A 1153433-nucleotide genomic window follows, 5' to 3' on the forward strand; every position below is an offset into this window, starting at 1 on the left:
AGTAACATAATGGATTTCGCCCAATTGATCTGTATTCCCGTAAGCCCACCGTACCGAATCAATTCCCTCATAACTACGTCAAAGTTATCTCTAGGGTTCACTAAGTATATTGTCATATTGTCTGCGTACATTGATATAAGAAGGCCTCTGGATGTAAAGCCTATACTCTTGTGCGTGTGGTGTTGTCGTAATCTGGCTGCCAGTGGTTCAGTAGATATTGCAAAAAGTAAAGGCGACAGGGGACAGCCCTGTCTTGTCCCTCTTGTAATTGTAAATGGTTCCGATACCTGTCCGTTTACCCTGACTCTCGCCATCGGCTTTGCGTATATTATTTGCACTTGCTTTATAAATATGGGGCTAAGTCCCATTCGGGTCAGCAGGATGAAAAGAAACTTCCATTCTAGAGAATCAAATGTTTTTGTGGTGTCTAATAACACAACCACCGCCTGTACATGGGGGGGCCAGATAATGCAGGAGTCCAAATACCGTTCTCAAATTATGGGCCGTCGAGCGACATGGAATGAACCCAGATTGATTCGGCAGTGAGATCGGCAGAAGCATCGGCTGCAACCTGTTAGCATTCAATTTGGCATAAATCTTGGCGTCTGAGTTAATTAAAGACAGCGGACGATAAGATTCTGGTTTGGTTGGGTCTTTGTCAGGTTTCATTAGGGTAATTATAGTGGCCTCGCGTAAGGTGGGGGGGAAGGCACCTGTGTCCATAGCTGCCAGGTATACCTGCAGTAAACGGGGGGCAAGGATATCTACATATTCCTTGAAGAAAGCGGCAGTTAAGCCGTCCGCTCCCGGGGCCTTGTCAGCCAGCATGCTATTGATGACTTGCCTAATATCGTTCACTGTGATGGGCAATTCCATATATTCTCGGGTGCCTCTGTTGAACCATGCCAACGCCACAGTGTCTAGGTATTCTATTAGGTCTGTCTGGGACAGATTAGTTTGGGATGTGTATAACTGTTGATAGAATTGGGACATGGTACGTAAAATGTCCGGTAGTGTTCTGGCCACTTCTCCTCCGTCTACTTGTAGTTTGATTATGTAGTCAGATCCCCTTGGTGATCTGAGTAGACCGCCAGCATTTTCCCGACCTGTCACCCTCCCCATAACGCCTAGCTTGTGTGTATTTATGCAGATATGTTGATTCCCTCTCTGCTTCCTTCTGGAAATCCGTCAATTTAGTCCCGATTTGTGCTGTGTTTGCAGGGGATGGGCATAGTAGGAACAATCGTTCCAGTCCTCTAATTTCGCGCTCCAGCCTACATAGTGTATTGCGTATATCCTTGAGAATTCCCATTTTAAGTGGTATGCAGTTACCCCTCGTAAGCACTTTGAATGCTTCCCAAAGTGTTCCCGGTGAATCCACTGTTCCTTTGTTTAATGTGAAGTATTCAACAATTTTATCACGGAGCTCCTCACGGAAAACCTGGTCTAGTGGTGCACTTGAAGGAAACCTCCAGGTAAATGGTTTTATATATGGTGCGGGTATTGTTAGTTGTATCTGAGTGGGCGCATGATCAGAAAATGTGCGTGGGTGAAGCGTGGCTCCTTTAACCCAGGTGTGTAGGTCCATAGAGACCAACCAGTAAGCCAATCTGGACCATGCGTTACGATGAAGTGCTACACAAGTGCCCTCCCTAACTGTTGGGTGTAATGCTGGGCCCAGGAGTCCACTAATTGAAGGTCCGCTATAATGCCAGTCAGCATCTCCGCCGCTTTTGGGTGATGTTCACAAGACGCTCCCTGTCTGTCTGCCGAGAGAACAACATTGAAATTGCCCCCCCCCCCTTGTACTGCCATGTTACCAAGTGCCTGAATTGTCTGCCAAATGTGTTGAAAGAAATCTGGGCTGTCTGTGTTTGGACCGTATGTATTGACTATCACCGTAGGGGTGTTAAATAGTGTGCTCTATAGCATAATATATCTTCCTTCCCTGTCAGTTATCGTATGATGTGTTCTCCATTGGAGCCCTTTGCATATGAGAATTGCAACACCGCTGGAGTAATTGGAGTAGCCTGCTTCCACCACCTCCCCCCATCTGTTATTTCTGAGCATACCCGTAGCTGCATTCGTCAAACGTGTTTCTTGTAGTAAACAGATGTCCACCCCATGTCTCGTGAGAAAAGAGTGGATCAATCTGGTCTTCCTATGATCATTTAGGCATCTAACATTCCATGAGAGACATGTGAGTGGTGTCACGGTAGCATTGTGAGATCTATATATGCGCGGTCAGCTGGTCTACCACAGACAGTTGATCAATAGCCGAAGGTCTGTGAAGGAATGGCAGGGTGTACAAGGTCAACTTCGGTCCTCTAGAGTGATGGTGTGAATAAACTGGTGCTCGTAGATCCTTTTCGCCACGTGCGTCTGTGTGCCATGGCGTGTCAAGTAGACAGAACTTGTCCCTCTCTCAATCCCCCCTACACCAATCCCCCAATTAGGTCGTGAAATATCCCCCTCTCCTGTTAAATGCAAACAAACAGTCAACAGTAGTGAACATAAGGGAATCATCCCATGGGGGCACATGGGCCGGCCGGCAAAACTCCCCTGCACTTATGGCAGGGTGGCCGAGCACACAACTTGCTACCCCGAGCTATGGTATCCCTCAGTACTATACATCTACAACTGTTGTGCAGGATAACATATTCATCAAACATCTGAACAGCATGATCTCCCTCCCTGGACCAATTTATCAAAGTCCGACAATAGTCCAACCATTCACAGTGCTACAATGTTCCGAATATATCACTTATTTGTGCATCCAGCGGTCATGTCCTAGCACATCAGTCGTTATCACTCAGATTGTTTTTGGCCTGTGAGTCACTAGTTGTTGTACATTGTTTTTGCTCCTTTGCCATTTGTTTCGCATACGCCGAAGTAGCTGTTGCGTCAATGAAGAAGGTGGGCTTGCCATGACCTTGAATCCGTAATTTAGCAGGGTATATCAAAGCGTATTTGGTATCAAGCTGTTGGAAGATTTTCATCATGGTCTCAACATATTTCTCCATGTTTTGAATGTCCGTTGTTTCAGCAATTCCTGTTATTCGTATGTTATTTCTCCTCGACCTAGCTTCCAAATCCTCGTTCTTCTGTTTTATTACAGACTGCACACCGTCCATCTCTTTCATTTTCTTGTCATATCTGTCTGTTCTTCTTCTGTCTCTGTCACTCTCATTTCCAGAACACTCATAAGGCCCTCCTGTTTTTCCACTCGCTGTGTTATCCTGTCCATTCTTTTCCTCGATCGCCTGCAGCCCAGCCTTGTCCCTGCACGAATTGCCGGGCCCTACGCCCTGGCCACAAATAATGTGGCTTGAAGTATCTGCTTAGATATCACCAGTGAACCCGGGAAGCACTCCCACAGTGCCAACGAACTCCAGCTTTCCTTGTCCAGAATGATGGATCCATCTTTGGTTGTATTTACGATTGTGCAGGGCTAACCGCCATCTACTGCCCTTAATGCTTGCCCGGCACCTCCGGCAGTCCCTTATCAGTTTGCCAGTAACCAAGACAGTGTGTTAATTTCAAGCCCGTGTGTCTGCGCCTAAACTGTTTACCAGGCCGCAGCCCCCTGGCCTATCTCAACAGCTTCTTTCTGCAGCAACTAATCCATGCACCGAAGCGCAGCGCCAAAGTCAGGGGCCTGCCAGGTCGCCCGTAACTGCAAAAGACCCGGATCAAGCCCAACCGCTCCCCAGAACAGCAATCTCTGACGTGCACTAATTCTGCGTGGACTGCCGCAATTCGGTGTCCTGTTGTTCGCCCATGGCACTTCTCTGTCCCTGTAGCTGCCTGATGTACATCAGGCTATTCTTACACCCTGCCTTTATTACTGGCCACAAGGGTCCGCTGATCACTTTTGCCCCCCCCTGTAGGAGTTGTGGTGGATTCGGGCTCAGCGGTATCCTCTCTCACAGTCTCCAGTGGCATCCAACAAGATGGCGGCTCCGTCTCGGGACGCCTCTTCGCGCCCCTGGCGGATAGGGGTTATTAAGTACTTTTTGCCGCACACGACTGTAGCTTGGCGCACACACTCTCCCATACATCGCCTACGATGTTTTAAGCGGTGCCCGGGTCACTGATCAGAGCACCAGCCAGTGCCCCGATGTCCAATGGTGCCCTTTCAATCCACCTGCTCTCAGTCACTACCAGCCCCTTACATAACAGTCCATGCCGTATGAGCTCAGAGCACGCTTAGCCCACCGGCAGACTCACGGTTTTGTGCTCAGGAGTGGCACTCCAGCCCACTGCTAGCCCTCCTTGCTGATGCGACTCTTGCCGTCTCCACACACCCGGCTTCCACGTTCCACTCTCCGGGGTGGAGTTCACTCAAGGTCCCGGCTTTGTGTGGCTGCCTCGTGTGTAGGCCCCTCCTCGTTGCGAGTCCTCCGCCATCCAGCAGCTCCGTCTCGGCAGATAGTTTTAATGTTGCACTGCCGGCTTGGTCTCAGGGTAATTTCCTCTTGGAGTGGTCCACAGTTCCATGCAGCATGAGCGGATTTTGACAGGTTAATAAGGCTCTTCCGGCGGAGCCGCTCTATCGTGCGGTCATCTCGCTGCTCAGTGAAGACACGCACCCAATACCACACAAAAGTTAATCAGAAAAGCATGTAAAAAGATGTATTGAAATGAAAAAACTATAATTAGATAGAAAGTGTATATATGAAATATACAGAACAATCAAAACAACACAGCAGAGAGGAGAAATGTGAGGTAAAGCATTCCAAAGCCTAACATGCTAACACTATGACTATTGCACAACCTAGAATGATATATAGCATGTCATCATATATATATTACAGAGTAAATAAAAAAATATTAATATTCAGCATACAAATTTACATACCTTACAATTTTGAAGTAAACAAACGTTGCTTTGCGAAAAACATAATATCAATTATATAGGGTTGTATGTTGCAGCCACGTAGTCCCCAACCACACATGGCTGAAAACGTGGTCTAAACAACGACCGCGTCTCAACCACTCATGCCTTTACAATGAATTTAGTTGTAAACGCATATTTGTTAAAGGCATATACCTGGTTAGGATTCTGCCCTAGCCCCCAGCCACCTTGCCCTAAATCCTACAAGCGGACCCCAGCCTAAATATAAGCTAACCCCTGACATTAAAACACCCCAGTCCCCCCGCACCATGAGCTCTAAAACCCACGCTCCAGACTTTAAATCGACCCTGCCCCCCACCCTATGACCTACATCCTTCACCCCAGTACTTGGTCAGACCCCCTGCCCTAACTCCACCACAGAACTCGACCCAACTCCATCTCAGACCTAGAACTGCCCCATGACCTAAGCCCGAAATCCTTCACCCAGAACCAGAACTCTGAATCAAACCCCCCCTGCCCTGAACTGTCAAACCTTCACCCCAGAACTCAACCCTGCTCCCCCCAAACCCTAAATCTGGCCTCCTCACCATTTACATTTCATAATTTAAAAATAAATCGTACTCACCATGCCACTCCGTCCATCCATTCCTCCTCCAGAAGTTGCCTCCGACCAAGTCGAGAGCGCTAACTACCACGTATGTCTAAACCATGTATATGTGTGGTAAAGGCATACTCTTGGTTTAGACGCATGTGGTTCCGCATGCGTTTTTAAGCCCCGCTTTGTTTTGATTGCGTGGTTTTGGCTGTTTGCCTTCTATAGTGTAGCAAGGAAGGGACAACATAGACAGTTAAACCTTACAACATTTCAAAATTTAGCATGGACTATTGATTGAAATATATTACATTTTAACATATGTGAAAATCTTGTAGAAAAGAGAGAATGAGTAAGATGATATACCAATCTCATTTTCACAAAATCAAAACAAAGCATCATGGTAGTTGTAGTCATTTCAATAGATATATTTACAGCACTTGCAACATTAAAAATTAAACATACCTATTGAAAATAGGCAATACAAAATAACAGACATTTACTATATAATACAAATATATGAAATATGTTATATGGTGTCAACATACTTAAATGGACCATTACATCATGGGAAATTAAATTGAAACTTTAATCTTAAACTGTAATCCATACTAATATTATAAAGAGAGAGCCCAAACCTTTGAGGCGGTAATCTCAGTAACCACAGCACCAATCACAACACCCAATACACCGTTGGAAAGGGCAGTTGCAGCGCAGCAGAAGGACATAGGCTATGCAGACGGCCACCATATAAATTTTTTTTATTGGTTTTAATAACTTTTCAAGAAACAGTGGTGTTCATCACAATCATACAGTGCAAGACATACAATTGTACCGTAGGACACCATAAACATTTAAAAGGTAAAAGAACCGTGCCAGCAAAGTAGTCCCTTGTGGGCGTGGCTGCGTTGTGCTGTGGGCGTGGGCTGGGGGCGTGACTAACGCTGGGGGTGTGTGGTACGGCCATCACATCGTGGGCTGTGGGAGTGTGCTTGGGGCGTGACAAACGCTCGGGCGTGTGTCCGCCCTTCATGCCATGTGAGTCGTACATACAAGCTCCAATTACGTTGCTGCGCACCATCAAGGGGCACGCTGGGGGCGTGAGAAACGCTGGGGGGGTGTGTCCGTCCTTAATGCCATGTGAACGCAATTGCGCTGCATCACGTTCCTCCCTTCATGCCATGTGGGTCGTACATTAATCAGAAGATCGTCTGCTGTGGCAGTGTGCTGGGGGCATGACAAACGCATTCAGCTGGAGGCCTGGTAAGTAACATTACTGCAGCCTCTCCTGTGCGCGGTTGCTGAACTCTCTCATTGAACGAAATTAGACGCGCCTGCTACCATCAACCAGGGCTCTTGCCGGGCTCAGGCGGCGGATCAGTACACTAATTACACGCGCCTGATAACATCAACCAGGGCTGCAGCTGGGCCTCGAATGGGGGAACACGCGCCTGCTAACATCAAACAGACCTGCATCTGGGCCTCAAGCGGGGGAACACACAAATGAGCGTGTCTGCGGGGACAATTACTGCAGCCTCTCCTACTCGCTGTCCCTGAACTCTCTCCTTAAACGGATTTACCCCCGGCTGATAACTCTCTCATTCAACGACATTACACGCGCCTGCTACCATCAACCAGGGCTGTAGCCAGGCTGTAGCCAGGCTCAGGCGGCGGATCACTACACCAATTACAGACGCCTGCTAACATCAACCAAGGCTGCAGCTGGCCCTTCTTCGTCCCTATTCTAATGAAACAAAAAATTTGTCTAACGCGAGATTTTTAAAAAAATTGCCCTTGCCAAATACACACATTACACACATTCCATGTCATACCCGGACAACGTCGGACGGGCTGCTAGTCTTAAATAATAGATTGTACATTGGAACACACAAACAAGACAAAAAATAGATAGATACGAATATATATAGGGTTCAGTGTTTTCAAAATGTGCAAAACATATTAGCAACAGCTAAATGAAAAGTTATAAGAACATTTAGGTTTAGGGACACATTCAACAGTATAACTTACCAGTCTCCACTCCACCAGGGATTCCTGTCAAGCCTTCAAGATGTAGGATCTGCAAGACCTTCACCTCCTAGGGAAAAAGTTGTAATGGAGGCCTGGAAGAACCACCACCAGTCCTCTGGGCTTCCAGGTGAAGCTTGGCCCAGGGAGCGCACTCTCCTCCTGTGTGCGCTGGTTGTTAGCTGCAGCATTCACTCTGTCATCTATTCTGGCCCACATTTGCCTGTTCTGAGATATGGTTGTATTTTGTACTTGTGCTCCAAACAATTATGGCTCTACTCTAAAAATGTTATCCACCATGTCTCACAATTCTCCCTCTGTAAAACAGGGACTTTTCTTCCCTGCCATTAACTAAATTAACAGATTTGAAATAAATTATATAACCCACAAGAAAATAAATGAAAGAAGAAAAAAGGGAGAAGAAACAGAGAAAACAAAACAAGACCCCTAATTTAACAGACAAAAGTTCAGCTTCTAAATGTTGTGCTGCAATGGGATGGCAAATGATCATGGTGTTAAATTGAGTATGTTTTATAGTGTGGTATACAGGTGTTAACAATTAGCCAAAAACACATCAGAATTGTGGTGCTAGCTTCCATCGAATAGCCACGGAAATGGTACATAGCTGACCACGTCCCATGACGGGATCCCTCCATTGGGAAACCGCTACTAGGACACCGCCAGCACAACTGTGAAATCAAAATAATCTTGGCGCTACTGCTGACAGCAATGGAGTACTATTCGCCAGCAAAGGTGTATGCTGCGTTGGTAGCGGTAAACACTCTGTTGACACAGAAGGAGATTCAGCCTGCAAACATCTAGATAGGGCAGGTGGGATTCTGTCAGCTTGATGGGGTACGTGGAAACTCCACCACAGAATGACAACGTTAGTTCCACCAAGATCTAAATCAGACCCTACATCATTAACCACAACTCCTTTTTTAGCACAAAATTAGGCATCAGATATGAGTGGTTCAGAGTTCTGTTTGAGTAGTTAGAGTGTGAAGTTCTTGGTTAAATCTTTAGATAGGTTAGGAGGGTATTTTATCCTGAACGCATTGTGGTACACCTGAGCCAGCAAGCTATTGCTAGAACTTAAGTTGTGTAGTTCCATAGTGTTGATTGGTATATCAGTTTAAGATTCTAAATGAACCTACTGTTAAACAAACCAAGCTACATACAAGTGTCTTATGCACAGGGAGTTGTAACATATGAGAGAGTGCTGTCCGAAGAGGAATGGTGGAGGAGAGAAAGATGTAATTCAAACACTGAAACTACTCTAATAAAGCGGGATCATGAGTGGCAGTGAAAAGACTGCCTTATTAGGGTGAGCAGAGTCCATAAATGTAGAGTGGGAATTGGCCCAGTACATTACAAGATGGCCACTTCTTAGAGGCTGGAGAGTTCCAGACTTGTTAGTGAGTACAGAGTCCTTCTTTTCTGTCTGTGCCTCAACATGTTGCACGTCCTACGTCGATTTTCCTTCAGGTGAGAGGAGAGAGTGGTGGCAAACAGAAAATGGGGTGGAGTGGAAGCAAAACAAAACCCTTTGGTTTTGCTTTGTTCGCCCCACGTTGGCAGGGTATGCCCAGACGTGGGTACCTTGCTCAATTTGCCACTGGATTCAACTTAGCCTGGCTGATGACAACTGATTAGCCAGAAATCGGTCCCAGGATGCTTGTTTCCGGTCCAGGACAAGGCTTGGCAGTTCGGGCTGGACTGTTCCCAGGAGGGACAGGGTCAGACTGATTTGCATATGGCCATGTCTGAACTGGGGTGGCGGAGCGAGCCAAAGAATGATGATGGATTAAACCCAGATCAGTTGACTGGTGGTGAGTGCTTGCAATGTTCAACACTCTGTCCATCATACCCTTTGGTTTTGTAGAGTAAAAACAGTAATGCAAGTGTAGTACAACATCAAAACAGGGAGAAAAACTGGCTGAGGAATAGAGAAAAGGACTAGGTAAGAGAATCAGGCACTGTCGGGTTTGTTCCATGCTGGCAGCAAGCTGCAGCGGGGATGAGCAACGCAGAAATAAAATAGCCAGTGAAGAACGAAGGGGCACTTTGCATTTTAGTCTGCGAGCGTCTCCTTTCCTGTCCGATTCATTTACTCATCGCTTCTTGTTTCCCGCGGCATACTGAGGTTGCGCATCATGACGGGCGTTGGCTTTGGCATCCTGAGGTTCCTCTGGAGTCTACTTGGAGTCGAGGAAAGCATTGCCCAGGAGGTAGCTGGTGGTTGCCTCTCGCTCTGGCATTGCTTTGATTCTGCTTGTCCTGTGCTACAAAAGACAAAGAAAAATAGACAGAGTGAAAGTTTCACAAGGCTCTACCAGTGTGGTAATGCGCTTGTGCTTCTTTTTGATGTTTGCATTAAAAAAATAAACTACTTATCTGACATATGTTCCCTTTTGGCTATTCATAATGACATCTTTATTCATTTTTCCTCATTGAGAAGACTGCGTTTGGAAATAGCAGTCTGTGGTTATTTTCTTGAATATTAAGGAAGCCACATATTAGCCTGAACATGTTTTTCATTTTTGTTTTGTTTAAACGCACAGTTGGATAAATAAATATATCGTTCTGGCTATTGGGTGTATGTATAGATAGTACATTTTTGGGCTATATTTCTTCCCTTTTCTACATAATGGGTAAGGAAGTTGTCCAACATTCATAAGTGAACAGGGGAAAGTATATCCCAGCTTATCTTTATCAATGTATTTCTTCTTTTGTCTATAGAGCTAGTCTGGCTACTGAGGGATTGCTTTTCGGATTATAGTGGAAAACGGGAGTGATCAGGTAGTGAATATAGTACTTACCTCGCTGACATAAAACAGTATAATACACTACTTTCATTGCAGAGCCGAGTTGTTGCTTTCTATTACAGGGACTCTCTATAACTACACTGACGACTCCTTGCTGCACTGGTCACCCAGAGGGATCCTATTCAGTTCTCTTACCCTGTTTCCCCACTTCCCCCTGTACACTGGTCTTGCTTCGACAACGTTGAGCATCTTTAGTGGTAAGGGGACAGGGGAACCTGTTCTTCAATTTCTTGCATCTCGTTCCCGTGGAAACATCAGGTGAGCCTTGATAGGCTCGAACCGAGGGAGCCAGTAAATGGTGCAGTCGATGATCCCGGGACCCCAACAGTGGCGTAGGTCTCAAGCCAGGGACTCCAATTGTAGTGTAGTTCCTACATTCCCAATAGGCTCTGTGCATTGGAATAAGATATCCTATAGATATGACGTAGGACATAGGTGAATAGGTCTCTATCGAATATACTAAACTTAATTGTGAGTGCCAGCTAGCTCTGAGGTCACTAAAAACTTTCTTGAATACACAAGAAGGTATTAGTTTCTGGCAACCGCATAAACATGATAACTTTGTTTCCCTAGGTCTGGAAAATATCTTCAGAGTCGTAGAAACAATACATAACTATTTTACTCAGTCAATCGTGGATGCTTCATTTCTACAAAAATAGTGAGAGAGACGTCTTCAATAAACGGTTTATTGAACAGTCTTCTTTCTTCTGCAAGGGAGGTGAACTGCTACAATCGTTAGACAGAATGCAAAGTATAATGCGTACAGCGAGAATAGTATTATAAAATAATACTGTAATAGCATTGTATAATTTCTAAGCCATATAAAAATACATACATAAATAACATAGGCTAAAATAATCAACTGGTGCTTCTAAAATACGCCTACCCCAATGTACCTAACCTAGGTCTAGTACGAGGGAAGAAGTAAGTATTGTTTAGCATAAGTTTTAGTTCTTGCCAAGAAATGCCAAAGGTTTCTCTAGGTTCTAATCAGCTCCATACCATAGAAAGAAGGAGGTCTGGTATCTCTGTCTCGGGACTTAATTTCCCAACACCCGGCAAGGGGAGTCAGAAACACTGGAGCTGGATTCTCGGCAGGGGAGGACAGCTTCTTGTCAGTGCGTCAGCTGGAGAGTCAGCTTCCTTTAGCACTTGCTGTAGCGAGCTGCGTCGGGCAAGTAGGTCCTCGAACTGCACCGAACCACCATACTTTGCTATAGCAAGTGAAGGTATATTTATACTGTGAAGGTGTTTAGGAATGCCAGCTTTGACGTAAAGTTGGGCATATGAACACAATGGATGAACCCCTAAGGAATAGTTGTTCATGCACAGTAATGAGTTTCTTGGATAAATCAATTTCCAGGCTAATGGAAGTCCCTTCTGCTTAAGAGTCTGGTTTTCCAAGAAAACATTGTGACGTTGATGAACGGATAGAAGTAGCCATGCCTGTATTTGGGTAGCATGGGCTAAGCCTAAAAAAGGGCTTGATTTATATGCCTTTATAAGGGCAATGTTGATTGTACCTATGTAAGGGCATGAATCAGCAAAATTCATTCGGAATCTAAAACACCATACAACACCAACTCCACTTCCTTCTGTATGACATTACTAAGTTCTAAAGACGTTAAGCATATCTAAACATGATGTGTTAAAACCCACCCAAAACACATAGGGGCAGATTTATGTTGGGAATGCGCCACGTTTGCGTCACGCAACTGCGGCGTAAACGTGGCGCATCCCTACGACCCATTTACAACGTGACGCATCTAGGCAGATGCGTCACGTTGCAAAGCCCTGCGCCACTTGTGGGCGTTCCGGCGCAGGGTGGGCGTTCCGGTCCAGGTGCGCCTTGCAAAAGTGGCTGAGTGAAATCTATAAGATTTCACTCAGTCACTTTCAGGCCAATGCTGCGTCAAAACCCTGCGCCTGCTTGAAGCAGGCGTAGGCCATGACGCAGCATTGTAAAGATGGGGCACCCCCGAGCCTTGCTGAAGCTGCGTCGCGCTTGCGACGCAACTCCAGCAATGCGCCACCTTTACGGCACAGATGCGTCACGCATCTGTGCCGTATTTGCCCCATGGTGCGCCGCATTTTAAATGCGGCGCACCATGGGCGGCGGAGCAGCGGCGCAAGATGCGCCAGTTATCATAAATCTGCCCCATAAAATGCAAGGATACTAGTTGTACACAAAAGCGCATTGGTGCTGCACGCATTCAAAGCAATGTGTAATTCTAAGCATAAAGTTGACATTTGTAAATGCTGTCTGAATGAATCATGAAAATACATTTATGAAATGGCTCATTAATACAGAATTAAAAAGGGCCGAAACCATTTCATGTCAGATTACATAAAACTATTTGTGTATGTGGACAAGGTCAAATATTGTCTCTGGAAGTTTTCAAAGAATTCTTGTTCGCTATGAATAGTTCTACTTTAAGCAGATTACTTTGTGCCAAAAAGGGTAAAAAAATATATAAATTTGGAGAAAAAAAATTAATCATAGGAAAAAGAGTTCCAAAGTTAGAACTCTGTTTTGAAAAATGAAGGTCGTATCAAAGTCTCTCAGAACACTCGGGCAGCCATGCGCTCTATAAATCTCCAAAAATAAAATAAAAATAAAATATTAAAAATCTGTGTTATTGTTTGGAAAAAACATTAAATCTTCTAAGTCTGTAAAAAAGTTGTCTACCATTGTAGGTGAAAGTTGGATTGCCTTGTTTAGAAGATTAACCGCACATACATGTGAAGCATCGCCGTCAGCATTGGTCGCATTAGCAATGTTCGTAGTGGATGATACCTGTGTGCCTGTTTCCTCTCGTAACTCATCATCAGCATTTTGCGTCTGTGAGATCTCCATGAATGACGTAATCAGAATTGGTAGTCGCTGGGAACAACACAGTGCATGGGCCGTTCCTAGTTCAAGCAAAGTATCAACATCCGTTGGCATGACTGATGGGAGTGTGAGACATAAGTCTAACACGCATTCTTCTCCGCATAGCAGGCAGCGTAGAACAGGTAAGATGCAATCTTGCCAAATTTGTCTGAATGATAGAAACCATTTGGTCTTCAATTCTCTAAGACGAGGTAGTCCCAAAATTTGGACGATTCGCTCACGACACTTCATTGCCAGTAGAGTTGTTTCCATGGAGAACTGGGTGCTGCTGGTGAATTGTCTTGCCATATCGCAGCAGTAGGAGTAAAAATAGTATCCCTGCAGCGAGTCCCAAACTGAGTGCACAAAGTTTGGAAATATTCCTAGAACTGCTTCAAAAGGTGCTAACAGTTCAGAAAATATGGTCTTAAATACATGTACAATACCGCTCGTATCAGACATTTTTAAGATACGATTTAACGTTTCTGAGAAATGTACAGGGCAGTTTGTATTTTATAGGGCATGTATCTCGGTAGAAGTCCTTGCGACTTGCAGATCATAGGTCTCTTTGGCCGAGGTCAGTGGCACAGTTTTTTGCAAAAGAATGGCTTTAATTCTGCTTAAAGTATCAATTCGTATAGAAGAGATGTTCAGTGAAGGCTTTACCGGCGACTCCCTGTCTGACTTGGTCTTTGGAAACAATACTTGCAAACAGCAAGTAAACCTGGCTGACACAGTTACTAGATAGGGTAAACCTGGCAACATGCCACAGCAGCTGTGATAGTTCAACATGAGGTAACTTCCATTGGAAAGTTGTCCAAAAATTGGATTAATCACCGCAGCTGGTGAACCTTGCAGGTGGCAGGATAAGTTGGTAGAGGAACCATTGCAGGCCCCTTGTAAGTTAATACCCTGACAAAAGAGAGAAACGCTTAGTGCCTTTTCACAATTTTTACCACTAAGAAACACTTCTCTTCCCCCACTCCAACATCTGTAAATGTAAATGTCGGAATTTGTAAAGCGCACAGCTACCGCCACCGGAGGTGTCCCGGCGCGGTCCGTATACCGCTTAGTAACCCTTTTTGGCTTTCCTGGGAAATGTCCGCTCCTGGGCACCCCCCAGGTGCAGCCAGGCATCCCAGCGCTTTTGGGGCCGTTGTGGAGACTAAGCAAGCTATTGCCCAGAGTTGCAGCGTGGGACCCATTATCAGAACAGGAACTGAGGCGAGAATATCCAGTATGGGGAAATAATGAGCCGGAGACCCACCGAGGCGGGAATCGAACCCTGGTCCCTGGCCAGACCTCTGCATCAAGGTCTGCCAGCTCTAACCATTGAGCCACACTTCTCCACTGTGTGTGTACGGTAATTCCCAGGATGTCTTGATGTATTCTTTACTCAACCTTTCATAAGTGCCTGCTGGTATATGTTTTAGGCAACCCTAAAAATGGAAAATTGTAACAGGCAGAATGATTGTTCCATGTATAATCCATTCAGTGGATAGCTTTTCAGCGACTGTAAATGGCAATCTTTCCAGTTTTTCAATGCTCAGCACCGTATAGTCTGCTCCCCTTTGTGCCAATTCGATCTGTTAATCAGTGAGATTGAATTCTGAAAACAGTGACGTAGAATTGTTTAAACGCCAAGGCACATAGCCTGAACGTAGGGTTTGTAACGTCCAGCCTAATAGCATGATAGAACCTAATTGCGACTGACCATGTTGCAACATGACCAGGTCCTGTTCCCTAATGTCTATGGCAGAGGATACTATGCTGTCCAAAGAACATATCCTGGACGACAGAGTCGTTAACCCATTGTGAACTACAGAGAGAGTTTTCTCTAAATTAATGCAATCAATTTCTCGTATTCTTTCTGCAGTCTCTGCTTGCGTAATCTTTCATGCTTCATTATAAGCAACATAGATACCGGCATATATAAAGCATTAATGATGCAGTGTTCTTGGTCCTAGCAAGAATTCTCTAAGATCAGCGCCATCTTTAAATAAAGATAAGTGTTGCTTTACATCCTTTAGTGTAGATCTTTGTAGCCAATCAAGGCAGAGTTTCCCTACATTGTATGTTGTTACTATTCCTGGATGCCGTCTTTGAACATATCTTGGGTCTGTCCTGTGTTTTATTTAGGAATCTATCTTGACAGTTGTTTGTGTCTGTGGGCCAGATTAACCATTTTTTCCAATCTGGATCTGTTCTGTTGTGATGCAAAATAATAGTATGTACGTCTACCTCCCCCTCTGAAGTATTATCACTAGTAGGTGTAGGTGTATGTATAGACGGATTGTTCAGGTCTTTTATCTTGGCTAACCCAAGACAAGACATCTGTTGGACAGTGTCATTCAAAAACATAATTTGCTCAGGGATGAGACCAGCCCTAAACATAGCTTCTATCCCCTGTACCTGCCCATCTTTTGTGTCAATGTTGTCTTTCCAAAAGTCGAAACCTAGTTTAGACAGTTGAGCATAAAAGGCTGCAGAATACATTTGTTTGGTATTTGTGAACATACTTTTCATGCCTGTTTTGTTTACATTTCTAAAATCAAATGATTCAGCATTGGATACATTGAACCCTGAAAAGTACGGAAAGTTTCTTGCAAAGGTTTTTGAGCTACCCTTTGGTGGTGTAGGACAATGTTACCATTGGCTATACATTAATAAATTTTTAGGATTTACAGATTTGTGCAAGAAGTGATGACCATAATTAATATAACAATACATTTGTTCATAGTCTGATGAACCTTCTAAGTATTCATGGTTTGTAAAAACAGCAGACTTTTCTAAGTGTGTCATCATATTATTAACAGTCTCAAAGTCACAATCATCAGAAAAGGTACTACATGAAACAAAGTCATTCAAGGAAATCTTGAACTGGTGTAGAATCTTAAATAGCTCCGCAGTGCCAAAAATGTCATAGTCAGTTCTGTCCCAAGCTATACCACCAGATATAGGAACTGTGATAGGTATAGGGCTGTGAGGTTCACTGATGACAAGTCTCTTTGTTCACAATGAGATGATTTGTGTGGCTTGAGTAAGTTGATGTTCTTACTTGCTGTGTAATGTTGTACATATCTTCCTTTTATCAGCATTGCCAAAGTTATTACCAGAGTCAACCAAAGTAGAAGATAAAGCACACCCAACACAATCCAAAGTTCAATCCATGGGGAAACCAGAGAAGTCTTTTCCAGGAGTTGAAAAAGGTCTGTTGCTTGTTCTTTGAAAGTTATTTTTACTAGCGTTGTTTCAGGTTCACTGGGATCCTCAGAAAACGTATCAAAGTTAATGAAATAGCCAGCGGCAGTTCTGTCAATTGTAGGGATTGCATCAGGATTCGTTGAAATCACTGGAACCACAGGATCACTTGTTACGTTTGTGTAGACAGATGCTACTTCGTTGTAGACAGGTGTTTCTTGACAAACTGTTGTTTGGGTTTCAAGAGGTATAAGTTCCATAGCTTTGTTGCTTATTCTTTCTTTTCGCACTGCAGATTCTTCAAAGGTGATGAGTCTCTCAGTTTGAACCTCTTGGATAGTAGCTAGATTAGGGCGTTTGCTACATCGACGCAGTCCACTTGGCCTACTGCTTATGATCTGCCACATGATGTGGTTTGTCCAGGTCGATGGACACAAACCTGTTCTCCTTTTTACCAGCAAGGGGCGGCAGTAATACTGTTCTTGATCCGTGGATTGCTAGGACATGTACTGGTTGACTGTAAGAAGGCCCAAATTCCTTATTGTCCGCGATCTTCTCTCTGACTAGATCCCCAAGCTTAGCAATCCAGACAGGCCTTGCTGGGACGGTTGGTTTCTCTTCAGTGACGGTGGGCTTCAGGAACACGTTACTTTGTTTCATTCTTATTTCATTTAAGTTCTGTAAAACAGTCAAACAGCCTTTGATATCAAAGGGTTTTTGGTCTACCACTGAAGTCTGACAATCGAGGTCCGATACTAACATTCTGGTCCCATAAAGGACTTCATATGGAGTGATACCCCCTAGAGAACTTCTTGGCAGTTGTTAAGGCTACGTTGGACACTTATTAGATGTTTGACCCACCCGTCACCCGAGCCTAATACCCTAGCTGTTACAGATTGCTTTATGTTTCTTTATTTTCTCTCCACTACCGAATTTCCCTCAGGATGGAATGGACTAGAGAACCCGATGCAATGCCAAAACTGGTCATGGCCTCTTTGTAAGCTCTAGAGCTAAACGCATGACCCTGGTCAGAATGTAGCGTGCCAACTGCATATGTGCCGATAAAGACTCGCAAATCTTTTATAACAGTTCGAGCTTCAGCCGAGCGCTGAGGCGAAATCCAAATTAACCTTTAACACAAATCCACTGCAACCATGATATATTTATAGTTGCCATCGCTTTGTAAGGGACCGCAGTGGTCCCGGTAAACACAAGCTAATGGTTTATCTGTAATTAACAGGGGCGTCTGCGCAGGACGTTTCATAGTAGAGACTTTCATATTTTGGCATATTTCACATTCCAAAACATAGTTTCTGGTTTGTTTCCTCATGCGCGGCCACCGTATCTCTGTTTTAATAATGACACTGTGGCGGAAACACCTGCATGTGCAGAGGCAAGCCCTTCATGGGCTGCTAAAATTATTCCTAATCTATGTTCCATGTTTAGAATTACCCTATCCCCCACTCCAGGGATTCGTGCAAACGGAACATTGTTCGCATCAGTTATATAAGAGTATTTCAGCGAAAATTCTTTCGGTAATGTTTTACCACTGTCCTTGCTTGAAGCATTGACAGCTAGCATTATTTCAGTGTCTATTTTTGTTTTTGAACGAGTGATTGCAGCTATGGAAGCCGTTTGCACAGCTGCCTTCGCGACTTCATCAGCCAATGAATTCCCTTCAACGCGAACGCCATCAAATTGATGGCTCAGCGTATGTATCGCGTGAGTGTTTTGTAGTCCTTGTCGTAACTGAACTACTTGTTCCCTAAGCAGTTTATGCTTGATTGTGCCATCTTTTGCATCTTTGTAACCGTTTTGAATCCAGTTTTGCAAGTATTCATTGTAAGATTGACCACAATAATCCGAATCGCACACTATGAGTGTGGGGAATTCACGATCTGTATTTTCAAGTGCCATCTTGAAGGCTTGTAGTTCAGCTCGCTGAGCTGTACAATCTTCTAGAGATTGAGTTTTGGTGACCATTGGTCGGAATTTGCCAGCGCGCCAGCGACCTTTAATGATCGCACACGCCACACTATAGGCTTGTTTACCCCTCATAGCGGGTTGAGCTGATCCGTCAGTATAAATGATACATTCATACTGCTCTAGAGGCAGAATTTCTGTAGGCAGAGTACATTCTTGTTCGTATTATAGAAATGCTTGTGTCTTCAAATATGGGTCAAAAACGTATTCAACGTCTGTTGCAGCAAGAGAATTAACGCACTGTGTCCATCTCGGATGTAAACCTTTTGCATTTGGAATGCTCGCTTTTGTCACTGCCTCTAAGGCAGGTACAGGAGTTACGACCATAATGCGTTTCCCCTGTGCGAGGGCTCTCTCTTTTGCTACTGCAATTTGAACCTCTGTCACAATTTTTTTGTTGAAGTGATTTTCAATTTCAAGCACGATACCCACCCTCCTATTATCTTTGCCGTCTCGCGTTTTTTTAATGGAATGTGGCATAGACATAGGAAATTTATTAATGAAGCAACTGGACAGTAGGAACTATTTCTGTTTTAAAATGAAATGAATTATTTCGATAAAGAATCAAATGTTTAATCTGGTTTTATGCTATTGGATGGAATTATTGCTCCAATTCTCTAAATATGTGTATTTTATGATGAGTCTGAATTTGTATTCTGCACTGGTATTTATTATTTTAATTTCTGCTTTGTATGCATTTTATCATGCACTTTTATGGTCCGTTGCGACTGAAATAAAGTTATCGAAACGAAATGAATTTCATTTCAGCTTGTGTGTACAAGTGTGATTTGTAAGCTATCGGTACTTTTTCACCTTCGTTAAAAGTTAAGTATGTGAATCCGCATTGTCCTGGAATGATTCGGATCACAAAGTTGCGTACGTTTATGCGTGTTTGCAAATGTTTGGTTGCTAACATGTCTGTTTGCAGTGAACGCAAAATTTCTGTGTGTTTTTCTGTCCAATTGACTGATTTAAAGTCTAGTAATTCGTAGAGAGGTTTAAACCTTTCTGCGTAATTTAGAATGTATGTTCTTCTGAAATTTAGGAAACCCAGAACTGACTGTAAGTTTTTCAGCGTTTTTGGAGGTTGGAGCAGCGCACATTTCTCTAGAAAGTTTGCTGCCAGGCTTTTGCCTTCACTTGAAAGTTCATATCCTAGAAAGAGGACGTTTAAATGGGCAATTCTATATTTTTTTTAAATTGAATTTGTACCCTTCAGTGGCTAATCTCAATATAATTGTATTCACCCTGTTCAAGTGCCTATCCAAGTCAGCATCTGTTAGTTGTCATCGACATATGATAATGCTTCATCATCATACGTTTGTATTAACTCTGTTACCCTCGCCAGAGAATAACACAGGACTATTCTTGAAACCCTGAGGGAGACGACAGAAGTGAATTTATATCCCCATATTTGAGAAAGCGGTCAAATACCTACTTTCTGGTGCAATGTTTTGACAAAAGAAACTGTTAGAAATATCTAATGTGGTTTTATATTTTTCACGCACAATGTTATTCATTAAGGCTGCACTATGTGCATTTTGTACGGCAAAAGTTTTGCAACAAGAGTTTAGATGTCTGTAATCCAATACTAGACAATATGTATTGTCTGGTTTGGATGCAGGAAACAAGGGATTGTTCATTGATGAGGTGCATGTTTCAATCATCCCCCTGGGGGAAACAACCTTTACAACACAACTTTTACAACGCACTACCATTACAACGAAACAATTACAATGCATGTCATTACAACGCAACAATTAGAACGCATACCATTACAACGCATACCAACACAACGTATAGTACCCTTACACTATCCAACACTTACCCTACTGTTGCACCCCCTGGAGTTAGAATAGTAGTAATTTTTACCCCTAAACTATCCAACACTTACCCTACTGTTGCACCCCCTAGAGTTGGAATAGTAATTTTTACCGTTATAGTATCCAATACTTACCAAACATGCGTTGTAATGGTATGCGTTGTAATGGTATGCATTGTAAAGGTAGTATGCGTTGTAATGGAATGCATTGTACTGGTAGTTTCAGGAAATTCGTTGTAATGGCATGCGTTGTAATAGAATGCGTTGTAAAGGATGTTGAGTTGTAAAAAATGCATTGTAAAGGCATGCGTTGTAAAAGTATGCATTGTAACGTCATACATCCATCCCCTGGTATTCAAGTTGATCTAAGATCTCCCTGACCTGTTTTTCAGCTTCTTGCTTAACTGGGTACTGCCTTTGTGCAGTTGGTTGATGTTTTAGTTGGATTTTATGGTGAGGCGAGTCCTCATCCCATCTTTAATGATTCTTATATAATGCAGGAGCCTGGGCTACTGCCCATTTTCTGGCATAGGTGTATTTTAACCCATTAAGTGCTGCCATCGGCCGTTGGACATCACGAGCACTACCTTCGTAGTGCTGCGCACGTCCAACGGCCGACGCAGCCCCGCCCGTTTTGCGGAAGTGCCGCATTGCCGCGAAATCGCGGCCGCAGCAAAGGGGTTAAATGAATTGGAATGTGGTTGGAGAAGGCTGGCATAATGATTTCTTCTTGAAACATTGAAACAACAATCAAAAGATATGATACTTAGATTAAAAAAGCGAAGGTATCCTGATCATTATATTCTCCAACAGGCACAAGAACGTTCAGCTACAAAAACCAGAACCGAACTATTGACTAAGAAACAAACAAAGACTAAAGAATCAATCACGGTAGTTTCAAAATACTCAACAGCAAGTAAAAAATATAGGAGTATCATTAAAAGACATTGGGAAATTTTGCGAACTGAACAAGACTTTAATCACATTTTTGATGAGGACCCCATCTTTGCGTATACAAGAACCAAAAACCTCGGAGAACGCTTGAAACAATCACATACTGAGCCTATTGCATATAAGGGAACACTCCCCTGCTGGAATTGCAACCATTGCAACAGCATTATTAAGGGAACAACCATCAATCACCCGATGAAGGGCAATAAAATAAACTTAAGAGCAACAGCGACATGTGACACCGCCAGTGTAGTGTATATCTTAAAATGCCCCTGCGGAAAGATATATGTGGAACAAACAGACCGCAAAATCAAAATCAGACTAAATGAACACAAGTCTAACATCAGGACGAAACAACTAAAATCAACAGTGGCTCAACATTTCATGGAGATGAGCCACAGTATAAGCCAACTGAGATTTTGTGTTCTTGAGAACGTATCTAAATTGGAAGGACAAGACCACAAAAAGAGACTATTGCAGAGAGAAAACTATTGGATTTCTTTATTGACCAGTATGACCCCATACGGCCTTAATGACCGTTTGGAATTTATTTGCTATTTATAATTATGCTTTTTATTCCTTAAATCTGATAAGTGGCTTCTTAATGTATCAATCCTAGTGTGTATACAACAAACACGTTTGCTAAAAACATCCAATGACTGTAGCTTCCTTTGATTCCACATTACACCTCACAGCTTTTTTAAAAAAAACTTTATTGAGACGTAACAGAACGGACATGTTACGTTTTATATATCGTTTTCGATATCAGAACTTACAAATAACCATTTCTATATATTTTCAATATATATTCCACACGCCTTATTCGCAGGAGTCAAATCCTGCAGTAATTGCACATTTTGCCGTCTTTATCAAACACTCGAGCATCGCCTAGCAACAGACGCGACCCACTACTAATACATCCGGAGCGCTACCCTTAGTGCTTCCGGTTTATGACAGGAGCACGGGAGACACAAACATTTTCACGGTAAGCCCGTTTGTCCAGAGCCTAACCGCCTCGGTAGTTTGATTAGCAGCGTTTACACGCTTCACCATCATAGATATTTACTACAGACCCGAGTATTATTATGTTTTTTAAATATACACCCGCATTTTGTAAACGATCGGAAAACACTCACGTGGAGTAAACTCATTAATGGTATAGGAATAGGGGTATTTGGTCAAGAGCTATGGGGGCTTAATAATGTTTTCTTAACACTTTGTTGGGCATATTGTTTAAGTGTCACGCTATGAGTCAATGATTTACAACGTAGGATGTGGGTAAACAGGTTTTAACACGATTTACTGTGAACATATAATATGTAGGATTGATATTGAATGTTGCATTATTTTGTTTTGTTATAGAGATATCCCCTGTAAGAAGGCAGTTTATTTGCCGAAATGCATTGGGAAAGTTAAAATGTTTGCTCATGAACTAAAGTGAAAAGTAATGAACTTTATATCCATGTGATGATAACAAGATGGAATAAACATTAAGTTTCAAACAGATAAACTATCGTACAGATTTCTTCAACCTTCCACGTAGGAGGATCTATTGGAGCCCGGGGGACATACCCCATATTTATGGGGTTGCAATCAATAGAGTCATTTCGTCACACTTTGCATTGGAGAGTGATACCTCGGAGCACCATACAACCATAAAAACTTGCAATAATTGTGTAGTGCGCCCTTACCAACCTTTTGTCACATAATGATTTCTTCGCCATGTGGGCACTCCCTGACAAATTCTGGTGGGCAGTCTTGTTCAGCTAGAAGAATGTTATAACCCTTAGAAAGTCGCTCCCAGAAGAGTGCCCTCACTTTTCTTGGTATTTCTCCCTCTATCCGGAGTGTTACTTCATATAACTTATGTGGAGAACTAGCCCTGGTATCTGCAGTTTCAACTTGAATAAATTCATTTAAGTCCACTGTCTCCAGATGATCCTTCAAGTTCTTGCAAGCGATGGTGACTTCTGCTGCGCTGTCCAACATTGTTCTGAGCCCATTCCCCGTTCTTGAGTTGTGTCCTCAAGAGTCTCGGCATGTCTGATTTTTAGACATGCTACCTTCTTTTTGGTAAATTGAGGTTTCTTGTTTTTCTGAACGTGTTGATTGTCTTTGGACTTCACACGTTCTCCCTTCTGTTCTGACCGTCCTCTTCTTTCGGATTTCTGTGATGAAGTCTGAAAGATACGAGAGGAACATGTATAAGTATCTTGATATCTATCAGGTTTTCTCAAATTATCTCTATTCCTGAGGTTGTACCTCCTTTCAGGGGGCTCCTTTTGAGGAGACCTACCTCTGGATTGAGAACGCTTCTCTTTAGAAGTTTGTTTGCTATTTTCCCACTTCTTTTTAGAAGGTGTAGGAGTATTTTTAGTAAAGACCTTTTCAGGACTTTCAGACAGTTGGGGTATTACTGGTTTCCCTCCCAGACTGTCTCTGCCTCATTCTTCATAGGATTGTTCAATTATTCTGGTCAGTTCTTGTGGTTGCTCAGTTACATCAAATTCCCTTAACTTTTGGCAGATCGCCACTGATGCTGCTTCACCTTTAATATTGGCTAATAATATTGTTGAGACCTGTTTGAAATCTTTCAGTAATTTCATACTTAGATTTAAAGCAGGCTCAGCACCGCATTCATTTTGAATCTGTTTCAGGACATCTGGTATTACCTCCATCGACGGAACACCGCATGTTTTAGTGTAAATTGCAGCAAAGACTGTACCCCAAGTTTCGCAGTCCTCCAGATGTGGTGCGATCCCCATTGGTAAACAGATTGTTAAAATTCTGTGTTTCTCCTGAGGGGTAGTATTCAGAAATACTGCTTCAATTTGAGTAATTTTTTGAGCTATCTAGAATGGAATCTGTTCCCGTTTTGCTGGTAATTTACCAAGGACTGAATGTAAAGTCTTTGGTGTGATTTTATTTGTATTCCCCTGGTGAGGGGAGTGTTGTGGAAACATTATTGCAGGTTGGACTGTAAGAGTCCGCATGACATATTGAACCAATTGTCTATATATTTTGAATAACTCTTTAAGTTGAGTTAGTAACTCTGCATCTGACACTTCTTCAATGCCAGGATGTGGTGTATAGCTGGCTAAGACCGGCCATGTTGCTCCTGGTCTACCTAGTGAACCGAGCCTGGTAATGTGATTTATATGTTTTAGGGTGCCTTTAAACCAAAGCTCATGCGCTTGGTATGTGAGTGGAATTTCTATATCCTCAAAAGGAATATATTCATCCGGTGGTTCATCTTCTTCGTAGAAGTGAAACACACGTGTTACTGGATTTGTTTCGGGGAAGACTATCCACGAATAGAATACCTCTGTCTGGTGATATTCATGTGCCTCTATCACAAAAACTATCCTACCACCTCTCGATGTTAGGCCATTTTTTATAAGTTTTATAGTGATGGCTTTCCTTAAATTTGGAGGAATGGATGTAGCATCTTCGTCGGTTTCATTAAAACCTGTTGTGTTAAAAGCTGCTGGATCAGCCGCAGCTCCACCGTTCTCGGTGTTGTTGCCGTTATTCGACATAGTGTAATGAAAATTGCAGAGCATGTTTCAAGGAGACAAAGATAAGGTGTACAATATTTTGGAACACTGTATCCTTCAACGTTGAACAAACCAAAAAGCTAATACATAGGATTTTCGTCCTACTCAGCTATGGCGGATTTTATCCCTTTACCAACTCCAGACGTCTATTGGAGTATTACAGAAAAAAGGGTTCTCTGAGAAAAGCACGACTGAGTTACTTTAGTATCTAGCATTAAATTAGTGCCTTACCAAATGTTGGGAACCATGTAGTATAGTTCCTATATTCCAAACTAGCAGCCCGTCCCGACGTTGTCCGGGTATGATATAGAATGTGTGTAATGTGTGTATTTGGCAAGGGCAATTTATTTTAAAATCTCGCGGTAGACAAAAATTTTTGTTTCATTAGAATAGGGACAGAGAAGGCCCAGTTGCAGCCCTGGTTGATGTTAGCAGGCACGTGTAATTGGTGTAGTGAGCCGCCTTAGCCCCGCTACAGCCCTGGTTGATGTTAGCAGGCGCGTGTAATGTTGTTGAATGAGAGAGTTATCAGCCGCGGGTATATCCGTTTAATGAGAGAGTTGAGTGACAGTGAATAGGAGAGGCTGCAGTAATTGTCCCCGCAGACACGCTCATTTGCGTGTTCCCCCGCTTGAGGCCCAGATGCAGGCCTGTTTGATGTTAGCAGGCGCGTGTTCCCCCGCTTGAGGCCCAGCTGCAGCCCTGGTTGATGTTATCAGGCGTGTGTAATTAGTGTACTGATCCGCCGCCTGAGCCTGGCTAGAGCCCTGGTTGATGGTAGCAGGCGAGTGTAATTTCTTTGAATGAGAGAGTTCAGTAACAGCGCGCAGGAGAGGCTGCAGTAACGTTACTTACCAGGCCTCCAGGTGAACGCGTTTGTCACACCCAGCACACGACCACAGCAGAAGATCTTCTGATTAATGTACGACCCACATGGCATGAAGGGCGGAACGTAGCACACGCCCCCAGCGTTTCTCACGCCCCCAGCGTGCCCCTTGATGCGGCGCAATTGCGTTCACATTGCATGAAGGCTGGACACACGCCCCCTGGGTTCGAGTCTTGGTAACGACGCAAAACATCCTGTGATTCTGGGCAAATCACTTAATCTCCCCGTGCCTAACAAAAATGAATGTGTGTCCTCATGTAACGTAACTGGTGCTATGTAAGCGCTCTGATACCTGATTCAGTTCGGGTCAAGTTCGCGCTATATAAAACTCTGCAAAAAAAATAATAATAATTTGGTCGCCGTCTGCATAGCCTATGTCCTTCTGCTGCAACTACCCTGTCCAACGCTGTATTGGGTATTGTGATTGGTGCTGTGGTTACTGAGATTACCCACCTCAAAGGTTTGGGCTCTCTCTTTTTAATATTAGTATGGATAGGCTCTGCGCATTGGAATAATATATCCTATAGATATGACACAGGACTTAGGTCAGTAGGTCTCTATCAAATATACTAAACTTAATTGTGGGTGACAGCTAGCTCAGAGGTCACTAGAAACTTTCTCGAATAGACAAGAAGGGATTAGTTGCTGACAACCGCATAAACATGACAACTTTGTTTCCCTAGGACTGGAAAATATCTTCAGAGTCGTAGAAACAATAGATAACTATTTTAATCAGTTAATCGTGCATGCTTCGTTTCTACAGAGTTGCAGAGAAATAGTGAGACGGGCGTTTTCAATAAAATGTTTATTGAACAGTTTTCTTTCTCATGCAAGAGAGGTGAACTGCTACAATCATTAGACAGAATGCAAAGTATAATGCGTACAGCGAGAATAGTATTATAAAATAATACTGTAATAGCATTGTATGGTTTCTAAGCCATATAAAAATACATACACAAATAACATAGGCTAAAATACTCAACTGGTGCGTCTAAAATACGCCTACCCCAATGTACCTAACGTAGGTCTAGTACGAGGGAAGAAGTAAGTATTGTTTAGCATAAGTTTTAGTTCTTGTCAAGAATTGCAAAAGGTTTCTCTAGGTTCTAATCAGCTCCATACCTTAGAATGAAGGAGGTCTGCTATCTCTGTCTCGGGACTCGATTTCCCGACACCCCGCAAGGGGAGTCAGAAACAATGGAGCTGGGTTCTCGGCAGGAGAGGACAGCTTCTTGTCAGTGTGTCAGCTGGAGTGTCGGCTTCCTTCGGCACTTGCTGTAACGAGCTGCGTTGGGCAAGTAGGTCCTCGAACTGCACCGAACCACTGTACTTTGCTATGGGTAGTGAAGGTATATTTATACCTTGAAGGTGTTTAGGAATGCCAGCTTTGACCTAAGGTCGGGCATATGAACATCATGGATGAACCCCTAAGGAAAAGTTGTTCATGCATAGTAATGAGTTTCTTGGAGAAATCAATATCCAGGCTAATGGAAGTCCCTTCTGCTTAAGAGTTTCCAAGAAATCGTTGTGGTGTTGATGAACTGATGGAAGTAGCCATGCCTGTACTTGGGTAGCATGGGCTAAGCCTAAATAAGGGCTTGATTTATATGCCTATATAAGGGCAACATGGATTGTACCTATAAAAGGGCATGAATCGGGAAAATTCTTTCGAAATCTAAAATGCCATACAACACAATAAATATATTCTGAAGTGCTATTTCCTCACAGAGGCATGGAGATACACTGGCCCACCACTCAAAAAATTGAAGGCAGTAGCAATTTAGTGTGGGGGAAAATGGCAATGTGGGCAAGCTGCTCTGGCAGATCTCAAGTCGGTAGGGGGACACCGAGCCCGGGCACGTTCCCCAACCTAATGAGCCTCCTCAGAAATATGGCTGTGGGCTCACTCAAATGTGAGTAGACAACATAATAAATACATTTTCCAACTTGCGAGAAAAAGCGCTCAGCCGGTGCAGCATGGCAAACTGTGTTTAACGCACCGTCTCAGAGTTACAGTTCAGGAGGCGGTTGGCGGATCTTGTATTTGAGAACAAAAAGATGGTAATCCAGGGGAAAGAAATAATGAGAGTTTTTAGAGGTTTCTCATAATTAGGGCCACATGCATCAAAAGAAAAAACGGTCGCAAATGGGCAGATTCTCAGAATCTGCCCCTTTGCGACCGGTATTTTTGCATTTGGGATGCATCATCCCAAATGCAAAAATCGCAATTTAAGTAATCTCTAAATTGCGATTACTTAAATTGTGATTGCATTTAAGGAATCGCAATTTGAGATTCTTTAAATGCAGTTCATTAAAGTAAAAAAATCAGCGATTTCGCTAATAGGGGGCGCAAATTACCATGAAGTTGAAGTTCATGATAATTTGCAAAAACTTTGAAAAATGCACTTTTGTTCATTTTTCAAAGTTTCATGTTGCACACACACATGCCCTTAGGGCATGTGTGTGCGCAACATATGTGCACAGATTAATTTCAGGGGTGCAACAGGGTGTCCTTTTGACACCCTGGTAGCCTTGAAAGTGCATTCTCAATTTGCGATTCTCTAATTGAGAATGGCAAATTGAGAATATCTTACCATTCATTCCTATGGGTCTTTGGGCCCATAGGAATGAATGGAGAGCTATTCTTTAATTGCGAGTTGCAATTTGCGAGTCGCAGTTAGGGAATGTTTAGAAATCGCTATTTTTTACGTGATTTCTACATGTATAGGCTTTTGTGATTCCTTGATTGCGATTCCTTAATAATCGGAATTAAGAAATCGCAAAAGCCAACATTGATGCATGTGCCTGTTCGTGTTCTGGTGGTGTTTACAGACAGATTTCTTTTGAAAATGCTAGCATGTATTTGAACAAAGCACGTTTCATTTCAAAGGTAATTCGCTACAATGAAGATTATTGTGACCCTGATAATAGCTCTTCTATCATCTTGGGTGCCAGGAAACAGGTCACAGTCAAAAGTAGATCACACATCTCTTTAAGTTTCAGATCATTAGCCTATGTTCCCAAAAGTAGCTTGAATAAGGCTATTACTCACAAGGCACCTTCTGTCATGCACATGTAAGTAATGGCAGAGGCAAGGAATGCTTTCACCAGAACTGGGGGAAAACATAAATGGAAAAGGATCAACTAGTAGTACTTGTTCAGAAAGGGGCTATTGGCTCCAATTTGCGAGTTGTTGATCTTCAGATTTATGTAACAAAATGAATCGATCAACTGTATGCAATCAATGAAAACCCCCTTTGCTGTTCACTTAATCCTATTTTTTATTTCAGGATGAGATGGTGATTAGTATATGCAGTTCATGATGATGATAATATATAAATAGAGATTGACTATTACAAATTAAAACTTGTATTTTTATTCATGCTGCACACTGTATTTTTATATAGTCATAACAGCCCTTTCATTTAAAAATTCCAAGAAATATTGCCATACTCTATAGACAGTGTTTGTTGCATAATTCATTTCGGTGAAACTTCCATTCATTCTGCTATAGGATCATGTTGTTCAACTGGGTGTGAATGCAGATGTGGCCAAGGACCAGAAATTCTGTATTAGGGGTCATGCAACAAGATTAGCTAAAAGTATTAAATTCTGATTGACCTTTGATCATGGAATCCATTTCAGGAGAGAAACCCACTGTTGTAGGCCTTATCAAATGTGTGATAGGTGATATTACCAACTGCCATAAGAGCCCCAAATAATAGATCTTTTGATCAGAAAGGCAGCTTTACACCTTTTTTGAGACCACAGTGAGCCAATTCTTGTTCAGATATGGACTCTCAAACTTTCGCCCTAGGGGCATCTCGTAGTTGCTATTGAGCCTTTACTATTGTATGGCTACTAGTGCGAATCGCTTTCTTTTCACTTACCTTTGCTTATAGAGTAATGACTTGTACATTTTCATCCTAAGACCCTTAGATTTTCTTTTTTGTCAGACTTTGACAGGTTTCGTTTTTTTTTATTGAAAATATATTCTTCCGTTCATTTTCACATTGGAAGATAGAAGGGAGAAGGGAATGATACACATAGGGTGTGACTTACTCCTGAATTTCCAGGAGTATGTCACCCATAGTAACAGAACAACACATTAGAATCAGCCTTGTATGTTTTTAGTGGAAAATAAATCTCATGATGTACTACTGGAAAGAGTGATACTCAGTGTAATAAACAAAGCATTCACTCTTGGACAAGACCACTAATGCATGAAACAATACATCAAGTTAAGTATCAGTATATTCATTTTAAAAACGTCACTAGAGGCGTACATAAATAGGAGATGAAGTTCAAGGAAATGAATAAACAAGTGTACAGTCCTTTTCCATTTATGCACCCACGATCTGAAATTACATTGCCATGTCCTTCATGACTTCCAAAACCATGCCCCAATTTAGGAAAGAGCCAAAGATATATCTTATTAAAGAACACTACATTGCAATGCTGTAATGCTGCTTTCACTCTTGTTTTGCTAAACTCGATTTGCTGGCCTTAGGACTCTGTGCATGTTGCCACTACTAACCAGTGCTAAAGTGCTTGTGCTCCTTTAAACATGGTAAATTGGCTTACACCCAATTGGCACATTTCATTTACTAATAAGACCCCCGTAATGTGGTATTACATGTACCCAGGGCCTGTAAATTAAATGCTATAAGTGGGACCCGCTGACGGAGGCAGCATGAACGTGTGAACAGTAGTGTAAATATGTAGTTACTTGCTGACATTCATTGTGTTTAGGATTCATTGGTGTATAGGGCTATTGTTTGACCCATGTGCAAGTATCTTTAGGTTATGTTCCTTGTCTATACTGAGTCCTGATGATGGTCTTGCTGACGTATTTGTGCATTTGAAACCGAAATGTCAACGGTTTGTCCTCCTTAACATCTGATTCTTCTTCTCTTGCAGAAGCACTTAAACTAGCGGCACAGGTGGTATGTGTGGCTAGAAAGAAATGTATCAGTGACACCCGCTATTCTATATGAAAAGCTCTACCTAACCACCTAATCCCTCTACCTTACCCTGCACTAGAGTAAGTCAAGTTTGCTTTCCTTGCAGCTCAACAAATGAATTTGTTGGAAATAATTTGTGGTAGTGGGCAAGGCTAGGCAAAAATGTGGTGCTTAGAAATCAATCGATCCAACTGGAGCTATGTGGTTGCACTTCAACTAGGCAAATCCTGAAGTTCAGTCCGACCACAATGGAGCACGGGCCAGATACAGGAGTCACGCAGACGCGCGGATTTTTTTAATCTAGTGTAATTCTGCCTTTATACTTTTCTGACAGACATTCAGTGCTAGAAAAGTGAGAAGAACCCTACCCAGTACCTTAGCTGTGGCGTTGATCAGTTAAATGGGCCTGTAGCATGCCAGATCACTCGTAATGCCCTTTTTAAAAACAGGGACTACTATTGCCTCATTCCATGATGCGGGCAAAGGGCCAATAATAACTCCTTTAAAAACATTTGTTAGTAGAGGTACCCAGAGATTTGGATTTCTTTTAAAAAGGTCAAGGGGCAGAGTACCTTTTTGAAAGCCCCAGGCCCATATGGGTACAGGCACCCTGCGCTAAAGCCTCCTCCACCTCAACAACTGTGTTGAGATGGATCTAGGTTGAGGGGCTATGGATAGGTCAGTGGGTATGTCATTTGGGTTCTCTTCTGTTACCTTGTGTAGGGGGTTAAAGAAAACCAGAGTAGTGAACTTCCCATGCTTCACATAAGATCAGAGGAAAATGGGCGATAAATAATTTCACTGACTTTTTGGGAGTCTTTTAGTGCTCCTGCTCTTTCCAGGTCTTCCCATGCCATCCTCCTCAATTCTGCCTTTCTATTTTCAACCACCTTTTTATACTTTTGCCTTGTGGTTTTGATTAGATCTCTATCACGGGGAGTGACATGGAGGGCGCTTACTGGAGCAGCCGTAGTTGACAATGATCTATCTTTATTCCAATGGCCCTGCTCTTCTCCAAATGCCTTTCTCTTTCTACCCAGACTCCAAAGAGGCAGATGAATAATAAATAAAATACTACATTACACACCTCCTGTATAAAATGCGGATGTTATCCTTACTACTTACCAAACTTTTATATGTAAGTAGACGTTGGGGAAAACAATGCACTGCACTACAGGGAAAGGAACAGGCTATATAGATTGTATCTGGCAAGTTCGTCACAGCGTATCCCAATCGCCAAACCTGAAATCAAATCAGGAAGAAGAGTCAGCTGGAGGAAGAGAAGCTGCGCCAGGGACAGGAGGTGGTAAATCATATTGCTTGCTTATTGGAAATTACATAAGTATACAGATCTGCTTCTTCATAGTTACACCGGCCTTTAGCAATCTTTACTACATATTGGGATTTGCACAATCTCTCTATAATCATCAGCTACACCTAGCACCCACATCAAAACCTCGGAATCAACACTGACAGCAATCAAGCAGTAACCGCACAAGTCAGCACAGTCATCCTACTTCCACACCCTGAAGATGCTGAGGAATATTCTATGGCTCCCAAGTAACACCCCAAAACAAATGTTGATTACATTTTTAGAACTCGTGTTATTTTTGGCCTGGTGGATAGTACTGGTCAAAAACATACATGATCCCTCTGATCAACGATTACATGTCACCCTCACCACCAGCAAACTAGAGGCGTACAGAAACTTTTACCGAGTGCAAATTCCTGAGACAGCTGCAGATATGGACAGAAAGATTTTTGTGAATGACAACATTTACTAGAAACACATGGTTGCATTTATTTTTACTATGCACTTGAAAATACACACTTACTGTTTTAATGTAAGATAGCACCAGGCTGCAATCAGAGTCAGCTCAGTTGGACGTCTGAGTCTCAGGAGATCCGGAGCACCCAATGTTCCTTCTCATCAAATATGTGCTGTCTGCAGAGTGTAGAAACTCCTAATTTTTCAAAACCTGCCGAATTAGGCTCTTTTTTGACATAACCTATGTACAAGTGCAAATTCAACAGTTATAGGGAAACAGCAGCAGTTCTGTGAACTTTATTAATAAAGGCCTTGAGTGTGTGTGTGATTATGTCTAGCTTAACAGCATAGGTGTAAAACACACCCTTCACTTATAAGATACGTGGCATATGTTTGGGTCTGCTCCCCTCTGCCCGTTACTGTATCACGACGACTACCCTGTTGCCATTGGTAGCGGGATGGGAAATACTAGGGAGCTAGGTGCGCGGTGGGTGATTCACACTGTGAACTATGCAGCATGGCCAACAGCCTAGCTCAAAGCATGACACACAGACATCTTGAAGGAGCGTGGGCTCTGGAATATTGCTCATCATCCCCCTATCAGGACACTGCTTGCATGGAACTGCATGATGGACTACTTTATTAGTGTAGTGCTCTGTGCACACTCCTGCTGGCATCCTCACATCACTATCTCTTCCCAGTGTCTAGTTCTTAATTTATCATACCTGCTACCCTCTTTCATTACTCCTTCTACCCCACCTTCTTTCTCAAATTCTTCTCTGCCCACCACCCCATCTCAGTCATGCATTTGCCCCTCCCTCTTTCTCTTGCATGCTCCTCACAAACAACCAACTGCCACCACTTGTGTTCCTCCTTCTTTTGCATATAATCTCCTTATTAACCTGCCTGACATGCACATATTCTCCTCAGCCAACATATCCTCCTGGTGATTTCAAATTAGTCCCACCAGAACCACTAGTTCTTTCCTCTTATACATTATTTTTAACTGAAAAACTGTCGACAGTGAAGGCTTCCTTGCCTTCAGTGCTGACCTCTTTTTGTTTCTTCATCAAATGAAGTTTGACTAGCAAGGAAACCTTCATTATAGACCTTCTTGTTTTGTTTTGTCATACAAAATAAAGAAATCCTCTAACGCTGACTAACACGCCTTCTAACCTTTATTTTACATTAAAAAAATAGGACTGTGTTGAATGCAAAGATGTCTTCCTTTTGTTACATTGTATGACTTTAATATGTCTATACTGCATGTGCCTAATCACTTTAAGCCCATACCTATTCACCTTGATAATAGTTGTCTTTTAGGTCTGGCATTAGCCAAGAGGTTTTAATTAAAAAAATATATATGTACAATATACTTACTTAAATGGACTTTCAGCCAGCTTTCTTCATCCATTGGTCTGTTGGTGTATTATTCACATTTCCCTTCCGGCCACTGCACCATACATCATGGGGCAGGAAGTCAGCCCTCTTCAGGGACTGGAGTATTTAATTTTAAGTGAATGCATTTTGTTCTTTCACGAGGAGCACACCCCTACGCAAGATAATTCCCTTCTGTGCCGATGTGGTTTTTAAATTTATTATTTTGATGTTGCCTTTGTATTTAGAGTCTGATGTGACAGCAGGGTGCTTTACCAGATGTGAGCACAGGCCACAGTCAATGCTTTATCAGTTCCTTTCTCCTGCCAATGCTGTTAAAATTCCTTCTTAGGTTTCCTTTGTTTACTGTTTGACTGCTGGTATTCACAGATAACAGACTGCATACATTTGAAACTGTTCTGTATTAAGAGACCGAAAGCTTTAATATTATACATGTGAATTCATAAGATAACAATTCTTCAGAACACATTTATTCTGGACTCAATTTCACAAATGGTTCTTTAATAAACTTTGCCAAGGAAGAAATCCAGCCGTAGTGATTAATTTGCAGCACTTCGAACACCTTGTTTCTATTGCCTTCTTTCCTTTCTTCTTTCTTTTTTCTTTCCTTCTTCCTTTTTACTTTGTTGTTTCTCTCCTTTCTTGCTTTTTTCATTACTCGTTCATTCCTCTTTTCTTTCTCTTCATTCTTCCATTCCTTTTTTCTTTCATTATTTTATTCCTTCTTTTTTAATTACTTTTTACTGTCTTTCTTTGTTTCCTTCTTTCATTCCTTCTTGCTTTTCTTTTTTCTTTCATTCCTTCTTTCCATCTTTCTTGCTTTCTTTTTTCTTTTATGCATTCCTTCCTTTTTCTTTCCTTCTTTCATTGCTTCTTTATTTTCTCCTTCTTTTTTGATTTCCTTTTTTCTTTTTTTACTCCTCTTTTCCTTCTTTCTTGCTTTTTTCAATAGTTCTTTGCTTTTCTTTCTACATTCTTTATTTCTCCCATTACTACTTTCTTTCCTCCTTTCTTCCTTCCTTCTTCCTTTGTTTCTTTGCCTCTTGCCTTCATTATTCCTTGATTTCATTCCTTCTTGCCTTATTACTTGCTTTGGTTCCCTCTTTAGCTCCCTCTTCCCTTCTTGCATTCAGTCCTTCTCTCCTTCTTTCTTGCTTTCATTCCTACTTTTTTGCTTTCATGCTTTCTTTCCTGCTGTCCTACCTTTTCTTTTGCTATTCTTTCTTTCCTTATTTCTTGCTTCCTTTCTGTCTTTCTTTTTCTTTCTTTTACTCTCATTTCTTTCTTTTTTCTCTCTATTTTAGGCCGAGGACCGTAGTCTGCGCTTGCGCAGTCTCGTTCCGAAATTTAATATTTTCTAGAGTGGGGCTTGAACCCGCCCCTCTTCTCCATTGGCTGGCTTCCTAAACGGAAGCCAGCCACTGCGTCATGAGTCATGGGCAGCGTGTGCTCATGACGGCATGGAGCCGTCATGACCCCGCCCACTCACTAAATCGCCCGCACAGGCGGGGAATTAGTGCCGCGCAGGCGGAGCATAAGAGGAGCGGCAGTTAATGACGGCTGCACGCCGTCATGAGCACACGCCGCCCGTGGCTCATGATGGTGTGGAGCCGTCACGAGCATGGAAAGGGTTAAGACTAAGGGAATCACCCAGGTTAAAATCACCGCCCACATAAAAGGCTTCTTCTCCGATTTGCAGGATAATCAGGTATGCAGGAATTAAGTGGAAAATAGGAACTGTCTGCACTCACCTCCTCTCCCGCAGAGCCAAATCCTCATTACCAACTTATGACAGTCACAGGGAGTGAGCTCCTATCAGGAGATAATAAAGAGACATGAATGTTCTTTATAAACGTCTTCAAGAATGCAAAGGATTTCACAAGAGAACGGAAAAAGTGCACTTTGTTTTCTAATGCTATTGAGCCATGGATGCATGTGAAAACGAAACAACAGGAGGAAAGCATCTGCAAGATTCTGCCATTAGGTAGGTAATGAGCACGGATATGCATTTAAACAGCTGTACATAATTAAAATCAATCAAGTTGTTAATGGCATCACTGCTGTTCGAACCACTGTGGGGGTTAGCTGCGCCTTTCATCCTCTCAGATGTGTAAAATGTGTTTACATACAACAGCTCATAGGTGCAGGAGCAGGGAAAGAGGCAAACGGACCACGTTGTAGATAGTGACAGGTGACTCGAAATCTGTAGAACCTGTACTGGGAAGCAAGGAAGGTAAAGGCAAATCTTTGTGCAGAAGGAACTTGCTGACACTGCTGGAGAGAGAGCAAGCACATCTTAAGGATTTCAAGGTCCCTCGGCCAAACACCTTTTGTGGGGCCCTGCTGAACCAGCTTTGAAGTTATGGTTCAGTTTCAGCTCTTTCATGCCCTCTTGCCAACTGTGCAGGCACACTGGTCCAAATTATAAATCTGTTTCCGTCTAATATTCAGGGATAGTGATGTGTTTTTTTGGTATTATAATGCAGCAACAACCTGCTAATATTATTGCAAATAATCTTTATGACCCCCCCTCCCATTTCTCAAATGAGAGTTCGTGTTTTGATCTAAAACAAGCTTTTTTATAGATATTGCATGGTTAGGAAAAACACATTTTTCTCTGCAAAATTTCAGTAATAGACCCCCAGACACCACTCACACTAAATATAAATTGAAGGAAAATGGTATTTAAAACAATCTGTTTAAGAATTATTCAAGGTCATCAAGACTCGACTCTTTGCAGAACATAGCAGGCTTTACCAGGGGGCTCTTGAAAGGCTCTCATCCTGGGCCAGGGCCCACTTTGCCCATGCCTTTAAATGTATCTGATGAGGGAGTTCTGGAGGGTAAGTGATGGTGACATTATGCCTGGTAGATATGCTAGCCAAGTACTTTGTGATCAGCCTCCTGAGGTTTTATTTACCATAGTGGGAATGATGTAACCCTAAATAAATATTTCTGATGTTATACTCCTTCCTATTAAACCCTGCTTGCACCACCCCGGACACCATAGTTATTGTGCTTAATTTGTGCCGGCGGTTGCTGCTGTTGGGCACAAACACTCATTTTTGGGACCAGGACTTATGTTTAATCATCAGACTTTGATCAAGAACAAGATAAAAAAAAAAGGCATAGAAGGGAGGATGAAAAGGGATCAGGAAGCCAGTGACAGAGAGAGAAAGAAGGGATGAAAAATTATGTAAGACTGTGATAAAGAGATAGGAAGTAAGGGCGGTGGAAAAAGAGGTACGAGGTGGAGGAAAGACTAGTCACTCTTGGAATTCTTAAACCCTGGCATTTGGCCTTATGGCGGAGGGCTTCTGCACGCCAGTTTTCGTATTTTTTTTGTTTGTCTTTTACAAATTATGCACAGCACAGTTCTACTGGTACTTTTGCAGTTGACAACTAAGGTTAGCAAAAACATTAGAATGACATATTTCTGGGATGAAAGTAAAACAGAGAAAGATAAAACTGATCTGTGTGTTCTAAATTGCAATTATCATGCAAATAATGCACACAGCGTGACGTTATTATGTGTAGACTAGTGAAGGTGGGTTGGAAGAATTGAGGACGGTGCATACGGGAACTCTGATCGCACATGATGTTGTAAACAATCATTTACACATAAAAAGGGGCAGACAGAAACTGAGGGGCACTGAACCGGAGAGAGCAATAAAAGAAACAAGATTGGCCTAAAATGACCCTGGCCATGGCAGAGTGCCAAATGTTCCCAACTCTCTGCTGCTTTCTAAATCTGTAAAGACTGGACAATGTTTTTTTAACCCCTATTTACATACAGAACCAGGCTAAGATCTCCAGCATTGTGATTACCACAGGATGCAGTAGAAACAACGTGGACGAGCCCACCAGAAAAAATGGTACCGCTTCAGGTGACTCAATGTCCTTTAGCAGAGGATAAACATCCAGTAGATATATAAGAAGACCCCTCATCCACCAATCTAGTTGGTGGCATGCTACTACATTGGGGTCCCAACTGGGTTGCCGAATGCAACCCAGCTGTGCTACAACGCCTGTTTACAGCACATCGGTTTTTTTGGGTGAGTGAATTAGGTGTTCTGTGAATAAGTGTTCAGCGACAGGTGAGCGATAAAAATGTCACTAAGGAATGCCACTATGAACAAAACGTTATTTAAAAGGGGTCTTAGGACATGATTAAAAAGGAAGACGGGATATGATGAAGTGAAAATTGTACTTCAATATCCCTTAGGTGTAGGTCGACATGTTTCAGCCTATTACGCTAAACATAAGGCTTTCATCAGGACCATGGAGAGAAAGGTGTGGTGGCTGAGACTGTGGAAACAGCCACGTAGGTGTAATATCAGCACACACCCTCAAGTGTTCTGTGAATATGGTGGGCGTACCATACTTACGGACCCAATAGTAGGTTGTAATCTGTAAAAGAAAACACAAAACATAAAGGACAAAGGACAAACAGAACAAATAGCACATAATTGTATGAAATATGTGACTTTCCTTACTTGCATGCTGCATACTATTGGCTGTGCTCTGTCGGTACTCATGAGTCAGAAGGAGCCGTAGAGAAAGCTGATGTGCTTGACTAAAGTGGTATTCAGGCAATCATGCATGGTAGTGAATAATAGCATGCATGATAGGATCACTATTGAATACCTTGCGTGGGCACAAAAATGTGCTGGAGACCCTTTTGGTCAAATGATAATGATTCGCTTCTTTAGGTTGAGTGAGGTAGAACCTAAAGTGCATGAGAGTGAAGCACTGCTGCTTATAACCTTACAACCGTCACCCTTATCGTGTGTTAATGAGTGAGAGGCGCAGCATACTGTTTGCGTATATATTGACTTAAATAATAATGAGCGTGATGGTCACTATGCTAACCAATGTCAGAGAAAACACAAAATATATCTAAAAACATGAAGAAGCCTTACTTCAACCCTGTTTACAAGGACTGATTAACCCAGCCAGGGGGGAACCTCCTGTAGTCACACACTGCGGGTGGTGATAGTAACATGCTATGAGTTAACGAAAAGATGAAAGGAGCGATGCGCCCTTCTTTGTCATGTGCTGGTTACAGAGATCAAGAACTTTCTTATTCAAGATGCATTCCCACCGATCAACCTTTTGTGAGCTGGCCTGGATCCCGCTGGTAAGTGTGCCGGTGTAGGTGGTGGAATACATCTATTTCCTGAAGAGGGTGTGTCCACGTTGTAGAACGTGTGACACGTCACCAAGGGGCTAGTGTGCTAATAAGGTGCAGGCTGGGAGAGGCATGCAAGACAATGCTTCCGATTGGTTAAGCAGTTGCCATGAGGTGGGATGACTAGTTACGAGAAAGAACGTGTCCACGCCATCAAACGTGTGACACGTATCTCCAAGGATGGTGTGCTAACTATTCTTAAACAGAGGCTTAAAGATTAAGACGAAAAATTTCAATAAAATACACGCTGCAGAAAGATGCACAAAGGAAAGTGCGTTCATGTACTGAAAGAAGTTGTTTAACACCTATGTGCATGGCGTTGTCACTAAAGATGATTTTTAACATAGGACACAAATGTTGTTGTTATAAAGGGGAGACGATTACTATGACACTTTTCTAAGTTGGAGGACTAACGTGAAATAGGACTGAAGGGCCCAAAGTACAGGTGCAGTGATGCTGCCTAGAGCAGATGCAAAGTCTGACAGTTGTCTCTATCTAGTGATGAGGTGACAGATCTCTGTGTCTAGTGAAGACAAACTCATTGGCTTAATAGGCTAATCATTATGTTCTATGTGTTGGACATAAGTGTTGCAATAGCGTTCCAATTGGGTGACATCCTGCATATATGTCTATGGGAAATCATATGCCCATGATTGCATAGTTCTAAAAAGTGCCAAATCCTGCTCAGTGCAGCGAGTTCTAAATCATAATCCGTGCAGCGCTTTCCAAGGGATATTGTTGTTAAGCCTTGTTAAGTGGGTGGATAGGCGATAGACCCAGCGTTGTTCTTTTTCTAAGAGCAGATTTTGTGTGTTGGATGTACCTGTGTCCAATTGTTCGATAACCACCCAGTTCATGTTGTTGGTGGTATGGCCAATTTCCAAGAAGTGTTCCATCATCTTTGTGGTGCTGCGCTTGCAGCGAATATTGCTTCTATGTTCGCAAATTCGGATTTTTATTTTGCGGCTCGTCATCCCCACATAGTGAAATCCATAAGGACACATAATGAGATACACCACGTTAGCAGAGTAGCAGTTGGTATGCTTTTTAATTATCCATGTCTTGCCGGATTCTAAGTACAACATTTTTGTAGGTCTCGTGAGGTGGCACACACTGCAAATACCGCAAGGGTAATGGCCTACCACATTGGGGAGTCCCCAGGCATTAAGAACAGTATTGGAAGTGGTAGATTGTTGTTTGGGGTGTGTGGACACCAAGCTGTCATTTAAACTTTTTGATCTTTTGTAGGACAATAAGGGTGCAGTCTTATATTCACCTGCAAAGGTGAGTTATATGCACAAAGGTATATCCCTTTCTTGCCACGTGCTCAAATAGATAATTTGACTTCAGGTCTCTCATCAGTGATGTTCTCTTTGGACGCAAAAGGACAAAAATATTGCTGTGGTGGCATACCCTTGTACTATCACTGGCATACTCTTAAATAGGCTTGGGCGGAGTTCACGCAGAATTCCGTGAAGGGACCTAAAAACTCAGCTGCCCATAGTTTCACAAGCGGCGAAGTTTGATATGGTTGCACACGTTCGGGCGCATTTTTTGTGCCCGGTGTGTGTCCTGCGCTGGGAAATCAATGCGAATGGCACCATGCACAGTGCAAAGAGGGTGCTGCTTCTTTGTGCCTCTAAAGTAGATTTTCTACTCGAGCTGCAGCTTCTTTAACGTGAACAGATGTTTCTCAACGTGAGCGTTTGCGACTTTCTGCAACCACCCGCGTTGAGAAAGCTCAGTGGCAAGTGGTCTTGCATTGCATTTTCCTTGCTCGCGCTCGCCAAATTAACGTTGGTCAGTGCGAGCGAGGAAAAAAACTCTGCTCAGGGAGTTTTTCGCAACTCCGCATGCTCTGTGGAGTGCGAAAAACTCTGCAAACGGAACATAGTTCGCCGCGCAGGCCTACTGTTGAGAAGTAGGGCAGGAGTTTGCTTGGCTTACTCTTCAGTTCCACAAGTAAGCCAAAAATACTACAAGAATATATTTTTGTGTTTCAGGCCCTTTGATTTTCCCTCAGTTGACTGTTGTGCTCTGAGTTCCCTCCACCACAATCCAATGTCAAAGCAATACCACTGGATACAGCAATCTTTTAACATTTAACTTCCAATGCCTTTTCACATCAAATGCAATAATTATTGTGTATTCGTTTTTTACACAATTTTGTTATTGCACTTTAAAACATGTTTATTTCTTTTGTCTGAGTGTGCACAGGTTCAAATCTTTTTTAAGCATATTCAGGGTTATTTATTGGCATAACCCACATCCAAGTGTGGTATCACACTGAAGAAATAAAGTAAATATGAAGATCGTTTCTGACCACACCTGCATATCTATGGATGTTAGGCTGGGGACATCTGTGCACCACAATAACAGTTGATTGAGAATGAATGACCTTTTAGCGCATTCTGTTGACTTACAAAAACTGATCATGATAAATGAAAATAAAATTAATACTACTTCCCCTGTGATCTTCTGGGACGCTCTAAAAGTGACCATAAGAGGCTTGATGATTAACATTACAGCAGCAAAAAATAATAGTGACCGCAAATGTCTATCAGATCTAGAAAAGAGAATAAAAACACTTACATTTACACTAAGTCATACAAAAGTATCCTCCACACTTACAGGAGTAAAAAACCTAAATTTTTCATATAATTAATTACCAAGTCAAAAAGCGCAAAAATGGGTCTCAATTAAAAAAGCAGAAAAATGATGCACCAAAGAGAAGGCAGGCTGTGCTTTGGCAAACTGTCTTAAACTTAACAATCACTCAACTACCATTTCAATGATTAAAAATAAGCATTGCCATAACATGACAACATCCAAATATATTCTAAACGCATTTCAAGACTTTTATGAGCATCTGTATATCCCAGGAAAAATTATTTCTATTGAAGACTGCATTTATTACCTCAAACATTTTACACCCTCTATACCCAAGGAGGCTATAAAAGAGAACCCTAATAAGTACATAAATCATTCAAAAATCCTGAAAGCAATTCAAAGTCTGAAACCTAGTACAGCTCCTGGGCCCAATGGGTTCACTAGCAAATTGTATAACACATACACCCAATCTATAATTAATCCTCTTCATATTCTCTTTAATTGCTTTGCTAATACAGGTACTATTAGTGGCATGCCAACCCAAGCCACCATAGTAGTAATCACCACAGAAGGTAAGGAAGAATCAGACCAAAAAAGTAACATCCAATTTCCTTAATAAACCTAGATTGCAAAATCTACACAAACATTACTGTCAACAAATTGAAACCTGCTCTAACTCATCTGATTCACCCTACTCAATCAGGCTTTCTCAAAGGATGGCTTACTAGTGATAAATTTAGATTATTTTGTCATTTTTTGGAAAAGGCAAAGCTACTAAACTCCCCTACAGCAGCCATTGCCCTCGATGCAGAGAAGACTTTCTACAGGTTTTCTTGGACCTTTCTACTGGCTAGCCTTTACAATTTTGACTTGGGTGATGACTTTATAAGAATGACGATGGCCCTATACTCAAAGTCTCAAACCTCTGTTAAAGTCTATGGTACTCTCTCTATCTCCCCTGACCCTCAATTGTGGCACTCTCCCACTCCACTTACACACCCACATAGCCACGTACACACCCACTCACACACCTATATAGCCTCATCCCCTTTATTATATCTTTGAACAATAGAACCTCTTCTTGTCTCCATGAGACTAAATAATAACATACTAGGAATCCTTTTCTCCTCCAGTACTGCAAAGGCTGCCACATATGCAGATGAAGTCCTACTCTTTACAGAGGAAACTCACAAGATGATTCCACATATTTTTGAAGAAAGTCATAGGTATTCTATGGTTTCTGTATACTCACTAAATATGGGCAAAACAGACGTCTTCCCTCTAAACGTCCATTGCTCAGCAGCGGATATATCCGACACAAGCTTGAAATGGCAAAATAAAAGACTAAAATATCTATGCCATAAATTTTGATAGGGATCTTGAAAAAAACATCACTATAAATTAACAAACAACCCTCTAAAAAATCAAAGACCTACTATCAGCGCTTAGAGACCCCTGTGGTTATAACGCGCTATACAAATTAAATAAATAAATAGGACAATGGACACCAAGATCAATCTCCTGGTGGGGTTGAATCAAGACTGTCACGTTGATGATAACCCCCAAATTAACTTCATAACTAGTATGCTTCCTGTTTGATGTTCTCATGCTTTCTTTAATTCCCTAGACAAACGTGTTGTTAACTTCACCTGGAAAAACAAGAAACCCCATATATTGATTAAAAGACTTGGACTGAATGAAGAAAACAAGGGGCTATAAAATTCCCAAACTTTGCTAACTATCCAACAGCTTTCTCAACCCAACAAGGTGTGTTAGAAATGGGGGTCTCAAGTTGGCAGGTTGTCACCCAGTCCACGTAGGGACCCTTCTTCCTATTCAGGATAAGGGGGTTACACTTCTAAAATAATCCCTGCTCACCCCCTTGGTAGCTTGACACAAGCAGTCAGGCTTATCTCAGAGGCAATGTGTAAAGCATTTGCACATAACACACAGTAATACAGTGAAAACACTACAAAAGGACACCACACCAGTTTTAGAAGGAAAACAACCATTACAACGCAGTCCTTACAACACACTACATTTACAACGCAGTCATTACAACGCAACTGCCTTTACATTGCATGCCATTGCAACGCAGCCATTACAACACATGTCACTACAACACATGCCATTACAATGCACTATAAGGTAAGTAATGGGGAATAGTACTGTTGTACTCACTGGAGTGGGAATAGTAATTGTTACCCCTACACTATCCAACACTTACCCTTCTGTTTCACTCACTGGAGTGGGAATAGTAATTTTTACCCTTACACTATCCAACACTTACCCTACTGTTGCACTCAATGGAGTGGGAATAGTAATGTTTACCCCTACACTATCCAACACTTACCCTACTGTTGCCCTAAAAGTATTATGTATTGTAATGGTACGCGTTGTAATGGAATGTGTTGTAAATGTAGTTTCTAAAAATGAGTTATGATGGCAAGCATTTTAAAATCATGCGTTGTAATGGTTATTGCGGTGTAAAAACCACGTTGTAAAGGCTTGCTTTGTAAATGTTTGCGGTCTAACGTGTCCTATTCCTACCCAGAACAATAACCAATATTTAGCTGTGTAAAACAAGACCAAAGCAATATAAGTCCAACATACAGTTACCAAGATACAAATAATGCAAAAATAGGCTTTAAATACAGTTCCTTGAAGTCGATAGCTCCATCTAGGCTATCACAGCGTCCTGAACAAACAAATCCAATGGTTTAGGGTGGCCACGGAGTTGCAGACCAGCGACATATCGGGAAGACCCTAAAAACATTACCTTTAAAAATGCAGGGCATCTGGGACTTGCGATGAGCTCTGAAAAGCCGGCGTCGACAGGCGACGGTTCCCGAGGTTAGTGCAGGAGTTGTTGGGCCCTTAAAGTGACACACGTACAGGTCGAACTCCATGAGGTTTAAGTCAGAAGCATTGGCAGGAGCCAAGACTGCAGTGTGAAGTGGAGCAGTGTGGGGTGCGGTGCCCTCAGGTCGCGGTACAAGCAGCGGCTCAGTGACAGTCATCAAGTGTTGTCGGTGAGACCAGGGCTGTGGTGAGAAGTGAGGCACTGCTCATTGCTGTTCTGGCAGGTCACGGTGCAAGCAGCGATGTCGTTGTGGAAGTGCTTTCTTTGGTAGACCAGAGGCTGTAGTGTGAGATAGGGCAATTTAGTGAGTGGGGCCCACAGGTTGAGGTGCAAGCCGTGGAGTCAGTTGATGATCTGCAGTTGATGGAGCTGGCATTGGTGGGCCAAGGCTGCGGTGTGGGATGGGGCAGTGCATCGTCCCTTGCTCACTGTGCCACTGGAGTCAAGCTAGCCTGGTTGATGAGGGGTAATACCCCGAAACCTGTCCATGGATGCTTGTTTTCAGTCCAAGGTGGACCTGGCCTGGCAGTTTGGGCTGGACTGTTCCCATGAGGTACAGAGTCAAGACTGATTTGCAAATGTCTGGGTGCAAACTGTGGTGGCATAGTGAGAAAAAGAATGATGGGTTAACCCCGATCTGTGACTGGGGGTGAGCGGTTAAAATGTTTCAGCACTCCGTCCATCACCTTGTTGTGTTTGCTATGTTTGCACTAAGTGGGCATGGGTATGCCAAGATATGGGTCCCTTGCTCACTGTGCCACTGGATTCAAACTTGCCTGGCTGATGAGGGTTAATCACCCGAAACCTGTCCCAGGATGCTTGTTACCGGTCCAGGGAGGACCTGGTCTGGCAGTTCGGGCTGGACTGTTCCCATGAGGAACAGGGTCAAGACTGATTTGCAAATGGCTGTGTCCAAACTGGGGTGGCATAGTGAGCAAAAGTACTATGACTGGGGTTGAGTGGTTGAAATGTTTCAGCACTCCGTCCATCATCTTGTTGTGTTTGCCATTTTCTAAAAGTGGCATCTTCAAACACACAATATAAAAATAACTGTAAAGATGTCAATTCTGAGTTCAGGAAGCCTAAATTCCATTTCTCTATCCTGTCCCCATGGAAAGTTATGCTTGTAATACATTACAAGGCAGCTCCCATGTTAACCTGTGGGACAGAGAGCTTTGCAATAGTGAAAAACAAACTTGGCTCTATTTCGCTTCCAGGATATGTAGAACACACCAGCACATGTCCTACATTTCACATACATTGTACCCTGCCCACAGGGCTACATTGGGCCTATATGTGGGGTGGCCTACATGTAAGAAAAGCGAAGGGTAGATCTTGGCAAGTGGGTGCACTTACCAAGCCGACATGGTGGTTATAAACTGTGCGCAGACTCTGCAGTGGCAGGTCTGAGGCACCTTTGAAAGGCTATTTGTGTGGGTGGCACAACCAGTGCTGCAGGTCTACTAGTAGCATTTGATTTATAGGTCCTCGCCACACACAGTGCACTGTACTTGGCACCTACTAGTGAATCAAATGCACCAATCATGGAGAACCAATCATAGCACAATTTACAGTAGGAGGACTTGCACTTTAACATTGAACAGCAGCGAGAAAGTTCACAGAGACACTAAACCTCAAAAACAAAGTACAGCATACTATCAAAAACAAGAGGTCATTAAGTGAAAAGACGGGAAACATGAAAAAAAGCCCAGGTCTAACAAGGTGCCTGGTGGTTTTATTTGGAGCAAAATAATTCCCCAATTTGGCTTCCTACTGAAGTGGATCTCCTCAAACCTCTTTCCCTTATAACCATTCTGATAATACCAAAGATCAACCTTCGTCCTTTATCTCACTCCATCGACATAATTAACATAACAACAAATGCTATTCGGAAACTAGACAAAAAACTCACCCACCACCTGCCTAAATACACACTAGCCTCCCTAGGACACAACAACACATTCAATTTGATGGAAAAAGAATTTACACGGACAATTGGGCAATCAATGGTATTTACAATACATGACCTTGGCACTACAGAGAATCCCCAAATCGTTCTCAAAACTCCAAACTAGCCATAACCAGTCCAACAAAAAAACTAAAATCAGAGCCCAAAAGTAAAACAAGATTTGCATGCCTGTTCTTTCATCATTAATAGGGAAGCTCTTTAGCCCCTTCCATGCTCATGACGAGCTCAGCTCGTCATGCAGCACAGTGCTCCTGTGCTCATGACGAGCTGAGCTCGTCATGACCACACCCGTTTTTATTGCTGTCCAGCACAGCAGGGGAAAATCTCTAGCAGGGATGTGGTTAAACAAGTCCACATTGTATCTAAGGCATACAAACTGTTCCGTACTTCCAACATCCAACCAACAAGAAACATTGTTACGAAATGGAAAGAAACACTCAAAGGCTCAACTGCCAATACTATTCTATTGAGTTTGAGGCAAAACGTATGGTGCTCCTCTTTCAAAGGAATAATCTCATCCTCCCTTGCCCAAACCAGATTCTGTCCGTACATAACGTGTTCTGGACACCCAAAAGAACTCCATAAACTAGGTCTAATTGAATCCCAACAATGCTGGAATGGTAGCTCAGAAACAGGTGACCTACATCACATGTGTTTACACTGTAAATAATTTCTTCCTCTACAAAAATCAAATCTAAAACGTAATATGTTATGTTATGTTATGTTATTTGCACTTATAGAGTGTGCGGTTACCTCTGGGTGTCCTGGCGCTAATATAGAAAATGTTCAATATTAATTTTACAATACACATCCCAATGGTCTCAATAATGGATCTTTGCCTCCACAGCCCTGCCTCCTCTCAAGATACCAGACTTTTAATAATTTACCTCATAATAGTCTTGGGGAATAAACTTATCTTGTCTGAGTGTAAATCTGCCTCGAATATATCCTATCACACTTGGTGGGCATGGCTTTGCTTCACAGGAAGTGCAGACAATGACATAACACATTCCACAAACTCCCTCCTCCAACACAATTGGATTTGGGATACCTTGGATGCCTAACTTCAAACTCATAAACTGCATTACAATCTCCCAATAATACTATTGGGATCCTGACCTGCCTCACTCCTTGCATATTCTATCTCCACAAACTATTAATCCTTATTTACCCCGCTCCACTCTTCCTTCAGCTCTTGCATTTGCTCTTTGGCCTCTCCTCCTCTCATCGTAGCCTGTTGACATTAACCTTTACAAATGTATCTAAAGATTTCCTTATGTAACAAATACTTTATGCTCTTCCAGCGAAGTTTTCAAAGACATACATCTGTTTCATTCCCTAATGAGTATAGATTTTTCCCAACACTTATTTGTATCCCATTGCTGTACTTCTCCTCATCTCGCCCAACAAGGGCTCACCAATGCAGGACTTTTCTTTCATTCAGCAATTACTTTACTGTGACCTATTGATTTGAGTTCATCCAACTGTATACATTATCGCCAATTTCGTTTTTATTGATTTCTGTATATTTTAAATGCTTTGGGGATAAAATAAAATATGAAGATATCTTCATGTTTTTTTAGAAATTCGCTGCACATTTCTTGCATTTTTCAAACCCAAAGATCCACAGAATTCTAACAAAAGAAATGTTTATTAAATCCATCATCTTTAGATGATTTCATATGCATTGTGATTTGGAAAGACATGAATGTGTTTTTTGCTTTTCTAAATTGTGACGGACTCACTTGTGATGATGCACTGATATTTAATGACGTTGTTCAACCAGAGGAACAAAGGAAAACTATAGACACAATATATGTCCTAGTCCCACAAATCCCAAGAAATACTTTGGTGGCAGTCCCATTTGCCAAATTCTGGTTAATTGGCCAGGAGAGCGTTTGAAACATATTCTTTTACCATTTACATTTTCAAGAAGTTATAAAAAAGTATATTTGTTCTCTTTAATCATACTCACAGAGAAAACAGGAACATTTGCTCCAAATGTTAATTTCCTTAGGACTCCTGCGTATGGGAATACCAGTTTTCTATGTCTTTTTAATGGTATTTGAGTGCTACTAGGCTCTAAACGGTATAGTTGGAGATTCACAGGTTCAGAACGATTTCAAGCCCAATTACTGACTTGTTATTTCTGTTCCTTGAAACTGTAGCTGTGTTCATCATGAGTGTAAATTTCATCTTCCTCCCATGTATCGACACATTTCACAAGAATAGATGCTAATAAATGCAAGGAAGGCTGTGCACAGGGTGAGTTTGAGGCAAAGGAAGTTTCTTAAAGGTCAGTGCCCTCCAAAGGAGCTCAGCTAAGGGTAATTAGATGAGGTGGAAGGATCAGGGAGTGAAGATATTGTTTGAGATGTTTCATCCAGAAACAGAGGCTTGGATGCAGTACTTCTGCATAGTGAGAGGGGAGGAGGTGTGTCAAAGTTGTTTTTTTCCCAGCGCTATCTGAGTAAAGGCCAGCCCTAGATAGAGCTAACGGGTATCAGGTTGGTGGGAAATGATGAGCCAACTTCATGCTTAATTTCTCCTCTACCCACCAAATATTAAGCCCTGCTCAGCGGAAGCTTGCCCTGGATGCGGATATGGCTGATGCTCACTTGCGGCATACATCCCAGGTCACAGAATAGGATGTCATATGCCAATAATGGATACCAAGTTAACATTGCTAAGGTTTACAAAGCAGGCTTCTTCCCCGACAATGGTCACTTAGAGAAAAAGCCTGCACCATATCTATCCTGAGACATAAACCCCTACAAGGAACCACCCCACCATCCACCTATTCTTGGGAATCTAAACTGGGCCTGCTACTGTTTCAGCACACTGTCCTTGAGATGTACCTGCCTGCAGAGAATCTCATTGTGATATGGTTCCATTTTCGAGTTTTGTTCTTGTAAGCTTCAGGCATTATTCCAATATGATAAATAACGCTTACCTCCATCATCATCTATTCCTCCCTTCTCAGGCTTGTGCAAAGGTGCCCTCAACTGCTCTTCAATATGAGTACCTCCATTGTGGTCTTTTGTGGCTGCTAATGGAGAAATTCAGCTTTGACAGTTCAAGTTCAAGTTCAGAAATTTATATAGCGCACTAATCACCCAGAGGGTTTCACGGCGCTTGGGGAGGCGTTTGCTTCTATTTATCGAGTATCCAAGTTTTTAGTTGCTTTCTGAAGGAGAGGTGGTTCTGAGTAAGGCGGAGGTGGGTGGGGAGAGAATTCCAGGTCTTGGCCGCTAAGTAGCAGAAGGATCTTCCTCCCATGGTGGATCTATGGATGCGTGGAATTGCGGCGAGGGCTTGATTGGACGATCGTAGTTGGCGGGTGGGGGTGTAGAAGGACAAGCGCGTGTTGAGGCATTCGGGTCCTAGGTCGTAGAGGGCTTTGTGTGCGTGGGTGAGGAGACGGAACGTAATTCTCTTGTTGACGGGGAGCCAGTGGAGATCTTTCAGGTGACCGGAAATGTGAGCTTGACGAAGGATGTCCAATATGAGTCTGGCTGAGGCGTTTTGGATGCGTTGAAGTGACAGTGTATCATCTATCAAAGGTTTTACGCTGGCCTTCATAACATCAAGGCTTTCCGTCACAGAACTCTATGCAGAAAAACACAAAAGGTGTGACTCACGAAAGAAATTGTACAATATTTAAAACTGCACTACAGTATTACTACTTCACGTACTGCAAAATGTAATTCATAAACCTAGCAGGGATGGCTGGTGTTAATGCGCATTGGGGGTATTGCCCTACCAGCATCAGGGATGAGGCAAAAGGTGTAGAATGAACACCACAGAGCTGCTTCAAAAGGAGAGCTCATTGCTTGGTGCTCCCTCGTAAAATTGATCATCATTCTGTGTTTGAGAGGGAGGAGTGAGAAGTCCCACTGAGCATATGCTGGGTGGGCGAGGACTATTCCTCACCCACGAGGCACACGTGAGGAGAGTGAAGTCAGGCTGGTGGGGGTGACCGCACAAAGTGACAAAGGTAAAATTTAAAATACGGCGCTTACTCCTGTGGCCCAGGACCGGCTCAACAGGCTACCATTCACCTAAATGGTAAGGGCCAGGGCTGGCTGGTGTGGAAACAGGGCAGTGGGCGGGAAAAAGTGCTTCACCATACAACCGTTGTTTAGGCTGCCAAATTGAATAATGGTACTTTATGAGGGTGTTGGGCTGTGGAAGAGTCGGGAAGCTCCTTTTTCAGGATAATCAGTGTGCAGCATGTGTGCTGTAGTACACATGTTGTCAGCTTCCTGCACAGAGTGGACACCATGGAGCTGCTCCTCCTTGCTAATATAATATGCAGTAAATGCTCTGGCTTCTTTAGCCCTGTGACTGACTGAAGGAACACAAGACTGTTGAAGTGTTTATGGTTCCTCTAGTGTATGCTCCAAATACCCCAATAACGTAATGTACTGGTCAATTACACGGAGGCGCATAAACAACAATAGTGGTTTTGTCCACCTGTAGTAATTCATTCAGATCATATTTTAAATGTGAATTTTGTTATTAAATGAACTTATTCCTTATTATAATTAATGCATTTTCATTATGGTCACTTGTAAGGCATTATCACCCATGCCATGCACAGAGTTAAAGTTTTTGTTCAAACACATCATCTTGCATGTTTTCACATTAATGGAAAATCTGAAATATGCTGTATAAATTGTGTGTAATGTTTTAAATTTATCAGGAGAGATTGTATTTATTTAAATGAACCAAAAGTTTAACATCCAAGGACACAGTGTGAGCTGCAGAAAGTGAACAGTTCTCATCAGGGTACTGCTTACCTTTTGCTCCTGGCATTGCATTTCCAACTACTGACACCAGAAGTCACAGAAGGAATGTCTGGGGTCACATGGATGAAACCAGGGGTTGCAGGTGCGACCCCTGTTGACCCCCAAATGACGTCCATGAAATGCTCTCACATAGATATAGTTTCCAGTTCAAGTATGTGCACATCCATGAAAATTAGTGGTAATAATAGAAGAGGGCAGTATCTCAGCACACTTCCATTTCCAGAGGGGATGTTCTTCAACTTCTCAATCCTTCAATGAGGATACAAGATAGAGGTGGCAATGCGAGGATCTAAAAAAAGTATTAACACCGGCCAGGCTCCCGGTTTGCCACTCTCCCTGTAACATCTTGCTGGATGGGAAGGATGGTGAATGAGTATTGGTGAGGTTCCAGACAGTTCTCTCCACTCTCCCTTTCCCTCAAGACCAGCAATAAATCTGAGCGAAGAAGGATGGAAATTCGAACTGAAATGATAGGAAAAAGTCACAGTCATTGCACATTATGTATCTACCCTGCATCGGCTGTATGTCATTACACCGCATTTCTTTTCCACACATGCCTTTACCGCATGTCCTTTACCATGCATTGCCTTTACCATACGAGTCTTTACTATGCATATGCATTTACAGCTTAATCCTTTGCAATGAAAATGCAAATATATTTCAGGTAAGTGAAACCATATATATATATTGAAAGAAACAAACAAAGTTTATAGAGATGTTATAGTAGTTAGTAAATATAATTTTAAAAAACTTAGAAATTCACTGAAAAAAATAAAGGTTACAGGGAAGTTATAGTTTGGTTCAGATTTCACTTGTACAAACCCGTAGAACTTCAGCAATTATAGTTACCAGAACTAACTATAACTTACAACCCCGCAATGCACTGCTTATGACCGCATTTATTACATCACTCATGACATGGTCAGTGACATCACTGAAGAAATCTCAAATGAGACCTTAATTTTTCCTTTTTCTGCTCGTTGCTGGCTTTATTCTGCCTCTTTCTGCTCGCTTCTCATCTTTATTTTGCCTCTTTCTGCTAATTTCTTATCACTATTTTGCCTCCTTCTGCTTGTTGGTGGTCTTTATTTTGCCTCTATCTGCTTGTTACTGGCCTTTATTTTGCCTCATTCTGCAAATTTCTGACCCCTATTTTGCCTCTTTTTGCTCGTTGCTGGTCTTTAGTTTGCCTCATTCTGCTCATTGCTGAACTTTATTCTGCCTCTTTATCTTCATTTCTGACTTTTATTTTGCCCTTTCTGCTAATTTCTCACCTTTAATTAGCCTCTTTCGGCTCTTTGCTGACCTTTATTCTGCCTCTTTCTCCTTGTTTCTCACCTTTATCTAGCCTATTTCTGATTGTTGCCATTATACTATAGGGAAGGGGATGATATTTGCCCAGGAGCCCAGCCATATCACATGGGTGCCCCCAGGGGTCCCAGTGTGCAATGGGACCACAGGGGGAACCTGAAGGCCTCAGCGCTCCCAGCCAGCTCCCCACCTTCTGCGGGAGCTATCATTGCTCTGACAGGCAGGGGGCTGCTGAAAGGCAGCAACCAGTCTGGCCAAGGAAATGTTCTCATCTGTTTTACTGTACACATATTTTCGTGCAGGGAAACAGATGAAACATCCACTTTTTGCAAGCTGGAGCTGTGTGACAGCTCTGGCTTGCAGAAAGTGGAGATATGTTTGCCTTTGCTTGACTGAATCTGTCAGCTCCCACCAAGCAAAAGCAAATCGCTACCTCCTAAGGGTGGGCACCATGGATGGTAGCAGGAGCCCTCTCTGGGGTCCCCTGCATTCTTTTTTTCTATAGCCCCGGGGAGGTGACAGTCACCGGGACTGCGGGGCAGGCAATATGAGTCCCCCTGCAATTATTTGATCCATAGCCCCGGGGAGGTTGCGGATACCGGGACTGCGGCAGTGGCTGTACAGCTCCAAGCATTCATTTAAACTTTAGCCCCAGTGTGGTCCCTGGGGGCTGCGGAGGACCACGCATGATACCCCAAATTCATTTGATCTATAGCCCAAGGAAGGTGCCAGTTGAAGAACCGGGTTTTCAAATACCCAGCGGAGCCAGGGACACGCACAAACTCCTCTGGGTTCCCTTGCCTTGGTATACAGAGACACGGAATACTTCTAGGTGGTGTCAGAGATCAAATTTATTAGCTGCAGCTAGTAGCAGAAATCCCAGCAATACAACACGGTGTACAACTCAAGAAACTGCTCAATTTTACTAAGGCGAGACATCCTTATTTATACACAAAAAGGTACATTTAAAATGCACGCCCCTGCACCAAAATTCAACCAATAGAAAATACATGACATCACACAGCATCATATAGTAAAGTTCATTTTACAGTGTCCCAACCCACAAGTTAATATTTAGGCATATCTAAAATAATAATCTGGAAAGTCCGAACAAACCCTTAATTGAAAGAGTAACCCATGAAATGAAGAAACAGTAAAGAAAAGTAGTTTCAGATAATGTGCAAGATAACAGAAACGTAAAGAAACTTAAAAGTTAACAAATGTCTTGAATGGTGATTGGGAAAAGTGGATAACAATCTTGCAGGGAAATTGGCTTGGCAGAGTCAATTCTAGGTGAAAGGCCAGCTTCTGAAATTAACTCCAGTGCACAAACAAAACCTTAGTTAATGTATATATGACCCAAAAAAAGGTCAGACTGCTTTGCTCGCAGACTAACTTCTGAGGCCTAGTAAAAGGCAACACCAGATGGCAGTCACGACACATGGCAAAAACCCATGTTTAGAAAAGAAAGTCGTAAGGAAAGAAACAATTTAGATATTGTTTAGGATAAGATATGTGCAAGGAAACTAAAGGTTAACGAGGTCCTGAACAGTGATTGAAAAACTCAGACAACGATCAGCTAGTGAAACTGGTTTTGCAAAAGGTCAGTTTCAGGTGAAAAGGGTTACTCTCTCTGCAGTTCATTCAGAGTCAGAAAAACCCAAGTTAATATATGCACGAACTCAGAAGGGCAGACCACTTGTTCGTTGGGCCTATTTCACAGGCCTACGTGAGGGCAAAACTAAAAATGGAGTCAGGTTAGAAAATTACAGAACCACAGTCCCTCCTTTTGCCATTACGTAGGCAATAACCTAAACTCATGTCAATCTGAATCTAGGTCTATATCTATTCTCATCAGGTCATCAAGGTGTTGCTGTAACATCATCTTATTATCCTTCACTTCTCTCAGGACTGGTCTTCTCACACAGATCGTAGCACAAAGGCTAGGAATGGCGGGACCACACTGGATGCATAAGCAACACGAGAAAAAGATAGCTAACGCCATACCAAGGAACATCAGAATCTTCCATTCCCATTTGGACAACAATTCCCATAACCACCCCATCAACGACCAGTTACCTTCGTACACATGAATAGACTCAGAGATCTTATGTAGTCTAGAGATGGCTTGGTACACTGTCGGGGCATTATCTGGTATGAAAACGCAGCAACTAGATCTAATCAATTTGCATACCCCACCTCTATCTGCAAGTATAATATCTAAAACAAAACGGTTCTGTAATATCATAAGGCGATCCGCTTGAAGCTCAGCTGTAATATTGCTAAGGGCACCTGCAGTCTCATTTATAGTGGCCTCAACTACTCTCGTAAGCTGACGAATATTCCTACTATTAGCCATAGGTCCCCAAAAGGGTAGGAAACCCTTAAAGAAGTCTCCAGCTTCTTGTGCGACAGTATCTTTCGCATCGATTACACCTCTACCATATCTTGTCTTATGGTAATCGGAAACAGCAGTGTATGTAGGGGGAAGCAAAAATGCCACATAACATGTGCCAGAAAAATCAGATGGCAACCATGTGTATGCTCTATCGTGACAAACAAAATACGTGCCTTTAGCTGGCACGAACGGAGGAGATTTCTGGGACGTATAAACGTACGTGTGAACACACATATTCTTACCAAGCTGAGCTCTCGGATTCTGACCATTACCTTGCAAACAACGATGAGCTCGGTGGGGTACAATCCAAATAGGAGGAGACCTTCGCTGCCTTTCTTTCTCCGTCAAGCTAACACTATATGTCGTCTTATTCCAACCGACATATGCTCGTACCTCATCTCTAGGGATAGCTTTATACGCATCGATATCTCTAATCATATCAACTATTCCCCATATCAAGGCATTATTACTTGCATTGTCTTTGACGGAACGTACAGGAGAGGCTTCATTCGCATAGATAAACATTGATTGGAGTGCCCAAACTGACCCGTTAGACGAAAAATGCAAAACCAAATATGGCATTCCCTTATCTGTAGTATGTGGCATAAGACCACACACCCAACAGTTCGTGGTATTTATGACTAGCTGATGCTGTTGCAACATCTGTATAAACGAATTGTTCACAAATTCTGATCTTCGTGTCTGTTCATGTTCAGGTAAAGTATGAAACTCATATGGAGAAACAGTAGAAAAAGAAAGAGTAGGTTGGGAGGTAGATGTAAGTGGCATTTGTGTGACATAAAAAATCCAACCCACACAAGCTAACGTAATATTCACAAGCATAAGAAAACACATTATTAAAAAACATTGGCTACGAACTAATATACGTATTCGGTTTTTAGAATCCACTTTCCTAACACATTTTTCAGACTCAAGAAACTCCATCCTCTAACGTGCTGCTCACGGAAATCTTCCTTCTTCACTTAACTGTGCGCCAAGATCGCAATAACGACCCTGAACCACAGACCTTGTGTCAATACGCGGCTCACCCCTTAAGAACTTCCTACCGTGACCCTGTAGCCGAGTCCGGATGGTGACTCGAAAAAGGAAAAAGCAAAAAAGTTTCTTGATCTGCCAAAGTGTAAATTCACTATCTAAAAGAATATTCCAGTTTCACGTTTTATTTGTCCATATGTACAGTCTTTCGCGGTCTTAGATCGTAGATTATTGCATCTCTCCATGTGAATGTAGTCTAACTGTATCACTTCAAACGGATACGTTGGAGGAGCAAAATGACCAGCTGGAGTTCCCTTACCAGGATTATACTTAAGACAAATCATACAATGTTTCACCACGTTCTCTGCACATTTCGGAATTCCAGAATTCTGCCAAACTGGAGCCAACAACTTGCATATTCCCTTCGAACTTATGTGAGCCATTCCATGAGCCATTGTAACCACTGGGAGCACATGCGCATCTGGCAACAGCCATCGCTGGTGTTCTGACAACTCAACCCAACAACCTGTCGAATCCAACATACACGTAGTTTCTCTCCAAACACTCACTTCTTTCTCAGTCGCTTCAGCCTGAATAATTTTCACACTTTCTATTGTGTCTTCACACATTCCACCAGCCATAACCCAATTAGCTGGGCCTGCAACATACATACGGCTCATCATGTCTTTCGCCGTTTCCTTCGCAACTTCATCTGCAAACGCATTCCCTTGACCAACATCATCCACAACTTTCTTATGCGCACTACACTTCACAATTGCAATCTGCTTTGGGAGAGTGAGAGATTCCAAAAGTTCATTCACCAACTGCCCATGCTGTATTTTGGTTCCGTGCGAAGTAAGGAACCCACGCTCTCTCCACAAACGCCCAAAACTATGGGCAACTCCAAATGCATACTGGCTATCGGTGTAAACATTCACTCGCTTTCCTTCTGACAACACACACGCTTTAGTCAGTGCAATCAATTCTGCCGCTTGCGCAGAAATCTGTGGAATGCGTGCTGTCTCAACAACTGTATGTAAAGTTGTAATAGCATACGCTGCAGTCGTTTCACCATTCGGAAGCTTAAAACACAAACCATCTACCCACAGCGTACCATCAACATTCTTAAGGGGAGTATCCCTGAGGTCAACTCTAGCTTTCGTTTCTTCCTCTGTACGAAGAAAACAATCATGCTGTTCTTGCACATCCGTCTCTGTAGAGATCGGCAATAATGTAGCTGGATTCAGCACATTACATCTTTTGATGTGAACATGGCTAGCCAACAGTGTCAACTCGTAACCTGAAAGACGTGCACTAGTAAGGTGCTGTGTCTTAGTCCTATTTAATAAGGTATCCACTGCATGTGGGACCATCACAATCAACGTATTATCCAATACCAAACCAGCAGACTGTCGGATAGAAACAGCCGCTGCAGCTGTAGCTCTCAGACAACTCGGCAACGCCTTGGCAACTGGGTCTAATGTTGCTGAAAAATACGCGCATGGATGCTGCTTGTCCCCAAATGGTTGTGTCAACACTGACAACGCACAACCTTCTCTCTCGTGCACGTACAACGTGAAAGGCTTACTATAGTCTGGAGTACCCAACACAGGAGCCGAACACAATGCATCGCGTAGTTCAGAAAAACTTTTCTGACATTCGTCAGACCAAGGAAGAGGATGCGGAGTATCTTTCAGAGTCAATGTCAACAGTGGTTTCGCTAACAAGGAAAAATTGGGGATCCACTGTCTACAATATGAAGTGATACCTAAAAAGGCACGCACTTCTCTCTGCGTGGATGGCACATTCATCTGCGCAATTGCTTGAATTCGTTCTGGGGTCAATCTCCTTCACTCCTTCGACAAGAGATGACCTAAGTAGGTCACTTCTTGGCGACAATATTGCAACTTTGAAGGTGACACTTTATGATGAAGGTCAGACAAATACCGCAACAAAGAAAGAGTAGCCTCTTTACAAATCTTTTCATCATCAGCAGTAATCAACAAATCATCGACGTACTGAATAAGAGCAGCACCAACAGGTAACACAAAACCGTCAAGCTGAGTTTTCAATGCTTGACTATGGATGGAGGGACTTTCACAATAACCTTGGGGAGCTCTCTTAAACCGGAAGCTTCGGCCTCCTAATGAGAAGCCAAAAATATCCCTGCTCTCCTCCTCAATAGGAATACTGAAGAAAGCATTCTTCAAATCGATGACAAAAAACCAAGCTGCCGAAGCAGGAATTAAAGTCAACAAAGCAGTGATATCAGGTACCACAGGAAACTGTGGCACCACAATCTTGTTTACCTCTCGAAGGTCGATCACAAACCGGTACACAGGTGGCTGAGAAGCATCAGTACGTTTAAGGACAGGCAAAACAGGACTGTTACACACATTACCTCTCGTTTCCTCAACTACACCCTTATCAACCAGATAATAAACAATCGCTAAAAGAGCTCTCTCACCATCACTCGAGATCTTGTATTGGGGAATACGAGGTAGCCTAGCATTTGACTTAAGGGTGACAACATAAGGTGGAATCTGCAAAAGACCAACATCATTTGGACCTGTAGCCCAAAGTGTATCAGGAAGCGAACGCAATTCCAGTGGCAAACAATCCTTAGACAAATACATTGGGGAAATCACTTTCTTACCGAGGGTAAGATGTACTCCTGAAGGAGAACAATGTAATGTCGCATATAATCTTTTCAGCAAGTCCAAACCCAACAGATTCTCACCACAACCAGTCGTTAGAATAAGCAGAGCTTCAAATTCACAAGGGCCTATGGAAAGGGACAAAGGACTAGAAACCGGATTACGAACTGGGGCGCCTGAAAATCCTACTGAAACATTGGTCAAGCCAGACAAAGGTGCGCCAGGAAGTTTAGAGTGCATAATAGAACTCTTCATCGCACCAGTATCCAAAAGAAAAGGTTCTACCACACCTGATGTAATCACTTCAACATAAGGTCCACTCTGGTCTACTGGAACTGACACTACTCCCTCACTTTGTCCTTGTCTGTCCTAGTTATCATTATAACCAGAACTCTCACCTTCGACATAGTAATCCTCAACATAATACTGGGCAGACTGACCACTCGGAACATTCTGTCTGTCAAAATAATTCGCAGAATTCTGTAGGGAAGAGGAACGCTCATTCTGGGGAAACACACCACGTCCCCTACCCCTAGGAGCTTGCTGAAAACTACCAGGACCTCTCTGACCAGATACACTATTCGCACGCTGTAACAAAGCCGGGCAACTATTCTTGTAATGACCTTCCTCTCTGCAATAAGCACACTGATTAGGGCCAGGAAAGAATCGCTGAACATAAGGCTCAGGCTTCTGTAACAATCTCTGAAATTGTGGAGGTTGCTGAAACTGAGGCTGATTCTGACGAGGCGGATAAGCTTGCTGCAAAAGAACTTTTGTCTTTAACTCTTTCGTTTTCTTCTCCACTTTATCCTTCTCATCTTTATCTCTATTCTCGTAATATTGTGCAGTAGCCAATATCTGGGTCGACGAATAGACAGCCCATGAACTCTCAGAGTCCTGTAACTTATTAGAGAGTTCGGGAAGCAAATTAAAGACAAATTTATCCACAAACAACCTTTGACCACTCTCCGTACTCATATCCTGACCACTATGATCAATAAACGTCTCTTCAAACCTAGTGAAGAAATCAGATACACTCTTGTCTTTCTTCTGCTTACATGCTGCTAACTTATCCCAATTCACTCGTAAAGCGGGCATCATCGTTTTCATCAGATTAATATTTCTACCTGGTAATTCTGAAACTAGAGATTCAGGTTTAGCACCTCCCTCCTGTCTACCATCTGCAGCAACAATATTCGCCCAGATATCACCTAATTCAGCAGCATGATTCTCATGACGAATATTCGCCCACAAGGGTTGAGGGACTACATTACCTATCAACATATCGATGTCAGCTAAATTCATCAGACATGCTTCAACTGCCTGGGACAACTCCTTGTAATAACCAGCAGGATTCTTACGAGGATCAGGTAAGGTCTGCTTAAGAGCCAAGACCTCTGCTCTCTTCCAAGGGACATGTACCCATACTCGCTGAAAATGAGCCGGAGAGGCCTGAATACCCAAATTTACATTAGCCTGAACTGCGTCTTTCCATACAGGAGGAACTTCTCTCATAGGGTACTGTTTCACTTTCCTCCTAACAGAGGAATCAGGTTCATACAATGTCTGAGGCGAAAGCCTAGATCTGAAAGCAAGTATCATCTCTACGGCATCTGTAACATCAGATTCCACTATCATCCCTTTGGCAAAATCTGACTGAACATCGAGCACATCCTGTGGAATCGGACCCAACTCATAATCTTCCCATTCCTGATGCAGAAAAGTACACATTACATCAAAAACATACCTTTGCTTAGGCGGTTCCCACTGAAAGAAAACATCCATATCTGCTGGCAAATCATACCTCGGAGCATTTAAAATCCACCTACGAGCCAACAAATCCAACACTGTCCGTTCTTCAGAACTAGGAAGCTGACTACGACTCTGCTTAGCTTCCGAAACAGGGGTCATATTCAGAGACCCAAACAATGGTGATAACAAATTAACAACAGTCTCGGTCATTCGTTTTCGAGCAGAAGGGGAAGAAGCAGACATAAGAACAGGAGAATAAGTATTCTGAGGCAAAGAAGGTGTAGGGACAAGAACAGTAGAAGTCGAAGATGCAGAAGCAGAAGGCAAAGGAGTTTGAGGCAAAGCTGATAGCAAGGCTGGCGACCCTAGAATGGGTTGCACAGGAGGAGGCAAAACCATCTGTGGAGCACCGGGTGGCTGAACAACAGCAGGAGGTTGAACAACAAAGGGTGGATCAACCGGGGGTAATAGAGGCGCAGTAGCACCCTGCACATAGGGGGAGGCAATCTCAGTAAATGAGAGATCAAAGGATCTTTTTCAGGGTCTTCCATCACTTTCGGAGGAGAAGACAGCAAGGCCGGATAACATTTGTCTATGGCCATGCAACGCTGTCTATCTAAGACTTCACCCACACGCTCTTCTCCATCTTCCTTAAACTGTCTAGCAGCTTGTAGTACTGACATATTTTTATCTTTCCTATCTCTCTTTGCTTGCTTAATTTCTCTCTGTTTGGCTTCCTTAGCTTAACTTCTAGATTATCTAAAATCTCTGTTTCAAAACTACCATGTGGGGGCCATTGCAAAACACCATCATTTTTAGTGTAGTGGACCCATACTTCATTATAAGTAATAGGGCCCACTCCGTTGTTTGAATAGAGGTCATAAGTCGGAGTTCCGACCGGAGGTATCGGACATGAATCCTCCAATCGGGAATCCCTGTTACTACCACAAACAAACCAATTACCAAAGTTACCAAGACCAGGCATCTTGCTCACTAGTCTGGTTTCAAACTTCAAAGGGAATCAAAAAATAATACACTCGTAAATATACAAGCCCTTCTGTTTGGGTACTGCAGCAACCAAATCAAAACCAAGGAACCAAACAAAGTCGTGGGAGCGACCCACTTATACTTAACCAAATATCTGTCACGCCACCAGAAGACCGTCTCGCTTTACAAACATCAATCGGAGGGTCCAAGACAAGGCGACAGTCAGGGCAGCAGTCCTTCGTAGCCGTTGGAAAACGGGAAACCTCGCAGAAAAAACCTTTGGTCCACGTCGACATGCAGGGGTCGATGAAGTGGGGGCCCTCCTCCAGAATTTCCTCACGTGGCTCCTCGCAATCTTCGGGCTTGGACCGGTACCACTGAAGTCGCCCCACGTTGGCCGCGCCAACTGAAGAACCGGGTTTTCAAATACCCAGCGGCGAAAGGGACACGCCCAAAGTCCTCTGGGTTCCCTTGCCTTGGTATACAGAGACACTGAATACTTCTAGGTGGCGTCAGAGATCAAATTTATTAGCTGCAGCTAGTAGCAGAAATCCCAGCAATACAACACGGTGTACAACTCAAGAAACTGCTCAATTTTACTAAGGCGAGACATCCTTATTTATACACAAAAAGGTACATTTAAAATGCACGACCCTGCACCAAAATTCAACCAATAGAAAATACATGATATCACACAGCATCATACAGTAAAGCTCATTTTACAGTGTCCCAACCCACAAGTTAATATTTAGGCATATCTAAAATAATAATCTGGAAGGCCCGAACAAACCCTTAATTGAAAGAGTAACCCATGAAATGAAGAAACAGTAAAGAAAAGTAGTTTCAGATAATGTGCAAGATAACAGAAACGTAAAGAAACTTAAAAGTTAACAAACGTCTTGAATGGTGATTGGGAAAAGTGGATAACGATCTTGCAGGGAAATTGGCTTGGCAGAGTCAATTCTAGGTGAAAGGCCAGCTTCTGAAATTAACTCCAGTGCACGAACAAAACCTTAGTTAATGTATATATGACCCAAAAAAAGGTCAGACTGCTTTGCTCGCAGACTAACTTCTGAGGCCTAGTAAAAGGCAACACCAGATGGCAGTCACGACACATGGCAAAAACCCATGTTTAGAAAAGAAAGTCGTAAGGAAAGAAACAATTTAGATATTGTTTAGGATAAGATATGTGCAAGGAAACTAAAGGTTAACGAGGTCCTGAACAGTGATTGAAAAACTCAGAGAACGATCAGCTAGTGAAACTGGTTTTGCAAAAGGTCAGTTTCAGGTGAAAAGGGTTACTCTCTCTGCAGTTTATTCAGAGTCAGAAAAACCCAAGTTAATATATGCACGAACTCAGAAGGGCAGACCACTTGTTCGTTGGGCCTACTTCAAAGGCCTACGTGAGGGCAAGACTAAAAATGGAGTCAGGTTTGAAAATTACAGAACCACACAGTTCCCGAGGATGCGGAGGAGGCCACAAGGGCCTCCTGCAATCTTTTTATATTTAGCCCTAGGAAGGTGGTGGTCTCCGGGGCTGCGGAAGAGGCTTTACTTCCTCTCCCGCATTCATTTTAACTTTAAACCCGGGGAGGTGGTGGTCCCCAGGACTGCGGGGGACATGTGGACCCACGCATTCATTTAACATTTGCCCTGGGGAGGTGGCGGTCACCAAGGTGTGGGGGTGTTGCATGGCCCTCGCATACTTTAAAACAAGTGCCCCGGGGAAGTGGCAGTCCCCAGGGCTTTCATGAGCAATGGGAATGGCACCCCGTGCGCCCCCTCCTGCATATATTTGTTAACATCCCTGGCCTGCACTTTATTTTTTTTTCAGCCGGAGCCATGGATCTAGCATGGTTCACACAGAAAAAGTTTTTTACAAAGGCTTATTTGCTGATGCAGAGTCCCTCTGGGGTCTCACCACCACATCCAGTGGGTCTTTTTTTAAAAGCATTTTTATGTGGGACTCAGCTGAAGCCAAGTCCAAAATTTGCTGCCAGCACTTCCTGGTTTGAAGTGTTGGCAGCCAATTCCGCAATCCAGCTGTCGGGAGGATGTTATACCCAGAATCCCCCTCTGACGCTTATGTCCTAATTACACCAGTGCGGGACGAGGTCTGTCCCTTTAATCTGATCGGAAGCAGAGAGGAGGCAGAACCAGAATCCCTGACATCACCGGGTTGGAGCGTATCGGGAAGGAGGGAGAAGGAAGCGGCGGTGCCCACAAGCGGAGGAGATGCGGGAACTGTGTTCTGCTGGGACGAGTCCGGAGGATCCTCAGAACATGGTGGCAACAAAGAACTCCAGGAAGGAGCTAGACCAGAGAGCAGCACTGCCACCCAGCTGCCCAAAGAAAGCGTCGGTGGAGTCCGACACTGCGCATTCACCCGCCACCCCCCAGGAGGAGGGTGGCTGGAACAGGTACGGGACGCATCCTGGGGTTTGTAAAACCACTGGGAGGGAACGGGTAGGAAGAGTGGAGGTCACTGCTGCTCTTCTCTTGGTATTTCACTCTGAAATAGATGCGGTGTTCCCTCACCGTTGCCTGACCTTTGGTTTATTTATTTTTTCTTTCCCCTTCTTTTGAGATTATTCCCGGAGTTTATGACACCAGCAAAAAGCCTGACTGAAGAGCCCTGAAGCCAAGCGCTCATTGCTGGAGGTGGTGTATTACCGGTCACAACAAGAGTTACCCCTCTTCAACCAGAGACCTGGACTTATATAAAACAGTCCTCATTTAGGAGATAATTATTAACAATAAAGAGAATATTACCTCTAAAGCATCTTGAGTGGCAGTGTGTTACTAAAGACTGTGAGCCCCTTTGTCGGTCCCCTTTTCGAGTAGTGACACCAGCCTTAAAAGAGGTAGATTTTTTACTCCAGCCAAGGGCTGGAGCGCTTGTGTAAATGTGTTTTAAGGATGGTAGGAGGACTAGATCATCCCCAGATTTTTTTAGATGGAGGGGAAGTGGTTTCTTCACACGGACATATATTTTTCCATCGGAGAAAATCAACAAATAAAATCTAAGGCGAACTCTGCATAGCAAGAAGGATCCCAATGGAAATGTCACATGAGGTTTAATGGAATCCAAGTGGAAGCTTGTGGCTTTCCATGCAGATTCCTGAGAATACTTGTAAATTACAGAAAGTAGTAGATCTACACGTTCATATAGATTTGTTTCTTTTATTTCGGAGTTTTATATAGCACAAATTAGACCCAAAGGTATCAGAGCGCTTTACATGAGCTACAGTTGCATTACAGATGGACACATTCATTTTTTGTTAGGCAGAGGGAGATGAAGTGATTTTCTCAGAATCACAGGATGTTGAGCGTCCCAGCCAAGACTTGAACCCGGTTCCCCAACTTCAAGGTCGACCGCCCTAGCCAATAGGCCACATCCTCTCCCCAATAAATGTAGGCATGAATCTAAAATAGTAGATCTACTACTTTTTTAGGTCTCGCCTGACCCACGCTTGCGCTGGCCTGGCGAGACTTTAAGTAAGGGTTTCAAAAAATGCTACCGCCAGCCTACAGCTTGCGTGCATGTGCGCGGGCGCGCGGTTATGAGCAGAGGTGCCATACGGCATTCCTCATGTTCATTAAGCGCATCGCTCGCCGCGCTCTTGGTCGCGATCACTTTCACTTTCGCCGCCGCGCGACAGCCTCGCGTGCACCACTCATTTATACTCTCCTTTGTTTCATACTGCACTTCAACCCTTGTATGTTGTTTTTTTGCTGGTACTTGTTTTTATTTCTGTCAGCTTGTTATTGGTTCTTCTCATTGGCCTTAAATGTACTCTTCTATTTGATTGGATGACTGTGTCATAGGTAGTAGAGCAGATTCTTGTTTAGTTCCTACGCTTTGATTGGAAAGCTACATTTCCGCAGGGCAGAACATTTTCTGCGATTGGCCACAGTCGTGTTTGTTTCTTCTAATTGGAAAATATAAGTTCCGGGTGCCAGTGAGCTTTTCTGAATGGTTGTACTTTTTCTATGAATGCAAAGAAATAAGGACCCCCTGAACCATGAATAAAATGATTCCTAGGACAGGGATAAAACTGTATGAAAGGTATCAATCCTAGGCCGTCAATAGTATACAATAAACCATTAATGGTACAATTTGAAAAATTATGCAAAATATGAGAAACAAACAAGCAAGATGTCAAAAAAGTGCAAATGTATTCAAATGTAATAAAAAAGTGATATAAAATCAAGATATACAACTCATTACAATACAGGCATTCATTCATTTATCTATGACCAAAAACAAGTGGCAGATAAGTTACAAATATGTACTTTTTCTATGTCCTTCTCTGATTTGAATGTGTCCCGGCATTCAGCGATGGCAGTGTTGTGTGGTTCTGAAAAATCTGGATTCATATAATAGTACCGGACTCGAGAATAAAAAACTTCGTCGAAATAGGACGAATTTGGTATCAAAAGACCGAGAATGACGAGTACATCAAGTACATGTATTTTCGGCATATTCGAGTGACGATTTCACCTCGAAATCGTCATTTACCTTCTAAGCCCTTAGTTGCATGTTGCCCTCTACATAGGCCTTAATCCAGTTGAATTTGATTCCACAAGGACACATACTCCTTAATCGACTTCTCTCTGACCCCAGTACAAGTTAGAACCATTGCCCCAGGCCGAGCTCGTTAGGTCAGTTCCCTCCCAGTGGCCGAGCAAGATAGCATCTAGGCCCAACCAGCCATAAAACCATTTCAGCGCGCACACCTGCCATATCTCGCTCACATCTTTCTCCACTCCTTTCCTTCACTTGCTTTATGATGGGGAGGTGACCATTTTTATTAGGGGTCCAGCGATATCTGATGAAATGTTGGGTCTTGCCAGATGATTTGTTATGGGCAGCACGACGTGAAATATGTACATGTCATCATGACTCTACTTTTCTTTTGTAATCAGTAACCATAAATGAAATACCACGAATTCAAGGAATATATTGCTCAAGGCTGAATATTGGGTATAAGAAGAGAAGCCTGACTTTGTGAAAGTGTGCAGTCTCCTGAATATACTTGTATCATACTTCTAGGACCCTGTCACCTTGGTTGCAGCCAATAAAACGAATCTTTGACTTCACCTGAAAGACTCTGAAGTTTCTGTCGGTCTGACTCAGGAGAACCCGAGGTCTCTGGTGTGTTGATCCCCTGGCACCGCTGGGTTACCGGTTCTGTACCGGTTCTTAAAAACCCAGTACCTCATTTGGCGCCCAACGCGGGGCGATTCCAGTGGTACCAATCAGCCTGAAGATCGTGAGGAGCTTCGTGTGAAAATTCCGGAGGAGGGCCCACCACCTCATCGACCCCTGCATGTCGACGTGGTCCGAAGGTCTTTACTGCGAGGTTCCCCGCTTCCCGACGGCTACAAGGTCTGCTGCCCTGGCTATCGCCCTGATGTTGGACCCTTGAAATTTTCGGTAGAGCGAAACGCTGAGACGAGTCTTCTGGTGAAGCCATCGATATTTTTCAGTTAAGTATAAGTGGAGCGTCTCCCAGTCCTTAGTTGGACTTACTTTGTGGTATCTTGGAGATACATAAAGGTTTTTATTGGTTCTTGCAAGCACCATAACCGAAGGACTCGTGTTTTCACGAGAAATATCGTAGTCGATAAATCCTTTGAAGTTTTGGAACTAGACTAGAGAGAAAGGATGCCTAGTCTTAGACTCGGGAATTGGTTTTGTCTTGGTAATAATAATAGGGACTCCCGATTGGAGGACTCATGTCCGGTTCCTCCAGTTGGAACTCCGACTTACGAGCTGTACGTTAAACATGGGGTAGGCCCCATCGTTTACAACGAGGTATGGATTAAATACACTAGAAAAGATGGTGTTTTAAAATGGCCCCAACATCGTAGCTTTGATTCTGAAATCTTAGACAACCTTGAAGTTAAACTCTTCAAAAAGAAAGCCCGGCCGGCGATGTTTGACTCTTTCCGCATATGGCGCAAAGAAGGCAAACAAAAAGAAATTAAATTAGCTAAGAAAAATAAGAGAGAAGGGGGACTTTCAGTAATGCAAGCTGCCGTGCAGTTTAAAGATAATGAGGAAGAGCAGATAAATGAGCAGTTGCACAGGCAACGTAAAATGGCAATAGATAAGTGTTATCCAGTTTTGCCGTCTCTTCAGCAAGGGACAGCAAAAGAGCGTGAGAAAGACCAATTAATGTCGCAATTATTAACTTCGCCACCCCCCTATGCGCAGAATGCTACAGCACCCCCGCAACCTTTAGTTGCACAAACTGCGCCTCTGGCTCTTCCACAGCACTCACCAGCTGTTCTTCAGCTGGCTCCTACTTCTTCGGTGCAGCCTCCTTCAGGCCAACCGACAACTTCTGTTTCACCTGTGTTTTCTACGATGTTGCCTACTGTACTTTTTACGTCTCCTAATGCTCCCTCTACGATTCTGCCTAGTGCCCCCTCTATTATTCCTCATACCTCTTCTGCCATCTCTACCCCCGCCTTATCTCACCCCGTTTTTTCATCTGTTTGTTCTTCCGTTTCACCTTCCCTTCGGCAGAAAATGGCTAGCACTGTTACTAATCTTCTTTTACCCCTTTTCGGGTCGCCTGCTACGACCCCTAACATAAGTAGAAGACAGTTGCGAAGTCAACTGCCTGATTATCAAGAGAGAGATTCCCTGAATAGTTTAGCTCGGAAATGGGTCTTGGACACTGCAAAATATGATTTACAGTCTGTCATGGAAGTTTTCCATCAATGGGAAACAGCGACACAGAGATATGTGTTCGAACAGATGTGTGTTTTTCTTTGCGAGGATTTAGAAGACAATGATCAGGATTGCCTCCCACAAGAGATGTGTCGTATAAGGTTTAAGTTTAGTCAAGGTATGATTGTAGGTCCCGATGTGGAAAAAGCAGTTGAAATGCTATTATCATATCGAAGTAAGGGAAGTAGTTCTGGGTCACCATCGGAATCTAGTACATCTAGTAGGAGGACAATACCCTATGAGAGAAGTTCCCCCACAATGGAGAGAGGGTGACGCGACAGCTGTCCCACCTGTCCTGCCCCACTTTCACCGCGTATGGGTACATGTTCCATGGAAGCGAGCTGAAGTTTTAGCACTCAAACAAACACTACCAGATCCGCGTAAAAATCCTGCAGGGTACTATAAAGAATTGTCGCAAACTGCTGGGTCATGTATAATGAATTTGGCCGATATCGATATGTTATTCGGGAACGTTGTTCCACAACCTTTATGGGGACAAATTCGCCATGTAGATCATGACCAGGAATTAGGTGACACGTGGGCTAATATTACTGCTGCGGATGCACGACAAGTTGGTGGTGCCAAGCCTGAGCCTCTGATAGCGGAACTACCTGGTAGAATAGTAGATTACATGAAAACGATAATGCCTGCGATACGCGTAAATTGGGATAAGTTATCTGAATGCAAGCAAAAGAAAGACGAAACTGTGTCAGATTTCTTCACCAGATTTGAAGAAACATTCATTGACCACAGCTGTCAAGATATGACCACAGAAGGTGGTCAGGGATTGTTCGTCGATAAATTTGTGCACAATCTACTTCCAGACTTGTGTAGAAAATTAAAAGATTCGGAAAGTTCTTGGGCAGTCTCATCTTCAGCCCAGATATTAGCTACCGCACAGTACTACGAGAATAGAGACAAGGATGAGAAAGATAAAGTAGAGAAGAAAACTAGAGAACTCAAAACGAAGGTTTTGCTACAGCAAGCCTATCCTCCACGTGGTGGTGGTAATAGAAATACTAATGGTCCGAATCACTACCAGAACACTTTTCAGCAGCCTCAGAGAAACTTGCAGAGATTCGATTACAATCAAAACCGCGTAGGTCCCAACCAGTGTGTATACTGCAAACAAGAGGGTCATTACAAATATGACTGTCCTGCTCTGCCACAACGTACAAATGGATTTTCTGGCGTAAGAGGTCGTGGTGGTCAGCAAGCGCCTAGAGGTAGAGGGCGTGGAAACGCCCCTCAGGACGCACGTTCCCTTCCACCACAAAACTCTATGAACAGGTTTGATCAGCAAAATAACGTATCTGACAGGACAGCTCAATACTACGTTGACGAGTATTACACAGAAAATGAGCAGTGGGAGAGTAATGATTGCTAGGACAGCCTTAGACAAGGAGAGGGAGTTGTTTCAGTTCCAGTAGATCAGAGTGGACCTTACGTTGAGGTGATTACATCGGGTGTGTCAGAACCTTTTCTGTTGGATACTGGTGCTACAAAGAGTTCTATCATGCACTCCAAACTCCCTGGCGCACCTTTGTCTGGCGAAATGAACGTTTCCGTAGGTTTTTCTGGCGCCCCGGTTAGAAATCCGATTTCTGACCCTTTATCTCTTTCTGTTGGTCCTTGTGAATTCGAAGCACCCCTTATTTTGACAACAGGTTGTGGTGAAAATTTGCTAGGATTAGATTTGCTAAAAAGATTGTATGCGACTTTGTACTGTTCTCCTTCAGGAGTACAACTGACTTTAGGTAAGAAAGTGGTTTCTCCCATGTATTTGTCGAGAAATACGCTTCCAGCAGAATTGGCACTTCTACCAGATATTCTTTGGGCTACTGGTCCGAATGATGTAGGTCTTTTAGAAATTCCACCATATGTTGTAACATTAAAGTCGAATGTCAAAATGCCACGAATTCCCCAATACAGAATATCCAATGAGGGTGAAAAAGCTTTGCTAGCGATTGTTTACGAGTTGATTGAGAAAGACGTAATTGAAGAAACACGAGGCAATGTTTGCAATAGTCCTGTTCTGCCTGTTTTAAAACGAACTGACCCTTCTCAGCCACCTGTGTATCGATTCGTGATTGATCTTAGAGAAGTTAATAAGATAGTGGTGCCACAATTCCCAGTTGTCCCCGACATTACAACATTATTGACTATGATTCCAGCCTCTGCATCCTGGTTTTCGGTGATTGACCTGAAGAATGCTTTCTTCAGTATCCCGATTGCTGAGGGAAGCAGGGATATTTTTTCCTTTAGTCTAGGTGGTCGCAGTTTCCGCTTTAAACGCGCTCCTCAAGGCTACTGTGAAAGCCCCTTAATATACAGTCAAGCTCTGAAAAATCAGCTTGACGCAATGGTTTTGCCCAAAGGTTCCACTCTCGTACAGTACGTGGACGATTTGCTCATAGCTGCGGATACTGAGAAAATATGTAAAATGGCCACGTTGGAATTACTGCGTCATCTATGTGATCTGCATCACAAGGTGTCACTTTCCAAGCTCCAATATTGCCGACAAGAAGTGACCTACTTAGGTCATCTCTTATCGAAGGAGGGAAGGAAACTGACCCCAGAAAGAATTCAGGCAATAGCTAAATTGAATGTGCCAAGAACGCAGAGAGAAGTACGCGCTTTCTTGGGCATCACATCATACTGTAGACAGTGGATTCCAAATTTTTCGTTATTAGCCAAACCCTTATTGGCACTAACGTGTACAAATACACCCAATCCCATTCCTTGGTCTGATGAGTGTCAGAAAAGTTTTCTCGAATTACGCACAGCATTATGTTCGGCCCCTGTGTTAGGTAACCCCAACTACAGTAAGCCTTTCACATTATATGTCCACGAGAAGGAGGGTTGTGCATTGTCCGTGCTGACTCAGTTATACGGAGATAGACAGCGGCCATGCGCCTATTTTTCGTCAACTTTAGATCCGGTAGCACGAGCATTGCCAAGTTGTCTAAGGGCCACAGCAGCAGCAGCTGTTTCTATTCGACAGTCTGCAGGTCTAGTAATGAATAATACACTAATCGTGATGGTCCCGCATGCAGTAGACACGTTGTTAAATAGGACCAAGACACAGCACTTAACTAGTGCTCGACTGTCCAGTTATGAATTGACGCTACTAGCGAGCCATGTGCACATCAAAAGGTGCAGCACCCTGAACATAGCCACATTGTTACCAATTGCTGAGGAATCGGATGCTTCAGAACAGCACGACTGTTTCCTCAGAACGGAGGAAGAGACTAAAGGGAGAGTTGATTTATTCGACACTCCTCTTGCTGAATGTGATGGTACATTATGGGTGGATGGTTCATGCTTTAAACTCCCAAATGGTAACGTGACTACAGCATATGCTGTCACAACTTTGCACACAATCGTCGAAACCGCGCGAATACCACATGGTTCAGCTCAAGCCGCTGAACTCGTGGCGTTAACGAGAGCATGTGTGTTATCCAAAGGAATGAAAGTGACTGTCTATACCGACAGTCAGTATGCTTTTGGAGTGGCTCACAGTTTTGGACGATTGTGGAGAGAACGTGGGTTCCTGACTTCGCATGGAGCTAAGATTCAGCATGGTCAGTTGGTGAATGAGCTTCTTGAATCACTGACGTTGCCCCTGAAAGTAGCGATCGTAAAATGTAGTGCACACAAGAAAGTGATTGATGATGTGGGTCGTGGAAATGCATTTGCTGATGAAACTGCAAAGGAAACTGCAAAGAATATGATGAGCCGAATGTATGTTGCGAGCCCAGAAAGATGGACTGGTGATGTTGGAATATGTGAAGACACGATAGAAAGTGTGAAGTCCATCCAAGCTGAGGCCACGGAGAAAGAGTTAAGCATGTGGAAAGAAAGTACAGGGAGAATGGATGCAAATGGTTGTTGGATTGAATCGACAGAGCAACAGAGATGGTTGTTACCCGATGCATATGTGCCTGCAGTGGTTACAATGGCTCATGGGATGGCCCATATCAGCGCGAAAGGGATTTGCGAGTTGTTGGCCCCAGTGTGGAAGAATTCAGGGATTCCCAAGTGTGCAGAGAATGTTGTCAAGAATTGCATGGTATGTCTGAAGCACAATCCTGGTAGGGGAACCCCAACTCCAGCTGGTCATTTTGCACCTCCTACGTATCCGTTCGAGGTTTTGCAGCTAGATTTCATACACATGGAGAGGTGCAACAACTTAAAATATGTGCTCGTGGTTGTTTGTGCCTTCTCAAGATGGGTAGAAGCCTATCCCCTAAGGGACAATACTGCCTTGTCCACAGCGAAAGCCCTTGTGAAAGAGTTCTTCCCCAGGTTCGGAATGCTTAGAATGGTCTGGTCGGACAACGGAAGTGAATTTGTGGGTTGTGTGATGAAAAGAGTGTGTGAAGGGCTATGCATTAGGCAGAAATTCCACGCTGCAAATCACCCCTAATCAGCTGGATTAGTGGAATGTTATAATGGCACGCTTAAACTTAAATTGGCCAAAATCCAAGCGAGCACAGGTCTTAAATGGCCTGACGCTCTACCCTTAGCACTCCTATCCACCAGAATGATTGTGCATTCACGAATGAAACTCAGCCCCTATGAAATAATCTTTGGTCGGCCAGCCAACATATGGGGAGTGCCTAGGCCCACGAAGTTTAGCGAGCTGCAACACCCCATTTTGCTTGACTATTTGTATGAATTGACGGCTAAATTGCGTGTTTTATATCAACAGGTCCACAACACCTTGCCTCCGGTCTCTGAGACACCGGGTCACTCCATTGACCCTGGTTCCTGGGTTCTGGTCAAGAACTTCCAAAGGACAAGAAACGACCAGCCCAGATGGACCGGGCCTCACCTCGTCCTCCTGTCTACAAGGTCAACTGTTAAAGTGGAGGGGAAAGCCAATTGGGTCCACGGGATCCATTGTAAGAAAATACCCTTCCCTCTGCCACATGACCAATGGGTCCGACAAGGAGGCACTGACTCAAAGCGCACAACTGATGAACGTGGAAAAGAAGCTAAACGTGATTGTAAGAGTGGGAACATTTTTCCAGAAACTACGCCGCCATCAGAACAATTGAACTCTGTGGAACCTGAGCTACTATTTCCGGACCAGACAGTACCCGGGAAAAGACGCTATAACTTACGACCAAGAAAAACAGACTAAAGTAAAAGTGATTTATTTTTATGAACCGAGAGAAAAAACCTGTGGACTAATAAAAGAGAGTTTTTTCCCCCCAAATTCTACTTTTGAAAGTGCAGATTCTCCCATCTAGGTAACTTGCTTATTTTTGTTTTTTTTCTCGAACCGCCATCCGGGTTCCGCTGCTAGGGTCGCGGTTGATTAAAGACTTTTGGGTGCAGCTGACGACAATAGGTCGCTGGTTCCAGTTGGTCCAAGGGAGCCACCCTAGACTGACGGAAGCATCCTTTAGCAGAAACAACCTACCGCCGCGGGCAGCACCTTAGAGAGGATGGAGTTTCCTGATGTGGAGAGAACTGCCAAACAAATGAACTTTAAGCAGAGACTTTTGAAAGCAATGAGGAAGAGAATTTTTATAATAATGTGTATTTTTATGCTATTTAGCGTAATGGTCTTTTTGATAAGCTATGTTTTATTCTCTTTTCATGTGACATTCACGCCTACTACATCACCCATACCTCCCCCTACTGTTTCCTCTCATTCTTTCCACTCCTTACCTGACCACGAATCAAATAGGAGATTAGAGTTCATTAATAACTCCTTCGTTCAGCTATTACACCAACACCAACTTGTAATGAACACAACCAACTGTTGGGTGTGTGGTCTCATGCCCCACACCACGGATAGAGGTATCCCCTATTTGGTCCTGCCATTTAGTCGCAATGGGTCAGTATGGGCATATAGGACAATGTTCATATATGCACGAGAAATCCAACCCCTACGCTCGGTAAAAGACAACCTCAAGACTAGCGCCTTAGTCAAGGGTATCGTTGACATGATCAAGGAAGTAACTTCTTACGAAGATACCCCGGATGATGAGATACTCGCATATGTAGGTTGGAATGTGACCGGATATGGCACTACAGGAAGTGAGAAACAGCAAGCCAAGAGATCGTCCCCTATCTGGATCGTACCCCATCAAGGTCACCTGTGTCTGCAAGGCATTGGTAAGAATCCCAGAGCTCAGCTAGGGAAGAGTGTCTGTACAGAAACGTACGTTTTTGGATCTCAGACTTCCCCTGCCTTTTTAGCCGCTAAGGGTACTTATTTCACCTGCCATGATAGAGCCTATACATGGTTGCCCCCTGACTTCTCGGGCTCATGTTTTGTTTCATTCCTGTTACCTCCCACCTACACAGCAGCGGCGGATTACCATCGGACAAGGGTAGTTAGAGGTGTTTTGAGTAAAGAAGACACTGCGGGTCAAGAATTGGGTGACTTTGCAATGGGTGTTCTGCCGTTCTGGGGAGCCATGATTAACAGCCGAAACATAAGGCAATTGACGAGGGTAGTTGAGTCCACCGTGATCGAAACTGCTGGTGCCCTTAGTAACCTGACTGCTGAGCTCCAGTCGGATCGACTGATGACCCTTCAGAACCGGGTCGCTTTGGATGTGATACTGGCGGACCGAGGTGGAGTATGCAAATTGATCCAGTCCAGTTGTTGCATTTTTATTCCAGATAATGCTCCAACAGTGTACAAGGCCATCTCCAAACTGCATAAGATTTCCGAATCTATTCATGTGGATAAAGGAGATTGGTCGTTAATGGGATGGTTCTGGGAACTAATATCTGCCTGGGGATGGAAAATTCTGATGGTCATTGGGATGGTCTTAGCCATTCTTTTCCTGTTCTGTCTATGCATACAGTGTGCTCCTGCAATATGTGGCCTCTGTGCTACATCATGTGTAAGGAAGCCTGTGTCAAGACATGAGCTCAGCACTAGAATGATGTTGCAGCAACATCTCAATGACTTTAGGAATATAGATCTGGACTCAGATTAACATGAGGATAGATTAATTGCCTATGTAAGGGCAAAAGGAGGGTCTGTGGTTCTGAAAAATCTGGATTCATATAATAGTACCGGACTCGAGAATAAAAAACTTCGTCGAAATAGGACGAATTTGGTATCAAAAGACCGAGAATGACGAGTACATCAAGTACATGTATTTTCGGCATATTCGAGTGACGATTTCACCTCGAAATCGTCATTTACCTTCTAAGCCCTTAGTTGCATGTTGCCCTCTACATAGGCCTTAATCCAGTTGAATTTGATTCCACAAGGACACATACTCCTTAATCGACTTCTCTCTGACCCCAGTACAAGTTAGAACCATTGCCCCAGGCCGAGCTCGTTAGGTCAGTTCCCTCCCAGTGGCCGAGCAAGATAGCATCTAGGCCCAACCAGCCATAAAACCATTTCAGCGCGCACACCTGCCATATCTCGCTCACATCTTTCTCCACTCCTTTCCTTCACTTGCTTTATGATGGGGAGGTGACCATTTTTATTAGGGGTCCAGCGATATCTGATGAAATGTTGGGTCTTGCCGGATGATTTGTTATGGGCAGCACGACGTGAAATATGTACATGTCATCATGACTCTACTTTTCTTTTGTAATCAGTAACCATAAATGAAATACCACGAATTCAAGGAATATATTGCTCAAGGCTGAATATTGGGTATAAGAAGAGAAGCCAGACTTTGTGAAAGTGTGCAGTCTCCTGAATATACTTGTATCGTACTTCTAGGACCCTGTCACCTTGGTTGCAGCCAATAAAACGAATCTTTGACTTCACCTGAAAGACTCTGAAGTTTCTGTCGGTCTGACTCAGGAGAACCCGAGGTCTCTGGTGTGTTGATCCCCTGGCACCGCTGGGTTACCGGTTCTGTACCGGTTCTTAAAAACCCAGTACCTCAGTTGGGCAGGCTGAGCTTTTTGCAGAAGGTAAGCATTCATTACAGTATTTTAGTACTATGGTTGTCGGTCTTATTGCAGCCATCGTTCTTAACCACATTAACATGTTGAACACGCCTTTTGACTTGCACTTGGGATATGGGGAGTGAGGAGGTATCCATTAAGTGGAATTGATCTGACAGATTAGATTTAAGAGGATAGGAAGGTGTGTGTCCGTCGTCACAAGAAGTCTAAGCCCAAACGTGAAGCACCTACAGCACAGGTTTTTACAGTAAATTTATCCTCGTCCAACTGTAAATATCTGCCTGGCTCACATAGCAATACCCTAATCATCATCACATTCTCTCCACCTTACTGAGACCCAGCTCAGCTTCTGTAAGCCAAAGTTTTGAACATCACATTTGATGGCTTTGACTCTTCAATCTGTGAGTAGAGAGTTTAGTGTCCTCTGTGGCACATCTAGCAAAAGTGACAGGCACCAATTTGTCTGGTTTTTGTTCTTTTAATAAAAGTAACACTACACCAAAATGTTTGGCATCTACTCCTATCAGTCCGCTTAATTCAGTTGCTTTGGGGGATTTTAAATAAGTCATCCTTGGTGGCTTTGAAAACCTTGTCCTGGCATTCTGACTAGGACCATGCTGACTTGCTCTCTGCTGTCTCAGTAGTTCAGAAAGAGTGGCGAATCTCAGAGAGTACATAGACCGCTAATTCAGACTATATGCCAAAGTGACTTTCCGAGACACTCTTGCTGACTTAATGCTCTACATCTTCTAAAAAAAGAGCTCACATACTCACTGTTGAACTTGTTTTCAATTAATTCAAGTTGGTTGTTGTGAAATTCTCACATCTTTCAGTGCAGGATCAGCCTACACTTTAATTGTCTTTACCTCACCACAATCAGACTCTCATTCTGTGTACTGAGATGGTGGTATTTTATGTTTATCATTCATGTTAGCCCAGTATTCGTTCATGTATTCCATTTTTTTTTTTAAAAACTATCTTGCAGAGGAGTTTCCAAATTTTAATCCCTTATACGTTCTCAGACCCACATGAGTGAATAATGTGGTACTGCATCTGCTTTCTTCATTAAGTGGTTGCTGGTAGTATCCAGCATTGATGTGAAGCTTGGAAAACCACTTTACTCTATTGACTGAAGCAAACAAACTCTCTTGATGGCCTTGTTACAAAGCTGCATGTCTATACAAATTCGAACAGTGTCTATCTGTGTGGATTTCTTTGCCACAAAAATGAGAGTTGCTTTGAGAGCGAGGTTTGCCACCTTTTCAATGACCCTTGTTGCTTCCAACTTATAATTTCAGCTTTAACATGCGCTGTAATGTGTAATTTTTCAATGGTGTCTCTGCACTGCTCGGCGTACAGTCAGGCTACTATCTAGATGAACGGGGCAGGTCACGAAGCATCCCAGGACTGACAATAGGCACTGAAATTCATGACTAATATAATCAAGTTTGCATGTGCGCTTTCAGCCAGCTGAAAGTATAGATAACACACTGTCTTTTCAGTGCTGTATCTTATCAGGGTGGTACAAAATGGGGGTGGTGATGGACAGAGTATCTGAACCAATCAAACACTCACACCCAGTCAAAAGATCTGGGTTTAATCCATCACCGTTCTTTAGCCCACTCTGCCACCCCAGTTCAGACATGGCTATATGCAAATCAGTCTGACCCTGTGCCTCATGGGAACAGTCCAGCCCGAACTGCCAAGCCATGCCTTCCCTGGACGGGAAACAAGCTTCCGAGGACCGGTTTCTGGCATTACAGCCGTCTTCAGCCCGGCTTGCTTGAATCCAGTGGCAAAGTGAGCAAGGGACTCACGTCTGAGCATACCCTGCCACACTTATGGCGGCCGAAGCGGTACAAAAGGGTGGTGGTGATGGACAGAGCATCTGAACCAATCAAACACTCACACTCCAGTGCTCACTTTGCCACTGGAGCTTAAACTGCAAGTAACAAAGGATCTCTGATTCAGATGCTCCGTCCATCACCACCCCCTTTTGTATCTTATCAGGGGGCTGGTGCCCATGTCTGTGATATAAAAATTCACTTTCAGAGTTTGCAGTTCATGCTGGGTGTCTGTTACAAAAGTTACTGCCATATTTGCCTCATAATGCAAGATATGCTGCATGATCTGACCATTTAAACTAATAAATTGTTTGTAGCACAAACGTATCAAAAGTTAATACAAAATGTGACGTCTTGCTGCAGAGTGGATGGCCTATTGCAAAGGTTGACTGATCACCTTTCTCACTGCTGCAGTTGTATGTTACACTGGTACTAATAAGGCAAAATCTTTCCAGAGACTGTTAGCATGTGTACACATGTCAAAATAATAAAATATCAGAAAATATACTGCACTACGCTGCAGCCCTTTTTTTATTGCATAATTTAGTCAACACTAAGGCAAAAATGTGCCCTCCATTGCTGCATAAATATTTCCAGTGGCCCCACAGCAGGCAGCTCATGTTAAAAGTGCTTGTGAATGAAACAGAGAGACTGTGAAGTTTGGGAACTTAGTTTGGTATGCGTGCAAATCCTGCATTGCCAAACCCTGGTGAGTTGCAGCTCCTACTGCTGAAACAAGGCCAATGGAGGAACCTATGGGTGAGGCTAACTGGGCTCAAGGGCAGGGCCGGCCTTAACACTGTTGGTGCCCTGTGCATTAATGTTTGTTAGTGCCCTCCAATGACCACCTCTGCCATGGATTCCCTCACTACCACCCTTTAACAGTGCCCTCTCTCAGATGCATTTAATTTGATTTACAGCGCCACTCATACCATTGTAGGGTTCAGAGGACTTTACATCACACACATTACACAGAGACAATCAATATGTATGTAAATCACTGTATAGAAAATGTTACATATGACGAAGGACTACAAGGTGTAGGAATCACATGACAACCATACTAGTAGGCCGTATAGTTCAATAGTGATTGGTCTGGAGAAACGCAAACTCAGAATTTAAAAGGTAATACCAGGGTTGGGGGTTCTCTTTAATAATCAGAATTTATATCTGTCCAAAAGAACACTTTTAGCAACATTAGGATAATCAAAACTTGGGGGGTGGGGGGGGCGTAAAGCACTAATTTATACCTTGCAGTTTGTATGCAGCTCTTACATGACAGTTAATAGCTCACTGTTCTATGTTAGGATTTTAACTTATAAATAGGGCTCCCAGTTTTATGTTATTTATATTTTTTCCATTTCAGTCTGTATTTATCCATATTTCTTTTTTGCAAAATTTACCTGTATTTATCCATATTTATTTTAGGTTTTGTGAAAAAATTAAGCTGAAATGTGTTTATTTCTGCATTTATTTAACTGGTTAATGTACACTCGTGCCTGAACGCCTGACAGGTTTCCATGATATATATACACACTCAGATGATAGAATATGCACTTATAAGAAAAAAAATCACATTTTAGTATTATGGATGTGCAAATCTACTGCTGTTTAAGGGTCTTTACTAAAATTCCTTTCTTTTTGCAATCCCCTTGCCTGTTAAACCGCACAGCTTTTGGCCTGGCAGTCATGATTGACAACATTCAGATTCACTCAAAAACAACCCAATTTCCGTTTTTATTCACATTTAAAAATAAATACTAACATGAAAATAAATGGCTTTCTGTCTGTATTTATCTGTACAAATCAGTAAAAACGGAAAACAGGGAGCCTTACTTATAAACTGCAAGTAACAAAAGGATCTCTCTTACAAAAGCAGTAGTACACTGACTTATTTACATTATTTGCACTTTGTGGTCTGCATGGTACATGTTATTTGCAGCATGCACATTAACCCTCTGAGCTACCTTTCCATGAGTCAAAACTTCCACTAGACAAAATTCCGATCTCTCTCTAGGAAGAACATTAATCACCAGAGTCATCATGACATTCTTATTGTTGCTGAAAATTGCTGGAGGGCAGGAAGGAGGCATCAAGCGCTTCTAAAACCATAACATACCTGCAAACATAATGCCTCCACCCAAAGTCAGCACCTGGTGCGGTCACACTGGTTACACCACCCTAGAGCTGGCCCTTCTCAGGGGTCCTGTGACCTCCATGACAGAGTCACTGTTGTTCTAGGGTGTGCTGCTTCATAGGCCTGCCCGCAAGACTGGAGGCGAACTTCAGTATGGATTGTGGTGGACAAGCCTTGAAGGTTAACCTACACTTGCCATGCCAGGGTCCATCTGCTGGTGCTAAGATACCAGGGCTTCTAAGGTCTTGCGAAGCCTTCTTAGGCTTTTAGCATGGGAGTGTGCTCTCTTAGGAGAGTGGTCTGGTGGACTGGTGATTAAGGCTGAACCTGGTTCCCCAGTTCCAAATTAAGCAGCTCTGGCCATAGTGCCACATCCTCTCCCCCACTGAACACCAAAGTGCCCCACTGAGAAAATCTTACACTGCCTTTAACTACAACCCAATTGTTGCTGACTATAACCACCTGGATGCGATCAATTTAAATTATGCACTACACAAGAGCAATATGCGGCCTACAAAAAAAAGTAACAACATCCTGGAAAAAGCAAACACTCATAGGGAATGAAAAATTTAGCAAACCATGTCAAATGTAAGCAGGAACAACATGGTTACCTTAACACTTTTACACTCACTATTCAGAAATCAGGGAGTGCTTTGCCTGAAAAGTTAAGGACATGACTACAGGGCCCTGACTGGACCCATTTCAATGTCCATTGCTTTTATCCTTAGAAAACATAATCAGTAGGGTAAAAGACCACGTCCCTGGACCCAGAGCCGCAGTGCAAATTTGGTTTCTAATCCACACATTGCATTACCTCCACAATTGTGCACTAGTTGCAAGCCCAGGGAAAAGAAAGACAAGAAAACAAAATTACCGCTTCACTTGCAAACTCTGTAAAAGTGGCTCTAATATGTTTGGGTGCGAACAAAATCAATCTGGCCAGTTTGCTACTACTCTGGCTATCTTTATTTAGTTATTTTTCAAATTTTTCACCTTTTATCACTGATGCTGCACTTTGGAATTAAAATGTCGGAAAAATACGACATTTCCTGCAAAAGTGTTTTTCTGTTTTGGATCCATTTCACAGGAAAGCAAATAGAAGAAAGGAGAGAAAAGAGAGTGAGAACCCCGTCTTGAAGTCACGGTTTTCACTAAGAGAAGAACTGCTAGGCAGAAAGAGAGGTAAGAAGGGGAGAAGGAAAGAGTTGGGGGGGGCAGCTGAAGAGGCAGAGCGGAAGTGGACACTGTCTTTGTCTTATCTGGGCAAGAATAAAAGACAGAATCCTGTTACTTCTCTGCTTCCCCGACATCACAAACGGCAGAAAAGGTGAGCTTTATTTATAGGCGATGGTGTTTTCTTGCGTCGTGGGACCCATTTTCTAAATAAAAAGGTAGGGGAACGGAATCCTTAGAATTGAAGAAGTAGGGGCACGCTGAGCCCTGCTGATCCCGCCCACTTCGACCACTGGATCTAGAAAGCCAAGGTTCCATCACTAGCTTCCCAATCTCACTTGTCCACCTTGCCTACCTAAAGGTTCTGACGCATCAAAAGTTTTTAATTTGGAGCAACACGTGTTGCTGTGCAGTAGAAGCCCCATCACAAAGGTTGACTGTTTAACTTTCAGCTGCTTATTGCTGTATTTGGGTTTCAGATTGGTACTGATGAGGTGACACCTTTGTCCAGATAGTGTTAACATGTGTAAAAGTGACAAAATTAGATATGGCTATTAAAAAATTAGCCAATTTATACTGCATAATTTGGCTTTTCTTGCTAGATAATTTAGTAAACCCTGCTGCATAATTTGCTCCTACCCTGTTGCATAATTCCAGTGGCAATGTCTACGCGGAAACCAAAAACTCTTGTAATTCATGGAAAGCTCAAGAAACTGATTCAACTCTACCTTTGTGTATTATATACATACTTGGAGATTTAAGTTTTATGTTATGGGACCAAAGAAAAACTATAAGGACCAGAATGCAATTGCGTGCATCAGAAAAACAGAACTGTTACCGAAGTCCCCACTTGACCACATAGTATAATCCTGGACAAGTCATCGAAACGCCCTGTTTAGCTTTCATAACTCTCGAAGTCGTAAATTAATCGAAGTAGAATAAACGCTGGTGTCACAAGGAGTTTGCTAATGGTTTTTTTTAGGCGGGAAGATGACCGAGCACACAGGTACAACCCAGAGGTGAATGGCACCTTCAGACAGTCCTTGAATTTTAATCGCCAACACTTTGCTTGTTTGGACCTGTAAACTCATAAAAAAATAACAGGGGGCAAAAACTACGAGCACCAGTATGCCCAGCGCGGTTGAATGAAAAGTGTATCCCCTGGCAGCACAAAGATTTTACGACACGCCAAAAATACAAATCAGAGAATGGAAGTGCCAGCCACTGCAACAGTTGTTTCAGCTGTCTGCTCGCGCCCTCACACTATTTTTTGAGAAAACATGCAGGCCTCCAGCAGGAAACTTTCTGCTACATTTTAACGTCTGTTCTATTTTAATCCTGAACTTTTGCAACAAGTTTCTTGCATCATGCCGCTGAGCACTAACTGTTTCCAGTGTCCTGAGTTTAGAAGAGGCGTTCGGTTTCCCTGGTTTCTTTGCACACAGAGAGATGAGCCAAGTCCCTCCAGGTTTTTCCCACTCCGTGGACTGGGGGAGTGGGCGGAGCTGGGAGGAGCTGGGAATATGATAATTTCCTGGGAGGAAGTGACCCAATGATGCTGGAATGCTAGGCAGCAAGGGAAGGATTGTGTCTCCTCCGCTAAGCAGAAAGAGGGCGGTTTTCAAGCAAAGTTACCGGCAAAGCCGGCCAGCAAGATGCCCCACTTCACAGTGGTGCCGGTGGAGGACAATCAGGCGGAGTACGACAGCCTGGAGGGGCTGAGCTGGGTGGACTACAGAGACAAGGGTCAGGGATCCCGGGACCCCTATGACACCGTCAGCTCGGACGGTAAGTTATGCCCCGGAGGCTCCTACAAGTTTTCACCGGTCATGCTAACTTTCCTTTTCTAAAACGGAACACGTGTAAACGTCAACGTCTCTCCTACTGTCATGTCGCAATGCTAACTCTGTCTAAAGAGGCGCCGAGGGATGCCTCGGCTAGTTTAACGGCAACTTTTCATTTTTCCCAGCTCTTTCTTGGTCTGCGACAAACGCGTTTTTCTTCCACTCTCTATGGCAGTGAGTCAGACTGGGTGTTTCGGGGTCGACGCTGTTGTGAAACTTTTACATCTTAAAGTAGCCTGGTGTTTGTGTTTCTGTTGTGGTCTTCTTCGGCGATGCTGAGGTAAATGAAGTGTTTCATTGGTGAAAAAAAAAAGTTACATGACTGTCTATATTGTCCCTCCGAGGCATGCTATGTGGTCCATTAATTGCCAATTTGCATAGGGTCCTCCTTTCATCTTTTTCGTCACAAGATGCAAGGCAGGTTCCCCATTTTATGGAAATGCTCCAGTGGAAAGCGCACAGCTGTGCTCAACACATATCCAAAGCAGAAGTCTTTCCCCCAAGTCTGCTGTCTGCTAAATATATCTGTACCTGGGCTCATCAGAACGTGTTCATTTGTGATGTATGACTGGAGCGTAAAAGCAGTGCCAATGGTATTTCTGAAGGAGGAGGCTGTTAATGTTTTGTTTTGAACTTTTCACGTGTTTGCCTCAGAGTTGTCTGATGTTATACATTGTGTTCCTTGATGCGGTTGCTGCAGCGTCCGTTGCCAACGTGGTGCAAAGGTCCCACGCGCGCCGGATCAAGTTGCTAGAAGAGATTGTTTACTGACGGTGTGAGCTCCTCGGACGATGGGCGCCCGTGTGTACGGAGCAATCTCCGTGTGGCACTCGGTGCTTTAAATAAGCAGTGACGTTTGGAGTGTAGTGGTTGGCAGGCTGCGTTCCACGAAGGGATGTCTGTGCATGAAGTGTTCTGACTTCTGAGAATCCATCACTTCAGTTCCGTACATGTGGCTGCTGCTGAGACATGCTCATTAAAAATCTCACTCGCGCAGGCTCTCGGATCGCGACGTAGGCAGCCAATCAGCTGCTGGGTGTTTGATGTTTGGAGGAGGGACCACCTGGCAACATCGAACTCTCCCGTTTTAACTGGACCTTGGAAAAAGGGATAAAATGTGACATAAAATGGGAGGGACACTGCTAAATATAACTGAAAACTCCCTTCTCCCTACATTTTGGTTTCAGTGAGCATGTCTTACATTCGATTGTTTAAGCCAATGGTTAAACCAATCCTACGTTTTCATGTTGAATTAATTAATCTGTGGTTGATAGAAAACGTCCGGTAGACATTTTAGGTCTAATCTCCACACACCAGTTCAGTCGTGTGTTTATGAAAGGCATATTGTGTACACTACCAATACGTAAACAGGTTTTGGGTCAGCCCATTGCATGTCAATGCTTGACTTTCTTGTCCATATCCTGTCGCTTGTTTCTAATTCAATGGTATTCCATATTCGTCTTCTTGTGTTTATACCTCCCCAGTGCCTAGCTTTGTTACCATCGATTGCCAGGGTCAGACACTCCCCAAAAAGTGGCCCACATTCCCCAATGGTTGTTGGTTTTTTTTTTTTTGTAGATCTTTTTTTTTTAACTTAAGAAAAGTTTTATTAGGATTGGATGCAGGTAAGAAAATACAGGTAAGAAAGTACAAATGAAGCATTTTACATAAAGGATGATACCGAAAAACTGTTTTGAACAAAACCCTGAATATCTCAATATGAATGAGTGTTACTTTTTATGCATGAATTCGGTACGTATTCACTGGAGCAAGTGCCATGAGCACCAGATGCTTTGCACAAGATCAAATTCATTTTTATTTTAGGTAGGGATATTAAGTGATGTGCCCAGAATCACTGGATTTTGAGCTGATTCCAGACCTTGAGCATATTTCCCCTGTTCCGTCAGCAGCTCTGAGACCATAACGCTGCATTCTATGTTTTTCTTTTCCTCTGGGAAAGGTGACTTAATAGCGACGCCTATGCATATACCCCCCCCCCCCCCAGTCCCTCCAGCAAGGCCTAAAAGACACTGGGGCTGAGGTGCCATCATCGGGCCCATAATGAGGCCCCTTCTCTTAATCACCCCCGCTTCGTCCCATTTAGGGTATTACTTGGCAGGAGAGTGGGTCCAGAAAAGAATAGGGCTGCTGCTGCTATTCAAGGGAGGCCTTGGTGAGAATGGTTCAGCAGGATAATTACATTACTTTTGGGCCAGACAGGCCACACGAGGCAGGAGGCTGAGGTGAGAGTGCCCTGAGGGACAGAACAACATCTGGGCCCCAGCCTCAGTTTGAGCATGGCAGGGGAGTGGCCATGATACTGGTGACACTTTACAGTGGTCTGTGGAGCGGAGCAGACAGTCTCTGTGGGCTGGTTTTCAGAGCGCCTAAGGAAAGGCCCGCAGATGACCCTCAAGCACAGGCCCATCGCCCAATGCCCTCGTTCCCAATGTGGCCCTGGTGGTTGATGAGTATTCTTCACAGCTGACATTCAGGAAGCCCCTTTGTCCTTTCCTTTTTTAGGTCTCGGCTAAGCGCGCGGAAGCGCGTTCTCGCCGAGAACCTATTGTTGCCGTGTCTGCTTTCCAGGAAACAATCGTGGCCGCGCGCATCTCCTTTGAGGCGATTTCAAACTTGCACGCGCACAAGTACGAGCGCTGTTGCAAGTTTCTTGCAATGCGCGCAGCTCCGATACAACACACGCATGCGCAGACACAGAAAAACACACACAAGGGCACACGCACGCACATACATACAGACACACCCCCCCACACATACGCGCGCACACACACACACACACACACACACACACACACACACACGTGCACCGAGCCGCCCCCCTCACCGTCGCACACATGCATACACACACGAGCATACACACACACACGAGTGCACCAAGCCCCCCCAGCCCTTTTAATCTTACCGGGTCAGTGTTGGGGGACTCCGCTCTCAGCACGTGGCGCGCAACCTCCTGCTGGCGGCCCCGGGGCTCTCCACCACTCACAGGAGCCCCGGGCCACGAGACTCACTGACTCCGCCTGCCTCCTCTTCTGGTCCGGACGAGGCCCCGCCCCCGTCGCAGGCGACCTTGCCTGACTTCCGGTGCGGCCGCGGCGGGATTCCGGGGGCATTTTCTGCGCAAACCTTGTTCTAGCAGTGAGCTTGGAGTCCACCAGTAGTTGATTTAATTGTCCCTCTCATGTGATTGCTCCTTAGTAGTATATTGCTGTCTAGCAGTGACGTTTCTGCCGCAATTGCCCACCCCCGGTAGTATATTGCAGGCGTATGTCTCGGTGTGGGTATAGATCCTCGGAGGCTTATTCAGGAAGAGGGGTAACTGCTGCCACAGTGCAACATCACTGCATTGTGCCTGGTGCCACGGTTCAACATCACTGCCTCGTGCCTTCTGCGCCTCAGTTTAACATCACTCCTTCATGCCTGCTTCCACAGTGCAACCCCACTCCCTCATGCCTGCTTCCACAGTGCAACCCCACTCCCTCATGCATGTGTGTCTCCAGAAAGCAGCCCCCCTGCATGCGCGATGCTCACGGCTCAAACAGAAAGGTGAGTGGCTTAAGGCACAATCTTATCATGGAGGTTACGCTACCACTGAGCCAGTAGGGCTGATAATAAAGTCATGGCATGAAATATACTATGGAAGGTGAAGTTAGTACTATGAAAGCAGAGGGTAAGTGGCAGCGTTCCATTTCCTGTCCAAGTGAAAGCAAATGTCTCTTCCCCCTGCTCTGTTAGTGAACGGTTTGCACGCTGGAGGATCTCCGTCTCTGTCGGGAAACAGACTAACATCAACTTAAGAAACGATGGACTTGTATTAATATATGAGCGGAGCCAGGTGCATGTGATGTCCCGACGGTCCAAGCCCAGTAATGACAGGATAGTTGGCCCATGAAGGGACTCTCTATGACGTCACACAGAAAGCAGTGCCACATCCATGAAGGTCGAGGTGCAAAGGTCAAAAGACGGCGTGAACAGGTTGGAATGGGGGCGGGGGGGGGGCTAGGATAAAGATGGGAAGTAAAGAACAAGGCGCAGCGGTGGGATGGAGGCAGTTGAATCACTAGAGACTCCAGCATGAACAATATTAAGGGGAAATGAGCACTGTCCTTCACTAAAAATAAATATATATATATTACATCTAACATCACCCCCTACTGACTGCGATTCTAGATGCTGAGACTCAAACGTGCAAGGAATAAGCCTATTCCGCCTTTCCTCAGTCAGATAACTCAGTGGATGTTCTGTATCTTCTGCGGATTCCTATGACTGATCTTTATTTCACATGTGTGAATCCCAGTATGACTAACTCGGCATTTTATCCTTCACAAGCTTACTAAATAGAGTACTTGGTCTATAATGTAATAGTAGTTCTGTTATAAACTCTGCAAAACACCAAGGCACTTTGGAGGGAATCATGCACACTACACACACATGACTATAATTATTATTACTCTCTAAAAAAATTATCGTGTGTTTCCTTTTCTAAGTTTGCACAATTCAGTTGCCTTGTTGTGCTCACTTTTCTGCCCCCACCCCCTGTTGCCTCGTTGTGCTTGCTTTTCTGCCCCCACCCCCTGTTGCCTTGTTGTGCTTGCTTTTCTGCCCCCACCCCCTGTTGCCTTGTTGTGCTTGCTTTTCTGCCCCCACCCCCTGTTGCCTTGTTGTGCTTGCTTTTCTGCCCCCACCCCCTGTTGCCTTGTTGTGCTTGCTTTTCTGCCCCCACCCCTGTTGCCTTGTTGTGCTCGCTTTTCTGACCCCCCACCCCCCTGTTCCTTGTGCTCGCTTTTCTGCCCCCCCACTCCTCTGTTGCCTTGTTGTGCTCGCTTTTCTGCTCGTTGTGTGTGTGTGTGGCTCTGTGTGTGTGTGGCTCTGTGTGTGTGGGGGGGCTCTGTGTGTGTGGGGGGGGGCTCTGTGTGTGTGTGGGGGCTCTGTGTGTGTGTGGGGGGGCTCTGTGTGTGTGTGTGTGTGGGAGCTCTGTGTGTGTGTGTGTGTGTGAGCTCTGTGTGTGTGTGGTGAGCTCTGTGTGTGTGTGTGGTGAGCTCTGTGTGTGTGTGTGGTGAGCTCTGTGTGTGTGTGTGGTGAGCTCTGTGTGTGTGTGGTGAGCTCTGTGTGTGTGTGTGTGGTGAGCTCTGTGTGTGTGTGTGTGGTGAGCTCTGTGTGTGTGTGTGTGGTGAGCTCTGTGTGTGTGTGTGTGGTGAGCTCTGTGTGTGTGGTGAGCTCTGTGTGTGTGTGTGTGGTGAGCTCTGTGTGTGTGTGTGTGGTGAGCTCTGTGTGTGTGTGTGGTGAGCTCTGTGTGTGTGTGTGGTGGGCTCTGTGTGTGTGTGGTGGGCTCTGTGTGTGTGTTTGGGTGGCTCTGTGTGTGTTGGTGGCTCTGTGTGTGTATGGGGGGGGGCAATGTTGTAAATGCTTGTTTCTTTTGGGTGTGCAGGGGTTTTCTTCCTCTTTCTCCCATATATTGCTTTCCACCTTACATCCCTGCCCCTCACACTTTCCCTATTGCTCCCACAAGCTCTTCTGATGCTTCCCACCTCTCCTCACTGTGCCTATCTGCTTTTCTGTTGACTCTTTAAGAAGCTGCTCCATGTTCCCCCTTCTCTTCTAAGCTGCCACTACCCATCACGGTTTGCTTGCTACTCCACCCTTCCTCTCCGTCCCACCGCAGCACATTTTTAGAACCTTTTTTGGAGGTTTTGGCAGCAGCATTTTCTTTCCGGGCTGGTCATTTCTAAATAAGTTGCTTTCACACAGTGATCGAGCAGACTTGCCAATTGTATGAACTAATCTGAGTCTACGTCTGTATCTTTTTTTTTTTTCTGTAACTGTGCTAACCTGAACAGTGGCAACAAGCCCGCCTTTGTTTGCATTTCATGTGTTCATTTGTAGTTTTGCTTCAGGTGCTGTTTAACCACAGAATGCATCATAATTGCTTATTATTTTATCATAAATTTTAGCCTAGCTCGGCTGACTACATACTTGTGCCTCAGTTTCCTTGGATGCTCTCGCTTTGCCACATCTTATTTGTATTATTGCATTTCAGTTAACGCTGTATCTAGCGGGTGATGCTTGTGTTTATTAGTTTCATACATGTCTGGTAGACTGATCATGGATGTCAATTATGGAACCCATGCCTGCTTGGCCATTGATACTGCAAGCATTGTCCGTGCAATATTGTGCCTGAATTATACATGGGGAAACACTGTCACTGTTTGCGCCACTGCGCCCCGTGCAGATCAGGATAGTGCACCTTATTTTATTGTATGTGCCGCCCCCCAGGACAGCATATTTAGGGAAATACAGGGCAACTGCTTCAGAGCCACTCCATGTTTCACAGAGCATGCTGTAACCCGCCTGCACTTTAAAGTGGGGACAGAGATCCCCCACAGGTGGGTGTGTTAAGTGACCGCACCCACCTGTAGGGGATGTTTGGGGATCCACCGGCCCCCACTTGCCTTTTCCATAAGGCAGCCCTCAGGAGACATACTAGCTTTGCACCACCTTTGTGTGGTGCACTTTCAGTGTGCCGCCTAAGGGCATGTTTGCGCCGCTGCCTGTAATAGGGCATGGGTACAGAGCAAAATTATTTCCTCGTTTGCATGTGGACATGCGCCCATGCAATGAGGGAATGCACTCTTACAACCGGAGTGGTGTTACAAGTGCACCAATACTATTACAGAAGGGGGCGCACAAGTCTCTGTGGCCATTTTGTAATACCATAGTGCCTGTTAACGGTGCAACACGGTGTCACCACTGTAATTTTCAATCAAAAGGTGTATGATGATACATGTGCTACCTCTGATACTGTGGTGACTTAACATCCATGTGCCTCATGTTAGTTGTGACCCCTTCCTACATTCCTACTAATTTGAGTCCAAAGTTGTACCCTTGCTTGGACTAGTTGGACCCATACATTCAATAGCAAAAACAAGCATTGGTAATGCCAATTCGTCTGCCTTCCTGTACTCTCAAAGGCACTGTGCTCATCTTGCACTCACATGGACAAAGTCTTTTTCCTGTGGTGTACTTTTAATAAGAGAAAAAGAAAGGGCATTTGCTTGTTCTGGTGCAATATAATGTGGGCACAACCAAAGAGACTTGATGAATGTGAGGGGGCACTTAGAGCGCAGACAGTAAATTAGGATATTCAGGACAAGTGCCTTGTGTGCAATGCAAAGTGTCTTAAATAAGATCATTTATTTGCTGGTAATCAGTGGAAATTTTATAGTAGTACACTACGCATAGTTTAATAAGTGGCGGTCAAAAAATTAGTGCTGTTGGGCCCCACCTGCAACCATCAGCTCAAATTAAGCACTGGCACTGAGATAAATTACGTAACAATGGTAGCTGCATTTTGACCAACATGAAGGTGACGGGTAATATATTTAGGTGAGAAAAACAAGCTTGCATTCCTGTAAATGAAACCGGAATGACTGCCTGGATAACTAGACTTCTTGCATCAACAATCGGTGTTGAGGGAGAATTCTCCTCAAGCTCCCTGAAAGGGAGTAACATGTACATGTGTCTAAATACGCGTTCCTTACAGAAACATAACTTAGAGGGGCTCTCATTGTTACAGGACGGAGAGTTGGATATCCTGGGTGTCACGGAAACGTGGCTAGAGGACTCCTCATTGCCAGATTTGGTAGCCTCCATTCCGGCCAATTTTACGGCATTTTGCCTTAATAGAGCAGGCCCAATGAGAGGGGGCGGTGTGGCCCTTCTATATAGCACCCGTCTGAGGGGCGAAAGATTTTTCGCTGAAAGCCTGGGAGGCGCCGAGGTCTTGGGCGTCAAGCTCAGGATAGGGACGGATTGTTGGACAATTCTTTTAGTCTACCGGCCCCCTTGGGCGTTGCCTGACTTTCCGGATCTATTCCTGGAGTTGGTCCAGGACGTCCGATCACGCTATAATAACGTTATTATCATGGGTGACCTAAACTTCCATTGGGAAAAGTTCCCGAAAGAAGGTCAAGCCAATCAGATAGATGAGGCTCTTAGGTCATTCAGGTTAGTTCAGAGGGTAATGGGCCCTACACACGAGAAGGGCCACACCCTGGATCTCGTTTGGATAACAACCCCTGAACATGGCCGAGATCATGGCCCAGTAGTGGCGCAGCCGTGCGCATGGTCAGACCACTTTTTAGTGAAGGGCATGATATCGGTTGATGAACAGAAGGGGAAGTCCACAGCAGGATGGAAAGTTGTGAGGAAATGTAAACATATCAATGGGGATGAAATGGTAGCTCACCTCCTAGCTTGTCCTTATACTAATAAGATGGAAGATAATCCAGAAGTTATCTGTAACGATTTAACAGATGAATTGAAAAGGGTAGTTGATCTCGTGGCACCAGCACGAAGGATGAAGGTGGTAGATAGAGGAGCTGGAGCCCCGTGGTACAATGAATCCCTTAGGGGAAAAAAGAGGGCTCTACGTAAATCTGAGAGAGCATGGCGGAAGGACTACAGTCTCAACGCACGGAATCTTTATATACAGGAGCTTGCCTCTTATAAACATGCTATTCTCTTAAGGAAAGGAGAGTTCTATGAGGACAGGATTTCCAGAGCCTCGGACCCACAAAAAGAAATTTTTAAGGTCCTCACGGAACTCAGGAAAAATAAGGAGCAAGGTCCAGAGTTTAAGCAAGAAGATTGCCAACAATTTCAGGACTATTTCTCCACTAAGATCAAAGACCTTTTATCAGAAATCGCCACTACCCCAATTCTGGACTGTCCTCTACAGATTGTTCCGGTCATTCGTCCAGTCGACAACCCCTTGGTCACTCTGCCCTTGATTACGAAGGACAGACTGTCAAATCTTGTGGGGCGGGTTAAATCTGGCTCCCAGGCCGACCCTTGTCGTCCGGAGGTATTTAAGTTAGCTATGCCAGGTATTGAGGAAGATGTTTTGATTCTCCTCAATAACTCATTACAAATAGGACAGGTCCCATCCCCCTTCAAGGAGGCACGGCTGATCCCCCTGCTGAAAAAAAACTGGGGCGGACGTTAAAAATCTAAAGAACTTTAGGCCCATTTCGCAGTTACCATTCTTGGCCAAAGTTCTGGAGCAGCATGTCCTCACGCATCTCTCTGACCATCTGGAGAAAAATGTCTCACTCGAGCAAAACCAAGCGGGGTTCCGTGCGCATCATAGCACGGAGCTAGTGATGTTATCTATCCTGAATGAGCTAAGGAACAGAGCTGACCAGAAACTCCCTGGGGCCCTGGTGCTACTAGACCTCTCCGCGGCTTTTGACACCGTTTGTCATAGTCAACTGTTGCTGCGGGTGAGGGACCTAGGCATCCAGGGCACAGCACTTGTCTTGCTCTCATCTTTCCTCCAAGGGAGAACTCGGAGAGTTCAATTGGCAGACTTATCTTCAACCACAGTGCCGATCACCTGTGGTGTGCCACAGGGCTCTGCCCTCTCCCCTCTTTTACTTAACGTTTATTTACAACCCCTGATTTCGGCTCTCAACCAGTTGGATTGTCAAATATACAACTACGCCGACGACACCCAAATCATCATCCAAATGGAAGATTGTCCGGGTGCACACGCAAGAATGCAGAATATCCTAAGATTTACAGCTAATTGGATGTCTCTGAATTCTTTGAAAATCAATCCAGATAAGACCGAGGTGTTGCCAATCACGATCATGGGCAACCCTGGAATGAGCAGTTTTGGCCATAAGAACTAGGAGCGCCTCCGGAACCTGCAGCAGTATTGAAAAGCCTGGGCATCTCCCTGGATGGGAGTTTGACGATGCAAAAGCAAGTCTCAGGAGTGGTGGGCACGTGTGTTGGTCTCCTCCGACAACTAAGGAAAATTTCCTCACTTCTGTCCTTTGCCACCCTGAGGAGCGCTGTATCCGCCATGATCTTAGCCAGGATGGACTATGGCAACTCACTATATGCAGGGCTTCCGCAAAAACATCTGAATCGTCTGCAAGTCGTTATGAACGATGCGGCAAGATTGATTTGTAAGAAACCCAGGAGAACGCAGGCGTCTCCTTTATTGCGCGAACTTCATTGGCTGCCCATCAAACAGAGGGTGTTGTTCAAAGGGCTTTGCATTACACACAAAGCCCTGTATGGGACGGCGCTAAATTACATTAAAACCTGTCTGGCCCCATACAAACCCGGTAGACGGTTGCGTTCCTCAGATGCTACCCTCCTAACCCAACCGCGTTTTAGATTATCCAACCTTGGTGGTCGCGCCTTTTCTAACATCTTTCCAGCGGTCTGGAATAGTTTACCAACCGAACTGCGCAAGGAATCCAACTTGCTGCCCTTTCGAAAAAAATTAAAAACAGTACTTTTCCAGCAAGCATGGGGTGTGCTGTAGTTTTGATGATCGGCTGTAGAATTTGTTTTGGCATATACCTGGTAAAGCGCTTAGAGACCCCGGGGTGATTACGCGCTATAAAAATCAAATAATTAAATAAATAAATAAATGTACCAGCAATCTTGCAGACATGCAGGCATATGGTAGGATCAGCGATAATAATAACATAACACCCTCCTTTTTTGGTCATAGCAGCAGTGGCTGAACGTGGGCAGAGAGCCAGTAACTGTTAAATGAATGTCCTGGTTAAAGGACGGTCCCTTGAACCAACATTTCTGTCTTAATCTGCTTTCAAATTCAAAAGATTGTTGGTTATCAAAAAAAACAAGTGGCACAAGATCCTCTTGAATTTGTAAGGACAACATCAGTCACTATCACTTTGTTGTATCATGAATCGAGTATCAACAGCATAGTTAAAAAAAAGTAAAGCCAAAAGAGCAAATCAAAACAACTACACGGGTTAAATAAATGATAAAGAAATCCACAATGTACGCAATAGTTTATAACTAATGAATGCCCAGCGTCTTTACTTCTTAGAAGGAAAAAATACTTTTATTCGCACACATCTTGATACTAAACATAACCTTACAAATGTACTAAATAAAACTGAGACCTCTCTAGTACCACCTGAACTAGAGAGCTGCGTCAGGAAGTTTCTTGGGGCGTTATTACGAGTTTGGCGGCCCAATCGACTGATGAACCCGTGGTGGCCGTCTGCACGCCGCATTAGGACTGTGGCGGTTGGACTGCCACAGGACCGCTGCTGCCGACAGGGATCCACAATCTGAGACCACCGTGAAAAGTGTGGCGGTAAGGAAACAAAGGGGGCCCTACAGGGCCCTGTTGTGCCTCAGCACCATGGGATGCATGCAGGGCTGCACTTGTGGCAGTGGTGTAGCTAGAGCTTGTGGCGCCCGGGGCTATCTCTCAGATTGCCGCCCATGGCATCTGCAGTCCTGTGATCGTGTGAGATTAAGTCTCGACTCGAATTTTGAATCTCATCTCACTGCCACATTTCGGGCACAACTATTTCTCACATTTATCTTCGGAATGCTAGTTTTACATCGGTCTATTAACTAGTGCAAGTAAGTGTTAACCTTCTAAACTCGCAGCTGTAGAGGGCTGCGCACAGCGCCCAGGGGCCACTCGCTTAATTATACTGGTATTATTTTTAGAAAATACTTTTAAACATATTTGTCAGCCTGCCTGACTGTGACCGCTATGTGTCTCACAGGCTCTACCAAGGCTTGCCCAGCATCATGCTATCACACACAAGCTCACTGTGGCGGCCAGAGTCCATGAGTCAGCTGGTTCTAATAAATTTATGGTATAGGCCTGAGGCAATTGAGATTTGTGTTGGGGCCTCTCACACCTGGTTATAGTCTGGGCCCAGGTCCCATGTAGGACAGAGAGAGCAGCATGGAGTTTAGCGATTCTGTTTTTTAAAAACTCTGTCGGTTGAAAGGTTTTCTGTTGTATGTTTGCTTTGATTGGAAATGGTGTTTACGACCATCTGTTTTGCCTATAAAAGGTATCGTATTCTAATTGTTTTTCTTAAAGGATGCTTTAAACAGTTCACACCTGTGCTGTGCGCATCCACTACAACATGTCCATTTAACTTGAAAATGTAGAAATTGATTGCAGATGTGGCTGTCCATCCAACCTGTGCGCTTTTATCCCATATGCCTTTGTTCCAATCTGCACCCCAATCTTGGGGAAGAAAAGGTGGTATGATTAGCAAAGATTTAGATAGAAGAAAACATGGTAGTAACAGAATGGATCCAGGAGAGCATCAACAGTCGCTTTTCAGCAAAATTCAAGAATGCTCACTCGGCCACATGCATGGGCATATTATGCCAAGAAGAGGGCCAGCAGTCATCAGTCTAGATTTTAGAAGGGCCTCCTAAAATCATAACCTCCGGACTTCAGTTGGAAGTAATGAAGGTTTTCAGAAGGCCAATAAGTGCCAATGCAACAGTGTGGCATAGCTATAAAAAGAAAAACATTTACACGTGACATGTATTTTTGGGTGTCTACTGATTTAGAAAAAAACGGTAGCTTTTGAACTTGAAGTGCCAGCGACTATTCAGTTATACACAAAGCGTGGGTGATATGATGTGTGCAATACATCTTTCCACCCTTCTTAAGCACAAGTAGGTAGCTATTCTGAAGTGTGACATATTTGCACTTTTTCACTAGGCAGGGCAATGATTTCTGCTCCTCTAAGTATGTATCATTTGGCTGCTTCCTCCATAGTTGTCCCCGTATGGGCAGTGGTGCGCAGCCTGATCAGGCCCTCATCTAGCATGGACTTATTCTGTCTTGTTCTGGAGTTGGCCCTGCCTGTCGCCACGCTGCGTTTTGAAATCTGTTTCCCCATGTCTCGTAATAAAGAAGGTAGATGAATGAAAGTAATGGCTATTTCATCCGCAAGTAAAAAACAGATAGCCAGGCCAGAGGCGGTATTACTTTAAAAGTGAGACACTGTACGGAGCCGTAATATAGATAATTAATATCAATCAGCACACTGATTCCGGTGTCGTCCAGCATGCGATGCCGCCCGATATGAACAAGGAGTGTGCAGGGCTCGACTCCAAGCAAGCTTTAATAACAAGCATTGGCATTGCCAATAGGTCTCGCTTGGGGACCTTATAAGTATTTAGTTTTGCAGCACAATATCCGATTATGCAACAAGGATATTGTGCTGCAAAACTAAATACTTATAAGGTCCCACAAGCGAGACCTATTGGCAATGCCAATGCTTGTTAAATTTGGTAACACTGTCTGGGCATTGTACAAGTTTAATACCCAAATATAGCAATGGGCAAAAGAAAGGTGAACAGTCTAGCTTTGCAATGGGCCTTCCTTTGCACAGTATAATTTTGACCTAATTGAGGTAGAAACTATTTTTGTTTTGTTTTAGCTGCAGGTTATGCGGCAGATGGTGGATTACGTGACAAATCTATAATAATGCTGAAATTGCAGCAGCCTCACAATCGCATAATTCCAGTGGCCTTAATCAAACCCTAGAAAGAGAGATTGGCATGCCAGGCGCAGCAGTTCAGTTTTAGGAAGCAAAGGAGAGAGGTCTCAGCTGACACAGTATTGAGGTGTCTCACACAGCAGTGATGAGAGCCCGAGCGCTATGAAAAGAGATCACACAGAGGCCGAGAGAGGCCCTGCCCATGGAGAGGGAAAGTGGGTTTCGTGCATAGGTGAGAGGTCTGGCACTACAAGAGACACACAGATCTTGCAAAGTGAGGGGGCTCGCTGCGATGGTTCTGGTACTGTGGATTGGCACAAGAGGTCTCTCACCAAGTGAGAGCTCTCAAAAGGTAGTGAAAGGCCTCGTGTAGCACGGAGGGGCCTCACAGAGTGACAAGCGCCCTGGAACTGTGAAGAAGCGCTGACTGTCCTCACACACCTAGCCTTTTCCTGTAGATCCCAGCTTCCGGTAGAGACAGCACACAGCGGAAATCCTTGCAAGATTCTTTAAAAAGTAAAAGCGACAAAAATTGAAACGACTGAAGTTTTACACGAGTTGGAATAACAACAACATACTTCCAAAACAAGCAAAAGCAAATGGAAGCAAATGGTGGGGGCCTGAAGGAGGAGGGGGTGCGAGGGATGAGGGAACACGGCCTGGGGGAAGCTGGCTGGGGAGAGAATGCAGAGCGCACGCGGGGCGAAGCCCTTTGATGTGCTGTGAGCGGCCGGAATGAATGATTAGGGGCGGAGAAGCGGGAAACTGAAAGTACGGCCGGCCTGCGGCCGGCCATGAATAATTAGGGGAGGAGAAGCCCTGGCCGTGAATGCGCGTGCAGGTTGCTCACGTGGTTCACATGAACTGCATGAAAACGGCAGCAAAAAGCTGGTGGTTTCATGATGTTTTCGCCGCTTGAATTCTCGCTCCGCTCGATGCGCATGCGCGCATCGATAGGTCGCGAGACCTAAAAATTACCGCTGCTCACTTACTTCGTACTTTACTTGATGTGGGAGGCGTCGTGGCCCTGTGGGCTGGGGAGATGGTGGTTCGGCGAGAGCTGCGGGCGGGTTGCTGCTGCCTCGCTTCTTTCTCATTGTTGCCTCATCAGCTCTGAACTCGGTAGTACAATTACCGCTAGCGACACTCCTAGCGGGCAGGTGGGGGCAGAATGGCGCCCTTGTCAATGCCATTTCAGCGGCAGCGCGAGGGCTGGCCAAACATTTCCAGGGCCGTCATTGGTAGCGCTTTCGTGCACTACAAGATTGACGGACCTGGGAGGGAACCCACAGCCACAAACGCCGTACGTCGCGCACCACTAAGCTAGATGGTGGTGCACGCACACTGCAGGCAGCCTTTACAAGTAGGTGCGCTTGCGTGTCACACGGGGGCCGCGCGGCACAGTGGCGGCCCGTTGCGGTGGCAGTTATAATTTATTTGGGACACATGACACTACCGTAATGACTTACAGTAGTGAGCGTCCCCAAATAAATTATAAAAGCCGCTGCTGGCCCCAGGTCACCCCCAAAATAGTGCCGCCTGGGGTGGACCGCCCCCCTCGCCCCCCCTAGCTATGCGGTTGACTTGTGGGGTGCCTATGGTACCCCCCTTCATTGCTATGCACAAGGTGGCAGACACTGCGTGGTGCCTGCCACGTTGTGCATGGCAATGCACAGCATGCCTCTGTGGCATTGAGGCGGGTGCTGCTTACAGCAGCGCCTGTCGCAATGCTGTAGATGCAGAATGCGACTGCCAGGGTGGCGGTCGCATCCTAATTGGCGGTGCGGGACCGCCGTACCGCTGGGGGCTGGTCCCAGCACCAATAGGGTGGCGGGCGGACTGAAGCCCACCCGCCATCCTAATGGGGCCTTTAGTGTTAAACAATGTATAGCACCTCCTATGCTGTTCGCCAAGCAGTTCACAACAGGGACTTTCTTCCAGTTGTAGTTGTCAAACATGTCTCACTGTAAAATCCCTTTTTCTTGCATTTGTCAGAATTCCCAAGTTAGACCCAACTTCCTAGTTCAATAATTAGTTGCCCATGTAAAACCCAACTCTCCTGGTATTGAAGCAGAGCAGTTTAAGCCTGACTCGAGGAGCTGGTGTGGGCTAGAAACTCAGAATTGAGTAACCTAGAAAAACAGCCCACAATAAACAATTTCTAACTGATGCCTTTTTTCTTAACTCTAAAGTGCACATGCAACTAAGAGTAAGTGCTATAATCAAATAGAAAAATATTGACATGATTTCAGGTGGAATTGCAAATTAAATCCCCCCACCCCGCTTGGTGGGAAATTAAAGATTAACCAGGGTGCAAATAATGCATGATAAAGAAACATCACGGTAGGCAACTAACCCCGGAAATGTAGTTTGCTCCCTTATCTATGCGGTACCATGTGATCATTTGCACACCAGCAGGCTGTAATTGTAAAAATCAGCAGTGGTCTGTTATGGGCCTATTTGAAAATTAGGTCTTTCACAATCCTCAACCTTAAGCCTGCAGGCCTTGTCAAGTCATTAACAGTATAAAATGGGAGAACTACTACCTTTGTCACTACTTTTAATAACCAATAAAAGAAGCCTCTTGTTTTTAACATGTAAATAAATAATCATAAATATGTAGTTTCTGGCTAGAACAACACATCAAACATTATAGGGAGACTCAAAGTATAGATTGAGTTGAACTTGAAATCTCCATCTAGAAATAGCAAGCAGTTTCTGGTGCCAGGACAAGAAAAGGGATACAGCAGATAAATCCCTTTTTATTGCATTTGTCAGAGGTCGCGATGTAAATCTCCTTTCCAATGTACTTGTCAGATAGTTAAAAATGCACATGCCACTTTCTATGGTGTTAAACCTTGAATTCACAATGTAAATCCCTTCCTATTGTATTTGCCACGCAGATCACCATGTACAATCTAATTCTGTTGCATTTGTCAGAGTTCAAAATCTATAACCAGTTGTGTCACTGAGTTTTTCACCTCTGGGTTCTTGGGCCTCCGTACCTCGTGTCCCAAAACTGGGCCCCATGTGTCTCTTTTAATGTGACTCTAAGGTTAACTAGACTAGAAAGAGCAGCCAAAGGCTAACTTAAGGTGTCGCTGTGGGTTAGAAACTAAAAACACAGCCTCTCACAACTTTAACACCCAGTTAATCTATGTCCAGCCAGTATTTTTTCTTTAAATGGAAAAGTCTTCAAATCATACTATTTTCAAAAAGACAAATATATAGATGATTTCAAGTGGAATTACAAATGAGAAAACCCTTCCAATGGGTCCTTGCACACTAACTAGTGTTAACATTGCACACCATGACGTAATATTACAGGGGGCAATTAGCCTGTAAATGTATCTCACTCCCAGTATATACAGGGTACCCTGTGATAATTGGTGCCTTAATAGGTTTGTCACAATCACAAAGGGAGAGGATGTGGTGTGACGGTCAGAGCTGCCAACTTTAACCGGGTTCGAGTCACTGTGTCTCCTCAACATCCTGTGATTCTTGGTAAATCACTTAATCTCCTGTGCCTACCAAAAATGAATGAGTCCTTGTGTAATGTAATTAGTGCTCATGTAAAATACTCCAATACCGTCTGGCCGAGTTGGTGCTAAATACAACTACAAATTTGTTTAAAACAGAGTTGTGTACAAGCGTTGTCATTGTCACAATTTAACATGAGGGCTACTGCCTTTGTCACCACATTTAAAAATAAATGTGATCTTGTCGACATTAACTTGGTTACCATGTGACCTTTTTCTCAGAGACCAATCAAACATTTTTGGTACATCCAAAGTATACATTGATAAGAACATTAAATCATCTTCTCAAAAAACGAAGCATTTGTTGTGGCTAGATCTGCTGCACCATACCCTTTCCTATTGCATGTGTCAGAGTTCACAATGTAAAGCCCTTTCTTATTGTATTTGTCAAATAAGTCCAAATATAAATTCGGTTCCTGTTGTGTTTGATATGGTGTTTATAATGTTAAACCCATACTAGTGTATTTGACAGAGGTTTAAAAATGTAAAATACCTTCCTTTTTATATTTGAGAATTCCGGTTCATGAGATACTAAGGTTCTGTGTGCTAGACCTTCGGAACACAGAAACACACAACATTAACACTGAAAAAAATCAATGTCTCTCATGTGTTCGTCCTTTAAATGTGTAAGTACTTGAACTGCTTAAAATTAAACTCAGACAAGACGGAGGTCATGAATTTTGGCAACCTCTCCCCGGTATGGCCGAACAACTGGTGGCCAATTGAAATGGGTCCCCCGCCAGAACCGGTTGCCAAGGTCAAAAACCTTGAGGTCATGTTTGACAACAAACTAACATTCCACCATCATGTCAACACAGTGACTTCTTCTTCCTTCTTCATCCATAGGAAAATTAAAAAGCTGCTCCCATACCTACCTACTGCGGAAGGAAAAACTCTCATAACTACCTTAATCTTCTCCAAATTGGATTACTGCAATGCCCTCTTGCTGAATGCTCAGGAACAGTTTTTAAACAAATTGCAGTCTATCCAAAATGCGGCAGCTAGAGTATTACTCTCCATTCCTAAGCACCATTCTGTCTCCGCAGCCATACGTCCACTCCATTGTTGCGAGTCAGAAGCCGCATAAAATGTAAGGCCCTTTGCATTGCCTACAAGGCTATTCACAATTCCGGACCACGATTTCTCAGAAAGGCTTTCACGATCTATACCCCCAACAGGCCTCTTCGTTCAGCATCGACTTGTCTCCTACCAGTCCCTCGCACCAGAAAAGTCACCTGGGGAGATGGACGCTTCCTAGTGGCCACTGCGAGGCTCTGGAACACTCTCCCTTTCACCATCAAGACTAGTCCCACACTTTTAATTTTCCGGAAACAATTGAAAACCTGGCTCTTTGACCAATGATCTCCTTCAGCATGATCTATGCCATCTTGATAATCCTATGCGCCGAGACACTTTCGGGTATTTGTGCGCAGTACAAATCCAATAAACATAAACATAAACAATTGACAAACAACTAAATCCAATAAAAGGGCAAATATTTACAAGGTTTCGGATGGAATTACAAATTATAATCGCTCCTAAAGGGGCCTTACAGATTTACTATAATGCAGCCCAGGCACACCAATTAACCCAGGCACACCAATTAATTGTAAAAAATCAGCTCCCATACGGGCCTTTTTGAAAAGATGATTTTCACAAAGTATGTAAGTCAACCAGCTTTGTCAAGTTACTCTATATATCTTGAGATCCCTACTACCTTAGTCGCTACATTCAGTAATCAATAAAGCAAGCCTGTTAGCTTTAGGTTGAACATAAACATTGCAATGTTGTCTCTGCTTAGAGAGAGCCATCGAAAATTTAGGCATATCCAAAGTTTACATTGACTTGCACAATAACTTTCCTTCTGGAGCTACCAGTCATTTGCTGTGGCTGGACCTAAAAAGCAACATATTTACTTAACCCCTTCTATTCCAGTTGCCAGAGAGTGGTTCATTTAAAAATCCATTTCTATTAATTTATTTTTTTAGATACATCAGTGTGAAGTCCCTTCCTATTGCATTTGTTAAAGAGTTCACAATGCAAAGCCATTTCACATGGTTTTTCGGCAAGCAGTTAATTGTAAAACCCCTTGCTATAATGTCTGTCAGAGAATTCACAATGTGATGCTCCTTCCTATTGTATTGGTGATGGGGTGCATCATGTAAAGCCCCTGCCTACTGTATTTGACCCGGGTTTTGGGTTAACAATGCTCCTGTCAGTTATGAGCAATTGAACTGCATCTTAGGTGGACTAACACAACTATTTTTCAATCTAATGCTTGTAGAAAAGATCTTGTGAGTGGTGCCTCCACCCCTCTCTTGGTACTATTAATTGCATCACTTTTCCTTGTGATCATATAACATCTCACAATCTGCTTCACTATGAGGCTAGGCTTAAAAAGCGATGAAATTCAAATGCACCACTGTCTGTCACAGGAGGCGGCCAAAACTCTTGGCTACTTTAGTAAGCTGTGGAATCCAAGTAGGAAAACGCTTGTCTACTGGCTTCAACACAGTCCTTGAACAAAAAGCTAGGCAGCTGCTGGGCACCATGCTGCTGCTGGGTTAGTAATCGTGGAATCCACAGTATTTCCTGCTGAGTGGGCTACTTGAAACCAGTGTGAAGTTGGTTTAGCGTGTACTATTTTGCTTTTCTATGGTTGAAACCAGCTTGCTCTTTACCGTCCCACCTAGAGCTGCTACTGCTCTTTCCATTGGCTTAGCATATGTTCGGATTAGCCAATTTGAGTCTGATAAACAGATTTTGCTAGTGCTTATGGCAAGCAATTTCATTGGCTACAATACTGGATAAACGTCTGGTTCTAGCTGTGATCCTGTCCTCAGACAAACAGATGGTGCATTGGTGTGAATGTATCGGTGCCCTCTCCACATGTACAGGGCTCTCACCCTTGCTCAGGACAAGTTAGTTTATTGCCCAGAGTCCAAGGTAAACTGTTGAGTCTTGCACTGGACCCTGCCTTCAGGCATATAGACATGGACGTCATGTAGGGGTCACCAAGAGTTGAAGCTGCGACCCCTGGCTTGTTCCCTGTAACCCCTGTCACTGCCTTTGTGGTCAGTGGCCTGAGAGGTGGTAACATCAGTGCCAAGAAGACACAGTTGGCTTTGCCCTCCTTGTTTTGTAGCTTAAGTACGCTAACGAGGAATAATTGTATATTATTCACACTTCGTGTAATAGAAAGTGGAATATAAGGTAAGTGCAAAATGTTTTAAATGTATGTTATCTGTGTGCTTGCGGGTGAGAGTGTGTTTGTGTGAGAGAGGGAGTCTTTGTGTAAGCGTGTGTATATGTCACAATAAGTAAGATTAAATGTCAGTAGATGAGATTGAGTGAGTCGGGGTGAGTGAGATTGATGGAGTGAGCGTAAGTGCTGGTCAGTGTAAGGGAATAGGTGTGAGTTAATCCGTGTAAGAATGACTGACCGTGTGTCAGTGTAAGACTGAGTGCAAGATAGTGAGATTTAATGAGCCCTAGAGAGTGAGAGTGAGAATGAGTGCGTAAGAGTCAGTAGGTGAGACTGTGTGAGTCAGTGAACGTAAATGAGCACAAGTGAGAATGTTGTTATGCTTGCCAGTCTGCTTTTGGCCTTTGCAAAAGACTGATGTTGGTTTACTGAAATCTATTATTAACAGACAGGGACCTGATCATTCTTAATATATGGGCCACCTATGGCAAAAGTCTGGCACAGGCATAATGAAGGTAATTCTTGGCACGAGACACCCATGGCAAAACGCTGGCACGAGCCAATTTGAGGTTATTCTCTCCATAAAAGATAACAGCTGTGGCATATAAGAAGGGGACAAACATGAAAAAATGCTTTACCTATCATAGTAAAGGTACATTTTGACATTGGGGTCACCAGTGATTCAAGGGTAGCATTAATAGTACAGTTTCTGTGACTGGCATATTATATGTAAGTTTTGGTATAAGGGGGCACTCATGGCTTATAGGGACACCCATGATAAAATACTTTCCCTCTAGCACAGTGGAGGATATTGTTTGGCATATGGGGGGCACCCATAGCATATTTCGAAAAATGGGGGGTCCATTCCTTTGTAACAGCAGTTTTCTTTGACTGACGCGCACTATGAGAGGACTTATGGATTTAACAAGCGCCCTTTCAAAGCCATGGCTTTTTTGCGCATTTATGTGAAAAGACTGCTTTAAAATTTACCATTCCATTCAAAAGTGCTCGGGTCCATTCACTTTACTCAGCACAGTTTAGGGTAAGTATTGTATTTCACCTTACCACTTTCAAAGATTGTTAGCACCCTAATATAGGTGTATCCAAAAGACATTTGTGGTTTATGTTTATATTGATGACACAGTCATAATTTAACTTCGGTGATGTCAAGTATTGTGAGATCATCCAGGTTAAGATAAAGTGACATCACTTCTGAGAGAGTCAAGGTCAAACGTCACATGTCACTTCCTTTGATGTCAAAAAGGTCATTGGGTGTGTGATGTCACTTCCACTACTGGCATTTTGGTGAATCGACATCCATGCACATAGACTGTGAATTCGAGGTTAAGTCTAGAAGTGTGTGCCTGCATATTGCTGCACAAGTACTCTCGTCTGCTTGTCAGACGTGACAATAAGAGTACAGCATAGCAGTTGAGTAACTACCTCCAGCTCTAGTCGTCTTAAAAAGCCACCATTTTATAATTATTTATTTGCATAGTTTTCATTCCTGCCATTGCACCAAAAGTTATTTGAGTACTTTACGGGGAGCTGGAATTACATTTGCAGATATGTTGACAAAAAATTTCGACATAACAAAGGAGGGAGAAAGGAAAAAAGAATGTGAGGTAGCATATAGAAAGTAGATGGATCATCATGGAGAAGAGTACAAGGAGAGGGTAGAGGCAGAGAGAGTAAGAAGAAAATTCAAATAACAAAGTAGAAAAATGGCAAAAGAAGAGAGGCAAGTGATTGGTTAATCAACGACCAAGAAGTTAAATGTAAAACCAGATATCACTGAGAGGATGAGTTTCAGAGTCTGCCAGATGACTGCTGAGATGTCTTCTGAACAGGAAGGACTTGAGTCCTTTCTGTAAGGAAAGGATGAGCTATTAGTTTGGTCATTGAAGAGTTACATGAGGTGGGTACAGAACTTGAGATGGTAGGTCATTGGGCTAGTGTAGATCTGAATTTTGTGGATTCAAGGGTAAATGTCATTGCTTAAGGATGTGCCCCCTTAAATTGCCAGAAGGTCAGATAAAAACGCTTGATTTGCCTAAATGAAGCACTTTAATTGCGACACAGCTATGTTTGAGCTATATATCTGTTCTTCTAGTCTACACCGTGTACGGTACTGACATTGAATCACACTCACAAGGAGCCAGACTAACTTGCTGCTAGCCTCTCCACACCACAAGCAAACTGTGTACTTGGTTTAACCTTAATCTGTACAGAAAATATAAATTATTTATTCTACGCACCAGATATGACTCCATATGTGGAGTTGATTTTTAAAAAAGACTATGTTTCTGACCGTATGTCCCAGAACCTGCTGTTCCTATAATCTAAGCCTAGAACTATGTAGGGCTTGGCCTCAATGGGAGCATATTTCTCAAATAGAGAATTGATTTAATCTTTTCAGAATCCATAGCCATATCAATTTGCATTTCTACGAATCAACAACCTATGGAATCTTCTTTCACAATCATTTCAAACTATCTGGTAATTATATGATATAGGTATCTTTCACAATCAACTGGCCACTAGAAGAGGTCCTGGTTCTGATCTCTCTAATTATTAAAGTATTCCTTGTGTGACCCTTCTGATGGCCAGAGCTGGCATTGCTATGATGGAAAAGAAGCTAATAGTCCTTGAATAAAATAGTGGGACATTTTTAGGCATTCAGGGTAAGAGTACAAGACGTCCTCAGACGCAGCTCATGGGTTGTGAAATGTGAATGAGTATTGTAGAGCAGGAGCTGAAAGATGGGGGCTTGTGAACCACTGGTTGTATTGGAGAAGAAGTTAAGCATCTATTCTTTGATGAGTTGCTTGTTTTAATTGGGTTGCTGGTTTATTTCAGTTGAAACAAATGTAAATATTTATAATTTATGCTTAAAATGTTTTTCCATTAAAAAGGTTTAGAGAATGTGTACTGCATCGATATATTTTATTTGCCAGATTTTTGTGTACTATGCATTACACTTTATTTGATTTTGGTGTTCAGTTAAATCCCGAGAAAGGGACACAATCTTGAGTGGTTTACTGGAGGTTCTTTGGGGGAGAAGAGGCACTGGGATTTGTGTGTTAAGGAGCTGCTTTTGTCCTAATGTGAAATTTGTTTTTTAGTTTGTATATTTCAGAGGTCTTTAGCTGTCAATTGTAGGAAAATGCCCCTTGTTACATGGTTGCTCCCACTTTTTGCCTATATGTTGACTTTGACTAAGTGTGACCTGGGTGCCTGCCAACATGGTATCCATGGCCTATGTTCTTGCCCTAAAATTGTACTGTTGCTAAACCCAATTGGCAAATCTATGGCCACATGTAAGACCCTTTTAAGAGGTATCTTGAGTACCAAGGGCACTGTGACCAGGGAAGGCCTCTAAGGGCTGAAGCACTTCTTGTGCCACCCTTAGAGAACTAGTTCCTTTACACACATACACTGCCCTTACTGGCTCAGTGTTTTTGTGCAGAACAAGGTGAAGTCAACATGATACACATCCCTGTGTGCCATGCCTGCAACCCACTGCCCTGGCATAGATAAGTTACCCTCTAGCTGGGTGCACTGTACCAGTGGTGAGGGTACAAGTGCATGAGCCCTATACCCCTATAGTGTCTAAGTCGATTCTTAGACATTGTAAGTGCAGTATTGCCATAAAGAGTATATAGTCTGGGAGGTTGTCATTATGATCGCCACAGCACCATAATGGCTTAACTGAAAACAGGGAAGTTTGGAATCAAACTTCTCTGCACATTAAACCCACACTGATGCCAGTGTATGATTTAATGAAAAATGCACTTGGAGGGCATCTAAAGGGATGCCCTCTGAAAAACAATCGAACTGTAGTGTCCTGGCTGAGTAGCCGTTGACAGCTGCCACCACCATACATGTTTCTGGGCCCCTGGGTTGAGAGACTGACTCTCTCAGGGTCCTCAAACAAAGCACATCCTGGGACGAGGTGCCAAGCCTCCTCCCCCATGATGGGCAGGGTCTATAAAGGGGATGCTTCAAAGGTTTGCTGCCTTTTTGAGCTACCCCAGCCATTTGCTGCTCCCAGCAATTGTCCCCTGCCAGTTCTGACCCCCACTTTGGGCAAGAGAATTGGTGGGAAACCAAGTTGGGGTAGAGGCATGCCCACCTTGGTCAACCCCACCCCTCAGGTGGGGTGAAGCACAACTCTGTCACTGCCATCTTGCAGATGGGGGGGGACCCAGCCAACCATAGTGAAGCTTATGCCCCCTCCCACTGGAGAGTGGCATAATAGGAGGTACTCACTTGGCCCCAGTCATACCAGTCTGTACCGACCACAGATTCCTCAACATAACCTAGGTGTGTCCTGCAGCCAGCAGTCCTCAAGAACCCAGAGAACCTGCCCTACTTTGTGGACTAAAAAGGACTTTGTCTTCTGTGAGCACCAGACTTGCTCAAAAGTAACAGACTCTGACTCCGGCCGACTTCGTGAGTCTCCATCACTCTGCTCCCGGCACCCCTAGCCAGAGTGAACCAATACCCTAAGGAGGTCCTCACAGCGATCCTAGCTTGGATCCCAGTGACCCCTGAACCACAACAAGCTCCCAAACCAAACTTGCTGCCAAGATCCGGAAAGTCCCCTCAACCGCAACCGAAGGTGACACCCTAACCGACTGAGTAACCGAAGCGGTCCAGAAAGAGCAACCGCGACCGTCTGACTCACTCAGTCATGGAACACTTGGGGTCACAGGATGACAACTCCCAAAGACCCCATTTGCAGCTGACCGACTCTGAAGGAAACTCAACCGAATCTGCAGCATCAGTCAAGACCGCATCCTACACCGGCCGCCCCCATGACTCTGGTGGTGTAGTTCTTGTGTTGGTCATTGGGCCCTACAGTGCTGACCTAAATTCTAGGAGCTTTTGTTTCTCAAGCTGTTGGCCTGCTCGCCGCAGTCCCCATGTCCACGACAGTGCTTAGCCCTTTGGCTAACGTGTGGTCCTTGCACTCTGCACCCAGCCTCCTCTGTGCCGCTGGCGGTGCGACTTGAGTGTCCATTTGACCGAATCTTACCTACTGACCCGTAAACTCAGTTCTTCCTTCTCAGGACTAAATGTGGCTCGTGAGTAGTATTGTAAACCTGCATTGAGTTTGCAAAACACATTGTCTCATTTTTCTTTCTCTCAGGAAATGCACCAGCCTTGCATCTAGAGATACCTGCCTGGCTGCATAAGTAAAGTAGTTCTAAAGTAATTCTGACTATCTGCAAATACAAAGTAATTTGCATGTAACTTAATTCACTGAATCCGAATTGTATTTAAATTGCATATGATTGCAAAGTATTTTCATACTTACCTGTACCATGCCTGGCTTGGTTCTAGACAATAAACATAACTAAATAATGGTTTGTTCCAGCCAATTGGTTGGAGTTCAGCCCTAGAGAGTGTGAAATCATTTCTTGCCTGAGTTGTACAATAAATGCTTAACACTACCCTCTGATAATGCCTTACTGCTCGCCCGCACTAACACTAATAGTGTGTAAGGTATAGTCTACATTAACCTTTGGGAATCCACTGGACTCTGTGCACACTAAACCTTACTTTGGTATAGTATATAAAGAGCAAGGTTCCTACATCAGTAAACTACACTCAATGCAAATTACATATAGAAACGTGTTTTGCTGAATCTCTGGAGTCTTAGAACTTCATGAAGGCATAAAAAATATTTTTTCACATTGGAACTTAAATGTAAGGTGCATTTTGTTCTGTTATTTATGTAAACCACTTCATAGTAGGCCATTTACTGAGTTCAAAATGTACCCTACCAAATCAATGCTGTCAAGATAGGGCTGTTGTGATTAACTTTTAACATAATGGCCAATCATGATCCATTTCTGTGTGGCATTTATTTGACTGCCAAAAATGTTCTCACACAAAAGAGCTATAATTATTACACAGTCGAGATTGAGCAGGCCCAAACTTTCACTCTTGGTCTAATTGCGGTCAAATGAGGTCACGATAAGTTAAAAGGAATTAAGAAATGTTCACAGCCGCGGGCCATCTATGTGGGCTGAGGGGCCAAGCCCCCCACCCATTTCCCAGCAAGAAGAATGTCTGTCAGGCTGAGCAAAAGTCAGCCTGACACTCTTCTTGTTCAGGTCGGGCAGTCAGGAACTAGACTTGCACTACATGTGCATGCTTCAGGCTGCCCGAGCGGAACTTTGCCAGGCTGAGGATTTTACAGCCCTTTGAGTGACCTACTCAACCTGGCAAAAGTGCCTCAAGACCCTCCCTGTTATGACAAATGGGAGTGTCACTGATTGTCTCAGACCTGTATGCTTCAGTTTTAAGCCCTGAAGTACTCGGGCCAAATCTCAATCAGTGACACCTCGCCACAGAGTGGGGTGTGGTCAGCTGTCTCACTGACCACAACCTACTCTGTGACGACTGAGGCACTGCTGCCTTCCCTAATTCACTAACCTTTGGTCAGCCAATGATGAAAGGCAGCAGTCTATGCCCTCCTGACATCTCAGAGGCTTCCCTCTCTACAGTGAAGGTATATTTAATGTGTTTTTTGTATGTTTGGTGCGTTTGGAGTATTCAAGACTACTTGGATTTTATCTTAGGGGAGTCTCACTCAGACTATTTGTGGAATACAAACAGAAGTTGGATGTAGTTCTTATTGTTCAGTTTTACGACTGGCTCAATAAAATCTGTTATGCTTCACAATTGGGCATCAAAATGAGCTTGATTTAATGACATGCTCATGCATTAAACAATCCAAACAACTATGTGGCACTTTCTCTTTTTTGTGCTATATACAAAAAATACCCCTAATGAGATAAAGAAAGCTACAGTCTTGCATGGAGGCATATTCATTTTTTACACACTCTCGTTGATGACAAATCCTGCTGATGTGTAGCTATGTTTCTTCAAGCTCCTGTATCCTCTAGAATTCACTTCAGGTTTATATATTTTAATATTTTATTGTTTATGTAATATGGTGTATTTGCCTTCTTTGCAAAGTTTCTGTATTATGTGTGCTTTTATGGCTATTTTATAGCCGAATAAAGATGAATTGATTGATTGGTTGTTTGAATGTTTGGTGCGTGTATGAATTAATTTGTGTATTTGATAGTGAGTGTTGGCAGTATGTGTGCATGTGTGAAGGCATGGGTCTGAGTGAGTGTGTATGTGTGTGTGTGTGTGTGTGTGTGTGTTTGGTCCCCCGCTCCATTCCCTGGTAAAATGACCAGCCGCCACTGGAAATGTACAGAAACATTTTGTACACTTCAATATTTCAAATTGTCCTCTGCCCCCTCATATGGGTGATCTATTGACCTGCAATACTACTCCTGCCTGTGCTGTGGGTAGGACCCAGGATATGGACTGGGAAAGTCCTTAAATAAAGGCAATGAGAGCAGGGCAAGAAGAGGGTGAGGAGGGCAAGACAGAAAGAGGGAAATATGGGAGAGGAATAAGAAGTGTGCGATGGAAGCAAAGAGGAAGCGGAGGTGGACAGACTGCAGAGACAAGTGAGAGGTCGGGATGAAGTGTTTAGAGAGAGAAGGGCAAAGTTGCTGGGAAGAGGAGAGTGTGGTGGTGGGAGAGGGTTGTGTGGGAGAGAGTGAATATTGCAGGAAAGGGTCCGGCAATGAAGAGCGGGAAAGACCGGTGGACATGGAGAGGTAAGGAGGGCCAGAAGTGATGAGGGGGAGATGAGAAGAGGTTGAGATGGAAGAGGAGGGCAAGCAGTGGGATGGGCAGGAAGACAAGATATAGTTAGTGTTGTCTGGTTAGTGAGCTGAAAAGAGAGTGAAACGATGTGCGCTACTGTTAGCAATTTGAAGCTGGTGGATAAATTGTAAAAGAAATTTAGAACTATAACTCTAATTTTTTTCTGTTTGTGTAGTTTGAGCTTGGTTTGTATAGGAAAAAATATTTCTGAATTATAACCAAGCTTTAATCTTTGTTCTATTTCAATTGAAATGTTTTTTACATTTTTCAATAAAAATGTGTTTCAAATTGTAAAGTCCAGTGTCGCGAGTGGAGAGTTATGTGGAGTGTCCTACAGTACAGTGGAGCAGAGTTCTGTAAAGTCTGTTGTCGTATAGTGGAGTATTTTGTATAATGGAAAAGAGTGCAGTAGAGCAGTGTGTAGTGGTATATCATACAGTCTAGTAAAATGCAGTGGCATGGTGTTTCATATAGTGGAGTCCAGTATCGTAGACTGGAGCAGCGAGTTGTCAAGTGAATTGGCATGTCTAACTGTAAAGTATGGTGTCATAGACTGTCTTAGAGTAGAGTGAAGTAGAGTGTTGTAGAGTGGAGTATAGTCAAGTGGAGTGTCTTCTAATACAGTGGAGAAAAGTATTGTATAGTGGAGTGGCTATTATAGAGCGAAACTGAAAGGAGTATCATACAGTGGCCAGAGTGGATGGGCTTAGAGTGGAGTAGTATCAGAGTGTAGTATAGTGCTACAGAGTGGAGTTGCATACAATATAGTAAAGTGTAGGATAGTGGAGCAGCGTAAAGCAGAGTATGGTACAGTGGCATAGAGTGGGATAAAGTGGAGTGGAGTACACTGGAGTCGGCTAGTGTAAAGTGAGGTAACGTGGCATAGAGTGAAGTGTCATAGACCATAGTAATTTTGACAGTGGAGTGTATGGGATAAGGTGGAGTAGAGTCTAATAGAGTGTAGTAGAGTTATATAGAGTGGCGTACAGTGGAGTGGTGTAGACTGGAGTGTGGTAGAGTGGAATAGCATCTAGTGGAGTGGCATAGAGTGCAGTGGTGTCCAGTGGAGTAGTGTAGAATGGAGTGGTACACAGTGGAGTGGTGTACAGTGGATTGGCGTATAGTAGATAAGCGGACAGTACAGTACATTGGCATATAGTGAAGTGGAGTAGACTGGAGTGGCATGGAGTGGTACCCAATGGAACAGTGTAGAATGGAACGGCGTAGAATAAAGTGGTATAAACTGGAGTGTCAAAGTGTTCTAGCATATAGTGTAGTGGCATACAGTGAAATACCATGCAGTGGAGTGTTGAACAATGGAGTGGTGTATAGTAGATGGAGTAGAGTACAATAGCATGTACTCTAGTAGCGTATAGCAGACTGGCTTACAGTGGAGTGGCGTACACTGAAGAGGCATAGAGTGGAGTTCTGTACAGGGTAATAGCGTAGAGTGGAGTGTTGTACAGGGAAGTTGCATAGATTGTATTAGTATATAGTGGAGTAGTGTACAGTGGAGTGGTTCAATAGCATGCAGTGGAGTGACACGTACATTGGAGTGGTTTTCAATAGAATGGCATAGAATAAAGGGCATAGTGGAGTGCCATACACTGGAGTAAAGTGGCATAGACTGGAGGTGTGTAGTGTCCAAGAGTGCAGTGTGAAATGGCGTACAGTGAAGAGGCATAGAGTGGAATAACGTGGAGTAGAGTACAGTGGTGTGGCATATGGATGTATGCGAAATTAAGCAGCAATGTAGATTATGGTGTGCAGACTAAGAAAAAACAGCAAGCAATCTTTAGCTGTATTCTTGGTTCGTGCAGTAGCCAGTTTAGAGTTTTTAGGGCTGGAGATATGAGATAATTTTGTACCAGGTATCAGTCTGGCCGCAGCATTAAAGGAGGCCCTTAGCGAGGCCATATTGTATTTAGAAAGACCGCAAAGAGTGGAGCTTTTGTAGTCTAGGTAATGAAAGAGCTTGGACTGCCAGATTACATTTGTCCTGTTGTAGCAAGAGTTTGAGTTTCCTTAGTATACTCATTTGGTATTTAGCTCCCTTAGTGGCATTGGTATGAATCTGCATATTTAATTGTTTATCTAGTGTGATTCCATGAGATTTCGCGGAATCAATAATGTAAGGAGAACAGTTGAAGGCTGTTGTATGCTTCATCCAGAGGCCAATCTTGGGAGTGTGATTAGGCGGAGCGATGAGGAGGAATTCCGTTTTGGAGATGTTGAGCTTGCAATGGTTGTCAGTGAGCCAATTTGAGTGTTAAGCAAAGTAGAGTTGAGGGAAATTAAGTTTTCTGGGGAGGAGATTTTCAGATACAATTTTGTGTCATCTGCATACATGTGAAAAAGAATGTTTTGTAGAGTTCAGTGCATTTGCAAGTGGTTCCAGGAATAAGTTGAAGAGAATGGTTGAAAGGGCGAACCCCTGTGGTACTCCCATATTGACAGCGGAGGACCGAGAGAGTGATTGATTCACCTAGACTCTTTGGGTTCTGTTGTGTAGGAATGATGGAAACCATTGCAATACAGGCCCTGATAGGGCCATTCTTCATACTAGAAGGGGCAGTAAGTTATCGTGTTTGACAGCGTTGAAGGCAGAGGATAAGTCAAGTAGGATCAGACGACCTGATTCATTATGGTCTAGCATTTATAATATGCCATCCATGATACGAATGAGTGCAGATTCAGTGCTGTGACCTCAACGAAAACTGGATTGATGTTGATCCAAGAGTTGGAAGATCTCAATGTGTGTGCAGAGGTGAGTTTGCACGCATTTTTCTAGACGTTTTCCCAGAGTGGGGATGTTGGAAATGGGGCAGAAGCTGTTAAGGTTAAAACTGTTATGCATTAGGTGTTTTTAGAGCAGGCTTACCTGCCCTACTTTTAGGCAGTCTGGGATAGTGCCTTGCAAGAGTTAGATGTTAACCATCTTAGACCATAATGGGAGAATGGCAGCATTTATTTCTTTGAAGATTGGAGGTGGTAGTGGGTCAATGAAGTGGATAGATGGATTGATTGCTAGAGGAATGTTATAGATGTGTCTTTCGCTGAGGGGAGTGAATGTGTGCCAGGAGGCATTGTTCTTAGGGACATCTCCAGGGGGACCGTACCGGTCCGAGCCTATAGAGGTGAGTAGAGAAGGGATCACTATATTTGGAGGAAGATTCCGCTTTGATTCTAGTTTGTCTTGAATGATTTTTGTTTTATCAAAGAAGAATGCGGCCAATTCCTCACATGTTGGGGGAATCATGTCACCATGGCCTGGCCAGTTAAGTGTGTTGAGCGATTGTTGCTTAACAATTTAAAAACATTTTTTGGGACGCTTATTGGCTTTAAATTCAGTTCTAAAGAAGTTGGCCTTTGCAACTCTGATTTTTATGTTGTAAGAGTTCCTAACTGATCTAAGGTGTTTGGTGGAGGGTACGGTTCGCCAAGTTCTTTCGGCTGACCTTAAAGTGTTGTTTAGAGTTTTTGTTGTCATTGAACAAAGGTTTTTAGATTTTTTGTGCAAGCATTTTTTTGGTGTAAAAGGGCAATAGAATCAAAGATGCCAGAGATAGAGGGATTATAGAAATCTGTGAGGTCATATACATCGAGCATGCCTGCTTTGGGAGTCAGGGCAGCATTACATCAGGTTGCTAAGACTTTGGGATTAATGTTTCGGAGGTTCCTTTTTCCATTGGTTTGTTTTCTTGAGTTGGTCCCTCTTCGGGATCACCTCCAGGTTGAGAAAGAAGATGAGGCTGTAGTGGTTAGACCATTCACATTGAATAATGGGTTCCAGTGTGACGTTTCTCCTTTTAGATATAAGGTCCATTGTTTTACCCTTGTTGTGGTTTGGGCTGTCGCAGAATTGGGTCAGATCCGGGTCATTTAGGAAGGTGTTTAGACAATTCGCTGCATGATTGTTCGTGTTAGTCTAATGAAAGTTGAAACCTCCAAGGAAGATTTGGGTCATTTGAGGGTTATCGTTGGATGTGATGATTTTCATGAATTGTTCAATGAAGGGCAGATTATCAGTAGGTAGATAGTAGAATGTGTGTGGTTTGCAGATGGGGCTGTTATTGCTTGAGTTGTTGATGCAAAAATATTCACTGGTGGGCAAGTTGACGGTTTCTGATTGAAATACACAGTGTATTTCGGCGTATGCAAGCTATTCCCTCACCCTGTTTCATTGTTCGGTCAAGTCGAAATATGTTGTGGCTGGGAGGGACTAGTAGGTCAAGTATAGAGGTGGAGGAGCGGTTTAGCCAGGTTTCATTGAAGATCATGATATCGCGTTCATTTGTTAGGATGAGATCATAGATATCAGGAGCGTGTTTACTAGCTGATCTGCATTTGAGAAGTACACATTTCAATTGGCTAGTAGAATGGCTGGTGGGAGTCCGAGGGATGTTAACAAGCTTGAGGTTGTTTCTATTTATACCTCCTTGATTGTGGGTGGGTTCTCTGTAGGGGGTAGCTTGAATGGCTTGGATTTGACCCCAGAAGGTCTTGTTAGTGTCTATTGGGTTGATATATGAGAGGAGTAGGTCGCCTCTATTGGGTTGATATATGAGCGGAGTAGATTGCAGATGTCGCTGTTAGATAGATAAGCCTTCAGTCTTCTGGGATGCGAAGAGGCATTTGGGAGTTGTAAAGTTTTTGAGTTGAGGTGGGAGATGTGCCGGTCTAGGGCAAGATGTGAGCCAATTTGGGAGCTGGTCCGGGTCCCTAAGGTACTAGTGTGAGTATGGGTAGATGCTCGATAGTGATGACTGTCAATTTCTGGAGTTTGTCCATGAGGTGGCGCAGGCAGATGGAGATCTCATCAAGGCGAGTGGGCCAATCAGTGTGGTGACAGTTGGTTAAGGGTTGTGAGGAGAGTTCCAGGTGAGGGAGAGGCCTCGTGGGAGAACTGGTTGAGCAGAGGCAGCATTATTGTGGTCAAGGGGAGCGAGTGAGTCAGGGAGGTCATGTGGAGGACCATTCTGTGTGAAGAAGGGAGCTGGGGTGGGGGGGGTAGGCTGGCCTATGGGCTGTGGGTAGGATGTGGGCGATAATCGGTTTAACAAATTGGGTGGTATAGGTTCCACGGATGGTGGTTTCCTGGCATCAGTAAGTGCTGATGGCGTGCTTGGGTGAATCTTGCAAGGTAGTTCCATAGGAGAGAAAGAGAGAGAGCGGATGAGCGGGAGAGTTCACTTCGGTGGGGGATCCGTGGTGTAGCTGCATAGGGGCCGGGGAAGTATGTGTCGGTGTAGGGCAACTAATCATTTGATTTAAAGTCCCTGTTGGGGTAAGGGCTCTGGTGTTGCTAGGTCAGGAGACTGTTTGGGGTAGAGATTGCTTAACCCCTTCGACGCTCATGACGAGCCCAGCTCGTCATGTAGGGCCCATTGATTTCAATGGAAAGTCAATGGACCTACATGCATACCCCTTAGCAGCCAAGTGGTTAAGGTATGGGGAGGGCTAGGTGATGTTGGATTCACCCAGGACTTTAGTTGAGGTGTGAGAGTGCATCATGGTGATAGGGTGAATTGAATGGGGATGTGAGCTCTTATTATTCACTGCTTTCTTGAGGATGAGGTAGATATTATCCTTTGCAGCTAAATTGTTGTTCAAAGCTTGTATTGGGATAATATCGTTGTTTTAAAAGGATAAGATAGTGTTTGCATTGTAGAAGGGCGAAGGTGATGCAGGTACTTTGAGGCCATAAGGAGTTTTCCTGGTGCTACTGATACGAAGCAAAGAATAAGACATTCCTCCATCATGCACATTTTCTGGAGTAGAAGATGTGGTCATTGGTAGCACAGTACAAAAACTGTGCTATATCACGTAGCAGCAGTTAAATCAACAACATCCTCAGATGCTTTGATAAATCAATTTTACATGCTAAAGAGCATATAACCAATTCACAAAAGTGAACTTTTTGAATGACAATATTAGGCAATGAGAGAGGTGATGATTTTGGGGTCCCCTCTAACCTAGGGGGGGGGGAACCAAGCAGATGCCTTAAACAGAAAGAGCATAAACTTAAAGCACATCTTGTTGAACTTCAGTGGTGGTCCCATCCTCTTAGACCACCCCAAGAACAGTTATTGGCAAAAAAACAATCCCAACCAACGGCCCTGCAAAGCATTATGGGACGAGATTAGCAGTGGGCAGTGAATATTATAGTATCCAATATCAAAATAATTCTACAAAGAGCTGCAGTTCAACTAGTCGTTACTAGATGTCCCTCACGAGTCAAATGCAAAGTCATTGAAATTATTCTTACATCAAGCTGCAGTTCCACTAGTCATTAGTAGTAGATGTCCCTCACGAGTCAAATACAAAAGCATTGAAAGACCCTTTCATGAAGCTTTTGCATTTGATTCATGAGGGACATCTAGTAACGACTAGTGGAACTGCAGCTTGATGTAAGAATAATTTCAATGCATTTGCATTTGACTCGTGAGGGACATCTTGTAGAATTATTTTGATATTGGATACTATAATATTCACTGCCCACTGCTAATCTTGTCCCATAATGCTTTGCAGGGCCTTTGTTTGGGATTGTTTTTTTTGCCAATAACTGTGCTTTGGGTGGTCCTAAGAGGATGGGACCACCACCAAATCGTTCAATAAGATGTGCTTTTTGTTTTCAAGGCATCTGCTTGGTTCTCTCCCTACATTAGGGAGGATCCCAAAATCATCACCTCTCTCACTGCTGGATAAATTTTCAGTTTCAGTTTTGTGAAAGTGCTATATGCTCTTTAGCATATAAAAATAAAGATACGTAATTCATCGCAACTGGCACTGCAAGATGCCATTTGCAATTATTGTACAGGGCAGACAAGTACACAGTGCCATCAGCTACGCACTATGCAGTTTGTGTACTAAACAAAGTTCAGTACTATGCAAAGTTCAAAGTATACTACGTGAAGCTACGTGTAGTGCTACTACGCAAACTACTCCCAGGGTTAGATTTGAGTAGCTGATGCTTGTGCATTTTAGCAGCATTTTTTGATAGATTAGGAGGGTAGTTAATAGTGAATGCATGTAGACCTGTGAGATATAACTTTGTGTCCATTATGTGAATGGCGAAGGTTTCACTGGGGAGAGAATAAGCGCCCACAGGATAGGGAGAGAAGAGAGAAGAGAGGAGAGAGAGAGATGGACTTTCACTCCTCATCTTCTGTTTTATTTGCTCTCTCCATTTTTTATTTCCTCCTTTTCATAAAATCATTTCCAAATTTTTTCCTTTATCTTATCTCACCCTGTAGGAGGGTGCTAGTCCTCTTTTAGTTCAGAGAGCGAATAGGTGCCATCTTCTGAGACTGAGCCAAGACAGAGTGACAAAGTGGAGGTGTGGGCCTTTAGGGCCCTGAGGATCGGTGGAGCTTGGTCAGTCACATCGGTGAACTCGCTTCAAATTATGTCCAGTGGAGAAAGCGTGACACCAGATCTGCTCTTGTGCAAAAAAAAAAAAAAAACAATAGTGGCAGGATCTTGCAAGGGCCAGAGCGAAGGACCTGATCAAGGCGATACAATGTACAGAATTAAGGCTTGCAGACTTCCCAGGATTTCCCCTTTCCCAGGCTCACTCCACCATGCGCCAGCAGGCAACAGCCTCTGAGACTATGGCCCCCTGTTGCTTAGTTCCAGAGGGTGTGGGCAGGACGAGAGGTGAGCGTGTCCAGGAGTCGTTGGCGCTCGTCTGCTCTCATAAAAATGTTAAGCTGCGACCATTCAGGTAGGATGGGCGGGTGTAGTCGGATCAAGAACTTTTGACAATTGGCCAGATCTAGATGAGAGGCAAGCGCATTCATGACTCGATGTCGGTCGAACGCTCCCAGGCGGGAGCAGATAAAGGCACCTGCACTTATAGCACCCAGCCCCACTAAACTGGGAATAGAAACCGAAGAAGCCAGGAGTCGCTAGCAAACAGACTCTCCGTAGTTCACCAGGAATCCCATTACCATCCAGCATGGGATTCGCAGGCAGGTCAGTGTGGGCGCCAACGGTGCAGCTGCCAATCCTGTGCGAGGGGATCTCTTACTTGCTAGCCCAGGCGGGGATGACCCAAGATGCCAGGCAGTAATGGAGACGGAGGTAGACATTTACCAGTTCACCTGATCCAGCGGCCCTGGATCCAATCAGTGCCTCGCTCATCTCTCTCCCCAGCAGCGGTGGCCATCTGTCGTGTGTACTGCGGCAATTCCAACATGGGGAGTTACACAGTGCCTTGGAGCTGAGACAGCAGCCAGCTCATCAGGCAAGTGGTTGTTGTGGGTGATTGTGTTCACCAAGATGTTTGCTTTCGCCAGCTGGCTGTTGTGAGCTAGATGGCAGGGGTAAGCAAGGGGTATGACCAGATGGGTAATCCCAAACCCTGGGAGCCATAAACAGGAGCTCCTACACCATGGTCATATTAAGTGCTTAAATGGGTAGCCAGGCATGGCCAGCAAGTTAACCACACAGAACAGGCAAGAGGGACAGTGGCAGCCCAATTGACTAATGTAGTGCTAGAGTTTGGGGGCAGAGGCATGCACTCAAGGACAATGGAGACCAGAACGAGGGGCAGGGACAACACGCTTAACAAATGGGGCAAGTGGGAAGGGCATTAGCAGCACATAGGACCATGCAGAGTAGGAGGGAAGGGATGGGGCATAGACTCAGACCACAGAGGACAGGGAGGAGATGGGTAGGAACGTAAGGTAAGCACTGAGGCCAAGGGACAGGGCTGTGGAAGATAAGAAATAAAATAAAAGGCCACACGGGCAGGAGGGAGGGTGCAGGGACAGACTATGACTACAGAGCGCAGGATTGGAAAGAGCAAGGGCAGCAAGTTTACCACTGAGGAAAGACCTGCATTGGCAGCTCAACAGACTATGGAGGACAGGGGGAGGGGATAGCAGTTTGCACACTGAGAACAAATGTCTGGGAAAAGGAGACCGACAGAAAGCTGCCTACATTGGGGAGGCTGTCAGGGGCTGTAAGCAGTCCTCAGAAGGCTGACTGAATAAGTAAATTTTATTGTTTGATTATTTAAAATCTTACAATATTACACATGCGATATGAAAAAGAAACATATAAATTGCTATATTAATTTAAAAACGTTTAAAATGCCAAAGCACCATAAAATTAATTTGGTTGCATAATAAATTACTTTTTAAAATGTTTATTCTCCTAATTTCTGTTTCACTATCAATAGGAATCTTAGGAAGGCAGCATTTAAACTTATATCGTTTGACTGTAGACACTGTATCAGGGCCTGCCTACATGTCCTTATTCCACGTACCCTAAGCGGTAATTTAATGTTCTTCTCTCATTTAGAAGTTAGGGACAAATGCATAATAGGTGGAGAATATTCTCCTCACCTTTGTGACACAATCTACACGTTGTTTGTTCTTCAGTATTTTTCCACGGGGGAAGATGACAAAGTCCCGGCAGCATTCCAAATCTCGCTTTAAGAAGAACCTGTTTATTTTTTCAGTCCAGGGTATTTCCAATTATTGTTGTATTCCCTTTTTTTTGTAACCATTTTTTACTGACCAGGCGTGTTTTCTCTTTATGAGGGTGGCTTTGTCACTTACAAGAAGGCTGACTGAATGGACCAGGGCTGGCAGACGGTGAACAGAGGGCAGGCAATTGGGGGGTAGAGGCAGCAATCTGACTACAGCGAGCAGGCCTGCATGGGCATAGTCATCACAATGGACCATGCAGGGCAGGAGAGAGGGGCAGGGTCATGCATATGGAGAACAGAGGACATGGGTTGGTTTGCATGGGTAGCAAATTGACCATGGTGGAAAGGCCCGAATGGGCAGCACAGTGGATCAGAGTGGGAGAGAGCAGGAACACACATATAGAGAATGGAGAACAGTGGGGATGGGACAATGGCAGAACATTGATTATGGAGGGAAGGCAGTAGGGGATGTGGCATGCAGGTAGACTGCAGACAGGAGGAGGCAAACAGTAAGCTGGCCACAGAGGGCAGGAGGTGGGGGGCAGGAACATGCAGATGGAGATGGTAGAGCTAATAGTAAGGGAGCTGAGGCAGCAAGCTGGCCATGGATGGCAGGCTGCGGTAGGTTGGCCACCAGCAGGTGGGTGAACCGGCTCCAAACCTCTGTTGCAAATATCCAAAGTCTGTATACAGTAGAGGTGTTGGCTGATATGTTACAAATCCTAGAAATTCAGTGACAAATAGCAAAGGTTAAAGTGACGTTATAGTTGGGTGTGATAATAAGATCTTAGCTCAATTAAAACAAATAAAAGAAAAATCCCTGGAAATTTATTGAAAAAAACAAAGGTTAAAATATGTTATGGTTAGGTGTTGAAATGAGTTGAAAACTAACGCTTAAAAACAATAGAAATTACTGAAATGTACCACTTATAGTTAAGTAAACTAACTATAACTTGCACCTCCACCATGCACTGCTTGTGACCTGCACAATATTCTCTAATCTTCCCCAGTATCTCATCTAATACCTGTCTCTTTGCCCCACTCTACCAGGTCATATCTGATTTCTCCTTCCAGTATCCTCTTCCTCCTCAATTCCAAATCCTTAACTATACTCTCATTGCATCAGGACCCTATACAAAATAACACTCTACTCCTTTCTTTAATTTGTGCTTTCCTTGTGTGAGGCTTTCTCCTCCAAGAATGTTGCAAAGAAGCCCTCTCAGAATGCAGAAGCAAGCACTGATTTCCATATTTGTGACAAAGACCAAGTACATTAATCTCACTTTATGTACTAATTTACCCATCTACACCAAGAATCATCCCACTACCTGGACTATATGACGATGCATTCCTTTGCCTCCACAGTTTGATACCAATCAGCTTTAACCACTTCTATACTTTCATTGTAGCCCAGCCTTGTTCCTTCTGACCCCAAACTGAATTTGGCACAGAACCTTCCATACAAGGAATCCTGGACCTTCTTCATCACAAATTGAACTGTTAAACAACATGACAACACAGCTTTCTCGCTTCATGTGTAGTCCTAAATCAGCTCGGATCTCCCTCGGTCACGCTTTCCCCCACTCCTAACCATTTATAATGCCATCCTTTCTATGTTGAGAGGCAACCCTGAATCTCGTTTTTACTGAGCTAACCCCTGTATCTCCAATAATGACGTACTTCAACTTCTTGAACATTATGGTTGCCACGCCCTGCCCCTTATTACAGTCATCTGACACTGACTGTACTGTTTAGTGCTTTTGCAGTGACAATGTATTGACTTACAACCTCATAACAACGTTATACATTTTATAATATATATCTGGTGGCAATGTTCCTCCTTTTTGCGTCTGCTTAGCGCCTTGACACCTACGGGTATAGTGGGCTCTATAAATACTATCTTATCTTATAGGTCTGAGAGGAATACTTTCATCCAGAAGTCTGAATCACCTGAAACAATTATATGAAGTAGTCCTCATGATAAACATGGCAAATCATCCTTGAGAGTTGACCACCCCACTGGTAAACCTGAAGACTTTAATACACTCTTTCATCTTAAAGTTCAGGTGTTGAATAATTGTTGATTGACCTTCCAGGTGCCCAGACGCACTGAACTCTCAATTGTAAATCCAAGGACCAGGTATATTAATTGTTACTTGGTTCAACAGAGTTAGTCTCTTCAGCAAAACGTGTTTACAGGCCACTTTAAAAAGAGCCAGGTCAATCCTCTTTGATGAAACTGACACCGAATGCTGGGAGCTGTGATAACTTCTGTGCTTTTTCTGGTCTCCCATTTCTTGCAAAAGTATCCAAAAGCTGACTTTGAGCATAGCTTACTCACTGGGCCTCTGACAACGATCTTTTTGATGAGTACCAAGGAAGCTTCAGATCATTTTTCAGTACTGGAATCAATAATAACTTTGTGCCATGCACAGGCTTCGACGAATATGTAATCCAATCGAGCCTCTTTGCCCAGTTTGTTGTAGGTGTGTTTCGCTGGTATGTCTGAGCCTGCACGGCCATTGCATGCCATTATTGAGTGGTTTAGTGTCATGGCTAAAATTTGTACCGCCAGCGGTGCCCATGACTTAGGCGTGGGACCCACCACCGGGGGGATTTTCCAATGATTATCCTCTTCTAGAATAGCACCATCCATCAGGTCACGCAATGGCTCAAAGTGGGAGTTAAAGTCACCACCCATCACCAGAGTGGCCCCCTGGGGGATCCTAGTTAGGAACGTGGAAAGTTCCTCGATGGTTTTAGACTCCGCAGTAGGGCTGACCGGTCTGGAGTAAACATTCACCAGGACAAGTCTGGAGGCGTCAGGCCAAGCCAGTAGGATGCTTTGTACATCCTCCGATGTTGTCTCCAAGATCCTGGCACTGCACCCCAGATGAGTTTTCACCCAGATTGTCAGCCCCCCCGAAGGCCTTCCTTCCCCCCCCCCCACTTTGCGGGTATAGAGAAGGATGCAAAACCGCTCCTGAGTTGCTCCCCTCTTGCCCACGTTTCTTGGAAGACACAAACATCGCTTGAATCAATGAAGGTATCCCACTCTGGGCAAGCCAGTTTGTTGTGTACTGGAATCACCTTTCTCCAATCTGTGAATGGCGCATTGATACCGCGGTTCTATATTTGTTTGATTGCTAACATTCAAACTAGTAATAGCAGATCAAACTTGTCATTTGGCTCTACAATGTGGTTGTTCTAGAGAAGAGATTTCCACAAAACTCCATTCTGGCTCTTAATTTTTTTACACTTTTATATGGAAGCCCTTGGAGTCCTACTCAAGATCTGAGGGATCCAGTATCATCACTACTCTAATGCTATACCAATCTGTCCAGAGATCTCCTCCCTTAATGATGCTTGACTTCTTGTGCAAACATTGTAAACACTTTAGGCAGAATAATCTCTTTGCATTTGGAACCTAACCCATTAAAATTTAGATTTCTCCTTATCGCTCCCAAATAATTGACCGTACTCTTCTAATCCTGGAATGTTGCATGTCGGTCATTAATGGTAGTGCAACCCTCATTAATGGTTCAGGAATTTCTTTTGAAGCATGTTTTACTCCTTCAGCTCTGTAATTCCGACCACCATCCCAATGATCCAATGTTGAACAAATATTTCTCTAAAAGTCAAAGCCAAAAAACATTGTGTTCCAACAGTTTCCGTGAAACAGCTATTTTTGGTATCATCCCCAAAAACTTTTCAGGTGAAGATTTTCTTCAGGCGCAACATTTTACAACAGCAAATTGAAATACACAAACTTCAAGATTTCAAAACCGTGTTCAACCACACATGTATACATTGAAAGGGCCATGCAGAAAACCGCCTTAGCCAAGCTGTGTTACAGGTTAGCTAGCTAACCTTTTGCAAGAGATACTTTGTTTGTTCTGGCTTGTTTTTCAACACAAAGCCCGTAATTTGTTCACGCTTTGCCTTGCCTATTTCTGTATGTGTTTAAGCATTAACCACACCAAGTAGTAGACATTGTTACAGAACATACGTTGTGGCCCTAAATAAATAGTGTTGTAATTGCTTAGATGTACTTTTAAGTGAAGGTTAATTTACTGCAGAACTGCTGTAAATGTGTGATTGTCAACATTGCACTCTTTTATATAATGAGATGGTGGACATATATTACAGCATATGGGGACCTAGTAAGACTCTTTTCACTTGAGGGGAATTTGGGGTGCTTCACGTTATCTGTTAAGTAGCAGTAGATAGTGAATGTACAAAGTTGTGACTTAATTCTGGGTTTGATATGTTTGGTCGTTTTTGTGTTAGTTTCAATTTTCAGGTGCAACTTTTCTCCCGAAGCGGCCTTGGACCAAAATAGATTGGGCATGATGCCAACACTAGTTGTTTTTAAGGAAACTCTTAAGCAAAATAATATTGTTTGGGCTGTGTCCTTGGTGAAACACTGCCCAAGCACTGGATCAATGGAATGTTGACTGGAATTTCTTTTGAGTTGAAGGAAAAATAAAGCTTTCTATAAAAAGTAATTTTTGAAGCAATAATACATATTTAAAGTGAAACCATTAAGGATATTTCCCAGCATTGCCCAGCTGAACGTTATAGATCCTCCAAGCCACCCTTCCACCCACATAACTACCAAGACCAGGGTTAATAGGCTGGAGGCGCAACATCATTCAACATCTTTTCTGAGATAAATAGTGAAAAATTAACACACAATGAGTAAAATAGGGAATGACGTCAAAAGAAGGGGGTTTCTAATTTGTTACTGTTCCATTGTTATCAATTGCTTTGTTGTTAACAGGAGCCCTGGTGTACTATTTGACAGTATCCCATGATGCGGTGACTGACAGTGCCATATGCTTTCTTTATCAATTATGGTTACCAGTGAACTATTGATTTGTGGAATCCATGGCTCAATAGACCTAGGCTCCATGTTTCCAACTGTAGTTTTCAGAGGTCACAGATAGTGATGTGATGATCAATACTTGTCCCATGCATGTGACATTAGCCAGCCTTGGTTCGCCTCCATCTGTTCTCTCAATACACTATATGTATTGCTGCTCCTTTTCTCGCTTGGACTACATACAATTCTAGGACTTGCTCAGTCATATATTATTTCTTATGTACAGGATAGTGTACAAATTATATTGACCTCCTAGGGCAAGCTGCACATATCAAGGATATATGACCCAGCACAGCGCTCCACTACTTTTTGTCTAGGTTTGTGCTATGCAAGTACCCAACACATATGTACATGGTGGGAGGACCAAAGTGAAGATGTAAGTTTCCTATATCCTTGAATGACTGGTCAATGGTACCTTGTCAAAAACCTTTTAAATTATTTTGTTTCAGACAGGCTTTAGCCAGGGGTCGTTGGATAGCTCCCGTACAGCACTGCACTAGAGTACTTCAAAGAGAAAATGGGCTTGGGTCCTTAAGGCAAGTGGGCTTCGTGTAGTGTAAGAGAGGAGTTCAAAGAGCACTGCCCTTGCAAATATATCTCACGGTTACTGTGACTTACATGTTGGTAGAGTGAGACATGTGAGCTTTTTTTTGGGTGCTCTTGCAAATGCTTTTAATTTTACTTTGGCTGTTTTCTATTTTGCGACCTCTCTCCAACAAATGAAACTGCAAATGGAACCAAAGCAGGACTTGAAATGCAATCTGCAAATTCGAACAAAGTCAAAAAGTAAAAGTTGTGTTTTATTTAAGTTCTTAAAACCGAATTGAGATGAAATAGCCATGATCTTCTTCTCTTCAAAGACTCCTAAGTTTGTCTTTCATAGCCTCATTTCTGCACTGATGTATATGTCTTTCAATTTTGTCCACTCACCAATAAAATCCTATTTTCTTCTTTTGGCTAGCCTGTCTGAGCTGCATAACTTCTTCATTTGCTCCTATTTGCTAGTCGCACTAGCACCAAATGTATTGCCACTAGTGCTGCAGCTAATCCTGTGATAGTACTACTAGTAATACGACTATTATGGGTGCTAGTACTATTCCCCCTGGTTGTAATGCAAGGGCTACCTTCGATGCTACTGGAATTATAAATATGGATGCTAGAAGTGGTGCTACTCTGATTAATTTTACTAGAACCACAACTACAATGGTTGCTACTAATGTTGGTGCTAGACTACTAGTACCGCTCAGTGGGTTCCACTTCTTGAACTCCTGTACTAGTTTCACTGCAGCTTCCACTGTACTTACTATTAATCATAATAAAGTCGGTAGTAAAGTAGGTATTACATGTTTTGCTACCACCAGTGGAACGAGTGTTCTTAAAATTGCTATCAGTCGTGGTGCAACTTCTTCCGCTTGTACTACCCACTAGTAGTAGTTTCACTTTAGCCATGATAGTTGTTTCACTAGTAGTGCTAGTAGTATCAATAGAGGTAGTAATTGCAGCAATAGTACTTGTAATAGTACCTGAAGGCCTGCCAGCAGGACCAATAGGAATAGTAGTAGGGCTAGTAGTAGAGGCAGCCGTAGTAAAGCTGCAAACAACACTTAAACACGTATTCGTGACAATGCCAAACATGGGAAACATGCATGCAATGTTACAATCTGTAGGAGTACTGTAGTGTTGTGGCACAAAAGGAGAAGAAACAGATGAAGGTAGCAGTTGTTTACTATTAACACCTCATCCAACAGCAGTGGCTCAGTAACTGTCACATCTTGGAATTCTCTGACGAGTCTTCCAAAACGTAATGCAATGACCTCATAACAATTGACATTTTATTTATTTATTAATAAAGTTTTATATGCCACACTTCTCCCTCCCATACAAAAGTGAATGAAGAGCTAAATGAAAAGAGAGTTTAAAGAAAACAAAGAAATGCAAAGAGCAAAAATGTAGATCTTAAACAACATAAGCATATAAGCTCAGCATGTGAAACATATCTCACAACAAAGTCCCAGTCCCTCAGATAAGCAGGTTTCCTGATCTCCCTAATTCTTCTCCTGCGAACAGGAGGAACACCATCTAATGACTTTCGCAAACCTGAATTAGCTAATCCGCTTACACCAGGTTGTGATCTAAGAGTTGTGTTGTCAGAAGAATTATCCATGTGCCTTATAACAGAAACTCTACTCTTGTTCCATATGCGTTCATCATGTGTCTTAACAGCATTTCTGAAACATTTGATCACTTGTAACTCCTTAGTGAATTTTGACCAAACTGCACAACCCTTGGGAGCTTTGATTTTTACAAAGTCACCCACTCTCACCTCAGTATCTCTCACACAATTATGAGAATCAAAGTCTTGTTTTCTCTTGCTTTGAATAGCCTTTTCTTTCTCTCGCCACAAACCAGGAGTATTGTCAACACATCCTTTGCCCCAACACATCCAACCAGGACAAACAAAAGTAGACCGAGATCAACCTTTGAATAATTCAAAAAGGTGTCTTACCAGTGGAGCCATGAGGTGAGAACCGATAACCCATTAGTCTATTAGATAATTCTTTCTTCCAATCTAGGTCATTCACTCTTGCTGTTGGATGCCTTCCTTTAAAATTGTAATGACTCTCTCAATTTCATCATTGGTCTCAGGATAATAAAGTGCCCATCTTTTGTGAACACCGCCACACTTCTGCAAAAATGACTCCATCTCACGGGAACAAAATTGCACCCCATTTTCTGTGAGTAATTACCTGGGAAACTTCTCTCTCCTAAACACACCATCAATAAATCCGATAATCGCAGAAGAAGAAATGTCCCACACACATGAAACTTTAACCCACCTGTAATATAGGTCCATGAGAACAATGAAATAAGGTATGGCATGTTCACCTCTTATTGGCCCAAGAATATCCATTGCTACCTCTTCCCAAGGATTTTTGGGCAAAGATCTGCAAACCATAGGTAACTGATTGGTTTTAAGTCCCTTGTCACAAACTGCACACTCAATGCAATTTCTAATTAAACATTCAACATCAAGATCCAGTGAAGGCCACCAAAAATCCCTCCCTTTAGTCTTAACAATGCCCATGTGACCTTCATGAGCTAAACATAATATTTTATCTCGCAGCTTTTCAGGAGGAATTAATCTTGTGCCTCTCAACAAAATGCATTGACCTCATAATAATTGACATTCTATGCCACAAGTATCCCTTCAGAACTGCTTGTACTAGGGGTAGTAGTATTGGCAGCAGCAGCACTAGTAATAGTTTTTAGGACATGCTGCCACTAGCACTTGTGCATCGGTAGGGTAGTGTTAATTGGAGGGTAGTACTAGCTGTGCAAACAGTAGCAGTTTTATGACTTCCATTAGTGCTGCTGGTGGTGGGAGTGTTAGTGGAAATAGTTTAGCCACAATTCTTGCATTAGCTCTATAGCTAATGTTTCTAGTGGTGACGGTTCTATAAGTAGTCATTTTTGCAGTAGTTTCACTTCAGAGTAGTTAACTAATTGTATATGTAGTATCATTACTACCAGTGGCACATGTGGTAGTAGGAGGGCCAGTGGCAGTGGTGCCACAATACATAATGGTATTCACAGGGTTAAAAAGACTAGTGTACTACTAAAGTAGGACTGGCAGTAGGAATACTTGTAATGAGGGTACAGCCGAGAAGATTGCTAGATGTACTTTTTAGGGGGGGCACAATTGCCAAGTTTCAGTGAAATGAGGGTATAGAGCGGGGACGGCTCCCTCTCGAGGGCGTAAGGGGCATTGACCTGCCCAAACTGAGGAGGAGGGGAAGAAACTTCCAGCAGTTTGGCACAGAGAGCAAACAGATGCTTGTGATATTTCAGCCTAGATTGTGAGTTTTTTTGGTGTGAGGGCTTGGTGCTAGGTCTAGAGCCCTGCACGTGCACCGGTTGGAGAAGTCCTCGCCCTGGAGGCACAATCCCGGGCAGTGTCGTCATTGTGATGGGTGAGGCAAGATTTACCAGTGCTGAACAGCTGTGTTTGGGTGTTTACTGCTGTAGGTCAGGGTGGGGTTAGCACAACTCCAATGATGTAATGGGATTCGGATGCAGCACAGTTAAGTGAGTGTAACATCTAAGGGTTCTGCCTCCTCCACTCCCGCCCACTGCTGGCTTGCTTTGCCACGTTAAGGAGCAGGCTGCAGGAGTCCAGCATGATAATTTTCAGTTTCGTTTATGCTCCAGAAGGGTTGATAGCAAGCACCTCGTCTTCACTCTGCAGAAATCCGCATGGGATGCGGCACTTGTTACTGGACAGAGATTCGGATAGGGCGCAGATGGACCAACCTATTAGAAAGCACTGGAGTGCCAGTGGAGCTGTGTTCAGTCTTACTGCGTGCTGTCACTACAAGCTGCAGCTTGGTAATGTGCTTGCTGAACGCTCATGCAAAGGTCACCACTGCTCTTCTTTCAGCTCTCTTTAACACCCTCTGTACTCCTGTTGTATTTTTCCAAGGTCGGTGGGCATTTATCTGTTGTAAAGTCTGCCTTTGTATCCCGTCCAGGAATGTCAAGATCCCCTTGGTCCCTCACCACAAACGGGTTCACTGCTCTGTTGTCCTTTACAGCATAACCTGATTAAAAGTAAGAATTCAGTATAGCAACAGCTGAGCTATAGCCAAGTGAGGGCCCTTGAGTGAATGGGTGGATGGATAGATGGATAGATGCATGGATGAATGAGTGAAAAGGTGAATGTAATGATGGATGAGGGCAAGGGAGGAAGAAAGGGGTAAATGGATGGATAGATGAGTGAAAAGGATGAATGAATGGGTGGATGATGAGAGAATGAATGGATGGATAAGTGAACGGATAGATGAATGAAAGGTTAAATGGATGGATGGATAGATTGGATGGATGGGTTGAAAGGATGGATGATTGAATGAGCAAGTGAGAGGGAAGATGTATGTATGGATGAAAGGTAGATCGATGGATGAGTGAAAAGGTGGATGGATGGGTGAGTAAAAGCATGGACGGGTGAGTGAAAGGGTAAATGGATGTTTAAGTGAATAGATGAGTCGAAGAGTGGATGGCTGAGTGAAGGGATGGCTGGCTGAGTGGAGGGATGGCTGGCTGAGTGAAGGGATGGCCGGCTGAGTGAAGGGATGGCCGGCTGAGTGAAGGGATGGCCGGCTGAGTGAAGGGATGGCCGGCTGAGTGAAGGGATGGCCGGCTGAGTGAAGGGATGGCCGGCTGAGTGAAGGGATGGCCGGCTGAGTGAAGGGATGGCCGGCTGAGTGAAGGGGTGGCCGGCTGAGTGAAGGGGTGGCCGGCTGAGTGAAGGCATGGCCGGCTGAGTGGAGGCATGGCCGGCTGAGTGGAGGCATGGCCGGCTGAGTGGAGGCATGGCCGGCTGAGTGGAGGCATGGCCGGCTGAGTGGAGGCATGGCCGGCTGAGTGGAGGCATGGCCGGCTGAGTGGAGGCATGGCCGGCTGAGTGGAGGCATGGCCGGCTGAGTGGAGGCATGGCCGGCTGAGTGGAGGCATGGCCGGCTGAGTGGAGGCATGGCCGGCTGAGTGGAGGCATGGCCGGCTGAGTGGAGGCATGGCCGGCTGAGTGGAGGCATGGCCGGCTGAGTGGAGGCATGGCTGGCTGAGTGGAGGCATGGCCGGCTGAGTGGAGGCATGGCCGGCTGAGTGGAGGCATGGCCGGCTGAGTGGAGGCATGGCCGGCTGAGTGGAGGCATGGCCGGCTGAGTGGAGGCATGGCCGGCTGAGTGGAGGCATGGCCGGCTGAGTGGAGGCATGGCCGGCTGAGTGGAGGCATGGCCGGCTGAGTGAAAGGGAGGCTGGATGAATGAAGAGAGAGGTAGGACTGAGCTGAGTGTGTGGAGTTCCGCTACACAGAACTATGCGAAGTGACCAAAAAAACTCCACTAAGTGGAGATTTGAAAGTGGCAGAGTGCGTTTAGTCATGCCGTTCGCGTTTCAGCATTGGTGTTTTACAGCATGAATGGCACCATGCGTAGTGCAAGACTGTGCTGCTTCTTTTCTTGCCATTCGAGTAGATTTTCTACCCGAGCAGCAGCTTTCTCAACGTGGACAGGTTTCTCAAAGCGAGAGGTCTTGAACATCCATGACTGCCCGCACTGAGAGACCTGATGGCCCATGTTGAAAAATCTAACCAGCAGGAGGATTATCCTCGCTCATGCTTACGAACTTGACGTAGGCAAGTTCGAGCCAGGAAATAACTCCTCTCCGCGAAGCAGTGTTTTTCAGAACTCCATGAGCTCCACGTAGTACCGAAAACTGCGAGCGTAATTCACCACCCAGGCCTAGTGAGAGGCAGTGACCGCTGGTGAAAATTAAACTACCCCACACTTGGAACCAAAGCTTCTATGGCACCAAGCAACTAAAGCAAGTCATTGTGACCCTCATCAGAAGAGCTTGCATCCTTTCACTGAGGCATCCATTCATTCTTTCACTGATCCACCCCACAGATGGAAGTAGCAAAAGCAGAATAATGTAAAGCGATGCATTTTTTTAATTTAACGTACTTCTGGACAGTTCATGTGCCTCACAACTTTTAAATATCCTCAGCCGCCACTGGGATAGAGTGTTTAAGAGCAAGAATCTATGGAGTAGGGTCAGCAGGAGGTTCTGGTAGTGAAGCTATTAGTGGTTGTTGATCGAAAAAGCAAAGTTTTACATGACCCCATCTGCTGTTGTAAGGCATCTGCAGAAACCTCAAATGCCTTAATTTGGGATTATCCATAAATTTGATTTAGATAATACGAAATGCCATCCATAATGCAACACAAATGAATGCATCATGTGGACATGCCTAGCTCTATATTTTCAGATCTGTCAGAGGTACACAGGCTAGGCTCATATAACGTTTGTTATTACGTCTTTTAATGTTGTCCTACTTTGATAAAGGCAGTGTTCTTGCCAATATATGTGACTTGTGTCAAGGTTGCTTCTTCCATTATTGAATGGGTTTACGTCTTACTTGACATTGCAGCTCTCTGCACGTACTGTTACTGTTGGACCCGGTCCTTTGGGCAGGTTCACCCCGTGACTTTTTGCTTTTTCCTAGCCTGTTTTTGGAACCTGGATTGGTGATTTTAGGCCTCTGCGCACTTTCTCACTGTGGTACAGTGTAAAGTGCGTGTGCTTTCTGTGTATGGATGGTGAGCGCCCTGCCCTCCCATAGGAATGAATGGGGAATATGTATGCCCATGGTAGATTCCTGATGCGTGGGGAGTGCAGGGGCGAGTTTGATATGTATGAACTCGTGAGAATGAATGCTGCAGAATGGTGTATGCGGCATGGCTGTATCTAGTCCAGAAGCGCCACTTTTAGAAGTTGGCATAATTGTGTAGTGAGTCTGCTAGCACGTGATTGGCTGATGGGCCTGGCCCAGGCATGCCTGGGACTGCTGGTAGATGGGCTGTCTGGAGGAGGGGGTCTGAGTCAGCCGTAGATGAAAGGCCCCCATCTGCTGTTAGGGAGGAGTGGAAAGAGCGTCTGGTGGAGCCAGGCTGTGCCTGTGGGCCCACCCTTGATGGCTCTCCCTCCTGATGGCCCCCTGTCACCTCTGACCTGAGGCTGACAGGAGAGGGAAACCAGATACACCCAGAGCTTAGGGCTCCCTCACACAAAGACTTCAAATGACTTCAAAGCCTTTTCTGTGTATAAGAAGGGGCTCTGCCCCTTCCAAAATGTTCTTGTCTTGTTCTTGTTCTCTGGACTTGAATCTAGCAGGTGTGGGCGCTGCCCAGCCCCTGGATGCCTGGACTCCTGGGGGACCCCTCTGCCCTGCCTGGGCTGAGGGGGGGACTTGGCTTTACCCCTGGGAAGCTCTGGGACCCTTGGCAGCATGGAGGAGCTGCATTCTCGTGGGGAGAGCGCTGGAACTGTATTCCTAGTGCCTGGAGGCGCTGAGCCTCCCCCTGAGTGCCTGGGAGCGCTCTGCCTGGGTTCTAGCGCTTAGGAGCGCTTTGCCTATTTTTCTAGCGCTTTGGAGCGCTTTATTGCCCAAGCGCGGGAGAGCGCTTTATTTGTCTTACCAGCGCTACTTGGCCCCAAGCACTTAATAGCGCTTCAACTTTGATGGGGTGCTGTTCGTAGCGAGGGTGCCACCCCTCGGATCGTGGTTCCCCGCCTGCCTGCCTAAAGAGGAGGGCCGCTGCGCTGCCCGCAGCGACCCGGAAGTGGTCGGCCCCCGCAGTCGGCGGGAAGAGGAAGGAAGGAAGGGCGGAAGATGGCGGCGGCGGCTGCTGCGGGGCTCCCGTGACCGGGAGGGAGCCCCGAGAGAAAGAAGCAGGTTGTCGGTGCCGGTCTCCCATGCGGTGGAGGGAGACCGGAGATGTGCCCGAGAGCCACGAGAGCCGCGCCGGCAAAGGGGAGCCCAGCGGAGGAAGCCGCGTGTGAGGCAGAGCCCCCTCGACCAGCCCGGTGAGTGCTTGGAGGGCTGGGGGTAGGCGGGGAGCTCTGCGGACGGCCGCGTCTGATCGAGGCAGCGGGCCGCTCCTCTCTGCTTCCCGCGATGTGTAGAGAGCCCCGGAGGCTCTCTTGATGACCCGTGCCCTGCCCTCCATCCAGGGGGGCATAGTTGGCGCGAGAAGGGCGGCCCCAGATGGCAGTGGGTCGCCCCACGGTTGGTGAGCCCAGAGAGGCTCAAGGGGCATACTGGACTTTGGCACAGAAGCAGGGCGGCCCCGGTTGGCAGCAGGTCGCCCCAACGTGTGTGAGCTCAGCGGAGCCATATTTTGCTTAAGAGCCTGTTTGGCTCCACGGACCCCACAGTGGTTCTAAGAGCCTGCTAGGCTCGTAGGGGCATGATCGACTTTGGGGGCATCTAGGGCGGCCCCGGATGGCAGTGGGTCGCCCCAACGTTGGCTGGAGCCCTCGAGGCGCCCCAAGGGCAGTTGTAGTGTTTTTAGAGCCTGTGTGGCTCCAACGTTTGACCAGTGTTTTCAGAGCCTGTGTGGCTCCAACCTTCGGCGCAGTTTGCACCTGAGGGCCAGTGAGGGCCCTGGCGCAGTTTTGATGATTCTCCAGCTGTCCAGCAATTAGTGGGCAGCTGCACCGTTTAGGCCCTTGTGAGTGTTCCCAGGGGCCCAGCAAGTAGTGGGCCCCTGCATCGTTTAGGTCCTGACATTGAGACTCAGGGCGTTCTAGCCCCAACAAGGCCAGTTGGCCTAGGGACTGCCACAGGTGGTGGCTTATGTAGGTTTTACGCAATTGTATGGTTCTTGCACCTCTGAATGTGATTTCTTGCATCATGTCTTATTCCTGCACCTCTGAATGTTTTTAGACATCATGTGACTATTGCGCTACTGTATTATTCTGGTACCTCTGAATGTAATTTTATTGCATTATGTGCTTTATTCTTAACCCCGCTGAATGTGTAGGTTTATGCATTATGTGTTTTTCTTGACTACTCCTTTACTACTCCTCTGAATGTGTTTCATACATCATGGGTAATGTGTTCTTTCTTAGACCCCTAAATGCTGTGTGATACTTAGGTGGTTGTTCTTTTAGTACAGGTGGTCCTAGTGAGGTCCTGGTCCCCTGCGTGACAGTCTCCTAAGGGGTTTAGGGTTGCGTAGGTGGTACTTACCTGTTCCCAGTAGTTACTGGATGTGATCTATAACTGTTACTTTGTGTTACAGTGAAGTTTCTATACTTTTATTCTAATTACTGACAAGTATTTCTATATCTGCAAAGTGTTGATTCAGACAGTGGCCCATGTGGCCCTGTCTTGTAAATAATCCCTTGTGAATATTGCCGTGCCAGTTGGCACAATGTACATGTGTAATTTCTATCTGATATGTTTTGACAATACAAAAGTTATTTTAATATAACCTTGCGTGGAGTCTCTTTTGTGGTGTACCTAGTATGTTGTTGCTGTTGTGCGCTGACGCAAATGCTTTACACATCGCCTCCGAGTTTAGCCTAGACTGCTTGCGCCATGCTACCTAGAGGGCCAGCAGGGGTTATCTTGGCGTGTGACTTCCTTGCCCTGACTGGAATGGTGGTTTCTGCCTGGCTTTGGCATCAGCCTTAGCCTACCCGAAATAGCCGGTTTCCAACAGTTACCAATTCTTTAATCTATATGTGGGACTATAGTATTTGTCTCTAACCACTTGCTAATGGATGTTTGTGGTATTATGGCGCCGCTTTCTTAGATATATTGTATACAGAAATCATTTATAGATCTCACCTGTCACATTGTGTGTGCTGCATGCACTCTCACCTGTGAGAGATATTGTATTCAACTAGGGGCTTGCAGCCAGCCCATTGCTTACCATGTTTTGGCTTCATTGTTCTTAATGTGCTGCCTTCTAATTGGCGAGCACATCCCGACTGAACTTTCCCTTCTTTTAGCTGGAGCATTACCAAGTACTGATTGCTTCAGCCTGATTGTTGTCTTTCCGCTGATCGCGTTCAGATTGATTTACTATTTTTTTTAAAGTTTTTCTTCTCCCCTACCCATCACCCCCAACCCCTGTACCCTCCCCTTCTATGTTGCTTGGCCCCCGCCCTCCCTCTGTGTTGCTGAGGTCCCACCACTTGTCCTCTGTGTTGCATCATGTACAGCCAACCTAGGATATTTAAAGTTACTACCCTTTGAGCTGAGATACGCATTATTATAGCAGTGCTTTAAATGAAAATGTAACCGTAAACGTCGTATTTTCACTGCCATCATTTCTGCACAATACGTTCTTTGAGTTGCAATAGTTCTGAGTAGTGTTCTGACGGGCAGGTTACCTCTGCCCTGTGCCCCCAGACTACCCTCTCACTCTTTCACATCCCCGCAATATCTCTGCATAATTGGATCATAACCCTAGAGCTAGTAATGCTAGTTTTTGTGGTCTCTGATCATAAGATAATGATTGTGAATAACGCCGCACAGTGTTGAAGAAACATTAGGACAGTGCGCCACTGTACACCATGGCTACAACATTGACAAATCCAACACATCTTGTAGGCAAGACCTATTGGCTTTGCCAGTGCTTGCTGGTCCGCACACTATGGTAAGTCAGATTTTATCAGGCCAAGCTATGTTAGACCTGGCTGACAAAGAACAGGCGTTCTGTTCACTCAGAAAGTAAAGGAGCAATAAAGATGCCTTTAAATCTTGTTTTTATCTTGTCACATTTTCTCTGTGTATAGAGATGGATTTCAAAAGTAATTTTACAACTTTTTTAAATTACTTTTCTTTCTCGGACAGCAGAGTTCCAATATCTTGTAAAGTGAACAGTCTGACACACAACATTTAAATAGCTAATAAGAGAACTGTACAAACAATTCAAGATTTCTTTCAGTACTTATGAAAGCCCATTTTTGTAATTCATTCTGATGAAACTAATAATTTAATAGGATGAAAACAAATCAGAACACTTTACTTGGTGATTGTGCAAATGATTAATATGTATGAACCTTAATTTTCACAGATCATTTTTACTACACTATATATTTTTATCAGTAAAACTGCATGTTAATAGGAAAGTATTGAGCCTTTTCTATGAGATATTTCCTGTCTGTAAATGACCGTGCACTCCCACATCATGCTTTAGAAATATAATAAAAGTGACCTTTTAAACATGAACTGAGGAACACTCCTGCTCCTGCCCTGATGCCAATGCTATTAGTGAACTAAGAGTCAAGTCAGAGTTTATGTGCACCCTTAATGGGGGTAGATTCTCGTTATATGTGGAGCCAATATTTAACCAATTTAACAAAACAAAATAGGTTCTTTTTTTTTGTACAGCAGAAATGCCGATCTCACATATTTGAAGGTGCTCTCAAATGTTTTATTTTTATTATGATCCAAGTAGTGCATTAATATAAATGTAAATATACATTCCAGGTAATATTCATCGTAAATTCCTCATACAAGAAAAAAAATGTACATACATATTTCATAATATGTAGCTTAATAAATACATAATAAATAACACATAGCAAATTACCAAAACCTTTTATCAACCAGAGCGCATGGGCCATACATAAAATCAGTGCAGTGCACTTAAAGGCAAATAAAAAACAAAGATGACTCATAAATTGCTTAGCAACGAGATGCATGGGAAGAGCTTAGAAAATGTAATCTGACCCCTTGAGCTAGTCCTCGAGCGTCAGATAGGAAATATTGCCCCCTGAGTTTTTCAAATGTCTTGACTCCTCCCGTTCGTATTGCATATAGTTGTTCACTTTTAATTGAATGTTTTTAGCATAGAATTAGCCTAAACAATTTGTATAAATTGGTAAAAGTGTATATATGGTAACTTTACTACCTAATGCTCATGTTTTTTTAAATGAAATGCGAATTTGTAATTTTATTTCAATTTTTGGTGTATGGAATTGTGTTTTAATCATGTACTTTATGTGGAATTCTTCGGAATTCTAAATCATAATAAATATTGAATAGAATATAGTTGTTCACTGGTTCTAACTCTCCTCATTTTCTGTAGCCATTCCATTCTAGGAGTCACCTGAGTCCGCCAATTTTGGAGTAGAAGGGACCGAGCTACCGCTGTTGCTACTTATTTGTTATTTCAAAGCCTTCATATTAGTGCAATTCTGGGCTATTTTAATGACAGATGAATGATGAAAACATGGATTCTACAGATTTAAAAACAAGAGGAAGATAAAACACATGGAATAGCTGAGAACAAGAAATTGAATAATGGGAGAACTGACATTTTGATCAGGGAGATTCTCCCTAAGATAGTCTGTGGAAGAGAGTTCCACCAAAAGAATAGATTTTGGACTTTTAAGAGGAGGGGGAGCCGAGTTGAGGTCGTACAAATCCTCAATCTTGGATGAGAACCTTATGCCTAGATATTGCTTTGGACAGGAGTTTACACAAATAACCATGTCGGGTGTAAAAAATCAGGATTACACCCACAGAGAATTATTTCTGTCTTCGTCTTGTTAAATTTGTATCCTCCAATTACTCCTATTGAGCAAAATTTCAAAACTCTTTTCTTGGGTCTCCTTCCTACTATCCAAAATTAACACAATATCATTGGCTTATAGTTTTATCTATCTGTGGGAGAGAAGTCTGAATGCTGTTATTTGCTTGAATTGCTAAAACCACGGACTCTAAGAAGAAAGCACATAAAATAGGGGAAAGCGGGCACCCTAGCTTTGTACCCCGCAACACCTTTATTTGTCTCACTTCTACTGAATTGATAGTAATGCCAGCTACGGCTTTACAGTCCATATTATATATGGCTCTCGTGATCCGGGATGGGATGCCAAATCTGGTCAAGATATTAAATAAAGTTTCCCAGACCATGAGGTCAAAAGTATTTTCTGCATCCAGCAGAAGCACCACAGCTTGTAAATCGTTTACTGCAAAGTAATCTAGATCCACCGCCAAGTAGTGAGTAAGGATCCCTAACTTCCGGCCTTCTATGAAGCCATTCTGCTCTGTATGGATCAATCTGGTGGCTATTGAATTAAACCTTTTGGAGAGCAACTTTGTGATATTATAATCTGTATTTCGTAATGTGAAAGAGGATGGTATATGGCCTCCTTATAACATTCTATTAAAAGATAATCGGCTAAAACGTAAAAAAAAGTTTGAAAAATTCTCCCGGCAGCCCATCTGGGCCCATTCAGGAGATTCTTAATAACCTCTACCAATTCCTCTTTAAAAAAGGGTTGAGATATGTCGGCCCCCTCTTCGCTAGTTAAAGTTGGAATGTTGCAATCGGCTAAGAATCTACTCCGAGATATGTCGATCATCTGAGTTTGTGTACATATCTCCCGATAATGATCTCACATAATTTCTCCCACCTTCCTATTTATAATACCTGAGATTGGCCATTTCAGAGTATTTATCCTGTTCTTGGCTTCTTGTTCCTGTGCCTGTCAGGCTAGAAAAATGCTTCCCTCCTATCCTTTTTGAGAATGGGCCTGACTCGGCAGTTTGCATAATATACTTTACTCATTGCCTGTCTAGTGATGTCAAATGGTTTTTCAGTAGCCCTAGATGAATTCTTAAGAAAGCTATTATAGTTCTGCTGTACATTATGTTCTAAAATGTGCTTTTTGGCTTTTAAACTATTTTCTGCATCCTTGCCTATTACTCTCCCTCGAAGAAATGCCTTCAAAGTATCCCATACAATGCCCGATGGTGCAGTTTTGTGATTGAACATAAAAAATTCCCTTATTTCCTCTGAGATTTTGCACCCATCCTGCCTTCTGTAAATATTTTTTATTGAGCACCCATTGTCTGGGGCGCATAGAGGGCTTACTCAGTCCTAGCTTGAGAATAACCATGGCATGGTCTGAGAACCCATTAGGTAGAGGTTTGGGTTTTATAATTAACCCAGGAGATTAAAACAAGCATATACGTGAAGAGCTGTAGAAGCTCCCTGCTAAAACAGGTGTATGAAATTTTCATAGGGCAGGGAGCCCCTCAGGGATCAACTAAAGCAAGTGTTAACTGGAAGTTCCTGATAACTTTCAAGGATTTTGGTTTTAACAGTTTTATTGGCTTAACCGAGGAATCCACTTTGGATCCTGCAGCAAATTAAAATCTTACCCAATTATCCGTTTGCCAGAATTTTGTGGTAGTGAATGGAACCGGTCCTCATAAGGTGTAGCATTATCTTCAACTAGAGCATAAAAAAAAAACAAATGTTATACGTTTGGACCATATCGAGCAGCTCACCCAACACCAGCTGGCACGGTTAACCACTTCGTCTCTCACCCCTTTTGTTAGAAAAATAGCAGTGCCGCAGTGGGCTGCTTGGGAAGATGACAACCCTTGATATGCTGCCCAATTTTTAAACATTGAAAACCCTGACAGCTTCCCAACTGGGATACGAGTCTCCTGAACCTAAATTCACTACTGGGTTGTCTGTCAGGATCCACCTGTCTATTGCCCACAGTTTCTTGATATTAATGAGACCATTTGCATTGAAGGGAAGTATACCTTCAGAGAGTTACCCCAACTGAAAGTCTACTCTAAAAAGGGCTTTGAAACAGAAATGTATCTTACTGGTCCCCCCTCGCCAACCTACAGCCCATAATTAAGCCATTCACACAGATAAATACTGGTTCCCGCCCATCAGCCTCCTCTTTATCTTGCATTAATCTGGAAAGGAGGAACCTCCCTCAAAACCAGTTTAGCATTCTACTCTACGTTGCCTACTACATAAACTAAACAACTACATACCTGGATCCATTTTAATTGAACTTTCCATCCAAGCCCTCTACCTAACACATGCTTCCTCAATTCCCCCCCAAGTTTTTCCCTCCCTCGATGCACTTTCTCCTGTGCCCTGGTGAGTGGTGTGCCATCCCACTCACGCCTCACATTTCCCCACCCCACCAAGAGTCTACCACCCTGACCTGGTGCCAAGATTGATCGTCCTACCCCTATCCCCCCCCCGCCACACCAGGGTAGCAGGGCTTGGACAATCAGAGACCCGACCTTAGGGAAAGAAAGAAGGAACAGTGTAAACATGAAAACACTCCCCCTATTAATAACCAAAGTACACAAGTTCTCAAAGTTATTAGGCATCCCATCTCTGATTCATTGAAAACGAATTAACATTCTAATACTGATTTAACACATAAAACAATACAGGGGGCCACAGCCCTAAAAGCCAGCGTTCAGAGGAACAGAACCACATGTAATATTCACAGTCCCTAATCTTGGTTTGTCAGAATATCCAGTAGTCCAATTTCTAATTGTGCACTCTTTAATTACAGCTTATTCGAAACATCACAGAATATGTGGAACCACCCTTTTATTAACACCTTCAGTTTTGACTGTTGTGAGAAGATAGCCTGGGTTCCCGTACTTTAAAAAGGTTGAGAATCTTTAGGAACTCCTTCCTCCCCTTAGCTGCTGAAGCGGACATGTCAGTGAATATACAACAGAGAGGAATTTCAGGGGTACTGAACTGTTTTTGGTTATACCCTAGATAACACTAACTCCTTCCCTCAATAGTCTCTGAAGTTCACTAGAATTGTGCGAGAATACTTTGAATTCAGGTTCAGATGTGCTGGAACTTGGTGGGCTCTTGTAAGTGTAAGATCTCCAGAATGTTCAGGGAGAACATATGCTTTGACAAAGGTGTTTGCCCACTGCAGTGTTTGTTGTCATTTAAGTCCTTCCGGGACCTTGACAATGCGCAGATTTGCATGCCTTGGGTGATTTTCCAGTTCCTCCAGCTTATACTCAATTGAGGATTTCTATTTCTGGAAGGTGGCTGCCTTCTCCTGTAGATTAGTTACCTGAGCCTCTATTTGCCAGATACTTACTTCTGCTTATTTAAACCTCTCTGGAATGTGGGCCACTGTCTCCTCTATCTTTGATAGTTTTGCATGCAGAGCTGCGATTTTGGTGGTTTTTGAGGCTTTCAAGTCCCTTATTTCCCCCAGGATAAGATTTAACATAGTCTTGGTTTCCCATTGCATTGTGGAACGGTGATCCCCCTGCAGAGTCTCGTTGCTTGGACCAACTAAGTTCTGCTGCATCTTTACACCTCCTGCGTCTACCTGTTCAGTATTAAGTGATCCCAGGGCTGTTGCTGACTTGGTAGGAGAAGTTACATGCTGTGGCTTGCCCCACTCGTTTCTTAGCCCGTTTGGTTGGGGTGGGTACATCAAAGTGGCTTGTGACTGCAGAACCAGTGACATTAAAGTGGCTTTGCATTTTTTTGCCCGCACCCCCAGTCCAGAATCTTATTGATCTCCTGGGTTTATCTCCCTTGAATTATTCACAGTGTTGCAGTACTCTGATGACCCCCAAAACACAAGAAGGTTCTATTGTGGCCCTATCCAGCGACCCTCGACCAGGTAGCACGTCAATCCCTGCAGACAAGCAAACCGAGTGCGTGCTCTTAACTTCCGGTGAGAAACCTGGAGGCCATAGCAGGATGATGGTTAATCGTTTCTCCATCCTAGTCCTGGACAGCGCTGATGAGACAAAGTGCAGAGTGGAAAGAAAGGTTACGCCAATCCACGCAGCCTGAACAGAGGGAATTCCAACAAAACAGCAATCATGCGGCCCCCTAAGTCACCAAAGAGCCATGATTTGCCTGACAAGATAAAATCAATAGGGGGCTGATGATGTTTACCTGCTGACCATCTCCTGCCTCTTATTTCCGAAATATCTGGCCTCTCTGGCCACGGCTGAAAACAGCAGCTGAAAGCAGCGGGAAACAAACAGCCGCCATTGCATGATCTCGGTCTTGAGCACACAGCGTCCTGGTGTCCTGGCATGGTGGGTGGGGCTTTAGCGCCTCAGCCGTCGTTCGACATCCCCACAAGGTGCTCTCAATGTGATAATGAAGAAAAAGGCAGCTCTGTAAAATAAATATTTGACTAGGATCACACTATTTGAGACTAGTTTATCGGTCCAGTTCATCCCAGTTAGGTCGAGTATATTATTCAAGCTAATAGTCCTGCAGGTCTGGTAAAATTTTCAGGACTTTTCGAGGCAAGGCATGTTTTATTTTTACACTACAGTTTTTGTCCCCCTTCAAATGTGTTATTAGGGACTAAAAATAGAGGTGAGATTTCGTGTCTAAGCTAATGCTTGTTTTGTTTTACTTCACATACATCACGTGAACAATGTTTCCAAGGGTATTTTTTTTAGTTTTTTTTTTAGATTTATGGCACCATTTATTACATAAGATCTATCTTTTGTAGAGCACTGCCCTCCAGACTTTTCAGAAACGCCTGTTTTATTTGATAGTTTTGCATGTTAAGAAGCTTTCCTTTTCCTGTTGATGCCAGATACCTTGCTGCTGAAGTAGTAGTAAAACCTGAGAAGGCCTTATATCTCTGCTGCTGTACAGCCACAGCCTCTTCCTGCCTGATACAATTAGCACACAGTGTCCTGAAAGGTAAAAGTTAGTAGGCAGTTTATAAATAGCATGCATGTAGCATTACCAGGTTGGATAAGAAGGAGATAACTCAATTTTTGGATAGAAAAGTAGTTATTCATCTTTACCAGTCAACTGAGAAAATGATGTACGGATGCTATAAGTGTACAGACGTTGATCTTTGCACGTGGTGCGAGACTAACCTCTAAGGAGTGAAAACATCATGTTCATTCACGTCACAAGCGGACAATGACTTGTTTTGACGCTTCCTTCGTCCACTAGAGAGTATTGGCTGCAGGGGTTAAGTGGGATGAGAGCGGTGAAGAGGACGATACCCAGCTGCAGCCCTGAGAGTTTGTCCATTCTGGGGTCTAAGGGCTGTGTCTGCGTCCAAAAAATAGAAACACAAATGCAGAGAAAGAAGGGCTCAGTAGCTTTTATCTGTACCTTTCATGTCAAACCGCCTATATATAACCTGCCTCAGGCAGGAAGAGAAAACAGGAGTACAACCCATAGACCAAACCAGGACTGGGTAGTTAAGATACAATTAGCACACAGTGTCCTGAAAGGTAAAAGTTAGTAGGCAGTTTATAAATAGCATGCATGTAGCATTACCAGGTTGGATAAGAAGGAGATAACTAAATTTTTGAATAGAAAAGTAGTTATTCATCTTTATATATTAACAGTCATTTCATGGTTGGAGGTATACAGTTGAAAACAGCACTGCATAAATTGTAGGGACAACCACATGAAACTTGGTGCAGCAAAAGTGAATAAATAGTGCAAGTGGCGACGCAAGTGAAAGAGAGCAAAAAAACAGCGTGGTCGGCGCACTATAGAGACGTGCAAATTATATACAGTGAGTGGCTAAAGGCAACATGTGTGACTTAGTGATATCACAAGGAGCACAGTTAATTTGTTTAGATTTGGAGCCACTGGGAAGAAGTGCGCCTATTAATTAGGCTGTTGTGTCGACGGCGTTTCGATCCGGACGATTTCGGATCATCATCAGGACTGGTTGTCAGATTTGAATAGTGCTGTAAAAAGAGGGAGGGATAATTTTAACTAGGGATGGTGGTAATGAAGAAGGGAAGGCATTGGGTTCGGGGTGTTGGTTACCTTTATAGAATCCATGAAATTTGGAGTCCTTTAAGTCAACTGGGGTGTAATTAGTCAAGGACCAACGAGGAATCGGGTCACAGGGAGAGCTGAAAGAAGAGAAGGGGAGGAACGGATAAGTGTCCAGCTAGTGAAGGATGCACCTTTTTAATAGAACATCAGGACAAGGCAGGCAAGACAAACATACCTGGCTGATGTTGTGTATCAGTCTCAGTGCCAGTCTGGTTGGAAACGGCAGCAATTGGATGCCTTCACGTTGTAATCAGCCACATGAGTCAGCCGAGTTAACAGGGCGCTGCGGATTAAAGCGGGCCTTAGTTAATGATATGTGTGTCCACGTACAAGCCGTGTTTAGGAGTAGGGAAGGGGGTAGAGATGGAAGGAGGCAGGCAGCAATTACCTGGGTCAGTCAGCGCGTCCGTCTCGCAGAATGCGACAGGGTTCCTGCAGGCAGCGTAGGTCGAGGAAGGCACTTCCGCATAGAGGCGGCAGGGTGGGCGGGGCAGTTGGGTGCACGTCAGCGGGGGTGTGTGAGGTAGCATCCATCTGGATAGGGCAGTTTAGCGTGACGGTGGGGCGGGTGCCGTTGCTATGGTTAGGCGTTCCCCGCGAGCGAAAACCGGAGTACTAAGTTAAAGGCGCACAATAAGTGCTGTAAGGGAGAAGGTCGGGGAACCAAATACCTCATGGAAACGGCGGTCGGAATCAATGTGACCGGGGAGGCGGGGAGGGGAAGGGGGAAGGGGGGGTGGGTTGTTTGGGACATAGGAAAGACACAAAACTCGGGGAAGGGGAAGGGAGGGAGGGAAGGGGAGAGACAGGGGAGGGACAAGGAAACACGTGGGGGTACAGAGTCATAGTGAAATCAAATTGTAATCCAACTTGTGTAATTACATGAATAAATAATCTTGACAAACATGTCAGAGTGACCTACTGAGCTGTCATTAATTATAAGGCTTGCCCTTCGTTTAAGGAGAAACACCAAAGGCCATCACATGAAAACAATTACAACCATGTCAAGTATATAGTTCAATTTAAATTGTTCAGGGTAAACTCAGGTTGCACTTCAATTCAAAATAATGGTTCAGGTCACTTTCATGTCGAGAAATGCATAGAGAACAGGGGCTCGTTATTGTAAATGGAACGTATTCAGTAAGGAAGGGGGAAGGGGGATGTGTACAGGGACCAGAACAGCTTTGTAGACGTATATGATCGTCTTCTGGACGAAATTAAGTAGTCACTGTGCTGTTCCATTCGTCGATGGTGTTCAGCCCTTTGTTAATAGTCACAGATCGTCATCCATTTACATTCCGCTCTATTGAGGAGGGTTCTGATATCCCCCCCACGGATTGGCAGTGTCAGTTTTTCAATCACTTGCCATTGTATATCTATATCCGAATGGCCATTCTGTAGGTAGTGTGAAACCAGTGGGGCTGACATAGTTTTACAGTTGATACGGCTTTTGTGCTGGATGATGCGCTGCTTGACCATTTGCGTTGTCTGTCCAATGTAGAGCAGATCGCAGGGGCATTTGATGGCATAAATTACGTTCTGCGATCTACAGTTCGTATGTTTCTTGAGATTGTAGGTTCGACCATTGGCAACAAATTCTTTGGTATTGGAGGTGAGACAGCACACACTGCACGTCTGACATTTATAATGTCCCACCACAGGGTCAAGGCCCCACGCAGCTGTTAGGGTGTTTCTATCTTGTTGGATTTGAGGCCAGGTAATGGCATGTACCAGATGGTTAGCTAGATTGTTGCCCCGTTGATATGAAAATAACGGTTCATCCTTGAATTGTTCATATGGTCGTAGCAGAGGCCAATTTCTTCTGATAATTTTGCTTATTTTGTTGCTGTGAGGGTTGAATTTTGAAACAAATGGAATCCTTGACATTGTTTTCTTTGGTTGGGTGGTTAGAAGGTGTTCCCTGTGGCAGAACCACGCTCTTTTCTTGGCTCTGGTGACCAAACGTTTGGGGTAACCACGATGTAGTAGTTTCTTGGTGAGAACGTCAGCTTCCCTGAAATAATCTTTTTTCCATTTACAGTTGCGACGGATTCGGAGGAATTGCCCATAGGGTAAACCATCACGTAATCCGCGTGGATGGTAACTTGAGTAAAGTAACAGCGTGTTCTTTTCAGTTGGCTTTCGGTATAGGGTTGTGCCTAGGAGCCCTTCTTCAGCGTGGATGATCACATCCAGGAACGGCAGATCATTCTGTTTGCAGTCGCTGGTGAATCTGAGATGTTCTTGGGAACGATTAAGCCATTCAATGAAGGGCCGCAGTGTGTCAGCTGTACCTGTCCATAGCAATAGGACATCATCTATATATCTTCGCCACAGATCGATGTTGTTGAAGAATGGATTCAGTGGCGTCAAGATCAATGTCTTTTCCAAGTGATGGACAAACAGAATGGCAAAGTTTGGGGCAAAACATGCCCCCATGGAGACTCCTTTTGTTTGTAGAAAGAACGTATCCCGATATAGAAAGTAGTTGTTTTTTAGAGCTATTCGTAGAAGGTCCATGATAAATTCAGTTGGAATACGTGTGGGCTGTGGTCTTGAAATGAGTAGATGGTGAATCACTTGTAAGCCTTCATCATGGGGGATATTGGTATAAAGGGACTCGATATCCAATCCCGCCATCACTTGTTGGTTGGTATCAAAGGGTAAATCTTCAATTGTGTTAATAAGATCCATCGTATCTCTGATGTAGGTGTCAGTTTCGGGTACAAAGGGTTTGATGATGGAGTCTATATATTTTCCAAGTGGCTCCAGGATTGAACCGCAGCCCGAGACAATCGGTCTGCCGGGGGGATTCTCGATGTCTTTGTGTATCTTGGGCAGCACGTAAAGCACCGGGGTGCGGGGGTTGGTGTTATTTAGGAATTCAAATTCCTTTTTGGTAATGATATCTTTGTCCTTAGCCTCCATAGTGATTGAAAGAATTTTGTTTCAAATGTCCTCAAGTGGATCTTTTGGAAGGGGTCGATAGTGTTCTTGATTCGCCAATTGTCTTTTGATTTCGAGATCGTATTTAGTTGTATTCATGATCACGATTCCACCTCCCTTGTCCGCGGGTTTTATGATGATGTCGTTGTTTTCTTTGAGTGTTTGTAGGGCCAATTTCTCAGAGAGCGGAAGGTTGTATGGGATGAATTGTGATTGGTTTTTGAGATCCATCACATCTTTGAGTACCAGTCGCTCAAAGGCCAAGATTTCAGGTGGCATTGTGTGGGAGGGAGGGTTGGAAGTAGACGGTGGTCTGAAGGGCGATGGATTCAAAGGTCCTAGTTCTGTCTTGTCCGCAAAATAATGCCTTAGTCGAATTCGTCTAAAGAATTTCAGAAGGCTCTACAATTGAGCCTTCTGAAATTCTTTAGACGAATTCGACTAAGGCATTATTTTGCGGACAAGACAGAACTAGGACCTTTGAATCCATCGCCCTTCAGACCACCATCTACTTTCAACCCTCCCTCCCACACAATGCCACCTGAAATCTTGGCCTTTGAGCGACTGGTACTCAAAGATGTGATGGATCTCAAAAACCAATCACAATTCATCCCATACAACCTTCCGCTCTCTGAGAAATTGGCCCTACAAACACTCAAAGAAAACAACGACATCATCATAAAACCCGCGGACAAGGGAGGTGGAATCGTGATCATGAATACAACTAAATACGATCTCGAAATCAAAAGACAATTGGCGAATCAAGAACACTATCGACCCCTCCCAAAAGATCCACTTGAGGACATTTGAAACAAAATTCTTTCAATCACTATGGAGGCTAAGGACAAAGATATCATTACCAAAAAGGAATTTGAATTCCTAAATAACACCAACCCCCGCACCCCGGTGCTTTACGTGCTGCCCAAGATACACAAAGACATCGAGAATCCCCCCGGCAGACCGATTGTCTCGGGCTGCGGTTCAATCCTGGAGCCACTTGGAAAATATATAGACTCCATCATCAAACCCTTTGTACCCGAAACTGACACCTACATCAGAGATACGATGGATCTTATTAACACAATTGAAGATTTACCCTTTGATACCAACCAACAAGTGATGGCGGGATTGGATATCGAGTCCCTTTATACCAATATCCCCCATGATGAAGGCTTACAAGTGATTCACCATCTACTCATTTCAAGACCACAGCCCACACGTATTCCAACTGAATTTATCATGGACCTTCTACGAATAGCTCTAAAAAACAACTACTTTCTATATCGGGATACGTTCTTTCTACAAACAAAAGGAGTCTCCATGGGGGCATGTTTTGCCCCAAACTTTGCCATTCTGTTTGTCCATCACTTGGAAAAGACATTGATCTTGACGCCACTGAATCCATTCTTCAACAACATCGATCTGTGGCGAAGATATATAGATGATGTCCTATTGCTATGGACAGGTACAGCTGACACACTGCGGCCCTTCATTGAATGGCTTAATCGTTCCCAAGAACATCTCAGATTCACCAGCGACTGCAAACAGAATGATCTGCCGTTCCTGGATGTGATCATCCACGCTGAAGAAGGGCTCCTAGGCACAACCCTATACCGAAAGCCAACTGAAAAGAACACGCTGTTACTTTACTCAAGTTACCATCCACGCGGATTACGTGATGGTTTACCCTATGGTCAATTCCTCCGAATCCGTCGCAACTGTAAATGGAAAAAAGATTATTTCAGGGAAGCTGACGTTCTCACCAAGAAACTACTACATCGTGGTTACCCCAAACGTTTGGTCACCAGAGCCAAGAAAAGAGCGTGGTTCTGCCACAGGGAACACCTTCTAACCACCCAACCAAAGAAAACAATGTCAAGGATTCCATTTGTTTCAAAATTCAACCCTCACAGCAACAAAATAAGCAAAATTATCAGAAGAAATTGGCCTCTGCTACGACCATATGAACAATTCAAGGATGAACCGTTATTTTCATATCAACGGGGCAACAATCTAGCTAACCATCTGGTACATGCCATTACCTGGCCTCAAATCCAACAAGATAGAAACACCCTAACAGCTGCGTGGGGCCTTGACCCTGTGGTGGGACATTATAAATGTCAGACGTGCAGTGTGTGCTGTCTCACCTCCAATACCAAAGAATTTGTTGCCAATGGTCGAACCTACAATCTCAAGAAACATACGAACTGTAGATCGCAGAACGTAATTTATGCCATCAAATGCCCCTGCGATCTGCTCTACATTGGACAGACAACGCAAATGGTCAAGCAGCGCATCATCCAGCACAAAAGCCGTATCAACTGTAAAACTATGTCAGCCCCACTGGTTTCACACTACCTACAGAATGGCCATTCGGATATAGATATACAATGGCAAGTGATTGAAAAACTGACACTGCCAATCCGTGGGGGGGATATCAGAACCCTCCTCAATAGAGCGGAATGTAAATGGATGACGATCTGTGACTATTAACAAAGGGCTGAACACCATCGACGAATGGAACAGCACAGTGACTACTTAATTTCGTCCAGAAGACGATCATATACGTCTACAAAGCTGTTCTGGTCCCTGTACACATCCCCCTTCCCCCTTCCTTACTGAATACGTTCCATTTACAATAACGAGCCCCTGTTCTCTATGCATTTCTCGACATGAAAGTGACCTGAACCATTATTTTGAATTGAAGTGCAACCTGAGTTTACCCTGAACAATTTAAATTGAACTATATACTTGACATGGTTGTAATTGTTTTCATGTGATGGCCTTCGGTGTTTCTCCTTAAACGAAGGGCAAGCCTTATAATTAATGACAGCTCAGTAGGTCACTCTGACATGTTTGTCAAGATTGTTTATTCATGTAATTACACAAGTTGGATTACAATTTGATTTCACTATGACTCTGTACCCCCATGTGTTTCCTTGTCCCTCCCCTGTCTCTCCCCTTCCCTCCCTCCCTTCCCCTTCCCCGAGTTTTGTGTCTTTCCTATGTCCCAAACAACCCACCCCCCCTTCCCCCTTCCCCTCCCCGCCTCCCCGGTCACATTGATTCCGACCGCCGTTTCCATGAGGTATTTGGTTCCCCGACCTTCTCCCTTACAGCACTTATTGTGCGCCTTTAACTTAGTACTCCGGTTTTCGCTCGCGGGGAACGCCTAACCATAGCAACGGCACCCGCCCCACCGTCACGCTAAACTGCCCTATCCAGATGGATGCTACCTCACACACCCCCGCTGACGTGCACCCAACTGCCCCGCCCACCCCGCCGCCTCTATGCGGAAGTGCCTTCCTCGACCTACGCTGCCTGCAGGAACCCTGTCGCATTCTGCGAGACGGACGCGCTGACTGACCCAGGTAATTGCTGCCTGCCTCCTTCCATCTCTACCCCCTTCCCTACTCCTAAACACGGCTTGTACGTGGACACACATATCATTAACTAAGGCCCCGCTTTAATCCGCAGCGCCCTGTTAACTCGGCTGACTCATGTGGCTGATTACAACGTGAAGGAATCCAATTGCTGCCGTTTCCAACCAGACTGGCACTGAGACTGATACACAACATCAGCCAGGTATGTTTGTCTTGCCTGCCTTGTCCTGATGTTCTATTAAAAAGGTGCATCCTTCACTAGCTGGACACTTATCCGTTCCTCCCCTTCTCTTCTTTCAGCTCTCCCTGTGACCCGATTCCTCGTTGGTCCTTGACTAATTACACCCCAGTTGACTTAAAGGACTCCAAATTTCATGGATTCTATAAGGTAACCAACACCCCGAACCCAATGCCTTCCCTTCTTCATTACCACCATCCCTAGTTAAAATTATCCCTCCCTCTTTTTACAGCACTATTCAAATCTGACAACCAGTCCTGATGATGATCCGAAATCGTCCGGATCGAAACGCCGTCGACACAACAGCCTAATTAATAGGCGCACTTCTTCCCAGTGGCTCCAAATCTAAACAAATTAACTGTGCTCCTTGTGATATCACTAAGTCACACATGTTGCCTTTAGCCATTCACTGTATATAATTTGCACGTCTCTTAGTGCGCCGACCACGCTGTTTTTTTGCTCTTTCACTTGCGTCGCCACTTGCACTATTTATTCACTTTTGCTGCACCAAGTTTCATGTGGTTGTCCCTACAATTTATGCAGTGCTGTTTTCAACTGTATACCTCCAACCATGAAATGACTGTTAATATATAAAGATGAATAACTACTTTTCTATTAAAAAATTGAGTTATCTCCTTCTTATCCAACCTGGTAATGCTACATGCATGCTATTTATAAACTGCCTACTAACTTTTACCTTTCAGGACACTGTGTGCTAATTGTATCTTAACTACCCAGTCCTGGTTTGGTCTATGGGTTGTACTCCTGTTTTCTCTTCCTGCCTGAGGCAGGTTATATATAGGCGGTTTGACATGAAAGGTACAGATAAAAGCTACTGAGCCCTTCTTTCTCTGCATTTGTGTTTCTATTTTTTGGACGCAGACACAGCCCTTAGACCCCAGAATGGACAAACTCTCAGGGCTGCAGCTGGGTATCGTCCTCTTCACCGCTCTCATCCCACTTAACCCCTGCAGCCAATACTCTCTAGTGGACGAAGGAAGCGTCAAAACAAGTCATTGTCCGCTTGTGACGTGAATGAACATGATGTTTTCACTCCTTAGAGGTTAGTCTCGCACCACGTGCAAAGATCAACGTCTGTACACTTATAGCATCCGTACATCATTTTCTCAGATGACTGGTTAGTGGGCGTCACAAGTCTTCCTGGGGGCATTTTCATATGAGGGGGGGGGGGGGGGGACGGGGGTGTGTGTGTGTGTGTGTGTGTGTGTATATATATATATATATATATATATATATATATATATATATATATATATATATATATAGTATGTATAACCATAACCATAAGCACAGGGGTCCAAAGTTGTTCTTTGGAACCCATTGCTCATTCATTTGGAGGCCGAGGTTGATGACAACGATGGCTACCTAGTCTTAATTCCAACTCTTGCATCTTCCTTCCTCCACTCTACATTTCTCGCTCTCGTCGGCAGTGTTTTTTTATTTTAATACATTTTGTATTGCCGCTTTCTTCTTTTTTCTGCCTATTTATCTCGGAGCCCAGGTTCCAACAACCTGCAACTGGCAGCACAAATCACACACTGCATCTGTCATCTTCCTTCCTTAACGTGTTTTTAAGCCTTCATGGTTAGAAGCACTTACCACTTTTCTTAAACCCTTGCTATATATCCAAGGTGAGGGTGCAACTGAAACCCAAAAGGTGCTTTTTAGTAATGGTGGGCGTAACTCGCATAATGCTGTGTAGCATAATCATGCGGATTTGCCTAATAATCCGGCAAGATTACGTGGAATTACGCGGGAATAAAACACGTAATACTACAATTAGCGCCATTTCTTTGTGCAAAGTGGCCCCCTGTGTCCAAAATAGACGCGAGGATGCACGTTTGCGCTAAGAAATTGCTCAAAATGCAGCAGAACAAAATGAGTATGAGCGAGCACCCACTCACGCTCACTAGATGTGCTCTCGCTGTAGGATTTTTTTCCCCCCAAATGACACAAACGGGAGTAATTGCACAATTATCGTTAATTCCCACATCACAGAACAACGTGGAATTCCCAAAGTTACTCCAATTACGCCAGCGTAATGGAAATTCTGGCTAGGCCTACTTTTTCCTACTCTGCCTTGTAATAGATATATTAGGATCTATCTAGCAAGGAGTGTGGATTTTGAAAGTATTGTGAACAGCATTGTCAAGTGTTAAAAGAGACTGACTCCCTGTGGCAGATGTTGAGGACACCTGGCTACTCCATGGTAATAAGTGTTGTTGTCTCATTTGCCATCATAGAACCATGAACAAATTCTCTATATAGCGATTCATGGCACATGGAAAAAGAAATTCTCTACTTTACACCTGAGCCAGCTACACTCTGTTTTACCTGCCGATAATTTACCTTTCAAATTGTGCCCCCTTGTTTGTTTGCAACAATTGGGCAGGTGGTACTTTAACATCTGGCGTCCTGTACTTTTCACTTTAGCCTGATGGCCACTTTCTGTCCGTCTGTGGGTGTGTTGCACTCAATGTGGCTCCTTGTAAGTTGTCCTTTACTTTTGTTAACAAATGCTTGGTGTGGCTGAACACTTCTTAAAGATAATGATTCCGGAGCTGCCGGAGGGAATGGTCGCCTGCTAAAGTGACTCCCGGCCATCTCCCGACTTTCTGCTCAATCCGTTTCTACGACTGGGGACTCCCTTGAAGTTGGGAGGCCTCCGACCGCAACCGACTGTGCACGCTTTGTGTGACTGCTGCCCTGGTCGGTGCCATCGTGCCGGAGATTGAGCCCTTTGTAGTGGGGTCCCCCGGGGCTCGCAAGATGGCGGCTGCAATGGAGTTCCGGCCTGAATGCTGACTGGCTTCAGAGGTTTGGGGTGAGACCGGGCCCGTTGTTGCCTTTATTGCCCAATCACTTCGCATCGGACCATCGCCGAGACCTTCCGCGGCTGCCGGAGTGCTCCCCCCCGCTGCCGCAGAGTCGGTGAAAGATAGCGGACGAAATCAGAGGTTGCTGCCGGCCTGCCGGGACGCCAATCACACGACGTTCCGGCTTAGAGGCCTACCGCCACCGGGGCTCCGGCGCGGACTCCATTGACCTGGCTAGGAGTGACGGACCTTTCGGCGGCTCTCCATATACCGGTGACTAACTGGGGGCGGACCATCGCCTATCTGCCTGGCTGGGGCGCTGGGCGTCGGGCATTCTTGGATCAGCCCAGCTGCAGGACACTGTGTGAAAGGCGCGAACCCGGCGGGGGCCCGAGGGACTCCTTTGCCTCTATTGGGGATCGCACTATCTGAGGCCATGGCGGGGGACTAGAAGAGGACCCTTACTCCGGGCCGACATCAGCGCAGCGGCTTAACCTTTGGGCCATGCAATATTGTGGCCCCAGTGCGCTGCCGCCCTGCTCTAGGCCCTGGTGGGGGCCGGATCCACCTGGCTGTACCGGAGCACTCTAGCCATACAACGATGAGGTGGTAATTGGTCTCTCTTCATCCTTGGTGGTGCTTGGACCCCCGCCCCGCCCGGCGCCTATCTCTTTGTGGCAGAGACCCCCTGGTGACGCTCCATAAGCGGTGACTATATCAGATAGCTTTGGGTCTCTCTGCAGAATCAAGTGCCTTGGAGGTGGATTGGCCTTTTCTGTGGGTACTCTGCTCGGACGTAGGAGGGCCCTGAGGTGAGGTGACTGCTTGGCCTCAGGTCAGACGGCTAACACGGGTTGGACGTTTGGACCAGATATTATCTACGACCGCACAGGATCGCAGCCGCCCTTGCGGCTTTACGATGGCATCCAGCAAGGGAGGGAGGCCTTTGACCCAGAGGCAAATAAATAAGAACTCCTGGGGCCCCAGAGGTGACAATAAGGACGCGGCTCCCCCCGGCGACCCGAAAAATGCGTCCCCCTCGCAAGGACCAAAGACGCTTACTTTAGAAGACGTCATGGAAGCTATTGCTGGAGTTCGCTCCTCACTGGAAACTCAAATTGACTCTGTTAATATTGAAGTGACCCTCTTGCGAGCTGACCTGCGCAAAATGGACACTAAGGTCAAGGATGTTGAGGTTAAAACAGCGGCACTCATCGACGACACCTCTACACTTCAACAACAAGTGGCCCAGCTTCAGAAACAACAGAAACAAATGGGTGATCTGCTGGACGACTATGAAGGGAGGGCACGATGGAACAATGTTCGAATTTTGGGGGTTCCGGAGAGAATGGAAGAGCCAGCGGCGGACCTCTTTGTGGAAGACTTGGTCACAAAGCATCTCAAACCCAAACAATTGTCAAGCTATTTTTCCATCGAACGGGCGCACAGGGTACCGGGAGGTAAACCGAGGCCGGGCCCCCCCCCCCCCTCCGTCCCATCATAGCGAGGGTCTTCAACTTTTGAGATCGGGACGCTATCCTCCAGACAGCCAGATCTGGACCTAGAAAACACTCGTATCTCGATATTCCCGGACTTCACAGTGAAGGTACAGTCGAGACGGCGCAGCTTTTTTGAGGTCAAGAAGGCCTTACGGAGCCAAGGCATTAAATACACTATGCTTTTCCCTGCGAAACTCCGTGTAGAGATGGATGGTAAAGCCTGGTTCTTCCTGTCACCGGAGGAGGTGTAGAGATGGATGGTAAAGCCTGGTTCTTCCTGTCACCGGAGGAGGTGTGGGACTGGTTGGAGGGATGGCGCCGAGCTGGAAAATCTCCGCGGGACCGGGCGGAATCAGAAGAGCATCCGAGAGAGGACCACTTGCCTGTCAGCCAAGACCTATTTACCAGTCCGGATAATGAAGAGGAATGACAAATCCCGCTCAAGAGGAGAATATTTTGAAACGGCTGTTGCATATAGCTCTGTTGATCCTTTATTTTTTTTTTGCTATTTGTGGGGGTGGAAGGCTTCTACGTTCCATGGACTTCTGCTCCAGGGGAGTGCCTTATCCGGCCCAGATCGGGCCGCACCAGCTGACTTACAAGTAACTTTTCTAATTTGTGGATACTGCACGTGGTCTATTTGTGATTTTACACATGTGTTTTATTCACACTGCTTTTATAGTTGGGCGAGTGGCGTTAACGGCCCACCAGGTACCCCGATCATGGAGGGGAGGGCGACAGGCACTCTGCCTAGTTGGGGGTGGATAGTTCTGAATCCACGGGCAGGGTGGGGTGGGGGGAGTGGAGTGGAGTGGGGGGGGCGTGGGGAAGTTTTGTTGTTGTATTGTTGCTTTTTTATGTCTTCAGCGAAGTCCTGTTTAGTCGTGATGTTCTGCCCATTCATGGTCCCCTATTGACAAATTGGCCTCGGGTTCCTCTGAAGTTGGGGATCCTCCTGGTCCTACGCTCCAAGGTGTCTTAAGGCTCCGCCATCCTGGGCAGCCCTCCTCTAGTCATCCTTCCTATCAGCTTTACTGACTCAGGCCGGCATGCCACAACCACTATCTAGAACCCTTACCATCCTATCCTGGAATGTCAATGGCTTGGGTCACAAAATAAAGAGGAGTGTGGTCCTCCAGTTTCTCCGACGCCACTCCCCCGATGTTGTCTTACTGCAAGGAACGCATTTGGTGGGCAACACCTGTCAGGCGCTCCAAAGAGGGGGGTTCAAATTGTTAGTCCACGCGGGGTTCTCTTCTGGATCCCGCAGCGTCGGGATTCTGGTAAAAAGAACTCTTGCCGTTACCCACACTCTGACTTGGGCTGACCCCCTGGGACAGTTTGCGCTGGCTGAGGCCACCTGGGAAGGGCGCCCCCTAAATATTATCTCAGCATATCTTCCACCGACGCTGGTCAGAGACTCCCTTAGGGAGCTGGGTGCTCAATTGTTAGGCCTTTCCCTGGGTACGCTCCTGATAGGAGGTGATTTTAATGCAACAATGTGTGATGACTTGGACTGCAGACCCAAGCGGGGCTCTCATAGTCATAGCTCGGACCTGGCAGACTTTGCGCACGCCATGGGGCTGGAAGATATATGGCGCCTTCGGTATCCGGACACACCATATTTCACACACTACTCTAATGCACACAACAGCATGTCTCGAATCGATTATTTACTTTGCCCCACCGCAGACGTCGGGTGCTTTGTTCGCCCGGGAGGCCTCCCCCGTGGCATCTCAGACCACTCACCACTTAGTGTGGACCTCACATATAATCGCCAGGTCGCACGGGGCCCGATTATCAATAATCCCTGGCTAATGCAGATCACAGATATCAGATATCAGAGACGCGTTGCAAGAACGCACCGAACTCTATTTTGCTGAAAACGTTGGGTCTGTCGAATCAGCGGTCACACTCTGGGAGGCGTACTTGGCGGTGATAAAGGGAGAGGCATTGGCCCTTAAGATGGAATACCTGCGGAAGCTTGACGAGCAGGTCCTTCAGGCTGAATCTGAACTCATCGATCTTGAGGCGTCCCACAACGTGAATCCGTTGGAGGCTACTGCTACTAAGCTCCGTGCCCAGCAACTAGCCTATAAAGCCTTGTCGCAGGAGAAGGCGCAAGCATGGCTACTTCATACGCGCCATCGGGTATACGAGTTCGGGGACAGTGCAGGGAAAATGCTTGCCTGGCTGGAGCGCCGTGACCAGGGCTCCAAGTGGGTGTCATCCTTAATCAGGCCGGATGGCTCCACGGTAGTAGACCCACAAGACCTCGTGGAGGCCTTTACTGACCACCTGGAACGTGTCTATACGGCCGGCGATGGCTACACGTCTGACGAGTCCAGACAACTTCTGGACGAGATGCACCTTCCATCTGTATCGGATACGGTGGCCTTAGATGCTGACATCACGGCGGAGGAGCTGACTACGGCATTGTTTGCCGTGAACTCCGGCAAGGCTATGGGCCCGGACGGGGACCCTGTAGAATTTTTGAAGGGCATGGTCCCTGACGTTATCCCTCATCTCCAGAATATGTTCACAAAAAGTCGAGAGGTCGGGGTCCTTCCGCTCGCTCAGGGGGTGGCCTCAGTAGTGGTTCTACTTAAGCCTGCTAAACCGCCCACTGACTGCGGATCTTACCGGCCTATTTCTTTGATTAGTGCGGAAGCTAAGGTTCTCGCTAAGCTCTTGGCGAATCGCCTTCTCCTAGTGCTCCCCTCCCTGATACACGATGACCAGTCCGGTTTTCTTCCGGGTCACAACACCGCATTGAATCTTCGAAGAGTACATAATGTATTGAGTCGCCGCTCTACTCTGCAACAAGACGCGGCCATTTTGTCCATCGATGCCATGATGGCGTTGGACTCCATCGAATGGCCCTATCTTTTCAAGGTTCTCCGCCGCTTTGGCTTTGGACCTCAATTCATTAGTTGGGTGCGACTTCTTTATACGGACCTGAGTCAACAATCGCACATCTCGGAGATTTCAACTTCATCGGGGTACCAGGCAGGGCTGCCCCTTGTCCCCACTATTGTTTGCCCTTACTCTAGAACCCCTGGCTCACTGGGTCTGCACAGATGTTTCTATCAGAGGCTTGCACTGGAATGAGGGCGTCGTCGATAAAATTTCCCTTTATGCGGACGACATCCTGATATACGTGTCATCTCCCCGATCCTCTATCAATAGTCTATTCCATGTTCTTTCCAATTTTGGGAAGTATTCAGGATACTCTATAAACTGGAATAAATCGGTGCTGTATATGATACATGGCCCCCCGCCCCGTCTGCCCCGGGGGTTTTCCATTGCAATCGCCACTGAGGGTTTTATGTATCTAGGTATTTTCGTTACACCCGATTCCAAGGTGTTTTACGAGCGCAACTTGTTTGGCCCCCTGCGTAGACTTCGGAGTGACGTTGCCCACTGGCGTTCGCTTCCACTGTCACTCCCGGGTAGGGCTGCATTGTTTAAAATGTTGGCGGTCCCGCGCTTTTTGTATGCCCTGCAGAATTGCCCTTTTTTGATTTCAGATGCATATTTCCGGACAGTGGAGAGAAAACTCCGACTTTTGCTATGGAACGGGGGGGCCGCTCGGATTGCCCTCTGTAAACTTTTTCAGGGGTGGTATGATGGGGGCATTGCCCTGCCTAACCTCCTCCTCTATTATTGGGCCTCGCAGTTGGTGGCTGTAAACCAATGGATACACGGCTCGCCCTTGAACCCGGCATGCCTCCTAGACAAATGCCAGACGGGTCGAGAGGGAGACCTGGGGGATCTCTACAGTAAACCTGCTAGAGCTAGATATGTGGGTCCGATGGCACACCCAGTAGCTATTTGGCACAGGGCTAACAGATGTTTGGGATGGTCGGACAGGCTCACCATGGCAACGCCTCTCTGGGCTACACAAAGTTTGGGCTCCCTCTGTTTCTTTCGGGGCTTTGATAGATGGGATACAATTGGGATTTCGGAGCTGGGGGACCTTGTTCGTAAAGGAAAACTGCTGACCTTTAGTGATCTTCAGAGTAAATATGCCCTTGCGCCCACTGAATTCTTCCGCAATTTACTAATCAAACATGCTATTATTGCAGCCGTCCCGGATCTTGCCACCTTGCTGGTGATTTCTCCTCTGGAGGGCAGACTACTGTCGGAACCTCTCCCCGAGAAGGCCATCTCCCTCACCTATCGCAAGCTGTGTAATAATCTCCCTGACCCCTTCCAATCTCTGCGGACCAAATGGGAGGCTGACTTGGGTCCCTTAGATGAGGAAGACTGGCGCTCTGCCTTAATGTCCCTGAGAGAATCGGCTATCTGCCACAGGTTTAGGTTGATCCAATTGAAAGTGTTGCATAGAGCATACATGTCTGCCCTTACCCTGGCCAGAATTGGGAGGCGCCCAGATGCCTTGTGTCTGTGCGGTTGTGGCCTCCCTGGTACCTTCTACCACATCTTATGGGATTGCCCGGTGGTGCAACAGTTTTGGGGCGGGGCACTTCGGAAATTGAGTAGCTCCCTGGGTAAGCCATCGCCCAAGGAATGTATCCTTAATGTCTGGGGGGCCAACGACCTGATGGCTCAGGAGCTCCAGTGGGCGACATTAGGTTTTTTGCTGATTAAGCGTTCTATTGCAATGAAGTGGGGATCGCCGGACAGGCTATTGTTGGTGGGCTGGGTGGCTGAAATGGATCGTTGTATGATTGCGGAAAAGACAGTTTACAAGATTCGAGGTTGCCCAAAATCGTGGGACAAGAAATGGGGGCATTGGAATGCATATCGAAGGGAACTATGTGAATCTCCTACAGCTGAACTGGCTATGTCCCGTGTCGGATCTGTGAGAGGGATTGTACGGTAAAAGGCGATTGGCTTGACCTGTATATGTCTCTTGGATGTACTGTAGTGCTCATGACTGATTTCTGACTCCGCTTTCTTTTGTTTTGTTCAATTGTTCAGTTAATATAAAAAAGAAAATGGACCGCTAGTACCTCCTTATAAGAATATGGTAGTTATGTGTACGCCCTACTTCGTTACGCCGCCGGACCCCAGGGTTGTCGGCTAAACGGCTGTGGTGATTGACCACTGATGTGAAAACTGCTGCCGGCCCCTGGGTTGTAGGCGTATGGCTGTGTTTTACAAAACGGTATAATAAAGGTCTTAAAAAAAAAAATAGATAATGATGCCGGCAGGGCAGATTAAGTAGTAATTTTATGTGGCATTGTAGATAAGTTGCAGTTATCCTATAAGTAAATAAATGTGTGTACCTCTCATTGAAAGCCAGTAGATTTAAGCTACTTTTGCACAGCTGTGACCTTGCCAGAAGGAAATTCTCTGCTTCCAGCGGTCCGCTGCCTTGCCTGGGTGTTCAGCAAGCAGCAGAAAGGCTGCTGACCGACTCGCCAGGGGCGTTACATAGGCCCCTGCATTCCAGTGGGGCATAACATAGGTCCCTGCAATCCAGTGGGGCGTAACATAGACCCCTGCAGTCTAATGGGGCGTAATATAGGCCCCTGCATTCCAGTGGGGCGTAACATAGACCCCTGCCGTCCAGTGGGGTGTAACATAGACCCCTGCCATCCAGTGGGGCATAACATAGACCCCTGCCGTCCAGTGGGGTGTAACATAGACCCCTGCCGTCCAGTGGGGCATAACATAGACCCCTGCCGTCCAGTGGGGCATAACATAGACCCCTGCCGTCCAGTGGGGCATAACATAGACCACTGCCATCCAGTGGGGCATAACTGCAGTCCAGTGGGGCGTAACCGAGGCCCCTGCAGTCCCGTGGGGCGTAACCGAGGCCCCTGCAGTCCCGTGGGGCGTAACCGAGGCCCCTGCAGTCCCGTGGGGCGTAACCGAGGCCCCTGCAGTCCCGTGGGGCGTAACCGAGGCCCCTGCAGTCCCGTGGGGCGTAACCGAGGCCCCTGCAGTCCCGTGGGGCGTAACCGAGGCCCCTGCAGTCCCGTGGGGCGTAACCGAGGCCCCTGCAGTCCCGTGGGGCGTAACCGAGGCCCCTGCAGTCCCGTGGGGCGTAACCGAGGCCCCTGCAGTCCCGTGGGGCGTAACCGAGGCCCCTGCAGTCCCGTGGGGCGGAACCGAGGCCCCTGCAGTCCCGTGGGGCGTAACCGAGGCCCCTGCAGTCCCGTGGGGCGGAACCGAGGCCCCTGCAGTCCCGTGGGGCGTAACCGAGGCCCCTGCAGTCCCGTGGGGCGTAACCGAGGCCCCTGCAGTCCCGTGGGGCGTAACCGAGGCCCCTGCAGTCCCGTGGGGCGTAACCGAGGCCCCTGCAGTCCCGTGGGGCGTAACCGAGGCCCCTGCAGTCTAGCGGGACTTCAGGCCCCTGCAGTCTAGCGGGACTTCAGGCCCCTGCAGTCTAGCGGGACTTCAGGCCCCTGCAGTCTAGCGGGACTTCAGGCCCCTGCAGTCTAGCGGGACTTCAGGCCCCTGCAGTCTAGCGGGACTTCAGGCCCCTGCAGTCTAGCGGGACTTCAGGCCCCTGCAGTCTAGCGGGACTTCAGGCCCCTGCAGTCTAGCGGGACTTCAGGCCCCTGCAGTCTCGTGGGGGCATCTAAATCATTTAGCACATGGCCAATGAATATCTGTGAGGAATGGCAGACTCAAGGTCCCCTCATCATGTTCTGCAGGGGGGGGCAACAATTTGCGTTATGCCACTGAGACTCACCTGCCTTTTCCTGCCTCTCTCTAGTCCACACAGAGTCGAAGAAGGTGGGACAAGGCGGGCGGCTCTTTTCTGTTCCAATCGTCTTTTCCTCTTATCAGCCCTGGGTTTCTGCAGACTTGCGATTAATGCCAATCAGTGTTTCTTATGAGTCTCGAGCCGTTGAGAATAGGGAGTGAAGCCACAGAGGGAGATGCATGGCTGCACGTTGGGTAATAGAATTTTAAAATATTTAGTAATGTAGTGACCGAGGGAGTTAGACTTTCTGGTATTGTGTTGTTTTTTTTCTTATTATTTTTTTCATGGCGGGATCTTATTTTTTCATGGCAGGATTTTTTTATGGGTATGTGTGATGGTTGCAGACTTTTTTTGTGTATATGGAATGGGGAGGACACCAACAAGAGCTCTGGAGATGGGTGGCAGACAGCAGGCTCACTTTAATTTCTAGGTACATGTAGTGGAGGGGGCTGAAAGAGGTGAGGCCATGACCTGTGTGAATTCCCCTTGACTACTCCTCCTATGAGCACCTGATTCATAGGATCAGCCTCACAGTGGGGAGGTTTGGAGGGACGATACGTAGCAAAGAATTGTAGCTGTCAGCAGTGTGGAGTTTCCCACAACAGGGTTCCAAGCAACACCATAGTCTAAGACTCAAGCTGCTCTGTCATCCCTCTGATGTCACTTGAAATATCTACGTGGAAAACTATTCCGTTATTGACCGCTATCTGTCTATGGTGCATACCATGCTTATCTGCCTGATGGCCACAGCCAGGACATCAGATCAGAGGAATAATTAATTGTTATCTGGGTAGTAGTTATTTAATAGATGGGCTCAATGATTGTCAATGGATGCTTGGCTGTGATTCCAAGACCTATTGACCCCTATAAGAAGCAGGTGTATTAACCAGCTCGGCTTTCAAATTGCCTATATCCCAAACCATACAGAGCGTTGTGTCCCCAATGGAATCTCAATGAGGGGTATAAACATTCTCCTATTTCAAACAATAAAGAACATGGACCAGAGACTCTTTTGGTGCTAGATTTCTGTGTTTATCAGAGCAAGATGTGTTTTACTTCTGTGCAGAAACCATCATCTCCCTTGTTCTGGTGCACATTAAGTTGATTGGTTACGAGTTTGAATCTCAAAATAGTCAACTCAACCTTCCATCCTTCTAAAGTTGATAATTTGAGTATTGCAAAATTGTATAATGGTAAGAAATTATATTTGCAGCTCTTAGAACTGCGGCATGAAGAGCTATATTTAATATATTTCATTTCAGAAAACTTTATTCGGATATTCAAGTATCCACAAAAGTACAATACATAAAAAAGCCAAAAACAGTACATTAATATATAATATTAATATGTTTATCCTTACATTTTCCATTACTTGTTTCCATCGGCAAGTGAATGGATTCTGAGATTCCTGCATCACAAACAAAGACTTAAGTGAGGCTGCTGGAATGTCACCAAGGGTCCAACATTCATCACAAGGTTCCGCCCTTCCATTTTGAAAGCCTATAGCCTTCCCCTTCTAGAATATCTAGATGACGCAATTATGTATGTTTTGCCTCGATATAAATATATATATTTTTTAATCGTCGCTCTGCCATTTTATAGATTTTTAGTTACCAATACGGTCCTACCAATTCATTTATTTTAGTTTCTGTTACAACAGCAAAAAGAAAGCGGAGCACAAGACAACAAGTGTGTATAAAAGCAGGGGTCCCCGTCGGCACACAGCAATAGTGTCCCCCTCCCCGCGCACGCTGACTCAAGACTATATGGCTTTTGATGGCTTTAACAGCAAGTGACATTAATCCCCAGGCTTTCCCTTTCGTTGCCACAAATCTCCCTGATTAAAACCTAATGATCTGCATAAGTTGCCTTTCATAAAGTGACCCCGTGCTAGGAAAAGATTAAATCGCCTCACAGACCATTGGCCAGAGGAGGCAGCCAGGCATAGCACAGAAAGCATTCGCGGGAGGCGAGAGCGCCAGGGCTCATTTGCACACTCGTTTGCAAAGTGTTAGGGCAGAATGGGAGACTCTTCGGACCATGGTGTGCAAACTGTTTGTGGTAAGCGACTTCATAGATTTGATTTGCTTTCAGATATCATTTTATGCATTTTTATTCAACCACACTGTTATTTGTGGGTGCTGGCGCAGGCCTTGTAGCCCACTCTTAATATTTCCCGTCACCAAGGTCGGTTGTTTTAGTTGGTTTTCCAGCCTCAGGTGAGGAGGTATGGTTGTCTTGAGGGGTTACCTTTTTAGGTCGTGGGTTCCTGGTGTTACCATTGACGACTTGCTTGACCTTGAGCCAAACAAATGTGCATTAACTGCTGGAGTGCAAAGGTGATCGGAGACCTTTGACTGAAACACAAAGTGGAGAATAAAGCCATTTCCCTGTGGTGGGGAGCCCCTTTCAAAGATTTCAGGCCAGGTTTGTGGAGGTCTTTTAGAGGAACCGCACTGAGGGAAAAAACTTAAGAATGGCCGTTTAGGAATTATTCTACAATATTGGGGAGTACTGGAAGTAAGGTTTGCATTCTAACTTTTGGAAGGATTTTGCCAAAGGTTCCTGTAAACCTCTACTGTGTAACTGTCCAGATGTGAACATTCCATGGCAATTTCTTTTTACTAGTCTTCCTTAACTATTCATTCTCTGTAACAATGGTTGCAAGGTGTTCAAGGGGTGCACAGAAACATGCACACAAGAAGTCATGAAAGTGCTTCTCTTAAAAAGGAAAGCTTTAGGTAATGCAGCAGCTTCTGTGGGAATTACCTACATTAAGGGTGTTGGCATCAAAACAAATTACACATTGGGGCGTTTTAAGATGTGAGATCGTGAAGTAATGAGGGAAGCAGATACTTTTGGCATAATTCCACCACCTGCAGCCTAAAACATCAATAAAGAATTATTATAAATTGCTACAGCATTTTTTGTAGGATATTTTAGAATCTACAGCATTATGATTTCAGGGTTATCAGTTCGTTTGTACTGCAAGCACCCTTTACAGCTTGGTCTTGAAATATGCGGTAGGCTGGTATTTAAAAACACTGAGTTTCTTATGTTGGGGACAAAGTCACTTTTATTCATTTTGGGTGTAGAAGAATCCAATAGCAGTTTTGCAGAAAATGTTTGCACGTTTCTCGACTGCCCTTGCTGTTCTCTAGGCGTACAGGTAAAACGTCCCGTCCTGAAAACTTAAGCTACTGCAGGTAGTTTGCAGTCTTCTTTATTTCATGTGCATTCCAATGACCGCCATGACGCGTTTCAGGCCCGATGAGCCCTTGATCACATGTATGTATGTGAATTTATATATATATATATATATATATATATATATATATATATATATATATATATATATATATGTATGTATGTATGTATGTATGTATGCGTGTGTGTGTGTTTTTTTTAGTGTTTTTTTTTTTAAAGAAAATGCTTTCTTCATTCCATGCTATTCTTTCTTGTGACTTGGAAAAGTATGTCGCATGAACCATCTTTTTCAAGAGTTCGGTACCTGCCATGTCTTTTAATGAGCATTTCATTAAGGACCATGCCCAGAAGTTGTGTTTAACCTTTGCCTGAACCTACTTCTCTTAAGTAATCTGTACTGATCTCATTCGGGTATCTTGTATATGGGCGAATTGGAATAGACGTAATTGTGGAAAGAAACATCACCCATTAGAATGAGGAGGAGGGTGCCTACACAACGCCTCTCGTTTACTGGCGAGTCTTTATTCCTTCTAGGCTATAGCTGGGCAGTGATCTGACTAATGCAATAGAAGTACTTGGTACTAGGCGTTAGGAAGGAAACTCTTCTTCAGGAGTTCATGAGTGCTGCAAACAGAACAGCTAAACCACTTCTTCCAAAATATGCATAGGTATGCCAAGCTCCGCCCACTCCACCTTATGTACTGAAGCAGCTATTGAGTGGTGTGAAATACAGCATAAAATCGCACTGGTATCCTTTTTGCGAACCTTGTGCAAGTTGCTTAATATGTATTTATAGCACCGTCAACATTATAGAAACTTCAAAAATAATCTAAAGAAGACTGGGACTGTGGGTAACAATTCAGTCACAGAAGTATTAATCCAAGGAGGATGATGAAAAAGATAGGCCATAACCACCCTCTGCTTATCTACTATAGTAGGTGTTAATGTTTTTATTTATTGCCACGTATAGTTCAGTATAGGTCTCCAAGTGATGAACCAATACTGGTGGGGTTGGGATGACCTAGACCTGATAGACGAATGTTCGGAGAAAGGGGGCGATTTTATTTCTGTCTCGAGCCTTGGCTGCTCTCAACTGGGTACATTGAGCGTTGTTTGGAGAAGTCCACATCCAGGCTCCTAGAACCCACAGTTGTCGACAAACCTCATCCATTTAGCAGGTAGGTTCACTTGCCCTATGTCTTGAACCATCGGTGTATGTGGGGTTTAATAGTCTTCTAACAGTTGATTTATGTATCCCTCAACCTTGTCTGAGTCAACCTTGTAAAATCGGCATAATATCTTAGTCGTATTTTCTGCCCAACTGGCAATGTGCCCAGGTTGTTGAAAGCAGGCTTTATGCAATTGTCTGCAGGGTTTATGCATCTGTTTGCAGGTTTTGTGATTGTGTGCCCACAAGTGTTTGGGGAAGCAACCTATTGTACCATTGACAACCATAACAAAGTGGACACTTAGAGGCATTGTAGGTTCTGTTTGATGAATTGCGGAACCCATCTTCAGATGATGCTGGGTGCCTTGAGAGGCAAAACAAACAGGATGATGGACGGAATGTTGCACAATGGCTGAACATTCACCCCCAGTTACAGATCTGGGTTTAATCCATCGTTATTTTGCTCACCAAGCCACCCCAGTTCAGACATGGCCATATGCAAATCAGTCTTGACCCTGTGCCTCATGGGAACAGTCCAGCCCGAACTGCCAAGCCATGTCTTTCCTGGACCGGAATCAAGCATCCTAGGACCGGTTTCTGGCTATCAGCCGTCTTCTGCCAGGATAGCTTATCTCTAGTGAGCACGGGACCCACGTCTGGGCATACCCTACCCTTTTGTACCACTTTGTTCGCCATAAGTTGTCAGGGTATGCTCAGACGTGAGTCCCTTGCTCACTTTGCCACTGGATTCAAGCAAGCCAGGCTGAAGATGGCTGAAATGCCAGAAACCGGTCCTCGGAAGCTTGTTTCCGGTCCAGGGAAGGCATGGCTTGGCAGTTCGGGCTTGACTGTTCCCATGAGGTACAGGGTCAGACTGATTTGCATATGGCCATGTCTGAACTGGGGTCACAGAGTGGGCTAAAGAACGGTGATGGATTAAACCCAGATCTGTTGACTGGGTATGAGTGTTTGATTGGTTCAGATGCTCTGTCCATCACCACCCCCTTTTGTACCACTGGGTGCCTTGAGAGAGCATGGTTGGAAGCCAGGTACATGAGCTCCATGCTTATGTCTTAGACATATGATGCACACGTTGCTCGCCGCGACTATTGATTTATTTTTCAGACGCAATTCTTGCTGTTTTTTTAATGTTTAGAGTGTCTCGAAATTCTGTTAAATGGCTACAAAGACAGCATATTGAGGTGAGGTAGAACTCTTAAACTAAATAAGCAAATGCACAAATATAAAAATACACGTGGGCAGACATTTGGTGACGAGCAAAACCATCATTCAATTCAGAGTATTTTTAAAGGGAACAGCTGTGGTGATTGGATATTCTTCTACAACTTCATGTTCAGATCATAAGAGATGGGATGTTATGTACCCTGCTCTTTCTAGCTAAAAAGCATAGTTAAGATAAGATATCAGGAAAAACTGTTCTGCTGGATTTGGAAACAAGGCAACTCCTCCGGTATGTGAAATCTGGGGGTTCCTCCTTATCTGAAAATTATGGTTTTAAGTGATTTTGATAACTTATAGAACACATCCACTTAATTGGTTTTTTTCTTTGGTGATGCAAGAAGTTTGTGTACCTTAATTGTTACCCAGGGTCACGTTAAGTATCTGGTATATAACTAAACCAGGAAGGAAAGCAAAAAGAGAATATGATAACTGGAGATTATGTCAAGAGAGAGAGCGAGCCTCTTGAGTGGTGAATGAATAAATACATTTAAAAAAGTTACTCTGCAAGTAATTTCTTATCAGGCAGTTTAGGGAATTCATGATGCAAATGTAATATTCATGACATAAGGATCGTGGTACTTTAAAATGTTGAATAAACCAGAGCTGCGTACCTATCCTTGTTTTTTGTTGTGCTAGGTTAGTAATTTGTACTACCAGTTAGTGTGTAGTGTATATTCTTATTCATTCCCTTTTGCAGTACTTTCAAACAAAACCAGCTTTTTTTTTAAGTTTTCAAAAACTTTTATTGAAAATGTGCACAGTACATCAGTGTAATATAAACCACAAATCAAATGCAGCGATGTATCTTACACCTTCCCGTACAAATCTGTTTGATAATGTCCTCAAACCCCCCCTCCCCCCAATTAATGTACTGTTTATTTCAAATAACACACCCAGCTTTGCGCAGTACGGTATAATAACATATTGTGCAAATAGTGACACACTTCATCGTGTACAGAGTCGGGTTATAGGTCTGTCGTGGTTCCCAGTTTCCTCGCCTTCCCCCCTCCCGCGCTCCACTTTTCGGGTCGCCTCCTGTGTGAGAAGATAGGCAGTCAGTGGTCGCCAAATATCTTACGGGCACGGTTTTATGGGTAAAAGTTCAGCGTAGTAATGCATGTGATCCTGCCAAGTGGACATAGTATGTATCCAGTCCTTAAACTTGGGAGCTCGCCCCCTTCCCCATTTGCATGCTACCTGGCGTTTCGCTAGCAGCAGGCCCATTGCCAAGTATTTCTTGTGTACCGTATTTGTCTTGGGTCAGTCCCAAAAGAGCCAAGAGCAGGCTTGGTATCAACTGAACCCCTGTGATGGCTGACATCCCTTCAAAAACCTGCGTCCAGTAGTCTGCTACTTAGAGGCAGCCCCACTCCAGATGCAGGAAATCTGCTCCTTCCCTCCCACACCTTGTACATTTGTCATTTTCGCGTATGTGTAATTTGTGTAGTTTAATCAGGGTATGATATAAGCGGTGCAGGAATTTAAAATGAATGAGACGTAGCCAACTATTGGCTGTGACCGCCTCTGTCTGCATGCAGCCGAGTTCCTATTGCTCATCCATTAGTGAGACATCTAGGTCTTTATCCCATTCCTGCCTGGCCTGTGGAGTCCGGGAGGGTGGTGCATTTTGTACATGTTTATACAATAGCGACGTGACATGGCGGGGGGAATCTTGACGTGACATGGCGGGGGAATCTGCCTGCAGCAGGGCATATAGAGGTGCGAGTGTATCTGGTTCTTCGGGAAATGCAGGGGTTGCAGCTTTTACACTTTGTCTGAGACAGATATACATAAATGTGTCCATTGTAGTGGTTGTGCGTGCGCTAAAGAACTGTACTTGGAGGGGAATTGGCCTCCGATATAGAAATCCCCCCAGGTTTGGTAGTGGAGTCCGTCGAGCATCCTACGACATATTGACTCGTATGTAACTTGTAATAAGGGATTACTTAGCAGGGACATCCCAAGGGAGTACATCATGGGGGCCCCTAACTTACGAGTAATCCTCTGCATGCAGCGATGGTGCAGTCCACAGTGGACGGGTCACGCTCCCGTTCCTTCACTGCCGTGAAGAGGTAACCTGCCGGAGGCGTGGGGGACATATAACCATCCTCTATTGCCAGATGAAATGAGGTGGGTGAAACCAATAAGTTGCAAAATGGGCTTGCGCACAAAAGTAGTAGTATTCAAAATCGGGGACGTCGTACCCCCCTTGGTGGTACGGCAGCATCAGTGTAGCTAGGTTGTCGCGCCCGTTTCCCACCCCATATGAGCCTTGTGAGTCTTAAGTGTGCTAAAGTAAAAACTCCATGGATGGTACGGTATGTTAATAAAAAGGTACAGAAGTTTTAGCAACATGACCATCTTAATGAGTGAGATCCTCCCTGCCATTGAAAGTGGTAGTCGTATCCACTTGGTGATATTGTCTGTTATCTTGTCCATAGCCGCATTATAGTTTGCTCGCATCAGTGCGTCTTTGTCTCTGGTGACATGTATGCCAAAGTATTTTAGTTAGTCATATTCCCAAACCAGGGGGTAATCTAATTGGTGTGTTAGGGTTTTGTCCATGAGGAGAAATATTGCGGACTTGGCCCAATTTATTTGTATACCCGAGATGGCTCCAAATTTAGTTAACTCCCGTAATACAGGATTGAGATTTTCTTGGGGCTTTTTGATATACAGTGTCATATCGTCCGCATATAGGGAGATAAGCAATTGTCTAGCTGGGTAGATCAGCACCTTCTCATTGGGATGTTGCCGTAGCTTTGCAGCCAGGGGTTCAATTGCCAAGGCCAATACAAATGGGGACAGCCTTGTCTTGTGCCCCTGGATATAGTAAAGGTGGAAGATCTGGCTCCATTCAGCAATACTGTAGCTATCGGTTGTCTATATAGCATTTGCACCCAGTTTAGGAAGGTAAGAGGCATCCCCATATAACCCAGGGTTCCCAACAGGTAATCCCACTCCACCGAATTAAACGCCTTGGTGGGGTCAAGGAAGACCGCCACCGCAGAGCAATTGGGGTCTATGTCTTGCGGTACTGCGACAAGTGTTCTAAGGTTGTGGGACGTGGCTCGGTTTGGGCTGAACCCAGCCTGGTCCGGCAACACTAGTCGTTCCATCAGTAGATTAAGTCGGGTCGCCAAGACCTTTGCTAGGATTTTAGATTTAATTCAACAAGGAGAGGGGTCGGTATGATTCACAATATATTGGGGATTTACCAGGTTTTAATAATGAGGTTATTTGGGCCTCTCGCATAGTTCTCGGTAACCAACCTTCCGCTAATGCCACGTATAACACCTCCTTCAGGATGGGAGCTAAGAGTGGTGCATAGGTTTTATAGAATTTTATTGGCAGGCCATCGGATCTCGGGGCCCGCTTCAATTTCATATGCATTATTACATCAGTAATATTGTCTACCTCCAAGTCCAAATTCGAGAACTTTCTCTGGGTATCCCCCAACCAGGCCAATGCAGTATCTGCGAAATAATGCAGCAAATCAAGCGGGGTGCCTCTTTGGGAAGTGTAGAGTGCATTGTAATAGTCCATGAACGTGTTCAGTTGATCTGAGAGGTTCCTATGTATGGTACCCTGAGTGTCTTGTATCTCCGTTATGTAGTTAGAGAACTTGGGGGGGGGGGGGGGGTCTGATCGTGCTTGTTAAAGCCTTCCCTGGGCGATCTCCTACACAGTAAACACTTGCCATGTATGGTTTCCCTCGAAATTTGCATTCCCTGTTCGCAGTTTCTTCATATTCTGTTAGTTTTGAGTACACTGCCATTAGTGATTGAGTTACGGTTGTTTTCTAGTGCTTTGAGTTCCCCTTCTAGTTTGAGTAAGTCTCTACGTAGAGTTTTAAGGATACCCCCACCATTGGATATACACCAACCCCCGGCTGTAACCTTAAATGCCTCCCAAACAGTGGTGAGGCTGGAGACCGACTTCACATTGCACTCGAAGAAGTCCTGAATGTCGTGCTCTATTTCCGTTTTATAAACGGTGTCTTGGAGGTGCAGGGGATTGAGGCGCCAGTTATTCTAAGGGGTTTGATTTATGGGGACATGTACCTCCATCACCACAGGGGAGTGATCAGAGTATGTGCGGGCTAGATGAGTTACGTGTACCAGTCAGTGTGCCATCCCCACGGATATAATCAGGTAGTCCAGTCGAGCCCTTGTCGAGTGGACCGCAGAGTGGTGTGTGCCCTCCCGCTGCGTAGGGTGCCTATACCTCCATGTGTCGAGTAAATAATTGGTGCCTAATATATCTTTTAGAATTCTTTGCGTGGTCGTGAAGTGTATTGGGGAAACTCCGGACCTATCCGTCTGGGGTGCATCACCGTATTAAAGTCTCCTCCCCAGATAACGTTGGTAGTACCTATCATTTGGATTTTGCTCTATAGTAGGAGAAGAGCATGATGGTCGTCAATGTTAGGACAGTAATAATTGGCTCACGTCATATGGGTAGAGCCTCCCCCAAACCAGAGAGAACCTCCTATTAGCATCAGTCTCTGACCCACTGGGCACAAATTTCACCTCTCTCTTGATTAGAATGGCCACTCCTCGACAGTACCCGGAGTACGATGCAAAATAGCGGAATGAGGCCCATTTCGTAGCAAACTGAGGTGTAGTCCCTGGATTCAAGTGTGTTTCTTGCAGTAGAGCGACTGTAACGTGATGTCTATCTAGGTAACCAAGTATCTGCCCCTTTTTCCTAGGGTTGTTCAGACCCCTTACATTCCATGGTGTCACTTTTAGGTAGTTAATGTAACATATGTTGTGTACCATTCCTACACCTATTGTAAATGTAAATTAGCTATATAACTGTTTCATTAGTCGACTTGGTAGACAGTATTTCGCCAAAGTTAGAACACCCACTCCGGTTTCCCCAACTTGCCTGGCATGTGTAACCCTCCCTCCCAATGAGAAACTGTTGTCAAACAATTATTTCCCTCCTTATAGTAAATTTGGGGGTTCGCCCATGAGAGAAAGTCACTAGGGACTCACGACCTGCCAACTCTCCTCCCTTATTGCACCCACCTGCTACTCCGCTTTAAGGGCGGGCAGCTATACCGGGATGGAGACGAGTGACCTGGTGGAACAAATTACAATGCTTTAATAACTTCAATACTTCACCAATTCAGAACAGTTCTCTCGGAGTCAGATCGCAAGCGATAATCTCTGCTGTCCCAGTATGGATTATACACTTCAGTCTGGGTTCGATAGAGGAGATTGGGACCTGGAGCGCCCACGTGCTCCTCCCTCCACAGATGCTGCTCAGAGATTTTGTTTGAGGTAGTCCTCTGCACTGTTTATGTGTAGTCTGGGAAGAGCGCCAGTGTTGTGTTTTCATAATGAACTTTTTTTTTTCTCGGGCGAGGCATAGGTCCGTATCCCTATCACAGGACGCGGTTGTGCTCCCGGGGGTGGGTTGGCAGCTAGAGATCTGTGTGCCCTTTCCACCGTAAGATGTGCCAAAAAGGAGTCTCTTCCGAACAGGTCCACAATTAGTTTCTCAACGAAATCTTCCATGCGGCCTGTATTGGTCGATTCTGCCAGGCCAAGGATGCGCACGTTGTTCCTCCTGGAACGGGCTTCTAAATTCTCGTTATCCGCGATTTAGTTTAAGCAGTTTATCCATCGGCGATACGTGATCTCTGTTCGCCGTGGCACCGTCCTCAAGGTCAGACACTCTAGTCTCTGCTTCTTTAATGCGCTGTTCATGTTGATGTAGCTTATTAACCACTGAATCCATCCGCATTTTCATTGTCTATTTTTGCATCTATGGATGTGAGGCTCTTTCATGCCGAGTAATAATGTTTTCCAGTCCTCCTCTTGATTATCCGTGGTATCCGAGTCTGTGTGCTCCGCTGAGTTGGACCTGGGTGTTTTGCGTGTTTCAAACAATATTTGCTTGGTATCAGTGTGCCCCATGATGATCCCCGTTAAGCAGTCTGGGAGCGTGGGGCAAGAACTCTCAGCTCTCCGTCGATATCGAAGTGCTAAATTATGCCCTGGAGTTGTCCCTATCAGCACAGTCTGTGTGGAGGCTTCAGTGTGTGAGCCCGTCAGGGTGTTGCATATGGATGGTGCGTGCGACTCACGATCCCCACCGGCACCCACAGGTGGAGTGTTGACCTGCTCAATCCCCTTGCAGTCCGAGTTTTGGTCTGTCCATCTCCCCCGGGACAGCTGGGTATAATGATTCGGCAACAGTTCTGTATATGTACCGATGGTAATATCGGGCAGTTCACAGCAATGGGGAAGTTCAGTGTTACTGGGGTTGCCCACGAATTATACTTAAGTCCAGGGTCTCTAGAGGATATCTGATGGCTTGGTGTTGCCAGGGTGCGCCGTGTTGTTGGTCTCAGTCGTCTCATGGCTGTATTAGTGCAAGCTAGTGTTCCGCTCCACTCCCCCTGAAATGGCCGCCCGTCTGGCGTCTGTAACGCGCGGTTTGAAGAGTGCGGATTCCTTTTGAAATGCGTGCTGGGGCTGTAGGCGTGAAAGTCTGTACAGGGGCAGAGTTTTGGCTTTCGTTATGCGAGAGATGGCGCTTATGGTTGTGCAACCCTACTCAAGACAGGGCCACTCAAGACAGGGCTGTGTCCATTAGCTAAGATGGCGGCTCACCCTTGCGGCAACGTCGGTAGAGTGTAATCTAGAGGCAGCACCTCCAGAGCTTTGTCGGGTGCGTTTATTTTGACCCTCTGTCACCCACAGCAGCCAGGGGCATTCACTGTGTGAGCCGACGTCGATCGCTGGTCAATTCTCGTGTCGGTGCTCGACCACCAAGCAGCCCGCTCAGTTATGTAGTGTGCTGTTATGGCGTGGCGTTATAACAATGAGGCTCTTTTTTTGTTGTTGGTTTTGCTCGGTTTTGACCTGCTGCAGCCCTCTAAGGTCTCATCCGCTTCGCTGGCGCTCACCTCATGAGAGTGATGCAATATGGTCACAGCAGTGCGTCGCAACAGATAACCGTTTCTCCTCGGCCTGTAGGGCCCACACGACCATGTGCTTTCCTGGCTGCTGTAGCTGTCTTCTTGCACTGGGCATTCGTGATAGCAGTCTGCATTTAACTTCACCGGCCTATCGTTTCGTAGCGATCTGTTCCTTCCTTTTGCAAAGTGCACAGCCGAAGTCAGCTGTGATTCCGGTCTTCTGTGGTGTGTTAATATGACCTCATGTGTGGCAAAGGATGGGGTTGAAGGATGATATTATGCTCGGCTGGGCTGGAGCCTCACTTGTGCGCGGCCATCTTGGTTGTGCGCCACCTAGCGCCCACCAACAAAATCAGCTTTGACCAGCCCAACAGGTCTCGCCTATGAAGCGGCCAGTGCTGGCACGTCATAGCACTTTTTTTCTCCTCATGGCGGTTGGAGGGAGGAGAATAAGGAACTGGGACAACATGGGGATAGGAGGAGAAAATGTAAAACGGACAGGGGTGGGAGGGGAAGAAGCAACATACTAGGCGGGAGGTGGAAAAGCAACATCGAGTAGGGGTGGGAGGAAAAGAAGCAACATGGATGGGGTGTGAGGGGTAGAAGCAACATGGATGGGGTGCGGGGGAAGAAGCAACACAATGGAGGTGGGACGGAAAGAAGCAACATTGATGGGACGGAAAGAAGCAACATTGATGGGACGGAAAGAAGCAACACCGAAGGAGAGTCAAAGGGTAAGGAGCAACACAGTTGGGGTGAAAATGAAGCAAAACAGACAGGGGTGGTACGGATTAAAACAATGGGGATGGGGATGAGGATGAGAGAAGAAGCAACACGGACGGGGTGTTGAAGTGAAAAAGCAAGATTATTAAAAAAAAGAATGGTACCACAATCACAGCACCTGCAATGAAAGGACCCTAATCCACATGAAGCAACCAGTAATTGGTCCCTGCCCCAGCCGAAAGAAGAGGAAATGACACCACCTCGCGCTTCTGAAGCAGAAGACCGAAAATGAGTGGAATGAAGCTCATGAATGGTAAGCAATGGTAAGGCTCCAAGCCCCTTGAAGAATACTATGTCTCGCAAACAAGACCACATGGACTGGCACAGGTGAGACTTAAAAATGCCAACTGGGGTACACTTAGCATCTGATTTAAAAAAAAGAAAGTATGGGAACAATGCACACATATCAAGAACCTATGCTTTGGGAGGAATAAGTGTATGCACTCAGCCACAAGATAATATTGTCGTTGGATCACATTTTCTTTTCCGACACTCATGTCAAGATGGTTTGCAGAAGTGCTCTTTAGCAGTTACAGTATATTTCCCTTATACCTCAAGCGAATTCCCCCATGTGCCCAGCAGAAATAAGTTAGCTGCTGGTGACTTTCTCCTACACCAACCTGCTGGCTCACAGAAAAACTGCATTATTTTATTGTAGTATTTATCTATTGTACTCATTCCAATTGCAGGGCCTCAAAAGAGTCCTGTTGTATGGGTAGACAATTCCTCTGCATGTTAAGAGACATGTACCCCTGCCCTGAGTGCCTGCCTGCATGGATCCCAAATGCAGTTTTTTTGTCATGGGTGAACATGGATCATGCATGTGCATTATGGCATAGGCCTGTTTCACAGATTGTGGTCTTGTTGGAACAGAGGGTGTGCCCAAAGTGCTACCCTCATATGTTGAAAGGCTACCACTTTCACCAGGAGTTTAGCAGTACTAGCACAGTGGTGGCAGAATATTGTTTATTGATCAGTAGTAGTAGTGAACAGGACCATTTTGCCCTGCCTCCCTGTAGTGAGGCTCACCTCTTTAAAAGTTCAGCTGCTGTGTGCTTAACTCATCCATGGCCCACATCAGATAAGATGTGGAGTGCTGCACAGCGTATGAGTAGTGACTCTGCATTGGTTGTATCTGTGCCTGGGAAAGGTACATTTCAAGGATGGAGCCATACCATGCAGTGCATGTGTGGTTAGTTCATGTACAACTGTACTGGGTGTATGTATGCCTGAGAGGAATACATTGCCCGAGAGATGTAGTGCTGTACAATATGTGCACAATGAAAGTATGTGCTAGATGTATGTATGCTTTCAGGAAGTACAATACATAAAGGGTGAAGTATTGTGAAACGCACATAGTGAGTGTGTGTGCTAGCAGTGTGTGTGTGTGCGCGTCTCTAAAGAGTACACCCTGGTTAAATATAGAAAAGCCTCAATGCTAAACTTTTATGCAGACAGAGTATGTTTGCAGAATGCATATGTACATGTAAGGGTACAATGTATGAAGAAACAGTGCCGGACAGAGTGTGCTGTGGATATGCACTGAGTAAGTGGGCCTGGTGAAGACATGAGAAGGCGAGGAATCACCCCTCCCCCCCCCCCCAGACAGAGTTGTGTATTGCTGCATTCCTGTGAGCTGGCTGGGGGCACACTTGAGGGAAAAAGTAGAGACCCCTTTACACTTCAAAATACAGCTCTTTGATTAAATTATAGATCACAAGGAAGGGCCCACGGCTCATCACAGAAAGGGAGATGGGGCTGATAAGGGAATCCTATACAGTAGGACTGGAGGTCTGGTATGAACATTTTGATGCACATATAACTGTGACTGACATCCATGTGTGAACTCTGTCCAAAACACAATTCAAGGTAGTAACCAATCAGCTTCGAAGTTGTGCTTGTTGTGACAGATCTTTTATGAAGAAAAGAAGTACCCACTTCAAAAGAAGTTGAACCCCCAACATAAAACCTCAAAGATCCACACCCTAAACCTCATTTGGTGTCTGGAAAAGGACTATAAGAAGGGGAGGTCAAATCCCCAAACATTTGTCACCTGCCAGGCAGTTAGACTGGCTGTGTTAGAAGGGAACCTCTGCAAGACATAAGCCCTTGACCAGGACTGGGGACCAACACCTGCTAGTCTCCTTGCTGGGTGAGGGCACATCACCAATGGTAACCAAGACCGCCTGCCATGGAGCTTGGAGCACCAGTGCCTGCCTGCTTGCCAAGACCAGTGTGCCATGTGAAGAAGAGTAGAGCGTTAACATCAGGCGTAAAAGGTCACAACCACCACAGTTTGATTGATTGATTGATTGATTGATTGAGTTTGGCTCAGTAACCCCTGCGTAACCCGTGGCCTTCTGAAAGTGGTTCCGACATCTGTATTCTTTTTGTCATCTCTTCCTCCCTGAGTCAGGAGTGGGTAATTTGCATACCTCTGCCTACCTTGGATGTGGGAGCCATTTCTCAGGTGCCCTCTTCGGAATCGCAACCGGATTCCCCGTTACCCATCTTCACCATGGCAGGCACAGAAGGCACCTTCAAAAGATGGTCCAAATGTATCACCAGCATCACAAGAACGTGCAACCGGTCAGAGGTTATCTAAAGTCACCAAAACATCTGGGCGAGCTCGAATTTGTCTTGGTCTGATAAATGCACACATCCTGGGAGCTCAGCGCTCCTCTGCATGTATTAACTTTAGAATTACTGCAGTTATCCAAGTATCAGATGGAGCGATCAAAGTAACTATAACTAATTGAATGAGCCATTCACGGTTTCACTGTACTGGCTGTGTGTACTTACACATGCATGACTTAATCTTTGGGGCAAGCATATGTTACTGGCAGGATCAACCATATATTTATACCATGCTTCAGACCGGTACCACACCACACTACACTGTGGGGGAGTGCCTGTTTGGAAGAGTGTTGCATTTGTGGTGATCCAATGTGGAAAACGTGGAGTATTGCATGCCTGAACAGAGCAGTGTGAGAGAGGCACATGAAGTAGAATTATAGTTGGGACTAAAATGTAAAAGTAACTACATGGCAACAACCGAGCCAAAGGGGCAGCTGGGTGTTGTCTGTGTTAACACTATGAAAAAAGGAGGATAATCGGAGTAGGCACAGTAATCCTTATGGCAATATGTGCAAGGTAGAGATAGTGTCAAATGAGCAGAATGGGAGTTGGTGACAAGCTATAGACCTGGCAATAGACTAGACCCTTACATGTTCCTAAATATCTCTAAATAATATACTTTAAAGGGGTTTTCAACCAGCGCTTGTCCTCCAGGTCTGTTATTTTACTTACACCCACTACATCACGCATCATCGGGCAGTTGGTCAGCCCACTTCAACCATTCATTGTGAGTAATGGCATTTTGCTTGTTCACAAGGAGCACATCTGCACACAAAGTAGTACCTTTAATGCCAAGAGTGTACTATGTTAATGCATGCATTTTAAGATAAAAAATATTTTTGGTTTTAGGCATATTTTATTTAAATTGTTCAGGAGGGCCCAGCAGCTACCCAAAACAACAACATTTTACAAAAACCATGACAAAACAATTATTGGCCAGACTCTTGGGCTTTGACAATGATGTTTCCATAGGCAGGTCTACTGTCCACTGCTGTATGGATTTATTCAAGATAGGCAACATCAGCTAAAACAACACAATCATTAAAAGCCAGGGTTTATCCAGGGACTGGGCAATCGTTTGGCACTGCTTTAGAGAGAAGGTGCTGAAAAGGCAGAACGTTCCCTGAGCCCTATGGTTTTGAGAAAGTGGCAGAGCTATCAAAGGCAGACGCGGTGGCAGCAGGAACACTGGGAGGGACACAAGTTGCGACTAGAATGTGTCTTATTCTGTTGCTTCTACTGCCTTTTGTATTCCTTATGTAATTTGTGGAGTGTACCAATCTCCAGTTACTTCGCTTCTGAGTGCTTAGAGCGAAGGATTTCAACTATTTTCCTAAGTCTCTTGTTTTTCATATGCAGAAGTGATATGATTGATCAAAACCATTTGTGTTCGCTTTGCACTTGTGAATCAGTTTATAATTAAATTGATAAAATTGTTCTCGAGGGACAATTTTATTTTTTTCTAGCACCTAGTAGTAATAGTGGGAGGTTGTTTAATGACTGAATATAAACTGCTTATTTTTTATTTTTATTAAAACCACTCGTTTTATAGACTATTTCTCTATATCTAAGACGTTGTAACTGCCTATACACCCACTTTTGTGAACCTGCTACTTCCTTCTTGAGTTTTGTATCCTCATTGTTTTTCATTATTTAGCTCTCCTTTTAGTAGTTTACTTACATTTCATGATTTTGTTTCCCACACCTATTATATTTCTCATCAAAGGCTTTTAAGTACGTTTTGCCTATAAATTGAGTTTCACAAAAATGTAGTAAAATGTATGGGGGGGGGGGGAGAAGCTTATTTGCAAGTTTTCTGGTCTTGCTCAGCCAAGAAAACAATGCAACTTCTCATTAGGAAGATGTTGAGGTTTGATGTTCTCGCCTCATTGGCTAGCACCAGGCTGCTCTTATATAAATCATTACAATTCAGTTTACACATAAACAGAAGGGATAGGGGTGCGAAGGGCTCAACCATTTGACTGTTCTGAGGGGGTGGAATGTGCGTGCTCTGCTTGGTCTCTGTAAGTGCTACCAGACTGGACCTGTTGGGGCTTGTTAATGAATTTTCTAATTTGCTGACTTCCAAACTGCCAGGGGCCAAATGTCATACTCTGGAACTATAATCTCCTTGAAGTTAAGCACCCAGCGTTATTTTCTGTAAACATTTGCTGCTGCTTTTGAATCCTATTAATGTTTTTAACAGTGACAACAGTGGCCACCTAATGCTACTAGGCCTCCTGTACTTCCTTAAGAAACTGGGCGTCTGTATTTTGATAGCAGACTACTGGCTTGTAATGTACTCGTCAGCTGTTTGAAAGCATGCCAATCTCCCAATTATTATGTGTGACTGAGGGTAAACTTGACATGATACAAAGAAAACAAAGAGAAATGGTACAAAATCGTAGTGTTGGTTTTAGAAACAAACTTGCTTGGTCTTAATTTTTACCAGTGCAGACTGATTAATACTTAAAGTAATCGTTTAATGGTTTTGTAAAAGTATCAGCCAGTAGGGGCTGGTGTCCGTGGCTGGTCCTCCACTTTGGCAGAGGATAGTCGCCCCACTGCTGTTAAGCAGTGCAAATAAAGGAAACCTAACATGATAATAACTTTGAGTTATTATCATTGTTTGTTTCTGTGCTCCTTTGCGGGCAGGTGGGGCTTCTCTGCTCTGGGAGCAGGGGAGGAGTGGTTTGCCCACTCCTAAGTGCACATGACTGTTTGGCTGGACCTCTGGGACCAGCCAAAGAGCCATGATCCCTATCCCTGTTCTCCATGCAGGCTACATTACAGCCTGCATGGAGAACATGTTTAGGCCCCAATTCCCTGGCTGAGCATCGAACCACGGCACTCAGACCAATCACAACACTGCATTGCAACATTGTGATTGGTCAGGGGAGCCTGGCTGTGCTTCCTGTTCCTGGAGTCTGACGGAGGAGAGCAGGAGCAGGGACGCGGGACCCGGCAGCTAGGTAAGTGTTTATTTTTTTTTAATATACATTTTTTATTACGCCCCCGCATGCAACATGCCCTCCCTTCACCCCGCGAGCCTTGCCAGCAGCCACTGGCTGGTGTGCGGGAGAGTGGCAGGTTTGGGGTAAACGGACGTCAAAGAAAACTGAAAACAAGGACTTACTGCCACCCGCCACTCTTATGCTCTGAGTCCTTGCTGCAGCAGAGGCTCACAGACTCCCCTACTGCCAATCCTGACGCTGCTCTCATGCTTGGAAACTTGAAAACTGCGTCCGGATTGGCCTGAGTGTCCTGAATTTGAGCTACCAGAGAGACTGGCAGCCTGTCCTTGCTGGCAACACAGCTCAGTGCGCATGTCATTTTGGCTGTCCTGAGACGGCTGGCCAAACCAACATGCACACTGATAGCAGTGCCCACCACTGGCGTTTTTCACACTCGAGAGGTGCTGAGCAAACTGAAATAGAAACGATAATGATGGCTGCCTTGCAAATACTGTTGCGAACCTTGGGCAATGCAGTATATCGCGCTAACCGCTACCTACATATCTACTCCTGGCGGGATACGAATACACGGCTAGACATCCCTGACTCAAGTTACAAACTCGATTTTCTCCACCGCAAAATTTCGGTTAACATCCATCTATATATAAAAAGAATTGCGGATTTTAAATCAAGGATACATAGTGGAAAACCTCATCAATGACTTAAGCCCAAACAATCCTATCTGCAAGAACTAAAGTGAAGTCAACTATATTTCAAAAGGGGACAGTTAAAAAACAAACCAGCTCCCTAGAAAGAATCTCGCTAAAAGTTTCAGAAGCATTATTAGATAGCACCCACGCCAATCTATTGATTGACTGTCATCATAATCACAAGAATAAACCTTTGGAATGGAAATGATGCTAAAAGACGGTGTCCTGATGAAGGCAGCAGTGCCGAAACGCGCATAGTTTTCATTCTGCCACTAGCCATCATCATATACATCGAACGTCCAACTTTAGAAAAATCAATATGATTAATGCTTGTAAATAAAGTGTCAAAATGCATCAGATAATCAAATGTATATAAAAGTTTTTCACAAAATATCAGTCAATTCAAAAATTATCAAATGAACAGAATAAAAATATATTTTTTCTAAATAAATTTCATTGTGGACTTACCCCCTTTTTGCACCCTCTAAGTTAAGTTGTTTTATTCACGTTTGCTATTGTTAATTTTCCTAATCTGTGCTATTTCCCTACAAATAGCAAACCTATTTGTTCAGTAGGGGTCCCTTTTGTCTTACAAAAAAGCAGTGCCCACCACTCCCTCTCGTGACTGCCCAAGACTCGGCCCTGCCCTTAGAACTTGAAAAGTAAAATGATAATAAAACTGTTTTAAATTTTTATTTTTCAAGTTTTGAGGCTGGCAGAGGGAACGGTGCTTCTCCGCCATAGCTGAGCAGCCGCCACTGGTATCAGCAGCTACTGCAATGTATATTATAAAGCCTTCTTCTAATGTGTCAATGTACGAAATGTATCACATACGTGATGCAATACTTAATCAAGGCTAGACTGGGAACCAAAAGCAAACCTGGAAAATTTTGTCAGACCAACCCCCATACTGCGTGTAGCTACTGAGCACAATGAGCAGACTCGACCACTGCAAGGTGGTGTTTGGGAAGTGTTCTCTCACAAGAAATGTTGAACAAATGCGATATTGGTGCATTTTGCAACAGCTTTTTGATTATATATTGAAATGCCATTATTTTCCAAGTGTAGTAAAGTTATAGTGGAACCATCAATGCATGTACAGGCATTCTTCTAGAGGACAAGGTATTAAGCATGAAAGCAGGAAGTGATTATATGTTCCATTTGTAGTTGTCAGATGAATAACTGTTCACTCGGTTTGACATTCCATTCTACAGTAAGTTCATTCTGGGATTTGTGTTTTAAAAAAAAAACTTTTAACACTATATAAACAGGGGAAGAAAAATCCCAGCATGCAAAGCACTGTTGGCTAAAACACCAAGACACACTGAAAGTGTCACTTCTCATATGGTGCCTCTTGACACATTTGTGTGTTGTGCCAATTTGGAATTTCAGCTTATAGAAGCAGACTATGAGCTTACTCCTTAGAAGAAAAAGCATGAGGGGGACGTTTGGCCTCATGATACACTGAAGGCGCCTGTCTTTCCAGTAGACTGCCACAAAGCAGCCTTGATATCTGAATATGTGGTGTGGAATAGAATAAGCGGGACATGGGTTGGTAGAATCTCATGGTCCAGTGGCTACTCACAACATCCCATAACTTCAAGGGATTAGCTAAGAGCCTGATTTACAGAAATTCCTCATTATTGGGACATTTTGTTATTTATTGGGATAGATTGGTTTAGAGCATTGAGAAACCACAGGGTCTTTGCTTTATAGGTGATCTCAAGCAAGCAGATATGCATTCTTGACAGAGGTTGGTTTACTAAGGAGAGGATATGGCCAAACGGCTAGGACCTTAAGTCTGGGGAACCGGGTTTGAGTCTCGGCAAAAATGCTCAACTTCCTGTGATTCTGGGCAAATCACTTAATCTCCCTGATCCTAACAAACAAATTAATGTGTCCTTATGTAACACAACTGGTGCTCATGTAAAGTGCTCTGATAACTGTTACCTTCGGGTCAAGTTCGCGCTACATAAAACTTGGAGAAAAAAGGAAGCATATATATATCCAAGTTGAAATTGAGGGGTAATGGAGAGTATTTCAATGTATTGTTTCAAAAGACAGCCCGAGAAGCAACAATAGGTACATTAAGTTATTAAAGGTACCAAACTGGGTTGAAGGGTGTAAAACTGGATATAAGTGAGAGTACCAAGGGATCCCTGGGTATGGATGAAAAACTGAGTATCAGGATTTCAGAAGAGAAGGTAGGCGAGGGGAATACTTGAGGTAATGAAGAAGGGTTTGCTGGAAACGAGACCAAGATTACAGGAATGTATTAGGAGGCACAAGGGTAGGGAAGATGGAAAGTACATCAAGAGATTGGTGGGCAGAGTGTGCCGGAGAGAGCTTGTGAGAAGAGACATCATAGGATTTCAGGCACTTAGAAAAATTTGTTGGAGGTCAAATATTACCATTGCAGTACAAGTAGTTTAGTTAACTAAAGGGTAATAACTGTAATTAACAATGATTTATAAACCCATGTGCTTTGCTCAGATCAATTAAGGTATCCTAAATGAGACATCAGCTCTGAATCTGTATAAAGTGACCTACTTGAGTAACAATAATACTGTTGATCACTCAAAGAGAAAATGCTTACTATTTCAGTACAAACATGTAACAACTATGTAGTGGGCTTTCTAGAAAATGTTAGACATAATGTAAGTGTTTTTAAAGAATAATAACACTTTCTAAAATAGCGTTCTGGTGGAGAAGACTTTTAAAAAAAAAAATAATTGCCAGCAGCGTCCTAGAACCGGCCAGATTGACACAACTGTATATCTAATGCATTTCTTATTGCTTTAATTAGTTAGATTATTTGACTCTTACATTCTGGGATAAACGCAGTCTGAGGTAATGGCGGGAAGGCAGAAAGTTTTTTTTTTTTTCAGTCACTAGCATTTGCAGACTCCAACTTAGATCTCTACTTGTTCGAATGTATCTGTCCCTCTGTCTGTTTATGCTGTCTAATCCCCTGGTTCCCACCCCCCTAAACCCTGCAGCACACTGGCAATGATGGTGGACTGCAGCCTGTGGCAACAGGACATGCCTGCAGGGCTGACGAGGCCTACAGAGCTGCCCCTCCTCTGGTAGAAGTGGTGGCTGCACCAGCCACTTTGTGCGTGGCCTGGGAGCTGACAGAAGTCCTGCCAGGCACACGGTGAGAGTGAGCAGGCTCTGTGAACCTACTTGTACCACAACACGCCACCTAGAGGAGTAGGACCCTCATCACTCTTCTGTTTACAGCGCCATCTAGAGATTGAAGACCCTCACTGTGCTCCACCACCCAGAACCATCAAGAGGGGGAGGAGCTTTACAGCCCTCGCACCTCTGTGGCAACACAGCAAGCTGACACAGGGGGTGAACACCAGGCACGGGGACATCACACACCCAGAGCTGGCAAGGTTGCCACCATTCCTGTTTACCTCATCCAACATGGAAGATGGTGCACAGCCTCCAGGGCACAATGCGGCAGCAGGGTGTGCAAGCACGTGTGCTCATTTGGCTGTGGGGGCTCTGGCGCCATTTAGTGAACTGGCCATCCTGGCCACTGCTGCCTCCAGGATGAACATGTGGGTGGGGTGGCTTGAGAGTTTCTTCAGGGCCACTAGGGAAAAGGATAATTAAGTAAAGAGATCCCTACTGCTGCATTTTGTTAGTAAGGAAATATAAAAATTGTTTAAGCACCTCCCGGGGATGTATGACGTTACAACGCATACTTTTACAACGCCTACCTTTACCACGCAATTTTTACAACACAGGATCCATTACAACGAAGTACCATTACAACGCATGTATTTACAACGCAGATACCTTTACAACGCATACCATTACAACGTAAGTATTGGTAAGTTTGTAATATTTTTTTAAATGTAAATTAATTAAAATTAATATAATTTAATTTACTTTAATTTAATTTAATTAATTTAATTTAATGTAATTTAAAATGTATTGTACTTAATTTTTACCCTGTACCCCTTTACCCAAAAAAACCCAAAACTGACCCTAAACCCTAAAAATACCCCTTTACCCAAAACTGACCCTGAACCCTAAAAATACCCCTTTACCCAAAAAACCCCAAACTGACCTGAACCCCAAAAATACCCCTTTACCCAAAAAACCCAAAACTGACCCTGAACCCTAAAAATACCCCTTTACCCAAAAACCCAAAACTGACCCTGAACCCTAAAAATACCCCTTTACCCAAAAACCCAAAACTGACCCTGAACCCTTAAAATACCCCTTTACCCAAAAAACCCAAAACTGACCTGAACCCTAAAAATACCCCTTTACCCAAAAAAACCAAAACTGACCCTGAACCCTAAAAATATCCCTTTACCCAAAAACCCAAAACTGACCCTGAACCCTAAAAATACCCCTTTACCCAAAAACCCCAAACTGACCCTGAACCCTAAAAATACCCCTTTACCCAAAAACCCCAAACTGACCCTGAACCCTAAAAATACCCCTTTACCCAAAAACCCAAAACTGACCCTGAACCCTAAAAATACCCCTTTACCCAAAAACCCAAAACTGACCCTGAACCCTAAAAATACCCCTTTACGCAAAAAACCCAAAACTGACCTGAACCCTAAAAATACCCCTTTACCCAAAAAACCCAAAACTGACCCTGAACCCTAAAAATACCCCTTTACCCAAAAACCCAAAACTGACCCTGAACCCTAAAAATACCCCTCTACCCAAAAACCCAAAACTGACCCTGAACCCTAAAAATACCCCTTTACCCAAAAACTCAAAACTGACCCTGAACCCTAAAAATACCCCTTTACCCAAAAACCCAAAACTGACCCTGAACCCTAAAAATACCCCTTTACCCAAAAACTCAAACTTATAATATTTTTGATAAAATTATATATTTACCAATACTTACGTTGTAATGGTATGCGTTGTAAAGGTACCTGCGTTGTAAATACATGCGTTGTAATGGTACTTCGTTGTAATGGATCCTGCGTTGTAAAAATTGCGTGGTAAAGGTAGGTCGTTGTAAAAATTGCGTGGTAAAGGTTGTATACCACCTCCCGGATAATGGAAACATTGACTATGATACCGCAATATCCACCCTCAATGCTCAACTGAACCCAGATTTTAAACGTTTCATATTGCACCAATCTTGGCAGCCAGAGGGTGAGTTCATGAACAATTTTTACACCCACCTTCGTGGCTCTGGTGAGCACTGATTTGTACCAGCAAAAGGAGGTCAGGGCTCAACTCATACAAGGCTGCAGATTGGAAAACCAAAGGAGACTCTGTCTCAGGCAACCCTGGATCATGCTACAGGGCATGCTCATTCTTGCCCACACGTATGTCTTATCCAACCCAAGTACTACAAAATTGGAAGTGGTGCTAAATTGAGGGGCAAGACAGTCTGCCAGCATAAAAATGCTAGCTGTCAAGAGGGAAACAGCCTCACAAGGGGAAGATTTGGGCTGAAATGGAAGACACGTGCAGAAATTGTGGGATGTAACCACACCCCTTGCAGACGTGTCTGGCCGCAGGGAGCATGTACTCTGCGTGCAACAAGCCCAATCATTTTGGAGTGTCTGCAGGAGCAGAAACCAGGGGCACTGGGCCCACCGCAGGGGACCACCAATGAGAGCCATTTGCCACCTGCCCATAGACGACAACACACAGCCAAGCAGCAAGAGCATAGAGTGGTGGGGAGATAGGAAAATGAAAGATGGGAATACTGAGGAGAAAGCAGCATTCCTGATCTCTTATGCAGCTCCAGGTACCTGAGGGTGGTGCCCTCAGCCGGGCTGCAGGGTGACAATTGCAATTGAGGTCCTGAACAAGGTGGGAATGGGCCCGGAGAAGGAAGGGGCATTTGACTTGGGAGGCTCTACTGGCAGATGCTAAGAGGGCTTACTTCAACCCCAACAGGGTATCAGAGATGGTCATGGACACGAGCCCAGAGGGCCTAGGGGCCATCCTGATGCAGGAGCCAAGAGTCTGGGCCCACCTACCATTCACAAGCTGAGTGCTCATGCCCACTGAAGTGTGGTATGCACCAATCAAACAAGAGGCTCTAGCTATCAAATGGGCTTGTCATCACCCTGAACGTACACCCATAGATGTACAAGTAAAACTGGCAACAGACCACAAACCATTGGTGAGCCTGTTTGGAGAGGCAGCCTCCCACCCGCATCCACGCATCAGCCGGGAGCCAGCAAGCAAGCAGACTTCCTGTCCCGGCATACCCTAGGCCAAGCTAACGGACTGGTCACAGACAGGAAACGGGCTGAAGAATGAGCTCACATGGTAGTAGCAGCAGCCTGCCCAAGAGCACTGATGATCGAGGACATCTGGTGAGAAACTGACCCCAAGGCAGCGGCATAGCAAGGGGGGCTCATTTGTGGGGTGGCAGCCTCCCCCCCAGCTCTTACCTGCCATCTTGGGGCAGCAATAGCCACCCCTCGCTCTTCAATGCAGCCACCGCTGGGCGATCTAAGGTCTAGCTGCGCCACTGCCTTGAGGATGATCTCCGTAGAGTGGCAGAAGTCCTTAGCAAAAACGCTTGGACGCTATTCCTTCAAAACACCAACCAGTGGCACCTGGCCAAGAAATCTGGGCTATCACACCAATGGAGAATCAGAGACGATTTAAACTCAATGGTGGAGGGCATCATAATGCAACATCACTACATCATCATTCCTAATTCCTTGTAAAACCGAGTGATTGATCTGGCTGGCCCGTGAAGGCCACCAAGGGGCAGAGAAGACAAAGGCTAGAATGAGAGAAAAAGCATAATTTCTGGGCATAGACACCAGAGAAGAGGAAGCAGTGCGACAATGTCAGACCAGTCAGATCATGGGGAGCCCCAGTGCCCCAGCTCCTGTCCTAAAGAAGAAACCCCAACGACTGCCTGGGCGAAAGTCAGTTTGGACTTCGGGAGCTTCCCGGATGGCAGACTGACCATGGTCATGGTTGACAATCAGTGCAAGTACCCAGTTGTGGAGCTGGTTGCAACAACCGCATTCTCCCAGATAAAACCCCTACTAAAGAAGACTGTCTCATCTTATGGCCTACCACAGACGATCCAGACTGACAATGCCCACCCCCTACTTCAGGGAACAGAATTTTGTGAATACCTGGATGACTTGGGAATCAAGCACCAGAAGATAACGTCTCAGTGGCCCCAAGTCAAAGACATTGTGGAGAGGTTCATAAGCACACTGAATAATGTACTCCAAATTGTGGTAAACCAAAACACTGACTGAGTGGGGACTACACCGATTTCGAAGGGCATATCGCAACACACCACACAGTGCACCCCATACACTTGATGTTTCAAAGTCACGTAATGGACAGCATCCCATCTGCCGCAGGCTGGAGTCCTTCCACGTTGGACACAGAGGGTACACAAATGAGATGCTGGAAAGCCAACAAAAGAGCCAGTCAGGCACAGAGGGCCATGGAAAGTTGTCTGGAAGTGGGGGGTTGAGTTATAGTGAGGGACCACCAAGCTAAGTAGAAGATCCATACTCTGTTTAAGAGGGGTGCGTGGACAGTGAGGAAAGTAAAAAGAATGATGATGATAACCTGACGAGGGCAAAAGGTGACCAGACAAAATGTGTAGTGGTTCCAATCAACCGCATCCTGAGACCGGGAGGAGGAGGAGAAGGAAGACAAGGACTTGTAGGTGCTCAATGACACTCCAACACCAGGGAGTGAACACAACTGACGAGTCTCACGGCCCTGGCACCACCTAACAGGGGGCTCAAAGAGGGAGTTTGCCCCACATCGTTGAAACGTCACCAGTGGCCACAACATCTGTAGAGCTCATGGCCCCGCTGAGCGGGAGAAGTCACCTGTGGACTGAGACCTAACCTGGCCCCCAGTCTGAGGTTCTGTGACTTTGTATGTGCGTAAGTGGGGGTGGCCCCTGCCAGGTAATGTTGGATTGGATGCACTGAGCTACGCGGGCTCTACTGTGACCCATGATGTCAGCACACACAACCTTGGCCTGGCGCTTCCCCTGGTAAATAAAAAGGGAGGCACCGCTCGAGGGACAGTCCTGAATGGTATCTATAGTGCATGCCTGAATTTACTCTGAGTGCTGTTTCACTAATCTAATCCCCTCTCTCCAGCCCCACCCCCTCCAATGCAACACAGTTTTCTGTAGTCACAGAATCCTTATTTGTATGCCCTTCCTTTATTTTGATTAAATTCTGCTGCACATCAAAAAGTATATGAAGCACTCAAATCCATTTTTTTATCACTTTGCTGTTGGGTTCCCTTTGCCACAATTATCAACAATTTTCTGATATGCTAAATTGTTGTCCTAAATTGCGCACCACACCACAAGTTACTGGGACATGCTCTTTGGTGCTTAAGTCAGATGCGTGGGCGTTGCTGTTGATGGGGTTTGTAACTAAACTGTAGCAGACATTCACTACATGACGAACTCATTTTTTATTTAAAAAACAGTACAGTGCCGTGTTTTTCTTTTTATCAAATTAAGATATATAGATCACACCCACCCACTAAAAGGATCCACACACCCACTCACAGACACCCACCCACACCCACAACCTACCCCCACAACCTACCCCCACCTACACCCACAACCTACCCCCACCTACACCCATCTACCCCACCCACCAACTCACCTACCCCCACCCACCAACTCAATCACATACCCACATCCATCCACCCACTTACCCACTCACCCATCCACCTACTCAATCAAACCCACTTACCCACCCACTCACCCACCTATACCCACCAACCCACACCCTACACCCACCTACCCCCACCCACCAACTCAATCACTCACTCACCCATTAAGCCTCCCACCCACTCTCCTCACCCACCCACTCTACTTCCCCACCCACTCACCCACCCTCTCACTCACTCCTGCACCCACCCATCTACTCACTCCTGCACCCACCCATTCACTCACTCACCCTCCCACCCATTTACACACCCTCTAACCCACTCCTGCACCCATTCACTCACTCACTCCTGCACCCACCCATTCATTCACCCCCACCCACCCACCCTCCTCACTCACCCACCCTCCTCACTCACCCACCCTCCTCACTCACCCACTCTCCTCACTCACCTACCTACCCACCCACCCACTCTCCTCACCCACCCACTCTCCTAACCCACGCACCAACCCACTCTCCTCACCCACTCTCCTCACCCACTCTCCTCACCCACTCTCCTCACCCACTCACCCACTCTCCTCACCCACTCTCCTCACCCACTCTCCTCACCCACTCTCCTCACCCACTCTCCTCACCCACTCTCCTCACCCACTCTGCTCACCCACTCACCCACTCTCCTCACCCACTCACCCACTCTCCTCACCCACTCACCCACTCTCCTCACCCACTCTCCTCACCCACTCTCCTCACCCACTCTCCTCACCCACTCTCCTCACCCACTCTCCTCACCCACTCTCCTCACCCACTCTCCTCACCCACTCTGCTCACCCACTCTGCTCACCCACTCTCCTCACCCACTCACCCACTCTCCTCACCCACTCTCCTCACCCACTCTCCTCACCCACTCTCCTCACCCACTCTCCTCACCCACTCTCCTCACCCACTCTCCTCACCCACTCTCCTCACCCACTCTCCTCACCCACTCTCCTCACCCACTCTCCTCACCCACTCTCCTCACCCACTCTCCTCACCCACTCTGCTCACCCACTCTCCTCACCCACTCTAGAACACACCCACCCTAGGACACACCCACCCTAGGACACACCCACTCAAACACTCACCCAACTCACCCACCCACCCACTCTAGAACTCACCCCCCACCCACTCTAGAACTCACCCACTCTAGCACTCACCCCCCCACCCAACTCACCCACCCACCCACTCTCTCACTCTTTCTTTCACTATCACTCTCTCCTGACCCTAGAGATGAACATACTCCCATAGCAGGAAAATGTTTGCTTAACAAATATTGAAAACCGAAATCCTGTGGCTAAAAGAATATATATGTATGTATATATATATATGTGTGTGTGTGTATATGTATGTGTGTGTGTGTGTGTATATGTATATGTATCAAGCTCCAGAGTTGCCCACTTGTAGGAAGCACTCGGACCGCTGTTTGAAGTAACACTCCTTTATTGGTATGGACAGTGTTCGTGCAGCAATTCTTTAAAGGCAGCTTGACCCTCTGCCTGACACGTTTTGGAAATTATTCCTTCTTCTGAGGCGATCGGTTCAGTGCAAATGCCGCAGGTCCCAGATTAAACGTGCGTGATGGCACACCCTGAGTGGGCAGTTCAAATGTCACAGTGCCGTGCATGCTGGGAACCTTAGTTGCTCATTAACATTCGATGATTGCGCTCTGCAAATAAAATAGAAAACTCCAGGTGAGTCTCTAAACTGTCCTTAATCCATAACATGGCCCCACTTATGTCGGCACAATCAATATCGCACCAGCCATGGCCCCCTGGGATTCGCAGGGTTGGTGCTCTCCTCGCACCTGGGCTGCCGCGTTTTACTTCAAGCTCCAGAGTTTCCCACTCATAGGAAGCACACGGACTGCTGTTTGAAGTAACACTCCTTTATTGGTATGGACAGTCCCAGGTCCCAGATTAAACGTGCTTGATGGCACGCCCTGATTGGGCAGTTCAAATGTCACAGTGCCGTGCATGCTTTGGAAACTGCTACTTTGGAGTGGACTGCAATGTTGTAGCAGTGCAATGGAACATCTGACATATCTTCTGAAAGACACTCGGCCATTGGTAGGTCGAATGCTCTAGCAGCGCTCTACTCTTTTAAAAGTGGAGCGAGAGTCTTTTTCAGTGATGAGATGCCACAAACTCCTTGCTTTTGTAGTGCATGTGAGAGGGGTGCATTCTTGCACATACATCATTTGTCAGCATCTTAGATGGTCCAATTTCATGCATACATTTGTGATATCATTCATTTTCCAGAGTTCAGTAGTTGACTCTATAGACTGTGAAATTAAGTTTTTGTTCTTAATGATCATCTATGTGATCTGCTTGGGAGAAGAGGAAAGTTTACATTGACGGTTTCTGCAAAAGAGCTCAAAACTTAGGCAGTCGGTCGCATCTTTTTCAGAGATGTCCAAAAGATGGTTTTGGAAAATAAATTACATTTTGATTCTAAGGTGTGCAAATGTAGAGTGGGAAAATAAAGATGATTACATTTTGGAGATGGGGTATAGTGAGTTCCATGCAGTTGTAAGTTACTGTATTTTTTTAATTATGCATGCATCTGCTGTTGTTTGGCCCTCCTTGTTTTCGCTTGTCTATTTGGAGATTAATAGGGCAGTCGAAATGCACTCTCAACATAGTCTTACCCTTTCATATTGGACCAAAGGACAAAGCAGCATTACCTGGCAGGGCCGGCGTTAACACTGGTGGCGCCCTGTGCGACAGTGTTTGTTGGCGCGCCCTCATGACCACTTCTGCCACAGATTACCTCACTAGCACTGATTAACAGTGCCCCTCAAGTCTCCATACCCATTGTCTCTCAGATTCATTTAGTTGAAAAGCACCACTCATACCAGTGTAAGGTGTGAGAGCACTTTACATCTCTCACACACACATTGTAAAGAGACAATCCTATGTGTGTAAATGAGTGTATAGGAAATATTACATCAACAGGACTACAAGGTGTAGTGTAAGAGTGACATGTCATTGATACTGGTAGGGAATATAGTTTGAATCCTTCTGGAAAAACACAAATTCAGAATTTAAAACATAACCCCATTGTTAGGGGTTCTCTTTAATAATAATAATTGTTTTCTACCCAAATGAACCCTTTTGGCAATATTCAGATAATCTGGGCAAAAAAAATATAGCTTTAACATATACCTTGCAGTTTTTATGCAGCTCTTTGACAGTTAATAGCTGAATGTTCTATATTAGGATTTTAACTTATAAATGACAAGTAACAAAAGGAGCCCTCTTAAAGAAGCAGTAACCCACTGACCTATTTACATTATATGCACATTGTGATCTGCATGGTACATGTTCTTAGCAGCAGGCATTTTTCATATTAACCCTCTGCATTGCCTTAGGATGAGTCAAAACTTCCACAAGACAAACCTCCGGTCTCTTTCCAGGAAGACGATTAATAATTGGAGATATATTTACATTTTAATTGAGGCCTGAAAATTGCTGGAGGCCAGGAACATAGCAGCGGGTGCTTTTAAAATGAAAATATACTTGCAAAAATGATGCCCCCGCCTCCAGTCAGCGCCCGGTGTGGAAGCACCGATCGCACCGCCCTAGAGCCGGCCCTGTTACCTGGAAACATGAAGTAATGTGCTCTGTGGGAGCATGTTTGGGATGTATATGTGCTGTTATATGGCAGCACCTTTAATGAAGACAGGCCTACCTTTGTAGCTTCCAAGAAGCCATGTCTGCCAACTCGAAGGAGATAATAGTTACTCTTTCTGGGCACTGCCATGTAGTGCCTAGTAGGGGTGAGGTGTAAACTGCAGTTTCTAATTTGCGAGGTGAGGAAGTTTTTGTCAGGCATGCTCATTTGTCCCTGTTGACTACTTCAGTTGGGGTTATGATTGCCAGGTGCAGAAACCACACACCTCAATATGCCTGTGGTGCTGGTGTTCTAGGATGGAAACATCCCCAGTGACACGTGCTCTGAACCGCAGCACTCCACAAAAAGCAGCCTGAGGAGGCAATTGCAAGAAAAACCAGAACAAACCAGTTCTGCAGTTTGAGACATTAGACTCACATCCATTTTCTAGAAAGTGTGTATACAAGTGGGACCCAAACCACCCAGCTTTGTTCTTAATCCAAGTCCTTTATGACCATGGAATGGAGTGCTAAATAGAGTGTTTGAAAGACTACTGTGCAACCAGGGCTGGTGTCTGCATTACAAGCAGTCTCCCATAGGGGAGGGGATATCACTGCTCTGCTCTTCCTGCTGGAGGAGTGGAGTTGCCTGAAACACCTGGAAGCCTGCCTGCCTGCTGATAGAGGGAAATAGTCTGCCTGGCCCTGCAGGATGAGACACTGTCTTGGAAGGGAGAGGCCCAACATGTCTCTGGGGACTGTGGGACAGTCCGACAGAGCTGATTGCCTAGGAACATGCTGAGTGATCAATCTGACCCATGTTATTTTTATTGTTATTTGATATTTGTTAAGCACATATATCACCCTTAGGTCTCATATCGCTGATAAGAGCAATCACAGTGAGAGACAAAGGGCGAGCTGTGGGCTTGGGGAGTTTAGAATAATAGGGTTTTGAGGGACCCACAGAATTTCTTATGGTCGGTTTCCGTTCTGAGGTGTATGGGCAATGTGTTTCAGATCGTGGGGCGATTATGGAGAATGATCTGCCACCATATCTGAAGGTGCGGGTCTTTGGTATGGTTAGGAGATGTTTGCTGGCTGAGCGGAGGGTTTTTGTAGGTTGATATGTGATTCGTTTCTGCGCAAGATAGTGGGGTCCCTTTCTGTTTAGGGTGTTGTGCACCAGACCGCATATGTTAAAGGTGATCCATTTTTTAATGAGAAGCCAATGGAGGGACTTTGGACTGGGGGCAGAGAGCGAACGGGGTGGGGGGGGGGGAGTTTAAGGACTAGTCTGGCCGCAGTCTTCTGTAGGACCTGAAATGTTGTTAGGTGTGTTTCATTAATGAATGCCAACAAGGCGCTGCCGTAGTCCAGGCGGCTAATAATTAATACCTGCACTAATGGCATGCATGAGGAGAGTGGTATCCATTTAAAGATTTTTCTCAGGCTACGCATTAGCCCATAGCATGTGCCCACTACCTGATTAACGTGGTCAGACATTGAAAGTTTGGTATCTATTATCACGCAAAGGTTGCGTGCTGCCTTTTTAGGTGGAGGGCAGGGCCCTAAGGTGGTAGGCCACCAGTCGTCGGTCCACAGTTGTTGGGCCTTTCCGAAGAGTAAGATCTCAGTTTTTCTGGCATTAAGTTGGAGGTGGTTGATGTTCATCCAATCCTTAATGTCTGTAATACATTGTTTAAATTTGAGTTTCGTAGAGGTGGAATCTGGTCCAAGGGTGAATAATAATTGGGTGTCGTCAGCATACAACACTGTATCAAAGCTGTATGCTTTGATTATTTTGGCCAGGGGAGATAGGCACAAGTTAAAGAGAGTGGGGCTTAATATGGAACCCTGGGGGACACCCTTATCTATGGGCTGGCTACTGGAGGTGAAGGCTCATATTTGGACTTTGGATGTACGGTCGGTGAGGTATCTCCTAAGCCAGTTCAGCGCAATGCCCTCTACACCAAGCCCCCACAGGCGGCCCAGGATGATACTATGGGAGATGGTGTTGAAGGCTGCAGACCGGTCCAGTAGCACCAGGATGGCGAATTGTCTGGTGTCAAGGGCGAGTTTGATGTTATCAATCAGCTCCTGTAGTGCCATTTTGGTGCTGTGGAGGGCCCGAAACCCGCACTGCTAGGGGTCAAGCAGGTTGTTATTCTCAAGGTGTTCAGGCAGTTGCTTGTTTACTAGTGCTTCCAGGACTTTCCCAAAGAGAGGTAGAAGGGAGATAGGTCAGTAATTATTGTGCTTTTGGGATCAGAGTCTGGCTTTTTTAGGATGGGTTTCACTATGGCCTCTTTCCAGATGGAAGGTACAGTGGACAGGGACAGTGAGATATTAAATAGCTTGGTCAGTCTAGGTGTAATGGCTAGTCCGATTTTGGATCTAATCTGGGCAGACGCTAGGTCAGTGGGGGAGCCAGATTTGATCCTTGAGAGGGTTGATAGGACTTCTTCCTCCGTTGTGGGGTGGAATTCTCTGAGGGGGTTGAGATGGGTTCTAGAGGTACCCTGATTCCTTTCTAAAGGGCGTGTTCCTTCAGGCTGTCGGAAAGAGCTATGGATGATATTGATTTTATTCACGAAAAAGACTGAGAGAGTCGACCCACTCTTGTGAGGAGGTCTGAATTGGTTGACAAGAGGGGGGATTGATAAATTCTTTCAGGATCTTATAGAGCTCTTTTTGTGAGTTGGATGCTCGGTTGATTTTATCCCCGTAGTAGGTTTTTTTGGCTGCAGCTATATGGTCCATATAGCGCTGGTTTCTTATTTTATAGTCCTGCTTGTCTGAGGCACTTTGTGTGTGTGATCCAATTTTATGTCCAGCCTTTCTAGCTGCTAGTTTGTCATTTTTCAGGTCTGGTGTGAACCAGGGGGAAAGTTTGTGAGGGCATTTAGTTTGTTTTACTGGGGCGATTTTGTGGAGGTTGGATGTGATGGCTTGCTCAAGCGATTTGGCTGCCTCATTTGGGAGCTCTAGTTTGGGTGGAGGAAGGGTAGAGAAAGAGTATAAGTTTATTTTATTCCAGGGCCTGCTAGGACGCGATTCTATCGATGGATTTGGTTGGGCCGCTATACGCAATATTTGAAACTTAAGGACATGATGGTCAGACCAAAAGACTTCCTGGTCCCCTCCACCCTCCCCCATTCTTCCCTGTTTTCTGGCAAGAACCTCTACAAGCTGCTGTACCTTTACCTCTTTTGGGTGGTTGCAACTGCTGTGATCATCATAGGCACAATTTGAGTTAAACCACCTTTGGGTCAGTCAGAGGTGCCAACTCCCTTGATCATCATTGCCTCCATCAGGACTGCAACTGTCATCTGCCCAGGCAGAGCTGTAACACCATGATCCTTACATTGGCCTCTTTGGAGCTGCACCTACCAATGGTGACTTAAGTGGGGTCCATGACACTCCCTATGATACAGGGGCAGACCCAGCTGAGAGTGCGCGTTGGAGGCCTGAGCTGGTCTGGAAGGTAGACCTGTACTTGGCCTACCCAGAGGCCTTGATAGATCCTCATTCATTGCATCCCACATCTAAGATACTTGGAGGGACCTCAATGGCTGCCCATGAGAACTGAGTAATGGACAGTTGCCTACTGATTACATCAAAAGGGGGTGAGACTGGGCAAGGCCGAGCGGTAAATAGCGCGCGCTGCCATTATGGCGATTGGACCTGTTCCATAAGTGTCCAATAGGTGGGTTCGGCGGGGCGTGAACCGGAAGCACTTTAGTGCTTCCCGTTCACACGGGCATTAAGCATGGGGGTCCGACCGGTTTAGACCGGCCTGGCCCGTGCCACCCCTTAATAGGGGGTGTGGGGAGCAGAACAGGCTTTTGTTCCTTCGCTTCCTATGGGCTCAGCACCTGGGCCTCCAATGGCCCGGAATTTATTTTTCTTTTTTGTTTCTTAGCCATCGCTCGTCATGATCGTGCCTGGTTGAGAAGACTGTATCCAGACCGGTCGACGCGATCTGCCGAAGGGGTGAAATTCCTGGTTCACCGGCTGGAGCTGAAAGCAGAGTGATCACCGACCCCTGGTGCTGATGCAAAGCGCAAAGCGATCCCAGTGTTTGGCGCCGACCGTAGCGTGATTCTGGACGATCGTCGCAGTGCCTGCAGTACGGGCAAGACTCGGGGCTCCAGCTTTTGCTGGGTACTTAGAACTTGGGCTTCAGGGCTGCTAATGTCTGGGGGGGGCCGTAGCAATTATGTTTAGTCCCCCAAAGTGCTTATGTGCTTGATATGCATGGATCCAGTTGTGCTGAGATGGCACCCTACGTGCGAGCTCAGATCTGTTGGCATTGCTCGAAACAGAGTCCCAGGTGTGATGTGTTAATCTCACTGTTGGCACGTCGATGTTGCATGTTTACAGCAAGAACCTGAAAGCTCCAGGTGTGTGTGTGCTCACCCTTTAAAAGCATACTGTTGGAGGGACCTCAATGGCTGCCCATGAGAACTGAGTAATAGACAGTTGCCTACTTATTACACCAAAAGGGGGTGAGACGTGAAAAACACTTCTTCAATTAAGTGAGCATTTCACTATGGAAAACTTAAAGACTGCATCTGAGCTTCATTCATGCTTTACCTGATTTCTAGAAGGGGGAAACCAGAGAGTGGCTGCCAGGGAGGGATTAGTTAAGGGAGATCAGGTGTGTATCGCCACAAAGGTCAATCAATCAATCAATCAATACATTTATAGAGCGCACTACTCACCCGTAGGGTCTCAAGGCGCTGGGAGGGGGGGTGCCTTTACTGCTCGAACAGCCAGGTCTTGAGCTTCTTCCTGAAGGAGAGGTGGTCCTGGGTCAGGCGCAGGTCGGTCAGGAGGGAGTTCCAGGTCTTGGCGGCCAGGTAGGAGAAGGACCTTCCTCCTGTTATCGCTCTTCGGATGCGGGGGACGGCGGCGAGGGCGTGGCTGGTTGATCTGAGGTGGCGCTTGGGAGCGTAGAAGTTGATTCGGTTGTTGAGGTAGCTCGGGCCTTGGTCGTGTAGGGCTTTGTGTGCGTGGGTGAGGAGGCGGAAGGTGATTCTTTTGTTGACGGGGAGCCAGTGCAGGTCTCTCAGGTGTCCGGAGATGTGGCTGTTTCGTGGGATGTCGAGGATGAGTCTGGCTGAGGCGTTCTGGATCCGCTGGAGTCTCTTCTGGAGCTTGGCAGTGGTTCCGGCGTAGAGGGCGTTGCCGTAGTCCAGTCGGCTGGTGACGAGGGCCTGGGTGACAGTCTTCCTGGTCTCGGTGGGGATCCACCAGAAGATCTTTCGTAGCATGCGCAGGATGTTGAAGCATGACGAGGAGACGGCGTTGACTTGTCTGGTCATGGAGAGGGAGGAGTCCAGGATGAAGCCCAGGTTGCGTGCGTGGTCCGTCGGTTTGGGTGCGGTGCCCAGGGCGGGGGGCCACCAGGAGTCGTCCCAGGCGGAGGGCGAGGAGCCCAGGATGAGGACCTCCGTCTTGTCTGAGTTCAGTTTCAGGCGGCTGGTCATCATCCACTCGGCTACATCTCTCATCCCTTCGTGCAGGTTGGCTCTGGCGGCGGCGGGGTCGTTGGTCAGGGAGAGGATCAGTTGGGTGTCGTCGGCGTAGGAGATTATGTTGAGGTTGTGTTGGCGTGCGATGGCCGCGAGGGGGCTCATGTAGACGTTGAAGAGGGTGGGACTCAACGAGGATCCTTGAGGGACGCCGCAGATGACTTCGGTGGCCTCTGACTTGTACGGTGGTAGGCGGACTCTCTGTGTTCTTCCGTCGAGGAAGGAGGTGATCCATTCCAGTGCCTTCTCCTGGATTCCGATGTTGCCAAGGCGCTGTACTAGGGTGCGGTGGCAGACAGTGTCGAATGCCGCGGAGAGGTCCAGGAGGATGAGGGCCGCTGTTTCTCCGTTGTCCATCAGGGTTCGGATGTCATCAGTGGCAGCGATGAGGGCGGTCTCGGTGCTGTGGTTGGCTCGGAAGCCAGACTGTGAGGGGTCGAGGGATCCATTTGTCTCGAGGAAGGCGGCCAGCTGTTTGTTGACGGTCTTTTCGATGACTTTGGCCGGGAACGGGAGAAGCGAGATGGGACAATAATTCTTGAGTTCGGTGGGGTCCGCTGTAGTTTTCTTGAGTAGAGCGCTGAGTTCGGCGTGCTTCCAGCTCTCAGGGAAGGTGGCGTTGTCGAAGGAGGTGTTGATAATGTCCCGCAGGTGGGGTGCGATGACAACGTCGGCCTTGTTGAAGACGTGGTGAGGGCAGGGGTCGGTTGGAGATCCGGAGTGGATGGAGTTCATCGTGCGGATGGTGTCTTCGGTGCTGATCGGGATCCAGGCGCGGAGGGTGGTGGTGGGTGGCGTTGCTGCGGTTGTGACGTGCGTCGGTTGAGTGCTGAAGCTGTTGTGTATGTCCGCGATCTTGTTGTGGAAGTAGGAGGCGAGGGAGTTGCAGAGGTCTTGCGATGGGGTGATGTCGTTGTTTCCGGCGTTGGGGTTGGAGAGCTCTTTCACGATGTTGAAGAGTTTCTTGCAGTTGTGTGCGTTGTTGTCCAGACGGTCCTTGTATGCAGTTTTCTTGGTAGCGCGGATCAGTTGGTGGTGTTTTCGGGTGGCGAGCTTGAGGGTGGACATGTTGTTCATTGTTGGTTCCCTTCTCCATACTTTCTCGAGGGCTCGGCAGTTCTTCTTGGAGAAGGTAGTTCACCCAGGGCCAGTATCCTGTATAATAAGTTGGTGTGTGTAGTGTTTAGTACTAGTTTTGGATTTAACGTGCTTTCTTTTTCGTAGAAGACAGGCAATAGGCTGGACAATGAAGTTACAATGTCTTAGTTGATTGTGTGCTGAGCTCAAGCACCAAACACAACCTCACTTAGAAGCTGATTTCCCACCCTCCCTTCTTTGAGTCTGCCAATGATGTAATTCCTCTAACGAAAAGGTTTTACATCATTGAGATAGCTCTACTCGCACCCAGTTTCACTCTATCCACTTCTACCCAGTGTAGGAGCTGCGACCGTCTAAATGTGTCCCACGTTTCCAGCTCAAATTTTGCAGAACACTGTTCAGCACTTCCAAGTGTGACGTCGTAAAAGGGCCTAGGCTGGGAGGGGATGTTTTATCCCTTATGCCTGGATGAATTTCTGGATTTCTATTATTAGTGTAAATAGGACGGAAAAGACGCAACCTGATAGATTTTCACAGCTTTATTTCACTATGTCAGAGTAATTTCAGAAGAGGTCTTTTCAGTGGTATTTTAGTCTTTTCTTGTTGTAGCAAGAACCACGGCTTGTAGGTTTGGAGAAGGCAGCGTCCTCATTTATAACTTCTAGAAAGGGAAAGTTTCCTGGACCATGCTGACCGCATCCAATCCCTCCCCTTACCATGCTAATGTCGCAGTGGTTCAATAATTCACAGCAGCGTTTAATGTGGGTCAACAGCCTGCGTAGGCTGCAGGGTGATGGCAGTCTCTCCTCGAGCTTAGACCTCCTGTGGCACGCGCTCTTGCCTTTAGATCCGGATCAGTCCGGAGCAGCGGGTCCCTTGGTGCGCCGCTTGTGCCCGTTGACAGAAGGTGACTGAACTGTTCAGCTGGAAGCAACCTCTGGCACGGACTCCTGTCAACAATGCTCGGATCCCCTTCCAGACGGTAGCTCGAGAGGGAAGGATGGTACACCAAATTACCGAGGATGGGAAAGCGCTGATGAGAGGTATGTGCGGTGGCAGAAAGTGTTCTCGCTTCTGAGGCGGGATGTTTGCTAGGGCATGAGAGGTCCTTGAACCATATGACTCCCTGCACAGCAGGAGGGATTTTGATCAGATGTTCTTATGAACATTGCATTTATTTGCGGTTCGCTTGCCCTTCTCTTCCTGGAAAACATAAATACAATACTTGTTTCAAAAAAGGTTGTTTCAATGTTGGTGCTAACTGGCAACCATTTTCTAAGCCAGAGAACTTTACTATGTGGATATTTCAATAAGTGAACTTGGTGCACTGATGACTCCAGTATAAATAGAATAGTTTTTAGAGTTGTGCAAAATTTGCTTTTGCGTAATTATACTCAAATTTATGGAAAACGAACCAAAATGTATTGTAATTACATGAAATGTCAAACTGGTAATTGGTGCTATATTTTAGCATGAGTTCTTATCTCCATGTGGACACAGGGATTTCATGCTAAAAAATAGTGTTAAAAGACCGCATCCTCTCACGTTTTGGTCATTCGTGTTCTGCACAAGTGCTCCTGTTAATTTATTTTGCCACTGAATGATATATAATTGTGTCTTGCCATAATACCATAGTTTTATCGATTTTATGTAACGAGAGTAATGCAAAATTAGTAAACAGTATCCCAGCGTAATGGAAATTTGGCTTGGTCGTGTTAATTTGCATTAATAAAGTAGTTTTGAAAGAGAAGAGCTGTGGCAAGGAATCCCATAAGGGGTGTGGGTGGACTCTGATGTTCAGCGTGCAGCTGCAATAATTAGTTGATGCCCAAATATAATGTGCTGTACAATCAAGACTGATTAAGCTGTGTTTGGACTTACCATTAAGGATGCCAGGAAAACCAAAATTGGGTAAACTTTAGTTTTTTTTGCTTTTAGCCCAGTGCCTTTATGGTTTCTATAGTTGTCACTTTTATACAGTTATTGGATTGCCAGATTATACGGCAGTGGTTCCCAAACTTTTGACACCTGAGGACACCCCCTGAATTACTACTGGAAGCCAGGGACCCCTAAGCAATTTGTACGATTTAAATCTCAAACATTAAAAACAGTAATTCACAAAAAATATGCAAATAAGTACAGACAAAACAAATAATCAAATTACTAAAGAAGTTATTTTATATTGTAATAATATGCAGTGGGAGGCTTTGAAGGACTCTTTCCACCCCCCCCAAGAAAATTTGTGAAAAAATTGTGCATCCTACTACAAATTTGTCATTATATATTTAATTGTATTAGCTTTTAAAGTATAGTAAATGATGACCTTACTCTTTTGACCCATCCTCCTGCCTTTGTTGATGGAAGGAAACTCTAACCTTAACCATTCCCTTTGTGGATTTTTTTATTCAGCAAAAGATTTACTTTGACTAAAGATGTGGTTTTATACTACAAGCTGTAAATCTCATGACTGAACTGCTTAAAATGATATATGCATTGATTTTGGATCTTTAACATAATAACCATATTATCTACATTTGTTGTCTGAGTCCTTTTTTGTATCTTAATGTTCTTTCCTCAAAAACTGTGTTTAAGAGAGATTGATTTCCAAATGCATGATAGTGAGAGTCCGAGATTATTTTCAGAACATCTGGTTGTTTTGCTCTTGTTCTGTGTAGCCACAGCAGATTCTTTTAGTTTGTATAATTCTTGTTAGATTGAACTTCTTTAGAAGGTTTGGTCTTCCAATTGCAAAACACTATTTCTATATCATGGTATTGAGAGTAGTGTACTTGAATCTGATCTCTAATTAGTGAGTTGGCTACGGGTTATTGGTCCTTATTGGTTGGCCAACAGCTAGACACCCTGATTTCTCACCCCGACAAACAAAGGTACATCGGAGGATCAATGCAACTGTGGGTGAAGTATAAAATCTGAGTGAAGTGACTAAGTTAATGTAACAACTGTTTGGCCAAGAAAAGAAGAACAAAATGAGCTTCTGCTGCAACACTCTCGCTGGTGCACACACACACACCCCGCATCCACCAAAGCAGAACGGAATGTCGATTATTTTTCTGCCAATAAGCCAAATCCTGGAACACCCTCCCCTTAACACATCAGGTCTTCCTCCTCCTCATTTTTTATTTTTTTTATTAAACATTTTATTGAGCTTTTCTTCAAGTTACACAATACCAATTACATTGAAGTACAGTTCGTAAAGGTATACAGTTCGTACGGTCATGAACTTATCATTGCATTTCACTCACGTACCACAATCTTGTTTATCAGAGTCTTCACACATTCAGTCGGTTCCGCAAGTATCTCGCAGAGGAGGTGTCTATTCCCTCGCGGATGTTCCCTTCGCCTTACCGGTCTTAATTCTGTTCGCCCCTCAATCATTGACATCAACAGTTAAAGATTAGGTCCTTACATTCCCCTCCAATAATAACATATATTCAATACAATCGTAATACGCTATGGCCCCCCCCCCCCCTTATAGACTTGCTTCAGGGTCCGACATTTCTGGCGGGGATCACATATGTGTCCTCTGTGTTGGTTCCATTTCCCCCAGATCTTGGACCATTTCTTGGGGCAACCCCTATGCACATATACAGCCTTTTCTGCAACCATAGCTGTGTCCATGTCGTTCTCCCACTGTGTTCGCGAGGGTACCACTCCAGAACCCCACTTTCTGGCGACGTTGCGCTTCGCCAGCGCGAGACCCAGTGTAGCCCACGTCTGTAATCCTCGGTTCATATCAGTCGGCGACCAAATATTTAACAAACCGCATCTAGGTTCTCTCTGCAGTTCCACCCCAGATGCCTCAGAGATTTCCGACAGAACTTGGTCCCAGTATCGCTGTATCCTTGGACAGTCCCATAAGATGTGAAAGAATGTACCTGGGGAGCCACATCCTCACATGCAATTCGGGTCTGGGGTGCGGCCCAATTTATGTAAGAGTGTGCGGGAATAGTATATTCTGTGCACTATTTTTAGTTGGACTAGTTTAAGCCATGATGGTATGGAGGCCTCTCTGGCCGATGCTAGGGCATGTAGCCAGTCTTCATCCTCAATGTCTCCCAATTCCACCTCCCATTTGCTACGGAGAACTACCGTGGGGTCCGGGAGATTGTTGATTAATTTCTGGTATGTGAGCGATATCGCTTTCTTGTCTATGTGGTCCGTGAGGAGTCTGTCCTCCAGGGGGGAGGATTCTACGAGTGCTGTACCTGTCGGGATGGCGCTCTGCAATGCGTGTTTGATTTGCATGTATCTATATCGCTCTGTGTCTGCCATCCCGTATTGTTCTTGAAGGGTGGGGTACGCGATGACTGCATCCCTTTTCCACAAGTCACCTATCTTAGAAATGCCAATAAGGTCCCATTGCCGGAAACCCTTAGTGTTTGCCAGGGTACCCAGACGGCGTGTGTCCCAAAGCGGTGTGGCCAGTGTGAGCACTCCCTCCCAACCCAGGGCCCTCTGCGCTGTGTGCCATATCTTAACCGTGTGGGCTGTTGGGACTGTAAGCATGTGGCGTCGTTTGTTGGTATAGAGCGCCTTTAGAAGCTGATCTGGGGGCAGTACAGTCCTGTCAAGGCGGAAGGCTGGGTCTTGTGGAGCATCAGTACAGTCCTGTCAAGGCGGAAGGCTGGGTCTTGTTGTGGAGCATGTATCCACTGGTTCACTACCATCAATTGCGCCGCCTAGTAGTATAGTTTCATAAAGGGGGTGGTGATGGCAGAGTATCTGAATTAAGCAGAACACTCCTACCCAGTCAAAAGATCAGGGCTTGATCCATCACCGTTTTTTAGCTCACTGCACCATCCCAGCTCAGAACCTGGCTACATGCAAATTAGTCTGACCCTGGCCCAGTGCATCATGGGAACAGGGCAGACCAAACTACCAAGCCAATTCTTTACTGGAAAGGAAACAAGCTTCCGGGGACTGGTTTCTGGCATTACAGCCGTCTTCGGCCCGGCTTGCTTGAATCCTGATGGTGCAGTGAGCAAGGGACTCACATCTGAGCATACCCTTCCACACTTGTGGTGGCCAAAACGATTCATAAAGGGGGTGGTGATGGACAGAGTATCTGAATTAAGCAGAACACTCCTACCCAGTCAAAAGATCAGGGCTTGATCCATCACCGTTTTTTAGCTGTCCATCACCACCCGATAATAATGAATCATTTTGGCCACTATAGGAGTGGAAGGGTATGCTCAGACATGAGTCCCTTGCTCACTGCACCATCAGGATTGAAGCAAGCCGGGCCGAAGACGGCTGTAATGCCAGAAACCGGTCCCCGGAAGCTTGTTTCCTTTCCAGTAAAGAATTGGCTTGGTAGTTTGGTCTGCCCTGTTCCCATGATGCACTGGGCCAGGGACAGACTAATTTGCATGTAGCCAGGTTCTGAACTGGGATGGTGCAGTGAGCTAAAAAACGGGGATGGATCAAGCCCTGATCTTTTGACTGGGTAGGAGTGTTCTGCTTAATTTAGATGCCTTGTCCATCACCACATCCTTTATGAATCGTTTTGGCCACTATAGGAGTATAAGGGTATGCTCAGACAGGAGTCCCTTGCTCACTGCACCATCAGGATTCATGCAAGCCGGGCCGAAGACGGCTGTAATGCCAGAAACCGGTCCCCGGAAGCTTGTTTCCTTTCCAGTAAAGAATTGGCTTGGTAGTTTGGTCTGCCCTGTTCCCATGATGCACTGGGCCAGGGACAGACTAATTTGCATGTAGCCAGGTTCTGAACTGGGATGGTGCAGTGAGCTAAAAAACGGTGATGGATCAAGCCCTGATCTTTTGACTGGGTAGGAGTGTTCTGCTTAATTCAGATGCTCTGTCCATCACCACCCCCTTTATGAATCAGTAGTCTAGTTTAACATTGGGTAGGGCGATTCCCCCATCATACCAGGAGCGGGACAGTTTGGAGTGTGATATGCGAGCAGGTTTTCCGTCCCAAAGGAGAGTATACATTTCTGCGTCTATTGATTTGAAATATGTGAGAGGGACCGGGAAGGGTGTGTTCTGCAAAATATATAGGAATCTCGGGAGTGACAGCATCTTAAATAGCGCTGCCCTCCCTAGCAGTGTCAGTGGCAGAGATCGCCAATAAGTGACATCCGCTTTTAGCCTCAGTAGAGGTTTCATCAAGTTTTCTTCTACAAAAGTCGATTCCTGAGGCGTGATGTATATTCCCAGGTATTTGAAACCTCTGGTGACCGTTTGTAGGGGGCAGTACGGGTCGCTCACCTAGTAGGACATACAGGAGTGATTTTGTCCAATTAATGGTATATCCCAATACCTCACCGTAGGAGTTGAGTATGTCCATTAGGACAGTCAGGGATGCGGAAGGGGACATTAGATAGATTAATACGTCATCCGCATACAGAGAGATGCGGTCCTCCCATCCCGTCCCCCAAGTTATTCCCCTGATTTGAGGATCAAGATGGATTTTCACCGCTAGCGGTTCCAAGATTAATGCGAAAAGGAGTGGGGAGAGAGGGCATCCCTGTCTCGTTCCGCCCCCTAATGTTATTGTACGTGATGTATGGCCATTTGCAACCACTTGTGCCAGGGGGGCAGTGTAGAGGAGTCTAATCCATCCACAGAACCTTGGACCAAACACCATTTTCCTAAGTACTGCAAACAGGAATGGCCATTCCACAAGGTCAAAGGCCATTGTCGCATCCAGGGACAGAATGGCCGCATCTTCCCGCAGCAGTGGGATACGGTGCATGACACCATGAATACGCCTCAGGTTAAGGGATGTATTTCTCCCTGGCATAAAGCCAGATTGGTCCGGCTGTATTAATGTCGTGAGGTGGGGCTGTAGTCGGAGGGCTAGGAGCTTCGCTAGGACTTTCGCATCCACGTTCATTAGGGAGATTGGTCTATATGAGGACGGTTGGTCAGGTGGTTTGCCCGGTTTGTGCACTGAGACAATGGTGGCTAGTCTTTGGTCAGTTGTGAGTGTGCCTTTTTCCAAACAGTCATTATACATGGAACAATTATATTGAGGTGGGTGACCCAATAAACCCTTGCGAGCTTGGGCTGATATATGATATAGTAAGATGCTAGCAAGGGGATTGACCGGTCAGGTGTGTCCAGTACAACTCAATGATCGATATTTTCAAATGGAGCAAAGTTCCGACCGGCGTGGCGTCGTAACTTGGGGAAATTAATTTACATAATATCCATTTCCCGTGCAGCTGATTTTTTATTGAGTCATTACCACTTTGTCATAACTGTAAGTGACATAACTATTAGAAAGAACAGGTCCGAATTGATTTCAGTTGGTTTGAAGCTATTAAATACTGATTGACCAAATACCTGGAACTTAGGCATTATTGAATAAATCCCCTTGCTAGCATCTTACTATATCATTATACATGGAAAGCATGTGTGGAGTGAGCTGTCGAGATAGTGTTTTATAAAGTTCAACTGGTAGCCCGTTCGGGCCTAGGGCCTTTCCCGCGTGCAGTGCCGCTAGGGCCTTCCCTAATTCCTCCCCTGTTAAGTCATCCTCAAGTGCTTGTGCGTCCTCTGAAGATAGTGTGGTCAGCGGTATGTCCTGGAGGAATGCCATGCCGTCCTCCTCCGTCACCCCATGACGTGCGGTGTATACAGTCTCATAGTAGGTGGCTAGTTTGTCTACTATGCGTGCGGGAGATGTCGTGTGTGTGCCATCTGGGAGTTCCATTGTAGCAATCCACCGATTCGCCCTGTCCTTTCGCTCAAGCCATGCAAGCATTTTCCCCGTTTTGTCCCCCAGTTCGTATACTCTATGCAGTGTGTCGGTTAGTCTTGTTTTGGTCACAGCTTCTGCGTATGCCCTGTATTCTTGCGACGCCAGTGCTAGGGTGTGCGCTGTGTCGTCTGTGGTGTCTGATGCATGTGCCCTTTCTGCGGTGTGGAGAGCTGTTTCTAATGACTCGATGGTTGCCCTTTGTTCTCTTTTGTGCCTAGTGATAGTGGAGATGGCTTGACCTCTAATCACCGTCTTGTATGCCTCCCAGAGGATTGAGTGGGAGTCTACTGAGTCTAGGTTTTCGTCAAAATAGTGAGTGGTGGAGGTTGTTAGGGCCTTCAAAATCGTTCTATTTTTGAGATATCCCGGATAAATCGGGAATATTCTCTGTCGCCTAGAGGGTTGCGTTGTGTAGCTGAGTTGTATCGGGGAATGGTCCGATATCCCTCGGGGGAGGTGTTCTATGACTGATATCTTCTCCGGAGGGACCGTTAGAGTCAACATGTAGTCTATCCTGGAGAGTATTATGGGCTCCCGAGTGAAATGTGTATTGGCGGTCATGAGGATGCTTAAGTCTCCATATATCCACTAGTCCCAGGGCTTCTAGGAAGTCTTTAAATAGGTGATGAGGTCTAGTAGGTTCACAATGAGGTTGTCGGTCAACCGTTGTGTCCAGGACTGCATTGAAATCGCCTCCCATGATTAGTTCTCCTTCTGGGAGTGCGAGCAGCAGCTTCCCCAGGTCCTGGAGAGTTTCTTGGTGTAGTGATGGGGGGATATATATCGAGAGTATATTGTAAGGCCTGCCCTCCCATTGACCATTGATCGCTGAAAAACGCCCCCTGTCATCAGTCCAAGTGTGTTTGAGGAGGAACAGAGTGCTTTTCTGAACGAGAATGCCCGCCCCGCGGGAGCCAGAGGAGAACTCTGCATGTGCGACCATCTTGAAGCCCCACTGATTAAGCGCTTTGCATGCTGTCCCTACTAAGTGTGTTTCCTGCAGCAGAGCCAGGGTGGACGCTTTCCTCTTCAGATATTGTAAGACCAACCCCCGTTTAATTTTATGACCCAGTCCGTTTACATTCCACGAGATGATCGTTAGTGGGGGGATACCAATGGTTGTGATTGTGGGTCTAGTGCCAAGGTGTCAGGATCAGCCATAATCTCCAGCAAGTAAGTATATCAGTGCCATCTAGGTGAGCACCCGGGCCAAGGTCCGGCCGTCGTCAGTGCTAAGAGTACCTCTTGAGGCTTGCAATGATGTGCAGACCTGGCGTGATCCATGTCGTGCCGACAGTGATCGTTCGCACTTGCGCATTTTCCTCAGTCTGGTCTGCGTGTCTGAGTGTGTGGCATGGAACCATGGTGTATGTGGTGTGTGCTCAGGAAAAGCTAACCAGGTTAAGAACAAGAAACTAAAACTAAAACAAAGTAAACTCAAAACGTAGTCAACCCCAACCCCCCACCCTGCCTCCCTGCCCGGCGGACAATAAACCTTCCACCTCCCCAACTGAGCAGAGTGCTTATAGTCCCAACTAGTGAAAATTGTTCCTGGGGGTGAGACTTCTGTGTCCGCTGTTGAGCCCCCCCATCCGGGAGCGACCATGCAGTGCCATTTGTAACTAGATGTCCTACCTGCATGGAGCTTTATGTGCACGACCAGCGTCTCACCATATACCGCCAGCCGCAGTTGGTGGCTTGCTGTCCCACCTCCACCTCGCGAGCCTGGGAAATCTTATCCTCGATAGAGAGGAGTGTGCAAAGTCTTAGTGTAAAGGAGCGGCTCCAAGGGATGGGTCTTGGCTTCAACGTCTATAGCTCATTGTCCTGACCTTGTTCCGCATCGTCTGGCGTCTGAGGGCTTCTGTTCCCGTGATTTCGCTGTACGTCGCGATTCCTAGGCCCCCTTGCCGGCCTCCACCCCTCCAGCCAATCCTGGGTTGCCTGCGGCGTGTCAAAGAACCATGTTTTACATTCAGACTCTACACGCAGTTTTGCTAGAAAAATCTTAGAGTACTTGATTTCCCGAGCACGTAGTTCTTTCTTTACCTCTGTGAAGCCTCGTCGCTGCTGGGCTACGGCCACCGTGTAGTCTGGATAGAGGTGGATCACTGCATTCTCAATTTTGATCGGTGGTCTTGTGCGCGCCGCTTGTAAAATTGCGTCACGGTCCCTGAAGTTGAAAATGCGGGCAAGTATGGGACGAGGTGGGGCCCCGGGTTTTGGCTGACCCCCAGGCACGCGGTGGGCGCATTCTACTGAAAAATAGTTCGAAAGACCTTTGGGTTGCAGCTGTTTACAGATGAGGTCTTTAACGTAGAGGTCTAGGGCAGGGCCGCGTATGGATTCTGGTACACCAATCAGGCGTATATTATTGCGTCTCGAGCGGCCTTCTTGATCATCCAGCTTCGCCCGTAGCACAAGGTTGTCATCTTCTAGCTTTTGGACTCTCCGTTGTAGATCAGACGTGTCCCCCACAAGGTCGGTAGTCGTTTTTTCGACCTCCAGCATGCGGTCTGACATTTTGGCAAAATCAGCTCTGATCAGGGAGACCTCAGTGGAGATCGTGCCCATTGAGGATTGCATTGTCTTCAGGGCCGCCATGACATCATGAAGGGTAATTCTTTCTGTGGCATTCGTGTCCCCCGCGGGGTGTGGTGGTGTTCGGGTAGGATCCCCCCTCGCCGTGTCAGGCGGGTCCTTTTGATAGGCGAATTTGTCCAGTTTCGAGGTCTGATGGCCTCTGGTCCCCCTGCCACTCATCTCGGAGGTCGCAGTGTTTGGGTTGGCTGGTGCGGTGTTCCTTGCTACACACCTGGCGAGTTTCTCCTTCTCTTATGGCTAGGAGCACAGCGTGGGATGGTTGTGGGTTGCGGTACGCTGCCGTTTATACTTTGGAATAAGCCTCAGTGGCGGGCAGAGTGTGGCAATAGTGGGCCCTCGGGCAAGGTTCGGGTTGCGTCGCAGGCGGCTGGTGCGTGGGATGAGGAGCCAGTGGTGGGACCCTGTCTCCCGTTCAGCGCCGCTCGTTAGTACCTCCCTCTGTCACGGTCCCCCACAGCCCTCGGCGTCGCTTATGGTGTGGAGCAGGCCTCAACGGCGGGTAGATGGCGGCAATATTGGCCCCTCTGGCAAAGTCCGGATATTGTCGCAGACGGCAAGCGTGTTAATGGTGGGACCCTTTCGTTCGGCCAGCGCCGGGCGTCAGTTCCTCCCGCCGTCGTGGTCCCCCACACCCTCTGGTATCGCTCCGGTACTCACAGGTGTCCTCCGGATAGTCGTAGTAGCTTGTGCACAAAAGGCGCTGCCCGGGAAGGTGTGGAGCAGGCCTCAGTGGCGGGTAGATGGAGGCAATATTGGCCCTTCTGGCAAAGTCCGGGTATTGTCGCAGGCGGCAAGCGAGTTATTGGCGGGACCCTTTCGTTCGGCCAGCGCCGGGCGTCAGTTACCCCCGCTGTCGTGATCCCCCACACCCTCCGGTACTCACAGGTGTCCTCCGGATAGTCGTTGTAGCTTGTGCATAAAAGGCTTTGCCCGGGAAGGTTCCTATGTCGACAGATAATTACAGGCGTCTCCGCCCCTTACAGCTCACTCGCAGGGGAGGATGGCCGTCACAGTGCCGGTTTCGCTCTCCAGGTTTCAGACCAGGCTGTGGTGTCCCACACGGTGTAGCACGTCGGTAGACGTGGAGGGCAGCCGAGTGCGGATTCCCTTGCGTGCAGCAGGTAGGAGGCGCTTCATCCGGGGTGTCGCTTAAGTGCAGGAGATGATGGCCGCTACAGTGCCGGTGCACCGCCGGGGTCACTCCGTACTCGAGTCCCCGGTTCCAATCTCCGACAGGCCGCAATGTTGTACACGGCGTATCTTCACGTGGGAAGCACGTCGGAAGATGCAGATTACAGCCGGGCGCACCGGATAGTTAAATGCTTCTGGTCGTGTCGATTAGGCAGTGCAAGGAGTGCGGATTAATAGGCGGATTTCGAGAGTCAGGCTCGTTATTCACAGAGCTCGCTCAAAGTGCGGCCATCTTGGCTGTTGGCTAGCCACGCCCCCCCCTCCTCATTTCTTGATTCCCTCAAAACATTGAAGACCTGGCTTTTCAATTGGTCTTCTTGCCGGACCATCAAGACTGCCTATTCTCAGGCCCAGCCTCGCCACATGCCTACACTCACCTACTCAATGCCTTGATACCCTCATGGATGACAAGCAGTGCTCTACAAATCCACCTTACAGTTTTAAAAAAAGCCACATTTGCTTAGAATGAATAGAAACATTCAGAAAGATTCCAAGGTTTCTATAATTTTATGAGTGCAAAAAATAAACGTGCTGCCATAAATATCTCCTTTATGCGTGTCGCTGTTAGCTACAAAAGCAAAGCAAATGAAAGAAAAGCAACAATTCCATTCTTGTTCTTTAAACAGCTGCTTTGGTTATACTCTGTGACCAGACCTGCCTTTGACCATACCTGCCTTTCCCCTCAGCTGGTGGCTTTGGAAGCAGGCATTGTGACGTCAGAACTCCACTGTAATAAAATATTACAATTGAGTTGTGACACACTTAATCACAGATTATAAAGAAATGTCAGGAGTCACTGATTAGAAAGGAATTAGAGATCTGTTGTTATACAGAGATTGTAGAATCCCATGTATTATATCTCCATTCCAGACTGGCTTCTAACAGATATTATCTACTCTGTACAGTGCAGAATCGACAGAACCCTGGCCAACCATGCCAAGAGATGAGTATGGGTCCATAACACTACACATTCATAGATTTTTGCTTTTAAGGACCTTGATTGAATGCCCGAAACCTATTGAGGTCCACATTCTTGGCAGTAGATGCCTCACATAATTTAGGGTACATACTATCTGAGTTACTTTTAAATACATGGGCTGTTATAAAGATTTCAATATTAGGGTTGAAGAACAATAAAATTATGTCTTCTACTGGTGTGAGACAGGGTTGTTAGGTTGGCTCCTTATCATTTGAATATTTTTGAAAAGTAATTGTTATAATTCTATGTTGGGAGCGGGTGACCTTTTATCTAGTAGTTAGTCCTGTCTCTTCGTAAACAGGCTCTTAGTGTATTATTATAACATTGCTGTCCATGACATACATAAACATGTCCCCAGGCGCTGTATACTTATTCTTTATAAGGGTCACAACTTTTTTCATCCTTGGCCAACAGCCCGCTTTGCATGATCGCATTTCTTTGGAAAAACATTTATGAATGTTTTGAAAACATTTGATTGTTTTAAAAACATATTGATGCTAGAAGAAACCCTGGAGTGACACCTCTAGTATAGAAGACCCTCTTCCCCCCTACAAATCAGAGGAAAATTCCTTACAAGCTGACACGGAGTCCTGCATGCTGAATCTTTAACACGCAACAGTCTGGCATCCCTTGCGGGGTGACCTACTCAAAGCAGAGATGGGGTCCTTCGTTCTCTACCATCAGGTGAGTGGGTTGGAGCTTCCCTAGGGGATTCTTAGCCGCATAAACATGCTACACCTACATATCTAGGCTAGGTACATTAAGGTAAAGTACGTAAGGTGCACATTATAGGAGTATGCAAACTTTACTGTTTTATATGGACTGTATGTGTTCATCTTCTCAGCACTATGGCAGAAATGTATCTGTTTACCATATTCGCACTTGCAATTTCTTTAGTCTGTTTCTGTCTCCTGATTATCGCAGTAAATATATTTTACACAAGACTGTCACTGGACCAATAAATACTTATTGAAAATGTCCCAATCGCCATCTTGTGGCCTCAGTTTAGGTAATCCAAAACGTGCAGGTCCTCGGGACTCCTAGGAACTACACAACGGAATCTTGTTAGACCAAACCTCTCTTGGCAGTGTCTTGTTTCAGATGTAAAGTAAAATCATTGGGGTGGGGGGAGATTGTGGAGTTGCACTTCGCAGAAATTCTGCGGAGTTGCCTAAAAACTTTGAGGAGTTCCGCGAGCGGGCGGAGTTGCTCCTCTCGCCCACCCCTATTGTATATACACACACACACAAAATTCTTGTATTAAATCTTGTTCACATTTTGGGCAAATTCCGTTAGTTTCAACTCAGTCAGTACAATGCATCGTCAATGACGTGGCTAGAAAACTATGTTGCAAAAAGTGCATCCAATGTAAAAAGGTTTGCATTCCATATCATCCGCATTGCACCTCACAAATTCACCCCCACCCCCAAACAGGGCGTATACTTATCAACAGGGAACATCAACCTTTTTAATTCATACTCAGATATTTGAGGTAAAATCTGCTGTACCTTCACGGGACACTGTCTCCGTGGGAGCCTTCAGCGACTCCGGCATGGCAGCTTTCTTAGCTGGAATGCATTGTGTGGTTCAAGACTCATTTTCAGTCTGCCAGTGCCAAGAGAAGGCACAGCTGCATTCCAAGGGGGGTCAAGTAGCAAGATGCTGAGCTGCACTTTGTCTTAGCACTGATGGATTGAAAACAAGGCTTGAACCGCACAGTGCATTCCTGCTAAGAAAGCTGCCATGCCCGAGTTGCTGAAGGCTCCCGCGGACATGTCCAACACGTACTGTGCCGGTCAGCACCATGGAGGCTGGAGTGCCATCTGTTGTGCCTCGCCTGGTTCATCGTGCTGTTGCTGAGGCTAGCTGGAGCAGTTTTCACCAGGTGAGAGACCGTACAGGATCCATCTCGAATACTTTACAGCCTGTACAGAATAAGAGGTGGCCCAAGATGCGTTGCCAGTGATTTGGAGTTTACACACTACTGTTATTGAGTCCCTTGGAGTTTACACTTTACTGTTATAGAGTCCTATTTAGCTGTCACTCTCCTCACATTTCTGGAACACAATGCTGCTTGATGAAAACGTGACATCCATTCCTTGGCGGGCCGAGGCTCATCAGCGGCTTTTGGAAACCACTAATGGGAGGTGTGGGCAAATTCCACTATGCAGTGGAATCAGAGTTTTTTGCTGAACTCCGCACTCCGAGCAGAGCACGGATGTGCAAAATTCCACAAACTTCATCTACATAGCGGGGTTACTGCCCTCTTAGATGCCACTAGATCGCTAAGGAACTCACTCCTTTGATTTTACTCCTGGGGCATTTGTGAAGGTGTAGACCACAACATGGTAGCAGTGATGCCACATTGTTGTCCTGTGAGGTTCCCAGTTCTATTCAAATAAGTCCATTCCTTCTATGGGGATATTTGCGTTGAGTATTATGCATAGGAAGGGGTATCTTAATCGGAGCCATACAATTGGAGGTAGTGTTGTTCATTTTGTCGTGGGTATTCGATCTACTGATCCCAGAGTGTTTATTAGAATTGCGTGTGAGGTAATACATGATAATTCCACTGCTAATGCCCAGGGTTGTCTGTTCTGTGCCATCTGGCTGAAAACCATAGTGGTTGATAATCAATTCAGTGACTAAAAACAATATGTTTAGCAACATTTACAGCAACTCTGAAAAACGTTGTCAAGGATTGGTGTTTATGGCAAGTCTTTCTCTGGAAATGCATCAAAATCCAAATATTTTGTTGTGTAGTTTCCTTCCCTAAGAACACGATTTTTTAAAATTTTAAAATGTGTTTTATTTTTTTCATATTACTGTGAAAACATTATGGTACATGAAGTGCTGTTATCAATCATACAAACAATTAACACCCTGGTGGAGCCTGTGAGTACGCTTCTGACTACACAAGAAATTATATGGGACCGTAGCCTAGCACTACACCTGTACACATGTAGTAATTACCTTTAAACTCTGGTGCGAGGTCAAAGCTTGATGGATTAGCAATATATACCTTGCCATGCAGCGAGTAGCATTCCCACCAGTCCCTGTGGTAGCATTTCCAGTAAGAAGCTAGTTTTCTGGGCATATTCAATAAAGCATTGAGAAGTTCTGCAGAATAGCGTGCATGGTATGGTTAGTTGGCCCAAATAAGAAAGAGGGCTTTGCCACAAAAGTATGTTTCCGCCAGTGTCCAACAATAGAGGATACTTTAAGAGAACAGGGGAAGGCGGAAAGGGGAAGTAAAGGGTAGCGCCAATAGGGGCTGTCGCTTAAGGCCTAGCCGTGGCCGGTAGATGTTGTGGGTGCAGGCATAGATACCAAGAGGGGTGATAATAGTGTAGTGAAGGAGGGGGTTGGAGTAGATAAAAGGTCCATCTCCAATGTTAGTGTAGGTTGCTTTACTGTGGGAGTTCAGCCTCACATGGTAGTAGAGCATCTTCAAAGAGCTGTAAAGCATGCAAACGAGGGGGTGGAATGCCAGTGTTCTAGTTTAGACAGATGTTGTAGCGAGGGTTGCCATACGTGTGTAAATTTAGTACCAGAGTGTGTGAAACGGCAGGTTAAGAGCTCCATTTCCAAGGTGTGCCAGAGGCAAGTGAGTCACAGCGAAGCAGGGGAGTTTTGGATTTCTTCCATTGCAGGGCGATGACCTGTTTGGCTGCCCCTAACATATGTAGTATCATACTCCAGTCAGAGTGTGTCATAGCTTTGAGAGATTGGGGTTGAGTCCCCAGAATAGTTTCCTGCCGTATACCCGTGATGGTGAACCTCGCTGTGTCTTTGATGTGGCTCAGCACCTTCTTCCAGAAAAGGGTTAGAAGTGGGCAGTACCTCCTAGATGTGGATAGAAGATCCCGTGTCGGAGTTGCAACACCAGCACAAGGTGAGGAGGTGGGGAAACATCATCTGCAATTGGACAGGTGTATAATACCAGCGGGTCATGACTTTGCAGGCCATCTTACGTTGAGTGATGCTGCTCGATGTCTTAGGAATGTCCTGCCATAGCTGTTCCCACTGCTCTGGATGTATGTCACCTGGGGTGTCAGAGTGCCACTGCGTGTGATGAGGGCGGAGGTGTAGATAATTGGAATGTTGTAGCACTTGGTATGTACGTGAAATCACTCCCTGCGAGCCATCAAAAGAATACACTAGTGGCCCCTTTGGTATTTAAGGGTGTATTTAGCCAGCTGGTAGTATTGCAATTGTGCTGTGATGGGGAAGTGGAAGTCTTGCATGCATTGGTCAAAAGCTTAAAAGTTTCCCCCTCAAAGAGATCACTGATCGTGCGGCATTCCCTTTCCCCACAAGCCGAAAAGGAGTGGGGTTACAAGGCCAGAGGAAAGAAGGGGTTCCGGACCAGTGGGGTGTTGGGAGAGGGGAAGGAGATGAGATCCCTTCTGACAGTAGGTTTATCCCATATGTCCAAGACTGTTCTTGTGGGGGTCGCTCTATAGGCACTACATGGCTGTGATCGCTTTGGTAAACAGGCCAAGTTCGAAATAGGCCTGCATGCCACCGCTCTGTCCATATGAAACCAATGTTTCTCGCTTTCGCGAACCACCAACTCCGTGATGTATCGCAAGTACACTGCCCAGTAATAGAGAAGCAAATTGGGGTAGGCAAGCCCCCCGATCTTTTGGCAACATTAGTATCCTATTGGAGAATCTCCGTCTACCCTTACCCCAAACAAAGGCATTCACGTCCCTCTGAAGGCTTACAATAGCTGTTTGGGGGATGGGTGTAGGGAGCATTTGAAAAAGGTAGGGTACTTTTGGCAATATTGACATTTTCATTGCATTAAGTGGACCTAGCCAAGATACAGGGAGCGAGTTCCAGCACCTCAGGTCTCCCCTGACAGAGTGCCATCATTCCAGCCAGTTAGCTTGAGACCACGAGGCCAGTGAAAGAGTCACATTAATTCCTAGGTACCAAATCAAATGTGGAGCCCATTGGAACAGGGTGAATGAACGCAGCTCAAGAACCCCCTGCGGAGGGAGTGTTAGATTCAGCACTTGCGACTTAGCTGTATTAATCTTGAGGCCCGAGATGTGCTCAAACATGTGGAGGAGTGAGATTAGTGCAGGGAGGGGTTCCCTGGGGTCGGTCAGGGTGAGCAGAAGATAATCGTGAATAGCACAACCTTGTGATCATCATCACCACCGAAAGGGATGCCTTTGATTATGGAGGACCTACGGATGGTTATTGCTAGGGGTTCTACTGCTAGGGCAAAACGCAGAAGGGAGGCCAGGCATCCCTGTCGGGTGCCCCAGTGAAAATTCACTGGAGGGGAAAGTAGCCCGTTGATCCTAATTTTCACCGGAGGGGCAATGTAAGATGCCATTATCCGGGATACCATGACCGATCCAAGCTCAATCATCTGTAGGACCGCTCTGAGAAAGGTCCAGTCCACCCTATCCAATGCTTTCTCAACATTGAGAGAGGAGACACATTGGAATATTTTCTTGCTGGACCTTTTCCACCAGGTGGGCTAAATTATGGATATTATCAGCCCCTTGGCAGTGGCGTATGAATCCAACTTGATCTTGGTCTGTCAAGCTGGGGAGGCATGCCTCCAATCGGTTTGGCAAGAGTTTGGTATAAATCTTGGCATCTATGTTGAGGCGAGAGATAGGGCGGTAGGATGTGCTTAGCATCTTGTCCTTCCCTGACTTGGGTATAAGAACTATTCCAGCTCTAGTCATCGTGGGGGTCAAGCTGATGCTATCCGAGAGAGTTGAACAGACTGAGGAGGTGGTCCTGTATTTGAGGTAAAAACAAGTGATAAAAAGAAAAGTTTTTTAAAATTTTATTTTTTTAATTAATCTGTGCTATGGCTGAGCCAGAAATGTTCTTGAATTCAAAGGAGCAGTTTATTAATGTGCAGAGTTCACTTTCATCAGAAAGGCTGGCTTTAATAAAAAAACGTGGGAAGTCCCAACAGGTCTATTAATCACAAGTGTTAAAAACCACCAAGATGTTGAACTATTATCTTGTTTGTGTTTCAAACTTTTTGCTTTAACGTCAGTTGCCACCATGATATTTTAAAGGCTAGTTTTCCTTGTGAACAGCTTCTAAACATATCAATAGGTTCTTGGCTGGTTTCTGTAACGCCAAAGAGCGCATTGAAGAAGCATTACTTTTCTTTCCTAAAATCTAAAGGCTACATTTTGTTTCTTGACTTGCTCTGTGCTTAAATAGTCGTAAGTACTGAAGGAAGGCAGACTGCACGCATATCAGTAACTGTCATTTTAACAAGACACAGAATGTATCCAAAATGGCACATGGTGGGAATCCTTGCTGAGACGTCGATAGAAAAATAAAGGTAAACTACCCTGTGGTTAAGCACTAAGAAAGTATGTTGAATTTTTAGCCAGCTAGTTAGGCCATTCAGGTGCAGTCTAGAGTTACTATAACAGCAGTGTTGTAAAACACTTAAGTGCCAGGGCCCTCATCAGGAGGCCACTGCAGCTTGTGCCACCCATAGTTCCTGCCAGTGCTGCCAAGTACAGTGCTACTAACCATCGCACTCCTAGTGTGACAATTCAAGGCCCCCGAAGCTATATGAATGGCTTGGGCTGTAGGTATTAGTAATTTTTAATGACTAATGAATTAATAAGCTACTGCTGTTGTACTTATCTATAAAGTAGATAGACAGCACAACCATGCGGCAGACTGTTATAAGTGCCAGTGTTAACAATTAAGTGCTGGTGCTGAGCACCAGAAACCACCGGCTCAAATTAAGCACTGTACCCCAGCTGGTGGCCCCTATGGCACTCATCAGCCCTCCTCCCAATCATTTATTTGACTTCCATATGCCAATTAAAATGTTTATCTTGAATTAGATCAGCAGATAATGTTAATAGTAATGACTTATTTTAATATAGCGTTTCATGCCACACTTGTGCCCTTTCAAGGCACTACATGCTAGAAATGTAACTTTTATCAAATGTAGCGGTAATCACTCCACTGACCTTCGATGGATGGAAGTCTGTGTTGTCTTTGTTGGGATTTGAACTCCTGACTTGCAGCTATCTGCCGTTTTTAACATGCTGAGCTTTCCTGCTGCCTTAGAGATAGCACTTGAAAGCCTTGTCAGGGGTAGTAAGCGCTACGTACACGTGACTGGGATTATAGTACAATGTCATTGGTACTACCATTGTGAAATTCAAGCCTTGCCTTTAGCAACTCAACATGTTCTTTGAGTTGTAGTGTCAGTTCACTTCACCTGAATCACTTGTACTAATACAACTGAAAGCAAACATTTATGTATAAAATAAAGGTCCAGGATGGGAACCTTGTAACTCTGGTGTCTATGCCCTGTAGATGTCTGGGCCCTTTCTAGGTCTGGTGTGCAACTTTTTGCCAAGCCTTAGGTTCTCGCCAGAATAATCAATGAGATTTTGACTGGGCAGATGTGTGCTTCCACTGAAAAACAGTGCGTGCTATGTCTTGTGGGAAAGCATTGAATGATCAAGTCTATAGGCCTCATTGTTTTTTTGGGAAAAGTTATGTCCGATGTCATAGCTCTGACCTGTTTATTATGAATGGTTACATCAATTGCAGTAGACCTTGCATAGTTTTTGTGAAAAACGTGTTAAAGCCAATAAGTATTACATTGTCAATTGCTAAAGAAGTTTGCACGTTATTGTTTTGCTTAAAATCCTACAGCTTGGACGTAATTTAGGGGTCACTGGGATCGCAGCTGCGACCCCTGACTTCCCTTTGTGACACCTGCACTGCCTCTGCGACCTCTGACCTCAGAGGTGGCAAAGTCAGTGCAAGGAACACAGGTGCAGCGCTTCCTTATGGATGTTGTATGAGGCACCACTTCCCTGTTTTCAGTCAGTTTTTTTTATTATTATTACACTAATTTGGGAGAGGATGTAGCCTTACGGCTGAGCGGTCGACCTCAAAGCTGGGGAACCGGGTTTGAGTCTCAGCAAGGACGCTAAACAGCCTGTGATTCTGGGCGAATCACTTAATCTCCCCGTGCCTAACAAAAAAAATCCTTCTGTAACAAAACGGGTGCTATGTAAAGCGCTTTGATACCCGATGTCTTGGATCTAGTTTGCGCTATATAAAACTCTTTAAAAAAAAATTGTGAATAATATTTTATTATTCACTATTAGTGTAGTAAATAAATGAAGCCCAGTTAGCTGGAATATGACTATTTTGCATCTGAGGTATGTTTAAAATATGGTCTTAAATGTATGTTGTGTGTGTGCTTGCGGGTGAGAGTGACCATATGTAAGAGACAGTGTGAGTAAATGTGTGTGTATGTTAAAGCATGTGTGTTTGAGTGAATGTAAAGGTCAAATGGCATGTGCTGTCACTTCTGCTACCTCTGAGATGTTGGTGAATTGATGCCCCATGTCCTACAGGTTGCTATAGTAGGCAGGGTTTTGGTGTTGGTACCACCTTATTAAACAAAAAAGAAAAAACTGGTTTTGAAAAGTTGCGCTGTGAGAATAATTTTAGACTTTCTTGAAGTGGTTTTATATTGTTTTGCTATCTGCAGTTCTGTCTTTTTTTATTTTATGACTATGTGCCTGATGATTGCCTTGTTGGAAAGTCTTTGCTCAGTATGGTCTCCCAAAGTTGATTAAAGTAAAAACCAGAGATAAAGACTATAGGCTTGCTTGATTCATTGAGAAAGGTTTTGCCAGATGCTACATGTCTGACCTGTTTATTATGACAAGTTAAGATGAAGGCAGTAGTCCTGGATTATTTATTCAAAAGTGAGTAGCTATTTAAGGGAGGAATTCTGTTATACTGTGTTTAAGTGTGTAGGTCCACAGATTACAGTCATAAGCAAGTGATTTTGTGTTTATTAGCTCTCCTCCCCAGTTAAATCTTGGAGCAAGAACATGCACAGTGTAATAATCTCATGAGGGGTTGGGTTGTATGCTGTTTTGTCAACAGTATTTGTTTTTTACTTAATTGTAAGATTATGTGTAGTATTTGGCTGTGCATGTATTAAAGAAATTTGTCGGTGTAGTTTTGCAGCTATAGGTGTTCCTCGTACTCTTGTAAATAAAACAAAAATAATCATAAAAACACACGCACACTCTCCTTAAGTTAGAAGCAACGCGTCAGACTTTCGCAGCTGCCATGTTTCACAGTTCCATGTGTGATTAGTTAGTCCAAGCCTGTTTTTTTCTGAGACTTGTCTGTTAGCCCAGAATAAAACAAGGACTACCAGTCCCATCATTCTAAGAAAATCTGGACTGGATTAACTAATTACGCATGTACCTAGGAAACTTGGCAGCTGTGGACATTATAGATTGCTATAACAATGATATTTCATGCACCATATCATTTCAGGATGACTCCGCTTGTTAGTTTGATGTTTTATTACTTTTATTATTGCAAGTATTTCATCACTGTTTAGACTGCAGCATTTAAAATGTTTCCTACTTTTTTCTTTTAATTAATGTAGCATGTGTTTGCTCAGTTTGTGTGTGTTGTGGAGGGATGAGGTAGTGACTACAAAAATAAGATGGTGTGTAGATGAATAGATACATAAACACAAGGATGAGTGGCTGAGAGCATGTACGAGCAGCTATTCAATGCTTTAGCTCACCACTTACGAAGCAAATTGTTGTAAACCAGCCCTATTTGCATTGCCGGTGCTTAATCCCACTAAAAGTGACGTGTCGAGCAGACCTGTTCTGCAGTAGTTATAAACATATTTGAACCTGAGTAAAATAATCTTGGTAACTAGGGAGATTTTACTTTGCGTATCAATGTAAGGATCTATGTTACTCAGTATGTTCGTATGACATTTACATTTATATATCACTTGATTAATTTTGGGTTTTAATCAGTGGCGGCTCGCCGTGGGACTGCTGCGGGGTGGTGGGGAGGGGCATTGGGTAGGGAAGTCCAAAATACAACGGACAGGAGTAAGGTAAGTAATTAAATAAAACAATGTACCTTGCACGCGCTGCATCGCCGAGTTGGCGATGCAGCGCGCGGAAGGTAATTTGGCTTCGCGTGAATTTAAGATCAGGTTGAATGAGGCAGGAGACCTTTGCTCTGATTAATAGACACGCATTGGCAAAATGTTATTAAAGTGCAGCCTAAAACAGTTATTTCTCAGCAACATATGATCTGTACATTTAAGAATCAAGAAATGGAAAAAAAAAAAAAAATTAAAAAAAAAATCAAAAAAAAAAAATCAAGAAATGGGGAATTAGAACCGGTAATTTCCCAACATTAAAGGTGAAATGTAATCTGCCACAACAAATGGAATAGGTCTCTAAAGAAGCAAAAATAATTCTAATGATTAGGAGCCATTAAGTATGTTAAACCTACTCGTGCGTATTCAAACTGCAGATTTATACTGGTAATGGCATTTACACTGCTGCAGTGCCAGGCTACCGAGTTGGAAAGTGGACCTATTTGATTAACAGAAAAAAATCAAACCGGGTCGGCTTTGATTCCTGAGACCCCAGAAGAAGCAACTGTCACCTGAACAAAGTACAAAACTGCTGTCATGTCTGACGGATGAGACCTACGTGGTCAAACAATATAGCTTCTCAGCTGCCTGCCACATTTAATAGTATGGAAAACCAGAAACCACTAAATATTTATTTATTTATTTATTTATTTATATTCTTCTATAGCGCCTGAATAGACCCCCGAAGGGGTATCTCCGCGCTTTGCCAGTGAGAATATCCTCAGATGATTATGGGTAGATGAATGGTACATATAGACAGAAAAGGAGTCAGTTGCTGGGGAATAGGTGCGTTTTTAAGACCTTACGGAAGGTCGAATGGTTGGTAAGTATTCTCATCTCAAGAGGTAGGGAATTCCAGAGCTTTGGTCCGAGATGTGCCAGAGCTCGCCCTCCTTGTCTGGACTTTTTAGGGCTCGGACTCCTGCCCAGTGAAACTGGGAGGAGTTTCGAGAACTAATGTTAAAGGAGAAAAAAAAAAGTATCTCCTAGGGCCTTGGGGAGAGGGATTCCACACATTCCTTAGCGTTTTCTGTCATCTGGCCAGTGATTCGTCTTTCTTGTGTTTTCGTTTTAATAGGCTTGAAGTGATAGGGTAAATGTAGTTTTGTTCCGCCATTTTGGGCATATTTCGTGCGTGCTTGCGCAAAGAAGTACATAAATTTTAATTAGGAGCTGTCAGGGTGCCTCCGTTAGTGAATCCAGATGGCCGGGCGCGTTCACAATTCTGCAGCGCTCAGCGCGCAGCTTCCTTGTTCTAACTCCTCTCGCCACCCTCTTGCAGGGTCCCATCCCGGGTGCGGCATCTGAGCGCTACTGTGTAGCCTCGAGGGCGGAGCGCCTGCTCCGGCGCTGGCCTAGCAGTGATCGGATTTCGACTTGGCATGTTTTAAAATGCTGAATCGCCCCCCCCCCCCCCCCTTTTGATTCATGCGCAGATTAGATGATCAGCCGATGCATTTTTCGGTAGCCGGGGAAAAACTCCATTTGTTTTCTCTCCCTAGCGCCTCGGCGGTCTCCTCAGCACGGCCTCCCGGAATTTCTTTAGTTTTTTGGGGCAGTAGATGTGTCCCCTGCCGCAGCCATGCGGCTGTTGCACACCAGACGGCTTTGCGTTTCAGAGCGGGTGAGATGGGGTTGTCACGATCTAATGACCCTGCGCCCGTCGGGCAAGGTGGGGCATCCCGACCCAACTCAATTACTGGGGCATCCTGGCGAGGCAGGTCGCAACAGATGTGGCTGGCGATACTCCCAGAGCCACCCCTTCTGGCGTGATGGTGAGAACCGGAGCGCCACTTTATTAGAGACCTGCGCGCGGGCTATCGCTGGTGTTTGCTTTCGGAGGAGCGGTCACACCTTTCAGTGGCCCCGCTCACTTTTGACCCGGTGCTGAGGGATCGGTCTGGACAGTTGCTTCCCCTTCATCACTGCAGACGGGGCTCAGCTAGACGAGGAACGAGTTAAGTATGGACAAGTCCCTAACTTCGAAGGAGTATGCCCCTTCCCGTTTTATTTATTGATTTAATGCGTTGTTTATATAGCGCAGACTTTACCCGAAGGTGTCAGAGCGCTTCACAATAGGAACAGTAGTGAAACATGAGGAACACTTACTAGTCAGCATGTTACAAAAGCAACGTTGCGTTATATAAGGCTTAGAGACAATTGTGCTTGAATCAAGAGAAAGCAAAATACAAGGTAGCAAACAATACGTTACAGGAGGAAGATAGTGAGGTGTGCATGTAATAAAAGCGTACAACGTACAATTAGAGGATAATACTGCACTAAATGTCAGATTCTCGAAACACAAGAACAAACGTTACGTGACATGAGGCAATGGTGGCAATTGTGCATGTATCAAAAGCAAACAAGGACAATAGTTCAAGGCTTGTGAGGCTCTGGGGACAGGAAAGGCCCAGTATTAATAGCTGTAAAAACTGCATGAACGACGTGCCCCTGTGCTGCTTCTGTGTGAGGCAACTGGTTGAATAAGGTGAGAAGCTGAAAGGACGCTGCGAACTCTGCGGGCAAATTGCTGTTGGAGTGCCGTTGCCCATCAGAGGGGGGCTGCGGGGGCCTTCTTGCCTTTGCCTCTATCCATCGCCCTCAGAGTGTGAACTCTGCTCTCCCCGTCACCTACGACGAGGCTGAACCACACTCTGGTGGGACTACCAGTCCCAGAGTGCATAGCGGGAGCACAGTCCTCTGCAGCTGAGCAAGGTGTGCTCCGGGGGCCTTCACAACTGCCGCCCCCACCCCACAGCGCAGGGCTCGTCCTTGCCTGTCACTGACAGGAAGTGACCGGACAGGGCCATTACCTTTGGTTATTCCATTCGTACATCGGCTGCCCAAGAAGACCAACATTACCGAGACTCCTGTCTACCCCTCCACAACGGCAAGTAGATTAATGACATTTGGTGTACTTTGGACATCCTGCTTTTTCACCTGCCGCCATCCTTGTCTGTCTGATCTTCTTTTTTAAAACTGGATATGAGGGGTACACTATCCCGGGCTTTCCTCTAGCTAGGAATATTACTGAGTTCACTGGTATTGTTTCCATGAACCTTTGATTCCTCTGTTTATACATTGTGTATTTAAGGTATAAACTGCAGAGCGTTCTTATTGTTGGGCTATTGCATTGGTCCTAATAAGAAGGGTTGCCTGGACATAGTGTAAAAATGGGGAAGCGCACCTGCATCCCCAGAAAAACTCTTACCTATCCGCACCCCCACGTCAATTGATAAAATGTTGCAAAGGGCCATAGGTGTTGTCACGTCTGAAATAGAACGTACAGAGAGGCAGCTATCAATTACCCCCGATCTTTTCCCGCCTATAGCTGATGTATCTTGTTCCAATACCTTAACCGGACACTTGGAGATGATCTCCCGTCCACCCTACTCCAAGCGGAGGCAGCAACCCTCCAACCAACGTAGGTACCTGAGGGTGCGGGCATTCGCAAGAAGGGGAAGTGTAAGCAGACACCTGGGAAGGCAACTATGAACAAGAAGGCGAGAATAGGGACCGACATAGGAGCAGTGGGTCTGCCCACCCACAGTCTCACAACAGAACCCGCACCAGTCCCTAATACTGATCTTGGGTACCCGTGTTGGGTTCAGTCTTTATTAGCAGATCTACTGCTAGTACTACCAGTACCACCACCACCAGTACTACCACTACCAGTACCACCAGTACTACCACTACCAGTACCACAACCACCACCAGTACTACCAGTACTACCACCATCAGTACTACCAGTACTACTACCACCAGTACTACCACTACTACAGCCACCAGTACTACCACTACTACAGCCACCAGTACTACCACTACCACCACCACCAGTACTACCAGTACCACCACCACCAGTACTACCAGTACCACTACCACCACCACCAGTACTAGCACCACCAGTACTACCACTACCAGTACCACCACCTCCAGTACTACCACCACCACCAGTACTACCACTACCAGTACCACCACCACCAGTACTACCAGTAACACCACCACCAGTACTACCACTACCACCACCACCAGTACTACCACTACCACCACCACCAGTACTCCAGTACTATCACCATCAGTACTACCAGTACTATCACCATCAGTACTACCAGTACTACAACCAGCAGTACTACCACTACTACAGCCACCAGTACTACCACTACCACCACCACCACCACCACCACCAGTACTACCACTACCAGTACCACTACCACCACCACCACTACCAGTACTACCACCACCAGTACTACCAGTACCAACACCACCACCAGTACTACCACTACCAGTACCACCACCACCACCAGTACTACCACTACCACCACCACCAGTACTACCAGTACCACGACCACCAGTACTACCACTACCAGTACTACCACTACCACCACCAGTACTACCACCACCAGTACTACCACTACCAGTACTACGGCCAGCAGTACCACCACCACCAATGCTACTGCTCACCACCAGCCATCAGTGCACAATTTCTACAGGCAGTCACGGCCAACAGTACATGCATCGATTGTTACACATCCACAATTAAGTATTGTAGCAATATCAGTATGGTACACTTTAGTTTTAAACATATTCATGTAAAAACACAGCATGCCACCATTGCTACAATTACAATCTAACACACATAATCCCACTACACACCACATTAACACACTCCATAACACTTAGCAAAAATACATCACCATTTACAATGCCATTAGCTCAAACTCAAATAAATCCGAGCCCGATTGCATTTCTAATGCTTGTTTATTCTAGGCACCTGCAAGAGCTGCTGGTTGCCAGAGCGAAGGGTTCGTCCAGGGGCATAGGGCAGGAAGATGTTGGCCAGATATTTTGGGCCTTTGCCTATCACACTTTTGTGGATAGTGCATAGGGTCTTAAAATGCACTTGCATCCTCACTGGTAACCAGTGGAGCCTGATCAGCAGAGGAAGGGAGGGAGTCCTGGGGGGAGCATTAAGGACTACCCTTGCTGCCGTGTTTTGGATCACTTGCAACTTTTTGAGCTGCCCTTCATTCGCTCCTAAAAGGAGGCCGTTGCAGTAATCCACTCTGCTGATGACTAATGCCTGCACGAGTGTTTTCCTATGGCAGTCTGGCAGATAGGGAAACACTCTTCTTAGCATTCCGATGGCTCGGAAGCAGGTGCTAGCCACCTGATTTACATGGTCCTTGTAAGTGAGTGTCTGGTCTAATAACACTCCAAGGTTTCTCACCATGCTTTTAGGGCTGGGAACAGGGCCCAATTCCAGGGGCCACCAATCCGGTGTCCAGTGTGTTGCTGCTTGCCCAAACAGCATTACCTCCGTTTTTCCTATATTGCATTGGAGACAATTTAATGACATCCATGCAGATATTGCTCTCATTCCCTCTGCAAAAGATCTTTTTATTGCAGGTGTCAGGTCTTTAAAGGGGAAGAGAAGTTGGGTGTCGTCAGCATACGACACCGGTGTAAACCCAAATGATCTTGCTAGATTGGCCAGGGGAGCCACATACACGTTGAAAAGTGTAGGGCTTAAGCAAGAACCCTGTGGCACTCCCTTATTGAGCTCCCTATAGATGGATTTGTGGGAGCCCAGCCTGACCTCTTGAGAACGGCCTGATAGGAAGCTTTCCATCCATGTCAGTGCCACTCCCTCCAGTCCTACGCCCTTTAGTCGCTCAAGAAGCACTTTGTGAGACAACGTATCGAAAGCGGCGGAGAGATCCAACAGCACCAGAATCATAGAGCTGCCTCCATCCAGTGCCATTCTGATGTTATTGGTCACTGTTTGGAGGGCTGATTCGGTGCTGTGGTTTGGCCTGAAACCAGATTGAGAATAGTCCAGGCCCTCCGTCGCTTCGAGATGTTGTGACAGATAGGTGTTCACATGCTTCTCAGCTATCTTGCTGATGAATGGCAGGAGTGAGATGGGGCGCAAGTTGGAAAGGTCGGTCCATGGGGATGCAGCTTTCTTGCGTATTGGGTTTACCACCGCCCTTTTCCACTCTGCTGGGACTTGTCCTTTAGTAAGGGAGATGTTAATAACATTTTGTATAAAGGGGCCCAGGAGAGGGATCAAGGGAGGAACCATCTTGGCAGGGAGGAGGTCATTTGGAGATCCTGATTCAATGTGAGTAATGAGATGAGGGAGATCTGTACTTTCAATAAGGGGGAAGAATGATATTGGGTATGCATTATCTTTAGGCGGGGTTAGAGGTGTGATCTTATTGATGCCGCTCATGCTGTTATTGGCAACCACTATTTTTTTCATATATAATATTTATTTTACTCTCAAAGAACGATGATATCTCGTCGCATAAGGTCTGTGAGAACTCCTCAGGGCTCTCACATGCGGCGGGTTTGATAAAGTTTTGAAGGATTTTAAAAAGCTCCTTAGGACAGTTAACAGCTTCTTCCAGCTGTTGCAGAAGACGATTTTTTCTGGCCTTTCTGATGTTTTTATAATAAATGGATTGAGCATGACGGAAGACCGCTCTAGTCTCCTCAGTCTTATGTTTCCTCCATTTTTTTCCGGCTTGCCTACATTTCTGTTTTTCCTCCCTTAACTCCTGAGTATACCAACTTTCTTGTTTAGAGGAGGGATACTCTTTGTATAGTTTTAGAGGGGCCAGGGTGTCAATGGCTTGCTTAATTGAGCCAGAGAGTTTTTCCAGTGCTGTGTCTGATGTGTCTTCTGCTAATATGGTGGGTTGTACCCAAATTTCCTGTAGGTTACTTAAGGAGATTTTGTGCCATTGGCGGCGCCAAGTCGGAGGGGAGGGTCCTTTGTTAGTAGGTCTTTTAGGGATTGAGAGTGAAAGTTCTAGAAGAAAGTGGTCTGTCCATAAGATCTCTCTTGCTGGAAGGCAGGTGATCTTCGAACAGTTAGAGAGGACAAGGTCTAGCGTGTGGCCACCACTGTGCGTGGGTCCGGTGTTTTTTATCTCTAGACCTAAATTTGACAGGTCGGTGATAAGGGAGTAGGATTCAGGTAGTGTTGGTTGGTCTACATGGATGTTAAAGTCCCCTAGAAGAATAAAATCTTCATTGGAATTGAGTTGGGGCGCTAGCAGTTCTTGAAGGAGGAGAGGAAAATCTGGGTTTGGTCCTGGGGGACGATAAACCAGAGCTCCTTTCCAAGATATGTGGCTTTTTAGGTCAATTTTAAAAAACATGATTTCAAGTTGTAAACTTTGATAATGTGAGAATATAGTGACCTTTAAATCATCCTTGTGTATGATTGCTAGGCCACCGCCAGTCTTCCCTTCTCTATCTAGATGTTTAAGCTTATATCCGATTGGGATCCCCATTGTTACAGCTGTAATGGTGTGGGGCTTCATCCAGGTTTCAGTGATAAAACATATGTCTGGCTGGATAGAGTGTATCAGATCCCATACCTCATGCTGGTGTTTGGGCAGGGATCGTACGTTAAGAAGGAAAGACGTCAACCTTGTTGCAGGGGCTTCTGCTTCAGATGGAATATTATTGCAGAGCAATCGATGATGACATTCTAAACATGAGAAGGCTCCCTCAACAGTATGCCATGGTATTTTAGTACAACATGCGGACAGCGGTTTTAAGTCTAGTAGGGATTGAGTAGTATAGGTGATAAAATGTGGATTCATACCTAAACGTGATAGAAGAGAGGGCGCAGTGTCCGTGGCCCCTGGCCCCGTCCTGTCGCGGACGGGCAGCTCTTTGGCGGGTCTTCGGCGGGGCTGCGCGCGACCGCTGCGCGCTCATAAGGGCGCGAGGGCTATATAGCGCTGTGTGGATCCACTAGAGCGCTAACCGCTCCCAGTGGACCAGGAAGTGAACAGGAAGTGAGTAAAAAGCCTACCACCGCCTTGTTACCGTGGGAGGCGGCAGCCTAGCGCTTTCACCAACCGTGGGTCACGCGAGGATGGCTGGAAGCAGAGTTGCTTCTTGGTGAGTGCGTGTGGTGCAAGCAATGCGCTCCAATTTTAAAATTGCACTTTTACTATTCAGTGTTGCTTCAATAAAATAATGCCACAGTTCAATTTAAATTTGCTTTAAAATTTGTACCATTACATGGACGCTCTCCTTACTTGAGGCAACCGGCAAGCGGGTTGGAGACACTGCCACCGTCTCCTTCCCGCCTACAAGTAGAAAGTTATTACAACAAACCAGCAGCCACTAAACACAAGTGTAATACCTTTACAGCAGTCCAGCAGTCAGTATACACAAGTGGAATTGTAGAAGGGTCCAGGGAGGGGGTGGGGAAGAAGCAACATAGGGGATGGGTGGGAGGCAGGGAAGAAATAATACCTCAATCACAGTGAGAGCAGCAGATGAACACTAATCAAGAGGAAACAATCTGTACTTGATCCATGCTCCATAGAAAGAAAAGGAAGTGACCCCCAGCAGTCGCTGGCTAATTAGGAGGCAGCAAAGGAGAGTGACCATGAAACCAATGAAAGGTAAGCAATGGGCTGGCTCCAAGCCCTTTATTGTAAACAATAACTCTTGCAGTGACAATGCATGCTCTGTCAGCAGGCAAGACCTAACAAGCATTGGAAATGCAATAGGTCTCGCATTAAAAAAGTTGGAGCTATTGGTCTTGTAAATGACAAATATTTTATTTGTGTTGGTTTTTAAAATGGCTAAATGGATAGCTTTGTCATTTACATTGCCAATAGTTATAACTTTCGCGAATGTGACACCTATAGCATTTGGAATGCAACATGTTTTGTATTTACGTGACTTAGATGGCAGCTCTGGTCGTTAGGCCACATCTTTAGAGAGCACGAGAGTGCAGCAGGGGCGAGAAGCACAGAGCGGGAGCAGAGAGTGCAGCAAGGAAGAGAAGCACGGAGAGGAAGCCCAAGAGTGAAGCAAGTGTGAGATGCACGGACAGGGAGCCTGAGAATGCAGCAGGGGACAGAAGCATGGAGAGGGAGACCGAGTGTATCAGGGGCGAGAAGTACGGACAGGGAGCCCAAGAGCGAAGCAAGAGAGAGAAGCAGGAGAGGGAGTCTGAGATTATAGAAAGGGAGAGAGTTGAGTATAGAAAGGGAGAAGATGAGTTTGGGAGAGAGGCATGAGAGGTGGAAGGCAGAGCAATGGAGATAGACCTGGGAAAGGAGTAACCATGGGGGAGATGAAGATGTGAACAACAGGGAACAAGCAAGGAATGTGTTCGTCTGTAATGCGACAGGTGCTCGATTACCTTCGGGTCGAGTTCGCGCTACATATAACTAAAATAAGCGACCGTGACACCTTTAAGTGCGAGGGATGAAGAGGTGGGATGTTTGGAGTCGTGTACCAACTGGGTAGTGAAAAAAAACCAAATTACTACATAAAACGGGACAGCTTGCAATCCTAAAAGCAACGTTACTAGAATTCCCTACCTTGTTTGATCTCCAAGCACCGGGGAAAGAAACAGCAAGTGAAGTTATGCAGCTCACAAGGAGGGAAATAAAGCACCACATAAAAAGGTGCACTTACCTTGACTTGTTTCTCTTTATGTTGTTCCCCATTTCTCTTCATTTCACTGTCTCCGCTCACCGACATGTGACTATCACAACACGCGTGGAACGCCGGCTCATGGAGTCTGGGAAGAGCAACCGAACACTCAAACCAGCTCGTAGTTAACTACCACTCCCATGAGGAATTGTGTTGAAACTACACGTATACGTCACGTACAACGTCACGTTATAGCTGAAGCTGCAATATTATGCAGCGGCCCTAGAGATAGACAAAGGACTACACTCTGAAGGAACATTAGATATGGACTGGGATCGTATGGACTGGAAGCAGCCATCTTTTTTTGCCAGAAGTGGTGTATGACATTGATCCCAAAAAGTAAATATGAAAGCGTATAAAGAACTTTGGTGCTACAAGATGAATCGCTATGAAAATGTTGTAAACAATTATAAAAACTGAAACTTAAAAACTGCTTTATTTTTCTCCAAATGGTTTATCTTATGGTTGCAACAAGAATGCCTTTTTAGTTGCTATTCTCGTTTGATCTCGTTTTGTGTATTTTACAAAAGCGACACTGTAGGCAAGCTTGTCCTAAGGGCTCAGAATGTTTCGGGACCTACGACTGCGGAAGTGACGTTAGTGGTTAGCAACCGTCGCTTGGAAAGACGAGAAACGCCGAGCGTGGTTAGGGTCAGGGGTACAGTGGGTGAGTGTTGGGCTTGTTTGTGGAAAAACATTGCTAATGTGGTAGTCAAAGATTAAGCTCACTTCGGTTTAAGTGGTACGTGGGGTGTGTCAATAAAACATTCTCCTTGAGAGAGAGAGGGGAGGTGCTGGCTAAGTAGCAGATTCAGGGGAGGCTGAAAAAATAACACGGCCTATCGGCCGTGAGAGAGAGGGGAGGTGCTGGCGGCTGGGGAGGGGGAGGAGAAATGCGGCCGTAGTGTTAAGCAGCAGGGGCCTTTGAAGTGAAGCTAAGCTTCACTTCAAAGGTGTGGGAGGAGTGCTGCTGGGGAACCGATGGTGATTTGATGATGTGCACGCGCATTTTAGGTCAATGCGCTTGCGCATTGACCTAAAAGCGCACGGGCACAGCATCAAATCGCCAGTCAATCGCCAGTGTAGGTAAACCTTATTTAAGCCCCTATAGTCTCGCTCAATGCGCATGCGCATTGAGAGGCGAGACCTAAAAAGGACTGAGATGTGGACCTGAGTAATTGCTGGTATTTGAAATTAATTCATGCGTTCACCCATCACGTTTTTGGCTTTCTTCCGCTTCTACATCATGATCAGTTCATAAACTTGAAAGACACAGAGGTTTGGTGTAACTTCTCTTGGCACAGGGTCTTAATGTTTTGATTCGCATATACTTAGGTGTGCTTGGTTCCTGGTTCCTGGGGATGATGGCAACATATTGAAAGTGAAGCTATTTGTGCCCCTGCAGCCTTAATACAGTAGATATGCTAATAGCGTCCTGGCATCCTCTAGCACATAATTCCAACTTTATCAACTACATGATTCGTGAACATATGTGGAAGTGGAAATAATGGTATTGGATTTGGATTTATTATCCACATTATGCCAGAACTCCTGCATCAAGTACCACATTGTAGAGAACAAGTCGGACATAAGCTTGTGTATTGCAATTGTTCTTCCATATTGATTATGTTCAGAATACATGGTCCTAATCAGGGGTGTGTAACATGCCAAGGTCAAGGAATATCGGTAAGATATGTGAGACCTGAGGACTCTTTACCTTCCTAAACCTTTTATGAGGTCTTGGCACATACATGATGTGTTGATACTTTTAATTGATGTTTCAGATATGTAAAGTGTACGTCCAACAATAGAGCCCTTCAAAATGGGTAGGGTATGCCACGGAACGTGGGCCAACATGCATGGTGCACAAGGGTGGGCATTAAAAGACACTGCCAGTTGTGGGACAGTCTGCAGGCCTATTGTAAACTTTGCATATGTTTATCGTATTTATCTGGGCCTCCACTTATCCATGCTGCTTCACATTTATTAATGAAGATTTTTTTTCCCTTGATCGAGTATCGTACCATCCTATTAGTCATTGCCTCAAATTTACAGTGGGTTATGTAAATCGAATTCACTTTCTCTGGATTCTTGCCCATAACTCCTTGATGGACCTCTCATGGAGCATTGCAGCTGTTTTGGCAAATAATAGATTTATTTATTTATGTAGTCATTTATTTATTTATTTATTTAATTGCTTGTGTTAGGACACGGTCTTTGAAAGTTCCTTCACCAGTTTGTTCAGCTCCTCCTTGAAACGGTGAATTAAGACATGCAGAATTATGTAAAACACTGACTGAAGCTGATAGTGAGTAGCATACAAACGCCATACTTTCCTAAATGTTTTTAGACTTTTAGTAGTGCTTGAGTGAAATACTGTCACTTGGATTTTTTTATTTTTTATTATTAATGTTTTTTTGTTTCTCTGGTGGATGCATCATCTGAACCGGACTACATTTTGCCCTGGGTTAACAGTATTGTACCATATGAGGAATTAAATCCTTACCAAAGAGCCAGCTCTTGTATACCTCTTATCCACGCATTTTCTCAATCACTCAATTTAATGTTTGTTTTCTTTGCTGCGATCCACTTGAATAAATGAATAATACTTAGGAATATGTGTGAAGCTACAAAGATGTCCACATTTTGTAACTCTTACAAACTTCACATATTTTCTTGTTAAAATAAGTAATATTATGAGATAACAAATTTCTGCCCAAGTTGGGCTTTTGAGACAAAATAGGGATTTATGGAAGTATTTTGTTAACAAAAGTGTAATTTGTGTTGAGCGACGATAGAAAAAGCTAAGTAAGATAGGCACTTGGGTACAAAATGCTTGTGAAAAATAGTTTCAGAAAACTTGTTGAAACAAGCTAAGCAAGGTGTGCGTTACATATAATTTAATGAGTTACTGTTTCAGAGTACTAGTGAGAAAAGGAAACCTAGGTATGCTCTTGCATACAAAAGGTTCAGGAGTGATGGGTTTCCCTGTAATCATTGCTAGCAAATGTTTGTCCACAGCACAAGCATGTGGGTGGTTTTATGAAAAGAAAAGTTGAAACGTGGATGCTTTTCCGTACCGTAAACGCGTTAGACCGCTTTCTATTTCAGCGAATTGGGCAAGATTTGAAGTAAGGAATTTCCAGCCTTAGAATGATGCGTTTTTAAGCAGACGGATCACTGAATTAAATGACTCTTGTCAACTCTTTAGAGAGGTTACACAAACTATTCCCTATCAGGAAATAACCCTGAGGACGGCTATCAAAGGAAAAAAAAAAAAAAAAAATATAGGTTCTCCAGTACCAACTCCATGCTTGAAGGTACTGAAGATATCAGCATTTGTCTACATATCTACAGAAAATGGGACACTGTGTTGTTTGAGTATGTTCAATGGCCTTAGTGACTTCAGTGGACTGCGTATATCCTGCCGACTTCCACCCACTGATCCTATTTTCCTACATGTATATAGTCCATTAGGCCAGGTAGTGTCAACATTATTCTAGGTAGCTAGTCTCCCATCGGCTGGCTAAAGCCATCTTATAGTTCCTTTTCTTTTATGAAGATGGAGATTTATTTAGTGTCACATTGGCATTGTAAATTGTAAATTGATACTTGTATAGCGCACTACTCACCCGCAAGGGTCTCAAGGCGCTTGTACGAATACCGCTGTGGAACCCATCCTGGCTTTCCCTGTGAGGTGTCCACTCCTGGGCACCCCCAAGGTGGAGGCCAGGCATCCTTAGCGTTGTGGGGGCCGTTGTGGAGATTAAGCAAGCTATTGCCCAGAGTTGCAGAGTGGGACTCCATGATTGGAATAGGCACCGAGGCGAGAATTATCAGGTCCGTGGAATTTTGAGCCCAAGACCCGCCGAGGCGGGGAATTGAACCCTGGTCCCGGGCTAGACCTCTGCATCAGGGTCTGCCGCTCTAACCATTGAGCCACACTTCTCCATTAGCATTAGTATGACCTCTCGGTGTTGTCCGATTCTGGTATCTTGACTCCTGGATCTCAGGCATTCATTCACAGACCGGAGTCTGCTTCATGTTTGAGTAGGATCCTCCGCGTGAGTGCAGTTGGCATAACATTGGTTGTTATGCTGTGTGCTGAGTGGAGATGGAGATCTTTACTAATTTGGCTAGGTGCCATCTAAGTCACTGGTATGTGCATTTCCCAGATTAAGGGATGTGTATATGTCTTCTGGTGGCATGAAGGCAATTCACCTTAATTTACTTAAAGAGCAGTTATCAGTAGAGAAAGTCAAATTCTTTGGCTCGGCTATGTCTGCAAGAAATATATGTTTCTTTATTCTACACAAATTGTTGACTTTTTCCATAGGTTTGGCAAATGATCTGCACATTATGTATTCCAGCCTGAACACTGGCGCAAATAAAATATAATCCGCAGCATCCGAAAGAGGTGCACGGAAGTGATATCTGAGGCTGGGCTAGGGGAGCAGCCATGAGCACAGGTTACCGCATTGCTCCCTTTGAATAAGGACCAGGGCGTCTTTGCAGGGGACCCTATAGGACACAAATCACACATTGGGTTTTATACACAACAGAAAGGGGGAGGGGAGGATACATCTCTGATCTGGGCTTTCATACCATGTATCTCAGAGTGAGACACCTTTTTTATTCTCTTCCCAAATACCGTGTGATGTTCACCGGCTTAGGCTCTAAAGTCCACACTGCACCCAGGGGTCAAAAGTAGCCACAAATTCAAATATCCATCAGTGCACTATTGTGAGAAAAGCACATGCTAAGCGAATTCGAATGTGAACATAATAAGTAGCAACAACACCGTAATAGAAATATGTATGTTTGAAACCAATTCAGTACTTCTTTAGTAAATATGTTCACAACATTCCTCTGTGCAGGTCATGGCAACCACAAAGAGAACCGCCCTTTCCTCAACAATTCTGAAGCTGCCAAGAGAGAAGACTACTATGACCGGAACCTGGCCTTATTTGAGGTACTTTTCTTGTTCCATAGAATGGTGATCGGTCCTTGTGTCATGTCAATGTGCAGGAGGTCTTTTTTGTGCTCCTCCTTTTCCACCCCACTTCTTCCCATGAACTGAAGACAAACAAAGCCTTATTAAAGTACCTATACAGCCAACCTTGGCTTTGAATATGTTGACTGGCTGGTAATAACCTTGCCGAAGAGGGATTACATAAAGGAACCCCGTTGGAGGTGTGTAGGGGAAAGATCTGAGCAATTTGCTTTCCCACTTTCCCCGACTGTTTTCGGCAGGTTGTCCACTGGCTCTCTGAGCTGAAATTTAAAACTGTGTAACACCCCTTTTTGCCACCGGTGCCTCAATCATGATTGGATGGCCTCATTAACTCCGCCCCTGGCTTGATGGTGCCCTCTACCAACACACTAGAGATGCAGGACCCTATAAGAACAATGAAAGGCTATGCGGGTCGTATGTGGTGAATGCGCAAATGATGTTTGGATTTTCATATTGCATATGAATTGCTAACAAGTAGGGTTTAGCTACTGGAAATATTGTGGCTTTCCAAACATTAATAGCAAGTTAACATTATTGGCAGTCTTCTTTATGCACGAAGAATGGACTCTGGAAAAACATTCAGGGTCCGTAAATTTCACCAGATTTTCTAGAATGCTACATCATGTCCCTTTTGGAATATTCTATCTAAATCACTATGGGGCGGGAAAAGTATGATGCAGTGCCAACTCCTGAGGACTAACTTCAGGCACTGAGTACTTTAAATAGTAGATCTGTAGGGTAAACATAGGTAAATAATGTTTTGAACAAGTTGGATCAGAATTGGAAATATATAGTGAACTCTGACAATTGTGATATGGATCTAGAAGGCAGACGTTCAATTTCTGGATCATACTACTGTGTGAAAGCAAGGTACAAACAAACTGCAGGTGGAAATCTCAGGCTCCTGCAGGAATTGACTAGGTTTGTGCTGAGCTTTTTCAAAACGCATTTTCTAATGGAGCTACCACTAACAAACGATTGTGATAAAAACAGCATTTTTTGTATAATATAGTGAAATAATAAAGTACCTTCTGCCTCAGCCCACCAAGCTACAGCCAGCCTGCTGGGGCAGCAGAAGTAGGGATGGAGCCACCTCTTCTTATAACGGAGGATAATTGCACTGAGAACAATTCAGAAGGCAATAGATGGACACTGGATGATGTGTGCTTGATCATAGCCTAACACATCTCTACCCCTGCAGGTGAATCACTCAAGCTGATGACAGAATTTCTTCCTTAAAGGGCACTGTATGAAAAATGTGCGCAGTTGTGTTGCCAATGAAAGGAGTGGATGATCAAGCATAGAGATTCTTATTAAACTACAAGCATATATCTGTGATGCCTTTGAAGCTGAACTCTGACAAGACGGAGGTCCTCATCCTCGGCTCCAACCCTTCAGCCTGGAAAGACTCCTGGTGGCCGATGGCACTGGGTGCAGCCCCAACACCCACCAACCAACCACGCACGCAACCTGGGAATCATCTTCTACTCAACGCTCTCAATGACCAAGCAAGTCAACGCCGTCTCCTCCTCCTCCTGCTTCAACACCCTCTGAATGCTCCGCAAGATCTACAAATGGATCCTGACAGATACAAAAAAGACAGTCACCCAGGCCCACGTCAGCAGCAGACTCAGCTATGGAAACCCCCCCTATGCGGGAGCCCGACCAAGCTCATCAAATGACTACAACGCATCCAAAACACCTCGGCACTATTGATCCTCGACGTGCCACGGCCACATCACCCCCACCTGAGAAACCTGCATTGGCTCCCTGTCAACCAGAGGATATCCTTCAAGCTCCTCACCCATGCACACAACACGCTCCACAAGACCGGCCCGGCCTACCTCAACAGACTGCTCTCCTTCTACATCCCCAACCTCCAGCTATGCTCCGCGACCTCTCACTCGCCATCGTTCTGCGCATCCGAAGAACCACCACCGGTGGGAGATCCTTCTCCCACCTCGCCGCCAAGGCATGGAGCACCCTCCCACTGAGCCTAAGACTAACCCAAGACCTGCTGACCTTCAGGAGGATACTCAAGACCTGGCTGTTCGATCAGTAGTGCGCCCCCCTCCCCAGCACCTTGAGATCCTTGCAGGTATGTAGTGCTCTTTACAAATGAATGATTGATTGATTGATGCCTGAAGATAGTTAATTTGATAGGAAGAACAAAAGTATGTAGAACATTCTAAGGGACACACTTCAAGAAGCAGAAGTGACAGTGCAGTTTGTTGTGAGGTATGTCAGATAATTTGGGTGCACTTCTTTACCTGTAGCCCTTTATTTATTTATTTTTGGAAGTTTTATTTAGCGCAAACTAGACCCGAATGTATCAGAGCACTTTACATGAGCACCAGTTGCGTTACAGACGAACACATTAATTTTTTTGTTAGACACAGGGAGATTAAGTTATTTGCCCAGAAACACAGGATGTTGAGCAACCCTGCTGTGACTGGAATCTGGTTCCCGAGCTTAGAGGGTGACCACTCTTGCTGTTAGGCCACATACTTTCCCCTCCCTTTCAAATCATATCTCCATGCTGTTTAAATAAAGGGATCAGAATCTGATTCTCAAGGCTTGAAGAGGGAAGCGGACATCCCGGAGGAATCTGGGTATGCATGTGTATAGATTTGATTTTGGCTCTTTCTGAAAGCCTTTGTAGCATTCTGCTCAATAAGAATCACTTTGAGAGCTTGACAAATCAAGTAGGTGATCCTACACAGTTCAAAACTAAAGATTATTGTGGCCAACAGAAACCTTTCCTCTAATGATGATGATAGCATTGGGACTTGGGGGAAACCTACTGCCATATGTGAGGCTAAACTCAGCAAGAAAGTCACTAAAAAGGCTCATAGAGACTACATTTTGTTGAATGTAGTAATTTTAAAACATCTACCAAATTGTGTTGAACAGGAATGCGGATACGACACTTACTATCATCGACATACATGGAAGTGTGTCCTGGATTCTGTATCTCTGATAGGGTTGCAGCAATCTTCAAGAGCTCTCTCCTGAGGCTCAAGAAGGAGGTTAGGACTGTATAACAGTAGGGTATGATAAGTGAGCATGAGAGTCCAATTCCTGTCTAGCAGTGTTCTTCAGAGTTCGTCTCTCGCCCTTTCTTTTTTAGTATGTTGTAACCATTCTGGCTGCGATTGTTAGATTATAAATTGAGGGGCGAGGGTGAATACTCACCTCAAGAATAATCTCATCTCATGAACCCCTAAAGGTACTCAATTAACCTAAAATCAATCCCTTGGGATCTCTTTCACAGAGCACATATGCTTAATGTAGGGTAATGTGTAAAGTTTTTTGCAGTACTGTTGCAAGGTGGAAGTATTCTGTGATATGGCTTGGTGGCTGGTAGAAATGGGGGTCTCAAGGTGGCAGGTTGTTACCCTGTCCAAGTAGGGACCCTTCTTCCTAGTCAGGACAAGGGGGATAACCTTCTAAAATAACCCCTGCTCACCCCCTTGGTAGCTTTGCATGAGCATTGAGGCTTGTCTCTGAGACAGTGTTTAACCCCTTGCATGCGGCGCGAATTTTCACGCTGTGCGGCCGTTTTGAAGAGTGGGCGGGATCATGACTGCCCCCAGCCGTCATCAGCACACGCCCACCGTGATGCATGATGGCCGGGGGCCGTCATCAGCATGCAAGGCGTTAAAGCATGTGCACATAACCAACAGTAATACAGTGAAAACGCTACAAAAGGAGACCACACTAGCTTTAGAAAAATAACCACTATTTAATCTGTGCAAACAAGACCAAAAACAATACAAATCCACCAATACAGTTCTCAGAAATATCAGTAATCAAAAATAGACTTAAAATACAGTTCCTTGAAGTCGATAGCTCTCTCCTGGGCTATCACGGCATCGTGAACAACAAATCCAAACATTTCTGGCTGACCGCAGCATCGCGGGCCAGCTACGGTGTCGGGAAGTCCTGCAAAACATTATCTTTGGAAATGCAGGGTGTCTGTGACCTCGCTTTGAGCTCCGCAGAGCAGGCGTTGGTGCAGGAGTCATCGAACCCTTAAAGTCACATGCGTTGCAGATCAAACTCGTTGAAGTCTGGAGCGCTGGCATTGGCAGGCCTTGGGGCTGCGGTGCGAAATGTGGCATGTTGTGCACTCAGCTGACAGTGCAAGCAGTGGCTTGGTGACGGTGGTCCAGCGGCGTCGATGAGACCAGGGCTGAGTGCAAAGTGATGCATTTGTAGTGTTTTTATCTAGGGACCTGAATCGATATTCCTATTTTATGCCCTTGTCCGGTTATAATCAATAATATCCATACAACGGCATAATAATCATATCCATAATTCAGTCATAGCACATGCTGTAACATTAAGCAAGGCTACTTCTCCGGCCCCCTAGAAAGCACACCGAGTTCTCTAAACAAAACCAAGCCTCCAGCAACCTGGGAAATCCCCCTTGCTTTTGTTTTGATTTCGTCCTAGAACTCCTGTAAAGCACTGTAAGAACGGCCAGTTCTTAGTGACATCTTTATTGACGTCTTATGTCCAACCTTACGTCAAACCCAGGCACCTTTCAGGTATTTATATACCAACGTTGCCTTAAGCAAACACACGGTGGTGGTTTTGGAGCAGAGCAGCTATCTACTTGCCCGAGAGCCCAGCTGATGCGAGAGCCCACGGACGCTGCCCCTCCTCTTTGACGCACTGAGAGAGACGCTGTCTTTTCTCCTGCCGAGAAATCCAGCTCCGGTGTTTCCAGATACCTTCGCGGGTTACTGGGATATCGAGTCCTGAGAAAGAGATACAAGACCTCCTGCTTTCTAATTACCCAGGTACGGAGCTGACTAAACCCTTAAAGAGAATTCTTGAGTCAGATTCTTGGCAAAACAAACTTAACTTAAACTGCTACTTACTTACTCCTTCCCACGTATTAGGCTTAGGTCAGGTACACCGGGGTAGGCGTATTTAGAAGCACCAGTTGAGTATGTTAGTCAATGTATATAAGTATGTATATATTTGATCTATTTTAAAGTATCATATGGCTCAGAAACCGTATCAATGCTTTTACAGTATTATTATATAATCCTCCTTTTACTGTACGCACTCTACTTTACCATGAGTATTACAATCGTGGCAATTCATTTCTCTTGTATGAGGAAGAAGACTGCTCAATAAATTACACCTTTCATTGAAAACGCCCGTCTCTCTTTTCTCTGCATTCTGGTGAAACTAAGTACGCACATTTGACTGAGTGAAATAGCTGTCTATTGTTTTCACACGACTCTAGAGAAACACTCTTATTCAGGGAGAGCAAAGTTGTCATGTTTTATGGTTGTCGGAAGCTAATCCCTTCTTGTCTATCCAGGGAGGTTAAACTCCTCCTTGTTTATTCGAGAAAGTTTCTAGTGACCTCTGAGCTAGCTGGCAAACCTTAAGTCTAATATAGTTAGTAGAGACCAAGTTAACCTCAGTCCTACGTCTACACTGCCGAATATATTATTCCAATGCGCAGAGCCTATTGGGAATTTAAGAACTACACTACATGGCGCCCAACGTTTGGTAAGGCGATAAATCTAACGCAAGACGTTAGAGTAACTCAGTCGTGCTTTTTCACACAGACCCTTTTTTCCCGTAAATACTCCAAAAGACGTCTGGAGTGGGTAAAAGGTTAAAAATCCGCCGGAACTTAGTAGGAAGAGATTTCTATGTATAGTTTTTGGTTTAGTCAACGTTGAAGGATACAGTGTTCCAAAATATTGTGCACCTAATCTTTGTTTCCTTGAAACTTGATCTGCAACAAAAACCTTTCTGTCAGTAAAAAATGCCAGAAAGTGAAGACGAAAGGGAGGCAGCAAGAATAGCAGCTCGACTCCTAGAGGATGACATAAGTCTCCTACAGAATGACCCGAATGCAATACTCATTCCGGTCAACATAAGAAAAACCATAACACTTAAACTTATAGAAAATGGACTAACATCGAGAGGTGGTACAGTCATATTCGTAATTGAGGCACATGAATATCGGCAGACAGAGGTATTCTATTCATGGATAAACTTTCCAGCAGCAAACGCTGTCACACACGAATTCCACTATTACAAAATAGAGGAACCTCCGGAAGAGTACACCCCTTTCGAGGAGGTGGAAATCCCATTAAAATACCAAGAGCACCTGCTCTGGTTTAAAGGCGCCCTAAAACCTAATAATCACATCACCAAGCTCGGTCCACTAGGTAGACCAGGAGCAATGTGGCCGGTTCTAGCCAGCTACACACCACATCCAGACATTGAAGAAATGTCAGCACCAGAACTTTTAGCCCAGCTAAAAATAATAATTAAAATACATAGACAATTAGTCCAATATGTAATGCGGACTTCAACAGTCCAACCAGCTATTAACATTCCACAGCTGACCCCTCATCAGGGGAACACAAACAAAATTACACCACAGAACATACAATCATGTCTGGGTAAAGTACCCATAAAACGGGAACAAATTCCATTCTGGTTAGCACAACAAATCGCTCAAATAAAGGCAGTATTTCCGGATACTACCCCTACTGAGAAACACCGAATTCTGACTATCTGTCTTCCAATGGGGATCGCACCACATGTAGTGTAGTGTGTTTATCTAGGGACCTGAATCGATATTTCTATTTTGTGCCCCTGTCCGGTTATAAATCAATAATATCCATACAACGGCATAAAAACCCTATTCATAATTCAGTCGTAGCACATGCTGTCACATTAAGCAAGCCTACTCCTCCAGCCCCCTAGAAAGCACACCGAGTTCTCTAAACAAACCAAGCCTCCAGCAACCTGGGAAATCCCCCTTGCTATTGTTTTGATTTCGTCCTAGAACTCCAGTAAAGCACTGTAAGAACGGCCAGTTCTTAGTGACATCTTTATTGACGTCTTATGTCCAGCCTTACGTCAAACCCGGCACCTTTCAGGTATAAATATACCAACGCTGCCTTAAGCAAACACATGGTGGTAATCCTGGAGCAGAGCAGATATCTACTTCCGAAGAGCCCAGCTGATGCGAGAGCCCACGGACGCTGCCCCTCCCTTTTGATGCGCTGAGAAAGACGCTGTCTTTTCTCCTGCCGAGAAAATCCAGCTCCGGCGTTTCCAGCCTACCCTTGCGGGTGACTGGGATATCGAGTCCTGAGAGAGATACCAGCCCTCCTGCCTTCTATTACCCAGGTACTGAGCTGACTAAACCCTTACAGAGAATTCTTGAGTCAGATTCTAGGCAAAACAAACTTAACTTAAACTGCTACTTACTTACTCCTTCCCACGTATTAGGCTTAGGTCAGGTACACCGGGGTAGGCATAGTTAGAAGCACCAGTTGAGTACGATTAGTCAATGTATATATGTATGTATATATTTTATCTATTTTAAATTATCATATGGCTAAGAAACCATATCAATGCTTTTACAGTATTATTTTATAATCCTGCTTTTACTGTACGCACTTTACTTTACTATAAGTATTGCAATTGTAGCAACTCATTTCTCTTGTATGAGGAAGGAGACTGCTCAATAAATAATACCTTTTATTGAAAACGCCCGTCTCTCTTTTCTCTGCAATCTGGTGAAACTAAGTACGCACCTTTGACTGAGTGAAATAGCTGTCTTTTGTTTTCACACGACTCTAGAGATACACTCTTATTCAGGGAGAGCAAAGTTGTCATGTTGTACAATTGTCAGAAGCTAATCCCTTCTTGTCTATCCAGGGAGGTTAAACTCCTCCTCGCTTATTCGAGAAAGTTTCTAGTGACCTCTGAGCTAGCTGGCAAAAACGTAAGTCTAATATAGTCAGTAGAGACCTAGTTAACCTCAGTCCTACGTCTACACTGCTGAATATATTATTCCAATGCGCAGAGCCTATTGGGACTATAGGAACTACACTACATGGCGCCCAACGTTTGGTAAGGCGATAAATCTAACGCAAGACGTTAGAGTAACTCAGTTGTGCTTTTTCACACAGACCCTTTTCCCCGTAAATACTCCAAAAGACGTCTGGAGTGGGTAAAAGGTTAAAAATCCGCCGAAACTTAGTAGGAAGAGATTTCTATGTATAGTTTTTGGTTTAGTCAACGTTGAAGGATACAGTGTTCCAAAATATTGTGCACCTAATCTTTGTTTCCTTGAAACTTGATCTGCAACAAAAAACCTTTCTGTCAGTAAAATGTCAGACGGTGAAGAAGAAAGGGAGGCAGCTAGAATAGCGGCTCGACTCCTAGAGGATGACAATAGTCTCCTGCAGACCGACCCGAATGCTATACTCATTCCGGTCAACATAAGAAAAACTATAACTCTTAAACTTATAGAGAATGGACGGACATCGAGAGGTGGTACAGTCATATTCGTAATTGAGGCACATGAATATCGGCAGACAGAGGTATTCTATTCATGGATAAACTTTCCAGCAGCAAACGCTGTCACACACGAATTCCACTATTACAAAATAGAGGAACCTCCGGATGAGTACACCCCTTTCGAGGAGGTGGAAATCCCATTAAAAAACCAAGAGCACCTGCTCTGGTTTAAAGGCGCCCTAAAACATAATAATCACATCACCAGGCTCGGTCAACTAGGTAGACCAGGAGCAACGTGGCCGGTTCTAGCCAGCTACACACCACAACCTGACATTGATAAAATGTCTAGCGAAGAACTCTTAGTTAAAATAAAAGAATTAACAAAGGCATATAGAGAGTTGGTTCAATTGGCAACGGAGGATATAACTTTCCTCCAGAAATTGAAGGAAACAGATATAGCAGAACAACCATTTGAACTTGCCAGAATCATAGAAAAATCCTATTAAGAACTAGGAAGAGATAGTTTGGGTGGGAAACCAGTAAAACCCCAACAAACTGAAAATCCTGAAAAGATATTTATTAAAAATAATCTAAACACTCCAAAAAAGAGCTGGGATGGAAATAAACAACCCACTCCCAAAGATAAAAGATTCCAGTCCAGAGGAAGGTCTCCTCGGCGGAGAGAAAGATCTCCGGACCAAGGACACAAGTCTCCCCAGAGGGAGCCCTCTGAGAAAAGATACAACCTTAGAAATAGGGATAATCTAAAGAAACCTGATAGATATCAAGATATTGATACACGTCCCTCTCGATCTTTTCAGATTTCCTCGCAGAAATCGGAAAGAAGAGGACGGTCAGAACAAAGGGAAGAGCACGTCAAGTCCAAAGACAAGGAACCTGCTCATCAAAGTAAAAAATTACAATTTCCAAAAAAGAAGGTAGCCAGTATTAAAGTAATCAAACATGCCGAGGATCCTGAGGACACAGCTGAAAAACGGAGAGTGGGCTCATACAATGCTAGACAGCGCAGCAGAAGTGAGCATAGCTCGCAAGATCCTGATGAATCATCTGGAGACAGTGGACACGAATGAATACATTCAGGTGGAAACTGCAGATACCAGAGTTAGCAAACCTCATAAGATATACGAAATAACATTACGTATAGAGGGAGATAAGACTAGGAAAATAAGGGGTCTATTTTGGGATAACCTTTCCAAAGGCTATGACATCCTTTTAGCTGAAAAAGACTGGCCACCAGATTTTGTCAGGGAGTGCCCTCATGGCGAAGAAATGATTATGCCTGCCTTCTCAAATCACATTCCAATTCATAAAAAAATATACACTTGCAAGAAAGTGGGCAGTAGCCCAAGCTCCTGCATTATATAAAAACCATGTCGGATGGGATGAGGACTCTCCTCCTCACAGAATCCAGTTAAAATATCAACCAACTGCACAGAGGCAGTACCCAATTAAGCAAGAAGCTAAAAAACAGGTCAGGGAGATCTTAGATCAACTTGAATACCAGGGGGTGATTGAAACATGCACCTCACAAATGAACAATCCTCTGTTTCCTGTCTCCAAACCAGACGATTCATATCGACTAGTTTTGGACTATAGACACCTTAACTCATGTTGCAAAACATTTGCAGTACAAAACTCACACAGTGCAGCACTAATGAATAACATCGTGCGCAAAAAATACAAAACATTAGACATCTCAAATGGATTCTTTTGTCAAAACATAGCACCTGAAAGCAGGTATTTGACCGCTTTCTCAATAATGGGCTCGCAGAAAAAAATTCTGTCGACTCCAACAGGGGTTCAAGAACAGCCCAGGATTATTCTCAGCAAGAGTAACAGAGTTACTACAAATGTATGATGATGAGGCATTATCTTATGTCGATGACATCTATCTAACAGATGATGACTTGGATACTCACTTGAAAAGAGTGAACACCATAATACTTGGGTTCGCAGCAGAGGGTTACAAATTCAACTTTAAAAAATCGCGAATTGCCCATCTAACTGTCCTGTTTTTAGGATATGAATTATCAAGTGAAGGCAAAAGCCTGACAGACAATTTCTTAGAGAAATGCGCTGTAATCCAAGCACCAAAAACGCTGAAAAACTTGCAATCAATTCTAGGTTTCCTGAATTTCGGAAGAACTTACATTCTAAATTATGCAGAGAGGGTTAAACCTCTCTATGAATTAATAAAACCTGATTTTAAACCAATCAATTGGACTCAAAAACACACAGACATTTTGAGATCATTGCAAACAAACATGTTAGCAAAAACCAAATTGCAAACTCGCAATAATACACGCAACCTTGTAATCCGAGTCATCCCAGGAAGATGCGGATTTACGTACCTGACCTCTAATGAGGGAGAAAAGGTACCAATAGCATACAAATCACACTTTTACTCACAAGCTGAAAGAACATTCAGTCTTGCGGAAAATGTTGTAAATGCGGTTCAAACAGCTGTAGCCAGCGAAAGAGACCAAGCCCAAGGCAAAAGGATAACTGTTTTAACAGCAGAATCAGCCTTTGAGGCATTAACAAGTCCACGCAATTTAACTACCGTGGCATTAGATCCAAAATGGATACAATGGGAGAATTCTCTTGCTACAGAAAAAGTGAAATACTATTTTGACCCGGGAATGAAAAAATTGAAATATCTAACATATGAAAGAGAATATCCTCTGCCAATCAAAATTCTGCCCATACAACTTTACGCCTGTGTAATATATACAGACGGATATGCACAACCCTCAGTTTGGGGAAAACAAGCTTATAACGCTAAGTGCGAGGTTGTCAAATGCCGGTGGCGCGGAGGTAAATTGAGACCACTGGTAACAATGTCACAATCTGTAAAAGACAATTCAGGTCAACAAACTGAATTAATAGCTTTAAAAATGGTGCTCGATATTGCCGATCGCGAATTCCCGACACTAATAGTGTGCGATTCGCATTCCTGCGTCACATCATACAATAATGACTTGCAGAAATGGGTTCAAAACGGTTACAAAGATGATACAGGTGCCACAATCAAGCAAAAATCGCTTTGGGAACAAGTAGTTCTTTTAAAGAAAGGACTACAAAAGACTCACGTGATACATACACTGAGTCATCAGCGTGATGGCGTTCACGCTGCAGGGAATTCATTGACTGAGACAGCCACAGCGGAAGCAACTAATCCGGCTTCCGTAGCCACAAAAAAGCGTTCAGAAAAATACATAGACGGGGAAACCGTGCTGGCGGTAAAAACGTCTTCAAAAGGCGACTGTGCAGCATTACCCGTGAACTATCCACTCAATTATACATACATAATCGATGCAAACTCTGTTCCTTTTGCTCGAATCCCTGGAGTGGGGGATAGAGTAATTCCAAACACGAACAGGAGAATCTTCTTAATACAAGAAGCACATATGGGATTAGGTCTAAGGCATCAGATGATCAAAGAATCGCTGACAGAATTACAACCCGAATACTGGTGGCCGGGAATGAGCTTGCATAATCACAAATTTGCAATAAACTGTGAAAACTGCAACAGAGATCGCAGTGGCGAACGGGCCGAAGTAGTGCCAGAACACCTAATAGAAAGCATAAGGCGATCTATACACATGATTAAACAAGAAAAATGCGTCCCAATATATATATTATTTAAGACTAGATCCACTTAAAATGTAGACACCAGTGCTCGGCTGACGCCAGAACTGTTGTAAAAGATTTGCGAGTCTATATCGGCACATACGCAATTGGCATGCTACATTCTGACCATGGTCCTGCTTTTAGCTCTCGAGCTTATAAGGAGGCCATGACCAGCATGGGCATTGCATTGCGGTACTCTTGTCCCTTCCATCCTGAGGGAAACTGGATTGTGGAAAGAAAAAACCGAGACATAAAGCAATCTATAACGGCGAGGGTATTAGGTACGGGTGATGGGTGGGTCCAACATTTAACAAGTGTCCAACGTAGTCTTAACAATCTGCCAAGAAATTCTCTAAAAGGTTTCAGTCCGTATGAACTATTGTTCGGTACTAGAATGCATATTCAGGACTTAGATAGTCAGACTTCAGTGGTAGAAGAAAAATGCTTTGATATCAAAGATCGTTTGGCTATTTTACAGGACTTAAATGAAACAAGAAAAGACCTGAGCAACGTAAAGCTAAAACAGCAGCCAACAGCCACTGAAGATAAACCACCTGTCCCAGCAAGGCCTGTCTGGATTCCAAAGATTGGGGATCTGGTCAGAGAGAAGATCGCGGTGAAGAAGGAATTTGGGCCTTCTTACAGAAAAGCAGTACCTGTCTTAGCTGTCAACGGAACAAGATCAGTTGTACTACCGCCCCTTGCTGGTAAAAAGGAGAACCGAGTTGTATCCATCGACTTGGTAAAACCACAATCATGTGGCCAATAATAAGTAGTAGGCCCAGTGGACTCCCAAGAAATAGCAGAACACCAAAGTTTGCTACAATACAAGAGGTTCAAACTGAGAGACTAATCACATTTGATAAACCTACAGTGAATCAAAAAGGACTATGCAACAATGCCATGGAACTTATGCCTCTTGAAACCCAAATTGCAACAGTTCGTCAAGAAACACCTGTCTACAACGATGTAGCCTCAGCCAATGCTAATGAAACAAAGAAAATTCCAAAAGCAAATGAAATTCCGGAAGCGATTCCAACAATTGACAGAACTGAATCTGGCTACTTCATCAATTTCGATGACTTTTCTGAGGATCCAAGCGAGCCTGAAGAACAGCCAACAACTAAATCTTTTAAAGACAAAGTAACAGAACTCTTTCATCAACTCAAAGAAACCTATCTGATTTCTCCATGGATTGAATTTTGGATTGTGTTAGGTGTACTTTTCCTCCTGCTTTGGCTCATCATGGTTCTTTGTTTGGGAAATTTCATTGAGGGAAAATACAGTACAATGGACACAGCAAGTCAGAACATCAACTTGGTCCTAAAGCCACACAAGTCATCTCACATCGAGAAAAGAGAACTATCATCCGTGAATGTCACAGCCAATCCAATACCCGGTGGGGTAGCTTGGGACAAAACAGATTACGAAATCTATGGCCCGGTCGAGCTCTTGAAATATCCACACCAGTTTAAGGTTTCATTAAGTGACTTTGTAAAACCGAGCACATTCTCTGATGATTGGGACTTTGAAAGTATTAATGATATGATGTCAGATTTAGTAATGTCAGCAAAATTTACAGAACATGATTACTTGCAGGGTTCATCTAATTATGAAGAAATGTACTGCTACAACCACTTTGCACATCACTATTTGCATAAATCTGCTCAGCCTAGAAATGTTTTTAATGATAATCAATGGGAACATTGTGCAACTCCATCAAAAGGTAGTTCTAGAACATTTTACGAGAAATTCCCATACTTCTCAGGTTTTAACATTAGTAATGCAGAAACGTTTTATTACAACATGTTAAATAAGACAGGGGTGAAAACAATGCTGACAAACACTAAATTAATCTATTCAGAAACATTTTATGAAAGAATTAATACATTTGGTTTTGATTTTTGGAAAAACAACATTGAAACAAAAACCATCTGGGGTACCAAAGGTTGGCAGGTCCAAGGTATAGAATCATTATTTAGAGCCTGCATGATCCCAGAACAAATTATATTCTTGAATGGCACAATTCAACAGACAACCTGTCTTGGCCTAGCCAAAATTAAAGACTTCAACAAACCGTCTATTCCAAAGCCAACACCTGGCAGTAATAGCACTACAGATGTTGAGATAGACGTATCACATATTTTTAACCAAAACAGAACACATCCTGATTGGAAAAAATGGTTGATCTGGCCCACAGACACAAATAACTGTCAAGACAGATTCCTGAACAAAATACAGGGGTTCAAATTGACCAGGCCAGACCCCGGATACTCCCAGAGACAACATCCAGGGATAGTTACAACATACAGTGTAGGGAAACTTTGCCTCGAATGGCTACAGAAATCCACACTGGCAGAAATTAAGCAACACTTGACTTTACTTAAAGACGGTGCTGACTTGCGTGATTTCATAATGGGACCACGCAAACAGTGTCAAAAACGTTTCATAGCGGCCGGTATATACGCAGCTTACAATGAAGCTTGGAAAGAAACGCAAATTAAAACAGCAGAAAAAATACGGGAAATTGACCGTATTAATTTCGAAAAGTCACTTTCTGAATTGGACAATGGGTTATTGACTGTCTTCCAGAATATATTCACTGTACAGTATTGTATCATCTGCTATAGATATATTAGAGCAGGACTTGCTAATGTTACAACACGGTCAGTCCCAATTACGTTCCATTGTACAGCTTGGCTGGACGTTACAAAATCTGCGTTCAGGCTACGTGCCTTGGCATTTAATCAACACAACGTCATTATTCTCTATCTTTAACCTTACTGATACACAAATCAGCTTGGCACAGAAAGGAGCAGAATATACAATTCTGAGCATTGAAAAACTTGAGAGATTGGCATTGACAATGTCAGAACGACCTGTCATTGAATGGATAATACACGGAATAATAACTATTCCGATAACAACTTTCCAATTTAAATACTGTCAAAAGTATATACCAGCAGGCCAGTATGAAAGGTTGGGTAAAGGGTACATTAAGTCATCATGGAAATTACCTTACACACACACATGTTATAGTGAAAAGGAACAGAATGTATTTCTTAGTGGTAATAATTGTAAAGGGTCACTAAGTGGTATACTTCTGTGTCAAGGTATTAATTGCATGGGGCCTGTGAGGGGACTTCAAATAACCTTTCATGTCACCAGCATGGCACACCTGCACCTCGAATAGAGCCATTCTTTAGACGGCTTTCTAACGGGAGCTATATTCTAATAGTGGACCACAGATGTTGTGGCATGGTGCCAGGAAAAGCTTATCTCGTGAGCGTTAGTTCCATGGTCACTTGCTGTATGCAAGTATTGTATCCAAACAGCACTCCAGACAGGGAGGCAAAAATGTGGCCCTTTTTGAATAATTCTTCTATTCGAATTGATACTTTAAGCAGAATGAAGTCTGTCCTTCTACAGACAACTGTGCCCTTGACGTCATCAAAAGAAACGTATGATCTTCAAGTTGCAAGGACAACGGCAGAGATACATACACTTTTATCAACAAATTGCCCCCTGCACTTCGCAGAAATGTTAAGCCAAATCCTAAATATGTCTGATACCAGCAGTATCCACATATATTTAAGACAATTCTTTCGGGACTGTTAACACCCTTCACAACAGTTCTGGGCATTTTTCCTAATTTTGTCCATTCTGTCTTTGGCGGCCTACCACTCCTGTTGGGACTCATAGCAGGCATTTTATTTTTGATACTTATGCTTCGTTATGGCAAGCCAAATCGCAGACAAGACTCCTGCAACGATGGAAGAAACGATCCTAGCTATACGCTATCGGGACCGCATAACTAAAGTCCTTGGATTAGCCCGGCTAAGAGATCTAAATATGACCTGGTTTCTTTCATTCAGACCCATCTGGCAGAATTGTATCTTACCTGTGCTTCGATGTATGCTATGCGGAGAAGAATGCGTGTTGGACGTCTGTCTTACACTACAATCAGCAGTACCATTGGATACAGATACTTTGCTAAGTCCTGTAACTGCTCATGCATCGTGTTGTCCCCAGCGGTTACCAATCCTGATGACGGCATTCGTTGAGACTTCACCACTGCGATTAGAGGGTAGTGAAGTACGAGATGAGAGCAATATCACCCAGGTACGACCTTCTGTGAGCATTGCTGATCAAGACATCGATGATAGCAATCATTCTCACGACTGCACAGTTGCGGCATTTTCAAACTTGGTTGAACTTTCACCTGAAGCCGTAGACAACTTTTTTGCGAGTCTGTCTGAAATGATGTTCTCCCCTGAACAGAAAGAATAACTTTTAAGCAAGCAAGCACACAGCGTTCCATAAACTCTGAATTCGGCCATCGGCTTTGTTAAACAAAAAGCTACTGAAAATATTTGGATCTATTTTTGCCCTGATAGCGAAAAAAAAAATTCTCCATCTCCCCTTCCAAAATATTTACCTTTTTTTTTTTTTGGGCGCTTGTACTCTGCTTAAAGTAGAACTATTCTTAGAGAACAGAGCTTCTATTTTTAGGAACTCTAGAGACAATATATTACCTCAGCCTCTAGCATATTTACAAATAACTGTATTTATATGTGATGGAATGGTCTCGCACTTCTTTTCTGTATTAAGAGCCATTTCATGTGTAATTTTCGCATTTTCATTCAGCTGATGAATTTATGCAATCCTTTTTTAATGAATGATTACACTGCTTGAAAAGCGTACAGTACCTATAATCATTTTCATGTATTTCGCATACACCATTTCAAATGTATTTTGGGGTGGGATGGTATACACATGCACCTTTTAAATTTTTACTATTGCTTAGTTTTAGTAATGATGGACATTAATTCGTGGAGTGGGTGTAGTGTTTTTATCTAGGGACCTGAATCGATATTCCTATTTTATGCCCTTGTCCGGTTATAATCAATAATATCCATACAACGGCATAATAATCATATCCATAATTCAGTCGTAGTACATGCTGTCACATTAAGCAAGGCGACTTCTCCGGCCCCCTAGAAAGCATACCGAGTTCTCTAAACAAAACCAAGCCTCCAGCAACCTGGGAAATCCCCCTTGCTTTTGTTTTGATTTCGTCCTAGAACTCCTGTAAAGCACTGTAAGAGCGGCCAGTTCTTAGTGACATCTTTATTGACGTCTTATGTCCAACCTTACGTCAAACCCAGGCACCTTTCAGGTATAAATATACCAACTTTGCCTTAAGCAAACACACAGTGGTGGTTTTGGAGCAGAGCAGCTATCTACTTGCCCGAGAGCCCAGCTGATGCGAGAGCCCACGGACGCTGCCCCTCCTCTTTGACGCACTGAGAGAGACGCTGTCTTTTCTCCTGCCGAGAAATCCAGCTCCGGTGTTTCCAGATACCTTCGCGGGTTACTGGGATATCGAGTCCTGAGAAAGAGATACAAGACCTCCTGCTTTCTAATTACCCAGGTACGGAGCTGACTAAACCCTTAAAGAGAATTCTTGAATCAGATTCTTGGCAAAACAAACTTAACTTAAACTGCTACTTACTTACTCCTTCCCACGTATTAGGCTTAGGTCAGGTACACCGGGGTAGACGTATTTAGAAGCACCAGTTAAGTACGTTAGTCAATGTATATAAGTATGTATATATTTTATCTATTTTAAAGTATCATATGGCTCAGAAACCATATCAATGCTTTTACAGTATTATTTTATAATCCTCCTTTTACTGTACGCACTTTACTTTACTATGAGTATTACAATCGTGGCAATTCTTTTCTCTTGCATGAGGAAGAAGACTGCTCAATAAATTACACCTTTCATTGAAAACGCCCGTCTCTCTTTTCTCTGCATTCTGGTGAAACTAAGTACGCACATTTGACTGAGTGAAATAGCGGTCTATTGTTTTCACACGACTCTAGAGATACACTCTTATTCAGGGAGAGCAAAGTTGTCATGTTTTATGGTTGTCGGAAGCTAATCCCTTCTTGTCTATCCAGGGAGGTTAAACTCCTCCTTGTTTATTCGAGAAAGTTTCTAGTGACCTCTGAGCTAGCTGGCAAAAACGTAAGTCTAATATAGTCAGTAGAGACCTAGTTAACCTCAGTCCTACGTCTACACTGCTGAATATATTATTCCAATGCGCAGAGCCTATTGGGAATATAGGAACTACACTACACATTGCTCATTGCGGTGCTGGCAGGTCACGGTGCAAGCAGTGGCATCATTGTGGAAGTGCTGTCATCGGCTGAAGAACTGGAGTCAATGGCATTGGCAGGCCAAGGCTGTGGTGTGGGATGAGGGCAGGGCAAGCAGCAGTGTCTGTCGGCCGTGAAGCATCATCGTCTGGGATACCAGGGCTGTGACGTGAAGCAAGGTGGCATGAAGCGTCCTGCTCACAGGTCACGGTGCAAGCAGCGGCGCAGTGGCTACATCGGGCATCGTTGGTGAAACCAGGGTTGCAGTGCTAAATACGACGGTGGCCTCCATGGTACCTTCAGAACAAGGGGTAGGATGTAGCCTTACGGTTAGAGCGGTTGACCTCGAAGCTGGGGTACGGGGTTCGAGTCTCGGCAACGACGCTCAACATCCTGTGATTCTGGGCAAATCACTTAATCTCCCCATGCCTAACAAAAGAAGAAAAAGAAAAAATGAATGTGTCAATCTTTAATGAAACTGGTGGTTATGTAAAGCGCTCTGATGCCCGATGTCTCTGGTCTAGTTCCCACTTTATAAAGCAGTCAGCAGAGGCATCAGTGACGGTGTCTGGTTGCTTTATCTTCTGTTGCAGCACAAAACACACAGTTCCCATTGCTGGTAGCAGACTAACTTGAAGCCCCAATATTTATACCACATTTCCCTTTGTTCTCTTGTGGCAGAGAGCCTCTGTGCTTATTCCAAACCAGTTCTGTCCTCTCTGGTCGAGCTTCATGGCAGGAGGTTGAGCTAGCATTGTGTAAGGCAGACCAGGCCAATTCAGGTGCAAGGAAACCTCCTCCCACTACTCTAAATGCAGCCCAGGTCTATTCAGCCCAGCCCTGCATCATCCGGAAAGTCAGGACACACTTCAACCCCCACAGTGGCTGTTTACAGTGAATGAATATCCCCAGCTCCTGTCACTCCAAAGCCAGGCAGTCAATCCACAACCCAGCAGAGACACACAGGATTGTTTAAGCAAAAAAATGGCTACTTTCGAAAAGAGGCATTTTAAAACATACAATTTAATAACCATCTTTACTAAAAGATGTATTTTTAAATTCTGAGTTCAGGCATTCTAAGCTCCATTCTCCTATCTTGTCATAATGAAAAGTTATACTTGTAAGATGTTACAAAGTATATCCCAATCTTACCTATGGGACAGATAGCCTTTCAATAGTGAAAAACGAAACACACTGTATTCACACCAGTACATTCTTCCTTTCACATACACTGAAACCTGCCCACAGGGGTACCTTGGGCCTACCTGAGGGGTGTCTTACATGTAAAAAAAGGAAGGTTAGAGCCTGGCAAGTGGGTGCACTTGCCAGGTCGACATGGCAGTGTGAAACAGCATGCAGACACTGCAGTGACAGGTCTGAGAACCCTTTGAAAGGCAGCTTGCGTGGGTGGCACAACCATTGTTGCAGCCGACTAGTAGTATTTGATTTACAGGCCCTGGGCACACACAGTGCACTGTACTGGGGTCTTAGCAGTAAATCAACTAACCTATCATGGAAAGACCGATCCATAACACGATTTACCTTAGGAGCACTTGCACTTTAACACTGATCAGCAGTGAAAACAGAATCAAAACCAGGAGGTCACAAAGCAAAAAGTTTGGGGAAACACCCCAAAATATCCCAGGGTTAACAGTGGTCTTATCATGTAAAACTACAACAATACACAGAGATGGACATCCGATTCACCCTTAGCAGCCTTAGCTCTGGACTGGTAGCATGGCACAGAGCAGTCTGGCGTACGTAGAGGAACATGTGTTAAACATTTCACAGTACCAGCATTGACGATAAGAAAGTGACATGACTCGAAAGAAACCTTGACACCAATTTATAAAAATGGATTGTATTTTTATATCAATATAGGCACCAAAATCAAATTGATGCGTCACATATAACCTGAGTTATAGATTTTCGAAGTAGCCTGGCTGATGAGTGGTGATGCCCGAAACCGGTCCTAAGACGCTTGCTTCCGGTCCAGGAAGGGCCTGGCTTTGCAGTTCAGGCTGGACTGTTCCCACGAGGAGCAGGGTCAAGACTGATTTCCATATGGCTGGGTCCAAACTGAGGTGGCGTGGTGAGCAAAATAACGATGGATTAAACCCAGATCTTTGTGACTGGGGGGAATGTTTGCATTGTTCACCTTTCTGTCCTTCATTTGTTCTTTTTACCAAATGTGTGGCCAGAAAATTGACCCTTGGAGTCCACTTCTTTGTCCTTGGTACAAGAGGGAGCAGGTCCTGTACTTTAGGGCTGCTGAAGCAGGACTAGTCCTCTTCGGTTCTTCTTCAGGTCCAGAAGATGGGTTAAAGATGATACCCCATTTATGCCTGGCACTAGCTTGTGTGATACAAGTTCCCAGGGTAACCAACTCACCTTTGCAGCAGTTCCTGTCTGCCCTACAGCAAACAATTCCACAGTGACCCTTATTCTTAAAATCTAAAATGGCAAAACAGTTCTCCCTGTGTACTCACCCAGGGGTATAGCCAGGGTAATGACCAGCCCCTCCTCTATTGTCACTCTGTGGCAGTTCTGGGGGCAACTTCTCCAATTATTTTTGTTCCTGCTTGACTAAGAGGAGAAAGAAGAGGCCTGTACAGGTGCTATCTGACATTTGCTTGTGACAAGGAGCCCCTTTGAAGTAAATGAAGTTCCTGGACACAACCCAACTGGGCTTGTTGCTAGAGCAACAAAACACCTCCCCACACCTAAGCCTTTTATCTCTACTCTGGGACGAGTTTTCACACCTCATTCAGGGTCATTCACCAGCTGGATGACGGTTGGAAATCTCGTGTAAATTAGCTTTCAGGAGATTCAGGCAGGGAAAAGGTAAGTTTTTGTTAAAAGTTACGTTTAAATAATATTGATTAAAAACCCAGCATTGTGGGATACAAGGCTTACCTAGCAGTAACCTATTACATTTTAAAAGGAAGGTTTCTCTCTTTCAAAAGGGGGTTGTTTTGACAGATTACAGTGCATCTGCTGCACGGTTACAGTACAGCTACAGAGTAGACCTCAAGCCGTGTTGCACAGCAGTATAGTGGATGGCACAAATACTAATACCTAAAATGTGATGTTGACTGGAAATCTCCCTCTTGCATTGTCTCCAAAGCATAGAAACCCTGTTCTTCTCTCTTTTCAAGCATAAGAACCAATTGGCCTCTTCTGTTTTGAACTAAAAACCTAGCTGTTGCTGTTTGATTTGCAACTCTGGCTGTGCTAATGACAGGACTTCCACTGGGGTACCTTTTGTGCTTTATAAAATCCAAACCTACACATAACAGATACCGGCTTGCCAACATGCATGCACTCCGGTTTGACCAGTTCCTGTATTGGTAATATCCAAAGGTGTGTTGCTTGTGTCCTTAATTATTAAAGCTCAAAGGAGTGGCTGGTTTAGGATTTTAGGTCTCGGGTAAGTCAGAGACCATGTTTTTGCGCCCACATAAATAGGCTATAAAAGAATGCTCTTATGCCTGCTGGAAGAAATGTTATGATCGTGAAGAGCGATACTGGGCACTGTGTGTACACAGTGACCGACGCCTACAAGCGCATTGGTCAACAATTCTTAACTTTGGATCCCACTCCCTCTCTCAGGATTGCTAACTCCCTATTTTCCTGGAGTAAAAATTGTCAACAGGATGAGGTATGCATGCACTGCTGCATTGGGTAAGGTCAGCTGATATTTTGAAAGATAAGGACAGTCGGAGCTCAAATGGAAACTCTGGGGGTTTCTTACCCCCCCCCCCCCCACTTTAACGATGCTCATTTTCTTTTAACTTTTTCACTTTTGCAAAAAAAGGCTCGTTTTTTCATCTTTGTTTTTTCCAGGGCCAGACGTGGGCCCAAAACAGTCCTGACGAAAATGCTCAAACCAGCCCCACTCCCTTCATCTCCTTATGTAATCGCTCTTGTTCCGTCCATCTATTTCCTCTCAGCCTTCTCTGCTTTATATCGGATACCGAACACTTTTTCTCTCCTTCCCCCCTCTCTTTCGGTCTCTCTTGAAACCTCACCTTGCCTACTGCAGTTAACCTCGGCGAGCTGGGGAAAGTGACAAAGGCACCTGGGGCTGCCCCCTGCCCTACACAAGTGCCTCCAAGGATTCCAGCCTATCAGGAAAATGCCGAGTGGAGTAAAGGACCCGTCCGGCCCTGGCCTCTTTTCTTTTCTTCACCATCACACACCGAGCTATTAATTTCCCTGTCTGTTTCGGTTACTTATGACTCGGTTTGCACACCAGTGACCCCTTTCCTCCCTCCCTTCCATTCTGCTCGTACCTTTGTCCATCAGCTTGTTAAGACCTATGAGTTTGGCATGTGGAAATGTATCCTTCAGCTGTGACTTGTGTACTACAACCAGTCGATTTATATATTTTAAAAGCGTGTATGAAAAGTCAAAGTTGTAAGGGCCTTTATCATAGACTATATCTTATGATGGCACCTAGTGTAGAATCCTTGTTGCGTTTAATCGTAGATTTAACACTTTTGCAACTCTGAATATCATCAAAATAAAATGTACTCAATCCTTTGTGAAACAACCTTCTACATAATATCTTTTTTGCCTCACACAGGAAGAGTTGGATATTCGACCGAAGGTATCCTCCCTGCTTAGCAGGTTGGTTAACTACACAAATATCACTCAAGGGGCCAAGGAGCACGAAGAGGCTGAAAATGTGGAAGGGACACGGAAAAAGGTTTCAAAAGTAAGTGCGTGTTTTAGACTTTATTTCAAGGTAGGATTTCAGGTAGCATAGAGTCTAATGTAAAGCTTGCTGAGCGATGAGCCGAGAAATCATGTGGGAAGTATGTGCCGAAGGTGGTATTTGGAAGCAAAGTTATTCAAAACTTCTACCATATCATGTGACTTCATCAATTAAAGCGTTGTGGCAAAGAGCACAATGCCCATAAGCCATCCAGCTTTGGAAGCCACAAACATATGGTATACACTAGGTGATTATTGAATATTTTAAACTTGGAGAGGACCAATTATTGATGCCAGGAGGTGATAGCAAGAGACTGTGGAGAAGTGGCTCCTGAGGAGTGACTGATGAAAATGGCAGTACATTTTTCTCATCACACAACACATGACTCGGGACACTTAGGTCATATCTGTGCTTTTGGGATTGAGGACCCTAACTTAGAAAATGTGTTCAATTGTTCCGAAATGACTGCTGGGATTCAGGTTGGTGTACTTGAGATACAGACGAACTGCCATGTTCTTACACCTTAAGACTGGAAAAAAAGCAAATTTGAGCCTGCCTAGCAGAACTAGTTGACAATGGAGGGTCCTACTTTTGAAGCATTCACTATGTGTGGGTGAGGGGTGTGTGCCGTTTCTAGAAATAAACCACTTGGAGGTAAATATCTTTCTCTTTGCAAAAATGCCCTTTTAGAAAGAAAGACACTTTTATAAGATGGAGCAATCCTCTCCTTGCATGTGTTGAACCTTTGCAGTGTGCTTTATACTCTAAAGTCTCTTGGTATCGGATAGTTTGAATCCTGTATCAAGAGGTAGAGAATGCAACAGGCTAATAAGTGCATTTCTATAATCCATTTTTATAGCGTAAATGTCTTTAGGCACTGGTCAGCATAGAACAAGATAGCCTGCAAATGAGAGAGCTCTGAATATGTGGAATTTTAACAAGCACTTGAAACATAGAAAGTGTGGTTTCTGCTTAATGGGGTCCAACAGAAAGTGTTCCAAGCAGGTTTCTGGATGACTTGTAAGGACTGATTATTTGTGTAGGAAGGTAGGATCCTTCTGCATGGTTACCCCCTCTTTTTTGACTGGTATTGCTATGTTTTTCATGACTAGTCTGACTGGGATCCTGCTAATCAGGACCCCGGTCTCTGTGATTTTTCCCTAAATTGGTAAGCACTTCGGTACCCTCTAGATTGGCTAGTGGTGTACCCTTGTGAGTCCCTAGTATAAGGTATTAAGGTACTCCGGGTTTAGGTACACCAAGGGTCTTCCATGGACTCAAGCATGTATTATGTCACCCATGAGAGCCCACTTAAATTGTGACTACAGGGCTGCCATTGCAGCCTTTGTAAGCTGGTGCTAACAGCACTTACAACAGATATAAGTTACCTTATGTCTGAGGTCACTGCACTTAAAACCTAATAGTCACCCCTAAGGCAGGCCATTCAATCCTGAAGGCAGGGTGCTTAATTACACGTATGAGGTTGCCCATGCATTAGCAGGACACCCCAACTATCCTTGAAGTCCATTCTCCTCGGTTGTAAGTGCATCAGTAATTATTATACATAGAGTGGCCATGCATCATTACGCGATGGCTATGTCTAAACTGGCTGTAATTAACCATGTTGTGTTTGGTATCAAACATGTTGGAATCAAACCCTAACACCGTAAATGGTGTGGGAGGTATGATTCCATGCATGGGAGGTATGGTTCCAAGCACTGTAAAGCTCCTCCTGGAGCCACTGTACCAGTCTTGTAGACCAGGACAGCAAACATGGCTGCTACCAACCAGAGACATGATGCTGCCCTCCTGCTGCTGAGCCAAGCTCGAGTAGGGGAAGGCAGGACAATGGGTTTCCTGTCACAGGGAGGTGTGACCACCTCCCAGACAAGACTTAGTGTATTGAGACAGGGTGGGGGAGCTTGCCAACGCCACTAGAATGCTTTGAAGGGCACATTTGGTGCCCTCCTTGCATACTCCAGTTGAAACCAGTTCAGGAAGTCAATGGCTCCTGCTCTGGAGTGAAACTAGACCAAGAACATGGGAGTATGCTCCCCACTGTCCAGCCCCTCTTCCGTGAGGGGCCCCTGAATCGTCCCCACCCTTTCCTTAGGGTACTTAAGGGATTACCTGTGGCTGGGTCCCTAGATCCGTCGAGGGACAAGATTCAGATCCAAAACCACTACAACTTCAACCATCTGGGCACATTGGAGTATGTTGGACTTTACTTTGGAAACCAAGACTGCAAATGGTAAGACTCCTGCTGCTCCTGGTCTTGTCATCCTGCCGGGCTTCTGCAACGTCTGTGCCTGTGCTCCATACAGGTTCTTCACAAGTCCTGTGAACATCCAAGACACCCGAAGGAATCTCCCTTGGAGTGAAGGAGTCACTTCCCTGCATCTGCAGGCACAGAAACAACGCTGGTCTGTCTGCTGTTTCTGAGTTCCTATGCACTCCGAAAGGTTCAGCAACACAGGTGTGGTTTTGCAACTCCCTCGAGGCCTTCACTGTCTTCACAGCAAGTTTGTAGCCAGTATCCCTCGTTAGAACCACTGGAAAAGTACCCATGTGCACCGCGTTGAGTTGCAAAGGCTTGTGAACTCTGTCCTCCAAAAATCTGTGGCCTCCAGCATCTTCCCACAGCCCAGATCTTCATCTGCACTGTATCCTTTGCACCATGGGCCTTTGGTGAGCTGCTCAAGGTCCTCTTGTGACTCATGTGTCTTTGGCCCGTGGGTCCTCTCGATGGTCTTCTTTGGCTCAGTGTGCTCCCCTCTTTGCTTGGGCCTGCTCTAACTTACCTGCTCGTGGTGGATCACTTGGACCTTGCTGGTCCCGACACTGCACCTTTTTCAACTACTACATTGGTTGCCTTTGCCAAGGCTTGTTGGTGCCTCTGCTGGACACTGACCCCTTGGCTATTGACATATGGCGTGGGACAGCTCGTGAATGGCTCCCAGTTTCCTACAGCACCGCCTGGTCCACACAGCTGTAACCTCAAGGGCACCGTCAACTCTGCTGCATCCCCGACATCAGTGGGCATTCGTCTTCCACCTTTGGGTTTTACCTTTTTCACCAGCGACATCTTTTCTAAAGTCCTCCATTGTGGTCTACAGCGGTTTCCAACGTCAATTCACGCCTATGCACCCGTCTTCCCTAGTGTAGGTATCCTGGTTCCTAGGGTATCCACGGGTGGGGTGACTCTCCAACCTTCAATCTTCCACAGGTTTTCTTCAGGGTTCGCTGGGAAGGGTCCTTCTTCTTTAAAACTGCAACCACGACTTACCTATTGACTTGCATTGAGTACGCTGTCATCTTCCCACACTGCACAAGGCCTCCGTGGGGTTCCTATATACTCACCTTGGGTGGTGCCTTGAGTCCCTGACTCTTCACCGTCTTCTGGGTCCAGTCTCGACTTAAGCCGTAGTTCACATTCCACTATTTTAGTAATGGTTTGGTCTCCCCCTGGAGACCACTGTTTATTTGTACTACTTACGTGTTCTATTTCCAAAGTATTGTGTGTATTGTGATTATATCTCTGGGTGAGAGATATTGCAATGTGTTAGTGACTGTTAACAATAAACACATATTTTTTATAACTACACTGTGTGGTTCTTTTTCACTCAACCTATACCATAATATTAAGTACTGGTAGAACAAGCTGCTTTACACTCATCTAAGACCACTAAAATCACCATAAGGGTTTTCTGGATTAGGGCAGAGTGCTACATAAGTGAGTACCATATACTAAGCCAGTCTCCTACAATTTTCCTGTGGATAGTTTAGAAATATATGGAGGAGACACCAAGACTTAAAGTGGATCCTAGCTTCCGCTGGAAACCACTAAAGGATTTGTCTAGAGTCAGTCATGTGAGACATTCTCCTCAATTCATGGATCAGATGAATGTTTATATTCTGAACTCTCTAGAGTTGTAGCGGTCTTCTTATAGATGTATCCAAGCAGAGACCATTGCAGAAAACTACCGGAGAATTAACAAAAAATCTTATTCGAATAGATCTAAGTTCAGGAAGAACATAGTCTTTGGTCTTCCAGATGCAAGATAAGAAGAAATATGTTTTTTAGCCACTTGTTTAATATGTGCATTAATGCAAAGAGAACTGGACAGGAAATCACCCCCTCTATTCGGTTATTCTCTTTAGACTTGATGATTGCAGTTTGACCTAAAATAGATATTGTGGAAAATATTGAAAATATCCAGGGTAGTCTAAAGGCAGCATTAAATTAAAATGTTACATGGTATACATGCTTTGAATGACTTAAAAGGTTACTATAGAAGTTCTCCGAGCCCCTTTTAATGTTTCCCTGTTTTGCAGCAATTGGATGGTAATTTATATAATGTATTATTTGGTCTTTTATGCAAATCCGTTATGCCCAGGGGGGATTGCATAGAGAGATTGTAGCCTTTCCCACAAATCACGCTAACCAGAATTACCGGATAGGACATCAAGGCGACAAGACAATATTGGCCATTTTACCCAGTACCCAGGAGGGAGTGAGGTCAATCTGATCTCCTGGAATGTGGCAGGACTAGCCTCCAAATTTGAGGATAATAGATGGATTCAAACCATAACCTCTTTGCCTACAGGAGACCTGGGAGGTGGAAAATACATTCTTCTTGGAGGGCTACAAGTCGTTCTTCCTCCCAGTGGAAGTGTCGACATATGGGCGAGCTATGGGTGGTTTAATTATATTTATTGCCCTTGATCTTTCTGAGTCAGTGACACAACTGAATTGGAACCCTTCAATGGCTCAAGGTTTAAAGTTAGTAATAGGCAGAACGAAACAACTCACAATAATGAACTTTTATAATGCCAAAATAGGAATGTGGGTTCATTGAGTTTGAAGGAGATAGCCGGTCTCATAGCTAAGTAACAGGGGGACGATTTATCACTGGGCAATCTTACTTTCTTTGGAGATTTTAATTGTCATCTGTGCTCAGACACTGGACAAAACACTAGGGCTACTTCCTCATGCATGATAGCAGAAGAAGGGCACATGGAGCACTCTGTAGATGGTCAAGAATTAAATGCTCTTTTAAACACCTATGACCTAACGTTTACCCTAAAAAATGCAGTAATGTCTCCAAATAGTATTTATCTTTCTACGTATAAAGAAAGGGGTTGCGCTACCACCATAAATTTTTATTTTTGTGTCATCAGCTCTGGTTTATATCATATCGTTCTTCAGGATTATAGAAAGTCCCTTCAGTTATCATAACCCTATGACTCTGGAGATGCAGGCACAGGGGTCGAAGCTAGCTCAAAGCAGCAGGATGGGAGGGACATCAAGGTCAACTGACCAGGGGAGGCGCCTGCGGTGGTCACAGGTGGATAGCAATGCTTTTTCTTAACTACTTTTTAAAGAGAGGCAACAGGAGATTCTGAAGTGCCTAGATATCTCACCAGCAGAGGGAGATGTACTCCGATCCTTTGCCACTATAGCAAAGTCAGTGAGAGCTCTTTTAATTGTACCAGTAGTCACTGCCCAATTGGATGGCCCAAGGTGGTTCGACAGGGAGTGTTCTCAAGGACTGATGAAACTTAAAAAGGCTATCAAACAAACTCCTCGTAATATATCTATGGTAGCTAGTTGTCGCATGACTATAAAAAAAGCACTAAAGGAACAGAGGTCTACATTAAAAAAACAGGCTTGGGATGAACTGGTTGAGACTAGTGCTTAAAAAGAGAGCTCCTTATTTTGGAAATTCATTAATAGACTCTGTTTCTCTGAACCTGGCAAACCAACCATATGTCATTATATTACACAGGACCAATGGAAGAATCATTTCCAGGCTGCCTACAATTATGGGGAGGGAGATCACTGTAATAATGCCTGGAAGCTCCTCCCATGTGACTCATATTAATTATCAGCTAGACGAGGTAATAACAGGTATAGAGTGACTGACCAATTATAAGGCTCCGGGCCCAGGCGGGTTTCCCCTGACCTGTTTAGAAGTAATACTGAGGTGTGGGCCCCAATTTTAACCAGGGTTCTTAATGCAGCAGTGTCAACTGGTATGCCCCAATCTTGGTCTACTGCCACTATTGTCCCTATCTCAAAGAAGGGGGATAGGGATAACCCCAATTGCTATGACCCATATCACTGATAGACTCGACCGTCAAGGTTATGGGGTGGGTCATACTAAATGGGCTAGTGGAGTGGGCAGACAAAAATCAAATTATCTCGGAGGTCCCATATGGCTTCCAAGCAGGCAAATCCTCAGTGGGCCAATGCCTGAACCTCTATCTAGTGATAGCAAAATATACAATCGCCAAAGCGGGATCCATTTATCTAGGTTTTATAGATCTCACTGCAGCATTTGATAGGGTGAACTGCTGTAAATTATGATCTCTGCTAGACAAATTAGGAGTAGAGTGATCAATAATAAATGCCCTGATGTCTTTATATGCCCATACCTCAGCTGCAGTACGCTTTACACAAGAGGGGGACCTCACCCATAGCTTTAAATGCGCAAGAGAAGTGCGCCAAGGCTGTATTCTAGCCCCTTTTTTATTTACACTGTATATTAATGGGCTGGAATCTGCCCTTCTATGTCTGCAGGTCGATACCCTGAGAATAGGCACTAGACGAGTGCCAGTACTGCTGTATACAGATTATGCTGTGCTTATAGCACGCACCCCAAGAGCATTGCAAGTCTTGATTGATGGGTTTGTCTCCTTTATGAAGGGGTTGGACTTTTCTCCCAATTACGCCACGTTGTTTGTGATGGAAGTGGGCTGTCGAGGGAAGAGTAAAACTTCCTATAAGGCAGACTCTTTTAGCACATCCAAAGTTCCAGCATTTAAATATCTTGGGGTTTTATTTTACGCTAAACTAAACTGGAATACTCTGAAAGAAGAGAAGGTGATGTACACAAAGAAAGCAATGGGAGCTATAGCAAGCTATGCACACAGAGTAGGTACATGGTCGCCTTGGAGGATTTAAAAATTATATCAATTAATTTGTCTCTCAATGGCCGTGCACGGAGTGAGATCTTGGGTTACAAGGCAGTGGTGGAACTACAGACGATGCACAATAAATATGAGCCGATTCTAAAAGTCCTTCAGGGCAACCCACTTACTCAGTTCACGAAGAACTTGGGCAGAGGCATGTGTCTGATTTAGTCGCGGTTAAGCCTCTGCTTTGTTGGGTGAATATTTTGTCCAATGAGGAGGCCTCTTTTAACCAAGCTGTCATTTTGGACTGCCTCTTATTGGATCATGCCCTTCAAATACCCTGACTAAGATACATCAAAGAAACACTCTGTAGCCTAGGAAGAATAGGTATTTTTACAAATTTTAGATCAGTGAAGAAAGAGGATATATACAAATTAATGATCTATTCTCCAAGAATGTTAGCGCAGAGCGAGAAGGTAAGGAAGTGATTAAGCTGACAGAGCTGATATCCTAGTTAAATCACTTCTGGGAATAGAGCATTACTTCACTATTTTAACCAGCTCCTATGATCGTTTTTTAATTACCTGTTTTAGATTTAATGTTTCATCATTAAGTGGCCTCCCCTATCTGCTTTGTAGGGTGAACCAAGGATCGAGGGCCCTGTGGCTTATGTATCCCAGGCGACTATCTTAAACCTTATATAAAAGACATGGGATTTAGACGCGCTCGAATTGCACTTTTGCACATGCAACTTCTGCAAAATTAACACACTTTATTCGTGGTCACGCACTTTTTAATAGCAATAGTGAGATCTAGGAAAAACAGATATGCAAAGACTGAGACGTGTATTTATGAATAGCTACATGTTGACATAGGGCCTCAGGGAAACCAGATAGCCCTTATAGTCCTGTTTTTATCATAAAATCTCACCACTACAGAGTGTGTACCAATTAAGTAGTGTTTTTTTTCAATACTCACTAACCCCTCTTTAGGTGATTAAAGACAATTTTGTTAAGAGCACCTGGTCAACTCACCTTAACCATGGATTTAATGGGTGATATCAACTATTACAAATATAAGATAAACATGAATGTATAAATGGTAACATGTAACCTTTTGAGTTTATTTATTTGCCAAATGATTTACAGTCTTGAAACTGTCCAGGGAATGAAATGTGTTGATTGAGACCTTCTACCCTCTTAGAATATTTCCAGGCTGAAATAAAGTATGATATTATTTTCATAAATATTAACTGTTCAGGCAGGATGAGAGCAGAAAACATACATTAGTCTCACGGGTATTCTGTATAAGAAAGATCAATGGGGAAACTAATTATTGATCTTCTCCCCAGCTGAAATCTCAGGAACAGTAGACCACTGTGAAGCAGCATTCAATAGACAATATAATTGTTATGCGTTTTGTAGCCCCTTCGCCATAAATTCTATACATTCTACAAAAGAGTTGCAAATATTTTACCCATCCACTTAGAAAGATGTGTAACGTTACAATGCATGCATTTACTCGCATGCCTTCATGCCTTTACCCCTCATGTAATGTAATATATTGGCCTTTAAAATGCTTGTATTACATTGTGGACCTCCTGTACTATGCATTTTTGTGGATATATATATATATATATATATATTTATTATTTCTCCTAATTACCTAATGGCTGTCACCAGTAGGTAGTTATAATTGGGACTATGTTTCCATAGAAAAAGCATTTTTCGACTTGCCTATATATTTGGCGTAGTTTGATGAATTTTCACAAAATGTTCTAAAAAAAAAAGTGTCATGGTGAGTCTTGTTGTGCATGGAAAGTTTTGAGTGATCTGTGAAGTGCGGGCTGAGAAAAAGGGGTGGGAGTCAAAAAAAGGGTTTCTATGTTCATTCTCATAGAGTCTTCAGACATGCTTGCAGCCTGAGACACTGGAAGGAATTGCACAGAATTTGGCAGTACAGTAGATTTTGGTTCTCAGTTCACCCTTTTAGTTATTTGCTGTAAATCCGTTCAGCAGTTGTTGAGAAATGTAAGGAAATCCACATTTGTATATCTATGATCAAGGCTAATTCATGATGATTTCTCTATTAATCGTGTATGTGCATTCCAACAGGAATGCCGTGATTGGCTGCCCGCAACTTGAGCAGAGAGTAGAGGGTGTCGTTTTACCTCATCGGAACAGTCCCTGGTGATCGAACCAAATGGCAGAAAGTGGCATAAGGAGTTAGGTTGGATGTGCCTTGACCCCTTGAGAGGATATAGAGGTGTTTGAGGAACCCCTTAGGAGTATAATATGTCGAAGAACAGCTTTTTAAAAAACTTGTGATATTCGTATATATATATATATATATGTATGTATATGTATATGTATATGTATATATATATATATATATATATATATATATATATATATATATGTATATATGTATGTGTGTGTATATGTATATATATATATATATATATATATATATATATATATATATATATATATATATATCCACACACTCCTGGTCGTGATTCCTTAGTTGAAAAACCAGAGTCGGAGCCCAATTGTTTTACGATGCTGTCAGTTTATTGGCAGGACAAAACCCAACGCGTTTCAAGATCCACCGATCTCTTGCTCACGGGTGGGGCTATGCTGGTACTGACCTTCATTTAAAGAGACATAGTGTTTACACTTAGTGCACGTGTGTATAGACATAAAGGAAATACCACATATGCTCAGTCTGTTCATTGTAAATCACGTTTCATGTAAACAATTGTACCACTCCTTACAGAAATATGGGAATAGATGGGGAAGCCGAATATTAGACATATTATTCAAACTATACATGCAATGGTTGTATTCCAAGGGAAAATAATCAATTTGCCCAATTAACAAGCGCATTTGCGCAAACCATAATGTCCGGTTCTGTGTTATTATCACACGATTCCCCGATTCTAATTCAATTATTGTTTTGCCCCAGTGGGCTAAAGTTCATCAATTCAATCAATATTGGCTTCCAATGATGCCCATGTGGGCGGTAGTATCTCCCATATCCTGTAAAGGAAAAAAGAAAACAGGACTGTAGCAATATTCTACGATATTTACATTTCAAATTAGTGCAAAAAAATCTTGTTAAAAACAATTTAAAATTTAAATTTCAGATACCAAAAGAAGCAGCAGCCTATTCTACATACAGGAAACCGTTTTCTATGTTTGGAGGTGAATGGCTAGCTCCTCACCCAAATTATGTCCAGTGGGCTGCAAGGTATTGTACATTATAATGTATTTTGATTCCAACTTGCGTAACTCTAGCCACCTATTCCCTCCCCTCTCATTAGGTTCAACGCTGTCCAATACATAGAATTTCATCAAATTTGAATTTTTGTTGTGTACCTGTGCAAAATGCCTCGCTACCGGGTATTGCTGATTCTCATTTCTTATTGCTCTCTGATGCTCTAGAATTCTTAACTTCGCCTGTTTAGTAGTGCAGCCTATGTAAAATTTCTTACACGGACATTCCAGAGCATAGACCACATACTGTGTAGTGCAGCTAAGATGCTTGGTGATTGTATGTGCACTTCTATCTTTAGATAGTTCAATCGTTTTCCGAGTACCGCTGTGTTTGCAGGCTTTGCATCTAAGACATGGAAAGAATCCTTGAATAGAATTAGTTTTTTTGCTCTCTTTTATCAAAGTACTGCTCAGAGTATCCCTAAGGGATTTTGCTTTCCTGTAAGTCAAGGAGGGAATATCATGGATTGCCTCTTTGACATCGTTATCCAATTTCAGTGTCTCCCAGTACTTGGTCAGGCTTTTACGAAGTTTCCAAGATTGATTATTGTAAGTCGTAATAAACCGTACCTTCTCATCCTTTTTATGTTCTTTGGGGATTAATAGATCTTTCCTGTCCATTGTACTGACTTTTGTCACTGCCTGCTGTATAATCTTGTCACTGTACCCCCTCTCTGAGAATCGCTGTATCATAATCTCACTCTCTTCCTGAAAACCTTCGTCAGAACTACAGTTTCTCTTGGCCCTTATTAGTTCACCCAAGGGAATACTTCGTATCAGGCTTTGGGGGTGGCTACTCCCTGCATGTAGCAGACTATTTCCGGCCGTCAGTTTACGAAATAGAGTACTTGTGAGTTTACCACCTTTGACTGTCAGTTTAACATCTAAGAATTCCAGTTGGTCTTTGCTGATCACACTTGTGAATTTAAGATTCAGAGAGTTGTTGTTCAAATTTGCTTCAAATTCGTGTATTTGGTCCAAAGTGCCATCCCAAACACAGAAAATATCGTCTATGTATCGTTTCCAGAGGATGACGTGGGCACATCCTTAATGATACCTGTTGGACCTAGATTACCCAAGCCTACATATGGTAGCCTGGCACAGTAGTGGTCTACAGCTAACTCCAAGCGTTGGCTAAGTACTTACAAATCTTACCCACAGTAACTCAGTGATGAACCACTAAAATAGAGACACAACACCTCTGTTTGGAAAAATACCGATACCTTTTATAAAAAATAATATGCTCTTCTTGTTATGCTTTTTAGTCAGGGATAAAAGACAATCTAATTACACATCTACATGAAATTTAAATCACTCTTCAATATTTCTCCTGCTCAGAATTTGAGAATCAAAGGTACATTTAGGTTCTGTAGTTATTTAGGACACAAGACACTTCACTAATAATTTTACAGGAAGGCAATATACAGTCTGGCAGAGTAATATGCTTTTAACGATACACTTGCAGATACATTACCCCACAGCTCTTAAGCACTGTTCAGCCCAACAGAATGACCTGGTTGTAGAACCTCACAGCATTTCCCACCAATAATGTGACTAGAAGGAAAGACACAATAATATTAGCAAGGTACACCTAACTGGTAGAGGATCTACTCCCTCCGCTACAAAAGCTCTGTAAGGGCTTTAGCCCAGGAACCCTGTGGCTCCCTTTACCACTTTCACCTCTCTCCCACTTGCACCGTTATTGGATCGGTTTTACTCTTTATTGGCCAGTTCACTAGCTTGTTTTCCCTTCAATTAGGCTTTCCACTGTTCAGTTACTTGTTGGGGTTATTTTAGTAGGGTTTGGGCTGAGCACTAGCCCGTTCTCTTCATTTATGCCTCTGTGTGCAGTTCAGTGTGTCTCTCAATTGCAGTCCCACTGTCTCAATCCTTTTCCCTGGTGCTGCTGCCTCCCGTCCCCACTCTACCCGGCTTACTTGTAAGCTTCCTGGAAGTGCTGCGAGGGCTCTTCTCACTCGCGTTGAAGCCTGGCAGCAGTCGGCGGTCGGGAGGGATCGAGGGAGCTTCTCTTGGCCCACCGGCTCTTTACTGGGTCAATTGTAGTGGCGCTTCTGCCTCCTCAGGCTGGGGAAACAGCTACCGGTGCTCCGTCGCGCTCGGCTTCTCCTCAGTCGCGCTACTCCGTTGGGCATGCGCGGAAGCGCTCGCTCTTCTCCCGCCTCTGCACTCACTTCACAGGGAGGACGCTGGTCTTCTGGTGACGCTGCTCTCCCGGGCCTGCCCGAACATAGGCCCCTCCTGCCTCACGAAAAGCGTCTAGTTGCCGGTCATGCGCGGAAGCGCTGATCTCTTCGTTTCTGACGCGGCCGGTGCCCCCGGGGTCCCGATGCCGATCAGAGCAACGTCGCTGCTTCCCTCCAGTCGTCTCTCACTGGGGCTTCACAGGAAGGATGTCCACACACAGCGCCCTCGCTCCACAGGTCGCCAGGGTGCCCCAGACCCCCGCACTCACTTCAGCTACTCCACGTCCCCTGGTAAGCTCAGCGCTGATTAGGGGTAGCCAGGAATATCTTCAGTTAGGGGTATCCTGAATGGATTTAATGGGATTCCAATATGTGAGTGGCTGCTTCCTCAAGTAGCTCGATTTCTTTTCCAATAGTTGATGTTTTGAGAGAGGGATCGGTCAAAGGCTGAAGGGGGAACAATCCTCTGAAGTAACTGTCAGCCTCAGTGACAAACTAGCTGCTCTCAGTGTGTCCACCTCCTCTCACCACTGCCTCACTCCTCTACTCTGGGGTCAGCACAAAATGGCTGCTGGTCACTGGCCTTATATAGGGTGGCCTGAGACCTGCAGAAGTCTCTAGTCAATTCTAGAAAGTTCCCTAATGTTATCCTATGGACCTGTCCTCCAGTAGTGTCCGTTATGGCAGTTGGAGGACACCATCTTAGGTTTCTGGAGATCCCTAGATTTTCAAGGGGGCTGACTAGGCCTCACAGGTTATGAGGGAAAAATGGCGTCATCGCCAAGGAACACCTAGCCCCCTGACAGCATTAAAAAATTCCTGATGGACATATGTAAAAATAAAAATAGAAACTCTGGGAGGCTAAGGGGGACAAAAATAAATCACGATGGTTAGAGTCTTCCCAGAAGCAGACAGGTCTAACACGCGTCCCCCCCAGCTGAAAGTGGGGAGAACTACCCAACCCCTTGGGAGTCCTCATCACTAAGGCGGAAATATCTGGATAGACCGTCTGCGTTGGCATGGTCTGCCCCAGGTCGGTGTTCCACCCTAAAGTCCATTCCCTGTAGGGAGATGGACCACCTTAACAACTTGGGATTCTCCCCCTTCATTTGCATCAGCCAACGAAGGGGGCGATGGTCAGTCTGAACTAGGAAGTGCGAACCAAACAGGTATGGTCGCAGCTTCTTCAGAGCCCAAACCACCGCAAAGGCTTCTCTCTCAATTGTACTCCATCTCCTTTCCCTGGGGAGTAGCCTTCTGGACAGGAAGACCACGGGTTGATCCAAGCCCTCATCATTTAGCTGCGATAACACTGCCCCAATGCCATGTTCTGACGCATCTGTTTGGACAATGAATTCTCTAGCAAAATTAGGGGCCTTGAGAATGGGAGCGGAACACAATGCTTGTTTCAAGGTCATGAAGGCTCGCTGGCAAGCCTCTGTCCAGACTACCCGTCGGGGTTGCTTCTTGGAAGTAAGTTCAGTGAGGGGGGCCACGATAGTGCCATACCCCTTCACGAAGCGACGGTAGTATCCAGTGAGGCCCAGGAAGGCTCGGACCTCGGTTTGAGTCTTGGGGGGCTCCCAGGCGATAATGGTCTCAATCTTTGCCTGGAGGGGCTGCACCGTCCCCCTGCCCACCAAGTGACCTAGGTACACCACCGACCCTTGTCCGATCTGACACTTGCTGGCCTTGATGGTCAAGCCAGCCTGTTGTAGGGCATGAAGAACAGCTTGCAGGTGCTGCAAATGGTCCTCCCAGCTGCTGCTGAAGACAGCAATGTCGTCCAGGTATGCAGCAGAAAAAGCTTCCATTCCCGAAAGGACCCTGTTCACCAGCCGCTGAAAAGTGGCAGGGGCATTCTTGAGCCCAAAGGGCATCACACGAAATTGGTAGTGTCCCTCAGGTGTAGAGAAGGCTGACCTTTCCTTCGCCTCCTCGGTAAGGGAAATCTGCCAGTACCCTGAAGTTAGGTCAAAGGTACTTAAGTATTGGGCAGCTCCCAGCCGGTCAATAAGCTCATCCGCCCGTGGGATAGGATGTGCATCAGTTTTAGTCACTGAGTTCAAGCCTCGGTAGTCCACACAGAATCTCAATTCAGGTGTGGTGCCTGGTGGGGCAGCTTTCGGTACCAAAACCACCGGGCTAGACCAAGGGCTACCAGAAGGTTCAATCACCCCTAGCTCCAGCATCTTGGCGACTTCACTTTTGATGTTGGCCTTCACCTTGTCCGACAGCCGGTAGATTTTAGATTTCACAGGTGGGCTGTCTCCTGTGTCCACGTCATGGGTACACAGGTGGGTCCTGCCTGGGACAAGGGAGAACAGGGGAGAAAATTGCTCCAGGATCTGGCGGCAATCACTTTGCTGTTCAGAAGTCCGGGATGGCGAGAGAATCACTCCCTCCACTGATCCATCTTTTTCTTTGTACGAGAGAAGATCAGGGAGAGGTTCACTTTCTTCTTCCTCTGCTCCATCGGTCACCAGCATTAAGACAACCTCGGGCCTCTCATGATGTGGCTTGAGACGATTGGCATGCAGCACCCTGAGGGGCTGCCTCGGGGTCTTAAGATCCACCAAATAGGTAGACTTCCCCTTTTTCTCCAAAACCTCAAAGGGGCCTGTCCAACGGTCCTGGAGGGCATTTAGCTCTCCAGGTTCCATTACCCACACTTTCTGTCCAGGCTCCAGTTCCACTGGGTGAGCGTTGTGGTCATACCACTCTTTCATAACTGCTTGGCTGGCCTCCAAGTTGTCTGAAGCCTGCTTCCACAACTTAGCCATTTGGCTCCGGAAGGCCAGCATGTAGCTCACCACGTCCTGGGGAAGCTTCCTGGGAGTCTGTTCCCATCCGTCTTTCACCAGGCTGAGAGGTCCCCTTACAGGGTGCCCATACAAAAGTTCGAAGGGGCTGAAGCCCACTCCCTTCTGTGGCACTTCCCTGTAGGAAAACAAGAGACAGGGTAGGAGGATGTCCCATTTCTTCCGTAGGCTCTCAGGAAGACTCCGTATCATACCTTTCAAGGTTTTGTTAAACCTTTCCACAAGACCATTGGTTTGTGGGTGATAGGGAGTAGTAAACCGATAGGTAACGCCGCACTCCTTCCACATGGCCCGCATGTATGCTGAAAGGAAGTTAGTCCCCCTGTCGGAAATGACCTCCTTGGGGAAACCCACTCTGGTGAAAATCCCCATCAGGGCCCTTGCCACTGCAGGTGCAGTGATGGTCCTCAGAGGTATTGCCTCTGGGTACCGGGTGGCATGATCCACCAAAACCAGTATGAACCGATGTCCAGCTGAAGTTGGTGGATCCAATGGCCCTACAATGTCGATGCCCACCCTCTCAAAGGGGGTGCTAACGACGGGTAGTGGTTCCAGGAGAGCTTTTAGCTTCACCCCAGTTTTCCCACTGGCTTGGCAAGACACACACGTCCGACAATATGTATCCGACGCCACTTTCATTCGAGGCCAGTAGAAATGGGGGACAAGCCGGGCAAAGGTCTTGTCCTGTCCTAGGTGTCCTGCCAATGGTATCTCATGAGCCAGTTCCAGTAGAAAGGCTCTAAAGCATTGAGGGACCACCAAGGCTCTGGCTGAACCGTGGCCAGGTGTCTTGGGCTCACTGTAGAGGAGTCCATCCTCCCAGTAAATCTGGTAGCTCCCTTCAATGTTTCCCGCTGCCTGGGCGTTGGCCTGTTGCCGCAGCCCCTCGAGAGTAGGACACTCTTTCTGAGCTTTGCAGAACTCTTCCCGGGAAGGACCTCCCTCCACATGCCATTCAGTTGGGATGGGTAGGTTTTCCAGGGAAGCAACATTCTCCCCGGTGGACTCCAGATCCACCTCCGCAGGTGGTCCAGTTGTCTCACGAGGTGGAGATGTCGAGGCAGGGTCCTCCGGCCTCCTGTCCTTCTCCTCTCTGGCAGCCGGCTGGGCCATTGTTCCAGGCTCCAGCGTCAATGAACTCCCCCTTCGGGCAGTCGCGGACCTTGTGCTGACACAAGTCCAGTCAGGGGGTCCCAGCATCTCAGAGTGAGTCTGGTACTCCACCCTCCTCCAAGCATTGTGCTCCATATCATTCCCTAACAGGCAGTCAACAGGCACGGCAGGGCTTACGGCAACTCGAAGTGGACCTGCAACCCCTCCCCACTCAAAGGGAACCTCAGCCACAGGATAGTGGCCCAATCTGCCGTCAGCCATTACGGCGGGATGGAGTACATCTGGGATGACCTGCTCTGGAGACACCAGCTGACTCCTTACCATAGTCATGCTGGCTCCTGTGTCTCTCAGAGCCTCCCCTCTTCGGCCATTGATGGTGACCCACTGCTCATACTTAGTAGTATTAGAGGGCAGCTGGGTCTTGGGAACCATCTCTTTATCTCCCAGGGACACTAAGGTGACACCCGCCCGCTCCCCTCCATTAACCAAAGGTATCTCCTCCCCGAGCACTACACTAGTGATTCCCGGGGCTTTTCCTCCAGTGGGAGGGGGTGGTCTTTTTGGGCACCTCACATCTCCTTTATAGTGTCCCACACCACCACACTCAAAACAATGAACAACCCTTGGCTGCTGGCTTTGGCCAGGGGTAGGGTTGCGAGGGGGGTTACTCTTGGGGATGAATCCTCTGCCCCTTCCTTGCGAAGTATTTTGTGGCCCTTTTGAGAACTCCCTCTTAGTTTCCCCTCCCTCTTTCCTCTGGGGGGCGCCCTGTCCTTGCTTCTGGGAATTCCCTCCAGTCCCCTTAGTCGACACCCGGGTACTAACCCAGATGTCCGCCTCCTCAGCAAGCTTCCTGGGGCTGGTCAGCTTGCTGTCCACCAGATGCTGTCTTAGTTCGGGAAGACACTTCTCGAGTAGGTGTTCCTTGAGTATGAGGTCATATAGTCCCTCATAGTCTCCTACTTCGCTGCCTCTTACCCAACCCTCCAGGGCCTTCCTGGCGTAGTCCAAGAAATCTACCCAGTTTTGCGTGCCCAGCTTGTAGCTACCCCGGAACTTTTGCCTATATTTCTCAGGGGTCAACCCAAACTTCTTGAGCAGCGCTGATTTCATAGCCGGATAGTAGGTCTGTTCACTCTGGTCAAGAGCCAACAAAGTATCCCTGCCAGTGGGGGGCATGTATTTGTATAACCCACCTCCCCAGTGGACTTCCAGAATCCCATGGGCCCTTAGCGAGACCTCGTAGGCGGCTAGCCACTTAGCAATGTTGTCACTGGGTACATAACAAGCCATAATATCTTTTGGTAGGTACGGTCTAGGTTCTTTGATGTTGGTCTGGGTATCGCTGCCACCATTCTCTGATTTGGGGGATCCTCGGTTTAGGGCTTGTAAATCCATCTCTTTGATGGTTCGCTCATGTGCCAACCTCCTATCCTCCCTTTCCATGTCCATCCTGGCTAGTTCTATTTTCAACCTCCTCTCCTCCCTCCTATCTTCCAGCTCGGCTTCGGTTAAGCCCCTGTCTGAAACACTGCTGCTTGCCCTTGAAGGTAGCCTGGGACCTGTCAGAAGATTCCCTCTCCCCATTTGGTTCAGCAATGCAGCCTCAGTAACAGTGTCCCCATCACCCATTTCCGTTTCTGGTTCCTCCCTTAGGCGAGCTTCTAACCATGCCCTTATGCTTGTCAGCAACTCTCCTTTCTTGGCACCTTTATTGAAAAATACCCCGTTCTGCTGACACCAATCCCTGAGTTGGGCCACAGTATTGGCTTCCAACTCTTTAAGATTCACCTCCAGCTTTGCCATGGTATAAAATTACTCACAGGAGAAAACCACGAAGTGACTTGAGGTTAACCTCCACCCACCACCAGAAGTAAATTTAGAAAAATCAAAAATATAAATTAGGAGGGCCGCAGGGAGAAAACTCCAGGTGAGGTCTTGTGGTTAGCACTGCGTTACTAATAAGTGAGTGTAAGTACAAATCCGTTATCCCACCGCTGAAACACCAATTATGTTGGACCTAGATTACCCAAGCCTACATATGGTAGCCTGGCACAGTAGTGGTCTACAGCTAACTCCAAGCGTTGGCTAAGTACTTACAAATCTTACCCACAGTAACTCAGTGATGAACCACTAAAATAGGGACACAACACCTCTGTTTGGAAAAATACCGATACCTTTTATAAAAAATAATATGCTCTTCTTGTTATGCTTTTTAGTCAGGGATAAAAGACAATCTAATTACACATCTACATGAAATTTAAATCACTCTTCAATATTTCTCCTGCTCAGAATTTGAGAATCAAAGGTACATTTAGGTTCTGTAGTTATTTAGGACACAAGACACTTCACTAATAATTTTACAGGAAGGCAATATACAGTCTGGCAGAGTAATATGCTTTTAACGATACACTTGCAGATACATTACCCCACAGCTCTTAAGCACTGTTCAGCCCAACAGAATGACCTGGTTGTAGAACCTCACAGCATTTCCCACCAATAATGTGACTAGAAGGAAAGACACAATAATATTAGCAAGGTACACCTAACTGGTAGAGGATCTACTCCCTCCGCTACAAAAGCTCTGTAAGGGCTTTAGCCCAGGAACCCTGTGGCTCCCTTTACCACTTTCACCTCTCTCCCACTTGCACCGTTATTGGATCGGTTTTACTCTTTATTGGCCAGTTCACTAGCTTGTTTTCCCTTCAATTAGGCTTTCCACTGTTCAGTTACTTGTTGGGGTTATTTTAGTAGGGTTTGGGCTGAGCACTAGCCCGTTCTCTTCATTTATGCCTCTGTGTGCAGTTCAGTGTGTCTCTCAATTGCAGTCCCACTGTCTCAATCCTTTTCCCTGGTGCTGCTGCCTCCCGTCCCCACTCTACCCGGCTTACTTGTAAGCTTCCTGGAAGTGCTGCGAGGGCTCTTCTCACTCGCGTTGAAGCCTGGCAGCAGTCGGCGGTCGGGAGGGATCGAGGGAGCTTCTCTTGGCCCACCGGCTCTTTACTGGGTCAATTGTAGTGGCGCTTCTGCCTCCTCAGGCTGGGGAAACAGCTACCGGTGCTCCGTCGCGCTCGGCTTCTCCTCAGTCGCGCTACTCCGTTGGGCATGCGCGGAAGCGCTCGCTCTTCTCCCGCCTCTGCACTCACTTCACAGGGAGGACGCTGGTCTTCTGGTGACGCTGCTCTCCCGGGCCTGCCCGAACATAGGCCCCTCCTGCCTCACGAAAAGCGTCTAGTTGCCGGTCATGCGCGGAAGCGCTGATCTCTTCGTTTCTGACGCGGCCGGTGCCCCCGGGGTCCCGATGCCGATCAGAGCAACGTCGCTGCTTCCCTCCAGTCGTCTCTCACTGGGGCTTCACAGGAAGGATGTCCACACACGGCGCCCTCGCTCCACAGGTCGCCAGGGTGCCCCAGACCCCCGCACTCACTTCAGCTACTCCACGTCCCCTGGTAAGCTCAGCGCTGATTAGGGGTAGCCAGGAATATCTTCAGTTAGGGGTATCCTGAATGGATTTAATGGGATTCCAATATGTGAGTGGCTGCTTCCTCAAGTAGCTCGATTTCTTTTCCAATAGTTGATGTTTTGAGAGAGGGATCGGTCAAAGGCTGAAGGGGGAACAATCCTCTGAAGTAACTGTCAGCCTCAGTGACAAACTAGCTGCTCTCAGTGTGTCCACCTCCTCTCACCACTGCCTCACTCCTCTACTCTGGGGTCAGCACAAAATGGCTGCTGGTCACTGGCCTTATATAGGGTGGCCTGAGACCTGCAGAAGTCTCTAGTCAATTCTAGAAAGTTCCCTAATGTTATCCTATGGACCTGTCCTCCAGTAGTGTCCGTTATGGCAGTTGGAGGACACCATCTTAGGTTTCTGGAGATCCCTAGATTTTCAAGGGGGCTGACTAGGCCTCACAGGTTATGAGGGAAAAATGGCGTCATCGCCAAGGAACACCTAGCCCCCTGACAGCATTAAAAAATTCCTGATGGACATATGTAAAAATAAAAATAGAAACTCTGGGAGGCTAAGGGGGACAAAAATAAATCACGATGGTTAGAGTCTTCCCAGAAGCAGACAGGTCTAACACGCGTCCCCCCCAGCTGAAAGTGGGGAGAACTACCCAACCCCTTGGGAGTCCTCATCACTAAGGCGGAAATATCTGGATAGACCGTCTGCGTTGGCATGGTCTGCCCCAGGTCGGTGTTCCACCCTAAAGTCCATTCCCTGTAGGGAGATGGACCACCTTAACAACTTGGGATTCTCCCCCTTCATTTGCATCAGCCAACGAAGGGGGCGATGGTCAGTCTGAACTAGGAAGTGCGAACCAAACAGGTATGGTCGCAGCTTCTTCAGAGCCCAAACCACCGCAAAGGCTTCTCTCTCAATTGTACTCCATCTCCTTTCCCTGGGGAGTAGCCTTCTGGACAGGAAGACCACGGGTTTATCCAAGCCCTCATCATTTAGCTGCGATAACACTGCCCCAATGCCATGTTCTGACGCATCTGTTTGGACAATGAATTCTCTAGCAAAATTAGGGGCCTTGAGAATGGGAGCGGAACACAATGCTTGTTTCAAGGTCATGAAGGCTCGCTGGCAAGCCTCTGTCCAGACTACCCGTCGGGGTTGCTTCTTGGAAGTAAGTTCAGTGAGGGGGGCCACGATAGTGCCATACCCCTTCACGAAGCGACGGTAGTATCCAGTGAGGCCCAGGAAGGCTCGGACCTCGGTTTGAGTCTTGGGGGGCTCCCAGGCGATAATGGTCTCAATCTTTGCCTGGAGGGGCTGCACCGTCCCCCTGCCCACCAAGTGACCTAGGTACACCACCGACCCTTGTCCGATCTGACACTTGCTGGCCTTGATGGTCAAGCCAGCCTGTTGTAGGGCATGAAGAACAGCTTGCAGGTGCTGCAAATGGTCCTCCCAGCTGCTGCTGAAGACAGCAATGTCGTCCAGGTATGCAGCAGAAAAAGCTTCCATTCCCGAAAGGACCCTGTTCACCAGCCGCTGAAAAGTGGCAGGGGCATTCTTGAGCCCAAAGGGCATCACACGAAATTGGTAGTGTCCCTCAGGTGTAGAGAAGGCTGACCTTTCCTTCGCCTCCTCGGTAAGGGAAATCTGCCAGTACCCTGAAGTTAGGTCAAAGGTACTTAAGTATTGGGCAGCTCCCAGCCGGTCAATAAGCTCATCCGCCCGTGGGATAGGATGTGCATCAGTTTTAGTCACTGAGTTCAAGCCTCGGTAGTCCACACAGAATCTCAATTCAGGTGTGGTGCCTGGTGGGGCAGCTTTCGGTACCAAAACCACCGGGCTAGACCAAGGGCTACCAGAAGGTTCAATCACCCCTAGCTCCAGCATCTTGGCGACTTCACTTTTGATGTTGGCCTTCACCTTGTCCGACAGCCGGTAGATTTTAGATTTCACAGGTGGGCTGTCTCCTGTGTCCACGTCATGGGTACACAGGTGGGTCCTGCCTGGGACAAGGGAGAACAGGGGAGAAAATTGCTCCAGGATCTGGCGGCAATCACTTTGCTGTTCAGAAGTCAGGGATGGCGAGAGAATCACTCCCTCCACTGATCCATCTTTTTCTTTGTACGAGAGAAGATCAGGGAGAGGTTCACTTTCTTCTTCCTCTGCTCCATCGGTCACCAGCATTAAGACAACCTCGGGCCTCTCATGATGTGGCTTGAGACGATTGGCATGCAGCACCCTGAGGGGCTGCCTCGGGGTCTTAAGATCCACCAAATAGGTAGACTTCCCCTTTTTCTCCAAAACCTCAAAGGGGCCTGTCCAACGGTCCTGGAGGGCATTTAGCTCTCCAGGTTCCATTACCCACACTTTCTGTCCAGGCTCCAGTTCCACTGGGTGAGCGTTGTGGTCATACCACTCTTTCATAACTGCTTGGCTGGCCTCCAAGTTGTCTGAAGCCTGCTTCCACAACTTAGCCATTTGGCTCCGGAAGGCCAGCATGTAGCTCACCACGTCCTGGGGAAGCTTCCTGGGAGTCTGTTCCCATCCGTCTTTCACCAGGCTGAGAGGTCCCCTTACAGGGTGCCCATACAAAAGTTCGAAGGGGCTGAAGCCCACTCCCTTCTGTGGCACTTCCCTGTAGGAAAACAAGAGACAGGGTAGGAGGATGTCCCATTTCTTCCGTAGGCTCTCAGGAAGACTCCGTATCATACCTTTCAAGGTTTTGTTAAACCTTTCCACAAGACCATTGGTTTGTGGGTGATAGGGAGTAGTAAACCGATAGGTAACGCCGCACTCCTTCCACATGGCCCGCATGTATGCTGAAAGGAAGTTAGTCCCCCTGTCGGAAATGACCTCCTTGGGGAAACCCACTCTGGTGAAAATCCCCATCAGGGCCCTTGCCACTGCAGGTGCAGTGATGGTCCTCAGAGGTATTGCCTCTGGGTACCGGGTGGCATGATCCACCAAAACCAGTATGAACCGATGTCCAGCTGAAGTTGGTGGATCCAATGGCCCTACAATGTCGATGCCCACCCTCTCAAAGGGGGTGCTAACGACGGGTAGTGGTTCCAGGAGAGCTTTTAGCTTCACCCCAGTTTTCCCACTGGCTTGGCAAGACACACACGTCCGACAATATGTATCCGACGCCACTTTCATTCGAGGCCAGTAGAAATGGGGGACAAGCCGGGCAAAGGTCTTGTCCTGTCCTAGGTGTCCTGCCAATGGTATCTCATGAGCCAGTTCCAGTAGAAAGGCTCTAAAGCATTGAGGGACCACCAAGGCTCTGGCTGAACCGTGGCCAGGTGTCTTGGGCTCACTGTAGAGGAGTCCATCCTCCCAGTAAATCTGGTAGCTCCCTTCAATGTTTCCCGCTGCCTGGGCGTTGGCCTGTTGCCGCAGCCCCTCGAGAGTAGGACACTCTTTCTGAGCTTTGCAGAACTCTTCCCGGGAAGGACCTCCCTCCACATGCCATTCAGTTGGGATGGGTAGGTTTTCCAGGGAAGCAACATTCTCCCCGGTGGACTCCAGATCCACCTCCGCAGGTGGTCCAGTTGTCTCACGAGGTGGAGATGTCGAGGCAGGGTCCTCCGGCCTCCTGTCCTTCTCCTCTCTGGCAGCCGGCTGGGCCATTGTTCCAGGCTCCAGCGTCAATGAACTCCCCCTTCGGGCAGTCGCGGACCTTGTGCTGACACAAGTCCAGTCAGGGGGTCCCAGCATCTCAGAGTGAGTCTGGTACTCCACCCTCCTCCAAGCATTGTGCTCCATATCATTCCCTAACAGGCAGTCAACAGGCACGGCAGGGCTTACGGCAACTCGAAGTGGACCTGCAACCCCTCCCCACTCAAAGGGAACCTCAGCCACAGGATAGTGGCCCAATCTGCCGTCAGCCATTACGGCGGGATGGAGTACATCTGGGATGACCTGCTCTGGAGACACCAGCTGACTCCTTACCATAGTCATGCTGGCTCCTGTGTCTCTCAGAGCCTCCCCTCTTCGGCCATTGATGGTGACCCACTGCTCATACTTAGTAGTATTAGAGGGCAGCTGGGTCTTGGGAACCATCTCTTTATCTCCCAGGGACACTAAGGTGACACCCGCCCGCTCCCCTCCATTAACCAAAGGTATCTCCTCCCCGAGCACTACACTAGTGATTCCCGGGGCTTTTCCTCCAGTGGGAGGGGGTGGTCTTTTTGGGCACCTCACATCTCCTTTATAGTGTCCCACACCACCACACTCAAAACAATGAACAACCCTTGGCTGCTGGCTTTGGCCAGGGGTAGGGTTGCGAGGGGGGTTACTCTTGGGGATGAATCCTCTGCCCCTTCCTTGCGAAGTATTTTGTGGCCCTTTTGAGAACTCCCTCTTAGTTTCCCCTCCCTCTTTCCTCTGGGGGGCGCCCTGTCCTTGCTTCTGGGAATTCCCTCCAGTCCCCTTAGTCGACACCCGGGTACTAACCCAGATGTCCGCCTCCTCAGCAAGCTTCCTGGGGCTGGTCAGCTTGCTGTCCACCAGATGCTGTCTTAGTTCGGGAAGACACTTCTCGAGTAGGTGTTCCTTGAGTATGAGGTCATATAGTCCCTCATAGTCTCCTACTTCGCTGCCTCTTACCCAACCCTCCAGGGCCTTCCTGGCGTAGTCCAAGAAATCTACCCAGTTTTGCGTGCCCAGCTTGTAGCTACCCCGGAACTTTTGCCTATATTTCTCAGGGGTCAACCCAAACTTCTTGAGCAGCGCTGATTTCATAGCCGGATAGTAGGTCTGTTCACTCTGGTCAAGAGCCAACAAAGTATCCCTGCCAGTGGGGGGCATGTATTTGTATAACCCACCTCCCCAGTGGACTTCCAGAATCCCATGGGCCCTTAGCGAGACCTCGTAGGCGGCTAGCCACTTAGCAATGTTGTCACTGGGTACATAACAAGCCATAATATCTTTTGGTAGGTACGGTCTAGGTTCTTTGATGTTGGTCTGGGTATCGCTGCCACCATTCTCTGATTTGGGGGATCCTCGGTTTAGGGCTTGTAAATCCATCTCTTTGATGGTTCGCTCATGTGCCAACCTCCTATCCTCCCTTTCCATGTCCATCCTGGCTAGTTCTATTTTCAACCTCCTCTCCTCCCTCCTATCTTCCAGCTCGGCTTCGGTTAAGCCCCTGTCTGAAACACTGCTGCTTGCCCTTGAAGGTAGCCTGGGACCTGTCAGAAGATTCCCTCTCCCCATTTGGTTCAGCAATGCAGCCTCAGTAACAGTGTCCCCATCACCCATTTCCGTTTCTGGTTCCTCCCTTAGGCGAGCTTCTAACCATGCCCTTATGCTTGTCAGCAACTCTCCTTTCTTGGCACCTTTATTGAAAAATACCCCGTTCTGCTGACACCAATCCCTGAGTTGGGCCACAGTATTGGCTTCCAACTCTTTAAGATTCACCTCCAGCTTTGCCATGGTATAAAATTACTCACAGGAGAAAACCACGAAGTGACTTGAGGTTAACCTCCACCCACCACCAGAAGTAAATTTAGAAAAATCAAAAATATAAATTAGGAGGGCCGCAGGGAGAAAACTCCAGGTGAGGTCTTGTGGTTAGCACTGCGTTACTAATAAGTGAGTGTAAGTACAAATCCGTTATCCCACCGCTGAAACACCAATTATGTTGGACCTAGATTACCCAAGCCTACATATGGTAGCCTGGCACAGTAGTGGTCTACAGCTAACTCCAAGCGTTGGCTAAGTACTTACAAATCTTACCCACAGTAACTCAGTGATGAACCACTAAAATAGGGACACAACACCTCTGTTTGGAAAAATACCGATACCTTTTATAAAAAATAATATGCTCTTCTTGTTATGCTTTTTAGTCAGGGATAAAAGACAATCTAATTACACATCTACATGAAATTTAAATCACTCTTCAATATTTCTCCTGCTCAGAATTTGAGAATCAAAGGTACATTTAGGTTCTGTAGTTATTTAGGACACAAGACACTTCACTAATAATTTTACAGGAAGGCAATATACAGTCTGGCAGAGTAATATGCTTTTAACGATACACTTGCAGATACATTACCCCACAGCTCTTAAGCACTGTTCAGCCCAACAGAATGACCTGGTTGTAGAACCTCACAGCATTTCCCACCAATAATGTGACTAGAAGGAAAGACACAATAATATTAGCAAGGTACACCTAACTGGTAGAGGATCTACTCCCTCCGCTACAAAAGCTCTGTAAGGGCTTTAGCCCAGGAACCCTGTGGCTCCCTTTACCACTTTCACCTCTCTCCCACTTGCACCGTTATTGGATCGGTTTTACTCTTTATTGGCCAGTTCACTAGCTTGTTTTCCCTTCAATTAGGCTTTCCACTGTTCAGTTACTTGTTGGGGTTATTTTAGTAGGGTTTGGGCTGAGCACTAGCCCGTTCTCTTCATTTATGCCTCTGTGTGCAGTTCAGTGTGTCTCTCAATTGCAGTCCCACTGTCTCAATCCTTTTCCCTGGTGCTGCTGCCTCCCGTCCCCACTCTACCCGGCTTACTTGTAAGCTTCCTGGAAGTGCTGCGAGGGCTCTTCTCACTCGCGTTGAAGCCTGGCAGCAGTCGGCGGTCGGGAGGGATCGAGGGAGCTTCTCTTGGCCCACCGGCTCTTTACTGGGTCAATTGTAGTGGCGCTTCTGCCTCCTCAGGCTGGGGAAACAGCTACCGGTGCTCCGTCGCGCTCGGCTTCTCCTCAGTCGCGCTACTCCGTTGGGCATGCGCGGAAGCGCTCGCTCTTCTCCCGCCTCTGCACTCACTTCACAGGGAGGACGCTGGTCTTCTGGTGACGCTGCTCTCCCGGGCCTGCCCGAACATAGGCCCCTCCTGCCTCACGAAAAGCGTCTAGTTGCCGGTCATGCGCGGAAGCGCTGATCTCTTCGTTTCTGACGCGGCCGGTGCCCCCGGGGTCCCGATGCCGATCAGAGCAACGTCGCTGCTTCCCTCCAGTCGTCTCTCACTGGGGCTTCACAGGAAGGATGTCCACACACGGCGCCCTCGCTCCACAGGTCGCCAGGGTGCCCCAGACCCCCGCACTCACTTCAGCTACTCCACGTCCCCTGGTAAGCTCAGCGCTGATTAGGGGTAGCCAGGAATATCTTCAGTTAGGGGTATCCTGAATGGATTTAATGGGATTCCAATATGTGAGTGGCTGCTTCCTCAAGTAGCTCGATTTCTTTTCCAATAGTTGATGTTTTGAGAGAGGGATCGGTCAAAGGCTGAAGGGGGAACAATCCTCTGAAGTAACTGTCAGCCTCAGTGACAAACTAGCTGCTCTCAGTGTGTCCACCTCCTCTCACCACTGCCTCACTCCTCTACTCTGGGGTCAGCACAAAATGGCTGCTGGTCACTGGCCTTATATAGGGTGGCCTGAGACCTGCAGAAGTCTCTAGTCAATTCTAGAAAGTTCCCTAATGTTATCCTATGGACCTGTCCTCCAGTAGTGTCCGTTATGGCAGTTGGAGGACACCATCTTAGGTTTCTGGAGATCCCTAGATTTTCAAGGGGGCTGACTAGGCCTCACAGGTTATGAGGGAAAAATGGCGTCATCGCCAAGGAACACCTAGCCCCCTGACAGCATTAAAAAATTCCTGATGGACATATGTAAAAATAAAAATAGAAACTCTGGGAGGCTAAGGGGGACAAAAATAAATCACGATGGTTAGAGTCTTCCCAGAAGCAGACAGGTCTAACAATACCCAAAAAGGATGTTGTGTGGAGCCCCCAGTATTGGCTGGTTAGTTTTGATGTGGCTAGTTTATACACCAGTATCCCACAGGAGTTAGGGGTAGAAGCATGTGAATTCTATCTCAGGAACAGATCTGTTTCCCTTCTATCACACACCCACATGTTACTTGACATGATTTGGGAATGTATGAAAAACAACTTTTTCATCTTTAACAAATCTATGTATAAACAGATCCGGGGGGTGGCGATGGGCACTTGTTTTTCCCCCAGCCTGGCTTGTTTATATCTAGGCTGGTGGGAGGAGCTAGTGGTGAGGAAGATCGCCCACTACAGTGCCCACGTCATCCTCTGGAAACGATACATAGACGATATTTTCTGTGTTTGGGATGGCACTTTGGACCAAATACACGAATTTGAAGCAAATTTGAACAACAACTCTCTGAATCTTAAATTCACAAGTGTGATCAGCAAAGACCAACTGGAATTCTTAGATGTTAAACTGACAGTCAAAGGTGGTAAACTCACAAGTACTCTATTTCGTAAACTGACGGCCGGAAATAGTCTGCTACATGCAGGGAGTAGCCACCCCCAAAGCCTGATACGAAGTATTCCCTTGGGTGAACTAATAAGGGCCAAGAGAAACTGTAGTTCTGACGAAGGTTTTCAGGAAGAGAGTGAGATTATGATACAGCGATTCTCAGAGAGGGGGTACAGTGACAAGATTATACAGCAGGCAGTGACAAAAGTCAGTACAATGGACAGGAAAGATCTATTAATCCCCAAAGAACATAAAAAGGATGAGAAGGTACGGTTTATTACGACTTACAATAATCAATCTTGGAAACTTCGTAAAAGCCTGACCAAGTACTGGGAGACACTGAAATTGGATAACGATGTCAAAGAGGCAATCCATGATATTCCCTCCTTGACTTACAGGAAAGCAAAATCCCTTAGGGATACTCTGAGCAGTACTTTGATAAAAGAGAGCAAAAAAACTAATTCTATTCAAGGATTCTTTCCATGTCTTAGATGCAAAGCCTGCAAACACAGCGGTACTCGGAAAACGATTGAACTATCTAAAGATAGAAGTGCACATACAATCACCAAGCATCTTAGCTGCACTACACAGTATGTGGTCTATGCTCTGGAATGTCCGTGTAAGAAATTTTACATAGGCTGCACTACTAAACAGGCGAAGTTAAGAATTCTAGAGCATCAGAGAGCAATAAGAAATGAGAATCAGCAATACCCGGTAGCGAGGCATTTTGCACAGGTACACAACAAAAATTCAAATTTGATGAAATTCTGTGTATTGGACAGCGTTGAACCTAATGAGAGGGGAGGGAATAGGTGGCTAGAGTTACGCAAGTTGGAATCAAAATACATTATAATGTACAATACCTTGCAGCCCACTGGACATAATTTGGGTGAGGAGCTAGCCATTCACCTCCAAACATAGAAAACGGTTTCCTGTATGTAGAATAGGCTGCTGCTTCTTTTGGTATCTGAAATTTAAATTTTAAATTGTTTTTAACAAGATTTTTTTGCACTAATTTGAAATGTAAATATCGTAGAATATTGCTACAGTCCTGTTTTCTTTTTTCCTTTACAGGATATGGGAGATACTACCGCCCACATGGGCATCATTGGAAGCCAATATTGATTGAATTGATGAACTTTAGCCCACTGGGGCAAAACAATAATTGAATTAGAATCGGGGAATCGTGTGATAATAACACAGAACCGGACATTATGGTTTGCGCAAATGCGCTTGTTAATTGGGCAAATTGATTATTTTCCCTTGGAATACAACCATTGCATGTATAGTTTGAATAATATGTCTAATATTCGGCTTCCCCATCTATTCCCATATTTCTGTAAGGAGTGGTACAATTGTTTACATGAAACGTGATTTACAATGAACAGACTGAGCATATGTGGTATTTCCTTTATGTCTATACACACGTGCACTAAGTGTAAACACTATGTCTCTTTAAATGAAGGTCAGTACCAGCATAGCCCCACCCGTGAGCAAGAGATCGGTGGATCTTGAAACGCGTTGGGTTTTGTCCTGCCAATAAACTGACAGCATCGTAAAACAATTGGGCTCCGACTCTGGTTTTTCAACTAAGGAATCACGACCAGGAGTGTGTGGAATAATAGGGGCTGGCGTACCCCGTCGTGAGCCCGCCGTACAAAGAGGCTTTAGCACGCCAACTCCGTGTGTGTGCAATATATATATATATATATATATATATATATATATATATATATATATATATATATATATATATATATATATATATATATATATATATATATATATATATATATATATATATATATGCAACAATGTTCCTGCTCACCACTCCACGGTGAGGACAGCCAGGTAAGGACCTCTTCCAAATGACTTTTTAAGCAATCACAGCATCAAAAGAGCAAAAAAAGGCAGCAAGTCTTTTTTCAAGTGAAGGCAGGATATTTATTCCACACAACAGAAAGTGAAGGACATAATGTCATCCATGACGCGTTTCGCTCCGTGAAGGAGCTTGTTCACATAACGCGCCCCGAATTGTAACACCAATTTATAGGTCATACACAGGTGATTTTAATTGACACATGCCAAAATGAAAATAGAAAACAAATGTTCAGTGCCCAAAATGAATGCCATTGATTAAATAGACCTTGCTTAGTAATGATTGCCTATTGACAAGACACTACACCAAAAAAATATATAAATATATGATTCATAATATATACAGTGTAAATATATGCAAATGTAGAAAATAATCGACAAGTGTCTTAATAAATACATTGTAAATAAATGAAAGAACAAAAAGTGACAAGTGTCCAAGTCAAATCCATAGTTGGAGTTGTCCCTCATTAAAAATTTCGAATGAATCCATTTGACAAGGTCGACAAAATTCAATTCAAAATGCAGTTTGTTGATTGGCAGAGTTGAAACATATAGTGAGAATATGGCCTGAAAATAAAACAAAAATAGTATATATAAAGTGCATAGTTTAGCGTGATGAATCATACAAAAACGTGTATTAAAAACATTACCAAAGAAACAGCAGAAGCAATTAATGAAAGCCAAAAATAACGTTGCAAAATAGTGGCAGGTTTAAAAATACCTAATGCAACCTGGATATAAGGTAGGCACAGTGCAAATTGCAAAAAACGATATGATTGGAACCTACTAGAAAACCGCATGAAAAGTCACAAATGCGTTTTGTTAAACATAAGTTCTTAGTTCATAAAAGGTGACATGTTGCAGCTTTAAAGATACAACTGTAGGGAAACACTATAAGGATACTAATTAAATAAACCAAACTGTTAGGTGGTTTACAGAAAAACATGTAAATCTTCCGTAAGATTTAAACTGTTGGGGGCTCTAGTATCAAGTAATAGAATAAAATGAGATTCTTTTTGTCCTAATAATCTCTCACGATCACCTCTCCGGCCGGGGACTGGTACAGAGCACAAGACAGTATATTCGAAGTCTTTTAACTGGTTTTTATGAACAGCTTTAAAATGTCTAGCGACCGGATAGTCGCTATTGCTGTTCACAATGGCGCGTATGTGTTGTAGGATACTCTTATGCACAGGGAGTTTTGTGCTCCCAATGTATTCCAAATTGCAGGTACATTTAAGTTTATAAACTGCAAACTCCGACCTACAGGTTAAGTGCTCTTTTATTGGAATTTTGGTGTCGCTGAAAGCTGTAGTATAGTGTGTACAGTTCCATGCAAAAGTGCATGCGCGACACGAAGTGCATTTAAAAAAACCAGTCTTACTGAGCCATGATTTTTTTGATTAAACCTCCGGCATCGGTCTATCCAAAGCATCTCGCATAGATGGTGCCCTTCTGAATGTGATAGGTGGCAGGCTAGGAAGAATTGAGCCTAGAATATTATCTGTAAGGACAATTGGCCATTCAGCACAAATGATGTGGGGGATTGTTCTCTCTTGTGAACTGAAAGTAGTAATCAGTCTGACAGAACATTCCATCTGACACTCTAGATTTTTAGGTTTTGGTGCTAACCGCATGTTTCTATCAAGTGATTTAACCTTGACTAGGGCCTACTCCAATACTCTCCTGGAATACCCCCTATTAAGAAATCTCTGTATAGAGGAATCTAGACAGGCATTAGCAATTGCCTCATCATTGCAAATTCGACATATTCGAATGAATTCCCCATAGGGGATGCTATTGATGGTGTGTACGGGATGAGCACTTTGAGCGTGGAGTATGGAATTGCCCGCAGTGGATTTGCGGAAAAGTTTAGTTTTCAAATTGTCATTATCCACATATAGCTGGACATCCAAAAATTCTGCCATCTCCTTGTTAATAGTTGCAGTGAATTTTAAATTTAGGTTGTTGATATTGATTTCGTTAACAAACGACGTAGCCTCCGCTACAGTGCCTTTCCAGATAATGCACACATCGTCAATATAACGCCACTAATGGAAAATATATGGCAACCACCTGGCGTGTGTGACTCTGAGAACGCGCTCCTCCCACCAGCCAACATGTAAACATGAATAGCTGGGGGAGAAGCACAAACCCATTGCCACCCCACGCAACTGCTGGTAAATGTTGCTCTGGAATTTGAAATAGTTGGACATTAGACAAATTCTAATCATTTCCATTAACATAGTGTTATGTCCTCGAAACAGAATATCACGCTTGTTTAGATAATATTCTGTGGCATGCATCCCTTGCAAATGATTATATTCACTGAAAAAAACATATGTTTCAGGCACGTTATAGTTAGTTGGACATTTCACTCATACAAAACCATTGAAATTCCCTTGTTATAGTTAGTTGAGCTAACAATAACTCGCACGACCGCAATGCACTGCTGATGACGTCACATATTACATCACTCATGACATGGTCAGTGACCTCACTCATGACATCACGGATGACATCATCCAGTGAATGTGTGTCTTTCTGAAAAATAAATATTTTTTATATATGTATATCTAAAGGTCGACGGAAGAATAAATGGGTAAATAAGTGTCTAAATCGATTTTGTTTTGTAAAAAAGATTGCATAACTGACTTACAAAGTGTATCTTAGTGAATACATGTATTCGCGAGTAATGTTTAAATATGTAAATATCTGCATCAGTGTCTCACTTTGTCTATAAGAGGCTGCATGGGTTGGTGAGTAGCTACATGAGTTTCGATGTGGGTTATTAGTTGGTTTTTTGAGTATCAGAAGGAGTGTCTGTATGGTTTGGTGGGGGATATTACTTAGTGCACAGATGCATGAATGACTGACTCACTGTTTGTATGTGTTTTGAAGACAGCATGTGTGCAGGACTATATGGTTGGATGAGTGTGTGTGTGGGTGTGTTAGTGAGTGAATGACTGTCTCAATAGTATCTTTATGAGTAACTACATATGTTTTAAACTAGTTAATGTGAGTATTGATGTATATAAGTGAGTATGTGTGAGAGTGACAGATTGGAAGAGTTCCTGTATAAATAAGTATGTGTTTGTATAAGTGATTGTTTAAGAGAGTAAGTATGTGTACGTTTCTGTAGAAGTAAGTGTAGTGGTGTGTGTATAGCTGTATATGCAAGTAAATGGATGTTTGATAGTTTAATTGCATGTGTGAGTATGTGTGTGAGTAACTCTATGGATGAGTGTAGGTGTGTAACAGGATTTATAGGTGTATGAGTACATATGATGAGTGAGTACATGTAAGAGTGACTATATAGAACTGTTGGTGTATGAGTGGATGTAGATTTTGGAATTACTGATTAGGTTGTTCTAACTGGTATTGGTATCTCCCTTGTTTTGAAATTTGTAGTTTCTATTTTTCAATGTGTGTATCAAAGGTTATATTAGGCTGAGAGGAGCTCTGCCACTCTTTCTCAAGGATAATATCATCAGTGATGTTATGAGTGATGTCACTAACCATGTCATGAGTGATGTAATATGTGACGTCATCAGCAGTGCATTGCGGGCGGGCGAGTTATAGTTAGCTCAACTAACTATAACTCCTCTTGCATACTGGGGGTCCATGGGGGCCAACTGGACCACCAGGAACGTCCAGTGTGCGCCAGGGGGCTGCGTTGCAGAGAGGTGTAAAAAGGGGCATGGCCTCATGTCCAGAGTTCCATAAAGGAGTGCCACCTATTTCAGAAGCTTACATGTACAATATTGTAGGAGAGAGACCGTGAACTGAAGGAGATTAGTCTTCTGTACAATTAGGGACCAAGAGGATTTAAGTAACTGTGCTGTCGGTAGACTGTGCCTGACAGGTCATTGATTGAAGGACTGCACTGGCTGACGAGAATTGCTGTTTTGCACATTTATTTTACCAATCTCATGGAATGTGATTTTTGAAATTGTACACTTCTCTCGTTGTGCTCGCGAACTGCTAAGCATCTGTAGGTTGCCCATTTTATTCATTCAACAACTAACGAATGTTGTGAATTCATTCATCTTTATTTAATTATGCACATTTCATATATTTCAGAAGTTGAGACTTGGGATACATGCCACTATTTGTTTTTATGTTTGCCTATTAGGTACATGTATATGACACTATTGACCGGTGGCGGCTTCTCCGCACTGGCAGAGGCGCGTTGCCCCACTGGATCTGAGCCAGCAAGTGAAAAATAAAACAATATCTTAGTATCATTGTATTTGTTGGCTCTGAGTCAGCTTGTACAGGGAGGGGCGGGGCCATGTCATTGGAGGGGGAGGAGGTGTGCTATGTGCACTTTTAAGTGCTTGTGTGTTTGGCTGGCTGTCTAAGGCCGGCCAAACACTGATGCCCTCTTAGCTTTCTCCAGCCTGCCTGGCTGTATTGAACAGCCGGCCTGGAAAAACACCACAGACTCCCTGTCCTGAGCGGAGTATCTTTTCAGCCCCCTCAGACTAATCCCTGCACTGCTCTCATATGAGAGCAGTGCAGGGATTGTATGGGAGTTCTGATGCTTTTCCAGGGACTCCTGGGACAGGACCTGCAGCAAAGGAGTGTGAGGCAGATGGGTGCACCAGGTAAGTGTTTATTTTTATTATTAGTCCTCCCCCCGCAGTGCTTTCCCCTGTGCTTCCCGCTGGACCTCAGCCCGCCTCCCACACACTCTCCACCCACCCACTGGTATTTTTTAGTTTCGGCCACCACTGCTCTTGACCCAGTATTCAATGCTCTGTGTATAGTATTATGCATATTTTGAAAGGAATAAATTACACTATTGTATATCCATTTATACAATTAAGAACATATTTGAATAATTATTTCTGGCATAGCAGTAGCAACTATTATTATGTAAGCTGGCAACAAGAATGTAGTAATATTTTGTTTGTGTAACATCAGTCACATGGGGAGTGTTAGAATTGGCTTTTTCAGTGGGTTTACCCCCAGACATTTTGCTCTTTGGCCTCCTGTGTTTGACCTTGTTTTTGTTGGTTTTAGGACTCTATGCACTTTACCATTGCCATACATTTTTAAAGTGCAAATGCTCTCCAGGTAAATTAGGTTATGGATTGGTGTTTCCATGATTGGCATGTACTGGTAAGGCCCTAGTAACCTGCCCTGAGAGTGCCAGGCCCTGTAAATCAAATGCTACTAGTAGGCCTGCAGCACTGATTGTGCCACCCACAGAAGTAGTCCTGTAAAGGTATCTCAACCTGCCACTGCTGTGTCTGCGCGCAGTTTTTACTGTCATGGTGACTTGGCCAGTGCACCTACTTGCCAGGCCCGAACCTTTACTTTTCTTACATGTAAGACACCCCTCAGTTAGGCCCACAGTACTCCTATGTGTAGGGTGCAGTGCATGTGAAGGATAAGATGTGTACTGATGTGTGCGACATGTCCTGATAGTGAAATACAGTGTAATTGATTTTTCACCATTGAAAGTCCCATAGGATAGAATGGGAGTTTACTTATAACAACTTAGGAGTATATCTTCCTACTGGGACAAAATAGAGAAATGGAGGTTAGTATGCCTGAACTCAGAACCTCATCTTTTAGTTAAGATGATTTAGTGTTCTGTGTTTGAAAATTCCACTTTTAGAAAGTAGGTATTTTCTTGCTTAGCCATCCTGTGTGCCTCTGCTGGGTTGTGGATGGACTGTCTGGCTTTGGAGTGACAGGGGCTGGGGATGTGCATTCTCTTGCAGACCGCTACTGGGGTGGGTCAAGGAGTGTCCTGCCTTTCCTGGATGAGTCAGTACTGGGCTGAATAAACCTGGACTGCATTCAGAATAGTAGTAGGGGTTTCACTAGCACCTGAATAGGCCTGGCCTGCATTTAGAGTGGTAGGAGGAGATTTCCCTTGCACCTGTATGGGCCTGGTCTGCCTTGGACAATGCTGTCTCCACCTCCTGCCGAGAAGCTGGACTGGAGAGGACCGAACTGGTTAGGGTTGAGCACAGACACTCTGCCCAAAAGACCAACGAGAAACGGAGTATAAATATTGAGGCCCAGACCACATAACTTTAGATTACTGCTGAATTAAGGAACCTACCAGGAAGAAGAGCTGGAAAAACTGTCAGGAGGAACTGCCACTTTGCTGTGTTGGCCTGCTGCTTCTGTCTTGGGCAGGGAAAGGACTGGATTGTACTTTCATCATCCTGCTGTAAGAGTTTTCTCCAAGCGCTTGAAGTAGACCTTGCCTCCTGTTGGAAGTCTCAGGGAAATAAGACTTGTTTGGATTATGGAACCTGCCTAGGAGACAAACTGGCAGAACTGCCAGGAGGAGTACTGCTCCTTTGCTGTGTTGTTGCTTTCTGGGTTGGCCTGTAGTTGCTGCTTCCGTCTTGGGATGGAAAAGGACACAATTGTACTTTGATTATCCTGCTGTTAAGAGTTTTCTCCAAGGATTGAAATAGAGCTTGCCTCCTGTTTACGAAGTCTCAGGGACAGCAAAGACTTCACTTACCACTGGGTACCGCCTCTAGAACTGTGGATTTCAGTTGCCACAGAGGGGTAAAGCCGTACAAAAGGGGGTGGTGATGGACTGAGCATCTGAACCAATCAAACACTCACACTCAGTCAAAAGATCTGGGTTTGATCCATCACCGTTCTTTAGCCCACTCTGCCACCCCAGTTCAGACATGGCTATATGCAAATCAGTCTGACCCTGTGCCTCATGGGAACAGTCCAGCCCTAACTGCCAAGCCATGCCTTCCCTGGACCGGAAACAAGCTTCCGAGGACCGGTTTCTGGCAGAGGGGTAAAGCAGCCGACTCCATCCCCGAAACAACTGTTGGCTCTGTGTCTTGAAGACACTGCAGAAGGCACCGCCGCACTTTGCACCACAACTCTGGTCTCATCGACAACGACTGCCATCGCCACCGGACTGCTGCTTGCACCACAACCTGTGGGCACTTCACCCCGCACCGCCTTGCTTCATTCCACTAACCTGGTCTCACCAATGACGTCACTGCATGCTCACCTCGACACCCGTGACTGCACCGTAGTTTGGGGGCACGGCTCGTAGGTCACATGACGTACCGCCCCATCCCACACCACAGTCTTGTTGGAATATAAATGCTTTCAGCCAAAGTTCTCTATGCATTGTACGACTTAAGTTAGCATTTGCTGGACCATTTTATATTCAGTCGCCATTTTGAGCCATGATCGAAACTAACTTCTGTTTCACTCTATCTGCCTCAGCAGAAAGCAGCTTTGATATTTTTTTTGTTGTATTTCTCCAAGGTTGAGCTTTGCTGTACTAATAAATAGACTGTTTTGTCATTACATACCTTTCTCACTAGATAGGCCTGATCCCACCCTTAGAGCGGCAGGCGCAGGCAGAGTAGCCTTGACACTGGGATACCATGTACCTGGTCCCAGGATTGCAACTCGTCCTTCTGTATCTCCTTAGTTCACCAGCTACAAACTGGAAATTTCCAATCTGGCCGTGTCTTTAGTGATTCTGAAGATGTGCATTACGTCTTATGTCGGCAGAGGTCAGTCCCTCTGCAGCAATCTAAGGAGACTAGTCAGACCAGACTCCACTCGAGTGTATTTCTAATAACTAACTTTGGTTTGTATTCTGACCGACTCTTCATTTATGAGGAAGGCCGAGAGGTGGTCACGAGTTACCCGGGTGGCCCTAATCGGGTCACTGCCTGCCTTCAGTCTGACACCGGCTCCCATCAACCGGCACTGCCACTTGCACCATGACCCGTCAGCACCGCAACAAGCGCTCACTCTGCACCGTGGCCCTTGTCTCGCTGACGCTGCTGGACGATCATCACCGAGCCGTTGCCTGCACTGCGATTTGAGGGCACTGCACGCCGCACCACTACACTTTTTATTGCAAACATGATAGTTACCACGACCGGCCTGCACTGACGCAGTCAGCCGGATCTGTTGGATTCTGTTGTTCACAGCACCGCGGTAGCCCCGTACGCAGATACTGGCTTCAAGGAACTGCATTTTAAAGTTATCCTAGCAAAGTGCATATTTTGATTACTATATGTTGGTCTTTTATCGTTTTGGTCTTGTTTGCACAGATAAATATTGGTTATTTTTCAAAAACTGGTGTGGTTTCCTTTTGTAGTGTTTTCACTGTATTACTGTATGTTATGTGCAAATGTTTTATACGCTGCCTCTGAAATAAGCCTGACAGCTTGTGCCAATCTACCAAGGGGTGAGCATGGGTTATTTCAGTAGTGTGTCCCCCCTTATCCTGACTTGAAGGTATGGTCTGAATTTGGATAATGATGCAAACCATTGCCAACTAGATACCCCCATTTCTAAATGGGAGTATATATACCTGTGACAAAGGCTATTTAAACAGCGTAATGCGTCCTGTGTCTAATACTTTCTGATACAATAAAACAGTATTCATCTCTTGCATTCACGTCCAGGCTCTCTTCTAATTTAGGAGGATGTTTGGTAATCTATACCACAAACAAAGCTCCTCTGTAACCATGGATACTTGGAGGGGTGTAGCACAGGTGGAAACCACCAGCAAGTAACATAACAGTCAGCACTAACAAATGTAGATGCTCACTCAGGGCGAGATTGCTCTGATATCCATTTTAATGCACCATATATTTTGTTTTTGGGGGCTAACCCCCAACTCCATTTGACATATAAGATATTGTATTTTTGGGGAGATTACCCCCAATCTATTTGGTTTTCTTTCCAAAGGCCATACCTCTTTCTACCCTTCAACTCTATAAACCCCTCATCTCTCTTTACCTCTACCCTTCGCTGAACCCTAAAAATCTTGACCCCTCTTTACTGCTACTCTCCCCTAAAATCCCTTCACCTCTACCTCCCAACCCACCTCTGAAACTTAAAAATTACTTTCCCTTACCTATCCATGAACCTTAAAACCCTTACCAACCCCTTAGACACCTTTACTATCGCTTACTCCTACTCATTTCTAAAAACCAACACATTAAACTTGGACCCCTCTTTCCTAAAATGACAGGCATATAGTTTTATATAACCATATATAGAACTATACACAAGCACGTCCTTTAAAAATTTAAAAAAATAAACTTACCCGATTGTAAAGTACCATGCCTGCTACTTACATACGTGGTGAAGTTGTTACTTTGTAACGGATGCATGGTAAAAGTTACATGCCCTTAAAGTATCACTACTTTTTTGGTTCACATATTTAACTATTCCTGTATTGGAATTAATGCATTTCTTTGTAGTTATGAATCTGTTTAAGACTGATCTTATTAATTTCTTACTTTCTTAGTGCATTCTGAAAATTATTTTGGCACCTGAGCCTCATGATTTTAAAATGGAGATTAGTTTGCTGCTCTAATTGTACTGTGCTCTGACAGTAAAGATAATGCTGTCCGAGGTATGCCTCATACAAATTGCTCCTAGCAGCCAGTTACAGCAGAAGCGTATAACTGATACAAAAGCATGAATATCAGCATGAGATGTAATTAAATTCACAAAGTTGCAGCATCGTTAAAGTTTATAAGACTTTTTGAAGTTTCAAAAGTAGCCTGGCAGAAAAAGATAAAAGCACAGACGAACAGAGTACATCATATATGGTCCTTTTCATTGGAAATCCGCTTCTGGGCTGAAAAATGCAAAATGAAAAGATAAAAGTACAAAGTAATTGCATGGCAGCAAAAAGATGTTCACAAGATTAGAAATAGTATATCATAAAAACAGCTACATAATTTAAGAGCAACTAGAATGCACTAGGGTTGTTACGTACATTAAAATAGCGAAGGATTTCGACGTTTCTGAATGAAAATAAAAAATACATATGTCACATTTAAGGCGGAGAGAGCACCAGCTAGCCTCCGTGTGAGGTAGTGTTCTATACCTATTATTTGTAAAACATAGCATATTATTTGTAAAACATAGCAGTGACTAGCAGGTGGTAGAGTACCACAAGATGGATATTAATTGTTCGTGCTGGTAGTTGGTCTGCACTTAGCAGGAGCAAGAGTGGGGTAGGGGCAGGTTATGTCAGGTGTTGTTCAAGAAGACCTTTGAGGTCTGTTTTGAAGGTGGCATTGATCCAGCAGTTCACCAACAACAGAAACTCCACCACAATATACTCACCTGGGCCCATAAACTCACAATGGTTACCCCGCTGGTGGGGGGTCAATTTTTATAATTTTTCACAAGCGGTTAGGATTAGTTTATTCAATACCTCAGTTCATTTCTAACGAACCCTTCACAGATCAACACATTTTTTCCTCTGGTTGATGGACCATTAGTTGAACTAGGTGATGGTGATTAACTTACTTTAAAGTAAATAACCACAGATACAAGAAAGTTTGAAATCTTTATCTATATTTTTATGTGCATGTGAACAATCTCAATACAGTGCAATCACAATCATTCATAGGAGAGAAAATTCGATTAATAAAAAACAATGCATTTATCTCAGACTGGTGCAAAAATCAATGCTCAAAGTGAGAGGACCGAGAGAAAGAATAAAGAACATTAGCAAATATCAAAAATTTATATTTACCAAGAATTATGTGGACGACCAACCCCCTGGCCAAAGGGCTGGTAGGGGTCCCCTGAGATAGATTCAGGAGACAAAGACTTCAAGACAGGAATTGGGACAGGATAGTTGACCTCTCTAGAATACCGACGATTGCATTGCACCCCTCTCTGACACTCTTCCTCCTCGAGATTCTTCCACAATCTTCAGATCTAACCAATTAAATTAGGATAGAAAGTTCTGCTTCAGGTTCTGCAATCGGCTCCCTCCACGTGGTTCTGCGCTTCTTCAGCTCTTTATCAGCAACTCCAGCATCTCAAGCTCTGTCCTGTTCCAGCATTCTCAGATCTCTCTAACTAACTAAAGCTATCTTAATTATACCTTTAGTTCTGCATGTTCCACCCACTAAAGTTTCAATATCGGGAAAATGCGAAATTTGATTGGTCAGGCAAGGAGGGGGGGGTCTTCATCACGCCATACTTACATGTCACAAGAATAATTTCAACCATTGTTCATAAAATCATCCCCTTACTTTTTATTCATAAATTATATTCCCATCTGCTAAATGTAACTATGTTCCAACAATGAAAACTTTATTATGAATGTGTTTCTTCACTGTTGAACTCTGCACCATCATGTTCTCACTATGTTATACTTGATCTTGGCTCCTTTTCAAACGCACTGTCATGGCCTTCATTGCTCCCCTCATTGGGCATGTGCAGACTTCGCGTCACTCAGCTCAATCCAGTTATGTGAGAAACGCCCAAATACGCACTGATGATAAAAGTCAAATTACTATTGTTAATTTCTCAAATAAAGTGTTTACACTGTATACCACCCACCTCTACTCTATCCTATTTTATGTATTAAACTTTTCCACACATAAGTAAAATAGCTTGCTTTTATTTCATAGAAGCAGGTGCCATGCACGCGAGTCTTCAAGACGCCATTTTAAAAGCTTCTGCTCATGCTCAATAATTTCCCTCAAAGTGTTAGTTCGTTCTCCTACGTAGATGTAGTTGACGCATGCTCAAAACAGATTTCCTGTTTAAAGCGGTATTGGTCCTTCTTCAATGTTATCCGCGTTAATACGAGTTTGAAGGTGGGAGGGTTTGAAAAGGAGCAATTTAGAGTTTTCTGAGTCCCAGCCAGTGCTTGAGATTTTCAGTTTCTTGGAGAGGTACGTGGGTAAGGAGAAGTGCAGACGTTTATGAGTGAGACAGAGCGTTTTAAATTAAGCACTCACTTCTATTGGAAGTCACGGAAGGGATCATTGAATGGAGAAGATATGGCCGAATTTCTCTGTCATAAAGTGGGCTGCCGTATGTAGGACTGCTCTGAGAGCACCTAGGTGAACTTTGCGAATGCTGCAAAGGAGTGCAATTGCATAATGCAGTCTGGAGAGCACCAGTGCCGAGACCACAGAGTTAAGGCTGTGTGCTGGGATGCGATTCCTGTTTCCCCAGAAAAGCCTCATCTGGAAAAAACTGTCGGCTGCAGTTGTATACCCTTTTCAGCTGCGGTCCATGCAGGGAACAGCGGTGGGGCCGTGTGGGGGTGATTTCAAGGGATGAGGCAGAGGGAAAAATATTTATTTATTTAATTTTCCCTTGGCAGTGTCCCTTGAAATCCCCCCCCCCTCAGCACCTAACCGCCCCCACCGCTGTTACCTGCATGGGCCGCGGCAGGCCCTTTCACCTTCTAATTTGGCAACCCTGCAATAGTGCACCACCATAATCCCAACGTAAATTAACAAATGCTCTAACGCTCTTTGGTAAGAAAAGTTTTTCAGTTGTGAGGAACTTGACATAATAGCCACACAATCTGGAGGGTTAATGCTAAATTAAGTAGCAAGTTAGGATGACAAGATAGTTTACCTTATTGCTTACTGGAACCACAGGTCCAAAGAAAGTCACTTTAAAATGCTTTGCTAGTTTTATTTAAGAATGTTTAAACAACAATTTGTATTATTTTCAACAAATTACAACTTAGTTACTCCTAGAAGTACATGGGTCAATTGGTAGAATCCAAATTGATCCTTATATACAAGGCTTAATTTCAAAAGGTCCTCTCAGGTGCCCAGTTTTACCTCCACTAATCTTGAATGGTATTGCTTTCAATGAAATATATATAGGTGGCAGTGTTGAACCAAAAATCTCCCCAAGTTATACCTGAAAGCAATTGTCTACTCAGAGGAAAGTTTTCAGTCTGTATTATTTTTCTATATTTTACACTCATCTAGTATTTTTAAACTTGTATACATAGATGCACCCTTATTCAAACCAACAATATCACTATATCTATATAATTATATTATTTATTCAAATATGCTATTTTTTCTGATATGTCATTTAGTTCTGTTCTATCAGGTTTTGCAGCTCATAGGCAGGTCTTGGGCCCTCACGGGTGACAAGCAGCGCTCTACAAATTCACCTTACATCACATTTAGGGTGCAGGGGTGCAAACTATACTGTCACAGCACCCACTTAAAAAATGCTATGGTCCCAATGTGGAATAAGCATTTTTGAGAAGTGGAAATGGATTAAAATGGGTAGTGTCTTCAGTTCCCCACCCTGGTGTTGCATGTATAAAGACTGTGTGCATCATTACCAAATACAATATTCCTATACAAGGTGGACACAATTTGAAGGCAGGAGTCTGCATACACCTGAGAAACAAAGATGACACATGGCACAGTAGAAAATTGTGGAGCTAACCAATAGAACAAGATATACCAACAAACATAATGGAGAAAGTGTATAGGGAACAAGCAGACGTTATTCATTGTCTTCGTCATTGGGATAGCAAAGATTAGTGCAGCAGTGTGGTAAGCTATATGAACCCCTTTCACAGGACATAAGTATTTGGTATCCTTCTTAGAATTGCACTTCCTCTCCAAGTATTTTGGCACTTTTGTGCTCACAGTTGGGATCCTTTTAGGGAAGTACTGTATCCCTGTGGAATGTAGTGACCCAGATACAGGTTGTACAGTATGCGCTTCCGGCAGTGGTAGAATCCAAGGAAGGCTCTCCGGAGTGTTAGGAGCTCCCCTTTCCCCCACCAGCGAAGAAGCAGCAAGCTGGGTGAGAGGTGAAAGATGTTGTAAATTGCTGGCCATGCAAACACCCCCAAAGAAAATTGGTCTGATTTCTTCAATGACTGACTGGAGCAGTTAACAAGCGTTCTCAAAGGTGGAAGATAAAGTTGAAGAAGGGGACTTTTCCATGGGTAAAAAGAGAACAGTCTCCGTTGTTGAGTATATGGTAGCAACAGGCCTCTTCTGACATAGTGCAGAGTCAGCTAGTGTTCATAGCATAGGATTTACCAGGGCATTAGTGATCTTTGGGTTCACTGTTACTGATGGTGCAGGCACAGGGCGAGATGTGTTACACAAAGATAATGTACTCCAAGAGGCACAGCCCTCTCTCCAGTAATAGATGAGGCCCATAGATGTCACAGGTAATGCAGGGAGAAACATGTGTATAGCCCTGAAGAAGGTGGCTATTAACAAGAGTGTCCACCGAAAAGCGTTGACGGACTATTAAAGCAAAAACTGTAGTTCTTAGGGAGTCTTTATATGGGATGCGATACTGTCATGAATCCCTGTTGATACAATAAGCAGATTTGCTGGTTTAACAATAGACTAATTATTGTGTTGTGATCATTCTCCCTTATGTCATTGATTTTATGGTTTTTATAATATATTTTTTGCATTATTTTTTGTGATGTATGTGTTTTTAACATTACCATCTTGTTTGATACAGAATATAAATGAAACTATTTTTATATATGAGGATTAAAGCCATATATATATATTTCTTAACAGCTGCGGTACTCGGAGGTAGTGTATCTTTTAATGTGGTCTTGGGGTGGGGGGCATAACTCCTCTCCTGTGTGTGCAGCCCTGTCAAGCCTTTGCAGCTAAGGCTGTGTGGGTGAGACTCCGGTTTGCCCATGGAGGGCCTTGCAAGGCCCCACACCGGGATATTTCTCTGGTGGAGCTGGCTTGCTTGGCCCGGGCGGCCATAGATGACGCTGCATCTCTGTCTGCTTCTGGGGGTGAGGTCAGAGATTCTGGGCAGCCGCGATCTCTTGACAACGTGTCTTCGGCCAACTTCCCTCTGCTTGCTCCCTGGGATTGCCTTTGCTTGGTGCAGCACCTCCCTATTGCCGGGGCTGGCGAGGGAGCATCAGCACTCGCTGGAGGGAGCATCAGCACTCGCTGGATTAAGCCCTTGCCTCTCCTGTGGTCAACCGCTGCTGCAGGGCTGCACTCCACCTCAGCATGTTGCCAGGCAACCTTTTTCAGCCCGGGCCACTTCGGGAGATGCCAATGTGACTCCTTCTCTCCACTGCTTCTCATTCCGGGCGGGCACATGTGCTAGTAGCTGGGGAGGGGGGTGACCCATAGTAAACCAGGTTAAATGAAGTGCCACATATAAAGCGCACCCACAGATCTGGTAATTACCAAGTTTAGATCGAACCAAGGTAACACTGGATGCCCTCACAGCAACTTCACATGATGTCTCTATATGCTGTCAGGATATTACTCCCCTATTTTATTAATTTCTTAAATACATAGGAACTTTCATGTTGATACACATGCATATAGACCTGCGTATCCTCTTATGAGACTTTGCTCCAGGATTCTCACTTAAGCTTTAAGGACTGTAAGCACCCTAGGAGTAGTGTAGTCCATAAAAGAAACTAATTAAGTGCAGAAATGTCGACAAATACAGCCTTGCATGAGTGATCTGACATATCACTAGAGATAAGCAACAGATTCTTTACACATCTATCTCATTTGTTTCTTTTCGATTAAAAACTTTTTCTTTTGAACTATGGCATCTTATTCAAAATTGTATGTTTGGAATACGGAATAATGAACACGCATGGGTCTTGTACCAGGAATGCTTCGACGAGGTAGTAAGCTTTTCCCACACTATCACAATCTGAATAGCACCAGTTTTCGGGTGTTACTTTGCTGGTATTACACATGGTAACCAACCTTTGATATTAAGGTGTTCCTCCAAAGCATACGAGGTCATCTTGGGTGGTCCTAATCCCCTTTGTGTTCTGTTTTTGTTAGTCTTCATATCATCCCCACCTATGGAAATGATTTAGAACATTGTTGTGTGGTCCTGAAGAAGGTAACAAAGTGCCATTAACGGAACATTATCGGCATCCCTTCGAGGCACTCCCTTGTCTCCTTAATAAAGGATTCCACTCATAGGGTTGAATTCGTTTTTCATTAAAGTTTTATTCAATTCATTTGTTTTTCACTGTTTCGTGTTTGTCAAATTTCATTCTTTGATACACTTTTGTTAATGGATATCATTGCTATTCATCCTCCTATGCATTTCGGGTATGAAATACCCTTCTTCAGGGAGAGGCACTAGAAAATCAGAAAGTATACATAATCATGAGTTCATATATCGTGCTAGCCTAACAATAAATGCAATCTTTACATTTCTTAAAAAGACGTGCTTTTTGTCACCCGGTGAATTGTGTGTTAGGTTTAATTCAGCCCGTTTCTCGAAGAAACCAAAACCGAACCAAAAATGAAAATAAATGAGGACGCTACTCACATGAGTCCCTTTCGAGAGGCGTGCTCTGAAAATGTCAACGAGAACAAATACCGTAAGTTAAACTACCCGTTTACATGTACGGCATTTACTAAGTCGTGCTCAAAAACTCCACATCATATCATCATAACTGGCCTTTAAGTTTGCTTGTAAACTACTGGAACATAATCCGTTTCACGCTACCCGCTCCTTCAATCTTCAAACGTACAAGGCGCTCTGCTACGCTTTCGTGTTTAACATCCAACTATATCCTGATTGGACCATCAAGCGGTCACCTGATCTATAGCCATGGATAACATACTATTGTCGAAATACTCACTGAATCCTATGTACGCGTTAAAACCCCCAATTTAACAACTGGTTTCACAAAGCTGACTCGGTCCTTAACTATGATTAAAAAACATGATGTCCGTGACAAAGAGCTCGAAAAAAATGTAAAAAACGTAAAAAAACGGGAGATTGTGAAAAAGTGATTAAGAAACCTGAAGTGATATAAGCACTCACATTTTAAGAAGCACGAGATACAATATCAAATTATAATTGTACAGGTAATCCAAAAGACACATTAGGACATAAAGCAACTTGCAAGGTTGCCTAATTCTATTTGTCCAAATGATTATAAATAATATGCTAGCTCCATTCGATCATTAAGCCCGTTGGGCTTGCTTGAGCAAAGTCTTTGAATCCAGACATTTTCACGTTGAAGCAGGTATCTGTTGTTGTCCCTTCCTGCTTTTCCACAACTTCCAGGATAAGAAATTTCAGTTGCGAAATATTGTGAGGAGCTTCCATGAAATGCATTGCAATTGATGATTTGGTGTTGAGTCCTTATGTTAGATTTGTGCTCTGTGAGTCTGGTTTTGATCTTTCTCTCCGTTTTTCCCACATATGGTTTACCACATGGACATTTTAATAGATAAATTACGTTTGTCGTGTCGCAAGTAGCTGTAACTTTTAGTCTAATTTCATGACCTTTCATGGGATGGTTTATGACATTTCCTTTGATTATGTTATTGCAATTTCCGCAATTCATGCATGGTATTGTCCCCTTGTATGTCTGTTTTATTGTTTTTTTAGGTTTCAAAATTTCACCAATGTTATTCCCACGAGTGTAGGCGAAGAGAGGTGGTTCTTTAAAGATGTTGTTAAAATCTACTTCCAATTCAAGCAATTGCCAATGTCGTCGCACACTTTTTTTGAATTCCTTGCTTAAGGTTGAAAATGTGGACACTATCACTATTCTTTTTTCTGTGTTTTTGTGTGTGCTTTTAGCAGTTCAATACGATTGATGTCCTGTACTCTTCTCTTTGCTGTTGTTATGATTTCCTGTGGATAGCCTCTCTTGGCAAATCTTTGACCCATTTCATCTATTCTCTGTATAGCTTTGGTTTCATCGGAGGTTATGCGTTTCACTCTTGCCATTTGTGAGAAAGGTAAGTGCTGTTTCAACGACATCTGATGGAAACTAGAGAAATGTAGAGTATTATTCCTATCTGTTGGCTTTCGATAAATGTCGGTTTCAAAGCCCCTTTCCGTAATGGTAATTTCTACATCAAGAAACGTAATCTTTTTCTCTGATATTTCAAATGTTAATTGTATGCGGTCGTCTGCTCTATTGAGTTCCATTAGTGCTGATTCCAATCTTTCTTTTGAGCTTCTCCAAATTATGAACATGTCATCGATATATCTGATGATCAATTTTGAGTTCTCAGACCACTCATCTTTAGATAGAATGTTCTGGTTTTCAAATTGCATCATGAAGATATTGGCGTATGCCGGTGCGGCCGAATTGCCCATGGATGTGCCTACGAGCTGTTGGTACCATGTATTGTCATATTTAAAATAGCTATGATAAAGTGTGAATAACATCAACTCCATCAGGAATGTTTTCATCGACCTTTCCAGTTCGGTATTCAAAATGGCTTGTTCCACAGCCTCAATCCCCATTGCATGTGGGATTGAAGTATATAGCGAAGAGACATCCGCTGTTCATAAGATTAGTGTTTCTTCTTCTTTGATTTCAACTGTTTGAAGTTTAAGAAGGAAGTCTGTGGTGTCTTTTACATTGTTGTCATCCTTTTAACTATCGGTTGCAGATACTTGTCAAGTTGTTGACCTAAAGGTTCGTGCAGACTCCCACAAGTCAAAACAATCGGTCGTAGTGGAGGATCATACAAATTCTTATGTATTTTCGGTATCATGTGAAGTGTTGGACTTTTCGGGTGATCTTTCAATAAAAATGTCTTTGTTCTTTCATTGATGGTGCCCATTTCGACTGCTTTTTCCACTATTACTTTCAGGTATCTCATGAATTCCGCAGTCGGATTTGCTTCCAGCTTTAAGTATGTGTTTTCATCTGAAATATGTTCCAACACCTTGTTTGTGTACATTTCCTTATTCATTATAACCAAGGCTCCTCCTTTGTCTGCTTTTACGCATGTGATGGTATCGTTATTGGCTAACTTTTTTAAGGTGTCTAAATCCTTCTGTGTGATGTTCCTTTTGGTCTTTCGTTTTGGATTGATATGTAGTAGGTCTTGTTTCAAAACTTTTTCAAACAAGTAGAGTGTTTTGTGACTTGTTGGTGCTTAAAAAGTACTGCTTGGTCTGAGTCCCATTAACTGGTCTTGTTCTCCTGGATCTGATTTAGGTAAAACATTATCAAACAAATGTCTCAGTTTTAGTTTTCTCATGAGTTTGAAAAAACTCACTTCCAGCTCTAGTTGGTCCGAACTGGTTGTTGGTACATACGATGTCCCCTTTTGGAGTAGGCCTATTTCGTAGTTGGACAACCTATAATTTGAGATGTTTATGACGAGATTTGAGTTTTTTTCTTGTTCTTGGGGGCTGTTGTGCTCCTCGTGTTGGGATGTTCTTTGTCTTTTTCCTTTGCCCCTCCTGGGTCTCCTGAGGGTGGCTGACCTTGGTCTAAAAAAGGAATAGTAGTGGCGGTTTCCAAGCTGCTGGTTGGTTTTTGTGGTCTTGAAGTAGAGGGAATTCTTCCAGATTGCATGCGTTGAGTCGTATCACTGTCTGAGGACGATGTGTCTGTTTGCTGTGTATATGGGCGGCTTCTTCTCTTCTGAGCATACACCTCGGCCCAGGTATAAACTTCTCCCTGAAGAAGGGTATTTCATACCCGAAATGCATAGGAGGATGAATACCAATGATATCCATTAACAAAAGTGTGTCAAAGAATGAAATTTGACAAACACGAAACAGTGAAAAACAAATGAATTGAATAAAACTTTAATGAAAACGAATTCGACCCGATGAGTGGAATCCTTTATTAAGGAGACAAGGGAGTGCCTCGAAGGGATGCCGATAATGTTCCATTAAAGGCACTTTTTGTTCCATTGTTCACTAGACGTCACCCGGCGGAAGACGTCACCTTGAGAGCACCCATAAACAGAGACTATTCAAGCACAATTCAAACAAACAAAACATAAAAAACCCATAAAACTAGCAGTGCACCTAGAGCGCAACATCCGAGTCGTTTACACAAATCTTCCGCCAAGCCAGTTAGGTAGCACGCAAGGAAACCGAACATGAATAACACTTCATATGAGGACATTGCTAAATCTACGGAGGCCAGGGCCAATACCTTTGCATTTAAAGAGGATGAAGCCGCTAGAATGTACGCATTAATACAGGAGGAGATTGTACAGGCCCCAACAGCACGCAATAAGGAACAAAACATCAAACCACTCATCTATTTATCAAAAAGACAAGTAAATCAAAAACTTCATGCTAGCACTTTGATAAAGTACCACCGGGCTCAAAGAATTCCCCGCGCGGCCTACGAATCGCTTTGAAACCCTCACTCTGTAAAAACTCGACACGGTTCCAGGAGAAGTGGTATGCGATCTTAAATAAGTGTTCGCTCGATCTGGTTTTATTAATCATTGAGGAGTTATCAGGAATCCTTGAGGAACTCACAACTGAAATAGACGAAATCTCTTCAAATCTTTTAAGTATGATGTCAGAGGAAGATTGGGCGAAAGTGTTAGAAGATATTAACAACCAAATAACCAAGCATTCACGTGAAATCAACGAGAGAAAAATAAGGAAATTCAAGAGGGATACTCTTGATTATAAGCTCGGTGAAGTTTATACCTGGGCCGAGGTGTATGCTCAGAAGAGAAGAAGCCACCCATATGCACAGCAAACAGACACATCGTCCTCAGACAGTGACATGACTCAACGCATGCAATCTGGAAGAATTCCCTCTACTTCAAGACCACAAGAACCAACCAGCAGCTTGGAAACCGCCACTACTATTCCTTTTTTAGACCAAGGTCAGCCACCCTCAGGAGACCCAGGAGGGGCAAAGGAAAAAGACAAAGAACATCCCAACACGAGGAGCACAACAGCCCCCAAGAACAAGAAGAAAACTCAAATCTCGTCATAAACATCTCAAATTATAGGTTGTCCAACTACGAAATAGACCTACTCCAAAAGGGGACATCGTATGTACCAACAACCAGTTCGGACCAACTAGAGCTGGAAGTGAGTTTTTTCAAACTCATGAGAAAACTAAAACTGAGACATGTTTTTTGATAATGTTTTACCTAAATCAGATCCAGGAGAACAAGACCAGTTAATGGGACTCAGACCAAGCAGTACTTTTCAAGCACCAAAAAGTCACAAAACACTCGACTTGTTTGAAAAAGTTGTGAAACAAGACCTACTACATATCAATCCAAAACGAAAGACCAAAAGGAACATCACACAGAAGGATTTAGACACCTTAAAAAAGTTAGCAAATAATGATACCATCACATGCGTAAAAGCAGACAAAGGAGGAGCCTTGGTTATAATGAATAAGGAAATGTACACAAACAAGGTGTTGGAACATATTTCAGATGAAAACACATACTTAAAGCTGGAAGCAAATCCGACTGCGGAATTCATGAGAATCCTGAAAATAATAGTGGAAAAAGCAGTCGAAATGGGCACCGTCAATGAAAGAACAAAGAAATTTTTATTGAAAGATCACCCGAAAAGTCCAACACCTCACATGATACCGAAAATACACAAGAATTTGTATGATCCTCCACTACGACCGATTGTTTCGACTTGTGGGAGTCTGCACGAACCTTTAGGTCAACTACTTGACAAGTATCTGCAACCGATAGTTAAAAGGATGACAACATATGTAAAAGACACCACAGACTTCCTTCTTAAACTTCAAACAGTTGAAATCAAAGAAGAAACACTAATCTCATGTACAGCAGATGTCTCTTCGCTATATACTTCAATCCCACATGCAATGGGGATTGAGGCTGTGGAACAAGCCATTTTTAATACCGAACTGGAAATGTCGATGAAAACATTCCTGATGGAGTTGATGTTGTTCACACTTTATCATAGCTATTTTAAATATGACAATACATGGTACCAACAGCTGGTACCAACAGCTCGTAGGCACATCCATGGGCAATTCGGCTGCACCGGTGTACGCCAATATCTTCATGATGCAATTTGAAAACCAGAACATTCTATCTAAAGATGAGTGGTGTGAGAACTCGAAATTGATCATCAGATATATTGATGACATGTTCATAATTTGGAGAAGCTCAAAAGAAAGATTGGAATCAGCACTAATGGAACTCAATAGAACAGACGACCGCATACAATTCACATGGGAAATATCAGAGAAAAAGATTACGTTTCTTGATGAAGAAATTACCATTACGGAAAGGGGCTTTGAAACCGACATTTATCGAAAGCCAACAGATAGGAATAATACTCTACATTTCTCTAGTTTCCATCAGATGTCGTTGAAACAGCACTTACCTTTCTCACAAATGGCAAGAGTGAAACGCATAACCTCCGATGAAACCAAAGGTATACAGAGAATAGATGAAATGGGTCAAAGATTTGCCAAGAGCGGCTATCCACAGGAAATCATAACAACAGCAAAGAGAAGAGTACAGGACATCAATCGTATTGAACTGCTAAAAGCACACACAAAAAACACAGAAAAAAGAATAGTGGTAGTGTCCAAATTTTCAACCTTAAGCAAGGAATTCAAAAAAAGTGTCGGACGACATTGGCAATTGCTTGAATTGGAAGTAGATTTTAACAACATCTTTAAAGAACCACCTCTCTTCGCCTACACTCGTGGGAATAACATTGGTGAAATTTTGAAACCTAAAAAAACAATAAAACAGACATACAAGGGGACAATACCATGCATGAATTGCGGAAATTGCAATAACATAATCAAAGGAAATGTCATAAACCATCCCATGAAAGGTCTTGAAATTAGACTAAAAGTTACAGCTACTTGGGACACGACAAACGTAATTTATCTATTAAAATGTCCATGTGGTAAACCATATGAGGGAAAAACGGAGAGAAAGATCAAAACCAGACTCACAGAGCACAAATCTAACATAAGGACTCACAACACCAAATCATCAATTGCAATGCATTTCATGGAAGCTCATCACAATATTTCGCAACTGAAATTTCTTATCCTGGAAGTTGTGGATAAGCAGGAAGGAAGGGACAACAACGGATACCTGCTTCACACTGAAAATATCTGGATTTAAAGACTATGCTCAAGCAAGCCCAACAGGCTTAATTATCCAATGGAGCTAGCATGTTATTTATAATCATTTGGACAAATAGAATTAGGCAACCTTGCAAGTTGCTTTATGTCCTAGTGTCTTTTGGATTACCTGTACAATTATAATTTGATATTGTATCTCGTGCTTCTTAAATGTGAGTGTTTATATCACTTCAGGTTTCTTAATCACTCATTCACACACTCCCGTTTTTTTACGTTTTTTTAATTTTTTTACGTTTTTTTCGAGCTCTTTGTCACGGACATCATGTTTTTTAATCATAGTTAAGGACCGAGTCAGCTTTGTGAAACCAGTTGTTAAATCGAGGGTTTTAACGCGTACATAGGATTCAGTGAGTATTTCGACAATAGGTTGTTATCCATGGCTATAGATCAGGTGACCGCTTGATGGTCCAATCAGGATATAGTTGGATGTTAAACACGGAAGCGTAGCAGAATGCCTTGCACGTTTGAAGATTGAAGGAGCGGGTAGCGTGAAACGGATTATGTTCCAATAGTTTACAAGCAAACTTAAAGGTCAGTTATGATGATATGATGTGGAGTTTTTGAGTACGACTTAGTAAATGCCGTACATGTAAACGGGTAGTTTAACTTACGGTATTTGTTCTCGTTGACATTTTCAGAGCACGCCTCTCGAAACGGACTCATGTGAGTAGCGTCCTCATTTATTTTCATTTTTTGGTTTGGTTTTGGTTTCTTCGGGAAACCGGCTGAATTAAACCTAACACACATTTCACCGGGTGACAAAAAGCACGTCTTTTTAAGAAAGGTAAAGTTTGCATTTATTGTTAGGCTAGCACGATATATGAACTCATGATTATGTATACTTTCTGATTTTCTAGTGCCTCTCCTGAAGAAGGGTATTTCATACCCGAAATGAATAGTAGGATGAATAGCAATGATATCCATTAACAAAAGTGTATCAAAGAATGAAATTTGACAAACACGAAACAGTGAAAAACAATGAAAAACAAATGAATTGAATAAAACTTTAATGAAAAACGAATTCAACCCTATGAGTGGAATCCTTTATTAAGGAGACAAGGGAGTGCCTCGAAGGGATGCCGATAATGTTCCATTAAAGGCACTTTTTGTTCCATTGTTCACTAGACGTCATCCGGCGGAAGATGTCACCTTGAGAGCACCCATAAACAGAGACTATTCAAGCACAATTCAAACAAACACAACCTAAAAAACCCATAAAACTAGCAGTGCACCTAGAGCGCAACATCCGAGTCGTCCTGAAGAAGGTGACAGGCACATAAATTGCCCTCACCGAAACGTGCCTTGACCTCTGTTGGATAACAGATCCCAGCTCACAACACCACAGCGGATAACAACAACTGCTGTATTACTGCTGAGGCAAGTTTTGATGTATAGATAACTGGGACTTTTATATGAATGTGGAGTATGCTAGTGTTACAGTGTGGATGGTAGTAAGAATGATGGTGTTGGGTATGAGAATAGGGGTTTCACCTAGGATGACACCAATGTGTTTTTAACAAAACCAAAGAATCCTATGTTTATAAATGTTTCACAATACAAAGAAAATAATTTTAAAGTGTGTTTATAGACCTTCTTTAATAATGAAATAATTTTTGCTACAATCTTTATGGAATAACAGAAAAGCTTGAAAAAATATGTGTGAAAGCACACATAATAAAATTGATCTTAAGACAATATTTTCATATGGGAATGTTTGACTGGAAGAGGGTCAGTACCAACAGCATGTATCCACACAATTGAAGTAATGCAGGCCTGTGGGTGCTCATTATGTTTCTTGTAATAGTTGTTCCCCCTGCACCAAGACCTAGAAGTATTTGTTTCAGGGTGTTACCTTCTTATATTTGACGGGGGAGAGCACCTTCACGCTTAAGCTCCCCCTCCCCAGGCCCACACCAGGCCTCTCGGGCTGCCAACTGGCTCAAGTAGAAGCACCTTGCATGCTGATTGTAGAGGAAGAAGGTTGCCCCATAAAAGCGCTCATCACATGCTTCCTGGTACACTGGGCAGCCTTCCTTTCCACCATATGAGAAAATACAGCACTCCTCACACGCTTTCCCTGTTTCCTCACCACCAGAAAGATACCAGGACAGTTCAGTCTGCTTCCTGCTCCATACAGAAGCAACTACTGGAGGCCGTCCTATCCCACACAAGTTAGGGGCAGCACTCCTCACACATCTTCTCCAGCTCTCTTCCCAGACGGGTGTACTTTTCTTAGATTGAAGTATTTTATCAGCCTGAGACTTCAAACAAGGGGCCAGCACACACAAGCCCTTGGAGATTCTTTACAAGCAGGGTAGCACAGCAGGGCAAAAATAGTCTGTTATTGTCCTCCACCACAGACAGAAGAAGCAACTGCAGGCCAACCCACCTCTCACACAGAAAAGGCAACGCTCCTCACACAGTCCTTCCGCTCTAATTCTTGGCAGGGTCCTCTTGTTCCTTGAAGTACTCTAAAGTCCTAGGGTTTTAGGTTTAATACTTATACCCCATTTGGTCATTGTTCTCTTTGCTGTAAGGGACTCTTAACCTAGTCCAAACCAGTCCTGTCTTCCCTGGTGTGGCATGACCACACGAGGAAGAGACAGCGTTGTGAAAAAGAGACACAGCCTATTCAGGTGCAAGCAAAGCTTCTCCCACCACTCTAAATGCAGACCAGGTCTAATCAGCCCTGTGATGAGTCAAGTGAAGGCACACCTCAACCCCCCTAGTAACTCTCTAGAGTGGGTGCACATCACCAGCTTCTGTCACTCAAACACCATACGCTGAATGCACAAACAGCCAGAGGCACACAGAATGTTAAGGTAAGAAATTGCCCACTTTCTAAAAGTAATTAATAACAATATGGGGCTGGCTCTAATCAGTAAGGCTGAGCCTTATGAATACAACAACAAAGAGGGAATGCCAATACTGATATATCCTTTCTAGAACAGTTAATTGCACCAAAGTACAGACACCAGTTCAATACTTGGGGTGGCTATAAAATAGCTATTTATTCAGAATTTATTCAAAGATAAAGCACTATTTCAATTTTCATATGCCTTTACAGATATTATTAACAAACATGTAGAATTAGGACACAACAACAATATAAGATTTAAACCATATCATCACTTTTCAGGCATGTCACATTCACACCACTTTCATTCGAACATCTGTACAATACACAAAGAGTGAAAAAAAATAGTAAGAAGATAGTGAAAGATAGATGGAAAGCGGGGGTCAACTAAACAATTCTAAAGCAATTGTTAGAAATTTTAAACACAATATATACACCACTGACGTTTCATATTAAAAAAAATGTTTGTAATCAAAAGATTATATCACACTCAATGGGTGTATCTGCAGACCACCAAGTGCCATGTACTTTAAGCACCAGGATGGCACAAGTTGACCCTACACGGTCTACGCGTTTCGAATCCTAACTGATCCAAGGATTCTCATCAGGACCAATGGGTGCTCTGCAAGGAAGACAAAAAGAGGGAAAACAAAGGCCACATCTAAGTATCTGATTCAATGGTTCGAACAACCAAAATAACCTCACAAGTGCTGCCACACCAAAAAATACAACTACAGCCTACCTGTCGAGTGCGCCGACAAAGATTATTTAGAAGAAAGTGGTAGCTCCTACATGCAGTAGAGAGTGGAAAATGAAAGGAGAAGTATTAGTACCACTTCTAAGAGGCCAGACTAAGTTCTACACATCTAATTATCACATCAGAGGTACCTTATAGGAAGTGGCGACTTTCCCGGAAGGCAGAGTCGAGTAATCAACAAGGTGCGGTCGACTGTGGTGACCCTGTGGAACCGTAGCACATGTTTTAGAATACGGGTTTCGTGACTTCCTAACGACCACATATACACACATGATAGCCAGGCCATCGGAGTAGCTCTTACCGGGCGGTGTTTCTGGTTAACGCCCGGAGGTTTTTCCGGCAGGCTGGGCTGGCGGTGGTTGCGTCGGGGAATTAATCAATCCGTCCGCTGTCTGAAAAGATAAAAGCCGGCAAAAGCCGTACTTAATATCGGGTAATCTAGAGGTCGGGGCTGCCGTAACTCTGGTGGAAAAAAGGGTCTTACCGTTAGGGAACCGACGCCATGGGCTAGTGATTCGTCAATGCCTGCTAGCAGCTAATTGCGCATGCGTCCCTCTCAGCCCACAATGCATTAGTCACACACCTTGCCCGTGACTAAGGCTGCTGAACACATCGATCATGATTTCCAGCATTCAAGATACGATGGTTTATAAATGTTCAACTTCACCCATTACCTACACCAATGAATCTGTTTTATCAGAAGTAAGAATTAAATCGCCTGCTCCCACGCTGCGGAAACTACATTACCCAGCGGGCTGAGAGGGACGCATGCGCAATTAGCTGCTTGCAGGCATTGACGAAGCACTAGCCCATGGCGTCGGTTCCCAAACGGTAAGACCGTTTTTTCTGCCAGAGTTACGGCAGCCCCGACCTCTAGATTACCCGATATTAAGTACGGCTTTAGCCGGCTTTTATCTTTTCAGACAGCGGACGGATTAATTAATTCCCCGACGCAACCACCGCCAGCCCAGCCTGCCGGAAAAACCTCCGGGCGTTAACCAGGAACGCCGCCCGGTAAGAGCTACTCCGATGGCCTGGCTATCATGTGTGTGTATGTGGTCGTTAGGAAGTCACGAAACCCGTATTCTAAAACATGTGCTACGGTTCCACAGGGTTACCACAGTCGACCGCACCTTGTTGATTACTCGACTCTGCCTTCTGAGAAAGTCGCCACTTCCTATAAGGTACCTCTGATGTGATAATTAGATGTGTAGAACTTAGTCTGGCCTCTTAGAAGTGGTACTAATACTTCTCCTCCTTTCATTTTCCACTCTCTACTGCATGTAGGAGCTACCACTTTCTTCTAAATAATCTTTGTCGGCGCACTCGACAGGTAGACTGTAGTTGGATTTTTTGGTGTGGCAGCACTTGTGAGGTTATTTTGGTTGTTCGAACCATTGAATCAGATACTTAGATGTGGCCTTTGTTTTCCCTCTTTTTGTCTCCCTTGCAGAGCGCCCATTGGTCCTAATGAGAATCCTTGGATCAGTTAGGATTCGAAACGCGTACACCGTGTAAGGTCAACTTGTGCCATCCTGGTGCTTAAAGTACATGGCACTTGGTGGTCTGCAGATACACCCATTGAGTGTGATATAATCTTTTGATAACATTTTTTTTTAATATGAAACTTCAGTGGTGTATATATTGTGTTTAAAAATTCTAACAATTGCTTTAGAATTGTTTAGTTGACCCCCGCTTTCCATCTATCTTTCACTATCTTCTTACTATTTTTTTTCACTCTTTGTGTATTGTACAGATGTTCGAATGAAAGTGGTGTGAATGTGACATGCCTGAAAAGTGATGATATGGTTTAAATATTATATTGTTGTTGTGTCCTAATCCTACATGTTTGTTAATAATATCTGTAAAGGCATATGAAAATTGAAATAGTGCTTTATCTTTGAATAAATTCTGAATAAATAGCTATTTTATAGCCACCCCAAGTATTGAACTGGTGTCTGTACTTTGGTGCAATTAACTGTTCTAGAAAGGATATATCAGTATTGGCACTTTCTAAAAGTGGCATTTCAAACACAGAATTTAGAAACCACCTTTACCAAAAGGTGTGTTAATAAATTCTGATTTTAAAGAGCCTCAACTTCATTTTTCAGTGTTGTCCCTATTGAAAGTTACACATGTACATTTTTTTACATTGCAACCCCAATGATAAGCCTATAGGACATACAGCCGTTCAATAGTGAAAAACGAAATACATAATATTTCATGATCAGGACATGTCACACACACTAGTACATGTCCGACCTTTCACATACCCTGCACCTTGGCCATGGGGATACCTTGGGCCTACCTTACGGGTTCCTTACGTGTAAGGAAAGGGAAAGTTTGGGCTTGGCAAGTGGATGCACATGTCAGGTCAACATAGCAGTTCACAATTGCGAATGCAGAAACTACAGTGGTAGGTCTGAGATACACTTACAGGGCTACTCATGTGGGTGGCACAACGAGTGCTACAATCCCAATAGTAGCATTTGATGTAAAGGCCCTGGAACACACTGTGGTCTTTACTAGAGACTTACCAGTAATTCAAATATGCCAATCATGGATAACCAATCACGTCACAATTCATACAGAGAGCATATTCACTTTAGCACTGTTCAGCAGTGTTAAAGTGCCCAGAATCCTAAAGCCAACGAAAACAAGGTCAGGAAAATAGGAGGCAAAAAGCAAAAAGTTTGGGGATAACCCTGCGGAGAGGGCCAATTTCAACACTGGCCTTCTCAGCTGCCATTGTCATTCCTTGTCCTAGGTCAGTACCAATTTTTTGTCATACATTCATGTTTGTGGCCTGTCTTGGTATTAAAAACATGGTCACCCTCGATGGAGGGAACCAGAACTGGAGAAAGCACTAGTGGAATTTGGGAAAGGGGCAGGCGGGGTGGTGTTCCAGAGGCACCCTGTTGGAAAGGGCTGGTTCCGGCATAGTGCTGTGTTTGATGCTCCAGGTACCTCACTTCTTCAGAATGACCCAGGAACACTGATATAAGCGGACTACATCTGGAATATATCTTGGGCAGTGCCCATGGCTTATTTCTGGGGGGAAGGTTCTCTTTGAAACGCAGAAGCAACATCCCAGTATAACGTACTAAGGGGGTTCTTGGAGATGGCATACAGGTAGAGCCTTAGGTACACTGGTTGTGGTGTGCACTTGGCACACACTGCAGGTAAGGTTGATGTTTGCTCCAGGTAATTGTAGGAGAGTAGGGTCTGCTTCCTATGGTCATCCCCACTTTTTACTGTGATTATCTGGTTTTTTGACTTTAGTGTGGCTGTGGGCCTGCTAATCAGACCCCACAGCCCAGCTGTTCTCTCTCTAAATTTATACCATGTACTTTAGGTACAGACCAGATTGGTTACTGGGTCACCCTTGTGAGCCCCTGTATAGTGTACCATAGGTACCCAGGGCATAGGTGCACCCTAGGCCTACCAGGGGCTGCAGCATGTATTTTGCCATCCCTGGTTTGCCTTCCAAATTGACACCACAGGTCTGTTCACACAGCCTAGGTAAGGTGGTGTAATCACCCCTCACTTAGATATAGTATACCTATATCTGCCTTTATATATAGACACATATACACCTATAGGCCACTCTCTATGGTAGGCCTTGACAATCATGGAGGCAGAGTGCTTGGTTTTATGTGAGAGGGTGCCCTAGCATGAGCTGAGCCACTCTGCAGCTTTCGGAACCATCTCCTTATAGGTGTTCTATGATATAGCCATACCATATACTCTTAACTGCATTATAATCCTCGCGCTTAATGCTAACTTTAGTTTGGCTTTATCAAAATATGTCGTGTAAGGTGTCAAACTCTTTGGAATACTAACCCCCGCCAATTCTGGTGGCGGGGATAGCATTCCACCCTTCTAGATGGAAAAGACATGCAAGTTACTGCTTTACCCAGTTAAAGTTAAACAGAGCCTCAGCATCACAAAATGGATGCTGCTGCCACAGAAACGAGTCTGACCTCCTGATACTGGGGAAACTCCAGCAAGGGCGGCCAGGACAATAGGTTTCCTGTCCAGGGATGTGCCAGCACCTCCCCAGACAGGGGTTTTGTGTATTGGGGCAGGGAGGGCTGCATTCAGCGAATGCATCTAGACCCTGCCTGGGGCACACAAGGTGTTCTATGCATAGCCCAGTTCAAGCCAGTTGCTGGGGCACTCCAGCCCCAGCTCTGGCGCGAAACTGGACAAAGGGAAAGGGGTGTAAATACCCCCTTCTCAGGTCCACCCATAGGAGGGACCTAGTCAGGTAATCCAGCCCCCATCCTTAGTATAAGTATAGGAGCTGTGTCCCCAGGACTTTAGATTATCCTGGACGAATCTTTAAAAGACATATCTTGGCCCTTCGACATTCGATTCTGACTGGAAGATGGAAGACATCTCCCTTGTGGTCAAGGAGTGACCACCCTGTGCAAACAGGCACCAACAGCAACTTCGCGCGTCTACAGTTTCAAGGCTCCCGTCGGAACCCGAAGACTCTGTGACTCAAGAACTGGACTTCCAGACTTCTCTGACCCCGATCCACATCCATAGCAAAGCTGAGACCCATGGCAGACACGAGAGACGTGGGACTGGACATCTTGGACATCCTGCATTTTACTACATGCACTCCTTTCCTGAAGCCTCAGTAAGTTGTGCATTGGGGTACAAGAAGCTCCTGCCCCGATCACCATTTGCACTGAAGCCCAGGCCCCCACACTCCGCGAGTGTCCCGTGGGCCCCGCCTTTGCATTTGAGCTCGACGCGTCTTCCCAGTTCCTTGCCTGTTGGCTAGTGAGCCCCCTGAAGATGCCATCTTGAATTTAACTTGTTTTCCTGGTTGCTCCAGGCAGGCCCCAGCTTTCCGGAAAAGGAGAAACACCACAGACCTTGATGGTCTGCAACAGAGCCAATCTCGACATCCTGCATGGGTTGCGGTTGCAAAGGCTTGTTGGGTCCAATCCGTATACTGACACCACAGTCATCTAGATCTATTGTGGAACAGCTCGAATCCAGTGCCTGGTCATCGTCGATGCCTCCTGGACCTCGTGGCTGAAGAGAGAAACTCACCTTCTTCATCTTCAAGCACCCAACATCGCCTGGTTCCTTCCTGGTACCATCCTGGTCACTGGCTAGTGACCCAGACTCTGTCCCCTCTACTTTCAGGTTCTTCACATCACCGATCCACTGGGACACTTTTCCTCTGGTCGCCTGCAGCACTTCTTTGCAGCTCTCCATAGAAAACGATGACGAAAGCCGACACGAAAAGACACCTATGCACCCAGCTTCCCTGGGTGAGGTAACACGAGTACTCCAGTTTTCCCGTGGGTCTTGACTCTCAGTGTCTTAGTTTAAAAGGGTTCCATCCTAGTCCATCCAGAAGTGTCCTTAAATTGCATATTTGTAACTTCTTTGTTTCCCCTAAAAAGTCAATGTTAACCTGCGCCTGTGTTTAGACACTGCACTCGTCTCCCGTGGGCCTCCTACTTCCTAACCTTTGGTTGTTTAGTGTAGCCCCAGCGATGCCACAGGCCTGCTTTCTAACTCTCACGTGGTACTTATACCACTTTCTTAGTATATGGCTTGTGAGGCACCTAGGGCATAACGTATACTGTGCAACTTATCGTATATTAACTGTGTGACTTGTTTGGTATTTTGACCTCTGACCTCATAAAGAGTGCAGAGGGGTTGTGTTTAGATTAAATACATATATATTTGATATATACCTTATGTGGTGTCCTTTCATTTGGTATTCAAGGGATTATATATGGTAAAACAACTTGCTTAACTCGCGTACTGAAGTCGTACCCTGAAGACTGCTGGTTCAGGCTACCACTAGGATAGCTTTCTATAAGGTTGACTTTACAACCACCATCAATAAGGGTCGATTAGACTGGTGCAAGGTCCCCACTAGAACTAGTGGACATCATATGCCAGGCTAACTTCTCACAGTACTTTACTGAGGGTTTGCTCTTTGCTAGGTTCTCCTCCTAGCGCTGTGTTGGAGTAGCAGTATTTGCACATTGGTTGGATTGCTCCAACTTTAGCACATTCTCTAAGACTAGCAGTTGGATTTGGGGGATGTAATGGATTGTTGAAGAGAATGTTTCTAGACATTTCTGTGCTGGCACTACCAGCCCATTGGTGTTGAGGCATATTGGTGCCATCCTGGCAAGGCGCCAATTTCTCATTAGTGGGCCCTTGGCAGAATTCCTGAGAGATTAACTGCCCTTCTCACTCACCCCTTGGAATGTGACCCAGAAGCTTGAAGGTGTCATCAGCCAGCTTATTAAAGTGCATGGTCATGTTTTTTGCAGCAGCCCACTGGTGCTCTTTGGTTAATGACGAAACTGAATAGTGCCTCCAATTGTGTCTGCTATTCCCCATCTATGTGTACAAAATGTCGACCACCCGCTGGCTGCAACACTGTGGCCTCAGATCCGGGATTCTGGCTCGGGTTCATGGTGGGCAAAGTAAGAGATGTTGCCTGGTCTTTGGTTCACAAATACAAAATTGCTTCATGGAGGAAAGTATGCCCTGGCAGCAAGACTAAAGTTTAGTTTTTTTTTTTTTACAGAGTTTTATATAGCGCGAACTTCACCCGTGGGTATCGAGTATCAGAGCCCTTTACAAAGCACCAGTTGCGTTACATAAGGACACATTCATATTTTTGTTAGGCACGGGTAGATTAAGTGATTTGGCCAGAATCCCAGGATGTTCATCATGGTTGCCGAGAATCGAACCCAGTTCCCCAGATTCAAGGTCGACCACCCTAGCCATTAGGCCAACTAGGTTGCAGTGCATCCCTTCTTTCTGGTTACCTTTGATCTCTGCTGTCAGTGCCATTCAGATTGTTGAGCTCCTCACACGTTTTTTCTACATAAAGGTACGTTTTCAGGAACTGTAAAACCAGGCACTCGGTTTTAGCAGTTTCCACTCTCCTCCATGTGAGGAATCATGTTAAGAAAATAAACATTAAAACAATGTTTAAGAATGCCAGCCAGGACCTTAAGGGGTGCAGCCACAAATGACAACACTGCATGACGAGCAAGAAGATGGCCACCCTGCACCCAAGTAAACTAGCCACTCACCACCTTCCCCCCCCCCCCCACCGATGTGGAGCTGCCACTCAATTAGCCTGGTACTTGAGCACTTCCACTTCCCAGGCCCTTTCACCTGTCCCAGAGCAGGAAGCAAGAGTACAGTGGGGGAGCTATCTGCATTAAGGGCACTGCCTGACCGGGATCGATGCCCAGACACTTGCCAGCATGTAGCTCCCATCTGCACCCTGGCGCCTTGCTTACCCTGGCTAGTGCTGTGCTCATTGCACCACCCCTTTCACCACCAATGTGTTGCTCTGGGTGTATAACTAATACAGACGGGAAGGAGGAAGGGGGGCGTCTTGTAGACGTGCAGACTACAGGGCTCGTGGCTGCACATCCTGTGCTTGCCAAGCTGCAGAACCTTTCAATGTCCATTGCAGTCTGCAGAGGTAAAAGTGGACAATACACTGCACAACACTTAAGGTGGCGAAGGTCACAAAATGCACACCTCGCCCGAAGATATTTAAAACAAAAAATATATAGTTGGTGAACAGAAGTTGCAAACAATTTAAAACTAGCTCCCCTCATGAAACCCCTTTATCTTGGATGGGTCACATGCAGCGGCTGACACTGCTATCAGTCATTGTGCTTCAGCATCAGACCTTTAGTGCCATTTGATGTCCGCATGGTTGAGAGGTTTTCCCCTGTATAACATTGGATCATTAAGTTTCAAAGTGGCAGCCATATTATTTTGGAGGTACCCCTGCTGAGCCACTAGGAATGCAACAAGCACTCTTTTTCAGCAACAACATATTGGTCCCAGAAGGGCTGAAGACCGTTCCATTATCGTGGCAGACCCAAAAAGAGGGCTATCAGCCAGTTTCAAAGTCTAAAACATATTAGTTATAAAGCTGACTTGTGAGAGACGTTGGGACCTACAATTTCCCACCAGAAATCGCGAAGAAATACTGCCTGTTTTCAGGGAAAAAAATATGCCAGTGTGTAAACGTCGACACTCTGATAACTGGGCCTATCTAAGGAAGGTACGTACAGGAATCCGACCTGGCGGTCCCTTCTTGAGATCCGAAATATTTGCCAATAGGTTGCACGTCTTTCGTGCAAAATTTAGAGACTTAACACGAATATGCTTCAACAGAAAGTACAGAACCAACTTCAAACTCGCGCATGCCTTTTCACAGGTTGGAAGAAGTTGTCATTTTTTAAATCACTTCCCTCTTTTCTCCTAATAGCAAATCGTTCACCCCACTGTGTGCTTTCTTAAATGTAAGCAAAATAATTGCGCGGCACTAAATTTCAAGCAGCGGGATGTTGTCGGAGGCTGCTCGTCTCACTCTGACAGGGTAATCAGCCCAGGAAGCAAACTGCGATTATTTTTATCTGAATCTCAGCTTTATTTGCCGAATGCAAATGCAGTCCTCCGTGTCTGGGGCCGGCACGTGACATCAACAGCCGTTATCCAAAGTGGACACATGTTAATGTCAGTTATCTATTTTCCTGTAGCCTGCAGTCAGTATGTGTTAATAGCCTTCAAGTCTGGGCCTGAAAGCTGTGCCCTTCAGAGGCCGATCAATAGGAGGATTGGATTGCATGTACACAGCCGGGCGAGGCAACGCGCGGGATTTTATTTTGCGTTTGTGAAACAGTGTTTTGTCCCATTTTTTTTGTTTTCAATCTCACGTTGCAGTAATACCCGACTGGAAAGAAATATTCAATTTTATCTCCCAGCTGGGGATGATTGGATATTCATGATGCTTCTATAAAGACCTTCGATTGGTGCAGTTGATGTTCTTTATTGACTTTTAAAATAGTTTACTTTTGTTTCCTCCCAGAGCATCTCGATGTAACATCTCCTGTTAAGGGTAGCACCCCTCTCCCTCAACAGATCTTTCCTTCTTCGAATATTGCTCTTTTAAGGCCTCATAGTAAGATAGATGAAGTTTTCTTGTAGCAATGTCTCTGTTGTCTAGTTTCCCTTAAGTCAATTACCCACACTTTGTGGGTTTTTAGCAACCACACTAGGGAGGTGGCTTGTGACCAATGACGTCGGGTTTCATTCAAACTCTAAGAATTCACCTTTCAACTTGTTTTTGGGTGTTGAAAACTGTGGTATATAAAAGATGTTCTTGAGTCATAATATATTTCATGTAGTTTTATTCATAGATGGTTACAGGTTCAGTTCTTTAGATAATTAATAAGAGACCCCACCAGGAGAGACCTCCTTGTCACTCAGCCTGCCTCCAACTGTCAGTAGGCTTAGGCAATAACTACAACATTCTGTGATGTCACCAGGTAAACATACAGTGACATCAAGTGAGCATCAAGGAAATACAAACCTGGGGAAAAGAGACAAAGTCCATGTACAACAAAAACCCAGCCCGCACCCTACTCCATAAGAACCTTCGCTCTCCTCCCTTTCATGATGACTGCTAGCGAATGCTCTGTCCGAAGGTTATTCCGTCTTAGGCCTGGCTAAACAGTGCATCTGTCTCCACGACTTATTCTTACCAGTGAGTGGTGGCTGGCATGACTCTTGGATGGCGGCGCGGGCTGGGGGTGGCATGGGGTAGCGCAATTACAAACAAAAAGAAAATTACATCACTAACCTTGCCACCGCGTCTCCGCTCCTCTCCTGCTCTTGTCGTGGGACAGGAGGCCAAGCTCCTCTGATCAATCACAATGCAACCAGGGAATGTGGGAGCCGGGGCTTGTTCTCCATGCAGGCTGTGATGCAGCCTGCACGGTGAATGGGGAAAGTGTGCATGACTGATTTGGGCGGCCCGAGAGGACCGACTGAACAGTCATTGCGCACTTAATAGTTGGCAAACCACTCCTGCCCTGCTCCGTGTGAGCAGAGCAGCCCTGCCTGCCCGCAAATGAAGGAAACATAAAATGAAATGATAATAACTAAAAGTTATCATTTAATATTTCCTTTCCTTTACAGTAGGCAAAGCAGAGAGGTAACGCTCCTCCGCCATAGTTGAGGAGCCTTTCTTTAACCCCTTCGCTGTGGGGGGTAATTCCCCCGCTGTGCTGGGGGAGGGGGGGCGCGCACAGCGCCCCCATGCTCATGACTAGCTCAGCTCGTCATGAGACACGGCGCTCTGGTGCTCATGACGAGCTCAGCTCGTCACAGCTGCACTCGTTCCCATTGAACGCTCAGCACAGCAGGGGAATTATCCCTGCGTGTGAGCGTTCCACGGCTCATGACGAGCTGAGCTCGTCATGAGCACCGGAGCACCGTGCCTCATGACGAGCTGAGCTCGTCATGAGCATGGAAGGTGTTAAAGTATACCTTCAATGTGCTTTAGTTCCATCCAGGCGAGTATTTCACACTCACTTACTGCATTTGGCTGCACACATGGTGAATTTGTACAACCAGGATAAGATTCCGAACAAATTACGTACATCTGCAACTATGGGTGCACTCCAACTTGTGGCAAAAGATTTCAAACTGTTCAGAATTCATACAGATATCCCAGAGGACACTTTCAACTTTCTAGAGCTCCTCTACGAAAGAAATCGAGTTTCCATTTATGTTCATGCAAAAGCAATCAGCATAAATTATTAGTGTGCCCACAAAATGCCTTTGCATTATTACAATTGCACTTTTATATATTATTATTTTTTTCTGCATTTTCCCTGCAAGCGAAAAGTATTCTCCCCCATGGAAAAACATTGTTTCCTATGCGACAACCAATTTTTTGGGATGTTTTATTTCTATTCCCACTTTGGTAACCTTTTACTCCTACCTCGGGACTCTCGAACTTCATGTGAATTAAAAAAGTCACCTTGCACAGTTTAATTCGTTTAATTTGTTAGCTTGATGTGTATTGCATCTATTGCATATGGCTTTGTGACTCTGGACCCCAGTGTCACTTTTTGGACATGTACGCTCTTGATAATTTGTAAGATTTATGAATCCAGGATAATAGCTATTTTCAGATTTACTCCTAATGTGAATGTCTGAAATTTTTCATGAAGTGACTATTGTGTGAGCTTTCTCTAGCCTTAAGTAGCTACCTCCAGATAACGCCACTGTGCCATTTTGTTATGTAATTTTAAGATCAGTGGTGCAAGTTACAATCCCTGTAGAACTGCATGACTGAATGTCGTAAGGAAGATAAAGTGTAGGATACTCCTAAATACAAATCTTCTGAAATTACGTGATTCCAGTTTAGCAGAATTATATCAAGACTGTAGGTTTTCATTCATTATTTTTTTTTAAGATGAACATACTTAGCAACTCTTTCGTTTGAAAATCTTTGAGGAATGAACTTGATTTATGGCAGGAAAAGTAGTTTATTGTTAGATGTAAAATGCTACAGCATGTAATCTGATGATCTCTAATGCAAATAACCCTCATTTTGGAGTCCATTTAGAACATAATCAAAATCCTTTTTTGGATTGAATTACAAAAGTTGCTTGGGAGCTATATGTTGCAGATTGGATTCTTCGCTGGAAAACATGCTTGGCATGCTCTTGCAGTGATTTTTTTTATTGCATTTAGTACTGGAGTTTTAAGTAACCTAAAAAAACACATTAAACAATATACTAATATACATAAATGTAGTCGGAGGGTAATACAATGAATATGATCTTTCATCCTTTTATAATATAACATCTAAGATTTTCTATATATTTTAAGTTTCCTATGTGTTCTATTCATGACTTTAAGCGGCTATTGGCTACAGAAATGCTTGCCCATAGACTTTAAAAGCAATACAGCCTGTTTCTGGACCTTAAGGTTATCCTTTCCATATTTGTTAGTTTGTTTAATTATATTTGCATGATGTTCTTTACAATTACACAGGATTAGTTACCTTACTGCTTTGACAGCTTTTTGAACTCACATCTTAATTGGAGAAATCTGCACATGGAGCATAGAAATATAATTGAACATAATTTGCTTTTTTATGCTATTGGAAGTTTCAATAAGTGTTTGTGAAACATGTCAAGACTTCCCTTTTCTTTACCACACTTCCCATATATTTCCTTTGTATTTATATTTAGTCTTTTCTCTCCATTTTTGAGGATGCCCAATAAAGTCTGTACAAATCTCTTTTGCATCAGTCTACTGGGCATGTAGGTTTGAGAACACACATTCCTGCGAGTTCTTTCTGATTTCATTATGGGCTATAGTGGATCAATTTTTAAACCCCACAGCAACACCGATACCCTAGGACCCATTAACGAAGTGAAATATTCTCATTCCTTAATTGCAGACCACTCATTTAATTATTTATTTTAAACGTATTATATAGCGCGAACATGACCATAGTGGGTATCGGAGCGCTTTACATATGAGCTGCGGTAAACATAGGTAGATAATTCTTGGAGAAAAGCAATGATATATAGAAATAACATCAAGTACAAAATGACATAATAGAGACCGGCATTGGGGGCCATACAATTGTCAAGACGCAAATTAATCAACTGAATAGGATAGGAGACAAAAAGAGAAAAGCTTCTAGCTCAGCGCTGTGCTCATCAGTTAAGCTTTGACTTCCCTTTTGAAGGCAAGTGTTGAAGGAATCAGTCTAGTTTCTGAAGGAAGGGATTTCCAGATTCTCGGGGCAATACCTGAGAATGTACGATGGTAGGTTTTCATTTTTTTTAATTTCTTAAGCTTGAGCAGCAAACTACTGGAGCTCCTTGAGGAACGGGAGCCACCCGGCAGTTCAAGCTTATTTGCCAGGTACTGAGTAGTGTTTAAATGCAGTGCTCTATGGGTCATATATGCAAGCTTTAATTGAACCCTTGCCTCAAACGAGGGTCTTAATTGCCAGCTTTATTCAGAGTGAATGATTCGTGTATAGGTGCATGATTGGTGTACCTGGGCATACGTTATCTATACACTGGCAAATAATAGTTGCGTTTGGTTGTTTTGATTATTGTGCCTTGGTGATTGAAGCAGAAATTGCGCTTTTGAAGATGAACTTGGGAATATAATGGCTGTGCTTAGGCATGCAATGACTGTGCTCCAAGATTACATTGATTGGGCCTGGCCTACTGTGGCTGTGTAACTGGAATAGCATAGCTGCATAATTATTTTTAAGGTTGCACCATGGCAACTCATGGCAGCACCCTAGTTGGTATTTGATTAATAAATAAATGATCAAATGATTTTTCATCTGCTTTAGATATTTTAGTTGCTTTATTCATATTGACTTATTATAGCTACTTTTTACTCAGGTAATCAGACTTATTATGGTGTCCTGAAGGTTGTGGGCACTCAAACAGCACACAATTTCACTTTCTCTGCAACTGGCATTTTGATGATTCGAGGTCTATGTCAGCAGGTACCAAACTTTGTATCGATCTTCTGAAATGTCTGGAGGATGTTATGCCACACACAGGAATGAAACGCTCTAAAAATATTTGAAAAGTATCTTCTTGTAAACGAAGCTGATTATCCTGGCTGCTCCTCCTGGTAACTGTAAAATATATTATTAATATTGTGACTTTTCGTATGCATTTGGTGTATTATGTTTTACCGCTATTTCATGTATTCTATTTCGTTTTTGTTTGTTATTATTGAACGGTTTCCTTGAAGCTGTCCTTTATTGCAATCTGCTGCACATTATAAAAACACAAATTAACAACAAGCAATCCTCTGTTGAATTAAACACTTTCCTTCCATTTGCATGCTCCAGTCACAGTAGAAGTAGGTGATTATTCTGTTTTATCAAATTAGGCCTCTCACTTGTATTTTTAATCTAATGTCAAGTCCTTTTTTGTGGGGTACCGAAATTCAAGCCTAAGTTTGATATTGTTTTGACTTGTGTAGTTAGTTCAATCAAAACTACTGTTCGTCAATGTAGGCATTCACCGTGTTGGAGATTTATCTATTTGGTGGGTGTGTTAGGCTGCCTTTCCCAAAGTTGACTTCTATATGTTCGACTGTGGATGATTGAGGCAACTGTTTTGAAAATGCTTCTGTATTTCAGTAGATATTGCATGGTTGTCTTTAATGTGTTTTTTTTTCCTTTCAGTCACCCAGCATGGGCACCCTGATGGGAGTGTACCTTCCCTGTCTTCAGAATATCTTCGGCGTTATTCTCTTCCTTCGTTTGACATGGATCGTGGGGACAGCGGGAGTCCTGCAGTCCTTCCTGATTGTCTTAATCTGCTGCTGCTGTGTGAGTTTTCCCGCCAGAAAAACTCTATTTTGTTAGATCATATGCATTGTTCTGAGACCCCCTGTCATTTCTGCAAACTGAATATCCGTATTAAAAATGGATCAATGCTACCTCAGAATCTAAAACCACGACTGACATTTGTTGCTTCACTCGTGAAGAAAGGGTTGGTAACGCAGGAGTGTGTCTCACTAGTATGTGACTGAGATGCCGGATTGCCCCCAAAGCCCCTGCGTGAGATTAGGGATTATGGACCTATCGCATGAGCATCTGTGCAGTCTGGGTAGTGGTGGCTGAAGCAAGGCATCCTTATTTTCAGATATTAGGGTGTGTTTGTGTGTATTTGGGTACAGTAGAGCATTTAGAGATCCAGAGGAAAAGCTGAGCAGAAGCTTATGAGAAGTAAATTGTAACATTGAGGGGAGAGGTGCATTGTGCAAATGCAAGGTTCAGTTCAGTTCACAAACTTTATTCGGATAAACAATGTATCCATAAAAGTACAACAATGGTTAAAAAATTAGCAATATATAATAGCAAGAATTACAGTTGTATAAACACAGTAACATGAGATTTTTAGATGGCAATTTAAGATATAAATTAATCATAAATAAGTCGCTAGTCTATAAACCAATCCATTAGTTAATTAGGAACTGTCTGTACATTGTTAAAACTCAATCCATAAGCATTGACTTGCATGCCCTAGTGGCAATTCTTAGAAATGTGCTTAGGTGAAAGACCAACTCTTCGTTTTCTAAGGCAAGCATATATGAATAGGCAGAGGCCAAACTAATTAGCCTACTCTTAGTAAAGCATGGTAGAAGAAGCCATTTAATATATTTCATGTAAGATTTGAAGAAAAACCAGAAATGCTGGGTTGATTGACCACTCACCCCGTCACATGGGCAGTGTAGTGAATCAAGCTTTGAGTGATAACCCATAGGAAAACACAATGCACATTTGACTGTCCCAGCCTTCAAGGGGAATAGGAGGCTCCTTTCCCAACGACTCATGGGCAGGGTGAGATATCTCGGTATGGGGTAGCAATGCCATTCATAAGCCATATGACTGGAAACAGAAGGTTTCTTGGATTCCAACACAGTTCTTGCAATGCTAAATGCAAGGGTTTTTGAAGCAATTCTATATAGAAACTAATGATGCATAAAAGACTTTTAAAAACATAACCTTCACAAACTTATGTCTGCAATTTTCAGTCGATCTAAGGACACAATCACTTATTCGACAACACTCACCAACCTAGAAAACAGACAATGAGGCACTAAGGTTAATAAAAGGCATTTTTTATTGTGTGTTATTATGATTGCATTCATATTGTGCTTACTATTCCTGAATCACTTTGGGGTGGGTAGCGTGACTCAAGAACCCAAGGTTAGTAGTTAATCAAGTTGTTATTGGGATTAATCTTGTATTCTCTAATAAACCTTTATACGCATTTACTACAGTTTTCTTTGCAGAAGAGTAAATGAATAGTCGTTGAATGTGACTATTACTGGGGAAGTATGTGAATTGTTATGCTACAGGAGATTAAGTATTAGGTTGTAAGGATATTGTTTCAAAGAAATGTTGATCTATCAAATGAGGTATGGGCAATTTGCAGAAATATAATCGCGAATAAGGCAGACAGTCATGACACATTTGAGATAGCATGCAAACTGAAGATGTAAAACTGTAGAAAGAAACAGCATTACTTTCATATGTGTTCATTGTATTCTAGTATTTGTACAGCACTTACTACCCATATGCGGTCGCTAAAGAACTTATCTATTCAGATCGCAAGTTATGATGTTGGTGTGTGGTTGGAAGTGTTTTGTCTGTGCTTTGAGCCTTACCAGGAAAAGTTTTCATGTCATTCTTGATGGTCAAGCTTGTGGTTATCCAAATATTAGACAAGGCACTATATGGTGGATGAGGAAGTGTGTGATATAGTCGTGTATTTTTGTAGATGTGGTATGCTGGCATTATCAATTGGCTCTGAAGGTCCTTTTTTGTGTTTGTAGATTTTCAACCCATTTCACATGCTAGTTGTGGCTGGATGTTCACTGTATGAACTTATAAATCTGTGGTAGGTAACAAATGTGGATGAGGTGTATGTGGGAATCTGAGATCTGCCCGGACGACTGCACGGGATCAAGAGGGGGACAAACACATAAATGGGAAAGAAGGAAGCAAAGATGTAAAAACGTCAACAAGAGCGAAAGCAGGGGCCTGCAAGAATGAGGCAAAGGTGCAGGGAGCATCTGGTAGTGGATTAAAGCGGCATGAGGTGGGGTTTGGACTATGAATCCCTTGTCTCCCCGCAGGGACATTTAATAGCAACTGCATCTGTCTTTTGAGCAGAATATTGGGCACCAACACTTATTATGTTACAAATTAAGCACTATACGCGACTATCAGGGACCTGCAGGGTTGATTATGTTACAGTGCTCTGTTGACCAGAAATACTTGGCAGACGTCTTCAGTTTTCTCAGACCTATCTGGTTAGTATTGAGTAGTAAGTTATGGTGCATGGTACAGCCTGTATCTCTGCCCAACAGATGCCAGAAAGGTTTCACAGGACCTTTCATACATTATGCGCCTACCCCGTTTACGATGAGGTATAAGGTAGTTAATTGATGTGTGGAATTATCCTATAGAACAGAGTACATCAGTTTAAGCCCAGGACGACCCTCCGAAAGAATAGATCTGCAGTCCTTACTCTCGTGGTTGGGCTCCCATCTGTCTAAACAGCAAATTGATGTCCATGGGATTCTGGCATCTTCTTGTGGAATTGAAGGTTTTGTACCTAGGATAGCTATCTGTCTAGTTGATGGGCTGTGCACAGAGTGACGAGGCTCTAGAACACAGTGATGGGTTTCTGGAACCCTATAGCCAGGAGTGACAATCACTTAGATCCCATCAGTTGGGCTGTACCCTGGGTGCTGGGCCACTAGTGCCTAATCATCCTCCTTTGATGGTTTTGAACATGTGTATGGGGTATGTTAATCCCATAGAGCCCAGTCATAGCTATCCTCTCTTGTGGTGAACAGCTGCTTTCCTGGTAGTCTGGATGTAGTTAGGCAGAGTTGTTGGCCATAGCACCACCCTTAACCCGTCTGCCTTTAGGACATTACTCCTGGGCATTCAGGTAAATGTTCTGTTTGATTAGGAGTGAATAGCTATTGTAAGGTGACCTAGGCCCATTGAGAGCCCTAGTCCTAACAACCATGTGCCATGGATTTAATGGGAGTCTGTACCCTAACAGTCAGATTGTCTGGCTCCAATAGCAGCTTAAGGAGTCACAGGCCAAGCAGTGTAAAGCAGGCCTAACGCACAAGGGTACCAAGCATAATGCCTTTGATAGGAAACATTGCTTGGCGTTGTAGGGGCAGGAAGAAATGTGGGTGATGTTGATCCAAATCCATGCCAAATGCTAAGAAACATATTTTAAGCACAAGGCCATCAAATGTAACCATTTCTTTTTGGTCAAAATATACTTCAAATTGTTTAAGGCAAACGTTCTAGATGGCTCTATGCCATAAAGAGAATTTCTGGTATATCTGCTTTCTCAGGACCAGCTTAGGCAACGTTCGAAGATCCGTCCTCTGCAGTAAAATACTATTCCATAATGGGGCCTGCGGGGAATACAATTTCAGCAACCTGCTGCAGTGAGAGGCTGGGAGGGGTCACTGTGGATTATGTGACCATGGGATGCACTTGCTAATTGGAGTGGTACTGGCCTGGTGATATAAAAGCAGCATTTCTGCTACTTCTGCCAAAAAGGCAATCCCCTAGAAACATTATTCAGGAATTCCCTGAAATGCAAGCACTGGCTGCACCAGCTGATGATTTACACTCTCTTACTCCGGTATTAATGGAAATATTATAAATCATATTTACCAGAATGCAATGGGGATCTTTTGCTGACATGCCAGAAGTGCCATCCCCCATCATTCATTGTTCACATACATACATAGGTTCCCTTTAAAAGCATAAGGCAGTGGTGTAGTAGAACCAGCATGAGTGATTGAATTCCAATGGAAGGTAATTAAATATATCCTCCTGCAAGGTCCATCGGCCCTTTAAATGTTTGATAGATTGTTTTTAGCTGTGCTATAGAGTCGAGCTAAGGAGTATACAGCAGAAGTTCTTTTACTGTGCTGGATACGTGCGACGAACATGGAAGGACACCCCTTAGCGAATATGTGACGTTACAACGCATGCCATTACATCGCATGCCGTTGCAACACAAAACTTTACTCCGACTTTCTGTTGGGGGAGAACTGGAAGTTGGAATAGATTAATTTTCTACTCCAAATCCATTGTGTGCAACAGTAGAGAAGGTGTTGGATTTAACTCCAAAAACGTTCCTACTGTTGCACACCCTGGATTTGGAGTAGAAAATGAATCTATTCCAACTTCCAGTTCTCCCCCAACAGAAAGTCGGGGTAAAGTTTTGCATTGCAACGGCATGCAATGTGATTGCATGCGTTGTAACGGTTGCGTTGAAAAAGCTGTTCCCCCCCCCCATGAGCATCTTTTAAGTTCATCTGGAAATGTATTCCTTTTCCTTAGACAGGGATTTGTGTAGAGTCTTCTAAATGACACACAAATATGTTTTCCACTTGAGAGATATTAAGACTGTGCAAGTCTTAACGAAGTTCCAGATCCTGGAACTAAAGAGACCAGTCTTTGGAGTTGCGGTCGCTCCTCTGACCCGCCACGGGCCACTCCACTTTTTATAAACCCCTGGGAGTGCGATTGGGGGTTTACACTCATTAAGAAGCCAGGAATGAAAAAATATATATGTTGGTAACCGCTCGCCCAGATTTTGGGTTGTACAAGTTCCCCTAAAGGCCCCTACAGTTTTTCTACCCCCCGCAGGGCAAACATTGGGGGTTGACCTAGGCAGCCCTACTTTGGGTGGGTGGGGGGGTAGAAAGCTCTTAAGGCACCAGGGAATTAATGAGAAGAGAAATGGAGAGGGGCCAGCCCAGGCATCAGGCTGTACCGACACACCTAATGGTCCCTACAGTTCACCCTCAGGGAATATTGGGAAGACCCATCTTGTCTCCCTAGTGAAGACAGAAAGCCCACTAGACATCAGAAGTTTTTACATTTTTACAAAAGAAATGGGGTTGAGGCCTGCATGCCACAACATTGGCCGGTGTGCCCCACTCATAAAGACCCCAGCCTCAGGGGGCAGATTGCCTAATTTGCCCTCCCCAAGGGGTAGAAAGATGGGGTAGAAAGATATCTACACATCAGGGTTATTTTTATGTATGTTAAAAAAATGGGGTGATGGCTGGCACACTCTCCAATACCTAAATCTCAAACAATGTTTCGACCCTTGGCGGGCAGATTGAGAATTTTCCCTCCACTAAATACCAAAGGTAGACTTAAAAATGAAAGGGGGGGGGTCATAGTCTGGCAAACCCACTGTATCCCACCCCTAAACCGGCAACTTTCTTACTCCCCACCTAGGGTAAATTTAAGGATTTACCATATATTTAATCTCGAGGGCAGCGAAAACCAACGGCATGTCATTACTAGTTTCTTTTTAAAATAATAAAATGGGTGGTGGCGGGGTTGTGCCTAGAGCCCAATTACTACAGCTTTTCCAGTAGCAAGCTAGAGGAAATTTGGATTCTGACTCCTTCAGGTGGCAGAAATACTGTCTTTTGCCTGAGGATGGGGCCTGCATTGCAGAGCAAAGACATGAAAGATCCTCAACCCATTCTGTTTCTTATTTTTACCCTGATGGTCTGGTGCTTTTTTTGACCTCATTGGAATAGACAGATTGGTGCTGAACACACCAGTCTGATCACCCTGGTGAGCTGACTGCCAACCAAAGTATCAGGGGGAAATTGAGAAAAGAAATTGTGAGGAGTGCTGGGCCAACTTGGCACTGGAACTCACCTCCAGGCACAAGGAGGCATTTCTGTCTGCCTCAGGGGATGATAGAATGGGAGGTTTATCCCCTCTGCCATCTCATTGTAAAGAAGGGCACCCAAATCCCAATTTTTTCTTACTTGCAATGGTGAATGGCTGCACTCAGGGGTGCTGGAACAATTTGCCGAGTGGGTTTGCTGCCATCAGTTTTACATCACTGAAGTCGCAGCGATTGTGAGAAATCCAGCTGTCATGCCAATGTGGCCAATGTATTCTGCAAGAGTGTGGTAAAAGTGCACTATGTAGCTGGTGGTTCATTTTGGAGCACACTGTTGCAAATATATTACTAAAACTGTGTAGAACAAAAATTTGCTTGGGAAACGCACCGCGGAGATCTGGGATACAATCTCGGCTTTCACCCCAGAAAGCCATCTTCCTCAAAGAGACCTGGCTGAACCTTGCCACCGCCCGGACATCTCCATCGCAACCCCCGACTGCTACTAGATAACACACTGGGACCAAAAAAACACTGGGTGGAACTGCCATAATTTACATGGACCTCATCTGCTGCATAACGTCCGCAGACGACTCAACCCAGATAATGGAACACTTCAACTTTCAACTCCACATAGACAGAAAAAGCACCATTCGAGGCACCCTCACCTACAGACCACCTGGACCACACCCCAGCTTCTGCTATGCCATCCCTAACCCATTGCCCTTATCGTTATCGACTCCGAGCACTAAATCTTCCTCGGGGATCTCCACTTACACCCCGACTACCCCAATGACAAAAACACTACTGACTTCCTGGAAAGCATGAGCAACATCGGCCTGAAGCAACTTGTCACCAACCCCACATACATAGGACTACACATGCTTGACCCCATTTTAACATCCAGCAATAGAGTCAAGTACACTTATCCCTCACAGCTCACCAGGGCCAACCAATGCAGCGTCCATTTCACCATTTCCGGATCTACCGTATCTGGCACCGTGCTACTCATCTCAATGCACAGAAACTGGAGAATGTTATCACAAGACCAGTGGAGCAACACTCCACTCCCACCTCCCAATCACAACAGCCATGATCAGGCTGCAATGAAATTCTCCCAGAGGATCGCATAATGTGCCAACACAATCGATGCTGCCATACCAGCCAAATCCAAAGGACCTACCAGAAGAGCCAGTTTGTTTGGCACAGATTTGAAATCCACCAACCACAACTGTAGGGAAGTAGGAAGGAAGTGGTATGCCAGTAAAGAGACCGGGACCACACCACCTTCAAGACAGCACTAAACCGGTACCACCCCCCTCCTGAAAGAAACCAAGAAGAAAGCCTTAGCAAACCATACAGTAGCCAGCACAAAACACAGCAAAGAGCTCTTTGCTGCTGTGAGGGAGTTCTCCAACCCGCAGCCACTGGGAACAAAATCTTTCCCTCTCAAGAACTGTGACACAACCTAGCTGACATTTTCCACAACTATATCTCAACCATCTATGGAAACTTCGAACCTCAACCTTCTGCATTCAACAGCATCAGCCTGCTCACACCCACAAACACAGACCCTGAACTTGTGCTCACCCATTGGGACCCACTCATGACTCATGCCACGATCTCCATCATGAACTCATTTCACTCAGGACCACCCAGGGAACTCTGTCCCCACCCCATCTTCAACCTCGGGAGTAAGGCGATAAGTGACAAAGTCAAGAATGTCTTGAATGCCTCCATCACCTCAGTCTCCTAACCCGAGGACTTGAAATACACAGAAGTGAGGCCCATCCTGAAGAAACCTTCTTCCTACCCAACAGAACCATAAAACTACCGGCCCATATCTCTGCTTCCCTTTCCAGCAAAGGTTCTTGAGAATGCAATCAACCAGCAAATTCCCAAATACCTGGAACCCTACAACCTCCTGGACCCCTCTCAACCTGGAGTTTGAGCCAACCACAGCACTGAGACAGCCCTAATCTCAGCCACTTATGACATCAGAGCCCTCCTTGACCGCGGCGAAACAGCAGATGTCATCGTCATAGACATGTCAGCTGCCTTCAACACCCTCTCCCATCACATCTTGTTTAACAGACTCCAACACATTGGAATCCAGAGAGACGACCTGAAATGGATCACCTCATACCTCACCGGTCAAACCCATAGAATTTTTCTCCCACAGTTCATCTTGGAACCCAAGAAGATCAACTGCCTGTCTCCCAAGGATCATCCCTGAGCCCCACCCTTTTCAACACGTACATGACCTCCCTTGACAACACCATCTGATTCCACAGACTGAACTTCTCCTACGATGATGACACTTAGCTCATCCTCACTGTCAGAAGATGCCTCCACCACCAGAGTCAACTTCCACAGATGTATTATAAATGTCACAGAGTGAATGAGGAACAACTGTCTCAAACTGAAGCATGGTGGGCTGCTGAATGTGGCCCCTATCCAGAAAGCTATCCATGAAGAAACCGGTAAACAGTCTCATCTGCCTGCTTCCATGCCACACGCATGCTCTCAAAGATCTTCTGGTGGCTCACAGTCAACTCCATAAGAACCGTCACGCAGTCCCTTGTCACCGACAGGCTGGACTACGGGAACACACTCTACATAGGAATCACCACACGCCTCCTACATAGACTGCAAACAATACAAAACTCAGCTGCTAGACTCATCATTGACCTCCCATATGGACCTGCATCACACCCAACCTCAAGAAGCTACACTGGTTCCTAATCCAGAAACATGCCAGTTCAAGATGTTGACCAAAGCATACAAAGCCCTGCACAATGAGTGACCAGCGTACATAAACGAACATATGATGTTCCACCAACCAACCAGACACCTATGATACACCTCCCTCTCCCTCACAGACACCCTCGAATCTGCTGAGCCAACAGCGGAGGACACTCCTTCTCATACTTGGTAGCCAAGCCTGGAACAACCTTCCCCCACACCTCTGGACCGCCCTAATGCTCCAGCAATTCAGGAAAGGACTCAAAACCGGTTGTTCGAATTCACAGATCACCAATAAGCGGCGAGCATCTCCAGTGCCTAGAGACCCTCGTAGGTGAGTTGCAGCGCTTAACATATCTTGATAAATTCATAATGTGTGGAAATCTAGTTTCACCAAATATTTATCATTTGTGCCTCAATAAGTAAAGTGTCTTGATATGTTTGATCCTTTTGAGATCTTTGTTTCCATCTCACTTTAGATTTACCAAACAAGTGCTTCATTTGTGCTTTCCTAACTGGTGATGTATTCTGAAATATTTGCACAGTTCATTGACAGGTATTTGAGTGATGCTCAAGCAGAGACCCCTAACCTTTACTTTGAGAAACAGGAATAAATAAAGATGGCGCATGCAACTGTCCAGGATCTCATTATACATTTTCTATCCATGGAAGTCGTTGCACACGTCGGAGGCATTGAAGGTGGAAACATTGTAAATGCTGCAACGTGTATTTATTTCCTAAACAGTAAGTGAAAGGGATTTAAAATATGTTTGTGTTGGTACTGGGCGATAAAGCCTTGCTAACACAGTGGAGCTAGAGAGATAATTGCGTAAAGTGGCTGGTAAAATCAAAAGTGAATGTGCTTTTTCTTAACATTCTACGGGAATAAAAAGTCTATTGCCTGTTTGATGGCAGAAGGGGGAGGCTTTCATTTCCTTGTGTGGGCCCGTAAACCGGAATAAACCACTTCGTCAAAATGTCACTGTGACATGCATATTATCTTTCACTCAGTACGTGGCCTTTTCATGCTAGCAGATGAGGCATTTTTATTAAATGCAGTTTTCACTTTAAATTGTTATAGTGATGGTCAGATCTGGCTATGATTGCAACCACATAATCTAAATCGAACTGCACTTAGGGTGTACTCTCCGCAGATAATTGGCAAAACCAATAGGCCTAGCTTGCATTTTCAGTTATAAGTCAGAACTTTAGGCATCATTAATGTTAATTAGAACTTAAATTCACTTATGATGGAACTAATGCTTAAATTAATCTCGACCACTGGTGATCGCCCAGGGCCCCATTCAGTCACTTTGTTGTTCGCTACAGTAGAAATCCCCACTTGTGATGGGTATGCCCTGATGTGGGTGCCATGCTCACTGTGCCACCGGACCCAAGCTATACCTTACATAGGAGGCCAGAGAAAGTCAATACTGGTGTGGGGTTGCTTGTGTTTCGGTCTAATTTAAATCTGGCCAAAAAAGTTGGACTGGACTGTTTGTACCGGAAAAGGACCAATACTGTTTTGCATATGGCTATTCACTGGAGTGGCATAGTGGGCAAACAACTGAGGGGTTTGAATTCAATCCCATGCGTTCTACAGTACCGGATATTAATGCAAGCATACCTTCAATCATCTTGGTGTTTGTTGTGGCCGGTCAGGACTGAGGCACACTGGCAGAGCTACTTATCACTCTGCTTCTGGACAAGCATAGGAATGGTGCTGTAGGTCAAGAATGATGTGCATTGATGGAGCTGCTTTTAGGAAATGGGGAACAACAAGATGATGTCCTGCAGGCCAAAATATGTGAAGAAAGATTTCCAAAATCTATCATAAATGTATTAAATATGGAAAAACTGCAGTAGACATTTTTGCTCTCAACTTTTATGGAAAGAATTCCAACAAATATTTTAAATAGCACCAAATATTCAAGAACTCTTGGTCCTCACCTAACTCTTCCCACATACTATAGGCACATATCTCTCCAACTGAACATATCAGTCTGCTAGTAATTTCTGTTGGCAGTTAGTGAGCACAATGCCATGCTAGTGGCAGGTCCACACGGTGCTATGCATACTTTCATAAAAATCCCATGTAATTTAACAAAAATAAAAATCCTGTTTCTATCTGATCTTGAAGTAGAATGGGCTATCTCGAGCTTCCTGGATTATATTTCTGAGGCATGCGATCTTTTTCAGGAATTTTGCCTGATTTCAGTATTTGGTTTACATTGCAACGGCTTGTAGGATGGATCGGCGTTATTTTCTTTCCAAAATATGGTTCGGCTATATGTTGTGGTGGGCATCTAAATTTTCAACTGCTTCTAAAAGAAGGGAGGCTCAATTGTCCATTGGTTTGTCAGTTGCCTTAACACAAATTATCTTTTCAGTCCTCTTTTGAAGCAGCATTTTCCCTTACTTTATATACATGGGAAATAGAATCAAATACATATATTTTGAAAATATGTTAAAGTTGTGGAAACCATGTTTAGGAAGTAGAAGTCGGCCTACTTTCATTTAAAAGCAACTAAACTGTAAAGGAAAAGCTTCTCAAACGATCAGAAGTGCAATATTTGTTTACAGAAATTACATTTAGGAAATGAAATGTATCTATCTGAATATATGTTAATTCTACATCAGACAAAGTGTTCTATAAAGAAAACGCTGCTAAAAAGACTAGAAGCACATTTTGTAACTTGGACCACGTATGGCAATTGTGAGCTTTTAATATAGCCACGTATTTCTTTCTGGGAGCTTTTGTTTTAATCCGATTTTATTTGGAGAGCACCTCTGAAGACCGTGCTTTGTTAAGCAAAAAAGAAAAGTCTATAAAATAGGTTTTCTCTGGCTACATAGGAGAATCTGGTCACTGCCACGAGGTGTGCAGCATACTTTGGCACTTTAGCTGGACCAGCATCTTGGTGTAACGTGATGTTATTTCCTGTGATGCTAAGGTAATATGTAATTTCCAGTGACGATATCGTTATGCTCATAAATACACCTGAAACATGGCCAATCCTACCTATTTTTGGGCACGAACCTTTCAAGAATGCAGTACCTGCTTGACACGTTTAGGGAATGTGAAGATGGGCAAAGAACAATTATGGGCAACCCTTTTGGTAGAATTTAAAAATGTCATTTTTAGGCCAACGATGTTCTCCTTATTCGGGGTTTGCAGTGTTGTGTGAATGATGGTCAATACATACACGTTCTTGCCGTTCACTTGGTGTCAGTCTTGCTGGTTTTCTGCCCTGTTTGTCTTCTCTTGCCTCGGTTTACCCAGTTACTTACAACCCGTCCGTTCTCTTTCCTAGACTCTGCTAACAGCCATATCGATGAGCGCCATTGCAACAAACGGTGTTGTTCCAGGTAATTCTTTTTTACATGTATTGCTTCCTGTACTACCTGCGTTAGTTTTTTACTTTGTCTTATGGCTAAAAGAACATATATGTCTGGGTTAGCAAACTGCCGACGCTTTGCGTTTTTAGCTTTACGATTAGCTGTGTCACCTGATAAAATAACATCACCAAAGCAAGTGTGCAATTGAGGAGTGTGGGTGTCAGGTGTAGGGCAGTCCCACTTGAGTTATCTTTCAGTCTTAACTTATGTGCTTGTGCATGCACTCATGGCAGTGCGTTAGTGGGAGCTAAAATGGTCCCAAACTCTACTGTCCTTTTGCAGCAGCAGCAGAAACAATAATTAAACTTAAATGAGCAATTGAAAGTGAGCCTTATCCCTGCCACAAGTCCAGAACCTATGACTATAAGATATGCTTCTAAAAACTGATGTGCCTTTGTGCCGCTACCCTGATGTCTGCCTGTCGTGTGCTTGCTCTCTGTTTTTAAAAAAAGGAAAAGCCTTCGTTTTAAAACTGTATTTTTGATATTTGGAATTGTGTTAACATACCTCTGTGTAAAAAGCCGGCTCCCTCGCGCGCTCCTGTCCACACCTCTAGGCTGCAACCAATCACGCCCGACGGGGGAGGAGTCAGAGGCGGGGAACCACTTGAAATGTCGCTGGTAGTACGGGTGCGGTCACTCTAGCTTTTGTGCATCTACCCTGCTGTCTGCCTGTCGTGCGCTTGCTCTCCGTTTAAAAAAAAAAAGGAAAAGCCTTCATTTTAAAACTGTATTTTAGATATATGGAATTGTGTTAACATACCTCTGTGTAAAAAGCCGGCTCCCTCGCGTGCTCCTGTCCACACCCCTAGGCTGCAACCAATCACGCCTGACGGGGGAGGAGTCAGAGGCGGGGGAACCACTTGAAATGCTGCTGGTAGCGCGGAAGCGCAGCGACGTGCGCAGTGGGCGCCAGTGGCGCCCCGAAGGCGCGCCAAAGGCAAGCCTGTCTGCGCCCGACCGGGCCCAGGGGCCACCCCCCCCTGCACAAATCACCACATACTCTGATCCCTTCCCAGGCCAAAAAAAAACACATTACGGATACTCTACCTCAACACCCGCTCCCTCATCAAACACCAGCTAGACATCATTTTACTCCTATCATCGGAGGCGCCTGACATCTCCTTTGTCACCGAGACTTGGTTAAATCTTGATTCCACCGCTGACATTCTGGCCGCCCTTCCTCCAAACTATTGCATCTTACACGCTAACCGGACCCCAGGGAAAATGGGAGGCGGAGTAGCTGCCATCATTCATAAAGATCACACATTTACCTCTAGGTCTCCCTAATTCTCCCCGCTGCTGATAACATGGTTATCAAACTGGACACCAGTGCCGGGCCACTTATTTGTGTCTTGATATATAGACCCCCTCAGCACATGCCACTATTCCCTCTCTCAATATGTAGCAACTTGCTAACCTGGTCACGGACTATGCAAAAATACTGGTGCTAGGTGACCTCAATTACTGGTGCAACAACGCATCCGGTGGACCCCATGCCACTGAATTGACGGAATTGTTTTCCAACCTAAATTTCACCCCCCACATTTCCTCAGCCACGCATATTAAAGGATACATCCTGGACCAGGTGTGGACTACTAACCTCATGGTCTCAACACCCACAATCTCCCCGTGCATCTGGTCCGATCACCACCTTATAAAATGGTCAATACCAATCCCCACTGGCATTAAGCCCCCATCGATCAAGGGAGGCTTGATCAGAAAATGGAGCACTCTCAATAGACAAGACTTTTTGGACAGTCTATCTAGCTCCATTCCTGTAGCGGTCCCGGATGTTGACCTCGCAGAAGCCAACATCTCAGCCTGGCTACTCGCAGCCAGCAATAAGCATGTCCCACTCAAGAAACTTAAAACTGCCCGCCTCTCTGACGTGCAGAGGTGGTTTTCCCCTGAGCTCAGAGCTCAAAAATTAGACCTCCATCAAAAAGAGAGGAAATGGAGACTCTCGTATTCTTTGGAAGGTAAATTCCACTACCTGATGGCCCGCAAAGAATATAAGAGCTTTCATCTCAGCGAAAGCCTCATATTTTTCGGAAAAAATCACAAAGTCAAATAATAAATCGAAAGACATCTTTGCCATAGTAAATGAGCTATCCAACGCCAAGAGAATTCTCCCCAAGCCCCAGGCCACCCAAGCTCTGTGTGATTCTCTGAATACATACTTTCTAGAAAAAAATGTTAATATTAAAACCAGCATTCCCACCACCTGCCCCAAAGATGATCAATCTGCTTTATTACCCAATCGTTATACCCTTGACCACTTTCCCCTCATTAATGCCCAGCCCCTTCAAGCTCTACTGGCCAGGGTGAAATCTGGATCGTCAATGGACAACTGTCCTCCTCATATTTTAAAGGACGCATTCTCTGTCCTTTCCCTTCCCATCTTGGCTTTCCTGAATGAATCCTTATCCCTGGGCAGGGTCCCCAAAGCGTTTAAGGATGCTATTGTAGTCCCCCTCTTGAAGAAACCAGGGGCGGACCCCCAGAATCTCTCCAATTACAGGCCTATTTCTCTGTTTCCTTTTCTGGCCAAGGTCCTTGAAGCTCATGTAACAACATGCCTGTCTAACTTTATTGAGCAGTCTGACTACTTAGACCCTCATCAAGCAGGATTTCGCCCTGCCCATTCCACTGAGACAGTAATTCTCGCAGTGCTGGATGCCTTAGGAGGTAATGGTGACAGGGGAATCCCCGAAGCCCTCGTCCTCCTGGACCTCTCGGCCGCGTTTCACACATTCGACCATACCAGCTTAATGGACCATGTCAAACTGGCCGGCATCCGCGGGGCGGCTTATAGCTGGATTCGATCCTTTCTCAGCGACCGCTCTCAGGCCGTACGCTTAGCCCCTTTTACTGCCCCTAAGCTTCCCACGACATGTGGGGTTCTGCAGGGATCCTCACTCCCCCCCTGGCTGTACGGAAAACAAACACCTTCAACTACGCTGATGATCCCCAGCTGATTTTTACTATCGACAACTCCCCCAAATCAATTCAGGATTTTCAGGGTACCATGCTTCACATCCGCCAGTGGATGGACCATAATCACCTGAAGCTAAACCCGGTAAGAATGAGCTGGTTCTGAATGGGCATAGCCAATCCCTCTGGGGCCCACACTATTGTCCCATTGACCTTGGCCCAGCCCCCATTCCATCAAGTTCAGTAAAAAGTATAGGGGTGATCATCAACGACGATCTGTCCCTAAAGACCCAAGTAGGCATGGTGGTTTCCTCCTGTTTCTTCCAACTTCGTAAGATCAGGAAAATCAGCCGCATGTTCACCCACTCAGCCTTGATTCAGGTTGTGATAGCCTTGGTACTATCACATCTGGATTATGCCAACGCTATCTACCTGGGCATTCCACTCTGCCTCTGCAAATGCCTCCAATTGGTTCAGAACCAGGTGGCCAGGCTAATCCATCAGCAACCTAGGTGGCAGTCTGCCAGACCACCGCTAAAAAAACTTCACTGGCTCCCCATCCCTCAACGCACTGCATTTAAGATGGCCTGTATCATCATTAAGTCCCTTCACGGCCGCAGCCCTAAGTTCATTACATCTCTTATTCCTAGGTATATCCCTGCCCTCAACCTCCACTCCGCTAATCTTCAACTCCTGGCTACTCCATCCTTTAAGCTACATCGCCAGGGCGGACGCAGGTTTGCAACTCTGGCCCCCAGACTATGGAATTCCCTCCCATCAGAGATTTGATCCTGTAATAACCTCTTGAGCTTCAGAAAGATGCTCAAGACTTGGTTATTCACACAGGCACATGTGTAGTCCCTGCCTGGTTTCGGCATTCGTTAGAGTTAGCGCCATGAAACCTCCCGGTGAACGTGCGCTCTATACGAAATTATTAACATAACATGTGCTCTGTTGATGCTTGGGCGTTATAGAGGCAGTGGCAGTGACTCTGGGGTTAGGATTTAAGGAGCGTTCAAAAAGGTATGGATTGGCTAATACCTTAGGCGCCGTTTGATGAACCTGTATGTAATTTGGCAGGCAGTTACCACGTTAAAACCAGAAACAGAATCTAGTTTTGTGCACAGATAATAATAGAGGGTTTATAAAAGCTCTGGATATCTAATGATGTTTGTGCCATTAGAGGGATTTGCATGGTACCAGAGATGCCAGATTTCGGTTTGACTTGCTAATGGTCTGCCCAATCCTATATATTGTCATACAGCGATAAAATAGATAACAAATGTAAATTTCCTTGCAACCCCATTGTATTTTGCTGTAGGCCAGACCCTATGCCAAGAGGCAGCGACATATGTTCGAAAGCTATGCGCAGCTAGTTTGGGAGAGACTGGGCTGAGTGCTGATGTTGGAACCAGGGCCAGCTGACGTGCATACCACCAAGAGTCTCCCGTCATAAAGCTGATGCATGCTGCAGAAAAACATGCCCAGTAGATGTGGGTGGGCTCAGAGTCTGTTGTATGCTTTGTGCCCAACCCTACTTTGGCAAGTGGATGGATGGAACTCTGTGTATGTCATTTCAGAATGGCTGATCGCCATGTCGAATGGATTATACACAGGTGAGAGCCTGGCACAGTGCCTGTCTGTAGGACTGACCATGATGTCACTTCCTGCTGCACAGCACAATCACCTATGACAAAACGGGTCTGTGTATAGGCCTGGTCAAAGGCCACGCCATGTGGACGCCCCCTGCTGTGCACGGCAAAGTCTATGCACAGCAGTAGTGCTTGGCCTGAAGGACGTGGGCATAAAGTCAGGCATTCAGTCATGCTCTCTGGTCAACCTCTGCTACGCGCAGCCATATGGAAGATGGGTGCCGCCTTTGACCCAAGGCTATGCACAGCATGGGTTGAGCACACCGGAAATGGGTACACGCCCCAAGGCACCCCGGCTATGTGCAGTAAATTACATAAACATGGGAGCTTGATGAAACATGCCAATAAAAATGTATCCCTACAAAAACTGTTAGCTACCTTTTCTCTTATGACTTTATTTTTTTCAAAATACTATCAGAAATTCCCTGAAACAACACTCTTTAAGTGACTTCATAGGTACTATGCAAAATCTCTCACTAAAATTCACCAATTATGGTAGGCTGCACTAATTTTAACGCATGCTCTGCTCATGATCTCCGACGTGTGATCGATCACTGATGACCTCTGAAATGACTATCAGTGACATCACTGATGACATAATTGATAACATCTCAATAGAAGTTGTGCAAATGTACAACTGTCCCTTTCTAAGACTTTCTCCACAATTCATTTACATGGAAAACCCGCACCCGTAAGTCCTGCATGCTATGTTTTTCTCCAAAGGGAAAATTATTTTGCCTGCGCAGAATCTCCTTGCCTGGAATCACCTTCACAAATGGTGGTGATCCCTTTACCACCATGGAAAGCAACCTTCTCGTTTCTTTCACAGGAGTAAATCTTCATGCTTTTGTGGGATGGAAACTCCATTGAAAGACGTGTAAGAATACCCACAAATTAGAGGGTGTTCCCCTCCTTCTGCAGAGTCACCCACACAGAAACGCTTTTTGACCAAGTCCTATCCCTACATTTTCAATGATGAAACCTGCATCGTAAAGATATTTAAGCCCACTTGTAATTGTTAAATTCCACAACTCCTGAGTCTGTAAATCACGATAAAAAAAAGCTTGACATTCTGATCAGGCAATAAGTCCACAAATCTTAAACATTGGAGAGAACGATGACCTTCAGATAAATAAAATGTATTTAAAAAAGCGAACGATTTTAAACCTAGAAAGGTGGCCGTGTCTGAATACACAAGGGTTTGATTATAGTGAAGAGTTGCTATTCTGTACTGTGTGGAAAGTTCAGTTACTAAAAGAGGGAATCAAGCCGCTAAATGTATTCAATATACATCCCTTTGGATCCCTTGGGTGCATTGGCTTAAGGCCATCCACATTATAATGCATGTGAGCCTATGTGTAACCATTTCTAGTTCTCACTCAGTCATGCATTGGTCAGAGAACGGTACATGGACTACTATACATTTTAATTGACGCAGGTATACAACACTGTTGTATGATCTTGTGGTCACATGACCTGAGTGGGTGGACATCGAGCTCCCGAGATCTGCACGTGTAAATTGATTGCATGGGCACTAGTGTCACAAGATGGTGGTACATGTGGGCACTGATGTAACGAATAGGACTAATACAGACTCTATTTAGGGATGAATGGGAGGAGTATAAAACTAGGTGTATATACTTATGAAGGGCACCCCTATGCAGCAGCATAAGTTAGAATCACTAGTAATGCTACACATTAAGGACTCTTCAAGAACTGATGTCACACATTCATTCAGCCCTTGAGAACAGAGTGTGGGCAAATGTTATTTCAGTTTACTTAAGGGAGGGTTTGATTTTTCTGACACCAGTGAATCACTGAGGCATTTGGTGTGAATGTTACTGAACAAAGTGGCTGGCTACTCATGTACCAATCGTAGAATTTTCTAGCAGCCTGAGGAGTAGTGATGAAAGCAAAGCACCGGTGAGCTTTCGCAATGAGTGGGTGAAATATAAAGTTTGTAAAATTTGCAGTATTCTTGTGGTTCCATAACTTTGCCTGCTGAACACATATCTTGCAGAATCTTTTGCTAAAGAGTTAGTGATCCTTCAGGGTGGGGCCTCGTATGACAATCGTGATACACAAACACAACATTTTGTCTGGAACATGTTCTGATGCACATACACTAATCTCTGTTTCGTTTCCTTAGCTGGAGGCTCCTATTTCATGATCTCTCGGTCTCTGGGGCCAGAGTTTGGAGGTGCTGTGGGCCTGTGCTTCTACCTGGGAACAACGTTTGCAGGCGCTATGTACATTCTTGGCGCCATTGAGATTTTACTAGTAAGTAATTCTCCATAGTCCTTATTGATTTTGTGTGAAACGTGTGAAGCCTTCACATATGCGTTCTACTTCAGCATAATCCCTCTCTCTGTTAGCCAGTAACATCTGCACACGCAACCTGTGGTCCTTTTACTTTCTCGGCCATTGATTGGACAAGACTCACCACTTAGCCAAGGAGCGCTCTTGAGACTACTAAATTCTTACTCTGGCCTTGTTTCTGAACTATTTGTTTGCTGCATTATAGTCTTGTGTGTCGTAGTTAACTGTGCAGTTCCTGTAAGTGCTCTTGCAAATCAAGATATGTGGCATTGCCTCTTTAATGTGCCAAGTTGCAAACAATGTTGTAGGTCCAGGATGGAGTTGAAACTCTAGGCCCGATTCAGAATGATTTTTGCCCCTGTAAGTCCAACTTTAACTGCAGGTGGACCTTTATAACTTACACAACATAGTTTTACACTGCTAAAAAAGTGTACTAACAGATACTGCGAGATAATCGGTGTGTCACAGATACTGTAAGATAAGTGGCTGTTGCATATCGGTTGTGGGAATGCCCAAGAAACGTTTGGAGCATCCGCAAACAGACTTGCTCTAATTCTGGTAAAGGACCGCACAAGCCAATTATTTTGAGGAGAAAATCAGGTCTTCTACCAACTCCTCCCAGGAAACATTCCAAATAGCAAAAAAACTTCTCAAAGTACCGGAGCCTCCCCCCCTAATCGAAGCATCAGTCACTCGTTGCAATGAACTTGCAGACTTTTTTAATCTGAAAATAAAAAACATCATCAACTCCCTTCCATCGCCAGCGTTGGATGCATCCTCTGGTGTCGACCAGCCCAGTCGCACACAACATGCCACTGCATGTCTATTGACAGACTTCACCCCCCTGACAACTGATACCCTCCTTCCCATACTCAATTCCATCAAAAGTGGAAGCCCTACTGACCCCGCACCACTCAATATCCTCAAACTAGTTGCGCCCACCATCCTTCCACATCTGACAAAATTAATTAATACCTCACTCGCCCACGGCACCGTCCCTCCCAGCTGGAAAAAAGCTACGGTAAAGGCACTGATCAAAAAACCTCACCTGGATCCAATGGAATTAGGCAATTACAGGCCGATTTCCCTGCTCCCAGGCATTAGTAAAATAGCTGAGAAACACGTCAACTTCAGCCTATCCCACCATCTTGAGACCAATGGGCTCCTGGAGCCTTCCCAGACGGGATTCAGACCCGGCCAGAGCACAGAAACTGCGATATTGGCGGTGGTCGAAGAGGCAAGGAAAATCATAGACTCTGGAGGATCAGTGGCAGTGATCCTCCTAGACCTGAGTGCGGCCTTCGACACCGTCAACCACTCGACACTGGTACTCCGGCTCAGTGAGCTTGGAATCGCAGGAGTGGCTCTGGCCTGGCTTGAATCCTTTCTTGAGGACAGATCCTTCCAGGTAGCAGATGGCAATTTCACATCCAAGTCCACTGCCATCAGCTGTGGGGTCCCCCAGGGCTCATCCCTGAACCCGACCCTTTTTAATGTTTACCTGTCCCCCCTTGAAAAAATCGTCACCCCCTTCGGGATCAAGCTATTAACATACGCCGACGACACTCAACTGGTGGTATCCTTAAGCCAGCATGACCACTCCCTCCCCAACCTTCAAACCTGTCTAGGTCAAATAACCAAATGGATGAATCTCTCCCACCTCAAGCTTAACAACGATAAGACAGAGATAATGATTCTGGGCAATAAATCCCTCTACCAACCCAAATCCCTATGGCCATCGTGCATGGGCACCCCACCTGTTCCGAAGTCTGAAATCAAGAGCCTCGGAATATTGTTGGACGAGGGTCTTAATTTTTCTGCCCAAGCTAGGAAAACGGCCGGGGTGTGTCACGGCCTCCTACGCTCAGCTAGGAAGATTCTGCCCCTACTCCCTGCACAATCCCAAAAACTCTTAATTCACGGTCTTGTGTTGTCACGCTTAGACTACGGCAATGCCCTCTATCTGGGGGCTCCTAAAAAAGTACTGTCAAAACTCCAGACAGTACAAAATGCCGCCGCCCGCCTCCTCACAGGAACCCATCGCTGCTGCTCAGCCAAGCCTGCTCTGAAAACCTTGCACTGGCTGCCTGTTCAGGAGAGAATACATTTCAAGGCACTCTGTACAACTTAGCCTATCTTACAGAACCTCATTTCACCTCATATCACCAAAAGAACGCTTCGATCTTCCAACTCCAACCTAGCCTCCGTCCCCAGAATCAAGAAAGCCCGCTCGGGCGGTCGACTGTTCTCATATAACGCCGCAAAATTATGGAACACTCTACCCCCAGACATCAGAGCTCAACCCACCCTCCTCTCATTCCGCAGAGCTCTCAAGACCTGGCTGTTCCCATAAGACTCCCCTCACATTTGGTTCTGGTCAATTATTGCTGGGACGCTCACGGGCAGCCATGCGCTCTACAAATCTGCAAAATAAATAAAATAAATAAAGGACAGGAGCACCATGCCTTCCTGGGTGGGAATGGGACAGGAACACCCCCAAAAAATAGTGGAGGTGTGTACAACGGAGAAACAAAGTGTGTCAAATACAATTGTACTAATGCGAGACACTTGCCCGTGTGTGTAAATGTATGCTATGCATTATGAAGTATGTGTAAATGCCCCTGCCTTTGGGGAAAAAAGGAATTCAGAAAATGTTGCAAGAGTACTCCTAGGAAAGTCCATCTCGGGCAACTTTCCAGGCACGCTTAGGCAGCTTGCCAGACATACCATTGGAAACCTTTGTGAATTTCAAAGAAATCCAGTATTTACTCCAATATTGGAGGAAACGTACAGGAACACATTTCTTGTTTATCTATTTTTTATGATTTTGCATGAATTGTGCCCTTAGTGTATTTGAGCCAATGAGTATGTGTGTACCTTAACTCCCCCCACCTCCAAAGCTGGGGAGAGTAAAACATAAAAGGACTATTTTTGTACAAAGACAAGATAGTTTGACAAGGTAAAACAAAAAAAGTGATAGAGGGAATGCTTATATTTATCTAATCCATTTCTATTTACTCAGGCCTCCTTTCAGTTCATCGTTGTTTGCTCACTGTGAGTCTACCCCCAGCAGTAACCAAACATTTATATAAATCAGATACCCATTGGTTGAGAATAATTGAAGCTTTCACTTAATCCCGCCTTTGTATTTTTCAAAGATACTTGATGCAAGATGGTGCATTTGTACCAAAGTGCATACATTTATTTTGGGTCCTCCTGCAGTTATGGTCTTTCATCCAATAGAGTCCAACCTCTATGGGTGTGATCTCAAATGCGGAGACCCTCATGAAGATAAGCCCAAAATATTCATTCAGTCAAGTGCGAATCTAGATGCAGCCAGAGAAGCAAGGTTTTGTTATATATAAAAACCAAACCCTTTCAGGCATAGATTGCCGCATAAATAATTCAAAAAAGAAGCAGGGAATTGTGGGTAGTTCTCAAGTTTAGGTGGAAAGCAGCTCCTGTATGGAGCACCCTCAACACCAGCGACACTAAATTTGCTCACCTCAAATGTCTGCTTTTCTATCAAAGTCTTTAGGCATAGGATTAGCACAGTGACATCCATGCCGAGATAGAAAGGGATAAAGTCTTTAACTATTTGTACAGTAAAGCTTTTAAGCATTAGATTAGCACAGTGCTATCCATGCAGAGCTGTAAAATGGCCAAAGCCTTTTACCACTCCAGGCACAGTATTAGAGCTTTGGATTGGTCAAATACCATCCAAGCCAACCTGAAATGAATAAAAGCAACCTCTAACACATGTCGGTTTGCAATTCTCTGTTCAACAATCGAGAAATGAATGGACTGGCATTGGTTTTGGGAAGCAGTTCACCTTTTTAAGCACTGGAAGATTGAAGTAGATTTTACTAAAACAGCAAAACTGACACTGTATTCACCTCTGCTTACTCAATATTAAAAAAGAAAAAGCAACCCCACACATGTGTGACTTGGCGATCACTTGTGTAATGCTTTCAGTGTGTGTTAAACAATGTCCTTGCCTTTTCAGGTGTACATTGCACCGGCAGCAGCAATTTTCCATTCTGCCAATGTCCACGAAGAAACCAGCGCCAACCTGAACAACATGCGGGTTTATGGGACCATATTTCTCCTCTTCATGACAGTGGTTGTGTTTGTGGGCGTGAAATACGTCAACAAATTTGCTTCCCTTTTTCTGGCCTGTGTCATAATATCCATATTATCCATCTACGCCGGCGCTATTAAGTCTATTTTTGATCCCCCTGCATTTCCGTGAGTGGTTTTATATATTTGTCTGATAACTTGGGGTGTCAAATGAAATTTTGTGTGTCCTTACACACTTATTGTTTGTAAGTTGGAAGTAGTGATAGTTTAGCATGTGCAGGTGATAATGCTGTGGAGTGAAGACACATAGACATGTTGTACAACTAGTATTGTTTGTTGGGGCAATCGCTGAAATATGACATTCTCTAAAGGTGCTAGCCTTGGCTATGGGGAAACTAACCTTTCAGAACAATGCTGCCCAGAGGCCTAGGATGAAAAGTAATTTGACCTCCTCCTCGTAGGGCCGTTTTCCAAGGGTAGCAGGGCTGGATGAGAAAGGATCACTTTGTACTTCAGGAAGCTCTTAATAACTTGTTTTTTTAGTACTTGCTAGGCCTGCTGTTCCTCATGCATGTTTCTTCTCCTGTATCAAAGCTAGCGCCAAGACACCATAGGGTAATGAAGCGCTTTAGAAATATTTTAACATGACATACTGCTTTTGCAGCCGTATGTAAGATATTCACCAATGAACTAACAGGTCCAAATTTGTTCATACTAGGAACTTGTAGAGGGACGGTGCACTCAGAGGAGATCACAATGAATAATAAGAACTTAGGATGTGACAGTCACTATGAATTTGAAACAGATCTAGTGTTGTAAAATTTGATTGAAAGGATAAATCTGCCTGTACCAATGCCATGGAAAGGACCATGTGAAAATCCTGCTGAAGCTGACAGGACTTGAACAGCCTCCTGTTGCAGCATAGACCAGCAATGTTTGGAGCCTGCATACAAAGCAATAACATGAACAGTAGTTAGTCACAATTAAAATGAAAAAAAAAACATCAAACGCCAACCAATATTTTAACATGCTTCAATACAAGTATGGAGCAGGGCCCTCTAATTTTCTTCTGAATAGTTACATCACTTAGACCAACCTATAACACCTACATCCCTGCTCTGTGAGGTCTAAAACATGCATACCGTTGGTGAGCAGTAGCTTCTGCTAGAAATATTAGTAAGCATGGGTACTGGTATCTGGTACAGGAGTCATGGATGAGAGTGGGATTCAACAAGGTGTTCTTGCCTTTCTTTGGGTAACTACTGGAAATACATACACCTACTACCGCACACAAGGTGAGATGATGTTTAAGTGCCAGTAAGCAGTGATAGTTAGTGATACAAAACATGCAAAGTGAATAAAAGATAAATACACCTTTGGGCTTAGGAAGGGCTGGACACATGACAACGAGGGGAAAGTTAAAAAACATCTCAAAAGATTAGATGGTTACCATGCTTTCTAATTAACTGAGGCAAATCCATATTTCTGAGAGAATTCTAGCTGCAGATTCCGCACCTTTTGAATGTTCCCCAGGCGTTATACTGAACACAGAACATTTTCAGCAGTGCCTCTGTGCACTGGTAGGTGACTCTGTGTTGCTTCACACAGATGCAGTTTAAAAAATGACGTGCAGAGCCTATATAGGTGCCATTCCCGCATGCTATCAGTTCCTTTCTTTCCATGCCACCAGATGCCAATATGGAGCTCTCTCTTGGCTCTGAACATTTTACCAGGAAATATTGAGGTAAGCATCTCAGAGTGTAAGAAATGTCAATCCAAAAACAAGTTTTAAGCCCTTTCGCAAACAAATGTCTGTAACTGATCCCCATCACGTGTACCTTTTGTACCTGGGATTGCATCACAAATCCGAGGCCTGTAGTTACTGTGCATCAATGAACTCAGAGACCATTTGAGACTGTGAGGCTAAGCTTTACATCGCCAACAACAAGAAGCATCTGCATCGAGAACAGTTTAAGGCCCAGTCCTGGCCCCATTTTGATTCCAGGAGTCCCCAAAGCAGTTTCAGTGGCCGGTCTTCATCGAGATAGAATATCAGGACCATCTCTCCATTTTGTGGCAGGAAGTGCAAGCCCTTTTAGACAAAGGGGCTGTTAAGATTATGCCAGCAACAGAAGTAGGGTGTGGTTGGTAATCCTGCTAATTTCTGGTTCCCAAGAAGGATGGAGTCTGTTAAAGGTCGACTCGCCCCAGGCAGTCATCAACCACCTCCAGACTACAGAGAACCTTCTGTCATGTTTGGGGGTTCACTATCAATGTGCCTAAGTCGCACCTGACTCCTTATTAGACACTTTGTTGGAGCCATTCTGGACATGGTTTGTTTCATGCCTGCTGGTAGAGAATGCCTGGCGGCATATGCAGGCTCTGCAGTAGGATCTGAAGTCTCAGTTGACCCAACATCAAGGAGACGTTTCTGACCACGTTCAGATTTGAGAGGAAATGGCAAATGATCTGCAGTGGTGGTAACTGGACCACCAATTGGGTCATAGCTGACAATTGTGACCGATGCATCGTTTTTGGGTTGGGGTGTCCATCTGGGAGGGGTGGAAAGCAGAGGCTTCTGGTCTCTGGCATATTCGAAGATCCAAATCAACCTTCTGGAGCTGAGGGCCATCGTCCTGCCATTAAAAGCCTTCCCTCTATCAAGGGGAGGCTGATTAAGTTGCTCTCAAACACCACCACTTCCATTTGGTACTGCAACAATCTGGGCAGAGTGCGGGTCACGGGCCCTGTGCCAGGCGGCCTTGTGCTTCTGGAAATGGCTGGGCCACCGAGGAATCTTCCTGATGGTGAACCACCTGGCAGGCTCATTGAATGCCAGAGCGGAAAATCTCAATCACCAACTTCTCACAAGTGGCAATTGTATCCATAAGCTCGATCTCTTCACCACTGCTGAATACGCGCAATGTCACTCATTCTGTGTGTTGGAGTTTCCAAGTAGTCTCTTACACTGAGACTTGTTCGGCCTCAAGTGGAAATCAGAACATTCTATATGCCTTTCTGGCAATACTACTGCTGCCCTGAGTTCTCGAAAATATCAGGAGAGATTGAGTCAAACTTTTCCTAGTGGCTCCGGATCGGTCATTGGGAGTATGGTATCCAGAACGTATAGGCTTGAGCATCTTTCCTCCAATCAGGCTGCCTCAGCTGTCACAGCAGCAGGGCCAAGTTCTTCACTCGGGCCATCACAATCTTCATCTTCATTCTTGGAGATTGAGTGGTGACAGCTGAAATGTTTTGACCTTCCACCAGAGCGGTTTAATGTTATCTTGGCGGCCCGGCATCCCTCAACAAAAACTGTATATACCTTTCATTGGGACAAATTTATGGCTTGGTGTGGCACTCGCCTGATGGACCTCCTCCAGGCGAAGCTCACTGTTATTTGTTTTGGTCCTAGTCCGGCAAGGCTTTGCTCTGGGCACAGTAAAAGGGTACCTTTCCGCTATCTTTGCTTTCCTGCGGTTACATGATCAGCCTTCATTGTTCCTCCCTCTCCCTTTGTCATGCCACAGTGGGACCTTATTTTGGTCCTTGCATTTCTTATGTGCACCCCATTTGAGCCAATTAACAGTTACCTTTTATGGCTTCTTGCAGTCAGGATAGTGTTCATCATTGCCATTACATTGGTGCTGCAAGCGAATGAGCTTCAGGCTGTCGGTGTCAACTTACTGTACACCACCTTCTTCCCAGACAAGCTTGTTCTGCGGACGTGAGCATCCTTCTTAGAAAAAGTTGTGATGCCATTCGATGCCAGTAACACCATGAACCTGCTGACAATCTATCATCTTCCTCACTCCTATAAGTAGGAGGGGAGATTCCATGGCTTGGACCCCAAGAGAGCACTCAACTTTTACATAGATCATACGGAAGAACATTGGGTGGATGATAAGCTAATTGCTGAGTTTTCGAGAATTAAAAAAGAAAAGTTGGAAGAGAACCACTTCCTGCTGGATTGTTCTTTACATTAAGATCTGCTATGCGCTAACTAAAAAGCAGCCTCTGGAAAGACTGCATATTCATTCTACTATGGCCAAAGCTGCGACCACTGCTTTGGAAAGTAGAGTCCCTGTCCTAGCCATTTGCAGGTGGTTACATGGGCATCCCTCCATCTGTTCACAAAGCACTATTGTCTGGATAATCAGGTTTGCAGAGAGAAGGATTTTGCCCGCTTGGTGCTGCAGGATTTTCTGGTTTGGGTCCATCCTCGGAGCCATCCCCAAATAGGTACTACTTGGGTATCTATTCAAAAGGTGTGGAAACTCAATAATGGTTTTTCTGGTAGGGACTGTCTTGCTGTATATTTCTCAGTGACCCACCTATCCTCTCCTTTCTGTGACTGGCCACTCTCCATTAATAAAGCCATAAGTCGAGGGGTCTGCACACTGGTCACACCAATTGGCTTTTGAGGCTCTGCATTTGAGGGTACGGACAATATCGAAAGTAACTGACATCAGCAAATGAGAGTAGCACTTATATAGGCTCCATACGTCCTTTCCAGAGAGTAATGGTGTTGTGTGTGGAGCCACACAGCGCATTCTTCCAACATGCAAAGGTACTGCTGAAAAGCTTACAAATCGCATCCAACACCTGAGAAATATTCAAAAGATGAGGAAGCTGCAGCTAGATACAGTCACTACTGGGAAGAACATTACTGAAGGTACGTACCTTGTTCTTCTCAACCGAGGAAACACTTTAACAGTCTGACATTCTGACATTAATATAAGCCTTTTTACAAATTGTTGCGTTTGATCCAATTAAGCTATGTAAGAAATAAGCTATCAAAGAAATGTTGTTGATCCATCTGTAGTCAGTTTTGGGGGTTTTCTGAACTGGAAAATCTGATTCTTTATCCTAAGTTTGCCAAACACCCTGACAGCAGTGTTTTTCAGTTTGGAAACAGTTAATCAGAATCTTAGCCAGAACTTCCTATAGATGAAAAACTCTCATTTAAGTTGATTGAAGGAGCTTGTTTTACAACAGACCCAATATGGCATTGAGCCAGAGCTCCTTAATAATTCAGACCCTCAGTGTTTTAACCTTCTATTTTATCACCTCAGTTATAATGGAGAGAGACAGAGTGGTAAATTAGTCCATGCTTCAAGTCTACAAATTTGTTGTTGTCATCCACAGTGGTATACACGTGGATGGTATTGCAAGTGCAGAAATTTCATAATGTTATAAACTGCTCCACCTTGAAACTTACTAAGAGAATCTCCAATTTCCGCACCAATTTTTTCTTCAGCTCGATTAATCTTTGCTGCTGTGTTAGAATGGAGCAAAACCCAAATACATTTATAAATCAAATCATCAACTTATAGTATTAAATGTCTAGTCAATGATGAGAGGTTTTGGTGAAGCTTTGAAAGTTTTAGTTTCTCTTCAAGAGATTAGTCTGCATTTTTGTCTTTTTATTTAGTTAGTCAAATAAGTATGTTTACAGAAGTATCAAGAAAAATGTGGTTATAATTAGCATGCAAGTAACAGCGTGCTCTATTATGGAATTATTCCCTATATTAATCTAAAGACCTAAACTTATTCTAGCCAGAACCCATAAAGAGTTCCTTTGGAAAAGAGCTAGATAAAATTTGGAGCAACAGGCTAATAGCTATGAGAGGTTGATCTCCCCATAAAGGGTAGTAATGGAAACTAAGCTGAGTTCCCTAACAGCTGCAGTAGCACCCGTTAACACAGGTGGAAGAAATTAATCACTGCAGTAGCTATGATTAGCTTGGAGAAAAGTCTCCAAAAAGGCATCAAAATAACAGAAAATCACCATTGGCAGTAGCTAACAGCAATTTCTGGCAAATGTAGCACAGTCAAGTGCTAGTGGGCATGGCAGGGGGGAAGATATGCATAGAATGCATTGTCTCTCTAGCTATGAACATGTACTATATAGAAAAGCACAATACTTGTTGTAAACTCTGCATGTTGGGTCATCTGTAGCCAATAGGAAATTATCTTTTGATGATCTGTCGTAGTCTCTCTTGATTCCCACAGTAAACGTCCATGTCAACATATTATTTGAATGTTGCTACAGCGTATAACAAAAAAATACATTTAGGAAGGTGCTCATAAGAGCCTTTGCAAGCCTACTCTGTTCGCTTTCCAGTGTCCCATTGTGTAACAAGGGGGTGCTCTATAAAATGAAACATTAATATCTAGTATACGCTGGCTAGATATTATGTCGAAACTCTAGCAATGTATTTGTTCATTATAAGCATGTGGCAGAGGTGACAATCTAAATATGATGAAGTCATATGGTGTGAGGCAGGAAATAAATATATTTTGCAGCAAACTACACATTTCACGAACATGTACAGTCAAATTATAACATTAAATCACCATTTACAAAAAGGCATTTCTTTTATTAAAAGGGAAAGGAAGGAATAATGGAAAATATTGAGGCCTGGTGGGGAAAGAACAGGAATGGGAGTTTTCTACAGAAAGAAGCATAATTTTTCTCCTTTTTGCACGTTTAATAAAAGGTCATTTTCACTAACCTCTATATTGACGCGCATTTCTGAAGTTAATGGTAAGACCTATTTTTACATTGTCATGCGGTTAACTTAAGTCTTAAATTTCAACTTCCTCACCAACACTAAACTAATAGTAAAGACATGTAACAGTAACCAGAGCAAGTTGAGGAATACTATACCTGCCAAGCAAAATTGGAAGATGTATTGAGAAATCCATATATCATTTAGGAATGAGTCAACCATGTGAGGGTACAACTTCTTTCAGCTTAATCTGTCAGTCAGGAAGAACTGGGCCTAGCTCATCATTTCAGGAAAACTATTGCTAACTGGCTCCAGCTGAATAAAATGATGGGTTGGTCTAACACATTGAATTTACACACATCTTATAAGGCCACCAGGCAACATTTGCTATGGTCACTAAGATGTTATTGTAGATAGTAAAAAGCTTTTTGTAAATTGGTTGAAGTTTGACATTGGTGGATTTTGGATCTCCTTGCAACTATACTAACTATATGACTACAATGCAGTGGTTAGACCAGCAGCATTCACATGTTTGAATTAGGTTGTATGGAGACCTACATTCTGTCTCTCAGAATTTTGGTGGTATTTCTTGTACATGAATGCCATTGAACAACACATCATTATGCATATGCAAAGGTAGATGGTAATTAAAAATCTGGGTCTGGGCAAGCTGATCTGACAGACACATTTTGGATGATTAGACAAAGAAAATAATTAGAAAAGATAAATACACTAGTGTGGGTTTTCAAGGAACTGTATGAGTATTTACTAAACTGAGAAAAATATCAACCTAAGTAATCCATGTTTAAGAAGAAAGGGAAAAGTGAACTCCCACAGGTTTGAGCTTTATAATCATTTTTGCAAGCCTTGGTAATCGGGTACACTCAATAATAGGAAGATATGTCTTCCTTTGAAGGTGCAAGTTAATTTCCATGAATTTGTAACACATGCAGATGTACATGCAGGGCTCAGACTGCATCTCCTGCCTCAAGGAAAGGAAAGTTTGGAGGATGTTGCAGATACTTCTGAGTAAATCATAACAACTCCAAAGAAACAGAAGACAAGTCATAAACCAACATTTGCTACTGGTAGTCAGCTAATTGCTTGCATTAGATAAAGGTGCATGAGTGGTCCCAAACTCAGATGCACTGATGGCAGGAATCTAATTTATCATGAAGGGTATTCTGAGGATAGGTCTGATTAGTGACCCTCAGACGAATATCAGAGGAGAGACCTTCCTGTCAATGATTTTCCAGGGAAATCAAAAAAATCAATGGATCGATAGTGGATGAAATATTTGGCACACAAACTGTATCCCAAAATGTTTGTGCATGCTCCCTTCTTGTCTACATATATATTTTCCCATATGAGTGTTTTTCTTTTTAAATGTTAGTAGTTGCAAGGCCACTGAGGATAGGGTGTGAGAGAGAGACTATGCAGTTGAAGCTTAATCATTGTTTTTCTCTTTTTTTGCTATTTGCAGGATTTGTATGTTGGGCAATCGCACACTGTCACAAGATCAATTTGATATTTGTGCAAAAACCATGGTCGTGGACAACATCACAGTGCCTACCAAACTTTGGGAGCAGTTCTGCCACTCCTCAAACTTAACAACTGAGAACTGTGATCAGTACTTTTTGCTTAATAATGTTACTGAAATTGCTGGGATTCCCGGGGCTTCAAGCAGTGTTTTAAGAGGTAATAAAAAGTTTTGTCACAATCTTACAAAATTCCATTTGAAATGGTGAATTTGACATTCTAGTCTTAATGTACTGCACTCAGTCCAGCCAGCTACAATAATTTTAAAATCTTGCATTATATGCCTTAGTGTTTAGCAGTATTCAGTGGTAAATGTACCAATATCTGCTTCAAAATACTATATCTTCCATTTGATTAAATATTTTGAATCTGTAGATCACTTAATGCACCATTGTTTTTAAGGGGTGGTATCCATCATATTTCCTGGTTTCAGTGCATGTATATTCTAAGGTCTTATGTTCACCCCAATATACATACTTTTAACAAGGCACAGCTTTCTAGATCTTACTCATCAAGTTCTTCTTCTACATGGATTGTGTTTCTTGCCACAAGTTCTGACCAATATACCACAAATCCACCTTGACATTTAGAGGAAGATTGTAGCTTAGACTCTCTTGCAGCCCAAGCAGACTGACACTGAGTAATTGGGAAATGTCCCTTCTTTTACTCAATGGGGTTGGAGGAATAGAATGCTGAAGCTAGCCATTTTCTACAATATGTTGTGCATGTGTTATGACATTTTCCCCTGCTCCCTTAGCAACATCTCACAAATCTTCACTTAACCTGCTATAGGAATGGTATTGGAGTACCTTCATGGCTAGGATTTCATTTTCATTCTGATGAGGGTGGAAATAGGACCCATCGCACAGCTGTTTGGATTTAACAAGTCACTTTAGACCAGAGGTCTTCAGTCTGTGGGGCGCGAATCCCAGAGGGGCCCAGGAGTCCTGAGAAGGGGGGCGCACATTCCCAAGCTTGTGACTGTAATCAACAAGCATATGCAATACAATCGGTCTCGCATTTACGCATTATTGTAAATGACATTGCTTTTTATGTTTTAAAAACCAAAACATAAATAAAAGGCATTGTCATTTACAATGCCAATAGTTCAAACTCGCGTAAATGCTATATCTATGGCATTGCAAATGCTTATTTTTTAGAGGAGCGGGGGGGCGCTTGGTGAGGGGAAAAGTACATCTTAGGTAGCTCTCGGCATGCTTCCTTCTCACACTGTGGCATCAATTTGTAAGTTGGCAGGTATTGAGCAACTAAATCATAATATTAAGTGCCAGTAAACTAATCACTTTGTTTACTGCAATTATTAATTTAGACCTATAATGTATTGCATAAATTGGAAATTCAGAAGGATTAATGTTCTTGCCTGCCCTCACCATGGGATGCGCCACATCTTCCAACAATTCCTGTAGATTCTTGATGTTGCTCCATGACCATTTTTGACAACTACCGTAGAAAATAGTAATGACAGGAAGCACTTGCGTTGAATGAAATAAAGAGAAATCGATCTCCGAGCTGTCTAGAGCCGCCAACGGAGGCAAGGTTATCGACATAGCCGGTATTTTTGAGTCAAGGCCAGCAAAAAGAAATAGGGCAATCAAATATAGCCAGTATTGCCTGCTTGTAATCAATGCCCGCAATATCAAACGGAAGAGAAAAATCACTTTAAGGGCGATTAGAAACTACTCCTGCATTTTTTAAGGCAGAAGCATAACTGCCAAGTTCAAAAGTCACTTTTACGAAGTACTGGCTCCTGGTTCTCCGATTCTCAAAGACTGAACACACGTACAGCATTACTCTCTGAGGAAGGCAGCAACTGCATGCGAATGACAGGGTTACATATCCACCTAAAACTATTTCCACGGCTATGACACCAGCCTGCTGAAAGCCCCAAATATTTGCAGGCTGGCTTTGTTGGAGGAGTGGGTGTATGTTGGGCTGTCTCCGCGGCAGTTAATTTCATAGTTTAAATGCCCAACACCCCTCATGAAAGGAGATGCTACAAGTTTACTACTTTTACTCGACTGGCAGAGACAACTCATTATAATACAGGCATTTTCAGGGCAATAGGTCTCTCATTGATGCGAGACCTCTTGCATTGAAAATGATTGCCATCACGACAACGGGAGGGAGGATGGATGGGGGAGAAGGCATGGGCAACGGGTAGGGAGGGCAGGTGGGGGGATTTTAAAGGCACGGACAATGGGAGGGAGGGTGGGCGGGGGAAGAAGGCACCAAAGCACATCATGCCTGTAGTAGGAGAAACTCATTACTGAAAATTGTGCTCACAATCTAAACAACAGTACCGTGTAACACTCGAAGTAAAGGGGCCATTCACCATGGGAGGGGATAAATGAAGAGGAGGCAGTACTAAGGAGGGACTTACAAGCCTATCGACGAATCAGAAGCCAGCATTTAGGGCAGACAATGACAAAAGCCAATCGCAAATATGGTTGGAGAGTGGGCAGAGCGTCTATTCACCTACTCCTCTACAATAAGCCTCGCAGAGCAGCGCATGCGGGCCGGCTCTAGGCTCGACCTAAAAACACTTGCTTTCCGTTTGGAAAAAGACAGCTGTCCTGGGACAGCTAATTTATATCCTTATCAGCTGAGGTTTTATCAGCTGGCTCTCTAGTGCTGGAAAAGCCTGCATGCCAGAGTACCTGCTTGCCTGAATGAAATGCAAATGTGCCCATCATTTAATCTGCAAGTGTAATGGGTGCTTCAGAGCCAGCCGGTTATGGCTTCAATTGTTTAAATCACTCCAAGCTTTGTGATTACAAAGATTTGTTTTTTAGAATGGTAGTGCAAAGAGTTAACCACTGGGCTGTGAAGTGTTTGCTTTTAATTTTTACCGCATTTACTCCGCCCTTAGTACTCTTAAAGAGGTATCGAAGGGACAGATATGTAAAAACAATTACATTACTTATGCTCTGGTATTACTAAAATCTTCATTTTGGAAGTACTATTTTATTGTAAAACTATTTGCCCTTTTTGCAGCTCTCTATTTTTCACTGTGTTTAATGCAAGTATAAAATTATGGCTTACATATTCACAGTGCTTTCTGTCAAAGGCTGTGACCTCGTAGCAGTAAAAATACACGTGACTATTCTCCACTTCACCAATCAAGATTTAATTCTGTGGCTCTCTGGTTACACAAAGACCTCTGCAGGGCATTAACTAATAAAGGTTTCATAATGTCTTTCAGTGCATTTCACACTAAGTACCATGCTTAAATGTATTTTATATTACGCTGCCCATTATTGATGGTGAAAGACCTAAAAAACGTACAGAATATTTTGGGGCTTATTTATGAGAGGCTTGTATCACCAGAGGAAGCATTTTAACCATACCTATGAGACAGTGTAAAGTCACCCTGCATAGCTTTGCATGTCCTCAAAGTTATGGAGTAAGACATAGCACTTCAAGTCCTTGCGTTGCCTTACTCTGCGCCAAGGAGGTGTTCCATGGGCTTTGTGAGTGGTTCTGACGCAACACCTATGGACTTTGATGCTGCCCCATATTTACAAAACCAAGTAAACCTGGGGCTGTTGCAAACACAGACTCCTCCCCAGCGGAGGCGAAGGGGAGAAATTCTTTCATTACTCTTCATTCATTTCCCCTTCCATGTGTGCTGCATTCTGCAGCTCGAATAGAAAGATGAAAACAGCTCTTGAGATTGTTTTTGTGAAGGAAGGTGCCCCTTCCTGTACAAAAACAATCCTGCCTATGTTGGTGCTACTCAGCATGCAAGGGAAAAGGACAGGAATGCTCTGTATTTCATAAATACAGTGTATTCCAGCCATTTTACATTGGCATAGGGCAGCACAGCAAGAAGACTTACAGCATTGCCCTACTCCAATTCCTCATAAATGAGGCCCCCCCACGCTCCCTGACCTTTGGTTTGCTAAACATTGTTTAATATCATTTCATTACCGCAAACAAATATTTGATGTGGGAATTTACGGTGTTTATGACTATTTATAGTTGGCGAGGATGAGGAATACCAGGTTCTAGAAAGTTTTAACAGAAGGGGTCTTTACGCCAAAAAGAATTTGACAAGTGGGTCTCTGCATCAAAAAATTTGAAGACCTCTGCTCAAGACAGTTGCTGACCCTTTGCCGAATTTCAGTGTCTCAGTGGGGAGTATCCACACTTTCACATGGTGATTATAATAGCCAATTACAGGATCCTCTGTTTGTAATGAAAATACATCAACCTAAGCTTTGATGCAACCCAGAAATAGTTCACTCAAGGTAAACTAGTAATAATTAAAATATTTATATTACATTGTGGTGATAACCACTGTCTAATTATAGTTAAGACCTAGTTAATAGATCTTTTGGTTTGCTAGTAACTTTGGTGCCATTGAAAGATTCTTCACAAAACATTACCCAAAAAACAAAAAAGTTCATTCACTTCAGGTCCTTCCTAGAACGTTTTGGGGTGATCCGTTAAGGAGGGGACGAGAAATGAGGAACCTCAAAACAAGATTTCCCCATGCAGTTTCCATAGGGCTTTTTTGCACATCACTACTGCCTAAACAGCTGTACAAAATGACACTAAATTTGAAAAAAAAAAACCTCTATCCTAACCCAGAAAGTGCGCGTTTGTGATTTTGTATAAACCTGTTCAGTAGTGTTTTGCGAAATGATGGTTCAAAATGTATGTATATGTCATGCCACAGTACCTTTGTGGAGGATCCACTGGACATTGCAGATCTGCAGACTCAAACTATGCGATCTCTTTGGCTGGCTGCACCGTTAAGAAAAAATTGCAGCCACCATTTTAGGATGTGAGGACTAACCCCCCCCGTGTCCTAGGGAATTGGGGAAAAAAACAATTAAGTGGCAGTGCTTTGTGTGGGATCTCAGAGTCAAAATAAAATACATTTTTCCCACAAGTCCATGGAATCCTGGATCCACCATGATGCTCAACACGTCCCCACAAATGTAAATTTGAAGGGATCCATAATCTACGGCATCAAAGAACAAATAAAGGTGGGGGTGCTGAACATTGCTCAATCATGGGGCATGGTTGCCCAACTAAAGATGTGGTATGAATTTATTCTTTTATAAACCCTCGAGAGTGACTGAAAAAACTAAAGTTAAAGTAACATTTTAGGTAAGAGAAAATGTCTGTTAAAGCAAAATGTTCTGCAACTGTAAAAAAACACTGAAATTCACCAGTTTTAGTTAACTGAAAAAACTATAACTGGTGCCTTTGCCATACACTGCTCATGACCTAACATACTGCATTCCTCATGACATCTTATATGACATCATGAACAACATCACTGATGAAATCTGAAATGACATAATTTATTCAGTTAACTACATCTGGTTAATTTAACTGGTACATAAACTTATCATACTCCTGCCACCTCCTCTTGGGCTCTGACATTTACAAGTTGTATTGTTTTGAAGCAAGTTCCTGAGTCATAAGGTGCAGTGTGACTCCTCCAAGATGGCTTTTTATGCCATCAGGTTCAGACACACACTAAGTAGGCTCAGATGTTTGCCCTAGAATGCATGTTATTGTTAAATGTCTTCGGTGTCCTTTCTTAAAATTTTGGTTCTACATCTTTGCGCCAGTGATAGACATCGAACCCTTAATCTGTAGTTGTTCTACAGCAGCATTGTGGCATGTCCCTATGGTGACTGAAAATACTTCTCCATGTTGCATCTTACAGAGGAATGATTATAGGTGATGGAATGGTCACCACTCCAATATTGCCCTCACTGCCATGCTCAGAACCGGTGTACTGATCACCACCAGGTCTGCAATCTCTGTCTGTTGCTTGACCAGGATGATGCAAGCCAACAGGCATTCAGGTCGAAGAAAACTCTTTGGTATCAAAGGGAACACCAGTGGGCACACACTGTGCAGCTGGAGGACATCTCTCTGACCCTAGTGGAGGAAGACCCTGCCTTTGATGCTCAAGAAGAGGAAGAGCCTGGACCATTAGGGCAAACCCTCCAACAGATACCAGACAGCAGATCTGATGATGAATAAGTGGTGGTCCCAACATCGAAGTCCAGCCCTCCGAGGGAGACTGCTTTTGTGAACTACGAGTATAACTCATGATGAACATATGACCTTTCCCCGTGCTGGGGCAGAGAGACACTTTTGTGGGAGTATGGCTTTAAGTCTTGAGTGTGTTGAGAAGGGCAAAGCTCGGCAAGGACCATCGCCTCCAACAAAAGCCACCCAAGGGGCCAAGCCTTCCAAAGAAACAAAGAGTTGCAAACCTACAACAAATTCTGCTTCTTTTCACACAAATCGTAACATGCCAGTCTGCACGTTCCTGCGCCTGCCAGGGATGATGCCATTCTGCATCGCAGTGGTCCCATAATCATGGTTGCACTTGAGGCCCTTGGAAGATTGTCTGACAATCCAATGGTCACAAGCTCAGGGTCAGTGGAACGATTCAGAAAAGGGGGTGGTGATGAACAGAGTGTCTGAATTAAGCAGACCACTCTTACCCAGTCCAAAGATCAGGGCTTGATCCTTCACCGTTATTTAGCTCACTGCCCCATCCCAGCTCAGAACCTGGCTATATGCAAATTAGTCTGTCCCTGGCCCAGTGCATGATGGGAACAGGGCAGACCAAACTACCGGGGCCGACGACGCCTGAAATGGCAGAAACCGGTCCCCGGAAGCTTGTTTCCTTCCCAGTACAAGAATTGGCTTGGTAGTTTGGTTTTAATTCAGGCACTCTGTTCATCACCACCCCCTTTTCTGAATCATTTTGTCCACCATAAGCGTGGAAGGGTATACTCAGATGTGAGTCCCTTGCTCATTGCACCATCAGGATTCAAGCAAGCCGGGCCGACGACGCCTGAAATGGCAGAAACCGGTCCCCGGAAGCTTGTTTCCTTCCCAGTACAAGAATTGGCTTGGTAGTTTGGTTTGCCCTGTTCACATCATGCACTGGGACAGGAACAGACTAATTTGCATATAGCCAAGTTCTGAGCTGGGATGGTGTAGTGAGCTAAAAAACGGTGATGGATCAAGCCCTGATCTTTGGACTGGGTAAGAGTGGTCTGCTTAATTCAGGCACTCTGTTCATCACCACCCCCTTTTCTGAATCAGGGTCAGTGGAAAGCATTATTGTGGATACAAGCCAAATCTGCCCCTTACTGCAATGGTGGAGACACACCAACATGTTGGAAGGCAAACCTTTTGCAGACCCAGTTAGGCCAGTGATCATTACTATGGTTACCTGCTTCCTAGGGTGGGGTGCTCACGTTTGATATCGTTTCACATTGCACAGTCTATTAATCTCCCAGTGTTTTTGCTCCACTTCACCCTTCAATGAAAGAGGAGAGGCTCCATTGGCTGGACCCTAAAAGAGCTTTGTACTTATACATTGATTGCACAAAAGACCATAGCGTCAATGATCATCTCTTTGTAGGTTTCTCTGGAGCAAAGAAGGGAAGGTGGTGTAAAAAACACCCAGTGACGGTGGATAGACAACTGAATCAAAATCTGCTATGGACTGGTCAAGAAGCAATTCAATAAAGTCCTATTTCTCCAGGGCGAAGCCCGAAATAACAGCATTGTCAAGGGGGATATCGTTGCTAGACATCTGGCAGGTGCCAAAGTCAGCATCAGGGCTCTCGGTCACAAAGAACTACTTCCTTGACTGGTTGTTCCAGCGGGGGGTGGGGTGCTTTCCCACTAAGGCCTGCAAGACACTCTGGTCTGAGTCTAACCTTTAGAGTCTAAAGAAAAAATTGATGCAGGCCAGAAATAGCGTTACCAAAGTTAAGTAACTTGTTCTTCTGATGGCTGCTTCTAACCACAGATTCCTCACCTCTAGAACAGGCACCACTGCAGTATGTCCTAAATGGTTAAAGGTTTGAGACCTTTAACCATTTAGGACATACTGCAGTGGTGCCTGTTCTAGAGGTGAGTAATCTGTGGTTAGAAGCAGCCATCAGAAGAACAAGTTACTTAACTTTGGTAACGCTATTTCTGGCCTGCATCAATTTTTTGGGTGAAATTAAAATAATTCTTAAAGCACGATTCATCTGTATTATTCCAAAGTATCTCTGAATTCTGTAATATATATGTGACCTGTTGCAATTTTATTGTTGAATTAGTCTGAAAGGCCTGCCTCTGTTATCTACAATCATTGTTTTTGTTGTAGTCTATCTTATGTAGTAGGTATGCAACAAACCAGTTTTCTGCTAATTAATTTTGCTGTATGTCCATAAACTGTAACCATAACCTACTGACTGAAAATCATCAGTATCATTAATCCTACCTCTACATATCTAGAAGGATAATCTACTCCCTGAAATGTCTTTTGTGTCCACATTAGCAGAGATGTCTATGATCTGGGGACTTCGCTCTGCATTTTAGATATGGCAGCATTTCCCCATTTTTCAGAGCCCATTTTAAATCGGAAGACAGAAGAACACTTCCTTCTCGAACCAGATCTTTAAATAAAGCTCTTTCCCACACCTAGCCTCAGCTCTTTTTGTGATCTACTGGAAGAGACCAGACACTTGCCTGCCGTTACCATGAATGTAAATGTGTATGCCTAAACTGGGATTTCCTGTTTATCTGTAATGCACCTGTATGGACAACTGTAATACAATCTTTCCGAACATTTCCCTTTACAATTGCACACATTTGCCCGACCAGGGCATACCACACATGCATACATTAGATTGGATAGAGAGGAAATAGGCCTCTTTATTACATAATTAAAGGGAGAGACTGCACATGCCTGGCCAGGATTGGCACCCAGGTGATTGTTGTGCTTTAGAAATATGTATAACATAATATAACATAACAGATGATCACCAGCTACGTTTCCATTAATAGTAACGAACCCAACCACGAAATATAAGTAGCTATCTTTTTTTTGTTTTTGTTTTTTGTTTTTTAAGCATATACTCTGTGTATCTTATGATTTGGGAGGCTATTAATAAATGAATGGTATAGATACACTGTAGACCAGTCTGTTCATCCTTATACCAGCCATATGTTTTTTTTTATTATCTCAGCTTCTAATTTAAGCATTTGTCCAATCTATTTATCAGAAATCCTTATGCAAATATATGCTAAACTTAATCTTGGATTTTTCATACTGGAACTTTCATGTCAATATAACAATTCCCTTTCTTACTCCTTAGAGTGTCATGATGTAAATAAGAGTACAATGAAAAGATGTTTATATTTATTTTCAAACAGATAACATGTGGAGCAGTTACTTGGAGAAAGGAGAGATACTGGAGAAAGCTCATCACCCTTCAGTGGATGTCCTTGGTTCTAAGACCAACCTTCATATGTATGTTATTACTGATATTGCCACTGCTTTCACTGTACTGGTCGGAATCTTCTTTCCTTCAGTAACTGGTGAGAACGTATGTATTTTTAAAACATCTAATTAAAAACATTAATAGTAAAGTTCGATTAAAATCTCAAAATAAAATATGTACTTAATGTTATCAGATTTTACCAAGTTACTGCACATATATTGTTGTGTAAGGTGGGGTACTTAGCATTGGGCGATAGACGTCAGTCATTGGAAAGTGTTTTGAATAAACAAATAAATAACCAAGGGTAATCTACTTGCACTCTTCAGTTTAGCCTTTTCAGGCTGTTGATGGGTAGAAGATTGCAATAAATTCTGGTTCATTTTATTTGTGTGGAGCTTACAGACACCTCCAAGGTCTCCTTTTCTTCAGTATTTAATGTTGGTATAAGAACTTTAGAAGATGAATAAAACTTTAATGATTACAACTTTGCTCAAGTCGCCTAATTATGGAGAAATTATTCATTCATATCTATTTTGGTGACTTACCTGACCCAAGATTACTCTTTTAATTGGCCTAAGAAATGGTATGGATCGGGGGTGGCATGTTTTAGAAATATGTAAAAGAAAACAATGGTCAATGTCCTTCCATACTTAATATATTGTATAGTGTAGCACATGATTGACAGATCCCTGGACCATCTTACCTAGACAACGCTGTCTACGGTCTATTTCTCTGCCATACCATTCTATAGAGACGAAGTGCTTTATATTTGCTATTGATGGAGGCCTTTTTTGATGTTAGATTCCTGGTAGAACATGTTTTATAAGCTGCCAAAAACTGTATTGAACAAAAGTGAAATGAAACAATAAATGGAGAGTAAGATAATTGTTATTCATGTCCGGATAAAAAATATGTAACTAATGTAATGTTTTTTGGGTTAAAATTTCCTTAAACGTCTTAATCACCATAAAACGTGAATTTATATCTTAATATATCCGTTCAAGTGAGATCAACTGATCAGTAGAATTTATCAGATAGAATTAACTGAATGGATTATAATTGAGTTAGCACATTGGGACACTATATTGTGTTGAAAGTAAAAGGAACCCATTTGTTTTGAAACTGTGGTGTCCTGTTTTTAGTCCTATATTTCCGAGTTGCAAATTGTTTATTATTGTGATATACTTAATTTGATCATTAGTCAATTGGTGTTTAGGATAATTATTCCAGGAAGGGTTGCAGTCCTTTTTACCTGACTAGGGTGTGGCTACGTGTTGGTGTTTCTCTGTTTATACCATAAATTAACCTTAATGATATTCATGGGCTGACTGGCAGTTACTTAATTCACATTGTTATCTATAAAAAAGGTTAGAATCCTTTAAAAGAAAGTGCAAATGTAGCCAAACATATTTGTGAATATTGGTTTGTTTTCATCATTGAATTGTGTTTATTTTCAAGGTATCATGGCTGGATCCAACAGATCAGGAGACCTCAAGGATGCACAAAAGTCAATTCCAGTCGGGACGATACTTGCCATTGTAACAACCTCTTTGGTCTGTATCCTTTTTAAGTCTCGCCTGAGACCCCACATGCGCTGTCACTGTCGAAGATCTGTTGTGTCTTTAAAAAAAACACCTCTAAAAAGAGGCTTTTAGCCCGCTTGTTGCTTACCGATGGGTGGCTTCATTGTCACCCTTAATTTCTTTCCTTTGATTGGTGAGCCTGTGTTGGCTTCACGTGTGCTTGACTTTCTCTCCATGTGTTTGTTTTCTTCCCTGTAGTATGGACCAAGTATTGATTTCTTAATTTGTATTGCGCTCAGATTGTGGTACATTTATTTGCTCTTGTGTTCAAGGCAACTTGAACCACAAACCGGTATTTCTAATAGTTGAACTCCAACAACTAGCATTTACAAATATTTTTCGCATGTGACCAGTGTCCCAAACACACATTTTGTCCACCTGTCACTTTAATTGATGATGAAGCTGTAAACATACTTCTTTCATTTAAGACTGTTGCCATACAGTATGTTTGATTCTGAATTGATGTTTCCTAATGTGTTACATTTACTTATTTGTTGGCTACCTCTTTTATAAATTAGATAATGTTTTATTCATTGTCAAAAGGTGATTTCAAAAGTTTTATTTCACCCTTACTACTCTTTAACTCTGCCCACCCCATAACCATAAAATCACCCTTACCTCCCGTTACCTCGGTCTGCCCCTGAACCCTTAATTATCCCATCTCTTCCTTTATCTATAACCACCATTCCCTAAAGTCACTCTTACCTCCCTTTACCTCACCCACCCCTGAACCTTAAATTCTCCCTTACCTCCCTTTACTTTTACCCACTACTGAACCCTAAATTCCCCTTACCTCCCTTACTTACCCCCAAACACTATCAACATTGCTTCCTTTTACTCCTACCCACCACCACACCCTAAAATCACCCTAGTCTCCCTTTACCCACCCCTGAACCCTAAATTCTTCCTTACCTCACTTATCTATCCACGTGAGCCCTAAATTCACCCTTTACCTTTGTTCATCCTGACCCTAAAATCCCTCTTGCATTCCTTTACCTCTACCGACCCCAAAGCCCTAAAAACACTTTTTAAAATAACATAAAAAGGATGTCATTAAAAAAAAATACTTACCTGCATGGTAAATTACTGTGCATGGTAAGGGCTGTTTCCCATTCCTGCCCCCTCTTTAAACACTATCCTGCCTTCACCCTAGCGTCCCTGAATGTTTTGGGGGCACTGTTGGTTGTTTTATTCCTTTGGGTATGTTTGGTGGGCGCCTTCACCTCTTAGACAGTTTGCCCACTTCTTCCTCTACACCCTATACTTTAAGTCTCGCCTGAGACGGCAAATGTGTTGTTGCTTACAAGACATTTTATTTACTCGGGCCTCCTCCCGACATGGCCACCTGCTGTCATCACACTTTCCTCTATGCTCCTACCTACTAGCCTCCCAGAATGTCTGTCTGCATTCTATGTTGTACTTGAATGTTCCACACTTGTAAGTTGATGGTCTGGTCATCTGGTGAGGTGTGTTGCGCTGCTGTAACTTAATAAACCTATCCTGTAACTACTAAGAAGTGTCCTGCTGCCTACCGCAACATCTTTACAACAGTTTGGCGACTATCTTGGCTGACCAGACCAGATAAGCAAACTAAGAAGATCAGTGCAGCACGAGCAACACCTTGCATCAAGAACTCAACAAGGTCCATCCAACTGCGGCCAGAAAAAACAAGAAGAAAAAGGAGGAACTAAAAGTAACCTGCCACAAATAGAAGAAGAGAAAATGGTAACCTCTGAGTCAAAAGTACTGTGGGCTATACGGCCCGGTTCTAGTCTCGGAACATTCGTCCCGGTTCTGGGAACCACCTTGTCACGATTTTCTGTCGTGGTACTGGAACTTTTGTCCTGGTTCTGGGGACAAGTCTGTTATGAATCTCAGTTGTGTCCCCTCCCGGTCCTGGGACCTCCTTTGTCTACTCCTGGTACTAATTCTGGGGCCTTTGTCCCCTTCCGGTCCTGGGACGTTCTTTGTTCTCTCTCGGAACTGATTCTGATCCTCTCCCGGAACTGATTCTGAGGTCTCTGTCCCCTTCCGGTCCTGGGACATCATTTGTCCTCTCCCGGTACTGATTCTGGGTGTTTTGTCCCCTTCCGGTCCTGGGACATCCTTTGTCCTCTCCCGGTACAAATTCAGGGACATTTTTTGTCCCCTTCTAGTTCTGCCAGTACTCGGACTACCTTTATCCTCTCCCGGTACCTGGTTCTGCCTGTCCTGGGACTTGCCTTGTCTTCTCCCGGTACTAATTCTGGGGCCTTTGTCCCCTTCTGTCCTGGGACGTCCTTTGTCCTCTCCCGGCCTCGTTCTGGGCCCACTTCCTCAGTCCTTTGTTTTCCCTGAATTGGAGTTTGAGTCCCAATCCTATGTTCTCTGTCCTTGTTCAAATTAGATTCACATTGCACTTGCTATAGTTTTCTCCAGGTCAATATTTAAATCCTCATTGCCACTTTCCAAATTATCCAATTGCATTTCAATGATTGGTATAGCGACCCGAAGCGGGTCAGAGGACCCAGAACTGGGTCTAACGTTCCACATCTGGAAACTCGTCAGGAATCTCTGAACCTTGACTGAGAACTAGGAAGGGTCAACCGTCCCACAGTTTGGACAGTGATCCATAACCCAGAAGAAGCTCCTGCAACGGGGTCTCAGTGCCCCAGTACTGAGATGAAGAGTCCAGTATTAGAAAATGAAATACAATTCAAAAAAACATTTATTTTGAACTGAGAGTCCGGAAACAAAATCTAAAAAGAAACAGAGGCCCTCAACCAGAGCAAAGGACCCAATATCGAAGAAAGAGGTCACAAACCTGTTAGAGGGATCCAGAACCAGACCGGGACTTCTAGTTCAAATTCTATCTTCAGTAGAACTTTTATCTTCAACTTAGAGCGTAAAACAGGTTGAAGAAAGTGAACTTTCTCTTTGTTTTTGCTGGACAAGGATAGATAGGAGAAAGTGGACTTTTTTTCCTGTTTTATCAGTTTAAGGGGAATAGGTGGTGGTGATACCTATTAGTTGTTTTTGTGTGATGTGCTTCACCTCACTTCACTCTTAACACTCTTTTCCACTTAACGCTAATTTGCCTTCTCTATCTTTATTTTCTTTCCTTTATAGAGGGAGGATCTGAAATACATTTCTAAATAACAGAGGAGGTTGTGTAGTAAACACGTGCTCCTCCCAACATGGCCATCTGCAGTCATTAGTCTTTTCTAGATAAAGGAGGAGGATGTGTAGTAAACTAGTTCTCCTCCCAACATGGCCACCTGCTGTCATCACACTTTCCTCTATGCTCCTACCTACTAGCCTCCCAGATGCCTTTCTAGATTCTATGTTGTATTTGAATGTTCCACACTTGTCAGTTGATGGTCTGGTCTGGCGAGGTGTGTTGCTCTGCTGTAACTTAATAAACCTATCCTGTAACTACTAAGCAGTGTCCTGCTGCCTACTTCAACATCTTTACAACACCGTCCATTGCTTACCATCGGTTGGCTTCAGCGTCACTCATTTCTTTGCTTCTCTTTGGTCACAGAGTGCCAGCTTAATTTCCTATTTGTGTGTTTGGCCCTACACTGAAGCATGTCCCAAGTACTGCTTCACTTGCAAAGTGGCCATCTACTGCTCTTCGTTTTCAGAAGTACTTTTTTCCTTGTTCCTTTTTTACTTCCATCCCCTTCCTGACTTTCCACTCCCACATTGTTTCTTGCCCCGCCACCCCACCCCTCTGTTGTTGCTTGTCTGGTCAACCCTGCCTCCTCCCCTGTTGCTGCTTGGCCTGCCTAGCTACTTCTTCCCCACCCTTAGTTGCTTTCCCCCTCCCGCCCTGCCAGAAAAAAAGCACACAAAGTTCGACACCAATAGGTTTCAAAATGCTGAAAAACTGTTGATGTAAATTTAAACGGTGCCGGCAAGGGAATTTATTTGAAACAGTAATTAACAGATTCCAGACTAAGATCTTAATTCTATATATTAGTCTGTTCTAGAAAAACTGATATCTGATCTCAATTGAAGTTATCTGTCTGTCAATTAGACAATGGTAATGAAGAAACAGCACGGGAAATCTTTTTTATCAAAAAATATTTATTTTATATATATTTTTCAAAAATTCAAATGGTACATTAAACAGTTAAAAAACTGATCATGATGCTAACAAATGAAAAAGAAATCATAAATTATTCCTATAATTCATCAGTACATAAAGTCCAATCTATTCAATCAAAACAACAAGTGACTCCTATTTTTCTTAAACTAAAGGTCGCTTGTATAATTAATAGCAGATGGGGAAATGGACACAGTAGTCGACGTTTTGGTCTTTCGTTGTAGGACTCCTTAAGACGTTCCTCAGGACAACAAGCATGAGCATATGGCACTGACCCCTTTTTTTAATCAATCCTGTTATGACTTCAGAATTAGTGCAATCAAAAAATGGACTCCCTGTGGCAATCCTAATTGTCTGATTATTTTGTGTCTCATGGACTGATCAATGCGAGGAATTTCTTTATATAGAATTAAGTTCTTAGTCTGGAATCTGTTATTTACTTTTTCAAATAAATTATCTTGCCGGCACCGTTTAAATTTACAGTAGCTGCCCAAGCCAGCAAGGGTATATTGGGTCGGCCACCCTTCTATATTTGCAAAACTGTTGATGGCGCTGTACTCCCTGTTCTACATGGCCTTTTTGGCAGGGTCTTCAGGCGGGTCCAACAGGACGAACTTCGCTCAGAGGTAAGATAATTCAACAAGTGAGTTGTTTTTCCTTGAATGCCTTTTTATTTATTTGTGAGTTTCAAACATCGCTAATCACAGCCATGCCATGATTCTTCTTGCTTTTAAAAACTTCAGATCGCTTTAAGTAGATTGAAGCCCTCGCACCCATTTATGGATGGCCCTTATCATTTATTTTTGTTATTATTGCATAATTTTTGTTATGCCCAGCACCCTCAGCCTTTGGCACAAATATGCTGCCACCATTAAATAAAGATTAATGGATACATGTGTATTTTAATTTCTTGTTGGTTTACGTTCGCTGACGATGTTTTATTGTCATTTGTCTTTTTTTTGGGTGAAGACAGGGAATATTTGCACACTAAGATAGCTGTCTCTCGTTATCAGTGTTGGCCATTCAGAGCATCTTTATTTCTAACTTTCAACTATGCTGTAGAGCAGCTGCGCTGCTGTGCATCATGTCTAACAGACCTTGCTATTGACAATGGCAATAGCTCTTGCTAGGCAATTTATATTGGTTTTGCTAATACTTGTTTATATGTGGCCTTGGTATAAATACATTTCGAGGAAGAGCTCAGTATCTGAATTTATTTAGAGAAAAGCTTGAACTACATTAACACTCATCTTGATGAATAAACACATGTATGGATATCTTGGACGTCATTGTGATATATTATCGTCGGAATATCGTTGCCTTTGTTACCAGAGCCCATAAGGTTTGAGGAATTAAACAGGGGACTAGCAAGTTATAATTTTACATTAAGATTATAGAATATGCATTTCAAACCAAAATTAATTGGCTCTGTTTGAACTCTGTGTAGCGTAACTGGTATACTTTTAAGTGTGGCAACTAGTATGTGCGCTCCTTCTGCAAATTCAAACATGAGTTGTAGTTTGTAAGTCTTAGCTACCACTTGAGTGCTTGCCACAGCTGTTCCACCAGCTAACTGAAGGGACATACGTTTATTTGGCAGACCAATTTGTACTTTCTCTGACCTTTTTGCATCCAGCAAATATGAATTGTACCATTGTTCTGTTGTAACTAATGTAACTTCGAGTTCGAGTATGGCAGGCCCACATAAGCTTCAATATGTGGGTTTTGAGTATCCTGCATGAGGTCCGTTGTGCTGTGCTTACATTGATTTTGTAGTCTTCTCTTGAGAGTCTTGGTTCAAGCAGAAAATGTCTCATCCGAAGAGTGAAACTGTATATGTGCCGCATATGTATGTGCTGCATTACCGACCTTGGAAACTGCTGCACTATAGATTGAGCGGGAATCTCTTGTGCTTATTAAAAGTGAAGGCAGACCTCACAAAGGCAATCATCCAATATGCAGAAAACTTGTAATTTGCCATAACTGCTTGTGTTACATGGTTTAAAGGACTCACAGTTTTGATAACCCCCTAGTTTTCAGCTTGATCTGCACTTTATGCTAGGTGCCTTTTGGTTCCCATCCTGCATTTTAGATTTTCGTTGCCTTACAGTTTCTGTTAATTTATCCATCTTGCAGTTTTTATAAATTGAACTTGTGATAAATTCATTACCTGAATATTCGGCTTGCTGGATTGGCAACAGCACATTTGCAGCATAAAACAGCATCCCTCCACCTCACCCGCACGCATCCCTACAGTTGTCCTGTTGCTTCATGTCACTTGGAAACAAATTATCTGGGCTTTACTTTATCAGTTACCGGTTTTCTGAAACAGTAATCCATTTGGTTCAATTGGAGCACAAAGATGACTGTCAAAATGCATTTCTTTTCTAAATACCAGCGCAAGACTTCTAATATAGTGTCCTGCAAGTTCTGGTAACCCTACCAAATAAGGAATCCTGCATCTTCTAGGTTCACATATATGTGTTTTCCTGCTCCGTTACCCCAGCACAAACTCCCATTTGTTTAGCTGCCAAACCCTTCAAATAAACCCAATACTTTGCATCCCATCAGCACTTCTTTCCATATTTGATATTCACATGCTTCCTCAAGATTCGTATCTCCTGGAATACTATCAACCCTCAATCATACTCACCCATACAGAAAATCCAGCTCCACCTCCTCCTCCGCTTCTACAGCCCTGAAACCCCTACACTGGCTCCCACTACACCAGAGAATACTCTTTAAGAGTCTCCTCATCTTCAGAGTCTCACTCAAACTGGGGCCACATTACCTCGCATCAAGAATCACTCCCTACAGTACAACCAGAACCCTCAGGTCATCATCAGCCAACCTTCTCAAACCTCCCAGTTTCAGTTACAAAACTAGGGGAGGAAAAACATTAACAGCATTAGGCACCATAGCCTGGAATCTACTGCCACCGCATCTGAGAACGTATACATTTGAAACACAATAAAGGAAAAAACTAAAGACTTGGATTTTCGGAGCCCTGGATGAACTTTGCCTCTACCTCATCTAAGAATTTCTGAGCAGCCGCTTACCTCCACACCAGCGCCAGGATGCTCCTTTCGGAGTGGCAGTTTGCCCTTTACAAATGCCAATTTTCATTTCATCCATAAACACATACTCTAATACCTCGGTTCTTACCCTCAGGACTCATATTTTATATCTCAGCACTCCAAAAAGAGCTTACACACAGTTTCCTGCCTATAACTCGGAGTACAAACCTGGTGTCATTTACCCCCCACACACAATAATACTGCCAAAAAAGGTCCATGTTTGGAGTCCTGCCACTTATAGCTCTGCAAACACCTAATCAATCAAGCTTCTACTTCCTGACAACTCGAACAAGACTTCCTGCACGCTAAATGTCTTCAAAAAGAGCCTATGTCTCATTTAATGCCCGTCATGAAACCCAAATCTGTTTCTACGTTACACCCAATGTTTCAAAAAAGGCCACACCTGACTTCTGTCAGCCTCACACCTCCAAACATCCCCATACTAGGATTCATACCCCACACCCTATATAGCCCATAATTTATTCAGTGTCCAACCTCCAATGCTTATCTGAATTCGATCTGGGGGACATTTTCATCATGCCGGCATAATTGGCGTAATATTCCATAACAAAATGCATGTGAAATTACAGAGGTTATGCCAATACGCTGCTTTACGCAGTTTATGGAGGGAAACTAATGCGAGTTGTACCGTTTGGGTGATTTTTAAATGCAAGCAGTATTTCAGGCAGATTTGTTTTCCCCAAACAGACCAATTGGGTAATTTTGGTGCACAAAGCTCCAAATCTGAATGAGAGTGGGAGCGTTTTGAATGTGAGCGAGTGGAAACCATCTAGAAATTACATTTTCAGGTTTAATTTTTACTTGAACAGACCATTTGGGTAATGCTTTGAGTGAGAGGTGCATTTCACGGAATTATGTATAATTTTGCAAAATTACACTACAGTAAATTATGGGAGTTCGCACATCCCTGATCTGAATATCTTGTGTACCTCCCAACATCCCTTCAAACACACATTTAATTCCTGACAATGTGCTAGCCCGCATTCTCCTAAAACATAACCCATTCCTAAGTGTCCTCCTTTTTCACCTAAATCCCCAATGCACCTTTGCACCCGAAGATAAGCTCTCTCCCATAAACATACAACTATATTTGGCCTTGTCCCCCCCTACACCCCAAACTCCGAAATACACATCCAAAACCTGGCTTAATCACTCTCCGTTCCCCATTTCTCTGGTATACATCTCGTACATAGCTTTCTCTTTTTCCCTATCAAGTAGCTCACGATCAAGGCACGCAGATGATGTGTCTTGACAGGCCATGCCTCCGGTTGATAACTCCTCATAACATGGTTGTCTTCTCTAGGGGATTTATAATCCAGAAAGTGTCTGTGTAGAGCAGGGCAGATGGGGCATGATGTAGGCCAGAGAGGAACATCTCAGCTCACCTGTCTGCCCCAATAAAGCAGCCTAGTGGCTGGACATTGGGCGTGCAGTAAGAAAATAATATCTTGCAGGCTTTTTCCAAACAGTGTGACAGAGACACTACCACCAATGTGGGAATTGTGAACCTCGAATGCATAGATTTCAGAGTCAGTATTTGTAAAAAAGGAATGGATTATTTCACAATTTAAGCATTTAACCTTGAAGCGCACGTTTCTCTTTCGAGTTAGTGCAGGTATGAATCGTAAAATGAGTTATTTGATAATTTAAGTCTGTTGGTCCCTGCATGATATCTGTTTGTGCAGTTAAGAAAGAAGAATTCCAGTAATGTAATTATACAATTTATTGGCGAGTCTGAGAAACCTCAGCTCATACGAAACATCCAACTCGCAAGAATACTAGGATGACCAAATAATGGTGTTACCTTATTCCGTAGGGAAACCCAGTAGGAGAGGTCAAACATCCCAGAATGCAGAGGGCAAAAATACCCCTCATCTTTCTTTGACGTAATAACGACAGGACAAGAACAATACAGTAATGTAATTTAACATGCGATGTAATGCATGCAATAATCTTCCTTCTATGTCCGTGCTTTGCTGACCCCTTTCCTAGATGCTGATGATGGTTTGACATCCACTACTAGAAAAAATCTTCTAACTTATCCCATTTTTTCCAACCTCCAGTTTGACCAAGTACACAACAACCTCTTACTTGGCTACAAGTTTCACATTCCATCAATGACCACCTAGCACCCTCTTTGTATTCAACTTTGCCACTTCCACTTACTCCAAATCTTTGAATTTTAAGCACCCTTGGCTCCTTCACCGTTGCTTAATTACCCATACATAGTGTGTTGAAACAACCACACTGCACACTTTGTACTCACTCACCATGTTCTGCATTGCAGACTTCTAAACATCCAAAATCCAACAGTTTTTAATTGGAAGTTTTTCTGTATAACATACAATCTGAGCACAGAACATGACACAACCAGTAGCATACAGATATATTACAGTATATATATGCAAAAGAGATGGTAGACTGTGGCAACCAAGCAGGACCCAGGGTGCCCCCACCAGATTCAACTATGCCTGCCTCAGGAATGCAGCTTGTTTCCAATCTCCCTACTTCCGCCCTGTCATCCCGTTAGGGAGGCAGACCACGTTTTGCATTAAAGGTCTGCATCAGTATTCTTGTGTGTGGGATCCAATAGTTACCAGTCCATATTACTGCCTCCACTTTCCCCAGACCCTATTGAATTTCCTCAGACAACCCCTGGCAGAGTATATAACTTTTTAAGCCCCCATCCATATATCCATCCCAGCAATCCGCTGACTCCTAGTTGGTATAGGGAGCAACTACTCAATTCTGTGAAATGTCTCTTAGCTACTATCAGTACCAAAAGTTACGTTTTTTTTCTCTTGGGAGATCGATGTCCCCAGGGACTCCTTTTAACAGAAATTGGGGGTTGTGTGGTATTTTGTCATCAAGTGTGGTGATCATCTGTATATTGTGCATCTTAGCTCTGCCCAAGTAGGCCCGGTGTAGGATCTTAAGATGACTAAAATGGAAGCATGCGCTAATGGCCAGCTTATGAGGGTGCCTCAGGGTGGTCTCCCAGTCCACATCCTCCAGTACCCCACGTCCTTTTCCCAACGTTGTCATAAGTTCCTAAGGCTATTTGGTATATTAGTTATTATAGCTTTGTACTATGAGGATACCACTCCTTTTCCCAGTGGGGCCCGCAACAGAAGATTCTTGAGAGAAGCCAACTTAGGCAGGTCTTCCCAATTTAACCCTTTTGCATGTAGGGCATGTCTGAGGTATCTATATTTATATAGCTGAATACATGAGAGGTCATAGTAGTCTTGGAGAATTTCAAATGATCCAATGGCTTGTTTTCTACGACTACTCATCCTAGAATTCCCAATTCAATTCCATCTGGCAAAGCCCTGCAGCCTAGGCACCTCCATCAACACAGACCCCACCTATAGTAGAGTTTCTTTCGTGACCCTTCGTTTCGAATCCCATGTGTGATCATATTCTATCCCAAGCCGTCACGGCCACCTATGCAGGATCAGGCAGGAGGGTTCTGTCCCTTCTATCATAGAAGTAGTGCTCTCAGGTGGGGGTTGACCATTGAATGTCTGTTCAGTCAGCCCACCAGTTCTCCTTTTAGGACGTGCCTCCAGTCACTGATGGTTAGAATTTGGGAGGCCCAGAAATATGCCTGCATATATGGCAGGGGGATCCCCCTGTTGTATGCAGCTCGGTAATGGGTTTTCACTGATATCTGGAGGGGTACTCTATCCCATAACAGTACTCACCTCACTGTCTAGTCTGGGAAGTAGGATTCTGGGATAGATTAAGGTGTTTTCTGCATAGCGTATATGAGTTTTGATAGAGTAACCATTTCAAAATTGGCATCTCTGCCAAGGAGTGTTAGCGGCAGCTTACACCATCTGGCAATGTCTATTTGCATGACCACCAACGGTAGCTCCAACTTGGCCTTCCAGAACTGCTCCAGATTCATGGTGACAAAAATGCCCAAATATTTGAAACTGTCCACCACCCGTAGGGTCATGCGGACGCTATCTTCAGGGACCCAAACTCCAACCCAATCAAGTACCGACTTATGCCAGTTTATTCTGTACCCAGAGTAATCTCCAAAGGTTCCACAAATCGCCAGGGGATTCAGCATCTGCCCAGGATTTGATATGTAAAGGAGAACCTTATCAGTGCATAAAGACATAGTGGCCATCTCCCATTCTGCCAGGCCATCGCCACTGCTAGTTTACCTCCCTTATCCAATCCAGGCAACCAGCGGCTCAATGCACAAGACCATAGGAGGGTGGTAGATTGGGGAAATCCCTGCCTGGTCCCCCGCTCTTGTCAGAAGGTTTCAGACATGTCCCCATTCACTCTTACCACAGCTGTAGGCTCTGCGTTTAGCGGGGTCACCCAGCTTCAAAAGCGAGGTCTACATCCAAAGCTCCTCAAGACCAGAGACAGATGAGGCTAGTGTATTGAATCAAGTGCTTCTTCAGCTTCAGTTGACACCACAGCCAAGGGAACCCTAACTTCCTTCACTGCATCAAGCCAGTTATATAGTCACTACAGGTTCTGTCTGGGAGATCTACAGGGTATGAACCTCCTCTTGTTGTAATGAACGAGCAATGTTTTAACGTTATGTAACCTACAAGTCATTATGGCTGCCAATATCTTGGTTTCAATGTTAAGAAGCGAGACTGGGTGGCAGGACCCACAGTCTGTTCTTGGTTTGCCCTGCTTGTATATTACAGTGATTAATGCATGTCAAAGATCAGGAGGTAGCTGCCCCTGTGCAGCGGCATCTTCAAACATCTGCAACAGGTGCAGGCACACCATCGTGACCATGCTCTTTAACAGCTCCACTAGTAGCCCATTGGGTCCTGGTGTATTTCCACTTCACATTATTGTGAGAGCCTCCTTCAGGTCCTCGAGCGCTCGTTTCGCTGCCAGTATTTCAGCCTCTTCCTTTGACAGAACTGCGAGGTGCGGTGCTCTCAGGAATTGTTCTGACTCTTGGTCATCTGCCTGTGACTGTGCCTTGTAGAATTTATGGTAGTATTGGGTGAACTCCTGGGCTATGTTCTTACTGTGAGTTTGTGTTTCTCTTGTTGAGGCAATGACTTCCCCCACTCATTATGCTTCTTCTTCCTTGCAGCTTAGCCAGGCGAGTAAGCGACCAGCCATGTTCGCCACTCTGTATAATTTCCTCTGAGTTGTTTAAAATTACATTGGGCCATCCCCTCCACCTAATTATGATATTCCACCCTGACAGCATCCAGTCAAATTCTCATTAATTTCGGCACCCTCAAAGGATACACCATAGTGCTGGAGCTTATACCTTGCAAAAAATACTCCTTAAGGGCAGGTCAGTAAGGTTCCTTCCAGTCAACTCGGGACTACAGAGAAGCAGAGAAGGGATTTGAACCAATAAGACGAGACTTTTTTAAGGTGAGCACTGAGTCAATTGTTTTTGTATTCAGACAACTAGTAGTGCCGACTAACAGCAAATGCTACTTTTGTGAGTTGGAGAATGTAAAACAACTTTTGTAATCTACAGAGAAGGAGGTGACCAGTGACACTTCTGTCTGCCAAAGATACTCCTCTTATCTGCAGGACCCTTCTGCAGACTCTGACACTCAATTAGTCGATTGTCATGATGCGTAATTGAAAAGAGAAGCCATTATATAATTTATAATAGGAGAAGCGACTCTTTGACATTGGATCATAAGGTTCTGTAAAGAGGTTAATTTTGAGTAAATTACACATGCCTGATATTGGACTGCGCTAAAATAATGTTGCCTTCCTATTGGATAATACCTGTTGGTGACTGTCTCCTCTCTGACCCCCGTCCAACCCCTTTTCACTCTCCTTAACCCTCCTTCTTGGTTATTCTGCCTGTGAGAAATTGGGTTTTGGTTGAAGGGGGGAGATGACCTTAGTTCAAGATACAGCTACAATCTCTGTCCGGGTGAACCACAAAATTCACTAAATTAACTTGTGCCTAACCCTCTGGTAGCTTGGAAAAAACAGTTGGGCTAAACTCAGAGGCAATGTGTAAAGTATTTATGCAGCACACAAGTGGTAATAAAGTGAAAACACAACACAATAAAAACACACACCAATTTAGAAAAATAAAGTGGATTTTAATAAATTATTTGACAACAAAATGCCAAAAACCCAATCAGTTAGGAAAACTAGAACCTAAAAGATCAGTGTCGACCATGTACAAGACCATGTTAAAGTCAAAAAATATGCTGACCGCGATGGAGATACAAAAAGTTGCAGTGAGAACTCTACATTTGGACTTGGTCCCTTTTTTTGGAATTCATAAATCTCGAGCGCGACGAAGCTGTAGGCTGTACCTGAAAAGAGTTCCATGAGACTGGATACCCCTTTGCCAAAGGACCACTGAATAGGATTTGCCACAGAGGAGAAGAACTTTGACGGAGCTGCCACAAAGTCAGGCTGACCAGCAATGCGCCTAGGTCCTGGTCTCCTCTCTTTCTCAGTTAATACACCTAACAGTAGGGTTAGGGAGAGAATCACACACAAAGAATATATGATCCACCACACAAACTATCGATTCTCTGTTCTCAGAGCAGTTTTTAGCCAAACATTTTCTGTCACAGGTTTTGGACTTGTATTCTATCTGGGCACATTTAGCATCACCGACTGGATCCAGTTCAAGTGTCAAGATGGTTGAATTTGTCCCTGAGTTTTCGATCAGGAGATCAGCCAACTAGCCCTTGGAGTCACTCTGATAGTTCTGGGTTCAGCAGTGGAGCAGGGCTCAAACAGCAGTATTGGCCTCGGAAGGTTCAAGGCAGACTTCCAGCAGCCAAGCAGCCCTCCCAGGTTCGGGAAGGCAGTCTTCTGAAGTATACAGCAGGCCACAGCAGCAGGCAGACCTCTGAGAGTCCTTCTGCAGGTCCAGAAAGTGAACTGAAGTGGGGGACCCCGGGTCCCATTTTATAGATGGTGCCTCATTTGAGGTAATAGTTTCTAGAGAATTTGATTTAAAGTACTTGGTCTCCTGCTTCCCCGGCCTTGGCTTCAAGCTGGCTGCATTGCTCAAGGAGGTGTGACCAGTCCTTTGTGTGTAGGCAGAGCAAAGCCTAATCAGTTGCAAATGGATCTGTGCCCAGCTCCGCTCCCTGCATCTGAACCGTCCAACCACATCTAATCCCTCTATAGTATGTCTGTCTGGGAGGAATAAACAACACCCAACTATCATCTACACCCAGTCATGAGACCCAGTAACAGGCTGCAGGCACCAAATAGTTAAGGCAGGAAAAGCCATCTTTCCAAAAGTTGCATTTTCAAAATTGTAAATCTGACTTTACCGCTAAAAAATATTTTTAATTACAATTTCTCAGACACAAAACCTGAAAAGTCGACCTGTTCCCTATCAAAAGTTAGCACTTATTAAATGTAATAAGGCAGCCCAGTTTTATTCTATGGGAGATATAGGCCTCACAGTAGTGAAAAACAAATGTATGAGTCTTTCACTACCAGGGCGTGCCAAACTTTAAAGTACATGTCCAATCTTTTTACTATAATGCACTCTGCCCTATGGGCTATCTAGGGCCTATCTTAAAGTTGACTTGTGTGCAATAAAAGGGGTGTGTAAGGCTTCGCAAGAGGGTTATTTTGTCAGCGCCTGTGCCAAGCCGAATTAGCAGTTTAAAATTGTATACAGGCTGTAATGGCAGACCAGGGACATGTTTTAAGGGGCAACTTAAGTGGGTGGTACACTACGTGCTGCAGGCCCATTCGTAGCATATAATTTACAGGCCCTGGGTATATTGAATATTACGTTACTAGAGACTTATAAGTAAATTAAATAGTCCAATCAGGTGTAAGACAATTTTACCATGTTTTAGGGAGTGAGCAAAATCACTTTAGCACTGCAGAATAGTTTATAATAGTTGTGATGTTGGATGACTGGTACGCTGATTCCTGCATGATCTTTCATTATGATATTTGTCATACAATCATGGGGTCAGATATTTCACAGCTACATTCTTGCAATTAAACCCTTGATTAATATGGGCTATGGTTTGCATTTGAGAATATACAGTGAACGAAGGATATATGTCTAATGGAGGGAAATGTATCCATTTCCTTTCTGTCTGCAAGCTTCTGCATATCACTTAATTTACCATGCACATACCAGGAGGTTAATGTATAAATAAGAACTACAAGATGTTGGGGGCAACTAACTTACGTTTGACCTTTTGTAGAAAGAAAGGAGAACTTGAAAATGTATCCTGCCATGTTGTTTCCTGCGCAGCCACACATTTCAGGCATTTAAATGAGAATGCCCCTTTCCATTGTCTGGCTCAGACTTACTTTCTGGGCACTTCTGGGCACTTTCAGGTGGGAATGAAAAAACTCTCAGCAGTGAAACCGCAATAATGTAACTGCTGACCGAGTTTTCTTTTCGTAATTTTAGGGGATTCCTTACTAATGCATGTAAGCACAAAAATGTTGGAACCCTCAAGTGGAACTCTCATTGGTCGTAACCTACAGGAGTCTGAAATGCTCGTACCCTGGCTCATCCTTGTACTAGGTGGGCACAGGGTATGCTGGGAGAAAGTGAGGTAAGTAGAGATTTTCCACTAGGGTGGGAATAGCATCCCTAGATACATTGAAGTGCGGGTTGACATGTCTCCACTGAGTCCACCCTAGAAGGGCACTGAGTGGGCAGCGGGGATGTTTAGGGGGTAAAGAGGCTACCATGCAAGGTTTTTTACTTTATCGTCATAAGAGCTTTATATGCATTAGCCAAGGGCATCCAACTGTATCTGTGACTTCTGTCTGACTATTATGAATCTTCACAAACCAAGCTCAAATAACCCTTCCGTTAAGCAGGGGGACAGGTGAAGGGGTGTCCGTTCTTTGAGCATTTTGGTGACCGTCAGGACTTGTGCCTAAACGGTCGCTCCCCTCGCCTCCTAACTCCGCTCAGAGTGCCTTCCCTGAAGCACTTTATCTGCTCTCCACTCCTGCAACACCAGAAGCGCTTTACCCTGCTACCAGCGCATGGTATCGTAGCGTGCTGCATTTGTTCATTTTGTCTTTCATTGTCAGCTGCCATAGCGCGTTTCACTGCAGCGCCGCACCTTATCATTGGCTCATAGCGCGACTGCCCTGAGACATTGTTTCAGCCTGCTTTTGTTTGTGACTGTGTAATCGCCATTGCTGTTTATTTACATCGCCTCAGTTTCGGTTTCTACCCCGACCACCATCTTGCGATTACGTTTCCCTTGGCCCGCCTACCCTCCCCGCTACCGCCTCCCAGCTGCCCCTCCCACGCTCCGCTCCCTCCACACTCCTCTTAGACTGATGACCCAACGCGCAGCGGTCACGCGCAACGCTCCGCCCCCTCCACTCTCCTCTTAGACTGATGACCCAACGCGCAGCAGTCACGCGCAACGGTCGCGCCGAAGGTGCGCCAAAGGTAAGCCCGTCTACACCCGTCCGCGCCTGGACCGCGCCCAGCGCCATACCCCCTGGTCCTCGCAATGCCCAGCCCTCCCGCATTACTTACGACGCCCCCACCCTCCAAGCCCTGAACCCCGGCCGCTCCCCAAACTGCGTCCACGCAGCTCCTGGACACACCCATGGACCCTTCTCTTGCAACTCCTGCAAGTTCGACGGCACCAAAACCAGCTCCTCATCCACCAACACCAAACAGAGATCTGACCCCAACCACCTAAAATGCATCCTGCTCAACACCCGCTCGGTCCACAGACACGCCATCGACCTCTGGAATCTACTAGACACCATCTCACCGGACGTCGCCTTCCTAACAGAAACATGGATGAATACCTCTTCAGCCCCAGACATCACCATTGCCATCCCAGAAGGATACAAGATCATCCGCAAGGACCGCGTCAAGCAAACAGGAGGAGGCATCGCTATCATCCATAAGAACTCCATCCGCATCTCAACCAGCTCAGACGCCAACCTTGCCAGCGCAGAACACCTTCACTTCCAGATCCACACCGACCCCAAGACCACACTCAGAGGCACCCTCCTCTACCGGCCTCCAGGACCCCGTGCACAATTCAGTGACGACATCACTGACTTTATCACCCCACACCCTCCCCTCCGAGGACTACATTCTACTGGGAGACCTCAATTTTCACCTGGAAAAGAGCAATGACAGCAGCGCCACCACCCTTCTGGACAATCTTGCCAACCTCGGACTCAAACAACTCGTCACTACCCCCACCCACATTGCAGGTCACACACTCGACCCCATCTTCACCTCCAGCAAACATGTCTCATTCAGTCACACCACAGCTCTTCACTGGACGGACCACAGCTGCGTTCACTTTACCTACAATAAGACCACAATCCACAACCATCCTCAACCCACCCTGCGAAGAAACTGGAACAAAATCACCATCGACCAGATCTCCTCATCGCTTCTTCTAAACCCCCCCGCCCACTCCTCAAACCCCGACCAAGCAGCCATTAACCTCACCCAATGGCTATCCAACAGCGCCGACATCCTAGCACCGTTGAAAAAACGTCAAAGCAAACTAGGCAGCAAAAACGCCTCATGGTTCAACGATGATCTTAAGAAATCGAAGAAACACTGTCGCTCCCTCGAGAAGGACTGGAAAAAAGAACCAAACACCAGCACCAGGGACGCCTTCAAAAACGCCACCCGCATACACCACCAACTAATCCGGTCCGCCAAGAAAGCCGCATTCAAAGACCGTCTAGATAACAACGCCCACAACAGCAAGGAATTATTCAACATCGTCAAAGAGTTTACTAACCCCACTGCCAACTCCAACGACATCACCCCCTCCCAAGCCCTCTGCGACTCCCTAGCTTCCTTCTTCCACAACAAAATTGCAGACATCCACAACAGCTTCGACAACCGACCCGAAGACCAACCCACCCAACCTTCTGCAGGACCTTCACCCCCCTTGAACATCCTTAACGACTGGAACCCAATCTCCACTGAGGACACCATCCGCCTGATGAACTCCATCCACTCAGGATCCCCAACTGACCCATGCCCTCACCACATCTTCAACAAAGCAGACTCCATCATAGCACCACACCTCCGAGATGTCATCAACTGCTCCCTCAACTCCGCCACCTTCCCGGAAAGCTGGAAACACGCAGAACTCAGCGCCCTTCTGAAAAAACCCACAGCTGACCCCACCGAACTCAAAAACTACCGCCCCATCTCGCTTCTTCCATTCCCGGCCAAAATCATCGAGAAAGCTATCAACAACCAGCTCGCCACCTTCCTCGAAACCAACAAATCCCTCGACCCCTCACAGTCCGGCTTCCGAGCCAAACACAGCACTGAGACCGCACTTATCGCAGCAACAGACGACATTCGGACTTTACTGGACAACGGAGACACAGTCGCCCTCATCCTCCTCGACCTCTCCGCTGCCTTCGACACAGTCTGTCATAGCACCCTTCTACAGCGCCTCAGAAACGTAGGAATCCAAGGAAAAGTACTGGAATGGATCACCTCGTTCCTCACCGGAAGAACCCAGAGAGTCCGCCTCCCACCATTCAAGTCAGAGGCCTCTGAAGTCATCTGCGGCGTGCCACAAGGATCGTCACTCAGCCCCACCCTCTTCAACGTATACATGAGCCCCCTTGCGGCCATCGCTCGCCAACACAATCTCAACATCATCTCCTACGCGGATGACACTCAACTGATCCTATCACTCACCAAAGACCCTAACACCGCCAAAACCAACTTACACGAAGGAATGAAAGAAGTAGCCGAGTGGATGAAGCACAGCCGTCTGAAACTGAACTCAGACAAAACAGAAGTCCTCATCTTAGGCACCTCACCCTCCGCCTGGGATGACTCTTGGTGGCCAGAAGCCCTTGGAAAAGCACCCATCCCGACGGACCACGCACGGAACCTGGGCGTCATCCTGGACTCCTCACTCTCGATGACCAGACAAGTCAACGCCGTTTCATCATCTTGCTTCAACATTCTTCGCATGCTCAAAAAAACATTTCGCTGGATCCCCACCGAAACTAGAAAAACGGTCACCCACGCACTGGTCACGAGCCACCTGGACTACGGAAACACACTCTACGCCGGTACCACCGCAAAACTCCAGAAAAAACTCCAACGCATCCAGAACGCTTCAGCCAGGCTCATACTAGACATCCCGCGTAAAGAACACATCTCTGGCCACCTGAAAAACCTCCACTGGCTCCCCGTAAATAAGAGGATTACTTTCCGCCTCCTAACCCACGCACACAAAGCACTTTACGAACTTGGACCCGAATGCCTCAACACACGATTGTCCTTCTACACCCCCTCCCGTCAGCTACGATCCTCCAACCAAGCCCTTGCCACTGTACCTCGCATCAACAAAACCACCATGGGAGGTAGATCCTTCTCCTACCTGGCAGCTAAAACCTGGAACTCACTTCCCACTCACCTTCGCATTACTCAGAACCACCTAGCATTCAGAAAGCAACTTAAAACTTGGATATTCGACATGTGATTCCCCACCCTTCCTCCAGCGCCTTGAGACCCTATGGGTATGTAGCGCGCTATATAAATCACTTGACTTGACTTGACTTGACATTTTCCTTTGCCAATATCTTTGTGAACTAAAGCCTCGGAACCCAAAGAAAAATCTGTGCTGCATTTGCATGAAATAACAGATTTGATCCTTGACTTTTCTGTTCAGACTTTAGCACTGTTGTGTTATTTGGAGCCTGCATCGAGGGAGTGGTTCTTAGAGATAAGTAAGTTTTACAGTCAGAAGAAAAATGCAAATTCTTATGTTTTTGGTTGTTTGTCTCTCATTTAGCAGTTCCTGTGTGCGCTTGATAGTGAACTTGCTTTCAAGAAAAAACATTTACTACATCTGTAAGCATTGACTGTTGGTTGCATTACCAGCATTGTAAACATGTTTGTCTGCTATGAATGTAGCCATTTCCATATCTAGCCATATTTCTATTAATCTCGGTAGTAGAAAAAGGTGTATGATGATGTAGTAAAGCATTGTACTTCCTGAAGGGTCATGGATTGTGATAATCAAAATAACAGTGTTCAGTGATCATAAAGTGATACAATCTGCTATTATTCTTCGTAATGCCCCCAATCTCTTGTGTGGTGGAAGTGACAGTGATAGAGTACTAGTCTGCAACACCTGTAAGTATTACCATACACCTAGTGGGGACAGAACGAGGACACTAGGTGCCAGTGGCCACTTGAACTTGGTGGTTTACCACCCATTAATTAGCTGTTTTGTCTCACACCATTGTCTCTGCTCAGGCCCACTTCAGGTTGTTCCGAAGCACTGTTAGAAAGAAGACCTAAAAAAGACAGTAGCAGACTTCACCTGCAGCAATCAGTCAGTTTATTTTGTGTCAGAGTGAGATGTGCTTTGGGGCTTCTCTTCTTTACAGAAGGCAAAAGAAGGCTGCTGCTGAGAGATTCCACACGTGTCATGGAGGTAATTGCACACCGACTGCCTGTGCTTGGATTATGACTTTACTCTCATTCTGTTTAGAAAGCTTTATTAAATAAGAAATACAAAGTAAAACATCAGTACATAAGAAAAATGGCAGTAAAATGAGTTAAGAACTGATGAAATAGAACAACTTAAACAACAACCCCAAAGGGGGTATATGAGCTGTACTAAGGGAATTAGCTTTTAATGGAAATTTTGTTTTAAGGGAGAAGAGAGAGGGGGGGAGAGAAAAAGAAGAAGAAAATAAAAGAAACAGAGGAAGAAAAGGAAGAAGAGCAAGAGGAACAGCCTGTGAACTAAGCACAATACTTAAAAGTAATGTAAATGCAAAAACAGTTCTATCAATATAAAACAAAACTACAGGTGCAAAACAATTCTATAAATGCAAAAACAGCAAGAAACAACGCGGAAAGAAGGAGTTGAAAGAAAAAACAGTCATGTGACGCCTCTGGAGAGAAAATCAGTTAACGGCATCCAAACCAAATCTCTCTTAATTAATTAAGGAACCGTGGTGGCAAAGGCACGATCAATCCTATGATGGTGACACAACAAATTCCACCAAGCATTATAGGATATCTTAGATGTGTCCTTCCAGTTGGTAGTGATAATCTGAAAAGAAATTGCTATAAAAAGATCTATAAACTTAGGAACATTACAGTGAACATTCCAAATAGGTGAAGAGCCACCCAAAAATATTTGTATAATTTCAAAAGGAAAGTCAGTAGCTAAGATGTTGTTTAATTGTGACCAAATTCGGGACCAAAGGGACTTAACTAATGGACAATGAAAAAACATATGTAAAAAATCACTATTCTCATGAGAGCAAGACCATCAAGTAACTTAAACTTGTGTAAATCAGAAGGAGTAAAAAAAAGCCTGTTGTAAAAAAAATAAAAAGTCTGTGTGGTGCTGGCTGATCGGGAGACTGTGTGTATTTTGGACCACATATTATCCCATACCTGCAAGCAAAGTTCTTGAGCCAGGTCTTGTTCCCATAGTAGCTCAAGTTTAGATTTAATCCTAATAGTGGTAGGTTGAGAAAGTATTTTATAGATCGCAGCAGCTCTGAGAGGGAGAGAAAAATCTGGTGGAGGGGAGGAAGTTGGGGGAGAAATGGGTAACGAAGTATTTTGGAAAATAATAATGGATAGGATATGTGTGAGCAGAGGATATTGAGAAGAATGTGCATTAGAGAGATGAAAGGTGTCACGAATGTGAGCAAGTTGTCAAGGAATTATCAATAATTAATTGATTATAAGTTATGATACCTTTATCGATCCATTCCTTCCAGAAAAGGGCTATGTTGTTGATTTTTAGGGATTTATTATACCAGATAGGAGTAAGAGAGTGAAGGTCAGCTTGTGAGAGAAAAGAGCGAAACAAAGATAGAGCCAGTGCTTTAGAGTGTTTAAAAGTGGAGGCAAGAAAACGTGTCGGAGGTTGAGACAAACGAGTAGCTGTAAGAAATAAAAAAGGAGCAAGTTGCTCAAGTTCTAGAGAACTATAGGCGGTTATGGGGGGAGAGAGAGTATCATCCAAAAAAGACCATATTTGTTTAAGAGTGAAGGCTGAATGAAAACGAGAGATATTGGGGAAGTTTACCCCACCTAAGTTTTTGGGTTGTTGGAGGCGGGAGAGAGACAGCCGAGCTTTACGATTATTCCATAAGAATTTAGTTAGTAGGCTATTGATGGATTTAAAAAAGTAATGCGGTAGAGAAATAGGAAGCATAGAAAGATAGAAGTTCGCAATAGGAAGTAACATCATTTTAATAGTTGCAAGCCTCCCCCACCAGGATAAAAATAGAGGAGACTATGAGGGAAGAAACTTTTTTAAGTACATCTTTATGGTTAATTTTAATGGTTTCTCTAATGGTGTTAGCGTATAGAATACCAAGACATTTAATATTGTTGGGATTCCATTCAAAACCAGATCCCTGGAAAAGATGAGAAAAACAAAATTTGTTGAGAGGCAAAACTTCGGTTTTATCTATATTCAATTTATAACCTGAGACTAAGGAGTAATCCTGTAATAAAGAAAAGAGAGTAGGTAAAGAAGTGAGCGGATCAGAAATATAAAGTAAAATGTCATCTGCATAAGAGGTGTATTTGATCTCAAAGTTTTTATAAATGAAACCAGTATAAGAGGAAGAATGCCGTATTTTTTCCAAAAAAGGTTCTAAAGCAAGAACGAAAAGAAGGATCGAGAGGGGGAAACCCTGCCTAGTACCTCTACGGAGGGATAAATAGTCCGATTATGAGCCATTTACCCAAATAGAGGTAGAAGGAGCAGAATAAAGCAATTGAATATAACGAATATTAGGGGGACTAAAACCATGCCATCGCAATGCTCAAAACCTAAAATCCCAATTTACTCGATCGAAGGCCTTCTCAGCGTCCAATGTAATAGCTGCAATAGGGGAGTCCATCTTAGAAGCAAGGTGTATAATATTAAGAAGAGTTCTTGAATTGTCCCTAATAGATCTATCTTTAACGAATCCAGACTGATAAATATTTATGAGATCCGGGATAATATGATTAATCCGTAAGGCTAAACTTTTTGCATATATTTTACAGTCGGTATTAATAAGGGATATGGGCTGATAATGTTTACAGAGGGAGGGATCCTGATCTTTTTTGGGAATGAGACAGAGCATGGCTTGAGTAAAAGATCCCTTGGACTCTACCTTGGCAAGAAAAGAGTTAATCAAGGAGAGTAGATGTGGTATTAAAACATTTTTATAATGAAGATAGAAACGCACCGTAAAGCCATCTGGACCAGGGGTGTTTTGTCTTTGGGCAGAAGAGTAATGGCATTAAGAATTTCTTTCTCCGAAATAGGAATATCTAAGGAGGAAAGATCCACAAGATTATCTAGGGATTAGGGGATGGACTGAAAGAAAGAATCAATTTGTGCAGAAGGACTGGATTCTGGAGTGAAAAGAGTAGAGTAGTATTGAACAAAGCATTCAAGGATTTTAGCATTAGAGGACTGCAAAGTGCCGTGTGAGTCAGTAATAGATACAATGTTAGATTTTTGCTTTTTAATTTTGAGATAGTTTGCAAGTGATTTGCCTGCCTTATTATGCCCACCGTACATTTTAGCATTACATTTAAGAAGGTTATTGGAGGCAGAATCCCAGGAGTGTTTGTTATATTGCATCTTGACTTTAATAAGAGAAGACAATGTGTCAGGGAAATTAGTAGTGAAATAAAGATGTTCAAGGTCTTTAATTTGTTTGAGAATTTGAGAGGAAAGAGCAATGGCTTTCTTCTTTTTACGGGATACAAAGTCAATAATACAGCCCCTAGCGGTAGCTTTAAGGGCATCCCAAATAAAGTGAAACTCAGAAGTGGAGTGAAGGTTAGTATGAAAAAATTAGAGAGTTATTAAAGCGCCAGCGCCGGGAAGTAGGAATAGGAGAGGGATAATCCTTATCCAAAATAACAGGGGCGTGGTCAGAAATGAGAATGGAACCTATTTCTGAATTAGTCCTAAACTGAAAGGCATGTTGGGTGAGAAAGATATAGTCAATACGGGAATGTGAGGCATGAACTAGAGAAAAAAAGGAGAACTCAAGAGTCCGGGTGGGATATTCTCCAAAAGTCAATAAGGCCTCTGGAAGAAATTGCTTTATGAAAAGATTTTTGCATCTTGTTGGGAATATACATGGTTTGTGATTTCCTGTCCAAAAAGGGATCCATTAGCTGATTACAGTCACCCCCCACAATTAAATCTTCAGTAACATGTGAAGAGAAGCGATGAAAAATCATTCCAAAAGGTGGGGTCAATACCATTAGGGCCATAGACATTGCAAAATGAAAACTTAACATTATTTACAATACATTCCAAAAACAACCATCTGCCATCAGTATCATGTAACTCATTCAGTGACTGAACAGTCAGTGATTTATGAAATAAAATGATAACACCATTTTTGTTAGTAACAGCTGGGGAGCAGAAGGCTGCTCCCACCCATTGTTTACGCAATGAAGACAAGTCCTGTAAAGATAGATGTGTTTCTTGCTATAAAGCGACTTGACATTTCAGTCTCGCTAGATGAGAAAGGACACGTTGTTTTTTAATAGGATTTCGAAGAGCTTTTACGTTCCATGAAATAATTCCAAGACCATTCATTTGTGTCGATAGGAAAAGAGTAGGCAAAGGATTATAAAAGCTTCTGGGGAAAGTAGAAAAAGAGCAAAAAAGCAGGAAGGGATGATAAAAAGGAGTATAGGAACAGAAGAGGTGCAAATAGAAAAAGAAATAATCTGTTTATGCACCGCAAATAAAAAGAGCAAGACCAGAACAAGAGAACAATAAAATATATGAATTGTATTGAGAAGAAATAGAAGAATGAAGTAGGGGGTAAAGAAGGAAAAAATAGAAAGATATAGACAGATAATGATGAAAAAAGAGAAGGAAACAGAAGAAGAAAAAGGAATAGAGAACAGGGAGGAATACGGGAATGGGGAGTACTGACTCCCAAAAAAGAGAAAAAAAAAGGTGACAAGAGACCAAAGGGCTTCAGTCACAATGATCAGAATAGAAGTAACATAGAACATTATAGTGGGAGGGGGGGCAGAGAATAAGAACAAGACGGCCACATCACCAGGAGGACATCGAGAGCAGAGATAGACAATGTAATTTCAGATAAAAAGGAAGGGAGGAAAACACAAGTCAGGCAATGATGAATGAATGAAACAAATGACAATATAAAAGGAGAGGAGAAGATAAGAAAAAAAAAGCAAAAGCGTACCAGGATCTAGGGGAACACATCAACGGAGTACATCAGACAATAAGACAGACTGATGGTAAAAGGATGGAATTTCGACCCCAGCAAAATACAAATCTAAACAGAGGAAAGGAGAAAAGACCAATTAACGAGTAACATTACTTGAAACAACATTAACTGGAGAAAAACATTTTGCAAAAAAAGATAAGTCAGTTAATGTTTGCCAAGTTCCATGTGCTCTTCTCGATGGGTTGAATGAACTTCTTGAGATCAGCCAGGTCTTCAAATGAAAATGTTCCCTCTTTGTAGGTGACTTTGAAAAAACAAGGGTGTATAAGACCATATCGTGCATTCATAGATTTTAAGGCTGGTCGAACATCCAGGAATTCCTTGCGCCTACTAGCAGTTGGTTTAGAGACATCTTCACTAAAAAAAACTTTGTGACCTGACCAAAACATCTGTTTATGTTGCTTAGCTGCAGTAAGGATAGTCATTAAATCAGAGTAAAGCAGAAAGTAAGCAATGATACCCCTTGGCTTGGTTGCGGTGGACGCACTTTGAGGTACCAGTCTATGAGCTTTCTGATTATTGAAGTCTGCTGACTTTGGAAGGCCGACAATTTGCAAAACTTGAGACTTCAAAAAGGAGATCATATCAGAACCTCCAGAACCTTCCGGAATTCCATAAATTCTGAGATTATTACGACAATTGCGATTTTCCAAATCCTCAGTAGATCTTTTAAGTTGGTTAACCTCCTTAGTAAGGGACTCAACTTTAGCAATGACATCTTGAGCATCACTCACCTTCTGTTCAACATCCGACAGTCTCATGTCTAAGCCTGACCACTTTTCCTCTATTCTTTGCAAAGTAGTAGTAGTGTCAGACATGAACGGACGTATGAGACTCGATCCTCCATGATGTCCTCTAGCGTTATAGAAAGAGGAGATTTAGTTGGAGAGGGGGGGATCTTTTTTCAAGCGCTTGCTATTGCTACCAGTAGAGTCTTTGCGACCCCCGGAAGGAGTCCCTGAGGGGCAGTGAGATTTATGCGACTGCTGAGTGTGATCCATACTGTACTGGAGGAAAAGAAAGTAAAGTACAGCCAACAAGCACAGGAGAACTAAATTTGAGGAGCAAGGTTCAAAACATCTGGTTCAGTCAGTAAAGATTCAGAAGGCGTTCAGAAAGCCCAAAAAAAAAGGCACACAAAAACATTTGCCGTTACTGCAGAGCAAAGATGAAGAGAGTAGTTTCAATATGAAAGCAACAGCAATGAAGCACAGGAAATATTGCAACCACACATAATTGATTCTCCAAGCGTGACAGTCGTTTGAGGAAGGCAGTCATATAAATAGGCAGCGACCAAGGATGCTAACCATTAAATGAGAAAAGACTGCGCAGTTAAAGTGAAGAACACATGAGACAATTTCGTACATCGGGCTGTAGTAAGCAAAATGCAAGCAATGCGTAGTACGAATAATTCTCACAAAAAAAGTAATATTTATCAAAACTGGCTGGAAGTGTTCAATAAACCAAAGATATATGCACAAAAACATCCGCCGTCATTACAAGGCCAAGATGAGGAGAAAATGGCAATATGAAAGAGTTAGTCATGTGGCTCAAAAAAAAAAAAACATTAAAACCACCAGAGAGAAAGGCATTGGAAGAGCTCTCCAAATGTTGCACTTATAAACAGTGATGCTACATAGTACTGTTAAAGACATCTTCCATTGCGGGGAAAAAAAACACTACAGAGCGTATTGCACACTCACAAAATGGCAGCCGCAGCACTCCGGCCGAACTGAGGGGAACAGCAATTGCCCAAAAACGAACCTGCCCTCACATTGTAAAGCGTCGGAAACACGCCACTTTGGTCCCGGTGGTCTCCGACGAACGTGAGCCGTTTTCGGCGAAGGAACGAGGGCAGGAAGTGGTCCCTTCGCGCCGAGTCAGCTGTCGCCTCCGCGGAGCCTCCCTAAGATGCGCCCATCTTGCCGCCGCGCGCGCCTCCCCTTTACTCTCATTCTACTACAGTTTTTTTATGGCAGGGCTTCAACGTTCAGTTTTGTCGGCAATCCATTTTTGCACTTATCGCCTCGATTTCAACTTCTGCCACTGGACACAGAGCACAACATTCTTATCATGGGTCCACATTGCTTACTTCTTATGATCCTAGTTTTACCATACAGCAACTAGCTCCTCACAGGCAATCTCTTCTGGGTAGGAGATGTAACTTTGTGCTGAATTAAGGAGAATGAGGATAAAGTGTGGCAGATACAGCTGCATAGTTTGACATCAGGCATCCTGCCACTAGGATGATATCTGGGTATTTTCCAGCCTGCCTGGGCAAAATCTGTGTGCAGGGTTGCTGCACATACTAAATGTACTCAATGCCATTTATACAACTATCAAAATATTGATGCTGGCGCCTTCTATAGCCAAGCACACAAACTCTTGATTTAGGGGCTTTGCCATGAATAGACCCATGGTGCTCTTTACCAGGGTGAATCACTCTTCAACCTATACCACAGGGCTGTAATTACAGCTGCTGGCTCCCTTGTTCAGGGTGCTTACATCACATGAAACAGGCATGCCTGAGCCTGTACTCTATAAGGCACTGATGCCAGCAATTTCAAATTGCAGCAGCTAACTTCTCGCCCACCCGTAGAGTAGTCTACCCTGTAAATGTTAGCAATATGTGAATTGATTATTTTGGGTACACATGTACATCTCATGGTATGAGAAAAGTCCTGCATTAATCCTGTTTCAGCCAGCAACAGAAGTCACAGGCCTAACTGGAATTACACGATTGTTGATAAATCTGCCGATCTGACTCGATTTGCCCTAAGTCTGCATCTGCAGAGTGCTCTAGGTGAAATATCATAAAAAAATGAAAAATCGGAGTGCGATAAGGGCTGGAATTCCAATGCCCCCACTTCCATAACTCCTTGTATCTAATGGAATCCTGACCATCCCCACCTAAAGCCCGAGTAACCTTGCACTCCAACAGGCTGACACAGTAAAACCCTGTATTTTCTAAACGTATTTTGGATGCTAGATGATCTAAACACAGATGTAAAGCTATAACCTGCTTCTATCATTTAGCCATTCACAATAATATTAATCTAACTTTTTCGTCTTTTTTTATGATTTCTTTTGTGCAACCTCTTGAAACATCGAGTGTGGGAATGTCTGGGTAGAGAGAGATTGTACAAATAAATCCATATTTCTTCCAATACGAGGGACAAAAACGATTGAGAATGGCTGGCTATTTCTGCCTCTCTGCTGAAAAGTCAAATCTGGTTGAAAAATAGGGACAGCTCCTCCGTTATGGCGGAGGAGAGAAGTCCCAATCAAAGAATAAAATTATTCTAAAACCATTTTATTATCGTTTTGTTTTTCTTACTGCCAGCCGAGGTTAGGGCAGGGCCATCCTGATGAGCATCACATCACAATAGTGAGGGGTGTTGGGCGCTTGTTAGTGTGCATGTCAGTTTGGACTTATGCGCACTTACAAGTCATGCACTTATGTTTCTCAAACCCATCTTGGTTGCACAGCCAGATTGGAGAAAAGCCCAGAACTCCCTATTCCTGAGCGAGCATCAAGTCAGCCCGCTCAGGCCAATCACAGTGCTGCTCTCATGCTTGTAAAGAGTATTACCAGCATGAGAGCACCACTGTGATTGTCCCCTGGGAGCCTGTGCCGTTTGACCAGAGTTGGGAGAGGAGCACAGAGGCGGCGGTCGCAGGGGCAGGCATGTTCGCGTTGCCTCACCACCCCAAAATTAGAGCAGCCACCCCTGGTGAAAAGAGGCCTGGGGGGGGTTCCCTCCTTCTAAAGTCCCATCCCGACCGTGTTGAGCTTTGCCAAACTACCCAAATGTCAGTAGCTCTTATTGAAGTTTAGAATGCTTTATTGAAGTAATAAACAAAGTTATCCAATATACTCAATATTCATTTCGACCAGCAATATCCTTGCCCAATTGTGGGTAGTGTTTGCCATGACAGCGCAGGCACTGTAATACCAATTTTGAATTTGCTGTTCCCATTAAGGGGCTGAGCATTTTTTGCCTGGACCGGTCTCCCTGTGAAAGTGTGTGTAGGTACAACCCCATCAGCTGGAGTCCTGTTGAGTCCTCTCCAGTCCTTGCTGCACATTACCTAACTGGGGAGTCATTCGGCCTTGTTGCAGATGTGGCTTAACACTATAAACATCTACTAAGTAACTTAGATGGGGAGTTCTTTGAATGCTGCGTCTTTGCAAAGAAAACCTCTCAAATGCCGTCTTCTCTTCAAACACCGGTGCAAATCAGTCACTTAGAATGTCATGCCTTGTAAAAGAGGAGGTGGAAGTACAGGTCTAGAATGAGTAAATAACAATGTTCCTACAGGACAGGAAAAATAGTATCAAATGAAATAGTAATCAGCTTGTGCTTCAAAGCCTACCGCCAAACTCAAAAAGAACTACAACCCTTTTCCGTTTTACAAACATTATTTGATTCTTGAGCCAAATAAAACAATTAGGGATGGAATTCGATTGATTACTCTTCCCTGAGACTCTTCAGAAAATAATAAGCAGTAGTCCTTCTGTACACCCCTTAAGGATATTACTTCAACAGGGGAGGCAAGAAATGCCTCCGTTGGATAAATATCCACCCAGAGGGCACACTGGCAATATTCCTGCATTAGGTGGCAGCCAACTTGGAAAGATGCCCTTCTAATATGTATGTTAAACATTTATGCCAAGTGTATTGTGTCATTATTTTAACTTAAGAAAGAATTTCTTGATGTTTTGCTGCAACCACATGCTATTTCAAAAAATGAAAATGCAATTAATTACCACACACATATATAAACCGAAGCAATCAAATTCCAATGGCAAATCAGAGCCAATTTCATTCGGTATGGCAGGGACCTTCATTTATAGCTTTTCTGCTGTGGTGAGTAGAGGGGTTGACATCTAGGTCTCGCCTTTCTGTAATATGATTGCTGTAACTTAATGAGGCCAACTTGGCGGAATGTATGTTCTCACAACCCAACCTGAGTGGGCAAATTGTAAGCAGCCTCATGCACATGCTGGCTCCTTCTGCCACCTATCAGCATGCAGCACAGCGGATGTGTAAAGTGAAAGGCTTGTAAACGATGAATCTTTTTCTCCAGGTATGGTGACGCTGTGAACAAAAACTTAGTTGTGGGCATCCTGTCTTGGCCTTCTCCCTGGGTCATTGTGATAGGCTCTTTCTTCTCCACGGTTGGAGCAGGGTTGCAGAGTCTTACAGGAGCCCCTCGATTACTGCAGGCAATAGCCAAAGACAACATCATACCATTTTTACGGGTGAGTATACTCTAAACCCTTTCTTTCTATTTAATGTTCTGCAGCTTTGAGTATGTTTGCTCAATTAATACAGCATTGAATTAATATTTGTATTGAATATGACCGGAGTATAATGTGAAGTAATTGGTACCTTTACAATGTCTGCCACCAAGATCTATGTTGAGGAATTTTTTTATAAAATTGTTGGGATTGTTTTATGTTTTGATTGTTCAAGGTATGTAGAGTTGAGCAAGTTCTCTTAACAGAAATACTGGTGTTCATGGAGAACTCAGGCAATTTTCTTTCCCCCTATGCATACCACTGACGTTGGCCTCCATTTTGGATTGTGAGGCCAAGAACTATATCTAGTCTGCAGAGTTGCAGTTTCTTCCAGATTCTAAAAAACATTTGAAGTGCGTTGCTGCTTGAAGTAATCGTGTGACAAGATAATGAATAAAAGCTTTGAGAAAGCATATATTGATGTAGGTCTGACATAGAACTCCATTTAAATTTTGATATTTCAGAATAATCCGCCGTGGACTGGCAAAGTACGAGTAGAAACAAAGAGACCGCTGTCAAAAAACCTGATTTGTTTGAGTCTCCATTTGTCGCGACATGCCTGAATGCACGTGCCCTAATATTTTGGTACAATGTGGCACTAAGGAAGTTTGCAGTCTTAACCCTAGGCATGAACAAACATGGAACATTTTTAGCACTCATATAAACATTTGTGAATTTGTACATAGCCATGGATTTGTTCTATATGAGACCAATGAAGAAACGCACAATGATTTTGGCAGTCTTGCATATTCCTTCATGGTGACACACTATAAAACATAAGTGAGGAAATGAGTAAACAAATGATAGGGCTTTGAGCAGGTCAGAAGACGAAGTAGAAGAATAAGGATTTATTCACTTTGTGTGTGTGCGCCTCGAGGTTTGTCTTCTAGGACCTGACTGAAAGAACTGCAAGAACCAGTTTCCTAGTTGGACCCAGGTCCACAGGGCTTCTAAGGCCAACCTCTGTGGGGAAAATTGTCTTACTGCTGGAAGACCTAGACTGTGAAGAACCTGAAGGCCAAGATGGACATTTTGCTTCATTATGCATGTTGCATAGCCTTTCAAGCCAAAAGCTTTTTAGCATTCCCAGCCCTTACCTAAAGATTGCATTAGCTATTCGCTCACTTCCTGATTTCCCAAAAAATAATCATCAAAATGCGAACATATATATGGGCGGCCGTCTTCATCCATTGGTCTATTCCCATTTTACTTCCGCCCTCTAAAGCATGCAGGCGGGGCACTGGGCCAGCCTACTCCATGCATTGGCTATCTTGTACTATAAGTGACAGCATTTTGCCTGATTGCAAGTGAGCACACTTGGCTGTCAGGAAATTATGTTTTAGAGCAGGTGTGCTTTGGCTGCTCCATTCCATTGTTAATAAATTTTGTATGCGTTTGGCAATACTTTAAGCATATTCCGTATGTTTGCAAAAACAAATGTAACAAAAACGTTGCTTGTTTGGAAATCCAGACCTATTGGCTCCGTCAGTTTCTGTTCCATTTTGATAGCACATGAACGCCTTTTGTTATTATTTTCTTTGTGTCTTCTTGCATGACGTTGGTGAGGACCTTCACTCTCTCTGGTACTTTATATTGTTGTTGTATAGGTCTGTTACATGCAATATATCACATATTGTTTCTAAGAACTGCTTTGCAGCTCACAAGGCAATGCTAACTGTGAGCCAAAGGGTTTCCCTCTTTGACCCATTTACCGCTGTGAAATCATCTACTTGGGGAGCGTGAGGACTGTCAACCACATCTCTTATGGTCGTGATCGCTCTCCATACCATACAATGGAATTACTATCTGCAGGGAACTTCATACACGTTTTGGCTGAAAGTGCAGTTTACCAAAATTCACTTCAACGGTGAAGTAGCTGTGCTGTCCCATTGTTCAAAGGATTTCAAATGGAGGCATGCTTCTTCATTAATTGAGTTCCTTTTTATTTAATTCACTTGTATTCTGGGGGTCCCTGATGTAGGAAGTGATTTTCAAGCATTAGTCCTTGTCACACTTAACTTCCTAATTTGAAACCGTGGGCAATAGTGAGGCCAGTTCATACAGTGACCAAAACGTCTGATTCCAAAGTCTCTCTGGTCAAAGAGGAACACACAGGCATGTGTATTCCAACCTTACCGAGTTCAGTGTTGCATCTCATGTATGCCACATGCTTTTTTGACATTTAAGATGTTAAGATTTAACAATGTAATTTACGGTGTGCAGTCCTCAGGAGAAAACGTCTTTTACAACGCACACAGAACACAGCAACACATTTACATCGCTGTTTTTAAAATGCAATTCGTTGCAACGACATGCACTGGAGGGCGCTCTAGACTAAGGAATAGTGTAATTTACTATTCCAACACCTTCCCTACTGTACGTAGACTAGAGTTGGAATAGTAAATCACACTATTCCTAAGTCCAGCGCCCTCCAGCGCAAGTCGTTGTAACGACTTGCGTTGTAAAAACTGTGATGTAATGTACTGCGATCTAAATGATCGCACTGTATCATCATACATCCTCAGGGGAAAACGACCTTTACTATGCGGTCAAAATACAGCAATACATTTACATTACTGGTTTTAAAACGAAAGTCGTTACAAATACTTGCACGGGAGGGAGCTCTAGACTAAGGAATAGTGTAATTTACTATTCCAACACCTTCCCTACTGTACGTAGACTGGAGTTGGAATGGTAAATCACACTATTCCTAAGTCCAGCGCCCTCCAGTGCAAGTCGTTGTAACGACTTGCGTTGTAAAAACAGCAATGTAATGTACTGCGATCTAAATGATCGCACTGTATCATCATACATCCTCAGGGGAAAACGACCTTTACTATGCGGTCAAAATACAGCAATACATTTACATTACTGGTTTTAAAACGAAAGTCGTTACAAATACTTGCACGGGAGGGAGCTCTAGACTAAGGAATAGTGTAATTTACTATTCCAACACCTTCCCTACTGTACGTAGACTGGAGTTGGAATGGTAAATCACACTATTCCTAAGTCCAGCGCCCTCCAGTGCAAGTCGTTGTAACGACTTGCGTTGTAAAAACAGCAATGTAATGTACTGCGATCTAAATGATCGCACTGTATCATCATACATCCTCAGGGGAAAACGACCTTTACTATGCGGTCAAAATACAGCAATACATTTACATTACTGGTTTTAAAACGAAAGTCGTTACAAATACTTGCACGGGAGGGAGCTCTAGACTAAGGAATAGTGTAATTTACTATTCCAACACCTTCCCTACTGTACGTAGACTGGAGTTGGAATGGTAAATCACACTATTCCTAAGTCCAGCGCCCTCCAGTGCAAGTCGTTGTAACAACTTGCGTTGTAAAAACAGCAATGTAATGTACCACAATCTAAATGATCATGTTGTATCATCATAAACCCCCTTGGATTCTGTAGCAAGAACACAAATGTGTTTTTTGATACTGACCTGGTTAATTATTTTTGTGGAACTGTACTAATAGATATACATTAAAATACTGTGCTTTGTCAAGACCTGTATCAAAAACTACAAGGCTCCATTTATTTTATTAACTGTATTTCTTTAGGCAAAACAATAAAAGAAGTACGAGGAGATACCATTGTATGTGGAATACTTGTAGTGATTTTGTTTTTGCTTTCAGGTGTTTGGTCATGGAAAAGCAAATGGCGAACCCACGTGGGCTCTTCTCCTCACAGCATTAATTGCAGAGCTTGGAATTTTGATTGCTTCCTTGGACATGGTAGCACCAATCCTCTCTATGTAAGATAAAGACTGTCTATTGTGTAGTATATTTAATTTGCTATTCTGTGTTGGTGAAAATGATTTACATATAAAGCAGACTCTAGGGTTTGCCTAGTTGTGGAAAAATGCAGGTTTGTCAGTTGTCCCTCTGTAATTGGGTGCAATCTAAGCAATAGACTCGGCAAATCAGCTGATTGGTCCTCAGGGATGTGCTCTATAGGTCCAGAAAGGCTGACTCTCGTGAATTGTCAATGAAAGCATTAACAGTAAACTATTTCAATCTACGACTCATAGTATGTTAATGTATCTTTTGTGTATATTTTGGAATCTGGCAAGATTTTTTGGGACATGCATTGTACCTCCTGATTTAATTCCAGCGTATTTGTTATCCGACAAATACATGCTACACTGTCTCCCTAGGACATGATGCGTGTAGATCAGCAACAATCTCGAGTGCACCCCATCAACATGCACTGAATTTTTCCCTGCCATCAGGCTGGACCATTTCTGCATATGTAACATGACAGTAAGAAAGCAGCTCACATCAAATTTTTGTATTCACATCATTGTTTGAGTCTGTTAGACCGCTTTTTAATTCAATTTATTTACACTCCACCTCACAAAGGTCATCATCAGATTTTCTACCACACATCTTAAGTTAGGATGTTCGGAGAAGGATCTCCATTTGTTTGAGAAATGTTCCTTGCTTTTTGAGAAAACGTTGACTAAAAACTGCTGCAGAATCTTCTAAGGACTTCATCTAGTAGACAGGGCTATTTCAATTGAAGGGGTGTAATTCGAATGCACCTCTTTCCTCTAAGCTGCTGCACCTCACCCACCTGGATGTGGCTTGAAAAGGTCGACTCTTCTCTACAATTTCTCAAGCTGACTTTTTTTTTCCTACCACTTTACGTTTCTTTGAAAATACATGCAATCATTTCACTTCAAAATGTTTCTTAGAGCATACCCATAAACCTCAATGTATCCTCAACCCGTCCTTTATCCATAATCCATCCTTTATCCATAATCCATCCTTTATCCATAATCCATCCTTTAAAGCTGTGGACGCAACCAAGCTTCTGCACAAGATAATGTAAAACAGAAAGAAACTACTGTTTATTTTACCTGCAAAACAAGCTTTCATGGAGGTTTTCATCCATTTTTTTTGTTTTTAAATCGCATGAAAGTGCAATCTTTGAGAGTCCCTCTCTTGCTCTTTTTTCCCTCAGCCTCTCTTGCTTTCTCTCCCTCCCTCTCTCTCTCTTTCTTACTGTTACTCTTATGCCACTCACTCCTACATACATACTCATTGACAGCCTTGCACTTCCGTCAAATTAGAAGATCTAAACCTGTCCTGGACATCTTTAGATGAAGATCTCAAAGGTGAACCAACTGATATCCACTAACTTGGTGCAGGTCTTTATTCTTGGCATTGCAAAAGGGTTGTCAGTCTGTAGTTTCTGAATTTTCCAGCCACAAGCCTTAATGTTTAGCTCTGGAATAGAGCCACCTATAACTTAAGAAAAAAGAGAACTACATTAGTATCGTCAGTCCCCTCCAGAGTACCATACTAGTCAAAGTTTAACCACTGCAACGGATCTTCCAAATCACATGTTTTGGCATTTAAAAAAAGAGTGGAGGTCCTGTTGGTTTTAAATAAGTTAAGACTTCCAGTGAGCGCTGCCTTAGCCAGAGTTTTACTTTCTGACCATTAGAAGCTTTCACGCTTTTTGCAATGTCCATAACTTGGAGCTAAATATGGTAAGATGCTTGTCCTAAGTTATTTGTATTGCTGAAGCTCCAGCTTTCAGGCAATGTTGCCAAATATTATGTGTTAATAAAGAGAGTGCAGCAGATTTCCCAGGCCATATAGTATTTTGGGGGATTGTCCTGATTTACTTTGCAATGCACCTCTCTGCTGCTTGCAAATCAGCCTGCACATTCAGTGGTAATTATTTGTCCACCATCTTTTAAACAGCTTTGAGTTTCTCTGTTTCCTTCAATTTGGTCTCTTCTTGAGCAAAAGTCTTTTGCCCATCAGTCTTATCAGATCTAAAGCTCTTACGAAGAAGTTGGTGGTCCTTTTTCTTCCTCTTTCGCTTTAATTACCAATGGCAAGGCTGAGCACTAGGTCGTGGACTGCATCCTTGAAAGTTGTCAAACCCAGTCTTTGCTTGTCTGTTGATGTTGTGAATCATACTTTGGTGTAATGCTTGGGTTATGCTGGATATATTTGTCATATTTCTTGTACCAAATGTTGGATTAGTCGCTATTTGAAAATCAGACGAGCAAAAACATGTAACCAACATGTCTGCCTGCTCAGATAAGTCACCAATAGTTGTCCAAAGCTGAAGAAGGGAGTTGCACTTCTCTTTGGTTGCATCTGCAGACTTTGGCACTGCTACAGTCTCTATCATCAACATTCCTTTGAACTTTTCTTTGGTTTTTGGGACAGCTATTTATTGACTAACATAATGTTGCGGTGTCTCCGTGATACATTCCTCACTCTATTTTCACCCCCTCAGACAGGATGCAACCTTTCTGCTTGCACAGATTTCAGCCCTCAGCTGTATAGATCCCTGGCTTGTGTACTTCATGCCATCTAAAGACACTTGAGATGATGTGGCAAGGGCCCAGCCTGACAATATCTGTAAGGGTGGGAGCAGATGCATAGATTGACAGTTCTTGTAAATTTGTCAGTGTGCATCACATGAATAAGCGATATTCAAGTCACAAGACCGTGCCACTGACTTCAAGGTTCAGCCATCTCACTAGGAGAATCTTGCAGATACTTTTCCTTTAATTTAAATAATAATTGAGACCATTTCATTTGACACTAGTAAGGGACAAGAGCACTCCTGCACACCCAAATGTCTAACATATATGATTTAACTACACATACTTCATGCCTGCTGTGAAGGGGAGAGTACTGTATAGGGTCTCGGAAAAATGATCCAAAACATAAGTTGGTCCCACTGAAGCACAATGAAGCCTCAGAACTTAGTGGGGTTTGAATCCGCACTCTCCCGTCTACTAGTCGATAATGCAGGCACACTATACTTGCTATATTTAGAACATATTCTCTCAGTAGACAGCATAGTCTAACGAGAATAATTGGATTTGGTCAGGGATGGTATTATTATTCCAACTAGTGTCAATGACTAGCAAGCAGGATATATTTGAGATTGACAAAGGATTCTGCAAAGCTGAAATGTGTCTCTCTGGTCACAGGGTCGAGGGAGACCCAAGAAAATAAATAATGCCGTATCCTTACAGCCTGTGTACATACCTTTTTCAATTGGAGCAGGACTGGAGATATATATATATATATATATATCCAAAAGACCACTGCACCACTATTGAGGCACCACACACGGGCCTGGTTAGAACCTTTTAATCAGCAAGTTGCAGGGAAAAAACAGGCTCGCTCTCCACAGTGCAAATAGTCCAAACATGTTTCGGGCTTCCCTAGCCCTTGTTCACTGGTATTCGGGAGGCACAGCAGCAAGATTTGTTGCCGCACCTGCGGCGCTTAAATGATAGTCCCGCACACGGCCGTGTGTGGTGCATCAATGGTGGTGCAGTTGTCTTTTGGATATAGATATATATATATATATATATATATATATATATATATATATATATATCACTGAAAAAAACAATAGGTTTCTGCCACGTTATAGTTAGGAATTAGCATTTAAAAAACCTTAGAAATTCACTGAAAAAACCATAGGTTTCAGCCACAATATAGTTAGGAATTAGCATTTAAAAAACCTTAGAAATTCACTGAAAAAAACATAGGTTTCACACATGTTATAGTTAGCTGGACATTTCACTCATACAAAACCATTGAAATTCCCCCGTTATAGTTAGTTCAGCTAACTATAACATGCGCGCCCGCAATGCACTGCTGATGACGTCACATATTACATCACTCATGACATGGTCAGTGCCATCACTCATGACATCACTGATGACATCACTGATGACATCATTCAGTGAATGTGTGTATTTCTGAAAAATAAATATTTTTAAATATGTATATCTAAAGGTCGATGGAAGAATAAATGGGTAAAAAAGTGTCTAAATGGATGTTTTTTTTGTAAAAATTATTGTATCTGACTTATTAAGTGTATCTTAGGGAATACATGTATTAGCGAGTAATGTTTAAATATGTAAATATCTGTATCAGTGTCTCACTTTGTCTATAAGTGGCTGCATGGGTTGGTGAGTAGCAACATGAGTGTCTATATGGGTTATTAATTGTTTTTTGAGTATCAGTATGAGTGTCTGTATGGTTTGGTGGGGGGTATTACTTAGCGCATAGATGCATGAATGAGTGACTCACTGTTTGTATGTGTTTTGAAGACCGCATGTGTGCAGAACTGTATGGGTGGATGAGTGTGTGTATGGGTGTGTTAGTGAGTGTATGACTGTCTCAATAGTATCTTTATGAGTAACTACATATGTTTTAATCTAGCATATGTGAGTATTGATGTATATAAGTGATTATTTGTGAGAGTGAGAGGTTGGAAGAGTTCCTGTATAAATAAGTATGTGTTTCTATAAGTGATTGTTTAAGAGAGTAAGTATGTGTACGTTTCTGTAAAAGTAAGTGTAGTGGTGTGTGTATAGCTGTATATGCAAATAAATGGATGTTTGATAGTTTATTTGCATGTGTGAGTATGACGCATGACGTCAGTGAGTTTTGACGGTTATTGGGCAGAAGCAAAGCTTTCCATCCAAGCGTTAAGAAGTCATGCAGTTGACGCATGTGCAGTTCCATTTCCCACGTTTAGCAGCCATTTTAGTTTCACTCGGGTTACTTATTAGTAAAACACATAGGCAAGCTTCTCCCTTTTCTAGTAAGTGTAAGATGTCATGTAAAATTGGTAATACAAACGTTATTAGTAATTTATTACGAGGTTATATGAGAGGATTAAATCTGAGCAAGTTGCTTATTTGCAAATCCTTGCTCCATCACTGCTGCAGAGTTAATATTTATTTTTTTCATCCTGAGGGCTAGAGCAAAAATGGAGAGCCCGATAGGGACCTGTCTCTGCACCTGCTTTTTAGAACTGCCGGTGCTTCCCAGCGGCAGAACCCGTCCCACTTAAAGCCCTGTGTTGACCTCTTTTTCGTCCGTACCACCTTCATGTTATGCCCTGTTTGTTGATCTCATTCTCATTGCACAGAATATGCGAACCGCATTTCAGACCAAAATACCTAATGAATTCATGCATTCATATACCGTGAAGTGCAGTACAGTCTCTCGAAATGGCTTTTGTTATTACTCGCATTTCCAGATGTACCCTGTAATTACAAGATTCGAAAATGTTAAAAATAATTGCATTTCCCAATGATTTTAAATGACACATCTCCGACCCTTTTTCTACCCTTGTGCATAGGAAGTAAACAACAGCGCAGAATATAAGATCGTAAATTATATTTCAGTTGTTAAACATAATTTCTGCCTCTTGAACAGACATGGGTTTAAATAGTTTAACATTTGCGGCAACCAAGAGATGATGTAATTTCGTGATTGATATTGGTCTTGTAAACATTAGCTGATAGGAATGCGGAGTGCGGGGTATTTTCACCGCCTTGTTCATAATAAGGAATGCGTGTAAATATCTTTTCGTAGCAACTAATATTGTCTTCAGTTTTCCTGTACTTGAAGAAGGAGAATCAAAATCCGTGATTTTAATTAGTTTCATTTTTATATTTGGTATATCCGAACCTTGCTTTCTGAAGCAGCAGCGTGTCTATAAGTAAAATTAATAAATATGCATGTACCAAAGTATATAGAAATTAGGTAAGTAAAATGCACTAATAAAGGTGCTTGTACCAAAGTATATAAAATGTAAGTAAATAAAAAGCAATACATAATAAAGATGCATGTCCCAAAGTATAGAAAATGTAAGTTCCATTAAAAAAAAAAAAAAAAAGTTCCAAAGTCCTTCAAATCTCAAAACAAAATGCAACACCGAAGATTTATGGAGGAATGGAAAAAGGCCACCTAAAACCCTTAGGAAATGTTTGAATGTATTTTTTCTATTAAGGGAATGGCGTTAATTTGTTTTTTTTATTTTTTTTTGCAGGTTTTTTCTGATGTGTTATCTGTTTGTTAATCTGGCTTGCGCTGTGCAAACTCTCCTCAGGACCCCTAACTGGCGGCCACGGTTTAAGTACTACCATTGGTAAGGCTTTCGAGGGCAGTTGCCATTAGCAACGTGAAGCTTGTTTATTTATTTATTGCAACTCTGGTCCCCTAGCGTCAGAGATCACACTCCTTTGGGTGGCAGCTTGTAAAATGTGACATACCTTGTGCTCACATAATAATGCTAATAAACTAGAAGGGGATAAAATAGTATAATCATTTTTTTAATCAATTTGAAACAATGATATCCCTGATGCTGCGCACATAGAATTTTCTTCCTTAATGATTTATTAATATGTTTTATGAAAGAGAACAGAACAAATTCTGTTCTAAAGAGAGCTACTGTCTGGTAAGAGTTCGATTCATTCCCAAATTCAAAGCGCTCACCTGTTTACATTCCTCTCCATTTTTTCTTGTAGTGCTAGTGTGTTCGTTTTACAAACCAAATCTTTTGCGTTTAATCAGTGGCAGTCTGTGCTGGGTCATGGCACCCATTGAATGAAAAAAAACATTGTCTTGACCGTTTATCTGCACCCAAAATGTTGAGAGAGAGTGACTCTATTTGCACATTGGACTTAAAAAATGCCTAGATTTTCAGGGGCTGTACCAGACACCTGTGTCAGGTATGTTGAGTATACTAAGAAATAAAATTTGAAGCAGCACAAGTCAATGTCTCCTTCACTGCAATTTTCGAACAGAGTATTTTCCCCTGCCGCAGAAATAAGTGCTAGCATAGCTAATAGCCTACCTTTTGAATTTGCCAATGCTCGTTTGAATTGGCGGTGCCATGTCATCATGCAGAAGTGCCAATGAAAACACAACTCTATGTATATTATATACACACACAAATTCTCTCTCTCTCTCTCTCTCTCTCTCTCTCTCTCTCTCTCTCTCTCTCTCTCTCTCTCTCTCTCTCTCTCTCTCTCTCTCTCTCTCTTCCCCCCTTCCCCCCCCCCTCCATTTTAGGATGGCAAGAAAAACTACAATATGTTTGCACGAGTCATGACGCACATTGGCATATTTTGCTTTACCATTCCAACTTGGCCTATGACCATCTTGCAATGATAAAGTAAACATTTGCTTAACGTGTTCAAGAGTGCTTGGCTTAGAAGTGAAGAGCCTGTTAGAATATTGCAGGTCCCGTGCCCTTAAAAAACATTTAAGAAAGACATGTGGAGGGTGGAATAAGCAGGGAGCATTCGAGAGGAACTGGCCAGACAGGGGAACACCAGACCCTAAAGAATGAACAGAGGAAAAGGAGCAGCAGCATGGCATCCAGATTTTTTGTCTGTATGTATCAAAAATCTTAAATGTGATATTTGCAGGTCTAGTGACTTGAGTGAACTATTAAACATACTGGAACAGTAATGCACTGGACCCATGGAGGTGGTCAGTTGTAGAAACAGGTAAAAGGACAACAGTAGATTGCAACTAAATATTTAATATCATGGGAACCTGTGTAAAAAATATTAACTTTAACAGCTATCGCTTTAAAGCCCACATCAAAAGGACTTGTATTTTCCATCATTTTTCTCCCTGCAATCTGAAGTCCTCTTGTAGAAGAACATTGCAGCTCTGAGCCCTAAAGTTCTAAACATGCTGCAGTGTGGCACGTTGTAAGATATACATGAGACCTTCAGTCAGCAGGATTTTGAAATCTGAGATGCAAAGGTAACCATTGCCCATTACGAATGTGAACCTAAATGTGCTTGAATACGAGGCGCGGTTACCATCTGAAGTTCGGGTGGGGGGACTTGGTGGGTTTTGGTTAATCAGTCAACATAATTCCTCTTCGCACATTACTGAGCCAGCTGTGCAATAACATTTGATTTCAATCAAATGACATTCCTGATTGGATGTTTAGGAAGTAATTAATTTTAACATTACTAATTGAAATGTTTCTTGATAAAATCAGTACTTATCAATTCTGCCAGCATCCTGTTTTTCTCAAGGCCTGTGTGTAAGTTATGGTTTTCAGCCTATTCTCCCATTATAGAAAAAAGGGCAAAGTAAAAAAACCAAAAAATACAGACTTCTTTGTCAGTTATCTCCAGCAAATCGAGAACTGAGTTTTTCTTTTCGGAGCGATCTGATTCTAATTTGAAGAGTAAATATGAAAATGACAAGACTCGCTCTCTCTTTAAAACTGTTTCTGAGTATCGAGGAATACCCCGCATACTAATGTGCACAGATTCCAGTCTAAAAGAAGGAAACCCCACCATGTGTAATCCTACCGCATCTGAAATGTGCGAAGACTTCTGTCCAGAAAGGGAAAACACCAGTCTGTGTATCCTGCGCATCTGAAATCTGCAAAGAATCCAGTCCCAAAGCAGAAAACACCATGTTTAATCCTACCGTGTCTGGAATGTGTTTAGAATCTAGTTCAAAAGGAGAAAACATCAGTATGTGTATCCTACTACATCTGGAATGTACAAAATCCAATTCAAAAGCAGAAAATGTGGCCATGTATAATTCTACTGCATCTGGAATCAGTAAACAATCCCTACAAAAGGAGAAAACACAGGCATGTGTAAACCTACCGCATCTGAAATGTGTGAAGAATCCCGTCCATAAGGAGAAAACACCAGTATGTGTATCCTGCGCATCTGAAATCTGCAAAGAATCTGGTCCAAAAGCATAAAACACCACCATATGTAATCCTACCACATCTGGAATGATCAAAGAATTCAGTCTAAAAGCATAAAACCCCACCATATGTAATCCTACCGCATCTGGAATCACCAAAGAATTCAGTCGAAAAGCATAAATCACCACTATATGTAAACCTACCACATCTGGGCGCACCAAAGAATTCAGGCCAAAAGAGGAAAACACCACCATGTGTATCCTATTGCATCTGGAATTTGCAAAGAATCGCGGCTATGTTTCATTCTACTGTATCTGGAATCAGCAAAGAATCCCTCCAAATGGAGAAAATGCTGCCATGTGTAATCCTACAGCACCTGAAATGTGCAAAGAATCCTGTCCAGAAGAGAAAACACCAGTATGTGTATCCTGCGCATCTGACGTCTGCAAAGAATCCAGTCCCAAAGCAGAAAACACCATGTTTAATCCTACCGTGTCTGGAATGTGTTTAGAATCTAGTTCAAAAGGAGAAAACATCAGTATGTGTATCCTACTACATCTGGAATGTACAAAGAATCCAATTCAAAAGCAGAAAATGTGGCCATGTATAATTCTACTGCATCTGGAATCAGTAAACAATCCCTACAAAAGGAGAAAACACAGGCATGTGTAAACCTACCGCATCTGAAATGTGTGAAGAATCCCGTCCATAAGGAGAAAACACCAGTATGTGTATCCTGCGCATCTGAAATCTGCAAAGAATCTGGTCCAAAAGCATAAAACACCACCATATGTAATCCTACCACATCTGGAATGATCAAAGAATTCAGTCCAAAATCATAAAACACCACTGTATGTAATCCAATCCCATCAGGAATCATTAAAGAATCAAGTCCAAAATCATAAAACACCACTGTATGTAATCCTACCGCATCTTGAGTTGCCAAAGAATTCAGTCCAAAAGCTTAAAACACTGCCATATGTAATCCTACTCCATCTGGAATCACCAAATAATTCAGTCCAAAAGCATAAAACACCACTATATGTAATCCTACCACATCTGGGCTCACCAAAGAATTCAGGCCAAAGCAGAAAACACCACCATGTGTATCCTATTGCATCTGGAATTTGCAAAATATCAAATCCTGTCCAGAAGAGAAAACACCAGTATGTGTATCCTGCGCATCTGAAATCTGCAAAGAATCTGGTCCAAAAGCATAAAACACCACCATATGTAATCCTACCACATCTGGAATGATCAAAGAATTCAGTCTAAAAGCATAAAACCCCACCATATGTAATCCTACCACATCTGGAATCACCAAATAATTCAGTACAAAAGCATAAGTACCGCCATATGTAATCCAACCACATCTGGAATCACCGAAGAATTCTGTCCAAAAGCATAAGTACTGCCATATGTAATCCTACCTCATCTGGACTCACCAAAGAATTCAGTCCAAAAAGCATAAAACCCCACCATATGTAATCCTACCGCATCTGGAATCACCAAAGAATTCAGTCGAAAAGCATAAATCACCACTATATGTAAACCTACCACATCTGGGCGCACCAAAGAATTCAGGCCAAAAGAGGAAAACACCACCATGTGTATCCTATTGCATCTGGAATTTGCAAAGAATCGCGGCTGTTTCATTCTACTGTATCTGGAATCAGCAAAGAATCCCTCCAAATGGAGAAAATGCTGCCATGTGTAATCCTACAGCACCTGAAATGTGCAAAGAATCCTGTCCAGAAGAGAAAACACCAGTATGTGTATCCTGCGCATCTGACGTCTGCAAAGAATCCAGTCCCAAAGCAGAAAACACCATGTTTAATCCTACCGTGTCTGGAATGTGTTTAGAATCTAGTTCAAAAGGAGAAAACATCAGTATGTGTATCCTACTACATCTGGAATGTACAAAGAATCCAATTCAAAAGCAGAAAATGTGGCCATGTATAATTCTACTGCATCTGGAATCAGTAAACAATCCCTACAAAAGGAGAAAACACAGGCATGTGTAAACCTACCGCATCTGAAATGTGTGAAGAATCCCGTCCATAAGGAGAAAACACCAGTATGTGTATCCTGCGCATCTGAAATCTGCAAAGAATCTGGTCCAAAAGCATAAAACACCACCATATGTAATCCTACCACATCTGGAATGATCAAAGAATTCAGTCCAAAATCATAAAACACCACTGTATGTAATCCAATCCCATCAGGAATCATTAAAGAATCAAGTCCAAAATCATAAAACACCACTGTATGTAATCCTACCGCATCTTGAGTTGCCAAAGAATTCAGTCCAAAAGCTTAAAACACTGCCATATGTAATCCTACTCCATCTGGAATCACCAAATAATTCAGTCCAAAAGCATAAAACACCACTATATGTAATCCTACCACATCTGGGCTCACCAAAGAATTCAGGCCAAAGCAGAAAACACCACCATGTGTATCCTATTGCATCTGGAATTTGCAAAATATCAAATCCTGTCCAGAAGAGAAAACACCAGTATGTGTATCCTGCGCATCTGAAATCTGCAAAGAATCTGGTCCAAAAGCATAAAACACCACCATATGTAATCCTACCACATCTGGAATGATCAAAGAATTCAGTCTAAAAGCATAAAACCCCACCATATGTAATCCTACCACATCTGGAATCACCAAATAATTCAGTACAAAAGCATAAGTACCGCCATATGTAATCCAACCACATCTGGAATCACCGAAGAATTCTGTCCAAAAGCATAAGTACTGCCATATGTAATCCTACCTCATCTGGACTCACCAAAGAATTCAGTCCAAAAAGCATAAAACACCACCATATGTAATCCTACCGCATCTGGAATCACCAAGGAATTCAGTCCAAAAGTATAAAAAAACACCATTTGTAATTCAACAACATCTGGACTCACCAAATAATTCAGTCCAAAAGCATAACACACCGCCATATGTAATCCAATCCCATCAGGAATCATTAAAGAATCAAGTCCAAAATCATAAAACACCACTGTATGTAATCCTACCGCATCTTGACTTGCCAAAGAATTCAGTCCAAAAGCTTAAAACACTGCCATATGTAATCCTACCCCATCTGGAATCACCAAATAATTCAGTCCAAAAGCATAAAACACCACTATATGTAATCCTACCACATCTGGGCTCACCAAAGAATTCAGGCCAAAGCAGAAAACACCACTATGTGTATCCTATTGCATCTGGAATTTGCAAAGAATCAAATCCTGTCCAGAAGAGAAAACACCAGTATGTGTATCCTGCGCATCTGAAATCTGCAAATAATCTGGTCCAAAAGCATAAAACACCACCATATGTAATCCTACCACATCTGGACTCACCAAAGAATTCAGTCCAAAAGCAGAAAATACCAGCATGTGTATCCTATCTTATCTGGAATTTGCATAGAATCAAATCCAAAAGCAGAAAATGCTGCCATGTGTAATTCTACTGCATCTGGAATCTGCAAAGAATCCTGTCCAGAATGAAAAAAACACCGACATGTGTAGCCTACCACATATGGAATAAGCAAAGAATCCTGTCCAAAAGAAGAAAACACTGGAATGTGTATGCTACCGCATCTTGAATCTGAAAAGAATCCAGCTGATGACCGTTAATTTTCACTATTCTGCCCTCTTATAAATTCCATCCACATGGAAGTAAGTGTTGCTGATTTGCAATGCAGCAAACCTTAATTTACAGTTAAATCTTTGTAATCTATTAGATTTGAATGATTACTCAACTAAATAATGAGATGTACAGGAATGGTGATAGCTAGACAAACTAAATAGTTTGCATTCTTTCAGAGATCTTGCTGGAACTGGTAAATTTATTTGGCTTTTCAACACTTATGACATTAAAAATAGTAGACATTTCGTACATGCCCTTTTTTCAATATCTGCTCTCATTGCCTAATTTGAGCTGTTGGTTGCACGTGGAGCCCACTGGCACTCTTTGTTGGGGACTGGGGATTTACTTTTGATCATCGTACTTTGACTCAGAACAAGGAAAAAACGGCAACAAATAGCAAAATGAGAAGTAAGAGAGGAAAACAGCGACAGAGAAACCACATTGTTAAGCAGAGGCGCCGTACTTCTGTGAAGAATTTTGGCAATGGCACTTATTCTCTAACAAATTAAGCACCATCTCCTGTGCTAACCCCTCTTAACCCCTCAGATTGGTATTCCTGTGGTATTAATGTGGCACTATAAAAAAAACTATTTTTGGATGCTAGCTTTGAACATAGAGTTAAAGACAGGAAGAGAAGCCGCTGGAGAATGCCTACGATAGTGCTGACACAGAACTGCCTGAAGGCATGTGCAATGCATAATCATAACAATAGGTATATAATACATGGGGGCCTACAGTCCCTATATAAAAGCCCGTTTCTGCTTCCCTTATTACGAAATTGCAAAACAACACTATGCTGCGAGAGTTGGAGAAGGTAAAGTGGAGAAATGGAGAAACTTCCTATTAGCAATGGAGGCACATGCGATTAAGTTCAAACCACCAAACCTCCAAAGATTCAGCGGCACTAAACCAATATCTTATAGCACTAAGCAAGAAATTAAGCTTGCAAATAAAAGGATTCAACAATTACTGAGACACCTTCAACACAAGCCCAGCGATGAACCACACTTACACGAATTACGGAAACAAAGAGCAGTCCTCAAAAAACTCAAAAGAGATGCGAATAGAGCTATGAAGGAGGATTTATGGGCTACACTACATGCCGATGTCAAACACAACAATGGCACCAGATTATGAGGTACCATAAACCAGTTAATTTACCATAATCACGACAGCGTCTCCACAAACATCACAGAAGAAGGCTGGGTAAAATATCTTGGGTTTTACTTCCAACAAGGCACTGAACGTAGCGAGAAGCGCCAAGCCTGCCAAATTGAACCCAACTTTCAAACAACACTCTAGGCCTGGGTCGAAATCTATCTCGTCGACTATGGGAAATCAGGGCCCGGCTCACCAAATAATGGCATTCAAGCGATTCAAATCGATGCCATCAAAAGGCAGATAGGAAAGGGGAGAAGGGAAGGTGCTCCTGGCCCAAATGGAATTCCACTAGTACTTTACAAACAGGAGGCAACCTTCTGGGCAGAAGCACTGGACCCACTTTTCATGGAAATCAGAACATTGAACATCTTGCTCAGCTCATGGGGGGGGGGTTTCAATCCTTTCCCCAATCCATAAATCTGGTGACAAGCTGGAACCTCAAAACTATTGTTTAGTAGCTCTACTAGACAACAAAGCAAAATTCTTTGCAGGCTTGTTATTGGAGGACCTTCAGGTTTGGGTGAAAGGAAAATCTGCAATTCCACTCTAACAGACTGGCTTCACAAAATCCGTTGGAACAACCAACATATTAAGCATGGCAATGCTTATGGACAAGGCAGCAGCTACACGATTGTCACTATACCTTTGCTTTATCGACTACAAGGCCACTTTTGATCATGTTAACCGCACCAGACTTTGGTCCAAACCACATCACTGGGGACTCACTCAGCCCCTACTCAACCTGATCATAAACTTGCATATGGACACGTGGCTACAGGTGAAGCTGGGTAATGGAACCTTCCCGGCAAATCACATTCCCTTGGAAAAAGGCCTGAAACAAGGTTGTGTTTTGGCACCCACTCTCTTTAATCTGTATACAGCTGATTTAGTTCTGTTGCTATCAGCTGTAACTCACATGCCCCTAATGTAGGAGACACAGCACAACCCTGTCTTCTCTATGCAGATGACATAGTCCTGATCAGCAAAACAAAAGTAGGGTTACAACATCTCCTAAATACAACTTGGGACTAATCACAAGCAAATGATCTAACGATCAACCTGGACAAAACAAGAACAATGATAATCAGGAATAAAAGGCGACAAACTGCAGCCTGCTTTTGGGGAGAGACCAGATTAGAAGGTACAACAGAATTCAAATACCTCGGCGTGAAACTGGATTCTGGCGGTCATTTCTTGGTGCAGAAGAACAGACTAAGGCAAAAAGGTTTAATAATAGCAACTTCCCTAAAAACCTTAAATTCTAAATTATCTGGCCCATCTATCCTGCCACTTGCAGATGTGGTTCGTGCAAAACTTCTACCAACAATCACCTATGGTAGCGAGGCACAGAAAGGCAGGGATGCGGAAATACTCAACGCCACCGTTACAACTGCATACAGGGTCATTTTTGGGCTGCCGAAATATACTTTACCTGCACAAATCAGATCTAAGTTTGGCGTCTTGAAACAAACAATTGCCAGACAAGGGGCCTTCATCACTGCATGGGATAAAGTGTGAAAAACTCCTCAGGGGAACGTTAAACGAACAGCTGGGAATAGAGCTACAAACACACACTACACTACCAGCTGTGAAATATCTTCACAGCAGCTTAGACAAATTGGAGCTAAATCAACTTTGGGAAACATCGACAAACACCCTAATCTTTAAAAGAAAAGTAGTGTGGAAGACGGTGAAACTACGGTCATGGCTGGAAGATAAAGCCACACTTTCACAGAGAGCCCATGGATGGATTACTGTGAATACATACACAAAGCCGGGTGCTCAAGCTTATATCAATCTGGGATATGACAAAAATATAAAAATTGCATTTATGAAATAAGGGTTCGTTCTGCTCCCCTGCACCAAGCATCTTCCACCTTGCCTACGGAATAAAGCAGGCTCTGTGTGCCGATTATGTGCAGCAGCTCAGGAAGACCTGCTGCATTTACTATGCTCCTGTAAAGAACTCCTCAAAGAACGAAATAAACTGTTGAAACAATTGTTTAACCTACGAGAGATTCGAACAAGGAGGCAAGCCCTGTGGCATGCTTTGCACCTAGCGATTCACAATTGAACTGCAGAGCAGTAAAGTTTCTGAGACTGTGCGGAAGTAAAATGCCAGAAATGGAAACATCAAGAACCCAGCCAGAAAAAGCATAAGCTAATGTGCAAGGCAGCTTTGAAGAAATTAACCTATAAATCAGGAGGCAAAAACTGATACGGTATCATGCTGCTATAGCTGTTCAAAACTAGCAAGCTTTATTAGCATGGTTTTAAAGACCTAAGCATTATGAAGGAACAAGTTTTATGCATGTACATGACAGATCTTTTATTGAATATATATATTTTTCTGTATTGCAACGGTTTTAATTAACTATGCAAATAAAATGTACTTACTTACTTGCTTCCCTTATTACACACAACTTGTGACCTCTCTAGTCGCCTAAAACCATGGAATGGCATAACTGCTCTAATGTTAAACAATGCGTCTTTTGTCGTGGTTTCCCCTGACTTTCTGACCCATGTTTTTGACTGTGTGCTGAACTTGGGTTCTCTGGGCTCACAATTTAAAAACATATCTTTTAGGGAAGTCGGTTTTTAAATTGCAGGTCTGAAAATACCACTTTGTTATCATTTTCGTACTCTAACCATTATGTGCCTCTGCCTGTCTCTGGAATACATGTCTGGGTTGGGTGACAACTGGACTTTGTGCATTCCCTCTAGGCTGTCACACAGAAAGGGAGCTTAAGTGGTGCCCCTAACATTCTGATGGCCCATCACCAGGCTGATGGGTCTTCCTGAGCTAGAGTGAGAGGGAGGAGCTGTTACTTAAACCTGAATAGGGCTATGCCTGCCCCCACACAAACTGTTGCATACCCCCTTGTAGGGAGTCTGAAGCCAGAGCAGGAGCACTACAAAGACTTTTCTTAGAAGTCTCCCTACTCCAAAGGCAAGAATTGCACCTCTGACACCATATACTCAGAACACTTATGGAACTGATGATATTCTACTAAGAAGAAAATCTGTTGTGTTGCCAGGAGGCACTGTCACTTTGCTGTCTTGGCCTCCTGCTTCTTGCCCGTGAGCGAGAGGACTGGACTTTCATCTGTAAAGGTTCTCCAAAGGCTTGTATGTAATCCAAGAAACAAACACATCAACACTGAAGCGTTGATTGGAACCAACGCATTTCTATGTGATATTGATGCATTGCCGCTGCCTGCATCAATGCCATTGACACCGCATTCTGCCTGTCCGGCTCATAGACCTTGATTTACAGCTCAGCCCGACTTTGCAGATGCACACTGCTGCACGAGTTTTGGACACAGCTTGACTGATGTCTGCGATGCAACGTCCCCAACTTCTACTCCGATGCATTTGAGACCCTGCGTGGCTTCGCGCCAATGCATCAAATGTCCTGTGTTGTGAAAAATCAATTTCCACTGCAAGTGCGGATGGAGGATATTTGAGACCTATTGTATGTCACAATGAAATGGGCAATCAGATTTCCACATCCAAGAAATTCTGAGGTCTGATATAATGGTTGACAGTCCAATGAGCCTGTCCCGAGGTCGAGGTCCCTGACTCGGATTGACGGGGTGTACCTGCTAACATTTCTCCGTTTCCACCCCGTCCGCAGGATCCTCTGGACGTTTCCTGGGTTTCCCCGGCTCTTCCCTCGTTGACCCCGTCACTGCGCCTGCCTTCCATGACGCTGGGGGTGTGTTCCCCGGAGTTTCCGTCAAGCAGCCAATCAGGAGAGCGGACGACATCCGCGTCAGACCAATCAGAAGGGCCGGGGGCGTTTAAGGAAGCCCCGTCTTTGTGTGTCGGCGCGGAACCTCCAGGAGACCAGCCGATCCACAAGGAAGACGCCAAGGAAGGAGAAGGAGGAAGTGCCGAAGAACCGCTTCTAGGACCCCCGGAGCCGAGAATCGACAAGCCAGGAGGCCAACGACATCACGAGCCGCCCTGCCACACTTCCAGGGGAGAAGTGTGGCTCCACAAGGTACGAGGGCGTTTACAGGGATTGTTTAAACCAAAGGGTGGGACGGGGTAGCCTGAGGGTGGTTACTAGCGCTGTGCACTGTTTCCTGCCTACACTCAAAAGGCTGTTGTAGATGGTGGTAGTATCCTGGTGATTCCTCACTCCCCTGCCCCCCTCCCGCTCGTTAAACCTCAGTCCCAGCCACTAATGCGGCTGTCTCTTTTCCTTTCTCTCGAGCCTACGTCTGGACCCGTGACCTTCCCCCTGAGAAGTCCCAGACCAGGAATTGAAGACCCCGGACGTTCACCAGAGGAGGAAATCCCAGACTGTTGTGTTGTGTGCCTTAGTAGATGTTGTGCCACTTCAATCCCCTGAGTCTCAATACTGTAACTGTGAATAAAACGGTTATCCATAGACCTCAAGTCGTGGCGTCCCTCCTTATCCCAACCCCAGTCCTCACAAGTGGCGAGCCAGATAGAAGCCATCCGGGAACCACGCCATCCGACACAGCATGGAAACAATATTGTCCCAAATGGAAGCAGACCGGACTGCCTTTTCCCAAGCCATCCAGAGCCAGTCAGAAAACATACTAAAGCTGGCAGAAGGCCAAACGCAATTAATGACAGTATTAGGTCAAGGTAGGGCTACAGCCCCACCCCCAGGCACGGTTGTTCCTCTACAGAAGTTCAGTCCAGGAGAGGACCCCCCTGCTTTCTTTTTGAATTTCGAGAGAGCCGCGAGAGCCAGTTCGTGGCCTGGGGACAGGTGGCCTTTTTATTTGGCGCCCTTATTGATTGGAGAAGCCCAGGCAGCATATCAGACAGTAAACAGAGATGGTACCACTGCCTACGCAGTGGTGAAACAATACATCCTCGATAGGTTGGGGGTTGATGAGGAAACCCATCGACTACGGTTCCGCCAGGAAAAAGGGTCTCCCGGGGATCTACCCAAGACTTTGTTCTTCAAACTGAAGGAGCCTGCTGATCTATGGCTAAAACCTCATGAGGGTAATATCGAGGCCATTATGAACAAAGTGTATCTTGAACAGTTCATAGAAGCCCTACCCTATAGTTCTCAAAGGTGGCTTAAACAACATGCTGGTTTAACATTGGAGCATGCCATCGAAATGGCGACTAGTTACGCTAGGGCTCAGGGTAAGCCCTATATGAGGGAACCCGAAAAACCTACCAAGACGTTACCGCCCCTCAAAACAGAAAAAAACTCCAAAAACCTGTGTCAGAACCACCACGGGTACGGTACCAACGACCTGAACTGCCGAACTCTGGACCCCAATGTTATGACTGTGGAGAGTGGGGTCATATTGCACGGTACTGTAGAAAAAAAAGGAAAAAGAAGATGAACCCATGGACGTGAGCTATGCCCCAAGGTCCATCCTGTATGCACAAGAAACAGGAACCACTTTCTATGTAAGAGTCTCTCTTAACGGTACCAGTATAAGGGCATTGTTGGATTCCGGCTGTAAACATTCAGTTATTAGAGAGGAGCTGGTAGATCAATCGTCTCTCATTCCGGGGAAACAAGTTAACATTCGTTGTGTCACTGGGGACGTTAAGGAATATCCTGTAGCCAGAGTCATGTTGCATACACCCTCAGGAAAAGGCATGGAAGTCACCGTAGGGGTTATGTCTAGACTGCCAGAACCTTTAATCCTAGGGACAGATAATCCATCTTTTCAAACACTGTTGTTAGACACCCTTCAACACTTGTCTCTTCCCCGTGATTCCTTGTTAGCCTCCGAACCCTGGGCCAGGGACACCCATTTTAGGACTGCGCAATTGAATGACGCCAGTCTCACCAATGCGTGGCAGGTCGCACGAAATGGACAAGATCTATCCACGAAAACCTATCCTACTTTTGTTGAGAAGAATGGCCTACTCTATCGTGTAGCTAAAGCTGATGCAGAGCCCCAATTGCTGGTCCCGAACGACTTTCGTGACCAGATACTGTTTTTCGGGCATGCCCATCTTTTGGCGGGTCACTCTGGGGTGGAAAAAACGGGTCAATCTATATTGAGACATTTTTTTTGGCCGGGAATATACGCCCAGGTCCAGAAATACTGTCAGGAGTGCAGAATATGCCAGAAAAGAAACCCCTACACTCCTCCTCCGGTCCCTTTGGTCCCCATGCCTATTATAGGGGTTCCCTTTGATCGTATAAGTATGGACTTAATCGGCCCTTTGCCTAAGTCATCCAGAGGACACCAGTACGCCCTTGTATTAGTTGATTATGCTACACGATATCCTGAAGCGTTCCCTCTTAAAGCAGCTACTTCAGCAGCGATAGCCCAGAGACTAGTGGAGGTGTTTTCTCGTATGGGTTTTCCAAGGGAAATTGTTACCGATCAGGGCACCCCATTTGTTTCCCGTTTGATGCAACAGGTGTGTGTACAATTGAACATCAAACACATTAAAACATCTGTGTATCACCCCCAGACAGACGTGTTGGTTGAGCGATACAACGGCTCCCTCAAACTAACCTTAAAAAAACTCCTGTCTGGTGATGGAAAGAATTGGGACCAGTTATTACCTCTTGCCCTCTTCGTCCTCCGTAGTCAGAAACAGTCCAGCCTAGGGACCTCTCCCTTTGAGCTACTGTTCCGAAGACCCCCTAAAACACTTCTTGAAATAACTAAAGACAGTTGGGAAGCTGAGGGAGTACAGGAAGCTGAGGCCCTATTGGATTACACCCGGCAACTGCAGACCAGGTTACATAAACTCAGAACACTTGCCCACGACCATTTGGCCATAGCCCAAGCCAAACAGAAAACCTTTTATGATCGAGGTACGAAATGGAGGGTGTTAGACGTTGGCGATTGGGTTCTGATATTGTTACCCTCCTCTACGCATAAAATGAAGAAGGAATGGCAAGGACCCTTCAAAATTTTGAGGAACATAAGACGCACTACATACTTGGTACAGTTAGGAAGAGGCAAAACCCAAATGTATCATATCAACATTCTAAAAAAATGGTTAGGTAAACCCCCACAGACCGTCAATGTGGTGTCTTCCGTACCCGAGACGTGCCAGTCTTCCGTATCCGAGACGTGCCACACGGTCAGGGATGCCCCTATAAATCCTGATCTGTCTGCTACACAACAAAATGAAGTTATGTCCTTGCTTTTGTCCCATTCGGAAGTGTTCTCAGACCGACCGGGCCGTACACACCTAGCAGAACACTTCATACCTACACTTCCGAATACAGTTGTAAAGCAAAAACCTTACCGGATCCCAGAAGCAAGACCCCTGGCGTTCCAGGCCGAGGTACAAAGCATGTTGAAATCCGGGATCATAGTCCCTTCCCACAGTAACTGGTGTTCACCAGTGGTATTGGTACCGAAACCTGATGGCAGCATCCGGTTTTGTATAGATTTCAGGGCCGTTAACAGGGTGTCTAAACAAGATGCTTATCCCTTACCCAGGGTAGATGAACTCCTGGAACGCCTTGGTGAGGCCCGTTATATAACCACCATAGACCTCACCAAGGGATATTGGCAGATACCCCTTGCACCTAAAGATAGGGAAAAACGGCCTTCTCCACCCCTTCTGGTCATTTCCACTTTACGGTACTTCCCTTTGGGTTGCATGGGGCACCTGCAACGTTTCAGAGGGTCATGGACACACTGCTGGCACCTCACTTGAACTATGCCTCTGCTTATTTAGACGATATAGTAGTGTTTAGCAAGACATGGGACGATCATCTGATACATCTTGGGAATATATTGTCTAGCCTGAAGGATGCCAATTTGCACATCAATGCGAAAAAATCTAGAATCGCTTTTCAACAAGTCAAGTATCTGGGATACCTTCTTGGAGACGGTCGGATTAAACCGCAGACTGAAAAACTCGAAGCCATCAAGGCGTTACCCTACCCTTCTACGAAAAAAGAGCTCAGGGCTTTCTTGGGGTTGGTAGGGTACTACCGCCGATTCATTGCTCAGTTTGCTAATCTGGCCGGTCCTCTCACTGACCTCCTGGGTAAAACAGTTAAATCCTCTTCACTTCCTACCCCCTCTGTCATTCACACTTCGGCTTTCCAGGCCTTGAAGGACGCTCTGACTTCTTCCCCTGTCCTCATTTCCCCTGATTTCCTCAAACCGTTCATCCTACAAACGGATGCTTCAGGGGTTGGCAGCGGGGCGGTTCTTTCCCAGGAGGATGATCAAGGGGCTGAGAGGCCGGTGCTCTTTATCAGCCGAAAGCTGTTTCCTAGGGAACGGGCCTATTCTACGATTGAAAAGGAGTGCCTGGCTGTCCGTTGGGGAGTAGAAAAGCTGAGGTACTATCTCGAGGGGAGGCCATTTGTATTGTATACTGATCATGCTCCCTTGACCTGGCTCCAACGTAACAAGGGTACCAATGATCGAATCCTGCGTTGGTTCTTGGCTTTGCAGCCTTTCCAAATTGAGGTCCGTCACCGGAAGGGTTCTCAGCAGGGGAATGTTGACTTTCTCTCCCGATTCCCTCTTTCCCCCGATCGGGTCAATCGTGGGGGTGGGATGTGTCCCGAGGTCGAGGTCCCTGACTCGGACGGACGGGGTGTACCTGCTAACATTTCTCCATTTCCACCCCGTCCGCAGGATTCTCTGGAAGTTTCCTGGGTTTCCCCGGCTCTTCCCTCGTTGACCCCGTCACTGCGCCTGCCTTCCATGACTCTGGGGGTGTGTTCCCCGGAGTTTCCGTCAAGCAGCCAATCAGGAGAGCGGACGACATCCGCGTCAGACCAATCAGAAGGGCCGGGGGCATTTAAGGAAGCCCCGTCTCTGTGTGTCGGCGCGGAACCTCCAGGAGACCAGCCAATCCACGAGGAAGACGCCAAGGAAGGAGAAGGAGGAAGTGCCGAAGAACCGCTTCTAGGACCCCCGGAGCCGAGAATCGACAAGCCAGGAGGCCAACGACATCACGAGCCGCCCTGCCACACTTCCAGGGGAGAAGTGTGGCTCCACAAGGTACGAGGGCGTTTACAGGGATTGTTTAAACCAAAGGGTGGGATGGGGTAGCCTGAGGGTGGTTACTAGCGCTGTGCACTGTTTCCTGCCTACACTCAAAAGGCTGTTGTAGATGGTGGTAGTATCCTGGTGATCCCTCACTCCCCTGCCCCCCTCCCGCTCGTTAAACCTCAGTCCCAGCCACTAATGCGGCTGTCTCTTTTCCTTTCTCTCGAGCCTACGTCTGGACCCGTGACCTTCCCCCTGAGAAGTCCCAGACCAGGAATTGAAGACCCCGGACGTTCACCAGAGGAGGAAATCCCGGACTGTTGTGTTGTGTGCCTTAGTGGATGTTGTGCCACTTCAATCCCCTGAGTCTCAATACTGTAACTGTGAATAAAACGGTTATCCATAGACCTCAAGTCGTGGCGTCCCTCCTTATCCCAACCCCAGTCCTCACAGAGCCACAGCTTAAAGCCTGCAAAAACACAGTAGCCAGTTGCTGAATAGGGATGGCCAAACCCCCCCAACAGTATATGTAAACCTATGTATTTGTTTTGTTTGCTGACTTGAGGTTCTAGCCAGACAGCTAAAATTGTCTGTAAGCAAGACCTAAAATAGCATTGGAACGGAGAAGAAAGCAGTTTAAATGTTAGACTCTTTCCTGAAGCCAATTATGACTGAATGCTTCAGGAATTAGCTGAGTTTAGCACAAGGAATGTCCCTGTGTTTGATTGCCTTCCATATATCATTATTCATCTCACTATTAATCAAAAGATTTTTACGTGGTTAGATTGTGTTAAAATATGTTTTGTGAGATACATCCGGAGGCTATTAACCTAACTTTAACAAGGAATGTCTTTTCCAAATTGATCATAAGCGATTCTGTTAAACTACATCATTTCTTTGGCCAGAAAAAATCAAGTTTCTCATTAAAAGCGCGTTTGTATTAATGATTTTAAATATTATATACAGGTTAAGATTAATGATCATGTTCCATCTACAATTGTGCCCCATTCATAATAAGCTTTGACAAAACCAATTGATCTTGTCTATGGAGTCGCTATTTACTTTGGAAATCAAGTGGTGGTGGGTAACTTATTTAGGGCGGGTGGGGGTGGGATGATTAAAAAAAAAAGCTCAAAAACACGGCTTTTCTATGGAAGAACTAGCCTTGCCACAGTGAATAACATTAAAGATGTTTCACCGCCAGAGCATGTAAAGTACACGCCGTATCTGTTAAATATCATGCCCTAGAGGCATTTATGACCTGCCTTGGGGTGAGCTGTAATTCGGTATGTTTAGTCTTGGCAAAATGTTTACTTTGTCAGGTTGAATTTTTTTAAAATGACCTACACTGGCTACATGGGTAGGCCTGATGAAATGCTTTGTATCGTCACTTTAGTGGTGGCACAACAGGTGCTGCATCCTGCTGGTGATATTTAACTTACAAGCTGTGGGTACCCTGGGTATCATATACTAGGGACTTATAGGTAAGTTAAATGTGCCAATGAGGAGTCAAATCGAATGCGTGTTTAGCAGGGTCCCAATGGACAGAGTCTAACAACCAGCAGCATCATCCATAAAAATGGGGGAGGTCATGTAAAAAGATGCATTTTCTTTGCCCAATTTTTTTTTTTTTTTTTAAATGGCCATCAATAACACAGCAGATCAACTCTGTAACTGCAGAGGCAAAGAGTGGTGCTTGTTACATTCCAGCTAAGGATTTTAGGACAGTGCCTATTAAACCTACATTGTCCAATATCTTGGTTAGGATGTTATGCTCAGATGCATTAAAGGCAATGAAGAAATGAAATCTTCATTCTCAGGGAATACTTACTAATAGAAAAAAGAACTTGCCACACAAGCTGAAATATGAAAAGACATCTTTATTAAACTTAATTAAGTGAGGCTATGTCACCCAGAAGCCTTAGCAACTGAATGAGGCAGTCTCAGGAGTACAGAGAACAGAGGCCTTATATATGCTCAGGGTTACAAAACTCAGCACAAAAGTAAGGGGCAGTCCTTGCTTTTGCAAGCATGCAAAATGCCTAACATGGACATGCAAGGTCTGTTAAACATTAGCCAATAGGACAAACACCCACTATTTACAATTGTCCAATCATAGGTATTATTACGCAAGGTATCGCATGACGACAAACCCATTTTACAGTTGTCCGGCCCATAATCAAGCATTGAACAAACCCAACATTCTTCTTTAGACAAGCCGGACAAACCCATAATAAAAAGGACCACAACCCATATCGTAAATAGACCATAAAAGAAGAAACAGAAACAGATAGAAGTAGGATAAGGCATGTTTGTGTGCAGTAAAACTTTATGATGTCCTGTGCTCTGATCCTTAATCTTGATCAGCTAAAGGGCAGGAACTGGTTTAACAAGGTCAGCTTCAGGCAACGGGGTCAGTTCACTCAGGTCAAACAGGAGTCAGCACGAACTCGAGCTAAGGTGTACATGTCCTTAAAAGACTAGTTCAGCCACAATCATCGGCCTATGTGAGGGCAACCACAAAATGGCTGCCATACACAGAATTCACAGAACCACAGACCCTCCTTTTGCCCTTACATAGGCAATCACTCAGTCTGTATCTGAATCGATGTCAATATTATCCGTTATTCCCTTCACTAAGGCATTATTACTCGAGTTATCTTTCATGGAACGCAAGGGATAGACTTCGTTGGCATAAATAAACATCGTCTGATATGCCCATACAGACCCATCGTAACTAAATGGCAGAACCACATAGGGAATACCTCTATCTGTAGTATGTGGCATAAGACCACACACCCAACAATTAGTGGTGTTCATTACTAACTAGTGTTGATGCAGAAGCTGTACAAAGGAATTATTAGTAAACTCTGACCTCCTAACCAGTTCATGTTCAGGTAAAGTATGGAAAGAATGCAAAGAAGTAGTAGTAGGAAGAGACATAGGTTGTTTAACAAGGTCAGCTTCAGGCAACAGGGTCAGTTCACTCAGGTCAAACAGGAGTCCGCACGAACTCGAGCTAAGGTGTACATGTCCTTAAAAGACTAGTTCAGCCACAATCATCGGCCTATGTGAGGGCAACCACAAAATGCCTGCCATACACAAAATGGAACCCACGGGTTCAGAATTCACAGAACCTCAGCAACCAACAGATCTAAAAGAATCAGTGCTCTGATACCACCACCAATGACAATCCAGTAAATATTGGCCAGCACTAACAGCTCCACCACATTTGTCCTACAGCCTAAGAGGATTTCAATGTAAAAGGTATTTAGACTATTTTCTTCAGTAAATGTTTGTAACTGGCAAGCTTTCCAGTCTTTCCCAAATATGGCAATAGGTAGAAAGTTATAAAGTTAATCGCATCACTGGCCATTATCAAGGGCATTATCAGCCGACATTCTTACAAACTCCTTGCTCTATGAACAATACCTGAACTGTTAAATTGCGTAAGGATTTAATTCATAAACTGGAGAGTTTTGCTTCATTCCAGCATCTGAGCATGGATCCTGAGGTTAACCAGAAAGATGTCATGTTATAATATCCATTAACTGAGATTTCATGATTAACACAGATTATTGCAGATGGTGTATGATCTCTATTGCAATTTTCAGAAACTGGGACACGTGAGGTGATATTGGTATGAATGTTTTAAATTCTTTCCAAAACTCTTCATGGATTGGAGTGAGGGCAAGAAAGTGGGTTTACTAACTCTGGCTGACTGCAACTCAACAATGATATAAAAAAGTTATTTTAAAGTATTAGGAGTTTGGATTATGTTGTCTTGGAAATAGAGCTTCTTTGCTTTTAAGCTTCATTGATAGGGAAGCACAGCTCATGTGAATAGCACCCTCATCACTTTCTAGTTTTAAATTAGAAAGCTAAAAGATCTTCTTTTGGGCATATTGTTTCTGTTGCAAATCATCACAATCTTATTCAGACCTGGCAGATCACTGATACTAAATAGAGCCAAAGTTTCTAGTTCAAATTTCTTGAACTTCTGCTTAGATTGGGTTCACAGACCCACAGGGGCTTTTGACGTTAAGGATTAGTAACGAAGAGAGTGACCCCAGAATGGTATGCACAAGCATATGGAATTATCTCCTATATTGATAGCTTTACTTGGAGTCTTTATGGAATAAAGACAATATCCAGCCAGTCAGTAAAGAAAACTTTATTTCACATAAATTTAATGCATAAAAGTACAGTGAAATACATCTTTTGAGTGCAATTCAGCCATATGTATTGTTTTTTTGTTTTTGAAATTTAAAGCTACAATGTCATTTTTTAAATCATAGGCATCTACTGTGGGGGCCTCCAGCGAAATATTCAGATAACAGAACAAACGGAAGATACAGCAAAATACCTATAATTAAGTAAAGAACTGAAGACCACTCTCTTTAGTGGAAACTGTTCACCCTGGAAATCTGATCAGAAGCCATTCTCAACCCCATCAGATGTGACACAAGATATCACTGCAAACACAGCCTTACAAACAGATAACTGATCATCATTCATTATCCCTGTTAACCATTTCGTACATGCACCCAACTCCTCTATGTATTAGGGAGTTGAAATTCACCCAACATGGGCAAAGAACTATTGGGAATCCCATAAAAACACTTTGAGCATCAGCAAGGCAATATGTATAGCACATTTCAAACACCAATAAAAAATAAATAATGAATAATTAAAGATTTCACGAAATGAAAAGTTATTGATTTCTTTGGCCAAGGAAAAGAAATCTAGAAGGGCCAGACATTTGTGATGGCTCTTCATGGTGAAGAAGCTTTTGTTAGTGGCCTGACGTTTTTGGCTAACAGGTCAAGAAAATACATTTTTCATTGTACTCAAACAGGACCAACTGTTCCATACTTCTTAGTGCGAAACAACCACACTTTAAATTATCTGTAGATAATTCATTGAGATGAAGAATCAGTTAATCTCTGTATAAACCTTTTCCTTTGTCTTATTATTTTGCTTGTTCCAGAATCATTCCCACAACATATTTTAGAATAACTCTCAATAGCTCGTGTTCTGCTGCTCTCTTACACATTAGATTGTCCGCCTTCTACCTCAAATATAGCAAATCAGCACACATCACTCAACCTATTAAAACAGAATGCTGCCATGTGAGCCTCCTGCATGAAGTCAAATATATCTCCTGTATCAAATCTTCGAGCCATATTCCTAACTCCAGTGCATTTAACATCAGGGACCTACATAACTAGAATGTATACCAGGTGCTCCACAAACTATCTAAAAGACACTGGCAAATGAAGGAAAAAATACTATTCCAAGTCATGCCCATCCTAATCAAATAACACCAGCTCTTCCTAATAGAGTGTATTTTGTTTGTGCCCAAACATCTTGTTCAAAGTTTTGACTGCACAGAAATGGGCTGCCTCAGGCCGGGTGTGCAGAGCCCAAAATCAAATGTTGTCAAGCTTAAAGAAATCCCAGGGTCTGATTCACAAAACGTTATCTATGAGTAGTTGTGCCACACTCTTGTGTTCAATGTGGTTGAGACCTAAACATCCTGACCTGGTTCACTGTTTATCTTCTATGAGTAGTTGTGCTGTACTTCTTAGGTAATTGCAAAAAACACAGTTGATGGACAGAATGTAGAACAATGTCATACATTCACCCCAGTACAAGGATCTGGGCCTAAATCCATCGTTTTTTTGCACTCCACACCACCCTGGGTTAGACACTGGCTATATGCAAATCAGCTCTGACCCTGTGCCTCATGGGAACAGTCCAGTCCGAACTACCAAGCCATGTCTTTCCCAGACCGGAATCAAGCATCCAAGGACCGGTTTCTGGCTATCAGCCTTCATTCAGCCTGGATAGCTTGACTCCAGTGGTGTGGAGAGCCTGGGACTCACGTCTGAGCATACCCAGCCCACTCGGGGTGAAAATTGCAAAAAACACAGTTGATGGACAGAATGTAGAATAATGTCATACATTCACCCCAGTACAAGGATCTGGGCCTAAATCCATCGTTTTTTTGCACTCCACACCACCCTTGGTTAGACACTGGCTCTATGCAAATCAGCTCTGACCCTGTGCCTCATGGGAACAGTCCAGTCCGAACTACCAAGCCATGTCTTTCCCAGACCGGAATCAAGCATCCAAGGACCGGTTTCTGGCTATCAGGCTTCATTCAGCCTGGATAGCTTGACTCCAGTGGTGTGGAGAGCCTGGGACTCACGTCTGAGCATACCCAGTCTACTCGGGGTGAAAATTGCAATAAACACAGTTGATGGACAGAATGTAGAACAATGTCATACATTCACCCCAGTACAAGGATCTGGGCCTAAATCCATTTTTTTTTGCACTCCACACCACCCTGGGTTAGACACTGGCTATTTGCAAATCAGCTCTGACCCTGTGCCTCATGGGTCCAGTCCGAACTACCAAGCCATGTCTTTCCCAGACCGGAATCAAGCATCCAAGGACCGGTTTCTGGCTATCAGCCTTCATTCAGCCTGGATAGCTTGACTCCAGTGGTGTGGAGAGCCTGGGACTCACGTCTGAGCATACCCAGCCCACTCGGGGTGAAAATTGCAAAAAACACAGTTGATGGATAGATTGTAGAACAATGTCATACATTCACCCCAGTACAAGGATCTGGGCCTAAATCCATCGTTTTTTTGCACTCCACACCACCCTTGGTTAGACACTGGCTCTATGCAAATCAGCTCTGACCCTGTGCCTCATGGGAACAGTCCAGTCCGAACTACCAAGCCATGTCTTTCCCAGACCGGAATCAAGCATCCAAGGACCGGTTTCTGGCTATCAGCCTTCATTCAGCCTGGATAGCTTGACTCCAGTGGTGTGGAGAGCCTGGGACTCACGTCTGAGCATACCCAGTCTACTCGGGGTGAAAATTGCAATAAACACAGTTGATGGACAGAATGTAGAACAATGTCATACATTCACCCCAGTACAAGGATCTGGGCCTAAATCCATTTTTTTTTGCACTCCACACCACCCTGGGTTAGACACTGGCTATTTGCAAATCAGCTCTGACCCTGTGCCTCATGGGTCCAGTCCGAACTACCAAGCCATGTCTTTCCCAGACCGGAATCAAGCATCCAAGGACCGGTTTCTGGCTATCAGCCTTCATTCAGCCTGGATAGCTTGACTCCAGTGGTGTGGAGAGCCTGGGACTCACGTCTGAGCATACCCAGCCCACTCGGGGTGAAAATTGCAAAAAACACAGTTGATGGATAGATTGTAGAACAATGTCATACATTCACCCCAGTACAAGGATCTGGGCCTAAATCCATCGTTTTTTTGCACTCCAGGGTATGCTCAGACGTGAGTCCCTTGCTCACTTTGCCACTGGATTCAAGCAAGCCGGGCTGAAGACGGCTGGAATGCCAGAAACCGGTCCTCGGAAGCTTGTTTCCGGTCCAGGGAAGACCTGGCTTGGCAGTTCGGGCTGGACTGTTCCCATGAGGCACAGGGTCAGACTGATTTGCATATAGCCATGTCTGAACTGGGGTGGCAGAGTGGGCTAAAGAACGGTGATGGATTAAACCCAGATCTTTTGACTGGGTGAGTGTTTGATTCAGATGCTCCGTCCATCACCACCCCCTTTTGTACCGCTTTTGGCCGCCATATGTGTGGCAGGGTATGCTCAGACGTGAGTCCCTTGCTCACTTTGCCACTGGATTCAAGCAAGCCAGGCTGAAGACGGCTGGAATGCCAGAAACCGGTCCTCGGAAGCTTGTTTCCGGTCCAGGGAAGACATGGCTTGGCAGTTCGGGCTGGACTGTTCCCATGAGGCACAGGGTCAGACTGATTTGCATATAGCCATGTCTAAACTGGGGTGGCAGAGTGGGCTAAAGAACGGTGATGGATTAAACCCAGATCTTTTGACTGGGTGTGAGTGTTTGATTGATTCAGATGCTCCGTCCATCACCACCCCCTTTTGTACCGCTTTTGGCCGCCATATGTGTGGCAGGGTATGCTCAGACGTGAGTCCCTTGCTCACTTTGCCACTGGATTCAAGCAAGCCGGGCTGAAGACGGCTGGAATGCCAGAAACCGGTCCTCGGAAGCTTGTTTCCGGTCCAGGGAAGACCTGGCTTAGCAGTTCGGGCTGGACTGTTCCCATGAGGCACAGGGTCAGACTGATTTGCATATAGCCATGTCTGAACTGGGGTGGCAGAGTGGGCTAAAGAACGGTGATGGATTAAACCCAGATCTTTTGACTGGGTGTGAGTGTTTGATTGATTCAGATGCTCCGTCCATCACCACCCCCTTTTGTACCGCTTTTGGCCACCATATGTGTGGCAGGGTATGCCCAGACGTGAGTCCCTTGCTCACTTTGCCACTGGATTCAAGCAAGCCTGGCTGAAGACGGCTGGAATGCCAGAAACCGGTCCTCGGAAGCTTGTTTCCGGTCCAGGGAAGACATGGCTTGGCAGTTCGGGCTGGACTGTTCCCATGAGGCACAGGGTCAGACTGATTTGCATATAGCCATGTCTGAACTGGGGTGGCAGAGTGGGCTAAAGATTGGTGATGGATTAAACCCAGATCTTTTGACTGGGTGTGAGTGTTTGATTGATTCAGATGCTCCGTCCATAACCACCCCCTTTTGTACTGCTTTTGGCCGCCATATGTGTGGCAGGGTATGCTCAGACGTGAGTCCCTTGCTCACTTTGCCACTGGAGTCAAGCAAGCCGGGCTGAAGACGGCTGGAATGCCAGAAACCGGTCCTCGGAAGCTTGTTTCCGGTCCAGGGAAGGCCTGGCTTGGCAGTTCGGGCTGGACTGTTCCCACGAGGCACAGGGTCAGACTGATTTGCATATAGCCATGTCTGAACTGGGGTGGCAGAGTGGGCTAAAGAACGGTGATGGATTAAACCCAGATCTTTTGACTGGGTGCGAGTGTTTGATTGATTCAGATGCTCCGTCCATCACCACCCATTTTTGTACCGCGTACTTCTTAGGTAAAACATAGTTACTGACAAAACATGGCGATTCAAAAAGATGTAGTAAACATAAGAGGAATAAGATCCTACTAATCACAGAGTAAACTAGCAAGCTTTGTGAATACACATGATCTTTCTGCAAACACGCCACCGAAATCTGGGAAACCATCACTGATGTGAACTTCATCAGTGTTGGCTCAACCCTTCCTCTACCCCCGACATCACCACCGCAATGCCCAATGGCTACAAGATGACACATCACAACCGCATCAAAAAACACAAAGGAGACCTCGCCATCATCCACAAAGAAACTATCCGCTGCACCAACACCAAAGATGACACCACACCGGATATGGAACACCTGAACTTCCAATTGCACACCAACGGCAGAGGCACACTTGCATACACACTCCCAGGACCACACCCGACTTCTGCAATGCCAGCACCGACTTCTGCAATGCCAGCACCGACTTCTGCGATGCCGGCACTGACTTCACTGCCTCACTAGATTTCTAGTCCAAAAACAGCTTCCTCTGCGACCTCAACTTCCACCTCGCATAACCCACAGATTACAACTCTGCTAACCTCCTAGAATGCATGTGGAACATCAGGCTCACCCAGCTGGTCACTGAACCTACACAGTGCGGGACACACACTTGACCTGATCTTCAAGGCCAGCGACAGTGTCACCTGGACTGACCACACCATCACCTACTTCACCATCACAGGATAACCAGGCCTCCCAGCTCCTCTTTCTGTAGTTGGAGCAAAGTGGCAGAAACCCAATGGACAGACGCCTTCAATACCACAGAGCCCGACCCCGCAACCAACCTAGAACAAGCGGTCAAGAACTTCACCACCTTGATCACCCACTGTGCTGACTGAATCATCCCCATCAAATCAGCCAAGACCCGCAGGCCCACCAAACAAGCCAACTGGTATTCACTAGAACTCAGGACAATGAATGCAGCTGCAAACCGCTCGAAAGAAGATGCCGCCCAGCAGAGACACCATAGTTCATGCCACCTTCAACTCAGGCCTTCAACGAATACAACCACCATCTCAAAAACACAAAAAAGACTCACTAGAAAACTGCATCAAACCATGCGCCAACCACACCAAGGAGCTCTTCAGTTTTTTCAGGGAGTTCCCCTGCCTGACAGCCACCAAGAACATGTTCTTTCCTTCACAGGAACTCTAGCGATACATAACAAGATGTCCACCATTTACAGGAACATTCAACTCCCAGTGCACCACACAGAAAACCACACACCAACTAACTACCATCCTCAATGCATCCAGAGGTATCGCTCCAACTCATTTGTCCCTTTTCCACCAAATCCCAAGAGAAAGCCATCAACCGTTGGCTTACTGAACACCTGGAGAGAATCCACCTTCTTGACACCTCTCAATCAGGCTTCAATGCCAACCACATCACTCAACCCACCCTGATCACCACCACTGATGACATCCACACCCTCCTAGTCAAGGGGGGAATCTGCAACACTAATCCTCCTTGACCTCTACGCAGCATTCAAAACTGTATCCCACCACACACTTCTCAAGAGACTGCACCACATCAGGATCCAGGGAGACTCTCTCAGATGGATCTCATCATACCTCACAGGATGAACTCCAAGAATCCGCATACGTTTACCTCAGAACTAAATAGCACAATCTGCGGCGTCCCCCAAGGTTCACCTTTCAGCCCCAACCTTTTTAACTCCTACTTGACACCTCTAGCCGATATCGCCTGAAACCATGACCTCAACATCCTATCCTATGCTGATGACACCCTGCTCATCCTCTCACACTCAGCAGACCCCTCCACCTCGAAGACAAACTTCCACAACAGCATGAAGAGTGTCACGTACTGGACGAAGACCAACTGTCTGAAGCTCAACACTGACAAGACCAAAGTGCTGATCTTTGGGAACAACGCCTACCCATGGAACGACACCTAGACCCACCCCCACAGACTACGCCCACTAACTCAGCATCATCTTAGACTGCAAACTCACCATGAAACAACAGAATAATGCAGTCTCTTTTGCCTGCCTCCACACCGTCCACATGCTCCAAAGATTCTTCATATGGCTCCCCATCAGGATGAGGAAAACCGTGACTTATGCCCTAGTCACCAGCTGGCTGGACTATGGCAACAGACTGTATGCAGGAACCACTACCCAACTCATGAAGAGACTCCAGACAATACAGAATTCACTGGCAAGACTCCTCCTCAAACTGCCCAAATGGACCCAAATCACCCTGACCTGAAGAACCTCCAATGGCTCCCAATCCAGAAAAGCTGCCAAATCAAGATGTTGACACACACCTGCAAAGCCCTCCACAACCAAGGGCCAGCTTACATCAACCACCTCCTAAACTTCCACCAGCCCTCCAGAGACCTTCGCTCTGCCTCCCTTGCCCTCTCACAGACCCCACAAATCCACTGAAGCCACAGTGGAAGCTATTCCTTCTCCTACCTCGGTGCCAAGTCCTGGAAAAGCCTTCCCCTCCACCTCTGGACATCACTCTCCCTGGCAGAATTCAGGAAGAGACTCAGACCTGGCTTTTCGACAGAGCCCAACAACCTAGTGCCTGGATACCCTCACGAGTAAATAGCAGCGCTTTACAAATGCATACTGATTCATTGATTACAGGCTGCAGATTCTACAACAAAACTCAATGTTCACTAACTTACTGACTTCATCTGTTTTCTCTGTCTGAAAAAATAACTTAAATCTTGATGTAATTAGAAACCCATTATTAAATTCAGAGTTCGTTTACTTACCACCAAAGCACCTGTGAATACAAAGTCTAAAAAACAGCTGTGTCCAAGCTTTAATTCCAAGGTATTTCTCAGACTTAGGCTTCAAGAGATCACACCTCACTTCCTGGCAGATCAGAATTGTTAACTTTGCTCTCCTTCCCTCTGCATTGTAAAATACTGTGATCCACTGCAGTCTATTGTAAATTTTGATTGTCATAACCCACATCCACTTATACTGAATGCTGCCTCTGTAAAATTCAGCACAACACAGTTTAATGTTAATATTATGAAGCTCCGAAATAGGAATTAAAAAATTTAAAGTAGATTTATTCAATGACCATATGAGTGAGCCACTTAGCAACGCGCCTAAACCTGAGAGGTGAATTCTTTGATGTGCCAAGTTTTCTGATCAATTCTTTCCTGTATTCCCAATATTTCTGAAGGACTAGAGACTTTTTCCTAAAATGTAGATCAACTTTATGTAAGTGGGAGGTTTACCCGTTTGCACTTGCAGTGTTTTCATTCTTTGTATAAGGGTATTACTTTCTAAGTAGCGTCAATGAGCCCTCTGTTTACCATTGCAGTGTATTTCTCATAGCTCACTCCACAAATAGTAACTCCTTCCTCTTGAAAGCATAGTTAGAAAAACTGAAAGACCTTGCTTTTCCAAAGCTACACCTCAGGGTATCAAACTGTGTGTCCAATAATGATAATGTCTTATTTTACTCTATAAGACATTAAAAACCGCTAAGAACAAAGTACTCTTCCACCACACTTTCATGTGCTATACTCTGAGTATGATCGAACTAATACACCCTCAACACATGGATGGCGATTATTTCCCACTTCTAAATAACAATAAATAAACTCTCACAGAAAAGTGGGAAAACCTCGAACGATCTAGATATACATCTTTAAAAGCAGAGGGGGGGATCGACTCGTCACTATTCAAGGCAAACTCTTAAGCTCATCTTTGGAAGAGCAATTTGAAGCATGTGTCAAATCCGCAGAGTATGCCATGGAAAAACATAGTGCAGCTGGCATTGTATATCTAGGAACACATTTTTCAAAGTTTCTCTCCTTAGTGATACTTCAGAAATGCTTCAAAAGTCACAAAGCAGACATGAAAAACAGTTTCTGGATCTTTTAACCTCCATCATGTCTCAATGGAATCTTTTCTCTGTGCACCTACTACGACCAATCAATTTATATTTTTTTTAGCACATTGTTTATATTCTTTGTTCACTTTTTTCCTTTTGCATTCTCCTTTTTTTCTGTTTAGCTCAATTGTTTTCAGTTTGACCTTTTTTCTATTTTGCTCCTTTTTTCTTTAATTCCAATTTTGCTCTTTCTCTTTTACTTTCAAGGTCTTTTTTTTTTTGCACTTTTCATCCTTTTGTTATCATTTTGTTTTTGTTTGTTTTTTTATTGTCTTTTTTGGATTTTTTTACCATTTCTTTCTATTCATTTGTCTTTTTCTGTCCTTTTTATTTACTCATTTATTTATCTTTATGGTCTCTTGTTGTCGTTTAGCTACCCTTGTCTATCAATGTTTTTTTTACTGTTTATCACTTCTACCATTCTTTTTGGTAATTTTGTTGGGCTGTTCCTCTTCATTTTCTTCCCCTGGCCACTTATTTTTATTTCAATTTGTTACTTTTGGTCCTCATTCGGCTTTGATTTTCCCCTTGCTTTAATTCTTTTTCTTATACTATTCCTGTTTTCCTCTTTCAGTTTTTCCTTTTCTGATTTTCTATTTTTCGCTTTGCTCCATTTTCTGTGTTTAGCCACTTTACTGATGTTTGCCCTCCTCTTAATTGACTATTACTGGTTTACCCGCATGAAGACACTCAACGTGTAAATGAGTGAAAGCTGTTGTATATTAGTTGATTAGCAAGATGCATTTAGGTATGCAATACGTAACCTAGCAACACTTGCTGGATAATGGCATGAAATGTAGAATGTGAGATGATTGTGTAAAAATGTACTGGCAGTTGCTGACTGGATCTTGCCACGGTTGGTCGTACATCTATATTACAACTTAAATAAAGAAGAAAGAAGGGCATTTGTGCAGTGCGTTCTTTCAAATGGCAATGAGGATGGGAGGAATCCCTTCTTGGACCAACCCTAAGTGATGTTTGATGGGCAAGTAGGTGGAATGGAAAGCTGATAAAGTCTGCGTTCTCAGAGGACCTTAACATCAAGGAAATGGACTGGATTGTGTGTTGCAGTTGGCGCCCAGTTGGGCAAGTATGAACTGTAGCTGAGGCATTGTGTAGTTAAATGAAAACTGTTGTACTCCAATATATGTGGAGAGAGTGCATGTGTTTTTTTTTAATTGCGAGACTTGTTGAAGCAGCGCATGGAGTTAGGTGCATGCAGTGTTTTGAAGCAGCACGTAGAGTCAGGTGCTCAAGAACAGCGAGACATGTTGAAGCAGCGTATGAAGTTTTGGTGTTGAGCACTAGTATGCTAACCTGCATGAGAATTGTTTCAACGCCCATGTGAGCTCTAATAAGACTGTACAGACATCAGTGACTAGATTTGTTATGTTAGTTTATTGTATTCCTTGAGACTACAGTGACTACATTTGTTGTATTAGTTTGTTGCGTTATATTCACTTTCATAATAATTTGTGGGGCCTAAAGTGTTAGTCATGCAATCTATTGCATCTCTACCTGTTTTTTCTAGCTGCTCTAGGTGATCCAATTTTGCTTTTGGAAATTGTCGAGAAGCCTTTGAAATGTATTTAGAGGCTTTAAGTGATGCCTTCTTCATTACAAAGGGGAAATTGGCTCTGCTAAAGCATAGTTGAGGGGTAGAAGGAAGGACGGCACTAAAACATTACTATGTGTTAGTAACTATGTAGAAGGTGAAGGGGAATCTGATGAGGAAGGTGAGGAGCTTGCTGTCCATAATACGGCAATGGGAAACGCTGGAGGCACTTTATGGGAAGAAATTCAGTGTAGTTGTAGAGCGCCACAGTTTTTTTTCATGAGCACAAGCAACTAATGATTCTGTTGATAAATATATAAGTGTACTATGGACACTAGCTGTCTCATGTAATTTCAGAGAGCTGTATGAAGAAATAATAAGAGATCAATTATTAATCATACAAGGCACATGTAGATACAAGAAAGGGTATTGAGCTTGAAAGATCCTTCATTCGAAAAAGCTGGTGTAGTGGCACAACACAGAGAGGATACTTCTTGTTATGCAAAGGAGATTGAAAAGAATGGGCTGGATAAAGCAACAGTGCAAGTGGTGAATAAAATGGATACTTACAAAAGTACAAAAAGGGGAAGGTTAGTCTAGTAAGTTCAACAACGACGTTAAGAGGCTCTTATAGTGGGAGTGTGAAACATATGGCATCATCTGGTAATTGCCCAGCAATAAAGGATAAATGTTTCGGGTGTAATAGAATTGGGCATTTTTCTATGGTATGTGACCAAAAGAAAATTGAATATAAAGAGTGCATTTTGTACAACGTGAAGGTGGCACCAATGAAGATAAAGTACGTCAGATGAAGATATTGAAGTACCGATGTTGTGATATATTGAGTCCCAAAATGAAATGTTACAAGAGTGTGTGAAAACAGGGTAAATATGCTAGAGCATGAACAATATTGGCCTCTTAAATGTATGGTATCTGTAAATTGAGTCTTAGTGCAAATATAGGAGGATTCATGTTCGCCATATTCGTTAATTGACCAAGAAACTTGGTATAAATTTGGCAGAAAGGAATTGTAACAACCAAAGTGGAGTTGGTTGGGTATGGTGGAAGCAATCTACTTAGAATAGGAGGTTTCCAAACGACGGTGTGCTTTAAAAAAAAGAGAGATTTCATGTTGGTTATGTGTGGTAGAAAAGGGGTGATGTTTACTTGGTTGGAGATGACAGAGAACATTAAATATAGTATTAAATCCCAATGCTGCAGAACAAGTGTTATAAGTAATTCACAAGGATGCAGAGATGTCGAAGAGTGAGTTTCCAAAATTGTTTGGGAATATACTAGGATGCTTAAAGAAGTTTGTTCGCAAAAAAGTATTAAAAGAGGGAGCGATTGCAAAAGCTATTAAGGTGAGTAATATGCCTGTAGTGTTGAAGAATGCGCAGAAGGTAAAATTGCCAAGATTATTGTAGATGGGTGTGATGAAACTCATTGAATGATCAGAATGATTAAGTCCAGTTGCAATTGCCTGCAAACCTAATTTAATTATCAGGAGGTGCATGGACTTAAGAGAGCTAAATGACTGTAGATGGGTGGACTGACATTCCATACCAAATATAAATGTGTTGTTGGCAAGTATAAAAGGGGGAAAGGTATATTCAATGCTTGATCTATCAAGTGCAAGAGAGGCCAAGATAGCCGACGAACTGGAGCTCCCTGCTGAGGGTCCGGGGCTTGGGATCACTTGTAAGTGAATATCCCTGTTTTGCCCCCCCATCCACCCTTTACTCCCGTCTCATTTCAGAGAGAGAGGCTTGGGTATACAGCAGATGCCATTTCGTAGCCCCATCTACCCTTATGGGGATCACAGGACATGGATCCCCCTTCTCGGAGGCCTGACCGAGGCCCATTGGGAGAGTCTTACCGGACGGATTCGTTCGATGCACCTGGAGTTTGCTCAGAATCTGCCTCGCTGATGCGGTCCGGATCGGAGGGTGTAAATAGAAGTTGGCAGCCAGCAGGAGTGCTGGAGGATGCTTGTCTGTGCTCTTCGAGGGACGGTGGATCGAGATATCGGCAAGGGAGTTCCTGGTGCTTGCTGGTGGATACGCGAGCATCCATTTCCTCCTGTTGACATTGCAGCAGTTCCAAGTGAGTTGCCGCTCTCTTCCTTCCGCTTTACCGGCGCGTGAAAGGGCTGACCACTTTGCTTTCTACACCCACTGCCTCCAGGTCTACTTGAGTGTACGCAGTCAAGAGGCTGCATTCATTTCGTCATTTTACATCGGCTGCCCCCCATGTCTTCCTGAGGGTTCGCAAGCCTGAGACTTTGTGCGTATCACAGACTGCATTTGCTGCATTTTTGTGAGTCCTGTAGGCGGAGGGATGGCAGCGCTCGTTGAGCCTTTGTAAAAGGGCAAGAGCAGGAGAAACTCACCGGGTGATTTAACTGATGGTCTTGAGAGTGGGCGAGCCGTGAACACTGGAGATCGGGCTGCCTGACTCTAAGATGGTGGCTGCCTGGGACAGAGCCCCGAGAACAGTGATCTACTATTGCCTGCTGATGAAAGGCCCGGTCCCCTGCATTTCCTGATGTTGCTGCATGCCTAGCCTTAATGAAGAGTGCACAGCTTTAACGATTGGAGAGGCTCAGGTCATTGAGACTCCGATCCAACCATATTATGCCAGAAACAGCCTGCCTTGAAAGAGTCAGCCTGCCAAACATATCCCCACCTCACTGTTTGATCGCACTGGAATACAGGAACTATTGAGGGCGGCATGGAACACGCTGCAGCACGGTCTCAGAAACCAGCTGGACAAGCGCCACGGAGCAAGCACCGCTTGATGTTTGAATTACGCTCAGGGTTTCCCAGTAACAATGGGACAGGTGCGCAGATGGAGCTATGACGAGGCCCCCTGGGTGGGAATCATGAATATTGTACTTACCGTGGAGACTGAGTGACATGGCTGATGTCCGGTGGAGCTGTTTAGGCAGCTATAGAGGAGTTTGGTTCTGGTTCACCCCCTCGGCCGTCACCTACCGAGCTGGACATTGGACAAAGTTTTTCTCAATCTCCCCATTGTGTTTCCTTCCCTCCACCACCTCCTCCCTCCGTGAGCCTGTGGTTACCTCCCATTTCCAGCTGATACGTTAATATCTCCTGTTACTGTGTAATCACTGTTTTTCTCCGTACGTTTATTCTTGGCTCCTGTAACTGATGTAATTTTGTAACCTGTAACTCGCTAATCCTCATGTAAAGCCGTGGTGCCCGAGCAACTTTGGCTAATGCCCGGTGGAGCTGTCACATTGCAGCTACAGAGGAGTTTGGCTCTGGTTCACCCCTCGGCCGGCACCTACCCAGCCGGACATAGTTTTCCTCGCCTCCCTGTTGTGCTTTCCTACCTGCATTCCCTACCCCTGTTTACCATTCCTCTCTACCTCTTCACTCCACATAAGACGTATGTATGTGCTATTAATCTCACATTATTGTGTAATGTCATGTTTCTTCTTTTCTCCTATGTCTATACTTGTCTATTTAATTATGAAACCTGTAACTCACTGCTCCTCATGTAAAGCACGCCGATACCTCCGGGTCTAACCAGCGCTGCCATCGGGTATTAATACACCTAGATTAACATTTAACTTAATTTGGAACACTTGAAGGAGCATTCCGGTTTGTATCCACGCTATCTGGCTTTGCGTCCGCTTTGGCAGTGTTTCAGAGTGTGATGCAAAATGTACTAGGTGAAGTGAAGAATGTAACATTTTAACAAGATGATATCTTTGTGCGGGCAGAAAAGAGTGATGCATGATGAGTTAAGGAAGATGTGTGTAATACTGGAAAAAGTGGGAATCCAGGTTAAAATAAAAAAAATTACGTTTGCTTGCCAAAATGTGTGGAATATATGGGCCATACTATATCTCACAAAGGAATAAAGCCTAAGAATACATTGATAGAAGCTATAGAAAAAGTGCTGTGCCCAGTTCATTAAGACCAATTGAGGTCCTTTTTAGGTTTGGCAGATATTTACGTTAAATTTGTCTAGGGTTTTGTAGATCAACCACAACCTCTTGGGATGTTGATGAAGAAAGGTCAGAAATGAGTGGACAAGTATTCTAAGAGATCAGGAAGTCTTGTAAATGCAGTACAATTGAAACCTTTCAATATACAGGATCACACAATACTTTTCACTCAAGCAAGTATGTATGGATTGGTGGTGGTGTTAAAGCAAGTGTGCAATGGAAAGGAGACAGTTGTGAAGTTCGCCTCAAGGACATTAAAGGGGGCAGAAGTAAGTTATTCAACTATAGAAACAGAAGCACGTGCTTGCTGGTGGGGGGTTCAGAATTTTCGTAATTTTGTGTGGGGAAGAGAGTTTGGATTACAAATTTATCACAAATTGTGTGTTGATTTGTTCACCACCAAAGGTGCGGGACAAGCTAATCCAAGGATTGGAAAGTGGATTGATTGGTTGCAAGAGTATATGTTTACGCTAACATATGTACTAGGTCTGTCCAATGTGAATAACGATTATTTGTCAAGATTGCCAATACAAAAAGATAATGAAGAGGAAGAGTGGATGGTTGCAAATGTGATCAATATGAAAGTCAAAGCTATTTCAGGAAAACAAATGGAAGGAATTCATAGCAAAAGATGGGGAAATGCGTATGCTTATAAAAAGTTTGCGTAAAGAATTGTCAAAATTAGGTGAAAGTGTGAATAGCTGGTGAATTATAAGAATGAGTGGTCAGAATTATCATGCCAGAATGGAATTGTAAGAAGTTAATTGTGCTAGTTAAGAGAAAAATTGTTGGAGATTTGAAGGATGTGGGAAGAAATTTAATATATTGAAGGTGTATTATTCTAAGTGGCCCGCAGTGAGTTTAGTGTGTGTGAAGTAAAGTTTTGGGCAATAATGGATTTTTTTGTGGATGTATGGAGAAGGGAAGGTGTTAATGGGCAATGGTCCCCAATTTATATCAGATGAGTTTGGGGTGCATTTGACACATTGTGGTGTAAGTCATGTGAGTACAGCGGTTGGGCACCCATTTCAAAATGGCTTAGTAGAAAGATTCAATAGGGTCCTTGGTGAAAACATTGTCTTTGTAAAACGGGTTGGCCTGGAAAAAGGAGATAGAAAAAACTATTATGGCGTTATCATACCCCCCCACATTCTACTATGCTAGGAGCACCGTTTGATTATTAAGAGGGGAAACCATGTGCTGAAGCTGCACTGGGATGGATGGTAAAGACCGGAAGAAAATAAATACATCTGAAGGATTTGTTGAGTGGAGTGCAGAGTAAACAGTTTGAGTATGCGAAGGAGGGAAAAAATGGAAAAAGAGGTGGTGAATAAAATTGTTGGGATTTAGTGCGGGCCAATTTGTTGAGAAATACAAGGAAGGGTTAGTCTTAAAGGTCTTTGCCAAAACAGATTGTGAATTTGAAGAAGTACAGTGTAGAATTGGAGGATGGAAAGAGATGGAATATGAGGAGGCTAGTCAAATGTAGTGCGGCGGAAGTGAGAAAATGGATGAGCCACAGTGGCAAGGTTGAGAGAGCTAGAGAGAGCCAAGTGGACAAGAAGATGAAGAAGGAAGAGGAGGGGTCTGGTGTGAGGAAGAGGATGAGAAGAACAATAAAATTGCCTGGATTTTTGAAAGAATACTCTTTGGGATAAGAATGATATGTTTAGTTGCATCTGAAAATTGTATATAGTTATGTATGTTCATAGAACATTATAGTATTAAGCATACATTGTGGGAATATGTGTACATTACTGTAAAGGTTATTAGGAAGGGAGGTATGTTTGTATATTAGTAGATTAGCAAGATGTATTTAGATATGTAACGCGTAACTTAGCAACACCTGCTGGGAAATGGCATGGAATGTAGATTGTGAGATGATTGTCGAAAACTGTACTGGCAGTTGCTGACTGGCTCTTGCCTGGGTTGGCCATACATCAGTAGTGCAAATTAAATTAAGTAAAAGGAGATTGGTGCAGTGTGTTCTGAAAGAGGCATTATTATTATTGCAGTCTAGTCACAATTTCATTTATTGTGAGAACTTGGGAACATATTATTCGATAATTTAGGTTTCTGGTTTTACTGCGGCCTTTTTCTGTTTTGAGCTTTACATTAAATTGTTTGCCTTGTGCCTGCGTATATACAATTCACAACCAACTGCATAGTCTTATTTTTCTATTGTATTTTCTTTTTCTGTTAGGGCCCTCTCATTCTTGGGGATGAGTATTTGTCTTGCATTGATGTTCATTTCATCCTGGTATTATGCTCTTGTGGCTATGGTTATAGCAGGAATGATCTACAAGTACATTGAATACCAAGGGTAAGTCTGTTTTTCCCCTTTTATAATATAATAACTAATCAAGCTGTAAAATGTTCAGGCCTGTGGTAGCTGAAAAGATAAGTTCTCAGAGGAAAGGGGCTTCCATAAAGGCAAAATATTTTATTTCAAAGGAAATAAAGAAAGTGCATAAGGGTAGCCGTGGACGAATTTGTGTAGTGGGAATATTATAAGATTACTTCTTTGTACTAGAAAGAAGTGAATCTGCTTCACACAAGATGGCTTTGATCAGAGCTTTATGTAGACACTGCACATACTCCTCCTATTTATGTTAATTCTGTAATAGATTATTTAAGGTTATCTAGGATCCAAATGTAACTTTTATATTTAAGGGGCAGCCATCTTGCATAAAATGAAAATTAAATGATGCATAGCACATTTGCAATGTGAAGACATGGTATTATGTACCTTCATATTTGCATGATATGATTCTCATGTATGCCCCTCTTTGAGAACATTTATGAATGAAACTCTAAGCCTTCTGAGTTATTTCTATCAAATCAGTCTATCTTTCCAGTCATTTAAACTAGACCATTTCCATCCTGGATCCTTGCCACACATGCAGTTTATTTTAGTATTGTATATTGTTATTTTGTCTGAATTTTGTAACTTGTAAAAGTTAGATGTTGATGGTTCTTGACGTCAATCCAGCTACAATTTCTCAGTTGCCTGACTCCTTCGTATCCCTAATGATTGCCAATTCATTGTAACTACACAGATTGGGGCTTACTTCCTCTTGACAATTCTCACAGCCAGATGGGACTACTGACAAGCAAGTCCTAAGAACATGGGGAAAGCGTAGTCGTTCAACACCCATACTGCTGTATGATTAAGGTCAAATCTCCAATGGTTTTCAAAAAGTGTCATTGTCCTGGAGCATGTAATGTAATGTAAACATGACTTATAAAGCGAAGCTCATGCCTGAGGGTGTCTTGGTGCTATAGAAGTCCGACTGAGGCAGCAACAGTGTCCGCTACGGGTTGAGTGAGTGCGTAGAATGCCTCTCAATCCTGTGTGAAGAATCAGGTTTTTAAGACTTTTCTGAAACTAAGTAGGGAGGGGCTGTTTTTAGAGTCTGTGGCAGACTAATCCAGAGCTTAGCCGTAGTCCTGTAAAACTCCACCCCCCCTTCCAAAATGGCCTTTCTAAATGGGAGAACCATCATGTTCCTGGCAGAGCCTGAGCGCAGCGCCCTTGCTGGTACGCACCATTTCAGTTTTCTCTTAAAATGGTCTGGCATGAGTCTGTGCAAGGATTTAATTTCCAGACAGAGGGCTTTGAACTTACATAGTTGTCTGACTGGCAACCAATGCAGTTTTCGGATGGCTTCTCTGGCCGATTCATATTTGGGAATTTTGAAGATGAAACGAGCAGCTGCGTTATGAAGGATCTGGAGTGTTTTCAAAAGACCTGAGGCAAGAGTAAGGTAGAGACTATTACTATGGTCAATTCGTGGGAGGACCCTTCCCATAGTTACTGTTTTAGAAGTTCAAGGGGTAGGAATGTATTTATTTTTTAATCAGCCTTCTAGAGCAAAAAGATGCAGATGTATTTTTGTTGACTTGCTCCTTGAATTTCATGTCGCTTTTTACCAAGAATGCTAAGTTCTTTACTTTAGTTGAGGGTGTAAGCAGTGAGCCCAGCTCTGGCGGCCACCGTTCCGGTGTCCAAAGAGGTTTATTGCCGGAGATGATGACCTCCGTCCTTGAGGCATTCCATTTCAGGCAATTGCAATCCGTGGACTCATGTTCAGATTTTTTTTCATGTGTTAAATGTATTACTTATTTTGAGAGCTTCCCCGTGAAACCCAATAGGGCCGTCAAATTCAAGCAGTGTTAAATGGAGCTTGGAACTGGCACTAAACTTGCAAATGCAAAAGGTGTGCTCTAAACATGAATTAATAATAAATAATATAAACATTAATCAAATTCAAAAATTTGTGTGAAGAGATTTACCCTCTTCTGTTAGGGTAAACTTGTATCTATTAATATAACATATGTGTTGCTACACAGTAAATGATTTTTTAACTCTGCACTTTGTTTTTCATTTCCATTGCAGGGCAGAGAAAGAATGGGGTGATGGCATCCGTGGTCTGTCGCTCAGTGCAGCCAGATATGCCCTGCTAAGACTAGAGGCAGGCCCTCCCCACACTAAGAACTGGAGGTATGGTACCACATGCTGATTATGTGACAGACATTTCTTTTAGTTTATTGTTTTAGTAGCTGCAAAAGTGTAGTGATTAAGACTTGTACTGTGAAGCCTAAATGAGTATCTTCTCTGAAAACCCACCATAAACCGAGCAAATCACATGTAAACATGGCCTGTTAGGAGTAGAATTTAGTTCCAGCCCTAGGTTGGCTCTGAAGTAGTAACATTGGCACATTGTTGTACCTACAAGATTCATGTCCCCCTGTTGGAGAAGGACTTGTGATACCTGGATTCAAGCATGACATGAGATGTGGTGCCCCTTAGGCCCCCTTGAGCTAATATGAGGATAGAAGTGGGTCCTGTATGTGGTCTCAAACTCACTGATGACATTAAGACCAGCAAATAACAGGCCTCTGTTTTGGCAGCAAGCCACTATCTATCCCAGATCTGTAATCCAAAAGTAGTGGCTAAAGGGGTGAGCAGACAAACTTTCATCGTAAATGCTGGTACTGCAATGATCTGCACTTTGTTTTCCAGGAGTGCACAGACTCCTAGCTGTTCTGGCCTCTGTCGTACCTTCCTGGAATAGAGCACTTAGGCTTTCGAACCCAACTCACAGTAAACTCCACACACAGCTGGTCAATTGACTATTGATTACTTAGGCCAACCCATGTGGTATTAAAGCCCCACTCACACAAAGTTATTGAGATTGAAAAGTATAAAAAAAATCAAATTGATTTTCAGACGTAATAGTGATTGTGTGTTTGCCCTCTGATTTCTCAAAGCCTCTGCTAAGATGTACAATTCGTTATTGATAGCCTAAAAGGCGTTTCTCTTGCTATTGTATATGTGTTTTAGGGAGATTACGTTTTAGTTGTTGCTGTCGTTTGTAGTCCTTATAATTTTGTATATAATTTGCCTTCTATTACGTGATTATTGAGACAGACCAGAGATTGTTTTATTGCCCCTTTTTAACTAATGGTTTTCATTAGATTGAAATTCGACAACATGCTCATACATATATATAGCTGTTCACAATAGCCAGACACCCAACATTGATAATAGAGAAAGGATATATTTCTGACTGCATACACATCTCATTTACAATCTAGAGAAATGGAGGCTTTACAGATATTTTAGTTCCTGGACATATGTCTCAGCCTTGCTTGCAAGGCAGGATGCACCCTGCTCTTGCAACAGCATCTGGCAGATTCATGCTCAATTCAACTGCCTCTAACAGTACCACTGTATTCTAAGTGGGATATATTGATTATAGACAACACCTCCCACTGGCTAGCATCCCCAAGTTCATAGAAGATACTTGTTTTCTTGTTTTTTGATGTCGTAACCCGAATAATTGATTGCTTACTTTGGACATTGCCTGCTTACTTTGGACATTGCCTCCTCTATGGCTAAAGGAGTTGTAGGTTTTCCTTCTCCTGCCAGCTTTCATCACAGCTTCTAAATAGTACATCCAGAGCCTTGGTTGCCTGGCCAGTGCTACATGAAGGATATAAGAGGACCTCAGAACATAGGGGTCAGATTGGAACTGAAAGCTTTAGTATTGCCCAGTTTCTGGTACTGGGGTAGGGTCACGACTTCTACATTTCATTGGGCCTAGGATTCCCAAATGACTGCACCAGATCTGATTGGCTGGATCTTATGTATATTAAGAAGATTTCTAGAAGTCACAATCAACACTTGCAATGATAGCTTCTTTGACTGAATAGTGCATAATTTCCCTTATGTATATTTTAGTGCTGTGGTTTGAGCTACGAATACAAGAATAATGTGATACACAAATGGAGAACCTGAAAAACATTAAACCAATACCAGATTTACAGTGCATTCCGTGACTGTTCAAACAGTAATGACATTAAAAATATTGATCCTGTTAATAATGGTTTATTTATTTTATTGCTGCTTTTGCAATTAAAGGAGGGCTGTGGCTAGGATACACCATGATCTACGCTGTTTTGTTCATTAAGTGATTTACTGGTCTTATAAAAAACTCACTTGTCTTTGAACTCTCCCACACGGTTGACTTTGCCTACACCATCCCTGTCACCATAATCCTGCCATACATATGCGTCTTTTTGTAAATCACATGAGTCTCGCGCAGTCGAGCTAGAAATAGTAAACTTTGCTAGGACCTTTTTGAATGCGGTCTTATTTTATAGCGAGTACATATTTAAAGGGCCAACTTTCACCCATATGTGTCTTGGGGCCAAGATCCGACAAGATGATTGAAAAAAGCAAAGAAAGAGACTGAGATTGAGGATATTGGCATTATTTCTAGAAAAGCCCTGCCATTAGCATTTTTACAAAACACAAGAGGGTTGTAAAATAACCTCAAGGTGCCTGGAGTTCATTCCAGGTCTTGGGGGGAGGAGAGGGGGGGGTCGATATGTTAAAGCAGACACTCCTGTCTTGGCTGTATAGATCCAGGAATATGCAATAGCAGAAAGTCCGCAGAACAGAGCTCACTCAAGGGTGTGTAACACTTTAGCTTGTTATATGAAATGCAGACTGAGGCTGGGCACCAAACGATGTACCACACACATCGCCTTAAGATAAAAAGTGAAACGCTGATGGGTGGAATGCTTGAATTCATCTCAATCAATGGTAATTGTTTGGGGCCACCTTCCAGTCATCGTTTTTGCCTACCGTTCCACCTCAGACAGAAACTGTTCATTTGTGAAATAATCTTTATCATGCCGCAGTAGGAATAGTTTATCCTGAATTGCCAGGCCAGCTTACCTCTGATTGGGAACATAAGCGACTCCAGACATGTTTTGGCTCTCTTAGGCTTTATCAGTGGTTCTAAAAGGAGAGGTGTGACTGGACAGAATTTGGGGACCTCTACCAGCATTTTGCATTACTTGTGTCTGTTTCAATGCATCCTTCATCGGCCCCAGATGCACGGCATTGCTGTAATTGTGATTTGTGCTATCAAGTGAGATCACTCCATTTCCTCCTTAATGTGTCACATATGACAACAATCTCTTTAGAAGTTATAACTAAAAAATATTTGATGAAGAAAGCATCTTCACTTTGAGAATTGATCACAGATTGTGAGTCTCTGTTCTACATAACTTCATTTTTTTAAACATTAAATTTTAATCAGTTTTAGACCATCAAGGTACAGATATCTCTAAAGAGAAGCAGAGAGGTAGCACTGAGTGCCTGAAGATCATTTAAGTTATGCTTAGTGTTTAACCACTTCGACGCTAATGACAAAGCCAGCTCGTCATGGGCGTTACCTGCCCTGCGCTCATGACGAGCTGGCTTTGTCACAAACAAGCCATTTACTCCTTTCTCAGCGCAGGGCAGGTAAACGCGGTAGCGCTGAAGGTGTTAAATAACAGATAACCATGTAATATGGTGCAATGTTGAAGTGAGGACTTCTGGTTACATAATGAACCAAAAAGATGAAGAGTGAGTGGTTTGGGAATGTCACCAGGACAACAAGATGGCAAAATCCAACTTAATACAAGTTACTCATTGAGTATTTTTAGGTTACATATTTACTTTGATGCAATTGGTAAAGAAAGTATTTTATTTTTTTGAGGATAGTAAGTTATATAGTGGGATTTGGTGGTTGATCATAGAGAAGAATAGAAAAGTGGCTATACAAATCAGTAACTGTTCAAGCGTCTACCAGAACAAATTTTGGACTTTGACTGCAATTAGAATGTTCACCTTTGAATAAACTGTAGATTAACCCATATGTATTGGTTATGTTCAGAATTTGTTGAAGCTACTGCAACTGGGCAGAGCTAATAATCAGCCCTCATTGCAGTTAGAATGGTAAAGCTTTTACAAATTCTCTTCCAATTAAACAACGAGTAGTGACGTAGTTCAGACATGTTTGAAGCTTCTCTTGCAATGTTTAGCTAATGGTGGGTCCTGCTTGCATTTTGATTGTGCTCAAGGATGGGGATAGTGGAGAGCCCTGGGGGAACCAATATTGTGTGAAGTCAAGTGACTTTGCTGCCTCTGGAACAGGTTGGAAAACATACATGGAGAACATGAAAGCACATAGAAAATTTAGCTTGTTAAATTAGCAAAAACCCATTTGGGAAAGTTGAATTTTATAGATTTGGCTGTCGAGTCTTTTCAGTAGTTGCGCAAAATTATGCTTTTGAGTATCAGGCCAGATAACAAGATTTCCAAGTATTACAAACAAGAATCTATAGCCCAATCCATACCTAGCTAGACAGTGCAGGGCATGTTACATTAAGGCGTCGTATATGTTTTCTAGCATGGCTCCTAAAGTTCTAGTGATGCTTTGTTATGGAGTAACCTTTAAATACTTTGATGGTTTTACAAATACCTCTCATTAATTTACACAAGGATGATAATTTTTGCCTTCTGCTTTCTCCAGACCTCAGCTACTAGTGCTTCTCAAACTAGATGAAGACTTGCATGTGAAGTACCCTCGGCTGCTAACTTTTGCTTCCCAACTGAAAGCTGGCAAAGGGTTGACTATTGTTGGCACTGCCATACAAGGAAACTTCCTTGAAAGTTTTGGAGAAGGCCAAGCCTCTGAACAGGTATGTATTCTATTTTTCATTTGTGCCAAGTATTTTATGAAGACCGGATGAGGGTGAAAACTGGTGAATTTATTGCATGTGCCAAAACGTATTGCATCCCTGTCGCATTCTAGATGAAATTGTTCTATCAACAAGAGATGGTGACATTTTAATTTTTTGGCAGGCTTGATGTAATCCAGTATTGAAAACAAAACCATATTGTGCTACTGATAACTGAATATAATGTCATATTAGTTAATTTTAGAAATGTATTAATCTATAAAAGTGAAAAGAAAATACAATTAAAAATATCTATAATGGGTATGTTTTCTGCTAAAAACATTTTTAAAACACATGCAAGCTAAATGGAGTACAATATCTCATAGGAATAAGCACCAGTAGTGTGGGAGTTATCTCTGTTAGATGTATAAGAAAATTGCACGGTAAAATACTTTCAAATACCACACCACAACTGTTTTTTTTTTTAAAGTCATAAGGAAGTTGTTTCTTGGGGACATATATTTTATTTTACCCCTATGCAGCACATTTTGTTGTTCTATATTTTCCTTTTTCCAAAGCATTTTATATACTCCAGCTTTTTTCATTGTGTAATTGTGAGAAATTGTGTTATTGGTTAAGGGGGGTGGGTTAGCACCACTTCAGCATCAGCCACAGTCCTCATCAGGGTGAACCACCAACATTCCCTAAATTAGCCTGTACTTAACCCCCTGGTTGCTTGGCAGAAAGTAGTCAGGCTTAACTTAGAGGCAATATGTAAAGTATTTATGCAGCACACAAACCGTGATAAAGTGAAAACCCACCACAAAAACAATTGAAAACCAATTTAGAAAAGTAGAGTAAAGTTTAATAAATAAAGTGATAACAGATTGACAAAAATACAATCGGAACCGGAGATGTTCAATTTTAAAATGTTGGTGAAAAGTTCAGGCCGACCGTGATGGAGCATGGGTCGTATACAGGGACCAGGTTAGTCCCACTGAAGAGTTACCTTCTGAAGTCCGGCACAAAGAGTGCCATTCATGTTGGAGGAGGCCGTAAGGCTTTTAGTATGAAGAGCAGGGCGCGTGTTGCAGACAGTTGTTGCTGTAGCACAAAGATTCGATAGTCGCTGGAGCTTCACATTGACAGTTGCCGTGGGCTGCCATTGCTGTAATGTGAAGTGCAGTTCTCGTGTTGTTGGTTATCGAGGGCGGTCACTATTGGTGCAAACAGCAGGTCTCACCAGAGCTTCACATTGCTGATCATCTCAGGCGGCAGAGTTTCATAATTTACGTGCATGTTCATGGTCACAAAGTGTCCAACTTTTCAGGACTTTCACCTTTTCTTCTTGGAGGACCTTTCGCTGGTGCCAGCCAAGGGTCCAGGACCTGGGGGCATCTCTTGGAAATCAGGACTCACTCCAGCAGGGCTCAGGCAGGTCCAAATGCAGCTGGTCAGCTGGACAGTTGCTGGGAGATCTCTGAAACTTGTTGTGTACCTGTAGCTCCTACAGGCGGTCAGCCAACTGAACCTTGAAGTCACTCTGGATAGCCTAGGATCAATGCAAGCAGCTCCCATCTTCTTTCCACAGACAGCAAGGCAGCCTTTCAAGTTGCTGGGCAGTCCTCCTTCTGAACCTTCCATGGGTCCAGGAGTTTTCTGATGAGTGGCTCTGAAGGTTCAATATTTAAAACTGATGCCAACCTTTGACTGTGGGCATTCCCTGTTCTATACCAAACCCTGCTTCTGGAAAGTTCTTCACCTTTCCCTGGTCAATCCTCCAAACTGTCTGGGGAGATAAAAGGCAGGACAGGTCTGGTGTCGGGTACCTTTGTGTGTGCTGTAGGTATAGCCCTTTGAAATGAAATTAGGGTTTGGGTAGAATTCCCTCCAACTATCCTGCCAGTATGCCCTCCCTGTCCACACCTAAGCCCCTATGTCTCCATGACTGGAACGAATCAACCCACTGAAGGAGTGACAGGTGCAGTCATGTGACCCTTCCTACGGGCAGAAAGGCACTGTTTATTTGGGTATAAAAATGCCAACTTTCTAAAAGTTAATTATTCATATGGGGAGTGATCCAGTTAGGGATTTAGCGGAGGGATCTTTACAAGATAAACAATACACTAAGAGAAGCCCTGAACCATAAATTCATAAATTCTTTTGCAGGCCATGTACTTACTCCGAGCCTAAAACTTCAACAGCACATTTAATATGCCTCAAACAATTATTGTAGTATTATCAAACACCTATACATAGCACATGCATAGGATACCTACTACAGGCACTTTATCACAAAAGTCTTTCTAACATTACAGTCTTTACAATACATTAACATATGTCCTAAACATGCTTGTACTAGGTTTCTTTTGCATGTGCTATATTTATACTTTTAATTGTCAATAGTGTTTACATCTACAATTTGTCCATTTGCTGTGTTTATAAATAAATGTCTTTAATACATTTTTGGTTCTATGTACATGTGTTTGATGATACTAAAATAATTGTTTGAGGAATATAAAATGTGCAGTTGAAGGTTTAGGCTCTGAGTAAGTATGTGGCTTCTGAAAGGATTTGTGAAGTTATGGTTCAGTAACTTTCTAAAAGTGGCATTTTCAGGACAGTATCTTAAAAGCTGACTTTACTTTTAAAGAGGGTTCAAATTTACAATTCAAGAGAGTCCAAGACGTATTTCTCTATCTGCTCCCAATCTGGACTTGGCACTTAATTAAGTGCAATAAGGCAACCTGGTTCCTAGTCTTGGGGAGAGAAAGCCTTACAACAGTGAAAAAGAACTTAAGGAGTTTTTCACTCCCAGGGCATGTAAAATTTAAACCCATATGTCCAACATTTTAAGTACAATGCAGCACCTTACCCTGTGAGCTGTTAGGGACGAATTTTGGGTGACTAACCTAACCTGTATTAAAAAGGAAGGTTTAGGTCTGGCAAAAGCTTTATTTTGCCTGGTCACAGTGGAAGTTTAAAACTGCAATACAGGCTGCAGCGGCACCAGGGCCGGACTGGGAACCAAAACCGGCCCTGGCAAAGTGCTCGGCCGCCCCCCCCCACCCCACGGTTGGGGGTGCCGCAGAGCTCTTTGCCAGGGCCGGTTTCCAGCCGATTTTTTTATAGGGCCGGTTTTGCAGCTCAAAACCGGCCCCCACCCATGCAGCGCACCGGGAAATTGCCCGGTGCCCGCTACGGCCAGTCCGGCCCTGAGCGGCAGACCTGAGACATGTTTTACAGTGCTACTCTTAGTTGGTGGCTGCTGCCCTCTAGTAGAAGATCATGTACAGACCCTGGGTACTTGTAGTACCATTTACTATGGACTTAAAGGTAAATTAATTGTGCCAATTAGGTGAATTTCAATTTTACCTTCTTTGAAGGAGAAAGAACAAGCACTGTGGCACTGGTTAACGTAGAAAAAAATGCACTGATTCCTAAAACCCAACAAAAACGGGTTCAGTAAAGGAAGGCAAAACTCTGGGGTGACCCTGCAGAAAGCCCAGGTTTAACGGCAGTTTTATATATTATTTCACAATATATCGATTTACCATGTTTGAGGAGTATGTGTGCAAGTGAGAGACCACTGGTCATTTGAAAATTAGCCATGGCAATCACCAATTTGGTGTATATTTCCCTTGCAGAGGAATACACATATTTTTTGGTAGAAGAGTCATCTATGAGGAGGTATTCTACATTAGTTATGTCAACCTAATAGCACTGGGTGGTAGCGGTCGCTGGCCAGGAAAACCTTCATTTTTATATTTGCATCGCTATCCTACGACTTTCACCAGGACTATGTAGGGTTGACTAATAAATGTACGTTTCGGTGGGATAATTTAATACTTTTTTTTTTTTAAACACAAAGAACATTCACTTGCTTCTAAGACTTCGCTCTTTTCCCTTCCACTCTCCCTCCATAAATTCCTACTCAGAGCATGTTTAGCTCTATCTCCAAGCAGCATACTTATATTATTAATGGCCTGGAGTATACTTGTTTAAAAAACATTAGATCAATGTGTGTTCCACTTGGATTGGGAGTTGTACTATGCCTTATATAAACATGTTTCTTGATATTCCAGTGTGTATGTGCGTCTTTGTGCGTTTGCCTTTGTGTGTGTCTTTGTACGTGTGTCTTTGTATGTGTGTCTCTTTGTACCTCTCTCTGTGTCTTGACAAAAAAGGTGTTTTGGAAGGTAAATAAGCTTTTTGCTAAAAACTCCGGAACATGAAGTTCATTGATTTCAATCCTGAGGGGTTGCCCATTCATCCCTCCTGATTTCGATAAGAGTACCATTCACTTTAGGATAGATATGTAACACACTTCCTGTTAGAAATGGGAGTCTCTAGTTGGCAGAGGTAGGTACCACTGTCCAAATAGGGACCCTTGCTTCTAGTCAGGGCAAGGAGATAACCCTCTGAGATAACCCCTGCTCACCCTCTAGGTAGCTTGGCACGAGCAATCTAGGCTAACCAGAGGCAATGCGTAAAGTATTTGTACCAACACTCGCAGTAACACAGTGAAATCACCACAAACTGACTCCACAACAGTTTAGAAAATAAAGGTATTTTAATCTAAACTACACAAGACCAAAACGACAAAAATCCAACATACACAGCTCAAGAATATGGTTTCAAAAAGAGTTCTTAAGGTTGCGTTAAAATTCTTTAGGTTGCTGTAGAATTCTCTACGTTGCGATAGAATTCTCTACTGATGCGTGAAAAGTTCACAGTTGCGTCACGTTTACTCATAGTACCTTTTAGTTGCAACAAAGTTCCAAAAGCAGAAGCTGGTGCGGTGGAAAACAAGCGATGCGTTGCTCCTGAGACCTTGGGGAGGCGATGCGACAACCCTGCTGCAGCAGCGGGCGTGTTGCGACGAATCAGGTCTGTATGGGGAGGAAGGCCACTTGTATGGATTCCGGTGCGTAGGTTCCGTAGGAAGTCTGTTCTCACAAAAGGCACGATGCGACGATCTCGTAGGGGCTGCGACGATCTCCGGGGCGACGATGCGCGGTCCAGCGGTGAGCCTCTCTCTCGCAGCTCCTCGATGCGATGATTCTGCGACGATGCTCGCAGCGACGTGATGCGGTCCGCAAGCAAGCGGTGCGGCGATCTCACCCAGCGACGACAGGCTCTGCGACGACACTCGCAGCGATGTTCGAAGTTCCCGCACCGGTCTGGTGCGTCCCGCAAATGAAGGATGCGACGGCTCTGGCAGCGGCGTCAGGCGGCGGGAAACTTCTCGCACGGTCGGGGATGCGCTCCGCAAGCGAGCGATGCGACTTTTTTCTATTTCAAAAGTCGCTCAAGCTTAGTTTCAAGCTTCCCAGCTCAGGTACAACTTCCAGAAGGCCCCATAACTGGATCAAGCACTCTAGGAAGGACAGAACTCTCTCAGCAGAGTTCAGGGAAGCTGGGGGTGAAGTCCTTTTGTTCCTGGGACTTCAAAACAGGGAGCCAGCTCTTCTCAGGTCCTTGGAGATTCCTTCAAGACAGGGGACACAGCTCAGCAGCAAAGTCCTTCCCCTCTCCTTGGCTGCAAAGCAACAGCAGGTCAGTCCAGCAGAGCAACAGCAGGACAGTCTTCCTTCTTCAGAGTCAGCTTTCTCCTTGGCAGAGGTTCCTTCTTGATTCCAGGATGATCTAATTTTCTGTTGTCAGGGGTCCTGTACTTATACCCCTAAAGTCTTTGTTCTCTCTGTGCATGTGGGCCCTGAGCCCGGTCTGAACCAGTTCTGGGTGTTTCCGGAGTACTCTGTTTTGCTGGCTGCTTCTTTCCTTTCAGAGTGAGGGGCAGGGTCCTCAGCCGCCCAGCAGGAGGTGGAGCCAGCATTGTGGAAGGCAGGCACAGCCCTATTCAGGCCCAGGTGCTTACTCCTCCCACCACTCCAGTTGCAAATGCAGTCATTCAGCATAGTGCTGACTCATCCACCCTCCTGGGGAATTCCCCAGCCCCGATCACTCTCAAACCAGACAGTCAATACACAAACAGGCCCAGGCACACAGAAGGGTCAGACAAGAGAACAGCGACTTTCTAAAAGTGCTGTGTCTCAAACACAGGATTTAAAAACAACCTTTCCTAAAAGATGTGTTATTAAATTCTGAGTTCAGGGATACTAGATACTTATGTCCTATCTTGTTCCTATGGGAAGAAATGCTGTTAACCACTGTAGCCAGCATCCCCCATGTTAGTCTATGGAGCAAGATAGCCGTACAATAGTGAAAAACGAAAATGGCTGCCATTCACTATCAGAGCAGGTTACCTGCACTAGTACATGCTCTACCTTTTACATACACTGCACCCTGCCCAGGGGGGTACCTTGGGCCTTCCATAGGGGTGACTGATGTGCACAAAAAGGGAAGGGTTAGGCCTGGTCAGTGGGGACACTGACCAGGAGGACATGGCAGTTCTAAACTGCACACAGGCACTGCAGTGTCAGGCCTGAGACATCATTTTAGGGCTACTCTTGTGGGTGGCACAATCAGTGCTGCAGGCCCACTAGTAGCATTTGTCATCACCAGCCCTGGCACACCCAGTGCACTTTACTAGGGACTTCGTGGTGAAACAAATATGCCAAACAGGTATATCCAATCAGAATAACAATTTACATAGAGAGCATATGCACTTTAGCACTGATCAGCAGTGGTAAAGTACGCAGAGTCCTATTGCCAACAGCCACGGGTCAGGAAAAATGAGGGAGGAAGAAGCAAAAAGTTTGAGGATGACCCTGTAAGAAGGGCCAGTTCCAACACTTCCCTACTGCTATTTTGGAAGAGTGAGGTGCCTTTATGTGCACACATGGGTCCTGTGAGCATACTGTAGTTGGCGCCTTGGCTGCACACTACAAAATTGAGAATACAACCTATGTAGAATTAAGCTCTGCTGCTTATTGTTTTCATAAAGGGTGTACTACAAGTACTATATACTTGTGTATCACTAAATGATATCACTGTATGTGTGATGCATGAGCAATCTCTCAAACATAGGGAGCAATGCATTATATTTTATCAAATATAGTGGACTCGATCATAAATTATGTATTATTATTCAGCTCCATTTTCTATTTCACGGAGTGATTGGTGGGAGCTTCCTTCCTCTTTCACTCATCACTCTGCAATGTGTACTAAATCTAGAAACGTCCTAGAACACGTCAAGAAGGGCCTGACTTCCATTAGATGTGTGCCATTAGGTCTTGCTACAGACCTATATAGTTGTCGGTTATCAGAGATTCATTGTCTACAATAACATACATACCTAGGGCTATGTTTGCGCCCCTTGCTCATGAGTGTATGGCTACTTCGGTTCTATGCTCCTGTTTCAATGGCTTTTCTGCCTCTTCTTTTTGTTTTGTACATAAAAGATAACTATTTTACTATTTATTTGAATGGATAACCTTCCACTGCAACCTCAGGAAATATATTTTTTTCGCTTATGTTTCAGCTTTCCATGTGACTGGAGGGCTAGATCCCTCTCTTCTGCTTGTCCCCCTAAGACATCCCTGCTCCCCACACCGTGCCCTTTGCTCCCCTGCCACTCCCTCACACTCTCTTCCCACTTTATAATTTCTCAATTGTTTTGCCAGATGCCTGGCATCTGCAGAGTGCTCGAGGACCACTCACTTCTTTTAGTTTGTGTGGCATCCAGTGCAATTTTTATTTTAAATTCCCGACTTCAAAATAGCCATTGATCATCTTGAAATGGTAAATTAGAGTAAAGAAAAATTCTGAAGGCTTCCTATGCAAGCTGCCTTCTGGAAGGCTTTTCCTGTATAATGAAAATGTTGTGACTTCACTGTGGTCGCACCCCCGCGCCACAGTGGAATGTCCCGACGCTCAACGTTTGAAGGTGAGCGCCGCCGGTCCTCGGTCAGTGAGGCTTCGCTGGCGGAAGAGAACGGGCGCGCTGGTGTTGTGTTATGGCTAATAAACTTCAGTGAACCCCATGGTGTCTCCGGCTATTGATTACGACCACAACATTATTTGGCGACGAGGGTGGGTCTTAACGAGTTAGTGTGGGCTTATTGAACGACCGAAAATTCCACCACTGGTGTGGTTCCCTTTGTAGCCATGAGGGGCAGGAAACCTACCTCAAAACTGGTGCCTCCGTGGATCCGTGAGTTGATTGAAGGAAAGAATGGCGGTGAGTGTGATGTGAAAATTCCCGTGCATGGTTCCAGGAAGGTTCAAGAAATGGGAAAAAACTTGTCTAACATTCTGGTTGGTGATTGTGTAAAAGTCCGGTCTGGACGTTGGGTCAGAGGTATGCGTATGTTTCTTGGACCATTCAAGGTGAAGGAAGTGCATCCCTTCTATGTGGTATTGGAACTTGCGCAGAGTGGCAAAGTACAGCTCTGGAGACCATTCTTCTGAAACCTTTAATAGAAACGCAATCACCAAAGATACATGCTCAGGGTACATGCTAGCTCAGGATCGCCAATTGCTTGACAGTGCCCGCACAGGTACAGAGACGAGGGCACCAGGCCCTGAAGGGGATAACTTGGGCACTGATCAAAGTGCAACCAACTCAAGTGATGCGTTTCAGAACCTTCATGGGGCCCAAGCCCATCAGAGACCCTTACGGATCAGGAGACTTCCTCCACATTTGAATGATTTTCTTGTTGGCTGAATTGTTGTTTATATTTCCCTGCTCCCGTCTCCTATTAATTCTGTACTTTCATTGTTTACCACTCAATTCCCTACCTGCGTGTAGAGGAAAGGGGGGTATGTTGTGACTTTACTGTGGTCGCACCCCCGCGCCACAGTGGAATGTCCCGACGCTTAACGTTCGAAGGTGAGCGCCGCCGGTCCTCGGTCAGTGAGGCTTTGCTGGTGGAAGAGAACGGGCGCGCTGGTGTTGTGTTTTGGCTAATAAACTTCAGTGAACCCCATGGTGTCTCCGGCCATTGATTACGACCACAACAGAAAACTATCAAATTAAAAAAGCAGCCATTTTGAAATGGTTGAAGATTAACTCAAACAAAAAAAATGGTCACCCCTTGCCTATGCATGCTTATGCACCTGCAGCCACCTTTGAATTTAATTTTTGTAATTTACCTGATGTCCTGATGTAAATAAGCATTGGTCAAGTCAATACACCCGCTCCTCTTTACAAGAAGCAAGGCCAATTTGCTTTGCCAATGCTTGGTTATGTATGTATGTATGTAGTATTTCTATAGGGCAAAACTAGCCAGTTTGCAATGGAGCACTGTCTGTGGTCAAAGTCAATGAGTGATAGGAGACAGTCGCTTTGTGGAATGTTAATCCAATGCTGTGTACTGCTTTTTAAAGAGGTGTGTCCTCAGCTCTTTCCTAAATTGGAGGGTCTTTGTGGCTGTCCTAAGTGATGTTGTTCCAGATCCTGAGTGCATAGATGGAAAAGGTCTACTGGCTTGTTTTTCCTTTTTTGCACTATTTAGTCTGCAGTTTGATGGTGACCTGGCTGTGGGTGTGCTGAGAAACCACCACATATGGTGAGCTTGTCTGCAAGATAAGTGATGGTATTGGCCGTGATGGCACTGTAAATGATGCTGCTGATTTTTAAGATGCATGAGCCAGCAAGGGGAGCCAATGGAGTTCAAAGAGGATGGTGATGATGTGATCTTATTTCCTCAGGCCCTGGATGAAAAGTGCCACGGTGTGTAGTATGCCCTAAGGAGATGCCAATATGGAGTCCGGTAGGGCATGGAGTAGAGCATTACCTCCATCCAGATGCAAGAATGAGGGCTTGAACCCTCATAATCTGAAGTCTTTCTGGACGACATCACGTTCTTTAAAAGAGAAATGGTTCTAGGCTGTCTGTTTTTTTGGCAATGTGTTTTTTGTGATTGCGATTGTTGTCCAGGTTGAATCTAAGTGGCTTGAGATTCAGTAAAAGATTGGTTTTGAAGCTGTCCGGGCTTGTCATTGAGCCAGTGCTGATGTGCAGTTAGTGTTTGAGGTGCTGGATGTCTGAAGCAGATGGAACTTTCAGGCAGAAATGTATTGTGCATTGTACTTAAAGCCATTTTGGCAAGATTATTTAAATATTCATACTTTGTACACTCTCAGGCAGACTCTTTTGGATTTTCTCTAATTTATAAGGTAAGTATTTTGAAGTGATGCATTAAATCAGATTGATTTCTTTTTAAAACTGGTTGACAAAGAGCCAACTGTACTGGCTGTTGAGAAACCTTTGTTCATTGGGGGTGTTCAACGTTTTCTGTTTCAAGCTTTCTGTAATTCTTGTGAATACTACAAATAGCCCCTGTAGTTTGAAAGGTTTCTGCTTGTGGGTTTTCAAATTTAACTTGGGACATAAGCACACTTTACAAACTGTTTAGAGAGAAAACTATCTCCAACATCAAGCCAATTCCAAAATAGAGGGGAAAACTGTTTTTAACGCCAACTATCAAGACAAAGGCACATATATTGTTAATACCAGCTAGCGCACTCAATAAAATATTGGCAATCGCAAGGACCTATTTCCAATTTGAAGAAGAAAATTGAGTGAGTGCATACATAGTGGAAAACCAGCCTTGAGGTAAGCGATTAATCAAGATGTATGCTAGATGTTATGACTTCATGTAGATGAATAATCGGATTTAAGCTAGATTTTGTGACCTCACGTAGGCGAATAATCGAGATTTATGCTAGATTTCGTGACCTCAGGTAGGCAAATCAATATGCATGCTAGATTTCGTGACCTCAGCTAGACGAATAATCGAGATGCATGCTAGATTTTGTGACCTCAGGCAGGCAAATAATCGAGATGGATGTTTGATGTCATGAATGTAAATTTCTGGTGAACAGCAAAGGCCAATCGAGGGGATTGATAACAAAACTAGAAGACTGCAGCAGTCTAGCAGGATGCCACGGTACACAAGTTGTGGTATACTTGCTTGAAGTAATGTTCAAACACATCAGTGGACCCCCTGCCGTCCTTGTTTAGACTGTTTTTGACATTTAGTCCTTATGCTACCAAAGAGCACCTTTTCAACAAGTGTGATGTAATCAAAGTGTCCTGATTTTAATTTGGTTATTTAGATTTGTTTTGAATTTTTTTTGTGAGGCAGCGCACTACATGGGGAGTTTCATTAAAAAAAAAACACGCCAGTACTTTGTGTTATACTGTCAACTGTTTTCCATTAATTGAAAATGAAATAAGACTATGCTAGCTAAAGTTATTCTACTGTGAGTGTGTAAAAAAGGCACAGGAGTCATGCTGGCCTCGGAATCCGGAAAACGCTTCACGTTGCGCAAAATAATAAACTGTAGTCCCGTAGATGACAAAAGAAAAGGCAGCTCTAATCCCTGTGGATCAATATATATCTAAATTCTCATTTGATGTCAGGCATGTGGTGCATTACAAAGGTGTAAGCAGAGTTAGCTTATTAAAAATGTCTTGGCTGGTGGTCTCATGGGGTTTCACAGTTTAACATAGTTTCCTATTCAATAGCGGTGCTTGGGCGAAATTTACATGACCGTCATAAAGATAAGAAATACCGTAATATTGGCCATTTCCATTACTCCTACAAGCTTGAGTTCACTCTTGTATTAGGAAGCACTAAAGGTTGGAGGATTGTAGATGAAGGATGATCTTCACCGTTCCCAGGGAAACCACGGTCCCACTTCAGCCCAACTAACTGCTCTTTTTACTTCCAAAGCAGTGTTGGGGAAGTGGGGTCATTTTCTTGCTTTCATTATGAGCTGTTGCTCCCTTCTTTTGCCACTGGGGGTAGTTTGTCTGTTTGGCATAGGGACACGAGTTGATTTCCAGTTAGCTGCTCTGACCAAGTGGGTGCTGATCGGCCCCATTGCTTTCTGATTGGTCAGCTTGCGCAGGAGTAGGTGCAACCACAGGTACCAGAGTCGCATCCCATGTGTGAACCTCTTCACCCGAGCCAACTGAAGTGTTACTGGCATCTCATTTGATGAAGCCGCAGTTTCATTGCCCTCTCTGCTGAGCCTGCCACCATCTTTTCAAACTCCCATTTCACGTGTTTTCTCATATTAGTTGACATGCACATACAAAGAATGCATATATTGACAAATGTGCTGTATTTACCCAAGAAATATAATTACTTATTGAAATTTCTTTGTTAATTCACTCAGGGTGCAGGGGAGCCAGTAGAGATGGCATCGTGAACAGTAGTGTGGCCGATGTGTCATGGGCCCCACCTGTAAGGAAGAAAATGGGCCCTGGCTGCTTTGTGAATGATAAAATATAGCAATCCTCTGGGTTGAGTTTGCTTCTCAGGCCTCGGGGCCCCGGTAACACTGCACCTGCTGCACCAAAAGAAGCCATGCCTCTGAACATGTACCATTTGGTCCCCAGGGCTCCTAAATTCCGTTTGTTGTGTAAATAATGCCAGGCTTATACAGTGTCTTCACAGCAGGAGGGCAAATAAATTGCTGGAACGGCGACAGCATTCTCCCCTAACTGGTAGCATTTGTTCTCCTGGGCTTTTGTGTCTCCTTTGTAGTATCAATCACACCAGGCTGTGAAGTATCTTCACTGTGAATGAGAATGACAGAAATTAGCAAATGGAATTATCCACCCAATCCAATTGCAAATGTACGTAAAGGTCAGAAACATGCCTCACTGACTGTGCACTTATGCAACAAATAAAACTGATTCTTGAGCTGTGTCCCAGGCTGGAGACATATTCTGTTGATTCTATGTCATACGCTATAATTGTAGACAATATGTATTTTCATGCACTACACCATATAATCAAATTCTGAAAGGTTTTACATTTTGCAATCGATGATGGAAAAAGCTGCAGCTACTTTTAATTGCCTTGTTTTCTGTATTTTGTGATAGTGACCGAGCAGCATTTGGTGACGGGTACACACGGATACATCTCTTTAGTTCTTCATTTGTTATGTGTTTGATAACAAATTCCTCCTTCTTTCAAAGTGGCGATATTTGAATGTTTGCTTTCTCCCTCTGTGTGCCTTTTTGAATGACCTTTAGCAAACCATACTCAACGCCATATCATTTTTTATTCAATAATACATTGTGTTTTCATTCTTTTCCTTTAGATGCTTAAGGAAGTGCTTCGTGCAGGTTTACATTTAAAGTTGTGTTGTGGGGCACGCATTTATGAACATAATTGTGTATAAGTTATAGTGTTCTAGTTGTGTGGGATAAACATTTGAGCGCCTCGCGTATATTGAGTAAGAACAGTACAAATGTTACAGTAACATACACTATGCTACATGAAAATATTTTTGTTTTCTTCAACAGTTTTACATCCTCAGATTTCATGCTATTTTATAAATCCTCCTCCCATTGTTTTGCCAAATCTCTGCATGAAAGTGACCTTGAGTTAAAAATATTGTTCTCTGTCCTTTGTTCATATCAAATGACCATCTCCTCACCCTCCATCCTCTCTCTTAATGTAGCCTCCGTTAAGTTGCATGCCTGTCATTGGTCACACCCATAAACTCTCCTCCTTTGAAACCATATCCCCCAACATGGTAATAGCCAAGTTCCTGTGTCCTATGTATTAATCACACCAATCATATGCATGAACACACATCATGATCCCACATTATTCTACCACATAGGAACTGGAGTAAATGCTTACCTTCAGGGCAGATAACTAACCTCAATGCCTTGTCAATGATAGTAAGCATTAAATAAATGTAGTTATGACACACTACTGTAAATCCATTTCTCATGCTTTTTTCCAGCCACGGAGTAGTGGCAGGAACAGTGACTGCTTTTTCAAAGCTGCAGGTCATGCTGTTTGCAGCCCCCTCCACCACACATACATGCTGTGTGAAGACCTATGGGTGTGCACCCCTTACCAGGTACCCTTTCCCCCCTATAAATTTGGACTATATATTGGTCATCTCATACTCAACACGTTCATGCCACCAGTGTCCTCATCCTTCAGTGAACGTTTTCTTCAGTATTATGTGTTTTTCATCTTCTTAGCAGACTGCCATTTTGCCACATTCTGGCTTGAAAACTGAATAAAAATACAACTTCAAAGTATGCAGTACTTTTGTGGCCACATCCTGCAAAGACCAGGTCTGATTATCAAAGCTCCCATTTGCAAACCACAAAGATGTCACCAGGTCTCTTCTGACTTAAGAATAAGCAAAGTTTCTTTATCCTTCCCCTTAATCTTTCAACTTCAGTGCATGATAACTATGGAGTTGGCCTTCAACCACATAGGTCACATCTTAGACAACACTGATGATCTGATTGTTGATATGAAGCCATTCACAAGGCCACAGAGCATCAACAGGTAGCTGGAGTTTGCCTAATAGTTCCCTAGAGAAGCAATGGACCCCCTTACTTCCTCTAGATATCTAGAAAAGATGTTCTATATAAAGCCAAATTGGGTAAAATTAGCACTAATACAAACACACAAGGGAATATTTGTTATCCTCAAATCATGCTATTAGTGCCAGGCCATTAGCTTTCTTCATCTTTTTCCCAGCTGCAATGACCCATCAGCAGGTGGGCAACGAACCTGGACCTCTCCCATTCACATGCTATTGGAACCTATGCCATGTTGTGAGCTAAGAGTGCTCTGGAGAAAGTTAGCCAATGTTGCCACCCTAAACCCTGAAAACCATGTTAGTGCAGTCTGTACCACCCGGCAGTCTGACCAGTCAATTTGATTGTTAATAATGATCTGGGGCCTGCCTTGATTGGGAGCATAGCCTGAGACTTTCCCAAACTGCCTGGCCTCTTGTTCCAGGGCATTGATGGCATTGGATTTTAGTATCTAGTCCGAACCTGCTCATCGCTCGAATAGATGGATTTTCCTCAATCGCTTTAATAAAACGATCTATATAGAGCGCGAAGAGCAGGGGTGAACATGGACAACCTTGGCGGGTCCCCCGTGAAATTTTAATCTGTTCCGTCAGGGTCCCATTAATTGTCACATTAGCTGTGGGATTACTGTAGAGAGCTTGTATGGCTGATATTGCCTTGGGCCCAAAGTGCATTTTCCTCATGACTGCCCAGAGGAATGACCAGGAGACCCGATCAAACGCTTTCTCAGCGTCGAGTAGAATTAATGAGATCGGGTCTCCTGCTACCTGGGCTGCATCCAAGAGGGTGATGGCCCTACGGATATGTTCTAACATACTTTGTTTAGGGATAAACCTGTGTTGCCACTGAGAGACCAAGGACTCTATTCTCAAAGACAATCTTGTTGCAAATATTTTGCCATATATCTTAGAGTCACAGTTAATTAAAATTATTGGCCGGTATGAACCCATCTCAAGAGGAGATTTATCCTTCTTTGGGAATATTACTATTTTGGCATTAGACCAAGAATCTGGTGGAGGAGCGCCGTTAAAATTAGAAGCTACCAGCAAAGTGAAAAGGGTATTTATCTGGGGAGAGAATATTTTATAGAACTCAATCGGTATATGATCGGGGCCAGCCGCTTTCCCATCCGGAAGGCTTGCAAGAGCTTTAGATATCTCGTCCCATCCGGGAGTTTCCTTAAGCTGATCACTGTCCTCTGAGCTAAGCACCGCTAGAGTAATTTGATCCAAGTATTCCATACTTTCATTCTCTCTTGACTCTAAAGGCACCTCCTTATCTTCAGAATACAGATTTTGGTAAAACTCCTAGAATGCCTTACGGATCTTATTTGCTTCTTTTGTAATCTCACCAGAGCTGAGTTCAATTGATAGAATTTCACTGGCATACATCTGTTGTCTAATTCTGAGGGCAAGTTGTTGGCCGATGTTATCCCCACATTCATATTTTTCCCTAGCAGAAGCCCGTTTCATAGAAGTTTAGTTTTCTCTGCAAAGATGGAACCTATTTCTGCCTTACTGGCTAATACTCCTAGTTGAGCATTCTCAATTTCACAATTTTACCCCGTCTGAACTGCCAAAATTAGTTTTTCCTCTACCCTTTTCATCTTGTCTTGTGCCCTTACTAGTAGTTCTTTAGTTTCTTTGTTCTTCCTTATTGAGTACCGCAGGGTCTCCCCTCAGATACCTGCCTTCATGGTGTCCCATACGGTTCTGACTGCTGTGGACCCTATATTAATCTCCAGAAATTCTTTAATCCACCTGGAGTCAATATTCTTCATCATACAGTAAGGCTTTTTCAAAGCTCCAGTTTGGGGTTTCTCTCCTGGGACCCAGCACCCTAATGTTGAGAATGATGGGGCAATTTTGATAGAGCAGTTTTGGAGTAGTGACGAGGAGACTAAGAAATATTCTAGTCTAGCAAGGGAAAGGTGCAGAGCTGAGAAGTATGTATACCCCGGATGGGTCGGTTTTAATGCGGCCCAGACGTCGCTGAGCCCATGAATTTTTATTAAATTAAGTCGGGCCTGTTAAACTTTAGGCTTTCTACCTGTATAGGACCATTGAACCATTGCTTCCCAGTTACTAGGTAGATTGATATTTAGATCCCCGGAAATTACTAGTGGCAGTGGCCAGTGGGCAAGTTCTCCCGAGATCCAATTGATAACCCCGGGGTTGTCAAAGTTGCTCCCATATATTGAGCAGAGTGTAAAGCTCGTGTTAGTGGGAAGATGACATTCTGCAATAACCCACCTATCTAGAGGATCGGTTTTCACCCTACTAGAGGTCAGTGGGTGTCTGTTTTGAATCAAGACTCCAACCCCTCGTGTCTTTGCACCCTGTGAGGTACCACTAATCACCCTATACCCCAGGTAGTTCAGTAGGTGTTTCTGGGACCCCTCTATATGTGTTTCCTGAAGGGTAATTACTTCCACACCCACTGGGCGTAGGCCCTTTTCAGGGCATCATTTAACCCGCAACGTTAACAGCCACAATTTTTAAAGAGAATTGATTATTCATGCTATTTAATATATTTGCACTTATCTTGATAACGCATCTTATTTTTCAAACATCTTACAGCAAACTGGGAAAAACTTTTGCTTTTCCTTTTTTTTGTATGCATTTTTTCCCTTTTTACTATTTCTATTACTTAGTTTTTTTCCTTTCTTTTTCAACATTTTAGATTTACCAAGTATTGCCACATTTTCAAACAACATACCCCACCCCATCACCATATCATGACCCCCCTCTTCCCACCCTCCCCCAAAGATTGAGCAATCAGGTGCACCCTGAATGATGGTTATCAGTTGGGATTCCATGCCGCAAAACCGCGCCTTAAAATAGTATGTAATACTTATCGGCTTTGGACTCTTGTTGTAATATACATTTATCCCCCAGGGGAATGGTCACCCAGAACCTAGGAGCCCCGACGAAAATAGTCTGCAAGGACCTTCCCCATGGTACAAATATATTATTAACAGGAGTTAGTTCTCTAATATATCATACTGTTCGCTCGTATCTCGATAGAGATCCTGCAGGTCCTTATTTGCCCCCTTTTTTGCCTTAACTTTCCCCAAATATTCCCCTGCCTTAGCCTCAGATGTAAAGACTGCGTAGACCCGTTCAGAATATCTTTTAGCCTGGCAGGGTTCATTAAAAACACTTGGGCACCTAGTTGTTGAAATGGGGTGTTTAAGTGGTGCAGATGCCACCTGCGCTCTACCGTTGTATGGCAAAAATTGAATTTGGCAAAGAATGTCACCCCATTGGCGCCCTTCAGTGAATTCCGGCGGGCTTGATCGTACACAAATTGCCTGAGGAGGAAGTTCCCAAAAAATACTAAAAAGGCTCTAGGCTTTTCCCCGGAGGAGCTGCTGACATTTCGGTTCTGCTTAAGGTTGAAGGGGAAGCGATGCACATGCTGGACTTCATAGTCCCAGTTCCAATTTGCTTGTGCCGGGAAGGTTTCACGTAACAGGTTCACAATGTAGCGTCTTGGGTCCTCTCCCTTGACCCCTTCAGGAATACCTAGCAGGCGGAGATTGTTTCTGCGCTGTCGATTTTCCTTCTTCTCCATCTTTATCCTGGCATCTGCCAGGCATGCCTCATGAGCAGACCCCTGATTCTTCTAAGTGGTTACCTCCATTTCTAGGCTCTCTGTACGTCCTACAACCATGCTGACCCGGTCACTAATGTCAATCAAATCGACTGGTCAGACTGCCGGGTGGTACAGACTGCAAAATATCTTGGGGTCACTTTAACTGCCAACACCGACCTGATAGTGGAGGGAAATTAAGCCCCACTAGCCAAAGAGACTAAACGGGCGCTTAAACATATTACTAACCTACATCTTACTATGGTAGGGAGATGTGAGGTTATTAAAATGTCCTACTTTTCCAAACTCCTATATTACTTTAGGGCCATCCCTTTAGAAATGGGTAAATCAATACTACGGAAATTCGATCAAAATTTCTCTGAATTTATCTGGGCATACTCTCGACCAAGGTACTCCTTTAAACTACTTTCCCTCCCTCAAGAAAGAGGCGGGTAGGGGCTACCAAATCTAAAACTTTACTACTGGGCCTCTGTTATGCAATATAGTGCAGAGCTGCTGATCTAAGATCAATCGTAAATTCCCATGGAAGGCTTACCATCACCGTATCATATGCTTTCAGGAGTAGAGGCCCCCGGATGCCTCTGGAGGCAGCTCTCCTTTGGCTACTACAAACGGGTCCAATTTAAGACCTTCATGAGCGCCTATAAGGTTTTCTTCAAAATCCGCAAAACTGTTGGGCTAGGTAATCTGAATTACTATTCCCCTCTCAATAATAACCCTAATTTACCAGCAATTTTTGGGGCTTCTTACCTGCATAAATGGCATTAAGCAGGAATATTAAAAATGGGGGACCTAATAACTGTTGAAGGCATAAAATCGTACTAAGCGCTTAAAACTGATTTTCACCTGAGCGATCCAGAGCCATTTTTATATATGGCTATAAGAGACTTCCTGATCCGTAAGACTGTGGGGACGGCTGGCTTTCCAAAGTAGCTCTTATTGACAAACTAAGAAGTCCTGCCTTACCCAGGATTGGATACATATATGATATACTAGTCAGCCTGATGATATACTCACCATTGCTAATAAGTGGCAAAATACATTGAATATCTCTTTTAACACATTTAATCAGGCTGTGCAATCCTCTAAGAGTGACTTACTCTCCGCTAAACTTGTAAACAACAAGGGTTCCCTGTGTGAACAAATGAAAATAAACCCCTAGGTCAGGGAATAACTCAGTGGAAAAAACTACCTAGGCGGCAATTGTAAATTGCTTACACAATGGTGACAGGACAAAGACTAAGGATGAACAGTTTCAAAGTAATCACTGGAGTTTATTACAATAACATAAAAAGGCATATATCATGAAACAATAACTAAAAATTTACATTCCATGGGAGGTAGACATACATAAAACATAACATTAAAAATTCCTTAACATTGAGGAATAAGTTGTGTGTCGACGCGTTTCGGCGACCAGCGCCTTTCTCAAGACAAAATACAACTTTCTGAAGCTAAAATAGACTATTCATAATGGTAAAATATGTCGACGGTGAGGGGTTCCATGCGGTTCTTGAAAAAAGGGGTTCACGTGTCTGATTGAAAGTAGTTCTAAAATGGTATGTCTTCAGTTCTTGTATTCGGATAATCTATTTCGTTTGGTTTGGTAATGATAAGATTCAGAAATAGAATTCGACAGCAATTCCATTCTAATTAAATATATACTAAACTTCCTGCTCAAAATATGAGTTTTGGACATCCTGCACAGTTTTTCGTAGTGGCAGCGGGTTCTTTGAGATGGTAGTTGTAAGAGTCAAACCTCTCTGTAAATACCCTAGAAGCACCCGCTTACATACATAGGGTGTCCAATATAGGTGTAGTTGTTTTCATTATAGACCAGTGCTTAGTTTCCTTTGTTTTTGTGAAGTGGTTTACAATTATTTTGTCTAGATTTATTTTCTATTTTGGTGTAAAAATGTATTGTTTTAACTACTCATCTTTAGACTAATTACATTTAAAAGGCAAGAGGCAATTCAACTGAGGTGAAAGTATTTTGTGCATGTATCCTTCTAGATCAAAAAAGGTAGGTAAAAGATGTGGTGTAGTGGCTCAGTTGTTGCCTTTGGAACGAATAAACCCAAATCCTTATCCTAGCTTTGGCACTGACTCAATACCATTACATTCTGGGCAAATGTATCCATCTTCCAGCACCAGCAATTGTTACTTTGGGGATTGATTGTAACAGTATCCAATCTACAATGTGATGGATAGTATTCTGCCATTTACATGTTACCATTTTCCCTCTTATCATGCCTTTCCTGATTTTTGTGATCTGGAATCGTTCAATCAAACCCCACAAGCACATGACTGTTATTCTGACCACAACTTCTGTTTGGGAAGCTATACTACTACTACTACTACTACTTCTACTACTATAATAACATTGCTATCTGCTACTGCTTCATGAAGCTAGGTCCACACAATATCACATACTCTTAATATAAAAAATGAAACCATGGCAGAGAATAAGTTACTTTGTCCTCTTGAACCCCTTCGGTGCTCATGACGAGCTCAGCTCGTCATGAGGTACACCTCTCGTGTGCTCATGACCAGCTGAGCTTGTCATGACCACACCCATTTCTATTATGGCCCAGCACAGCAGAGGAATGTCTCCAGCAGCCATGGTGTTAAACAACACCAAACGGAGGCAAGAAAACAATTGGAAATATTTCTATGTTTCATTTGAGTTTGACAATGTGGAATATATGGGGAACAGAGTACAGGGTCCACAGACCCTGGCACTGTGCACAATCGACAATGTCCTCCTCGTTCTATCATTCTGCCAGGCCCAGTATGTGTTCCTGCATATAAAACCCATCGTATGTGCTTCCTGGAAAGTGTTCTACAAGGTATTTGTGCTTCTTACCACATCTATGCTAGAATATGTTGGGCGACCAAAGTGTTTTTATCTCTTTAAGATGACTGGCCACTAAACAGGTCATCACTCTAATTACTTCTGATGACACCTAATTGTAGTAGTAGGGTACAGGACTTTTCACCTTTAATCCAGCTGAAGGACCACATACGTGCTCTACCTAGTAAACCCATGTTGTCTGTTTTGGCTGGGCTTGCTGCTACCCCCTGACTGTATGTAGTGTGCTTTAGAGTGCTTGGGTGCATGAGAAGTGAAATGCCACAGGGCAATTGTCTATTCTTTTCTATGCTTTGAACTCTGCCCACCATTACACTTCCCTGATTCCATCTTAACTGTAGAGCTTTTTATAAAGCCAGGTGCATCTGTCTAGCTTGAATTCACATCTAAAGGACAGGAGCTGGAAGTAGCTTTTGTTGTTTAATGTCTTTGGGCAAAGCCAGTTTAAACCGATCATTCTGCGGCCAGATAAAAGCCACCTGAACAGTGAAGGTCAAGAACTCCACACTAATACAAAGAGATGGGCTCCCTGTCCATCCCCAACATTTTTTTTCCAGATGGAGAGAGAAAACCTCAGCCAAACCACCCAATTGTTCAGAAGGTAGTTTGCAAGCCAATACACCCACTGTGTACTCTGCCCTATGCCTAGTTGCTATGGGAGCTGTTGTATACTGAAATGAACATGCACTTTGTAATTGTTGGTTTCTCCCCTCTGAGTGGACAGTTCAGTCAAAGACAACAGCTACTGTACTGGAAATAAGCAGACCCCTTTTTAGCTCTTCCCGGATTCAACCTTTGCTTCAGAGTACTGCACCCCTATACACAAGAAGGATGTGACCAGAATCCGAATTGCTGGCTGTCTCCTGCTGACAGTTTACAAATATACTAAGAGGCATGAGGAAAATAAATGTGTGTTGCATCTGAAGGAGAAAAGGGGGTAGATTACTCTGTAACTATACTGCGTCCTTTTTTTCATCCAGCACCTAATTTAATTTCAGTGTCCCAGATGTGCTTGCATGAGCAGAACTGAACCCCTCAAAGTCTGAAGCCTTTGTACGATGCTCAGCCTGGCCCAATAGCACTTCATTGCTTTTTCTGCCTCTAAGGTGTTTGTTGCCAGTGATGCCTTTTGTGTCCACACACATCTTAGTGTCAGATATTACCCTGTCTGTAATGCTGATGTCTGTGTGATTCAGAAAAGGGGGTGGTGATGGACAGAGCATCTGAATTAAACAGAACACTCATACCCAGTCAAAAGATCAGGGCTTGATCCATCACCGTTTTTTAGCTCACTACACCATCCCAGTTCAGAACCTGGCTATATGCAAATTAGTCTGTCCCTGGCCCAGTGCATCATGGGAACAGGGCAGACCAAACTACCAAGCCAATTCTTTACTGGAAAGGAAACAAGCTTCCGGGGACCGGTTTCTGGCATTGCAGCCGTCTTCGGCCCGGCTTGCTTGAATCCTGATGGTGCAGTGAGCAAGGGACTCATGTCTGAGAATTGGCTTGGTAGTTTGGTCTGCCCTGTTCCCATGATGCACTGGGCCAGGGTCAGACTAATTTGCATGTAGCCAGGTTCTGAGCTGGGATGGTGCAGTGAGCTAAAAAACGGTGATGGATCAAGCCCTGATCTTTTGACTGGGTACGAGTGTTCTGTTTAATTCAGATACTCTGTCCATCACCACCCCCACTTTTTGAATCGATGTCTGTGTGATGTCATTGTTTCAAAACCCATGTATTGTCAGGCACCATGCTTGCAAAAATATTGATGTACATGCGAGGCCTGTATTCCTGCAGTCCAGCACTGGTCCATACACATAAATTTGTAATATCCATGTGATATTTTTGTGCCTGTATGTCTGCATTGTTATTGTACTTTGTCTGCAAGAACTCCGATGATCATTTGTAGTCCATACCACTGCATCCCTACATTGCTGTGTACTATGTCTGCAAGTATGCAATTTGTATCAGCTGTGTGTGCTTGCACTCTTACATTGCTGAAGCATATTGTTTCTTCAAGCAACATTGACCCTCATGCAAAGCCAGAGTGCAAGGCTACTTGGAGCTTTCCTTGTGAAGAGGCCTCCTGCTGGGGCAGGAATGTCCCCTGCATAGGTTACAGACGTGTTTCCTTTCCTGTGTCTGGCCCAGGGTGTCTAGTATCCACTTGTTTTGAATTTCTGACCCTGGCCTTGCACACATCTAGTGTGTTTGTGTGAGGTTAAACTTGTGCCTTGACATATGTGAGATCCTGGACCTGTCCCGTGACCAAGATGGGCACATCAAGCATGCCGTAATTATGCAAACGATAAAATACTGTCTTAGCCATGAGCATAGTATGTAGAGTGGTGGTGGCAGCATGCTGTATTATGTAAATCCATTAAAGTAACAAACACTTTATCTGTATTAGTGGAGCGGAGGCCTACTGGACCACACATATAAAGGCATCTCTTTTATGTGCTAACATAGATTTTGGTGCTAACATACCAAGTGTAAGTGGCCTGTGTGGTACATGCTGGTATGTATAAGTGAGTAATGGAGGCCTATGAGGTCCATTTTGGATGCTCATGGACTGGCCTGTTGCGAAAGACTAGGCCATTTTCAGAAAGAAGCTGCTGATAAGTTTTCCTTTAGCACTGCCGTTTTGTAGATGGTGAGGGTGATGTATCTGCGGTTTATGGTAAATGCAACCTTTTATGTGAGGCCGGGCTTTTGCCTTTTTTCGATCACTCGTCAGTGTGGCTGAAGACAGCCAGCCCCATAAAGCTCCCAGATCTTTGTGCCACTTTTGAGGGTGCTCCATGCTGAAGACTACCATGCTATGCAACAGCCGCGTCTGGAGAGCATCCTGGAAAGGACACTTGAAAGAAGAAACACTCCAAAGTGGTTGTGAAAGTGCAGACAGTCCATCCACATCTACTGTGTAGAAGTGAGACACAGTAGTTCCAGTTCCAAGTTCTTGAGGACCAAGGAAGGTAGTTGTTAGAAATGGGATTTCTGGTTGGCAAAGGCTTGCGCCAAAGCCAGGCAGAAACCACCACTCTAGTCAGGGCAAGGGAGTTACACGCCAAAGATAACCCCTGCTCACCCCCTTGGTAGCTTGGCACGAGCAGTCAGGCTTATCCCAGAGGCAATTTGTAAAGCATTTACGCACACACACAGCAACAACATCCCAGGCACACTACAAAAGGAACTCCACACAAGGTTATATAAAAATAGCCTTTGTATTCTCATAACACAGTAGAATAGTAAACACATAACACCCACTTTGCCAACTGGCACGGGCAATATTCACAAGGGATTATTTACACATGACAGGGCCACGTGGGCCACTGTCAGAATTATCACAGAGTGAACTTGGTAAAGAAATAGCAAAAGAATATAAATGAACTTAGAACACAGCCAGTAATCACTGGCAGACACTATACTCAGCGTCAACCTGAAATATAAATCATAACAGACACAATATCCCACAAGTCTAAATACATAACCACCTAAGTAACATTTACACTAGGGGCGTAAATCACACAGGGAAGTATAATCTCCCTAACACAAACCTAAATAGCTAAAACAACCTCATAAGCATAAACCATATCGGACAGGGTGCGCAAAACATACTATACACAATACATTTCCTAGCACCCAAAAGCATTAGCACATAAATCACATTAGGGCCTTGCGCCCTATACCTCTACCAGTCCCGCTGGCCAACTGGCCATCTCCAAAGGGGCTCAAATGCCCTGTGTCCAGAATGTCAGGGCGCGCTGCCAATGCAGGGCCAGTTAGGGGTGTGCCATCTGCGCAAACCCAAACGTTGCAGCTGCCCACTACTGGCTGGGCAGCTGAGAACCATATCTAGGAGCACTAAATGCTGCGCAGCTGTGCAGGCCAAGGTAGGGGCGAGGGAGTGAGTCTCCCACCTAGATTCACCAAGAGCAGGTCCCCTGAAAGAAATACCTAAACGGTGGAGCTGCCCACTCCTTGCTAGGCAGCTGTGAACTGTAAGCTGCGGCATGGTCTCTCGCTGGCCCTTAGAACAAACTGCCACACGTTGGAGCCCTCTAGGCTCTAAAAACCATAAGGCAAAAATGTGGGCAAGAACATGGGCCTTTAAAAGAAGTATAGCCCCCACTGGAGCCATCTAGGCTCAGGAACCAATGCTGCGCCTGTTGGAGCCCTTTAGGCTCTTGAAATCAACTGTGACCCCAAAGGTTGGAGCGGCCCGCTGCCATGGGGCCGCTCTGAAAGATGGCACTGTACTGTTATGGGCACAAGGGGGGGGGGTGCGGGCACCGACAACGTGCCCCGACACCAATCCCCTTGAACAACAAAGTATAGGCCCCTGGGGCCCGAGTAAATACTTGGGCCAAACGTCGGAGCAGCCCTCTGTGGAAGCGGGGCTGCTCTGGGTAGAGGCACCGGCAGGGTGCCTCGACGTCTCTCCCCCCCCCAGCCCCCCCCACAGCCGGCTTCCACTCACCGGCTCGTCTTGGAGGGGAACTCTTCTCCTTCGGTGATGCGGCAGCACTTCTCCTGTGGGGCTCCCCTGGACTCCTGGGAGCCCCGCACTGCAGTTGGCGGCCTCGGCCACCACTCCTGATTCACCCGGGCCCCCTCCTGGGACCCGGGGCTTCCTCCATCTGCCGCCACCGCGGGGCTCTCTCTTCCCCATGGGAGCCCTGCGAGAGCACTGGTTGGCATCACGTCTGCTTCCGTCCCGCGGCCCCGTCCATAGCCAGGCAGGCCACGGACGATGGCGAACTAAGTTCTCTGCCATGATGAGGGGTAGGCTCCCTCGAGGTAGACTAGACAGCGGGGTGGGCACCCGCTATACAAATAATTAAAGAAGCGGAGTGGCACCCGTAATGAATGTCAACATCAAGCACGAAGATGCAGGGGGGCACCTGCGCACGGGGCAATAACAAATAAGCGGGCACGAAGACGCAGGGTTGGCACCTGCGCACAAAATTCACCAAATGAGCCGGATAGCACCCGCAAGGCGCAAAAGGAGGGGGGAATCCATACGAGGGGGATTCCCTCAGTGAGGACTGCAGTGCAGGGCCCAGGGAGGCAAGCCTTCCCCTGGGCCCCAGCAGCAGCACGCCCCTGGTTGTTTCAAGTCAGGACAAGAACCTTTTACAACGGGTCACAGCCCCTTTTATACACACTTTTCCTTTGTTTAACAGGGTGCGGGCAATTGGAGAACCAGCTACAACTGGTTCAGGGGAACTTCTGAGCACTTTGTTTTGCTCAGCCCCTCTCTCCCTTTCACTAAGGACATCAGACGCACCACAGGGGGTGGAGCCAGCATTGTGGAGGGAAGACACAGCCCTATTCAGATCCCAGGTGCAACTCCTCCCTTACATCAACATGCAGCTCTCCCTACTCACCACCGGGCAGACCCATCCTGGGTCCTGGAGCCAAGCACACCAGCCAGCCCCTGTCACTCACAAGCCAGACAGTCAATTCACATTCATTGCACACAGAAATGCCAACTTCTTAAAGTGGCACTTCTACACTAGACACATTAAATCTGCGCACTCTGTCGCACAGCAGAGTTTGCACATACCAACCTCGCCCCTGCACTCCCCACACATCAGGAACCACCATGGACACACATATCCCCATGCATTCCTATGGAAGGGCAGGCCACTCTCACCACACATATATAGAGAGCGCACGCACTTTACACTGGACCACAGTGAAAAAGTGGGCAGAGGTCTAAAATCACCAACACCTGGTTACAGAAACCGGCTAGGAAAATTCGAAAAGTTTCGGGGGGGAACCTGCCAAAAGGGCCAAGTCCAACAGTAGTGCTCCAGAGTATTCAGAGTGTTGCTATGCAACCAGACCACGTATCTGCCTGGCAGCCAGCTTCCCAGAAGTGAGGGATATCACATAAGACTATCCCTTGATGCCAGAGTGGAACACAGATGTTGAAGAGCAAAGGAAAGAGACTACTGGCTGAGAGAGGGACGGGGCTGCCAAGCTTGTAGGAAGACCAATCATCCTGGAGGGGTATGATGCAGCATAGCCCTGATGTGGCGGGTTTGCAGGAGTGGAGTTCTATGGAGCACGATCTGTCCACTGCAGTGTTGGTGAGCTTCAAACTCTCCTACAATACCTGCTAAGCATTGTGAAGACTCAGAACGACCTGAGCAACTGCACTTTAAGATCTCAAATGCAGTGTGACCTAACCCTCTGTTGCAGCATTATCTTAGCTACTGCACAAGAAGTCATCACAAGTTGCATGACTTGAGCCGCTACAAAAGAAGCAGAGACCTGTGGTGTGACCTGAGCAGGTGCACAAGAAGTCATCCACTACTGGCGGATGTGAACCACAGCAAAAGAAGCAATCCCCTGCAGCATGACCTGAGCCGATGCACAAGAAATGATTGACTGTGGTGTGTCCTTATCGGTGGTCTTTAAAGCACTTGTCACCACATCTGCTGCAAATGACCCAGACAGCACATGGCTACAACCCTTCAGATATACATAGCTTGGGTAGGGCTACACCACGCATTTGTGGGCCAGACGAGATACGGTGTTCTTCTGAGAGGCCTTCGACAACCGGAGATGCCACAGACATGACTAGGATGATGACTGGCTCCCCACTCAGAAGAAGTGAGGGAGCATGGTTGAGCTGACAGGAAGCAGGGCAGCTGCTGAGGATTTGCCAAACAAACGCACATGCACATTGGGAAAAAGATGCATCAGAGGCTAACTGGAGTGTTGGGCGATGGGGAATTGCACCTAAACCATTTCCTGATGCATCATTCCAACAGGGAGCTAATCATCTACCCCAACAGACTTTGGTGCCAATAGACTAAGTTACATCCTTTATTCGTCTGTGTGTGGTATTCATTTGTAGTGTGCAATAAAGTACTTTTCTTTATGATAGTCCGGTACGGGTTTCACAATCCTTCGTTATGCATATGTTTGAGTACTGAGCTCAATAATCCCATACTCCCTCCATGAGAAGCCTGTGCCTGCTTGCCATTGTTACCCGTGAGATTCAAGTGCTGAAGGGGTTGTACCCAGTATATTGTAGACAAAGAACCATACCTCTCCTGATTGAGGACCTGAAAGCTCCACTTGACCTGTGGCCCCACGAATAAGGGCTGACATTGCCTCTGTGAGACTCTTCTACTGATGATCTTCAGTTTCCGAATCTATGATTTCTGGTTTGTCTTCCTGTACCTGCGGGACATAGACTGTGCATCAACTGACTGGCGTCAGTAGTGCAGAGCCAGTGAAAAGCTATGAACATCGGAACACTGCTAAAGAGGTATCACTCTTTGCACATTGGGAAGACTGCAATCAGGCATTGCATCAGTCAATAGTCTCTGGATAATTGCAGCTGTATACTTGATTAACTGTGTGCACTTTCTCTATCAGAGCACTGTAGAGTGACCGAGCAAAAGGATGCACATTCAAAAGTATTGGTAATAACTTCTTACTGAGCATTTTCTCTTAATATAAATAAGAATACTACATCTCTTTTGAAAACAACACTGCTTTTAGGGTCAGAGATACATGAATAATCTGAACCAGATGTGTATCACTACACCACTTTAGAAGAGTAAATTGTGGCTGTTTAAACTCATTGCTCCACGAAAGTCAAAGTCTAAAGTGAGGTACTTGGTAGTTCATTGAGCTTGGAGTGATACTTGGTTCTGGATAGCTGCATTATTTGTCACATGCCGAAGAGAATTCTGTAAAGTCAGCCCAAGAGCCCCCATGTCAATATGTTAATTGTAATAATTATAGACTGGATGTATACCTCCTAAGCTTTGGTCATTAAATAGGATGTTATCATTTACAATCTTATCTGTATCTCTGGTGCCCATTGTATTCTTGGGTATACATTGTACTATTTGCTGTATACGTCTACAACTGGGAACATATCTTGTTGATATCCAGCTGTTACTGAGGTTCATTGAAAAGAGTATATTTTCAAAAGTTATTAGCCTTTTATTCACCCGAGGTAGTGAAAACCTATTGTAAAATGGATTTAAATGGCATTTTCGCCATTGTATACTATGGTGTATGTATGACGGGTCATGAGGATTATAGCTCATTTTAACACACACTTCTGTGCAGGTATGTAATCATATTTTTCTAAGTTAATCTTGAACTGTACATTTGATGGTAAAATAAAAACAAAATAGCAATTGTCTGTCTCCATCATTGATGATGGGGTCAGTCATTCAGGAGAGGAAGCATTTAATTCATTTGGTGTAAGATAGCTACTTCATTTCAGTCGCTACTGAACAGCCAAGTCAAAACATGTGTCCTGAGGAGAAGATAAACATGTAGGGTCCGTAAAAGATCCACCAAACAATCCTTTACACTTGAATACTATTTTAGGCAAAAAAGTATTTTTTGTAAAAGATATTCAAATGCAATATGCCATTTTAATAGAATGACTTATCTCGGTTTTGTAATTTTATTCTCTTCTTTCATTGATGTTCCTACTTTTTTGTAAACCAAAGAATTGTATTGACTTAAAATAGCTGATTGTAGTTATGGGATCTATTGTACCTCTTGTTTCTAGACTATAAAGAACATGATGGAAATTGAGAAGGTGAAAGGCTTTTGCCAAGTGGTTGTGGCTAATAAAGTTCGAGAAGGGATTTCCCATCTTATTCAGTCTTGTGGTCTGGGAGGCATGAAACACAACACAGTGATGCTGGGGTGGCCCTATGGATGGAGGCAGAGTGAAGACCCAAGATCATGGAAGACATTTATAGGTAAGCTTGCCATATGGATGTAGCTGCCTGCAAGCCTGTAACTTAGGTATTAGGATTATGTATTTTTTTTACTTCCTTAATCGTTCTATGCTAATGCTTCGGCTGAATGGGTACAGTGACCCATTGACACCTGTCTCTTTTGAGAACTAAAGCAGCAGGATAGGTTTTTGATAGTGTTTTTTAGATTCCCATAAAGTTTAACAGTATGTGTATTAACATTGGAGATAGCACATAAGCCATATACACCTAGAATTATATTAGTCATACCCCTTTTCATTTTAATAAAAAAATAGGGATAAAATTACTTTTTTCATATAGCGATTCATACCAAACGTCTGCTGTTTCTAAAGGCTGTGTTACTATTACCCATATTAATGATACTAAGAAGCAGAAAATCAATCACACACCTTAGTAAAATAACGCTTGATTGTAATTGGTTTCAAACATAATAAACAGACTATAATTGTTACAATATTATCATAGTGCTGATTTAATAAGAACCAAAGAGACCATTGTATATGCACTGAGACAACATAATGTGGGAATTAGTCATAGTATGGTGCTATTGGCCTAATGGCGTATACTAGCATCTTTTCTGGCAGGAACTCGAGTACAAATATTCTTCCTATCTTGCATGATCTGCTGTTACTACACACCCACTATGGAAGCAAATACCAACCCACTGGCATTGCGTTACTTACAGTGCAACATTTGCCTTACCTTTTGGTTGCTGGGCGTCATCCTCTGCATGCCCTTCTTGCGCAATGCCCACTTGCATGATATTCCTGTATAAAATACAATTACTAGTATAATAAAGGTCAACCACCTGGATATGTTTTGCTTTCAACACCTCTATTGCCTCTATCACTGCTCTCGACATACCCCACTTTGCCCCAGTCTACCCTCTCACACACGTGAGGTCAGCATGGTCTCTTTGACTGATCATGACAGCAACTGATATAAGCATGTGTAACTACCTCAACATTCCGCACTAATGATCATATGCGCAATAGTTCTTGAGCAACCAATGTCGTTGAGTGTACATTAACCAAGCTGTTGCAAGAGCTCATCCACCTCAGTAAAGAACACTGATACCAATTGTACATTTTCTGTATAAGCACAGACCTTACATGCCCGCTTCATAGTCAATAATCAGAGTCACAAAACACACTTAGAGTATGACCAGTGCTTCCAAGGCAATACTAAATATCATAATTGTGATCTTTTCTTCGGAATTCTTTTTTCCCCAAGTTATTACAAAAAAAATGACAAAAAACTCAACTATTATAAGACTAGGAAAAATTCATTCAGTAAATAAATGCTATCCAAGGCCAATTCTCCTGAGATTTCGATTTTCATGATGGGCAAAACACAATTTAAAGTGTGTCCTCAATGTAATAAGACCTTCCTGTAGATTTGCTTACAGTGTGTGTGTGTTCGCCTTCCTTTTGCATAAATTCAAACCCGCACTAGTTACAAACCTCATTATTCCATTGCACCAGCTTGAAACAGTGAAACAAACACTGACTATTTTATTCAGTTACGCTGGGAAATAAATTGTGGTATGTGTCGAAATTCTCTCTATTTAAACATAGTACTGATATCACAGTATATGTTTCTGGTATCACTTTGAATGGGGAAGTCTATGTGGACTACCAAAATCACTAATCATAATTCAGATGATGACTCCAGGAGGGTGACATCAGGGCTAATATTGGCATGAGGAATGCTAAATGAAATAGACCCATGCACGACAAGCTGATGAGTCTCTTGTTTTGAGGATGTGGAAAACCTACATATTTCACAGTTCTCCCATTCAGTGAAAAATCTGCCGTTAGAATTTTTATGGAATGCTCAACAGTGGTAGCCACTCTTCTATGCAGACAGGCTATTCACGTTTATCCATATCTTATGGATTGTCTGCTAAATTGGATTTTTATTTAACATTACAAGTCAGTCACAAACTAACCAGTTTAGTCCTTGTGCTATCTAGATTTTACGGCCATTGAAAAAAATCACATTCAACCTTTAAATAGATAGATATGTTTATAGAAGATGTTCCAGTCAATGACAACGACATTTGTTGGGTTTAATTATTTCATAAATTGACTTATTTCTGTCTGTAGGATTATATTTGTGACTGATCTTTGCACTATTCCTTAGTTAGTATCTGGAGTATGGGAACAATATAGTGGTGAGCACAGAGAGCGCCAAAAGATGTCTACAGTGGTTGTTCTGTCAATTGTATTAAATTGGAGGCTCCATTTTACCAGAGGGGATCCAGATGATTGACATGATGGTAAAGGGAGAGTGGAGGTAAAACAGTCCCACTCAACCGAACAATGAACTAATGAAGAGATTGGGACTAGCTCATCAGCTTTCTGAAGTCGACTAAAGAAGATAGTGATGATCCATACAGACAAGAAACCCACAATGCATTCTTTCCTGAAACAGAGAAGCATATCTTTGTTGTACCTATTGTCCATAATATAATTCATATAAGGCTTGACTTGCCAGAAAAGCATACACGTGGTTGAAAAGCTGAATGTCAACTTAAAACAAATAAAAACATTGATAAAGATGACCTTAACAGGATCCTTCTACTAGCACTGCAACTAGGTCTCTGAGTCAAAAGTAAAGGTAAAGTGGCCAGATTAACTACCCAGGCACCCACAATGGTATGTAACCGTTACAACGCAAGTTTTACAACGGACTACTTTTACAACACAACTTTTACAACGCAGGATCCATTCCAACTAAGTACCTTTACAACACATTTTTTTACAACGCAAATACCTTTACAACGCATACCATTACAACGTAAGTATAGGTAAGTATATAATTATAGTGAAAATGTTATAGGATTGGGTTTTTGGGTTAAGGGGTATTTTTAGGGTTCAGGGCTAGGTGTGGGTTTTTGGGTTAAGGGGTATTTTTAGGGTTCAGGGCTCGGTTTGGGTTTTTGGGTAAAGGGGTATTTTTAGGGTTCAGGGCTAGGTTTGGGTTTTTGGGTAAAGGGGTATTTTTAGGGTTATGTTATGTTATGTTATTTTTATTTGTACCGCGCACAGCTGCCCCAGCAAAGGGGCGTCCTGGCGCTTTGAGAAGGTAAACACAACACAGCATTAAAAGCGGGCAGAAAGGAGAAGAGACACAACAGATGAGCTAAACAAATAAAAAGGTCTTGATAGCCCGTCTAAACTGAAGGAGCTCATCGATGGCCCGGATTTGTGGAGGAAGAGAATTCCACCAGCTCGCTGCCAGGACTCGAAAGGAGCGGCCACCAATTCTGCTCAACTTAAAACGCGGGACCACTGCTAAGTTCTGGCCTAGCGATCTAAGAGTGCGAGAGGGGACATAGGGGATCAGCAGTTTCTCCAAGATTTGTGGGGAAGTACCCTTGAGGATTTTAAATGCAAGGCAGAGAACCTTGAATCTAATCCTCTGCTGCACAGGGAGCCAGTAGAGAGAGCGCAGGGCATTGGACACCGAGCACCGCCTAGGCAGACCTGCCACCAGTCGGGCCGCAGCGTTTTGAACCCGCTGGAGCCGCAGAAATTCTGACTGGTTAACCCCCGCCAGTAGGGAGCTGGCATAGTCCGGCCTGGACAGCACTGATGCTTGGACCACCAGCTGTCTTGTGGGTGCATCAAAGAATTTGAGGATGGGTCGAAGTCCTCTGATGATGCCATAGCAAGAAGCCGCCACCTTCTTGGTATGACAGATGAAACTCAAAGAAGGATCAAGCCACACCCCCAGGTTTTTTATCTCTGCCGCTGGGAGGGGAGTCACACCCAACTCCGAAGGCCACCATTTGTCACCCCACAAAGCCACCTGTTTACCAACCACCATAATCTCCGTCTTCTTGGTGTTTAACTGGAGACAGTTGGAATTCATCCAGTTAGCCACTTCCCGCAGACCATCACAGAACCTGAGAGCCTCCAGGTCTGAGTCCCCCACTCAGTGTGACCGCCAGCTGCGTGTCATCTGCGTAAGAGACCATGGTCAGGCCCCACCGCTTGACGACCGCAGCCAACGGTCTCACATACAGATTGAAAAGGGTGGGACTCAGTGATGGTCTAACGGGTAGGATGACGACTTACCGGGCGGGATCGCCACCTGGAATGACCTATCTGTAAGGAAGGATCGAAACCAGTGCAAGGCGGAGCCAGAAACGCCCACCTCCTCAAGACGCCGAATCAGAATCCCGTGCGAGACCGTGTCGAAGGTGGCACTGAGATCTAATAACAATAGTGCCGCCGTCCGACCGGAATCCAGCACGGAACGCAGATGCTCGACCATCGAGAGAAGGGCCGTCTCCGTGCTGTGACCCGCACGGAACCCGTTCTGGGTAAGGTCGAGAATGTTAAGCCTACCAAGATGGTCTGTAAGAGTGGCATTCACATGGGCCTCCGCTATTTTCGTGGCCCAAGGGAGAAGGGAGATAGGGCGGTAGCTTTCAGGTTTAAGGGGGTCAAGGGTCGCCTTCTTCAGAATTGGCGTGACTACTGCCTGCTTCCATCTGACGGGAACCACTCCAGAAGAGAGGGACAGGTTGATCAAGGACAGCACCGGGGTACGGCAAACCGGCGCCAGGGTCTTGAGTTGGGCCGGTTTCAGTGGGTCTGCCGGAGATCCAGACTTGATTTTGGCGCTGAGAGAGTCAAACACCTCCAGAGATAAGGGGGGTAAGATAGAAAGACATTCCCCCCTCACCTAAGGTGCGACCAACCTACTCTAGCATCAGGGAACCCGTGACAAAAGTGCGATAGATGGCTTGGACTTTTTCATGGAAGAAAGAGGCCAAACCCTCACAATGTGAGTCCGAGCATATTTCCACTGCAGTTGCTCTCTTCGCCATCAGGTCCTTTAATACTTTGAAAATAAGTTTCGATGGATTGGCAGAATTCTGAAACTGTTGAGCATAAAAGGAAGCGCGAGTTTGACACACTGCCCTGTGGTAGATCTTGACCTTGGCCAGATAACATATCTTCAGATCTGGGTTGTACGACTTCCTCCATAATCTTTCGGCCTGTCTACAGGCCCTCTTAAGAGATGCCAAGGAAGTGTCATACCAAGGACTCGGCTCCTTCCGATGACACTTGGACCAACACATAGGAATCAGAGAATCGAGGGCACCAGATATCCACTCACAGAAGGAGTCGTATCCACAATCAACCTCGGTGAGCGGACCTAAAGGAACCTCCTCGAGCAGATGGTAAAAATCCTCCAGTCTTAATTTGTTCCAGTGTCGTTTAAGAACAAGTCTGTCCTGAGATAGAAAAGGAGAGTCGGACAAAGAGCATGCCGTTTTCACCAGCATGTGGTCTGTCCAGACCAACTGGGAAGAACCAAGAACTCTGAATCCTTCTAGATTTGTGAAGAATGGGTCAAGAGTATGACCACCTCTATGTGTGGGGAAAGTAATCATCTGCGAGAGCTGTAGAGCCTCAAGATCCGCCAGAAAGCTCCTAATAGAGGGTAAAGAAGGGCAGTCCAAATGGAGATTAAGATCTCCCACAACATTAAAATTTGCTCATCCTAGTGCCTCTGTACTAATGTACTCAGGAAGAGCAGCCCTAAAAACAGAGTCACAGCCTGGAGGCCGGTAAATTAATAAACCAGAGAAGGTAAACTGGTGACTAAACGCTATTTTAAAGAGGGCACCCTCACACCCCAAAAGTTCAGCGGCTTTCCACTCGCAGGGATAACACCGTTTGGTGGCCATCGCAATGCCTCCACCTCTAGTCGTCCGATTTAAAGTAAAAATAGCATACTCTGGGGGAAAGGCTAGGTTAATTATCGAGGAGTCAGAGTCCTGAAGCCACGTTTCCGTTAGAAAAAGCACATCCGGCGAGCCATCAATGAGAAGGTCGTAAACCTCCTGATTGTGCTTTACCACAGATCTGACGTTTAAGCTCCAGATGCTCCGGTCCCGTTGTCCTACCCTCTTTATAACAGGCCCCAAGGAGCGTATAAGAGAGGGGGGTTCCAATGACCAAGCACCACACCTACAATGATATGGGCCACAAAGCGGGACTACAGGCGAAAACTCGCAATGTGTACATCGGTCCCGAAGGGCCAGTAGATCGGCCCTACTATAAGTTCTCAAAGGTAAAGTCATGATGGCCAGGTCCAGAGTCCTGCCGCGGGCCGCGCCTCCTTAGCGCGGACGGGCGCAGACGGGCAGGACTCTGGCACGACTCAGGCACGCCCACTGCGCGTAACCGCTGCGCGTTGGAGGGAGCTTTAAATAGGCGTCCCTCCACTCAGCCGGAGCGCTAGACCGCTCGTCAGCAACACCCACCCAAAGTGAACACCACTCCAAGATGGCGCCCAAAGTGAACACCACTCCAAGATGGCGCCCAAAGCCAATCCCACCCCAGAAACCGGACCCGCCAAAACAGCGGTGAAGGAGCCGATTACAGTGCAAGTGAGGGGGTTACAATAAATCCTATTAAAATCAGGGCAGAGTACAACTAAGAAGAACACAAATAGTTATAAGGGTAGCTTTAAAAATGATAGCGCGGTATTTAGGCGCATAGCGCGATGCAAAGCGCGAGTACCTTCTCAGGGGTTCAGGGTTATGTTTGGGTTTTTGGGTAAAGGGGTATTTAGGGTTCAGGGCTAGGTTTGGGTTTTTGGGTAAAGGGGTATTTTTAGGGTTCAGGGCTAGGTTTGGGTTTTTGGGTAAAGGGGTATTTTTAGGGTTCAGGGCTAGGTTTGGGTTTTTGGGTAAAGGGGTATTTTTAGGGTTTAGGGTTAGGTTTGGGTTTTTGGGTAAAGGGGTATTTTTAGGGTTCAGGGCTAGGTTTGGGTTTTTGGGTAAAGGGGTATGTAAAGATGAGGCGGAGGCAGAAGGTTATGGTTTAGGATTTATTCAGGAGAAGAGAGCCGTCCAGCTTGAAGGGAAGACACAGCAGTAGCAACTGCCAGGCAAGGAACATTGGGGAGGAATCCTCGTTACAGGACAATCTAAAGGATGACATCACTGGGAGAAGGGATGACAGCAATAGCAGTACAGGTCACCACACACCTCCCCCCTTTTTTTAAAAAAACAATTCAAGGAACACAGTAAAGGTAAATCAGATGAAATCACGGTATTTGTTGGGCCTTACAATAGCTCTCGAACTTCTTCTTAAACAATTGTCAGTATTAACATTAGAATCAACTTTTAGGCCATTGCCAACATCAATATTCAAAGAAGGAGCAGTTGCACGGGAGGGATCTTTGGCAACCCGAGAAGTGCTCCACCAATTGCCATTAGATAGTTTTACAGCATTCTTGCGAACATCAACAACCTGTTGGGATTCAAGAAATTTAGAAAAACCTTTCTTAACTACAACTGGATTCTTGATTCTAACCCAGTCACCAGGATGAATGTTATGGAAAGACTCTCTTTTAGGTTCAACAGGACAGGATAGAGAACTAGAAGATTTTTTGTTGGCACACTCCCACACCGCTTCCAAATCACAGCCCCGGTGGAGACTCTTGACCATCCAAAATGGGACAGCTTGGGAGCAAGCTTTTCGTCCTCTCGTTAGCTCGAAAGGAGAAAAACCTGTGGCAACATGGGGAGAAATGCGATAAGACCATATAAGATCTTTTACAGCTTGAAAGATACAATTATTTGACCTGAATGCAGCTTGCACACATTCGACGATAACTCTGTTAAATCTCTCGGTTTTGCCATTGCTTTGGGGATGGTACAACGGAGTCCTGGTGTGTTTAATACAGTAATTGTTAAGAAAGACACTCATTTCTTTGGAAATGAATTGAACCCCGTTGTCGGTTAGGATTTCTTCAGGACACCCTTCCCTGAGAAAAATTCTGCTTAAACAATCAATTACACTCTTGGAATTAGGAACATTTATAGGTTCAACTTCGACCCACCTGGAAAGATGATCAACAAGGACCAAGAAGTATTTGGAAGTATTGGGAAGGACATGGAACGGACCTAAAAAGTCCAGACCAATTTTTTGCCAGGCCCTGGCGGGAGGGGGAACAACAGAATTAGAAACACCTTCTAAAATGAGAACCTTGTCACTGGTGTTGCAGTGTGAACAGAGTTTGATGGCTTCAATGATCTGGTTGTCCATTTTTGGCCACCAAAAATTCGATCTGACATTTCTCTTGGTGATGGTGGCACCAAGATGACCGGAATGTGCATCAGTAATAATTTTCTCTCTGTAAACAGAAGGTGGAATAAACTTATCACCCCTAACAATTTTACCATTCTCTAAAGAAAGTTCAGGGTTAATTTTCCAATAAATTTGAAGCTCAGGAGAAAGAGTTTTCTCTTTAGGCCAACCTTTTTGTATGAAGGAGATGACATCTTTGAGAATGGCATCATTCTCGACAGCCTTGATCCAGTCACGTTCAGCAAAAGAAACAGACGTTTGGGAGATATTGGCCACAAAACATTCCTCAATTTCAGTTTCTTCATTCTCATCAGGCACTTGTAGAGGTAGCCTTGACAAGCAGTCTGCTCGTCTGTTTTTTCCGCCAGGGATGTAGACAGCCTTGAAATTGAATTCCAATAGTTTGGTGGAAAGTCTAGCCAATCGTGCAGTGGTGCGATTAATGTTTCTGCCTGACAAGATATCAACAAGGGGACGATGATCGGTTTGAAGAATAAACGATCTACCCCATAGGTAAGACTTGAATTTCTCAACACTCCAAGTACATGCAAGCAGTTCCTTCTCAATAACAGAGTATTTCCTTTCGACAGGACGGAGAGTCCTGGAGGCAAATCCGACGGTAAATTCTTTACCGTGGGCCATTTGAGAAAGAACTGCCCCTAAGCCATATTCGCAGGCATCAACAGTAACAATAGTTTCTCTGTTACCATTGAAGGGTTGAAGAGCAGGAGCATTGGTAATGTGCTTTTTGATTAGTTGAAAACCTTTTTCACACTCATCAGACCAGCTGAAAGTAGCACCTTTTTTTAGTAAAAGTCTAAAACACTCTGTGGTCTTGGCATAGTCTCTCATGAATTTTGAATAAAATTCACAAAGACCCAGGAAAGACAAAAGCTGTTCCTTGTTGGAAGGAGCGGGAGCTTCAATGATGCTTTTGATAAGACCAGATCTTGGTCTGATGCCATTTTCAGAAATAATATGACCCAGATATTCCACTTCTCTAGTTTTGAAAACACATTTGCTCTTTTGTAAGGTCACACCTCTATGTTCCAAAATGTGAAAGACTTGGTCAATGACTTTGTCATGTTCGTCCTCAAATTGAGTAAAAATAAGAATATCATCTTGAAAGACGACTACATTGGAGAGTTCCTCAAACATCTCTGACATAATGCGCTGAAAAACAGCAGCAGCAGAAGCCAAGCCGAAGGGAAGACGACGAAATTGGAATACGCCATCAGGTGTGACGAAGGCAGTGAGGTGACGTGATAGGGGATGTAACTCAATCTGGTGGTAGGCCGCTTTTAAGTCAAATTTTGAGAACCAAGTAGAAGAACCTACTTTTGCTATTAAATCCTCAATTCGAGGGAGGGGAAAACCATCAACCCAGATAGCTTGATTGAGACTGCGTAAATCCACACACATCCTAAGGTCACCAGACCTCTTCCTAGCAAGAACGATGGGAGAAAGCCATAATGTCGATTCAACTTTCTCAATAATTCCTTGTTCGCATAAGGATTTCAGATGTTTGGACAAGTCCTCTCTGATACTGAGTGGGACATTTCTAAGTTTGTGTTTGACAGGAGTAATGCCATCTTTGACTTTGATGAAATGTTGAAAATTGGTGATTTTACCAAGGCGATCTTCAAAAACTTTTTTAAATTTGAGTTCCCACAATTTATCATTCAAAATGTTGTATACAGGGACAGGAGATGAAGACATGGAATGAGGAATGTTGCACTCTTCAATAAATACAGGATTGGGCAGACCAGGCTTAATGGTGACACCGAATTCTGCTTGATGGATGAGACCCAGTACATTGATGCCCCGTTTAGCAACATAAACTTTTCCTTTGATAACTTTATTAAAAATAGAAATTTCAGCCCAGAAATAACCTAAAAGATTAATTCTACTTCCCTCAAAGGCTACAGAAAGAACGTCAGGAGGAAGTAAACATTTGTCATGCCAAAAGTGAGAATACTTATCGTAGGAAACAATGGTGATGCGAGCACCGGTGTCTACAAGTAGTTGAATATGACATTTGTCAATAGTGGCATCAACCTCGGGATCAGGAACAAGAAAAGTACGACAAGCAGTATTGTTGTCCTTCACAACAACCACATATTCTTGACTGGTAACATCATATTCAGAATAATCAGTTGAATGCTCAAAAGAATTTAAATCAGGGGAATAGTCATTCTCATTTATAACACAACGTACATCATTTCTTTTACCTCTCATACAGACCTTTGAAAAATGACCATTTTTGCCACATTGACTGCATTGTTGGTTGGCAGCAGGACAATTTTTGAAATTAGAAAAGTGGTAAGAAGAACCACATCTAAAACAAAAAGTGTTCCGGTTGGATTGTCTGTTAGGCATAAAGGGTCTCCTGGTGCTAGTGTTTCCCATTCTCCTAAAATAACCACGTGAATCACGAGGAACAAAATTAGGAGTTTTGATGGGAGGGGGCATTTTAGTGGAAACAGCACCAGAAATAGAAGTATTGGAAATAGCACCAGAAATAGAAGTATTGGAAAGGGAAACTTCTAGTTGTTTGGAATCTTCCAAGGAAGTCTCAATACTCTTAGCTATGTCAATGGCTTTATCAAGAGAAGGATCCTTGCATGATAACAACTTTCCCTGGATTTGTTTACAAGAACAACGAGCAACAAGTTGGTCTCTAATAAGTTGAGAGGTGAAATTGTCAAATTCGCATTTGGAAGCAAGAATTTTCAATGCAGTAACAAAAGTATCAATGCTTTCTTCAGGTTTTTGAGCCCTGGTGAAAAATTTGTAACGATGAACAACCATATTTTTGGTTTTAACAAAGTACTTGTCTAATTTGGCTATAGCTATATCAAATTCATCAGGAGTTTCGCCAGAAGGAGGAACATAAGGTGGGAGATGATCAAAGACGTTCTGGCCTTCGACACCGAGATGGTAGTACATTAGACTTTTTTTTCTTTCAGCGCGATATCTAAGACCATCTATAGCACCCAAGTAGGCCATAAAGGATCTCAACCATAGTTTCCATTCAAGAGGAGGATCACCAGGGGTCTGAAGAAATGGAGCTGGAGGAGAAACACTTTGCATTGTGGTATTTTCAATTTTCCTCTAGGAATGAAGTATTAAAATTAAAAGAAATGAGCTAGTAAAATGATTAACAATAGCAGTACAAATAGAATGCACAATAGTTTGTAAGAACTGTGCACATCAGTGTGCAAATGCTGTGCAAATCAGCGTGTGAGTAGTACACTTGTAAGAACTGTGTACATCAGTGTGCAAATGCTGTGCACATCAGCGTGTGAATGATGATAATGTAGACATCCTCATGTAAAACAAAAGCGTGGAAAGATTGATGTGAAACGTGAAAGCTGTGCGCATCAGCGCGAAGTTGAATTTTTTTTTTTGTAAAGTGTTTAATCCGCTGTGGTAATTTAATCCGTCATGCGCTAGAGCTGTGCGCATCAGCGTGAAGGAGACCTTTGTGACGTTACAGAGTTCGATGACAGAGCAGCTGAGTGCAGCGAGACGAAGCCCTTGTGACGTATTGAAGCCAAGCCGTGACTGGAAGCAGGAAAGGCGTCTGAGTTGCTATGGTGACAGGCGTACGTAGTACGTGAGTACGCTTGGTGTGTTGAGACGCTGAATCGCTTGACGGAGGGCAATGTTCTACGACGTCATCACTCTGAGGCGCAGCCCGAGGGGAAAGGAACAACGGAGGAGAATGCGCGCAGTGTTGTGAGCGCGAGGAAAAAGGTAGGAAAGTTTATAAATGTGGCAAAAGTCTTAGCGAGAGTCAGTGGATGAAAGCGGAACGGGCTGGCACAGAGAATAAGGCAATTAGCACAAATTTGGGTGACGTGTCGCGACGTGCTGGAAAAAGGCGTGCAGTTGAATTCAAATGGTAGTATTGGGTGAAAAGTTCTGTAGCTGCGACGGCTCTCAGTGAATGCAGCGAAGAAAGAAAGTCGTAAATGTACTCACATGACGATGGAGATCATGGGAAGAATATGAAAAGTCCTGAATTTCAAAACGCTTCGATGATGATGTTGTTCTGAAGGTTTTAACAGCAGCTGAAGAACTGCTGACCATCCTCTGTCGCCAATGTAAAGATGAGGCGGAGGCAGAAGGTTATGGTTTAGGATTTATTCAGGAGAAGAGAGCCGTCCAGCTTGAAGGGAAGACACAGCAGTAGCAACTGCCAGGCAAGGAACATTGGGGAGGAATCCTCGTTACAGGACAATCTAAAGGATGACATCACTGGGAGAAGGGATGACAGCAATAGCAGTACAGGTCACCACAGGGTATTTTTAGGGTTTTGGGGTAAAGGGGTATTTTTAGGGTTCAGGGGTAGGTTTGGGTTTTGGGTAAAGGGGTATTTTTAGGGTTCAGGGCTAGGTTTGGGTTTTAAAAATAATTAAATTAAATTAAATTAAAATTAAATAAAATTAAATTATATTAAATTTAATAACTTACATTTTTAAAAATATTATATACTTACCTATACTTACGTTGTAATGGTATGCGTTGTAAAGGTATTTGCGTTGTAAAAAAATGCGTTGTAATGGTACTTCGTTGTAATGGATCCTGCGTTGTAAAAATTGCGTTGTAAAGGCATGCGTGCTAAAAGTATGCGTGGTAACGTCATACATCCACCCACAACACCAGTTATAGCGAACATGAGTTTGTTTTCTGCCAGTAACGTTGATTTTGACAGCTGATCCTGAAATTCAGATACTTGCAATAATGGAGATCGTAAGCAGAACTAGCAAATATGTGTCTATTGCTTTTGGTCAACGACACAAAGGTTAATTAGTTACAAAGCCAGTGGTTACTAGATGGATAGCAAGCTACCTACCAATTAGCCAATAAACTGTTCGGGACTTAGAGTTAACGACCATCCAACATAAGAAGTGAACAGTGCTAGATTTCAGGAGAATATATCACAATATAATGTCTGCAGTGAGTATCATGGAGTTCTATCAACACATTTACACAGTGCAATGCATGAGGTATTGGTAGTGCAGGCATTATTCAGAAACGTGTTTGTTGCGTGCCAACATCACAGCTTTTATCACTTTTTGGTTCAGGAACACTGGTATATCTTCAGTGCACAATATTTACTCTGCAAAAAGATCACGCTACAAAAAGAAACGTTACTTCCGTTTTAAATATATTTTTTAGCTTGTCTGTTTCATTGATTCACATGCTGAATTGTATTTACATAAGTCCCACCTCACACATACTAAGATGCTAGAAAATATGGAGTCCCAAAATGGATCGTAGTTGGGGTATTTTGTGAACTTCAGGGTAATGTTTGTGTGTTAGTCTCAAAACACTTCGTCGATGCAAGCATTTTGATTTTCACCAAACGGAAGGTAGTATTTCTAAGGTTCCTCTGATGTGATACTTCGTTCTCTGTCGAACGCACTAGTGACTAGTACCTTAATGTGCGGTAATGCTATACAACAAAACCATTAAATGAACACATTAAAAATCTGTTTAGTTTGCGGAATTTACCAGATAAACAGTGTTGCTACAAATATACTGTGCTTAGTTACTATAGTAAGAAAATAATTGAGTTTTTGCACTGAAAGCTATTGTCTTGAGTGCTGTATCATATTTGATTAATGACAAGCGTATTTCGCTCTACTCTGTTAAATTCTGTTTTGTTTGCTGTACTTCCTGTTAGTTATTCCGTAGAATGTAAAAAGGACATCACTCTGTCAACACTGATGCAAAAAAGGAAACAAATAGTCGTGAGCCTGAGGTCATGTATACAAATAAAAGGAGAAGTTTGTTCAAGAGATTAGTGCTGGAAGGGCGAGATTTTGATCGATACCTTATCACTATTGATCTAAACCTCGATCTGGTCGACTGAACCTTTGTTGCCTGTCATTGAGGGAAGAAAGTGCATCTCTTACCAAGTTAGTTCACCCAATAAGGACCCCGCTCCAAAAGATCACAAACAACTTCTAGCTTTCAAAAGTTTATTGTAAGGTTAGGATAAGCTGCAAATACAGGCATCTCAGAATGAGATTCACGAGATACACAGGTCCAACTACATACATGTGCTCTCTGAAAGCCCTCAGGCGAGCAACGGAAATTACCAGCACAAGTTCTAAGAATAATAAAGCTATCAGCATTGACGCATATTGAGATCTCTCCTTCATTTAAGTTGGAGGAAAAACACACAGGTTAGGCTGTCCCTACCCTGCTCTAGATGGTATCCCTACTTAACCAAGTCTCAACCTAACAAAAGGTGTCAGCAGTGAATGACCCCCAAGGGAAGTCACTCACTCTTAGTCTCTTGGTGAAAACCTATAGTTCTCCAGTCATGACCCCTCTCTGCCTACCCATCCGCTCTCTAAAGGGTCCTCAGGCATCTGCTCTAACTCCACCCAGGGGTGCTGTCCCTAATACAAAACAGTCAACAACATTTGAGACGCCCCTCGTGAGACGCCCCTCACGTGGTGTAGCTTCTGGCTTTTTCCATGCTGCTTTGTATTGGGCCTCATACGTTGGAGTTGACCTTGCTTCTCAGACTCTTCTCCGGCCCGCTGATACCCCTTAAAACATTCCGGAACCCTCCTCCATGTCTGGGCCGTCTTCTGAACAGACCTCTATTCATATTATTTATAATTGGATCCCCCCTTTTCTCTTGCAGACAGACATCTGCAGCCAAGATCCCAACTCTCATAGACTTCCAAAAAGTTTCGCAACATTTCTCGGCCCAGACCAGTACGTGTAAATCAATGTTAAAACATTTCAGGCCTACAGCATTTCTCATAATAATTATAGCATTCAACTTCTTCATTAATTAAAGCATGTTAATACTCTTATTCTATTATTCAGTAAACACATCTATACATCATGGCCCATTAATGCAATGACCAAAACATTAGTGCAATCTATGTCGTGAAAAGAAACACCTTCTAGCTCTGGCCCTGAGGCCTACCACATTCTGCGTTTAACCACATGCCATCTTACATTTTAACAGCTACACGACATGGATTCAGGAATAATCACATCTAATAAAATCATATAGTGTCACACATTTCTGTATTAGTTCCACTTCTACTTAAATCTCTACATTAGCTATACATTCAGAATATAATTGCAGATACTACTAGCACTCATGGCATTTCTCCTCATGATTTGTGCTTACTACAGGTAAGTGTGATGCACTCATACATTTAGGTCTGTTTGCGCTCTCTCAGTTCCCCCCTTTGATGACCTCTCGGGGTCATCACTAACATTTAAACTGCAGTTATTGCTAGCATAACTTGTCTCTGCGCTTCCAGAGCCCTCAGACTCCTGTACTGATTATCTTGTATGGCAGCCAATCTCTGCAGCTGCTCTCTTTGGGCCCTTTCTGACCTTTTTGCTCTGTACCATTTGAATACCCTCACCAATCCCCACAATATGATCCCACAGATCAATATTATGATGATAGGTTTTAGTATATACCACACAAAGCTTTTGCCTAGGGTGGAGATCCACCCTCCAACTTCACTCATTCCGTGGCCCACCTTTTCCCAGACATTTTCTCTACTCAAGTCTTCGATCTCCTTGTGAATATCAGTTATGTTCCTAATAACTTTCTCAAGGGGCTTCGAATTGTCTGGAATGTAAGTACAACATTCCTGGACCTTCAAAGCCTTACAGACTCCGCCCTCTTTTGCTAGTAGGACGTCTAACGCAAGACGGTTCTGAAGAACCATAGCCCTTATCGATTGCATCTCTCCTTCTACCAGCATTAAGGACTGAGCAGTGCTGGCAGACAACCTGTCGACGACTGTTGCCAGTCGTCTAATTTTAACATCATTAAGGATTAGTCCCAAAAGAGGGAACACAGCTCCAAAGACATCTCCAACCATTTCTGCATCTCCTATATCTCTCCTTCCCCTCGATGATGTCTTGCCCTCGATGATCTCTAAGTCTTGTGCATGATATATTTTGGGGAAGACAATTGCTAGGTAACATGATCCATACCAGTTGTCAGGTAGTCTCACGTAGGCATTTCTTCCACATACAAAATACACATTTGGAATCACTTGCATTCCCTTCAGGAAATCCTTAGTATAGTACTCTATATTGAAAGCATGTTCACAGCTGACTTCTCCCACGTATACATTTTCGTAATACGTTTTGGCTCGGTGAAGACATAGCTTTCCTCTCTGCGTCTTATCTAAAGCTATTGGACCACTACTACCCTTTCTCTTGTGTGCCTTCTCTTCCTCGGTCCAATCTGTTTTCCATTGTCCTGATTTTTTCAAAATCTTTTGTCTCCTGTAACGATCATCCACCTGCCCTATGAACTTCTTCTCGACTTCTGACACTTTGCATGTCAGGTTATTTCTACGGGCATGTGAAGTATCTAAGGTAATCCAAGGAATGAAGAACTTGGCCAATCTGTCTTCACTCTTCCAGTAGTCCCATTTGTTCATCTGCTTATAATTTGGGACTTCTGGCAACACTGAATCATAGTTGGAGAAATAGTATTCAAAACTATCTCTCCCATAAAATATACTAAGCAATAAGCTACATGTAATGCCATATGTCAGCGGGAGGTGATGATATCTAATGCCTTCATCTACAGACGCCGGCAACTGCATGCAGACGTAACAGTCCTTAACCTCCATGGCATCCACGTATTCATATAAGAGTTTAGCATAAGCATTTGACCTAAAGTCTCCTTGGGACTCATCTACGTGTAACCTGCGGGCTTCTGCAGCTAATAACGCTTTCTCTTGAGTGTTTTCCCTTTTCTCACCAGCAACAGTGGGTGTAAGCGTTTCTACAGATTTCACATCAGTTACCTTCGCCTCTTCCTCATGTCCCTTTACATAAGAAATTGTTACCACTAAAGCTATTAATATTATCACTCCTACTATTAGTGTACCTATTATACATTTAGCTCTGCGGTTCTGGGTGCCGGCTTCCATTTCGTCAGACAATATGGCTCTCTCTTATCTTGGCACAAAGTTCTTTTCTTCTCGTTCCTTTACAGTCTCTTTTTACTCTTTTTGTCTTTAAAATCCACACAACTGGAAGCTGACAACCTTCTTCGCAAAGGTCCTTTAACAGTTCAATAAAGACAACCCTAGCCCTTCTCCATCAACTCAAGGGAAGGTCCCTAATATTCTCTGCTTCCTGGGCGCTAGGTAATCTTCTTTTTCTGCTCGCTTTATTTACAAAGTCCTTTAAGCATCTACTATCAGGTTTGTGCCTGCAGCTTCGATAGCAAAGTTCAGTATTTCCAAACGAAGATTGTGCTCTTCATGGGCTGTTATCGTTGTACCAAAGTCGGGGAATTGCAATTCTGAGAGAAACATGTGTTTTAACTTGCTGAGGCGGGGAGGTCTGGGGAGCATGAATGTTAGTGACCCTTCTTGTTCGACTCCGGGTACCAACAGTCGTATTTCCACGGTGACGATGGGCTCAGAACTGGACACCACCACCGCTCGAATCCTCCCTGTCTCCTGTTTCAAAGACATTTGTCGCCAGATATGTCCACTCAGGGGTGGAGTATCTTCTGCTAGGCACACGCACTCTTCTTGACCTTCTTCGGTCCGGTGCTTCAGCGCCCTGAGCACCTTCTTCCGGGTCTGAGTCTTCTGATATCGGAGGAAGGGTTATCTCTGGAGTTGACCTCAGGCTAGAGCTCCTTCTTTGCGGCCAATTAGCTTCTCCACGTGCCCTTCTACTCCTTCTCCTTCTTGTCTGTTCTCGCTCTCTGTCAGACCTGTCAGTGTCTGACTCGTACTCCCAGCTACTTTCTCCTTCTGTAGCGTCGTCTGTTTCGCTGTTGTACTGACCGTCCTCAGCTTGGTCAGACTCGTTCCCTGCTTCCGCTGGCACCTCTACAGCTTGGCTAGCCCCCTCTATGGCTTCTCGGTCCTCTGCTGGACGTCTATCCGAGAGAGGAGCTGTTTCTTCCAGAGGTGCTGGAACCCTTTGCGTATGTGACGCGTGGATCCAATTGGGCAGGCCTCCCACCTTCACAGCCGTGTTCGTGATCAGAATGATCTGGAAGGGCCCACGCCAACGAACATCCAGGCAGCTTCTTCTCACATGTTTTTTCACCAGGACCCAGTCCCCAGGATACAGGTCATGGCACGGGCCCTGGCACGATGGAACCTCGGCAGCCTGCACCTGAAGGGACACAGAATGAATGGCGTCAGACAGCCCCTTACAATAGTCCAGGATCATATCATCTGTGATATTTAACAGTGCAGTAGTTGGGACAGATGGCAGCCTCATTGCTCTCCCCATTAACACCTCATGTGGTGACAACCCCGTTCTTCTGTCTGGGGTACTACGAAGGCTCATGAGGACCAATGGCAGGGCGTCAGGCCAACTCAGGGTCGTTGAGGAACACACTTTTGCAATTCTGGCTTTGATCGTGCCATTGATCTGCTCCACAATTCCTGAGGCTTCTGGTCGGTAACTGCAATGCAATTTCTGATCTATGTTCAGAGCCGCACAAATCATCTTCACAAGCTCGCTGTTGAAATGCGTTCCCCTATCTGATTCCAAAGAGGCCGGCACCCCGAAGCGCGGAATGAGTTCCCTAAGCAGTAACTTGGCCACTGTGAGGGTGTCGCACCTACGTGTAGGGTATGCCTCAACCCATCTGGAGAATACACAAACAACCACCAGGACATAGCGGAGGCGGTTGCACCTCGGCATTTCAATGAAATCTATCTGCATTCGATTGAATGGACCTCCAGACCTTCCTATGTGGCTTAGTGCAACTGGTGTTCTTTTCCCTACGTTCAGCTGCTGACAGGTCACACAACGCTGGCACACTGCTTCTGCTGCTATTCTAAACTTAGGATTGTACCAAGTCTGTCTAAACACTCTCAGCATAGCGTCTCTCCCTAGGTGTACGGGACCATGTATGTGTCTGGCCATTGGGCTCACCATCTCATTGGGCAACACTGCTCTGCCATCTGCTGAGACCCAAAAATGGGACTCACCCACTACACATCCTGCCTTTTCCCATGTTTCTTTTTCAAAATCAGGAGCATTTTCTTGCATGTTTGCCAGTTCGTCCCAAGTATCAACAGTTTCCAATATCATGGCTAATTCAGTCCTTACATTTATTCCACCCACTTCCACCTCTGTGAAAGAGTACCCTTGTTCCGCGCAATACCGCGCGACTTCGTCGGCATATCTATTGCCTTTCGAGACGAAGTCCACATTTCTGGTATGTGCGGTGCACTTTACAACTGCGATACCTGCTGGACATTGCAACGCCTCTAACAACAGACGCACAAACTCTCCATTGCGAATGGGAGAGCCTGAAGAGGTCATGAACCCTCTTTGAGACCATAACTGCCCGTAATCATGAACCACCCCATAACCATATTGGCTGTCGGTGTATATGGTGACTCGAATTTGATTGCTTGCCAAGCAAGCACGTGTCAAGGCAATAATCTCGGCTACCTGAGCGGAGTGTACTCCTTCCAGGCACCCAGCTTCTACAACTCCAGTAATTGTACAAACAGCGTAAGCTGCTCTCAACTGCCCAACTTCGTCTCTTACACATGAGCCATCGACAAAGAAAATTTCATCTGGGTCGGTCAGTGGCTCATCTACGATGTCGGGTCTGGGTTTGGTGCATAGTTCAGTCACATCGAGGCAGTCATGGTCTGTACATTCATCATCATCCTCGATATCATTTGGGAGTGGCATCAAGGTGGCAGGATTCAAAACAGAGCATCTCCTGAGGGTCACATTCTCTGCAGCAAGAATAACTTGCTCATAGCGCGTGAGCCTGCTGTTGGTCAGATGCTGTGTTTTGGTCCTGGTCATCAACAGTTCAACAGAATGGGGCACGTACACCTCTAACGGGTGCCCCATGACGATATTTTCACATCTCTCAATGCTGACACCCGTTGCAGCAACGGATTTGAGACATCCGGGCAACGCTGCGGCTACTGGGTCTAAAGTAGCCGAGAAATAAGCAACTGGTCTACGGGCATTCCCATGGATTTGGACTAACACAGACAACGCGCAACCTTCTCTCTCACAACAGTAAAGCAAAAATGGTTTATTGTAATCAGGCATTCCCAATGCCGGAGCACGACACAGGTCCTCTCGCAGCTGTAGGAATGCCATCAAACAGTCTTTGTCCCATGGTACCGGATCGCTCACCTCCTTATGCGTCAGTTTTTGCAAGGGCTTTGCTTTCAGTGAAAAGTTCGCGATCCACTGTCGGCAATAACCCACCATCCCTAGGAACATCCTGACCTCTCTCTGTGTCCTAGGCGCATTCATTTTCATGATCGCCTCTATCCTATCTGGTGACACCTTTCGTTTGCCTTTCTCTATTCTGTGTCCCAAGTACTGCACTTCTGTCAGGCAGTACTGCAACTTTCCCGGGGACACCTTGTGCCCATTGGCAGCTAGGTGATTTAACAAAGCAATGGAGTCCTCCCTGCAAGCTTCTTCTGTTTCTGACGCCACGAGGAGGTCGTCTATGTACTGGACCAGAACTGACTTCTGGGGCAGCACTAGACTTTCAAGATTTTTCTTCAAAAGCTGGTTGAAGATCGATGGGCTCTCTGTATACCCCTGAGGAATACGACACCATGTTAGGACGCGACCTTCCAGCTTAAATGCGAAAAGAAAATGGCTTTCTTCGTCCAGAGGGATCGAAAAGAAAGCCTGACAAAGATCAATCACAGTGAACCACTCAGCTTGGAATGGAATCTGAAACAGTATCACTGATGGATTCGGTACCACTGGACAACACGAAACGACTATGTTATTAATCTTTCGGAGGTCCTGCACTATCCGGAATTTCCCATTTGGTTTCTGCAGACCCATAATCGGGGAGTTGCATGGACTACCCACGATTTCTTTCAGTATTCCCTGTTTAATCATGGACTCGATCACGGGTTTTATGCCTGCAATCGTTTCTGGAGTCAATTTATATTGGGGTGTTCTTGGGAACTCAGCATGCGGTTTCACTACAATTTTCACTGGGTCCACCCCTTTGACCAATCCAATCTCTTCCCCAGTGAAGTCCCATACTTCTGGTGCCACTGTCTCTCTCAAGTCCCAGGGGAGCTCATCTACTGTCAAAGTAGGGTACAGCTCCACGCATATTCTTGAGTTTGCAACTTTGAAGTCTGCGTCATCATCATTGGTCAATACCTCCACTCCCTGAGGTGTACAGTATATTGTACAATTCAATTTACACAACAGGTCTCTGCCTAGCAGACACACAGGACTTGAATCGCAAACCACAAACTGGTGCTCATCGCTGTACTTCCCTATTTTCACCTGTACCGGTTCTGTCAATTGGCTGGTTATTCTCCTGTTTGCGACCCCCACCACTTGTATGGTCTCTCCAGACATGGGCAGGTCTGGAACTGCAGCTGATCTGATCGTGGATCTAGTGGCTCCTGTGTCCACCAGAAATGTCGTGGGGCACCCTGCTACTTCTGCTTCGACATAGGGTCCCCTCTGGTCCACCTCCAAGGCTGCCCCGAGGGTGCAGTCTTCTCTTTCCACTTTCTGTCCGGTTAATGGGTCCACATAATAGCACTCTTCTCCTTCTACAAACAGGGGCATCTGTCTATAGGTCTTACCCATAGTCCCTACTCGGGGAGGTTGCGGGAACTGGGCTCGGGGAGGAGCCCCCCCCCCTTTGAGCACCTTTCCCTGGTATGGCGTCACCCCTCTTGTAGGCGCGCTCTGGACCTCTTCCTCCTCTATCTCTTGTTCTCCTATCTCTACATTGTAGGGACACTCGCGTTTCCAATGTCCCACCTCGTTACACTGGTGGCACCTAGTCGTTTTCTTCAAGGCAGCTATGTCTATTCTGGGTCTAAAGGTGGAACTCTCCTCATTGCCCTTGTTCTGACTGTACTGCTTCTTTCCTCCTGTACCTGTTCCTTGCTGCTGTTGCTGCTGTCCCCCCTTCCCTGCTGCCTGCATCTGTACCACCATCAATTTTTCTTTTAGTTTCTTAGCCTTGGAGTCTATCTCATCACAGCAGTACCTGGCATATCTCAGTATTGCGTCTAGGGGTTTATTTTGCCAACAAATCAAGTGTTGCTGAATCATTAAACTAATATCCGGTCTCAGTCCCAGGACGAACTTGGACACAAATTGCCCTATGTCTTTTGGATCCATTACATCCAGACCGCTATACTGTTTAAACGCTTTCAGCAATCTCTCATAATATTCGTGGACTGTCTCTTTGGGTTCCTGTCTAGTTCGGTCTATTCTGACCCAATCTATGTCTTGCATTGGCACTTTCTCTTTCAGCCAAGTCATCACTCTCTCGAATTTTGCCATCACAATCTCGGACGGCCCATTAGTCTTAGCATCTCTCTCCGGCTCCGTTGTGGGCCACTCAGCGCTAACCTTGCATGCTGTCCACAGATCTCCTGGTACTACAATGTCAAACAGCGTGTTCAGATCTATCCATAGGACCTTTGAGATTTTTACAAATCTCTCAACTTGCTTGTACCACTCCACTGGGTTTTCCCGCAATTTGGGGAAGGAGGTGGTAAAAGCAGCTAGATCTCCCCTACTCCAAGGGACATGCACATAATTCCCATTTGCGACTTCACGCAAAGGGTATGCTTCTATTCCCTGCAGCCTTCCTGGTGTCGTACCAAGCGTGCTTCTCCTGACGGTCCCTTTCTTGGACCACCTCTCTTCCCACTTATCTAGTGCCCTCCATGTCCTTATTCCAGTGATCAGTTCCCTTATGTGCGTTTTCAGCCCGATCGTTCTCCTCTCATCTAGGTCTCGATCTGTGTAATGTAGCCTGTGGTTACCCTGTAATGCTTTGGTTCTTGACAGGTCCACCATATATTTGCCTGCTAATTCGACTAACTTCTCATGGATTGCTCTCGCCTTTCGAGTGATGTCCTTTGCCATATACAGTATTTCATCCTGCTCATACATTTCCATTCTCTCTAAAGGCAGGGTACCATCTATCATGTCATCCAGGTCTGACCTTAAGCTGGCGACATCGAGTCTCTTGGCTTTTATCTCAGCTCGCAATATGTCTTTCGAAGGGGGCTCACTGGTCTCCCTACCATCCCAACTCCGAGCTCTACGTTTGGGCTCGGGAGAGTTAATGAGTGCTCTCCCTTGCTCCCATCTCTCCAGGTCCCATGCTCGGCCATCCGATCTTGGAAGGTGATGGAACACGGGCCTGTTACCCCCACTCTTGCTCTGCCCACTCTCTCCTTCTTCTCTCCTTTCACCGTACGCCTCTCTGTTATTTTCCCTCTGGTCGCTACTCTCCCTTTGCCTAGTATCGCTCAGTATCCGATACGATCCTTCCTGGTTCCCCATATTCCCTGGGCTGCGCTCGTGTCCGTCATCACAGGGACTATGGTGCGACCTCTCACAACTCCCATTCAGTTCTCTGGTGCCGGGCACACAGTGGGTACACTTAAAGCTGTTTCTGTACTCTTGCGTTCTCCTCTCCCCTTCACTGAGTATTGGGCGCGCCACCCCTCCACTCCCGGGGCCCCCGTTTTCCAGGTCCGTTCTATCTCCACTCCGGGCCCAATGGGTAACTCCCCTACTATCTCTCTCTCTCCAGTCCCACTCCGGGCTGCTCTCCCCAGCCCCACAGTGAGTCCGAGCTCTGCTGTCCTGACTTTCCCTTTCAGCTTCCGCAGCTATGATGCTCTTGTGAGCCTCCACTGCCTCATCCCACTTCTTCATGTACTCATTTAGCTCTTGAAAGGATTTTCGTCCAGATCCCCTCATATCCACTGGCCATCTAGGGCCCCCAGGATCCCCTCCTGGATCCCCTGCTGTGTGCACCGGGGTGCTCCACTCTCTTGGTATCGGCATCTGACTTGGGAAATTGATCGTATCGTTCCTCCTTGCCGTCTCTGCTCTTTCTCTGTCCTTCCGTACCCGTTCTTCCCCTCTTGCTCTCTCTGGGTCATATATCGATATTATAGGACCTATGGTAACAGGTACCTGTAGTGCATCTGGTAATGCGTAGGATGTGGCGCACTCCGTTTCCGGCGCTCTTTGTACCACAAACCTCCCGACTACCTGTTGCACCTGACTAGGCTGGGACAGCTCTTTCTTTGCCTCAGGATCCCACTCTGAACTGGGAAGCGGTCCATGCTCTCCTGCATTGCCCCCCTTTTCTCTTTCTCTATGCTCGACCTCTCCCCCTGCTCTATTATACGGGGGTGGCCTGTCTGTCAATAATCTGTTTATCAGGCTGTCCTCTGTTTCGCTCTCATCATCTTCTTCTAGGGGGCTTTTATTTCCGGGCACCTCTAACACTGGGTACAGTTTATTGACTTCCATGTTATGCACTCTCCATCTTTTAGCATCCGCATCCCATCTGGCATCCTGTACTGCCCTTACCGATCGTTTCACCCTTTCTTGTCGTCTGTTCATATTCTTTACATGCGCTGCCCTAATCCATGCATCAAGGGCTTCAAACTGGGTCGGTCTAGGCAAGGGTCTCATTGAGGTCATGACTGATTTTAATCTATGTAACACCTCTAATCTGAACGTCCCGTACTTCGGGAACGTCAATTCCTCATTTCCTTCCGTAATCTTACTCCACTCTGTTATCCAAAGGATCGTATGCAGCCCAACATTCACTGCCATGTAACGAGCCGGCGTACCCTCCGGCGGGGCTTCTTCCCCTTCATCCGATCCCCGCTTCTCTTTTTTAAACGCCGCTCTCAGCCATTTAAAACACTTCATAATTATACGCACAATATCCAGCCTCGCTACTCTGTTTACTTCCTGATGACAATCCACCAATCCTGGCGCGGCTTTGCTAACTTGGCCTATCGCAGCGCGGTCTTTCTCCGGTCGGCCAATCCCAGCTCGCCACTTTCTGACGTCTTTGCTAGCTGGCCTATCACAGCGCGGTCTTTCTCCGGTCGGCCTATCACAGCGCGACACTTCCTGACGTCACTTTTCTCCGCTTCGCAGCAGCACCCCTCCTTTCTCAACTCGTCTCCCGGTCATGCATGCGTCCCATTCATACACCGAAAAATGACTACTTCCGACCAAGCGGTCACTTCCCTCGACTGTACGTCCACAGTCTATATGTAATTGTCAACACAACTGACGAAATGTCTATCGTCTCTCTGATAGGTTGCTTACACACACAGTAACCTCCGACCAGCGTCCGTTACTCACGCACTCACTCTTACGTTCCCCCTATCTCGGTCTTTCGGGTGATCAATGGTACCTCATGACCCCCTTCACACTAGTTGACAATTACTCTGGGTGTCCGATACACCCGAACCACTTAAGCTCTCCTTGAACTTAAGATTTCCACCGGTTGCGCGCGCTCACAACCTGTTCCACAGTCACTCTACAGACATTCAACTCCGCCAGACATTACAACATAGATACAATACAAAAACACCGCAATCTAACACGCATGACCCTTTATACTCACTCTCGACCGATACTGCTGCTTTTTCTGTCTCACGTCATCCGGATCTTCTTCGGCGGGCGATTCTTCCGATCATCGATCTCTAGGGGCCTTGGGGTAAGCTAACCTGGCCTAGGTCACCGTCCTCAAGAAGGCAACCATCCTCTGCTACCAACTGGAAGGGCGAGATTTTGATCGATACCTTATCACTATTGATCTAAACCTCGATCTGGTCGACTGAACCTTTGTTGCCTGTCATTGAGGGAAGAAAGTGCATCTCTTACCAAGTTAGTTCACCCAATAAGGACCCCGCTCCAAAAGATCACAAACAACTTCTAGCTTTCAAAAGTTTATTGTAAGGTTAGGATAAGCTGCAAATACAGGCATCTCAGAATGAGATTCACGAGATACACAGGTCCAACTACATACATGTGCTCTCTGAAAGCCCTCAGGCGAGCAACGGAAATTACCAGCACAAGTTCTAAGAATAATAAAGCTATCAGCATTGACGCATATTGAGATCTCTCCTTCATTTAAGTTGGAGGAAAAACACACAGGTTAGGCTGTCCCTACCCTGCTCTAGATGGTATCCCTACTTAACCAAGTCTCAACCTAACAAAAGGTGTCAGCAGTGAATGACCCCCAAGGGAAGTCACTCACTCTTAGTCTCTTGGTGAAAACCTATAGTTCTCCAGTCATGACCCCTCTCTGCCTACCCATCCGCTCTCTAAAGGGTCCTCAGGCATCTGCTCTAACTCCACCCAGGGGTGCTGTCCCTAATACAAAACAGTCAACAACATTTGAGACGCCCCTCGTGAGACGCCCCTCACGTGGTGTAGCTTCTGGCTTTTTCCATGCTGCTTTGTATTGGGCCTCATACGTTGGAGTTGACCTTGCTTCTCAGACTCTTCTCCGGCCCGCTGATACCCCTTAAAACATTCCGGAACCCTCCTCCATGTCTGGGCCGTCTTCTGAACAGACCTCTATTCATATTATTTATAATTGGATCCCCCCTTTTCTCTTGCAGACAGACATCTGCAGCCAAGATCCCAACTCTCATAGACTTCCAAAAAGTTTCGCAACATTTCTCGGCCCAGACCAGTACGTGTAAATCAATGTTAAAACATTTCAGGCCTACAGCATTTCTCATAATAATTATAGCATTCAACTTCTTCATTAATTAAAGCATGTTAATACTCTTATTCTATTATTCAGTAAACACATCTATACATCATGGCCCATTAATGCAATGACCAAAACATTAGTGCAATCTATGTCGTGAAAAGAAACACCTTCTAGCTCTGGCCCTGAGGCCTACCACATTCTGCGTTTAACCACATGCCATCTTACATTTTAACAGCTACACGACATGGATTCAGGAATAATCACATCTAATAAAATCATATAGTGTCACACATTTCTGTATTAGTTCCACTTCTACTTAAATCTCTACATTAGCTATACATTCAGAATATAATTGCAGATACTACTAGCACTCATGGCATTTCTCCTCATGATTTGTGCTTACTACAGGTAAGTGTGATGCACTCATACATTTAGGTCTGTTTGCGCTCTCTCAGTGCTCCGCATTCTAAAACAAACATTTTCTGATAAGTATTCAAAACTGTGCCGAGGACAAGCCGTGCTGGAACAATACGTGTTGCTACCATTTGAGATTATTTATGTGGCATAATTGCACATCACAGTGGAATATACATACCATGGCTTTCTTTTCCCGAAAATACTTTAAATATAAGTCAACAGAAGTCCATTTTATTTGCAATTGTTTTTTCTTTTCTTTTCTTATCTATTTAAAGAAGACTACATTTTGACAATGTTATGCATCTCTTAGAAGCGGTGGACATGTTTTTCTCTTTTGTTTTTCAGACACTGTGCGGTGTACCACCGCGGCCCATCTAGCACTAATGGTCCCCAAAAACGTCTCTTTCTATCCCAGTAACCACGAGCGCTATGTTGAAGGCAATATCGATGTCTGGTGGATCGTCCATGATGGCGGCATGTTGATGCTTCTTCCTTTTCTGCTCAAGCAGCACAAGGTAAGACCTGGACTTGAAATGCCGGAGACTGCTGAAAGTCTTACCACTGTATCACTGTTTAGCAGGAACCCTTCGAGAGCTTGTGCATATTTCTATATCCGTACCAGTGTCATTTTTGTTAATTTTCTCAAAATAAATGTACCAGTTACACTAATGGTTCCCAAATTCAATGGGGCATAGTTTGCAACTGCCCGCTAATGTAACAATTGCCATAAAAATGCAGTTTGTAGTGCAAGCTTTGGGACCTCTATTGACCTGGCCAGCAGGAAGAACCACTTCCTGTTTGCTCACTGGCTGGTTGGGGACATTGCCTTAACTTACTGCATGTTGTGCTTTTTCTACATTTTTTGCTTTCAAATCGCTATACTATTAATCTTAGACTTTAGGCCATGGCCCTCAATGGTAAGGTACTTGTTGCCTGAGGTTTAGAAGGAACAACAAGCTACAGGCATAGTTGAGCGTTTGGAATCCACTCCTACCCCTAAAGGCTGAAGCAATACTCCCTTTGAGTATATGACAGCAGAGATATGGGTCTGATGAGAGGGAAATTGTGGAAGACTGGAGGAAGTCTTGTAAAACCTCCACTAATTATGAATACTGGTCCCCGATTGTAACGAGTGCAATATCATGGCGTTTTCTGCACCCAGATTTACTAATAGTGTGCGGCTCAGTAATTCTGGGATCCAGAATGACCTCAATGTTAAATTTTTACACTGATGAATGGGGATCTACTCCTAAAGTCAGTGTTCCTGCACTGATTTGCATATAATTTCTGCAGACAATAGGTTTTACCTGGTGAAATGTGTTTTCAGATATTCCTGCAATCCCGACTGGAGCTGTAACGCCCATTACCAGCCATTCGTGGCTATATTCTGACCTCATATGGTGGGAGCGGTTGTATCTCAAGATGAGAATTTTTAGTTTGGCTGGAGACTATAACATAACCTTGTGGTAATGGTTACAGTTAACATGTATTGGAAATGCAGTAGGTCCCACGCTTTGTTTTAAGTTAAAGCTATTGACATTGTAAATGGCCATGTTTTTTACCTGCCAAGGCAAGAGTGAGGGAGCAGCAGCGGGCTGACTGCCGAAATGCTCTGTTGGAGAGTGATTAGCCAAAAGTAAACTAAGAAGCAGAGACTATTTGTAAAATAAATAAATCCGTATTAGTTGAGCGAGTTTCTATTAATTATAATGTGACTGCGAGAGGATATGTTGATAGGCTCTGGCCTTTGCTGTTCCCAGGCGCTATTGCAATATGTTAACCTGGGACCATGTATGCAGGATAAATGGTCTGGTGGAGGTGGGGCACTAATTAAGAAGGGCACAACACTGCGGGCTCTGCAGAATCGTGGCCTGTGCTGCCGGGAAACCTTGGACTAAAGAACGCCAGCCCAAAACCACCAATTCCATATGCAGCATCCTTACCAGTGCTGCTTATATCCATAAACATAGGGCAGAATAGTGGATTGCCTTGTTGACAAAGGCCATAAATTCGCCAAACAGACATCCAGGTAAACACACAGACATATGACCCGAAACAGACAAGCATGCAGATGCATATTAAGACATACACACAAGCCAATCGATTCACAAAAAAGGCTAAAATAAAGCATTGTAGTGTAGTTCCTATATTCCCAATAGGCTCTGCGCATTGGAATAATATATCCTGTAGTTTAGAAGTAGGACTGAGATCGACTAGGTCTCTACCGAATATACTAAACTTAATTGTGTGTGCCAACTAGCTCTGAGGTCACTAGAAACTTTCTCGAATAAACTAGAAGGGATTAGTTTCTGACAACCACGTAAACATGACAACTTTGTTTCCCAAGAATAAGAAATGTATCTCTAGAGTCGCGGAAACAATAGATAATTATTTTACTCAGTCAATCGTGCATGCTTCGTTTCACCAGAGGTGCAGAGAAATAGAGAGACGGGCGTTTTCAATAAAAGGGTATTTATTGAACAGTCTTCTTTCTCATGCAGAGGAAACGAACTGCTACAATAGTATTACTGGTTGTAAAGTACAATTATTACAGTACGATGAGTATTATAAAATAATACTGTAAAAGCATGATATGGTTTCTAAGCCATAAAATACATAAAATACATACATCAATAAATAAAGACTAAAAAGTACTCAACTGATGCTTCTAAAATACGCCTACCCCGGTGTACCTAACCTAGGTCTAGTACAAGGGAAGAAGTAAGTGAGGTGTAGCTTAGTTTCAATATTCTTTGCCAAGAATCTAATCCAAGAATTCTCTAAGGGTCTAATCAGCTCCGTACCTTGGTTTAGAATGTAGGACGTCTGGTATCTCTCTCTCAGGACTCGATTTCCCAACAACCCGCAAGGGTAGTTTGGAAACACTGGAGCTGGATTTCTCTGCAAGAGAAAAGACAGTGTCTCTCTCAGTGCGTCTGCTGGAGGGTCAGCTTCCTTCGGCACTTGTTTCGGCGAGCTGTGTCGTGTAGGTAGATAGTCACTCTGCTCCACACCACCCTGTGTTGGCTGAGGTCGTCGTGAAGAGTAGATGTGCCGGTCGCCTGCGCAGTTGAAAGTATAAACTCAGATAATTGGCCGACTTGGAAAGCAGGCGACATTTTTGGAGGTTTTGGGGTCGATATAGGCTCCCTGCACCATTCAGGCTTTGGTCGTGAAGATTGGTGCCCCACGCATAAAAAAAGTTAAACATTCTTATACATTGATGCATGGTTGGTACGCAGATTCCCGCTGAAGATTCTCCTTATGATTATTACCCTTGGGAGTGACTATTATAAATAGTACAACTACGATACAGTCCCTAATGGTCTCAGGATTTTGACAGTGCAGTTTGCCATCTACTTGTTCAGACGCATCTGACTTCCGGAACAATTATCTGTACATAGGAATCTGTATTGTGTATCTATAGGAAACTCGGAAATGGTTTTATTGGTGGTATTTTGTTCCCTAGTGGAGTGGCCCTCATTAGGGCAGTATATCTGGCAGGTCCTGATGTAGGTGGCGTCACATTTCCCAGCCAACGAAACGCGTCAACCATTGTTTTGAGACCATCCTGCACTTGTGCAGTTGCTGTCTTTGGTCTTTCCAACTACGTTACCACTCTGTAGTTGTATCCCCAGAAAGTTTATGTATGTGATGGTTTGTCTGGTTGTGTGTGAGTTGTCTTTGAATGATTGTTGTGAAATTGGATTGTTTTTCTCTCTAGCTAGGTTTGTTAATTAGTTATAATTATTGTGTTGTGTTTTGTATTTTGAATCTATGTTGAAAATGAAAATGAGTATTTAAAAAAAAAACATGTATAATCAGTGAATAATAATTTTTGATAAAAGAAATGAAATAAAAGAAATATATTTTTTACTAAATTTTGTTAGATTTATTGTAAGTGGTTCACTTATTTGGATAGGATGCTCACTTAATGTAGGTGGATTAAATCCATTAAAAGGAATTTAGGTCTTGAGGGAGCTCATTGTGCTGTGTTTGTATATTTTTTCCCCTCTTCTCCCTGACCACTAATTTGCCTTTCAGAGGGGGTCCCCCCTTTCTTTGCGTTAGATAGTCCAACTGCTCCACACTACCGTGTGTTTGCTTAGGCAAGTGTTGGCATATTTATACCTTGAAGGTGCTGAGTTTGACGTAAGATTGGACATAATAACGTCATCAAAGACTTAGTTCTTTGCAAACTCCATGAGTTCTTGGATACATCAATATTCATGCAGGAGGAAGGCCCTGACTGCTGAGGGCGGGTTTTTCCAAGACATAGTTGTAGATTTTCGGAACTAGTGGAAGTAGCCAAGCCGTATTAGGACTACGTGAGCTATGTCTTAATATGGTTATGATTTCTATGCCTATATAAGGATACGGTACTTTATACCTATATAAGGGCATGAATCAGGAAAATTACACTAGGCTCCTAAAACGCTATACAACAGCATGATCACCAGTTAGTCAGATGAGACATCATGCAAACCTTCTTTAAGAAGTAATCCCATGCCAAGACTAAACCACAGTACAAAGGCACTGTTATTATGGGTGAAAAGGACAAACAAGCAAGTACAGTGGAATACCAGTAATATTTTTTATATTAAACCAATCAGTGTTGGGAATTAATAAAACTGCCAAGGTTATATTTTCCTGGAGATTAGAGAAGTTATGTGGCATTTAATTAAGAAGGATGGTTGCGCATGACAACTCCGCATCTGTGCTGCATGTTAATTGGCCCAAGAGAGACCCATCCTTACTCCGCTGCAGGGCAACGTTCTCCCGAAAACCGGTCTCTTGGAAATATGCCAATTATAGATCTGCACAACTCTTTCATTACAGTGTGTTTGCCCTTTTAATCTATTGCAACATAGGTTTTGGTATTTAGATTCTGGTGTCGCCTGGTTTAGGGAAATTCTTGGTCTAGGCTTTGAGACTTGCATTATTTAGTTTTTTGCCCTAAAAATCATCTTTATCCCTGTGGGGTGGAGGATGTATGAAGTCTCCACTGACTCCAATTACCTCCTCAGGGCTACGGGCTCCATCTGCATGGTATTCAGCTTGTCGTCTATACTGTGGGGGCAAGGACGCCACGATCTATGCCCTATTTATCTCAGGCCCCCTCCTTTATTTGCCTGTGGCAAATAGTTTTCTACGGAACATGAGCATTTTTTCTGTAGGTTATCATTCAGTAGGAGATGCAAGTGAGAAGAGAGAACTTTGTCTAAGGATATATCTACACTTCTGTCGTGTCTCTAGACTGCCTCAGTTTAAGAGATCTCATTGGAATAATCCATAAGCACTCTCTCTCTCTGCACTCAACTTTCATTTATCCATCCTACCTGATGCCTGTCACCCTTCCATCCCAGGGAGCTCCTAAGACTCATAGCGCAACAAAGGGATGGGGCATTTCACACATAAAATAGTGCTTCTGGGATCCATCTCTCATCAGCAATGACCTACAGTGATGAATAGGTGTCTCACTCTGGTTAACTAGACTGTAAAAAAGCCAGTGACAACACACAGTGCTTTAAACCAGTCCTACTGGGTAGTTCTCTTGATGAAAGGGGCCCAATACAGACTCCTGACAGGACACATGTTCATAGTATACTCATGCAGCTGGCTGCAAACTGTCCTGGCATTCTTGTCCGGGAACCAGCTATAACTCCTATGGACATTCTGTTCTGATGTATTAGACTCACCAAGCCTGTCAGGCTGGGTCATGTGACACAACAATACTGCACTACTAATGACTCGCAGAAACCCTCACTAGGAGAGGTAACCTAAAGTACACAAAACGGTTGCAGCTGAAACTAAACCCTCTGTACTAACCGGAGACAGATCTGCATATTATGCCACTTGTTTGGTCTCTGTGCCTATGTGGTCTGGTCATATGACACCCTGTGATCAATAGGCCCATTTGCCCTCAGTTTGCAAGGATGGCATTGCTTTGCCTCCCTCAGTCTCCCCCACTCAGTAACTGAGGGGGCCTCGCATCCATGGATTGTTCTGTTTATTATCAATCGACGGCCTTCATCTGAGCACAATGACTGCCACGGTGAGCCTTTTAAAATGCAATCTTTGACCCCTTTCAGTCCAACACAGCGCCAGATAATGCCCCGGGTGCCTGGCCAGTTAAGAGGCCTGACCTTGACTGAGCCATTATTGGAAAATTCCAATCCTGCCCCCGTGTATTGGGATGAACACCTGAGGTCCACGACAAGATGATATGGGGTGAGAGTTGAGCGGGAGGGCGAAACGCAGATGGGAGAGGGAAGCCATGGGTGAGGATAGAGAGGTGCGGCTAAGAGAGAGAGAGTGAAGAGGGAAATGAAGAAAGCTGGGTGAGAAAGGGAAGTTGTGAAAGGCAGAAATCACACTTGGGAAAGTGAAAATACATGGGATAATAAATCAAAACGTGTTGTGGGATAGTAAATCAAACAAGAGATCCATGCATAAGAAGCAGTAGGAATGTGGAGATTTAGTGGGACAGGAAGAACGTTATGATGGCCAACCAAAAGCAGCACTAGGCCAACACTCCAGAGGAGGAGCGAAACCATGAGAAGGTGGGAAATAGAAGCAAATTAGCCACTGAACAGCAAGCTTTTCTGAGCTACGCTATCCTTAACCAGTCCGCAGAGATGGGACAAATTGAACCCCACAAGGTACATACTACAGATCATCCTGCAGTGAAGCACTGTAGGCTCGACCTAAAAAAGGAGATTTGTTTTTTGATAGGGATGCCTTTGACTACTGCTCCATTTGTCGAAGGAGCTCCCAGTCCTATAACTATAAACCCCAGAATAACGGGCTGTCAGCTGTTTCATGTCACTATATAAAGTGCTTTTCCAGCCCCCAAACCATGGGACACGTGATCTGCACCCGGGCCAAGGGTGGGCCCGTCTTGTGCCAGTCATGACCCAGCGGAGGTTGGGCTATCCCTCTGACATCTGAATGACCGAAAGGTACATGTGAGATACTTTGAATACTTATTCATAAATGCCGAGATCTGCTCTGGGAATCCTTCACATTGTCTATTGTCTCCTTATTTCCTGGCGGGGGTTAGGGTGGAACATTGATCCCTCGACCTGAGACACCCCACTTTCCTTCTGCTGGGGTGGGACTTCATCCTCCAGCAGATACCTTGCCTGAGGAGGAGGAGCATGCTGTGAAGGCACTTAAAAGCGCTTTACTTTTTCCAGCAGCGCCCATCAAAGCCTGCGGAAGGCTAGGCTATCAACCCTGTGTCTGCAGCCTTAATAAGTAGTGGTGAGTTGACTTTGCATAGTTATGCTGTGTCCAGGGTTGCTTTCTGCCTGGTATGCTGGGAGATTCTCCCCACCCCTTCTTTGATTTTACGAAATGGGCAAGAGAAAATTGGACATGCAAAATGTGGTCAATAGGTGGGCCAGAACTGGCAACACAATTGTTTAAATTTGAACAATGTGGTACGTGCACTCACAGAGGAGATCACCAGTGTGGAGGAGGTTGTGAGAAAAATGGAGGAAACCGTGGGCTTCATTCATGATCATGCTGCAGGCATTCTAAGCAAAGTGTCTGAGGTAACATTGTCTTCCTTGCAATAATAATCAGTCTTAAGAAGGTGGTTCCTGAAGGCCCTGCCCATCTCCATCAATAGGCCATGCAATGGTAAAGAAGTACCCGGGCAGTTCGGAAATAGTTTCCATTAGTACCCCTCTAACAGCGCAAGTGAGCAGCATGTGAAAGAGGGGGTCCATATTGGAATGACAGGAGGAAGGATCACTGCAGCTCTGCTCAGTGTACACCTAGTAGTGGGAAATTCAAGTTGGGCCCTGGTTCTGTAGGCAAGTTTTCTCTGGGTAATGTTTCATGTTGTGTGTTTATGTATTTACCTCCACGATCCGCATTGTTCGTCATTTTCTTGGCCAATGCCCCACCCTTACAACTGATTAAAAAGGAAAACCATCAGCAACTTAAAAATAAGGTTGTGCTGTGGCTGGCTGGGAGGGTCAATTTTGAGATTGGGCAGGCTTTGTATGAGGAGATTATATTGACGAGGAGAGTGGGAGAGTGAAAATCTTTGAAGGGGACTGCATTGTGGTGTATTTTTTTAAGGGTTGGAGAGCGGGTTTTATTTTGAACAACTTTAAATTTAGTAATCAGTGTAGTATTGCAGTGCTTCCTCTAGCGTGATGTATGATTTGTCTGATGCTGAAAGCTCTTGTGGGGACCAAGTACAACTTAAATATACAGGTTGATCAGATAAACCATCTTGGTATTAGAGCATAACTTAGTGAAACTAATGAGGAAAAAAGATACAGATTTGACAGTCTGTGTCCCCACCTTTAAAGAAGCGAGGGGCAAGTCTATTATTGATTACATTTTTGTTACAGCTGATTTCTTCTCTTCAGTGAAAATGTTTAATGTTGAATGGAATATTCTCAGTAACCATAACCCTCTCTTGGTCACTCTGCTGTGGGGTACGCAGCCGGTGAGATCTTGCTCCTTTATTAATGAATCTGTGATCCTAAAAGACCAGAGGCTTAGGTTAAAATGAGCAGAGATAGTCTCAGAGGTCTTTAATGCTAAGTTATCTATTTGACAATCGGATGTCCAGATTTGCTTTGAGGAAGACGCTTCTGATGGTACTATCTTGATAGCCACCCTATGTGGGGCATTAGGTTGTCCCTAACCAAATCTGGGGCAGTAGCACCTCCTCCTTTTGTCATTTGGCATGACAGGAACTGCTAAAGGGCACATTCTGTTCTGGTAGTTACCTAAAAAGACCAAGAAACTTCTGGACTCAGGGCTTCCTTGGATCCCTGATTAAGTATAATATGGTCACCTAAAGAGGGCTATATACAGCCAGGAACATGCGATTCAGACAAAAACCATTGTGGTTTTTAATATGGTTAAAGGAGGAACTTAAGTTAAATAGGTTGATCATTTGTGATGGCAGGGGCCCGGATAATAAATAGGTAACACATACCATGGCTGAGTTATATGAAGTATACTCTGGGGACTTGGGAAGCCCTGAGCTTTTTTTGGATCCAGGCCGCATCGTGAAAAAAGATCTTCAGTAAAAGAAAGCTTTTTCTCTCAGGCTGACAGCTGAGTGGTGGTCTCTGCTTTGACTAACAGTCGAGGTGGCTGCATATTAAGGTGAAATCATTTAGCAAAATGGAACTATATCTACACCTGGAAATTCCTATCTTCCACCGCTGACTTCTGACCTATTTTAGATGGGGAATAGTTCACCAGCTGTTGTTTGGGTATGGTGTTTGGTTTAAAAAGGTCAGAACCCCTGGGATGTGTGTGTAACATTACTTCTGTTTGTGACACCATGCATATTGGTCTTATCTGCCCTAGATTTAACATGCTAGTCCATACATGTATTGGGCCTCTCCTGTTGTCTTTGAACTTTAGACAGGTGAGTTCCAGCTCATATCAGCTAAAATGTTTTTATGTGCCAAGCTTTTGAGTGTATGAATCACTGTTCTCATGCATATGAATGTATTGAGTTTTGTAACGTCCTATGATATGTTTATGTGGTCATGTTGCTATTCTTGTTTAATATAATGACTTATTGATATGCTTTTTTTAACCATAGATACATTTTTGTGTTTGAATTTTGTTTGATTTGTACGCTTTATGATTTTTATTTAAGCATCGAATAATGTTTGACTTAAAATGAAATGAGATAGGCAAACGTTGTGTTTAAATGAACACTTTTCTGTGTGTGCTTAGGTGTGGAAAAAGTGCAAGATGAGAATTTTCACTGTAGCTCAAATGGACGACAATAGCATCCAGATGAAGAAGGACTTGGCTACATTTCTCTATCATCTCCGAATAGAAGCAGAGGTGGAAGTAGTAGAAATGGTAAGAAACACAATCTATTTACATGACCCTTTACTTCCAGTGTGAAGTTCTTCGTGATATCAATATGCTCCTGGTTATTTCCGTATGTCTGATGTCAAAGATAAGTGTTTTAAACTACATTATTCTTTTTATTTATATATTATTACTTGCAGGAGCTGTTGAAATCATATAGCCTTATAAAGTAATGAACATTTTTCTAGTTGTGGGTTTCATAGTAAGGTTCCCAATTAAATTAATTTCAAGTTTTCCCTGTTTATCCTCTGTAAAGCTTAGTCTTATGAATATTGCTTTCCTTATTGCTAAAATTCAGTTTTTAGGTCTCGCCTAGGCAGCGTGCACGTGTTGATGTAGGAGATGACCTTTTGGAATTGTTCTGCCCTTTTCAAGCACTCATGCTTGTGCTGGCATCCACCTTGTGGGGTGGGCAGCGGCGCACAGGGGCCATCTGTTTGAAATTAGCATGGCCGCGTTCACTTGTTCCTTCTCTCTTGCATGTAACTGCTTCATCTCGCGCCTCTTTTCAATCTTGCTTTGATGCTGTTGAGCCTCTTTTTACTCTTGCCTCTCATCTACTCCTTTTCTGCGTTGTTATATCCCCTCTGAGCTACTTTTCACTTTTTTCACTCTTGCTTTTTGTTTACTTTTTCGCCCTTCTGCATCTCTGCTTTCACCAGTTGTGCTGGTTTCTGCGCCTTCTTAGCTATCTGATCCTCTTTCCTCCATTCAGGCCTTCTGTCAAACTACCCACAACTCCCTGCACATTTCCCCGCCTCGTTTCTTCTTATGCTCAGAGTTGTGCTCAGTATTTTGAACTCTATTTGCGTGTCGCTCGTATTTTTCCTCAATAGCCCAATTTTGGTAGACTATTTTTTTCAGACATTACATCGTACTTTTAAACAGCCCTGAACTGCAACTGCCTCCCATTCCCTTTCAATTTGTCCAAAGTCACAACAAAAAAAGCTGATACTTTTAATTAGGATTATATGTGACCTAGACCTAGCTTAAAATACTGTAGAAGTTTAGCAAACGAGAGACACGCTGCCTATTTATGCGCCACAAAGCGAGTGCGAATAGAAACAAAGTGCCTCTTTCTCTCGTTTGCTAAACTCCTACAGTATTTTATTCTACATTGAGCTTGTGGTTTATTAAAAAGTATGTACTTATTAAAACTTTGACATTTATCGCTGCATTTATGCGAATTAAAAGTTGCGCCTTTTCCAATTGTTTTTAGGGGCATCTGAAAAGTTGTGTCTTTTCCTTCAAATTTGTTTTGAAATTGAAAATGCTGCGTTTATAGGTATACTGTTCAAATAATGTGCTTGTCTATGTATCCAACGTTTGCAATTAAAAAACATAGATAAGAACTAAAATGCACACTGCCTTGTAGGTGCCGTAAATGCACATTTCCCACCAAAACATAACTATTTACTCTATAGAAACTAAAATATCCGTAAAACACACCAGACGTGGTTTTGTAGCTAAATAAAACTTATTTGTAGCTGGTAAACTGGGGTCATATCTCGACTGGAAGCTTCCCATCCTGTAATTTCGGACAATTCACTGACGGGATACATTCCCAATATGCGGCTCACGAGCGGTAGCAATCTTTATAGCTATGCTTGTGGTTTCACAACACAACCAGAAACTATTTAGCCCTCATCCAGCCCCCATCCTATCCCCCTTGTTGCACACTTCTCACTTCAAATACAATAAGATCTCTCAGCCTTTCCGAACAGCTTGCATGCTGGCAGCGTCTCTGTCCCCCGATCAGAAACAATTTACGGAAACAATGTGCCTACACACTCGCTTTCCAACCTCAAAAAAGCCTTTATATTAGGAACATATAGGATGCACAGTTCCATGTAGATATATCAAATCATCTCAACAGAATGCAACATTATCAATATAAATCCATAGAAATAAAGTCAAAACCACGTCTTTAAAATGACACACAAACATACATACTACATGTAAGAAAACAACAGGGTGTTTGATTGCACATCAAAGCACATAGCAAAGACAAACCTACGACAATAAACAGATATAGATACTGTTTCCTTAAGGACACTTCACAAAAGTGCAGCATCCAGTCTATTCTGCTGACCTAGTTAACAATTTATTATCTCTCCTTATCCTTACTTTAAAACACACCCGCACACCTCACTACGGAGTATCTTTGGTGGCATCAGCTGGTATAATATTGGTAACTGTATAGCTCATACCGAATACAACTTTTACATAAATACCACGGTTACAGCTGGGATATTTCAAAGGAAAAAATCACAATCAGTCCTAGAGTCACCCTAACATGTGGTGATTTTGGGTAATTTGCACTGATTAAGGCCCATTTACTGTCCAGACTTCAGAGGTCTGTTACAAGATCTCCTCCCAGGTAAAAGGCAGCCAGCGTGTAACACTATTTTGGTAAGGCTTCAGTTTGATTACTTTATTTTGTAAAGCGTATGCTTTAGCCTCCCTCAGAAGACCCACCTTCTCCTTCCATTGACCCTCGATTGACTAAGGACCCACTGTCCTCTAGACATGTCCTGAGTCAGTGTACCACCCCTCCTTTCCCTCATGGTTACGTATCCGCCCCTTATCACCAGTAACTCTCTGTTGCATGAGCCGTTGGCTATTCAAAGATCACACAGGAAAAGAGATATGCATGTTGTATAGAATGGTTTCTGGTGCCCCTTAGCATCTGACCTCTCACAACCCTTCCAAGTGTTGGTTATCATAATGCCACCCAGGAAGAAGCGCGCGACAAAGTCAAGCATATATTCCTGAATGAGACTGCATGACCCAGTGTGTAATAATGATATAACTATTCAATCCATGGCAGCACAGCTCCCAGGATAATGTGCTGCATCGCTAAACACTTATAAGGTCCCAAAGGCGAGACCAATTGGCTATGCCAATGCTTATTTACATATGTAGGCTGAATTTATGTTAAATTGGAGAACTATGTTTCTCTTTGCGCATTAGAACTTGATAGTTAACATTTCATGTTTTGATTTTTCCCAGGAATCCTTCATCTAAAAGGCCTTTTGGTTTTGCCTTTTCCAAATATACGTTTGTGATAGAAGTGCTGGCATGGTCTAGTAATGTTCTTGACCCACACTCCAACATTTACCTTCTGCCTCTAAAGGGGCTCTGGGCAAGATTTAGAATTTACACAAGGAGATGATGGACGCAGCGCCAAAACTTTTCAGACACTCACCCCCAGTCACAGATTTGGATTAAATCCATCATCATTCTAAAGCTCACTTTGCCATCCCAGTTCCTACCCAGCCATATGCAAATGAGTCTTGACTCTGTGCCTCAAGGGAACAGTCAAGCCCAAACTGCCAGGCCTGGTCTTCCCTGGACCGGAAATAAGCGTCCTGGGACCAGTTTTGGGGTAACACCCCTCATCAGCTAGTCTAGCTTGACTCCAGTGGCAAAGTGAGCAAGGGACCCACATCTTGGCATACCCCGCCAACTTAGGGCGAACAAATCAAACACAATGAGATGATGGATGGAGCACCGAAACTTTTCAGACACTCACTGATCTGGGTTGAATCCATCATTCTTTAGCTTTACTTCGCCCCCCAGTTCAGACCCAGCCATATGCAAATCAGTCTTGACCCTGTTCCTCATTGGAACAGTCCAGCCCGAACTGCCAAGTCTGGTCTTACCTGGACCAGAAACAAGCATCCTGGGACTGGTTTCGGGGTAACACCCCTCATCAGCTTGACTCCAGTGGCAAAGTGAGCAAGGGACTCTGGTCTGGGATATCCTGCCAACTTAGGGAGAACAAGGCTGATTTGCATATGGCTGGGTCCAAACTGATGGCATGGCAAACAAAATAGTGACGATTAAACCCAGATATGTGACTGGGGTTGAATATTTGACAATGTTCAACATTCCGCCCATCATCTTTTTGTGTTGCAAAATTTAGAGTAACCTTGACATTGTCATAATGCAGTGCACTTGATTGCCACCACTTGTACACAGTGTTGTTAATGTAACGCATTCACCCCTTGTCCCTGATATACATTGACAGTCCTTCTCACAGGTTGAAGTAAACTCATATTGACAAAATAGGAGCACTACTGAGCAGGGCCCTCACTACCCGATAATGATGTGGCAGCCCATCTGAAAGGTTTTGCAGTAATTGGGAGCTGTGCCCTGGCAGCCAATAACTGAATTTTATTAGTTAAAATTAAAACTGCAATTTGCTGTATGCAAAGTAGCAAGGCCTTTGGAAGTGATGGACAGTTGGTCAAATTTTACAGGGAGTAAATACATTGATAAACTTAAACCATAATTCTTTGCAATTTTCAAAGAGGAAAGAACAAAGGATCTCCCTCCTCTTACTCTCAGTGAGGCTCTGTTATAGCCTTCGAGCCCGATGTAGCTGGCTCTCCGGCCATTTAACGCCCCACTCCAGCGTTTAACAGGCGAGTGGGCCTTTAATTTCAGTAGAGGCCGGTACGGAGGGCTATAAGGCTATTAGAGCATTCCACCCCTAGAGGGCCGAATTGTCTTATTTGTAAAAACAATTGCCTCTCAGAGCCCGAGGGGGTTTAAGTCCCCTTGAGGTCCGAGAGGCCTTTGTTCAAAGCAACAGCTGTGAAAGGGAAAAAAACATTGGTATGTTGCTCTCCGGGCTTCTACCAATCAGTAGAAGCCCGGTGCACTCCATTGTTTTTAATGGAGCGCACAACATTCAAATGTTAAAATAATAACATTAATTAAGCCAGACAACGTCCCTACACAATGTGATCCATTTGCCCACTGTCCCATATTACTACTGAGAACAACATTTTAGCTAGAATTACAGTGAACAGACTTTTTCTAATACTGCTAAGAACGGTCCTCCCAGACCACTACAGCTTCATACTAAGCCTATTCATGTTCAACGAGCTCCCGTTGCGATTATGCACAGCATCAGTTTAATATATTTTTATTGAAATCCACCAAAAAGTAGGAATGGTTTTCAAGGATAATTATGTGGTAGCATACACCAAGATAGCAAAACACGTGGAATGCTGGAATTGCCTATTGTTGGCAGGCCTCACTGTTTTGATATTTGTGATATTTTCAAAGTAACATGCACAACATCAAAGAGGTTTGAGATGAGTCTGACAGTGAAGGCCTGGGCAGAGTGAACAGGAAATTATGTTTTCATTACCAGTAATTCAAAATAAATATATAGAGACAAACACACAGGTAGTGAATTCAATAGTTTGGCTGCTTAGAGAAAGATTTTCCACCTATATTGGTTTCCTTGTATATTGGCATTTTGAGGTGGTTGCCAGTCTAGAGCAGAGGTTCCTTTGTTGTATGTATTTTGTGAATTCATTACTGATGAAAAGTTGTACTTTGCTTTATGTTACTTTGTGGGTGATACAAAGAAGTTTGAAGGTGGATCTTTTGGCAACTCATAACAAATGAAGGGCCCTCAAGGCAAGGGAGATATGCACATGTGGATTTACATGTAGCAGTCATTTATTTCTTAAAAAAAAGACCTACACAATTTGCAGGGGTGCTTCTGTTAGGGCATGAAGCCCTCGCCCACTGATGGTGGCATGCTTCATTACCAGCCTCCCTCCTCATCTGGAACAAATGGATAGATCACATGGAGAGGCCCTTAGTGGTTGAGAGCTCTTTAAAAAACTAAGAAGAGCTTTGAGGAAATGAGAGCAACTGTAGTAGTAATAATTTGGACCCAAACGGAAGTGTTAAAATTACCTATAATAACAGCAACTAGTATTTTATTCAGGGTTTTGTAGGCAAGATTATTACCATTACCCTTGTGCAGCTGGAGTTAGTCAGTAACTAGAATCCCTAATCACTGTCCTTACATCTGGGCAACTCCCCCATCAAAAAATTGAAATGAGAATATACTTGTAGTTATTGAAGAACACACTAACATTTCTAGGAGATAGCCTCGTGGAAGATGGCAAGTCCTAATAGCCCCTTCAGGCACACATTTATCAAGGGTTGGTTCCCTGCATGGTTACCTACTCGTGCACTTGCTTCCCCTGAATTTTTTTTCAAGCACCTCTACTTGTTTTTCAAAGTTCCTTACCTGCTGACGTGTTGGTGCTTCCCTAACTTGAATTCTGTTATAATTAAACTTGGCAGGGTAGGGAAATAATCTTGCAACAAATGAGATACAATTCCTTTACATTACAAACTGGGCACTTATACAGTGCCAAACTTTGGAATGTATTACTTAAGCACACAAGCAGACTATACTGTCAAGGGGTTATATCTTCCTTCATTTTTCATTGTGGTGTAACTAAACATTGCACATCCTCACCCCCTATCTATGAAATGAGATTTACATAGTCAATAGACCACTAGATACTTTGATTGGCAGCCTCTACTAGATGGACCTGACAAATACTAAACAAGATGATAGGTGACCCAATACTATAATATAATGCTCTGTTATTCTCTCTTGTCTTGCCACTCCCAGGTAACATTTTAGTACCACTTATTTCAGAAACTAAAGGTACAAAACAGCCATTAACACCAGGCCTAAGTAGCATGAGTGAGCTGTATCGATGCAGTATCAATTAAGAACTTATACATTAAAAAATACTGCAAAAAAGCCTACTACACTCCAAAGGGAGTGGGGTAGAAGAGATTGAAGGTATGCTTGAGGTGTCAACGCTGCCATGCTATTGAAGCAGGATTCTACCACCTAGCCTTAGCTTGTCTGGGAGTAGTAGAATACTGGACTTATATATTTTATGAATTGCCACTTATGATAGAATTGACATGTCAGTCAAACCCACAAACATCCCTGCTGGGTTTTGTACAAAACATACCAGCAACATTTTGCCAACATGCAGTGCATGCCCTGGGGTTAAATAAGAGAGAGACAGCCAAGTGTTGGGTGTGCCCATATCCAAAGGCCTTAGATTTCCTGAAGGGCCTAATCTATTTTAACCGCAAAACTAATAATCAACTCCCACCTTGAAAATTCTGCTGACAGGGATACCGAAGCCCTCATCGACCATATGGCCAGTGCAGGACTCAATCAGTTAGTCAAGTAGGCCACACACTCAGCCGGGCATTGCTTGGACAGGATCTTTTTGGACCACCCTAATCTAGTATAGAACAGAGTATTGCCAGTTATCGGGTCTGACCACAAGGCAATCCTGTTTGAAATCAACATTCCACCAAAAAGGCCTACTAATTTATCTAAGAAAGTTTTCAGTTTTCAACCTTGGAACAAGGTAAAGGGATAAGAGCTAATCAAGGTGCTTACCAGTTCATTTCAGCCTGCCCTTGCAGATTTGGACGAGGCAGTGAGGAGCTATCACTCCTGGATTGTCTCTGCAGGTCAGCAGCTGACTCCTCTGACCGTGCGTAGATCAGCCAGGCAATCTCCCTCAGAACCTTGTTTCAATGAGTTGCTGAAAGCACACAAACAAATATGCAGAAGACCAGAAAGGAAATGGAGGCTAAAGAATGATGTTCTGACCAAACCAGACTACAGACTAGCCATCCAAACCTACAAAAATCTTATTCTGAAGGCAAAATCAGACACCTTCAAAGAAAAATAGAAGCAGCCAACGGCTGCTCCAAAAGGCCATTTACCACTGTTAAAATTAACCTTCCAAGCTCCCAGAATTACAAGATCATGAAAGTAGCCAACAATTATGCAATAAACTAGCAGACTCCTTCCAACAAAAAGTTAAACAAGTCTTCGATGCTTTTGTACCCCAATCGAACCAATCTGTATTGCCCCACAAGAACCCGGGTGATAGTCCTGTATCTCACTCTAATGTGGATAGCTCCTCCACCCCTACACTCTCAGGCTTTCCGATAATCACGCCTGACCAGATTACCAAACTAATTTCTTTAGTAAAATCTAGATCTCCTTTCGACCCATGCCCACCGCAAATTCTTCACTTAGTCCCGGAGATCATAGCTTCTGCACTTGGGCCTATTTTCAATCTCATGATCTACTCAGGGCGTGTCACCATGGAATGGAAAAAAGCCTCCATTCTGCCACTTTTGAAGCAGCCCAAACTGGATCGTAAGGACCCCTCCGGCTACAGACACATATCTAGGCTGCCGTTCCCAGCTAAGATCATAGAACGGTTTCTCAATAAAGAACTGTCCCCTTCCTTGTGGAGGGTGACATCTTGGACCACTCTCAACATGGTTTCTGGGCCCATCACAGCACTGAATTAGTGCTAATTACTGCCACAGAAGAGCTTAGGCAAACTCAACAGAATGGTAAGTGCTGCCCTTATCCTGTTAGATCTCTCAGCAGTGTTTGACACTGTCAACCATGATGTGCTGGTTGAGCGCCTCGCTGGGAATCAGGGATGAAGCGCTCCTCCTGCTTAGTTCTTTTCTGACTAATAGATCACAATTGGTGGCACTTGATGCATTTGTTTCCCCAGCTTTTGTACTCCCTTGTGAAGTCCCACAGGGCTCATCGTTGAGCCCCAACCTTTTTAACTTTTATATCACTCGCCTGGCAAAGCTAATAAGAAGCTATGGCTTTACGCCGGTGTTTTACGTCAATGGCATGCAGATAATAGTGTCCATTAACAGATCATCCGCTGATACTGCATCCCGATTTAAAGACTGCATAAGCCACAGATGAAGGTGGATGCAGGATAACTGTTTAAAGCTCGACTCTTCAAAAACAGGTCAGTAATCTGTGCAGATAGCTCGTGGCCGAATCATATGGGTCCTCCACCGACACCCACAATTTTTTTTTTTTAAATCTTGGAGTTCTCTTCGACACCAAGCTGTCTTTTGAAACCCACTACAGCGGCTGCCTTTTCATTCTCAAAATCTTGAAAAAAGTACTTCTGTTTATTCCATTTGAGCTAAGAAAAACAGTAGTCACAGCGCTAATTGCATCCAGGCTGGAATATTGCAACGTCCTTTTCACCAGTGCGAGTAGTCGCAGAATACATAAACTCCAGATGACTCAGAACGCTGCAGCCCGAGTCCTGTTTGGGCTCACTCACTATGACTCTGCCTCTAAGGCTCTCACAGAGCTACACTGGTTGCCCATCAGCAAACATATTAATTTCAAAGCATTATGTATTGTGTTTAAGGCCAGACATAGCCTCAGTCCTTGGCAACTGTCGCAAGTTTTCAAACCCTACATCCCAGCTAGATCACTTAGATCATCAGACAGCGGCAATCTGATCATCCCCAAGGCACACAAAGTAAAATGTGGAGAAAAAAGTATTGCTTACACCACGGCCAAACTATAGAACTCCCTGCCCATTTCTCTAAAAAAAAATCCAATTTGCTCAAATTCAGTAAGCACTATAGCGCACCTTTACAGCATTACCTCTGCTTACATGCCCATTTAGGCGCCTAGACACCTCCGGGGACATGTAGAGCTTTACAAATACTTCATTTCATAATTATACAGTCATTCTTTCTCAATCCATTTGGTGAAATTATATTTGGGGTCCCCTTCAATCACACATGATTATTCTTGACTTTATGCATGTAGCACTAAACACTTATGAATTAACGGAAATCTAGATGTATTAACTCAATCTCTAATATGGTCTGTAAAAGAACTTGAACTGTTATGTTTATCGGCATAGTGCACTAATCACCCGAGAGGTTATCCAGGCTCTTAGGCAGGTGTGTTGGTGTGTGGTTCCCAAATTGCTTATGCGCAGAGCCAGGTCTTCAGCTTCTTGCGGAACTCAAGAAGTGAAGAGGAGGAGGCGCTGGCTTGTTGAGGGAGATTGTTCTAGGTCTTGGGTGTGATTTAGGAGAATAAGTGACCTCCTGTTTTGCTTTTGCAGATTCGGGGAGTGTTTGCGAGTTAGATTGAGGCAGAGCGTAGGTTTCTGGTGGGCTGGTAAGTGTATGTGGCTGTTGAGGTATTCTGGTCTGTGTTATGTAGGGCTTTGTATGTGTGCATTGAGGAGTTTGAATTGGCTGCACTTGTGGATGGGGAGCCAGTGAAGCTTGTTGTGGGTGCAGTGTGGGAGGTCGAGTATGTTTCTGGCGGCGGTGTTCTGGATGCTCTCTGTAAGAAAATTGATTATTTGGGGTGAAGGACTGCACACCTCGAGCTTTGCCAATAGTTCTTTTAAGGGTTGAACCCTAAAAGTCACTTAATTAACCTGAATCAACCCCCTGGCAGCTATGGCGCAGAACAGACCAGCTTAACTTCGGGCAATCTGTAAAGTATTTATGCAGTTCCAAAACAGTAATAAAGTCAAAACACCAAACAATAAAAATTGCAAACCCAATGTTAAGAATAGAGTAAAATATAACACAAGAATGACAAAAAGCCAATAAGGGAAACTGGAGAAATACATTTTTTAAGATTTAAGTGAAAATAACACACCAATGCACCAATCGTGGTAACTGGTTGTGATATACCGTGACGTAGGTAAAATTTGAGGCCTACCACGAAGGAACCCGGGCGGGATACACCAAGTGGATTGGTCCTGGTGAAAGTCTGGAAGTCAAAAAGTTTGAAATTTGCCAAATACAACTTCAGAAAGGGTTTTTCTCAAATTTTTGATGAAAAACATTGATATTTCTTCTAAGCCTCTGTCTTCTATTAAATGCATGGATATGCTAAATTACTGTACCAGGTTACCTGGGTCGAGCTTTACCATCTTTGTGAGGTTTCTAAGACTTGTTGTTTATTACCTGAAAATTCAATAAATAAATATTTTATAAAATTCTTCTAAGTCTCATCACAGAATATTACTTTGTTACTTTTTGAGAAGAAAAGTCCACCCCGAGTAGGATACCACTAAATCTTTAGCTGCTGCTGTAGAACTGAAGCCAGATACCTGAAGCAGGTTGGTCCCACTGGAGCTTTGGAGATTTCTTGTGTAAACTTTCCTAAATCTTAACGGAGAATGGGCCTTTGTCACTTTTTCTGATCTTTGGGTGGTAAAAAGCTGAAATCCAGTCCTATACTGTGGAATTGCTGATTGGATGCTTTATCCCTGCCAGTCCTGCTAAAGCTTGATAGAATTTTTTTAAAAAAAAGATTCCTAACTTTTTTCTGTGTCTTAACCACAGGAGTCCACCTCTAAGTCCCAAAGGAGAAGGCCCTTTGAGGGTGTTATACAGAGAACCACAGTAAAGTCCCGTCCAGGTTCAGTTGCCACTGATGAGCTTTTTGTGTCCCTGTAGCCACACATTAGTTCAGCTAACTGACCTTTGAAATCCACTTCTTTGTCCTGGCTACCAGAGGGAGCAGATCCAATTCTTCATGGCTCTTCATAGGTCACAGATAGCAAGTCCATTCCTCTTCTAATATTCCACCGGTCCAGAAAGTGTTCTGATGATGGTGCCACGGGCTGACACATATATGCCTGGTACCAGCTAGGAGATAGGGGTGACTGCTGGCCAGTGGTTAATTTGTAAAAACAAAATAAGTGTGGCGGCACTTGTCAGATGGCAGCTTGCACCAGCCAATTTCTCCTGTTGGCGCCACCTAAAACAGAACCAACTACTAACCATAAAAGTGGGGAGGGGATGTGGCATAATGGCCAGAACAACATATACACAGAGAGAGGGAGAAGTTGTGTTCCGTTCGTCTTCCCAGTTCAAATGATACAAAACAAATACAGAACAGATCAGCCACCTATTTTTGGTTGATCTAGGATTACAGGGCCATAGGAACCCGCAGGGTGTTTTAAAAGAACCCTCACTCACCTACCTAGTAGGTGACATGCTCTATTATCGGGTTTTCACCCTCGTTGCCGAATGCTTCCAGGGTGTGCTGTAACACCAGAATTACTGCGGAGCTGGTAGTTTTTTTGTGATTTTTTTTATGCCGGGTGGTGGTTTTAACATTGGCTTGGGAATCCCTGTGATCCAAAGTATCCAAATCTTTATTTAGGTGTTAAGGGGTTCCCGGTCAGTGCTAAAAACAAGTGGTGGATGTGATGTTTAATTGGTCCCATATATCCTTCCTTTGTGGTCATCCTTGGTGTGGTCTACATGTTTCAGCCACTATCGGTAGCCCCAAACGGTCAACGTGGCTTTCTTCTGGACCAGTTCATCTCAATGCATGCGCACTAAAGCATGCACAGCAGGGGCATGTGCAGTGAGTACTTACAAAATATCCTCGCATAATTTTTTGTATTGAAACCTGTAAAGATAAAGCAAAGGTAAAAAGAGAGATGGTAGTGCCTTTAGGCATAATGGCCAGAGCCACCAACTTTAGAGCTGGGGAACCAGGTTCGAGTTAAGGCATCAGCTCAACATCCTGTGATTCTGGGCAAATCACTTAGGGCCCGATGTAGGTAATCCCAGATTACCGATTCTTAAATACCGAATCATACCGATTCGGTATTTAAGAACAGGCAAATGGGATGTAGGCAATTTTACCGAAAAAATTACTGAATCGGTAAGTTTCGGTGATTACCGAATCGGTAAATACAGTTTCGGTAATTGGCATTCATTCATGAATGCCAATTACCGAATCAGTATTTACCGATTCGGTAAAAGGGGGAAACATTGAAGGGTGGCAGGGTGTCACTTTGACACCCTGTTGCACCCCTCAGTTGTGTAAGGGTGCACATGTTGCAGACATACATGCCCTAAGGGCATGTATGTCTGCAACATGGCACTGTTGGAAAATCAAAAAAAATGCTTTTTCCAAGGTTTTCATTATTTACCACCAACTTGTAGTTGGTGGTAAATAACGAATCCTAAAAGGGGAAAAGCACTAATTTGAGTGCTCCCTACATAGCAAAATCGGTAATTTACCGATTCGGTATTTTAAAGAATCTGTAATTTACCGATTCCTTAAAATACCGATTCGGTAAATTACCGAATCAGTAAAATACCCACTTACATCTCATTTTCCAAATACCAGTCGGTAACGGCCGAAATTACAGAATTTCTGCCGTTACCGACCAGTATTTGCCTACCTACATCTGTCCCTTAATCTTCCAGTCCCTACCATGTATGAATGTGTCCTTAACTGGTTCTCAGTAAAAACACCAATTTTGTTGATTAAATGCCAGTGCTAAGCACCGGAAACCACTGTCTCAAATTCAGCACTGCTTCTGGCTCTTCTCTAATCAATAGGGTTAAAGTTCCCAGGGTCAATCCTACCCACATTTGCAGCACTTCCTGTTTGACCTACTATAAACATTCCCACAGTGCACCCTAGTTCCAAAATTCTAGACAAGAAAATAGTTCTCTCCTTCTGCAGAGCCTTTTTCCCGAACCAGAGGTTTTTCCAGGGTAAATGGCAGTCCCTTCCTTTGTGGTCATTGAAAAACGATTTTTGGGTAGCTTCCCTCCCACCTAGTTTGGTGCAAACTTGACTAGGGAGGTAGAAGGATGATTCCTCCTGGACTCACCTTTCATTTACTTGTGAAAGGGTGGATCCCCTTTAAGGTTGATGAAGTTTCTGGATCAATCCTAACTGGTCTTTTTTCAAGTGAAAGAAAACCTCCTCTCCACACCTATGCCATTCTCTCTGCTCTGGGAGCTGTTTTCACATCGCCGTTAGGTGAAGTACAGGCTGTGTAGTTGCTGGAGAGCTAATGCAAATTCGCCTCTAGCAGCTTCAGGAAGGGTAAAGGCAAATTTCTAAAAGTTGTGTTTCAAGTATATTTAATAAAAATCTGACTTCAACTGCAGAGTTACAGGTCATTTATTTTTGCACCCAACCTTGTGTGGACCAAGGGGCGACTTAACATTTAAAATAAGATGTTCTTACCTCTCAAAAACAGTTTGAGAGGTCTGTGCAGCAAGGTTCAAGCTGCTGCTGTCAGGCTGCACAGGTTAGGCCTGTAGCCATGTTTTCAGTGCCACTGTAGTGGATGTTATCAATTGTAGGTGTGTGTTCTTCCCTCTTTCATCCTGAAAACAGTTGTACTTCTGCGCTTGAGAGATACAAATCTTAGATTTACACCCCATTAGAACAGTTCTGGTAGAAGTTTAATTGATAAATGAATAAATATGGCAGTGTGGAGCACACTGCATACCAGATGTAATCTATCAACAGACGTATCTGGGAAGAGGGGGAAGTATGATGTGAATAGGTAGATAGTACGTTTTTTTAGGAAACGGTGTTGATACAATACGGGACAGAGAAGAGGAGGGAGCAACCATTCAGAAGGGTAAAGCTGTCACCGCACAGAAACCTTCTACCCAGACAAGACCTGGGGAAATTATGAAAAGCCTGATAAGAATATCTGCACATGTGAATAGGATTATAGGATATGAACTTAATAAATGTAAAGCTGGTCTTGTTGACGAAAAAACAATGGGCCAATCAAAGATTCTTAAAGGTGATGTTCTTATTTATGGTAACACTTCAGGCACAGATGGCCTTACGTCTGAGTTTTATACAGCTTACAAAGACCAGCTTGCCCCCATGCCTGTTAGGTATGTACCATGAAGCCCTAGTGAAGGGCTGTCTCCTACTGCCCAGAACTAAGGAAGAAATGAGCACTGTTGTGCTAAAAGCCAGAAAAGATAAAAAATTATGTCAATCCTACTGACCGCTTTCTTCTCACGCAATGTGAATAATAAGATGCTAGCCAAAATAACTGCAAATCGACTGACCGGACTAGTGAATACATTTGTCCTCCCAGATCCCTCCATTTTTATGCCTGGCAGATCTGCACCCCTTAATTTATGTACTCTTCTCTCACTGATGACCAAAGTACATTCAAATGTTCAAGCCGTAGCCATTTTTCCTAATGCTGAAAAGGGTTTTGTTGTACTTGAATGGCCTTTCTATCTATAATGCTAGAGAGAATGGATATTGGATGGTATCTCATTTCCATTATCAAGCTTCATTATGTCAACCGCATTAGCTGCCTCAGAGTTAACCGCTGCCTATCCGAATGCATTTCAGTTTGTAGAGGTGGAGCTATTGGCTATCCAACTCTGGGAGAAACATCAGACATCATGATCAGGAAATAACGTTCCCTTCCAGCAGCATACTTCTTTCTCTCCATGCAGACAGCATTCTTCTATTCATTAAAAAATTCTAACTCAAATTTACCACCGATAAGACGAGGCATAATATGTAGTTGCTATTTTGGTATTAATGTTAATTAGGACAAATCTCAATTTTTTCTCTTGCCTACAGATGTTACTATTGAATAAGTTACATGCACCTTTCAGGTAAATATCTCTACATCATAAATTGAGATAGAGAGATGATTATGAGGGATAACTGTGGGGGAGGGATCTCAAAGATAGCGTCACACTCTCGATAGCAAATTGTATCACCATTATCAAAATGGTAATACTTCTTCCTGCACTCCTATTCCTCTTAATGTATCCTTTTTAATGAAAAAGTCATTTTCTTTGAGACTCACTGATTGCTCTCTAGATTGGTATGGTCTGGTAAACGACACAGAATGAAATGGGACATTCTCAGGCACCCATACAAAAAGATGGGCCTCCCTAATACAGGAATGGAGAGATATTTATATACTGTGCACTCCCACTTCACAATAAAATGGCTTAAACATGTCTGCTATGCGTTTCATAGGACTGTGGAGAGAGATGATGGTGAAACAGGTGCTCTACAAATTAGACTCTCCATTCCTCTCCCCAGACCTACTCGGCAAATACATATGGTATACGCTACCCTTTGTGCTATAATGGGGATCAGCAGAAAGGTAGGTCAGATTCAAGTCTAGCTTACATTAGAATGAAAAAGTATATTTCTCCTGATGTGCAAGAAGATAGGTCTTGATACCTAATAGTCAAATACTTGCTAAATGTGTATCACCATTTTGACAATGATCAGTTTATCTCACAAACTGTTTATAGAAGTCTGAGCGAGCTGAACACTGCGTCCAGCAAGCTGCAGTACAATTTGAAGGGGAAACAATCAAGACTGACTCTTTCATTTTGATTGAATGTAGTTTCAGTAATTTGGTAGACATCCAAAAGGCCTCAGCCATTAGACCACATTGGAAGTTACTGGCATGGCCATCTTTAAACCAATTTAAACAGATCAGCCGCAGGGCGTCGGCTTCATAGGCATAGAAAATTAGATCAAAATTTGTGATATGAGGGTCTATGGCCATCATATTAGCAATTGAAAAGGCAGGGCTCAAAGATAATCCACAAGGAACTCTGCATTTCTGAAAGCAGAATTGAGAAGTAAAGAGGGGGTAAGAAACAGATTAGTACCCGTGTTAAAGGAGGGATTTAATCTATTGAAGGGCTTACAATTTAACACCACTGCTGTTATAGTTGCAGATTAGTCTTGCATCATCAATGCTGTCTGATCCCACAGAGAGACCCAAAAAGATGAGGGTGGTGAAAATGCCACCATTCAGAATTAGTCTAGCATTACTCAATGCAGCAACAAGTTCAGGTTCAATGGCATTCACTAAATATAATGCTGTTTAGACTTGATAAAGAGATAGAGGCATGTTTTAAAGACAAAAGGGAGCTTAGTATTAAAGTCCTTTTCAATAATGTTGGCCTAACTGCAGAGAATAAACTATGTAAAACTCCTTAAGGTCAGCTGTATGTTTTTTTTAATGTAAGTAGGCACTGCGTCTGTGGTTAAAGTGATTCTGGTCATGATATCTGATGGCATCTACGTCAAGGAAAGCTATGCTACATTGGACTGCAGTACACTGATGAAGAGGAGAGAGAGATTTAATCAAGCTGATGTTTTTTAAATCATCGCTTGTAGATAAGCCTATGTGGTGAAAAGGGCCATAGGAGAGAAGTGAGAATTGAAATATTACTAGAGGAGTTCTTAATAGAGACAACTTTTAGAGTGAAAATAATGACAGACATCACCATGTGACTAGCTTCAGCACCACGACCGCCTGACCTCCTGGTCCAACGTCAACGACGACGAGACTCATAAGGTCATGAACTCCATCCACTCAGGATCTCCGTCAGACCCGTGCCCACACCACATATTCAACAAAGTAGACGCAGCCATCGCACCCCAACTACGGAAGGTCATCAACATCAACTTCGAAAACTGCGACTTTCCCGGAAAGCTGGAAGCACGCCGAAATCAACACCCTCCTCAAGAAGCCCAAAGCGGATCCCAAGGACCTCAAGAACTTCCGGCCCATCTCCCTGCTCCCTTTCCCAGCAAAGGTCATCGAGAAAATCGTCAACATGCAATTGGCCCGCCACCTGAAAGAGAACAACATCTTGGACCCGTCCCAGTCCAGATTCAGACGCAACCACAGCACCGAGACAGCCCTCATCGCTGCCACAGATGACATCAGGCGTCAACTAGACAACAGCGAAACATCAGGCCTCAGCCTCTTGGACCAGTCAGCAGCCTTCGACACGGTGTGCCATCGCACTCTAAAGACACGCCTCCGAGAAGCCGGAATCCAAGAGAGGCCCCTTGACTGGACCACGTCCTTCCTCTCAGGCAGAACCCAGAGAGTCCGCCTCCCACCCTTCCGATCCGAAGCCGCCAACATCATCTGCAGCGTCCCCCAGGGCTCATCCCTCAGCCCGACGCTGTTCGTCATCTACATGCCCCCCCTCGCACAAGTGGCCCACCACGACAACCTCAACATAATCTCCTACGCCGACGACACCCAGCTCATCCTCTCCTCACCAAGGACCCACATACCACCAAAACCAACCTCCACAAGGGAATGAAGGCCGTCGCTGACTGGATGAGGAGCAGCCGTCTTAAGCTGAACTCGGACAAGACGGAGGTCCTCCTCTTCGGACCCACCCCCTCAGCCTGGGATGACTCCTGGTGGCCGACCACACTGGGAACAGCACCAACACCCACCGACCATGCACGCAACCTAGGATTCGTCCTCGACTCCTCCCTCTCCATGTCCAAGCAGGTCAACACCGTCTCCTCCTCCTGCTACAACACCCTCCGCATGCTCTGCAGCATCTACAAGTGGATCCCGACCGAAATAAGAAGAACAATGACATAGGCCCTCGTCAGCAGCAGACTGGACTACGGCAACGCACTCTACGCAGGGATCCAAACCAAACACCTACGACGACTACAACGCATCCAGAACGCCTCCGCCCGACTGATCATCAACGTCCCCTGCCACAGCCACATCATCTCCCACCTGAGAGACTGAAACTGGCTCCCCGTCGACAAGAGGATCACCTTCAAGCTCTTCACCCACGCACACAAAACACTCCACAACGCCGGACCAGCCTACCTGAACAGCAGACTCAGCTTCCACACCCCCTCCCGCCAGCTCCGCTTCCCCAGCCTCGCTCTCACCGCTGTCCCCCGCAACCAACGTATGACCTACGGCGGCAGATCCTTCTCCTACCTCGCCGCCAGACCTGGAACACCCTCCCTACCCACATACGGCAGACCGAAGACCTACTCACCTTCAGAAGACTCCTCAAGACCTGGGTCTTCAAACAGTAGCAGCAACCCCCCTCAGCGCCTTGAGACCCTCACTGGTAAGTAGCGCGCTCTACAAGTACTCTGATTGATTGATTGAGTGACACCAAATTGAGATGAAAGTATTGAAGCAAAGGGAGTTGCTAAGTTCCTAAACATTAGTGCAAACTGCCTTAGTGGTGTTGTGAAAGTCATCAATAAAACATTTTTTGTGAAAAGATCATAGTCTCTTTGCTCATGACATTTGGTTTGTTTGCAAAACATTTTCATGGTGACCATCTCTGCGGAAAACCAAGCGGAAAGAGGTGTTGTGTATTTTAGTGGAACAGATTAAAAGAGAAACAAAGGGATCAAGAGATTTAATATCCAGTTCGGAGAGTCTAGGTACCCATGGCACGATAACCCAAGAAAGGAGGTGCAGTGATCTTGCGGTTAAGAAAGGTTGAGTCCATGTTTATTCAGCTCCTATTTGGAGTGGGAGTTTGGGTGCTTTAAAAGTGGGTGAGACTACTGACCACACGGAAAACAAAGCACAATAATTTGCCCAATAAAGTGAGTGGCTGTAGGAGACTGGGTCTAATGTATGCCCCCCGATATTTGACACCTTTTGCACATATGGATGAACAAAAAGCATTCAAAACTGGGTGCATTGTAAACATTCTGCTGTCAATACTATTTCAAAGAAACAGTTATATATATTCCTTACCTTAGAATTACCCATCAGACTGGATCCGAAAAGTTTTTCGTCAGCAGGGCTTGAGTTTTGTTCTCTCCCCCCAGATGACCGCTGACTTATATAAGTTCCAACAGCACCGTTTCCCCTTCAACCCAGTCCTGAAGATGATCCCAAATAACTAGGATCGAAACGTCGTCGACCGCTCAGCGCAATAAGAGGCGCAGCCCACAATGTGGTTCATCCTTTACAATCAACCTAATTTAGAACTCAAGCTTCACGATACAGCTGGAGCCACATTGTGTCTCATTTCCTCACTGTTTATATCCAAGCACCATTCGCTATGCGCCGTTTATGCTGATCACAATTGTCACTTGCGTCGCCACCCTGTTCATCACTTGCACACCTTGAGCACCAAGTACAATTTGGGTTGTATTGTTAATTGTTTACCTACAGTGCTGCTACAACTGTATTTTGCCTAACTACTTCTAGATAAACATGATGCCATGAGCACATCTGAAATATTCAATGAGTCTCCTTATTTTCTTTTCTGATAATGTTTGTTGCATATCCATTCTAATTGTCTTTCAATAATACCAGTTGGGATACTATATGTTTATTCTGATTATCTACCCCAATCCTAACGTGGTTGATATGTTTTTGCTCCTGTAGTTTTTTACAACGCTATGTACATACAGTGGTTCTGGTGAGATTACTTCATTAAAAAAACATATTTCATTATACAACTCATCACTATAGACTCCATTATAATTTCCGGGCCATAATTCATTTTACCCTACAGTATAATCAAGATAGCAGGCGTTAAAAATAGTTTTCCCATGAATGGGGAATAATAGGTGGACCAAGGAGAACTGAGTCCAGTTCGACATGTTTCCCTGCTTGGCGCAGGTGATAAATGGGTGGAGGGCTATTTGTTTGCCAGACCATAGTAGAAGGACGCTGCGAAAAGGCAAGCTCGTAATTTCTTCATCTTGAGTGAGCTTCTTCTGCTCCTGCCTTGCTGAAGAATGCAAGAAGGTGAGGGTTGGGCTCAACAGCTGCATGCAACCCCCAAAGCTCTGTAGTTGTCTCAGGATCCATAGTCCCCAGGCTTGGGATTACTGGGTCCAGAGTTTGCAGGCCAGATAAGTCCAGGCCTGGAGACATCACCAAACAAACAAAAGTACAGAACAGAATCTCCTATGATACCACTCTAGACCATGCATAATGGTAGCCACTGTTACAAATTGTGAATGCAATGATTAAACACAATTGAAGACCTGAAATAACATTATTGTTTTAAGAAGTCCTAAACGAACCCGCTGTTTTGTGTATGTACATCAGAGTCCCTGAATGAAGTCATGATTGAGCAAAAGATGTTGTAACATCATAGTTCAATATTAAATTCAGGTAAGAGTCTGTTCTTGCATTGGTATCTTATGTATTGTTTTTTTTCTTTGTTTTTCAGCACAACAGTGACATCACTGCTTATACTTATGAAAGAACCTTAATGATGGAGCAAAGGTCTCAAATGCTGCGGCAAATGAGGTTGACCAAGAATGAAAGGGAGAGGGAGGTATGTATCTGTTCCCAAAGACAGAACCTGGTTTGTGGACTTTCCTCGAGCTATGTTGAGAACTTATGTATTGTCAAACAAATAGGAGTGTTGTCTTTGGTCCCTTTTGAAACAGTTGACATTTAGAGATAGACGAATGTATGTTAGACTGAGGCAGAAGACAGAGGGAGGATTACCAAAAGCACTTATGAGTTCTTCTTCTTGAGTACTCGTTTATGTAGTCTAACATGTCTATGTGAATAAACCTGAAATGCCCAACTCTCTCTTAGTGACAGAGAGGACAAATTATTTTGTGTTTGTTCTGCTTGTGTTTGAATATCCCTTCAATGTTCCTAATGTATTTCAATTTTCCATGTTTAGGGGCCAATTCACAAAGGTATGTATGTAGATGTTAAACAGCACAACAGGAATAGGAATTACTTACTCCAAAATGCCTTTGTGAATAGGCCCCAGAATCCTCACTCCATAACAAGTGACAATGTACGGACATAGTTCCACTAATAACCAGTTCAAGTTATTTGAAGAATTCAATGAGGAGCTGGATGTTTATGTTCATGGATACTGGTTCTTCTTTTGTACTCAAACCACCCTATTAGAGTTGAGGCTCTATTTGATAGATGACTGAGATTCCTGGAGGACTTTTGTTGGAAAGTGGGTTATTGGTAGGGGCAAATGTAGGTCTGCCACTGGCAATAAGGCCACTAACACATGATAGGACTCAGCATAGGTCTTAGAAAATTATTCCTTTGCTCAACCCTTGGTAACGTGGCTGCGAGCCGACAGGCTTAACTTCAAAGACAGGTATGTAAAGCATTTAAAAACACCATTTCAGTAAATAATTTAGACACAACACAAAATAAAAATCCAACACCAATTTATAAAAATAGGTAATATTTGTATCTTTTAAATGACACCAAAACGAAAATAATCCACTGTAGGGAACCTGATATATGAATTTTTAAAGATTAGTCACTTTCTAGTGCTTAGAAACCAACAGCGCCCCTTTAAGTCTTTTTGTTTTCCCTGTCAGGGACACACCTTTATAAATTGTTCTGAAGAATTCTCACCACTGTAGTGGGCCGCCTTCTTCAGCAAGCGGGGTCCAGTTAGAACACCTTCCTGGCGTTCTGCTTGCAGGTCCCAAAGTATCCAACACACAATCCAAGGTTCTGGAATCTCCAAGAGGGTCCTTGAAAGTGTGAGACTTCAATGCAGCAATCCACTTGAACAAAACCCTTACAAATCCACTGTACTCTAGGCTTGGAATTCTTTGTGGGGCTGTCCAGGTGAGCTCTGTTAACCTGTAGCTTGCAGGGAGTTTCCACTCTTGAGTCTTTTGGCAGCAAGGTAATCCACAGGGCTGTAGTTTCAGATGGTGCAGTCTTCATAGGTCATGCCTTAGAGTTCCTTGCACACAGCAAAATCTTCAGCAGGGCACTTCTTGCTTCATTCAGTTTCAAGCAGCTGATCTGGAGGGTTCTGCCCCTCTCAGATACTTATTCAAAATTCTCTGGGTCAAGCACCATGTCACTGCTGACCAATGAGAGCAGGGCAACTCCTCCTAGTTATGACCACATCCTGTGGAGTGTGGCATTAGTTTGTCCCAGAATGCATCATCCTTCCAACTCCATAATGGCTGATTTTCTAGCAAGGAGGTAAGAGCTAGCTAAACACACCCCCTGGGATATCTCATTTCCATGGACCATCCCAGTAACATCTGCAAATTCCTTTCTTAAGCCTAGTCCTGACTCTGGGTCACGACTGTCATTGTGGACTAAAACCCAGGCCTCCCCTCTTGCCTTTGAAGAGCGTAGTTTACGACGCCACCTCCTGGCCTGGAATTCCTATAGAACAGATCACTGCCCTCCCAGCAGCCTGGCTAATCCACTTAAATCTGACCAATCAGGGCAGACCACTGAAAGGCTGAATTTTGACTTACAAACAAGAAAGTCTCATAACTTATTGTATGTGCACTTTAGGAGAAATTCAACAATATAATTGTGGAAAAGTAAATTTTGCCATGTTATATGTGCCTACGTGTTCCCCATCTTATGTTATATGTGCATGATCGATATGCATATATTCACCTCTGATCGATTAAAGATGCAATTACAGTTGTGTCCATCTCTAGTATGCTAGTTTCCAGTCCTTGTGAAAGCTATGAATATTAGGCCTATGTAAACCTACTTTGCCACATTTTACAGTGTGCACGTTAATTCATTGAATTGTCCCTGTTTCTAGGCCTCAAAAGGGCCAGGACTCAGATTCAGCTCCTGTCTCCTGAACCCTCTCCGAGGAGCGATACAGCCCCCACCTGTATCCCTGACCCTTCACTTACTTCATGCCTCGCAGTGCCCGGCTCGGCCTGGCTCTGCCTCCCAGTCTGCCAAGAGTATGTTATGATTCTAGTTATCAGTCCAGCCCTCCTTCTCTGCATTCCTAAGCTACTGAATCGCATCAATAGTTTCCGTCATGGTCTAGCCTTTATGTCTCCATGTAAGAGAAATACTGTATTAATATTCATAGAATATTCCTCGCACACACACTACATGTAGAATAATGCGTGCACCAGTCTTAAAGTCTGTTAGCCTTTGCCCTGATAACTTTTGGATTCTATCAACATGTACTATAAACACCAGATACCAGATATGCCTGAGTACATGTCGCTCTGACACTCCAGACTTTAGTCTCCTCTTCTAGCGCAGAAGTCATAGCCCCCCAGTTCTCCCTAGTAACACGTCATTGTCAGTTTGCGCGCACCACTAGGTTAGAGGTCCCAGCTGCTCAGGTAGCCCCCTCCATGTTTCCGCCCCATTTATGACATATTCTGTTACGTTTACATCACATGTCTATGTATACGCCCTGTACACACCTCTTGTTACACCCACTTTATGCCTTATCTTTCGCGACTGCTACAAACTCCGCCTACTGCTACGCCTACTGTATTGAATGCAATGTATTTGTTTAACTATAAATATTGTGCACTGTTATTAAAAGTTACCCTTATGCTCCCAGATCCTGCCCCCGGCAGCTGCCATCCCATTCCCGTACAGGCTGTCCTGTTCCTGTCCTTTTATGCTTAATTAAAGCCTGTCAACTCCAGCTACCTCGAATCTTGACTCTTATTTATTGAGCTATCTGTTTATATTGTATCCAGTCAAAAATAGACCCGGTAATTAATTATTTATTTACCACATAATGGCGCCCGAATAGGGACTTGCCCTTTCCCCACGCGCCGGAGAAGCCACGCAGGCCCCCTGATCCTCTGCAGCCGTGACGGAACCATACCGGCCACGTGCAGATATTTCTGCTTCAAGTATCCCTCAGGCCCACGGAGGAGACGGAGGTTGCGGTCCAGCATCCAGACGAGGCGGTGGAGGAACGCGGCGAGTCCCGACCAGAGCCCAAGCCGAGAGTCCAAGGTCCGAGGTATCCGGAGGCCCACCTGTAATGTAACTGAAGTCCGAAGTTCGTCCGTCCGTCGTCGTAGCAGTCCAGTCCAGTCCGAGGCCTTCCGTTCTTGCTGCCCGGTGAGTACCGTTGCTGGGGTAGTATCTAGACAGGGTCAATTAATTTGTCTCTGGTCCGTGGGTTTGGGTACACAGATCCAACACAAAGTGTCCACCTAGGTGGATGCGGGTCCTGACGTGTCTCTTTATGAGACCGGTAAGTTTCGTACTGTTTCAGCAGTGCATCTAGTAATTCTAGTAAGTTCTGTTCTCGAGAAATTCATGTGGTTCTGTTTTCAGTATTCCAGGTAGTATTCTGTCCGAACCGTTATTTTTAAATGTTATTTCATGTGTTTTCAATGTCGTGGTATGAATGATTCGTTTTCAGTTATTATTGTGTTCATTGTGTATTGTATTGTGTCCAGACTCTAGCCTAGTTATGCCTCTGTTCTCAAAGTTACGTCAGTTAAAAACTAGAAAAGGTCTGCTCGAGGAAGCAGTTCCTGTCCCGCCTAGGGACAGTCCAGGTCATTTTATGTATCACAAGCATGGCATAAGTGCCATATTATATCTAGATTTATGGGTAGAGTACACCAAGGAATTAGAAGAAAAGTATAGATGGCCCGTATCAGGTACGTGGGATGCCGAGTGCATCATGCGAGTAGAAGAAGCATTATGGAAAAAGAAATCAAGACAGTCCCAGAAAGATGCCAGCGAGTTATGGCGCAAAGAATCTCACAAAAGAACAGAGAAAGAAATCAGAAAGTCAGAGTTAAGTAGAGAATCCTCAGAAAGAGCCCAAGAAAGGGAATTGATCGAAATAGGTGAACGAGTTAAAGCCGAACAGTCAGACAGACAGAGAAATGCCCTTATTAAGGGTATGTATCCTCTTCTTGCTGAGGGCTTGCCGAAAGCAACCCCGGAAGCACCATGTAATTTTCCGCCGCCATTAGTTCCGATTAAGCTACGTCACAAACCGACCGCAGCTGATATTTTTCTCTCGTCCTACTTGGACGACACAGTCCCAGAATATGCAAATCCTGTTCCGCCAGCTCCTGTAAATAATGTAATTCCTGTTCCTCCAGCCACCGGGGCACCTGTTACAGCACCTGTTACGGTACCCCCGGTCCAGCCTACAGTACAAGTGCCCGCTACACCGGTCACTCTGCCAGCACGAAGAGTATCGGTCGACGATTCCAGTTTAGGGGCCGCGGGGGGAGGTCCTCCTGGTACCCCTCCGCCACACAAACGTGTAACGTTAGTCGAGTTACATGAACGTGCGTTACAGCGTACGCCCAAATATCAGTCCGTTGCAGATATCAGACGAGCTCTCACCGAATGCCGTTATGATCCAGTCCCAGGCGATGATAATATGGTTATATATTCATTGCGTGTAAGACGGGTGACCGAGTATTTGGACACCCTACCGAATATGAAAGAAGATCTAGACAGAATATATCGTTTCATCCGTACAGGAGAAGACCCAGAAAGTATTGGCGAAATCATGTCTCAAAGGAAAGCTGAGACCCAGCTCATGCTATTAAAGTTTCTAGTTAATTGTTTAATAAGGGAACAAGATTGTCCGACTAAAGATCCGATCGAAATGAGAGTTCTGACAAAGTGGAGTGATCATATAGCCGAGGGAAGACACAAGACACTCAGTAGTATAGAGAGTATGTACAAGAAAATTCGTAGGGAAATAATAAGGTTGCACGAGAAACGAAATGCAGCACAAGTAAGCGAGAAAGAAGACGATTCTGATACTGAAGAGGTAAACGACGAGAATACCGCCAGAATAGCGTATGTAGGTAAATCTAGACTTCTAGACCGACATTCACGCCTAGAACACAAGAAAGTTTTTCATCTTCCAGCACCAGAACGAGGTTCTCTTGAACAAGTATTTCAAGCTACCGATCATATTCTGAAATCACGTATCGGTTATAGTGAACTTAGTACCATGCATGAACAAGAACTAGTCCGATCAGCAGTCCGATGGACTACTGATTCTACCACTTTTCCAGACGAAATAGTGGCACAAATGTTTCTGAAACTGCCCCCGGCCGAGCAGCGACTGGTGGGTATGTATATGATCCAGCACCTCATTACACTGTATGAGGGTCAGCATTCTGATCCAGGTCCGTTACACGATGTTCTGAACGAGTTGCTCCAGTATAGATGGAGAGGTTTAGGTACCGAATTAATTAGTGTCATTCTAGAACAGCGCCACAAATATAGAACGTTTCTGAATCCGCATTTTGTTCATGTCTCACCTCCAGAAAGTAAATCATTTTACATAGACAGACAGAATCCGTTACGAGAAGTGCACCCAGTTAGGACACCGGGTGGTGAAATGCAACGAGTATTTGTTTACACCCCTATCACAAAGATGGAACTCTTAGAGATGAAGAAATTAATTCCTTGTCACGACAAAGATCCAGCAGGGTTCCATCGAGAATTAAAAGACATGCTCCGTATGGGAGAATACACGTATCCAGATATTATTAAAATGCTAAAGGTCCTGTTGCCCGCAGGGGTATATGAAAAACTCAAGGAAAAAGAATGAGAGGTGGGAGAGAAAAAGATTGATTGGACAGCTCTAGAAGCTGAAGATAAAATACGAGTACCAGGTACCGGTCTTGGGGACAAATGTAAAGAATTGCCCGAGTTATTGATTCAAGTTTTGCCAAGATTATTAGCCACGAAAAAGGAAGATTGGGATGCAATTTCAGCATGCAAACAGAAACAGGATGAAGATACTAGTGATTTTTATTCTAGATTCGAAAATTGTTTCATTATCAACAGTGGTCTGAAGACAAGTAGCGAGTCGTACCCTCATCTTTTTGTTACTAAACTAGTCGAGAATTCAAGTCCACAAGTTAAAAATCGAGTTTTGAAAGTCGAAAGTAGTTGGCAAGCTAATACTCCGTCACAAATGCTCCAGATGCTCCAGTATCACCAGAATAGAATCAGGGAAGAACAAGATCACGAAAGGAGACGTATGAAGGACACGAAAATGAAAGTACTAGTTGCACAATCTGTTCCACAAGACAGTCAGAAGAGGGGTCCGAATCAAGCCAGTCATTCTGCAGCTCCCGTTAAAGGGACTTGCAATTATTGTAAACAGCCAGGTCATTTTATAAACGAGTGTGCAGTTCTGAAACACAACATAGCAACTGGTAAAACTAAAGAAAGACCACGTCCGCCTAGACCAGAACAAGTCTCACAGACTTCTCAGTCACCACAGAATGCACAACAGACAGTTCCAGCACCGCAGCCTATCGCTGCAACACAGCATGTTACACAGCAGATGTACCAGTATGCCCAGACAGAGTATCCAGAGTATCAACAGTATTCATGAAACAGCCTAGAGAGGGAGGTAGGCTTGCCTCTCATCGAGATACCTGTAGATCAAGAGGGTCCCTATGTACACAGTCAAGTATTAGGGAAAGACAGAAAGTTTTTGATTGATACAGGGGCAAGTAGGACTACTATCAGTCATGACGAGGTTCCAGGGGCTCCGCTCTCAGGCTCTAGAAATGTTTCCCTTGGATTTTCAGGAAAGCCTATTGTTAACGAGATTTCAAAGCCAGTTACTCTAGAAGTTGGTCCATTGTCCCGAACTACTGATTTGTTACTTACGAAGTCATGTCCAGAAAATGTGTTAGGCATCAAAACATTGAAAGAATTAGGTGCAGTAATTTGCTGCTCTCCAGAAGGAATACGATTGTTTTTGCGTGACTTTAAAGGTCACTATGTATTACGCGATTTTGATCCAAGATTATCCAATGTACCGCAGCATTTATGGGCACAAGGTCCAACTGATGTAGGTTTTATGCAAATCACACCCCATCGTGTGACCCTCAAGCAAGGTATAGTCTTGCCACGAATCAGACAGTACAGATTGCCACCTGAGGCTGTAGCAGCCTTATCCAAAATTATTGACGAGCTCATTGCTCAAGGAGTGGTTGTAGAAACTGACTCCAATGTATGCAATTCTCCTATCATTCCAGTCATGAAACGTACTGATCCAAATGCACCTCCAGTATATCGATTAGTGATTGACCTTCGAGAGCTTAATAAATGTATCATACCCCAGTATCCAGTAGTCCCAGATATTTCATCCCTATTAACAGCTATTGATTCTGAAGCTACATTTTTCACTGTTATAGACCTCAAGAATGCATTTTTTAGTGTTCCCATTCATCCAGACAAGCCAGTACCTTTTCGGTTTTTGTTTAAATGGAAGGAGCTATAAATTCACACGAGCTCCTCAAGGTTTCACAGAAAGTCCTAGTATTTACAGTCAAGCACTTAAGAGACAACTAGACAACATTCACATGCCATCAGACACTGCCCTGCTCCAGTATGTCGATGATCTACTGATCACAGCCCGTTCTGAACGTGACTGCGAACGAGCGTCACTTACAGTTCTGTATTTTCTGTCCGAGATGGGGCACAAGGTGTCCCCTTCAAAGCTCCAGTTCTGTGTCCAGCAAGTGATCTACTTAGGCCACTTACTGTCCAAGTGGGGTAGGCAGTTGACACCAGACCGTATCCAGTTAATAGCGAGTCTTCCACAGCCCAAGACACAGAAGGAGGTACGTGCTTTTATCGGCCTTACTTCCTACTGCAGACAATGGATTCCTCCGTATGCATTTCTAGCCAAGCCACTGATACAGTTAACGACACAGGAGGCAGCCGTATCGACTGTCCTCCCTTGGACATCTGAACATACACTTAGTTTTAATGAATTAAAGAAAGCCTTATGCCAAGCACCTGTTCTAGCTACACCGAACTACAGTAAGCCTTTACACTTTTTGTCACAGAACGTAATGGTACTGCATTATCTGTCCTCACACAAGATCAAGCAGGACAGTACAAGCCTTGTGCTTATTGTTCGAGCACATTCGATCCAGTAGCCCAGGCTCTGCCTGCGTGCCTCAAGTCAGTTGCAGCCACAGCTCTAGCAATCAGACAAAGTGATTCCATAGTGTTAGGACACTCCCTGACAGTACAAGTTCCACATTCCGTGGAAGTTCTTTTAAACCGAACACAGACTCAGCATTTGACAATTGCACGTTTAACAGGTTACGAATTGACACTGTTCCAGCCACACATAGAAATCAGACGCTGCAACGTTCTAAATCCTGCTACACTGTTACCGTCAGTTACTTCAAATCCTGCCACACATGACTGTGTGGAAGTTGTTAACACTATGACCAAGCCAAGACAAGACCTGACAGACATTGCATTACCTAATCCCGACCTGACACTTTATGTGGATGGTTCATGTATGAGAACTAGTACAGGAGAACTAGTAGCCGCGTATGCAGTGACTACTGAAACCGAAGTAATAGAAACGCACCGTATTGACACCCTGTCTGCTCAAGCAGCAGAGCTCGTTGCTCTGACCCAAGCCTGCATACGTGCCAAGAACCAGAAAGTAAACATATATACAGATTCACGTTACGTATTCGGAGTTGTACACGACTTCGGAGTGCTCTGGCAGGAGAGAGGTTTCATGACTTCTCATGGAAACAAGATTCAGCATGGTCTCCTCATTCAAGCTCTGTTAGATGCAATACATTTACCGACAGCTATCGCTATCATGAAGTGCAAAGCACATACGAAAGTTACTGACATCATTTCTCAAGGTAACGATCTAGCAGATCGAAAAGCCAAGCTTACAGCTCAGACTCCAGACATTCCAGTTAACAAGACACAGACATGCATTCTAGATCCGACTACTTGTATGACAGTTAAGGACCCTACACAAGATGTCATAGACATACAGTTACATGCCACTCCCGAAGAAATAAAGAAATGGTCCGAACAAGGAGGGGTCCAGACAGATCAAGGATGGGTGACGAAGGGAAAAGCCACATGGTTTCTCCCCGACTCTATGGTTCAAGTCATTATCAATACCGCACATAGTCCAGCACATCTAGGAGAAAAAGCTATGTTAGACAGTATACAGAACCTTTGGTTCAACAAACACTTACGAGCTGCAGCCAAGCAGAAAGTCCGTACCTGTATGATATGTTGCCAGTTCAATCCAGGTAAAAGTGTCCCGGTGGAACAAGGTGGATTCCAACCTCCTGACCACCCTTTTGAAGTCCTCCAGATGGATTATATTCAGATGGAGCGATGTCGAGGTTTCAAGTATGTCCTCGTAGTTGTATGCGCTTTGTCCAGGTGGACAGAAGCATATCCAGTTCCAGATTACACAGCCGCGGCCACTGCCAAGCAGTTGGTTCGTGAATTCTTTCCCCGCTATGGACTCCCTAGGGTCGTGTATTCTGATAACGGCCAGCCATTCTCATCTGAACTCATGAAACAAGTTTCCCTTTTGTTAGGGTACCAGTGGAAGTTCCATTGTGTGCGCCATCCTGAAGCAGCCGGTCTCGTAGAGAGACATAATCAGACCCTGAAAATCCGTATTGCCAAGACATGTAAAGAGAAAGGTGTAGACTGGCTAGTTGCCCTGCCAGTTGCTTTATTCTTCATGAGGATGGTTGCACATTCCAGATCAGGTCTGTCCCCTTATGAGGTCGTATTCGGCCGCCCCCCAAACATGTAGGGTACACCTAGACCCCACAGTATTACAGATGTTTCCATTAATATGTTGACCGATTACCTAGCTTCCTTGATGTCTGCCCTACACTCTTGTCGTACACAGGTTGCCGCTGCATTCCCAGACAATACTGAAGTGAAACCGCATGAGGTCATTCCAGGCGACCTCGTGTTGGTCAGGAACTTTGATCGTTCAAGTCCGCTGGAGCCTCGTTGGAAAGAGCCGCGACTTGTCCTCCTGACCACCCGCACGGCCGTGAAGTTGGAAGGCCGCAAGGGGTGGGTCCATCTGTCCCACATCAAGAAATTCCATGGATTGCGTATAAAAACATTTGCCAAGAACATTTCTAAGGACTGCCTAAAAATTGACTCTGAATCCAAGCCTCCCCTGTTAGAGAAAACTCCGCAACAGGAGTATAAGTTAAAGCTCCGGTCTAGTAAAATAAGTCAGCCAGTTTAATTGTCTAAGTCCCTCTCGGGTGAAACGGTTAGACAGGTTTCTGACATGTATGAGATAGACCCCCATAGTGAGAGAGTTAGTCAAAACTCTATAAGATGTATCGTTTTTCTAAGTTTCTTATTGTTTCTAAGTTTGATGGTTACCTGCACAAGTTATGCATTACATTTATGTTTTCCAATTCCTCATGTAAATAAGTTTTCTAATGCTACAGTAGAGCACACATTTAGTGATCTGCCTCCTCACGAGTTATCCTATCGTCTTGCTATGAGAAATAATACATTCATCCGAATGTTACACTATTCACACCAGACCAGCAATGCCACTAATTGTTGGGTGTGTGGTCGACTCCCCCCTTTCCAGACACCGAAGGGAGTTCTGCCACTCTTTCCTTATCCGTTTTCACATAATGGTTCGTGTGGAGCATGGTCCATGTTAACGTCATCCTCCAATGATATGTCCCTTCTGAATAGAACATGATTTCCAGACAAGCAGGGTCTCTCCCATAGAACAGGGTTAGATCTAGAAAATTAAGTATATGATTTAGGTAATTATTCTTCGACTTTTATGGTCCTGAATGTTCAGTCTGATACTACTCCAGACTTGCCTGCTATTTCAGTACTACCAGTCAAAGGCGAATTATGTGTCAGAAAGAATGGTTCCGCACATGTAGGACATAGTGATTGTACTACTACTGTCAAGTATAGTGACAGTGGGAAATCTATTTTCAAAGCATCACGTCATTCTTATTTTGTTTGTGGTCAGACCGCATATGTTCGTCTGCCCCTCGATTGGGATGGAACATGTTACATTGCCTTCCTACTGCCACCAGTTTTTCTAGCCCCATCTGATTATCATAGAAACACACATCTAGTACACGTCAGACATAGAAGGGAGATCGAGTCCCCGATTGTCGATCAAACTGAAACTACTCTAGAACAATATCAAGATTTCAATAAAGGTTTCTTCTTCTTTATAGGCCCTGTCCAGAATAGTAAGTTAATCCGTAGGTTAACCAGAACCCTTGAAGCAGTAGTGAATGAGACTACTTCTGCTCTAGGTAACTTAACCGAAGAGCAATCTGCTATGAGATTTGTCGTGCTCCAAAATCGTATCGTTCTTGACGTCATACTGGCCGATAGAGGAGGAGCATGTAGAGTCATCGGATCTAGTTGCTGCATTTTCATTCCTAATAACGCGCCGTCTGTTTATTCAGCTATAACCAGACTTCATAAAATTGCCCATCAGTTACACCAGAATCCAGGCACCTGGACATGGTCCGGTTGGCTCTGGAGTATCATATCCGCCTGGGGATGGAAAGTATTGTCATTCCTAGGTATTGCAGTAACGATCATATTCAGTTGCTGCCTCTGTATACAATGTGGCCCTGCGATTTGCGGCATGTGCGCTACCTCTTGTATTCCTAGTCCTAAATCCCGTTCCAAGACAATTCGAGACGAGCAAATGATGCTATATGAAATAATAGATGGTATCATGAATATTGATGTTTCCTGATGGAAACGTAGGGCACAAGGAGGGAATGTGGAAAAGTAAATTTTGCCATGTTATATGTGCCTACGTGTTCCCCATCTTATGTTATATGTGCATGATCGATATGCATATATTCCCCTCTGATCGATTAAAGATGCAATTACAGTTGTGTCCATCTCTAGTATGCTAGTTTCCAGTCCTCGTGAAAGCTATGAATATTAGGCCTATGTAAACCTACTTTGCCACATTTTACAGTGTGCACGTTAATTCATTGAATTGTCCCCGTTTCTAGGCCTCAAAAGGGCCCGGACTCAGATTCAGCTCCTGTCTCCTGAACCCTCTCCGAGGAGCGATACAGCCCCCACCTGTATCCCTGACCCTTCACTTACTTCATGCCTCGCAGTGCCCGGCTCGGCCTGGCTCTGCCTCCCAGTCTGCCAAGAGTATGTTATGATTCTAGTTATCAGTCCAGCCCTCCTTCTCTGCATTCCTAAGCTACTGAATCGCATCAATAGTTTCCGTCATGGTCTAGCCTTTATGTCTCCATGTAAGAGAAATACTGTATTAATATTCATAGAATATTCCTCGCACACACACTACATGTAGAATAATGCGTGCACCAGTCTTAAAGTCTGTTAGCCTTTGCCCTGATAACTTTTGGATTCTATCAACATGTACTATAAACACCAGATACCAGATATGCCTGAGTACATGTCGCTCTGACACTCCAGACTTTAGTCTCCTCTTCTAGCGCAGAAGTCATAGCCCCCCAGTTCTCCCTAGTAACACGTCATTGTCAGTTTGCGCGCACCACTAGGTTAGAGGTCCCAGCTGCTCAGGTAGCCCCCTCCATGTTTCCGCCCCATTTATGACATATTCTGTTACGTTTACATCACATGTCTATGTATACGCCCTGTACACACCTCTTGTTACACCCACTTTATGCCTTATCTTTCGCGACTGCTACAAACTCCGCCTACTGCTACGCCTACTGTATTGAATGCAATGTATTTGTTTAACTATAAATATTGTGCACTGTTATTAAAAGTTACCCTTATGCTCCCAGATCCTGCCCCCGGCAGCTGCCATCCCATTCCCGTACAGGCTGTCCTGTTCCTGTCCTTTTATGCTTAATTAAAGCCTGTCAACTCCAGCTACCTCGAATCTTGACTCTTATTTATTGAGCTATCTGTTTATATTGTATCCAGTCAAAAATAGACCCGGTAATTAATTATTTATTTACCACATAATGTTGGATTTACTACGACCATTCTGGGAAGTCTTTGAATGGTCCGGCTAGTCCTCTCCTATCAATATTTATTAATCAATCACTTCCTACCATGTTAACATATGGGCCATGTGGTTTGCAATGGGGAAAATGACTTGCGCCACTTTTGTAGCACCAGGGCTTATAAAACCATATTTTATAAGTATTTCCCAAATTTCTACCGGACCCCCTCCCCCTGTGCAACTAGGGGAGACTTCAGGGGTTCTGAATCTGCAGAAATATTGCAGATCACCCTTACCCAATTCTTCCAGCATCAAAGTGAATTTGAGCACCTCTTTAAGACAATGTGGGGAGTGAAATGTAAAATTTCACTTTACCCAGGCTTCTAAAAACTCACTTTATAAGGGTGCTCCTTATAGATAACTGACCCCCACCCCTGGGATACCTAGGGGTGACCCTGGGGGTCCCTAATATGCAGAAACATGGTAGGTTTTTAATTTTTAAGGGCTGCTACCCACAAAGTCGAGATTGGCCACAATTTAAGGTTTAACAGCTGTCCTGGCCACCAGTGCAGCTTTTAAACTGACCTCAGGTTTCAGCACTGCACACATGCTGGTGCAGAGAATCTGCTGGCCTCTAAACTTCCATATCCCAGGATACTGGAGACTTCTAGGTAGTTTCAATCCCCTGCCCTATTACATACTAGGGGCTTAGGTGGTAGGTCATGCCAACTACAGGTGTACCCCACCATACTATAGTGTACCCTAGTGTATGTTGGGTGTCTTAACTGTGTTCTAATGTGTTCCTTTTGGCTTGGCACTGGCCCTGGGCCTGGTTAAACAGAACCCAGGGTCAGTCAGAGTCAGTTACCACCAGTTCCAGTCAGCAAAAGGTTGGGGGGTGCCCAGGGCACAGGATGACTTTGCAACATAGCCCCCCCCCTAACGAAAGGTGATGGGTTACTAACCTACACCATTTGTAGTCCTCATCGGCTAAGTGGAAAAACCTGGAAAGTCCATCTGCATTGGCATGGGCAACCCCAGGTCTGTGTTCCACTGTAAAGTCCATTCCCTGTAGGGAAATGGACCACCTTAACAGCTTGGGATTCTCCCCTCTCATCTGCATGAGCCACCTGAGAGGCCTGTGGTCAGTTTGAACACGAAAGTGAGTCCCAAACAAATATGGTCTCAACTTTTTCAGTGACCACACCACAGCAAAAGCCTCTCTCTCAATGGCACTTCACCTCTGCTCTCTGGGAAGAAGCCTCCTGCTAATAAAGGCAACTGGGTGGTTAAGGCTCCCTTCATTCAGCTGTGACAAAACTGCACCAATCCCGTGCTCTGAAGCATCAGTCTGAACTACAAATTCTTTTGTGTAGTCAGGGGCCAGTAACACTGGTGCTGAACACATAGCAGCTTTCAGAGTGTCAAAAGCCTTCTGACACTCTGGGGTCCAAATCACCTTTTTGGGCCTCTTTTTAGAAGTCAGTTCTGTTAGGGGCCCCACAATGGTCCCATAATTTTGAACAAACCTTCTATAGTACCCTGTCAGTTCAAGGAATGCCCTGACCTGAGTCTGGGTAACAGGAGCTGTCCAATCCAAAATAGTTTGGATTTTAGCTTGGAGAGGCTGTACATGGCCCCCACCTACCAGGTGGCCCAGGTACACCACAGAACTCTGCCCTACTTGTCACTTGCTTGCCTTAATAGTCGGCCTGCCTGCTGCATGGCCTGAAGCACTTCCCTTAGGTGGTTTAAGTGATCCCCCCAGGTAGAACTGTATACAGCTATATCACCCAGGTAAGCTGCACTGAACTGTTCCAACCCAGACAAGACCCTGTTCACCAACCTTTGGAAGGTGGCAGGTGCATTCTTTAATTCAAAGGGCATTACCTTGAACTGATAATGTCCCTTTGGTGTGGAGAATGCTGACCTCTCCTTTGTTATGTTATGTTATTTATGGGTCTTGTATAGCGCAACGGCTACTCCAAAGGAGTGTCCCGGCGCTTTTGTGCTCCAGACCCAGAAAAGAGACTGAAAAAAAACATAACAACACATGAAAATAAAACAGAGGATGAATAACCAAGTCTTGAGACCCTTCCTAAAGGCCAGCAGATTGGATGTGGACCGTAAGGACAAGGGTAAGGAATTCCACAACTGAGGGGCCAGGAATCTAAAGGACCGCCCTCCCAGACGCGCCCTCTTTATACGTGGAACTGCAGCCAGTGCTAGGGACTCCGATCTTAAGGATCGCGTCAGCCGGTAAAAAGCCAGCCTCTTCTGTAGGTATTTTGCACCCGTGGCATGCAGTGCTTTGTGGGCTAATGTCAAGGCCTTGAACATTATACTCTTCCGTATGGGAAGCCAATGGAGGGATTGCAGCAGGTTTGAGGCACTGGCTCGACGATGCAGGCCGAAAATAGCTCGTGCTGCAGCATTCTGGGTCACCTGCATACGCTGTAAAAGGTATTCTGGGAGACCCAGATACAGAATGTTAGCATAATCCAATCTGGATCCAATGAGGGCCTGTACAATTATTCTCCGGTGTTCCTGGGACAACAAAGGGAAAAACTTTCGAAGCATCCGGAGGATGCCGAAACAGGTTCCTGTAAGAGTTGCCACCTGGGAATTGAGCGTAAGCCCATTGTCGATTTTGATTCCCAGGTTCTTAGCCCAATTAGAAGCCTGAGCTGGAGGGAACTTGTCGGCAGGCCACCAACCATGCCAGTCCGGTTCCAAGGGACATCCAAAGAAAAGTATCTCTGATTTATCCGAGTTGCACTTGAGGCTGTTCAGATGGAACCAATTAAAAACAGCCCCAAGGCACTCACGGATACTTTCCCCATCGAATTCCTCGCTCATACGGCAGGTGAAGAGAAGCTGGGTGTCTTCAGCATATGAGACGATCTGGGCCCCGTAGGACTCCACCAAAGTCGCCAGAGGGGTCATGAGGATGTTAAATAAAGTAGGGCTCAATACTGAGCCCGGAGGAACTCCGACTCCCAAAGGCGGCATTTCGGCAGATCCAGGTGGGGCCCAGACCGTTTGACGGCGGTTGGCTAAGAAGGAGCAAAACCAATTGAGCACCGTCCCCCCTAGACCGATGTCATGAAGTCTTATGAGGAGATCCTCATGGGGGACGGTGTCAAAAGCCGCCGACAGGTCTAACATGACTAACATCACCCTGCCTCCATCATCCAGCACCTCCTTTACAATCTCTGAGACTTCCAGAAGCGCCGTCTCGGTACTTAGGTTGGATCGAAAGCCCGATTGAGACGCGTGGAGAAGCTCATTTGACTCCAGGAAGTTGGAAAGCACGCTATGGACGTGCTTCTCCAGGATTTTAGTCAGTGCTGGAAGGAGCGAAATTGGTCGATAGTTGGACGGGACTTCTGGGGCAAGGTTGGGCTTTTTAAGGAGAGGAATCACCATAGCCTGTTTCCAGGAATGTGGCAGAACTCCCTGACTCAGTGAGAGGTTGAGAATAGGATTGGCTAATGGGTTGACAACATCTGCCATTCTGGCTAAAAATTTTGCCGGGCAGGGATCACATGGTGAGCCAGATTTAAGGTTCCTTATCAAAGCTAAAGATGAAGCAATTGTAAGAGGCGGGAAGTCCAAAAGAGCCGGTCCAGAGATAGGCTGATGAGCTATCTCATAAGACAGGATCAAAGGATCAGCTGTCGGTCTCGGAGAAAAGGAATCCTGAATCTGTCTAATTTTGGTCGTAAAAAAAATTAGCAATAGTGTCCGCCCAGTTCTCATCCGGAGCCTCCTGATCTGAGATCGAACGCGAGGTAGTAAATTCTCGTACGATCAAAAAGATTTCCTTACAGGAGTTAGCTGCTTCCTCAATTTTCTTAGCAAAGTAGCGCTTCTTAACCTGTACAATTAAAGCATGATAAGATTTCATCATGGATTTGTAGGTCCGTTTTGCCTCAGCGTCATATTGGGCCCTCCAAGCGCGTTCAGCGACTTTACATTGTCTGCGGGAATGGGCGACCTCTGCCGTAAACCAGGGGGCCGAGGACCGTTTGGTGTCAGATCTAGGTGGCTGTAGAGGGGCTAGCTCATTCAATCTAGCTAAGAGCCAGGACTGCAGGGTATCTAGGTCAACATGTCGGGAGATACCCGATGATACGCCCTATAATTACTTCCCAGTTGTCTGGAGGCCCTAATAGATGGTTTCTCAGTGCCAGATATTTGAAAATGAGCTAGATGGTGATCGGACCACAGTGCCGGCAAGAGTGCAGTAACCACAATTGGTGAGGTGGAGAAGACCTGGTCTAATGTATGATCTTTATCATGGGTCGGGCCGGAGAGATAGGGAAGCAGGCCCAGAGCAGATGTAATATCTAGCAACTTAACGACATCCTGAGCCTGCTGATCTTCCATGTGGAGGTTACAATCTCCCGCCAGTAAGCACTGTTCCGATCTAAGGACTAGTATAGACAGGACCTGCTGGAGATCCTCAAAGAAAGACCCCACAGGACCCGGAGGCCTATATACTACGAGACCCTTCACAGTTTGTTGAGGTGATAGGGACAGGGTAAAGGCAAGGGATTCGGCACCCGTGATGGTCTGCGTGGGCACAACTGCACACGTGAAGGATTTTTTTACAACAAGGGTGACTCCTCCCCCTCTTCCCTTAGCTCTATCTTGTCTATACATGATGTACTCAGATGGAATGGCTGCCGCTATGTCCGGGTGCGATGATTCATTAAGCCAAGTCTCAGTGAGCATAAGACAAGTGGGGTTGTTTGTAGAGAGGAGATCAAAAATCTCCTGAGTATGTCTGTGCAACGACCTAGTATTAAGGAGTAAACAAGGATGTTTAATGCTACACTCCTTCGTATGGGAAGTGGTAGGGAGAACACTGGTAAGATGCCATTTACAGCCTGGGCATTTATATTTGCCCCTGTAACGACCAGGAAAAACAGAATGGCAGGAGACCTCAACAGAACGCAAGGAGTGGAGCTCCTTCGATGTATACGACAGCATGTTGATGCAGGGAAAAAGAGAAGTAGCGGCCAAGAGATCCTGCCACGCCACACGCCTCCGGGACGCTGACGGGCGCAGACGGGCAGGACTCTGGCGCAGATCCGGTGCGTCCGCAGTACGCGTCCGCTGCGCGGAGGGAAGGGGGAGCTTTATGTAGCGCTACTAGAGCGCGAGGGCGGACAGTCCTACCCCCAAGATGGCGGCCCGAAACAGATCCCAGCCCTCGGCGTCAATACTCGGCCGAGGGCGGTCTGAAAACCCAGGTAAGAAGAAGGGAGCAGGCGAAGCGCTTAAAAGCGCTAGGAAGTCTCACTCAAAGGAGCAGCACGCTAGTACATCAGGCGCGCTCCTAAAAAAGCACACAGTATTAAAATCACTGAAACACAAAGTAAAATACACACAGCTAAGAAAGTGGCAAAGAAAAGAAGGGAGACCTCCCGGCTTCCGCCTCAGGAGGGAAAAGGTTCGTAGCTTTGCCCCATCAGTGAGGGCAATCTGCCAGTAACCTGAAGTCAAATCAAAAGTACTCAGGTACTTCGCAGCCCCTAACCTATCAATGAGCTCATCAGCTCTAGGTATAGGGTGCGCGTCCGTCTTTGTGACTTCATTCAAACCTCTGTAGTCCACACAGAACCTTAACTCCTTGGGTCCCCCCTGAGGATTAGGTTTAGGTACCAGTACCACTGGACTGGCCCATGGACTCTCAGACGGTTCAATTACCCCCAGCTCCAGCATCTTAGCAACCTCAGCTTTAATGCTGGCTCTGATATGGTCAGACGACCTGTACATTTTATTTTTGACAGGTCGGCTGTCACCAGTGTCAATGTGGTGCACACACCACTCAGTGATGCCTGGGGTCAGAGAGAACAGGCCAGCAAACTGCTCCAGCACCTGCTTACAGTCTCTGTGCTGCTGGTCTGTCAACTTGGGAGAGAGCACAACTCCCTCCATTGACCCATCTTGCACATTGGTGGAGAGGAGGTCGGGCACAGGCTCAGTTTCCTCCTCCACACCCTCATCAGTGGCCAGTAACATGGTTATGTCTGCCCTGTCATGGTGTGGTTTCAATCTATTCACATGCAGGACCCTAGGAGGGTTCCTGGGGGTGCCAAGGTCAACCAAATAGGTAACCTCACCCTTCTTTTCTAAGATTGGATAGGGCCCACTCCACTTGTCATGGAGGGCCCTGGGAGCCACAGGCTCCAACACCCACACCAACTGTCCTGGAGTATACTCGGGCATAGTAGCCTTTTGATCATACCAGTGCTTCATGAGCTCCTGGCTGGCCTCCAGTTTCCTGTTTGCCTTGTACATGTACTCCGCCATTCTAGATCTGAGGCCTAGCACATAATCAAGCACATTGTCCTTAGCTTCTTTAAGAGGCTTCTCTAAAGACTCTCTAAGCAGGCTCAATGGCCCCCTCACAGGGTGTCCAAACACCAACTCAAAAGGACTGAAACCAACCCCTTTCTGTGGCACCTCCCTGTATGCAAACAGTAAGCATGGGAGGAGAACATCCCTTCTCCTCCTGAGTTTCTCTGACAACCCATTTATCATGCCCTTCAGGTTTTGTTGAATCTCTCAACAAGACCATTTCCTTGTGGGTGATAGGGGGTGGTGAACTTGTAGTTGACACTTCACTCATCCCACATAGCAGTCAGATAGCTGGACAGGAAGTTCGTGCCCCTGTCTGACACCACCTCTTTTGGAAAACCCACTCTGGTGAACACGCCAAGCAGTGCTCTAGCCACTGCAGGTGCATCAATGGTTCTAAGAGGTATGGCTTCATGGTATCTAGTAGCATGGTCAACTACCACTAAGATATACCTATTCCCTGATGCAGTAGGTGGGTCCAGGGGACCAACAATGTCCATCCCCACCCTTTCAAAAGGAACCCCAACCACTGGCAGTGAGCCTTTGTCTTGCACCCTGCCTTGCCGCTGGCCTGACAGGTGACACAGGAGCTGCAAAACTCCTTTACCTTTTCAGATATATTGGGCCAGTAGAAATGGTTCACCAACCGGTTCCATGTCTTTGTCCGTCCCAAATGTCCTGCCATGGGGATATCGTGACTCAAAGTCAGGATGAACTCTCTGTACTTCTGGGGCACCACCAATCTCCTGGTGGCCCCCTCCTTGAGGTTTCTGGCCTCAGTATAAAGCAGTCCATCTTCCCAGTAGAGTTTGTGAAACCCACTGTCATCGCCCTCCTTTTGCTTAGAAGCAATCTGCCTTAAGCTCTCAAGGGTGGGACAGTCACGCTGTCCCTGACTGAACTCCTCTCTGGAGGGTCCACCTGCTCCTGTCAGTTTTGCCAAATCTGACAGCTCTGGCAGGGATGGAGTCCCTCCCTCAGAGGCCAGATCCTCCCCATCAGGGTTAGATTCTTCCTGCACCTCTGGAGTTCCCTGGGCTGGCTCACCAGACCCAGTGCCCTTGTCCTTGGATGCTTGGCCCTTTGTTCCAGGGTCCAAGTGTACAGCCCCTCCCTTCTGGCTAGTCTGTGACCTAGTCACAGCACATACCCACTCAGGGAGCTCCAATATTTTCATATGGAGTCCTCTGACCACGCAGAGGCTTCAAGATCATTGCCCAGTAAACACTGGACCGGGAGCACCTTTGACACAGCTATCTTCATAGGGCCTGTCACACCTCCCCATTCCAAATCCACCACAGCCATGGGATGGAGTTTGGTAGTGCTGTCTGCATATGTCACCTGGTGAAACTCACCAGGTAACAACCTCTCTAGCGGCACCAGTTTATCCAGGACCATAGTTACACTAGCCCCAGTGTCTCTGAAAGCCTCAATCTCAGTCCCATTCACGTTAGGCCTCTGCCTTTACTTGTCCATGTTTGGAGGTAAGGCAGCAAGGGTGGCAATACTCACCCCACCCAGGGACACTAATGTTGCTTCCACCACCTGCCTGTTCTGTACACCACCCTCCACCCCTACACTGACACTGGAAATCCCTGTGGATGGCCCCTTAGGGGGGAGCTTCTTGGCGCAGACAGCATCTCCCTGCTTATGCCCATGGCTGGTTACAGTCAAAGCACTTACCCACCTTTGAGGGATCAAAGAACCTACCAGGCTTTCCCTGAAACCCCCTTCCTTTGAATTTGGGTTGGCTCGGGCCCCCCCCCCTCCTTGTGCAGGTTTTTGTGGGTCTTTGGAGGACTCCTTAGGATTTTGACCTTCATTTCCCTGGGCTTTCCCCTGGGGAGGGACCTGTCCTCCTTTCTTCTGGTCACCCCCCTGATGCTGAATGGAAACCCGGGTTCTCACCCACTCATCAGCTGATTCCCCCAGCTCTCTGGAGGCAGTCACCTTAGAGTCCACTAGATACTGGCGTAACTTCTCTTCTGCACAATGAGTCAAAATGTGTTCCTTCAAAAACAAATTATACAATCCCTCATATGTGTCAACTTTGTTACCAACAATCCAGCCTTCCAGTGCCTTTACTGAAACGTCCACAAAGTCTACCCAAGACTTTGAACTCAATTTCTGCGTGCCTCTAAACTTCACCCTGTACTGTTCTGGAGTCAGACCAAATCTCTTGACTAAGCATGCCTTCATCTGCTGGTATGATTCTGCATCCTCTCCCTTCAGGGTCAGGAGCCTATCCCTCCCAGCTACTGGAATCAACTCCCACAGGAGTGCACCCCAATATCTAGAGTGGACCCTACTCATTTTAAGAGCCCTCTCAAAAGCTGCTAGCCACTTGTCAATGTCATCTCCCTCAGTGTACTTAGGTACTATGCCCTTGGGAAGTTTAGGTTCAAATCTACCACCCCTTGACAGCTCAGCATCTTCTTCGGTTTCGCTGCCACCATTCCTTTTCTCCTCCCTCTCCCACTTTCTCTTAGCTAATTCGAATTTCTCCTTCTCCAAGGCAATCAACTCTAATTGAGCCTGAAGCTGTCTCTCTGCAAGGGACAGTAGTGGTACCTGAGTAAGGGACCCTTCCCCACTCCCACCACCACCTTGATTCACCTGGCTAACACTAGTCACAATGGGAAAGGTCTCGTCCTCACCCCCCTCTCGGGTGAGGTTGGGGGGAAAATCTTCCCACCCCCTTGGGTTCTCCTCCGCTGCCCTGGCCCAGGCCCTTAGGGACTCAAGCAACCCTGCCTTCCTCATCTTCTTGGCAGGACGCAGCCCCCTAAGCCTACACTGTTCCCTAAGATCCGCCATCTTAAACTGGGACAGTTTAGCCAGGTCCAGCTCCATGGTTCCCTAGTTTTGGGTCACAAAAACTAGGCACAATAGACTTAGAACAATTTGGAAAAATCAAAACAATGGATTAAAAACAGTTTAGTCCAAATTCGAAAAATCAAACTCAAAAGTTTTGTTCTAAGGCAATTTAGAGGATTTTTATAATCTTAAATTATTCACTGAAAGGTGTACTTTTTAAACACAAGTCCTCATCCACACCGCTGAACACCAAATGTTGAAAGTGGGTTATTGGTAGGGGCAAATGTAGGTCTGCCACTGGCAATAAGGCCACTAACACATGATAGGACTCAGCATAGGTCTTAGGAAATTATTCCTTTGCTCAACCCTTGGTGGCTGCGAGCAGACAGGCTTAACTTCAAAGACAGGTATGTAAAGCATTTAAAAACACAATTTCAGTAAATAATTAAGACACAACACAAAATAAAAATCCAACACCAATTTATAAAAATAGGTAATATTTTTATCTTTTAAATGACACCAAAACGAAAATAATCCACTGTAGGGAACCTGATATATGAATTTTTAAAGATTAGTCACTTTCTAGTGCTTAGAAACCAACAGCGCCCCTTTAAGTCTTTTTGTTTTCTCTGTCAGGGACACACCAATATAAATTGTTCTGAAGAATTCTCACCACTGTAGTGGGCCGCCTTCTTCAGCAAGCGGGGTCCAGTTAAAACACCTTCCTGGCGTTCTGCTTGCAGGTCCCAAAGTATCCAACACACAATCCAAGGTTCTGGAATCTCCAAGAGGGTCCTTGAAAGTGTGAGACTTCAATGCCGCAATCCACTTGAACTAAACCCTTACAAATCCACTGTACTCCAGGCTTGGAATTCTTTGTGGGGCTGTCCAGGTGAGCTCTGTTAACCTGTAGCTTGCAGGGAGTTTCCACTCTTGAGTCTTTTGGCAGCAAGGTAATCCACAGGGCTGTAGTTTCAGATGGTGCAGTCTTCATAGGTCATGCCTTAGAGTTCCTTGCACATAGCAAAATCTTCAGCAGGGCACTTCTTGCTTCATTCAGTTTCAAGCAGCAGATCTGGAGGGCTCTGCCCCTCTCAGATACTTATTCAAAATTCTCTGGGTCAAGCACCAGGTCACTGCTAACCAATGAGAGGAGGGCATTATGTGTGGCATTAGTTTGTCCCAGAATGCATCATCCTTCCAACTCCATAATGGCTGATTTTCCAGCAAGGAGGTAAGAGCTGGCTAAACACACCCCCTGGGATATCTCATTTCCATGGACCATCCCAGTAACATCTGCAAATTCCTTTCTTAAGCCTAGTCCTGACTCTGGGTCACGACTGTCATTGTGGACTAAAACCCAGGCCTCCCCTCTTGCCTTTGAAGAGCGTAGTTTACGACGCCACCTCCTGGCCTGGAATTCCTATAGAACAGATCACACAGATCACTGCCCTCCCAGCAGCCTGGCTAATCCACTTAAATCTGACCAATCAGGGCAGTCCACTGAAAGGCTGAATTTTGACTTACAAACAAGAAAGTCTCATAACTTATTGTATGTACGCTTTAGGAGAAATTCAACAATATAATGTTGGATTTACTACGACCATTCTGGGAAGTCTTTGAATGGTCCGGCTAGTCCTCTCCTATCAATATTTATTAATCAATCACTTCCTACCATGTTAACCTATGGGCCATGTCGTTTGCAATGGGGAAAATGACTTGCGCCACTTTTGTAGCACCAGGGCTTATAAAACCATATTTTATAAGTATTTCCCAAATTTCTACCGGAACCCCACCCCCTGTGCAACTAGGGGAGACTTCAGGGGTTCTGAATCTGCAGAAATATTGCAGATCACCCTTACCTAATTCTTCCAGCATCAAAGTCGAATTTGAGCACCTCTTTAAGACAATGTGGGGAGTGAAATGTAAAATTTCACTTCACCCAGGCTTCTAAAAACTCATTTTATAAGGGTGCTCCTTATAGATAACTGACCCCCCACCCCTGGGATACCTAGGGGTGACCCTGGGGGTCCCTAATATGCAGAAACATGGTAGGTTTTTAATTTTTAAGGGCCCCTACCCACAAAGTCGAGTTTGGCCACAATTTAAGGTTTAACAGCTGTCCTGGCCACCAGTGCAGCTTTTAAACTGACCTCAGGCTTCAGCACTGCACACATGCTGGTGCAGAGAATCTGCTGGCCGCTAAACTTCCATATCCCAGGATACTGGAGACTTCTAGGTAGTTTCAATCCCCTGCCCTATTACATACTAGGGGCTTAGGTGGTAGGTCATGCCAACTACAGGTGTACCCCACCATACTATAGTGTACCCTAGTGTATGTTGGGTGTCTTAACTGTGTTCTAATGTGTTCCTTTTGGCTTGCCACTGGCCCTGGCCCTGGGCCTGGTTAAACAGAACCCAGTGTCAGTCAGAGTCAGTTACCACCAGTTCCAGTCAGCAAAAGGTTGGGGGGTGCCCAGGGCACAGGATGACTTTGCAACATAGCCCCCCCTAACGAAAGGTGATGGGTTACTAACCTACACCATTTGTAGTCCTCATCGGCTAAGTGGAAAAACCTGGAAAGTCCATCTGCATTGGCATGGGCAACCGCAGGTCTGTGTTCCACTGTAAAGTCCATTCCCTGTAGGGAAATGGACCACCTTAACAGCTTGGGGTTCTCCCCTCTCATCTGCATGAGCCACCTGAGAGGCCTGTGGTCAGTTTGAACACGAAAGTGAGTCCCAAACAAATATGGTCTCAACTTTTTCAGTGACCACACCACAGCAAAAGCCTCTCTCTCAATGGCACTCCACCTCTGCTCTCTGTGAAGAAGCCTCCTGCTAATAAAGGCAACTGGCTGGTTAAGGCTCCCTTCATTCAGCTGTGACAAAACTGCACCAATCCCGTGCTCTGAAGCATCAGTCTGAACTACAAATTCTTTTGTGTAGTCAGGGGCCAGTAACACTGGTGCTGAACACATAGCAGCTTTCAGAGTGTCAAAAGCCTTCTGACACTCTGGGGTCCAAATCACCTTTTTGGGCCTCTTTTTAGAAGTCAGTTCTGTTAGGGGCCCCACAATGGTCCCATAATTTTGAACAAACCTTCTATAGTACCCTGTCAGTCCAAGGAATGCCCTGACCTGAGTCTGGGTAACAGGAGCTGTCCAATCCAAAATAGTTTGGATTTTAGCTTGGAGAGGCTGTACATGGCCCCCACCTACCAGGTGGCCCAGGTACACCACAGAACTCTGCCCTACTTGGCACTTGCTTGCCTTAATAGTCAGGCCTGCCTGCTGCATGGCCTGAAGCACTTCCCTTAGGTGGTTTAAGTGATCCCCCCAGGTAGAACTGTATACAGCTATATCACCCAGGTAAGCTGCACTGAACTGTTCCAACTCAGACAAGACCCTGTTCACCAACCTTTGGAAGGTGGCAGGTGCATTCTTTAATCCAAAGGGCATTACCCCTTGAACTGATAATGTCCCTCTGGTGTGGAGAATGCTGACCTCTCCTTTGCTCCATCAGTGAGGGCAATCTGCCAGTAACCTGAAGTCAAATCAAAAGTACTCAGGTACTTCGCAGCCCCTAACCTATCAATGAGCTCATCAGCTCTAGGTATAGGGTGCGCGTCCGTCTTTGTGACTGCATTCAAACCTCTGTAGTCCACACAGAACCTTAACTCCTTGGGTCCCCCCTGAGGATTAGGTTTAGGTACCAGTACCACTGGACTGGCCCATGGACTCTCAGACGGTTCAATTACCCCAGCTCCAGCATCTTAGCAACCTCAGCTTTAATGCTGGCTCTGACATGGTCAGACGACCTGTACATTTTATTTTTGACAGGTCGGCTGTCACCAGTGTCAATGTGGTGCACACACCACTCAGTGATGCCTGGGGTCAGAGAGAACAGGCCAGCAAACTGCTCCAGCACCTGCTTACAGTCTCTGTGCTGCTGGTCTGTCAACTTGGGAGAGAGCACAACTCCCTCCACTGACCCATCTTGCACATTGGTGGAGAGGAGGTCGGGCACAGGCTCAGTTTCCTCCTCCACACCCTCATCAGTGGCCAGTAACATGGTTATGTCTGCCCTGTCATGGTGTAGTTTCAATCTATTCACATGCAGGACCCTAGGAGGGTTCCTGGGGGTGCCAAGGTCAACCAAATAGGTAACCTCACCCTTCTTTTCTAAGATTGGATAGGGCCCACTCCACTTGTCATGGAGGGCCCTGGGAGCCACAGGCTCCAACACCCACACCAACTGTCCTGGAGTATACTCGGGCATAGTAGCCTTTTGATCATACCAGTGCTTCATGAGCTCCTGGCAGGCCTCCAGTTTCCTGTTTGCCTTGTACATGTACTCCGCCATTCTAGATCTGAGGCCTAGCACATAATCAAGCACATTGTCCTTAGCTTCTTTAAGAGGCTTCTCTAAAGACTCTCTAAGCAGGCTCAATGGCCCCCTCACAGGGTGTCCAAACACCTACTCAAAAGGACTGAAACCAACCCCTTTCTGTGGCACCTCCCTGTATGCAAACAGTAAGCATGGGAGGAGAACATCCCTTCTCCTCCTGAGTTTCTCTGACAACCCATTTATCATGCCCTTCAGGGTTTTGTTGAATCTCTCAACAAGACCATTTCCTTGTGGGTGATAGGGGGTGGTGAACTTGTAGTTGACACCACACTCATCCCACATAGCAGTCAGATAGCTGGACAGGAAGTTCGTGCCCCTGTCTCACACCACCTCTTTTGGAAAACCCACTCTGGTGAACACGCCAAGCAGTGCTCTAGCCACTGCAGGTGCATCAATGGTTCTAAGAGGTATGGCTTCATGGTATCTAGTAGCATGGTCAACTACCACTAAGATATACCTATTCCCTGATGCAGTAGGTGGGTCCAGGGGACCAACAATGTCCATCCCCACCCTTTCAAAAGGAACCCCAACCACTGGCAGTGAAATTAGGGGAGCCTTTGTCTTGCACCCTGCCTTGCCACTGGCCTGACAGGTGACACAGGAGCTGCAAAACTCCTTTACCTTTTCAGATATATTGGGCCAGTAGAAATGGTTCACCAACCGGTTCCATGTCTTTGTCCGTCCCAAATGTCCTGCCAAGGGGATATCGTGACTCAAAGTCAGGATGAACTCTCTGTACTTTTGGGGCACCACCAATCTCCTGGTGGCCCCCTCCTTGAGGTTTCTGGCCTCAGTATAAAGCAGTCCATCTTCCCAGTAGAGTTTGTGAAACCCACTGTCATCCCCCTCCTCTTGCTTAGAAGCAATCTGCCTTAAGCTCTCAAGGGTGGGACAGTCACGCTGTCCCTGACTGAACTCCTCTCTGGAGGGTCCACCTGCTCCAGTCAGTTCTGCCAAATCTGACAGCTCTGGCAGGGATGGAGTCCCTCCCTCAGAGGCCAGATCCTCCCCATCAGGGTTAGATTCTTCCTGCACCTCTGGAGTTCCCTGGGCTGGCTCACCAGACCCAGTGCCCTTGTCCTTGGATGCTTGGCCCTTTGTTCCAGGGTCCAAGTGTCCAGCCCCTCCCTTCTGGCTAGTCTGTGACCTAGTCACAGCCCATACCCACTCAGGGAGCTCCAATATTTTCAAATGGAGTCCTCTGACCACGCAGAGGCTTCAAGATCATTGCCCAGTAAACACTGGACCGGGAGCACCTTTGACACAGCTATCTTCATAGGGCCTGTCACACCTCCCCATTCCAAATCCACCACAGCCATGGGATGGAGTTTGGTAGTGCTGTCTGCATATGTCACCTGGTGAAACTCACCAGGTAACAACCTCTCTGGCGGCACCAGTTTATCCAGGACCATAGTTACACTAGCCCCAGTGTCTCTGAAAGCCTCAATCTCAGTCCCATTCACTTTAGGCCTCTGCCTGTACTTGTCCATGTTTGGAGGTAAGGCAGCAAGGGTGGCAATACTCACCCCACCCAGGGACACTAAGGTTGCTTCCACCACCTGCCTGTTCTGTACACCACCCTCCACCCCTACACTGACACTGGCAATCCCTGTGGATGGCCCCTTAGGGGGGAGCTTCTTGGCGCAGACAGCATCTCCCTGCTTATGCCCATGGCTGGTTACAGTCAAAGCACTTACCCACCTTTGAGGGATCAAAGAACCTACCAGGCTTTCCCTGAAACCCCCTCCCTTTGAATTTGGGTTGGCTCGGGCCCCCCCCCCCCTCCTTGTGCAGGTTTTTGTGGGTCTTTGGAGGACTCCTTAGGATTTTGACCTTCATTTCCCTGGGCTTTCCCCTGGGGAGGGACCTGTCCTCCTTTCTTCTGATCACCCCCCTGATGCTGAATGGAAACCCGGGTTCTCACCCACTCATCAGCTGATTCCCCCAGCTCTCTGGGGTCAGTCACCTTAGAGTCCACTAGATACTGGCGTAACTTCTCTTAAGCACAATAAGTCAAAATGTGTTCCTTCAAAAACAAATTATACAATCCCTCATATGTGTCAACTTTGTTACCAACAATCCTCTAAACTTCACCCTGTACTGTTCTGGAGTCAGACCAAATCTCTTGACTAAGCATGCCTTCATCTGCTGGTATGATTCTGCATCCCCTCCCTTCAGGGTCAGGAGCCTATCCCTCCCAGCTACTGGAATCAACTCCCACAGGAGTGCACCCCAATATCTAGAGTGGACCCTACTCATTTTAAGAGCCCTCTCAAAAGCTGCTAGCCACTTGTCAATGTCATCTCCCTCAGTGTACTTAGGTACTATGCCCTTGGGAAGTTTAGGTTCAAATCTACCACCCCTGGACATATCAGCATCTTCTTCACTTTCGCTGCCACCATTCCTTTTCTCCTCCCTCTCCCACTTTCTCTTAGCCAATTCGAATTTCTCCTTCTCCAAGGCAATCAACTCTAATTGAGCCTGAAGCTGTCTCTCTGCAAGGGACAGTAGTGGTACCTGAGTAAGGGACCCTTCCCCACTCCCACCACCACCTTGATTCACCTGGCTAACACTAGTCACAATGGGAAAGGTCTCGTCCTCACCCCCCTCTCGGGTGAGGTTGGGGGGAACATCTTCCCACCCCCTTGGGTTCTCCTCCGCTGCCCTGGCCCAGGCCCTTAGGGACTCAAGCAGCCCTGCCTTCCTCATCTTCTTTGCAGGACGCAGCCCCCTAAGCCTACACTGTTCCCTAAGATCCGCCATCTTAAACTGGGACAGTTTAGCCAGGTCCAGCTCCATGGTTCCCTAGTTTTGGGTCACAAAAACTAGGCACAATAGACTTAGAACAATTTGGAAAAATCAAAACAATGGATTAAAAACAGTTTAGTCCAAATTCGAAAAATCAAACTCAAAAGTTTTGTTCTAAGGCAATTTAGAGGATTTTTATAATCTTAAATTATTCACTGAAAGGTGTACTTTTTAAACACAAGTCCTCATCCACACCGCTGAACACCAAATGTTGAAAGTGGGCTATTGGTAGGGGCAAATGTAGGTCTGCCACTGGCAATAAGGCCACTAACACATGATAGGACTCAGCATAGGTCTTAGGAAATTATTCCTTTGCTCAACCCTTGGTGGCTGCGAGCAGACAGGCTTAACTTCAAAGACAGGTATGTAAAGCATTTAAAAACACCATTTCAGTAAATAATTAAGACACAACACAAAATAAAAATCCAACACCAATTTATAAAAAATAGGTAATATTTGTATCTTTTAAATGACACCAAAACGAAAATAATCCACTGTAGGGAACCTGATATATGAATTTTTAAAGATTAGTCACTTTCTAGTGCTTAAAAACCAACAGCGCCCCTTTAAGTCTTTTTGTTTTCCCTGTCAGGGACACACCTTTATAAATTGTTCTGAAGAATTCTCACCACTGTAGTGTGCCGCCTTCTTCAGCAAGCGGGGTCCAGTTAGAACACCTTCCTGGCGTTCTGCTTGCGGGTCCCAAAGTATCCAACACACAATCCAAGGTTCTGGAGGAAAGGCGTCTTCCTGGCACGTCACGATAAAGACTTTTAATGAAGAAACAAGGGACATACTCACGTTAGAAGTGCCCGTTGACCTTGTTGAAACCGGAGCGGCTGGTATGAGTAGCTTGGCTGTCTCCTGCACGTTACAGAACTAGTGTCCAAAACAGTGAAGTGGCAGCATTTGAGTGCAGCCCTGATGAAACTGCTTAACGCAACATAGCAGTGAAACATGTCGGCACTGGCAGTAGGTAATGGTAAGCATGATTAGCTACCAGCCTTTTTAATATTCAACAGCACACGATCACCGCCCTATGAATACAATTGGTTAAGGGACTGGTGTGTTCTGTGTGTGTTTTTAGGCACTCAGTTATCTTTGTGTGTGTTTGTCACCAGCAGATTTTTCTGCACTTCACTATTTGTCACTTTATGTTTTGTTTGTTTTGGACACTTCTTTCCTTTCCGCTTATTTTTCTTTGAGAAACAAGTGACTACCGATGATGAGACAGGGGCCTGTCTGGAAATTGCATACCAGTTACCCCGATGGTGGTGTTTCCGTGAGGGGTCATTTGCTTCTCTCACATTTTTTCCTCTATTAAGAGTAAGGTCCAATGTCGGGTGTGGACTTGTGTGACCAATTATAGTTTGGTGCACTCTGAGTGGGTGTTCTTTGGTGTTGCCCGGGAGAACAGGTTTTTTTAACGTGGGCGGAGGACAGTGCATTATCTGCTTATAATGTGGATAAGAGAGTAGTGGGGAGTAGGATTTTTGTACCCCCCTTGAGTCACTGATATATGCGTACGCCACTGGATTGGGTCTTATTTTGCATTGTAATCTTTTAAATGACACCAAAACGAAAATAATCCACTGTAGGGAACCTGATATATGAATTTTTAAAGATTAGTCACTTTCTAGTGCTTAGAAACCAACAGCGCCCCTTTAAGTCTTTTTGTTTTCTCTGTCAGGGACACACCTTTATAAATTGTTCTGAAGAATTCTCACCACTGTAGTGGGCTGCCTTCTTCAGCAAGCGGGGTCCAGTTAGAACACCTTCCTGGCGTTCTGCTTGCAGGTCCCAAAGTATCCAACACACAATTCAAGGTTCTGGAATCTCCAAGAGGGTCCTTGAAAGTGTGAGACTTCAATGCCGCAATCCACTTGAACGAAACCCTTACAAATCCACTGTACTCCAGGCTTGGAATTCTTTGTGGGGCTGTCCAGGTGAGCTCTGTTAACCTGTAGCTTGCAGGGAGTTTCCACTCTTGAGTCTTTTGGCAGCAAGGTAATCCACAGGGCTGTAGTTTCAGATGGTGCAGTCTTCATAGGTCATGCCTTAGAGTTCCTTGCACACAGCAAAATCTTCAGCAGGGCACTTCTTGCTTCATTCAGTTTCAAGCAGCAGATCTGGAGGGCTCTGCCCCTCCCAGATACTTATTCAAAATTCTCTGGGTCAAGCACCAGGTCACTGCTAACCAATGAGAGCAGGGCATCTCCTCCTAGTTATGACCACATCCTGTGGAGTGTGGCATTAGTTTGTCCCAGAATGCATCCTCCTTCCAACTCCATAATGGCTGATTTTCCAGCAAGGAGGTAAGAGCTGGCTAAACACACCCCCTGGGATATCTCATTTCCATGGACCATCCCAGTAACATCTGCAAATTCCTTTCTTAAGCCTAGTCCTGACTCTGGGTCGCGACTGTCATTGTGGACTAAAACCCAGGCCTCCCCTCTTGCCTTTGAAGAGCGTAGTTTACGACGCCACCTCCTGGCCTGGAATTCCTATAGAACAGATCACTGCCCTCCCAGCAGCCTGGCTAATCCACTTAAATCTGACCAATCAGGGCAGTCCACTGAAAGGCTGAATTTTGACTTACAAACAAGAAAGTCTCATAACTTATTGTATGTACACTTTAGGAGAAATTCAACAATATAATATTGTTGGATTTACTACGACCATTCTGGGAAGTCTTTGAATGGTCCGGCTAGTCCTCTCCTATCAATATTTATTAATCGATCACTTCCTACCATGTTAACCTATGGGCCATGTGGTTTACAATGGGGAAAATGACTTGCGCCACTTTTGTAGCACCAGGGCTTATAAAACCATATTTTATAAGTATTTCCCAAATTTCTACCGGACCCCCACCCCCTGTGCAACTAGGGGAGACTTCAGAGGGTCTGAATCTGCAGAAATATTGCAGATCACCCTTACCCAATTCTTCCAGCATCAAAGTCGAATTTGAGCACCTCTTTAAGACAATGTGGGGAGTGAAATGTAAAATTTCACTTCACCCAGGCTTCTAAAAACTCATTTTATAAGGGCGCTCCTTATAGATAACTGACCCCCCACCCCTGGGATACCTAGGGGTGACCCTGGGGGTCCCTAATATGCAGAAACATGGTAGGTTTTTAATTTTTAAGGGCCCCTACCCACAAAGTCGAGTTTGGCCACAATTTAAGGTTTAACAGCTGTCCTGGCCACCAGTGCAGCTTTTAAACTGACCTCAGGCTTCAGCACTGCACACATGCTGATGCAGAGAATCTGCTGGCCTCTAAACTTCCATGTCCCAGGATACTGGAGACTTCTAGGTAGTTTCAATCCCCTGCCCTATTACATACTAGGGGCTTAGGTGGTAGGTCATGCCAACTACAGGGGTACCCCACCATACTATAGTGTACCCTAGTGTATGTTGGGTGTCTCAACTGTGTTCTAATGTGTTCCTTTTGGCTTGGCACTGGCCCTGGGCCTGGTTAAACAGAACCCAGGGTCAGTCAGAGTCAGTTACCACCAGTTCCAGTCAGCAAAAAGTTGGGGGGTGCCCAGGGCACAGGATGACTTTGCAACAACTTTGAATTGAATATTCAAAATTATCAAACAAGCTTCTCTGCGTGCTATTTTAAGGGTTAATCCTGTTTATGAAAACTCTTTTGTAGAATGCCATGTTTGTAAATTAAGTTTATTAAGTTTGATTTTTGCAAATGAAGGCAATAAAAACATAAAAACATTAATGTAAAAAGTATGCAAGTTAAAATGCGTCTCTTACATAGCTAAATTTTTTTTGTCATATTCTCAAGTAGTTTACAGCACTGTTAAGTAGCGCTGCTTTTGATTATAGGGGTATTGATACAGAGATTCTGCTGAGTTTTCAAATTTTCAGAGATTGAGCAACCATATGGTTTTATTATATAATAGGGCTACTGCCTTAGTATGAATTTAGAATGATTGGTGATGTTCCTCTTTTAGAGAATCAGGAATATTTTAATCTCTGCTGCTTTTTTTCTGAGCTAATTGGAGTTATTTCTGGCTACATTGCTTGGTGTTCAATTTTATTTAGTATAACTGTGTCATTATTAGTCAGGCACACACTTAAAAATAGTTCTAAAAAGAACTGAAAGAAAAACTCATTTCATTGAATCTTTCCTATTTCATCAGATAATCCAACCCATTAAAGAACTTTCCTAATTTCTAACTTAATCGATGGTCCCTACAGCTTGTTACATATGCTATTAGAACCTCTACCCTTCTTTTAAATTCACTTATTTCTTTATTCTGCTGTATGTTGCAGCCATTTTAGGAACACTTACAACTTTTGACTCACCCTTAATATATTGTAGTCCATTTGTGGCCCATACTTTCACCTAATTGACCCAGCAGCTGACAGGTAGCACTGTGTTTTATGTACTCAAATTTTTAAACTCCGCCATAAGACTTAGATCTAGTTGTGATTAACCAGCTTGCTCTCTCTTATTGTACTTATTATACTGATCCTGGTTGAAATGTTTTTATTGGTATAGCATGAATGATTTTGGAGTTACTGAATTTTTTGCATCCCCATCAGTCCAAGTCATTTTTATTTGGCCGGCTGATCCCTGTTTATATTGTTCTTACTAGATGTTACTATTATATAATTATATTTAATATGTGCTTTTATGGTTTTAATATCTGAAACCGAATGAAGATTATTTGATTGATTGTTTGACCCAGCATTCATTCATCTATAGCATTGAAATGATGGTGAAACTGCAAGTTACTCCTAAAGAACTATATCACAATTCTGTTTAAAATGATTGTTTATCTTATTTGATTCATGTTTCTGTCAATATTGCACAAATACCTTGAAGGGATGTGTAAACCTTAAGGGTTAAAATTATGAGAATCATTTGAGCTGTATAAAATAACCATATCTTCGTGCAACATATTCATTAATTGATTCATAATGTTTTACTGTGAACACATACTGATAGTTTCATAATTATAAAAAAGATATGAGACCTTTAAGCAAGTAGGTTATTATTTGGGATGAATAATCACAGCTCTTTTTAGGGTGAATCATCAAAATCCCTGAATCAACCTTGAGCTTAGACCCCTGGTAGTAGTGACACAGAGCAAAGTGGGTTAGCTTAGGGCAATGTGTAAAGTATTAATGAAATAACAAAACCGTAATAAAGTCACAAAGCCAAACAAGAAAAATCCCAAACTGTATTCATAAATTAGAGTGCAAGCTAATAAAGAAATACCAATCCAATATTGGAAATCAGAGATATGAATTTTAAATGTTTTAAGTAACAATACTGCCCCAATTAAGGTTAATGGTCATGGTCTACCGGGACCTAGGTCCAATTTCAGGCAGTACAAAACGCACAACAGAGCAGACCAGGTCAGGGAGTGGTGTATGACTATGCTAGTGACTGTGAAACAGTTGAATGCATGTGTGGGCGGATATCATTGAGATACATAGGCTAGAACCAAACCCATCAGCCCAGCAATTTCCTGGAGTTAACGTCATGTGGGGATTTAGTAGAACATTCAACACCACATCCGACTTTTTCATGCCGGTGTAGGAATGAATGTCAGTACTATAGCCATGAAACTCATCTTGGAGTGGTAATGATACAGTGCAGTGCTCCAGTGATAGTGATACTTAAAATTGACTACTCAGACTCAGACATAAGTTCAAAATAGAAGTCTATGTGTCAAAAATTAAAAACACGCCAAGTAGTAAGACTACCCTATGGCGCTATGCAGGACAGTCGACATGTTTCAGCCAAATAGGGAGTACCCTGGCTTTCTTCAGGACCTAAAATATGTAATAGCTACTGCAACTACAAGGAATTTGTGTATAGTGATTCTACACCTCCCCTTCCGCTTGGTGTAGAATCGGGGTACCGACAGACAGAGCGGGGCCTCATACTCCCGAGCGGTTGCCGGGTGAGGTGAGGTCTTCACCCACATAAAGCTGGGAAGAAGACCTGCTTCTTTCCTTCCAGTGGACTCATAATTTCAAGTTCCTGGTAGTTATGTAACTTTTTCTTAGTACATTCTGTTATTTTTCACTATACACAAATTCCTTGTAGTTGTAGTAGCTATTACATATTTTAGGTCCTGAAGAAAGCCAGGGTACTCCCTATTTGGCTGAAACGTGTCGACCGTCCTGCATAGCGCCATAGGGTAGTCTTACTACTTGGCGTGTTTTTAATTTTTGACACATAGACTTCCTACACCGGCATGAAAAAGTCGGATGTGGTGTTGAATGTTCTACTAAACCCCCACATGACGTTAACTCCAGCAAATTGCTGGGCTGATGGGTTTGGTTCTAGCCTATGTATCTCAATGATATCCGCCCACACATGCATTCAACTGTTTCACAGTCACTAGCATAGTCATACACCACTCCCTGACCTGGTCTGCTCTGTTGTGTGTTTTGTACTTCAGCAGTAGGGGAGCGAGTAGACAGGTCGTTAAACTTTCCCCTTTACCCTCCACACACAGGCTTGTTTTATTAGTATCCAATTTCAGGCAGACCATGGGGCAGCCTGGGTAAAATACACAAAGTGGCTTGGTCCCAGTGAAAGTTTGAAAGAGAAAAAGTTTGTAGGTCCCACTGGTCTGGTGAATAAGTTTTCAAAGCTTTCAAAACTTACTTCTGGTGCCTATAGGAGGGCACTTCTGAAGCCCCCCAGGACCTCAGGAGAGGCACTTAGAGACTTAGTGTGTCAGTCAGAAGCCAAAAGCAATGTCCAGCCCATGTCCAGTTGCCACTTGCAGCATGTTTCCCTGTAGCCAAACAGGTGGGCAGCCAACTGACCGTTGGAGTATAGGTGTTTGTCCTGGGTACAAGAGGAAGCAAGCCCAATCCTTTCAGACTTCCTTTAGGTCACCAACAGCCCGTCCAGACCTCTTCTGATCTTCTTCAGATCCACAAAGTGTTCTGTCTAGGGGCCTTGGGCTGACACGTATGCCTAGCACCAACCAGTGGGTAGGGGTGTCTCTTAGGCACTCCCTAGCCAAAGAGGTAAAAGTTCCGTGGGCAAACTCTAATTACTTTTCCAGTAGTTCCTGTGTACCTTAATGTAAACAGGCCCAAAATTTCATATGTCAGGGTGTTTGGCTGTATGGGAGTGTCCTTGGGAAATCATCACTGTCCTTCTACATCTAGCAGTAAAATCTAGTTTGAAGCAGGATCTGTATCCACACAAAACCAGCAACAGAAGCTTGGTAGGACAAAAATAGGGCCCTTCAGCAATCACAGTGGATAAGAATTGTCTTGGCATATGGTTCTCTCCATTTGAAGTACACCAAAGGGAGCCTTGTGGCTCAACAGACCTGTCAAGTAGAATTTGACACTGTGGTGTCAGAAAAGATGCCCACAGACCGCACATGGCATAGTCTGAGTTCAGATGTGTTATCCTCACATTCAGGTTATTCTATTGTTTGCTTGTCATTTCACAACTCTTTCTCACCCTTTCAAGGCTGATCACAGACTGGGAGCTGGCAATAGAATGCAAATTAGCCTTCAGAAAAATCAGGAATGTAAAGGGTGACTTTCTAAAAGTTATGTTTCCTTAAAATGTATTAGAAATCCGTTTTCACTATTGACTTGGATTTTTCATAACTATTAAAAATAGTGGCTTAATTCTTTTTTGTAACTAGTTCCTTTTTCAAGTTAGCACCATTAGTATTTTAATTTGTACTCTGGTTTTCTAAATAGGACAGCTAGGCCTGCCAAAGAGAAATTAGTTTTTTGGGCTTTACCGCTATAGGGACATGGTAATATTAATCATTTAAATGTCCCATTTGTAAAGGCCATGCTGCCTTCCTTCTGGGATACAAGACTTATGTAGCGTTGACTTATCAATATTTAAAAGAGATATTTTACTTGTCAAAAAGGGTTATTTTAACTGGTGACATTGCAGGGTTTACACTGCAGTAGTCAGGCTGCACAATGTAGGCCTGTAACCATGTTTGCACTTCCACTATGGTGGATGGCACACTTGGTTCAGCAGTCCACGAGTCTCATGTAGCTTCCAGGCCATGGGTACCCTTTCTACACCATACACTAGGGAATTTACAGACAAGGTAAATGTGCCAAGTAGGATCAGTATATTTAACCATTGTTAGGGGTAAGGGCAAAGTGCACAGAGTTCTAAAACCAGCAAAAATAGGGCTCACCAAGTAGCAGAAATTCTGGGAAGACCATGCAGAAAAGGCAGATTTTTTACATACCCTATTAAAATGCCACAGGGACACTATCTGGGGCCAATTGATGATGGTATTTTCTGGGGCAGTGCAGAGCCGAGTACCTCTTTTATGCGACTGCATGGTGTAAAGTGAGTTAATTCCATCCATATTTCTCTTTTTGTGTTCTATTTTCAGACAGCACAGCTCAGAAACGGAAAGAGGCAAATCTTGCTCAATGTTTCTGAGCTGTACTATCTGAGAAAGCACTAACTCATCCAGTGCAGGGCTGTGTGCCTATTTTATGTGCCAAAATGACATGAAGTGATTTCATTTAACCCAATATATTCTCTTTGTTTGTGTTTTATTTTCAGACAGGAAAGCTCAGAAATACAGAGGCAAATCTTGCCCAATATTTCTGAGCTCTGCACTATCTGAAAATAAAGGACTAACTGGGAAAATAAAGTATTAACTCGAAAAACTATTGGGTTAAACAAATTCACTTTATGCATTGCGATCTCATAAATCAGGTGCTTGGCTCTGTATTGCCCCAGAATAGCCCATCATCATACAACCTATCTTTGGACACTTCACTATGCCACTAGTTTAAATATAACGATGGGTCATCAATATGGGAAATCGCAATGTCTGTCTTTAGGGTAAAATGTGTTGAAAGTAAGTGAAGAAACATTAACAACAATAAAGTCGAGCTTCAATATTAAAGCATCACATATTACCATATATGAAGTCCATAGGCATGCAGAAACTTGTCGTTTTCTGGGAAATTGCTGCAAGTACGTATTTAGATCCACATAATGCAGGCCATGTACACCATAATTAATACAAATGGTTGCATAATAGATGCTATCTGTTTTAAAGAATAAAGTGTAAAGTTAAGTCAATCCCTTGGAACAGTAAGAAAATCTGTGGCAAAGCCAGTAGGCCTTGGTTTTAGGTCTAATGGCGTTGTCAGTGATTTTAGTTATTGTGTGTATCATCCCCAATTCTTCGTAGCATGACTAAAGAAAAAGATCAGAAAAAAGTGCTATGACAGAGGTGATGTTATTATGTTGGTATGCGTACTGCACATGTGCGCGCCTACAAAATGACGGAAGATATTCTTTTTATTTTAGTTGGATCAGTATTTATTTTTTAAGTGCCGTAAAAGAGGTTTGTTTTGTTGCGGGGAGCTATACAGAGGGCACAAGTGGGGGGTGGGGGGCGCGCAACACAGTGGTTGGGAGAAACAATACAGAGGGTGCTTGTGGGCGAAAGCAACATAAGGGGGGTAGAAGCAATATGGAGGGTGGGGAGGAGAAGCAATAGAGGAGAGAGGAGGAGGGGTGCAGCTAAAGAGGGGGTAGGTAAAAACAACGGGCGAGTGAGAAGGAGGGTGCAGTTGGGGGAGGCAGCACAGAGGATGGGTTTGGGGAGAAGAAGCAACCATAGAGATAAATGTGGAGCCGAAGGGGGAGAGTCACATGGTCTAGAGTGACACAGACCAAGTACACTAGCGCAGTGGAACATGGAAGGGTTGGCGAGAAGCACACAGGTTACAGGGAGCAACATGGAGTGCAAGCCCTTCAAACGTACACCCCCAGCCTTTCAAGAGGACCCCATTCAGCCCAAAGAGAATGAATATCTGAGTTTTGAGAGAGTTTGTGGCCCTCTTCACATTTAGCTGGAGGGCCTCATCATTTTGCATTACGTCACTCCCTCCAAAAACATTTATATGGCAAGCAAGAGAAAGAAAACAAAAAAGGGGGAAGATAGAGAAAGATGGAAAAACAGTGACAAAGGAAGAAAGCAGGGATGAAAAAAACCTTCCAAGAGTGAAAAAAAGAGGAGGGGCTGGTGGTTGAAGAGAGTCTATGCAGCCTTGGTATTCAACCTCTCTGATTTTCGTAGCTCCGATTTCAGGCTTGTGGCTCCGATTTCAGGCTTGTGGGGAAAGCTTTGGGCCCCAACACTTATTGTTTTACAAATTAAGCACTGTGCGGGCTAGGAATGCTGGATAGTGATTTGCTGGAGCAGACCCAGATACCAGGTGGGTCCTCTGGATGTTTCAATGCCGCAAAGAAAGGCCTCTACAATCCAATTAGGAGGTATACAATTCTTCGCAATAAAGTCACAGTGAAGTTAACAATAACAAGCTTTTGCAATGCAATAGGTCTCGCATTAGGAAAGTTTGAGCTATTGGTATTGTAAATGACATTTTTTTTATTTATGTGTTGGTTTTGAAAATAGCTAAATAAATAGCGTTGTCAGTTACAATGCCAATAGTTTTAACTTTCGCAAATGTGACACCAATAGCATTTGTAATGCAATGTGTGTTCTATTTACGTGACATGGATGTATTGATATTACAAATAACAATGGCTTTTAATTAATACTTAAATAAAAGTTATTGTAATTTATAATAGCAATATCTTAAAAATTTGTAAATAACTTTTGTGAAGATTATGTTCAGTGTATTTTATTGTGACGACAATACAAGAACATTGCATTTGCACCTACACACACATATAGCACGAAGAGCAAACCTGTTAGTGATTAGTGAAAGCTGACCCCGGGCGTACGACACGAGCCTAAAGTCATTAGGCCCAATTGTCACCTGAAAATCCGCTCCTCGGCCATCGTAGTGCAAAGTATGGGAAGCCCAAACAGAGCACAGACCCGGTGTGGACACTGCAATCCACGCCAAAACAACACAACTGCTAAGGTGCAGTTCAGCTGCCACAATCATGCTTCAATCCCCGCTCCAGAGCCGATACACTGAGCACCGCAGTCGTTCGTCTGTCACAAAACACGTGGAATGCGGCACTACAAAAATGGGTCACTCAAAAAACACACATAGCAATAGTTCTCCGCAGGGCCGGAACGGCGATCAGCCTTTACTCACAGAAAGGAAACTAAACGAGTGCTGAAGTGAACCCACGATGCCAACACAGGACAGAAAATACCTACGTTATGCATTTCCTAAAGACCCTGAGCACGCCCCTGCCTCATCTATCTATTACCAGCGACTCTGAGGGGCAACTCGTAAACGCACGAGATGCAGAGGGTATATCATGGACGAGCGACTCACCATGGCACCATCTTTAACAAAAGTCTCAAGCATTTTTGGAGAATCAGGGAATTGCATAAAAAATTTCAATAAGCTGCTTGAGAAATAAAATATGGATTTTATATAGTTCTCGGCTAGGTTTCTTACCGTTTCGTCTCCTTATTTGATTTGCATTAAACATGTGTAGAACAAAAGAGGATGCTCACCCTCAATTAACAAGAGCAGTTAAGGTATCACTGCCGCAGGCCTGAAAACCGGACGTTCGGTAGCATCAAGCCCGTCGTGGGGCGGGACTTCCGCCTGCTGCGGGAAGCCGGCGCCCACCGAGTGCGTGGCCAAGAGAAGCAAGTGGTGGCTGAGGCCGCCGATGCAAGTGCGGAGCTCCCATGAGTAAGAGAAGCCCCGCTGTGCCAGGTGATGCGGCGGAGATGACACCAGGGGAGTCATGAGCGTGAGCCCGGTGAGTGGGGTTAGTTCTAAGGGGGGGAGAGAGAGAGTGTGTATGCGTGTGTATGCGTGTGTGTGTATGTGTGTGTATGCGTGTGTGTATGTGTGTGTATGCGTGTGTGTGTGTGTATGTGTGCGTGTGTGTTTGTGTGTGTGTACGGCGCATGGGTGTACGTGCGCGTACACCTGCTGAAATCGCTATGCGCGTGTCCATCTCCTGACCCACTTCCGAGGCAATTCCCTAACAATAGAGCTCGCTGGAGACAGCAGGGCTTCGCGCTGCTTACGCCAGCTCGACCTAAAAGGCAGGTAAGTTTAAAGACAAAACCCTTTCCAGACCGGCTCACAAAACAAATTAACATTATGATTTATTTAGATTTTTTGAGACTTTGGGTATTTTGCGAAATTATTTAGATCCTTCAAAATTGCCCTTTTCCTACTCACAAGTACTATGGCGCATAATGCAACATAACTTAACATAGAAAATAACATAGAAAAATGCAAACTAACAGAACAGCATGCACTGCACTGACCCTTGAACCATGGCAGGTATGGTGGTTTACCTCAACATACACATTTGTTATGTAGTTTTACATTACATAGTGCTAAATTGACCTGAAAGGTGTCGAGCGCTTTACACAAGCACGTTACATTACACAAGGACACATTCATATACATTCTGAACATCATCACATTCACTTCGAAATGTCAAATATTATTTCGCCCCCAATCTTTTCCAAGAAGTCAATGCATTTGTGTGAGTGAACGGAAGTTACTTACCGGATCCAGGGCATGGCTGTCACTCGTTAAGCCTCGGAGGCCGCATCTGCGGGTCTTGCCCATTCACCGAGGGGCTGACCAGCTTCAAGCCGCAACTGGCATTTCCCTCTCCCGTTTCCATGGTTCGTGCAGCATCCAAAAGCCTGGAGAGAGAGGCAGCGCCGCAAACACCGACGGGGATAGCTCCTTCCTTCCTGGGGCCTGCCGAGGGGGCTATTTGTTGGGCCAGCTCGCTCCCCCCCCAGGCGCTGTTCAATGGTCCGCGCCGCACGCGCAAGCCTGCCCGGCTTGCTGCACCGGTCTGCAGGTTCCTTTGAGTTAGGATGGTCTCTTCCTGACTGCGAGCGGCTCGAGGGCTCGGCTGTGCGCGCAAACATTTTCTGAAAGGATTTAAAGAAAGGCATGTCTTTGAGAAAAATCATGTTGTTCTGTACTGGATCTGAGTACAGGAACATCCTTCTGTGCTGGGAGCCTTGGGGAAAACCGCTCTAAAACACCAACACTAAAACAAGTCAATTCCCACAGGGCACAGCTATTTGTTTAAGGTGGATTTCATTTAAAAAATTTGAATTTGAAAAGCGCCCTCCCATTCAAAATTCATTTACCCTCAATTAACAGGAGCAGTTAAGTTATCACCGCCGCTGGCCCGAAAACCGGAAGTTCGGGCGCGTCAAGCCCGTCGTGGAGGCGGGACTTCCGCCTGCTGCGGGAAGCCCTCGCCCACGGAGTGCGTGACCAAGAGAAGCAAGTGGCGGCTGAGGCCGCCGATGCAAGTGCGGGGCTCCCATGAGTGAGGGAAGCCCCGCTGTGCCAGGTGATGCGGCGGCGATGACACCAGGGGAGTCGTGAGCGTGAGCCCGCTGAGTGGGATTAGTTCTAAGTTGGGGAGAGAGAGAGAGAGTATGTGTGTGTGCGTATGTGCGTGTGCGTCCGTATGTATGCGTGTGTGTATGCGTGTGTGTGTATGCATGTGTGTGCATCAATGTGTGTGCATGCATGTGTAAGTATGTGTGTGTGCGTGTGTATGTGTGTATGCGTGTATGCGCGCGCGCTCTCTTGCAGGAAGCTGACTTGCCTCAGAAGTGGGACAGGAGATGTGCACGGCGCGTGGGTGTACGTGCGCGTACACCTGCTGAAATCGCTATACGCGTTCCCATCTCCTGTCCCACTACCGAGGCAATTCCCTAACAATAGAGCTCGCTGGAGACAGCAACGCTTCGCGCTGCTTACGCCAGCTCGACCTAAAAACTGCTTATTGCATTATAATAAGATATAGGCTAGTAAAATAGTAAAATTAAGACTATTAGTGTGTAACACACACGGAAATATTAAGATTCATTAGAAATAGGTTCAGCATACCCTTTCGTAACATTATAGTAACCATTATAAAAATAATTCTCTATTCCCAGTCCTAATTTGTCTTTTTCTGTCTGGCCTAAAGATAGTTTTATTTGTATAACCAGCCTAACGCATTACAAAAATAAAAAAGTATACTCATCTATACATGCACAAACTGTATTCTTCATGGCAAGCATAGCAATCCTCAGATGAAGGTTTCTTAAAATGTTGTTGGTTGACATAGCAGTAACGAGTCAAATACGGCCGCATTTCTGTCGAGCTGTCGGACCTTTGACAGGTTTAATTTACCAAACCTGTGAGAAAGGTGTGATGTTTGATATGGTGCCTCATTCTGTGCTAAGCACCGGCCCCAAGAGGCACAGGCAAACGCAAGAAAGGAAACTATACAGATACATAGACAAGCTCTGAGTGCAGCCTGTCAATCCACTGGTCTGTTAATTAGTCATTCATATTTTTCACTTCCACCACTGCATACAGCAGCTTGCAGTGGGTCTGTCACTTCAGCCACTGGCATCCTTGCACTACAAGTGTCCGCATTATTATTCCAGATGACGTGCACATCTACTTATTAAGTAGTACGCTTACGTGCCAGGGCGTTTGTTTCAGTCCCTCCTTTCATTTTGCTGGCTTTTTCTATTTTACATTTACGTTTTTAATTTCTATAGCATATACCTGTAAAAACCTCTGTGCCAGACCTACTGGCTTTACCAATGCATGCTCTAGTTTTAGATGAATTACCACAGCTCACTCCATGAGAATAACTTGGGCAAAGGAGCTTGGAAAGTTGGTGCATGCCATTTGTATTGCTCGAAGCTTTGTATTTATCGTTAAAAATTAAGTACAACACTGAGATGCGTAAATATGTGCTATGGTTAATCTCTTTTCTCTCGTTTGAATGTTATAGTTACATTTTATTTGGGCTGGCTAAAATAACTAACATCTTGCTTTTGAACCCCTTACCTTGCTGCTTTCTGGTCCTCCTGGTAAGTTTAATAAATCAAACAGAGCCATATTTAAACTTGTAGCTCTGTGGATTGAGAAACTTTTACTTCCGACTCCAGCTGTTTCAGTAGACCATTTCTTCTTGGGATTTCAGCTACTCTCAGGTTTTCAGAAGCATATGTGTACAGTTGGGAATCACGTTGTCAGGTCTTGCTAAAGAGAGCTGTATTCCTGAGCAAATGCAACAACATGAAATAGACTACACTAAAAAGGTGCTGAAGGGGCAAGGGAGTTACAAGATGACAAAGATTAGTTCAACATTATTTATGGGGGTCTTGAGTTCCTGCACTTGTCTCCTTGTTAAAGCGCAGCTCAGCAAGAACAAGAAAGCTAGTATCCTGTTGTGCCCTCTTTACGTTTCCACATCACATGAGTGAGTTTGCATATTTCCTTCTTGTCCTCTCAGGATTGTATCTATGCAAATGTGCACATCAGACTATAATTATACTGCAGAGCAAACAAAGCCATCGGTGAATATTTGCATGTCCGCCATCCTTTACGGTGCTTAATTTTATTATTTTCTTAGCTTGGGTCTTTTAAAAAATAAACCTTTGCAGCTATTCCCTTTCTTTCACCACAGACTGCCTGTAGAATCGGAATCAGAATATACTTTATTCGATTTTAGTCATTAAAATCATAAAAGCATCAAGATAAAACACATTTGATATGAATAAAAATCAAATAGATTATAACATTTCAAATAAACGCATATTCCATTCATATACAATTCCTTTTGTTACATAAAATTGTAAGACTAGGCACTCACGGAGCGGTAATACGGTAAAAAAGCATTGTCATAATCACTATTAACTTGTTATACTTTTCCCTACCCGCAATATATTTTTCAAAAAGCCGGACATAGCACCCACACAATAAACATTCTCTAATAATTGCAAATATAAAAAGGCCGGACTGCATTGCCTCCATCCCCCCAACTTCAACAGTGGCATTATCCATCTTGCCCTTTTCCTTTTATAGAATGTACAACAAAGGGTCACGTGAATTGTAGATTGTGGTGATAAATTATCATAAGGACAATTGCATAATCTCTGGACCAATCGTTTACGGCTGGGTAGCTAACAAAAGATGGAAACTACCAAACCTGAATCTTGTAAGCACGTATTTGTCATCCTGCAGTACACCAGTCTAAATAGGGTTGAATGCGATATGTTACCAAAGTCATTTAATGCTGAACCACTGTACTTTTATTAATTTCCAAGGCAACTTGTAGCATCTCTAAATGGGCCATGCATAACTTTTTTAACTCCTTCCTTGAAATGGAATTCATAGATAACAGGGAATTATAAAAACTGATCGTCCAAGATCCATCAAAAAAATGTTCACGTAATGCAACCAAGTGATCTTACTTACATGGTCCAGCTTCATAGAATCCTTGATAATTTCTCTATTCAGTCCAGACTCGATGCCATAATAAAACTGGTAGCACTTTAATAATGTCAGCAATGTAATAAATCCCTAACTCACTATGACAATTATTACCTGGGGAACCCGATGGCACTGCTAAAATAAACCTTAAAGTGTTTTCCACTTGTTGGATTGATGATACATCATTAGAACCCCATATTCCCGCCCCATACATCGCTATACTTATGCACTTGGCTTGGTTGATTTTAAGAAGAATTCCTGGGGGCATTTTGCCGATTTCTTTAACAAAATTAACAAGGGCTACTGTTGACCTCTTAAAAAGAAGTCACCTGCTTTTTACCGCAGGTGCCCAAGAACTTGGATGCTCAAATAGGACGCCCAGGTACCAGAACATATTGGTGGAGTCTATCCTGCTATCCCCTAGTGGCATACTGCATTTACGTGTCCCCCTCCCACATGACATTACAAAAGTTCTTTTTCACATTTAGTATTAGGCCTTGAACATCCATAAAACCAATATATGAGGCAAGGGTTCTCTGTAGTCCCAGCGGGGCCGTGAGCACTGTGTCGTCCGCGTAGAGGAGAAAAAAATTGTCTTTTTATTAATATACTGTATACTGTAGAAGATATGTTAACCGTTCTACCTGCAACATATGGGAGAATGTTTTTGCAAACAACTTTGGCGAATTGGAAGTCATGATGCGGATCAATTCCATAATAAAGATAGCTGTGATGCAGCGGATATCTACTGTAAAGTGTTCTGGGTCTTGCTCAAGTCCTTTTGTGGTCCCCCCCCTCTCCCCTCGATATGTGGGTTTCTTTTTCTTCCTTTGTGTGTTTTGTTGTGCACCTTCTGTTCCGTCTCGGAAGTCCTGTTGCTCAGAGTCTATTTTAAATGCCAGAAATGTATTTCCTTTTGAGTAAAAGGTCCCTGCCTACACCCTTCCCAAGTGCTCATATCTTCTGCCCTGGTGAAGGTAAAAAAGAGCTTTTAAATGACTATGGGTCAAATCAATTTAATTTCCTCTTAGTAGTATGTGATGTAACGGGCTATTTTCTGGGCACAGTAAGATAGGTGGTATAGCAATAGTACAGGAATTCTTGGTCGTGCATTGTTAGGCATGCACGAATTGTCAATGGTCATGGACTCTGATTACCATTTTCTTCAGCACACTGCAGCTCATTTTATCACCGGTCGCACATTGTATGATGTGTGCCATTGATTTTCCTCCTGTCATTTAAGCAATATTTGTGCTCTGACCTATGTCTTTCAATGGTCTGTGATCTGCCATGCCTGCTGGTGTATTTGGTGATGTACAAAACAATCACCTAAGCTAGACATCTTTTATACTGAATGAAGAATGCTTCTGGGGAACATAAATACACTTTTTCCAGGGCTGAAGTAATGCTGCATTGCTCTGTGGTTGCTAAAAGGAGCTCTTTGCACTCCAGTGCAGAACTATATCATAAACTATGGCTTTTTAGGCAATGTATTTGCAAACATGATTCAAAATAATGCATTGAGCTCCCAGTATATCTCCAAATTTACTGGTAAGTGAGGTCAGAACAGAGAATATGTAGGAGGAGGAGAAAAGTATTACTGACAAACTACTTAGCTGTCATTGTGCCTTAACTGATCTGACTTGCCCAGTGGATCACCTCATCAGTTCAGTTGTGCACAGAACTATTCCATTGGTGTGTGAAGAGAATTATCGTTGGAATTAGTATGCTCAGGTATAAGCTTGTAAATTGACTAGGTGAAAAACAGGAATTACTATGGTACTCTCCTGAGCCTTTATATACCAATCTCCACAGCATGTGAGCACTATGATCAAAAGACCTCCTCAAAGACAGCTTCTGCTTGCTGGCCCCAATGTCCTCAACCCTACGTCAGTTGCATAACCCAAATGATGTGCCTCACTGCAGAACGTAGTGAGGGGTCTCTGATATTCTTTGAACTTGGATGACTGGGGCCCCTTTGAAGGTTTAGGGCCCCCCTGTAGTGGCCTGCAGTATGCCCTTGCGTCACGTGGCCCTGATCATACAGCAACGGCAAATGAGCAACCCAATATACCCTTGAGGGTTTGGGCAAAGGATATGGTAGGGTAGAAATACCTTCAAGGGGTTTTGTTATTATACAATTCACATAGAATTTCAACAATATTTGAGGTCCTTATATGTATAAGACCAATAGTGCAAAGCAACAATCTCAAATTTTTATGCAATTTATATAGGTCACTGCAAGTGATCCAAAAGAGAAGAGAGGGAGAAGGTGTGTATGAAAAAGTTCGTATTTAATACTCCAAAAATAAATAGTTTTTTTAAAAAGGGTACAGAAATATAACAATGTTATAGGAGAAAATGATTCAAGAATAACAATCAAACAAAAACTCTCTTCTTCACAGTTGATCAATTATTTAAACAGACAAAGCGTATAGACATATACGCTTTGTCTGTTTAAATAATTGATCAACTGTGAAGAAGCGGACAAGCGCTTACAATTGTTATAGAGAGTTTTTGTTTGATTGTTATTCTTGAATCATTTTCTCCTATAACATTGTTATATTTCTGTACCCTTTTTAAAAAAACAATTTATTTTTGGAGTATTAAATACGAACGTTTTCATACACACCTTCTCCCTCTCTTCTCTTTTGGATCACTTGCAGTGACCTATATAAATTGCATAAAAATTTGAGATTGTTGCTTTGCACTATTGGTCTTATACATATAAGGACCTCAAATATTGTTGAAATTCTATGTGAATTGTATAATAACAAAACCCCTTGAAGGTATTTCTACCCTACCTGATCATACAGCAGCACTGTAGCTTGTATTGGTTCACAGAGTGGTGGCAGTCTCAACATGATCTTAGTATGATTGATATTATGATCTACGATGTTACTTCTTCTTGTGCTGTCTGGCTTTTGCTATGTTGTTAACCATGTTCTTTTTAATAATGCACCTCATTCTGTCATGGTTAATACCACTGATATTAACTGGGCTTTGCTATTCTGGGTATTATTGCTGCACTTAGTTTCTAGCATATTTCAGCTCACCATCAGATGTTCTAGGTCATGCCCTTTGTGGTATACACCTCCTCATTATTTGTAGGGTAATTTTGCATCTCAAAGGGCATAATTTAGGAGTGCAGGTAAAAAGATTTATCTTTCATTGAGGACTTTTTGGAGGTTTATGCCCCATTGGTGAGAGTACCCTAAATGTGTTCAGAGGTTTTATCTCCCATTAGAACATTGGAATGAGGAACACTCCATTGAATACAATGGAGTTCTCCGAGCTTCTACGGGCTGGTAAAAACCCGCAAAGCAACATTCCAATGTTGTTTTACAAAGGTCTCTCGGAGCCCGAGGGGATTTAAACCCCCTCGGGCTCCGAGAGGCCTTTGTTTTATTTGTTCGAACATTCTTCCCTCTAGTGGCAGGGCAGTGGCGGGCTATAAGGCTATAATAAAGGGTGGCCTGTCAGCATTTGATTGAACAAAACATTGAACAAGATAAACCTGATAAGCTACCTGTGCATTCCCAGCCTTGCAAGTTTTTCAGAGGGACTAGCCTATCGGAACATTTTATTTTCACATACAATTATAAACTTCAAATGCACTTTTATCTTCATTTTAGAAGGATAAAAGGTTGAAGCTCTTTGCCGTATTCAAACTGCTGGATTTGCACACAGACCTCTGCAATATACACTGTTAGTTCACGAACTAGTGGCTGACTAATAATAAATGCAAAAATTAGCATACCTCTCATTTTTATTATGCACGCATTCTCCAAGTTAATATTACATATTGACTTTCAATATTAGCGGTGTTCACCAAAGTGAAAGAAACAGTTGCCCTGCAAGATTTTGGACCTCTGATGTGCAGGTTGCTGCAGCAGGAGAATTGTCTCACTTAGCTGGCATCTTAGAAACTTCTGACTACCACCTTATCAACAGATTACACCTTCCCGCACCTACAGTACTTAATATGAAAAAAAATGCAGGCATTCTGTTTTTCCTCGCATCTTGGTGCCAGAGCTTCTTAGTGCCACTGTTACAGAATACAAGCTTGCTTCGTCTTACTTCCTGCTCATGCCCCTTTCTTCTACCCCCTAGAGTTCTTGAATCCTTTTCACACTCTTGTAGATTATCTTCTATCCCTCCTTTCTCGCATTGTCAGAGTTTTACTTTCTTTTGCTTCTTCCTTCTCCCTCTACCACATATCCCTCTCTTCCATTAGGTCTGATGATGAAAAATAAATCCTTGTCCACAAAAAGAAGCTTTGGTGCCCTTTACCTACAACCAACTGCACAAATTAAGCACTGATGATGCAACCATATAAGTCAGTTAGGAAAAAGCAGTTTTAATATAAAGTTGGTGAAATTAATAGGACCTTAAAAATATTGAATTGGCAACTATTAATTAATACTTAGGGGCCCATTAGGATGGCGGGCAGATTGCCCCCGCCGGGCCGGTGGTAGTCACCACCTACCCGCCGGGGTGATCTGCCCGCCATCCGCACTGCAAAGAACCCTCGCCATATTATTATGGCTTGGGGGTCCGCAGCGGACGGAAGGACTGTCTGCCCCTTTTCCGCTGGTCGACCGGCGGAAAGCAAGGTTAATATGGTGACGGTGTCTGCAAGACACCACCATCCATATTACGATGCTTGAGGAGATGTGCCTTTCCATGGCGGCATTGGTGTCATGGAAAGGCAGGTGGTCTTTGCCTTTGGGGGGCCTGTAGTGGGTCCCCAGGATGTTGGGGGGGGTAGGGGGTGCACCCCTTTACATGCACCTTGTGGAAGGCACCAAGCAGTGCCTGTCACATTGTGCAAATGCACAACGTGCATTCCAGCATTGTGGCGGGCGGTGCTGTAAGCACCGCCCGCCACATTGCTGGGAATAGGGTTTACCACTGCCACTGTGGCGGTGCCATCCTAACTCCAGGTGTGGGACCGCAGCACCCTTTGTGGACGGTCCTGCATTCCGTTACGGTGGTGGGTGGACTTTGTCCTCCCACATCGTAATGAAGCCCTAAGAAAGAACAATTATAACAATTTAGTAGTCTTACTGCTATACATAATTCAAGTCAAGTCAAAAGATCTTTATTCGGAATAAAAACATCCATAAAAGTACAGACAAAATACAGTAGAAAACTTACAGTAGAATAATGACGTCTGGGAGACAAGTTTAAGAGCATTCAGACATAATCAAGTTTCAATTTCATATCTACACGCAAATTGTCCCTTATTTATAAAAACATCTATATACACAATTTAAAAATACACAGTTAAAAGGATACATTCTAATCAACATAGTTTTAAGAATGGATGGGTAATTACAGCATTGTAGATGTGTCCACATAGAAAAATCTTTATAAAGAAATATGCAGCCTGAGAATTTTTTTTGAGGTGCATGAGAAAAAGTGCTGTGTGCGATTATTATACCTCAGTATATAAAGTGGCTCGTGATCTGACGGCGGCTTTAAGGAAGCAGCTCACCCTGAATATAACTTCATCCGATCCCAGTAGTAGAAACAACCTAAATGCTAATTTAAAATTAGTCAGTTCATGTTTTCTACAATAAGGCATTAAGTAATGAGCGGAAAACTTTTTATAGAAACCACAAACGAACAGGAAATGCATAAGGCTCTGTTTCATGTTAGGGTTACATGGGCAATTTAAACTTTCTAGGTGTTTATTGTAACCCAAAGGGAAGTTTAGTAAATTTACTATACTTCCATCTCGGAAGCGAAACAGTAAACCCCTGTTCCACCTACTAAGTTGCAAGCGTAAATACCTGTATGGTGTGCCAGGATGTTTGATGTGGGGTTCAGAATAGCCCATATATTTTATAACAGTGCATTTAATAGAGTTCTTCCTTTCCTGTTCTACTCTATACAAATCATATAATGCCCTAAGAATAATAGTCTTATGGGAACGGTTTATTAAACTTGGTGTAGAAAACAGAGAACCCTGCCCTACACTTTCAAGGCAGTCTTTTACCGCTTTTAACCATGGTATGCAGAATACCCTATCACATTTTAAACAATCTAAAATTATTTCACGGGTCAAAATGGCAGCCGGGTTATTCCATAGCTTTAGCCAGAAAAGTGCTGGTCTCGATCTTACAAAATCTTCTATGTATGAAATATTTAGCTCGTTATGGCATACATAGTTGGGGGAGCAAATAACCCCGCCAAGCACCTTCCGGCAAAACCTGTTTTCTTCCATTTGAATGTGGGAGCAGTTTGTATAGCCCCAAACCTCGGCGCCATAAGTGCCAGTTGGCATACATTGAGTTTGATAGATCTTAACAAGTGGTGTGATTACGTCAGAATAGTTGGGTTGTCTCAAAGAAGTGACACAGTTTATAGATTTACCCAACTTGTTCCTTGCATAAGATACATGTGCATGCCACGTGCCAGTGTTTGAAAACAGCAGCCCCAGATATGGAAAGGTACTGGTGCTTTTCAAAACATTTGACCCTGATTTGATCTCGGCAATTTTATAATTTTTAGGACCGTAGCTCATGATTAATGATTTATTAAAATTGGTTATCAAGCCTAAATCGGCCATAAAAAGAACAAATCCTGAAATTAAAATGCGGAGTGCCTTTGGAGTGCGGCCCATCAGGACCGCATCATCAGCGTAAAGAAGGGTAGGTATAGGGACTCCATTTACATGGGGTACATCTTTTGTTAAAATACTCAGGGAGCCGCTTAAATTATTAATATACAAGATAAACAGGAGGGGGGCCAACACACACCCTTGTCTAACCCCCCTACCGATACTGATGTCATCAGAAACTTCTCCAGATTGATTTATACGCACTCTTGCTTTTAAGTCGCGATGTAAGAAGGCTAAAAAGTGGACCAAATAATCATCTAAACCATACTCAAGAAGGGTGGACCAAAGGCGGGAACGGTTAACAAAATCAAAAGCGGAACTCAAATCCATAAAACCAAAATACAGAGGGGATTTCTTAGCAATATTATATTTTGCCATAATCAGGTTCAGGTTTAAGCATTGTTCCACCGTTCCAACGCTACTACGGAAACCAAGCTGGCTGGGATGTAGGATCTTACTCTCGTCAGCCCAAGTTCTAATCCTTTTAAATATAATCCGCCCCAAAACTTTCAAAGTGTTGTCAATTAATGAAATGGGGCGGTAACACCCCGGGTCCAGCCTATCACCCTTTTTAAAAATGGGAACGATTGTGCTACAGGACCATGTTTCCGGAATTTGCCCATTTGTTAGATTATTAAAAACATTACATAACCGTGGAGCCCAAAAATCGGGCTCACACTTCAACTGGTCAATTGAGAGCCCGTCTGGGCCGGGCGCTTTATTTCCAGCGCTTTCTGATATTGCATCCTCAACCTCAGATACAGAGATATTAAGTGGGTTTAGGGGTAATAGAGTTAATGGAGGAGTATCTGGTGTTGCATAGATTTTTGCAAAATGTTCAATCCAGATAGGGCCAGTGATGTTACAATTAATTTCCGTTAAATTAGAGCCTATAGATCTTATCTCTTTTACCTCCTTCCAAAACCCTGTAGTATCTTTCAATTCGGCTGAGCGAGCCAGGGAGCCCCAGTGAGTTTTAAGCAGTTCATTTGATCTAGTGCGTAGGGTACGTTTGTACTCTATTCTGAGCAATCTTATTTGTGGTAGGTCTCTTGGTTCAGCTTTTAGGGCAGCTCTCAAATTCCTGTTTGCTTTTGAACAAAGGGCATCGAACCATCTAGGTGTTTCCACAGCTTTACTAGAGGCTGGTCTGGAAATCTCACCTTTTATTACAGAACAGAGTTCAGAGAATGACGTGATTATATTGACCCCATAGTCATCAATAGTGAGACAATTTTCGATCAAGACTGGATATTTTTTAATAGTTTCAGCTAGGATTCCCCTATTGTCCGCACCCTTCCAAATTACCCTCAATTTGTCAGTTGAAACCTTCAAGTTTTTAGCACCTATTTCATTCCGTATACACTTACCCCTCAAAAGTGATAGGTGAATGACAATTGGGTAATGGTCGCTATAAATTTTACATACAACTTCAGCCCTTATTAGAGCATTAGCGACAGGAGATGAAACGAAAACATAATCAATTGTAGTCCCACCCCCGTGACCAATAAAAGTAGAAAATGGGGCGGTGCTATCCTCCATACCTACATAATCCATGCAATTTACAAGGTCTCTAGTTGTGAGAAAATTTGACAGTTCTGTACCTCTTTTACATGGGGGGTTTCTCGGGTGTATATGAGCGTTAAAGTCCCCTCCTAAACAGATACCATCAAATTTCCCAAATTTCTGTCCATCCATAATTTCATCAATAAAATCAAATAAAAGAATAAAATTAGGGTTAGGTTGGGACAAAAAGTCATTGTTATAGAAATTGATTAAGCATAGTCTTGTCCTCTGGATATACGATAATGCCATGAAGCTAGGACAATTAGTTAGTAGGGTCTCAACTTTGACTTCCGCAGTTATCTTTATCCAGATTGATAATCCACCGCTTGGACGGCCAAACGGGGGAGCTGGAACAATCCTATTATGGCAGCTGTACCCCTCAAATAACAAATCGTCTGTAAACCAGGTTTCTTGGAACATTAATATATCATGACAGTTGACCCAATCTTTCCAGGAAATAATTTCCATCTTTACCTTCAGACCGGCAATGTTCCAACTAAGGATGATTAGGTTATTATCTGGCCTTAAACAAGGACCCTGGTCAGATCCTGGGACGGATTTTAATGTGGTAAGCCCTTGTTGTTCACGTGGTGTACCAGATAGAAAAGTCTTAGGTGTCAACAAAGGCGCCTCAGGGAGTATTTCCACTGACCGATCGATAGCAGAACACACAGAAGTCGGTTCAGTGGTAGTGGAAGGCAGTCAATCCAATGATTCCAAATCATGAAATATTGCAAACCTATTGTGTAAAGGGAAAACCGGTGGGGGCTGCATCATTTTATGTGGGGGACGGTAAAAATAATTTAGCGGTAAGGGGGTCACCACAGTAGATGGGCCATGTCGCACAGAGGTTTTGTTCAGCAATAATTTTGCAGTGCCCGGGATTCTAAAGTTAATTACTATACAGTCCCCATTAATATTTTTGAAGAGAGGACCAACCCAGGTTACTCGCCTTGTGGATAAGATCTCTTTAGAAATGTCATAGCCCACCCCCTTATGCTTTGTTAACCAGTCTATACACTTGTTATGCAGTTGGACCCACGATTCTCCTTGACCTTCCCTGAGAGATGGAATACCAGCCAGAACTAAGACATAAGGACAAGCATCAGGTGGAAGATGTAATGCAGGGCCTTGGTGTTTAACAGGCCTAGTGTCATCATGTGTGATCTTATTATAGCACTGGCTGGGGTTCGAAGCGGCCTTCTGCACTGTAATAGTGCGTGCCGCAGGGTTACTCTTGTTAATTATCTTGGGTGGTCCGGGTACAGCAATAGGAAGAGCGGAAGATTTAGTCAAAGGATCTGAGGCGTTAGCAACAATACTTAGGGGCAAAGGGGATTTAGTTAAGGGAACAGACGGGTTGCTACCTCTTGTGCTGGTGCTTTTAGCAACCTCAGATGCAGTAGTTGGTAGATTGGTAGCAGCCTGTAGTTCCTTAGCCCTGTTAATGTCTTGATCCCCGCAAGTAAGAACACGAGTGGTGGATTCCAGGTCCTTTAGCAGACGTTCTACTCTTATTTTGTCCAAGCTCACTGTGCCTTTTCTCTTGGCATCATCATTTTTAATTAGGTTTTCCAGTCTGTCAAGTCTTTTAAAAATATTATTAAATTGTTTGTTCAATTGACTTTCAAATTGTTTAAAAATAGTGTCTGCGATGGTCTCAATGAGATTCCCCTCTGATCTGGAGTGATGACTATTTATATTATTTACCATGGGGAACTCCGTCTGGGTGGAAATTGACATGGAATTTGAGTCTTCATTATTTATGACTACGACATCACCCAGATGAGGTTGTTCCTGCACAGATACTATGTGTTGGTTCGGTTTCTGTTTCTTCCCCCTGTTCCACATGCTTTGTGGTGTTGGTTGATTTACACTCCTTAGGGACTGCTTCCTTTTATTATGTGTTAATTTTACAGGGCCCCTCTTTCTCTTAGCTGCAGCGTTCTCAAGTGCCTTACTAGTAGCCTCTATAGATGTTGATACTGAGGTAGGATCAGGAGCTACTTCTGGGGCTACATATGTGACAGTATTTTCATCATCCAGGACAATGGGTACAGTACCAACAGGATGTGATGGTTTGACCACGATAACTTCTGGGTTTATATGGGTGTTAGCTTTTAAGCAGGTCGTGGCACTTAGTTGATTAATATTCATAGGGCCCATAGAAAACCTTCTTTCCGTTTCAACGATCTCGTTAAACGCGGTGTCTATTAATGTCTCAAAGGATGTTAATAATACTATTGAAGTATCTATTTCCTGAATGGGAACATCAGCAGTAGTACTTATAACAGTGCAATCGCCCATTCTATTAACCAAAAAGGTAGCTGACCTTACAGGGGAAATGTTAGTGGGATGGCCCGCCCGACCACTGATGACCTCTGAGGGCCTCAGAGGGCCCGCCCTTTTCCCGGGCTTCTCCCGCGCGCTCGACTCGCGTGTGCGAGGGGCGTTCCGTTCTTTATTGCGCCTCCGGGCGCTCGTGTTGCGTCACTCCCCGCGCCTGCGCCTGCTTCCGCCGGGGCACCTGGGATATGGAGTCCCAGCCCTCACGGCGTCCTCGCTGTGGCGGTGTCAGCCGTTTCCCTCACGGCGTTCAGGCAATGCTGCGGATGGTGGCGCTAGTCGGGCGTTTCAATCTGCCCAGGTGTCGCTGGCCGTTCACCTCACGGCGTCTGGTAAGTTCCCCAGGGAGCTCAGGGCGCTCCGTTCTTTATTGCGCCTCCGGGCGCTCGTGTTGCGTCACTCCCCGCGCCTGCGCCTGCTTCCGCCGGGGCACCTGGGATATGGAGTCCCAGCCCTCACGGCGTCCTCGCTGTGGCGGTGTCAGCCGTTTCCCTCACGGCGTTCAGGCAATGCTGCGGATGGTGGCGCTAGTCGGGCGTTTCAATCTGCCCAGGTGTCGCTGGCCGTTCACCTCACGGCGTCTGGTAAGTTCCCCCTACATAATTAACAAGTGGGATATAGATCTTCATAAATGTATCATACATAAACATTGAGAAGTAAAAAGGTGATGTGTATATAGCATCAGTCATTTCTTAAAATCAATCACAGTAAAGTAATAATTAAAATATATTAGGTTTAGTGTTTATAGTCAATCTCATTTTTAATTGGTAAAATATAGGTGCAATGCTATGCAGGCTATGCTTAGGTAGTGGAAATATAACAAAGTTATTGCTCATATATTTTGTGACATTACACTCTCAGATAATATTTCTTTTTGGTCTATATTACACCTTTGCACAGGAGTGAGGGACCACATATATAATGTGAATTAACATCCTTTGGTGCTTGTAAAATATGAACAAATATTCAATATAAAAGGCTCTTTCATTGTGTGTCATTATATAAATACTTTAACTCCTAGAGACTTTGGGACATATTTAATTTCTTTCCTAAAACGAGTATCTTATGATTGACTAGAGGCCATGGGACAAAGCATTTGGCTGTGAGATATAGATACTAATGCAAGTTAACTCCCAAAAGTATGATGCAAATATATTTATACCTGATATTTTTCACATTACAATACATCTTCTTTTTAATAGTTCTTTATTGATATTTCTTTGTTTTACCTGTGATCCTCTCTACACATATATAGTATTGATCAATATTTAGTACAAGTGTTTCTCGTTTGACAATTTAAAGAGTATCTCTGATTATGGATGTATTGTAATGCTACTGTCAATAAAGTTTTCTTAGGATAAAACAGTGTGCTTTGACCATTTAGGTTTTCTCTATGTGTATGTTCTCAGTTTGTTTTGTTGTAATTTTGGGACAAGGGTGAAGAAAGTGACTGACGAATCGAGTTCATTCATAGAAAATACAGGCATATTAAATATTTAAATGAAAAATGATTCTAGCAATTTTTGCGGTTTAAGTTGCCATTATTGTGCAATTTGAGTGGAATGTGTTTTTCTTCTACCTTATTATATGAAATGTGTGTCATTTTGACGGACTCCCCTATATTTGTTTATTAGTTTTTTCAATCTCTGTTCCGCTTTTAGGTGAACTGCTAACTGTATCCATGTTTTACAGCTTAACTTAAGTTATCTTGCTTGTTATAGTTCATTTTGATAGTTTACTAATGTTTGAAACGTTGTAATACAAACTGTGCCACACAATAACGTTTAAATAACATTCAAATAACAATTAAAAGAAAAATCACTTTCTGAACTCTAAACTTCCTTAGGCACAATTGGTCAAGGACAGAAATTCAATAATCCGTTTGGAAAGTCTGTATTCTGATGAAGAAGAAGAAGTGGAGACTGTGGCTGAACCAATTCAAATGACCTGGACAAAAGAAAAAATAGACTCAGAAAAACGAGGGAGGAACCACGCACTAGAACATTTCAGGGAACTTATAAGTATCAAACCGTAAGTACAGGTTTTAGAAATGTTTGCTGAAAAATAAATCAACCTAGGCTGAGCATATGTCCCATAATTAGTTATCTATTGCCTCACACATAGGTATGGAGCAGAGTTAAGCTTGGTCAGCAGTAATGAAGCTCTTTGCTTCCCAATATTGTGTAGTATATTTATTGACCAATGCTACAACTTTCTGAACGTGTTTTTGAGAAAGCAGCATGTAAAAGCAAAGTGCATTAGTATTGTGAGTGTCTCACTATTGTGTCAGATTAGTTCCTGATTGCACAACATAATTCAGTGTACAATTCACAGAGTTCAAGACAGATGAAAAAGTTGTTTTAATCAATGTGTACACTGTTCTCTATGTGGCATATATACCATGTGAGGTAAAATTATGGTGATTTATAAAAAGTAAAATTACATTTTGCCTAAAATGAAGAGATAATTGAGGCCCCAGAATAGAGATAATTTGAAGATTATACTTTTAATATTCTTTAAACCAGTACAAGGACTTACAGAAAAAAAGACATGCAATGGTTTAGGTCTTAACTGTAGGACCATTGGTTTCTATTCTACCATCAACTACCAGATAATCATATTGGTCCCTGCAGCGTTCCCATGTGCTAATTCTCATGCCTATTTTAAGTCTACATATGGCCACTTTTGGATATGGAGAATCAGGCCAAAATTAGGGGTGAGCGGATTTTGCGTATTGGCAATCCGCGGATTTGCGTATTTCGAAAATACGCAAAATCCGCGGATCCTAGGGTATTTTTTTTGTTTTTGTGTTCGCACGGGTTTCTGCAAGTTCGCGAGGGTTTTATTGTACAAAACGCTCGCGAACGTGCAGAAACCCGTGCGAACACAATGTGCCTACTCATGGGTATTGCGCTCGTGAAAGTCAAGGATGCAAAGTCTATCCAGCATCACAGCTGATTTTCCACGGTAGATTTGGGAAGAAGGCACACCTGTCCAGCCTCGACGACGCTCACGATTGTTTTTGGGCTAATGAATGAGTCACTGAATTTGAGCATCAACTAGTTCGAGCGACCATGTGTGTGTTACTATGCAATCGCCCCGAAGGGCGCAGGGGTCCCTTGAGTGAGCTGCTGTAGTATTTTACAATGGCGCCAGCAAGCTGCCAGCGCCGTTGTAAAATAGTTACAAAGTTAGCTTGCACAGGAAGCACTTAGATAAAATAAAGCAGCACCTGCTTCGTTTTATCTAGTGGTTCCTGTGCAAGCTAACTTTGTAACTATTTTACAACGGCGCTGGCAGCTTGCTGGCACCATTGTAAAATAGTTACATGAGTGGGGGTTCAACTTTTGAACCCGTTACGTCCGCGGATTTTTTTTTCCGGATTTTATGGGAAATCCGCAAAATCCGCGGATTGCGGATTCCCCAAAAATCCGAAAAATCCGCTGACGTAACGGATTTTCCGCTCATGCTTAGCCAAAATATATAAATCTGAAGTGGGTGAGAATTCGATTATCATTTACATTATTGGGTATGTCATCCAGTTTAAAAACTTGATGTCTTATTTATCAAATATTTTAAAAGACGTTGCTGGGCAAGAGCTGCTGGAGCTGGTTCCATCCTAATGCAGGAAATACAAAGGTTACTTTGTTTGGTACTTTTTGTTTTTGGGCAAAACCAACATCCACCTGACTACTTTGCACAATTCTTTAGTAAGTCACTTAATCACACATAATTTAAAGCCTTGGTGTCTTTCTGGATTACCAGCTTTCATTAATACCCTAATTGATTCCTGTACCTTTTTGCCTACAGTCGCCACTTCTTCAGTTTTGTTTAGCTACCGCTGCTTTTATTACTCACCTCTTAGTTTGTCAAACCATAAACACTAAAGAAAAACATGTGCAAAACATCATAATCACAGTGCAGAAGGCCCAAAATGCAGTTGGAACCAGCCAGAATTAATTTTATCTTTCTCTTGATTGGGACTGTGCGTGTATGTCTGAAACAGAAAATCCAAAGTCTACACCATACCACACTGATGAGTTGCTATCTAAAATTCTTTTACATCGACCTCTCAGTCAGATAACTTAAGTGGCTGCTATTTTTCAAACAATGGAATAATCTCTCCTTAAAATACTAGTTACTAAAATTGTCACGGTGAATTTCAGACCACTCATCCAGTGTGATCTCTGTGAATATTAGGAACATTGTGTGTAGTACGCGATACAAAAGGGGGGTACGTCAGTAAATACAGCCACAGTAGAGTTAATTAAGTATATAGGTGTCCTACGGAACACACACGAACACATGTGTAGTCAGACATGTGCAGCAACAAAAAAAAACACACTCACACTGATAGAGATTGTTGATATGAAAAAATATCAGTGCATATGTTTAAACAAACCAATGTGTGTGGGTTTTTACATTGATTTTCTTCTTCTAGAACGTTCATTTAGAGTCCCACTGACAGTCATCTCTAGAAATAGTGTCCTGCTTTATAGACAAAGTCTCTAAATACAGTGTGAGGAAGTCAAGGGTTACTTAAATATATATCACAGAGCCACTCACAGGAAAGGCAAGTATGGTTTTGAAATCATGCTAATCAGGAAGTATTGTGTAAGTAAAAAGGTTCTCCTCTGCAAGACCTACTGTTATCATATCACTTTTTATTTCTTGTAAAAAAAATCACAAAATACCAGTGACTGCTGTGTTCTAAAAGAAATACTACTATGTAAACTGTTTTTGCTCATGTGTCCCTGGAGTGTTTCCAAGAGCGTTTGGAGTTCAGGATTTGCTGGGGCGTAACACAGGCCTCCGCAGCCCCCACGGTGCAGTGGGGCTCCCGATCTGTAGTGGGCCCCCTCAGCACAGTACTCCGGCTCGAGAGCTCCGGATTAAATCCAGAGCGGGCCCCTCCAAGTACCTTGCAGGGGGTCCCCCTCAACTTTCGTTATGCCACTTGCTTAGCTAGAGGTAAAGATCTAATGGTGAACATTGCTCAGCTCCACAAATAAGGAAGAGGAACATGTTTGATAACCTTAATCAAAGGTATCTTTATTTAACAAAGGTTCTAAGGAATTATTAATGCCAACACAGTTACTGCCCATAGGAACCTAAATATCAACGGTATTCTAAGATGTATTCCATCTTATTCCATTGCCTGCTTGTTTCAACCTCACACTAGTGGGTTTGTACTAACAGTACAGCTTACCGTCATTATTTTGTTACTAGAGTGTGAATGTATATTAGTGTATATGATTGTGAATTGTTCTTGTTCAAAAATCCAAATTTTCTTTATCCTCCACTTTCAAACCATACCCTCTCACTTGTCCCACAATTCAATTCCTCCTATCATGAAAGGATCAGAAACCTATTTACACCCTCATTGGGAGTTGCCATTTAATTCTGATTGGGCTTCTAATAGCAGTGATTTGCTAAGTTACAATTATGGGAATTGCAGGAACAACTCTGATCTCTTTACTTCATCTGAAGATTTTGGCAGCAGTCTAAATCTCGCTGTGAACTTCCGAGGCAAAGTAAGGGATTGCTAGGAAATCTGGCCCTGATTTAATTTTTTTATAATTTTATGGGAGCCTTGGGTTTCCACCATCATTCCCCCTTACCTCGACCCCATGAAGATGTTGATAACCCTGCAATCGTTATCTCAGAGGGCTGGATGGGTGGTTGTCCTAAAGGGGCCAACTCCACAGGCCTTAATTCGTGTCCTAGTCTTGATGTCGGGTTGATGTGTGTGAAAACAATACTCAGAAAGTATCACTTATTGTGCAGGAAAAAGGTTACTAAATGTCACCTGGATTCTAGGTCCACAAAACCGTTGCCACACATTATTTTGCGCTTTACAGTACTGAATTTGCATGTCAGACTTGTGCAGACATTTTACATTGTATAATTGTGGGAAAATCTATTTGACTACAACTCTACATTATCACTGTGTCTGTACTTACTATGTTCCATATTAATGCTCTCTGACATATGCAAATTGCTCAGCAGCCCTTGTACAGTTCCTCTACAATGGTTCCTAAACACAGCAGATGTGTGTAGTTGATGTTGGTACACAGAACAATGCTTCTTTAGAGTAAGCTGTTTAATATTTCTATTTTTTCCTTTTTTGATCATGCTAACAGAGAATGGAAAATCTTGTAAGTCGTCTTTTTGTGTGAAGTGCTTTTTATGCAATAGTTACTTAAAACACAAAATCTGCTTTCTCCTAAACAGCAGGGTTACAGCCCTATGGCCTTGGTTCCGAATTATGAGAAACTTGGGAAGAAGGGGAGGGAGCTTGGTATTAAACCCATAATGCCTTTACCCCCAGGTGCTGTATTTTCTGGGTGCAGTAAATATATCAGATTTATTCCCAGGATTGTTCCACTGACTTATTTTGCTGCAGGGGTACTATATCTATCACACAACTCGGTATTGGGATCCCTACACAAATTGCTGTTTCTGCGGGGACTGGCATTTACCTCCGAGTTAATAACCAGTCCTTTAGTTTTCCACCTATTGGGCTATTTACAAAGAAAGTAACAAGCCTATACTCATTGATTTACACCTTAATGTGAATGCAGATCTGCTACCTACTGTGATTTGAAAAAATGGTCAGGAATGCACTTATAATGCTCCTTCCAGGCACAGGTTTCCGTGTATATTCATGGGAACTTCATGTGATAGTCCCTTTGGTTTCCTCTAGGGTCTACTGTGCAAACGCTTACTTTTTTTCTGCCAGGTAAATACCTTTTCCTCTGGAGGTATCCTTTCCACTGTACCCCCAATAAATCTGAGAATGATCTATTGCCCTTCTGCAAACATATGACTCGAACAAATTGAAACTACCTAAACAGAGATGAGTGTCTTGATCGGCTCAAACTGCACTCACACATAAGTTCAATTTTGCATTTAATATTGGTCTCGAAGTAAATCTTTTGTGCACTGCAAATGACTGAGAACAAGTGTAACATCTTCCTCTGCTGTGGGACCAGTACAGTTGCGGTGATCTTAGTGAATAGACATTTTGAGTTGCACTGTTAACCCATATAACAAGCCTTACGTTTATAGTCTCACTTTTAAGAAAGCATGTAACATTATATATAATTCTAAAAATAATGCACACATCACATTGGTGTACAATTCCAATATGCAGTTAGTTGCAATATTCAAATTCTGCTCTGGTCGACAAAAAGCCAATTCCTATCAGTTTCTTTATTTCTGCACCACTAGACGTGGATCAGGAACTACCTCTCGTCTCTTTAAGACCGCTTCTCATGACAGATCATCATGTTTCCTGTGATGCCTAGGGTGGGGCACAAACCCATGGCCTGCAGTGACTGCGCTCAAGAAGCCAGATTCTGACTCTTTGGATCCTTACCTACTCCCACTGACACACCTTCAGGCCTAAGAAGCCGAGAGGCACTCCATGTGGGTTAGAAACTGTGTGTTCTCCCTCTGCACCAGGTGGACCCCCCCACCCCAAAAGCACCACTGGGCCTCCTCTGGCTCCTGTTCCTTCAGTGACACACTGGTTCGTTGAGCCCTAATGCCATTTCCGACTCAATCAGAGCGTGCTCTTGACTAGGAGACGGTGTAGCTATGACCTCAACTGAGGACCTGCTCTGCTTTCATTGAGGCAGCACCTCCTCCACTTGAATTGCTACATCCACGAGGAAAGACACATATATTGCATTCCTTATTTGGCATGAAATCAAACGATGATTATGATGCAGTGATGAAATTGGGCAACCCCACCGCAAGGATAATTGGTATAATGACATTCAAGAAGCCAGTGGCCTGGGTTCTTTCCCTGAGTTGGGACTTCTCTCATCCCCTGTTTTTGCGATTGAGGAGAGAGCCAGGGTCATGCATACAGCAGCCAACATTCTTCACCTCCAGCTTCACTCCTAAGAGGTCAAAAACAATGTTTGAATAGAAGTGCTGCAGATAGAGCAAACCTCTCTGAGCCCCTCTTGCCTTTCATTAAGACACAGATATCCTTTTGGGGTCTTGGGCCAAACCTTGCTCTGGCCCCACGGTCAGTCACCAGATTGAGAGATGCTACTACTCTACGCAACTCTTCAATCAATCAATCAGGGGTTTTAAAGTGAGCTTCTCACCGTGAGGGTCTCACAGGACTGGGGCGGGGTGCAGCTCCAGGTCAGTTGGAGAGCCAGGTCTTGAGGCTCCTCCTAAAGGTGTGCAGAGTGGGGGAGCATCTGATGTTGACTGGGAGATTGTTCCAGGCCGTTGCTGAGCTGTAGGAGAAGGCTTTTCTGCCTGCTCTAGTTCTGCAGATGCGTGGGGTCTCTGCCAGGGCAAAGTCGGCAGAGCAGAGGTTCCTTTTGGGTACGTGGAAGGAGACTCTTTCGTTAAGGTATTTGGGTTCGATGTTGTGGAGGGATGTGTAGGCGTGGGTGAGTAGCTTGAAGGTTACTCTCTTTTTGATGGGGAGCCAGTGGAGGTCTCGTAGGAGCTCACGTCGTGGGGTTCCGAGGACGAGTCTGGCTGCGGTGTACTGGATGGTTTGGAGCTTCTGTAGGCAGGATTTGTGGACTCTGGCGTAGAGGGCGTTACCGTTGTCCAGCATGCTGGTTATGAGTGCATGGGTGACGGTCTTTCTGCATTTGGGGGGGGGGGGATCCACTTGAAGGTGTTGCAGAGGGGAAACGTCGTTTACAACGCGGTGTTTACACCGCACGACCTTTTCCACGCAGCTATTACAAAGCAAGTCGTTACTACGACTTGCGCTGGATGGCGCTGTGGGATAAGGAATGTTGTAATTTTATATTCTAACACCTTCCCTACTGTTACGGGGACTGATGTTGGAATATAAAATTATACAATTCCTAAATCCGCGCCCTCCAACGCAAGTCGTTGTAACGACTTGCGTTGTAAAATCTGCGATGTCAAGTACCGCGATCTAAAAGATCGCGTTGTACTGACATACATCCCTTGCAGAGGGATTTGAAGCAGGTGAAGGCAATGGCGTTGATTTGTCTCAGCACCCCTCCCCTGAAAGCTTGGTGGTGCAGGAGTCTAAAAGTCGAATTTACCTGAATAACATTTTGACTACTCCCCATGATATGGAGTCCAAATGAATGGACACCATTGGAAAGAGTATTTTCTTCCACCTGCATACTCCTCAATTTTTTTGTGCCAGCTGCCTCTGAGGACACTGTTCCTATACTCTTTGGAATTCTATGGCTCATGTCCTCCCAGGTGTCCCAGAAGATCTCTGAGCTATCGAGCTATCCTATCCCAAGACATACTGGATAGTTGTGATGTGGTCAACTTCACAATTTGTTGTGACATAGACACCACCGATCAGATGGGCCATTGGCACCAGCGTAACCATTCACAACCACGTTTGGCTGCTGCCAACTGTTTTTTCAGGCAAGGCCCAATCGTCCATAGACATGCCCTTTGATCGGACTCGCCTGCTCGGGTAGAGGGCAGATTCTGCTCTGGAGTGGTTCAAGGTGAGTAGGGCCAAAACATGCTCCCTGAGTTTATCTACCCTATCTCACCAGCTCCCTCAGCACTACCATACCCTTTGTGGCTTCTGCAGAGGTACCCCATTCCATCAGACATTACAAGCTGGGTAGTCCAGAAAGTCCTGGGCCAAGGGGGTTCCCATCACACCTATGGTTTGGATCAGCTTGCTTCTCCGTCACGTGTCTTTCCTGCAGCCACACCTGTCAAACTACTTTAGCATGAACTTAGTGGAGCACAGCAACCTGGTTGGAGGCAGGATCTGATGATTCTTGCTTGTTTGGCAGACCATCACATCGAAAAGTTTGTTCCAGCAAATAGTCACTCTGCCACACATTCTATCATTTCCAGAGTGCCAGATTGAGGATCTGTCTTACGGAAGGAAGTGCAAACCCTTTGAGTTAAAGGGGCCATTGTGATGGTGCCAGCACAAGAAAAGGTATTTGTCCTATTTTAGACGTGAGCCTTCTCAACACCTCTGGAAGGAAAAACTTTCAAGATATTTACACTGGTCCAGGTCCTCTCTAATCTGGAGACTGGATAGTGTCATGGATCTGCAAGATGCCCATTTCCATGTACCCATCCTTCAGGCCCATCAGCGCCGCCTTCAATTTGTGGTGAGACGGGCGTTTTCATTTCGCTGTGCTCCACTTTGGTCTCAATAGAGTCTCTTGGGGGTTCACAAAAAAGATGGCAGTAGTAGCAGCACATCTGTGAAGGTCAGGGGTCCCAGTATTCCCCTACCTCGCCAACTGGCTGTTGAAGGCTGGCTCACCCCATACAGTTATAAACCACCTCCAGACTCTGTCAAACCTCCTGTCATCTTTGGATTTCTCTATTTACTTGCCAAAGTTGCATCTGATTACTTCTCAGATTCTCCCCTTCTTAAGAGCCATCTGAATATTGTTCAGTTTTGTGCCTATTCCCCAGAAAAGAGACTCCAGGACATTCAGGCTATGTTCTCAAGCTTCCAGCCTCTGTCTTGGATTTCATGGAGGTTGACTGATGCTTCCGGCATCCAGCTAGTCAAGCACTCCACATGGCATATGCAGGAACTGAAGTCTCGGTGGTGCCAACATCTGTGGTGGTGCTTACTAGACCACAATTAGGTGAGTGGCAGACCACTCTCCCTACCCCTCACAGAGTTGATAGTAGTGACTGATGCATCCACGTGGGAGAGGAGAAGATAAGAGGCCTCTGATCTGCGGTGGAGGCGAGGCTCCATATCCTCCTTCTAGAGGGAAGGGCCATCTTATTGATGTTGAAGGCCTTCCAACCGCCAAAAGGAGGCTGGTGCAGGAGCTTGCCGACAATATCCCTGCCATGTGATATTGCAACAGGCAGGGCGATGTGGTGTCCTAGACTCTGTACTAGGAGGTTCTACACCTCTGGAAATGGCTGTATTATCAAGGGTTCTTCCTGGTATTGCACCACCTGCCTGGGTCTTTGAATTCCAGGGCGAATGAGCTCAGTCGTCGATGCCTAGTGGCTCATGAGTGACAGTTACAAGGACTCTTGTGCAAGGACTCTTCTACGAATGTGAGGAACCTAGGCTCAATCTATTTACTCTTGTTAAGAATGCTCACTTTCAGCAGTCCTGCGCGTTGGAGTTTGAGGTACCTCTCGCAATGGGATGCATTCCCTCTAGAGTGGAACTTGGAACTCTTGTATACCTTTCTGCTGATACCACTCCTGCCTTGCGTTCTGAAGAAAATCAGGAACGACTGGGCCCAAGTCATCATAGTGGCCCAAGGTTGGGTACAGAAAGTATTTTATCCAGAACTCCTGGGCTTGTTCATTTGTCTTCCGATCAGGCCTCCTTTTCCTGAGGAATTTGCTGTCACAACAGCGCAGGGTACTGAACCCTGGCCTTTGGAATCTCGACCGTCATGCCTGGAGATTGAGCAGGCACCGGTGACCACCTTCAACATTCCTCCGGAGATAGTTGATGTAATCATGGCAGCCATGTCTCCCTCAGGAAAAAAAGTATTCGCCTGTTGGTGGGACAAATTTGTAGTCTAGTGAGACACACTCCAGATTGACCCCTCTTGGCCAAGTTTTTTGATATTCTGTTTGTTTTGTCTCTTGCCTGGCAAGGCATTGCTTTCAACACAGTTAAGAGATACCATTTCGCTCGTCCTGCCTTTATAACAGTTGACAAACCAGCCCTCATTGTTTAGGTCACTGCTTGTGATGCTTTTTTAAAAAAAAGTTCTGCAATATTTGTTCCTCTCTCTTTTGGTCATGCCTCATTGAAACCTTAACTAGGTTGTCACATATTTGATGTGTACTCCCTTTGAAATTGCTTTAGGCTCTCTGTGCTAACCTGCCATACACCAACTTCTACCAAAACAAACCAAAATTTGTAATGCGATTCCATGTCAGTCATGCAGATTCCTCACCAACCCTTACATCCTCCCCATTCTGTGAATTGGGCTTTACCCTTTAATAATATTACAAGCACACGGAAGTGGTGCCTATATAGTCCTTGCACATTCTTTCCAGAGCCTAACAGCATCAGTGAGGAGCCGCATGACGCCCTCCACCAGCACGCAGAGGTACTGCGCAAAAGTTTCCAAATCTAGTCTTTCTCATTGTGCTGTACATATGGCTCGAGTAGTGTCAAAGCAGAGAGAAGATTACCAGGAGGATGGCTCTGCCAGCACAGCAGCATAACCTCACAGAATGTTGCTTAAAGACTATTTAAAACAGTACATTGCTTTATTTCACAAAAATTGAGTTGGTGCTTTTCCAACCTGATAGTTGCCAGGTAAACATTCTGAATAGTTTGCTCACAGGCGTTCTAACTTCGATCCCTGGATGGTAACTTATATCTCTGCTTGTCAGTAACCACTCATATTTTCTGCATTCAAAAGGGCATCTGTGGTTTAGTGGCTTAAGGTTCCATACCTGTGTGAGTGACCCAGCATCGCCCTGGCCACTTTGGTACAAGTTGTCTCTGTTTTTGACCTGAAAAGTGTTGTCATATCTAACTATGATTAACAAGAGCACTGAACTTTTGGTTAGCTACTTAAGTGGTTGAATGGGTGGGCAGCAATTACTGGTACAACCCCGCAAATACAAAAACCTGTTGTGGGGCGTTTTCACCACATCAAGACACTTGAAAAAAGGTGTCTCGAAATGCTCAGTATTTTAATAAGAGCCCAGATGACATATACAGCCACACATAGGACAACTGTTAATTGGCAACATGAATGGTAATAAATATGGTTCCTTATGTTTAAAATAAAACAAGTGAAAAGTGATCATGCCCTAAAAGCTTTGTGCTGCTTCTGAAAAAGAGGACAATTAGTTCCCACAAGTACCCTATTCTGGTGAAGAGTCCTCTCTGTGCGGCCAATCTGACTGCAGGTAACCCTATTCTAAACTGACAGTCTGAGGGAGGTTGTTCCAGGTAAGAGATGGAGCAGTTACACAACACACCTTTGTCAAACTAGCCGTCATTCATGGCTCTCCAGATTACCCTGCAGGTAAATCGGTTCATACCTGAAATCCCTTTCTGTAGGATACAAAGATTCTCAAAGAGTATTGTAGAATAAGATCTCTTCATATTTTCATGTTTGAAAATAGTATTGCCTTTACTCTTTTTTTTTGGTTGCTTTAGCTTTTGATTGAAAGTTATTTTGCTGGTTACATCTTTAGGCATTTACTTGGGGAATGTTATTACGCTAAAGAGTTTGTATTTGTGCATGTTGGCTCATAGTAATGCCATTTCCTATTCATTACACATATGGTAGACTTTAGAGTACAAGAACTTTTACTCAATAATATTTTCTTGTACAAGTACAATAGTTGGTAATTCGACAATGGGAGGTTCTTTTTAAAACTTCAGTTATATTTCTTTCTTTACAGAAACCAGTCCAATGTCCGAAGGATGCACACAGCTGTCAAGCTGAACGAAGTTATTGTGAACAAGTCACATGATGCCAGACTTGTTCTCTTGAACATGCCAGGACCTCCCAAAAACACAGACGGAGATGAAAATTGTATCCTTCAACAGAGCAATATTATTCAATGCATTACACTAAACATGCCTCCTTTTGCTAATGTTATCCATCTTTTTGTAAAGTGAACCAAGACCGCTATAGTGTGGAAAACGGGTAAGATTTCATGTTTTTAAAGAAACCAGATATGGTTTAGATTTATGCAAGATACCATGTATTAAAAAGAGTAAAGTCCCGCTCTAACCCTATACATAATCAGATGGTCCAGGTCATGTCAGAGTACTGTACGCTATAAAGCTTCAGAGAGTGGTACGATAGGGGATGCAAAGTGAGATAGCAGATGTTCAGGTGCACTGTGGTCGTGAGGAATGTAACTCTCATTAGAAGTCCGATGTAATTCAATATGAACTTGTAAACACCCATGATTTAAAAATGTATCTCTTGGCACCTGAAAGAAAACTATGCTGGTGACAATGGGGCCTATTGACTAAGGTACATTTACATGTGTAGATTTACTCATGTGTAAAATTACTCTCACACTTTGTAGTATCTCTTTTACTTTTACCGATTTCGAGTGCAAAGTTACTCCAAAGTGTAGAGTTACATGTCTCCATCCCTCAGTTTAGGGGGTGAAGTCTGCATGAATGTAATTTTGACCGTAAAGTTACTACTGTAAATTCACAACTATATTTTATGATACACACTCAGGCGGAGACCTCTGTACCTGGGGGGGGGGGGGGTTAGACATGTGCATGCAGAGGGGTGATCTCTGCATACAAAGGAGAAACCACCGCATGCAGCAAAGTTTACTGGGAAAAATCCCCCAAAATTTAGAGTATCCCAAAAATTGTAACTGAAATTATTTGTGTACATCATTTATGTGTCAAAAATAGTTTTTTCTGTATGTATGTTGTAAAGCAGGAGTGTGCTATGTGAGAGCTTGTACTTAAATGTTGTAAACGAAAAGTGTTTGTTATAGAAAGTGAAGTGGCAATTTATTTTTTATTAGAGCATAACGTATGTTGATGACATTATGTAATTTAGACAGTTGTTTCAGGATGGCATGTATGGATGGTGTGGTAGTCCACAAGCTATCATTGACAAGAGACTACCCAGATGAAATTGCAATGACAAAACAAACAGCTAAGAAAGAAACGTAGTTGACTAATTGATCCACACCAATATTCTCTGTCCTCTTTTCTGTATCCCACCCCAGGAACCTAGATACTGTTGTAAATCCGGCTCAAACTCTTTTACTAAGCCCTGTTGCATGGTTTTGTTGTGCAACAGGCTACAACAATTTTGCCCACAACTTCAGTGGCGTATACCAGCATCCCTCTCTCTGTATTGTCAGGACATCTAAATCGTAACTTAAGGAGGCTAAATGTGCGTTCAAATAATGTCTCGTATTTATGTGCACCCTATTGTATTTCCTTTGAGGTAGCATGGGGGAAGTAGCATACTCTGCATCATCTGCAACAAATATATGTGAAATGTCTTGAAAGGATATCTGTTCTACATATAGCCTTGTGCAAGTAGGTCTAACAGAAAATGCAGCTGTCACGTAAGCTTTCAGAAAAGGCAGCATACATATCAGTCAAGCGGCTCCTAGTATCACAGACCGCTTACACATAGATGGAGTGCCAGCAGGACCTGGTGTGGAAAAGGTATGCTGCTCAAAGAGGTTGGCTGAAGTGTCACATGGGGTAAGGGCATTTAGCACACAAGGGAAATGGGCATAAGCATAAAATCCCCCTGCCATCCTGAGCCTTTCTACCTGTGACTGTGGCATGGCAATAAAACGGTGCACTCTTCTAGAGATGCATCTCAGTATACCTGATGCAAACATCAAGACTGTCTTGATTGTGAGATGCCTGTCTTGTCACAACTGACCCTCTGGAAAGGTATAGCATAGGAGAGGGCTGCACAAGGAACAGCTTCTGCTCTCAGTCTGAAACCATATCAAATATCACTTCGGGTGAGAAGCCGAATGTGGCAGTGACTCCTTCCCTGGAAACCCCTAGGATGTTGATCCTTTCCTGTTAACTTGTTCACTTCTCCTCAAATAATTATTCCTCAACATGAGTGGCAACACAACAAACCCATTCATTAAAATAGTGAAGGAAGAAAAAGTTGTTTGGTGTATGTGTTCATTTCTTATGTAATTAGTCTGGATTTGATTGGTTGGTCTTGAATTGTGTTTCACCTATAAATGAGAGAGGGAGTTCAGGACAAACGCTCTTTCCATTACCAGGTGTGTTGCAAGTTTTGTAAGTCATGTTATAAAATTTATAAACAAAAAAAGAGTGTCTTAAGGAGTAGGCTTTGCCACAGTAGGGAGCAACAAACTTAAACTGTAGAGACGACCTCACTGGGACGTTTAAAGAAAGCCCTCACTCACCACCTAGTGATGACATGCTTTATCATCGGGCTCCACCAAAGAGACTGAGTGTCTCTTTGGTGTGCTGTAACGCCAGATCTACTGCGGAGCGGGATAGTGAGATCAGGGCGTGTTGTGCAAAATTAAGCTAACGAGTGGTGAGGGTATTAAAAAGTCAGTAGTGTATCGAAAGGAAATTTTTATTCTATGACCACTAAAGACAATGATTAAAACCACTAAAGACAATGATTAAAATTATGTGTATGGAAGCAGTCCACATTAAGTTGAGTGGTAGATTCCTATGTATCAGTCGACATGTTTCTTGCCATCGAAACGGTGTAATTTTTTAGGAAGAATAAATGAATCTTCAGGGTCCAGTCCGAGGGCGATGCAGGTAGACTGAGGGTGCCGGGCGTCAAGGGCGGTGTGCCGAATACGCTCCCACCCCCCTCCTGAGATCCATGGTGATTTATTTTAACACCAGAAAAGTGCAGAAACCACTAAGTTGAAGCCTCCTAAACCAGGAGTTATTAGGAAGCCATTTATTCTTCCTAATTTTTCGCACTTTTTCACTATTTTGTTTAATTTTCACTTTCACGCCCCTAGGTAAGGGTGGGCCTTAGCGCGTCCATACCACCAGGGTATAGAACACTTTTAGTCCTGAAGAATTGCCGGGTAAAAATACAGCGTTTCGATGGCAAGAAACATGTCGACTGATACTTCGGAATCTACCACTCAACTTAATGTGGACTGCTTCCATACACATAATTTTAATCATTGTCTTTAGTGGTCATAGAATAAAAATTTCCTTTCGATACACTACTGACTTTTTAATACCCTCACCACTCGTTAGCTTAATTTTGCACAACACGCCCTGATCTCACTATCCCGCTCCGCAGTAGATCTGGCGTTGCAGCACACCAAAGAGACACTCTGTCTCTTTGGTGGAGCCCGATGATGAAGCATGTCATCACTAGGTGGTGAGTGAGGGCTTTCTTTAAACGTCCCAGTGAGGTCGTCTCTACAGTTTAAGTTTGTTGCTCCCTACTGTGGCAAAGCCTACTCCTTAAGACACTCTTTTTTTGATTATAAATAAATGACCGGGGATTAAGAGTGTCATACTACTCTCCCTACCTCTCTTCTTGTTTAAGTATGTTATAAAATTTAACAGGATAAATATTAGATGATTAAAAAGATGTAATACTTTACACAAGATTTACCTAAAACATTTGATAACATTATTGGATCTTTAAAAACAAGTTCATTTATTTTTCAATATGTGTCTATAGATATTTGGAACCACTATCTTTTTCTAGTGGAGTGTATTGTTGCATTACTAGTGGCTTACCATGTGTGGTGCTGTAACTACTTCAAGGTTGACCTGGAATACATTCATTACTGTTTCGCGCCCTTTTTGGCTTTAGTAACTTTAGAAGTGCAATATATAAACAACAATGGTTTTACTCTTTTGTGGGTGGTGTTTGTACCCCCCCCATCTAAACCCTTCCTTAACCTTCCCTAAACTTTGGCCATTTTGTAGAAAGTATTTTCCATTTTTCAGTCACTACCACTGCCCCACCCACATTTACTACAAAAATGTAGGTGTATGTGTGCAGATATCTCCACCACCGGAGCATTCGTTTCTGCATAGAAAAGCAGCTTAGGTAGACCTCTGCACGTAAGTTTGTAAATAGCATGTTGTGGTATAGGAGTAGCACTATTGTAGTACTACTAAAAATACTACAAAGTGCAGCTTGTAAACAGACTCCAAAATTGAAACAAACATGAAGAAACGTTTCTTTTGGGGTTTCCTACTAGCAAGCTTTAAGGATTTATAATAAACCTAATTGGTGCGCTATTTGTGATTTGTAGAATTTGTGATGCAAACTGTTCTCTTTGCTCCAAGGTGAATGTGTCAGACGTACAGAGAAGGCTTAAACCCATCTAGGGTTACAGTCCGCGATTCTTTACAAGATTATCATACTAAACCAGGATAGTGATTTGCAAATTGTATAATACATTGTACAGTCATTTTCCTGTTTAAGATATATTTTAACAATTGTTCTGGATGCATTTTCAGTGCAAATGTGGAGCTTTGTGTATTTTTAGAATGATCACATCCAAGTGCACAAGTAGTTCATTGTGGTTTATGCACATGGTCCAGAATTGTAACTTGTTATTTTGGTTTGTGTTCTGGGGCAGGCAAATAATTTTTTGTTTTATGTCTGGGAAAGAATTGTTATTGGCAAAGGCATGTATTTGCAAGACATTAATTCCTAAACTGGACATTTCTACTTAACTTTCCAAGATTGAACAAATCTGTAAGTAACTTCAGCTTTCTGCAGTTTGTTCTATGAGATCTGACAGTAAAAACTGTTTAGTAAAAGCAAGTTAAGAGTATGCTAACTATCTATAGTATAGTGTGTAAGGTGAATTCCATGATACACCCTTTCTCATTCATAAGAGTTTAGTTTCACAAAGGTATGACTAACATACACCACCTATCCCCCACTAAACTGAACTTTTTAATGACTAAATTTCTTAGTAAATAATGTGAAATGCTACACAGCATAAAGCACTCCCCATCAAACACTCCCAACTTGTCCACACTGTGAAGGAGTGGTTGAAAGCATCCTGCATCTTCTGTTTGCATGCCCTGCTTACATTAAACCAAGAACTAGATGGTTAAAACCTATTTGCTGGCAACTAGGAACTAGGAATCACCGCGAAGCGCTTAGAATATTGCAAGCAGACACCAATACAACTTTGGCTTGCGGTGTGGCCAAATTCCTTAGCTGGGCTTGGGTGATCAGATCAAAAGCGCTATGTCCTGGTTGAAGACTCTTTTTAAATTTGTTTTTATTCTGTATCAAAGCGGAGATAGTTTAATTAATTTTGTAACATCCCCTTGTGGGTTTTTTATCCTTTTATCACTCAATAAGTTGTTATTTATTGATGGAATGATTATGTAATATGAATTTTTCAGGTTGTGGTATGTAGTTTACTAACTGTCCAAAATTTAGAATAGGTATTCTACTGTTTTCGCAAAGCAATTTACATCCCGAGAGATGTTTTTTATTATTTTCTAACCTGACTTCTTTGCGTAATCATTATAAATTGTATTTTTTTCACATAATTTGTAAAATGCTTTTATGATATATTTATATCGAAATAAAACTTTGATGATGATAAAGCAAACCAGTGAGCCACCGCAGAAGAAGGGAAGGCACATTTTATGGCTCACCACCATTTAGAAAAAGCAGTCCTGAGGCTGAGAGTGGCAGAGCTAGAACTGAGACTGAATGACTGCTCAATTAACCAAGGGCTTATTTCTCAGGTTAGAACTGTTATTGCACTGCAGAGGAGTGCAGATGATATTCAAAATACTCATTGTTCAATAAGGTATCAGTACATTATCTTTTTTTTAAATATTTTTATTGGTATTTTTCACAATTACAACATATGACATTTAACATGTAAACTTTGTTGCGTACGTTCTTGCAAGGACCCCAGCCTATGAGGTTTGGCCGCTGGATTTCGTAGGACTTTGGAAGGGTTCATATGTCTGAGCAACCTTGCCTCTCTGACTTGCCACATTTAACATTAAACATGTAGGTATTGGCGCTTGTTCTAGGTTTCGAGGTGCAACATTTAACACAAAACATATAGGTACTGGCTTTTGTTCTCGGGGTGCCCATCTGTCTGCTAGAAGTGTTCGAGTCTGACTACTCTGACCTGCTATCGCTTCTCTTTGTAGGTGGACCCACCGGTTAGTACCGACTGTTTTCTTTTTTTTTTCTTTTTTTTCCCTCATGGGGGTTCGTTGGGGTCTAGGAATTTGTCCAGGGTTGCCCACATCCCTCTGTTGGGGTTCTTCCATGGTGCATTTCTTAGCGCTGTAATGTCGGCTCCCCTAAGGCAAGTCCCCCAGTTCAGCCACCCCTTGCTCTGTGAGTGATGTGTCTAGTTGTGATTCCCAGTAACTGGTTGTCTTGTTATTAAGCTTTGAGGACTTCGGTCAGAGAAGTTTGTATAGGTGGGACACCTGGTGGCCCACTTTGTTTAGGTTCTACATGTATTGAATAATCTAGGGTTTGTGCCTTTCTATTTTTGATTTTGCTTAGGCTGTTTTGAGGAAGTTGTAGAGTTCTATGTCCGGAGGGTTATGTCGTGTTTTTAGGGTGTTAAAAGTGCATGGTTTTCCCCCGTCTTCCAGTTGGTCCGGGTATGAGAACCCTAGTCTTTTCCAGGATTCCATGTCTAGGGGTTTCCCTCTATACTTTATCTTGGAGTTCACCCAAAGAGATTCCCAGTTCGAGTTTTTAATTCTGTGTCCGTGTTTCTGTTCTACCTTAAGTAGCGCGTTTCTTGTGTTTTTCAGTATAGGGCTGTTCACTTGTGCCTGTTCGCAGTGAGGAGAGTTATTGGGTCGATATTGTTTAGTATGGCCTTCTCAATGGTGAGCCAAATTGGCATGTACGTCTGGTTTGGTAGGATCCAGTACATTACCTGTCTTGTTATGAATGCCGTCTTGAATGTCCTGAAGTCCGCCAAGTTTAGCCCTCCTAGTCTCTTCTATAGTTTTAGTTTTTGTAGGCTTATTCTCGATTTCTTGTCTAGCAAAAGGAACTTGTTTATCATTTGGTCTATCTTGCGGTGGAACTCATCTGTGAGTGTGAGAAGGAAAAATGCCAGCCAGGTAGTTGACCACTGGTGTGATCATCATTTTTATGGTGTCTATTCTTCCCCACCACGTGATGAATTTGGGCAACCAGGCTTGTAGTAGTTTCTTAACCTTTCCTAGGGTTAATTTCTCATTGTGGTTGTGAGTGGTCTTCAGGTTCTTCCCGAATTGGATCCCTAGGTACTTGACGAACCCGGTTTGCCAGGCTAATCCTGAGTCACCTATTACCTCTCTGGTTGTGAGTATGTTGAGTGGCATGCATTCAGACTTGCCTCTGTTTAGTTTGTAACTGAAGTGGGCAGAGTACAGAGATATGGTGTCCATAAAGGCTGTGATCGAGGTTTCTGGGTCTTCTGTTATTATGAGTATGTCGTCCGCATAGGCTGCAAGTTTGGCTGTGGTCTTATTGCTGGTAACTCCCAGCATATTCCTATTGGTTATGATGTCTCTAATCAGGGGCTCGAGTGGCAAAAGGAACAGCGCAGGGATAGGGGGCAACCCTGTCTTGTCCCGCGTGGAAGATTGAATTGGTGTGAACTTGTCCCATTTATAGCTATCTGTGCCTTGGGGGTTTTATACAGCGCCATTACTTTCCTCATGTAACTTTCTCCCAGGTTGTATGCTCGCATTGTCTGTTCTAGGAAGTGCCAGGACACGCTGTCAAAGGCTTTCTCTGCGTCTAGTGTGATTGCTACCACCGGTTTAGTAGATTTGGAAGATTGTTCAAGAACATGGCAAAGGAGTCTTGTGTTATCATGGGACATGCGTGTTTTCAGGAAGCCTAATTGTGTGTTGTTAATCAGCTGAGGGAGAACGTTATTTAATCTTGTGGCTAGGATTTTGGCATAAATCTTGCATTCTGTGTTGATAAGTGAGATGGGTCTGTAGTTTTGGGGCCGCTGTGCGTCTTTGCCTTCCTTGGGTATGACTATTATGTTTGCTTCCATCATGGATTGTGTTACCACCCCCTCCCTCTCGCAGTGATTAAAGACTTTTTTCATGATTGGGAGTTGCTGAGTTTGGAAGGTTTTATAGAAGGAGGCCGTGTATCCATCTGGTCCTGGAGCTTTGTTGTCCTTAAGGAACTTGACCGCCATTTCTATTTCCTTCGTTTTTATTTCTTGTCCTAGTGACAGGGCCTCCTCGTTTGATATCTTGGGCAGATTTAGTCTGTCTAGGTATGCATTGCATCCCTCCTGGTCTAGAGTGTTGTCTCTTTTGTAAAGATCTTGGTAGAAGTCCCTGAACGTTCGTAGTATGTCTTTGTGGTGGGTGAGCGTGTTGTTGCTTGAGTCTGTGATGGATGAGATGGTGTGTTGTCTCTGTTTGTGCTTAAGGTATGATGCTAGGATTTTCCCCACCTGGTTTGCCTCGCATAGGTTGATTTGTTTGTATTTTTTTATCTACAGTCCAGCTCGTTCACTCAGGATTTTGTTGTATTCATACTTTTTTCCTGCGAGATCTTTTAGGGAGTTGGGGTTCCTAGTATCACTGATGTGTATTGTTTCTAGGCACTTAATGTCTCCTTCTAATTGGTCTAGGTGTGATTTTGCCTCCTTGTCTTGTCTGGCTTTGATATCTATTAGTGTCCCCCTAACTGTCGCATTGAGCGCATCCCACAGGGATTTGGGGTCCATGTCTGGTGTATTATTGTACCTCATGTAGTCCTTGATGGCTTGCTCTATTCTAGTGTTTTCGTCTAGTCTTGCCATGACTACATTGTTGAACTGCCATCTGCGGGTGGGGGTTTCGTTGTGGCGCCCTGCTAGTTGTAGGCTAATGCATGAGTGGTCAGAAATTGTTCTTGCCGCTATATCCGTGTGCTCTATTAAGTGTGTGGGTGAGCCTGAGATGAGAATGTAGTCTATTCTACTGTAGGAGTTATGCGGGGTTGAGTAGAAAGTGTAGTCTCTGGTGTGGGGATGTTGAAGTCACCTTGGGTCTTTCAGGTTGAATCTGTTTCATATGTTCTTTAGAGTGTTGTGTGAGGCTGGGGGCAGGGCGTGGGACGACTGTCTGTCTAGGATGTAGTCTAGTGCCAGGTTGAAGTCTCCTGCCAGTATTGTCATGTCATTTGGGAAGTTTGCCTTCAGTCTCTTCGAGATCCCCTCCCAGATACCGTGTCATCTGTATTTGGGGCGCATATGTTCGCTACCAGTATAGTTTCGTCACCCCTCCTCAAGTGTGTTATTAGCAGTCTACCTTCCTCGTCATGCGGTTTTCAATGGTTGTCTTTGAATTTATGTTTACCAGTGTGATAACTCCTCGCTTCTTCTCTATTGCTGGTGAGCAGGCTGCCGCTCCTATCCATCTAGCCCTCAGTTTGGCCGAATCTTCCCTGGAGAGTTTGGTTTCTTGTAGAAGTAAAACATCCCCTTTGATCTTCGCTAGGTAGTCTAGAACCTTTTTTCTCTTGACGGGGTGGTTTAAGCCCTTTACTTGGAGGGAAACTATCTTCAGGTCTGCTAGCAAGGCTGTGTTGTTGTTATGAGGCGTAGCTGTGTTGTTGTTATGAGGCATAGCTGTGTTGTTGTTATGAGGCATAGCTGTGTTGTTGTTGTTATGTGCCATGGCTTACCGTGTGCAGGCTTCGCCTTCCTTCTCACCCACCTCCCTCTGTGTATTTCCCTTGTTTTGGATTCAGTAATGAGCTGGTGGCAGAGATGCATGGACACTTTGGTCCTAGTGGAAAGTGTCGGAGTAGATGATCGAGATAGCCAAATCGCACCGGACGGATTACACAAAGACACCACATGGACACTGACATGGCCAAACAATATGGACGTACAGGACTGAAAGGACAAACTCCCCCCACCCCTTCCCACCCTCCCTTTCCCCCCCTCCCTGTGCTAAACCATCGTGTTGTAGATGTTAAAGTTCAAGTTCAGAAATTTGTATAGCGCACTACTCACCCAGAGGGTCTCAAGGCGCTTGAGGGAGGGGGGTGCTTTATTTATCGAATATCCAAGTTTTAAGTTGCTTTCTGAAGGAGAGGTGGTTTTGTGTAAGGCGGAGGTGGGTGGGTAGAGAGTTCGATGTTTTGGCCGCTAAGTAGGATGTGCGACGGCAAGTTCCCCCGCGCCCCCTCCCCAGGAAATACTAGTTCGCTACGGTGGTACAAATTTTACTTTAGACTGTGCTAGTTCTAAACACTTAATTGTCTAATTAGGGGCCTCTTCCCTCTGCCCTTTTTGGTGTATATAGAAAGGGTATGTAAAAGTCTTTTAGTCCCTCGTGGTTATGTTTCTCCCCATTGTCCGCTGGGTTAAGGCACTCCTCTTTTGACTCCGCTGTCCTGGCCTTTATGACCCTATCTTAGTCTCTTTGGTGTGCCTGCGTTTTGATAGGATCTGCTTGGGCATTTTCCATGAGGTAGGTCTTGTTATTATAAGGTATATGATTTGTTCATCAAAGTTACTTCATTCAGTACTCCTGTTGGCTCTTTAGTGACCTATTAGTTGACTGTGGTGACCTTTTGCTTGTAATCTCTTGGTGTGCTTGTTTTATCTGTTCTCTGGTTAGAGCCCTTGTGGTCAGCTGCTAGGAGTTATTATGAGGTAGATTTGGTAGGGCTGAGTTAGAACGGTTTGACCGTTGATAAATTGTTGATTCCGGCTATTTTTGTCTGTTGTGTTTGGCCACTTCCTTGTTGTGACTGGAGACTTTATTCCACTCCTAGCTCCAGTGAAGCTCTTCTCTTGCTCGACACTGAGTTGATGAGGCAGGCAAACCAGGTAGTTGTTTGGGAGATTGCTCCTTCAGAGAAAAATTTGGAAACCTTAAAAAGTTGTGCTTCCTTCTCCCCTACTCCTTCAGAGGGAAGTGTGGAAATCTTAAAATGTATTCCTTACTTCTCCCGCACCTTTTTTTACATTCCTGCCCTTTAATTTTTGTTTTTGGCAAGGGCTGGCAGCAGCACACCGGTAGCGGGCTGTTTTGCTTTTTTCCTTTGCACCGCATCTTGCTAAATCTGCTTTTCCTTGTTTTATATTCACTGTTAAAAATGGCTGTCTGCCATCGTGGAACAATATATGAAAGTTTAAAAAAAGATTCCGAAGTGGCTGCTAGTACATAACTGCGTAGGCGTATTGAAAAATCCAGGATGATATCCTAGGTGTCCTCATGACTCGACACATACTGAGAGCCATTGTCAAATAATTTGTTTCCTTTAATGCAAATATGAACAAGCATTGTCAATGTCAATCAGTCTGCCTATTAAAGGCACATACCATTGGCCTTGCCAGTGCTCCTTTAACTAGTGAACTAGACTGAAGATACTAGAAAATTGCAAACATTTTGTGCAAGAAAAAGATATTTGAAGGAAAATCATATAATTCTGAAGAACATTTGTTTATGAAAAATGTGTGTACCAAATATTAACCTATACAATTATTTTTTTTAAAGTTTAAATATTAGCCTGCATGCAGGTATTTATACACCTCTTTTTGGAGCAGCCATATTTACTCCCTACTACAGCTGAAAACTGCTGCTGCTACTCAACGATTCAGTTGCCACGTCAGTTTGCTCACTTGACGTGCAAAATGCATTGATGGAAGATGAAAAATTCAGATCGTCTGGAACTAATGTACCCAACTGTTAAATTTAACTTCTGCATTCTTCAATTGCCAAGGGAGGATGCACAGTGCTGCAATCTATTTGAGCATGGTTTATTAGACAAATGCTAATCTTTTGCCTGACCCACAATTCAAATTGCAATGCTGATGCTAAGTAAGAAGAAATTACCTCGTTTTGCTTCAGGCTTGCAGTCTTCTTGTAATTCGGAGATATTTTTTTTCTCCAGAAGTTAGTGATGCACATCTATTCCTCTCATAGTTTTTGAGGAGTATATCTAAACCCCCCCCCCCAGTTTTACCAGATGGCTCTTACCGCTCGAAAAATCAAGCTATTTGTGGTTAAATTTAACATAGAGCTACCACTATGTGTTTTTTTATATTCTCTACAGGAAAAGTAACATTTCCTGTGGAAGAACACCTTTCCATACACCTATAATACCTACATGCTTCTATCCTGGAAGTAGACTTTACTTCAACAGTTTGCTTGTGTGCAGGTACGAGTGTTTCCAGGGTGGAAAATGTAAATGCTACAACCTTATGAATCCTATAAAGTATTAATTTTTTGTGAAAGGAGCCAACTCGCCACATACAAGTCTACCCTTCTTCTCCCTCACATTACTAATTTTAGTGAAGGAGGCATAACCAGTAGGTAGGTGAACCTATCACTTGAGTATGTGATCAACTTTCCTTCGCCCGTTGGTAAAAACCAAAAAGTGCAATTTTGTTTGAGTCTTTTCCATTGAACTTTTTGTCACTAAAAGATAGGAGGGGAAACTCCATCATTTCCATTCAACTTTTAAACATCAAAGTCAGTTGGAGACAACATCGGTTTGATTCCCCTCTAGTAAAAAAATTAGTAAAAGTGGTGTAAAACTAATTTGTTCTGTTTGATGCTGTCATTTCAACTTAGGAAGAATAATAGTTTGGGCTCTATGTTAACTAACAGGCCTTTAAGAAATGTTGATGGTGAAGCATTATTAATAATTATGTGTTGTCAGAAACTGAACTACTGTTATTGAATCTTTAACTACTTCCACACAGACATGGAGTTTCTAGAAGTCTTAACCGAAGGCCTGGAGAGGGTGCTGCTTGTGCGAGGTGGTGGTAGGGAAGTCATCACGATTTACTCCTGAACTGCACACTTGCACTCCTTTCCTTGGTTGCCTTCTGAATGATAAAGGACATTCCAGTTCCAAAAGGAGAAGATGTCTTTCCATTCCTGTCTTGGGGCTATTTTAAATATTCAATCAGTTGTATCATGTACTTGTACAGAAGAGTGGGTTCCTACAAGCAGTATTTGTTTTTTTTATGTAAGTGGTTGGTCACCCCTAAAACAAATACTTTATTTTAAATGCCCCAACACATACATAAAAGTGGCAAGTCTGTATAAAATAGGTAAACCAAGTGTTTTCCCAGTGTTGTGGCTCAGTGGTTTACAATTCTAACATACTGTGTCCTACACAGTCTTGCAAGCAATGGCAGAGCTCAACACTCTGCACACACCACATTACATTACTCCATTCAGCATTTGCATTAAGTGTAAGGCATGGCTTTTGACTTTACATCTATTTATTTAGTGGTGAAGTTCCCACCGAAGTCAATTTCAGCTCAAAAAATCATATATTGATTGCGATATTACGTTACACAGTTCGATTCTGTGCATCAATCAGACCATACCTACTAACCATTTTTATTTTTTTCTGTTTAAACCACAAACCTTTGGGGCTGTGTCTAAGGGAAATGTACATCGTGTGTTTGTTTTAAAGTTTTGCTTCCTTATGTAAGAATCCCATCCATTACTATGTATCACAGTATAACAGATGTATAGCTCTGAATATTTTTTCTGGCCAAATGGTGAACCCACAGCCTCAAATAGTTGTTTCAAACCCACCTCCAAACTGATCATCAAGGAACCATACCATCAGTAGACAATTTAAAGGTGTTATTCAGTATGGGAGTTTACTTTTTAGACATTCCCATAAAGTTCTCTGTCTCAGAGAGGCAGTGGTTAGACACAAACCTCGCATGTGAGGTTCCTTCTCTCATGCCCATGGCTCAGTGGTGAACCATGGTATTGGGGATCAATAGGGTGTGCTCCATCCACAATGAGAAGAAAAGTTTGTATGAGGGTGAGCACTACGATTTTCAGTACAGTTATTTTGTTTCTAGTAAAAAGAAAGCCATTTAGAGTGAGACATTTTCAAATTTACTTTTTAGAGAAAAAAATCTTATGAGTGAGGTTGTTGACCACAGACATTTTACTTCCATGTCCAATTGCATCCCTCTACTTCCTCCTACGATTTTCCACTTCAGAATTGTCCCTATCTGTTGAAGACGTTGTTAAAAGAAGCTAAAGGATCCTCAACATTTTTCCTTGGTCAATGTAATAAATGACATTCCTTGGCTGTCTGGTGGCAAATGTCATAAAGGGCTGCCCTGAAGCTTGGACACTGTTACAACTTCTAAAGAATCTACAAGTAGGGAATTCTTACTATACTTGAATAAGTGACACGCCCATGGGAATTATTTTTGTGAACCACCATTTATGCATTTATAGTGTTAAATAAGGGTCTGTAAAATACTTGGAACACAACAAAACGGAAGTTCCATTTTTATAAAATAGTGTAGACGTAGATTTAACCATAAAAATAATTTTGAACTTAAAATGTTGCACTTGTATTTCCCAAAACAAAATTCATAACTGTTGTACTCCCCTGAAGAACTGCCTTTCCTATTATTATTGCCAGGTCTATAGTTAACAGTATTGATTGAATATGTATAGTTTTTTAATACACAAATAGGATATTTTAACATATTGTCTTGATGTAGAGCATAAGATTTATGAACATATTGTAGATGGCTACACAAGGCATAGCTTTTAAAGTTTGTGGATCTGCGATTCAGTACAGGTCCATATTTATTTTTTTTATATTTATTTGTGAGAGGCATATATGACTAAATATGTTGATGTAGCTGCCGTCACACCTGGGATAGATGCATTGTTGCCTCGGTTGTGTGAGTGCATTTTTATCAAGCCTAGATTCTGCAACTACAGTAGGACAGTATTTTTTTTACATTTCCCATTAACAAATTGGTGGGTCTAATAGCTTTCAAAGGCAGTAATTTAATCATTATAAGAACATCTTGTCCAAAATTCCACTTAGTAAGCAGACACCCACTTATTGCTTAATAGGCACGATAAACTTAAATCATGCAGATACTTAAATATCGTTTTAATTTGCAATTCTGGCTAGTGCAAGTTTTGCATTGGAATAAATATGCAAATCTGGGGCAGCCTCCTACATTTTTATCGATATTAAAAAAAATATTCACTTTATTCTCACAACAATTATTTTTTTGTCGTGGGCTAGGATGGTAACATGTTGTCTAGTTAGTGCCCGTTTCCAAGGTAACCTAGTTTTACAAGCAGTTTTTGAAAAGCTTCTAGAAGTGGAACAAGGCTAAATACAGGAGACTGGACAGTCTTCACCATTTTGTTTAAGAATTCTGCTGGTAAAAATGCATTGTTACCTGTTTGACAAAATAAATGAACACCTCCAGTTGTTGTAGATGGAGGGAGAACCAGTGAAAAATAATAACCCTACTGGAAAGTGCTTTCTTGTTTTGATATTCTTGCACACTCTTTTGTTGAGCTATATGTCGTGAACTCCGTGGTTATTTTCTTTTTCAATAAAGAAATCTTGAATATATAATGTTGTCTTTCCCATATTTTGTAGTGTCTCCAGATTGGCTGAGGTCATTACTTCTTTTCTGTACATACGTAACTTCTTAAGAAAGACATTTGCATTTCTTAGATCCTACTGAGAATTTGGCATTTTAATTTAAAAAAATGTTTGCTCGCTTTCCATTTGCCTTTAGTGATATGTCACTTCTATTCATAAGAAGGCTTGTAAATCCAAGTTAAACCGGAGTAATTTATGTAAATTGTACTTTTGCAAGTATAACTTTTTTTCTCTCCACGGGAAAAGGGTTTCCTTGTTTTTCCTATGCTGGAAAGGGATTTACTCTACTGCCTTTCTACGGTGGAAAATGGGAAATGTTTGTGAATTCACACAGTTCAAAGCAATGTTTAAGGACACCTCTATAACACCTTCTTTCCTGTCTCTAATCCTAAATTTATCGTGCTGGTCCCAGTTAACATGCTCTGGTATTCAGAAGGCACATGGATGTAATTATATTTTGTCTGTGTACATTTACATCTTTCTTGTATGCATCATGATCTGCATATATTTGAAAATCAGAGCAACAGAGGATGAAGACGCTAACTAATTAAGATACAAATCATTTAGAATAACAACTCTGTGTACAGTTCATTAACGTAAAACTTTAAAGATGAAATGACACACATTTTAAATGTGCAGACTGCACTATGCATACATAGTTATTACAGGCAGCAGAACTGCGTAATGCAAGTCTTATTTTATCTAGAAGTGAGCTCAAAAATGCTAAAATGGGCTAAAATGGGCATAATGGAATTTAGGATCGTGACATGCTTAGAAATATTGGTCATAAGTGCAGAATGTTCTAGTTTAAAAATTGTATTACATTTTGCTAAGAAACATATTACTGTGATAAACCTCCTGTTTTATAATATTTTGCATAATACTTGAAGTGACAGCTGTATATTTTAAAACGGTATGCTTGTTTGAGTTGATGAAATGCATTACTAAACAGTATTTTTGTAAATCGGTGTTTCTCTTCTTTAAGCATAGTTATTTGTTTACGCAATGAAACATTTAACAGAACGTTAAACTGTGTTCGATGCCTATGGAAATGGCGGCATATGAAACGAGAAGCTACATACATAGGATGTCTGTAACAAACTTTGTGATAAAACTTTGCGAGCTGCATGTTATTTCATGGAAAAGGAAGAGCTGAACTCACTCTCAGACGAATACTGCTGCCTGATCGGATCAGAAGAGGACAGACCTGCTGTACATTTTGCAACATTATTTTGACTTTTATATTAGTGCTTGTTCCTAGTGTAGATCAACACTCATTCGACACAGCTATACCCAGACACCCATTCCATTTCCCTTGCGCTCGACTGACAGCTGTGGGTACCACTGCTGCTGTTCATCTTTTGCCTTATTATTTATGCTTGATTTTGACAGATTGCTACTGCAATTGTATGCTTTTTTGCTTGAATTATTGAGATACAGCTGAGTTTCATGAACTTCTCTCAATGGAAAGTTTGGCTGCTTCAATTGGATTTTGAGCTTTATGCTCTCTTTAGCTCACTATTTTCCTCTTCATGAGTTCTACTAATTCTAAATTCTGATTCTGTTCTTTAGAATAATGTGTTTGTCCTTAATGGAACTCGCTTGATGCATTATTTGATGATTTGTTCTAACTATATTTTTATGAGACTTCTGTAAGCTTACTAGAATTTATTGACTAATCTGAATAAAAATAAAAAGATTCTTACTAAACTCTTAATGAGAAATACACTTTTAAAACTAATTTAAACTCTGATCAATAACTGCACTTAGAACGATCATTGTGATTGAACATACTATGATGAAATAGCTCCTGATTCAAAATACGGTGGCCAAGATCCATCACCTGGAAGGAGTTCTACTCAGAAACCAGTGCAAGAAAGGGGCTTAACCCTGAAATTGATGTTAAGAAAAAGCTGCAACTATATTATTGAAAATGTTACCCCAACTCCATTTTCTAGTAGCAGAGTTATGGTTTACGCCTTGAAAAAGGAGCTATAAAATAATTACCCAAGTTGGCATAACATACCTGAATCCTGAAATCCAATAGGCAGAGCTTGAACTGACAAGGAGTGGTTTTGGAAGGTGGTTGCTGGTTTGGAGGTATGAATACTAATAGGGTGATGCATTGTCTATTGTAATTGTGTTTGTTGGTGTATTATTGAAATGAGTGAATGGTTGGAGGAATGAAGATGGTTAGTGTTTATATGTGAAGAAGTTGAAGAGTTTCAGGCTCGACACAGCCCAAGATCCCAGGATACTGAGACAAGTGTAATACACTTAAGTGGCCATAGTCAAATGGTATTTCTTGTTTGCAGGTTTTTTTGTTATACAGTGTGAGGTACTTTCACCGACACAATTGCGATAGGAACATTAATAGATTGTTGTGATTGTACTAATGTTGATTGATGTTAACAGAAACTGATTGCACAAAGGGGACGCTGCATTGATTAGGGTGATTTCGGGCTGGTCGAGATTTCACTTGCGAATGTGAAATTCCTTTTGTGTGGTAAAGTCAGAGGGTGTAACATCCTTAATATTCCAATTGATGAAACTGCTACAGTTTTTTTGGTCGAGATTTCTAGTAAGCGGTCCGAAAAGTCTGCCAAAACGGCGGATTAGCCACAGTTCATGTGACCTATGTGCGTGCACAAACCAGCCATGTTACAAGCCACCATTTGTCTGTGCCTCGCATCAGACTTCAAAGCTGCCACTCCCCAGCCTGCCGCATCAGACTTCAAAGGAATGTGCTCCCGCCCCGCCCCCGCAATGCAGAGAGCTTGTTTTTTTAATCCTCCTTGTGATAAGATCAGCCGCTGCCACTTCCCGGGAAAGTTTCCTCGAGTTGTCTCCTTCACCAATCCCCACCAACAGCATTTTAAACACTAAAACTCTGCTCAGTTCCAAAGATCCAAAATCAGCTGCTCTGACTGTTACACCACTATTTATTCGGTTCCAGCCTTATAGTTTCCTGCGACATCGCCAGCCCTACCCAACAGGCTCCAATGCTGTTTTTTAATTAATATTTCACTAGGATACAATTGGCTTCATCCCGACCCTTTTAACATGCTGCGTATCTCACATCTCCAGTCATACTGTTTTTTTTGTGGTCCTACTCTGGAACAGACCATGTCCGAACCCTGCCCTGTCCTCCCATCGCCCGCCGAACTGCACCCCAACCCAAACGGCCTCAGAAGGATGAAAGGCCCCTGCTGCAACCACCCCCTTAATGCAATGTCTCTCCTGCAAGCACCCCCCCTCCTCCCGTGCACCGCCGACTGCCCCCCCCATTCCTCCACCTCCATTAAAACCCTGCATCCCAGGACACCACCCCCGACCAGCGCCCCTCCTGTACCCATCCCCTTTCCACCTCCTCCCGAGACATGCGACCCCCCACCTCCCTCGCCCATCCAAACTACGAGCCCAACTCCGCCCCACTGAAACCTCCGGCCCTCTCCCCAATTAGACCCCCCAGCACATCGACCACGGCAAACAGCCTCCATCCTCACTGACCAAACCGCACCCCACCTACCCTGCGTCCTGCAGCAAGGTCCGTCAGGTGGCCCTCGGCCCCAGCCCCGGGTGGAAACGCAACCTATCTGCCCCGTGGAACAGCACACCCTCCACTCCTGGTCCCCCTGGCTATGCTTCCTCCAGGCCTTCATTTATTTTATTCTATTTATTGCCGAGGGTAATTGTCTGTGCGGCACCCCTGAATCAGTCGCCCTCGGCCATCCCGTATCAGCCACTGCAATCCCCCCTTCCCAACAGCGCCTGACCCCACGCCATGTGTGTGTTTGGGTGGGTCCCAGCACCCACAGAACTACACTCCAACCGGCCCCAGAAGGATGAAAGGCCCCTGCATGACAACCACCCAATTCATGCAAATGTCCCTTCCTGCAAGCCACCCCCCTTGCTCCTGCGCACCGCCGTACCCCAACCACTCTACCACCCTCACTCTACCGCTCTACCACCCTCACTCTACCGCTCTACCACCCTCACTCTAACACTCTGCCGCCCTCACTCTACCACCCTCACGCCCTCACTCTACCGCCCTCACTCTACCACTCTACCGCCCTCACACCCTCACTCTACCGCCCTCACTCTACCACTGTACCGCCCTCACTCTACCGCCCTCTCTACCGCCTTCACGCCCTCACTCTACCACCCTCACTCTACCACCCTCACTCTACCGCCCTAACTCTACCACTCTACCACCCTCACTCTACCTCCCTCACTCTACCACTCTACCGCCCTCACTCTACCACTCTACCGCCCTCACTCTACCGCCCTCACTCTACCACTCTACCGCCCTCACACCCTCACTCTACCGCCCTCACTCTACCACTGTACCGCCCTCACTCTACCGCCCTCTCTACCGCCTTCACGCCCTCACTCTACCACCCTCACTCTACCACCCTCACTCTACCGCCCTAACTCTACCACTCTACCACCCTCACTCTACCTCCCTCACTCTACCACTCTACCGCCCTCACTCTACCACTCTACCGCCCTCACTCTACCACTCTACCGCCCTCACTCTACCACTCTACCGCCCTCATGCCCTCACTCTACCGCCCTCACTCTACCACCCTCACTCTACCACTCACTCTACCGCCCTCATGCCCTCTCTACCACCCTCACGCCCTCTCTACCACCCTCACGCCCTCACTCTACCACCCTCACGCCCTCACTCTACCGCCCTAACTCTACCACTCTACTGCCCTCACTCTACCACTCTAGCGCCCTCATTCTACCGCCCTCACTCTACCACTCCACCGCCCTCACGCCTTCAATCTACTGCACTCACTCTACCACTCTACCGCCCTCACTCTACCGCCCTCACTCTACCGCCCTCACGCCCTCTCTACCGCACTCACTCTACCACTCTACCGCCCTCACACCCTCACTCTACCGCCCTCACTCTACCACTGTACCGCCCTCACTCTACCGCCCTCACTCTACCACTCTACCGCCTTCACGCCCTTACTCTACCACCCTCACTCTACCACCCTCACTCTACCGCCCTAACTCTACCACTCTACCTCCCTCACTCTACCACTCTACTGCCCTCACACCCTCACTCTACCGCCCTCACTCTACCGCCCTCACTCTACCACCCTACCGCCCTCATGCCCTCACTCTACCGCCCTCACTCTACCGCCCTCACTCTACCACCCTCACTCTACCACTCACTCTACCGCCCTCACGCCCTCTCTACCACCCTCACGCCCTCTCTACCACCCTCACGCCCTCACTCTACCACCCTCACGCCCTCACTCTACCGCCCTAACTCTACCACTCTACTGCCCTCACTCTACCACTCTAGCGCCCTCATGCCCTCACTCTACCGCCCTCACTCTGCCACTCCACCGCCCTCACGCCTTCAATCTACTCCACTCACTCTACCACTCTACCGCCCTCACACCCTCACTCTACTGCCCTCACTCTACTGCCCTCACTCTACCGCCCTCACTCTACCGCACTCACTCTACCACTCTACCGCCCTCACTCTACCACTCTGAGGCCCTCACGCTACCACCCTCCCTCTACCGGGCACACTATACCGCCCTCACTCTACCACTCTACCGCCCTCACTCTACCACTCTACTGCCCTCACTCTACCGCTCTACTGCCCTCACTCTACCGCTCTACTGCCCTCACTCTACCACCCTCAAGCCCTCACTCTACTGCCCTCACGCCCTCACTCTAACACTCTACTGCCCTCACACCCTCACTCTACCGCCCTCACTCTACCACTCTACCGCCCTCACTCTATCACTCTACCGCCCTCAGTCTATCACTCTACCGCCCTCACTCTATCACTCTACCGCCCTCACGTCCTCACTCTACCACCCTCACTCTACCACTCTGCCGCCCTCATGCCCTCACTCTACAACTAAAACACGCCCTCACTCTACTGCCCTCACTCTACCACTCTACTGCCCTCACGCCCTCACTCTACCACCCTCACTATACCACTCTATCGCCCTCATGCCCTCACTCTACAACTAAAACACGCCCTCACTCTACCGGCCTCACTCACTCTACCGGCCTCACTCACTCTACCGGCCTCACTCACTCTACCGGCCTCGCTCACTCTACCGTCCTCGCTCACTCTACCGCCCTCGCTCACTCTACCGCCCTCGCTCACTCTACCGCCCTCACTCACTCTACCGCCCTCCCTCACTCTACCGCCCTCCCTCTATCTATCGCCCTCCCTCTCTTCCACCCTCCTCCTCTTCCACCCTCCTCCTCCTCTAATTCCCTGTTCTCTTCCCTTCTGTGCTGATCTGCTGCTCTCTTCCACCCCACCTCCTTCTTTAACTCCCTGTTCTCTTTTGCTGTGCTGATCTGCTGCTCTCTTCCACCCACCTCCTTCTTTAACTCCCTTTTCTCTTCTTCTGTGCTAATCTGCTGCTCTTCCACCCGCCTCCTTCTTTAACTCCCTTTTCTCTTCTTCTGTGCTGATCTGCTGCTCTCTTCCACCCCACCTTCTTCTTTAACTCCCTGTTCTCTTCTCCTGTGCCGATCTGCTGTTCTCATCCACCCGCCTCCTTCTTTAACTCCCTGTTCTCTTCTCGTGTTCTGATCTGCTGCTCTCTTCTACCCCGCCTCCTTCTTTAACTCCCTGTTCTCTTCTCCTATGCTGATCTGCTGCTCTCTTCCACCCGCCTCCTTCTTTAACTCCCTGTTCACTTTTGCTGTGCTGATCTGCTGCTCTCTTCCACCCTCCTCCTTCTTTAACTCCCTTTTCTCTCCTGTGCTAATCTACGGTTCTCTTCCACCCATCTCCTTCTCTAATTCCCTGTTCTCTTCTCCCGTGCTGATCTGCTGCTCTCTTCCACCCTGCCTCCTTCTCTAACTCCCTGTTCTCTTCTCTTCTCCTGTGCTGATCTGCTGCTCTCTTCCACCGCCTCCTTCTCTAGCTCCCTGTTCTATTCTCCTGTGCCGATCTGCTGTTCTCTTCCACCCGCCTCCTTCTTTAACTCCCTGTTCTCTTCACCTGTGCTGATCTGCTGCTCTCTTCCACCCCACCTCCTTCTTTAACTCCCTGTTCTCTTCTCCTCTGCTGATCTGCTGCTCTTTCACCCGCCTCCTTCTTTAAATCCCTTTTCTCTTGCTAATCTGCTGTTCTCTTCCACCCGCCTCCATCTTTAACTCCCTGTTCTCTTCTCCTGTGCTGATCTGCTGCTCTCTTCCACCCGCCTCTTTCTCTAACTCCCTGTTCTCTTTTGCTGTGCTGATCTGCTGCTATCTTCCACCCACCTCCTTCTTTAACTCCCTGTTCTCTTCTCCTGTGCTAATCTACGGTTCTCTTCCACCCGCCTCTTTCTCGAACTCCCTGTTCTCTTCTCCTGTGCCAATCTGCTGTTCTCATCCACCCGCCTCCTTCTTTAACTCCCTGTTCTCTTCTCCTGTGCCGATCTGCTGTTCTCTTCCACCGCCTCCTTCTTTAACTCCCTGTTAACTTCTGCTGATCTGCTGCTCTCTTCCACCCCACCTCCTTCTTTAACTCCCTGTTCTCTTCTCTTGTGCTGATCTGTTCCTCTCTTCCACCCACCTCCTTCTGTAACTCCCTGTTCTCTTCTCTTCTCTCGTGCTGACCTGCTGCTCTTTTCCACCCTGCCTCCTTCTCTAACTCCCTGTTCTCATCTCTTGTGCTGATCTGCTGCTCTCTTCCACCCCACCTCCTTCTTTAACTCCCTGATCTCTTTTGCTGTGCTGATCTGCTGCTCTCTTCCACCTTACCTCCTTCTTTAACTCCCTGTTCTCTTTTGCTGTGCTGATCTGCTGCTCTCTTCCACTCGCCTCCTTCTTTAACTCCCTTTTCTCTTCTCCTGTGCTAATCTGCTGTTCGCTTCCACCCGCCTCTTCCTCGAACTCCCTGTTCTCTTCTCCTGTGCCGATCCGCTGTTCTCATCCACCCGCCTCCATCTTTAACTCCCTGTTCTCTTCTCCAGTGCTGATCTGCTGCTCTCTTCCACCCGCCTCTTTCTTTAACTCCCTGTTCTCGTTTGCTGTGCTGATCTGCTGCTCTCTTCCACCCACCTCCTTCTCTAATTCCCTGTTCTCTTCTCTTCTACCGTACTGATCTGCTGCTCTCTTTCACCGCCTCCTTCTCTAGCTCCCTGTTCTCTTCTCTTCTCCTGTGCCGATCTGCTGTTCTCTTCCACCCGCCTCCTTCTTTAACTCCCTGTTCTCTTCACCTGTGCTGATCTGCTGTTCTCTTCCACCCGCCTCTTTCTCTAACTCCCTGTTCTCTTCTCCTGTGCCGATCTGCTGTTCTCTTCCACCCGCCTCCTTCTTTAACTCCCTGTTCTCTTCTCCTGTGCTGATCTGCTGCTCTCTTCCACCCCGCCTCTTTCTCTAACTCCCTGTTCTCTTCTCCCGTGCTGATCTGCTGTTCCCTTCCACCGCCTCCTTCTATAACTCCCTGCTTTCTTCTCCTGTGCTGATCTGCTGCTCTCTTCCACATACATCCTTCTCTAACCGCACACACACGCACACACAAGCACACACACACACAAGCACACACACACACACACACACACACACACACACACATACAACCACACACACACACACAACCACACACAACCACACACAACCACACACACACAGTCTCACACAGTCTCCCACACAACCACACGCACACAACCACAAAACACAATCACACCCAACCACACACCCAACCACACACCCAACCACACACCCAACCACACACCCAACCACACACCCAACCACACACCCAACCACACACCCAACCACACACCCAACCACACACCCAACCACACACCCAACCACACACCCAACCACACACCCAACCACACACCCAACCACACACCCAACCACACATATACAACCACACACAACCACACACACAACCACACACACAACCACACACACATAACCACACACATCTATCTGTTGCCCTCACTCTATCTATCTGTCGCCCTGACTCTATCTATCTGTCGCCGTCACTCTCTATTTATCAATCTATCTATCTATCTGCCTCACTCTCTATTTATCAATCTATCTATCTGCCTCACTCTGTCTATCTGTCTGTCTATCTATCGCCCTCACTCTATCTATCTACCGCACCACCACAGCATCACTCAGGGGCACCACAGCATCACTCAGGGGCACCACAGCATCACTCAGGGGCACCACAGCATCACTCAGGGGCACCACAGCATCACTCAGGGGCACCACAGCATCACTCAGGGGCACCACAGCATCACTCAGGGGCACCACAGCGTCATTCAGGGGCACCACAGCGTCATTCAGGGGCACCACAGCGTCATTCAGGGGCACCACAGCGTCACTCAGGGGCACCACAGCGTCACTCAGGGGCACCACAGCGTCACTCAGGGGCACCACAGCGTCACTGAGGTGCACCACAGCGTCACTCAGGTGCACCACAGCGTCACTGAGGTGCACCACAGCGTCACTCAGGTGCACCACAGCGTCACTCAGGTGCACCACAGCGTCACTCAGGTGCACCACAGCGTCACTCAGGTGCACCACAACGTCACTCAGGGGTACCACAATGTCACTCAGGGGCACCACAACGTCACTCAGGGGCACCACAACATCACTATGCGCTACTACAGCATCACTGAACGCCACAGCATCACTCGTCGCCACCATAACATCACTCAGCGCCACCGCAGCATCAATCTGTGCAACTATTCAACAACTGGTTCAAATATGTTCTCACAATGTTTCAAGCTTTATTACAAATGTCACAAAAAGATGTTAATATTTCACTTCTGTTCTTGGATTTTCGCCACAAAAAAATACACTGAACATAATCTTCACAAAAGTTATTTACTAAAGTTTAAGCTATTGCCATTATAAATTACAATAACTTTTATTTAAGTGTTAGTAATTTACAAAAAATAAAAGCCATTGTTATTTGTAATATCAATACATCTAAGGCACGTAAATACAAAACATGTTGCATTACAAATGCTATAGGTTTCACATTTGCAAAAGTTAAAAGTATTGCCATTGTAAATGACAAAGCTATTAATTTCGCTATTTTCAAAACCAATACATAAATACAAAATTTGTCATTTACAAGACCAATAGCTCAAACTTTACTAATGCGAGACCTATTGCATTGCAAATGCTTGTTTATAGTAAGGCTGGCAAAAAAAACATTTTATGTTTGTCTAAAAGTGAAACTGTGTGTGCAAGAGAAATTGTAAAGGAAGGAGAGATGCCGCAAGTAGTGAGGTCATACATTATTTTGTTTTTCGGTTGTGATTGGTTGATGTTATTCTGCTGTGATAGTTCAGTTGTGTGAATGTCTTCAAGAATTAGAACTGTTACAGGATTGGAGGAAAGAAATATGACATTTGCGGAATGAAATCAAAACATTGAACTGATTAATCCTTTTGAGTTATGGCAGAGATGAAATGGTTTAAAGGTTTTAAGAATTTTTTGAGAGGTGATGTGACAATTCCAATAAGGGAAGGGGAAGAGTCACCACCAGCGGGTGCACTTGCACATTACATGACATCAAATTTAGGGATTACATTCATGTTTGTGAATTTGCCAATGCTGCAAGATTACTGGTACTTTGGAATTGAGAATTATTGACAGATTAAGGGAAATGGTTTGTGAAATAAAGCCAACACCTAGACCCACACAATTTGATGAATATATTGCTTGATGAGATTCTGACATAAGCAAAATAATGCAGTGATGAAAAAGAAATGAAACAGAAAAAGCTTAAGGAGGAATTTATGTTGGTCCAGACAAAGTCTGCTCAGAGATGTTTTCAGAATCCTTCTTTTGCAGGAAACCAAGAAGGCATGCAAGATAATGTTCCACAAACAGGAGTACAGGGTACTCAAGGAGGGCTTGATGTTCCACCAGGTAGAGGTGTTCCTCTTGATCCAGTTTCAGGTATGGATGCCTCACCAATGAAGTAAATGACTCCTTGCAATATTTATAACAGAGCCAGGCATTGGAAGCGGGAGTCTAAGTTTAATCCTGATGCTGCATATGGAAATGTGCAGATGCAGAGAGGAGTGCGGATGCAAAGTATGCCAGTACAACAAATGCAGATAGTTCCACAAATTATGGGAAATCCAAGATTTAATTTAAACCAGATGCAAAAGGCAAACTTAACCCTTTCCAAAAGCAAAATCAAGCTATGCTCCAACAATGCCCTGTTTTTTAAATTTACAGTTTTAGCTCCAACATTTCTCAATGACAGAGCATGAGGGGGGAGATAGATAAAGTGATTGGTGTAGTCTTATGGGTAGACTAGAGTTGTCCATTCGGAGAAGGTGAGGTGAATGCTTACCCCGTATCATTTTCTGATTGACACCAGTGCTACCAGATCCACTGTGAAAACAGCTGAAGTCCCTATCTGTAACAAAAATCCAACATGTAGGAGTTTCAAATTAACCAGTTTTTGAGAAAGTTCCAGTGAAAATAGGTTAATTTGAGAAAAGTCACCAATTTGTTGTTTGTGACTCAAGCTTTGTAAACCTAGAAGGAAAGATTTATTGTGCAAGTTACATTGCACAATTTAATGTACACTGGATGGTGTGGAAGTTCAGACTCATGATGGGGATGTAGAATTTAAAATGGCCCAACAAGAAACAGCTGTAGGATTGTTTCCAGTAATGGCAACTAAAGAATTATCTCTGATTTCAAAGACACAGTGAACCGAGAAGTATGGAACTTCACAGGAAAATATACTTGATAAATAAAATGTTTAGTGCCAGTTTGAGTCCCAATAAAAAGTGATGCAATATATCCAAGAATGCCCCCATTCAATTTGACACCAGGGACAGTTGCAGGAATCACACCCATAACTGAAGATGTGATGAGCAAAGGAGTTCTTGGGGAATTGATTGGGAGTCCATATAATTCTCCGATCAGGAGTTTATAGACTCACAATGGGAAGTACAGAATAGTGCAGGATCTTACAAAGATTAACTGCATAGTTGTTCCATTTTGTCCGGTGGTACTGAATCCAGCCTTGTTAATGTTAATGTTAAAATATTTATATAGCGCAACGTTCACCTGATCAGTTCCTTGGCGCCTCTGGGATTGAGCTCTGAGGCTGGGGGCTTAGGTGGAGTAGGCTTGCTGGAATAGCCACGTTGTAAGCAGCTTCCTAAAGTGAAAGTGCGAGTTAGTGGAACGGATTAAAAGAGGGAGGGAATTCCAAGTTTGGGGTGGAAGCGTGGAGAACCGGATACCGCCATATTTTAGATGCTTATATCTGGGGACGGTCAATAAATGTTGACCAGAGGAGCGGAGGGTACGGGAGGGAGTGTATTTCTTGATCCGATTGGAGATGAACCTTGGGCCTGTATCTGATAAGGCTTTATGCGTAATGCAACTGAGCTTGAAGATACTGCGTTGTTCCACAGGAAGCCAGTGCAGTTCTTTGAGCAGTGGTTGTATATGCTGGCGAGCCCGGAGTTGAAAAATCAGTCTGGCCGCCTGGTTCTGTATTAGTTGCAAGAGGTGCATCTGGTAAGCAGGAATACCTGCATACAGTGCGTTGGCATAATCTAGCCGCGAGATGATAAGCGCAAGAACGACCAGAGTTAGAGCTTCTGTTGATAAAAATCTTTTTATTTTTTTTATTTTCCGTAACATGAGGACGCAATCTGACACCACGGAGCTGATCTGAGGTTTCATCGATAGATCACTGCTGATCTTGACACCCAAGCTTTTTGCCGAAGAGACTGGGGTAGGAGGAGAGCCCAGGGCGGAAGGCCAGAAGCTGGCATTCCAGGGGTTAAGAGGCATGAGTGTCAGGGCCAACTCCGTCTTGTCAGGATTAAGTTTTAGTTGGTTAGTATTCATCCATGTACTAATGTAGGTCATGGTAGCCTGTAAGTAGGATTCTGATAGTCTCGTAGGTTGAACATTAAAAATAAGTTGCAGGTCATCTGCATAATTATAGACCAAGACTCCCATTTCCTTCAAAGCCGATATTAGGGGTTGCATGTATAGGTTGAATAGAAGGGGGGATAATGAGGAGCCCTGAGGGACTCCGCAGGAGAGCCGGCCTTTTTTTGAGCAAAAATTACCTAATCTGACTGATTGATGTCTATCTGTCAGGAAGGAGTGTACCCACCTCAGGGCCTGGCCTCCAGCGCCAGCGCTGCGGACACGGTCGATCAAGATGTTGTGATCGACCGTGTCAAAAGCGGCAGAAAGGTCGAGGAGGATCAGGGCCTGGGGGGAGGTGTGATGAGTCCCCGTGCGAAGCTCGTCCATGACCGTCACTAGGACCGCCTCGGTCGAATGGGCAGGCCTAAAGCTGGCCTGATGAGGGTCCAGATAATGGGACTCCTCAACAAAGGAACTCAAGCATTCCGCCACATGTGTCTCCAGGATCTTACTTAAGTAAGGTAGGAGGGATATTGGGCGATAATTACTCATCACTTGGGGGTCCACCCCAGGTTTCTTGAGGATGGGAAGGATCTCTGCACTTTTGAACGAGTCTGGGACCTTGCCACTGCAAATAGAGGAGTTGAGAAGAGATATGGGAGGGTCAGGGCAGGTGCCGAAAGCCTCGCGTAATATATGGGGAGGACCACTGTCCAGAGGAGAGCCAGATTTGACCCTGTTCATCAAGTTGGAGAAAGAGTCTAGGCTGATGGGGGGGAAATGATCCAGTCGGGGGGGGGGGGAATTTGGTCAGGCGAGGTAATTGGAATGGGTGTACTTGTTAAGGGGATGCTTGCTTTAATTATGACAATTTTTTCGAAGAAGTAGTTATTTAGCCTGTTGCACAATTCTTGAGAGTGCACTGGTTGTGCTGAGACTCTCTCCATCCCTGTCAGTTCGTCAACGATCGAAAAGATCTCTCTGGTTTTATTAGCAGAGTTCAAGATTTTTCTTGTGATGAACTCGGTTTTGCATTTAAGCACGGCGATTTTGTAATCCTTGAGAAGGGACAGATAGCTGGTTTTCAATTCGGGCTCATAGTTCCTTCGCCATTTTAGCTCAGCTTGACTGAGACTAAGTTTTTGTTCCTTTATGGCGGGAGAGCACCATTTTTGAGCATCATGAGACCTACGTGCTTTAATGTTTTTTTGAGGGGCAACCTTGTCACTGGCTTGTTCAAGCCAGGTGGCTAGGTTTTCCGCCTGGTTTGTGAGAGAGGTGGCTTGGGTCGATGGGGCAGTATTGATGAGGATTGTTTTAAAGGTCTCGATGCAGGCTTGGCCCCAGTTCCTCGCCTTCATGCTGCTGGGTCTGATTGTGGCAGGTATTGCCAAGCCTGCGAGCGTGCACCTGATTAAACAGTGATCTGACCAGGCGCAGGGAAGGATGGCAAGTTGAGTAATGTCTAGATTAGATGACCGGACTTGGTCTAGGGGTGTGACCTTTGTTATGCATGGGGGTATGTACATGCTGTAGGCAATTAAGATTGATCAGTAGGTCCGTGAAGTCGCGAGAAAGTGGGCTTTCATTTGTTTCGACTGGCCAGTAGTTGAAATCGCCCACGATCAACACTCTAGAGTGATTGATGACCAAATGGCCGATTAAATCGCCGAACTCCAGCGGATATGACGGCATGTACAGTGGAGGTCGATAAGCGCGATGCATGCCAGCGAGGAGAGATGCGTTTCCAATTTAATAATAAGTGTTTCCGTCTGAGCGATTTGTGTAGTTGTAAGTGCTATAAACTCTGTGTCTTTTGTGAATAATTGCGGCCACGCCCCCGCCCTTTTTGTCCGCATCCCTATCGACATGGAGAATGTAATAGGGAGCGGGAATGGCTGCTAGGATGTCCGGGGAGGAAACGTCACACAGCCAGGTTTCAGTCACTGTATTTAATTATGCAGATGATCTCCAGCTTATCTTTGATCTTTCTTCCTCTTCTCTCTCTGTTTCTAACTTTCAGTCCATTATGATTTTTATCAGGGACTGGATGAACCATAACCATCTTAAATTGAACCCGGAGAAAACCGAGCTGGTCCTCACGGGCGGTCCATCCAGTGCCTGGAACCCCCTCTTTTGGCCCCCCACTCTTGGTCCCGCCCCTACCCCTTCAGTCACGGTGAAAACATTGGGAGTGAAAATGAACAGTCATCTTACCCTTCACCCTCAAATCAGCTCCGTGGTCTCCTCTTGTTTCCTCACCCTTCGAACAATCCGTACCGTTTCCCGCTTCTTTTCTCCCCAGGCTCTTAAACTGATTATGGCCGCACTGGTAATCTCACGGCTAGACTACGCCAATGCCCTCTACAATGGCATCCCGGCATACAGTCTGCGGAGGCTCCAGATGGTGCAGAACCACGCGGCCCGGCTAATTTATGGCCTCCCACGCTACCATCATTCCTCACCCCTTCTCAGGGAGCTCCACTGGCTGCCTGTCAGGGAGCGCTCCCTTTTCAAGACCGCCTGTATGACCTTCCAGGCCCGGCAAGGCACTGCCCCGGCCTTCATCTCCTCGCTGATAAGCGAATATGTTCCCTCCAGAGAGCTTCGTTCCTCCTCTAAGTCTCTCCTCCAAATCCCACGTTTCAGGCGTAAAAAGTGGGGTGGCGCCAATTTTTCTACCTTGGCCCCCACTTTTTGGAACTCTCTGCCTGATCACCTACGTTTTGCTACCCACTATGTCTCTTTTCGAAGAGACCTCAAAACGTTCCTGTTTAAACAGGCTTTTTCGGTATAAATTCACTCAACCCTGTAATCCTCAGAAATCGGACCTTCCTGCTAGCGCCAAGAAACCGTACGGTGGACGATGCGCTCTATAAATGTTTTAAATTAGAAATTAGTCAAGAATAGAATATCCGGCCTGTTCAGCTCAATCAGGGAGAATATCTCTAGCTGGTGCTTGCCAAGGGAGCGAGTGTTAAGGTAATATATTGTAAGTTCGTCTCTTTTATTGTCGGACATATCCGAAGTCGATTCTAGGACAATGTCGCAATGCAGGTCAGTGCGGGCAGGAGATGCCCTCCCTGGCCAAGGGATGTCGGAGATGACTGGGCTAAGATCGGGGGGCAGAAGGCCATATTGCTCCAGTCGGTGTAGCTGAGCGGTGACTAGCCCATAATTGCTACGAAGTGCTTTTAGCTGGGTAGCCATATAAGTCAATGGCCGAGCATAGTGACCTGCCCCTTGCCCCGACCTGGCGAGGATGGGCGCAGACGGGCTTGCCTTTGGCGCGCCACCGGCGCGCCCGCTGCGCACGTCCACTGCGCGACAGCCAGCACATCCGTTTTATGGGGAGAGGAGCCTTTTAGCACTAGACCGCTCACACGTGGCCCCGCCGGAAGTGTGGGAAAAGAGAAAGACAGCAAGAGACCTCCCTCCACAACAATCGAGCCAAGCTCGCGGTGGAATGGGGAGGTAAGAAGAGAGCTGAGGGGTTAGGCAATTCTTAAATCAATTCCCCATATTCCCCAAAGTGCAAATGAGCAAGTAATTAAAAGTACGAGTAAAAACACAATTAGCAGCAACACAGTTTTAAAATCACAGTGCACTAACGTCTAAATCACGTTAGCCTGCTCCAAGGAAGCCTGCCAGAAGGGTAGAGCATGTCACCTTCATACTTTTTTCAAATTCTGTGCACTGCAGAATGGTTTACTGTAATTGAACAGTTATTTTCTCAGTCCCATTACATGAGGATAGTTAGTACCTATTCCTATTTGTCTTTCAGCATGGAGATTCTGCATGGTATACATAAAGTATATCTATTTTCAACCAGATCTTGAAAATCTGGAGTTATTGCAGATGATCTGCAAGTCAGTTCTTGTGCAGTATATTGAGGACCTACTTGTGGCATCAGAAATATGAGTAGCTTGTAAGCATGAAATAGTTGCACTTTGGAACCTTTTTGCTAAGAATGAATACAAGGTGTCTCCAGGTAAACTGCAGTACTCTCAAAAAGAAATTGAATATCTGGGACACATAATTGAAAAAGTAGCAAGAAAGGTGTAAACAGAGAGAGTGTAAGCAAATCTTCCAATGAATCCAAATCGAACTCCGAGAAGTTAGGATGCTTTTGGGAATGGTTGGCAACTGTAAACAGTAGATAATGAAATTTCCCTAGTGGCTAAGCTTTTACTGATGTTTGATACTCATCTATGGAACAGTGATTACTTGAAAGCCTTCCTAGAGCTGAAATAAAGTATTTTGTATTCTCTGGCACTACAAATGCCAGATTACAGTAAAGGTGTTACATTATTTTGTAGTGAGAGGGAAGGCTTCACTCTCGCAGTGCTTACTCTAATATATGGGAATGCTCAAAGACCAGTGGCTTTTGAAATTGGGTACAAGTAAGAAATCTGTTGGAAGTTCTCCAGTTGCCTACAGAGATTGCAGTTGTTAGATGTGTTAAATGTGCAGCCCTTAAAAATGGTAACAGTTACATTGCAATGGGAAATGGATATGCTGATTCAGTTGCACAATATTGTGCCCTGATGGCCTTCACATTTAATTAAAGCTTTGCATGTGAGTTTGAAAAAGACACTTCATTTCCTTTGTTGATGAAAGTAATAGATACTTGGGATGAGCTGAAGAGAGTACAAGACATTGTTTCAGAAGCAGAACAACAAAGTTGGTTTAGAGCAGGTTGTGAGAAAAATGCAAATTACATATGATTGTCAGGTGATGGAAGACCAGTGTTACCTGATAGTCTGCTGTTTCCAAAGACACAATACTTCCACGGTTACACACATTTAGAACATTTAGAGAGGGATGCCATGACATGTCTCTTTGGACAAAAGTGGTTTAAATCTAGGTTCAGGATGCTTGCATATGAAGTGTGCTATTGATGTGTGATATGTCAACAAATCAACACAGGCAAAAGGACACACATTGTCACATAGGGAGTTCAGGTGTTCATTTCAACAGAATGCAAATGGACTTTGAGATGCCTGTCTGCAACAGGCTGAGATGTCCTGGTCCTAGTATGCGTCTACTCAAGATGGGTGGAAGCCTACCAAACCTGAAGAAATGACAGTCTCACGGTAACCAAACTTTTATTGCAAGAATGAATACCCAGGCACGGAATGCTGGTTTCTCTAGGATCCGATAGAGGGACCCACTTTAACAATGAGGTCCTGATGAGGATTTTCACAGCATTACAGATCAAGCAAAGACTGAACTGCAGCGACCGACATGAGGCTACAGGTATAATCGAGCAACTCAATGGGACTATCCAGTCTCGACTAGCTAAAGTGTGTGCTTCAACGTCACTGAAATAGCCAGATGTTTGCCTTTGGTGCTGATGAGTATTCAAAGTATTCCTGATAGAAAAACTGGTATTTTACCTCATGAAATTCTCATGGGACATGCCATGAATTGCTTGCTGTCCCTGCAAATGCACTTGTGAACATCACAGATATGATATGATACTCGACAACTGCAAAGGATGGCTGATGTGGTACGTTCTATTTCTTACCAAGTTGCAGCTGCCACTAAAGATCCATATCAAGAATGGTGCCAATCCTGTTGATTGGGTTGTGATCAAGAAGCATGGAAACTTGTTTGAAACTGAGATGGAAATGTCCCTTCCGTGTCATTTTGTTGACCAACACGGCTGTTAAATGTGCTTGAGTTCCAGATTGAGTGCATGCATCACACACCGTGAAAGTGAGAAATCCAGAAGAAAAACGTGTGCTCTTTTAACCTGAATGAAGAGCATTGGTGACTACACCACCACTTGCTGTGAGGCCACAAAGAACAGTAATATGATCACAACAGCAGCAACGAGAAGAAAGGGGTGAAGATCTGCAGATTGCAACACCAATACAAGTGCCTGTTGTCTCACAAACATTAAAATCTCTAACAAAGGAGAAGCAGAGACTGACTCTCAAGCTGAAGACGTTACTGAGACAATGTCCGTACAGCCAAAGGATTCAGATGAAGAAATATGCACTGAAATTATAAGAGTTACCCTTCGAGTTGAATGGCCATAGAACAGTAATAAAGGAAGACTGATTCCATCTACTATTCCTGAGGAGACATAGACAATTGATGAAAGTGGTAGAGAAGGAAATCAACAAGAACTGATAAGATCAAAAAGAGCAAGAGTGCCTTGTTGAAGGTATTCAGCACCAGAGTGGTCTTACTAGGAGGACAAAGTACTGAAGGTCACATTAGATGAACTGTGTGATGTAAAATCCAAACTATTTCAACCTCCATGGCATCGCCCCTATGAACCTCAAACCTCCTTGATGAAGCTACTTGATAAAATAGAGCTTTGAGAATACGGAGAGACATTAAAAAGCTGAAAAAGTTGTTTTAAAGGTAAATTCAATAAGAGATTGAAACCAAGTAATCATTTTTTAAGATTTACTGAGCCTTAATGAGCAGTAGAAGACTTTGGATAACATTTTACAAGAACACAGAATAGCGTTAAGGTTGTCTATACAAACATTGCTTTGCTGAAAAACTGTTCATACATGCTAATCACAATAAGACGCTACTTACAAAACTATTTGCTGAACGTTTGAACTTGACTTTACACAATCTGCATCTAGACATATGTTGCCTCAGAAATAAGTGCAAACATATTATGTGTTCAATATTTGTAATATCAGTAATAATGATCACAATAGTGCTAGTTGGGCTTTACTCAACACCTAAGTAAGACATTAGGTCTACTAACATAACTAACAGACAAACATACATGAATGATGAAGAGCAATTGAAAGTATATCTTGCAAGTTACAAGGAGAAAGATTATTCACCTAATGTTTATTCCAGGTTAGTGCAATATTGACTCAATAGATTATGAGAGTGCTCTTTGATCAGAACTCACATGTTAAATAAAGATAGTGTGATGGTTAAGATACCCAACCATCAGAGGGGGGGGATAAAGATGCTTTTAGTAATTCGCAAACATAAATCATATTTGCAGAATTAATGTGCAGCTTATACTTAAATGACTTGACATTTAAATGTGCAAAATACAGTACACAGACCTACTCAATATTGTAGGCCTCAAAACCTGCTTAAAGCAGCTTGCTTACACATGGTTTGAATACAATGAGAAAATGTGCACAAAATGCTTGAAAGTCTGACCTCTCCTTAACCTTGTCTTTTAGAAGACCGAATACTTGAAACTCTGTAAACTGTTTTAGTTAACTTTGAAAGGAATGCTGTAGTCGTGATAAAAACATGTTTGTGAAAAAAGCATCACCCAATTTACAGCATGTGGCAGAATTTGACCTTCTTTAGAATACTTTTTTTACTGATAGCACATAGAGAATGGTTTCTTTAGGCATATTTTGTTCACACAGAAAACGATTCATAATTTGAACTAAGCTTTGTTTTACTTGCTGAGAAAGATGACAACACACATATTAAAAAGCGCTGCTCATGTCATGACTTTGTCTTTTAACACTTTTAACATTTTGTGTTTCAAATGAATGGATTTCTTGTTCAATAATTTCTTTTCTTGCAGCTGCTGTAGTGATTTCACACAGATTATTTAGTTAAAATACGTATTAGAAGATTGAGAAATGTAGCGAAATCATGGGAAAGGAAGACTCAAACTAGAAATGTCCCATGTGAAGTTAGATTTACAAAAATTGCAAACGTGGAGATGAGGCCTGTATGGATGACTGAAGTAGTGTGATAACCAGAGGGAAGTATTTGCTCCCAGAAGAATACTGAGTTCTTATTGGCTGAAGACGAAAGAACAAGGCATCATGTATTGCAGTAATGATTTATGGTGTCTTATAAAAGCGCCTGTTCCTAGTATAGTTCCAAAGCCCTTTTGCTACTCTATCAGACTCATAGTCTGCACTTTACCTCTTGCTGATTTGCATTTCCTTCTGCCAAGCCTATTTACACTATGCTGTTTTGAGATTCTACTGAATCTTTTGAACTTCTCTTTATGGGAAGTTCTGGAAATATTGATTTTGAGCTTCATGCTCTATTCTCACTCCTGCCTCTCACTTTTGAAATCTTCATGGTTTCCGACTGACATCATTTCGCCCCATTCTTAGAATATGGATTCTTTCCTTTAAAGATCGCACTGAATGCATTATTTTGATATGATCCGCTTTAACTATAGTTTTATCAATTCTATATCCGAATTGATATTTGGCTAATGAATAAAGAATCTGAATTCATGAAACTTTTAATTAGAAAATAAAACCCTCCAAAACTACTTACAACTCTCATTATTGACTGAACTTAGAAATAGAATTGTAATTGTGATTTTTGATATTATAGCTCCTTCCATCTCAGAAATTGACTGCAATGGGAAGGCGGAATTTGTTTACCAGGGAAAAGAGAAAAGTTCCTCACAACGACATCCTTTAATGAATGCAAATACAAAGTCTAGGAAATTGAGTTACTGGGTGGGGGGGGGTGAAACCCTTCTCAGGTAGTAACCACAATTCTTCTCAAAATGAAGTCCCAAGCAAACCTTCTCAAGTAGTAACCGCAATTCTTCTAAGGATGAAGTCACAAGCAAACCCTAAATTAACCTGTGCTGAACACTCTGTTATCTTGGCACAGAGCAGTGAGGCTTAACTCATAGGCTACGGGTAAAGGATTGTGCAATACTTCAAACAGTAACACAGTGAAAACACACCACAAGAGGAGCCCACCCCAGATTTAGAAAACTAGATAGATTTTTTAATAAATAAAACAAGACCAAAACGAAAAATCTAATCCGTAGAACCAGAGATCGTCAATTTTACAGATGTTTGTGAAAATAGCACCAAAAAGCATAAAGTTCCAACTGTGGCCTTCTGGTCGTGCTAGATAGGGTCAAAGTCACATGCTCAGGCTGACCATGATGGAGCACAGGCTGGCTACAGGGTCCCAGTTAGGCCCACTGAACATAGTACCTTAAATCATGGTTTGCAGAGTGTTGCGAAGATTGGCGTTGAAGATGCATCATGGAGACGAAGTGGTGTGCCTGTTTCAAAATGTGGTGAGGCTGCTGTGAAAGGTCCTATGGCTCAGTCGAGGATCCCATTGATCAATCAATCAATCACAGCATTTGTAAAGCGCGCTACTCACCCGGTAGGGTCTCAAGGCGCTGGGGGAGAGGGGTATGTTACTGCTCGAACAGCCAGGTCTTGAGCTGCTTCCTGAAGGTGAGATGGTCTTGGGTTCACCGAAGGTGGGTGGGGAGGGAGTTCCAAGTCTTGGCTGCCAGGTAGGAGAAGGATCTTCCTCCGGCGGTGGCTCTGCGGATGCGTAGTACGGTGGCGAGGGCGAGGCTGGTCGATCGTAGCTGGCGGGTGGGTGTGTAGAAGGTCATGCGGTCGTTGAGGTGCTTGGGGCCCAGGTCGTGGAGAGCCTTGTGTGCGTGGGTGAGGAGTCTGAACGTGATTCTCTTGCTGATGGGGAGCCAGTGCAGGTCTCTCAGGTGTCCGGTGATGTGGCTTTGTCGGGGGATGTCCAGGATGAGTCGTGCGGAGGCGTTCTGGATGCGTTGGAGTCTTTTTTGAAGTTTGGCTGTGGTTCCGGCGTAGAGGGTGTTCCCGTAGTCCAGTCGGCTGGTGACGAGTGCCTGGGTCACGGTCTTCCTGGTTTCTGTGGGGATCCATCTGAAGATCTTGCGGAGCATGCGCAGGGTGTTGAAGCATGATGAGGAAACAGCGTTGACTTGTCTAGTCATCGAGAGGGAGGAGTCCAGGATGAAGCCCAAGTTGCGTGCGTGGTACGTTGGCCTGGGAGCGGTGCCCAGGGCAGGGGGCCACCAGGAGTCGTCCCAGGCGGAGGTTGATGATCCCAGGATGAGTACTTCCGTCTTGTCTGAGTTCAGTTTCAGGCGGCTGTTCTTCATCCAGTCGGCGACGTCTTTCATCCCTTTGTGTAGGCTGGCTCTGGCTGTGGCGGGGTCATTGGTGAGGGAGAGGATCAGTTGGGTGTCGTCGGGGTAGGAGTTAATGTTGAGGTTGTGTTGGCGTGCGATGGCTGCGAGGGGGCTCATGTAGACGTTGAAGAGGGTTGGGCTGAGTGAGGATCCCTGTGGTACGCCGCAGATGACTTCGGTGGCCTCGGATCTGAACGGGGGGAGGCAGACTCTCTGGGTTCTTCCGGCGAGGAATGAGATGATGCACTCCAGTGCTTTCTCTTGGATTCCGATGTTGCTGAGGCGCTGCACTAGGGTGCGGTGGCAGACAGTGTCGAACACCGCAGAGAGGTCCAGGAGGATGAGGGCCGCTGTTTCCCCGTTGTCAATCAGGGCTCTGATGTCATCGGTGGCTGCGATCAGGGCGGTCTCGGTGCTGTGGTTGGCCCGAAACCCGGACTGCGAGGGGTCGAGGGATCGGTTCGTCTCGAGGAAGGCGGCAAGCTGTCTGTTGACTGTCTTCTCGATGACTTTGGCAGGAAAAGGAAGGAGCGAGATGGGACGGTAGTTCTTGAGGTCGGTGGAGTCCGCCGTAGGTTTCTTCAGGAGGGCTGTAAGCTCGGCGTGCTTCCAGCTCTCCGGGAAGGTGGCGGTGTGGAAGGAGGTGTTGATGATGTCCCGGAGATGGGGTGCGATGATGGCGTCGGCTTTGTTGAAGACGTGGTGTGGGCAGGGGTCGGTTGGTGATCCGGAGTGGATGGAGTTCATCGTGCGGGTGGTGTCTTCGGTGCTGATCGAGGTCCAGTTGCAGAGGGTGGTGGTGGCGGGCGTTGGTTCGGTGGTAGGGTGCATGGTCTGTGCGTCGAAGCTGTTGTGTATGTCGGTGATCTTGCGGTGGAAGAACGAGGCGAGTGAGTTGCAGAGGTCTTGCGAGGGAGTGATGTCGTTGTTTCCGGCGCTGGGGTTGGAGAACTCTTTGACGATGCTGAAGAGTTCCTTGCTGTCGTGGGCATTGTTGTCCAGTCGTTCTTTGAGTGCCGTCTTCTTGGTGGCGCGGATTAGTTGATGGTGTTTGCGGGTGGCGCGCTTGAGGGTGGTCCTGTTGTCTGTGATCTGGTTGAGCCGCCAGGCTTTCTCGAGGGTGCGGCAGTTCTTCTTGGAGTCCTTGAGTTCGTCGGTGAACCAGGGGGTTTTCTTGCTGCCGGGTTTTCTGGGAGGGTTCTTTAGTGGTGCGAGGTCATCGGCGCAGGCGGTCAGCCACTTGGTGAGGTTGTTGGCTGCTTCGTTGGGGTCCGTGGTGCTGGTGGGAGTGTTCTGGTTGAGGGAGGCGGTGAGTTGCTCGGCGGTGATCTTGCTCCAGCTCCGGCGGGGAACCTGTTGCGGGTGATGGTGGGTCGTAGTCCTTCTGAAGCTGAAGTGGACGCAGCTGTGGTCAGTCCAGTGTAGTCCGGTGGAGTGGCTGAAGGAGATGTGCTTGCTGGATGAGAAGACGGGGTCAAGCGTGTGGCCGACGTAGTGGGTGGGGGTGTTCACCAGTTGCTTGAGTCCGAGGTTGGCGAGGTTGTCCAGCAGGGTGGTGGTGTTTATCATTGTTGTTCTCCAGGTGGAAGTTGAGGTCCCCTAGGAGGATGTACTCGACGGAGGGAAGGGCGTGCGGGCTGATGTAGTCTGCGATGTCTTCGCTGAATTGTGTGCGTGGTCCAGGGGGTCTGTAGATGAGGGTGCCTCGGAGGGTGGTCTTGGGGTCGGTGTGTATCTGGAAGTGGAGGTGTTCCGCGGTGGTGAAGGTTTCATCGGAGTTGGTCGAGATGCGGATGGTGTTCTTGTGTACGATGGCGATGCCTCCTCCCGTCTGGTTGACGCGGTCCCTCCGGGTGATCTTGTATCCGTACGGGATGGCTATGGCGATGTCTGGTGCTGAGGAGGCGTTAATCCAGGTTTCAGTGAGGAAGGCGACATCTGGTGCTGTCGCGTCGAGCAGGTTCCAGAGTTCCACGGCGTGCCTGTGGACGGAGCCGGTGTTGAGCAGGATGCACTTGAGGTGGTTGTTGCTGGTGTCTGGCTTGGCGGGGGCGGTGCAGGTCCGGAGGCAGGTGAATCCGCAGGCTTGGCAGGTGAAGGGTCCGTGGGTGCGTTTCGGGGTGGCTCGGTAGCAGGCGGGGTTCCTGTCGGGTTTGAGTGCGTGGAGGGTTGCGGCGTCGTAGGTCCGTCGTGTGGGCTGGCATCTTCGGGGGCCAGGGGTTCTGGCGCTGGGCGCGGTCCAGGCGCGGACGGGCGCAGACGGGCTTGCCTTTGGCGCACAATCGGCGCGCTTGCTGCGCGCGTCCGCTGCGCGGTCGCTCCGGGGGCGTCATAAGAGGGGAGGAGGGGAGGAGGGGTCAGCTGGGAGGCGGGAGGGAAGAATCCAATGGGTGTGGGGAGGGGCGGGGCCGCACGGGAGGCAGCGGCGGGAAAAACGGGGCTGAGGAGCCCGGCAGGCGAAGCAACTCACTCGGGGGTACAAACTAGAAAATGGGGCCGGCAGGCACACGGGCACTCAGGCAGTCCAGGCGGGGGTACAGGAAAGAGGATGGGGTAGGCAGGCACACGGGCACTCAGGCAGTCCAGTCGGGGGTACAGAAAAAGAATGGGGCAGGCAGGCACACGGGGGCACTCAGTCCAGGGGCAGGCAGTCCAGGCGGCGCTCGAACAGGGTAGGAGAGCGCCGACCTGGAGGGGGAGCAGGAGGCAAGAAGACTGGCAGGCGGAGCAGCAGCGGTGGGGAAGTGACCTACCCGAGGGCTTTTGATGCAAAGTCTGGTGTTGAGGATGTGTTGCAGAATCGGGACTATGCACCAGTTCACAGGAGCTGCGGTGCAGACTCTTTCGTTGAGGCTGCCTTTGATGAGAGATGAGAGCCTTCCACGATGATGCATCACACAGTGGTGGTTCTGTTGAGGTGACGGTCTGCGATGCAGGTCTTTGTGTCGGTTCGGATCCACACAGCATCAGCAATATGTCCTTCTGCTCTAGGTTGTGCCACGCAGCAGAAAAGATGTCGAGTCACTGGATCCACAGAGCCTGGCAGAGTACCTTAGGCCCACTTCCAAGGGTCCAGAACTAAGGTGGCACCACTTGGCAGGGTATGTTCACAGGTAGCAAAGTCCAGGTGCTGGTGCAAGGTTGATAGAAGCCTTTTGTGTCCCTGAGGCTTCAGATCAGGAGGCCAGCCAACTAGCCATTAGAGTCCTTCTGGGGTTCTGGGTTCAAGAGAGGCAGCCCTGTCCTTCTCACCCAGGCAAGAGGGGAGAAAGGCAGTAAAGCAAGGTAGAAGTGCAGCAAGACAGCAGTCCAGGAAGGCAGTAGCCCAGTAGTGTAGCAGTCCAGCATAGTGGCAGTCCTCCAGCAGCACAGCAGTCTTTTTTCCTGACAGAGTATCTACAGGTCCAGAAGTATACTAAAGGTCAATTTCCTGTCGGAAGATTGATCACCTCAAAAGTTTGGGATTTTCATCCCTCATGTGCATGAGCTGTCTGAGGGGACCTGTGTTCTGTCTAAACCTGGAAAGGGGTCCCAAACATGTATGGTCTCCACTTCTTCAGTGCCCAGACCACAGCAAAGGCCTCACTTTCAATCAAGCTGCACCTCTATTCCCATGGAAGCAACCACATGCTAATGAAGGCTATAGGTTGGTTTAGGCATTCCACTTTTAAGTGCTAAGACAGCCCCTATGCCATGCTCTGACACATCTGTCTGCATTATGAACTCCTTCAAGAAGTCAAGAACTTTACATAAGGCTGCTGAACACATGGCCCCCTTGAGGGTATTGAAGGCTTACTGGCAGGCCACTGTCAATATCACCTTTCTGGGCTGCTTCTTTGATGTCTGCTCTGTTAATAGGACAACAATGGTGCCATATCTATTAACATATCTCCTACAGTATCCTGTGAGACCCAGGAAGGTCCTTACCTCAATCCCTGTTTTGGGGGATTTCCAGACCAGGATAGTTTCAATCATGGGCTGAAGGGGACTACAGCGTGCCCCCTCCCACCATTTGGCACAGATACACCACAGGCCCTGCACTATTTGGTATTTACTATCCTTGATAGTTAGACCTGCCTACTGCTGGGCCTGAAGCTCCTCCTGGAGGTGGTCCAGTTGTTCTTCCCAGTCGAAGCTGTTGAAAGCTATGTTGTTGAGATCGGAGCACAGAATGCCTCCTTCCCAACCAGGTCCCTGTTGAATAATCTTCGAAAGGTGGCAGGGGCATTGTCTAAGCCAATGGGCATCACCCTAAACTGGAAGTGCCTCTTTAAGGTCCGAAATACAGACCTCTCTTTTGCCCCTTCAGTCAAAACAATCGGACAGTACTCCGATTTAAGACCAAATGTACTCCGGAACTTGGCAGCACCGAGCAAGTCAATGAGCTTTTCAGCTCCGGGATAGGTTGTGTGGTAGTCTTTTTGAAGGAATTGAGTCCCCTGTAATCCACACAGAACCTAAGTTCTGCATTGGAGCTCCTGTGGGACAGCCTTGAGTACCAGCACCAGAGGGCTGCACTAGGGACTGGTAGAGGGCTCAATCACCCCTAATGCCAGTATGTTGGAGACCTCTTCTGTCATACTGGCCCTCACCTTGTCTGACAGCCATAAATCTTTTTTTTTTTAACAGACTGTCCATCTCCATTGTCAGTGTCATGGACGCACAGATGTATGGGTCCAGGGGTGAGGGAGATCAGAGAGGAAAACTGCCCCAGCAGCTCGTGCAAGTCTCTCTGCTGTTCTGGGGTATGAGTAGGGGAGAGGATGACACCCTTCACTGACCCATCATGCTCTTGGACAGTCAGGAGCACAAGGAGAGACTTGCTTTCCTCTTCTACCCCCTCATCTGTCACCAGGAACATGCTGACTTTAGACTTCTTAAAGGCTGGTTTGAGGCATTTCTCACCGAGAACCCTTAAGCAGTTTCTAGGGGGTCTGGAGATTCACTAGGTAGGTGGACTCCCCCTTATGCTCCTATACATCTTATATACCTGTCCAGTGATCCTGAAGAGCTCTGGGTTCCACAAGCTCCACAACCCACACCTTCTGGTGAGCTTGAAAGTGGCTTTCTGGTCATTCCAGAGTTTCATAACTTCCTGACTGGTAGCAAATTGCTTTTCACCTTATTCCAGAAGCGATGAATCAGGCTGTGAAGTGCCAGCATGTAGCTAACCACATCCTGAGAGTGTTTCTCCTTGGAGCTTGCTCCAACCCCTCTCTGACATGGCTAAGAGGTCACCTAACTGGGTCGCAATAGAGGAGTTATAAGGGGCTGAACACAACACCCCTCTGTGGCACCTTCCTGTGGGCAAAGAGAAGGTATGGAAGGAGGACATCCCACTGAAGCCTTGTGGGCTATGGTAGGCCCATTATCGTGCCTTCTAGGGTATTGTTGAATTTCTCCACGAAACCATTTGTTTGGGGGGTGTTAAGCTGCGGAGACTACAATCATCCCACATGGACATCTTGTATGTTGGCATGAAGTTACTGCCTCCATCAGACACTACCTTTTCGGGGAACACCACATGGGTAAAAATCCCCTGCAGGGCCCTTACCACCGCAGGTGTAGTCACAGACTTCAGAGGGAAGGCTTCTGGGCATGGTCCACCAAGACCAGAGTAAACCTGGTGCCTAGAATGGTCTTGGAATCCAAGGGTCAAGCAATGCTGATGCTCACCTTCTCAAATGGAGTGCCAATGATAGGTAATAAAAGGGACTGAGGAGGCTTGGGTCCTGTCACCATCCGGCCTGGACCGCTCTTAATTGAGTAAACAAACAAAGTGGCCGGACAGCCTGTGTGAAAATATCAATACACGTCCTGGTACCATGAATTACCAAGGCGGACAGACTTGTGTCTGGGATTACTTTTTTATTTTATAAAAAAAGGTTTTTTGAGAAAGATTTTTTAAGCGTCAAAAGACACAACAAAACATTCAACAAATTACATCAACAATACATTACATGAATGCACACAAAATAAATGAAATTATCAATCAATGAAATCCAAAAAACAACATTTCTTGGACGGACAACTGTAATATGCCTACAAATAAGTAGTCTATGAGGCACCAATCCTAAATATAATACAAACAAGTGGTCTAACAGTATAAAACACTGGCCTACTTGTTTAGCATCTGCAAGAAAACACCAAATACATTTCTGCATCAAGTGCTAGAGCAATAGGAATAGCATAGAAGCTAATTCAGGATTTAACATGCATAATTTCATTCCTATTACGCCTTCCAACATTGGTGTCTTGCAGGGAAGAACGTCGACGCGTTTCGAACCCGAGTGCTCGAAAAAGCGGCGGCTGCCGCCGCTTTTTCGAGCAGTCATGGTGGGACTCATGCCCGCTTGTTGAAGCACTTTCTGACTGCGGAATCGTGTATCTTATACGTGTGCTGGCAACCCCCCCTCCCTCCTCCCAGTGACCTCTTTAGGCGCATTACTAAGGGAATTGTTCCAACCGCCCAGTCATTAAGGGACAACGACCCCCCAATCCATGTCCTGAGGAGAACCCTTTAACACACTCGGGTTCGATATAAAAAAGTAATCCCAGACACAAGTCTGTCCGCCTTGGTAATTCATGGTACCAGGACGTGTATTGATATTTTCACACAGGCTGTCCGGCCACTTTGTTTGTTTACTCAATGATAGGTAATGGCATCAAGGGAGCCTTGATTTTTTTTCCCCCTGACTTCTCACTGGCCTCTCAGGTGGGACTGGACCTACAGAATGCACTGAGGCTATTTTCATCTAGTGTTAATAGAAGTGGGCAACAAACCTGGCAAATGACCAGATTGTCCTGCTGAAGAATGTCTTGAAACAACCCCAGTAGGAGGTTTCCCTGTGGCCCTTGCGCCCTATTTTCCTGGCAGCTAATTGGGCCATTGTTTCAGGCTCCATGTGACCTTGACTCCCTTCTTGGGCTGCCATGGACCTTGTGGTGATACAGACCCATTCAGGCAATCCCGAAATCTCCATGTGTGACCTGAGCTCTACCTCCCTCCAGATACTGTGCTTCAGGTCATTGCCCAACAGCATTACAGACATGGCAGGGCTCACAACTACTTTTAGAGAACCTGAAACCCCCCACTCCTAGGGAATCAGAACCACCAGATGACTCTCATGGTTGTCTGCAACGTTTACTTGGTGCAATGTATTGTGGAGGACCTACTTTGAGGACACAAGCTGACACATTGTCCTTATTCCACAGGGACAACAGGTAAACCTCTGTCTGTTCCCCAACACTAACTGGGACACCTCCTTCTCAAGCGCTGTACTCTTCAAACCAGGTGCCTACACACCAGCAGGGACATCTGGTGTCTGCCTTGCAGTGCCCATACTGTGCATTGGGGGGGGACCTTACTGCCTATCAAAAAATACCTTCTTCTTGGGTTCAGACTAGGACTGTTTACCACCCTTTTGGAAGTCCCTCCAGATGCCTTTTGGACACTCCGGTGCTGACCCAGGGTCCCGCTCCTAGCAAGCTTCCAGGGGCAATCAGCTTGCTGCCCACTAGGTGCTGGTGCAGCTCTGAAACACAAATATTGAGCATGTGCCTCACAGGAATAAAGATGTACAGCCCATCATAATCATTGACCCAGCCCTTCAGTGCCTTGCTGGAGTAGTCCAAGGAATTCACCCAAGACTGATTTGGGAGCTTTTGATTGTCCTTGAAACTTTGGCCATACTTTTCAAGGGTCTACCCAAATTTAGATAAAAGGATGACTTTCATGGGGGTGTACCTGGTTTGGTACTCTACTTCTAGGGTTATAACTGTTTCCCTTCAAACCAGAAGCATGTGCTTCCACAGACACACCCTTCCCCCCACTAGTGCTCCTCTGGGATTTTGTGTACTCTCAGGGTTACCTCGTGACATGAAAAACATGCATCTGTCATCTCCCATCATTTAACTGGGTACAAGGTCTTGGGGTTTACGGACCTTTCTGTCCTCTTCAGAAACTGATGGTACGCCGCTACCATTGCTGCTGGAATCTACCTGATTTGCTTTCAATTTCAGCTCTTTAATGCTCCTTTCACTAGCTAAATGCTCCAAAGCAAGTTTCTCCTCATCCTGAGTTTCCTTGTCTCAATTGGCAGTTCTTTCTGCTTTTTTAATTTAGCTATCTACAGCTGAAATTCCCTCTCTGCCTTATGTCTGCCAGCTCTACTGGGGACAGGCCATGCAAGATACACTGCTTCCTGCTCTTACAGGGAGCTTGAAATTTTATGTCCAGGTCCTAATTCTTCTCATCCAGATCATCCTCATCATCCTGCTCTTCTGTGGTTATCGTCGACTGGTGAACCTCTCTCCAGGCACTCAGAACTTTCTGCAGCTCCAATGCTTTGGTGTCCTTCTTAATTTGTGGTCTCTTTTCCTTGCATAACTGTTTCAGCTAGGTGACATTGTAGCTTTCCAAGTTTGCCAGCTCAAACTCCCCTACTGCTGGTATGGTTTCAGTCAGTCCAGTAGTAGGAATGCGATAGATTTGGAAAAATAAAAATTATTTGTGTGTGGTTGTAGTGTAACACCCCCTCATCAGCCAGGCTAGCTTTAAGATGACTCCGACGACATCAACAACCTCCTGGAAAGCATGAGCAATATCAGCCTCAACAACTTGTCACTGACCCACCCACATTGCAGGTCACACACACTATCTAATTTTTACATCCAGCAACTGAGTCAAGTGCAACCACATATCACAGTTCACCTGGACAGACCATTACAGTGCCCACACCACCTTCTCAGGATCTAATGACACTGGCACCATACCTCCCAGTTCAACACGCAAAAACTGGTAAAAGGTATCAGAAGAACAGTGCTCTCAACTCCCAAATCCCAGACACATCACCCGACCCATAAACTGCTACTAAGAACTTCTCCCACTGGATCATGGAATGTGGAGACACAATTTCCCCCACCAAGTCAGCCAAACTTAAAGTACTGGCTAGAAGAGCCAGCTGGTTGTCTGCGGAGCTGAAATCTTCCAAATGCAACTGCCGGTAACTAGAAAGTAAGTGACATACTAGCAAAAAGACAGACAGCCATACTACCTTCAAAACAGCTCTCAACCAGTACCACCACCTCCTGAGAGAAACAAAGAAACACATTCTAGCAGACCACATAGAAGCCAGCACAAACTACAGCAAGGAGCTCTTCATCATTGTGAAGGAGTTCTCCAACCATGCAGCCACCGTGAAATACATTGCCTACTCCCAAGAACAGTATGACACTCTGGCAGACTTCTGCCATGACCAGATCTTGGCCATCTACTAGAACTTCAAACCTCAGCTCCCACTCGCACCCACGAACGCAAACCACAAACACCTGCTCACCTATTGGGACCCTCTCACATCTCAAGCCAAAATCTCGATCATGAACTCTATACACTCTGGAGCACCCACAGACCCATATCCCCACCACATCTTCAACCTCTGTAGCAAGACAATTGTTGATGAGCTAGAGAAAGTCTTGAACACCCCCATCATCATGGCCTCCTTCCCTGAGGACTGGAAGCACGCTGAAGTGAGGCTCCTCTTGAAGAAAACATCCACTGACCCAGCAGATCTGAAGATCTACCAGCCCATCTCGGTGCACCCCATTCCGGCGAAGGTTGTTGAAAAAGCAATCAACCAGCGACTCCCTAAACACTTGGAACATCACAACCTCCTGGACCCCTCTCAATCCAGAATCTGAGTCAACCACAGCACCAAGACCACCCTGATAGCAGCCACCAACGACATCAGGGCCCTCCTAGACTGCAGCAAAACAGCAGCTCTCATCCTCCTGGACCTATCAGTCACCTTTGACACAGTCTCTCACCTCATCATGATCAGCACACTGCACCAATTTGAAATCCAGGGGCACTCCCTCAAATAGATTGCTTCATACCTATCCAGAAAAACCCAGGGAATTGGTCTCCTAACATTCACCTCGGAACCCAAGGAGGCCACCTGCAGCACTGCAAAGGGATAGCCTCTCAGCTCCACCCTCTTCAACAGGTACATGACCCCCTGGCCAACACAGTCTGATCGCACGGTCTCAACATCCTCTCCTATGTTGGCGACATTCAGCTCATCCTCTCGCTGCACACCAGACCACTCCACCACCAGAACCAACTTCCAAAAATGTATGATGGACATTGCCAAGTGGATAAAGGACAACTGTCTCAAGCTCAACTTGAACAAGACTGAAGTCATCGTTGAGAACACCTCGCAATGGAACAACATTTGTTGGCCTGCTGAACTCAGCCTTTCCCTGGCCCCACAGACCCCTCCACAAACTCTGCATCATCTTGGACAGCAAGTTATCTATGCAGAAATAGGTAAGCGCACTCTTGTCTGCCTGCTTCCACAATCTATGCATGCTCTGTAAGATCGTCAGGTGGCTCCCAATTGACGTTAGAAGGATTGTCACTCAAGCCCCCGTAACCTGCTGGCTGGACTACAGTACCACTCTACATAGGAATCACTGCACGCCTTCTGAAGAGACTACAGACAAAATAAAATGAAGTGGCAACACTCATGCTTGACTTTCCCAGATGGACTCACAACACTCCCCACCTCAGGAAGATTCACTGGCTTCCAATCCAGAAGAGATGGCAGTTCAAGATGCTGACCCACACATACAAAGCCCTGCATAATAAAGTACCAGCATACATCAACAAACGAATGACCTTCCAACCAGCCAGAAACCTGTGATCCGTCTACATTTTATTGCAGCCCCCCCCACCCCCACTGGATCTGCCGATCCAACAGCGGAGGACACTCTTCCCTGCTCTTCAGGAACTCTGCATCGCTCTGGGAATTCAGAATAGGACTCCAGACATGGTTGTCAAATGAAAAGAGCACCAGGAAGCAGTTAGCAACTCCAGTGCCTTGAGACTCTAACTGGTGGTTTGCTGCTTTTTAGGTCTCGCACTTGGCGACGCATGTCGCCAGCAAGACCTATTGTTGTTGTTTTCCCTCCCAAGTGGTACAGGCCAGTGCACGCGCCGATCGGGGTCTGTGGACGCGCTTACGCATGCCGACCGAAGGCACACACGCGCATATAAACAGACAGACGCACACACACACGCGCGCGCGCACACACACACCGCCGCTGCCGCCCACACGCGCACACAAACACACACACAGACACATATACACACACACACACCGCCGCCGCCCCCCCCACTCACCTGCCATCTAGGAGATGAGGGACGGGCGCGCCCGCCCCTCTGCAACTGCGCAACCATATTCGCACTGGCTGCGGACCTCAGGAGAGGGAAACAAGATGTCCGGGCAGCGCATCACGGTGGTGCAGCACATCGTAGTGGGTTTGGCTGTCACCAACATGGTGTGTAAGGCCACCACTCACGAGATCATAGGCCCCAAGAAGAAGCGCCTGGACTGTGAGTACCCAGCGCGCACCGCTGTTGCAGAGGGAGGGCAGCAAACTCCGCCCCACGCGCACGCTGCTTACGCAGGGGGAGGGCAACGCCTGCCCGGAGGAGACTCAGCGTCACCTGCGCACCACAACTCTACCTCTTGCTACCATTCAGGGTATCAGCTGTGAGCCCCACTCCTCGCCCCAGCCAGCCTACAAGCAGGGACCTCCGGGAGAGCTGAGGGAGCCTTGTGTACCTGGGAACATGAGCTGAGCAGAGGTCCCTCTGAGGAACCGGAGTGAGGAGGGAGGAACTCTGGTGCAGAAGGAACACCTTTTACCTTCAAAGGTGTGACTACGGAGGAATTTCAACAACCCCAGCAAAGCGGCCCTGAACCAGCAGGGGTACGAAGAAATCAGCCAGGCTGGGGTCCTTGCCTGCTCCCAGGAGCCCAAGCTGGGTCCATCTTTGCCCACAGCAGTGCACAAGTTAGAAGCATCTGAAGGTATACCATGCGTGCCCACATTTCATATCTTGCTAACCACAGTTAAAATTCTGCACCTGTTGTGCCCACTGCGGCCACATGACTGTCGGCTGCTTGCCACGCGTGATGAGTGGCTGCTTAGATTCATCCTTGCTCTGATAACGTGACAACAATTGTTCGCTCGCATCCCCCCCGCACCCTCCCATTTAAAGTGTGAGGTTTTATGTCCCGCATTCCGGCGCACACCATATGCTTCATTGGAAACTTGGCGCTTTCCACGTGTCTACGCTGGGCCCGGAGTGGGGCAGCGGGGAGCCGGGGGGCCAGGTCCTGCGAACGTACATGGAGGGATGCCCGGGAGGAGACTCAAAGTCCTGGGAAGAGCCCCCCCAACCCCCAATAAATATACTTTTTGTTGAATAGTTTGGTTACAGGTGCGTTCAGGCGGGTATGTTGAGGTGTCTGCGGGTTGCACCTGGGATGCCCGGTCCCGCAAACACCCATGGATGAATGTCCGTCCCGGAGGGGTCTGACGGAGCCGCGTCTGAGGCCCCCTGCCCTGCCCCGGGGCAGTCTCAGTACTGGTGTGTCTGTGCCAGGCGCGCATCAGGATGTCTCGCGAGTTAAACGCTCACCACTGATGTATGTGGTGAACTGCAGTCAGAAGTTTGAATCACGACTCACTTTTCCGAAATTTGTAAACAGAGTGCCATCGCAATGGGCAGTACCACCCCCTGTTATTTACAGCACTGAGAAATAGCAGAGACATGGTATATTGGCCCAAGAGCATCAAAGAGCTTTAGCCGAGCACCAGTTACATTACACAAAGTTATGTCTCGGGGAGATGAAGTGATTTGCCCAGGATCAATGGATGTTGAGCCGAAACCGGTACTCGAACCTGGTTCCCCAGTTCTAAAACTTGGCAGGTCCATCTCTTAGGCCACATCTGCTCAGTATTTACTTGAAACACTAAATTAATAAAAATGTAATTCTAAGATGCTTGGAAAGCCTCAAAGGTCCGTTAACATCAGGGAGACTGTGCAGGCCTGCCAAGCAGCTCCGGGGCCCACAAACATCCTTCTTCTGTAGAACACGACATTGCCACACCACATTCGGTAAATGCATTACTCACACAAAGTACACAGTGTCCTCGAGTGTGATCCTCTGCATTAGAATCCAAAGTTCATGTGACACTTCTCATCCCATTGGCTGCATGCCCTCAGACAAGAACCCGCTCCCAATCTACACTCCCTGCGTCAAGCTTCCAAGTGCAGATTTTCAGTTTTCCAGGAATCCCAACACTTACTGGAGTGTCCCTGGAAAACTAGGGTGAACTGCCTGTACTTTTCTGCCAAGCCATGTCCTCAAATCCAGACCGGCGAGCATCATGCACACGGAAGTGACCTTGCATTGGTGCACATGCACCGTCAGGGTTTCTCTCAAATATTTCTGACCTATGCAAAAACCCTCCCCTTTATTGTTATTTTGTGTTTTTAATAGCGCGAACTCGACCCGAAGGTATTGGAGTACTTTGCACGAGCACCAGTTATGTTACACAAGAACACATTCATGTTGTTAGTCACGGGGAGATTAAGTGATTTGCCCAGAATCACAGGATGTTGAGCGTCAATGCTGAGACTCTAACCTGGTTATCCAGTTCCAAAGTGAGCTGCTCTGGCTGTTACACCCGCTTCCTTTTTTTGGGAGGTGTTTCCTACCCATTCCGACCCTGGATAGGGATTTATTTACTCCTGCTTCAGGCGGATGAACTCTCCATCACCAGGTTTCAAAATCAGCACCTCTGGCCGTTACACCACAAACCAGCCCCCCATCCCCCTCTTTCAAATCTGTTACCTCTTCTCCCCTACCTTGCTATTGTCTCTGCCTCTCTCCCCCACATGCTTTCTCTCTTTTATTGCCCCTCTGCCTTTTTCCTCTTTTTAACCTCCTCTCCCTCACCCTCAGCATATTTCTGTATATCTTTTTCACGCCTTTCTCTGCCCCATCTTATCTTGGTCTTTTTCCTCTTTCACCACCTTTTCTTCCTCTCTCTCAGCTGGCAGACCCTTGCTTTCCCCTTCTCTCACTGTTCACTCTCACTGTTCCAACACTCTGTCTCTCCATCTCTTTTTATGTCTCGCACTTGGCGATGCATGTTACCAAAGAGACCTATTGTTGTGGTTTTCCCTCCCAAGTGGTACAGACCGGTGCACCAGCCGATCAGGGTCTGTGGATGCGCATGCGCATACGCAGGCCGGCCGAAGGCACGCATACACGCGCAGACAGACGCACACGCACGCACACACACACGTGCACACATACACACGCACACACACACACACACACTGCCGCCGCCCCCAACATGCACGCACACACATACACAGACACACACCGCCGCCGCCCCCCCCACTCACCTGCCATCTAGGAGATGCAACCGCGCAACCGTACTGGCTGCGGACCTCAGGAGGGATTAACAAGATGTCCGGGCAGAGCATCACGGACCGCATCACGGCGGCGCAGCACATCGTAGCGGGTTCAGCTGTCACCAAGACGGTGTGTAAGGCCACCACTCACGAGATCATGGGCCCCAAGAAGAAGCGCCTGGACGTGAATACCCTGTGCGTGCCGCTGACGCAGGGGGAGGGCAGCAACCGCCACCCCACGCGTCCGCTGCTGATGCAGGGGGGAAGGCAACGCCCGCCCAGAGGAGACGCAGCGTCACCTGCGCGAGGAGGGCTGTTGACATACCCTGGCATCTGGGTGCTGTTGTGAGTGTAGTTGCCCATCCTAGGGCGGATTCATAAAAACGCTCCGCGCTTCTGGTGAATTCACTTGTGTCAGAAACTGTCACTTGCGACCAGCAAATACATTGTCTACTTAATAAAATCGTATTTGTTTTTTTTATTTTGTGGGGTGACAGAGATGTTGAGGGGTAGATAGAAAGAAAGTTTAGCTTAGTAACCCATTCGAAGTTTCTCGCTTTTTTATTATTACTCGACTCTTGTCCCTAACTTTAATTTGTTTGCAGTGACACGTTAAAGCAGCCTCACGGTCCAGCTTTTTTGGCATGGAGAACATTTAGGGGGTCATTAGGATGACGGGTGGACTTTGTCCGCCCGCCATCTTGTCGGTATGCGGTGCCGCCCGCCATAAGGGCGGGGGTCCTGTGGGGGGTATTAGGATGTGCCCGCCACAGTGGCGGGCACATCCTGTATTTTTAGCATTGTGGCGGGCGGTGCTCTCTGCAACGCCCGCCACAATGCTAAAAATGCATTTCAGCATTTGCATTTACAAAGCGGCAGGCACCGCGCGGTGCCTGCCGCTTTGTAAATGCAAATGAAGGGGGGTACCACAGGTACCTCCGTGTGCACCCCCCACCTCTCCTTCACTCTGGGGGCCCACAGGGGGCCCCCAGAGTGAAGACCACATGCCTTTCCGTGGCGGCATCGCCGCCGCGGAAAGGCACCAGGAAACAACCATCATAATATGGCTGGTGGTGTCTGATAGACACTGCCACCATATTATTCCTTTTCTGCCCCGGTCGCCTTGTGACCGGGGCGGTAAAGCGGCGGACGGTCTTTCTGTCTGCCGAGGTACCCCCTGCCATACTGATATGGCTGGGGGGAAAACGAGTATGGATGTCGGGCGGATTGCCCCCGCCAGGCTGGCGGTGGCTACCGCCAGCCTGGCGGGGGCAATCTGCCCGACATCCTAATGTGCCCCTTAGTGTAGAATATCTCTGAAAATGCACAGTTCTCGTCCCTGCTGTATGTCGCAATACAAAATGTGTCACAATACAATTCTTTTTTTTTTTTTTTTTAAATACACAGTTTTATGGGAGATCAAGTTATCCTCTTCCCAGATGTCAAGTGTCTCTTACTGAACGCTCCATCAATTGCAAGTCGGCCAGGGTTGGACTGGGACAGAAAATAGGTCCTGACACTAAAATAAAAGTGGCTCGCAGACCATAAAACAAGGTCACAACCAACAAGAAAATGGCACACACACACACACACACACCGACTTTCAGAATAGCCCACATGTCACTGACTGATTGTGTGGCTTGTCCGACCTTGAAGCCTCCTTTTCTCAAACTTCGAACATCCCAAGTGCTACCTGATGCTTAGTGTAATCAATTAACATTTCTCAGCATTAACATAAAAGAGCATACATAAATTCACTGGATGGAATAAGTGGCACCTAACGGTTTTCCACATTTGTCTGTAGCCAAACTCTGTTGCAGTCAACAAATAGTGTAGATGCACCCTTTTAATTAAAAATGTGTAGTCGTGCGCATCACCATTTTTGTTGAAATGTATATTTTCTGGTTGTTACTGGCATTTTCGGAAAATGCATAAAAATCGCTGTTTTGTCCTGTCATGACTGAAAGCGTTCTAAATTTACAGGATATGTATATATGGCCGTTTGAGGTTTTGATTACCCCTGCTAATTACATAATTCCTGGACACTTTCGTTAAGCTATTTCTACTTTGGAGCACATTATGTGCATGCACTACTGGCGGGTAGCAACATATCAAAGGAAATATTTTGAAGGAACCGTGATTTCATTTGTAATTTACCAAGACATTTTGGACCAATTTGCTACTAAAAACTGCTAATGTAGCTTGATGGCTCATCCAGTGTTCATCTTTAGCTGTGAACTTTCAACTTGCAAAGAATGGAGTCATGCACAATGTTCTCGAACTACATTGGCTTTGTTGCTCTCTTACAGCGCTTACAACTCCCACATCATCTAAATTGTAGAATGTGTGTGTGTAGCCTGATTTTTTTGCTCAAGTCTTAAGAAAATGTCTGCTGCAGAATAGTTCTTAGGTTTGCTCAAAAGAAAGAGACGATACACCTGGAAATGTGGCCCAAAACAGAGACAAGTGCCAACAATATCTTTAGTGAATATAATATCAATTTCAAGCTACTTGGTCACAGGTTCACATTCTAAAAAGAAAACATTATTTTAAAAATGAGCTCCCCGTAGAAAATTTTGGATGAATCTTTTCTCGAAGTTCAAGGACCATGACAAGTACATTATATTGAAACCAGCGTCGTAAAGACCTAGCAGAGGACTGCACAAGCAGAATGTGTAGCTCTCGTCCCATTACCTGACTCTCCTATGCAGGACTGTCACCACCTCCTAAGCAAGGGTGGTTATGTTTTAAATGTCTGATATTACTTTCAGTTGACTGGTATTTGATATATTAACCTACTACAAATGCAAAGATTTCTCAAAGACAGCTTGTTGGATTTCGATTGCCTATTTACGGGCAGAATAACGCCTGAAGCCACTTTTCCATGGGACGGCAACTAGTGATGGTACTCAGATAAGTAGAGTAAAGCAGGTTACCATTTGTTTCGCTTTGTGTTTTGTAGTCTCACTGTGGCGTGTTTAGTTATAGGTTGCCATTTATCTGTATATTTGTTTACTTATTTATTTGATTATTTATTTCTGTGCCTTGTAGGCCACACTTACCATATGATCTTCGTGCTTGTTATGTTAGAATGGGATTTTCCCTCCCCGGACATACTTGTCAAGCTTCAGAACTACTGTTCTTTCTGGGTAATAATCAGCGAGGTTTTCCTGAAAAGGAACCACCATCCTTTCTTATTTCCGGAGTTCCAGTCACTCCTTTGTGTGGTGTGACTAATTGCAAGAACCGCTAAAAGGTATGAAGGTAAACTGACTCACAGTCAATTTCAGCAGCCCCATTCCCATCTCATTTCTCTTGTGCACTACTGCACTTCGGTTCCTCTGTGTAGTGGATATAAATGCCAGCATAATATTGAATCCAGCACAATCTAAATTTGGAACCAGCTATATACTGATTTGCAATGAATAGATCGTAATTATAAATGGGCACGCATTCTTCCAAAACTGGTAGATGTGAGTGACCCTGTATAAACTTTTTTTCAACCTAAGTGAAGAGTAAAGAAGATATCAAGCACTTCTGAGAATTATCCACTCTGTGAATTGCTAGCCAGCAGGACACTTGGGGACAGTATAAAAGAAAAGCACTTGTGGTCCTTCACTAGCACATTACAAAGCACCTATTCCTTTTGCACTTACCATGCCCCACACAAGAGCTCCACTTGGTTGCTACTATAACCTTTAAGGAACTATACACTTAGGACATTTAACAATATTTGCTGTATGTACTTGGGATCTTCGTACATACAGTAATGTTCTCTTCTGTGCACCGCCCTACCTAGAGTGAATACTAAATAAAAACGTAACTGGAGGCTAATGACAGTACTGACCCATCCTCATCACAATTTCTTTATTTGTGAAAAAAAGTACATGTTATGCCATAAAGCTTTTCTTGGGAACCCACTAGCGCTGCTGCAGAATACCGGGGTCACCAAATACCAATGACTCCGACTACTAAGGCTGCCTAGTATTGATTTCACCTCGCACTGTCATGCTTTTCATCCATTCTTTCTCCCTTTGTCACCGTTCTCCGATCTCGCTTACTAGTCCATTCTGTCTTTCTCTCTCTTGCTCGGGGTCAAAGTCTGGTGATAAAAAGTACGTTCCAGTCTAGATAAAACAAGCTTTTGCAATGCAATAGGTCTCGCATTATTAAAGTTTGAGCTATTGGTGTTGCATTATTTAGCAATGCCAATAGCTCAAACTTTAGTAATGCGAGACCTATCGCATTGCACATGCTTGGTTTACTCTTCCCTCTGCTGACTTCATATTCTCTGCGTTCCCTTTTTATTATTTGCCCATTCCCTCCAATATTTTCATATGTTCCCGCTCTCCTTTTCTATATCTTTGGACTGTCCATTCCATTCCCTTCACATCACCCCACCTCCTTTGTATATTCAGATCGCGCGAACTCTATACCCCTTGTTTCTCCATTATTTTCATGTCCTCCCCTTCTCAGCCTCTCAATATTTGCTCTCTCAGTAGACCTTTACTCCCTCTTTCGTGGCACGCTTCTCCTTCCCCTTTCGCCTTGTATTCTCTCATTCCGGGGATCCCCAACCCCTGAACGGGCCTTTTCTCGTTCTCCGTCCCGGGATATCCCTTCAGGGCAGGATTTTGGGCAGAGGCCTTGCTTCTCTTCCGCCCACAGACAGTCCCTGCAGCACCCCCACCCATCCTCTCACAGAGCATGGCTCTGACTTAAAGCTGTAACCACATGTAGCAGGCTTATCGGAAATTAGCTTTTTCTTCGACATTTGGTCGTTTCACAGCGTGCTCCGGAAGCAGACACCAGCCCTAAAGAATGAATCACCCCAGGTGCTTTCCTACCTGAAGCTGGGTATGTGACAGCCCCATACGGAGCACTGAGGGCTTTCAGACACCGTAATGTGCACATGTGCAAGGATGGAAAACTATCCCCTAGTTTTAAAGTAAAAAACATCAAAACTTTATTTCTGAATCACGGTCGAGGAAGAGCAAACTTTCAATGTAATCAATGCACAATAAAGTCCACAAAGACTAATTTCTATATTCTTTCTTTATTCTTGGCTAAAGATACAACAGAAACAGATAACGCATGTTGTCCCTTCAGACTGTGGAACTTTTTGATTCATCACATTGAACTTCTGATGCACTAATTCCTTGTCCACGTGAGTTTTTACCTACAGTCATATGGCAATCAAGCCACATGTGCTCCGCATATAGCGTGAGGTCGGTCACGAACATCTAATATCGTTTTTCATGTGCAATTTGGTTGCAGTTGACCTGGCGCCACCTGCTGCACCACTAGTAGCGACGTCCCTTTACCTGTTACCTGTCTCTCACTTCCACTGTTTTTTTCACATGACACACGTACACAACATTTTCATATTTTCATTAAAAAGCACGGAAGACCATCCTTGGGTGTGTGGTCGTTAACCAATGCACCTGAAGTAACAGTAGATGGTGTAGCACCCAGGATAATGTGCTGCATGGCTAAATACTTCAAAAGGTCCAAATGGCATCATCACCAGTCAGTGCATGCTTCCATCATACACACAAACCACTAGCTGTCTGTGCACGCTTCCATCAGACACACACCACCAGCCGTCAGTGCATGCTTTCACCAGGCAGACACGCACCACCAGCTGCCAGTGCACGTTTAACAGGCACACTCCTCCAGCTGTCAGTGCACACTTTCACCAGGCATACACAACACGAGCTATATTTGCATGCTTCCACCAGGCACACACACCACCAGCCATCAGTGCACACTTCTAGCAGGCAGACATACCACCATCCGACCCACCTAATTGTTAGACAACTATTTTTTTATGTATTGTCTTTTACACACTGTTGTTAGGCTGATCTATTTTAGTACACATTGTGCTGCAATCTGGCGTTTATGAGTTTTTTTCTGGCACACCTCTACCCCAAAGCCTCTCACTGAAGGGGGGGAACTCTAGCACTGCCACGCTCGCGAATGCCTTACAGTGAAACCACACACACAACCACACAAAAAACACCACACACACACAACACCACACAAACACAACCACACACACAACCACACACACAACCACACACACAACACACAAACACAACCACACACACACCCATAACCACATACAACCACACACACAACCACACATACACACACAACACACACACACACACACACACACACAACTACACTGAAAACCAAACCGTCAGTGCACACTTTCACCATGCACAGACACCATCACTCATCAGTACACACTTTCACCACACACAAACACCACCAGCCATCAGTGCACGCTTCCACCAGGCACACACCAACAGACATAGTACACACTTTCACCAGGCACACACACACCATCAGCCATCAATACACGCTTTCACCAGGCATACACACACCACCAGCCGTCAGTGCACAATTTCACCATTCACACACACACACCACCAGACGTCAGTGCACGCTTCTATTGCCCTCACTCTATATATCGCCCTAACTCTATCTATCTATCGCCCTCACTCTATCTATCGCCCTCACTCTATCTATCGCCCTCACTCTATCTATCACATCATCACAGCATCACTCAGCACCACCACAGCATCACTCAGGGGCACCACAACATCAATATGCTCTACCACAGCATCACTGAACGCCACAGCATCACTCGTCGCCACCACATCACTAAGCGCCACCACAGCATCAATCTGTACAACCATTCAACAACAACTGGTTCAAATATGTTCTCTCAATGTTTCAAGCTTTATTACAAATGTCCCAAAAAGATGTTAATATTTCACTTCTGTTCTTGTATTTTCGTCACAATAAAATACACTGAACATAATCTTCACAAAAGTTATTTACAAAAGTTTAAGCTATTGCCATTATAAATTACAATAACTTTTAAGTATTCATTATTTAAAAAAAAATAAAAGCCATTGTTATTTGTAATATCAATACATCTAAGTCACGTAAATACAACACATATTGCATTACAAATGCTATAGGTGTCACATTTGCGAAAGTTAAAACTATTGGCATTGTAAATGACAAAGCTATTAATTTCGCTATTTTCAAAACCAACACATAAATGAAAAATGTGTCATTTACAATGCCAATAGCTCAAACTTTCCTAATGCGAGACCTATTGCATTGCAAATGCTTGTCTGCTGCAGTTACTTCATAGGGCTACTTCCCTGCCTCTCCCTGGGACCTCAGTAAAGTGGTGGAATAGAAGTATGTCTTCAGTTTCGCATGACTTCTCTCACGTAGGAAAGTGATACCACTGTGCCGTGGGCAAGTGCCGTCTTTTCTGTCTATTGCGGCCCTGCAGATACCAGAGTCTGAGGTGAGTTTTCCAGGCTGCCCTGACATGACTTGGAGAGCTTGAGTCCTCTTTGAGTCTGGTTTGAGGGGTAAGGGAGCCACAAGTGGCAGGGCACAGTATTACTTTTTTCATATTTGAACAAATGGGAGGGGGTAATGAGAACCGTTGGGTGTGCGCCTGGACGCTGAATATTATATTTTGTAATGTTTGCGCTGGGAAGTTGAGAGCAATATGAACGTGGCATCGTTGCACATATTCTTTTCTTTCGATGGGCAAGGGGAAAGAAAGCTAGAGACAGGTGTAGGTGTTTGCAGGACCCTTGATCTAGATAATTATCAGTACACAGACAGCATAGGCCCCGTGGCAAGTGTCTTCATGTGTTATACAGCTTCCTCCATGACGCAGGCCCCTGTGCTGCTGAGTTGCATCTTACCAAGTTGAGCTGGGTTCTAAGTGGCAATTTGCGCTTCACCTTTGTCTGTTTGATGTTACTCCCAACCCTTTCTGGAAAAGATGCATCTTTTTTGTTACCCATTTATAATTTTACAGATTAAATTTACTATGGAGAAAAATGCACATTTGTGCACATTTTGGGAAAGTGCATAGTATTAAAAATGGTTCTTAGTGTGCCCTGCAAATAGTTACAAACGGGTTTAAATATTTAGGAATATTTATCACACATGATCGGGCACAATTTACTGAAGTAAATTTGACCCAACCCTTGATGCGTTTTAAAAAAGATGTTGAGCATTGGCGCACATTACCATTGACGCTCCTGGGCCGTGCTGCGCTCTTGAAAATGGTGGCACTACCAAGATTTTTAAATGCGCTGCAAAATACTCCGTTTCCGGTCCCATCAACGTACTTCGGTGCAATTGATGCGGAGGTGACCACACTACTCTGGGACGGAAAGGCACCCCGCATAGCACAAAAAACACTCACAAGGAGCTGGTACGACGGCGGGATCGCTCTTCCTGACATTAGAGCATATTATCGGGCCTCCCAGCTCGTCCCGATCAACCAATGGTTGCATGTTCCCCAGGAGGAACCGGCGTTCCGGCTGGACAGACATCTTCTGGCGCCGGCTGGGATCATGGATGCCCTATATAATAAAAAAAGAAAATCAACTATCACCGGACCAACACTGCACACAATACATATTTGGTTTGGGAGGGAGTGTTTACGCAGGCAATGCCACTATGGGACACAAAGAAGCTGGGAATGCTGGGTAGCACAAAGGGATTCCGCAACTGGGACAACATAGGAATATCAACAGTGGGGGACTTGTGGCAGAACGGTGAGGCAGTTACGTTCGTGCATCTGCAGGCCACTTATGGACTTGCTGAGACTAAAAGGTTCCGCTATATGCAGATTAGACACGCACTACAGTCAGTCTGACCACCAGACACGACCCCGGAGGAATCCTCACAATTAGAGGACAGACTCCTAACGGACCATCTTAAAAAAAAAGGCTATCTCGATGACGTATAACAAAATTATTAATAATAGACCTGACCCCAGAGACAGTTAAGGGCACATGGGAGAGGAAGGTGGGAGACATTGACGAGGCAGACTGGAGGGAGGCGCTAGCTTCTCCCAGAGAGGCGGCTATTCCGTCAAGGCTACGGCTTGTTCAACTTAAAATTCTCCACCGCACATACTATACGAGGGTGCTCCTACATAGAATTGAACGGACACACCAAACTGTCTCGGAGTGCGGAGAGCCAGAGACATCCTCTCATACAATCTGGAGCTGCCCCAGGATAGTGAGATACTGGATGGCAGTGATGAGGACGCTCACCCAGGTCACGGGAATCACCATATTGCCAGAGTCGCAGTGCTGCCTGCTTAATATATGGGAGCCAACGGACTTAAACACGACGACTCGGGGATGGGTGACTCTTGGCATAACAATAGCGAAGCTGAATATTGCCCAACGTTGGGGGTCTAGGACTGACCCTACTTCTCCCTAGTGGTGCAAAGATATGGACCTGGCAATGGTAGCGGAAAGGTCAGTTTTTATTCACTGGGGCTGTCCGAAAAAGTGGGAAAAGGTTTGGGGGGCTGGAACTCCTATCTGGGAAATATGTGAGCCACCACCTCCTGAAGACTCCGATTCGGATGCAAGTGCTTAAATACACTTAGCGAAGCAGACTGTTAGAGAATGATCGTATGTACAAGGGATGGGTGCGAAAGGGTGATATTCGACTGTGGGACTATGAGAACTATGGAAAACAATGCATATTTAATACTGTGATCTATATACACGTCATGCCAATTATGTTGCTCTGGAAATGCGTTGATTATCTCAATAAAAATTGTTTAAAAAAAAAATGGTTCTTCATGAAAACTTTTCAATCTGAGATGCACAGATAGTAGTTTAAACTTAACTGCTAAACTTTCAAATCCCCTTTATTATATAGTTTGTTTTGTTTTGATACATTTAAGTATTTTTAGGTCTCGCGCCTAGCGGTGCAGTGCGCAGGATGAGACTTTTTGTAGGGGGTTTTAAAACGTACCTAGTAATCGCACACGCTTGTGCGTGAGCTTTTCCTTTCGGGCTATGCTATTGGCCTTTGCGTGCGTCTTTTTAATAAAGACAGCACGCAATTGGCCAAAGGCGGGTGCATACCTCCGCCCATGGCCTAATGGTGTCTATTACGCGCACCAATGCCATGTGGTTTCAATTATCGTGCCCAGACAGGGGCGCTTTAATGGAAACCAGATGGCTCGCTGTGGTGCGTGCACGACTCGCGGGCTTCTTTGTTTTCCAATAGCGATCGCTTTCACTTTCGCGATCGCTTTCCCTGCCGCTTGTTAATATTGATGCTCCAAGTCCTTAGAGTGCGTGTGCGTACATTTTAAATCGATCCGTTAACACTGGTGCTAGTTGGAACTGGACGGGGTATTTACGGACCCATGAACCTAACGAATGGTCTGGGAAGGATATGGGTGTCGGGATAGCGGCTAGAAGCAGGAGCACGGCACCCCAGTACTCTCATATGGAGCGCATACCTGCGGGGGCTCCTGCCTTCAGGCCCCTGCTGCCCCAGAGCTCCTCCGGCCCACATCAAAGAAACAAGATAAGATGAGACCTAAAATGGAGGATAAAGGTATGCTTTCATCCTTCCTCCCTCAGCCTCACTCAAGTGGGTGTAGGATTGTCTGCTCAGACACCTATATACCCAAGGCCCAGGCCTATATATAAAATAAATACATATATGGCACCAACTTATCTGAGACTACAAATATGAGGAAAGTGCAATTTAAAATAAAGCTCTGTCCTTGAGTTGGGGGATCCCATTGCAAGGCTCCCCGGTGCTGGAACCAAGTGTGGGGTGCCCCTGAGTGGGTCCACGTTGTGCCTCATCCCCGCCCGGCCCCATCTTCACGTGAAAACCTTACCGAGTCCGATGATGAATCGATAAGTGAGATTGGGCGGTAATTGCCCGGGTCACCCCTATCACCTTTTTTGTAGATAGGCACAATCACCGACTTGGACCATGTCTCCAGAAGGCCTGTTTTTGAAATTCTATTAAAAACATTTGCTAATACTTTGGACCAAAATGCTATATTGGCTTTAAAAAGGTCAGAGGGAACTCCATCCGGCCCAGGAGCCTTATTGCTGGTCATTTTGCCAATAGCTTCTGCCACCTCGCCCTCGTCTACAACTAGAGTATATGGCAGACTGGAAAAGGTGGTTGAAGCCTCAGCCCCTGAATTCTCCTGTTCATAAACTGACTTAAAATGCAGGTGCCATTTATCTTCTTGTATTCCACAGTCCAGTTCATTGTTACGGGAGTCAGTAAAATAGGGTTGGTTGACCACAGCCCAGAACTTGGCGCTACTTTTCAGCACGTCAATTGACGTTAACTCAGCCCAAGCATCCTCTCTGATCTCTCGCCGCCTCCTTTCAACGACTATCTTATATTCTTTCCTGAGGGTAGCCACGAGCAATCTGTCCACTGGTTTGCATTTAAGGGCCACTTTAAGTTTTTGGTTGGCCACTGAACAATTCCTATCAAACCAGCCTACCTTTCCAGGCGCTTTGCCTTTGCCATGACGTGTCAGATTAAGGACAATGTCGAGGCAAACCTTTTGGTAGGCCTCCACTACTTCTTTGTCCCCTGCCTGAACATCCATACAAAGCTTGAGTTCCTCCCGGCTACTACGCAGAGGTTTGAAAAGAACTCCTCTGGGACTAGCTTGCACCATTTGATTCTGCGGGCTTGGTCAGTCAACCGCATGTCGCATTTGTCCACCATATTCGACCTGCTCTCCATAGTTATGATTACATCTTTTACCTTTAACAAGACTGGATTGTGATCGCTGAAATGAGACCGCACAGCGGAATAACTGATGATATGGCTACCGCAACTACTACTTAAGAAAATAAAATCTATTACAGACCCACTACCGTGTCTTTTAATGTAGGAATGTCCTCACCGCCCCCAGTAGGTAACATTAACCCATTTTCGGCCAGCATGGTTTCCAGTAAAATGCCCTGGTCTGAATGCTCAAAATTAATGTCCTCTTGATCAGGAGGACCAAATAGAACATTAGGTGGGCATTTATCCTGACAACCATGAACATTGAAGTCCCCCATTAACAAAATGGTACATTCAGGCTCCAACGACTCTTTACATTTTAGGAGAAAAGAGTTTAACATTATCAAATTACTAGTTGAATGAGTCCTATCAAAAGAATTATAAAAATTCACTACCAGGACATTATGGTGGCCCTTGCGAATTATTTGAACCGCAAGTTAGTAGGGACAATCAGTAACTATTTCTTTATACGTGCCAGGAATTTTAGCAGATACCAGGGTAACCAAACCCCCCCGCGGTCGCCCTCGTGCAGAGGCGATAGCTGGCAGAAAAAAAGTGGTAAAACCATCTACTGTAAGTATGTTTTGTGTATCCCAAGTTTCCTGTGTACATATTATATCCATGGTGCCTATAAAGTCCCTCCATATAGGGTCATCAACTTTACTTCTGAGGCCAGCAATGTTCCATGTAGCCACAATTAGCTCCCCCTGCCCTGTACATTGTCCCTTTTTCCAGGTACTGAATCGCCACCTTCAACACCCTGAGTGATAATTGGGATTAACGGTCCCGCATCTATATTAGGCTCCTGCACATTTTGAAGGCTACTAGCCTTTTGTGGAGGGGTTGAGTGGGTGTTTTCCAACAAACAAGGCGATCGGCCCTGTGTTTGTCAATCAACCCAGCCTAAGTTGGACAAACAATCATAGCGATTGGCCTTGGAGATGTTAAAATAGTTTTCATGACCGTTAACAGTCTGGGGATAACTGTAAAAATGGCCATTTTGCATCCCTGCGCCAAACCCACCATGAGTGGATCTACCTCTTCTTCTCTGGACCACGGTCCAACCATCCTCACCTCCCTCGCCCCATCCATAGGGTTGCTCATCCCATGGGGTGTTAAACCTCCGCCTACCCTTTTGGTCATTCGGATCCCTTAGCCAGCTCCATCTTTTATCCACTTGCTCCTCAGGCAAATAGAAATAAGAGAGTGGTCTGGCAGTGACAGTATTAGCTTGATAGCGAGAAGTTCCTCTGCAGATATGTTCTACCACCTGTGGGTTTTCAGAAGGTTACCACAATGCAATCCCCTTGTAGGTTTTTTCTATTTCCACCCACCCAAGGGGTTCTCTCCACCATTAAGATGTTACTAGGCGTATTCGTGGGTAGGGGATAATTATTGGATAACCAGTGGCACACCTTATTCTTTAATGCCTGGAAGGGTTCCACATAAGGTGGTGTTAGTTCCGTTACCCCGGTCAGGACCACTACATAAGGGCAGGCATCTGGGGGGAGGTGAATATTTCTTCGAGGCTCCACCTTTTCTCTAGGGGCTGAATCCAGATTTGGAGTCAAAGGTGCAGAATCCTTAAATTTAACTTGAGGGGTTATTTTAGACTTAACAAGAGTAGGTGTTTTATTAGGATCAGGGGTCTTGACTTTTTCTCCTCCTGAGTTGGAGGTGTTAATCGGGTTCTTTAACACAGTGTTTTTACCCAGGACGACATTTTTAGGGGCCGGTGGTTGTTTACGTGCTGTGGTCGTCACATGGGAGGCCATGTTGTTCTGATTAAAACTAGGAGCACTTATGTCCTTATGGATGTTTTTCAGCACTATTTCTAGACAGCGTAGCCTTGCCTCTATCGGTTCAAGAAGGGTTTTTAGAATTTCTAAGATATTACTACTCGTCAGACTTAACCCACCTCCTTCCTGACGAGTATCAACCCATTTATCCTCTTCCCTACTTGCTTCCAAAATTTCCTCCAAACTACTGTCTACAATCGTGTCATCGGGGAGACTCAATGATAGGCCAACAGTTACTGGCTGTACTTCCCCTATATCTTCAATGCTTACGGCCGGGTCCCCGCTCACAGTCACGGGCTGTAAGCTGGGAGTGATCTGGTTAGAATTAATTTTAGCTTTCCTGGCTTTGTAGGTGGTCGATTTACTGGCCCTTTGTTTGGGAATTGCCCCCTCTTTCAGCCCTCTCTGGTTGATATCAGAGGTCGTCGGTCGGTTATTCGCCTTCGTGGCAACCAGATCACTGTCCAGGCGACCCTCTGACAAAGAGTTCGAATGAGGGGGAGCGTCAAGACCCTGTTGGGGACTTAATGCATGATGATCAGCATCGTTATCTAACCTAGCAGGGGTGTTAGGGCAGATCCTGGTATCAGGCGTTCGTGCCTGAGCAATAAGGCCTAATGAGGATCTTTTAGCCTTAATCAGATCTTGGGACACCCTTCTGTCCATTAATACAATCCCTTCATCAATCAATGCATTGGTACGGACTATGAAATCATCCAGGGTGCCGGTCAACTTTTTTGCCCCCCCTGCAGCCATACTTCTGGTCTCTCGACAATCCATGTCAATACCTACCCCTAGAAACTAAAAGAGCTAAAAGAGCTATGGGGTATAAATACACAATGTCGTTAGATATTCAAGCAACCAACAAAAACAAACAATGGGTAGATATACACACCCCTATTGATATTTACACGTGAACTTCTAAATATTACACCTATGCTTACGGTTCAGGTGTCCAAATGTCAGTAGGTTGATGTGATTGGGGCAGGGTATATGGCCCAGGCCAGGCTCCTCAGGCCTCTGAGGGCCACAGAGGGCCCGCCCTTTGCCTGGGCTTAGCCCCGCGCTTTGTCCCGCTCGCGTCCCGCTATGCGGAGGAGGCGTTGGTGTTTTATGCGCCTCCGGTCGCCTGTTGCAGCGTCACTAGAAGCGCCCCCGCAAAGGCTCCTGGGGGTTGAAGTCCCCCCGCTCTGCGGCCGCTCTGATGGAAGAAAGCGGCAGCGGGGGGGACTCAGCTCCTGCTGCAGGTCTCGCTCCTCAGACCTCCGTTCCCCTGGCAGCACGGACAATGAACAAAATGGCAGGCTCAGGTGAATTCCAGACTCGTAATTTTTTGGCTCCCACTGGGCTCCGGGAGCGCAGCTGTTTTATGCGCCTCCGGTCGCCTGTTGCAGCGTCACTAGAAGCGCCCCCGCAAAGGCTCCTGGGGGTTGAAGTCCCCCCGCTCTGCGGCCGCTCTGATGGAAGAAAGCGGCGGCGGGGGGGACTCGGCTCCTGCTGCAGGTCTCGCTCCTCAGACCTCCGTTCCCCTGACAGCACGGACAATGAACAAAATGGCAGGCTCAGGTGAATTCCAGACTCGTAATTTTTTGGCTCGCTAAAAGAGCGCTCAGATAAGTGCTGAAAATAGGGCTTCAGGTGAATATTTATTTTTGTAATGTCTGCAACATCAAAATAATGAGCTGGCAACCCTAATCAGAAGACTGGAAGTTTGTTGCGAATCAGCACATTATTTATTTCACCCTCGATTCCCTGATTAATTCCATAATAGCAATAGTTTAACTTATATCTGAAACCCTACACCACATCAATAACATGCTGATTAACTTCAAGTGTCTGGGAATTCACCCTGCATTCAGACACCTCAGTGCTCATTCTCACCCTTCACTTTCACACTCACCCTGCACTCTGAGCACATAGTTAGGGTTTTCCCGCATTTACCACATAATCCATCATCTGCAGCATAATTTGCAGATTTAAAAATGCAGCAACACATGTTACCTCGCAGTGGAAGGCCCTTTCTAAAGGTAGACTGGTCACCTTTCTGTTGCTTATTGCTATATGTGGGTGTTAATGTGGTACTTATGAGGGTCAATAAAGGCCAGGACAATGTTAACAAATGTAAAAATAGCAAAATAGTGCAGTGATGCTATCACAAAATATGCAGCATAATTCGCCTTTGCTTGCTGCAGAATTGTCAACCATGCTGCATAATTTGGCCTTCTCCAGCCGCATAATTCCAACGGCCCTATTTATAGTGCTATGAGGTCCCAGACTGTAGCAGAAAGCACTGTGAATATGTAAGTCATTATTTAAAACCGTATTTACATACTCTAAGCTAGGCTGCTGCAAAATGATGCAGTGATTGAGATAAAACAAGTTCTTACAAAATATACTTTTTAGTAATAAGTAATCAAACTGTACCTAATGCAGACATTTTTGTAAGTGTCTCCACTATTCCAGATCCCAGCTGATAACTCCTTTCCATTACATCTTAAAAAGAATAGATCTTTGCCACCATAAAGCTTTAAGCAGATCCACTGGAATTATTCAGCAGAAGAGGACAACATGATGTGCAGGTTTGACTAAATTATGCGACCAGAAAAGGTAAATTATGTGGCACAATGCGCCACATTGTGTGGTTAGCATTACTTCATCATTTTGTCATTTTAACTCACGATAACATTGTCAGGGGAAATATTTCATCCTCATTAGTACCAGTTTAACACCCAAATACAGCAGAAAGCAACTAGAAGATTACCAATCAATCTTTGCAAAGGGCCTTCCACTGCTCCGGAACATGTTGCAAATGCACTAAACTGATAATTATGTGGAAAAAGCAGCTACTGCAGAAACTCGTAATTCCAGTGGCCCTGTCTTTTAGTGACTCAATCAATTAATGGCTGGTAACCTTCTGCACTAATGCCACACACTTTCAGGCACATGCATCTCAAAGTCCGTATTAACTATTCAGGGGAAGTTTTTTTGTGAAAGCCGAGTCCACGGGGTGGCAGGTAGAAGGCCAGCAGGGTTGCATTCAGATGCAGAGCCCTAATCTTCTCGATCCTTGGGGCCTCACAGAAATGGTCTAGGAAAGCAGAAAGGTTCAAAGATATTGTCAAAAAGAAGGCCCAGAATAAGGAGCACTGTATGCAGACACATTTTTATGTTTACAAATGGCCAGAGACCGCTTCTTCAGAGAGATACCCCAAAGAAGGTGACAATATAAGTGTTTTTTTTTTTAAGGGTCAATCATTAGTGAATCTGGTACTGCTGCCAAGTGTGTAAGTGGCCACTGCTGGTTATCATAAAGGAGCAGATGCAGCAGGACTGGGGGGTAGGAATTTGGGGGGCCCAGTGCATCACAAGTATGACTGTCTACCTTTAAAAAAAGGGGGCATCAGAGCCTATTCTTTCAAGCATTAGGACAGAGGTGATGATCCATCATGTTGGGGACGAGGTAAAAGAGGCAGAGGAGATAGCCTGCTACTTAGGACTGCAGTTATCAGTAGTGCAGCAGGTATTTTTGCATTGGGGTCAAGGTCTATGAGGGGCTCACAACACCCCAATTATATGTTAATATGTTAATATGTTAATATGTTAATTATGTCTTTTATAGCGCACGGCGACTCAAAAGAGTGTCCCGGCGCTTTATTGACATCCTGATAAAGACAAACACAACACATAGATAAAACAAGAACGGAGTCAGCTAAGAAAAGGGGGGAAACTACAGGGCAAATAACCAAGTTTTAAGGCCCTTCCTGAAGGCCAGCAGGTTCGAGGTACTGCGCAATGCCAAAGGCAAGGTGTTCCACAGCTGTGGGGCCCGCAGCCTAAAGGAACGACCTCCAATGCGGGCCTTCTTCACGCGAGGGACCGTGGCAAGGAACATCGATTCTGATCTTAGCGCTCGTGCAGGTTGGTAAAAGGCAAGCCTCCTTTGCAGATATTTAGCCCCTGAGGCGTGAAGAGCCTTATGAGCCAGAGTCAAGGCCTTAAAAACTATCCGCTTCCGGATAGGGAGCCAATGGAGAGTCTGTAAAAGGCCGGAGACTCTGGCTCGCCTATAAAGGCCGAATATGGCTCGCGCAGCCGTATTCTGGACAACTTGCAGCCGTTGCAGGAGATACTCCGGGAGGCCAAGGTACAGGACGTTGGAGTAGTCCAATCGTGAACCAATTAAGGACTGTACCGCGGTCCTCCTATGATCCTCGGAGAGCAAAGGAAGAAACTTCCGAAGCATCCTCAGGAGGGCGAAACAGGTGCCAGTAAGCGCAAGGATCTGAGGTCTGAAAGTCAGGCCGCTGTCTACCTTAATCCCTAGATTCATGGCCGACTGAGACGATCGAGCTGGAGGCGACATATCGGCGGGCCACCATCCCTGCCAGTCTGGATCGGATTGGCAACCGAAGAAAAGTACCTCAGATTTATCTGAGTTGCACCTGAGGCTGTTCAGCTGGAACCAATTGAAGATAGCCCCAAGGCACTCACGGATACTCTCCATCCAAAACCTCTCCTTTCCGGCAAGCAAAAAGGAGCTGGGTATCATCGGCGTAGGATACGATCTGGGCCCCGAAAGACTCAGCCAATGCCGCCAGAGGGGTCATAAAGATGTTAAAAAGAGTCGGGCTCAGCACCGAGCCCTGCGGGACTCCGACTCCCAAGGGCGGCATCTCAGCCGAACTGGATGAGGCCCAGACCGTTTGCCGGCGGCCAGCCAGAAACGATCTAAACCAGCTGAGCACTGTCCCCCTCAGACCGATCTCATAAAGTCTGGTGAGCAAACCCTCGTGGGGGACGGTGTCAAAGGCCGCCGACAAGTCAAGCATAACCAGCATGACTTTCCTGCCCGAGTCCAGTGTCTCCTTGATGGCTTCAGACACCTCCAGCAGTGCCGTCTCAGTACTAAGGTTAGGGCGGAAGCCCGACTGAGTGGGGTGAAGCAGACCGTAAGTTTCCAAAAAATTGGAAAGCACACTGTGTACATGCTTCTCCAAGATTTTGGCCAGCGCGGGGAGGAGAGAAATGGGCCTATAATTGGCCGGAACCTCGGGATCAAGACCCGGCTTTTTAAGGAGGGGAATGACCATTGCCTGCTTCCAAGCCTGCGGAACCAGCCCCCGGCTCAGTGAGAGATTCAGGAGGGGATTCGCCAACGGATTGACAGCTGCCGCCATCTTCGCCAGAAATTTGGCCGGACATGGGTCAAGCGGCGAACCCGATTTAAGATTGGCCATGAGTGTCAGTGACGAAGTAACAGAGATAGGCGGAAAGTCAGACAAAACAAATTCTGGAGGGACCGACAGAGCTGATTCGTCCACAAAATTAGGGGAAACTACAGCCGATCTTGATGGAAAAGAGTCCTGAATCAGCTTTATCTTAGTCGTAAAAAAGTTGGCGAGATCGGAAACCCAAGTCTCGGTAGGGGCGGACAAGGTCGAATTCGACCGTGGAGCCGTGAATTCCCTAACAATCGTGAAAATCTCCTTGCAGGAGTTAGAAGCGGCCTCAATCCTCCTGGCAAAATAACCTTTCTTCCCTAGGAGGATATCCCGATGATAGGCTTTGACCATAGTTCTATAAGCGAGCCTGGCGGCAGAATCATACTGAACACGCCAAGCCCTTTCGGCCACCTTGCACTGCCTACGGGAAGCCGCCAGCGCCTCCGTGAACCAAGGGGCGGAGACCCGTTTAGGTGTCAACCGTGAGGCCTTCGCAGGGGCTAGATCGTTCAATCTATCCAGAAGCCACATCCGCAGGGACTCCAAATCCCTATCCAGATCCCCGATGAGGGGGCAGGGATGATCAGAAGATGCCTGAACCAACATTTCTGGGGTCACCCGATGAAATGCTCTCGACGCTAGTCCCTGTTGTCTGAGGGCCATGCTCGAAGGCTTCTTTGTACCCAATACATGAAAATTGATCAGCCGATGGTCTGTCCATAGGACCGGTAAAAGTGCCATCACCTCTATAGGGGACGTGGAGAAGACCTGATCTAAAGTATGGCCTTTATCATGCGTTGGTTCAAAGACGTAGGGGACCAGGCCCAAAGGGGCCGTAATGTCGGATAATTTAATTGCATCTGAGTCCAAGTCATCATCCATGTGGAAATTGAAATCCCCAGCCAGAATACAATGATCGGCTCTCAGAACTAGAGCTGACATTACCGCCTGAAGCTCATGAAAGAAAGAGCCAGCGGGGCCGGGGGGCCTGTAGACTAACAGCCCCTTAACCGATCGATGCGGCGCCAATGTCAAGGAGAAAGCAAGGGATTCAGATCCTGTGATGGCCTCCGTTGGGATAATCGAACATACAACCGATTTATTCACTACCAGTGCCACCCCTCCATCCCTCCCCTCCGATCTATCTTGCCTATAAACATTATATTCAGGAGGAATCGCTATGGCAATATCGGGATTAGATGAGACTCCCAACCAAGTCTCTGTCAGCATTAGACACAGCTCCTGAGCGTGGTTGCGCACTGATCTAGTATTTAAAAGCAGGCAGAGATGCTTCAAACTGTCCGTCTCCCGGTTCGATAACAGAGGCAGGCTATTGCCTGGAGACCAACCGCAACCCGGGCATCTCCTCCTGCCCCTGTAACGGCCAGGAAACACCTTATAACACGCACAAGATACCTTTTGGAGGGACCGCAGCTCAGCAGAGGTGTAACAGACCATAATGACGCTCGAAGAAAATTTTGTTGCGATGAGTCAGCCCCGCCCGCCGATCCGATCGCCTCCGAGACGCTGACGGGCGCAGACGGGCTGGACTCTGGCGTGACTCCGGCATCACTACGGCGGAACGCTGCGCGTGGAATGGCTGCTTTATATGCAGGTCAGCGTGTCCTTGTGACAGCTGGTCTGCTACCCCCAAATGCCCCGGCGTGGAAGAAGACTCACCCAAGATGGCGGCCAAAGCTGATGTGAACCGGGACCCGCAAAGCGCGGTGAAAATACTATTATAGTGCAGGTGAGGGAGCGCGATACTGAGTAAAAACAAGGTAAATGAAAATAAAATGAAAACAAATAGAAAACAGGGATATTTTAAAAAACGATACTGCATTCGTAAATAGCTCGCCCTGCAGCGCGCTACGATGTTGGAGTGTCAGGGTCAGGCGTCCGATGTAAATGCAAACAGCAAATTATAGGGAGTAGTTTGTTTGGGATATCTGTTTTTTTTTTATGCATTTGCTGTTTTATAAGTCTCATATTTGGGGCGGTTCATAAGCTATAGAAAAAGTATTCCTGAAATCATCTCATAAGCCCCGCTCCCTGCACGCAGCTATGTTACTCCCGCTCCCCCTATCCTTCCCATAAAGATTTGGAGGGGGGCCCGACCTCAAAACATTTTGCTTAGGGGGGGCTCAGAGTAAAAAAGTTTGAAGACCTCTGCTTTAAAGGATGGAAAATGGTTATGTTAAATATGGCCAATAAATTGTGAGGGGTGGTGAGGGGTCAGGTGCCCTTTGCGACATGGAGCTTCCTTCATCTGTTTCTCTATAGACAGTGCCAGGTTTGACCTGGCTGTGGGCGACGGGTGTGTCTCATTTCCTCACATATGCATCTGCGCGTGTGGTTATTTTCTTATATCTTGTCAAATTATAAATTAAATCATCTTTCAGCATTTTTTGCAATAGTGTGGAACGATCCATTTCTATTAAAATTGTACCGTACATGTGCTTTTTTAAATTAAACTCTTACGTTCTGTTTGTTTTCATTAGTAACATTATTTTCTTACACTTCTGAGTGGTAATAAAATACAGATTCTGACTGCTGAAGGACTGGCATTGTTGCCCCCCTCTCTGAATGTTCTGCCACTTCTTCTCATGATTCATGGGTGCATCTTCATAAGCGTCGTATCAGGAACAGAGATCACCACAAGTCATCCAATCAGAGGGCGTACAAGATAACATCGTGGGGTGAAGGCTCCAGGGTTCCGGCTCAGCCTAATTAAATGTATTTTTATGGGTACATATGTGAGAGAGCATAGCAACAGACATTGAAAACAACATTTATTTAGTCCAACTGCTTACATTATAAAGAAAGCATTCAGAAATTAGACAATGCAATAAAAATACCTCACCTTGCTTTATATTTTAGTTGCAGCTTTGGAGCTGCATCTCCCTGTGCCTTTTCATCACCAGTATTATTAAAGCAACAGTGGTCCCTTACAAATAATAATGCTTAATCAATAAATTTAGACTAAGTTGTTGCTATATTTGAAAGCGACATGCCCAGCCGGGCAGAGGTCTTGATATTTACTTTTCAGTCAATGTAAAACATGAATAACACACAATATACAAGACAGGGCACAAGCCTGTACCCAGTCAATCACACAAGAAATATCAGGACCGGGAACAATTCAATGGAACAAACAAAAGGGCTTAGGCCAGAGCTTAACGTTTTGTAAACTTGTTAATCGCACAGTTTTGATTATAAAACCGAACAATATTGACACCTTCACACTTTTAATGGGCAACTAAATCCTTCCATGTGTGTAAGGTGCTCATAGTTGTCGACTGTGTTTCGATCAGTTTAACACATTCTACGGATCTCATCAAGACATTTAATGTATGCCTAATAGTAAAGCAGCCTCATTTACCAAGAGGGAAGCCAAGGAGTTCAAGGCTTAGTGTGTACCGGATCACAGGAATTTCCGGGCGGGCTGTTGCTGTGACCTGTTTGGGTCAGCTTGGATTCGATTCCGGTAACAATGTGCTTGTGTAAGACTGAAGAAGGGCCAAGGTTTGGTCAGTCAAAGAATGTCAGGCGGACCACAATTGGGAATATAGGGACGTTCAAGATAGTCCGATACGATAACCTGGGTGGGAAAGCAGAGGGTTGGCGGGAATTAGATGGTAGACCCGGCAGCCCCAGGGGGGAACCAGCATAGAACGTGATGGTCAGGCAAAAAAAAATAATAATTTGCCCGACCACCACGCTCTATGCTGGTTCCCCCCTGGGGCTGCCGGGTCTACCATCCAAATCCCGCCAACCCTTTGGTTCCCCACCCAGGTTATCGTACCGGACTATCTTGAACGTCTCTATATTCCCGATTGTGCTCCGTTTAAGCCCCGTCTTTTTCGGATTGGGGGGGCATGTTTTTTCGTTTCTTTCTCGCTGTGACATCATCATGAAAAAACACGCCCCCAGTCTGAAAAGGACAGGGCTCTTTCACGATCCCTCCCCTGGTGTCCTCTTCCTGCCCCGTCTCTTCCCACCTCTTCTTTAATGAGTAATGCAGTGCTAAAATATAATGTGCTACAGTGAAACGCTACCGCTTGGTATAAAAATACACTGTGAAGAGACGTTATCATATTTTTACCCAATGTTTTTTTGCATGATTTACATGTCAAATAGTTTTAGGGCTGGGCTCGTGTACGAGTTCTCATAGTCCAGCAGGCCCTGGTCCAGGTTCCCCTGTATATGTTTCGGTACACCCACATGTACCCACAGGACTGTCCCCCTCTCCAGACTCTGAGCTCAGCAATATTCCTCTATTCGGCCAACTTCCTGAGTCCGTGCCTGCCACTTGAACAGTGTACCCCCTGCAGAACTCAGCCTCCTGTGAATCTCTCCCCATCTCAACATCACTTCCCAGCTCCAAGCCCCTCCCTAGCTCAGCACCTCAACCCTGACCGCAGTGGGAAAGCTCTGCTGTCTCCCCGCACCTGAAATCTTTAGTTACCAGGTCAACAAAACCGAGCCAATGTACATGACCCTGGACTGCCAAGACAGCCGGTCTCGAATCTTGGCACATGCACTCATTGAACACTGATGGAGCCGTGCCAATGCCAGCTCAGTTCCTGGTGGCACTGCTGCATTGGCTGGCACCGTACCCCGACTCTCCCAACCAGGTCATATGTCCCTGGGCTGCACTCCATGTCTCTGGATTCACCCGACCAGGACGCGCTCATCCCCACACCCTCCCTCGCACACGGCTCTCCGTCTCAGGCTCCCTGAAGGCTCCCTCTGGGCGCCTCCGCTTTCGCTATTCTTGGAATTCCAAAGCCCCTTCTTTCAACCCAGTGCCAAGCGCTCCCCGCTGGGTAACAATCCGCAGATAATTCACTCGGTGAATCCGGAGCCACAAACAATGTAAACAATGACGTCAGCTGGATTTACCGCACCCAATGCTTCTGTTCACCTGCCTGGCCTCGGTGAGAGAATCGGCATATAGCACTGTAGCGCTGGTGCCAAGGTCTCTCCTCTAGCCCTCCCTAAAGGCATAGGAGCGAAAGCCTGGCAGCCGCCTCGGAGAGAGTGATGGACAGACTACCTGCCCGCCGGCCCAGTGAGAGGGAACAGTTTATATCTGAAGGCCAGTGTCACCATCGTGAGTACTGGGGGCCAGGGGGCGCGGGGTCGGCGTCACCGTTACGAATCAGTGCTTGCGGGGCGGTGTGTGCTTGTGTCTTCCCTCTTGGTGTCTCTGGCACTTCAGTGGGTTGGTCAGCTCTATGTCTTGTATCTCGTACGCTGCTGTCTTTGCCTCAACGTCTCTGTGGCTTGGACCCCTCCTGAGTCTTCCCCGGTCATGGTGTCTGTCTGCGTGGGGTCGTCTCGTACCTCTCAGTTTACTTGATGTTCTCTCATTGCTTGTCTCTTTTCTGCTTCTTTCTCTGTGGTTTGAGCCACTCACTGCGTCTCTCTCTCTATCCTGGAGCCTTTATGTGGTTTGATCTCGTGCATGTCTCTCCCTGTCCCATAGTCTCTCACTGTGCCTTGGGTCTCTTTTGCTTCTCTCTTCCTCAGAATCTCTCTGTGGTTTCAAGTTCAAGTTCAAGGATTTATATAGCGCACTACTCACCCAGAGGGTCTCAAGGCGCTTGGGGAGGGGGATTATTATTTATCGAATAGCCAGGTTTTGAGCTCTTTTCTGAAGGAGATGTGGTTCTGTGTAAGGCGGAGGTGAGTGGGGAGTGAGTTCCAGGTCTTGGCCGCCAAGTAGGAGAAGGATCTACCTCCCATGGTGGATCTTTGGATACGCGGAACTGCGGCGAGGCCTTGATTGGAGGATCTTAGTTGGCGGGTGGGTGTGTAGAAGGATAGACGAGTGTTGAGGCATTCGGGTCCTAGATTGTAGAGGGCCTTGTGTGCGTGGGTGAGGAGACGGAATGTTATTCTCTTGTTGACGGGAAGCCAGTGGAGGTTTTTCAGGTGGCCGGTGATGTGATCTTGGCGAGGGATGTCCAGAATGAGTCTCGCTGATGCGTTTTGGATGCGTTGGAGTTTTTTCTGTAATTTGGCTGTAATTCCGGCATAGAGGGTGTTTCCGTAGTCTAGTCGACTCGTAACCAGTGCGTGGGTGACAGTCTTTCTTGTTTCGGTGGGGATCCAATGGAAGATTTTTTTGAGCATACGAAGTACGTTGAAGCAGGAGGATGAGACGGCGTTGACTTGTTTGGTCATCGAGAGTGAGGAGTCTAGGATGAAGCCAAGGTTACGTGCGTGGTCTGTGGGTATGGGTGCTGAGCCCAGATCCGCAGGCCACCAAGAGTTGTCCCAGGCAGAGGGGGATGATCCTAGGATGAGCACTTCCGTTTTGTCTGAGTTGAGTTTTAGGCGGCTGTTTTTCATCCAGACGGCTACTTCTTTCATGCCTTCGTGAAGATTGGTTTTGGCGGTGTTGGGGTCTTTGGTGAGGGAAAGGATCAGCTGGGTGTCGTCGGCGTAGGAGATGATGTTAAGGTTGTGTTGACGCGCGATGGAAGCGAGTGGACTCATGTAAACGTTGAAGAGGGTGGGACTGAGTGATGATCCTTGTGGTACACCGCAGATGACTTCTGTTGCCTCTGATCTGAACGGGGGAAGTCGGACTTTCTGAGTTCTTCCAGCTAGGAACGAGGTGATCCAGTCCAAGGCTTTTCCTTGTATGCCGATGTTGTTGAGACGTTGTATGAGGGTGCTGTGGCATACCGTGTCGAAGGCGGCGGAGAGGTCGAGTAGAATGAGGGCCACTGTTTCTCCGTTGTCCAGTAGTGTTCGGATGTCGTCTGTCGCTGCAATGAGGGCGGTTTCGGTGCTGTGTTTGGCTCGGAAGCCGGACTGTGAGGGATCGAGGGTGTTGTTGGATTCGAGGAAGGCGGCGAGTTGGCTATTGACGGTTTTCTCAATGACTTTGGCCGGGAATGGGAGGAGGGATATGGGGCTGTAGTTTTTAAGTTCGGAGGGGTCTGCAGTTGGTTTCTTCAGGAGGGCACTGACTTCGGCATGTTTCCAGCTTTCTGGGAAGGTAGCAGAGTTGAAGGAGCAGTTTAATAATTTGGATAAGTATATCCTTGGACGTTGTTGTATCACCCTTGTATATTGCTTCCAATGATTTGCTTGGGGTTAAATTAGTCACGAAAGATCTGGGTGAGGTCTATATGATAAACGTTTATAATAGACCAAACCCACAAAACAAACAATCAATGGTTATAGAACAACTGAGCAGCTATTTGTGTAATCTAGAGCCAGACGCTAAAATAATCATAGGTGGGGATCTTAATTGCCGATTCGAGCCGATAATGGGGCTCGAAAACTTGTTAGAAAATTCAGATAGAGCACATGATATCCCCCCCCTAGATAGTGCAAAGCCAGTAAAATGCACAGTGGCAGCCATGCAGATATATGAACTGACTGTATCTTACGATCTAAGAGCATGTAATGGGCGGTTAGACCCAGACAAGCCAGCCAACAATACATATAGTAAAGGTTTGTCTAAATCTTTGATCGACTTTATGTTGATTTCAACCAATCTTTGGTACCTATTGTTGGCCTTTAAAGTCGTGAATAGATTAGAAAGTGACCATTTTCCATTTTCCATTGCAACTGGGGTTACTACCGGATCCTTTCTTGAAAACTGATAGCGAGTCTGAATGTGAGAGGGAGGTAGCTGAGGTTGCTGTTTCTAACAACAGGAACGCAATTAAATGGCCATATATCCTAGCAAAGGAAGACACGCTTTTGGGCATTTATAATACTTTCTCAGAAATCATCCCCTTATATGACAATTTAAGGCCGGGATCTGATGATGTCCTAAAAATGCATTACCACTTAGTAGATTCACTAACTCCCCTCTTGAGCAAAACCTGTAATAATAAACAAGGTAATATAAGGAGGCAATTGGAACTGGAGACACCATGGTATAATAAACGGTGCCATCTAGCTAAAACTAATTTAATCATTGCCGTGAAATCTAAAGATCAGAAGAGGGTTAGAGAATGCAGACAACAATATAAAAAGCTCTTGTATAATGCTAAAAGGGAATGGGATGATCTAATCTGGGAAGACCTATTGAATGCTGCTAGGAAGCATGACCAATGTACCTTTTGGAACCTGATAGCCAAGAATAATAAAAAAGGTAGCTCCAATAGGGACTTTTTCCTGGACGAAAAAAATCTTGTTTGATCATTTTGTAACTTTATATGATTTGGCTGGGTCACCTCCTGAGTATAACTATTCTGGATCTCCTCCCCGGTGCACCAACACAGCGAAATTTAGTATGGCAGAAACTCTGTGTGCAATAAAAGCAATTAAGGCGGGTAAGGCACCAGGCCCGGATAAATTACCTGGTGACTTGTTCACTCACAACATTGAAGTATGGTGCCCTTATATAAATTTTCTGTGTAATTCCATCATGTTGGGAACCCCGATACCAGAAACCTGGAAAGGGGCAGAAATAGTAACTATTTATAAAAAAGGGGACCGCTATGACCCAGGCAATTACAGACCAATTAGTTTAATTGACATTTTACAGAAAATCTTTGCCAGACATATTTTAAATAGACTTTTAACTTGGATAGAGGAATCCAAAGTCCTTTGTAAATATCAAGCAGGATTTAGAACTAAGACAAGCACTGTTGACCAGGTGTACAGATTCATGTGTATTTGCTGGAAATACATTCAAATAAAGAAGTGTAGGATATACGTTGCATTTGTGGATCTACGCTCAGCGTTTGATCTTGTTCCCCGTTACTTATTGTGGGAAACTTTGAGGAAGATGGGTGTCCCGGACGAACTGTTGGCTAATCTTATCAAGCTTCACACTGATAACTTTGCTAAAGTAAGGTGGGGAAGAAACGGCGAATTGACCCAAGCCATACCGGTAAAAAGGGGGGTTAGACAAGGGTGCGTGTTGGCCCCAACCCTTTTTTCTTTATTTGTAAATGATATTCCCTCCTACCTTGCAGAATGTAATCATGATTCCCCTAAATTGTGTAATGAAGCAGTCACAGCATTGCTATTCGCTGATGACACCATCTTAATATCCCAAACACCAAAAGGCTTGCAAAATCTAATAAATAAATTCAATAGCTATTGCGAATTAAAGGGGTTAGAAATTAATTCACTAAAAACCAAGTATATGGCCATTAATCCCCCTAAATCTTTCAAGAAGAACTTGGCCTTAAACAATACTAAACTTGAGTACGTGGACTCTTTTGATTATCTTGGTATCAGGCTAGATAGCAGAATGTCCTGGACAAACCAATTAGAAAAAAGCAGGATAACATTTAAGCAAAACTCCCTCCCAAATCTAAAAATTCACGGTGGGAGTACTTCAAAAGCTATAACTCCTGCGATTGAAGTGTTTAAAGCCAAAGCACAATCTGCCGCACTGTATGGGGCCGAGATCTGGGGGCCACACTCAAAAAAAACATTTGACACCATGGAAAACGTGTTCTTTAGACGTCTATTAAGACTACCAGGAAGAACGCCCCTAGCACCAGTTTACCTTGATATTGGTTTAAAACGAACGGACTATTTGTGCTGGTTGAGGCCATTGATCTATTGGGTAAGATTATGGTCTACCCCAGAACTCGCTGACTATAGAGCAGGATTATTGGAAATCAGGGAGCTGGACTCTTTTAACTTGATCTAGTGGCTGAGACATGTATCCCATTGGCTTTCAAAAATAGGCCTTTCACACTTCTGGAAAACACCAGCAATGTCAATCACTTCATTAAATATTTGTAAAGAACAAGTAAAATCTGCCTATTGGAATTATGTGAATATCCATGTATTTGAACGTGCTACTGGCTCACTAACGCATACGTTCTTGCAATTTAAGGACTACCCTATATTTGAACATTTTATGGATGAAATTGAGCCACCCCTGGCTAAAACTGTTTTCCTCCAATATAGATATGGGGTCTTACAGATTAATGCGAATACTTGTCGATGGGGAGGAGCAAATAATGATCCAAATTGTAAGTTGTGTGATTTAAAACAAGGGGAGGATGAGGCTCACATACTCTTTTTTTGCCCATCATACGAATTGCAACGTAAAAAATGGATCATACCTCTTTGCAAAAACTTGGGCACACGTTCGTACAAAGAGGCAGAGAGATTACTTAGATCCTCAACCATTAGGTTGATAACATTTGGTGTGAGCAGGTATCTGCTTGGTGTCTGCTTGATTAGAAAGAGACTTGGATTGACAATATAGGATTTAAAGCGTTTTAATCGCTGGCATTTTTTAATTATTTATAATTGCATTAAACCGTTTTTATATTTGGTCTTGTAAGATGGCTCGATCATAGATATTCTATTAGTAAATGTGTAAATGTACTAGTCAAAAATCACAAACCTTGTAATGATGGTCCTGGACCTACTTCTGTTGCACTTTTGTATATTATGAATACTTTGCTAACCGTGAACAATTGTTTAATCATGTTTATGTATGTATGTATGTTGGCTTTATGACAAAGTGTCGAATAAAAGCTTTACAACAACAAAGAAGGAGCAGTTGATGACATCACGGAGATGGGGTGCGATGATGGAGTCAGCTTTGTTGAAGATGTGGTGGGGGCATGTGTCGGTTGGCGAGCCAGAATGGATGGAGTTCATCAGGCGGATGGTGTCTTCAGTGGAAATTGGGTTCCAGGTGCTGAGGTTGTTAGAGGGCTGTTTACGTTCTGAGGGGGGTGGAGAGTATTGTTCGTTGGAGCTGTTTCCGAAACTTTTATGTATGTCTGCAATTTTGTTGTAGAAGAAGGAGGATAGCGAGTCGCAGAGGTTTTGGGAGGGAGTGATGTCGTTTGAGGCTGCGGTGGGGTTGGTGAATTCTTTGACGATGTTGAATAGTTCCTTGCTGTTATGGGCGTTGTTGTCGATTCTTGAATGCAGATTTCTTGGTGGATCGAATCAGCTGGTGGTGCTTGCGGGTGGCTGCCTTGAGGGTGGACATGTTGTCGGTGGTTGGGTTTTTTCTCCATGTTTTCTCGAGAGTACGGCATAGCTTCTTGGATTTCTTAAGGTCATCGTTGAACCAGGGGGCCTTTTTGCTGTCTTGTTTGGTGCGATGGATTTTCAAGGGTGCTAATTCGTCAGCGCTGTGAGTGATCCATTGTTTGAGTTTGATGGCCGCTTCGTTTGGGTCCGATGAGAGGGCGGGTGGGTTTTGGTTGAGCGATGTGAGGAGTTGGTCGGTGGTGATTTTGTTCCATTTTCTTCGGGGAATAGGTTGTGTGGGGTTATGGGTCGAGGTGGTTTTGTAGCTGAAGTGAACACAACTGTGGTCCGTCCAGTGGAGGGCTGTGGTGTGATCAAAGGAGATATGTTTGCTGGAGGTGAAGATTGGGTCGCGCGTATGTCCGGCTACATGGGTGGGGGTGTCAACGAGTTGTTTGAGGCCGAGATTGGCCATGTTGTCAAGAAGGGTGGTGGTGTTGCTGTCGTTATTATTTTCCAGGTGGAAGTTGAGGTCTCCTAGTAGAATGTAGTTCTCGGATGCGAGGGCATGTGGACTGATGAAGTCAGTGATGTCTTCGCTGAATTGTTTACGGGTTCCTGGAGGTCTGTAGATGAGGGTGCCTCTGAGTGTGGTCCTAGGGTCGGTGTGGATCTGGAAGTTGAGGTGTTCGGCGGTTGTGAGGTTATCGTCGGAGTTGGTTGTGAATTTGATGGTGTTCTTATGGACGATGGCGATGCCTCCTCCTGTTTGGATGGTGCGGTCTTTTCGGATGATTTTGTAGGTGTCCGGGATGGGTATGGCGATGTCGGGTGTTGATGACGCATTCATCCATGTTTCAGTAAGGAAGGCGATGTCCGGTGATGTAGTGTCTAGTAGATCCCAGAGTTCAGTGGCATGTCTGTGGATCGAGCGGGTGTTTAGCAGGATGCACTTCAGGTGATAAGAGTCGGAGCTGTTTTTGGGGTTATTGGATGTGGTATGGGTCTTGATGCTGGTATATTTGCAGGAGTGGCAGGCGAAAGGACCGTGGGAGCGTCCCGGGCCAGCTTCGTAGCATTGCGGTGTGCGTCCAGGGTTAAGGGCTAGAATGGTGGCGGCGGCATACGTTATGCGGGTGGAGTGGGGTTTGCGTGGACCAGGGGGTCTGGCGTTGGGCGCGGTCCAGGCGCGGACGGGCGTAGACAGGCTTACCTTTGGCGCACCTTCGGCGCGCTTCCGCTGCGCGTGGACGCTGCGCGTCAGCTGTTCTGACATATGTAGATAGTGGAGGGGGAGGGGCAAGGGAGGGTCAGCTGGGAGGCGGGAGCGTGTTGGAGGTACGGGCTGGGATGGCACAACAACAAAATGGCAGCAACAAAAGACAAATGTAAGCAGGGTGAGGTTGGGCCGAGCAGTGGAGCGCTACAGCCAACAATCCGGTTACCAACAACAGTGATGAATGTCAAGCGCTATGAAGCACCACAGAGCCGCGCTATGAAAATATGCAAGCACAATGCGGCGCTATGAAAATATGCAATCACAATGCGGCGCTATGAAGATATGCAGGCACAGTGTGGCGCTATGAGAATATGCAGGCACAGTGTGGCGCTATGAAAATATTAAAGTACAGAGCACAGGCAGCGTTGGAATAGCGCTACAATACCCAGGAGGAGTGAGGCGAGCGACCGCTTCTGCACGGGTCAGGACGGTCACAGCTCTCTGAGGGGGTGGGGTCAGCCTATACTATTAGTGGGAGGGAGGGTCAGCTGGGAGGCGGGAGCGTGTTGGAGGTACGGGCTGGGATGGCACAACAACAAAATGGCAGCAACAAAAAACAAATGTAAGCAGGGTGAGGTCGGGGCAAGCAGTGGAGCGCTACAGCCAACAATCCAGTTACCAACAACAGTGATGAATGTCAAGCGCTATGAAGCACCACAGAGCCGCGCTATGAAAATAGGCAAGCACAATGCGGCGCTATGAAAATATGCAATCACAATTGCATATTTGACCCTTTGTATGTTTCTTCGTGTCTTGGAGTGTCCATGGTTTAGACCGCTTATGTCCTTTAACTGAACTTTGCTCTCCCTCACAACTACCCGTTGCTATCCTGAGAAGTGTGATCTGAAAAACACCTTATTCCTCATCAAATAATAACCTTTCCTCCAGAATTTCATATTGTCCTTTCGAATGTGTGCTTTTGTTTTCTTCTGCCTCGACATGGATAGATCCTGCCTGCCAGTGTGCATGCTCCTGCTGTGACACCACTGTTCCATACTTTGCCTCGTCATCCCAGATTTTAATCCAAGTCTTACTCCCTGCACAAAGCTCTCTAGTCTGCATCTTACTCCTGGTGTGCCCACTGCCTTTGTCTTACTCCTTCCATGAAGCTCTCTAGTCTGCTTCTTACTCCTGTTCCCTGCTTGTCATCCCGGTTTTTCTCTGCCTCTGTTCCCCCGGTTTTTCTGTGCCTCTGTTCCCTGCTTGTCATCCCGGTTTTTCTGTGCCTGTGTGTGCGTGGCTTTGTCTGTATGTGCTTGGCTCTGTCTGTGTGTGTGCGTGGCTCTGTCTGTGTGTTTGTGTGCGTGGCTCTGTCTGTGTGTTTGTGTGCGTGGCTCTGTCTGTGTGTTTGTGTGCGTGGCTCTGTCTGTGTGTGTGTGTGCGTGGCTCTGTCTGTGTGTGTGTGTGTGCGTGGCTCTGTCTGTGTGTGTGTGTGCGTGGCTCTGTCTGTGTGTGTATGTGGCTCTGTCTGTGTGTGTGTGTGTGTGTGTGTGTGTGTGTGTGCGCGGCTCTGTCTGTGTGTGTGTGTGTGTGTGTGTGTGTGTGTGCGTGTGTGGCTCTGTGTCCGCGAATACTCTCTACTACTCTCTAATGCTCACTTATTGCCATTGTAAATGACAATACCATTTATTTATGTTTTAAAAAAAAATTGAAAAAAATGTCATGAGCAATACCAATAGGTCTACCTTTAATAATGCCGAGACCATTGCATTGTAAATGCTTGTTATTTTTTTGCGGTTCTGCATTTAAGAAATTGGCTGATTTTGTACAAACGTTCTATTCGAAGCTACACCAATTAGCTCTTCTAAGAATGATTGTGGTGTCTGGGTTTTACTTTTTTTTGGTGTTTTTGTCCGTGGAATCTATTGGGTTGTATTTTTCAAGAAACAAAACTTTCAATAGGCAGTAACTGATTCAGAACACAATTAACTTAATCTGATCACATGCCATTATTTTGCCAACGAAGATCTTCCGTTGCAATGCATGGATGGTGTAGCATCTATTTCGTTGCACTGTACACTGACCCTTGCTACCCAAATTGTTTTCGTCATCTTGCAGTGGTAGCCATAGATTTGTGTAACCTGACAATTCAGCACTTGCTGCTGCTGGAAGGGATGCTTCCTACGTCCTCTGTGCCAGTTAGCAACCAGAAACGCAACTATTGAAGAAGCTTTCTGACCGTCTCCTTCCGCACATCCTTACTGCATACTGCCTGTCCACTTCTCCCCTGCTTAAAACCCTGCTAAACCCCACCCTCACTTGTTCAGTTGTAAACTCTTCCCCTTTTTTGCCTGGCATTTGCCAGTGTCTTTTTCATCCTGTCCCTCTCCTCCTTTTCACCACACACAGGGCCTGCGGAGAGCTGCACAGTCATTGATAGATTTGTTACACCGACACTCCTGTCTCGCCCCAACTTCATGACTAACGCCACCTTGCCATTGGAACAAAGTTCTTGTTTGATCTGTTTTCACTCTGTTAGGAGAGCTTGGCCTGGTTGGATCATCTTCTCTCTCATTCGCGATCATCCCATCCTTGCCTTCTGAAAACATATTTCCCCCTACACGCAGTGGTACACTAAAAAGGTATCTGTCATAATATAGTAATAACAAAATAAAATGCAGAGGTTAATCTTCTAATTCATTGAGGGCCACCACTTGTTAGAAAATGATACCATTAAATACTAGCCACATGTTAATATATTATTTAATGAATTCCCTCATGTTTTGAATTAAGAGCATGCGTCCACAGGTTCATCCGCGGCTTCCCTTTAAAGGGGAAACTGTACTGCTTGCAAGAGACTGCTTCATGTTTATATTCTTACAAGTAATGCGATTCCTATGAGGACTGGATTAACGCCTGGTCTCACATCCCCAATATGCCCATGGTGTGTATTTGTTCTGTGGTAAAGGGGTGTTACAAGTACTGATGCTTTGCTATGCCTCATCAGATGGGAGACTGCTTCAGCTGCTTAATATTTGCTTTACTTGCTGTGTGTGTGTGAGGGAACCTTGGAAATGCAATGATAGCTGCTTTTGGTTGTCCTAATGAACACAATCATTTAATGTAAAAAGTAAGAGAGGACATACAAGTGGGAACATAAATTGGGAAAAATGGTGAATGAAACTCAGGCAAACGCAAAACTGTGGCCGAACAAATTGCCACAATGAGGCAAACAAAGAATAAATTAGAGCACCCTTGCACATATTAATACAAAATATACAGTCATGTCAGGGTGTGAGAAGTCAACAGCGTTTCGATCCCTCTAAGTAAATGCCCGAATGATCGTCAGGACACGACTATAGATGCCTGAGGCGAATGCACATTTGAGCAATGTTCTAGTACTAAAGTAGCTGTGTGGCTTAGAGTAGAGGTGCCCGTTCCTGGTATTAGGCTCCATCGTAGAAGGCCATTGGAGGACTTGGACCCCTCCAATCATGTGGTTGCGCACAGTGGGTTGTTGGTCACAGGAATGAGGAGGAAGGAGTCTGCATCGATGGCCACTGATGCGCCAACTGTATGCCAGATTAACCAAGGGATATGAGAGAGAGGAGGTCTGTTGGAGACAGATTCTGATAATGCAGCTTGATTGGCTGAATCGTATAATCAGAGATGAGTGATCAAAGTGGTTGGTGGCACGAGGAGACTGGATGTTGGCGTGAGGACACTGGAACCTGTTCAGTGACACATTTAAGCTTAACAAATGCAAGACATTTGGAAATGCCAGTGCTAATTTCTTATGTTTGGTACCTGGGTGATCTTGGCTTCCTCTAGAGCAGAATGTTATTGCATCTATTTCCTGCAAGACAGTCTACACAAGCTTATTTTTCACAAACCTATTTTTCAACACCTTGTTCCAGGATTTCCTGTATTAAATGTATGATTTTGGTTAATGTCTTTGATTGCTCTAGTCTGCTCTGACCAGCCTGCTGTCCTGCCTCTTTACAAAGGTGAATCACACCCTGTGTACACCTTCCGATAACGCAACCTGTCATCCATGCCTGATGGGCCTATACCTGGCCGCACGATCCAAGCTCTCATAAGAGTGAGCTGGTCTGATTCATACAAGGCTGATATCTTTACACGGTGCGTGTTTATTTTAGATGCTGCCATTTGCATGTAAGGAAACGCAAGCACACTTCTTGTTTTCAATAAATCAACATGAAACTCTAGCACACTTTCCCAAGTCATTTTGGTTCTTCAAATTGCAGTAAATGTGCACACATGTAAGAGACATGTACCCCATTTTTTCTCTATAGGAAATGTTTTCTGATCCATCTTCATAAAGGTCTCTACCCTAAAATAATGTCTTTAAATGTAATTTAGCTTATTCCAGTTGGTTATTTGACTAGTCTAGTGCCCATGTATGCATAGCTGAAGTTTGGCAGGGAAAAATGTATTCCTTGCTGGTGTTTTGCAAATGTGATTTGCTTGTGCTGATTTTGGGCCAGAACTGGTTATTTTCTACGTGATCTTTGTTCGAAGTGTGTGTCTAAACATTTGTTGTGCAACATGGGCTCTTCAGTGCCGGGCAAGACTGTCCATCACAGGTTGGATCCTGAAGTTACTTATGAAACATGGAATTGCATGGTGTCCTTTATAATTATGGGTCCAATTTCAGCCCCCAGTGCTCCTTGTATGATTCCTCATTTTCTCTTGGAGAATTTGACTGCAGCCCGCATCCAAAACCTCCAGGTGAAATTTGCCATTCAGTGATCACAGATCTCATAATTTCGATGGGGTGGGTGCTGATAATAGCCTCATCAAAATTAAGTTGCGCCTCATAATGAGGGCATAAGTGGCTGCTGGGTCTTGCCTCACTATCTGTTGCAATAAAAATCTGTTGAGAGTGAAGTAAAAATGTCCAATTGACTCTGAGTTTCTCAAAATGGTATTATAGCAGGATGGCTGGTGGTCTGCAGGACATTTCCTCAGGGTTGGGGGTTGTTTAGGATGTGAGACCGCGCTCCAATAAGTGCTGCCTTGGCTTGTTAGTTGGGTCTAGGGGCCCTGAGTTGAGTCTAGGCTGCTACGTCTGTTTTTCTTATCCTGATTTCATTAAGATGTAACTTGCTATATTTAGTGACAGATTTACCCAAAAAGTAGCAAATCTGTACTTCTTTGCATGGAGGCAAAAGTACTACTTTTTTATAATTCACAAACGTTGAAAGTTATGCCAGTGTCACGTTTTCAGGCATACTACTGGCAATTAAACACCCAACAGATGATGAGGCGAATGCTTGCAAATAGTCTAGGGATAGAATTCCAAACCATTATTTTTTGCCTACTATATTCCCTAGACTGATGGTTGAGTTTAGCAGACCAAGTAAGAGCTGACAGGATTGAGGAGGGCTTTATTACCTTTACTACTCCCAGATTTAGAGAGGTCTGCTAGCCATGTACATTTGGAGAAACTGCCATCATGATCGGTTCGGGCATTGTGGGATAAATTTGATGGATGGCTCTGTCAATATACATATGATTGCTGACCATCACATTTTTCCACAGAGTTTATATTTGAAAAATAAAATACAAACTAATGCCCCCGCACCATGTGAGTTTTCTCCCGTGATGTGGGATATTATGATTTTTATTATTGGTATTATTATTTTTTTATTTTTCTATTTGTTATTTTTTTATTGCTTTATCGCTTATTACTGTATGACTTCATTACTGTATGACTTCATTACTGTATGACTTCATTACTGTATTACTTCATTACTGTATGATTTTATGACTTTATAACTTTATTTTATTACTTTATTTCTTAGTTACTTTGTTACTGTATCCCTTTATTACTTGATTACTTTATTTTTTTAATACATTTTATGATTGTATTTTATTTTTATTCTTTTTTATTTGTATTTGTATTATTATTATTCTTTTTACTATTTGTATTATTATTATTATTACTTTATCACTTTATTATTTTTATTATTGTATTTTATTTTTATTTTTATATTATTTTTATTATATTTTTACTATTACTACTACTATTTTTATTTTATCATTTTATCATTTTCCTATATCATTTTATTGTAACTTATTATTGTTACTATTATTATTTTTACTATTATTTTTACTATTATCATTTTTACTATTATTATTTTTACTATTAACTTTTTTTACTGTTATTGTTTTATGTTATTATTGTTTTATGTTATTATTGTTTTAGTGTTACTAGTTTTATTGCTATTGCTTTATTTTTGTTTTATTTACCCAAAAAGTAGCAAATCTGTACTTTTTTGCATCGAGGCAAAAGTACTATTTTTTTATAATTCACAAACATTGAAAGTTATGCCAATGTCACGTTTTCAGGCATACCACTGGCAATTAAACACCCAACAGGTGATGAGGCGAATGCTTGCAAATAGTTTATAATACTTTTTATTTTTTATTTTTATTTTTATTATTGTATTTTATTTTTATTCTTTTTTATTTTTATTTTATCATTTTCTTATATCATTTTATTGTAACTTATTATTTTTACTATTATTATTTTTACTATTATTTTCACTGTTATCATTTTTACTATTATCATTTTTACTATTATCATTTTTACTATTATCATTTTTACTATTATTATTTTTACTATTATTATTTTTACTATTAATTATTTTATCGTTTTATTTTATTTATTTATTTTATTTATTTTTTATTTTATTATTGTTTTTATTGTTATTAGTTTTATTGCTTTATTGTTATTATATTTACCCAAAAAGTAGCAAACCTGTACTTCTTTGCATGGAGGAAAAATTACTACTTTTTTATAATTCACAAACATTGAAAGTTATGCCAGTGTCACGTTTTCAGGCATACCACTGGCAATTAAACACCCAACAGGTGATGAGGCGAATGCTTGCAAATAGTCTAGGGGTACAATTCCGAACCATTATTTTTCCACAGCGGGAGTTTATATTACTTTATTTTTAATTTTTATTATTGTATTTTATTTTTACTCTTTTTGTATTTGTAGTATTATTATTATTATTATTATTATTATAATTATTTTTACTATTTGTATTATTATTATTACTATTTTTATTTTATAAATTTTTCATTTCATCATTTTCTTATATCATTTTCCTATAACTTATTATTTGTACTTTTATTATTAGTACTATTACGACCATTATTACATTGCTATTTTATGATTTTATTGTTATGGTTTTATTGCCATTCGCTTTAGTGTTATTGCTTTAGTGTTTTCTTATTTTAATTTTTCTTATATGTATATTTTTTACTGTTTCTCACTGTCTGAATATTTTTACAACTTTTACTATTATTACTACTATTGTTACTATTTTATTTTTAGTTTATCATTTTATCATATTTTATCTTATTTTATCATTTTATTATAACTATTATTTTTACTATTATAATTTTTACTATTTTTACTATAATATTATTTTATTACTATTATATTGTTGTTATTTTGTTATTGTTTTCTTGTTATTGGTTTATTGTTTTATTATTTTATGATTTTATTAGTTTTATCTTTTTATTCATTTTATTATTTTATTCATATATATATATATAGAGCATGCAAGTTTGGAGTAAATAAAACTCACTATAGAACTCCCTTTTCTACTGTTGATATTCCAATTAAAGGTAGCCATAACTGCAAAACCGAATATGCTGTGTATGTCCTGACGTGCACCTGTGGCCTTAATTATATAGGCAGCACAAAACAACAGGTGCACGTCAGGATCTTGCAGCATATTAGGGCTATCTTATAGTGACCAGGCATATCCAGTGGCTCGCCACTTTGAAAGCACCCACAATAAGGATCTTAATTGTCTATCCTACTATGTAGTGGCTTCTGTCCCCAAACCTAGAAGAGGAGACAATCGAGAGCTTAAATTGAGGCGATTGGAGTCGAGTTTGATCCTGGAATACGATAGTAAATGGCCGAATGGCCTCAATAATACCGAGGATCTACGCCATTTTCTTTAAATGCCGACTCCAATACTTATATGCCACACTAAGTAAACACATTTTTCATCCTAAACAGCATCCTAGTGGCTCCCTAGATATGTCAGGTTCCCTGTGATCTGGGGAGGTGTCCCTGTCTGAAACATTGCACCTAAGTAACAATATGTTCGTACATATTGTTGTAAGTGGCTGGTCAAGTTCCTTGTCAGCCACTTCTTTGTATATTTCATCTTGTTCTGCTTCTTCACTATAGATAATATTCACTTTTATATTCATATATTCATGAATTTTAGATGTGAGGTTTTTTAAGCACTTATTTTACTCAGGGTGTTTTTTTTCTAATCTTTTTATATGATGATGTATTTATACTGGTATCAAATGTTTTTATGCATGTTTTTAATAAGACAGATAGGAAGTTATCAATTCTCCTTTAATGTCTAAATTAGCATTTATGCATTATATACACAGATTAATATCATCATGCACTCACAGCACTTTTTTTCTCTTTCCTCTACGTGTATTTCTGTATTGAACACGTTACTCCATGAATTGCAGACTGCGATTCAATGACAGTTTGTTATTTGCACTTTCACCACCTTTCCCGCTCCCCCACTGCTTACATATTGCGAACTTTGCACATATGATAACATTTGCACAGGGATTTATCCCAAAATAACTGAATAAGAACTTTTAAGAAAATAGATGTCCCTTATTTTTAAAAAAGAAATATTTTTATTTTTGAAAGTTATTCCTATGAATGTAACTTGTGCAATATATGTAATATAGCTGGTCATTTGAAATGTAGAGTCTTTTTTCTACCTTTGTGATCATGTGACCCAAACGTAAAGTGGTGGGGAGGCGGGCTTGCACTGCATTATAAAACTAAAAAAATTCATTGAATCATTGCATGTGAACAAGGGCTTTGTAAGCCCGAAACGCGTCTTGCCCTCGCAATTTTCAACCTTTGCAATAAACATCTGTGAATCCTGACTGTGGTCCGTCTCCAACTTGCCTCGTGGGTTCTGAATCGTACTAGGACCTGCAGCGGCGTTTTTGGGAGTTTGCACAGATATATATATATATATATATATATATTCACTGAAAAAAACATAGGTTATAGAACATATATAGTTAGGAATTAGCATTTACAAAACCTTGAAAATTCACTGAAAAAACCATAGGTTATAGACCATATATAGTTGGGAATTAGCATTTACAAAACCTTATTTTACTCACACAAAACCATTGAAATTTGCATATATAGTTAGTTGCACTAACTATATATCGCGCACCCGCAATCCTCTGCTGATCATGTCACATATTACATCATTCATGACTAGGTCAGTGACATCACTGATGACATCACTGATGACATCTCAAATGACATCACTGATGACATCACTGATGACATCTCAAATGACATCACTGATGACATCACTAATGACATTACTGAGCACATCACTGATGACATTATTCATGTGATAATACGATGAAGCTCTTCAGACTCTAATATAACCTTAGATACACTCAGTGTAAACAGACACTCACAGACTGTCACTCATCCATGGAGTTACTCACACACCTACTCAGTCATGCAAAGAATCAATCACACCTCCATTTTCTCAACTATACAGTTATACACACCTTACTTATTCAAACATATACTAACACATATTTACTCTCTTATACAATCCCTGATACAAGTTCACAATGATCCATACAGCCACTCACACATTCACTAGCTCTTATGCACAGTTATTTATATATGTCAACTCTCACATGTACTGTGTTTTACATATGTACTTACTTTGACATGTAGCACTGAGATATCCATTCACTCACTAATACACTCATGCACACAGTCAACCACCCATACAGCTGTTTCCACATGCACTTTTGAACCCATAAATCTAGTGAATCAACTGCTCACACATCTATGCACAGAGTCATACATCTCCCAGCCACCCACACACACACTCAGTCTCCCATACAAATACTTGGGCAACCAATCAATAACCCATATAGTTACTCATATAGCTAATGATCAACACATGCAGCAGTTTACAGAACAACAGACATAATGATGCACAAATTAAGACAGTTTAGTCACTAACCCATGCACTCAGTGAGACACATTTAATCAGTCACTTATACAGTCAGTCATGCACCTACTAAATCCTTCATCCAGACACTTATACATCCACTCATTCTTCAATATGTAAGACATATTTTAACTTTACAGAAATACACAGTCACTGGATGTTGTCATCAGTGATGTCATCAGTGATGTCACTGACCATGTCATGAATTATTTGTTAAGGACTGAAGAGCGTTTCAAATGGAAACCTTTTCAAAGTAATCAACCATACAAAGGTAAGCTGAAAGGTAAGCGCAGCAGTCCTGAAGGATACTCGTTAATTTTAAAAGCTGCTTAACGTGTGCTTTGCGCATTTTGGTTGCGCTCTATATTTTATAATTTATCCATTTTTAATCTTCGCGGCTTTTTGCCGTTTATTTCGTCACAACTCCACCGCGCTCTTTGCGAGGGTAACGGGGATTCTTAGGACATTGCCTGCACTCTAATAGGAGATCTCACCGCTGTTACAGCGGCCCTTCAGCTGCTTCTACCTGCGAGGGGGACATCTTGGGTGAGGTAGTGCCGGCTGCGGCAGACATCTTGGTTAGCAGGCTAGCTGCTGGCTGACGCGATTGGCTCACAGTAGGCCATTTAAGACAGACTGGCCTGGGCGCTCTCCCTGAAAGGTAAGCGCAGCAGTCCTGAAGGATACTCCTTAATTTTAAAAGCTGCTTAACGTGTGCTTTGCGCATTTTGGTCGCGCTCTATATTTTATAATTTATCCATTTTTAATCTTCGTGGCTTTTTGCCGTTTTATTTCGTCACAACTCCACCGCGCTCTTTGCGAGGGTAACGGGGATTCTTAGGACATTGCCTGCACTCTAATAGGAGATCTCACCGCTGTTACAGCGGCCCTTCAGCTGCTTCTACCTGCGAGGGGGACATCTTGGGTGAGGTAGTGCCGGCTGCGGCAGACATCTTGGTTAGCAGGCTAGCTGCTGGCTGACGCGATTGGCTCACAGGAGGCCATTTAAACCTGCCATATGCTAGCGCGCAGCGTAGGCGCGCAGCGGGCGCGTCGTGGGCACGCCAGAGGCGAGCCCATCTATGCCCATCCAGGACCAGACGGGACCCGGGGCCAGAATCCCTGGTTCGCGCATTACCTATGACAGAGGTGAGCTTATGGAAATCAATTTGACTTGCACACCCCTTGAGGAGGGGACCGCGGCCTTGCTTCAACAGGCAGGACTATGGAAGGCTCCGGAGAAAGGTTCTGGGTGGCCTTTTGCCCATAAAGCGGGGGTTGTACATTACGGGTTGTTAAACACCCGTTCCCTCCAAAAACATAATGGAGAGGTGTTCTCATTGTTGGAGGACGGAGAGTTTGATGTGCTGGGAATCACGGAGACATGGCTGGAGGATTCCTCGCTACCGGATCTTGTGGCTGCCTTACCGGCAAATTTCTCGGTCCTACACTGTAATAGAGCGGGAGAGAAAAGAGGTGGAGGGGTGGCACTTTTCTTTGCTCATCGTATGCGGGGAGAAACAATCTTAGCCGAAAATTTGGGTGGGGCGGAGGTTCTAGGTGTTAAACTTAGACTGGGGACAGATTGCTTGACTGTCCTGGTAGTGTATCGTCCTCCTTGGGCTATGCCGGAGTTCCCGGACCTATTTTTGAAATTAGTGCAGGACCTGCGCTCGAGATATGATAATTTGGTCATTTTGGGAGACTTTAATTATCATTGGGAAACTACCCCAAGAGAAGGGCAGGCTAGCCACATTGATGAGGCATTATCATCGTTAGGTCTAACCCAACAAGTAAAGGGGCCGACACATGTGAAAGGTCACATGCTTGATCTGGTGTGGACGTCACTACCGGTACAGGGAGCAACGATCACGCGACCGTGTGTTTGGTCGGATCACCACCTACTGAAGGGAGATCTCCTGATGAACCCACAAAAAACAAAACCTGTCGAAGGCCAGAGGTTGGTGAGGAAATGGAAGAACATCAATGGAGACAAAATGGTGGCACATCTCTTAGCTAATCCATCTCAGAACCGTCAAGATGAGAATCCTGATGCTCTTTGTAGTAATCTAGATGTTAGACTTCGAAGGGCGGCCGACTATGTGGCGCCAGCACGCAGGGTCAATTTAGTAAACAGAGGCCCAGGGTCTCCCTGGTACAATGACTCTTTAAGGGAGAAGAAGAGAGCTCTACGCAAGACGGAGAGAGCTTGGCGCAGAGCCTACGATACTAAGGCGAGAAGTCTTTACTTGCTAGAATTAGCGAATTATAAACGAGCAATAATAGCTAGGAAGGCGGATTTCTATGAGGAAAGGATCATTACAGCCAAAGACCCTCAGAAAGAAATCTTTCAAGTCCTAAATGAACTCAGGAAAGTAAAAGAACAAAGGCCGGAGTTCACTTTAGAGGACTGTCAGAGGTTTCAGAACTTCTTCACTAGCAAAATTAAAGACCTTATTTCGGAAATTGCCTGTACTCCCATACATGCCTGCCCCCCACAGTCTATGTCGACTAAGAAGTTGGTGGACAAATCTCTGGACATTCTTCCTCCCATCACGAAAGAAGAACTGTCCCTGCTTATGGGGCGAGTTAAGTCCGGCTCCCAGGCTGATCCCTGTCCCCCTGAAGTATTCAAACTGGCTATGCCAGGAATAGAAGAAGAGGTTTTGACTCTCTTGAACTCATCCTTAGCATTAGGCAAGGTTCCCTTAGCCTTTAAGGAGGCAAGGTTGATCCCTCTGCTAAAAAAACCGGGGGCTGATGTGAAATGCTTAAAAAACTTTAGGCCTATTTCCCAGATCCCTTTCCTTGCCAAAGTGCTGGAACAGCATGTTCTGTCCGATCTCTCTGACCATCTAGAAAGGAACGATCTGTTGGAACCAAATCAATCGGGGTTCCGTGCGAATCATAGCACGGAACTGGTCATGCTGTCAATTGTGGATGAGCTCAGGAATAGGGCAGACAAGAAGATACCTGGTGCCCTGGTGCTGCTAGACCTCTCCGCGGCGTTTGACACCGTGTGTCATAAACAACTTTTGTCGCGGCTGAGGGACTTCGGCATCCAGGGCACAGCCCACGCCTGGTTTGCTTCTTTCGTACAAGGGAGGACACAAAGAGTTCAGCTGGGAGAATTGCTCTCCAATGCAACACCAATTTCCTGTGGAGTTCCACAGGGGTCGGCTTTGTCGCCCCTGTTATTTAATATATACCTCCAACCATTGATTTCACTCCTTAATCAAATGGATTGTCAGGTTTATAACTACGCTGACGACACTCAAATCATTATCCAAATGGATAATGCTCCTGGGGCGTCAGCAAATCTGCAAACTATTCTTAAGCATACAGCTAATTGGATGTCGCTGAACTCTTTAAAAATCAACCCGGACAAGACGGAGGTTCTACCTATTACCATCGCTGGTAATCCATGGCACGACGGGTTCTGGCCTAGGGAACTTGGGCCGCCCCCGGAGCCAGCAGTAGCAGTAAAAAGCCTAGGCATCCATGTGGATGATAAACTCTCCATGCGGAAGCAAATCACCACGGTGGTAGGAACCTTTGTTGGCCTGCTCCGGCAACTTAGGAAAATTGCTCCACTATTGTCCTATTCCACCTTGAGACGAGCGGTGTCCGCAATGATATTAGCAAGGTTGGACTATGGCAATTCGCTTTATTTAGGATTGCCCCAAAAACTCTTGGACAAACTTCAGGTGGTGATGAATGACGCCGCTAGGCTTATTCATAAGAAACCCAGGAGCACGCATGTGTCCCCACTTATGCGTGAGCTGCACTGGCTCCCAGTAAGACAGAGGGTGCTCTTCAAGGGGTTATGTATTGCACATAAATCGCTCTATGGCAAGGCACCAAGATACATTAAGACCCGCCTGATTCCATACAAACCGGGTAGGGCGCTAAGATCTGCTGAAGCAACCTTTCTTTTCCAACCACGCTTCAGACTGGCGACAGTGGGTGGTCGGGCCATCTCTAATACCCTCCCAGCAGCTTGGAATAATCTACCGGCGGATCTGCGTAAGGAACCTAATCTGTTGTCCTTCCGGAAGAAGTTGAAAACCGTTCTTTTCCAGAAGGCCTGGGGTGGGCTATAACTCTAGGGAATGGCCCTTGCAGGATTTCTGCTGTGCTTACCGGACAAGCGCTTAGAGACCCCTGGGTTATAACGCGCTATATAAATCGAATAAAATAAATAAATAAATAAAAATGAATGATGTAATATGTGACATGATCAGCAGTGGATTGCGGGTGCGCGATATATAGTTAGTACAACTAACTATATATGTGAATTTCAATGGTTTTGTGTAAGTAAAATAAGGTTTTGTAAATGCTAATTCCTAACTATATATGATCTATAACCTATGGTTTTTTCAGTGAATATATATATATATATATATATATATATATACACATTTCTTTTCACTGTTTCTCACTGTCTGAATATTCTTGGCGGTGACGGACAGTTAGTCATCTGGCTCTAATTAGGGTGGACCTTCCGATTGTTTATTTCTGACGTCACTTACTCTGTTGGTCTGTCTGAGTTTTACATGGACAGAGTACAGTTTACTCATTTAGCTGAAAATTTGTGTTCCGCCTGACTCAAAGTAGTTTGGATGGACCTTGAGTTTGGCATCCAGGGTAGTCTATTGCTGTTGCAATGGAATATCTGTCTGCCAGTCTCTAAATTGACCCCAGAAGCAGCAGTGGCCCCTTAATGGCCGATAAGAGTCGCCCCACGGGCTCAGAGCCAGTAGCTGAAAAATAAAACAATATTTTATCTTTTTGAGCTGCTGGTTGAGCCAGCATGTGCAGGGAGGGGTGGATCGAGCCATGAGATGGGGGAGGAGGAGTGGTAGGTGCTCTTTTAAGTGAGCATGTCAGCTGGGTCGGACGTCTTAGGCTGACAAAACTGATATGCGCACTAAGGTTTCTCCAACCCAGCTGTATTACACAGCCGAGTTGGAGAAACAGCGCAAACTCCCTGTGCCTGAGCGATTATTGATCCAGCTCACTCAAGCCAATCCCCCACGCTGCTCTCATGCTTGAGAGCATCGAGCGGATTGAATGGGGAGTTTGTGATGCTGTCCCGGGGACTGCTGCAACCAGGAGCTGGAAGCAGAAGAGAACGCGGTGGCGGGCAGCAGCAAGTAAGTCTTTTACATTTTCTTATTATAAAACTCCCTGTGTGCCCCCTCCACCTGCTCACCACTCTTTCTGTGTCAGCCACCACTGCCCAGAAGCCCATTTAATGCAAATCAGGACCTTGCTCCTCATGGAAACAGTCTATCCTGAACCTTGGTCCATTCAAGCATACACCCAGAGACCCACTGATTAGGTCTCATGTGGCGTTGCAGCGCAAAGCACTGCTCGCTCAGCGAGAGATTTTTTGGATGAGGGGTTTTCAGAAAGTGACTCGAAGCCCCGCCCCTCATGTCCATTGGCTTGCGTCACCGTTTTTGCTAAACGGTGGCCTGCCATTGGAAATGAGGGTTTTTTGTTGACGCCCTTCCGCCACCGATCCGGACTGGGTCACCTGCTTTGCTGCTGTAGAAAAGCACTTTATCTTTATGGGGCCATGTGTTTCTAATTAGAAACACCTGGCCCCATAAAGACAAGAGATCTATACTTGTTAAAAGTCCGGTTCTGGTGAAGGCGCATTGTCTAAGCGCTTGCTGGGCTCAAGGGGATACCGCGGGCCTGTCTTTGTGGCCCCAACTCCTAGGGAGTCTGTCCTCATAGCTCACCTTCCTCATGAGACTATCTGCTTGGCTCACCCTTGGAGCGAGGGTCCGTGCGTCTGCAATAGGTTCTAGTCTTTCCAGGCATGGTTTCTCCCATGCCTCCTAAAGTTTCTGGTGCGAGGGGGTGCCCAGGGTGATCTGTCTCAGCACCACGCATTTCTCGGCGTGTTTACATTTGCAGTCCATCACCGCGTGCACGCTGTGCTTCCTGATCCTGTGGAAGACAATGGTAATGAGGACGGACAAGATGCCCACCGCGATGCCAATCATGATGCCCAGGTGAAGGGGCCCCATGTGGAGGTGGTGTGGTCCTGGGTACTGCTGTGGGGGTGATGACATCTTCGGAGCTCCCTTCCTCGTCGCCATAGAGTTTACAGGACAGTAGGTCGGCTTGCAAAGTGTACCCGGGCCGGCAGAACCACCGGAAGGAGCCGGGAGGTGTTGTCACAGGCCTAGTCACAGTACTCCGAGAGGCACTTGTCAATATCCACACAGACCGTTCTAGGTGTACCCTCCACACTGAACGCTTGCAGCACGCTGGCATCGCCTTTTTGAATGATGTACCTCGGGGGCAGTGACAGGATTCCATGGTGTGTGGGTCACACTCCGCCGGGCACTCGCTGCTATTGCAGAATATCTAGCACTTGCTGGGATCGCGAGAGTCTACGCTGTACCCCGGGTCACAATCACACCTGTAGGTGCCAGGCAGGTTGATGCAGTTCTGTTCACACACCTGGCTGTAGCACTCATCAATGTCCTCACACTTGTTATCGAACATTTCGTAGCCCAGGTGGCAGAGGCAGTGGAACCCCCCCCACTGTGTTCTCGCACTGCTGATTGTATTTGTTCTTGTTCACCTGGCAGCCGTCGACGTTGTGGCAGCTGGTGCCATCTTTGCCCAGTTCATACCCTTCCTGGCACATACACTGTGGCACATTGTTGGTGGTGTTGAGGCAGCAGAGCAGGGCGCCCCTGTGGCTGGAGCAGGGGTTGGGGGGGCAGGACGCTTTGCTGTCCATCCTTAGCCAACTCCAAGCCCTGGGGGCAGGTGGCAATGCCAGACTCCTCTCGACCGCTGTGGCTGCAGCCTCCATTCTCCACCTCGCAGTGCCAGGGTCCTGGGCTCTGGGAGACCCATCTCGTGGTGTCCTGGCCTCGGCAGTGAAGCTCCAATCCGTGAGGAGATATTGAGGCCACCGTGTCAGGGGGCAGCACCATGAGTCGCTACCATTAGCTCTGAAGGGGGTCACCTAGGTCACCGTGAGGCCAGAGCCAAGGATTAAGGGGCTGCAAGTGCCCGTATAGGTGAACTCGCACAGGAAACCTTGGCTTCGGCTCTCGCAGTCCCTTTCCCACCAAGCCCGACGACTCTGCATGGTTACGCAGCGCTGTGAGCAGCTGCTCCCAGCTCCAGGGGCTTTCCAGTTGGTGTAGTCTGTGTTGGAGTCTTCGGTGACTCACTGGAAGCCACGCAGAGGCCCTGGAAGGTCAGGACAGGAGCCGGTTCGAGTAGTGTGAGGCTGGCGGAGCCCTATCCGCAGTGCATGGTTCACCATCATCTCGGCTTCAGACGCACGGCGCCTGCCCCACGATTAGTGTAGCTACAAAGAGCCAATCGCTCCTCCCCTCAATGCAATAGATGTTTCACACTGTGTTTCTGACTGAAAGCGCTTTCAGTGCGCCGAGAGTGCCCAACACCCATCAACTCTGCTTCAGATGCGCAGTGTCTGCCCCACAATCAGTGTACCTACAAAGCTCCATCCGCTCCTCCCCTTATTGCCATAGATGTTTTTCAGACTTAGTTTCTGCCTCGCTTCAGGCGCACAGCACCTTCCTGCGATGAGGGTACCTCTGAAGCTCCCCCCCTCACAAGGAAAAAATTACCATTTCGTCTCCCTTGGAAGTCACAATTTTTTTTTTTTTTTTTTAACTGTTTCAGAAATTTAAATGCGCAGGACAAAAGCTGATTAGCATTCTTTGTATCTAGATTTGCATCCATGCTCTCATTTGTGATTTTTAGCTGCACGTGATGAGGATTTGTAACTTTTGTTGTCAGATCCAAAAGACTCATTTACCCACTTATTTGTTTCTACTCCGACGCTGAAATAAGTAAACACATCGGAAAATGCACAGGGAGGTGTGGCAACGAGCAATCCGCATCGCCTCGCATCTTTATTTATTTCTAAATGGCAACGCTTTGACTTTAAACACGCCTTTCATTGTGTAAGAACGGAGTCGCTTTCACTATGGATTTGCATTTTTTTATTTCACACTGGCAAACAAATTGATTTGCTTTTCCGAAGGTGCTAGGCCAACAGCTGGTTGTTCTCCAGTACCCAGATCACCCCTCCCGCTGTTCACTGTTAACCCAATTTGCTCTTCTGTCCCAGGCTCTCATCTCCCCACCCCTACTCCACCCTGACCTACTTCCCTTCCTGCTGTCTCCTGAGCACCGATCACTTGATTTACAGCCTCAATAGCTGTAACTCTAATTTACTAAAAACAAAACTGCCGCTGCAAATAAAATAACCTGCATAAAAATATTACCACTACTTCATTGATCTCTCTCTGCTCTTCTTGTCACACTGTCCCTCTTTTCACATTGTCACACTGTCCCTCCTTTCACCAGAGTCTCTCGTCTTCTTAGTGGACGACTCCTTTCACCCCAGCCTTTCACTGTCTTCTAATAGCACTCCACTCCGCTACTTCATGGGCTATCCCTTCCCTCGCCATTCTGTCCCTCCTTTCACCAATGGATCTACATTTCTCACCAGTCACTTATTTCATCACCAACTTTGTTTCTCATTGTGACACTCCCCACCAGCACTTCACAGGCTTTACCTATTTTAGGTCTCGCCTGGTGCTGGCAGTGCGCATGCGATGCTCTTGCCTTGTGAGGGCTTCTTGGAATCAATAAGATTCCAGAAGCTCTCTTTCTGCTCCGTCCGTGTTTTGCATTGGTGCGTGTCATTTTGCATCACCAATTATGCAAAACCGGGTTTTATCATTGTCCAGGAGAATTTTTAGTTCCTCCTGGTTACCACCATGTCTGCTTTTGGCCCCACCCAGCGGAATTGCAACTTTTACTGGTGGCGGGAGACCATGTCTCCTAATTAGCCGCTATGCACTTTTTTTTGCATTCGGCTATGGCAAAGGCAGCTGCATGTTTATTTTTGCATTGAGCTTTCACTTATAGTGAAAGCGTGATGCATTTTTACTGCACTTTATATAAGCTACACGCAAGGACAATTTACCTTGCATGTAAACTGCAGGCAGTGCAACCATCTCGGCGGTGCTTCTGTGTATGCGTAAATGGCGTGCAGCCTGACATTCCACTGACCAGAGTCTCTGTATGCACCAATATTTCAGCGAGCTGCTTGTTTCCACATTGCTGCTGGTCCCGCCCTCCAAAACCGTCCTGGGCTCGCCCACTTCCTCACTGTCTGCCTGGGATAGATTGTAGGAATACAGGTGCTACTTTACATCAGTGTGGAAGTCGCTTGTCTGACCCTTGTCCCCGTCTCTCTCTTTTTAGATCTTAAGTTTTCACCCCTCTCTTTCCCAGGGCCACCTCTCCCGAGCGCCCTACCAGGGGTTCTCTATTTTCCCCCAAGGCTCCACCCCCTGCTCTGGACGCTCCTACTTGGCTGTAGATACTTAGCCCCGCAACGCCTTGCCAAGGAACGGGCTCTGGAGAATAATCTTCTAGGAGCTAGAGCTGCGAAAAGTGAAATACCATCCTTTATGGGACAGGGAGCAGGTGAGGAGCAGCGGCCAGTAGTCTGGAGAGCAGGTTTAAAACATGGGTTGGGGGTTACAGCGACCTGGGATGGGGAACTGGGGCCGCTACTCCGTATAGCTCCTGAATGTTCCCATGCATTGTGTGCACCTTCAGATAGTTATAACTTTGTAGCCAGCATCATATACACATATATATATTTTTTACATTTCTCTATAGCGTGCACTCAAGGCAAAGGTATCGTAACGCTTTGTGAGCACCCTTTACACAAGGACACATTCGTTTTTGTAGCCACAGGAGATAGTGAGTTGCCCAGAATCTCAGGACCTTGAGCCAATGCCGACACCCGAACGTGGTTCCCCAATTACAATCTCGGCAGAGTGGGCAGCTCTGGGGTTACACCACATCCTGTCCCCTAATGGAATGTGCCTTGCTCAGCTGCCACAATTGGAGTGAGGGATTTCGAGTGTGGGGTGGAGGGATTGGTAGCAAGAAGCTGAATTTGCCCTTCTCCTTCAGCCTAATAAGGCCCAGCACCCCCCCACACTTGCTTTGTTATTCACTTCACATGTCTATTGTCCACTTGAGCTCCTCCAGGCAGCCAAGGCCTCTTCCTTAATGGCCTCAGTGAATGGTGTAAACAAGGCATTTGGGTATTTAGGTGACTTAAATAATCAGTGATGGACTTTGATGCTGCACGTGACGTTGCGGTCCTGGTATCCTTTAATAGTGCACATCTGACACTTGTAGTTGTTCGGTGATTTTGTGTATTCATTGTTGTATGGGATGCGTATTTCCTAATTGCTGTTTTTTGTGGGGGCAATGAACACCTTTACTTATACCCTTTATACATGCTAAGTGTTCCAGTGTACAGCTGTACATGAGTACTCTTGTGTGACATATAGTTTTATCTAAAGAGTTCTGAGGAGCATTGAAAATGCAATAGCTCTTGCCTTTATTTAAGTTAAAGCCATTTGATTTGCTAATGGTATTGTATAGCAAAGCAAATGGCTTTAACTTAATGAAAGGCAAGACCTATTGCTTTTTTAATGCTTGTTATCCTGGCCCTCCCTTCTCCAGAGTCGCTGCTTCATACCAGACTCTTCTTTTCACCTCAGCTTGTCATCTCTCCTAATGGTACCCGACCACCCCTGGTCCTCCTGCCCTTCTGCTCTCCTCGTTACCCTGTACCTCCCTTCATCAGAGGCTGGCTCTTTTTTTATTTCCCATTAGCTCATTCTCCAGTGCCACAGGATCATAACAAAATCATATAAATCTACTGAAAATAAAGTAAACATCATTGTCAATGCCAATAGCTCCAACTTTAACAAATGCGAGACCTATTGCATTGTAAAAGCTTGTTATAAATCCTCATTGATTGTTTGGTAGGCCCTCATTATGAAAGGTGCGGTGCTTGAGACAATAATTATTGGACCTGATAAAATCTGACACCACTGGTATGGAATTTATTGGGTCTGATAAATAACTTTCACTCAACAGTTCTGTCCCATGATAGTAGAAACTGAATAGGAATGCTGAATTTGGTGGTCAGCGCACAAAAATCTGCATGTCCGGTTAATATGTGTGCTTGTTTGCCTGAGAGGTTTGGCATAAAAGCAGAGAGTGTGGCGTTAGCTGGCAGGCTCTTCAATGGGATTTGTGTGGTTACCACACATCGCAATATCCTAGCCACTCCTAATTAGAGCAATACAGTTATGCATGCCTTAAAATAAATTCTCCTAAAGTTTTATCGGAAGGTGTAGCAATAGAAACCCATTCATTTATTATAATCATGTGGTTAGTATACCAAATATGTGGCAAAAACAACATATTAGATCCACAATTGTTTGTTTTTTGAAGCATTTCTACAGTGGCGGTGTATAGCATTACAACAGAGACGCATGAAAACTCTATTAGCTTGATAATTATATTTAAACGTGTTGTATGTAGATGCCGGAGTGTAGATCTTGGAAATAAAGTGGACAGGAGACATTAGATATTTAAATTCCTAATTCGGTAGTTAGTAATTTGGAAGTAGGTGGGTCAGTAGATAAGGCTTGTCAGTAAAATTTAAGTGTGTGTCACTGGGAAAGGATGAGATGTGTCAATCCTCAGGAGCAAGAAGGCTGAAAGATCTGAATCTGGATGTGTACGGCAGATCAGAAGGTAGTTACTAGTTTACTTTTGGCCAGGTACGTACATATCAAGAGGGGTGTGGTAAGGTATTATTGAGTGTTCCAATGCATGATATTGTAAACAGTTTAAATAAAGCCTAGCATGTTGCAGAGAGCCATCCAACCTTATGTCATTAGTAGGAAGCAGTGGTCTGTCTAGGTAGATTTAAGAGAGTTTCAATGATGAATTAGAGGGCCTTGTCTAGGGTGAACAACCTTTACAACGAAACTTTTACAACGCACTACCATTACAACGCGGTCATTACAACGCAAACCATTACAACGCATTGCGCTGGGGGCGCTCTAGGATAGGGAATAAGTTTAATTTACTATCCAACACCTTCCCTAGTGTCCACGGGGACTGGTGTTGGAATAGTAAATTAAACTTTTCACTATCCAGCACCCCAAAGCGCTATGCGTTGTAATGGATTGCAATGTAAAAACCGCGTTGTAATAGCCTGCGTTGTAACGTCATACATCCCTTGTCTAGTAGCAGGACCGCAATTTGAGAAGGGCGAAACCATTGCATTAATCAGGTTTGCTCATGACTAAAGCATTTATTAAGCATTTTACTGTCAAAAAGGGATGTGGGTTGTGCAAATATTTACTATCTAGTAGCTTGTTGCAGCGGATAGGGCTGAGAATTTTAACTGACCAAAAAATAGACATACATACACATTTGTATTTTTAGCAGCGTGGCAATAGTCTGACTATTGCACAACCAATGGAAAAACTTGGATCGTTTCTGGATTCCAAATGATTGTTCGCTGTAGTCCACTAATCTTCCAACTTTCACAATTTTCGAGAATTTTGCTAGAGAAAGTGAGACTTGTTTTAGATGAGTGGGCGCATCTGCAAACAGTTTCTACTATGTTGCCATCATTAAAAAAACACAAGCAAATGAGTCACAGAATATGCCCTGATTTTTAAGAGCACTAACTGCTAGATTACTCAAATTATTTAGTGGTTCCAAACCGCTGTAGTCCATTTCCAATAAATGACAAATACTTTTAGAGACCAATAGCACACCTTTCCATCAGTTTATTCTCTCTTCTTGTAGGTCATTTTCCAATTATTTTTTATTTGTCGGGTTGCTTTATTTTTGTCCTTAGATTGATTGCATTAACATTTTTAACATGCAAGCACCCAATTTTTAGCTGTGGACCACCATAGAAAATCAACAGCTTTATGGTCCACTGATATCATTAGTGCAAATGTTGAGGTAGATGACACAATGGTCGAACTTAGCCACAAGTGATCTACTGTAAAGCATTGCAATCAACATTTTCGATAGTTTATATACATTGATAAAACAATTTAATCTAAATGTTCAATGATGTACAGTGCTATGTTTATTGAAGTGTAATAACTTGAATGTGAAAAAAGCTAATTGTAGATACTTCCTAATTGCACACTCATTCATTGTACTGTCATCAGTTGCAAACATATACATGTGAGCATAGTGACAATTGTTATTACAGAAGACACATCCCTTTCTTGAGAGTTTTTTCCTGATATAGTATTATGTTTCTTATTGGCTAGGGTAACTTTTGCTAAATTCAAACGACATGGATTATCCACTTCATTAATTGGAATTTCTGCCTCTTCTGGCTTCAAGTTGCTGTTGTCTCTGACCTGTAGATAGACAAAACAAATCATCCCTGAAAAAAGAGTAATCCCTGTAGAGTATATTGCAGCATACACATTTTTTGGTATTCATTTATATTCTTGCTTAGACAGTATTAAATATCTTAAAATCTGTGTTATTTCCTGGGAAACACTAAATAGACATCTTAGCGCCTTCATTTCCTGAGTCTTTGTTAATCTTCAATAGCAGTCTACTGCATTATCAGGAATTATGTTGGTTACAAAAATGTTTTAGTTTTTTTTAAAGTTGTTGTCTTGGGTGTGTAAAATAGATCCTAGTAGGTAGTTAATCACCATTACCCTCTCCTTCACTTCAGGTCCCTTTCATAATCAGTTTTCCATATCAAAATAGCAGTCAGCCAATTATCAGTTTCTGAATAATAGCGAACGATCAAAGATGTAGTAGTAAATGTGTTAATAGCAAGATACGATCTCTTAAAAGTAGCGTGAAGCATTATTGAATCAGAAACTACTTGATGCAGGAATTGAAGTCTGTTTGCTGAGCACAAGTTAAATCTAGAAAACTAGGAAGTAAAACTAAAAAAACGAAGGAAGTTCTGGTTAATATGTGGTGGCTGAATATGTTGTAGTAGACAGAGTAAAATGTGCATATCCTTTAGGAGGACTTTAATTAATTGTATGATTGTCATTAGTAATTCAACCTTTTGTTGTGTTGACATTTTTTATTGAATTTTACAATAAAATACATTAGGAGAACAAGAAAAGGGGGCAAGATGGTGGCCGGTCACTCGGCCGAGTGAGCTGGCCATCTCTCCTGTCGAGACCTGTGCTGATAGCGGCTCTGGACACTGCAATATTCCAAGTAGCTGACTTTTTGAGTGGAAAGAAAACTGCTTGATGTTACCTACCGTTGGAACCAGTGAACCTCCCATAGCCGGATTGGATGTTGTGGATGCACTGGGGAAGGCAGAGTTGGTTCTGGAGGGCTCTGCTTCCCTGTTGGCTGGCGTCCCAAGCTCTTTGCGGCTCAACCCTTGTTCGGTCTTTGTTTCCCGACTTGAAGGAGGGAACTGCAAGGATGCCGCCAAAGACAAACAGCAAGGGAGTGAGAGGATGCGGTTCGGCTGCGGGCCCCGAACAAACTGGGAAATTGGCACTTGCAGGCAACAGAGCCAGAGGAGGCTCTGTGATTACGACCCCCAGATCTGGAACAGAGATGACAAACTGAGGCGAGCAGCAGAAAATTCCAAAGAACGGAGCCGTAACACGCGGTAAGCAAACTATACCGGCGTTGTTTAAGGCTCAGTCAGCTAAAAGCAAAACAATAGGCAATTCTGCAAATTCCGCTAATCCTGCTGTGGGTAATGCTGGAAGATCTCCTTCAGGGAAAGCTAAAGTTGGGGACTCTTCGCTACAAGGGGAGAAGGCGGTGAAAGGGTACCGGACTCTGGACATCAGCATGGTCGGAGGTGGGGGAGCAATAGGTGAGATCTCACCCCGGGGGGGGGGGAAGAACTGGGCGCAGGGGGTCTCATTGCTGAATCTTTGAATCCCACAGTCAATCCTGTTGAAACTCGGGTCACGGAAAAAACAGCAGCAATGGCAAAAATGGATGGTCCAACTCTACCATTAACACTGCAATCCCAATGCATCTTGGGAGATGAAGTCCAGATAATCAATGGATTGGGTACTGGTAGGGAAGACTTAGACTCAGATCTGCATAACAACATGGTTACCCTGAGAGATGACAATGACTCTAATTGTAGAGAGGAGCAGGTTATGGATAAGTTTTTTTCTCTCTGATCATTCCAACTCTTCAGAAGATGAAAGTCAGGGCAATGATTGGGCTCGTGAAGGGAGTGACACGAGTAGTCTGCACTGGGAAGAAGAGTCAGATAGATCCTTGTCTACTCTTGAAACAATCAAAAAAGTGCCTACCCTGGCCAGCAGGGCTGAGGGGGCCACCTGTAGTATGATATGGGACTACTCTTTTTCTCCAAACCTAGGAGAGAATCAAGCTGTTGAGGGGAAAAGAGATTCAGGCTGAATCTGGCAGTACGATGCAATGCACTGAAGAAATAACTTTGGCTACGATATATCAAGTGATCATGGCCCATCGGGAGGATACTAGGGCTGAGAGCTCTCGGACACAAGGAGCCTGTAGAAAGTTGCAAAATTCAATTCGAAGAATCACCAAGACTTGTGCAGATTTTGCAACTGGAATCGGGGAGGAGAAAGCTAGGATATCTCAATTGGAGGATGAGCTAAACACGCAGAAAAAGAAGACCGAGTCAATGCAAACGTTAAGGGATGATACACTGATGAAACTGACTGACTTAGAAAATTGTGCTAGACGAAATAACTTGCGAATACTGGCACTCTAGCACTTGTTCAATTGACTATTTATGACAACTATAGTAACTTTGACAAGATTAAATTTCGCATTAAGTTCTCCTTTTTTTGCTGTAAAGTTGGCGGTAAAATCCTTGTGTCTTTTTGGATTCTAGAAGTAACTTTTAGGTATGGCAGATAGTATTAAATATATTAGAATTTGCTTTTTGAATTGCTGTGGCCTCAATGACAGGAAAAAGAGGGGTATATTAGCGAAACGTATTAGATATACGAGGATCGATGTATTATGTCTCGAGTAGACCCATATCCGTTGGAATAATCGAATGTGGTTAAAGGATTTAGGTCTCGATCTCCTTGCTTGCACCCGTCAAGCTACCAATACTCGAGGAGCTGCTATAATGGCAAGGCATGGGCTTTTAACTTGTAATCGAGTTAAGGAAGACAACTTAGGTAAATGGGCAATCGTAGAAGCAGTTATCAGGGGACATTGTACACTATTTGCTCTTTCTATGGTTCCAATTTAGAGGACCCTACTAGTCTTGGTCACTTAAATATTGAACTAGCTCTGTTGTCTCTCTTGATAGTTTTTTGTGTTGATTTTAACATTCATTTGAATGCCAGCTGTAATCTTCTAAGTAACGACTCCTATTCCGGACGAAGGTCAAGACTTTCAAGGCTTTACAGGGGTCATGCCAGGAACATGGATTGATGGATATTTGGCATAGTCAGCGTCAAACGGAATTCGGAGTTCTTTTCGGCCCCCCCCATAGAAATTTTGTTTGATTAGACTACTTTTTTGTCACCAATACAATAGCTGGAACAGTTACTTGTGAGCGTTTTCCAAGACTTATACCTGATCATAACCCTTTAGTGATCCAACTCCCGATTGGAAATAATGCACAAGTAATGACAACTTGGTCTTTTGACAGGAAGCTATTACTCGAATTAGAATACTGCCTATATATTTCAAAGTGGATTGTGGAATTTTTTAGAGGAGCCGGGGACTGCATCTGAGCTAAGATTATTTTTTCCAAAATTTCTATATCTGTTCCGGACAATACCTCTTGAATTTCCAGCTTCTTGTATCTCCAGAGCCAAACAAGTCTGCATCAGATTCTTATGGAGTTGCCATAAAGCTAAAGGAGCACCTAATGGTTAATCCTTCCAAGATGTAGGGGGGTTGGAGACTCCCGTCTCTCAGGCTTTACCATTGGGCAGCAGATGGGGACACTGCTGGGCGGAAGTAAGGTGTCAGTCCCTGAACCAGTTAAACCTACAATATTTGAGCTTTTATTAGGGGACGAAGCACCAAATTGCTTAGCCAGAATCATCTAACCAAGTTATTACAAGAAAACAAAGTTCAAAATAATTCAATCAGCATTTTCAATATGGAAAAAAATGAGGCGACAGTTGGGCGTTTCGAATCTGAATACGTATACCCCTTGTTAATATATGGTCTGTTACTGCCAATTTTCAAGGACCAAATAGCTAGAAGGTGGGGTGCCCTCGGAGTTAACGTTTTGGAGACTTTTTTAGTAATGGGAAATTCGCTATTTTTCTTAATTTCAAGAAAAATATTGGCTCTCCACAAGACATTTCTTTAAGTTTTTACAAATTAGAAGTTTCCTGACTAAAACTATGACACAGGGAAGTGGTATTACGCTAAGATACCGTTGGTGGATATTATAGCATCTAAATCCAACCTTGGGAAAATCTATCAAACCCTACTTTCCACTCTCCCTGGCGATTTAGCCACTCAGAATTTCAGATGGGACATTAAACTTGCTTAGGGCAGTACGGATTTGGAAGCTTCTATTGAATTGGCTAACTAGATTTGAATAACTGGCAGTCTGAGAGCACAATATTACATGTCCATTTTTGATTTATATTATACCCCATGAAAAATTGCTAAATGGTCCGGGTCACGGGGAAAGACATGTTGTAGGTGTGGGCTTCTAGCTGCCAATACGATCCACATGTTTTTTAGTTGCCCAAAGTTGGCTAAATACCTGCAAGATATTGAATCTTTCCTGACTCAGATCCTCGGCAAGTCGCTTTTAATAAGATCTGGTTTAGCGATCCTGGGGATTGATCAGACTCAGAATTTTACGGGATGGACTAGGTCGGATATAGATTTAGTTTTCATGGCAATGGCTATTCTAAGTGCTAACATTACATCTCAATGGATCAGTCCTGACCCTCCCACGTTTATAAATTGGAGAGCTAGACTACTGGCCATATATTGTATGGATTTAGCCGTTTATAGACTCAAAGGTCGTAGGAAACAGGATATGGGTAAGAAGTTATGGGCACCAGTAACTAAATGAATTGGAGAATAATGCTGTTCCCTTTTTTCTTTTTTTGTTGTTGTTTTTGTTGTGGTTGTTTTACTTTTTCTCCCACTATGTTGACCTTGGTTAGTCAACCAGCTGCATTTGTTTAGTTTAAAAGTCCTATTGTCTTGTGTCTAGAATTACTGGTCATGTTAATTTAACTGAATACGTTGTATGACTTGTCACAACTACGGTCATTGTGTATCAAAAACATTAATTAAAAAAAGAACAAGAATAGGGAGGCTGTAATAAATTGTTAATAAATACATAAGTACTTCTATAAGGATAAAAGGTAATAATGCAAACATGACGTGCTGATGGATGAAACCGTATAAATATGGAATATATCAATAGGCATATTGTAAATAAATAATTAAATAGATATATAGTGGAAAAAGATAGAAGAAAAGAGCGGGGAGGGGCGGAGAATGTGAGAAAGGTAATACATATACAAATGACAAAAATAAGAAGTTGATAAAGCTTATATTAATTGATGAAATATAAATAGATCAAAGATAAATATGAGCCAATGACTATACATGAGATCATCATAAAAATGATAGAGAAAAGTGTTATCATAGAAAAATACTCACCTTGCAAAAGTTTAAGATAACATAGATCTGGGAGAAAATAGTGGAATAATGTAAGGAAGAGAAAAGGAGATGAAAATAAATATGAAGAATAATGTGGAGGGGTGGAACCAGAGTACAGAAATGTAGGGGAGAAAAATAGGAGGGGAGGAAAAGTAATGAGAAAAGAATATGGGAAAAGTGAAAGAGATAAAGCAAGTAATAGTAGGAAAGACTTAATAAACGAAGATGTAGAGCAAAGACTTAGTCTCCTTGATTGGGTGCAGTGAGAGGAACAGAAGAGTTAGTAGTATCATCAGCTTTTGCTTTTAAGAAAGGTGACCAGATCTGGAGAAATATGTCAGTTTGATCCTGAAGGCTATAGATCGTTTGTTTATGTGAAGCCGTGTGTATCATGGCCACTAAGCATTCTTCCTGTGAAGGTGGGGATGATGACTTTCAATGACGTAGAATACATATTTTAGCTTTAGCCAATGCAGTGTGGAAGAGACGGTGTTGTGGTTTAGAGAGCTTTGAAGAATTACGTATATCATGTAAAAGAATGTTGGCAGGTGTGAGTGGTAGATACACGGGCATTATGGAATGCAAGGTTTTACCAACATAGTTCCAAAAAGGTTGTACACTTGGGCATTCACAAATAATGTGAGTTGTGTCACACCCAGAATTGGAACATCTCCAACAAGCAGCATGCAAAAGTAGGCCAGCTTTATGCAATTTGACCGGTGACCAGTGCCAACCATGGAGTATTTTTAACAGACAAAATGTAAGCCTTGCTTCACGGATTCCTTTATGCAGACCCTCCAAGATCTAGCAATACGACCTTAAATATGTTTATCAATCTGCCCTGTGGGCTTGTGCACTAAGCCCACTACCGAGCATGGGACCACTGCAATTCTTGCCAAGCTATTATATTGCATACATAGAGAAACTAATATGTAGAAAGAAGACTTTGGAAATTGAATCAGAAGGCTGCAGAATACTGGTTATTAAATACAATGTCTCCATATTCTCTGCTAAGCAATTCCTCTGATAGAATTAGCATTGAGAGTTGCTTGACAGCAGGGATCCGATGTGAAGGAACTAATGGTCTGAAAAATGGTATATGTTGAATATGAAGAAAGCAGGATTATTGACAAAAAAAACACAGTTCACTTGGCGTGCCAATCACTGTTTACCTACCTAAGAAGCAGATAAAGCCTCACTGTTTTCGTCTGAGTCTATGGCAGCCTTGCATTATTCAGACCACATGTTACTCTGGCACTATTACTGGTGAGATGTGTCCAGAAAGAATTCAGCCTATGGCTATTCATTGTCCAAAGACCAAGAAACTGCTTGTGAATGGGCCATCATTGCAAAGTTCTGGAAATAAATGTTTGACTCTGTATCAAAATAATGGATAATTCAGTCTTCCTGTAATATAGCGTTGTCTCCTACCTTGGCAAGACTATCCTTGTAAGTCTCTTCACACTGTCAAGATTGTCTGGTTTCATGCAGATCCAAATCCCTTAGTGGCTCACAATGGCTGCAGGAGGAGTACTTTGCAGAACCTCTTTCGCATAACTAATGCTGAACCCAAAATCACAACAGCAACTTTCTTCGCACTAGAGTTCTTTAGGTCCAAGTTAGCTCTTGGCTTGTCTTCATACCAAGATTACATGAAATAGACTGCTGGTCTCTATGAAGGAACATGTCTGGAGATGCCCACTGCTTTTGCTGAGTATCCCAAGTACCGTGTCCTTAGATTAGAGCATTCATAGATCTAATAGAAACCTCTAACCATCCCTAGATGAGAGGGGTAAAGTGTACACTGGTCTGATCTAAGCCCATCTGGGAGAATAACAAGTGCGAAAATTAAAACACAGTGCCTACCATAAGCTAATGGAGACACAGTTAGCGCGGACCTATGTGCAGTACACATGCAACCAAAACTTGTGTCACAACAATGTCTTTCTTACTACACTGGCATCGAACCTATCAAAGAGACAAGATGACGCATAGCTCCAGCTCAGTTGGAAGAAGTAGTACAGGTGAAAAGACTACCCAGTATCTTGTTGGGGAATTAGATCAGTACAAGTTATAAAATTAATTTCTCCATTAGTGTTAATAAAGAATTAGGCATGGATGAAATTGTTATATGCAAGCAAATCTTGCATTAACCCCAATTATTTGTTCACCGGTATTTCACATATTTTCTGGGTATTGTTTGCTTAGTTCTGGTAGAAGTGTCTTGTGAGAATTGGCAAACGCAATGTGTGTAGCTGCTATAGGCACTGTTCATCACTTGATTTTACAATATGTAAGGACAATAAATTGAGGTGGTGTTTTGTCTTCTCTCACACAGTAGATGACCCTGAGGTCTAATAGATGTGAAACTCTGAATTCTCATGAGAATTATGCGTATTAGGTGTGTCAGCGAAGAATCCATTTATTGTTCAAAGTGAGACAATTACTTGGTGATATATTTACATAAAGTATGTCTATATAAATCACAGCTTATTTAATCAAGTTCAGCAAGAAATTAAAAATAAAGATATTTATGTGATAAATGTTAAAGTTTCAAGGAGACTCATAGTCCTATGACGAAAGGAACACATAACAAAAGGCTCCAGTGTTAAAGCAATATTAAATTGTTGTTGTTAATGGTCAGATGATGGCGTACTGCATAGGTGCTAATATCTGGTAATGTCATATTTCAGTGAAGGAGACCACCAACTAAAAATACCTACTGGAGGTCGCTTGTAGGTAGTTATAGTTAGGACTAGGCCTGGGCATGAAATATCGCTCCGCTTGCTGAGTTTCCAGAGTTTTTCCGCGCTCGCCAATGTTATGTTGACGAGCGGGAGCGTGGAAAATCTTACTCCGGACCACCTTCCGGTGAGATTTTTCAATGCGGGCGGTCGCGGATGGCCGCTACTGCTCACGTTGAGAAACCTTCCATTCACGTTGAGGATGCTGTCCCTCGAGTCGCACTTCGACTCAAGTGGCATAAAGAAGCAGCACCCTCTTGTGCTGCTCATGGTGCAGTTTGCGCTAAATATCCAGCATGGAACAAAAAACTGGCAATAAAGATCAGCATGAACGGCGTGACCTTACGCACTCCACCGCTTGTGGAACTCCTTGCAGTGTAGGTTTTTGGTCACTGTGCGAAGTTCTGCAAACTGCGCTCAGGCCTAGTTCCAGCATCAACATCAATGCCGTGATTGGCTGGCCGCAATCTGAGAGGAAAGTTGTGGCTGCCATTTTGTTAATTGAAAACCGTTTCAAGTGGGAAAAATAAAGTTAAAAGGTAATCGACGGGTTCTGTGTAGAGGTACACTGACCCAAAGGGGCTAATGGAGGGGTCTGTGAGGGACCCCTCCTGGGCAAGAAATTGTCAAAAAAACTTTTTATTTTAATCATGCGATGATTCCTCAGATCCTCCCCGGATGCTCACAGATTTGGGGGGGATTTAGGGAGGATCCGGGGACCCAATAAAAAAAAAAAATACTCATAGATCCACACACATATTCACCCTCACTCACACACCCAAACACACACCCACACAACCACTCACAAACCCATACAGCAACTCACAAACACGCACCCATGTAGCCACTCACAGATCCCCACAGCTTTTAAATACCCACTCACACAACTACACACACCAACTTACACACCCACTCACAGACCCGCAAAACCACTCACACAGCCACTCCCAGACCCATTGAAAGACCCACACAGCCAGCTACACATGCACTCACACCACACACTCAGACACTCACCACACAAACACATACCCACTTACACACCCACATAACCACTCACACACCCACATAACCACTTACACACTCAGGCTGCATGGGCATTATAGTTAGGAAATACCTTTAAAAAAACTAGAAATTCACTGAAAAAAGAAAGGTTACAGGAAATTATAGTTACAAAATTAAATTAAAAAGCCTTAGAAATTCCAAAAACTAAATGTTACAGAGACGTTATAGTTAGGTTCAGCTTTCCACACGCGAAAGTAACTATAACTAATGTAACTACTCACACCCTCACCAAAGGACTCTTGAATGGTCCCATTCTTTTTAGCTGAGCTTCTGACGTGCCAGGGACTATCGACCTATCTATTTGTACAAAAAATCCTCTGCTTGAATTGTGCAGCTCTCTACCTGCACATACGTCCCTCCATTGGTATGTCCCTCTTCAATTTAAAAAAAAAACTCCATATTTTGTCAGATGTGTTACTTCCTTTGGATGCTCCAAAGTCACTGAAAAAGTGTGAATAACTAACATTAGTCTGCAGGCACCTTCTCCCATGGGACCCTTTGTCACAATGCCCCCTAAAATCCTGTATACCATTTTGGGAACTCTGGTCTCTTGCTTGGATGTTGCTCCTGTATCGAAGTCCGTCAACCTTAAACTGAATTTATGAGGGCCAAGTATGGTGAATAGTCCACATCGGAGCTGTGCTGTAGTAGAGAGGACTTAACCTAACTATTCCTGCATTTTATTTTATCGCTATCATGGCTTAGGGGGTGCAAACGCTTGTAACTTCGGGGGAATATAGTCCCCTTGGAATGCAGTAGCTTAATGGTTTTGACCACAATAAGCTGTAGTTGGCCTAAAGAAGCACTTTCCTTCTTTGTTCATCAACCCTACCAGGCATAAATCATGACAAATTAGCCTGTTGAAAAGATGGACGGTAATGACTCCTGTTATTTTTCTATATTTATCATGTTATGATAAATAGATTCTAGTTTTGTGCACTTCTGATATTCATTATACTTGCACCCTTTATATATTTGCATGTGATTTCACAAGGCATTCGAAGCAAGTGATTATATACATTTTCCTGCACTCTCAACAGCAGAAGGTTTGACAAGCCATGATTTTTTAAAATTCTAATTTTATGAATGTTTGATTACCTTTAGCTTATAAGGATACAAACATTTAAACCATTTCAAAATCACACTATTTTCTAGTTTAATCTTTGTTTTTATAATGAGGAAGAGAATGAGCTGTACTGATTTACACCAAAAGTTGATTCGACCAACAGAGGGCTCAGTTACAAAAAGCTTTGTTCCTGCTTTATTTTTTCATATCTATCAATACAACCAGGTGTATTGCTTTGGGAGAAAATAGTAATATCAGATATCATGAAAAATATTGTTTTTTTATATTTGTCATTTTGACCATATATAATACAGACTAAATTGTCTCTAAGGATTAGGCATGTAAATAGCTTACTTTTCATGAATTACCCACACAATTACCCACTTCTCTTGCCCCTAGGGCAGGATTCTCCAACGAGTGCCTCGTGAGCTACTGGTAGCTCTCCAGCTACTTGTAAGTAGCTCTTTTGTATGCAGTCCAGTCTACTAAATTAGAAGTTTTTGCTTTGTTGAATTAGTATAAGTATACCAAAATTGAAAAGTGTGTATTAAAGATGAAAATGTGTGCATTTTGAGAACTATTATCCAAAATATATTGAAATATATTGAAAACTGATATTTGAATCATAAACAACGCAGCACTGGACACTTATTACTAATATTATTATGTGGGTACTGGGGGAATTGTAGCTGTGGGTGTTAGGTATTACCCTTGTAGAAGACTTCCAAATTAACAAAGCCTTTTTTACATTTGGCAATGCTGCACTGAAGTGACTACAGCATTGTACTCTTTTATACAGTAGCCACTTATGTAACTTTGTCTGATGTGTACAACACTAGTAATAATAGTAGTTTGGGAGAATTTTTATTGGACATAAGTAGCTCTTGTTAATGAAATGATTGGAGACCCCTGCTCTAGGGAATGCCTGAATTATTGGATGTTGTATTCCCTACCCCTACAGACACTGTCTCAGCATCAGGGCCACTTCCTCCACACCACAATGGACAGGCTCATTTTGAACAGCTAATCACGATCAGTTTATCTGAAAGTAATCCTCTGACACATCCAACATTAGGATGGATCACCTAAAGGATATCCGCGTTAGCTAGCAGAAACCACAGTTATTCTAAATCCCAGTCTAACCTGCCCACAATACATTACAGTCTTAGGGGCTTATTTAATGCTTGGATGGCTATATTCTGTTCTGACAGGTCACTGGAGGGCCTTGCTTCATTGGCCTGGTGGCTGTACGCCCTCTGTATTTAGATTTCACTGCCAAGAATGAGTACATCTCTTTGCCTTCAGATGAGCCACAGCATCTCCTCTCAACAAACTGAAACTTTGCAGTGGTGGCCCAAAACCACTCTGCTCAAGTGGGATTGTGTTCGTTGAGGGCGGAAAATGATGACCATGACTTGCTGGGAGATATTTCCCAGCCTGCTGGGAGAAGTTTCCTAGCTGATTCGGTTCATTCATCTTATGTCTTATTCACAAACGCCAGGCTTTTGCTGATAATAAGAAAAAAATGACATCTGACCAATAGAGAGGATGATCTGACATCCGTTGACTGACAATGCCAGCCGGGTTGCTGGTCAATGGTTTCCACCAGCAGAGGCTCCACAGGCAGAAACATGGTGGTTCCACTGACTGTTGACAATATTGGGGGAGCTGCAAGTTTGACAGACAGATTTCTCTACCACCTTTGTGGCAAAGTGCCCTGTCTGTCAAATTCTAAGCAAGCCCTTTACAGTGAAGTCTGTGAAACATGCTGGTGCTATTCGAAGCACTGAAATGAAGAAAGAATCAAAATGAGTTGGTGGGTTATTGTGGAAATGTTATTTGCTTTTGATATATAAAGCATGCAGATACCCCAACAAGTTGTATCCTGACACCAAAGAACTGTGCCATAACAGAGCTGTGCGGAGAATAAATGAGTTTTGTTGCTGTGTTTACAGATTGAGCAAAGGTGGTTTCTGCACTGTGCCCAACATATATGCATTTCATACTCTAACCATGATCACAGAAAAAGAGGTGCTGTCAATGCGAGTTTTCTTGAATTTGGGAATGCTCATGGAATGCTGAGTATTAGAACGTAGACCTCGTTCGGGAGTATAGAAGAGAGGAATGAGAAAATATATCAGATTTTCATACACCAGGCTATATAAGATTTTGTGACAAAAGAGATAATCTTGAAAATACAAGATTTGCGAATGGTGATCCAGAGAAGGGCGGTAAGATGGACAGTGACACTTTCCTGCTTAGCTCTACGATAAGGCGCCTGCTGCATTTTGAATAAGCTATCCCTTTTAAAGAATATAGCTGGGCAGATCTGGCATCATAGCATTGCATTATTACAATTTAGAGATGATCATTGCTTGAACCATATTCAGAACCATTGCCATCATATTGGCTCTGTAAAAATATCAAAAAGATGGAAAGATTAGTGTTCATTTAGAATGTAAGTGACAGCTAACCTTAAAATGTTGATCTTTAACAATAATGGTTTTATATGGGAATTTCTTGTAACACATCCTTTCTACTTCTGTGAATTTGCAAGCTTACCTGTTCTATTGTTTTAAAAACTCTGAGAAAGTTTTTCCTCAGAACCCCCTCCAGTTCACTTTCATTCCATCCTCTGTCAAAAAGCTCCTGTATCAGTGCAGGGTATTTTGAAACATCTTCTAGTCCCTTTGGAAACCTGTGTTCAATAAGCCGCAATGAAAATGATAGGTTTCATGACTATAAGATTAGAGTGAAGAACAGTAATTGTGCAGTAACCTCGGTCTTTAGACTTTACATAGACAAACGCATGCATATAACTTGCAATGTCATTGGAAAACTACAGCATAAAACTTGACATGACACTTCGAAATGCATGTAACTGGAAAAAATCATTACTTCAAAAATTAGAAGTAGGCTAAATACACTGATTAGTAATAGATATGTGGTAGGGTGGGTTTGCCCCTTGAGTGTTACATTTTAAACCTTTACTGCAACGAAGGACCAAATGTGAAATAGGGGAAGGAGTCTACCTCTACATCAAAAGTAATCAGAATATTGCAGAGGCAAATTATGTACTTTGGAGAAGGAAAAAAACAGCTGTACTGTACAATTTGACTCAGTCGCCAGGTTTTTTGTGCACCAAAGTGTAGCTTAGATGCAAAAAAGCCATTTAATATTCATAATTTGAGATACTTATGCGCAGACTGTGGACTAGTAGCAGTTTCAAAGCACAAAGCGCTATATATAATAGCGGGAAGTAAACCTACATGTTAATTTAGGATTAGTTGCAAGGAAAGTGGACATTAATAGGAACCTAGCTATGCAAAATAAAGTAAAGACTTCCAAATGTGTGGTTGTTCACAAATATTCTGTAGCTGGGTACCCGCCGAGGAATTATGAATACATTGATTCACTCTTTTTCAAGGCAAAACTAAATTTCCATGGGAGAGATTTCAGGGTGGAGGGGGGAAGGAAGGGAGGTAAACTCACTCATGGCTAGTGACGTATTTTTAGTACTTTGGGTACATTATTTTTTTAATTTCCCACTGCTTCTGCCCTTAGGTGGCCTCCAGCTTCTCCTCACGTTTAAACTCCCTTCCCTGACTAATGTTGGTGTTTAGAGCTGATCTGGATGCAGGTGTATGACCGTCAAATACTCCTCCTTTGTACGTGAGTCTTTTGTACATGGTGAGCACAGCAGCTCAGATCTGCAGTTGTTGCAATGGGTTGGACCATTTTCAAGTTGAGCACACCACCTGACTTGATTAATCTCTCTAAACCAGTGTCTAATTCTACTTCAATGGGTGGACCAAGTGCTGGCAGATAAGAGAAGGGCTCCAAGACACAGAAAAATTACAAAGGACATGCCAAATTGAACTACTATTGTAAACAACATTTGTAAGTTCCACAGATAGAAACAAAGAACAGCAGTGGTGAAATATCATTTGTCGGTCGGGTCACACACAAACATGCATACATATTTGGGCTTTTGGTCAGCGTTGTCATTCATTGGTTTGTTAAACTGTCATTCTCAATTTGGTTCTGCCCACCACTGTATGCAGCATAGTCCAATGGGTCAGTCAACGTCAACCATTGGTGCACCTAGTGTGAGTGTAACATTTTGTCTTGGAACAACATGCACTTCCTTCTAAAAATAAGAAATACATATAGGGGCCCATTATGATGGCGGGCGGATTGCCCCCGCCAGGCTGGCGGTGGCCACCACCAGCCTGGCAGTGGCCACCACCAGCCTGGCAGGGGTAATCCGCCCACCATCATCTCCCGTTTTCCCCCCCACCATATTAGTATGGCGGGGGGGACCTCGGCGGACGGAAAGACCGTCCGCCGCTTTTCCGCCCCGGCGGAAAAGGAATAATATGGTGGTGGTGTCCAATGGACACCGCCAGCCATATTATGATGTGTGGCCAGAGGTGCCTTTCCACGGCGGCGATGCCGCCACGGGTAGGCAGGCAGTCTTTGCTTTGGGGGCCCCCTGCGGGCCCCCCTGGTGAAGTCCGAGGTGGTGGGTGCAAAGGGGGGGGTACCTGTGGTACCCCCAGCATTTGCATACACCAAGCAGCAGGCACCGCGCGGTGCCTGCCGCTTCGTGCATGCAAATGCGTGCATTCTTTTTTAAGTTTGTGGTGGGCGGTGCAGTGAGCAGCGCCCGCCACAATGTTAAATATGAGGATTGCATCCGCCACAGTGGCGGGCGCATCCTAATGCACATATCGGGACCCCGGCCTTTTGGGCGGGCGGTCCCGTTTACCGCAAGGGTGGTAATGAACTCCATAGTCTCCTTCAGTGTCGGGTATGCTTGACTCATTTCTTGTTTCTTTAAAAATATGTATATTGCTTTGCTTTGCATCCTGCTGTGAATAGGTATCTTTATTTAACTCCATGGTCACCACTGAAGCCAGGTGTATTTACTTGACCTGCACACCAATAGCACACACAGCCAGGTGCTATTGGTGTGCAGGTCAAGTAAATACACCTGGCACCAGAGCAGCTGCTGCTCTGCTGCTGTTCCATAGTCCCTCCTTGTAACACTCTTTTGAGTCAAAGCATGAGGCTCTAGTGCTCCTGCTGAGAGGACCATGATGGTCCGCAACTGATGTGATTGCAAGACTGCAACTAAAGTAACGCCTACTTAGTTTCTCTGTTAGTGTGGAGGAGGTGAAAATGGTCCCTTTCTCCATGCTCGCAGGGAACTGTTCGAAAATAAAGGTATTGCTGGAAAGCTATGGAACTCATCTTTCCATCAATACCTCTCTTGACCTGTAAAGACCAGTTGATCACAATGGGATATGATCGTCTAGTGCTTCCCTTAGATACCAAAGCATTATTTATGGGAGGGGAGTAGCAAATTGCCCTTGTTAAAGTCTTTTTGCCTTTGGAAGTTGCAGATGAGACTTTTTACTCTGAGTCTGCCCCACCCCTCCCCAGAGTCTGCCCCACCCCTCCCCAGAAAAAAAGAAAGTACACTAGTGACCAGGCAAAGAAATATTTGTTTTTATAAAAGCACTTTGGAGGGGCCACCTTGACATAGGGTAATGCCCCCACCCTAAAATGGGAAAAGGCAGTCTTTCTGCCCCACCCCCTGGAATAATAGTCGGGTTGCCCCTAACCTTCCCCGGGGGAGGGGGGGGGAAGGAGTAGAATTCCCACTAGACATCAGGGATTTCTTTTCAATTAGGGCTGCCCATCAGGGCATAAATACATGCCTCACCTCAAAGGGAACAAAACAGACGTTCTGCCCTGCCTGTTGGGAGGCAGATTGCCCATTAGCCACCGGGAAAGGGAAAACAAAAAAAAAGGTGGGGATGGCCTGACAGTAGGCAATGTCCCATACAAAAGCAGAAATGACAGTGTTTCTGCCCCCCTCCCTCCTTGGGGAGCAGATTGGGGGCGTTGCCCCAATCTGCCCCGGGAAGTTAGAAAGCTACTTTGTTTTTTTTTTAACAAAGGTGTGTGGACCATGCCCCCCCATACAGTCTTTTTGCCCTCCTAACGAGGGTGTGAAGCAGATAGGGTTGCTTGTTTGGGGGTTAAGTCCCTACTGTGCCCCCACAGAGTAGAGAGCCTGTAAGAAACAAGGAATATTAGAGTGGGGCAAAAAAAAAGGTGCTGGGTCGTCCCACCCTGGTATTGGCATACCCTAGTTCAAAAGAGTCAATACAATACTGGACACTGGGGGCAATCCAGGGTGGTATGCCTTGTATTGATCTTGTCTTGTCAACAGCCCTACACCCGGCTACACAAGTGGAGTAGTGTTTATCAGGAACCTTGGTGATAGCAAAGTTGTGGATTCCAGCAGATTCCAGACGTTTTCATCACATATGAGTAAAATGTGTGTTTTTAGCTAAAGTTTGAGGTTTGCAGGGGCTTCTGGGTAGAAATCCTTATGAGATCTATGCAAGTCACACCACCCTGGACTACCCCGGGTGTCTAGTTTTCAGACATGTCTAGGTTTGGTAGGATTCTCTGAGTGGCGGCCGAGACTAGACCCTGAATCCACAGCTACCCACATTGCAAATTATAGGGTGAGTTTTGAGTGAAAAAAATCTGATTTGCCAGTGTTGTGTCTTGGGGTCGTTCCTGTCATAGAGGCTCACCCACACAAGTGAGGTACCATTTGTATGAAGAGATGTGTCGAAACGCTATAGGGTAGGACATTTTAGAGCTCAGCAGATTCCAGAACGTACCATCACAAAAACCATGCAGATCCGACTCAACTTCATCCCACCTCAAAAGTGACACCTGGCGCCACAAATATGCGCTGCCACTGTGCACTAACCTTAGTTCTTTTCTTTTTGTGCCTTTGGATGCAGATCGAGAGCTTGCTTCCAAAGTTTCTTCTCATCTTTTAGTTTTAAATTTGTTTTATTGGTTTCAGTGATAACAATATACCAAACAGTGCATAAGATACGCGTCAGGCGCGTGCAGCAGGCAGGCAAGGAAGCATGCGGCGTATAGCAGTCCTTTATGCAATTGTCTGCATGCGGTGAGTCCGGAATGTCAAGCAGAGAGTTAAGACATTCCAAATAGCCTGAAAAGAAAATCATGGTAAGGAAAACCCCCAACAGAATCCCCCTCCCCTCCCCCCAACTCCCCTTCCCGCTCCCACCCCACCCAGTGTGCCGAACCAAAGGGACAGACATTGTCATAGGTCTGAGGTGTGCGTCAGCCTCAGTCAGGCGGGTCTGCAGGGGCCGTCGGGTTTTCAGTGAGTCGCAGGATGCGCAGGTAATTGGGGCATGTGATCTCATTGAATTCCTTGGACAAAAGGGAAAGTAACGGAAGCCACACTTTCTGATAGGCGGCCGTGGAATGTGTGAGTGTGGCATGAATGCGCTCCATGCCCAGAACAAACCAGATTTTATGTAGCCAACCTGTATGTGAGGGTTTGGTGGTGGAGCCCCATAAGGACAGAATGTGTTGTGTGGCGGCTTGATGGCGACCCCCATCTGGCGGGCTCTCTGTGATTTTAAGGGAAAGGTGAGTGCGTTGGGCAGGCCCAGGAGGGTGTATGCCGGGAACCTGGGTATTTCCGTGGTGAACGTAGAGTCAATTTCGTCCAGGACAGATTTCCAGTAGTCCTGGACTTCACGGCACTCCCAGAGAAGGTGTGTTAGGGTGCCCCGTTCCCCACATCCCCTCCAGCACAGCGCGCTTCGTGCAGGGTTGCCCCTGTGTAGCCGCACCGGTGTGAGATGCCAGTATATGGCCAGTTTTGTCGCCGCCTCCCTGGATGCTGTATTGCGAGTGGTGTGAGCAGCCCTATAGTATATAGATCGCCATTCTTGGGGTGATAAGGCCCTCCCCAGTTCCTCCTCCCATCTCCTTTGGCCCGCCGACTTGCCCTGGGGGGGGGGGACGGAGTGAGCATTGTGTAGAGGTCAGATATGAGGTGTTTGTCCGAGTCTTTCGTCACCAGCCACTTCTCAAAGGCAGTCATGGGTCTGCCGACCAGAGGTGCGACTTCCGCATGGGTGAGCCAGTGGCGAATCTGAAAGTATTGAAACAGGTGGGGGGAAATGACATCGTAACCCTGTGTAATGTCCGCAAGGGCGAGAAAGCCTGTCAGGTCAAAGAGATGGCCGGCCGAGAAGTTGCTAATGTGGCGCCATTGTGGGAAGGCCCCGGAGTTGGTACCCGGCGGGAATTCCGGGTTGTCCAGGACAGGCGTTAGAGGGGATGGGAAAGTGGTGAGTCCTCTCTTGGCCGCCACTGTGTTCCATACCTGTAGGACAGTGCGGGTGATTGGAGATTTCAAGAGATAGCGTGGCCGATGTCGTTTGAGGAGAAACGGGACCTTCCAAAGAGAGGTACCTGCCATGTATCTATCCTGAAACAGCCATCGCTTTTTGGATTCTGGTCTGAACCACTCCACCAGGTAGCGGAGCTGCGCCGCCCGGAAATATTGCAAGAAATTAGGGATGCCCAGTCCCCCCTCCTCGGGGCTTCTGTATGCGAGGTGTTTATGCATGCGCGCCCGTTTGCCCCCCCAGATAAAGTGGTGGATATCGGACTGCAGAGTCTGAATGGTGCCCGCCGGGGGAAAAACCGGGAGAGTCTGAAAAAGATATAGGATTTTAGGCAAGATTGTCATCTTAATCGCGGCAACCCGACCCACTAGGGAAAGGGGATGTTTGGTCCAGCGTGCGAGGTCGGAACGAATCCGAGAGGTCAAAGACGTGTAGTTGAGGGATAGTGTTGAGGTCGTTGAGGCCATGAGGGTGACGCCTAGGTAGGGGAGCTGTGCCGTTGACTGAATTCCCCCATCGTGCAACAGCGGGGCAGCGTGCGCTTGGGCATTCCTGCCCAGTGGCAATATGAGGGATTTCCCTCTGTTGATTTTGAAGCCGGAGACAGCTCCAAAGGCCTCCAGTTCCGCCAGAAAGGCAGGGACGGAGCGGGCCGGGCTCTCTAGGGCCGCAATGATGTCGTCTGCGTACAATCCTATCGTATGGGGTTCTCGACCAAAGGTCATTCCGTATATTTTGGGGTTGTCCCGGATTTTTTGCGCCAGAGGTTCTACATAGAGGGCAAAGAGGAGGGGCAAAAGGGGGCACCCCTTCCTCGTGCCACGCTGAATCTCAAAGGGGCTAGAGCGGAAACCCCCTATGCGAACACGGGCGTGTGGGCGGTGATAGAAACTTGCAACCCAGGCCTGGAAGCGGTCTCCCACCCGGTAACGCCGCAGGACTTGCTGCAGGTAAAACCAGTCCACACGGTCAAACGCTTTCTCCGCGTCTATAGCCAGCAAAGCGGAATCAGAGTTCTGGTAGTGGGCCTTATCAATAAGGTGTAGAAAGCGTTTAGTGTTGTCGCTGCATTGGCGATTAGGGACGAAGCCGGACTGGTCCGGCTCCAGAATGCCAGGTAGGCACGGGCCCAAACGCGCGGCCAGGATCCCCATGAAGAGCTTCAGATCGAGGTTGAGCAGCGATATGGGGCGAAACGCGGAGCAGGTCGTAGGTTTTTTGCCTGGTTTAGGCAACACTATGATTTCAGCCGCTGGCATGTCCGGGGGAATGGAGCTCGGCCCCTCGAAAGAGTTAAAAAGTCGGGTGAGGATTGGGGCTAGTAGGCTGCTGAAGGTTTTATAAAACCCGGAGGAGAAGCCGTCCGGTCCCGGGGACTTAAGAGGGCGCAAGCGTTTGATAGCAGCTAGGACTTCATCCAGGCGGATGGGGGCATCCAGGGAGTCCGCGGTGACTTGTGACAGCTCCGTGATCTTCGCTGCCTCGAGATAGCTTTCAACCTCGGCCGGCGAGACCGAGTCCGCCCCGTACAAGGTGGCATAGAATGTTCTAAACGTTTCGGCGATTCGGGACTCGCCGGAGACGTCGGTCAGAGTAGAAATCTGGGAGCGTTGGGTTTTTGCCTTCAGGGCGCTGGCAAGCAGGTGGCCTGTTTTGTTACCCCCGACGTAATACGAGTGACGGAGGCGCAGGGCCGCGAATTCGGCCCGGTCGGTGTCCAGGCTGGCCAGCTGAGCCCTGGCGGATTTCAGTTGCCTCCAAATTCGTGGTGCGCCGGTACGGCTGTGGACCCTCTCGAGTTCAGAGACCCGGGCCGTGAGCTCGTTCCTCTTTTCTTTGCGGTCTTTGGCTTCAGCTGCCGCGATGGCTATGAGTTCACCCCTGGCTAATGCCTTCAAGGCTCCCCACAGAGCGGTCACAGGGGTACCAGGGATATCATTGGTGGCTACATAATCGGTGAGGCGCGCGTGCAGTTGTGTGGTGACCTCTGGGCGTTGTAGTAGGGTCTCGCGCAGTCGCCATGAGCCGGGCGGGCGAGTGGACCTAGGGACCTGTAAGGTGAGCTCCACTGCGTCATGGTCGGAGAGCGCAGCTGGCGTGATGGCTACGTCTGTAAGGGTGGGGAGCAATGCCGAGGAGCCCAGGAAGTGGTCCAGTCTGGCGTAAGTGTGGTGAACGAGGGAGTAGAATGTGTATTGAGATGTGGTGGGATGGGAGGACCTCCACAAGTCTACCAAGCCCTCGTCTTGTAGCCAGAGTTTGCCAGCAGGTGTAATGGCCCCCGTGTCCCCGTATCGGCGACCTGATCTGTCCGCTTGTGAGTCCATCACCATGTTGATATCCCCCCCGATTAACAGAGGTGAGTTAGGGGATTGAAGGGACTCAGAGGCTGCCTGTTTCAAGAAGGGTTCCTGTCCAGAATTCGGTGCGTATAGTGATGCAATGGTGAAGCGCTGTCCCCCCACCTGAAAGGTATATGCCAGTAAACGACCCTTGATCTCTCCCACCCTGTCCCCCACTACACCCCGGAAACCCCGTAAAACAAGAATAGCCACCCCTGCTTTCTTCGTTGGCAGTGAGGAGTAGAACTGTTGAGGGAAGGCGCGGGAGCGCATCCTATGCCAATCTTTAGGTAGGAGGTGTGTTTCTTGCAATAAGCATATGTCGGCCCTGGAATTCTCTAGATATGAGATCACGGCCCGGCGTTTAATCGGGTTGTTTAAGCCCCTGACATTAAGGGTGAGTACTTTCAAGCTGGACTCCATGGTGGGAGAGCACAAAGGTCCTGATGTCTGTGATGCCTAAGCATCTGGCATGGCTCATATTGAGGCGAAGGGTGAGGCAGTCCCGAACAATACCCCAGCACACTGGGTCCCACCCGGATCCCCGGGTCCAATCCTGCAAATTCCCCACAACAACCATGCGGGTCGCACTTAGCAGAAGTCATAAGTGGCAAATGAAAGACACAGCCAGCTCGATATCGACAATATCCCTTACGGCACACTGGGTCCCACCCCCGGTCCCTCCCGCAGTCCCCGAACACCCCACAAACAATCCAACTGTGGTCCCCTCCCGATCTCCCCCCTCTACCCCCTCCCCCAATCCCAACAACAACTGAAACTTCAATGTTACCATAGTCCTGGGCCTATTCAAGTACTGTTCAGGCCCACAGAGTCTTCTCCGTGTGGAGTGTGTGGTGATGGCGATCCCCTCAGCCCCCTCCCTCTCCCCCTGACACGCTCATCCTGAAGCAAATGAACCCCCATGTATAAGTATGGCAAAGGCCAATGTCACAGAGCACCTTCTGTACCTTGCCGTGTCATTCAGCCGTTGCCGTGTCCTTGGATACCTCCTGGATAGCCGCCGCCTGTTCCTGTGCCACCTGCTGGGGATCCGGCCTCAGGGACCCCTTGGGCCCTTTCCGGTGTTTTACTCGGTGCCACCCATCGTCCGAGTTCCGCGATGGAGACCTGGGTGAGGACCTACTCCCGGCGGCTCCTTCCTCGGCATCGTCGTCCATGGTGATTCCCAATATCGCACACGTGTCGTGTAGGGATCTAAGCTGCTGCAAGGTCCCGTTCCATTTAAAGATTATCGGGAATGGGTGGCCCCACAAGTATGGGACTCCTTTGTCTCGCAGGAAGGCAGTGACTTGCTTGAAAGACTTCCTGCCTGAGACAATTTCTTTGCATCCAGTCTGCAACCTGGGCCATGCATCTACAAAAGTTATCTGCATATTTTTCCACCTCCGATGAGATTGATAACACAATCTGTGTATCGTCCGCATAGGAAAATACCGCCAGGCCAAAACTATGAATGAGAATGACAAGGGGGGTGACCTATACATTAAATAGGGTTGGGCTGAGAGCAGGTCCTTGAGGCACCCCACAGGGGAGAGAAAGATCTGGAACTAGCGTCTCTCATCATTACCCACTCCCATTGAGAAACTAGCTCAACAATGCTGGTGCAGTGTTCCTGAAGTCTAGAGAATGCAGTAATTTAATAAGAAGTGTGTGATGAACCGTATCAGAGGTGGCAGAGAGATCCAGCAAAATCAATGTTGTTCTGCCACCTTTGTCGACTAATCCTTTTAGTTCCTTGGAAGCGGCCACCAGCACTGATTCAGTACAATGGTTTGCTCTAAAACCACATTGAGAAGAATCCAGCAGCTGGTTGGCATCTAAGAAGGACAGTATTTCTTCGTCCATTGCCTTCTCTAGAATCATGGCTGGAAATGGAAGACAGGGGATGGGCCTATAACTTTCCACCTGCCTAGGGTCCAAAGAGTGTTATTCACCAGAGAAAGTATAGAAGCTCTCTTTCTGATTAATAGATATTGTCCGGAGCTAAGAAACCCATTTACTAGATTCATAAGTGGTCCAGCCACCGTAATGGCCACTGATTTAATGACCATAGGAGTACAATGGTCCGACGGGGCCCTGTATTTGATGGAACTTATAAGATTAAGTGTTTTATCCCAAGTAAGGGGTGAGAAACTTTCAAATCTGGGTGCGACCAATGGCCCACAGGCTAGTCCACAGTTCAAAGACTCAACCAGATCTGGAGCTGCCACTGCGTTTGACATATTTAAGACAGAGGAAAATGTCTGAAATAAAGAATTAACTTTAAGCTGAAAAATATAGAAGTGAAAGAAATCTGCAGCTGATTACAGAAGGAGACATCCGGGACAAAGCTGTTACTATTATTCCATTTGGAGAAGGATTTCACTGTTTTAAAAAATTCTCTGGTAGAGTTTGTTGCTAATCTAATTTTAATAGAAAAATCTTTCAGCTTTAATTAGCTCCTTATACTGCAAGAGTAATTTTTTGTAGTTTATTTTTTCTTCTGGGCAGCATTCTTTTCTCCATTTACGCTCCTGAATTCTGCATTTTAGTTGTGTAGTTTTTAATTCTTGTGAGAACCATGGTGCTGATGGATTTTTCCTGAAGCTCTTAAATACTTTTTCCCAGACCACCCCTCTGTATGCTGCATCTAACCAGTGTTTATAGGCAATCGCTGCATTGTTGACATTGTTGTCTGGAGCGGAGACTTTCTTAAAAAGAATGTCCCACAGTACCTCTACATTAAGATTTTTCCATGGCCTATACTTAACAGCTCTAGCTGTATTGTTTAATGGATCTCCATTACAGGGGGTCGTTATTAAGAAAGAAGATTGCCTTAAGGTCTGACCAAGAAAGTGTAGGAATCTTGTCTATTTCCAGTTCTTGATTAATTGTAAAAACTCCATCCAGATTATGATTAGCCCAATGGGTAGGTTCTTCAATGTATTTGTTTGTTTGTTTGTATAGCGTCAGAATCGACTCCCGAAGGAGTATCTCTGCTCTTCAGACGGGCGTCCTAAATATATGCGAGTACCGCAGGAATCAGAAACAGAAGAGGGTAGTCTTAAGCAGCTTTATAAAGTGGAGATGATTAGAACACTGTTTCAGATGTAAAAGAAGCTCATTCCAATAACTGGGCCCAAGGCAGGAGAGGGCTTTTCCCCCTAATCTTGTTCTCCTAACTTGAGGGACCTCCAACAGATGTTTGAAGCTAGAACGGAGAGACCTTGAGGGTCGATAAGGAATATATTTTTCAGAAAGATAACTGGGACCAAGATTAAAGAGTGCCTTATGAATGGTGCAGCAGATTTTGAATTTTATCCGTTGGCGTATGGGAAGACAATGGAGTTGCAGAAGAAGAGGGCGGGAGGCCGTCCTGGAAGGCACGTTAAGAACTAGTCGTGCCGACGTTTTCTGGACCACCTGTAGTCTGCTGATCGAGGTCTCATTAGCAGAGATCAGTAGACCAGTACAGTAGTCCAGACGGCTTAATATAAGTGCCTGAGTCAGAGTCTTCTGAGTAGAATCTGGAAGGAACGGAAAGACTCGACGGAGTAGGCCCTAAGTGTGGAAACAGATGCCCACTGTCTGAGCGACGTGCTCCTTCAAGATAAGGGCTTTGTTCAGAAGGATGCCTAAGTTCTTAACGGAGACTTTAGAGGCAGGAGGGGTGCCAAAGTCAGTCGGCCACCACTCGGGCGACAAAAGTAAGGGGGCCTCTCCGAAGAGCATAATCTGTTTTACCGACATTACATCGGAGGAGATTACTCTTCATCCAGTGTGAAATGGCTCTCATTCCTGAGGAGAAGGTCAGCTGTACGGAAGGGGTGAATTTGTCGAAAGGGAAGAGCAGCTGTGTATCGTCGGCATATATTGGGATAAACCCATGTGTTCTTAGGACATTGGCCAAGGGAGCAACAGAGATATTGAACAGAGTGGGACTCAAGCATGAGCCCTGAGGTACTCCCTTGGACAATTCCATGGGTGCCGAACGATATGGGCCCAAGTTGACAGTCTGAGATCGGCTAGATAGAAAGCTCAACATCCACTGGAAAGCGGAGTCTCTTAGTCTGATCTCCTTCAGTTTCCTGAGCAGTATTTGATGTGAAACTGTGTCGAACGTGGAAGATGGGTCCAACAGCACCAGAATCGTAGAGTGGCCCATGTCTAGAGTCATTCTGATGTTATCGGTGACCGCTAGCAGAGCTGATTAGTTGCTCTGTTTGGGCCTAAAACCTGACTGAGAGGGGGCTAAACAGCCAGAGAGTTCGACATGGTTCGAGAAATGTATGTTGACATATCTCTCAAGTTGTTTGCTCAGGAAAGGAAGAAGCAAGATGGGGCGGAGGGTAGACAGATCAGTCAAAGGTGCCTTGGCGTTCTTACGGATCGGCATAAGCTGCGCAGCTTTCCATTCCGACGTGATGTGACCCTCTTTTAATGAGAGATTAAGACAATATTCAATTTGTGGGGATACTTGAGGAGCCAGGGTGGTGACGACTCTAGCTGGAGTCAGATTACAGGGGGAACCAGATTTTACTTTATGGATTAAAGTTACTACATCTGCTGGAGTTAGTGGGAGAAAGCTTTCAAGCAACAGAGGGGGTGCTGATTCTGGGAAGTTCATAGTCAAAGGAGCCAGATACTGACTTCCGGACAGAACAATTTTTTCATAGATTCCCTCTATTTTTTGTGAAAAATAGTGTGCAATGTCATTACACAATGCTTGCGTAGGTGCCTCAGGGTTCTCACAGGTCTTGGGCTTCGTGAATGACTGATGAATGCAATATAAGACCTTAGGAGCATTGCCAGCCAGTGCAAGTTGAGTGGCAATGTGGTTTTTGCGTGCAATTTTGAAGTTACTCTGGTAGCTGGACAAGGTGGATAAAAACCGTTTTAGTTTATTGCTTTCATCATGGGTGGTGCGCACCTTTTCCTGCAAAGTTGTTTTTGTGCACGCAACTGAGGATAGAACCAGACCGCCTGAGGGTGTTTGGAGTGATTAAGGGGTTGTTTAAAAGGAGCAAGATAGTCAATAGTCCGGTTTACTGCCAGGTTGTATTTAGTTAAAGCTTTGGCTAAGTTATCCGATGGGTTATTCCGTGCCATTTGAATGGAGACTTGAAAGCTATCCGAGGAGACCTTCTGCCATTGTCTACAGGTCAGATGGGTGGTCGTGTTTTGTCCCTTGATTTCCTTAGGGCCCTGAATAGAAAATTCAATTAGTGCATGGTTTGACCAGGTTAGTTGTAGAGGTGGCTCACATTGAACATTGGGAGAATTGGAAAAAATTATGTCCAGCGTGTGTCCGGCAGTATGGGTCAGGCCTTCATTCAGCTTAGTTAGGCCTAAGAGTGCTAGGTCATCCAAGAGAGTTTGTGAGTCAGCGTTAGTGGTGCATTCGCTGTGAATGTTGAAATCGCCTAGTAGTAAAAATGTTTTACTTGAGAGCACATGGGGGGCTATTAGTTTGGTAAGTAATAGCGAAAATTCAGCTAAGGGTCCTGGGGGGGTGATAAACTAGGGCCTCCTTCCAGCTGACTTGGGAAGAGAAGGCAATTCGAAAGATCAGGACTTCCTTCTTAGCGTTGCAGCACTCATCCAGTGGGAAGACATTGATGCTGTCTTTATGAACAATAGCAATTCCTCCCCATCCTAAGGAGCTTGTAACCTTCAGGTATGGTGAGTGCAGTAGAGAGAGTGGAGTGGGGCTTAAGCCAGGTTTCAGTTAGAAATCCAAGTTCAGGTTGTATAGAGGATAGTAAATCCCAAATCTCAGTGGAATGTCTAGGCAGGGAACTGACTTTGCACAACATATTTTTCCAACCCATCTGTGATTTATTTATAAAATTCTTTGTGAGTTGTTCCAGGAAAATGACAGGCTCTGGGCTAGAGGAGCCAATACTAGGTAAGGAATGATGTGGTGCTTCTTAAGTCGGCGCTGTTTCATCCGAGTTGCTCTGAAACCGACAAGCTCGGCAGGCAAAGGGACCTTTCGAAGAATGGCATGGATTCAGCTTGACAGGGGGGTACAGAATCGACTCCTAAGTCGAGCAACTCCCATCTAGTATAGAGTCTAGTTGAAGCTGTGCCCATTTTTAAAGTGGGTTGACCAGGGGCCCTGGCTCCTGGAGACGTCCAGGCACAGACGGGCGCAGATGGGCCAGCATTAGGTGCACAGCCGGCGCGCCTGCTGAGCGCATCTGCTGTGAGTCGGCTGGGGCATCCGGTTAAGTAGAAGGGGTTGGGGCACTAGAGCTCCAACCTTCCTCACAGTCGAAAGTGAGTAAAATGACAAAGTTAAAAAAATGTAAAACCTCCCTCCACAACAAACGAGCAGCACTTGCGGTGGACTGGGGAGTAGAACAGTGCAAATCAGAACAAGTGAGCAGAGCAAGAAACAAATACTCAAATATAATTCATTTAAAAGTAAGCAGTATTAAAAGTAATGTGCAAGTATGCAGAAACAAAGACCTGATTATTGCAGCATCTATGTTAGCACTCGTCAATTAACTGGTGTAGGTTAAAGCATTTTAGAGTGTCTTCTAAGTGGTCCGAATCCGTGTTAGTGGAATGCTCAAGGTGGAAGTTGAAGTCTCCTACTATAGAATAACAGGAATATTCTATAAGTGATTCCATAAAAGCCTGAATTCTATCTCTAAAACTGGCCCAAATGTGTATGACTTGTTTATTTTATACTGAAGCTCAGTGCTTCATAGTCCAAATGGAGTATTGGCAAAAAGCTGGCCTCAATTGAGCTACAGTACGCAATTGCTATCCATCCACCCCTCTTGTCTACTCTATCCGGTCTTTCAATATAAAAGCCATCAGGGATGGAGATCTTAATATCTGGATCCGAAGAGCTGTCAGCCCAAGTCTCTCCGTGAGGAAGGTGATATCTGGTTCGTGTTGGGACATGAAATCTGCAAATTCGTTTTTGTTTTTAAAGAGGGACCTTGAATTCAGCAACAGACAGGTGTAAATACTACCCGCTGAGTACTTGTTTGTGACATATGTGCCAGCAGATCTGTTTTCTTCCCTTACTGTTTTCTCAGTAGACTGGAATGTAGCCAGCGACCATAATCCAGTTGTTGCTGGCTTCTACTGGGAAACAGGGTTGCCCGAATTTTATGGTTATTTTAAATCGCAGGTTAAGACACTTGACCTGGTGTGTAGACTAAAGGGGTGTAAAATAATTCCTGAGACCTTTCTTACTCAGTCACATCCTGCCTTTTAGAAATTCAGACCTACTTGAACCAAGAGGCCTCCTGTCACAGTATCCTGTTAGACTAAGACAAGATTGGGTCTTATAGTAAAACTGCCCTTTCAAGGCCAGCTAGGAGGGATATCATGGCACCCTGTTGCTAGTTTGACAATAACTGTACTAATGCACTTAAGGCACTTTCAGTAAAGTTACAAAAAAAAGTCTAGGGACAGGGGGAGGTAAGAGAACTCAGGGCATTGTATAAAGCATCTGTTAACAATAGGAAAAAGGAACGGAAGATAGAGCTGTGGGAGGACCTTTTTTTGGGAAGCAAAGCTAATGATAGCACCCTGTTATGGAAAATGATTAACCCCCCTTTATTTAGGGGGGACAAGATGGACAACCAAGCTGCGCTGATTTCTGCTTCAGCATGGGAGGACCACTTTCCCACTTTATATCTGGGGAACTATTCGTTCTCTTCTTCTCTACCCCTGGCACAGTGTGCAAGACCTTTTTCTCTCAGAATAATTGATGTCTCCAAGACGTGTTTAAGAGAGTTTTCTTACTCTGGAGCAAGGCCCAGCCACACAACTGGGATACATTTTTATTGGTTGAAGTGTGGGAGTGCTGTGTGGTAGTAATGCTGTTTCTCACAGATTTCGGCCCGTTCTTTCAAATAAATATGTGGAAAAAAATCATTGTGGGATCTACACGAATCACATCACCTGGTACTCATCTGGGTGTCTAGTTTTCAAGAATGTCCGGGTTTGGTAGATTTCCCTGGGTGTAGGCTGAGTTAATGCCCGAATCCTTCAGCTACCAACATTGAAAACAAATTGATGTCTCTAGGTGATGTTTTGGGATATTTTGAGATGCAGGTGCTAGGTCCACCCACATAAGTGAGATACAGATTTTATCGGGATACTTTTGGGAACACAGAATAGTAGAACATCTGTTATTACCAATTGGATTTCTTTGAATTTGTGGCTCCCAAATAGAAGACATTTTGCAAAACCTGCGCTCTGAAGCAAATGATAATATGGGTATGCCAGAGGTGTACAAATTGCAACTGTTCCTAAACTCGGTATCCTATGAACATTATCAAAATTACATAGGTTTCCTTCATAGCCATTTTTCATTGCTTATATTTTACCATATGAATGCATCATGCTCAGGACACAATTAAAATCATTATAAGCTGCAGCTCAGTTGTTGGCTCTGGGTATCATGTGTTTTGGAGAACATACATGCCCTATATAACCCAGTCACCAGAAGAGACTATCAGACATAATGGTATATTGCTTTTGTAGATCTGCCATTGTGATAAAAAAATTACAGATGAAAATATCGTCATCAATGCCTATTTGTTCCTGCTCATTCTCATTATTTTCTCATTTCAATGATTAGTTTTTGGAGAAAACCTTGAGGGATCCTAACAAATAACCTTGTTTAATTCAAATTGTTGTCTTTATTAAATATATAGTCTGGGAACACACGTGTTTCACGTCTGTTTCCACAACAAACTCAAAGTAAGTTGAACCTTCAAAAACTAGGAAAAGTGGACTTCCACTTTGAAAAATAGAAGAACTGTGGTTAAAAATATTTTGTTTATACAATTCTGCTTGTTCTTGAATGCTAGGAAGGGTGTGATCCTAGCACAGCAAACCTTTATTGATGTCATTTTTAGAAAGAAAAATATGTTTCTTGCAGAACACTTTTTTCTCAATTTCCAAACCAAAATGTAGCTATATTTTGGGGGGTTTCTTGGTTCCGTCTAGGGGTATGTACAAGCCCTGAGTGTACCTTTAGCTTCCTAAAAATGTTGGAGGAGGAGAGGCTTAGCAGCCTAATGGTTAAAAAAAAGTGCTAGAATACCATGCAAAGATGTCTGCTCCTGCTTGTGAAGAAAGGAACACACATAGGCGGCCATCTTTGAATTTGGGTATTTTACTTCATGGCAAAAGCGATTCCAACATTGATGCCTATACATCCGTTATTAGAGTGCACTTATTGTCCGCTATTTTAGAATGTTTTTTTTTGGAACACTCTATCATTGGTTTACTGTTCCAAGTTCACTGATGTGTTGATTTCTTGAAACGTAAACTAATAATAAACCGAAGCAAAGTAAACAGTTAGTAGCCATGGCCATACCAATTGTTTGCTAATGCCTTTTTTAACCTGATCAAATGATCTTTGCTAATGCTCACATTTGCCTTCTAAGACCGAAACATGAGTCTCTGTGCAAATTTGTCCTATCACTTTGCTTATCTTCAGAGCCAGTTCACATACACTTACCGCATTACGAAGTGTTGGATGCAAATGTACTTGAATACAATGTACGTAATAGTAATGCCATCACAGGTGTATGTGTAATAGAAGTTAAATGAAATTTGATGTAGCTCTTGTATAATGGTGTGAATAGTGGTTAGGAGCATGTTTTGTCACTTTAGATACCAGTGCTTACAGGGTCGTCAGAAGACTTGAACATATGTCAAATCCACAAATTGTATTGCCTGCTCACAGCATTGCAGTTACTGTGCCACTGACTCACACAGGTAAATTATCAGTTCTGGTCATGTGACTGGCTGACAGTGGCACACAGTAACACAAGAGTACAATCATACCACAGCACCTGCCTAAGCTCACTGCAATCAGCAAGATAAGCTGTTACTACAAGCTCTGCGATTTGCTTGAGAAAATTGAAGCAGGGAGGGCAGTATTGTACGTTGGACTAATTGAGCCCTCTCCTTTCACTGGGAGTGATTCATCCCTGGTAGTGGGAAAACCTTTTTCCATGTTGCTGTTCCCCTATCTTTTTGTGAAAGAGCGGCTGCTGTACCTACAGGGAGACTGCTTGCATGTTCAACAGGATGGCAAATTGGTGACACTATCAGACTGCCTATGTGGTCTGTACTTAGAGAATGCTTCTATGTTCTTGGTTTCTCAGCAATGGACTAACTCTTATGTGGCTTCCAAAAGGATGTGTGGTCACACATATCATGCAGAAGATCTCCATTTTAAATATGTGCATTTTGTTTGACATCTTATCCATTAAACGTTCTTCCACTGTTGTGGTCTGTGGTTATTCATTGATTTGCTAGCATTACTATAGGTATTGTGTAAAATTGTGTTTCAGTTTATTAATTGTCATAATCAGTCTGCAGCTCATTATGCAATTTACATTTACACAATCTTAAATGTTTTCATGTGTTGTAAATAAACCATGAACACCTATACCTTGTATTGCGCTGATGTTTCTGCCTTAATGGTGATATTTGTAGTAATCCACATTAAATTTCTTTTTCACACAAAATAAAACTAATATTTTAAAACTGATGCTTTTTCAGCCTTTGTTTTACATGTTATATAGCCAATTCTGTATGCTCTACTGACCTGTCTACTCCATCATAGTCTCCACCAATCCCAATGGATGTAGGGCCAGCAATCTTCCTGATGTGGTCAAAATGATCTGAGGGAAAGTGCAAGTAGCCACATAACTATATAACACGATTTATTTTTATAAAATAATATATACTTCAGAATATTTATGATGCTACTAGTTTTTAAAAGCTGCAGAAGGTAGGGCTATGTGAAAAGGTGAACTGTTTTGATTGCAAGTAGTTTTATCTGACCTAATATCCATTTAGCTAATATTTAATCTTCAGTAAGCGGGAGGCATAAGCACTGCCAGTCTGACATTCCCAAATAGTCTACAGGGATTCCAGGTGGGTCCTGTTCGAGTTTGGTACTCCCTTGAGGTTTCCAAGGCACTATGGTAATCCTTGAGGTCACCTTTCTCTGTTTATAAAGTAACATTTACAAAAGGAGCGTCCTACATATTAATTGTCCAGAACTTTGTTTGCATGCCTCAGAAATTGTGTGTAACCCTTGCTCATGCTCCTATTGAACCTGATCCTTTTATTGGAAATCTGACAGTCTTCACTGAAATCATTCAAGCAATGGAGTGCATTGCTTGATGGACTCTCCAAATCCAATCTTTATCACATCCCATTACATCAATGTATTCCATCTGATGATCCATGCTTGCATTGATATCTTAGCAAGGTTTTGCAAATGCTTGAAAGCCACACCAGTGAACATAATTGAAGTTGCTCCTTAATGCACACGTTTTCATTCATAATGTGGGAAACTGGAAAAGCAGAAAAACTTTAAAGTAGAAAGCCAACAAAAATCTAATTTTTATCCAAAAGGGATAATCCATGCCTTTTTTTCATTATTTTCCATCCATACATCAGAGTACATAGCTTCCAATTGGTCCATGCATTTTGTGACACCTTTGACACCATGCAAAATGCTGCAAGCATGGTACCTTATCCCTAACAGAAGACGCGTTATAGCCGTTCAGGTGCACCTGTGTGCATGCACGTGGACTTTTGTCTTTTATTTGCGCATCTGGGTACCCAAAGAATGGAGACTGTATGAACGTTACTACCTACTCATAATGAATAGAATGCCCTACAAAATTAGTTACTCAAGTGTATTGGTAAGGAAAATCGAAAATGTCCTTCTACACCATTGAAAAAGTCATATGTGAGTAGCTTTATGGGTATTAATATTTTTTTAATTTGACATTCTAATATTTGAAGACTTGTATTTACTTATTTCTTTGCTTCAAATACTTGTATTGGGAAACGTGATAAAACAAGGCTTCGCAACACAGATTGCTCTGTCTGAATTCAATTGTTTTGTTGGAACTGAAATGGAAAAAAGCAAGAGTTCAGAATATTTAAAAGGAAATGATGTGAAGGACCTGTTGCCATGAGGGAATCAATTTAGAGAGTGGCCAGGATTTAATATAGAAGAAAACAAGTATTGGCAACGCCCGCAGGTCTGGCCTTTCGCAGATGCCAATGCTCTGTGCCTATGTTGTTCAACATTAGCAAAAAGTAAAACCATGTTAAAAAAAAACACAGGGAAATGTGACATATGTTTGCATGTGTCACCATGCATGTGAACGTGTTATGCTGCCACTGCAGCCCCAGCCTGATATTTGCATGTATATCCGTATTGACATGGTCATTTGTTTTTTATTTACATTCCAAGATGGTATACGCCAATCTAGAAGTGCATATTTTTAAAAGAAAGAAATGGCATGTTGGAAAAGGAACAACCCTGTAGCCAACGGCAGCTGCTGGGCAATGGTAAAAAGAAAACAAATTGTAGGAGCAACAGGAAAGAGGGGGTAAGTGAACACCATAGCTGATCGTAGTGAGCAGGGATGTGTTGTTCAGACCCATTCTTTTTTGGGGCTGTGTAGTAGAGGCATTCGTGGTTTAGCCATGTATGCCTCTGTCATACAACCAGGATGGGCAGCTGAGCGGAATAGGAAACTTTAGGGGAAGCAACATAAGAGCTGGTTGAAAGACCGCTCATGGAGCAGAGGGAAGTATCACACATGAAAGAAAGAGGCAAAAGCAAGAAAACTCATGCACTCCCATGGAGGGCTGAGAGCAAAGAAAAAAGTAGTTCCATGTACGTAAGCAGGAGAATAATACAAGCCATCCAAACTAAAGAAAACATACTTCAGTGGAAGGACAGATTCAAGAAGGGAAAGCAAAGTCATTGAATAAGAAACAAGCAAATAGGGATGCCAATAACGAAGAGGGAATGGACTGACCCAAAGCCCACTGTAAGTATTGCTATTGTACACAATAGCTCTTCAACAATGGGCAGCTAGAAACTGTCCATAGAAAAGACCTATTAAAAGTGGAAATAAAGTCAATGAGATATGTGCCCGGAATAAGATGTTAAAAATAGTTAGACCACTAATGGATTGCCTTTAATGAGTTTTTGATAGACTTGGATATAAATATTGGTTGTTCCACATTTTATTACCCTAATGTAGTTAACTGCGTTACTCAGCTGATCATAGCTTCATCGGCCTTTGCAGACCCATGCCTACCATTAATGTTGAGATAGGTTATAGTTGGGTGAACTTTTCCGACTGACCAATCTGGCTCAGTGGATGGAGCCCACAAACACCCAGTATTATATGACTTTGAGCTGTTGTCGACATCACCTAATATTAGGCCATGTGTAAGAAAATTACTCTTCCCCTACCAATGGCCAATCCACTGAGACATTTTTGTAAGCATTCTCTCAGGCCTTAAGAAACCTTCAGTAGCCCTGTGATATCACTTGATGTCTCACAATGAACAGCAGGAGAAATATATTCTATTAGAATGACCCACAAACAATTGAAAACAAGAAGCTTGCCATCAAACCTGCAACAGTAGATACATTTGCAGTGCTGGAGCAAGAGACAAATTCTGTATGAAAAGTCACCATCACAAGACCCTTATTCCTTTTCTGAAAATGAAAAAAAATATTGTCATTTATATGAAAAATCCTGTCATTATATCTTACATTTACTGCCTTTCTGACACGTTCTCTAGAGTGGATTGCACTTCTTGGTGGTAAGAAACTATTGATGTTCCTGGTTACAATCTCTAAATATACTTTTCCTTTAGACACAAGCCAGAAGCTTGTACCACTTTGGTAACTTAAAGTCAAAGTGGGAAGTTACTAAAAATATGATTTAGTTAATGTAAACATATTTTAAATAGTGCCTGGTTTTTCAAACAAACCAGAACCTAAAGTACCCCATCCAAGTACAACCATCTTTGTCACTTGAATGAATGTTACCAAGGCTTGCTGGCATACACAACAATTATTGTGCGACCCATCTCAGAAAACTCAATAAATACAATTAAAAAATGTTTAAAAAAAATATTGGACTCCCGTTGAAACCAACCATGAGATGCCAGCCAACAGCACCATTCTGCTCCTTTAAGGAAAGGCACTATCAGTTCATCTAAGCATCAACAAAGGCTGCCTATAACACACATAATAACAACAGTCCTTACATGGAAGGTTAGGTTTTGCCACACTGCTCCAGTTCAGATGTTTATAGAATGCTCTTCATTTTCTTAGTGTGCTTAGCATTCCATGGATCCACAGAGGGGCACTGCATTTTTGCTAGTATTCCCCAGTTGGCTACCAGGCTCTCCAGATCAGAGTTTGCACCACAACAATACCTTCACCCATAAGTGAGTATAGTTGCTGCCCCCTCAAACTATGTTTTATAGATCCTTACCATTGATTTCAGCTGACTCGAAGTTCAAGGATACAAGCCATGGTTTGTATTTTTCAGCAATGGGAAAGATATCAGCCATGTTCCCATGATAAATTATAAGCATTCCTATATATATGATGTTCTAATTTTCATAGAGTGTGTACTCTGTATGCTGTGTACGTGTGACAGAATGGATGTTGCATGGCTGGAACATCATTTGTGGTGAAAGAATTCTGCTCTCCAAATGTACCTGTGCTTCTTTTTCCTCTGTGTTGTGCTGTATGGTGCCAAGACACAGATGGACATGACCTGCACTGTCTGACTCTCTTCTTACTGGAAACAATTTGTTGCCGTCCCCAGATTGCCATGCAAAAGTGTGGCAATAAACCTACTCTTTTTAAATGCTGTGAATGCTTTGGATTTGGGATGTAGTTTGATTTGGTGATAAGCTGAATTCAAACCCCGTCTAGTAAAGAATTTTGCATTATTCAGCATTAGCACCATTTCTGAACTATTCGATAGTGGAAAGCTATCCATCACAATGCATTGATTCAAGCACCATAAATCTACACACATTCTTACTTTCCCACCCATTTATTTTTTTAATAACTTCTGGAGACAGACATTCCGATGTTTCCACTTGTTCGATGACACCCTCACTTTGCATGTCTTCCAACCTCTTTTTGACTTCCCCCACGTACAGCAATATGAATTCTTCTGGCTACATGTCAATTAGGTCCTGCCCCCTCTTTAATTTTTATTTTGTGAGCATATCCCTTAAACATGCCTAACTGATCCCTGAATACATTAGAAAATTTCAGCAAAATGACTTCCAATCTTTCACTACCATTTCTGATTTCTAAGACGATATGTAAATCATATTGCTGCACCCAGCCCAAGATAGCTGGATGAAACATACACTCTCCCAGACACCCTCCTACCCTTGATTTCAAAGTCAGACTCCACATCACCATTGTAATTCTACATTCGGCCACTTCTTTTCGGAAAATGTCTCTAGGTACAATTGTGTACTTTGACCCAGGATCAACCATCAAATCTATCTGAACACCTATCACTTTAAATTCTGCCCTTGGTCTATGCATTCTCACTCCTTTGTCCTCAATACAAAGTACAATATCTTGTGTGACATCCTGTGCAACACACGCCACCCTATTCCTGGATAACTCTCTACATACTCTTGATAAATGACCCCTTCTCCCACACCTCCTACAATCTTAGTCCTGTGCAAACCAACCTTTAAAATCCACAGCATATCCCATGCTTCCACATCTGTAACACTCTCTAAATCCTGTTCTCACATTTCTACTCACTTTCTCCTTGGGCTTCTCCACAAACTGTCTCTCTACTTTACCTTCCATTGTTTGTTTACATTTACAATCCCCCTTTGTAAAATTGTCCTACTTATTTAATACATTAACTCCTTCTTCCAGTTTACTTTTAAACTGTTGCATTTCAAAACATGCATATGTTCTCTGCTATTTTTGCAATAATTTTGCTTCCTGTAACATTGGATTCCTTGCAGCCCACCCTCTGTTTCTGCAATATGAGGGAGCTTTTGAGGAAAGGCAGATAGTTTGAATGGCACGAAACTTTTAGTACAGCCACTGCAGAAATGTTAACCCCATTTGAGGCAAAGAACAAAACTATTTTGAGTGTTGATGCCAGTGCTCAAGGGATTGGGGCTGTTTTAATACAGATAAAGAATGGTGCAGATAAACCAGTCACTTGAGCCTCAAAGTTTCTTTCTCAAATGGAAGAGAAGTTTGCTGTAATTGAGAAAGAGGCTCTGGTATCGGCGTGGGGAGTTGTGTATTTCCACACATATTTATGGGGTATGCGGTTTTCGTTATGGACTAATCATAAGCCATTGGTGAGAGTATCAGACTAGCATGCTTTGCATCTAGGTCGCAAGAAAATAGGTACGATCGTGAGCATGTACCTGGGTGGGAGAAAGTGCAGACTTATTGCTTATCCAGGATGCAGTTGAGAGTTTTGGATGAAGGTAGGATGGAGGATGAGTTAGTTTGTGTGGTCGCGGATATTGAAGATGTGTTGGAAGGAGAATTTGAGTCCATCACCCAAGAGTAGGAAGTCGCTGCAAAAATGGATTGGATTTTCAAGGACTTGGTGAGGTGTACTCGTGAGGGTTGGAAACGTGAAGAAGATGTGAGAACTCCCTTGAGTGGTTTTCTAAAAATACAAGATGAATTGAGCAGTGGGGCAAATCTTTGGTGTTGAGGGGGTGAGAAAGAAGTTGATCATAGTAGGGCATAAAGGCCATTTGGGACAATCTTCGACAAGAATCGTCTGAAGGAAAAATGTGGGTGGCCTGGAATGGATGATAACGTAAAAGTTTGGGTGGAAGAGTGCATGTTGTGTAAAGAGTGAGAAGCGTTTGAAGGTTGGGAGTGGAAGGTATGGGTTCGGTGAGTGAGGCTAGTGATACATGGTCTAAGGTGTGTTTGGATTACATGGGTCCCATGGAGTTTTTGGGCAAGTGTGTTAGGTTTGGCATGGTGGTGACTAATATTTTCTCAAGGTGAGTGATTGTGAAATTCATGAGGAATAACATGACGGGGACTGCCATTAGATTATTGGAATAAGTGTTCATGAGAAACGTTTTCCTAACATGGGCCTCTATCAAAGACTGCTCTACCCAACTATTTTCTTTTGGTGCAACCACCCCTTACATCTTAAATGGTGTCACTTTTGCAGCGTAATAGGGATTTTAGCTGTAATACCACAATACTGATGTCATTGCTTCAAGTAACAGAATGTCACACATGGTAGACGATCTCATGTAATCTCAAGTACATCCATTAGCCTTATTGGTTAAGCCATGACACAAACACTCTCTTCCATGAATTGCAACGTGTTTTTTTTAAACAAAACACAGGCCCAGTTTCAATATTTCTTTGCAGAAGCGGGAACCAGTTTTTCATGTCAAAAACAGCTGCAGGTTAACTGCCTCTACTCGTGGAAATCTTCCATCCCCTTTTCCTGGCCCACTCCCAAAGACAATGTATCAACTCCCATCTCAGCACTTGTTGTCCCTTGCTGTCACTCTGCTCACACTGCCGTACAACAAGCTTGTGCAACTGGCCTGGTTCATCCCCAGTCAAGATATCCCTGCTGTCCATTTCCTCTTCCCCACATCTCTTACCTGTTAGTGGAGGGCATGCAGTGGCTGTTCTGTGTGTCCTCAGGATTTCCTGGCATAGGATGTCCTACCCATGGGACATCACGCATCATGGAATCTGGTGTGCAAGCTGGCTCTGCAAAACTGGTTACAGTCAGAAACCTTTGGTGTGCTAAAGATTCTGAAGTTTCTCAACTATGCTAGACTATCTGGAAATAGTTAGAACCATCATCTACTCCACTATTCAATGCTAATTCCTGAGGGAAACTTTCTTGAGAAAATACATCCATAAAAGAATACTTCACTCTTGTCATATCTAAAAGACCTTAAACCTAATCCAAAATATTATTCATTTAACACTAGGGCGAACTTTGTTTCCAGACAAAGTATGAACCAGACTTAGGAAATCTGTACCCTCTCAGTATTTCATGGGACACTCTACAAACTTCATAGGCAGTGTGCTACAAAATAGTCTCTCATCACTTGACCTGCATACACTACTCCCTATAAAATCCTCCACATCTTAGTCAATGCCAATAACGTTGCCTCTATCTGCTTCAAATACAATGCTGGAGCAACGTTCCCATAAAGTGGCAAGTCAGGAACTAAACGTTTTTCCCTAGGCCAGCTCGCTCTCACCAACTTCATCACCACATTTAAACAAAACTCACACTTATGGCACTCTTCCCAACAACGTCTGAACTGCTGCCCACATATACGATATTAACAAAACCCACCAAGCACTCCAAATCATCTTCAAAGTTTGAACATTGCCAATACCGGACTCCTCTAGTGACATAGGGTTTTTTCATAGGAGGAGGAGGATGGCAAGGATGGCGAGGAGCAAGAAGGAGAGCAGCCAGGCAGAGGAGGAGGCAGCCACCCAGGTAACTGCCTCCTTTTTTCATTAATTTAGGAGGGTGAAGGGGATGGCTTACTCTGCTCCGCCACGGAGGGGAGTTTTTGTCTAAACTTCGTGTTTGGAACAGAGCGCGAATAGTCAAAAATGTACAAACTCCGTTGACTGAGCAGAGTTACCCGGCTGGCGTTACTCTGCGCACAACTTGCAGGTCCCCACGTAGGTCCAATTTGATAGTGAGGATCTCCTCCTTCAGGTGCTGAAAGGCACCCTTTTCCAACCACAGCAGAGCAGTTGGTACTTGATCTGCCGGGAGGGTCCAAGTCCCGGGTCGAAGACCAGCCTGCTGCAGCAGATTAATGGAGCTATCCTGGCCTCCATCATTACATAGGGTGGAGAAGGCAGTTCACAGTTGGAGACAGAAGCTTGGACAATCGGGGTCTCCCTCACCCAGGGCAGAGGCGGCAAGCATCCCATGATATTGCAACTGACTCTGCGGGCCAGGCATTTCCATAGCATTCTTTGTTCCCCAGAGATTCCCAGTCTCAGTGTGCATATCAAGGGGCCTGATACTTCAGTTCAATGTGGTTAAGTCCCCTGTTTTGGGCCTACACAAATATCTGCCCTCTGCACTCCTCTGACAGGAATAAATCAGGTCCCTGGGCCAAGGCAGCATGGATCTATCTCTGTCACTCCACAGCCTCTAACCGTCTGATTGTCCTCTGCTCAATCAAAATGCTTTTGGAGGGAGAGGACTAGCTCCCAAAGATCCAGGTCTCACTGGTTTCATCTCCTATGCTGCCCTGCTACCACTCAATTACCTTAGTCTTCAACCTACCGGGCCCGCTAATGCAGGCTCCCTCGGTCAGTCTGGGTGGCCATTCGCTTCCCCGCCACAGTCAACAATGTTGCATCATACAGGCAATTCTTCCCGGTACTGTGCGGTTCTGCTCTTACCTCTTTCCAGAGGGCTGGGCTCCTCTTCACATCATGGCTAGGATGCAGGATAGACCGCCAAGCAGTCACCTCAGCGGGCTCCTCCCTGCAGCCCGGCAGTCTCTTACAGCCCAGCGGCATCCAATCTTCCACACTCTGGCTCGATGTTTCCGCAAGTAAGAGTCAAGTCCACCACAGCTCAGGATCTGCTTCTAAGCCCTGCTACTATGCTGCCCATCTTTCCTCACAGGTCACAGCTGCTCCACGCAGTTTGCTTATTTTGGCATTCATCGGTTTTCATGTCTGCGGGGTCGACTCTGGGCTCTCCGCCATACTGCACATCGGTAATTTCAGCTCGTCCCCCATGCCCGTAAACCATTAGCTAAGCATGCGGGGCCCGCCCTCCATTCTTTACAGGGCCCCGTGCAGCTGGAGGGGGTTGGATAGTGCTCCTTGGTCAGAGCTGCAGGATCAGGCGTCCACTATGTTCGATGTTTGGCCATGACCCCCTGTATTCATAATATTTTTATCCAATGCTGGAATTTCGTGTGAAGACATGGTTTAATCCTGGAAGGGATTGACCATTTTTCCCATTCACAAAAAGGGAAGCAAAGACAACCTCACAAACTACAGGCGATAAACCTGATTGGTTTTGAAATTTTTCTGAAAACAAGTGTTATCTAAATTGAATCATTGGTTGGATTAAAATCATATGGTGGCCGATCCACAGGAAGGATTCCAGTCAAAGGTGCAGTGGCTGAGATTTTTTTCACACATGCAAGCCGCCATTCTCTAGCGCGATGCTCACATCTCAGATTTCTTGCTTCCTCAGGAATTGCATGTCAGCTGTAATTTCGTGCACCATTGACAGTTGTTGAAGTGCTTTCCTTAGCTCTTGGTGCTGCAGCTGTGAATTCCTCTCCTTACATACAAACAGCCTGACATCCAGCCTCCTCAGGTTTACTGGGCAACCGGCACTTTTCCTCAAGTATGTCTTTCCTGGAATGACCCTTTACTCCAGGTTGGCCCAAATGTCATCTTTCTATGCTTAGTGATAGATGAACATTTAAGTTCTCATGTAATCTACAAGCATAAATGACATTGAAATATGTGAAAATATAATATATTGATATCATTTGTGTTGTAATTTCTATATATCACTTTATTTTGGATTTTTACGTTTCTACAATCATTTTTTTTTGTTGCATGGGCAGGATTCTACCTTTTCAAAAGCTTAAGCAGCGTTCAATTCATTTAGTCAAGATGGCCAGTGACTCACAAACTTCTTCCTAACCACTTTATTCAGGTATAAAACCAAAGCGAGCAAAAAATGACCATCCCTCTCCAATTCTGTCGTCCCATAACCCGGTTTTGGACACTATTTGGATGAGTTGCGAGGTCTTAAATCTTTCTTGTGTGCAACTAATAAAAAAATCTACAACAAATTGAAAACAGCACTGGATTGTCATGGAGGGCAAGATGTCTGAGTTGGAATGGCGAAAATACCTATGTTGGAACAAGAAATCAAAATCTCAAATTACATACTGAGGACCTTGAAAATTGAAACAGAAGGACCAATCTTCGCCATTATTGTCTTCCTGAGAACATTGAAGGTTCTGCCCTTCTTGAAGAGGTTCTTACCTGAATAGCTTGGCCTTCAATCTACACTCTTTCAACATTCAACGTGCACATCGCTTGGGCCGTCTTCAACCCCACTCCACTAAACTTGGAGGTATCATAATGCTCTTTTTGGAATTCACTGACTTGATGCGTGATTTGAAAACTGCTAAGGAAAAACATTGTCTAGGCTGGCCTGGTCATAACCTATTCATTTCTCAAAATATTTCAAATGCAACTAATGCTTGTCGAAAAGAATTCCTAGCCCTTTGACTCCGGATGAGAGAACTGAACATTCGCTATGGTATTCTTCATCCCTGCCTCTGTAAAACCACCATGAAGGTGTCTCACGGTCTTTTGATGATCCAGATAAACTAAAAACTTTTTTTACTGAATATTACAAGTCAGAATATGAAGGTTAATGCTTGATGTTGGTAAATACTCTCAACTCTTCGTGTGGCTTTTCTTATTCAATTCTTTGATTCTGTATTTCTTTACACCTTTTAATTTCCTTCTCTGCTGTCTTTCTTGCTTTTGAAGCTAGCATGCACTATGCTCATCCTTTGTTCTCTCTTTTCAAGATCTAGATTTCTATAATTGATCTGTCCTGTAGTTTTCCTTCTCTTATTTCCTTTCCCTCATTTCTATTTCACTCCTATTTTGCCCTCTTCTTTTTTCTTGTTTCTATTTCTTTTTTCCCTTATATTTGTATGTTTACTATATCCTCTTTCTTCTTTTCTTAGTGACTTTTTTCTTATGTTCTTTCTTTATTGATAAACAGTGTCTTTATTTTTTTCTTATACATTTTACAGCCTGTTGTAACTGTTCCTGTATCTTCATCACCACCCCACATCATGTTTAATGTTGTCTCGTAGAATGTTCGTGGTCTGGGTCATCCTGTCAAATGTCAGAATGTACTTTCTCACCTATCTAAGCTTAATACACATGTTGCTTTTTGTGGGAAACACATTGTAATGATGTTGAATCACTTAAACCTAAACGTCACTGGGTTAGTCAGGTTACTTTTTCTCCTGTTGGTAACCGTAAATGTGGTGTAGCCATTTTATGCCACAAGTCATTGAAAATTCAGATTTTAGAAAATTTTATGCGACACAAATGGACAATGGGTTTTGGTTGATGCTATTATATTTCAAAAACATGCAACTTTCTTCAATATTTATGGTCCTGTTAAATCTTATCCTGAGTTTTGGCCCTGTGTTAAATTAGTTATCTTCAATCTCTAATCCTAATAATGTTGCTGTCGTTGATTTTAATGATTGGCTGGACCCGTTTATGGATAGGAAATCTAATTACAAATTTAAACCTGATAATTCTCATAAAGCATTCCAATCTGCCATTGCCTCTCATCCATTCTTTGATGTATGGAAAACTTGCAACCCGGATGAATTTGAAGTTGCATTCTTTTCCAATGTACACCATACTATGTCTCAAAATGATTATATTCTAGTTTCTAAATCCTTACTCCCCTCTATTCAATCAACAGAAATTGGTTCTATTTTTATTTCTGACCATGCCTCTGTTTTGTCCTCCTTTGAAATGTCTCTTAATACTTCAAAACAGGGACATTAGCGATTTAATAACTCCTTACTATCAGACCAAGCCTTTATTTTAGAAGCGATTCAGAAAAGGGGGTGGTGATGAACAGAGTGTCTGAATTGAGCAGACCACTCTTACCCAGTCCAAAGATCAGGGCTTGATCCATCACCGTTATTTATCTCACTGCCCCATCCCAGCTCAGAACCTGGCTATATGCAAATTAGTCTGTCCCTGGCCCAGTGCATCATGGGAACAGGGCAGACCAAACTACCAAGCCAATTCTTCACCAGAAAGGAGACAAGCTACCGGGGACCGGTTTCTGGCATTTCAGCCTCTTCGGCCCGGCTTGCTTGAATCCTGATGGAGCAGTGAGAAAGGGACTCATGTCTGAGTATACCCTGCCACACCTATAGTGGCCAAAAACGATTCAGAAAAGGGGGTGGTGATGAACAGAGTGTCTGAATTGAGCAGACCACTCTTACCCAGTCCAAAGATCAGGGCTTGATCCATCACCGTTATTTATCTCACTGCCCCATCCCAGCTCAGAACCTGGCTATATGCAAATTAGTCTGTCCCTGGCCCAGTGCATCATGGGAACAGGGCAGACCAAACTACCAAGCCAATTCTTCACCAGAAAGGAGACAAGCTACCGGGGACCGGTTTCTGGCATTTCAGCCTCTTCGGCCCGGCTTGCTTGAATCCTGATGGAGCAGTGAGAAAGGGACTCATGTCTGAGTATACCCTGCCACACCTATAGTGGCCAAAAACGATTCAGAAAAGGGGGTGGTGATGAACAGAGTGTCTGAATTGAGCAGACCACTCTTACCCACTCCAAAGATCAGGGCTTGATCCATCACCGTTATTTATCTCACTGCCCCATCCCAGCTCAGAACCTGGCTATATGCAAATTAGTCTGTCCCTGGCCCAGTGCATCATGGGAACAGGGCAGACCAAACTACCAAGCCAATTCTTCACCAGAAAGGAGACAAGCTACCGGGGACCGGTTTCTGGCATTTCAGCCTCTTCGGCCCGGCTTGCTTGAATCCTGATGGAGCAGTGAGAAAGGGACTCATGTCTGAGTATACCCTGCCACACCTATAGTGGCCAAAAACGATTCAGAAAAGGGGGTGGTGATGAACAGAGTGTCTGAATTGAGCAGACCACTCTTACCCAGTCCAAAGATCAGGGCTTGATCCATCACCGTTATTTATCTCACTGCCCCATCCCAGCTCAGAACCTGGCTATATGCAAATTAGTCTGTCCCTGGCCCAGTGCATCATGGGAACAGGGCAGACCAAACTACCAAGCCAATTCTTCACCAGAAAGGAGACAAGCTACCGGGGACCGGTTTCTGGCATTTCAGCCTCTTCGGCCCGGCTTGCTTGAATCCTGATGGAGCAGTGAGAAAGGGACTCATGTCTGAGTATACCCTGCCACACCTATAGTGGCCAAAAACGATTCAGAAAAGGGGGTGGTGATGAACAGAGTGTCTGAATTGAGCAGACCACTCTTACCCAGTCCAAAGATCAGGGCTTGATCCATCACCGTTATTTATCTCACTGCCCCATCCCAGCTCAGAACCTGGCTATATGCAAATTAGTCTGTCCCTGGCCCAGTGCATCATGGGAACAGGGCAGACCAAACTACCAAGCCAATTCTTCACCAGAAAGGAGACAAGCTACCGGGGACCGGTTTCTGGCATTTCAGCCTCTTCGGCCCGGCTTGCTTGAATCCTGATGGAGCAGTGAGAAAGGGACTCATGTCTGAGTATACCCTGCCACACCTATAGTGGCCAAAAACGATTCAGAAAAGGGGGTGGTGATGAACAGAGTGTCTGAATTGAGCAGACCACTCTTACCCAGTCCAAAGATCAGGGCTTGATCCATCACCGTTATTTATCTCACTGCCCCATCCCAGCTCAGAACCTGGCTATATGCAAATTAGTCTGTCCCTGGCCCAGTGCATCATGGGAACAGGGCAGACCAAACTACCAAGCCAATTCTTCACCAGAAAGGAGACAAGCTACCGGGGACCGGTTTCTGGCATTTCAGCCTCTTCGGCCCGGCTTGCTTGAATCCTGATGGAGCAGTGAGAAAGGGACTCATGTCTGAGTATACCCTGCCACACCTATAGTGGCCAAAAACGATTCAGAAAAGGGGGTGGTGATGAACAGAGTGTCTGAATTGAGCAGACCACTCTTACCCAGTCCAAAGATCAGGGCTTGATCCATCACCGTTATTTATCTCACTGCCCCATCCCAGCTCAGAACCTGGCTATATGCAAATTAGTCTGTCCCTGGCCCAGTGCATCATGGGAACAGGGCAGACCAAACTACCAAGCCAATTCTTCACCAGAAAGGAGACAAGCTACCGGGGACCGGTTTCTGGCATTTCAGCCTCTTCGGCCCGGCTTGCTTGAATCCTGATGGAGCAGTGAGAAAGGGACTCATGTCTGAGTATACCCTGCCACACCTATAGTGGCCAAAAACGATTCAGAAAAGGGGGTGGTGATGAACAGAGTGTCTGAATTGAGCAGACCACTCTTACCCAGTCCAAAGATCAGGGCTTGATCCATCACCGTTATTTATCTCACTGCCCCATCCCAGCTCAGAACCTGGCTATATGCAAATTAGCAAGCCGGGCCGAAGACGGCTGAAATGCCAGAAACCGGTCCCCGGAAGCTTGTTTCCTTCCCAGTGTAAGAATTGGCTTTTGTAGTCTGGTCTGCCCTGTTCCCATGATGCACTGGGCCAGGGACAGACTAATTTGCATACAGCCAGGTTCTGAAACTGGGATGGTGCAATGAGCTAAAAAACGGTGTTGGATCTAGCCCTGATCTCTTGACTGGGTGAGAGTATTCTGCTTAATTCAGAGACTCTGTCCATCACCACCCCTTGTTGTAAATAATTTTGTCCACCCTAAGAGTGGAAGGGTATACTCAGATGTGAGTCCCTTGCTCATTGCACCATCAGGATTCAAGCAAGCCGGGCCAAAGACGGCTGAAATGCCAGAAACCGGTCCCCGGAAGCTTGTTTCCTTCCCAGTGTAAGAATTGGCTTTTGTAGTCTGGTCTGCCCTGTTCCCATGATGCACTGGGCCAGGGACAGACTAATTTGCATACAGCCAGGTTCTGAAACTGGGATGGTGCAATGAGCTAAAAAACGGTGTTGGATCTAGCCCTGATCTCTTGACTGGGTGAGAGTATTCTGCTTAATTCAGAGACTCTGTCCATCACCACCCCTTGTTGTAAATAATTTTGTCCACCCTAAGAGTGGAAGGGTATACTCAGATGTGAGTCCCTTGCTCATTGCACCATCAGGATTCAAGCAAGCCGGGCCGAAGACGGCTGAAATGCCAGAAACCGGTCCCCGGAAGCTTGTTTCCTTCCCAGTGTAAGAATTGGCTTTTGTAGTCTGGTCTGCCCTGTTCCCATGATGCACTGGGCCAGGGACAGACTAATTTGCATACAGCCAGGTTCTGAAACTGGGATGGTGCAATGAGCTAAAAAACGGTGTTGGATCTAGCCCTGATCTCTTGACTGGGTGAGAGTATTCTGCTTAATTCAGAGACTCTGTCCATCACCACCCCTTGTTGTAAATAATTTTGTCCACCCTAAGAGTGGAAGGGTATACTCAGATGTGAGTCCCTTGCTCATTGCACCATCAGGATTCAAGCAAGCCGGGCCGAAGACGGCTGAAATGCCAGAAACCGGTCCCCGGAAGCTTGTTTCCTTCCCAGTGTAAGAATTGGCTTTTGTAGTCTGGTCTGCCCTGTTCCCATGATGCACTGGGCCAGGGACAGACTAATTTGCATACAGCCAGGTTCTGAAACTGGGATGGTGCAATGAGCTAAAAAACGGTGTTGGATCTAGCCCTGATCTCTTGACTGGGTGAGAGTATTCTGCTTAATTCAGAGACTCTGTCCATCACCACCCCTTGTTGTAAATAATTTTGTCCACCCTAAGAGTGGAAGGGTATACTCAGATGTGAGTCCCTTGCTCATTGCACCATCAGGATTCAAGCAAGCCGGGCCGAAGACGGCTGAAATGCCAGAAACCGGTCCCTGGAAGCTTGTTTCCTTCCCAGTGTAAGAATTGGCTTTTGTAGTCTGGTCTGCCCTGTTCCCATGATGCACTGGGCCAGGGACAGACTAATTTGCATACAGCCAGGTTCTGAAACTGGGATGGTGCAATGAGCTAAAATACGGTGTTGGATCTAGCCCTGATCTCTTGACTGGGTGAGAGTATTCTGCTTAATTCAGAGACTCTGTCCATCACCACCCCTTGTTGTAAATAATTTTGTCCACCCTAAGAGTGGAAGGGTATACTCAGATGTGAGTCCCTTGCTCATTGCACCATCAGGATTCAAGCAAGCCGGGCCGAAGACGGCTGAAATGCCAGAAACCGGTCCCCGGAAGCTTGTTTCCTTCCCAGTGTAAGAATTGGCTTTTGTAGTCTGGTCTGCCCTGTTCCCATGATGCACTGGGCCAGGGACAGACTAATTTGCATACAGCCAGGTTCTGAAACTGGGATGGTGCAATGAGCTAAAAAACGGTGTTGGATCTAGCCCTGATCTCTTGACTGGGTGAGAGTATTCTGCTTAATTCAGAGACTCTGTCCATCACCACCCCTTGTTGTAAATAATTTTGTCCACCCTAAGAGTGGAAGGGTATACTCAGATGTGAGTCCCTTGCTCATTGCACCATCAGGATTCAAGCAAGCCGGGCCGAAGACGGCTGAAATGCCAGAAACCGGTCCCCGGAAGCTTGTTTCCTTCCCAGTGTAAGAATTGGCTTTTGTAGTCTGGTCTGCCCTGTTCCCATGATGCACTGGGCCAGGGACAGACTAATTTGCATACAGCCAGGTTCTGAAACTGGGATGGTGCAATGAGCTAAAAAACGGTGTTGGATCTAACCCTGATCTCTTGACTGGGTGAGAGTATTCTGCTTAATTCAGAGACTCTGTCCATCACCACCCCTTGTTGTAAATAATTTATTTTAGAAGCTACTTGCTTTCTTAATGATTTTTTTCAACTTAATCACACTAAAGACACTACTGTTCACTATAATTGGGATGCTTTCAACGCTTCTTTTTGGGCCTTCACAATTGCCTACTCTGCTAAAAAGAAAAAGACGTTCGATTCTAAATACCTCTCCAACATATCAAAGTTCTAGAGCATATATACTTCACCGCCAAGTCCGCCGCTAACTTGTTGGAACTGATTAAAGCCAAGTCTGCCCGGAATAATATTACTATGATTGATGTTTACAACATCCTCCTTAAAATTAAGTCAAAATATCATGGCAGCCAAAATAAAGCCGGCAAAATGTTAGCCAATTATATAAAAATCTAATCGAAATGGACAAATATTGGCCCTAATCGTAATAATCACAACACTATAATGCCTTCTGACTCTGATATTATTAATGCTTTTCAATCCTATTATGAACTTCTTTATAAAGAGGAGACAATTCCTTGTGAGTGCGATATTAAGACTTTTTTTCATGCCCCCCCCCATTCCTGATACTCTTTTAACTCTTGAAAAAGAGGATACTCTTCAGGAAGTTATCAATGCTATAAGGTCTTTGAATAAGGCCAAAGCTCCTGGTCCAGGTGGCTTCTCCGTTGAGCTTATTTCCTCCTTTTCCTCCATTTTTGCCCCTTAAATTATTATACATTTTTAATTCTTTTTTGCTTAGCTCTAAAGCCAGTGGTCCCTTTTTGGATGCCCTTATTGTCATTATCCCTAAACTGGATAAAGATCCTGCCCTCTCTACAAACTATCAGCCAATTTCGTTAATTAACTATGATTGTAAAAACTTTGCTAAAATTCTAGTATCTCGTTTGGAGAATGTTGTTCTCCACCTTGTTAAGCCTGACTAGGTTGGTTATATGAAAGGCAGGCTTGCCTCCTATAATGCTAAAATGTTCTCTAACGTCCTTGCCTCTGGGAAAAAATATCCAGCTCCTCTTGCTGCCCTCTCACTTGATGCTCCAAAAGGTTTGATCGTGGGGGTGTGGCTAGCAGCCGAGAGCGATGGCTGCTGCTTAAGCGAGCTCTCCCCCATCCACGGCATGTATATCGTGCCACAGCCAGCAGATCATGAGTAATCATAGCCAAACTGCGTGGAAGACTGTCTCACACCCCCATCTTGGACGCGGAGTGAGACTTGGGGAGGCTACACCCCCCCCCCGAGGTTGCACAATATTGCTTTTGTGGTTCCTGAGGCCGCGGAAGAAAGATAGCGACGTCGGCCTGCAGGGGAGTAACTAACTCGCTGCAGCGCCTTCTGCTCGGCGGCGTACGTGATTTGGCTCGACTGCGGCCCGGTGTGGAGCGGGGGCGATAGGAGGCGCAACACCCTGTGCGGGAGCGGCCCTCCCTTTTCCTTTGTGCTACCGGGCGAGCGGAGGCCCCTGTCTGGGGCTGAGCACTACTCGAGGCCCTGGTTTGGAGGCCTACCTGAAGTTTGGGAAAGACGCCGGAGTGGCGGCCGAGCGGCTGGGGCACTGCTGCAGAATCTCCGCTCCCGCTGCGGCCGCTGAATGAGAGGCGGAATCCACACAACCCCTGCAAACAAGCCGGTCCACTGCACCTGCCGTCCAGAGACACGGTGAGTCGCCGGGATCAGGCAGCACTTGTGGCCCGGGCTTTTGGGCCTGGCGATGATACTCCTGGCACAAGGTATGGAATCGGGCCTGGTCCCATAAAATGGCCTAGAGACCTGCTACAAATTGACTTTGTTTTGCTCCTCATTTCTTGGACCCTAGATGTTGCGGGCTTGACTGTGCCTGCACTCTGTGATCTTCTGGTCGCTGGGGCAGGCTCAGTACTCCTCGAGGGGGACCTGCTTTATCCCTCTACTCCCCGTCCTTTGACTCTACACGGCTAAATGGTTGCAGGACATGTTGTTTTGCCCCCAAGGCGGATTTGACCGGCTTGGTGGCCATTGAATGGGGTGCAGACCCTCTGGACCCGGCGATGGGCTGATGCTTGGGCCGCAATAACTGTGTGATTCACTGGATTGTGTGGCTGAAATTCTTTCTGGATGCTGATTCCCATGGATGGGCATTGATTACTCCCAAATTATTGCCCCTACAGTCTGAGGAACTCTCTACAGACCCAGCAGCATTTCCCCTAGCAGAGTGGCAAGGCGAACACCGGGGATAGACGGAGATTTCCTGATTTGGTGCATGGTGGAAGGGAGCAGGCACTAGCAATTCCACTCATCCTTCCAGTGAGTTTTCCCTCGACGGCCCCTGAGAATGGCGACGGGTGGCAGGGGTTCCAGGAATAGTGCTCAGGGACAATTGTCAAAATTTGCGTGGACCAAGGGAGGAGATAAAAGCGACTCGCCGAGCTCGGATAAGGGTGGATCGGAGGTGACACCACCATCTGAACCGGAACCGACGTTACATGATGTTTTGGCGGCTATAGGTGGAATGCGCACCTCTATGGACTCAGTCACGGTGGAGGTTTCCTTGCTCAGAGCTGACTTCAAACAAATGAATGAGAAAGTAAAGGAGCTTAAAATAGCGACGACAGCCCTACGGGATGACACCTCGGAGCTTCAACGTCAAATGTCGGAAATGGAGAAAAGACAGGTCAGAATGGCGCAGCAGCTGGATGATTATGAAGGGAGGGCCCGCCGGAATAACATTCGAATCCTGGGTGTTCCGGAAAATACGGAGGGGCCGGCTGCAGATCTTTATGTGGAAGACCTAATTACAAAACACCTAAAACCTAAGGCGCTCTCCAGTTATTTTTCTATAGAGCAGGCACATAGGGTGCCAGGCTGAAGACCCAAGCCTGGAGCTCCGCCGCGGCCACTGATCGCCAAAGTTTTTAACTATCGGGACAGGGATAGTATCTTGCAATCTTCCAGATCAGGCCCCCCGATAAAAATCGACAACTATGAGATATCATTCTTTCCCCGACTTTACGGCCAGAGTCCAGGCGCAGAGGAGGAGTTTCCAAGCAGTTAAGCAGGAACTGCGCAGCAGAGACATTAAGTACGCAAAGCTCTTCCCGGCGAAATTAAGAGTGGAATGGGACGGTAAACCATGGTTCTTTGAATCACGGGACGCAGCCTGGGATTGGATGGAGGGCTGGACCACTGTCGGAGGCCTGAGGGGTGATCATCGAGGCATAGCGGGACGAAGGAACGGTGACAGCCCAGACATGATGGCGGCGGAGGCCACGGCGGAGCCCAGTGGACTAGATGAACAAGAATGAACTGGTCGGCTGAAGGGACTGCCGTCTCGGCCGTACGCAAGTAGAGGGGGGGCATTGGAAGAACTTGTCAATACACGAACTTACGGAGATATTATGTTCTTCAGTGATATTGGGTTATAATGTGCTATATCTAACGACTGATTAGACATGTTATGATGCTTATTAGGGTTGTATCTCATAATTCTGGCTGTGGTTTCCTGTTGACATTGTAGACTGCCAGTGGATGGGGGGCTCGGTTCCCCTCTGTGTTTCTAGCATGGTTGGGAGGGGTAGAGGCACTCTGCCATATTGGGGGGTGGGTAGTTGTACATCCACAGGCAGGGGGGTGGATGGGGGAGGGGGGAGTTACTAGGGGTTGGCGGGAAGGTTATTCCAATTTTTCCTATGGAAACAAAGAGATTCTGCGTATTGTGGGCGGGAATGGGGGGGGTTGCATTTTGTTCAAAGTTTCAGTTCTGGGCTACGACTAGTTGCTATGATCGACCGGGTGTGTACTGGTGAGAATGGTTTGCAAAACTGTCATAACGGTGATGGGAGAACCGGATTTGATGTGCAATGATGCTGGTATTAGCATCCCCTCCCTGATCCCAGTGTCTCCTATGACTCTTATTAATTGGAATGTACACGGGCTGGGGGATAAAATTAAACGAGGATTGGTATTACAGTATATACGCCGCACAGCACCAGCTGTGGCACTGCTTCAAGAAACGCATCTAGTGGGTTCGACATGTAAGGCCCTGGACCGATGGGGATACAAAATGGTAGCGCATTCAGAGTTCTCAACAGGCTCCAGAGGGGTAGGCATCCTAGTACGGAAAAGATTCCCCTTAATTATACGTCGGTCTGGGGGGATGCGCATGGACGATTTGCTGCTATAACATGTCAGTGGGAGGGAAAACGGCTCAATATTGTCTCAGTGTACGTTCCCCCTGCCTTCCACTCAGTGACCCTTCCCGCCCTTAGCACATTTTTACTGAACTTACCGGAGGGTGAACTCCTTTTGGGGGGGAGACTTCAATGCAGTAGTGAATGGAGCAATGGACCGCCACCCCTGCAGAAGGGTAGGGACCGGTATCTCCCGACTGGCTGGGTTTTTAGATGCGCTGGGCCTTATAGACGGATGGAGATACAAACACCCCGGGGTGCGTGGATATACTTTCCAGTCGGGAGTACACAATAGGCTCTCTCGTATTGATTATTTCTTTGTCTCCGCAGACAGTCTCCCTCATTTGACTGAGACAGAAATACGACCCAGGGGCATTTCAGATCATTCGCCGGTCTTTTTGGCCTATACCTCACACGTCACAGTTCGAAAACGAGTTTTTCCAATTTCCCCTGGTTATTTACAGATCCCTAAAATTAGAAAGGATATCATTGCAGTCACAAAGCACTATTTCCAAAATAACTTAGACTCAGTACAGTCCCCAGGTATCCTATGGGAGGCCTACAAGACCATGCTTAGAGGACAGGCTATTGCCTCGATAAGGGGTCACAGGCGGGCAGCGAGGGGCAACCTAGAGGCGATTGAGGCTGAATTTGCCGTGCTTCAGACGCAACATGAGGCTGACCCCACTGAGGGACAACCCAAAATCTACGCCTCAAACAATGGGAGCTCACTGAACACCAAAGGGAACAAGTCAAGCTGCGGCTTCAAACCACAAGGCACACTATTTACGAACTGGGAGATAAGACAGGCAAGCTTCTAGCCTGGCTGGATAAGAAAGAAAGGGCACAAAGGACGATTGCACAACTACGTACCCCGACTGACGCAATAGTCACGACCCCAGCAGACATTATTGACACCCTAGCTGACTATTACGAACAAGTCTATACATCTAACTCGCAAATGACAACGGAGGAGGCACAGACCTACATTAAAGACATAAAAATGCCGTCCTTATCAGACGAAGAGGCCTTACTCCTAGAATCTGACTTCACAAAAGACGAGGTTCTAGCTGCAGTTCACTCTCTGCAATCGGGTAAGGCTATGGGACCTAACGGGATCCCTATTGAACTCTACAAACGCGTCCATGATCTAGCAGTCTCACATCTTCACGCAATGTTTCTGGACAGTCTGAATAAGGGGGAACTGCCACAAGATCAGCGAATAGCTACCATAATTGCAATACCCAAACCTGGCAAACCCCCGGACGAGTGTACATCATATCGCCCAATATCCTTACTTAACGTGGAAGCCAAGATCCTGGCCAAAATGATTGCCAACCGACTAACTCCACATCTTGAAACACTGATACCCCCGGATCAATCCGGATTCATGCCCAACAGAAGCACTGCTCTTAATTTGCGGCGGGTCCACGCAATGATGGCGCAAATACCGAGTCTCCCAGAGCCTGCAGTTATCTGTCCTTGGATGCTCGAATGGCATTTGATATGGTTGAATGGCCCGATTTATTTGCGGTCCTCCGACATCTCGGCTTTGGACCCAAGTTCTGTGCGTGGGTGGAGCTACTCTATATTAAACCATTAGCGCATGTGGGGGCCAACGGCCATATTTCCAGGATCTTTCCGTTGGGCCGCGGCACGCGCCAGGAATGCCTATTGTCAACCTTGCTCTTTGCGTTAGTTTTAGAACCATTGGCAGCTTGGATCCAATGGGATCTCATGATTAAGGGCCTAAGCTGAACTGCGACATGGGAAGAGCGCATATCGCTGTATGCGGATGATATCCTTCTATATTTGACCCTACCCAGGCCCTCAATTATAGTGCACCTTAACATTTGCAAAATTTTTGGGCGGGTTTCCAGATATAATATCAACTGGTCCAAGTCTGTCTTGTTTGTCCTCAGGGGCCCTCCGCCACGGCTTCTGGCAGATTGCCCATTGAAAATTACAGAAGAGCCCTTTAAGTATTTAGGGATTTGGGTAACGCCTAGTCAAGATGCATTCTTCTGCCATAATCTGGAACCCCCTCTTGATCGCTTCCGTATTGATGTCAAACATTGGCACACCTTGCCCTTGACCCTTCTGGCTCCCACCAAAATATTTTAAGTCAATTGATGCACTGGTCCCGGGCCTACTATGGGGAAGTAAACCGGCACGTATATTTCGACATAAATTGGTTAAGAGCTGGTATGATGGTGGGGTCGCCCTCCCAGATATTCAGTTATATTATTGGGCGGCTCAACTGAAGATCATAAATCAGTTGCTGCACGCCCCTCAGGCGGAACCAGCGATTAAGGCAGATAGGTACAACCTCTGCGAGGCTGGTGTGCTAGCTGCACTCTGATAAAAGGGGCGCCTCAGCCCTGATTGGCCCAACAGCGCACACAGTTAAATTATGGTATGTGGCTCAGGCCCGTCTTAAATGTAAAGACACTGTTACTCAAATGATGCTGCTTTGGTCGTCCCGTCGGCTAGGCAAACTATGCAATAGTAAAGGCTTTGGAGCATAGGATTTGATGGAGATCTCTACGGTGGGAGACCTCTGGAAACGAGGTGCCATTTTGACATTTGAGCAGCTTAGGACACAATGCGACTTAGCACCTACGGAGCGCTTTAGATACCTGCAAATACGTCACGCCCTGAGGTCACTTATCCAGCAGACATACCTGAATCCACTCCACTTGAGGACAGGCTTCTAACAGAACACATGCCCAAAAAAGCGACCTCGTTTGTCTATCGTAAGCTAATTAATAACCTACCGGACCCAACCCTGAAACTAAAAGACTCATGGACTAATGAGGTAGGGGAGTTGGATGAGTCAGATTGGCAGACTGCGCTCTCATACCCCCGAGAAGTAGCTATACCGTCCAGACTTAGGCTCGTACAACTGAAACTATTGCACCGTGTGTACTACATAGGGTCACCCTACACGCGATTGGGAGAGATCCACACAAATACTGTTTACGAGGGTTTGGGGAGGAAGGGACATTCTATCACAACATCTGGGATTGCCCCCTAGTGGCCACGTATTGGGCCAAAGTCATGAGGACTATGCCGCAAGTGGTGAAGGAATCGGTAATCCCGCAACCCAGATGTTGTTTATTGAACACCTGGGAACCAAATAATCTAACTCACTCCACACAGGACTGGATGACATTAGGTATAATATATGCTAAAAGGAACATAGCCAAATTCTGGGGATCCCCAGTGGTGCCAGCGGTCAAGGATTGGTGTTGCGATCTCAACTGTGCAATGATGGCAGAGAGGATTGTGTACCTGAACCGGAAATGTCCGCGAAAATAGGTCAGGCTATGGGGTGCATGGAATGAATACAGGGGTTATCTGTGCGAACCACCGGTGTAAGATAGCGAGGATGACTCTGAGTGAGGGAGGAGGGGGCATGTGTGGACCTTAAGCACTGTACTGATTAAATTTCATTGCCACAATTGTACATATACCTGTCATATGTATTTCCAAATTGCATATTTCATTTGACACTCTTTACGTATGCACTGTATGATGACTGCATGCCCTATGTTTGATCATTGAAATAATGAAAATTGTTTTAAAAAAAAAAAAGCTTTGATTGTATAAATTGGCAATTAATGTTTACCACTTGTTGGATTTGGCCCTTTTTACAGGGTCATCCCTCAAATTTTTGCCTTCCTCCTAGCCTTTTTCCGGACATGGTGTTGGTGGTTTTAGGTCTCTGGGCACTTTATCACTGGTTAGCAGTGCAAAGTGTGTGTGCTCTGTGTCCTCCATAGGCTAACATTGGGAATCACCCCCCTTATGGGATAACTCCTAAATGGAACAAAATAAGTATGTCATGTTTGGTATGTGTAGAATGGAAATAATGAATGCTGCGCAATGGTGTGCACAGATTTATTTTCACTATTTTAGGAATACCACTTCTAGAAGTTGGCATCTCTGTGTGCTGTGTGCCTGCCTGCCTGCATGGCTGGTTCTAGAAGTGACCGGGGCTAGTGAGGTGTGGGTAGCTCCAGGGAGGGCAGGGTGAGTCACTGTCAGGCTGAGTAGAAGATCTACAATTGGAGTAGTGGGCAAAGAAGTCCCCTGTCCCTGAATAGGTCTGTGCCTGCCCTGTACAATGCTGACTCTGCCCCCCCTGTGGAGTGTCTGATTACCAAGCCCCAGCTCACAAAGGGAGGAGGGAAGTCTGGTAAACAAAGTACTCTACACTCCCCCAAAACCAGTTGGGACTGGTTTCACCAAGGACCCTTCCAGAAGGATGTATGACGGTACCACGCGTACTTTTACAACGCGTACCGTTACAACGCTACTTTTACCACGCAAGTCGTTACCACGACTTGTGTGGAGGGGCACTGGATAGTAAATTTTTTAATTTACTATTCCAACTCCAGTCCCCGTGGACTTTAGGGAAGGAGTTGGATAGTAAATTAAACCATTTACTATCCTGGAGCGCCCCCCAGCGCAAGTCGTGGTAACGACTTGCGTGGTAAAAGTAGCGTGGTAACAGTACCGCGTTGTAAAAAATGCGTGCTAACCGTTGTATACCCTTCCAGAAGCTTCTGCCCCTTACTAGTAGCAGTGCAGAAGGGTGTATGAATACAGGGGCTGTGACCCCATGAGTGTGTTGTGCTTGTATTTACTTTGAGGGGACATTCTGCCAGGAGGAACCACCGCGGGACCCAGCTGCTGGCTCCTGAGGGTCCATGCGTGCTTGCCTGCCTGGCTGCACTTTGCGGGGGTCTCTCCAGCACCAAGGACTTCTGATTCGTGCTACAGCAGCAAGGGAGACTCTGTTGGAGTGAAGACTAATGCGCCAGGAGGATTGCCACCTTGATGAGTATGACTGTTCCCAGGAACTGCTACTTCATTTGTGCTGAGCCACTCTACTGCTTGCTGATCTTGCCCAGCATTGACTCTGCTCTCCTGCTTCCTAGCAGCTCGTGGGTACTATCTTTTTTTGTCCCTGAAGGTGAGGAGCGTCTGTCCCCTGCAGTGCGGAGCTGCCCGGGCATCCTGGGGGGACCCCAGGATATGGGGATCCACCTCACCGCATTTTTGTTGTGCCCTCACATTTCCTGCATATCTTACTAGAGGGTGCCCACCCCGCATTTTCAGCCTTCGCCGGTGCCCATCCCGCATTTTCGTCATTTTTCACGGGTGCCCTCCCAGCTTTATTACTTAAAATGAGCGGGTGCCCACCCCGCATATTTCAACTCTTTCACAGGTGCCCACCCCGCGTCTCTGAAGAAAGATCATGCCCGCAACCCTGGCCAAGAACAAGAGAAGCCGCCGCTTGGGACACAACGTGGAAGCCAGGCAGCCATGTCTGGACATGGGCGGGGCCGGAGACACTGAAGCTGCAAGGCCGAGGCGGGCCCAAGTAACAAGGGATCCTGGCCAGGGAGTTCCCTCCGACATCAGAAAAAGGGGTGTGGTCAAGCCGGAGGGGAAGCAAGTGGATGCCGTGGCAAGTGGAAGAGCGGGGCTCCCGTGAGGAGAAGAGTACCCCGTGTTTTGCTGAAATTGCCGGGGCCTCCCCCTGCCCAGAGGAGTTGGCCGCACAGCAAGAGAGCCAGTAAGTGGGGCCGGAAGTGGCACCGGAAGTGCCCGTGTTGGTTCCTCTGCACAGCTGTGCCACACAAGCGCGGGCAGCATCAACATTGGCAACTTTGTTGTAGAGTCCCGGGGGGCTCCTCCAATTTGCACAAGTGGTGCCAGTGCTTGATTCTTCCTCAGCTGTTCCGCCATTACGGGCAGCTGCAACATGGGTGCCATTTATTTTCTTTTGAGTCCCAGAGTGGGGCTTACATTGGTCACAGCTGCACCTCAGGAGCGGGCAGCTGCAACATTGGGCATTTTAAACTTCAGAGTCGAGGAGTGGAGCTCCAACCTGCACAGTGGTGCCAGTGATTATTTTTCTTTGGGGCCTTAGTTTACATCAGTTGCACCACGAGAGTGTGGGAAGCTGCATCGTGGGGGGCAATTATTTTAGGTGTTACTATGTGTACACTACTATGCCGATGTTATGCATACTGTGTTTTCTGCCTGCTGATGATGCCTTCATGCTCATGTATTTTAGGCCCCATTCTAATATGGTTATGCATGATGTATTTTCATGCCTAATGCCTTTATGCTCATGATTTATGCCTGATCTAAGGTGGTTTAGGCCTAATGCGAAGGTGATTTATGACTATTGTGATGATGCTAAGTTCATGATCTTGCCAGTAGCTACTGGCTGGTATACATTTATTACTAGTAGTTTTGCATTTACTGTTTATGCTTGTGATCGTTCTGGCAGCCACCCGATTGGCACTGTCTTGTACATAGTCCCCTGTAAATTGTGACCTGATGCCCGTTGGCACAGTTTATATATCTGTGATTGTGATTCTAATGTGTTTTACATAATACAAAGCTACCAAGGGGGTGAGCAGGGGTTATCCTCAGTATGTAACCCCCTTGCCCTGACTAGAACGGGGGTTTCTGCCTGCCTTTGGCGAATGCCCTAGCCTACAGAGAATCCCCATTTCTAAAACCAAAGTTTATTTCCTTTATCAAACTATTATATGTTGAACCCTGTGTCTGTGTTTTTGTTAATGGCTCTTTCTTCCCCTATTTTAATTTACATAGAGGAACTAGACAAGGTTGTCCTCTTTCACCTTTGCTTTTTCTCCTTTGCTTGGAGCCCTTCCTTGAGCGCATTTGATGTAATCCTCTTATATCTGACTTTAAACATAATTCCCTATAAATCAAGCTCTCAGCTTATGCAGATGATATTCTAGTCTACATGTCTAATCCCCTCACTTCCCTAAAACCTTTTTTACAAGACACAGATTTATACTCTGCTATCTCTGGTTACAAATGAAATCTTTCTAAAATGGAGATTTTACTGTTGGACTCCTCCAGTTGTTGTTATATGTTTGATAACTCTAACTTTGCATAGTGTCTCTCTAAGATTTAGTATTTGGGTGTCTGGTTTTCTCCCACCATTTCTAATACACTTGCTCATAATTTTACTACCCTAAAACTACAACTTTAAAGTTTCTTTTCTACCTGGCCTCCCCTATTTTTATCCTGGTGGGGCAGATTAGATACCATTAAAATGATGATCGTTCTTCATGTGCTTTTTATGCTCTCTATGTTGCCTTTTAAAGTTCCTAATTACACTTTCTCACAAATTACTTCTATTTGCACTAAATTTCTTTGAAATGACAAACATGCCCATACTGCTTTATCCAAACTATTTCAGCCATAAACTGAATGTGGTGTACGTTTTCCAAAATGTAAGTTATATCATACTGCCTATTGAATTAGACAATTTTATGCTTTGAACAAACACTACTATGACTCTCCTGTTTCACAATGGATTATTTTTGAGCGCTCTTTATTGCATGAGTTTTCATTTTTTGATGTTGTTTTCATGTCTAATTGTACATTTATATCTAAAAACCCAATTTTAAAGTACTCCCAACATTTATTACACACAATATTTCCCCAGGGGTCTGATTTTTTGCAATCTTTTCTTGCATCTACTATTTGGTACAATACAGTTATTAAATGTCATCATAAATCATTGTATTTCACATATTAGAAGGAAAAGTGTATTTTTTATGTTCATCATTTGATCTCTCAAAACTCTGTTCTATCTTTTTCTCAAATGCAAGAGTGATATCACTTGCCTAATTCCTACCTACAACAATATAACCAATTATTACCTGTACACCAATCCTTTTTATTAAGCAATACTTTTTCTCCTGATTCTACCCCATTCACTCCTTCGACACCATTATACAATCTTAATTATGAATCCACCCCCAAAGCATCTCTTATATATAAGCATCTATCTTCTCCTATCACTATGAGAAATAAATCTATTATTGAATTAGTATGCGAGACGGACCTTTCTCTATCATTATCTGTTCACCATTGGGATCATTTGACCCTGCTCGCAGGGCCGGTCGCTCCACACACCGCACGGCTCCCCCCCCCGTGGATGACCAGGACTCCTGCCCTCACCGCTGCTGCCGCAAGCCCGCCGCCGCACCCGCACTCGTAAAGTAGTACTTTTGTTGCCCCAGTGTTCTTCTGCTGCCTTGTGCCCTGTTAGTGCCTGTTGCCATTTTTACTTTGCTTTCTGTTATTTGTTTATTTGTGCCCTCCGTGACTGTGTCCCGTTTCTGTGCCCCCACGCTTCCTGCCGCTGCTCCCCTGCGGCCCCGCCCCTTTTGTCTTCTGTGCCCGCTCCCTCTGACGCCCATTGGCCACCCCGCTCCCAGCTGATCCTCCCTCCCACTTCGCCATTTATGGAGGACGCCGCGCGGAAGTGGGCGCGCCGCTGGCGCGCCAAAGGCAAGCCCGTCTGCGCCCGTCTGCGCCTGGACCGCGCCCAGCGCTAGAACCCCTGGACCCTGCGCCCCCCCAGCGCCAGACTGCACTACGACTCCAGCACCCTCCGCGCACTCAACACCGGACGAGCCCACCCCTGCTACCGGGCCACCCCGAAGCACACCAAAGGACCCTTCACCTGCCGCAACTGCAGCTATACCAGCATCCAGCCCACCAAAACACCAGCCAAAGAACCCAACTACCTCCGCTGCATCCTCCTCAACACTCGCTCTGCCCGCAAACACGCCATCAAACTCTGGGACCTCCTAGACTCCACCGACCCCGAGGCCGCCTTCCTGACGGAGACCTGGATGAACACCACCTGAGCACCAGACATCGCCATAGCCATCCCACAGGGCTACAAGATCTCCCACAGAGACCGAACCAACGGAGTGGGAGGCGGAATCGCCATCGTCCACAAAGACTCCATCAGAATCTCAACTAACACCGACGACACCATCACCACCGCCGAGCACATGCACTTCCAGATCCACACCGACCCCAACACCACCCTCAGAGGGACACTCATCTACAGACCTCCCGGACCCCTACCACAGGTCAGCGACACCATCACCGACCTCATCAGCACCCACACCCTCGCCTCCACGGACTACATCCTCCTCTGGGACCTGAACTACCACCTCGAGAACAACAACAACGCCAACTCCACCACCCTGATCGACACTCTCGCCAACCTCGGACTGAAACAGCTCATGACGACCCCCACACATGCAGCTGGACACACACTCGACCCCATCTTCTCCGCAAGTCCCCACGTCTTCTTCAACTACACCTCCGAACCCCACTGGACCGACCACAGATGCGTCCACTTCACCTTCAGGAAACCCACCACACACCACCGCACCCAACAGCTGCCGCGCCGCTGCTGGGGCAAGGTCACCGAAGACCAACTGACCTCGCCAGGAGACCACCCACCGACCCAGACATTGCCCCAACCAACCTCACACAGTGGATCAATGACTGCGCCTACACCCTCGCCCCTCTGAAGACCGACACAACCAACCACACCAACAAGAAAGCCACCTGGTTCACCGAAGACCTCCGGATCTCCAAGCACACCTGTCGGAAGCCTGAGAAGAAATGGCTCCACGACCGAACACAAGACAGCCACGCAGCCCTCAAAAGCGTGACCCGCAGGCACCACCAACTCATCAGGACCGCCAAGAGGACCACATTCAAGGACCACCTAGCAACAACGTGCACAACACCAAAGAGCTCTTCAGCATCGTGAAGGAACTCTCCAACCCCATCTCCAACACCAACCACATCCCACCATCACATGACCTGTACGACCTTCTTTCACCCCTGCGACCACCCGCACCAGCCGCCTGACCGCTTGGTCCAACGTCAGCGACGAAGACACCATCATAACCATGAACTCCATCCACTCTGGATTCCCATCTGTCCCTTGCCCACACCACGTCTTCAACAAAGCCTGCAAAACCATCGCGCCCCACCTCCGAAAAACAATCAACAGCTCCTTCGAGACAGCAACATTCCCGGAAATCTGGAAGCACGCAGAGATCAACGCCCTCCTGAAGAAGCCCAAGGCAGACCCCAAGGACCTCAAGAACTTCCGGCCCATCTCCCTGCTTCCGTTCCCAGCGAAAGTGACAGAGAAGATCGTCAACAAACAACTAACCCGCTACCTTGAAGACAACAACATCCTGGACCCCTCCCAATCCGGTTTTCGCAGCAACCACAGCAACAAGACCCTTATCGCCGCCAATGACGACATCAGGATCCTGATGGACAAGGGAGAAACAGCCGCCCTCATCCTCCTGGACCTATCAGCAGCCTTTGACACGGTCTGCCACCGCACCCTATCAGCACGCCCCCACGACGCCGGAATTCAAGAGAAGGCCCTGGCCTGGACCACATCCTTCCTCTCCGGCAGAACCCAGAGCGTCCGCCTCCCACCCTTCCGCTCGAAATCCACCGACATAATCTGCGGCGTCCCACAGGGATCCTCCATCAGCCCGACGCTGTTCAATATCTACATGGCACCGCTCGCCCACGTCGCACGACAACATAACCTCAACATAATCTCATATGCCGACGACACCCAGCTGATCATATCCCTCACCAAAGACCCCCACACCGCCAAAGCCAACCTCCACATGGGAATGAAGGCCGTAGCCGACTGGAAGAAGGACAGCAGACTGAAGCTGAACTCAGACAAGACGGAGGTCTTCATTCTCGGACCCACCCCATCAGCCTGGGATGACTCCTGGTGGCCCACATCGCTAGGCGCAGCCCCGGAACCCACAGACCATGCACGCAACCTGGGGGTCATCCTCGACTCCACTCTGTCCATGACCAGGCAAGTCAACGCCGTCTCCGCGTCCTGCTTCAACACCCTCCGAATGCTCCGCAGAATCTTCAAATGGATCCCTACCGACACTAGAAAAACCATCACCCAGGCCCACATCACCAGCAGACTAGACTACGGGAACGCCCTCTACTCAGGAACAACAACCAAGCTCCTGAGTCGACTACAACGAATCCAGAACGCCTCAGCTTGACTGATCCTCGACGTCCCCCGCCGCAGCCACATCACTACCCAACTGAAAGGCCTGCACTGGCTCCGCGTCAACAAGAGTATCACCTTCAAACTTCTCATCCACGCACACAAAGCACTACACAACATCGGACCCACCTATCTCAACAACAGACTCGGCTTTCACACCCCCACCCGAAGCCTCCGGTCAGCCAACCTCGGCCTCCCCACAGTCCCCCGGATCCGGAAAACCACAGCCGGCGGAAGATCCTTCTCCTACCTCGCCGCCAAGACCTGGAACACTCTCCCAACCAACCTACGGCAGACTCAGGACCTGCTGGTCTTCAGAAGACTCCTCAATACCTGGCTCTTCGATCAGTAGCGCCCCCTCCCAGCACCTTGAGACCCTCACGGGTATGTAGCGTGCGTTATAAATGTAATGATTGATTGATTTATTTTGTGGCATTGAATATTTATTAACTCTAAAGTTGCCAGTATTACTCCATCTTTATTTTTTGTTAAAGTGGTTATTTCTCCTTTTCTTGTACATAAAATTGATTCCTCTGCCTCTCCCCAATGCTGGTCATGTTTCTCCTCTGATGGTACTTTAACTGACCTATTATACTATTGTCCTAAAGTGGCTGAGTTATGGAAATTGGTTTGCTCAAGATGTTTAATGATATTTTCATGCAATGTTACATTATCTATTCAAAATGTTTTTCTTGGAACTGTGTCTGCAGATTTTAACAACCTTTCTCCAACACCAGTACTAGTTGAGCTTTTTATTGCACTTCCTTTTAAAGTTATATTAACTTGTTGGAAAAATAATTCTAAAATATGTATATTAACTTGATGGATACCTATTTGTGATGAACATAGAATCTCTACAGTCTCTTCTTTGATATCTCAAAAAATGTAATCTGATATATTTTGGCTACCTTTCACTACTTTTCTACCGTCACACTCATCATATGCCTAAATCTTGTATGTTTCTTCCCTCCTGATCCCGCTTTTTTCTCTTCTTTGTTCTATCTCTTCCCCTTTCCCTCTTTCTTTTTTGTAAATAAAAAAGTATGAATATAGAGAAATATTATTCATCTTTTACGATTTTCAAGTGATTCCTCTACTAATACGTTTGTCAACTATGTAATGTGTTTAATTCATTATATTTTGCTTGACAATTATTTTTATTACCTTTAATCTTGAATGGTGTGTGTTTTTGGGTAAATACACTGAAAAAAACTGTTTATGATAATGAATTAGCTTATCTATGTGAGGGGGAGCGGTAAGCAAAGATTTGACAAAAAGAGTTGGTGTAAAACTTATAGAAAAAGTACACCTAACCTCAGTATAGACCCTGGTTTAAATGACCGACTAGCAGACATGAGTTTTAAATGGCGAGGGAAAAGGTAGGTATGGGTTCTATAGAAAACACAAAATCCACTGACTATTTTGAAGTGATTGCTGTCTACCTACTGAAACAATCATACTCTTTCAAGAGCTGTTACTCTTTAACCATGGAAATTCCATAATGTGGCTACTTTACAACTAGCGTTTACATTAATGTGCAAACTATTTAAATGCTATGGCTGTCTTTAACTCTAACCCTACTGTTTGTTACCTCTCTTGTTTTATTGTACATTGGCATCAGCAATATTGGTATACGCTTTGTTGTGATGCTGCAGCTCAGAAATTCCAGACTAGTGCTAATTTTGGGAATGGTTCGTATTTTTCAGGAATGCAACTGTAGGAGTTTGAATTATTTTGGTTTGGGCATCAGAGAAAGGCAGTCAAAGACTGATCTTATCTCTATATTCCACTGACTACGCTAATATTATTAGTATATACCTCAATCATAGGTCACTTAATACTACCTTTCAATGAAAAATGCAGATTTTCTACAGCCTGGTGGGCAGAAAGTCTGGATTTTATTAACCGCTTCCGTGCGGCGCCGATTCCCCCCCTGTGCTGGACATTCCAGAACAGGGTGCGGTCGTGACAGAACCGTTCCGTCATCAGCACAGCTCAACCATGACTGATGACGGAATGGTTCCGTCAAAAGCATCGAAGGGGTTAAAGACACGGAGGATAATATTATGCAACATCCTTTATTGCCACCACTTCAGCAGCTCCTTTAAAGAATACAGAACTTTAGAATTATTTCTGAATAAAACTACAGAACACCCAATAGCCCCCCCCATGCGATTGAGACCCTCCTGGCTGAGTAGTTGGCTATACAAACCCCTGATTGATTGATTGTTTCAATGTCTTCTGTTCCCTTCTGTCATGTATGTTGCATATCCAGTGGTGTCAGCAACTAAACTGTTTATTAAGAAGATGTGAAAGGCTCTCACTAGTCGATGACATATCCACCCTTTCTACACAAAAAATAGCTTGTACTTTTATTTGGTTTGTATAATTTCTTTAACATCCACATTGTGACATTTTATACCTCCGTCTTTTTACTACTTGTTTTGGAGAAAAACATGTGTATCTTTATCTGGATCTTCTACTGCTGCCCCCCTTTAAAATTCCAATAAATCACATTTTAGGGAAGATAAAAGGTGCTTAAAGCTATGTTACTGGGTATCACTCTAATGATTCCATTAAAATTACTCACTATGCTGCGCAGAATATCATCCGGTACATTTCTCGGGTGCTCACACACTGCAAATGCAGAAGAGTGGCTGAATATCACCGGTGCCTCCGTGATATTGAGAACAGCTCTTGCTGTGTTGGCCGACGTGTGAGACAAATCTATAATCATTCCCAAGCGGTTCATCTCCTTTACAACTTTCTAGAAAACAGAACAAAATCCTTTAGTTAATTTTTTGTATTTCTAAATCACTGAAAAGCTATAGCTGTACAAATTTCAGGGCTGGTGGTGTCTTGGGCAACAGGGCCTGGGTACAACTAAATTCAGGAAATCTAGGTCCAATTTAGAGGCCCCACTTACTTACAGATTATGATTTGTGAGCACGTCCCACAATATTTAAGTAGAGAACGAGCTGCACTTTGGGGCAGTGTCTTTTTTCACTTTCCTATTAGTGTTCTGAAGTCAATCTCAGGGGTTCCATCTCTGTTTCTAAAACATTTCTCCATGATGTATCGCAAAGAGTGGCTAGTGTCGCTTAACCTGAGTCAAAAATATGAGCTAGTTTGCAGGTTGAACACATCCAATAGATCATGAGATATTCTCATAGGTGTGTGAACCAAAAGGAAGAGACAGTCATATACTGCTGAGATGAGGGATGATGAAGGTCATACACAATGACATATAATTTAAAATATGGGAATAGAACTCCTTAAGCTTTGTTATTATTATATGTAGTATAATTCTCTTCATGAAACCACTAGCTGTGCACCTTCACAGAGTGTACTCTTACAGGTCTGATCTGCTTTTACACGGAGGGGTCAGCAATAAATTGGTATACATGGAGTATGCTTAAACCCATTTTCAAATCAAATCATAATTCTTTTATTCGGTTTCCAAGTTTCCATAGAAAACCATAAAAGTTCACAAGATTGAATGAGTGTATAAATCAGGACAATATACAGTAAAACAGTATTAAAACAGGTTAAAATACAATAAAAGATTCAATGAAAAATCAATAGATCCAATTGCAAAAGTATATAGTCAAGGTGAAAGAATCCAAAATGGTTTTAACAAAGATTTGCTCGATGTCTAACACAGAGCTTAGGGTAGCGTGCTATATTTTTTGCGAGTAGCTCATCTTCCAGGAATTGTAGACTAAGAAAAGCAGGATGACACCCACGTAAACCCAGTGTTTTTAAAATTGGCAATAACCAGATTTTCCTGGGCTCAGTATAAAATTTACATAATAAAACAGTATGTATCAATGACTGAGGGGAAACTTCATCACAGGGGCAAGGCGAAAGAGTCTTGGACCAGTCGTTAGGATGTGGGAATGTCACTAACCGATGAAAAATATTAAGCCTGAAACGTGTCAATATTAATTTCTCGTAATTGCTCAGCTTATATGTTAGATAAGGCTGCATGGAAAAGGAAGTTTGGATAGTTAGGATGTGTTGTACTGAACTTTTTCCTATCTCAAAGTTTAGTCTTAGCTCTTCCAAATGTGACCTATAGATCTTTTTAAGTGAGCTTCTGGACACTTCCAGCAGAGTTAGAAGGAGCAGATAATATTACTCCAAGCCCAGGTCATAAAAAAAGTTTTTAACGTAAGCGAGCCATTTAATTTTGAACTTATATTCGAGCAAAAGGCAGTCGCGAAGAAGGTTTCGAGATAGATCGCTTTTTGGGGACGTCCTAACGCAGTGCCAAAGAAGAATTGGTTGGAGTTTGATGATGTCTGAAATATACGCCATACCCAATTCTAAATGGCAGCAAAAGTTTGAAGAGCTTTGTGGGAGAGCGAGCAGATACTTCAGAAAACTGTTCTCAATTTTCTGAAGAGCATCCACATTTGCGTGCCCCCAAACTCCTGCCCCATAACATGCAATGCTAATACACTTAGCTTTATATATCTTAATCATTTTGGGTGCTGACCGTTTACCCAATCTTTGGCAAATGCTGTGAGGGTGGTCGTAGTCCTCAGAAACGATAGTTTCCTTGCCTCAATTGCCTGTTTCCACAAAGACTTTTTATTGATTAAAATCCCCAAATATGAGTATGTACTTGTCCTTTCCAACTTTACATTATCAATAAAACATCCCTTGTTTTCTTGGATCCCGTGCCTGAATACATTATGTATGTTTTTTTTATGTTAATCTTGAGATCCAGGGTGTCTATAAATTTACGGTATCTTTCTACGCTACGTTGGAGCTCTAACGCTGTTCTTGCCAAGATCACGGCGTCGTCGGCGTAGGGGAGGGCTGGTATTGGCCGAGAACCAATGTAGGGGAGGCCCAAGCCCCCTTCCAGAATAGCTGTTTCCAGCCCGTTTGTGTAAAGTGTGAACAGAAAGGGGGCAAGGACACAGCCCTGCCTAACCCCGCTCTCCACCCCGAACAACGCAGTGAGTTCACCCTCGAACCCATATCTCACTCTTGCCGTTGCCCCTGAATAGAGCTCGCGAAGAAAGTTGATCAGTGGTAGCTCAATTCCCATTTCCAAGATGATCATCCATAACTTAGAATGGTTCACGCACTCGAATGCCGCTGTTAAATCGACATACGTCATATATAGTTGGCCACCTTTTGCTGCAACATATTTCCCCATTGTAAGGGACAAATTTAGTGCTTGGTCAACAGTACCCATTCCCTCCCTGAAACCATACTGTATTTAAAAAAAAAATTTTTTTATTGATTTTTTGTTGCAAACAAAGCAGATTATTTAATTACATATCGCATATTCAGAACAAGCAGCTACAAGTTCTCCAATAGGTACAGAGGAATAAACAACTAAATTACAGAGAAATTTCTGAGGGGAAACAATGAATATTTAACTTAACTTGTATCACATATATATTTAAACCATTTCTCTATCTATCCATTGTTGTATAGGAGTCCAGATTTTCATGCCTAATTGTTTCTTTTTTTCTTCCTTTTGTTGCATATATAGCAAGTTCAAATTTATATCTGGCTAATAAACGAGCCCTCCACATACAAAACAATGGTGGTTCCGGGTTTATCCACTCCTGAGTGATACATGCACGAAATTCAGACATCATAATAAATATCAAATCTTGTTGTTCTATTTCTATAGAGTCAATAGATAGTCCAAATAATATCAGATCAGGAGAGAGAATCATTGTTTTTCCTGTAATTCTTTCAATACATTTTTGAATTTCTGAAATTATATCAGCTAATTTAGTGCAAGAAAAGAACATATGTATTGCATCTGCTCCCCTCAGAGTACAACGATTGCAACATATACCAACAGTGACCCCCCATTTCATGACTTTGGCTGGTGTGTAATAAAGATCACACATAGCCATATATTGTTGAGTTCGTGAACGCCCCGAACACAATATAGAGTTAGCTGTCTTGATTGATTCTTTTATCAACAGATCGTTTATTCCTAATTTCTCCTCCCATTTAAGATAAATCATAGAAAGATCATCCGTAAGATAGGTCATGAACATATTATAGAAATACCCTATTTTTCTTTTAATATAAAGACTATCTATTACCAGAATCGTTTTTAAACCTTGTCGATCATTAATAGAGAGTGAGTTTAAAAAGCTATAGATCTGTAAATATTTGAAATAGTCATGAGGGGAGAGTTTGAATTTATGTTGAAGTTCAGAGAAGGTAGATAGAGAAATAGAATTAGCTGAGTATAGATCAGAGAGATAACAAATACCCTTAAGATTCCAGCTTTTCATCACCGGATCGCTAAATATAGGGGGAAAACAGTGTGGTTAGTTTAGTGGAGGGTATCTTACAATCTTTGTAATCCCAACCAATTTTTTATAATTCTCCATGCTTTATATGCAGACAATATAGTCTTAAATTTTGTTTTTTTATAATAGCTTGGTTCTAATATTCTTAAGAGATGATTATTAGCTTCAATACCTAATACTAATTTGTATATCGATGGAGAATGAGCTAGTGATATAGGTTTTTTTTTGCCAACAATCAGAGGGGCTATATATTGTAATACGGCTGCCAGATAATAGAATAGAAAGTGCGGAGCGGCCCAACCTCCTCTATCTCTTGGTATAATCATATTTTTATAAGCTCTCCGGATGCCTTTATGTCCCCATAGGAATCTTCCTGACATTTTTTCAAGTTCTTTAAAAAAACTAACGGGAATTCCAATGGGATTGTTCTAAATAAATATATAAATTTTGGGAGGATCAGCATCTTTAACACATTGTTCCTGCCATGAAGCGATAAGTGTAAATGATCTATTCTTTCCAAAGTTGAATTGGCCTTCTTCAGGATCAGAGCATAGTTTAAGCTTGGAATCTTCGAAATTTGTGTAGTTAGTTTGATCCCCAAATAAATTGCTTCGGAGACTACATTGTTAAAAGGCGGAGGATTTTGACCTACAAAAAGAATTTGTGTTTTGGATAGGTTTAATTTATATCCTGAAAAGGAGCCGAAGATTGTTGCTAATTCTTCGATCCCAGAGAAAGCCCTTTCAATATCCTTGGTAACTACTACTAGATCATCTGCATAGGCAAGAGCTCTATAGGTGATGCCGCCTAACTCGACCGGGGGTATATTCTCATCTTGATTTAATTGATTGAGAATGATGTCAATATAGATGGCAAAAAGGAGAGGGGAAGATGGGCATCCCTGACGTGTTCCTCGTTGGATAGGAAATAAAGCAGATTTAGTAGTTCCAATTTTTACAGCTGACATCGGGTTTTTATATAGAGCTTTAATTGCGGTTATTATGCCTGGACCAAAACCCTTCATAGACAGCAAATCCCAGAGATAGGGCCATGACACCCTATCGAATGCTTTTTCGGCATCCAATAGGGTGATCCCAATTGCTGTCCCAGAGGCCTCTGCCCAGTCCATTATGGCAATAATTCTCCGTACATGGTCTGCTGTGCCTCTATTTGGAATAAACCCATGTTGCCATCGGGACACAATTAAAGATATTATTTTTGAAAATCGTGTAGCTAGTATTTTAGAATATACCTTACTATCGGCATTTATTAATGATATTGGTCTATACGATGCAGGGTTAACTGGATCCTTATCCTTTTTAAGAAATGTCATAATTACCGATTGGGCCCAGGACTCCGGTGGTAAGCCTCTCTGTGCCTCAAGAAAGGTGGTAAGCATATCTTGTCTTATAATGTTCCTAAAGATCTTGTAAAATTCCAATGGAATATTGTCAGGTCCCGTTGCTTTGCCTATTGCTAACAAAATTAATGCATTTTCAATTTCTTCCCAAGTGATTTCTGATTCTAAAAAAGCTTTTTGATCATTGGACAGAGATGGTAAGATATTTGCCCTAGCAAAGTTCGTACACAATTCTATCGAATAAGAGTCATTATTATGTTGATATAACTTAAGATAGAATTGACGAAAGACTTCCAGAATTGATTCGGGTTTATCTTGTATCTGTCCTGTTTCGTCCTGTACTGAATTTATAGTATTGAACACTTCTTTTTGTCTGGTTCTCTTTGCAAGGATTTTCCCTGAAACCATACTGTAAGTCAGAAAGTATGTTGCGGTCGTCCGCCCAATCTTGGATTTGTTCCAAGAGGATGCGGCCCGCCACCTTACCAAGGGAATCAAGGAGGGAAATGGGACGGTAACATGATGGATTGTGGCGGTCACCTTTTTTGAAAATGGGGACGAGAATTGAATCTGACCATGAGTCAACTAATCCTGTAGCGCAGGCAGCTTCGAGCACTTTGTTTAAGATGGGCGACCATAGATCCGGATTATGTTTAAACAAGTCGACCGGAACCTGGTGCTTTCCCTCTCTTACTGGTTGATAGGGAATTCACTACCTCCTGATGGGTGAGGTTAAGTGCGATTGGGAACGATGTATGTGGGGGAACAAATCCCTTCCTTCGATTTCCAGACGATCTATGCTCTCAAATGGATCTGAGCGAAATATGTGTGAATAGTATTTGACCCATGCGTCTGCATCAACAGCGATATCTATTTTAGGATGTTCCGTTTCACCCTGCAGAAAGGGGGCTTTTACGAACTTCCAAATGCTAGCGCTATCCTTCTCTGTGTATCTTTTATGAAATTGATTCCATAGGTCGTTTTTTAACTCTGCGTTAAGAGACTTTAACGCTGTATTATAGATCTTTCTAAATTTGATAATTTCGTCCCTCTCTCTTGGTGAATTATGGAGAGCGATTTTCAAACTAGTGTAAGCTTTGGTACAGTCTCTGTTAAACGATCCCTTGGCCAGGTGTCCCTTGGTCTCTATTTTCTTAAATAAAACGTCTTGGATTATTTTAATGATACTAGAATAACTGACCAAGATCTCTTTGTGGGTAGTGTCAGAGTTTAGGCATTTTTCAATAAGTGGTAGCGCCTGCTTTACTATTTTAGACGTTATTGCCACTGGGTCGATTGTAATCCATTTTAAAGAATAGCCGTTAATTCTATCCAAGATTAATGTTTGTAAACCCAGTTTAGGGATTGAATTAAGTTTTGCTGGGTTATTAGGGATGGATTCAAGAGGGTGTTAGGGAAGTGGTCGCTTATAGCATTGTTTACAGTTGCAAATCCATGAATCATTGGTGCCATACTGCTAGAAACCAATATATAATCGATAACACTTGAAAGGCCTCTACCATTAAATGTAGTTGAAAATGAGACTGGTGGGACCAAGAGTTCGTTCGCGAAGGCTAGCTCCAAGGCAAACATGATTTCGTTCAGGCGATTGCCACTAGTTGTGTGAGGAAAGTGGGTTAGCGTAGTGTTTTGCTCATCCAGAATTCCACAGCTCTCATTAAATCTACTTTTACAGAGGGATCAATTAAAATCACTGCCCCATATGATTTTGAGGTCTTTTTTAGAATACCTATTTCTTTGTTCCTGTAAAAAGAGAAAAACATCGTTTATGACTTTCATTAAATCCACCTGCTGTAGGTTATTCTACCAGGATTTAGTCTGCTGATTTATTTATTTTCAGTTTCAGGACTTGACAATTAGTTTCCAAAATTAGTGGGACTATGTCCTCAATTTCTAAAGTGTTTGAAATAAATATTGTCAAACCCCCCTTTGGCCTGCCTGAAATTGATGGAAGGGCGAGCGAGGTATATGTTTTATACCCCTCTATATGTACTTCTGTACATATCCAGGTTTCCTGAAGGCACAGGATATTAAAATTTCTTACTAAATCTAGCCAGATGTCATTGGTCGTCTTGGATCGAAGTCCTGCTACATTTCAATAGATGATTTTAAGTAAAGGAATTCCTGACACAGGGGGATCTACTGGGTTTTTAACATTTACTTGCTCATTTGTTATCGATCCTATTGGCAGAACATTAATCTCCTCCATTTGCACAGAAGCACCTATATCTGTGCGTGAACTGGCCTCGTCCACAAAAGTGGTTGCCCCTACGTCCCTAGAGGAGAATATTGATGACGCCGGTTCTGGTTGGAAATGGTTTAAGTAAGAAGATATTGATTGTCGCTGAAACGAAAATGGTGGACAGTCAACCAGTCAATCGTTATCCTCTAGACCTGAGAGTGGATTAAATCTATTGTGCGTAGGGAAAAGGTACGACTGACTATAATTGGTAGTGGGAAATCTGTGCTTGGAGGGTTCTTCAAAACGTGGTAGTGGGGGATAAAAGAAACCTAAAGGTAAGATGTTAATCCCTACTGCGTCTAGGAGGTGACTCCCGCCCACCCCTAATATCGTATTAGCTAATAATGGGGAAGCAAATGTTAGAACTATACAGTCACCTGTTACCATTTTTTCTCGATGGCCCACCCACTGAACTCGTTGTGCCATCTTGAATTCTGCGAATAGTTGATCAATAAAACCTACCCTCTACCTAACCAATGTAGTGACTTGTTTCTTAGGGAAGCCAAGATTCGACCTCTGTGTTCTCCTTTTTTAGGACGTTAGCCAGGACTATAATGTAGGGAGTAGCAGCTGGAGGAAGATACAAGTATGGGTCACATGGCTGCTGGTGGAAAGAAGAGAATGGTATAGTTGGGGTGGTAAATGGGTGGATCGTAGGAGGATTTGTAGGGAGTCTAAAACCCGATGTTCCTGTCTGGTTTTTATTCACAGTATCACCCCCTTTCTCCAATCCGTTAGGCAGCTGCCGTTCTTTAGGCCTGTGCTCAACGGGCGGGTTTTTTGTTGCTTGTTTGTCTTTGCTATTGTTTCCCATCTCTAGGTCAATGGAAAGAGTTATTGGCGTATTGTTTCCTGGCCTTAACGGTAAGCTACCCCCCATGTTCCTTGTTCCCTCGGTGCATAGGCCGGTGTGTACGGTCCCCCCTTTGTGGAAATGCTAGTGATGAAATTCTCAATAGTAGTGAGTCTAGAGGATAGCTGATCTAGCCTAACTCTCAAATACAAGTCTAATCGCTCGACCAAGTTATGCAAATTTTTTATGTCGCTAGATGTATCTTGGTTGTCATGTGAGGTAGTTGCACCCTTAATGTGACTTTTGCAACCTCCCCCCGTTTCCTCACTTTTGGTGTGTTTTTCGGTGGTTTGGACGCCGTAGTCGCTACTTGTGCATTAACTGTAACTCTCGTACTGGTGTGGGACTCTGAGGAGCAAGGATTTTTAGACTTTTTTTGAGGCGGTTGCGTGGGAGAATCACTGTCAATAGATGCGATCTTATCGGAACGGGTCTGAACGCAACCGTTACGTACACCTCTGTTCGATATACCGCGTTCCGATGTAGGGGACTCAATTAAGGGTACAATGTCCGAGCTTAACCTAGATGAGCCTAGTTCTATTGACTCTTCAACTGACATAATCTGCTTGTCAAGAGCCCCTACTGCCCCTGTAAGATAGTTTAACAAAGTTTGCTGGGAGTGAACCACTAACACAGCAGCTGAAGGGGCCTTCGGGCTCGGTAACTTCCTTTTGCCCATGGTGATTGCCCAAGTTTCAGGTAGCTGGGATTTTGAACAGTGGAAGAAAATATGATCTCTCACAGGCAGTCCAATAGTTGTTTTAAAGTAGGCACTGTACACTCCGCAGTAGAATTTTTGACTGTTGCAAACACAATCAGAGACAGGCACTGACGGGCCAGGACGGCCCACCCTTTGCCCGGGCTTAGCCCGGGCGCGTTCCGCGCCACGGGAACCCGAGCAGAAATGTATAGTTCCGGGGCGGTACGAGTCCTGCACACCTCTCGCGAGACCGCGGTGCCCTCTGGGAAGCAGAGTCCTGGGCTCGCACGGTCTGCGGGATGGAAGAGGCGCGGCTCGCAGCAGGCAGCAGTCCCCCAGAGAAACAACAAGGCCCCACAGCCAACTAGGGGCAAAAGAAACTCCAGGTGTCTAACACAGGTAGGGATAAAAATCAGTAGCTGGAATGCGCGTTAAAATCTGCATATCTCATAATATTGACACTGCCAATCTTTTCATAGTAGTTACAAGATAATCGCTAGAGATCTGATGCTAAATTCGAACACAGGAACAGTGCAAACAACCTGAACTCGACTGTCAATGGTGTTTTTTGCACAATTTGTCTAAGACAAAATGCATCCCAAATAGAGCTCATTGGTGGATTTGCACTTCACATAATTTTACCGAAAAAGTAAATAAAAGCCAATTTCTCAAATGTTGTAACCCATATATGTGTCTATATGTCTGTATTGAAAACAGATACTTAAAACATGATATATACATACCCACATATAATCCGGAAATTTGAATCCTGAAATGTAAAAAATTAACCAAACAAAAATGATAAAACTTTGAAAAAAAAGCATGACACATTATAAGGAAGAAATGCAGCTACATTGCTGTCATTTATTCTGCAGTAGCATTAAGTATTTATAGTGAACGAAAATCACTCTAATAAAAACTCTGCCGAAAAACTGTTGTTTAAAAATTAAGTGGCATCTGCCCCTCAACATTAAATTTAAAGGAAGTGACCAGAAGCAATCCAAAACACTTTCTGAAACAAAAAATTAGCATTTGACCCAATGGCCATGTACATGGTGAAACACTAAAACTTGTTATCCCATAGGCCTCTTTAGAATATCCACTGTGCCGGAAGCTGATAAAACATCCAAAATTGGAAAAATAAATATATAGAAATAATCAAAGCCAAAAAGCCATCTCCTATATGTAATTAATTCACACAAAAAATGAACTGATGCTCTCAGTAACGTTGTAATAATCATTACAACAGTAAGCATTTTTCAGATGTCTGGAAGTTTAGCTAATTTGGCCTTACATTTTTATTCAGCAGAATACATTCAATATTTAATTTTCTAAAATTGTATTTTCTTTGCCACTCTTAATTATTTCACTTTGTAATGATTACATACTGCCTGCCACCTACTGAAGCTTCAACACATTAAGAAGTTATTCTTACTTTTCCAAATTCTGTCAGGCTGGTGTTTCTTGGGTAGAAGGGATGCAATCCGTGTGCTGATGTCTCTGCCCTTTACAGGAAAATCAAAGAAAAATTAGAAATGCAACGTTTGGGGTTTGCTGAACATTTCAGTTCATGCAAGTCATTGTACAACAATTGACAGAATAGGAATAAAGAGGACTAAATCCGTGGTAAATTCACGAAAAGGCCGCCTAACCTAAAGCAAGCACAATAAATGATTTCAAAAGAAGCAGATTAACAATAATCCCACGTAAACCAGTGGAAAGCACAAGTGACCACACTCTGTGACATAGGTTCAGGAGGCAAGACCCAAGCCAGATTTTTAGGACACTATAATAACATAAATACCACATAGAATAACTCTTAATGGGGCCGAGTTAAATAGTGAGTGTTTATCCTAAATAATATGGCACTTTAGGCTGCGGTCTTGACGCAAATTGGACACCACTGATCTGTGTCTGCAAACAGGGGCGGGAATTGGGAACAATTAGTTGGCGAACAGGCCTCATTCCTCAAATTCAACGTATCAATGATGCCTTTTGTATGACATTAAAGCGAGCTATCATGTTATTACACAAAAAACGTTAACCAAACAGCACAGTCGTGCTTTGATTACACACGCTTCATACCTTTTAAAGGAAGAGTACAGGCACTTCTCAGCAAACTAGACCATACCAGCCTTTCTCGACTTGAAGGCTACTTGCACTTCTGCATTCTTTCTTTGCAGCACTATGCAGATAGCAATATACAGTCTGACTCACTTTTATTAATCCATAGAATTATTAAATAATTATTTTCTTCAGTTAAAAGCATTGTCATGAAAAACTCATGTTTACAGTAGCTGAAGTATTTTAGAAGTGTTTAGAAGTTCTGAAAAGTTGTTGTTGGGCACGTTAAAGCCTTTGGAAAATCCAGAAGGAACCTATTGTGAATGACTGTGAACAATTTTGCATCAATTAATTTGTGTCAAAACGATGGTAATGCTCTGCTGTTGATGTCCTGATTTTTGCTGCACATGGAGACCAGTAATCCTTGAAATATATTTTTGTGTATATTGTCATAGATTAGGAGATTTCTTAATATGTTCTTTAGAAAGTCATGAATAGAATATATAAGTATTTAATAATATTATTTGCTCAACTGGTAGCCAGCAAATTGTTCTTGAGGCAGGTTTTAGCTGCATGTTATCCTTGAAGTTTAGACACTCTGGGCTGGATTACAGTGCGGGCACTCTGTCCCTGTTTGCGACATGGCCCACCTTTACCCACATGTGCTGGGCTAAAACAAAGCAGTGCATCCTATTTCTAATAATGCACTGCCCTTTGGGTAGCACAATAGTGAACAACAGACTGGCTTTTTGGAGATTCTGCTCCACCTTTCACAGTGCAGGCCACATCCAACGTGCACTTCCAAGAGGGACAGAGATCTCCCTGTAAGAGGGTGCAGTGCGTGATTGCACCCACCAGCATAGGGGTGTTCTTACCCACCACCCCCTTGGTGCCATGGGGGAGCTTTGATTGTGCACAACCTCTTTGTGACATAGGTGTGGCGCCGTGGCCAGGGCGACTGACGCTGGGATCTGGGGATCTGGGGATCACGGTTCGATCCCCGGCGGCAGATTAGCCCAGCACCATGTGACTCTGGGCAATAGCTTGCTTAATCTTCCCTGAAGGCCCCCAGCGCCTGGAGACCCTTAAGGGTGATTTTTTGCGCTTTACAAATGTGGATTATTATTATAGTAAGTGCGCCTACTGACAGCCTCTGTGCTTCTGCACTTGTGTACATAAAATGGAGTAGGCGTAGAGGAAACACATTTCCCTTATTTGCATCAGGCAATGCCCCATGCAAATGTGGGAACACTCTTATAGGATAGCACCGGTGCTACATGTGCACTTCTACTATCTATATTACAGAAAGGGTTGCCTATTCGAACCATACAAAACTCTGCTACACACACTACACCAAATCACACACCTGCTGCACCTTATGATAGCTCAAGCATTGACCCACACTACATCACGCCACATCATATGTCCCATGACCACTCCACACTATATTGCACAGGTACACCCCTACACCTACACTAAATACCATCTACAAGGCACTTTACTGCACTGCAACATTCCACGCCACACCACACAAGATTAAATTATATATCTCTATCACACAATTATGCACTATCCAAAAACTCTTCAAAACTGCACCACAACACAGCACACAAATCAGTCCACACTCCCCAACACTATAAAACACCCCATTACACATTCCCAAAAAACAGAACATATTTCAAAACCACAAGACCATGGTACACCATGCCACTCTATGCTATACCATCTCATTCTATGCCACACTATCTCATATCACGTTAACACAACTCACTGCACCTTCACACAACTCATCAATGACACATCATCCCAAAATACTTCATAACTATATGGATCAAAGAACACCACATCATACACACACCACATTTCAAAACGTATTCTGCCACCAAGCAGACTGTAACACTTTGTACAACACTGTGTCCCTCAATTGAACACCACATAATTCATTGGCACACCACTTAACAAAACTCACCTCACACTCATCTAGTCATCACCAGACTTCCTTGTTGTTGCAAATTACATTATACTACACTATACAACAACAAAGGACACCACTCAACACTGCATACATCTGTCACATCACATAACACCATATCACATTATATTAACTTGCCATATGCATTACATGGTCTTTACAAACAGATTGCAACAGACTTTTTTATACTGCATACTCCCCTCTTCCTATCACAGTGAATCACACCATACAACACCCCACACCAGCATAACACAAATAACATGACGACTAAAAACAGTACCACTACTACCTGTACAATATCACCTCTCAACATATTGCAGCATCACATCATAATGTCACACTCTTAACAAAGATCAGATCATATCATCAGACCACAACATGCTACACTACCGTACACCACCACACCAAATGCATATCGTTTCACAACATACGACTGATCACTAGAGCTGGGCAAGTTGCTCAGGGCTGGAGCCAGTCTCTTGGCTCATTGAAGTCAAAATGGACTCTTCAGATGAGCTTTAAGGTACCTTTTGCCTGCTTTCATTTTAATTGCCCAATTCCACCCCCCGCAGTGGAGTTGGTGCTAGCAGGGCCAGTATAAAGGCATTTCAGTTGTTTCTACTGTATTGCTGCTATCTTGTAAGCTGTGCTACTGTGATAGCTGTCTCTTTCTTCCAGACAGACTTGTATTAATACAGTGCTTCCGTCTCTTCAGGGACTTGCACCTGAGCCAAGGTTGTGTTCTGCACCACTTCATAGCCTTCTGAATAGCCGCCGCAGCGCTAACGGTCGCGGGAGGGCGCGCGGCTCACCTGCGCAGGTGACAGAACCGTTCCGTCACGGCTCGCGGGTGAGCTGTGCTTGTGACGGAACGGTTCCGTCACGGCCCCTCCCGCTTAATGAAACGCGCCGCGCAGGCGCAAAATCAGTGCCGCGCAGGCGCGGCGAGCGGGCCGTGATGGAACCGTTCCGTCATGAGCACAGCCCACCCGAGGGGCGTGACGGAACGGTTCCATCAATAGCGTTGAAGGAGTTAAGGACAATCAGGCCCACCAAATAGCAGCAACGTTATAACATTGCTCCAAAACAGAGACACTGAGCTGCGGGTGAATGCGGTCTCAACATTTCTCCTTGTACCATCATCCACAGAATAACATTTGGTTCTTCCAGACAGTTCACAGACATTTTAGGGCAACTGCACAGTGAACAATTGACATTGGCCCTCACCGTTTAAGGGCCAACAGTAAAGGGAACAGAATAGTCAAAAGCCCGTAAAATAAAGGTGTGTTTATCGACTTCTCTACACTTCAACTTCCTCTACCTCACCTCTTCCTCTCTCTAGCTAACCTTCTTCCTTGTGCCTCATCTTTCCCTTCCTTACATTTATCTTCCTCATCATTTCACCTTCATATTTATTCCATGATTAACTGTTTTCTTTTGCTTACTTATCCATGTCTCAACTCTATTTCTCCAAATCAGTCTCGCTGCCTGCCCTTGCCTGCCTCTACCTGTGATTCTGCACATAACTTCCTCAAAACTCTTCACCTTTCTATCTACTTATTTGTCTGTATCACATATACCTCATTCCATTACATCGCCCTCCCTTCCTTCCCTCTTTATCGTTCTCTACTCCCTCCATGTCTTATCTCTCTCTACTTCCTCCAATTTACTTTTTAGCTCACCTTCTTCTATTTACTTTGTCTTTCTTTTTACCTCTGTCCATGCTTTCTACCTAATATTCCTATTCTTCCCCTCTCTGCACCTCTTATTTTGATTCATTACTCTATATCCCAACAATCACTAACCCCTACCCTTCTCTCTAACTAACTTATCTATCTACCAATTGCTCAAATAACCTCTGTCACCTCTTTTTACAACCATCTACCTCATTCTTGGCCTCACCTCTTTTTGTTAAATTTCTCTCCTTTTACTCCACCTCACTCCTTGTACCTCCTATCTCTCGTTACCGCTCTATACTTATCTCTACATCTCGATGTTACTACCAAATCTATTTACTCTGTTATATTGTACATCTTTCTACCTCACCTATCACAATACACCTCTCAATAAAACCTCTCTCGACCTTACCCCTTTCTACTAATCACTCTCCACCTCTATTTTCATTAGTCCTCTCCCTGAACTTCACTGTTCTGCTTCCATCTCACCTTCCTGTATCTCTTTTCTATCTACTTCAGCTGTCTCTCAAATGTATCTGTTACTTTACCTCACATATTTGCTTCTTTCAACATCTCTCTATACCTCAAATGTGTTTAACTTGTTACTCTTCCTTAAATCTCTCTACCTCACCTCTCTCTCTACCTTACATCTAAGTTAATACTTTTTTCTTTCTACCCCACCTCTCTCTGTAACTGGTCTCAATGTAACCTCTTCAGTTACCTCAAAATGTGTTCACTGCCTTTCCTCTCCACATCCCGCTGTCTAGACCTGTGCCCTGTACCTAACCAATCCCAGTGTTTTACTTTCCCCCAGTGCCTCACTTTCTCACTACTTATTTTCTTTCCTTTATTACCTCTTCTTTCTCTCATCTGTGTTGACGCATCTCCAGTTTAGTATCACTCTGCCTCACCTGTCCATCCAACACTTTCTTTACACCACTCTGTCACCTTTCTCTATTCCACCCTTTCAGCCTAATTATCTCTTAACCCCTGAATCAATGTAATCTCTCCTTATCTACCACACCTATGTCTCACTATTTCACTTCTATTCTCTCTTCACATAATCTATCTCTACATGGCTGCAATACCATTCTCTATTAGTTACCCATCTTATACACCTTAATAAATATTTTGTTGCGTGCTACCACACCTTACACTCTGTAACTTGTATTTCTCTCTCATCTGTCTACATCTCCCACTCTCCAACTCTTTCTGCCTTGCTTTTCTTTATCCCATTCCTCTGTGCATCTCACCACTCACCCTCATTCTACATGCCCTTCTACCCAGTCCTAACTCTATGAACTTTACTCTAAAATCTTACCTATAACTATGCCTTTCTTTTCCTGCCTCCTTCTTCCTCCTCATATTTCTGCCTACCTCAGCTTTCTCTGTTTATATTACATCTCAACCTACTTCACATATTTATCTACCTCAACTCTATTTCAACCACCCTTTTCCTTCTACTTCACTTCTTCCACCATACTTTCTCCTTCTCGACCTTCTGTCACCCACCTTCTCCCATTTCTGGTACTCCGCAGAATCGGAGGTCATTGTCTAGTCAAAGAAGTGTACACAGAGAAAGAGGAGTGATGAGGGAGGGAACAAGAAATTAAAGAGACATTTTTCAGACTTCATCTGATGGAATAGTGTATGGAAAATCATTGGATCAATTATTTGTGTTCATTAATGCAGCAAGAATACCATTTACAAAATGGGATTTACATATAATTATGAATAAGCAGCAATTAAAGCATTAGGAATTGCTGTCTGCATATGTGCTATCTTATTATTATGCCCTACTCCACCAAACTGCCACAAACTCATCCTTTGCTTTTCTTTCCTACAGGTGGAGAAAGGAGCAGGTTAGATACTTAATTTGAGTCTAACTATTGCTGTTACATGACAGAGGTGCATGACTTGACATCCATGTGCCAAAGGAAATGGTTTTTATCAAAGTTTGTTCAAGCTTTGTTTGGATTTTATTTGGTGGTTGGAATTAACCAGCTTGAAGTTATGGCTGTTTTGCATATTGCATTGATTCACAACACGATAAGAGTGCACTATGATCAGGAGCCCATCTCAGAAAACAACCAGGTCTGGGATGTTAAGCAGAATCCCTATAATGAAGCTTGACACTCTTGTGGATAAGGGTTCAACGTCCTTCTAAATAACATACCTGCAGAATCTAGTGTTGCACTAAGTGAGCTCTGATACCTCTCCTCAATTCACAGATGCGTTTCAAATCTAAAACTCACAACCAAGGCCAGAGCAACAGTTGTGAGCTTGGCCTTGGGCTCAAGTTAGTTAGAGGAAGAAATAAGCAATGAGTGACTTTGAAGGGTTTCTTACAGTGCTGAGTTGGAAAAACAGCTGTAAAATTGACATAGTTTGTAATTTTCTGGGACGCTGATTTCTCTTGGTGCCTGATAGGCAGATTTACGGGGAGATTCAGGCAGTGTGGCACCACTGGCTGACAGTGTCTGGAGCACTTCAAAACACTTGTAGCAATTGGACTAACCCGCACTTTCAGACTTCATTCTACATTTCTATTTGCTGACTTTCTAAAATTGTAAGTCTCATTCTTCTATGGTTCTCAAAATCCTCTCTGGTCAGGGGCACTCACAGTAACAAACAGCCTTTAACACTATAAGAGGTAGAAGCACAAACTTTGAACAGGAATCAACAGGAACTGTGGCTGGTGGAGAATAAAAGAGAGAAAAGCAGTGTGAGGGAGGGGAACACTGATGGAAGAGGAGAATAAAGCAAAGACTGAGAGAGGGGACAGTAAAAGCGGGCGAGGAAGAGCTATAGGAATTATGGAGAAGAGTTAGAGGAGAATGAGGAGAGATAGACATGGAGGATGATGAGAAGCGAGGAGAGAGAGATGGAAGAAAGTGGAAAGTGAGGAAACTGGTCCACAATCTTTTTACATTTCAGACCCAGAGGTGTTGAGCTGATAGTGAAGAAGGCATGGAGTGCTAAGAGAGGGGTGTTATGCTCGTAATTTTTAGGCCTCACATATCAGACAGCTTTAAGCTGTCTGTCTGCAAAAGCTTCTTGCGGACCACAGCAAAATCTTGGAGTGGGCATAGACCATGTCCACTGCCATTATTTTCTTCATTGTCACTCTTATTTGCTCACTTCTTATTCCTATTAGATGGCCTTTCTTCCTGGTATTGTGTTTGTCCCTGCCCCGGCGCGTAACCTCTTTACCATCCTTTTGATTGGCTGGGTCGTATCGTTCCACTGGTCTTTTTTCTTTTTTTTATAGGCACTCCATGATGGTGCACAAGTTTTGCCGTTTACTCCATAATGTGCTGCATACACCCAAGCAATTACCTGCCTGTCCGCACTGCTTGTTGCTCCCTCCATTTGATCTCTCTCTCTGCTAGATACCCTCCACACAGCCCATAAACTTCATGTTGCTCCCTTCTCATCCCAATAGATCTTTTATTTTTATTACTCCCCCCAAATCCTTAGCTCCACACACCCAGTTGTTTGCCCCACTGGCCACCTTTCCCTACATGATATTTAAATGCTCCCCACAGTCCTCAAAAATGTAATCTTACTGCTTATGGAGCCCCCACAGCTCCCATTTGCTGCCAGTCCACTGCCCTTTCTTGCATGCACTTTTAGGTATGTGAAAATAACTTTAAGCATTTTAATCTGCTCCAAGTGTTGTCTGCCATCTTGAATAAGCCAATAAAAAAGTATATTAAATAGTGCCCATATCATTTAGTAGGCCTATGCACATGACAAAGTTCATGCACACCATCGGTCATCACACATGTGCGTGCCTACTCAATGACGTGGTCTCATGAGGCCATGAGTCGGATGTGCTCATGCATTAACCATTAATAACGCACTATTTTAAAAATCATAATACCTGACTCATTTACTGATTAAAGACACGAAAAGCTGAGAAGTGCACTTTGCACATGTTAGACACGGTGACACATGAAATTGAGACAACAGCAGTAGAATCGCCGTAAAAGTGTGCTTTAAAATGTAAGATGAAGAAAATATGCATAATACATATAAATGAGTTGCACTATTGAATTTCTTATGAATATGTTGCTTATTAACATTAAATGATGAAATTGTAGTCTTAGTAAAGTGGCCTAGCATTTCTGATGTCTTCTGTTTTAATGCACCATTAAGGAAAGTCGGTGCAAAAATGTGTAGGAATTAGATACTTTCTTGAATTTCGCATAATGCTTCTACAGATGCTTTACTTTATGAAAAGTGGAAAATACATTTTGTAGTGTTAATTTAGAAAATAATATGCTTATCTGAATATTGAGAAAAGTTGTGGTAGTAGAATATTTCTAACGTTAGCTATTTCCATTTAATGGTGAAAGTTCTACATATTCCTATTTTGAATTGATTTTCGTACATTATATTTGATATTTTATTTAGAGTTTATTTTATGTATAGTGTGTAATGCAGTTATAAAGACTTTTTTTAATATACTTTTTTTCTAATTCTGACATTTCCCCTGACCTAATACAATGGGCCTTTTCCAACAAGTGAAATGTTGCTTTATTTGTTCAGTACCTGTCTAACTTTTGACATTTCTAAATGTTTCTTCAGTGTTCAGGTGAATTATTCCTGTGGAAACAGGTTTTTAGCTGTGACTATAGATGGTTACGTTAGCTATCCTTTTCACTGATGTTATGCATTTCTGGACTCCCAATTCATTCGTTTCTGATTACAAGCATGGGAAAGCAGCTTACTGTTGCGAGTGTCCTAGGTGACGATATGTTAACCTGAACATATGACAGTCTATCGTTGGTGGTGTGTGCTACATCACTAGGACCCTGTAAAAGACTTTATAAAAGAAGAAACCCAAAGTAAAGGCTATGTTGATCTATTTTGATGAACTATTATCTTACTTTCGGATTGCTTTGCTGATGCTACAATTGGTAGCAGATGGAGTGAAGCCCTTTTGCGGACCCATTTCATTTCCATTTTTCTTTATTTCTTATGTTCTATGCTAATGGACTTGCCCTTAATGGACTTTAAATTTGAACCTTTTTCCCCTTCTTCATAAGCTTTGAGCTGTTAGACAAACAAACTATCCTTCTGTCTTTAATGGTAATTAGACTCCGTTATTCTGCGAATTGAATTTTGTTTATAATAACTATCTGATAAAGCCTTGCATAAATGTTTAGCGCTTTCACACAAGCTGTGATATGCTTAACTGAAATTCTAAAAAGATAGCTTTTTGCTATGATTTTTTAATCTTTAATACAATAACCAAACTAATCTAATATTGGAGTCTATTATTGAGTATTGTTGGTTCTTCCATTTAAACTGTGCTATTTTACTAATGCCATAAATGTGTTGCATATGGAATCGGCAAGCTCTGATAGAACATAGGTATTACTTTGTGTGCTCTGTGTTGCTGTTGCAGAGCTTTTGGTCTGGATAATTCTAGTCTAACTTAACTTCTTCAGGAGGTTGGGTTTTCCTGTTGCTTTTCTTTATTTCTACAGCACGGCTTTGAGATTGGTGTGCTTAAATCTAATCTCAAATATGAGAGTTAGCTGTCAATTAAGGGTTCTCATTGAAAAGCTAACATGGTGTTTTGACCACCCTAATTTCCACCCCTCCTATCCACGAAGCAAGATTCACTAGAGGATCATTCCTTTTGTGGTTAATGGATATGCTGCAGATTGTCTAATCATAAAGGGGCTAGTACAGTTAGAGTAGTAAGAAGAGTAAGTGTATAATAAACTTTTACTATGCTTGCACTGCAACACAGTTAATTGGGTTTTTTCTTGTCGCTCAAAAACATTTTGTTTTTGCCGGTGCTGCATAGTATCTGCAAAATAATTGTAAAAGCCAATAGGTCAGAAAGAGATCTATTGGCTTGATAATGCTTGTTAAACAGTTTGTTGTGTCAAAGAAAAGGGTAAAAAATAATTAGCATTACGTTCTTCTCCGTGGAAAGGAACGTGTGAAAAATCACTAGCATTACGCTCTTTTCCGTGTGTACTCTCAGTAATTCAGGGTCCTGGGCACCAACACATCTGAACTATTGGTATGGCTGTAAACAAAGATAAGAAAAAGACAAAAGACACACAACGGTGTGTGAATTGCTTTGTACTGCACAGCTTTTGAAATTCTCTTTTGTCTCCATGAAGGGATGTAACACTATAGCATGTCCTGGACTCCTTGGTTTTGATAGTAAGTGTAATTGCTTTACTGGGGTGTTGATGGGCTTTGGCTGCTCCAGCAATCAGTCTTTTTGTTAAGTCAATTGAAGCCACTGATAACAACATAAAAAAGAGCATTATTCATGTATTTTATTCTTGACGTTTTTATATAGAGCAAACTCGATCCAAAGACATGGGAATATTAAGTGATTTGCCTAGAATCACAGGTGGTCGAGACAATGCCAACACTTAAAACTGGTTCCCCAGCTGTAAAGTTGGGAGCTCTGGTTCCCACATCCTCGCTTTGTCCTCTCCTTACTCAGTAAGTTTCAAAAAACCTCTTGTGTCAGCTGGACTTAACCCGGTATTCTGTGTATTTACTATTTTTTACTCCTCTAAGAATTAAAGGCAAACATTGTCCATTATTGTTAAAAGGGAGTGAGAAGGAGATGCCAGTCAGTGGCTGAAAAGTCCAATGTGCATCGAAGGAACCTGGGGCCAATCTCAACTTCCCTGCTTTACCAAAGTGTGAGGCTCCAAGTAATTACTTACCTGGGATGATCAAGGAACAGGAGGTACAGCTTCACATAAATAAGCTTGAGAAGTGTGTTGATCAAAAACATTTGTTAAATGCGTTCATTAGCTATTAGGTTGGTCCATCTACCATAACAATATAGGTCATGTATAATGGTCATAAGACAACTGATGTGCCTGATTGTTTATGAATGGTGTTATCATGATCTGGACAGACGAAGATGGTCGTTTATTAATGTTTCTATGAATGTCAATAAGGCAGTGATGAAATCTATTGTTACAAATTTAAATCCTCCCCAATGTTAAAGAAATGCTCTTGATAAGTTTGAAGTATTTTTGGTATTGATGTACAATATTTTGATGGCTTTGCCCATGTTTATGATCGTAGAGATAACCTTAGACCGTTGGGTAGACTCTGGCTTAATTTGCTGTCTTTCCCACCTATGCTAATCACTACATCACCCTACTTGGTACCACCCTATTCAACATCATGCACCACCATGCCACATTAAAGCTCACCATAATACACAGCCTTATAATGTTCCAACCCTTGGCACAATCACAACAAAAAGCACCCATTTCATCATCGCTCAATAGATTCAGAACACAACTGACAGCATTCAAAATACTATAGAACACTAAATGAGATCTCCCGATTCTTTTCCATACTAAACAAAACTGCACTATGCAAAATAACTCACCTCACCACCAAATTCAAGACACAACATATCAACACACAACATGTAGTGTAGTTCCTATATTCCCAATAGACTCCGCGCATTGGAATAACATAAACAATAGTTTAGACGTAGGACTGTGGTCACCTAGGTCTCCATTGAATATGTTAGACTTAATTATGAATGCCAGCTAGCTCAGAGGTCACTAGAAACTTTCTCGAGTAAACAGGAAGGTGTTAACTTTCCTGAATAGACAAGGAGGGATTAGTTTCTGACAACCGCATAAACATGACAACTTTGCTCCCTCCAGAATAAGGAGTATATCTCCAGAGTCGCGGAAATAATAGACAGCTATTTCACTCAGTCAATCATGCATGCTTAGTTTCACCTGGAGTGCAGAGAAATAGAGAGACGGGCGTTTTCAATAAAAGTGGTTATTTATTGAGCAGTCTTCTTTCTCATGCAAGAGAAGTGAATTGCCACAATTGCAATACTTGTCATAAAGTAAAGTGCGTACAGTAAAAGGAGTATTATGAAATAATACTGTAAAAGCATCTATATGGTTTCTAAGCCATAAGATACTTAAAACGGATAAAATACATACAATGATAAAAGTTGACTAAAGGTACTCAACTGGTGTTTCTAAAATACGCCTACCCCGGTGTACCTAACCTAAGCCTAGTACGTGGGAAGGAGTAAGCAAGTTGCAGTTTGTTTAGATCGTTTTTGCCAAGAATCTGAATCAAGAATTCTCTAAGGATCTAATCAGCTCCGTACCTTGGTTATAGAATGAAGGAGGTCTTGTATATCTTTCTCAGGACTCGATCTCCCAGTAACCCGCAAGGGTGACTGGAAACACTGGAGCTAGATTTCTCGGCAGGAGAAAAGACAGCGTCTCTCTACCTGCGTCAATGGGAGGGTCGGCTTCCTTTGGCTCTCGTTACAGCTGGGCTTCGGGTAAGTAGATAGCCGATCTGCTCCAATCCACCGTGTGTTTGTTAGGGCAGCTGCTGGTATATTTATACCTGGAAGGTGCCGAGTTTGACGTAAGGTTGGACATAAGACGTCACTAAGAACTTGCAGTTCTTTCAGGACTCCAGGAGTTCTTGGACAAATCAAAACAGAAGCTGGGGGAATTCCCAGGCTGCTGGAGGCTTGGTTTGTTTAAAGAACACGTTGTACTTTCTAGGAGTCTATGGGAGTAGCCTTGCCGTATTTGGACTGCATTGGCTATGACTAAATATGGATATGATTCTTATGCCTTTATAAGGATATGATTTGTTATAACCACATAAGGGCATGAATCGGGAATATTTAAATAGGGTCCTAGACACGTTCACAACAAACTGACAAAAACCTATTACCACATACTACTAGATCATAACACATTTAGGAATACACTTCCACATCCTATCGCACACCACCTCTGAGGAAGTTGAAACTTTATGAAACATTTACCACATAATAGTAAGAAAATGTGCTTAAACACCAACATAGACATGCATAGTAAAGTCGAAGTTAGAAAATGTGCTTTCATTAAACGTGCAAAAGTGAATAATGCTGCATGAATTCTGCAGAAAGCTCTAATTTCTGTTGTTTTCCAACTGCTAGGCTGCACTATTCTTTTATACTTCTCTATCCCTTTAAGAAAATAAATGTGTTTCATAAATAGCAATGTAACGTTATAACTGAACTATAGAGCCTGACCTTTTTGTGAAATGCGCCGTTTCCTGCAAAATGTATTTCCTTTCCTAACACCATATAACTTCACTCTATTTAGATTGTTTTCCTTGCCACATATTCATAATGAACATGCGTATTAATGAAAAGAAACCAGGACATAGCCGAATTTAAATGTTTTGTTCCATAGAGCAGCTCATTTAGACACTATGGGATTCTAAAGAGCTAATAGAGTTTGCTTTCAAAAGGTTCTCATGAGAACCTATAGAAAGGTAACTTTTTGTAATACGTTGTAACCACCTCTGAATGATGTCATGATGACATTCGACGTTTAATGTGGAAGCATGGATGAAGTCAACAGACCATTGGATGATCTTCCCTCATTCGATGATGATGATGACATATTCACCTGTTTTTGCAACATGTTTAGTGGCTTTCTATATAATATATGTTCATAGCTAGACAGGCAAGGCATTCCATGCACTCCTATCCACCCATGCCCCTTAGCACTTTATTGTGCTGACTCCATTTCCATAAGCTATTGCTAATGGTGATTTTCTTGATTAACTCTTACGCAAAGTGAGGAGACTTTCTGTCTTTATGCTGATGCTTGCTACTGCTGTGGTTTCTTCTCTGTTTCCAGTTTAGACGGTTGCTATTGCAACTGTTCGGAGAACGCAGTTGAGTCTCCAAAACTTTACTTTATGGAAAGTTCCACCCTTTTCTGAGTTATCTGAATTTGCTCCAGAACCTACTTGCTCTTTTCAAGGAGGTACTTTTTATGGATTCTCTTTAGGATAGAGTAGGTCCTTTAGCTTTGAATAGGAACTATATTATACATGGGACACGCTGTAAATGTATATGCTTGTTCCAATCAATCTTATTTGTGTAACTGAATTATTTGACTAACCAGAATAAAAGCAGAATACAAATATTGACTAATCTCTTATAGAGGAAAATAAACTTTTGAGACTTCACCAAACCTCTCTTTATTGGCTGAATATCAATGCAGATAATGATGACTTTGTTCTGAAAGGCTCTAATTATAAAACGGTGGGACGGATTCATCAACTTAGGAAGGCACAGAACTTCCAGGTTTGCTAAGTAGGTTTAAAGTTATTTGCACCACCACACAACCCTTTAAATGTAGCACCATACCTTACCTACATGTCAGACCAACCTTCTGGGACCTACTATAGGAGGTTCCACAAGGGAGACAGTGCTTGCTAGCAGCCAATGTTATGCAATGTGTAACACTCTACTCCCAGCTCATACTGGCAGCAAACCTAAAGCCTCTACCTAAGAGGTATCACATTTGAATTCCTAAAAGTTTACGGGTGGAGGTAGAAAATATAATGTGCTGATTTTCATGGAGCATTACCTGTTGAGGCACAATTTCTAGATGGAAGGGGCTGACAGGAAAATCAGATCTGCTAGAAAGTATTTTACCACATGTGGGCAATGCTGAGAGCCTCTGTTAGTGGGAGAAAGTTTACCATTCTCTGAATGTACGGCTGACTCTGGATTCTGTCTTTGCAGCCCTGGAGATGAGCTTGATTTACCACATCTCTACAATGTGTGGTGGTAGTTTATCTAATGAATTCGGTGCATCTCAAGAACAGGAACCCAATAAAAGATCAACAGTTCTCCATAAGAAATGACAGCCTAAAACAAGGAGCTAGAGTACAGAGTTTTGAAGGACACAAAGCAGGATAACTAGAAAGTTGTGATTTGCAAATCAATAACATTGTGGAACAGCGGGAAAGGAAACTCAGAAATGGATGGAAAAGGTCTCAGAACAGTCAGGGATGGAAACTTACTCAGTGTGACAGTGAGCTGGAAGTAGTGGATACAGTAATAAAGGTGCTATGAACTTAAGCTGGTTGGGAACATGGTATGTGTGGTCAAACCAGGCCAATTTATAAGAAAACAGATACAATTTGTGGCAGGGGGCTTGGCCCATATGGTCCTTAGCAAAGTACGTAACAGCCCAGAGAAGACCAACCCAGTCTCAAACACTGCACTAGAACTACTTTAATGTGTACTAGTTCTAGGACACCCCCGTGCCGCACGGCCACCAGCTGCTGCGTGTGCCCCCTTGCCGGTCTGTCTCGCTGCCGCCGCGTGACCACGCCCCCTGCCGCCGAGCAGCATGGTCCGTGATCGCCTGACTTGCCCCTGTTGTTTTTGCTGTTTTTGGTATTGTTTTGTCTTTCTAGATTGCCTGTTTTTTATCTTAGTTCTTGTAATTTCCTTCCTGTTTTGCCTGTTGTCCTGCTGCCCTTCGTCCCCGCTTCCCGCCACCGCCGCTAACCCCGCCCCTTTCTTCCTTCTGTACCCTCCCCGCTCCCGCCACCCAGCTGCTCCGCCCTCCCGCGCACTTGGCCATATATGGCGACCGTGCGACGCAGGTGAGTGTGACCTAGTTCTAGGACACCCCCGCGCCACATGGCCACCAGCTGCTGCGTGTGCCCCCTTGCCGGTCTGTCTCGCTGCCGCCGCGTGACCACGCCCCCTGCCGCCGAGCAGCGTGGTCCGTGATCGCCTGACTTGCCCCTGTTGTTTTTGCTGTTTTTGGTATTGTTTTGTCTTTCTAGATTGCCTGTTTTTTATCTTAGTTCTTGTAATTTCCTTCCTGTTTTGCCTGTTGTCCTGCTGCCCTTCGTCCCCCCTCCCCGCTTCCCGCCACCGCCGCTAACCCCGCCCCTTTCTTCCTTCTGTACCCTCCCCGCTCCCGCCTCCCAGCTGCTCCGCCCCCCCGCGCACTTGGCCATATATGGCGACCGTGCGACGCAGGTGAGTGTGACCTAGTTCTAGGACACCCCCGCGCCGCACGGCCACCAGCTGCTGCGGGTGCCCCCTTGCCGGTCTGTCTCGCTGCCGCCGCGTGACCACGCCCCCTGCCGCCGAGCAGCGTGGTCCGTGATCGCCTGACTTGCCCCTGTTGTTTTTGCTGTTTTTGGTATTGTTTTGTCTTTCTAGATTGCCTGTTTTTTATCTTAGTTCTTGTAATTTCCTTCCTGTTTTGCCTGTTGTCCTGCTGCGCTTCGTCCCCCCTCCCCGCTTCCCGCCACCGCCGCTAACCCCGCCCCTTTCTTCCTTCTGTACCCTCCCCACTCCCGCCTCCCAGCTGCTCCGCCCGCCCGCGCACTTCGCCATATATGGCGACCGTGCGAACGCGCAGCGGTCACGCGCAGCGGGCGCGCCGATTGTGCGCCTATTGTGCGCCGAAGGCGCGCCAAAGGTAAGCCCGTCTGCGCCCGTCCGCGACTGGACCGCGCCCAGGGCCAGGACCCCTGGCCCCCACCGACGGAAGCCGACCCGACGAACCTACAACGCCGCCGAACTCATCGCACTCAACACCGGCGCCATCCCGGGATGCCACCGAGCCACCCCGAAGCACACCCACGGACCCTTCAGCTGCCGCGCCTGCAAATTCACCTGCATCCGGACCCACCCTGCACCAGCACCCGCCAAGCCGAACACCAACAGCAACCACCTCACGTGCATCCTGCTCAACACCCGCTCCGTCCACAGACACGCCGTCGAACTCTGGAACCTCCTCGACACCACCGCCCCGGACATCGCCTTCCTCACGGAGACCTGGATGAACGCCTCCTCAGCACCCGACATCGCCATCGCCGTCCCAGAGGGCTACAAGATCACCCGGAGGGACCGCACCGCCAACCAGATGGGAGGAGGCATCGCCATCATCCACAGGGACACCATCCGCGTCACGACCAACACCGACGACACCCTAACCACCGCCGAACACCTGCACTTCCAGATCCACACCGACCCGAAGACCACCCTCAGAGGCACTCTCATCTACCGACCCCCGGGACCACGCACACGATTCAGCGAGGACATCGCCGACTTCATCAGCCCGCATGCCCTCCCCTCCGCCGACTACATCCTCCTGGGAGACATCAACTTCCACCTGGAGAACAACAGCGACCGTAACACCACCACCCTGCTTGACAACCTCGCCAACCTCGGACTCAAGCAGCTGGTGGCCACCCCCACCCACCTCGCCGGACACACACTCGACGCCGTCTTCTCATCCAGCAAAGACATCGCCTTCACCCACGCAACAGGACTCCACTGGACGGACCACAGCTGCGTCCACTTCACCTTCAAAAGAACGACGACCCACCACCACCAGCAACAGGTTGCCCGAAGAAGCTGGAACAAGATCACAGCTGACCAGCTCACCGCCTCCCTGAGCCAGCACCCTCCGGCCGGCTCAGCGAACCCAAGCCAGGCCGCCGACAACCTCACGAAGTGGATCAGCAACTGCGCGGACGAACTCGCCCCTCTGAGGACCCCGCCCAGCAGACCCGGCAGCAGAAAAGCCCCATGGTTCACCGACGAACTCAAGAGCTCCAAGAAGAACTGCCGAGCCCTCGAGAAAGTATAGAGAAGGGAACCAACTTTGGACAACATGACCACCCTCAAGCTCGCCACCCGGGAACACCACCAACTGATCCGCGCCACCAAGAAAAATGCATACAAGGACCGGCTGGACAACAACGCACACAACTGCAAGGAACTCTTCAACATCGTGAAAGAGCTCTCCAACCCCAACGCCGGAAACAACGACATCACCCCATCACAAGACCTCTGCAACTCCCTCGCCTCCTACTTCCACAACAAGATCGCGGACATACACAACAGCTTCAGCATCCAACCGACGCACGCCACAGCCGCAGCTACGCCACCCACCGCCACCCTCCGCGCCTGGACTCCAATCAGCACCGAAGACACCGTCCGCACAATGAACTCCGTCCATTCCGGATCGCCGACCGACCCCTGCCCTCACCACGTCTTCAACAAGGCCGACGTTGTCATCGCACCCCACCTGCGGGACATTATCAACACCTCCTTCGACACCGCCACCTTCCCTGAGAGCTGGAAGCACGCCGAACTCAGCGCTCTACTCAAGAAACCTAAAGCGGACCCCACCGAACTCAAGAATTACCGTCCCATCTCACTCCTCCCGTTCCCGGCCAAAGTCATCGAAAAGACCGTCAACAAACAGCTGCCCGCCTTCCTCGAGACAAATGGATCCCTCGACCCCTCACAGTCTGGCTTCCGTGCCAACCACAGCACCGAGACCGCCCTCATCGCCGCCACCGATGACATCCGAACCCTGATGGACAACGGAGAAACAGCGGCCCTCATCCTCCTCGACCTCTCTGCGGCATTCAACACTGTCTGCCACCGCACCCTAGTGCAACGCCTCGGCAACATCGGAATCCAGGAGAAGGCACTGGAATGGATCACCTCCTTCCTCAACGGAAAAACACAGAGAGTCCACCTACCACCGTACAAGTCAGAGGCCACCGAAGTCATCTGCGGCGTCCCTCAAGGATCCTCGTTGAGTCCCACCCTCTTCAACGTCTACATGAGCCCCCTCGCGGCCATCGCACGCCAACACAACCTCAACATAATCTCCTACGCCGACGACACCCAGCTGATCCTCTCCCTGACCAACGACCCCGCCGCCGCCAGAGCCAACCTGCACGAAGGGATGAGAGATGTAGCCGAGTGGATGACGACCAGCCGCCTGAAACTGAACTCAGACAAGACGGAGGTCCTCATCCTGGGCTCCTCGCCCTCCGCCTGGGACGACTCCTGGTGGCCCCCCGCCCTGGGCACCGCACCCAAACCGACGGACCACGCACGCAACCTGGGCTTCATCCTGGACTCCTCCCTCTCCATGACCAGACAAGTCAACGCCGTCTCCTCGTCGTGCTTCAACATCCTGCGCATGCTACGGAAGATCTTCTGGTGGATCCCCACCGAGACCAGGAAGACTGTCACCCAGGCCCTCGTCACCAGCCGACTGGACTACGGCAACGCCCTCTACGCCGGAACCACCGCCAAGCTCCAGAAGAGACTCCAGCGGATCCAGAACGCCTCAGCCAGACTCATCCTCGACATCCCACGAAACAGCCACATCTCCGGACATCTGAGAGACCTGCACTGGCTCCCCGTCAACAAAAGAATCACCTTCCGTCTCCTCACCCACGCACACAAAGCCCTACACGACCAAGGCCCGATCTACCTCAACAACCGAATCAACTTCTACGCTCCCAAGCGCAACCTCAGATCAACCAGCCACGCCCTCGCCGCCGTCCCCCGCATCCGAAGAGCGACAACAGGAGGAAGGTCCTTCTCCTACCTGGCCGCCAAGACCTGGAACTCCCTCCCGACCGGCCTGCGCCTGACCCAAAACCACCTCTCCTTCAGGAAGAAGCTCAAGACCTGGCTGTTCGAGCAGTAACGGCACCCCCCCCCCTCCTAGCGCCTTGAGACCCTACGGGTGAGTAGTGCGCTTTATAAATGTCTTGATTGATTGATTGATTGATTATTACTTTTGATCATATCAAAAGTGCACAAGTCCACTCACTTGGTGAGTGGTACCCATCAACAAATGAGAGATAACATCACCATATCCAACTCAGATACTCATTACATTATTGGTACTTAACAACCCTGAGGCTCACCCACCCATAGCCCCATCCATAAACAGCAAGCAGAAGATTCAAGTTCTTCACCAAACTAGATTCTTCATGTTAATTGTGTACCAGCCTACCACCTAATACCCCGTAAGGCATCCAAAGACATAGACCACATCCACACAAGAAGGGTGACATATTCTGAAACTGGTCCCAGGATGCTTGTTTCCAGTCCAGGAAGGACCTGGCCTGGCAGTTCAGTCTGGACTGTTCCCATGAGGCACAGGATCAAGACTGATTTGCATATGGCTGGGTCCAACCTGGGTTGGCGTAGTGGACAAAAGATCGATGGATTTTGACTGGGGGAGAATGTTTGCATTGTCAGCATTCCATCCATCGTTTGTTTGCTGTAACACTTTTCACCTTAAGTGGGATGGGTATGCCCAGATGTCCATCCCTTGCCCACTGTGGCACTGGATTCAAGCTACCCTGGCTGAAGAAGGGTGCAATACCCGGAAACCGGTCCCAGGATTTGCATATTGCTGGGTCCAACCTGGGGTGGGGTAGTGGGCAAAAGAACGATGGATTTAACCCAGATCTTTTGACTGGGGGAGATTATTTGCATTGTCAGCATTCCGTCCATCATTTGTTTGCTGTAACAACATCCACACGTGGCTGTACTTAACAAGATCCCCCATCCCGCTCCTTACCACCAAATTGTTTCTTGCATGGATCTCCATGGGCAATCAGTAACATTCTAAATCATTTAATCATTCGTGGCTCTAGATGAGGGTAAACAGCATACCTAAATCTGCTCACGAGGCCACATAAGTGAATGCTACACTGTAAAAAAACATATTACATAATATATTCTAATATAAATGGCTGTTACACAATTTAAAGTGATTTGTCCACTTCTACAGCCCACTCAAACCCTGTTGACTATGCCATCAAGACTGCAGTAAACGTATTTCCATTTTCTCCATCAGAATTGGAAGGAAGAGATGCATGTAATTTACCAGGGCGTATTACAGGTGTGTGTTAAGGACATATACCGAACACCCAGATCATAATACATCCGAAGGGTTGCTAGACTGCTGTCAATGGAATGTCCTCCCTCGATGCCAATCAGACATGCTATTTTCCTGCTATTGTCAATACCTGTTTTTGAAACACAGAACAACAAAGATTATAACTGTAGAGTCAAAAGCAAACTAATCATGAAGTATGGCTCAAGTACATTTTTAAACTAAGTATGTTTGATAATTAAAACATTCAAAACTGGTTCAGAAAAAAGTCATTATCTGTCCTTATTGGGAGTAGTTAATGTTCCCCAATGAATACTGAAAATGTGTGTGTCATCTTTGCAAAGTTTTCATAGGAAGAGCTTCTTAGTTTGTTAATATCTTTTGTGGTGTTTGAAGAATTTGGACAACACTCATGTTTATTCACCTAAGCTCCGTCATGGAAAGTCCTAAAATGTGGATTTCCTATCTAAACTACCTTAGGAAACCTTCTCTCTGAAACAGAAAAAATTGTTGAATGGAATTACACCAAATTTGGCAAACAGAAATGTACTCAGAAATTGTGATTTTGTGATCTGGAGTACATCCGTTCAGATGTTTTTGAGAAATTAGCATGTAAAGTGGGACTTGGATTGTGCACAAAGGGGTTAATCTCACAGGAGCTTGGCCACCGCAGAGGGGTTGGGTTCAGGGCATGGCTGGAGTCATCTGTTTTCATTAGTTAGGTAATTTAACATCTCATGAGTGAAGTAATATGCAAGGTCATACGCAGTGCATTATAGGGGCCCACATTATTATTCATTCACTAAACTATAACTGGTGAAATTCACTGGGTTTTTGTTTATTAAACACAAGTTAGCTCATTTCAATACCTAACTGTAACATCACGTTAACCTTTATTTCTTTTCACTGAAAGTCAGGTTTTATGTTTAAGATCTTATTTCCATACATATGTGACTTTAACCTTTGTTTTTCTCAGTGAAAAAAATATATATATTTATTTTCCAGTAGTTTCAAAGCTTGTATTTTATAGAAAGTAAGTATTCACCATTATTTCTGGTAGTTTACAGTGCTGGATTTATTTGCAGGAAATTGAGCCTCTCAACCAAATAAAAAAGTAAATGGACCTTTAACACAGTATTTTGTCTTTCTTTCAGTACTGGTAAAATGAATATGATTTCACAATATGGGGAGCAGACCCTGTGGTTTGCCTCGGTGTGCACGGCCAAAGGTCATGCACAGTGTAGTATTGCCTGCTCTCAGGGGTTGACGCAGAGACTTGCCATAGGGACACAGATGAAGGTCTGTAATATTTTTGCTTGGACCTATAACACTGGAAGTGGCTTTTATTTGGCAGTATAACTAACATCAGTAGGCTGTAAAGTAATGTTAGAACATTATGTCCTCATTGGGTTGAATGTCCTAATAGAGTTATAGCCAAAGGTGGCTGACTATTCCAGCAAACAGAGGCCCATTCCCTTGTTATATGCCTTTGCCTTTAGCCTGGGCCTATAACACTAATGTGGACCTTTAATGGCTACTATAGCCTTCTATAGTGGGCTGTAAGGCTAAATTAACATTAAGGGTAAGACATAATTTGTCCCATCTTTTAACAGCTGTAGAAGATGTAGAAGGCCCCTCTTCTTCATCATGATACAGTTTTGCTATGTTGATCAATGATCTGATGGGAATGCAGTGCTCCAAGGTGTTTAAGCATTCTGGAAGGCCTGAAAGATTATTTTTTTTTCGGTCCCACGGTTAAAGTACTCCTTGCATGAAATCATAATGTTGGCAGATTACATCCGGCCTCTCACAGGTGAAGCTTCAGAGGATTACCTTTTTTAACCTTCCATTCACTTTTGCAGCACCACAACAGCTGAGTCCTGAGAAATAATCAGTGGTGTGGCAGTTTTTAAAACGTCCATCGGGCCCAAAAAATAGGCGCACAAATTACATGCTATTTGTGCACCATGGTGCTGCATAGAGGAAAGGGCAAAGGAGTGGGCAAATCCCCATAGCAACTAGTGGGATGAAGAAGCATCTGACGGCTATGCATCCTAACAGCATAGCTCGTATTGTGATGCAGAGGACTCAAGAAGATGAAGGGCAACTGACTGCTCCACAGAAGTTCTGTGTCAACAATGGGAGGAAAGGTTAGAGAAGATTCAACATTTTTAGATCTGCTACAGGCTCTGTCTCAAAGTAGTAGTCTGTGAGGAAAATAATACAATTATGTTTTCAAAGGCCTTGGAAGACTTTCTCCACACACAACACAGACTTGTGGAAAGAGCAATAGAACTACAAAAAGTAAAACATATAGTTTAAAAAGACCTGAAAAAATAAAATGTAGTTCTAATCATTAAAAGCTTTATAAAGTCGAACAAAAAACTGTGAACTACCCAAAATTTAAAAAATTAAAGTATTCATCCAATCTCTTCGGCACACAACCCAAGAATGTGTGTAGATTAGAGTTAGGTTGAATTAGAAGGCCATGTCAGCAGTAGTTAGCCACAAAGCCTGACCAGTTGCCAAGCTTCATTGCTAATCCCCTGCTGCACACCAGTGTTGGCCAGATTTGGCTCAAATATAATTTTATAAAACTGAAATTCCCTGAAAAATCAAAGGTTAACATGTTGTTATAGTTGGGTATGGTAACAAGTTCATTAGAAAAAGCCTAGGGTCTCATTACGATGCTGGTAGAGCATCCGACCAGCAATGCTGTGGGAGTGGAACCACCGGCTAGTAGTCGACGGTTCCACCACTGTAATCCAGGGTCGACCATCATCATGGCGGTCGGAAATATCCCATTTTCAATTGCAGCTTGTTCTACGGCCCGGAAAAGGGCTGCTGCACAAGCTGCAGTTGAAAAAGGCATATTTTCAAAGATCCATGCGATGTGTGCCAGGCACCAGGTGGTGCCTGGGACACAGTGAATAGATGTATGGGGGAGGGGTGCCACATGTGCCCCTAATCCCCATAGTGTAGGCCTAGGGGGGACGTGGACCCTAAAGTCTCTTTCCAACTGACATTCATGGCGGTTTGACCCCCAAGAAAAGGCAGAGGGAAACTGCCATTGTAATCCCTATGGCAATGTCTGAGAAGACACCGCCCTATTGTAGGGATTACGGTCCCACCCCTGCCCCGACGGGCTCCTGGAGCCCATCGGGAAAGCAGCGGTCGGTCTCTCAACCCAATGCTGTTGACTGCCGGATCAGAATCCGGCGTTCGGACCGATACTGTAGATGTTGGTGTGCTCGCCACTGATGGCCTGTCTGTGGTTGACCCACCGACATAGAGGAATAAGGCCCTTAGAAATTCACAAAAACAATTACGCTCGAGGTGACAGCAAGCTAGGTGTTGAAATAATATTAAAAAAAAAATTTAAAGCCGAAAAAAACACTTCTATTTATTAGCTATAGTATACCTGAGCGAACTATCACCTGTGTTCTACACTGCCGTACACTGCTTATGACCTCACATATGACATCACTCATGATATGTTAAATGATGTAATTCATGACATTGACAACTGATAGACCTGTTTCCTTCCAACATGTTTGAACTCTTGTGGATTTGAAAGCAACACCTGTTTATGTATACATAAAATCACATGCATTGCCAATTTTGGCCTTGTCAATGCTTGTTTTATTCTGTCATTTTTGCAAAACCTAATTATTGAGGAAACTGCTGGGCCTTTATTAGTCTAATTAAAAAAAATATAGCCTAAAAGCAAAAATATTTTGGGCTCTCAAAAAGCACACATTGCCATAGTGGTCGCTGGCACTTAGGAAAACTACTTTCGGCGCTGATGTGTTCATTGTGAAGGGCCAGAAAGCCGTCACCGACAGTGAAGTTAGCCAATGAATAAAGTGGGCTGGGCCCATGATGTGTGTTGTACTGGGCGGGAAAAAAGTTAAAATGGCACAGTAACAGAATCAGTTCCTGAAGAGGGCTGGCTAAAGACCCTATACATAAGTATATTATACATATCATGTTTGGAAAATCATAAGGTTTTGGCTAACATCAGACCTTAAAATGTCTTACCGACTGACGAGGTTACAAGTTCAAACTCTTCATACTCTTTACACATGCGCTTGATGATGTCGATCTGTTCCAGTGTCAGGCGCACGGCATCTTTGTTCTGAGCATTGCAGAGCACATAAGCTGACCAGAACTGTAAAGTAAAATGTAATCTGTTCAGTATGAACATATTTGTTATTATTATTAGACAGGGATTTACAGACAGCGGTCCTCGTGATTAACATCTAGAAATGCAGGACATGGTGTGTGATATAAAGTGAGCTGTTTAGGTTTGTCTTGACATTCAGAAAAAAAACAGGTCTGGAAAAATGATGTGTGGAGCTGGGTCAAGCTCTGTCTCCATATACAATATTTAGCATTAAAAAAAGGACTTTGTAAAGTATGGGTCTGTGCCCAAGAAGGATCACCAAGGAGGCAGGAGGTTGTAGGAAGAGTATTTATTTATTTATAGACATAGGTGAGAGAGCGCCGGGCTTCCGACGTTCTCCGATGCACATATCCCGCCGCGCATCGCAGTCGCCGCCAATATGGCGGCCGAGCGCGCTACGTCATCCCGTAGCGCGCATAAGCTAGAGCGCGACTCTACAGACTTTTCTTTTCTCTCCATTTGTTTTTTATCCAAGAACTTTTTTTAGTCCAAAATGGAGTGATCGAGCAAAGGAGGTCTTAAAATGAGAAGTAGGCTATTTGAGAAACCCAGAGCACACAGAAGCAGAGGTCTCAAGGTTCTTACTTCGATGTAGGAGTTTTTCATCCAGTTCAAGGGATTTTATGTAGTCTTGCTATTTTAATGTGGCACTGGAGTAGAAGTATCAGAATTCAAAGAGTATGCTTGTACTGGGTGTGCTGCTCATGCATGACCCTGGAAGACCTCAGAGCTCTTCTTTCATGCTGCTTATAACCACAATGGCCCTTTCGCTGAAACAAGGATATACGTCTAACTGCTGCAAATAATCAATTCAAGACATTTTCTGTTATTATGTCCTTGTTACGGATAGTCAAAAGGAGAGCAACAGACATTGTGCAGTCTGGCCACAGGTTGAAGGTGCTGTAGTAGCTCAATGATCTCTGTAGGCATAACCTCTTCTACTGGAAAACATTAAGGTGGATACAGGATTCGAAATTAAATTACTCGCTATTCTTGCAACACAAGAGCACCAAGGGAACAATTCAATTCCCTGACCTTCCAAAAGACCTGCCTGGGTCACCAGACGCTAGAAGGAAGTGGAGGTATGGCAGATTTGGAGAAGCCCGCTACTTCCCCTCTCATGGGTCTCTGCAGACCAGAGGGAGGCAAGGGGATGAGGGTGGTCCTGACTGCTGAGGATCTGGGTAGACATTTGTCTAAGTGACTCACTGTCATCATCAAAAATCCTCTTGTTTGGGTTCTAAGAAATAATCCATGCAGGAACAACAAATGTACGTCAAAGCAAACAGTGCAATTTATTAAAGGAAACTCAAATTCATGATTTAGACATCGAGTTAAAATCTCGGCAAATATAGAATCAGGCAAAATGATTAATCCAAACATTAATTTTAAAATTAAAAGAAATTCGTTGATCATCCTAATTTGACTGCTTCTCTCAGAAAGACGGGGATAGGAACTAGATGTACTTAGTGGATAGTACTTGTAAAAGCAGTAAAGCAGGTCTATCTTGGACACACCTAAAAGTGGAACAATTGATTTGCGTTAGACTTGGCATCCTTGGTGTGATTTTCCCTGCCTTTTTTGCCCTATGACGACCTATTTTGCTGACTTCATTTCTGCTGTCTTTAGGATTCTGGGCACTTTACCACTGCTAACCAGTTCTGAGGAGCATATGCTATGTACTTAAAACATGGTAACATTGGCTTATCCACACTTAGCATATTTAATTTACCTATACGTCCCTAGTAAAGTGTACTACATTTGCCTAGGGCCTGTAAATTAAATGCTACTAGTGGTCCTGCAGCACTGATTGTTCCACCCACTCAGTAGCCCTTTAAACATGGCTCAGGCCTGCCATTGCAGAGCCTATAGGTGTAGTTTAAACTGTCATTTCAACCTGGCAAACTAACCCACTTGCCTGGCGTAAAACCTTCCCTTTGATTACATATAAGTCAACCCTAAGGTAGGATCTAGACAGCCCTATGGAAGAGGGTTCAACGTATTCAAAAGGTAGGAAATGTACCTTTTATTTTTACATGTCCTGGTGGTGAAAATCTGCTAAATTAATTTTTCACCACTGCAAGGCCCATCTCTCCCATAGGTTAAAATGGGTAATTTCCCATTGGGAGAGAATAGGAAATTGGGATTTGGTGTCTTTGGACTCACAATTTAAAAACACATCTTTTAGTAAAGTTGGATTCTAAATTATAGGTATGAAAATGCCACTTTTAGAAAGTTGGATTTGTCTCATTCTGTGCCTCTACCTGTCTCTGAATGGACGTCTGGGTTAGGGTGACAGTTGGCTTTGTGCATTCCCTCTAGACAGTCACACAAAGGAAACTGGGGTGTGACATTTGCATCCTGATGGCCCATCACTAGGTTGATGAGTTTTCCTGAGGTAGATTTGGAGGGAGGAGCTGACACTTGCACCTGAATAGAGCTGTGTGTGCCCCCACGCAAAGAGCTCCAAACGCCCCTGTAGTGTGTTTGGAGTCAGGGAAGGGAGGACAGGGACCTTGAGAGGTTCAACGGCCTCTGTGATATCTACCAAACTTCAAAGGCACATTTGAGTATAAGTACTGGACCCCTGACACCACCAAAGTAGTTAATTTTTGGATCTTGAGGAGACTCTGCCAGGAATAGGACCTGCACTGCTAGAGGGACTGCTGTTTTGCTACTTGCTTTGCTGTGTTGGCCTGCCGCCTGCCGATTGCTGTGCTGCCAGAAGAGACTGTCACTTTGCAACTTGATCTTTTGCTGCCTGCTAACTCTGGCAGTGAGGGAGAATTGAAACTGCCCTCTACAACCTTTCTTTTACCCCAAGAACTCCAAGGGCTTGTTGACTTGCCCCTATTCATGAAGTTTCAGGGCCATAAAAGATTTCATCAACATTTACGCTGCATCAATCAGCGTTTCTCCGAGGGCAGCACTCCCTGACTGGTCTACCAGTGGAGCGCGGCCCTCCTAATATCAAGAACCGTGCTCAAAATCTTCTGGATCTGCAGTGGCACTCGATGCTCCGTTGTCCTCCAGATGCTGCACTCTACTCTCGGGTGGTGGCAGAGTGCTGGCAAAAGAAGCAGTACCTACACCCGAGCGCAGTAGCCTCTCCCCTAACCGTTGCCAGGGCAACAAAGACTACTGAGAACTGCAACATCACCACCACTGCCCCAGCCGCTGTCAATTGAACAGGGAGACTCGCAGTGACCACATCGCCACTGCGAGAGCGCCGTACTGGAGGTCATCCCTGCTGCCTCATGTAAAGGTACCTTTTGTGTGCAAAACAGCTAGTGACATTTCCCAGCTCCTACACCTTCTGTGAAAGTGCTTTTTTACTTGCAACCAGACCCGAGTGGTCCCTGTAGCCTTGCTGCACTCCTCACAGACCCCTGTTTAGAACACATCCCGATTTCCTAAAAATACTGTGCACAGATCTTTCTACTGTTGAGAGCATTACCAAACGCCCAGCGGGACCGTAAATACCTTAACAGAAGCCATTACAAACGTAGCAGCAGTGGGAAAATGTGCCCAGCACATTAACCTTCCCACAAATGTGGTCAGTAAGAAGAACAGTATGTAAAGTGTGCTACCACAGACAGCACCCCTGCTGCAAAGAGGTGCACTTAGGTACACCGCCAAAGCAGTAACTTGTACAACATCCAACAAATATCCGTAGCACTAAACAATGACAGCAAATCCAATCAATGCCTAAAATATTGGTTTAGAGGATTGATTTATTGACAACAATATCATGATTTTAAAATGTAGCAAATAATATCTTTACAGCAAACATGTAATTCAGTAGTAGCCAAAGTGGCAAGCATATGAGTGGAACATATCTAGTGTAATCACAAACACAGTTGTCCAGATATCAAATGCACAGCCAACACATGTTTTGTGTAGCCCAGGACTGTTAAAAATATAGGAATATACAAACATGTTGAAAAAAATCATAATGAATCAATTTATTGTAAATTATATAAGCTTTATTTTTTGGAAAGCTACTGCACATAAGAATGACATGTAATTCTTACCATAAAACGAACAACAAAAGATGTTTAACACATTGTGCATCAAACCGACCCCGATTGGTTATGAGGAAGACCATACCACCAAAATTGTGCAAAGAAAGTAGAAAAATCAGGATGACCACCTTAGTAAGTATTTAATAAACTAACAGTGGTTGGGAAAATAGGATATATCAACATAGAAAGACATTATTGCCTTAGTCCCAAGAAAAGGAAAGAAGACAGGCTCCCATAGAGAAATACAGTTTCAAATTGAGATATGCTGTCGCCAAGAAAAGATGAAGGATACAGTATATAAATGAAAAAGGGAATTTACTTAACTGACGCATAGCATACAATCTGCTTGCATGTGGTTAAAATGCATGAGTCCACGATAAAAAGTCATAAACCAAATTTTAAAGTACCAGAATGATCACAAGTGGGAAATGGATGGACAAAAATGTCCAGCAGAAAGTAGTGACAACTTACAATATAAAGTCAGATAAATATCTAGAACATAGACCATCATTGGTGAGGGATATGAAGTTGATTATAGGTCTGCAGGGATAAATATGTAGGATGCAACCTGTTTGTGGATGATGTACAAGAACCCACTTGATAAGGAGTGGTGTCTGTAATAGAAGCTCACAGGCTCTTCTAGAACTACAATAACCTACATACTTTAAAAAATGTATATGTTGTCAAGTACTTATTGGATTTTGTCGTTTTGGTCTTATTTTAATCAGATACATCTTCTCGATTTTTCTATTTGGTGTGGAGTCTTTTTGTGGTGTTTTCCCTGTGTTAATGTAATTAATGTGTTGCACAAATATAAATACTTTACAAATTGCCTCTTAAGTTAAGCCTGACTGTTGCACGCCAAGCCAACAGTGAGTGAGCACATGTTATTGTGGATCTGAATTACCCTGACTAGCATTGTGGTCCCTACTTGGATAGGGTGCAAACCGCTGCCTACTAGGGACCCAATTGTTAACAATTTGTCCTCAAAATGAGCATACAATCTACAAAAAATGCCTGTACTGAAATAGTCACACTTGCAAAGAGACAACCTTCCTCCTTTATGCCACCCCCTCAGCACTGGAAGCACACAATGTTACATGCTCAGCCTAAATCAGGTAAGGTGCCATGTACATTGTGTATATTACAGCCATTGTCAACATCCAACAGTGTCTTTGCGTTCTAATTGAAAGAGAACAGCTGGACAGTCGGGTAGGATGGTGTTGGAATTACCTAGAGATGGTGACGGTGTTTTAAGACACCAAGCATTACAATTTAAAATAATGGTTTTAGGTTTATGCTGGCAAGGGGCACGTTAATAATGCTGGGGGAGCAATGGCAGGACACCAGTTATGCAGTTATATTTTTTAAATATTTGAGTGTTGAGTGGCAGGGTACTGCTTAGGTTGGATTTGGAGGATTTGGGGGGGTTGCAGGACAACAAATATTTATATTTTCTTTTATATCAGGATAATTGGTCTACAGAATGGTGAGAGAAGGTGGCAGGATGCCAGATTTGATTTTTAATAGGATTTGTTATGGAGGGAGCATGGTAGTGGGTAATGGGGAGGTGGTGAGGGGGAATGAGCTCAGGGAGGTGAAATGTCTGCAGCATGGCTCCCTAAGAGTCATTTCCCAATGTACAATTGATCCATTTTATAATCTTGCTGTGGGTATTCATTGGGGTAGTAATATGCACATCATAAAATTGCTAACCAATGATTATCCACCTGTGGATTCCAAGGGATATCATACCCAACTCACTTGTTTATTTGATGTCACTTGGAACCATTGGTGCAAAATTGCCCGTTTATTACCAGTTATCCATCAATATTTCCATATTTTGGATATGGAATCTGAATGCAGGGGCATACCTTCATGCACTGATGATGGCAGGCAACCTTGAGGCTATGGCACAGACCACTGTGTGCAGCCATTTTGGCATCCAATGGCCGTTTCACCATATGGAATTGAACCTGAGATGGTTTCAATTTCTACACACTTTTAGCTGGAACCACTTTGAACCAACACAGTTTCAGGGCTTAGCTCTTGACAGCGCATCTGTACCTAAACCTTTTGCCATTAACCTCAAAAGAGCTTTCAGGAATACTACAGAGAGGGGCATGGACTTGTCTCACATCCCATGCTGGAGGACAGGAGCATTTTTTGTTTTGGGAGAAATTGTATGCTTCCACAGAAAAAGTGTTTCCTCTGCACACAGTTGGAATTATTTTGATGGTTTATCCAACTGCCTGAGCCTGCAGCAGTATGACTGCCTAGAGAAAGCTCATTTTTGCTCACGAAGCAGCAATTTCAGGGGCACACAAGTGGTACTGTAATGCTGTAAATGTGTCTTCGCTAAGTAGATCATTTCCAATGTTTGTTGGCAGTTCAGATCCCCTCAGTTTCCATTTTTAACTTCAGATTTCAGTTAAGTGTTTGAGAGCAGCATGGCATGCCCAGGTCTACACCAATCTACATGATTTTGTTAACCACTTCAGCGCTAATGACAAGGGTAACTCGTCATGGACTTTCCATTGATTTCAATGGAAAGTCAATGGAAGATCATCAGGTGCCTTAGCAGCCAAGTGGTTAAGCCTGCCTTGACAGTGCAGCTGTCACCAACCTTATGTGATCAAGAAAAAAGAGCTTTCAAAGTACTACTGAGACATGCTCTTAGGCCCCTCCTGCTTGTTGGTTTTACCAAGTTAAGTATTTGATTGGGCCGCATTTGTGTGCTTCCAATTAAATAAAGTGATTGTATTGCACGTTTTGCCTTGTTGCAAAGCTTATACTCAAAACACCAGGACTGAGTTGTATTAGTGGCAAGCCAATGAGCATAACGATAGGCCTGATCTGTTTTTATGAAATACCACCAAAAGGGCAGTAGGCCTGATTTATTTATTGTGAAAAGCATATTTTAAAGTCAATAGGCTTTTAAGAGTTGATTGTTATCACTCTAGGGTATCAGTCAAGAGTTTTGGTGTTGGACACCCATATCTGACAATAGATGTAGATGATTATAGATGTTCTCTGCAAGAATCCTCGTTTGGCCCTCTCATAAGAGAGATGGTGTTTTGATGTCAACTGTAATTTTGTATACTTTTCTAATGATATGACTCTAGGCCGCATGGTTGCCTTGTGGATAAGCATACATTCAAAACAGTAGGCCTGACTTGCTAATGGTTGCAAACTATATGCCTGATTGCTACATCGCAAAACGTTATCTCTGATGCCAACGGTCTGATCAGTGTATTATGAAAAGTTATGACAGAGGCAGTAAACCTTGCTCATTTATCGTGAAAAGTATTTGCTAAAGCCATTAGACTTTGAATAGTCTGTTATCAATTTATGCTGTAGGCAACAGACCAATATTTTGTTACATGTATTCTCAGTCATTTCAATAGTCTGCAGGGCTTTTGGCATTGGCCACAGATTCTGACAAACCCTGGGGTTTTCACTGTGATGATTCTTGTTATGCCCTACTGGGAGGGATTGTATATTTTTTGCAAAAGTAATTTGTAATTTTCTAACTGTATTGTCACAAGTGGATTTTGCCATTTACTGCAATGTTATTTTGTCGATGTATTTTATTGATTTAATATTGCATTACAAATCTAAAACTCTGGTTATAAGCAAGCTATTCTGTTAGTTTTGGTGTCTAAGTTAAGATAAAAATACACTCCATTTTTATAAATTGCTTTTGGATTTCTCTTGAGTTGTGTCAATTATCAATTATCCATGTTGGTACTCTGAAATGCTTAATACATGTTCCTCTAGTAAAGGCTGACTGCTCTTTGCCACTCTCCCAGGACTGACCGTGTTGGTCAACCCCAGGAGTACAATATTTTAAATGTGATGTTTCTTGTTAGGCCCTGCTTTGCGGGATTGTATATTGTTCTGCCAAGTGTAATTTTATACCTATTTGTAATTTGATAACTGTATGCATGATGATTGCCAGTTTATGGCACACTTCAGTTGGCATGTGTCATATAAATAGTGTCAAGTTAATTGCAAATGCTAGAAGCCTTATCAGTTCACTGGGAAAACTTATGTCAGATTCCCTATGTGTGATCTGTTCATAATGAAAGTTATGATAAAGCAACTAGCCCTTGCTTTCTTATTGTGAAAAGTATTTGTTGAAGACAATGGACTTTTAAGGATGAATTATTATTCCATGGTATTGAAGACTGTAGGCAGACATTTTGTTATACAGAATGTTGCAAACCGCCAGTGCTTAATTTGAACAAGTGATTTCTGGGCTCCTAATTGACAAAAAATTGCTATACCTGCCTCCCAAACCATTCTTATAGCTTTGTGGGTCTGAAATAGTCTAGTGGTTCATGGTTGTGTTTATACTGTCATTGGCAATGCTGGTAGGGGAAATGGGTGGTGCAAGGTGTAGTGGCCCCCTGACGTGGGCCCTGACACTTATTTATTTACAAATAAACACTACCGACTACAGTACTAAGCAAGGGTTTTGATGTTTGTGACACATCAGAACAAATCATAGGGACATAGGATGTACGCTATTGTAATACATAATAAGCCCAATTAGCAGGGAATGTACAATATTTAACTATCTTTTTGTACATATTTGTAACCTCATACCTGATGGTTGTCTTTTAGGTAAGATTATATTTGAAATCATAGATTTCGTTTGATTATAGGAAGTAGTCCATGATAAAGGTTATAGGCTAGATAGTTTATTATATAACCCTAAAATAAAGGCAATAGACTTGACATGTTGAATGTGAGAAGCATATGGTAAAGTTAATAGGCATTTATGATAGATTGTTATTACTCTGTATTAAAATCGATTGACTGGCATTTTGTAACATGGAATCTCACAAATTACAATTATAGACAAGTGTTAGTGGGTTGGTTATCCCCTATGGCAAACCATGGGTATAGAAGATGTGCACTGTCAGAATCCTTGTTGGCTATGGAGACAACTGGTGTAGGTCTTATTGGTTCACTAGGAAAGCGTATTTAAGATGTCTTAGGCTTGATCTGTTTATTGTTAAAAGTTATTAGAAAAACAGTAGGCCTGATTTAGTTACTATATAATGCAAATGTTGAAGCTAATAGGACTTTAAACATGGATTGCTTTTGTAGCATGTTAAAGAGTACAGTCTAGTATTTTGCTAAACAAAATTTCATAAAATCATTCTAGGGAAGGATTTTGGTGTTGATTATCCCCTCTTCCAAACCCTAGGTGGGTCTACAATTTGCAATGTAATATTTCTTGATAGAATCTATTTGGAAAGTCTGGCAGGCCTAGCTGTCTGCCTGAATCTTGCAATACAATTTTTTCTAAAAATATACACATTTTTTGAAAAATTCTGCGTCCTTTATAGCAAAGGGGGTTGGTGGCAGCTTCCTCCTGAACTCGTTTGTCCTAAGGGGATCCCACTTTGCACTACTTTTACTCCAATGCCATTTTAGTGATTGTGTATTTTATATGTGAAAGGGACATTTGACTGCTCAAGGGGGAACACTTAATCTGTGGCACTCGCGCTTACTGAGCGCTTTAGTCTTACCTCGAAGGAACGAAGGCCTGAGCTCGGTGACCTTTCCTACCCGCCCTGGTCTGACGCGGTAGCAGTACCGTTGCGCAGAGGGCGTGGTAGGTAGAGTCAGGCACTCCGGTTTTGAGGGTTAGCGCTCTAGTTGCAGGGGAAAATCCTGCTTAAATTCTGCTTGGATCGGCGGCGACGCTGCGAGCAAAGGGGGTTGGTAGCAGCTTCCTCCTGAACTCGTTTGGCCTAAGGTGATCCCACTTTGCACTGCTTTTACTCCAATGCAATTTTAGTGATTGTGTATTTTATATGTGAAGGGGACATTTGACTGCTCAAGGAGGAACACTTAGTCTGTGGCACTCGCACTTACTGGGCGCTTTAGTCTTACCTCGAAGGAACGAAGGCTAGAGCTCGGTGACCTGTCCTACCCGCCCTGGTCCGACACGTTAGCAGTACCGTTGCACCGAGGGCGTGGTAGGTAGAGTCAGGCACTTCCGGTTTTGAGGGTTAGCGCTCTAGTTGCAGGGGAGAATCCTGCTTAAATTCCACATGCCCCAGCGACCGCGCAGCGGACGCGCCGCTGGCGTGCCAAAGGCAAGCCCGTCTGCGCCCGTCCGCGCCCGGTCGGGGCCAGGGGCCGGGACCCCTGGAGGTGTTCAGGTTAGTCTTACCTACTCAAGGCATGAGTTGTGGGCTCTCCGCACTGGGACGTTGATTAAATGCAGACACAGTATGGACCCTAATGGGGGAGGCCGCACTAAGGACTGTAGTCACTGTGGGTTTTCTACTAGGCCCTTTGTTCGGATAGGAGGCACGAATAGGGAGCTCAGATGTGCTTTAATCAATAGCAGAGCTCTTAAAAAGCATAGTATGGAAATACATGACCTGCATACTGACAGGCAGATGGATATTCTTTTTATAACAGAAACCTGGTTGGATGAGGATTCGACCCCGGAAATACTGGAGGCTCTGCCCCCTGGTTATGGGATATGCAGACTGGATAGACCCTGCGGGAAGGGGGGAGGGATCGCTATGATCCACAAGGGCAATATCAAATGTACTTTGGAGCCAGTAATTATATCGGATAGTGAAGCCGGTGCCTTTTCTATAACAGTGTCAAATAATTATATAATTAAGGGCCTGTTAGTCTATAGACCGCCGGGTGGCAGTACTCAATTTTCTGTGAGCCTTATACAGAATTTACTGGCCCCCGCTATGCAATACGAGAAGTTCATTCTGTTGGGGGATTTGAACTTGCATTTTGAGGATGCCTCGAATGCTTCAGCCCAGGAGCTTTGATAGGATTTATTTACTCTGCAGTTAACATTAAAATCTGAGCTTCCCACACACCGGCTGGGACATCTTCTAGATTCTATCTTCGGTAATTGGGATGCTCTTAGAATTGATCCTCCTTTGCCTATGGTCTGGACGGACCATTTCTTGGTACCATTCCATATTGATTATAGCACAGCACTTCCTTTGGGAAATTGGGAGTCACTAATAACAGGCAGAGGAAATGGGCTTAGTTTTCTTCAGAAGACTTTTGTATCACCCTGGCTCAGGGTGGGCCCCCAGAAGGATTAGGCTCGATGATCGATGGCGCTTGTGAGGCTCTGGACCATCGTATTGAGCTCAGTCTAGACAAGACAGCTCCCTGGTCTAGCACAGGTCCCATGCGGCGAACTAAATCCGCTGAATGGTTTAATGCTGATTTAAGGGAGGGTAAGACTGTGTGTAAACGTCTGGAGAGAAGCTGGAGGAATGGTTACCTGCCAGCTATGGAAATGGTATATAAATCTGGCCTTAAGAGGTACCATGCCTTGATAAGGAAAACCCTCTCTGCCTACTATATTGAGCGGATTGACAAGGCAGACTGTTCCGCTAAAGAACTGTTTGTGGTATACAAAGAGCTATCCTCACTGGCCTCTATTGGGGAACAGGAGGCTGGTTCGGTGGAATCATGTAACCAGATAGCTAGTTTTTTTTCCAACAAAGTGAAGGATATTTACTCTACCTTCCCGAAGGAGGCTAGGGCTTGCTCCGGGAGCGAGGAGACATCTTTAAATGGTTTAATGGAAAAAGATTGCCTCAAGGTGTTCATGGTTCCAGATGAGGGGCTGCTGCTCAAAGTTGCTAGCGGTGTGAAATCCGGCTCCCCTAAAGATCCAGCTCCTGCTAAAATTCTGCGAGGGAATATTGATACCTTAGCACCCTATATTAGCTACTTGCTCGAACTGTCATATGGATCTGGCAAGGTGCCGATAGTCTGGAAAGAAGCAGTGGTTCTTCCACTAAAGAAAAAGCCACAGATTAGTATGGACCAGATGAGCAATCTGCGGCCTATATCACTCCTCCCCTATTTTGCTAACATAGCTGAAAAGCTGGTTAATCAGCAACTTACAGCCCACATAGAAGCTCATAAGCTCCTACATCCATCTCAGGCGGGTTTTCGCGCCTGTCACTCAACGGAGTCCGCTCTGCTCTTCTCCACAGAGGCTCTACGGAAACATGTGGATGAGGGTCAGACCGCGGCACTGATTCTTCTCGATCTCAGTGCCGCATTCGACACTGTGGCTCATCACACCTTGCTGCAGTGTCTAAGGAAGGGTGGAGTGGTAGGGAAGGCATGGGACTGGCTGGACTCTTCTCCACAAACGTAGTTTTCGTGTTGAGCAAGGGCCCCATCGGTCCAAGGCTTTTAACCTGGATCAAGGGGTTCCACAGGGTTCCAGCCTGAGCCCTACCCTTTTCAACCTTTATGTGGTACCTGTGGCATTGATAACTGAGCAATATGGAGTAGAAGTGGTGGCGTACGCTGACGATATGCAGCTGGTTGTGGCTTTGACTCAGCTGGCTAAGCAGGCAGCCAGCAAGTTTGCGTCTTGCCTCCAAGGCTTGGCCGTATGGGTGGCCGATAATTGTCTCAGACTGAATGGTGACAAAACCGAGGTGTTGATTGTGGGCAAGTCGCCATCGGTCTGGACATCGGCCTGGTGGCCCCAGTCATTGGGTCCTTTACCGGTGCCCAAGGATCAAGTTAAAAATCTGGGAAACTGGATTGATTCGAAAATCTCCTATGAATACCATACCAAACGCTTCGCCGGAATTTGTTTTGGCATTCTGCGTAGTCTCAAAGACACTCGATCTGCTTCCTGTGACATCGAGGAAAGGTCTGGTCCATGCCCTGGTTACTTCCAGGCTGGACTATGGGAACGTCCTTTATTTAGGAGCTAATGTGAAGTGTCTTCAGAGACTACAGCATATTCAGAATGCTGCCGCCCGCTTGGTGTTGATGTTACCCAAGAGAGCCGCCTCAAAAAAGCCTTGGACACGCTCCATTGGCTACTCATTAGGGAACGCATCCTGTTTAAAGCCCTTTGCGTCAGCCATAGGATTGCGCAAGGAAAAGGTCCTTGTTTCCTGCGCAATTTGCTTAAAGTGTATACTCCTTCTTGGCTGTTGCGATCGCAGGGGGCTGGCATGTTGCAGATTCCAAAAATCAGAAGGGCCAGAATGATAGGAAGTTCCTTCCGTTTTTTGGCTGCCCGTCGCTGGAACACCCTGCCCCTGAGGCTACGTGTTGAAACCTTCGAGGTGGTTTTCCATAAAGAGTTAAAAACCTACTTATTTCCTAGGGATTAGTTCTATTGGGCGGGCTTGAGGATGCGGTAACTGTGGGATGCTGGGGCCAATGACTAGCGCGGGGACACACTGGTTAGTTTAACCAGGCGCTGTATAAGCTCAGGATTATTATTATTATTATATATATATATATATATATATTGATATATATATAGAGATTGATGAAGGCTTCTTGAAAGCCGAAACGCGTATCTCTTTGCCTCTGGGATTGAGGGCAACCTGACTGAATAAATGAATGCTGAATTTTAACACCTCGAGTCTGTGCCTTCTGCCATAGTTTCTGTGGGAGCTGGATTTTGTTGTTCATATATATAAATGTGTATATATATATATATATATGTCTCCTTACAAATGTAAAGAGTGCCTTTGAGACAGCATTCCTCTGCTATTGGTCTGTCTGTGTGTCAATTACATTCTGCTTCCATCCAAGGAAGTATACAGCATGGGGTTCTGATTCAGTCCACATCAATCACTGGCTTTCTTGCCCCAGGAAAGATGTTATTTTCTGATGACATGTGCACATTTTCCTGAAACTAAGGGTCTTATTTAGATCTCAGTGGACGGATTACTCCATCACAACAGTGAAATATAAATCTCATGATAACCTTTGGGATTTCAGTTACCGCTTTGACTGAGAAACCCATCTGCCAAGATCTAAATCAGGCCCTTAGTTTCAGGGCTAGGTGGCCTATTTTTAAATGTTCTCCTTTTTATAGTTCCCCTTTGTTGGAACCTGGGATGACAGGTTACCTAGGGTAGCCTGGCCTAGGGTAAGACACAATACTAGAGGCTTAAGTGTGAAGGTTGCAAACCACCCAACAGTAAATTCACGCAATAGCACACAAAAAGGACACTACACCAATGTATGTAAAAATATGTAATGGTTTATAAAAAGAAAATAATATCTCTGCTCTTTTGTTCCAAAATTTACAGCTTAGGACATTTCAGTTTGTCTTGGAAATAGCAAATATACCTTATAAACTGCTAAGCAAATTATCAACTAGCTTTTTCAGTACATTACATTTAGTCAAGCACTATAACCATGTCTGGCAGGTAACGCTAATATTTTCATAGATCAGATAATTACACAATGTACTCTGCTTTTACTCCTCCATAATTCTACTCCATCGGGGGGGGGCAAGTTGTCACTAATTGTCAAGAACCAGGGGTTAAATGAGGCCTTTATATTCCTTTCACCCCACAGGTAAAGCCAGGCTTCTTGAATCGGTCAGTTTTGGGAAGTTATGTCACTCGTTTTTCAGGCCCTCCACCCTCTTCCTCTCAATCAGGGTTGCCCAGTGTGAGGAGGAAGCCAGACGATCAGGAGGCCTAACCAGCTCTCCCTCGCCACCCCTCACTCTTCCCTGCTTACTTGCGAGGGTGGCCAGCAGGCGGTTCTTCCGCTCACCCTCTGTGCCTCAAGACGCTTCTCCTCAGCTGATCGGCCCTCCCGCCCCCTCACAGAGGAGCGGAGGCCCTCCAAGGAGCAAAACCGAGGCGCTGTCACGGTGATTCAGCCACTCAACAGGGCTGCTCCTCACCGACAAGGATCTGTCCCTCGGCGCTCGGATCGGTCCCCAGCCACTCGACGAAGCCGCCTCCTCCTCTCAGCTCTCCTCAGCGGCGGAAATCGTCGATTCTCACACACGGGTTCTTCTGCGCATGCGCGGAGGTATAGTGTCTCCGCACCGGGCCTGCTCGGCCCTAGGCCCCTCCTGCAAGGCAGTCCCCAATTCAGTGGGAAATTAGCGCGCTGGCGCCGGACATGAGCACTTCGCTCTCACTCTCCTGATCAAGCCGGGCGCTGTCACAGAGCGCGGAAGGCGCCCCCGGGGTCCCGATCACAGCGATAGCCTCACAAGACTGCCCAGGCCTAATGGGACCTTTCTCCGCTCTCCGCCACCTTGACAGTTGGGAGAGTGATTGCTCACTTCAAGTCCAGATACTGGTAAGAGGAGCCCAGCGCTACCCAGGCCAGGAGCTTACTACTTGCCCTAGGGAAGGAGGGGGGATCAAAAGGGGGCTCCCACAGGATTAAGCCACAGTGCACTTTTCCAGCACTAGACCACCAGCCCTCCTTACTGGACAGATTTAGGGGCACAGGAGACCTCTTAATTCAGTTCCCAGATCACGAAAGTTAACCCCTACACCTAACTGTCCAGGGTCAGCAGGATGAACTAGCTTGGCTAGGACAACAGGAATGGGCGGTGGGAAAGCCTTGACAGAGGGCTACTCTTGTAGAGCAATCCACCCTTCAGGATCCTACCCCTACCAGACCTCAGCCTTCACTCTAACTGCTCCTCACTGACAGACAAAATGGCTGTCCAGCATTCCGCCTTTTATAGGCTGACCCTCAGGAGTCCAGAAGGGACCAGAAAGTTCTGGAACGCCCTATACTAGTCTATGGGCAAGTTCTGGGTTTGGCAGTTAGGGCAGTTGGTAGCCACCATTTTGTGGTTCCAACTATATTCCTGTCAGAACAGGCCTCTAGGCCTGAGGTGAAAAACTATGAGGGGGGAAACGAACACCTATCCCCTTGACCAACACCTAGAAAAAGTTAGTGGACACAAAAATTAATTAAGGTATGAGGGGCAAAAAGGGGACAAAATAAATAATAAATTGGAGGGACTACGCAGAAAGCCAGACAGGTCTAACACGCGTCCCCCCAGCTGAAAGTGGGGAGAACTACCCAACCCCTTGGGAGTACTCATCACTAAGGCGGAAATACCTGGAGAGACCGTCTGCATTGGCGTGGTCCACTCCAGGCCGATGTTCCACCCGGAAGTCCATTCCCTGTAGGGAGATGGACCACCTCAACAGCTTGGGATTTTCCCCCTTCATTTGCATCAGCCAACGAAGGGGTCGGTGGTCAGTCTGAACCAGGAAGTGCGAGCCAAATAGGTATGGCCGCAGCTTCTTCAGAGCCCACACCACCGCAAAAGCTTCCCTCTCAATTGCACTCCACCTCCGTTCCCGGGGAAGCAGTCTCCTGGATAAGAAGACCACAGGCTGATCCAGGCCCTCTTCATTTAGTTGCGATAACACTGCCCCAATGCCATGTTCTGATGCATCTGTTTGGACAATGAACTCCTTGGAGAAGTCTGGGGCCCTCAGGACCGGTGCTGCACACATTGCCTGCTTTAGTTTCTCAAAAGCTTGCTGACAAGCTCCTGTCCAAACTACCGGTCGAGGTTGTTTCTTAGAGGTGAGCTCTGTGAGAGGCGCTACAATAGTGCCATACCCCTTCACAAAGCGACGGTAGTAACCTGTGAGGCCCAGGAAAGCTCGGACCTCAGTCTGTGTCTTGGGGGGTTCCCAGGCCGTGATTGCCTCAATCTTCGCCTGCAGGGGCTGCACAGTCCCCCTACCCACCAAGTGTCCAAGGTACACAACCGACCCCTGCCCAATCTGGCATTTGCTGGCCTTGATTGTCAATCCAGCTTGTTTCAGGGCCTGGAGAACTGCTTGCAAATGCTGCAAATGGTCCTCCCAACTGCTACTGAAGACAGCAATGTCATCCAGGTAAGCAGCAGAGAAACTCTCCATTCCAGAAAGGACCTGGTTCACCAGCCGCTGAAATGTGGCGGGGGCATTTTAGAGCCCAAAGGGCATCACACAAAACTGGAAGTGTCCCTCAGGCGTGGAGAAGGCTGACCTTTCCTTTGCTCCATCTGTCAAGGAGATCTGCCAGTACCCTGAAGTGAGGTCAAAGGTACTTAGGTATTGGGCAGCTCCTAGCCGGTCAATTAATTCATCCGCCCTAGGGATCGGATGAGCATCAGTCTTTGTCACTGAGTTCAGTCCTCGGTAGTCCACACAGAACCTCAGTTCGGGTGTGGTGCCTGGTGGCGCGGCTTTTGGCACGAGCACCACCGGACTGGACCAAGGACTGTTAGAAGGTTCAATAACTCCCAGCTCTAGCATCTTGGCAACCTCTCCATGGATGCTAGCCTTCACCTTGTCGGACAGCCGGTAGGTCTTCGACTTCACTGGTGGGCTGTCCCCTGTGTCCACATCATGGGTACACAGGTGAGTCCTTCCCGGGACAAGGGAGAACAACGTAGAGTACTGCTCCAATACCTGGCGGCAATCCTCTCGCTGCTCAGGAGTTAGGGATGGGGAGAGAATCACTCCCTCCACCGACCCATCCTTCTCTTGGGATGAAAAGAGATAAGGGAGAGGCTCGCTTTCTGCTTCCTCGGCACCATCCGTCACCATCATCAGGATGACCTCTGGCCTCTCATGGTGGGGTTTGAGGCGATTGGCATGCAGCACCCGTAGGGGCTGTCGCGGGGTCTTGAGATCCACCAAGTAAGTGGCCTTACCCTTCTTTTCCAACACCTCAAGTGGGCCTGTCCAACGATCTTGAAGGGCACTTAGCTCTCCAGGTTCCATCACCCACACTTTTTGGCCAGGCTCCAACTCCACCGGGTGAGCATTTTGGTCGTACCACTCCTTCATTACTGCCTGGCTGGCCTCCAAGTTATCAGAAGCCTGCTTCCACAACTTTGCCATCTGACTCCTAAAGGCCAGCATGTAGCTCACCACATCCTGAGGAGGCTTCCTGGGAGACTTTTCCCATCCATCCTTCACCAGGCTGAGAGGTCCACGCACAGGGTGCCCGTACAACAGTTCAAAAGGGCTGAAGCCCACTCCCTTCTGCGGCACCTCTCTGTAGGAGAACAGCAAACAAGGCAGGAGGACGTCCCATTTCCTCCGTAGGCTCTCAGCCAGACTTCTTATCATGCCCTTCAGGGTCTTATTGAACCTCTCTACCAATCCATTCGACTGGGGGTGATAAGGAGTGGTGAACCGGTAAGTCACTCCACACTCCTTCCACATCGCCCGCATGTAAGCTGACAGAAAGTTGGTCCCCCTGTCGGACACAACTTCCTTGGGGAATCCCACTCGGGTAAAGATTCCCATCAGGGCCCTAGCCACCACAGGTGCAGTGACAGTCCTCAGAGGAATGGCCTCTGGATAACGTGTGGCATGATCCACCAGAACCAGGATAAACCTGTGACCAGCTGTTGTTGGTGGATCCAATGGCCCTACAATGTCGATGCCCACCCTTTCAAAGGGGGTGCTAACGACTGGAAGTGGTTCCAGGGGAGCTTTCAGCTTCACTCCTGTTTTCCCACTGGCCTGGCAGGATACACATGTCCGACAGTAAGTGTTGGACGCCACTTTCATTTGAGGCCAGTAAAAGTGGAGGACAAGCCGAGCAAAGGTCTTGTCCTGGCCTAAGTGTCCTGCCAAGGGTATTGCATGAGCCAATTCCAGCAGAAAGGCTCGGTATTGCTGCGGGACTACCAAGGCCCTTGATGAGCCAGGTAAGGGTACCTTGGGTTCACTGTAGAGGAGTCCATCCTCCCAGTAAATATGGTGGTGTCCCGTAGCATCACCTGCTGCCTGGGCTTCAGCCTGACGCCTCAGTCCCTCAAGGGTAGGGCACTCCCTCTGCCCCTTACAGAATTCCTCTCTGGTAGGTCCTCCCTCCACATGCCACTCAGCAGGGATGGGTAAATCCTCCAGAGAGTCTACTTCCCCCTCCACGGACTCCTGGTCCACCACCGCAGGTGGCCAATCTGTCACATGGGGCGTGGAAGCCGAAGCAGGCTCTTCCTGTCTCCGGGTCTGTCCCTTTTTGGCAGCAGGTTGGGCCCTTGTTCCAGGCTCCAACCCAGGCGAACTCCCTCTTCGGGTAGTCGCAGACCGTGTGCTTACACAGGCCCAGTCAGGTGTACCCAGCATCGCAGAGTGCGTCCGGTATTCCACCTCTCTCCAAGTGTTGTGCTCCATGTCATTCCCCAGCAGACAATCAACTGGCACAGCAGGGCTTACGGCAACTCGAAGTGAACCTGCAACCCCTTCCCACTCAAAGGGAACCTCAGCCACTGGATAGTGGCCCATTCTGCCGTCAGCCATCGCGGCGGGGTGGAGTACATTGGGAACCACCTGCTCTGGAGACACCAGTTGACTTCTCACCATAGTCATACTGGCTCCTGTATCTCTCAGAGCCTCCCCTCTCTGGCCATTGATGGTGACCCACTGCCCATACTTCGTAGTATTTGGGGGCACCTGGATCTTTGGAACCATCTCCCGCTCTCCCAGGGACACTAAGGTGATACCCGCCCACTCACCCCCCTTATCTAAGGGCAACTCCTCCCCAAGCGCTACACTAGCTACTCCCGGTGGTTTTCCTCCGGTGGGAGGGGGTGGTCTCTTTGGGCATCTGACATCTCCCTTATAATGTCCAACACCACCACACTCAAAACAGTGGAGAACCCTTGGCTGCTGGCTTTGGCCAGGATTAGGGTTTCTGGGCGGGTTTACCTTAGGGGTGAAACCTATTCCCTTTCCTTGGAAATTGTTTTGGGGACCTTTAGAGAACTCCCTCTTTTTATCTCCCCCCTCCTTCTTCTGAGGGGCGCCCTGTCCGGCCTTTTGGGAATCCCCTCCAGTCCCCTTTGAGGACACCCGGGTACTTGCCCAGATGTCCGCCTCCTCTGCAAGCTTCCGGGGATTGGTCAGCTTGCTGTCCACTAGGTGTTGGCGCAGCTCGGGAAAGCATTTCTCAAGGAGGTGCTCTTTCAAAAATAGATCATACAACCCTTCATAGTCCTTCACCTCGCTGCCCTTGACCCAGCCCTCTAATGCCTTTCGTGCATAATCAAGGAAGTCCACCCAGTTCTGAGTGTTTAACTTGTGGCTCCCCCTGAACTTCTGGCGATACCTTTCTGGGGTAAGCCCAAACTTCTTTACCAATGCTAACTTCATGATGGGGTAGTTGGTTTGCTCCTCTGGTTCCAGGGCCAGCAAGGTGTCCCGACCAGTAGGTGGCAGGTACCTATACAAACCACCCCCCCGCCAGTGCTTCTCCTGCACCCCATGGGCTCTTAAGGAGACCTCATAGGCAGCCAACCACTTGGCTATGTCATCTCCCTGACTAAAGCTAGCAATAAGGTCTTTTGGCAAATAGGGTCTGGACTCCCTGGCTGTTTCTTTGGATTCGCTGCCACCATTTATTACAGGAGAGGACCCCCGTTGCAGGGCCTGGAGTTCCAACTCTTTCAATCTGAACTCGTGAGCCATCCTCCGCTCCTCTTTCTCCTGCTCCAGCTTAGCCAACTCCCATCTCAATTGCCTTTTTTCCCTCCTGTCAGTAAGCTCGGCTTCAGTTAAGCTTCCCCCAGAGGAACTACTGCCCTTCCTGGAGTAGGACACTGGTCCTGGGATTAGGTTTTCCCCCTCAGAGTGGAATAATCCTTCTATCTCCTCAACCGTGTCCCGGTCTGCCCCTTCATCCTCCTCCTTCCCTTCTTTGTGTGCCTCCACCCAAGCCCTTAGACTGGTCTGGAGTTCCCCCTTCTTGGCACCATGCTTAAAAAATACCCCCATTTTCTGGCAGAAATCTTTCAGCTGAGCCACAGAATAGGTATCTAGGTTTTCTAATGCAAACTCCATTTTGAAATAGGCAAAACCAGATTATACACACCAGGAAATTAGAGTTGCAAGGGCAACCTAAAGCTACCTCCACCCACCACCAGGAACAAATTTGGAAAAACAAAAAGACAAATTAGAAGGGCCTCTAGGAGAAAATTCCTGGTGTAGGCTAGTGTATTACGTTTAATTACTACTGAGTAGCTGCAACCACAGTCAGGATCCCACCGCTAGACACCAATATGTTGGAACCTGGGATGACAGGTTACCTAGGGTAGCCTGGCCTAGGGTAAGACACAATACTAGAGGCTTAAGTGTGAAGGTTGCAAACCACCCAACAGTAAATCCACGCAATAGCACACAAAAAGGACACTACACCAATGTATGTAAAAATATGTACTGGTTTATAAAAAGAAAATAATATCTCTGCTCTTTTGTTCCAAAATTTACAGCTTAGGACATTTCAGTTTGTCTTGGAAATAGCAAATATACCTTATAAACTGCTAAGCAAATTATCAACTAGCTTTTTCAGTACATTACATTTAGTCAAGCACTATAACCATGTCTGGCAGGTAACGCTAATATTTTCATAGATCAGATAATTACACAATGTACTCTGCTTTTACTCCTCCATAATTCTACTCCATCAGGGGGGCAAGTTGTCACTAATTGTCAAGAACCAGGGGTTAAATGAGGCCTTTATATTCCTTTCACCCCACAGGTAAAGCCAGGCTTCTTGAATCGGTCAGTTTTGGGAAGTTATGTCACTCGTTTTTCAGGCCCTCCACCCTCTTCCTCTCAATCAGGGTTGCCCAGTGTGAGGAGGAAGCCAGACGATCAGGAGGCCTAACCAGCTCTCCCTCGCCACCCCTCACTCTTCCCTGCTTACTTGCGAGGGTGGCCAGCAGGCGGTTCTTCCGCTCACCCTCTGTGCCTCAAGACGCTTCTCCTCAGCTGATCGGCCCTCCCGCCCCCTCACAGAGGAGCGGAGGCCCTCCAAGGAGCAAAACCGAGGCGCTGTCACGGTGATTCAGCCACTCAACAGGGCTGCTCCTCACCGACAAGGATCTGTCCCTCGGCGCTCGGATCGGTCCCCAGCCACTCGACGAAGCCGCCTCCTCCTCTCAGCTCTCCTCAGCGGCGGAAATCGTTGATTCTCACACACGGGTTCTTCTGCGCATGCGCGGAGGTATAGTGTCTCCGCACCGGGCCTGCTCGGCCCTAGGCCCCTCCTGCAAGGCAGTCCCCAATTCAGTGGGAAATTAGCGCGCTGGCGCCGGACATGAGCACTTCGCTCTCACTCTCCTGATCCAGCCGGGCGCTGTCACAGAGCGCGGAAGGCGCCCCCTGGGTCCCGATCACAGCGATAGCCTCACAAGACTGCCCAGGCCTAATGGGACCTTTCTCCGCTCTCCGCCACCTTGACAGTTGGGAGAGTGATTGCTCACTTCAAGTCCAGATACTGGTAAGAGGAGCCCAGGGCTACCCAGGCCAGGAGCTTACTACTTGCCCTAAGGAAGGAGGGGGGATCAAAAGGGGGCTCCCACAGGATTAAGCCACAGTGCACTTTTCCAGCACTAGACCACCAGCCCTCCTTACGGGACAGATTTAGGGGCACAGGAAACCTCTTAATTCAGTTCCCAGATCACGAAAGTTAACCCCTACACCTAACTGTCCAGGGTCAGCAGGATGAACTAGCTTGGCTAGGACAACAGGAATGGGCGGTGGGAAAGCCTTGACAGAGGGCTACTCTTGTAGAGCAATCCACCCTTCAGGATCCTACCCCTACCAGACCTCAGCCTTCACTCTAACTGCTCCTCACTGACAGACAAAATGGCTGTCCAGCATTCCGCCTTTTATAGGCTGACCCTCAGGAGTCCAGAAGGGACCAGAAAGTTCTGGAACGCCCTATACTAGTCTATGGGCAAGTTCTGGGTTTGGCAGTTAGGGCAGTTGGTAGCCACCATTTTGTGGTTCCAACTATATTCCTGTCAGAACAGGCCTCTAGGCCTGAGGTGAAAAACTAAGAGGGGGGAAAAGAACACCTATCCCCTTGACCAACACCTAGAAAAAGTTAGTGGACACAAAAATTAATTAAGGTATGAGGGGCAAAAAGGGGACAAAATAAATAATAAATTGGAGGGACTACGCAGAAAGCCAGACAGGTCTAACACCCTTTTATTTATTTGATTCTCCTCTGTTTAATTCTTTTTTTCTCAATAGGATAATACTGCTCTCCAGACAATTCTAACTGGTCTGTTGCTTGTCAGTCATTTCATTTGCAGTGCACCGCACCCATGTTGTCCTTGCTCTAAATCAGGCATCCTTTATGTAATGATGTTGCCATAGTGCATCATTGTTTTACCATTCCAAGATGGCAAACAAGTTGGTCGTTGTAAACATGGTGGCTATACCGGAACTTTAAAACATTGATAGACTACGTACAATACCTCTTGAAGACTGACCCAGCTGCTACGTTTAGTTATTGCAATCATATGCCCACCTTGATTAGAAGATATCTTGTTTTCTTGTTCTACTTGTGTTCTTTTAATTTATATTGCTTATATTTTTGGGGAGGAAAGTCTAGCGTGAACTAGACCAAAAGGTATTAGAGCACTTTACATGAGCACCAGTTGTGTTACAGACGGACATAGCCATATTGCTTAGTGTGTGTGTTTTATTGCGGTTGTGTCAGAGGGTGAATGCAAGAATAAATCAGTGGATGGAGGAATGAATTAATAAATGCAAAGAAGAGTGCACGTATGATGATTTGAGTGCCCAACCCATCAATGACACAAAAGGGACTTTGATTCATAACCCAGACCTATTGGCATTGTCAATGCTTGCTCCGCGTCAAAGTAGGCAGCCCACACTTTTTATTGTCATAGGAAAACTATATTAACATAATTTAAGTATCAGCGGCTGTGCTCTTAACTTTGGGTACATCATCCCATCCAGACACAGAAGTGGTTCAAGAAAAAGTTCAAGAATAAATACATATGTATTGCATCATACTCATGCCTACGTCATGACACACATACTTTAATAAACAAGAGCACCTCTCCTCTGACGGTGATGATATGCCATATTTATTTTGTGATTATATATCAATGTATAAAGTATAAATCATTTGTTAGGTCATTCTAACAGATTGAAGTATTTATTTTAATCCTAAATTTGCAGTTTACTAAGGTTGTAAATTATAAAGCTGTCTGATGCCATAAATTGTATGATGTCAGAGATCACCAGTCTTAACTGGTCCTTCCTTTGTATCCTCCATCTGGAAGATAACCCACAAATTCTGTCAACTGTTCAAGTCCGCCAAAGTTATGCATGCGTGACTCCACTATGTCCTTCTCAGAAGGAGAGTGTGTGTCAATCAAGTTTCTGATAAAACCTGTCATACAGTGACCTCATATCATTCATAGTCACATTTCAATGGAATGTTCTATGTTTATTGGGACAACCAAATTTCCTCTTGAAATCAAGGAACTGAAAAGAAGCTGGCATAAATCTTCACAATATAGAATATACCTGAAGTGGATCATCCACTGCTAGGTGATGCTTGCACATCATTATCAGAAATAAAGTGTTAGCTTCACTCATTTGGGGCCATGGGCAAAACACAATATATTGTACTTCACAATTTAGGATCAAAGTTGCCAAACTCCTGTGTGAAAATGTATTATTTAATAAGTGCTGTGTTCCTCTTCCATCTGAGAGGGTAATGAGATTTGGCAATGTTTTGGGGGATTTGACATCTTGCCTACTGTGTTCTTAGATATTTGAAGCGCGCAATAGCCACCATTGAGGCAGTAAGAAAGGATGCGGTGTACAACACACAAACATGGGTTCTGGTCCCTTAAGAGAAGGGGCACCTATAATTTTGATAGCATGATCATAAGAGGAGATAGCAGGCAGTGAGTCTCAGAAGATTTAATCCACCTGGTAAAAGCAGAGGACAACACAGAAGACTTGCCAAATCTGCAGTGATGAGAGTTGCTGAACTGTTGCATAGGGTGGTGTGGATGTGGTTGGTGACTTTGTAACTCTGATGCCCTCAAAATTAGATTATTTTAATGAGCTGTATGCTGGTGAATAATGATGCAGACCGGGTGATTGGTGGGTTATAGAGCGTTGTACTGATACAGGACTGGCTCTTTGTTGACTTCATCAGCTACCACTTTAAGTGGGATCAATGTTAAAATTAAATATGAACAATATTAATTGCCATATTCTAACTGTGAACAACAATGTTTGCAAGAATTGCAGATTTACTATTATATAGAAATGGGTCACACCATTAGTGACGAACTACCCTTGCCTTAATTTCAAAACAAAATACTAAAATTGCATTTGAGAAGCCCTTACATTTCTTTTATCTCTGTTTGAAAAGCAGGACCAGAGCTTATCACAAAAGTTGCATTTTTGTGCTAATAAATTGTGCATAGATGGAGGCGATCTACGACCCCCCTCCCTTGTGATAAAATGGTTTAACATATTTAAACATTTAAGGCCTTATTATGAGTTTGGCAGTCCGTGAACTGCCATACCCGCGGTCCGACCACCGCAAGATCAGCTGTCATATTACGAGTTGGGTGGTCTGCTATTGCAAAGACCGCGGCTGAACCACTGACACCGCCAGCACATTGCAGAACGCCGAGGTTGTGGTCAGGGGGTAAGCAGCTGCCATAGGGCAGTACAGAGGAGTTTAACTGCAGTCTGTATTAAGAGTTGGCTTTTCTGCAAGCTAATCATGGCGGTTAGACCGCCAGCTTCAGGTGCACAGAAATTAATGATTTGGAGTGCATACTCACCCCTTTCTGTTCTTCCAGGCAGAGTTCGATGTGAATCCCTTTCTCCAGGTCTCCCCTTCACAGAAGCATCTTCATCCAGAGGAATATGACCCTGTTTGCGGTGATCTATAGGTAAGCCTTTTTGTACCATATACCCATTGCCTGGACCTCCATCATATGGGCCGGACTCCAGCAATGGGTGGGTGGTGTTTTTCCACATGCATCATGCACCTTTGACAAATATGGAGGTGAAATACTCCCACAGGCATCGATATATTTGGAAAAATTAATCATCACTGCCACCATAACTCCGCAGCCACACCACGGGCACTGCAGTAAACTCTTAATATAGTGGTCAAAAGACCACTGGTGCTGCAGTGTTCTAGAGGCTGTGGCGGTCCCGTCAAACCTATTGTGGCCTCAGCACTGCTGCACCACCACCAGGGAACGGCGGTTCCCTGGTGGCGGCGGTTCCATGCTGATCTGACCTCCCAAGTCGTAATGGGGTGGTCAGACCACCGGTGCGGCGGTGGCTGAACCGTCGCTGCCGCACCACCACCCCCACCGCCTCAGAACACCAGACTCGTAATTATGCCCTAAGTCATTAGTTAAAAGTGCCACAACTGCAAACTTTTTTTTAAACTTTTTTACTTTTAAAGAATATCATAATATGCACAAGTGTAGGTTCCTGTCTCCAGTAGTCGCAAATAACGGTAGCCTAAATGAGTACTTGGGGAGGAGGTAGTAAGGCAAGAATAAGAAGTTTGGGGTAAAGCACGCTTAACTTATTCTTCTAATATGGTTGTTTCTTCAGCTTGATCACTTATCAATATTGATGTTGGGGTGAAAAATGTTAAATTAATATTTATGTGCATCAAACTGATATTAATGAGACACAATTGAGATGTTTGTATTTTATTTGACATGGTGGAAATCTTAACATGATGGGGCTAGATATATATTTTTATTTCAATTCTATTACACCCCTGCACGTAATGACATGTTTTTCCCTTTCTTTGACTGTGCACCTAGAAGCCACAATTGTGACTTTCTTTGTTAAATAATAGTACAAAATACATTTAACTCTATAGTCTTGCTTGCCTTGTAGCATTGGTGTTCCTGGAGAGGATGGATTTACCACTATTTAAAAACAAGTATTTGCAATGGAATTGGTCTCGCCTTTGGGACCTGATATGTATTTAGCTATGCAGCACATTAGCCTGGGTATTGAAACATTTACTGTTCTTTAACCCCTTCCACGCTCATGACGAGCTGGGCTCGTCATGAGGTAGCCTCCTCGCACGCTCATGACGAGCCCAGCTCGTCATGGTACATGTGTTTTTGCATTTTCCAGCACACAGCGGGAAAATGCACAGCATTGATGTGGTTAACATGGAGGGAAAGTAAGCACCAAACAGCGTGACACGCCAGGTATTGGAACACATGGAGAGAAATATTGCCTTTCAGTGGAAAATGGGATAGTCCAAAGCTCTGGTTTTAATTTAGAATTAGGGTCTTCGGTGGTCATATCACTGAAAATACAAGATTGGAAAAAAGTCTACGGGTGCTCGTGGAAGACAGTTTCTATGGACTGGAATCTAGAGAATGCTAAAGTGATTCTGGTATTTTTACTGACCTCTGCTGGTCTTTTTCTATCAAGAAAGTTAAATAGTCAGTTGCCAGAAAATTTTTAAAAAAAGAAAGTCCCTCAGCAGAAAGCAATTCTGGTATGTTACTGACCTCTACTGGTCGTTTTCTATCAAGGCAGTTAAATAGAGGCAGTAGAACCATCAGAAAGCAATTCTTGTATTTTACTGACCTCTACTGGTCGTTTTCTATCAAGACAGTTAAATAGAGGCAGTTGAACAGAACAAGAAGTTCCTAAGTGAAAGCAGACAAGTCATAGGGCTGATCTTCAGAGCACGCAAAATATATACAAATATAAGTATATACTAAAGTATAAAAAGAGGTCTTGAATGCTCGACCTAATGATGGCCACTTCCTTCATGCTAAATGGATGTGTTTGAACTTTTAAATATGCTTTTGCTTTCCGTGTAAAGCATAGTACAACATATCCAAGAGATATATAGAAAAGGTCATTATTCCCTGTGATGTGTTTTCTGTTTTACTATTGGGTTTAGAAATGTAACTTTGTCATACCACAGTGATGGTGTGTTTTGTCTGTCTGAAAGTGTATTAAAACTCAGCATTTGGTGAGTGAGACAAGATCCCTTTTAATCACCTTAAAGAGCAGACTCCATGCTAATCTGTTTCTGCAACTGCACTTGAAATATCCTCCTGCCTTGAAGTGAGCAGTCCTTTTGACATTTTGCTCATTAGTTAAATTGTTCTAGATAGTTTTCGGTTCTGGCTAATGACTAGATTAGGGGTCTATTGACGTTGAGAATGATATTCACATATATTTGCATTATTCTTGTTATTGACTAACTTTTGCCATTTTAACTTCTATAATGATTTCTAATTTTTAAATAAACCTTCATGGTTTACACTTTAAAACTTGTCTCAAGTGGATTTTTATATGTGTTTCCTATGTTTATTCTTACGTATATTCTATGGGTAAATCCTGATTGTGCTTCGGTCTCTCATCTTTTTGGAGACTCAAACATACACCTGCTCTCTCAATCAGTCCTTTTGATGTAAAAAACACCAACAAGATATCCATAGACCACCTTTGCCAGACTAAAGAAGAATGCATTTTTGCAGCGGTAGTGGGTCATCTTCAACCTATTTCTTTTTTTTTATATATATATATAAAGGCTGACACTACCATCTCCTGGGAGAACACAAGCATGTTTACCTCCTGGGTAAATCTTTTTTAAGAACTTTAATTAATTTTTGATTATACAGGGATATAAAAGGGTAACGTCACACAGCATATTTATATGAGAAGCATGTTCCATGCAATATAGTCGCCAGGACCAAAATAGCAGCAAGAATATAACAGATGTGTTGCATTTGTAAATAATAATCTTGACAGTACAGTTACAATTGGTAGGAAAAAGAGTAAGAATCCCTACATCAGTTCAAATTGAATACTAAGAATTGCTGTATTTTACTACCCCACCAGCAGTCAAAGTGGCCATTGTTCTTGCTTGTGCCAAGGCCCATGACATCCTTGGTATGATACTCATACAAGCTCAAAAAGATCTGGATAGATACACCAAATCAGCTAATGGCATTTGTGACATGAATATTCCAAATGGACTGAGCCAAGATGTGATTGACAAAGTGTAAACTAATTGCTGAAAGAGCCTGGTCAAAGTTAGTCAATAGTTCAAATGGGAGGTTCCAAAGCTTGCTATACATGCATTGTTAGCAATAGGTCTCTTTGAGAGCTGAGCTGTTAAACTACGGACCAAATTTAAAAAAAAACAATGGAAAGAAAAAAAACATTGGCAACTTAAAAATAGTGGCCCACCAGCCCTGGAACTAAACTGTGCTTCTTAGGTCATCAGACAAAATGACAATCACTTACAGTGCAAGGAAGCTAAAGACTTAAGGGAGCTCATCCATTACTTCAGGCTGTATGCTCTGTTGGTGGAGAAATATTTAAATGAACTTTGAATCGATCAAAGGATGATGAGCTGGCCAAAGGTCCTCTGTGTGTACATATGTATGTGTTTTTTTAATTTTAATTAGACAAAGCTCCTGAGACAACTGGAAAAGTCTCTCGAATAGACTGAAAGATTAAGGCATATCCACAGTCTGCATAGGCATTTTGCATTTCACTTTTCAGTTGTCATAAGATGAGGATGATTCAAATTTGGCGATATGGATTGAAGAGGGAGAATGTATGGATGGAGAAGGGGGGCATTGTGGACAGTTAAGAGGTTAGTGCTAAGATGTTTAATTGTTTTTTGTTTTTTAAGGCTGAACATATTTGTTCTAGAAGGCCATTGAGGTATCGGATAGCATTTAAAATGTGGCAGTAGAAACTTTCGCATATGATGACAATACAGTGGAAGTGATGAGCACATTGAAGGAGGAGAGCATGTTGATTACTGTGTTGAACAATGAGTGGCACTAGTGAGGTCAGAAAAGGGCTTGGACTGATGTAGAATATGAGGTTACAGAGACTACCTTTCTCCTTTGTGGCCAAAGTGTTTTCTCCTTGATAATGTCTCCCCAGAAAGAATGAAAGCTAGTTTGAATTCCTACATGTGACAAGTAGGTGAAAATTACCATGGCGGAGGAAATATTTTTGTGGAGGGTTGAACCTGTCTAGAAGTCTCAGGTCCTGATTAAGAGTTTACGAGTCCAACGGACTACCAAAGCCCTGGGAGCGCAGCGGGGAGTGCTGTACTGTTGGTCTAACCATGCATTACCACTGCATTACAAGTGGGCAGTTTCCACTGCCACAGGACCACCGCACCCGCCTGGGATTCGTGATCCCTCGCTGTGGTGTGGCTGTCTGGCCAAGCAATATACTGGCAGAGCCCGTGCGGCACTGCCACACATATCATGAGTTTACTCAGCCACAGTTTTCATGCCAGTGAGACCACCATGAAAACGGTGGCTGTGAAGAAACTAAGGGGCCCCTACCGTGCCCCCTGTTGCCTCTGGGCCAGGGGATAATTGCAGAGGGGCACATGATGTGCCCTTCTCCTACATGCATTTCCAGTTCCTGCACGGCATGGGCTTCACAGTCCATGCTGTGCAGGAATGTGATTTGATGCTCCCATTGCAGTACCTTTCTGACAGGCACTGCCGTGGGACCGCCAAAGCACGTGTTTGGTGGTGTGGGAGCGGGGCTGTGGCTTGGCGGCCTGCTCCCACACTGCTAAACTCGTAATCAGGCCATTAGTGCGTTCTGGTGCAAGGCAATGTGAATAGGGGGGAATATATGAAAGTCTGATTATTGAGAGAAGGGAGTCATAGCTGAATCTTCAGATGAGTGAGATTTCTTGTTTAGTATCAAACTCTTGTCTGCTCCCTTTCTTTAAAACACTGGGCGAGTGTTGAGTGTTACGGACAGTATGACGAAAGCAGTCTGTGGATGGAATACAGGTTTCAGTGATATCACTCAAGGCGCAGGGTGAGCTGTGCATGTGGTTAGTGTTGAATGTGACATTGCTGTATTTTCGTCTGGCTTTCACTGGGCAGAATGTGGGGGTTAAAGTAGGTGGCCACTTTAATCTGCACCATTTTCAGTCATAGACGTTTGTTTGAGCACCTGAAGCATTTCTGGATGTTGTAGTCATGATCTATTTAAAATGGATTAGTTCTACTAAAATACGGTAAACCAATGAATTGAATGTGAAGCGCCTAAAATGGAAAACACATGATCTTGAGAAGATGGAATCACCTGCACACCACTGGTTAGAGAGCTGCAATAGATGTTGGGAAATTTAGGATTTGGAAAATTATGTTACTCACCATCTTTCTTCAATTCAGACCTGCTCAATTACCTTAGTTTGTGTATTGTAAATTTTTCAAGGTGGTAAGTTGAGTCTTAAAATGTATATTTACACCTGCAGTGACATTTATATTAAAGTGTTGTTGTTGTCTATTACTTGGTGATACATTTTACAATAAGTATGAACATTGGGATATTTATAGCAAAAAATAAATTCAGGATCTCACAGTCCACCGATTCTTTTGTCTACCATTGACATGAAGAGGATACATGTTCTCTAACTTTTATCTCACGTTGCCATTGGTATTTTGTTCCTGTGTGTGTTCAAACCTCTGTAATGTGTACATTGCTTATACTTCATTCATTTTTATTGGGAGGTTAAGTTGTAAATACCCTACTTGACTATTGAATATATTTTCCAATGATACTCTTGAATCACTGCTTCTGCCCCCCCATGTGCCCTTCCATCAACCTAGCACAGTCATGTTGTGTTGGGCTTAGCTCTAGGACTCCTAGTATGTGAAAGAATGCTGGTTTTATTCGCAGTGTGCATTGTCTTTAGTAATCGTAATATCCATAGCTTCCAACTACCATCACAAATATATATTGTCCACTTTTGGAGCCTCTACTTATAGGGAGTGTTCATAATGTAAACCAGGGCATTTAAACTAACAATAAAGCTAAGCCTTTCATCTGTTGTAGAAATTAAGTGAGATAAAAGGAAATGACTCATGACAACATGAATGGGATATATCAACTTCCAAATGCAGGCAAGTAAGCTCGCTGTTACTGAGAGTTTTATGTAATTCAGCGATAGATTTGAGTGGTCATACAATTAAGAAACAAAATTCCTAAATACACTGTGAAAAATGTGTTTTAAAGAGAAACTGCAGCCAAAATGGATTCTGGAAGATAGAGGTGGTGGGATAGAAGCAAAAGGTCCCAATTTGATTTTAATGCGTGGTGCCTACCACTACTGACAATAAGCACATAGGCCTAAGGTCATAAATCAGTTAGACAAGGTATTTTAGAACAGAACAATATTTAAGTCTGGCAGAATATTTTTACTTTAACCAATGTATCTTATTCATGCATGTGATAAACAGTCTAACCAACAGACTCTAAAAGTGGAAACCTTCAAAATGGGTTTCTATTGACTTTAAAAAGTGCCGAAATTACAAAAACAATTAAAGGAAGAACACAAATCCCACTAAATAATGAATGAAGCCATTTAGCACATCCCCTGGAACTCTTTCCATATGGGTGAGTTTAGATGGATTGGCTGGTCTATAGATTTTTTCAAAGGGGATGCTTTGAAGTGAGCCCAGTATTCTCAGTATTAAGAGATGTAATATGCCATAAATCAGTTTTCTTTAAGTAAACGAAAATGCAACTAAAGAGCAGAAACCTACATTACCTGAGCACCAACTCGCCCCAATTTTAGTTTCTCTATATTGGTGTTTGTCCTGTTGATGGTGTGTAAGTCAATTTTACTCAGTCGGTTCCTGTACAATTTCCGCAGTTGAAGAGGGAGGTCATTATGCCTTAAAAACAGAAGCATATTCATGGTTACTGACCATTGGTTATTAAGGCCAAGCTATTTTGTAAATTAGGAAAACTGTTAGAATAGTTTCTGTGAAGGAGCTTTGTAGTAGTCTGTTCCTCTCTTAGTGATCAAAATAGAGAGAGTGAAGTCTGATGCATGTCACAAGGAACTGTCATCATGTATGACAAATCTTTCAGTTCTGGGTAGGTTTAGCGTAACTTTTCAGAGGTTCATTTTTCATATTAAAACTGATAAGTTATGAATGAAATCAGAATGGTATGGGTGCAGTGCTTAATTTGAGCCGGTGGTTTCCAGTGCTCGGCACCAGCACTTAGCCGTCGACCCCAGCACTTGTGCCAATCTGCCACAAGGTGGCACTGTCTGGTTAATTTAGAGAACCCCACACAACAACACTAATCATTTATTCAATATACATTAAAAATGACTATTATCTAACGCCAAGTAATTCTTATAGCTTTTGGGGGGCTTGAAATAGTCAGATTTGTCACTCCTGTAGGAGGGCTATGGTTAGTACTTGTGTTGTTACTATCATTGGCAGCATGGCAGGGGCATTGTATGGTGCAAGCTGCAGTGGCCTCCTGACAAGAGACCTGGCACTTATATTGTTACAAATTAAGAACTGTTTGGGTAAGATGAGTTAGATGTCCGCTGTGAATGAGCTCCCACAAATTCAAACAGTCTGGTTCCTAATCCCTAAACAACTTCAGGAGTAAAACCACTTGCAACTCAATGGATTACATCTCATTTCATCAGTTCATAAGCTCTGCTTGGAGAGGCTAACTATTTTTACCCCGTGATTGCCATAACCGACCTATAGTGAGCTAATTGCAATTGTGCAGAAAATTATATTATAGAACTGCGCACAATGTTTGCGTACAATCACCCTTGACATACCAAACGTTAGATATGGTAACTATGGAGAAAAAACGCTTTGCATTTCTAACCAAAGTACCAGTAGCTTTGGACTTGTCAGTAGACCTCAGCTGCTCCGGCGATCAAAACACCAGCCCAGAGCACATGAAGTGCGCAGAATAGGGCAAGAATTGATTTTCTCCCAAATTATATTTTTAAAAAATGTTCAGTGTCATAATTGTATTGGTATACCAAAGAGATTCAGTCATGTTCTCCAATAATTCATTTCCACATGAAAAGATTATCTAAAGTGAGTCTCATGGATGTAATAAGGTCTAATGACCTCTGAATCCCAACAGGATTTCGAATAGCTACCTAATGTTTCTCCTAGCTTCTGAATACTAACTTCAGAATCATCTACTGAGCAGTAGGGACCCAAGTCTTTAGGATGAAGAAAAGGAAGGGGAGAACCTGGCAGCATGGAGGACCAACCTCTGCCCCAATGATGAGTGCAGATGACACCTGGTGTGCTGATTTACACTGCCATGGTAGCACCTCGAGATATAACCTGCATACTAATTGCTGACTTGGAAACTATTCATCCCATGCAGTCTAATAGCGCAGCATGGTGAAGCATGTTACAATATGTGTGGTGTATGCCACATAGGGGACGTCAGAGTACCAGGGCTAAGGGACATCACTTGTGTGTTGGTACAAACTAGGCTATGCCACAAGGACTATGATGGAGTAGATCAAAATTCCGCTGCAGCATTTAGAAGATCCATTCTGAGGGGCAATGACACTTTAAAACCATGTACCAAGCTACTCTGAAAAAACATCCATCTCTGGAGGTCAAAGTAACACAGACAGGTGATGTTGGTCCATCTGCAGATGCATTGTTTCAGTTCACCGATAAATTATTTTTTTCTCATGTGTTTTTGATGCTTTCTTTTTTAATTATGTTGAACATTTTGTAAATTGTACCAAGCGGCCCTTTAGCTAAAGTGATACAACCACTTTTTGAAAAATGAAGTGTTTTTGGCCAAACCCAAATGTACTCTACTCATTTATCAAATGGTCCACAAGTACCAGTAATTAATATTTGTTTTCTGAATGTATTATGAATTATGATAATGAAATGAACAGAGTCATCAGAAGCCGAAGTAGATGGCCACACGGGCTGGAATGGGAACCTTTAAGAGTGGAGTTCTACATATATTGAACTGCTAGAACCATTAGAACTTTATAGTCCATAAAACTTGATGCCTGTTTGCAGGATGTCACAGTTTGAGATTACTCTTTTGGTATAACAATGGCTTTTTTTTTTATTTCGCACACAGCATTCCTACAATTCTAAGGTGGTTTAGTAATTGAAATTTCTTTTCTCAGTGTGGCATATTATATTGTATTTGACCGGTTCCTATTTGGCCATATCCTAGTTCGCCCTAATGGCCACCATTTTGTTTTCCCGAATCACAAAAATTTAACTCTGCAACATTATACTTTGCCAAAGCTACATGCCAGTACATACCATCTTTAGATTTCTGGTGCATGAAAAGCATTTTCATGTAGAACTGTATCCCTTAGATATACTGCTATACTTCTGACCTAAAATATATATTCATAATCTTGCAGCATTCTCAGTGATATCTGAATTAACTGGAGCTTGATTTTTCATATTTTTCCATAATGTTAATTTAGTTTGCGGCCATCATTCTATGCAGAAGTGCTGAATAGTTTCACTTCTTGACTATTATTATTCAGGAGAATTTCTTTCCATGTGTATTTATTCTTCAGTCACTCACAATACTAATTATACTTTCCTTAGATATCTTTAGTACTAGAACAGGTTGCATCTCTTGCACAGGTATCACCACTCCATGAGCAATTATGTGCATATTCAAAGGGCAAAAACGTTTGAGTCTTTGTGCATTGTGTATGTATTTGTGAGTATTTCTTGGGGTGGTGTATATTTACTGGTGATACTATTATCTCTACCAGGCTGGACTGGACACCTACATTTTTGGACCTCCATATTCATGGACATCATGAATATTGTTAATCAATCCACTTTGTCAACATGTTGATTTTTTGTGTTACTCCTTTTTTAATTCTATATCCTTTTTCTTGAATTGCTTAATTTTTTTAATATTTGATATTTTTAAGCTCTTTTTATTTTGTTTTCGCTCACTCTTCGCAGGCGGCTGCCGGAAGAGCTACACTTACACCCTCACTCCTCTACACATTGTAGATAGCCTGATTAGATTGCTTTAAAAAAGTGAAAAGATCGTTTTTTAAAAATTGCATTTTATCATTCTGTTATTATTCATTTTGCTTAGTGGCACTTTTAAAATTACTAGCGCAATTCCATTGGGACATTTGGGACAGATCTAAGTTCTCAAGCCAGCCTCGAACTAGGAGGCGAGGGGAATTAGGCGTCGGCCATCTTGGGGAGGTATTCCCCTGGTCTGTTGGAGCTCTAGCTCATCAGCACACAGGCACTCGGTGCTGTTACTTAAGGAAGGCAAACTTTTCATTCGAGATTTGCTCACTCTTCGCAGGCGGCTGCCGGAAGAGCTACACTTACACCCTCACTCCTCTACACATTGTAGATAGCCTGATTAGATTGCTTTAAAAAAGTGAAAAGATCGTTTTTTAAAAATTGCATTTTATCATTCTGTTATTATTCATTTTGCTTAGTGGCACTTTTAAAATTACTAGAGCAATTCCATTGGGACATTTGGGACAGATCTAAGTTCTCAAGCCAGCCTCGAACTAGGAGGCGAGGGGAATTAGGCGTCGGCCATCTTGGGGAGGTATTCCCCTGGTCTGTTGGAGCTCTAGCTCATCAGCACACAGGCACTCGGTGCTGTTACTTAAGGAAGGCAAACTTTTCATTCGAGATTTGCTCACTCTTCGCAGGCGGCTGCCGGAAGAGCTACACTTACACCCTCACTCCTCTACACATTGTAGATAGCCTGATTAGATTGCTTTAAAAAAGTGAAAAGATCGTTTTTTTAAAATTGCATTTTATCATTCTGTTATTATTCATTTTGCTTAGTGGCACTTTTAAAATTACTAGCGCAATTCCATTGGGACATTTGGGACAGATCTAAGTTCTCAAGCCAGCCTCGAACTAGGAGGCGAGGGGAATTAGGCGTCGGCCATCTTGGGGAGGTATTCCCCTGGTCAGTTGGAGCTCTAGCTCATCAGCACACAGGCACTCGGTGCTGTTACTTAAACACGCCCTTCTGCCTCCGCGAAGCGGACGCGCTATGCGGACGCGCCGTAATTGCGCCGGAGGTGCGCCTGAGGTAAGCCCGTCTAGGCCAGGACGGACCCAGGGCCCAGTCACTCTGCGTCGCCCAAGCCCAAACTCCCTCACTTAACATATAGTCGCAACGCTCTATTAGCGTTAAGGAAGAATGTAACTGGGCAATGCAGCAAACTACGAGTACACACCAGAATTTCACCTCCCTGCACAGGATGTAGGTATCGTTTCATTTCTGAGACATCTGCCCATAATAAGACCACCTCCTGCCCAATCTCCTTAGGGCTACTTAATTGCAGATCCCTTCCTGCACATGCTACTCAGCTCCACCTTCTTGTGGAGGAGCAAGAACTCGACGTACTATTTCTCACGGAGACATGGACCTCCGAAAGCTCTGACCCTGATATTGTTCGGGCACTCCCCCCTGACTACACCTTTCTGAGGCAGAATCGGGTAGATACACGAGGTGGAGGTATTGGTATTATCCTTAGGAGGGAAATGGCAGCTAGAATCGAGAAAGTAAACATTTCTGGAGCTGAAGGTCTCTTGTTTACCATTACCCTCTCCTCCACTTCTACACTATCGGGGCTGTTAGTTTACAGACTCCCTGGCACATATGGGCAATTCTGTGAGGATTTATTTACGAACCCTATTACCCTAGCGTGTGCTTCCCCCAATTTCACCATTTTAGGTGACTTTAACATACATCTAGACGAACCGGATTCATCTGCATGTCTTAAATTAACTTCTAGCTTGGAAGCACTTCAGCTCACTCAACTGGTACTAGGCCCTACTCATAAAGCAGGACATATCTTAGATCACTGCTATACTAATCTGGGTAACCTTAAATTTACCAATTCAATCAGGGTCCCCTGGTCAGACCATTATCTGCTACTCTTCACGCTGCCTTTGACAGAACAAGACAGACCTGCAACAACATCTAAGAGAATAACCCGGATATGGTCTAAGCTCCCAGTGGATAACTGGAACCTTAATCTTAGGGAATCCCTACCTAGTTTAAAGAATGACCCTATAGAAGCTAATGCCCAGTTCAACCAGTGGGTAGAAAATTCCCTAGACCTTACCCTCCCTAAATCCCAACTCTCCCACAGACGTGGGGAGAATAAGAAACCTTGGTACACCGAAGAATTAAAGGCACTCAAGCGGTGTTGTAAACAGGAGGAAAGAAAGTGGAGGAAAAAATCTTTAAATCATTGATTACACCACCGACCTCATTGGCCGATCCCAACAAAGCGCAACTACGTTGTAATGAGCTGGCCACATTTTTCTCGGAAAAAGTGATAAATATCTATTCCTCCTTCCCCCACACCCCCACAGAACCGTCTACTTCTGTAGGTGAAGACATGGCGGAGTTTAAAGAATTTCCTCCCAAGGATGTCTTGACTACTCAGGGACTGCTTAAAAACTTAAAATCCGGGTCCCCATTGGATCCAGCACCCCCTACGATTTTACAGCTGGTATCGGAGACGGTGACTCCACTTATTCAGGAGGTGATAAACTCCTCACTGGCCTCTGGCACGGTGCCCCCTTCCTGGAAACAAGCCAGAGTAAAGGCTCTTCTAAAAAAATCAAACCTTAACCCAGATGACTGGGCAAATTATCGGCCTATATCCTTGCTGCCAACAGTCAGTAAGCTTGCGGAAAAGTATGTAAATGCCCAGCTCTCTGCATTTCTGGAGGAAAGGAATGTACTGCACCCTACGCAAACAGGCTTTCGGAGCCTTCAGGGAACAGAGACCGCCCTTATTACGGTGGTAGAGGAGACTAGGAAGATCCTTGACACCGGCTGCAATGCCGCCATACTTCTCTTAGACCTCAGTGCGGCATTCGATACCGTGAATCACAACATCTTGCTGCAGAGGCTGAGAGAAGTAGGGGTTGGGGGGCAAGCGCTCAATTGGCTGCGTTCCTTTCTAACGGAAAGGACCTTCACGGTCTTTGAGGATAACGCTTCTTCACCCCAAATGCGTCTCCAGTGTGGTGTTCCCCAGGGCTCCTCCCTCAGCCCTACACTATTTAATATCTATATGAGGCCTTTGGCTGAGGTGATTCTGCCCTGGGGAGTACAGCTGGTGACATATGCAGATGATGCGCAATTGATCATCTCACTATCGTCTCAGAATGCCCCCTATAAAAATCTCTCCTCTTGTCTAACGGATATCCACGCATGGATGGAGACATCCTTTCTTAAATTGAACGGTGCGAAAACAGAGGTAATGTTACTGGGACAGAAGCCTCCGTCCACCATTGACAACTGGTGGCCACCTTGCCTTGGACAGCTCCCCCCACCAAAAAGCCAAATCAAGAGCTTGGGGGTCTGGCTCGACCCTGCCCTTAATCTTGGAGTACAGGTGCGCAAGGTAGCAGCGATCTGTTATGCCTTACTGAGACTACTGAGGAAAACCATTAAACTCCTCCCGTTCAGTTCCAGGAGAATACTGGTACAATCCCTGATATTATCGCGCCTTGACCACTCCAATGCACTCTATCTGGGAGCTCCACAAGGCACTATTAAAATCCTTCAGACGGTCCAAAACTGTGCTGCATGTCTGTTACTGGACATCCCACGACGGACCTCCGCCAGATCTGGTTTGCGCCAGTTACACTGGCTTCCAGTGCAAAGGAGAGTGGAGTTTAAGTCCTTGACCACGGTACATAAAGCTTTCTGTAAGACTGGCCCCGTACTAATTCAAGCCATGTTCTCCCCCTATTGCCCTCAACAGACCCTCAGATCTAATAATAAGAATCTGTTAGTGGTCCCTAAAACAAAAAGAACACGTACAGGCGGGAGACGCTTTTCGCTACAGGCAACCAAACTATGGAATAGTCTTCCTGACTCCATTAGATTGGAACCCAATCATCAAAAATTCAGGAGGCTAGTGAAAACTCACCTGTTTGCCTAACTTGTGAATGAATGAGCAAAGGGCGCCGGGATGCCTACGGGTAGCTGTGCGCGTAACAAATGTGTAATTCATTCATTCATATTTCTACTTTATGGGTATTTTCCTCAATTGGTTGAATATGTTCTGCCATATTTAACATGGTGCCTTGGAAGGCATGGAATTGGGATACTCTCTGCTAAAGGATTGAAATGTTCTTCCTTGCTATTTCAATCTTAACAGTGGGTTGAAAATCTTCTCGACGAAGACAGGAATGGAGTGGAACATGTCGTGCCTCAGCTCCAGATCCTGTGGCCTTTTATGCCGCTTTATCGTCCTCGGGCCGGATTTACAGTCTTTCTCTCTCTCTTCCGCAGCCACGTGATTTACTGGAGGATTGCTTAACAAGGCCACTGAACAGAGTTGCAGGCCCTACTGAGCCGACGGACATCTTGAGGCCCGGCAAGGATTCACTGATCCTCCTTCTTGGGCCCTCAGATAACTCGCACCAGGCATCTGGTTCTTGCCTCACGCCATCTACTGCATCGGTCTGCCATCCGGGGTTCCTGGCTTGCTTCTTTGCCAGTTTGGGGACCCTGCAATATCCGGTCCTGGGGGACCCCTAGCCATGATCATACCAGGTAGGGGTGTGGCTGAGAGCACTGGACTATCCATCGGTGCATGGACCTCGGCCGGAGAGCATTCTGAGTCCGCAGGGTTGCCATGGATTGAGACACCGGCCTGCAGTGGCCATTTATGCACATTTGAAGGCCTCTCCCTGCCCACTGCCCTGGTGACCCGTCTGGTGTGCTGGGGCCTGATTTGCCCACTGCAGTGTATGGAGCCTGTCTGGGCCAACACTGCATGTGTTGCTTTTGGTTTAGCCTGGGACCCTGGTACTAGTGAACATTTGGTGTCCTGGAGGTTCTCTTAACAGGCCTTGAATTGAATGCCCACACTGCCCCGTGTCTACAGGGAAAAAATAAGAGACTATTTGGATACTATCTGAGCCCCTCCGCACAGATTATTATGAACTGGATGCGCTTAGAAGGGAGCCCACCTTCAGCAGTGCCAGCTTGAAACCCTCCCTGGACATTTCTTTTTTTTATTTTTTTGTGAAAACCTTTATTGCCAGAAAAGTCATACAAATACAGACCTACAACCCCACAGGGCCGGTCAGTAATAATCTGCATCACATTCGAAAACAGTACAAGGCTCACCAACCCCTGGGTTCAGCCGCGATGTTACACGTTAATAAACAGGGCTAGCGGCTGTAGGAGGATAATAAAAAGTTTTCACATTTTATATTTTAAACAAAACAACACAGAAACAAAGTCCGAGGTGATGACTGCTATCGAGGTGACCATCTCCGTCAGCAGGGGGGGGGGAATCCAGCCAATGAGGCTGGTCTAAAGAAGGATGAATCCTAAGGGGGTGGAAAGAAGGGCCAAGAGTGGACAATCAGATTATGTATTATAGGAGAAGGATGCATGGAATGCGAGGTCACGGGGACAGAGGGGTAGTAACGGAGTCTACGAAGGAGGGGGTACAAATCTCTCCTCGCTATGCATTCCACTGACCCCACACCTTTCCCCATTTCCTAGGCCTGCCACGGGCGGTATACACTGTTTTCTCCCTGAACATACACCAATCCATGCATTCCATCCACGCCGACGCCGAAGGTGCCCTCTGGGACCCCCATAATTGGGCTATGTCCCTCTTGGCGATCATGTTGCCAAGGGCGGCCCACCGAGTCTGTGCCACGCTATAATCAGTCAGCTCCCAGACGTTCAAGAGGCACCTCCTAGCCTCCGGCAATAATGACACACCCGTCACCTCTTCCATAATGTCATGCACGCGTCTCCAATAAGACACCACATCCGGACACTCCCATATGATATGGAGAAAAGTAGCAAGCATACCACAGCCACGCCTGCACAACCCATCCAATGCATAACTCATCCAATGAATAACCCATCCTCATCAGGCGTGGACCCGTGACATAGACGCGGTGTAAAATCTTCAATTGCACTAGCCGGAGACGCGCCGGAATCGCCACTTCCTTCGGAGACGACACCGTGGCCTGACAGTCTTCGTCATCCAACTCAAGCCCATCCGTGGTCCAGGCATTACGAAGCTGTACAAGGAGGTCAGAGCGGTCGTTAATAAGCTTCTTATATATAAGAGAGATGGTACTGTCAGGGACATGTCCATCGAGCACCCGATCTTCCAGGGGGGAGGACTCCGGGACAACGGCACCAGCCGGGAATACTGACGCAAATGCATGGCGAATCTGAAGATAGTGGTAGTATTCCCTATCACTCAGGCTATATTGCCGCTGGAGTTCGGCAAAAGTCTTGATCCTGTCCTTGATCAGGAGGTCCCCTACTCGACTAATGCCTATAAGATCCCACTTGTCGAACCCCTTCGTTGCCCAGAGACTCCCCAGCTGTTCAGCCGCATAAAGTGGAGTTGCTCTGGTCAGCCTGTCCGTCCATCCCGTGGCAGCCGTCGCACTAGTCCATACTCGCACCGCGACCCCAGTAGGACCAGTAAGTTTCTTCCTAGCCGCTTTAGAGTAAAGTGCCCTATTGTAGTCGCCACCCAGTAGCTGCCATTTGTCTATCTCGAATGCAGGGTTAGGGGTTGGACCATACATGGCGTGGTTGATAGCACTCAACTGAGATGCCCAGTAATAGCGCTTGATGTCGGGCAGCGCTATACCGCCATCATACCAAGGCAGAGTCAGTTTTGATAACGCAATGCGAGGCCGCCCGCCCCATACCAGTTGCCGTTGGAGGCCCTCAACCTCACTGAAATAACTAGCGGGGACCAGATCGAGCGTATTTTGAAGGGCATAAAGGAATCGGGGGAGAGACATCATCTTAAACAGGGCGGCCCTCCCCAACGGGGACAGCGGCAAGCCACACCAAACCGCGACGTCCGACCGCAGCAGACGGAGCAGCGGCAGTAAATTCCTCTCGTACCTTACCGCAGAGTCCAAGGAGATATAAATCCCCAAATACTTAAAGCCGTCATGCACTACAGGTATCGGGCAGACACGGGGCAGTAAGGGCATTTCTCCAGTGAGCGGATAAATACAGGACTTGGTCCAATTGATGGTCAAGCCAGAGTTTCTCCCGAAGGAGCGCAACACGTCAAACAACACTCCCAGTGATTTACGAGGGGAGGTTAAGTACAACAAGATATCATCTGCATACAATGAAACACGATCTTCGTATCCCGGGGACCAACTAATGCCCTTGAGCACCGGCTCCCATCTAAGCCACGCGGCAAGGGGTTCAAGAGCAAGTGCGAAGAGCAACGGTGACAACGGGCAGCCCTGTCGCGTGCCTCTGCCAAGAACAAAGGACTTCGAGGCCCTGCCATTCACCACCACTTGAGCCAATGGTTGTTCGTAGAGGAGCTGAACCCACCTGATGAAACGCGGGCGGAAACCGAACTTCGAGAGAGCCGCCCACAAATACGGCCATTCTATTGTGTCAAAGGCCATCGAGGCGTCCAAAGAAACCAAGATGGCCGGCTCACGAAGTGCCCCCGCCCTCGCCAGAACGCCATTAAGACGGCGAAGGTTGAGCGCAGTATTACGGTGGGGGATAAATCCCGACTGGTCTGGATGTACTAAGTCACCAATTACTGTAACTAGACGATTCGCCAATACTTTCGCCAGAACCTTAGGCTCAACATTCAGAAGCGAGATTGGCCTATACGACGAACACTGCTCACGGGGCTTCCCATCTTTATGAATGAACACAATGGACGCCAATCTCTGATCCCGGGGAAGGAGTCCGAGATCTCGCGATTCCAAGAACATTTGACGTAGATGCGGCGCCATCTTATCCGGGCACAGCTTATACAGCTCTACCGGAATACCATTCGGGCCAGTGGCCTTACCTGAACGAAGGGAACGGATAGCGAGCGCTATTTCATCAGCGGAAAAATCTGCTTCCATAAGCTCCTGGTCAGATTCCGAGAGGCTAGGCAGCGCGATATCTCTCAATAGCAAATGTGAGTCCTCCTCCGGCCTGTCCGAGACCGGCGCGTAAACTTTTTGGAAGTGCTGAGCAAAAACCGCGACTATCTCAACAGGGTCCACAACCTGCGAACCGTCCACCTTTTCCACAACAGGCACAACCCTATTCAACCACTCTCTCTTGTCCAACCAAGCAATCAACTTCCCGGCCTTATCACCAACATCATACATTCGCCCCTGTTGTACACGATACGTCATCCTGGCTGCATCCGTCACCAGAGCCCTGTAGTCAGCCTGTTTAAGGGCCAAAACATGCAACTTCTCAGGTGTAACCCCAGATCCCAAATCTTCCTCCAAAGCTGTGATTTCATTTTCAAGGCAAACAACCTCCTCAGTCTTACTTTTCTTTGCGCTAGCAATCAAGGATAGGGCCTGACCCCGAATCACAGTCTTATAGGCCTCCCAGAGGGAAACGGAAGAGGACACCGATCCCATGTTTTCGTTAAAGTAGTGTTCCATGCATTTAACCACTGCAGCCCTAGTTCTGGGGCTGCGTAGGTGCCAGGGGTTGATCGGGGCAACACGGCCCTCCGCTCCCAAGGACAAATCAATCCCAAGACAAAGTGGAGAGTGATCCGAGATCCCCCTAGCCAGGTGTCGTACTTCCGTTACGGAGACCATCTGCACCGCTGGCACTAGGATATAGTCAAGCCTCGACAGACTACCATGCGCTCCCGAGTGAAAGGTGTACCGTGCCTGTCCAGGGTGCAGTTGCCTCCAGCTATCCACTAAACCCATTGCATCTAGGAAATCACCCAACCATGACTGCGATCTCAAGAGAGTTCTGGGGGGTTACGATCATCATCGCCACTAACCACTCAATTGAAGTCGCCACCCATTATCAACATGCCTTCGGGGAAGCTCAAGACCACCCCACCCAAATCAGAGAACGTAGTGGACTGTAGACCTGGTGGGACATAGACAGAGAGTATGGAAATCGTCTTCCCCTCCCATCGCCCCGTAATGGCCGCGTATCGGCCACGATCGTCAAGCACAACGTCATCTATCTCCAAGGGGAGGGAGTTACGAACCAAGACGCCCACCCCCCTCGAACCCGTGGTGAAACTGAGTGCGCCACCAGACGATACCCCCTCCTATTCAGCGCATGGCAATTGTTCCCTATCAAATGAGTTTCTTGAAGCAACACAACATCGGGTGAAAGACGTTTCAAATACTGCAAAACTATCCCCCGCTTGATCCTATCACCCAGCCCGTTCACATTCCAACTCAACACCCTCAGCCCCCTACCCCCCATTATAGAAATGTAACCAGTGTCCCCCCCGCATGAAGACAGTCACGTCCAGCGAATTATGCATTGAAATGAAACCTCGGAGTAAACAAAGAAACAGAAGCCCCCCCCCCCGCCCCCAAGAGAGTACCCAACACACACCCCCCCACCCTGCACCCCTGTGTCGATCCAAAGAACCACCCCAACTTGCAGTGTGCCTGTCGCCCCATTAAACTAATCTACGAAAAGAGAGAAGAACCCCTTAGAGGAGGAAGAAACCCGAACCCCCGGGTAGACAATATACATGTGCTCAGTAATAGTCAAACTGCTGCTGCAAGTTCATATAGCTGGCCCTCCGGTGGGGACTCACTCCACCCGTTCCTCCAGGCCACCTTCAGCACCGCCGGACTGTTCAGATCGGTCTCGCTGCGTCGGCAGAGTATCAAGCCAGTCACTAGCAACCTCCGGGCGATCAAAAAATAAAGTGCGCTCCTCATATTCGACCCTCAAGCGGGCCGGGAACAGCATAGCGTACTTTAGGCCCGTGTCTCTGAGGCATCGTTTCACACCCGTGAAGCTCATGCGCTGTTTTTGCACTGCCTGCGTGAAGTCCGGGTAAAAACTAATGGATGCATTGTCAAATTTCGTGGGCCCTCCGGTGCGTGATGCCTGGAGAATAGCGTCTCTGTCCCGAAAGTTGAAGATCCTGGCTATAATGGGCCGTGGCGTCGCTCCACCCTGGACATTTCTTAGTGAGCTGACAAACTAGGGTGCGCAGGGCATATGAGTGCCTGGCAGTCTCCTGAGGGGATACAAGACCTGCAACACGCTCTGGGCTTTTAGACGTACAGTCCTTTGCCACACTGGTCAACACCACGGAGGCACCTCCTTCCCACCTTGGGCATGGGCTTCTGCTTTCTTTGGCCAGACCTGACCCCCTCCTTGTCTCTCTTTTGACTGTGGTGCAACCTGCACAGTGGGGGGGAAGGTGGACCCTCACTTCACCAAACCCCTGAGCCCTCATATCCCCTGTGCCTGTCCTGCTACACCATGCCATGCACCAAGCATGCCAAGGGGACCTCTGTAATGTTGCTTTGGCACAGGGCCTCAGCAGCGGACATGAAAGATAACACCCCACTGACTGTTGCAGGGGATACTCGCCAGTCGCCTTCATGCAAGACTACATGGATCAGTTCCTGAAAGACATTCGCTCTGAAATAGCCTCCCTTAAAACTGACATCAAATCCTGTCTCCAGGACCTGCAGGGGGACATATCTGAAATAAGGCAGTAGAGGACCTGAAATGCGCTGGGGACTCTCGGACAGAGGACCAGAAATGCTTTGTGTAGGATGGCTACACTCTAGAAAAAACAGATGGAACTGCAGGCCAAGCAAGAAGTCCTAGACAATAGAAGTTTCACATCCGGGTGGTCCCCATGGGTGCAGAAGGTGACAACATCATGGCATTCACAGCTGGACTCATAGAGACAATCCTGAGTGATATTGAGGCCCCTCGGCCAACCCCGGATGGAGCATGTTAGAAATGGGGTAGCATTTTGCAGATCAGGCGGGCCAAACTCCAGAGGACATGTGCAAAGCATCCACGCAGTACACACAGGCGACACACAAGGCACGCCACAAAAGAGACCACACCAGGTAGGGTAAGAATAACGTTTGTATTGTGTCAAACATATGATAGTAATCACAGTAGTCTCTATACTGCGCCAACTGGGGCCAAGGCAATATTTACAAGGGGATTACATACATGGCAGGGCCAATTGGGCCGGAACCATCGCAAAAAGACAAAGGATAAAGGTAATTCCATCGGCCTCAATCCTGCAATAAAACCATCATAGCATCACAGTATACAGTAGTACCGGGGCATAAAGGTTTCGACCCAGTAGCATTAGGATACATCGGTACCAGACCTGAAAGGAAGGAAAAACGGTTTGCAGGTCCCTAGGCATAAAAGCATGAGCATGAGGTATAAACATCACTCAATCCTGTAGGCAATAGGAAAGAACCATTATCATGAAGCAGGAAACCAGGTAGGAATGAGCAGGCGAGCATTGGACATCTGCACACTGCAATAGTCATAAAAGCATTATCGTCAAACATGAACCTGTGGGCATAAACATTAGGCAGAAACCGCCTGCATAACCACCTTAGACTGGGGCAGTAAACATCTGCGCCTGAAGTGTCAACCATGTTAATGTGGGCCACTAAGCCCGAATCTAAATCACTATGGGCCTACACATAAGGCATCATCATTAGCCTGAAACAGGAACATAAGGGATCCGGCGTACCCTCAAACATCATACAAGTGTTCTTGTTAGCATAATCACCCTTAACATGGAGGGAACAGCCTTAGCACATGGTCTCTCTGTAGCTGGAAAACACTAGGCGCAACCTTCACTAGCATATATGAATTATCTCAAGTAAGCCTGAAAACATTATGCGTAACATCAGCAATACAAGCGTTAGGGAAGGAAACACTAGGCATAAACTTTTGGGCATATAAGCGCATTAGGCATCATACTGGCATCGGTCACATTAAGCAGAGTCCTTTGGGCATGAGGCCTAAAACATTTCCAGTAGTGCGCGCACCCGGTGCCCCAACCATGCAGATTAACTTTGGCGCCCCTGTGCCTGAGTGAGTCCCGGCTCCGGGACTCTCAAAGCCAAAACTGCTCAACCGTTGTAGCTGCCCACTGTCCTGCGGGGCAGCTGTGCGGAGTACCACCGGTACCAGTAGAGCTGGGGTCCCCTCTGGGCCTCTGGGGTCAAGAAGTGATGCGCAAATGTCTCCCCGAAGACAGATCGCGGCTGCCCTCTACCACTCGTTCCAGCCGGTTGTGTCACAAGTCAAGAAGGAAAGGCAGGGCTGCTCCAGCCTTCAAGGAGCCACTGCCACTCACCCTTCTTCACGGAAATGGCCCACGAGGCTCCCACTCACCAGGATTCCTGCGGGGACTAACAAGGCATTGTTTTGGTCAGGCAGGGATCTCCCCTCCAGCACGAGAGCCCTGTCAGCAGCAGCACCTTCGGGGAGGTTCTTCTGCGGCTTCCTCTGGTCTTGGTGCTGTCTTCCTGGCGCCAGGCATGGGCTTCCCTCTCCCATACGGGAGCCCCGCCTACGCCAGCACCTCACCGCCCTTCCCCCGGAGCACACACTCAACGGGCTTCTTCTGGAGCTTGCCCGGTCTCAAGGCTCTTCCCGCTGGTCTCTTGCGGACCTTCCAGCAGGGGACCGGCACCGATATGTGCCTCGACCGTCCCCTACTCACTCCGGCCGTCTGTTTCACCCAGGTCATGTGGCTCACAGCTTGGGGAGGCGGGGTAGGCTCTTGCTCTCCGTGACACCGGCCGGCAGTGGCTCAGCACGCGGGGCTCTCCTCTACCCAGAGGGAGCCCCACCAACGGCAGTAGCACTCGGGGCTCTCCTCCGCCTTTGGAGGGCCCCCACTTCCGGGCTGGCTCTTCTCTTTCCAGGTCACCGCGGGCAGCGCGGCTGCCCTGCTCTTCTTCCGCAACTCGGGTTGCGGCAGTGATCCCGGGGCAATTGAAAGTGCAGGGTAGGCTCCCGCTATAGAGATAAGCCCACGGGCCGCTCCACTCCTTCCCAGGTGGCAATGCGGGTCAGGCACCCGCTGTTCACACATGCAAGCAGTCACCACACGCGGGATAGGCACCCGCTTATAAATTATGCATGAAGTGGGGTAGGCTCCCGCTCTCAGTCCGCTGGCTTTCAAAGCGTTCAGAGGCGGTGCACACGCAGGGTAGGCTCCCGCTTTTCTCCTGAACACATTTAAATACAATGGAGGGGACAAAGTGGGTGCCCTACTTGCCAGTAATCTGTGCCAACACCTAGCTAAGGCCCATATTGAAAAAATCTGGATGGCGACCTGACTAGTGCAACCACCGAAGGGGCAGAGCAACAGGCATTTTCACAGTAACTACCAAACCCTTTACTCAGAAGACTATATCCCACCGGACCTGATCCTGATAGCTACCTTCTCATGCAATTGTGACTGGGACCCACCTTGACCCACAGCATGGAGAACTTTTGGACTCCCCCATCACACCCGCAGAGCTACATTGAACTCTGTGAGAGCTCCCTGTTGGGAAGACACCAGGCCATGACGGGCTCCCTTTTACCTTTTACAGGGCATTTCTTTCCAAATTCTAAGATCGCCTGCTGACACTGTTTAACTCTTTCACCCAGGACACAGGACCTAACCCTCCCATGACAGCTACTGAGAGCATCCTCATCCCCAAACCAGACAAGGACCCCAAATTATGCTTATCCTATCACCCTATCGCTTTCCTGAACACAGACGTCAAGATCTTCATAAAGATCCCGGCCAACAGGTTGCAACACCTTTCCAACATCATAGACCCTGACCAGATGGATTTCATCCGTAATAGGCATGGCGCAGATAATATTCGCCAGATTGCACATCTGGTACAAAAATCCCACCGTCATAATATCCCTTCCTGTCTTCTCTGACTCGATGCTTAGAAGGCTTTTGACAGGGTGTGCTAGACTTTTCTCTACATGTCCTCCTTAAGAATGGTTTAGGCCCAGGCATGGCATCTTATGCCGGCCCAACCGCTTCAATCTGTGTTAACGGACAGCAAACGAGCCCAAACCCCCACCCAGAGGCACTCATCAAGGATGTCCACTGCCACCTTTGCTATTTGTCCTGGCAATGGAGCCCCTAGAAATTACCGTTCGACAAACGGAAGCCATTTTGGGCATTCCCTTTTGTGATAGATCTCATAGAATAAATCTCTTTAGCGATGGCCTGCTCCTTACTCTTTTTCAACCCGCTACCTCCCTCCCTGTAGTTGTACATTGCCTCTCAACCTTTGAACAGGTATCAGGCTTTAAAGTTAACATGACCAAATTGTACACCCTGAACCTCACCATACCCAAGCAGGACCTCCCCACCCTTTAATTACTAGTTCTATTTTAGTGCTTCCCTCACACTATTAGGTACCTAGTCCTCAATGTAACCCCCACTCTGACATCTTGGACACAAGCCAACTGGCCAAAATATCAAAAGTCCATCCTGGAAGATCTATGTTGCTGGAAGCCACTGCACCTATAATGGTGGGCTGACTCCACATCATAAAAATGAATGCCCTCCCCAGAATTCTTTACCTTTTTCAATATTTGCCTACCCCCATCCCTCCTGATGACATCCTGCGCCTACAGAGAGACGTATGTTCCTTTATCTGGGGAGGTAAATGCTCCGGCTATCAGTAGTTAGTTTTAAGGCTGTCAAGAGACAGTCTGCCCCAATCTTCTGGACTACTATTTGCCAGCTCATCTCCATTATATCTCCAAGTGGGTGGTCCGCGAAAGCGATAAGCACTTTTTCCATATAGACCGAGCAGTGACTTGTCGTTCTTTTTAAAATTTTGCCTGACTCCCCAAACATGGCCATCTCCTGAGTGAATATTTTGCCACCCCCACAAAGACTGCTCTCGGGATCTGAGACAAGTTGGCACTTAGGAGGGGTCTCACCACCTTCCCTTCCCCCAACACACCAACTGCTTGTAACCCAAACTTCACCCCAGCTTGTGGCCGCCACACATTTTCCAGCTGGGAGGCCAGCGAGCAAGATTTCTTCTTGTGAGTACCTATTAAAATCTTTGAACAATGCGAAGTAGGCTTTAAAGTCCCCAAATCAATGCAGCTACAATACTGCCAACTATTACACTGGGCAATCCACACCTCTATTGCACTGGGGGATATACGGACCTTAAAAAACCCCTTGAGAATTTTTTCATAGCATACAATGCATCAGGGGTTGGATCTCTCAAACTTACCAAGTACTCCAACATACTATGGCCCTGCAACTTCACACGTATCAAACGCAATGGCAGACTAGCACTGCAGAGGTCATCTCACAAAAACAATGGGAAACTCTTTGGTATTAAATCCCTAAAACTTGCAGTAGTATACCTCAACAAGAGACAGCACACAAGATCATGACACAATCGTACTACACACTGACACGCCTCCACACTATATAACCCGCTACCTCTGTTTTCTTTTCACGCGGCAAATCTGAACGATGGGACTTTTGCCACATTTGGTGGTCATGCTTTTTCATTACTACTTATTGGAAGGAGGTTCTGGGTTACATAAAAGGTCCTGTAGGTCTTCCACTCCCTGCCTCCTATACCATGGTCATTTTGGGGGTCCGACCCCTTGAAGTGGAGGAGATGACACACACTGACTGGAAACCCATTGGCTGTATGTTAGACGTAGCAAAACACCTCATAGTACTCGATTAGAAGAAAACCATGGCCCGCCTAATTTTCAATGGTTCATATGCCTTTGACATGTTATGTCAATGGAACGTCTGTGCCACAAATTGGACCAAAATTATGCTAAATGCATCCATATCTGGCAAACACTTATTGATTAGTTTAATCACTTAGAATACACCTGTTTCACATCACCCTGCTAAAAGCTCTGCAACACTTTCATTAGCAACCTCACCAGATGTCTCCATCTATTCCACCCCCAGGCATGCCTCTGGCTTGGTAGCCTCATGAAGCCCACCATTAACCTATTTTAGTTATACTCTTTGGCTTCAATGTTTTAGACCCATGACATGTCTTACTGTTTGCAACACCTTTTTGCTGGGTAATTGCACCTGTAACACCTTTAGTGCTCATTTGATACTTGAATACTGTTGCTCGGAACTGTACTATTGTGTCATCACATGTAAATGTGGTGCAACCTCAGTACTAGTGCTCTTGTCTTGTATTGTTTTCCTGGAAAATCTTTAATAAACAGATTCCAAGCAACAACAAAAAATCTTCCTTTCAGTCATTTGTAAAGAATGTTTAGCTGTTTTATGCCACAAAGCACTGCAAATGGAGATGTTACATCAGGTTATGATTAGTAATGCAGATGGCTATTGTTTGATTTTTTATATTAATAAAACATGTCTTATATATTTAACATTTATGTTCTTGTCCAGTAGAATCCTGGTTTTAGGAATGCTGTTCAATTAAATTAAATGATACGGGAAAATGATAGTCATTCAGATGCTGGAGACTTTTACAAGAATTTGATACTTGGTGAGATAGAAACTAAAATGTAAATTTATTCTTGAAAGAACTTAGAAGGTTTTTACAGGGTACCATTAATTCACATTTCATTTTTAGATTCATGCCAAATACATACCTCAGAAATGGAAGAAAATATTCTTCTCTTCGGTGCTCTCAAACCAGACTTTTATCATTCTGAGCTGGATATTTATATGTAGACTTTAATTTAAACTTATTAAGTTCAGTGATAAAACAAAACATATAAACAAAGGTCTTGCCGTGTGGAACAGCCCTCCCCCCTCCAAATTACTGCGGGTCCCTTTGTGTTAAACTAATGTTGCATCCCAATTCAATACAAGGTGACACACAGGACACATCATCCGTGCACACTATTCTTTGCCAAGGAGTTCACATCTGCACTGATCCTCTAACATGGCTGTGCATCTTGTGGGTACAAAAGGTCACATACCAAGTCCCTCCATACACTCACATCTTCACCTAGCCTCTCATTTGCACTGTTGGAAGGACGGGAAACCTACCTTATCAATTTAATGATTTGAAGCTTTAAAAATACACAAAAGTTCAGAAACACGTATCTATCAAAGAGATATGTAACATTTGAAATATTTTCACAAAAACTGTACAAGATTCAAAATTATTAAATGTATGGGAATTCTAATAGGTGGGTTTGAGGTTTTAAATTTTTTATTTTTAAAGACACATCTATATGTTAAACTGCAGCATATCACTTTTCTTTTAATGCACACTCTTTGTTTGTGCATACTATTGCTTCCATTGAAGTCACCAATGTTCCATGCTACTGTGTGCTGTACTTGCACTACTAATAAACTAAGAAAACCAACATACATTTTATCCTTCTATTCCAAATTCCTTTACATTTGCGGTTTATTTAAATTTTAAATTTTCAATTTTGCACTTTGTATGTATTTACCATTAATCTGCTATTTTTATTTAGTTTTCTAATCTTTGTGGACCCCTGAGTAGACTGCTGGTTCTGCAGACCACAGGTTAAGAATACCTGCCTTTCAGTTGTATTTCTACTTTGCTTTAACTTTCTAAAGATATTTGAAGATATTTTCCATCTAATTTAGCACTAAAAGGAAATTTCCATGAGGCTTTAATCAAAATAATACCTAAACATTACAGGGCCGATCATTTAAACATTGTACCATTTTTATCAAAGGTGTTAGCACTCCCTACATCAGTTACGGCTGATAGGATTTGTTGTGTGAATGGGGACCAATCTTCAATCAGTGCTTGAATGCTATCATATATTATCCTTAAGGTAATATCAGGGAGGATTTATCTAGCCATGTTTTCATTGGGTGCTGAGAAGGCTCTTGATCATATCAATTGATTGTCTTGATTTGGCTTTGATCCCAATGTTGTTTGTTTCATATTTTTAATTTTTCACTGCATAAGAAATTGGAATGTGCTACCAGTAAGGATGTCCTCAGTCTCCTTTGCTTTTATACGTTACATTTTGAATCATTGTCAGAGCCTGTATGATATAATCCTTTAACTGAAGTTATTGCATTTGCAAATTAAGAAATTAAACTGTTAGCCTACTCTGATGTTTTATTGTATATTGCCATTCAGAAATCCCATTAACACCCTGTAAGGGGGTGGGACCTGGGACCCCCCTTAAAACCCGATCCTTACCTGTAGACCGGGAAACACCAGCAAGTCACCAACCACGCCGATCCGGGACATTGAGTAAAACGTCACGCCCACTAGACACACCTCCCTTTTGTGTCTTCCCACAGGGAGGGGAAAGGGCGGAAGAAGGAGGAGCTGACCCCGGAACCAGTGGGTTTCAACCACTGAAAAAGACCGCGAACCAGGAAGGAGTGTCGATGACGGGAGAAGGAGTCGGAAGGCGGACGGAGAAACCAGCAGAGCACCGAATCGAGGAGAGGAGCGATGGACAGTGGAACCGAGACGGAAGTACCAGCCGAACAGAGCTCGAGGAACCGGAAGACTGCTGGAGCGAAGAGTGGTGGTATCCCCCGGAGGAGGCTGTGAAGCGGCCGCAACTCAGGAGAGTTGCGGCGGGGCCGGTGAATGACGGGGTTCAAGGGGAAGTACGGAAAGGGGTTTGGGAGGAGGGAGGAGGTTAAACTGGGAGGGAGAGGTGGAAGGGGCGGGCCGGTCGTACGAGCACTGTGTTTCTCTTTCGGCACCGCTAATCCTGCACATCCTTTTCCCCATCATCCGTTTGCACATCCTTGACCCTCGTGGAGTTATTTTCCTTATTTCTCACACCTTACCCTTCTCAACCTTTTGGCTGTGTTATACCATATTCGCCGCCTGAGTGATATCGCTTGCGCCTTAAAGGTACATGTCAAGCTGACAAGAACCTTGTTCCTACAAGAATAACGTGAGGTTCAGGTGACACACGGGTGAGGTGCTGGGTAGAATAACCCAGTTTATACAAAGCGTACATATCACTGACGGCCGGCTTTTTTTTTTTTTGAGCCTTCGGGAGGAGTCAACCACGGCGGAGGAATCCAGATAAACCCCATTGAGCAGCAGCTCAGAGGAAGACGAGGACTTCCACCGAAAATCTACAACTTTACCAAAGATCCACGACGCCCCACCTGAAGGACAAGAGACTTTCCATGTGCTGACGCCCCAAACTCCCCTATCTGACAATAAAACTAGTACACTTGGAAAATACATTCAGCCTCCGCGTTTGTATATCCGACCCGCCCTCCCTCACACCCTCAGTTAATTAAATGCATTTCTACTCTGTTTCTATGTCTAAGTTTAAATCCACCAAAACTTAAGTTCCTCCACTATGTACCCACTACCTGAAATATATTTGGGTGTATTCATTTTCAGCGTGTTGAATAAACTGAGTATTTGGCTCAGTTCTACAAGGTTTGTTTTTGCACACATGGGTGACATTAGTGAACTTAGTTCAATGTACAAACGCTTGAATGTGATAGACAGGTTTTTATAGCCCCACAGAACCCCACTCAATACATAGTTGAAGTGGCATCAATGATTTTAGGTTACCAACAATACCTAAACAGGGATCCAGGGACGCCATGGTTAGTGGAAAAAAACCTGAAAGGCATGTTCTTTCAACAGTCTTAATCTGTTGCTTATCACATTTAAAATAACCACAAAAAATATAATAATAGCACATGTGAATGTTGCAAACAATGAGGAGAAAATGAACATTCCCACCACAGTTCAAATGTCATCTACAAACCTAACACCCTGAAACCTAATTCTCTGCACTACATTAGGAGAGCAAGTAGTATATTAATTTGCATCTTGATTTTTTTATCAGCGCACTGCATACCTGCTTGCAGTAAAGCACTGTAGTTGTAAATAGGGACGCTGTGTTCCCTACAAAAGATAAACACCTGTAGAATCAGCTCCTCTTCTCCCCAACTTGGGCTCACTATCAGCTTTCAGTAGAAAGTACAATGCAGCAGTATCTGACAGACAAGATCATCTCTGACAGTATCTTGCGGGATAATTTGGGATGAAGGTCCTCTCTTCAGAAGTAGTCAAGTGTTGGGCGGACGTTAAATCTCTATGGTCAGACTCCATCTTATGTATACACTGACTCCATCTTGACTAGAGAAGGTTGCCATATTCCCTCTTCATACAATGGGAGTCGCCATCTTTGCCGAGTTATGCAGAATCATTGTCATATCTGCCATTCAACACAGAGGTCAATTGGCCATATCTTTCTAAGAATTGTGAAATCATCAAGCCATTTGATTATTGACACAGATATGACCATCAATGCGACATTAGTCTGGGTCAAATGTCTACTTTCCACCATGTCAAGGAACATTAAAAACAGATACGGACGTATAACAAAAATATTGTAGTATGAATTGGCATTCTTTTACCTTATATGTTCATAAGGAAATATCTAGGACGCATACCATGATGCACCTAATCTATGTCAGACATTCTCAAATTTGTCAGAAATTCCAGTTACTGATATGTTTTAGTATATAAGGAAGACCCCTTGACCACTTGTCAGAAGAAGTCCTTCCCCTGAGTATGACCTGAAATTCAGGCAGAGATAGTCTTGCCTACTGTAGGTAAACTTTGCAGATGCTAAATCTCGCCTGAAGCTGATAAATGCTGAGTCCCGAAGGGAGACTGATTGACTGCTACCAAAACGTGTTTTTCCCCTCGTGCGGAACACTGTGTTTGTGCCTCCACTGATAAATACACCCTTTGCGGTCAACAAAGTATGCTGTGTGTGTCTTTTCCCTAAGAAACTCTAGACTTCATGTTGCTCTGCCTTCCGTGCTCTCATAGTATAGCACTTAGAAGTAGACAATAGGGTGTCAGGTTACAGATGATGTTTCAGTAACATTTCTTTACAATGCTAGAAGTGTTCCTTCTATTTTTGTTATGCATAATGTATCTTCTTCCTGTCCTAATATCCTGTGTAATTGTTTTAGCTGTACTGAGAAACAGATTGTTCCTTTAGTACTAAAAATGATTTAGTGTTTATTCTTCTTAGTACAATGTGTGCGATGCGGTGAATAACAAAATAAGGTTTGTTTCTGTTTTCATGGTGCTCCTGATCCCTTACTGGGATTTGTAATGACCCAAAAGCAATACTTATATGTCAATTACACATTGATTAATGTCTGGCGGTGTTACAATAACTTGTCTTTGACATTCATTGCTGGTGTATTTAACCAGATTCACCTGGGGGTGGCAAAGCACACCTTGTAGAGCAACACCAAAGTCACAACTTAAGCAACATGGCCTTTTAAATCATAACTTATCTGAGATGATAAATACCTACATCAGTAATTAGGAATGTCTGGTACAGCCAATACACACCAAGATACTATTCTAAGATGCATTCTTATAAACAAATATTGTAAAAGTATGACAATGAAACTACACTGTTTTGGCTATTGTTCTTGTAAGACCTTGAAATAGAAACTGATGTCTCATCAGGTGCCTTATCAATGTCATTGACAACACTTCCACGTTTCTTTGGAAACATAAGAACAGACAACACCTGCATTAAAGCAGCTCTGTTGATAATTCTGAAAATATTTGAGCAAAAATGAAGTCTTAGCCTATTCAAAATGGAGTCGGACCTTTTCATCTTTACATCAGGTGGAACCCAGAGTAAGCAGAGCTTTTGTGAACAATATTTGAAATCCTAACACATAATCTTTCAATGAGAAATTAAGATTCCCACCATGCCCATCTTCTTTTTTTTAATATGAGCAAGAAAAAGAGAGAGGTAATACAAAAGTTCATACATTACTAATACAAATTTAAGTATAAGGCAGATAAAAACAATTCTCAAGAAAGAATTGTCTAATTCATCCAAATCCAAATATTCAAAACACATAGTCCACATAATAGCAGCATCCATAATCTTTTCCTTTTTTAGAACCTCATAGTGCAAATATACGATGTGCATAAAACCAGTACTACAATCTATATAGCAGCATTACCCTCTACCACAGAGAGCAGGAAATGTCAATACTCCACAATACATACCACTTTCATCTAGCTTAAATAATGAAATTTATCTTACATTGAGAAAGAAATGGAGCAGTAGTCCATCCACGTAGCCTTAAATGTGCGGAGTGCCCCTACCCTCTTTGCATATGCTGCATCAAACTGATAGGTCCGGGCCAACTTACAAAGCCACTGACTGACCTATTGTCTGGACCTTTGATGATTTACAATCTGCGCTATCAAGGACCTGGCTACAGCTATTGCAATACAAATAAAATACTGCCAATATTTAGTTAGCTGGAGCCCTTTATGCGTGAAGCCAAATAAAACCAACAACATTAATTGAAGGATAGCCATTGACATGCAATGACCAATAATCTTCAAAACCTCCTGCCAAAACTGCTGTAGGCTAGGGTATGTAAAAGAATGTATGTAAATTCATCCTGCCCACCCGCTCATTTTACATCTAAAACATTCATTTGGAGTTGATGGGATTTTTTTAAAAGTCTATGAGCTATGTAGTATGCCAACCATCTAGATAGAAAAGACATTCTATTAAAATGTGCCACTCTCAAGGCTTTGTGACCAATCTCACTCAATATTTGCCATTCTTTAATATTAAACCTGCAGCCCGTTTCTTGCAAACATTTTGGAAGCAGCTCCTCAATAAATGTACTATTAGCACTCTGACATAGCAGGCAGTACCAGTTTCCTATATCACACAATTTCTTAACGTCAATCCTCCTTATTATTGTTCTTGCTGTTTCATTGATCATCATATAATTATTTTAAAGGAAACTGATTAATTGGCTAAGACTTAACCAAAGAGCTGAATTTTGGCTGCCAAATTGCTGTAACATTGATTCCCATGTTATCAGGTTTATCAGAGTATAAAAGTCACCTAACTTCAGAAAACTTAGATCACTCCAAGACTGCAAGGCCCCTTGTGAAAGCTGTAAGCCCCAAACCCCCAGTCTTGGAGAGAAGTAAGTGCATGGCACTCCGGTACATTATATGCTTAATAAAATTAGCTGGCTGTGTGATACTATTGTTGTTATGACCTTATACCTAATTTTCTTAGGTAGTTTTGTCGACCAAAGAAAAACTGGTCAATTAATTGCACTTTCTTTTAGCATATGATTTAGAATAAAATTGTCATACTTTGATGATGTTGATGCTAATTGTATTGACTGACTAACCAAACAGGCCCGATAATATGTTGGAAAGTGTGGTAATGCTAGCCCACCTGCTCCATGCCTAGTTCAAGGGTAGAAAGGTTTACCCAAGCTTGTTTTTTTGCTCATAAAAACTCACAAATAACTTTGTTTAATTTCCTATAATATGAGTTTGGCACTCTCGGAAGGAGGATCAGGAAAATGATTTTACACAAGGGGAGTATGGACATTTGGACCCAAGCTGCAGCCCTGGTGGATGTTAGCAGGCGCGTGTAATGGGTGTAGTGATCTGCAGCCTGAGCCAGGCTACCGCCCTGATTGATGTTAGCAGGTGCGTGTAATGTCGTTGAATGAGAGAGTTATCAGCCGCGGGTAAATCAGTTTAATGAGAGAGTTGAGTGACAGCGAGTAGGAGTGGCTGCAGTAATTGTCCCCGCAGACACGCTTATTTGCGTGTTCCCCCGCTTGAGGCCCAGCTGCAGGCCTGTTTGATGTTAGCAGGCGCGTGTTCCCCCGCTTGAGGCCCAGCGGCAGCCCTGGTTGATGGTAGCAGGCGCATGTAATTTCGTTGAATGAGAGAGTTCAATAACAGCGCGCAGTAACGTTACTTACCACGCCTCCAGCTGAACACGCTTGTCACGCCCCCAGCACACGGCCACAGCAGACGATCTTCTGATTAATGTACGACCCACATGGCATGAAGGGCGGAACGTAGCACACACCCCCAGTGTTTCTCACGCCCCCAGCGTGCCCCTTGATGCGGCGCAATTGTGTTCACATGGCATGAAGGCCGGACGCACGCCCCCAACGTTTCTCACGACCCCAGCGTGCCCCTTGATGCTGCGCAGCAACGTAATTTGCGCTTGTATCTACGACTCACATGGCATGAAGGACGGACACACGCCCCCAGTGTTTGTCACGCCCCCAGCGTTTGTCACGTCCCCAGCGTTTGTCACGCCCCCAGCGTTTGTCACGCCCCCAGCGTTTGTCACGCCCCCAGCGTTTGTCACGCCCCCAGCACACGCCCACAGCCAATGATATGATGGCCATAGCACACGCCCCCAGCATTAGTCCCGCCCCTAGCCCACGCCCACAGCACAACGTAGACACGCCCACAAGGGACTACTTTGCTGGCACGGTTGTTTTACCTTTTAAATGTATATGGTGGCCGTCTGCATAGCCTATGTCCTTATGCTGCAAATGCCCTTTCCAACTCTGTATTGGGTGTTGTGATTGGTGCTGTGGCTACTGAGATTACCCGCCTCAAAGGTTTGGGCTCTCTCTTTATAATAATAGTATGGACTACATATGTTTTAATTCACTATATGTGAGTATTAATGTATATAAGTGATTATACGTGAGAGTGTGAGAGATTGGAAGAGCTCCTGTATAAATAAGTATGTGTTTCTATAAGTGATTGTATAAGAGAGTAAGTATGTGTACGTTTCTGTAAAAGTAAGTGTAGTGGTCTGTGTATAGCTGTATATGCAAGTAAATGGATGTTTGATAGTTTATTTGAATGTGTGAGTATGTGTGTGAGTAACTGTATGGATGAGAATCGGTGTGTAACAGGATGTATAGGTGTATAAGTACATATGATGAGTGAGTACATGTATGAGTGACTATATAGAACTATTGGTGAATGAGTGGATGTGCATATAGATTTTGGAATTACTGAATAGGTTGTTCTAACTGGTATTGATATCTCCATTTTTTTGAAAATTTTAGTTTCTATTTTTGAAGGTGTGTATCAAAGGTTATGTTACGCTGAGAGGAGGTCTGCCACTCTTTCACAAGGATGATGTCATCAGTGATGTCATTTGAGAGGTCATCATTAATGTCATGAGTGATGTCACTGACCATGTCATGAGTGATGTAATATGTGACGTCATCAGCAGTGCATGCGGGCGCGCAAGTTATAGTTAGCTGAACTAACTATAACGCGGGAATTTCAATGGTTTTGTATGAGTGAAATGGCCAGCTAACTATAACATGTGTGAAACCTATGGTTTTTTCAGTGAATTTCTAAGGTTTTTTAAATGCTAATTCCTAACTATAACGTGGTTGAAACCTATGGTTTTTTCAGTGAATTTCAAAGGTTTTTTAAATGCTAATTCCTAACTATAACGTGGCTGAAACCTATGGTTTTTTCAGTGAATTTTAAAGGTTTTGTAAATGATAATTTTTAAATGTATTAATTGTTATTTTTTTATACTAATTTACTACATTGTTTTAAAGTATTTATTTTTAGATATTTTTTTAATTACATTACATATTTTTAATATAAATTGGAAAAAAAATGGTTTTAAAAATATTGAAATTGTAATTGTAATATTTTTTTTGTTGAATTTTTTTAAATGTATATGGTGGCCGTCTGCATAGCCTATGTCCTTCTGCTGCAACTGCCCTTTCCAACGCTGTATTGGGTGTTGTGATTGGTGCTGTGGTTACTGAGATTACCAGCCTCAAAGGTGTGGGCTCTCTCTTTATAATATTTTTATGGATTCCCCTTAATTTAAATGGAAAAATTGTGAAAAATCATTTGTTACATATAAACCTAAGTATCTCATAGACCATTGTGGTAAAGTCTGTAGCCCTGCTGGCAAAGGGGCATCTGTAGAGTTTAACAGAAGCAACTTTGTTTTGGACTGGTTGACTTTATAACCACCTAGGCCTGGGTTTCCTCTAGCGCTTCCTGTATGTTTGATCTTCTGGCCTTAAGATTAAGTCATGAGCAAAAAGTAAAATTTTTGACATCCCCATAATGGGGACTAGGATTGATGAATTAGAGCAGATTTTGACTGCGAGTGGCTCAAAAAAGAGAGAGAATAGGAATGAGGATAGTGGGCATCCCTTATGCGTGCCGCGCCTAATCCCAACCTCTCCCACCTGTTCTGCATTAATAATTATCTTTGCCTCCTTTAGCAACACTATCAATTGGGATGAAAAGCCAAACTCCCCTAGAATATAAAACAGGGCCTTCCAGTCAACAAGGTCAAATGCTTTTTCTGCGGCCATCATTTAAATTGCAGCCTTGTCCTGATGACTGAAAATCAACAACTGACCAATCTGGCAAAAATTCTGTTTATTCCGCATGGACCACTTGTTGCACACATGGAGCAACAGAGTGCCCAGATTTTCATAAATAGCTTGTGATCTGAATTTAATAAGAATATTGGGTAACATGAATAAGGGTCACCAGGATCTTTGTCTTTTTTGAGAATACTAATCACCACAGACTCCTTGAATCTTTTGGAGATAGGGATCCCATTCATAATTTAGTTACACAGAAATATAAAAAATGAGGAGAGAGCAGGTATAAACATCTTGTATGCTTCCACAGGAATACCATCATTCCCACTAGCCATACCTTTTAATGTTTCTGCCAGTTCTATAGGCTCAATGGGCTTATTCAAAACTTCCATATTGTCCCTTGTAATTTGTGCTAACTGGAAGGCGCCAAAGTAACATACCAAATCATGTGGGTCTATTACCTGTACTTCTGCATAAATTTGTTTAAAATGGCGAATAAATATTTTTGACAGCCTATCTTTATATTCCACTATAGTTGCAGTACTGGGGTCTCTCATTTGTGTAATTATTTGCCTATTCGTCTGCATTGTAGTAGACCATGCTAGATATTTCCCTATCTGCAGGCTGTAATATCTTCAAGAAAAAAAAAAGTTTCTTAGTTGGTCTTTCACTCTCATCAGTTCTTGCTGTACTGCCTTATCCCCGTAATCTCTTGGGATCCCAGAGTTAAGTTCATTCCTAACCCGCTCTACTGTGTTTTGTAACATTTCTATCTTCTGCGCCCTCTGTTTATGTGCCCCAATTTAATAAGAGACAACCTGTCAATGAGAAAAGCTCTTAAAAGCTTCCCACACCATAAAACTTGGGGCAGTATTTATAGTATCCTTGAAAAACAGCTGTATAGACTTACGCATTTCTTCAATCGATATTTGGTCCGTAAGCAGAGAATTATCAAACAGCCATCAGGGATTATATAACTATATATCTGATACTCCTAAATAAATCTGATATGCCATTGCTGAGACAATTAGGATTTACAGTGAGATGATTAGATTCCTAATTCAATGCACCTGACAGGAACTCATTTCTCTGCTGCAATGTGGCACTGTGTTGATGATCACAAAATAAATATATAGTGAACATGTCAGTAGGCAAAGTTGATTTTTACCTTCAGAGTGAAAAATGTCATTCTTACAGCCTGCCCATTGCTTGCATTGGTTTGCTTTATTGTCACTCATTTATTTGCTTCTAATTGGATAGCTATTCTTGTCCCAGCTTGTCTATCTTGTATTTGTCCTTCCCCTGGAGCACAACCTCTTTGCCATCTCTCTGTTTTGCTGTCTTCTAACCTTCCACTGCTCACGTTTAGGGAACTACTTTTCTCTTTTTTCTGAAGCACTCAAAGAGAGTGAATGTGTTTTCCATTTCTCTCCCATGGTCGCTTCTATGGCCCCTAATACCTCCGCCCCCCTCCCCAGCAGCCTTAATGTTCTGTCTCCCTCGTGTTACCAGATCGCTCTTGAGTGCCTCCTCCAGTCACACACACTCCCTCACCTGCACTCTATGTTGCTTTCTAGTTCATGTGATTCTTCTCTTGCCTTGTGTTGCTCTCTCTTGTGTGCTGTGTTCCCCCATTCCCTGCCCACTTAGCAATGGTTACCCCCAACTTCTCCACTGCCCCCCTCCCACTCTCTTTTATGTTTAAACATTTTATTTTGAACGAGGCGCCAGGTAGCAAATTATAGCCAACCCCTCCACCTTAAAAAAAACAAAAACACTTTTGCCCTACTTTGCTTTCTTGTATAACACCTTTTGTCTAGCGTTTTTCTTTCGGCTATGTTGCACAACGTCTTGCTGATCCAATACCGATTCACGAAAAAGCATTGGCTTTGCCAGTAGGTCCCAAAGACGAGCCATGTTAGCTTTGCCAATGGTTGTTTCAGTCTATCACAAAGTCCAAAATAAGCCTGTGCATGTTTTCAAAGAAGTGAGATTAAAATATAAGTATTCACTAATTTGCATGACCTTCCTTTGGACATTATCTCCTTTTTGTTTTGGGAACGCTCTTGATTGAGTGAAAGACGGGCTGGGGAATAGAAACACTGTCAATGCATTAGCATGCACAATTGAGCATGCAGAATTAAAATCGAAAACAAAAACATCCTATATAGAAATTGATAGAATTCAAGTGAATTTTCTATGAAATGTGAATTTAACAGATCAGAAATTATTGGATGGTATTGTATCAAACACACTAAATAAAGTAATTAGTTAAAATGTAAAAACACTATTATTAGGAGAAAAAAATTGATACATTCTCCCAAAACGGGCTTTTGTACATTGGCGCTGAACTTACATGTACAAATAGGTTTGCAAAGTGGTCCTTGAATGTGGCAGCCAGTAGCTATTTCTCCTCTGAATCATGTTAATTAACTAAGACTTAGAGAAAACGTGAAAGCTTTGAACATATTTTCTTAGTCTGATTATTTCCCAAGCTGCAGTTTACTTGATTTTACTTTCCAGTACAGTGAATCTAGCACTCGTAACAAAAAAACAAATATTGCACATAATACAGAGAATTCACCATGCCAATAAGTATACTGTAATTGACAGAGGACACCTACCCGTCAATTAAAGGAGCTCGTTGCATCAGTTCCAGAACCCTTGTTTCTATTTCCTTGCCTGCTACCACAACACCTGGAGTCAGCATCAATAGAAATATCCACACTGGCAGCTGCCGTATTTGTACACAAACCACTAAAGAAACATAGTGGTACCAATATACTGCCATTTGTACGGGGGGCGAATCCAAACTCTGTCAGCCTGTAATATGTCTTCTTAAATGTATTCGGGTAGTCTCACTTGTGCTTCTGTATGACGCTCAAGGGCTTGAATCTGTATGTGAAAAAAAAGAAAATAGTCACGAATTTGTATGTACAAAACATGGTACACAACGGCATACTCTGTCTACTGCAGCTCATTGTCCTTCTCCTCAGTATAGGCTGGCATAGTTCAGGGGTTGGTGTGAGTGAGGGTGCGGGTGGGGGGTCACGCAGGGTAGGGGGTCTTATGTTAAAAAAAAAATATTAAAACCTACCTTTCCGCTGGGTCCCGTGTCTTCACTGCTATTGGTCTCCTGCTCTCCTGCCTCCGACAGGAACAGGAAGCAGGCAGCCAGGCTCCCTCCCCTAAGCCAAAAACAACGCTGCTGCATGCAGCGTTGTGATTGTTCTGGAGCTCCGTGACACGCGCTCCGCCAGCGGCTAGAAGGGTGGGCATGTTCTTCATGCAGGCTGCATTGGAAAAGTGCGCATGACTGGTTTGGGTGGCCCGAAAGGACCGGCTAAACAGTCAGTAGTGGGCAAACCGCTCCTCCCCTGCCCTGCTCAGAGAGCAGAGCGGCCCGCCTACCTGGTGCCCTCAAAGCAAACATAAAATTGTAATACCTAAAAGTGTTTACCATTTTATGTTTTTGGCTTGTCGCACTGCAAGAGAGCAGTTGGGCAACGCTCCTCTGCCATAGCGGAGGAGCCGCGCCTGCTTTTGCTCCAGAGGTTATATTCAGTTTACTAGAATGGCTAGTATCAGAAAAGGTTCATTGCCAGTCTGAAGAGTACATGGTGCTGCCCTTCAAGCCTAGCAAGCCTATGGAAGTAAGCGAAACAGCAGCAGTGGAACCCAGGTGAAGGGACCTAAGATTTTTTGGGAATGGCTATTACTAATGTACAAAGGAGTTACTTAACCCCTTTATCCTAAAAAGAAGCTTGAGTGGTTCGCAAATAGACCTACCTCAAGAATATAAATGAGGTAGGTCACAACTTTTCACTCAGAATGATTGACTGCCACGACAGGGATGGGCCTGCTCGAGTCAGCAGACCACCATGTCTGTGATTGCACTTAAATAAAGCTATTGTTTTTAAACGCAGCATATTTTCCTGCAGAAAGAAAAAAATGAAACATTTAAGTTTCATTTTTTAAGAGTAGGCATCGATCCCCTTGGACCACTTCCTGTTCTTAAAAAAAAAAAAAAAAAAATCATCGAGTCTCAATGGGTATGGGGGGCCCTTTGACACCCCTTCCCATTTGCGTATAGGTTCACCAACATTAAGTTGGCGGTAAAGTGCAAATGTTTTGTAACCACATTTTTGTCACAAAACATGCGTACATACCAATTTGTATCAGTGTTTGGAAGAGACGGCCTAAACACACCTCTTCCAAATACCAATTCACAAACCCAAATTGTGAATCAGTAACAGGTTACATTATCGTAATTTGGGCTTTGTACATTTGGAAATGCCTTTTTGCCTGAGCTAATGGCCCAATTTTGCAAATCGGCCTGTTTGCGACCTCAAAAAGGCTTAGTACATCTTGTCCTATACGTGTTAGTCAGGTGAGGTTAGAAATAACAATTTTCTCTCAAACAGAATGAAAAACATTTCAGGTTTTGGTAATGCTGCACGGAGTGCAGATACACAAAAAGTGAGTGGAAGAGATCTCAGAAATATTAGGGCACATCATGGGGAAAACTGTGCCAGTGTGTGCTGCTGCTTAACAGACATCACAGGATCCCAGACCCCTAAAGATAATCAATTTATGTAGATGAGAAAATCTCTCTGACTGACTCCAGTGCACATCTGATCTTTGTGCTGAAGATCCATGGCTCATTCTGGGCTTCTATTTCTTGATGTTGTTGTTTACTTGATTTATATGCCTCCAATTAAGAAACACCCAGGGTCTAAGCACACTCATAATTCCTTCCAGGCTTCTCTATCCGCTTCTACATTGACCCACGCTACTTCATCACTAAATTCTGACAATACAGCCTTTAACCTTTGGGTCAACCATCCCCTGGACATGGCACTACCTACCTCCCTCTGCTGCCCTAATCAGACTTGCCACAGGGCTCCTTGGCACAGGCTCTCTCCTCAGGGAAGTGGAATTTAATTGCGAAAAGTTGGAACTTGCTTAAAGAACTAACTACCTTCCAGAAAATAAATTAATTTTAACTGCAGTTCTGCAAGAATACAAATATTAGGGCTGTCCTGCTAAGAACATTTTTAAGCAAAGGTTTAGTGGTCAAGAAATCTTCCAGAGAGATTTCCAAAGCTGTGAACTCTCTAGCCCAGCCTGAGTGTGCCACCTCCAAGACATACAGCCTGATTCATCAAGCTAAATTTCACTTGCAAAGGGCAAGATTCTCAGAATCTTGCCTTTTGCGAGTGCAATTTTTGCATTTGGGATTCATCATCCCAAATGCAAAAGAATTCGCACATTTGCAAAGAATTGCATTTAAGGAATCTCTATTTGAGATTCCTTAAATGCAATTCATGAATCATTTTAAAATTGCGAAATTGCAATTTTGGGCCGCTATTTACCGCGAGGTCAGACCTCGTGGTAAATAGCAAAAACTTAGAAAAATGCATTTAAATGCATTTTTCTAAGTTGCATGTTACACACACACATGTCCTTTGGACATGTGTGTGCGCAACACCAATGTAGATTACATTTCAGGGGTGCTACAGGGTGTCCTTTGGACACCCCTGCACCCTTGAAATCGCATCCTTATTTGCGATTAGCTAATTGCTAATCGCAAATAAGGAATAATTCCCCATGCATTCCTATGGGCCTACAGGCCCATAGGAATGCATGGGGAGTTATTCCTTATTTGCGATTAGCAATTTGCTAATCGCAAATAAGGAACATGTAGGAATCGCAATATTTTTTGCTATTCCTACATGAATCCCGTTTTGCAAGTCCTTAATAGCGATTCCTTATGAATCGCTATTAGGGGCTCGCAAAACGGGAGATTGATGAATCAGGCTGATAGCCCCTACAAGGTCTGGATAATGAGTTATCTTTCTTCAATAAAATTCATTCTATTTGCTTAACTTTTCACACTACTGATCCATGTAGCCTTAAGGATCCCTTATCAACCCAGTAGATAATGAATGATCCTCAATTACTCTCAGTCTTACTTGATCTTTAGTCCTCTGTCTCTTCGGGGTCCACTCTCAACCCTTGGACTCCCCCAAATGATGCTTTTGGGACCACCACTCTTAGGCTGAGCTCTCCTTTCCATCTGTAACAAATCTATCAATCTATCCATGGTTCTGGAGGCACATAAACAGACTCTTATTATTTCCCTCCTAAACAAACCTGCAGCCAACCCCTCCATTCTAACAAATTTGCATCCCATCTTTTGACTTCCATTCTCTACTTGAAAAATCAAATAACAAACAGCTTTCTTATTTTCTTTAAATCAGCTTTCTGCTCTATACTGTATGCTTTCCCTCACCCAGCACATATTTGGTATTAGTCACAGTTGTTGGCGATTTGATGATGCTGGTGGACCAGAGCAATGCCTCTTCCTTATTGCCCTTATATGCTGCATTCAACATTGTCTCTTATGATCGGCTATTAGCACACCTTCTGGAACTGGAGGTTTTGGATTATCTTTTGTAATAGAGTATCTCTCTAACAGATTCCTGTTGGTATACCTTGCTGACCCAAATTTAAAACAATTTACTCCAGTGTCCCTCAGTGCTCTAACCTTAGCCACACTCGCTTTAACATTTATGTTCACCCCCTTACACAACCCATTCAGCTAGCAGCTGGACCGATTGATGCATGAAGGATTTAGTCAGAGTGCATATACAAATGAGTAGATAGATGAGTGTATGAGTTGCTTCTTCTTAGTTCTTTCTTACTGCCTTCTTGCAGTATTTCGAGCAGCATTGTTCTTCTGTTTAGTCTACCTTCCCTCTTTTCCTTCATATTCATTAAGTTCTCATATGGTGGTCTGGTGTCATTCTCACCTATGTCCCTCTTTCTTTTTTTGCATATTGCAATGGCACTTGTTTAATTTGGTATTTATCTATTTGCATTTTTAAGCATGTCTGCAAAATTAACCGTCTAAAATGGGTTCACATACTTGTCTGTGTAATAACAAAAAGGGAGAGTAAGGGATTAATTTCACAAAGTGTGATCGGTGAGTACTCCTGTTCCCCTGGGTAAGGTATGTGAGTAACAAAAGAAGGAGTGTCACCGTTGAGAATCATAGATTCTGAATGGGATATATGTTTGGAAAAAGGAAAATTTTTCCTTTTGTAAAAAACCCCTCACTCACCAGCCTATATTTTTTTCCCCCTTTTTTAATGTGCTCGTACATTTGCGAGACACCCTGTATCCGTGAATTCCCTCAAGCGCTAGCATCACATGCTGGTTGGCCGTTTCCAGGGCAACACTGACAGGCGCCCGTAAGCCTCACCCTTGTCGCATAGCCGCGAGTTGAGATGTCCTTCCAGAGCCGCCGTAGTACACCACAAGCGGTTGCCACGACAGCCCTCCACTAGCCACGCCCACCCCGGAAACCAGCTCCGCTCTTAACTAACGCCGGGAGCAAACGCCATTGTAGCGGGGACAGCGGGCATGGCACATAGTTAAACAGCCGAATTAAGTCCAGCGAAACTGTAAGTACCATTATCCTTTGCTCCACAGCCTCGATCGACTCCGTTACCACGGAGCCCGGATCCCGCGCTATCAGCCGCACTACCATACGGGCATTTTCTAGCCACGCTGATCCTACTCCTTGTCTCATTACTACCCACAGAATACGTTTTAGCTGAGACAAACCTACCCCCTGGCCTACGATGTCCTAAGAGACGAAATAGGAGTAAGCTCTACCAGAATAGCAATATAAGTGTTATTTGTCTGTAGGCCTATGTTTGTCGTCACTGTGTACTGGTTCATATGCACGCTTTTAACTACATTCCTACATCACGTTGACTAATGTGAACATGGACAGTCACCCCACCAAAAGTTTGGATGTGCGTGTGACACAAGTAATATCTGTAAGCGTCACACTACACGCACTTATTGATCTGTGTGTACGAGTACGCTATTAATCTCATATAGAGACACCTTCCCTAGCAAGGGAACGCCTCTAGCAGGTCGCCCATAGTAGCCAGCCGTTTGATATCAGTATCAAATCAGGCATATGAACAGAATGGGATTCGCATGATGCATGCAGACACGTGAGAGTCAACACGTTACAGGCACGTAATTGAGTTTATTTATGACTGTTTCTTCGTTGTTTTCTTCCTCCCACAGGTCTTTTATTTCTGGTCTCACCTAGTTTGGCTAGAGCCCACACCAGTTGCAGATTTTTGCAAATCTGGCACCAAGAATCTAGGATTGGATGCACCTTTTAGGGGGTGTAGACCGTCCATTTTCTTGCACCTTGGTCCTGAAGAAAACCTGGTAAATCCCACACATAGGTTGAAACATGTAGACCACCCACACAAATACTCTTCGTCATAATTACCCACTAAGTATCTTCACACCCTTTTTAACATTCTCCAGTTGCTTACAAATACATTTTTATGTTTTTTTCCATTAAGTTAAACCAGGACAATTTTTAACATTTTTTTCTGCACTTATCACTCACAACAACCAGCTCCACTGTAGTTCAGGTGTCGCAGCCCACCCTGATGGCACTCGGTCATCAGGGTGGACCCCAATGATGAAGCATGTCACCACCAGGCTGGTGAGTGAGGGGTTTTTAAAAAAAGGAAAAATGTTCCTTTTTCCAAACATATATCCCATTCAGAATCTATGATTCTCAATGGTGACACTCCTTCTTTTTTTACTCACATACTTCACATACTTGTCATCATAATTCATGGTATGACCATATTTGCAATTATGTACATATGAAAGTGGTCGGAGTCTATTGCTTTCCTAAGTCACAAATGTCACAGAAAGCACACTTCTAGGGGAAGTAAATTGCATCATATATGGTCCATGAATGTCACTTAAAACATAGGCAGTCCATAAATATAGTGCATATTTTATTTTAACACTTCTTAAAAGGAAAACTCTGTATCGATTAATCAACAGAGTGTCAGATTTGGACAATCCGAATTGAAAACATCACAATTACTTCATTGGGAACGAAATTCAATTAGAAGAGGACACGTTAAAACGAAACAGATACATTTTGGTATATCAACGCGCTCACGGTGCACAGAAATGGAAGTAGTTAGAGGGGATGGGTGTGTTGGGATAGAAGTGGGGACCGGGTAAAGGTGTTGTGACTTTGTTACAATCACAGTGAGGATTGGATGCAGCCTTTACAGTCTGTTTGTAGATCAAAAAGTTCCAAAGGACTCAATTTCAATTCAATTCAATTCAATTCAATTCAAATGATCTTTATTCGGATTTTAGTGCATCCATAAAAGTACATATAGAATGAATATACAGTTAAAAAAGGTTTAAAAACTTGTATAAAAGATTAAAAAACTGATTATACAGTTGGGCCTAAGCAGCATATATATCATAAAGTGCGACGTACAGGTATAAAGTGCACAGTACATGAGTGATCATTTATATCTAGGCACATATACAATTAAATCTGTAGTCAATTTGAGGTGGAGTGGTAAAGTGCAAAGAATGTATCAAATAACATAATACTGTTGACCATTATCCATGTTCCATACTTGCCCTCGATCTCACACAAGCTTTTATAAAGCAGCTCACAGTATATATAACTTCATCTGTATGCAGCATTTGGAAAAATTTTAACGCAAGATTGTAGTCTCTGAGGTTATATTTGCGAAGAATCGGCTTTAAATATTTACAAGTATACAATTTGTAATGGCCACAGAAGAAAAAATAGTGCAACAAACTTTGTTTTCCGCCATGAGGGCAGGGACAGTCCAACTCTTCAAGTCCCTTGTTATAGCCAAGAGGGAAGCTAAGCAAATTAATTACGCTTCCATCCCGGAACCTAAACAAAAGGCTCCGATTCCACTTTCCTAACGGTGTTGACTAGTATCTGTAAAAATTATTCAAATTATCGCTGCCTGAGTTAATAATGCGCAGATATCTAATGACAACAGGTTTAATAGATTCTAATCTCATACGTTCCTCTTTATATGAGTCAAGCAATGCCCGTTTAATACTATTCTTATGAGCGGGTACAATGGAATTAGGGGAACTAAATAAAGAACCTTGGCCCACGCTCTGCAGGCTATTCTTGACTGCATCCAACCAGGGTATGTGATGGAATCTATCACTTAGCAAACAGTCAGATATTATACTGCGCGTTAGGGATGCTGCTGGATTTAACCATATTTTAATCCAGAAAAGGGCAGGCCTATACCTAATAAAATCAGCAATATATGGCAGGCTCAGTTCATTGTGACAGATAAATGTGGGGGCACAAAAAACTCCCCCCAACACCCTCCTACAGAATCTGTTTGCCTCCAACTGAAGAGCCGTGCTGTTACAATAACCCCACACTTCTGCTCCGTATGTCCCAGTCGGCTGGCATTGGGTACGATAAATGTTGAGCAGGGGTGTAACAACATCAGCCAGTTTTGGTTGTCGGAGAGACAAAATTGAATTGATTGACTTTCCAAATGTATTTCTCGCGTAGGCAGCATGTGGCTGCCATGAGCCTGAGTTGGAGAATAACAACCCTAAGTAGGGGAAAGTGTTAGTGCATTTTAAGATATTGTTGCCAGATTTAATTGAAGTAATGTTGTACTTTTTTGGTCCGCAATTCATGATAAAGGATTTTTTAAAATTGGTATTTAGACCAAGGTCGGACATAAAGGCAACGAACCCCGTAATTAAGATGCGTAAAGCATTCGGGGTACGCCCCATTAATACTGCGTCGTCCGCGTAAAGTAAGGTAGTAATTGGGGAGCCATTTATAATTGGGACGTCCTCAGTGATCTTACTCAAAGTGCTGCTCAACCCGTTAATATATAAAATAAAAAGCAGTGGGGCGAGTACGCAGCCCTGTCTAACTCCTCTGCTAATTAAAACATCATTGGACAGATCGCCGTCATTATTAATTCGTACTCTCGCTTTTAAGTCCCGATGTAAATAGGAAAGAAAATACACCAGTGAGTCATCCAAACCATAATCAAGCAAAAGTGACCACAACCTAGAACGATTAACAAAATCAAACGCGGAACTCAGATCCATGAAACCTAAATAAAGAGGGGATTTTTTAACAATAATGTATTTGGCCATGATTAAATTTAAGTTTACACATTGTTCGACGGTGCCTACTTGGCTTCTAAATCCCAATTGACTACAATGAAGAACATTGTTGTCCTCAGCCCAATTCCTAATCCGTTTAAAGATTACCCTTCCAAGGACCTTTAACGTGTTATCGATCAGTGAGATCGGACGATAGCATGCGGGGTCCGACCTGTCACCTTTTTTAAATATCGGGACGATGACGCTGTTCGACCAGGATTTAGGGATTGAGCTATCACACAGATTATTAAATAGGTTGCATAGAAGAGGGGCCCAAAAGTTAATTTCTGATTTAATCTGGTCAATAGAAAGACCGTCCGGGCCAGGAGCTTTATTGCTAGCGCTGTCAGTTATAGCATCCTCGACCTCCATTAATGTGAAGGTCAGAGGTTCAGCGCTATTGGGTAGGTGAACAGTATCTAGAAGAGTATCTGATATAGCGTAAATTTGGGAGAAATGTTCTACCCACGCCTCGCCCGTTATATTACAGTTAATTGGGTTGATGCTAGAGCCAAATGATCTTAAGGACTTAACCTCTCTCCAAAAACCTGCTGTATCCTTTAGTGTGGCAGTACGCGTGAGAGATTCCCAGTGGTTGAACACTAAAGCCTCAGATCTAGTGTGTAGGGCGATTTTATATTTTGATCTCAATTCTCTCACGAGTAAGGCATCCCTTGGGTTAGATTTTAAAGCAGCCCTCAGGTCCCTATTGGCTTTAGAGCAGGACAAATCAAACCAGCGGGGACCCTGAGCTGTATTCTGCCTAATTGGTTTGGAGTATTCTCTTTTAATGGCCCCACATAGGTTACCAAAGGCATCAACCACATCACTGCCAAGACTCATGTATGACAGGCAAGTCTCTACTGTCTCAGGATGTTTTTTAATTACTCTTGCTAAAATGTCTTTGTTGTCCACCCCTTTCCATACTAATCTTAATCTATCGGTGGATAATGCCAGAATTTGTGGTCCAGCCTCTAACTTTACTGCAGCCTTCCTAATCTGTGGAATATGTAGATATATTCTAAGCGGGTAATGGTCACTATAAGCGGAACAAATAACTTCTGCTTTTAGAATTATATCACTTAATGTTGGGCATGTAAATATATAGTCTATCGTAGAAGCACAGCCATGGCCTATAAAGGTAGGTGTTGTTGTTTTATTTACACTAGAACCTGCAGTTTCCATTACATTTAATAGGTCGCGGGATGCTAGATGGTTTTTCAGTTCCTCGCCGTTTTTGCATAGTGGGCTGTTGCGATACATATGGGCATTAAAGTCCCCTCCGATGCAGATGCCATCAAAAGACCCATACTTATGCCCTTCCATAATATCGTCAATAAAAGTAAACAATAAAATAAAATTATCATTTGGACGAGTTACAAAATCATTATTATAAAAATTAATAATACACAATTTCATTCTGTTAATGTATTTCATAGCCATAAAACAATTACCCGGTGTAGGGATCAATTTGGTTTGCACCCCAGATTTTATTTTGGACCAGATGGATAGGCCCCCACTAGGCCGACCCATATGAGAGGGGGAAGCCTTTAGGTTATAACAGCAAAATCCCTCCATTGTTGGTGCAGTTAAACACCAAGTTTCCTGTAGCATCAGTATGTCACAGTTGTCGTCGACCCAATTTAACCATTCTTTAATTTTCAACTTGGATTTTAGTCCTGCTATATTCCAGCTCACAAAAGATAGTTCAGAATCCAAGGACGGTAGTCTATGAATCGGAGGTTTTTGACTCATAACAAACCGAGGCAAAGGTTGTGGGACAGCCTGGGGTTCGGGGGTTAGTGACAAAGGTGATGCAGCAGGATTCGTCAAGGAAGGTCAATCTTGCATATCCAGGCCCGACAAGGGTGCAAATCTATTAAACATCTTAAATTGGAATGGGGCAGGTTGAAATTGCATAGGCGGTTGCTGAGGGTACATGGGTAATGATTGAGAATGCATTGATGAGGGTTGAAATCCCGTAAAAAGAGGCCGGGGTTGTATTGCCATTTGTGTGTAGAAATAACTCAAAGGTAGCATAGTTGCGACAGTGGAAATGGCAGTACAGTTACTATTCCTGTTAAGGAGGTTTTTCACAGTCCCTGGATTATGAAAATTGAGGACTATGCAGTCGCCTTCCTTATCTTTGGTCAGGGGCCCGACCCACGACACCCTGCGGACCGATAGAATCTCTCTTGAGATCTCATATCCGACGCCTTTATGCTTAGTCAGCCAGTCTATGCATTTATTTCGCAATTGCACCCATGATTCCCCCTGGTCCTCCCTCAATGGCGGTACACCTGCAAGGATCAAAACAAAAGGGCAAGCATCCGGAGGCAGATGTAAAGCAGCCCCTTGGTGTTTAAAAGATTTGCTTGTCCCTTGTCGGCCAATACCCTTGTTATTATTATTAGCAACAGTGGGTCTTGCTGCCATTGTAGGTTGAGTAGGTTGAATAGAACCGTTGTTGCGGTTGGAGTCAACGTTGTTGCTAGTAGTAGGGGTAATGATTTTTCTAGGGGCAGGTGTGGGGGTAGGTTTAGTGGGTAAATTGGATTTTGTCAAGTTCGACCCTCCATTAGTGGATCGGGGTTGAGTTGTAGATGGTACAATAGGCGAGGGTAAAGTTCCAGAGTTACTCATAGCCCCGCCCAAAATGGTGGTGGTTTCCTGTTTCTTTAATGACAAAGTATTATTTACAGATTCCAATTCTTTTAAAAGACGATCGGCTCTGATTTGATCCAGAATAACAGACCCCTTCCTTTTTGTTTCACCATTTTTAACCAGGTTATCTAATCTGTCAAGTCTTTTAAAAACATTATTAAACTGGTTGATCATTTGCTTTTCTAGCCGATTAAAAACAGTGTCCACTATAGTTTCGATGAGGTTCACATTTTGTCTTGTGAGATTATAATTATCTCCCATTAGTGGGGTTTGGGTCCATACAGTATTAGAATTCCCACTCAGGTGAATGGTGGATGCGGCGGCAGTGCTGTCCGTATCCGATAAATCTTTATCCTCTGAAATAACAACAATTTTTCCCCCCGAAGATTTCTGTTTATTCCACAAGCTTTGTGGTGTGGGCTGATTCTTATGGTTTAACGGTTGTGTCCTTTTATTAGCACTTTGCTTGGTAATGCCTCTTTTACGTTTTCCCCCTCCCTGTTTGTTGCTGCTAGGTTCCATGCTGTCCAGGGTAATGACATCAACCTGGGAAGCTATTGTAATGATAGGAACGGTCTCAGTTAGCGAAGATACAGGAGATGTTGATGTCTGTACCAGGTTTGGGATAACAACAGCTGGTGTTAAAGATGCGGGGTCTGGTGCTATATATGTGACAGTATTTTCGTCGTCCAAAACGATGGGCACATTAACAGGAGGATGAGATGGCTTAACCACAGTAACTGCAGGGGTTATGTGTATATTCCCATTTGCACTACTTGTTACACTCAATTGATTGTTGGTGGTGAATGGACCCATAGAGAACCTCCTCTCAGTCTCTACAATTTCGTTAAAAGCTGTATCTATCAGTGTCTCAAAGGACGTAATAAGGGAGACGGAGGTATCAACACCCTGGGTAGAAGCATCAGTATTCATGCCGGTAGCCGTACAATAGGCCATTTTGTCATCCTGATGTAATGCTCACCTCAGGAGGGAAATGTTAGGGGGGTGGCCCGCCCGACCACTGCAGTCCACTGACGGCCACAGACGGCCCGCCCTCTGCCCGGGCTCCGCCCGGTGCCGTCCGCGCGCGTCCGCGACGCGGAGGGAGCTCCGTGATTTTAAGCACCTCCTGGTGCGCGGGACAGGAAGTGGTGGTGTCCGGCCGCTAAGGACGCTGGGAACCGTACTTCCTCCCCTCGGCAGCCGAGATGGTGAATGGCGCCGTCAACAGGGATCACAAACGGTGTCAGCAGCCCAGCGCCCAGCAGCAGCAGCAGCCTCCCAAGGGTGAGTACGTGAGTGCCTTTCTGTGCAGCACTCGGTCGAAATTGCAACAGTCCCCGCTCCACCGAGGGAGCTCCGTGATTTTAAGCACCTCCTGGTGCGCGGGACAGGAAGTGGTGGTGTCCGGCCGCTAAGGACGCTGGGAACCGTAGTTCCTCCCCTCGGCAGCCGAGATGGTGAATGGCGCCGTCAACAGGGATCACAAACGGTGTCAGCAGCCCAGCGCCCAGCAGCAGCAGCAGCCTCCCAAGGGTGAGTACGTGAGTGCCTTTCTGTGCAGCACTCGGTCGAAATTGCAACAGTCCCCGCTCCACCGAGGGAGCTCCGTGATTTTAAGCACCTCCTGGTGCGCGGGACAGGAAGTGGTGGTGTCCGGCCGCTAAGGACGCTGGGAACCGTAGTTCCTCCCCTCGGCAGCCGAGATGGTGAATGGCGCCGTCAACAGGGATCACAAACGGTGTCAGCAGCCCAGCGCCCAGCAGCAGCAGCAGCCTCCCAAGGGTGAGTACGTGAGTGCCTTTCTGTGCAGCACTCGGTCGAAATTGCAACAGTCCCCGCTCCACCGAGGGAGCTCCGTGATTTTAAGCACCTCCTGGTGCGCGGGACAGGAAGTGGTGGTGACCGGCCGCTAAGGACGCTGGGAACCGTAGTTCCTCCCCTCGGCAGCCGAGATGGTGAATGGTGCCGTCAACAGGGATCACAAACGGTGTCAGCAGCCCAGCGCCCAGCAGCAGCAGCAGCCTCCCAAGGGTGAGTACGTGAGTGCCTTTCTGTGCAGCACTCGGTCGAAATTGCAACAGTCCCCGCTCCACCGAGGGAGCTCCGTGATTTTAAGCACCTCCTGGTGCGCGGGACAGGAAGTGGTGGTGACCGGCCGCTAAGGACGCTGGGAACCGTAGTTCCTCCCCTCGGCAGCCGAGATGGTGAATGGTGCCGTCAACAGGGATCACAAACGGTGTCAGCAGCCCAGCGCCCAGCAGCAGCAGCAGCCTCCCAAGGGTGAGTACGTGAGTGCCTTTCTGTGCAGCACTCGGTAGAAATTGCAACAGTCCCCTCTTTTCCTTCATATTCATTAAGTTCTCATATGGTGGTCTGGTGTCATTCTCACCTATGTCCCTCTTTCTTTTTTTGCATATTGCAATGGCACTTGTTTAATTTGGTATTTATCTATTTGCATTTTTAAGCATGTCTGCAAAATTAACCGTCTAAAATGGGTTCACATACTTGTCTGTGTAATAACAAAAAGGGAGAGTAAGGGATTAATTTCACAAAGTGTGATCGGTGAGTACTCCTGTTCCCCTGGGTAAGGTATGTGAGTAACAAAAGAAGGAGTGTCACCGTTGAGAATCATAGATTCTGAATGGGATATATGTTTGGAAAAAGGAAAATTTTTCCTTTTGTAAAAAACCCCTCACTCACCAGCCTATATTTTTTCCCCCTTTTTTAATGTGCTCGTACATTTGCGAGACACCCTGTATCCGTGAATTCCCTCAAGCGCTAGCATCACATGCTGCTTGGCCGTTTCCAGGGCAACACTGACAGGCGCCCGTAAGCCTCACCCTTGTCGCATAGCCGCGAGTTGAGATGTCCTTCCAGAGCCGCCGTAGTACATCACAAGCGGTTGCCACGACAGCCCTCCACTAGCCACGCCCACCCCGGAAACCAGCTCCGCTCTTAACTAACGCCGGGAGCAAACGCCATTGTAGCGGGGACAGCGGGCATGGCACATAGTTAAACAGCCGAATTAAGTCCAGCGAAACTGTAAGTACCATTATCCTTTGCTCCACAGCCTCGATCGACTCCGTTACCACGGAGCCCGGATCCCGCGCTATCAGCCGCACTACCATACGGGCATTTTCTAGCCACGCTGATCCTACTCCTTGTCTCATTACTACCCACAGAATACGTTTTAGCTGAGACAAACCTACCCCCTGGCCTACGATGTCCTAAGAGACGAAATAGGAGTAAGCTCTACCAGAATAGCAATATAAGTGTTATTTGTCTGTAGGCCTATGTTTGTCGTCACTGTGTACTGGTTCATATGCACGCTTTTAACTACATTCCTACATCACGTTGACTAATGTGAACATGGACAGTCACCCCACCAAAAGTTTGGATGTGCGTGTGACACAAGTAATATCTGTAAGCGTCACACTACACGCACTTATTGATCTGTGTGTACGAGTACGCTATTAATCTCATATAGAGACACCTTCCCTAGCAAGGGAACGCCTCTAGCAGGTCGCCCATAGTAGCCAGCCGTTTGATATCAGTATCAAATCAGGCATATGAACAGAATGGGATTCGCATGATGCATGCAGACACGTGAGAGTCAACACGTTACAGGCACGTAATTGAGTTTATTTATGACTGTTTCTTCGTTGTTTTCTTCCTCCCACAGGTCTTTATTTCTGGTCTCACCTAGTTTGGCTAGAGCCCACACCAGTTGCAGATTTTTGCAAATCTGGCACCAAGAATCTAGGATTTGATGCACCTTTTAGGGGGTGTAGACCGTCCATTTTCTTGCACCTTGGTCCTGAAGAAAACCTGGTAAATCCCACACATAGGTTGAAACATGTAGACCACCCACACAAATACTCTTCGTCATAATTACCCACTAAGTATCTTCACACCCTTTTTAACATTCTCCAGTTGCTTACAAATACATTTTTATGTTTTTTTCCATTAAGTTAAACCAGGACAATTTTTAACATTTTTTTCTGCACTTATCACTCACAACAACCAGCTCCACTGTAGTTCAGGTGTCGCAGCCCACCCTGATGGCACTCGGTCATCAGGGTGGACCCCAATGATGAAGCATGTCACCACCAGGCTGGTGAGTGAGGGTTTTTTTAAAAAAGGAAAAATGTTCCTTTTTCCAAACATATATCCCATTCAGAATCTATGATTCTCAATGGTGACACTCCTTCTTTTGTTACTCACATACTTCACATACTTGTCATCATAATTCATGGTATGACCATATTTGCAATTATGTACATATGAAAGTGGTCGGAGTCTATTGCTTTCCTAAGTCACAAATGTCACAGAAAGCACACTTCTAGGGGAAGTAAATTGCATCATATATGGTCCATGAATGTCACTTAAAACATAGGCAGTCCATAAATATAGTGCATATTTTATTTTAACACTTCTTAAAAGGAAAACTCTGTATCGATTAATCAACAGAGTGTCAGATTTGGACAATCCGAATTGAAAACATCACAATTACTTCATTGGGAACGAAATTCAATTAGAAGAGGACACGTTAAAACGAAACAGATACATTTTGGTATATCAACGCGCTCACGGTGCACAGAAATGGAAGTAGTTAGAGGGGATGGGTGTGTTGGGATAGAAGTGGGGACCGGGTAAAGGTGTTGTGACTTTGTTACAATCACAGTGAGGATTGGATGCAGCCTTTACAGTCTGTTTGTAGATCAAAAAGTTCCAAAGGACTCTTAAGCACAGGATCTGTAGTAATCCCTTGTTTGCTCCTATGCTTAGAGAAATACAGTGGGTTGGTTGTCAACGTTTCAACCCCCGGAAAGAAGGGTTGTTCATAACCTCAAGCTGGGGTCTTCATCAGGACACGGAAAAAGAAACTGGAGCGCTTAACGAGGGGCCAGTTGATTGGACGTGGGTTTTTGGACCTTCCTGGGTTCCTACGGTATAGAATTTAGCTGGGAAGTAGGCGCTTTCCAAATTGGTATTGTTAAGGTATGTGGCCAGCTAGATGTGCCGGTGCGTGGAGAAATCCGATGGTTTCTAATCTTCATCAGGACGCGCATAAATCATCTTCTTCCTGCGGCTGCCGGTGCAAGTCTGGGATATTTGCAATTATAGCTTAATTTAAGCTGAACTTCATTTTACCCTCATGTGATTCTGATGGCTGCTTCCTCCAGTGAGATGCTGCTAATGTATCCTAGGGGTAAGACATTGAGGAAAATGAGGAAGGAAGGAAAAAAGGTCATGGGAAGTTTGATGAGCTCAGATTCTCAAAGCAGGTTGCAAAATGAGCTCCCTTTCTAGCAGGAGATAATCACAAGCTTGCACTCAAAGTTATATTATCAGGTTTGTTAATAGAAGACCTTATCAGAAGGTAGTTTACTCTCTCTCTCTCTCCCATTGCCCGCTAAGTGACAGAGGAATAATATATGAAACTTCAGCGCCTCAAGACTGGGCTGTCATGGGTTTGCAAATGTGCTTAAAAGCCTAAGGGCAAAGAAAATGTTGCAATAAAGCATCTGATGATCTGCTTGTGGCTCAGCAGCTAATGTCTACGTAAAGCTGTTGCCTCTTTCCAGTGGTGACACAGTAAATCAATGAAACCTCGACCTTCCATACACCCCACCCAACTAAAGCAACTTATATATCATGAAACAGCACTATGTCCTCACAAAGGCATGGCACAATCCATTGGATGAAAGTGTCACCTCCACAGAAACCTCAAGTTGCACACCTGTATAAAGCCTTGTGGAGCCCCTCTCATTCGCCTGGAACCCACCTAATACTAAAGCTCACATCAAGAAATATCACCCTTTCCCTCCCGAACACGCGCCTTGATGCTTCCTAGACCTGACACCTCTGCTGTGAGGAAGCAACTCTTTTCTCCTAGAGAAAACCATCACCTTGTGAAACATCTGAAGCTTATCTGCCTTGGAGAAGCAGGCATTTCTGGGCATGTTACAGTGCATATGTGTTTTGAGATCACCATCTCTGCACATCAATTGCTATCCAATATTGCAATTTGTGAGTTCAATACTGAGCTCGGCAAATAAACAAAATAAAAAATCCATTGGTGAATTTTTAGCCCTACTATTCCAATGTAATTCTATGCACAGTAAAATTCCATACATCACAAATGACATATACACTGACCTGGAGTTGAACCTCAAATGAGGCAAGCCACAACCAATGGTTTAAAGTGTTTACGTATGGCGCCTCTGGATGAGACAGCCAAAACCTTTGTATTTACTTTGATCAGAAAGGGGCACCTTTAGACCATACATTGGTCCAATGTTCATTACTTGTAAAATTGTTGTCTTCTATTGAGCAAAGCATCATTGCCAACATTATGCCCACCTGCTCAATAAACCTCAACAACTGATGCTTTGTTTTTTACTATCTGACTTTAGATTTTCCTCAAAAGATATTTCCTTCTTATCGTAGCCATCTTTTTCCTGCATCTAGTTCACCACAAATTCTTCTCATATTTGAATTTTATTTTATAAGGGCTTGTTGGACCTGGCCCTTTTTGGCAGGTTCACCCCGAAACTTTTTGCTTTTTCCTAGCCTATTTCTGTAACCTGGTGTTGGTGATTTTTGGCCCCTGCGCACTTTTTCACTGTGGTACAGTGTAAAGTGCGTGAGCTCTCTGTGTATGTGTGGTGAGTGGCTTGCCCTCCCATAGGAATGCATGGGGAATATGTGTGACCATGGTAGTTCCTGATGTGTGGGGTGTGCAGGGTCGAGTTTGGTATGTGCGAACTCGTGAGATTGAATGCTGCGCGATGATGTTTGCGGCTTTATTGTATCTGGTCTGGAAGTGCCACTTCTAGAAGTTGGCATGTCTGTGCAGTGAATGTGAATTGGCTGTGTGGCTTGTGATTGGCTGGAGCTGTCTGGTGTGCCTGGCTCCAGGAGTCAGGATGGGTCTGCCCCAGTGGTGAATGGAGAGATATGCATGTTGATGGCAGGGAGGAGTTGCGCCTGGGACCTGAATAGGGCTGGGCCTTCCCTCCACAATGCTGGCTCCTTCCCCTGTGGTGCGTCTGATGTCCCTAGCCTGACCAGTGAAAGGGAGAGACGGGCAGAGCAAAACAAAGTGCTCAGGAGTTTCCCACAACCAGTTGTAGCTGGTTCTCCCATTGCCCGCACCCTGCTAGACAAAGGATTTTGCTGTATAAAAAGGGGGCTGTGACCCCATGAAAAGGTTCTTGTTTTCCTAACTTAAAACAACCCGGGGGCGTGCTGCTGCTGGGGCCCAGGGGAAGGCTTGCCTCCCTGGGCCCTGCCCAGCCCCTGGATGACTGATGGATTTTCCATGGGAACCTTTGCCTGTGTTCCTGGCTTGCAGACTGCTGGGGACCCTTTTTTTTACCTTTGCCCAGGCATGTTGAAGCCTCATCACCCTTTTTAGAGAGAAGGCTGGTGACTTTGCCCTAAGCGCTTAGAGAGCGCTTCTATTTTTGTGCCTTTGCAGCTCTGGGATGCTGTCTAGTGATTCCCCCGTCATAGCCGCCCATCTGGTTTATCTTTGGCAGGTGCCCACCCTGCTTTATGGCCGCCATGCCGCTGTGTATTTAAATTGTGCGGGTGCCCACCCCGCGACTTTGCCCGTATTCCTGTTCTTAATTTACAGGTACCCACCACGCGCTGATGCCGCCTATTTAGAGGGAGCCTACCCCTCGTAGAGTGGCTCGCTGCTGCCGTGAACCACGGCCCGCCTGGTTGTGGGCGGGGCCTGCGAACAGAAGCAGGAAGGGAAGTGCGGCAGGAAGTGGTGCGATAGAGGAGGTCAGGAGCCTACCCCGTCTCCTCAACTGCCGGTGATGAGCCCCGGTCCCGAGATGGGGGACCGGGTGAAGATGCCGGCGTGAGCGATGCGGCGGGGCTCCCATGTGGAGGAGAGAGCCCCGCCCGCTGCATCATCGAGGCTCCCCGGGCCGAGTTCCCACGCCCGCGCCCCAAGAGGAAGGCAGCATGGTGAGCAGGGCTCCCGTGATCGGGAGGGAGCCGCGCTGGAGGCACAAGGAAGAGTCCCCCTGCGCCGTAGCCCGGTAAGTGAGGGCTTGGCAGTGGGGATGGCAGTCTCATTCCCCGAGCGGCCCAGGATGGCAGAGGGCCGCTCTATCCCTTGTGGAGAATGTCTTCAGAGCCTACGTGGCTCCACCGAGGGAGTCAAGTTTATTTCAAGGAGCCCGTGCGCTCCACAGTGGCAGGGGACATTCAGGGCGGCCCTGGGTGGCAGTGGGTCGCCCCAACGTTTTGTTATCTTCAGAGCCGCGCTGCTCCCGTGCTTGGGGGCATTTTTGTTTTAAAAGCCTACATGGCTCCTTCACCTGAGGGGGCATTTTGCATTTTGAGCCCACGGGGCTCCCACCGTCTTTTGTACATTCGTTACTCAGAGCCTAGAGGGCTCCAGCAATTGGTGCAGTCTGCTCCAAGAGGGCCAGTGACGGCCCATACCGCAGTGTACTCCCCAGCTGCCCAGCAAGTAGTGGGCAGCTGCACAGTTTAGGAGCAATTCTTTGGGGACATGGTATTTTGGATCTAGGAGTGAGTCGCACTCCTTCGCCCTACCTTGGCTTCCACAGCTGCGCAGCACTTAGTGCCAGCTGCAGGGTTTATTTACAACAAGGGGTGGTGAGGGACAGAGTCTCTGAATTAAGCAGAATACTCTCACCCAGTCAAGAGATCAGGGCTAGATCCAACACTGTTTTTTAGCTCATTGCACCATCCCAGTTTCAGAACCTGGCTGTATGCAAATTAGTCTGTTCCTGTCCCAGTGCATGATGGGAACAGGGCAAACCAAACTACAAAAGCCAATTCTTACACTGGGAAGGAAACAAGCTTCCGGGGACCGGTTTCTGGCATTACAGCCGTCTTCGGCCCGGCTTGCTTGAATCCTGATGGTGCAATGAGCAAGGGTTTAGGCCCTGCTCTTATTCTCAGCTGCCCAGTAAGTAGTGGGCAGCTGCAACGTTTAGGTTTGCACAGGTGGCGCACCCCTGACTGGCGCTGCGATGGCAGCGCGCCCTGACATTCTGGACACAGGGCATTTGAGCCCCTCCTTGAGATGGCCAGTTGGCCAGGGGGGGCTGGTATATGGATAGGGCGCAAGGCCCTAATGTGATGTTTGCGCAATGTGATTACTTACTATGTTTGTGATCATTGCCGAATGTGATTTATGTGCTCTAGATGTGGCGCAAGGTGATTGCCCACTGTATTTATACTGTTTAGGCCTAACTGTGATTTCTGCGTAATGAGCTTTGCCTTTATGTTTGTTTTATACTTCTAAATGTGCTCATGCTTAGAAGTTTGCTTTGCCTAGTATGTTATACTAGTGAGTTTGTGTTCCTGAGTGATCTAGGCCTATGGTTATTAGTATTGCATAGTGTGCACCTACCTTTACCAGTGGTTACTGGTGGTGTTCTACAATTGTCAGTTTGTGCTACAACTGTTCTAAGTACTAGTTCTAACAAGTGCTTGTTCTTGACAGTGGCCCACATGGCACTGTCCTATGTAAATAATCCTGTGTGAATATTGCCCTTGCCAGTTGGCACAATGTATATTGTGTGATACTATCTGATGTGTTTTTGATAATACGAAAGTTATTTTTATATAACCTTGTGTGGAGTTCCTTTTGTAGTGTGCCTGGGATGTTGTTGCTGTGTGCGTGCGCAAATGCTTACACATCGCCTCCGGGATAAGCCTGTCTACTCGTGCCAAGCTGCCAAGGGGGTGAGCAGGGGTTATCTTGGCGTGTGACTCCCTTGCCCTGACTAGAATGGTGGTTTCTGACTGGCTTTGGCGCAAGCCTTAGCCAACCAGAAATCCCAGTTCTAACAGGGCTGTTAAGTCACAAGGTGTCTAAGCACTATCACTGGAAAGAGCTGCTGAAATGAAAAAATGAAAAAGAGCCATACAGACCAATACTGTTGAGAAACAAGCCAGGATTTTGAATGCTTATGAAAATCTGCATGAGAGTTGGAACTCTCAATATAGGTAGACAGCGAATTCCAGAGTTTGCCCGCTGCCAACGAAAAAGCGCGGCCACTCCATCTGGCCTTTTGTAAACTCTAAATGGTCACCTTCCTCCTAGATGGAGATCTCAGCAGTTTTCAGAGGTATAGGTCCTTGATGAAGGAGTGCCATATAGACCATGCAAAGAGCTTTAAAAGTCACACATTTGTTGTCAGGTAGCAAATGGAAAGGAGCACAAGCCTTCCTTAACTGAGAGATGCTTGGGGACATCCAGTCCCGACCAGGCTGCAGCATTTTGGATGGCCTGTAATTTGTTGAGCGTGGACTTGTTGATGTTAAATATAGAGTACCACAATAATCCAGGCATGATGTAATGGGCACTATAACCACTGCTATTCTGAATTAATCTGAAATGAAGGGGAAGATCTTCTGCCTAAGGCAATTGTTCCCCTTCCTCTATATAACATTACTATAAACTGTGGGCTGGGTGTAATACAAGTGCCGTCATTCATTTATCTGGATTTATCAGCACTCACCACCCCAAGCTCTTTACCATCATATGTTCATCATTATTACACACAGTTAAGCAACAGTGCAGCAGGCATCATATTTGTCTCTCTTTCTGAATTCTGTTTTTGATTTGTCTATGTCAGGTTTATAATCCTCTTTATCAATTAGATAAAACCTATTTATAATTCCTAGAACATGCACTGTGGAAAGGGAGAAGTAGTATTGGAATGCACAATTAAACTTTAAAATCAGATGTACCTGTCAAAAATAAATAGACTGGGATGTATATTTACTACATTTTAGCACTATCCACTTAATCAGCATGTCAGCCTTCCCACTCATCAGGACAGCCATATACTTGACCCCATTTGTACCACCTTCTCCATTGCTCAAAGAGATCCTTTTCCGGCTTCATTGTCGGATCATTTTATATCCTACTTTTCATGGGAAGTGTCTAACTCTGAGTCATTGGAGTTTTCTTGCCGTAAATCAGCTTTTGGGAAAATTGACCCCCTTGAATTTAAGTTGGTCTTGGAAACTGCTAGGCCTACTCTGACAGGGGAGCTAGAGGACTCCTTGACGGGGTTCACTGGTTGGGTGTCACGGGCAGTGGTCACTGTGGCCCATCAGGTTGGCGAGGGAATCACCGTCTAAACCCTGGTTTAACTCGCCCCCTTAAAACTCGAAGCATGACTGCAAGATTCTTGAGCGGGCTTGGCACATGAGTGGATACTGACCAGCAGCCAAGCTGAAGCTCAGAGACCAGCAAAAAATATAGGATAAAGCTATTACATTGGCTACAGGGCAATTCAATGCAGCCCGCATTGAAATGCCAGTAACAACTCCAAAGAAAATGTTGCTATTGTGCAGAGCTTCACGTCCCCTTTGGCCAAAGTGAGTGTAACTCCATCCTCACCTGCCTGATGAAACACACTCTCCTGCTTCTTTAGGGACAAGATTAGGATAATTCAGGTGGCGTTTACACTCTGCGACGGCAGCAGTGGGGGATTTCCGGAGACTCATCCTGTTCACTCACTGTTGGTATTCAGACCGGTCGATCCTTTGGAATCCCTCAAAATTCTTAGGTGTCTCATGTTTGGTTCGCCCTCGGACCCAGGCTTCTGGCAGCAGTGGCAGAGAGCATGAACATAGAAGTAAACTCCATTATTAATATGTCTCTGCAGAAAGCTGTTGTACCACAGGTCTGGAAGCAGGCTAAGATCCTGCCACTCTTAACAAAGCAGTCTTTGGATCGCCTTAGCCCGGGAAATAACCGGCCTATCTCCCTCCTTCCGGCTCTGGCCAAGGTGTGCACGAAGGATGTTAATCAACAGCTTACAGAATTCGTGGAAAGAGAGGCACTCTTGCACCCATCTCAATCAGGGTTTCGCGAATCACATAGTACTAAGTCAGTTCTAGTGGAGGTGTCAGAGGCCATTTGGGAGTGTCTTGACGCTGGCGGGAGAGCAGCATTAATTCTGCTGGACCTCTTGGCGGCACTTGACATGGTCCCGCACGCACTTCTTTTAGCGCGATTGGCCGGTATTGGGGTGTTGGGGGCCGTTTGAGGTTGGCTTAGGTCTTTCCTGGAGGGGCGGGTCGAGCAGATTTGGCTCCCACTTTCCTCCTCCTCCTCCTCCCCTCAGTCTGTGACAACTTGAGTCCCTCAGGGATCCTCCCTTAGCCCTCTCCTTTTTAATATCTATGTCACTCCACTGATATATTTGGCAGAGGAGCTTGGGGCTAAGGTGATAGCCTATGCAGACGATACCCAGTTGCTCTTCACCTGGGACAAAGATGCAGACTCTGTTTCATTGGTTCAACACTGCTTAGCCTCTATATGTAAATGGCTGGCAGACGCACATCTCAAGTGTAATGAACAGATGTCTGAGATCTTGCTATTTGGTAAATTCCCAACCAATTTCCGAGAGCAGCGGTGGCCGCCTAACCTTCTACTGCCTCCTCCACAGGGAAGCCCGTCAAAAATTTGGGGGGTTTGTTCAAGTCAAGTCAAAAATAAAGTTTATTTAGACCATTTGATCTATAAACCACTGTTCATCATATAAAATCTACATATTGCAAATTCATATTCTTAACAATAAAAAAGTCATATTATCCTAAAAAACACATTTATAACAGTTTAAAACACAATTCATTCGGATTAAAAAGCTATTTGCTACTTTTAAGCCTTCAGCCAGTCAGGGAACTTATTAATGCCCTGCATAAATTTCCCTCGCAATATCTACATTTTCCATATCGACTAAAAGCTCCCGTGTTTGTGAGCGCTCCTTGACATCATATTTTTAAAATATCGGGCGAAGAAACTGTTTACGTAAATTTAAAAATATAAAACAATCCAATAAAATGTGCAAAATATTACATTTCATTCCTAACTTACAAACACATTTACCATCTGGATACATTAAAACTGCTTTTATTGCACTATTTATAATGATTGGGTTAATACCTATTCTTAACTTAAGCACTTCCATTCTTAACCAACGGTTAGGTAATAAATCTAAGTATGGAAAGCTTAAGTCTTTCTCCCAGCCTGTACTCATGAACTTTACGGAGTCTTTCTTTCTCAGATACTCTTGGTCTATTTCCCTAGAAATTTCTTTACCGTGCACTTTAAGTACACTCTTTATTACATTGATTTGGAGTGTCATTGGGTCAATGTTCACCTTCAAGTGGTCACATATGGCTAGGAGTTTACTTCTTGTTGCCTTGGCCCATTTTAATTCACTGGTTTGAATTTCTTTCATGCACCATTGTGACACCTTTGTAACTTCCCCCAGCCCCAATCGAATACAGAATCTGAGGAGACTCAACTGCACCTGGACATTTCATGCAGTTAGGCCTAATTCCAATCTAACAGCCTGGATCATTGCTAAGCTAGGGAGGGACAGTAAGGATTTTAAACATTTCCCCTCATCTTTATCCCAGGAGCTTTTCCCATAATGCAGAGTACTTCCGCCCCATATTGGAATTGCGGGGGGATCATAGCCTTAAAGGCTGCCAATAGAGGATTATGAGACCTATCGCCATAACTATGATTGAATCTTTTCAGTCCACATACCGCTAAATGTGCTTTTAATTTCTGTGCCTCCAAATGGCTGGCCCACTTCAGGGACATTGTAAACCATATTCCAAGGTATTTATATTCACTTACAATATCCAGTTTGGTTTGGCCCAAGTACCAACTAAACTTCGTACTCTTATTCCCGAAGAACAACATTTTTGTTTTGTCCATGTTTACTGTAAGACGTTTTGCTATGCAATATTCATTAAATACATTTTACTTCCTCTGGAGACCCACCTCTGTTTGGTCCATTATTACAAGGTCGTCCGCATACAGCAAACAAGACGGGTGCCTACCATTTATTTTTGGGCTTGCGCCTCTGGCTATACCCAAGCACAGAGGCAAGTCTGCCAAAAAAATGGCAAATAGAAGCGGGGCCAGAACGCAGCCTTGCCTCAGTCCATTGTTTATCGCTATCTCCGGAGTAAGGCCGCTAGAGGTATCTTTGATTACCTGTGCCCAATTTTGGCTGTGCAATTCCTGGATTACCAACAAAAGATCGGCAGGGGCATCATAATTTCTCAATGTCTCCCACAGACAGTCCCTATCCACCAAATCAAAAGCTGCGCGAAAGTCCATGAAGCAGCAAAACAATTTGCCCTGCTGCTCCACGGACTTCCTCGCAACGGCCCACAATGCGAAGCAGTGATCAACAGTAGAGTGTCCTTCCTTAAAGCCACCCTGCTCTAGTGGAACTATTGACTGCCGCTCCGCCCACTTCTTTAATCTACCAAGGATTATTTTTGAGAAGACCTTTTCTCCAATGTCCAGTAGGTTAATCAACCTATAATTCTTTGGGTCCTTCTTTTCCCCCTTTTTGTGCACGGGTCTAACTATGGCCCCTCTCCAAGATTTGGGGAAGAGGCCTTAGTCCTGAATTTCTACAAACATATGAGATAAAAATCCTGCCCACCAATCTATCTGAGTTTTGATTAAGACGGAGGGAAGATTATCGGGACCTGCTGCACGTGATAAGTTCAACTTCTTAATCGTTTCTTTTACTTTCTCTACGGTGAAATCTAATTTTAACCCTTCTGCACACCCTGTCCAAGTTGATTTATTATTCTCTATTTCCAAAGTCCTTCTTGCTTTATATAAATTACTTAAGTAATCTACCCAAGCCGCTTCTTCCACAACACAGCTCATAGTTCCCGGTGTCCTTCCCGCGGCATCCTGTATCAGCCTCCAGAGCCCCTTTATATTTTTATTTTCAATTGTCTCTAAAAGATTCGCCCAGCATTCTTCTTTAAAAATCCTTTTCTGCTTCCTTACTAAAGACTTGTATTCTTTCTTCAAACTGAGTAGGAGCTCCAAATTCCGAGGATCATAACTATTCCTCTGGTGTCGCTCTATTTTCCGGATAGCGCTTTTTTTGTTCTGACATTCTGGGTTGAACCATCTGGGCTTTCCTTTGCTAGGCTGAGTTTTTACCTTGGCCTGATTCTTATCTTTTAAATACACTCTAAGGCACTGCACTGCCTGTACCATTATATCCTCATACCATGCTACCTGATGCCCTTCAGTACTATCCTTCAATAAGTTTTGTTGAAAGCATGCCAATTTTCCAACATACTCTTCCGTCAGTTTTGTAGTCAGACGCTTAGGGTATTCCACGTTTTGGGGATCACCCTTTCACATGTACTTATTGTCCTGCCTACAACTTCACAAAACAAAGCATTATGATCGCTGTTCCTGCGCTTAATTACCTGGAATTTTTTTATTAGTACATAGTTCCAGGCCTGGATAAAATAGTAATCTATAGGACAGTGTTGATTTCCTACTCTAAAGGTCTGTGCTGCTGGACGGTCAGGGTCCTTTCTGCCATTTAAGCATATTAATTCCTTCGAACCCAAGAACTTCCCAAGGGCTTCATCCTGCTTAGAGGTTAGACACAGCGGGAATTCTGCTGATCCTATATTGTAGGCACTCAACATGTCCTCAAACCAGTAATCTATGCTTCCAAAATTTAAGTTATGGTTAAAGTCTCCCATTATCACCAATGTATCCTTCCCGTACATTTCTATTAGGTCAGGTAATCCTTTTTAAAGAGCCCTAGTTCTAAATCATATTCTTTTTGAGAGCCCCATTGAATATATACATTTATGATAATCAAATGGGCATCTTTCTCTTCCGCACCTGGATGACATACCTTACAAACAAACAGCCATTTACATAGTGAGCTAATTAGTTTGGTCTCTTTCACGAACCTAGTTGAGGCTAGGGTCATAATACCCCCGAGGGGCGTCCAAATGTTTTCTTTTTACTAGCTGGTTTGTGAAATTGAACAAACCCTTCAACTACCTGGGTGTTGCCGTATAGCCATGTCTCCTGTAAACAAATGATGTCAACATACTTTGCAGCCTGGTTTAAACTATCCACCTTTGTTATTCCTCCCTAACCGTTTATATTCCATGAGATTAATTTCAGGCTATGCGGCAACTCGGTAACCTAGTCGATCTCACCGAGACACCCTGACTCATTCAGTCCCCATGAGCAAGTGCTATTATCCAAGCCCCAGTTACCCCAGTCTTTATTTGGCTTCGAGTTCTGTACAGCTATGGTAATATTTGCCTTCTCACCCCGACTCCCAGTTACCCACCTCACTTGCCTTTCCCCAACCCCGCATGAAACCTCAGAAAGCCTCCCTCTCGCTGTTCCCCTCTCTCTCTCCTTCCGAAATTATCCTTATACCCTCTTTTAAGATTTCTTTTTCAGCTTTCTGGTTTGCTGCTTTAACAAGCCCTGAGTAGACTAGAACCTTTGTATATTCAGCGCCATCGATGTCACTGCAAAACCCCACCTGTCTCAAATCCTTTGTACCAATTTCTTTTAGGGTAGGGCATTTTGCAAACGCAAATAAGAGACGGGAACAATTTAGTGGAACTAACTTTCTTTGTTTTTTCCTTCCAATCGCTTGATCATTGGGTTTAAAGTAGATCCACATTTTATTGTTATTGCTTTTGTCTGAGGTTTTTAAATGCCAATCTCTTCTTTCTAGGGGGAATGTCCACTATACTTCCTCCATCTACTAAGCTTCTAAGGGATACTTTCCCTCCCTGCTTGTTACTAATGATTTTGGAGCTCTCCACCTCTCTAGGGGGTTTACGCATATCTTTTCGTGGTGCCCTTTTCCTTTCTATATCGACGACAGCTCCTACGGGGGCGGATTGTCTCCCTATTTCCCTTCTTTCTCTTTTATTATTTTTCCGCGTATCGTTATCTTTAGATATTGTCTCAGCCTGCTTTTCCTTGCCCTTCTCTTTGCTTAGGGCCTTCTGTCTTCCCTTCACATGAGATACGCTTTTATGGGAGTACCTGAAGTTCTGATGTCTTAACCAAGAAGAATCACCCCGCCTCCTTACCAACATTGGCCATCTAGAGATGTAGACATCATTCTGGGGATCACCATCCACTGTTGGCTCTAAGATCCCTTCAGTATGGCCATCTATTAGGGGGTCGTGTACTGTCCTAACCATTGTAGGCATCTGTCCTCTTATCCCCTGTAGTTCTTCTATCATACTCTTAACACCCTCAATGCTACAGGATATTTTCCTCCTGTGCTGCAAATCGATATTTTCCATTGTTCATGACAAGGTCAGCTCGTCATTAGCACAGCTCCAGTGTACTGCATGACGAGCTGACCTTGTCATGAGCATGGAAGGGGTTAAACTGTGTTTCGTGAATATTTAACAGGGTATTATTCAATACAGAGACCTCTAACAGTCCTTGCAGCATTTTTTGTAGCATCAGCATAATGTCCAGCATAGAGGCTGAGGATGAAGTTGTAATATCCAAGCCCAACGTGCCATTCCGTAATATTTCATTTAGGGAGTCTAAAGGTTTTGGGCTTTGATTTTCTACATGATCCAAGCTTCTGTCGAATATTTAGTTCTTGCAGCAGAATTTGACATATTAGAGCAGTCCCCCACATCTTTGGACCCAATCTCTACCGAACCTTCCTCCTCAGCCCTCGACGAGGAAAAGATCCGCGGAGAAGATGAAAGTCTTGGTTCAATAGGCAGGATCCTGTGACTTAGGTCACTTTGTGTAAGGGAGGAATCAACAATCTCAACGACCTCCTCTACACTTAGTACCTCCTTATTAGTCTCTTGGGCTTGGGCTTCACCTTTTCCTGGTGTGAGTGTTCTCTTAAAATGCTTCCCCACAAAGTCCTTTATTGATTTAGACACTAATCCGCCATCTTTCTCGCAGCCTTGTAGTTTATTGCCAGTGGTGGATTTCTTAGTGATTTTTCTCCCTCTCCCTTTATCATTTAACACGGGAATTCGCTACCGCCTCTTCGGGCCCTTCTGCAACTGGTGTCACGTCGAACTCGTCAGCTTTTTCCACTTGTTCTAAGCATATTTCCCTTGGTTTTGCCTTCCCTGATGCCATTTTCAAGATTCTCACCTGTTCCGTTGAGGTTGCCCAGGCCAAACAGAATGGTCTTTCAATATTCGACTGCGAATTTACCAGCCCACTTTGACTTTCCTCCCGCCCTTCTTCTTCTTATACTTCCTATGTCTTTGCGGCTCAAATACAAGTCCAAAAATGAGTACAATTTAAAAAAAAAATTAAAAATCTGTTGCCACTTACCTTTATTTTGTGCTGCCTGGCTGAGCGTGGTTACTTCTTTCTACTGCATTTGTCACCGCCTTATTCTCTGGCTGGCAGTTCCGAATTACTATGGCAGGTTTAGCTTGTGTCTGCCCAGACCTCACAGGGGCCCCAAGCACGGGCGTCACCCCAGGGATTTAGGCTTCCTTTGCCCGTTTTAAGGTTCGATTTTACTCCCCAGCTCCGGCACCCCCACCTGGCCCGTTAGCACAAAGTCAAAGGACCCAGGGCAGGGGGCGGGGACCCTCGGCTGCAACAGTGGTCTACTTTCGCAGTGCAGCCGAGGCCCAAATGTACTCTGCGCCCTCTGTCCGTGCACGTGGAATGTTCGGGGCCTTCCTCAGAGATTACCCGGGGGGGGGGATTTAGTTAACCGCGGGCTGCGGGCCGCGTTCTCTGCAATGCACAGCACCGCTTCGTACTCGTTCTCACTTGCTCGCCTCGTCTAGCGTCAGGGCGTTCTGCGTCCGGCGTCCAGCGTCACGTCACGTTTCCACGTCAGCCACGGCACTGCACAGAAAGGACCCTGGGCTTAAAACTCTCCTTCATGACGCACATTAAGAAGCTGGCTGGATGCTGTTTCGGCCTTCTTAAAACTTTTAGAAAATGTTTTCCTCTTCTACCTCAGGCGGCAAGGGTAACAGTCACATAGGCAATAATTCTGTTGCAGCTGGATTATGCCAACGCCCTTTATGTTGGTGCGCCAGGCTACCTGCTGAAAAGACTACAGGTGGTTCAGAACACGGCAGCCAGACTGCTATTGGGCATTTCGGCTAGGAACAGTGTTTACCATTAGCTGCAATCTTTCCATTGGCTTCCCGTGGTGGACTGAGTTAGATATAAATCATTGGTTCTGGCCCATCATGCTCTCCACGGGTGCGGTCCTCTCTGTCTGCAGAGACTGTTCTCTTTTTATGTTCCTTCACGAGCCCTTTGATCCATGTCCCTACGCTTTTCTCAGGTCCCCCGTTTTAAGTATCAGAGGTTAGAGGGCAGCTCCTTTACTGTGAAGGCTGCCGCGGCTTGGAAAGCCCTTCCTCTCATCCTGCGATCCATTAAGGGCCCAGTAGCTTTTAAAAGGAAATTAGTTCTTTGCCTGATAGTCTCTCCCCAACCCCATCTTGGCATCGCGATGAGTATCTGCGTGCATTATAAATATATGTAACATAACATCCAATACATAAACAAGAAAACACAAATATTGACTACAAAAATAGTGCCATAAATAATATTTAAAATACCTTAATATCGGTAACAAAAATAAGGACATACAAAATATCACAATCCCCTTATATCCATAGAACAATACCCAAATATAAAAAATGACAATATTTAGTACCAAATTATATGAATACTACATATAATAATATATATGGTTCAGCATTACATTTGGTCAGCTCCAAGAAATAATGTTTTTTTATAAAACTGCCAGTTGTATTATGTTAACCCGAACAATAGAAAATTAAGAGCACTAACCAAATATTGAAAAAACAATATTGAGTACCAAAATAGTGTTAAAACAATGATAACTATATTTAACTTCAATTAAACTAATATTTTAAAAGTAAAAACTACTAAAATAGCACAATAAATATCACTATTAATGTATTAAAAATACACAACTTAAATTGTAAATACATTATAAAATATATTAATCTATCATTAAACAAAAAAAATATAAGATACACATCTGCAGTATGAATACTGCATTATGAATACATATTACAATTTAACACAAAGTTAAATCAACTTTAAAAAAAGCATGCAAAAGGATACATTAAAGTCTAGCAAAAACTCCAAGACTTCAAGAAAGCACTCTGCTAGACTCTACTCAGAGAACAGGAGAATCAAACTACTAAAACAAAGCCAATTCTAAAAAGTAGGTAACATAACCTTAATTAATTACAAGTAAATAATGCCAAAATTAATATAATGCTTTCTATTTTTATTTCCCAATATAGGAAATAGTTGCAAGGCAAAACACAAAGATGAAAATATCTGAATTTCCCTTCTACACTACAAACTCCACAAAGACACTGTCCAAAGTAATTAAATAGAACTTTGGAATAATGCCCTTGAACATATAATAACTGGACCCTCACCGCGTAGGCTCATCACACAGCTGTATAGTACCATGCAGAACACGTTCCTGGTGACAAAGCCCAAAGCACTACTTGATTGGAACACAGAAATGAATCCTCCAATTTCAGAAGGGCAGTGCAGGTTCTGCTGTTGCCAATTGCGGTTGCTATCCCCTAATTACAAGTTAAGACTGATCCATTTCAAATTTCTGCACCGATTTTACAGAACTCCCATTCAACTACATCGTATGGGACTTAGGCCTGATACTAGATGCTGGAGATACAGTGCTACACCGCAACAATTCTCCATCTAGCTTGGAGCTGCCCTCCTATCACGACATACTGGGCAGCCGTTTTCAACACGATTAAGGACATTCTAGGGGGAACCAGCTGAACCGACACCATTGTTATGGTTATTGGGATACGTGAAGGACACTCCGGCGGATACCGGGAAACTTCATGCTATGCTATTGTTATTGGCAAAACACAGGGTAGCTGTGCACTGGGTGAAACCAAATGCCTCATCAGTCAAAGCCTGGTTGCAGGATGTCACCTTCTGTCAGACCCAACTTTCAACATTCTGGGAACTACTGCTCACAGCCTCTAGAACCAAAGACATCTGGGGTCCAGTATTAGAATGGTTATGCCCTGACTAACCTAATGATGCCAGCTCACCCAACCCTGCAGTCGCTGATGCTCACACCTAGCTTCATATCACACCCCCAACAAGCCAGGAACAAATAGGAATCCATATTGAAATGTTGTGTGGAACATTTATGAGTAAGCCGTGCATGTACAAAGATAATTTGAGGATTATACTGTAGCTGTGTTGATGTCTTCGTGCTCCTGAGCAATTATGTGATAGTAAGCTGACCTATGCTTCCTCTGTTATGGTTGTTGTTAAGTAACAAATGTACTTTGCTTTACCTGCGGGTGTAGATCAACATTAATCAATGTGATAATGTTGGTATGGTGTAGAAATAACACTATATATATATATATATATATATATATATATATATATATATATATATATATACCCATGAATGTCACCCTTTCGAACGAAAACGCACTCCCAGGTAGATATCAAAATCTTTAATGCAGACCTGTAGCATAAACAGCAGCGCTCTGGAATCTTATGACAAACAGTCCAACGCGTTTCGGGACCAATCCCTTGTTCATGGGCCAAAACTGAGCATATATATATATATATATATATATATATATATATATATATATATATATATATATATATACATATATACAAACAAATTGATCCTTTCAAGCTTGAGAGCGCTCCGCAGCGTGTGCTCGGTCCAAAGGCTGGATCAAAGCCCAATTTTGAATCAAAGAACATAGAAGGACGGCACAACTGGATACTAGTTTAGAAGCTTTATTTCACCAACACTCCACCGACGCGTTTCAGCCTCACGGCTTTTCTCACGGTCAGCAAGTCCCTTTTTGCTTTTGTTTATATACTGCCCCATATTAACCATAAGGTGGTATTATGGGATACGTAGTTTTATAAGCATTTTCATTAAACAATAAATTTAAAACCAACAAAAGGACTGGTGTGCTCAAAATTATACAAGTATAGTATTTAGGCATCCAAGGTTAATTTCACATTGGGCTTGTGACGGAGTTCAAATTATCTGTACTAAAGATTTGGGTTTAGTACCCCATTACAATTAGTAAAGGTTCATGCTGAGTTCAAAATCACTCGAGGTGTATGTGGAGATCCTCTCCAAAGTTCATGCCTTTAGGATGTTTGGTTCGGAATTGAATTATGAACCGTGATTCCATTTGTCGTAGGAGCCGGACAGTATCCCCTCCTCTCTCTTGTTTGGTCAACATTTTCAGTCCATAGAAATTCATGGCTCGCCAATCCCCATTTTGACAAGTTTTCAGGTGTTTCGCTGTTGCATAGAGCATGTTTGAATTTTTTACAGCTCGAATGTGCTCCAGTATTCTCTTTTTTAACATGCAAGTGGTGGACCCTATGTATTTCATTCCGCATTTGCATTCTATCACATACACTACGTTTTTGGATGTGCATGTGATATATTGTTTGATCGTCATGTATTTTCCATTGGGTTCCATAACACTCTTCATTTTGATGCCTATTTTACATGCTTTACATGTAGTACATGGTTTAAAGCCCACATTTTGTTCTGTCCACCATTTCGGTTGTTGATTGGTTTGGAAGTGACTTTTGACTAGAAGGTCTTGAAGAGAGGTGTTTTTTTTGTATGTGATGGAAGGTTGTTTGCCTACCAGTTGCCCAATGTCCGGATCACTAGTTATCAAATGCCAATATTTTTTCATTTTTTTCGCGATCAGACCACTCTCTTTGTTGTAGGTTGTTATGAATCTTGGAGGATCCTTGTCTTGTTGGGGTTTCTTTTTTTCAATCAATATTTCCGCTCTGTTGATTTTGTCAACTTTCTTTTTGCAATCTTGCAATACATAATCCTTGTACCCTCTGGATTGGAATCTAGTTTTGCTTTCAAGTATCTTTTGCTCTGCGTGTTCCGGTTTTGAACAATTGCGCTTTAGTCGTATATATTCTCCATACGGAATGCTTTTGAGTAGAGACTTTGGATGAAAGCTGGTGCCATGAAGAACACTGTTAGTGGCAGTCTTTTTTCGAAACAGCGTGGTTTCTAATTTCCCTTCTGAAATGTACACCTTAGTATCCAAGTAGTCTACTTCTTTCTTATTGGATGTACTTGTGAATTGGAGTCCAATGTCATTCTGATTCAGTGTGGTGAAGAATTTCTGGAATTGGTCATCAGTCCCATTCCAGATCAGAAAAAGATCATCAATATATCTGACCCAAAGAATTATTCGGTCAAGGTCTTCCTGTTCACTATTGTTCCATACAACCATCTTTTCCCAGTAGCCCATGGTAATATTCGCGTAATTGGGAGAGAATGAAATTCCCATGGCTGTGCCACACTCTTGCTTGTACAAGTCATTGTTAAAAAGAAAGACATTGTTCGTCAGACAAAGCTCAATCATCTTGAGAAGCATTGTTGTGTGTTGCATTTCTTTAATGCTGCGCTGTTGAAGAAAATATTTACATGCTTTTAATCCTACCTCATGTCTTATTGAGGTATAAAGTGACACAGCGTCTATTGTCACTAAAAGATAGCTTGAGTTCCATGGTATATCCATCAGGATTCTTAGAAAGTCTCCAGTATCTTTCAAGTATGATGGCATACTCTGCGCAATCGGTGCTAGAAAGGTGTCAACATACCTTGAAACTTTTTCATATAATGAATTACATGAGGACACAATTGGTCTCCCTGGTGGTTGAATTAGTGTTTTGTGAATCTTAGGCAGGAAGTACACACATGGAGTGATTGGAAATTCCGTTGTCATGTACTTTCTTTCATCCTCATTTATCAATCCCTTGGTGTACCAAGTTTGTAACAGTTCTTTTAACTCAGACATCATTCTCCCTATGGGATTCGTTTTCAGTTTACTGTAGTGCTGAGAGATCTTCAACTGTCTTTCTGCTTCTAAGATATAGTCCTTTGTGTCCAAAATAACGATGTTTCCCCCCTTGTCGGCGGGTTTTATCGTTATTGTGGCATTGTTCATCAAGTTTTCGATTGCCTTTCTTTCCTTGATTGATAAATTTTGTCTGGTGTTATCTTTGACCTTGATAAGGTTGTCTAGCTCTTCCATCATAGCTTCCGAGAACAAATCAATTTTATTCCCTGGCGATAGAACTGGGCAGTATCGAGATTTGTTCTTTAATCCTGTGTTTTTGGTCATGTTGGTTTGGATGTCCATTTGTTCCAACATTTGTGAGTCCGTTATAACATTACCATCAGGGTTGAACATAGCTTCAAAGGTTTCTCTTAAATCAGACAGTTGTTCAATAGTTTTAGTACAACTCTCCTCGATTGCCAGTTCAATGGGATTGCCAACATCTGTCGATGTAATTTTGTTCGAATGAATTTTAGCCAATTTTAATTTCCTGATAAATTTATACAGGTAAATTTTGGTTTGTGGGTAGTCGAAATGCGCTTCTGGACAAAATGATAAGCCTTTATTCAATACATTTTGTTCTTCTTTTGTCGGTTGGTATTGAGATAGGTTGACAATTAAATTGGTCACTTCCTGTTGCGCAGATTGTATTCCCTTTTTCCGTTGCTTGGACCAAATCTTTAGTTCAGATAATTTGAACTCCGTCACAAGCCCAATGTGAAATTAACCTTGGATGCCTAAGTACTATACTTGTATAATTTTGAGCACACCAGTCCTTTTGTTGGTTTTAAATGTATTGTTTAATGAAAATGCTTATAAAACTACGTATCCCATAATACCACCTTATGGTTAATATGGGGCAGTATATAAACAAAAGCAAAAAGGGACTTGCTGACCGTGAGAAAAGCCGTGAGGCTGAAACGCGTCGGTGGAGTGTTGGTGAAATAAAGCTTCTAAACTAGTATCCAGTTGTGCCGTCCTTCTATGTTCTTTGATATATATATATATATATGTGTATATATATATATATATATATATATATATATATATATACATATATATATATATATATACATATATATATATATATATATATATATATATATATATATATATATATATATATATATATATATACATATATATACATATACCCATGAATGTCACCCTTTCGAACGAAAACGCACTCCCAGGTAGATATCAAAATCTTTAATGCAGACCTGTAGCATAAACAGCAGCACTCTGGAATCTTATGACAAACAGCCCAACGCGTTTCGGGACCAATCCCTTGTTCATGGGCCAAAACTGAGCATTCTGCAGCATTTGCAGTCACTTGATTATGTACTCATTCGTAGTTCCACCCCCAGTGGGCCTCCATGTGAGTTATAGGCATTCTGGTCACAGTAGTCCATATATTAAGTTGGTTTGCTGCCAAGCCCAGATGATGTTGACAGTTCATTCCCCAGTGGGTTGACGCCAGTATCACCTTGTTGAATCTCCCACATATTATTTTGTCATACACTCAGGACCTCCTGTTCTTTTGCTGGCTCCACTGCAGTGGAACCTCAGATCTGCCATGGCCCGTGAACAAGGGAGTGGTCCCGAACCGCGTTGGGCTCGTTGTCATGAGATTCCAGAGCACTTCTGTTTATGCTACAGGTCTGCATTAAAGATATTGAAACCTACCTGGAAGTGTGTTTCTCCTTTTGAAAGGGTGACTTTTATATATATATATATATATATATATATATATATATATATATATATATATATATATATACACACACACACACACACACACACATACAGAATGAGCAAGGCAGTTGTGGCTGAAACACGTCGGTGTGACTCACAGATAAAGGTCCTGACGGTGATATGAATGAAATAATCTGACCTGCAAATCCTGAGTGAACAAGGGAGTGGTCCCGAACCGCGTTGGGCTCGTTGTCATGAGATTCCAGAGCACTTCTGTTTATGCTACAGGTCTGCATTAAAGATATTGAAACCTACCTGGAAGTGTGTTTCTCCTTTTGAAAGGGTGACTTTTATATATATATATATATATATATATATATATATATACACACACACACACACACATACATACAGAATGAGCAAGGCAGTTGTGGCTGAAACACGTCGGTGTGACTCACAGATAAGGGTCCTGACGGTGATATGAATGAAATAATCTGACCTGCAAATCCTGAGTGCAGCGTAACTTTGTTTAAAAAAATAATTATTTATATATATATATATATATATATATATATATATATATATATATATATATATATATATATATATATATCAAATTCAAACAGAGTTACCCCATGTGGAAGGAACCGCACAAAGGCAATTTTGTATCCAGCTTTATTCACGAAGGTTGCATGCAGGATTCAAAAGGGCAGCATCTCTTTTTCGCCAGACGCGTTTCGGGTTCTCGTGACCCTTAATCATTGGCAGCTGAAAGCGAACTGCAAAGCCAGCAGCAAAACAACTTATACTTGCACTTCTCCCAAGTGGGCGAGGCCCGAATTTCCTCTGGCCTTCTGGTGCTTGTAGTTGTCCGCAATAACACTCCAGTGAGTCTGTATGCAGTCCGCAAAGTTTATCAATAATAAAACCACAGTGGGGTGATGACAATCCCATAAGAAAACTTGCTGCATTCTCAGTCCCTCATGACGGATTGCCTTTCCCAAACCGATGAGCGCCTTGAGTGGCCTCACCACGGGAACGCCATGTTATCAGCTGGGTTCCTTCCGCGGCCGGGATTCAACCGCAAATATCAAATTCAAACAGAGTTACCCCATGTGGAAGGAACCGCACAAAGGCAATTTTGTATCCAGCTTTATTCACGAAGGTTGCATGCAGGATTCAAAAGGGCAGCATCTCTTTTTCGCCAGACGCGTTTCGGGTTCTCGTGACCCTTAATCATTGGCAGCTGAAAGCGAACTGCAAAGCCAGCAGCAAAACAACTTATACTTGCACTTCTCCCAAGTGGGCGAGGCCCGAATTTCCTCTGGCCTTCTGGTGCTTGTAGTTGTCCGCAATAACACTCCAGTGAGTCTGTATGCAGTCCGCAAAGTTTATCAATAATAAAACCACAGTGGGGTGATGACAATCCCATAAGAAAACTTGCTGCATTCTCAGTCCCTCATGACGGATTGCCTTTCCCAAACCGATGAGCGCCTTGAGTGGCCTCACCACGGGAACGCCATGTTATCAGCTGGGTTCCTTCCGCGGCCAGGATTCAACCGCAAATATCAAATTCAAACAGAGTTACCCCATGTGGAAGGAACCGCACAAAGGCAATTTTGTATCCAGCTTTATTCACGAAGGTTGCATGCAGGATTCAAAAGGGCAGCATCTCTTTTTCGCCAGACGCGTTTCGGGTTCTCGTGACCCTTAATCATTGGCAGCTGAAAGCGAACTGCAAAGCCAGCAGCAAAACAACTTATACTTGCACTTCTCCCAAGTGGGCGAGGCCCGAATTTCCTCTGGCCTTCTGGTGCTTGTAGTTGTCCGCAATAACACTCCAGTGAGTCTGTATGCAGTCCGCAAAGTTTATCAATAATAAAACCACAGTGGGGTGATGACAATCCCATAAGAAAACTTGCTGCATTCTCAGTCCCTCATGACGGATTGCCTTTCCCAAACCGATGAGCGCCTTGAGTGGCCTCACCACGGGAACGCCATGTTATCAGCTGGGTTCCTTCCGCGGCCGGGATTCAACCGCAAATATCAAATTCAAACAGAGTTACCCCATGTGGAAGGAACCGCACAAAGGCAATTTTGTATCCAGCTTTATTCACGAAGGTTGCATGCAGGATTCAAAAGGGCAGCATCTCTTTTTCGCCAGACGCGTTTCGGGTTCTCGTGACCCTTAATCATTGGCAGCTGAAAGCGAACTGCAAAGCCAGCAGCAAAACAACTTATACTTGCACTTCTCCCAAGTGGGCGAGGCCCGAATTTCCTCTGGCCTTCTGGTGCTTGTAGTTGTCCGCAATAACACTCCAGTGAGTCTGTATGCAGTCCGCAAAGTTTATCAATAATAAAACCACAGTGGGGTGATGACAATCCCATAAGAAAACTTGCTGCATTCTCAGTCCCTCATGACGGATTGCCTTTCCCAAACCGATGAGCGCCTTGAGTGGCCTCACCACGGGCACGCCATGTTATCAGCTGGGTTCCTTCCGCGGCCGGGATTCAACCGCAAATATCAAATTCAAACAGAGTTACCCCATGTGGAAGGAACCGCACAAAGGCAATTTTGTATCCAGCTTTATTCACGAAGGTTGCATGCAGGATTCAAAAGGGCAGCATCTCTTTTTCGCCAGACGCGTTTCGGGTTCTCGTGACCCTTAATCATTGGCAGAGGAAAAACGGAGAGTTGCACTTTGACAGCTGGAGGGCAGAGAGTGGGTTGAGTGCTCTCCCAAGCTTCATGGCGTTTGCTCAGATATATATATATATATATATATATATATATATATATATATATATATATATAACACATTGAACTATAAAACCCTAACTCTTTTATAGTTATAAAAAAAAAGCATAAAATAAACTCTAGAAATAATCAAATCTAGTTTTCAAACATATAATTCTAACAACCCTTTCATTTCAACAACTTAAAATTACACACCTGCCTCATAACTTGCAAAAATAAACAAAGACATATACAAAAGCTCTTCAAATTAAGCAACATTAAATCTGTAAGTATAAAATGGGAGGGGAGGAAACCGCTCTCCTCCAACATGCTCACAGTGGTCAGATCATAATATAGCTGGTGGAGGTGCTGATTACATGTCAGGCGGTCTCCATCCTGCAGAGTGCCCGGCCTCCATTGTAATGAGGCCGCTGATGTGTAATTCTAAAGTTCACAGATATTTTGCTGAAAAGAGGCACTTTCATCACTTCTCAAAAGTAAAGCTTAGAAAATATTTACACTCAAACAAAAATAGAGTATGCGCACTAAAAATGCACAAAGTATTATTTCAATGCATGTTAATGGAGGGCTACTATCAGAAACAATGTAGTACTAAATGTAACAGAAATAGAAGTTGGAAAAGTTTTACAAAACCTTTAGAAAACAAGCACTAGTTCTCAAGAACCTACAGGAATTATTTATAAACCTATCTTGCCAAAAGTTCTAAGTATGCTACAGGGCAACTACCAAGTATCCCAAACTTAAGACTTGCAGTACAAACTAGAAAAACTACAAATGAAGCCTATGCTGCTCTTAAAAAACGTCTAAGACATTATTAGTCCCAATATGTTAGCTACAACACAGAGTCAGGAATCCTTTAGTATGTATGATTACACTAAAAACAGCAGAAAAAGAGGAATTTATGCAGCAGAAAACAACATACTGTGATGAACACAAAGGAGAACATGGATGATGGATGGTACCTTTAAATTGTGCCTTCCACCAATCACACAAATTTACACTATACATGTGAGTGCTACAACACCAACAAACCTAGAATCCATAGCAAGAACACTAGGCTAAACAAAATCTATATATAAACAAGTTCAACCTAAAGGAAAACTATAACAAACACCACCATACTAATTATTTCATAAATATTTTTATTATTTTTACTATTCATCATAAAATATTTATTTTAACAAAAGCGAGTACAGTTAGACTGGAAAATAAAAGTGAAACTATAAACCAAAATAACATTCCGCACCTATTAATAATAAATAAAATACAACTTACAATTAATGCACAAAGTAAATGCACACAAATATATTTAAAAGATCCTCAAAAAATGTAATCGATAAAAAATGCATATCCACAAGGAAAAATCTCAATACATGTAACCCTTCAAAAAACCTGTAAATTTGAATTAGAAAAACTGGTCTATGAAAACCACGCAAATAAATTACATTAAAAAAATTAGGTGGTAAAATAGAACCACATTTAAAGTTAAAGAAAGGATCTCTACATGAAAATAAAAAAGACTACCTAGCTATACAAAACAATGGGAGTAAAAACTACAGTATAAAAATAATTATATGTATTATAAAAATGGAAAATGTACACAAAAGTATGTGAATGGTACACAATTAAAAAGTGTAAATGTATTGAAATTACCAAAAAGATGTATTTTAGTTTTGTACATCTTATTAATATATATTCAGTATGCCTATGTTTTCCAAAACATTGCAAAACTGTTCATATAAAGCAGAAGAGGTTTATCCAAAGTTTTAAAATATGCAAAAAAACTTGCATATGTTGAATCATAAAATGTACATGTGAAGGATTGTATTAAGAAAAAAACCTATACACGTTGCAAAATTATAAAATGAAATGTAATGTTTATTTAATTACAACGTCACCCTGATATGGCGGTCACAATGAAAACTACAATGTCGGGCGGAAAGCCTCTGACTGCTGATCGGAGACTTTCTGCCCGACATTGTAATTGGGCCCTATGTATTAATGTCTTTCTCCATTTTGAATTAAGGTAAATATGTCTTAATGTTTTGTGATGCATGTATATTCACTTAAAATTCCTCCCATTTAAACAAATGTACTTTTCTGTTACAAATATGGCACTATATCTACAGGCCACAAGATGCTTGCTGTTTGTGAATATGACACTTGGAAATGGGAGAAAACGTAAATGATGAGTTTTATGGAATCCATATAAACAAAGTTAACTCTTCAGTTTAATTTTCTCAAAACAGTGCCATATTTATATGTAAAAATACAGCCAATATTTTAAGTTGAAAAAATTTAAAGTGCAGAAAAATATTCCATATTCTGAAAGCTTTTGCAGAAAATGTTTCTGCACTTTAAATTCCTAACATTTGCGTTATACATGTAGCAGTGCCACATATGGTGAAAGGTATAGCCTGTGCCACTAGTACATACAGCACAGTCTCCCAGTCACCTGCACACTTGCATCCGACTCATGGGCACACATGTTCATACATCATCCAAGACCAGACTCTTACCGGCACACATGGCAGCCCTGACATTGTACCTCTAGTCTTAGTATTTTGTTTAAACCATAGTATCAGGCTCTATGGATATTAGGTTTAACGTCAATTACATTGATGTGGGGGCATCTGGTAACAACAAGCACGTTGCATAGCCTTCAATAGCTCACCATGATTTTCACTGATCAGAAGTAGCTCTCACTGCAGAAGAGGTTGGAGACCTTTACCCAGTAATAGAGGAGAAGACTCTTATGGAATTGATATGAAGGCTGTTAGCTATAGGTTCTTTGGTGACCACAAACTGTGGTGATGAATCAAGTGGCAGCTGAGGTAGTAAAAATACATCATGGTCTGCATCATGTCTTTACATCTGCAGTTCACATAGTGATCAAAATTAAGTTTAAATTGTTTCCCATGCCTCAGGGACTTTGTACTTATTTAATAGTTAGCATAAGGACAACTAAAAACTGACTTGCAGTGTGGTGACTGTGCAACTGTCAGGCATGTGTGAGAGTTGCCCAATGCACTTTATCTTTGTGTTATGTGCAAGGTGCACTTTCCTCATACATTTTCCATCTAGAAGAAAATAACGTGCAAAGCGAAGTATGTTTCGCTTAAATGGGTTCAGAATGGTTTCTGAAGTGATGTTGCCTAGTCCCAAGTCTTGTTTCGGCAGCATGAGTTGCTAGATTTATTTTGACATGGAGGCAGCAGAAATGAATGTTTAACTTGGTGATGATGGGGTTGTATCATGAGCGATTTCTACATTGTTGCTCAGCCTCCGGATGGAGCCACGCATATATTTTTACTGAAATTGCACTGTGCAAAGTATATGCTCGAAAACCCAGAGCAGTGGTCTCTTGTTCATGTTTCTAAACTGTACTGTTTAGGATGTCAATGCAAAACTAAGAACTGGAGGAATGTTGAATATAGCACTTTGAGAGAACACTGACTCAGAAGCATCAGTGTGCACAGGGATCTCTGTTGCCACAGTTGTGATAAAGAAAACAAAGCGCTCTCAGTGAGGGATTATGACGTCATGTTTGTGCCACTCAGACTGAATTGAGGCCCTGCTCAGTCTTCCTCCGAACCTACTGGCTGCTACACTGTAACATGCAATGACCAGTAAGCTGAAGGCATATAAGGTGAACTGTGCTGCCAAAAAGGGAATTGAAAAAGGGTCCTGAGGCACAGGGACATTGTGTATGTCTGAGTGGGTCATAGTGGAAGCATCCATAAAAAAAGGTTTAAGCAGCCATTGTACTGCTTTTGCACAATCAAAATCCAGTTTCTGTTCCTGTAAGCGCATATCCCTTTCGGTGGTGTTTTTATCAATTTTAATTGGTTTTAACTGAAAACTGGAAGCACTAGATGTAACTCAAGCAACATAGCTGGGATATACCTGCATAATCACGACATTACAACTTTCATTGCTCAGGCTCACCAGACCATTTTTCAGTTATTATGTGGCCTCTGGCAACTGGAAAAGGCAGCGAGACATCCTGAGAAAGAAACAATGTCATTGGATGTCAATTTCCAGTTTGCCCCACTCAAAGCTTTCTGAAGCAAAGTCTAAGGCTACTTAGGAAATGCTAAAAAGAAGTATGCAATCTCAAGGATCCCTTATAATCTACAGACTCCCGTTTGGCCCTGCAGGAAGATGCTGACAACCAAAGAAGTGGTTACATTCCAAAATAGTCCTTAGGAATTAGGATAAAATAGCAATATCACTTCAGTGGCAAAGCAAACTCTGGTTACAGAATTCAGCTCTGTTCTGATTGGAGCTTTTGACATCAAAATTTAAGAATTCAGTGGGAGCCAGAACTAAACATACCTGTCTTCAAAGAACACTTGCTAGCTTCAGAATCATGTTTTACAATTTGATGTTTTATTGTTTTGTTGCTCTTTTTTCTTTAAACATTTGTTACATGATAAATCAACTTCTTATCACTTCTGATACCATTTGTATCTTATTTAATTTATTATTTTTCCCTTCCTAACTAACTTGATTGTGAACTTTATTGTATGGTTTTCTAACTTCAAAGATGTTTTGGTACCGCATAAATACATAAGACTTACTTACCTACTTACTTATGCCTGCTACCCCTCCTGGGGTATAGGTCATCAACCAGACTCTCCACCAACCTCTGTCCCCGGCTTCTCATTCAATCTGACTCCAGGTGTAACCAATCTCTTTCAGTCAGTCTTGAGGCCTTGGTGCCAGGTGTTTCTTGGCCTTTCTCTTTTCCCTTTTCCCTTGAGGGTTCCAGGCCAGGGCTTGCATGGTGGTGTTTGATGCCTACTTGCAGAAGGGTGTTACATATCCAGCCCCAGTATCTTTTCTTGATTTCCTAATGAGCAGGGAGTTGGAAAGTGTGCTTCCATAGGTCATTAGTGCTGATAGTGTTTGGCATGCAGATGTCAAGGGTTTTCTTCATGCAGTGTCTGGACTTTGTTGGTGGTCCTCCAAGTTTCTGCTCCATACAGAAGGACCGATTTTATGTTGATGTTAAAAACTTGATCCGGATCCTGATTTGTGGTGTTAGGTCCTCCGAGCTCCAGATCTTCTTTAGCTCAATGAAGGCAGCCCTTGCTTTGCTGGTTTTGGCCTTGATGCCCGGGACTGTGCTGCCCTGCTTGTATGACACTGTCCAGACAGGTGAAGGCCTCAACCTCTTCCAGAGAATCGCCTGCAAGAGTGATTGTAGTTATGCTGACTGTGTAGCCTTAGGGGATCTTTTTTTTTTTTTTTGCAGAGTTTTATATAGCGCGAACTAGACCCGAACCGAATCAGGTATCAGAGCGCTTTACATATTTTTCCAGTTATGTTACATTTTACGTTTCCAGTTACTTTCATTTTTTAGGCACGGGGAAATTAAGTGATTTGCCCAGAATCACAGGAGGTTTTGGCGTCGTTACCGAGACTCGAACCCAGATTCCGAGGTCGAGCGCCCTAGCCGTTAGGCCAACTCCTCTCCCCAATCTTCCCTTGACTTTTCCCCTGTGAATGTTGAGGCCAGGTTTTGCTGATGTGGCTGCCACCTTGATCATCTTGTCTTGCATCTGCAGATGGGTATGGGAGAGTAGGTCTGGATTTCTGAAAATTCCAGGTCATTGAGCTGCATCTAAGGTGTCCACTGGATCCTATTTCTTCTTCTTTCTATGGCTGTCATCATGATCCAGTCTATGGCCAGCAGAAGGAGAAAAGGTGAGGCAATACAACTGTGGCAGTATTCGGTTCTCCCTTGTAAGGCTTCCGGGACTTATCTTCAATGCACTATCTTGCAGGTTATTCGCTCGTAAGAGTTCCTGATGATTCTTACAAGTTTATTTCGCACACCGTAGTGGCAGAGGAGTTTCCAAAGGGAGTCTCTGGCCACACTGTCAAATGTCTTCTGATAGTTGATGAAGTTGGCATAGAGGAGGGAGTTCCATTCCAACAACTGCTCAAGGATCATGAGCAGTGTTGCAATCAGGTCTGCACAGTATCAATCTTTGAGGAAGCCAGCTTGTTGATCTAGCAACTGAGGAAAGACTTGTACCTTCATTATGTTCGGGATGACTCCACTTAACACTTGCTGTGGTTAATAGAAGAGTTATCCCTCTGTAGTTTGTGGCTCTGCATGAGATGCATCTCCTTCCAGTCTGCCAGCACATTTTCCTCTTCACAAAACCTTCCAAAGTTTGGGTACAGTATGTCTACTGATGTTTTAATGTCTGCCTGCAGTGCCTGTGCAGAAATGTTGGTGGGTCCTGCTGCCTCATATTTCTCAGATGTTTGATGGCTCACTGTATTTCTTCCTTGGTTGGTGTGCTGCAGTCGATTGGTAAATCCTTGTCAGCTAGCTAAATGTCTGGTTTAGACTTTGGCCCGGGCTAGTTCAGCAGTTCTTCAAAGTGCTCCACCTATCTTTGTTGTTGGCCTGCATTGCCTGTGATTGTCTTTCCAGCAGTCTTTGACAGGGTTTTCTAGATCTGAGAGTTTTCTTGTTATTTTGTAGAGTTCTTTTAAGTTTCCATGGCTTACTGTTTCCTCAGCTTCTGTAGCAAGACTATTGATGAATCTTCACGTGTCTGCTCCTAAGCTTCTCTTTGCTTCCTTGGTGGTTTTGGTCTATTACCCTTGAACTTTTGCTTTTTCTTCTCTTGTTCGGCTGGGGTTGGCTGCAGCTTTCTTTACCTTTTACTCTTTGATTTTGAAGAGAGTCTTGGTGAAGATCCATTCTTTATGCTGGTGTTTCTTGAGACCCAGTACCTCCTGCAGGTTGATGTCACTGTTTCTACAGTAATCTTCCTTTGACTTTCTACTGAGTCTCTATTATCCTCTAGTTCTTACAGGACTTGAAACTTGCTACTGAGGGTGAATGATAATTCATTTGTTTATATGCATCTTTGACGAGGGTGACATTATACACTGGCATTGGTTTGTCAGTTCCATCCATGCTTATTCAGCTATAGCTTTAGCCTGGCTACGGCCAGGTGATGGATCAACACCACATCCGTTCCTCTCATCGCTCTGACATCCTTGGGACCTCCATAACGTCTTTGCAATGCAGTCATGACCATTCTGATTTTTGTTGAATGATCTGGTGACACCCACATTGCCGTGCGTATTCTTTTGTCTGGGAATACATTATTGCCCAACACTAGAGAGTTCAGGGCCCAGAGATGTTGTCAAGGCCATGGTTGCCCATTACTGCTTTGTACCCGGTGCTGTCGCTTCCAGTCTTGGCATTGAGGTCCCCTATCAGTATGGTGATGTCTCTCTCAAGGGTTTTCTCCCAGATGGACTGGGGTATCTTGTAAAACTGTTATTTACCCTCTTCTTTGCTGCCATTTGCAGGTGCATAGCACTGGATGACATTCATGTTGTTCCTCTTTTTCTTTGTGTGGAAGGTCGCTGCGATGAGTCTGGGACCATGGGCTTTACATCCAATCAGAGCTCTGTTGGCTGCTGGCATTAGCATCTGTAGCACTCCTTGAGTATGTGGGGCATTCTCATCCTCGTGTCCAGAGTACAACAGCATTCCTCGTGCGGCCAGTCTTTTCTGTCCGGACTGTGTCCATCTGGTTTCAATGATGCCAAGCAGGGCAAGGTTGTATTTTTTTTATCTCTGCTGCCACTTGTGCTGTCTTGCCTGTCTCCTGCATGTTGCTCACACTCCATGTCATGATGGTGATGAACTTGGTTGAAAGCAGGTAGATTGGCTTTGTCGCTTCAAGGGATCTCCGACTTTTACCACAAGGCCCCAAGGACGGGCTGTCTTTTGGTTAACATTTCTGTAGCTGTGATTTTTTTATATGGTGGGGTAACTAGCCCCAAGCATAACCCTCCTCCTTTCGCAGTTGGGCTTGGGACCGACCATGCAGGAGTTATATACACATTTCTCTAAACAGAATGATGCTGTTTGTTTCATAGCTTCCATGGCAAGATTTTCTCATTAGAATTGTGTTTTGGACAAGCAAGATATTGCATAAGTCGGTGGGGTAATTCCTTCCAAAGTAATAATCAGTTGCTTACATTGCTTTTTTGGGTATAATATGGCTCACTAAATAAAATGGTGGCAATCCCTGGTATAAGAGTGATTGCCACTGACGTGGCAATCACTAAAGAGTAGCCCTAACGTGATGGTGAAAATCAAAGGGAGATGTTATTGACATCATTTTGGCTATCTCTGGCTTGACATAAAGGTGCCCACTAAGCATTTTAAAGAGGCCATTACCTACAGGGCATTTTCATTGTGAATTTACCATAGCCATGCGCATTATTCTCTTTCTGTTGGGATGCATACCTTGGGAATGGGGTAATTATGCCACAGTAAAATGTTCTTAAGTGCTATTGCTTTAGTTTTCTTTACATTTGAAGAATATTGGTTGTGTGGCATTAATGCAAATCGAAATAAATGATTTTATTTATTTTTACTTTGTGAAAATGTTCGCCATATATGGTGCAAAAGATGCTTTGTCTTTCATTTTGAGGTGTAAAACTAGGCTGGGCATGATACGTAAATTTATTTTTATGGACACCTGATTTCATAAACGTACTAATCTGGTGTTTCCATTTTCGTGTTGCGCCGGGTCACATCTTCCTAGGAAGACAGTGTTTATAGCTAGTACATGTGTCAACATCTCTAAGCAAATGATCTCTGATATTAATGCAAATACTCATGAAGAAAAGCAAACCTGATTTGGCAGAGGTGTTAAAGAGGTAACTTTGCACCACTTATGACTCATCAGTAAGGGAGCAGAGCTCTTGTTGGCCCCATGATCTTAAGTATTTTTGATGTGATATTGGTGTGTGATGAGATTTGGCTCTTGTGTTCAGGCTGCCATTGGCCCTAATGCAAGCACAGAAACTGGGCACGATTTCCTCTTCGTTGGTAGTAAAATACAGCTACTTCTAAGGGCAAAGTGCCACTCACACCCTCATCCCTGGTGCCACTGCATCTTCTGCACTAACAATAACCATGCCCCTTCCATTATGGGTACTAGAAATCTCATGGACTCCTAACAACACTTTGGAGTTCCTAGTCATTATTTGTTAAGTCATTGATGAAAAAGGTATGTACCTGGTCGTTACTTTAAAATTACTGACCAGCGTAGATGCTGGGAACACTTCCTTTAAATACTAAAATGATCTACATGTGTTTAGGAGGCAAGCAAATGTTTTTTACACAAAGTCATCACAGAATTCTATGATCAAATACGTAGCTCCTTCACATGCAGGTTACATCTAAGCGACATGTGATAAAGGTGGGCGAGGTAGCTTGATTTGTACTTAATGTTGTTGTGAATTATGGGTGAACAACCTTTACAACGAAACTTTTACAACGCACTACCATTACAACGCGGTCATTACAACGCAAACCATTACAACGCATTGCGCTGGGGGGCGCTCTAGGATAGGGAATACGTTTAATTTACTGTCCAACACCTTCCCTAGTATCCACGGGGACTGGAGTTGGAATAGTAAATTAAACTATTCACTATCCAGCACCCCAAAGCGCTATGCGTTGTAATGGACAGCGATGTAAAAACCGCGTTGTAAAGGCAGGCGTTGTAATAGCCTGCGTTGTAACGTCATACATCCGAATTATGCATTGCTGTCTAATCAGTACCTTTGGCCGATTTCTCGGTTGCAAACCAATTAGACAGATTGAAAGATGATTTAAAAAACGGTGCGCATAGCCAGACCTTAAAACTAAATACTGAGTGGTGGTTTCCACCTGGCAGGTAGGAAGAGAATTAGAATGCAGAAATACAATTGTATAAAAAACATACAAATTATCACATTTTTAGAACTAGGCATTTTTGTAACCGTGATCATTAATTTTGACGAATTCCTCAAATGAAGAATATCATGCTATTAAAAACGAGAGTACGAAACTTCGAACTGATAGAAAAGGTAAACTGACAAAATAACTTCTCCAAGAAAATCATTTTTCGTGGGAAAGGTAAAACACAGGCGTAAAGCAGGAGGTGGAATAATAGATCTGTTAAAAATAAAGAGTATAGTGGGAGTAAGGGGGTTGTAAAACAATGGCGTAAAGCAAGAGGGAGAGTAAGAGGTTTGATAAAAAAGAGAGAGTAAATTGGGAATGGGAGTTGGGGATTAGTAAAAAACTGGATAGAAGAAAAAAGGGGAGTTAATGTGTTGGGGTAAAAACGGAGGTGAAGCAGGAAGGGGAGTATAGTATTTGTGTGACAAATTGGAGTAAGGTGGGAGAGGAAGTAAGTAGTACCAAAAGTAAGTGGGGTTAGGAGCGCAAATCCCCCAACCTCCCTTAAAAGAGTTAAAAAAAACTGCCTAAATAAACTTTTTTGAATAAAAACTTTCATTGGATTGTGTTTGATAACCTTGTGCAACCCAAATACCATAAAAAACATCCTCAACAGTGGCTCGAAAAAAACATTTGTCAGCACCACTTTCTCCAAAGCACATTCAACCTTTGTAGACAGCAGTGAAACACTGTTTGTCTAGCTCATCCTGGGCCCCAAGGATGGGAGGATGCACTATAGGTTTGTAGAGCTAGGGCTACTATTAGTCAAATGGAAGACTTCTATCAGATGGATATGGCCAAATGGGTGTTGGCAGAGGAGAGGCCTAGGCGGGGGGTTTGAATCGATGAGTACTGGGCAAAGATTCTGCACAACTTAGTGGTTACTCTGGCAACACCCACCTGTGCCGAGGGCCCAGATAGAACAACATCAGCCAGGACTAGGTGGTGTAAGCGATACAAACTGCTGGAGATGAAGGAAAAATGCCAGATCTGCAAGAGGACTACTGCTACTTGGCAACCAGCCAGGGGGGCGGGGGGGGGGGGGGGGGGACAGGGCATAATTTGACATCCAGAGTACAGCTGGAGAATGGGGTGCCATGACATGGTGTAAGGGAGTGGAGGTCAATGGACCCAAAAGTCAGACTCCATGAACAGTCATATGCCTAATTGAAAATATAAACTAAACGGATGTGCATCGTGTCATATATGCTCTACCATAAATGCTTATTGTAATTTCTTCTGCTTGTTACCAGAAGTTGTACATGTTTATGCAAAACTGAAAATCAAAACTAAAAATAAATTGTAGCTAGAATATTTAGGCTTTAACAGCATTGTTAATTGTTCTACATTTGGACACAGGCATGTTTAAATAAAGTGCTTCTTCTATAGTTTGCTTCATTTGCCATTTTAAGTTTCCAAGAAATTAAGTTGCGTGCCTTTGCATTTCTTTTAAAACCATGTTGTCGATAATATTGCTCATTTAACAAAGTACTTGCTGCTGACCAGGGGCGGATCTTCTGCTAAGGCGGAGGAGCATCGCCCCAATGCTTTAAAGCAGTGCAAAGTAAAAATAAAACGATAATAACGGCCATCCGTCATTATCATTTTATTTTTACTATTGCAGTTGCACTGCAGAGCAGCCCAGTTGATAGGGCACGGTGGGGTGGGGCCGACCTTTCCTGGCGTCGAGGCCGGAGGAGAGGTGGCTGCACCTAAAGTGCGCATGAAGGTCAAGCCGGCCAAACTGTCATGCGTACTGTGCACGTTCCCCCCAGAATGTATTATACAGCCTTAGTGGAGAACATGCCCAGCCTCCAAGCCGATAAAATCGCCGAACCACGGAACTCAGACCAATGACAATGCTGCTTAAGGCAGCGTTGTGATTGGTCAGCCTGGGAGGCTGGGTGCTTCCTGCAGGAGGCGACGCGGTAGCTGTGATTATGACCTCCAGGTAAGTTTGCTTTTCTATTTTATTATTTATTTATTTTTCAATTCTCTCCACCCTCTGCTCCCCGATCGCCTCTACGCTTCCCCACGCCCGATCAGTAGCAGCCTCTACTGCTGCTGACACTGGTGTGTGACATGCTTTCCTGTAGGGCTGCTAGAGCTCTGTATCCCTCCCCAGGTCGGCTAACTGAGTGCTGTGACATTGACTAATAACAAAGTATTATGAATGAGCAAATCTTGAAGTATGAAAGTCAATCAATGTATACAAAAAAGTCATTATTATTTTTATCATGTCCCCTAAGGTACTATTGTTTTTCTTCGCATAGTAAAAGAGAATCTCAGTCCACTCCATGACGTTTTTGCACTAGTATCATCTGTGAATAAGCGTAGCTTCAAAATGGAGCATTGTGGGTGTGGGGAGAGTGCGGTGTCACCAATAACTGATGGAACTCTGAAAGAGTTCTACTTTTCATTTCCAGAGTGAGATTTCCTGCCTTAATTTTTAAGAATCAGAAAGTGAGTGGATTTATTAAAAAAAAGTGTAGCAGATCCTGTGGAGACTCACCGTCGCAGCACAGTGTGCTAACAACTGTCCTCTACTACAGCAAAAAGTGAAAAAAGTCCAAACGAAACCTGGTCAATAAAAAGCGTTCATAAGTGCTAAAAGACCCCACGAGGTATGGCTCAGATGATGATGTCGTTTTCAACTTTAAAAGTTTACGGACACTGGGTTTCCTCAGTTCCAGCTCTTCCCTCTCTAATTTCCTTAGACTGCTAAAAGACTCCCTTTTACCCAGAGTGTAAATCAGAGGGTCACTTTAATTAATTCATAGCGGTTTTAAACTGTTGGAAAATACCTTTGAATGCAATTGCAGCACAATCATATACGTACAGCCCTCTTATTAACTCATGTATCTTTGTCTAGGACAACTAAAATCTAGGGTCAGCCCTGTGCAGAACAACTGTTATGACTCAAAATGCAATGATGACGGAAGAGGACTCTGATCAATGCTTCATTTGCATAGCAATAAATAGGTGCCGGCAGGGCAACGTTTTTCCAGGAGCCTGCCCCCCAAATGCCAGAGTTACTGAATTCTTAGTTTCCACCTCATGCTTCTTTCTTGCTCCACCCTAGAGTAGCTTTTGCTGGTTCGTTTTCATCCCTGCTTTCTAGCTTTGATATTTGTTATCTTATCCTTCTCTCTCTCCTTGTTTCTTAGTGTTCTTCCGTTCCATCTCTTGTTAATAGTCTGATGATGAAAAAAAAGTCCCAGCCCCTTAAAAATTAGCGCGGGTGCCAGTTAACGACAACGATCAGTAGATATTAAGCACATTTTCTGACAAGTGAGTTTATGATTGTTTTATCCTTTACTATTGATCAATAATCAATAGCACTCACATGAAGTAGCAAGCTACCTATCGATGAATGTGCTTCGTAACCTCCTCGGGGATATGAAAGAGTTATATAAATACAACTATACACTCAACAAAAATCTTAGTGTCAACACTGTACTGAAGATATCTTCTGAGCCAAAATCTGATGATGTGGGGATCTCAGTTAGGAAACAGAGGAACATCCTAGATTAGCTCATAATTGCTTTATCAAATGCTTTTGTCAGAGCCAGTGGAATTACACAGCAATGGAAGAGCGCATTATGCAGCAGTTGATTAAATTAAGCAGCATCAAAAGACAAATTAAATGGCACATTGAGGCACATTCTGAGTGAATAGTAAGTCACCGCTTTGTGATTGTTATGCACATTATTAATGTTTAGGCAAACTGTTTACTTTATTAGTACCAGATTAACATCTAAATGCAGCAGTTATTAAATTGAAGCTGATCAGTTAACCTTATCGTGTATGCCTCTCCACAACGTCATGTTTTACCCGCACATTGCAGATTATTTGCCAGTGCAGTAATCGACTCTTGGCAAAAATCCAGTGTCCTTGACTATTGTTCATCCATCCTTAGCACTCTGCCAGTGTAGTGAGCTAACCATCTCCACCAGTGCTTAGACTGCTCGGCAGGTATATGAGGCACAATATAAATACAGTTATAATTCAATACAAATTCTGCAACCACCACTGCACAGAAAACTCTTACCCCAAAATGTGACATTACTTAAAAAAGGCACTGGTAAATTTGATCCCAAACTTTATCCAATACTATTGCTCCTAAATTAGAGCCTGCAATTCACACTTGAAACAATCACTTGCAGCCAATAAGTCTAGCATTGGCAAGCTTGTGTTAGAATCTATCTACCTATCTATTTATCTATCTATTTAAATATATGTATACATATATATGTAAACCAAATTTTGTTAAAGAAACGACACTCCCCTCCACTCAGTGGAGGAAAGCGCAATTTATTGATTCATTGCTGTGATTCAGAAACTCATCTTTTCTGGAGAACTGTATTTTGACTCCGAGAAATTCATAAGGAAATTTATAGGGAATATTACTTTTGAGATTATGTGTTTGATAGCTGTTGGCTTTTAGTAGTTGGCTAGTTGCTGTGGCAGGTTTTCATATTTGAAGTATGTCAGTCTAGCTGAGTAAAGGATGGCCTGAAAGACACTTTTTCATTTTCAGGTCAGGCAGAAAGGAGCTGTACATAAACAAAATGAGCAGGCGCTTGGTCTGCCTGAGCTGAACTTTGCTAGACTGATGATTTTACTACTCAGTAAATCAGTCCATCATATGTAGAGTGTGTCACTGTCACCTCTGGGAGTATCTGGGTGCTGGGTGCAAGGTTTCTGTCATCCCAACTCCGCCTGCAACAGGTCTTGAGGAAACAGCGGAAACAGGGAAGAAAAAAGCAAAGGGCAAAAAAATAAAAAAAAAGAGCAAAAAGGCAAAAAAGAGGGTAGAAAGGCAAAACGGAGCAGAAGAGGGCAAAACAGAGGGCAAAAAATTAACAGTAAAGGAAAAACAGATAGCAAAAAAATTAGCAGAAAGGGCAAAACAGATAACAGAAAACATGCAGAAAAGGCTAAATGGAGGGCAGAAAAATTTGCAGAAAGGCGAAACAAGCAGAGGGGGCACAACAGAGGGTTACAGATAGACAGGCAGCAGAGGGTAGCAGACTGCGAGCAAGCTGGACAGAAGAACTGTCACAGGGGGAGCTTGCACAAGGATCTCCCTAATGGGCGTCACACTGTGGCCTCCATTAAATAAGTCCTGGGTGGAGGGCAGGTCGCCGGGTAGCGGGAGGAGGAAAACAGTGGAAAGAGGGAAGAAATTAGCAGAAAAATGCAAAACAGAGGGCAGAAAAATTAGCAGAAAAGCCAAAACACAGGACAGAAAGGCAGGCAGAAAAAGGCAAAACAGAGTGCAGAAAAACTAGCAGAAAAGGCAAAAGAGAGCTGAAGAGTCCTCAACTTAGGGCAAAAAAAATGGGCTGAAATGGCAAAACAGAGGGCAGAAAAACGAGCAGGAAAGGCAGAAGAGAGCAAGAAAGGAGCAGAGGAGGTACAAACAGAGGGCAACATGTAGACAGGCAGCAGAGTGTAGCAGACTGCAGGCAAGCTAGACAGGAGGACTGTCACAGGGGGAGCTGGCTCGAGGACAAGCCAAGAAGTTCTCCAGGTCAACCGTCTATCAGTGACGCCCCGTCACAGAGTGGCGTGGGGATCAGCAAATCTCACTGTCCCCATCCTACTCTGTGATGAGTAAGGGAAGGGCCTCCTCTCATTATTGACCCTTGACAAAGTCAGTCGATTGGAGGAGGAGGCAGTCTCTTCTCCAATCTCCAGGAACCACCGAGGCTTCCCTCCTCCCACCCAATGTCATGGCCGTGACCCAGTACGATTTTTCAATGTTGGGTGCGTGTGTTTATATGTGAATGTGAATGTATTTGGGCATGCGTGCTGTGAATGGATGTGTGTGTTTGTATGTGCTTGAGAATGGTGGGTGCATGTGTGCATGCTAGTGAATGGATGCATACAAGTAAGTGTGCATGTAGATGAGTGTGTGTGTGCGTGCATGCATGAGTAGATGCTCAGGCAAATTACCAGCTGGCACTGTGTGAGCATGCGACCAAGTATAAATGCCATTGTTCAAAGTACAAAAGAGCCAGCTGTTGAGGTGGGTTGACTTATTGTCCCAAGCACAACCCCTCCCAAGGGGCACGTTGCCCAGTTCACCCTGGGTGTCCTTCCCACATGCGTCCTTTCCTCCCACCATAAATCATTCCAGTAACGACGTGATATGGTGCAAAGAAAGGCGGCAGTTTTATTTCAAACATGAACTATACACCAGTGCTTGAAGTGGGATGAAAAAACTGAGGGTCCCATAAAGGGAAGTGGCCAATGTAATTAAGGGCATGGCCTCAAACATGTAAGCTAAAAATCTGTGTTTAGCATAGTGTGCTGACCGACTTGTATTTTTGCTGTTTCTGTCATTGCATCCAGATACATGATACAACAAGAAACATCATACCTACATAAAGTCAGGACTATTGGCTTTGTCAATGGTTGTTAGTTGGATAAGATGAATGAATAAGCAGCAACTATGGCATGTATATGATATGGAAAAAGCGTCCATTTACAGCCAGTAGCGGTCGGAAGTAGGTGTTTCTGTAGGGCGGTGACGTGGGCAGTGGGAGGGGCAGGGTGGGGGGTAGTAATGTATGGATTACGGAGTTTTACAGGTAAGTAAACATTTAAATAAATAAAACTCATTTTTTTGCGCGCACTGCATCATCAAATTCTAATGCAGTGCGCGCCACGAAATTCGTTTTATTTATTTAAATGTTTACTTACCTGTAAAACTCTGTAATCCATACATTACTACCCCCCACCCTGCCCCTCCCTGCCCATGTCACCGCCCTACAGAAACACCTACTGCCGACCGCTACTGTTTACAGCCCTGGTGACACCATGACAATGTTACTGGTCCTGAGTTTCAAAGAAAGAAGGGGAATCCAGAGAGGAAATGGCTCTCTATAAAGGATCTCCCTTCCCCTACAACGCTCACCTGGCATGATGTCATGCTGTAACTTCTCCACTAGTGAGTAGTGAATAGTGTGAGCACGCGCACATCGATGTGCCTGCTGTTACTGCAGTCCGAAAAAAACGGACCACCTGTGCAAAAAAACAAAGCCCGATAGAGATTCGTTTCGAGGCCCTCTTAAAAAAAATACCGGTGCTCAGCACCTGTGAGACCCGGCCCAATTAAAGCCCTGATTATACATTTCACCCCTTTTGACCCCACTAGCTGCTTGCCTTCTGGTGCACCGATTGGGCCATTAATTTGTCTTTGGATGGGCGCCCAATCGTGTGGCCCCTATCTTTCGCGGGCTTCCTGGGTTTCCACCCCCCACCAGGCATTCTGCACGGGTCCCCATCAGGTCGGACTTCACCTGCCCACACCGGCCCTTGCTCTGATGCTCTAGTGGGAGGAAGGAAAATATGAATGACAGCTGAAAGCCCCTCCGACGACCGTGCATGCTTATTTGTTTGTATTTTTGATTTATACTTTGTTTGTTACATTAGACTGGCGAGACAGGTTTAACCGTACCAGACCTAATATGATTTTTTTTCATTACATGAGGCAGGCCAGGTCATAAAATGTCTAAACAATGCACAGGAAGGGTACTTAACTGAAACATTCGAGATAAGGATATTTCAAGAACGAGCTGATTAGGAGTATTTTCTGTTCTGAAAATGCGTGTGTCTTTCGTAGACGCTCTACTTGTCTCAGCAGATCCTTAAAATAAACCGTTTTTAGCATGTTAACAATGGGCGTCGTGCTTAAGCGCACGTGTTTCAAGGCGGAAGGTGTAAATGTGTAATAAATATATATAACATAACATCTACGTACATATGAGCAAACTCCACTTTACATAGCAGGCTATGAGTCTAGAAGTTTCTGTCTACAGACAGCAGCGGATAACCCGACAAAGTTATGGAAATGGTACTACATGATTCTAATAGACTCTAAAACCAACCACCCTTCGCAACTCATTATGCAAAACAAAGCAACTGTGTGGCGGGCAGCAAACATTTACAAGGCATTTCGAAAATGAAGCCGAATATTCAGATATACACATAGCCGGAACCAGCAGCAGGGGCTTCAGTGTGCACAACAAATATCAAGTTGTTGAAAACAATACTTTTTCACACACATACATTCCGTAAAATATCATAACATTTGCACCTGGTAACATCATTTTAAGTCGCTAACATGAGAGACAAAACATTAGGAGAGAAAAGGCAAACTCTATTTGGTGAATTACAGAAACAGTACTAAATGTGCGAAGGAAATGAATGTAAAATGCACTTACTGCAAACACTCGGCAAAAATGTACAGGACTTCCGGGCCAGACAGTTCACGACTCAGTCATTTTTGCCAAATGAGGACTTGTAAAAACCCTTCAAAGCCTCCAACCTCAAAAGAGAGGAAACTGCAAAACCTTCTTATCATGTTTCAAGGGGGCGGGTCTCTTTTTTTTTTAGGAACAGCTGGGCACTTATCTACAAGATGACGTCCTCCTGCATACTCATTAAGAGATGAGTAATGCACGCGCTGGCCGCAGTAGAACAGCAAATGTGTTAGAAGTGACAAGGGGCTGGGAATTGTGTGATTTGACGCTGACTATTTTTTGTTGCTAGCGGGTAGCTTCATGCAACGTAGGTGCCGTGGGGTGTTCCAGTCGATGACATAGGACTTGTGGTGGGTGTTCAAGAGGGTCAGTTGGTCTTGTGACCGGCATGAACGGACACCCCCACACATGTAGTCTGTGCAGTACATTCTGTTTCCCGTTTTCAGATGACTTTATGGTTATTATTACACAAAACCATTACCAGGATTGTTCAGATTAATTGCAAAGAATCTTCGTTTCTCTTTTTTCTACTGTTCCCCATCACTTTCCTCAAGAAGGTGAAGTGGATCTCACCTCTAAAACTGGCACTTTTTTTTGTCGAGCCTGGGCAGCGCATGCTGTATTAGAGTTGGGACTTGAAGCACTGCCCACTCGCTGCCTATATTTTTCATTGGTGCTTGTGTCATTGCCCTTTGTAAATGATGACTTCTGATTCGTTAATAGGCTTGTTAGTCCTTCCTTAGTATCGCTTTGTCTTCATGTGTAACCTCCCGTGAGGACTGGCCCTTTTACTTCTGGTATTACACAGTATGTCTTATTTAGTCTGTAAGCAATCTTTTTCGGTAATAAGTTTCTCATACTGCAGGCATGACATGCTTTCCTGCATCATTCAGTGTGCCATGCATGCTTTCACTTTCCAAGCAGCCGGGACAATGGCGGCCGCTTCTTTGAAGTGAAATAGGTCTCGCATTCACAAGAGTTTGAGCTATTGCCAATGTAAGTGACAATGCCTTTTACTTATGTGTTAATTCTCAAAACAGATACATAAAAGGAATTGTCACTTACAATGCCAATAGCTTAAACCAGTGTTTCATTTGTAAAAAACAGAGGGGCCGGTGCCGAACATTTTGAGAAGGAGGCCACAGCCCACTTCTACCTCCGGTAACCCCCACTTTCACCACTCGCTCTGCCTCAGTCTCTATCTTCTAACCTTGCTTTGTTGTCTGTCCCCTAAGTCTTTGCTCTAAGAGTCTATCCTCTCACCTCTCTAATAATTTTCTATCGTCTTTGTCACACCTGGTGCTTTACATTATTCCCTTTATTTCTGATTTGCCCTGTATTCATTCTACCATTGCCCTTTTTCCTCTTCACTTTTACCCATGTTCTGCTCTCTCTCTCCTCTATCTGGGACCTAATCGACACTGCGTCACCTGACATCGCCTTCCTCACTGAAACATGGATGAATGCATCTTCTGCCCCCGACATCGCCATAGCCATACCGGACACTTACAAGATCATTCGAAAAGACCGCTCCGATCAAACTGGAGGAGGCATCGCCATCGTCCATAGAAACACCATCAAAATTACAACCAGCTCTGACGCCAATCTTGCATCCGCCGAACACCTCCACTTCCAGATCCACTCCGACCCCAGGACCACACTTAGAGGAACCCTCATTTACAGGCCCCCAGGCACCCGATCTCAATTCAGCGACGACTTCACGGACTTCGTCAGCCCACACGCCCTCGCCTCCGAGAACTACATTCTTCTAGGAGACCTCAACTACCACTTTGACAACATTCTCGACAACAACACCACCACCCTTCTGGACAACATGGCCAATCTCGGACTCAAACAACTTGTTGACACCCCCACTCACATAGCCGGACACACGCTCGACCCTATCTTCACCTCCAGCAAGCACATCTCCTTCGATCATACTACAGCTCTCCACTGGACTGATCATAGCTGTGTTCACTTCAGCTACAAAACAACCCTGACCCACAACCGTCCACAACCCATTCCCCGAAGAAATTGGAACAAAATCACCACCGACCAACTCCTCACATCTCTCAGCCAAAACACTCCCACCCTAGCAACGGACCCAGACCTAGCGGCCACCAACCTCAGGCAATGGATCACCCACAGTGCGGACGAACTAGCACCCCATAAAAAACACCAGTCGAAATCATCCAGCAAAAAAGCTCCCTGGTTCAATGATGACCTCAAAAAATCCAAGAAGACATGCCGTACCCTGGAGAAGAATTGGAGAAAAGAACCAACCTCAGACAACATGGCCTCCCTCAAGACAGCCACCCGCATACACCACCAACTGATTCGAACCGCCAAGAAATCAGCATTTAAGGACCGTCTCGACAACAATTCTCATAACAGCAAGGAACTCTTCAATATCGTCAAAGAATTCACCAACCCTCCCACAGCATCCAACGACATCACTAACTCCCAAGACCTCTGCAATGCGCTATCCTCCTTTTTCTACAACAAAATTGCCGACATCCACAACAGCTTCAAGAATACTCCCAAGGACCAACTCACCACACCCCCATCAGACACCACCCCTCCAACTAACTACCTCAACTCCTGGAACCCAATCACCATTGAAGACACCATTCGCCTCATGAACTCAATCCACTCTGGCTCTCCTTCTGACCCCTGTCCCCACTACATCTTCAACAAAGCTGACTCCATCATCGCTCCCCAACTCCGCGATGTCATCAACTGCTCCTTCGACTCCGCCACCTTTCCAGAAACATGGAAACACGCCGAACTCAGCGCCCTTCTGAAAAAACCAACAGCAGACCCCTCAGATCTGAAAAACTACCGACCCATTTCCCTCCTCCCTTTCCCGGCCAAAGTCATCGAGAAAGCCGTCAATAGCCAACTAGCAGCCTTCCTCGAATCCAACAACTCCCTGGATCCCTCCCAGAACGGCTTTCGAGCCAAACACAGCACCGAAACCGCCCTCATTGCAGCGACCGACGACATCCGAGCACTCTTGGACAACGGTGAAACAGTGGCCCTCATTCTACTCGACCTCTCCGCCGCCTTCGACACTGTCTGTCACAACACCCTCATACAACGCCTCAACAACATCGGCATACAAGGAAAGGCCTTGGACTGGATCATCTCGTTCCTAACCGGGAGAACCCAGAGAGTCCGACTCTCCCCATTCTACTCAGAGCCTACCGAAGTCATCTGCGGCGTACCTCAAGGCTCCTCACTCAGTCCCACCCTCTTCAACGTCTACATGAGTCCCCTCGCCTCCATCGCACGCCAACACAACCTCAACATCATCTCCTACGCCGACGACACCCAGCTAATCCTTTCCCTCACCAAAGACCCCAACACCGCCAAACACAACCTCCACAAAGGTATGAAAGAAGTAGCCGAATGGATGAAACAGAGCCGCTTAAAACTCAACTCAGACAAAACGGAGGTGCTCATCCTAGGATCCTCCCCCTCCGCTTGGGATGACTCCTGGTGGCCCTCAGCCTTGGGATCCGCGCCCACACCCACAGACCATGCACATAACCTTGGCTTCATTCTAGACTCCTCCCTCTCTATGTCCAGACAAGTCAACGCCATATCGTCCTCCTGCTTCAACGTCCTTCGCATTCTCAAAAAAATTTCCCGCTGGATCCCCCTCGAAACAAGAAAGACTGTCACCCATGCACTGGTCACGAGTCGACTAGACTATGGCAATACACTCTACGCCGGAATTACAACAAAATTGCAGAAAAAGCTCCAGCGCATCCAAAACGCATCAGCGAGACTCATATTAGACATCCCGCGCCAAGAGCACATCACCGGTCACTTAAAAAACCTCCACTGGCTTCCCGTCAACAAAAGAATTACTTTCCGCCTTCTTACCCACGCACACAAGGCCCTTTATAATCTAGGACCCGAATGCCTCAACACCCGACTGTCCTTCTACCATCCCACCCGCCAACTAAGATCATCCAATCAAGCCCTCGCCGCAGTCCCGCGCATCCGAAAGACCACCATGGGTGGCAGATCCTTCTCCTTCCTGGCTGCCAAGACCTGGAACTCACTCCCCACCCACCTCCGCCGTACTCAGAATCACATCTCCTTCAGAAAAGAACTGAAAACATGGCTATTCGATAAAAAGTAAAACCCCTCCCTTCAGCGCCTTGAGACCCTCTGGGTGAGTAGTGCGCTTTACAAATGCATGAACTTGAACTTGAACTTATCTTGGCTCTTTATTATCACTCATCTAGCAGTGATTAGCTGTGTCTCTGTTTAATCATTTCTCCGCTTTTTTTCTCTGTCCTGTCCTCTACATCCTTTCATTTTATCTATTCTCTTCTTATTGCTCTCTTCTTCACATCATGTCTGCTTTCGCTTTGTTTCTGATTTGCTCTCCTCCTTTTCTTCTACCTTGCTCCGTTTTATCTCTCTCCTCTCTTGTTGTTTCTTTCTCCACTTTACTCTTGCTCTCTCTCATCTAGGGTCCCTAGTTAGCCAAAGAATTTGGAGAAAGGGGTGCTTACTACAAGTTAATGCAGAAGGGGGGAAACATTGCTAGCCCTTAAATGCCATAACCATACGAATAATAAAACACAATAATAAAGGAAAAAAGTCATGAAACAACTATAAAATGATGTATAGAAAATTGTACAATTTTAATCCAATAGTTACATATACATAAAAAAACTTTTTGGTGCAATAAAAACAGTTAAAAATGTACACATGTACATAGAAATAATGCATAAAAATTCATGAACACAAGTTGTCGACGCAGCGTTTCGGTATTATGATGTGACCTTCATCAGGACAAAATTCTTATAAGGGGAATAAATCAATCCTCTCTGTATGATTCTTCGTTGATCCTTTCAGTCACTTTATAGGATGGTATGGTTTCTCCAAACGGTTGGGAACTTCTTAAAATGCTCGAAGTGTGTTGTTAAGTCATACACACAAGCCACTATCGCTTTACTTGCTGCTAGTTCCTATTACCTTCTCAATTGGTAATTTGGTGGAGGATTCTTGGTATCCTTGCCGTTAGGAACAGTGTATGAGAGTGGAGGGAGCCACCGTTGATATGATGATAGTTGCGGTGTCTTGATTATAACCACTGGCATCTAATTAGAATTACTCGTAGTTGCCTGGATCCTCTGGTCCTCCCGATATTGGCTTAGTTTAATCGTCGACAACTTGTGTTCATGAATTTTTATGCATTATTTCTATGTACATGTGTACATTTTTAACTGTTTTTATGGCACCAAAAAGTTTTTTTATGTATATGTAACTATTGGATAAAAATTGTACAATTTTCTATACATCATTTTATAGCTGTTTCATGACTTTTATCCTTTATTATTGTGTTTTATTATTCGTGTGGTTATGGCATTTAAGGGCTAGCAATGTTTCCCCCCTTCTGCATTAACTTGTAGTAAGCACCCCTTTCTCCAAATGCTTTGGCTAACTAGGGACCCATGTATATTTTTCGTGTACTACTCCTCGTCCCTGATTGGATTTGCTAGGAGACCTCCCTTTTTCTTCTTATTCATATTCTCTCTCATCTAGAACACTGCTGCTGTCACCCCTGTCTCCAACCTGTACATGTCCCCTTCTATTGTGAACTCAGTGTTTTCTTGTTGTTGTCACTCCTAAAGAAGAGGAATATCACATGGATGTTACTTTCCTACCTATACCCAGTGCAAAAACAAAATGTACACCAAATGAAAATGCTTTTTTCGCATATAATAATCAGTGCAGTACGACTGGGTTTACTGCGGAACAGGCGGCTGCCCAAGCACAGCAGGTCATGTCACTGCTAGTGCTGCCTGTAATTAGTAGGTCCAGGGATGACGACGACATCGGTATCCACTGCTCAGCTTGCTGTGACCCTGCCTGATACTGTGCTACAGCACAAGCATTGTCGCCGGCCGTAATGCTGCCAATGCTGGTGAGTATGGCTGTGGCGCCTAGGATTCACGCACGCTTAGTAATTAGCATGCTGGGAGGGAGCAGCACCGATACTACAGGTGACGCCATGTCGGAAAAAAGTTGCAGCGGGCCGCATAGAGCATGTTGAAGATTTAGAAGCAATGCAGGGCAGCAGGTTATGCTACTCTGCCTGCGCAGCAAGAAGAAAGTCCACACTTACTTTCATTTATTCTTCCTCATGATGAGCCCTCACTCTCAAGTTCCAAATGCGCTCTTGAGCTTCCTTGCCTCAACTCCATCACGAGCCAGCCCCCAGCTCCAATTATCTAATGGGAGGCTTAGACTCAGCAGTGGCCGGGTGTAGCAGACTCAAGGAATAGAAAGCAAGCTATTGTTTGAAGATGACTTCTTGGATACTTGACTACCAGGTGTGATGAAATCATCACGAACGTGGTGATACACAATCATGTCTGCCTGGACAGGCATACCCTGGCCTGCCTATGAACAAATAGCATCCAGTCACCATGCAAGGTATGTTATTTATTTTATTTTATAATTGAACAATTAATATTGAAACCACCACCTGCAGGGTCAGAAATTGTAGCCCCGGCCCTGTAAATTAAGTGCTGGTGCGGAGCACCAGAAAGCACTGGCTCAAATTAAGCACTGGCTTAAACTCTTGCAAATGCAAGACCTATTGCATTACAAATGCTTGTTTGAAAATGAGTGTCACGCCGGTCTCCAACTTGAACTACCAGAATAAGGAAGACAAAACATTCTGCTCCATTCAATATAATTTTGCCTCCTGGAGTGCTGCCTATACACTGCAGTACACATACACTTATTGCAGTCATTTTTCACAACCACTAGTCTGTGCTATAAAGCTTCTCTCATATTGTGCGTTATACAAGTTTCAGTCCTGTCCAGAATTCCCCTTAGGCTAACCAAACCCAAACAGACTGAAGCTACTGACCGTCTCAGAACACAGCAGAGCGAAAGGAGAATGACAATGAAGACTAGAACTAGGAGTAAAGCAAGTCACCAGTAATTAGTGGAAACAGTGACTGGCTATGGTGTTGATGGAGCAGGGTTTCGCAAAAATGAAACCTGCTCGAATTTATACCCCCATAATACGTACTAACAGTAAGTAATTGTAGTAAAACTAACGTACACCCAACATGAACACAAGGGAACTGCTTTGCGCATGTGTGAACTAACACCTAAAAAAATAATAGAGTAATAACCTTTGTGCTTTGAAATAAAACGAAGAAATTGCATGAATAGGCTACATGTGCATCAGTATTTTGCATGTTGCATCCTGCTTTAAAGTAATAATTAATGCCACTTTTGCACTAAGCTTATGCTAATTAACATTAATTGGGAATAGTGCAAGATGGGTGGTAAACAGTGAAGGTTTCATTGTCATATAATTAATAAATGTTCATTTTTATTTATTTTAGTGTGGTGGATGAAGCAGCCATCTTTATAAATTTAGCTAATGTGGGAGGGAGAGCTTCAAGGAGTGAGTCCTTTCTGTCATGAGGCAAGACAAGACGCACTGCACTGTGGATGACATGAAAAGGGTGAAGGCCAGAGTGTCAGGCGACTGCCAATTATTGTACCCAGGCATGGGACCGGAGATGCACGCTGCAGATGAAGCTAATTTGTGGAAAGAAAATGTTAAAATGTGTATCTTATGTGGGGAACGTGAGAACGGACTAAGTGTCAGACCCTGGGAACTAATATAACACAATGAAGTTGTTGAATTAAAGGTGAAATCATGATGGTGTGACAACTCACCTCCCAAGCCCAACAATCCCTGTGTGAGCTTGATGATAGTTTGCAACAATTGTGGGATGGACATGTTAAATTTAGAGTATAATTCGGGTGCCTTTAGGGGTGTGGTGGGAGCTTAGGCTAACAGGACAGAAGAGGGGAGATGCGTAGCTGTCCATTGTTTTGCAGAGAGTCCTGTTCCTGTCCTTATGCCCTTTGTTCCTTGATTCTATTTTGGGGAACCCCTGCCATTTCCTAGGCCGAGGGGATGGTTTTCCTACAGATCAATAGGTTTGTATTTAGCCTAACTCGTTCTCAGAAATTTTACATATAGATGTATTGTGTCTCTGAAACTTTTGTCTGTTCACCTATCCCCTCCGTCAATGATGTATTGATACGTATTATTAAGATGAAGCTATTGTCTCTTCATCTATCTCCTCCGCTAGGTATACCATGTTTGGAAAAATATATATATGCTGAAACCTTTGTCTCTTACTCTGTCTATGCACTCCTTCATTGCATAAAGTCATTGCTTAGTTCAGATGAGTTTCTATTTCTTATATAATTTCTCCTTTCATGAGATTCAGTGTTTGTAATTGGTGACCAAATGCAATTGAGCATTAACCCTTTATATTTGAAATAAAATTCATTATTAACTTTATGGAGAGTCCGTGATCATTTTTTATTGACTAAATGGTTGGTAAGTTAGTGGTTATTATTGCCATCAACTATTCAACTTATTCGTCCATCGACCAAGTAGAAGGAAAGTTGATATTAAAGATTAGCCATTAAAAGAAGTCTCATTTGAATCTGTAAAAAGTAAACAATTGTTGAACGTATAAATTGACCCCAGCGCATCAGGGTTTCTGGGTGAATGTGTATGGGCCATTGTGTTTTGATACTATTGATTATTGATCCCTGATAATTTTTTGGGCATTGGCGCTAGATCAATGTTAAACCAAATGCTCTTGTACATTCATGGAGAGGAAAGGCTTACGCTTTATAGGAGGTAGCACTTGGGTGATGTAACACTAGATTGCCAGCAGAGTATTAGATTACCCCTAAAACAAGCAATCATTCACTTTATCAGAATGAAATGGATCATGTTAGTGCAAGTCATGCACACCAGGAAAACAACTTGTACGTAGGAAAATAAACAAGGCAATACCAACATTTCAAAACAAATTAAACCGTCCAGCCTTTGGACTGGGCAGGGAATGGAACAGTACTGAGAATAGCCCACAGACATGAGACTCACATGCCGCAAACACGAACAAGACAGAAATGTTAAAATTTTGAGGAAAGGAAAAATACATTGGCAAAATAAAGTATTGACCCTTTAGCTAGGGCACTGAAGAGCACTTTTTTAGGTGGATTTGCACACAGACGCATTTACAGGCACAGTGAACAAGTGAACAGAACTCCCCTTGATATCAGCCAAAAGCCAGTTCAGCACATAAATGGATGAGAAACTGAGGAGGGCCCGTTAAGGTTGAAATCACGCATCATGGCACCATAAGGAGAATTTAAACTTGATTCCAAGAGGATTTTTCTGATTATTGTTTTTAAATAAGGCTGTAGTTTGGTGTAGGCCCTCACTACCATTGCCTGCTACCTTCTTAAGTAATGGTGCTCCTACATATGGTTTCCTATTAGGTGTTGCCTTTCTATCCAAATTTTCATAAGCAACATTGGTAGGAGAAGTAAGGAATACATTTTTTTGAACTCGTATTTATTCTATTGTCCAAGGCAAGGTACAAAATGTAGTGTTGATCTGTTTCTAAAGTTAAATACATTTGCTCCAGACACTATTTTCTGCTCTGTATAGTTCCCGAGTTATATGCCTTTACATTTACTATAGTATTGAGGAAAATGCATATAGAAACATAAAAACGTCATTTTGGACAATTGAATATACACAAGTTTAATAAATTAAAACTAATCAATTCCAAGAGGAACAGCAATCAGAGATGACAAGGAAATGATCAAATATTGCAAGAGAGTACGACAGTGTGTATGTGTAAAGCACACATTTGCAAGAGGATTTTGCTCTGTGCTCAATAGCAGATGCTTATTCAACTCAATAGTTTTCATTTTACATATCTCAAGAAGAAGAAAGGCTTAGAGGACTCACCGCAGTTCCAATCCATGAACATGAGGTCAAATTCCGATCCCTCCAGGGGATACATTAGTCCGTTGAGCCGCTGGCGCATAAGTAGTCAAGTAGCTTGCACATTAGACAAGAAGATCAACTCCTGTCACAGAATTGTACAAACTACCCAAAACAGCCTAGAATATTGGTGTAACTGTCTACTGTTATAGATTCATGTCTCTGTGAAACTTTGATGGTGGCCATAAGCCCAAACAGTTTAGCTGCCAAGGGTGTCCCATATGCAACCTCTCTTTTGGTCCTTATGCTTATGCATACAACCTATCTAACCTGTGATGATTTTGAAAACGCCTCAGTCATCTTTGCACTTTCTTTCAATGTCCCACCAGAGTATTGTGAAAATGTCTCATGTTCTGTGCTTCCATCCCCTTGACTACCTAATATGACTTACTCCTCACCCTCCCTCATGGCCAACTCATAGTAAATAAAACAACAACACTTATTTGTCCTGGGAATCGACAGCTAAGAGATAAAAGTAATGTAAAAATGTCAAACGGGAAGAAAGTCTAGTTGTCAACTAGATCTTTTCTGTGCAGAATGTATGCATGATGCTTTCTTACGTTCAGTTTCCAGCACCACTGAGAGTTTCTTAAAGGCTGCTAACAAGAAACACTGGATCCACTTGTCTGTGATACCAATTGTGATTCTGTTCATTTAATGTACCCAAGAAGAAAAAATATCAGTACCACCAGCAATCCGTCTCCTCCTAAAAAATTCTTAGCTATCCGCACAATTCAGGGACTTGAGAACAAAAATGATTTTGAGTAAAGAAAACCGTTGACTCAGAACGTGCAAAACTGAAGGCAAACGTAAGCAAAGGCAATTTATTTGGTTTTATTTCTACAGAAGTACAACTTTCAACATCATATAATCAAAATGGCACACAATTCCACCCATGATCTTATGCCAAATGGCAAGGGAATAGGGCTGCCTCAAAGCATGTTGATGAAGTAGAGGGTGAGTGGTGGAGAGGTGAATTGTATTGCTCTACTGCATTCTTCGGGCCACAACTCATAAGACAAGGAACCTTAGATGAGGTATCAGTGTTCACTGTCAATCAAGGTATATCATGAAATCCTATGTTTGTGACTTGCAGATTCATTTTGAAGATGTTACATGTCTGCCACCCTTTCTGATGTTCCTTCTTTTATTGTAACTTTTTCTGCATCATGGTTACTTTGTTGTGAGGTTGCAACCGATTTCCTGGGAAGCAAAAGTCGAAAGCTTGCTGGTCCACTCCTAGTGCGTTCTCATCTCTGTCTATCACTGACCTTTTGTTCTCCGGACCGCTCATTCTGCTTATCTTCAATTTTACTACGCTGCTGTTGCTATTGATGCGCTGGTTAAACAAAGTTATGAGCAGGACTGAATCAGTTGCCACAGAGCCAGATAGTGAGCAGTGTCTTTTCGTCTTTCAATCAATCATTTGTAAAGCGCACTCTTTGAAGTGTAAACTGTGATCGGTATATGCAGCATGGGAAAAGAGTGCCAGTTACCACAATTCCAGGTCCGTAGGACATCACAGAGAATGTTTTCAACCTCAATGTTTCAGGCACATGAGAGTTTTAAGGTGTAACTTGCTTCACTTTGTATCACGATCCACCCAGTTACAAGGCTCCTCCCAAAAATAAACAGTGATGATATAATGACTGGGGGCTGAAATCGATAAGTTTAAGGGGAGAGAGAGAGAGAGAGAGAGTGTGTGTGTGTATGTACATATATATATATTACCTACTGGCGGTCGCCAGTAGGTATATATAGTTAGGATTTTTTCCCTATGGGATTTTTGAAAATTCTATGTCTAATAACTTTGGCGTTTGTGGACGGAATTGGCTGAAATTTTCAGGAAAATGGCACATTTTGTTTCTGAGCAGCCCTTGAAAATTTGGGGGGGGTTCGTCAAGGGGGGCCGAGAAAAAAGGGGGGTCCCAAAACGTGTTTTTAACATTGAGTTTTCCATAGGGCGGTTGGCCTCACTTTTAGCCCGAACGGCTGAATGGATTTGCACGAAACTTGGCAAAATTGTAGGGACTGGTAGCCCGATGTGCCTTTTGTAGGTCTCAATATATGTGCTTCAGTGGATTTTGAGAAATTAACGTTCAAAAAAAGATATATATCTGTAACAGCGGACCGGGCAGCGCTCCAGTTCGCGTACTTTTCGCGCAACGGAGCTTTGTGAAGCGAAGCTGATTGGTTCTCCGGCGTCTGTAAACATTCCAAACAGTCCGTAGCGGCCGCCATCTTGTCTCTCGGTAGGATCGAGAGACAAGAGGAGGCCAAAGCGAAGGGGCAAATGACCATAAGGGGGCATAGTAGATCCTCGCTGACCCCCTAGGTTTGATGTGGAGGTTTTAAAAGGGCCCCGCGGGGCAAAAAAAAAAAATTATAATAATAATCGAACGGCTGAATGGATTTGCACGAAACTTGGTAAAATATTAGGGACTGGTAGCCCGATGTGCCTTTGCTAGGTCTCAATATATGTGCTCCAGTGGATTTTGAGAAATTAACGTTCAAAAAAAGATATATATCTGTAACAGCGCTCCGCTTCGCGTAACGGAGGTTTGCGAAGCTGATTGGTTCTCCGGCGTCTGTAAACATTGCAAACAGTCCGTAGCGGCCGCCATCTTGTCTCTCGGTAGGATCGAGAGACAAGAGGAGGCCAAAGCGAAGGGGCAAATGACCATAAGGGGGCATAGTAGATCCTCCTTGACCTCTTAGGTTTGATGTGGAGGTTTTAAAAGGGCCCCGCGAGGCAAAAAAAAATAAAATAATAATAATCGAACGGCTGAATGGATTTGCACGAAACTTGGCAAAATTGTAGGGACTGGTAGTCCGATGTGCCTTTGCTAGGTCTCAATATATGTGCTCCAGTGGATTTTGAGAAATTAACGTTCAAAAAAAGATATATATCTGTAACAGCGCTCCGCTTCGCGGAGATAAAATTATATCTGTATTACCTAGCTGTTGCTAACACCAGTTAGCGACGGCTAGTAGGAGATAGCGACCATCTTGGGCCCCACTTTGCATGTGAGTGATATTTATCACTAATGACATGCAAAGTGGGCATGCCAAGATGTTAGCGACTGGAAACAGTCGCTAACATCGCTATCCCTATTATCAACTTTTGGAAATATTCGCGATAAGCGCGAATATCTCCAAAAGCTAGCACCTGCCCTGAGCAGTTCTAAGGCATGTTATCCAATTGGAGGTGGATAACATGGCTAAGAGCATTAGCTCGGTAATGCATGAATATCGCTGAGTTTTCAGCGATATTAATGCATTGCGGTCGTTTTTTATCGTATTTGCGATAAACCTTGATAATAGCAAGGTTTATCTGCGATAATTTCTGACGATGCTTAGCGGTAAAAAAATCGTTGCTAAGCATCGTTAGGGATAAATATCGCTTAACTTTGGTAATATGCCCCAACGTCTGTTAACGTTCGATTCGAAGGAAATCAGGAAGTGTTGAAAAACATTGTCTGCGCCATCTTGCCTTTTTTCAAATGCCACACTTTTGTCGTGCACGGCAGTCATTTTAGATGCCTTGACCAGACCCACTCTGTGCACGCTGTCGATCCTTAGCATGACTCCCCACCCTCGCAAGCATCTCCCCCAGGCAGTGGTCACCCCCGCTCTCTGTCTTATGCATGGGTAATAAACCTCCCCCCATCTGCGCTGCTCTTCCCTGAGAATCACACCCTGTGCCCGCCCGACACCTCCCTTTCGCCCTATTCACTACCGCACCCTCTGACACTCCTTTTCCTCTGTGTCCGATTGTCCAGGCCGGTCCTAGGGTATCAGCTAGCCCTGCAGATGTAGTTTATGGCCCCAGCTGTAAAGAATCACCCCTCTTCAAAGGAGTTATAGTAGATCAAGGCCCACACTCGATGAGATCCGTCACAGCAGAAGCGTTCCTATTATCTGAAAACCATCCTGTATTGTGATTGGGGAGGGGACCGAGCCTGAAGCGGAAGATTCCAGGGATGACTCTTTGTACATCAAAGTTTTTACAATTATGTGTCACATTAAAAATATATAGCACTCCAACAAAGTAGTAAGATTATAAAACTTTAATAACTTATAAATATATGCAAGAAAACAAAAACAGTAATAACATATAAACATTTTTAGGGAAAAACAACGAAGTAGCGGTCGGCTGTGCGAATAGTCCCAACGCAGCACAACGTCCAGATTTCTGGCGTGGGGCGTCGCGGGGGGTGGGTCATCAGTAGCAAACTGTTGTGCGAATAGTTCCAAGGCAGCAGAACGATGGCACCAAGGTGATGTCCAGTAAGTTGCCGCACTGGTTTTGGTATCCTACAATGCTGCTCCGAATAACGGCGTGGGGCGCCCCGGGGGAGGCGGCGTGAACGGGCCTCTCCAGGTGGAGTCTCATCTGTTGTAGTGGGGCGCCCCTTTACCGTTTCAGTTGCCATTCCGTCCGCTTTTGGTCCACTGTGTCAAAAGCCGCAATTCAGCTGAGTTGCGCCCACTCTTGCGGTGCAGCGATAGGCGGCTGTCACAGGACTCTCAAAATGGCGGCAGGCTGTTTCCTTTTTGGGCCTGGTCCACTGAAATGGCCCTGGGACACCTTGGAAATCGGACGCTTGTCTGCTAGATCTTGGACCCCATTCTCGAAAGCGTCCCCTCCGCCTTGAGGATTCATCAAAAGTTTTGGGGGCCCCCGACTCCTGTAGGCTTCTGGTGGGGAGCGGCTGCCATGATTGCTCGCGGAATGACCACGACGGAGCTACGAGATGGTGGTGCTCTCATGCTGACGCCAGCTTCAGTCTGAAACATCCAGAAACAAGGTGGGGCTTTCATCGTTTGGGAAAAAAAAAAAGTTTTCATCCAATGAAAAGTGTTGTTTTTAGGTCATATGATCAAGCCTTCCATCATTAGGAAACCAAAAGTAAAATGAACCAATGAAAAGTTTTATAAACAAGTCACATGACCTGTTATGCGGCATAGGGTATAAAATGCAGAGAAAATACGTTGGCACGTGAGGCGGCGTCAGTAGCGGACCGATGTGCGAATAGGCCGAAGGCAGCGCAACAATATTTCCTGAATAGAAGACACCACAAGGCGCTGAGATGCCAAGATCCGGATGGCACCGAGGTGGTGTCTAGTAAGTTGCCGCACTGGTGTGGCAATCCTACAATGGTAAAAGTCGGCGTGGGGCGCCCCGTTGGCCTGTGAGATGGCGTCAGTAGCGGACCGATGTGCGAATGGGGCCAAAGGCAGCGCAACAATATTTTCGGAATAGAAGACACCACAAGGCGCTGAGATGCCAAGATCCGGATGGCACCGAGGTGGTGTCTAGCAAGTTGTGGCACTGGTGTGGCCATCCTACAATGGTAAAAGTCGGCGTGGGGCGCCCTGTTGGCCTGTGAGATGGTGTCAGTAGCGGACCGATGTGCGAATGGGGCCAAAGGCAGCGCAGCAATATTTTCTGACTGACACCACAAGGCGCTGAGATGCCAAGATCCGGATGGCACCGAGGTGATGTCTAGCAAGTTGCTGTACTGGTGTGGCCATCCTACAATGGTAAAAGTCGGCGTGGGGTGCCCTGTTGGCCTGTGAGATGGTGTCAGTTGCAGACCGATGTGCGAATGGGGCCAAAGGCAGCGCAACAATATTTTCTGTATGGAAGATACCACTAGGCGTTGAGATGCCAAGATCCGGATGGCACCGAGGTGATGTCTAGCAAGTTGCTGTACTGGTGTGGTCATCCTACAATGCTGAAACTCGGCGTGGGGCGCCCCATTAGCCTGTGAGATGGCGTCAGTAGCGGACCGATGTGTGAATAGGCCGGAACCAGCACAAGGCGCCAAGATCCGGATGTCACCGTGGTGGTTTCATAGTTGAGAGGTACTTCATCTGCAGTGGGGCGCCGAGATCCGGATGGCACCGAGGTGATGTCTAGCAAGTTGCTGTACTGGTGTGGTCATCCTACAATGCTGAAACTCGGCGTGGGGCGCCCCATTAGCCTGTGAGATGGCGTCAGTAGCGGACCGATGTGTGAATGGGGCAAAGGTAGCGCAAGAATATTTTCTGAAGAGGAGACACCACAAGGGGCTGAGATTCGGTTACCACCGAGGTGATGTCTAGCAAGATGCCGCACTGGTGTGGCCATCCTACAATACTGCTCCGAATAACGGCGTGGGGTGCCCGAAGGGGGGGGGGGGGAGGCGGCGTGAACGGGCCTTCCTAGGTGGAGGCTCGTCTGCTGTAGTGGGGCGCCCCTTTACCGTTTCAGTTGCCATTCAGCTGAGTTTCGGTTGCTCTTGATGCTACAGCGACAGGTGGCTGCAACAGGACTCTCAAAATGGCGGCCTGTTCTTTGGATTTGGGCCTGGTCCACTAAAATGGCCCTGGGACACCTTAGAACTCGGACGCTCGATTTTTTTTTTTCCTTTCCTGTACATGCAAAAAAAGGTAAATGCCCGGTACGTTACACGCTTCATCTGCCACGATGAACTCTCCAGAGGAACCGAAAAAAAATATAGTTATGGTAACTATACCATGCATCGTCATATGGAGAGGTGGCACCAATTAATTATAGTGCTGCATAAAAGAGAGATTTGGAGGAGAACCCCTGACCTGCTAGTACATTCATCAAAGAAGTGGCACTGACAGCATCAGAGGCAAGGGAAACGGTCCCAAATATTTAGAAGAACTTTGGAAAGATTAAAATGGCATGTTTAGATTGTGGCAAATTAATTTCATGTGGACAGATGAGTGTTACTCTAATAAATACAGCATATGAACATCATCATAGTCGATGGTTGGTAGAGACATTTTGACTATATCCTGGACCTGCCCGTCCTCGCCCAAAATGGCGCCGGAATAAATGGGACTCGTAACTCCTTGTTGTGTACTGGTTGCAGAACCTTGAAATCACGAGATACGTATGCAGTTTTGAAGCACATGGCGGGCGGGGACGAGAATTGATTGAATATTTCGACATCCCTATTGATATTAAGTTCTGATGTGTTATTGATTACTGTACTATTGAAAGTTCGAATTAACGTCACCCATGGTACTTGCCCGCAAATGTATATCTAGATAATTTTATTGTAACTGGCCCTGTCGTATTTTAATTATAAAATGTACGTCCACCGATTCCGTAACTGTTAGACACCTTAGTTCTTGCAACCTAATGGCCCGCCCGTTACGTTCCTCTACAGTGTAAATGTCTACTCATCATATACGATTACAGTTTGCTCCGTGGCCGGCCCACGTGGTTATAGGCTCGTATTTGTATAATGAAATTTTCACAATAAAGGTTTTTAAAAGAAAACATGGTAGTAGTATATACATTGGTAAAGTTTTTAATAATAGTCACTGTTTTAGAATCAGTAAAAGGCAAGTGAAATAAAGCAGACCAATTACATGAAGGGTAAAAGGTATAATTCGAAGGAACGCAGTAAAGATAAATGGTCAAGGGCTGTTGTGTTTTCTACTCCTGCAACATAAAGTGATCGATAAGAATCTCATATTCAGGCGTATCGGCGACTAAGACAGCAGGTCGACCCTCTTTTGCTCAACGGCTCCGTCATGGGACGAAGAAACGCTCTTTTTCTTGAAAAAAGAATATATTTTACTTGCAGGACAGTTGTAAATTTTCCGGGAAAGTACATTAGCATGGAACATTATAACATATATTTAAGAAAAAATAATGTTCGGAAGTAATAAAAAGCGTAATTTTTAGGTCATATGACCAAGCCTTTCATCATTAGAATAAGAAAAGTAAAATGAACCAATGAAAAGTTTTATTAACAAGTCACATGACTTGTTATGCTTACGTTACGCGCTGCGCGCCCCGGATGACTTCCGGATGCGCTAACGCGGCGCGTCATATGACGCATTACGCGACAACGCAGGTCCAGAATATAGTCAAAATGTCTCCACCAACCAGCGGTTGGAACACAACCCCTTTCAGCAGGCTAAATAGTTCTGTTAAATGACAACAGAAGGGACAGGCAACAAGAACCATCAGTCAAAGAGGGGAGGGCTAGTTCTTCTCTACCGGGTTACATTGGGGCGCTACCGGAACTGATCGAATTGGTAGTCTACAGTGTTTCTGGATATTCAGACTGAAGCTGGGGTTAGCATGAGAGCAGCACCATTTCGTAGCTCCGTCGTGGCCATTCCGCAACCAATCATGGCAGCCGCTCTTTATCGTTATTTTGGGCGGGGTGGGTGGCGGAGCCAAGCTGTTTTGCAGCCATCATTGTGTGGAGTTCAGTTCATCTCACTAGTTTTGTATTTGTCATGAGTGGTTGTTCCTAATGTTTCTATTTTAGCGAGGTCAAAAAGAGATCCCATTAGTGGCCTACTGATTTTGCTCGATTCCTTTTCTTTTTTTTTACACGATTTTTCGTTATCTGCGAAGACTAAACAGAGTATTGCGACTCTGTGTTTGTTTGTAAATAGAGAATGAACCAAAGAGAACCAATTCTAAAACAGTAAATACTTGGATAACAATCAATCAAATGGAGAGAGAAGCAGGCACGACGTATTACAACGGGGGCAAAGGCCTGCGTTAACTACCCTTCACTATGTGCAAAGAGAGAGTACTCCTAATAGAAATGAGGGGGGGGGCACCATTCAAAGCAGATCAGTGTGCATAAACACGAAAATGTTTTCACTTACCACGTACTTGACATTCGACAGCTTATGATATTTGCTATTAAAAAACCATTGAAATTCACTGAAAAAACCATAGGTTATAGACCATATATAGTTAGGAATTAGCATTTACAAAACCTTGAAAATTCACTGAAAAAACCATAGGTTATAGACCATATATAGTTAGGAATTAGCATTTAAAAAACCTTATTTTACTCACACAAAACCATTGAAATTCCATATATAGTTAGTTGCACTAACTATATATCGCGCACCCGCAATCCACTGCTGATCATGTCACATATTACATCATTCATGACATGGTCAGTGACATCACTGATGACATCACTGATGACATCTCAAATGACATCACTGATGAGATCACTGATGACATCATCCAGTGACTGTGTGTTTCTGTAAAGTTTAAATATGTTTTACATATTGAAGAATGAGTAGATGTATAAGTGTCTGGACGAAGGATTTAGTAGGTGCATGACTGAATGTATGAGTGAGTGATTAAATGTGTCTCTCTGAGTGCATGGGTTAGTGACTAAACTGTCTTAATTTGTGCATCATTATGTCTGTTGTTCTGTAAACTGCTGCATGTGTTGATCAGTAGCTATATGATTAACTATATGGGTTATTGATTGATTGTCCAAGTATTTGTAGGGGAGACTGAGTGTGTGTGTGGCTGGCTGGGAGGTGTGTGACTCTGTGCAGATCAATGTGTACTTGTATCAATGATTGTATAAGAAAGTAAGTATGTGTTAGTATATGTTTGAAAATGTAAGGTGCTCTATGTTTAACTGTATAGACAAGAAAATGGAAGTGTGATTGATTCTTTACAGGACTGACTAGGTGTGTGAGTAACTCCATGGATGAGTGGCAGAGTGTGAGTGTCTGTATAGGTGTATGAGTGCATATGATAGTGTTGTAAAGATGAGTGATTGTATGTATGAATGATTGTATGGGTGAATGAGTGAATGTGTGTGTAGACGTAGGAATCAGTGAGTACGTATGTAGTAACTAGTATTGGTGTGTCAATGGTTTCAAAAATTATACTCTGTATTTAACACTGGGTGAAACAGAGGTTATATTAAAATGTGAGGAGATGCATTGTATTGTCACATGAATGATATCATCAGTGATGTGGTCATTGATGTCAAATGAGATGTCATCAGTGATCTCATCAGTGATGTCATTTGAGATGTCATCAGTGATGTCATCAGTGATGTCACTGACCATGTCATGAATGATGTAATATGTGACATGATCAGCAGTGGATTGCGGGTGCGCGATATATAGTTAGTGCAACTAACTATATATGGAATTTCAATGGTTTTGTGTGAGTAAAATAAGGTTTTTTAAATGCTAATTCCTAACTATATATGGTCTATAACCTATGGTTTTTTCAGTGAATATATATATATATGTAAGGAGCTGAAAAGAAGAAACAGAAAACACATATTTCATTGATGCCTCACCTTGTTGAGGCTTACAAGGCTCTGTAGGGTCAGTATTATATATATGGGGATTAGGCTTGATAGAGCGTCATGTTATTCTGAAAGTTGTTGAGGTGCATCAAAATCGTCAATAGTCAGCATCCGCATTTCTAAAGGAAAGTATTAAACTGTAGTCATCAGAAATGTAGTATTAATGCAGCATATATTAGTGTGAATAGAAATGTAACCATGTAAATTATGAAGATCAATGTAGTCTTTGTTTGAAATCTATTTTAGATGATGCATAATGAATTAGTTAACGTATACAGTGATGCATTAGATCTAAACTTGCACCATATTAAGGTCTGCACATGTAGGTATGCTTATTCATTTAGAAAATGTAATGTCTACGGTGTTTATGAATGTAATGCTATTAATGCGTGATTTAGATGTGTAAAGGCCTAATCGCATACACGTTTAGGATAAGGCCTGTTTGTGATTTCTTATGTTGGCTGAATTTTCATAGGCCTGAGATGTATTTTCCTTGGGAAGGCTCTCACTCGAAGGTATCCAGCAGATTTGTGTGCGTGCGAGGCTATTCTGTTCACATTGTTCTTGTTGCAGGCGCAAGGACACACATCTCATTAGGCAGAATAACCCTTTGTTTTAGGAGTTAGGAAGGTAAGAGAAGCCGCCATGGGAGTGTACAGGAATGCAGATATGATACTTTCAGCGGAGAAGGTGCCTGGGACCCAAGGACATCCAAATGGTTGCTGGACAAAGTCAGAGTTTCGATGGAAAAGTATGAGAAGAATATGCCTCTGAAGGGGCGTATCAAGGGTGTGTTCTACTGTTTTGGGATTTTGTATGAGGGACAGTGCCCCGAGGGAGGAGAGACAGAACTAGGGAGCTAAAGAAGGAGAGAACGGGAGAGGGCAGGTTAGGAGAAGGAGCATCCACTGACACCTTTTCTTTTCTTTTCTCTTGCCTGGGAATAATGCTACGTAGGGATGTCACTCTAACGATAGTGTAGGGACAGACTAATCGATTTTCCTTTTAGGTTAATGAATACTAAGATAGAGGTTGGAGCAGTTATCGTATGCGTGATGCTCTTAGAGTTGACTCATTTTTATTCTGAGTCGGATGAGACTCTTGCGTAGGATTATGTGTATATTAGTGCCCATTTATTTTCTTAACCTCGTGCTGAGGTGCTTGTATGTTCAATTATTTTTGGCTTTGTAATAAATCCTTTATCCTTTGATTCGGAGTCCGTGGTCCTTTGGAATTACATAATTGAACAGCTTAAATTATGTGGTAAATCCAGTCACTCCTCTTTACACTTCTTAGCAGGTAAAAAGATCCAGTACATAGAGGGTTCTTAAGATTGGAAGGTAGGACAAAAGATTAGATAAGAATCCGGCGTTATCAGTTGGTAGCAGAGGATGGTTATCTCTAGAGTAAGGGGAGATCTAGCGTAGGATAAGAGATTCCGAGCCCATAGAGGTCAAGCAAGGGTTATCTGGAGGTTTGTCAGCGGAGAACGATGGCGTTTGATGGAAACTGACGGTGAATGACGGAGCGGCGAAAGCAGCAGTTCATGGGAGAGTGAGTATGAACAGGGTTATGTGTTATTAGATTGTGATATTGTTTTGATGGTGTGATGTCTTGCATAGTTGGAGTGAGTGTTGAGTGATTGTGACATCAGGCTGTGAGCGCGCGCAGCCCAGGACTCTTAGGCTCGACGAGTAGCCTGGGAGATTGTGGTGTAGAAGACACCCAGAGACTAATTGTCGAAACGAAAGTCGTGAGACATCATCAACTACCCAAACCGAGATAGGGGGAGCAAATGTGTGAGTGCGTGAGTAAACAATGCTGGTCGTGCGTCACTGTATGTGGAACATTGGGCGTTTGAAACCTATCAGCTGAGGTGATTGTCCGGTCATTCGCGAAGAGACAGTTGCCAGATTGAGGTAGACAATTACACGAGACTGTGGACGTACAGTCAGAGAAGTAACTTGTTTGGTCGTTTTATGAACAAGCGGTTATTTCAGCGTATGAAAGGGACGTGTGAGTGAGTATGAGAAATTGAAAAGGAGGGGAATTGCTGCGAGCGGAGGAAAGGTGATGTCAGAGGGTGCCGCGCTGCGATAGGTCGGTTGGTGTGAAGCCGCACTGGTATTGGTGGATAGTCATCAGGAAGTAAAGTGTGCTGTAAAAGGAGGAAGGTGATTCCATCATGAAGTGTTTTAAAGTTTTACGAGATATGCATAGAGGAGACAAAAGGGTGTTTACTCGGGGGGGGGGGGGAGAGGAAGCTCCGCCCGAGGACACCCCAGCTCATTACATAGCTATGAATGTAGGGTTGCATACTATACTGTGGCTTGAGAATTGGTGTAAAATGACAGAGGGAAATGAAGAATTGATCTTTCCCCGTTATGTTACCTTTAGGTTGGAAGTATTGCATCGATTAGAAATAATCATGGCTTCTTTGCGACTTTTACAGAGACCAACACAGTTTGAAGCATTACATGCATGGATTAGGGCAGTCCATGAGAGAAAGAGAGAGCGAAGTCAGGAAAGAGTGAAAAGGTCAGTCAGGGAATTTCAAGATGCGAAATGGGATGCATTGGTGAAAAGATGGAGAATACAGACTATCGAGGGGGCTAAGTTGTTCCCACTGTGGAAAAAGACAGGAGATGCTCAAAAGAAAAGTGCAGAGGAAAGCATTACTGATGATAGTTTAATAGAAAGGTTGCTATCAAAGAGACCGCCTCCATATAACCCAGTATTGGAAGAGGGAGAATTACCACCGGCAGAGGGTATGGGCAATTCGCAGGTTCCATCTAGTGCAGGAATAGTTGGGAAACTCTCAACTGGAGGGATGGGAACGCAGACCACAGTGTGCATGGAGTTAAAGTGAGTCATGGATGTTAGGAAGTTACCGGACGCTCTTACGGTGCCGGTCACCATTGTTCCCATAGTGTCAGTGTACTCTTCAGATCAGGCGAGAAATGGGAGTCCATCACAGTCAGTAGTAGGAGAGAGAACTAGCTCTGAAGGGAATAAAACAGTGAGGGGGATAGCTCAATTGCCGAGGCCCAAAGAATTGAGTACGCCATTGCCAGCCACTAAGGATTCGTCAAGGGGCCAGGCAGAGATAAGGATGGCAAGGCCGAGATCCCTTGCTGACTTAAGATCAGTTCTAAGAATGTGGGAGCCACCTGTGAGGGATAGGAATGACAGGATGACAAGAAGTTGGGCTCATGGGAGTGAGGGGAACATACCAGTCCTTAGGGATACGGTTGAAGTGAATAGATGTAGAGAGCGGAGCAGTAGGGGCGAAGAATTGAGTGTTACCTCTAATCAAGGGACACTGAAAGCGGATGTAAGGGTAAAGGTGCTGGATGTAGTGCGACTGAAAGCAGAGGTGGATGTGATAATGAGGGAAACTTGCCTCTTGAGAAAGTGGAGCATTACGAACCAGATGAGCAACTGTTGTAGCAGAGGATGTGACTCTGAAGGCAAGGTGGGCACATGAGAAACTGTCTAATTTAGCAAAAAGGTATGAGGTGGATTTGTCTAAAACCAAGATGTTACAAGGGGGTCATCGGTTGCAGTACAGTGACCAGGAACTGGAGGAGAAGAGGGTCATTGGATTGAGGACTCACATTCGGGAACTGGCTGTAGGGATGCGTGCCTAGAAAATGCTCGATAAGTGGGAAGAAAGATGGGCCAAGACGACGAGTGCTAAAAAGAGTGTAGGAGAGACACCACCTCCAGGAGGGGGAATGCTGGGACTAGAGAATTATCCTTTGCGAGAGGTAGCTAGTGGAGGATATGTGCATGTGAATGATTTCCCTAAATTAAAGGAGAAGCCAGTTGAATGGTACAAACAGGTTGATCGCTTTGTTAAAATCTCAAAGGTGTGGTGGATCGATTTGAATACACTGTTCAACATTGTAGTTCCGAGTGATTTGTGGGCAGCGTGTAAAGATAATATTGATTGGCCTACTTCTGAACCAGATAGGGATCCTGTTACGAATGGTCCCTCGCTCGCCTATTGTCATGAAGAAGTTTGAACAGGTGATCACATGGCTGAAATCTAAGATAGTGCCACAGGATATTGATTGGGTAATGATAGATCGAACAGTTCAGGAACCAAAGGAGACAGTACATGAGTACTATGAAAGACTTTTGCACGTTTTCAAACAGTACAGTGGGATAGATACTTTAGACCCCAAAGACATGGGACAGTTTGGTTCAAAGTTTGTCCTGGGTTTGAGACCAGAGATTAGCCACATGATCTAACAGCATTTGATCTTTTGGCAGAACAAGCCAGTAGATGAAATATTGCGATATGCCAGGTATTGCAGCGATGAGGTGGATTCAAAGCATAGGAAGCTTAAAGACAAACTGATGCTATTCCAGATGCAAGCTGTGGACAAGCGACTCCAGATGCAGCCAAATGGAGGGACGTTAGGGAGAAAACAAGGATGCAATCAGGGAGGAACGGAAAATGGTCAGGACCAAGGCAAGGGAAAAGGGGTAGATCCCAAAACAGGAATGGATGTGGCGACACTGTAAAAGACTACTACATGCCATCTTTGTCACCAGATCGGGCATTTTAAATGCGAGTGTCCATTGAACACAGCAAATCAGATGCAGCAAGAGGTGGAGACAGTGAAGGTGCCTGAAATGGCCAATATCATGACAAGGCCATGACAGATGAAAGGGGGGACATTGGTTCCACAAGCACAGGTTCCTCAGCCACAGAGTATCCCGCAAGGGGTTCCGACATACCAGCAGATGCCTCTCTTTGATGGGTTTGACGAGTACTGCTCCGACCCGTTGGCATGACGGTGCATGAGTGGGGAGGAAGACTGCTCTCTTCGGGCATTCTTGGAGGTAGACCAGAGGGGACCGTTTGTAGAAGCTGATGTTGACGGTCATCTTACCACCTTTTTGGTTGATACTGATGCTACCCGTTCTACTGTAAGATCTGCAGTAGTCACCAACCTACCCCTCTCGGGACAATCAATCCAAGTTGTGGGAGTAGCGAACAAGAAAATGACAAGTCCATTGACTGAACCAATTCCTGTGAGAATAGCAACTTTCCGAGACAGACACCAGTTTGTGGTGTGCGACTCAAGCCCAGTTTGCTTGCTAGGAAGAGATCTCTTGTGTAAGCTTAACTGCACAATTTTTTGCACCCCCAAGGGAGTGAAATTGCAGACCAATGACGATGATGCCACCTTTAAGCTTGCAAACCAGCACTTGTGCATTGGAATGTACCCTGCGGTAACGGTGGAAGAGCTTCCACTCGATTTAAGGGATACAGTCTTGTTGAAGGTGTGGGATTTCACAGGGGAAGACATTGGATTGAACAAAAGAGATGAGCCAGTTAAAATCCAGGTTAAGCAAAATGTGGAGTTTCTGAGAACACCTCAGTACAATCTGTCACCAGAAACGATCGCGGGGATAAAACCTGTAATCGACTCCATGATTAGACAGGGAATCTTGAAAGAGATAATGGATAGTCCATGCAACTCAGCTATTATGGGATTTCAGAAACCAAGTGGAAATTAAGGATTGTGCAAGACCTGCAAAAGGTCAACGCAATAGTTGTTCCATGTTGTCCGGTGGTACTGAATCCATCAGTGATATTGTTTCAGATCCCATGCAAGGCAGAGTGGTTCACGGTGAATGATCTGTGCCAAGCTTTCTTTCCGATAGCACTTCATGAGGAGAGCCAAGTTCTTTTTCCATTTAAGTTAGAGAACCGTGTGTTAACATGCTGTTGTATCCCTCAAGGGTATACAGAGAGTCGGTCAATCTTCAATCAGATTTCGAAGAAAAATCTTGAGAGTCTTGTGTTGCCGCAGAACTCTGTTCTTGTGCAATACATTGACAACCTCTTGGTCGCGTCAGAGACGGAAGATGCTTGCAGGATAGACATGATTGCTTTATTGAATCATCTGGCAGAGAATGGACACAAGGTGTCCCCAAGCAAGTTACAGTATTGTTTGAATGAGGTGCAATATTTGGGTCATCGGATAGAGAAAGGCAAGAGAAAGGTGTCACCCGATCAAATTGAAGCAATCATGAAAATGACTGTGCCTACCACTCAGAGAGAAGTTAGAATGTTCATAGGGATGGTTGGCTATTGTTGCCAATGGATTCCCAATTTCTCTCTGATAGGGAAGCCTTTGCAGAGGTTGACACACAAGGATGTGAGTGATCTGGTACCATGGGACAATGACTGCTTGAAGGAGTGTTTGGAGCTGAGAGAGGACCTATGCCACGCTCTGGCATGCCTGATTACAATAAACCTTTTTCATTATTTTGTTGTGAACAAGAAGGTTTGGCATTATCAGTTTTGACTCAGGATCATGGAGGTGTCCGTAGACCAGTTGACTATTTCTCAGCTACTTTAGTTCCAGTAGCTTCAGCGTTGCCCGGATGTCTCAAGTCCGTTGCTGCAATAGGTGTCACTGTTGAAAGGTGTGAAAGCATTGTGATGGGGCATTCTTTAATTGTGTATGTTCCACATTCTGTTGAGCTGCTCATGACACGGACAAAACACAGCACCTGAATAACAGCTGACTCACACGCTACGAGCAAATTATACTTTCTGCGGAGAATGTGACTCTAAGAAGGTATTATGTTTTGAATCCAGCTACATTGATGGCACTACCAAAGACACTTGATGAAGATTGTGAGGATCATGACTGTCTCAAGGTAATTGAACTCTGTACCAAAGCGAGACCTGACATTGTTGATGAACCACTGTCTGACCCTGATGAGATATTCTTTGTTGATAGTTCATGTTTAAGAGACAGTGTCGGTCAGTTGAGAGCAGCATTTGCTGTATGTACCATTACAGGAGTGGTTGAAGCTGCTTGTCTAGAAGGAGTATACTCCGCACAGGTAGCTTATTCATTGCCTTGACTCGTGCCTGTCTGGCCGCTGATCAGATTCAAATCACCATTTACACTGACAGCCAGTATGGGTTTGGTGTGGTTCATGACTTTGGGCAATTATGGTCACAGAGGGGTTTCATGACTTCGTCTGGATCTCCCATTAGGAACGGGGACTTGTGAGGCTACTATTGGAAGCTTTGCAATGCCCAAGGGAGATAGCTGTGGTAAAATGTGCTGCACATGGGAGGGGGATGGATTTTGTCTCGGAAATAAATATGCTGATAAAGTCACACGCTTTTGTGCTGAACAAGGGTATATTTTCACTGGAGACTATACAGAACTGAGCTCAACATGATGTTAGCCATGGCAGACACTTGGGATGAACTTAAGTGTCTGCAGGATGCAGTTTCAGATCAGGAGAAAAGTGAGTGGATTAAGTCTGGATGTGAGAAAGGGGATGTTGACATTTGGGCTTCGAGTGATGGTCGAGTAGTGTTACCTGATGATCTACTGAATCCGATGGCAAGACAAATTCATGGTGCGGTACATTTAGGCACAGATGCAACGGTGCAAGTGTTCAGACAGACATGGTACAATCCACGATTTCGTGCAATTGCAGAAGCTATATGTCAGAGATGTGTCACTTGTCAACAAATGAATGCTGGAAAGAAGACTGTGGTTACTCTGAGTCACATTAGAAGGTTGGGGGGCCTTTCAATAGGATGTAGTTGGATTTCATTGAGATGCCTAAATGCAATGGGTTAAGGTACATTCTGGTGGTGGTATGTGTGTTCTCGAGGTGGGTGGATGCATACCCGACACGCAGAAGTGACACACTCACAGTGGCTAAGCTATTGTTGAGGGAGCTGATACCTAGATTTGGAGTTCTGACCTCTTTGGAATCAGATAGAGGAACTCACTTCCACAGTAAGATCATGAAGATGCTTTGCACAGCTTTGAATATAGATCAGAGACTACATTGTAGTTATCGACCAGAGGCTTCTGGGATAGTGGAGCAAGTTAACAGGACTTTGAAAGCCCGGATGGCGAAAGTGTGTTCATCTACGTCTCCGAAATGGCCTGATGCTTTGCCATTGGTGTTGATGAGCATTCACAGTACACCAGACATGAGGACAGATCTTTCACCCCATGAAGTATTAATCGGGATGGCAAAGAGGTTACCAGCAGTGCCGTCGACCGCTTTAATAAACATCACAGATGATCTCGTCCTTGATTATTGCAAGGGACTCGCTGATGTGATCCGTTCTGTGTCTCATCAGGGGCAAGCTGCTGCTGTTCTGGCTTCAAGCCACCTTTGCCACGACCTGTGTCCAGGGGATTGGGTGCTTGTCCGGAAGCACATGAGGAAGAGTTGCTTGGATGTTCGCTGGTGATGCTCTTATCAAGTGATCCTGGTGATGAACACTGCAGTAAAGTGTGGAGGACTGCCCAATTGGGTACACGCTTCGCACACCCGCAGAGTTTCAGCACCTTTGGCAGAAACAGCTCACCTCCCAAATGAAAATCCAGCTGAGGTGGCAAGGCCACTGGAGGGGACAAGCCAAGTTGTGTGGGTGGCTGCAGAAGATAGTTGCTCACCAGGCCATGTTGAGGAGGGTCACAACAGCAATACTGATACTGCTTCGGAGACGGGAAGTTGTTGTGAGAGTGGTCCGGAAACAGATTCCACAGAAGTGAGTGGCGCACAGGGTGAGCGAGAGAAAAGCAGAAGAACTCAGAAAACTGAGGAAGTGTGGCCTGAAAGGCATAGACTACTGAATCTTCGACTGGTTTCCGAGAGAGATCTTGCCCCAGTGTCCGAGGATTCTGAATCGGAAGAGAGCGAAGACGGGCAAACTTGCGGGGGTCTGAGAAGATCAAGACGAACAAGACTGCCTAATAAGAGATACACAGCTCCAGAGTGGTCGTACATTGTGACCGATACCAGGAGTGTGGAGTTCCGGGATGCTGAGGGCAGTGACAGTTGTCAGCAATAGTCCTAACGTAAAGATAGATGTGGTGTTGTTGGATACAGGACTTGAAATCGAAGGGGTGCTGACCATAACAGTTCCGAATCCTCCAGTTCTGAGCAGAATTTGCCATCTGATTTTGCAAAGGATAATATTTCCTACGTTTGGTCATGAAGCTCCGTCTCACGAAGTGATTCTTCTTCGTCTTGGACTTTTGCAACATGTTCTAGAGATAATTGGAGCAAATGTTATTTTGGATTAAATGTGGAGTTGAAGTGGATAAGTAGAACGAAGATAACCTAGGTCCTGGTGGAAGAAGAAGAAATTAATTTAGGGACACTCCATAGAGGAAGGAGAAGGGTTAAGGAAGTCTTTTTCAGACTGTGTCAAAAAGGAACTGAACTTGTAAAAAGGGGACTTCCAGCTTCCTGTGTGTTGATTCAAACTTAGTTTGCGAATTTGGGAAGAGGTTTCCTTGGTTATGTTTTGAAACCTCTCATTATGGTTGTTACTTGTGTGATTGGCTTGTGGGGTCTTGTGAGAGCTTGCAAGTGGTGTAAGGCCAACCAAATTCAGAGGTCACTTAAAGCACAAGAGAGAAGGATGGAAAGACTGCAGGACAGTCAATATCAGAGACTTAAAAATATGGAAAGACGCAGACGAGAAAGGATGGAAACAAGTCCTGTATAGATCGGTTCTTTCTCCAAGGAAGTTGTGTGAAGGTGTGATGACACTAGTCATCAAAAGGGGGAACTGATAGAGCGTCATGTTATGCTGAAAATTGTAGGGGTGCATCATAATCGTCAATAGTCAGCAGCCGCATATCAAAAGGAATGTTTTAACTTGTAGTCATTAGAAATGTAGTATTAATGCAGCATGTGTTAGTGCAAATAGAAATGTAACCATGTCATTTATGAAGATCAATGTATTGTTTGCTTGAAATGTATTTTAAGGGATGCATAATGAATTAGTTCACGTATAAAGTGATGCTTTAGATCTAAACGTGCACCATATTAAGGTCTGCATGTGAAGGTATGCTTATTCATTTAGAAAATGTAATGTCTTCGGTGTTTATGAATGTAATGCTATTAATGCGTGATTTAGATGTGTGAAGGCCTAATCGCATATACGTTTAGGATAAGGCCTGTTTGTGATTTCCTATGTTACAGCTCTCAGTCGAAGGTATCCAGCAGATTTGTGTGCGTGCGAGGCTATTCTGTTCACATGGTTCTTGTTGCAGGTGCAAGGACCCACATATGGATAGGCAGAATAACCCTTTGTTTTATGAGTTAGGATGGTAGGAGAAGCTGCCGTGGGAGTGTACAGGAATGCAGATATGATACTTTCAGCGGAGAAGGTGCCTGGGACCCAATGACATCCAAATGGTTGCTGGACGAAGTCAGAGTTTCGCTGGAAAAGTACAAGTAGAAGACGCCTCTGAAGGGGCGTATCAAGGGTGTGTTCTATTGTTTTGGGATTTTGTATTAGGGACAGTGCCCCGAGGGAGGAGAGGCAGAACTAGGGAGCTAAAGAAGGAGAGAATGGGAGAGGGCAGGTTAGGGGAAAGAGCATCTTAAAACGAGCTCAAGTGAGTGCACTTCTGAGAAGTCCTCACTACTCACACCTTTTATTTTCTCTTGCCTGGGAATGATGCTGCATAGGAATGTCACTCTAACGATAGTGTAGGGACAGACTAATCGATTTTGTCTTTTAGGTTAATGAATACTAGGATAGAGTTTGGAGCAGTTATCGCATGCCTGATGCTCTTATAGTTGACTCTTAATTTTATTCTGAGTCAGATGAGACTCTTGCGTAGGATTATGTTTGTATTAGTGCCCATTTATTTTCTTAACCTCGTGCTGAGGTGCTTGTATGTTCAGTTATTTTTGGCGTTGTAATAAATCCCTTAACCTTTGATTCGGAGTCCGTGGTCCTTTGGAATTACATGATTGAACAGCTTATACTATGTGGTAAATTGAGTTACTCCCCTTTACACTTCTTAGCAGGTAACAAGATCCAGTATGCAGTGGATTCTTAAGATTGTAAGGTAAGATAAAAGATTAGATAAGAATCCAGCGTTATCAGTCTTAAATAATTAAAAGCAACGCTACACACTCCCACCACCACCATATTCATATTTAAGAAAGAGAGAGACATATCGCTCCTTGAAAATAGTTTTAAAAAGTATTGACTGAAAGTTTAAGAAAAGGTCACCACTAATGATGACTGTAGGCATCTTTTCAACTCGACTTCCTGAAATTCGGTAACTTTAAATGGAGATGGAGAAGAATTTGGAAAATCATTTCTGACCAAGGCTCACAGTAAGAGCCTAAAGGCATTCAGGATGAAATCTGAAAGTCTGATGCAGGATTAAATATCTGAACGAGGAATACACAAATATGTTCAGTGTGCTTAATGTGGCAACTTAAGCACATGTGGCTCTTGAGTTTCAAACATTTATCAAATATGAGATATAGGGAAACAAAAAACGAATAATCTATGAACAGGTACTGCATGTTTCATTGATAGAACAATCAGCCATATACCGCAGCATGAACGAGAACCCAAATTTAATATTTGTGAATTTTTATTTATATAAGACTTGGGAATGGACCCAAAAGGGACAAGCAATACAGGAAGAAATTATAAAATATACTCTGAGACTTCTCATTTATACACAGTATTTCCAACATTGCATCAACATGAAAAGACTTTTAGCAGTGTAAAGGCCCAAGATAGGGAGGTTACAGCCTTCTGGATAAGAAGCATTTCATTAGAAGGAAAGGGTTAATTGGTATATCCTAATGTAATAAAAAGAACATTAGGAAATAAACCTGGATGATAGGAAACATATATGATTGAACATCAAGCCTACTAAAGCCAATTTCCAGAGAGAGAACTGAGAACGACACTCAAAAAATCAAATATTGATGAAAGAAAGGAAGACATCGAGAAGGGAATATCTGTTAAAGAATGATAAAGAAGAAGGAATAAGCAACAAAACAACTATTAGCTCAGAATATAAAGCAATTTCTGTCTCAGTTAAGCTACTTTGATGATGATAAGATGATTCAATACAAATATCTGGAAGGGCAAGTGTTAAGAAAAGGCTCCACAAATCTGGAAGTGGATTATTTTACCAAAAACCTTCCTGATACTTCTTAGATTTCACAGGCAATCGTATGAATGTTTAAACAAACACATGCCTAAATCGATTCGAAATGGATAAAATAGTGAACTACCTGGAAGAACGTATCAAGGGATTGTAAAAAAATGAAATGATACAACAGAGAGAAAAGGCAGAAGTGCCATTTTATAGATGTGAAAAGCAAGAAAGGCACATTTGGTGGAGGTAGGGGTAGACAACAGAAACAGATTACACAGTGATCAATTGCAAAATCACTGAAGATGACACAGAATATGGAGTTTAAAAATCCTGAATGAAAGGTGGGTGCTGAGATGACAAACGTATATAAAGGAGCTCCTGGAAATCATTTAAAAGCCAGGAAAACCACAAAGAATATGAATTAATCCTGTAACATCTATAATAAGGGAATAGATATAAATAATGAACGTATGTATGTTGCCTTGTACAGACGACTTAAAAATATAACTCCAATCATAGTTACAATATCCTGCTAAATTAAAGATTGCTTTGAAGGAAGAGAAAACGTTTGTTTTCAATGGCACTGTGGCTGAAAATGTATATAAGAAGCTCAAAATGTAATGATAAATACAGAGGGCAAAGAACTGAGGAGAACAAAGGGAAAATGTGCATTAAGGGACCGTGGATTGAACTATGCACTCTTGTTCCCGGCACGGCTGAGAATTATATACGACCAAAAGTCCCACTTCTTCGATACCCCGGAAGAGGCCTCTGAGTGGATGGAAGTGACACTGACGCCGCAGCCATCCCAAGCTGATGACAGCAAGGACCGAGGTAGACAAGCAGAGGATGGACACGACACAGAAAAGACCGGATTGGACGACGCGGAGCCGGAGGACCACGGGACTTCCTTGCATGGGGCGTCAGGAGGGGGAGGGGAAACTCCTGAATTAGCGATACTGACGACGACTGCCCTGGCGGACCATGATGCTGACACCGGGTCTGTATCCACCAGCCACTCCAGCCAAAGAACCGAGACTTCGGATGCGGGAGATAGCTTGCAACTCTTCCCACGCATAACAGCATAAATAGCCGAGACCTTTTGAACCATGGTGCAGCCGCGACGGACTGGTAACGTACTGGCCAAAATCACTGAACTTCTGGCAGGTGGGAGAAGGGTCAGGAAATGTGATGCATAAGGGGGTGTAACGAATGAGGTTACTGTGAACTGAGCTCTACCAGCGCGACTGTTTGGGCGCACGCCCCCGAGCGTAGGCAAGATTCAGCATAGTAATGTTTAAGTTGGTCCTATGCCCATGTTGGGCAACTGTGTTTGGACCCCGAAGGGTTTTACTTGGGGACCTGGTAGTTGGGGGGGTATGTATAGCACTGGCACTGGGATCACGGCGGAGTATGTACACACATTTCATGGTGCACGGCGCACCGACCTGGACTGCTGTAGACCGGAATGGGGACTATTACTGACTATAAAATGTGCACCTGGAACGTTCGCGGTATGGGGTCTGTACATAAGAGGCACAGAATATTGGCACAACTCAACCGCAGGAATGTTAAAATTGTTTGTTTGCAGGAGACCCACCTAACACATGCGGAATGTGGGAAGTTACTTAAAAAATGGAAAGGTCAGTTATTCGCTACATCCTACTCTGCATTCTCGAGAGGTGCAGCTGTGTGGTTGAGAAACTCAGTCCCCTTCAAACTAGTGGAATCGAGAATAGACAAGGAGGACAGATATGCATTTATCAGGGGGCTACTAGATGGCACACCTGTTGTGCTAGGCAGTATCTATGTGCCAAACGCTAGCCAATCGGCATTTTTGGCTGACATCAGTAGAGTGCTGGTTGACTGGGCAGGATATCAGTGGCTGCTGGGCGGGGATTTTAATGCCGTGCTGGATATTTTGTTAGACAGGTCCCACCCTCCTCTGCAGGCTACTGAGATTAGAAGACAGACCGAATCGTTAGTGCAATGGGCAGAGGGATGGAACTTAATGAATGCGTGGAGAGGTAAACACACACTGGCCAGGGAATACACCTTCTATTCACCACCCCACAAGTTACATACCAGAATAGACCATGTCTTTTGCACTAAGTCTCTATTGGGGGCGGTAACAATAGCGGAACACATGGGTAAGACCCTATCTGATCACAACCCGGTAGAGGTCACGCTCCAATGGGGCAGAATCCCAACACCTATACCCACATGGCGATTAGCACCAGAACTACTAGAGGATACGTTTTTTCGCGCAGCCATTTCTGACGCAATCACAAACTATTTTGCGGAGAACGATGGCTCTGCGAGCTCCCGCCAAGTAGAATGGGACGCCTTTAAAGTGTCCATTAGGGGAGAGGCGATGAGCACACGGGTGGGAATGAGACATACTGTTCTGGAAAGACTTCGCGAAGTGGAGGGGAGATTGGCACTGTTGGAAAGTGAAGCGGCTGGCACGAACATACCATTTACGCCGTTACAGGACGCGCACATCCAACATGCAGAACTGCATGAGGACCTGCGCATATTAGATTACAGAGAGTACACATGCCGTCAACATGCGAAGGCAGATAGAGCGGGACCCCTACTGGCTCGACTAGTACGGGATGAGCCAGTACAAAGACCCATTCTGGAGGTCCACGACCAACAGGGGACAACGGTGACGACACAGCTAGATGTTAACACAGCATTTAGGGATTACTACGGGTTCCTGTATGGACCGCATGCTCCGCTAGTAGAAGAGGCACTAGAGGAGTTCATGGAGGGGTTAGCACTGCCACAGCTAGAGGACTGCCAGAGTAAAGAGTTGGCGGGCCCGATCACAGTTGTAGAAATTCGCCAAGCTATCAAAGCATTGCCCCGAAAAAAAGCCCCTGGCACGGACGGACTCCCCGCAGAATTTTATGGAACATTTATAGACCTCCTGGCATCACGACTCCTTGTGTTGTACAAGGAGGCGCTACGTACACAGGGTCTTCCACAGTCCACACTCCAGGCTCTCATTGTATCGCTGCTAAAGCCGGGCAGGGACAGCCTACACCTGGCAAACTATAGGCCTCTGTCGCTGTTAAACACAGATTATAAAATTTTGAGTAAAATCCTGGCAGCAAGACTAGCTCAATATATCCCGAAGCTGATACACCCAGACCAGTGCGGGTTCGTGCCGGGCAGAAGCACTGCGGTGAATCTGAGGCGACTGAGTCAACTAATGCTAGGCCGGGACAGTTGGGCACAGAGGGTTGCCTCTCACTGGACCTAAAGCAAGCGTTCGACTCCATTAGATGGGATTACATGCTCACGGTGTTCAAATACTTCGGTATACCTCCGGAGTATACGGCCTGGATCCGACTTCTATATACCCGCCCGACAGCCCGGGTTCGCACAAACAGATGCATCTCGGCGCAATTGGACATAGCGAGAGGTACGAGACAGGGGTGTCCACTCTCCCCATTATTATTTATCCTGGCACTGGAGCCGTTGCTTTGTAAACTCCGCGGGTCTGCGCAGCACAGAGGAATACGGAGAGATGGGATGACCCATGTGGTATCGGCGTATGCCGATGATATCATTTTGTACCTCGAAGATCTGGGGGGAAGGCTAGACCCGATCCCTGACATATTCGAAAATTTTCGGTCACTCTCGGGACTCACTATCAGTGCACCCAAAACGTATGGTTTTTTTTTCTCTGCCACTGAGGCAACAGTACGGTTGCCTTTCGCGCCCCACACCTTCCAGGTGGCGGAGTCTACCTTCCGATACCTCGGAATACAGATTTATAGAGAGACAAGGGATCTGTTGGATGGAAACTTGGGGAAGGCAATGACTGCAATGAGGTCACAAATACAATTTTGGACGGCGCTGCCGCTCTCAGTGGCTTGCAGAGTGACTATCTCCAAGATGGTGGTGCTGCCCCGCCTACTTTATTACTTCACGAGCTTGGCATTGCAGATCCCTGCATCCTTCTTTAAAACGCTCAATACACTCTTGACAGAACTGATCTGGGGTACTGGGAGACGACGTATCAGCCTAGCTAAATTGCAGCTTCCCACGGACGCAGGTGGTATGGGTGTCCCGGATCTTCGGGCATATAACTTTGCATGCCAACTTCAATGGCTGGCGCACTGGCTGGCGGGACGGAACTTACATGAAATTGGTATGTCAGTGGCGGAGTGGAATAGGGGCACTGTCCACACGCTGTTGCTGCCAAGAGCAGTGATCCCGAAATCGACGCCTCCCCTGCTTCGACTTGCGGTCGATTACTGGAGGAGGGCAGTGAAATATACATCAAACACGTCCTCCTATGCGCCCACTATACCGCTACTAGGAATGCCAGGGGGCTTGAGAACGTTATCGAATTCGATGCTCACGGAATGGCATGATGCGGGAATAACACAGGTTGGGGACCTGTTTGCGGATGGCAGGGTTATGGCGTTTGAAGACTTCCGGAAAGCACACCACGCACCGGGAGGGTTGTTCCTACTCCGCGCTGGAGTGAAGCGATATGTCACGCAAATGTGGGCACCGGGCGGAGTAGAGCCACCCACAAATCCGCTCCTCACGATGCAATACATGATGGGTTCAGGTAGCCATTTGACGAGGTGGTTGACGCATGGCATAAGAGAGGGCAGGGCTATATTGTTGCAATCACTGAGAGAAAAATGGGAACGCGACATAGGGAGGCCGGTCAGAGACAAGGAGTGGGCTCGTATCCTTAAATACCCTAAGAAGGTCTCGCGAAACCCGAGATTTAAATTCATACAGCTTATGATAGTACACAGGGCATACCTAACACCTCACCGATTGCGCACCATGTTCCCCGACACTACTGACACGTGCCCCCGATGCGGAGCGGATGACGCTCGACTAGTACACATGCTCTGGGCATGCCCTAAACTGGGCTATTTTTGGACGACAGTGCAGAGTGACCTGTCCAGACTGATCCCAGGTAGGCCCTACACCACATTAGAGCACACCATACTGGGGTTAGGCCCTACAGAACGCAAGAAAAGTGCAGGCACGAGATTCATCGATCTGGCACTAGTCCTAGCGAAACGCACCATAACCATGAAATGGAAATCGCCTAGACCGCCAGACCCTGAGGCATGGAGGGCGGAAGTGCTTAGATGGGGGAAAGCTTAAAACTCGGAACTACAACGCGAAGAGCGCAGGGGGCTCAGAAAGACTCCCATATCATTGGAATGGAATGCTATACTGGGTTCGTTGGAGGCAGGGGAGGAGGTTGAGTCGGACCGTTCTGGAGGGACGGGTTAATGAATGAGATATGAGTAGCATGCGATACACGACCACTTGACGGTCTAGGTTCCAATAATTATGTGAAAGCCAGGAACGCCTCTGGGTGCACAGCACGATAAAGCCATATGTGAGAAATTATGTGTAACCCCCGTAACGGTGCAACAGTTCGTACTGAATATTCTACATGAGTATGGACAACTGAATACATGATGGATCTGATGGTGATCTATGTAAGTGCCAAGGGGGGGAGGGAGAGGGAGGGGGGTGTTGTGTTCTGTTGGGAATGTTCTTCACTTAAGTACATAAAATGGAAAATGGAAACATATCACTGTAAATGACGATTATATACATGCAAGTGAAACGGACTTCTGTATACTGTTGAAATTGTCATGATTATTATGCAGTATCCTTAAATAAAAAGATAATAAAAAAAAAAGGGAAAATGTGCATGCACACCATCAAGGAACAGAAAAAACTGGTGAGCGTGATCATAAATGGATATGAGCTCCAATCACCTCACATTAGAGACTTGACCAATAGAGTAATAAAGCAATAAGAACACCTAGGACTGCATTTTGGAATACCACACCAGCTCCCCTTTCCTGATGTATACAAGTACAATAGGAGCCTCGTTTTAAAAGGGTTCATCTTAGCAGGGGGGAGTATCACTAGTGCAGTTGTTCACATTAGAGTATCAGTGAAATTGAAGATTTTAGCTCAATTAATAGTTAATTAACACTATCATAATCTATATATTATTAAATTTTGTGTCTGATATATTGGTTGTTAAATTATGTTAATGGTGTTTGAGGCGTTTTGAAAATATGTTTACATTCTTTGATGAGTGGGCCACTTTGACAATGCTATTATTGTGATTTTAACACAATATGATTAATTAGTACTTTTAATATATGATTTTGCATAATCAACAAAATACGTAACTAATCTAACGTTCCAGCTAAAGGTCATTTGATTCATTCTAAAATGCTAGGAATACATGGAGAACAGACATAGGAAACTTTGAATCAGTGTATAAATATGGTCTGGTGGCAATGATCTTTGGGTCAAATTAGGTCGTTTTTAACCCACTGTTTTAGTTTATGAAGGCAGTAACTTTTTTTTTGCTGGCTCTTGTGGTATTTGGCAAAAAGGATACGCACCTCTTATGATTTCGAGCCATCACTTAAGAAGACACATAGCAAAATCTGTAAAAAAAATACTTTGCCAACATTCATTGGAAGATTATATTAATGAGTTGTTGAGCTTAAAGAGGACTGAAGGAGGCAAAATACAAAAGTATTTTATTATTTTGCATGCTTACACCCAAGCTCAGATAGGCTTCTTTCTGATGACAAGAACAATTATGCCTGGATTTATTTAACTGCTCTGTACCTGCTTTAGTTTGCGGTTCAACAGTTAACATCATATTACCTAGATATGGGTGGTTGACAGAGAGCTTGATTTGGATGCCCTGTTCTGAGAATTGTTAAACTATACAGGTATGCACTCTAAATAGGATTGACGTGACACCTTCCATTTTGTGGCATTTCTACTCCATTTGCCAAATTCTAAATTGTACCCCAAGTCAGCTTGTGTTCCTCTTGCTTAAAACAAATGTCCTTTCTTAACAAGGGCAGAACTGGAACATTCACACATTAGATGACACATCCATCCTTACCTCTAGACGTTTGCCCCCTCCAAGTGGGTAGTGGATAGGAGTTTTGGATTGTGGGCTCCATAAAACCAGAAGAAGTGAGCAGTTGTGTGGAGGAACAGGAATGCTATAACTGTGTGTGATCTCAATTAGATATCAATTATTTGGGTGGCATTTTTGGCTAGTTCAAAGGGTGAAGGTAAGTCTGAAGAGGGTGAGACTTTACCATTCAGGATCAGTTAAGGGGCATACATTCTAGGAGCAAATAGATGAGTTATAACAGCCTAGTCCATTAATAAACATGAGCATCTTTCTAGTAATGGGTTGGCCAATTATGCAGTTAGTCTATTTGTCATAAATAAAATCTTCGAGTGAATCAAATTATGTACCTTGGCATCAAATATGGGATCTGTGACTGTGCACAAATCGATGGACAAAATAGTCTAGCCTACAAGAGCATGTTTCAGAGTTATTATTAAGTCTTAGAGTTTCCTGCACCTTCAACTAAGGTCACTATGGTTTTTATATCCCTAGGACAATAATACAAATCCAACAACCATAACCCCACTTCAGTAAAAAAAAGATCCAAAGACTGCTCTTAGGAGGCACTTTATTCACGGTATTCACCAACTGCGAATTTCCAATTCAAAATCAGAGGGGTTTACGTTTCAAACAATTAGGCAGTTCAGTAACGAACTAAAGAAAACAAATCAACAACGTAAAAGCACCATTTGCGTCAAGCTGTGCGAAGCTACAGGTTTTAATTATTAGGAAAGATTTAAAGTAAAGTGAGACTACTTTGCCTTTGATTTAGAAACATGAATTGTGTAAAAGAGTTTGTGTAAAGGTTGCTGCCCTTGTTTCCTCTACAGCGCTGAGTTGGCTGTTGATTGACTCCCACCTCTATTAGTGAAAACACGTTCTGTCTGTCAGTCTGTGTCAGGTGTAAACAAGTAGATAAACAAAAGAGGGACCCTCAGAAAAACAATTCTAAGGGAACATCCAACCAGGGAAAAAGACAGATTAAAGAACATCAGCAGATGTCTCCATCTATAAATAAGAATATGGCAATAGCTCCGAAATATTAAAAAATTCACCCACAGAACAGCTCAACTGATTTTTTTTATTTATTTGTCATTATTAAATATTTTATCAATTTCTTTAAAAGTAGTCAGACAGAAAAAGTAAAGCAATTCATCCATGTCACATAAAACTATAATCATATAAAGTTTGCACAAATATTCATAAAACACAAAAGAACAGCCCACAATTAACAATATCCCAAAAATGTAGAGGTGCACACTATATATCCCACAACCAAGAAATAAATACATCAAGCACATACAATGAATCAAAAACACATTCAATTACAAAAAAAATAGAACATCAGACATTACAAAAAAACAAAATATACAATTCACACATATACCATACAGAACACACGCAGAAGAAAAGCGCCTCAAGAGTAAACTAGACCTTTTTGACTCACAGAAAGACCCAAAAAGCCAAAGAATCAGGCATTGAGGACGCCCTAACAGAAGTGAAAAACGCATATCTACTCTTCACAAATTGGAACATTCCTCCACTGCAATATCCACGTGGTCCTCTGGGGTGCCGCCCCCACAGGAAATACATGCTCCTACACTACCCCTGACTTGTGTGCTTCTTCTATGGTGCACGTTAGTCCAATTGACACTAAAGCACCATTGTAAAGGCATTTCCTTTTCTCTGCCAGTTACACTCCTTAACAGCCCACCTTGAACCTGGGTCCCATGCTACACAGGGTCCAGGGAGACATGTTATTGCTTTTCTGAAATTGAGCCCATATAAACACTTGGGGTCTTTGTGAGAATGCTAAGAAACTCAAGCCCAACAGTAACTTCTTATTAACAAGCAACCTGCTACGAAGTAATAAGAATAACACGCCAGAATTCAGGGAGTGCCAACTCTTATAAATCACACCCGAGGGCGTCGGCAGTGCTGCTCCTTGGGTGGGGGGGGGGGGGGGGGGGGGTGGGGGGGATACAAAAAATTATAAAAAATGTAGCAAACTTAACAGAGGTTACAGCCTTAGATGGAAGTTACCGCGGTGTCAAATACATCGACGACGCTTTGTAAGAATAAGCATGCACAAACGTGTTACCACATTACAATAGACTTTTAATGACGTGGTTCGCATGTTTGAAGCCCATATTTGACAGGAACTACTGGCTGTGAGTCTCGTGCAGGTTATATTTGTTTTGAAAAGAGTCCAAGCTATGAGAATTAATGGTATCTGAAGCAAAGACTATTGCCAGCTGCATTTATTCCCACCGCGGGCGTTGTTCCCTTGAGCTGTATCCTTTGTTGTGTTTGTGGAGTTCGGTTTCCTGCATTTCAGCCTGTTTCATTCTAATCTCTGTTTCCCACACTGAGGATACATGTCAAGACTTGTATTTTTTTACAACACTAAAGTAAAATAATGCTGTGCTCGTACTGCACCCAACTAGCCTTCTTATCTTATCTGGCAAGAACACATTGGAGCATACATTTGCAACTGGGTTATGCCAACTATGAAAGACTTTCCTCACACATTCCAGAGAAAAACGAAATAGAAATGTGCTTACCTTACGTAAATGCTTATTTTTAAAGTCCTTGCGTCTCAAAAACATTTTTATTCCAAAGGTTTGTGTATTCGCAGTGTTTATGAGCCCCCTTTGACAAGCTTCTTCAAGGAATTATGGGATTTATAGCGGCTCCTCTTCTATGTTAAGTGGAAGCAATATATGAGTGATCAGGTTTCACCAGTAGTGGACATGTCCATGCCCAGTTTGGGGGAGGGAGGATATATATATATATATATTCACTGAAAAAACAATAGGTTATAGACCATATATAGTTAGGAATTAGCATTTAAAAAACCTTATTTTACTCACACAAAACCATTGAAATTCCATATATAGTTAGTTGCACTAACTATATATCGCGCACCCGCAATCCACTGCTGATCATGTCACATATTACATCATTCATGACATGGTCAGTGACATCACTGATGACATCTCAAATGACATCACTGATGACATCACTGATGACAACATCCAGTGACTGTATGTTTCTGTAAAGTTAAAATATGTCTTACATATTGAAGAATGAGTGGATGTATAAGTGTCTGGATGAAGGATTTAGTAGGTGCGTGACTGACTGTATGAGTGAGTGATTAAATGTGTCTCACTGAATGCATGGGTTAGTGACTAAACTGTCTTAATTTGTGCATCATTATGTCTGTTGTGATGTAAACTGCTGCATGTGTTGATCATTAGCTATACTAGAGGCTATATGTGTTATTAATTGGTTGCCCAAGTATTTCTATGGGAGATTGAGTTTGTGTGGGGGTGGCTGGAAGGTGTGTGACTCTATGCATAGATGTGTGAGCAGTTTATTCACTAGGTGTATGAGTTCAAGACTGCATGTGGAAACAGCTACATGGGCAGTTGACTGTGTGCATGAGTGTATTGATGAGTGAATGGATATCTCAATGCTACATGTCATAGTAAGTACATATGTTAAACACAGTACATGTGAGAGTTGGCATATATAAATAACTGTGCATGAGAGCCACTGAATGAGTGAGTGGTTGTATCGATCATTGTGAACTTGTATCAGGGATTGTATAAGAGAGTAAATATGTGTTAGTATATGTTTCAATAAGTAAGGTGTGTTTAACTGTATAGTTGAAGAAATGGAGGTGAGATTGTTTCTTTGCATGACTGACTGGGTGTGTGAGTAACTCCATGGATGAGTGGCAGTGTGTGAGTGTCTGTATACACTGAGTGTATCTAAGGTTATATTAGAGTCTGAAGAGGTTTATCGTATTAGCACAAGAATGATGTCAAATGAGATGTCATCAGTGATGTCATTTGAGATGTCATCAGTGATGTCATCAGTGATGTCACTGACCATGTCATGAATGATGTAATATGTGACATGATCAGCAGTGGATTGCGGGTGCGCGATATATAGTTAGTGCAACTAACTATATATGGAATTTCAATGGTTTTGTGTGAGTAAAATAAGGTTTTTTAAATGCTAATTCCTAACTATATATGGTCTATAACCTATGGTTTTTTCAGTGAATTTCAATGGTTTTTTAATAGCAAATATCATAAGCTGTCGAATGTCAAGTACGTGGTAAGTAAAAACATTTTCGTGTTTATGCACACTGATCTGCTTTGAATGCTGCCCCCCACCCCTCATTTCTATTAGGAGTACTCTCTCTTTGCAGATAGTGAAGGGTAGTTAACGCAGGCCTTTGCCCCCGTTGCCCCCGTTGTAATCCGTCGTGCCTGCTTCTCTCTCCATTTGATTGATTGTTCTCTTTGGTTCATTCTCTATTTACAAACAAGCACAGAGTCGCAATACTCTGTTTAGTCTTTGCAGATAGCGAAAAATCGTGTAAAAAAACAAAAGGAATCAAGCAAAATCAGTAGGCCACTAATGGGATCTCTTTTTGACCTCCCTAAAATAGAAACATTAGGAACAACCTGTTGATAATACCAATGTGTATGTACATAAGCGGCGTTCATTTGTGTTCACAGTACCCCTTGTTGATTGTTTGAATCGAGCATTGAATTGTTCGAAGTTGATTCTCTTAAGAATCTTCTCTGCCTGCAAACGAGGAAGAATAGGAATATTCTCTCTCCCTTTGCAGATAGTGAAGGGTAGGTAACGCAAACCTTTAACACGTCGTGCCTATTTCGTTCCTCATTGATTGATTGTTTCCCCAAACATTGACTGTTTGGGAATTGGTTCTTTTTGGAGGTATTCCCTGTTTGCAAATATACGTAGGAAAATCTTTCCAAATAGTGAAAGGGTACGTAATGCGGACCTTTCTCCCCCGTTGTAATCTGTCATGCCTATCTACTCCCCACTGATTGATGCACCTGTTTCACCCGGACCATTTACTAGAGATACGTCATCTAGCCCGACCAGAGAGCACCCCTAGTGAAAAGGACATATGCAATAATAACGAAGTGATCACTGTATCCTGTTAACAGAAACTTTAGCATGAAACAACCTGGAAAGAAAAGAATAGGAAAACGAAAATCAGTAGGCCACTGATGAACATGAACTTTTATTAAACAACGAACAAAGAAACGATAACATAACGTAATGATAAAACCTATTAATGTCCTAGAAACAAGAAAACGTTAAAATATGCCAGTGGTGAGAGACCAGAAAAACAGTAAGAGAAACCAAATCACCCCTCGCTGTCCCACCGCCTGCCACGCCAAAAAAATCGATAGACTAGGGAAAATGCAAGTCAGTAGAACATCCGCCCCCACTCTGGAAACTTCCAAGGTGGGGCAGGGTTGCGGCTACGCCCAGCCGGGAGCAGCCCATATAAGGCGGGTCCTGCTGCCACGCCTCGGCCAGGAGATCCTAACGTAGGGTGTAGCCGGAGGAGAGGCCGAGGCCAGCGGGACCCGGCCAGGGGATTGCCTTTACAACGCTGAACAGTTGCAGGGGGGGGGGAATGTCTCCTCGACCCTCCCCTCTCTCTCCCAGTCCGGCCGCGGTGGCCCATGAGAGTTGCAGGTAGTCCCGCCACATGCTCTTCCGGTCCGGCCACCAACGGTCGGGGGGCCGAGGCCGACGGGATCCGGCTGCAGCCGATAAACCAAGAAACCCGTTCATGGGGCCAGAGCCAGGGGCGTCCGGCCGACATCTACCGGAAGCCCGGCCCGAAGACGGACGGGACACTTCTTCTTTCTTGAATAATGGCTGCGACAACACTGGGGGGGGATGTCTTGCACATGCCTCCGACCCCCCCCCCCTCGTCCTCATCGCCTGGTCCGGCCATAACAAATCTCAAGCGAGACGCCGTGGGGTGCACTGGGAGGGAGAGACGGTGCGAACAGGCCTCTCCCGCCTCCCCAGGTGGAGGCTTCCCAGCTGCACCCTCAGCGCTCCAGGCGCCCGGAAAAGGGTTCTTCCACTGTGGCCATGCTGCAACGTCTCGCCCGGCAGGGTGGAGCCCGTCCGCTCATTTGACCCCGCGATCGCCAGTAGCTACCGAACTCTCAAAATGGCGGTCGACCTGGCAAGAGCGGGCCCAGCATAAAGAAATGGCCCGGTCACTGGTTGACTCCACCACCGTAGTCCTCCACGACCTTGAAGATTCTAGAGGAGCCGCGGGAGTCTCCGACCCCCGATGGGGAATGACTGCCATGATCGCCCGTGGAGTGACGAAACTGTATCCGCGGGACGTCGGTGCTCCCATCCTGGCGCCAGCCTCACTTTGAATTACTAGAATCCTGCAGACCTCAGTTCCGGTGAAAGCACAGTGTGACCCGGTAGGAAAAATTGTTGCACCCCCTCCCCTTTTTGACTGATAGTTCAAACCACCGATCCTTTCCTTTGCCCTTTTAACGGAACTTTGGACTGCCTCCCCCTCTTTTACATTTTCTAGAGAAAACAAAACATTAACCACTACATTAGCATAGCAGTTGACACCAGAACTGTTTTCAAATTGAAAACCAACAACATCTTCAACAGAATCCTTTTTGTTTCTGCTGTGACCCTGCTACAGCACAGGCATTGTCCCCAGCAGTAATTCTGCAATGCCGGTAAGAATAGCTGTGGTGCCTACTGGACTCACTCACCCCCGCGGCGCCCCACGCCGTTATTTGCTGGGCGGCAACTTACTAGACATCACTTTCGTGCCATCTAGATTTCAGCGCGTTCTGCTGCCTTGGAACTATTCGCACAACAGACTGCTACTGACGACCCACCCCCAGGCAACATCTTCTGAATTTTCATAATTTGAAAGAACTAGTAACATGTCCTCATCAGGAATTCAAAAGAAATTGCCACGGTCTCTTCGTTGTTTAAATGTTTTTACTGCTTTTGTTTTGTTGTATATATTTATATGTTATTAAAGTTTTATATTCCTACTACTTTGTTGGAGTGCTATATATTTTTAATGTGACACATAATTGTAAAAACTTTGATGTACAAAGAGTCATTCCTGGAATCTTCTGCTTCAGGCTTGGTCCCCTCCCCAATCACAATACAGGATGGTTTTCAGATAGTAGGAACACGTGTGGTGTGACGGATCTCATCGGGTGTGGGCCTTGATCTACTATAACTCCTTTGAAGAGGGGTGATTCTTTACAGCTGGGGCCATAAACTACATCTGCAGGGCTAGGTGATAGCCTGGACAATCGGACACAGAGGAAGAGGAGTGTCAGAGGGTGCGGTAGTGAATAGGGCGAAAGGGAGGTGTCGGGCGGGCACAGAGTGTGATTTTCAGGGAAGAGCAGCGCAGATGGGGGGAGGTTTATTGCCGATGCATAAGACAGAGAGCGGGGGTGACCAGTGCCTGGGGAAGATGCTTGCGAGGGTGGGGAGCCATGCTACGAATCGACAGCGTGCAGAGAGTGGGTCTGGTCAAGGCATCTAAAATGGCTGCCGTGCACGACAAAAGTGTGGCATTTCAAAAAAGGCAAGATGGCGCAGACAATGTTTTTCAACACTTCCTCATTTCCTTCGAATCGAACGTTAACAGACGTTGGTGCATATTACCAAAGTTAAGCGATATTTATCGCTAACGATGCTTACCAACGAATTTTTTACCGCTAAGCATCGTCAGAAATTATCGAAGATAAACTTGCTATTATCAAGGTTTATCGCAAATGCGATAATAAACGGCCGCAATGCATGAATATCGCTAAAAAGTCAGCGATATTCATGCATTACCGAGCTAATGCTCTTAGCCATGTTATCCACCTCCCATTGGATAACATGGCTAAGAACTGCTCAGGGCAGGTGTTACTTTTTGGAGATATTCGCGCTTAGCGCGAATATCTCCAAAAGTTGGTAATAGGAGATAGATATGTTGTAATGCAAATTATTGTGGTATATGGAACTCATACCATAATCTCTCAGGAAAGCAGAAACTGATCCTTTTGGGACCACCTAAAAAGGCCTAGGGGGTGAGGGGTACTCTACTTTGCCCCCTTTTCACGTTCCGAACTATTTTATTTTACTCTCTTCTGTAATTACACAAAATAGCAGCGATAAGATGCATCGGAGACACACAGTGAGAGAAAGGAGGCCGGAGATGAAGAAGAGATGTCAAATACACATTGGAGAAAATATAGTGGCAGAAGGGAAGTAAATATGAGTAAACTTACCATGTAACATAAAAATGTTGCACTCTATACTATAAGTCTCATTTTATACTACAATCACTTCGCTACAACCTCATAAATTAAAAATAAAAATGAATAATGTCTCAAACAATTTTTGATTTCTAAATATAAATTTATTCTTCAGAATTTTCTAAATTTGAAAGAACTAGTAACATGTCCTCATCAGCAATTTCCTCATGAAAAGTCTGCAATGATGATTCTTGTAACTCTATGGTCTCCAAACATTCGATAAATTCGCCATCAACAGATTGATCAAAAAAATCATTCAAGTCATCTCCTCCTTGTGACAATATTTCATTATTGGTGCTGTCAATTTCAATCAATGTAGTGGAATCATTCAAGTCATCTCCTCGTGACAATATTTCATTATTGGTGCTCTCAATTTCAATCAATGTAGTGGAATCATTCAAGTCATCTCCTCCTTGTGACAATATTTCATTATTGGTGCTGTCCATTTCAATCAATCTAATGGAATCATACAAGTCATCTCCTCCTTGTGACAATATTTCATTATTGGTGCTCTCAATTTCAATCAATGTAGTGGAATCATTCAAGTCATCTCCTTGTGACAATATTTCATTATTGGTGCTGTCCATTTCAATCAATCTAATGGAATCATACAAGTCATCTCCTCCTTGTGACAATATTTCATTATTGGTGCTCTCAATTTCAATCAATGTAGTGGACAATTCAAAAGAAATTGCCACGGTCTCTTCATTGTGAGCCATTTTATTTTGAAATTGCTTGCTGTAAATTGCAGAAAAAAATAATCACTTTCATTTATCGTTTTTAGTAATACATAATATAAAACTAACTTTATCAAGTATTTAGTATAACAGAAGGACTGCAAATAAATAACAGAAAACATTTTTCAAATTATCTTCAAGTGTACAACATAGTTCCCCTTACAAATTAACAACTCACCTTTTTAAAAGTAGGAGAAGTGTTAGTACTGTTTAAATCAAACACCAGAAATTCACCACCAAAAATTCCTCACAAATGTACCTCAGACAGTAGTATCAAAAAATGGCTGTGGTTTCCTCTCATTTGACATATATACATAACCAATTAACTTTCATCACACACAAATACAAAACCAAAGTAACATTTTAATTGGTTCTAAATTTCAACACTTTCAAATGTGTTTTCCCCATGCAATTTTCCATAGGACATTTACATACGTCTACAGCCTGAATGGCTGAACGGAATTACACCAAACTTGGCAAAATGGTACATCAAACCTAAGAGGTCAGGAAGGATCTACTATGCCCCCTTATGGTCATTTCCCCCTTCGCTTTGGCCTCCTCTTGTCTCTCAATCCTACCGAGAGACAAGATGGCGGCCGCTACGGACTGTTTGGAATGTTGACAGACGCCGGAGAACCAATCAGCTTCGCAAAGCTCCGTAACGCGAAAAGTACGCGAAGCGGAGCGCTGTTACAGATATATATCTTTTTTTGAACGTTAATTTCTCAAAATCCACTGGAGCACATATATTGAGACCTAGCAAAGGCACATCGGGCTACCAGTCCCTAATATTTTGCCAAGTTTCGTGCAAATCCATTCAACCGTTCGATTATTATTATTATTTTTTTTTTTTGCCCCGCGGGGCCCTTTTAAAACCTCCACATCAAACCTAGGGGGTCAGCGAGGATCTACTATGCCCCCTTATGGTCATTTGCCCCTTCGCTTTGGCCTCCTCTTGTCTCTCGATCCTACCGAGAGACAAGATGGCGGCCGCTACGGACTGTTTGGAATGTTTACAGACGCCGGAGAACCAATCAGCTTCGCTTCACAAAGCTCCGTTGCGCGAAAAGTACGCGAACTGGAGCGCTGCCCGGTCCGCTGTTACAGATATATATCTTTTTTTGAACGTTAATTTCTCAAAATCCACTGAAGCACATATATTGAGACCTACAAAAGGCACATCGGGCTACCAGTCCCTACAATTTTGCCAAGTTTCGTGCAAATCCATTCAGCCCTTCGAGCTAAAAGTGAGGCCAACCGCCCTATGGAAAACTCAATGTTAAAAACACGTTTTGGGACCCCCCTTTTTTCTTGGCCCCCCCTTGACGAACCCCCCCCCCAAATTTTCAAGGGCTGCTCAGAAACAAAATGTGCCATTTTCCTGAAAATTTCAGCCAATTCCGTCCACAAACGCCAAAGTTATTAGACATAGAATTTTCAAAAATCCCATAGAGAAAAAATCCTAACTATATATACCTACTGGCGACCGCCAGTAGGTAATATATATATATCAGGGTATGCTATTTATTCCTTTGCTAATGATATATTGGAGAAAGTGGCAGCTCCTGCTGCCCAATATAACACATAGGTTTTAGCCCACTGCAGGTGCATAGACCTATTAGCCTGCTATTATATGTATAAAGTGGAATGGCAGAAGAAAGTACTGGCCGCTCATTTCTCAGACACAATAGAGAATATCTGGGGAGAGGATGTGGCCTAACGGCTAGGGTAGTTGATCTCAAATCTGGGGAACCGGGTTCAAGTCTCTGCAATGACAATCAACACCCTGTGATACTGGGCAAATCACTTAACCTCCCCATGCCTAATAAAATGAGTGTGTCCTTGTGTAATACAACTGGTGCTCAAGGAAAGAGCTCTGATACCTGATACCTTTGGGTCAAGGTTGTGTTATATAAAACTCAGTTACAGGCATACAGCTATGTCTAATTGTATGAAGCTAGAGAACTGTGTCGCAAGCCTCCCCCCCCCCTTACATAGAGATCAAAAAGAGACTACTAGGTAAATTACATGTAACAACCAACAGGTATTTGGCTGTGATGTGCAATTTAACTTCAAGGGATTCCACTCAGACATTTTTCAAACCCTGTTATGAATGTTATCAAACTATGCACACTATTGTTTTGTTGGTAATTGTGCAGTGTCTTTTATCTATCTTCATTGTAAATATAATCACCATTGGAGCAATGTGTCATCTGCTTTATGATCACTTATTTTATTGATCATTACTCTTCATTAGACAAAAAATATTACAAGATGCAAACTATATCAGTCCTGTGTTCTGTCTTCTTTGAAAACAATTGAATAAGTAACACTGGGGTCCTCCTAAGACACACAAGAAGGTACCACTTTTGAAGGAGCCCCACAGGACAATTGCTGTAGAATACATCCATACCCTGGTCCACGTGGGCCCATAGGGTTGTCATTGCTATTTAAATACCCATTCTAAGTATGGGAACACAATATTTTGGAGAACAATATTTTTGACACAATATTTGTATCTCTCGATATTTCTACTTAGAATATTCTGTCAGATTACCGACTAGTATGCCATAGTCATATTAGTGAGTTTTCTATGTGTATGAAGTAAGATTGGGAGGACAAGCGTGCTACTCTGTCGGTGCCTGAACAATCTGCAAGACATTCATAAATAAATGAATTCCCTGACATTTCAAGAGATGGGTGCTTAACCCCCTTCCACAGTGTATTTACTAAATGTATGCACAATTTTAATAGGTCAATATTATCAACCTCAATATAGTGTGCAATTGTGTTGTTGTTTTTGTTTGTAAAGTAACATCGTAGTGTTCTTCCCCAGCTTTAAAAGTGTTCATGCCAAAGAAGAGCTTACATCCCTATAACACAGGAAAGCTATCACTGCCCAAAATGATTTCAATAGGACGAAAAGATTCTTGCAGAGAAATCTTCATGCAGTAAGGGGCAGTTCTTTGAACTCACTGTTCAGAATACTGCATCTATTAAAACTCAAACTTTAATTTTAACTTTAAAAAGGTGTTACATATCCTATATCCACATCTTTTGAACACAAATGTCAAAAAATCAGGTTATAGAGCGGAAAGGGGGAAAAAAGAATGGGGAAGTATAAAGAATACGGGGATTCTTTCTCTGAAAAAAGCATCGGAAATAGGATGTGTAACGACCACGTAATGGAAGGGCATAGTGTTGCTTGAGGGAGGGGACTTTAGAGGAGGCCCAGATAATACAGAATATGGTGTAAGGTGTAACCAAAAGAGGATCAGCATTGTACACCCAGAGCTATAATGGGGATTATCTACAGGCAGGGAATAGTAGATAGGAATTCATCCATACTAATATTTAAAGAGAGAGCCCAAACCTTTGAGGCGGGTAATCTCAGTAACCACAGCACCTATCACAACACCCAATACAGCGTTGGAAAGGGCAGTTGCAGCAGAAGGACATAGGCTATGCAGACGGCCACCATATATATATTTTTTTTGCAGAGTTTTATATAGCGCAAACTTGACCCGAACTGAATCAGGTATCAGAGCGCTTTACATAGCACCGGTTACGTTACATGAGGACACACATTCATTTTTTTTAGGCACGGGGAGATTAAGTGATTTGCCCAGAATCACAGGATGTTTGGCGCCGTTACCAAGACTCGAACCCAGATCCCCAGGTCCGAGGTCGAGTGCCTTAGCCGTTAGGCCAACTCCTCTATACATTTAAAAGGTAAAAGAACCGTGCCAGAAAAGTAGTCCCTTATGGGCGTGTCTGCGTTGTGGGCATGGGCTGGGGGCGTGACTAACGCTGGGGGCGTGTGGTACGGCTATCACATCGTGGGTAGTGGGCGTGTGCTGGGGGTGTGACAAACGCTGGGGGCGTGTGTCCGCCCTTCATGCCATGTGAGTCGTACATACAAGCGCCAATTACGATGCTGCGCAGCATCAAGGGGCACGCTGGGGGCGTGAGAAACGCTGGGGGCGTGTGCCCGGCCTTCATGCCATGTGAACGCAATTGCACCGCATCAAGGTGAACAGTGGGGCCGTGAGAAACGCTGGGGGCGTGTGCTACATTCCGCCCTTCATGCCATGTGGGTCGTACATTAATCAGAAGATAGTCTGCTGTGGCCGTGTGCTGGGGGCGTGACAAACGTGTTCACCTGGAGGCCTGGTAAGTAACGATACTGCAGCCTCTCCTGTGCGCTGTTACTGAACTCTCTCATTCAACGAAATTACACGCGCCTGCTACCATCAACCAGGGATCTAGCCGGGCTCAGGCTGCGGATCAGTACCCTAATTACACGTGCCTGATAACATCAACCAGGGCTTCAGCTGGGCCTGATGCGGGGAACACGCGCCTGCTAACATCAAACAGGCCTGCATCTGGGCCTCAAGCGGGGGAACGCGCAAATGAGCGTGTCTGCGGGGACAATTACTGCAGCCTCACCTACTCGCTGTCACTCAACTCTCTCATTAAACGGATTCACCCACAGCTGATAACTCTCTCATTCAACGACATTACACGCGCCTGCTAACATCAACCAGGGCTGTAGCCGGGCTTAAGCGGCCGATCACTACACCAATTACACACGCCTGCTAACATCAACCAGGGCTGCAGCTGGGCCTTAGGCGTCCCGATTCTAATGAAACAAAAAATGTTGTCTACCGCGAGATTTTAAAATAAATTACCCTTGCCAAATACACACATTACACACATTCTATTTCATACCCGGACAACGTCGGGACAGGCTGCTAGTTCCATATATAAAGAGACTGTTTACACCATTGATTTTGACAGATAACACAGAGGGAATCTATAATTGAGGAATTCCGGTGTATCCCATGAAAAAAGACATATCCAAAGTCTTTGGGTGAATGTGTTTTATCAGAAGGTGAAAGGCTGATTCAAAGGGCCGGGCCTCAATAAAGGTAAGCACTGAAAGAGCCATGTGGGATAATAAATACATGCAGAGGAGGAATTATAGATTAATAACATAAGATCCTCCCTGGTTTTTTTCCACCATTTTCAAGGGCACTCATCTGAATGGTACAGTAAAGAACCCCACGAGTACATGAATGGGAGGAAGGTTTTTAATTCAGCAACGTAATCAGTATTGAAACCAGTTCAAGCTGTAGGCGCCTCTTCCTATAATCGGAAGGTAAAGTGGTGAAGAATAAAGCAAAGTATGAAATCCTTTTTACGCCACCTACTCAGCTATAGTGATAAGTTTATGTTCTTTCACTTTGTCCCAGATACAGAAGGTGGACTACATAACGGAAAATACTCCAGTAAAATAAGCAATAGACACGGTAGGAGGCTATCACCCCTTTACCATATGGTTAGTATAGAAGGTTTATAATAACATACTTTGGATATGAGAATGTATGAATGCATGGAGTGGATTGAAAGGCTTGTAAAAATGGGAGGACAGAATTGAAATGAGGAAGAAAAGGGAGAGGCACCCTGATCAATTAGGTCTAAAGAGGAAGGTAGTGCTGTACTGACAGAATGTTAAGATACCGGTATGCCCACAGGAAATAAATGCCTAGAGGATAAATAAATTGAAATGTTAAGTTGAAGAAAGAGATCTAACTGAGAGAGAAATTGCTGTGCTCTATTTATGTATATGGGATAACATTGTAATTTGGGCTGACATCTGTTTTTTCTTGCATAGATTAACTAGTCGCAAAAATGGAACATAGACCCTCTGTCTATAATTGTTAGTCCTGAAGAAGGTGGTTGGGTAATGAGTTCTGATACCACCGAAACGCGTCGACACACTTTTTAAAGAATCCAAACCTCAAGGGATCTCTGGATACAAACATATACCTTTTACTGAAACAACCATTGTATTACACATTAGATTTGGATCAAATTCTGACCACAACTGTATATTACGATTGTGATGTTGAGGTCGTAGGGTCTTATGTTTTTATCATTGTATTTGGTAAATGTCCTACATGAATGTTTTTTTATATACAGTGTATGTTTTTAATTTTAATGGTATTCTTTGAGAAAACAGTTGAAGGAGCTTTTTAATATTTGTAAAGAAGTAAGTACACTTCTGGTATTTTTATAAATAAATATATACTAGCACTACTTTTCAAGTTTCAATACTTTATTCGACAGCATTGTCATAAAAGCATTTTTTCCCTATTCTAAACAGAAATAAATACTACGCTAAGTTTAAGATCGACATAAAATACACATTAAATTCAATCAAATACAATAAATGCTGGAAAATTTTTTCAGCTTAAAAAAGGTTCATATGTAAAAAAATCAGAGTCAAAGTACCTAATTCGTAATAAGTGGGATTGATCTTAAAATTAGATATTTTTCCATCATGTATAATCAATTGCAGTTAAGGTGCGCATGCGAATTATCCAGACCCATCCTAAGTATTTGGCTAAGGCGATTGCAAGACTGGGAGCACAATTTGATCTTAATATTCTTAGTGCTTCTAGGTATTTCCTTATACCCAAATTCCTGCAAACCGGTTTTAGCCATCTACTTCTTGGGGCAGCATATAATGGGCAAATAAACAAAAAATGTGGGATGTCCTCAACGTGTGTCTTGCAGTAACAACATGTATTTACATTGCCTGGAGACCATTTAAAAGTAAAAGCATTTAAAGGTAGGGAGCCAACTCTGAACTGGAAATATAGTTTTCTATCCAGGGGTCTTGTGATCAAATCCCAGTACTGTTCACATTTAGGGATTATTTTAGACTCCAAGTACTGGGATGCCAACATAGACGGTTGATTGGAAATCAAAACAGAATCATATACCATGTCCCAATACATTTTTTTCAGTGACGCCTTAGATGGAAAGGTGGAGGGATCAGTGGTAGTCCATAGGTGGTCTAAGTGCAGTTTTTGAAGCAATTTCCTAATTTCTTTAAGCCAGGTTATTTTGTGGAACCGATCAGAGCTAATAATGTCCTTAAGAGCAGATGCATAATGACCCAGTTCAGGAGTGGTCTTTATGCGCCTCCAATATAGCAATGGGCGCAATCGCGCCATGTCCTCGATCTTTTTCCTCCCAAGGTCGTATAGGAGCGGAATCGATGGAGTACTCTGCGGGACACCAACCAACCGGCGAAGAAATTTGTTTTCTGCGGTAGCCAAGACGCTCAGATTGGTAAAGCCCCATAGCTCTGATCCATAAAGACAGGCGCCCAGCACCTTCATACTATAAATCTCCATTATAGGCTGAATAGGTTTTGTTAATGAAGATTTAGATTTTTGTGCTATGGCCCCGGCCAACTGATGGAACTTTAAGACCACACAGTCCATATGAGATTTCCAATTCATACTACCCTGCAAAGAAATACCAAGATAGGTAAAAGCATTCACTTCTTCCAGAGAGGACCCATTAAAATGTATTTTTCCCTTGAATTGCTTAGCAGGATTCAAATTCATAAACTTGGTCTTTGTAGTATTTAACTCCAATCCCCGGATCCGACAGAAATCTCCAAATGCATCAATTGTCTTTTGTAATCCACTTGGGGTCCGCGAGACCAGTAGAGTGTCATCAGCAAACATTAATACTGGGACCCGCTCCCCATCTAGCATTGGGGCGTCTGTTGGGGATTTCTTTAAAAAATCTACTACGCCGTTAATGTAAAGAGAGAATAAGGCGGGGGCCAGGACGCATCCCTGTCTTACCCCGCGCTCCACGGGGAAAGAGTCTGTGACGTCCCCCTGTGCACCCCACCTAATCCTGGTGTAGTTATTTTCGTGCATGCGCACGAGCAAGGTCCATAACTCGGGGCTGATTCCAAGTTCACTTAAAACAATCCATAGTTTTTGCCGGGGTACTAAGTCAAATGCTGACTTCAGGTCAACAAAAACTGCATATAATGGGCCATTTGTCAAGGTCACATTTTTCCAGTAAAGAGTTAAAAAATGGAATACCTGGTCGACGGAGCTAGTTAGGGGTCGGAAGCCAGCTTGGTACGGGGAAAGGATATCCTTATCATCTATCCAGGCTTGTATTTTATTTTGTATCATTCTACCCATCAGTTTTTGGGCTGAATCGATAAGGCTGATGGGCCTGTAATTACTTGGTAAAGCCTTATCCCCTTTTTTAAAAACTGGAATAATCTCCGCTCCCTTCCATGATGCTGGTATCATTGCTCCTTGTGCGATAGAATTCGCAAGCCATACAAAATATTGGCACCAGCTAACCCGGTCAGATAAAATACATCTGCCGGTATTCCATCAATTCCTGGCGCCCTGCCTCTAGTCACCCCATCCAATGCTACATTTACATCTTTCAATGAAAATATTCCCTGGCTAAAAAATACCATTTTGGGTAACAAATGGGATAGCGAGGTCGAATTGTCCGCATATTGTGGTTTAAAAAAATCCACCCATGCTTCCTTTGCTACATGATTTTTAGGACACTCAGCAATTCCCCCCCTACCCCATTTTAAAATTGCCCAAAACTCTTTCTGTTGTTTAGCTGCACAGGCTTTTTTAAGATCTAACCATTGGTTATCGTCCCACAACCTTTTTGCCTTAGCTTGAGCTTTTCTATAATCATCCCTGGCCTTCAAGACTCCTTCTTTAGACCTCAACGCTAGGTTGAGGTTCTGCTGTGCTTTTCTACAAGAATGATCATACCACCCTCGCTTCCTCTGGGGGCCAGGACCCTTCCCCTGCTGAACTTTTTTGAAGAAAAACCCCTGTAAAATTGCGAAAAACTTTGGATGTGACTCTTCAATTAATTTGTTAAAATTTGGTTCATTACAATGAGCCTGCAATCTGCTCACCTCTTTATTAACAACCTCTAGTAAGTCCTGCGTATCCCCAGGTTTATCCATCAGTGATGCCCATTTAATATGACGGAGGTTGTTAGTTGGAATGACATCTAGCGGCATAAGGCCCATTTCCTGGTTAGGTGAACTTTCTCCTTGGTCCAGATTAAAGAGCATGCACAATGGATTGTGGTCGCTCTCTAATCTAGATGTCACTTTCATATCCGTTATCTTGTGCCAATCTCTAACATCTACAAGGATGTAGTCTATCCGACTACTTGATCTTGTATTGTCAAAGGTATGCACACCCTTGAGGTCTGAGGGAGTGCGACCATTTACTGCCCCCAACCCCCTAGCCAAGCACAAACTCTTCAACTGTATTGCCACCTCAGTCCATTTCTTTACCACAGGTAAATCCAATTGAGGGACTCCCCATTTAGTATCTTCAACTAGGGACATTTCATTATCCTCATGACCTAGTGGTTCAAATGTAGTATTCATGTCTCCCCCCACTAGGATGGTGGTGTATGTTGGAAGATTCTCTAAGTCATTATCTAATGCTACTACCACCTCAGAGGCTTTACCCCCTTGAGTTCCCCTGGCATATATGTTGTAGAGGGCCATCTCAAGTCCATCGGCCCAAGTTATCACAATTGGGAGTAAATCACAGTTGTTACCGGGCCTCGCTTTAATAGTACAATTTATAGATTGGCGTACCCATGTGATTAGGCCCCCTGAGGGCCGCCCTTTTGGATTCTTTTTCGCGGGGGCAAAAAAATTTAGAAAGCCCAGCCGATAAATAGGGGTCACTGCCCAGGTTTCCTGGAACATAATTACGTCATGGCTGTCAACAAATTCACCCCATTCAGGAGACTCTGATTTGTGGTGAATTCCCGCCAGATTCCAGGAAAGAAATTTAATACCTGTCTTCGGCTGGCTGACCCTCTCATATAATGGTGTTACATGCGGGGAGTGGACCAAAATGGGTGGGGGGCTAGTTTCCCCGCTATGTTCAATAGTGCGTGAAATCGATATCAGTTGCCCCACAATGCAAGAAGATTCCCCACTAGAACTAAGTGTCCTATCATTACTGAGGTTAGTTGCAGTATGCTTCATAGCGACCCCTGTGCCCTTCTCTTGGATCCCTGTTGTGTTGTCCTTTACTATAGCCATCCGCCCTTTCAGTCAATCACACTCGTTGAGGCCAGAAAGGGCAGAGTATCTATTCTCCATCGGTATACCCCAATTGCTTCTCATACTAGGGGGTTTACCTTTTTTTAGTACAGGATTCCATTTTGTTTTAAGCACTGTGGGATTTAGGGTATTCCCTTTTTTTGCATAGAAAAAATCTAGCGTTAACGGGACTATTTCTGTGGATCTACGCTGGGGGGGATATATATTTGCTAGGATATTTGGCAGCACTTCGGGATCAGAGAGGTGTAACACCACACAATCCCCTTTAAATTTTTTGGTACCACCCCCGATCCAATCTACTCTTCTAGCTTTCACAACTTCTTGAGCGAGCTGGTCCATACCTCCCGGGGTAAAAACCATGTTCCTTGATAACCAATGGAGTGATTTATTTATCAGGGAAGGAGTATTCTCAACTTGCCCAGGTTCTAAGAGGGGAACATTTGCCAAGACCAATATCAGGGGAGATGCCTCCACAATTAGTTCTACGTGCCCCTTCTCTATATTAGAATCTATCATTCTGTCTCTTTGACTTAGCCCTTCAAATTCACCAATGTGAATATCTAATCCCCTAGAACCCCCCCCCCCTGTGTCAGTAGTCAACATGGGGATAAGGGGAGTATTTTCCAGAGATTCTAACCTGGAGTCAGTCTGTGTGTTTTTCGATTCGACTCTAAGTGTTTTCTCCTTGGGAATATTTACTGCTTCTTCTAGTGATTTTTGCAGAAGGCCCCCCAGTCTATTCACCTCTTCCGTGAGGTGATCTATTTTACTTAGGAGAGGTTTAGTAATAATTTTAATTTTACTATCTAGGGCGTTTAACAATTTCTTAAATTGGTCTTCGTCCAAGAGTAACTTCCCTCCTGAGATTCCCCTTATATCTTCACCAATGTTTTCCAATGGGGATGCATCAGGGCGTTTTTTACTTGAGCGAAGCCCGCCCCGTTTGGATAGGCTCTTCTCCCCCCCTTTAACAGCTCTTGGAGCTGGTACCGGTGCTGGTGGCTCCTCTTCTAGCAGTATTATTTCTTCATCGGGTATATTCTCAGAGGCGGAGTCTACAATAGCTACAAGTAGCTGAGTTAATGAATTATTCTCAGGTGTCTGAAATACCTCATTGCTAATGTCAAAGGCGGATGTGGGTAGAGGCGTATTATCAAGTAGCAGTTCAGGTGAGAGGCTCAGCCCCAGTGAGGATCTCCTGTCATTATTAATTTTTGCAACCTTCTGGACCATGTAATTATCTATGGTGTTAACTGCTATAATCGATTTTGCTTTGGACATGATGAAAGTCAACGCTGAGAATAACGGATAAATAAAGTCATATGATACCAGAACACAGGATGGCTTTTCGGCAATTGCAGCTTCAATATAAGTAAGAAAAACTTACAGGAAAATATTTGAGCAGAGTTCTGGGCCCTGTCCCTGTCTCTTCCTGCCGATGAGGGCCGTAGAGGGCCCGCCCTTTGCCCAGGCTTCACCCCGGGCGTCCCGCACGCGTCCAGCGAGGCGGGGCGCAGCGCTGCTTTTGTGCGCCTCCTGGTGCTGGCGCGGTGTCACAGAGCGCGCCGCCGCGTAGGCAGCCGGGAATTGTAGTCCCGGAGCGGCGGCGCGTTTATCAGCGTTAGAATGACTCCTGGCGGTGGCGGCGTGCACTCGAGTGGATGGCAGCCCCTGTGTGACTCCTGGCGGTGGCGGCGTCTATCAGGTAAGTGGCGGCTTTCCTCTGCTCATTTCCCCCACTCCGCCGGGCGCAGCGCTGCTTTTGTGCGCCTCCTGGCGCTGGCGCGGTGTCACAAAGCGCGCCGCCGCGTAGGCAGCCGGGAATTGTAGTCCCGGAGCGGCGGCGCGGTTTGTCAGCGTTAGAATGACTCCTGGCGGTGGCGGCGTGCACTCGAGTGGATGGCAGCCCCTGTGTGACTCCTGGCGGTGGCGGCGTCTATCAGGTAAGTGGCGGCTTTCCTCTGCTCGTTTCCCCCACTCCGCCGGGCGCAGCGCTGCTTTTGTGCGCCTCCTGGCGCTGGCGCGGTGTCACAGAGCGCGCCGCCGCGTAGGCAGCCGGGAATTGTAGTCCCGGAGCGGTGATGCGGTTTGTCAGCGTTAGAATGACTCCTGGCGGTGGCGGCGTGCACTCGAGTGGATGGCAGCCCCTGTGTGACTCCTGGCGGTGGCGGCGTCTATCAGGTAAGTGGCGGCTTTCCTCTGCTCGTTTCCCCCACTCCGCCGGGCGCAGCGCTGCTTTTGTGCGCCTCCTGGCGCTGGCGCGGTGTCACAGAGCGCGCCGCCGCGTAAGCAGCCGGGAATTGTAGTCCCGGAGCGGCGGCACGGTTTGTCAGCGTTAGAATGACTCCTGGCGGTGGCGGCGTGCACTCGAGTGGATGGCAGCCCCTGTGTGACTCCTGGCGGTGGCGGCGTCTATCAGGTAAATGGCGGCTTTCCTCTGCTCGTTTCCCCCCACTACTTTTCAGTTTGGTCTTAGATTTATGCCACAGTTGGTGAATCCCTACAGGGGTGTTTAAGTGGGAGATGAATGAATGTTATACTTGATAACGTTGTGAGATGCAAGGTATAGGTGTTGTAAATATACATTTGTGAACTTGAGTCCAGGGGAATTCTCTTTGCTTTCCTTAGACAAGGATCAGTCCCCCAGGATCTAGCGAGCCACCTCTCTTTTTTGTCTAACAGCCCTATTCAGGCCCAGGTGCTATCCCCTCCCACCACTCAAGATGCAGATGGAGCTATTCAGCCTAGGGATGACTCACCCAGCCTCTAGGACCCATCCCAGCCCCTGTCACTCACAAACCAGACAGTCGATTCACAAACAGGCCAAGGCACACAGAAAGGTTAGACAAGAAAACAGCCACTTTCTAAAAGTGCTGTTTTCAAACACAGGATTTAAAAAACATCCTTTCTAAAAGATGTGTTATTAAATTTTGAGTTCAGGGATACCAGACTTTAATTTTCTATCTTGCGCCTATGGGAAGATATGCAGGTAAACATTATACACAGCATTCCCCGTTATAGCCTATGGGCAACATAGCCTTTCAATGGTGAACAACGAAAATGGCTGTAATTCACTACCAGAGCATGTCACCCACACTAGTACATGCTCTACATTTCACATACACTGCATCCTGCCGAGGGGGGTACCTAGGGCCTTCCATAGGGGTGTCCAATGTGTACAGAAAGGGAAGGGTTAGGCCTGGCCAGTGTAGACACTGGTCAGGTCAGCATGGCAGTTAGCAACTGCACACAGGCACTGCAGTGGCAGGCCTGAGACACCATTTTAGGGCTACTCCTGTGGGCGGCACTATCAGTGCTGCAGGCCCACTAGTAGCATTTGAATCACCAGCCCTGGCACACTCAGTGCACTTTACTAGGGCCTTACTGGTAAAACAAATATGCCAATCATGGATAACCAATCACAATAACAATTTATACAGAGAGCATATGCACTTTAGCACTGATCAGCAGTGGTAAAGTGCCCAGAGTCATATTGACAACAACCACAGGTCAGAAAAAATACAGGAGGAAGAAGCAAAAAGTTTGGGGATAACCCTGCAAAACGGGCCATTTCCAACAAAGGTAAAGTGCAGACGGTTTGTCTAGAAGGCTCATCGCATGGGCAAATCTTGATAGATGACCTGTCACACTGGCTAGAGGGAAGCACAAATACTTCGATAATACTAATTTTAAAATTTAGTGCCTGACTTAGATCTGTGTGGTGACGGTCCCGCCGTCACTTTTTGAACAGACTCACCGCTAAGCATGAGCGCAAAATCCGCTCCGATCGCGGATTTTGCGGATTTTCGGTAAATCCGCGATCCGCGAACTCTCGCGAATTTACCGAGAATCCGCAATCCGCGATCAGAGCGGATTTTGCGGTCAAAAGTTCAAACCTAAATAATTTACGATGGCGCCGGCAAGCTGCCAGCGCCATCCTCAAATGGTTACTTAATTAGCTTCGACAGGAAGCTCTAACAGATAAGATAAAGCAGGGGCTCGAGCGCCTGCTTTATTTTATCAGTTGGAGCTTCCTGTTGAAGCTAATTAAGTAACTTTTGCAGGATGGCGCTGGCAGCTTGCTGGCGCCATCGTAAATTAGTTACATGGTGTGTCTTTCTTCGTGAATAAATATGTGCCCTAGTTGAAGCTTAAATTCAGTGACTCATTCATCAGCCCAAAAATAATCACGTGGCTTTCACGTGCGCAATCCCCGTGCTGTTCCTGTGACCAGGGGCTTCTGTCTCTTAATCTGCTGCTCTGATCGGTCTCTGACCTTTTGTATTCACACAAGGGGCATGTGCTCTCGCATGGAAGCCCCGTCCGTTTGGCCCCGCCCACACACTCGAGGTGTGCACCCGCCTGTCTTCCCGCCATTTACCCACTATGATGGACATTTCACTCAAGGGACCCCTGCGCACTTCGGCGCGATTGCATAGTAACACACACTTGGTCGCTGGAACTAGTTGAAGCGCAAATGCAGTGACTCATTCATCAGCCCAAAAAAAATCGTGAGCGTTGGGAGGCTGGGCAGATGTGCCTTCTTCCCAAATATACCATCGGAAATCCGCTGTGATGCTGCCCAGAGGCATTTGCATCTTTGGCTTTCACGTGCGCAATCCCCGTGCTGTGACCAGGGGCGTCTGTCTCTTAATCTGCTGCTCTGATCGGTCTCTGACCTTTTGTATTCACACAAGGGGCATGTGCGCTCGCATGGAAGCCCCGTCTGTTTGGCCCCGCCCACACACTCGAGGAAGCCCCGCCCCCAAATCCGCCAATCCGCAAAATCCGCGGATTTTGCGGATCCACTATCCGTGAATCCGCAAATTCGTGAATCGTGGATCCGCAAAATCCGCCCATGCTTACTCACCGCCTTCCTACTTGATGGTCCACAAGCTCGATTTAGATGTTGGTGGATCCATGGATGAAATGCTGCTGGAATCCCGCCAACTTCGCCAGGAATTCTCTCTTGCATTGACTGCGCCATAGACCAAAGTTGCTGGAGTCTAGCCAAGATGACAACTGACCTAATCACCATTTGGTTTTCCGTCGAGACAACTGTGGCAGGGATACCTCCAAGTTTGAGTTGGAGGAATAGAAGAAAATGAGGTAAGAAGTTGGCTCTTTTCTGTTTACCACTTCTGTTTTTGACTTGGACCCCATCGTTCAGGTCCCTTCCTTGATGCTCCAACTCCACCACAAAGCCAAATGACTCCGTTGTCACTGGTATCTAAGGTAGGCAATGTTTACAATTGTTTTACTATGAATCATGTGTTGACAATTACTGTAGGCTTGTGTCTTTTTGCATTGCTCTTACAAACAATTTTTTTTCGAGTGAAAGGAAATCAAGATTCACCCTCTCTCTGGTGGCTATATGTCAAAACTAACCCAAAATAATCAAATTTTCCTATTGCTTACTATAGGGATGGCCTTCGTTTTTTTTAATTTGTATTTTTTACTATTTTTCCAAGGCGTTTAGGGGGATTTCTATCCACTATGGGGTAACCCCCAAAATCTGTCCTCTAAGGATGGAAAGACTGGCAGGCCTATTAGGTGTGGGGACACAGCTCGATGCCTAGGCATGCAGCCACCACCACTTCCCTTTCTCCTAAAACAATCTCCCTTATGTCTAATGGACTTTCTGCCCTCTGGGGGAGCATATTGTGGGAACCCCACCCCCTGTATTTCCCCTGGGGTTCAGAAAGACGTCTGGAGCGATTATGGTGCTGGAGCATGGCCTGAAGCCAAGGCAATTATATATTATGTTTCCATGGGCTTCCAGCCCCTCTGTTTGTTGGTGATTGGGATTAACCATTTCTGGGGGTCACTCTCTCCTCTTTTGTGTCAGGTGGGTGGATCCCTGCTTGGCAAATGTGATCATGTGGGGATCCCAATGCAGGGTACTACTGAAAAGGGGATATGTTCCCCTTTCCAGTGGTTTGTCACCTACTTAGACCAGTGCTAGGGGCCGAGAAATGCCACCTGAGCACTGATCTAAGTGAAACTTTTTGACTCGAATGGTTTTGACTTTACTTAATCAGTGTGATGTCGGTGCACTGTGAGTGACACTGATAAATACATTTGGGATCAGGACTCAAAGAAAGCTCTTCTGGTATGAACAGGCTTTATTTTTTTTTTATCAAAGCCTTCTGGTATATGCACCAGGATTTTGTTTAACACTGTGTGGATGAACTGTTCATGTCCATTGCACTGTGACGAAGTTATGCAGTTAAGTGCTCTTTTTGTTTATTAGCTATATCTGTTTTATTATCAAGTAAGTAAGTCAAGTAAGTAATACATAGTTAGCAAGTCAAGTAAGTAATACATACCATGTATATTCCAGTTTAAAGTTTTTTTTAAATAGTTTATGCTCTTGTTTCAATCCAGCAATTTTACTGTGTACAATTTTGAACAAGGGCTGTTATAAATCCACCTCATGTCAGTCTTGGAGCATAACAAGTATGTATCCAAATTGGATACCTTATATACCATACATATCAAGACAGCCTAACTTATTAGTCTTCGTAAAATAATATTGATATTGAAATATTTAGAAAAGACAGCAAAGGTATAGGCAGAACTATGTTTTCCATTGCCCTCACAAAACTGTAATACTGTATATTAGCAACAAATGTCTCAGAAAAGACGTCTCACTTTCCCATCTCTTCTTTACAGGATAAAATGAAATATACAATATCTGATGTGTATGGCACTAAAAAAATGTGCACAACTTGTTTCCAAAATAACCAGATATTCTGTGAAAAGTGACCAATGTGAAGGAGAATATTCTGCAGATATCTTTCCATTTCCACATAAGATACACTACTGTGAGGCAAACAACAAGACACTGTGTTTGTGTTAATAGTTTTCCTGTGTATTTGCAGATAAATAGTCGTATGCAAGCTTGCATTTATACAATCATGCCCTCTCAGTTGTGCCTGTGTTCACTGCCCCTTCACTACCCAATTTACACATTTTGCACCACTGCTGAAGCATTATATCTTCATTGTGCCTCAATGGGATCAAAGCAGCAGAAGAAATTGATGCAGGTCATGGTCATTAAATCCATACTGGTAAACATACCTCAATTTGTAAAAAATAATAAAAGGATAGGAAAATAATGAATGTTATTCCGCTAAAATGAAAAAAAATCTTTTAAAGGCATCATTCGTAATAAACAAAAAACATAATCAATAGAAGGCAAATCTTCCCAAAGGCAAGAAGGGTCGCACCCAAACAAACTGTCGGAATAAATACAAATATATGTTTCCAGTAAAGTTTGAGTATGAACAGATGCACTATAATATATAGTGAGTTCAAAGACCTGCCAAAACTGTATAAATGTCCTCTTAAAAATATTTTCTTCCTATGGCTTCCTCATGGGATATGGTTGTAAGCCCTTCCTCGGCATATGGCTGTAAGCCCCATCCGTGGCATGAACCCTTTTAAAGCTGGTGAAGAACAGTAAGATACCTTGCCACCCCCAAAGGCTCAGCATCTTTCTTCTTCTGCAAGTGTGAAGTCTTGATCAAATTCAGCTCATGTCTCTTGCATGGAATCGTTCTTGCTTTAACAAGCTCCTTCAAAATCACCGGTGTTCTGTTATTGAGAATATCAAGTACCTTCTCTCTGCGCTGTATACCCGTGATATTTCCACTTTATGATAACACATATTTTATCGATGTTTTTTTCAAACAAAACATAGAATATAGACTATTCCAATTGCAACGCATAGACAACAGTACATTGCATACAATAACAACAAGGCTGTATATTGGCGGGGCATCTTCAACCCTTGTCTAAAGTATGCTCATCACTTCCGCCAGATCTTTTTCTGCTTTTGTGGATACCCTTGTGCCTAGCACAGTGGCAGTTTCCATCATGGCACACCAGTCCACATCTTTTTACCAATCGACCAGAGTGGGACCATGGGGTGACTTCCAGATGTGGGCGATCTCCCTTTTCGCAACCAGGGTATTGACCGCTGCCAAGATATGTTCAGCTCAAGGTCCCCAAGGTCCTCCAGTATACCCAAAAGGCTGATTTGCGGAGTTAGTTTCACCTCCCTCTCCAGGAACCGGAAAAGAGTTGCCTCTACTTCCTGCTAAAATCCCTGCAGGTGGGGACAGGATGAAAGTATGTGAAAGAAGTCAGTGTGTGGGGCAGGACAGTGAAAGCAAGTGGGGTACGAAAGCTCCCCCATGTGCCACAAACGCCAGGGTGTGAGGTAGGATATGCAAGTAGTATAGTTGGGAGAGGTGCAGTCTGGAGGAGACTGTGATCTCTCGGGGGGCGGCGTGCGGGTCTCGTCAGTCCACCTCCTCCAGGGGGCCTAACCATACCTCCCACTTCTGCTTAACGGAAGGTAAGTTCTCTGGGGCATGAAGGACTAATGTGCAATAGATGCTGGAATTTGTCCCTTTCCAAGGTGACCGATGAGTATCTTGGCCTCAAGTGGAGAGCAGTGGAATCTCGCAAGTGACAATCCAGCAGCTGTAAGTGTTTGTGGAATTGGGAGCCCTCTAGAGAGAATTATGTTTGCAGTTCTATAAAGGAACGGAGGTGTCCATGCTGCCAAAAATCCCCAAGGGAGGTGAGTCCAATTCTTTTACACCCCCTGAAGCCCTCAATGTTTTCAGTGTGATGTAGCCAGCGCCCTTCCCACAGGGAAGTGAGTTGCGTAATTGTCTTGTGCTATTTTGTAAAGTTCAGGGAAGCCTGCCAAATGGTGAGTACTGCTGCAGTCAGGCAAAGAAAGAAACGGGGTATTGGATTACCATACAGCAGCCCAATGACAGTGTCCAAGCCCAAGAGCGCAACCTCCAGTCGATAAGAAGGGTCGTCCCAACCACCTTTCAGCCAATCATTAATGACCGTTAGTTGTGATGCTCAATAATAGAGCAAGAATTTGGCGGACCAAAGACTACCAACATACGTCACTTGCCAGGCTCTACCCAGTGCTATGCAAGAACGGCGATTCACCCATAAGAGTTTGCGAATGGAGGCTTTAAGGGTCTGAAACCAACTGTTGAGGATGAAATATGGAAAGTGCTGGAGGGTATAAAGGTACAGGGGGAGGACTATGATCTTGAACAAAGCTACTCTACACAACACAGTTGGTGGTCAAATGTGGCCCTTGAGGCACTCCTATAGGATGTGGAGACAAAACTTCGGTGGGACCCCTGTGAAATTCTGGAGCAACAACTGCAACTTGCCCAGGCCTCCATGGGTCTCCCTCGAAGAGGCGTGGCAGTGCTGGAAGGCCTCAATACAAAAGGTATATGAATGGGGTGACAAAAGTAGCAAATTGTTTTACTTGCAAGCCACCCATAATCTGACCTCCAGAATTGTCCACCAAATAGTTGACTCAACAGGTCGCAGCAGCATTTGCAGCATATTATCGACAGCTCCATGCCTGGCTGCCACTGCTGCTGGCCGAGCGCAACTACCCAATTTTTAAAGACATTCCCTTGCTGCAACTCTCCCCCACCCGCCTCTCTGATCTGGAGGAGACACTAAAATCTGAAGAACTTGTGTCTACGGTAGTAGATATGAAATCCGGAAAAATTTCCGGGCCTGATGGGTACCCCTGGAGTACTACCAGAAATATGGCGACGCACTTAACCCCTGTCTAGTAGAGATGTACTCGGAAGTACTTGTCATGGGGCACTTCCCATCTGAGGATTGACACTGCTACATAGTGGCTATTACCAAAGCTGTGCAGCAGTTGGGGCAATGCTCTTTATACTACTCAATCCCCTTAATCAATGCAGAACCCAAGATCTATGCTAAGATATTGGCCATCCAGCTGCTGAAGGCCCTGCCAAACCTGATCCACCCAGACCAGTGCGGTTTTATGTAAACCTGGGCGGAGTATGCGGAGTGGCACTCTGCGGAGTTCCACGGAGTTAAAAAAAAAACTCAGTAAAACTCCACTCTGCCCCAGCCCCACAATTTTTTTTAAAAGGGTAAAAAAACACAGGACTAGCTGACTGAATCAAAGGAATTCTTAGAATCAATTAGGAGAAGGGTATGTAGGTTACTTTGCATTGTGGCATAGCCCAAGGCCGTTGGAATGTGCTGTGTACAGTGCCTAGTGATTTGGTTAGGCATGAAACGAAGCCCGGGCAGCGTTTTCCCCTCCACCAGCGGAGTTTTACCAACTCTTTGCTCTGCTGGGAACGCAAAGTTGAGGCATATCTCTGATTCCATGGTGGAAAAACACTTACCATCTCCCTGTTATCTGCAGGCTGCCCTCCTCCTCTCCATGTTGTCTGCTCCTTGCCATCGTCCGCCTCCTGGCGCTGCCCGTCGCAACGTTTTATGTCTTGCAGTTCTAGCAAGACGTAAAACATAGGGGGTTGCGACTGGCAACATGAGTAGGAGTACGACGGCAAGGAGGAGACACTGCAGTGAGGAAGAGGGCGGTCAACAGACGACAGAAGAGAAGGTAAGTGTGTTTCCGCCATGGAATCGGAGTTTTGCCTCAACTTCACGTTCCCAGCGGAGCACAGAGTTGGTAAAACTCCACTGGTGGAGTGGAGTACTCTGCCCGGGCTTAGTTTGCTGCCTAACCAAATCACTAGTCACTGTACACCGTGCACTCAGACAGCCTTGGGCAGTGCCACAACACAAAGTAACCCGCAGACCCTTCTCCTAATTGATTCTAAGAAGTCCTTTGATTCAGTCAGCTGGTCCTTCCTTCTTGTGATCCTCAGGAAATTTGAGTTTGGCTGATTGTGAGATTGGTATATGCCACACCAATGGTGCAGGTGCAAGTTAATGGAGTACTTTATGATGTGTTCCCGAGTGGAAGTGGGATCCAGCAGGGCTGCCCCCTCTCCCCGCTCTCTTTTTCTCTTGCCATCATACCATTGGCATGCCTCATTTGCATTGTTGCACAGATAAAGGGAATGTGGTGGACTGCTCAACTCGATGACAGAATCAAGTTATACGTGTACAATATTGCTGTGGCACCTGTTTGAGGTAGCTATTGCGCTCAATTAATGTTTATTATTATTAACCTCCCCTTAATCAAACAACCACATCTAGCAAGCCCCGAGCACAAGAAATCCTCCACCTCTACGAAATGGCCTCCAGTCTATGAGTAAATTACAGTAAGTCCCTCCTCCTCCCGATCCATGGGGAGGGTCTTACGATGGAATAGCAAGGGTCCATATTCATTCGGCGGATGAGCTTTCAATACTTGGTGTTGGAACTGGCCCTTCTTGCAGGGTCATCCTCAAACTTTTTGCTTCTTCCTCCCTTATTTTTCCTGACCCGTGGCTGTTGGCAATAGGACTCTGCGCACTTTACCACTGCTGATCAGTGCTAAAGTGCATATGCTCTCTGTGTAAATTGTTATTATGATTGGATATACATGATTGGCATATTTGTATCACCATGAAGTCCCTAGTAAAGTGCACTGGGTGTGCCAGGGCTGGTGATGACAAATGCTACTAGTGGGTCTGCAGCACTGATTGTGCCACCCACATGAGTAGCCCTAAAATGGTGTCTCAGACCTGCCACCGCAGTGCCTGTGTGCAGTCTGTGAACTGCCATGTTCTCCCGGTCAGTGTCCCCACTGACCAGGCCTAACCCTTCCCTTTTTGTGCACATTAGTCACCCCTATGGAAGGCCCAAGGTACCCCCCTGGGCAGGGTGCAGTGTATGTGAAAGGTAGAGCATGTACTGGTGCAGGTGACATGCTCTGGTAATGAATGGCAGCCATTTTCATTTTTCACTATTGTAAGGCTATCTTGCTCCATAGTTTAACATGGGGGATGCTGGCTACAGTGGCTACGAGCATTTCTTCTCATAGGAACAAGATAGGACATAAGAGTTTAGTATCCCTGAACTCAGAATTTAATAACACATCTTTTAGGAAAGGTTGTTTTTAAATCCTGTGTTTGAGAACAGCACTTTTAGAAAGTTGCTGTTCTCTTGTCTGACCCTTCTGTGTGCCTTGCCCTGTTTGTGTATTGACTGTCTGGTTTGAGAGTGACATGGGCTGGGGATTCCCCAGGAGGCTGGCTGAGTCAGCCCTAGGCTGAATGACTGCATTTGCAACTGGAGTGGTGGGAGGAGTTAGCACCTGGGCCTGAATAGGGCTTTGCCTGCCTTCCACAATGCTGGCTCCACCTCCTGCTGGGCGGCTGGACGACCCTGCCCCTCACTCTGAAAGGAAAGGAGAAGCCAAGAAAGCCAGGAAAAGAAAGTGCTCAAGCAACACCCAGGACTGGTTCAGACCGGGCTCAGGGCCTACTTGCACAAAGAAAAACAAAGACTTATAGGGGTAAAGTACAGGACCCTTGACAACAGAAAATTAGATCATCCTGGAATCAAGAAGGAACCTCAGCCAAGGAGAAAGCTGAAACTGAAGAAGGAAGATTGTCCAGCTGTTGCTCTGCTGGATTGCCCTGCTGTTGCTTTGCTGCCAAGGAGAGGGGAAGGACTTTGCTTTGTGCTGTGTCCCCTTGCTTGAAGGAATCTCAAAGGGCCTGAGAAGAGCTGGCTCCCTGTTTTTGAAGTCCCAGGAACAAAAGGACTTCACCCCCAGCTTCCCTGAACTCTGCTGAGAGAGTTCTGCCCTTCCTAGAGTGCTTGGGCCAGTTGTGGTTCCTCTGGAAGTTGTACCTGTTCTGGGAAGCTGGAAACTAAGATTGAGAGACTTTTGCAACTGAAAAGTTATCGCATCGCTCGCTGCGGAGCACATCCCCGACAGTGCAAAGAGATTCCCGCCGCTACGGAGGTCGACATCGTCGCAGTGCCTGTTGCTGCTGCCTAAGACGACGCATCCTTCGATTGCGGGAAGATCACCATTGCTGCGAGCTCCATCGCAGAGCCTGTCATCGGTGAGGGAGATCGCAGCACCGCAGGCTTGCGGACCGCATCACGTCGCTGCGCGCATCGTTGCAGAGCCATCGCATCGAGGAGCTGCGAGAGAGAGGATCGCCGCTGGATCGCGCATCGTCGCCCCGGAGATCGTCGCAGCCCCTACAAGATCATCGCATCGTGCCTTTGCGAGAACAAACTTCCTACGGAACCTATTCACCGGAATCTATACAAGTGGCCTCCCTCCCCATACAAACCGGATTCGTTGCAACACGCCCGCTGCTGCAGCGGGGCTGTCGCAAACACCTCCCCAGGGTCTCAGGAGCAACGCATCGCTTGTTTTCCACCGCACCAGCTTCTGCTTTTGGAACTTTGTCACAATTAAAGGTACTGTGAGCTAAACGTGCCGCAACTGTGAACTTTTCACGTAACTGTGGATTATTTTATCGCAACCTAAAGAATTTTGTCGCAACCTTAAGAACTCTTTTGAAACCATATTCTTGAACTGTGTATGTTGGATTTTTGTCATTTTGGTCTTGTGTAGTTTAGATTAAATACCTTTATTTTTCTAAACTGTTGTGGAGTCAGTTTGTGGTGTTTTCACTGTGTTACTGTGAGTGTTGGTACAAATACTTTACACATTGCCTCTGGTTAGCCTAGACTGCTTGTGCCAAGCTACCTAGAGGGTGAGCAGGGGTTATCTCAGAGGGTTTCCTCCTTACCCGAACTAGAAGCAAGGGTCCCTATTTGGACAGTGGTACCTACCCCTGCCAACTAGAGACCCCCATTTCTAACATTGTTGGTCAGCGGTGGGAAATTGAACTTGTATTTGTACTAGACCCACAGTGATTGGTGTACATCGCTAGTGAGTGCAGACCACTACGCCACCACATACTGTTTATTTTTTCCGGTGTCCTCCTGGAAGTATTTTTTGGATATTGAGACTCTGGCCAGTGTTGCACCTGTAAAATCCTGCGAAAATGGATGTCAACTTTTTCCACCTGTGCATCTACACAGAAGAGGAGATAAAAGCCTTTTGCAAGAAGAGGGGGCTGCCCATGGAGAAAGGTTCCACAAGGACGGATCTTGAGGCATGTCTGTATTCCCATGAGGCCAGAATTTGGGAAGCAACATTAGCAGATGATTCTGAGGAGGAGGACTTCTCTGACAGTGAGGAAGAGAAAGATGAGTGGCTCCATGCTACTAAGCAAAGTTGCACAGAATTAGACCGGCTAAGCAAGGAAGGTATGATCCGATGGGCCTTAGCTCAGAAAGAAAAATGGGAAGCTCAAGGAAGGAGCTTTGCTGAGTTGGAGGTGGAGTCCGGCTCAGATGGTGGCAGCATGATTATGATATCTAGTGCAGAGAGAGAGGTACAAACACCCAGAGATGTGGCGCCTGACTTGAGGGAGGGGGTCGACATACACCAGGGGGTTCAGGTTTATGATGTAGTTCCAGTGGAGTGCAGTGTCCCTGAAGTAGATTGGGGGACTGGCACAGGGGACCATATTCCTAGTGGTGGGAGGGACACTCTACTGACTCTAGATGAGAGGTACATGGTAGAAGCCTTGGTGTGTGTGTGTGAAGACCAGCCAGAAGAATGTGGGTTGTGTGACAGAGACAGTCAGATACTGTCTTGCCAGTCTCAGGAGAGTGGTGTGGGGTACCTGTGTGAGGCACTGGAGGGTGAGGCAAAGGGTAGCTTGGTTAACAACTGTGAGGGGCTGTGTGATTCATTTGTTGGAGAGCATATTTTAAGTCCCTGTTTTCCAGAGCTATGCCAACACCCTGGGAGCGTTAGTTCTCTGACCACAGAGAGCTTGCATTGGAGGCAGACCTCTTGGTGGATTCCAAAGGGTCTGAAGAGGCATTGGGGAGTGATCCCGAGAGGAGTGGCTTAGATGTCTTCCAGGCCTGTGAGATGGAAGAGGTTCAGTGTAGCCCAGTTAGGTCCCAGTATAGTGGGAGGGGTGTAGGGGCTCATGTCCGGTCTCAGTGGAGAAGGAGTGAGTGTGGGACGGTGTGTCTCACGGTGCCCGAAACCCAGTCTCAGGGCCTAGAGGGTTCCTTAAGAGAACACCTGGTTGGGGACCTAGACTGTACTAGTAGGCCATTTGAGGAGGATCTCCTTGTGTCTGGTGACCGGGGAGTGCCTGTAACCAGGCCTCCATCGGTTCTGGTGCCTGGCAGTGCCACTCCAGTTGGGAGGGTGCAGAAGTCCAGACTGAGGGGTGAGAGGGGGAAGGAGTCCCCAGTGGGAGAACCATTGGGTCAGGGACCAGTCAGAAGGGCTGAGTCCCAATGAGTGACCATGGTGACCTCACTTCTGTCCTGGGGGATCTTCTAGTGCTGTCAGGTGGACAGGGGTCAGGAGACCTGCACCAGGCAGACTGTCACAGGACACATGAGTTGTGTGTCACCCTCCAGGGGGTACTGTGTGAGTCCCCAGAAGTCCTGTCGTGCCAGGGAAGTGTACAAGCACAGGTATTGGTCCCTGGGTTGGGAGACCAGGTTCAGGATCTGCCTGACCTGGAAGGATGGACATCTGTAACCAGTGTCCTGACCAGTTTGGCTTCCATAGGTACCCCTCCAGTAGGGAGGGTGCAGTGCTCTGGAAGAGGGTGCAGAGGGAGGGAGTCCTCGCCTCTGACCCAGATGCAACCTGAGAGGTTAAACCCTAGGTTGGGAGACCAGTTGCTGGAGGGAGATCCTGAACTGGTGAGTGAATGGTGCGGGACACCTGCCACAGGTGCCCTGGCTATTCTAGAAGGGGGTACCGCTCCAGGTGGGAGGGTACAGAGCCCCAAGGAAGAGTAGGACCTGGTGTGGGGAAGCCCACCCCAGCCTCCTTTCCAGCCGCTGGATACCGGTCCAGGATTGGTGGGTCAGTGCCAGGATGTTAGACCTGACCTGACAAGAGAGGGAGTGGACAAAGGGTGCCAAGCACCTGGGGCTACTGCCCCCCACCCTCTGACGCCATAGAGGTTTGAGAGCCCTGAGAGGCATAAGGCCTGGGTCTCATACCTGATCACTGCCGGTGGTCACTGTGGCTTGCTGTCTGTCTGTTGGGACACACCGGTGGGCAAGTTAAGTGTAGGTGCTGCACAGGTGGTGCACACAGGTGAGGAGAAAGGTTCCACATGGATTGGCATGGTGGACCCTGAGAGTATGGATAGAGTGATTGAACTGGGTTTAGGACGGCATAGAACAGGACTGCCCTGCTGTGTGGGCCAGTTTCCATGTTCTATCGCCTTAAGCAGGGAATACCATTGAGGTATCGTTTGGTCTACCCTAGCTTTAGGCTGGAAGGGGGTTGTATTGGAACTGGCCCTTCTTGCAGGGTCATCCTCAAACCTTTTGCTTCTTCCTCCCTTATTTTTCCTGACCCGTGGCTGTTGGCAATAGGACTCTGCGCACTTTACCACTGCTGATCAGTGCTAAAGTGCATATGCTCTCTGTGTAAATTGTTATTATGATTGGATATACATGATTGGCATATTTGTATCACCATGAAGTCCCTAGTAAAGTGCACTGGGTGTGCCAGGGCTGGTGATGACAAATGCTACTAGTGGGTCTGCAGCACTGATTGTGCCACCCACATGAGTAGCCCTAAAATGGTGTCTCAGACCTGCCACCGCAGTGCCTGTGTGCAGTCTGTGAACTGGCATGTTCTCCCGGTCAGTGTCCCCACTGACCAGGCCTAACCCTTCCCTTTTTGTGCACATTAGTCACCCCTATGGAAGGCCCAAGGTACCCCCCTGGGCAGGGTGCAGTGTATGTGAAAGGTAGAGCATGTACTGGTGCAGGTGACATGCTCTGCTAATGAATGGCAGCCATTTTCGTTTTTCACTATTGTAAGGCTCTCTTGCTCCATATATTAACATGGGGGATGCTGGCTACAGTGGCTACGAGCATTTCTTCTCATAGGAACAAGATAGGACATAAGAGTCTAGTATCCCTGAACTCAGAATTTAATAACACATCTTTTAGGAAAGGTTGTTTTTAAATCCTGTGTTTGAGAACAGCACTTTTAGAAAGTTGCTGTTCTCTTGTCTGACCCTTCTGTGTGCCTTGCCCTGTTTGTGTATTGACTGTCTGGTTTGAGAGTGACAGGGGCTGGGGATTCCCCAGGAGGCGGGCTGAGTCAGCCCTAGGCTGAATGACTGAATTTGCAACTGGAGTGGTGGGAGGAGTTAGCACCTGGGCCTGAATAGGGCTGTGCCTGCCTTCCACAATGCTGGCTCCACCTCCTGCTGGGCGGCTGACGAACCTGCCCCTCACTCTGAAAGGAAAGGAGAAGCCAGGAAAATAAAGTGCTCAAGCAACACCCAGAACTGGTTGAGACCAGGCTCAGGGCCCACTTGCACAAAGAAAACAAATACTTTTAGGGGTGTAAGTACAGGACCCCTGACAACAGAAAATGAGATCATCCTGGAATCAAGAAGGAACCTCTGCCAAGGAGAAAGCTGAAACTGAAAAAGGAAGATTGTCCAGCTGTTGCTCTGCTGGATTGCCCTGCTGTTGCTTTGCTGCCAAGGAGAGGGGAAGGACTTTGCTTTGTGCTGTGTCCCCTTGCTTGAAGGAATCTCCAAGGGCCTGAGAAGAGCTGGCTCCCTGTTTTTGAAGTCCCAGGAACAAAAGGACTTCACCCCCAGCTTCCCTGAACTCTGCTGAGAGAGTTCTGTCCTTCCTAGAGTGCTTGGGCCAGTTGTGGTGCCTCTGGAAGTTGTACCTGTGCTGGGAAGCTGGAAACTAAGATGGAGAGACTTTTGCAACTGAAAAGTTATCGCATCGTTCGCTGCGGAGCGCATCCCCAACAGTGCGAAGAGATTCCCGCCGCTACGGAGGTCGACATCGTCGCAGCGCCTGTTGCTGCTGCCTAAGACGACGCATCCTTCGATTGCGGGAAGATCACCATCGCTGCGAACTCCGTCGCAGAGCCTGTCATCGCTGAGGGAGATCGCAGCACCGCAGGCTTGCGGACCGCATCACGTCGCTGCGCGCATCGTCGCAGAGCCATCGCATCGAGGAGCTGCAAGAGAGAGGATCGCCGCTGGATTGCGCTTCGTCGCCCCGGAGATCGTCGCAGCCCCTACGAGATCATCGCATCGTGACTTTGCGAGAACAAACTTCCTACGGAACCTACGCACCGGAATCCATACAAGTGGCCTTCCTCCCCATACAAACCGGATTCGTTGCAACACGCCTGCTGCTGCAGCGGGGCTGTCGCAAACGCCTCCCCAGGGTCTCAGGAGCAACGCATCGCTTGTTTTCCACCGCACCAGCTTCTGCTTTTGGAACTTTGTCGCAACTAAAGGTACTGTGAGCTAAACGTGCCGCAACTGTGAACTTTTCACGTAACTGTGGATTATTTAATCGCAACGTAAAGAATTTTGTCGCAACCTTAAGAACTCTTTTGAAACCATATTCTTGAACTGTGTATGTTGGATTTTTGTCATTTTGGTCTTGTGTAGTTTAGATTAAATACCTTTATTTTTCTAAACTGTTGTGGAGTCAGTAGTTTGTGGTGTTTTCACTGTGTTACTGTGAGTGTTGGTACAAATACTTTACACATTGCCTCTGGTTAGCCTAGACTGCTCGTGCCAAGCTACCTAGAGGGTGAGCAGGGGTTATCTCAGAGGGTTTCCTCCTTACCCTAACTAGAAGCAAGGGTCCCTATTTGGACAGTGGTACCTACCCCTGCCAACTAGAGACCCCCATTTCTAACATCGTTGGTCAGCGGGGGGAAATTGAACTTGTATTTGTACTAGACCCACAGTGATTGGTGTACATCGCTAGTGAGTGCAGACCAGTACGCCACCACATACTGTTTGTTTTTTCCGGTGTCCTCCTGGAAGTATTTTTTGGATATTGAGACTCTGGCCAGTGTTACACCTGTAAAATCCTGCCAAAATGGATGTCAACTTTTTTCCAGCTGTGTATCTACACAGAAGAGGAGATAAAAGCCTTTTGCAAGAAGAGGGGGCTGCCCATGGAGAAAGGTTCCACAAGGACGGATCTTGAGGCATGTCTGTATTCCCATGAGGCCAGAATTTGGGAAGCAACATTAGCAGATGATTTTGAGGAGGAGGACTTCTCTGACAGTGAGGAAGAGAAAGATGAGTGGCTCCATGCTACTAAGCAAAGTTGCACAGAATTAGACCGGCTAAGCAAGGAAGGTATGATCCGATGGGCCTTAGCTCAGAAAGAAATATGGGACGCTCAAGGAAGGAGCTTTGCTGAGTTGGAGGTGGAGTCCGGCTCAGATGGTGGCAGCATGATTATGATATCTAGTGCGGAGAGAGAGGTACAAACACCCAGAGATGTGGCGCCTGACTTGAGGGAGGGGGTTGACATACACCAGGGGGTTCAGGTTTATGATGTAGTTCCAGTGGAGTGCAGTGTCCCTGAAGTAGATTGGGGGACTGGCACAGGGGACCATATTCCTAGTGGTGGGAGGGACACTCTACTGACTCTAGATGAGAGGTACATGGTAGAAGCCTTGGTGTGTGTGTGTGAAGACCAGCCAGAACAATGTGGGTTGTGTGACAGAGACAGTCAGATACTGTCTTGCCAGTCTCAGGAGAGTGGTGTGGGGTACCTGTGTGAGGCACTGGAGGGTGAGGCAAAGGGTAGCTTGGTTAACAACTGTGAGGGGCTGTGTGATTCATTTGTTGGAGAGCATATTTTAAGTCCCTGTTTTCCAGAGCTATGCCAACACCCTGGGCGCGTTAGTTCTCTGACCACAGAGAGCTTGCATTGGAGGCAAACCTCTTGGTGTATTCCAAAGGGTCTGAAGAGGCATTGGGGAGTGATCCCAAGAGGAGTGGCTTAGATGTCTTCCAGGCCTATGAGGTGGAAGAGGTTCAGTGTAGCCCAGTTAGGTCCCAGTGTAGTGGGAGGGGTGTAGGGGCTCATGTCCGGTCTCAGTGGAAAAGGAGTGAGTGTGGGACGGTGTGTCTCACGGTGCCCGAAACCCAGTATCAGGGCCTGGAGGGTTCCTTAAGGGAACACCTCGTTGGGGGCCTAGACTGTACTAGTAAGCCATTTGAGGAGGATCTCCTTGTGTCTGGTGACCGGGGAGTGCCTGTAACCAGGCCTCCATCGGTTCTGGTGCCTGGCAGTGCCACTCCAGTTGGGAGGGTGCAGAAGTCCAGACTGAGGGGTGAGAGGGGGAAGGAGTCCCCAGTTGGAGAACCATTGGGTCAGGGACCAGTCAGAACGGCTGAGTCCCCAATGAGTGACCATGGTTACCTCACTTCTGTCCTGGGGGATCTTCCCGTGCTGTCAGGTGGACAGGGGTCGGGAGACCTGCACCAGGCAGACTGTCACAGGACACATGAGTTGTGTGTCACCCTCCAGGGGGTACTGTGTGAGTCCCCAGAAGTCCTTTTGTGCTAGGGAAGTGCACAACCACAGGTATTGGTCCCTGGGTTGGGAGACCAGGTTCAGGATCTGCCTGATCTGGAAGGAAGGACATCTGTAACCTGTGTCCTGACCAGTTTGGCTTCCATAGGTATCCCTCCAGTAGGGAGGGTGCAGTGCTCTGGAAGAGGGTGCAGAGGGAGGGAGTCCTCGCCTCTGACCCAGATGCAACCTGAGAGGTTAAACCCTAGGTTGGGAGACCAGTTGCTGGAGGGAGATCCTGAACTGGTGGGTGAATGGTGCAGGACACCTGCCACAGGTGCCCTGGCAATTCTAGAAAGGGGTACCGCTCCAGGTGGGAGGGTACAGAGCCCCAAGGAAGAGTAGGACCTGGTGTGGGGAAGCCCACCCCAGCCTCCTTTCCAGCCGCTGGATACCGGTCCAGGATTGGTGGGTCAGTGCCAGGATGTTAGACCTGACCTGACAAGAGAGGGAGTGGACAAAGGGTGCCAAGCACCTGGGGCTACTGCCCCCCACCCTCTGACGCCATAGAGGTTTGAGAGCCCTGAGAGGCATAAGGCCTGGGTCTCATACCTGATCACTGCCGGTGGTCACTGTGGCTTGCTGTCTGTCTGTTGAGACACACCGGTGAGCAAGTTAAGTGTAGGTGCTGCACAGGTGGTGTCCACAGGTGAGGAGAAAGGTTCCACATGGATTGGCATGGTGGACCCTGAGAGTATGGATAGAGTATGGATAGAGTGATTGAACTGGGTTTAGGACGGCGTAGAACAGGACTGCCCTGCTGTGTGGGCCAGTTTCCATGTTCTATCGCTTTAAGCAGGGAATACCATCGAGGTATCGTTTGGTCTACCCTGGCTTTAGGCTGGAAGGGGGTTGTATTGGAACTGGCCCTTCTTGCAGGGTCATCTTCAAACCTTTTGCTTCTTCCTCCCTTATTTTTCCTGACCCGTGGCTGTTGGCAATACGACTCTGCACACTTTACCACTGCTGATCAGTGCTAAAGTGCATATGCTCTCTGTGTAAATTGTTATTATGATTGGATATACATGATTGGCATATTTGTACCACCATGAAGTCCCTAGTAAAGTGCACTGGGCGTGCCAGGGCTGGTGATGACAAATGCTACTAGTGGGTCTGCAGCACTGATTGTGCCACCCACATGAGTAGCCCTAAAATGGTGTCTCAGACCTGTCTGCAGTCTGTGAACTGCCATGTTCTCCCGGTCAGTGTCCCCACTGACCAGGCCTAACCCTTCTCTTTTTGTGCACATTAGTCACCCCTATGGAAGGCCCAAGGTACCCCCCTGGGCAGGGTGCAGTGTATGTGAAAGGTGGAGCATGTACTGGTGCAGGTGACATGCTCTGGTAATGAATGGCAGCCATTTTCGTTTTCACTATTGTAAGGCTATCTTGCTCCATAGATTAACATGGGGGATGCTGGCTACAGTGGCTACGAGCATTTCTTCTCATAGGAACAAGATAGGACATAAGAGTCTAGTATCCCTGAACTCAGAATTTAATAACACATCTTTTAGGAAAGGTTGTTTTTAAATCCTGTGTTTGAGAACAGCACTTTTCGAAAGTTGCTGTTCTCTTGTCTGACCCTTCTGTGTGCCTTGCCCTGTTTGTGTATTGGCTGTCTGGTTTGAGAGTGACAGAGGCTGGGGATTCCCCAGGAGGCTGGCTGAGTCAGCCCTAGGCTGAATGACTGAATTTGCAACTTGAGTGGTTGGAGGAGTTAGCACCTGGGCCTGAATAGGGCTATGCCTGCCTTCCACAATGCAGGCTCCACCTCCTGCTGGGTGGCTGACGACCCTGCCCCTCACTCTGAAAGGAAAGGAGAAGCCAGGAAAAGAAAGTGCTCAAGCAACACCCAGGACTGGTTCAGACCGGGCTCAGGGCCCACTTGCACAAAGAAAACAAAGACTTATAGGGGTAAAGTACAGGACCCTTGACAACAGAAAATTAGATCATCCTGGAATCAAGAAGGAACCTCAGCCAAGGAGAAAGCTGAAACTGAAGAAGGAAGATTGTCCAGCTGTTGCTCTGCTGGATTGCCCTGCTGTTGCTTTGCTGCCAAGGAGAGGGGAAGGACTTTGCTTTGTGCTGTGTCCCCTTGCTTGAAGGAATCTCTAAGGGCGAGAGAAGAGCTGGCTCCCTGTTTTTGAAGTACCAGGAACAAGAGGACTTCACCCCTAGCTTCCCTGAACTCTGCTGAGAGAGTTCTGTCCTTCCTAGAGTGCTTGGTCCAGTGTTGGTACCTCTGGAAGTTGTACCTGTGCTGGGAAGATGGAAACTAAGATTGAGAGACTTTTGCAACTGAAAAGTTATCGCACCGCTCGCTGCGGAGTGCATCCCCGACAGTGCGAAGAGATTCCCGCCGCTACGGAGGTCGACATCGTCGCAGGGCCTGTTGCTGCTGACTAAGACGACGCATCCTTCAATTGCGGGAAGATCACCATCGCTGCGAGCTCCGTCGCAGAGCCTGTCATCGCTGAGGGAGATCGCCGCACCGCCGGCTTGCGGACCGCATCACGTCGCTGCGAGCATCGTCGCAGAGCCATCGCATCGAGGAGCTGCGAGAGAGAGAATCGTCGCTGGATCGCGCATCGTCACCCTGGAGATCGTCGCAGCCCCTACGAGATCATCGCATTGTGCCTTTGCGAGAACAAACTTCCTACGGAACCTACGCTCTGGAATCCATACAAGTGGCCTTCCTCCCCATACAGACCGGATTCGTCGCAACACGCCCGCTGCTACAGCGGGGCTGTCGCAGACGCCGACCCAGGGTCTCAGGAGCAACGCATCGCTTGTTTTCCACCGCACCAGCTTCTGCTTTCGGGACTTTGTCACAACTAAAGGTACTGTGAGCTAAACGTGACGCAACTGTGACGCAACCTAAAGAATTTTAACGCAACCTTAAGTACTCTTTTGAAACCATATTCTTGAACTGTGTATGTTGGATTTTTGTCGGTTTGGTCTTGTGTAGTTTAGATTAAATACCTTTATTTTTCTAAACTGTTGTGGAGTCAGTTTGTGGTGTTTTCACTGTGTTACTGTGAGTGTTGGTACAAATACTTAACACATTGCCTCTAGTTAGCCTAGACTGCTCGTGCCAAGCTACCTAGAGGGTGAGCAGGGGTTATCTCGGAGGGTTTCCTCCTTACCCTGACTAGAAGCAAAGGTCCCTATTTGGACAGTGGTACCTACCCCTGCCAACTAGAGACCCCCATTTCTAACACTTAGGCTTTCACATCTCCACAAATCTGGACATGGCCTGGCACCTCAACTTCATGTCCCTTGTCCCGAAGTGGGACTTCTTAAGGAACGACTACCCCTAGATAGTTCGAGTGTATTGGGCAGGTAGAGAGGAATGTTATGGCGAACAGCCTTGTGTGTCATGCAGACTATCTTCAACTGGATTCTTGCTTCAAATGGGAGCCACTTTAGATGTTTTAGGCCTGTATGTTATTTCTACACGATAATTGCATTAATTTGCACTTATTAGAAAGTGCTCTTATTCAGTTTAACTGTTTTTTTAATGATAAACATGATATCTAACTGTTTTGGATGTGGAAACGCAGTGGTTTCCTCAACATGTTTTCAAAACGGAGTATATGTTGCACTCGAAGAAAAGATTTTGGCTTGATGAAGCCAATTGGGCCAATGCACCATTGATGTCGTTCATGGGCTACATCTCTGAGTTTATTGGTATAGTAAAGATATGCATTAAACTAACCAAAATAGAGCTCACACTGACCTTCTACATTCTTCCAGATAGCTGGATATTGGACCTCTCATGAGAGAGCCAAAATAGACTTGAGAGATAATGACTAGTGTCCATCTTTTAAAATGCTGCTCACACAGTTGGGATTAGCTGCTCTATCCAGGAACATTACTAAAAATCCCCGCTCTCTTTGACTAGATTGTAAGCCAGTAGTGCATCAATGATTAGCGTGATGAGTTTTGGTTTATAAAGATCTTGAGCACTAATACAATATTAATTTGACCATATTTGTGCTGCGTTGTGTACTTTGTTATTTGCAATATTTCTCAGAACTAGCTCTGAATGAGATTCAGAGTTTGGACTATACTGCTGGGCCAAGTTAATTACTCCACTGCAAGCTGACCCACAATAGAGCCCATCTGCATTGTATCAGCATTTTTCTGATAGAGGAAGGAAGTACCAGAGAAATATCCATAGAGGTATTAACTGAAAAAACACTGAGAAACCTAAGCATGATCTTGTAAAGGGCGAATGGGAACATGCAGAAGTAGGGCACTAGTCAAACTTTGAAGATTTGGAGGGAAGGGACCAATTTTGCAGTGTAATTTATGGGCAAGACCCAAGGAGAGCTCTTGCAGATAACAACTTAATTCTGCCATTCTAAAAACACTCAGAATGATGTGCATGGGTCTGAGCCAGCCTGTGTGCTGGTACTAGGAGATCACGTTATGGCTAAAGGAGTGATATATGTTAACACTGAAAGAGAGCAGGCGGTAGAACAACGGTACACCCTGCTAAGTATGACATTGCAACTCAAAAGGTATGGCTATGATAGGAGAATTCTCCTATCTGGGCATTTGCCCAAACTCTAGGATCTGCTAGTAAGCTATTCTTATCAGATGAGGAAGCCTTATCTGCATTTTGTGGCATGCGTCATCATCAGCAACCTCATTTGGCCCTAGTAAGATACACTACCATAACGGACATGATGAGGGAGTTCTTCATAAATCTTAGACGAGGTAAATCCAGGATCCAGATAAATGTAAAAATACCTTGAGGTAAACCTGATAAAATGCCTTTATTCAAGGGTACCTCAGGTATGATTAAAAAATATTGTATTGGGGGCGTGTCCAAGATGGCGACGGAGTGAGACGTACTTGAGAGTCCCTCCGGCCCCACGAGTTATGTTTAGCGTTGTTTAGCCTCCCCTGGGTGCCCCAGATCATCGTCCTGCGTGCTGCCTGGCCTCAAGAGTTGGCCGGGGGTATTTGGGGCTTCCTCGTGCTACCTGCTACTGTGGTGGGAGATGGAGCTTGCTAACGCGGCCTGCCGGACTGAAAGCGCGCGCACGGCCCAGCGCCCCCTGGAGGCGAGTGACTCCGGAGGCTGTGTCGAGCGGGCTGAGACGCCCCGGGCCCCCATGTACCCGGCCGTCTCGGGCAGATCGCCTGCGCCCTACCTTCTGGGGGCTTCATAGCCGGAGGACGCAGTGACACCTTTCCGGCCACAGGCGCAGAGCGAAACTGAAGGGTAAGCGCCCAGGGCCGGCGGCGGTGGCCCAGCGGTGAGCACGGGAGAGTGTCGGGGCTCCGAGGCCTAAGGGGGCCCGATCGAACATTGCTCCGCCTGAGGGTGGCCTGTGGAGGAGGGGCCTGCCGCTGGCATCCGGGGGGCCCGGGATCCTGTGGGCAACGACTTGGCCTCTGAACAGCGACCCTGGGGCCTGGGGGAGCCCCGGCTTGATGGCGCACAGGCGGAAGGAGGCCAGGAGCTGAAGAGCGGCCACCCGCGCCCTGCGAGACCAGTGACCTGCACCCAGCTCTTCGCAGCCTCTGGAGCGGCCCAGGACGGGCGGACTCAGTCATCAGCGACCCCGTGAGTACGGACGGCGAGGGACGGGACTGCGGATCTGAAGGGCGGCGCCTAGAACAATCTAGCTCGGGATTATAGGCTGGCGAAGGTCCGATACCTGGTTGTGGAGCGTGATCCTCCGGCCAAATGTACACTGCATCGTTAGGGGTGCCTACATAGCGGGGGAGGAACGTTGCATGGTGCCCTGGAGCCCCCTAGCATTGTCACCGCACCGCACAGCACCACCCCAGAGCTAGATCACAGGAGGGAACGGGCTGAGAGCTTGTGCCGCCCGAGGGGGATCATTGAGACCGGAGGAAGCAGCACCCCTACCTGACTGCTCGGCGAGCTGTGGAAGCCCCCATCGCCTATAAGTGCCCCTGCTGGTCGGTTGTGGTGGGATTGGACGTGACACTGCTAACTGCCGGATTAACTTGTTGCCCAGCACTGAACATCCGGCCTAGACGGGCCCTCTCGTGTACAGACTGCAGGACCGAGTGGCGTGGGGGACGGTTGGTGCAGTGTGCAGCCCAGTTCGACCGGCCCCTCCTCCCACCAGCGGCCAGATAGCAGCGACCGGGGACACCTTTGATCACGACCTGCAGAGGCCTGAACGGAGAGGACATCCCTGATCTACACGTCCCGGACCACAGGCGCCATGACGGGCAGACCCCGCAAAGATAAACCCGGAAAGGAAGGCATTTCCAAGGGGACAGCGTCTGCTACACCACCGGGGCCGAGCAAATCGCCCCCCCCCTGGGATATGAGGACGCACCAGCTACCAAGGCCTTCGCGGTGGAACTGTTCACTGCTATTAAAGAGGACATCTCTGAATTACGCTCACAACTGACCTCAGACCTCCGCGTGGTCCGAAGGGATGTTGACGAGGTGGGAGAGTGAGTGGCCACTTTAGAAGACCACCATTTAGGGATGGCAGAAGATGTGCACCGCCTCCAGCAAGACGTGCTCCGCCTCACGGAGCAAAACCTAGACCTCCAGGCCACTGCAGAAGATCTGGAGAACCGGTCCCGCCGCAACAACATCCGTGTTCGGGCAGTGCCTTGGTCTGGAGAAGGTAAAGACCTGAGTGAATATGTGGAGGGCCTTTTCAGACTAGGGCGAAGAAGACACTCAGGACATACGCATGGACAGAGTTCACCGAGTCGGCCTGCCTACAGGGCCGAAGTCACCACCCCCGACATACTAGTCTGTGTCCACGACTTTCAACTAAAAGAACGTATACTCCGGAAAGCACGAGAGAGCGGACTCCTGCGGTTCGGGGACCACCAGCCCCAACTCTACCAGGACCTAGCGGCCTCGACGCTACAGAAACGCAGAGAGTTCAGACCAGTTACCAATTTCCTACGGGAACAGAAGGTGGCCTACTCATGGGGCCACCCATTCCGGACTTGTTTACATAGGAGTCCAATAGAGAGAGTGAGGGTGCTGATTGGTTAACTAGGATTGCTACAGCGCGAAGGTAAAAAGTGTTCAGAGCATGGTTTTGAGCCTTTTGGTTGTGAATGGTAAAAACAGAGTAATAGGGGGGACAGGATAGGAGATGGAAAGGGATAGGGGAGAAAGGAGCCACAGAAGCAGGGAGGCTAATCGCTATCAAAAAATCTAAACTAGGAGTGGTGATTAGTGTAACATATGACGCTGGTTGTATAACATTTTGTAATACACATTTGTGCATTTACTGATTAGTGTGTTTGATCGTTTTTACAGTTTTCCCCTGACGAAGGACCCGTGGGGTCTGAAATGCATTGGGCCAATAAACTGCTTTTTAATGAACCACGCCTAAGTACGTGTTATTGGATAGAGGTTCGGATGGCCCGCAGTAACATGAGAAACCCAGAAAAAATGCGGTCTTGCTGGAGGTGTTAAAAGAATGAGAATGATAAAATGGATGTTTAAGATGACCAAAGAAGTTTGTGAAAAAAAATGGATGAGTTTAAAAAAATGGATGCAATTGCAAAATTGAAAAAGCTGTCGCCACTGATGTTGAGGCAAAAAGTTGCCTCATATTGTTTGATGGTTTAATTCTACACGTGAAGTTGTGGGTTTAGCACGTCTTAAGTGAGCACGCACGAGATGAATATTTTGTTCAACAAAAAGAAGAGAAAATTGTTTAAAAATAGGTGTGCAACACGTTTTTGCATGATGACTACTCATGGGGCCACCCATTCCGCCTTATCTTTCGCTGGAATAACAAGCTTGTACAAGTCAGATCCCTCACGACAGCTTTTGAGCTGCTGAACCTGGAAGACTCAACAGTAACCCCCCGAGACGAGGGCTCCCCTACGAGGCGACGTCAGCGCTCCCTGGCCTGGCAGAGGGTAGGCCGGGCCATAACAGTGGGGAGACCAGATCCATCAACTAGCCTCCAGGAGAGGGGGGCAGCGGTTGCCTCCGTGGCCCTGGTGACTGAGACGGCTGCGCAGAGCGAACCCTCCGACGAGTGAGACCCTGGGAGAGATTTCTACAGGCGTCGGAGGGACGCGGATACGTCTGTGCTAACAGGTACTTGATGTCTTTCCCCAAGACACGACCCCGTGAGGATTTGGGGACTACCAATGACAAAGTTCATGAGACTCGGCCCCTATGGTCACGTTCAGGAACCTACTATGTGGGGGTTACAGTTTTTTCAATTTGTCTTTTCTGGAGTTACCTGAGTTTTCTGGGGAGGGCGGGGGCTTTATTGCCTTGGGTTCTCTAGGGACTTGGGAGGGGTCGGGGAGGGCGGGAGGGGAGGGCGGGGGGGCAGTGGTGGTAGCTGAGTAGTCTGTTTGCATGATTCATTGTGGAGAGTCTGGACTTGGTACGATGCACTGGGGGTTCTGGGGGAGGTGTTGAGGGTGCTGTTTAATCGCTCCGCGAGGTGGTGCCTCCCAGGGACTGTTTGTTCTTGCGTAGCTTACGCATACGGAAGGGTGATGGGGTGGGATTGGTGGGTGGAACTGAGATGCGGGGTGCCTACCAGTGTACTGCGGCTGATTGAGCGGGGTGGGGCGCAATGTACCCGATGCCTATCACCTTGGGAACGTGGAAAGTGAAGGGTCTGAACTCCCCCCAGAAATGCCAGAAGGTTTGGAAATATGTGCTAGACCATCATTTAGATGTAGTGGACCTCCTGGAAACCCATCTGGCTCGGAAAGACGAAACACACCTCAAGAACAAGCAGTTCCCTCTTATTTACAGATCCTCGTCCTCCACGAAACATAGAGGAGTGGCCCTTTTATTTCGCTCAACCTTACACTTCCAGCCTATGGGAGTACGTAGCGATAAGGAATGCCAATGGCTCATGGTCAAGTGTGGGCTCCTTGGCAAGGCGTGCACATTCCTGGTCCTGTATGCCCCCAATATAGGTCAAAACGGGTTCCTTCAAGGTCTGCTGCGGGAAGCGGAGGACTTTGTTGAGGGTGCCCTGGTGGTTATGGGGGATTTTAACTTAGTGTGGGATAAGGAGTTAGATAGATCTCATCCCCAGAGATCAGATGCCGGCCTTTTTTTCGACGGACACACAACGCACCATAAAGGGCCTAGGACTTATAGATGGGTGTCGCGCTCTTCACCCCCATTCTAGGGATATACCTTCTTCTCCCATGTCCATCACTCTTACTATCGATTAGATCATATCTTTTTAAGTCAGTCGCTGAGGAGGGACCTCTGTGAGGGCAAAATATTTCCCCTATCTGTCTCAGATCACAGTTTACTCCCGATCTGCCTACGTTGGGCGCCTGGTGTGAACGTCCAACGCAAATGGTATTTCCCGACCTCACTGACCCGAGACAAACCATCCTGCAAAGAACTACGTAAGGCCATACGTGACTTTTTTTAACTCAACCACAAGGAGGGCACTTCAATATTTAACCTATGGGACGCCTTTAAGGCAACCATACGGGGCAGCTGCATTGCTCTCAACTCTGCCCTTAATAAGCTAAGGCGGGCGGAGATGGAGGACCTGGAGAGGGAACTATCCGCACTTGAACTAACACATAAACAAAACCCCTCGAGGAAAACGTTAAGGCCACTGACAGCGGTTAGGGGCAAACTCAAAGCTCATTATAATAACAGAGCGGAATTCACCTTACTGAAACTGAGGCGCCTCTCCTATTCACAGGGGAATAAGGTAGGGAAACACTTGGCCCGCCAACTCCGGGACAAGAGAGAGAAGGAATATATAGGGGGTATTCAGGATCCGACGGGCGCCTGGACGCACCAGGACGAAGTTAAGGCTGGCCTCTTCGGCGACTTCTACGCTGCTTTGTACTCGGTGGACGCTCTTGACCCCGAGGAACAAAGGGCTTACCTGGGAGCGCGCCCACTCCCCCAAGTTTCCGCAGAATGGAACGAGCTGCTCACGGCCCCCTTCACCAGGGAGGAGGTATTAGCGGCCATTAAAGCGTTGAAGCCCCATAAGGCGCCTGGGCCAGATGGCTCCAACACCCCCTTTTATCAAACATTCGCCTCGGAGATAGGTGAATTCTTGGTGCAGCTGTTTAATTGCATGGGGGAAGAGGGCGCGACATCGGGCTCCATGGCAGAAGCAGTGATATCGGTTATCCCTAAATCTGGGAAAGACCCTTCCCGATGCGAATCGTACAGACCTATTGCCCTGCTTTACATAGACACCAAGTTGTACTCCTCCATTATCGCGAATAGACTCCAGGACCTGATGCCGGCCCTCATCCACCCAGACCAATCTGGCTTCATTAAAGGGCGTCAGACTCACGATAACACCAGAAGAGTGATCCACCTCATTGAGAAGGCCAACAGGTTCAGGATCCCAGTGGTCCTGGTGGGCCTTGATGCTGAGAAGGCCTTCGACCGAGTGGATTGGTGCTTCCTATTCCAAACCTTGGCGGCTTTTGGCTTTTTGGCTAAATTCCTGTCCATGTTGAAGGCGAACTACAGCAGCCCCCGGTCTAGAGTCACAGTCAATGGTCACTTGTCTGCGTTTTTTCCGCACTCACGAGGCACCAGGCAGGGTTGCCCTCTTTCTCCCCTACTTTTCGCCCTGAGCATAGAACCTTTGGCGATGGCCGTGAGGGAGAATCCGGACATTCGAGGGCTACCCTTCACTGGGGAGCAACATAAGATCTCCCTCTTTGCGGACGATGTCCTGCTTTCACTTTTGGACCCTGCTCACTCTCTCCCCCACGTCCAGGACGCCCTGTCGCGCTTTGAAAGAGTGGCAGGTTTTAAGATCAACCACGGTAAGTCATACATTCTTAACCTTACGCTCCCATTAGCCGAGATGGACCGCCTCCGGCCGCTCTCGCCTCTACCTTGGTCCCTCTCCTCCATATTGTACTTAGGGGTCCATTTGACCCCCACTGTTGGGAAGATCTATTCCGCCAACTTTCCCCCCCTCCTGGTGAAGATTCAGGGCGATCTGGCCCGGTGGAAGCCTATGTTTATATTCTGGCTGGGGCACATTCACGCGCTCAAGATGTCCCTGCTCCCTAGGCTTCTGTACCTCTTCCAAGCATTACCTATTTGTTCTTGACGGAGTCTTCTTCCGACGCTCCATTTCATCTGGCAGGGTGGTCGTGCACGATTCGCATTTGCCACCCTCCAGCGCCCGAGGAGGGAGGGAGTTGTTGTCTCCCCGACATGCACCTATACTATAAGGTGGCGCAACTGAGGGTTCTAGTGGAGTGGTCCCAGCCTGTGTCCGAGACACATTGGCTACATATGGACAGACGTGTGGCGGGGAGAATGGTTTGGGACCTGGTGTGGAAACCCAGGGGAGATAGGCCCAGTAACGCATACATTAGTACGCCCACAAGCACCACCCTGAAGGTCTGGAACTCGGTCTCTGGGGATGAGCATTGGACGACATTCCCATCCCCCTTAACGCCTATACACTTTAATCCGGTCTTTCCTCCTGCTACACGAGAAGGTCCCTTTGACGCCTGGAGATCCGGGGGCTGCCTCGCCCTTACGCACTTGTTTCACGGCTCCGCCCCACTCACTTTTGACAACTGTATGCATGACTATGCGGTTCAACGGTCTGGGCAATTCCACCACACCCAGTTGCTCCACTGGGCCCTGTCGCCCTCGGTTAGAGAAGCAGCCACCAGGCCACCTACCTCCTTTGAAGCCTTCCTCTCTAAGACCTCCACCATGCGGGGGTCATTTCTTTCCTTTATGGACTCCTTCTCTCCACCTCTGTGTCTCCTAGACCACGTTACATGGGCCTCTGGGTGGAGCTCCTGGGTTGTAACATCTCGGACGAGGAATGGTCCCATCTGTGGCACGACATAACAAAACACAATCATTCGGTAGAGCTTAGAGAGGCCCATCTTCAAACTATGATGGACTGGTATTTATACCCAGCAAAGTTACGCAGGATATTCCCGGATTCTTCGGACAGATGCTGGAGAGGCTGCGGCCTGCTGGGAGACTTCCGCCACATCTGGTGGGACTGCCCTGTCATCCGTCCCTACTGGGAAGAGATTCTGTCCCATATCAAGGGAATACTTGGCTACCCGATCTCGGACTCGTTGGCCCATGTACTGTTGGGCCTTCGGGACACGGACCTTGAGCACCAAACTAAGGCCGACAAAAAGATACTCTGGTTTGTATAGGGGCGGCCAAATTAACCCTGGCAGCGGCATGGAAGAAAAAAGAAGCCCCAGCGATTTCCTTATGGCATGCGAGACTATGGAAGTTGTTAAGGGGCATTTGTCACGGCTTGTAGAGGATACCTCTTTTGGCACTATTCTGTATAGTCACATGTGGTGAAAGGAATTTCCTACCTTCATTAGTGTTCATGGTAGGAACCTAATGTATAAATGGTGTGATAACCAGTGTATGCCATGCATTCTGAGATAATAAAAGCATGCCATTCACATTCTTGGTCATGAAAGGAAACTCGATACAATTGTGGGACACTGATGATACTGCACTGCCAACACAGCCCACAAAACGTGTGATTTCTGATGGGTGGGAGGGTACATACACACACTAGAGTTCCTCACCGTAACTTAAGTTTCTTAAGACTTTTGTTTGTGTGTAATACATTAATTTTGCTGCTTATTAGAAAAATTGCTGACTAGACAGAAATGTATTAATTGTTGCTTGGTAGAACTCTGAGGGCTGAGTCACTAGTTCTCAATGCCTCCCCTGAATAAGACTTGGACTCCTCTGGCTCTCTTCCCTGACAGTCATGCGCTAAAAGGGTACAGGTCTCCAATTTGAGTTTATGTTGTTTGGGGTCCCCAGGATACCAGAGGGGATAGTCTCCAGTTGTCGGATTTGGTGCCCCCAGTAACTTATGATTGCTGTGGTACCATCCAACCCAGAATTCCTTCTAAAATTAGAAATGAGAAGAAAATATTTTTGGTGATAAACATACAATTGTCATTTCCTATCTGTAAAATAAAGCAATTGTTGTATTTATTTAAATTATGGCACGGTATTCGAAAGAACTGGCAGTGATTTGATAATAACCCAAAGCAGTCCCACCAGAAAGTAGCCCCTTGAAGAAAACTGATAAGGTGCATATTTGCTCCTTGCATATGATATTGTCTTCTTTCTGTTAGTACAACATACAAATAGCACCAGACAATGTATTTTAGAACACTGGGAAACGTTATGTTTCCTAAACTTTGTCATTTTTTTCCTTCTGCCTGTGTTGTTCTAACCTTCCTTCTTAATTATAGGCTGTCAGCTGTTACTTCAGTTCTCAGTGGGGAAAAAACATGTCAGGATGTTACAGTATTGAGTGACTGCTGATACATTTTTCAAATGTCATTACAAAGGCAGTCAGTTGCTGCAATGTCTGTGTCTATCAAACACATAGCATATCAACAGCTGTGATGGAGCATTGTAATTTCTAATTTCCTTAGTGCTTGATCATTTGAGTGCAGAACTATGCCCGAAATGAAAAACAAGCTTTGACAAAGCCAACACATCTGTCCTTGGCAAGCCAGTGCAAAGGTTAATTTTTAGTTTTTTTGTTTTTATTGCAAGCCTAGTCCCACAAAAGTAAAAAGAAAAAAAAACATATGCTTGCAATAATATTTTTCAATTAAAAATATTATTTTACACTTATTTAACCCTCAGTGAATCCTCCCAATCTGCAAGAGTTTGTTCGGTTTCGCTGAGGGTTCACACCTCTAGAAGTTCAATATCTCAAAAACTGCTGAACAGATTTACACCAAATCACAAAAAGGTCGCTTTCTAAACCAAGATCTATATTTCTACCAAATTTGGTGTAATTCTGTTTACCAGTTAGGGCTGTAGTCATATCTAAAATCTCTATCAGAATTAACATGGGAAACACACTTTCTTTACCCCCCTTTTTCTAGGCCCCAACGTGACAGATCTCCCAGAAACTTGTCTTGCACAATAAGACACAGCAGTGCACTTTTTTGGCATCATTTAGTGAAGCTTTGTCAAACAGCACAAAGTCATTATCTTCATGAAGGTTTTTAAAAAAGTATCAAAGTAGGTTCTGTGTGTCATGGAAAGTTTGGGGTTGATCCGTGCAGTGGGACCGAGAAATTGGTGTGCGAAATGAGGGTGCGTTTGTAATGCTAATTCCCAAAGGAACACGTTGTCAAACCTACAGCCTGAAACGAGGCACAGAATTGCACCAAATTTTGCAGAAAGGTAGATTTTGTTATGCTAACATGCAGCATCCTCTATCTGAACGTAATTCTGCTCCACTTATAGTAAACAAGAGCATTTTCTGCTCTCGCTTACTAGAAGCGGAGCAGATTTTGCTAGAGCTTTATAGCAAACTGATATGTCCTGGGCTGGGCTCCCTTGGACATTGCTGGAGCAGGCCCTGGGGGAGTAAAGTTTCCCCGGGCCATGTAGGGATCCAGGAGGGGGGCCTCCCTCCTTTGTTTATATTTGCCCAGGGAGGTGGTGGTCCCGAGGCTGCGGGGGTGGGCCCTGTGCCATATGCACTAAATCTCTAAAAAGTCCCAGGGAGGTGGTGGTACCCAGGGTTGCGTGGGTCCATGCACCCCTGATTATTTATTTTTTAATTAAAAACCAGGATGCTTGTTTCTGGTCCAGGGAAGACCTGGTTTGACAGTTCGGGATGGACTGTGCCCAAAAGGATCATGATCAAGATTAATTTGTATATGGCTGGGTCTGAACTGGGGTGGCAAAGTGAGCTACAAAATGATGATGGATTGGCAACCCAGATCTGGGACTGGGTGTGAGTGTCTGAAAGGTTTCAGTGCTCCATCCATCATATACTTGTGTATTCTTTGTTCGCCCTAAGTTGGCAGGGCATGCCAAGACGTTAGTCCCTTGCTCACTTTGCCACTGGATTCAAGCTAGACTAGCTAATATGGGGTGTTACCCCAAAACCAGCCCCAGGGTGCTTGTTTCTGGTCCAGGGAAGACCTGGCTTGGCAGTTTGGGCTGGACTGTTCCCATAGCGAATAGGGTCAAGACTGATTTGCATATTGCTGGGTCTGAACTGGGGTTGTGAAGTGAGCTAAAGAACGATGATGGATTCAGTAAAGATCTGTGACTGGGGTGAGTGTTTGAAAAGTTTCAGTGCTCCATCCATCATCTCCTTGAGTTTGCTATGATTAAGTGTAAGACAGCCCCTTTTATATGAGTAGGGCAGTTTCAGACTTTGTTCAGGTTGAGGTGACAAAGAAAAGCCTTGAAGCAATTCACATGTGAATCATTTGTGTCGTTCCAATGAATATTTTTAAGTCACCTAGGAAAATCGGGTTGTTGTATGGAGCATTGTTGCTGGAGATGATCTCCATGATTTGTTCAATGAAAATATGATTATCACTTGGGGGGATGGTAGAACATGTTCCGAGTGCAGTAGTCTTTGATTAAGATATTGATCATCATATGTTCACAGGCGGGATGTTGGTGAGGAAATTGATTATTTAATAGAGGTTAGATCGAAAAATACAAGAAATACCACCCGCAAGATGGTAAGCGAGATGGATAATAGAGAACCTGGATGGAACTTGAATGTCTAGAATAGTAAAAGAAGAGTGATTTAGCCAGGTTTTATGATAAATAGGAGATCCACGTCCAAGTGGAGTAAGAGGGTCTCCATGTCAGCCGCGTGTTTTACTGCTGAACTGCAATTGAGTAGTGAGCATTTTAGGTTGCTTTGGTAACATAAATTGAAGAATGTGTGATGTGGACAAGTTTGAGGTTAGATATATTGATGAGTCTGAGCTTGGTACGCGGTTTCCTTGGATGTGGGGTTGGGGTCATATAAAAATAGAAAGGATAGGATATCTTTGGTCGAAAGGTGTTTGACAAGTCTGGTCGGTCAGGTGGAATGGTCTAGATCAGGTTTGCATCTCCATCTAGGTTGAGATTCGGAGTAGGCAGGGAAGATTATGGCGCTGGTGGTGGATCAAAAGTTTTGACCTATTGAGTTCCACAATAGAGGTAAACCATAGAAGACTATGGCTAGCAGCCCAGAACAACTGTATATCCAATTGGTTAGCACCCAGAATAGAATAGAGAATGGGGATATTAGCTGGCCCGTAGCCATAAGGATATTTTTAGGGGGGCATGGCCCTCATCTATGACCAAACATTAAAGCTGTGCACTATACATGTATTCTTTCCCTATTATTTGTAGGGAAAATGTACAGTATGCAAGATTTGAAACCACACACAAGTCTTTTGGGTGCTTTTTCAAACAACAAAAATTCTGTTTTTGTTGGGTTGAGCTTATGGTAGGTGCTGTGCAACCAGGTTTGGGTGACATACAGGCAGTGTTTGAGGCATTGGATGTCAGAAGTAGAAAAGACTTTCAAGTAGAACTGTGTATCATGAGTGTGTTGAAGGCAGCTAAGAGGTCCAGCAACATCAGGAGGCAGTGGTAACATCATCTGGCATTGTGTACGACGTGTAAGGAAGTAGTCTCAATGCTGCAGCGTGATCTTAAGCCAGACTGGAAGTGGTGCTTTCGTAAATGGCTTTATTTACTAGTGCAAGGCATTCACAAATGGTGACCATCCAATAGTAAATACATTTAATTATGAACAGACCCTTGGCTGGTGTTAAGGTCTACTGTTCCTGTCCCTAAACTTCAAGAAGTGGGGCTTAGAAACTTTTTTCAGATTTCTACCTGGAGGAATGACAGACCGGGATCGCTGCCAGAGATCCAGTCATTGATGTAAAATCACCAGTCGTGCTGGGATATGAGGCAGTGTGCTCCCAACGCCCCTTCTGTCAAATCACCAGTCAGCCTTGACTCTCTGGTTTACCCCACTGAAAGAGATATGACTTCTAGAAATGTTTCTAGAACGTGGAGGGCTCCACCAGGACCCATGCCAAACAGCATCTGATCAACAATGAGGCCTTCCCAGGCACGGACTTCAAACTTCGTCTGCTCACTTTCCAGCCCTCACCGACAATCGCACCGTGATTCCGATCATAAGCAACCCGCTATCATCAAACACTGCTTCGGATCCAGCTTGCCTTGCTGCCGACTCTTCAGAGATCCCATTTTCACCATATAGCCTTCTAATAAAAAAGGTAAAATTTCCACTGCCAGGAACCCGGTCCCTGTATCTGATCCACACTCCCTTGTGGCCTTCCTTAACTTTTGATTTTAAAATAGTCTAACAAAATTAGATGGCCAAAATTGACGCTTATTCGTATCTCCAGTTCTACTTATTGGATTTTTATCGCTTTGGTATCATCTTGTTTATTAAAATGTACTATATTTTCCTAAATTGGCTTGCGATTTTTATTTTGTTGCGTTTTCACATTATTACTGTATAAGTACTACATAAATACTTTACACAATGCTTCTAAGTTAAGCCTGACTGTTGTGTGCCAAGCAACAAGAGGGTTAAGCATAGGTTTATTTAGCGACTCTAGTGGTTTATGCTGATAAGGCTTGTGAATATTATATGGGATGGGTTCTCACCCTCTCAACGAATACTCCAATTTCTTACAGCATGCAAAACTGGCGAACCACAGCTAAAGAGATTTTTTTTAATCGGTTATGGGTAGGTATTCAGAGCACTGTCTTAGCAATGTTGGTTTCCCTTGGATACCCAACTCTGTAAAATCCATTGTGAAAAATGTTAATTGTGAATGATGCCGCCAGATCTAAAAGAATGTGGACACTGACACAGCCAGCATACACCTCTCCTCTCTGTTTACCCAGATTCAATACCACTATCAATCCCATTCTGTGGTGTGGAAGAAAGTCTGCATGTACATGATGGAGGAGGTCATGCTGTGGCATGCGATACTGATTTGAGACCAAGATAGCCACTCTGAAGCTTATGTAGAAAAGGGAAGGAGAGAAATAGGGTGATAGCAACAAAGGTCTATTGTATCGAGAGCTCACTTCTTCATTTTCCTTTCCTCTCCCAATTCCATTTATTTCCTACCCTCTTTGCCTGGTGTTCTCCTTCTGCCTTAACTCATCCTGTTTGTTCTTCTCTTTCATCTTGTTCTCGGCAGTTCATCTCTGTGGTCCTTCAGCCCAGTCAAGTCAGTTTCTCACCAAGATTACTTATGATGCTGTGATTGAGTGTACAGCTCAATGGTGTGGGGGCATATACATCACTTAAATATTTGCAACAGAATGTAAAAGCAGCAACAAATAAGGTTTCTCTCATAGGGTGCAGGGTAACACAAGCAGCAACATTTTAAACATAACTCATATGCAGTACCGGTACTGCAGGGATAGCAGTACTGCAAGCTTGTTGGAAACACAAAACAGAAAGAACACAGGTTAGAAGGTGAGATTTCATCACACAGAGAGGAGGTATACCTTAGGCAGCAGGACTAGAAGCTTCGCTCACACAAGCAGTAGAGGTAAACACAAAAGTAGCTTTTCAAGTTTTCTTCAAACATAGAAACATTGGCACATGCAGTGCAAGCTTTCCTCACACTAGGCCAAAAAAGGTACAATATAGACAACAACTATAACAAGCATTGGCAAAGCCAATAGGTCATGCCTATACAAGAGCTATTGGCTTAGGCAATGTGGTTTAGCCATGTTGTACCGTACACCAGTGTGGTTGCTGTTCAGCATGGCTGCTAGTTAGTGGCGTGGCATGTCTTAGAGTGGAGTGGGAGGAGTAGAGTGTCATAGACTGGATTTGTTGGAGTAGAGTGTTGTAGTGTGGAGTAGGGGGAGTACAGTGTCCTAGAGGTGAGTAGAGGGGAGTAAAGTTCACTGATTGGAGTGGATTAGATTGGATTGCAGTGGGGTGGATTGGATAGGGATGGGATGACATAATAATAATGGGATGGGTTGATGTGATTGGGGTGGGGTGGATTGGACTAAGGTGTATTGAATTGGATTAGGGTGGATTGGTCTAGGGTGGAATAGATTAGATTGGATTGGAGTGGGGCAGATTGGAGTGGGGTAGATTGGCTTTGAATGGAGTACCGCACATTGGAGTGGGGCTGATTGGAGGGGGGTAAATTGTTTTGGATTGGAGAGGGGCACATTATTTTGGATTGGAGTGGGGCCAAGTGTTTTGGATTGAAGTGGTGCAGGTTGTTCTGGATGGAGTGGTGCAGGTTGTTCTGGATTGGAGTGGTGCAGGTTGCGTAGGATTGGAGTGGGTGGATTGTTTTGGATTGGAGAGGGATGCAGATGCAAGTGGTGCAGAGTGTTTTGGATTGGAGTGGGGCGGATTGCTTTGGATTGAAGTGGGACAGATTGGATTGGTGCAGATTGTTTTGAATTAGAGTGAGCATATTGTTTTTGATTGGAGTGGGGTGTATTGCTTTGGATTGAAGTGGGGCAGATTAGACCGGGCATATTGTTTTGGATTGGAGTGGGGTGAATTGGAGTGGACTGCATTAGAGTGGGGTTACTGGATTGGGATGAGGTGGATTGGATTAGAGTGGGGTAGATTGGATTGGGTTGTATTGGGATGGATTGGATTGGTGTAGGATGGATTGGATTGGAGTGGGGTAGATTGGATTGGGATGGATTGGGATGGATTGGTTGGTGTAGGATGGACTGGATTGGAGTGAGGTGGATTGAATTGAAGTGGGGCAAATTGAAGTGGGTGGATTAGAGTTGGGTGGATGGCAATGGGACCGATTAGAGAGGGGCGACTGGAGTGGGACAGGTTGAATGGGACAGATGGTTTTGGATTGGAGTGAGGCAGATTGGAGTGAGCGGACTAGAGAGAGGCAGATTGGAGTGGGTTGGATAAAAGTGGGGCTGTTTGTTTTGGATTGGAGTGGGGCATACTGAGGTGGAGTAGACTGAAGTAGGGCAGATTGGATTGGGGCAAATTGTTTTGAATTGGAGTGGGGCAGGTTGGAATGGGGTGAATTGGAGTAGGCAAGTTGTTTTGGATTGGAGTGGGATGGATTGTTTGGACTGGAGTGAGGCAGGTTGTTTGGACTGGAGTGGGGCCGATTATTTTGGACTTGAGTAGGGCAGATTGCTTTGAGTGGGGCAGATTGTTTTGGACTTGAGTGGGGCAGATTGATTTGGATTGGAGTGGGGGAGATTATTTTGGATTGGAGTGGAAAAGACACACAATTGGTGGACAATAAAAGTGGGGCTGTTTGTTTTGGATTGGAGTGGGGCAGACTGGAGTGGGGTAGACTGAAGTAGGGCAGATTGGATTGGGGCAAATTGTTTTGGATTGGAGTGGGGCAGATTGTTTTGGATTGGAGTGGTGTAGATTGTTTTGGATTGGAGTGGGGCAGATTGTTTTAGATTGGAGTGGGGCACATTGGATTAGGGCAGATTGTTTTGGATTAAGTGGGACAGGTTGGAGTGGGATGGAATGGAGTGGGGCAGGGGTATTTTGGAATTGAGTGGGGCAGATTGGAGTGGGCAGATTGTTTTGGATTCTAGTGGGGCAGATTGGAATGGAGGAGGCTGTTTTGGATTGGAGTGGGGCAGTGGGAGAGAGCAGATTGTAGTGGTGTAGATTGTTTTGGATTAGAGTAGGATGAATTTGGATGAGGTTGTTGGATTGAGGTTAGGTGGATTTGATTGGAGTGGGGCAGATTGGAGTAAGGCAGATTGGAGTAGGGCAGATTAGAGTAGGTCACATTGTTTTGGATTGGAGTGGGAGAGGTTGTTTTGGATTGGAATTGGGCAGATTGTTTTGGATTGCAGTGGGACAGATTGTTTTGGACTTGAGTGGGGCAGATTGTTTTGGATTGGAGTGGGACAGATTGTTTTAAATTGGAGTGGGGCAGAATGTATTGGAGTGGGGCATATTGTTTTGGATTGGAGTGGGGCAGATTAATTGGGCTTGATTGGGGCAGATTGTTTTAGATTGGAGTGGGGTCAGATTGGAGAAGGGCAGATTGTTTTGGATTGATTGGGACAGGTTGGAGTGGGATGGAATGGAGTGGGGAAGGGGTATTTTGGAATGTAGTGGGGCAGATTGGAGTAGGCAGATTGTTTTTGATTCTAGTGGGGCAGATTGGATTGGAGGAGGCTGTTCTGGATTGGAGTGAGGCTGTTGGAATGAGCAGATTGTTTTGGGGCATATTGTTTTGGATTGGAGTGGGGATGATTGTTTTGGATTGGAGTGGGGCAGATTGGATTGGGTAGGTAGGATTGGAGTGTGGTGGATTGGAGTGTGGTGCATTGGAGTGGATTTTATTGGGTTGAGTGGTTTGGATTGGAGTGGGGTGGATTGGTCTGGTGTGTATTGAATTGAGTGGGATGGATTGGAGAGGGGTGGTTTGGGGTGTACAGCACAATTATGTGGTAAAGCATCATTTCAGAAATTTCACATAAGAAAGAAACAATGTCGCTTTCAATACCATAATCCGCATTTTTTGAGAATAGCACCCATGATCAAAAATGAGTTTCTCCTGCTGCGTACACTTTTGCTAGTCACACATCTTCTGTTTGCAGGGAACACACAGTGTAAAAGAACAAAGTACTACCACAAACATGTCAGGAGCAGCAGACGGACACTAATTAAGTTGAATCAATCAGTGCTTGAGCCCTGCTCCACAGAGAGGAATGGAAATTATGTTTGGCCTGCAGTGATGAATTATGAGGCTGTACATAAGAATGCCACACAAGCCAACACATGGTAAAAAGTAGGTGGGCTCCAAGCCCTTGTTTCCATATAAGAGTGACTTGTAAGCGAGACGCAGGCTCTTGCTGGCTCAACACTAAAAATCACTCTTAGGAAAAGCAGCTGATCCATGGAAGTTGGTTGGGCAGGTATCTCTCCCACAATATAGTGCATCACAGTAAGGAGTTGTGCAAGTGTCCTTCACATAGATATTTTAAGTAGCAGGAGAAAGCTCCCTCACAATATAGGTAGAGAATGGTAGGAGATGAGTGTAAACCTTCGCACAAAAATTTGAGCAGCAGGGGCAGCAGCTCTTAAAACAGATAGATCACTGTAAGTGGGTGTTATATTTTGCATATTGGTAGAGTGCACTATATCCCAGGAGGGTGTTCATGAGCTAAACTTACCTTCACAAAATATACACCATGGACAACAACTCTGCAAACCTCACTAACATTTACGAAATAAACAGACAGGAAGCAATCATTACTTCAAGACTCCCACACAAAACATGAAAACACTGCTAGCAGGGACAGGTGTGCAAAGCTACTGAGGGGCATCAGTTCATGTAGCAGGCTTTACGGCGGTCCTTGATTTCATGTGACAGTACCTTGAATGATCTCTGATGTTTACATGCATGATTTTTGTGGTTAAACAAAAATGCAAAGTGTGAGTGGAATACATGTTTGAGTGGTCATTTTGTTACACATAATGTGGCCCACTGGCACAATTTATATGTGTGCAAGTAACAATGTGGAAGTGTGCAAGTAATACCTTGATGTTCTTTGAATACAATAAAGTTATTATACAGTGTGGTTGATTGTTGTTGTGGTTACATTATCACTCCAAACTATATAACCTTTGAGGATTTCAGGGATCAGGCCCGCATTGCTCAATGTAAAGTATCAGGAAAGTTGTTCAGTGGCTCACTTTCTGCTAGAGTGTGTAAGTGAAAGAAATGCAAAACGTACCTACAACACAGTTTATAAAGAGGGTGTCATGTTTGGGAAAAGATTCAGTTCCTGTGTGTCTTTAAGATTCAGGCAGGCTACAGGCAAAGAAAGAGACTTTCTGTCCCTCTTTGGAATTGCTCGCTGTTTTTCTCTGGTCCAGTCAGATGTACTGCATGCCTTCAGCAGAGAGAGAGTTATGTATAATATTGTGTGTGATGGAGTGATGCTTTGGTTTGGAGCAGTGGGTAGTAGGTTTAGAAGTATCCTGATTTAAGGTGATGGGAATATGGTTAGACAATGTTCTATGAGGTGGAGTGAGGGGAAGCGCAAGAGAGAGGTCATGAAGACTAGAGGTGGAGAGATCGTTGAGAGGCTGCTGTCCAAAGGTAGTGATGACAGAGAGGGAGCACATTAAGACTGAGGGTGACCTCTGTTCTTCCTTCTACCATGGCAACCCGGTCTCCGATGTCCGTACATATTTTGTTTAATTTACGGATGCCACCTTGAAGTTTTTTAGAGGCCCCTCTTGCAGCTAGGCTCTCAGCTTTGGCTTCCTCTCGAAACAGTTTAATGGATTCCAGAATTGAAAATAAGGATGGTTCATCTGTACCTCTGGTGTTCAACTGTGTGTTTACCCCTTGCTGGAGGCTGGCGGTACTAGAGGGCAGTGTCCCCTGTGGATCTAAGTGATCCCATTTCGGCTGGCTCCGCATTCTGCTTCAGGCTTTCTTCTTTTTTACTATATTAATTGCCGAGTCATTTAGGCCCTCTTCGGACTTGCTCCTTTCAAGTGAGCTCACGGGTTTGTCATCTGACCATGAGAAAGAGCCATCTGAAACAGAGAAGAAATTCTCGTTCCCCAGGTCTGGAGTTTAAGGGTCAGTGGAGCACTGAATCAAGGCCTCAGGGTTATCCTCATGGTTATCTCCATCTGTCATGTCTCCCTGGTCTTTGCCGTGACTGGTGGCTCCATTGTGAGTCATATTGCAAGCATCGGGAAGTGCAGATAAAGCGTCATCCATCAAAGAAGTATTGCTTAATATGGCAGTCTGATCCCCACAGTTTGAGCCAGGTGGTATTGACTCCTTTAATTGAGCAGTCTGTTGTACTGGTACCGATAATGGCTGTGGCCCAACATCCGAAGCCAAAGCAAGCTCCCTGCAAGATAGGCCTTTTGCCTCACTCCCTAGTTCCTTTGATGTCAAAACACAGTCGGGTGTAGGGGTAAGAATGGAGGGATTCTTGACGGCTGGGAAATGTCTACTTATCGATGGATAGTTTCCAACAGGGACAGTGTAAGCCAAAGCAATGTCTTTCAAATTGCTCACCCCTGCATTTTTACTAGACTTTTTTGCCCCCCCATCTTCCCTTTTACCTTTTTTAGGAGGTTCCGCCTTCTCCACGCTTTTCTCCAAGCTCTCCTTGCCTCCATCTTCTTTTCGTTCCTCATGGCACTGATTCTCTTTGTCTTTGCCTTTAAGCAATTTCTGCCCGCGTGTGGTCATTTTGTATCTCCGTCTACCAGATGAGAGAGCACACTATGCGCACTCCCGTTCAGCTGGAAACGACTTCACGAAATTCACAGAGTTTTCGGTGCTCAGCAGTCCGGCTTACAGCGTCTTGAATAGAGCAGTGGCAGCGCGCCGGTATTAAGCCAAACACACCAGACCACAGTTGTCCGAATGCGTGCACCAGCATTTCCGTTCCTGCCACAGACATGCACCGATACTCATGGGGGCAGCAGCTTAGGACACTCGATCAGCTTGTCTCCTCTCATCCGTTTCCAAGGTGTAAGAACAGGAATATGCCCCAAAGACGCCAGATCACCACGCTGGATATTCCGCTCAGGTCCGCTCAGGTCAAAATCATTTCGGAAAGTGGCGTGGAGGCTGGAAAGGAATCCCTCACACCAGTGCCATCTACGGTCAGTCAGCACCATCTACTGTCAGAGCGCCAACTTCTGTCAATGGTGAAAGTAAACGACCAATCTGCAACCCATGAGGCCTGCCTCACGGATATGATGGATAAGCTAGAGTAACAGGAAAATCTAATGCGGAGGAATAACCTCAGACTGCTAGGAATACCGTAGGGATCCGAAGGGGCTGATCCCAGAGCATTCATCGTGAAACTTCTTTGGGCCGCTTTCCCCTCGCAGTCCAGTTGGAATTGGGATCAAGAAATCCAAAGGGCTCACCGATTTCTTTTCAATTTGAAAGTACGACGAGGTGACAATAAATCTAACAATGATAAACCAAGAGCCTTTCTAGTCTTCTTTGGCAATTTCCTTCTGAGACAGCTGGTATATGATCAGGCTAGGCCTAATTCTGCCAAGGAAGTCGATGGGATAAAGTTTTTTTCCAAACCGAACATCGTGCAGGCTATGGTAGATGGCGGCTCCGCCAACTGATAACACCACTACAACAGATGGGGGCTCAAGCATACCTGATGAACCCGGCCAGACTAAAAATCATTTTTGAAGGCTCAACCCGAGTATTCCTGTCAGAGGTCAAAGCTGGAGAATATATGAAAGAATTATCCAGTAGGAAGAAAACCTGAGAGGAAAAACGTAGGTCTACAGAACTTGTATTGTGTCCTGGACTGAACTACTAGTATCTTTATCCCAAAGTAACGTTTCCTTTTGGTTTCTCTCTTTTACATTTTTCTTTGTTCCGTATGTTTTGCTCATTTTTTTTCTTCCTATCTTGTATATAGTCCTACATATTGATGGGAACTTGTCTGCCCTATGCTTTCAATAAGACTGCAAGGGCAGCTCGGGACAGTTTACTAATTGAAAGGTCACAATTGGTGTGGAGACTGGGTCCTCACATTTGCTCACCATCATTCAGGTTTTTCCTGACTGTCTATTTCTGGGGAGGTGGGGAAGGGGGAGGGTTAAAATAGGTTTAAATGGTGTTAGGCTGAGTATGATTATGTCTAAAGATTGATCATTTATTGTACTGTAGCTCAGGAAAATCTCACGACCGAGTCTTTGGGTTGTGGAGGGATGGGATACATGACCGGGGAGGGAAGGAATCTTGTGAGAGGGCGGGGTTATCTAGAGGGGTGGCATTTTATTGCAAATACCAGAATTAAGGTTATAAAGTGGGATCATTAAATAAACTCAAGATTATTATGCTAAACATGTGTGGTTTGAATGACACATCTAAGAGACAGAGAACTGCACAGATATTATGGTTAATGGGGGCAGATATAGCATTCCTCCAAGAGACAAACATTGAAGGGGCCCAAAGACATTTGTTAAACTCTCTTGGGTTTCAAGTTATTGGTGCAATGACACAAGGAGTAAAGATGAAGGGCGTTGGGATACTGGTCCGTAAAACTTTGCCGATAGTTGTCAATCGAGTTTAAAACTATGTATTAGGGAGATGGGTCATCGCACGGTGCACCTTATTTTCTAAATGCATCTTTACGATTTGCTCTCTGTATGCCGGTAACCTAGATGAACCAGGGGTTATACATCAAGTAAATGAAAAGCTCGCCCATTGGCCACTCCCGTTAGTTCCGTGTGGTGACCTGAATTTAAATTTGCCTAGCACATGGGATTCAACAAGGGCATGGGCCTATCAGGATCGAAAACCAAAAGTGTTTCGGGCACTACGTGATTTAATTAGTACTCATGGATTAACCGCATGCGTGCGGCATGATTTCCGCCCGTACGCTGGGCTTTAGGGATTCGCACTTTACGTGACGAGCTGGGCTCGTCATGAGCGTGCGAGGAGGCTACCTCATGACGAGCCCAGCTCGTCATGAGCGTCGAAGGGGTTAAAAGATGTCTTGGCCGCTCTGAAGCCGGACCAGCCTGGTTTTACTTTCTTCTCCACTCCCCATTCATCATTCCCCAGGCTAGATTATTTTCTTGTGTCTTCAGCTTAATTCACGACTGCTGTATTGATATTGCCCCCCATTTCCTGTCTGACCATAACCCTCTCATTCTAACTATAGACGGCTGGGGGAGATAGGAACCAATTTCTCAATGGACATTTAAAAAAGCACTGCTATATAATAACTATCGTACACATATGGTCAGATGGATACAAGATTTCTTGAACAGAAATAATGGGTCGGCTTCCACTATGGTTGTCTGGGATACCCTTAAGGCAGGCATAAGGGGGGAGACACTTCGATTCTCCATAAGGAAGAATAAGGAAGAGAAGGTGCAAATTAGTCTGGCACAGGGGCGGCTGATGGAAGCGGAGAGGAAACTAATCCACGCAGTTCAAGCCGGATCAGGAATCGGGGAGGCACAATTGGTGGTGACGGTGGCTAAAGTAGAGATGGGAGCTGTGCTTACAGAAAAAATAGCTTCGAAATGTACAGCTTCTAAGGAGAAATGTTGTGAGCTTGGGGAACGCATTGGTTTTCAACTCGCCATTGCAACTAGACAGCAGATTACGACCAACACCATTAACACAATAAATATAGATAATGTAGGAATCTCAGGCCCTAGGAAAATAGAGCTTTTAAGAAATACTACAAGGAACTCTACACGGAGGACATAGAGGGGACAAATGTAATGTAATGTAATGTAACGTGTTTTTGTATAGCGCATGGTTACCCAGAGGCATCCCAGCGCAGAGGTGCAGACCAGAAAAAGGGAATACTTAGATAGCATCCCTATTCATAAACTTAACCAGAGTGAGAGTGAGTCAATAGAAACTTTCCCGACCTGGAGTGAGAATTTAAATGCACTTACTTGCCTCCCGGATGGTAAAGCTGCCGGGACTGACAATATTCCTGTAGAATTCTACAAGGTTTTTTCATTACAAATAAAAGAAATATTTACTGAGGTGGTTAAATCTATCTTTGATGGAGTCAAACCTCCGGAGTCCTGGTCATCGGCCAAAATAGTCATCTTTCCTAAAAAGGACAAATCACCGCTGGAAATGTCATTGTACCGACCCAGTTCAGTTCAAACCACTTTATTTGATTAATTAAAATCATAAAAGTACACATATAAATCACACACAATAAATACATTTTAAAACAATAGACAGAATTAAAATCGTGGGAAAATCCTAATGTAGATCAATTACAGATCTCTTAAAAATACAGATACAGACAGATGCAATGAAATTCATGGTTCAGTTCTACCCGGGCCTCTTAATTCCCTAGTTCTTACAGCTGCTACAAGATAACCAGCAATATTAAAAATATTCCATGTATTGTCCAAGAATTGCAAATACATTAAGGCAGGTTTAACCTGTAAAACCCCCAAACCTCTTAAAAGTGGGATTATAAACTTTTTCCTATTAGAATAATGTTTGCAAAAGAATATATAATGCGTAGTATCTTGAACTGAGCAGTTATCACAATCACAAAATGCTTCCTTTTCGGGTTTAGTCCAACCTTGAAAAGTTCCCAGTAAAAGGTGTATCTGATTGAACCGAAATATAGTTAGCAACCAACGATGGTATGGTCTTGTTAGTAACTTTAGACAGGGTTCAATAGAAGGTGAGGTAACTAGTAGGAAATGGGCCCTCACCATGGGTTTTTGTGGTTCCTCATCCTCCCGTGCCTGGGTCCTTAAGGACGAAAAATGCTTTTTGACCCACTTTATATCTCTTTTAGCAATACCTTCTGGACTTTCAAAAATCTCTGATCGCCCAAGCTTCATGAACATTGACTTAACGTAGGAAAGCCACTGTATTTCATTTCCCCTGTCCAGGTTAATAAAGTCTTTTAAAATACGTCAATTTAACGTTAACTCCGGGTTAAGCCAAGTTTTTAACCAACATATAAGGGGAGCAATGCTAATCAAATCACAAACAAACCCCATTCTCAACTCCTGGTGGACAGCAAAAGTTGGAGTGGATTGGGGGATAGAAAGAAGGGAACGAAAAAAAATATGTTTGACCTTTTGCACCTCTTCCACAGGTTTATATCCCCAGATTGCAGCACCATATAATGTTAATGCAAGGCATTTCGCCTTATAGATTGCAAGGATTGCCTCACATGCCCTTCCCCCTAATCGCTTTGCAAAACTTAACAGGGCTAATGCCGTTCATCCGAAGGCATTCTTTTTGGCTAACCGCTGTGGGGCCCAGATGCAGCTGTCATCAAACAAGATCCCCAGGTATTAAAGGCCTTCACCCTTTGGATTTCAACCCCCTTACAATAAAAAGTTTTCACTTTATTCTTGCGAAGCCCCATAGACATAACATGTGATTTGGCAGTATTAACTACCAAATCCAATGAGTTCATGAACTCCCCAAAGGAGTGTAGTAATCTCTGTAAGCCTAAAGGGGTACGAGCTAATAGGACGGCGTCGTCCGCGTATAGGAGAACCGGGATGGTACTGTTCCCTATACTCGGAACATCCAAAGTAGCAGTATCCAGGGATTTATCTATAGCATTGATGTATAATGTAAAGAGTAGAGGGGTCAGGATGCACCCTTGTCTGACCCCTCTACCCGACTTAAAGTGCCTTGTGCAAGTGCCTTCCTGTGTCATCCTAACGGACGCAAATAGGTCCCGGTGAGGTCTGCCATAAAAAATACCAAACTGGGGTCAATCCCTAGATCTAATAAAAGGGACCACAGCTTCGATCTGTTTACCAGATCGAAAGCTGTGGATAGGTCCATGAAACCTAAATACATACACCCCTTGGTGGCTACGGTATATTTGTTTGTTAATAAATACAGATTAAGGCACTGGTCAACGGTGCTTCTGCCCGATCTGAATCCATATTGGAATTCTGACAGAATCCTCTTTTCTGTGACCCACTCAGACACCTTAGTTAAAATAACTATTCCCAGGATTTTAACAGATGAATCTATAAGAGAAATTGGTCTGTAACATCTCGGGTCCCCTCTCTGTCCTTTTTTAAAGACAAGAATGATAATAGGGTGGGACCATGAGGCAGGAAACCCATAGGGAACAGTAGAATTAAAAACATTAGTTAAAATTTTAGCCCAAAGTTTGACATTTTCCTTATAGAGGTCGGCAGGGACACCGTCTGGTCCTGGAGCCTTGTTAATTGTGGGATCATTAATTGCTCTTTCCACGTCCGCCTCAATAAACATTAAATTAGATTCAGGTGATGTACAGACACTTAGTTTGTATTCCTTTCTATATCTGGCTATATAGGATTTATCCCTGGGTAAAACTTTCAGTCATTTCAATAAGTTTTGATGCACTCTAGAACATTTAGTGTCAAGCCATCTTTTCCCTTGATTATTTATGTGTCCAGCGGTAACGGTTAAGTCAAGGGCAACCTGATTACAGATTGCTTCAAAGGCTAAGATGGTTTCCCCCTCTGTGGAGGTACCGTCAACACATTTCCTGATATCTTCTCTCATCTTTATACTCAGACTATCTAAAAACTGCTCTGGGACGATTTTTGCCCATTTCAATCACCTCCCTTGATCACGAGTGATCATACTATTAGGTCCCCCGGCATCTACAGGATCAGTACGACAAAATCCTGTATCCAATACCAAGTTGACCGGGTTTTGATCACTAAAGGGGGAGCTGAATGCGTTAAAAAAAATTACATGTCCTAGCAGGGCAGGGGATAAAACGATATAGTTGATAATCGACTCGCTTTCCCTAGATTTAAATGTTACTACCCTCTCATTGATATTAAAGAAACTTGGCTCGTAAAGATCGGCACATGATAGGAGTTCCTCAAGAGCCTCTCCCTTCTGGGCATGTTCAAAGTGAGGAGGCAACGCAAAAGGGGGGGCCATGAAATTCATTAATTTGACAATTAAAATTACAAAGATGAATGTTAAAATCTCCCAAGAGAATAATATCGACATAAGTGGTTTGTTGAGCTTTATAAACTTCTATGAACTGGGCTAGAAAACACAAATGTTCATTACAATATTCACTCTCCCCAGAATTATAGAAGTTAATAAGCAAATTTTTCCCTTTATTCTGGGTAGTGATCTCTACTATCAAACAATTAGGAGACGCAGAATCTAGAATCTTTACTACACCCTTCAGTCTTACTGAGAGGAGGAACAACAACCCTCCCTTAGCTCTGCTTGAGAGGGATGGGCGAGGTGGCTGGAAATAGGATTTGAAACCATCAACCCAAAAGTTATTATCTTTATCCCATGTCTCTTGCAGGGCTATGACATCACAGGTTTTAATAAACTTTAACCAGTTTTGATCTCCCCTTTTCGACCTGAGCCCTGCAATATTCCAGCTCAGTAGCCTAAAATTGGAGTCTGTCTCTATGATGGTATCAGGATCGGATGGATGGCGTTGAGGGTCCACTTTTATATGCCTTAGTCAATCATTCTCATTTAAACGGGACAGTGGGGAAAACCTGTTGACTAAAACTAGGGAGTCCTTACTCGTAGTAGCCTGGATACTCTGTGGTTTAGTTGGGGAAATTACTCCTGAGCTACCCCCAACAACAGGAGGAACCCTATCTGTGATGTTAATTGACTGCCAACCTCGACCTCCATTAGTATACTGAGGATACACTTTTTTATCTCTGTTTGGTCGACTGTGGCTCGGATAGAAAAACCCCAGGGGAACAGCCCTAATATTACAATCCTGTTTCCTCATTTCCGAGCCATACCATAACATTTTGGGAACATGAGGGTTGTTAAAGTTAACGATGACACAATCTCCTTTAGCTCTCTATTCCGATCTCCCAAGCCAACCAACGCGCCTTACCATTATAATATTTGGGGAAATAACACTGTCACCTGAGCAATTGTGGTCACACCATGACTTTGTGAGAGCTAGAAGAGCATCTAAAGATTCAGTCTCTCCCTCTTTTAACGGGGGGACCCAAACCAGAACAATCACCAACGGGGCTGCTTCAGGGGGAAGATTAATGGTTGGTTGGGGCACAGTTTTATTCCCAGGCTGAACATCACTTTCTATTCCCCTATGACCATATGGGGCCAAATTCCTTGGCATCTCTGAGTTCCTTACTGCACAGGCCTGTAGTTTCCCAACCCCATTGTGTTCTACACGACCCCCAGGTATAACCGGATTAGGCATTAGGGTTTTAACCAGTAGGGGAGCCTCTAGCAATAACCTATTGCCTTGTGCTACATTTTCCTTTGTGCCCACTACAAGATGATTTATGGATTGGTTAAATAGTTGAGCCGGTCTAGGGACACACTCATGCTAACTTAAAAACATGTTAATTCGCTCACATTTCCCTAACAAATCAGCAACACAGGTGTTCAAAGTGTCAATAATATCCTTAGCAATATTGGATAGAGCCTGCTCCAATTGAGTCGTAAATATTTCTTTCACCAGGTCCCGGACATTAAGCTCTGTTATATTCAATGGATTCGGCCCAGAATTTTGTGTGATGTTTTTAATGTCTTTATCCCGTTTATTTGTTTTCTTCGGGTCTTTCTTTGTCACAGTACTTAGATTTTTGGTCTGTCCTTTAGTGTTCCGGGACAAACTGGGGGGATTACTAGAGGAATTACTTATGACTCCTTGTGCGCTATCCTCCTGGCTAGCAGGTTTTTCTTCCTGTGCACCTATTGGGTGATTAATAATTACACAGGGTTCCAGGGGAACAGAGTTTTTCTGAGTTACATCTGGGGGGTGGGAATCGGCAACTCAATCGATATTTGACACCAGCCCAAGTTCTCTCTCGGCGGATTCAATTTCTGATGACAACACACCCACTGCCGAAGTCAAATCGGAGATGATAGAGGCGGACTTCCTTGGGACTTTCGCCTCTCCTCCCCCCTGGTCTTGAGATGTGTGTAATTTCCGCTTACCCATGTTTCCGGATCACGCTGTTATGGGGTGGCCCGGCCTGGCCTCCTCTGGCCCCTGATGGCCACAGATGGTCCGCCCTTTGCCCGGGCCTAGCTCGACGCCGTCTGCGCGCATCCCGTGGGGCGGAAAGGGAGTACTGGTTATATCCGGTAGGAGGGGGTGGGGCTGGTTGGCACTGCTGTGTCCTGGGACAGCGAGTCCCTAGCGCTGCTTCTCCCGCCGCACCTACCCCGCTGGTCAAGGGTCCTGCTTCTGTGCACTGCGTCTCTCGCGGAGACGCAAGTTTATTTAATTCCGCCCGGTAGGAGGGGGCGGGGCTGGTTGGCGCTGCTGTGTCCTGGGACAGCGAGTCCCTAGCGCTGCTTCTCCCGCCGCACCCGCCTCGCTGGTCAAGGGTCCTGCTTCTGTGCGCTGCATCTCCCGCGGAGCGGGAGACGCGAGGTTATTTAATTCCGCCCGGTAGGAGGGGGCGGGGCTGGATGGCGCTGCTTTGTCCTGGGACAGCGAGTCCCTAGCGCTGCTTCTCCCACCGCACCCTCCTCGCTGGTCAAGGGCCCTGCTTCGGTGCGTTGCATCTCCCACGGAGCGGGAGACGCAAGGTTATTTAATTCTGCCTGGTAGGAGGGGGCGGGGCTGGTTGGCGCTGCTGTGTCCTGGGACAGTGAGTCCCTAGCGCTGTTTCTCCTGCCGCACCCGTCTCGCTGGTCAAGGGTCCTGCTTTTGTGCGCTGCGTCTCCCGTGGAGCGGGAGACACGAGGTTATTTAATTCCGCCCGGTAGGAGGAGGCGGGGCTGGTTGGTGCTGCTGTGTTCTGGGACAGTGAGTCCCTAGTGCTGCTTCTCCCGCAGTACCCACCTCGCTGGTCAAGGGTCCTGCTTCTGTGCGCTGCGTCTCTCTGACCCATAACTTTAATTAACACTGATTCAAAAATGTTCTCCAAAATCATTGCTATCAGGCTTTCTACTAATATCGAATCTATAGTATCTAATTGGCAACACGGTTTTATACCTAAAAAAGGGACCACAGAACACATCCGCCGCTCAATTACTTTGTTCGACGCCGCAGAAGTGTCAGGGGACCCGATCTCGTTGATTCTCTTGGACGCAGAAAAGGCGTTTGATCAGGTCTCCTGGCAATTCTTATGGGCAGTAATGCGACGGATCGGTTTTAGCCCGAAAATACTGCAGGCAATTCAGGCACTCTATCAAGATCCCACTGCTAAAATTCTCATCAATGGCCATTTGACAGAGCAGATAGAGATTACAAGAGGGACGAGACCTGGGCGTCCTCTCATTTTGCCAGTTACCAGGTTTGGAATGGATACAAAAATCATGGCCTATGCTTATTATTTAGCCATAATTACTCCAGAGCCCGAGACTGCTATTAGGGCCCTTGAATCTGAAGCACAGGAATTTGGCTCAATCTCAGGTTATGCCCTGAACAAATCAAAGACACAGGTAGTTGTAAATCGGCAGATAAACTGGGTAGATAACGGGATAGTGGAAAAGGCAAAATATCTAGGAGTCAATATAGTTTCTGATTTAGATACCTTAGTCACAGAAAATTTGACCCCTCTTGCCATCACAAAGGAGAAGTTACTTCGGAAAATAGACAACCTCTATTTAACCATAGTTGGAAGATGTAACGTTTTAAAGATGACGTACTTTCCTAAGCTGCTTTACTTCTTCCGGACAATCCCGCTCATATTTAATAATCACTCATCAGCCATATTTGAGCGAATCTTCTCCCAGTTCATATTGGCATATACACAGCAAAGGAGAGCGTTTAATCTTCTCTCCCTGCCCCGGGAGAGGGGAGGCTGGGGTCTCTCTAATTTAAAATTATATTACTGGGCTGCGACATTACAACACTCTCGCAAAATGTTGTTTGAAGATTGTGTCATAGCCCCTCTGGGTTGCCTTCCCCATATCTTCTACTTCTGGGAGAGAAGGTAAAGGGATGCCTATGGCGTCAACTTGAACTATGCTACTTTAAGCAACTCCGATTTAAGACTATGCCAGATGCTTTTCAGGTTTTTAATAACGTCCGCAAGATGTTCGGTATATCTAAACTAAACTACTATACCCCTATCAAGTGTAACAATAACTTGCCTTTGATCTTTCAGAATACTTACATACGACAATGGTATACTACACGGATAGGCAAATTAGGGGACTTCTTTAGCTCTGGTCAACTTCGCTCCTTTCAAGAACTAAAATTTGCTACAAAGTGGGGAATAACCAGATTTTCCAATATCAGGCCATTGCAAGGTACTTAAGGCACAAAACAGGGGAGTCTGCTGGCTTCAATGCCGTCGGATTTGATTGATAAACTGGTGAACTCTAATCTCCCAAGGATAGGAAGCATTTACTCCATCTTGAATGAACAGCGGCCAGATAACCTGAATAAAATAGACGCTAAATGGCAGGTTAAGCTAAATATTCCACCAAATGCCTTTTGCTCTGCCTTAGGCCAAGCTCAAATTTATCTTTTATCTTCCAAATTACAAGCGCAGTTTTTCAAGACTGCTTTTTTCCTGTATATCACACCCTCCAGAGTTGCCAAATGGACGTCAGGCCCCGGGGCAAATTGCCCGCGATGTACAGCATACAATGCGGATGCAGTACATATGTTTGCCACCTGCCCTAATCTTCAACCACTAATACAAGATGTACAAAAATGTCTGAGTAAAATATTATCTTTAAATATTCAACTTACTCCTTGTACAATCTTGTTAGGGCTATACGACCATCTAGTTCCAAAGACTGGAGGTGCATTCGTTTTTGTAGCAATGACTATTCTTTGGTTATTTATCGGTTCTTATTGGAAAGATCTGCATCCCCCATCTTTTGGGCAATGGCAAGCAAGACTTCTGGCTACATTTAGGTTGGAATGGGCTATTTACGCCAAGAAAGGACGAAGGGTAAAGCAAAGGCGCTTAGTAGTTTGGAGCCCTATGGCCATCTGGCTGGAGGCCATGAATATCTAATCTCTCCCTTTTTTCTTTTTTTTTCCCTCTTCTCCTTTCTCCTTCTTCTTTTACTAAAACCCTCCCTCACAAACTATCCTGAATTTCTCCCGCTCAGTATTGCTTACTGTATTTGATTTGACTCACTCTTAGGCTTTCTCTTTTTTTTTTGAGATACATTGGCTGATTTCGGTTGACGTTTAAGGATGTATAAAATGGGATTTTTGACTATGCTTCTTGAAAATGTAATTGGTATAGAACCTGTAACCATATGTAAATATTTGTCTATTTTTTTTCTTTTGGTTTTAGTAATCTTGTACCTGGGGGTGGGGGGGATGGGGTGAGTCTAGAAAGTTGCAAATATGTACTGTGAACTGTCGAACCAAAAAAAAAAAAGACTGAGGGTGATATGTGGTTAGTGGGAGCCCCAGCAGGTGTCATAATAGTGGTTCGTTGATATGGGGAGATGTGGGTCCCAAGCTGAGAGAGAGTAGTGTCGTGAATTATTTCATTTTTATGTAGGTTATGAGGGTTGACTAAGTGAATGTTGGAGGAATGGTCGGTGGTAAACAGAGAGAAGTTCTTTTCAGAGATGAAGAGACAACAGGTGTGGCAGAGTGGCCGACACTCCAGGCAGATTCGTGGGATGAAGTGTGGATAGGATTGGATGGGCAGTGGAGGTCATTAGGAAGGGGTTCCATAGGTAGTTGTGATGAAAGGGGTGGGGTAAAGTCAGTGTTGGGTTTGTCCTTAAGGTATGGAAAGACATTGCCAAAGAGTTGCAATTAGAGGACTGAATTAGCCCAATGCCAGGCTGGACTACGGCAACATCCTATAGCTGGGCTCTAACAAAGATGTGATACAAACATTGCTGGTGGTGCAAAAAGCGGCTGCCAGACTGCTTTGCCGGGATCCTAAGGCTGCCTCTATTTCAGTCTTTCTTCGCAACCTTCACTGGCGTAAGGTGGAGAATCGCATTCAATTCAAATCCTTAGCTATAAGTTCAAAATCAAAACTGGTTTAGCCCCTCAATACCTGCAATCTTTAGTTCAACTCTATATACCCTCACGCACCCTTCGCTCCACTACTCGGTCTAAATTTATTGTTCCCAGAATCAGACTGATGTGCATGCGCGGTTGATCCTTTGCTTACCTAGGACCCTCTCTCTGGAACTCTCTTCCCATTTCACTTTGAAAAGAAATGGTTTATGGAAATGTTCGCAGATGTTTGAAAACTTGGCTGTTTAACTTGTAACCTTTCTGTTCTTCCTTTTGCTCCTCTCAGGCTGACGCTGGGAAACCCCTCGGGGTAGCTGTCCACGTTATAAACTCAAATAACATAACATAACATTGTAGCTGGCGATAGTAGCTTTAGCCTTGTAAAAAGGGGAGAGCAAAATGGTTTGTTTGTAGCAGTGAAGTCTTTTCTTAGTGGAGGTAGGTTTGAGAACTGACGATAGGGCATTTCTCCACTGAGCACGACGAAAGGTGAAGAAGATAAGGTCATTAATTAAAGTACCCTTGTTAATGTAAAAATAGTGATCAAGAACGTGTTTCTGGATGCAATTAGAGAGTTTTGTGCTTAAAAGTTTTAGTTGCGTGTTTGGATAGATCGTGGATAGTTGATACTAATTGAATTGCGACGAGTGGGGGATACTGATGGGATCAGTCTATCAACATCGGGTGGTTCCATGTTAACAGAACTTACACTAAAAGTTGGACAACAGCAAAGAGATTTTACAAGTATGCTAATTAGGTTGTACTATAAAAAAGTATTTATTTTAAAAAGGTGTAGGTGTATATAAACTGAAAGAAAAAGTGTAGCTACTAGACACTACACTAAACGGCAAAATAGAAGGGAGCTTAGATAAGAACATTAAGTAAAAATATAGTGAGCAGCAAAGGAGGAAGAGAAATTGCTATACTGAAGATATAGTTATATTGAGCTAGTATGAATGAATACGTTAGAAATTAGATGTAGGTGCTTGCTTCTAGTTTGTAATTGAAAAGTATGTAATTTGCTCCCACTCACACAGTCAGGTAGGGACCTATACACTACCACAAAAGCACTCCTGTACCCACCAATATTATAGCCAGAGAGTGACTGACACACTTAGTCACAGAGCCATAAAACCATTCTCATACCCATTTACATCCACTTACCTTGTCATTCACACACTCACAAGGCACTGTACACCAACTTACACAGCTTAACAGTCAAAACATGTACATAACACGCAGACATTAATTTACACACACACACACACTTACACGCCTATACATCTAGATATACACTCAGTCATCGACCCAGAGAGACAGTCACATACCTATATACAAAACCAGGAAGCCACCTGACAGAGACACTAGCACAAACATTCACACCCCCCCACAGAACTTATCTACCTACCACTACTATAGCCATTTGTACTCACAGTTACACACCAAACACTCACTACTAACACATCCAGTTACCAATCCATAAAGCTATTTGCATACCCATTTAGACACCCATACTCTGACATTTCCATTACATGTTACACACTGATATAACCACTTGGTAAACAACGTTTACAACAAAACGTTTACCACGCACTACCATTACAACGCAGGCATTACAACGCAAACCATTACAACGCATTGCGCTGGAGGGCGCTCTAGGATAGGGAATAGGTTAATTTACTATCCAATAACCTTCCCTAGTGTCCACGGGGACTGGAGTTGGAATAGTAATTTAAACTATTCACTATCCAACACCCAAAAGTGCTATGCGTTGTAATGGTAAGCAATGTAAAAACCGCGTTGTAAAGGTATGCATGGTAAAAGTATGCGTTGTAACATCATACATCCTAACCACTTAGGTAGCTATTCACTTGCTTATAGTATGTAATCTAATAGTATGAAATCTGAAGTTAAATGTATTCTTCATTTTCTTTTCAGACTTGTTTATAAACAATAATGGAAGGTGGAAGAATGAGGTAAAAATAAGAATTATACTTCTTGACAACATCCATAAAGTGGGTAACCCAAGATATATTTAGTTCCATGGGCATATCACGTTTCCCACAATGAGTCACCATGTTGTGCAGTTTGTAAAAAAATATATAATTGTTATCCTTTTTCGCCTCAGACCATAGTGAGCAAGCAAGCTGTCCATACAGTTACTCGATGTTGGAGGGCCGTAGGCTGTTGGATGGGGACCAGGAAGGAGCGCCCCACCTATCGGTAGCACAACAGGCTTAGGATGACACTGGCCTCAGGGTAAAGGGCTCTTTCTGGACCAGGAGCCACCTCTATGCCAAATCTTTTGTAATTCTGTTCAGCGGTTCGGGCTGTAGTCTTGTCTAAAACCTACAGGAGTTTCAACTTAATTTTTGCACAAACGAAAGGTGAGTTTTGATATATATATATACATATATATATATATATATGTATAAATATATATATTCACTAATCTCTCTTCACTTAGAAAAGAAGTTGGATCGCACTACAGGACTTCTTTGAAATAGGTTAAAGCATTTATTTCAAATGAGCTCCAAACACTCCAAACACTAACGCGTTTCGATCTCCCACTGAGATCTTGATCACGGTGCCGCCCTTCTGTTCCCATTAGATTTTAAAGGTCATGAGTTACGTTTAGACCCTCCCCCCTTAAAGGCAAGGCATACTGGTCATTGTAGTGCTATTTACAAAAACAGTGAAGACTCTCAATAACATAACACAAATTAGTATTCAGTATTACAAATTATATGAAACTAAAATTAAATACAAGTTAATAATGATTGATGAGTTCACATTAGTTAAATCATACTTGACTCAATATCGTCATGTTTTATATTGGAAGCTCAATTCAACACCAAATCACTTATTATGTATTTTTGGCTGATTCAATAATTTCAAAGTTTAACAAAGACTACCTTTATATCTCTTTTCCTGTTTATACCTCTTTTTGATTAATGCCTCCAGTGGCATAAAACTCTATATCATTATTAATTCCACATCTTGTTCATTTATCCTCTAGCCATAATCATAGTCCCAAATCCATTCTTAGTCCAACCTTTTGTCCAACTCATCTATTATCCTCTAATTCAATAAACGTGTTGTGCACTAAAATAAATTCAAACTGATTTCCTAAAGTAACATGATGCTAGGTTATAGACGTGACTGTTATTTTCTGCCTGTTTTACATAGATTCATTTCATTTACAAGATCTATTTACATGTATATATACATTTCCTCACTCTGGTTCAGACCATACGGAATCATTGTACGTAAGCTGAGAATGTATCTTGATTCCTTTTTCCTCAGCATTAGTTCACTGTTTCCTCCTCTCAATTGTTTCTTTACTGTATCAATGCCGTAGATTTTTAGGTTTTTCCATTCGCTGTTGTGATGAGACTCCATGTGTTTGGCAACAGCATTGCTTCTGTCATGATGTATGGTTGCCCTTACATGTTCCAAAATCCTCTTTTTTAGTTCATTCTTTGTGCTGCCCACATATTTTAGTTCACATGGGCATTCAATTACATAAACAACATATGGTGTTGTGCATGTGATTAACTCATCAATCTTCCAGATTTTGCCATTTGCCAACATTATTTCCTGGATGGGTTTACATATTTGACAAACCTTACAGTTGAAACATTTTTTATAACCTTTTCCTTTCAACCATTCTTTCTTCTCTTCTTTGAAGAAATGACTCTTTGTTAAACGATCTTTCAAATTTGGTGCTCTGCGGTATGTTATTTGTGGTGTATCACCCACAATGGAACCGATGGTTGTATCCAATTTTAAGATCTTCCAATTTTTCTTTAGAATATTCCTGACTTGCTTGGACTCATTCGAAAAGGTTGTTATGAATCTTATTACCTCTTTTTTACTGTCATCTTTTTGCCTTGTTTGCAATAGGTTATTTCTGTCCTTTTGACTTGCTCTTTCCCAACCTTTCTTTATGTGGCTTTTTGAGTAACCTCTTTTTTCAAATCTTTTGCTCATGGATGTACTTTGTTTTTCCCATTCTGATTCTTCAGAGCATATCCTCCGTAGCCTCAAAAATTCCCCATAGGGGATATTTTCAAACAAGCACTGCTGATGAAAACTGCTGGCATGCAGTGTTGCATTGGTTGCGGTTTTCTTCCTATGTAGCGTTGTGTGTACTTCATTGTCTTTAATGTAAATTTCAGTATCCAGGAAAACTATTTTGTTGTCACTTAATTCATAGGTGAATTTAAAATTTGCAGGCGATGAGTTGAGGATTTGGAAATAGTCTTTAAAGTCGTTTTCTGAACCATCCCAAACAATTAGGAGATTGTCGATCAAGCGTACCCACAGTATCACCTTATTCAACATGATATCATTTTCTGCTTGCCATGCCCATTTCTGTTCCCACCACCCCATGGTGAGACATGCAAAGCTTGGGCTAAAAGAAAAGCCCATAGCAGTGCCTTTTGTTTGGGCATAGATTTCTTCTCCGAAGTAAAAGATGTTTTGGTTCAGACATAGTCTCATCATTTCTTCCAGCATTATGTTTTGTCTTGAGTAGTGTATATTCCTATCCTGGAGAAAGAACTTACAAGCTGCGATTCCCACCTCATGGTCTATATTCGTATATAAGGATACAACATCCATTGATATTAATTTATACGAAGATTTCCAGGTAATGCCATTCAGCTGTTTTAACATATCCGCTGTGTCTCTTATGACAGAGCTTAGTTTTGAAACATAAGGGAGCAAAAAGAAGTCCAAATAGTTTGCTATTGGCTCAAATAAGGAACCCACGGCGGAAACTATAGGTCTTCCGGGTGGTCTAGTTCGATTCTTATGCACCTTCGGCAGAAAGTACATAGTCGCAGTTACTGGGTCATCTACTGTAAGGTATTTATGTTCATCAAAGTCAATTAGACCCAAGTCTAGCCATTCTTTTAATTTTTTATCCAAAGATTCTTTCATTTGTTTTGTAGGGTCACTTGTTAGTTTCTTGTAGTACATGTTATCTTGAAGTTGATCATGGGCTACTCTTGCATATTCTAATTTGTCCCATACGATAACATTTGCACCTTTATCAGCCATTTTAATTTCAATGGTCTTGTCTTTACTCAATGTTGTTAATGCTTTGCGTTCTTCACTGTTTAGATTGTCCATGTAACACTGTTTCTTCAATTTGTAAATATCCTGAACCACGGCTTCATGAAAAATATCCACCTTGTTTCCCGGTGGGAATTGCGGATAAAATCGTGATTTCCGCTTTTTTTTACTTAAGCAAGCTCCGGATTGTGTGCAAGTTTGTTCTAGTGTTAATTCTTGTGATTCACTGACTGTGTTCAAGTTAATCAGAGTCATATATCTTTCAGCATCTTGAGCCAGTAAGGTACTGCTCGTTGTATTTTTGGATGATGGCGCGATTCTACTGATGTAGTTTTCCTTTTCTTTATACAGTTTGGCTAGTTTGATTTTACGCACATATTTATACAGATCTATATATATATTATAAGCAGGTTGCTTGAAAGCAAAAGACGCACTCAGGAATACTGCAGCATAACAAGTTTATTGCCCAGCTAACACGCTACGCGTTTCGACAATGATTCTTGTCTTGATTGCACGTGTGATCAAGACAAGAATCATTGTCGAAACGCGTAGCGTGTTAGCTGGGCAATAAACTCGTTATGCTGCAGTATCCCTGAGTGCGTCTTTTGCTTTCAAGCAACCTGCTCATAATATTTACTTTTCGGTCGGCGTGGTCCGCCGAACCTGAGACGCCACCTGACTGAGGAGTAAGGATCCCGGAAGGACCTCGCTGTTGCTTAGGATATATATATATATATATATATATATATATATATATTACCTACTGGCGGTCGCCAGTAGGTATATATAGTTAGGATTTTTTCTCTATGGGTTTTTTGAAAATTCTATGTCTAATAACTTTGGCGTTTGTGGACGGAATTGGCTGAAATTTTCAGGAAAATGGCACATTTTGTTTCTGAGCAGCCCTTGAAAATTTGGGGGGGGTTCGTCCAGTGGGGGCCGAGAAAAAAGGGGGGTCCCAAAACGTGTTTTTAACATTGAGTTTTCCATAGGGCGGTTGGCCTCACTTTTAGCCCGAACGGCTGAATGGATTTGCACGAAACTTGGCAAAATTGTAGGGACTGGTAGCCCGATGTGCCTTTTGTAGGTCTCAATATATGTGCTCCAGTGGATTTTGAGAAATTAACGTTTAAAAAAAGATATATATCTGTAACAGCGGACCGGTTAGCGCTCTGGTTCGCGGACTTTTCGCGCAACGGAGCTTTGTGAAGCGAAGCTGATTGGTTCTCCGGCGTCTGTCAACATTCCAAACAGTCCGTAGCGGCCGCCATCTTGTCTCTCGGTAGGATCGAGAGACAAGAGGAGGTCAAAACAAAGGGGGAAATAACTATAAGGGGGCATAGTAGATCCTCGCTGACCCCCTAGGTTTGATGTGGAGGTTTTAAAAGGGCCCCGCGGGGCAAAAAAAAAAAATAAAAATAATAATTGAACGGCTGAATGGATTTGCACGAAACTTGGCAAAATATTAGGGACTGGTAGCCCGATGTGCCTTTGCTAGGTCTCAATATATGTGCTCCAGTGGATTTTGAGAAATTAACGTTCAAAAAAAGATATATATCTGTAACAGCGCTCCGCTTCGCGTAACGGAGGTTTGCGAAGCTGATTGGTCATTCTGTCACTGGGCTATAGTTGGGCTACATCTGGCTGATATTTGGGCTACATTTGTTTTTTTGTGTGTCTGGCGGCCATCTTTGGGCTACATTGGGCTACATTGGGCTTCATTGGGCTACATTCGGCTAATTAGCAAATAGCTCATCGCAAACTAGGAATGGTAAAGAATCGCTATTTATTCCTTAAAGTTCGCTATTTAGGAAATGCAAAAAACTTTGAAGATACATATGGCGGTTCATCTCTAACAAGATAAGAAGCATAGGGATACATTTATGATGACTGGCGCATCACCAGGGATGTGTTAGTCATTCTGTGCCGCTGTTCCGTCACCTATGGTGTGCTGCATTTACAATGCGGCGCATCATGGGGCAAAAACAGCACAGATGCGTGATGTATCTGTGCCGTAAAGGTGGCGCATTGCTGGAGTTGTATCGCAAGTGTGATGAAGCTCCAGCAAGGGTCGGGGGTGCCCCTGTCGCAGGGTTTCTGTTCTCACACAGAACTGTGGACAGAGGATTGGAACCTCGGCGAATGCATTGCTGGAGTTGTATCGCAAGTGTGATGAAGCTCCAGCAAGGGTCGGGGGTGCCCCTGTCGCAGGGTTTCTGTTGTCACACAGAACTGTGGACAGAGGATTGGAACCTCGGCGAATTAGGGTGTCCCAAAACTCACGTTAGTAATCAAAAACTATTTAGCAAGCTAGGTACAGTGTCACATTGGATATAACAAACTCTCAATGTTTGGACAATCCAGAATATGAACTTATAGTACCTCAGGATACGTGGAACTCATGAACAGTCGGTCGTTATAGATTTCTTAGAAACCAGACCATGGAGTTAAGAAGAACAGATGTGTATTTGAAATGTTTATTTACTAATGCCGTCTTCTCAGGCGTAGTACCTTAGATAATAAAAGTACACATATTATCAGTAGCAAAATTACCAGCATAGTTACTAGTACATAAAAAGTGAATGGTGATAGTATGTTAACATGCTGTAAATGAATAAGAGTTAGCAACACTTATAAGCAGCCGCGGGCCGTGGAGGGAGTTACGGTGAGGCAGGGAGGCGGGGAGGGGGAGAAGCAGGGTGGAGAATACAAGTACACATATTATCAGTAGCAAAATTACCAGCATAGTTACTAGTACATAAAAAGCGAATGGTGACAGTATGTTAACATGCTGTAAATGAATAAGAGTTAGCAACACTTATAAGCAGCCGCGGGCCGTGGAGGGAGTTACGGTGGGGCAGGGAGGCGGGGAGGGGGAGGGGCAAGGTAGAGAGGGCTCCACCCTGCTTCTCCCCCTCCCCGCCTCCCTGCCCCATCGTAACTCCCTCCACGGCCCGCGGCTGCTTATATCTCACCCTCCCTAATACACATATTATATTATTTGCTAAGAAGGTCTCTTTGTGTTGGTTTAGGGCGTGCCCATACTTTAGTGTCTTAGATTTGAAGGAATCACATCAGCATACACCAGCTCTCTCTTCATGTGAACCGCATCAACTGTTGTGTATGTGTGTTCGGCAAAGCAATATAAAACCCGCCTCATGCCCAGAATTGGCAGAAGTTGCACTTATGTTATGAGTATGAAGTCGTGGAGATCAGACCTCATAACAATTCTGTATCGTGTTGTTCTTGAAACTTTAGCACTCGCTGTACAGATATAGTTTAACAAGTAAAGCAGATAGTAGACCAATAACATATTATTCTCATGTAAACCACGATGAACTACTAGGTGGAAAGCTAAAGCAACAACTAAGTGTCGTGTGCAGAAGTTGCAAAAAAGGAAAAATGGCGTTTAAACCGGTAATGAGCCCATGCTAACTTAACACGGTGTAAAGATATCCAGGACCTAGATGACACCTCCTCATGATCCGGAAACGAACTGAATAAGATAATAGAAGTGCCATCTCATGAGAGCAGATTGCAAGTTTATATGTGGACGGTCCGCAAGGTAAAGCATTAAAAACTAGGAAAATTCAATGCTAAAGAAAAATAAAACAGCCAAGTACTTTATCGAGTCTTAAGCCAATAGGCAAGGTAAATAATAAAAACTTGACAAATAAGTCAATGAATTGTCAATGAAATGCTAGTACTCAGCATATCAAACATGAAAAAGGTCTATGACATAACTGTGTATGCAAAATAAGCTGCAACAGCCTCCAATAGGAAGTCACCGTCTTCATCCGAAAACAGTTCAGCCATCCAATTTAAAAGCGGAAAAGAACATACGTGCTCTCCCAGCACCGGATCCTCTATCACCATCAGAGGACAGCTCGGTGGGTTTTCAAGAAAGCTGTGTTCCAAGAAAGACTGTGCTGCCGCCAGTAAATTCCAGGGACCAAGTAGTCCATGCATCAATGCCACAGCCATAATCCTTTCGCCAGGACAAATCAACTCGTGAGTAATGATAGGAGTCATCAGCTGATTAAAGTCGACGTCAGGAGAAACCGGTCCGCAGAGACACAAATCAATGGCCCAATCGAAATCACAGGTCAGGCAGTGAAATACAGGCTGGACACAGGTGAAGTAGGAGAACCGAAAAGATAATCCATATGCCGTGCTTAATATCGCCAACGGCATTGTGCCATAATATTCTAGCATGCGATTGCGGAACAGTGTCAGCAGCTGCAGGGTCGGAGGTTGCATAGGAGGGACATCCATATTTAAAAATGTAAAAAAGCACAAGAGCGTCCGCTGGTAATGCAAGTAAAAATGCCAATCCACGAACCAGAGTGCAGAAAATACAATGAAAGGGAGCAGGGATGACTCCAAAGATTTTCTCAAATGAAGTCACGAGACCACTGGTAACAACTTTAAAAAAGTGTGCCAGGGATTTTGTGGAGGATGCGTTAAAGATAGTCGGAAACATGTTGTTGAAATTGAAAGGCAAACCTGTGTACGGGTGTTCGCTATGTGAAGTACGAAAGTTTCACGGGCCGAACTCAAGGCCACCTCTCTCTGAGACAAAAGAGCTCTTATTCTTGCCATGCCGTTGAAACGTGTCCCAAGGTTGGTATTTGTGGCCAGATTGAAAACTCTCTATGTTCATGTGTGGGAGGAAATAGAACATTTCTGCAGCAAATAACCCGTTCACTTACTGTTACGATAAAAGGAATACTTTTAATTAACTCAGAACAATCTTCATTATTGAGCATCAAATAACTACCATTTTCCAACAACTTGAACGTGGGGATGATAGCAGGAACTGGCGTGCCTTGCAACACGCAAGCCATATTTGGTCGGTGTTTGTTGCATGAATCGTGTAACTGTATGTGCCTACACATTAGTGAATGATCTGGCGTCTCAGTGCATTCCTCTCCATTCAGATAAACTTCTTGATCATCTTTGAAACATCTGTATGTGTATGGAAGCGACCAGACCTCATGAACAAAAGCACTACCTAAAGGTTCATAAAGACCTATTGGTATATATTTCATACAATTTGAAAACTTATATAAAGCAAAAGGCAGCGTTATTAAACCGTGGATAAGGCATGTTGCCAAAAAACCCGCAATCCTCTGCTGATGATGTCACTGAGCATGTCATGAATGATGTAATATGTGACATCATCAGCAGTGGATTATGGGTAATAGTATCTCTAGTTTACTCCCCTATAGCTGTCTTTCTTTTAACATAAGTGTGTGTTTCCTTCCCTTATACTTACTGTTTTTGGTTCGCTTCCAGTTCGCGTACCAGCGAGCGAACTAGGAAGCGAACTAAGAGAAATAGAGGTTGGCACAGTTCCAAATATTGTACCAATTTTTTAATAACGGGGAGGTAGTTCTGAAAAGAACTTTTTTTTTTATTTTTCTGAACATTTTTTTACTGTTTTTGAATTTTTCGGAACAGTTTTATATTTTTTTGGGTTTTTCTTGGAGGGGGCAATGAAAACGATTCATTGTAAAGGGCTCAACAGGAGCAACAAAACAAAAAAAAGAAGTATTTATTATTTTGGGCGTTTCGGACAAACTTGCATATGATAGTCAATAGCTCTGTTGATCAGAGTGATGCTTCTTTCTCCGTAGGAAATGAATCCATCGCAAAATACGCAGGTGTGTTTTACTTCACCAAATCTCATTTGTATATTTGGCACCATCTCCCTGCCCTCTGGTCCCGTTACTTCCGGTACAACAGATCTTCTGGCCATAATAGGGAGATTATCTAGGTCGTTCCGAAACTGTGCAGCACTGTAGTTGTTAGGATGCCACCTAGTCATATGGCGATGCATTGTGTAGTTTCCGAAACTGTATTTTTTGTCGGTCCCTCTGGACAGTCTATCTTGACATATAAGGCAAGTTACGTATCTTGCATTTACTTTTTTCTGACCTTTGGGAATTTTAAAAAATTGCCAAATGAAGTTTTCTTTCCGGTGAGACGTCTTGGGCTGCTCAGGCAAAAACTGCCTCTCTTCGTGCTCGTCCTCCTGTTCCTCTTCTTCTTCTTCTTGTTGAATTACAACTTGAGCAGGTGGTCCACTCTTCCTTGGATGTGGTGGAGGTGGTGGGGAAGCACCAGCTGAAGCTACTAAAGAAGCCATTGCTCAGTGATCACAAAGGGTCTTTCTCTCACAATGATGAAAGTCAGAGTGAGGAAAGAAGGAGGGATTTTCATCATTTGGGAAAAACAAGAGTTCTCAACCAATCAAAAGTGTTCATTTTAGATTATATGACCTAGTCTTACATCATTAGGAAACCAAAAGTGAAATGAACCAATGAAAAGTGTTATTACCAAGTCACATGACTTGCTGTGTTTACGTTAAGCGCTTTGCAGGGCCTCCCGGTTTGCTTCCAGAAACCTGCGCTTTGGCACTCGCTTCGCGTACCAGTTCGCTAACGTAGCACGTCATATGACGTATCACGCGACAACGTGAAACGTCATGCGGACGGGAGGCGTCACGATGTTGTTTTCTAACGCGGCACTTGCGGTAAAGAAACGTTTACCGGCTCGCGGTCTATTTCGCGGCATCAAGGTCAGCTAACGGGAAGCTTCCCGATTCGCGAAGCGGGAACGAAGAAAAAAAAATATAAAAAAAAAAAATTATTCATAAACATATAAAATATATTTTTGGATTTAAAGAAGAATACATTTTACAGCTACAGATATTAGCTGTTAAAAAACCAATGAAATTCACAGAAAAAACCATAGGTTATAGACCATATATAGTTAGGAATTAGCATTTACAAAACCTTGAAAATTCACTGAAAAAACCATAGGTTATAGACCATATATAGTTAGGAATTAGCATTTAGAAAACCTTATTTTACTCACACAAAACCATTGAAATTCCATATATAGTTAGTTGCACTAACTATATATCGCGCACCCGCAATCCACTGCTGATGATGTCACATATTACATCATTCATGACATGGTCAGTGACATCACTGATGACATCACTGATGACATCTCAAATGACATCACTGATGACAACATCCAGTGACTGTATGTTTCTGTAAAGTTAAAATATGTCTTAGATATTGAAGAATGAGTGGATGTATAAGTGTCTGGATGAAGGATTTAGTAGGTGCGTGACTGACTGTATGAGTGAGTGATTAAATGTGTCTCACTGAATGCATGGGTTAGTGACTAAACTGTCTTAATTTGTGCATCATTATGTCTGTTGTGATGTAAACTGCTGCATGTGTTGATCATTAGCTATACGAGAGGCTATATGTGTTATTAATTGGTTGCCCAAGTATTTCTATGGGAGATTGAGTTTGTGTGGGGGTGGCTGGGAGGTGTGTGCATAGATGTGTGAGCAGTTGATTCACTAGGTGTATGAGTTCAAGAGTGCATGTGGAAAAAGCTACATGGGCGGTTGACTGTGTGCATGAGTGTATTGATGAGTGAATGGATATCTCAATGCTACATGTCATAGTAAGTACATATGTAAAACACAGTACATGTGAGAGTTGGCATATATAAATAACTGTGCATGAGAGCCACTGAATGTGTGAGTGGCTGTATGGATCATTGTGAACTTGTATCAGGGATTGTATAAGAGAGTAAATATGTGTTAGTATATGTTTGAATAAGTAAGGTGTGTATAACTGTATAGTTGAGGAAATGGAGGTGAGATTGTTTCTTTGCATGACTGACTAGGTGTGTGAGTAACTCCATGGATGAGTGACAGTGTGTGAGTGTCTGTATACACTGAGTGTATCTAAGGTTATATTAGAGTCTGAAGAGGTTTATCGTATTAGCACAAGAATGATGTCAAATGAGATGTCATCAGTGATGTCATCAGTGATGTCATTTGAGATGTCATCAGTGATGTCATCAGTGATGTCACTGACCATGTCATGAATGATGTAATATGTGACATCATCAGCAGTGGATTGCGGGTGCGCGATATATAGTTAGTGCAACTAACTATATATGGAATTTCAATGGTTTTGTGTGAGTAAAATAAGGTTTTCTAAATGCTAATTCCTAACTATATATGGTCTATAACCTATGGTTTTTTCAGTGAATTTTCAAGGTTTTGTAAATGCTAATTCCTAACTATATATGGTCTATAACCTATGGTTTTTTCTGTGAATATATATATATATATATATATATATATATATATATATATATATATATATATATATATATATATCTCCGGTAGGTAGGTATGTGTGTGTATGTATATGAGTATATATATATATATATATATATCCATCCTACTGGTGGTCGCCGGTAGGTAGTTATAGTTGGGACCTAGTTACCATAGGAAAGGCGTTTTTCGATTTGCCATTGTCTTTGGGACCATTTGACAAATCTTTATGAAATTTTCGAAAAACAGGGTTGGACTGCTCAGTTTGTGTGTTGAAAGTTTCGGGGTGGTTCATTAAGCAGGGGCCGAGAAAAAAGGGGGGGTACCAAAGCACATTTTCTCCATGTTAATTTCCATAGGAAATGTTTTACAGGCTACAGCCCGAACTGCTGAACGGAATTACACCAAATTTGGCAAAAAGGTAGGTCTTGGTTTACACTGTGCCCTTTTTGTTGAATGGTATAAATGCGTTCAGTAGTTCCTGAGAAATGTAAAAAAGAAAAATATTGATATCTGAGTACCGAGAGGGTTCACGAACCCTCCCGGGCACGAACTTCAATCTGATTGGCTGCCAACACTTGTGACTCAGTAGAACCGAGTCACAAGAAAACAGTGGAATAGCAGTTAAAAAACAAAAAAAGGGGGCAGGCTAGAAACACCCTGTTCCTTAGGCCTAATCAGGGTTTCCCACAAGGACCCCCGGGGCCCGAAAAAGCATTACAATTTTTTTTGCCAGAATTCGCGCTGGTGTCGCAAATCCTGCTGCGAAATTTTTAATTTCATTTGTTAATGATCCCCGGGTGGGCCAGGTCCCAGGGGCAATGCCAGAAATTAAAAAGTGGGGATTGAAGAGGACTTAATCCCCCAATTTACAATGCACCAGGGGGCGCGTTTGCACAGTGGTGCAGGGCCTGACATAACAAGTGTGCAAACATGTCTCCTGGCCCATTGTAAAATGGGGAATTAAGTCCCCTTCAATCATGAGTGTCCCTGGGGGCCAACTAGCCCACCAGGTACCTCCAGTAAATGCCACAGAGCTGCGTTGCAGAGAGAGGTGGTCCTTTTTATACCACTCTGCAAACATGGCTGTTGGTGCACTGCTGGTGGGGCGTTGAGGTCCTATTGTGCCTTGAGGACTTCAGGACACAAGTGGACTTCATCACCTGAGCAGCATTGTGCCAAGAGGCGCGTTTGCAGAGTGGTGTGAAAAGGGGGCTTCGCCTCTGACCACCTCTTTGCAATCCAGCTCTGTGGCCCATATTGGAGGAACCTGGTGGGCTAGTTGGCCCCCATGGACCCTCAGTATTCAAGGGGAATTAATTCCCCAACTAACAACGTACATGGGGCATGTTTGCAAAGTATTGGAGAAAGGGGGCATGGCCTTAGTCCACCTCTCAGCAATCACACTGTGTGAGGCTTACTGGAGGTAAGAGGTAGGCTAGGTGGCCCCTAAAGGACCCCCAGCAGTGAAGGGGACTTCAATCCCCATCGAAGAGTGCACCAAGGAGAGCTTTTGTAAAGTGGTAGGCAAAGGGGGCGTGGCCTGCTCTTTGAACTTAGCAATGCTGCTGTGTGGGACTTACTGGAGGTAATAGGGGGTGGTTGGCACCCAGGGATGTCCTTGGGGGCCAACTACCCCTCTTGTTACCTCCAGTAAGTGCCACACAGTGGGATTGCTAAGACGTCCATGCCCCCTTTCTCCACCATTCTGCAAACGCACCTCCTGGCAGACTACGGGATGGGGGATAGAGTCCAATTTACTCCTGAGGGACTTTGGGGGCCAAGAAGCCCTACTGGTACCTCTTGTAAGCCCTACACACCGGAATTCCTGAGCACTGGTTGGATGCCCAGCACCCTTTCTCCACCACTCTGCAAATGTGACTACTAGTTAAAGAAGTATTTGCAATCTAATAGGTTTTGCATTTGCGAGAATTAGCTCTATTGGCATTGTAAATGCAAAAGTTTTTTACTAATGTTTTTTGGAGTGGAGTGGGAGTACGTTGTGTATAGCTCAAATTATGAGTTATGTTATGCAGTGATATTATGTGGATAGAAATTATGTGGTATTAAGAGTATAGGAATTATGTAGAGTGGGATTATGTGTTATGGAGAGTAAGTATGTGGTATGGTAATCTGTGTTGTGGAGTGGTAACCTCAGGTTTATTCTTCCTCATTTCCATAGAAGCTCAACTATGAACTCAGTGAGACAAAAAAAGATGGAACCACTGAGGAGCACTTTTGGACCTAGTCAGAGGTATTAGCAGGGCCACTAGTATTAGGTGACTGGTAGCACCGACTTTTGCACAATTATACATTTTATGCATTAGCCATATAATTCATCATCTGCACCGTAATCTGCAGATTTGAACAAAAATAGCCTTGTTTCTAGCTGTCAAAGGTTACCAAAAATGCAGTGACAAGTGTTACAGCGTGGTGGAAGGTCCTTTGCAAACCTAGAGAATGGTCACCTGTTACTTATGGCTAAATGTGGGTGTTAAATTGGTACGAATGGTGTGCAAGCCATTTTTGCTTCCCTCTGCGCCCCTCTTGCCTCTTTCTGCATTTCTGTTGCTTCTTTCTGCATGTTTCTTTCCTTTTCTGCACTTCTCTTGACCTCATTCTGAAAATCTCATGTCGTTTCTGCCCCCTCTTCCCTCTCTCTGCACGTCTGTTGCCTCTTTCTGTACCTCATTTGCTTCTTTCTGCACTCCTGTTGTCTCTTTCTGCACTCGTCTTCCCTCTTTCTGTACCTTTCCTACCTGTTTTTGCATCTCACTTGCCTCTTTCTGCACTTTTCTTGCTTCTTTCCACACCTCTGTTGCTTCTTTCAGCAATTCTCTTGCCTTTTTGTGCACTTCTCTTGCCTGTTTATGCACCTCTCTTCCTTCTTTCTGCACATCTGTTGCTTCTTTCTGCACATCATTAGCCTATTTAACCATCTCTGTTGGCTCTTTCTATAACCCTGTTGCTTCATCCTGCACATTCCATACTTCTTTCTGCACCTGTTTTGCTTCTTTCTGCACCCCTGTTGTCTCTTTATGTACCTCTTTTGCCTCTCTCTGCACTTTGCTTGCCTTTTCTGCACCTATCTTCCATCTGTCTGCACATCTGTTGCTTCTTTCTGCACCTCATTAGCTTCTTTGTGCACCTCTGTGGTCTCTGTCATCACTTGTCTTCCCTCTTTCTATATCTTTCCTGCTTTTTTTGCATCTTAGTTGCCTCTTTCTTCACTTTTCTTGCTTCTTTCTACACCTCTGTTGCTTCTTTCAGCAATTCTTTTGCCTCCTTTTGCACTTCTCCTACCTGTTTCTGCACTTCCCTTGCCTCTTTCTGCATCCCTGTTGCTTCAGTCTGCACCTCATTAGCTTCTTTGTGCACCCCTGTTGTGTCTTTCAACACTTGTCTTTCCTCTCTCTTTACCTTTCCTGCCTGTTTTTGCCTCACATGCCTCTTTCTGCACTTTTCTTGCTTCTTTCTACAACTCTGCTGCTTCTTTCAGCAATTCTCTTGCCTCTTTGTGCACTTCTCTTACCTGTTTCTGCACATTGCTTGCCTCTTTTTCAACCTCTGTTGGCTTTTTCTGTGCCTCACTTGCTCCTTTGGGCACTTCTCTTGCTTCTTTCTGCCCCCCTGTTGCTTCATTCTGCACTTTCCATGCTTCTTTCTGCACCTGTCTTGCCTCTTTCTGCACCCCTGTTGTCTCTTTATGTACCTCTTTTGCCTCTCTCTGTACTTTTCCTGCCTTTGTCTGCACCTCTCTTCCCTCTTTCTGCATGTCAGCTCCCTCTTTCTGCTCCTCCTTTGCGTCTTTCTGTACTCCTGTAGTCTCTGCTTCTTTCAGCAATTCTCTTGCCTCTTGGTGTACTTCTCTTGCCTGTTTCTGCACCTCTCTTGCCTCTTTTTGCACCTCTGTTGGCTCTTTCTGCACCTCACTTGCTCTTCTCCTTTTTATACTTATCTTGCCTCTTTCTGCACACCTGTTGTTTCATTCTGCACTTTACATGCACCTGTCTTGCTTCTTTCTGTACCCCTGTTGTCTCTTTATGTACCTCTTTTGCCTCTTTCTGCACTTTTCTTTCCTTTTTCTGCAGTTCTCTTGCCTCTTTCTGCATCTCTGTTGCTTCTTTCTACACTTCTCTTGCCTCTTTCTGCACCAATGTTGCTTCATTCTGCACTTTGTATGCTTCTTTCTGCATCTGTCTTGCTTCTTTCTACAAAACCCTGTTGTATCTTTTTGCACTCGTCTTCCCTCATTCTGTACCTTTCTTGCCTGTTTCTGCATCTCACTTTCTTCTTTTTGCACTTTTATTGCTTCTCTCTACACCTCTGTTGCTTGTTTTTGCACATGTCTCCCATCTTTGTGCAACTTTATAGCCTCTTTCTGCACCTCTCTTCCCTCTTTCTGCACCACTCTTGCCTCTTTCTGCACCACTCTTGCCTCTTTCTGTACCTCTGTTGCTTCTTTCTGCACTTCTCTTGACTCTTTCTGCACCCTTTGTGCCTCTTCCAGCACCCCTGTTGCTTCTTTCTGCATTCCTCTTCCTTCTTTCTACACTCCTTGGGCCTCCTTGTGCACCTCTGTTGCTTCTTTCTGCACCTCTCTTGGTTCTTTCTGCACTGCTCTTGCCTTCTTCTGCATCCCTCTTGCCTTTTTGAGCACCTCTTTTGCTTCTTTCTGCACTTCTGTCTCCTCTTTCTGCACCTCTCCTGCCTCTTTGTGCACGCCTGATGATTCTTTCAGCACCTCTGTTGCTTTGTTCTGCAGATCTCTTGCCTCTTTCTTCACCCCTCTTTTTTCTTTCTGCACCTCTCTTGCCTTTATCTGCACCCCTGTTCCCTCTTTATACACCTTTCCTGCCTGTTTCTGCACTTCTCTTCCCTCTTTCTGTACCTTTTCTGCCTGTTTTTGCACCTCACTTGCATCTTTCTGCACTTTTCTTGCTTATTTAAGCAATTCTCTTGCCTCTTTGTGTACTTCTCAGTCCTGTTTCTTTACCTCTCTTGCCTCTTTTTGCACCTCAATTGGCTCTTTCTGTAGCTCACTTGCTCCTTTCTATACTTCTCTTGCCTCTATCTGCACCCCTGTTGCTTCATTCTGCACTTTCCATGTTTCGTTGTGCGCCTGTCCTGCTTCTTTCTGCACCCATGCGGTCTATTTATGTACCTCTTTTACCTCTTTCTGTACTTTTCTTGCCATTTTCTTCACCTCTCTTCCCTCTTTCTGCACGTCTTTTGCCTCTTTAAACACCTCATTTGCTTCTTTCTGTACCCCTGTAGTCTCTTTCTGTACCCTTCTTCCCTCTTTCTGTACCTTTCCTGCCTGTTTTCACATCTCACTTGCCTATTTCTGCACTTTTATTGCTTCCTTGTACACCTCTGTTGCTTCTTTCAGAAATTCTCTTGCCTCTTTGTGCACTTCTCTTGCCTGTTTCTGCACTTCTCTTGCCTCTTTCTGCACCCCTGTTGCTTTATTCTGCACTTTCCATGCTTCTTTCTGCACCCGTATTGCTTCTTTCTGCATCCCTGTTGTCTCTTTATGTACCTCTTTTGCCTCTTACTTTACTTTTCTGCACCCCTGTTCCCTCTTTCTGCACCTTTCCTGCCTGTTTCTGTACCTCTCTTGCCTCTTTCTGTACCACTCTTGCCTCTTTCTGCACTTCTCTTGCTCTTTTTGCACCCTTTCCGCCTTATTCAGGGCCTCTGTTACTTCTTTCTGCACTTCTCTTCCTTCTTTCTGCATCCCTCCTGCCTCTTTCTGTACCTCTCTTGCCTCTTTGTGCACCCATCCTACTTTTTCCTGCACCCCTCCTCTCTCTCTCTCTCTCTCCACCCCTCTTCCCTCTTCCTGCACCTCTGTTGGTTCTTTCTGCACTGCTCTTGCTTCTATCTGCATCTTACTTGCCTCTTTCTGCACTTCTCTTGCTTCTTTCTATACCACTGTTGCTTCTTTCAGCAATTCTCTTGCCTCTTTCTGCACTTCTCATCCGTTTTTTCTGGATCCCTCCTGCCTCTTTGTGTACCTCTCTTGCCTCTTTCTGCACCTCTCCTACTCCTTTCTGCACCCTTTTGCCTCTTTTTACACCTCTGTTCGTTCTTTGTGCACTGCTCTTGCTTCGTTGTGCACCTCACATGTCTCGTTCTGCACTTCACTTGCTTTTTTCTGCACCTCTCTTGCCTCTTTCAGCACCTGTGTTGCTTCTGTTTGCACATCTCTTGCCTCCTTCTGCGCCTCTTAGTTAGAGGTAGTTTTAATCCCCATGCCCTATTGTGTACTAGGGCCATACAGGGGGGGTCATGCCAATCACAGGGGTACCCCAACCCATAGTTTACCCTAGTGTATGTAGGTGTTTTCACTGTATTCTAAATGTCTTTCAGCATAGCACTGGCTCTGGGCCTGATTAGTTAGTCAGTTGCCACCAGTACCAGTCAGCAAAAAGTTAGAGGCACAGGATGCCTTTGCAACAAGTCCTCTTTCTGCTATTCGGTTGGTTTTTTGTTCACATCTCTTGCTTTGCTCTGCACCTTTCTTTGTCTTTCTGGACTTCTGTTGCCTCTTTCTGCATTTCTCTTGCTGCTTTCTGCGCCTGTCTTCCTCTTTCTGCACATGTCCTACCTTTGCAGGCATAGTTAGAAATTAGCATTTAAAAAACCTTTGAAATTCACTGAAAAATCCACAGGTTTCAGGGACGTTATAGTTAGAAATTAGCATTTAAAAAAAACTTTGAAATCCACTGAAAAAAACATAGGTTTCAGGGACTTTATAGTTAGAAATAAGCATTTAAAAAACCTTAGAAATTCACCAAAAAAACACAGGTTTCAGGGATGTTGTAGTTAGTTGGACATTTCACTTGCACAAAACCATGTCAAGAATGATGTAATATGTGATGTCATCAGCAGTGCATTGAGGGGGCACGAGTTATAGTTAGCTGAACTAACTATAACTGCTGAATTTCTCTGATTTGTACGTGTGAAATGTCCAACTAACTACAACAACCCTGCAACCTGTGTTTTTTTCAGTGAATTTCTAAGGTTTTTTAAATGTTAATCTCTAACTATAATGTCCCTGAAACCTATGTTTTTTAAGTGTGTATATCTATATCTATATCTATATATATATATATATATATATATATATATATATATATATATATATATTCACTGAAAAAACCATAGGTTTCACACCAGTTATAGTTAGCTGGAACTTTTACTCGCATAAAACCATTGAAATTCCCACGTTATAGTTAGTTGGACTCACTATAGCTTGCGCGTGCAATGCACTGCGGATGACGTCACATATTACATCACTCATGACATGGTCAGTGACATCACTCATGACATCACCGATGACACCATCCAGTGAATGTGTGTCTTTCCGAAAAATAAATATGTGTTATATATGTATATGTAAAAGTTGATGGAAGAATAAATGTTTAAATAAGTGTTTACATGGATGTTTTAAAAAAAAAAATTGATTGGTTAACTGGCTTATTAAGTGTATCTTAGGCAATACATATATTAGTGAGTAATGTTTAAATATTTAAATATAAGGATTAGTGTTTCACTTTGTGTATAAGTGGCTGCATGGGTTGGTGAGTAGCTACATGTGTATGTATATGGGTTATTAGATGTTTGTTTTAATATCAGTATGAGTGTCTATATGGTTTGGTGGGGGTATTACTTAGCACATAGATGCATGAGTGACTGACTCTCTGTTTGTATGTGTTTTGAAGACAGCACATGTGCAGGACTGTATGGGTGGATGAGTGTGTATATGTGTATGTTAGTGAGTGAATGACTGTCTCGCTAGTGTCTTTATCAGTAACTACATATGTTTTAATCTAGTATATGTGAATATTGATGTATATAAGTGAGTACATGTGAGAGTAAGAGATTGTAAGAGTTCCTGTTTAAATAAGTATGTGTTTCTATAAGTGATTGTTTAAGAGAATAAATATGTGTAAATTTCCTTAGAAGTAAGGTGGTAGTGTGTGTATAGCTCTATATGCAAATAAATGGATGTTCAATAGTTTATTTGCATGTGTGAGTAACTTTTAGATGACTGTCGGTGTGTAACAGGATGTATAGGTGTATCACTACATATGATGAGTGAGTATATGTATGAGTGACTATATAGAACTGCTTGTGAATGAGTGGATGTGTATATAGATGGTGGAATTACTGAATTGGTTGTTGTAACTGATATGGGTATCTCAATTTTTTTGAACATTTTAGTTTCTATTTTTGAATATGTGGTTCAAGGGTTACATTACAGTGAAAGGAGGTCTGTGACTCTGTCACAGGGATGGTGTCATCAGTGATATCATGAGTGATGTCACTGACCATGTCATGAGTGATGTAATATGTGACGTCATTAGCAGTGCATTGCATGCGCAAGTTATAGTGAGTCCAACTAACTATAACGTGGGAATTTCAATGGTTTTATGCGAGTAAAATTTCCAGCTAACTATAACTGGTGTGAAACCTATGGTTTTTTCAGTGAATTTCATAAGTTTTTTAAATGGTGATTCCTAACTATAACTGGTGTGAAACCTATGGTTTTTTCAGTGAATTTGATAGGTTTTTGAATACCAAATTTGTTTTGCTATCAAATATAATATTTTTTTTTCATGGATCCTATATTGTATATTTATGTAATACTATTTTTTATATGTATATTCTTCATTTTTTTTTTTTGCCCTGGTGCGCTTCCGGGGCGCGTACCGGGGAGCATCCCGTTAGCGCTATTGCCGCGAACGAAAACATCATCGTAACGTATCGCGTAGCCGCGTCCGCGTGATACACATGGCGTAAGCGCGCCGGGAAGCACCCAAGCGCATACGAACGCGCTACGTAAGCGCCCCGGGTCGCGTAGCGTAAGCGCGTCGGGTCATATGACCTGAAAATAACACTTTTCATTGGTTCAGAACAGTTTTGGTTTCCAAATGATGAAGGCCCGAGTCATGTGACCTGAAAATAACACTTTTCATTGGTTCAGGACAGTTTTGTTTTCCAAATAATGAAAGCCCCACCTATTTTCCTCATTCTCTCTTTGTACTTTGAGTGAGGAAGACCTGTTGAAAGACCTCTCTGTACCTATTTGTCTGAAAAATGGCTACAGTAGCAGCAGCAGCAGGAGCATCTGCACCACCACCACCACCACCACCACCAGGACCACCACAACACCACAGTGGTGGAGATGAAGAAGAGGAGGAGGAGGAGGAGGAAGAGGAGAGGAGCAGGTTCCCGCCTGAACAAACTACCCCATATAAGCCAAAGGAGCACATTATCTGGGAGTTTTTTTCCATCCCAAAGGACCAGAAGAAAGTTATTGCGCCAAAGGTGACTTGTTTAATCTGTGGCACTCAACTTTCAAGGGGGAACCCTAACAAAAAATACTCTTTTGGCAACAACACCATGATTCGGCACATGCAACGCCGGCACCCTAATAACTATGCTAGGGCAGAGGTCAGGGAACTGGCCAGAAACCCTCCCCAATCTTCTCCCAGCACCTCCCAAAATAAACATCCCACTCCATCGGGTCCAGAGGCAAGGGAGATGATCCCAAGCATTCAACCCAAGTTTGCCGAATTTAAAATCGTTTGCATATTTTTTGGAGTGACAATTAGCTATGGTGAGCAAAGCATAAAACTTATCGACCGTGCTGGTGACAACCACAAGTGCCCCAAAAAACCTTAATTTTTTCCTGGTTTTTTTTTGCTCCAGTTGAGCCATTTACAATTCCCTGTTTTTTGTTTGTCCCCATAAAAAATACAAAAAAAATATAAAACAACAAAAAGAATAAAAAAAACAGTTCTCTTTAGAACTACCTCCAATTTATAAAAAAAATGCCCATGGTACGCTCCCCGGTGCGCGTATCGGGCGCTGCCCAGCGCAAATCGAAACATTTAAAAAAAAAATGTTTTGCCCCGCGGGGCCCTTTTATGGCCCCCACATCAAACCTAGGGGGTCAGGGGAATCTACCCTGCCCCCTTTTGATCATTTCCACCTTTGTTTTTGCCACCTCTTGTGTCTCGATCCTACCGAGACACAAGATGGCGGCCGCTCCGGACTGTTTGGAATGTTGACAGACACCCGAGAGCCAATCAGCTTTCCGCTCGCGTACTCGCGTAGCGCTCCCGGTGCTCTCCCCGGTGCGCGTACCGGGGCGCGCTTATAGATATATATATTTTTTTTAACCTAAATTACTCAAAATCCACTGGAGCACATATCTTGAGACATAGCAAAGGCACATCGGGCTACCAGTCCCTACAATTTTGCCAAGTTTGGTGGAAATCCATTCAGCCGTTCGGGCTAAAAGTGAGTCCAACCGCCCTATGGAAATTAACATGGGGAAAACACGTTTTGGGACACCCTTTTATCTCTGCCCCTGCTTGACGAACCCCCCCCCCCAAAACTTTCAGGGAAGGAGCAGAGCGGAGCGGGCCATCTTCTTTGAGAAAGATTCGTCCACCGGCGCCAAAGTTATTCCCAATAGAATGTTGCGGATTTCCTATGGAAAGTAGATCCTAACTATAACTACCTACTGGCAACCGCCAGTAGGTAATATATATATATATATATATATATATATATATATATATATATATATATATATATATATATATTATAGCCCCAACTCGAACACAACGTCTGTACTTGACACAGAAAAGACGAGCGTGGACCCAAGTATGTGCAGATTTTTTATTTCTTAATAGCCAGCTCTGCCACTATGCGTTTCGAGCGATCCCGCCCTTGATCACATATATTTATATAGAACGCAAACTAGATCCGAATCGGGTATTAGAGCACTTTACATAAGCACCAGTTTTGTTGAAGAATGACACATTAATTTTTGTTAGGCACGGGGAGATTAAGTGTTTTGCCCAGAATCACAGGATGTTGAGCGTCGCTGCCGAGACTCAAACCCAGTTCCCCAGCTTCAAGGTAGACCGTTCTAGCCGTAAGGCTACACCTCATTTATTCTTAGATCTGCTTTTCCATAGGAAAAGTATTTTTTATTTACCATTGCCTCTATTTGACAAATTATCATTCCTCTCAGCTCCTTTCTGGAAAGTTTTGGGGTGATCTGTAAATTGAGGGCTAAGAAACATGGGGGTCCCAAGATGTGTTTTTTCCCTATTCATTTTTCCATTGCAAAAATGAACCGTGATCCCACAGAAACTGCCAAATTGAATTACACAAGATTTAGCAAATATCTAGATCTTGATTCAGAAAGTGTGTTTTTTTGTTACTAGGTATAAATCTATTAAGTAGTTTTTGAGGAATTAATGCTCAAAAACTTTGTATATTTCATATCATTGAGATCTGTAGCGGCCGACAGACCTCCAGAGTAGATATGATTGGCTGCCACGACATGAAGAAGGATGTGGTGGCAGCCTCCGAGTTCTAGAAAAAAACACTGAAAATAGATAGAAAGGGCAGGGTAGGGATACCCTTCCCCTCTAGGCCTGGTGGATGGATCCTCCAGGGGCAAAACATTATTGTTTTGTTTTTATTTAATTTTGGTGCAAATTTATTGTGGAACTGCCAATCCATTATAAAAAAATTAGCCCACGCTAACAAAAAGCTTAGGTTGGGCCGGGGCCCTTGGGGTGGCATATTCAGATATTTAGGAGAGGGGATGCATGGCTTCTTCCCAAAGCCTCCTGGAGGTCCCAGAGACCCCATCCCCTGGGGGGCCATTATAACAAAGTGAGGGGGTCTCCTGCTCCTTCCTCAAGTCTGAAAATGCCCTGGGAACTCTATCCCTCAGGGCTAATGCTAATAGGAAGGGTAGACAGTGTATAGGCCCCCTCCCTGTGCCTGTAATGGGCCCCGGGACTCCATTCCTTTGGGCTGGGTCAATGACTATGTTCTGGGAGCTCACACAGAGGACATAGTACTTTCCCTGCCAGCAGGAGGGCAGGCAGGGAAATGCCTCTTCTCCTACCTTGTAGGAGCTGTCAAAATTCTACCATAGGGTGTGAGCAGACTTTTGTTTCTTTGCCTGTAATCTTGCAGCAGGGAAACTCAAATTGCTCCCACCAGAAGGTGTGTGATGTGGGTGTCTTGATGGGGATCAGGGGCACCCACGTAAGCCCCAGGGGATAGGGTCCCAAGAGCAACTATGGACATGGGGAGGGAGGCCATGCACCCCTTAAAACATTGGTCTTCTTGGTCTCAGGGGATGGTGCCCGGGGTCTCTTTTGGCCCCAGGAGGAGTACACCCCACCTCTCCATAAAAAATATAAAGGGATTGCTGTGGCTCAGGAAGGCAGGCCATGTGCCGCCCTCCTATTAGAATAAATGTTTTTGCCACATGGAATCAAGTCTCTGGGGCCACTATTGGTTCTGGGAGGAGGGCTGTGTACCTCCCTCTCCTTAAAAAAAAACATCCTACCCCCACCCAATAATTTAAAAATAAATGCCAGCTCCCACTGGTCCCCATATTGGGGGCTGTCAGGGGAGTCAGTGGGCCCCGGGCACCCACCAAAAAAAGAATCAGATGTTCCTGGGTGTGCAGTAGGACATCCATAATACATTTGAAGAAAAAAAAAAGGAATAATATTTGGACATCAGGAGCAGCTCATTTATTATTCACTGCTTGTACGAAGAAGCTCACCATAATGCCCTAGGGCATTATAAAGTTGCACAGTTTCATGCATGCTTTAATTGCCCCTAGAAGAGGAAGAGGGTCCACTAAGCACTTTTTTAATGCTGTGGGTGCAACAGGATGTGGAACAGCCTCCAAACAACTGAGAAAAAACAGTAAGTCTTCTTGTCCTGAAATCAGTATTCCCAGAAGTACGTACCATGGGCCTCATTTATGAGGCTGTGCGTCACTTTTACGCCCCCGGGGCGTCACTTTTTGTGACGCACCAGCAGCGTAACAAATGTGCCTTGTTGCACCATACTTACAAAGTGACGCATCTAGGTAGATGCGCCACTTTATAAACCCTTGCGCTACATTATACCTACGCCAGGTATAATGTATGCAAGGGGGGCGTATTGACGCAAGGAAGGGTCGTAGAAGTGACGCAGTGAGATCTATGAGATTTCACTGCGTCACTTTTAGGACGCCGTTGCATCAAAATCTTGCGCCTGCCTCACAGCAGGCGTAAGACTGACGCAGGCCCTTTCACATGGGGCTTGCCCCATGTGAAAGGACGCATTGCTGGAGTTGCGTCACTTTTGTGACACACTCCAGCAATGCGTCACTTTTGCGCTTACAGATACGTCAGAAATACTGACGTATCTATAACTCCCTGCGACATGATGCGTCATACATTAAATATGACGCATCAGGATTGTCGCAAGGAGTGCGCAGTGAAAAGTGACGCATCACTGTTTTCACGCAGCGATGCGTCACTTTTCATAAATGAGGCCCCATATTTGTTTTAAGGACCCTGAACTAGAGTGCTTTGCTCTTCACCTGGAGCTCATGGTGGTCTTGTGGTTATTGTTATGCCTGCACTTTAGGGACTGAAAAATGTTAAAAGGAAGACTCACAGACATGTTGGTTTTATTTTTTTTTTTAAAAGAAAAGAGCAACATGCCTGAGTTTATCTTTTAACATCTTTCGACCAACCAAATGCATTCATAAAAACAATGTTAAAAGAAAGCCTTACAGACAGGGTGATTTTTAAAATTCAACCATAATTAAACATTTTGCAATAATCATAATTATACAACAGTGCATTGTGTGAATTATTGAAATATAGATAGGTAGATTTGAATAGTAATGCTTGTGATTTTTGGAGAAAGATGTTAGAGCTGCTGTACATATCCTGATTTGTTTACCCCTTGATAAAGCCAATTGGTCCACTTTTTATGTTTTTGCGTTAAAGGTAGTGTGGAGAATGGGGTTGGCTACTTGCGAGGGATTGACTGCATGACTGCGGCCAACCCCACTCTGAGCACAGATGAATGTTGTGGGATGGCTGCCCAAGGGAGTTGGATGCAGGGCCTCACCCAAAGGCCTTGTGCAGTGTGGGGTTGGCATTATGTATGGTATTTATATATTACTTTACGTTAAAAAAACTAGAAATTTACTGGAAAAAACAAAGGTTAAAGTGACGTTATGTTTAGGAGTGGTAATATCTTGCTTTGCATTAAAAAAGACTTAAAATTTCATTAGGGCTGGAATAGTTAGGCGGAAATTTCAGGTAAAATAAATCCACTCAAATTCACCAGTTAGTTATGTCAAGTAACTCTACCTCATGCACTAAGATAACTATAACTTGCGCTCTCACAATGCACTGCTAATTACCCCATATATTACTCACTGGGAGACAGTAGGTAAGAGTTTTTATTTCTGTTCCCAGCCCGTACATTCCTGGGTAGGGAACACTCAGTTTCCCAGGAGATAGGGTCAGTTGGGTACTGCATGCATGGAGCCTCAAGGGATGGGTAGGGGGACCCCATGCCCCATGCTTAAAAATTAATACATGAGGCCCAGGAGGATGGGGTCCCTGTGGTCTTCAAATGAATTGGGGAGAGGGACTGTGTGCCTCGTACCCTACAAACAAATATGCACTGACCACTAGTGCTCTTGCCCACCCAAGGAGTCTTTTAATTGAAAAGGGCTGGAGCCGCTCTTTTAAAAAAATTATACTGATGCACCCCAGTAAAATGGTAGTACCTCTAAAATTAGTATTTTTCATTTTTAGCCCAGGGATGTTCCTCTGGCACGCCCCCCCTCCCCCTTCCCCCAATAGGGTCAATGGGGTGCTGGTTTATCTCTACTGTGCTAGTCTATATGTTTTCATTTTTTATTTTCAGGATACAGGGACCCAGTCCTGAGTCCTAAAATGGCTGCCAACCATCTTTTATATTGTGAGGCAGCCACTCAGTTCTTATCTTTTAATTCATTTATGTCACTTCACGATTTGAAATGCCTTTGAAGAAATGCTTCTTAAAGCATGAAACGTGTTAAGGCTGATAATTTTGGTTAAACTTTCGCTTCCCTTGGCTGCAGCTTCCACATTAAACAAGATGATACCTACCTGTTTGTGGCTCTCCTCAATGGGCGAACTTTGTTGTTTTTGACATATATATATATGTATATGTCATGAATGATGTAATATGTGACATCATCAGCAGTGCATTGTGAGTGCTTGAGTTATAGTTAGCAGAACTAACTATAACAGAGGAATTTCTATGGTTTTGTACGAGTGAAATGTCCAGCTAACTATAACAATAAATCTGTTTTTTTCTGTGAATTTCAAAGGTTTTTTAAATGCTAATTTCTAACTATTACGTCTGTGAAACCTATGGTTTTTTCAGTGAATTTCAAAGCTTTTTTAAATGCTAATTTCTAACTATTACGTCTGTGAAACCTATGGTTTTTTCAGTGAATTTCAAAGCTTTTTTAAATGCTAATTTCTAACTATAACGTCTCTGAAACCTATTGTTTTTTTCAGTGAATTTCAAAGGTTTTTTACATGCTATTTTTTAAGTGTAATAGTAGTTACACCTACTTTTTTGTTACTGATTTTCTTCAGTTTTTTAACTGTATTTAGAAATATTTTATTCATTAAAGACATTATATATTTTTCTGAAAACTGCAAAAAAAATAGTTTTTTTAAAATTCAAACTGAAATATTGTTTAATTTTTTTGTTTTATTTTTTATTCTAATATATTGATATTATTTTCAATTTTTTTCCCAAATTTTATTCGAAGTCGCGCACCCAAAGCATACACATCACGGTGGGTGCGCGGTTTCTAGCCGCCATTTTAGAAAAGTCGTGAAGGATCCGCGTACGTTGTGCGATGGCTGCGTGTTTTTCAGTTACATCATATACATTTAATATTATGTGATGTGTGCGATTGGTATGCGATCAGTCCGCGACTCCTGCTTCCGCGCATTTGCGATACATGCGCATTACGGTACGCGAAGCTGGCGCGGTGATGGGGCCCGCCTGACGTCATATACGTGCTTTGGCGATGAGTGCGTGACTCCTGCAAAATTTGTTATGTCCGAAAATGATATGTATGTGTCTTTAATATATATTAGGGCAAGAGATTATCTAAGATATTCATGAAAATAATATATTTGTACTTATAATAAACTTATATTATTTTTAAATATGTTTTCGCGAAGTCATGTCGGGTGCGTGCTTCGTGAGCGCAGGGGGCGCGGCTCCCATGTGACCTCAAAAAAAAAATGTAATTGGTTCATAACATTTCCCACTGTAACTATTGAAGGACCCCACCCATTTTAATCATTCTTGCTGGAGGATCTTTAGAGAGACATCTCTTTTCCTACAAGAACCCTTTTTGCTTGTTTTTTTTGGTGTTTTTCAAAAAAATATAAAACAAAATGGCATCTGGACAGCAGCAGCAGCAGTAGGAAGTATCTTCTGAAGAAAAATTAATGCAGGAGGCACCACATCCACAGAAGCCAGAATCTGTTGTGTGGAAATTCTTCACTTTTCCACCTGGTAAATGTGAGAAAGGTGACGTGCAAAATTTGTGACCGAGTCCTGTCAAGAGTCAGTGAAAAAAATACTCTTGTGGCACTGCTTCTATATACAGGCATCTCCTGACCACACATCCTCTCAATCTTGCTCGGGAGGAAATGAAGCGAGCTGCTTTGAACCCCTCACCTGCTGTGGCAAGTACGTCTGGAGTGTCCTCAGGAACACAGGAAAGTCGGTGGATGCAGTTTATGCTGCGCAACGCAGCCATCTTTGTTAATTTTTTTGGTGTTTTTAAAATTATAAGTAATTCTAAAAGTTTCCTGTTTTCTTCGTTCTTTTTTTTGTTCATTTTTTGAAAAAACACCAAAAAAATACAAAACTGTTCCAAAAACAAAATACAAAAGAAAAAAGAAGAAAAAAAAGTTCTTATCAAAACTACCTTATCTGGGTAAAGAAAGAACTATAAGAGCAAGGTAATGTGTGAAAGTTTGGTTGAATATATGTATACAGCATGATTGACTGAAAAATGCATTAGTAGTGTATGGTGAATTTATAGGTGAAGATTTTGAGGAAGTACTGCAGCGTGACACTGCAAGCTCTTTAGCTGCACTGCACTGTGGCACTTCCGAAGCACAGGGATGTGACATATGTAAATGAATATGTTGCAATTCTGTGCTTCCCTCTGCACTGCTGCACAAACTGCAGCCATGTGGTGACACAGGCAACCTTGCACCATGGTGCAAGGATGTCTGTGTTGTGCGGAGATTGTTTTTGTGCAAGAAGGGACACCTTCCTGCACAAAAACAATCAGTAAATGCATTTTCCTCTTTCAATGTGTGCTGTGGAATGCAGCATGCATTGAAATAGGAAAGAATGAGGAGAAATGAAAATAATTCTCTTCATGGCGCCTTGCTACACCAACTCTAAGATGGCGCAGCATTCACACACATCTCCAGATTTATGATTTCTTATAAATCTGGAGATGTGTCTTGTTCTATGGGTGTTGTGTGGGAACACCCACAGCAACACCTATGGAACGCCCCTTCAACGCAAAGTTCTGTGTATGAAGGGGTCGTATTTACAACGAGAGGAAAAACCATGCAGGGTGGCTTTTCCTCTCCTTGTAAATATGAAGGAGTGCCTGGCACCATCACTATGTCACAAAAAGGGACGCACTGGTGGCGCAGGGTGATTGTAAATCTGCCCCAATAAGTGCTTAGGTATTGGCAGACTGATACAATAAGAACATAGTGCTGGATGGGTGATTGAAGACTTGCATGAGATTGGCAGAAGGTATTCTATGCTGCGTGTGTACTACTTCAATATTTAATGGAGTGGACCCATAGTATGTATCTGCTTAGAGATTTGTAGGGATTATGCACAGAATATTTTATGTGTACTTGTGTTGGAGCCTAGGTCATTTTATAAGAAAACCACTAGTAACTGGAATGATGACAGTGCTGCAAACAGAGTGAACACATAGGGCCAGATGTAGGAGGCCATTTACCGACCGGTAACGGCCGATTTCGGCCGTTACCGACCGGAAAATGGGTATTTGGGATGTAGGGGCATCATTTTACAGATTCGGTAAATTTACCGAATCGGTAAATTTACCGAATCTGTAAAATACCGAATCGGTATTTTTACCGATTCGGTAAATCCCAGAGGTAGGTGGGACTCTTCTGAGTCCCAAAGGCCTTACAGATTCAGTATTTTACCACCCAATCCAATTGGGTGGTAAAATACCGAATCCAGGTGTGCATGCACATGTGTGCATGCACACCTAGCCATATGACAGACAGACATGCCTTAGGGCATGTCTGTGTGCCACATGGCACACATGCCCGTCTTTGGGGTGCTAGAGGGTGTCAAAGTGACACCCCCTGCACCCTTGCTGGAATCGGTATTTACCGATTCGGTAAATACCGATTTGGTAATGCCCATTGATTCCTATGGGCTTCAATGCCCATAGGAATCAATGGGCATTACCGAATCGGTATTTACTGAATCGGTAAATACCGAATCTTAACGATTCAGTATTTACCGAGTCTGTGTTACCTACATCCCCCCCTCTATTTTACCACTTCTTAAATACCGAATCGGTAAAATTCGGTATTTAAGAAGTGGTAAAATAGAATTACCTACATCTGGCCCTTAATGTATAAGTGCTTACATATTGGTGGAGTGATAGTATAAATAGATAGTGGTAGATAAGTGATTAAAGAAGTGCATAGGATGGACTAGACGATTCCTACAATGCAAGAGTACTAACTGGGTATTTAGAAGAGTGTATCAGTAGTATGTAGCTAGTTGGAGGTCTGCTTGGATAGTGCACAAAATATTATAGCCGTACTGTGGTAGTAGCTAGGCCATTACAAAAGTTCATGACTAGTAACTAGACTAATTACCGTATTACAAACAGAGTGTCCAGTGAATTTATAGTGCTTAGGTATTGGTGGAGTAATAGAAAAAGTAGATAGTGCTGGATGGGTGATTGGAGAAATGCATGGGACAGACAGGAGGATACCTACACTGCATAGGTACTAACTGGATATTTAGAAGAGTGTATCAATAGTTTATAACTGGTTAGAGGTGTGCATGCATAGTGTACACAATATTGTACCTGCACTTGTGTTGGTGACTATACCATTCCTTAAGTATACAACTAATAACTAGAGTAATTTTGGTTTTGCAAAGAAAGTGTGTGCTGAATTTATAAGTGCTTAGGTATTGGTAGAGTGATAGGATGCATAGATAGTGCTAGATGGGTGAATGGAGAAGTGCATGAGACAGACAGAAGGATTCCTAGATTGCATAGGTACTAACTGGGTATTTAGAAAAGCATATCAATAGTATGTAGCTGGTTAGAGGTCTGCATGCATAGTGCACAGAATATTGTAGCTGTACTAGTATTGGTGTGTCTATGGTTTCGAGAATGCTAATCTGTATTTAGGGTGTAAGGAAGTGTATCAGATGATCACGTGGATGATGTCATGAGTGATGTCATTTGAGATGTCATCAGTGATATCATCAGTGATGTCACTGACCATGTCATGAGTGATGTAATATGTGATGTCATCAGCAGTGCATTGCGGGGGCATGAGTTATAGTTAGCAAAACTAACTATAACGGACGAATTTCTCTTGTTTTGTATGAGTGAAATGTCCAACTAAATATGACGGCCATGAAACTTGTGGTTTTTTTCAGTGAATTTCTGAGGTATTTTAAATGCTAATTTCTAACTATAATGTCCCTGAAACTTTGTGTTTTTTTCAGTGAATTTTATAAATATGTATTTAATCTCCTCTCACTCTTACAAGGAAGGAATCAGCGCTCAGGTTGTAGTTTGGAAGTATTTAATCTGCAAAGGACGCAATCCACGCGTTTCGGCTCGTCCGAACCTTGATAACAATGCAAGAAGCCATTGTAGCATCCTTATTTAAATGTACAAATGCCTAAATTTGCCAACAATAACAAAGTACTAAATATTACTTTAATCCAAAAAGCTGGCAGTCATATTGGCCTGGTCACGATGTGGAAATTCAGGAATGTATACAATAAAGAAAAGAAAACAAGTGTTAATATGCACACAATGTCATTTCAGCATATCTTCTCCCGTGACCGCCATACCTGTATGTTCGTCAAAGTGACTTATTCATAATAAACATACTTAGGATTGCAAACATCAACATAAACAATGGACTACATATTATTTTAAAGTGGAAGGCTATCGGCCATATTAATCTGGGCACGTTGCGTATTATAATGCAACGTGAAAAGAAAACAAAAGAAGAGGTGTTAATATACATGCACTATCCCTAAATAAAGTTCTAGCGATTATAGTTCCATTCCATTCACAGCTCATTTGAGATGTCATGAGTGATGTCATGAGTGATGTGACTGACCATGTCATGACTGATCTAATGTCTGAGGTCATTAGCAGTACATTGCGGGGGCGTTAGTTATAGTTAGCTCAGGTAATTATAACTGTTGAAATATTACTGGTTGTGTATGGGTGAAATCTGAGTCTAACTATACTGTTCGTATAATCTTAGTTTTTTCAGCAACTTTTGAGTTTTTTTTAACTTTATGTAAGATACATATCACAATGGATGGTGGGGGGCTGGAAGCAGGGTCTGGCATTGTGCTGCCCACACCCAAGCTTGTTTCTCCTGCCTTCCCTCCACCTAGCCATCCATTGTTCAAGTCCATGTCCCTGCTCCCTTATTACAGCCCTGTGTCGCTGTTGTTCTGCCACTGGCCTTTGCGCCTTCTCTGAACAGTTAGCTTGCTGCCCCATCCACCTCCTCCCTATCCTCTTTTGTCTGAATCCATGGACTAGCCTCCTCCGTCCTGCCATGCATGGTCTGATATGGTGCCACTGCCCTCCATTTAGCATGATGTACCAGTCCACTCCTCCTGCCCTCCATTGCCCAATTCCATGCCCCATCATTGACCTCCTGCTTAGCCTCTGTGCTTAGCTTGCTGCCCCTATTCTCCTTCCCCCTGCCCTCCGATGTCTGTGTGCATGCCCCTGCTCCATCCTTTTTGCCCACCATGTTCCTTGGACCTGCCACTCCTATCTATTCTGAGTGTTCTGTTGAGCTGCCACTCCCCTTCCACCTGTCTATCATTGTCAGATGACTGTAACCTGTTCCTGCCACCTCCACCCTGCCTGTCCACATTCTGTGCCACTATCTCCTTCCTCCTGTCCCCCTTGGTCCATTTTACTGCCACACCCTTCTGCCCTCCCTGGTCTGTTATGCTGCAACTGCTCCTCCTGCCTGCCCTGTGTGGTCTGTTGAGGGCCCCCTTTCCCTGAACTCTATTGTCTGTGCCCAGATCCTGACCCTCCCTTCTATCCTCCATGATCCTTTGTGCATGCCCCTCCACCCTCCTTCTTGCCCATCATAGCCATTGTGCTACCACTAACCCTCCTGCTTGCCATGCATGGTCTTCTGTGCTGCCACAGCCCCTCCCACCTTCCCTGTGTGGTCAGCTAGCTGCCCCTGACCCCCTCCCACCTTCCCTCCATGGTCTGTGTGTTTGCCATTATATTCTCACTGTTGCTCTCCATGGTGCGTCTTGCTCCTAGTGCCCTTCCTGCCTGACCTCAATGGTCATCTGGCTGCTCCTGCCCTGTCCCCTTGCACTCAGCCCTCTGTTTCCATGCGCAGACCCTTATTCTCTCCCCCCTGGCTTGTCTGTCCCATTGTACTGCCTCTGATCCGTCCCTTCTGCCCTTTATGGTCCGTTATGCTGCAGATTTCTCTCCTGTCTGTCCATTATGGCCAGCTAGCTACCATTGCCTCTTTCCCCTCTGTTCTCTGAGGTCCATGTGCATGGCCCTGTCCCTTCCCTATTGCTTTCTATGGATTGTTGTGCTGCACTCCTGTCCCACATGCCCTGTGTGGTGTATTGTGCTGTTGCAATTCCTGATGCCTGCCCTGTAGGGTCTGTTTGGTGCACCTCTCCATGTCACTCCTGTCCTCTGTTATCCGAGTCTATGTCCCTACCCCAATTTCTCCTGCCTTCCATGATTCAATGTACCATACTTGCTAACATTTTGAACTTGGTAAGAGGGAGATTTTGAAAAAAAACTGGGGTATTGATTTTCCCCTTTGACTTACAATGAAAAAGAGAAGATTGTAGACAGGAAACAGATCAAATAAAGCCCATTTGGGCTTAAAAACATTGGACGTTTCCTGGCTGAATCGGTTCTCTTGGCATGTATGGTTGTACTACCACTGCCTCTTCCTTCCGCCCACAATGGTCTATTATATTGCCATAGCCCCTCTTGCCAGTCCTGTATTGTTGGTTTGTTGCCCCTGAACCTCTTTCCACTGCCCTCCATAGTCTGTTGTGCTGCCACTGCCCTTCCTGCCTGCCCAGTGTGGTCAAATTGTTGCCTCTGCACCCTCCTACCTGCCTTCAATTTTCAGTGTCCTAGCCCCTGGCCTCTGCCTCTCAACAGTATCCTAATGAACAATTAGATTGCTAACATTCTATATTTATTACAAAAGTGTGGAACGCCTGACGTAATCTTGATTTAATCAAAACTGTAATACCTTGAGCATTTCCTTTAGAAACTACATATATGAGAGGGTCTTATTTGCATCAAAAATATGGTTAGTGCTCTAAAAAACTAAAATGAGGACATATTTTCTGAGTTTTAACCCCATGCGCGCTGCGGCGATTTTCGCGCTATGCTGCTTTTTTCAAAAAGCCGCGTTACATGACGAGCTCAGCTCGTCATCAGCGTGCGAGCGACGCAACTGATGACGAGCTGAGCTCGTCATCAGCGCCGAAGGGGTTAAAATAGCGACAAAGCACTTTTAATTTATTTGTTATCTTTATGTTTTTTATCCAGTTTACCACTTGATTAAATGTTGCACTTAGGGGAGAGGATGTGGTGTTGCTTCCGGAGCTGCAGACTTTGCAAATGGGGAACCAGGTTGGAGTTTCTGCTTCAGCTCGACATTCTGTGATCCTGGTCAAATCACTTGATCTCCCCATGACTAAAACTAAAATTAATTTGCTCTTGTGTGATGCAACCAATGCTAATGTAAAGCACTCCAATACCTGACAAGTCTGCACTATATAAAACTGCAAAAACACAAAAAATAAAAAGTGTTTTGCACACTTCTGTCATTGGGCTACATCTGGGTGATATTTGTGCTACATTTGCGCTCTTTTCTCTCTGGTGGCCATTTTGGGAAACTTATTTGTTATGAAGTTTCCTAATTTCCTAATTTACTGCAGCCTCCTCAGTAAGGAAATACTTTCAGTTTTTTACTTTGGTTCCATCAAGAAGGCATTCATATGTGTCACACATTTGCCATAAATTCTGAATGTGAGCACTCTAGTTGCTCATTAGATCACTGTAGTAAAGCTACTGCTCACCAGGGAAGTCTGCTGCTGGTATTCAGAGTGCATGTTTCATTTGCATGTCAGAATATATTAATGAAATTAAAGAGGATTTGAGAAGTCAAAATGTGCCCATATTTTTCGTTCTGCAGCACTAATCTTTATTTCCATGGCAAAATGAACCCCCTCATTTTGTTCCTTTGCACATTAAATGTTTTAAGTGTTACCACTTTATTCCAATCAAGATGGCTTCAGGTGTGCCATACTTTTGTCATAAGTAGGAAAGATAGCACTCTACTTGTTCTTTAGAACACTCTGGGAAGCTGCAGCAGAACACAAAGGAATCAACTGACAGTCTCTGAAGCACATGTTTTACTGAGAATGTCAGACTTCATTCTCACATGACTGAGAAAGATAATGTGAATTTTCTGAAAATATGCTCTCATTTTAGCTTATAGATCACCTTACAAACTGCTGTGGGGAAAGCATGAGAAAATAGTTTTCTCTCAAACATGATTCATGATATCCCAGCAGAAGGCTTTTTCACATGGTAAAATCACCTTAGAGCAAATCACAATTCCTAAAATGAGTATGGTACCATCAACAAATGATTTATAAAGTAACTATAGTCTTAAAACCTTCCATTAACTGCAATGCTTTTTAATGAGGTGCTATCATGTATATTTGTCCCAAGATGGCTGCCAACACTTCTTGGATGAAGTGCTGACAGCCAATCAGATCTCACGATGAGATGTGTGGTTAGGGTCCGCCCAGATATATGTATATTTTTCCTTTAATATCTAAAAAACTACTAAACAGATTGACACCATTTAAGCAAAAGGCACGAGTCTGAACTGAGGACTACTTCTTTGCCTAATTTGGTGTAATTCCGTTCAGCAGTTTGGGCTGTAGCTGCGGCTAAAGTTCCCTATGGCAAATTGCATGGGGAAAACACGTTTTGGGACCCCCCTTTTTTGATTCACCCCAAGACTTTCAGGATAGGAGCGGACCAGAGCGCCACACCAGTTTGGAACATGTAGTCAAGATTCATTAACCGGTGCCAAAGTTATTCCAAATAGAGTGTTGTGGATTTCCTATGAAAAATAGGTCCTAACTATATCTACCTACTGGTGACCGCCAGTAGGTAATATATATATATATATATATATATATTAGGTAGTTATAGTTAGGACCTATTTTCCATAGGAAATCCGCAACATTCTATTTGGAATAAATTTGGCGCTGGTTGACGAATCGTCATGAAATTTTCAAAACAAATGGCCCGGTCCGCTCCTATCCTGAAAGTCTTTGGGTGATTCGTGAAGCGGGGGCCGAGGAAAAAGGGGGTCCCAAAACGTGTTTTTCCCTATGCAATTTTTCATAGGAACTGTTCATCGCGGCTACTGCCCGAACAGCTGAACGGAATTACGCAAAACTTCGCAAAGAGGTAGTCCTTAGTTCAGACTTGTGCCTCTTGCTCAAATCGTATAACTCTGTTCAGTAGTTCCTGAGAAAATCACAATTAAAAGTACATATATATCTATGGCCGCGGTGGATCCGGGCATCCTGAGCGCACCCTAAGCGCACCGTCCCGATCACGTGCTGAACACTAATTGGCTGTCAAGTGGTTGTCAACATTCAAACCAGGAAGTGTTGCCAGCCATTTTGTGCCTCGGTAAATGCGAGGCTAAAGAAGTCAGTGGAACAAGTGTGCAAAACGTATAAAGGGGCCAGGGTAGAAATACCCTGACCCTCTAGACCTGCTTAGGGGTTCCCACAAGGACTCACAGGGCCCACATTTTTTTTGTAAAAACAGCAAAGTGCGGGAGAGTGCACGAATCCTGTCGTATAAAATGGAGCTTCTTTAATAATTAGCCCCCGGGGAGGCCAATCCTAGGGGCAAAATTATTACATTTTATGCAGGGCCCGGAGGGGCCCTCCAGCCCCAGGGACCGCTACCCCTGGGGGCTACAAAATAAATGGTTGGGTGGGCTCAAAGGCCCCCCAGCAAAATACGTGGGTGGGCGGGCTCAATGGCTCCCCCAAGCCCCGGGGAGCAACCCCTCCTGGAGCCGTTGTGGGCCCTGGTGACTGCCACCCCCCAGGGCCGGCTCCAGCAGTGTCCCGGAGTGCCAACACCTGGGACACTGCTGTTTGCTATGAGAGGGGGAGAGTCTCGCGGCTCCCGCCCTCCCATAGCAAACTTGGTTTGGATTTTGAAAGAGAGAGCAGGGAAACCTGCTCTCTTTTTCAAAATCCAAACCAAATTGGTTTCCACACAGGGAGCTGCATGTTCGCAGCTCCCCATGTGGAAAAGCAATGCCGGCTCCTGAAGGATATGGGGAGCCGGCTGGGACCATGGGGGCATTGGGGCTCCCCCCACGGTCCCCAACGTTTTATATAAGCCCCGGGGGATGGGGTCCCCGGGGATAATAGAAATTAGTGATAGGGGCTATTTGTTTTTTATGGTAAAATTAGGAGTTGCTCAGTGCGGCTCCCTGTTGTGCACGTATTGGATGCATGACTCGTAATGTGTAGGGTGCATGACTCCAGCGCGTTTGGTGCACGACTTCTATGCGTTGGGTGATTGACTCTGACACGTTGGGTACGCGACTCCAAGCAAAAACAAATATTTTGAGATATACGTCAAGCTGATGTATAGATCTTGGGTGGCTCTAAAAAGAGCCCTTGTGTTTATTGAGAGATTTTGGTACCTACAAGCAGTGCTTAATTTGTCAAATATTAAGTGCAGGTGCTCAGATTTTTAAGGAGGCCACACCCACACACCTCTGGCTCCACCCACTCACTCACCTGACTCTACCCACTTCCCGTATTGGTTCCACCCACCCACACCCAGAACGAGTATTGCTGAATGTGCCATAACAAGGGTTAGACCAAAATCGACAGGTTGAAAGGTCTGGAAATGAGCCATGTGCATCACCATAAGGATGCACTACGGGACAGTCTATACCCTGTACCGTGCACCTGTGACCTTGGGTCAGTCACTAGCAATGTGTCATCGAAGCACAAATGGGCCAAGCTGTGGCACAGCAAGATCCTTAGGAGGTGCCTGTAACCCACAGGGGTGTAAGTCTGAAAACACCACACATCCACCCAGAGAGGTGGAAGACTGAGCACCACACACCCATGACATCTCACCTCCACATCCCTAGCCCACAGGAAGCCCATCGCGGCCCCATTAGCTCCTGTATACACAGGCTGTCAGGATCTGACTTGCAGAACCCCTGCAGGTGCTCGGCAGTGGGTAGAGAGACATGAGAAGGACAGAGCTCCTGTGTGGAGTCTAGTGCTGCAGCGAGGGGACCCGGGTAAACTCTGAAATTAAAGCCCTGCTGTTCCTTTCTGATGATGCTTATTCTGGAATGTCTCTTTTTCACACCTGACTACCCCACCCCTTCTCCCCAGCTGCAACCGGACCTGACCCTCGAAAACAGTAGCATCAATCAATGCAATGCACTTGCAGGAAAGCAGGCTCACTATCCGATCATAAAGTAATGTCTCGAAACCGCTGCACCCTAAATACACCAGTTGCCTTGGCCCTACCACAGAGAACAAGATGTGATTCATTGTGATATTATATATAATATTTATACAATCTCTGATTTTTAGGTGAGCCGCACTAATACTTCATAGACAAAAGTTGCAGTTGAGCTCTTTTTGCAATTGTTCATATTTAATTTCCTGCGTAATACGGTCCTTTAAGTTGTTTATTGCCACTCAATGTCCGGTTTTGTTTAGCATTACTCCATATGGACATAAACAAAACATTCCAGTCTCCTCTAAACATTCCAAGCTTCAAATCGGGTAAACTGTGTGATGAATGATCAAGGCAACAGGAAACCAACCCTCTCCATTCCAGCCTCCTGAGAAATTCCCAAGTCAAGCAGCTACAAATTACTTCAAACAGAAACAATGCTAATTCATCCCTTTGCCGAACGATGAAGTGAAGATAACTGTGGGTGCGCTAGTGTAAATTACGTGATAGGGGCACAAAGTGTGTGCGAAAAATGTGTGTTCAAGAGTGTAGTGGTATTTCTTTATTGGGCTAAAACACTAATAATATAACGTGCATTGTTTACATTCTGCAGGTTTTAATTAGCTTCAAACTCAAAAGAACACTTTTTTAATGTGAAACTACCCCTGGTTTTTGGAAAAAGTCAATCTCATTTTAACTCCATCAGTAGCCATGAGCCATGGAGCCTGAAGGTACTCCAAGCAGCTTGCCTGAAGAGTGTAGTATTCATTTGATGTTGCCTTGTGTTAGCGGGGAAGCAGTGCAGATAGAAACTGCCACATGAAACAAAGCACAGTCTGGGCCTTTGAGATGAATACGCAAATTTAAAATATCTGTGAGTGTTCACAAACAAGGCCTGTCTGATAATCATTCAACTGCGTGATTTACATCTAAGGTTACTACAAGAATGGAGATGCTAGAGCCAGGGCTCCTACAGTGGACCAATGTGCGCTAGAAACATAAACGTAGATAACCTGCAGGAACTTCTGTCCATACGTGTGTCACTGGGTTCAGCCTAAAACTTGAACTGCATCGGTTCCAGTGGAATAGTACATTGAAATTCATTGATAACTATTTAGCATAATAGCGATATCGGTAAGGATTAGAGAGGGATGTAAAAGAGAGAGAGCGCTCATGACACCAATGCTGGTACCACAATTCAGTTTGTATTGTTCAAAAAAGTTATAACATATATAATGTACAAAATAAAACTCTATTAGTGCGAAGTGTCCCAAGTGTATTTGTAAGAACCAAAAGTAACAGTTGAGTGTCAATCGGTGAAGGTATTTACAAGGTTTAAAACAATTATTCTCCAGGAAAGCGAAATTTTTTAAATAAAGTCATACAGAATATTACAGCAAACATATGCAATCATAAGTGCTGTATGAATGGTTCGCTTCCTTTAATCGTCAACGGCGTTTCGACCCGACTGGAATGTGGGGTCTCATCAGGACCTACGATGTAGGAGACATCTAGGGAATGAGAGCAAGAGAGGATATAAGGACTGGACCAGTGGAAACGAAAGGGAATAGGTGGGATGGCCAAAAGGAATGGATACCTGAATTCCAAAATGCTCATTCACGTGTGGGGTGAGGTGTGCCAATCGTGTGTGTCAACAAGGAGTAAAAAATATTACTCACAGTGAACCCAGCCGGGTCCTGTGTGAAGGCGGAGCGGAGCTGGGGGAGGAAAATGAGAGAAATTACAATGAGATGCGATCCACAGAAAAGCCTCAAATTCGTTATGGGTGTAGGGAAACAGTTGTGCCACTTACCTCTGGTGGTGCTGAAAGACCACCGAACTCGGAGGTTAGATGGATGATTGAAAAGTGGTGCCAAGGAAAATGCCTGGGAAAGAAACGGCAGATTTACAACCATGGTAGGTTATGAAACGAAGGATATGCGGGGAGGCCGGGGGGTCCGAGGGTGGAATGAGGCTTACCTAAGGCCCTTGCAGCAATCGCATGTCTGTCAGGATCCGACTGTACGTTGCAGGGTAACCGCTCTGGGCAGACGTACAAGAGGAAATACCGTGCAGCACCAAGTGCGTGCACAGGGAAAAAACAGAGTGCTGCAACCTTGAGCATACAGTAGTGTGCGAGGTGGAGGACAGATGGCACGGATATTGTGAATGAGCTAGGGGCTGAGAGTAATCATGTGTGGGACAGGGTTGCCACATGAAAAACAGCGAATGGGCCATCCGGCAGAGGATGCGTGGAAGGCAGCACTAGAAGGGATATTGTGTTACATTTTGCATAAAAACATACTGTGCAATTCTATATATATATATATATACAGTACATTTATGAAACACAAGGGTGCAGAGCATCGTAGGTGACATAATAAAACAGGACATTAAAGTAGCTGGATTGAGCAATGATGAGAATAGAGGGTAAGCCTAGGATAACTGCGTGGCAGGTGAATGCTGACAACAAGGCAGGGGTGGTATGAGAGTGGAAGCGGTAAATAAGCATGCATGTCTCAAAAGGCGTGGCGATCACAGCATGTGGCTGGAACTAGGTTACAGGGTCAATGGGTGCCAAGGTGCCTTATTGTACTTAACAGTGCGATAATATACGTGGCTGCCTGGCGTTCCAGGGGGAGGAAGCATGCCAAGGTTTCAGGAAGTGGTGCCGCATAAGGCAGGTGGTGGTGTCAAGAAAAACCAGGTCGGTACAGAAAAATAAGGCATCAACTAAGGGTGGCAACAAACCCACGCCATTCTTCAGCTGAATTCAATCCGTTATTAATTGAGTCAATTTTGTCAATCCAATGACATTCACAGCGTTGAAGTATTTGTGTGATGTCACCACCTCTCTCTGGAATGTTGGCAATGTCAACGATCTGCCATCTGATCTCATCAGCTGTATAATTGTTTTCAATGAAATGAGAGACCAGGGGGGCAGTCGTAACCAAGCGTCTTATGCGGCTACGATGTTGTCCTATTCTTGCCTTGATGTTTTGCTGTGTCTGGCCTATGTAGGGTAAACCACAAGGACACCAGACACAGTACATGACGGTGGGCGTGTTGCAATTGGAGAAAAAGTCTAGAGTGTACTCCCAATTGCCATGTTTGAAAGAGGTGGTATTCTCAGTATAGGGACAGATAACACAATTGCCCCATTTATGATGACCCTTCACTGGTGTGAGACCCCAGGCGGATTCGAGTGTACTTCCTTTCTTTTTGGTTGTCTCTGTGGATGATCTGACAAAGTGGTCTTTCATGTTTTTCGCCATGTTGTACGCAAATAGGGGAACTTCCATGGATGGGTCTATATACTCTTGATTATATTCCAGTGTTTGGTAATGAGACTGCAAATTTTATTGGTGTGTACTCCGAATGTGGTGACACATACAATTTTGTTGACCTGTCTTTTGGGTCTGATGCTGAGCAATTCTTCCTTTGGACAGTACTATGCCCTTTTGAGGGACCTTTTGACAATTTTGTTATGATAGCCTCCCGATAGTAATTTGCTTTTGAGTATGTCTGCTTCTTTCATATAATCTTCTTTACGAGCACAATTCCTGCGCACTCGCAAGAATTGAGCAAATGGTAAACCATCTCTGAGTGCTCGGGGATGGTGGCTTTTGTAGGACAATAATGTGTTCCTCTCTGTAGGTTTCCTATGTAGTGATGTACACGGGAAAAAAAAACTGAAATAATAAATATTTCTACATGATTATATTGTATATGGGTGCCAAAAAGTTATAAACTTATTCAAGCCAACCCATCGTTATGACAAACAAGTATCCTTGAGTTGGTCCACTATTACAGCGAATGAGGATAATATATTCATCACCCCTGGCTACGGGTTAAAGAACTATGTAAAATGTTACAAACAGACGAGTCTCTACATATCTCTAAGTCCAAAGTGTCTATCCAGCTGTTATATTTACACAAAGTGTATATGTCCCACACACATCGTCACTGTGAGATATTTGATAGCTCCCATTCATGTACTCACCGAGTTTATCCTAGTCGTAAACTCGACATGGCGCCCTGCAGGAAGGTGTCCCGAGAACACAACCTGTATTCCAGGGCACAAGACAAGTGCAAGAGTATCACTAAAATGCTCTTTTTTATCATACTTAATCATTAAGTAAGCACCTGCCACGGGCATCACCAACAACAAGCAAGCGAGCCTTGCATTGCGATGTAAGCCGAAGTAAGCCCGTGCAAAACAACCTACATGATCCAATAGCAAAAAAAAACAGCCCCACTGTATCCTCCTTACTCGGAACAGTGAGGAGGATATAGTGGAGCCTCATTACACCCTCGGACTCCCCCCCCCCCCCTCACCGCATATCCTTCGTTTCATAACATATAATGGTTGTAAATCTGCTGTTTCTTTCCCAGGCATTTTCCTTGGCACAACTTTTTAATCATCTCCCCAACGTGGGTTTCTCGTGTTCAGCACGTATCCAGTGAAATTCTAACCTCCGAGTTCGGTGCTCTTTCACCACTACCAGTGGTAAGTGGCACAGCTTTTTCCCTACACTCATGATGAATTTGAGGCTTTTCTGTAGATCGCATCTCATTGTAATTTCTCTCATTTTCCTCTCCCGCTCCACTACGCCTTCACACAGAACCCAGCTGGGTTCACTGTGAGTAATATTTTTTACTCCTTGTTGACACACACGTTTGGCACACCTCACCCCTCACGTGAATGAGCATTTTGGAATTCAGGTATCCAATCCTTTTGGCCATCCCACCTATTCCCTTTCCTTTCCACTGGTCCAGTCCTTATATCCTCTCTTGCTCTCATTCCCTAGATGTCCCATACATCGTAGGTCCTGACGAGACCCCACATTGTAGTCGGGTCGAAACGCCGTCGACGATTAAAGTAAGCGAACCATTCACACAGCACTTATGATTGTATATGTTTGCTGTAATATTCTGTATGACTGTATTTCAAAAACGGTTGCTTTCCTGGAGAATAATTGTTTGAAACCTTGTAAATACCTTCACCGATTGTCACTCAACTGTTACTTTTGGTTCTTACAAATACACTTGGGACACTTCGCACTAATAGAGTTTTATTTTGTACATTATATATGTTATAACTTTTTTGAACAATACAGACTGAATTGTGGTACAAGCATTGGTGTCATGAGCACTCTCTGTCTTTTACATCCCTCTCTAACCCTTACCAATATCGCTATTATGCTAAATAGTTATCAATGAATTTCAATGTACTATTCCACTGGAACCGTTGTTTTCTATATAAAGTATGCACCCTGGTTCCTGAGTGAGTAGGGTTCCCTTGTCCTTTCCTTAAAACTTGCACTGCAGCTGCAGACAAGTGCTGTAATCTGCCCTTTTTCATTTGCAGAATCTACAAAAAGAAAAACATGGCGGTTTACATATGTGGAAAAGCACTGGCACTGGCAATTTACTCTGGTAACCCATAAATTGGGAGGTCAGGTGTGGCAGAGGAAAGAGGTCTTTGAGTCACGAGGTGCTGAGCTTGAAAAAGCAGAGTTGAGAGTTAACTTATACATTTATTTGCTGCAAATAAATTGGTGAAGAGGAAACACAATAGTAAATCTGTTCCAGATTAATTAACAGTGACTTGTTGTATTACTATCTACTACTATCTTACCTGTGATCTGCAGTCTCCATGGCACTGACTCCATTAGATCGCTGGCCAATAATGTGTTTTGGTGGGGCCCAGGCCAAGAGCATCAGCATGCAATGCAAATGATAAGTCAAAAGGAATAATTTATGGCCTGCTTCTGCTGGGTTTTAATTTCAGTGCATGCAAGTTGTTAACAGAAAGCAGCTACGCACTTTTTTATTACTTCGACGATGTCGCACCAAGGTTATTGCCGAGACCTGAACTTTCCAGGACCCAGTCTGCCTTGCCCGCAGCTCACCCATCAGCCCGCCCTCAACTGTAATAATTAACCAATGCAAAAGAAAATACTCCTTTATAGGCAGGCGTGCACTACTGACATCACTAACGTGATGCAGTCATCAGCCTAGACCTGGGTGGGCTATCCTGCAGGAAGGAGGATGACACAGGACACAGTACAGGTAGGTACATTTCTTTTTAATAAATATTGGGCTCATCTCACTGGGGGGGAAAATTGAATAGCCCCGGCCCTGTTAAAAAAGGGCCGGTGCTTAACACCTGAAAGCACCTGCACAAATTAAGCACTGCCTACAAGTAAGTACCTATGCAAAGTCTAAAGTTGATGAGGAAGACTCTGTTATCCTCATCTGTAAAGTGTACATCATCTCTCCTATAGATGCCATCCATATTGAAACGCAGATTGTTGTGGTAAATGGACCCCATCGTATAATCTCGGAGGAAAGCAGAAACAGATTTATTGACATGTTTCCTAGCTTTCTCAATCTCTGTCGACAAAATTGATTGGACCAGTTCCATTTCTGCCTTTGACATATGTTAGAATAGACAAACGCAGTTTGGAGGAAAAATAACATAAATTCTGTAAAGGTGTCCTTCATAAGCATTTCCAGACCTACCCCAATCAAAGTTCCTAGGTCATTGCCACCACAGTGCACAATTATGAGGTCAAGGTGTTGGAGTTGCAAAAAGGATTTAACCAATGGCATCAATTTGTGCCACTTTAACCCTCTCTGTCCAATCCATTTAATATCTACATTTGGCAAAGCTAGGTCTTTGTCATGCCCCATACCTTTGGCTCCAGAAAATATAGCTGTGTCCCACAATCCACACTCTAAGCATCTTGAAGGGAGGCCTGGATGCACTCAGAAGGTGTCTGTATGTGAAATGGCAGTTTGAAAAGTGAGATTTTTCAAAAATGGTGGATAAGATACAGTTTTGAAAAAAAGAAAATAAATGATTGGCTTTTTGGCAATGTTCTAGTCTGAAAAGTAGGCTGCATGTTTCTCTTTTTTAAAAGCATGTTTTAAACTCCTATGCACTGTGCATATAGTGGCCTAACCACCTTTTCACTTGTTTTTCAGGCCTACAATTCCCCAGTCAGTAGCCATATACTCCAGCAAATACCCTGAAACTGCTCTTGCAATCTTATAGTGACTCTTTCAGTAACATGTACTAATCCAGTCACTAAAGTAAATATTCAACCAATTATTAATTCACTCAGTGTATGTCCTTGTAGTACTCTAATCATTCAGTCAGGTCTACTTCAAACTCCTATGCAGTATGCATGTATTGGTCTAACCACCTTTTCACTTGTGATTCAGGCCTACAATTCCCCAGTTAGTATCCATACACTCCAGCAATCACCCTGTCACTGCTCTTGCAATCCCATAGTGACCCTTTCAGCTACATATAGTAATCCCTTCACTGAAGAAAAACTCAACCAATTATAAGTTCACCAAGTGTCTCTTCTTGTAGTAGTCTGATCATTCAGTCAGTATGCATGTACTCATGCAGCAAGCCAGGCTTTAGGACATGGACAGCTTTAAACTCCTATGCACTATGCATGTAGTCGTCTAACCACCTTTTCACTTGTGTTTCAGGCCTACAATTCCCCAGTCAGTATCCATGTAGTTCAGCAAACATCCTGTGACTGCTCTTGCAATCCCATAGTCACTCTTTAAGTACTATGTACTAATCCATTTACTAAAGTAAAACTCAACCAATTATAAATTCACCCTGTGTATCTCCTTGCAGTACTCTAATCATTCAGTAAGTATCTATGTACTCATACAGCGAGCTAGGCCTTAGGACATGGACTGCTAAATTCCTATGCACTATGCATGTAGTGGTCTAACCACCTTTTCACTTGTGTTTCAGGCCTACAATTCCCCAGTCAGTGTCCGTACACTCCAGCAAACACCGTGTAACTGCTCTTGCAATCCCATAGTGACTCTTTCAGTATCATGTATTAATCCATTGACAAAAGTAAAACTCAAAGAATTATAAATTCACCCAGTTTATGTCCTTGTAGTACTCTAATTGTTCGGTCAGTATCTATGTAGTCATGCAGCGAGCTAGGCCTTAGGACATGGACTGCTTTAAACTCCTATGCACTATGCATGTAGTGGTCTAACCACCTTTTCACTTGTGTTTCAGGCCTACAATTCCCCAGTTGGTATCCATACACTCCAGCAAACACCCTGTTACTGCTCTTACATTCCCATAGTGACCCTTTCAGCTACATATAGTAAGTTTTGAAATACACAATGGCCTGTGTTTGCACACAGGTGAAGAAAGGGGAGATGGACGGGGTAGATATGTGTGGAAAGATGCTCTGTGGGAGTTTTAAGTTACAGGATAAAGTTAACATGAATACTGAGTGTTACTGGGGGCCAACTAACCCACCAGATATGTGCAGAAAGTGCCAGAGAGTTGCATTGCAGAAAGGTATAAAATAGGACACGGCTTCAGAGCACCTCTCTGCAACGCACCTATATGGTATTTAATAGACAGACATGGTGGGCTAGTAGGGCTGAGGTACTTTCAGGATTAAAAGAGACAAAACTCCTTAATTTAAAACACGTCACAGAGTGTGTTTGCTCATGTCACAGCAAGCCCCCTCCCTTCCCTTCACTAATCTATAAACGTGTCCTAAAAGTTTGCCAAAAAGTAAGTACTTATAAATTTATATTCTTTTCTCTTTGCAGTACTGAAATTACTGTACTTATTACTTGTATAGTTAAGGATTGGTCTAACTATTAATACTAGTATAAATTAATTTCTTTATATAATATGCAAACAAATCTGCAAGAAGCTACAAAGTATTAATATAGTCTTGAAAACACCCAGTTTATACCAATATAGTTTTGGAATCTCACTGCCATAGGATATTGTGTGACCTGAAAAAAAAAGATTTGATTGGTTCATAATATTTCCTATTGTACCTAATGAAGAACCGCAATCATTTCAATCATTCTTCTTTGAGCATCTTTGCAGACATAAGTCTATGCTTACCTCCTATCACTCTCATGCATTTTTTTGAACAATTAACCAGCAATATGTTGTTATTGTAACAGTCTGCCAATACCTAAGCACTTATGGGGCAAATTTAGAAGCATTGTCTACCAACAGTATGTCACTTTTTGTAACATAATTATAGCGCAAGACACTCTTTCATATTTACAAACAAAGGAAAAGGCAGTATGTGTACTTTTTCTTTTCCGTGTTAATACGACCTCATCATACATACCACTTTGCGTTGAAAAGGCGTTCTATAGGTGTTACTGTGCGTCTTTGCACAGAACACTCTTAGAACAAGAAACATCTCGAGATTTATCAGAAATTATAAATCTGGATATGTGTGTGAATCCTGCAAAATCCTCCAATTGGTGTAGCAAGGCACAACATGGAGAATTATTTTAATTTCTCCTAATTTTTTCTCTTTGAATATATGCTAAAATGCTCAGCATACATTGAAGGAGAAAAATGCCTTCACTGATTGTTTTTGTGCAGAAAGGTGTGTCTTTTTGCACAAAAACAAACTCCACATGACACTGACATCTTTCCACTATGGTGCAAGGGTGCCTGTGTCACCACATGGCTGCAGTTACAGCAGCAGTGCAGCGGGAAGCACAGACATGCAACATATTTATGTACATAGGTTGCATGCCTGTGATTCAGAAGTACCACAGCACGCTGCAGCTAAAGAGCTTACAGTGTCATGCTGCAGCACTTCCTTATAGTTCTGCACTTATACATTCACCATGCACCACAAATGCATTTGTTCAGTCAATTATCCAGTACGCATACATTCAAGCAAACTTTCACACATGTCACCAGTGATGTCACTGACCATGTCATGAATGATGTAATATGTGACATCATCAGCAGTGGATTGCGGGCGCGCGAGTTATAGTTAGTACAACTAACTATAACGGAGGAATTTCAATGGTTTTGTATGAGTGAAATGTCCAGCTAACTATAACACCCCTAAAACCTATGGTTTTTCAGTGAATTTCTGAGGTTTTTTAAAATTCTAAATCCTAACTATAAAAGGCCTCGAACCCTATGTGTTTTTCATTGAATATATATATATATATATATATATATATATATATATATATATATATATATATATATTACCTACTGCCGATAGCCAGTAGGTATATATAGTTAGGATTTTTTTCCTATGGGATTTTTGAAAATTCTATGTCGAATAACTTTGGCGTTTGAGGACAGAATTGGCTGAAATTGTCAGGAAAATGGAACATTTTGTTTCTGAGCAGCCCCTGAAAATTTGGTGGGGTTTCGTCAAGGGGGGGCCGAGAAAAAAGGGGGGTCCCAAAACGTGTTTTTCCCATGCAATTTTCCATAGGGCGGTTGGCCTCACTTTTAGCCTGAACGGCTGAATGGATTTACACCAAACTTGGCAAAATTGTAGGGACTGGTAGCCCGATGTGCCTTTGCTATGTCTCAAGATATAGGCTCCAGTGGTTTTTAGGAAAGTTAACTTTGAAAAATATATATTGGGCTACATTGGGCTATATATATGTTGGAGCCCAAATGTAGCCCAATGTAGCCCAATGTAGCCCAATGTAGCCCAATGATGGCCACCAGAGACAAAAAAAAACAAATGTAGCCCAAATATCAGCCAGATGTAGCCCAACTATAGCCCAATGACAGAATGTCCCAGAGTGTTCTAAAGAACAACTAGAGTGCTAACAGTCCTACTTATTACAAAGGTATGGCACACCTGAAGCCATCTTGATTGGAATAAAGTGGTAACTCTTAAAACATATATCTTAAAAAGTAACAAAATGAGGGGTTCATTTTGCCATAGAAAGTATGATTAGCGAATATATGACGAAATCCCGCATACCATCAGTCCGCAAAAAAAATCCTGCATGTACTATTAGGCCGCAAATTAAAATAACGAAAACTTTTAGAACGACAATGCCTTTAGCATACACTAAACAACTAAACTACCCTAAACCCTAAAACACTACCCCCAGCATGACCCTACACTACACAAACATTACAACACTACCCTAAACCCTAAAACACTACCCCCAGCATGACCCTACACTACACAAACACTACAACACTACCCTAAACCCTAAAACACTACCCCCAGCATGACCCTACACTACGCAAACACTACAACACTACCCAAAACCCTAAAACACTACACCCCAGCATGACCCTACACTACGCAAACACTACAACACTACCCTAAACCCTAAAACACTACCCCCAGCATGACCCTACACTACGCAAACACTACAACACTACCCAAAACCCTAAAACACTACACCCCAGCATGACCCTACACTACGCAAACACTACAACACTACCCTAAACCCTAAAACAATACCCCCAGCATGACCCTACACTGCGCAAACACTACAACACTACCCAAAACCCTACAACACTACACCCCAGCATGACCCTACACTACGCAAACACTACAACACTACCCTAAACCCTAAAACACTACCCCCAGCATGACCCTACACTACGCAAACACTACAACACTACCCTAAACCCTAAAACACTACCCCCAGCATGACCCTACACTACGCAAACACTACAACACTACCCTAAACCCTAAAACACTACCCCCAGCATGACCCTACACTACGCAAACACTACAACACTACCCTAAACCCTAAAACACTACCCCCAGCATGACCCTACACTAGGCAAACACTATAACACTACCCAAAACCCTAAAACACTACCCCCAGCATGACCCTACACTACGCAAACACTACAACACTACCCAAAACCCTAAAACACTACCCCCCAGCATGACCCTACACTACGCAAACACTACAACACTACCCAAAACCCTAAAACACTACCCCCAGCATGACCCTACACTACGCAAACACTACAACACTACCCAAAACCCTAAAACACTACACCCCAGCATGACCCTACACTACGCAAACACTACAACACTACCCAAAACCCTAAAACACTACACCCCAGCATGACCCTACACTACGCAAACACTACAACACTACCCAAAACCCTAAAACACTACCCCCAGCATGACCCTACACTACGCAAACACTACAACACTACCCAAAACCCTAAAACACTACCCCCAGCATGACCCTACACTAAACAACCACCACAACTCTACACTACACTAACACAACACTACACTACACAACACTACACTACACTACACAATCACTAACCCACGAAAAAATTAACACAAACCCACTTACCTCTCTCGTCATCGTGGTTTTCACAACGCAAATGCATTTACCATACATGCCTTTAAAACGTAATTCTTTGTAAAGGCATGCGCGATAAATGCACATGCGTTTTGAAAAAATGCGGGATAATGGTATGCGAGGTCAATGACCTTGCGGGATAATGGTATGCGGACTGAAAGTCTGCGGGATAAAAAATGCGGGAAATGGCTGCAAACCATGATTAGCAGCAGACTTCCCTGGTGAGCACTAGCTTTACTACAGTGATCTAATGAGCAACTAGAGTGCTAACATTCAGAATTTATGGCAAATGTGTGACACATCTGAATGCCTTCTTGATAGAACCAAAGTAAACAAGCATTGAAAATGCAATAGATCTCGCCCTCGTTTAAGTTAAAGCCATTCTGTTTGTAATGAGGTGGCTTTTTAGCTTTGCTTTTATTAGTGTTTTTAAAACGTTCATGTAAATAACATGCATATGTATGCATATATGTATATGTATGCATGCATTTATATTTATATAGATATGCAGATTATATATGTTTATATATGTATATTACCTACTGGCGATATATATATAGTTAGGATTTTTTCTCTATGGGATTTCTGAAAACTCTATGTCTAATAACTTTGGCGTTTGTAGACGGAATTGGCTGAACTTTTCAGGAAAATGGCACATTTTGTTTCTGAGCAGCCCCTGAAAATTTGGGGGGTTTCGTCAAGGGGGGGCCGAGAAAAAAGGGGGGTCCCAAAACGCGTTTTTCCCATTCATTTTTCCATAGGGCGGTTGGACTCACTTTTAGCTCGAACGGCTGAATAGATTTACATGAAACTTGGCAAAATTGTAGATATGGTTTGCCCGACGTGCCTTTGCTATGTCTCAATATATGTGCTCCAGTGGATTTTGAGAAATTAACGTTTAAAAAAATATATATATCTGTGACAGCGCTCCGGTTAGCGCCCCGGTTCGCGTACCTGACGCGTAACGGAACTTCGCGAAGCGAAGCTGATTGGCTCTCCGGTGTCTGTCAACATTCTAAACAGTCCGGAGCGGCCGCCATCTTGTCTCTCGGTACGATTGAGAGACAAGATGTGGTGAAAAACGAAGGGGGAAATTAAGGAAAGGGGGCAAGGTAGACCACTCCTGACCCCCTAGGATTGATGAGGGGGATATTAAAGTGCCCCGCGGCGATTTTACGCCGTAGAGGCGCGTCCCGGTAGGCGAACCGGGCAGCTCACCGGGCAGCTAACCGGGCAGCTAACCGGGCAGCTAACCGGCAGCGTAGCTGTCAACATTGTAAACAGTCCGGAGCGGCCGCCATCTTGTCTCTCGGTAGGTTCGAGAGACAAGATGTGGTGAAAAAAGAAGGGGGAAATGAAGGAAAGGGGGCAAGGTAAACCCCTCCTGACCCCCTAGGATTGATGAGGGGGATATTAAAGTCCCCCGCGATTTTTCGCGGTAGAGGCGCTTCCGGGTACGCGAACCGGGCAGCTAACCGGCAGCGTAACGAGAGTCCGCCATCTTGTGTTTTCGGAGCGTCCGGTTCGCGTACCGGGTAGCGTCCCGGTAAGCGTAACAAGGGGAAAACCAAGAGAAACATTAAAAAAAAAATTAAGGGAATAGATTTCCAGCAAACTTGGCAAAATTGTAGGGACTGTTTGTTTGATGTGCCTTTGCAAGGCCTCAAGATATGTGCACATGTGGATTTTGTCTAATTAAGGTTAAAAAAAATATATATATCTGTAAGCGTGCTCCGGCACGCTTACGTTACGGGTTTTGTTTGCGCTGCAGAGCCGATACGTCACGGTTATGCGACGCGTCATGAGGCGTCTCACGTGGCTACGTGATACGTCACGTAATAAAGAATATATTTTACAGCTATAGATATTAGCTTTTAAAAAACCAATGAAATTCACTGAAAAAACCATAGGTTATAGATCATATATAGTTAGGAATTTGCATTTACAAAACCTTGAAAATTCACTGAAAAAACCATAGGTTAGAGACCATATATAGTTAGCTGGACATTTTATTGACATAAAACCAATGAAATTCCATATATAGTTAGTTGCACTAACTATATATCGCGCACCCGCAATCCACTGCTGATGATGTCACATATTACATCATTCATGACATGGTCAGTGACATCACTGATGACATCACTGATGACATCTCAAATGACATCACTGATGACATCACTGATGACATCTCAAATGACATCACTGATGACATCATGACACACCAATACCAGTTACTACATACGCACTCACTGATTCCTACGTCTACACACACATTCACTCATTCACCCATACAATCACTCATACATACAGTCACTCATTATTACAACACTATCATATGCACTCACACACCTATGCAGACACTCACACACTGCCACTCATCCATGGAGTTACTCACACACCTATTCAGTCCTGTAAAGAATCAATCACACTTCCATATCCTCATCTATACAGTTAAACACAGAACACCATACTTCAGTGACATCACTGATGACATCACTGATGACATCTCAAATGACATCACTGATGACATCTCAAATGACATCACTGATGACATCATGACACACCAATACCAGTTACTACATACGCACTCACTGATTCCTACGTCTACACACACATACACTCATTCACCCATACAATCACTCATACATACAGTCACTCATTATTACAACACTATCATATGCACTCATACACCTAGTCAGTCCTGTGAAGAATCAATCACACTTCGATTTCCTCATCTATACAGTTAAACACAGAACACCATACTTTTCACACATATACTAACACATACTTACTCTCTTATACAATCACTGATACAAGTACACATTGATATGCACAGAGTCACACACCTCCCAGCCAGCCACACACACACTCAGTCTTCCATACATCCACTCATTCTTCAATATGTAAAACATATTTAAACTTTACAAAAACACACAGACACTAGATGATGTCATCAGTGATGTCATTTGAGATGTCATCAGTGATGTCATCAGTGATGTCATTTGAGATGTCATCAGTGATGTCATCAGTGATGTCACTGACCATGTCATGAATGATGTAATATGTGACATCATCAGCAGTGGATTGCGGGTGCGCGATATATATATATAGTGCAACTAACTATATATGGAATTTCATTGGTTTTATGTCAATAAAATGTCCAGCTAACTATATATGGTCTCTAACCTATGGTTTTTTCAGTGAATATATATATATATATATATATATAAACCACAAACGCCCTTGAGCTTTCCAGGAACACTCGTGCTCGGCCTGCCCTCCGGCCTGTCTGGATATTACTCTTCAAAGGCTCACAGCTGATTTGATTTATGGTGCCTGACGCGTTTCAAGGCCAACTGCCCCGTAATCATAGGCGACTCGGTATGTACTGTTTGGAGGCTCTTTATTGTTTTTCATTTGTGCGCATGCTTGTTGTTGGTTCCTCGTTTATGTTCAGTTATGTTGCATGCTGGGACATGTATTTCATTCGAGTCTCCAATTCACATCAAGGTTAGAGCATTTTTTCATTTCCCTAAGTGGGATGCCGTGAGTCAGTGGAGAGTCCTTTGCATCCGGCTTCGCACGCTTTGTGGATCGAAAAGGTTTCCATCCATGGCTTCTCCTGTCCATTACCCGCAGTTCGGTGACAGAAGACGGTGCATCCTGACGCGGTAAGGACCCTGCGCTGCAAATATAAACCACAAACGCCCTTGAGCTTTCCAGGAACACTCGTGCTCGGCCTGCCCTCCGGCCTGTCTGGATATTACTCTTCAAAGGCTCACAGCTGATTTGATTTATGGTGCCTGACGCGTTTCAAGGCCAACTGCCCCGTAATCATAGGCGACTCGGTATGTACTGTTTGGAGGCTCTTTATTGTTTTTCATTTGTGCGCATGCTTGTTGTTGGTTCCTCGTTTATGTTCAGTTATGTTGCATGCTGGGACATGTATTTCATTCGAGTCTCCAATTCACATCAAGGTTAGAGCATTTTTTCATTTCCCTAAGTGGGATGCCGTGAGTCAGTGGAGAGTCCTTTGCATCCGGCTTCGCACGCTTTGTGGATCGAAAAGGTTTCCATCCATGGCTTCTCCTGTCCATTACCCGCAGTTCCACTGACTCACGGCATCCCACTTAGGGAAATGAAAAAATGCTCTAACCTTGATGTGAATTGGAGACTCGAATGAAATACATGTCCCAGCATGCAACATAACTGAACATAAACGAGGAACCAACAACAAGCATGCGCACAAATGAAAAACAATAAAGAGCCTCCAAACAGTACATACCGAGTCGCCTATGATTACGGGGCAGTTGGCCTTGAAACGCGTCAGGCACCATAAATCAAATCAGCTGTGAGCCTTTGAAGAGTAATATCCAGACAGGCCGGAGGGCAGGCCGAGCACGAGTGTTCCTGGAAAGCTCAAGGGCGTTTGTGGTTTATATTTGCAGCGCGGGGTCCTTACCGCGTCAGGATGCACCGTCTTCTGTCACCGAACTGCGGGTAATGGACAGGAGAAGCCATGCATGGAAACCTTTTCGATCCACAAAGCGTGCGAAGCCGGATGCAAAGGACTCTCCACTGACTCACGGCATCCCACTTAGGGAAATGAAAAAATGCTCTAACCTTGATGTGAATTGGAGACTCGAATGAAATACATGTCCCAGCATGCAACATAACTGAACATAAACGAGGAACCAACAACAAGCATGTGCACAAATGAAAAACAATAAAGAGCCTCCAAACAGTACATACCGAGTCGCCTATGATTACGGGGCAGTTGGCCTTGAAACGCGTCAGGCACCATAAATCAAATCAGCTGTGAGCCTTTGAAGAGTAATATCCAGACAGGCCGGAGGGCAGGCCGAGCACGAGTGTTCCTGGAAAGCTCAAGGGCGTTTGTGGTTTATATTTGCAGCGCGGGGTCCTTACCGCGTCAGGATGCACCGTCTTCTGTCACCGAACTGCGGGTAATGGACAGGAGAAGCCATGGATGGAAACCTTTTCGATCCACAAAGCGTGCGAAGCCGGATGCAAAGGACTCTCCACTGACTCACGGCATCCCACTTAGGGAAATGAAAAAATGCTCTAACCTTGATGTGAATTGGAGACTCGAATGAAATACATGTCCCAGCATGCAACATAACTGAACATAAACGAGGAACCAACAACAAGCATGCGCACAAATGAAAAACAATAAAGAGCCTCCAAACAGTACATACCGAGTCGCCTATGATTACGGGGCAGTTGGCCTTGAAACGCGTCAGGCACCATAAATCAAATCAGCTGTGAGCCTTTGAAGAGTAATATCCAGACAGGCCGGAGGGCAGGCCGAGCACGAGTGTTCCTGGAAAGCTCAAGGGCGTTTGTGGTTTATATTTGCAGCGCGGGGTCCTTACCGCGTCAGGATGCACCGTCTTCTGTCACCGAACTGCGGGTAATGGACAGGAGAAGCCATGGATGGAAACCTTTTCGATCCACAAAGCGTGCGAAGCCGGATGCAAAGGACTCTCCACTGACTCACGGCATCCCACTTAGGGAAATGAAAAAATGCTCTAACCTTGATGTGAATTGGAGACTCGAATGAAATACATGTCCCAGCATGCAACATAACTGAACATAAACGAGGAACCAACAACAAGCATGCGCACAAATGAAAAACAATAAAGAGCCTCCAAACAGTACATACCGAGTCGCCTATGATTACGGGGCAGTTGGCCTTGAAACGCGTCAGGCACCATAAATCAAATCAGCTGTGAGCCTTTGAAGAGTAATATCCAGACAGGCCGGAGGGCAGGCCGAGCACGAGTGTTCCTGGAAAGCTCAAGGGCGTTTGTGGTTTATATATATATATATATATATATATATATGTATATATTCCTTCATTCAGTAGGGCATTCTTCCAGACCTGTGCCAGCGTTGGAGATAGACAAGTCTCTGGATTATGTTGAAAAACAAAGCGAATACTGCACTCCAAGGTATCTTTTGTTTCTAGTTATATACTATGGCCCATAGTAGCTGTTAGGAGGCATTATGGGAATTGAAATTTAAGAAAAGGACTCACTAACCGTAAGCAAGACTGTATGTCGAAACTCATCGATGTGGGCCAAGAGAAGTTGAAATAAAGTGATCAGTGAACAAGATTCTTTGGAGTTCAGCTTTTTCATATATATATATATTCACTGAAAAAACCATAGGTTATAGACCATATATAGTTAGGAATTAGCATTTACAAAACCTTGAAAATTCACTGAAAAAACCATAGGTTACAGACCATATATAGTTAGGAATTAGCATTTACAAAACCTTGAAAATTCACTGAAAAAACCATAGGTTATAGACCATATATCGTTAGGAATTAGCATTTAAAAAACCTTATTTTACTCACACAAAACCATTGAAATTTGAGATGTCATCAGTGATGTCATCAGTGATGTCACTGACCATGTCATGAATGATGTAATATGTGACATCATCAGCAGTGGATTGCGGGTGTGCGATATATAGTTAGTGCAACTAACTATATATGGAATTTCAATGGTTTTGTGTGAGTAAAATAAGGTTTTTTAAATGCTAATTCCTAACTATATATGGTCTATAACCTATGGTTTTTTCAGTGAATTTCAATGGTTTTTTAATAGCAAATATCATAAGCTGTCGAATGTAAAGTACGTGGTAAGTAAAAACATTTTCGTGTTTATGCACACTGATCTGCTTTGAATGCTGCCCCCCCCCCTCATTTCTATTAGGAGTACTCTCTCTTTGCAGATAGTGAAGGGTAGTTAACGCAGGCCTTTGCCCCCGTTCTAATCCGTCGTCCCTGCTTCTCTCTCCATTTGATTGATTGTTCTCTTTGGTTCATTCTCTATTTACAAACAAGCACAGAGTCGCAATACTCTGTTTAGTCTTTGCAGATAGCGAAAAATCGTGTAAAAAAACAAAAGGAATCGAGCAAAATCAGTAGGCCACTAATGGGATCTCTTTTTGACCTCGCTAAAATAGAAACATTAGGAACAACCTGTTGAAAATAGCAATGTGTATGTACATAAGCGGCGTTCATTTGTGTTCACAGTACCCCTTGATGATTGTTTGAATCGAGCATTGAATTGTTCGAAGTTGGTTCTCTTAAGGATCTTCTCTGCCTGCAAACGAGGAAGAATAGGAATATTCTCTCTCCCTTTGCAGATAGTGAAGGGTAGGTAACGCAAACCTTTAACACGTTGTGCCTATTTCGTTCCTCATTGATTGATTGTTTGCCCGAACATTGACTGTTTGGGAATTGGTTCTTTTTGGAGGTATTCCCTGTTTGCAAATAAACGTAGGAAAATCTTTGCAAGTAGTGAAAGGGTACGTAATGCGGACCTTTCTCCCCCGTTGTAATCTGTCATGCCTATCTACTCCCCACTGATTGATGCACCTGTTTCACCCTGACCATTTACTAGAGATAGGTCATCTGGCCCGACCAGAGAGCACCCCTAGTGAAAAGGACATATGCAATAATAACGAAGTGATCACTGTATCCTGTTAACAGAAACTTTAGCATGAAACAACCTGGAAAGAAAAGAATAGGAAAACGAAAATCAGTAGGCCACTGATGAACTTTTTATTAAATAACAAACAAAGAAACGATAACAATACGTAATGATAAAACCTATTATTGTCCTAGAAACAAGAAACGTTAGAAGTAAGCCCGTAATAAGAAACCTGAAAACATCGCCCCTCACTCCCCCAAAACGTGTCTGTCCCACCGCCTGCCACGGCCAAATAACGGCAAACTGGGAAAGATACAAGTCAGCAGACATCCGCCCCATTCTAGAAACTTCCAAAGTGCAACAGGTTTTCGGCTACGCCCAGCCGGAAGCAACACATATAAGGCGGGTCCTGCTGCCAACCGTCGGCCAGGAGATCATCACGTAGGGTGTAGCCGGAGGAGAGGCCGAGGCCAGCGGGACCCGGCCAGGGGGATTGACAACACTGGAGAGTTGCAGGGGGGGGAATGTCTATGTCCTCGACCCTCCCCTCTCTCTCCCAGTCCGGCCGCGGTGGCCCTTGAGAGTTGCAGGTTGTCCCGCCACACTCTCTCCCGGTCCGGCCACCAACGGCCGGGGGCTGGGGCCGACGGGATCCGGCTGCAGCCGATGAGCCAAGGAACCCGTTCATGGGGCCAGAGCAAAGGGCGCCCGGCCGCCAACCGCCGGAATCCCGGCCCGAAGACGGACGGGACATTTCTTCTTTCTTGTATAATTGCTGCAACAACCCTGGGGGGGGGATGTCTTGCACATGCCTCCGACCCCCCCCCCCTCTCGTCCTCATCGCCTGGTCCGGCCATAACAAATGTCAAGCGAGACGCCGTGGGGTGCACTGGGAGGGAGAGACGGTGCGAACAGGCCTCTCCCGCCTCCCCAGGTGGAGGCTTCCCAGCTGCACCCTCAGCGCTCCAGGCGCCCGGAAAAGGGTTCTTCCACTGTGGCGATGCTGCAACGTCTCGCCCGGCAGGGTGGAGCCCGTCCGCTCATTTGACCCCGCGATCGCCAGTAACTACCGAACTCTCAAAATGGCGGTCGACCTGGCAAGAGCGGGCCCAGCATAAAGAAATGGCCCGGTCACTGGTTGACTCCACCACCGTAGTCCTCCACGACCTTGAAGATTCTAGAGGAGCCGCGGGAGTCCCCGACCCCCGCAGACACCCCCGATGGGGAATGACTGCCATGATCGCCCGTGGAGTGACGAAACTGTAGCCGCGGGACGTCGGCGCTCCCATGCTGGCGCCAGCCTCAGTTTGAATGACTAGAATCCTGCAGACCTCAGTTCCGGTGAAAGCACAGTGTGACCCGGTAGGAAAAATTGTTGCACCCCCTCCCCTTTTTGACTGATGGTTCAAACCCCCGATCCTTTCCTTTCCCCTTTTAACGGAACTTTGGACTGCCTCCCCCCCCCCCGCGGCGCCCCACGCCGTTATTTGCTGAGCGGCAACTTACTAGACATCACCTTCGTGACATCCAGATTTCAGCGCGTTCTGCTGCCTTGGAACTATTCGCACAACAGACCGCTACTGACAACCCACCCCCCGGGACGCCCCACGCCGGATACCCAAATCAGTGCGGCACCCAGGCAACATCTTCTGAATTTTCATAATTTGAAAGAACTAGTAATATGTCCTCATCAGGAATTTCCTCTTCAATCAATCACATCAGGAATTTCCTCATGAAAAGTCTGCAATGATGATTCTTGTAACTCTATGGTCTCCAAACATTCGATAAATTCGCCATCAAGAGATTGATCAAAAAAATCATTCAAGTCATCTCCTCCTTGTGAGAATATTTCATTATTGGTGCTGTCAATTTCAATAAATGTAGTGGATAATTCAAAAGAAATTGCCACGGTCTCTTCGTTGTTTAAATGTTTTTACTGTTTTTGTTTTGTTGTATATATTTATAAGTTATTAAAGTTTTATATTCCTACTACTTTGTTGGAGTGCTATATATTTTTAATGTGACACATAATTGTAAAAACTTTGATGTACAAAGAGTCATCCCTGGAATCTTCCGCTTCAGGCTCGGTCCCCTCCCCAATCACAATACAGGATGGTTTTCAGATAGTAGGAACGCGTGTGGTGTGACGGATCTCATCCGGTGTGGGCCTTGATCTACTATAACTCCTTTGAAGAGGGGTGATTCTTTACAGCTGGGGCCATAAACTACATCTGCAGGGCTAGCTGATAGCCTGGACAATCGGACACAGAGGAAGAGGAGTGTCAGAGGGTGCGGTAGTGAATAGGGCGAAAGGGAGGTGTCGGGCGGGCACAGAGTGTGATTCTCAGGGAAGAGCAGCGCAGATGGGGGGAGGTTTATTGCCCATGCATAAGACAGAGAGCGGGGGTGACCAGTGCCTGGGGAAGATGCTTGCGAGGGTGGGGAGCCATGCTACGAATCGACAGCGTGCAGAGAGTGGGTCTGGTCAAGGCATCTAAAATGGCTGCCGTGCACGACAAAAGTGTGGCATTTCAAAAAAGGCAAGATGGCGCAGACAATGTTTTTCAACATTTCCTCATTTCCTTCGAATCGAACGTTAACAGACGTTGGTGCATATTACCAAAGTTAAGCGATATTTATCGCTAACGATGCTTAGCAACAAATTTTTTACCGCTAAGCATCGTCAGAAATTATCGAAGATAAACCTTGCTATTATCAAGGTTTATCGCAAATGCGATAAAAAACGGCCGCAATGCATGAATATCGCTAAAAAGTCAGCGATATTCATGCATTACCGAGCTAATGCTCTTAGCCATGTTATCCACCTCCCATTGGATAACATGGCTAAAAACTGCTCAGGGCAGGTGTTAGTTTTTGGAGATATTCGCGCTTAGCGCGAATATCTCCAAAAGTTGGTAATAGGAGATAGATATCTTGCATGTTGTAATGCAAGTTATTGTGGTATATGGAACTCATACCATAATCTCTCAGGAAAGCAGAAACTGATCCTTTTGGGACCGCCTGAAAAGGCCTAGGGGGTGAGGGGTACTCTACTTTGCCCCCTTTTCACGTTCCGAACTATTTTATTTTACTCTCTTCTGTAATTACACAAAATGGCAGCGATAAGATGCATCAGAGACAGACAGTGAGAGAAAGGAGGCCGGAGATGAAGAAGAGATGTCAAATACACATTGGAGATAATATAGAGGGAGAAGGGAAGTAAATATGAGTAAACTTACCATGTAACATAAAAATGTTGCACTCTATACTATAAGTCTCATTTTATACTACAATCACTTCGCTACAACCTCATAAATTAAAAATAAAAATGAATAATGTCTCAAACAATTTTTGATTTCTAAATATAAATTTATTCTTCTGAATTTTCAAAATTTGAAAGAACTAGTAACATGTCCTCATCAGGAATTTCCCCTTCAATCATCTCATGTGGAATCTCCTCATGAAAAGTCTGCAATGACGATTCTTGTAACTCTATGGTCTCCAAACATTCGATAAATTCGCCATCAAGAGATTGATCAAAAAAATCATTCAAGTCATCTCCTCCTTGTGAGAATCTTTCATTATTGGTGCTGTCAATTTCAATAAATGTAGTGGATAATTCAAAAGAAATTGCCACGGTCTCTTCATTGTGAGCCATTTTATTTTGAAATTGCTTGCTGTAAATTGCAGAAAAAAATAATCACTTTCATTTATCGTTTTTAGTAATACATAATATAAAACTAACTTTATCAAGTATTTAGTATAACAGAAGGACTGTAAATAAATAACAGAAAACATTTTTCAAATTATCTTCAAGTGTACAACATAGTTCCCCTTACAAATTAACAACTCACCTTTTTAAAAGTAGGAGAAGTGTTCGTACTGTGTAAATCAAACACCAGAAATTGACCACCAAAAATTCCTCACAAATGTACCTCAGACAGTAGTATCACAAAATGGCTGTGGTTTCCTCTCATTTTAGATATATACATAACCAATTAACTTTCATCACACACAAATACAAAACCAAAGTAACATTTTAATTGGTTCTAAATCTCAACACTTTCAAATGTGTTTTCCCCATGCAATTTTCCATAGGACATTTAGATATGTCTACAGCCTGAATGGCTGAACGGAATTACACCAAACTTGGCAAAATGGTACATCAAACCTAAGAGGTCAGGGAGGATCTACTATGCCCCCTTATGGTCATTTGCCCCTTCGCTTTGGCCTCCTCTTGTCTCTCGATCCTACCGAGAGACAAGATGGCGGCCGCTACGGACTGTTTGGAATGTTTACAGACGCCGGAGAACCAATCAGCTTCGCAAAGCTCCGTAACGCGAAAAGTACGCGAAGCGGAGCGCTGTTACAGATATATATCTTTTTTAGAACGTTAATTTCTCAAAATCCACTGGAGCACATATATTGAGACCTAGCAAAGGCACATCGGGCTACCAGTCCCTAATATTTTGCCAAGTTTCGTGCAAATCCATTCAGCCGTTCGATTATTATTATTATTTTTTTTTTTTGCCCCGCAGGGCCCTTTTAAAACCTCCACATCAAACCTAGGGGGTCAGCGAGGATCTACTATGCCCCCTTATGGTCATTTGCCCCTTCGCTTTGGCCTCCTCTTGTCTCTCGATCCTACCGAGAGACAAGATGGCGGCCGCTACGGACTGTTTGGAATGTTTACAGACGCCGGAGAACCAATCAGCTTCACTTGACAAAGCTCCGTAACGCGAAAAGTACGCGTAGCGGAGCGCTGCCCGGTCCGCTGTTACAGATATATATCTTTTTTGAACGTTAATTTCTCAAACTCCACTGGAGCACATATATTGAGACCTAGCAAAGGCACATCGGGCTACCAGTCCCTACAATTTTGCCAAGTTTCGTGCAAATCCATTCAGCCGTTCGGGCTAAAAGTGAGGCCAACCGCCCTATGGAAAACTCAATGTTAAAAACACGTTTTGGGACCCCCCTTTTTTCTCGGCCCCCCCTTGATGAACCCCCCCCAAATTTCCAGGGGCTGCTCAGAAACAAAATGTTCCATTTTCCTGAAAATTTCAGCCAATTCCGTCCACAAACGCCAAAGTTATTAGACATAGAATTTTCAAAAATCCCATAGAGAAAAAATCCTAACTATATATACCTACTGGCGACCGCCAGTAGGTAATATATATATATATATAAATATATATATATATATCGCAAACACAGTCCTGATGATTAGGCTGATGTTTAGGCGTTCTGTCGTCAGAATAGCGTAATCAGGAATGGACCATCACACAGCAGGTAAATACGTTTTCAGTGCTTTATTTCACCATCAACAGCATGATGCGTTTCGGCCGGGAAGCTCGGTCTTGATCACGTGACATGCCCCGACCACCCATGTGATTAAATACTGTTGCACTAAACATATGCTCCTCCCGATGATGTCATGGAGGTAAACAACAGACTATTGATACAATTTGATGATGAAAGGTTAAAAATCAGTTAGGACAAACAACACTTCAGATATCTATTTCATTAAAAAATATTCTAAATTAAATCCATGTTTGTCAAAAATCTGGCTAATGTATATAACCTACATGCAAGTTATTGTTTAAATACACATGAGAAGTACTGGGCGAGTGCCCCAAGTATATATATATCCAAATGTTGGATCCGCAATTGAAGAAAAACATCATCTTTTAATATGCAATCTGTTGATCGAGCAAAGTACTAAGTGCTTATAACATGACATTTCTTTTTTAAAAAAAGTGCAAAATAACATAAATGCCACTCTATCATTAAATACATTAAAAGCTTGCCAATTTTTTTGAAAAAAATGTTTAAAATAATGAGGCAAGTGGTAAGGACGCCAATATTTCCAATAATCCTTACAATTTAAAGTGCTAAGTGCAAATTCTGTCCAAAACCAGAGAGCCTTTCTCAATGAAGTGACATTGCAATATTTGATCTGAGACTGTAAGTTAATCAATCGATCTTCACTATGTGCATCTACGCATTAGAGACGTATCTCATGTAAAATGCTATTGAAACCAGCATAAGTACATACTTGAAACCATACAGTAGATAATACATATTAATAATATTTAGACCAAAAGTTAAAATCATGTGCAAACAGCAGGCAACTGACCCTCCCACTCCACAGACACCGGATAAAAACCAGTAAAACTAGGAAACTAGTAAAACCAGTTAAAATCCAGTAAAAGTAAAGCTAAAAGCTCCCATAAAATCCATCTACACAAAACTAAAACATTGGTCCATAAAACTATTATCATGATATCAAAAGATTAGCAGCATAGAGATTCATAATTCATGAGAAGTTGTACAGATCTTCCCCAGTATTTAAACTGTTCAGCATTTTTGTATCAAGTTGTAAAATATATTGGCTTCCCAGTTGTCGCAATTTCATTTCCCTGTTACAACCTCTAATGGACTTAGGAACAGCATCTATTACAAAATAACTAAGATTTTTAACGTTATTTTGATGTACTAATTTAAAATGCCGCGCCACCAGGGTAACTGGAGTCCGAATTGACAATCGCACGTAAGTGCTGTAAAACGCGAATAAAAACCGGGAGTTTAGTACTGCCTATGTATTTTAACTGACATGTGCACTCTAAAACATAGACAGCATAGTCAGTCTTGCATGTGAACGGTCCTTTGATTTTGCATGGGATTGTGGAAAAGGCATCCAAGAAGTCTGATTTGTTTACACCAAATTTACACACCCTACAGGAGCTACATTTATAGAACCCTGTTCTATCAGACAGCCAATTTCCCTTGTCCTGAACTTCTGGACTGGATTTTACTAGGGTATCCCTCATAGAGGGAGCCCTTCTAAAAGTAATGGCTGGTAAATCTTCTAGTTCTGGTGCAATTGTGATGTCAGACTTTAAAATGGGCCAGTTCTTAGTAATAATACGTCTGACCATTCTCTCATGACAACTATAAGTAGTTATTAGTCTGACTGGTGGTTTCTCAGTCCTAGAATCCCTGCGTGTATTGGATGAGATAATTCCTTCATCATTAGTAATTGTCACTGCACTTTGTTGGCTGTGTACTTTGGATAAAGCTATTTGTAGATCTGCCATGTTATAACCTCTTGCTAAGAATCTCTGTACAGAATCATTTAAACAATTAGATCACTCCCATTACTGCAAATTCTTTTTATCCTTAAGAACTCCCCATAGGGGATGCTCTTAATAAGGTGCATGGGATGGGTACTTGTGGTAAATAAATAATTAATTACCGGTACTATTTTTGAATACAGTGAATAAAACAGATAGCTCAATAAATAAGAGACAGGATTCGAGGTATCTTGAGTCTTACAGGCTTTAATCAGGCATAAGGGCAGGGACAGGAACGGGATAGCCTGCACGGAAATAGAAAGGATGGCAGCTGCCAGGGAATGGGATAAAGGGTAGGATCTGGGGTCCCTTTCAGTAACAGTACACAGTATATATACTAAAACAATTACATTACATTCAATACAGTAGGCGTAGCAGTAGGCGTAACTCGTAGCAGTCGCGAAAGATAAAGACAAAAGGGGTGTAACAAGAAGGCGTGTACAGGGCGTATACATAGACATGTGATGTAGACGTCATGGAAGTGTCATAAATGGGGCGGAAACATGGAGGGGGCTACCTGAGCAGCTGGGACCTTTAACCTAGCGGTGCGCGCAAACGGGCAATGACGTGTTACCAGGAGGAACTGGGGCTATGACTTCTACGCTGGAAGAGGAGACTAAAGTCTGCAGTGTCAGAACGACTTGTACCTATATCATATCTGGTATCTTGTGTTTGGAGTACATGTCGATAGAATCCAAAAGTTATCAGGGCAAAGGCTACTTGACACTAAGACTGGTGCGTGCATAATTCTACATGTATTGCGTGTGCTAGGAATATTCTATGAATATTAATACAGTATTTCTCTTACATGGAGACAGAAAGGCTAGACCATGGCTGAAACTATTGATGCGATTCAGTAGCTTAGGAATGCAGAAAAGGAGGGCTGGACTGATAACTAGAAGCATAACATACTCTTGGCAGACTGGGAGGCAGAGCCAGGCCGGGCCGGGCACTGTGAGGCAGGAAGTAAGTGAAGGGTCAGGGATGCAGGTGGGGGCTGCATCGCTCCTCGGAGAGGGTTCAGGAAACTGGAGCTGAATCTGGTGTCCGGGCCCTTTTGAGGCCTAGAAACGGGGACAATTCAATGAATTAACGTGCACACTGAAAAAGGTGGCAACATAGGCTTAATACTCGTTGCTTTCACGAGAACTGGAAACTGGCATACTAGAGATGGACACAACTATAATTGTGTCTTTAATCGATCATAAGGGGAATACATGCATATCGATCATGCACATATAGCATAAAAATGGGGAACACGTAGGCACATATAACATGGCAAAATTTACTTTTCCACATTCCCTCCTTGTGCCCTACGTTTCCATCAGGAAACATCAATATTCATGAGACCATCTATCTGTTCATTTAACATCATTTGCTCGTCTCGAATTGTCTTGGAACGGGATTTAGGACTAGGATTACAAGAGGTAGCACACATGCCGCAAATCGCAGGGCCACATTGTAAACAGAGGCAGCAACTGAATATGATCATTACTGCTATACCTAGGAATGACAATACTTTCCATCCCCAGGCAGATATGATACTCCAGAGCCAACCGGACCATGTCCAGGTGCCTGGATTCTGGTGTAACTGATGGGCAATTTTATGAAGTCTGGTTATAGCTGAATAAACAGACGGCGCGTTATTAGGAATGAAAATGCAGCAACTAGATCCAATGACTCTACAAGCTCCTCCTCTATCGGCCAGTATGACGTCAAGAACGAGACGATTTTGGAGCACAACAAAACGCATAGCAGATTGTTCTTCAGTTAAGTTACCTAGAGCGGAAGTAGTCTCATTCACTACTGCTTCAAGGGTTCTGGTTAACCTACGTATTAACTTACTATTCTGGACAGGTCCTATAAAGAAGAAGAAACCTTTATTGAAGTCTTGATATTGTTCTAGAGCAGTTTCAGTTTGATCGACAATTGGGGACTCGGTCTCCCTTTTATGTCTAACGTGTACTAGATGTGTGTTTCTGTGATAATCAGATGGGGCTAGAAAAACTGGTGGCAGTAGGAAGGCAATGTAACATGTTCCATCCCCATCAAGGGGCAGACGAACATATGCGGTCTGACCACAAACAAAATAAGAATGACGTGAGGCTTTGAAAATAGATTTCCCACTGTCACTATACTCGACAATAGTAGTACAATCACTATGTCCTACATGTGCGGAACCATTCTTTCTGACACATAATTCGCCTTTGGCTGGTAATACTGAAATATCAGGCAAATCTGGAGTAGTATCGGACTGAACATTCAGGACCATGAAATTCGAGGAATAATTACCTAAATCATATACTTCATTTTCTAGATCTAACCCTGTTCTATGGGAAAGACCTTGCTTGTCTGGAAAACATGTTCTATTCAGAAGGGACATATCAGTTGAGGATGACGTTAACGTGGACCATGCTCCACACGAACCATTATGTGAAAACGGATAAGGAAACAGTGGCAGAACTCCCTTCGGTGTCTGGAAAGGGGGGAGTCGACCACACACCCAACAATTAGTGGCATTGCTGGTCTGGTGTGAATAGTGCAACATTCGAATGAATGTGTTGTTACGCATAGCAAGACGATAGGATAGCTCGTGAGGAGGCAGATCACTAAATGTGTGCTCTACTGTAGCATTAGAAAACATATGTACATGTGAAATAGGAAAACATAAATGTAAAGCATAACTTATGCATGTAACCATAAGACTAAAAAATAACAAGAAAAATAGAACGATAATACATCTCTTAGAGTTTTGACTAACTCTCTCACTGTGTGGGTCTATCTCATACATGTCAGGAACCTGTCTAACCGTTTCACCCGAGAGGGACTTAGACAATTAAACTGGCTGACTTATTTTACTAGACCTCAATTTGGCTTTATACTCCTGCTGCGGAGTTTTCTCTAACAGGGGAAGTTTGAATTGGGAGTCTGTTTTTAGGCAGTCTTTAGAAATAGGGCAGTCCTTAATAAATGTCTTTTGTCGTAATCCATGGAATTTCTTGATATGACTGATGTGGACCCATCCCTTCCGGCCTTCTAGCTTGACTGCGGTCCTTGTTGTCAACAACACCATCTGTGGCTCCTTCCAACGGGGCTCCAGCGGACTTGAACGATCAAAATTTCGCACCAGGACATATTCTCCCGGAACGACTTCATGCGGTTTCACCTCTGTGTTGTCTGGAAATGCAGCGGCAACCTGTGAATGACAAGAGTGTAGGGCAGACATCAAGGAAGCTAGGTAATCTGTCAGCATGTTACTGGAAACGTCTGTAATACTACGGGGTCTAGGTGTACCCCACATGTTTGGAGGGCGGCCGAATACGACCTCATACGGGGACAGACCTGATCTGGAATGTGCAACCATTCTCATGTAGAAAAGAGCGACTGGCAAAGCTACTAACCAATCTACACCTTTCTCTGTACACACTTTAGCAATGCGGATTTTCAAAGTCTGGTTATGTCTCTCTACGAGACCGGCTGCTTCAGGATGGCGTACACAATGGAACTTCCACTGGTACCCTAACAGAAGGGAAACTTGTTTCATGAGCTCGGATGAGAATGGCTGGCCGTTATCTGAATACACGACCCTAGGCAATCCAAAGCGGGGAAAATACTCACGAACCAACTGCCTGGCAGTGGTCGCAGCTGTGTAATCTGGAACTGGATATGCTTCTGTCCACCTGGACAAAGCGCATACAACTACTAGGACATACTTAAAACCTCGACATCGCTCCATCTGAATATAATCCATCTGGAGGACTTCAAAAGGGTGGTCAGGAGGTTGGAATCCACCTTGTTCCACCGGGACACTTTTACCTGGATTGAACTGACAACATATCATACAGGTACGTACTTTCTGCTTGGCTGCTGCTCGTAAATGCTTGTTGAACCAAAGGTTCTGAATACTGTCTAACATAGCTTTTTCTCCTAGATGTGCTGGACTATGTGCGGTATTAATAATGACTTGAACCATAGAGTCGGGGAGAAACCATGTGGCTTTTCCCTTCGTCAACCATCCTTGATCTGTCTGGACCCCTCCTTGTTCGGACCATTTCTTGATTTCTTCGGGAGTAGCATGTAACTGTATGTCTATGACATCTTGTGTAGGGTCCTTGACTGTCATACAAGTAGTCTGATCTGGAGTGAGTGTCTGTGTCGTGTTAACTGGAATGTCTGGAGTCTGAGCTGTGAGCTTGGCTGTTCGATCTGCTAGATCGTTACCTTGGGAAATGATATCAGTGACCTTCGTATGTGCTTTGCACTTCATGATAGCGATAGCTGTCGGTAAATGTATTGCATCTAACAAAGCTTGGATGAGGGGGCCATGCTGGATCTTGGTTCCATGAGAAGTCATGAAACCTCTCTCTTGCCAGAGCACTCCAAAGTCGTGTACGACTCCGAAGGCATAACGTGAATCTGTGTATATGTTTACTTTCAGGTTCTTGGCACGTATGCAGGCTTGGGTCAGAGCGACTAGCTCTGCTGCTTGAGCAGACAGGGTGTCAATACGATGTGTTTCTATAACTTCGGTGTCAGTAGTCACTGCATACGCGGCTACTAGTTCTCCTGTACTTGTTCTCATACATGAACCATCCACGTAAAGTGTCAGGTCGGGATCAGGTAATGCAATATCTGTCAAGACTTGTCTTGGCTTTGTCATGGTGTTAACAACTTCCACACAGTCATGTGTGGCAGGATTTGAAGTAACTGACGGTAACAGTGTAGCTGGATTTAGAATGTTGCAGCGTCTGATTTCTATGTGTGGCTGAAACAGTGTCAATTCATAACCTGTTAAACGTGCAATTGTCGAGTGCTGAGTCTGGGTTCTGTTTAAAAGAACTTCCACAGAGTGTGGAACTTGTACTGTCAGAGAGTGTCCTAACACTATGGAATCACTTTGTCTGATAGCTAGAGCTGTGGCTGCAACTGACTTGAGGCACGCAGGCAGAGCCTGGGCCACTGGATCTAATGTGCTCGAAAAATAAGCACAGGGTTTGTATTGTCCTGCTTGATCTTGTGTGAGAACAGATAATGCAGTACCATCACGTTCTGTGACAAAAAGTGTAAAAGGCTTACTGTAGTTCGGTGTTGCTAGAACAGGTGCTTGGCATAAAGCTTTCTTTAACTCATTAAAAACAAGTGTATGTTCCTGGGTCCAAGGGAGGACAGTCGATACGGCTGCCTCCTGTGTCGTTAACTGTATCAGTGGCTTGGCTAGAAATGCATACTGAGGAATCCATTGTCTGCAGTAAGAAGTGAGGCCAATAAAAGTTCGTACCTCCTTCTGTGTCTTGGGCTGTGGAAGATGTGCTATTAACTGGATACGGTCAGGTGTCAACTGCCTACCCCACTTGGACAGTAAGTGTCCCAAGTATACCACTTGCTGGACACAGAATTGTAATTTGGAAGGGGACACCTTGTGCCCCATCTCGGCCAGAAAATACAGAACTGTAAGTGACGCACGCTCGCAATCACGTTCAGAACGGGCTTTGATCAGTAGATCATCGACATACTGGAGCAGGGCAGTGTCAGTTGGCATGTGAATATTGTCTAGTTGTCTCTTAAGTGCTTGACTGTAAATACTAGGACTTTCTGTAAAACCTTGAGGAGCTCGTGTGAATTTATAGCTTCTTCCATTTAAACAGAAACCGAAAAGGAACTGGCTGTCTGGATGAATGGGGACACTGAAGAATGCGTTCTTGAGATCGATAACTGTGAAGAACGTAGCTTCAGAATCAATGGCTGTCAAGAGGGATGAAATATCTGGGACTACTGGATACTGGGGTATGATACATTTATTAAGCTCTCGAAGGTCAATCACTAATCGATATACTGGGGGTGCATTTGGATCAGTACGTTTCAGGACTGGAATGATAGGAGAATTACATACATTGGAGTCAGTTTCTACAACCACTCCTTGAGCAATAAGCTCGTCAATAATTTTGGATAAGGCTGCTACAGCCTCAGGTGGCAATTTGTACTGTCTGATTCGTGGTAAAACCACACCTTGCTTGAGAGTCACACGATGGGGTGTGATATGCATACAACCTACATCAGTTGGACCTTGCGCCCATAATTGCTGTGGTACATTCAATAATCTCGGATCAAAATCACGTAATACATAATGACCTTTGAAGTCTCTCAAAAACAGACGGACCCCTTCTGGGGAACAACATATGACTGCTCCTAATTCTTTTAATGTCTTAATGCCTAACAAATTTTCTGGACAAGATTTTGTGAGTAACAAGTCAGTAGTTCGGGACAATGGACCGACTTCTAGAGTAACTGGTTTCGATATTTCATTAACAATAGGCTTTCCTGAAAATCCAAGGGAAACATTTCTAGAGCCTGAGAGCGGAGCCCCTGGAACCTCGTCATGACTGATGGTAGTCCTACTTGCCCCTGTATCAATCAGAAACTTTCTGTCTTTCCCTAATACTTGACTGTGTACATAGGGACCCTCTTGATCTACAGGTATCTCGATGAGAGGCAAGCCTACCTCCCTCTCTAGGCTGTTTCATGAATACGGCTGATAATCTGGATACTCTGTCTGAGCATACTGATACATCTGCTGTGTAACATGCTGTGTTGCAGCGATAGGCTGCGGTGCTGTAACCGTCTGTTGTGCTTTCTGTGGTGGCTGGGAAGTCTGTGAAACTTGTTCTTGTCTAGGCGGACGTGGTCTTTCTTTAGTTTTACCAGTAGCTATGTTGTGTTTCAGAACTGCACACTCGTTTATAAAATGACCTGGCTGTTTACAGTAATTGCAGGTCCCTTTAACGGGAGCTGCAGGATGACTGGCCTGATTCGGACCCCTCTTCTGACTGTCTTGTGGAACAGATTGGGCAACTAATACTTTCATTTTCGTGTCTTTCATACGTCTTCTTTCGTGTTCCTGCTCTTCCCTGATTCTGTTCTGGTGATACTGGAGCATTTGTAACATTTGTGACGGAGTATTAGCTTGCCAGGTACTTTCTACTTTCAATACTCGATTTTTAACTTGTGGACTTGAATTCTCGACTAGTTTGGTAACAAAAAGATGAGGGTATGATTCACTACTTGTCTTCAGACCACTGTTAATAATAAAACATTTTTCAAATCTAGAATAAAAATCACTAGTATCTTCATCTTGTTTCTGTTTACAAGCTGAAATGGCATCCCAATCCTCCTTTTTCGTGGCTAGTAATCTTGGCAAAACTTGTATCAATAACTCGGGCAATTCTTTAGCTTTACCCCCGAGACCGGTACCTGGTACTCGTGTATTATCTTCAGCTTCTAGAGCTGTCCAATCGATCTTTTTCTCTCCCACCTCCCATTCTTTTTCCTTGAGTTTTTCATATATGCCTGCAGGCAACAGGACCTTTAACATTTTAATGATATCAGGATACGTGTATTCTCCCATACGGAGCATGTCTTTTAATTCACGGTGGAACCCTGCTGGGTCTTTATCGTGAAAGGGAATTAACTTTTTCATCTCCAAGAGTTCCATCTTTGTGCTAGGGGTGTAAACAAATACTCGTTCTAGATCACCACCCGTTGTCCTAACTGGGTGTACTTCTCGTAACGGATTCTGTCTATCTATGTAAAATGGTTTACTTTCTGGGGGTGAGACATGAACAAAATGTGGATTTAGAAACGTTCGATATTTGTGGCGCTGTTCTAGAATGACACTAATTAAATCAGTACCTAGACCTTTCCATCTATACTGGAGTAATTCCTTCAAAACATCATGTAGTGGACCTGGATCAGAATGCTGTTCCTCATATAGTGTAATGAGGTACTGGATCATATACATACCCACCAGTCGCTGCTCGGCTGGGGGCAGTTTCAGAAACATTTGTGCCACTATTTCATCTGGAAAAGTGGTAGAATCAGTAGTCCACCGGACTGCTGATCGGGCTAGTTCTTGTTCATGCATTGTACTAAGCTCACTATAGCCTATTCGTGATTTCAGAATATGATCGGTAGCTTGGAATACTTGCTCAAGGGAGCCCTGTTCTGGTGCTGGAGGAGGGAAAACTTTCTTGTGATCTAGGTGTGAATGTCGGTCGGAAAGTCTAGTTTTACCTACATACGCTATTCTGGAGGGATTCTCGTCGTCTACCTCTTCGGTAGGAGAGTCGTCTTCTTTCTCGGTTGCCTGTGTTGCTTCTCGTTTCTCGTGTAACTTTATTATTTCCCTACAAATTTTCTTGTACATACTCTCTATACAGTTCTGTGTCTTGTGTCTTCCCTCGGCTATATGGTCACTCCACTTGGTCAGGACTTTCATTTCTTCTTGATCTTTTCCTGGACAATCTTGTTCTCTTATTAAACAGTTAATTAAAAACTTTAAAAGCATGAGCTGAGTCTCGACTTTTCTTTGAATCATGGCGTCGCGAACACTTTCTGGATCCACTCCTGTACGGATAAAACGATATATTTTGTCTAGATGTTCTCTCATATCGGGCAGGGTGTCCAAATAGTCGGTCACCCGTCTTAAACGTAATGAATATATGACCATAGTACCATCGCCTGGAACTGGATCATAACGGCATTCGGTAAGTGCTCGCTTGATATCTGTGAATGTATGAACTTTTGGCGTACGCTGTAACGCTAGTTCATGTAGCGTCATACGTCTGTGTTGAGGCGGGGTACCAGGAGGACTTCCCCCCACGGCTCCTAAACTAGAATCGTCGGTGGGTACTGTACGTGCTGGTAGAGTGACTGATGTAGCTGGTACATGTACTGTAGGCTGGGCCGGGGGTGCTGTAACAGATGTTGTAACGGGTGCGGTAACGTGAACTGTACCCACGGCCCTGGTAGCTGGAGGAACAGGAATTACATTATTTACGGGAGCAGGCGGAACAGGATTTGCATATTCTGGGACTGTATCGTCCAAATAGGACGAGAGAAAAATATCAGCTGCGGTCGGTTTGTGACGTAGCTTAATCGGGACCAATGGTGGCGGAAAATTACATGGTGCTTCCGGGTTTGCTTTTGGCAAGCCCTCGGCTAGAAGAGGATACATACCCTTAATAAGGGCATTTCTCTGTCTGTCTGACTGTTCTGCTTTAACTCGTTCACCTACTTCGATTAATTCCCTTTCTTGGGCTTTTTCTGAACATTCCCTACTTAATTCTGTTTTTCTGATTTCTTTTTCGGTTCTTCTATGAGATTCTTTGCGCCATAACTCGATGGCATCTTTCTGGGACTGTCTGGCTTTCTTTTTCCATAATGCTTCTTCTACTCGCATGATGCACTCGGCATCCCATGTACCTGATATGGGCCATCTATATTTCTCTTCTAACTCCTTGGTATAGTCCACCCATAAGTCTAGATATAATATGGCACCTAAGCCATGCTTATGATACATAAAATGACCTGGACTGTCCCTAGGCGGGACAGGAACTGCTTCCTCGAGTAACCCTTTTCTGGTCTTTAACTGACGTAACTTGGAGAATAGAGGCATTCTATACTTGAATCCGAACACAATACAATACACGATAAACACAATAATGACTAGAAAAACAAATCACTCATACCACGACATGACACATTAAATAACATTTAGAATAACAGTTCGGACAGAAATATTACCTTGTATACCGAAAACAGGACACATGAATTTCTCGAGAACGGAACTTACTAGAATTACTAGATGCACTGCTAAAACAGTACGAAACATACCGGTCCCATAAAGAGACACGTCAGGACCCGCGTCCACCTAGGTGAACACTTCGGACTGGATCTGCGTACCCAAACCCACGGACCAGAGACAAATTAATTGACCCTGTCTAGATACTACCCCAGCGACGGTACTCACCGGGCAGCAAGAACGGAAGGCCTCGGACTGGACTGGACTGCTACTACGTCGGACTACGAACTTCGGACTTCAGTTACAGGTGGGCCTCCGGATACCTCGGACCTTGGACTCTCGGCTTGGGCTCTGGTCGGGACTCGCCGCGTTCCTCATCGCCTCGTCTGGATGCTGGACCGCAACCTCCGTCTCCTCCGTGGGCCTGAGGGATACTTGAAGCAGAAATATCTGCCGGTGCGCAGTAGAGTTCCGTCACGGCTGCAGAGGGTCAGGGGGCCTGCGTGGCTTCGCCGGCGCGTGGGGAAAGGGCAAGTCCCTATTCGGGCGCCATTATGTGGTAAATAAATAATTAATTACCGGTACTATTTTTGAATACAGTGAATAAAACAGATAGCTCAATAAATAAGAGACAGGATTCGAGGTATCTTGAGTCTTACAGGCTTTAATCAGGCATAAGGGCAGGGACAGGAACGGGATAGCCTGCACGGAAATAGAAAGGATGGCAGCTGCCAGGGAATGGGATAAAGGGTAGGATCTGGGGTCCCTTTCAGTAACAGTACACAGTATATATACTAAAACAATTACATTACATTCAATACAGTAGGCGTAGCAGTAGGCGTAACTCGTAGCAGTCGCGAAAGATAAAGACAAAAGGGGTGTAACAAGAAGGCGTGTACAGGGCGTATACATAGACATGTGATGTAGACGTCATGGAAGTGTCATAAATGGGGCGGAAACATGGAGGGGGCTACCTGAGCAGCTGGGACCTTTAACCTAGCGGTGCGCGCAAACGGGCAATGACGTGTTACCAGGAGGAACTGGGGCTATGACTTCTACGCTGGAAGAGGAGACTAAAGTCTGCAGTGTCAGAACGACTTGTACCTATATCATATCTGGTATCTTGTGTTTGGAGTACATGTCGATAGAATCCAAAAGTTATCAGGGCAAAGGCTACTTGACACTAAGACTGGTGCGTGCATAATTCTACATGTATTGCGTGTGCTAGGAATATTCTATGAATATTAATACAGTATTTCTCTTACATGGAGACAGAAAGGCTAGACCATGGCTGAAACTATTGATGCGATTCAGTAGCTTAGGAATGCAGAAAAGGAGGGCTGGACTGATAACTAGAAGCATAACATACTCTTGGCAGACTGGGAGGCAGAGCCAGGCCGGGCCGGGCACTGTGAGGCAGGAAGTAAGTGAAGGGTCAGGGATGCAGGTGGGGGCTGTCAAGGGGGGGCCGAGAAAAAAGGGGGGTCCCAAAACGTGTTTTTAACATTGAGTTTTCCATAGGGCGGTTGGCCTCACTTTTAGCCCGAACGGCTGAATGGATTTGCACGAAACTTGGCAAAATTGTAGGGACTGGTAGCCCGATGTGCCTTTTGTAGGTCTCAATATATGTGCTACAGTGGATTTTGAGAAATTAACGTTTAAAAAAAGATATATATCTGTAACAGCGGACCGGGCAGCGCTCCAGTACGCGTACTTTTCGCGCAACGGAGCTTTGTGAAGCGAAGCTGATTGGTTCTCCGGCGTCTGTAAACATTCCAAACAGTCCGTAGCGGCCGCCATCTTGTCTCTCGGTAGGATCGAGAGACAAGAGGAGGCCAAAGCGAAGGGGCAAATGACCATAAGGGGGCATAGTAGATCCTCGCTGACCCCCTAGGTTTGATTTGGAGGTTTTAAAAGGGCCCCGCTGGGCAAAAAAAAATAATAATAATAATAATCGAACGGCTGAATGGATTTGCACGAAACTTGGTAAAATATTAGGGACTGGTAGCCCAATGTGCCTTTGCTAGGTCTCAATATATGTGCTCCAGTGGATTTTGAGAAATTAACGTTCAAAAAAAGATATATATCTGTAACAGCGCTCCGCTTCGCGTAACGGAGGTTTGCGAAGCTGATTGGTCATTCTGTCACTGGGCTATAGTTGGGCTACATCTGGCTGATATTTGGGCTACATTTGTTTTTTTTGTCTCTGGCGGCCATCTTTGGGCTACATTGGGCTACATTGGGCTTCATTGGGCTTCATTGGGCTACATTGGGCTACATTTGGGCTCCAACATATATATAGGCCAATGGAGCCCAATATATATTTTTCAAAGTTAATTTTCGTAAAAACCACTGGAGCATATATCTTGAGACATAGCAAAGGCACATCGGACTACCAGTCCCTACAATTTTGCCAAGTTTCGTGGAAATCCATTCAGCCGTTCGAGCTAAAAGTGAGTCCAACCGCCCTATGGAAATGAAGGAAATGAATGGGTAATTTGTAATTAGCAAATAGCTCATCGCAAACTAGGAATGGTAAAGAATCGCTATTTATTCCTTAAAGTTCGCTATTTAGGAAATGCAAAAAACTTTGATGATACATATGGCGGTTCATCTCTAACAAGATAAGAAGCATAGGGATAGATTTATGATGACTGGCGCATCACCAGGGATGTGTTAGTCATTCTGTGCCGCTGTTCCGTCACCTATGGTGTGCTGCATTTACAATGCAATTTATTAATAGGGGGGTTGACCCAGTTAAAGTTACGGGGACCTGGGTTAATTACGAAGTGAAAAGAGAGGGGTCCCAGTAGCAATGGAACTTGTAAACACAAAAATGAAAAATAATCAAAGAAACATGACTTGAATCCACACTGTTTTACTTCACAATGGGAATGCGCATTTCAATATGCTGTATTAGTATACACAATAATAAATCGGTAATTTACATGGTGCCCCAAGAACAGGAAGGGTTGGAGGTGGTGGTGGTTGTGGGGAGATGGTGAAGGAAGAAGTGAAAATTCAAAAGTGATAGTAAAATCAACAGTTGTCAATCATTTAGCAATGTTACAGACTCTGTACAATGAAATGAGACAAAAATGTTCATGAATTATTCAAAGGACGCCATACTCCAAGTAGTTCAATTAATGAAAATAATGGGGAGTAGAGTTGGCGATGGAAAGTAGACGTGTGTCGACGTTTCGACCCTTTCAAATGTGCAGACATCAATGGTTATCTTGCTGTAGGGTCTTCATCAGGACTGGAGGGGCACACCCTATTAGGTATATAAACATATTTTGTGAGTACGGGACACTGGTCCCTGTAAATAAATGTACATAAGCAAGCAAAAACACATCACCCCAAAATGGGTAGAATTCAAGGCACTAGTTAAAGTCCCATAGAGTATATTGGGACAGTGGATACAATGAATTACACTAAAGTCAAATGAATTGAAGGTTGATTGGTTATTGGCGCGTGGAGATAGGCCGCAACGAACAAGGTGGGCGAGTACACACCACTGCTCAACATTGAGACCGCGTTAGTAGGAGGCCCAGGTAAGATGGGGCTGAGGAATAAACAGCGCCAGCCCACCACAGAATCTGAGAAACGTGGTATGAATTACCACAATTGTGGTAGGCAAAGGGCTGAGTCTGGTAGGTACACAGTGTCCCAGAAGAATCTGTGGAGTGAGCGTATTTATAAAAATATACAAAAAGTAAAATAAAACACTAAATGGCTGCCAATTCCTGGGTGGTCGGGGATACTAGTAAAGGCAACACTCACCGTCGTGGGCAACAATGGATGTCAGTGCGTTGTTGGTGAGGATCCGGGTTATAAATACCCTGGAAAAGCGACTCTACAAAAATGGAATACAGAATCATTGAGGTAAGCCAAAAGGAGTGAGAAATGCACGAGCAAAACGGAGGGACATGCACTCACCCGGTTGCCGTCGTGAAAGAACGTCCGGCTGGGAGATTCGTCCGTGACGGTGTGGGTCCGGATAAAAAATATCCGCAATGGTTGAATCTAAAACAGTAAAAGCGGCGCAAGTTGAAACAAACTAATGGGACTGATGAGTCCAGACTGAGGCAAGCATGAAGGGAGGAGGACCACTTACCCGAATGCCGTCGTGCAAAAGCGTGCGGCTTGGAAACGGGTCCGTTAGGATCAGGCAAAACCTCGCTCGTGCAGGGATCTGAGGAGCGTAGAATCGTAAAAATACACGTGAGCTAAAGAACCCGGTGGGTTAGTTTCAAGGTAGGGATTAGAGGGAAACGCCAAAAAGCGGCTTACCGTTCTCGGACTAAATCCGTGTTTGATCGCGGCAGGCTGTCAAAGTGGCGGCGCCTAGTTCCGGGTATAATAATGTAACCCTGGTAACCGAGTCATGTGACAGAGTGGGCGGGGATACGGAAAGGCAGCCGGTCGCATAGCGACATGAAAGCCATAGACATAGTCAACACACTGCATAGGTGGTAGGATAACTGGTGTCACATTGAAACCGCCCGGTTACGCGTGGGAGCATATCCCATTCGTAAACACATCATGTGGCAGTGTAAAGAAAGACGTGGAGTTGATTAACAACATGGAGGCCATGAAATGGTCCGCATCCTGCGTAGCAGATAAGCTAGCTGCGGGCATTTGGAGAAACGAGTGGTTCAGTGAATGGAAGGGACTAACATATACAATGGGAGACCCACATAAGAGGATCATTTGCAAAACTTATTCAATTACAGAGGTGTTGGTATATGTTAAAAAACTCCAAATCTATTAAAGCATCTACATAGTGGTAACTAAATCAAGGTAGGACCAAGTGAATAATAGGGATAGTACCAGTGTTCTTGGTTACATGCTGCATATAAATGGAATGATATGCTGTACATATAGACAGTAAAGGACACAGACATAGTAAACTGATGACCAATATATAACCAAACCACATAGAATCATGACCTTTAAGGGCGTACCTCACTCATGCGGGTAAAGGCCCTTGACACTTGCAATAAGATATCTTAGAGCGATCAGGGCGTACCTCGCACATGCGGGTAAAAGCCACTGAACATTAGATTGAGATACTGCTCAAGTCAACGTGGCTAATTGTGAAAAAGAACTGTCCTGCTCGTTGAGCCCTGATTCAATGGAGTCAAAGGTGAACATCCATTTGAGTTCACGGGTGTTGAGGATGCTGGAAATACTCCCACCCCGAGGTCCCAAAGAGGCTTTCTCAATGATAACCCACTTTAAACTTTCTGGTGAGTGACTTGCGGAGGAAAAATGGGCAACCAAAGGTGCGGTTAGTACTTGGCAACGAATTCTGCTCATGTGTTGAAGTATCCTTGTTTTAGCTTTCTGCTGAGTCTGTCCTATATAGATCAAGTTGCATGGACAGAGGATGGCATAAATGACGTTGACCGTGTTGCAGTTGGTGTGACTCTTTAGTTGAATTTTGTGATGGCGATAGGTGAACTCTTTAGTCTGTATTGTGCTGTCACAGGCTTTGCAACCCCCACATCGGGAGTGTCCCAGGATGGGGGGGAGGTTCCACATAGTCATGATGGTGGGCGCCTCCGGTGTCTTAAAGAGGGAGCGGACAACATGGTCTTTAATACTCCTTGCTTTCTTGAAAGCATGTAGTGGCGGGTCTTTGTGTTGGATATCATCCGATATCAGTTCCCAATGGTTGTTAATGATCCGTTTTATTTGGTTACTTTTTGTATTGAAGGTTGTGACACATACTATTCTGTGTTCCGTTTCATCTTTGTTGGTTTTGGGAATGAGCAGCTCCTCACGTGGGTAGAACCAGGCTCTCTTCCTTGCTCGTTTTACCAGTTGTTTGGGGTAGCCACGACTCAGGAGTCTTTGTTTGAGTTCTTCAGATTCAATGAAATATTGGTCCTTGATGGAGCAATTACGGCGTAGGCGTAAAAATTGCCCGAAGGGCAAATTATCCCGCAATGCTCGAGGGTGATGACTGCCGTAATGCAGCAAGGAATTTCTTTCAGCTGGTTTTCTGTATAATTTGGTCAACAAATGGCCTTCGTTCTCATAGATGGTAAGGTCCAAGAAGTTGATTTGATGCTTATCAGATTGGATTGTAAATTTTAGAAACTGGGATTGGACGTTCAACCAGTCAAAAAACAAAATCAATTCTTCCGAATTCCCTTGCCATATCAATAGGATGTCATCTATATATCTCATCCAGAGACCAAGATGGTCTCTGAATGGATTGATGGGGTTTAGTACCGTGTCTTGTTCGAAGGCCGCCATGTATAAAATGGCTACATCCGGGGCAAAGGGAGCTCCCATGGCAACTCCAGATGTTTGCATATAGAATTTGTCCTTGAAAACAAAGAAATTCTTGGTCATTGCAATGCGGAGCAGATCCACTATAAATTCAGTTGGTACTTGGAACGGAGTAGGTCGTTGGTTCAAGCAACGCGTGATGACCATTAAGGCTTCCTGTTGGGGAATGCACGTGTACAGTGACACGACGTCGCATGTGGCCAAAAGTTGGTAGTTAGCATCAAAAGGTAACTCTTCAACAATGTTTATAGTGTGCATTGTGTCACGCAAATAGGCCGGAGAGGCCTCTGCAATGGGCTTTAGGAAGAAATCAATGTATTTACCCAGGGGCTCTAAAATAGAGCCACATCCGGATACTATGGGTCGGCCGGGGGGGTCAACCATTGATTTATGTATCTTAGGTATTGTATAGATAGTAGCCAACCGAGGGTGTGGTTTATTCAGAAAGTTGAACTCCAATTCGGATAAGAACCCTTGGTCAAGTCCAGCTTTTGTTATTTCTAGAATTTCCAATGCAATAGCTTGGGAGGGGTCTGATCTTAGTAGAAGGTAGCTGGTTCCGTCATTTAATTGGCGGAGAATTTCTGATTCATATGAGCCGGCCTCCTGTATCACAATGGCGCCACCTTTGTCAGCCGGCTTGATGACAAGTGTAGTGTTCTGAGACAAAGATTGTAAGGCCAATTTTTCTTTTTTGCTGGTATTGAATCTGGTGTAGTTCTTGGTTCCCAGAAGTTGCAATACATCACGTAGTACAACCGATTCGTAGGCCAAAATCTTGTGTGACATAGCACTGCTGAAGGGAACGAAGGTTGAGGGAGGTCGCAGACCTGTTACCGATGCTTGTGCACTGGGTGTAGTGTTACGGAAGAAGTACTTTAACCTTATTTTTCGGAAGAATTTGAACAATTCAGTGCGAATGACAAACGAATCCGGATGACTGGTAGGAACAAACGATAATCCCTTCTCTAATATTCGGATTTCATCGTCATTTAAAGTTTGTTTGGATATATTCACAACCGGGCCGGATGCGCTGGGGGGAGCTCCTCCAAGAAGTCTTAAACGAGGATTTGATGCTACCTCCAAGTGTTTATCACCTACTACCATCTGTACGTTTTGTTGCGGGTAACACGTTCCCCGTGTGGAGGCTCCGACTGGAAGTGGACTTGTTTTTGTTGTTGCTGGCCACGACCCCCATTCCAAGTGTTGGTGTTCTGCTGAGATCCACGTTGTTGGCCGCGTGGCCCAAAATTTCCTCTGCCTCGTGGTGGGCGCCATGTGCCCTGGCGTTGCCCTAAAAAAGGTTGGTACTGGTATTGTTGCTGATATCCGGAATCTGGGTAATTCTGTTGGTGGCTCGGACCAGGTTGGTCAGGCTCGCCCTCCGAGCTGTAGGAAGAGTCAGAAAATGTATAGTAGTTGAGTCTACCTCTGGGTGTTCCTCGGCCTCTGTTGAGGAATCTACCTTGATGATCTTGCTTGTAATAGTCCTCTTGAAGGTACGGATAAGTTTTCTTCTTATCGTAGAGTCTGATGTCGCGTGCCAGTTTCTCTAGTTTCCGATTTTGGGTTGTTAAATCAAAGTCTGAGAGTGTGGTATGGAGGTTGGTAATGGTTTCCTTAGCGCTTTCAAAGTTGGCATCAGCCGTAATTTCAGCCTTTAAGGTGTTGATTTCAGCAGTGATTAGTTTGATTTGGTCAGCGGCAGTTTCGATGCCGAGGACCATCCAATGACGGCTGCAGTTGTTAGAGACGTGGCTGAACCCCTCCCTGAATTTGGGTACCTCAACAAAGATAGCTGGCTCAATCTTTATTTGCAGTCCAATCGGGATGACGTTTTCCTTAAGGTACCTGGTTAGGAGGTGGCCGTGCCACCGAGTCCGTATCAGCTTTTTCTCCAAACGCTCAAGTCGAGAAATGTTATCCTTGAGTGAGAAATCGATAGTGGGAATGTCAGAGGAGATAAAGAGATTGTTTGGATCTTCCAATAATTTGTCTATATATTCTTCAGAATAGGAAAGAAGTTCGGCCATGATGTGCTAGGATCAAATTAATTGATCACGAAATAGAACCTCGCAGAGCATTCTCTGCACGAAGTAATTTATTAATAGGGGGGTTGACCCAGTTAAAGTTACGGGGACCTGGGTTAATTACGAAGTGAAAAGAGAGGGGTCCCAGTAGCAATGGAACTTGTAAACACAAAAATGAAAAATAATCAAAGAAACATGACTTGAATCCACACTGTTTTACTTCACAATGGGAATGCGCATTTCAATATGCTGTATTAGTATACACAATAATAAATCGGTAATTTACATGGTGCCCCAAGAACAGGAAGGGTTGGAGGTGGTGGTGGTTGTGGGGAGATGGTGAAGGAAGAAGTGAAAATTCAAAAGTGATAGTAAAATCAACAGTTGTCAATCATTTAGCAATGTTACAGACTCTGTACAATGAAATGAGACAAAAATGTTCATGAATTATTCAAAGGACGCCATACTCCAAGTAGTTCAATTAATGAAAATAATGGGGAGTAGAGTTGGCGATGGAAAGTAGACGTGTGTCGACGTTTCGACCCTTTCAAATGTGCAGACATCAATGGTACGCCCTTAAAGGTCATGATTCTATGTGGTTTGGTTATATATTGGTCATCAGTTTACTATGTCTGTGTCCTTTACTGTCTATATGTACAGCATATCATTCCATTTATATGCAGCATGTAACCAAGAACACTGGTACTATCCCTATTATTCACTTGGTCCTACCTTGATTTAGTTACCACTATGTAGATGCTTTAATAGATTTGGAGTTTTTTAACATATACCAACACCTCTGTAATTGAATAAGTTTTGCAAATGATCCTCTTATGTGGGTCTCCCATTGTATATGTTAGTCCCTTCCATTCACTGAACCACTCGTTTCTCCAAATGCCCGCAGCTAGCTTATCTGCTACGCAGGATGCGGACCATTGTGAAGTAAAACAGTGTGGATTCAAGTCATGTTTCTTTGATTATTTTCATTTTTGTGTTTACAAGTTCCATTGCTACTGGGACCCCTCTCTTTTCACTTTGCATTTACAATGCGGCGCATCATGGGGCAAAAACAGCACAGATGCGTGATGTATCTGTGCCGTAAAGGTGGCGCATTGCTGGAGTTGTATCGCAAGTGTGATGAAGCTCCAGCAAGGGTCGGGGGTGCCCCTGTCGCAGGGTTTCTGTTCTCACACAGAACTGTGGACAGAGGATTGGAACCTCGGCGAATTAGGGTGCCCCAAAACTCACCTTAGTAATCAAAAACCCCTTAGCAAGCTAGGTACAGTGTCACATTGGATATAACAAACTCTCAATGTTTAGACAATCCAGAATATGAACTTATAGTACCTCAGGATACGTGGAACTCATGAACAGTCGGTCGTTATATATTTCTTAGAAACCAGAACATGGAGTTAAGAAGAACACATGTGTATTTGAAATGTTTATTTACTAATGCCGTCTTCTCAGGCGTAGTATCTTAGATAATACAGGTACACATATTATCAGTAGCAAAATTACCAGCATAGTTACTAGTACATAAAAAGCGAATGGTGACAGTATGTTAACATGCTGTAAATGAATAAGAGTTAGCAACACTTATAAGCAGCCACGGGCCGTGGAGGGAGTTACGGTGGGGCAGGGAGGCGGGGAGGGGAAGGGGCAGGGTGGAGAGGGCTCCACCCTGCTTATATCTCACCCTCCCTAATACACATATTATATTATTTGCTAAGAAGGTCTGTTTGTGTTGGTTTAGGGTGTGCCCATACTTTAGTGTCTTAGATTTGAAGGAATCACATCAGCATACACCAGCTCTCTCTTCATGTGAACCGCATCAACTGTTGTGTATGTGTGTTCGGCAAAGCAATATAAAACCCGCCTCATGCCCAGAATTGGCAGAAGCTGCACTTATGTTATGAGTATGAAGTCGTGGAGATCAGACCTCATAACAATTCTGTATCGTGTTGTTCTTGAAACTTCAGCACTCGCTGTACAGATATAGTTTAACAAGCAAAGCAGATAGTAGAGCAATAACATATTATTCTCATGTAAACTACGATGAACTACTAGGTTGAAAGCTAAAGCAACAACTAAGTGTCGTGTGCAGAAGTTGCAAAAAAGGAAAAATGGCGTTTAAACCGGTAATGAGCCCATGCTAACTTAACACGGTGTAAAGATATCCAGGACCTAGATGACACCTCCCCATGATCCGGAAACAAACTGAATAAGATAATAGAAGTGCCATCTCATGAGAGCAGATTGCAACTTTATATGTGGACGGTCCGCAAGGTAAAACATTAAAAACTAGGAAAATTTAATGCTAAAGAAAAATAAAACAGCCAAGTACTTTATCGAGTCTTAAGCCAATAGGCAAGCTAAATAATAAAAACTTGACAAATAAGTCAATGAATTGTCAATGAAATGCTAGTACTCAGCATATCAAACATGAAAAAGGTCTATGACATAACTGTGTATGCAAAATAAGCTGCAACAGCCTCCAATAGGAAGTCACCGTCTTCATCCGAAAAGAGTTCAGCCATCCAATTTAAAAGCGGAAAAGAACATACGTGCTCTCCCAGCACCGGATCCTCTATCACCATCAGAGGACAGCTCGGTGGGTTTTCAAGAAAGCTCTGTTCCAAGAAAGACTGTGTTGCCGCCAGTAAATTCCAGGGACCAATTAGTCCATGCATCAATGCCACAGCCATAATCCTTTCGCCAGGACAAACCAACTCGTGAGTAATGATAGGAGTCATCAGCTGATTAAAGTCGACGTCAGGAGAAACCGGTCCGCAGAGACACAAATCAATGGCCCAATCGAAATCACAGGTCAGGCAGTGAAATACAGGCTGGACACAGGTGAAGTAGGAGAATCGAAAAGATAATCCATATGCCGTGCTTAATATCGCCAACGGCATTGTGCCATAATATTCTAGCATGCGATTGCGGAACAGTGTCAGCAGCTGCAGGGCGGGAGCTTGCACAGGAGGGACATCCATATTTAAAAATGTAAAAAAGCACAAGAGCGTCCGCTGGTAATGCAAGTAAAAATGGGAATCCACGAAGCACAGTGGAAAAAATAGAATGAAAGAAAGTAGGGATGACTCCAAAGATTTTCTCAAATGAAGTCACGAGACCACTGGTAACAACTTTAAAAAAGTGCGCCAGGGCCTTTGTGGAGGACGCGTTAAAGATAGTCCGAACCATCTTGCTGAAATGGAAAGGCGAATCAGTATTGAAAAGGGTCTGCACCTCTGTACGGGTGTTCGCTATGTGAAGCACGAAAGTTTCACGGGCCGAACTCAAGGCCACCTCTCTCTGAGACAAAAGAGCTCTTATTCTTGCCATGCCGTTGAAATCTGCTCCCAAGGTTGGTATTTGTGGCCAGATTGAAAACTCCCTATGTTCATGTGTGGGAGGAAATAGAACATTTCTGCAGCAAATAACCCGTTCACTTACTGTTACGATAAAAGGAATACTTTTAATTAACCCAGAACAATCTTCATTATTGAGCATCAAATAACTACCATTTTCCAACAACTTGAACGTGGGGATGATAGCAGGAACTGGCGTGCCTTGCAACACGCAAGCCATATTTGGTCGGTGTTTGTTGCATGAACCGTGTAACTGTATGTGCCTACACATTAGTGAATGATCTGGCGTCTCAGTGCATTCCTCTCCATTCAGATAAACTTCTTGATCATCTTTGAAACATCTGTATGTGTATGGAAGCGACCAGACCTCATGAAGAAAAGCACTACCTAAAGGTTCATAACGACCTATTGGTATATATTTCATACAATTTGAAAACTTATATAAAGCAAAAGGCAGCGTTATTAAACCGTGGATAAGGCACGTTGCCAAAAAACCCGCAATCCTCTGCTGATGATGTCACTGAGCATGTCATGAATGATGTAATATGTGACATCATCAGCAGTGGATTACGGGTAATAGTATCTCTAGTTTACTCCCCTATAGCTGTGTTTCTTTTAACATAAGTGTCTGTTTCCTTCCCTTATACTTACTGTTCTTCTTTTTAAAAAAACATTTTTGGTTCACTTCCGGTTCGCGTACCGGCGAGCGAACTGGGAAGCGAACTACGAGAAATAGAGGTTGGCACAGTTCCAAATATTGTACCAATTTTTTAATAACGGGGAGGTAGTTCTGAAAAGAACTTTTTTTTAAATTGTTTTTGTTGTTTTATATTTTTTTTATTATTTTTCTGAACATTTTTTTACTTTTTTTGAATTTTTCTGAACAGTTTTATATTTTTTGGGGGTTTTCTTGGAGGGGGCAATGAAAACGATTCATTGTAAAGGGCTCAACAGGAGCAACAAAACAAAAAAAAAGTATTTATTATTTGGGGCGTTTCGTACAAACTTGCATATGATAGTCAATAGCTCTGTTGATCAGAGTGATGCTTCTTTCTCCGTAGCAAATGAATCCACTGCAATATACGCAGACTTGTTTTACTTCATGAAATCTCGTTTGTATATTTGGCACCATCTCCCTGCCCTCTGGTCCCGTTACTTCCGGTACAACAGATCTTCTGGCCATAATAGGGAGATTATCTAGGTCGTTACGAAACTGTGCAGCACTGTAGTTGTTAGGATGCCACCTAGTCATATGGCGATGCATTGTGTAGTTTACGAAACTGTATTTATTGTCGGTCCCTCTGGACTGTCTATCTTGACATATAAGGCAAGTTACGTATCTTGCATTTACTTTTTTCTGACCTTTGGGAATTTTAAAAAATTGCCAAATGAAGTTTTCTTTCCGGTGAGACGTCCTGGGCTCCTCAGGCAAAAAGTGCCTCTCTTCGTGCTCGTCGTCCTGTTCCTCTTCTTCCTCTTCTTGCTGAATTATAACTTGAGCAGGTGGTCCACTCTTCCTTGGATGTGGTGGAGGTGGTGGGGAAGCACCAGCTGAAGCTACTAAAGAAGCCATTGCTCACTGGTAACAAAGGGTCTTTCTCTCACAATGATGAAAGTCAGAGTGAGGAAAGAAGGAGGGATTTTCATCATTTGGGAAAAACAATAGTTCTCAACCAATGAAAAGTGTTCATTTTAGATTATATGACCTAGTCTTACATCATTAGAAAACCAAAAGTGAAATGAACCAATGAAAAGTGTTATTACCAAGTCACATGACCTGCTGTGTTTACGTTAAGCGCTTTGCAGGGCCTCCCGGTTTGCTTCCAGAAACCTGTGCTTTGCTTCTCGGTAAGCGTACCAGTTCGCTAACGTAGCACGTCATATGACGTATCACGTGACAACGCGAAACGTCATGCGGACGGGAGGCGTCACGATGTTGTTTTCTAACGCGGCAGTTGCGGTAAAGAAACGTTTACCGGCTCGCGGTCTATTTCGCGGCATCAAGGTCAGCTAACGGGAAGCTTCCCGATTCGCGAAGCGGGAACGAAGAAAAAAAAATATTTAAAAAAGAGTTATTAATAAACATATAAAATATATTTTTGGATTTAAAGAAGAATACATTTTACAGCTACAGATATTAGCTGTTAAAAAACCAATGAAATTCACTGAAAAAACCATAGGTTATAGACCATATATAGTTAGGAATTAGCATTTACAAAACCTTGAAAATTCACTGAAAAAACCATAGGTTATAGACCATATATAGTTAGGAATTAGCATTTAGAAAACCTTATTTTACTCACACAAAACCATTGAAATTCCATATATAGTTAGTTGCACTAACTATATATCGCGCACCCGCAATCCACTGCTGATGATGTCACATATTACATCATTCATGACATGGTCAGTGACATCACTGATGACATCACTGATGACATCTCAAATGACATCACTGATGACATCACTGATGACATCTCAAATGACATCACTGATGACATCATGACACACCAATACCAGTTACTACATACGCACTCACTGATTCCTACGTCTACACACACATTCACTCATTCACCCATACAATCACTCATACATACAGTCACTCATTATTACAACACTATCATATGCACTCATACACCTATGCAGACAGTCACACACTGCCACTCATCCATGGAGTTACTCACACACCAAGTCAGTCCTGTAAAGAATCAATCACACTTCCATTTCTTCATCTATACAGTTAAACACAGAACACCATACTTCAGTGACATCACTGATGACATCACTAATGACATCTGAAATGACATCACTGATGACATCTCAAATGACATCACTGATGACATCATGACACACCAATACCAGTTACTACATACGCACTCACTGATTCGTACGTCTACACACACATTCACTCATTCACCCATACAATTACTCATACATACAGTCAGTTATTATTAGAACACTATCATATGCACTCATACACCTAGTCAGTCCTGTGAAGAATCAATCACACTTCGATTTCCTCATCTATAGTTAAACACAGAACACCATACTTTTCACACATATACTAACACATACTTACTCTCTTATACAATCACTGATACAAGTACACATTGATATGCACAGCGTCACACGCCTCCCAGCCAGCCACACACACACTCAGTCTTCCATCCATCCAGTCATTCTTCAATATGTAAAACGTATTTAAACTTTACAAAAACACACAGACACTAGATGATGTCATCAGTGATGTCATCAGTGATGTCACTGACCATGTCATGAATGATGTAATATGTGACATCATCAGCAGTGGATTGCGGGTGCGCGATATATAGTTAGTGCAACTAACTATATATGGAATTTCAATGGTTTTGTGTGAGTAAAATAAGGTTTTCTAAATGCTAATTCCTAACTATATATGGTCTATAACCTATGGTTTTTTCAGTGAATTTTCAAGGTTTTGTAAATGCTAATTCCTAACTATATATGGTCTATAACCTATGGTTTTTTCAGTGAATATATATATATATATATATATATATATATATATATATATATATAGATGTATATCTATATATCTATATTGATATATAAATATTTAAAATATATATTAAAAATATATATATTTTACCTACTGGCGGTCGCCAGGAGGTAGTTATAGTTAGGACCTCGTTTCTATTCAAAAGCGGTTTTTCTTTTGCCAATATCTTTGGCGCTGTTTGACAAATCTTCACGAAATGTTCCTAACTTATGGTTCACTCAGGTCAGCTCCTGTCTTGAAAGTTTCAGGGTGATTCATCAATTGGGGGCAGAGAAGAAATGGGGGGTCCCAAAACGGATTTTCCCATGTTAATTTCCGTTGGAATTTTTAGTACATGCTACAGCCTGAACTGCGGAGCGGAATTACACCAAATTTGGCAAAAAGGTAGCTCTTGGTTCAGAAAGTGACCTATTGTTAAATGGTGTAACTCCGTTCTGCAGTTCCTGAGAAATTTAAAAAATAAAAATGTATATATCTGAACACAGGGGAGTGGCAATCCCGCCTGAGCACGAGCTTCATTCTGATTGGCTTTTCATAGAACTGAGTCATATCCAAAAGGTAGAAAAATATAAAAAATGTAGAAAAGGGGTCATGGTAGAAACACCCTGACCACCTAGGGCTGGTCAGGGGCTCTCACAGGGACCCTCAGGGCCTAAAAAAGCATTCTTTTTTTTTCAGCGGAAGTCGTGCTGGGTGCGCGAATCCCGGTGAGAACATTTTTAAAAAGCGAAGCGCGGTCTCATTTTCCTTAAGCCCCCGGGTGGGCCAGATCCCGGGGGCAATGTGTTATTATATAGCAGGGCCCCTACAGCCCCTGGGACTGCCACCTCCCATAGAACTTTATTTTTATAAGGGCAGGGGGCCTCGCGGGTACCCTCAACACCCAGGCACCCGGGGCATTGAATTTGTAATTACGGGGTTCCGTTGCGGATCCCCAGCCCCGGGGACCACCACCTCCCCGTGGCTTTATTATGGTGGTGGGCCTCGCTGGAACCCCAAGCCCCGGGAAACCCAGGGTATAGCATTGGTAAATACGGGGATCTGTACCACCTCCCCTAGGATATTTTCACGAAGGGAGGGGGCCTCGCAGTTCCCTACCTGGAGCTCTTATTGGCCCTGGGGACTGCCACACCTAGGGCTGGCTCCTACAATGTCCCTGGGTGCCCAACCCTGGGACATTGCTGTTTGCTATCGCAGCCATTAATCAAATGGGGTAACCCAAAATGGTCTAGGACCTGGGTATTGAACGGTATTATAAGACAATGGTCCAAAGACTATTACTTCACAATATCACAGTTAGTCAACACTTCGTAATTTAATTAATAGAGTATTGTAATCTACTCTTCATCGATGAATCGAACAATCTCACGAAACGCAACAGCAAACCAAATTATCAGTGGTGATTTATTCATTTTTTACCACTATTGAACAATGTAAAAAGCTTACAATACATATAGGTCATATTGATTGCCCCAAAGGGAGCGTGCAAAATAGAAAGATGTGAGTCAGATGGTGTTCAGTGATAAAGAAAAGAAAAGAATAGCAAAGATTTGCAAAGATTTGTGACATAAAAAGAACACAGTTTTTCATATTACACAAAAGGATCAACAATCATCCATGTTATGGAACCTGGCCATAAAACAATTCATCCATAATTTTGATTCATTTAGAAACCTATATATCTGGTAGTTATAATGCACAAAAAAGTAATAATATATAGGTCCAGGTCAAAGATCAAATAGGCGTCGACGTTTCGACTCGACTTCGGGCCTCGCGGTGAGTTAAGCCTGGGCCGTGCGAGTCTTCATCAGGACTAAGACGGGCAACTTTTATTGTTAGATGACCCCTAGCGGCGAAGGTGATTCTAGTGTATTTTTCTTAATCTTGATCAATTATTGAAGTGTCCTCCTTATTTTATATATAGTGTAGCCCACCAGGAGGAAACAATCTGGAGTTATTCCAATATGTGGTAAATACCTGTTTGGATCAGTAGTGTAGAAGGATTAAATCCTGTTTATCCCTTCAGCGTACTGATGCTAATGGGCACCGTGCCTCAAAATTCCTTTTTACATAACTCGTGCAGTGTCAGAGATTTAAAAGGTGCGAGGGACGATTCATTCTGCATGTCCCTTCAGCATACTGATGCTGATGAGCACCGTGCCTCAGGAATCCTTTTTGTTTGGACCGCTAACTCGTTCGATATATCAGGGATTCAATCGGAGTCTCGCGTCACATTTATGTGGAAAAAAGAGAGGCAAAGTTTGCCATTACTGGTTTTACCATACTGAGAGTGGTGCATCACATTGATTGTGTGCATAAGAAAATCTTGTATGAGTTTGTGATATTTCAAATTCTACAAATCAATTTGGGAGATGAGTTATACATTTATGAGGTGTATTATGTATTAAGTTTATTTTAAATCTTTAAAAATTATTGATTAACTGTGGTGTTTGAAATATATTATTAAATGTAGATATGTGTATTGTAGTTTGTTTTATTGTAGTTAAATATTGTTTGACATAGATTTTGTATAGTAATATATGTGTAGTGATTATAGTAATTTGTTTTAGTGTGTGGATAGGTACATTTGTAGAATACCGCATAATATTAGGTGTTGCTTTAAAATTGGAGGTGGAGTCTGTCAAGTTTTAAGGTGTGCATGGAATTCTGTCTCAAGTGTGTCTCTATTTGTATATGTATTTTCATATGTCATACATTTGAAGGTGCATGATGTATAATAAAGAGGTATTGTTTCTTTTTAAGTGGTAGGCTCAAGACTGTGAGTAGTAACGAAATGATGAAAATGTTGCCTAATAGTGCTGGAATAAGAGACAACATTGTTTTCGTCTTGAAAAAGGTGGTGCAATATTCAATCACTACACCGAAACGCGTCTACGCATATAACTCCAACATTAAATCTGAGGAACGATTAAGGGTGCTATTAGTTGACAGCAGTTGCACCAAAATATTGATTCCAATTTGATTAATAATATAAGATGTTTTCCATTTTGATTCACTTTTTTGTCTCTTATGTATAAATTGCCTATGACATTATGTGTATATTTTGCTGACAATTTGTTTTTTTATATTGTGTATTTGTGTTTTTATATGTAATTTTTAATAATTGGCTAATACATTTATAATAGACTTAATAACAATGCATTCCTGTTATATTCAGATTTAGTGTTTTACCATGTGGGGTTTAGGAGTATTTTGATTTCTGACACCCGAATGAATGAAGGATGTATGCATGAGCACAGTATAATTAACATAAGCTTTTGATATCCCAAGGTTTTTTTTCTGTTTTTTGATTGCACTGCTAATATTGGAAACCAATGGCTCTATGGTATTCAAACCTCTGTTCCTTCTTTCTGTACTTTTTGTTTCTTTCTGAACCCCTTTTGCCTCTTTTTTCACCTCTCATCCCTCTTTCTGTACCCCTCTTAACTCTTTCTGTACCTCTGGTCTATCTTTCTGCACTTCTGTTTTTTTCTGCAGCTCTCTTGCTTCTTTTTGCACCCCGTGCCACTTTCTCCATCCATCCACCCTCTTTCTGCACCCCCTGTTGCCTCTTTCTGCACCTTGATTCTTCCTTTCTCACTTCTTTTGTTTCTTTCTGCACATATATTGCTTCTTTCTGCACCTCACGTGCCTCTTTCTGTACTCCTCTTCACTCCTTTTGTACCCCTCTTGCTTCTTTCTGCAACTCTTGCTTCTTTCTGTACCCCTTTTGCCTCTTTCTGCACCCCTTTTGCCTCTTTCTGCATCCATCTTGCCTCTTTCTACACCCCCTTGCCTCTTTTTCCACCCCTCTTCACTCTTTCTGCAACCCTGCTGCCCCTTTCTGCACCTCTGTTCCTTTTTTCTGTACTCCTTTTGTTTTTTTCTGCATATCTCTTGCTTCATTCTACACCCCTTATGCCTCTCTCTGCACCACTCTTCCCTCTTTTTGTACCCCTCTTGCCTCTTTCTGCACTTCTGTTACTTCTTTCTGCACTCCTCTTGCCTCTTTCTACACCTCTCTTGCTTCTTTCTGCACCACATGTGCTTCTTTTTTCACCCCTCTTCCCTCTTTATGCACCCCACATGCCTATTTTTGCACTTCTATTTTTTTTCTTCACCTCTCTTGCTTCTTCCTACATCACTCGTGCCACTTTCTCCACCCCTGTTTTCCAGTTTTGCATCTCTGTTGATTCTTTCTCCACTTCTCTTGCTTCTTTCTGGACCTATGTCCCTTCTTTCTGCATCCCTTGTGCCTCTTTCTGTACCTCTCTTCCCTCTTTCAGCATCCCTCTTCCTCTTTCTGCACCTCTGTACTTTCTTTCTGCACTTATTTTGTTTCTTTCTGCAACTCTCTTTCTTCTTTCTGCATGCCTCTTGCTTCTTTCTACATTCCTCGTGCCTCTTTCATACCCCGCTTCCTTCTTTCTGCACCCCTCTTGCCTCTTTCTGCACCTCTGTTCCTTTTTTCTGTACTTTTCTTTCTTTCTGCATCTCTCTTGTTTATTTCTGTATCCATCTTGCCTTTTTCTCCATCCCACTACCCCATTTCTGCATATCTGCTGCTTCTTTCTGTATTTTTCTTGCTTCTTTCTGCATCTCTCTTGTTTCTTTCTGCACTTCTGTTCCTTCTTTCTGTACTTCTTTTGTTTTTTTCAGTACCTCTCTTGCTTCTTTCTGCACATCTCTTGCCTCTTTCTCCATCCCTCTTCCCCATTTCCGCATCTCTGTTGCTTCTTTCTGCACCTCTCTTGCTTTCTTCTGCCCCCTCATGCCTCTTTTACATT

At 44.2% G+C, this 1153433-nt stretch overlaps 2 protein-coding genes and 1 pseudogene across 4 annotated transcripts in view; 1 reads left to right on the forward strand and 2 right to left on the reverse strand.

Moving 5' to 3' along the window:
* Positions 1-82633: 82633 nt before the first annotated feature.
* SLC12A4 (solute carrier family 12 member 4) lies at positions 82634-628917 on the forward strand. Its single transcript, XM_078670770.1, has 24 exons — positions 82634-82842; positions 236959-237053; positions 259801-259932; positions 330193-330339; positions 342277-342331; positions 349099-349229; positions 353275-353516; positions 361347-361561; positions 370625-370789; positions 372151-372249; positions 392099-392156; positions 402783-402957; positions 406642-406760; positions 412844-412942; positions 449860-449979; positions 452056-452160; positions 456533-456701; positions 486009-486204; positions 513646-513815; positions 523027-523158; positions 543628-543735; positions 601950-602134; positions 613475-613608; positions 626246-628917. The coding sequence occupies exons 1-24, from the start codon at positions 82710-82712 to the stop codon at positions 626335-626337; spliced, it is 3276 nt and encodes a 1091-aa protein (XP_078526896.1). The 5' UTR covers positions 82634-82709; the 3' UTR covers positions 626338-628917.
* Positions 628918-712775: 83858 nt separating this feature from the next.
* LOC144798043 (thrombomodulin-like) lies at positions 712776-714232 on the reverse strand (annotated as a pseudogene).
* A 5377-nt stretch (positions 714233-719609) lies between these two features.
* Positions 719610-1153433, reverse strand: part of LOC144797807 (dipeptidase 2-like) — a 516642-nt gene continuing 82818 nt past the window's right edge. Inside the window, exons 1-11 of one of the 3 annotated variants that reach the window (XM_078668595.1) lie at positions 942785-942923; positions 885441-885711; positions 853588-853714; positions 821221-821350; positions 817171-817312; positions 796359-796428; positions 786039-786215; positions 754406-754490; positions 751554-751629; positions 732907-733042; positions 719610-720221 (exon numbers count right to left, since the gene is read on the reverse strand). In XM_078668595.1, the coding sequence (XP_078524721.1) occupies positions 720006-720221; positions 732907-733042; positions 751554-751629; positions 754406-754490; positions 786039-786215; positions 796359-796428; positions 817171-817312; positions 821221-821350; positions 853588-853714; positions 885441-885607 (1326 nt within the window). In that variant the 5' untranslated portion in view covers positions 885608-885711; positions 942785-942923 and the 3' untranslated portion in view covers positions 719610-720005. Of the gene's footprint in view, positions 720222-732906; positions 733043-751553; positions 751630-754405; positions 754491-786038; positions 786216-796358; positions 796429-817170; positions 817313-821220; positions 821351-853587; positions 853715-885440; positions 885712-942784; positions 942924-1153433 lie in introns of those variants that run through there. The other 2 variants (XM_078668596.1, XM_078668597.1) reach the window with 2 other exon arrangements.

This window comes from Lissotriton helveticus, chromosome 12 (genome assembly GCF_964261635.1).
Source record: "Lissotriton helveticus chromosome 12, aLisHel1.1, whole genome shotgun sequence".
NCBI lineage: Eukaryota > Metazoa > Chordata > Amphibia > Caudata > Salamandridae > Lissotriton > Lissotriton helveticus.

What these genes read in the sequence shown, in the direction of transcription:
- SLC12A4 (XM_078670770.1), top strand. Translation starts at nt 82,710, where the DNA reads ATGCCCCACTTCACAGTGGTGCCGGTGGAGGACAATCAGGCGGAGTAC. An exon ending in GGAACCTGGCCTTATTTGAG is followed by an intron (nt 237,054 to 259,800) that starts GTACTTTTCTTG and finishes TGCCTCACACAG; the next exon opens with GAAGAGTTGGATATTCGACC. An exon ending in CCCCACACTAAGAACTGGAG is followed by an intron (nt 452,161 to 456,532) that starts GTATGGTACCAC and finishes TGCTTTCTCCAG; the next exon opens with ACCTCAGCTACTAGTGCTTC.